Source organism: Ochotona princeps, chromosome 21 (genome assembly GCF_030435755.1).
Source record: "Ochotona princeps isolate mOchPri1 chromosome 21, mOchPri1.hap1, whole genome shotgun sequence".
Classification (NCBI taxonomy): domain Eukaryota; kingdom Metazoa; phylum Chordata; class Mammalia; order Lagomorpha; family Ochotonidae; genus Ochotona; species Ochotona princeps.
Genome location: NC_080852.1, coordinates 11,243,564 through 12,165,686, shown reverse-complemented (window position 1 = coordinate 12,165,686; position 922,123 = coordinate 11,243,564). Strand labels below are relative to the sequence as shown.

At 38.5% G+C, this 922,123-nt stretch overlaps 1 protein-coding gene, 1 non-coding gene and 1 pseudogene across 3 annotated transcripts; 1 reads left to right on the top strand and 2 right to left on the bottom strand.

Annotated features, from left to right (window-relative positions):
* The first annotated feature begins 59,872 nt into the window (after positions 1-59,872).
* On the top strand, positions 59,873-777,304 carry TAFA1 (TAFA chemokine like family member 1). Of its 2 annotated transcripts, none has more exons than XM_058678569.1 (5): positions 59,873-59,938; positions 321,795-321,915; positions 679,567-679,707; positions 770,842-770,966; positions 776,192-777,304. In XM_058678569.1, the coding sequence occupies exons 2-5, from the start codon at positions 321,798-321,800 to the stop codon at positions 776,207-776,209; spliced, it is 402 nt and encodes a 133-aa protein (XP_058534552.1). In that variant the 5' UTR covers positions 59,873-59,938; positions 321,795-321,797; the 3' UTR covers positions 776,210-777,304. The 2 variants fall into 2 exon arrangements, with proteins under 2 accessions (XP_058534552.1, XP_004581658.1); XM_004581601.3 differs by lacking the exon at positions 59,873-59,938 and adding an exon at positions 319,402-319,863.
* LOC118760347 (U6 spliceosomal RNA) lies at positions 98,589-98,694 on the bottom strand. The gene has a single exon (XR_004996732.2). It is a non-coding gene; the product is annotated as a U6 spliceosomal RNA (small nuclear RNA).
* A 92,080-nt stretch (positions 777,305-869,384) lies between the features above and the next one.
* Positions 869,385-869,670, bottom strand: LOC101530178 (large ribosomal subunit protein eL27-like; annotated as a pseudogene).
* Between the last annotated feature and the right edge of the window lie 52,453 nt (positions 869,671-922,123).

Here is a 922,123-nt window from a genome sequence, read left to right as displayed (position 1 = left end):
CAGTGAGTTGGGCTGCCATCTGTGCTGCCAGCATCCCATATGGGTGGCAGTTGGAGTCCCAGCTGTTCCACTTCCTGTTCCTTTTTTTTTTATCAAGCTTCTAGGAAAAGCAGTAGAAGGTATCCCAAGTGCTTGAGCCCCTGCTACCTAAATGGGAGACCTGGATGAAGCTCCAGGCTCCTGGCTTTTTGACTTTGCTCTGGCCCAGTTGAGGAGTGAACCAGCAGATGGAAAATATTCTCCCTCTTTCTCTCTTTGCTCTTTTGAATAAGATAAATAAATATTTAAGACGCAAGCACCCATGCTGGAGTGCCTGAGTTTGATTTCCTGCTCCTAACTTCAGCTTCCAACAAACACAGACTCTGGAAAGCAGCCGGGATGACTCCAAGTAACTTGTTCCCTGCCATCCACATAGGAGACTTGCATTCAAGTCTCAGCCTGTGACTTTGACTCAGCCAAGCTTTGGCATTTCAGGAGTTTGGATGGGGAGCCAGCAGATGGAGGGGACACTATCTCTGTCTTCAAATAAATATTTTTAAATAGTTCAGTATGCACACCTGACAGATTATAACCCATTCCTTGTCAAAACTTTACCTGTTACATTTAACATTCTTTAATGATTACTGCTTGAGTAAACTGTTGGTATGATAATTGCAAATTGCAGTTGTCTAAGAACTTCCACATTTGCTAGTTTGCCTGCTACTGTGAGACAAACTTAACCTTCTTTAGCCTTTTTTTTTTTTCACTTGTTTCAATATGGAATCATGTTCTTTCTTATTCAGTGGCCAATCTGGGCTCTTTACTGTTACATACACTCAGCTGTCTTTGGGTATCAATCATTTATTCCTCACAGGCTCCCTGTGAACTTAGTCCTATTCCTATTTCTGTTTTTGCCTTAGAGAGCAGACTGAACCACAAAGAGTCCCATACCAAACATCTATCTCTCTCCAAGATCCTGTGATTTTTCCAGGTTGGGATCAGTTTCTGGGAGGTTACAATCTTACCAGTTTGCTGCAAGCTATCCTTGTTACAGGAGTGGATTTGAGTTGCTATCACATTCGTCGTTGCCCCTACTGTGTCTGCCATCTGGCCAGCATGGAGCAAGACCTGTTGGCAATACTTGCAGGGTGAATGTGGAAGCTGAGAACGCATTGCCAGAAGGGGGAAGGCCACCTGTGGAACTCATCAGAGGTTATTTATTCACACCTTGTTATGCTCCCAGAATCAGTCACTATCATTTGCCTTCCAACAGAGTCTTGAAGCGGTTTAAAAAGACAGTTTATCACATAGAGATACAGGAGAAACTTCAGAAACAGTCTTTGGTGGATGAGTATTTTAGGATTGGATTGCGGCAACTGGGCTGGGAGAGACTTTAAGTTGGTACTCAAGTAGATCTGGTAGTTGTGAGTGGATCCACTGCTAATGTGCCACTGGCAGCTTTCCCATCAGGATGAGATCAGAAGGGTTTTCCTGTGGCGATCTGGAGACTGCCCAGTCCTCCTCTCTGGAACCCAACTCTCTTATAAACAGTTCCTTCCATGTCTTCATGCATCAACTCTCATTCTGCCTTCTCTACAGCAAGAGACTTTGGGAAAGGGGCAGAAGGAACGGGAACTCGCCATGCATGTGGTATCTTCAGGGCTGGGCACAGGACATGGAGCAGGAATTTGAGGACTGAACCATTCTTACTGAGTTCCTCCTAAGATTACTGCCTGTTTCCTTTTTGTTTTTATTTTCCCAAATAGGAAGCTCTCCCAGGACAGGAAACTGGATTCCATGCAGATTTCTGTATTTTGCTTTTCAAAGATCAATAACTGGAGTGGATTCTAATCACACCTCTATTCCATTATACACTTGTGGCCTGGGAAAGTACCTGCTGTGCAGCGTGCTGACAAGTAGTGTGTTAAACACAAATTACAAAAATAAAAAAATAAAATAAAAAAAAGCACAAAAGAAAAAAACACATACAAAAACAAAAATTACAGTAGGACTGAGTTTTGGACTAAGCTCCTGTACTAGGCTTCTCAGTCCATGAGAGAAATGGAAATGGCATCCCTAGTGCTGAAGATCCACATCCTAAAAAGAAACTTTGTCCTTATCTTACCTTCCCTAGAAATGAACACACTGAGATAACAGCCAAATTTCCCAAACAGGCTTTTACTTAATATGGTAATGAAGTTCCCTCAGCCTTCACCCTCGCACACACACAAAAAAAGTCATCTGAAGTCAACTGACTTTAATCCCTGTCCCTGCCTTATGACGAAAGTAAGTTGGACAAGACCAGTCCCGGTTTTGCTCGTTGTTTCTGCTGTTCTCTGGCAAACCAACTTCATTTTTGCAAATCTTCTTAGTGCTTACTCTGTTTTAAGCCATGAAGTATTGCCTGTTCTAGAATAGAAAGTAAAAGCCAATTAAGATGCTTCAGCTAAACTACAGTCTTGCCCTTTGACAGCAGTCAGTGAGATGTGTGTGTAAAGGATGGGCACACAGAGCGAGGGCTTGGTGACTGGCAGTATTCTGTTGGTTGTTGAATGGGACATAACAGAGCCAATCTGTGATATGGTTAGAACTCCCTGACACTCTGTAACAGAAGGAATGTGGGGATGTAGAACGCAGTTGAAAGCACCAGGAGCCAACAGTATTTGCCTCCAGGAAAAAGGTAGAGGAATGTGGTCCCAGAATTCTTACATTGTATTGTACAGCTTGACAACTTCAGATCTCTGGGCCTTATCCTACAACGATTGCTGCTTCAGAATCACTTAGAATAGGATAACCTCTTAATGAAGTGCATTAATTTGAGAACTTACAAAACAAAATAACTAAACCGTAGTGAGGAACTCTTTCAGAGAGTTTCCTGGTCAGTTTCTCTACCACTGAGTTTCTAAATGTAGGACAAAAAGCCCCAAGGTGATGGCTAAATAATACTTTCAAAGAACCTCAACCCGCCCGTCCTGTTCTACCAGTAGTCCAAGCAACAGCAACAGGCAAAAGCAAAAACAATGACTAGGAATGAGAGCTCTTTTGGGCCCAGCGGCATGGCCTAGCAGCTAAAGTCCTCACCTTGAAAGCCCCGGGATCCCATATGGGCGCCGGTTCTAATCCCGGCAGCTCCACTTCCCATCCAGCTCCCTGCTTGTGGCCTGGGAAAGCAGTTGAGGACGGCCCAAAGCTTTGGGACCCTGCACCCGCGTGGGAGACCCAGAGGAGGTTCCTGGTTTCTGGCATCGGATCGGCGTGCATCGGCCCGTTGCGGCTCACTTGGGGAGTGAATCATTGGATGGAAGATATTCCTCTCTGTCTCTCCTCCTCTCTGTATATCCAGCTTTCCAATAATAATAAAATCTTTAAAAAAAAAAAGAATGAGAGCTCTTATGTGATTCCCTTATTGTCAAAATTGCAATTGTGGGAACTGCTATTGTAATGCAGCAGATTAAACAAGCATTCCTTATTGGAATACTAAATGACATCCCAGGTGCTCCACTTAATTTTGTTTTTGTCTTTTTTGTCTTTTTAAATTTTTTTGTAACTTAAAATTTTTTTACATAGTTGAAACATGCATACTCATGTGGGCCTCAGATTTGGGTGTGGAGGGATGAAGTGTGGAGGAAGATGTGTGGGATTAATGTTTCAATTATTTTCTTATTGTACCATATCCTTGGGGTTCAGGGGAGAGGAAAGAAGGTTGCTCCTTGTTGTCAAACTACATCAGCACCCGGCAATGGGGGATGGTCACTTAATGCCTTAAAAACCCCAATACAGTGAAGCATATTCCAAGGGTGTAATTTGAATGAATTTCATAGTTCTGAGACATTAATTTCATTACGCCAGGGTTGAGAAAATCTCTTCAAGGTCCGTTGGTTGACAATGTCCACCTTGGTGCCTCCGCAGATACAGACACTTGCTGCAAAGCTTGGCCAGGAAAGCTGTCCTGTCTGCTTTGCTTTCCATCCTCTGATGAGGCCCTAAGAACCCACTGCCGGGCTAGATGAGATGGCTCTCATGTCCTTTGTTTGCATCTGTGTATGCTTTTCTTCTGCATTAGTATTAGGAACTGAGGAGGCCAAGACCCAATATGTGCATTCCAAGGCTGGACCACGTACTTGTGGTTTTCTCTGTGGCTAGGGTTTGAGTCCATGGCTCTAGTTAGGGAATGCCCTAAGAAACTCGGCCTGGGATAACCTCAGATTTCACTCTTGCGCTTGCCAGCCAGTACAGGGTCACCTTAGGTCTGTCACCTTCACCAGCCAATGCACATACCAATTGATGCAGCTACCTAATCAGACCAACCCCCAACTCCATCTCCCACACAGTCTAGCCCAGGCCAGCCCAGCCTGCCAGAGGCCCAGTCTTCATACACACCATTGGGTGCTTGTAGCTTAGTCACGGCAACCCCTGATAAGACCTTCCAAGCCCAGGGCTCCCCGCTCCCCCAAAAGCTCCCTCCAGGCCTTGGTTTTTGCATGTACCAATACATGCTGTGGTTTAACCCAGGTCATTATGCATCCCACCCAGCTCTTGTGAATATTCATGGGTATTGTGGCTTAGCTCAGCCCACCTGTTTTCCAGACCCAGCCCACACATATGCCGATGGGCTCTGCTGCCTAGCCCAGCCTGGCCAGCCCCAGGCCCTGACCCTTATATAAACTGGCCAATCTGAAACCCAGCCTCCAACCCTGTCCTGACTCTCATACCTGCTAGTGGGTTCTGTGGACTGGCCCAGCCAGGCCTACCCCCAGACTCAGCTCACCCATTTGCCATTGGGTACTGTAGCCTGGCCTGGGCTGTCCGCAAACCTGGCTCTTGTGCTCACTAGCAGGAGCTGCAGCCTAGCAGTGGAGTTCCCCAAGTTTCCCTATCAGACCTGCTCATTGGTAGATGCTCAGCCCAGCCTAACATGGTCTGCCCAGTCCCATCACTCACTATTGGGTACCACAGCTCTGCTTATCCAACCTGCACCCATTCCAGCTCTTGTTGGCAAGTGCAACAGCCCAGTCTCACCTGGCCCATGCTCAGATCAGGACTGGGCTGGTGGACTGTGGAGTGGCTAATGCTCAGCCTAGCTCAGTGGGTGCTGGTGCCTAGCCCAGTCCAGACCATCCTTGAACACAGCCCAGCAAATATTCCACCTTCAATCCAGCTTCCTACGAATGTACCTGGGAAAACAGTAGAAATTAGCCCAAGTACTTAGGCCACTGACAAACTTCTGACTTTGACCTGGCCAAGTCCCAGCCATTGCTGCCATTTGGGGAGTGAACTGTTACATCAAAGGTCTCTTAATCTGTCTCTCCCTCTTTCACTGTCATTTCAAAATGAAGTGAAGACTTTTTTTATTACTATTATTGCAATTGTGTACTGCTTAAACGGTAACTGCAGTCATAGGTAATAAGACTACGGGATGTCTGATATCAGAAGCATAGAGACAGGCATCAGCAAGACACTTCAAGTCTTGAGTCTGATTTAAAAGCTTCATAACCTTCAGCAGGTTACTTAACTGCTTCAATTCCTTTACCTGTGAAAATGATTTTGATCGTTCCTATATTGCTAATGTGATGTACTGCTTGGGCTCTCAGTGGCTGTTACCTGCGATGCCTTCATTACTTGACTAAGCAATCTTTCTGAGCATTTGTTTCTTTAGTGGTTATGGCTGTAAGCCTCAGTTTCCCCATTACTAAAAAATGGAAACATTTTATTTGAGCTGGGAGCTCACCATGCAACACTTTACATAAACTTCGCATACATTTCAAGTATTAAGTTCCCAAACTCCAGGATCAAGCTTTGCATTGAGAACACCCTGCCTACACTGTTTCTTCTGCTGTTAATCGTTCCAGGAAGGAAAATAAAAACATCAGTAGGCCCACACGCCTTCTCTTTCATCTTAGCAGTGCATGTTAACAGTGAAATAATGTGCTCATTTTCATATCCACACTGATTACTCCAGGGGCCCTGATTTGCCAAAGAGGCATGACATGAAAACTAGCAAAAGGATAGTGCGTCTAGTGGTTCCAGGAGTTGTTTATCGTTACCTTTTTGTTTAAGCATAAAAACTAGTTGACAAATACAAACTCATTATAACCAGAGGAGCTGAATAGAATTTTTAAAGAAACAACCCTAATTTTCATGAATTACATATTTCTGTTCATGCTGTTTGTGTGTCAGAAATAAAATATCATTATGATGATGATAAAATAAAGGGGCATTTGTGGATTTTGTTTGGTTATTTCTTTTTTAATGGAGAACAGATTTCTTGAATTTATAACAGATTTCTGTGGCCTTTCATTATGTGCATAGGTAATATCCTTGTTATTGTTTGTGACAGTCATTTTAACCAGCACTTGAGTTGTGTTGTTTGCCAGTGGCACAGAAAGAGCTTCTGCTGTGCTAAAGTTATTTTTCCCTCTTCAATAATGCATTAAAATGATTAATTTTGATGACATTTTGCAGCAGCTTATTTAAATTACAAGGTGCCCAGAAGAAAGGGGATCTAAAATAAAAGCCTCTCCTGTGCCCAAACTGCAGTGGGCTCCAGGGACATGCTTTCTACATCCTGGAGAGTGTTCAGGGAAGGTGAAGTAAGAGCAGCTGGTATAAGTCAAAGGAGAGGGGGAGGGAGAAAGAAGGAAAAATAAGGATCATCGTTAGCCTAGGAAAGGAATAGCCAGGGACCAGGTCAGCGAACAAGACTAAAAATGAGACCAGGATGAAAAGATGGAAACAAGGTCGATGACTTTCTATTGGCAGGGAGTTGGGAGCTGATGAAGAATATGGCAGCCTCAGGGATGGGAAGAAAAGAGTCGCACCAGATGAACTGTGGGAAAGAAGTTTCCTTTAGAAACACAACCTACATTCCTATTGCAGTTGGAACCCAGAGAACTCAGTCCCGCCTAATTTATTGAGACAGTCTTCTTTCCAAGACTAAAATAAAAATTAAGGGAAAGGTGTATTGCAGAAATAACTTCCATTGTGCTGCTTTCTACCTCCTTTGAAAGTAGCCAGTTACAGCTGTTCTTTAAAAAAAACATTTATTTTGTTTATTTGAACGGCAGAATGAGACACGACAGAAAGCAGGATTGATCTTCCATCTGCTGATTCACTCCCAGATGAGCACAACAGCCAGGGCCAGGCCATTCACTGTTGCTTCTCAGCACTGAAGTGGATCAGAAGCAGAGCATCTGATTCTCAGACTAGCATGGATAAATGCACTGGCCCACAACTCCAGCCCCAGCTGTTGTTCTTAGGTGTGCAGTGGAATCTCTGGGCCAAGCTCTTCAAAGGTTCTGAGTCAGTTGGTCTGTCTGGGGACACAGGGATCTATAATTTTTATAAATAATGTGCCCAATTCACCGTTTATTGTAGGTGGTACATACCTGGAAAAGCATTAGATGAAGGCTGAGATGTGGGGCTTTGACAGAGCTGGAGAGAGGACAGCAGCTGATTCTCCTTCCTCTCATTTACTTTCTCATTTTTCTCATTCTCCTTTTTCTCTTTCTCATCCTGCTTCTAATATCTGCCTTAATCTTTCTCCAGTTCTTCTAAAATTTAAGAGACAAAATGTATGAAATGGAGATGCAAAAGAAGTCCCCAGGCAGTTCCTTGGCTGAAATGCCTTCTCGTAGTTTCACCAATCTGAAGCACTCTCATTCCAGCAGCTCAGTTACCACCTTCAGGAAGCCTTCCTGCAAGGCCAGGGTTATTTCAGGGGGTGGTCAGAGGCCCGTCCATGGCTGCACTGCTTTTTGCTTTTCTCCTTTTGGATTGTAAAAGTGCGGTGACAGGAATTATCTTGTTCATTATTACCCCGTTCATAGTATGTTGTTTGGAGGACGGGAGATACTCAACATGTGTTGTCTGAATGGATAAATAAAGGACGTCGAACTTACTGCATGAAGGCAAATAATCCAGCAAGTTCCATATACCATACTACTGGCTTTTATACACTGCCCTTCCAAATTCTTGGTTACTTTGGAAATCTCTCCCTCCCACCTTCCCTCTTTCCCTTATATTTATTGAACAATGATGGGTTTTGTTTTAAAGATTTATTTGTATTTATTGGAAAGTCAGACTTAACAGAGAGAAGAAGAAACAGAGGGAAAGATCTTCGTTCTGCTGGTTCACTCCCCAAGTGACCACAACGGCCAGACCTGAGCTGATTCGAAGCCAGGAGCCAGGAGCTTCTTCCAGGTCTCCCACACAGGTTCTTCAGGCTGTCCTCTACTGCTTTCTCAGGCCACAAGCCAGGAGCTAGATGGGAAGTGGAGCAGCTAGGACACGAATTGGGGCCCGCATGGAATCCTGGCATATGCAACGTGAGGGCTTAAGCCACTAGGCTACAGTGTCTGGCCTGAACAATGAATATGTTTTCTAAACATGCTTTATAGAAATCATCTTACTTATTCCTCAACCTAATGCTGTCTTAAATACAAGCAAACAGAGCCTCAAATTGGAGGCAACCATTGGAGGGGTAAATCCAGTCAATCTGGGATGAATTTGAGATTTGAGATTTGAGATCAGACTTTTGCAATGATGATAACCTCTATACTGGGGCAGTTCACAGTCATGAGCCCCACAGGGTCACTAGGTACTTGAAATGTGGCAAGTGCAACTGAGAAAATAACTATTTGAGTTTATGTGTAGAAGAGGAAGGTAAAAAGTACTTAAAAACGTGTGGATAGGCTGTCAACAGTGCGGTTCATTTTTCAGGGAGCACTTGAGAGGCATACAGAACCCAAATCATAAATGTAACATCAAGGAGGGAGAACATGATCATGTTTATCCACCAATTCACATGCCTTATTGATGGAGAATGCTCCTAGGGGTATTCATACACCTCCCCAGACTTCCCTACTTCTATGAGGCCTGCCCTAGGATAAGACTTTGAGCAAGAGACACAGGTGCCTGGGGTACCTACTGTTCTCCCAAGCCTAGTAACTTTCAGGGTAGCTTAAGGAGATATGGGGTCAGAGTAAGCCTTGGGTATATTACTCCTCACTTTATCTGAGCAGTTTGCATTAATGTTTCATCAAGGATAGGAGGAGGGGCAGTTAACATTGTGCTACCCAAAAGAAAGATTGGGTAATCAAAAAATAAAAAGCATCCAGACTGTGGCTCTTGACAGCAGCCTATTTTCCTGGCCATGCCACTCACTGAACAGAATGGTCATCTTTGGGTCATTTCCAACAGCACGGATGCTCTCAGCCTTCCTGCAGTTCAGGGCCCTCCACGTGCATTTGTTCCTGTCAGATAGCTGGTCTCGACTTTCTCTAGCATTCCGAAAAGCATTTATGTGCTTGGCTTCTATTTGATACAGATAAAAAGATTACAAACAGTAAGAGAATCAGGGAGAACCTTCTCATAGTTAAAACAATAGCAGAAGGGGTGGTGCAAATAATGATTCTATTCCTCCTCTGGTGTCAAGCTTTGCTGATCACCTGGGAAGAAAACATATGATGGTTATAGAAGTAAGTGAACCACAAGGAATGTCAGAGAGGGAGGTCTGCCCTTCAGGAGGTGGACTGTTTTGTCTTTGACCCAGATGGGGGTTTGGGTGAAACAATTCTTGGGCTAAAACGATGTGGAGAGCTGCTACTATTACTGTTGGCCAAAAAGAATGTTATCAGATGTCCATCTGGGACAATGAGCAAGGCCAGCGGCTAAGTGGTACTATTACAAAGAACTTGCCTATAGCAATGCCTTCAAGCTATAAACCTTTGTAAACTTTCCTCTCAAGAATTTTATTCTTTAAAAAAAAAGTCATTTATTTGTTTACTTATTTATTTACTTGATAGGCAGGGAGAGAGAGAGAGAGAGAGAGAGAGAGAGGGTGAACAAAAGATCCCTGCAGTGATTCACCCCCCCAGCCCCCCAGATGGGTAAAACACCAGGGGCCAGGCCAGCTGGAAGTCCCTAATGAGGAAATCCACTCAGGTTTCCAACATGGGTGGCAGGAACTCAGCATATGTCCAGCTGCTTTTACCTTTCCAAGTACATTCTCCGGAAGTAGGATGGGAAGCAGAGCAGTCGGGTCCTGGACTGGCACTCTGATTCAGGAAGCCATCTGTGCAAGCAACAGCTTAATCTACAGTGTCATTGGTTCCCTCTAGAATGCTCATTTAAAAACAATTGGTGGTGTAGCATGCTAATCTTCCACAAATGTTGGCATTCCACATGGGCGCTGGTTCATGTCGTGGCTGCTCCATGTTTGATCCAGCTCTTGCTTATGGCCTGGGAAAGCAGTGGAGGGTGGCCCAAGGCCTTAGGCACCTGAAACAGTGAGTCTGACTCCTAGCTTCAGATCAGCTCAGCTCTGGTCTTTGCAGACATTTCAGGAGTAAATCAGTGAATGGGAGACCTCTGTTTTTCCTCTCTATAAAAATCTTTCAAACAAAAATAAATCCTAAAAAACAAAACAAACAAACAAAAAAACAGTTGGAATAACCTTAAACCAAAGTGAAGGCCTGGAATGCTATAAGGGAGAAGAACACAGATGGTGAAATTTTTGCACAGAAATATGGAAGTTATTGCCCCCCCCCCAAAAAAAGAAGAAGAAGACGAAGAAGAAAAAGCAGAAGGAGGAGGAAGAGGAGGAGAAGAAAAGGCATGGGTTTGGAGGGGTGGAGGTGATGCAGGCATTTAGCCTGGAAGTTTAGAAACCTGTATACTATATCGGAGTACCTCGGCTTGCTTCCCTGCTCCAGCTCCTGACTCAAGCTTCCTCCTAATGCAGAGCTCAGGAAGCAGGAATAATAGCCCAAATAATTGGATTTCTGCCCCCCAAATTTGAGACCTGGATGAGTACTCAGCACCTAACTTTGGCTCTTGCCCAGCCCTGGCTCTTGAAGTCATTTGGGGAGTGAACCAGCAGTCAGTGCTTGCTCCCTGTTCCCTCCCCACACATTTTATATAAACAATCTTAAAATTAACTAAAAATTGTTTTATAAAGATATTAATTCAAAGGTATGAGGTTTTTTTAAAGATTTATTTATATTTATTGCAAAATGAGATACACAGAGAAGAGAAGAGACTGAGAGGAAGATCTTCCGTCCATTGATTCACTCCCCAAGTGAGCACAATGGCTGGCGCTGTGCCGGTCCGAAGCCAGGAGCCAGGAGCATTTTCCAGGTCTCCCACACAGGTGCAGGATCCCAAGGCTTTGGGCCGTCCTCCACTCCCTTCCCAGGCCACAAACAGGGAGCTGGACAGGAAGTGGAGCTGCTGGAGCAGCACCCATATAGGATCCTGGTGTATGCAAGGCAAGGACTTTAGCTGCTAGGCTATCACGCTGGGCCCCAAAGGTATGAGTTGTAACAAGGTACTTCATGAAGAAAATTTGGAAGCCACATGACTGTGGAATAGTTGAAGAAAAATACATTAAAATGTTGGCCAACACCAAAACATATTTTTTTAAAAGATTTATTCATTTTATTAAAAGTCAGATATACAGAGAGAGGAGGAGAGACAGAGAGGAAGATCCTCCGTCTGATGATTCACTCCCCAAGTGAGCCGCAACGGGCCGGTGCGCGCCAATCCAATGCCGGGAACCAGGAACCTCTTCCAGGTCTCCCACGCGGGTGCAGGGTCCCAAAGCTTTGGGCTGTCCTCAACTGTTTTCCCAGGCCACAAGCAGGGAGCTGGATGGGAAGTGGAGCTGCGGGATCAGAACCGGCGCCCATCTGGGATCCCGGGGGCTTTCAAAGCGAGGACTTTAGCCGCTAGGCCACGCCGCCGGGCCCACCAAAACATATTTTACAAAACTTAAATTGACTTCAAGAAGTACATACTGAAATTTTAAAACTCTCTGAAGGTAGTAATTTATGTTAATTGTTCCTGAGATAATCATTAAGAAATTGTTTACCTATGTATTTTTCTTCGTGTATATACTTGTATTTATATCTACTTAGGGCTATGTATTTTCCTGTAAGATGTACGAGTTCTTACATATGAGTGTATGGAGGATGTGATTATGGGAAGAAGTTATGAACCGGAGAGATCTAGGCACTGTAATATCAGGCTCAGAATAACACCCCCCCACCCCCCTCCCACACACACATGCACAAACACACATTAGTGTGTCAATACTACTACCTGGCTGTGGAAAAAAAAAACATTTTAATAAAATTCAGCTGTGCCCATTTTTTTTTTTTTTAGGTAATGTTTATCTGCTTTGTAGCTACAATGGCAAAGTTTAGTGGTGGAAATTATGCAGCTAAGAGTCTATACTATCTGGCTCTTAACAGAAGTCATCTGCTTCTGGCACCAAAATATAAAGTCACTGGGCCACAATATTTTTTAAGATTTATTTGTTTATTAAAGATTTATTTTATTTTTATTGGACAGTCAGATATACAGAGAGGAGGAGAGACAGAGAGGAAGATCTTCCATCCAATGATTCACTCCCCAAGTGGCTGCAACAGCTGGTGCTGCACCGATCTGAAGCCAGGAACCAGGAACTTCTTCCAGGTCTCCCACGCGGATGCAGGGTCCCAAGGCTTTGGGCCGTCCTTGACTGCTTTCCCAGGTCACAAGCAGGGAGCTGGATGGGAAATGGAGCTGCCGGGATTAGAATCAGTGCCCATATGGGATCCTGGTACGTCCAAGGTGAGGACTTTAGCCGCTAGGCTATCGCACTGGGCCCGGTATAAACATTTTTAAATTCCAAGCACAGTTGTTTCTTTTTCCCTGTATGTTGGGAAAATCTGTTACTTCTTCCCACAGTAACATCTGCTGACTCTGTTCTCCCACTGCATTGTGACTGTTAACTTTAGGAGGAAAAACAAATAAATAAAGTAAGCCAATCAAGAGTTATAGAGTCAAGGGATTAAAACACATACCTGTTCTAAACGCAAGCAAATACCATTTATATTTGAATTTTTGTTTTATTTGAGAGGTAGAGACACGGGGAAGATTCATTCCCTGTAGGCCTACAGTGGGTGAGGCTGGGCTGGCCGAACACAGCAGCTAAGAACAAAACTCAAATGTCATATGGGAGGTGACAGGAACCCAAAACGACTGGAGTCCGGAGTGGGAGCCAGAAATCGATCCCAGCTATGACACACTGATGTGTCACTTGTTAGGCCAAATACCTGCCACCCATCTCCAGCCCGAAAACATTTTTTTAAAGCAAACCAAACAAGACAAGAGAGTGCTCATGATTTTAACTTACAGAATTCTAGTTTATATTTTCTGATCACATCAACCACTTGGAATTTTTCCTTAAATTCTGTGAGCTCAGGGATGCAGAAGGAAGTGGGAGGAGTTGAGAATTAACTAACTAAAATGAGAGTAAGGGACAAAAGTTGCTCAGATTAAAGAGAAGGGAAAGAGTGTGTGCTTTAAGAGTGGAGTAAGCATGTAGAGTAGAAGCTATGTGGTAGTTTCTTTTTAAAGAAAATTCTAATATTCTATCAAATTTCTAATATTTTAATATACACTAATATATTCTCTAATAATATCTGACATATTCTAATCTGTTGATAATTTTTATCACTTTTCTAATCAAAATTCTAGTATTTTATCAAAACATTCTTTGTGTCAAAATGACTTGATCCTAACAGTCCAAACAAAATATTTCACTTTATCTTCTGTAGCTCCCATCAAACAGCTAGTCACAGTAGTCGAAATAGCAAGGGCTAAGTTTTGTTGGGTCTTTACTACGTGCAACATTTATTAAGCATTTTTTCTTGGAATGTCTACCTCATGCAGTTCTCAAAATAACCTCATGAGATAAGGGCAATTGCTGTGTCTCGAGCTCCAAAGAGAAAACATTCAAGAGGTGTGGCTCAGATCATAAAGGTAGGAGGTACCAGGACTGACTGACTGAGCTAGAATTGGATCTAGAGGTGGTATTCTGAATTCCCGCAGGGGAGCACTCTAAAATGGTGAAAGAAAGGGAACAGTGGGTGGTAAAGGTATAAATCAAGATTTCTTGCCCTCAGCACCATTAATCACTTGGTGCTATATAATTTTGGTTGTGAGTGTCTCTCCTGTGCATGGTAGGATATTGAGCAATGCACTTGGCCTCTACTCAGTGGCAAATGCTCTTTCCCTTCCAATTGTGACAAAGGAAAATGTTTTCAGATGATGCCAGTGTCCTAGTTTAGCACACAGGGTGAGGAGAAGGACAAAGATATCGCAGCCTGAGCACTATTTGTATACATGTTTGCTGTTAGAAGAGAAATCTGGGTGCAGTGCTATAGCCTAGTGGCTAAATCTTCACCTTGCATTCCAGGATCCCATATGGGTACCAGTTCTTGTCTCTGCTGCCTCATTTCCCATCCACCTCCCAACTTGTGGCCTGAGAAAACAGTTGAGGATGGGCCAAAGCCTTGGGACTCTGCATGGGTGTAGGGAATCCAGAAGAAGCTCCTGGCTCCTGGTTTCGGATCGGCCCAGAACCGGCTGTTGCAGTCACTTGGGGAGTGAACCAGTGGGTGGAAGATCTTTCTCTCTGTAAATCTACCTTTCCAATAAAAATAAATAAATCTTTAAAACGAAAAGAAATTCTTTAACACTTAATGTTGTCATCTGCTCTTCTTTCATCTCTTCCCCCAAAATAGAGGCAGTAAAAACAATAGAAATTATTGTGTAAAATTTTTATGTGCCTCATTGTATAGTGGACTAGTTGTATAAAGTTATAACAAGAGGGAAACAAAAAGTTTTAAGCCATCAAGTAATCATTGAATGAATTAAAGTGGTAATTCTCATTTGATTAGTTTGATTTTAGCCAAGCCAAGGAAGTGCTATTCTGAATATTCTGCACGAAATAGCCAATACCAATTTGAAAATTCTCCAAGCAGCTAATAGTCCTGGTTTCCATTGGACTTAGCTAGAGTTCAGACCATTTGTGAGCTAAACTTTTACAGAAAGCCATTTTATATTACCAGTATTAGCCTGTGCCATTAAGATCATTTTTTTCTTGATAAAATGAGTTTTTGTGTTATTGCTTTGTGTCTTAGGGAAAAGTACAATTTTTAATGGAAGCAACCCAAGATGAGCCTCAAAATCCCCCCTATGTGATTTCAAATCATCTGTCTGAGCAAGGGGAGAGTCTGGAATCCTATAGAAAATTAGTTCAAATTATTAGGAACAGCTAACATGTGATGATGGAAGATTTTTCTCCTGTATTTGTTTTGGCTGAATATCTTACACAAAAATGCTTGAGATCAAGCATTTTAGATATTTATTTAACTTATTTTTAGATATTTATTTCTATATATTTATTAAATTTTTTTTTACTTTGGAGTTTTTGAATATGCATAATGAGATATATTGGGGACTAAACTCAAAGCTAAACTTGTGTCTTACATGTACCTTACACACATAAGCTGAAGGTAAGTTTTCACAATACTTAAAATACTTTCCTTGTTTCTCTTTCTTCTTTCTTTCTTTCTTTCGATTGAGGAATTTTTTTTTTTTAATTGGAATGTCAGACTTACAGAAAGGAGGAAGGATTCACTCCCCAAGTGGCTGCAATGACTGGAGTTGAGTCAATCCAAAGCCAGGAGCCAGGAGCTTCTTCTTGGTCTCCCACGCAGGTGCAAGGTCCCAAGGCATTGGGCTTTCCTCAGCTGCTTTCCCGGGCCACATGCAGGGAGCTGGATGGGAAGTGGGACCGCTGGGGTTAGAACTGTTGCTATTGCGTGAAATCGAGGACTTCAGCTGCTAGGCTACCTCATCAGGCCCATTCCCTTGCTAAGAAAATCTATCTATCTATCTGGCCTGAATTTTGGAGTGGTGGGTCAAGCCACAGCCTGCAAAGCTGGCATCCCCTCTGGGCACCATGGGTGTTTCGCTTGGCAATCCACTCTCCGCTGCTGTGCCTGAGAAAGCATCTGAAGATGCTTCAAGTGCTTGAGGCCCTGACATCCTCATGTAGACCGAGATGAAGTACCTGGTACCTGGCTCCCACTTCCTGGCTCTGGACCGACTCAGCCCTGATCGTTGCAACCATTTGGAAAGTGAACCAGTGGATAGAAGATCTCTGTCTCTGTGTCTCTCCCTCTCTCTGTAACTCTACCTTCCAAACAAATGAATCTTTCAAAAAAAATTATTTGCTATACTCATGTTCATAGACAGAGAGAGACACACACAGAGAGAGATATCTCAGCCTATAATTGATTCTCCAAAGGCCCACAACGTCCAGGACCAAACTCAGGACCAGGAATTCTATCCATTTCCATCCTTCTGTCTTAACTTTTCCACACCTCTTAAGAAATCACTTTGGTGCTTTCTGTTATCATAGGTCATTTTTTTTCTAGAATTTTATATAAATAAGATCCTATATCATGTATCCCTCTTTTTTGACTTTTATCCATGTTGATTGTACATTGGTAATTAATTTCTTTTTATTGCTCATTTTATTGTAATTTGTGCTCCTTTGTTCATCTGTTGCTGGGCCCTACCACTTCCGTGTGTCATGTCACATTGTTTCCACAGTATTGGGAAGTTGCTCTTTTTATGCCCATTTTCCAGAAGAGGCATTGAGGTTCTAATAAGGAAGAGGCAGAACTAAGACTTTACTTTCTCACTGAATAATGCATTTATTTTTTCTAATGCTACCATCTTTCTAAATACAGATCTACTTGATATCCACTTTAATTAGTATTATTTACATATTCCGTGGAGGCTTTCCAATTTCATAGTCTTACTTAAAAGCCTTGATTCTGGCTTGGACGTATTCCTCAGGCCACTACTGGGTGAAAAAAAATCTATTTCCTGTTCTATATCCTCTTCAATATTATACAACAGAATAATCTGAAAGCATGTTCCCTAGTAAGTATCCAATCTTTGGTCATTTTTGCTCTATTATATGAAATCACCTGTCCATTTTTCTATTGAGCCAAACAACTGACAGCTTAAGAAGTCTGCCTTAGTGTGTGCCCTAGTCAAACGCCTTGAAGTTTCTGAGTCAAATGAGAAATGATCCCAGATGAGGCCATTAAGAATTTTAGCAGATTTCTCTGGGACAAAACCTCACATCTCTTTTTACAGAATATATTACTGCACTTACTTTGGCACCTGCAGCTTTTAATTTGATTCATCTTAATGTTTGTCCAGTTTCCTAATTCAATTGTAAATTCTTTGAGAGAATCTACTAAGTAATGTCCGTATCAAATCTAGATGTTCAGACTCAAAGCTGCAAATCCATTCAAGTCAGACAGCATGTGGTCTGGTCTTGTCAGCCTAAAGTACTTGGAGGGAAAGATGGTAAATCATCAAAAATTTTGTCTATGATGCAAAAAGCTCCTAAAGCCAAGGCTGAGGAGCTAGGGAGAAGTGAAGTCAACCTTAGTTACAAAGCTTTGCTGGAGCTCTGCCTTCTGCTCCCAAGTGCTCACTTCCATAGGTCTGCTTATAGAAACTCCTTGGGAGGGTCAGATCCAATTTGGCTGAGTAAAGAGGCCCTATGCTCACCTCTGACACAGAAAAGGAACAGCATATAAAAGCAAGGACAGTGTTTCCAGAAGATTGACTGAGAGAAAACTTCAGTGAAGAGAGGATGGGAACTGTTTACAACAAATCTAGGCAAAGGCCAGACAAGTAACACAGCCGACTGAACCTCCTACCCCAGATATCTGGCCACAGGAAATCACCTTTCCAGGTAAATGGCAAAATCTGTGCAACTTCCACCATTACCTCAGATCGGCAGCCCTACCTGAGTCAGGGCACTTCACAGGGACAGTCACAGGATTTCTAGGTTGAAGTCCACAGCCATGCTCACTTGCTCCAAGTGATCTACAAAGGTTCTTTGCTTTCTGGGACTCAGGAATAGCAGCAGCCAATACACAAGCCTAGGGAGTCAGACCCCAGGACTTCCCTTTCTGCAGCTCTTAGCACAGTGTTAGGTTTCTGGAGCATGAATCTCAGCATTACATTTGCTCACCCTGTGAGAACTTAAGGCTATCTATAGGACTGTGATTGCTGGGGCTACAATTCCTGGAGGAGCTTGCAGTCACCCGTGGGCCTGAAGGGCCCTGTCTACTTTCAGGTTGATGGCTGCTGGTTCATAATTATCAGCATAATCAGCATTTATTCTGTAAGACCTGCAGAAGAATACCACTGTAACCTTTACATCTGGAACTGTGAATGTTGGTGTTACAAGTTGGTCCTAGGGACACCTGCACACCTCTACATGTACAAAGGCAGGCCGTGTCTGCATGACTCCACTCTAGACCTGAAACTGCCAAAGGATAATCTTCATTCTGACACACACTCACTGTGCAGGAACTGGGGAAGCTTCTCTCTGTGTCCTGCAGCTCTGAGCTGAGAACGTTGGAACTATTCTCTGCAACCATCTGAGTTCTCCCCATTGGACCTAAGGAGGACTCCATAAGTATTGACATCTACAGACATGGGCCTGCCACTGGACACTTTGCCAGCATAACCAACACATACAGAGTGAGACCTAGGTAAGGTTTCCAGTGCATCCTGTACTTCTGGAACTGTGACTGAAGGCTCTCTAGATCTTGGGAATACCTGCACTTGCTCTGTGAGAGGCAGAAAAAGCTTCATCTCCACTTCACTGCTGCAGGCCCAAGGTTACCATTGCATAATCTCCACCATAGTCCATCCTTTTCCCGGTGACAAGATATTTTTCTTGTCCTACAGCTCCAGGACTGTGACTACTAGAGCTACATTCCAGGCCTGGCATGATGGCCTAGTGGCTAAATCCTCAACTTGCATCTACTGGGATCTCATATGGGCGCCAGTTCTTATCCTGGCTGCTCCACTTCCCATCCTGCTCCCGGCTTGTGGCCTGGAAAAGCAGTAGAGGACAACCCAAAGCCTTGGGACCCAGCAGATCTTTCCCTGTCTGTATCTCCTTCTTTCTGTAAATCTGACTTTTGAATAAAAAAATACAAATAAATCTTAAAAAATTAAGATAAAAAAAACTACATTCCTCAGAGTCAATGAATCATCGTGGGTGACCTAAGGAGAACCCGACCTCTTCCAGGCCCACTGGCAGGCATCAGCATCCCATACTAGGTGCTGTTAAAGTCCCGGCTGCTCCACTTTGATGCAGCTCCCTGCTAATGGCCTAGGAAAGCAGTGGAGAATGGTCAGGTTCTTAAGCACCTGAATCTACATGGGAGACCCAAAAGAAGCTCCTGGCTCCCAGCCATGGTCCAGCTCAGCTCTAGCTGTTGTGGCTATTTTTTGAGTGAAGCACTGAGTAGATGACCTTTTTCTCTTTCTCTCTCCTAACTGCCTTTCAAATAATAATCTTTTTTTAAAAGAGAAATCATAAAAAGAACCAACCAGAAATTGTGAAATTGAAAACCACAACCAATGAAGTAAACAAACAAACAACAACAACAAAAACAACTGACAGCTTTAGTAACAAAATAGATTCAACAGAAGAAAGAATTTCTGATCTGGAAAACAAGACATTTGAAATAACCTAGTCACATAAAAACAGAAATGAATGAAGGAGAATGTAGGAAATCTATGACACGTATACAATAACATTACATGCACAAATACCCACACTACATGTATATATTAAGGAGAGGAGAAGGAAATGATTCTGAGAACCTGTTGAATTAAATGACATATCAGAGCCAAGCCTTTAAAAAATGTGGCACCCATATACAGCAAACTCAAGGACCTAAACCAGAGACTATGTTCTTCAAGGCATCAAATTGCCAATAGTCAGTTACAAGAGGGGTTTCGTAAATAGAATGAAAACAGAATGTCAAGTAATGTTTTAGGCTAACTGCAGACTTTTCATCGGAAACCCAACAGACCAGAAGAGAGTGGGGTGATATATTCAAGGTCTCAAGACAAAACAAAACAAAAAACAACCTACCAAGAACCCAGTGAAGCTATCCTTTGAAAGTGAGAGAGAAATAAAATTTTCCCCTGACAAGCGGAATTGAAGGCATTCACTATCACCAGACCAGCCTAACGAAATATCCTGAAGAAAGTCACGCAGTGGCACTAACTGTATTAGAACACATGACAGCGCAAAATTCACTAATAGGATACACAAGACAAAAAAAGAGACTCCAAGTTTATCATGAATAGAAATAACCAAAGACAAAAATATAAGTAATAAAAGAGACAGAAACAAACTATATGAAATAATTAATAGGCAACCAATGGAATGAGAGAAGTAAGCTTTTTTAAAAAGATTTTTTTTTTTATTGCAAAGGCGGATATACAGAAAGAAGGAGAGACAGAGGAAGATCTTCCGTCCGATGATTCACTCCCCAAGTGAGCGCAACAGCTGGTGCTGCACCAATTCGAAGCCGGGAGCCAGGAGTTCTTCCGGGTCTCCCGTGCAGGTGCAGGGTCCCAAGGCTTTGGGCCGTCCTTGACTGCTTTCTCATGCCACAGGCTGGGAGCTGGATGGGAAGCAGGGCCGCCAAAATTAGAACCGGTGTCCATTTGGGATTCCGGTGCGTGCAAGGCAAGAACTTTAACCACTATGCTATCACACCGGGCCCGAGAAGTAAGTTCTTATTAAAGCTGAATGTAAATAGTTTGAATTCCCCAGATGAAATAGCTTGGTCAAATAGATTAGTATACAGTGCAACACAAAACAAAAGAGCTAACCAAATGCTCCTACTGGACACCTAGTCACTCAATTCACAGGTGGAGACAAAGGGAAAGAGCTGGGGAAAGATACTCCGTGGAAATAGAAACAAGCATGAGCTGGAATTGTTACACAAGATAGATCAGATTTTAAATTGAAAACTGTAAAAAGCAACCAAGAATGTCATTAAATATTGATAAGAGGATCAATTCAGCAAGAAGATATGACAGTTACAAAAATGTACACACCCAACACAGCTCACTTTTCTACTTAGGTTTTTTGAGCTGTCTAGAGGCAGTAAGCTCTGTTGCTGTTATCTGCATGCTTAAAAAGTTAACATTCACTGTCTTCCTTCTCTTCGCACCTTTACTTCCTAACTTCTTTACTGGGTGTTTCCTGAAATCACTTTCTAAATAAATTTTGCCTCTATTTTCTTCCCTTGGAGACTTAAAGACAGACAAAATCAGACATTTTCCAAAAGTAGAAACAGTACAGCTCTAGCATATTGAGTCAGATACAAGGGAACTTAAAATAATTTGTGAGTACGTAAAGATAACGGATACATTTGGTTTTTTTTTAAAGATTTATTTATTTTTTATTGCAAAGTCAGATACACAGAGAGGAGGAGAGACAGAGAGGAAGATCTTCCATCCAATGATTCACTCCCCAAGTGACCGCAACGGCCGGTTCTGCGCCGATCCTGAGCCAGGAGCCAGAAAATTCCTCCAAGTCTCCCACACGGGTGCAAGATCCCAAGGCTTTGGGCCGTCGTTGACTGCTTTCCCAGGCCACAAGCAGGGAGCTGGATGGGAAGTGGAGCTGCCAGGATTAGAACCGGTGCCCATATGGGTCCCTGGTGCGTGTTCAAGGCGAGGACTTTAGCCGCTTGATCACCGCGCCAGGCCCAACAGATACACAGATTTCAAGGAAAAAATTTAAAGCCATGCATAGTTTTTCATAAAATGCAGTTTTTGTAAACTCTTTGAAGACCACTTCACACATTAGCATGTTTGATTTCATAATAAATGTAAGAGAAAAGAGGTTTTGTTCTTATGTGACAAATGAAACAATAGGAATCTCTCAAGGGTAAGAATGTGACCAAAATTTGTGTGCTAGGTGACAGAGTCAACTGCCCTCCTGCTCTGGATAACCCCAAATCTATGTTGTTCATGCTATCAAAATGCTCAGCTGGTTCCCCTGGCGTCATGGAGTGTGCAGTTGACACACCCTAACTGGTAGTGTAACGTGTCAATATCCTTTCTAATCTCTCTGACAATGACCATGTAACTCCCAAGAAAAACTGTTTAAATCTCCGAGACTTTTTTTCTGTTTTTTTGTTGTCGCTCTTGTGAGCCCTTGACTTGAGATTTAGAATGAACATTAGCTCTCCTGGCTGTGTTTGCAGAAGTAATAGCAAAATGATCTCCTATTCATGTTTCTGCAGGAGTAATGGCTACCATTCATTCTGGCCTCACTGATGGTACGTTGATGAAATTGCTGTATGTGCACATTCTCATTCTGTGTGTCTCATTATTGAGGAAGGAAAATCAAACAGCTCCCAATACATTTTATTTTAAAATGTGATAACACAAGGCCACACATACACACCCATTTCCTTATTCGTGAATATATGCAATGTATCAGAACAGGTTACATTTCTTATTCACTTGTTTTTATTCCTTTCTCATCCATATGGCAGGGAGAGAGAATTTCAATCATTGAAGGAGTATTTGTATAGTAAAGGTGATCTGTGCGATTCCTCCAGTGAAGAGCATGAATAAATGATCTGTACATTCTTAATGCTCTGCTCCAAATATGATTTTCCATTTGCACAGAAGTTACAATAAATTGTTTTGTGTCCCTAGAGACCTGCAGATGCCTCATGGGATACATTGCAAAGGATTCCATGTCATAGAATGAATTTTGTTTATGGGTAACGCTGCACTTTTCTCCTCTACGATAATGCCTAATGAAATCAAATAAACAGTCATGTTATTTGTGATTTTTTTTGGCTAAGCAGTCCCATATGAACTTAAATCTAAAGTTTTTTGAGTTTTTTTCACAAATTAGTGTGTTTTTTATTCAAGGATTTAAAAGTACAATCCAACAAAAACTGAGATCAGATGCGGTTTAAACCTACAGAAGAATTAATTTTGTATTTAATAAGTAACACTGTAATCAGGTTTTTTGTTTTTTGTTTTTATTTTTGCAAAGTTTGTATTATGGTGGTAACATTACTCCCACTTTATTGCTAAACTAAGGCTTAGAAAGTGTTCTTTGCTGAAAGTCACAGTAATGCTATTTAAATATTACCCATCAATTTTGTCATTTAACCTTTTATGCAATACTAAACACTGCACCATGTATTGTGGCATAACTGTCCAACAATTTGTCCCTAAAACTTGTTCCAAAGGCACTGAATAGTTGCTGATTTCCATTATGTAGTTGAAGCCTTTTCATATTACTTCTCTTGAATTAAACAGGAGTGCCAAATAATTATGTGACATCTGCATCAATAGCAACCCATTGAGCTTATAAAACAACATCAACATTTTCACATTTTTGTTGCGGTGGTTCTAAAGCACACAGGCGTTCTTCACATTTGCTAATGATTCATTGTGCTCTCAAAGAATGAATGAAATACTTTTCAGTATTAAGTATCATGGGCAAAATAAGTAAAACTCCTGCACTTTATATCTTAACTTTAAAAGAAAATGTTTACTTCTTTTTATTTGAAAGAGTTACAAAGGGAGTTGGGGGTAGGGAGAGAGAGACAAAAAGAGAAAGAGAGAGAGAACTTTCCATCTTCTGGTTCACTCCTCATATGGCCACAATGGCTGGAGCAGAGCCAATCTAAAGCCAGGAGCAAGGAGCTTCTACTGACTCTCCCTCAGGGGTGCAGGGGCCCAAGGACTTCAGCCCTTCTTCTGCTGCTTTCCCTAGACATTAATGGGGAGCTAGATTGGTAATAGACCTGCCAGGATTCAAACTGGCACTCACATGGGTTGTAAGTACTTCATGTGGAGGATTAGCCTGATACACCACTTGGTTGGCCTACTTAATTTAAAAATTTTTAACCTGAACATATATTTTTTTAAAGATTTATTTATTTTTTATTACAAAGTCAGATATACAGAGAGGAGGAGAGACAGAGAGGAAGATCTTCCATCCGATGATTCACTCCCCAAGTGACCTCAACGGCCGGTTGTGCGTAGATCTGAAGCCAGGAGCCAGGAACTTCTTCTGGGTCTTCCACAAGGGGGCAGGATCCCAAGGCTTTAGGCCGTCCTCAACTGCTTTCCCAGGCCACAAGCAGGGAGCTGAATGGGAAGTGGAGCTGCTGGGATTAGAACCGGCGCCCATATGGGATCCCGGGGCGTTCAAGGTGAGGACTTTAGCCACTAGGCCACCACGCCGGGCCCCACATGGATTTTTATCAAAGGACAAACATGACACTCAACTTTGAAGCTTTGAAATATGTCCAGGTTGGGCCTGGCGGTGTGGCCTAGCAGCTAAAGTCCTCGCCTTGAACACGCACCAGGATCCCATCACGGGCACCGGTTCTAATTCCGGCATTCCCACTTCCCATTCAGCTCCCTGCTTGTGGCCTGGGAAAGCAGTCGAGGATGGCCCAATGCATTGGGACCCTGCACCCGCGTGGGAGACCCGGAAGAGGTTCCTGGTTCCCGGCTTCGGATCGGCGCACACCGGCCCGTTGCGGCTCACTTGGGGAGTGAAACATTGGCTGGAAGATCTTCCTCTCTGTCTCTCCTCTCTGTATATCTGACTTTGTAATAAAATAAATAAACCTTAAAAAAAAAAATGAGCACCGTGGCTGCTCCTACCATAGTTTAAAAAAAAAAAATCCATGTGAAGTAGAGGAGGGAAAGGAGCCAACATTTCACCTAATTGGGCCTCTGACCTGTGCCACTGGTGTGCCAAAATATTAGTTACTTTCATTGCACTGTGGTAGCAACTTTGAGAAGCAGATGTTAGCATCTCACATCCATCTTACAAAGGTTTTCTCAGCTCAGGAATTTTGTCATGCTGTAGCCCCTGGGAAGTGACACAGTTGGAATTTGAATCTTTGACTAGTTTAGTGTAGATTTTCTGCTTTCTGGTGTATCCTAAAATAATAATTCCAAGGATGCAGGTAAGTGATGTGTGAAACTGACTTTTCTATGGGCTAAGATCATTTGCAAAAAAACTAGATGGTACAAAGCTCATTAAAATTTTTCAGTTTGTAACATGCTAAATAACAAACTGAATGTGTATGATGGCAGACCCCTTATATTTCCTTTTTTAAGAGATTTATTTATTTTTATTGGTAAGGCAGATATACAGAGAGGAGGAGAGACAGAGAGGAAGGTCTTCCATCCGATGGTTTGTTCCCCAAGTGGCTGCAATGGCTGGAGCTGAGCCAATCCGATGCCGGGAACCAGGAACTTCCTCCAAGTTTCCCACATGGGTGCAGGCTCCTAAAGCTTTGGACCATCCTTGACTGCTTTCCCAGGCCACAAGCAGGGAGCTGGATGGGAAGTGGAGATGCCAGGATTAGAACCGGCACCCATATGGGATCCCAGGGTGTTCAAGGCGAGGACCTTAACCACTATGCTATTGCGCCAGGCCCAGACCTCTTATGTTTCAATGTCTGGAATACACACCCTTCATAATTTCCTTCCCTTAAACAAGGGTGAAATCGATGAACTTGATGGGACAGCACTGTTGTACTTAGGCTACATTATATGGCAAAACAGAGGGTACGTAACCCTTGAAATCTTGTGTGTATGATGCCTAGAAACAAAATAAACATTTTGCAGGTATTACTTACATAGGTTTCCTATATTTTGTAACAAATAGGAAAAATAAGTGAAGGTTTGTCAATCAGTAGACTGTGAATTAATTAAAAATGAGACTTTCCAGGGTGGGCCTGGTTTAATCAGGCAAAGTGCTTAATAGCTGTTAGGAGCCAAAGACGTATGGGCCTTAGACTTGGCTTACCTGACAGCCTGTTGCATTGCAAAAGCCTGCAGGCAGGGCTACAGCAAGCAGGATATTAGGCCAAAACATCCTCTGTAGAGCAAACAGAATACAACCTCCACCCTTGTTCCTGTTCAGATAATTAGTTCCTCCCCTGTTTCAATATAGCTGATTAGTTCCTTCCCTGTTTCAGTGAAGATAATTACTCCCAGGAAACCCCTCCCTTTTTCCCCCTCCCCTAGAGAAGAAGGTATATATATGAGGAGTAAAAAATAAAGAGAGAGGCATTCTGTTCCACCAAGTACGAGTGTCCGTGTGTTTCTTGGGCCAGCAGCCCGGCATTCCAAGTCCACCCTCAGGGTTTGAGCGTCGTGTCCTGCAGGTCGGGACAAATAGCTACACTGGGCAATTTCTGAGGATCTTGAAGAACCAATAGCCAAGGGTGATTGTCTGCGGAAAGTGGATGCTTCTACTTACTGATGGTCCTAGTTCAGGCTCCACAAAGGAAGTGCATTCTGTTAACAGCCTTGGAGCTTGGATGAGAACCCTGAATTCCAAATAAGAACATAGCTCAGCCAATAGTATGGTTTTACCTGTGAGCCTCAGAGCAAGGACCCAGTGCAGCCAAGCTTAGGCTGCTGCTCCATGGAAACTGAGAGATAGGAAGTAAATAGTTTTTTAACTGCTAAGTTTGTAACATGTGTTATAACATGGAAAACTAATTCAGGGATGTCAGACTTCATTGTCAATAAATATTTTCTTTCTTTCTGACCCCATCCTAACGAATGATTTCTTTTTCATAAACTCAGCTTTGTGAATGTTTTATTTTTTTATTTTTTTTTTTTAAAGATTTATTTTATTTTTACTACAAAGCCAGATATACTGAGAGGAAGAGAGAGAGAGAGGAAGTGGAGGCGCCGGGACTAGAACCAGCGGCCACATGGGATCAAGGCGAGGACCCTAGCCACCAGGCCACACTGCCAAGCCCGTGAATGTTTTATTTTTGAAGTGACCCTCTTCTCTCCTTCAAAAAAAAAAAAAAAAAAAAAGAAAAGAAAAAAATGACAACAATTAGATTGTTGCTAGGAATCAGGAAACTGTTGTGATTAAAAGAAGGATGCGGGCCCAGCGGCGTGGCTTAGCAGCTAAAGTCCTCGCCTTGAAAGCCCCGGGATCCCATATGGGCGCCGGTTCTAATCCCAGCAGCTCCACTTCCCATCCAGCTCCCTGCTTGTGGCCTGGGAAAGCAGTCGACGACGGCCCAAACCTTTGGGACCCTGCACCCGCGTGGGAGACCCAGAGGAGTTTCCTGGTTGCCGGCATCGGATCGGCTCGCACTGGCCCGTTGCGGCTCATTGGGGAGTGAGTCATCGGATGGAAGATCTTCCTCTTTGTCTCTCCTCCTCTCTGTATATCTGACTTTGTAATAAAATAAATAAATCTTTAAAAAAGAAGAAGAAGAAGAAGGATGCATGCTTCTCAGGTGGATTTGGGCCTGATAGGGAGTGAGGGTTAAAGCTGATGGTCAGGTAAGAAAAAAAATGGCAAAATTGAATTACTTGTCAAAATAGTTAATTGGATTAGCTGGTTTGACTAGACCCAGGGTGCCCACATACTTGGTTAACCATTATATTGTAGATGCCTGGGAGACTGTGGATGACATGAACTTATGAAATGATAGACTTCCCGGTGTGGGGAGGCCTCATCCTACTTGTGGATGGCCTAAATAGGATACAAGACAAAAAAGAATGCCCTTCTCTAATTTCAAATTAGAACAACAGTCTTCTCTTATCTGTGGACTTGCCCTTGCATGGGAACAATCCACCAACCTTTCTGGGCCTCCAGTTCTCTGACCATAGATTTTGGAGTTTTGTGTGAACATATTCCTGTGAAACGATTCTTTATTGTACATCTACACCAACGTATGTTTGTGTTTATCTGCTTGGTTCTGTTTCTCTGGAAAACCTAGAATTATAGAGCTGGATTTACAGTGTCAGGGAATCATGAGAATCTTGAATTATATTTGGGGTGTTCAAACAGGTCTCCACATAGAGACAATTATTCAGGGAAAATGTTGCAATGTCATGAGAGTATTGTTATGACAGTTCAAGCTACTGTCCTTCTCAGCCTAACCAGTTCCTAAATTCAAACTGTATATCCTGCAGAGTCAACAGTGCTGTCTTCCGAAGACAGTGAAGAAGGAAACCAAAATATAAAGAATTTGCAATGAGAGTACAATGAGTACAACAGTCAGATGGACCTTTTTTTTTTCAGATGGACCATTTTTTAAGTGGACCTGACTGGGCCATTAGTTTTCCCTTGTCACATTTTTGATGGTTTGGATACAGCAGAAGAGAAAAGCACATCCCAGATGGCCTCTAGATGCCTGCCTCGCTCACAGAATGAATGATTGATGGTGCTCATCATTGAGGAAAGGGTTCAGGTTTAGTGGGTAAAGACCATTAGCCAAGTCGTGTTGATTTTGAGATGCCTTTCAGGTATCTGAACAGGAGTCATGTTGCTACTGGGCTAGGCATATACACATGTGATCCATCTACATAAAAGTCATAATTAAACCTGTTATCAGAAATGACATTTTTCCAGGGAGGGGGATAAAAGGAGAAGTAGGATTCGGGAGAAATCCTTCAACTAGTGGGCTGATAGAAGAGGCTGCTGAAAAGGTGGCAAGAACCTTTTGTCAAAGCCTAAGGAAGCAAAAGTTGGAGCGCCTCCTTGAAGGGTAATTAAACTTCTGCCTGTTGAAATCAGTAGGAAGTACATTCAGAGAAGGAGGGAAGATAATGAGCTAATCACTCAAGACAAAGTGAGCAGACCAAAAAAAAAAAAAAAAGGCAAGAGCAAGTAACCTAAGGTGAATTTTGAGGTTGGGCAGCACAAAGAATTCACAAAGAAAAGGCTGTCATATGCTGAACGTTTTTGAATGCCACTGTCAAGATTTCTATTCTTTCATCGGACTTGCGGTTGTTAAACCTGCGAGGCTTGCTACCAGGGCTCTAAACCATACATAACTCTGGGACTTTGGCTATTTTTTGGCATGTATGGTTAACGCTATTTCAAGATAAGAATAAATATTATTTTTGGGCCCGGCGGCGTGTCCTAGCGGCTAAAATCCTTGCCTTGAACGCCCCAGGATCCCATACGGGCACCGGTTCTAATCCAGGCAGCTCCACTTCCCATCCAGCTCCCTGCTTGTGGCCTGGGAAAGCAGTCCAGGACAGCCCAGTGCGTTGGGACCCTGCACCCACATGGGAGACCCGGAAGAGGTTCCTGGTTCCCGGCTTCGGATCGGCGCGCACCGACCCGTTGTGGTCACTTGGGGAGTGAAACATTGGACGGAAGATCTTCCTCTCTGTCTCTCCTCTCTGTATATCTGACTTTGTAATAAAATAAATAAATCTTTAAAAAAATGTTTATAAAATATTCTCTAAAACCTGTTTTGTCTATGTGATAATGGGCAGGCTTTTATAGAAAATACTCGTTATATTTCAAGTCATGCTTTTTGTCTCTGAATTTCTAGACCCTACCATATAACTGTTATTGCTCAATGAACAAATTATAAGAAGATAGCTATTATTTATTGAAGCATCACCCTGGATCAGGCACTTCTTTAATATATCTCTTAACGTTCCGAACACCTTTATTGTTAGGTGCTAATATCATCACTTCACGCGGTTTTTGTTCGTTTTTTGTTTTTTATTGGACGGTGGGAAGGAAGAATGAAGAGAGAGAGATGTTCTATTTATTCCTCAAATGCTTACAATGGCCAATATTAGGGACCAGGCCAAAACTAGAAGGCAGGAGCTCACCATGGGTCTCTCACACAGACAGCAAAGATTGGAGTACTCCAGCCAGCACTTGCTGCTTCAGTGTATGCATTAGAAAAAGGCTGGAACTGGAAGCAGAGCCAAGTCTCAAACTCAGGCACTCTGATATGAGATTCAGGCATTTTTAACAATACACCAATCCACTGCCCTCCCTTACCTCACTTACAGATGAAAAATATGAGAGTGAGTGAGGAGGAGAGTCATTCTCTGGCAGGACAATGAGCCAGGACTCATATCCTTGCTTATATTTTGCTGATGTTCATCTTATTAACGGTAGCACTTGAACCATCTCTGTTTTAACATAAACCCAAAATGTGTTGGCTATCAAATTTCCAAATGTTCACATACTGGAACAAAAGATTTTATAAGCTTCATAAACTGTCTCTTTTCTTTTTTTGTTTTGTCTTGTTTATTGCTACTCTAACTTGTTATTGCCATTTTGAACACTGAATTTGTACAGTACTGTATTAGTAAGAAACGTAGCATTTTTTCATAACAGAAAGTATTTCCAAATGTATTCATGGAATTTATGCATTAATATCTCCAGTTGGGTGATGCACTTGCTATTAGTTTAGTAGATGAGAAATCCGGGAAGGGACGCTTGATGATAACACTGAGCAATGATTGCTACTCCTGTCCTCATTTAACACAGCAGTCTATTATTTTGGGGGTAAAATGTAACCCAATACATTTTCATTTCATTCACTGATTATATTGTTTTGTGTGTAACTTTATTCAGAAGTGGAAAAATATTTAACAGATATGAAGAAAATTCGGTAGCAATGTACAGTGGATTCTGAAGAATGGATACCATTCATCACCATTGGGCTGTTTGGCGGCTGATTGCTTTCTGGAAGCTCTAAAAACAGGAGATCAATATGCTGCAGAAGTCTGTTTTAGTATTGCGGGAATTTTTACCACAGTGTGGGGCCATCAGCAGGTGGCTAGAATAGACCAGTTCTGCAAATAATTCATAAAAACCCTGCACATTTCCCACCATCTGGACCCAACCTGCCTTTCCTGTCTTGTTACCACCCACACTCCTGCCTCGAAAGATCAAATATGAGATCAAACGTGCACTAGTGATCACTTCTCAGATTGTTCAGACCTTCTTGTTGCCAATGGTTTCCTCTCCGAGGCAAAGACTTTTTTTTTAACATCGGTTTCAGTCACCTTTTAATATTTGAGGTCTTTCCTCATCTGGTTCTAGTTAGAAATCAATCAAACTCCCTGTGAGCCCTATGTCAGGTAACGTTGCGAAAGTGACAAGTAAGATAGACATAGCTCCAGCCCTCATGCAACTTACGGCCAAGAGGAAGCCAGAAAAATTAATTGCTTCCTATTCTGGACACCTATGTTGTTTCTGTATATTTCCATTTATACTCTGCTATTATTTTTAAGTTATGTCTTTCCTGATGAAGCATTGTTATCTGCATTTTCATAGTCCTAATAAGTGCTTCCCCAACACAAGACACAATCAGTAGACTGGCATGAAGAGGATCAGTATTTCCATGACAGCCCAATAAATGAATCAATCCTGTAGTCCTATGTTTATTTGATAACTTTTCTCTCTCTCTTCTCTTTAACCACAGTTTCTGAAATACAGTAAAAACAAACGAGGAAACGAAGCAAGCAAGCCGACACAGCTGGTGAAACTGGATTTCTTCTGTTTTAAAACATACCAGGTTTTAACTTAGTCTATTCTGGATCTGCATTAAAACATATATCTGTTGAGCACCTGAAAATGTGATGAATCTGAATTGAAATCTGTTGTACACGAGACTCTGTGAACTATACGTTGGCTCTCAGAGATGTAAAGTATGAGATTAATGTTTTTATATTGATTGCATATTGAAATAGTATTTCAATTATATTGGATTAAATAAATGATGTTCTAGCAATTAATTTTACCTGTTTCATTTTATTTTTAAGATGTACCTATTGGAAATTTTTCCCTTTTAAAGAGTTTTGTATTTGTCTTATTTATTTGAAACGCAGTGTGACAAGTGAAAGACATGGAAAGACACAGATGGGTTGGCTCACTCTTCAAATGGCCACATCATCAAGGTCTGGATCAGGTCAAACCCAGGAGCCAGAGAGTCCATTTAAGACTCTCATGGGGGTAGCAGAAGCCTAAGGCATTGGCCATCCTCTGCTGCTTTTCCAGGAACCTTAGAAAGAACCTGAATCTGAAATGGAGCAACCAAGATTTGAACTGGCCTCAGAGTAAGATGCTAGTGTTGCAAGTAGTGGTTTAAGTGGCTGTGCCAGAATATTGGCCCCTAGAGAATTGTTACTTGTGTATGTGACTTGCATTAACATCTATGCTATTCTGATGTTTGAGGGATAAAGCCTTTTCCTTACTGGATCCCAGTTTGGATCCAGGTTTTTGTTTGTTTCTTTGTTGTTTCTCTTAATGTACTTTGGTGTTGGAAGCTGGTATCTTGCTGCCATAGTAGGAAAAAGCACAGGGTTCAGGATTTTGCTCATTTTGTTATTTCCTCCCACATGCCTCCTGTGAGTAGGACTTCTCAGTTATCACTCTGGTATGATTTTATTTATTTATTTATTTTTAAAGATTTATTTTTATTACAAAGTCAGATATACAGAGAGGAGGAGAGACAGAGAGGAAGATCTTCCATCCGATGATTCACTCCCCAAGTGAGCCGCAACGGGCCGGTACGTGCCGATCCGATGCCGGGAACCAGGAACTTCCTCCGGGTCTCCCACACGGGTGCAGGGTCCCAAAGCTTTGGGCCGTCCTTGACTGCTTTCCCAGGCCACAAGCAGGGAGCTGGATGGGAAGTGGAGCTGCCGGGATTAGAACCGGCGCCCATATGGGATGCCGGGGTGTTCAAAGCGAGGACTTTAGTCGCTAGGCCACCACGCCGGGCCTGATTTTATTTTTTAATCATTTCTGCCTGCTTCCCCAGGGAGCGTGACCTCAGCTTCTTTGTCTAATCTTCACAGCAGAAGGGCTGTAAAAGGGGGGAAAACAATTTCCTTCTAAGAAGCAAAATAAGTTTGATACATCAAACTATTATTTTATATTTGTTTGCTATGAATGAAAAATTCACAACATTGAGCCAAAGTGGAGCTGGTCTGAAGGGAGATAAATCTTGACTGCATCCTCTTTCATGGCTCCAAAGCATGGAAGGAAACCTTGTTTGCTCACTTTCAAGGTAAGTGCATTTCAGATACAGGATGTTGCAGGACACTTTACAAGGACAAAGGCTCTCTTAAAAATTACTCAGTGTTACAGACCTAGAATGACTCTCAGGGCGAACCCCGCCATTTATAATTTTCCCAGGACTTAGAAAATTTCAAGCTGGAAGGACCATGAATTTTTCCACTGTGAGAGGACAGAAGGAAAGAGTCCCTCTAGGATTACTAGTTCCGCATGCTTCACACCACTCAGAGCTCCAACTTACATCATTAATTTCCCAATTCCATGTGAAAATTTTCTTCTTTCACGACTTCACTCGTCATTAAGTAGCAGGTGCCCATGAGCTCTCATTTGCAAAGTTCCTTGGATGAATCCCTTTGCAAATAGTGTACATCATAGTCTCTTCTTTTTCATAAAAATCTCAACGGTTGTTCATGGATGCTTTCACTGGCCTTTTGATGACTGCTTTGCAGAATCTAAATCATCCATGAGCTGTCTTCCCCTCCCACGGCTCTGGTGTAGTTCCACCTACTTCCCCCTGGCACATAGGACTCTTGCGGCTGTTGTTATTTTCCCTCAATGTGAGTTTAAATTCTAAATTCTATCAGTTCCGCTCAGCCAAACCAAACTGCTTTTTAATTGCAGCTATCAACTCTTTCCCCCTCCCAATCAAAACAAAATGCACAAAGCACTGCCAACCATTTTTTCAATCTTCTCAGAATGGAATATATATCCAGAATGCTGTGGAGCATCCTCATTGAGTCATATTATGTCATATAAACATTTACAATGACTTATTTTTCTTTTTACTATGTTGTTCATACTTTATTCGTGCGAGTTGCTTGGAATAAATGAATGTATGTGTAAGGATTGCCATTAGTGTCCCTTTTTGACACTAGGAAGTTTGATCAAGTTTCAAAAGTCTACTGATGATGTTTCCAGAGTTCAGAGGCTGGCTTATCTTGAAAAAAGGACAGACCCAACAGGAATGTTCATGGTAATAGCTCTTTGACCCTGGACTAGTGCCTTCAACATCTTCATTTGTAACTTTGTTTGTGAACTTCAACATCCTCATTTGTAAACTATGAGTAGCAATGTGCCTCACAGAATTTGAGAGATAGAAAATAAAGAAGAGAACCAAAGCGATGATCATTTGTGCTCATCATTAATGTAGAAATAAAAAAAAAAATCAACAACAAAAAATGCAGGAGACTATCTAATAACAGCCGCTAAGGAAGGAGTTGGTGTTTTGTTGCAATGTGTTGAGGTGTCACTTGTGACACTAGTTTGAGTCTCAGATGCACAGTTTCTGATCCAGCTCCCTACTAACATGCTAGGGAGGGCATGCATGATGGCCCAAGTGTTGAGGCCCCTACCATCTAGGTAGGAGATCCAGATGGAGATCTGACTTGTAACTTGAGCCTGGCTTAGCAGTAGTGACTTTTTGGGTAGTGCACAAGTGGCTGGAAGATCTTTCTCTTCCTTTCTTTGTTGCTCTTCTTTTAAAATTAATAAATGAATTGTCCTGCATAAAAAATATTTTGCATGTTTAGCTTCACTATGAATAGGAAAAGTTCATCTGAGGTAGGCATTGGTTGAACTGATGAACTTGTTGATATGTTTATCCAAAATCATAGTCCCCTTCTTTGACTGGACTCACCTTGTTTTCTCAATGATCAACAGACCAGAGCCACAGCTTATTAAAGAAATTGGCTTATGATGAGATTTTTTTTTTTAATTTTATTACAAAGTCAGATATACAGGGAGGAGGAGAGACAGAGAGGAAAATCTTCCATCCGATGTTTCACTCCCCAGGTGAGCCGCAACGGGCCGGTGCACGTCGATCTGAAGCCGGGAACCAGAAACCTCTTCCTGGTCTCCCACGCAGGTGCAGGGTCCCAATGCATTGGGCCGTCGTCGACTGCTTTCCCAGCCCACAAGCAGGGAGATGGATGGGAAGTGGAGCTGCCGGGATTAGAACCGGCGACCGTATGGGATCCTGGGGCATTCAAGGCAAGGACTTTAGCAGCTAGACCATGGCGCCGGGCCCTTATGGTGAGATCTTTATGTTCCTACTGCGGCTGGGTTTAAATTCTGCCCTTTAAAATGCACTCTGCCAGGTTGTGATCTAGTTTCAGTGACTGTTCATCTGACCCGGCAACAGGCTTGGTCGCTTGTTCACTGATGTTCCCATCGGTACATATCTGTGCATGTTGCCAGGTTGAACAAGATGTGTTTCTTCATTTCCTTTCCCACGTGCAGAATACCACAGATGTAATCCTGAGCACTTTTTTCATCTTTGGTTGTTCATGATTACTTTAGAAATGATGATGTCCACAAATACTGGTTTCTTCTCGGTGGTTTGTCTTGGTTCATTTCTATTTTTTAAAAAAAATATTTATTTATTTTTATTATAAAGTCAGATATACAGAGAGGAGGAGAGACAGAGAGGAAGATTTTCTTTCCGATGATGCACTCCCCAAGTGAGCCACAACGGCTGGTGCTGCACCGATCTGAAGCCGGGAACCAGGAACCTCCTCCGGGTCTCCCATGCGGGTGCAGGGTCCCAATGCACTGGGCCGTCCTCAACTGCTTTCCCAGGCCACAAGCAGGGAGCTGGATGGGAAGTGGAGTTGCCGGGATTAGAACCGGCGCCCATATGGGATGCCGGGGTGTTCAAGGTGAGGACTTTAGCTGCTAGGCCACCACGCCAGGCCCAGTTCTTTTCTATTTTTTAAGTTTGCACATCCCACAAAAACAGACATTTGGTGTAACAAATCTACCAACGGTACAAATGTATGTGTATAACCATGGAAAACACACAGGGGAATAGCTCTGTTAGAGTGTGATATTTAGAGGAAGAATGTCGTATTCTTATAGAATAAAAACTTGATTTCAATGAGAGCCTTTTTGATAATATGTAAATCGAGAGCTTTAATTTCAGATGGGGAAAACAAATCTAAGGAGGGGAAGGACCTACTTTTTCTCTTTTTAAAACATTTTTATTTTATTTTTATTACAAAGTCAGATATACAGAGAGGAGAGACAGAGAGGAAGATCTTCCATCCGATGATTCACTCCGCAAGTGACTGCAACAGTCAGTGCTGCACCGATCCAAAGCCAGGAGCCAGGAACCTCCTCCATGGGTGCAGGGTCCCAAGGCTTTGGGCCATCCTCAACTGCTTTCCCAGGTCACAAACAGGGAGCTGGATGGGAAGTGGAGCTGCCGGGATTAGAACCAGTGCCCATATGGGATCCCGGGGCGTTCAAGATGAGGACTTTAGCTGCTAGGCCACTGCACCGGGCCCAGGACTTATTTTTTTTTTTTTAAAGATTCATTTCATTTTTATTACAAAGTTAGATACACTGAGAGGAGGAGAGATAGAGAGGAAGTGGAGCTGCCGGGATTAGAACCAGAGGCCACACGGGATCAAGCAAGGACCTTAGCCACTAGGCCACGCTGCTGAGCCCCAGGACTTACTTTTAATCACTGGGATTTAGATGCTGGATAGGTGACTGTAAAACTGTGTTGTAAAGGATATTGTCTTATCAATTGGGCTGTTAGAGAATGTTTCCTTTTCTAGAAGGACTTAATTAGCATTGCACTTAGGGTTTTGGATTATGACACATGCATAAAATAAATGTGAAGATCATGAACATTAAGTATATTCATTATTGTGAAACGGAAATTGTTGCTACAAAACAGTTACAGGAGAAATAGTCAAACAAGTGTGAGTGTTGGCATTTGTACTCTGCCCAGTTTTTGCTAAAATATGAGAAGATTTTTGCTATTCAGCTCACAGAAATGGCAGAAGATTGGAGTTTTAGTGCTGAAGCCAATTTGAGCCCTCTCAATTTATTTTGTATATGAACTTTAGCAACTGTTTATATTCGTTAAGCCATAGTTTCTAATCTCTAAATAGCAATATAAACCTCAGGGAATTTTTTTTTTTTTTGGTACGTCACTGCAGCTAATACTGTGGTAATAAACAAGTAGGGTGTGTTTCTCCCTCGGGGCAAGATTGTATCTTGAATGTCACTGCTTTGAACAATTTTTTCCTGAACAGGATATTAACAGAACTTTTGAGGGTCATGGTTAGGTGATCAGATATGACAAAATTATGCAGGTAATTTTGCAAAAAGTCTCAGCAGGAATAAAATGCGTAATGTGATTTATTGTATTACAAGTAATGACATAAGATATACAATGGTATATGACAGGGGTCAGCAAATTGTAACCAATTCAAACTACAATCAGCCTGCTAACTGATTTTGTAAATAAAATTTTCTTGGAATAAATAAAATTCAGGGGTGGGCATTCAGGGATTGATACTGTGAAGTTGTGGGTTAAGATAACACTTGAGGCTCCCCCATTCCATATTGGCGTTCCTGATATCCAGTTCTGCTTCTGATGCAGCTTTCCGCTAGTGTACGGCATGAGAGGCAACAGATGACATCTTAGTTACTTGGGTTGCCACTCCGCAGTGGGGGATCTGGATGAAGTCCCTGAGTCTCGTTTTTAACCTGACCCAAAGCTGGCTGTTAAGGTATCTAGGGAGTGAACCAATTGAGCGAAGAGCTGTCATTCTCCCCCTCTCTCTGGTTCTTAGTCTTTCTTTCTCTCTCTCTCTCTTTAAAGTTTTTAAAATTGTTATTTATATTTTACAGAGAGAGAGAGAGACAGAGAAAGATCTTCTACCTGCTTGTTCATTCCTCAAATGGCTGCAACTGCCAGAGCTGGGCCGGTCTGAAGCCCAGAGCTTCTTGAAGATGCACGTGTAGGACCATCCTCTGCTGCTTTCCCAGCCCGTGACCAGGGAGTTGGGTCAGAAGTAGAGCAGTTAAGACATGAACTGGTGCCCATATGGGATGCCAGCATTTGCCAGGAGAGAATTAGCCAGTTGAGCTATCATGCCAAACACACCATGCCTTTCAATAAAAATAAGTACAAAAAAAGCATTTAAAAAGCTATGGTCTTCCATTTTCACCCTAGCTGTAAGTACACTGCTTTGTGCTAGAGTTGAGTAGTCATAACAGAGACCATGTGGTTCACAGACTGAACTATTTGCTTTCTGGATCTTTGTGGAAGGTGTGTGCCAACCCCTGCTAGGTAATCATGCTGATTTGTGGTGAATTTCTTTTTTTTTCTTTTCTTTTACACTGGAAAGGTATACAGGCATCCAATAGCCTCTGTTCCCTTACCTTGCACTGTGGAGCCTAGCTCTGTGTCCCGTGCCCATGATGCAAACTGTATAGTCTGAAACAGGTTTTTTTTTTTTTTTTTTTTTATTACAGATGTCCTTCGAATTTAGTAAAAACAAAAAATCACATCAAACTGTAAGGGAGTCAACTTCCTTCTTTTTTTTTTTTTTAAAGATTTATTTATTTTTTTTACTGCCAAGTCAGATATACAGAGAGGAGGAGAGAGAGAGGAACATTTTCCATCCGATGATTTACTCCCCAAGTGACCACAACGGCCGGTGCTGTGCCGATCCAAAGCCAGGAGCCAGGAACTTCCTCCAGGTCTCCCATGCAGGTGCAGGGTCCCAAAGCTTTGGGCCATCCTCGACTGCTTTCTCAGGCCACAAGCAGGGAGCTGGATGGGAAGCAGGGCTGCTGGGATTAGAACTGGCGCCCATATGGGATCCCGGGGCATGTTCAGGGTGAGGACTTCAACTGTTAGGCCACTGCCACCGCCCCCTTTCTTCTCAAGATTCCCTCTAACAAGGTATTGTACAGAACTGATTACATTCTTTTTTAAAAATGATTTATATGAAAAACAAAGTTACAGAGACAGGGGATAGGAAGGAGAGAGAGAGAGAGAGAGTGTTTCTGTCTGCTGATTCTTTCATCAATAGAAACAGCAATTGAAGCTGGGACCAGGCTGAAGCCAGGAATCTTGAACTCCATTCCTCACGGGTGGGAGTCAAAGAACAATTTGTAGTGGAGACTTCAGCTGTGTACTGCCAGTAGCCAGCTGAATGGTTCTTTCAGTCCTGGGAGGGGAGGAGGATTATCTGAGAGGCACCCTGTAACACCTATTGCAGACGAAACAATTACTAATTTTTAATTTTTTTTCAGTAATTAAGTGTATCTGGCTCTTAAAGACAAAGATATTAAAAAATATCCCTAATGTCATTCTCGTATCCAAATTTAATTTCCAGTAATTCCTTAATATTCAATCTGTGTTCAGCATTCAGGCTGCTAGTTGTCTGATAAATACAACTGTGTGTGGTTTATTGATGAATGTTGAGGCTAGGCCGGAGACACGTTAGGTTAAGTTGCTGCGTATGAAATCAGTATCCCATTATGGAGTAAAAATTCAAGTCCTGACGGCTTTCTTCTGACCCAGCTCCCTGCTAATGCACCTGGGAAAGTAGCACAAAACGGCCCCCACACGCATGAGCCCGTGCCACTCAGGCAGGAGACCAGGATGGCGTGCCTCACTGTTGGCTTCATTCTAGAACAGCTCTGACTCGTGCAGCCTTTTGAGGAATAAACTAGCAGATAGAAGGTATTTTTGTTTGCCCCTACTAACCCCATTATTATTCCTGTCAAATAAATAAATAAATATTAAGAAAAACAATGTTTAAAAGATTTTACTTGAGGTGTTCAAGCAAGCTCCATGAATTATAATCAATTAACATCTTCTAAATCTCTTCTAATTTAGTGGACCTTATTTCATGTTTTTGTTTGCCTTTCGTTTTAAGAAAAATTTGGTAGTGTCCTATGGAGTTTGCCAAAGTTAACCTTTATTTTTAAAACTACTCACTGGTTAGAGGTGGTGTTGTGGTACAGCTGTGCTTGGGAGGCCCACACCTCACATCTGGGGCCCTGGGACTGAGTTTCATCTCTGCTTCCAATAGACTCAACTGTTTGCTTATGCTTCATCCTTGAATTCACCGAATGATGGCTCACCTGCTAACGTCCATATCACTCAAAAGGGAGAGCTAGATGGAGTTCCTGGCTTCTGTCTTCTGCCTGAACAGCCTTGGCTGTTGTGGGCCCTCAGGAATGAACCAGCCAATGGAAGATCTTTTTGAGCTCTGACTTTGAAATAGACCTAAATTAATAGAGTTCAGCAATGTCTCAATGATTATGGAGGCAACAAACGTATATTATATCAGAAAAATGGAAAAATACAAAAAATAATTTTTGAAAATTTCATTTATTTTTATTGGAAAGGTAGAGTTACAGAGAGAGGAGAGACAGAGAGAGATCTTCCATACATTCACCAAATAAACACAACAACTGGAGCTAAGTCAATCTGAAACCAGGAGCCATGAGCTTCTTCTGGGTCTCGCAAATGGATGCAAAGAGCTCAAGGAATTGGGTCATCCTCTGCTGCTCTCCTAGGCCATAAGCAAGGAGATGGACCATGAGTGGAACACAAGAACGTGAAAGCAAAGGCCATATGGGATGCTAGCGCTGCAGGAGGAAGCTCAGCGTGGTTTTGATTTGCATTTCCCTGATAGCTACTTGTATTGAGCAAGTTTTGCATATATTTGTTCCCCATTTATTTTTCTTCTTTTGAGAACTGTCAGCTCAGGTTCTTTGTTCATTTCTTAGTGGGGTTTTTTTTTGATTTACTGATAATTTCTGGATATTAATCCTTTGCTAGGTAAGTAGCCAAAGATTTTTTCCCATTCTCTCAGATGTCTCTTCACTCTATTGATTATTTCTTTTGATGTGCAGAAGCTTTTGAGTTTGAGATAATTCTACTTGTCCAGCTTTGCTTTTTCTGTCTGTGCTTTGGCAGTCTTATCCAGGAAGTCATCACTTATGCCAACTTCATAGTCCCAGGTCTTCAATGAACAGTGCTGGCAAAACTGGAGATATATATATATTTATTTCTGACTAAGATACCTGCCTCTTATCATATACAAAAATCAACTCAAGATGGATCAAATACTTAATTTTAGCCCTAGGACTATGAAATACATTCTTTAGTGCACCATTTCCTAAAATTTACTCTCTGGGTCCTCACTCCTGTGCTGTGTGCCCTTAAAATAAGATCACTCACTGTATTTGTTTTCTATTATTGCTATCACCAATTACCGCCCCCTGGGAGGTTTAAACAATATGAAGAGACATCCAACAATGGGAAATAATGTTTGCAAGCCACCTCTCCAAAAAATGATTAATATCCCAAGTGTATCAGCAGCTTTAAAAACTCAACAATGACAGCAATAAGGCAACCAATCCACTTGAGACATGGGCAAAGGACTAAAACAGGCTATTTTCTAAAGAGTAAATACAAATGTCCAAAAAATATGAAGAAATGGTCAATATCACTAGTTATCAGGGAAATGAAAATAAAACCACAATTAGGTATCTTTTCACCCTTGTCACAATGTATAAAATCCAAAACACAGACAGTAACAAATGCTGGCAAGGACAAAGAGAAAGGGAAAAACACACTGTTGGTGGAAATACAAATTAGTGCAGCCACTGTGAAACACAGTGTGGAGAATTCTTGCAAAAAAATCCCCTGTGAAAAACAATGTGAAGGGTCCGGTGCAGTGGTCTAGTGGCTAAAGAAATATGTTATACTATTGTAGTTTTTATGATCTCCGATTACTTTAAAATTTACTGTATATACATGAAACGGTCATTTTTTCCCTCCAATTATTGTTTACAGTCATTGTCTGCATTCCCACCAGACTAAGGTCTTTTGCTCTTGACTTGTTAAACTTCTAGTTTGGTGAATTATCTTTTTACTATCATGTAAATTTAAAATAATATGAACTCAAAAAAGCAAAAAAGACAGCAAGAAGTATAGAATAAAGGGATTGGAAGAGAGGCAGGAAAAGGAATATCATTATGCTCTTAGAACTGTCTCTACAAATCACATTGAATCTGTTAAAACTAATTAAAAATTAAAATAAAATGCAAAATGAAGTGGAAAAAGACCCGACATGATTTGTTATCTCAGAGTTTTGCAAGGCTAGTATGATTATCACTGGGTTAAGATTAGCGTGTTGGCAGGGCTGCCTTCCTTTCTGGATGCTCGAAGACGATCTGCTTCCTTGCCTTTTCCAGATGCTGGAGGCCACCAACGTAAGCAGCCCCTGCGCCCTTCCCCGACCTTCGAACCCATCAACCTTGCATTTCTCCGATCATTCTTCCCAAGTCAGATATCTGAACCGCAGAAGAGACTTCTCTGCTTTTTCCACTCAAGTGGTTAGGTTGGATCTACCACACACTCTAATATTGTCTACCCTCTTCTAGATTCTTGCTTTACACACTTGGTGGTTTTGCTGTGTAACTAATTCACAGGTTCTGAGAATTAAGCATGAACGTTTCAGGAAGCAGCACTAGGCCTGGTGCATCCATGGTGCGAGTCCATCTGCAAGCATATTATCAACTGTGCAGGAATTTTGGCATTGCAACTTTTAAAATTGCAAGTGAGAACACAGAAGCATAATCAGGTAACCTGGTTTATTTGCATAACAGATAGGCTTGTAATGAAAATGCATACGGGGGCATAGCTTTCCCCTGTAGTCGAAGGCAACACACACATTCCTACTTGGGTTGGGATGTTTGCACATTGGTCCTTACAGTTATAATGCTGCTTATCAGAGTGCCTGGATGGAAGACCTGATTCAACCTTTTTTTTTTTTAAAGATTTATTTATTTTTATTACAAACTCAGACATATATATATAGAGAGAGGAGAGACAGAGAGGAAGATCTTCCATCCAATGATTCACTCCCCAAGTACGCGCAACAGCCGGTGCTATGCCGATCCGAAGCTAGGAGCCAGGAACTTCCTCCGGGTCTCCCATGCGGGTGCAGGATCCCAAGGCTTTGGGCCATCCTCAACTGCTTTCCCAGGCCACAAGCAGGGAGCTGGATGGGAAGTGGAGCTGCCAGGTTTATAACTGGTGCCCATATGGGATGCCGGGGCACATGCAAGGCGAGGCCTTTAGCCACTAGGCTACCACACTGGGCCCGAGTCTCAGAATTCTTAATAATCATGTTATTAAATAAATTTGAGTATCTAAAACAAAACCCTATTCATCTGGTATGCAGGAGCTTTTAAAAAAGATCAGATTCTTGCATGCTAGGACTTTGATTCCCAAGAAAGAAAGATTAAACCAGTTATATCTTGATAATTGCATATAATTTAACATTTGTCTCATGTGCCGTTTGGAAAAATTTGACACAAGATGATGTTTGTCCACAACTTTGCTCTTGTAACAAACATGATCCATTACAGAACGTCTGCTTTCTCTCTGGTGTTTTTCTAATCCGAATCTCCCTTTAGTTTGGTATCAAAACATCCACTGGTAGGATCTCGTCATATCCGTGGGCTGTATAGTGCATGTATCTTACTGTCACTGTGACACTGTGACACACTGTGCTAGTATTATTTACACACATGAGCCATTACAATTTCAATGCCCTCCTGGCCCTGGGGAATAGACAATTGCCACTGTCCTTTACCACCTCAGTGAACCTTCTGAAACTCAGTTGCTCATCCATAAAAGGATGGGAATGATTTCATGGCACTAATGGAAAACGTATGTGAAAACCTAATTATGGATAAAACTTGATATAAGGAAAATGTTATTATTGTTTTTGATGTATCTATTAAATATCGTTGAATAGTTAATATACACTGAACATAGGCTGAGTGAGAGCATCTCTAATATCTCCAACAGTTCACAAAAGACCGAAAAATTTAGATAGCAAGTCAGGATTACAGAAAAAAGTGATTCCTGTTCAAAATTTCCAACAGTTCACACAGTCACAGCAATGTATGTCAATTATATAGTCTGACAAGGCGTTTGATTTAGTCCTATGTTACCAGTAACTGATTTCAAAGCTGACACTTTTTATTTTGGATTCTGTGTCTCAGGCTTCCTTTCATTCCAAAGAATCATCTTTCAAACAACACTGTGTAAGAAGTGTATGGTGTAACATTATCAAGTAACCCAGTGTAATTAGAGCCCAATGTTGCTGATGTGATCAATTTCAAAACCTCTAGCCTTTGAGAGTAACACAGAATAATTTATAGTTAAATTCCACTGGATTTTTCAAATTAGATTTTGTGTTGTTTTAGCTGAGTAGGAACTTACAGAGCCTCAAGGCGCTCAGGAAATATAAACAGCTGCAAAAAAGAGAGAGAATGTAAATGACAGCCTTACCAAAAAGCAATCAAACTGGGCAGACCCATGTTGCTATGACATCACTGTACTAACCACATGCTGACTGCTTTACTCTACTCCTCTCAGGTAGAAGTCAAAAAGGAAGGAAAAAAAAGAGAGAGATGGTCCTAAACCAAAGACTCAGAGAATCAAATACTAGCTTTATTGAAAAATATTTGTTGCCTTAAGGGCAAAGCAATGCATACCTCAGGGAATAATGGTATCTTTACATCCTTAGTGCTGTTGATAAAAGAAACTATGTGGTTTTGGTTTGTTTGCAAAAGAGTGAGAGTAGTGAAAAAATATCGTGCTGTTTGGATTTAAAAATTTAATACCTAATTGGTGGGCCTGCCTCAATGGCTCAATGGCTAAATCCTCACCAAGTAAGTGCCAGGATCCCATATGTTCTGGTTCATGTCCCAGCTGCTTCACCTCATATCCAACTTCCTACTGTGGCCTGGGAAAGCAGTAGAGCATGGCCCAAAGCTTTGGGATCCTGCACCTGTGTGGTGGGAGATTCAGAAGAGCTCCTGGCTTCTGGATTCAGAGTGAACTAGCAAACGGAAAATGTTCTCTTAGTCTCCATTAAACTGATTTGGCTTGCCAATAAAAATGAATAACTCTTTAAAACCAAATGGCAATGACCAATCTGGGTGGATGGTTCAGTTTGTTTTATTTTTTTAGTGAAAACTGGATTTGAAGGTTACACAGTTATGCATCACATGAAGATAGGAGTACGTTAGAGAAAAACACTATCAGTCAATTTCTTCACTGTGTGGACACCATAGAGTGTACTTCTACAGACCTAGATGGCTAAATGGCTACTCATTAGGCACTATGGCATGCTCTTATGGTGTTACTCTTGAGATAATGATGAAGAAATAAGACAAGATTAAACTGAACACAAGAAGTGATCCAATGCGTGAGTTTGCTTCTGATGTAACGTAGCATCCAGTTTTGCTGTGGCAGTTATTTTTTAAAAAATAAGATTTATATACTTGGTTGAAAGGTAAATTACAGAGAGGGGTTGGGGAAAGAGATAGAGAAATCTTCCAACTGCTGGTTCAGTACCCAAACCTCTGCAACAGGTAGGGTTGGGCTAGGCTGAAACCAGGAGCCAGGAGGTTCATGTGGGTGTTTCAAATGAGTAGCAGGGGCTCAGGCACTTGGACCATCTCCCATAGCTTCCTCAGGGGCATTAGCAAGAAGCTGGATTGAGAGTGGAGCAGCTGGGATTAGAATCAGTGCCCTTATGAGATGCTGACACTGCAGAGGGTGGGTTATCCTGATGAGCCACAGTGCTGACCCCTGAACTAAACTCTTTTTAAGTTAGAAGTGCACTCTAAAACAATGATAAATAGTACAGTAGGCAGATAAACTGGTAATGCAGTCATTTATAGTTATTATAAAGTGTTATGTACTATATACATAATTACATGTGCTATCTTCCATGCAACTGGTAATGCAGTAGGTTTTTCTACACCATTACTCACATCATAACACCTACAGATTGGTGTTTTTCAGCTCTGTTATAATCTGAGGGATTCTGTCATATATTCAGGCCCTCATCAATTGAGATGGTAAGTGGCACATAATATAAACATGAGAAATGTGGAAGTCCACTCATGTGAAAAAAAAAGTCATTATAGAAATGGCTCTTGAAGATAATGTGAGAAAAAATAGAAGCCCAGTGACACAGGCAATGTTCTGTGTTCGGGGGCAAATCCAGTGGATCTTCCCTCGGTACTAGCTGGCTTACTCTTCACTTCCTAACAACACCCGGATTGTGCACATATTGGGCGTGAAATGTTCCATCTTTAACTATTATCTAACTAATCTGAGTAGTCTAATGCCAATGCATATTTTCAGACCATTTTTGTCTTTTTTTTGTCTTTTTTTTTTCAGACCATAGCTGTCTTAATTCCACCCTCTCTTCTTTCTGGCCCTGTAAGCCTCTTTGTTTTCCCTGATCATACCTTAGTGTGATTTCATTTGTTTTCACTATGTGATAACGTCCTTCCCATTTTCCTTTAAGACCTTTTTCTAACATTCCTTCCCTTTGAGGCCTGGGGCACTCTGCACACATTATTCTTGTTTTCACTATTTGCATCAACCTAAAATTATTCATTCAATATTTGTCTGTATCAGTGGATATGAACTTCATCTACACAGGGTCTTATCTTACTGATTCTTTTTTTTAAGATTTATTTATTTTTATTGGAAAGGCAGATATACAGAGAGGAGGAGAGACAGAGAGGAAAATCTTCCATCCGATGATTCACTCCCCAAGTGAGAGCAACGGCCGGTGCTATGCCAATCCAAAGCCAGGAACCAGGAACTTCTTCCAGGTCTCCCACACAGGTGCAGAGTCCCAATGCATTGGGCCGTCCTCGACTGCTTTCCCAGGCCACAAGCAGGGAGCTGGATGGGAAGTGGAGCTGCCGGGATTAGCACCAGTGTCTATATGGGATCCTGGCATGTTCAAGGCGAGGACTTTAGCTGCTAGGTCACGCCGCCGGGCCGTGATTCTTATTTTTAAAAAAGATTTATTTATTTATTTAATTTTTATTGAAATGTCAGATTTACAGAGAGAAGGAGAGACAAAAAGATCTCGCATCTGCTGGTTCACTCCTCAAGTGGCTGCAATGGCTAGAGCTGAGCCGATACGAAGCCAGGAACCAAGGGCTTCTTCTGGGTCTTCCACATGGGTGCAGAGTCCCAAGGCTTTGGGCCGTCCTTGACTGCTTTCCCAGGCCACTAGCAGGGAGCTGGATGGAAAGTGGAGCATGTGGGATATGAACTAGCGCCCATATGGGATTCTAGCATATGCAAGGTGAAGACTTTAACCACTAGGCTACCGTGAAATTTCTCTAGACCCAGCACAGGCCTGGCACAGAGAAAACCTTGTAAGTACTCATTGCAGACAGGGTAGCAGCCCACGGTAATTAGCATTCTGCACAAAGCTATCTGATGGGTAAGGACAATGAAACCTAGCTGTGATGCTGTGTATCTGGGATGGACCTATACCACTCCCAAGGAGGGGCACCTATAGTATAATCTGCCCAGGAGGAGGCCCCTTTCTGTGATTTGTGTTGGAGTGTTCTGTTTGCTAATAGCAGATGAGCATATTAAACAAACAAGTGGGTGATGATCCCCTTAATCATCTAGAGCTAATACAAAACAAAAAATACACAAATGAAGAATTGGTTTTTTCTTCAACCAAGCTAACAACATATAGCTCAGTTTTCAAAATGATCAGAACCTAGAGGTAAGTGTTCAGCTCTTTCTGCTATTAAACCTGTTTAACTAACTCCATGGAGGATAAATTCTGACATGCACATGTGAAAATGGATGATTATTGGCAATGGTATCTGGTTTTATTATTTTGAATGCAAACATTTGATGACCGTGATGATTTTCATTGGGTACACATATTACCCCTCTTTCTAATCCACAAACTAATGGCTCCTCTTGAACACTCTGTGTGATCTTAAAGTGTATCCACAAAGTGTTTCTGGTGTGTTAGGTAAGAACCTTTGTGCTAAGTTTTGGAAAGAATTGTTTTGAGATCTGTTAGCTCAACTGGCTAATCCTCTGCCTTGCAGCATGTGCTTCCCATATGGGTGCCAATTTGTATCCTGGCTGTTCTGCTTCCCATCCAGCTCCCTTTTATGTCCTGGAAAAGCAGTGGAGAATGGCTCAAAGCCTTAAAACACTGCTCTCACATAGAAAACCCAAAAGAGGCTCCTGGTTCCTGGTTTCTGGCTCAAGCTTGGCTCAGCTATAGTCACTACTATGACCATTTAGGATATGAGCCAACATATGGAGGCTCTTTATGTACCTTCTTCTCTCCATAAGTCTGCCTTTCAGATGAAAATAAATAAATAAATAATTAAGATTTGTTATGTAAGAATTGGGATAATGAAAAAAAATCAAGGTATGTAGAAAAAGGCCATACTGTTTAATTGATTTAACAAAACATTTATTAATTTATATGATTTAAAAGGCAGAGTTAGGCAAGCAGCCTTCCACCCGCTGGTTCATTCCTCAAATGGTTTCATGAGCAAGTCCATGGCAGCCCAATATCAGGAGTCTAAAACTTTACATTGACAACAGGGTCCAAACATTTGGGTCTTCTTATGCTATTTTCCCAGGCACATTAGAAGGAGTGCTGGATTAGAAGTGAAGTAGCCAGGACTTGGTCTAGTCCTCAGTTGGGATGCCTATATTGCAGGCAGTGGCTTAACCTGATATGCCATCATGCAAGCCCACTTTCTTCTCTTCCTCCTAAAAATGGGTCAGCTGCTTACTCAGAACCACAGGTGAATACCCTCTCTGTTTTCAAAGTATATTTGCTTTTAAAAAATATTCATTTTAATTTGAAATGGAAAGTTACAGCTAGAGAGAGAGAGAGAGACAGAGAATGCTCTTCAAAGCTGGGCTGGTCCAAAGCCAAGAGTCAAGATAATCTTCTGGGTTTCCCACGTGGGTACAGGAGCCAAGCTCTTAGGTCATCCTCCAGTGCTCTCTCAGACTATTTGCAGGGGTCTGGATCAGAAGCAGAGCAGCTGGGACTTGAACCTGTGCCTATACGGTGTCAGCACCTCAAGCAGAGGCTTAAGGTGCTATGCCTGTATTGGCCTCTTAATAAGAAGACTCTTCTTAATAAGAATCAAAGTGTTGAAGTGTAAATAGCCAGCCCACCTGGAGTTGGAGAACTACAGCCTGACTCCATGATGAATAATCAATGTGTGGTAATTCTACTTGCCAAGCAGACCTCCAGTTCCCAGTAGCTGCTCCCGGCAGATCGATAAAGGACTCAGACACTTGTTTCAGTGACTCTTTAAATTCTGCATCATCATTTGATTTGCTCCAACAACAATCGAGTCTTGACTCTTTAAGTTATTGTTTTTAGCAAATTCAATTTGCAATTATATTCAATATGAAAAATTTCAGAGATTCAGCCTAATGCATTATCAGCTGTAAAATCAACCACTGTTTCAAAGGCAGAGTGTGAAGAGCAGTTAGTGTGTTGCTTGGCTCAGCTTTTCCTCAGAGTTTCTGACCAGGCACAGCTCCTTCCATTGTATGGGCGTCCTCTCAGTGCCTGCTCTTGGAGCTCCTAATCGTGGGACCCATATTTGAAATGCTTTTTCCCTACAGTATCAGGGATTCCTGTGGATAAAAATAAACTACTCTGATGATACATCACTCTCAGCAGTGAAGCTTTGCAGATTTTGATTTTCAATGTAACAGCAAGTCAGCCTTTTTGAAGAGGGAGAAATGGAGACTTCATTGCTTTATTATTTGAGTTATGCACAGTTAATGCTTTTTGTTTCTATGCATGTTAAAAATGATAAAAATTTTGACTGCTTGAAATAACAGACCTTTGTACTAAGGTGTATAAGATCCTAGAGGGTCTTTCTAGCATCTGCTTCTTGAACATCACATTTAGCCAAACACTTGTAATTCATTGTCTTCTTGCTGTGTTCTTGTTGCCTCCCAGGTGTAGAGGTCTGATCCCGCATCACACCCTTTCTATTTTTCCCTTTTGTTTTGGCCTGGTTTGTTTCTTTTCAACCAATGCAGTTTGAGTATGACTTGGTTCCAAATCTCATTTAGGATTTTAAACCATAAAGCCCCGTATTTACAGAGGGGAGAGGGAGAAACTTAGTCCAACAATGGTCTTAGTGTGTTTGGTCTCTTTCTCTGTATGGATTCCTTCATGTTAATCTTGTTTGGGCACTGTGGTCTCAGAATTTATGAAAGTGAGAACAAAAGCTGCCCGGCCCCTTAAAGGCCAGCTGTGGAGATAATCCCAAATGAGTTTATACAGATTCTGTTGCTTGGAGAAAGTCATAAAGCCAACACAAATTCTTGTGAGCAGAGCAGTAGATTTGGTCTGTTGATGGGAGGAATCGTCATGGAGCATGGATCCAAAGGAAAGGATTTACTAGGGCCGTTATTGTACTGCACTGTCCCAAACCCCAGGTGATGTATTTCAGTGTAAACAACTCATCTATATTTGTGAAGTTTTCTTTACTGCAATTAAAAAGCCTGAAAGAAGCTGCTTAGGAATACAGAAGTTTTGGTTTGGCTATGCTTTTAGAAGTTCAGGGTCCACAGTCAGGGAGCACCTTTAGTAGGCACCCCATGAGGGTACTGGATGGCAGAACAGGTGCACCAAGGGCTGAGAAGTGAAGAGAGGGGTCAGCTCATTCTTTGTGTCCATGCATCCCTCTTCATAAGGACACCAGGATTTGATGATAGAGATCCCACCCTAATGCTTCCCAAACTGACTCACTTTCCAAAGTCCCATTTCAGACACCATAACTGGAAAAATTTCTGTTCTGAATCTATTGCCATAAAATATTGGGGTTTGAGCCTTTAACACATGGGTCTTTGAAGTACACTCTATGTATTATCCAAACCAGACACCACCTGAGTTATTTATGAATGTCAGGTTGTGGAATATATAAAACTATCTTATATATTCGTATCTCAGACTTTGTATGTCTACTGGCTTTAATTATAACCTGAGTAGTACAAACATCCAGTAAATTCCTCATTGTTTTTTGCTGCCAATCCTGTACTTATATTGTCAATTTCAGGATGAACTTTTATTTTTAGTTTCGTATCAGTGGGTGTGCAGGGATTCTCCAAAGACCTCATTCTCCAAAGACATCATTTCAAGAAAATGGGAGTGGATTCGGGAATAAATTATATTGGTTTTAATCCAGACATTTAAATTTATTTTGTTTATTGCTTTTGCAATTGAAGAATTGATCTCAGCAAAGCAGACAGAGCAAAAATAGATTGGTTTTATTGAATTCACAGTGACCTGATTAAAAAACAGAGTTAGAAGAAAAATAAACTTACTTCTTATTTTATTACAGAATTTTCTCTTTCACAAATTTATTGGTCTAATAAAGTAAGTAAAAGAGATGATGGATTTTATTTAGTGTTGTGAAGAATGGTGTGGGAGCAGTCAGAAAGCACATTTTCTTAGGATATTGCCATTTTATTCAGATTGAAGCGCAGTCTGATCGAGAAGTTGCCTTTCACTATCCGCTGTTTTTATGCTGAAAGAGCACAGTCTGATGGCCAGTTACACATTTCACGTTGATACTGATTTACAACTTTATTCTTAGAAACAGACATGGAATGGTGAGTCACTATTCAAGTGGTTGTTTTCTGATAACAAAATAAAGTACTTATAATGAATTTAGAAAATTTCCGGAAGGCAGCAATGGATAGAGAAGAAAGTAAAAACCCCCGATTTCCTGATGTTGCATTTTGAGTGTTGAGGAAGACATAATAACCATCATAATTAAGTTCTAAATTTTCCTATTTGAACTTGGGAGATGAAACAGATCTGAATTCATTTTCTGATAGTTCATTCACTAAGATGCCTGCTGTTGCTTACTCTCTGAAGCCGGAACCAGATTTTGGATTACGTGGAATCTCCTGTTTCTTGAACTTGCTGTGCAAACTCTCAGTAATAGATTTGAAGAATGACTGATGCCTTGTGTACAGGTTACCTAAACTCCTTAAAGAAGTTGGTATCCTGCAGATGCCCTGGTCCATACTGTTTCCAAACTGACCTTTTCTTTCACTTAAAGATGTATTGTGAAAGGAAGACTGCAAAGGAGAAGCAACATTTTTCATTCTTCCTAAACCTCCCCCACAAAACCACAAAAACTAGACAGCAGAACCAAAACCCTTGGGCAACATTTAGTACAAAACTAATAACGAGGCCTTTCCAGGAGCTCTGGATCCAGGCCTTGTAGAGAAATGTGTATGAACAAACAAGAAGCATGATGTGACAAGTCCTCTGTTCTGAGCAGATTGCAGGGAGGGCAAGTTGCAGGGGGCTTCCATAAAGACTTCAGAGAGTATCAAAGAACATTCTCCAAGAAAACTGCCACGTTCACATTTTAATCAACTATTTCATCTAAATTTTTTTATCAACATAAAGAGAACAGATTTTGTGCATTCCATAGATACAGTTCTAAGAAAGCAGCCACACTTCCCTTGCTCCCCTGACCCCACCTTTCCTGCCCTCGCTTCATCAGTTATTGCAAAGACATAATTTTAATCCATTATATATTCACAGGCTTAGTTCACCACTAATGATAATACACAACAAGTAAACAGTAGGAAGGTCACCGTTTCACTGGAGTATAAACACAGGCTAAAACAACAATCATCTCCCAAACTGATCATTTTATTCCTACACATTTTTTATATTCTATAATAGCTGTCACATATCAGAGAAAGCATGATATTTGTCTGCAACTCACTTTTTTCAGTAAGCATAATGGTTTTCATATTCATTTTTATTGCAACAGATAGGATTTCAATCTTTTCAATGGGTAAGCACTATTCCACAATTTTTTTTTATCCAAACTTCAATTGACGGATATTAGGCATGATTCAATACCTTAGTTCTTGTGAATTGAGCAGCAATAACCATGGTGGGGTACAAATAACTCAAGGCTTAGCAATGTTGAATGTAAAAAATGATTTTAAAAATCATAAATTACTGTGATGCAATGGAAAAATAAAAGCCTTTAAATATTAGAAATAAAGATTGATGCTCTGGCACAGAAATTTTTTAGAAAGATTTAGTTTTGTTTTTTTTTTTTTTTTTAGATTTTTATTTTTATTACAAAGTCAGATATACAGAGAGAGAAGAAGAGACAAAGAGAGGAAGATCTTCTGTCCAATGATTCACTCCCCAAGTGAGCCGCAACGGGCCGGTGCACGCTGATCCGATCCCGGGAACCTGGAACTTCTTCCAGGTCTCCCACGCGGGTGCAGGGTCCCAATGCATTGGGCTGTCCTCTACTGCTTTCCCAGGCCACAAGCAGGGAGCTGGATGGGAAGTGGAGCTGCCGGGATTAGAACCGGCGCCCATATGGGATCCCGGGGTGAGTTCAAGGCGAGGACTTTAGCTGCTAGGCCACGCCACCGGGCCCGAAAAGATCACTTATTTTTATTGGAAAGGTCGATTTACAGAGAGAAGGAAAGAGAAATATCTTCCCTCCACTGATTCACTCCCCAAGTGCCACAATGCTGGTATTGCTGATTGCCAGGATCCAGGGCCTTCCTCCAGGTCTCCCATGTGAGTGCAGGGTCCCAAGGCTTTGGGGTGTTTTCGACTACTTTCCCAAATCACAGGCTGGGAAGTGGGGCAGTTGAGATAGGAACTGACATCCATCCGGGATCCTGGTGCATGCAAAGCAAGGATTTAGCCAATAGTCTATTGAGCCAGGCCGGTGGTATAGCAAAATAAGCTGCTTCCTGAAACAGTGGCATCTTGGATGGATGCTTCTATGAGTCTCAGTTGCTCCACTTCACATCCAGTACCCTGCTAAATAAACACTTGGGAAAGGCAGTGCACGTGACCGCCATACTTGTGCCCTTGCCATTTACATGCAAGACCTCGATGCAGTTCCTCACTCCTGGCTTCGGCTGGCTTCATTCTGGTTCTTGTGGGAGTTAACCAGAAAGTGAAAAATTTCCCTCTCTCTCCCCTCCAGACCTGTGTGATCTCTATTACTTTGTCTTTCAAATAGATAAATAATTTTTTTAAAAAGTTAAAAATATAGCTATCACAAGACTCAGCATTCCCGTTCATTAATGTTTATCAAAAGATGAGCTCTGTATGTTGAAGAGATTTCTGCATTTTTAAATACAATGAATAACTATTCACAATATCTGTAACATAACATGACTGTCCATCTACAGATGCGTGGATAAAGAAAATGTAATAACTGCACAAAACAGAATATAATTCAGCCTTCAGGAAGAAGGAAATCAAGTCATTTGCAACAATAAAGGTGAACTTCAGGGACCGTGATTTTAAACATAATAAAGAAGCTACAAACCCTGCCTAATCTCACTTGTATGTGGAATTTTGAAACTTCTAGTTTACAGGCAGATAGAGAAGTCATAATCAGAAGAGGATTTTGAGAGCTGGAAAGATGTTAGGCAAAGCACAAAACTTCCAGGTATCTAGTGAGCATGACGCATGTTGTATAGCAATACAGTCTGTCTACTCCCAGCGTTCCCCTGATTCCTGTCTCCTAGGAGAGATGGCCTGGGCAGCAGGCAGCGAGGTGCCTGAACCACATGCCCACAGTGGTCCTCACAGCTCTGTGTGATTGACCAGCCTCAGGTAGTGCCTGTCAAACTCTTAAGCTTTAAACCAGGATGATTTAACAGTGGTGGCCAGGGCTTTTGTAGTTAAAGGACTTATATACACATAGACATTTGATATCTATGAAACACATGATCTGGAAGTGTATTTATAAATCAACATGTGATCCTTTCTCATAAAAACAAATTGATATGCTTAAAGTAACTGATCTCATTGTATGTTGACATCAGACTTTTCACTAGATCTTCATATTTCATATTATAATGCTTGCTCAAATTGAATGTTGAACACTAGATAGAGTATGAACATTTATAAAAATGACATAATTTATTTTGTGAACCCAAGACTAAATATGTGAAAACATGCGGCTTGAATTAATTCATCAGGAATATCAATAAGCTGATAAAGCAGGGCCATTCTCACTTCAATCATAATCTTTAAGCTGTATTCATAGAAAAATTACTTATTAAAGCAGCAATATGTGTGATTAATGGGTTGGTAGTGGTACTAATTACTCATTTGAATGCAAGAACTAAAATACCCTAGGACTTGAAGAAATATAGTGATTTTAATGAAAAGGATTGGCTGAGTCCCAAAGTCTCAATTGGGTTTGTATTCTGAGCTGTAATGCCATGGTTTTGCTGTAAAATGAAAAGGAAATTATCTTGGGAAAATTTGACATGGTACTAACATAGGAAAGCCTGCCTTTTTCATGTTCATTTAAACAAAATTCCTCAGTTGGAGATAAACAAGCAGGTTTCCCTTTGCCTACATACATTGTGAATGCTAAATATGAGGCCATAAGTTAAGCTGCCACTTCTGACATGAGCATCCCAGAGCAGAGTTGAAGTTTGAGTGCACGCACTTGAGCTTCCAATCCAGCTCACATGCTTCAGAAGGCAACAGATGATGGTCTGAGTACTTGGGCCCCTGCCACCCACCCTGGAGACCTGGTTGGAGGACCTGGCATCTGGCTGTGGTGTGACCTACCCTTGGCTGTTGCAACCATCTGAGTGGGAAATCAGCAAATGGCTGTCTCTCTGCACATTTAAAGAAGGTTAAAGTTAGAAGGTGTTTTTCGTTTCTTTAAAATGCTTGCCCATCTGTGGACAAACATTTCTCCATATCCTATGTCTGATTCTCCAGGTAGGTCCCATCTGACGATGGGGCCTCAATGGCAGTTTAAATAATAACCAAATGTAAAATTCATAGATTCAGTTGTGCACTGGATAAGTGGCATTAATCATCATTAGAAGACAAGTAGTGCATGTAAGGATGGCTTTCTTACCCATTAAAAATATTTTCCCCATCATTACCGCCGTACATTCTAGCATGGAACGAGGACAGAGATTAGGTATGAAAAAACCTGTGGTTAGGATGAATATTCCAGACACATTTAAAAGGTAAGAACCAGTCTGAAGCAAGCCAGGTCTTTTGATGTTTTGGAGACTGCAATTAAGTTAGCATTCTAAGCATCAGTTGCAATCTTCATAAGTAACATCATTAATTTTCATAATCTAACAATGACCAAAAAACCTTATCCCCCTCCCAAAATACTCACTTTAATCAGATTCCACAGAGGTAAAGCTGGAATCACTGTGGCATAGAATTTTCAAAATTTAAAAGCAAAAAAAAAAGAAAAAAAGAAAGAAAGAAGGCTTGATGATTGTTTTTCACTCAATGTGTGGGGAAAAGTGGAGAAAAAAAGTCAAGGATTCCAAATATCAAAGAATTGCTTAAAAGCATTGAAACATAGAGGCAACATTTTGAAATGTGAAAGATTATCTGTGAGTGATGAAGAATGTTTAGGGACTGCTGAGTTTGTGGCTATGCATGGAAAATAAAGCTGTTGCCTGCAGCACATGCATTCAAGGCACTGGTTCATACCCTGGCTGCTTCATTTCCCAAGCAATCTCTCTGGTCATGTGTTAGGGAAAGCAGCAGAGGATGGCCCAAGTGCTTGCACCCTTGTACCAAAGTGGAAGACCCGGAGAAGCTTTTAGTGTCTGACCCAAACAGGAATTATTAGGGCCATTTGGGGAATGATCCAGCAGATGAAGCTCTCTGTTTCTCGCTCTCTCTCTAATTTTACCTTTCAAATAAAGAAATAAATTTTGAAAAGGAGTGCCTAGCAGTTCTATTCATAGCCTATTTCTTGGGGTGTGGAGAGAAGGACAGCAACAGTCCTGTAACTAATAAACACGTAGGAAATAACAGAACGACATGAAGAAAATACACTCATCAAGTGGGACCTTCTGCTATCTGTAAGTCTGATTAAAGGTATAATTGTAAGTAAAATAAATTTAGTATAACAGTTGAATATATGACAAGGCAGTTCTCTCCAATAGATTAGGTGTGATATTACTATATTATATATATATGTTTAAAGATTTGTTTATTTTTATTGGAAATTCATATTTAAAGAGAGAAAGAGAGACAAAGATCTTCCATGCACTGGTTCATTTCCCAGGTGGCCGCAATGGTCAGAGCTGAGCCGATCTGAAGCCAGGAGCAGGGAGTTTCTTCTGGGTCTCCCACGTGGGTGCAGGTTCCCAAGGCTTTGGATCATCCTCCACTGCTTTCCCAGCTTATAGCAGGGAGCTGGATGGGAAATGGAGCATCCAGGATATGAACTGGCGCTCATACGGGATTTCAGCACATGCAAGGCGGGAATTTAGCCACCAGGCTATCGTACCCAGCTCTACTATATTATTTTGACCTAAAAGAAAGGTTGACCAGAATAATTAGTTTTCTGTAATGATAGTACGTGGAAATTTCATGGGTAATGAAAAATGTGAATAATTGTTCTTATCTTTCAGGGGATTAAGGACCCCGACTGAAGGAAATGATAGAACCCACCAAGGAGCAGGAAACTGAGAAAAAGAAGACCTCAAGTTCTCTATGCCAAGCAGAGGAACCCGTTTTTAGAGTTCTGGCCTCTCAGAGGCGCTCCAGATGAAGTGCTCCGCGTGTGGGTTCTCCACCCCTAGAACCTTCTGCGGGTCCTTGAACACAAACCCTGCACGGCTCTCCCGGCCCCGCCCACCTGAGCCGCGCCTGCGGCCTAGGCTGCACGTCGCCAGTCCCTGCCCGGCGCTCTCCTTCCTCTCCTGCCGGGACAAAGACGCCGCAGCCCGGGTCCAGAGAGGACGGGGCTGACGAGGACGCCCCGCTGGGGTCCGCAGCCAGGAGGAGGCCGCGGGCACACCCTGTCAGGAAGGGCAAGGGGTGTGTGTGTGTGTGTGAGAGAGAACCTTTAAAAGGGACGCTGCCTGAAGCTGTCCACCGACGGGCGGACACCACAAGGCCTTCGGTAATTCCCGAACAACGAGCTCCACAGAAAAAACCAGCCCCGGCTGCCCCCGCCCGAGGCCCCGGTCCCCACGGGCAGCGAAAGACCCTCGGGATGTTGTCGTTTCTCCTCAGAGGACCTTCGGTGCCTCCACTCTCCATTAGGGTGCCGTCGGCGTTTGCGTCTCACAGAGTTCGTATATATTTAAATGAATCCCTCTTTAATGCCCCTTGGTGCAAGTTTCTGTCAGTATTTAGTGGGCAGTGTTTTCAGGTTTTTATTTATTTATTTTGGAGGGAGGAGTAAAGGGTTAGAGTTTTTCTTTTTTGTTTTCTTTGAGAGAGTTTTTCCGTCACGGAGACGGCAGTTCCTGACCAGATGGCGCCATTTTGTAGGTTATGAAATTGGATGCGTTCACTAATTACACGCTGAAAGAAAGTTGTTTTTTTCTAGTGTTTTTGAGTTTTAGAATTCACTCTGTCAACTGTAGGCCATTGTGGGAGCTTCCTAGTGTCTCAGCGCTGTCCTCAGTGGCCTCTCTGTGCCGCAGCGGGTGGCAGAGAACTTCTGGCTTTCCTTAATTCCATCAAGCAAGGGGGAAACCGGGGAGCTCTAAAGGAAGGCCCCCCAAAGCCAGCATCATGGGCAGGTGGGTGAGGCTCATTTGTAAGCGCCCTGTATCCAGGTGACCAACAAACCGGGTTAGACCTTCGGACAGCCTGGTCAGGTTTTTGTCATGCAGTGTATTGATTATTCCGTAGACTCAGGTGAGAATATCAGTTCCTCTGCCTCTGGGCAGGAAATGAAAGTCACAGTCGACTTAACCCATTTGCTGTGCAGATAGTTGGTATTTCCTGTGGTGGATGCGACTGCCAAATGTTCTGGAAGCTGGAGTTGGGCTGCACACTCAAAACCACGACTTGTCACAGCCTGTATTGCCCACAGGCGTCAGGTGACACACCGAGCCAAGGCCCTGGGCCTGTCTCTTCTGCTGTGGATGAGTCGTCTCCCCTGGCCTTTCCGTTGGCAGTTTTCTGCAAGAGTTACACATTTTGGTTTCTGTTTATGGATTTTTTAAGGTTTGTTTTGCATTTTATAGCTTGTATTTATCCTGGAACATATTTTGTACTTTTCTGTTGAAGACATTCTCATGTGAAAATAGATACTGGCATGATGTACTGCAGTCAGCTAGCATCTGGTTCCTCAGAAGGTTTTGCTGTTGTCAGGTGTTTTTTACTACTCCCTTCATAACATGTTCAGCACACACACACATATATGTCGTGTATGTGTATATAATTTTTCTAACTTGAAAGAGAGAAGGGGAGGAAGGGAGCTACAGAGAGAGCTCTTCCATCTATTGGTTCATTCCTCAAATGGCCACAAAAGCCAGAGCTGGTCTAGTTCAGAGGTGGGAGCCATGAGATTTTTCTGGGTCTCCCACATTAATGCAGAGGCTCAAGGCCTTGGGCCATTCTCCTCTGCTTTCCCAGGTCATTAGCAGGGAGCTGGGCAGTAATGGAGTATCCTGGACACTAGCTGGTGTCCACAAGAGAAGGATTAGCTTGCTATACCGCAGCACTGGCCCTTAATATATTTCATATGTAAGTAAATGTGGTACTTTTGGTACTACTGCTTGCAAATAACCAAACCAAAGCAAAACACAAAGCTGTTGATCTTGGGGCAGATGGATTAAGTTACCACCTGTGACATTGACATCTCATGTAAGTATCTTTGCAGGAACTGGCTGCTTTACTTCCTATCCATGTTCCTGTTAATATGCATGGGAAGCTAGCAATAGATGCCCCAACATCTTGGGCCCTTGCACCCGTGTGGGAAATTTGGATGGAGTTATAGGCTCCTAGCTTTGGTCTGGCCCAGCCTTGGCTATTGAGGCCTTTTGCAGAATAAGCCCATTCTCCTACGCCTCTCCCCATCCTCTTTTCCTCCCCTGCCTCTTGCCACCATAACTGCCTTTTTAATAAGTAAATATATATTTTTTAAATATAGAATCAGCTGCAACAAGGGAGCAAACACTTAAACAAAGTCACTGTACTGTGAAATGTGAAATGAGGCCAGGGCATTGTTGGGTTTTTAGGGAATTGGATGAGTGATTTTTGAGGTGAATATTTCCAGATAGGACACTGGTTTTAATTGACCAGATTTTACTACATAACAGGTGGTAACAGTTGGGCCCTATGAGGTGAAGGTCTGGGAGCCACCTTGAGGAGCAAGATGTTGTTCTAAGTGATCTTGGTTAATGCTCTTCTAGGAGTAAATGTTTCTTGGAGCAAGACTGTAGTTTGGTTTTGTTTGTTTCTCAGGATTTTTTAATTTGAATAAGTTGCTACCCATCCCTAAATGGTTTTACCTGGCATTAGTAAAGAATGTTGGTTTCAGTATTCTTAAGGTGGGAGGAGGAATTGTGTCGAGTGCTAGAGAACTTCTGAGGCTGTCACCTCTGATCTCTGCCTGGTAATATCCCTTTCCTTCTGCAGTCCTCTCCCTTTGAATGTGGGCTGAGTTACTGATTTTTTAATTGGATAGAATAGGGAAATCTTGAGTAGTGTTGCTTCTAAGAGCAGATTACAAAAGCTCTAGCTTCTTTATTGCTTCTCACTCTCTCACTCTTTCAGTTATTGGTGTAGGGGAAACAAACTGGAAACTTCCCCTCCCCAATGGAGAAGCATATGTGGAAGGAATAATATCTCCAGCCAACAGATATCAAGGAGACGAGGCCTGCTAACAGTCTTGTGATTGAGCCTGAAACAGAGGCATCCAGCTGGACTCTTGGAAACCGTGTGATAACAGGTACTTGTTATTTAAGATGCTGTGTTTCCTGATTATTTGTTGACAGATAACTAACACAGGTTGGTGTCAGTTACCAGCATGCACAAATATGCTTTCTACTGAAAACTTGTCTTGTTTAAGAAATTTAAGATTTATTGTTCCAAATACTGCTTAATTTAAAAATTCTTCCATGAAAGTATTTTTGAGACTTGAGATTACATGAGTCATGTATGTTATTTGTTTCTTCATTCTGTCCTGTAGAAATGGACCGCATTTGTAGTGGGAAACCAGTAAAGGGGCAGCTAGAAACATTCACAAAGGATTGCTCCTTGATTGATGGTGCCTTGGGTTATTCCCACAGAAAGTTAACTCTCTGAGATAAGGAGTATTTTTCTGCAACTGTCTTTGGTGCTTGGGGAGCACCTTAAAACAAACATTTGCTGGGGCCTATGTCTTATGCTGGCCTCAAAGTTAGGGGAAATGCAATGAGTCCTGATTCCCTCCCACTATGTGGGATTAATATTCACCCAGTCTGCCTAAAGACTGCTACTGTTGGGGTGCAGTTTTCTTGTCTCTTCCCAGTCCAGGGAAATTCTGGTCATGGTAGGCAAACAGCATCTCAATAATTTTATCATTGTTTTTAGAAAAAAGCCATATCAGGAGTGTTAGCCTGAAAACTTTGAAACAGGGCGTATGCTCTCTAATTGGAGCAAGAAAAACTAGAGTGCAAATTCAGACAGGATTGCTATGCTGTATGGAAATTGTGTTTTGACAGTTGTCAGCACTGCCCTGAAACATTTTATGATGCCAAGTTTCTCCAACCCTTGTTAGCAAGCCGATGTTATAGGTGGAAGAAAAGAAAACATAGACAAGAGCATAGAGTATGTTTGTCTTCAGCCTTTCCCGAATGTACTGAGTTTCCATGTAGAATCAGATGGAGTGGTTGCTACATTTAATTTAGCCTAAATGTTCAACTTAGTCCGGGCCGTATATATGTATTTTGATTGCCTCCTTTTGGTTTGTGGGTTTTTATCTATTTTATTTTATTTCTAGTAATTTTTTCCTTTCGGATTTTATGCCTATTAATACCCACTAGTCACCTTCCCCTGTTTTACAACATCTGTGACCACGTGAAATGATAAAAAAGGAAATCATGCCACTCCATGGGTAAATTTGCATACAAAAGGTCGTGTGCAAATAACTTTGCCCTGATGTTTGCCATTGGTCGTCAGGCGAGCCACAGCCTTTGGGTCAGTGTTACCTGTTGTCGTATCACTCTCTCAGTCTTATTTCATTGTCTGCAGTTTCCTCTGACAACTTGAAGTGCTGAGTAGACGCAATAGACACTTGATTCACACTGAGAGTCTAAGTTGCTGCTAAAACAACAACAAAATAAAACACCTTTGTTTATGAAAGCCAGCAGTGTTCCTATTCAGTTTCTGATTTCTAGTTTGAAATGTTTTTATCACCCATAAGTCAGTATTTCTTACTCATCTAACTCAGGTGGGCTACTGGCAACCCTACTATTGCTTTCAGAACAGCTTCCAGAGTCATAAATATCTGCATATCCAGATGATTGCTTTTGATACCCAGCATCTGCTAAGGTTTAGAAGTGGTTTGAATGAGTGTCTTAGTTTGTAGGCTAGAAGCTTGGTCCCGGTGTGGTGAGATATTGCCTTTAGGAGGTGAGGCCTTCTGAAAGTCTTAGGTCATGGCAAGGCATCACCGTTACAATGGGTTAATATTGCTTTTCTGGAGTGAGTTTTCATGGCGGCAGGTTTTTGTAAAGCAAGTCTATCCTGTGCACATGGGCCCTTCTCACATGGCCAGCCTGCTCTGACACAGTTATGTGGGTTCTCACCAGAGGCTGATTTGGTAAGGCTACCCAACTTAGATATTCAGTTCCAAAATAGTGAATTATATCAACTTTGTAAGATGCCCAGCCTCAGGTGTTTTGTTTCAGCTGTTGAAAATAAACCAAATGCAGTTGCAAACCTTGTTCTGAATCCATTCTCCACAGAGAGAAGGTATGGAGATTTTACTGGCCTAAACCTTGGTGTCTCCCAGATAATTCTGAATTTTAACCTGTTTCTTGGGGATCCAGACTATGGATAAGGGGATCCAAGGGAAGGAAGTATTCTTAGTTCTTTGGACATGGAATGGGCAGAGCTTTGCAGATGAAGATGGCTAATGGAAGGACCTGGCCAACATTCTAAAATCAGGTGGGAGTCTCTTAAAGGAAATTGAAGCTAGATTGTGATGCGAGCTAGTACCGTGTTTTAAAAATATGCAGCTGTGTTTGAGAAACAATGGAGTTCTGGCTAGGAGGCTTGACTCAGGAAGTTTTGAGTTCACATTCCAGCTTTACTAACTAGTCCATATAAATTGTTTTACCTCTTTGACCCCCAGGTTTTTTTCTTCTCTTTCTTTCTTTTTTTTTCTTCAACTGGAGAAAATAATAGTAGCTGGCACTTGGAATTTTCGTTGATATTAATCATATGCATAGTGCAGTGCCTAGCGCATAGTAAACACTGCTAATGTTAAGGGGATGGTGTATTTTATAACCAGGACAGCATGGGGTGGAAAGAGAAGTGGCTTCTTGTCACTTTTGCAGTATAATCAGGCAATGGTAGTAACTGAGAAAGTTTGTGTGTGTGTGTGTGTGTGTGTGTGTGTATGTTTACGCATGCCTGTGTGTGCTACTCTCCAAGGATTCTACCTTGCAAAGTCTCATCAATCAACTCGATTGAGTTATTACCATTATAAATAATTTTGAGGTTTGTGTCAAAAGAACAGGTTTGTTGTGGTTGTTCTAATTATGGGGACATCAGATAAAATATATTACACGTGTATTTTTATGGCAGGTCATTTAGGAAACAGGCTGAGTTTCTCAGAAGTGAACAAAGGGAAGTGGGGCGATCTAAAGCTTAATTAAGCCACTGAAACTACATGTGGAAGAGTTGGGGATCCAGGCATTCCAAATTTGTGTTGAACATGGCTAAAAACACACTCTCAAGCCCAAAAGTTTAATTTGAATGCAGACTTCCGTGTTGAACAGTCATGTTGGCCTTTCGGTTTTAACAAGAGCTAAACACACAGTTTGAAATATTTCTTTTAGCATTTGGCTGCTTTCACTCTGATGATCAATATTTTTTATTGCATTTTTATTTTGAGATTATTTTGATTATCTCAGTACAGAATCACTTGCAGTTATAAGGAATATTATGTATGCTGTACATAGTTTTTCCAGTGGTTTTGTATTGTATCATGATCAGGATACAGATACTGATAGTGAGGAACAGCATTTCTACCATTCTAAGGTTTTCTATGTCACTGTTTCACACACATCAGCTTCTCTTCTCTGCTTCTCCCCTTTGCTTAAGCCCTAGAAAACACAACCTGTTTTTCATTTCTGTGATTTTGTCATTTTCAAAATGTTACATAAGTGGAATAATGCAACATGTCACCTTTTGAAACCGATTTGTTTCACTTAACGTAGTTTGGTGTCTAGGTAATATTGGTTTTATAAGACGAACTAAGAAATATTACCCTATTTTCTGAACGATACTGTATAGAATTGCTGTTAGTTTTTTAAATAATTGGTAAATTTTCCCAGTGAACTGATATAGGCCTGAATAACTCTTTTTGGGGAGTTTGAAATAAAGAATACAATTTCCTTAGTATCTTGGACTATTCTGATGATTTAGTTCATCCTGGATGAGTTGTGAAAGTTCTTTTGATTTTTGTTTTTTGAGATTTTGGTCCATTTAATATCAGATGTCAAATTGATCTGTGTGGAATTGTTCACAGCAATCTTTTATACTTCTTTTAAAAATTTATGTATTTATTTATTTACCTATTTTTAAAAGATTTACTTATTTTTTATTGGAAAGGCAGATATATGGAGAGGAGAGACAGAGAGGAAGATCTTCTGTCTGTTGATTTGCTCCCCAAGCGGCCGCTAGGGCTGGAGCTGAGCCAATCTAGAAGCCAGGAGCCCGGAGTCTCTTCCGGGTCTCCCATGAAGGTGCAGGGTCCCAGAGCTTTGGGCCGTCCTCGACTGCTTTCCCAGGCCACAAGCAGGGAGCTGGATGAGAACCCATGCCCATATGGGATCCCAATGCGAAAGGCAAGAACTTTAGCTACTAGACTACTGTGCAGAGCCCCAACATTAATTTATTTTAAAGGCCGAGTGACACTGAGAGAGGGAGCGGGAAAGGACAGTGAGTTATCTGCTGATTCATTCCCCAGGTGGCTACAAAGGCCTTGGTCTTCGTCTGAAACTCCCATATGGGCAGCAGGGGCCCACGTACTTTGGCCATCTTGTTCTCTCTTGCCAGATGAATGGCCAGGGAGCTGGTTTGAAAGTCGAAAAGCTGGGAATCAAATTGGTGCTTTGAAATGGAATGCTGGTGAGGCAGGTGGCAGCTGAATTCGCTGTGCCAAAATGATGGTTCTTACACTTTTAATGTTTGCAGGATCTTTAGTGATATCCTTTGTTTCATTCCTAATATTGATAATTTGTGTCTTTGCTGGTTTTTTTTGGTCGGTCTTGGTTGAGACCTATCAATCGAATTGACCTTTTCAAGGAACCAGTTCTTTGTTTCATCGATTTTTTCCTCCCATTGGTGGTTGCTACTCTATTTCTATTCTTTGTTGTACTATTGTTTGGTTGCCTTGTGATTTTTTTCCTTTTTTTTTAAAATTGAGGTGGGAGCTTAGGCTCTTGATTTGAACATTTCTTCTTTCCTAATACCTACTTTTAATGTGGCAAACTTCCCACTCAAAATTTGTTCTGCTGTGTACCTCACACTTTGATATATTGTATTTTCGCTTTCATTTACTTCAATGTGTTTTTTTATTCATTTCCTCTCAGAATTCTTTTAACTCATGGGTTATTGAAAAAGTTGTTTTTAGATGTTGTCTTTTTCTGATTGTTGTCCCACTATTGACTTCTGGTTTGGTTCTGCTCTGGTTGGAAAACACAGTCTGTATGACTTCAGTTTTCCTGTGTCTGTAGGTGTCCAGGTACCCCTCTGCTGTTCTGTCCTCTGTTACTTCCTGGAATGTGCCCTGCCTGCTTCACACTGGCTCATGTTTCTCTGTTTAAACGTGTCCTTACCCTATTCTGCCATCTTGATTCTGACTTCAGTTTTTTACACTTCTTAGAGTGTGTTTTGTGGCCTGTTTTTGTGTAAGTTCTTGGACACTTGAAAGAGACATATATTCTCTTGTTGGGTGGAATGTGCTATAAATGCAGGGTGGTGTTACTGAGTCCTATATTCTGAGTGACTTTCTATTTAATTGTTCTATCAACTGTTAACATAGGGTGTTGAAATCTCCAAACATAATTGTGGATTTGTTGATTTTCCTTTTTGGCTTCTCCCATAATGATTGCTATCATTTGGAGATTAACCCTTAAATAATTACGTAATATTCCTTGGTCTGGTTAGTTATTTTTTTTTTTTTTTTGTGCTGAGACCTATGTTATTTGGTCTAATAAAGCAATGCCAGCATTGTTTATAAAAATTGTGATATAATTTATATACATGAAATCTTGTCTTTTGCAAAGTAAAATCAGATAGTTTTATTGTATTCACAAAGCTTATTGTACATAACAATTACTGGAATCTATTTCCATAATATTTTCAACACCCCCCCACACACTATTTGCATTATTACTTGCATCTCATTCTTCTCTGGTCTTAGCCCTTGGTATGCATTAATCCATTATTTTCCTTGAATGCATTGCTTATTATAGATATTTTATATCAATGGAATTATGTAGGATGTGGTCTTTAATCTCTTTTTTTCACTGAACACAATATATTCATGATTCACTCATGTTTTAATACCTCATCCCCTTTTAGGAGTGAATACTATTCTATTGTGTAGATATTGCACATCTGTTCATTGATTCATCATTTATTTGAATGATGGGCATTTGGAGTATGTCTGTTTTTTTTTTTTTGTTCTTATGAACAGCTTTGTTATGAGCATTCATTTGTACACATTGATTTTCAGTTCTGTTTGATGGCTTCAGCTTCTGCATCAAAGATGCCCATCCCCTGCCATTTTAATTTTTGATTTCTATTTTATTTGACTCTGATTTCCTGTGGGTTATGTGATCATTTTGTAGGGTTAACTTTAGTTTATCTATACATTATTGGTCATATCTCTGGTTTTTAGTGGTTGTTCTCATATGTGCCTCACTTATCACAGTCTACTGATATTTTCGTTGTTATCAGTTTGAGTAAATTATAAAAAATTTGATTTTCTTTGTATTCTGTCACTTTCACTCATGTATAATATAGTGATCTTAAATATTTCTGGGAATATATTTAATGTCATATCAGACAGTATTGTGATTTGCTTTAGGCATCAAATGTGGATGAGTTGACTGAAGCGAAGGAAAGTCTATATCTATACATATTGTTGCTTGACATGATTGTTCTTTTTAAATTATTCTTTTTATGTTCTTTTTAAATTATCCATGTCTCTCTTCCTGTTTGATATTCTGCAGTTCCTTCTTTCATCACCTCCTATCTTTTCAGAGAACTTCTTTAACCATTCCTTCAGGGTAGGACTGCTAACATCTTGATTTTTTCATTTATGAAAGCTATTGTTTTCTGGATGTAAGGTTATGCCTTGGCATGCTTTTTTATCCATCATTTGACAAATACTGTGGAGGGTTGCTTTTGGCCTCCATAGTTGCAGATGAGAAATACACTCTCATTTAAATGGTTTTCCTTTATAGATTTTGTTTATTTATATAACATAAATATATTTATGTATTTCTTTGTATGACAGAACATATATATTTCTTTATATAAGTTATATTTATATATACACACATTATATTCTTTAGTTTTTAGAACTTTAACTGTGATATTTATTGGTATTATGGACTGAATTATGTTCCCTTCCTCAAGCTCAGGTGTTGAGACCCAGTTCCCCAGTGAGACTATATTTGTGCAAGGAGCTAATGAGGATTGAATGAGTTAATAGAATGGGGCCCCTACACCATTGAAGTAGTGTCCTTTTTTTTTTTTTAAGATTTATTCATTTTATTACAGTCAGATATACAGAGAGGAGAGACAGAGAGGAAGATCTTCCATCCGATGATTCACTCCCCAAGTGAGCTGCAACGGGCCTGTGCGCACTGATCCGAAGCCGGGAACCTGGAACCTCTTCTGGGTCTCCCACACGGGTGCAGGGTCCCAAAGCATTGGGCTGTCCTCGACTGCTTTCCCAGGCCACAAGCAGGGAGCTGGATGGGAAGTGGAGCTGCTGGGATTAGAACCAGCGCCCATATGGGATCCCGGGGCATTCCAGGCGAGGACTTTAGCCACTAGGCCACGCCGTCGGGCCCAGTAGTGTCCTTTTTTAAAATTTATTTTTAAAAAAGATTTATTTACTTTTATTGGAAAGGCAGATATACGAAGGAGAAGAGACAGAGAGGAAGATCTTCTGTCTGATGATTCACTCTTCAAGTGACTGCAGTGGCTGGAACTGTGCTGATCTGAAGCCAGGAGCCAGAAGCTTCTTCTGGGTCTCCCATGTAGGTGCAGGGTCCCAACTTTCCCAGGGCACAAGCAGGGAGCTGGATGGGAAGTAGGGCCTCTGGGATTAGAACTGAAACCCATATGGGATCCTGTCTCATGCAAGGCGACAGTCTTAGCCGTTAGGCTACCATGCTGGGCCCAAGTAGTGTCCTTTTAAGAAGAGACACCGATACCATCTCTCTGTCTGTTAGTGTACAGAGAAAAGAGCTTGTTAGGACATAATTAGAAAGCAGGCATGTATAATCTGGATAATCTGGGAAGAAAAGTCAATTGAAACCCCTCTCTAGCAGTACCATGATACTGGATTTCTAACATCTAGATTTGTGAAAAATAAAATTCTGTTCTTTAATCCACTTAGTCTAGTATTCTATGATGTCACCCTAAGACATTGAAGTTTTGTTTTTTCTTTCTTAGTTTATCCTGTGTGTTGTATACTTAACCTGTAGGTCTTTGGCTTCTGTCAAAAAAGGAAGTTTTTAGCCGATGTTTACTCAAATACTTTCTCAGCACTATTATTTCTCTTTTCCTTGTGGGACTTCATTGACATGAATGGTCACCTTTTTGTTGTAGTCCCGTGTGTTTTTCAGTCTCCAGGCATTTATTTTAAAAAATACATTTTCTTTGGGCCCGGCGGCGTGGCCTAGCAGCTAAAGTCCTCGCCTTGAACTCACCGGGATCCCATATGGGCGCCGGTTCTAATCTCGGCAGCTCCACTTCCCATCCAGCTCCCTGCTTGTGGCCTGGGAAAGCAGTTGAGGATGGCCCAAAGCTTTGGGACCCTGCACCCGTGTGGGAGACCTGGAAGAAGTTCCTGGTTTCCGGCATCGGATTGGCGCGTACCGGCCCGTTGCAGCTCACTTGGGGAGTGAAACATCGGGTGGAAGATTTTCCTCTCTGTCTCTCCTCCTCTCTGTATATCCGGCTTTCCAATAATATTAAAAAAAAAATCTTTAAAAAAAAATACGTTTGGGCCCGGCGGCGTGGTCTAGCGGCTAAAGTCCTCGCCTTGAAAGCCCCGGGATCCCATATGGGCGCGGGTTCTAATCCCGGCAGCTCCACTTCCCATCCAGCTCCCTGCTTGTGGCCTGGGAAAGCAGTTGAGGACGGCCCAATGCTTTGGGACACTGCACCCGCGTGGGAGACCCGGAAGACGTTCCAGGTTCCTGGCATCGGATCGGCGCGCATCGGCCCGTTGCGGCTCACTTGGGGAGTGAATCATCGGACGGAAGATCTTCCTCTCTGTCTCTCCTCCTCTGTGTATATCTGGCTGTAATAAAATGAATAAATCTTTAAAAAAATAAAAAAATAAAAAAATAAAAAAAAATACGTTTTCTGTATATTGAGATTGGGTGATACCTCCTGCTTTGTCTCCCAGTTGGTAGGTTCATCTTTCTTCCTTGTTTTGATTCTGAGCTGACGCATTTAGCTATTTTTTCTTTTATTGTTTAACTTTTCAAATATAAAGTCTGTGTACTTCTGCTTCTTTCCTGAGCTTTTATTTTATCATTCATTTTTAGATTGTTCCCAATTGCTTATCAAGTCATTTTTGTGTTGACTGCTTTGAAAATTTTGTTAGATAATTATACCATCCATATCTAGTGTAGGGTTGACATATATTGATTTTTCAACTCAATTGGAGATTGTCCTGATTTTTAGTATAATGAGTGATTGAAAAACATTTTCTGATTCTCCAGAACTCACAGAGCTGCTTTGGAGCTGCCTGAGAAGGCTTCAGAAATTGCAGGCAGCACTGATCCCTGTACTATCTTCAGAGTTGTATTTCTGTATCAAGTGTTCGTGAGCCCACAGAATCAATCCTTAGAAAATGGATGCAAGCATCTTGTAAGTCTTTCAGAAAGCACTCAGCTGCTTGGTCTGCCTGAAGTACTTGATGATCCAGTCCTCATCCATATGGGCCCAGCTTTTGTAGGCCCTGTCTTTATCTTTCTTGGGAAGAACTCAAGGCCCAGTGTGCAAGGAACCGTCATAGCAGGAAGGCATGAAAATTAATTCATTTAAATTACCTCCTGTCCACTTCCCGAAAAGCTAGGATCCACCCATTCCTGAGCTTGCAGGAACACAAGTGTATGACCCACAAGGAGAGAAAGATCTTTTGTGTGCTGTTCTCAAATAAGGATAACTGAGTAGTCAGCCTGTGCATTTTTCATGACAGTTAAAGAGAGATGTATACAGGGACACACATCCAGATAACCTTCAATATGAAAAGCATTTAGAGATAACTGGAAAAGGAAGATGAGAAGGCATTACAGCAGTTTTTGTGAAGTCAAGTTAGAATGTATTAGAAGACAGCCAGCTAAAAGGAATGTATGAAGACCTGAAGAAAATGTGCACTAATTAAGAAGCACATCTGCCCCAGGATTTTGAAGAAAGGTTCACAAGAATTGAGTTGGTGAACCAGCCTGCCAATCTGGGTTCAGTACAGAGTCCCTCATTGGATTGATCAGCAAGTTCAGCTGCTTCCAAAGTGTGTTGATTTCTTTCAATAATAAAATTACCAGTTGCAATGTCTGGCAACTTTACAAAATGAGAGGTTCAAGGTTTAGGGAGGACAATCAAGCTACATATCTGAACTCTGGTAGATTTGTTTGTTGTCTAGAAAACTTGGGGTATCATCTGGAAAACATTTCTGGGAGCTGGGTGAAAATGTTCCTGGATTGGGCTTTAGATGTCTGTTAGATTCTTGGATAAGAGACTGACAGACGGATGGAATATGAAGACATGTATTCTGTGGGAAGATTGATGCTCTTTCTTCTATTGACCACATTCCTGTGGTTTCTTTAGTATATAGAGAAATCTGTGGGTTGGGTTGGTATCTTCCTTGATTCTAAGGGTGAAACATGAGTTTTGAAGAGTTCCCTCAAGAAAGGACCTCTGTCTCCTTGAATTTCCCTGTAAGGTACTTCTTTGACACTCATCACACATGAGAGAGGAGTCAGGAAAGTGCCCAGACAGCTGGGAACTCCTTGTCTCAAGTATCCTTCTCAGTTGAAGTAAACATAGCATGTTAAGTCTTAATATTGTTCTACTTTAATGAAATCTCTCTTAATTACAAAATGTGAAAGCAGCATGAAATGCAAAGTTACATTGGATTTTTAAATTTAAATAAGTATTTGTGATCAGTACCTATACTTTTATTTAAGTTTTCAATTGTTGGAGACAGGTGTCATGACACAGAGGATTAGATTGCTGCTTGTGTGATGCTTGTATCCCATATTGGAAGGCCAATTTAAGTCCTAGTTACTCCACTGGTGATCCAAGTCTCCTGCTAATGCACCTGGGAAGACAGTGATGGGTGACTCAAGTGCTTGGACCCATTGCATGCAGATGGGAAGATAGAACGGAGTCCTTGGCTCCAAACTTAGAGTTCTAACCCTGATTTTTCTGTCCATTTAGAGAGCGAACCAGGTAATGGAAGTTGTCTTTCCCACTACTGCCCTTCTCTCTCTCTCTCTCTCTCTCTCTCTCTCTCTCTCTCTCTCTCTCTCTCTCTCTCTCTCTCTCTGTTAGTCTTTCAAATTAATAATTAAGTCGCAAAAATTTTCATTTTCTTGCAAGCTGTCCCCATCCCCAACAGATGAATATAAGAACCGCAAACTCATTCCTGTATGGCTTCCTATATGGGTGACAGGGATCCAGCTACTTGAATCATCACTGGCTGCCTCCTAGGGTGCACATAATCAGCTGGTATTCAGACTCAGGCATGTGATGTGAGATGGGGTGTCTCAAGCAGCACTGCAACTCTTGAGCCAAATGCTTGTGATGATAATGATTGACTGTTGATTGTAACCTGCAGAGTTCTTAAGTCAAGACTTTGAATTTTATTTCATGCTTTCTGTTTCAGATAGCTTATTCTAAAACAAGGTTTGAGTTCTTTAGCCAAGTGTGAGGGCCAAAGGCTATTCCTGCCCTGCAGGGATCAGAGTCTTTTGTTCTCTCACTGTTGCCCCAACAGAGTTTGGGCTCCTTTGTCAGTCTCTCAAGAATGAAGTATTGGCTTGCTCACCAGGCAGCCTTTACTTCTGTGAATCAGGAAAGGGCTGTACTTTTTTCAGTAGTGTGTTACTGGAGGAAGGCATGTATTCAGAAGAGTTTTCTGTCTTTTGAGTCTGTCATTTTGCTGGCCTTTGGTTGTAGAGAGCAGAATTTGTGTGTTGTGTGACTTTGATGCATGTCTATTTGCATTTCTGGATTACTGGCTTCTTCAATAGCAAGTGTTGAAACATGAGGCAAAAAAATCCTATACCCCAAAACTTTCAAATTAGACGAACCTGAGGAATTACCTACTGCGTTGTTCCTTGAACCCCAAGTACCTTAGCTCAGCCACCCTTTTCTGTCTTTTGGAATCTCTTAGCTTTTTTTTTTTTTTTTTTAGTATCTAGATTTTGTAGCTATGTTTAGTAAAAGGAATAGGAAAACAGTTTACCTATTTCATCTTCCCTGGTATGAAAATCCCCTGAATTCTACCATTTAATGGCTAATAATTTCTAATTTTATTTCATTGTACAATTGGTTTTTTAGATTAGACACAAAAGCAACACAGGTGGTAATAAAGTTAGTATTATCAGTCTCCCAATAGAGTATGTTGACAGATGTATCACACACAAATTAGGGCTGACTTTACACCACTGCATGCAAATGTGCCCATACTACTGAGTTTTGTAACTTCAGTATCTTGTTAACATCCTAGTAGCATTCAAGTTCTTTTGGAATTAAAACCTTTCTAATCAATGTCTGGAAAGAGCAGAAATCTGCACAAATTGTTTTATTTTATAACCAGATGTCAATAATTATTCTGATGAGTTGAAAAATCCTTGCTCATTTTGGTCAAGTTATATTCATTTTCAGAGAAAAGAAACCTCTCTGTCATAAAATATCCACCTTTTCCACCTCCATTGTAAAAATGTGAAGTGTTTCCTCATGTGGGATTTACTATGGCAAATGGTTCAATGGGTAAGAATAGACATCTTGGGTAATTTCACTAAGGTGAAACCGACATCCTCATGTAAGCAGATAGTTTCTCAATAATTGGTAAATGCCTCATTTGGGAGTCTCTGCATGGACTGAGGGCACTGGTAGCATCACTCAGTGGCTCTTTGCAACCCTGTCTTTGCTTTCTGTGGGATTGTATCCAGAATAAGCTCAATTTATCTGACTTCTTCTCTACTCAGGTTGGTTTATTACTTCTCAGAAAATCCATTTTATAATGGTAACTATGTTGTTATTTTAACCTACTTCATAGTTTCTTTCTTTTCAATGATAATTGTTTCAGAAATGTTGGAAAAACAGACAGTTATTACAAACATGAGAACAAAGACCTGAACAGATCAAAGCACTGCTTTGCTAAGATTGTCTATCTTTCTATGTATGTATTTATCCATCTATCTATGTATGGATGAAGGACAGATGATTTTTGGTTTGGTATTCTACTAAAAAATTTTCTGTTTTTCATATATTTCTTTATAATTCCCTCATTTGCTCTTGATTATATGCCTGTAATCTCCCTCAGGGTGTAATTGGAGGAGTCAAAACATCACTAATCATGAGTGACTAATATTAGAAATAGATTCAAATCCAGGAAAGGAAAACAATACACAGATAGATGAAATTTCATGTCATTAATGTCCTTTAATTAAAATTCTCATAGAAATATTTGGCCTCCTGCTCACATGCTGTCAGAATATCAGTAGGTCGTTCTTAGAGAAGCAAGCCCAAAGCATGTATTAATGGTTTACATTTGTTGTAAAATAAACAAATACATTGGGTTGAAAGTGAAAAAACCAACTAAAAAATCCTAAACCTAAACATAAAATCATTGGTTCATGCATTAAAAAAGCTAACTAACAGCTCATGTGGCTCCGAATGTTTTGAAGTTGCAGTTAGCAAATATTTTATCTTTCTGTATCCCTTGGCTTTGCTTTCTGGTACTGACTTAATTTCTAACAGCATTTTTCTTTCTTGATTTTTTTTTTTAAATTAGAAACACTAAATGTGCATGTGAGAAGATATGAAACTTTAAGGGAATGCAGGTCTTTATCCCAGTCGTCCTAGGGATTGACACTTTGTGGAACTGGTAAGGTTATGTACTCATTTTAGAAACAATCAGTGTGGTCAAGGTCCAGGACTAAAGTCCTATCTTATTTCTTGGCCTCTGAGGTGAATTCAGTTCCACTTAAACTTCACCAACTGAGAATATGATAAGGATTTTTTTTTTTCCTCTAGGAAACTGAGATGCTGTTACTAAAAGAAAGGAGGAGGGCTGCTTGTCAGATTTATCTACTACCACAGAGGAGTTAGTAATGTTAAGTATAGAATGGGATAATGGCTTATTAATTTTACGAATGCCAGGATTGTCTGCACTGTTGTTGGTTTAAATATGTATTCTGAGTTAAGGATAGGATCCTACAGGATCAATTTTCTCTAAATAGCCATTGGAATCTTTCTTAAAATTGTCATGTATCTTACTCTTTTTATTTGGATCTACTTCTTTTTAAAGCATTCAATTTCAAGATAAATTTAAAAAATGTTATGCATTACAATTTTTTAAGAAATTTTATTTATTTGCTTAAAAGCAGTTAGAGAGGTGAGGGAGACAGAGAAATATTCCATCTGTTGATTCATTACCCAGGTAACTGAAGTTACCCAAGCTGTGCTACAACACTGACCCCAAATTCATTACTATTTCATACTTTGTTCAACCCTAAATATCAAGGCAGCATGAACTGCATTTATGATTATTCTATCAAAGTTGTAGAATAAGCAGCACAATCTACATTAGCAAAAACATGGAAACAACCCAGATGCCCGTCTAAAGAGGAGTGGTTAAAGAAATTGTGGTACTGTATTCCATGGAATGCTACTTAGCTATTGAAACAATGAAATTAATCGTTTCCAACTAGATGGTCCCAACTAGGGACAGTTATGCTCAGTGAAATAAGTCAATCCCAAAATGACAAATCCATATATTCTCTCTGATGTAAGGCAGCCTTCTTATTAATTGTAAGATTATAACCCTTTTCATACCATTTTTTTGCTGCAACCCATGGGTTTTGATATTTGTATTTTTGTTTTCATTTCTTTCAAATAATTTCTTTTCTCTTATCAAGTTTTTCACTGACTTGTGGATCACATAGTAGCATCATTTTACCCAAGAAGCTTTTGTGTTTTTTTTTTCATTTCTTCATTGACACATTGGTTATTCAATAGCATGTTGCTTAACTCCATGGTGCTATAATTTTTTTTGTTTTAACTTCATTCCTGTTGTTGAACTTGTTTCATGACTTCTCATTTAAGGGAATATATAGTGATGGCATAATAGAAACTATCATATCCAGATGTGAAGATACAATGAACTGTGCATGTCTACTTTCAAATCAAAGATGGACTCCCAATGAAACTGTTGAATATATCCTGACAATATAATGCTGGACTGTGTGGCATTGTCTGTACCAGTAATGTTAGGACACACTTAAATAACAGAATGATGGACTTATGACTGCTTATGAAGGACCATACTATTGTAATAATATGGGGAAAATCAGTCAGAAGGAGAGAATTTGGAGAGGGGTAGGGAAATCCTAGACCTTATGGAATTGTACCATAAAATTCAAAATAAAAAAAAATTTAAAAAGCAAAAACAGCAACAACAACAACACTAAGTTATAGTCTAAGTAAGTTTGGCTAGCTGGACTGAAAATAACCATCCTTTATATATATATATATATATATATATATATATAAATTATTTTCTGTTATATATATGTAATTAACAGAAAAATGTTTTTCATGTTTCATGCAGTTGAATTACAACTGAACTACTGAAATAGAATCCGTTGGTAAGGACACGTACCTAAGAAATCCATCAGATGCATTAATGAACTAATGAACTTCAATTAAATGAAATTATGGTATTCAGTTAGAGTCCCTTTTATACTTAAGTAATCGGGTGTCTTCCTGGAATAAAATGATAGTAGCTATGACCAGGTATATAGGAGTTGGGTCAAGCATGTTATTTTTATATATGACCTTCCAATGACCATTCCTGAAGTTGAACCTACTGACCTTACTGTTGGATATAGAGAGAAATTTGAAAGTGCTGGCTATTGTGTTTCCAATCTGCCTTCCTGCTTAGGCATCCTGGCAGGCAGTAGATGACTTAAGTGCTTGGTCCCCTGCTACCCACATGGGAGATCTGCATTGAGTTCTAGGCTCTGTAGCTTCTGTCTGGCTAGCCTCTGCTGTTGTGGGCATTTGAAAGTTAACTAGTAGATGTAAAACACCTCTCTCTATCCATTAAGTAGATGAAAATCAATAGATAAACATTTTTAAAAATGTGTACTCTAAGAATGGTCAATAACTAAATCAGTATCAGTCATATTGATTTCAACTATACCTTTGGTGATGACCTATAACATCTGAAGAGGATAGATAATACAATACACCCATTTCTTAAATCCCCTGTCCATGTAGCTTGTTGTTTTTTTTAATTGATTACATTGCATTATGTGACACAATTTTATAGGCACTGGGATTCCCCCAACCCTCCCCAAACCGCCCCCCCCATGGTGGATTCCTCCACCTTGTTGCATTACCGCAGTTCAAATTCAGTTGAGATTCTTTCATTGTAAGCATCAACCAAACATAAAGTCCAGCATCTTATTGTCCAGATAAGTTCAACGGTTTCTTGGGGAGACCGTCTCTGGTCTGAAGGTAGAGCCGGCAGAGTATCATCCCATTCAATTAAAAGCCCCAACATAACATCAGTAACAATTTATAACGTTATGGAATTAGTTGGCATGGTATTGAGTAACCAATATGTTAAAATATGTTTTTTTATTTTTCATCATTTGGAAGCCCTTCTGAGTTTTGAGGTTCTTACTATGATGTATATTTATAGAGTACTAGTGAAATCACTGGGAATCTGCTTATAGATTTTTGTCACTAGAATGTCAGTTTTGTATTAGTCATGTTATAAAACATATTTCTCTAATATAGTTAAGTTGAATTAGTCTAGAGCCGTGGACAACTTTGTATAGCTATGCTTTCTGACCTTGGTGAAGGAAAATGAAGCCTAGGTTTGTAGAAATAAGAGATCCTATTGAAAATGGTACCCAAAAGACTTGCCAAAGCTTTTTACTTTTTATTTTTTAAAGATTTATTTATTTATTTGAAAGGCAGAGTTGCAGAGAGAATGGAGGACACACACACACACACACACACACACACACCTTAATCTTTTTTTTTTTTTGTTAACAGTCTTTACATAGTTAATTATGGTGTAAAGGTTTAGGGGCTATAGGGATGTGGGTAAGATTTTTATGTCCATATTGTTTCCTTCATGTATCTGAGGTAAAGGGGGATATTGAGGGAGAAGCCCCACCCAGTTTCCCACCCGCCCAAAGTCCCGGATTTGGGGCATGTTCTGAGATACCTGCTCAAGTGGTTGTAATAGTTCTCCAGTTGTGAATCGCTGCCAATCTCGCCACTTCCAGCTCGATGAGGTCATTGAAGAATCCATTGATTGTCATAGTCCATCATAGAGTCTTTATCTGCCCAGTATTTCGCTGCCCAACATATAGCTGAGGTGGTTGATTGACTTGTTCTGTCCTCTGTCTTTTCTTGGCTAGGGTTCTGAGTCCAGCAGTTCGATTGGGGAGATCTCCAAAGAAACTTTGAGGTATTCCCAGACCAGATTCCCGTATGTTCTAGTAAGCACAGGGCCCGGCACAGTCCATCTACACGATCAGCTGGTGGTTGCAATTGCTGGGTTGGTTCTGCTCTCATTCCCGACTTGCAGTGGAACCAATGGGTGTTGTAGTCCAGCCTGGTTCTGCCCAGCACGTACTCGACCCTTTTATCAACTAGTGGGAGCTGTAGCCCAGTGGGGGCAACCCACAATAACCCCCACCAGCCCCGCCTCCCACCCTGGCCTGCCAATGTGCATAGCCGACTAGTCCAGTCTGTCCCGCATCCCATTTGGCTCCTATACCTATCAATGAGTATTAAAGCTTAGTTCCTTCTAACCAACTCAACTATCTAGCCCTCACGGATGTTGCTGAGTGCCTCTCCATCTAGCCACCCCAGCCCTCGTCCTAGTTCTGATGTCCTCCCGCGGGAGTAGTGACCCAAGAGGGGGGAACCCACCACTTCCTTAGTCTGGTCTGTCCCCATCCCTGCCCATGCTATCTAGTGGGAGTAGCTGTCCGGTGAGGGGACTCACACCCCTTAATCTTTAATCTGCTGGTTTGCTCCACAAATAGCCACATGGCTGTAATTGGGCCAGGCCTAAAGCAGGAACGAAGAACTTCTCCTGGGTCTTCCTTGTTCAGGGGCCCAAGTACTTTGGGCATCTTCTGCCATGTTCTCAGGTGCATTATCAGGGAGCTGGATTGGATTTGGAGCAGTCATATCTTAAACTTGTACCCATGTAGATGCCAGTGCCACTGGTGGCAGCTTTACGTGCTTTACCATAACACCAGACCTTTCAGAAACTTTTAAAATGACAGAACATGCACAAAAGGATTGATGTTATTAATTAATTCACTCCCTTATTTTGTTATTTAAGGCAGAGAAAACACACACACACACAGAGCAAACTATAGTCAGATATCTCCTATCTTCTTGTTCACTCTCAAAGGCCTCTAAACGGGGCCTGGAACAGTGGTGAAACAGGGAGAAGGGGATTTTAATCCGAGTCTCCACTTATCCCTGTTGCCTAGTAGGGTCTGCAATAGTAGGCAGCTGGAGAAGGACCCAGACCCTAGAACTCATTTCATAGGAGACATGCATATCTTAATCATTAGGCTAAATGTCTGCCCGCAGTTAATGTGTTGGAAATATAAAACAAATTGTTCTTCATTCTTAAGCTCCATATTGGCAAAGGCATGAACAGGTATTATTTGAAACAGAGGTCAGTGTTGGGCGGTGAGCCTCAGAGAGAGTATTCTGGATCCTTACCGTAGTGCTTTCTCAACTTGCATGCGCATCAGAATCAGGTATAGTGTTTGCCAACAGACAGATTTCTAGGCCCTATTTCTTGAACTGGATCTTGGATAGGGCACAAGAATGTGCATTTCAAAGAAGTGTCGGTGTGATATTGCTGCTGCTGGGTTTTAGACTATACTTTGAGCTCTATCACCCCAGAGAGATAATCTTAAAAGTCAAGTTTTCTGAGAAAAAAATGAAATGCTTAAATTTCAAAACTCCCGTTTCCATACCAATAGCAGATTCCAAAATTTCAAAAATGATGATTTGTTTTTACTATAAATAGATGTCAATAGGCACCACCAGACTGTATGAGATGTCTCTTTTTCTATTGAACCCACGGTGCCATAGGGGTGAGCAGGGAGATAAAATGACAATGACGTTGCCCTCTAGCACTACGTTAAGTAGCTAGAAGCCTTCCCTGACTAATTTGTGGTAGTCCAAGACTGCCTTAAACCAGTGCCCACACTTTTGCTGGATTTGGGTGCCTCATGAAGCTTTGTGTTATTGTGGGAGGAGTGCAGAAACTGGCTGTGGCGGTGACTTCTAGGGGAAGGAAGAGGTCTGATACACTCCTCTCTTTTTCAGTTATGACCTCTGCATGATGTGAAATAAATCTAGAAATTTCTGTAAGACTTGGTGGCTGGCAAAGGGAAAAACAAAAAAAGCAGAGTTAAAATGATGGTGCTTGAATCCTAATACATGCTGTTCCCATGCTGATAGAATTCAGAGAAGCCTTATCATAATGTTATGAAAGTGAGATTTTTCAAATGTTTATTTGAAATGTCACATTCTAGCAATCCATACCTTTGATTTAGTGCCATGTTTATTACAAATGACCCTGGCATTTTGAGTGGCTTCCTCGCATGACTGGAATCTCAGGTAGCACCTGGGCAGTGATGATCAGCTTTAAGCATTTCTGGTGCTCTGGTGAGGAGGATTGCGTGGACTCTGAAGTAGTGTGTGAAAATTCTGTGTTGAGGAAACTGAAAGCTGTATGAGAGGCATTGAGAGCAATCTATCAGAGGGGATTGAGTAGAAGCTGCCTGAGGGGAGGAATAGGATTCTGTATGAGGCATTGGAGAGAAGTATGCCTGAGACAATTGAAGAAACTGTGATTCAAAGGGATTAGAGAAATCAAAGGCAGTTGAGGAAGTTCCTGAGGTTGAGCTCTCCCTAAAGGAATGGAGTGGATGACTTGTAGGAGAAGATGTCTCCCATCTACTGATTAACTCCATAAATCTCTACGGCAATTGGAGTGTGCCAGGACAAAACCAGGAGCCAGGAACTCTGTCTCAGTCTCCCACGGGAGTGGCAGGGACTCAAGTACTTGGGCCCTCATTTCTGCCTTCCTAAGGTGAGCATTAACAGAAAGCTGGATGGAAGCAGAACTGGAACTTGAAACAAGTCCTATAATATGGAATGTGGGTGTTCCAAGCTATGGGTTACATGCTGTGCAAAACAACCTTCCTGGAAGTGTTTTATTAGGGAACATGCTTCAGGAATGCCAGGAGAAATCAAAGAGGCAGGCAGAAAAAAAGAATTCGCTGTCTTGATCCTAGATAAAACTTTCTAAAGGAAAGTCTTCAACCTAAGTTCCAAGGAAACACTGCTGTTCTGCTTCAGGGTTGTCCCAGCATGCAGTAATGAGGTCAGGTTGTTAGAAAACTGCTTCAGGTAAACTATTATCTGCCAGGTGCCTAAGGCCAATGCTGGTCTGTAAGCCCACGGCAACCCCTTGGCAGGTACTGGCCATGGAAATGTTGGGGAAAGAACTCCAGTTTTTTTTCTTCAGGTCATTCCATTGTCATTGTATCTCTGAGAAGCTTTTCTTCTCTGAAGTCTTGGATATCCCCAGACAATGAGAGATTCTTGAATAAAATTCCCCTGTCTTGTTCATGTTTGCATTTTTGAATTCTAGGAGACCCCAATGGCCACTTGTTGAAGGGGTTGTATAAATGAGAGTTCCTTGCTAAATGCAAGGCTGCAATTCCAGTGACTTTTTGTTCTCTTCTACCACGTCTTGAGTTTGTTGGAGGAGACAGATTTAAATTTCTTTTATTTTTCTTCTTTTAAAGATTTATTTTATCTGAGAGGCATAGTGTGAGATAAAGGGAGACATGGGGATCCTCTGGTTTACTCTCTAAATGACTGCAACAACTGGAAAGAGGCCAGCCCAAAGCCAGGAGTCAGAAGCTCCTTCTTGTCTGCCCGTGTGGATGGCAGAGGCACAACTACTGTGGCCATCTTTTGCTGCTTTCCCAGGTCCATTAGCAGGAAACAGTTAGGATCAAAAACAGGAGCTTGGGGCCCGGCGGCTTGGCCTAGCGGCTGAAGTCCTCGCCTTGAGAACCCCGGGATCCCATATGGGTGCCAGTTCTAATCCCGGCAGCTCCACTTCCCATCCAGCTCCCTGCTTGTGGCCTGGGAAAGCAGTCGAGGACAGCCCAGTGCATTGGGACCCTGCACCCGTGTGGGAGACCTGGAGGAGGTTCCAGGTTCCCAGCATCGGATCGGCGCACACCGGCCTGTTGTGGCTCACTTGGGGAGTGAATCATTGGATGGAAGATCTTCCTCTCTGTCTCTCCTCCTCTCTGTATATCTGGCTGTAATAAAATGAATAAATCTTAAAAAAAAAAAAAAAAAAAACAAACAGGAGCTTGGATGTGAGTTGGGAATCCAACATTCAGATTTGGGATTCCTTTGTTTAACTGGTGACTTTCCCCACTGTGCAACATTGCTGGCCCCAGTCTTATACTTTTGCCATTGTGTTTCAGAGTTCCACACTGTTACAGTTAGTTTGTTTCCTAAATATATAGAAATTAGCCTTATTTCAGATCTCAAGGAAGAGACATGTGATTTCTTTTACAGACATGAATTGTAAACTCCCTGGTGACTTGAAATGTGGTATAGCTATGTGCTGATGAGTCAGCATTTTAAAAAGCATTAAATTATCTCCAGTTTGTGACTAGAAGGGAAATGAAGTAACTTTTGTTTTCCATGGAGGACAGCTTCTGTTCTTTCTACAGTGGGCACAGAAGTATGATGGTGTTCTTGCCTGTATGGATGTGATAGATGCTCTCCCAGGAACTAAACTCATTTCTGCACGACGTACTTGAGACTTAGAGAAGTAAGCCACTATTTATCTCCTCAGAATCATGCTCTCTGGTTTAGAGCAGGAGGCAGATAACCTCAGTGTGAACTTTGCCTATGGATGTTTATCTGCGGCCTCCAAATAATATGGATTTATTCTGGTAATATAAAGACCGTTTTGCAGATAATGTCGGGAGCAAACATTTTATTACTGATTTCTTGTAAATTACACATGGCTGTGTTTTAATGGATTTTCCTTCTAGATCTCAGACTTACAACATGAACAGTTACACAGATTTCTGTTATGATCTTGAATATTGACTTTTAATTATGTACTGGTTAACAAAACAAATAAGGCTGTCATTTCCATCAAGGGAGCACTAAGGATGGAGAGTGTCTTTTGACAGCCTTCTTACTTCCCCGGCTCAGCACTGCTTGCTTTAACGTCACCCATGCCAGGAATAAAAATGGAAAAATCTCGCATTATGCTAACAGGACCCTGGGGCCCTTTTTAATTATGTTTACTGCAAAGGATCTATGGCTTACAGAAATGACAGTTGAAGGGCACCTTAACGGCCATATTCAAGGGTACAAAAGCTGTTCAAAGGGGCATGAGAGGTCTAATTCCTATCTCAGTAGGAGTCTGAATGGCCAAAATACATTTGAAATAAAGCTTGGCAAAGTAGACAATCAAATGTACTTCCTCACCACTAGGATGTCAAGGAAAATAAGCCTTTAAAAATCTAGGAACTCAACTCTGATCTTTATGATATTTCAATTCTTAACATGGCATTATGGAAGACTCATCATCTGACAGCAGTGGTCCAAGAGTCCTGCAGTTCTGAGGTCGGGATCTAGAAACAGTGACCTCTCTAACACTGTTCCCATTCTAAGGCTCAATGATCTCATCTTCAGAGATAATAAGAGGTGGCAAGAAACTTCTGTCCGACCTGAATATTTTTAGATTCTATCTCTTAGTATGAAGAGTGTTAAAGGCTTTTGAGTTTCTTTTCTGGCCATTCAGACAAGAAAATAGGTCAAGAGCTCAGTAAGACCAAGGAGATCAGTAGTTTATTTCTGTATGGCAGTTCATGATGTGCTTTTTAACTTTTTTTTCCCCCAAGAGTGTCCCAAAATATATCCTATAAGGAAGTGTTTGTGGTGAAGATAAACACATATCATTGAGGTCTTAATGAATATTGATGACTCCGTGAATCTCAAACAATGATATGATTTGAATTAAGCCTGGTTGGCTTTCTGTTTAGAATAAGCTGTATGCTAAAATGTGAGCTGAAAAGGACCTTGCTATTTAACTCCTTACTATTTAGTTCTTACCTGGGAAGCAACCCAGTTACATACCTTATGAATAGCAGTGTGAGAAAAACTGAATTTAGTATGTAGACACTTGTCACATATTCTTTGTAGTGACTGAAGGAAAATCTGAATATTTTGCCTGCTTATTTTTTATTACTATGGCAAAAGAGTGACAAAGATAATTTCTCAATTTGTAAAGAAGAAACAATTATAATGATTTATTCTGTTTTTTTTTATAAAGGTCAACCAATTCTGGTGTTACCATGCCAACTTTTCAAACCAGGGAACAATGAAAACATGGTGATAATTACTTTTCTTAAAAATGGCAAAGCCATTTTTATGCCTTTATGTCTGTATGATAAAGCAGTACATTTATAGACCTAGCCAACCAATAAAAATTTCAAAACATCAATTATGTGTAGAGTCAATAACTCCTTCCAATTTTGCCAGTTGATTTTCCTGAGTTGTTGGTTGAAATGGAATTAAATACTGACCATATTGAGAGCAATTAGGGAATCCATGGAAACTGGTCACTTTGGGTGGAAAACATAAGTGCTTTGGAAGAAAATATAAGAATGGGGAATTTTTAGAGCACAGAAGAGCTTTCAGGCAAATTTCACAAATTTGAAGAATTTGGGGAACTTTAGCTGTTTATCGGTCATTCTTTCAGATTTTGTTAATGTAATCAGTCCTTAGTATGGGGAAGAAACTCAAAAGCACTAGCAAACTGCAAGCTGAGGAAGCTAAGTGTATTTCAGTCTCAAGGAACCGTGTGTTGTTAAACAAAATATAAAATATGCAATAAAATTTAAGTATAAAGGACTTTGTTGGCTATAAAATTTTGTTTTACTGCTGTCTTCCTATGGCTAAACACATTTGAGATCAGTAAAGTATTAAAATATTTAAGGTGACAGAGCACAAAGGCCAATTCCAGACACACAGCAGTGAGAATGAATGACAGGAGGCAGAGAATGCCTCTACTGTCGTCACCTGTTCGAAGCCTGTCATTTCAGCTTGTGCTTGGTTAAAACAATGCAGAAGATGGGGAAGGCTGCCTTAATTGATGATTGTACATTACTTTTCATACAAAGAAACCAAGAGTGACAACTTTGTTCCAGAATTTCCTTGCTGTAACAAGTCCAAGAAAAGGACTTTCATTTAACTTAAACACACAGTCCAAATGTTGGAAAATTTTCCTGAGGTTGAAATTACTATTTTTTTGGTAAGTTTGTGGGAGCCTAGAAAAACACACATTGCTTTAAATCTTCTTGAATGTTCAGGGAGGCAACGGTTTTTATTGTGAAATAGAAAACCTGTTGTGTACTGTCTAGGAGAATCCTTTGTTCCTGAAATAAGTCTCTCCTTGGAAAATTATAGTTTCCATGGGAGCTATCCCTCCTAATCAGATTCAACTTTGACATGGACATTAAAAAGTTGTATTGTATTCAGCCTCAGGAGAGAAACTTCTGCATGAGAGAAACAAAAATAGAGGAGATGGTGATGGTGTTCTCTACTGAACCCTTTGCAAAATAGAATTTAAAAATTCCTTAGATATTTTTGCCAGACTTCATTGCATCAATAGGATGTCATCAGAAAAAGCAATTGGACATGTTGCTTTTGGAACATCATCATTACTTTTTAATTTGAGTTTTGAATTCTGGCCTTCTGGTATGGACACTTGATTTGTTATGATTTTCATTGCTTTTGTTGTTGCCGTGTGTGTGTGTGTGTGTGTGTGTGTGTGTGGTCTCATTGTATGTTTAACCTCAAGTGTGGTGCTTGACACCTAGTTGTTCCTTAATCAGTATATCAGATAGAAGGATTTCAGAATATTTGTTTTTGTATCCTACTTTTAAAATATTTATTTTATTTATTCATTTGACAGTTAGTGAAAGAGGAAGAGGAGGGAAAATAGGAGCAAAAGGAGGAGGACAAAGACGAAGAGATTTTTCATCTGCTGGTTCAGTTCCCGAATGGTCATAATGACCGTGACTGTGCCTGGTTGAAGCCAGGAGCTTGGAATGTCTTCAGAGTCTTCCTTGTGGATATAAGGTTCCAAGCACTGGGGTATCCTTCGCTACTTTTCCAGGCCCTTAGTGGTTTACTGGATTGGAAGTGGAGCAGCCAGGACAAGAGCCAACACTCATGCTTAATGCCAGTATTGTGGGTGAAGGTTAGCCTGGTTAGCCTCTTTGTCTCCTTTTTATGAAGAAATAATAATTCATTACCAGAAAAATATGAAATATGAAAATATGGAGCAAATTAAATCCACTCATAATTTTGCTATTCATTAATAATTAGTAATATTATTTTGACTTATTTGCATTGATTTCATTTGTGCATGTATACTTATATATGCATATAAATGTACTTAAAAACAGACAACATAACTATGCATACCCCATATGCAATTGGCTTTTATTTTCACTTTTCATCAAATCAGATATCTGGTAGCATATGTTTTTCAACTCAACTTGAATGAGTTCGAAATACAGTGAAAATTTATTTATAGAGTTTACAGTATCCACTGCCTTAGAAACTGTAACAATGTGAGTTTTACAAACTAGTATTAGGGAAAGCTTTCCTTTGTTTCCTTTCCTGGCTAGTAGTAACATTTATTGAGCACTAACTGGGTGCCAGAAACTCTGCTAAATAATTACTCATAGTGTCTCATTTTCATAATATGAAAATGTTTGGAATAATGTGTGTTGAAGTGCAGCTGGCTCTGCAGTTATTTGGGATCCCTCATCAGAGTGCCTGGCTCATGTCAGTATAACTGCACCACATTCAATCCTGTTTCATACTGAAGTGCCTGGAAGGCTCCAGATGACAGCTCAACTATTTGTGTTCCTGCCATCCATGTGGGAGATTTGGATGAAGTTTCAGTTCTTGGCTTCTAGTTGGTGTAGCCCAGGCTGTTGTGGGTATTTGGGGAATGAACCAGTGGATGAAAGTGTGTGTGTGTGTGTGTGTGTGTGTGTTGTGTGTGTGATTGTTTGTGTCTTCATCTGACTCTGTAACTCTGTGTTTTAAATGAAGAGATGGATCTTTAAAAAGAAAGACTAGAGGCCATTTGTTATTTGCCCAGGTTTACACAGTGGCAGATAGCAGAACTAGGTTTTGGGACTAGGTCTGCTTCTCCAGTCTCTGACTTCTGGAATTCTGGGCATGTATCATACACCATGGCTATAGTAGTCATCTGGACACACCCATGTGTCCTTCATTCTGCAAATACTAGGTCCTGTTTCTGTTTCTAAAATATCCCCTATTTTCTAGTCTCATTGTTTTCAATTGAGGGTGCTTTGGCCTATTGGGAGCTTTCGGTAATGTGTGGAGACATTATTGTTTTTCACAGCTTGAAAAAGGACTAATCGCTGTTACAACTATTCAGTTACTACAGCTTCAGGATCCCTGATTTCGAAATTTGAAATTTCCCCAAAACTGAAAATTTGAGGCTTAGTATGATGCTCCAATGTGGTTAATTCCAACCTGATGTCCCATCAGACATAATCGAAATGTAATTCTGGTAGAAATATTGTGTAGAAATATCTTGAGGCTATGTGTATAAAGTATGTGTGAGAGTATATTTTATGTTTAGACTTGGGTTGGTCTCGTCTGCAAGATACCTCATTATGTATATGCAAGATTTCCACAATCCAAAAACAGTCCACAACAAGAAATATTTCTAGTCACAAAGGACGAGAAATTCCACTTGTAATAGCTATTTAGAGATTAAGGATGTCACAAAATAACCTAAAATTCATAGGACATTCCACATAATAAAGAATTACCAAAATCAAAATGTTAATCATGTTAAATTTCAGAAACCTTGCCTTAGGTTTATTTTCCAAATTTTCTTGTCTGAGATTAAGTAGCTTTCTAATTAGTTTCTTTTCAAAATATTTATTTATTCATTTGGGAAAGGCTGATTTTATATAGAGATCAGAAAGATCTTCTACCTGCTGGTTTACTCTCCAAATGGCACCTATGGCCAGCTGAGCTTTGATCTAAGGCCAGTAGCCAAGAACCTCTTTTAGATTTTTTTTTATGCAAGTGTAGGGTTTCAAGGACTTGGGCCATCTTCTTTTGATCATAAGCAGGGAGCAGCTGGGACATGAACTGGTGTGCGTATTGGATGCCGGGACCTAGAACAAATGTCAGCTCTTGTTTAGTATTGCCTAATAGCCAGACTGATCTGTTTATTCTTTCTCCTGCATTATAGTAGCATTTTGTTTATATCTTATATCATTATTCATCCATTTATCCAGGCAGCCATACATCTTGTGTGCCCAAATTTCATCATACAATCATTGGTTATAATGTACAGCCAGTAAGAGCACAGATTTTAATAGTTTAAAATCAGGTTCCAAAATCAAATTTATGTGATTTTGACCAAGTTACTTGGTCTCACAAAGTCTCAATTTTCTTGCCTCTAAAATATATTGTACAGTGAATTCAGTGATTGTGGGAGTTGAATGCATGTAAAATATTTGCCATGTTTATTGTCAAAGATAAGTATGAAAGTTAGTCCTCACCCAATGTGCATCTGTTGAGCAGGGCTTTTTTATATTATGCCTTCCATTGTAATGGATGAGACATTGCCCACTCTGTCATTATTTATGAGCTTATTAAAAAGTAGTCTTTAAAATATTTCTTTATTTGTGAGGCAGAAACACACACACACACACACACACACACACATATTTGCATGAGGAGACAGAGAGACATATGTTTCTCACGTCTGCTGTCTACTCCTCCAATGCCCGCAACAACTGGAGCTGGACCAGGGTGAAGCCAGAAAGAGGAACTCAATCCATGGCTCCCACATGTGTGCCAGGGACTCAGTTACTTATACAACTGCTGTCTCCTGGGGTGCACATTAGCAGGAAACTCTAATTAGGAACAGAGCAAAAACTTGAACCCAGACACTCTTATGTGGAATGCACATGTGGCAAACAGTATCTTAAGGCTAGGCCAAACACCTGTTCCAAAGAAAGCATCTTAAAAGAGGAGCCCAAAACTCCATTCTAAACTAGCACTTGAAATAAAGTTGAAATGTGGGTGGCAAAAATATAATTTCTGTTAAGACCTATCCTGTGTTTTGTAAAGTTGTTGCTGGCCAATATTTCCTTGTTAAGATGCTCTGCACCTGCTAATGGAAGCTGTAGGACCAATCTGAAAATCTGTTACTTTGCTTTGTCAGATGGCTCCTGCACTTACATCCCACTTAACCTGCCTCCTCCCTTGGTATCACACAATCCAGAGCAATCTCTTCATGATTATAATCATGGCCTTCAGCCTTCTCTGTTACCCTGGAGCTAAAGAGATTATGTCAGTGACATATTCTGGTAGGAAGTACTCAGCAACTACTTAATTTTCCATGTGGATTTTGAATGCTTTGAATTTCGTTAACATCTAGATTATATTCTTCTCACTAAGCAAGTGGTCCAATCTGATTAATATAATACACTTTCCTCTGTTGCCAAACATTGCCAAAGGCAAGGTATTACTTACGAAACTGCTCCTCCCCCAATGCACACACATACAAATGAAAAATAAATAGATCTGTACAATCATTATTGAGCTAAAATAGCACTTAGAAATGTATTTTTATTGTGAAAAATGGCCAAATAAGAGTTGCTGACTGTTAGTAGCCCTGTAATGTAAGTCAGATAGATTGGTGCCCAGAAGTCTGACATTTCAAACGCCTGAGAATATGCAGCATTTTTTCTGATATGCCATTTTTGTAATTCAGCTATTTTCCTTTAGCGAGGAACAATTTTTTCGTGCCTAGGCAGTTCAATTAGAGCATTGTAAAACTTGTCAGAATGACTTCAACATAAGTGCCTTGAGCAATAGGAATAATTTTAGGCAGGGAAGCAAGTTCTGCTTTTACCACTGTGGTGTGGACAGTGTTGTTAACTAACATGCATCATTTACACCTTCTCTCTCTTTAGTTTATCTGCCTTAACTGTGACATCTCACCTTGGAGAATTTCTCTGTTTTGGTCTATTCAGCATCTTTATCCCATTTTTCAGCTAAGACAATTTTAATTTTTTTTCTTAGTGCATATGTAACAGTGTTAGGTGATGCCTGTTGTAGTGGTTCAGAACTTATCCACAAATTATTCTCCTCATGAATATGAAGAGGCCTTAGTGACATTCCTTCTCTTCTTCTGAATTTGCTGTAAAGCAGAGGCAGAGAAAGAGAGATAGAGAGAGAGAGGAGAAGAAGAAGAAGAAGAAGAGGAAGAAGAAGAAGAAGAGGAAGAAGAAGAAGAAGAAGAAATTAATTTTTCATCCCGTGATTTATTTCCCAAATGGTGGCAACTGGCAGATCTTGCCCAACCTGAAGCCAGAAGCCTGGGATGGCATCCTTGTCTTCTGCATGGATGTCAAGGGCCCAATCACTTGGGTCATTTTCTATTGCTTTTTCATGTGAATTTAACAGTGAGCTGGATTGGAAGCACAGCAGCTGGCAGCTGGATGTAAACTGGCATTTACATGGGATGCCAACATTCCAGGTAACAGCTTAACCCATTGTGTCACAATGCTGGCACAGTTGTCTTACTTCTTTTTTTCCACTTCTATTTTATTTTTAATTTTATGATAGAATTCCATAGGTTCTGGGATTTCTCATACCCTGTTCCCAAATACCTCCCAACTGACCCCCAGCTGATTTCCCCCATATTATTACAACAGTATAGCAGTTGATTTATTTCTAATGAATAGAATGCAGCAGAAATGACATAACATGACATTTGGGGCTAGGTCAGAGTTTGAGATTTTTTTTTCAGTAAAAGGTCTTATGCATCTGATCTCTGTTGCATCTACTCAGCTGCCCCATTATAGCATGGGACTTCAGATAGCGCACAAACTGGCTTGGCAGTGTTCTGATGAAACCATAGGATGAAGTGGGAAAGTTAAATTTGATCCTCAGGCCATGGCTTGCCAATTCATGGGCTAGGGTGTAAGAAATGATATAGTTTCTACTTGACACTTTCTCTTGCTCTTTCTTGGGGTCACCAAGCCTAACCACCTTGAAGCTTCTGTGTTGGCAAGGTTGTGATGTGTACAGGACCTAGGCTTGAGCTACTGGTGTATCTTCATGCCTACCAATACAGCTTTGTAGAGGGATGGACCCATGACTCAGTATGGTCCCATGAGATCCAACTCCTAAACTTTTACAATGGAGGAATATAGAATCCCCTTTTTGGACTGTTTTTCTTTTTAAAAAATATATATATTTGAATGGAAGGAAGAGATAAAGGAAGAGACAGAGAGATAGAAAAAGGAAGAAAGTAAGAAAGAAATAAAAGAAAGAAAAGGAGGAAGGAAGGAGGAGTCTTCCACCTACTGGTTCATTTCTCATTTGGGATTGATCTGGGTCTCCCACATGGATGGCAGGGACCCAACTACTTGTTGATTCCAAAGGTGTATATTGTTTATGTGTTTTAAACTGGATATCATGTAATCATTAAATTCTTTTTTTTTAAAGATTTATTTATTTTATTACAAAGTCAGATATACAGAGAGGAGGAGAGACAGAGAGGAAGATCTTCCATCTGATGATTCACTCCCCAAGTGAGCTGCCAATCAGAAGCCAGGAACCAGGAACCTCTTCCGGGTCTCCCACGTGGGTGCAGGGTCCCAATGCATTGGGCCGTCCTCGACTGCTTTCCCAGGCCACAAGCAGGGAGCTGGATGGGAAGTGGAGCTGCCGGGATTAGAACCGGCGCCCATATGGGATCTTGGGGCTTTCAAGGTGAGGACTTTAGCCGCTAGGCCATGCCGCCGGGCCCAATCATTAAATTCTACTAGACATTTTGAGGCTGCACAGAAATTCTCCCCAAGACAATAACCAGTGAAGAAGAAAGCAGGGCAGATGAACAGAATTTACTAGAGGCATCACTTGGTCTCCAGAATAAGGCTGTTACTTAAAACTAAGACTCCATACTTATATTTCATTTGTAACAGTCATTTCTTTAGGGTCCAGAATGATAGCCTAGCAGCTCAAGTCCTGCCTTGAGCACGCCAGGATCCCATATGGGCACCAGTTCTAATCCTGGCAGCTCCGCTTCCCTTCCAGTTCCCTGTTTGTGGCCTGAGAAAGCAGTTGAGAATGGCCCAAAGCTCTGGGACCCTGTAGCTGCGTGGGAGACCCAGAAGAGGCTCCGGGCTCCTGGCTTCAGATTGGTTCAGCTCCAGCCATTGCGGCCCATTGGGGAGTGAGCCATCGGAAGGAAGATCTTCCTCTCTGTCTCTCCTCTCTGTATATCTGCCTTTCCAATAAAAATAAATAAATCTTTTTTAAAAAAGTTACTTGTTTAAGCTTTTTGTTGCAGTATTACAGAAGTCCACAAATTGTAAGTGTTCCGGTGATATGTTTTAAACTGGACAATAAATACTATTTAAATAGTACCAAATCAAGAAACCAGTTTATAGCTCCCCAAACTCTACCTCTTGCCTCTTTTTTGCTATTCCTCCAAATAACCACTGTTTTGATTACTGACGGCACATATAAGGATACCTTAAACATTTCTGTATAATGGAATGAAAATACAAGTTTAGGTTGGTGCAAAATATTTCTGAATTTGCACATATGAAGAATCTTCAAAAACTTAATAGAAAATGAATATGTGAGAAGAATCATTGAAAAAACGTTTTGCACCACAATAGAATTATTTTTCATTCCATTTTAACTAGGTTTTTAAAAAATATTTTCATATTAGTTTTTATTCTTATCGTTCCTTGTACCAATATAATAGAATATGTAATGTTTTACGTTTTATTTTTTTCATCCAGCATTCTGCTTATGAGATTTCTTCCTTTTATTGTGTGTAATTTTTAAACTGTCTTTTTGCTGGGTTTTTTACAAGTTTTAGTTGTATGAGCATTAGCACAATTTGCTTATCCTGTTGGGAACGTTTCTAGTGCTTTTTTTGTCTATTATTACTGGACATGTCAAGACCATCCTTAAACATAGCTTTTGGTGAACATATGCAGGCATTTCTGTTGGGTACATCATGAGGGTAAAATTCTTTGGTCTTGGGGAATGTGTTCTAGCTGTGTGTTAGAATTCTAGTGACTCCACTGTATTTTCATCAGGCCTGAGCATTTTCCATCTTGCTCATTTTAATTATTCTGTTAGCAGTGGTAAGAGATTGCATTGTGATTTTCATTTTCATTTTCTATATGACTTAAAGAAGTTTGGTACTTTTTATTAATATTTTTTTGACCATGTCAATATCTTTCATGTGAAATGTTCTTATCTTTTGCCCATTTTTGGATGGCTTCCTGTCTTCACTGACTGCTGACATATATTTATATATTGCAGATATGTTCTTTTTGGGGTGAAGAGGAGAATCTACAGGAATGAATACATTTTTAAACGTGTGGTTAAATGATGTTGTGTCACTTAAAACTGTGGCTTTTTAAAAAATGTGACGTGGCTGAAACAGTCAGTTTGGGTACCAGCAAAGCTGTCCATTTGATATTCCACCAAAGTAAAGGCCTATATAGTCTGGCTTGGTTGAATGAGGGTTAAGAATTCCTCTAGAACTTCAAAGAGGACTTTTAACTCTAATTTTGTCAGGCATAGACATGGAATGGCACCTCGTGCCTGCTTCTTGCTGCTGAAACAGGGGGCATAAACAGGAAACAGTATTTAATTTGAAATGGGCTGTGTTGTTGAATTTTCTGCATTTTCTGTTTTCTCTATTTGACTTTTAAAGCAGGTTGCACTAGAATTACTGTATTGTCACTCATGGCTCCTTTGTGTCCAGCAGAATTTTAGATGATCCTCAGGTTGGTTCTTAATGATCTCTCAAGAACCCACACAAACAAACCAATGCATCATTGAATCCAATTGTGAACAAGCAAACAGTAGGACTTTTAGTCTGTCAGATTCTTCAGGGAATTGCCTAATCGTCTCAGATATCCTAAAATTCTTCTCTCTTCTATACTGTTATGTCAGCTGTATTTCAAACATATCATTTTATAATTGGTGGGGAATAATACATTTCTCTCCTATGAAATCTACTGTCACTTCCAGATAAAGCATGTGTATGTGAATCTTTGAGCTGTTCTATCTCTACATAGTCTTGACATTAATTCACTTTCCTGTTCATACTCGTTAGGGAATCTATTGTCAGTTTAAAAAATAAGTAGTTACAAGACTGGGAGAAATAGAAACTGACAAATCAACTAAAAGGACAATTGTAATATAAACATGCATCAGTACTTAAGACCACATCCATCTCAGGATTAATATTGAACTGTTTATATGTTAGACATACTAAAAGGCTAAGATATCAGATAAAGCAGACAGTTAGTTATGAATTTTATTTCTACAAATGTGTATCATCAGGAGAACAATGCCTTTAATGCACAAACTGTGGCAGCCTAGTTTGATTTTCCTTCTCGACATGTTGCCATTACGTCTAAGAAGAAATGGAATGAGTTTTTTTCCAGGCATATGGTTAATATCTGGAGAAAATGAGGCTAAGAAGATTTAGAGATGAGTACTCACCTTTTTAAATCCAAACTCTAAAACAAATACATATGCAGTTATATATAAGTCCAAAACTGTTTGAGAAGATTTACCCATTCTATGGAGATGAGTGGTGCTTTGCACTTATAATGATAGTGTCCATAGTCATTCAGGCCTTGGAAAGTGATTGGCTTTTACCTTGGTACAGGGTAGCAAATAGATTATAGAAACAGAGTGTGATAGGTCATCATGTGTAAGCAACTGATGGCTCTTCGTTTTGAGGACAGTATCTACTTGCTTTGGATTTGATGGCATATCAAATTACATACCAGTTCTTACTATGCTAAATATGCATCTTTCCACTTTTTGCCTGGTAACTCAGTAGCCTTAGTTATACCTGATTTAAGTTGCTCAAGAGCAAGAACTAGGGATGTTCATTGTCTTAAAATATTGTTGATGGACAAACAAGACAAATATTAACTAAAGCACATACAATAGTTGCCTAATTGGGATCTGTTGTAATAGTTAAACCATGGGTCCCTTTCTGAGTAGTAAGCTTTCCTGAGCAGTCTAACATACCAACATGCCATAATAATAATTCACCTGCCTATTGCATAGTTGTTTTTTCTGAACTCTTTTACATTCGTCCCTGAGAAGAGCGGATAGAATTAGCAATAGTAAAGATAGGGAATAGAGTCTGTGTGGCCCAACTCAGCAGAGTTATCTCAAGGTTCATTAAATTACATGCCTTTAATGTTTTGTGTAAAAGCATGAACCACTCGTGTATATTCTACAACATTTCCCCTTCTCATGATGAGCAGGCTAGACACAAAACTCACTAGATCATCAAGCCCTTTCTGACATGATGTGTATACACCTCCAGGTTCAAAAGCAAAAGCAAGCAACATGCATACCCTGTTAGACTTCTGTTACAGATTTCCTCAACCTGCATACATGTGTATTATAGCCAAAGGTGACCCAGGTGTGACTTTCCTGGGGTGGCAGTAGAGAGTAACAATGCCATTTGAATGTGTCCTGTGGAAAAAAACCAACAATACCTGTGCAGAACATCAGGACAGATGCACATCAAAGTGACAGGAACAGCCTGAAGTGTTAGTGGCCAAGAGGGAGTGGCCATAATGTACAACTCCATAAAAATACTCTCATTTCCTGGCAGTTGGCAGAATTTCTAAGCCACAATACTCTCTCTCTTTTGTTCTAGTTTAAGTTCCAACAAAGCTTGTCTAAGTCACACATTGGCCTTTTGTCAGTTTCTATTTGCAAGTAAGCCAAAGAAATTGGGGTCAGTAGCAATGTCCAATCACCCAATTTTACCTAATCACACCCAATTTACCCTAAGTCCATAGTTTCCAATACCACTTTTGAATGTGGAGATCAATTGTCTTTTCTCCCCAATCTACACCTTGTGGGAAAATCTTCTTTTTGTCAATGAATTATACCTTTGCTGTTTGTTTGTTATGGAGGGATTTTGGGATGTGGGGATTTGCATACAGATAGTGTGAACCTGTTGCTTTGTAACAATAACAGCTTGAAAGCCAAAGTCACTTCTGAACTTGGATACTAGTTTTTTGAAATCTGGTGTCATTGAAATTGATAATTAGTGGAGGCATTCAAGACAATATTATCAATGTTTGGAAAAGAGGGGAATGAGAAAGAAATGAAGATACCTAAGAACAAGGAAAAGAGATTGATACTGACAAGCATGATGCCACCTGTCTGTATTGATGGAATTTGTGTCAGTTCTACTTGCAGACTAGTGTTTGTGGGGGTAGACATAATAAATAGGATAGTATCCACTACACAAAAGAAAGACACAGGTTATTATTAAATTCTTTTCCACAGAATAGGGTCTAGAAGTAGAGTCAGCAACTTCTTAGTATATTTATTTTTAAAATTAATTTATTTTTATTGGAAAGGCAGATACGCAGAGAGAAGGAGAGACAGAAAGGAGGATCCTCCATCCGATGGTTCACTCCCCCAAGTGGTCACAATGGCTGGAGCTGAGCTGATCCAAAGCCAGGAGTCAGGAACTTCTTCCGGGTCTCCCATGTGGGTGCAGGGTCCTAAAGTTTTGGGCCATCCTCAACTGCTTTCTCAGGTCACAAGCAGGGAGCTGGATGGGAAACAAGGTTACCAGGATTAGAACTGGTGCCCAAATTTAATCCCGGCATGTTCAAGGCAAGGCCTTTAGCTGCTAGGCAACCATTCCTGGCCCTTTAGTTTATTTATATAGCAATGAAAACATGTCAAGACACAAACAAACCTCTGTAGAGAGATAGGCTTTGAGAAACAAAGTGATCGATATTTTTTGCTTTATTTTCAATGAATTCACCAGAACATTTTTAAAAATATGTTTTGTTTTGCTTTTATTATTACGCCTTGTGATAACTACTCAATGTAAACATACAATAATGCTATAAAATAGGCCATAAGAAGGGACTGTTATTCCTAATCCAAGTGACTTGCCAGAGTTGTATTTGGTAGTAACTAGAGGAAACACCCTCAGCGTTCTGTGAACAAGAAGAGGAACCTGAAAAAATGTCCTGAAGAATCTAGTGTCCAACTCTGTTGGTGTCTAAGATATTTTTCACTCAAAGGAAACAAGGGTTTCTTGGGAGAATGGCTGATTCTAGTACTGGGACAGTACTGATGAGCCTGGGGAATCTTATAATACAAGGAAGTAAAGAAGTTCTCTTATTCTCTCCAAAATGAAAACAAAACAAAACAAAACAAAATCTGTTCTTTTAGGGATGTTGTAAAAACAATGTAGAAGACTCTGGCACAATGGTTCAATTGGCTCATCCTCCCACTTCAAGATCTGGGATCCCGTATGAACCCCAGTTTACATCGTGGCTGCTCCACTTCCCATCCAGCTCACTGCTTGTGACCTGGAAAAGCAGTCGAGGATGGCCCAAGTGCTTGGGACCCTGCACCCACATAGGAGACTTTGAAGAAACTCCTCTCTGCTGGCTTCAGATTGGTTCATTTGTGGCCATTGTGGTCACTTGGGGAGTGAACCAATGGAAGGAAGAACTTTTGCTCTCTTCTCTTTGTAAATCTTCCTTGCCAATAAAAATCAATACATTAAAAAAATATATCCATATAAGTCAACCAAGAGAATTTCCAATCGTGAAAATCAGAAGTTTGCACCAAAATATATAATGTTGTATTATAAGCTAAAATATTAAATACTCATGTATCCATACTGGTGAAAATAAATGATTGACTACATAAATCTTAGGCAGTAGACAAATTCCTTAGGTAAGGCAATTCCAGATGTTATGTGTAGTTAATCTTCAAAAAGCAAGAATATACCTCCTGCTCCTGAATTGAGTGCTCCATTTAGTAACTTATTTGCAAAGATATGGAAACTGGGGACAAAAACCAAACCAAACAACAACAATAACAAAAAACTCTTGAATTAAGTCTAATAATGAGTAGTACTTCAGAAAAACAACGAACAACAAAAATGAGACAGGCACATCCTATGAAACACCTGGCCAGTCCTAAAACTATTCACTGTCATTAAGCTCTCAGTAAGAAACACCTAGGTAAGAAAAACTGGAAAAGACAGCTACCTATGATATGGTATTTGAGATGAGCTCATGGAACAGAAGAAGGATATTAGCCAGAACTAAGAACGTATAAATAAAGTATGGAATTTCATTGCAGCATAGTTACACTTATTCATTGATTGTGGCACATGTACCAGTGCCAATGTACGATGTAAATAGCAGGGGAAGAGTAGAAAATAAATGGGTGCTTTAACTACCTGCACCTTTTCTGTAGATTTAAATCTATTCTGAAAATTTAAAAAGGGCTTAAGAGGGCACTTCAAAGAGTTTATAGAAAATCTGCATTATAAAAAAGTTACATATAAATTTCAGAATGCTCTTGACACAACCACAAACTTTTAAAAATAAAATTTGTGTTTACTTGAGAAGTAGAAAGAGAAAGAAGAGATAATGAATGCTGGAATAGCTGTGCTGGGTCCAAAGCTAGGACTCATTGCATGTGTCCCAGCTGGATGATCAGAAATTCAAACACTTGTGCTGGAACTGCTGATTTCCAAGATCTGAAATCAGGAAGTATCAGGTATTAAGCCCAATTACTTTAATATGTAACATGGGCATTTGATTTTTTTTTCTTTTAAAAGGCACAGTTAGAGAGTGTTCTCTTCCTCTTATTAGTTCACTTCCCAAAAGGCTGCGATGGCCAGGGCTGGGCTAGATGAAAGACCAGACCCAGAAGCTTCTTCAGGTCTCTCAAATGAGTGCAGGGGCCCTACTTTGGGCCCTTTTCTGCTGCTTTCCCAGGTACGTCAGAAGCAAGTTGGATTGGATGTAGAGCAGTGGAGATTTGCACTGGTGTCCAGATGGGATACTAGCGTTGTAGGCAGTGGGTTTACCGCTCTGCCATATGCTGGCTACAACATGAACTCCTTAACTATTTTACTAACATTCATCACTTGCTTCTGTTTTCTATAAATATTTAAAAATGCCCTTGGGCACAGAGCAGTAGCTCAGTGGATAAAAGTCCTCACCTTGCACGTGCTGGGATCCCACATAAGCGCTGGTTCTAATCAAGGCATCTTTGCTTCCCATCGAATTCCCTGCTAGTGGCCTGGGAAAGTAGTCGATGATGGCCCAAAGCCTAGGGATCCTGCACCTGTGTGGGAGACCTGAAATAGACTCCAGGCTCCTGGCTTCAGATTGGCTCAGCTCCAACCGTTGTGGTCCATTGGGGAGTGAATCGATGGATGGAAGATCCTCCTCTCTGTCTCTCCTCCTCTCTGTATATCTGACTTTGTATATGTGACTTTCCAATAAAAATAAATGTATCTCTCTTTTTGAAAAAGAATAGTTCAGTAGACTGGTGTCCTATTTGGAAATTCAGAGAAGAGAGAAACACTAAATAGGAAGCAGCTGCTCCAAAATTACTGTGGATACGAAATTTCTTATTACTGGATTCTGACTATGGACTGTGTTGCTTGGACTGCTCTATTGAAAATGGCTTTGTTTGTTTTATTTTTTAACTGTGTATTCCTGTGGTATTGGGCAGAGCTTTCAACAACTATGTTACTGGTTGTGTATGACATTACCGTTTTTTTTTCATAGTGTCCAATAATTGGGAAATTATATATTTTGACCTGAAACATAATTCAGTAGAAGCTGATATTACTTCCTAAGTTCATATCGTATTACATTCATTTTTCATCATCCATGAACAGGGACAATGCTACTTTTCTCTGTATCATACCAATTTTTGTATATGTGCTGCCGAGGCAAGCACAGTGTTATGTTCACTTTAATCATTTTTATTTATTTATTTATTTATTTATTTATTTATTTATTTATTTATTTAGATGTATTTATTTTTATTTGAAAGCCACATATACAGAGAGGAGGAGAGACAGAGAGGAAGATCCTCCATCCAATGGTTTACTCCCCAAGTGGCCGCAATGGCTGGAGCTGAGCCAATCCGAAGCCAGGAGCCAGGAACCTCCTCCGGGTCTGCCTTCTGGGTGCAGGGTCCCAAGGCATTGGGCTATCTTCGACTGTTTTCCCAGGCCAGAAGCAAGGAGCTGGATGGGAAGTGGAGCTGCCAGGACCATAACCGGCGCCCATTTGGGATCCCGGGCATGCAAGGCAAGAACTTTAACCACTATGCTATTGTGCCAGACCCATCATTTTAATCATTATTTTTAAACAACTTAATCAGAAAGAGGCAAAGTTACAGTGAAAATGGATGGACAGATGGATAGTTACCTAGTTTGCTAGCTAGATATAGACAATTGTTGGTGACGTTCTCATTGATTGTCCAGATGTCCACGATGGCTAGGGGCAGGCCAGGCCAATGTCAGAAACCAGTAACTCAGTCAGCTTCTCCCACACGGATAGCAGAAAATTCAGTTACTCGAGCCAATACCACTGCTTCCTGGGTCAGCAGTAGCAGGGAGTTAGAATCAGCAGCTTAAAATCAATTCCAGGTATTTCAGTCTGGGGCCCAGCTGTCTTCACTGGTATCTTGACCGCTATATCCCAAATCTACCCCTTAAGTCTCATATTTTAGAAGAAGTGTTTGGTTATTCATATGGACCTGCTGCCTTCCACCAGAGATGCACTTTGATTATCAAAATTATTTTCTACTGCAAAATATAGTGGGAAGAAAACATGAAGTTCTTTAAGCATTTTGTAAACCCAGCCCTTCAGTAGCAATCACAGGAGTTCTCATGAAGTCTGGATAGAAATACATCCTCTGCTTGCTTGCTGTTCTAATCACCATCTCCTAAGCCTGCCGAGCTAACAGATAGCATAAATCTGTGTTTGCTGAAAATATCACATTGTGTTCTTGAGAACATCAGCATGGAAATGATCTCCAGAGTAAAATTTGTATGACATGTATGAAATCTCTACAAGGAATGTTGGATTATTGCACTCTGTAGCTTTGAAAATTATCTTGCTTGGATAGCAGTAGAAAGCTTCAATAAACTTGTATGAATTATAGATGACACCAAGTATCCTTGTGAAGGTAGCTATGGAATGCTTTTCTAAGACTGTCCCTACAGCCCATGGATATTATTATGTGCCTGACATACCAGAAATCTACTTTTCAAAATATGTTAGTGGTCTAAGTTTTTTTTTTAAAGCAATCTGGGATTAATACTCAGAATACTTTTCTTTCTGCTTTTTTAAATTTGCAGAACTATTTTTTTAGTGTTTTATCCTGAAAAAGAAGTCATGGCTTTTAAACAATTATCCCAAAGACAAATTGATTTCAAAGAAAGGCTGTCTGTGAAGATGTGGGGGGATAAAACCAACGTTGATTTTGGAGTGTAGCTTGCTATTAGATCAGATACGTAGCAGACATAGGAGAAATATCTTTGCAGTCAGTAGAAAATGTGGTGATATGCAGATGAGAGGCTCCAGATCAACACTGTCTTTTTGAAAGGAACACAGCTGATTGAATTGAAATTTCTTTATCTTTTAAGAAAAAGTTTGCTAATTTTTATTTGAGATGGAGAGTTAAAGAGATAAGGAGAAATTAGAGAGAGAGAGAGAGAGAAATAGCTTTCATCCAATGTTTCACTCTCCAAATGCCCACAATGAGCAAAGCTGAGCTGATCCAGGAGTTTCTTCCAGGTCTTCCATATAGGTGCAGGGCCCAACATCTTGGGAAATCCTCCAGTGCAGTTCCAGGCCAGCAGTAGACGGTTGGATTGGAAGTGGAGCAATCAGGACACAAACAGGGACCCATATGGGATGCCAATGTTAGTAGAGGATTAACCTGTTGAGCCACAATGCCAGTCCTTGAATTGACATTCTCTAAAATAACTTTGTTTATATGCTCTCTGTATGAAAAGGAAAGTTTCAGAATAAATGCTTATGTTAAGAAATTAGAAAATGGTCTAACCATACATCTAAAGCAATAGCAAAACATCCCAAGATTAGCAGAAAAAAAATAATCAAAATAAGAGGAGAAATAAACCAAAAGAGACCAAAAGAGCAAAACATAGGATCAATGAATAAAAGAGATGCTCTTTGATAAAGTCAACCACAGAGGTTTTTGATTACACAAATAATTAAAAAAAGGAGGGAGAAGATATGAATTAATAGAATCAGATATGAAAAAGGCAATATACCAATGGATATCTTGGACATATGTTATAAAAACCATAAGGATTGAAGCAACTATATGCCAGCTCATCAGAAGACTAGAGAAATGAATGGATTTTTGGACATATAATATCTACCAAAATTGCATAATGAGATAATTAATGATCTAAATAGATCTATAACTAGAATAAGATTACTCAGAAATAAAATTATTCCTGACAAAGAAAGGCCCTAGACTGGTTGGCTTTAATGTTGAGTTCCACCATATATTCCAAGAAGAAACACCCCAATCCTCTACAAGCTATTCCAAACAGTAGAAACAGAGGCAATCCTTCCAAACTCTTTGTATGACACCAACATTACTTGAATACCAAAGCCAGATAGAAACACAACAGAGAAAGAATTACAGACTGATAGCCATGATGAACATAGACAAAGGAAATCCTCAACACAATGCTAGCCAACAGAATCCAGCAATATATCAAAAAGATCAGACACCTGGAACAGGTGGTATTCATCCCTGGCATGCAAGGATGCTTTAACATACACAAATCAGTAAATGTGGTATACCACATCAACAAACTGAAGAATAAAAGCCATATGATCATCTCCATAGGTACAGAGAATGCATTTGATGAAGTCCAACAACAGTTCATGCTTAAAACCCTAAGCAAGATAGGCATAGAAGGAACTTTGTATACACGATCAAAGCAATATGCAAAAAACTCAATGCCAGCATCATACTGAACAGGGAAAAACTGCAAGCCTTTCCACTAAGATCTGGACCTAGACAAAGATGTTCAGTTTCACCACTGCTGTTCAAGATAGTATTGGAAATTCTTGCTGGAACTCTTAGGCAGCAAAAAGAAATGAAAAGAAGTGTAACCAGAAATGAGGAAATATAATTCTCTCTATTAGCAGATGACATGATTTTATACATAGGAAAACCAAAAGCCTCAGTCAGGAGCCTATTGGAACTCATAAGAGAGTTTGACAGAGTAGCAGGATATAAAATTAATGAACATAAATTGATGGCCCTGGTATTCGCAAAGAATACCAAGGCTGAAAAGAACAAGTAAGTACAGTCCTCTTTAAAATAGTGAAGAAGAATCTTAAACACTTTGGAGTCAACGAAACCAAAGATGTATAATAGCTCTGCGATTGAAATTGTGAAACATTAAAAAAAAAAGAAATAGATGAAGACTTTAAAAGATGAAGACATTTACCATGTTCCTGGATTCGTAAGATCAACATTATAGGGCCCGGTCGCGTAGCCTAGTGGCTAAAGTCCTCAGAACGCGCCGGGATCCCATATGGGCGCCGGTTCTAATCCCGGCTGCTCCACTTCCATCCAGCTCCCTGCTTGTGGCCTGGGAAAGCAGTTGAGGACGGCCCAATGCATTGGGACCCTGCACCCGCGTGGGAGACCCGGAAGAGGTTCCAGGTTCCCGGCATCGGATCGGCGCGCACCGGCCCGTTGCGGCTCACTTGGGGAGTGAAACATCGGACGGAAGATCTTCCTCTCTGTCTCTCCTCCTCTCTGTATATCCGGCTTTCCAATAATAATAAAATCTTTAAAAAAAAAAAAGATCAACATTATAAAAATGTTCATGTTACTAAAAGTCATATACAGATTCAATGCAATTCCCATCAAAATTCCAACAGCATTCTCAGAAATAGAAAAGTTGATTCAGAAATTCACCTGGAGAGACAAGAGACCATGAAGAGCCAAAACTACTGAAGAATGCTTATACATTGAGGAATCACAATTCCAGATTTGAAAACATGCTACAGGGAAGTGGTCAGGAACACAGTCTGGTACTGGTACAGAAACAGAGAAGAAGACCAGCGGAACAGAGTAGAAGCTTGAGAAGGGAGCCCACACGTGTGCAGCTAACTAATATTCGACTGGAGAACTGAAAATAAATCTGGGACAGAGTTTGGTCTCTCAAAACAATGCTGTTACTTCTCTCTTTATGCAAAAAATCTGCTCTAAATTGATCAAGGATTTAAATGCAGAGAAAAATATATGAAGAACTCTGAAAATATAGGAATGCTTTGATAAAATTTTTGGTTAAGATTTCTTAGAAAAGTCACCAAAAGCACAGGCAGTGAAAGCCGAAATAAACAAGCGGAAGTGAATCAAACTAAGAAGCTTCTGAGTAGCAAAGGAAACAGTCAAGAAGATGAAGAAGCAGCCCACAGAATGGAAGAAAATCTTTGCGCCCTACACAGCAGATAGAGGACCATGTAAAAAGATCTTCAGAACCTTGATGACAGCAAAACAAACAACCCTGTGAAGAAATGGATGAAGGAAATGAATAGGCATTTTTCAAAGGAATAAATTCAAAAGGCTGATAGACATATGAAAAAGTATTGCTAGTGAAATGCAAATGAAAACCACATTGAGGTTCCACCTAACTCCAGTGAGATTGGCTTATATTCAGAACTCTACTGATAATACCTGCTGGCATCGATGTGGGAAGAAAGGTACCCTACTGCACTGTTAGTGAGAGTGTAGGTTAGTATAGCCTCTATGGAAGTCAGTATGGGGAGTAATAAGACAACTGTAAATTGACCTACCAAATGAGGAAGTGAAATCTGCATATGAGAAACTGACCTGCAATCCTATATTTATAGTAGCATAATCCAGAATAGCAAAGGCATGGAAACAACCCAGATGCCCGTCAAAAGAGGAATGGATAAAGAAACTATGGTGCATCTACTCTATGGAATGCTATTTAGATATTAGAAGTAATGAAGTTCTACCATTTGAAACAAAATGGTCCCAAGTAGATACCATTATGTTCAGTGAAAAAAGCCAATCCCGAAGTACAAACACCACATGTTTGCTGTGATATAAGACAACTTTAATGCAAAATACGAGATAAATTGATATACAGGTAAACATGTGTATACATATATTCATCTAGGGGAACTGTATAACCGTATAATGTTTTAGAGTTTAGATACATTGCCATATGCATCTCTACTCCCGAATATAATATGGATCTCAATAAAACTGTAAAATATATCTTTTTAAAAAATTTTTTTAAAGATTTATTTTATTTTTATTACAATGTCAGATATACTGAGAGGAGGAGAGACAGAGAGGAAGTGGAGCTGCCGGGATTAGAACCAGCGGCCATATGGGATCAAGGCGAGGACCTTAGCCACCAGGCCACGCTGCCGAGCCCCTGTAAAATATATCTTGATAATAGGATACTGGACTTTACCATTGTCTATACCAACAATGTCACGATACACTTAAATAGCAGAATAATGGACTTATGACTCTAGCTGAAGGACTATACTGTTGTTATAACATCTGGAAAAACAATGGGGGTGTCAGGAGGGGTATTAGGAGGGTGGAAGGGGAAATTTCTGAGCCTTCCAACTTGATCATGAGGAAAAGAAAAACAGCCACACAGTATTTCATTATTTTCAGCTCTAGTTTTTCATTCTTTGTTGAGCTCGTATGAGATAGACGATGGTAGGAGTCTGGGACAGTGCCCAGGTGTGGAGGCCTACCACATATGTAGGGCACAGCAGCTGTTAATAAACCATGTTCTGACTCTGCATAGTCATCCCACCCTTGGGAGGCAATTGCAATGCCCATTTAAACAAAAATCTTTATTATGATGTAATTGGCAAAAACATTTATCTACTTATGTTGTATGAATGACGTTTCTATTTGGAATTAAATACCAAAATCAGATGCGTTAATTTGGCAATCACCCTCTTTTCTGGCTTATGTCACAGTCATTTAAAAAAAATAGAATTCTTATCTTCCTGGTTATGTAATAAATTCCCCACAAACATCCCTTTGGCATGTCCAGGGTAAATACCTATTAAATGTTATTTAATTAATTATGTATCCAGAATAAGTAGTTATTAAATGTTATTTAATTAATTATGTATAAAAGGAAAAGAAAGAGCCTCTCCTCACGGCCAGTGCGAGGTATAGCTCTCTAATTCATTGCCTGCAGTCCAGCATCACACAGGGATACTAGTGGTCCACTTCCAGTCCGGCTCCCTCTGATTGTGCCTGGGAGAGCAGCAGAAGATGGCTCAAGTTCTTGGGCCCCTCTGACCACCTTGGATACCTGGATGAACCTCCTGGCACCTCACTTTAGTGTGACCCAGTCCTGGCTGATGTTGCTATTTGGGGAACGAACCAACAAGTGGAAGATCTCTTTCTTTCTCTGCCTCGCCCTTCTGTAACTCCTCGTTTAAAACAAGTACAGAAAATATATATATATATAAAAAGCAAGACAAAACAAAAATAAATGCCACAACACAACTTCTTCTCTAAAGAGATGCATCCCAAACTTGGGGAGCTCTTGTTTTTAAATGTTTGTTCTTCATTCTAACCCTATCAACAGTAGCTCACTGCCTGAGAACTGCTACCTCTTGTCTGTTGTTTTAGAAAGCTCAAGAAGACATTTGCATTTTTTTTGTTCCTTGGTCACTTTTAATTTCTCTAAGGTAGTTATCCTGAGCTACCTTTTGGAATTATTTAAATTCTCTTCCCTGGGTTTCATTTTTTAAGAAAAGATTTAGTTTTACTTTTATTAAAAGGCAGCAGAGTGGAGAGACAAAGATCTTCCATCCCCAAATGACTGCAAGGACTGGAGCTGAGCTGATGCAAAGCCAGGAACCAGGAGTATCCCCTGGGTTTTCCACATGGTGCTTGGACCTAAAGAATTGGGTCATCTGTTGCTGCTTTCTCAGGCCCCTAAGCAGGGAGTAGGATGGGAAGTAGAGTAACTTGGACAAAAAACTGGTATTTGTATGGGATTCCAGTTCCAAAGGCAGAGGCTTGACGTAAAATGTCGGGTGCCAGGGCCTCTGTTTGTGTTTTTAGTTCAATTGGTTGTGGAGTTGAATAGATTTGTAGTTTTCTTAGCTACGTGTATGTATGTACACTCACATATTTTTCCTTCACTGTTGTTATTTTTTTAAAGATTTATTTATTTTTATTGGAAAGGAAGATATAAAGACAGGAGGAGAGACAGAGAGGAAGATCTTCCATCCAATGATTCACTCTCCAAGTGGTCACAACGGCCAGAGCTGAGTCGATCCAAAGCTGGGGGCCAGGAGCTTCCTCCGGGTCTCCCACGTGGGTGCAGGGCCCCAATGCATTGGGCCGTCCTCGACTGCTTTCCCAGGCCACTAGCAGGGAGCTGGATGGGAGCAGGGCCGCTGTGATTAGAACCGGTGCCCATATGGGATCCTGGCTCGTTCAAGGTGAGGACTTTAACCACTACGCTATCGCACTGGGCCCCACTGCTGTTATTTTTAGTGTGATTTTTTTTTTTGTGGAAGGTAGTTTCCTCTTCCATTCTCTGCCCAGAACATACATATGTATTATAGTTTAGATATTGGCAAGAGGACTCTTCTGAACCCTATGCTTTACGCTGGCACTTCTCAGACTGAAGATTCATTCCATGGGATGGAGGCGGGTGTGTTTCTATATGGAACATGAGTACCCTTCTTCTAGACCATGCTTTCAGTACCTTCTCCTAGAATTCACTTACCTCAGGGACTATAAACCCACCTGCAGAGTCTGTGTAGGCTCCTGAGTCTCATTTGTCAAGGTCAAACCAGGCTGCCAGTGTGGACTCCTAGACATTAAAGAGAACTGCTTGCACAGAGTGCTGCTGGTACTTGATGGCTGGCCCTTCCCAGTGTGAAATGGAGCTGTGCATGTGACAGAAAGATGAGCCAACTGTGAGCTGGAGGATGGGGGTTACCCCTGCCTGCTACTACTGTATGCTTCAAAATCTCAAGGGCTGTGAGAAGGCTAAGTTAGAACCTTACCTTGCAGGTGTTTCCAAGGACATGTTTATCAATTTGAGCAGAAAAATTATTTTTACACAGATATTGTGCCGATTGAGATTAAATATCCATTTGTAGGTCCTGTGTATTTCTATTTATGACCCTACCTGGGCATTGCCAAAATTAGCGTCAGCTTAGTGAACAGCCAGCAAACTCAGGGTAATTGAATTTTAGGACTATGTTTTTCTCTACTTCTATGAAAAATGCTGTTAAATTTGATTAGAGATTGTATGAATCTGTAGGCTGCTCTGGGTAATGGTGACGTTGTAACAGTATTAACATGTTCTAATTCATGACCACAGCTTTCTTTCCATTTTTATGGTGTCGTCTTTAATTTCTTTGATTGATGTTTTCTTGTTTTCAAGGTAGAAGTTTTTCACTTCCTTATGCAAGTGTAGTCATAAGTATTTTATTTAGGTATCTCCTATAGTAAATGTGATTGTTTTCTTGATTTCCTTTCTAAATAGCTTGCTGCTAGTGTGTAGAAACCAAATAACTTTATATGTTATTTTGCAGCTTTGTTCAGTCAGATTAGTAGCTCTAACAGTCTTTGTGTAGTATTTCTAGAAATCAGATCATGCTGTTCACAAATAATTTCACTTGTTTCTGTCTGGTGTGCTTTTTTTTTTCTTTCCTAATTGCTGTGGCTAGGCATACTGATTGCTAATTGGCATATTTAAAGATCATTGACCATCAGAAGAATACAAATAAACCCACTCTGAGGTATCAGCTCACACTTAGCGGGGTGACTGTTATCTAAGAAATCAAAAGATTATATTAATGTTGGCAAACATATCAAAAATTAGAACCCATGGACATTGTTGACAGCAATGAAAACACTGGTTAAACTGTTATGGAAAATTAAATGGATGCTTCTAAAATATTCAAAAATCATGCTACTGTATGATCCAGCAATCCAGTTGCTAGGTATATAGCCAAAAGAAATGAAGTCAATTATGCCAAGAAGATGTCTTCCCTTTTATGATGATTTGTAGCATTATTTACCATAGCTAAGATATAGGGAGAATCTAAACGTTTGTTGATAGGTGAATGGATAAAGAGACTGTGGTAACTAAATTTAAAAAGAAAATGTTGTGAATGCATACATTACAATATCATATAGGACTTATAAGGAAGGCAATTCTGCTTTATGGGACAATAGGGATGAAACTTGAGAACATTATGGTAAATAGATATGTCCACCACAGAAGGATAAATACGAAATAATTCCACTTACATTAGGATGTGTCGTGTGATGTAGCCACATGCACAGAAGCATGGGATAGCATGATGTTGGCCTGGGACTGAGGGCAAGGGGCAATGGCGCATTGCTATCCAGCAGGTACAACATTTCAGTTATGCAAATAGATACATTTCTAGGGACCTGCTACACAATACTGTGCCTGTAGTTAACAAATATTTTATTGTACACTTAAAATTTTGCCGTGAATATAGATCACATAGTAAGTCCTCTTAACACTGCAACATTTTAAAACCTGTGCTAAAGAAATTGGACACTAGAGGCATGAACTTTGCTTCTGCTTTGAATGGATCTCTAATCCAACCAGTAACATATATTGCATTTATAAGAAATGGTAATGTAAATTAGAATAGATATTTTCAATGACTTAAGAAGCAGGTAGAGCAGAGGACGTTGTTATTATCATTGTTATTATGCAGCTAAGATCCCTGTCTTTAACTGCTCTGTGACCTTGGGCAGTTGATTTCACCATTTTGGAAGAAGTTCTTACTTGCATAAAGAAGAGACTGAAATAAATGATTTTTAGTTTTTTTCCCCTAAGCACTTACTGTATTTTATTATCTTTCACAAAAATGCGGTTTGTTTTTTTTACTAGCCCCCTTTTCATATCAGTAGTGTCTGATTTATGAATTTTTATTCCCTATAGTTTTTTCTTACTGCCCTAGTCCCTTCCTTCAAACTCAGTGCTATACAAACCGAATTTGCAATATACAAAGTTATCTCTAAGGACTCCACATAAAACAATATTCAAGAGCTTTAAATTCAGAGTGACATTTAAGGATAGAAACAGTCAGATAAAAAGATAAGATTCTGATTTGCTTCAAAATGAATTCTTTGAATCTACATTTCTAAAGTCTAGCAGAAATGGTTGTTGTGGTCATTAAGTGCAGCAAGGTGGAAGCCCCAGAGCCAGGAGAATTTAATAGAAACTTTTGCTTCTTTCTGTGAGCTACAAAATATTTTCGCCTTCCCTGGTGATAAACAATCTCATGAAACTGCTTTCTTTAGTAACTCACATATTCATGGGGACAGCCTTTACTTTCCAGGTTAACTAAAGGCAACAAAGTGACTAGACGGAGTCCACCACTGGGGAGTGGTAGTGAATGAAGGTCAGGGTGAGTGGTGGGGAAAGGTTCTATTTGTTTACTTTAGTAGCAAGTCTGAAATGCCAGGGTGCTTTGGACCTCTGTTACTTTTGAAATAGAGGCATAATGAATCTATACCCAACCATTATAGGCAATTGGAGAGTGAGCCAGCAAATGGACACTCTGTTTTTCAAATCAAATAAAATGATTTTGTTTCAAAATGGGACCAGTGTGGTGGTATAGTGGGGTAAGCTCCTGCCTGTAATGCTGGCATCCCATATGAGCACTGATTTGAATCCCAGCTGCTTTGCTTCTTCTCCAGCCTCCTATAATGCAATTGTGGACGCAGCAGAAGGTGACCAATGTTCTTGAGTTCCTACCACCTACGTGGCAGGCCTGATTGAAACTCCAGGCTATTGGCTTCAGCCTAGCCTAACGTGGCCATTGTGGCCAGGTGGGGAAGAGGAGGGTGAACCAGCAGGTGAAAGATCTATCTTCCTCTGTCTTTCTCTCTGTAACTCTTTTAAATAAATAAATTCATCTTAATAAAAAACCTATCACAGTGTGAACAGTGCAGGAGGAGTCACAAAATCCAAGGACAGAAAGCATGAATCATGTGTACTGCTCTTCCCATATTGGTACAGAATTACAAAGGGCTAAAATATGGTTCCTACCCTTGAACTTCCAATTTAGCTGAGAAAGCAAGCCATACAAAGTGTGTCTTGTGGGTGATGTGTATGAGTTGGTGAGTTAGACAAAGGAAGAGAACATGGTAGATAAGAATAGGTAGACTAGAGAGTTTTTGACTTAGAATAGGAGGAAGAGAATTTTATCAAAATTGTTGAATTGTCTCATCTACTCGTTTCAATTATTCATTTGTTTCACTTTTTCAGTAAGTATGAAGTATTTTCTGTTAGATTGCATTGTTGGCGCCAGTAAATAAAATAAGCATTTAGCAGTGAGATTAACAAATATTGTTTCGCTTTGCAGAGAATGAGCAGGGAGAGGAACGTGGAGCTTATGGAAGAGTGGTATTCTAGCAAGCGTCAGGGGGCACAGAATTAGTCATATGGCTATATTAGGGAAAGATGTCAAAGGTAGAGGAGAACAGCCTGAAGGCCCCAAGGCAGGGCTTGACTGGTGTATTTGAATAAAACCAAGGATACCTGTAAGGCTGGAGTGGAAGACACAGAGAAGGCAAATTAGTAGACATAAGGTCATCAGGATAGAGTGAGAAGCAAGTGATTATATATTGGTGATTACTGGCAATGGTTCTACTGCCACCATGCTAATATTCTTTGGGCATGGAAGGCATCGAGGAATTTTGAAAGGAAAAATGCCATGATCAGGCATATTTTAAAGACTACTCTTTCTGCTGTGTAGAAAATAGCAGAGGAATAGGGAAACTGTGAAAAATCCTTAGAAAGCCAATAGAATAATCCAGGTGAGAGATGACAGAAGTAGTGGAGCTTTTGAAATAGTTGGATTTGAAGGTGTTTTAAAGAAGGGGCAACACAGTTGCTGATAGATTGGGAATGAAGTATAAAAGGAAGAGTCCAATTAAGGAGGAGTCTGTGTTTTTGGTGTTGAAGGACATAATTTTCAAGATCCAAATATCAGATGTTAGTGTTTGTATACAATTTGTGTGTGTGTGTGTGTGTGTGTGTGTGTGTGTGTGTATGCAGTTTGGAGCTAAGGCGTGAAGCCATTGGTGTATTTACTTGGAAATTCTAACACTCATTTTGATCGATAGAGAGTGGTTTTGGCTTGTTTTATGTTGTTTTTTGGGAACTCAGCCATTGGTGATGCATTAAAAGTTGAGACAATCTCTGATTCCCTTTTCATTTTAAGCCTTACCTTTTCAGAAAACTACATTCTCATGTAGATTAAGAAATAATACAGAAAAAACCATGATATCTTCTACTGTTCTATTAGTAACATCTTGCAAGATGATATCACATTTCAGCTGTGATTTAGACACTGATACATTTGAGTTATAAAACAGTTTCATCACAGCAGAGATCTCTAGCTTGCAACACTCTTTTGTAATCGTAGCTGTTTCTTGTCCTTAGGCCTTGACAGCTATTGTTTTTCTACTATCTGCTATTCATACCACACTCAAAACACTCCAGTTTTTTTAAAGAGAAAATTGGTAGTATCAGAATATGTTTAGAGAAGAACTATTTAAGTTGGGGAAAAAGCACAGAAGCATAATATATAGGAAAATATCACTGAGAATATTTGTCACAGAGAAAATCAGAGCGAAAAATGTAGTTCTGTATTATATTTTGAAGCTTACCATGAGTCTAAGGGCTTAGAATTTACTGTAGGATCAATCAGTCAATGCAACTACCTAAAAACAGATTCCATTTCCATATTAGGAAGATTTTTTTTTTTAGGAAATAGGAGAAATTATTAATTACCTCAGATTTTGAATTCATTTAGTACAAATAGATAGAGGTAAAACAATCCTAGGTAATAATTATAGGACTTTCTAGAGGTTTGAACTCAGTTTTATTTTAACACTGACACTATATAAAGTTTGTTTTTCTTTTAATGGCTCCCTTTAGTGATTACTTGGTTGATATTTTGTGATGCTGGCAAATGGGGTTATAAAATGTAATATAGAGGACCTGGCACAATGGCTCACCTGGCATGCCTGGCATCGGTTCATGTCCTGGCACTCCACTTCCCAGATAGCTCCCTGCTTGTGGCCTGGGAAAGCAATAGAAGATGGCCCAAAGCCTTGGGACGCTGCACCCACCTGGGAGACCAGGAAGGAGCTCCTGGCTCCTGGCTTCAGACAAACTTAGCTCTGGTCGTTGTGGACACTTGGGGAGTGAGCCAGCGGCAGAGGACTTTTCTCTCTGTATCTCCCCCTTTCTCTGTAAATATGCCTTTCCAATAAAAATAAATAAATCTTTTTTTCTTACAAAAAGAAGCAATACGGAAAGATCCCTAGCCCATTTTGCCCATTTTCTCCCAATTATAACATTTTGTAAAGTTAGAATAACCAAGAAATTATTCTGATACAATGCAGCAATATATTCAGATTTACAAGTTTCATTTCTACTCATCTCTTTGTGTAACTATGAATTAGAAATTAAATTTATACTGTTGATCACATCTATAAATTCTCAAATACTGATAATTAAGATGCTTAATAGTTTTAGTGCCATAAGCATCTTTTAAAAGAACTTTAAAAAAACTGATCTTGCAAAATCCAAGACAGAAAGAAATAGACACTGTGAGACAGACAAAAGGGGAGGACTCCTCTCTGTTGATTTACCCCTCAAATGCTCACAACAGTAGAAGCTCAGCCAGGCTGGGTCCAGGAACTAGAAACTCAAACCAGATCTCTGACACCTACAGGCATCAGGGTTCTAGTACTTACACAGCACTGCTGTCTCGCAAGGTCTGTAATGGTAAGAAACTAGGGTAAGATGACAGAACTATGTTTCAAGACCAGACACTTTAATATGGGATGCAAGTATCTTAGATGCTAGCTCAAATGCCAGCCTTTCATAAGCATTTATTATGCTGCTCCTTAAAACTACCCTCACATCATTATTGCCATCATTCTCCTTCCAAATCTCTAACCCTTGCCAACCATTAATTTGTATACCTTTTAAACATGTAGATCATTGACACCAACATGGTGGTTGAACATCGTAATCCTCTGCCTGAAGTGCTGAGACCCCCATGTAGGGTTCCAGTTCCAGTCCCAGCTGCTCCACTTCCGATCCAGCTCCCTACTTATGGATTGCGAGAGCAGTGGGGGATGACTCAAATCCTTGAACCCCTGAACCCATGTGCCAGATCTGGAAGAACTACATCTTGGCTTTAGATCAGCTCAATTCTCCCCCTAGTGGCCATTTGGAGAGTGAACCAGCAGATGGAAGATAGCTCTCTGTTTCTGCTTCCTTCTGTAAAATCTGCTATTCAAATAAAAATATAAATCTTTTTTTTAAATGCTGTTCATTTCAAAAATACCACATATGGCAGACATTATGGCAAGTTAGGCTACTGCTTGGGACACTTAGTGCATTAGAGTGCTTGAGTTTTAGTAGAAACATTTATTTTAAGATTCTGTATTTATTTGAAAGTGGAAGTTGGTTATGGAAGCCAGCATTGCCAGCCTCAAGACAGTAACTTGAGGAAGGTAACTAGACTGGTTGGTCCCTCTGAAGTTTGAGCTCATGGACCTTCAAATTGTAGCACTGATGCGTCACCTACTGAGCTAAAGTGGCAGCTCCTGGAAGGCTTGGGCTGAATCCCAGTTAGTCCACCTTTGTTACGGCATTGTAATGACATCCACCTTGAGAAGCAGCAGATGGTGAGTCACTTAGTTACATTCCTGGCATCCACTTGGGAGAGCTCCTTGCTTGTCCCAGTGCTGACTCATATGGCCATTTGAAGAGTGAACCCATGAACTCAGGAAGATCTCTCTCTCTCTCTCTTTCTCTCTCTCTCTCTCTCTTTCTCTCTCTCTCTGACTCCCTCCACCCTGCTCTACTTTTCAGATAAATAAAAATGAATAGATAGACGTTTTCAACACATGCCATATAAATGAAATCCACAGTATGTCCTTTTAGGACTACTTTTCTTACTTTGTACTAGTTTAATTCCATAAATTTATTTGTTGTTGTTTGTATCAATTGTTTCTGTTATTAATGAGTATTATGACATGTCATATGTTTATAAATGTCTGTTAGTCATTCATGCCTTGAAGAGCATCTGTTCTGGTCCTAGGTTTTAGTTACTGGAGAATGAACAGCTCTCTTTGTATACAGGATTTGTGTCTGTGTGCATGGGCATCATTTTTCATTCACTTGGGAAATTTCTCCAAGAGTGAGATTGCAGAGCTGTAAGGTTGTTACAAGTTGAGTTTTTTTTTTAAAGAGATTTCCAAACTGTCTTTCAAAGTGGCTGTACCCTTTTTTATTCCCAATATCTCCTTTTCAATATGGTGGTTTATCCTCTTCTGATGGAATTTTAATCAGGCTAAAAAAAACCCCGAAAACCCCACAAAGTAGGAAGGACTGCAGAAATTCTGTGGAGATAAAAAGAATAAAGTATGTTTTATACTAATTTGGATAAGAGAAAAAACCTTTTAAACTAAACCTGTTTATGTAATAAAGTTGCAAGAGTGGCTACATAATAATATAGAGAGTATATATATATTTAAAATTTATTTTAGAAGTTGCTTACATAGTTGATCAGGGTGGTAGGAATCCAAGGTTAGGGAAAAGGAAGTGTGATCATTGTTTCCAAATTCCCTATTTATTCTTCCCATTTCTGTGGGGTCAGGGGAGATAAGAGGAGAAGCTGTGCCCAGCCTCGCAACCACCCCAGTACCCAACGATGGGGAACAGCTACCCGATATCAACCCAGGGTACCAATGACACACATACTCCGAAGATTCTTTCCAGGTGGATGTGATAGTTCTGAAATGCTGTTGATCTCACCTGTCTGTGGATGAGAAAACCCTTCCAGTGTCTGTTAGCTGAAGCGGTCGAGTTTAGTGTCTCCATTTGCCAAGGCATTTGCTGTCATTGTTTGGCTAGGGTAGTTGTCCAGTATGTTCTGTACCCCATTTTTTGCTGTGGTACCAGATGTACTCTGCAGGCCCCAATGGACTACCATATCCTCACTGTGCCTCAAAGCCCGCCGTTCACTGCTCTGTCCTTTACACTGAGGAGGATCAGTTCTCACAGGTGGGCTCCTGGCCCAGGCCAGGTGACCTGGGCCGATTGGACTCCCCACCCCCAGGGCATACACACTCAGCATCTGCTACACAGGCAGGACCAAAGACCCAGGCTGGTTGTCCTGGGCTCGACTGTGCCCCCAACCCCTGGGGCTTATGAATCCGGCACCCACTGTACAAATGGGCCCAAGGAGCTGGGCCAGGAGACCCTGGTTCTACCTGACCCCCTTCCCCTGGGGCTCATGGACCCAGCACCCACCTTAGAGATGGGCCAGAGGACCCAGGCTATGTGACCTGGGCCCCATTGGATTCGCCACCCCCGGGGTTATGGGTCCGGCACCCACTGTGCAGGCACACTCAAAAACCAGGGCCCTGCTGGATACCCCCACCCCTGGGACTCACAGATCCAGCACCCACCTCACAGATGTGCTGAAGGTCTAGGGCCAGGCAACTTGGGCCCCACCAGACCCCCGCCCCAGGGTTCATGGACTCAGCATGCACCGTGCAGGCAGGCTCAAGAACCTTGCCAGACAACTCAGGCCCTGCCAGAGGCCCCACCCTGGTGTTCACGAACCCAACACACACTGCACAGGTAGGCCCAAGGACCCAGGCCAGGTGACCTGAACTTCACCAGACCATCCACATCTGGGGTTCACAGATCCAGCACCAATCTTGCAGGCAGGTCAAAGGGCCCGACCAGATGACCCAGGCCCCACCAGACCCCCCTGCCCCTGAGAATCATGGACCAAGCACCCAGTGCCCCAAGCTGGCATGGTTCATTTCGCCTTGGCATCCACTGGCAGGTGCTTCAGCCTGGCTCTGTCCAGTCTACCCCCAGTTCCATCTCCTGTTAGTGGGCACTCAGCCTAACCTGGCCCAGCCAGCTCCCTGTTCCAGCCCTAGTGTGAACGGGCTGCTGTTGTGGTGCGACCTGGCTCCTCTTGTACTTCATCCTGGTTCTTGGATATGCTAGTGGCTGTTATAAACTGGCCAGGCCTGGCCTGCCCCCAGGCCTGACCCACATGATGCCGGTGGATACTATAACCTGCTCTGGTTTGGGCTGCTCCTTGCCTTGGTTCTTGCATTTACCTGCAGGGGATTGCGTTCTGACAAAGAAGTTCCACCAAATCTTCTATCAGGTCTCTTCCTAGTGTTAGATCTTGTGCACTCTGGTAGGTCCTTGGTCGAGATTGACTTTGTCCACCTTTTGTGGCAGGAACAGTTTTCTTGCCCAGCTGTCCCATATCCTATCTGGTTCTTACTGTTGGGTATTGCAGCCCAGCAATACCTAGTCCATACCCAGCCACAGCTGTCATGTGGTTCAGCAAGAGACGAAACCTAGCCCAGCCCATTTTATACCAACCCTGGCTCTTATGAGTACCAATGGGTATTGGAGTCTAGCTCAGTCTGGTGCTCCCCAGACCCAGTCCACACCCATGCCAGGGGAGACTGCAGCCATGTCCAGACCAGACAATGTCCCCATTCTGGCTCTTAAGTTTAACAGTGGGAATCCCAAACCAGCTGGGGTGTCCCTTTAGCTCTCAACCAGGACTGTTCCCAGCCACAGATCTTGCGTGTGCCAAGGGAGATTGCTGTTCCACATGGTGAGCCTATATAGTCCCCCACAGATTCTACCCCCAGACCTAATTCACTCACATACTGGTTGGTGTAACAGCCTAGTACACATTACTCATTCCCTGTTCCAACTCTTGCTGGTGGGTTCCATGATCTAGCCCTGCAAGTATGGTGGCCTTATCCATGGCAGTCCCTCAGAAATCCTTACTGGACACGAACCTTCAGGTCCCTGCTTGCCTCTACCAGTGCCATCCCCCAGACTCCCTACAGTCTCACACTCCCAAGCCCCCAGAGCATGCGGCCAGTGAAACAAGAATCCCTAGCCTCTGGCCCAGACTGGGATGCTTGGTGGTGGTGGGCAGAGCTTAAGTCCTGGGCCTATAACCTGGCCCAGCCTGAGTTCTGCCGGCCACAGCCAAACAGCTGGTGGAACAAAATACCTGAGCATCCGGTCCAGACTGGCTCCAATTTTCCTGCCGCATGGCGGCTGAGAGTATAGTTCTTTTAGATTTTTAGAAATGTCTTTGTTAGACACTGCCGCAAGGCAGTGAACGAGTCCTCGGCCTCCCCCAGGACCCAAGAGAGCTCTTTCCTCAGGGTAAGTGCACCATGAGGGAACTTGGGAACTGGGTTAAAATTCCTAGCTCTGCCCAGCTGCTAATATCTGGCGGCTGGGTGAGTTTGGGAGGGGTTTGGGCCTTGGGTTTGGGGGCAAGTGCTGCTCCTCACAGTGTGGCGGCTGTGGGGGGTGCCCCTGCCGGGTCGGACCCAATGCTGGGGGCTCACGCCAAAGACACTGCCGCAAGGCAGTGAACGAGTCCTCGGCCTCCCCCAGGGTGGCCAGTGCACCATATGGTGCCAGGCTCTGCCTGCTGGCCACCCGGCCAGGGAGCTCTGAGGTATTGGTTGTCTGAAGGCGGTAACTCTTCCTTTGTAGAAATTGGTAACGGAACAGAATGTACTGGGCAGGACTGAGCAAACCTTAGCCTACAGGCAAGGCTAGAAGCCAGCATGGAGCACAGGTCATGCCGAGCCATGCTCTTGCACCTACTGGTCTACTTGAGTCAAGGACACTAGGCCACACTGTCTAAGGCGGAGGCCAGGACAGGTGAGGAACTGAGACAAGCTGAGTCAGAGCAACCACTGGCAGGCGCATGATCTACAGCTAGGAACAGGCCCAGTTGGGGAGGTAAGGGGACACCTTAACTGGGTTGAGGTTCCCACCAAGGGGCACGTGTGCTGGAATGGGGTTGCGTTCTATCTAGGAAACAGTTGCAATCTCCCGAGGCACTAGTGTGGGCCGGGATTGGATGCACCAGGCCAGGCCAGACCCCAACATCATCTGGTGTCCTGGAGAACCAGGGTGGATGTGGGACTGACTAGGCTGGGTCTCAACCCCATACTGAGCCATGTGTGAGCTGTACGTGGATATGGACGAGCCATGGCTGGGCTGAAACATCCAACAACAAGAACCAGAACAGGGTGAGAGCAAGCCAGGAAAAGCCACTGTTCCTGCTGGGACATGAGGTGAACTGAATAGGGCTGGCTCAAGGACCCCCTGGTGTGCGCAAAATCTGGCATTGGGAGAGGTTCTGATGGAGGAGCCTGGGCAACTCCTCTGGCAGGACACAATCCCTGCAGGTAAGCGCAAGAAGCATGATAGGAAACAGCCCAGAATAGGCCATGGAAAGTTTCCCACTTGCATACCTTTGGCATGGGTCAGGGGCAGACCAGGCTGAATCAGTTCATGTCATACACTGGTAAAGCCAAACACCAAAACAGAGTGTGGGTCGAGCCGGGACTGGTCGCGACAAAACCAATGCACACTATGGAACGCTAGGGTGAGGTTGCCTGTACTGGATTTGACTGCAGCACCCAACCAGCACGCGCGAGATCCAGGAAGGGAGGGGCAGAGCCGGCGGGGGGATTAAGGGGCTGGTCCCCTCACCGGACAGCTACTCCCACTGGAGAGCTTGGGCTGGGATGGGGACAGACCAGACTAAGCAGGGCTGCAACACCTGTGTGCTGCACGTGGACTAGATCAGGGAAAAGCCAGGCTAGGCGGATTATTCCTGCTGGTGCAAGCATAGAGTGGATGAGGGATGTTTGGGCTTAGCCACAGCATCAACTGGCAGAAGCTGGCACTGGGGACTAATTCTGTCAAGTCAAATCACAGAACCACCCGAAGAGTGCGTAAACTGGGACTGAGAGAGACCTGGGAGGGAAAAAGTGAGTTCCCCCCTCTTGGGTCACTACTCCCGTGGGAGGGCATGAAAACTAAGACGGGGGCTGGGGTGGCTAGACGAAGAGGCACTCAACAACATCCGTGAGGGCTGGAGAGTTGAGTTGGTTAGATGGAACTAAGCTTTAATACCCACTGACAAGTATAAGAGCCAAATAGGATGTGGGACAGACTGGACTACTCTGCTATACATACTGGCAAACCAGGGTAGGGGGCGGGCCTGGTGGGGGTTATTGTGGGTCGCCCCGACTAGGCTGCAGCTCTCACTGGTTGATGCAAGAGCTGAGTATGTGCTGGGCAGAACCAGACTGGACTGCAACACCCATTGGTTCCAGTGCAACTCTGGACTGAAAACAGAACCAACCCAGCAATTGAAACCACCAGCTGATCGTGGTGACGGACTGTGCCGGGCCCTGTGCTTGCTAGAACATACAAGAATCTGGTCTGGGAATACCTCAAAGTTTCTTTGGAGATCTCCCCAATCGAACTGCTGGACTCAGAACCCTAGCCAAGAAAAGACAGAGGATAAAGCAAGTCAATCAACCACCTCAGCTATATGTTGGGCAGCGAAATACTGGGTAAATGAAGACTCTATGATGGACTGTGTCAATCAGTGGACAACCTCATCGAGTGAAACTGGCAGCGATTCATAACTGGAGAACTATTACAACCATTTGAGCAAGGATCTCAGAGCATGTCCCAAATCCGGGACTTGGGGTGGGTGGGAAACTGGGTGGGGCTTCTCCGTCAATATCCCCCTTTGTCTCAAATGCATGATGGAAACAATATGGACATGGTACTATTGCCCACTTCCCTATACCCCGTGAACCTTTTTTTTTTTACTGTAATCAACTATGTAAAGATTGTCAACAAAAATACAATAAAAAAAGAGAAATGTCTTTGTTAAAATTCTACATGACTCAGGACTACTTAAATCCAAAGCTGCAGAGATTATAGGGGAAATAGAAAGAATCAATATATAATTCAGTGTGAGTTGAACAGCTTGCCTTATGTGTAAATTCTCATGAGTGCTTTTAGTTGTTTCTAGCTGAAATTTCATCTGGAGTTTTCTAGTAGTTCTTGAGGTTGTTAGCTTTCCTTAGCCTACTTGAGTGTCTTAGAACTATCCGTGTGGACATGATATGAAGGGTTGCAAGATGAGGAAAGGAAGAAGACTGTCACACTTTCATTATATCCCATCAAATGTCAGCTTAGGATCTGCAAATATACATTATTTATTTGTACTGTTTATAGGTCTAACCACCATTTTTGAGCATCTATTATATACTAGGAGCTGTGCTGGATAAATTACATTTGTTAACTGTAATCCTCAAAAAATAATCCTGCAAAGAAAACATCTTTTTATTTCTAGTTTGTGAATGAAGGATATGAGGTCATCAGCTGTTAATGACATGAACTTATTAGACTAGCACACGACACTGATCCCAAAATATCATTGCTTTGCATGATTCCATTACTCTAAGAGGTGCTTATTTCTCATATTCATCTGCTCTCTTAAAAATTTATTTATTTGAAAGGCAAAGTGACAGAGACAGAGAGGGAGAGAAAGGTCTCCTATTTACCGGTTCCTTCACCAAATCGATGCAGTAAATAGTCCTGGGCCAGGCCAAAAAAATAAAGAGCTAGGAGTTTCATGCAAGTCTTCCAGTTCGGCATTTGAATCACTATCTGATGTTTTTACCATGTGTATCAGCAAGGCCTGGATCAGTAGTAGAGTGGCAGGGACTTGAACTGATGGGGTCATGTGGAATGCTGGCATTCCAAGTGGTGCCTTAACCTGCTGCATGAGAATGCCTACTTCTTTGCCTACTCTTAATGACTTCTCTGTCCTGTGTGATTCATTATAGATTTTGGAGGAGTGGAGGCGAAGAATGGCTGATGAAAGTAGAGTGGTGCAGGGAATGTAAACTTAACCACCACAGTGATAGTTCTTACTGTGGCATCAGTTTCTGAGTATGTGCCAAGTTCCTGCTAAGAGTTTGATATACAAAATCTTGTTTCTGAACAGTAGCAGTTATTGAGGGCATGCTATTTTTGTGCTTGTTAAAAGGATAAATCATGGTTGGGAGTTGAGGTGATTTTCTATAAGGTCTTACACAGAGAGTGACCATTGTAGGGTTCATGTAATCATCTACACAAATGCAAAATCATTGCTTGTTAACTGTCTGTTTGCCTTCCAATGTATCTAGATCTGTGAGAAAATACCCCACACACTCATGCACACCGAAGTATATGTGAATGTTTCCCAGTATTAGAGATAATAAGGATTATGGGTCTTTGGTGGTTCTTATGATTCTGAAACATAGCTCAGGTAATTATACAAGTTCTGAAAGTATGGTTACAGTAAAATTTGATTTCTGTGTTGTAAATTATGGAATCAAAAAACATTTCTAGTGTTAGAGTATATTTAACAATATAAAAATTCAGTTCTTTTTGTAGCAATAATAATAAAGAAATGTTGAGGATGTTTTTACCCTTGATCCTGGAGCTGATCCTGTTTTGGTTGGAGATAGTTCCTGTACAGGATCATATTCAGTAGCAATTTGTTTTTGCTCATCAAGCTCTTCTTAATGCTAATTTTAGCCCTTTCTATTTAGTACTGAAGTTTCTTGGTGACTGGTATTTAAAACTCATTTGCTTTCTGGTGTGGTACAAAATTCCTTGTGTTTATTATGTACGGGTCTTTCATGTTCTTTCTCCTTTCTTCATAATAGGCACCTTTAGAATATTTGTTGAATGTTGCGTGAGTGAATAAGTAGATGTTTCCCTTCCATTCCCTTGGCCTTCTTGGTAACAATTACTCCTTTTGATGTTTTTGTCATCTCTAATAGCAACTCTTAGATATGTGTAATTAAAAGGATGACTTCCTGTGTTTGTAATGGAATGTTCTCTTTAATTAGTTTTCATGACATTTAGTGCGCTTTGGTAGGTGCTCAGGGAAAAAAGAAGATGGCTAACACATCTCCCAGCATTCTGGTGGAAGACACAAGACAATGCTAAGGACAGCTAAAGAAACCTTTGCAAGGGTTGGGGCAAATTTGTCAGAGCAATTTGCTACAGGAGATTGGAAAAGATGGATTTTTACAGGGAATGATATCTGAACTGGATATCTTGAAGGATAAAGAGGAATTTTTTTTAAATGAGAAAAAGCTTTCTATATTCAACCTACAACATTTTTTGTTCATTGATTTAGTTCTGAATGTTGTTAGAAAAGTTAATTAGATTTTAACTAATTAAACATTCCAATGCAATTATAGCCCTCCTAGACAGCCATCAATAGTAACATTCTGTTTTCAGAAAGTTAACAGGAGATAATATTTTTTGTGCCCTTAGTTGTTTTAGTAATTACATTTTCATATGTGCATATGGAAGTCAGTTGATGTGACTTCTTAATTTATATAAAATAGTAATGTTGGTTAGAAACTTGTTTTTATGATGTTTAAAACACACTTATTTTTATCTGGCTCTTTAATATCCATCTATTATAGCCAGAAAAAAACAATTGAATTTGGTGGCTTTACATATAACTTGACAATGTCTGTAGGGACTTCTATACAAAGGAAAAAGCACTCTATAAATCTGTGTTAAATGAAAGAGTAATTCTGAGTCATATGGCAGGATGAATAAGAAGGAGGCTAAAAATGGGAAAGAATTAAGATAAAATTCTAGGGTTGAATTTATGTGGCATAAATGAAATGTGGGACAGTGAAGGGTACTTCACTGTTTTACTGCCACTGCTTGAAGAAGGCCCAGATAATTTATCTGATGCTTCTCTTCTCATGACTTACGCTGTCATTTCAGATTCATGGTAATGTAAGTTTATAGCGCTCCGCTTCACATATATTCTCTCTCCACTGTGTTTGCAATCCGTTTCTACTTTTCCTGACTTCCCAAGGGAGAGAGTTAATCCCCAAAAGGCATGACATAGGGGAATTGTGGCATTGTTCTAGAAAAACAGTTAATGGTATTGCAGCCATCCAGATGTGCATTGCTCAGTGAAATCTGTTCATGTTAAGCCTCCTCACAGGTGTTTGCTGGTGGCCTCCAAAAAAACATAAGGAAAAACAGTGTTCCAAAGACTGGAACTGCAGAGGCTAACATCTTTCAAAATGAACTATTTTCATCGCAAGTGTTTTCTTAGTTATGGATAAAATGTAGTGGGTGCTCATTCTGTTGCTAGACACCATATAACTCAATCACATTTGTTTTTGCTGAACCCTACCAGGTGATTTCTGTTACTCTCTTCAGTTTTATTTGAAAAAAGTGAGTCTTAAAGACACTTAGTCTGAGATTGCATAGCTAGTATGTGTTCTAGTCTAGTTTAAATTGAAAACTGTCTGATAGCAACATTTGAATCACACTAATCACCTTACAGCTACGGCTTCCTCTACTTTAGCTATAGTTGACACTTTCTTGTTTACCTGGCTGATTTAATAGTCATTCCTAGTAACCAACTGCCCAGGGACTGTGTCAACTCTGAGGAGCAAGCTTTAAGAATTTAGTTTATAAAAAAAAAAGAATTTAATTTATAACAGAAACACAGTCTCTACATGTCAGCAAGAGTGCCAGACGAATAAGACACTGTTTTATATTCCCCTTTCCCCCCAGTCTTTTATTCTGGTCTTAAAACTGCTTGGTTGTAACTAATAAATGTTACTGGGTGAATAAATGTTCACCCAATATACCATTTTTGACATAAATAATGTAATGTCTAAACAATGCAGGAACTGCCTTAAATAAAACATGTGAATCCTGGCTGTTACTAGTAATAATTTGAAAAATATCAATAATGTTGTCAGTTTAACAACAGAACATGCTATCTGCCCTTTTCATCTTCCTGGCTATGTTAGAAGGGGAAAATGCATTACTTCACCTTTGAAATAGTGTGCTTGCCATGGTTGTCTTGAGTTGTTCTAGAAGCCAACCTTTAATTTTAGATTTAAGCAAATGAACATCTGCATCTTGCTTTGGCGAGCTTAAGGAAGCTTTTGTGGCTTAGTGGATAAGAATGTTCCTTGGCTTTAATCATGTTGTGTGAACTTAAATCTGAACTGGGAGACTTTGGACAAAACACTAAATCTAAATTTTTCTTTCATATTAAATGGGAGATACTTCAGAAAGTTGATGTGAAGAATAAATGCAATAATGAGATATTACCAACTTTTAGCCAAATTTCATGGAGGCTGGGGTGGGTGTTTGGTGCTGCAGTTAAGACGACACATCGCGTCTGTGGTTTACATTTCAGCTCCATCTCTGATTGCAGCTTTCTGCTATGCGCAATATGGGAGGATTCAGGTGATGGGTCAAGTAGTTGGGTCTTTACTGCACATTTAGGAAATCCAGATTGCATTCTGGGATCCTGGCTTTGACCTTGACCAGTCCTGGTTGTTTTGAGCATTTGGGGAGGGAACTAGTGGATGGAATTTTTTCTCCATCCTTCTCTCATTTCTCATTTCATATTGAAATAAAATGAAAGATGAGAACTGTGAGAGATATGGTTCATAATTAGTATTTTAAAACAACTCATGGAAGTATTAACAGGAATGAGGTTTAGATCTCTTTTTCCTGAAAATACGATTTTCATTCCTTGATCCTTAAGGCTATTTGGCTGGCTGGAGCCATGGCTGTATTAATTTTATTCTGATAATTGTCTTAGTTTGGATTTCCCCAAGAATATGCATATAATTAGTCTTCCAAGAAGTGATTCCAGATATTGCAGGTAAAGAAATGTGGAAGGGAGCCAGGAGAGAAATAAAACCAGTTATATTATGCTATGCTCATAAACTCAGGTCATTATGATAAGAGATTGAAAAGCAGTCTTTCTAAAACGTCATGTGGTACATGCTGTGTAACATTCTCCTGAGACAAAGGGGCATGTGATAGAGCTATTGGCTCCCTATCTGGGTGCCTTTTACTGATCCAGGACAAACTTCTCCATTGTGTGGCTCACCACTGACCCATTTTCCTTATTCTGAAGTTTTGAGTTGGTTGAGCCTAGAGAACTTTATCTAACACAAAGACATTGGATCAGTCATTCAGTGATTTTCACTGGAGACACTGACAAACTGATTTCTATGTCCCGAAGCATAAAGCTTATTTTTTTAAATAAAATAATGTTGACTTATGTTGCATGTACTTGAAAGGCAGAGTGACAGAGAAGAGAGACAGAGGAGGTCGTCCATTCACTGGTTCACTGCTCCAATGCCTTCAACAGCAAGGCGGAGGCAGGCTGAAGCCAGAAGCCTGCAATTCTGTTCAGGCCTTTTACATACTTTGTAGGAACCCATGAATTTGGGCTGTCTCTGCTGTATCCCAGGCATGTTAGCAGGGAGCTGGATAGGAAGCAGAGTGGCTATGGCTCAAACTGGCAAGTCAAGAAAAATCTAGGTCCTTTCCATCCCACCGTAAAATTGTTAATACTTTCACTTGGGGGCTGGTTTTCAAACATGCCACCTGCAAGGCCAGAATCCCATGTGAGTATCAGTTCAAGTTCTGACTGCTCTACTTCTAATCCAGTTCGCTGTTTATGGCCCAGGAAAGTCAGCAGAAGATAGCCTAAGAATCTGGGCCCCAAATGTGAGACCAGAATCTTCTGCCGGCTGGCTTTGGCTTGGCCTGGGCCTGGTCACTGCAGTCATCTATTGAAGTGAACCAGTAAACAGAAGATCTTTTTCTCTGTGTCTTTCTCTATTTCTCTGTAATTTGCCTTTCAAATAAGTAAATAATCTTTAAAAAAACTTTTACATATTTTACATATATTTTTTAACTTGCATGAGTGAAAGATGAAGCCAAATTTTCACTTCCATCTGAAGTTTTCAACTCCGACAATAGTCCAAAAGAGGGAAACAGTGGGAATAGCCTCCTACCAAGCAGGGCAGATTTCTCACACATCAAGTGACTTCATTATCTGGCTCAACCAATTCTAGCAAGGTTATACCTGCAAAAAAATGAGTCTTTATCCTTTCCACATAATTATCAGCTTGCAATCCCTTCCTGGAAATATGCTCACTTAACTTGTAGAGTGACCACAGGAAAGTACAAAAGAAAGAGAACGAGATGCTATGTAATAATTGAGAACAAAACCCACTGATTTCTTGGGGTGGGGAGAGAGAGAGAGAGAGAGAGAGAGAGAGGGAGAGGGAGAGGGAGAGGGAGAGGGAGAGGGAGAGGGGGAGGGGAGGGGGAGGGGGAGGGGAGGGGGAGGGGGAACGGGAAGGGGAAGGGGAAGGGGAAGGGGAAGGAGAAAGAAAGAGAAAGAGAAGCTCCTGTCCACTGGTTCACTTCAAAAAATGCCCACAGCAGCTGGGGGTGAATCAGGCTGAATCCAGGAGAAGAAATCTCAATCCTGAACTCACGCATGAGTGGCAGCAACCCAGTATTTGTACCATCACTTGTTGCCTCATAGGATCTGCATTTATGGGAAGCTCTAGTCAGACGCTGAAGCTGCGAGTCAAACCCAGATACTCTGATGTGGGGTGGGAGACAGGCATTTTGCCTAGAAGATAAGGGAGATTAACAAATTTTTAACGATAACTACCCAAATACAGTTTCCCCTTCCATTTAGAGAGCTCACATTTATCCAACAAGCTGCTGTAGTTGAGACCTGACTCATTTGGCAGATGCCATGCTAAATGACGACAATGTGATAAATACATGTAAATATTTCATATGGAAGTGAAGTCAATATGGACACATGCGAAAGACACAGTTCCAAGACTGGGGAAAGAGGGCTATGTAGTCATAGCAGAAAATGAGTATGTTGGAGTGGCTTGTAAGCTATAATCAAGCCCTGTGCTGTTATTGAAAATCTTATCAGAACTCTTGATAGACCTGGACTATGCATAAAATTGTTCTTCTCTGACTTTGTTGTGGAAAACGTCCTGAGTTCTAGTTTTTGCTCCCACTGATAGAAGGTATACTATCTCCCTCTCCAGGTTTGCTTGATGGTGAGAGTCAATTATGTAATGATTATCTATTCCCAGGATGGTTATAGGTGACACATATGTCAAAATGTTTAGGAAAGCAAAGTTATGCTATAGAAATGTAAGGGAATACTAAACAAATAATTTAAAAAATGGAAAAATCGAAAGGAAAGTGAGAAACAGCCTGGAGGCAAGGAAGGCAGTCAAATTATGCCCACTGAAGACTAGTTCTGAATGATATTTCAGTAAATATTCATTCAAAGGATCCTTTAGTATCTTGGAAGAAAGACATCCAAGAACACAATCTAATACATAATATTAACAATACTTAATCAGGAATTTCTCTTGCATAATTTGGCAAATTTGCATCTTGTTGACTCATTGTTTTTAAGAATTTGCTTGATTCTGACTACAGTTCAGTGCTTTGGATGAGCAACCAACAAAACAAATGAAGTTCCTGACCTTGTGTAAATAACATTTTTTAGACAGAGGATTCATTTGTTATTGATTTCACAGGCAGAGAGAGAGAGAGGGAGAGACCGATCTCCAGATCTCATGTTTGTCCACTCTCTAAATGCTTGTAACAGCTGAGGCTGGGTTAGGCCAAAGTCAGGAGCTGAAACTCCATCCAGGATCATCAGGTGGGTGTCGGGCCATCTTACTACTGCCTTCTCATGAACATTATCAGGGACCTGGAAAGGGAATGGAGCGCTAAGATTTCCACTGACTGTTAATTTGGGATACAAGTGTTGTAAGCAGTAGCATCACCTTTTGCACCACAATGCTCACTCTGTGGAAGTTGCATTTTATAGCAGGGTTCTTGTGAGGGGAAAGAAGATGGTAATAAGGCAAAGAGGTGACATCTGGTAGTGACATTGTGCTCATTAGTGTATCCACTGAGGAAAGGTGATTAAAGTCTGGCAATTTCCTTTCTGTGGAAAGACTTCAAAATGCTTACCACGAAGGAAAAAGTATGGACAAAGAGATGCCTTTCTAACTTGGCTGCCACACATCAGGTCAAGAGGAAACATGATGAGGGCTCCACTACATCTGTATACTCTAAGCACAAGTAAAAAATTGGCATAAGATATAAAAATAATGAAAAAGTTCTTGAGTTTTTAATCATATCCCCATGTTGATTAAATATTTATGAGTTCTCCTTCAATTAATTAGAATAAACTATGTAACACTGCAGGAAACAAATTGAAAATTTAATAAAGTAAGTTCACTTCCAATTTCTTTTGAAGAAAGAAGCTAATTATATTTAGTTCTGTAATTATAACTTTAATTAAAATATAATGCAAAATATTCCATAAAGTGAAAACAGTGCTGAGTAATAAAATGGAGCCTTTGAGACAATTTGCTCTTTAGATGGAAATTTATCATCTGAAATGAAGACTTTAGTGCACCATTTTCCCCAAATTTCATACTTTAAGTGTAAATTCAATTTAACCACCTTCTTATTAGGAATAATTAACGTTTATATACTCTGTTAAACCTATTTCCTTCTATTTTTTTGTGTTGTAATATCCTTTTTGATAGTGGTGTGTTCCTATTAGAACTACCCATTCCTGTTTGTGCACAGAGGCCCTCCTGCTTCTCCCATGCATGTCCTACTTTACAAGAGCTCTCTTTGGAGTGAGAAAATGGCTTGAAACTTTCAATGATTTCGAACTTGAAAGCCCAGATGTTCTTACAAGTATGCTCGCATATCAGTCCCCTTCACCTGGCTGACACAGGCATGATTTGATTGCTCCAGGCAGACATCCAGGTAGAAGGAAATTTAGAGCCTCTAAAATGAAATTAGGAAGGTGATGAAATGACCTTCTGGTGATGTTTTTCATAATCGTTTGCTCTCAAACATTTCTCAGAGGAATAGAGTTGACTAATAGTTTGCCCAGACATTAGACTTGCATTCCCAAGTCTACTAGAATGTGGGGCCATTTGCAGTGATGAAAGTAACATCCATTTCTGAAGTCCTGTTAGGATGCTATTTAATTTGAAAGCTGCTCTGCTTTTACCCAAATCACAGAGGTTTGTGGAAGGGAAATGCCAAGCTTGAAAAACTCAGTTTTTCAACTGGACCTGTCTCTAAACTGTTGCATTCCAGGAAGGACTCACTTGCCTTTCGTTTGAGTCAGTTTTTGATGACTAAAAAATGTTTATTGGATGCTTGCTGTATGTAAGACATTATTCCTTCTGTGAAAAAATTATTTGCCTGCTAAAAATCATATGTCTGTAGCACCCTTCCCCAACCTATATCCAAATCTGATGACCGATGGGAATTCCAGGTAATGTTAATTCAGGTAATTTGACTAACATTGCCTTTAATGTTTTCAGGCTTCCAGAGTTGAATGGCACAGTCCTTAATTCAAAGATCCTCAGACTAGTGACTGATGTTGCAAAATGAATGAGGAGCAGGCATAAACCACCAATAACTCTGTTCTGGTGGAAGGATACAGGATGGGCAGTAAAAGGACAGGGGGCTGTCATGCCCTTGAAAGGTGTAAATTGAGGTCCTTTTGCTTAAGATTTAGACCTTAGTACCATTCAGGGTTGGTACAGCCAAGCCAACCAATAAGTTTTCATTGAGAACTGCTGTGATATAGGGCAATGATGTACTCAGAATTAATTTCTTCCTTGCTGCTTTACTTGTAGGCCCACAACCTTGGATATCCATTCCTAGAAAGCATTGGGTGCTTAAAAAGGGGACTTTATATGTTTCATATTCATCTTCTACTCAATTTCTAGCCTAAGGTCTTCATATATTGGGTGCTCTAATAGGTCCTGCATGTTTAACTGCCTACAGTGAACATAAACAGGGTGGGGGAAATCTTTCCTATCTTTAGCTGTAAATGGGTATTTAGTGATTTTTCTTAAACCAAATGGAAATCATCCTAAACATAATAACTTACATATTCTCTTTAGATTTTTAAAAAGTTTTGTTTTTCCTGATATAGTTCCATAATCTCAGGGATTTACCCTCTGCCCTCCTTAGATTTTCCAAAGGTCTGTTCTTGCTTGACAGGCGTTCGTGCTATTGGGAAGCCCAGAAATGCAGTGAGGGCTTTAATGTGGAGGTGAAGTCTGTGGCCACTCCAGGTTTCATTCTCAAGTGGCAAGACTCTAGCTTATGACATTTTGCTTTTTGATCCCAAGCAACACTTTGGAATATGGAGGCATTTGTTCCACCTATTAGGAAGTGTGGGTTGTCAAAGGGATGATGCTCCTGGTATCTGCAGTATGGAGGAGGCCAGGGATTCTGCAAAGTATTACACCATACACAGGACAACCCTCTCCCCTGATCAGTGAATTGTCCAGTCCAAAATGTTAATAGTGCCACATCAAGGAACCCTAGAATAAAGGAATGTAAGGACTCTGACACTGAAAAAACTTGGGTTCTTGCTCACTCTTATAAGACATTCTGCTAGAAAAGAATATATAGCTTACATCTGTCATCTGTACTGTACTTTTCAGTTTGTGATGTGCTTTCTTATTTAATCCCTCCCTGGTGTTCATAAATTCTGAAGCAGAGCAGATTACCCATCTAAACCTTCATTTCCTCATGGGTTAGGTGGCATCAGTGTCATGATGAAATAGTATGCTATGTCCAGTACCTGGACACTACTCAATTGGTGTAAGGCATTACTATTATTTGTGATTTGGGTTTCATCAAAGAGACAAAAAGAACCCTCTTTGTGTATGCTAAATATAAAGATAATTTAGAGAATTACAGGTTTATGAGATTTTTGAAAAGAGCAAAGGTTATAAAAAACATTTCTAGTCATCTCAGTCTGCAGCCTTGAACTGACTGGTTTTGGATGCCCACTGTCAGCTGATGTGACCCTCCTAAGTTCTGAGAGGCCCCGCTGATGTTCTCAGCCTGTGCTGCTGAGCACAGGGAGTCTGCAGAAGTCACGTCCCTTGTCCCTCACTGCCCTCACCACTGGGGGAGGCGTAAGTCTGCACATCTGTGATGTTCTTCACTGTAACGGCCTGCATCTCCCTTCTGCTTCCAAATCGTGTACAAATTCATCTCCTGCTTGAATCCAGCCTGGAGATATATTTCCAGAAGAGAATTCAGGATTCAGGGAATTGCATTTTCAACTTTTGTGCAATGCAGAGGACAGCATGGTGTAATAATGCTATAGTGGCAACAATTTGCCATGTTTAATGATGTTGCTATTATTGCTGCAGCTCTTTGAAATAGGTATTACCCTCACTTTTTAGATGCGAAAATTGCCTTTCATGTAGGTGATGTGTTCCTTCTTAAACACTGATTTGTGGTAGATATGGACCCCAAATTCGGTTCCCCTTCCACTGTATCATCGTCCCCTAGATTTAACATAATTAAAAGGAATGAAGGCCTTATGTCTCCGAATATGTTTTTCCACTATGTCTAAATTTCTTTATTTTTCATTTGGATTAAAATATTGAATTCTTTGTTTCAGGTAACAATAAGACAATTCCTATACAACTCTATACAAGTAAAACAGCAGAGATGGATTTGCATAAAGAGATTCTTGATTACTGACGCTTTATTCCAAAACTCTTTCATCACATTAGGGTGTGGTGGCAAAGGGACCCTACCTATTGTTCTTATAGCTGGTTTTGCAGTAGAGCAATGAAATGAAAAGATTAGATTGAGAGTTGCCTTAGGATTTGTGATTTACTTTAGAAGTGACTTTAGGCAAGTTATTCTCTTTCCTTAACTCTGGCATCCTCATAAATGGAATAAAAGTGACAGCATCTTCCTCAGAATTTAACATGAAAGTATCATATACAGAGGAATATCTTCTTTCATTACACTCTTATGCTAAAAACTACTTGTGATGCACCATTGTAGAATGCACAGGCTAAATACCGTGAGGATAGATGAGATCATGACCTCAATGGAGCATTTACAGCATTGCGTTGGGAAGCAGATACTGTAAAAATAAATAAAAGAGTGAAAAATATAGTACTCCTTTCTGCAATTTGAATAAAAATTGAGCATAGTAGTAGACTTGTGACTAGGGACAAACAGGAGTGTTTTGGATTGGCTAATCAACTCTAAAGTGGTAGAAATTTAGTAAGAGACCTAGAGCATTTACTCAATTCTGTCCGTAAGTATTTATTGAAAAACCTGTTCTGTACAAGTCGTTGTTCTAGACACTGAATAAATTAGTGAACAACATGGATAGGCTCTGATCCCGGCTCTCATGAAGAGGTGGAGGTGAACAAACATTGTAGATGAGCAGTTGTGTGGGATTTCAGCAGGTGGTACACACCATGGAACCAAATCAAGCATATGGTTCAAGCAGATACAAAAAAGTATCATGGTTAAGCCATAAGAATATCTTCAAAAGAGAGGAACTCTGAGGGACTGTCCTGAGGAGAGACAGGAATGTCCCCATTTTTTGAGGAAAGCTGGGAAGCAAGAAATCAGTAGAGTCCAGGGAAGTAGGTTGAGGTCGGTAGGAGAGCAGCTCAGAGAAGAAGCGGGTGTCTTTGCAGTGCGATGGACACCCATTAAGATACTTGAACGTTTATCCAAGATAGACAGGATGGCAGCTTGTACCAGCTGTGGTTTTAATTAAAATATTGAAAAATTTTTAGAGAGGCAGAGTTGCAGGGAGAGCTGGTTTGGGGAACAAGGAGAATATTTCCACCTGATGGTTCACTTCCAAGTTTATGCAGTAAATGAGATTGGTTCAAGCCAATGACAGAAGCTGGGATCTCAATTCTAGTTCCCCTCTGGGTGGCAGGAACCTAATTACTTAAGACATTGCCTCCCAGGGTCTACATTTGCGGAAAGTTAGAGTTAAGAGCCAGAATAAAGATAAATGCAGGTACTTTTCTGTGGGACCTGAACATTTAAAGGGGGCATTTTTACCACTACACCTGCCCTTATTGGTATATTTTGAAAGCAGAGACAACAGGAAGGATATATATGTCAACTCTGAATATAAACTTAGGCATCAGTTAATTATAAATTGTTCATTTGGGCTGGAGCTGCAACCTAGGAGAAACTATTTTTCCATACCATTGCAATTTCCTTCACAGATTTCAGACAGATTGCAAAGGTGAGATCCGTACTTGGTTTGGGAAAGAAAAATCACTGTTTTTTTTTCTTTCGTTTTTGTATTATTTTATGATACGATTCCATAGGCTCTGGGGTTTCCCATACCTCCTCCATTAGTCTCCTCTTCTTTCCAACTTATTTTTGCTATATTATTACAATAGTATAGTTCAAAAATGGTTGTAAGTCCATCATTCTGCTGTTTAAGTGTATCCTGATATTGGGGGCATGGACAATGGCAAAGTCCAGCATCTTTTTGTCAAGGTATATTTAACAGTTTCATTGGGAGTCTATCTTTGATATGGAAGTAGAGATGCATACTTTATTGTGTCCTTACTTCTGGACACAATAGTCTGTATTACACAGTTATTGTATATCCCCTTAAAAGCCACAAAACAAAATCCACAACAGGAAGAAAAACATAAATTTATAATGCCATGAAGTTAAATAACATGCTACTGAATGACTACTGTCACTGAAGAAATGAAAAAGAAAATCAAGAACATTTCTTGAAGAAAATAATGCTACTGTGTGACTTATGAGTCAGTGAGGAATTTAAGGAGAAGAAAAAAAACTGTTTTGGGAAGAAATGAAAATAGGAACATCAAAATCCAGGAGATATAGTTTCTGCTGATTTTTGTTGGTAAGGTGTGTCTCCTGTAGGCAACAGATGTATGGACTTTGTTTTTTGATACAGTCCACTAATCTATGATGTATGATTGATGAGTTTAAGCCATTTACATTCAGGGTTAATATGGATAGGTGGTAATTTAGTTCTGTCATATAGCAATGGGTTGTTTATTGCTTGACTTAGTCTTCTGCTTACATTTTACTGGGATGTTCTCCACATTTGCTTTTGATTTTGATAGGTGCTATTACTTGTGTCAAAAGAATATATTTAAGTATCATTTGTAGGACAGGTCTGGAAGAAGTGTATTCTTTGAGCTTTTCTTTGCTGTAGAAGAATTTTATTTTATTTTCAGAGACAAAGGAAAGTAAAGGTATGCTATTCTGGGCCAACAAATTTTTGCTTTTAGAGTCTGGAATGTGTCACTCCATTCTCTTCTGGCTTGTAAAGTTTCCTCTGAGAGGTCAGCTGTAAGTCTTACTGGGGTTACTCTATATGTCAATTGTTTTTTTTCACATGCACATTTCAGGATTGTTTCCTTATGTTTAACTTTCTCCGTACTAGGGAAATTTTTGTTTATTTCATAGAGTACGTCTTTAAACCTAACTTCTCTTTCAGTGCCTTCTGGAACTCCTGTAACTCTTACATTTGGCCTTTTAATTGTGTCTTTTAATTCTTGAATCCTTTTTTTTTTTTAGCTTGACCCAACTGCACTTCCAGCTTTTTGATTGTTTCCCCCACTGTGAAAAGAAATATCTTCCAATTCTAAGATTCATTCATTCTGCCTTGCGCTTTGTACTGAATTTTAAATTTGCTCCATTTTGTTTCATGCATTTCTAAAAATTTTGCTTGATTTTATTTCAGTGTTGCTATTTCCTGTGTGACATATTCCTTGAACTCCTGTATGTACTCCTCATTGTTGATAAGCTGTATAACAATTTTTCTGAATTCTGTATCTCCCATTTCCTTGATGTATTCCTCAGTTAACTCTGAGGTTGGCAAAAACTTTTGGTCCTTTGTAGGAGAGTCTTCAGCAATATTTATTGTATCTCTGTTTCTTCTTTTGCTTTTGGTCATTGTACTTCTCGTTAGCAGGGTCTTCTCTGTAGGGCGAGTTTCTAAGCTGTGTTACCCACAGGTCTGGAGTTCAGTTTTACTGATTGCATTTTGTACCCACTTTTTCATTTGTAGTCACTTATGCCACCCACTACAGCAAGTTTCAGGCCTGAACTCTTGTGTTAGACTTGCACCACAGCCTCTGTAGCCCCAGCTCCTGGCTTACCTCTCTCCACCTCCTGTGATCCCATGCTGTGACCACAGCATTGCCTGTACAGCCTTTTGTCTCACTTGCGGTTCGAGCAGTTTTCAGTATTAAAAAAACACTGGGTGTCTTAAATAGCTGGGTTGTTGATCTTGCTGGAACTTGTTGGCCATTAGGTCTGAGGACCACCTGGATCTATTTTGGGTGGGATTAGTAGGATACCAAAGTCAGTATTATTTTCCTGTGGGACCAATGACATACACTGAGCTGGAAGTGAATTTGTTCCAGCTTAGTGCATGATCTAAGTCCCACAGCTTCCAGTTGCACAGCCTTTCCCACACTGTATAAAATGTTACCTGACGTGGAACTGGTGGAGTCCTGGACCTATTTTGTGTGGAACCTGTAGGTTGCCACAATGGCACTGTTTTTCCTGTGGAACTAGCGCAATACACTTAGCTGGAAGTGAATTCACTCCCGGCTTAACTCATGCACAGCTTGCTGTTGTCCTTTTAGCTGTATAGCTTTTGCCTCATTACACAAAATGGTGCCCGATGTGGCCTTTATTGGGTTCTGGGCTGTGAAATCCACCCTGTTCCTGCACTGCCTGCCTGAGGTTTGCTGCTCTGTCTGTGTTCCTGGTCAAATCAAACAGATCAGGAGTACAGCCTGGATTTACCTCCTGAGTAACTCCCCTTCTCATCTGGCTGCTGGTGGAACTCTGGCTGCAGATGGAGCTTGGATCGCTAATTGCTGACTCACATTAGGTATCTGGTCACTGCAACACTATTCCATTGTCTCTACTGCTTCCCTGTGTCCATCAGTCTGCAGGTTCTCCTCTGCCATGAGCTTGTCCTCTCCCATTTCCTGGCATCTGCCCGCTAATTCTCCATCTCTTTGAACATGTCCTTACCCTATTTTGCCATTTTGATTCCTTATACCTTTGAGGCTAATTGAATTATTAGCTTTGATGCTGGTAAACATTAATTTATACAAGTTTTGAGATACATGTTGTTTCTCTGGAACTGCTGGAAATGGAAAAAAAAAAACATGCTAAAAGATGAAAAACAGTAAGAATTAACTTTCAGGGCCCAGCATGGTGGTCTAGCGGCTAAAGTCCTCAGCTTGCATGCTCCAGGATCCCATGTTGGCACCAGTTGTAATTCCGGCAGCTCTGCTTCTCATCCAGCTCCCTGCTTGTGGCCTGGGAAAGCAGTGGAGATGGCCCAAAGTCTTGGGACCCTGCACCCACCTGGGAGACCTGGAAGAAACTCCTGGCTCCTGGCTTCAGATCGGCGCAGCTCTGGCCACTGCAGTCACTTGGGAAGTGAATCATTGGACGGACGATCTTCCTGTCTGTCTCTCCTCCTCTATGTATATCTGCCCTTCCAATAAAAATAAATACATCTTATTAAAAAACCTCTGAGAGACCTGAGGTAGTTGTTTATGTCTCAAAATTCATGGAATCATCCAGAAATTCCTAATGTGTATAGCTGGTATTTCAAATAAGATCATTTGACTTTCTTTTCACTTATTATACACATTTATTTTTTTTAATGGAAAGGCAAATTTTACAGAGAGTAGAGACAAAGATTTTCTATCCGCTGGTTACTCTCCAAGTCACTGCAATGGCCAGAACTCAGCTGATCTGAAGTCAGCAGCTAGAAGCCTCTTTTGGGTTTGCCATGTGGGTGCAGGGTCCCAAGGCTTTGGGCCATCCTCTGCTGATTTTGCAGGCCACAAGCAGGGAGCTGTAAGGAAAGTAGAGCAACTCGAATATGAACTGGCACCCATATGGGATTCCGGTGCATGCAAGGTGAGGACTTCAGCCACTAGGCTACTGTGCCATTCCCAATCACATGACTTTCAAATGCAGTTTAGAAAGCCTAAGTTTGTTTTGTTATTAACTGTTGACACCTAGGTTCCTGAATGATACTGTTTTAGAATTCCCTCTTGGGCCGTGTGCGGTAGCCTAGTGGCTAAAGCTTCACATTGCATGCACTGGAATCCATATGGGCACTGGTTCATGTCCCACTGCTCTACTTCCCATCCAGCTCCCTGCTTGTGGCCTGGGAAAGCAGAGGAGAGATGGCCCAAAGTGTTGGGACCCTGCACCCACCTGGCAAACCCGGGAGAAGCTTCTGGCTGCTGACTTCAGATTGACTCAGCTCTGGCCGTTGCAGCCACTTGCAGAGTGAAGCAGTGGGTGGAAGATATTTCTCTCTCTGTCTCTCCTTCTCTCTATAAATCTGCCTTTCCAATTAAAAAAAAATCTTAGAAAGAATAAATCTCTCTACTTGCAGAAACAGTCGCTGAAATCATGCATTGATATTTCATGCAGTAATTAGCCTCTAAGTGAATTCATTTGTATCTAAATATACCGAAGACTTTGTATAGAAGATACTTGAGGCACATTCAATTGAAACAATTCATCTGCAAATCCAGATCTCTCTAGGAAAACAGAAGAAAACAAAACAAAACAGAAACAAGAAAAAGAGAACTACTAGGTTCTGTAAAGTATTTTTTTTTGAGTGTTAAATGCAAACATCTGTGCTTGGTATCCGTCTGTGGCAGTGACCATTTCATTGCACAGACAACATGAATAAAAGATATTATTCTCAGTCATTAGCGGCTCAGTCAGGGAAAAGAGAAAAATTGGACATTTAAGAGCATTTTGCTTTTCTGTCATTTCAGACTAAATGCCACTCTTAAGTGATGGCTAATCAAACCTACAGAATCTATTAGTAACTTGAAAATAAGTGTGAAGGGATGCCAAAACCCCAAGGAATCTTAACCTCAACATTTGTCAGGCTTGTCACAGCATTGCTACTGATGATAAAAACATTTTTTGTTTTATGTTGCAATGTCTATAGAGAGTAATATTTTCCTGTACCAGAGTAAAAAGTGATATTGCAACATTCATCACATATTTTGAAATAAAATAGCCTAAAAAGGTAGAAATTTGGCATTCATTATATTAGGGCTAATTTAAAAGCGTGATGTATTTATAGAGGTTCCCCTGGTTACTTTTTATAAGGAACCAGTGTTCAGTCATTCAGTTTTCAGAAGCATGCCTTTACATAGTTTTCACGGATTTTGATTGGCTTTAACGATGGTGGTAACACTTGACCAGCTTTATTGGTGTGTTTATTTTCTTATAATCGTTCATCTGCTCATTCTTTAGTATTGCAAAGAGCAGTTATAGAGAGAATTTCCATTTTTCAAGTTCTGTACGATTTACTGAGAATTCAAATTTTCACTTCTTTTTTTTCTCCTCCACATCTCTGAGACACCTTTAATGGAAGTGAAAAATAAAGCAAGACTTTAAGGTAGGATTCAAATGGATTGGCCTCTTTATATCATGTCCATTGATTTTCATATGACTGCATTCAGTAATAAAAAATACCCTCAGTCATCAGTGTAGGCAGTTTCACTCTCATATATATATATATAAAAGGAATGAAAAGCAGCAGATTTCTTTTTCAGTTAGAGTTCTGAAACTTCTCACAAGAAATGGACATGTGTTCCTACCCTCCTCACTTGGTGAGCAGATGGCTGAATTCTCTGGCCTATTGGGAATGTACCTTGTAAAGTCAGTACATTTTTTTTCTTCCCCAAATTTGGGTGTAATGATAATTATGTGACCTACTCAGTTGGAGAAACCAGTCTCATTTTTCATGTTGTTTCAATGTTAGAATCATTGAGTATTTAACTCATGTTAGAGCAGGAAAGATGAAGGGTTACAATGACTGGTTTTAAGGGAGCTGAGAATCTATAGTCCTCTCTCATGGTTGTGATCATCCCTTGAGTTAGTGCTACATTTCTCAGAGTACTACACATATATCCACTGCAAGTGTGCAACTTAATGGAATAATGCATTTTAATTTAGTGGTTAGAAGTTAATTTTTATATGTGCTAAAATATTGCTAGAACCCAACTCTTTGATTCTTCATGTATAAAGTTCTTTGGGCAAAATGGGAAAAAAGAGTAATTTAAAGTTAAAGGAATGGGCATTTGGCCTTGTGGTTAAGGTTCTAGTTAGAATGGTTATGGCCTTTTTCATAATGCCTGGGTTCTGTTCCTGACTGTGGATTCTGACTCTAGGTTTTTGCCAATGGAGCCTTTGGGAGAAATCAGTGGTGCTCAAGTAATTTGGTTCTTGTGACCCATTTGGAAAACTTGGATTGACTTCCTAGTTCCTGGCTTTAGTTCTACCTGCTGTGGGCCTTTGGGAAATGAATCAGTGGAAGACAGTGCTTTTTCTCTTTCTAATTCTCAAATAACTACAAATTTCAAAGAACTCAGAACAATTTTTTTTTGCCAAAAGTGTTTATGTATTTTCATTTGAAAGGTTGATTTTACACAGAGAAGGAAAGACACACACACACACACACACACACACACACATACACACACAGAAAGAGAGAGAGAGATCTTCCATCTGTTGGTTTACTCCCCAAATGTCTGCAGTGGCTGGAGCTGGGCCAATCCAAGGCCAGGAGTTTCTCCCAGATCTCACAAGGGTGTTCAGGGGCCCAAGGACTTGAGCTTTTCCAGGCCATAAGCTGAGAACTGAATTGGATGTGAAGCAGCCATGATATAATGTAGTTCCCATATGGGATTGCCAGTGTTACAGAAAGAGGCTAAGATCATACAGTGTTTCCCTTTGGACTATAATGGAGTTAAAATAGAAATCAGTAACAAAATCATAGGTAGAAAATCTCCACATGCTTGGACACCAACCAGAAATTTTCTGTATAACACATGGGTCCAAGGAAATCTCAAGAGAAAAAAAATTTTGAAGCAAATGAAAATGCAACTTTTAAAATTTGTGGAATGTGGAAACAATAGTGAAAGGGAAAATTTTAGCAGTGTACACATATATTTGTAATGAATAAATACCTAACACCTATAACCTTAGACTCCACTTTAAAAAATCAGAAAAGGAAGAACAAATTAAATGCAAGGTATGCTTAAGAAAAATTCCAAAACTTAATCAAACTGAAAAACAGGAGACTAGTAGAGAAAACTGGTGAACCCAAAAGCTGATTTAAAACATAAGTAAAATTAATATTACACAGGATAACTAAGAAAATGTCACAAATAATTAATGTCCAGAAATAAAAGCGGGAAAACTAAATAACCCCTGGTTAATTAAAGAATGATAAAATAGTGCCTGGTGCGGTAGCCTAGCAGCTAAAGTCGTCACCTTGCATGCACTGGGATCCTGTATGGTGCTGGTTCTAATACTATCAGTCCCAGTTCCCATCCAGCTCCATACTTGTGGCCTGGGAAAGCAGTGGAGATGGCCCAAAACCTCAGGACCCTGCACCCTCCTGGGAGACCTAGAAGAAACTCCTGGCTCCTGGCTTCAGATTGGCTCAGTTCCGGCTATTGTGGCCACTTGGAGAGAGAATCAAGAGCCAGAAGATCTTCCTCTCTGTAACTCTTCCTCTCTGTATATCTGCCCTTCCAATGAAAATAAATAAATCTTTAAGAATGATAAAATAATGTTATGAACAATTTTATGACCACAGATTTGATTTTGCATCGACAAATGCCTTGAAATATAAAATCTACCAGAGATAACATTAAGAGGAAATAGGTGGGCCCGGCGGCGTGGCCTAGCGGCTAAAGTCCTCGCCTTGAAAGCCCCGGGATCCCATATGGGCGCCGGTTCTAATCCCGGCAGCTCCACTTCCCATCCAGCTCCCTGCTTGTGGCCTGGGAAAGCAGTTGAGGACGGCCCAAAGCTTTGGGACACTGCACCCGTGTGGGAGACCCGGAAGAGGTTCCAGGTTCCCGGCATCGGATCGGCGCGCACCGGCCCGTTGCGGCTCATTTGGGGAGTGAATCATCGGACGGAAGATCTTCCTCTCTGTCTCTCCTCCTCTGTGTATATCTGGCTGTAATAAAATGAATAAATCTTTAAAAAAAAAAAGAGGAAATAGGCAATCATATTCCAGTATCTATGAAGGAAATTGAATAGAGCTGGTACAGTGGTTCAGGTGCTTGACTGTGGTGTAAGACCAGGGTCCCATATGCTGTCGCTTTGAGGCTTGGCTGCCTCACTTCTTTTTTTTTTTAATTTTTATTTATTTATTTTTTTATATATATATATTCATCTATTCATTAATTACATTGTATTACATGACACAATTTCATAGGTACTGGGATTCCCCCCACCCCTTTCACCCCAAACCCTTCCCCCATGGTGAATTCCTTCACCTTGATGCATAACCACAGCTCAGGTTCCGTTGAGATTCCCTAATTAAAAGTTTACACCATATAGAGTCCAGCATCCCACTTGTCCAGTTCAAGTTCAATGGCCTCTTGGGGAGGCCCTCTCAGGTTTGAAGGTAGAGCCAGCAGAGCGTCACCTCGATCAATTAGAAGCTCCAACATATCATCAGCAACAGTCCAGGTATGATGAGGCTGGTGCAGAGTCCACTGATTGACATAGTCTATCTTAGAGTTTCCCCTTGTCCAGTTTTCCGCTGGATGCATATAGCTGAGGTGGTTGATTGATCTACTCCATCTTCCATCTTTTCTTGGTTAATGCTTTGATTCCTCCATTTTGTTCAGGGGAATCCCCTAAAAAAACTTTGAGGCATTCCCAGTCCAGGCTCCTACATGTACTACTAGTAAGCACAGTGCCCGCCACCGTCCATCACTCCGATCAGCTGGTGGTTTTACCCCTTGGGTTGGTTCTATTCTGAGCCCCGACCTCCATTGGAACCAATGAGTGTCGCAGCTCCCCCCGGCTCTGCCCATCACACTCTTGTCCCTCAACTAAACCAGTGGGAGGTGTGCTGGTCAGGTGTTTGCATTCCCTACTGGCACAGGCCATTTCGCTTTGGCATTTTGTGTTTTGTACTGTTTTTTTTTTTTTTTTTTTTTATCACGAACAAACCCGGCCAGGCCCCCACACAGTTTCAGCGCTTGGGCTTGCCAGTGGATGACGTGAACTGACTCAGCCTGCTCTGCCCCAACCCGAGCCAAGTGTATGCCAGTGGGTCACATTCCAAAGCCTCTTCTGGGTTGTTTACCTCCATGCTTCCTGTGTTTATTTGTAGGGTCAGTGTCCTGTCAGAGGAACTGTTCAGATTCCTCCCTCCGACTCCTTCCTGGTGTCGGGCTTCACGCGTAACAGCAGGTCCTTCGGCCAGCTCTTCATTCCATTCTGGTTCCTGCTGTTGAGAGTTTCAGTCCAGCCACGGCTCGTCCATACCCACATATATCTCATACAAGGCTCAGTTGGGGTTGAGGCCTAGCCGAGCCGTCCCACATCTATCCTGGTCCTCCGGAACACCAAACTGTGCTGCGGTCTAATCCAGCATGGTGCATCAAGTCCGAATCGATATTTGTGCCAAGGGATTACAACTGTGACCCGACCAGAACTCAGCCCCCCTCCAGTTCCTGTGCCCCTTGGTGGTAGGCTCCACGCAGCCAGGGCCTCCCCCACGCTCCCCAACCAGGCCTGTTGCCAGCCAGTGTTAAGTATGCCAGAGGTTGCTCTGGGTCAGCCCAGCGCGCCCCATAGACTGTCATGCCTCCTGCATAGACTCCACCGGCCCTTCTAAACCATCCAATGGGGTCAGAGTTTCCAGGGGTGGGTCCACGGCTGCTTCACTTCTGATGGGGCTTCCTATTACTGTGACTGGGAAAGCAGTATCAGATGGCCTGTGTGCTTGGTTCCTTGCCACCACATTGAAAACCTGGATGGATTTCCAGATTCCAGCTTTAACCTGGCTCTGCCTTGGCTGTTATGCCCATGTGAAACGTGTACTGGCTGATAGATGAAACCTTTGTATCTTTATCTCTCTGCAACTCTGCTTTTGAAACAAATTAATCTTAAAAAATAAATTGATTCAGTAAGAAATAACTTTTTTCAAAATTGGCCCAGATAGATTCATTACTAAATTCTGTAAAACCTTTAAGGAGGAAATTATGCTAGTTCTCTACAATCTCTCACTGGATGTGTAGTCACAATAGTTTTGTCAAACTTTGTTTAATTTGTTTTTCAAACCAAGGACAATAGTGATATCCTATTATAATTGTAGTAATCTGTGATTATTTTAAAATTTACTGTATTTGAGTTAAATCATCATCTTTGAATTTGATTATTGTTTGTAGACTTTGCTTATATCTCTGCTGACTTGTGGTTATTTTACTTTTGTTCAAATTTTTACTTAGTGGAACATAAAGCTTTTGACTATCATGTAAATTCAGAGTATATTATCTCAAAAACTAACAAATGAAGAAGGAAAAAGTAAGAAAAGGAAGAAGGAGAGTGATAAGGAGGAATGGAGGATTGGGGGGAAGTATAGCTATATTCTTAAAATTCTGTGAAGAGCATTGAATATGTCCTTGTATTAATACCACACTGATGAGAATTGTATTATAGTCATTACTATGCATTTGCTATAACACTGATGATTTAAAGTATTAATAAGTTCCTTAAAATGCAAAAAAGGGATATAGACAGGCCCCGAATCTTTTTTTTTTTTTTAAAGATTTTTATTATTATTGGAAAGCCAGATATACAGAGAGGAGGAGAGACAGAGAGGAAGATCTTCCATCTGATGTTTCACTCCCCAAGTGAGCCGCAACGGGCCGGTGCACGCCGATCCGAAGCCGGGAACCAGGAACCTCTTCCGGGTCTTCCACGCGGGTGCAGGGTCCCAAAGCTTTGGGCCGTCCTCAACTGCTTTCCCAGGCCACAAGCAGGGAGCTGGATGGGAAGTGGAGCTGCCGGGATCAGAACCGGCGCCCATATGGGATCCCGGTGCGTTCATGGCGAGGACTTTAGCCGCTAGGCCACGCCGCCAAGCCCAGGCCCCGAATCCTTTAAAAAAATTGTCTCTCAGTGGACCAATGACCTAAATGTACAACATAAACTTAAAACTGTATGGTGGACAAGTGACCTAGTGATTAGAATACTAGCTAGAACATACACATCCATGTCATCATATCTGAGTTTGATTTCTGGCTCGAACTCCTGTCTGTAACTATGCTAGACTCCTGACTCCAATCCAGGCCACCCATGTGGTAATTTCTGATTCTTAGCTTTGTTCTTGCCTTGGTCTTATTTGGTAGTGAACTCCTGGATGTGATCCCCCCTTCTCTCTTTGTGTACCTGCCTCCCAAATAATTATATTAAGAAAAAAAACCCCTGCAAACTCCTAGAAGATATCAGGAGGAAATATGTTGTGTGTGTGGTAAAGACTTAGAAGACTTAGACTAAGACATGACACATGACAGAAATATTTGATAACCTGCAGTTCATTAATAAAGCAATAAGAGCTCTATGTGAAAACCAGTGCCAAGAGAATCAAAGTGTAAGGCATGTGTTTGTAGAAAATATTTTTAAAGACCTGTCTGATCAAGAACTGGTATTTCAAAGAAAGAGTAACTCTTCAGGTTCAACAATATAGAATTAAAAAAAACCTCAACTAAAAAATAATAGGCCAGAATACATCCCTTCAACTAAGATAGCAAGTGAGCAAACGAAAAGGTATTCAACACCTTATGTCGTTGCAGAACTGAAAAACAAGGCAGCAATGAGGTAATATTATATCCCTGTCCGAGTGACCAGAATTGGAAGCACTTCAATACCCAATGCTGGCGATGATGTGGAGCGTCAGAAACTCTACTTGGCTGCTGAGGTGGGGTGGCCACCTGAAACACAGTGCCACGGTTTCATGTAAAATTAAGTACCCCTTTCTTTGCACTGCAACTGCCATGCTGCTTGATACTTAAACAGTAATGAATCAAATAACAATTCAGATAACTTGAAGACATTATTGACTCAGAGATATTTCTAGCCACTGTGCTCCCAATCTCCAAAACTTGGCAGTGATATGTGCTTCAGTGAGCAGAAAAGTAAAAAAGAGTTGCAAGGACAGGCTAACCTTTAAGGTCACAGTAACTGTATTTCTTTTGCCATGGCAGGATAGCCTTTAGGGTCACAGTAACTATATTTTTGCCATAGTAGTTTCAGCTCATACTCCCATCACTTCCAGTAGTTTGTAAAATTCTTACCAAGCCATTTTCCAGAGGGCATGCTGTATGTCTGGGCCAGATTTCAGGGCAACGGGTAGGCACACAATATGGTGTTCAGAAATGGCATGGGTTTAATTGTGCTGTGCGCAGTTAAAGGCCCACTCACCAAGACATTATCAATAACATTAACTCTCAAGCTCACGTTGGTTGCAAAAGCCATCTCACAGGGGCAAACAATGCCTCAATAGATTACAAAATTCTTAGTGGGGTGGTTGAGTGTCCATGCGAAAGAGGGTGAGACTGTGTCAAGGTGGTCAGAGAGAAATCCGCTGGGCCCTGCCACGTGGGGGAGCTGTTCTCTTCACACCTTTGTGTTATTCACACCTACTGCTCAGACCCCAGCAGTCTACCTTTTCCTTTTGAAAGTTGAAGGTAACCATAACCCCTCTTTTGTGTCACAGTTTTCCTCTGAATTATTGATTTTAACCATTACTTTAACAAGAACCTTTACTTTCCCATGCTTTGGCCATCCATGATTTTTCCTCTTGCCTGGAAACAAGTAACAGAAAAAAAAAAAAAAAAAGAAACTAATATTGACCCAGAGCTACAATATTCTGGATTATTTCCTAGATGTCATGTATTTTTTTTTTATCTTAATAGTTGACTATCACATCAAAATTTTTTTTTTCCTTAACAGATAAAAAAATCTGAGGTTCAGAAATTTAAGTCACTTTCTCTGGGGTACATAGGTACTGTCAGATCCAGGTGTGTATGACTTTCAAAGCCTGTTCTTTCCGTGACTTCATACTGCTTCCCTTCTCCAAGTTCCCAATGACACCCAATGTCATTTTCTTAATTTGTGCAACACCGTAACCTAAGCCAGATGGCTTCGGTGGCAGCACTGCTTTCCTAGAGGACAGCCAAAGACCGCAAGCAGCATGTTGTCATTGCTCTTTCCTCCTCTTCATTTTGTCTTTCTGGAAGTTATTTACTGGAGACAAATACACTGCCTGTGGTAGGATCCTGGCACGGACCAATTCTTCAAATGGGAGAACTGAGCTGGGTTTTAGGAGTGGAACATTACATGTGCATGGCAGTGTCAAGAGAAACAAGCAAACACTGTGGAAGCAGCCCATGGCTAGTAAGAGGGGTGGCAGTGGCCTTGGAAGAAGAACATAGTTCTTGCTGCCTCTTAGCCTGGCAGGGAAGGAGCTGGGAAGTAAAAATATGATGTCTCCTCCATCAGTCAAACGTTTGAGAAAGTGGAGAGTGGAGCTGGAGGGGCCATAAGGAAGGTCCAGATCATCCCACTGCTTTTCTGCAAGCTGCTGCCCTCATCTGAAGGGCACCTCAGTTACATCAGATGCCTCCCTCTCAGTTCCAGCTTCACTGCTTGCTGTCTCCCTGGCCGGAATCCCAGCCAGCTTGTATCCACACACACCTTCAGCTCCGCACTGGCAGGCATGGCATTCTCTACCATCTGGATCAGGCATTTTCAGGTTCCTACTGCAGGAACCTGAGTACAAAAGACTTCTTTCAAAACACATCTGTATTGTTAACATACTATTCTTTGTGCTCTACCCACTGACCTGATCTGTGTTTTTGCTTCACTTCCTGGGTGCACCTGATGCTGAGCTTTTTCCTTTATTCCCTGGTGGTATTACTCCCTTTATTCCTCAACCATCTTCTTCCAGACCTTGAGTGCCAACGAATCAAGTTATTTTAATTATATGAATATGCATATACAACACCTAAGATTTTTTTTCTCAGAAATATTACAAATTTGATCGGCAGGAAATATGATGCTATTGCTGCCAGTGGATGGAATCATTGCTTAATTACACCAACGGCCAGCTAGTTCTGTCTTTTCAGAGTGTTTTGCTTTTTGGGAGAGCAGACTACTTTTTCAATCTGTTGTTGTTGCTTAGGCAGTTTTCTTTTTTTTTTTTTTCCAAACAAGCAGAAAAAGTTGAGTTTTCACCTTCCAAAAATTAGAGAGAAGATGTTTGCCCAACCCTTTTCACATGATGCATCTGTTAAGTATTTCATTTCAGAAATCCTACTCTTTTTCAGTCACAACGCAAAATAGCATTTCCTTCCTCAAGCTAGATCTTGTTTTATGTAGTCAGAAAAATGTTATAGTATTGCACTGAGTTCCCCATATCATTTTTCTGCCTGTATTTGCTTAAAATTATTCAACAGTGCATTAATGAAGACACACACACACACACACACACACAAACGTGTGAGTATGATCCCCCCCCCCGTATGTAGCATGAAATGAGTGGAGAAGACTAGGAGCAAAGATTTAGTATCTTAGGTATAATATCACTATAAACATTTAAAGCTTGTGTAAGCTGAACTTTCTAGCCAGTTAAACTAATAGACCAAGGTTAAATTCACCTATTAAGGGCATATATATTATTATTTTTTTGGTCGTACGTATACCTTATTTTTAAAATTTTTTTCTATATGCAAATATATATTTGTAATTTGTTATCTGATTTTCTCAGCTGTTGACTAAGGGTGTTAAAATCTCCAGCTGCCATTGTGGATTTGCCCATTTTTATTTCCTATATAATGCATTTTGTGGCTCTGCTGATATATTCACAGTTGAAATCACTATGTATTCTTGTTGGATGGGCCTTTCTGTGATTACATGTTACTGATCATTTCATTGTCTCTGCAGTCGATACTATTATTAATATATCTGTGCATCGTTTTACTTGATTACTGTTTAGAAGGTATGTATTCTTTTTTTTTTTTAAGATTTATTCATTTTATTACAGCCAGATATACACAGAGGAGGAGAGACAGAGAGGAAGATCCTCCGTCCGATGATTCACTCCCCAAGTGAGCTGCAACGGGCCGGTGCGCCGATCCGATGCCGGGAACCTGGAACCTCTTCCGGGTCTCCCACGCAGGTGCAGGGTCCCAATGCATTGGGCCGTCCTCGACTGCTTTCCTAGGCCACAAGCAGGGAGCTGGATGGGAAGTGGAGCAGCCGGGATTAGAACCGGCGCCCATATGGGATCCTGGTGCTTTCAAGGCGAGGACTTTAGCTGCTAGGCCACGCCGCCGGGCCCTAGAAGGTATGTATTCTACTGGTGTCATAATTTCATCAGTTCAGATGATTTATAAAATTTGGTATCTCTTTGCATTCTTTTAAATTTTCCTGTTCATGTGAGTTTGTTCAAGTTTACTTTGCTTATTTTTAGAACAATATGAAATAGTGGTTTTTTTGTTTCTACTAGCAGATATAGTTTATAGCATCCAACGGGTGATGAAAAGCCTATTATATGAGCATTTACTCTAATGAATGCTATCAATAAATCAATAACATTAAAAATTTAGTATTAATATCTTAATGATGTGTTATTAATGTCTTTATATTCCAAGCTTTCTTTCTGCATTATTTTTTTTTTCTTTAGAGCTTCTTTCTGTTATTATTTTAGAGTAGTCCTGCTCCCACATTTTGTTTCTTTTCTTTCATTTGAAATTATTTTGATTTCTCCTTCATTCCTTACAAATATTTTTACTGGGTGTATGATTCTTAGTTCACAACTCTTTTGTTTCAGTACTTGAGACATGTTACTGTAATTTTTCCTTGTTTCCAGGGTCTCTGAAGAGAAATATGGTATTATTCTAATTGTTTTATCCTAAAAATAGTTTGGCAAATTATGAACAATTCTAGTTGCTTTTAGTGTTTTTCTTTTTTTTTTTTTTTTAAGATTTACTTATTTTTATTACAAAGTCAGATATACAGAGAGGAGGAGAGACAGAGAGGAAGATCTTCCGTCCGATGATTCACTCCCCACGTGAGCCGCAACGGGCCTATGCGCGCCGATCCGAAGCCAGGAACCTGGAACCTCCTCCGTGTCTCCCACGCGGGGGCAGGGTCCCAAAGCTTTGGGCCGCCGTTCTCACCTGCTTTCCCAGGCCACAAGCAGGGAGCTGGAAGTGGGGCTGCCAGGATTAGAACTGGCGCCCATATGGAATCCCGGGGCTTTCAAGGCTTTCATGGCCTCTAGGCCATGCCGCCGGGCCCAGTGTTTTTCTTTAATTTGATTGTGATCATATTCTCCAATGATTTCTTCTCTTTCTTTCTTCGTTTGTAGTTTGCCCAGCTTCTTCAGTCTGATTGTTTTTGTCTCTTCCCAGATATGGCAAGTTTTCAGTTGTTACTTCAGTCTAGTATTTATTCTTACTTTTTTTGTCCTCTCTTCTTCCAGGGAAATGATTGTTGGATCTTTTGTAGTGTTTCCAAAGGTACTTGAGATTATTTTCCTATTTTGAATTTACTTTATCTCTTCTTTTTTGTTCAGCTTGGATAATTTATGTTCTTTTGTCTTTTACTGTATAAATTATTTCCTCTGCCCTCTCCATTGTGATATTGGCTCATCCGTTGATCTTTTTATTTGCCTATTATGCTTTTAGGTTCTCAAATTTACTTCTGATTCTTTCATCTTATTTCTTTGCTCAGTATTTTGTTTTCTTTCCTGACAGCTTTATTTTTTCCTTTATTTCAAACATGTTTATAATTTTTTATTGAGGCATTAGTATGATGGTTGCTTTAATATATTTATTAGGTAATTCTCCTATGTCTGCCATCTTTGACATCTCTTGCTTATTTTTTTTCATGTAACTTGAGATTCTTCTGTTAATGAATGGCTTTTGTTTAAGACCTGCATCATATAATTTATTTCATTAGTCTCTGTGTCTTTTTTAAACCTTGAATTTCAGCTTACTTTTTCCAATATCACTTTGGTTGGGGAAGAAGTGTGTCATGGTCTTGCTACGACAAGGTAAAGATGGAAGTCAAAGTTCTTCACTCAATGTCTGTTGACACCTCTAATGGTTTTTATCCTCTATAAAAACAATATTTATTTATCTTATGTGAAAATCAGAGGGAGGGAGGGAGAGAGGGAAGGAGGGAGGGAAAGAGAGAGAGAGAGAGAGAAAGAGAGAGAGAAAGAGAAAGAGAGAGAAACAGAAAGAAAGAGAGAGAGAGAGAGAGAGAGAGAGAGAGAGAAAGAGAGAGAGAAAGAGAAAGAGAGAGAAACAGAAAGAAAGAGAGAGAGAGAGAGAGAGAGAGAGAGAGAGAAAGAGAGAAAGAGAGAAACAGAGAAAGAGAGAAACAGAGAAAGAGATTGCCCATCTGTTAATTCATTCCCTAAATGACCGCAACCAGTTCGCCCACATCGGTGCAGTGGCTTAATGTCATCAACCACTACTCTCCCAAGGAATTAGCAATAATTGAATCAAAATTGAAGTAGCTGAGATTAGAATATTTGACCTTATGGGATGCTGGGGCTACAAAGAATTGGCCCACTGCACTATCATGTTGACCCTTTGTTTTTCATTCTTGATGGATGTTGAGTGACATTTTGACTCCCCATGTGAGGTAATAATAATTTCATTACTTCAGTACTTTTGGCTGAGAATGAATATTCTGACCCTCCACTAGACTTCTTCTGACACCAACCTTGTAGGAAAGTGGAGTAACATCTCTTGTTGTTGAGTGAACCCAGATGTCCTGGTTCTGTATTTAACATTCTTTGAGACCATACTGCCAGTGGTGTTGTGGTAATTTCTTATGGCCTTTAAAGGGTGGACAGTCGTCTGTCTGTGTGTGTGTATGTTAGGGAGGGAGGAGATAAGAGCCACAGCATTCTCTGCTCTGTAAACCCCTCCTCCTCCTGCCATAGTGATATGTGGTTGAGGTGGGGAAGATAGTATCTAAAAGTTTTCTGGTTTCTCTTATCTTTGTTCATTGTCAAGAGAGAATAGGATTTGGACACTTGTTTTTGCTCCTCGCTCTGCTTAGTCTGCTTCTTTGAGTATTTTTGAATTGCCACATTCCAGTTTATGAGATGCAAAAATAACTCCTGGGGAGTTTTTCACTGTTAGTTTTCTGGACTCCAGATTTCAGCCAGTAAGTTTGCCTTCTTTCTACTGTGCATTCCAGGATTTTAGTGTAAATATGACTGTATGTGCTATAAATATAACTGTGATTACTTATCTTTCTGAATATGGAAGTGGACAAATTATGTTTTCAAAGATTTACTTAAAATATGGCTACTGTCCTTTGTCACAGTAGCTATATTTGCAGAGCTTAACAACAGATGATTTCCATGTTTGCGTTCAGGTTATAGAACATTTCTCTTGCCACCACAACTCTGATGGCGCTGGTTTAGAGTATATACTTAGGAACAGAGTAGTTGGATTGGAGATTATACACTTCACAATCATGACTATACAGTGCTAAGATGTTTTCCGTTATTTATGTTGACTTGTGCCTCTTCTAGCCATGGATAAGAATTTTTGTAGTTGTATATTAATTCTAAAACTGAATAGTGCCGGACGTTGAACAGTTTTGCTGTGTTGATGAGTTTAGATAGTACGAGTAGCTGTTTTCTCTTTTACTAGAGAATGAATTATTTTTATGTCTTTGAAGACGAGTATGAGAGAAATTGTTTAAATAGGTTGCTCATTTTTTTCCTATTAGGATACTTATCCTTTTATTATTAATTAATAGTTCTTATTTAATATCTTTAGTTCTTATTTAATATCTTTCAGTGGGGTTTCATAGGTTTTTGTTATGGTTAAAATCTCACATACCTTTGGTTAGACTGATTTGCTGGTGCAGTTGCAGAAGTTATCTTTTTCAGATGATTATTTTGGCTAACTGCCATGTAGCAATTCAGTCTTTTTTTGGTATAGTATGCACTTTCTCTTTTCTGTTTTTAGGTGCTTTTCCTTGGCTTTTGCCTGAAAAGTAAAGTGTAAATACTCTGTTTTATGTTTTAATTGTAAGAGATGAAGTTCTATTTTTGGCTTACCTGCTGGGCATGTAAATTTTTGACATCAGATACACGTGCTTAAATATCTTCAAATTTGTGTAAATGCAATGAAAAGATATATTATTTTAGTGCGAAAGATTTTTTTAAGAAATAGATCCAAGCTTAGATTTCTTTTTTCTTTCCAAAATGTACATTTCCATGGTTTCTTTGAGAGGTGTGGGTTCTCCTATTTGATTTTTCAATTTTGGAAAAAATGCTTCTTTTTTCATGCTTTGTAAAGCTATTAAAAAGCAGGGACAAGCTTTTCTGTGCTCAGAAGCTGCCCCAAGAGTAAAGCTTGACTTGGTTGTTTGCTTACTGTGTTGGGCTCTTATTTTCCCTTAACTTTAGACTTTTGTATAAGTTTATTTTCTTGCCAACTTATCAGTGAATTAAAATAGATACTTGAATTTATTTACGTCTGGTGCTAGTGAAGATAATCAGTTTAGTGGCCAGTATTATGATACGGTGGGTTATTGGCCACTCATGTTGGGGATACATTCTAGTTTTGGGCTGCTCCATTTCTGATCTAGCCCCCTGGTAATGTGCCTGGGAAAGCAGCAGAAGATGGGCCCCTGTAACCCACATGGGAGACTCGGGCTTCTGAGTTTGTACCAGTTCAGTCCCAGCTCTTGTAGTCATTTTGGGAGTAAATGAGTGGAGGATTTTTTGGTCTCTACCTCTTTATTTCACTCTGCCTTTCAGATAAATAAAGTACATCTTTTAAAAGGGGTCAGTTAGGTTAGTTATGTGCCATACTACCAGAATCTGAAATTGACAGACATGCATTAATAAGTAGATATTTATGCAGAATACTGTCAAAACAGTGTTTACAATAGTTAAAAAATATAATTCTACATTTAAAGATCAAGTTGAAATCATTTAGTTGAATTGAATTAAATTATCATCACTTAGCTTTTTTACCTGATTTCTTTCTCTGTTTTTCTAAGGGAATTCAATGAAGTACTCTAAGGTTGATTGTCAACAAAATAGCTTACTTGCTATTAGATGGATTGACATTTGGAAAACTCCACTCAATCTCTCTATGCTAGGCTTGTTATTCCACATTTTGAAATAATGAGAATTGATGGTAATCCTGGTAGATTTTGCAAAATTAAGTTGTCTCTCAAACTGAATTTCCTTCCTTTCCTGCCAGCTAATCAATAAGTGCTATTGAGTATCTGTGGGAAAAAAAAATCTGCTGTTGTTATAAAGGCAAATTTTGTCTTTTGGCCAAGACATAATAAACCAGATTTTCCCCAGAGGGGGTGGGAATCTGACTAAAGTGATTTTCTATGATTATTCTAATCCTGCCCCTTCCTTCACAGATTCCCTATAGAAATTTCTTAGGGAGACTAAAGGGCATAGTTAATTGCTTTTTAAGATTTCTCTTCCGTGGATGGTCAAGCCAACACTTAAAGCCCTCAAGGAGGCTGTGCCAATTGAGAAATGAAAAAATTATAATTAACAATTAATTTGTTGTTTTTTCATTATGATTAGTGTAAAAACTTAAAGCAATATCCTAATTTGTTAACATTTTTTACCTGAACTTTGACCCTCTGATACATGTTGCATACGATCTGTCATAAAAGATTTTTTAGTTTCAAAAAATCTTATAAATATTTCTTATGAAACTAACATTGGGTAAAATCATTAAAATATTTTGAGTGATTCATAGGGCTAATGGGTATCTTATTAAAAATATTTTAATAATATTAGTCACATTGTTACACAATTGAATCTTGCTTGTTTTTGAGCAAAAAAATAGGAAAAAATTGATTTTTTACTCAAAAATAACCACCATTAACATTTTCAAGGTGTTTCATTATAAAATAATTTCAAATTTACAGGAAGGTTTTAAATAGTCATACAAAAAACTCTCATATGCCCTCTTCACCAAGATTCCATATGTATATATTGTGTATTCTCTGTATATGTTCTCTGTTATTATTATTTACATATACATATATATTTATATATGTAATTATTTGAAAGTTATACTGTGTGTGTGTGAGAGAGAGACAGAGCAAGAGAGAGAGAGAGAGAGAGAAAGTGTGAGAGCGCTTCCATCTGCTAGAGGCCACAGTAGCTGAAGCCAGAAGCCAGCAGGTTCATTTAAGTCTCCCATGTGGGTCTCAGGGGATCAGCTAGTTAGACCATCCTGTACAGCCTTTCTCAGCCACTCACATGGAGCTGGATTAGAAGTGGAGCAGCGAGGACAAGAACTAGTACCCATATGTAACGGTGGTGCTATGGGCAATGGCCTAACAGCTGTATCATACCTCTGGCTCCACATTGTGGCTTTTCCTGAGTCATTTGATTGGTACATCTATCATAACCCTTTACTTTGAGTTGGTTAATTGTGTATTTTCTAGGAATAATAATATTGTTTTTCTTTTCTTTATTTTTTAAATTCTTATTTTCTATGTTACGGTTTTATAAGTATTGGGATTTCCCCCGCCCACCTTCCTTTCTTCCCTCCTCATTCTCTGCCCTTCCTCCATTGCTTTGCCCCATATTATTACAATAACATAGTCCTTTAGCATGAGTCACAAGTCCAACATTCTGCTATTTAATTCTATCATGGCATTGTAGGTATACGCAGTGGTAGAAAGTCTAGGATCCTATTGTCAAGGTATATTGAACAGTTTCATTGTGAGTCCTCTTTCTATTAAGGAGTAGAGATGTACACTGCAGATCATCTTCACTTTCCAGTACACTAGCTTCCGTTATAAAAGGACATTCTTTTACATAACCACAAATATACTGATCACATTTTGAAAATTTACCTTTATATAATGGTTCTGTTTAGAATACAAATTATATCAATTGTTTTAATAATGTTTTTGATAATTTCTCCACTAACTCCAGGTCAGTTACCAATCATGTATAAAATCTAGCAGTGTCCTTTGATCTTTTTTAATATGTAGCATTTCTTCAGCCTTTCAAGGCATTGATGTTTTTATGCACATGTGGCCAGTTGATTTCTAGATCGCCTCTCAGTTTGTTTGATACTTCTTAATTCTGAAAAGTCTGAAAGGATTGTATAAACTCACTGTCAGCCTTTCCCTTGAGGTCCTGATTTACCCCGACTTTCATCTCTACCATTCCTCTAGGGTTGTTTTTATTCAGGTCACCAGTAAGCTTCATATCACAGAATTTGATGGTCAACTCCGGGTCCTCTTCTTTCTCAGCATATCAGCAGAATCTGATTATCTCTTCTTCTTCTTTGACAGTAACAAGCTTTCTTCACTGTGCTTCCTTTATATGATTTTTTTTGTCTCCTTCTTCAATGGCCTCCCTAGTAAACTTTTTTTACCTTCCCTAATTTCCTAGACCTCCTACTTGGCATACTGCAAAGCCTCTAACTTTCTACATTCATACTTAAATTAGTCTGGTAAACCGAATAAATGGTCTAAGAATATTTATACGTCATCCCAAATCTATAGTATAACTTAGGTTGCAGTCCTGAACTCTAGATATCTATTTTTTTGGTAAGATTTATTTATTTTAGTTGGAAAGTCAGAGTTAGAGAGAGATGGAGAGATAGAGACAGGAGAGATCTTCCATCTGCTAATTTACTCCCTAAATGGCCACAACAGCCGGAATTGGGATGGTCTGAAGCTGGGAGCCAGTAACTTCTTCCAGGTCTTCTGTGTGGGTGCAGTTTTCACAGGCCATCAACAGGGAGCTGAAGTGGGCACTGGAAAAGCTGGGACAGAAGCTGGCACCCATATGGGATGTTGGCATTGGCAGGTGGAAGATTAACCTGTTAGCCATTGCACCAGACCCTGAACTCTAGACCTTATATCTAATTATCTGTTTCTCACCTGGAGACTCAACAGGCTTCTCAAACTTACAATGTTGATTATTAAACTCTTGATTATTTTTCTAAAATTTGCCATTCTTCTTGCTCTGCTGAGAATAAAAACCGAAGTCCACCATAGGGCATTAAATAGTGTGATTTCACACTAACTCTTGATCCCATCTCCCACCATACCTCTCTTTATTTACTCCATCCATCATACCCAGCATACTTATGCCTTAGGACCTGTGCACTTAGTGTTCTCTCTACATGGGATCCTCTTCTGCCAGATTCCAGTACGACTTTATCTTTCACTGTGTTCAGGTTTGTAGGGAAGATAATTACTCATAAGACAAGTTTTTTGACCATCTTGTTTAATACAGAAATGTTCTCTGTGTCAATTCTGTTATTTATTGTTCAATGTCTTGCTTTATTTTTTGTCATACTTATTTTTATCCTACATATCATTTTCCCACCTCCCTTTGTACTACAGTGTTAGTTTCAATGTCATAGAAAATTTGCCTCGTTTAGTCCTTTCCAAATGGTTCCTGGCTTATAGTAACTATTTAATAATCATCTGTGAAGTAAATGAATTAACCTTTTAGATATTTTTATGATTATCATGTCTGTCAAATATTGTAGTCATGTTCTCTTTTGGTGATCCCATCAATTGCTTTCTTATCTTGTAATATGCCTTGATAATTTTTCAACATCACCAGAAATAGATCTAAACCATTTCTAATAGACTTAGAGTATTCCGTTGTATGAAGGCAGTGTAATTGACTTATTAAAAGTTAATTGACAGTTTGATTGATTTCAGTTTTTGCTATTTTCAACAATAGTGCAACAAATAGCCTTATATTGAAGTCTTTGACAATCCATTTCATCAAGTAGTGATTGAGTGTCTGTTGTATGAAAGTCACTGGTCTGAATATTACTGTGGTAAAGAAGAGGTAGATGTGACATTGAACATGCATTTAGGCTGCTAAAGACCAATTCGAGGAAGCAGAAGATAACAAATCAGGATGATCTATTTTAGAGAACTATGAGCACTACCTGGTTATGAAGAAAAAAAGCATTTACTAGTAGGGCTTAAGGACAGGAATTCATATAAGTGAGGATGAAGAAAAACTCTCTGGAAGGTCTACACATTAGAGCTGGACTTTGATAAAGTTTCAAACAGCCCAGAGCTGAGATAGAGAGGGAGTACCATGTACTCCAGAGGATTGTGAGAACCATTGCTGGCTAAGTGTAACAGAAGAGGGGTCAGTGAGGAGGTCTGAAATACAGGTTGGAGTGAAAGCCAGGACATAACACAGATCTAAACTGCCATGAAGCCAAAGGACCCAGGGATGTGTAATGTAGGGGTAGATCCATTCAATCTATGTATCATACTATTTTGTTATAGTGAGGAAAGTCTGCCAGGAATATCCTGGACTTCAGGAGGATCATTTCCAAATATTATTTTATTTGAAGAGATGTTTAAAATCTGTATTTTTAAGTATGAAATCTCATAATTTTAATACTAGCTATCAGTTTCTGTTTTTTCAAAAGTTCAATTTGTAAACCATAAGCAATTGTAGTAACATCCCCCCCAGACTCATTCTGGATGGACTGCAGCATATCCTGCAAGCCACCTGTTTGTAAATCATGTCCTGAGGAAACTGTTTCCTTACATGCCAAGATTCCTTGGGCTAAGATTAATATAAAAATCTTTACACTGCAATCTAATTTGCTCGTACATGAACATGTTTAAATTAAGCAAACCTGTTAGGAAATAGTACTTCTTCCTAACAAATAATTAACTAATAGGAAAACATTGTGATCTAGCCTACTTCACACTCTTCCATCCTATTCTGAACAGAAATGTTGTCTTGGCCTAATTAGTTAATACAATACTTCTCTTGTCATTTAAAGTTACATCAATTTATAGAATCTCTTAAGAATTTCCTTCTCAAGCATTTATCATTTGGAGTGTTAACTGAAATGCAAATAGTTTTTAGGTGATATCTGTTCCTTTCCTTAAATCCAACAAACATAACTAATTGCCAGCCGTTGGGATTTGCAGCTTTACTTTTGATGCATCATAACCTTGGGTATGTATGTAATACTCTGCCATGATTTAGCTGGAAGAGGTGGTAAAGAATGTTAGTTGGGATACCATATGTGATTAACTCTCATAGCTCCCTCCAAATGTCTCAGCCCTTTATCCTTGATCTCAAGGCCAAAGGTTTGATCAACCCCTTCTCTAGATCCTACTTCCCCCTCCATCCAGGCAGGTCATGGCCAGTGGGTTGCTTGTGAAGGGTGACTTCTAAGATCTACACTATTTTAAACATTGTGTGATACAAGCCGTTTGTGGTTACTAAGACACACAAATGATTGCAGTTATATTGGAATTAAATGCAGTCTAAAACATTCAATATTTGTAAGGTCATATTGCAAATGAGCTACTGTCTTCATAATGGATGTGTCATCATAAATACGACAAACAGATGACTTCATAGAGATGATTATTCACGCTGATCGAAGAGAATTATATGCTCAAAATATTAGCATTCTCATACTGTCTCATCTTTCTTTGCATTATTTAAGGGACCTCTGGTGATGTGGTTGAAAACCTCCCCTCTCCCCACCAAACCTGCAGTGTGCTGAGAACTTTTGGAATATACTCCACTATCAAAGAATGGATTCCTGTTGGGAAAGTTGACATCTCCCTCTCCTCTAAAGTTATTGGGAAGATCTGTATTCAAAAGCTCCTTAGTCCAGTGGGAGCACCTTAAAGCAGCTTTGGTTTGGATGTACATTTATTGCAGGTACCTTCTGGATCAGTGCAGATAGGAGTAAATTCAAAGGAATAACTAAAGCAGAATGTTTTCTTTGTTTTGCTTAAGGTGTATAATAATAACTAGTCAATATTTATTGGATACAATATCTATTGGATCCCCCAACCCATCATGCCTTTGTCAGGCTCTTGCGGAGCTTATACAAACTGCCTCTATCCTAGTCTCAATGCTGAAGACTCGGATTCATTTGGTTCCAAATGGACACCTTCCCGAGAGATTCCTATGTGTAGCCAAGGTTGAGAACCACTGTATTGGATACTATTAATAAAATTCTAAATTATGGACTCACCTAATCCCCAAGATATGCAAAGTTGCTGTTATCATTATCTTTAATTTTTCAGTTAATAAGATAGAGGAGAAGCAAAGTTGAACTTCATACTTTTGGTCACAGAGGCTTATTAGCAAGTGCAATCCAATTCTGTATCCAGGTAGTTTGATTTTAGAATGCAAATCTAGTTTAATATTAGATCAGAAGAAGAAAGAGAATCACTTTCTTCCAGGAACAGGAGACAAAAGTAGTAGAAAGGTGATTACATGAACACATGAGGGTAGTTTGAAAAATTGTGTGATAAGGAAACAAAGTTTATTTTCATGAAAAATAAGACTTTGAAATAAAAAAATAAAACTTTGAAAAAAATAAGTCTTCAAAAAGTTCATTAAAATGCACTTTGAGATAAAGCTACATGTATTTCAACTATTGGGTACTGAGTTAAACTTGTCTTGTAGTACATTAGCCATCAATTTTCTGAAGTACCCTTATAAACATCTCTGTGCTAAAAGAATATGGTGAGAGGGTAAGGAATCGAGCTTAAAATATCAGCACAGCTGATTTCTTGCACATATAATCTAGACTTGCGCTCAAACTTTTCTGTACTTGATTTAGCATGCTTGTTGTCTTGAAATACTTAATGCATGTGGGTTGAAAGCTGTGTATTTTCATTTTGTCTTTGGGCTTCACAAATTTTGTAGCTGTTGAAGCCATGGTCAATCTGGAGTTATGAGACCCATGGAAACAGAGTAGTAGTCAGTTTTTATATAATATGGTATGTCAGAGATCTCTGTGGGTTTCAGTGGAATACTACCCCGTCTTTGTCAGTGCATACATATACTTCTGCATCTGGAAATGCAAACCTCAGTGTTTCTGAAAAGGGATGCGCATGGCTGTGATTTGCATGTTCTCCTGGGACACACAGGGACCAAAGACAAAGCAACGTTGTTCTAAAAGGCAGGTCCTCCATGCTGTTTTGTTGAGTTTGTAAATCTGAAAGATGAGAACTACTATTTTATGTTCTTTCTATAGTTGAGGGAATTGAGTTAGAGGTTAAATAACTTATGCATGATCATAGCCACAGAGAAAGTACTGAGACTTTGATCAGACTTGAGTGATTCTTCATTATAGCCTGTGGACTCTTAGAACACAGTGTATCTGTTCTTTAGAGGTTTATCCATGCTTCTGCCACTGCATGCACCAGAAATGGCCCTTGCCAGTTTCTGCCTCCTAATCGCTTCCCGTGGATTTAGTGAGGTATGCTTGGAAGCACTCTTAGGACACTGGAGTACTTGTACTTTTCCATCCTGTTGATCACATGCAAAATGATGATCATGCAAGCAAGTCATTTTACTGACTCAGTTGCTCTGAGTTAACATCACCCATTCAACATTTGTGCTTTTTCTTGATTTTCAAAGTAAGAGCATTTCTGTGGCCACCGTGGAACATAGGTACATAATTATAAAAAATATGAAAGGACTGAAATCTCAATTTCTCTATTATAAAGAATGTGTATGTAAATGGAATTGAAAAAGGAAAGTGAAGAGATAATGGCCTAAACGACAAATAGAAAGATTGAGTGAGTTAATGCTGCACAGATGTGATCAGTTGCTACCTGCACACACCCTACACCCTGATTTGGGCTGCTTACTGAATTCCCACTGTGACTCATGATGTCAGGGGAGATGTTTTACCTTTCTCTGTCCTACACTTGCTTCAACACTGAGATAAAATCTTCTAAAGTCATAATGAAGATGATGGTTATAAGAGTCGCTAACCTTTCTGTAGTCTTAAAATCCTTAAAATGTTCCAGATGCAGTGACAACTGTTACATGCATCAATTAATTTAATATAACACTTAACAGCAGCCCGAGTCATTAGCTACATTTTACGAGTGAGGAGACTAAAGCTACGGAGGATCAACCCACTGTTCAGTATCACCAGGAACTAATCCCTCAGTAAGGATACAAACTCCATTTTGTGTGGTTCTAACCAACAAGCTCTTAAACAATATAGTACTAAACCACTTCGTTTTTCCTTTATTACATAGATTATGTATTTACTAGTGAATGGTGACGTTTAACATTATTACTATTGTGCATTGGTGTGGAATACATGTTATATATTGGCTTCTAAACTCCTAGGGTGAGAAAGCTGTACTTGAGACTTAATTTCTCTTGTAGCATTTTTCATTTTATTTTTCATGATGTAGGCACCTAAACATATTGATTGACCAAAATTCAATTGGAGAATATATAATAGCTAATCTTAGGTCAAGTAAAAACCTGTGAAAGATTTTATAGCAGGGCGTAATTTCACTTGATTTGGTACCAGTTCTTCTCTGCCCAAATTTCTAGAAACTGACGTAAAAATAGACTAGTAACTTTAGTCCCCAAAGAACAGCTAATGTTATTGATCATTTACTCACATACCAGGTATTATCTGATTGTTTTGCCTGTTTTGAGTCATGTAATCTTTACAAATGTAGTAGATATGACTTATTTTCCATCTAGAAATTGTTGGAACCTTGCTGCCTGATTTATCCTTAAGTCTTCATGTTTCCTGTTTATAGTAACAAATGCTTCAGGGAAAGAGAGCCAACCCGTGACCCAGGAAAGTGTATATGAATCAAAAAAGGTAAAGTAGACAGGAAGAGATCCAGGTAGGAAGCTCTTGGAAAAATAGAAACCAAGGGAAAAGATGGTGTTGTAACCCAGGGGCATTGTAATAGCAGAACTATGGTACCAATTAAAGAATGTACCTGACCTAGGGAAGGGAAAGCTGAGAGAACTACAAAAAAACATGCTGTAGGTTTTGATGAGTATCCCTGTCTCTACAAGGTTTCCTATTTGTAAGCCAGTAAACTCTCTTGTTATTTAAGTTGGGTTGAGATGTATTTTCTCTTCCCAGCCTCTAAAACCATCAAACTCTTGTATGAATACTGATTGCCATGTGGTATACCAGGATTTTATGTAAGAGGAATACACCAACGATCAAAATGTGATAATAATGCAATACTTAAATAAGAAATTTTCAAAGTGCTATATGTCTTTTAAAGCGCATTCTATGTATTTTAATGTCACTAAGTTTCTGTGTGAGTCTAACTAAGGTGACTCAAATATACCTGCATTTGTCTTTTATTTAAAGGTTGAATTATGTTTTAGACTGTTTTATATTGTATATTGTATATTCTGCTACTACTACTATATAAAAATTACAGTTTTTTTTTTTTTTTTTTTTTTTTTTTTGGCTCATGATTCTCATGGCTGTAATGTCCAAAGTGCATGTTGTTAGCTTTTGGTGAAGTTCCCTGGATTGCATCACAGTGGGAGTGTGCAAGGGCCACACAGTGTTTTTGAAAGAGGTAGCCTGCTGAGATGGGAAGCAGGAGACTGGGAAGTGAACTGATTTCCTCTTTTGATGCAACCCACTTTCATGGAAACAAATTTACTGCTGTCACATCTAACACATTCCTTGAGACCAGCATTAATCCCTATATAAGGACTATCATGACTCAGTCACCTACCCCGCGGCTCCTCTTCTTAAAGGTCCCACCACCATGACATCAGTGACCAAACTTCCAGCACATGAACTTTTGGGGAACAAACCATAGACAAACAATAGTGATTTTTAAACAAAGGAGGAGAAAATTATAGATAAAGCTTACCTTGAAAAATCCCATCTTTTTTTACATGTACACAAAGTCAGCTTCCCTTGTTTTAAGATTCTACCTTTCATTTAGTCAAAAAATATTTAATGGACAGCTTTCTGTGTCACCTGTGGGGTGCAAGTGTTGGCCAGGTCAGTGTATTTTGAGAAAAATTTCAAAGAAACGAACAAGATAATTATAGATTGAGATAATTTCTAGATATGATTAAGATTATTGAGATCAACAAGAAGCAGGCAGCTTTCAGACAAGGTAATCAGGGAAGGCTTTTCTGAAGAGGTGACTAAGGCCCACAGAGTGAGAATTAGCTGATAAGCAGGTAAGGCAAGTTCTAAACACAAGAAGAAAAATAATAGCAAGACCCCTTCCCCCTTGGGAGGCACGTTTTATGTGTCTGAGGAAATAAAGGAAACCAGTTTATCGAATAGTCATGAGTGATGGGGAAAGAGCATAAAAGGAAAACGAAGTCAATAGTTAAAAATCAGCAGAATCAACACTTGGAGTGTACACAATCTTTCTGTGGGGCAGTGTAAGAGAATTTGGATTTTATAATAGGAATGGAAAGAAAAGTATTAAAAGGCTTTGAGGAGGCCCTGATGGTTTCTGACTTGAGATTTAAAAATAATTGTCATGACAGAGGTTAAACAAAATAGTTTTGGTACTATTGAAGTTCAAAAGCAGTGATAGTGATGTGATGAAGGGTAATTGATGTCGAGGAGACGGATTTTTAGAAATGAAATTTACTTTGAAGGAAAACCCCTTGGCGATAAATGCTTGGAAGCCTGTAAGGAAGGAAAGTATAAAACATTACTCCGGTTTTTGTCTTAACTGAATAAATAAAGGTAAAGTTACTTGGATAGACCTATAGTGTAAGTATTAAGGTATAACTGAGGAGTTCCATATTGGACCTATCAAGTCTGACAGAAAAATGGAATCTTATTTTAACATTAATAGTCCATAGTGAAGGTAAGTAACCTGTTTACAGTCTTACAACACATACATGGAGAGTCCCAGCTGGACCTTCATTCTGTCTGAAGACACAGGTCTTCAGGCTCACTGAAACATTTGCCTGCACGCTTTTAGCAGTGACTGACCAATTCGGTTTTCATTAGATTACAAAGCATCTCACAAGTAGTCGTGAATGTGTTCCTACAAGCTCAACAATGGTAGTAACAGCTTCTAATCATTTGTGAGCATCTTTATTGACAAACACCACAGAGCCTAGATGGGGATGTCAATAGTGCTACAAGACTATCTATTGATAGGATGAGTAGCAACTATTTCCTTCCTTGACTAATTTTTCTGTCCTTTGATATCATCAACTCCGGTAGTTTCACTGCAGAAATTTCTTTGGTAGCCAACTAATCAAATTATATTATTCGTTGTGTTAACAAAAGAGTTCAGGACAAGGGTGTGTGTGTATTCTAGTTATTGAAGTGAGATAATCATACAAATTATCGACACCTGGCATTTACACACTGCACTGTTGCCATTCACAGTGCCATTTTGTAATTTTGTTGGATTCTTATTCCAGCCTAGTGAGTTAATTATTCACGTATGATTACAAGGGCTGTGTCTTACTGGGCAGGTGGGCTATAAAAATTACCCCTGAGAAATTTCCCTCTTAATGTTGTTAATATTCTTTTAAGTGTTGAAGTGTTAAAATTGTTGCACTGAAACCTCATAAAATAGATAAACATTTTTTGGGATCCTATTGTACTAATTGAGACACACTCAGTACAGCAACTGTTTACTTTAAATGTGTTTTCATTCCTCTTTCTTTTCTTGCCTTTTCTTTCCTTCTCTTCCAGAAATATTTAATGAGTGTCTCTATTGCTTAATTTTTTGCCTTTGATATCTTTGACTCTTAGTCGAGATAAGTGTAGGTATGGCTGTTCAGTAGGAAAGATCTCATTTCACTTTGCAGCTGTCTGGTCTTTCCAACTTTCCTGGAGATTCCATCATATCCTTGTAAAGCACATAGGGACTGTCATTGTTTCTGAGGATAAACCTACTTAGGTGAATGCCCCTCTGCAGAGTCATTTATTTTTCATTTCAATGTATACCAAAGACATTGCTCTTGTCCAAAATGCGGTGATTTATTAGGGTTTCTATTTAGGACTGTGTTTAAAGACGCTATGCCCTACACTGCGATATTGTTAAAGTAGGAAATTCTTATATAATTAAATTTAGAACAGAATGATTGGTTTTGGAGAGGAGAGGGCTGTTTGAAGAACAGTGATGTTTTTATATTCACCTGAGAGAAAACACATGATTGCTTACAAACAGGACCTTTTACAAATGAGTTTTTAAAAAACAGGAGGAAGCACAGGTGAAATTTCCTGATCAAAATGCAATGTGTTTAGTAGAAAAACGGCTAGGTTACTGTGCCTTTAATTTGCCTGGAGCCTCAGGATGCAGTTCTGGGCCTTAACCTTTGACAGGGTGAACAGTGCTAGCTACTATAACAGACAAGACAACCTCAAAATATCAGTCATTTTCTTCTCTTTTATTTTAATTAACTCACATTAATAAAAATGTTTAATTTGCTGTATAGAACTTCTATAGAAGCGTTTTGTTTTTCATGGTCCCACCCGTTTATTTTTGCTTTTGCTGCCTGTGTGTTTGATGTCTTATTTAAAAAGTCAATGTCAAGAACCCCCTGACCTCTGCTATGTTTGGTTTTAGGATATCAGGTCTTTAGGTCTTTTATCCACTCCAAATGGATTTTTGAATATTGTATATGATAATGATCCAACATTCTTAGGGGTGAATATCCAGTTTTCTCAGTACCACTTGTGGAAGAGACTTTCTTTCGCCTATTGGGTCTTCCTGGTCCCTTGAGAAGTGATTGCCCTCATCCTGTGCTTGGGTTTGTTTCAGGTCTCTTGGTTCTGTTCTATTTTCCCAAGTGTTGTTTTATTTCAGAGCTATACTGTTATAAAATAAGTTGAAATCAGGTAGTTGATGCCTCCAACTTTGCTTTGTGTTCCAGGGTTGCTTTTGTTGTTTTGTTTCTTGTGGTTCCTCAAGCATTTTGGGTTTTATTTTTTTGTTTCTGTGAATAATACTACTGTCAGTACAGGGTATCTTTTCATTTATTTGTATCTTTAAAATTTCATTCATCAAAATTACCAAGTTCTTAGGGTCCTTCTGATCTAAAGATACAAAATTCAGTGTGTGATTTTTGTGTCAAGCTTTTTTTTTTTTTTAAATTTTAAATTCTGGACCTGGTGTGATGTCCTAGTGGCTAAATCCTTGCCTTGCATCTGGTCGGATTCCATATGGTCCCCGGTTCGTATCTTGGCTGCTCCACTTCCTATCCCAGCTTGTGGCCTGGAGAGCAGTAGAGGACCGTCCAACACCCCTGGACCCTGCAGCTGTGTGGGGAGACCTGGAAGAAGCACCTGCTTCAGCTCAGTTCAGCTCAGCTGCGACGATTATGGGCACTTGGGGAATGAACCAGCAGATGGAAGATGTCTCTGTCTATATTACCTTCTCTCTGTAAATCTGCCTTTCCAATAAAAATAAGTAAATCTCTAACTAAAATGAAATAAAATTTTAAATTCTTGGGGCACTTCCATCCTATAATGGAGTGGCAATTCCTGATTGCTCTGTTATTTGTATTCAGCTTCCTGCTGATGTGCCTGGGAGGCAGTAGGTAATGATTCAGTCACTTGGGTTTCTGCCACACATATGGAAATCCCTGATGTAATTTCTGGATCTTGGCTTTGGCTTGGCCAAATCCAGGGTGTTGCATGCATTTGGGGAGAGCTCAATGATGACAGATGTCTCTGTCTCTGTTTTTCTTGTTATCCTAACTTTCAAATAAACACATCTTTAAAATATTTACGCATATTTTGGACATTTTATAGTCTAATCATTATAAAATTATGTTAATCTATGTTATGTTATATTTTACTGAAATATGCAAACCAAGGGAAGGCATTTTGTGTAACTGTTAAGATGTAGCTTAGAATGTTTATCAGGGTGCTTGATTTGATTGTGCGCTCTGATTCTCGTTCCAGCTTCCTGTTACTATGCACATTGAAAGACAACAGATGTTGGGTCTGTGCCACCTCACTGGGAGATCTGTATTGAATTCTGAACTCCCAGATTCAGCCTTGCCAATGTTACTTATTGTAGGTTTGGGGGAAACAGAGCAGCCGATGATAGATCAACCTCTCTGTAATTAATAAGGTAAAACTTTCCATTGTATGTACATCGACAAGATTTAAAAGTGAAGTTTACAGCGTGCTTTTCTTTTCAGAATCTGATGCATCATCAGGGCATTCTGATTGATTTAGTACTTTGACATGCTCATCAACGTAAGCAGGCTTATTGTCATGCTGAAGTTGTTTTTAGATATTTAGGTGCTGTACCACTTAGGAAGAGCACAAACTCTTTTTCATATGTACTCTTGGTTTTCTTCCATTGATAAAGTCTTCATTTTTCATAGTTTTTACTTTTTCAGGTTTGTGGTGGCTGGTTTTGCAAATTTTGGGGGAAGGACTAGATATATTAAATCAATTCTGATATTTTTCCATTTCTGGGTTGTTCTTAAACACTGTCTACTATCCTCTAATTATTCAAAGCAGGGTAATTTAAATGATTAATGCTTGCTTCAACCTTTGAGAATCTAATATATAGCAATAGGCTTAATGAAGTTATCCATTTGTGAATTCTCAGCAGGATTTGAAATGTGTCTTAGGGGAATAAAGGAGAATAAGCAATAAGAAACTACAATGATGAAAGGGGTAACAAATTGAGTCATAGGTACTTTTGGATAGAGTTGGAGAGTAATTTGGGGAAATTGGTGCGAGTCAGGTGGAAATAGCCTTATTTAGAAAGAACTGGACCACTTAGGTCCTAGAGAACATTTCTTCAATGTGTGCTTCAGAGAGCACCATTTCCTCAAGATGCCCCAGAAGACAGAAAATGGTATGACCATTACCGCTCTTATTAATATCCAACTTTGTTTTTGTGAACATTCTTGCTCTAGCCAAGAATATCAGCTACCTTGTCTTTTGTTGATTATGATGGATAGAAACTATCATTGCCATTAGCATCATCATCTTCATCATTACTCACTCACTTGTCCAGTGTGTTGATGTTGGTGATCATCTGCAAAATTCAATTATTCACTACCTGGAGTTTTCTGTAAAGCTCCTAACGTGGAGCTTTACAACGTCCTCACATGTTCTCCTGACACAGTAGCTGGCTTCCTCCCGAGTGATGTAAGAGAGAGCAAAGGGGAACAGAAAGTCTTTTTGATCTAGTCTTAGAAATATTTCTTCAATATATTATTTACACAGGTCAGTCCTTTCCCATGGGGGAAGAGACTACAAGAAGGTGTTGAGTACCAGGGAGGTGGGGAGGATTTATGGGAAAGGGAAGTTCCTTTGGGATCCACAGGCATTTTCTTGTTTCATGGATGAGGGAATTGAAGTCAGAGAAGTGAAGTCAATTGACAAAGAGCATAAAACATTGGAAAGGAACGGTTATATCTAGACGCTCTGTTTCAGTGAAAGCCAGTTTGTCAAATATACGTATTCCATATTTGATTCCAGTTGATGTTTTCTTTCTTAGTAGCACATAGACATTTGTGTAATGAAAGGTCAGATAAATCTTTATGTAACAAAAGTGTCTTGCAAATTCACTGAAGTGAGTCCACTTAGAACTTCTTCCTCTCCCCCTCCTTCCTTTCCCTTCCTATCCATATCGCTTCCTGTCCTGCTTCTTTGCTTTCTCCCATCTTCTCCCTTCTCATTCCCCTCCTCCTTCCTTCCCTCCCCTTTCCTCTTTTCTTTTCCCTTTCCCCTCCTTTTCCTTGCTTTCCCTCTCTTTTCTTTTCTACGCTATCTTCATTTTCACAACATTTTTATTTATTTATTACGAAATATCTATTAGAATCCCAAGGAACACATTTTGGAAAATGTCACCGTAGGCAATTAGGAGATTGAAAAATATGACAAGAAAATGGAGTTTGGGAAGGGTTATTATGTGTAGGATAGATGGGTGGAAGAAGGGATAAGAGGCCAACAATTGTATTTATTGTGTTTAGTTGTGTTTATTGTGTTTAGTGCAAACTCAAAGTAAGTGTTAAAAAAAAGAAAATGAAAATCGAAAGAGTATTTTAGATGTTACTTCTAAAGAAAAAATGAAACAAAGCAGTAGGGATGATTCAGAGTAGTGCAAAGGGGAAACAATGTGTCAAATACAATGTGTCAGGCACAACACTATTTTTATGTTTTTGATGTTTAATCCTCCAAGGATAAAAGTGATACAGATTGAGAACTGGCAAACTTTATCTGTTAGGACCAAATAGCAAATATTATAGCTTTTCTTTTTGCCATTCAATCCTTGTGACATTGAATTCTATTGGGTTAGTAGAAAAACAATCATACATAGCATGCAAATGATGGGGTGGTTTTATTTCTGTTGTAGTACTGTATTACACAAGTAGGCAGTAAGGCAGATTTACAATCTCAGATAATAGTCATTACTAACAATCACTGTCCTTTTTATATTTTAGCTTGTTTTATTTATATTGTTAACAAATTTCACATATTTCATAATATAGGCTTAGGAGCATAATGATACTTTATAACCCACCCTCACTCCTGTCACCATTCACCCACCCTCCTCCTTTCCTATTTATTTTATTTGTGAATTTTTAGTATGGCGTACTTTCTACTCATTCACCATCTTTTTTATCTTTTTTTTTTTTAAAGATTTATTTATTTTATTACAGTCAGATATACACAGAGGAGGAGAGACAGAGAGGAAGATCTTCCATCCAATGATTCACTCCCCAAGCGAGCTGCAACGGCCGGTGCGCGCCGATCCGAAGCCGGGAACCAGGAACCTCTTCCGGGTCTCCCACGTGGGTGCAGGGTCCCAAAGCCTTGGGCCGTCCTCGACTGCTTTCCCAGGCCACAAGCAGGGAGCTGGATGGGAAGTGGAGCTGCCGGGATTAGAACCGGCGCCCATATGGGATCCCGGTGCGTTCAAGGCGAGGACTTAAGCCGCTAGGCCACGCCGCCGGGCCCAAAACTCGCAATCTTAATTGCTGTATTCTAGTGCTTGAAAACAAGTTTCAGAGGAATATGGGACTGGAGTGCTAAGGAGGAACTTGTGTTTGGGTGGCAAAAATCCAGAAAGAATTCACTGGCACCTAAAGTCAGGGATGTAAGGGTCTGGCACTGTAGCACAACCAGTTAAAGCACTGCTTATGATGGAGTGCTGGTTCAAGTCTCAGCTGCTTTTCTTCCACTCTAGCTTTCTGCTAGTACACCTGGGAAGGCAGTAGGTGATGAACAAGTACATGTGTCACTGCCACCCATGTAGGAGGCCCAGAGGGAATCACTGATGCCTGGCTTGGCCTGGCACATCTTGAGCTATTATGGGTCATTTAGGGACTAAACCAGTGGTTGGAAGAGTCAATCTATCAGATTGATTCTTCTTTGTTTTTGTAGTTGTATCAATATACTTTCCCAAACATTTCCTTTATTTTCTTGCACTCGTTAGTTTATATATACGTTATATAATATGTATATATACATGTATATATGTATACATACGTATACATATAAATACATATACATACATATACATGCATATATGCATACACACATAGACACACACATATATTCTGCTTTTTAGGATGAGGAAACTAAGCACACACACCCTCTCCTCTTCCCTCAAGGAGCCATGGCATTAATTGTAGTTCAAGTCTTTTCCCAGTGTTTTGACTTCCCTCTCTCTGTGTAGCAGAAGACAAGTGTGCTTTGTAAATACTATAATTCATTTTTCTTGTAGGTATAGGTTTATCTGTATGCAGTCTCCATGAAACATTTCACAAGGTTAAAGCACTTGCTGGTAGAAGTTTTGGAAATCCTCACTGTTGCGAAGTTTAACACACAACCTTAAAACACATTCTAGGCTTTCTTAGCTAGCAAGCAGTTGATGTAACCACCTGCCATTCTTGGGGAAAAACAAAGGTTTAGATATGTGTTTTCTGTAGAAATTGTTCCATAGAGAATTTAGATACTTCTAAAAGAGAACTCTGGCTGTTGCAACTGGATTTGTATGAAGTTTTATGCAGAGTTTAAGAGAGAACGAAATTAGATCTCACAAGAGGTTTATATAGTAACAGATTGCTTAACTATACCTTTTGGGTGTTTTGTGTTGTCTCTCATTTTAGAAAGATGAGTTGTAAAAATTAGTGGCGTTAAAAGAAGCAGTGTTAGAAAGTTTCCCTGATAGAGTTTTCCTCATCACAGTACAGATGTGCAGCTCTCCAAAGGGAGGTAAAATCAGCCTGGTAGATGGAATGTGTAACTTTCCAGCCAGTGTCTCTTGTCAGCAACTTCCTGATGAACTCAGGTGTATGAAATAGTCTAGTGAATTCAGTCGTCATCTTTGTACATTTCACCTTTCAGGTCTTTTTTTGGTGGTGCTGTTATGACAGAAAGAACAAGAGAATTCATTAAATAGCAGGCCTAGATTATTGGACTTTCAGGATCAAAAAGAAAATTTCCTCTTGGGCTTGTTCCTTGATATAAAAATCAAATTTAAAAAATGAGAAGAGAACAACAAAATTGTTAGCAGTACTAGCATCAAATAATATATGTATAATGGTTAATTTTAAAAAGTCCTGAGATTTAATTTTGTGCTGGGTAAGGTGGTTATCAAGATGAACTCTTGCACAGCAATGGGTGATTCTTCTAGCTTTGTCACATATCTGATACTGCCTGGTGAGGTGGAACCACTGCAGTAAATAAGCAGTAACCATTTTATTTCCCTCCAGTGTGCATGGGCTGAGGAAGCTCCTCTAGGGTAGAGGATTCAGGACCTGGTCAATAAAGCATAAATGCCACCTCTGGCCTGTGTCCTGGTTCTGTTACACATGGAACTGTTCATATGACCAAGTTGGACTCCGCACAGCATTGCAGTTTCAGTATAGTAAGATCTTACTTAGTAACTATCTTCCCCCAGAATGCAAGAACATCGGAAGGCAACATGATTTTCAGAGTTGGGCACAAACTAACCATGTCATAATTTCTTCCACATAAAGTCAGTTGCGAAGCTGGCCCAGATTAAATGGGAGTGGACTCCAAATGGATGTGAGTACATGAAGGTGTTGTTCATTATGTTCGCTAAAGTAGATTTATTGTGCTGTCTCTATGTATTATAATTTAGGGTCAGCTTTGGAATTTGATTTCTCCATGTGTTACAAAGATGTCAAATTGATCCCTACAATAGACTAGGGAAACATGGGAAGAGGAAGGAATAGAGGTGGGGTTGCATATTTGTGAGTGACTGAACTGTTACTGTCTGATTAATTGTCGAAAAAGCAAAAGCATTATATGGGATTTAAGTTCCTTCATGGTGTTGTGGCAGGGTGGGATGCTTACATGCCAAATCAGAGTGGCAATTTGAGACCTGTCTATTCCACTTCTTACCTGAATATTTGTTAACAAATCCAGGGAGAGGATGGTTGATGGTCCAGGTGATTGAATCCCTATCACCTACATGGGAGACTTGTATTTAGTTCCTGCATGTTGGCTTTGGCCTTGTACAACCCTTGCTATTGCAGGTATTTGGGGGAGTGAAACAATAGGTGAAGGGTTTCTGTGTTTCTTTATCTCTTTCTTTCTGCTGCTCTGTTCTTAAAACATATGAAAAATAAATGAATAGACACTTAAAAATTCATAGAATTACATGTAAACTTGAATAAAGTGCCAGTGAAAGCATGAAGCCTGTTAACTACTTGGAATGTGTAATTTATGTGAACTATACTGTTGTTTGTTTGAAGGGACAAGCAGTAAAGATTCCACGTGGTTTAATTTAAAACAAGAGAATGAATCTCCATTTCTCTGAAAGCATCATGGAAACCTGGGTAAAGATTTCAATATATCATTGTTATTCAGTTCAAATAGAATATCCTTTTTTTCTGGGTAGAGAACAATTCAGAAAGGCAGGAAAATGTCTTTCATTAAAATTCAGACTAAGCGTTACTGAATATACCTCCATCAAAAATACCTATCCTTGCCAGCATCATTTACATTTGATGATTTGTTACTTAACTCTCTGGAAATGTACACAAGTTGGAGTCTCTATCTTTTGCTGATAGGATTTTTAAAGAAAGTTTTGAGAATTCATATTCTACACCAACAGTCCCAGGTGACCAAAGTCTTAGACCCTATACATTTCATGGTAGTTACTGTCATTAAGATTTTTGTCTGATATTAATTTCCTTAGGGACTGTCCAGTTTGTTGGAAGAGATATTTTCTAATTCATGATAACTTGGTAAGGCTCTGTAGCAACAGGGAAGGTGCTAAGCCCGAACATGACAAAATATGAGAACAACTATTGAGTCCTTTCTATCTATTGAGTCCTTTCACATCCTGTGAAATTATTATTTAAATTCTCTTTTGTCAAAAGAAACAGCTGAAATAGAAAAATATTATTTTTTATAAGCCATCATCAGAGTCACATATCAAGGTACTTCTTTCCTAGATAGCACTTCAGTCAGGCCGAACTAGGTGGTGGTTCTCAAAGTGTGGTCCCTAGGCCAGCAGCATCAACACCCTATGTAGCTGGTCATACCCCAGAGCTATGGAATCAGAAACTCCAGTGGCGAGTCACAGCCATTTGTGTTTTCTCCATTTTGGAGATTCTAGTATTCTTCCATTTGTGGAACGGTTTTTCAAAGTTGTTACTTCAAGGAAAAACTGTGTGAATCAGGGCTCAATGATTAAAGTCTGTACTTCATGTTTTTCTCAAGGAACTGCCAGTCAGTAAAGAGCAACATATTTCACAGACGGATGCACCTTCCTCAAATGTTGCAGCTATAGGTTGGCTTGATATCATACCTTTCACGTACAGCCTGGAGTCCATTTTCTCTCTACTTCCCAACTCTCTAGGTGGTGCCGTGCTTCAGTTTCCTCAGATGTAATAAGCAGTTATGCTTGCTTTCTTCCTTCACAGAAATAGTCTAATTAATAGAATTAATGAGCTATATTAAACTATTCCAGTTCCTGGAAGAAAGGTAGTACCTAACACTGTATTATTTCTTTAAGCAGGTTAGCTTTTTACTCTGTGAATAACAGTGTTATTTTTTCTTTTGATGAACAAATATTTTGTTCTTTCCCAGAAAAATTGTCTCATTAAAAAAAAGCTTTAATAGTACTAATCATTTTTTTCTGTGCCCAAGGGGATCGAAATATCAATGTGAGATTACTTTTTTTTTTGAGAAAAAAAGTTCCTGATGTGGCCATTCTTTTCCCTACCTATGTGAGCTTAGGAATGTTGTTTGCCTTCTCTGATTTTCCAATGCTCTAAGCATGATAGGAGAACAGTAGAGGGAACAAATAAGGAGGTGATTCTAAAGTGTTCAGCTCACTTCCTGGCACTAATCAATAAGCGTTGTTCTTTGTTCTTGTGTAAAAATCAAAGTGGAGTCTGGATCCTCTCCCAAAGGCTGGACACTTGGAATTAGAGGGTACTTACCAAATTTTCTCTCAGAATTCCCAGTTCCTTACTCTGCAAGAGTGAATCCTACTGCACAAAGGAACTTTCAAAAGTTTATGGAAACGTAAAATGAAAAGACAAGTTTATTTTATGCAAACATTGTTAGAAGTCTGTGCATAATTTTTATTGTATTCATTTTCACGAGCTTTTTGGAGGCTCTCATATATGCAGGTTACAAATTTATCTTTTAGTTTCGTTTTCCATGAAGTATCTTTGTACTGGTTGAGCCTGTAGGGGTCAGGGCTGTTGGGACATTGGAGAGGCTGCAGTGAAGATGGGAGAGTTTGCATGTCAGAGGCGTAGGTTTCCTTGAACATGCTACCCTATGTCCTCTATATATCTTGGCTCCATTGAATGAAACTGCTTTTTTGTATCAAACAGACTTCAGTGTAGATGAGAAACTCCTTTTTCAGCCTTCACTTCTTAACCTTGGCTTGCTTGAGCAGATAAAGATTTCCCTTTGATGAGTACTTGAGAACGCTGCTTGTTTTTAAAAGGTTTACTCTCAGCAGATGAGTAAAGGGCAAAGGGAAGGAGTGGGGGAACCTATATGATCGTGCATAGAATGAGTGAAATCTTTACTGGTAAGGGTTCGTTCATTGGGAATGAGAGTGTGACAGTCTGAGGAACAGGAGGCCGAGGATGTTTTTTTTTTTTTAAAAAAAGATTTATTCATTTTTATTATAGCCAGATATACACAGAGGAGGAGAGACAGAGAGGAAGATCCTCCGTCCGATGATTCACCCCCTAAGTGAACAGCAACGGGCTGATGTGCGCCGATCCGAAGCCGGGAGCCTGGAACCTCCTCCGGGTCTCCCACGTGGATGCAGTGTCCCAATGCATTGGGCCGTCCTCGACTGCTTTCCCAGGCCACAAGCAGGGAGCTGGATGGGAAGTGGAGCTTCCGGGACCAGAACCGGCGCCCATATGGGATCCCGGGGCTTTCAAGGCGAGGACTTTAGCTGCTAGGCCACGCCGCTGGGCCCAAGCCGAGGATGTTTTGACTTCCTTGAGTCGCCAGTTCCTGGTTACAGGTTAAGAAGATGTTTTTTTTTTTTTTTTTTTTTTTTTTTTTTTTTTAAATTCAGCTTTCCAGTGGGGAGGGGCTATTACATTGTCTGGAGGTTTTGGGAAATTTAAAATGATTTCCTCCAACCTTTTTGGAAGAGGAAGTTGTTAAATTTTCTTGATTAAGGCAGATAAATTTCCTCCTAATGCTTTGTGTGTCTGATGCAGGAACCACAGTGCCAGATCTCAGCTGATGTAAACACTTCAAGCAGGAAGGAGTGCACTCCTTTTATTTCTTACATTATAAATTAAACATCACAGAGACAACAGGCTGATAAAAGTTACAGGAAACCAAGGTTCTTCCAACAGTGTATTAATGCATTTTGGCTGGCAGGTGGAGGGGCAGTGAGATCAGCAGCTGGTAGGAAGTCTGAGTGATTCCCAGCCAACCCCACAGACAGGAAAGGACTTGAAAGGCAGTTGTTCTGACTCCAGATGCTGTTTTGCATCCAACCCACTTGGGTTTACAGAGAGACATAGGAAATAACTATTGAGAATTTGCAGCAGAATGAAGTATTGTGATCAGAACAAGCCAGGAAACATCAAGATCAGGGGCCAGGCTGGCGTGATAAGTGCCCAGGGGATCAGAGAGACTTTGTTGGGATGCTGTCTCTGTGGACAAGGGTATGGTTACCCTGAACACTATAGGCCAGTCAAGGTCAAATCTGTGTTGGTAAACCAGCTTGGGGAACAGTTTGTATTTAAGGAGTAGTTGCCTTGATTTCTTAGGGCTGCTGTTTGGACTTGATGAGAAATTTAGTTGCTTATTGTTACACAGGCTAGGAGTACTTAATCAAGGTGTTAGCAGGCTCCCTCTGGAGACTCCGATAAAGAATACATCCCATGTCTGTTTCCTGGCTCTGGCAGCTGCCTGGAAATCCCTGAAATGCTTGGTGTTCCCTGGCCTGTGAATATCTCACTCTAACCCCCACAACACATCATCTTCTCCTCTGTAAACCTTTGTGTCTACTTTTTAAAAAAGATTTATTTATTTTTATTGGAAAGTCAGATATACAGAGAGGAGGAGAGACAGAAAGGAAGATCTGATACAGTCTCGCAAGTGACAGGAATGGCTGGAGCTGTGCCAATCTGAAGCCAGGAACCAGGAACCTCTTCTGGGTCTCCCACATGGGTGCAGGGTCCCAAGGCTTTGGACTGTCCTCGATTGCTTTCCCGGGGCACAAGCAGGGAGCTGGATGGGAAGCGGGCAGCTGGGGTTAGAACTGGAGCCCATATAGGATCCTGGTGCATGCAAGGTGAGGGCTTTTGCCACTAGGCTACCACCCCGGGCCCGTGTCTACTCTTCTCATGAGGACATTTGTTGCAACATCATTGGTTTAAGGGCCCAGGCTAAATTCAGAATAGTTTCATCTTGAGATTCTTGATTAGATCTGCACGTACCCATTTATAAACGGGTTCCTTTCACAGCTTCTGGTGCTTAGATTCTCTTCAGCCCATTAAAATGAACAGAAATATAGAAGCAGAGAACATGTAAGGATATTTTTCCAACTGCCAAGCACTCATTTGTGATCAACAAGGATTTATTAAATATCTATAATGTATTAGATACTATTCTGGATCCTGGAACTTTGATAAAACAAGCAGAAATTTTTATTCCTATGAAAGTTAGTCTCTTAGAACTAAACAGAAATAGAAAAAGATAACATTTGGATGTATATAGGATATCTGATGGTGAGTACTAAAGACAAAGTGAGCAAAGGAGAAGATAGGTAGTTCTGGAACATATAAAGCTTATAATGTTAAATAAGAATGTTTGGAAAGCAACCAGTTGGGAGAAGTTTTCAACGAAGCCTGATAGCTGTGAGAAGAAGCAGCCTTCCAAATAAAGGGAACAAGCTGACAGAAAGGGCCGGAAGTGAGAAAAGGTCTGACGTGTTTGAGAAGGAGTGAAAAGGCCGGCTAGGCAGAATGGGAACCAGCGTGAGAAAAGGAGGTGGGAGAGAAATCAGGAGCTAAAATTACGCTCTGTTGCCTGTGCTGTCCTGTTCGAATGTGGATGTTTGTTCTGAGTGGAACGGAGAGTCATGGGGTTTGGCGAACATGTGACACCAGAATTCATGGTTGTATATCTGCAGCTGATGGCAAGCCGACTTATGTGATGATAAGAGCAGAGTGAACCCTTGGGAACTTTCCATAATGTAGCAGGAGGATGACAGGGATTTAGGCCAGTGACATAGAGAAGTTGTTTGGGTTTTTTATGGATTCTGACGCTGGAGCTACTGGAATGTGCTGGTGTTTGAATATAAGGGATGAAGGAAAGGAGCCGAAGATGCTTCCAGGGTTTTAGACCCCAAACTGACATGAGTAGTGCTAACAACTCCACATGCATTAAGTTCCTCATGTAATTATACTCTCTTGAAGAAAAAATGGGTAGACTGTCTAAGATCAGGTAGCTAGTAAGTATCTGAAATAGGGTTGAGACTCAGATCTCTGATATTTGTAATCCTAGACTCCTCACTCTTGAAGCTCCAGGTTTTCCTATTGTATAAACCATCTTACTGTCATATCTGTATCTATGTTGTAATAGGTATGTGAGACTGAATGTAAAAACTTTCTATACCTAAAGAGAAAGTACCAGGTAAAGCTGGGCTGTTGTTTTTGGTTTAGTCTTGGAAGTCCTGTAGAATCACTGCTGCCATACTCAATTTCTAGAGGCAGTCACAAGATCATATCGAATTACAGATGATGGATGCAGACATTGCCTCTATGATGAGTGTAAAAGTCACATATTGAGAAGAACAAGTGCGTTAGAAGACAATGTTACGGCAGTGTAATCTTTGACAAATATTGTCAAGCCAAGAAGAAGACATTATTACTGTGGAAGATCATAAAGGGTTTTAAGCCATGCAGAAGTAAAGAGAGGGAGAGTTTCAGAGAAGTAGCTAGGAACAGTCTCGCAGTGTGGTAGCCGAGTAAGCATATAGGACCATAAAGTCAGATGAGAATGGATGCCTGGGCCCAGGTCAGAATTCTGCACATTGTTGCACTTTTTGCTATCATTTTTTATTGTATGTTCCTAAACTTATAAAAAGAGTTCCAGGTAATACATGTTATAAGAAAAAACAAAAGAAAATCCATATGAGAATATAACAAAAAATCTATTACCCACCCCAAAGTCAGAATCCACATCAGTGTCATAGTCATGTCATCTTCCTATGTGAAAAGCCATGAGGCTATAATCATTTGGTTTTGAAAATTCCTCAGACTTGTGTTTACACCCTGGCTGTCTTTGAGTTGAATGGTCTTAGACAAGCTGGTAACTTTTCCATACCTCAGCTTTCCCATCTGGAAAATGGTGATCCCATTAAGCAATCTGATCGTTTGCCCCGGGATTAGAAAATGATTTTCAATTAAGTTATCTTGTACAATCACTCATAAAATAAATATATAATTATATTAATGAAAACTATATCTTTCAGAAGAATAACAGCAAATGTGCTTTATCTCACAATAAATTTACTTGAATGCATTTGTATGTGACTCTACAAACAGGTACATCATGTTTATATGATGCATATCCTTCACCTGTATCCTTGAATTTCCATTTATTTAGTAGTTTCTAATTGCTGAATATTTAGTTTTTGTAAAAATACCTAGTACATTTAATATTGTGATAGTCTTAAGTGCTTGTCTAAATATTTTCTTATTGTTTGGTACAATTTTTTCAACATACAGGTAAATATAATTTTCCAAAAGCATTCTTTTTAGACCCACTCTATCCTATTCAGCTGTTTTAAATTTATTTTTGGAGTCGAGCATTGTGTCACAGTAGTTTTAATCACTGCTTACGATACTGCATTCCATGTTAGAGTGCTGATTCGAGTCCTGGCTGCTAGGCTTTCAATCCAGCTTCCTGTTAATATGCCTGGGAAGGCACAAATTGGTCAAGAAATGAACTCTCTGCCAGCCAAGTGGGAGACTGTATTTTCCCGGCTTCAGGCTGACTTAGCCCTGGCTGTTACAACTGAGGAATGAACAGTGGACACTGGAGATTCTCTCTTTTCTCTCCCTTCCCCCCTTCTCTCTTTCTGTTTCTTTCCTTTCATCTCTGTTCCTCTAACTCTCAAGTAAAAGAATACATCTTAAAAATTTGGTTCTTACTATGAAAAATTTCAAAGCAACAAAGGCACCATTATAGAGTTAGCATAAACATTCAGCTTACTAACATTTTGCTCTTTTCATCTGTATTTTTCTTCAACATTTAAATATAAGCATAACCATCATGACATTTCCCCTCCCACAGAAGCATCTATTTCAGAAAAAATTGAATTATGTTTCTACATAATCCATCACACATAGCAAATTATCAAATATAGCAAATTTAAGGACAATATTTTATTATCTAATGCAAAATCCATTTAAAACATTACCCAGTTGTCCAGACTGCCTTTTAAGATGTTACAGGACCAGTTCCTCTAAATATATGTGTATATTTTAATATATTACAGTGCTATCCAAATGTTAGCCCTTGATCCCCTGTACAATAACACACTTCTTTGTGTCTGCTCTTCTTGGTTCCATCTTGCAGTACTCATGCAATGTCACCAACTGAAGATACAACTGATCAGTGAATGAAAACCTGGACTGCATTTGATATGCACATGCCATGTTGATGGAGTGGAAATACCTTTGACCTGGAGCTCTTCAATAGAGTTCTAATATGGATCGAGTCATTAGTCATTGTGATACCATAGCCTGGCCCTTGATCATTTAAAACATCCAATTTGTTTACAGAAAGGCTAATGTTTGAAAGCACAAAGCTGTGTTCAACTATTATCCCAGATTAGCTTATTTTTTGGTGAGCTACTTTGCTAATAAAATCAGTAATCAGCAGCAAAGATTTTGAAGGTATTTTTCCACAGTTTGAAATTTACAGCTCAATGATTTATCAACTTTGAGGGCCTTATGACAATAACTTTTATGTAAAATGGTCTAAATAATATCTGTCTTAGTTTTACTCTGAGCTAGGATGCATTCAGCAATGTTCCTAGCATATAGTAAGAAATGCCTGGGCTCAGATTGGTGGCCTAGTGGCTAAAGTGCCTGCCTTGTACACACTGGAATCCCGTATGGGTACCGGGTCATGTCCTGGCAGTCCTACTTCTGATCCAGCTCCCTGCTTGTGTCATGGGAAAGTAGTGGAGCATGGCCCAAACTCTTGGAAACCTAAACCTGTGTGGGAGAACTGGAAGAAGCTCCTGGCTCCTGGCTTCAGTTTAGAGCTCAGCTCTGGCCATTCCTACCACTTGGGGGATTGAATCATCAGATGGAAGATCTTCCTCTCTGTCTCTCCTCTCTGTATATCTGACTTTGCAATAAAAATAAAGAAATTTTTTTTTTCCTAAGAAATGCCTGAGTTGATATACTAGTATTTCTATGAAAGCAAGTTTATTGTAACTACTTTCTGGGGAGAATTTTGTAAAATACTGTTTATAAATTATTTTGGATGTTTAGTAACTGCCCTCTGTATAGTAACTTATAATTACTGTTACTGTAAGAGGAGGTTAAATTAAGAATAATTGATTGCTGATATTTTGTGATTTTTAGAAGAGATAACAGAATAATGGTCTGTCATTTTATGTGTGGAGAGATCACAACCTCACAGGAAATAAGCATGTGATGTTTTTGAGACTGTTTGGCTGATGGGGAGCTCTCAACCCAGGGCTGCCTTCCAGAAAACAAGCTGTCGGCTTTAAGGCTGCAAATTGATAGAGATGTTTCCAGTGAGAAGTTTTGGTACCTAAAGATTAGACAAGATCGTTGAGATTTGCTATTCTTTCAACTAATGGAAATGTCAGTCCTTTTGAGTGTTGTTACATTATTCAATTTGGGGATAAGAAACACACAACCCTGAAGGCTGTTTTTAAAGAAATATAGCTGAGTCTCTGTCAGTTGTGTTCTGATACCATTCTGGTGAACCGAACCACTTCCCACTCAGGTGTCAAAGAAAACTTCTTGTGTAAATTTTGTGTGCTTAAGGATGTGTATTTGACTAGGTGGATTAGTATTTGTTTGTTAAACTCTTGCAGATATTTGAACCCCAGTCTTATGCTAACCGTTAATGGTTAGTGCTAATGGTTATAAGATTAGAATGGATGCTTGATCCAGTTATGGCTTGTGAAGGTGTGCAGGTAATTGTGTTAGGTTAGAGTTTATAAGGAGAACCCATTTAGAGTGTAGTGGAAGGATGGTTTCCCTGAGTGACCTACCACCTGTCTTGCTGTGTCATCTTCCATTGCCAGCCTCCACCAGATGCCAGGTTAGGAGGCTGCTTGTCTTGAATTGTGAGCTCCCAAACTATAAGCATAAATAAACATTCTTTTTTTTCTCAGTGGTTCTCAATGTCAGGTATTTTAAAGCAATAGAAAACAGGTTCATACAATTAGTATATCCCCCCAAATTGGAGGTATTTGTTTGCTAACTACATTATGTTATGCTGTAGTCAATGTTTCTTGAACCTCACAGTTCATCTACATCACCTGGAAGATTTGTGCAATGAACAATATGCTTCAGTGGTTATGTTAGGGATACAGTTGTTGGAATGATCACATTGGCATGTGAAGAGTGAAGATCATAATCTCTTGAAGTTGCCATAGTAATAGATTCAACTTTGATACCCATGGATGAAATAACAGGCTTGACGTGAGGGCCTCCATTTTGAGCTGGACTCTGTCTTGGGTGAGGTTCTCCTGCAAGACATGAGACTATAACCTGGGTGAGAAAACCAAATCCTGCTAGGCAAGAATGTTCAAATTCCTAGCTAGGCTGCTCAGGCATGAATAGGAGAAAAATGCATTTCACCTGATACAGCAACAAAAGCGTCAAAATAACTGTTTTATCCTTAAGGTATTCCACATTAGTTTACTCCCCCAGAACTCCTCAAGGTTTGTGATTTTTATCTTTATAAACCCTATTGTGTAGTTCAGGGTCGAGAGGTTTTGAGGGCATAAGGCCCCTCTTCATAGCAATAAAAGACTTTCAAAGCTCAAACAGTGTGTAGTGCTCCTCTGTATTGGTGGTTGGGTACAACACGGGCAGTGTTGATATACTGCTGGAACTCTGTGCCAGAAACTGAGTGGTTGCATCAATATTTATTTTATTTTATTTGAAAGGCAGAATTACAGAGAGGAGGAAAGATAGAGAAGTCTTCCATCTGCTGGCTCATTCCCTAGGCAGCTGTAGTAGCTGGAATTGAGCTGATCTGAAGCCAAGAACGTCTTTCTGAGTCTTCCATGTGGGTACAGGGGCCCAAAGAGTTGAGCCATTCTCTGCTGCTTTCTCAAGGCATAGGCAGGGAACTGTATTGGAAGTGCAGTAGCTGGGATTAGAACTAGCACCCATATGGAATTCCATGGCCACAGACTGAAGCCCAGCCCACCACACCATGGCACTGTCCCCTCTACCCCCCAGAGATATTTCTTCTTTCATATTTTATGGGCAGCTTTGATTTCCTCTGGGGCCTCTCTCCTTGCCTTATAGGAGGCTTCTTGTACTGCATTTTGCTTGTTGTGCCTCTGTGCCTGTGTCTTCTTGGTATATCTCCCAGGTTGTCCCAGTCACCTGTGTTACTAAGAACACCAATCATATTGAATTAGGGTATGCCCTAAAGACTCATTTTACTGAAGTACTGCTTTAAAACTTGGTTCTTCAAATGCACTCAGACTCTGAGATGCTGGGGCTAGGACTTCAACCTGTGAATTTTTGGGAAACTTCCCTTCCCTTTGTATTCCTCTCCCCTCTCCTTCCCTCCCCTCCCCTTTCCTTCCTCTCCTCTCCTTCCCCTTTCCTATGAAGAAAGTCAGAGACAAAGAGAGATTGTTCTAGCCCATCTGCTGGTTCACTCCCCAAGTTACCACAATAGTCAGGCTGAAGCCAGGACCCAAGAACTCAGTCTGGGTCCTCCATGAAGGCTGCAAGGATTCAATCCCTAGAGCTACAACCTGGTGCCTCTGGGGTGGATGTTTTCAGGAAGCTGGAATAATAAGCTGTTACTCAAATCCAGGTATTCCAAAGCCAGTTTTAACTGCTGTCTCAAAAACCTGCTCCACCAAGGTACATTTTATCAGCAAATTTAAGATGTCTGGTATATAGGAGTGGTTCTTCTTTTAAAGTGTGTATTTGCATTTTATTTTTCAATAATTTAAAAAGATTTATTTATTTGAATAGCAGAGTTATAAAAAGAGAGAGGGAGACTTCCTTAGGGGTCACAGAGGCTGGAGCTGGGCCAGTCCAAAGCCAGGGGCCAGGAGCTTTTTCCAGGTTCCCACATAGGTACATGAGCCCAAGGACTTTGCCCATCTTTTGTTGCTTTCTTAGGCACATTAGCAGGGAATTGGAAGTGGACACTTGAGACTTGAACTGGTGCCTATATGGATGCAGACCCCTCATGAATTTTAAAACAATATTTACTTGAGAGGGAGAGAGGAAGCACTCCCATTTGCTGGTCTGCTCTCCTGTTATCCATAATGGCTGGGACTGGCCTAAGGCCAAAGTTAGGAGTTAGAAACCCAAGCGAGGTCTGCCATGGAGTAGTGGGAACCTAATCATTGCAGCTATCACCACTGCCTGCTAGAATCTTCAGTGTCCGAAAATTGGAGTCCGGAGCTAAAACTGGGGCTTCATCTCAGGCACTCTGGTACGAAATGCAGACATTTTGACCAATCTTCTAAATGTGTGTCCTAGCAGATATTCTTGATTGTGAGCCTGAATCAGAATGACTAAAACATTTTGTGAAAACTCCCATGTTTCTGATGCAAGGAGTTGAGTAGATTTCCAGATCTGCCTCATAAGCAGGTGCTCCAGAACCATCTTCTTTAACAAACCCCAGACCGTTCTGAAAGACACGGAGAAGAGTGATGATTCTTACTGGAACATAAGGGGGAATTTCTTGAGACTCAGAGCCATAGCATCTGTAAGACCCCAGAACTCTGTAATAGATGACAATAAGTTGCAGAAATGGATTTTCAATGTATCTAAAACTTATAGGAACCGAAGTCAGGGTTTTCTGATGAACAGAAAAATAGTGTTTTATTTTAAAAACTTTCTTAATCAATTCTTGAAAGAATCAATAAGGTACGTTTCGTTTTTCTCACCGTAGTGATCTTTATTAAACACCACACTGCTAGATCCCACAAGGCTCTTTTTCAAATGTTATAGGGGATGAAGATAAAATCTACCCACTTTGAGGATTGGAAGGAGTTTAAAGAATCCCCAAGCCAGGTACATCTGTGATGTCCTGAGATAATCCTTTTTTGGTACAATTAGAATTGTTGCCACAGAAGTTCCCTTGGTGTTGAGCATGTCAATAAACATATAGATAAAGTGTTATAGGAGGAGAAATCAACAGTTTGGTTGACAAATCTGTAAGGTACTTACAAGATGTACTGTTTCCGGCATATTAGTATTCTGGAACTTAGGCAATCCAGGTAAATATGGAAAGCTTAAGGAAACATACCTTTCTTTATACAGCAAGATGGTAATGATCTCCCATTAAAAACCACTATGTTCTTTTCTGTCTTTTCAGAAATAAATGTTGGTAACTGACCAGTAATAAATCTTAATATTACAAGTATAATATTGCTTACAACATTGTAGAAGTTGAGCTCAGTTTTCCTTTTAGGACAGTCAGTTTAGCAGCACTACTTATTCAGATTTGAGTGATAATTAAATGTGAGGAAAGCTGCTGCTAAGCCCTTAGTGAACTACAGCAGATTCCTAAATCTCAATGTTATATTTAGCTGACAATACATCTCAGGATGCTGTCTTTATTTTAACTTTATTGTTTTTTCTTCTTTTGTTTCTTTTCTTTTAATTTCTTTGCTTTTCATGAGTAATCTTGACATGAGTTTTATTTTGAAATAGGGTAGTTTAACCAGAAATATAATGAGGTGGGATTTTTGTTTTGTTTTTACCCTTAAGTGATATGGAATCTAAAGTTCAGAATTTAAATATCTTGCCTAGGGAGAGGGATTTGTTTCAGTGGTGAGGACATCACTTGGGTCTGCGACATTCCATAATAGAGCACTTGAGATCAAGGAAGTCCTAGTACTGTTACCAATTCCAGTTTCCTGCCAAGACACACCCTCAAATGTGGCAGTGATGGCTTGAGTCCTTGGGTCTGTAAAACCTACAAGAGAAAACTAAATTAAGTTCCTGGTTGCTAGCTTGGCTTGACCCTGTCCTGGTTATTATGAGCATTTGGAGAGTAACCCTGAAGATGAAAGATTTCTCTTTGTCCGTCTAATTTTTCAGTAATTAAATATAAATCAGTAAAAATTTAGATGGCTTAATTACAGTCTACTTGGTTAACATAGAATTGGATTGGATTAATGTATTTTTTTTCCTCCCCCCAACCCCATTTTTTCCTCCAACCCCCAGAACAGTTTGTTTCCAGCTCAAGGTTGAAAGTTACTGGATTTCAGTGTTGAAAACTAATATGGAAAAACTATGTATAATTTACTGCTTTTAGTCTTTTCTGTACTTGTCTTTGGCTGTTGAGCCCGTTATTAATTCTGACAGAGCTTTGTCAGTTTTAGAGTTTAGAATTCAGATATTGTTACAGATTACATCTTCTTTCAAAAACCAGGATGTGGAATTGTAGGTCTCCAGACTGGATTATCTGAATAGTTATCTATTCAGGCGGAGTGTTAGTCTAGGAATTTTCTCTTTGATTATTGGATTCAGGATGTTCTGGAAAACCAGAGCATAGATTGGATACTTAGAAGCTGACAGTAGCATTTATTTAAGCACCAGTAAGAGCATACATAGTTTGATGCCTGAGACAGCAATACCAAACTGGGATGGAGATGTGTCTGGGTTGAAATTCACGATTGTTAAACATTCCTGTTTCTTTGGATAATCAATTCAACTTTGGCGATGCAAAAACAGATCTATACTGTTGAGATTCTTGTGTTTTTCTGACCTAGTATGGATTATTAAATCGTTAAAAATTAGGAATTTTAGCTAAAAAATAATGATTCCAACTCAAAGTACATATCAGAATTGTCTGTGCCCTTTGTCTAAAATTTTTGTGTTTAGGATTCTACTGTGATGATTCTGACTCTGAGACTGGCATGTGTTCCTGAAATCTGTGTTTTTTTTTTTTTTCTCTTTTTTTTTTTTTTTTTTTTTTAATTATTTATTATTTAACTTCATTAATTACATTGTATTATGTGACACAGTTACATAGATACTTGGGTTCTCCCCACCCCTCCCCAAACCCTCCCACCATGGTGGATTCCTCCACCTTATTGCATAACCACAGCTCAAGTTCAGTTGAGATTTCCCCATTGCAAGCGTATACCAAACATAGAGTCCAGCATCTTATTGTCCCGTCAAGTTCAACGGTTTCTTAGGTATACCCTCTCTGGTCTGATGACAGAGCCAGCAGAGTATCATCCCAGTCAATTGAAAGCTCCAACATACCATCAGCAAAAATTTACATCATTATGGAATTAATTGACATAGTAATGAGTAACCAATATGTTAAAAGTAAATGCGGGTTCCCAGCCACCTTCTGTGACCACCTCACCTATACTTCAATTTTAGTTTATACACAACATATAACATTCAAAACATAACATGTTATACATAACATCATATCATCTTAAATTAAGGCAAACATGTGGTATTTAACCTTTTGGGATTGGCTCATTTCCCTTAGCATTATGGTTTCCAGTTTGGCCCATTTGGCCACAAAGAACTGCATTTTGTTTTTTTTAATAGCTGAGTAGTATTCCATGGAGTAGATGAACCATAGCTTTCTTATCCAATCCTCTGTTGATGGGCATTTTGGTTGTTTCCATGTTTTTGCAATTACTGATTGTGCTGCTATGAACATAGGAGTACATGTTGGTTTCTCATAGAACAAGTGTTCTGGATATATTCCTAGGAGTGCTATTGCTGGATCATACGGTATGTTGAATTTGAGTTGTTTGAATATTCTCCATACTGATTTCCATAGAGGCTGTACCAGCCTGCAGCCCCACCAGCAGTGGAGTAGGGTTCCCTTTTCCCCGCAACCTCGCCAACAAGTGTCGTTGGTGCTTTTATTCATGTGGGCCAGTCTTACTGGCGTTAGGTGGTACCTCATTGATGTTTTAATTTGGATTTCCCTAATTGCCAGGGAACTTGAGCATTTTTTCATATGTTTATTTGCCATTTGGGTTTGTTCCTTTGTGAAGTGTCTGCCCATTTCCCGTGCCCATTTCTTGAGTGGCTTGTTTGTTTTGACATTTTGGTTGTTTTGTAGCTCTTTGTATATTCTGGATATTAGCCCTCTATCACCTATGTCGTGTGCGAAGATCTTCTCCCATTCTGTGGGTTGCCTTTTTACTTTGTTGATTGTTTCTCTAGCTGTACAGAAGCTTCTTAGTTTGATGAGGTCCCAATTGTTTATTTTGGTCTTGATTTCTACTGCATCTGGAGTCTTTTTTAGGAAGTGAGGGCCTACCCCTAAGTGTTCCAGTGTGTTTCCAACATTTTCTTCCAAAAGTTTGAAGGTTTCTGGATGTAGGTTTAGATCTGTTATCCATTTAGATCTGATCTTAGTGTATGGTGAGAGATGTGGATCTATTTTTTTGTTTCTGCAGGCTATCAACCAGTTGTCCCAGCAGCATTTATTGAACAGACCTTCCCATTTGCCTGGGTTGTCGTTTGTCTTTTTGTCAAAGATTATTTGGCTGTATCTGTGTGGGTTTCCTTCTGGCGTTTCTATTCTGCTCCATTGATCTTCCTCTCTATCTTTGTGCCAGTACCACGCTGTTTTGATAACCACTGCCCTATAGTATGTCCAGAGGTCCGGAACTGTGATTCCCCCTGCTAACTTCCTGTTCTTCAGGATAGTTCTAGCTATCCGTGGTTTTTTGTGCTTCCAGATGAACCTTTGGATCATTGTTTCCAGATCTGTGAAGAATGTTTTGGGCAATTTGATTGGGATTGCGTTGAATGTATATATTGCTTTTGGCAGTATAGACATTTTAATGATATTGATTTTACCTATCCAGGAGCATGGGATATTACTCCATCTTTTGAGGTCTTGTTCAATTTCTTTTTTAAGCAGATTGTAGTTTTCTTCAAATAAGTCTTCTACATTTTTGGTTAGATTTATTCCCAGATATTTCATACTTTTCTCTGTTATTTTGAATGGTATCTTGCTGGTTAAGTCTTTTTCCATCTTGGGGCTGTTCGTATACACTATGGCTGTTGATTTTTGTTCATTAATTTTGTACCCTGCCACTCTACCAAACTCTCGTACAAGTTCTAGCAGTCTCTGTATTGAGTCTCTTGGCTCTTCTACATAAAGAATCATATCATCTGCGTATAGTGAGAGCTTGACTTCTTCGTTTCCCATTTGGATTCCTCTGATTTCTTTTTCTTGTCTTATGGCCTCAGCGAGTACCTCTAGGACTATGTTGAATAGTAGTGGAGAAAGTGGACATCCCTGTCTTGTTCCAGATCTCAGTGGGAAGGGTTCCAGCTTTTCTCCATTCAGTATGATGCTGGCGTTGGGTTTTTCATATATTGCTTTAATTATGTTGTGGATTTTTCCATCTATGCCTACCTTGGTTAGGGTTTTTAGTAGGAAGTGATGTTGGATTTTGTCGAAAGCTTTTTCCGCATCTATTGATACTATCATGTGATTCTTGTTTTTCAGTTTTTGGATGTGGTGTATCACATTTATAGATTTTCGAATGTTGAACCATCCCTGCATTCCAGGGATGAATCCTACTTGATCTGGATGAATGATCTGTCTGATGTGTTTTTGAATTCTGTTGGCTAGGATTTTGTTGAGAATCTTAGCATCAATGTTCATCAAAGAGATAGGTCTGTAGTTTTCCTTCTCTGTTAGTTCTCTGTCTGGTTTTGGGATTAAGGTAATGTTGGCTTCATAGAATGAGTTTGGAAGGGTTGCCTCTTTTTCTATTGTTTTGAAGAGTTTGTAGAGGATTGGGGTCAGCTCTGTTCGGAATGTTTTGTAGAATTCTGGAGTGAAGCCGTCTGGGCCTGGGCTTTTCCTTGTTGGGAGGTCTTTAATCACTGATTCAATCTCTACTTCAGTTATGGGTTTGTTCAGGTCGTTTGTTGCCTCTGGGCTAAGTTTTGGCAAGTGGTAGAAGTCTAAGAACTTTTCCATTTCTTGGTGATCTTCTGATTTGTTGGAGTACAGTGCTTTGTAGTAATTTCTGATTATGGCCTTAATGGATGCGGTGTCTGTTGTTATGTTGCCTTTTTCATCTTTGATGCTGTTAATTCTTGCCTTCTCTTGTTTTTTCTTTGTCAGTCGGGCCAGTGGAGTGTCTATCTTGTTTATCTTCTCAAAAAACCAGCTTTTTGATTCATTGATTTTGTGTATGGTTTTTTTTATTTCTATCTGGTTGATTTCCTCCCTTGTTTTGATGATTTCTTGTTTCCTATTGTGTGTGGGGCTCTTCTGCTGTTGTTTTTCCAGTTCCTGGAGGTGTGTGTTTAGTTCCTGTATTTGGCGCCTCTCTTGGGCCTTGACATGAGCTCCAATTGCGATGAGTTTACCCCGTAGCACTGCTTTGGCAGTGTCCCACAAATTTTGGAATGTTGTGTCAGAGTTTTCATTGGTTTCCATAAATTTTTTGATCTCATCTTTAATTTCTTCTCTGATCCATTGTTCGTTTAGTAGCATATTGTTCAGCCTCCAAGAGTTTCTGTATTTCCTGGGGCATTTTGAATTGCTGATTTCCAGCTTCATTCCGTGGTGGTCTGAGAGGGTACATGGTATGATTCCTATCTTTTTGAAGTTATTTAGGTTTGCTTTGTGTCCTATCATGTGGTCGATCCTGGAGAAGGTGCCATGTACTGCTGAAAAAAATGTATAATCTGTGGCCTTAGGGTAAAAAATTCTATAAATGTCAACCAAGTCCAGTTGTTCTATTGTTTGTATGAGTTCTGTTGTTTCTTTGTTGAGTTTTTGTTTTGTTGATCTGTCTATAGTTGTTAGTGGGGTGTTAAGATCACCCACTATTATTGTGTGCATATCTATGTCTCCCCTTAAGTCCGTGAGTAATTGCTTCACGTAGCTAGGTGCGTTTGAATTTGGTGCATATATGTTCACAATGGTAATTACTTCCTGATGGATCAGTCCCTTCACCAATATATAATGTCCTTCCCTGTCCTTTTTGATGTGTGTCAGATTGAAGTCCACATCATCTGAAATTAAGACAGCTACCCCAGCCTTTTTTTCTCGTCCATTGGCATGAAATATCTGTTTCCAACCTTTCACTTTCAGCTTCTTTGAATCTCTTCTGGTTAGATGTGTCTCTTGTAGGCAACAGATAGTTGGGTGCTGTTTGATAATCCATTCTGTTAATCTATGCCTTTTGATTGGTGAGTTCAGGCCATTTGTGTTGAGAGTTAAAATTGAGAGGTTGTGATTTTGCCCTGCCATACTTGTTTTTGTGGGTGTTGATATCTGTGTTATTGCCCTTCCTTGTGTGGACTTTAGTGGGGAGACCTTCCTGTTTGCCATCTTTGCTTATGATTCACCTCCTTTTTTTCTGGAATTAGTGCATTTCTAAGGAGATTTTGTAGAGCTGGTTTTGTGCTGGCATATTCTTCTAATTTCTCTTTGCTGTGGAAGTATTTGATTTCGTTCTCAAATACGAATGAGATCTTTGCTGGGTACAATATTCTTGGTTGACAGTTGTTCTGATTCAGGATTTGGAAGATCTTTGTCCATTCTCTTCTTGCTTGTAAGGTCTCTTCAGAAAAGTCAGCCGTGATCCTGATTGGTTTTCCCCGGTATGTGATCTTTTCTCTGCTTCGTACTTGTCTCAGGATTCTTTCTTTGTCTTCGTTGGAGTGGAACTTGAGCACCATATGTCTGGGTGAAGATCGCTTTGGGTCATATCTGCTGGGAGTCCTCTGACCGTCCTGGATTTGAGCTGGATTCATGTTCCAAGTGTTTTGAAAGTTTTCCTGTATAATTTCGTCGAGCACCATTTGCATTCCTGATTCTTTTTCCGCTCCTTCAGGAAGGCCAATAATCCTAATATTTGATTTTCTGAGGTTGTCTTTCATTTCTTGTATGGTCTTATTGGCTTTGTTCAGACTTGTCTCCAGCTGTTTCATGAACTGGGTGTGTTCGTTTTGTGTGTCTTCCGTTTCAGAGATCCTCTCTTCTGCTGTATTTGTTCTGTTGGTTAGGCTCTCAATTTTGTGCTCTAAGTCAAGGATTTTACTTTTCATTTGTTGTATTTCTGAGGCTATGTGGTTCTTGAATTCCTTGAAGTCCTCCCAATTCTTCTCATTGTCTCTGACATATTTTAACATTATTTTTTTGAATTCCTTGTCTGGTAGATCTTCTATGTCTTCATCTCGCATCTCCGAAATAGACATTGGCTTTCGATCCTTTATTGGTAGGGTGTTGGCACTCTCATCTGGATCATTACCTTTTCTGGTATTTCTTCCCATTGTGTTAGTGTTTCTTTTTTGAGAGACCTAGGCACCAGTGTGCTGAGGGGTCTCCAAGCACTATCCTGTAGAGATCGGAGTCTGCAGGCGTGGAGTAGCAGGGTGTGGGAATTTTCAAGGCACTTTTGGTGCGTCTCCAGAACACTGGACCTCAGGGCGCCTCTTCCAGGGCCCAGCGGATTCAAAGCACACTCTCAGCTCGTCCCCTACAGGTATGCTACCACAGGGCGTGGGGGAGTGAAGGCACTCTCTGTGCGCGCACCCTGTTTACTGGATCACAGGGCTCGGAGCAAGGGACTATAGGGCGTGTTCCAGGTGCTCTCTGGAAACGCCTCCTGCGCAGGTCCGCCCACCCCAGCACTTGCAGGGGACCGACCGCCCCTGCGCTAGCAGGGAACTGCCCAGCCCAGAGGCATGCTTGGGTTCCTGTGGGATAGCACCGCCCAGCTGAGTGCCACACCGCAAAGGCACAGGGGAGTATCCAGTGTGCCTTTTGCCTTTCTCCCAGACACAGTTTTGGCAGTCTCAAGGCACTCGCCCTGTGTCTCTAGAGGCTGGAGCCTGGGGGGGGGGAGGGGCGGGGAGGCCAATTGTGTTCAGGCTCTGTCCGTGCCCCTGGGGGGCCAACTCCCGAAGCCTCCAACCCACCACTGTCCCCACCCAACTCACTCAAACCTCAGGTTCTTGCAGTCTGCCTCTTCCTCTGGTGGGAATCCTGGCCGCCAGTGCGTCTCCCGACTGCTGCGTCCGTTGCTGGTCTCCGCGCGGGTCGCGATGGAGCCTGGAGGCTGCGGCTGGTGCAGGTCCCGGGGGTTGGCGACCAGGGTGGGCAGATGCCGGCGGGTCCCGGTGATTCAGGGTCCTGGTGTCCGCAGCGGGGCAGGTCCTGGCGAGTCCTGGTTACCAGGGTGAGCAGATGCCAGCGGGTCCCAATCACCTCCGGTCCTCACGGCCACAGCGTCTTCAGGTCGGTCTTTGGGTGGGTTCGGCGGCTTTCAGCGTCTGCCCTCAGAGGTGACTCAGCAGGTCAGGAGCGGAAAGTCGTCTTCCCTGTCCTTTGCTTTGTTTTTCCCTGGTTGCTCTTCCGAGTTGTGTGGATTTTTTTGGCTCCACACTGTCCAGGGAACTTCACGTTCTTCTCCCTGTAGTTCTATGCTGCTCCACTTACGCTTTTGTCGCGTTCTAGCCCTCTCTGTCTGTGAGCTCTCTCACAGTCTTCCTCCTATGTCGGCCATCTTGCGAGTCTCGAAATCTGTGTTTTAAGTCTTCCCTGGATGATCAGATTCCTTTTGTTTCAGATTCCTGTCTTATCCTCTAGATGTGCACTCAAGTTCTAGATATTCTCAGGAGCCAAACATTTGGGATGCCTTGGAAAACTCTTGCTTTCTGTATGCCTCCTGATACTGCCCAGTGGGGAGCAAACAGGATGTATAGGGGAGGGGATAAGAGACCACTTTATTCTCTTGGCTTCCTCCTTAAAGGATGACTTGGGAGTGTCTGGCACCATAACTGAAGACTGTGTGTCTTTAAAGGTAGTCCTCTTCCTGCCTCTTCATTTCCAAATGCTTATGCCTTTTCCCTTTATTTGCTCTTCCCAGTTAAGAAGTGGTAACTCAAATACAGTTCCTTTAACAGCTTTGCGGTTTTCTTACACCCTTTGCAAACAATTCCTTTAGTGTAAACTCTCCTTGTTCTCCTGTTTATGTCATTTATTCCTTGCCAGCAGCGTCCCTAATAGGCTCTGCTTTTCCTGCTTCCCCAGCTTCTCACTGGGTGTGGAAGATCCCCAAAGAGCTTCCTATTACTAACAGAAGGTTGGATATATCCATAGCTCAGATAAGTTGAGACTTCTTTTGTTCATCATGGAAATTCTGTCATAGTTGATCTCTCTATAGAATAAAAGAGAGATGAAAACTCAACTGAAGTTTTAGCTTTGCCTTCTAACATCTGCTTCCTTTCTGTGAAATCTTTAAAGAAATATTGGCCAATGTCAGATGGCAAAGTACAAATAAATTTGAGAATAATCATAGGCACAAAAAAACTTTAAGTGGACTTTGTAATTTGTATACCTATGATATGATATGGTATGAATAAAATATAAAGGAGCTTGCTCTCAAGGAGAAATATGTAAAGAAGCCTTAAGTAGTCTGTGTTTGAATTTTATGCTTCTCAGTATTTGCATGGTCAATTAATCCTTTAAAGTGATGACTAGGAGGCAATTTATTTGGCTGGTACAAAAGGCTAATTGGTAATATTGTTACACAAAATCGTGTGGGTAAAAATTATGCCTGTCTTTTAAAAATGTGCCTTTGGTGTTTGAAAGGAGTGCTCTAATGTCTTGGGTCTCAGAGGAGTTTAGTCTGCTGATGTCAAAATTAATGAAGAATGTGGAATTGCAACTATAAGATGGATGGAGTGAAAAATGCATTAAAGATTAATGACATTAGACTTGTGGGACAGCCAGATTTTCTGGTGATCAAAGACTTTGAGGCTTTCATCTGTAAGTGCCTGGGAGAATGTTGAGCATCTTGGAATTTGTCATTTCGCCTTTGGTTAAATTTTATCAGCCTGCTATTCAGTAAGGCACTCTAAGGAGAATATCCCACCCTTCAGCTCTGATCTGTTCATTCATTCAACAAATTTTTGGGGTGTCTATTCTGTGCCAGGCATCAATCAAGAAATAGGACTCTGGCAGAGCTAAATTATATGTATTCACTTGTCTCAGAGATTATGTAGTGATTACCCAGATTTTCTAAGTAATGGAAGCATGCATTAATTTTATTAGGTAATAATATGTCCTGTAACATTGGATACAAAGATAATAACCCTAATACTAAAATGAAATATAAAAGCTTTTAAATAGGATGCTGAACTCCTCCTAAAGTTAGGAAAGATCTGATAGGCCAAGAAAAAATACTTGAAAGCCAGATAGAAGTAACATGGGCCAGAAGTCCAAGTCACCTTATCTATAATGGAGAAATAGAGATTCTCATAGGTAATACATGAACAGGGAGTAGTTAACTATATTCTGTTGGATACCAGACACAATTCATAGTTGAATTCAAGTCCCCAAACTCAGATAATTTTCTGACAAAAACTCAAATTGTACTCTGCAGAATCAGGTGAACTAATAAGCCTAAGTGAACCAGGACTTTGGGAGCTTTACTGAATATTCCATGCCTGGATATAGCCTTTAGGATGAGTTTAGTGGTGGTGAACGGTGGATGTTAGAGCAGAGGATTGGCTGTGGGACCAAGTTTCTGGGTTGAAGGCATCAGGGGTTGTTGGAAAGACTGGCAAGACTGATAGGGCTAGGAATTGGCAGAGAGACAGACAGACACTATGTGGTATATGACTTAGAATGTAAGCTGATAGAAAGCACTGATAAAATTGGACTTAGTATGTTTAAATATCCTGCTTGCTGCTTTGTGTAGCACAGACAGCACAGGGTTAGAGCGGAAGGTGGCCCAGGTGACAGAACAGGTAGCTGAAACCCTGGGTAGAACCAGAACTCCAAGGACACAGTGTCATGGAATGTAGGTAGGGAGGCAGTCCTTAAGAAAGAATGGACGGCTGAATTCAGTGCTTCTGTTCTATTTCTCAGGTTGAAAAAGATTAAATATTCCAGTAAGAGCAAGAAGCTTGCACTGTACACACATATTTATTTTCTAGTTTAAACATTTAAAAATAAAACATGAAGTCCTAAACACCAACACAAGTCAGCAACACTAGCAAAATTTGCTTTTGGGGAGTGAAGAAGAAAGGCAATTACTTAAGGCTCCAGAGTAGAAGTAGATATAGAATGAAACTGCCAATCTATTTTAGGATTAAGCAATGGCAAACTTACCTAGTTTCTCCTCCTTTACCCCTTTGTTCTCACCATCACATTGGCATGCAGCCTTCTTCCTACAGTCCATCTCATTCCCTAGCGAACCTCCAGCTCCTGTTAGTTCCATGTGTTCATTTAGCTAATTTTAAGTTTTTAACATGTTCATGCTAATAGCAATAACTAACATCATATAATAATAAAACTGTAGCAGAAAAGCATACTCCTGTGGCTATTCTAAACACTGTAGATTTGCAATTTGTTAACATTCCAATTAAGCTTGTGAGGTAGACACTTATATTTCCACTCAGATAAGAAAACTGTGATTCATGAAAGCCAAATTACTCGGTCAAGGGTGACACAGTAAAAGCAAGCCAGGATTTAAACTGTGTCAGTTCATTAAAAATAGTGTTTGTTGTTGATTGTTTTTGAAGATTTTTATTATTTATTATTTTTATTGGAAAGCCAGATGTACAGAGAGGAGATAATGAGAGAAACAATTTCCATCCACTGGTTCACTTCCCAAGTGGACACAATGGCCAAAGCTGAGCTGATCTGAAGCCAGGAACCAGGAGCTTCTTAGAGTCTCCCACATATGTGCAGGGTCCCAAGGCTTTGGACCATCCCCTAGTGCTTTCAAAGGCCACAAGCAGGGAGCTGGATGGGAAGTGGAGTAGCTGGGGCATGAACCAGCACCCATATGGGATCCCATCACATGCAAGGTGAGGATTTAGCCATTAGGCCATCATGCTGGACTGGCTATTGATTCTCATAGGCTTGTAATCCTAAGCTTCTCTCTCTCTCTTTAGAAGATTTATTTTATTGTTTATTTGAAAGAGAGAATGTAGGCAGAGGGAGAGGGAGGGAGAGAGAAATATAAGAAGGGAGGAAGAGACAAAGAGGGAGAGAGGGAGGGAGAGAGAGAAAGAATGAATCTTCTGTTCATTAATTTACACCTCAGATTGTTGCAGTGGCAGGCTGTGGTACAGTCAGAATTAAGAAGCCTGGGACTGCATCCTTCTCGGGGGTCCCTCTAGTGGGGATCAGGACTCAAGGTGTGATGTCCATGCCGAGAAGAATTTGGGACACAGGGGATGCAAAGGCGAGATGAACCAGTGCATACTTTATTGAATTTTTCTGGACTTGTTATACCAGTTTTTTTTTTGTAGGGCAAGCGGGTTAGTTAAAGTTACAAGTTAACTGAACAATGGAACACAAACTACTCCAATAATAGATCACAAGGGATTAGGGGAAACAATCACCAGGCTCCAAGCAGCCAGATAAGTATTCGTGAGTTACAGGAATTAGCACTAGTAAATAAAGAAATCTAACTAGACAAGGAATCTTAACAGAACTTTGTACTCAGATACGTTTAGGCCACAATCACTAAAGGAAGAGGGAGATGATGAAGATGCCTTGCACCTCCCTTGGCAAGCTAGCCAACTAGGCTTATCTGCAATCTCAGCAGGGAGTCTGCTCCCTGCAACATTCTGTTTGCCAAGAACATTTGAGATTCAGAGTCCTCAGGCATCGTGATCTGGTTTTGGGGGGCACATCTCTACAATTAATAAATCTCCATATATCCCATTTTTTCCCCCATGGTTTGCAGTGCCCAAGCCCTTGAAACACCTTCCGCTGATTTTCCAGGTGTATCAGTGAAGTGAATCAGAAGTGGAGCAGCCCGGATCTGAACCAGCAACATAAGGGATACCACCGTTACAGGCTGTGGCATAATGTACTATGTCACAATCCTACCCCAATTCTTATGCTCCTTAAACTTAAGTTAAATATATGTTCCCAAAGGTTAAAGTGCAAGTTTTGGTTATCTGGACCTAGAAAGGGGCCTAACTTTTGTATTTCTAGTCTGTTCTGAGGTGATGTTGAAGTTGCTGATCCATGGACCACCCATTCTATAGCAAAAGCACATGAAAGACATTCAGTGAATATTTATGCATTTAATTAATTTACTTAAGAATGCTCCCGTCTCCTGGCTCGCTTCCTAAATGCCCTGGTGTATAGGGCTTTACCAGGTTGAATCCAGGAGCCAGGCACTCAATCCAAGTCTCCCAAATGGGTGGCAGGTAGCAGTTGCTTGAGTCCTCACTGCTGCCTCTAAGTGTCTACATTAATGGGGAGCTGGCATATTTTTCAGTACTCAAAAAAATGTTTCTGTTGAGTTGCATCGCATAATATACATGTAAATATAATGCTATAAATGTAGTATTGTTTGAGTATTAAAATTTATTTTTAAAATATTCAGACATTATATTATGCACCATTTAACTGTCTAGAAGGGGTGCATTTCACTTGCCATTATTTTTTTGTGTGTCTCCCCTATTGAATTGTAGAGGAACAGCTTTTTTGTTTTAAATTCTACTACATTCTATTTTAATTATCATAGTTTTGATGAATGTTCAGGTTGTTTATAAAATTATTTCACCAATGTTGGTGTAAACATTCTTAAACAGTCTTAGCGGAAATTTACTAACCATTTCTATACAATATCCATGTAGAAATGGAATTGTTGGGTTGCAAATTTTGTCTTTTTAAAGGTTATTAACATATTGTGAAGCTACCCCCAGTTTGAGAAGTATGAACTGGTATCTCATTGTGCATTGCTGTTTTAATTTTGGTGTTCTGTTACTTGCGGTTGAGCTCTTTTTTTCTTTGTGTTTATGCTTTGTTTGGATCTTAGGCTTATTTATTCCAATGAATTTGTAGACAACCTATGCTCTTCTTTTTCCGCTTGCTCTTTTCCTTTATGAAGGGCTTCTTTGATGTAAAGGTGGTGTAGCAAGGATGCTAGGAGCTCTATCTCTGGAGTCACATGACCTGGGAAGGAAGCAGAGTGGCCACCTGTCTTGTCCTATCTTATCCAGTCCTGTCCAGTCCATTTGATTTTATCACCACTTACTGATTAAGACTATCAATATCATGTTAAATGGGGTTAAAAGAAGCAGGTTAGTGGAGCTTCTTGTGAAATAGCAACATTGTCTTATTTGACAATTGTAGAATTTCTTTTCAGCCATGCCGTATGTAGTGGACAGTAGAATGAAGAAATATTTTACAGTTTTGGTGACATTATTACTTGTGGGAGAATAATTCATCTGTATGTGAAGATAACAGACTTAAGTCATAAGTTCTGAGAGCAGTTTTAGGAGCTCTAGTGATTTGCCATTTGATATTGTATGTCTTTTTGTTGCCATTTTATTTATTGATACTCCTTAGTATACTTATGGGAATAGTTGTTATATCAATATTATTGGCCAATGCAATTCCAATATCATAAAATACTGTGCTTATTAAAGACATTCACTTCATGACTTAATTAATGATAACACTTTCCCCCTCTCTTAAAAGATATCCTTAAAGCGTAAAGCCATCCATAGTCCATGATGAGAACAGGCTGTAGTGACCAACAGCAGTCAAATGAGCACAAATCAGTGGGCCATTTATATGGATTCTCTACCAGAATGTGAATTTCATGAGAACAGGAATATTGTCTGACTTGATAACGGCTGTGATTCAAGTGCCTGGAATGGTTTTTAGAACTCAGAAATTTGGTGAATAATTGGGACAATGAAGAATTTAATAAAAGATCTTTTTCTGAATTAGAAGAGAATATTCAGTTGACTTCAGTAATTTGATGTGAGACTATATATGAGTGAGATGTCTGTGAGAGCAATGCAAAGGAAGACCCAAAGGGGATGAAAAAAAAGATGAGAATGCCATGAATGAAAATCAAGAAGACTTTGTGTAGGAATTTAAAACTCCTAGACTGAAAGAGCAGTTTAATGTGTGGAGTTGCTTTATAACTGAATAGGATCGATTGAATGACTGATCTTATTGCATAAATCTGGTCATTAAGATGGTAAGGAAAACCACAACTTAACTGTTAATGTTTAACTTAGTGTTTGTGAGACTATGAAGGAAGATGATAGGCAAGAGCCTGTAGATCTCTGACCTTTCACATTTTGGGAAAATGCTTTCAGTGTTGGGCGGTTGCCTGTGCTCTGAAGATAATAATAATGTATTCTGAAGAGCTTTGAAATTATACTTGGATTTTGTCCATGCTGACATCCTCTGTATTCTCATAAAAGTAATTTTAGTTGGCATGTACTGTTTTCGCTTGCTCTGCCTCTCTTTCCTTTTCTGCTGCTGTTGCTTGCTAACTATGCTTGTTCATTTATGGACAGATTTTCTTCTGTTTCCACAAACAACTGTGTGAACCAGGCCATCAGGCCAGTGAGATCAACATAGTCCATCTATCATTGCTTAGTGTAGGAACTGAATCACAGGCCACAAAAGCAAAGACGTTTACTTATGGACTTTCTTTTTTTTTTTTTAACTGTGGTAAAGTAAGTCATTCTTCAACTAGGTTTCTGCATTGACTGAAATCCTCAGAAGGGAATCTAAGAGAAGTGAACTAAAAAAAAAAATGAGGCCAACAAGGAGAAACTGAGTTTTGACAACAGTGTTTGAGCATCTGAATTCTTTATTACTTCATGATCTTCCACCCAAGTCATTCATTGAGGTCATCCAGCAAATCCTGTGCTCTTTTCAATTTGAGTGAGAGTTCTTTCACACTCCCAAAGGCATTGATTAATATACTTTGATTTAGTTCATCTTTTCAATGGAATTGATTTTTGAAAATAAAGCCCTTTTAGGTAAGTTATTAAAATTACAGTACTGTATGTATTATGAACTTTACTTCAAGGTAATACATTACTGAAAACAGACCTTAGGACCCTTAAACTCTCACTATGCTTTACACACTGTCACTGTTTTTTTAGGTATAAGTTGCACTGGATGCTTTCAAGTTTATTTTTAGATCAAAGTATAAATTCAGAGACAGCTTTTCTTGTGATGCTCCCCTGACCTCTCCTGTATTTTGTAGTAGCTCCTGATAACCACAGTTAACTCTTGCTCTGTTTTAGAATGTACCCTGTCTTTTATTTCCCTTATTTATTTCTGCTCATGAACCTTAATATCCCCAGTAACAAAAGAAAGCCATTCAGCTTTGGCAGTGATGGTTAAATACCTGCCATTTTGAATTCTTATATCACCTCATTTGATGTTTCCAAGAATCCAGTGATCCAGGAATTAATGTTTATGTGGTCAGTAATACAGCATAAGGGTTCTGAGTTTATTTAGCTTATTTTTATCCCATTGTCCCCCCAAACAGAGGTGAAATTTCTGCAGCGTTTTGTTAACTAGGATACAGAGTGTCAGTTACCACTGAAGGGGCTCATAATTTCCCAGAGGAGTTAAGATGTCTAATGATGGGGCTTGGCGCAATGGCCTAGTGGCTAAATCCTTGCCTTGCAGGCACCAGTGTCTCATGTGGGTGCCAGTTCATGTCCTGGCTGCTTCATTTTCCATCCAGCTCCCTGCTAGTAGCCTAGGAAAGTAGTAGAGAATAGCTCACAGCCTTGGGACACTGCACGTGTGTTTGAGACCCTGAGAACCTCCTGGCTCTTGGCGTTGGATCAGCTCAGTTCTGGCCATTGCACCCACTTGAGGAGTGAACCGTTGGATGAAAAATCTTTTCTCTCTGCTTTTTTCTCTTTTAAAAATCTACCTGTCCAATAATAATATCATAAATATTAAAAAAAGATGTCTAATCATGGAGTATCACTTGGCCAAATGTACTTGGCATATCAATTGAGTTATACCAAGTCTTTTTCATAAATAGACCATCTGTCCTACAAGTGGTTCATGGTGATTTTCTGTTCTTTTTCTGGGAACACCAACTAGTAGGATCTACTTTCAATAACAAGTATGTCAGTGCATTTTTCGCATGATTTTCTAATGTAAATGAATAGTATCACTCCAAGTTTTGCTCTCATGAACTTGAATCTTTGATCTCCCTAGTAGACGATCTTATAGATGATCTCTCCAGTAGATGATCATCCCTAGTAGATGAATCTTTTAAGGCAGTTCCTAAAATCATATTCTAATATTCCAGGGAATTATATTTTAAAAAGGTAATTATTCCACTTTCTTTTGCTCTCTCTACTGCTTTCTCTCTTTCCTTTGGTTTTGCATTTTTTTCTTCTAATGGTTTCATAGCAGACAGGGTTAAAACTACAAACTAGAAGCAACCAAAATAAAGTAAAATAAAACATTTTTCTTTAAAATTGAGTCAAAACTGAAAACCACACCAGCAAGTGAAGGAAAATTTTTAGAATTAGCATCCCAGTTACATGATGGAAAGGAGATAGAAAGGAATTAAATATAAACATTGTGACTTTCTATATTCTTAAACTGTTTTATTTTGAAGATCAGGAACTAAGGCTGTAATACTTTTTGACTAAAATTTGACTTTTTGACAAAAAAAAATTTGAACTAGAGTCAAAATTAACAGAGTTAAGAAGCTGTTGAAGTCTAAGTTAAACCTTGACGGGACTGAATGTCCACTAAGCCTAAAGGTAGCCATTTCTCAATATCTTGTGAGATATGCTCAAACATTTTAAGCAGTTCTTATATGACAGCTAAGGCTAAAGTACTTTGTTATTCTACAGAAAAATAGAAATTATGTTTTTTTTCATATAAACTCTTATTAGCCTTTTATATCTCATGGGGGTACTTTTGACAAATAAAATGTTTTTTTCTCAATGAATGTTTGATAAACCCTCTTATTGCATTTCTTATATCAGGAAACAGGAATCAAACATTTACTATGCATTTACTATATGCATTTACTATAATTACTAGTAGCCACATCCGAAGTAGAACAGCTAATTCTGTAACTTTCAACTTGGATACGAATGACCTACAAACCTGATAATAAAGTGTTGTTTTAGACAGTAATTTCTAGGTGCAAAAAGAAAACATTAATTTTCACCAAAATTAAGCTTTCAAATAAGAAAGTTCCCAAAGTCAACGTGTTTGCATATAACTGCACATGTTTGTTTTTTAGAGTAATTTGTCACTTTCAAGTTCACAGTATTTCTTTCACTGCACATTTTCTTGGATGGTCTCAGAATTAAAGTAGCAGGTTTATAGAGGCACAGATGTTCATGCAGCATGGTGATGCAGACAGCGGGCCAATTACTGTATTTCAGATAATATTAGAAATTGTGAGGACGTTGTAGGTGACTTGTTGGCTTCAGATTTTGTTAGAAACAATTTTCTATGTTCTTTATATAAGCAATAAGTAGGTTTTGTTTATGTTTCCTTTGTGTCCTGTATTTTTTAGCTGAAAAACCATTATCAGAGATTGCTTACACAGCTGGAAAGGAGCGTAACGGTGCAAAAGGTCAAGGGCAAAATAAAGGATAAGTGATCGTGATGGATAATTGCCTTGAGGTTAGTTTTGGTGAATATGATGCTTCAGAGGTGTCAAAGACCTAAGAATATTAGGGTAATCTAAAGTAAAGAAGGTTTTGGATGATAACAAGTACTGCTTATATAATGTAGCTGTGAAACAGAGAAGTGACTTTAATTATAGGTCTTGAACCACTACATACAATCTTCTTAAGTTACATTTAGCAATGTGAACCCCTTTCTTAAGAATGCTATTGGATGGTGGGAAAAATCTAAAATTCTGGTATACCAGAACTGACACACAGTCTGTGTCACTCTGTGGAATGAAACATGTATTCCTCTGTAAAGCTACAGAAGATCTGCACATGTATTCCTAAGTGTGGAAATTGTTTTCTGCTGCTGTGGCCTACTGATGTGTCAGAATGAACTTGTTACAATGAAATTGAGTGGCATTCTATCTTCAGATTTGCTTCTTCAGTATTTTCTGGGCAAAGGGAAACATGACTGTTAAACCTGTGTGACTTGGTTTTTGCACATAGTAAGCTTTTCTTAAATAATTGCGTAGAGGAGCTGTGATAATTCATATGTATTATTTTATTCTTTTAATTTTTTCTCATTTTATTTACTTCTAACAACTACGGTTAACCGCATTTTTAGATGAGGAAACTAAAGATCACAAACGCATGTTTGAATCAAGAAAGCTTTCTGTAGGCTACATAGTAAAGGCAAAGAGAGATGTGTCAGAGAAAGCTTCTATTACTAACCAATGATCTGCACTGCCTCTCAAAAATGTGGGATAGGATTGGGTAATAGAAGTGGATGGGAAAGAGAATGATTTCCACATTCCTTGCAGTTTGTTCTGTAAAGCTTTCCTATTTTCTTTTGGCCCTTTAAAATTTCCTATGCTATACGTTTGTACTTTGAACATCTTCTCAACTGTAGATAGAGTAGGAACAACATTAACAGTGAATCAGATACATGGTTGTATGATATTTTGACTAAGCTTTTTACCACTTCAGCCAGTTGAAGTACAATTAAATGGTGTTTGAGCTGTCACTGGAATTAAGGTTGAGTTCCATTGTGTGCTGAATTTTGTTCCCCCTTTGTTTTGTATTTGGAGAAGCAGTTATTTTCCTTTAGGCTCACAGAATGTGTGTACCATCAAGCAAACAATAAAGAAAGAACTGTTGAGATGTGCTATGGATATTTATTTCCTCCTAATATCCCTTACTGGGAACAACTGACTTGATACATTTTTCACCGACTATATATATTTTTTCCTTAATAAGAAGATAAAAATCAGAATTGGTGACTACTGTCATGCATTGATTAAACATAGATTGATCATACTTCGGGAGGCTTAATATGGTGGGCTGAACAAACTCATAATCGTCTAGTATGGAGTTCACATCCTCCCTGTCCCTTCATGTAATTCTACTGAGGTTGTGACGTCTTTTCCCTGCTTAAATTTCTCCACCATTTATTTCTTGTGTTTGTTCATATTTGCTGCTTGTTGGCTTCATCTCTCAGTTATAGCAGCATGTCTGCCTGCTCTCTTTCCTCCCCCCACTTGTGTTTATAATTTTTATGTGCTGAATTCCATGCAGAGGGATGGAAATGAAAAAGAGAAGCACAACCCATGGAGATGTGGACTGACCAGTTTTTTATCTTCTGCTTTTCACACAGCTCTAGTTTGAGGAACTGTAGACATGCCTAACAGATGTTTATTAATTTCATGTACTTAAAATTAAGCCAAGAAGCTAACAGAGCCCTGATTTTACCCCCATACTAACCAGGGGAAACTCTCTTTACTGACTTCATCTGTAGCATGTGAAATAGAAGCAGCAGCAACATTTATAATCCAGTGAAGCTCAGGGATCTAATTTTTTTATGTACTGGGGGGCTTCTGGAATAGAGTTGAGAAATGAGAGAATGAATTGGTTTATAAGAAAGGAAGTAGATGTGGAGTTTGTAGGCATTGAGAAGAACACGCCACATCAAAACGTTCAAAATTCAAATCTGAAAACAAATGCACACACAGAAGGTTCACAGACCTTTGGGCTGCTGACTGATGGGCTCTGGTTATAGGAAAAAACTGGGTAGATTTAGAGGATTGTGTCAGGATTTCAGGGATTCAGTCACACTTTTATAATATATTTGATTCTGGATATTTTTCCTATGTAAGAAAATTGAAATGGAAGGTCATATTTTCTTCAGATATCTAAGCAACTAACCAAAAAGAAAAGGACTTACACAATATGTGAGGTCAGTGTTTGGAATTCAGAAGAAGATAGAATTTTACTTGAAGACATTTGCAGGAGAGTTTTGAAATTAATCCTGATGCGTAAAGAGTTCTTGTCACTGAAGGTATTCAGACTTAGTTTACGAAACCTGCAGCTGGTGTGCTGAAGAGGGGCTGGATTTAAGAATGTTCATGGTCTTTCATTTGTTTTACTACTTCATGATTCCTTCAAGGTCAAGATGCAGAAAGACAATTATGGGTGCAAGTTTAGATAGAATGAGCCTTTTTTCCCCCAGGAAGTTTGTTGAAGATGGAATAAATGTGTTTGACCACTCTGCCAGGGTGTCATGGAAATAGATGTGTACTGAATGGAGGAACAGTCATTCAGTTCTCAAAAATCTCATAGGCCATAGGAAGAATAGTACAGCCTTCCTAACAGTAACCAGTATTGAAGGATATTTAGAACAGCTAATATTCCTTCTACTATAAAATAATCACTTCATAATCTAGAGAAGACCATCTCTTTAGTGAATTAGTTATATATCATTTTAGTGAAAATTACTCCTAGATGTAGTGAGTTAGCACATTAATAATAATGTATTATTCCATGGGTTCTGTGGATCTGAGTTCCTGGAGTGGTTTATCCAGGGAGTTCTGTCTTGGAATGTTTCATTAGGTAGTAATTTTTTTTTTCAGTATTTTGTTGGTATTCATGTAGGCTGGGACTACACAAAGATATAAATACCAGGAGCCAAGAAACATAGAGGAATTTTTTTGGTGCTGGGCATCATATCTCATAATTCCTCAGTATTTCTCCACTATTTCTCCATGTTTTCAATATCTGAAAAAGTAATATACAGAATTCTATAGTTTTCTCCAATTTTGAATTTTTTTTTTTACTCGCAAATCATTCTTTCTGTAAGTGTTTGTAATGATAGCTTAAAGCATTCTCTGTTGGACCTTTTGGAATTCAACTCATCAAACATTTTGTACTACCAAATGGCACATGGATTGAAAAATAACACTTTAGTAAGATGTTGAGCAATCTAATATTACTGGCGCTCAAAGTTTTTCACCAGGGGCTAACATGTTTTGGCTCTTATTTCTGGAACATAGCTTACACATTTGTGATGCATGGGAATTCACATTGTCTTCTACCAAGTTATCAATTATTCTGCTGCCTGAATCAGCTGTTTCATTTTCTGTGGAAAGGATCCAGGGAAATTATGTTACTAAGTCCATTCTACCAGCTTTTGGATGAGTTTACTAAACCTATCAGAGAATTGCTGTATTAGCGTGTGCAACTTAAGAAAATCAGCGCAGTAGATGCGGTACTGTTTACAGCACTGTCAGTTGTCGTTCATTACCCCACTTGCATTGCAGATGATTATAGTATGTTGTATTCATGTGTTAACTTTCAGTACCAAGAGAGGCCATGGCCAAAATTCTGATTGCAAATAGGTAATAGAATTCTGATTGCAAGTATGTAATGGATATGCATTTATATAATTTTATATTAATTTATGTATAATTAATATATATATGTATAAATTTTATATTATTTATATATAGATATAAAATAAATATCCATTACCTACTTGCATATACGGGCTGAACAAATGTGACAATCTGTTTTTTGAGGGAATAATCATGAAAAGTATATATCTAGTTAGTAAAATAGAATGAAGAGATGGTATCTTAATTGGTGGGGATTTTGAAGAAAAGTTACAGTTTTAGAGTTATAATGATGTTACCTCTGGTTAGGTGACCATATTATCATTCTTTGTGCACAATATTTGTGGATGCAAGCATAACATTTTAAGTTAACATCCAAAGAACAGTTGACAGTGAGTTTACCCGATATTGTCTCATATGAGAAGGTTGCACCTTCCTGACTTCTCTACATTGTGTCAGGTGCTTTACCAGGATCATTGCATATCCTCCTGTATGTCTCCAATGGTAGCATTCTTTTTTTTTTTAAGATTTTATTTTATTACAAAGTCAGATATATAGAGAGGAGGAGAGACAGAGAGGAAGATCTTCCGTCCGATGATTCATTCCCCAAGTGAGCTGCAACGGCCAGTGCTGTGCCGATCTGATGCCGGGAACCTGGAACCTCCTCTGGGTCTCCCACGTGGGTGCAGGGTCCCAATGCATTGGGCCATCCTCGACTGCTTTCCCAGGCCACAAGCAGGGAGCTGGATGGGAAGTGGAGCTGCTGGGATTAGAACCGGCGCCCATATGGGATCCTGGTGCGTTCAAGGCGAGGACTTTTAGCTGCTAGGCCACGCCGCCGGGCCCCAATGGTAGCATTCTTGATAATATTTTGATTCTTAGTATTCCCTAGAATGATGTTAGTTCAGAGACAGATGTACTGTACAATCCTCCAGCACTGCTGAGTTCCCAGCACTGAGCAAATACAGACAATTTAGAAAACAGACCTTGAGTAGTTTAGTGAGAGAAATGCTCTCAAGTATACCTGAAAAGATTGAGTAACTATATTAATGTTAAGTGTAAAAAATTGTCTACAGAAAGAACCTGCCAAAGATGTGGACTGAAAGTTTTGACTATTGACATGGCTTACACAGTAGGAGAGAGATGAAGAAGGTGTTCTGGCCAGGTAAAACACAGAAGGAAAGGCAAAGAAAGGACTATGCCAAATGGGTCCACTAAAGATGGCCTATAATTGGTACAAGAAATATATTTGAATCACATCTTTCTTAACATGAAGAATACGTAACCTGCTATTATGCTATATTGCTCTCTTGGGTAAGTTATAAGTGCTATTTTGTTTCCTTTTTTTGTATCTCTATATAGTTATGGTAACTTCAAACACTGATTAGGATAAGACATCTTTAAACTGTCTGAAGCAAGTAGGGGCTGATGTTTTCAGTTTTCTACATGCCAGTTGAACAGACTTTACTCACCTGAGTGACAACATTAGGTGTAACTTTAAATCTGCTAGTGCAACAAAAGAAAGACGCTAAATGAATCAGTGTGACTTCTGAAAATGGAAAACAGATACATTAATCTACAAAGCTAGTGATTACTCTGGAATGAATCTTAATGCAGAAATTAATTGAGGGTTCTTACATTAGGCTTTTGAAATGGAGTGGTACGGTATTGCTTAATCTGTTGTCATTCAAATATTCATACGTCCTTGGTTCATTGACAATGCGTAGCATCCACAAGGGAGGTAAATTGCAGACATTCCACATTTCACTTTAAGGGAAATGTATGTCTTCAAACCCTTACATCTACAGTTGCTGGTATCTGTTTCTGCTTCCCAAATACACTTCTGGCATAATGTTAATATATGCTCAAAAGCAGAACACATGGACCTCGCATATATGAAATACTATATGAAGCCCAATTCATTTACCATAAACATTTTGTCTGGTGTCTCTGCATGATGTTGCATTGCCTGTGGAAATTTAAATCCCTGCAAAACATTGTCGAGTCAATCAGAATATGATTTATTATTAATTGCCAGTAAGATTTCTAGAAGGTCTTACCATGTGTCAGAGTCTGCTGCCAAGCACTTTACAAATACAAGCTATTTTAATTGACAGGCATTTGTATAGATTAATAGTGGTCTAGATAGAGTAGAGCAACTCATTTAGCTCTGCCCTTGGAATCTTTTTTGGGAACATGGTTATTACTTCCTTATCCCTCTCTAGAATTGAAGTAAGTGGACAGAAATTTGTGGTATCTGTTCGTTCCCCAGACCCATATCATTCAGGGTCTGCCTGCAAGAATGAATATCATAGCTGAGAGTTTCTGTCCCAGGCAGATGTTTCAGACTGTACTAAGGGTGAGACTAGTATTTCCAGTGGTACAGTCACCATTTGTACTGGTGACCTTGTCTCTGGCAGATCACAGTAGCCTGAGTGAGGAGGTAGAAAACAAATGGGCTTTTCTCCACGACCTTGGGGCCCTCTCTTCACATGGTTATTAGAAAGAAATCCTGTTTAAGTTTTAATGACAAGATGAAAATTAATTACTCTGTGTGTCTAAACATTAAATATTTAGGAAATGTGGTAGGTGAATTCCACAATGTGACTAAAAATTGGTGAAGGTTGGAATATTAGGACTGTGCTTAATATGTAAGGCTTAAATACAAGTTTCCATTTCCCAACTACTAAAGAGGCCCCAGGATCATTACTTTCCCTGTAGTCTTTCTTCTTTTTGTGTGTTAATTGCAGGAAGGTACTATGGTATTTTTGTCTTAGTTTTCTAATTGTAGCCTCACTCTAATTTTCACTACTTGATTTAGTCTGATGTATTTCTGGTTATGCTTTGTATAAACTGGACCTTTGAGGATAGAAAGATGGTATGTTAATGTTCATTTATAAAAAAAAGTTAAATAATGACCTAAGAAGTACCAGTTTGGGATTGTCACCCAGGAACATAATGATCTACTTCTATCTGTGGCTTGCTCCACAGGAAGGGAAAATCACTGCTGGCCAGCTGTTGTTTCTGCAACATCTTGCTTGTTTGGTAGGAGGAAGTGTTTTTTCTTCCTTCAGGCAGAAAAGAATTTAGAATTTGGGGGAGTACTGAGGGAAAGGTCAAGTATGACTGGGAAGGGTTTATGAAATAACTGATCGTGATACTTTGGATCTTCTATATCTTTAGCTGTTTACTCCGTTATGCACCTGTAAACTTTTTAAAATTTAGAAAAGAATCTTCATGCATATATATTTTCTTTAAGATTTATTTTATTTTTATTACAAAGTCAGATATACTGAGAGGAAGAGAGACAGAGAGGAAGTGAAGCTGCCGGGATTAGAACCAGCGGCCACATGGGATCAAGGCGAGGATCTTAGCCACTAGGCCACGCTGCTGAGCCCTATGCATATATTTTTAAAAATCAGAGTTTAATTTACACAGTGGTTGCTTCAAAGATCCGTATCAGGTAATTGTTGCTAAAGTTCTCAAATTTTTGAGTCACTTGACTAATGAGTGAACTTAGCTAAATACCCAGCATCAGCATCTCAGTAGCACTTTAATATCTTTGTTTCACTAACGTGTGTTTGATTAAAGCAACAATAGCAAATTTGATTCTTCAGTGTTTATTTACTGTATCTGTCACTTGATATTTTCTGGGAGTAAATCAAGAAAGAATAAAAAAAAACAGAGGAGTCAGAGTCAGCACATGGCACATTTTAAACCAATTATCCTTATAGAGATGATGAAAGAAAAAACATAGGTGGCAGCATTGAAAATATTGCAGTAAGGATCTCCATAAATTCTCTTTTCCTTAAAGGCTGTGAGAAAAGTGAAAAATGATCAGAACTATCTCTTTAAGAATTAACTGAAGGTTTGTTCCAATCATGGATATGTTGATTTAAGACAAACAGAGCATTCTATTAGAAGGCTCAGCTCTGTTGTACTTTAATTTGTTCTATTCCCATATTTATATTGCTTCATAGTAGCATTTAAAACCAGTAAAACAAATCCTTGTGAAACCCAGAAATATAGTAGCCAGGAGGCAGAATATGCTGGAATCCTTTCACACTCTCATTCTCAGAGAATTGTTAATTTGATCTATTTGGAAATTTCTAAGAAAACTTCAGTTGCAAAGAAATGTTTTTTGACCTAATATGTCATCAAGTGAATTTTTTTGTTTGTTTTTAACATTTAGAGGTAGGTATTTAACTTTGGGCTATGGACTACAGTTGGGGGAAATAGTAGGCTAATAAAAAACATCTTAAGAAGAGAAATTGTTGGGAAATCCCTTGGGGGAATTGATGAGCTTGTAAAGACTTAGAGAAACTGAATAAAACATGTTTGCAAAATTAAAGGGAAATATAAAAAGAATTTCTGATAGAATAATTATTAACAACGATGTAGAGATTAAAATAAACTAAATAGAAATCTTGGAGTTTAAAAGTACACTAATTGAAATTAAAAAGTTCATTATAAATTCTAACCAACAGAGTTGAGCAGGTAGAGGAAGTGTAGATAGATTCAGATTGTTCCATCCAAGGAAGAGAGAAAGAAAAAAGAAGAGAAGTGAGCAGAGCCTCAGGGATCTGCATAGCATTCCTGTGTATGAACATGGGCACAATGGGTATCTCAGAAGAAAATGAAGCATAAGGTGTCCAAAGAATATTTCAATGGCTCTAATTGACCACAGTTGATGAAAAACTGTATTTGTCTACCATGAAGCTAATTTAGCTCCAAATAGAATAAATGCAGGGAGATTCACACTTAAATGAACTGTAATCAAATTAAAATACAAAAACAAAAGATCATGAAGGCATCAGGACTTTTAGCTTACCCATGACCCTTAATAATGTTGACTCTTTACTCAAAACAGTGGAAATTAAAGGACAAGGGTTGGCATATTCCATGCGTTCAAAGAAAAAAGATTATCAACCAATAAATTCATCAGAAATTCTTACAGGAAAGAGGATGAAATTAAGCTGCTCCATTATTAGCAAAAACCAAGAGAATGCAATATGCAAAAATTAACACAGAATAGACCAAATAGCTAACTGTAGAGCAAAAAACATAAAAGGCTTAGAAGAAAACACAATTGTAAGGCTTTGTGACTTTGTGTTTACTAGTGATTTATTAGCTGTAACAGTTAAACATAATCAATGAATGAAAACTGTCCATCAACAGGCACTGCTTAGCTCCTCTCAAATCAAACTAAATGTGCATATTCACACGTGCATTCTCTCTCCATAATTTAACTTTGTAAAGTATATGATGAATTAATTTAAATAAATGCATAAGGTAGGGTTGAAGTTCATTCTTTTGTATGTAGATATTCTGTTTTCTCAGCACTATTTGTTGGCATGGGTAGTCTTTCCTTATTAAATTGTTTAAACATTCTATTTGAAAAATCAATGAACCGTATATGTATGAGTTCGTTTCTGGACTCTAATTTCAGTCTTATTGATCTATATCCTATTAATTCTTGTGCCATGAGTACAAAAATCTTGATTACCACAGCTTTAGAATACGTTTTGAAATTGGACTTAAGAGGCATATGAGATGTGAATTTGAGTTAAGTGGCTACCAGATAGGTAGCAGACGTGATGACATATTCATTATTTATCTTCAATATCCCAAGTTGGGGATTTTTCAAATTGCGTTTTGCCAGTCTTACCCATGTCAAACATAAGACAGAAATGTGAGGTTGGGGATTGAACGAATTCAGAAAGGATGTATCTCTGAAACCTGTGTAAGTGATGCTAGCCACTTACTAACATTTTTTTCCTGATTGCTTTTGATAGTTGGTTTACTTTAAATGTCTGTTTTAAATGGCAGTCTTACTTTGAACACATCATGTAAGTTTTCTCTGAATTCACAGTTTTAATATGCTTGTAATAGTTCTTGTTACATTAAAATAAATATATAACTATTAGAAATAAAGACTGTCCTCAATGTAACTAAAGTCCTAGATGCCCTGAGCAGTAGAATTGAACTGTTAAGAGAGACACTCCTGTGTGAGGAGTTTTATCACCAGAATTCTAATTTCCAATATATTTGTTTTGTGATTCTTTGTGCACCAGAAAATTCAATCTCCCCATCTTTAAAATGTGAGCAAAATATATCACCCACATTGCTATAATTTCCAATGTGCCTCTCAGGATTGTTACATACTCTTTGTGGGTTGAATTGTATTCCTGAAAAAGATATGTTGAAATTCTTACCCAGGGCCTGGAATTGTGATTCCTCCAGCTTAAGTTTTATTCTTCAGGATAGCTTTGGCTAGTCATGTTCTCTTGTGTTTCCAAATGGATTTCTGAATCATCTTTTCTATTTCTGAGAAGAATGCTGTTGGGATTTTGATTGAGATTGTATTGAATCTGTTTATTACTTTCAGTAATACAGACATTTTGATGATGGTGATGCTATCAATTCAGGAACATGGTGAATTTCTCCATATTTTAATGTCTTCTTTTTTTAATGGTTTGCAATTTTCATCACAGAATCATTGCATGTCTTTGGTTAGGTTTATTGCAAAGTATTTAGGATTATTTTCCACTATTTTAAGGGGAATGTACTTATGAGTTCTTTCTCAGCCATTTGTGTATACTAAGGCCATCGATTTATGTTCATTTTGTACCTTGCTACCCTGTCAAACTCTTATCAGTTCCAATAGTCTATTGATTGATTCTTTTGGTTCTCCTTATATACAGAATCATGTCATCTGCAAAGAGATAATTTTAAATCCTCATTTCTGATTTGTATCTATTCTATTTCTTTTTCTTACCTAATAGCTCTAGTAAGGACTTCTAATGCTATGTTGAATAGCAGTGATGAAACTGGACGTCCTTGTCTAGTTCCAGATCTTAGTGGAAAAGCTTGCAGTCTTTCCCTGCTTAGCATAATGCTGGTGTTGGATTTTTCATATATTGTTTTGATTGTGCTGCAGAAAGTTTCTTCTATGCCTATCTTGCTTAGGGATTTTAGCATGAACTGATGTTGGATTTTATCATATGCCTTCTCTGCATTGTTGAGATAATCATAAAGTTTTAATTTTTCAGTTGGTTGATGTGGTGTACCGTATTTATTGGTTTGTGATGTTATACCATCCTTGCATGCCAAGGAAAAATACCACCCAGTCTGGGTGAAGGATCTTTCTGATATATTGCTGGATTCTGTTGGTTAATATTTTGTTGAGAATGTTTCCTAGGTTGATCATGAATATTTGTCTGCAGTTCTCATTCACTGTTGCATCTCTACTTTGGTATTACGGTGATACTGGCCTCATACAAAGAATTTGAAAGGATTGCTTCCCTTTCTATTGTTTTGAGTAGATAGGATGTAGCATCATAATCAGTAGACTAACACCCACCCTACTCATATATTTTGAACGAATAAATGAATGAGTATTATCTGTTAACAATTTTGAGATTCATGCATTTATTGTATTAAGGAGAAACCAAGCCTGGAAAATTCCCAAATCGTATCCAAATGTACACAACTAAGTAGGAAGCCCATATTTAAATTAAGATATAGCTAATTCCAAAATGTGTTCTCTTTTAAACATGATGTACCTAATGGAAAATATAAGGTTTGGTAGTGCTTGCAGTCCTTTTCCACTGAGAGCAATAGTTTTGTCCTAACATAAGTTTTCTGAAGACAGCATTTGGAGTTATTATTTGCAATAATATTTGTTGGAATGACATCATACTTGGGATCCCCAAAGCAGCTGCATAATAATAACTAGTTGTTTTTTCTAAAATAATAAATATTCAGTGTGTACTTACCATATACTGGGCCCCACTTGAAGAAATTGAAGCACAGCATTTTGAATGCTACAGCTGAGAAATAATCAAATGTGGAGTCTATCCAGACCTTTAAACTACAAATCTCAGTTGCCTGAAATGCTTGATTCTCTTTTGTGTTTCTTCCACTCTTCAGGCTCTAGTTTAGAAATTTGCAGCTAAGTTCTGTATTTTGAGAGATACCTGGCCCATATCTAAGCTTATATCATAACCATATGAGCTTGTACACAGTAGACATATCATAATTGTGTCTTAAATAGCTATTGGGAATGGGGCCAAAGGACGCAGGCTTCATAGATACCAAATTTTCAAAATTTTCTGAGATGATCACATTCCAAACTTGCCAAAGCTGTTATGTTGCTGTCCACCTTCTCAAAGTTTTTAGTCCCTTATATTAGCAGCCTGCTTGTTTAAATTACATTTACTTGGGCTTCACTTCAGGCTTCATGCATCAAATGATCTCAGAATGGTATCTTCTCAGTCTCAGCTATGTGATATTTGACGATGTCTACAATGTCTTCTCCCAGTTCAATGGCTTTGTGGTAAAGGTTCTCATTCTGTTTTTGGCTTTGGCTTATATACCCCAGATACCCCCCACATTTTAAGAGTATTTCTTTTCACCCAAAGCTACCGATGAGATATTAATTTGTGTTTGCATTGAACACCTTGGCATTGTTCTCACAACAGGAATTTTGCAGGTTCAAATATGCTTCTCCTCTACATATAGCTTGTCCCTTTCACGTATCTGTGCACCTTTTGGGGTCATGTCTTTCATTGTCATATCCCAAGTGCCTTTCCCCGTCCTTAGTCATTGACAGTGGTCAATAATGAAATTCAGGTGTGCTCAAATGAAAAGAGATAGTGGAATTAATTAACCATTAGAGGGGCTTAATTGTGTTCAAATTTCTGCCTTGAGCACAAAGGATCAGAATAATATCTTTTGGTGTAGTGTTAGCATGAATATCACACTTTGCCCACACACACCTGGTGAAATCCTGTTTTGCAGTATATGAGAATCAGTAGTCACAGAGAAGTGGAAGGAAAGCACAAGTGCTAATGGAATTGTTTTACTCATTTAGTCTGAAAGGGATGCAAGTTCAGTAAATTTAGATGTTAATAGTACAATTGCCCTCAGCCCCCTAAATAGTTCCTGGTTAAGCTTGACTTGGCTTGGCTTCTGTTGGAAGCCATAATAAAACCAGGAATAACAGCCACATAATTTTGCAAAGCACAGTATTTCAAACAAAACACACCCTTTTGACAGTCTCAGCTAACTATAAATTAAGGGAACCAACATCTCTTTTTCATAAAATCTGAAATGTTTTCATTTTCTAATAGCATCTAGCAGGTGCTGTAGTCACTACATAGCTACTTAGTAAATGCTTGGGGATTAGAGGTAATTAGCAAGTGACTCATATGGTAAGCAGAGGGAAGGTGGTAAAAGCCATTTGATTTTTTTTTTTTTTTGCTTTGTGATGTATTTACTCAAACCTAACTCATGTTTAAACAAACTACAAACTAGTGATTTGAACGGAGATTGTTAGACCGTGATAGAAAATATTCTTTAGGCTTTTGAGTTTGTCTTTAGCCAAGTTATATTTAAGATATTGTCTCATTTGTTCTTTATTTTTATGACCTTAGTTGTAAGATGAAGATACATATAGTCCCTTTCTTGGCTCATGCTTTGATCGTAAGCCTTAATATGATAATGTGCTGTTTAAGATTTAACTTGTATATAGTACAGAATAACAATAAATATCCAGAATAAATACATAAATGAAGTGATATTTATAAAAGAGAGCTTTAAAAATAAAAGGGGCTTTATGGGTGTAGAATTAACCCAAAGCACTGAAGTCTGGCACAAGGCTAGAAATTGCCAAAAATAATATTTTGAAAGTTTCAGCTTCTTCATTTGTAGCAAGGCTCAGTCCACCTGATCCTCTGGTCACTGGCTTTTGTCCAGGTGAGTTCTGTGGGAAAAGGGTGACAGGCTATATGAGTTTTGATGGAACTTAGTGAATGAAGTGAAAGACCAGGGAAAAATTGAATGAGTAGGTCAATGGGCTGTCACTCATGTGTTCTGAAGCAATGGAAAAGAAGTGGGGCTGGGAGTAGTAAGGAGGGTAGAGAAGAACCTAAAATGAAAAGAAAAATTATCAGCTACTGATGAGAAGCTTTTTAGTAATCATATAGGTGTTTCGTGCATGAGGCACTGGTTTTTAAGTTGCTATGTGCTAGTTATGCTTAGCAATCAGATTTTCATAATAAGAGTAATAAAGAAGCCCTTGAGTTAAATGATTCATTTATTTCTATCATGTAAATACACCCACCATGGCTGATTTTAAGCCACCAATGGCTTACCAATAGACTCATATAATTTCTGAAAATTTAGCCATCAGCTCTCATGAGCCAGTGTGAACCAATTCCAGTAAAACACTGGAAAAAGTTACTAGAAAGTTATAAACATGCAATATGAATGACTTCAAATAGGAGAGATCACATCAAACCACACAAATCCTTGTTTTATTCATATTCTACCTGCTCCTTTGATTCTCAACTGTGTTATTTTTGAGCCTGTACTTCAAAATGTGTGTCTAAAAGATAAGGACTCTTTAAGAAGTAATTACAATGCCATCATTTTATACAAGAATAAGATTTTCAGAAATCATTAAGTATCCAGTCAACATTAATACTTTTCCAATCCCCCACTCTATACAGAGGATATAGAGCTAACTTGTGTAAATCAGAACCCAAGAAAAATAACTACTTCATTTAATCGATGTATCTCTTATTATTATTATTTTAATCTACAGGCTTTTTGTCAAGGAATCTGGTCACTTAACTTGTTCTCTACTTCTGAAATTCACTAGATGGCACATGCATGGTGTTGATATGTCTCCTTGTCTCCTGATCTTTTAAAAATAAAAATAAAAAGTGTTTAAGTATATCCTGACATTGTAGGTGTGGACCATGGTAGAGAGTCCAGCATCCTATTGTCAAGATATATTTAACAGGTTCTTTGATTGGGAAGTAGAGATGCATACTGTTTTGTATCTTCACATCTTGCTCTGATCTTCTTTAATAGAAAATGGCAATTAATTCCAAAACCTTGATCTGACTTCTGGTCTCTGTGTGCGTTTGTATACCTGCATGCACAAGAATCTTTCTAGAGGAAACATAAAGCTTACCCATTACTTTGGATTAGGAAGCACATCATGGCATTTTGTCTCTTTTAGCAATATTGAGATTGATCAGTAGGTTCAGCCTGAAATGGATGACATTCACGTTGCCAAAAAAAACACCCAAAATGTGAGATAAATATTTTCTTTTGTAGTTTCAAAGATGCCTTTAGCCACAAACACATAAATCAATATGTAAGTATAAACAGTTACTAAATCAACCCATCTATTTTATTCATGATCACTTCACATTTGAAAGTTCTTGCTATGTTTATTTTCTTTGAACTGAATTTGGGGCTCTGACTATGAAGCCATAAATCCAGTTTTCGATGAAATACGACTTCTCCACAACGCCAGACTGGAAAGCGTTCTTACAAATTTTTCATCTTTGGCTTGATAAGTGGTTAGTATGTTGACTGACTCCTTTCAGGACAAATGTACCTCCACTTTAGCTTCAAGTTTCTAGAAACTCTTTTATTTGGTGCTTAATTTTTGACAGACAGCATATTACCAGAGACATTCAAATCTGCCAGGTTGTACAGGCAGAATTTGATGTGTGCCTAAGGTATGGTCAGGCGAGCTAGTTCTTCACCTGTGGTGCAGCTGCTTCCTCAGTTTTCTTGGCCATCAGTTAGGCTTTAATACACTTATAAGGTTGCTCTTCTAATTTGAACTGTGTAAGACTTTGGCTTGAGGGAAGTTCTGTGTCCCAGTGATAAAAGAACACATAAAGCAACCCAGTGGCTGATCATTCTCTCTGGCTGTCAGGGAATCATGTCTAATAGCATCGCCATGCCGTGTGCGCCAATTTGCTTGCAATGGCATCCTTTTCCGTGGGCTGGCTGCTCAGCAGGCCCTGAAGCAATCTATGAATAACTTCCCAACAGATGCTGTTTATGAATTGAAGCAAATGGCTTCCCTGTTTCTCTTTTTTCTCACTTCAATAATTTTCAGTTACATTACTATGAATATTTATAGTCCTGTAGCAGTGCATAAAAATGGAGAACAAGCAGACCTGGGCATTGTTTCCTACGTGAGTGCTGTTCTAATGGGTTTTGGCTGACTGGTCTTAATAATGTTCTGTTGATGGACTGAAAAGACTATGCAAATTGTAGATCAGATCATTCACTAGTTGAGCTGGATGGACACTGATGGAGTGCTGGCTGTGTCTGTCACTAGCTTGTGACATCTTGACTCACGAAAACAACCCATCCTGGAGTATGTCTGCATGCTCTTTTAACTTCGTTCACCTTCTTTTGAGCCATTTCAAATACCTGACATCCACAGAAATCGTGAAATTAATATGAGTCATTAGGTTTCTTTTGCCTTTCTCTACAGGTATTGCCATTTGTGTTTCAAATGACTAGCTGCATTAAAATCTGCAGTCCAACTAAGTTAGCATTCCCAGGAATTAAAATGTAAAACTGTAAGGAATATATTAGTTTTGATATAGTGGTTTATTTTATAGCAGAATATTGGGCCACATTTTACCCTCAAATGGCTTTTTCAAATGTTTTGTATTTCCATGTCTCTTAAATATTACAAAAATGAGAGAACCCACATCTAAACATAGTTCATGAATTTGGTTCTAAGGGAACTACTCTGTCTTCAGGGGCTTATGTTCGAATAGCTGATATACCTTACTTGCATTTTCTATTTTACAATAATGAGTTAGTTAACTACCCTATATTTTCCAAACCATTGACTATGTCATATTGGCCCACAGACAAATAATTGCCTGTTTGGCTATTTGCTTATAAATAAGAGTGTTGAAAATTGTGTGTAAATATGTATATGCATGCAGAGTGACTCTGTATTGAAGCCTCCCAAAATATTTAAATTGTCCCATTTTCTACTCTTGCATTATGAAATACTCACCAACTACTCGGATAGAACTAAATTTATTATGCATGCAAACCCACAATATCTTTCCCACCCATCATTTGTATGCTATACACAGAAGGTTATGCTGTAACACAACAGTAAAAAAGAGAAAAAAGGCAATTTGGAGAGCAGTTTATTTCTTGCTCTTATACTAGCAAATGCAGAGTAATTTTCCTTTGAAAAGGGGAAGTATAACCTATAGTCTTGAACTGTTCAAAAATTAATGAAAAGCCAAAAAATTTATATTTGGTATAGGCCTACTATTTTTTGCAAATATCTGTTTGTTTATTTATTTATTCACTTAGATTCAGAGAAATAAGGAAATGGGATGAGAGAGAGCAAGAGCTAGAGGGAGAGAGACACACATTCAAAGAGAGAGCTAGCTCCCACCTACTGCTTCATTCTTGTAGATGCTTGCAATGGTTAGGGCTGATCTAGGCCAAAGTTGAGTTTATGATGTATATGGCAGGGACCCAATTAGTTTAATCATCTCCCAGGGTTTGAATTAGCTGAAAACAAATATTGTAAGCTGGGGCTGCGAATCAAAACCAGGCACTCTGCTACGGGACAGAGTCATCTCAAAAAGGTAAGCTATTGCCATAAAAAAACATTGTTTATAAAGAAGCTAATATATGGCATAATGTCTCAGAATGACTACAATGTCTCCAAAATATAAAAATACAAAATTTAAATTGTGGAAATATTTTCAGGCATGGAACATAAGGTCTAAGAATAGACTTTGGTCTCTGTTTTTGCAGAAAGATACAGTGCAATGAGCATTCACACTTATACACAATAACTTTGTGAATAATGTTTTATTTTTCACCATTCAAAATTTCTGAAAAAAAAAAAGAGGAATCTTTGTTTCCTTTTTTCCTCTTGTTTCATGATCAGGCACTTATCTGATTCCTAAGTAGGTTAGCAGTTTATTCAGCTGTTTTCTTTCACATAATCCCTTCACCCTGGAATTACTTAGAATTCAAATTCAAGTAGATTTTTATTTTTTTAATACTTATGTATGTGAACATTGGCATGATGAGGAGCAGAGGGAGAAGGCGAGAGCTTCCATTTGCTGGTTCAGTCCCCAAATGGCTGCAACAGCCAAGACTGAGCTACATCAAAGTCAGGAGCCTGGTACTCTATTTATAGGTGGCACAGGCATCTTCTGCTGCTTTCTTAGGAGCATTAGCAGGGAGCTGGATCAGAAGCAGGGTGTCTAGGAAATCTAACCAGTGCTCTAATTTGGAGTGCTAATGTTAGAAGAGGCAACTATGTGCCACATTGTCAGTCTGTCAAATTTGAATTTTAAATAGCAGAAGGAGATTTTGGGGGAAAGTTGTCATTTACAGATGGTTTTTTCTGTAGTGGCTCTGGCATCATGGAATTGAGTTCTCTTCCTAGGGTAGGGATGTGCCAAGGCGTTACCTGGGAAGGAGAGTTTTAGTTGAGATTTAGGCATCTGAAAGTAAGAATAATCAGGTAAGTAGATAAACTGGTGATGGACATTTTAGAAATAAATGATACATGCGATTTGGCAGCCAAGAAAGTTCCTACTAGAAAACCTTGAAAACACTGAAACAGAATCATGCCTCAAATCAGGGATTGGGAATTAAGAGAAGGTGGATAATTTTGCCTGAACATTGCTATTCGCTCTATTCACTACTTTGAAGACAAAGAACTGCTTAAATAATTTAGGAAGATCCACCAATTCTCATTCGAAAATCAAAATGATGTTCTCAGATGGAACTTTGAAAGACTTGGAGTGTTTCAGGTTGACATCGTATCTACTGGGCTTTGAACCCATGTCAGAGTGACATCAGTACCGCATTCTTGAGTGGCATGCTCCTTCAAGTTTTCACATGAAAGCTCTGGAGACTGGTGGCAGAAAATCTCGTTGACAGAGGATGACATTCTATAGGTTAGTGTGCTTCAGATTAATCAGACATTTCTGATCCACCTAGTAACATCCGCAAATTTTACATTTTTCCTCATTAAAGGGCTATTTGTCTATCCAAATCAGAATTTTGGGTGGCAGGAATTGTGAAAGTCAAGTGTAAATTCCTATGTCTGTGGATTTTCAAAAAGTCTCAAAATACTGGCAAATGTATCAGTTTTATTAACACATGGTGATTAAATAAATATTTAATTTTAGAAAGCAAAATACTGTATTGCAAATTTTATGGACGTCCTGTCTAGATAATTTGAAGTAATGCATCATTTTTTTTCTCGTGAAAATGTGTTTTGGTGTCTTGTGATACTAAATACATTATTATCTGACTCCTATATCCAAGGTAACTAAATCACCTTGTGACATTTTTCACATATAACCTTTTTTATCCTTTGTCATCTGTCCTGTCATATTCTTCCCAATCATTCATTCATCTGTTTATCTTTTCATGTATTCATCCAATGATATATGCAGAGCAATTACTGGCAGACAGTATAGTGAGCACCAGAAATTGCCTGGTAAACAAGATAGAGCTTGAATCTGCACTCAGGGAATACTAACTCTAATGGGGTTTCTTCTGAAACACAAAACTTATTATGATACAGTGAGATAATGCTCAAGTAAGTAAAGACAGTAACATGTAATTCTCCTGGGAAGGTTGCCTGAAGCAGGAAACAAGTGTATGTAATCAGAGACCTGAAGTACAGGCAAGGAATGGCAGGTGAAATGTGCGGGTATGGTAGAAAGATGCTCATGTGGAAACCAGCATAGGTGAAGGCCAAATTGAAGGAAGAGATCATCGAGATCATCACCTTCTGAAGAATTGAAAGATCTGTGGGTCTGGTGTCAGGATTTAATGCTTATATAGGAAACCCCATGGAGACAGAAGTTAGGGGGGAGGACATCGTTAGAGACAAACAGTGTAGATGTAAGCACGTATGCTTGGTCCCGATTTTAACAGGGTATGGAGACCAAAGCAAAGTTCTTAGATTCCAATTTTCTTGTGATAATGGGGATTTCAGAAGGGTTGTAAACTGAGTAAGGAAATTAAATTTTGATTTTGGAGGGACCACTGTAAATAAAACATGGTGGACACATTGGAAGAGCACTGAAGACAGAGACACTGATATGGGGAAATTATATAGAAAGTTACACTGGAATAGATACAGTGGAATTTCTGCCAGTCCTGTATTATAACCCCATTTCCTTGCTTGTCTGGCTAGAACACTTACTTTCCCGTGATTCACCTGTGTTTTGTTCATGATCAGAAAGGAGAGACTTCTATGGTGCCACATGGAAATTGAATTCTTTTGTGGGGATGCCATGAAACTCTTAGAAAGATTTGTGTACAGTAAACTCTATCCTATTTATATGTTCATCTCTGTTACCACCTCTAACTTCATGAAATAGACTGATGAGAGGGGATCACTACTTTTGCTTCTTTCCCGCAGGGGTCTGGCCTTGCTTTTGTGTCCCTCCCTGGTCTCCTGGCTCCCTTTATCCTTTGGCCCATGTATGACAGGTATCTCCTGATTCCTCTACTTGGAGTGGCCCATGCTTACAGGTCCATGTATATTCACTCTCTTATAAATAAATCCTGCTCTCATTTGTGTGTTGTATTTATTCCTCTGCTTTGGATTCTTTCCTCTCTGAAGTCAAGAACCTAGAATTAAGACATTGAGGTTCTTTGCTCTACCAGCGATAGTGCTGCTGTGGTTCAGCAGAGCAGCGATGGTAGTCTAACTTGAGAGAGCTGAGAGAAGGGCTTGGACCAGTGTCTCCAGTCAGGAACCAGGATACAGCTCCCCGGCACTGTTTTCTTCTGAGTGTTCAAGATACTTCCCAGCCAGACAAGCTGGAAAACTCAATAGAAATATACAATTGGGATAGCTGTGAACTTTTTAATGTACTGAAAAATGTTTCCTTTATATTCTTTAAATCTTTTCATGTTGTTCCTTTCTCTGTTGTTTAGTTAATATTATATGTATATCTTTATGTAGATTTTTGGATTAGTTTATAAGCTTCAAGTAACTTTGTTTTTCTTTGAAGCACTGTGGGTAAGAATACAGACTGTAGTATTAGATATACATGGATTTAAATCTTCATCCTGCTATTAAACATCCAAGTTTCTTTGGGGAAATTTGGTAACCTGAGTACCAGTTTCATTACATTTTTAAAAATATTTTTTATTTTTATGGGAAAGGTAGATTTACAGAGAGTAGAGACGGAAAGATCTTCCATCGCTGGTTCACTCTCTAAGTGGCCGCAACAGCTGGAGCTGTGCTAATCTGAAGCCAGGAGCCAGGAGCTTCTTTTGGGTCTCCCATTGTACTGAACGGTCCCAAAGCTTTTGGCCAGGCTCTGATGTTTTTCCATTTCATAGGTAGAGAGCTTGATGGAAAGTGAAGCAGCTGGAACATGAACTGGCAACTATATGGAATCCTGGCACTTGCCAGGAAAGGACGAGGGTATTGCACCATCACGCCAGGCCTGTTTCATTACTTATAAGCTAGAAATAATAACAGCAATAGAAACAATAGTAACATTTACTTTCCAGCTTTAAAAATAACCGCTAATCTACTGTAATAACCTTTTGTAAGGTTTGATTTGTCAGATAGAGGTAACCCAGGGTTTAGAACAAGTCATATGTGGAAAAATAGTGTGGTTCCTTTTTGCTTGGCAAAAAAAAATATGAATTCAAACCTGTTGAGATAATGTAAACTAAAAATTCCATTACTGGAAAAAAACAGTCTTTGTAAAACATTAATACAAGCTGACAACTCCAGATCCTAAATTATTTTAGATTACTTATAAACCTTATGATATTTTACTCACACAACTAAATAACTAAGGGTTAGATGTAGTTAAAAATGATTGTTGCCCCAGTCAACTTAAAAGTATGAATTTTTAAAAAGTATATTTCAAACAGCAGAGAAAGTAACGAATGGCAATTTCTCATGGAAATTACTTTTTTGTCCCTGAACAAAGAGTTCAAAGCCAATCAAAAACCAATCTATATAAACTCTCATATAAGCCATAATTAAGGATGAAGAATAGGTTCTTGTGTGATATTAAATAATGCATTTATAAAAATAAAAATCCAAGGTAACGCTTAGGAACCCAAGCATCCAAGTCTAGAGAATGCATGCTGGCAGCATTCTTGTCCTTTGTACAAATTTTGGTGGATACTGCAACTATAAATCTTATTTGGTTGTAAACGTTGTAATGATAATTTCAGGAGTATGTTAAAAGTATTTTATGATTTCACACAGGGTCTATTTACTTTAGCCAGCTCTTGATATTCAGTTGCATATTGATGGGGTCACCTGGTTCTAGAATTTTTCTGAGATGTGTGGGGAGACCCTTGTAGCCCTCAGAACTTGGAGATTAGTGGATGTTTCTCATCTGTTCTCAAAAGGGCTGATGTTCACGTCTAAGAACATGTGAAAACATGAATGTTTATTTTGCCTGTTTTAGAGCAAGGTTTTATAGGAAAAACTCAGGCAACAAAACTTTGAATAATTTTGGATAAGATGCCTAACAGGAAGTCACCTTTGGAAAGTTTTAGAATTTCTTCACTTTATTTGAAAAGTAGAAATAAATAAACAGCAGGAGCTAACTCTTAGCCGACTCACTTGTCAAATAGCCACAATGGTGTGTGTTGCCCATAATGAACTGAGCTCTAGGAATTCAACCCAAGTCTTCTAACTTAGAGGCAGGGACCAGCTATAGGAGCCATTACTTGTTGCCTTTGAGGGGCACTTTGTAGGAAGCTGGATTCAGGAGTGGAGGCAGGATTCAAACCTAGGCAAGAGATATGGGACAGAGGCATCCCAAATCATGTCTTCGTTACTGTGCTAAACACCTGCTTGGACCATTTGGAAAGTGAACAGGCTTGAATGCTGTAAACACTGAGAGCACAACTTCTGTTACACACCAGTAAACCTGAAGGATGTTGAAAAGTAATTTTTCCCATATATAATATAAGAAAGGAAGATACAAAATATTTGTATATTTGTACTTTATTGAGCTGACATGAAGGTCAGTTTCTTTAAAAAGATGTTGAGCAACTTTAAGGAAGGTATTATCTAGCCTTCTAGGTTTCCAGTGTTCCTAGTAAGTTATTAAATATTTTGGATCTTTGCTTTCTGATCAATAAAGTGTGGGTTAAAAGGGCTGACAGTGTGAGGCAGTGGATGAAGTTTCCTTCGCATCCTATATCAAAGTACTGAGGTTCAAGTCTTGGCTGCTCTGCTTCTGACCAAGATCTCTGCTAATTCACTTGGAAAGTCAGAGGAAGATGACCCAAGTGCTTGGACTCGGGTCACCAGGTAGACTCAGATGCAGTTTCAGAGGCCTGGCTTAAGTCTTGCTTAGCCCTGGCTATTGTATCCGTTTGGGAAGTAAATTAGCTGATGGGAGATCTTTCTGTTTCTCTCACCATTCCTGCTCTCTGTCATTTGTTATAAATAACAAATAAGTCTCTTTTTAAAATAGTGTAGGTAAAAGACACTGTATAAAATTATAGCTCATCATGTTCTTAAATAATACAAATTCAAGCTGATGATGATAGTTTGTACAACTTTCCAGTTACCAACTGTTTCTATTTCTCTATTCAGAGATAATTTTCAACGAAATCCAATAGAGACACATATAAAATTCGGTCTGAATTATATTTCCGTGGCTGGCTCTGATTTTGCCCATCCAAATGGCTTTCAGGATGTGGGATTCTTTGTTTTAGAAGGCTACCAGGAGATTGGCAACAGTCACAAATCTGGGACAAGCATTACATTCATAGCTGGTAAAGCCATGCGATTTTGGCATTTTGTATGGGCGCTGATTCTAGTCCTGGCTGCTACACTTCTAATCCACCATCCCTGATGATGGCCTGGGATAGCAGTAGAATATAGCTCAAGTGTTTGTGTCACTGCTACCCATGTGAGAGTCCTAGGAGAAGCTTCTGGCTTTGTCTTGGCTTATCTCTGGCTGTGCAGCCATTTGGGATATGAACCAATGAGTGGAAGATCTCTGTCTCTGTTTTTCTGTCTGTCTCTGTAACTCTAATTTTCAATAAATAAATCAATCTCAAGAAAGTGAACATCCACAAATCAGATGTTCTGAATACAAAGCTATTCTATACTTACCCAGGTGCCAACTGGTAAACATTTCCCCAATAGAAATACAGGTGAAAAAAACCCTGGTCTTTCTTCATACCTGATGAGTTAAGTTGAAGGGTAGTCCATGTAGTTCTTTGGACTCAGCAATCTTCAGGTTAAGATTGCATTATTCTTTGCATTATTTGGACCGGTGGAGATCTTGCAAAAATCTCTCTCTCTCTTTTTTTTTTTTTTTTTACCAAGTTATGGGTATAACTTGATGTAGTGAACCAGATATTTAAAATCTATATTATTTTCTTCCAAATTCTAATCAAGTGGATAATAAAATTGATGTATTAAGTATCTTCGATGAGCAGAGGACAGTTCTCTGGTCATTTAAAGGTAGCATCTCATTTATTTTATACAAGCACCTTACAAGAATCATGCAGGACAAGACTGTGCTATCTGCATGATTAACTAATTTGTTCAAAGCCCCAAATCCAATATTTAATCCAGGTACATTGGATATCTTATGACTCCTACTGTCTGGTCACGTGGAGCAGACAGTGCAATTTCTGTGGGTGTGTGGTCACCATCTGTATAATGAGATATGAAGAGTAAACTACTTCAGGAGTTTAATGCAACAATATAAAATCTTAATTCCATTAATTCAGTACTTTGCTATACAATGGAATTAACTGCAATGAATGTCTTTTTTGCCCTTATAGCACTCAAGTTGTGAAGCTAATAAATTACTAAGAGTTTTTAAGTCCTTATTATGGAGCAATTTTTACTTGTTACCTAGCTGTATCATGAAAATAAATAGCACTATCAAATATTTCTGCTGTATTATCTTCCATTCAAGAGATAAAACAAAAAGTTCTTTGAAAAATGCAGCATTATAGGCACTCATAGATTCATTTGTCATCAGACTTAGTGTGGTTATGGCCATTCCAGAAATTACTGTGACACAATTCTGTTATTTTAAAGTTGATAGGGCTTCTCTTGCAATGAACTGTAACAGTCAGCAAAACATTTATTTTTAAATGATAGCTGTTGCATCTCTATGTCTACCCTAGAAAGACAAATTACAGTCCTTCCTTAACTCAATTAAAAACACCACAAGTGATAGCTCCATTTTCCTGTGTTTTCTCCCAGCATGAGATGACTCAGCCAGAAATAGTGTGATAATATCGCAGATGTTCTTTTGCTCTGATAGCTGGTTATTGCTTATCCCGATGATATTTTAATACAAACGCACAACTGTTCACCCTGTTTTATGGCTGTCAGAATTTTGCTTCATATTTAACAAACGTAAGTTTATGAGCAGATGTATCATTGACTCAGATTTACTTATCCCTCATTATGGTATATGGAAAAGCTAAATGATGGAGAGGGTATTAGACACATGTGCACTGATGACTATTGTATTCTAGTTGTTCATCCAGGCTATCTTTCTCCCCCAGCCCCAGAGTCCTGGGAGTTGTTGGATCCTGGTTCCATTTTTCTGAGATTCAGATGTTGATGAGATTTGGTAAATCAATCAGCTGATGGAAAACCTTTTTTCTCTGTCTCTTTGTCTAACTTTCTCTATTTCTCTGATTTTAAAGTAATATAAAAATAAATAAAAATTGAAAAGTCTGGGCACAGCAACTTTTTGGTGAAAAATTATTTTCCATAATACATAAAAAAGGAAAATTATAAAAAAATTATGCATGAAATTATTATTTTTCGCACAAGAATAGAATCAAACTTTTAGTTCTATTTTCCAAGCATGTTTTTGGCTGTAATATTTGTATATATTTAAAAATATAGCCTTATAGTCAAGCCACAAAGTTTCTATGTGATCTGAGGTATTACACCATACTAAATCTCTTTCAAAGAAATGATTTTTATGTCTTTCATAAGTACAGTTCTGAGAACCCTCCTTCTTTCTCTCTTTTCATCAATCACACTCCATCCTTTTGTTTTTCCTTTAATTTATGCAAATATGTAATTACAATCCACTCTACAGTCACAGGTTTAATTCACATTAAAAAAGTAAGAATATCACAAGAGTATAAACAATGGTTAAAGACAACAATCATAACACAAGAAGCCTGTTTCATTGCTGTGCGGGTTTTTTGTATTTTGTGGTAACTGCCATGTATCAGAAAAAATGTGTGATGCTTGTCTTTTGGGGCTGGCTTATCTACTATGCATAATGATTTCCAGTTGTATCCATTTTGTTGTAGAAAACAGGATTTCGCTCCTTCTAAGACTCAGTTGTATTATTTAGTGTATATATATTACTTTTACTTTACCCACTCATCGGTTAATAAACTTCTGGGTTGATTCCATATCTTAGATATTGTGAATTGAACTTTAATAAACATGGGGTACAGGTATTTCTTTCATATGCTGATTTCACTTCATTTGGTTAAATTTCCATGAGATGGCTAGAAAGAAAAAGTATAGGTCTATTTTCTGAATTCTGAGAAATCTCCAGTGTCGTCCGCAACTTTCCAACCAATATTGAATTAGGATACATTTTTCCTTGCACCCTCACCAGAATTTATTTATTTTTTTGATTTTTAGATGATAAGCGTTCTAACTAAGGTGAGGTGAAACCTTACTGTAATTTTTATTTGCATTTCCTTGAAAGCTAGTTATCCTTAGCATTTTTATTTTCATGTATTCATTGGCCATTTTAATTTCGTCCTTTGACAAATTCCTGCTCATATCCTCACCCATTTCTTCACTGGATTGTTTATTCTTTTGTGAAATTCAACTCTTTACAAGTCCTAGTTATTAATCTTTTATCAGCTGTATTCTTTGTAAATATTTTCTCCAGTTCTGTGAGTTGCTTCTTCATTATGTGGATTGCTTTGTTTGCAATGTAGGAGCTTCTTAGTTTGAGACAATCTAGTTAGTCAAATCAGAAATGAAATGTGAGATGTTACAGTAGACACCATAGAAAAAGAATCATTAGAAATTACTACAAATAAATATATGCCAGTAAATTGTAAAATCTAGAGGAGATGAAGTAGCTTTGGACACATACAATCAAACAAAATCGAGTCATGAAGACGTAACAAACTTAAATAGACCAACTGAGGTGGATATTGAATCAGAATCATGACTTTCTAACAAAAAGACTCTCATCAGCGGATGTCGCCATCACCAAATTCTACGTAACTTTTAGAAAAGAATGAATTGCAATCCTCACACTGTTCAAAACAATCGAAAGGGAAGGGATCCTCCCCAACTCCTTCTGAGAGGCCATCATCACCTTAATTCCAAAATCAGCAAAACGTACAAGAAAGATAGAACTATATACCAATAACCCTGGTGAACACAAATGCAAAAGCCTTCAATTAAATACTAGCTAATCAAATCCAATAATGCATTGGAAGGATTAATCACCTAGACCAAATGGGATTTGTCTTGTGTATGCAGGGATAGTTCATCATATGCAACCAATATGATGCAGCACTTTAGCAAATTGAAAAAAGAAAACCACATGATTATTTCAACATATGCAGAGAGAATATTTGATAAAACAGAGTATTTTTTCATAATAAAACCTTAAGCAAATTGGGTATAGAAGGCATATTCAAAATCAAGGAAATGTATGCCAAACCCATAGTCAGCATCATATTGAATAAGGAAAAGTTGGCACATTTCTACTAAGATCCAGAACCAGACAAGGATACCCACTTTTACCACTGGTATCCAATATAGTTATGCACATTTTAGTAAAAACCATTAGACAAAAAAATTGGATACAAATTGGAAAGATAATATAATTCTGCATATAAGAAAACCAAAAGAGGGCCCGGCGGCGTGGCCTAGCGGCTAAAGTCCTCGCCTTGAAAGCCCCGGGATCCCATATGGGTGCCGGTTCTAATCCCGGCAGCTCCACTTTCATCCAGCTCCCTGCTTGTGGCCTGGGAAAGCAGTCGAGGACGGCCCAAAGCCTTGGGACCCTGCACCCGTGTGGGAGACCTGGAAGAGGTTCCAGGTTCCTGGCATCGGATCGGCGCGCACCGGCCCATTGCGGCTCACTTGGGGAGTGAAACATCAGATGGAAGATCTTCCTCTCTGTCTCTCATCCTCTCTGTATATCCAGCTTTCCAATAATAATAAAATCTTTTAAAAAAAAAAAAAAAAAAAAAAGAAAACCAAAAGATTACTAAGAGACTACGGGAATTCGTAACAGAACTCGTTAAAGTTGCAGGATATAAAATCCACACACAAAAAAATCGATAAACTTTTAATATAAAACTAGTTGGTTACACAACTTCTCCTAGCTTCTTTACAAAGCAAACTGGCATATATCCTCTGCCTCTGACTTCTGACATATTCCCGTCAACCATCTGATGGCAATGCCATGAAATCAGCATGGTCCCTCCACAGGCCTTTGCCACCCTACATTTGTCTGGTTATATTCATTAATCAGATAGCCGCTTACATATAATTTTCTCAGAATCACTTCACTTTACCTCTCTCTTCGTTGATCCCCATTGAGTCCAATATCTACTCTTTGAGTACCTATCATTATTGCAATAAATCAATTATTTGTTCAATAGTCTTCTTAACTAGTGTTAGGGTCCACACAGGCATGATGATGAATTTCCAGGTCATCATTGTACTTACCATTGAGTTTAATACAAGAACTGTAGTTGAAAAAGTCAAAATTTTCTGCTCAGGTATTTCTTCATTTGTAGAAAACAACTCACTTAGAGCTTTTGTGAAGATGGGATACAAGAATGTTGTATCTGACAGTGTAACACACAGATTGGCATATGGCAGTTGTCCGATGATAATAGCTACTGTTTGGAATGATAGCAATAGTATTATGTTTCAAAATGTTTTGTTCTCTTTCCTGTGGAATGATTAAACGTTCTTGACAGGCTTGGCCATCTACATTATTTTTGGCAAGTGAAATGCAAGTGGAGCATCATGTGTTACTTTCAAGTAGAAACTTTAAGCCATTGACTGAATTCTCAGTGCTTTCTTTGCTGTCTACTATGAGACCAATGAGTCCAAGTCCTGGGGTGCTCCGTCAGAGCTGGGGCACTCACACACTGTCAGGCAGACAACCTTCAGCTGTGCTGATGTGCATGTGAAGTTTGGAATTGCTGTAGAACATTATAAATTAGACTGTATCAACTGGCTTATTAGGTTGGTACTACACAGGGATCCTTTGTCAGGAGTATTTCTTTGTACTGGTTTTTATTTATCTGTAAGAATATGAGTGTCATGTATATATATTTAAGATTTATTTATTTATTATTGGAAAGGCAGATATACAGAGAGAAGGAGAGACAGAGAGGAAGATCTTCCATCTGCTGATTCACTCCCCCAAAATGGCAGGATTGGCCAGAGCTGAGCTCTGATCTGAAGCCAGGAGCCAGGAGCTTCCTCCAGATCTCCCACGCGTTGCAGGGTCCCAAGGATTTGGGACATGCTCCACTGCTTTCCCAGGCCACAAGCAATGAGCTGGATGGGAAGTGGAGCTGCTGGGATTAGAACTGGTGCCCATATGGGATCCCAGTGCATGCAAGGTGAGGACTTTAACTGCTAGGCCACTGTGCTGGGTCCGAGAGTCATATATATTTTTTTAATATTTATTTATTTAAAAGGTAGAGTCAAAAGGTAGAGTTAGAAAGATAGGGAGAATGAGAGATCTTCCATCCGCTGTTTCTCTCCTGAAATCACCTCAGTGACTTTGGCTAGGCCAGGCTTAAGTCAGGAACCAGGACCTTGAGCTTCATCTTGATCAGCCATGTGGATGAAGGGGCTCAAAGCCTGAGGTCGTCTTCCTTTGCTTTCCTAGGCACATTAGTAGGGAGATGGGTTGGAAACAGTCGCCAGCAATTGGTTCAACACTCATACTAGACGCTGGCATAACATGTGGCATCTTTATTTGCTGTGCCACTGTGCTGGTCCCAAATGTTGTTTGTTTGGAACCATATTTTTTCAACGTTAAATACTCTTCTAAAAGTTTGCAACCTGGATGAATACAATATAGAAATAGTTAACATGCTAAGCATTTCCTATGTGTTAAAACTTCTGTAAATACTCTGCAAGTATTAGCCTACTGAATTATCTAAAAATTTTGTATTGATTTTACTGTGGCTTCCTTTTCACAAATGAGACAAATTAGGCACTAATAAAATAGTTACTCCGTGTTTGAACTGGTAAGTGAAAGAACCAGAAATTGACCCGAGTGTTCTGAGCTCAGATTGGGCACTTCGTTGCTGTACTCATACAACATGTGCATAGAAAATGAACACACCCATACAGCACTGAGAAGAATGTGTGTGTAGATATGCTTTCTTTTTTTCAAAGCTGTTAGTACTAGTTGGCAAGCTGATAAAGACCAATAAAATCAAATGATGATTCAACAGATTTTCTAGGCTGGGTGTATTAGATAAATGGATATTTCAAGGAAGAAATTGTTCTAGCACAACCACAAAACAGGTAAGGGAGAAATAGTAAAATTGAGCAAAACAAATTGATTTTATAGATATTAAGTGAAAACCAAGATACTCTAGCAATTACAGTTTTCCCATGATTTATTTCTTTAATTTATCTATATCAGTGACCCATGGAGTATTGGCACAAAAATTTCAAATTCAACAAAAACCTAAGTCACTGGAAGGAAACACTGAATTTTTATTAGTTACCCCTCTTTTATTGACTTCTTCCAAACAAAATGAATTCTTCCCCTAGTAAGACAAAATGAAGTATTATACTTTACTAAGACACTGTTCATCTGTGAGTCATTCCATCCAATACACCGCAGAGACAAAGAAGCTCAACTTGACTGTGAAAGTGATGGTGCAAGTTACCATTGAAGAGACTTTTGTCCTTTGTCTTCTGTTTAACGTTGAAGTGAGGTGACAGAATTATTTTATGGAAAATAACAGATATAGAATGTGGCAAACTTGGATAAAACAAATTAAAAACAAATGAAAGAGAACCTCAGAACTTCTGGGTAAGGTGTTTCTCAATGGGTAATGAGATGGTGTGAATATCCAGGCTTCAGAATCATGTCAATGCCCAAGAGTCCAGAAGGCAGGAATGTGTGACCAGCCATCCTTCCTGCCCTCTGATTTGATGAAATTACTCCAGAGGATTCATTTTGAATGATGTCCTTTAACATTCAAATGCCTTAAAAAAAACACTGGCCATAAGAGGATCATGATCCCATTCTGATTTAATAGCAGAATAGTCAGGTGGTTCATGGGAATACGACATAAATCATAGAGAATATGTACAAGTTTTTTTTTTCTAACAGAAGAAAAGAGAAGTATAAATAAATGGTAGGACTACAGGCTTTGTGCGCTTGTGAGCATACTTCAAAACTTCTTGGAAAATAGAAGTAATCATGACTTTATTTCATTTCAGAACTTTCATTTTGCAAAAAAAATTCTTTGTAATACACATAGGATATTAAAAAATCCTATCATTTGATTTCAAAATGTTATTGCATTAGAATGAACCTTTGAATGCTATTTTGTTTTGAACTGTTTGAAGTATTCTTCTGCTGCCTAGGCTCAAACTCTGTTTTTCCCATATGCTAGCTAAAAATATTAAGCCCCTTGCATAAGCTCTTGTTGTCTCACTTTCTTATCAAGTGGGAATACAATTAATTCCTACCCTAAAATTTTTTAAAGTGTATTAAATTATCTGAAGATTTAACTTAGAACAATGCCTTGTCCACAGATAACTCAGTTACTATTTCAATAAGTAAATTTATTTTGAAGTTATCATTGTAATTATTCCTCAATTGCAGTTCTTATAGGTATTCTACTTATAGAATAAAGGGACATTGGGGAGCTTCAGTTTTTCTTCTTAGTAGAAGATATTGATTACATTTCCAACTGCTTCCAGACTTGATTGAAACCCTGTCAACTAAGTTTTGGAGTCCGCTCAGTGTTAACTATTTTAGACTCCTAATTTTCAGAGCTGTAAAAAAGTTGTGCTGTTTGAAGTCACAGTGTGTGTGGCAGTTTGTTATGACAGCAGGATAAAACTAAAATTTACTGAAAATTTTAGTATCAATTTAAAATTTAGTATAAATACATCTCAGTTACTGCATGTGATACATTTATATTTAACATTGTAGCTTAATGATGAAAATGGTGGCCTACACTAGGCAAACAGGATATTTTGATTTAGCAAAGTTGGTTGCCAGGTTTTAAGAATACCCACTTCTGGTTTTTCTAGCTACCTAAGGTTGTAGGGAAGTGTAAGGAGAGAGTATACCACACATTTTCATTCTCATACTGTTTTACATAGAATGTGTTCAGCTAAGTATGACTGAGTTGATGTAGGAGGAACAGTAATAGGTGATAACTGTTCAAGTTCGAGCCTATGATGTTAAAGAAGAGAGGAAGCATCTGTACTTGAAGTTAAGGAAAGCCATATGATTCACAAAGGCAAAAGAGGGTCCACCCAGGATAAGTGACCCAGGAGAGGCCAGAACGGGCAGTCCAGGGTAGAATAGAAAGATGGAAGTGGCCAGCGGGGAGAATGACATGACAAGTGTTTTGGGAACCATCATCAAAACCCCCTATTAGAGGGTCTCCAAAGAGTCATGGAAGAGCCCACATGTGAAAGACTCATCAATGCTTGTAATATCCTCTAGAGGGCCTAGTAATTTCTTTCCAAATTGTAGTCTTTGTGCCTCAGAAGTCAGGTTGGTGAGAGGCTATGGAGGAATTGGCAAGATAATGAGAAAAGAAAATTCAGTGTTTTTCTTTTTAAAGACTTATTTATTTTTATTTGAAACATATACACACAAACATACACATTATGCTTTTCCATCAAATAAATATTAGCAAATTAAATATAAGTATAGTATTATAAGTAACACAGACCACATCTATAGTATCTCCCTTTTATAGTTCAGTGCTGTGGAGCAAAATCTTCATTTCCAAGCCATCCTTTTGCCAACCACATGTTCCAGAGAAAGACTTAGAAGACAGAATTAACATGTGGTACATTTGTCTGTGTTCCATTTTATTTTCCTGCAGGCAACAGAGGAAAGTCATGATTTTTTTTTCACTTGTTCCCATGTGTAATCGTAAGATTATAGGATCAAGCTATACAAAAGACATCCATTCCCTTCTCCGTCCTCCCCCCCACCAATGTGAAACTAAAAAGCAGGTTAGAGCAGTGATGGTAGTGATTTTCTGAAATCTGTGTCACTCTTCGGAGTTGACCATTCCATGGTGACTTACCAGTGTCAGTGTACCCTCTTGGGACCCACCTCTTTCTATTCTTGGGTCAAACAATCCTGTTAGGAGGACTACCCTGCTCCTCTTTCCATTTGCGACCACCAAAATTGTCTGCAAACCCTTGTAAGTATCCTGCAGGGCCAAAATTGCCTCTTACTGTGAGGAAATGACCTACAATCAGAGAGCCTGCCGCTGCAGTCCTTTCAGTCATTTTGTTTGGTTTTGTGTTTTGTAAAATTTAAAAGAGATACAGGGCTTAAAAAAGTTCTGTGGAGCAAAAATTTGTACAGGAGTACAGCATGGCTTTCTATCCCTGAAACAGCAGGGTTTTGTTTTGGGAGGCTGAGTTGTTTTCTGCTTGGGTTTGCAATATGAGCTGCAGCTGGCACACTCCTGTCCTGGACTCCCATTCTTTGATTCTTTGTGGAGTTTGTTCTGGTTTAGGTTTTGGGATGATAGAAAACTGTAGAGTGAAAGCATGTTCTTGGCACAGAAGTTTTTCTGCTTCACCTTGAGTTCAGACCAATACATTATTTGATGAAGATGATAATAATGGTATTGATGATGGTGGTAATGACAAGGAAGATAGCATTAGCATCATAAATACATTCTTTACCTTACATTTTGATAAATCATAAAATGACCATTTTTTAAAAGAAACTTTTATTTATTTGAACAGAAAGACATAGATAGATGGACACAAAGAGAAAGAAATACAATCCACTGGTTTACTCCCCAAATGCCTGCAATGAGCAGCAATCAGCTGAGTTTGTTAAAAAGTCTCCTATATGGAACCAGGGACCCAAGTATTTGAGTCATCTTGCGTGCCACTCAGAGTTGAAACTCGAGTCTGAATCTATAGCGAAGAGTGGAACCTAGACATTATGACACGGCTCTAGGCTACCTTAACTGACTTAATCACTAAGCCCAATGCCCATGTCTAAAATGACTATTATTCTCTTTCCCTTTTTCTAGCAATTTTTATGGTTATTTGGTTTGTGCTTTGTGAGGAGACAACCTTCTCCCCCTCATATTGTGTCATTTGTTGGATACTTCCAGTATGGCAAGTTCTAGCTTAGGTACTAAGGATGCAAAGCTAAGTAAAGAATGGTTGCTATCTCTGAGACTCCATTTCAATCTGGATATGAAAGAAAACAAATCATATCAATACCATTTCCTTTGCTACCACTACCACCAGCAACTTCTTTGTCATTAATTAAAAATTGAAATTCAGGTGTCATTTTGCCTAATGGTTAACATTCTGGAGTCCATATCAGAATGTCTCAGTTAAAATTCTACCTCCACATCCTGACTCCTGCTATCTCCTTATGCTAATCTAGACAGAGTGATAATGATTCAAGTAAGTGAATTCAGTGGAACCCATGGAAGACCTGAATTGAGTTCCTGATCCCCAGCTTCAGGCCATTCCAAGTCCAGCTATTGTTAGAATTTGGTGAATAAACCAAAGAATGGCAATCTTTACCCTCTCTTTGTCTGCATTGTTTCTCAAACTTAAAGGACATTTTAAATAACAGGAATTGAACTCCCAATTGCACAAGGGTTGGTTTTGGCAAGAATCTGGGAATACGGGTAGATGCGTAGATGCAGACACACATTTTTAAATCATTGAGTTGTTCACATCAGTCAGAGGTTAAGGATGGGTGAGTTTTGGTGGAAGAATACAAAGATCAGTACCTAATTGAGAGAGGAGTGGGAAAAGTGTTCACAGGCATAGCATAATCCATCATTGGCATAACCAAACCTGGCAGAGGCTGAAAAGAAAAGCAGTTGCTAAGATAAGAGTTGATTAGTGGCATTTATTGCATGTGAAGCATATTTCATGCAGATTATGCCTATCATGTTAGATTTCAGTGTCTACAACATTTTTTTAAGATTTACATATTTTTGTTGGAATGGCAGATATACAGAGAGAAGGAAAGACAGAGAGAGAGATCTTCTGTCCATTGGTGAACTCTCCAAATGGCTATAGTAGCTGAAGCTAACCGATCTGAAGCCAGGAGCCAAGAGCTTCTTCTGTGTGTCAAGGTGCAGGGTCCCAGTGCACTGGGCCATCTTCAGCTTATTTCCCGACCACAAGTAGGGAGCTGGATGGGAAGTAGAGCAGGCAGGACATGGACTGGCTCCCACATGGGATCCTGATATATGTAAAGAGATGATTTAGCCAATGAGCTATTGCACTGGGTACTACAGCATTTCTTAAAAATAGAATAGGACCAGATGCTACATGCTATCATGTGCTTATAAACAACTATGCCTCTCTCTTAACTATCATGAACTGAAAAGCTTGACTTATTCTCATCGTGTTTGTGGAAGGAATTTTAAGGGCCAAAACCCTTGAAAGTTGAAGAAAACAGTTGAAACATTCCTTCAGCGATTCATATCCAATGTTTCAGTTGGCTCCACAACAGTGAAGTTGACTGTTGCTTAAAGACCTTGACCTGAGTATTCTTTCTGGTAGAAAGAATCTTACATTATTTGAATGCATTTGCCACTGAGAGAAGGGAGAATGTATGCTAGATCCTGATTATGTGCCACCTCATACATGTTCACTCTTCCTACACTGCCTCATTTGTGGCTTCTTGCTTGCTCAGATTCCAGTTCAGATAGGTCCAGTGGGAGTTTCTATTTTTACAGACCGGAAGTTCTTATGGGTGTTTTACTCTTGAGGACAAAAGCTTGATTTTCTTGGTGCTCAGTATGTAACTGCCACAGTAATTGTTTCAGTCCCTGAATCCGGAACCATGGGGTTCTGGTTTTCCCAGATGAATGAAAAAAGATAATAGCCCCATGCGGTGGACTTTGATGTATAAGCCCTAGGAGATGGAAAGAAGATAAAATATTGCCACTATTCCCTCTGGATTGCTCTTAGATGTGGCTTCTAAGCAATACATTGTTGTGTTCTGTTGAGATGCCAAAGCCAACTTGGTAACACACGGCCATGCTTTGGTTTCTCTTCTTTTCTGACTGGATCTTCCTCCTTCTCTTACTCTTGCTTCTCCAGGATTAAACACATCCTAATAATTTGCGGACATTATTTTTTCAGTATACGCTACAAGTCAATATTCAATAGCCACATGTAACTCTTCATTTTAAATTCTAGCGAATTTAAAATACAAAAGCCCCAAACTTTGTAGACATTCTACATTAGTTTAGGCTACTATAACCAAGGACATGGTTGAAGTGAATTAGATAGCATTTATTTCTGTTCTTGCAAAATATATCATTGAAGAATGAAAGAAAGGAAGACCCATGCATCACCCTGGAGCTCCACCTTTCAACTAATCAAATAGCTTTTTCTGTGTAGGTCAGTCATGGCTAATTGGCTGCTGAAAAAAATCTTTGAAGGACATGGTGCAGTATGTAAAACCAATATAATCACGTGGAAGAGTTTCATCCCTTGTGAATAATTCCAAATGCCTTACAGAATCAGTCATTTATCCCTTAACTTTCATGCCCTGTGGATTCAGGAATAAACTAGATCTCTCACATCCAGATCATTGCTCTTTCTGTTGTGTGCAGTATTTTCAACACTCTTACAAGGTTTGCATTCTCTGATTTCGTCCCATTACCAGCATAACTGCACTATGACGGTTTGTTGGCAGCTATTCCCTTCAAGGAGTGGTTTGTTTTTAAAACCAATGGGACATGAATAATGTACACATTTTAAAAACTATCCCTTTTCACTATCTCATTATGGCCCACTGTGTTTTTAGGAGCATATGTGTTAGTGGAGTGTTGGCAGTATTTATGACTTGATCTTCTAATTTATGAGCTCTTAAAGGTACACTAATCATCATCATACTAATTATTAATATTGTGCTCTGAGGGCTTTTCTCTCTAGCTCTTATTGTAGGCAGATAGCATTCCCTTAAAAGTAACATTTGGCAACTTCCAAGCTGAACAGGGCCAGGTCAGGCTGGTATATGGGCCAGAGAAATTTATGTGTGGATGGTGCTATCATAAGAAGTTATTTACTACATGAAAGGCTAACTTTGCCAGTTTTTAAATGTTAATGGCTTGTGGTGAAGATAAAAGGTTTATATTGTCTACCTAGAGATTTCAGAATTTTGTGATTCTGGCATGGGAATGGTTTGATTATATTGTAAGTCATTTTTTATTTCTCTTTTAATTAGAGTTGTTTATGAACTTTTATAAACTTAAAATCAAAATTTTCTGCAATGTTGTACAGAATGAATGATTGAGTTTAACATAGTGAATTTAGTGATTTGAGGGGCAGCTGTGGGAAGGGAAGCTATCACTATTGGTCCTAGGGGGAAAATGAACCAAAATAAAATTTTAAAATAGATTATATGAACTTTTCTAAGCCAATCCAGAATGTTCAGCTGCATATGTAGGACATTCTAATTAACTCAATAACTTAAATGTATCATCTTTAGCAAATTAGAGTTGCTCAGGGCCCAGCTTATTCTAAGAGGCTTTGCTTTAATGTTCATAAAAGTTTTAGTTCATTATTTAATATTGTCATTTATGAAATTACTTTTAGAAAGACTCCATTCAAAATATATCCTATCTCTGGATAAAGCTCTTTAGTTGTGTTTTCTCTTAATTGGTTGTATATTAATTTTTAACGTTTTAAGACATTAGACTTAAAGGATTTATTTTAGTATATAGCTAAAACTTGTTTACATTATTTATGTGGTGTTAATATTGCTAATAATGTATTCTATATATGTTATCTGTGTGGGTGATATTATTAGATCAAGTAGGAATCATTAGTTGAGCACTCAACATAAAAAATTCTGTTTGCTTCTCTGGAGTTACTTGTGTTTTCAGAATATTTAGGAAAATATATTGCCTTATTAAATCTGAATACAGGAAATATAAATACCTTTATCTAGATATCAATATTTAGGTTGAATTTTCATCTACCTTTCGGAGAAGCCTATTTTCAGAAATTATTAAAGTGTAATATAATAAAATGTTTTAGGGATTGCAGAAGATAATTCTGTAACCATCAGGTAGTTTAAAAAAGTGGAAAACAGGAAAAAATCCATGTTTTTATTATTGATAATCATTTTATATTTTTTCGTGTCTTCATTTTCAGTCTTCAATTGCTCCTAGCATGTTTGTGTTTTTGTTGGTTCGCTATTCAAGTCTACCATAAAATTTCATGCACATTGCATTTATGTTAAAAGATTTTCTGTATGATTTCAAGATATATTATATAATAAAAATGACTCTTGGGAATTACATGAGTGAAAATACAGTAATGATAATGTGAAAAATTTAGGCAATTCCTTCTAAAAGAGGAAACAGTTTTAACGTATTTCTGTTTTTGGTTCTCCTTGTCTTCTACTCATCTTATTGTTCTTGAGAGTTTAAAAAATATATATTCTGGATGGGAGTCCATAAGGAAATAAAAATGAAAAGCATGATTATATCACTACATATGTATTATAATGCCCCCCCCCCCAAAAAAAATCCCACACAGAAACATAACAATGCCAAATCTGGGGGAGTGTAGTAAATGGATCACCTAATATTGATGAGAAAGAGAAATTGCGCCAGGACTGCAAAATAGTTTGGTAGTTTATTTTGAAACTGAACATGCATTGACCATATGACCCAGCAATTGCCTACTTAGGTATTTGTCTCAGAGAAATAAAAATGTGTATTCACAAAATCCCTGCACATAAATATCTGTTGCAATTTAATTCACAATAGTTTGGAAGTATAAATATCCTAGATGTCCTTACTAAATGAATGGCTTAATAAATTGTGCTATATTTATTCTATGGAATACTACTTAACAGTAAGAAGGAAATAGTTACTTACAAATGCCACAACTTGAATGAATTTCTGAAGAATTATGTTAAGCATACAAACTCAGTCTCGAAGGCTATGTGGCATAGCATTCCTATCATAAAACATTATGAAGTGACAAAATTCTAGAAAGGGAGAACAGATTTGTCATTGCTGGAGTTAAGGAGAACTGTGAGCAGGTGGAAAGTGGATGTGATTATATGGGATTCATTATGATGAAGACACTGTTGAATTGCTTAACTCATGTTGAACACATGAATATGTGCATGTGAAAACATTTTCTAGTAATAAGCACAAAAACACAGAGTGCTTTTGTTACTTTTTCCAAAAAGTAAAAATATATGAAAAATAGTATTTTATGATTTTTTCTCAGAAGTAGCAAGATGTTATAGACATTTAGGCAAATGTGTATCATTTTAGTGTCAACCTGAAAATCTTGTAGATACGTGCCTTAGTTTGTGTGCCTCATCTTTTTAAAGGATGTTTAGGTATATTCTCTTTTTTTTGCTATTAAATTAATTCATTGAAATAGCAAATAAACATTCCAAATCAGTAGTTTTTCTAAACATGAATAGCAAGTTTATGACCAAAAAGTGAAGAAAAATTATTTTTCCAATGTCATAAAATGAACATGGCATTAAGTTTAAAGAGGGGGTGGGAGACCTGCTTTCTGAAAACCTTACAACATTGTTGAGAGAAATTGACGAAGACACAAGCGAATAGAAAGGTATTGTATGTTGGTTTGGAGGAAATAATCTTGATAAAATAGAATTTTTTGAAAAAAAAATACAAACCCTGTCAAAAATCACATGCTCCTTTCAGAGGAAATTGTGAAATTCCTATATAATTTCAAAATATCCAAAGTACCCAAGATAAAATTCAGTAAACACTTGTTCTGGATATATTACATTATCTAGCTTTAAGATCAAACTTGTGTGTTACAGATGTTGAAAACTAGACGTGTTAACCAATTGGATAAGGCAGACAGACCATAGTAAGCCTATACATTTACAGTCACTTGCTTTTCAACAAAAGTGCAATGAACTCAGGAAATGGGGAAGGATAGTGTTTGATAAATGTTCATGAAAAAGCTGGATATTTACATGGAAAAAAAATAACACTCCTAAGGAGTATCTTACACAAAAATCAAGTAAACTGGATGAAAGGCTTAAATATGTGAGCAGAATCTGTAAAACCACTCAAAGAATAGACAAAAAGCTCCTACTCAAACCAATAGTAAGAAAACATTACCAAATGAGCAAATACCTTGAACATAATTTTCTCAATGTTTACATCACTAAACATTAACTAAATGAAAGCATAAAAATCAGTGATATACCACCTGCTATTTGTTAGAATAACTATTACGAAAAGGTAAAAAATACCCGTATAATCAGGCTGTGAAAAAAAACCCTTTTACACATTCTGGTGAGAATTTAAATTAGCACAGTCACTACAGAAAACAATAGAGAGGTTCTTTAAAATACTAAAATAGTATCACTATGTATAATTAACAATGCCACTTTTGCCTATGTCTCCAGATGAATTGAAATCGGTATGCTAAAGAGCTATCTGAAATCCTCTGTACATTGTGGTATTATTCACGATGTCCAAGAGCATCTTTAGTGTTCACATTAGGTGAATGGATAAAAATTATCGTATGTTATTCAGCTTTTGAAGATGAAAACAGTGTTACTTACTACAACAATGGAAGATGTCTTGTATAATTATTATAAGTGAAATAGCTCATGCATAGAAAAACAAGTACTGTACGTTCTCTCACAGTACAGTAATGTTTCCAATAGTGTAGTGGGAAAGTAAAGAATAGAGAAGGGAAGGAATGGTGGTGACAAGACACAGAGCCTCACACCAGAGCAGTATATGTTAATGCTCTATTGCATGATGACTAGAATTCACAATAAAGCATGGTGTATTCAAAAATCCTAAAAGGGTAGATTTTAAATATTCTTACCACATAGAGAGATATATTTATTGGCTTGATTTAATCATTCCACAATGTAAATATGTGTCAGAACATCACATTATATCCTCTAAAATATATACAATTATGTCAGTTAATACTAAAATGAAAAGCAACATGGAAAGTCTTGCAATAAGCAAGCCTCTACCTTATGTATTTTTTCAAGTATTTTGAAATCTAGTTGAGAGATAGAGGTAGAGAAAGAGCAAACTTGTGAGCTCACTCCCCAAATTGTCACATCAGGTTGGAATGGGCAGGAGCATAAGCTGAGACCCTGAAACTCAATCCAGTGTGGATGGCAGGAACTAAATTTCTTGAGCCATCACTCTTCCAGGGTGTTTATAAATAGTATGCAAGTCAGGAGGTTTAGACCAAATTCAAACTCAGGTAATTCAGTGGGGAATCTGAGAATTTCAACTGTGAGGCTAAACGTTAACTCTATTAAATATTTTATTATTATTGTTAGGAGGTTAATTTATTGTGATCAAGCTGTTGAGTTCCATAGTTTGTACATTGTTAGTGTGAGTCACTGCATGCCAGGATTCTTCATAAATTGGCTGAGGATTTCTGTTCAAATTGATGAGAGCTTATTTTTTTCGTATTCTTAACAGAGTAATATTAAAATTTTACTATTTTTTCTTTTGAAGCACAATAATGTATCACTGACATTTTATTATTCCTTTTACCTTTAGTGAAGTTGAATATTATTTATATTTTAAATACACATTTTGTTAGTTTTTACCATTTTGACTGAATTTTTTTGGTCATTTATGAATTCATTAAATGTGCTATACAAAAAAGAGGTGGTGTAAATAATAATGTCATAAATTAGATTTAAGACAAAGCACTTTAGAGAAAAAGAGTGATGGAGTGATAGTTAATTTAAAAAAAATCAATACGACAGGTAGGTGCACCAGTTACAGTAGTATCTAAGTTGGATAGCTGAACTCCATAATGCATACAGAAAAATCTAAAGTATCTGAAAAAACAACGGACAACTTAGCCATTATTTGTTTGCAAATATATCAGAAGCTTTAAAATACCTTCCTCTACTAATCGACAAAAGAAAAACATAAAAATATTAGTAGCGATAGCAAAAGCTTAAACAACATCATGTACCAACTTATCCAAAGTGACCTTATAAAACAGTACACACTTAATCAGTAGAATATAAATTAATTTTATGAACATAGGGAACACTAACATACAGCCCATGGAAGACCATGAAACTACTGCCGATGAACACCAAAGTATTTAAATAATATGGCGTATCCTTTTAATAGAATTAAATTAGAAATCAATAACTGATGCATACATATTTAAAGATCATCCAGGTATTTGGCAAATACACATTTATAAATAACTCATATTTCAAAAAGAAAAATCTACTTCTGGGTGTACAGCTAAAGGAGCTGATAGCAAGGACTTGAAGAGAGATTTATGTACCTAATGGTCACAGTGGCACTCTTTATAGAAGCCAAAAGAGGTAAATACCCATTGATGGATGAATAGATAAGCAAAACATAATGTAATATACAGAGAGAGAGAGAGAGAGAGAGAGAGAGAAAAGGCATGCACGTGAGAGAATAATATTTTCAACCTTAAAAAAAAGACAATTCAGACATGTGTTACAACATGGGTGAATTTTTAGAAAATGATCCTGTGTAAAATAAGACAGAAAAGGATAAATATTGGGATTCCCTTGTGCAGAATTTATGGAGCCAAAGTAGAGTAGTAGTTGCTGTGGGCAGTGGGAAGGGGACATAGGAAGTTATTGTTTCAGGAGTACAGACCTTTATTTTGGGCAGATGGAATATTTACAGGCCTGGATATTAGTGATAGCTATTGAAAATGTGAATGCTTAATGCCATGGATTATTATATTTAAGAGAGTTAAGATGGTTAATCTTGTGTCATATGTATTTTAATACAGTGAAAAGAAACTAGATTGTAGCACAATTTAGAATGTGTTTTTAGTAGAATAAGCATGAGAATAGAATGTTAAATTTTGTGAGATGGAGCTAAAGCATGTCTCAGAAATATTTTTACAGATTTAACTACTTGAATTTAAAAATCTAAACTTGTGCCATAGGACATTAGTCAAAACAAAACAAACCATAAATTCACAGAAGAGAAGTAATACAGTAATGAAAATAAGAATAATAAAAGGAAATATTGCAAATAATTTATATTGACACTGTAGAGGAAATGGACAGATATGTTAAAATGTTTCCAAAATGAGCTTCAAAAGGAAGCATAACATCCAAATGATAATAAAATGTAGCAACCAAATAACCCTAGGTCTATTTTTCAGAAAGATTAACTTATTTATTTGGAAGACAGAGTTACATACAGAGGACAGTGGAGATGGGAGCCAGGAGATTCCTTTGCATCTCCCACAAGGGGCAGGGGCCCTAGTACTCGGACCATCTTCTGCTGCATTCATAGGAAACTGGATCAGAAGTGGAGCAGCCAGTGATATGTCAGTGTTCGTACGGGATGCCAGTGCCACAGGCAAAGCCTTTACCTGCTATGCTGTAGTGCCAGCCTTAACCCTAGATTTGTTAAAGACATGGAATTTATGGATTAAAAATTCTTCAATAAAGAGCACTGTAGCAATATGTGGCTTAACTAATGAGTTTTATAAACACTTGTTGTAGAAAGTAAATCTTACACAAACTTTTCAGAGGCTAAAAGATCTACTTACTAACACATCTTATAGGGAAATTATTGTAATGATTTCAAAACTAGATTAAGATATATCAACAATAAAAGCCAATGCTGTGTTGAAGGGGGCGAAGTTATCACCAGCAATGCTAGCATCCCACATGGATTCCAGTTCAAGGCCTGGAACTCCAGTTCTGATCTAACTTCATGCTGATGTTCCAGGACAGCAGCAGAAGCTGGCCCAAGCGCTTGGTTCCCTGCCAATCATGTGGGAGACTCAGATGAAGCACCTAGCTTCAGCCTGGACATTTGGGGAATGAACCAGCAACTGGGAGACCTCTCTGTCTGCCTCTCCTGTGTCCCCAAACTCCACCTTTCAACTGAGAAATAAATCTTTTAAAAAGTCTCAAGAATAGAAAACTGCACATGAGTCTTATCTACATGTCTCATACCGTGAATATAGATGGAAAAATCCTTAAAATGGGCAAATCAAAGTCAATACATGTAAAAGAATAGTTTGTTATCAAAAGAAGGACTCGATCCCAGGAATTCAGGAATTCCTTAAAATTCAATTATAAGTTAATGGTCTTTGTCATGTTAAAGGAATAAAGGATAAAAAGACTTTGGTTATCCTAATAGGAGGAGAAAATTCTTCAAAAACAACAAAATGTCTGTGATGAAAGCTCTATGAGACACGTATCAGAAGAATATTTTTCAAATTTGGAAAATGGCAGTTACAAAAAATTGCAAGAAATTATGTGCTTCGTAAAGGCTACATATGTTTTTCCTAATCCGGAATGATTCAAAGACCTGCTCCCACTTTGTCCATTCAGTATTGTACTGGAAATTCAGACCAGTTCAGTAAGGCAAAACAAAGGAAGAAGACACATCCAGAATGGAAAGAAGAAGAAATTGTCACATGTATAGAAAATCTTAAACAGGCTCTTTAAAAAAACTATTAGAGCAATTGACTTTAATTACTTTACAGTTCAAAATGTCCTTATACGAAAATGAACTTTATTTCTAATGTCAGTTGTGAACAACTGGAAAACAATATTAAAAGCATAATTGCACTTAAAATGTCAATGAAAATAAACAACCCTTTGGAATAAATTTGACAAGAGTATTTAAGATGCTGAAGCTTTAAAACGCCACAGATACATTAGAGAAAACCTAAATGAGTGGAAAGTGGCATGTACATAGATTTGAAGACTTTATATCTTGTCAGTTCTCAAATTTTACATATATTCACTGCAGTTCTCATCAGTGTTTCACCAGAATTTTTGCAGAAATTTTTACCTATTTTTAAATTAAATTGAACTATTAAGGGAATAATGGTACAAGACAATACTGAAGGAATTATATGGCCTGATTTCAATATTCAGTATAAATTTAAATTGAAGAAAACAGTTTGGTTTTGTCTTTGAAATAGAAAAACTAGAGTAGCAGAATAGAGTCTAGAAAGTGTTTTGTGCACAGATGGTTAACTGATTTTCAAGAAAGGTATAATAAGAATTCCACAGGAACAGAACTTGGTATAGTTGATGTATTGGGCAAAGTAATGTGTTCCCACCCCATAAGATCTCCATATTTTATTTCCCAGAATCTCTGAATATGTTTAGTTACATGGCAAAGAAGATTTAAATTGCTAATAGCTGACCTTAACGTTGAGAAATTATGGGTATCCCTTCAGTCTCAATATAATTGCAAGTATTCTTTAAAAAGAAAGAATAAGGCAGAGGAGAGCCAGGAAAATGGCTGAATGAGGAAGACTGAGCCCAGTGTTAGTAGTGAGGGAAATTAGGTGAAGTCACCCCAGAGACTGCCTCTATGATATACATGGTTTTGCACTGAATTTAATTAAGAAGCAGCAAACGGGCCATTGTTGTGACACAGTCACTTGTGACAGTAAAGTCCCATATTGCCAGTTTGAGTCTCTGCTGCTCTGATTCTAATGCAACTTCCTGCTAATGTTCCTGGAAAGGTAGCCCAGATGGCACACATACTTGGGATCCTGTCACCCTTTGCTCGAGCCATTTGCTTCCATTCATTCAACTCTCCTACTCTTCTCCTGCAGCCTAAGCCTATTTTCTGTCAGTTCTCTAAAGTGTGTGTTTTTTTTTTCCTGAAGATGCTGTATATGTGAGAGTTCTAGGCCAGTGCTTCTTGAGGTTTGTTTCATGTTATGTGCTCTGCATGTATTAAATTTTCTGCTGCTTCTCTTCTCTATTTCTTGTTAGAGAAAATGTTCCAATCAAGAACTTAAGGGAATAGATGAGAAATTACATTTTCTTCTTGACATTGACTTTAAAGACTTAGGAAGGGGGATGTATGTCCTTGAATATGGGTCTTTCTAGATAGAAAGAAAATGGATCCTCCCTTATAACACCTAGAAATAAACACAGCTGTGCTGACAAACTGATTTTGACTCAGTGAGATATCTTTGTTGGAATTTTAACTTTTCATCAAACTGTTAGGTGAAAAAAATCGTGTTGTCATGAATCAGTAGTTTGTGTTGATTTGCTAAAACAGCCATAGAAATATTATAATTAAATATCTGTGTGGGTGAAAGATCTACATCATTACTTTGTATGATTCACAAATCAAATGGAAATGATTCCTAAACCTAAAAATGAAAGCTAGAATCAGAAAACCTCTGGAAAAGATGAGAAAATAACTTTGTTTCTTTAACCAAATATAGTGCAAAAAACATGAGTCAGAAAGGGAAAAAATGACAAATTAGATTTCTTCATTTTAAAACACTTTATCTTTGGAAAAAGCTCTCAAAAGTGAAGTACAGGGAAAACCTATATCAAAATTTTAGTCTGTATGTTACAAGCTCACTGACAATATCATAACAAATGTAGTGGTGTGGGAAACAAAAATATTTCTCTTCAGTTTTATAAGGGAGCAAGGATTCCTACTTTTACTACTCTTACTCAGTGTATTGTTAGAAGTATTAGGAAAAGCAATTAGGAAGAACAATGAAATTGGAACTGGAGAAGCCAAAATATCTGTTTGTACATGTATGGAAGTAACTAAGGCACCTTAGAAAAATGCTCTTAGAGCTGATTAATCAATTACTGTAGTTACAGGATGTAAAATCAGTGTACAAAAAGCAGTAACATTTTTATACACTAATAATGTATAAAATAATGATTTTACTGAAAGGGAAATCAAGAAAGACATCTCATTCAGAATACCTATAATGTTAAGTGGCTAGTAATAGATTTAACCATAGAAGTGAAAGATTTCTATAGTCAAAGTTATAAAGCACCGATGACAGAAATTGTCAGGGAAACATTGCCACATAAAAATGGAAATAGCGCTTCTTTATGTGTTAGAAGAATTAATGTTACTAAAATGTCTGTACGCCTAACGTGATCTACAGAAGCAATGCACTTCCTATCAAAGTACCAATGACATTATTCACAGAATTAGAAAAAAATTCTAAAATTTATATGCAGCCACAGAAGCCCTATAATAGACATAATGATCCTAAGGGAAAAACCAAGTTAGCGACATTACATCACCAGATTTCAAATGTACTAAATAGCTATAAGATTTAAAACAGCATGGTAGTGGTATAAAAACCAACATATAGATTGATACAACAGAATAGAAACTCCAGAAACTAATTTACATATATGTAGTCAAGTATTTTTGACAAAGAAGGCAAGAACTTGCACTGGAGAAAATGTCTTTTCAATAAATGGTGTTGCAAGACTGAATATATATATTTGTGAAGAAAAACAAATTTAGAACCCTACTCTTCACTACTTTTAAAAATCAACTCAAGATGAATTAAAGACCTAACTGTGAGACCTAAAACTTTGAAATTACTAGAAAGAGACAATGGAAACAATTCCTGACGTTGATGTAAGAAATGATATTTGCAGCCAAAAAAAAAAAAAAAAACCCAAAAAACAAAACCAGATAAATGGATTTTTATAAAACTCAGAACCATATGTAGAAAAAAGGTAATAATCTATGGAGTGAAAATATTTTGATAGAATGGGAAATCAATGTTTGCAAGTTACTTTTCTAATGAAGGATTGACATTCAGAATATGTAAGGAACAACAAGAACAACAACTCAAGACAACTGATCCAGTTAAGAAATGGGCTAAAGACCTGAATAGGCATTTTTGAAAAAAAGAAATACAATGGTCAGCAAAGATAAAACAAAGTGTTTAGTGCCAGTGTACTGTTAGAAAAGTGCAAATGAAAGCCACAGAGTGCTATCAAGGATGTAGAAAAAGTGGGAACTCTTACACACAGTTGGTGATTAAACAATTTAGTGCTGCTATTATGGAAAATAATATGTCTATTTCTTAGCACCTAGAAATAGAACAGCGATATGATTCAGCAATCCCACTGCTGAATGTACTTTTATGTACCTAAAAGACGTAAAATTCTTCTATCATGGCGATACCTGCTGCATAATATTTATCACGTATGTATTATCCCTATTCATAATGGACAGTCAACCAACATGTATTTAATCATATGAATGAATGTGTTCTTTCTGATATACATCAGCCTTAGAGCAAAATACAAAATAGATATATTGGTAACCAAGTATATACATATCTTCTCACAAATAAACTACAAAATGGAGCGTAGCATTCCAGAAAGTGAAGGTACGTTGCACTATGGATCTCTACTTGCAAATAAGAGGAGGACTCCCAATGAAACAGTTAAATATACCTTGGCAGTATGATACTAAATGTTTTACATTTATCCATACATATAATTCCACGGAATAGTTAAATAGCAGAAAGCTAAACTTGTTACTGTTGCTAAAGAATTATAGTACTGAGATAATATGTGGGAAAATGGTAGGAAGGGAAGACACAGCAGGAGAAATCCCTACACCTAACACAAGTGTATCATGGAAAAATCAAATAATAATCATGCATTTTAAAAAGAAAGATGAATGAGGAAATATTTATATACCCAATGAATGACTATTCAGCCATGTGAAGGAATTGAGCTTCTGTAATTTGCAGCCCAATGGGTGGAACTAGAGGATATCATGGTAAATGAAATAAGCTAGGCACAGACTAATACCACATGTTCTCTTTCATATGTTGAAAATAAAGAAAACGTCTGCGTGCGGAATAGTGATCACTAGACTGGGAGAGGGAGGAAAGGATAAATGTATTGTGGATAATAGGTACAAAAATCAGAGTATCATAGTCACATTGAAGTGATAAGTTCCTCGTACTACACACCTTGGGGGGAGGGTAAGTATAGTTCACAGAAATCAGGCTTATATTTTATAAACCATTAACAAATGGGATTGCAAGCCTCTAATAATAAAGTAATACCAAAGGAGAGGAAATGTTGATTTCCCCAATTTGATAGTGCATATTTTATACATGTATTGAAATAACACAGTATCCCCCAGATACATATAGTTATTGCTAATGAAATGTTCAAAATAATAATAAGTTAAATCTGTTAAAAGATTTTTAGGAAGAAAAGATAATTGGCAAATTCATGGTAAATATTTGCAAAGCCATTTGTCTGACTACAGACTATTTTGAGTATATAAACAACTTAAAACATAAATTGTAATAAGAAATGTGCAAATGTTTAAGAGCACTTGTTGGGGAATATATATTAGAGTAAGTTGATTTTATGTGCTTCATGTTGCTTTTTATCAGAGAAAGGAAAATTACACAAAAAGCAAACACTAGACACACATTTGAATGGCTTAAATCAAAACAAATGATGGTAGTAAGTGTTGCAAAAAGATGTAAATCCAATGAAACTCTCCTTTATTGCTGATAGAAATGCAAAAATGTTATAAATACTTGGGAAAATGAGTAGAAATTTTCTTACGTGTTAAAAGTATGCTGGTTTTATTATATTCCTTTTTGGTTGTCTACTCCAGAAAGTTTTTAAATATCATTTAATAGAACAAACCATCAACTGTAAAAGCATAATCAAAATGTGGTATAAACAAAAATAGAAAACTATGCAGCATTCTAAAGGACAAAATACTGGTAAATGCAGAAATACAGAGAATTCTCAGTATACCCCTAAGTGAATATCATTCTGCTGACAAACAGAAAATAGATATGAATAACTGAGTACTTCATGGCTCATTTCAAGTGAAGTCCTAGAAAAACAAAATTTTTGTGACTGAGAGCTTATTTGTGATTGTAAGGAGTAAGGAAAATGAATTGATGGACTAAAATGAGGAGAAACACAGATGAAAGAAATATTCTCTGTTTTAAGTCAGTGCTAGTTACAAGGCTGTATATGTTGGGCATAACTCACTGACCTGGGCACCTAAAAGGGTAGATTTTATTATGTCTATCTTGTATTTCGGTGAAGTCCTTAAGTTATTAAGAAATGACTTTTTAGCATTTATTATTTTTATGTTTAGATATAATTAGCACTAATAAAGAATATTTATTGGGTCTTATTATAAATTCACATTTACTGAATTTGCTTTTCAAAGTTGTGGAAACCAGTCAATTGTATGGGTCACTAGTCAATTGTAAAGAACCCTGATGGAAATGGCTGGTATAGGTGAATTATTATCTAATTGTACATTATTCCTGAAAAAAAAAATAGCCATAATGTCTACCTCAGTATTGTTAATGGATAAAATGAAGTGAGGCTCATGAAATAGTAGTATTTCAAAAATTTATTGGAAATGGGATGAAAAAATAAGACTTAATAAAAACATTTAATTGAAATGCATGCATGACTTTTAAAATAAGCATCCCAACAAATTATACAGGGGCCTATGTATTTAGTTTTTAGGCAATCTTCTGCTTTTACCAGGTATGATAGAAGAGATCTGGTTTGAAAGTGGAGCAACTGAGACATTGCAGGCTGGGGCTTAACTTGCTCTACCAAAACATCAGCTCTTATTTGCTTATTCAGTATTTCATATATTGATTTTTTTTTAGTAAGAATCATTTTATTTTTAAGTTCACATTTTTGTACCTCTGTGTTGCTGCTTTTTTGTTTACTTGAAAATTTAATTGTCATGATGCATTAAGATGATCAATTTTGAATTTTACATGTGAATCCAAAGTTAAAAGGAAAGTCTTGAGGTCCTTACATGCCGGGCTATAATGTTATTTCTGATTTTCAAATTGTGGATGCAGTGTGCATTTTACCTTGTGATAGGCAGTAGAGGAGAAATTCAAAAACCCATGTAAATGCAGTTGAAAGTTAGTGTCATTGGTGTAGAACTTTTTGAAATTGACACACACAGAGCCTTCCAAAATTTCTTAGAAAATGCATATTATGTAGAAACTCCAGGTGTTTCAAATTTGAACTTTGCATCAACATAAAGTTACCTTTTAATGCTGTGTCCCTACAAATCCTTTGAAGCCCTCTTGCATTTATGCCCTTGCAGCAAATTATGACAATTTTTTGGAGAGTTTCAGATATTTGTTTAAATTTATCCATAGTATGTTAACATTTCTGAATGTGGGGTAACTAGCCTTCATGATGCTTAAAACACTGGATTTGATGGTTCTTTCCAAATCTTAACACGTAAGCATGCCCATAGTCTTCCATTTCCCTCTAGGAAACTGACCCTTGAATCATGTTAGCTTCTCATACTTGGAGAATCAGTGTAAGTCTCCTAATCTCCTTGTGAGTTTCTTATCCCTAAAATAAGGATTAAGATGGTCTCACTTTGCAAAGGATTATAAGATTTAAATGGGTGATATAGATCTAAGTATCATGGCTGATACTTAGCTAGAGCTGGAGAAGGGTCTGCTGCTTTATTGCCCGTTTATGATTCTTGAAGCTATGTTTTGGAATAGAGAAGTGTGTATGACACAGGTGTAAAACATTCCTAATGGACATTGTTATTATTGATTGAATAAATAAGTAATGAAATGGGTTATATATTTAATATATAATAAGATTCTTCATTCCAAATGCAACTTCCTCAGCAAATGTCTTCCTGGAGTAGGAACTTGATATTGGTCAAATGATGTTTATTCTCTAATAGTTCATTATCAGAGCACGTACAATAGCCTTGTGTATTTCGTGACTCTGGAAAGTCTTTGTCCTCATAGATGAGTTGCTTAGCTAATAGTGTTTATCTCTCCTATGAGCAAAATGTTTACCACAACAACCACAAAACTTAGTTACAAAATGAAAGCTTTGCCACAATAAAATACAGTTTTCTTTGACACAATTAACAGTGGTTCTAACAGAATTTCATGTTGTGTGCAGATATCTAGGGTTATCATCTTTACTATTGTTGAACTGTGTGCACGAAACAGGTGTCTTGAACTGCGTTTATGCTTCCCAGAAATATACTGTGCTTGAATCAGACATTATTGTTATTTTCTTTCTTTGCCTTAATGTTAGGAAGCTCTTCTTAATGCAGTTACCTTTAAAAGGTACTTTTTTATAGTTCCTTTTTTGTAATAACTCACATACAGGAAAATGAAATAATTAATGAAATACGTCTAAAGTAAGAGGTGACATTTGTTCTAGCAGTAAAGGTGTCAGTTAAGACACCCACACTGGAGTACTTGGGTTCAATTCTGGATCCAGCTCCTGAAAGCAGCCTTCAGCTAATGTGAACTCTGAACAGCAAACGATGATGGTTTGAGTATTTGGGTCCCTGCCAGACATGCGGAAAAGCAGGTTAAATTTTAGGCTCCCAGTTTCAGCCCAACCAGTGCTGTTGCCGGCATTCAGAAGTGTGCCCCAAACATAAGAGCTCTCTGTCTCTCTTCTTGTCAGTCGACCTCTTAAATAATGTTTTCAAATATTTCTAAAATATGAGTAATTAGTGAATATATGTTCCTCAAAATAAATTCTATTACTTGACAATTTTCATGCATTTTAGTTTTGGGATCTTGGCTACATTTCTACAGAATTCCATACTATGTCTGTCTGATGAAAATTCTCCATCTCATCAGTTATTTGTCATGAAGTACTCTGATAAGCCCATTAGCTCAACTGGTACACTGTATTTAAGCAAGTTTTTTCAAAAACTGAAATGGATAGTACAACTTTTGTTTGATATGCCACAAGGAAGTATGCAAAGATTTCAAAAATTTTTTGCACCGCAATGAACTTCTTTTAATTTCATTTTCTACATGCTTTTTGACATAATTTTGCATTAGTTGGGAAATATTAAGAATTGAAGATGAAAATTCCTGTAACAGTATCTACCAAGCACTACCAGAATGCATAGTGAATTTTTCAGTAATATGAAGATTAAGTATTGATCACAATTGTCTGTGTTGAAGTCTTTGCCGAATATCTGATGGATGCCCAAATATGCATTTGTTGATGAATTTTCCAGAAAGTTTGCTGGGAATTTGTGTGAGTGGTGCAATTGTTAACATGCCACTTGGAGTGCCAGCATCCTTTATCTGTGTATCACTGTCTAGATTCCAGGACATAGGATTGGGGATTATAATGGTACTTCCAAAAGTGCTAGTATGATTTTGGTTTTAGGTGAGAGTTCCCAATACAGAGAAGTCATCGCTTTTACCATTAATTTAAACTAAGCAAGCTGATGCTGTCTCCTGGGAGTCACATGTGTCTCATTTTATTTTATTGTAATGATGGCTCATTTTTAAACATAGAGCAGACTTTTTTTTTTTAAAGATTTGTTTATTTTTATTACAAAGTCAGATATACAGAGAGGAGGAGAGACAGAGAGGAAGATCTTCTATCCGATGATTCACTCCCCAAGTGAGCCACAACGGCCGGTGCTGTGCCAATCAGAAGCCGGGAACCAGGAACCTCTTCCGGGTCTCCCATTCGGGTGCAGGGTCCCAAGGCTTTGGGCCGTCCTCGACTGCTTTCCCAGGTCACAAGCAATGAGCTGGATGGGAAGTGGAGCTGCCGGGATTAGAACCGGCGCCCATATGGGATCCCGGGATGTTCAAGGCGAGGACTTTAATCGCTAGGCCACGGCGCCGGGCCCAAGCAGACTTTTTTAATTGCAGTATTTTCTCAAAGAATTATGCATGTAACCTCCATTAACACTTTTAAAAAGGCAACATTTTGTAGAGAGAAAAATATATCCCCCTAGTGGAAGGTTAAATTTCATTCGTAATAGCGGCTTTGACTCAAGTGACCAATATTGGGAAAGAGATTGAGCACTGGACCGAGTATGGATGGAAGGATCTCTACGGACAGGAACAGCAAGTGAGAGTGGTAACACTATCTGAAGGAATATGAGTGTAGGACATGATGCTATTCCCCAAATTATCAGGGAAAGGAAAAAAGAAAGAGGAACAAAAATAGTGCACTCTGTTTTCTACTCCCACTTCCCCGATGTTCAAGTTAATCTTTCCTTAGATGGAGTTTTTGCATCAGATTTCTCTTCTGAAAAAGTTTAATGTTTTCCAGGCATTCTTCCAGTGAGAAATAAACCAAAAGCTTTTGTTTATTTCTGTAACCATCACTGTATCCTCAGGATGTAATTCTCAGAGGCCCACTTGTTGGTATTCTAAGAAAATTTGCTGCCTCCTGTGTGATAAAATTGGCACACACAGTCATCTTTTCATCTGAAGTCCAGTGAAAAAGTCTTGTAATCTTCCTACAAGTCAAGGGTCTGCCTAGCCCAATGGCGTGTTTTGGGGAATGCAGCTTTGGGGAAGCCACTTTCCTGGTTGTCTTGCTTTTTCCCTGCTTCCTTCTCTTCCTTCTTCGTCCTGGCTGCTCTCTTTCTCTGTACAGCTCTTGCTTTTCTCTCGCCTCTCCTTCCTCTTCTCCCACCCACATTAGTTTTTGTAACACTGCTGAGAAAACTATGTCCCAACTTTTAAGCACTCTGAAATTTGTTTGACAAAAATTGTACCCTGAATTTAATCTGATTATTAAAAGAAAACTGCAGATCCAATTTCCTATAATAACTTGCTATCATTTTATCTCCTTTTATCTTCAGGACTTAGTTAAAATCCTCTGAAGTGGGTGGTACAAAGAGAAAAATATTTCTCTAATATCTAATGCAGGCAACACTCTTTCAAAAATTTAGAAACTACATTACAGGTTTTTTTCCTGTAGTGGGTTTATAAGGGATATTTCTATATTTGTGGTTCAATACTCAATTATATTTATTTTCACAAGGGAGGGAGGAAAGGAGGAGAGAGAGAAAAGGAGAGAAACTATTAAATATATCTTAACAATAGGATGCTGGACCCTGCCATTCTCCATAGCTACAGTGTCAGGCTTCACTTAAACAATAGGCCACTGGACTGATGACTGTTTTCTGAAGGACAATTTTGTTGTAATAAAATAGGGGAAAATCAGTGGGGGGAGGGAGAGGAGGAGAAATTTCAGAGCCTTGGAAACTATCATAAAGGAAATTAATTAATTTCTAAAAATTTGGCTTTTGTATCAAGTATAGATTTTGTTTTCTTTTTAAAGATTTTTTATTCATTTATCTATTTATCTATTTGTTTATTTGAAAGTTACATAGAGGGAGATAGGGAGGGAGGGAGAGAGACAGAGAGAGATTGAGAGTGAGAATCTTCCATCTGCTTGTTCACTGCGGCAGCTGACTGTAATGCTAAGACTGGGTGAGACCAAATCCATGATCCAGGAGCTTGTTCAGTGTCTCCTTCATGGACACAGGGGCACAAGTACTCAGGCCAGGTATTTTTTCTTTTTCCAAGCCATTAGCAGGGAGCTGGTTCAAAAGCAGAGCAGCCAGGACTTGAACTGTTGCTCATATGAGATGCTGATGGAAGATCTCTCTCTCTCTATTTTATTACATTTCGTTTTATGACATTGTTTTGTAGGCTCTGAGGTTTCCCTAACCCCTCCTCATACCCACCCCCCGATGGTGAATTACTCCACCCTATTGCAGTATTACAGTTCAAATCCAGTCATGCTTCTTTCATTGCAAGCATGCACCATGCATAGAGTCCAGCAGCTTATTGTTGAGATAAATTCAACAGTTTCTTGGGGAGACCATCTCTGGTCTAAAAGCAGAGCTGACTGAATATTGTCCCAACCATTTGAAAGCCCTAACATAACATCAACAACAGTTTACACATTATGGAATTAATTGACATGGTATTGAGTGACTGATATGTTAGAAAATGCAAGTTCTTAACCATGTCCTGTGGCTACTTCATTGACATTTCAATTTTAGTTTATATACAACCGGCTTCTATCCACCTTAAAATGGCTATAGGATACTATTTAGCTGTCTCGTGTCTATTTTCATTTTTGTGTTTGGCAGTTTATTGTATTGAAGCATAATTTTTACTGAACTTGGCAGATTTTAGGATAGTCCAAACTGGCTTATAACTTTAACAAGGCATATGTCAATAGTTGAGGCACAGAATAGTTTCAGGAGGGGTGTGTGTGCAGAGAAATCTTCAATACCCCAGTGAGGAGTAACTTATTTTCGTGTCCTACCTAGTAAGGTATGTGTGAGTCCCTGCTGACCGTTTCCTGTCTGGTTCTAAGCTTTCCTTGTTGTTCTCTGTCTATTCTAATTTTTTGTTGTTCTTTTTTTGTTTTGTTTTTTGGGGGGAGCCTCTGGGGAGACCCTGATGATCATTGCAGGAGAGGGTGGGGATCCAAAGTTGGAACTAAGTAAGGACCAGAGAAAGCTCCTCTCCCTAGTCCTGAAGGGAGTTTAGTGTTCTTCTGTTTCTGCAGACCACTCAGGGCTCCTGGCTGTTGTTACGATGACATTGGTTCCTCTGAGGAAGGATTTGGGCTTCTTCCATCCCATGTGGGAGATTCAAATGGGAGTGGATGACCTCACAATTCTCCGCCTCCGAAGGCACTCCAGTTCGCCGTGGTCTCGTTGGCAGTTGGGATGTAGTCCTTGGTGCCTGTACTGATAGTCCTTGGTGAGGATCCGGGAGTCTCCAGGGTTGGGATACAAGCCTCCTCCTGTCCATCTGCTCCACTCTGGGTTCCCCCCTGCTCTGTGCATATGACCTCTTGTTAAGAGGTTGTCAGGATCACTCTTGATTCCCCCTGTATGTCTTTGTAGTTTTACTATTGTCTAATGTTGATTCGAGTCTGTTGTCTATAAGTTACCTGTTAAGTACTTGATAGGTTATACTTCATGTCTTCCTCACACATTTCTTCTCTTCTCTCTGTAATTCTGCCTTTCAAAAGAAAATATAACTTTTTATTAAATAATTGGCAAAACAGCTGGCAATAAACTACTTTTAAATCAAAGAATTGAATATTTAGTAAGACTGTGATGCAAACTGAAACCCAATTATTTTTGTCCTTTCAGATATGAGGCTTATTTTCTATTTAAATAAATGCTTACTTCAAGGCTAAATTCATAGTTACTAGTTCATCAAATGTTAGTCCCAAGAGGAGGGGAAAATGGTTTCTAATGACCCTCAACTTCATAGCAATCACACCATACCTGCTTCCTTTCAGCGAGAAGAATAAAAATAACTGGAAGTTGAATAGAAAATCTGAAGCTTTTGACAGGATACTGGAGAACTTGCCATCATAGTCACTCACTGATGCTGAGCCAGGCTTTAGCCTTTCTCATTTCAGGTTTCTGCCCTACATACTCTATTTATTGACATGATATGGTGTTCAAGGAAACTGTAAAATTTAAGGAAGCTATGAGGGGAGCAAGTATCCAAAAACACATGCAATATACAAATGTGTACTTTTTATGCATATATAGTACGCATACACCACCAGTACAGTATCCCTGAAAGGAAACCTGACTAATTAGTAGTAGTGATTCTGCTGCTAGAATGGAATAAAAAATAAAAAGATAAGCAAGTTCTTTTACCGCATATTTAATTTTTTAAATTTATCACATTTTTAATGTTAATTGCAAAGATAGAGAGTCTGCAGATCTATATGGACCTCTGATTTGGTTGGAGAGAGTTGGGGTTAGAGGTGGGAAAGGTGGTTTAGAGAAAGGTTTCTGTCTTCTCTTCCTGTGTGGGGAGTAGGGTTGGGTTGGGGACTGATGACGAGAGGAGAGAAGGTACACCATCCCTTGCTGTTAGATTACATCAGTGCCAGGAAAAAGAGATGATTGTTTGGTTCACTTAAGAGACTCTGATGGAAGGGAAGAATGTTCTGTGGGTGTTACTTGAGTGGTCTTAGTTGTTCTGAGAAGCTGTGGGCACCAGAGGTGAGGAATTTTAAGGCCTGTTGGCTATTCAAATCTGCCTCAGTATGTTCACAAACTTAGATGTTTGCTATAAAACCTGGCCTTGAGTGTTCCATTTTCTCTTTCTACTTTTTGAAGACATATTCGAAGTCTTCTGTTGGATTACTGGCTGTCTTGTCTTTGATGTGCATCTGGGAATGTTTTCTGGCCTTGTATGTGAGTCAGCAACTGAAGTTGCCCAAGCTTGCAATGTGTGCTCTGAGGTCAAACGTGATGTTTCCTGAGGTCAGGGAATGAGTGCAGCAGTGTGGCTGGGGAGTTCCCTAAGAACCCTCACCTAGGAGGTCATCAAACATGACTCTCCCGTGCACCAATGGGTGTAGCTGCCTGGCCCAGCCTACCCCTGCCTCAGGTCTTGTACAAACTAGTGGGTGCTGTGGCCTAGTTGCGCAGACCCCTAAGAATACCCACTGTGCTCACCCCAAGACCTGATTCTGACATGTGCCAGAATGTACAATGGCCTGGCCTGGCCCGATCAAGCCCTAGACCCATCTCTTGCCAGTGCATTGGTAGTTGCTGCCATCTGGCCCTAGCACTTAAATTTTAGCGGAATGTTAAGACTAGATGTTTCTATATAATTATTCAGGTTAGTAAACTAATCTTTAAATCTGATTTTTTTCTATTGTCTGTTAATATATAACCAAGTATGAAATAAAGTGTTTAATCCATTATCTTGCCCAGAATTTCCTTTTTAAATTTTATTTATTTTTGGAAAAAACAGGGTCGTAGAGAGAAGGAATAACTAAGAGTGAAAGATCTTACATTTGCTTGTTCTCTCCCCAAGTGGTGGCAACGACTAGAGCCGAGTGATCTGAAACCAAGAGCCAGCAGCTTCTAGGGGCCCTCCTGGGCAGATGCCGGGTCCCAAGGCTTTTGTTCATCCTCTTCTGCTCTCTCAGGCCATAAGCAGAGAGCTGAACCAGAGGTGGAACAGCCGAGACAGAAACCAGCACCCATATGGGGTGGCAGCACTTCCATGAGGAGGATTAGTTAGTTAAGCCACCACAGCAGCCTCATTGATCAGAATCTCTTATAGATATAATAATTAAATAATCTATTGATAATATGACATACAGAAATGACTAGATTATATAAGTAAGTAGGGTCTAGCTATAGCTTTATAATAGTTCCACAATAAAAGAGATACAGAAGATTGTAAGTAAGACAGTGGGAGATATTTTTATATGATCAATTATAGATTTGCAAACATGACATAAAATATAAGAATTGCACACCTGTTTCTGAATGTCAGGCATCATGCTCTTGAGTTAAAGGAAATTTAAGAAAATGGATAAGAAAATGTAGTTTAAGGTAGGAACAGTTGAATAAATCATTCAAAATAACGATGACTTAAAATAACAAGCATATGTTTGGCCCCTGATTCTTTTGGGCAGTGCTAGTGTAGTCGATTGCTTCTTCTGTATCTGTGCCCAGCTCTGAGTGACCATAAAGGAGCTGTAGGCTGGCTCTGAGGATCATTGCCTGTCTGGGGCTTCAGGAGCATGGCAATGTTGATTGGCCTCTGTCCCCCATGATCTTCCTTCCTCCTGCAGGCCTTAGGAATTCTTGTGATCCAGACCCAAAGAGCGCTCACTGTGGTCTCTGAATGCCTATGTGTGGAATAGGCCTTTTCCTGCTACCTGTTAACCAGACAAGCCACAACCAGCCCATACCCAAAGGTCAGGGAAAAGGCTCAAGTTCCTGAAGGAGAGAGCCTATCAGGGTCTTACATCCAGGGGAATAGTTTCTAGAACCCCACTGTGGCCGCATGATGTTGAACATTGAAGAAAAAAGAGTAAGTTAAGTGAAACACATTATTTTTGTGTTATTTTCCATATAGTCTGAAAAATTATTTTTAAGTTTTATATTGGAAATGGACTTTTGGAGTCATGGATTGTGCATATTTGATCTTTGTTAGAAAATGTCAGTGTTCAAAAGTGGTTGCCAGTTCACTTACGTGAGAAGAGTATAGGAGCTCCTAGTACATGGTTACATCTCTTAATTTATTTATTGTCATTTAATTTTAAAGGCAGGCATGGGACAAGAGAGAGAAACATGCACAAACATATGGGGTGGAGGGAAGGAGGGAAAAAGGGAGGGGGGGAGAGAGAGAGAGAGAGAGAGAGAGAAACACAAAGAAAGATATATTCCATCTATCGGTTCGCTTCCTAATACTCACAACAACAAGGCTTAGCCAGACAGAAGTCAGAAGCCTCAAGCTCAACCTAGGTCTCCCATGTGGGTGGCAAGGACTTGAACTGCTGCCTTGTAGGGTGCTCATTAGCAGGGAGCTGGAATTGCTAATAAAGTGGAGACTTGCACCCAGGAATTCTGATATGAGTTGTGGGTCTCCTAAATAATGTCTTAACCACAAAACCAAATGCCCATCTATCTGTCAATTCAGTCAGTATGGTTCTGACGTAAGGCAATACAACAACGGAGATTTGTGTAATTATATATTCTTAAGAGTTTCAGGGTCATAATTTGAAAAACATAGTTACTAGTGAAAACTGCAATGATCAGAGAAAGAAAACTAGAGGAAACATTTTTTTTTAAAAATTATTTGTTTACTTGAAAGAATAACAGAGGGGGAAGGAGAGATATCTTGGGGAATACTGTTCACAGCAGAGTTGCCACAAAAGCCTGCGCTGGCCCAGGCTAAGCTAGGAGCTTTATCTGCTTTCTCGTGAGGATGATGGGGGCCCAAGAACATGGGCCATTTTCCACCGTTTTCCCAGGCTATTAGCAGTCAGCTGGATCAGAAGTGGAGTAGCCAGTACTTGAACTAGCCTGCATATGGAATGACGGTGTCCCAGGCAGTGGCTTTACATGCCATGCCACACTGTAGGCCCCAAAAGAGTCTTTCTTCTTTTTTTTTTTTAATTTTATAATCCACTTTTTTTTATTCATTGATTACATTGTATTATGTGATACAGTTTCGTCTTAATTAAGTTAAACTCACCTTTGTGAAAATAGAATGCAAAATAGTTGTTTATTAACAGTAATGATAGTTTGCATTTACTCTTCTCTCATATTGTTAAGTTATGCTCTAACTTTATTTAAAAAATAATTTTTCATACAAAGAAAAATTCTCCTTTTACATCTCAAAATACCAAAATACCAAGTTTCTCAATAGTGTATGATTTTTGGAGAACTGAAGTTTTCATCAGTATGTAAATTGGGAACAATAATTTATAAAATTAACATTTAACTTAACTAACTTACTGATAGAGGGAGACAGTATCACTCTATGACGTCAATAGTGATAGGACATTTCTGAGTGGTCAGTAGTGTTTTGAAGTACAAAAGACTTTAGCATTTAGGATACTGTTTGTCTCAGCTATGTTAAATTGATTTAATTACATGGGTTAATTAATTTATGGTGACTTTAATGGAAGATTCATAAAAGCCACTGAACCATACTCAGTTAATAGCATTTATTTAAATTATTTCTTAAAACTAAACCATAGAAAAAGAAAATTCATATTTAGGTACAGGTCATGACTTTGTTGAATAGTGTATACTCTTATGGGTAAATAGGAGTATGTTAACAGAGTATCTTTCAAACCTCATATTTTTATTCTGGGAGGACATAAAAATAATTGACCAAACAACATGTGAAACACTAATAAATTATAAATATATACTAATAAATTTATAGGGAACTTACCATGTTAGCATGTTTAGCACATTACCTGCTACATTGTCCCATGAATGCTTACCAGAAGAAAAAAAATAATAATGTTAAATGTTGTTACTAGCTGTATTTTATAAAACAAATACGGCAAAACTCAAGTGGATTATTGGACAACTTGTCCAAGTCACACAGCTAATGGATTTCAGGTGTAGCTTTCAAACTTATAAAAACGATAACAGGGGCCCGGTGGCGGGGCCTAGCGGCTAAAGTCCTCGCCTTGAACGCCTCAGGATCCCATATGGGCGCTGGTTCTAATCCCGGCAGCTCCACTTCCCATCCAGCTCATTGCTTGTGGCCTGGGAAAGTGGTTAAGGACTGCCCAAGGCTTTGGGACCCTGCACCCGCGTGGGAAACCTGGAGGAAGTTCCTGGATCCTGGCTTCGGATTGGCACAGCACCGGCCATTGGACTCACTTGGGGAGTGAATCATCGGACAGAAGATCTTCCTCTCTACTCTCCTTCTGTTTGTACATCTGACTTTGCAGTAAAAATAAACAAATATTTAAAATATTAAAAAAATGATAACATTTTAACTATTTAAATTATTCAGACAGAATAAATATGCATATATACACAAATATACATATAGACATGTTATAAGATATATAGCTATGTTGTCTCTTACCTCCCAAAGTTAGATCAAAGAACATTTTTACAAAAATAAACTTTTTAGAAGAAGGAATTGGCCAGTAATTGTGAAATGCAAGAAGGAGATTGTACGTGGTAACACTGGAAGTCAACCTCAAATTGTGTATAAATACAATAAGAAAAGAATTGTCTGTGGGCACATGGACATTGTCACTGCATGAGGAATTCTAAATGTACAGCCAGAGGGACTTAGTAAAAGAGAATTATTCACATAAATGAGGAAAATGAGCAGACAGAAAGAATGAAGATATCCTAGCAGAAGTGATAGTAGCAAAAATTTCACTTCAGCGAAAATATTTTTTTTAAAGATTTACTTACTTTTATTGGAAAGTCAGATATACAGAGAGGAGGAGAGACAGACAGGAAAATTTCCCACCTGCTAACTCACTCCCCCAATAGCCACAATCACCAGAGTTGAGCTGATATCAAGCCAGGAGCCAGGAGCCTCTTCCAGATCTCACATGCAGGTGCAGGGTCCCAAGACTGAGGGCTGTCCTCAACTGCTTTTCTCAGGCCAGAAGCAGGGAACTGGATGGGAAGTGCAGTAGCTGGGCCTCAAGCCCCGATAGGATTCTGGTGCTTGCAAGATAGAGGATTAGTAAGTTGAGCTATTGCACCAGTCCCAGAATAGGCCTTTTTAATTTTATTTGAAAGGCAGATATGCAGAGATTATAAAAGGCACACACACACACACACACACACACACGGAGACAGAGAAACTCTCATTGACTGGTTCATTCCCCAAATGCTCTAAGAGACAGCAGAGGGCTGTGGTGGGCGGAAACTGCAAACAAAAGTTCAAATCTTCCAGGTACAAAACATAAACACAATCACATTTTAGCTATCAATGCTGCCTGACAGAATCTGCATTATCAGAAAACTGGAGTCAGCATCCACAGCTAGGTAGTAAACCAAGATATTCCAATATAGGCAATGGACATCTGATCACTAGGCCAAATGCCTGCCTTGATTGGCTATTTTAAATGCCTTATTTATTTTTGAAAATTTGGAGGGTTCTAAGTTCGACCCATGGCCTGTTCTTTCCCCAACTTCAAAAATAAAGAAAGAGAGAGCCCTTCCCACCTGTTTTTATAAGGTACTAATTCTAGTAAATTGGAGTTCCCTTTATGACCTCATTTAGTCACCTCTTCAAACGCAGCCACATTGAAAGCTAAGACTTCAGTTCATGGGTATGGAAATGCCACAATTCAGTTCATTCCATAACATATGTTGATTTTCAGTATTTCTCATGATGCCACACAATGTTCTAGTAAATATAAACTAGTTCAGTTCTTATCATAAGAAGTGATAAGTAAATTACTATGTATGTTGACATGTTTTAGTCAGTCTGTACTATATATATTTTTTTCAAAATAATGTTATCCCCAAAATACACATGATTTTTATCAAAATGCATAAATAGGGCAGATATTTGGCAGGGTGCTTAAGTTGCTGCCTGGGATGACTGTGATCTCTGTGATCTCTCCTCCAATTCCAGCTTCTTACTAATGCGTATCCTTGAAAATCGCAATGATGGTTCAGCTGACTGGATCCTTGGGATACCTGAATTGAGTTCTGAGCCCCCGGCTTCAACCTGGGCCAGATTTGGCCATAACAGCAATTTAAAGAGCCAGTAATTAGGAGATATTTGTGTCTTTCCCTTTCAAATACATATAATAGTAAATACAAATCTAAAAATTAACATATAAATTAAGTTTGGTGTAACTTTGAAGAAATTCTCTACATTTATCACCAAGAGTAAGATAGTTTTGATGTATAAGATTGTTTTAGTCTCACAAACTAAATGTAATATATCTTATTGATTAGTAAGATCATTTCTTATGCTTTCAACTTGTAGGGCCATTGGTCATTTTTATAGATAAATTTTACAAGTAAACCAAGTTCTACCTGTGCTGAATTCTGGTAGTTTTGCAGTGAGGTATTTTCAAGCATGGTTAGAAATTCAGAAACGCTACTCTTCGTTTAGAATAAGGTGACTGAATGTAACTGGGAACTTAAAAATGTCATTGTGTATGACTTGTAATGTGACAGCTTGGATGATGTCACCTGCAAACAGGACCACTAAGATTTACATTCCAAGATGTTTATTTTATAAGTTGAGATTGCTAAGTTGACTGTAGCTTCAGGGAAAAAGCTAGGAAAAGACAGATATAGCAGTATTTTCCCAAGTACAAAGCAAAGACTATAAATACAGGGCAAATTCACAGTGTTCCCAATTACATACATCTATATATTTTTTTAATTAAACACACAGTTTCTGAGATCTAACTCAGCATGCGTCTGGTTTGCAAGGGCCTTTTTTTGATCAGAATAAAACAAAACTTCCATAATATGACTAAAAATGACATTAGCTTCCTTACATATTGCATCAGTTTCCTCTCTGTTTCTTTTCATCGTAGAGGTCTGCAGTGGTTCCTTTGCATTGCAAACTCAGCAGCCACGTGTCCATGGAGGTGACTTGTTTTGTCCCTCTGGGTCTCAGCTTCACTGTCCTATATACCCTAAAACAATATCTGGTCTTTCTCTTCCCCTGTCTAGTTATGCTGTGTCACTTCTCTCTGTACCCCTTCCCTCTCCCTACCGCATCTTATGCCTGAGCCTAGATTGACCAGGAACCAGAATATGCATCAAAGGTATGAGTGTCAGAGTATAGTTTGTAGATTGACTTACGAAGCAATTTAGTGGATATTGAATGGATAGGTGCAGTGGACAAGAAAGAAATGAAAAGCAATGTGAAAAAGGAATTTTAGAGTTGGCAAATGCTAAGGAACACCAAACCTAGACTTTATGAAAAACATGTCTGAGCTGTCCGTGTTAAAGCAGAGCACATATTCAGCTCTCTTCTCCAAGACTACAAAGTTCAAAAGTAGCTCCAGAGACAATACTACCTCATATTTCATAGAATTTTTTATTTTGCTTTGGGGATCCCATGCCATTGCACCTTAGATATGTTTAGAGGCAAGAAGCAAAAGGTACATGAAGTGGGGCAAAAACTACATCTAAGAAAAATCTTGGATGCATTGCACCATATGGAAAATGTAAGATATGATGTTGCAAATTGATCCAACATTAGGAGGGGGTAAGATATGGTGAGGTTGTATCAGCAAAATACTATCAAGTCTTGGAAAGAGCGATCATCTTACGGTTTCCTGGAGTGGGAGATGGACCATAGTGGTGGTAAAAGAGACGTGTGATAGACTTTAAGAGATTATATGTGTGAGCAGTCTCCTATATGTTCAAAAAATGTATATTATGAATAATTTGTGCATGGATTTCTGAAAAAAAATTGACCAAAATAAATACATTTTAAAAATCCATTGTATCACATTTTAAAGAGTTGATTTTTGTTTAATTTAAAATGCAGACATAAATGTAGGAAAATAGATGGAGAACAGTCTTACATTCGGTCTGTAGTCCTAAAATGTTCCCAAATGCTGGATTAGGTTAGGTTGAAGCCAGGAGCCTGGAATTGATTTGGGTCTGCCATAAAGCAGTCTGGGTATTTGAGCCTTCAGTTGCTGTCTTGTAGGGTATTCATCAGCAGGATACTGGAATGAAAAGCAAAGCTGAGACTTAAACTGAGCACTTCATTGTGAAAATCAGTGTTCTGAGTAGCATTGTATTCATGGGATCAAGCACTTGATACTTTCCTGCAAACTTTTCAAAACACTTTCATATATATGCTTATATACAAACTATTTCTAGATTTCTTGAAAACCTAACCACTAAGGGTGAGTAAGCAAGCAAGCAAAATGGTAGGTTCCTAAATTAGCCTGTTGTTTGCTCTTGGCAGAGGAAAAAGTCAATTCTCCATGGTGGAAGTACTGCTTTGTAGTTTCCAGATTTCTGGGTTATTACAGTCAATCAATTGGAACTCATATGTCAGTATTATTGACAGTCCAAAAATAATCAATCACATATCTGAAGACATGGTATAGGATTATTATATCCAGAATTAACAAATTTTATGAATACCTCTGTTTAATATAAAGAAGTTTTTTAAAACTTTATTTTAGAGGAAGAAAATCAGAGAGAACACTCTTGTTTGATGCTTAATTCTCCAAATGCTAGCAATGACCAATGCTTAGTGAAGGCTCAAACCTGGAAAAGTAACATGATTGAGGTCTTCCATATCAGTGCAGGAACCCAATGACTTACGGTCGTGTATTAGTGGGAAGGTAGGATCAGGTATTGGAAGTGGGCAAAGCAAGGTATTCAAATGAGGGATGCAGGGATGGTGACTGTTAGGCCAAATGCCAGCTCTGTATAAAAAATTTAAATGTTAACCAGTGGGTTAAACAGAAATTCATTTGGGATCCTTATAGACCTTTGAAGAAAATTTTAAAAGCTATATTCTAATCATAGTGGAAGATCAAAGGGTGTCTAGTTAGCACATGTTTAAGATGACTCTTAGTATGCCAATACTCCATGTGGAAGTGCTTGGATTCAAATCCTGACTATATTTCCAATTCCAGCTTACTGCTAACACACACCCTGGGAGGCAGCAGGTGACAGCCCATGTACTTGGGACCATGCCATCCACATGTGAGACTCAAACTGAGCCTACCAGCTCCAGGCTGTAACGTATTCACCCTTGGCTTTCTCAGACATTTTCAAAGTGAACCAGCAAATAAGAAGTGTCTTTCTATCTCTGTGTCTGTCTTTCTGACTTTCAAATAAATTTTTAAAAATTTAAAAATAATGGAAAATCTAATTCCCAAAATAACCTAGAGACTTTTGAAGAAAAAAATAAGAGGAAGAGGCTGAAGGCTTAGAGCTACTAGGTAAATAAACCATAGATGGTCTCTTCTACAAATGTTGTTAGGATAATTGAATATCTGCATACAGAATTATGAAACAAAACTCTGACCTTACTTATACAGTATACAAAAATCAATTCACAAGAGATCTGACACTAAGCCTTGAAACCATCAAATTACTGGAAGAAAACATAGGAGACACAATACAAGACATTGGCACACAAAAAATACTTCTTGAATAATATTCTAGAAGCACAGACAATAAAAGTGAAAGTTGACAAATGGGATTAAACAAGTTATGAAGCTTCTGCACAACAAAGGAATTGTTCAACAAGGAGAAAGGCCATTGATAAAATGGGAGAAAATATTTGAAAATTATGTGACTAAGGATCAATACCCGGGATCTAGAAGGAGCTTGAGAAACTCAGCAACAAAACAGTGTAGTTAAGAAACGAGCAAAGGACATGAACAGATATTTTTCAAAGAGTAAATGCAAGTATCCAACAGACACATGGAAAGATGCTTGGGATCACCTGCTATCAGGGAAGTGCAAACAAAACCATAGTGAGATTTCAATTCATCCCACTTAGAATGGCTATCAATTAAAAACAATTTTTAAAATGCTGGTGTGAGTGTGGAGGAAAAGGTACTTTTTTATGGCTGCTGTAACACTGAGAAACTTGGTAGTTTACAGTTGATTCTCTGATAGTTCTGGAGTCCAGAAAGCTGAGAAAACTGGTCCTGCCTGTTCTCCATAAAAAAACATCTAGGAAGAGTCCTCTCTTGCTTCTTTTAGCTTTTGGTGTTTGCCAGTAAGGCATGGCTTTCCTTTGGCTGTACCTGCATTACTCCAATGTCTGACCTTCTTCCTTGTGACTCCTTTCTTACAAGAACACTAGAAATTAAATTTGAGATCCACCTTAATGCCCTATGACTTGAGCATAACTTGATTTTATCCATAAAAATTCAAAATGTATTTCACTAATTATAAAAAGTACAGAAAGACAAGACTTATAATGAGAGCTGTTAGCAGTATATATAATGAATGTTTATATCAATATACTGTATGAATTCATAGCTAATGTGGATCAATAACAGTGAGAATCCAATAGAAAATTCAGCAAGGGTTATGAATATGCAGTTCACAGGAAAAAGAATGTATATGGCATATTATGTTATGAACGTGTTCCAAATATTTATAGTAAGCAATGAAAAGCAAATTAAGTCACAATAAATTGTGTTTCATTTTCCTCAAGTTATGGGGCTGATAATACCAAGTATTTGTAAAGATTTAATAGAAGAGAAAATTTCATTCATTCCTAGTGGCATTTTTCATAGAAACATTATTTATAATTGTAAAACATTAGAGATAATTCTGTTTTCATTGCTGGTATAATTGATATATTGTGATCTATTTAACACACTATCATACAACAATAAAGTGAATTAATTACAGTCTTGTGTAAAAAGCAGAGTCATGGGTTCAACCATAAAACAGTATTTGACACAGATATATATATATATATATATATATATATATATATATATATATATATATATATATATGATTATGCTAAATGACAGGAGAATGAAATTACCTTCAAGGAGAAGACAAGTTGAGGAAGAAGAGGAATCCACAAAGATATTGGTAACAGTCTGGTTCTTGTAAGACAGATTCACATGTGTTCTTCATTCAGGCATCTTAAGGTAGATCCTTATTTTGAGTGCATTTTCATCAGAGATATCACTTAACATAAATAAAAAATTTCATGATAGAAAAATCCAGATATGCTCAACATCTGAAACTCCATTGTCATTACAGCGTTGATGAACTAAACCCAGTATATGGAAAGCCCAACTCATTCATATTTCAGTTTCTTTTTTTATTTCCTTTTAAAAAGATTTATTTATTTGAAAAGAAGAATTAAAGAGAAAGGAGAGACAGAGAAATGTCTTCCGTTTGCTTGTCTATTCCCTAAATAATCACAGTGGCTGGAGATAGGACAGACTAAAGGCAGGAGCCAGGAGCTAGAAGCTACTATTGCGTCTTCCACCTGAGTACAAGGACCCAAACACTTGGAAAATTTATAAATGTCTTTTTGCATTCATGTCTTGGACCATTTTCTCTTGCTAATAACACGACACCAGGGGTTGGATTATTTATAATGGAAAGAGGTTTATTCTGTCTCATGGTTCTGGTCTAGGGTTATATGTATTTAAATATATATATATATATATATATATTTATTTATTTATTTAAAAGGCAGGGAAGCAAATACACACACACAATGTTGGAGGGGTGAAAGAATGAGAGAGAGAGAGAGAGAGAGAGAGAGAGAGAGAGAGAGAGAGAGAGAGAGAAAGAGAATTTCCCCTAGACTGTTTCACTTCTAATTCAGTCCACAAATTTCTACAAATACTGGTGTTGGATCCTGCTGAAGTGAGAAACCTAGAATTTAATCCAGGGAAGTCAATGATTTGAACTATCATCTGTTGCCTCACAGGGTGCATATTAGCAGTAAGATGGAATTAGGAATGCATCTGGGACAAGAACCCAGGAACTTCACTACAGAAAGTGGTTACGCTATAATCCGTGAACAGTGTGTCAGTGGTCTTTGTCTTAATAATTACTTTTCAAGGTCCTATGTCTTAATATATTTGTACACACACACACACACACATTTTAACTTTAGTTTCAGAGAAGAAAAACTGTGTTCAAGCTAAAGAACTTTTTTTAAAAATCTAGATGGGTTAGATCCAAGAGCCTGAATAGACTTGCACAAATACTCTCTTGCTCTTCTGTTACTGCTTTGAGAAGTCCTGGTCCCCAGATGACTACCTTCCCCCTTTGCCCAGATTCCAAAAGTAACTCAACTAAACCCAACCATAATGACGATTCAAGTGCAGGAGGGCCTGTTCTTTGAAGCTAACGATCTGAGCCTACCTCAACCCATCCTTCACTGATAAGCTATTGGAGAATAAATACGTAATTGTTCATTTGGATTTTATTTGCAAAGTAGTTAGCTACATGTGAGTTGTGATTATTATGATAATGAGTTACTCACTCATGAATGTGTTAAGTTTATCTCGGACCCACTGGTTGTACTAGACAGGTAGGATTTAATGCCTTCAGAAACAGAGTTTTCAGTTTGTCTCTTCAGAAGCTGCCACTGGCTTGAATAGTTTACTCATACTGGCCTCATCGCACCTTTAGCTCCAGAAGACTGGCGGGAAGTGGTTCTGGTTTTGCACATGCAATCATTGTCAAAAACACCTGGAGGGAGAGAAGAACCACAGACTCCTTAGCTCAGGGAAGAGTATATTATTTAAGTAGTAACTTGATGTCTATATTATGAATGTTTCCTTTGTTGTTAGAACTCTGCACAATCCACAGACCTGTCATGCACATGCTGTGTTATTGATCTGCACTGAGACGTGGCTAGTAGCCATGGTCAGGGTTATATTGCCTCCTATGGAATGCCTTATGTAAGGCAGTCATGGTGACTGGCTCATGTCGGTGGTGTGGCAACAGGACTCAAATCTGACACTTTTGATTCCAGGTCCTGGCTTTTTTTCATGGCTCTCTGAGTGTCTTTCAATATTTCCAACTTCCTTGCTTGAGAATCAATGCTTTTTAACAGATTGGATCACCGACAGATGTAATCAGCCCTGCGGGAAGTGTGCTACCATGTGGATAGCAGCAGTCTGTATGACCTCTGTGTCAGCCACTGGAAGTCAGACACATGCTCAGAGTTCAAAATGCCTGGAAGTCCAGATCTTTGCTGATTTCATAACCCGATGTGAAGATCTAGAGCTGGGTTATGGGTGGATAAGGACAGGGCAGTTGTTTACCTGACACATCTTGGAACTACCGAGCTCACATGCGTACAGAACCAATAAACTATGTTCTGTTTTCATGCACTTTTTGAAAATTGAGGTGCCCTCTGAGATAAAAGGTTAATGGATTTTCTGTATTGTCAGTCAGTATAATTCTGCATAAAAGCTAGATGTTAGGGGGAGTGATGAGCCACCACTCAGGATGCTCGTATTTCAGATGAAGTGTCTGGATTTGAATCCTGGTTCTGCCCCAGATTCCTGCTTCCTGCTAACATATACCCTGAGAGGCAGTAGATGATAATTCAGATAGTTAGGTGTCCGCCACCCTCCTGAGAGAGTGGAATTGAGTAACCAGGTCCTGAGTTGGCCAATGTGAACCAGCAGATGGGCAGCTCGCTCTCTGTCTCCCTACCTCTTTTCCTCCCTCCCTTTCAGTCTCCCTCCTTGCTTTCCTCCTTCTTTCTCTTCCCCTTTCTTCTCTTTCAAATAAAATAAATAAATACATAAAATTAAAATTTCTGTCAAAACACCAGGAAGGTAGTGGAAGCTTTCTAAGTAATTGGCATTGTATAGAATATTATCAAATGTTCTTGTTTGTGAAATACTTTAAAGTTGTATTATTTTAAATCATGAATTTTGTCTTTACTTCCCCCTCCACAAAAAATTAAGCGTTTCTAAAAACATTCCTTATTGGAAGAGAGTTGGGTTTAGTTATTAGTGTGAGGAATTAAGCTGAGGGCATTTAACTGCCTTAATTACAACCTCAGTTCACCCCCCTTGATGACTTTATGGCTTTAAATTTCTTTTTAAAAAATAATTATTTAGCGTCCAGCGTGGTAGCCTAATGGCTAAAGTCCTCATCCTGCTTACCATCCAGCTCCCTGCTTCTGGCCTGGGAAAGCAGTTGAGGATTGCCCTAAGCCTTGGGACCCTGTACCCACATTGGAGACCTGGAAGAAGCTCCTGGCTTCGGATTGGCTCAGTTCTGGCCGTTGTGGTCACTTGGGGATGCAAGATCGTTCTCTCTGTTTTTCCTTTTCTCTGTATATCTGACTTTCCAATAAGAATAAATAAATTCATATATATATATATATATATATATATATGAGTATATATATACTTGAAAGGCAGAGTCAAAATTACATACACCCCCTTGCCCCCACAGCCTCTTCATTCACTGATTCACTCCTCAAATGACTGCAATAGCCAGGGTTGGACCATGCCAAAGTCAGGAGCCAGGAATTTCTTTCAGATCTCCCACATAGATGGCAGGGATCCAAGTACTTGACCTATCCTCTGCTGCCTTTGCAGGCACAAATGCAGGGAGCTGAATCTTAAGTGGAGCAGTCGAGGTTGAAACCATTATCCAACACAGGATGCTAACCTCAGGCGGTAGGTTAAGCCATGGTACCACAGTGTTTGCCATTTTATTTTGGATTTCTAAGCCACATCTCTAAAATGCGACAACCAACAGGAGTTTCCTCATTGGATTTTTAGGAGCTTTAACTGAAGAATTCATATGTACTGCTTAGAAGATCTAGTTATAGTAAGTTTTCAAATATGAGCAAGTTATTAATCATTTTACCTTGAATTGTAAGGAGTTTGGTGGATCAGAACTTTGGCAAATGTTTTAATCTTTGCTGATTGCTTCACCTGGGCAGTGCAGTATTCTTTAGGGAATAAGAGGTGGACTGAGTCAGAGTGTTTGAGTTTCAGATGACTTGGGCAGGTAACAGAACATTTCTTAGCCCTAGTGGTCCTTTTTCAAGAATAATCTGAAATACATGAGAATTTCCTCATTTGATTGTTCAGATTAAATGAGAAAAATAGTATACTGGCTTCCACATGAGGTACTTAAACAGTAGTAGTAATACAACAAGGGGGGAGGGATAAAGCTGTTAAGTTTATTGTTTTTCTGTATTGACCTACAGGTATTGCTTTTGTAAGTCTCTTACAAGAACACAAAGTCGATGACACCGTTGTGCTGTTCATTGCCAGTCCTTGGGTCATCAGTTTCTGGTTCTTGTGGAGTGGCTCAGTCTGCACTTGGCTTTGGGCCCTTTTTTCTAATGGGGCCTTTTGGGGCAGAACCAAAGTTGGTACACACACAGCAGGCACTGCAGCTCACAGCTGCTCCCCATGTGTCGCTGAGAACATGCTCTCCTTGACAGAGGGCTAGGAGTTGTCCGTGCAACAGGGAGCCAAGCAGAAGGTGTTTCTCAAGAATTTTCTGTTTCACTATTAGACCTGACATTTCTGAGAATCCTGAAAAACCATTTTCTACACAGTCATTGCTCCAGGCAAGCTAAGAGTGTCACCTCCGATCTCTTTCTAAACCTGCAGAACTGCCTTTCACCCCAGGCTGAGAAAATCCAAACCTATTCATATTTCCAGGTGTAGTCATTGGCATATCTTGGCTCACATGTATTCAGAGATTCTCTCCATCAGCTGAAGTTCGCAGCATTCAGAAACAAGGATAAATCTAAACTATAATAAGGACTAACAGGCTCCATGAAATCTGGGTCTTTCTCTGATTTCATTTGCTACTTTCTATGTGCGTCAGCCACACAAATCTCTTAGTTCCCTTGGGCACTCCAAGTTCATTATCAATTTATTGCCTTAGCATTTACTGTTCCTTCTGCCTGGAAATCTCTCTTCCAACATTATTGCCTGCCTAAAAACTAAATTCTGCCTCCACTTCCATCAAATAATCCTTCTCTGTTCATCAAGCAAATTTAATAAAACCCACATTTCCTGGGACTTTTGCATTGTGATTCTCGACTAGGAATTATTTTTGCTCTCAAGCAGACATTTGTCTGCCTCTGCAAAAATTCTTGATGGTCACAGCTTGGGGTAATGAGTACTGGAATTTTGTGTGTAAAGGCCAATGATGCTGTTAATATGAAATACACAGGGTAGTCCTCATAGCAAAGAATTATCTGGCACAGCGGTACTTAGGTTGAGAAATGCTACCTAACATGTGGACTCATTTTATGCTTCCCATGGATTGATTTTGATTCTCTTGAATTAGAGTAAAAGTTTTGAGACCACTAACCCCTCCTTGTCTTGCTCACTTAGAAATAGATATCTACATCTCCAGGGTCTACCATGGTGTTTCACACTTACATCTTAAAATAAGAATGAACTAATCAGTATATGATTGAGTACATTGCTAAATAAAATTTAGGTTTAGTCCTAACTGTAGTATTTACTTATATTGGGTCTTAAGCAGATAAATATGTACTGTCAATTTGTGTAGATCCTGGGATTCTATACTTAATGGAAAAATACAATACCACAATGATTAACTTGATGATAACATAAGACAACTGAGATTGTTTTTTCTAAGTATTCAACAGCAGGTGAAAAACTGTTTTTGTACAGACTTTGGAATACCACCTATTTGTCCCCACTAAAATGTTCCCAACCCTCGACACAAATACATACACTATTTTTTTTGCATATGCAATGTTTGAAAATTATCAGCTTGTCTAGTAGTATCCAGTGGATAAAAATTCAGGTGTTCTTTGCTTGCTCAATTGAAACTGTACGGGAGATAGCAGCCTGAAGACTGCCAGCAACATGTGTTTGAATAGCAATCAGTTCAGTGATAAGAGTTTATAAAACACGTAATACAACACGTACAACATGGCTGATTTACAGACCATTGCGAGCATTCCAAGATGTGGAACTGAACTGTACATCTCATTGCATTAAGGACATTGTGTCCTTTGTTCTACAAAGAGTCAGCCTGAGCTACCCATGTGAGGCCTGATGAGAACGGACTTGACCTCAATATTCCTATACCTCTTCTGCAGTCTAGATGAGCAGAAGACCTTTCAAATACCTGTTGTCGGGAGCCATGCTCAGGTTTGTTCCACTTCCTCTGGGAAGAAAGGGAATTTAAGAAGATCTTATACAGAGCAGGAATATCAAATCAAGCACGTTAATCGTGCTGTTAAATTTTTTATGTTCTCAGTAAATCTTGTTCTGCTTTTGTGAGAGATAATCATTCTCCCACTGTCATGCTGAGATTGCCTACTTTTCATCTTGCCATTCTTCTTTGTTAGTTCATGCATTTTTGAAACTAAGTTTTTGGTTTATCCCAGTTTGCAACTTTACAATTTCCCAGTGAATAAAACTCTTTTTATGCTTAACACTAAATTATTTCCCAATTTTATCTTAAAATATAGCTTGTCTAATGTTACTATTTATATTTATTTTCTGTAAGACTATTTGCTGATATATGAGTACACTTGATTTTTAAGACAAGAATTGATTGAAATCACCTTGAATCCTTAAATTTATGTCTCAGTGCGTATCCTATAAATAACACAGATCAACTGGATTTTAAAAGCCATCATTTAAAGAGCCATCATGGCTGCCTCTCAGAATGTGCATTGGCAGGAAAAGCTTGAGTCATAAGCTAGAGCCAGGAATTAAGCTCAGGCGCTGCAATGTCAAACTCAGGCCTTTTAACTAGTCAGTTAAATGTCTGTTTCCTTTCATTCAGGATGGATTTTGTTTGCTCTCATTCTATTTTATTCATTCCTTTGTGGATTATATATCATATTCTATCTTGGTGATTACTGAAGCTTTTGCAACATGTCTGACAATGGCATCAGCTGTCAATCAATAGTTTTATCATACTTCAGAATAAAACAAGATCTTGTAACAGTGTTATTCAGATCACCTCTGTGGTATTACTTAGTATTTTCATTTTGACTTTAATCGCTCCCCCATGAGACAATACTGTAATATTTCATTCTGTTGATGTTTTACTGACTCATATGACTGTCGATATCTTTTCTCACATTTCATTGCAACTTCCATGTGATGTTTAATTTTATTTCTGCTTGGTCAATGTCCTTGAAAGTGTTTTTGGTAAGGGCCAGACCCATCATGAAATGCTACTAAGCTTTTATTGTGTGACTCTGAATCTTATCCTAGAATATGTAGGAAATTCTTGACATTGCGAGTGATTAAACTTTGAAACAAATTTCAAAGTGTATCTCTTTCAACTTTCTGGATATTCTACATCAAAAAGAATTGAAAGATCACAAGTTTTTGGAAACAAATAGTTATACTGTTGAGTTGAACCTATATAAGTATGATATGGTCACTTATGCTGGATAATATCAGTAAATATCTGCAATTTCATATGGCTTATCTGTTACAGTAACATTTAAAGTCAAGAGCACAAACACAGAGATAATAAGACCACAAATATTATAATAATCTGAAACTTATTTTAAACATTTTGATTGATCCAAACTTCCTTCTCATTAGTGACTTTAATAAGAAACTACAAATTATAACATAAATTAGCTTGCACTAATGAATTACTGCAGTACTTTGCTTAAAGTTCAATAAATTGTTTCAGTTGAGAGAAAATCAAATCAAAGAATGAATTGGATATTTTGTCCTTGTATTCATAGTTCTTCATCTGTTCAAGATTCTTTGAACTTGAATGTTAGGACATATTTTTTTTTCTACTTTACTTTGACTTGTAGAAAACTTTTCATAAAGCTAGTTAATACAGATGTTTCTCTGAAGATTCTATGCCTGACTCTTCACTCAATGAAAATGTGGATTAACTGGAATTAGTTCTCTTCCTAAAATTTTTCAAATCCTTTCTAGAATACTCTTACATGTAATAATATATTCTTATTTGGTGATAATTTTGCTTCTTAATGAAGCCAGAGTGGGATAAATGCATTTTAATCAACTCAACAGTTACTAATTAACCCACTTATGCCTTATACTTTTCTTCCTTGCTAAAATGTGTTGTTATGATGATATGTTATGATGATATAAGATGGTTTTATTTCTTGTAATGTAATTTAGTCTCCCATAAAACTTGGAAATATAAATCTGTTTTCTTTGGTTTGCCTTTTTTATCTCTTGGACACTTTTTAAGAATGTATAATGTAGTTTTTGTGACTACACAAAATAAAATTGTTGAGAAAAAAATCCAACAATTATGTAACTATTGATGATTCTACCTATTTGAAAAAAAAAACTATCAGAAGGATGGCTTGAAGGGGAGAAAGAGAGAGAGCAAGGTCTGCTGATTTACTCCCACAAATGCCTGCAGTGGTTGGGGCTCGGTCAGGCTAAATCTGAGAGCCCAGAACTCAGTTTACTTCGCCCCTTTGGTCAGCAAGCATCCAGTGACAACATCATCTGCTGATTCTCGTGGTGTACATCAGCTGAAGATTGAAATTTAAGGAAGTGCCTAGACTTGATCCTGTATACTCCAATAAGGTGTCTTACAACTGTTGTCTTAACTACAGGACCACATGCCCGAGCCTGGTGGTTCTATTTTGAATACATGTATAATTTATTTTTAAAATTAATCTTATGTTTTAGGAATCTTTTCCAGTTAATAGATTGCTAGTATAGATTTTGATTTGAAAATAAGAGTGCTGACCTTATTGTCCTCATCAACATAAGCTCAATAACTGTTATATTTACCACTTCCTATATTGTATCTTCTTCCAAGTTCCCTTGAATTATTTTCTTTAATCTTCAAAATATCTGCTGGAACATAGAACAATTTAGAAATGAAGAAAATAAGCAAAGCAAATTTGAAGTGAATTATCCATGATAAGACTTGATTCTACACCTTATATATCTGTATTTTTTCTCTTTGTACAGTTTTCATGCATGAAAACCTGAATTTGTCACCTAACATGCAATGATCCCCATGTGCTAGCAATAATTCATTAAAAGAATTCTTGAATTTCAAAGAGAAGTATGTAAATTTTATAAAATAACTTATTTTTGTCATGCACATCAGTTAATTTTGCTATACTTTAACCTGTGACTTCCAGCATGATAGTTCCTAGTTTTATCTATTGAGCATTTCAACTGTGAATAGTCCGAACTGACTTGTGCTATGAGAATAACATACATCCTGCATTTCATAAACTCAGTGTGATAAAAAGAATGCACTAAAAATCCTCTGCTTCACAAAGGGAATGATCAACAGAGTGAAGAGACAATCAATGGAATGGAAGAAAATATATGCAAACTATATATCTGACAAGGTGGTAATATCCAACATATATGAGGTACTCAAATAATTCAATAGGAAGAACGTGAATTAGGAAATGACCTGAAGACCTGCACAGACAGATGCTTCTGAAAGACTTATAAATGATCAAAACATAAAAGGATAAAATGCTTAACACCAGTAATTATTAGAAAAATGTAAATTTGGGAGAGGTTCTGATGGAGGAGCTGGGGCAACTCCTCTGGCAGGACACAGACCCGGCAGGTAAGCACAAGCAACATGATAGGAAACAGCCCAGAACAGGCCACGGAAGTTACCCACTGGCATACATTTGGCATGGGTCTGGGCAGACCAGGCTGAATCTGTTCTCGTCATCCACTGGCAAATCCAAGCACCAGAACAGTGTGGGTCGAGCCGGGTTCAGTCACAACAAAAACTAGTGCACAATATGGAATGCCAAGGTGAGGTTGCCTGTGGCAGATGTGACCACAGCGCCCAACCAGCACGCGTGAGAACCAGGAAGGGAGGGGGCAGAGCCGGCAAGGGAATAAGGGGTGGTTTCCTTGCTGGACAGCTACTCCCACTGGAGAGCGTGAGCTGGGATGGGGGCAGACCAGACTGGGCAGGGCTACAACACCTGTGCGCCTCATGTGGACCAGATCAGGGAAAAGCCAGGCTGGGCTGATTATTCCTACTGGTGCAAACAAAATTAGAGTGGGTGAGGGTTGTTTGGGCTTAGCCACAGCATCAGCTGGCAGAAGCTGGCACCTGGGTCTAATTCTGTCAAGTCAAACCACAAAACTACCTGGAGAGTGCGTAATCCGGGAGTGGGAGAGGCCTGGGAGAGAAATAGTGGGCTCCTCCCTCTTGGGTTACCACTTCCACGGGAGGGCATGAAAACTAGGACAGGGGCTGGGGAGGCTAGACAGATACCCAACAGCATCTGTGTGGGCTGCATAGTGGAGCTGGTTAGATGGAACAAAGCTTTAACACACATTGATATGTACTAGAGTCATTGAACGGGGTGTGGGACAGACTGGACTACTGCTACACATACTGGCAAACCAGGGTAGGGAGCAGGCCTGGTGGGGGTTATTGTGAGTCGCTCCGGCTAGGCTGCAGCCCCTACTGGTTTATGCGAGGGCCGAGTATTTGCTGGACAGAACCAGGCTGGACTGCAACACCCATTGGTTCCAGTGGAAATCGGAGCTGAAAACAGAGCCAAACCAGCGATCGCAACCACCAGCTGATCAGGGCGATGGACTGTGATGGGCCCTGTACTTGCTAGTACATACAAGAATCTGGTCTGAGAACACCTCAGACAAAGTTTCTTAGGAGATCTCCCCAATTGAAATGCTGGACTCAGAACCCTAACCAAGAAAAGACAGAAGACAGAACAGGTCAATCAACCATCTCAGGTATATGTTGGCAGCAAAATACTGGGCGAACGGAGACTCTATGATGGACTATGTCAATCAGTGGATTCTTCAAAGACCTCATCATGCTTGGAGTGGCAAGATTGGCAGCGATTCATAACTGGTGAACTATCAAAACCACTTGAGCAAGAACCTCAGAGCATGCCCTACATCTGGGACCTGGGGAGGGTGGGAAATTGGGTGGGCCTTCTCCCTTAATACCCACCTTTAAACATTAAGGAAACAGTATGGAAATAATAGTCTTACCCACTTTCCTATAGCCCTTGAGCCTTTTTTTACCCTAATTAACTATGTAAAGATTGTAAAAAATAAACCCATTTTCCTTGGGGAAAAAAAAGAAAAATGTAAATTTAAGCCACAGTGAAATATCACCTCATACCTACTCAGAGTGACTATTAACAAAAAGAAAATAGTTAAATGTTGTTGGTGATGTACTGAAATTGTGCACCATTGGTGGAAATATTTACAGTAAATAGTGTGCAAATTCATAAAAAATTAAAATATATTTTCATGATACAGGAATCCCGCTTCTGGGTATACATCCCAAGAAATAAAATCTATAAGTCAAGGTGGGAGCTACACTTCTGTGTTCATTGGAGAATTATTCACAATAGCTAAGAAATAGGAGCAACTTAAGTGTTCCTCAGTGGATCGATAGACAGAAAATGTAACTTACATTGCAGTACAAGGCAAGTAGCTTTAAAAAGTAGAAAATCCTGCCAATTTCAATCATGGAAGAAATCTAGAGGATATTATGTTAAATTAAATAATCTAGAATACAAAGACAAATATCACATAAACTTTCCTATATGAGGCAGAATACAGTTACTGTCTTGGAAATAGAGAATAGAATTATGCTTACCAAGTGTTAGTATTGAGATGAAAGAATGTAGAACTTAACCAAGTGATTTGAAATTTCAGGTAAATGGAGGAAATAAATTCAAGAGAATTATTGTACAGTATGGTGGCCAGTTAATAACTGATTGTATTCTTGAAAACTACCCAACAAGTAGATTGAAAGTATTCTGAGCATAAAATATGATAAGTATGTTGGGTAGTATATGTGTTAATTGAATTGCTTTATCAGTCCACAGTATACTTACATTTCCAAATCTCATGGTATATGCAGGAAATTGACAATTAAATATAAATTTGAACAGAATATAAATGTTCAATAATGATTTAAAGTGATTACTTATACAAATGGAAATATTTTGGATGTGGTGTTTCTGAGATTTTATTATACATAATTTCACGTTAATTTAAAACTATTTTAATGTGATTGTAAGTAACTATAAAATAATACAGGTGGCTCCTATGTAAACCTTGCTTTGTTTTTTTATTGAACAGGATTGATCTAAGGTTTTCATTTTTATTGGGTGTAGTTGATTTCACTATTCATTTAGTGTGTTTTCCCTGTTAAATGAATTTTTTTTTGCCAGCACTTAAACCTCACTATAACATAATTGTTTGTTTTTTTAATTGTATTTGGCATTTGACACTCTAACCAAGACTCTGTTGTACTAAAAATGTGTTAAGATTTATTTAATCTTCCAAGATATTTGAAATGATTTTTCACATTAGAATTTCAGGCATGTTCTAAAACGTAGTATAAAGGGAGGGAGAGTTAGAACCTAAATCAATTTTATACTACCAGAATAGAACATAGTGTTAAAGTAAAATGTATTGAATAATTACATTGGGAAAACTTTTGGGAAAGATTCCTCATCTGCTATGTATGTATAAGAGTATTAGGATCTTTCAAGGATGAAAAAATTAATGAATAGAACAGTTTCTGCCATAGACTAGACAATATTTATTAGCTTTTATTCTAGATTTGATTTGCAGAAGCAGGCATTTAAGCTGATGGTTTAAACACTTGTTACAATGCCTGGACTTCATGCCAGGGTGTCTCAGTTCAGTTCACAGTTGTTTCCAGTTCCAGTTTCCCACCTGTGTTGGGCCCTGGGAAGCAACAGGTGATGGCTGCAGTAATTGGATCCTTGCTTCCGTGGGAAGATCTGGACTGACTCCCAACACATGGCAATGCTTTAGGGAAGCCATGACCATTAGGAGCGTGTGGAGAATGAGCCAGCAGATGGAAACTCTGTTTATAATAAATAAATTCGATATATAGATAAATAACATTTTTGAACATATACTAGCTTTTGATTTATCTTACAGATTAACATATCTCTAAATGATCTGTGGTACAGAAGAAATTTGATATAGGACTGATTATTAACAATGAACATGGTAAAATATGCCTAAATATGATTCTTTCTATTCATTTTTATCTAACTACTTCTTCACTTTGGTAACTTTGCACTTTAAATTTTTATTGTCTTAGGAAACAAAGACTAACATTTTTAAAAGCAGAACAATGGATTAGTTAGTTTCCCATATTAAACAGATGAAGTGCCACCCCTCTTGTGTTTTGTGTTGAAAAGATTGTTTAGGAGATGAGGCCTGATAGTAACAAATCATTAAAATAAAATGTTGATTATCTTATGGCATGGGTATGTAAGTGAATGCTTGAAGAGACTAAATTAACTAATTGCATACAAAATTGAGTTTAATTCCAAAAACAGTGGCTCTGCATTATTTTGCTGTTTTTTTAAAATCAATTATATTTTGTTTTTAAAGCATAATGATACAGAGGATTACTAGCTAGTGGTTTAGTGTGTTCATTTGTTTGGGTATTTGTGGGTTTAGGTCAGTTGTAAGTGAAGGGGAATTGAGAGCAGTTTTCAGATCTAGACTCTTATTGGTGGCAAACAACATCAAAGAAAGGAGACAGCCTAAGTTTCTGGGGATGAATACCAGGTCCAAGACCCCAGTGGCCCCTTGATGTGCTCAAACTCAGCAGGACCAAACATACAGGATGAAAAATTAACAATGGGCAAAATACGTAGATGCATTTCCTTGAGGGACATTTAAATTTATTTGAGGAGCAGACAAAATGTAAAATGGACTGTGAAAATGACGTTGTGTTTTTTCTCTGTAGAAGTCAAAGCTTGACTTTTCATCTCCCATTAGAAACATAAAATAAATTATCAGCAAAACTCGGGTTTTTAGTTTGATAGTCCCAGTGTAATGAATTAAAATAACTTTATATTGGGTAAAAGAAAATTGAATTAATTTAATTGCTTCATAATTAAGTGAAAAAATCAACTCCACTCACTGTTAAACTCTAGAGTTTTATCCTAAATAATTTATCTAAAGTAGTATAAGGTCTACCAGGCTTAATGATTTGAAGAGCCAGCTCTAATTTGCAAATGACCTGAATACTTTGTATTCTAGCTAGAAGGAATAAAGACCACTTACAAATATGAAAACAGCTTAGCATACATCGAAGGGTGTGGGAAATGCAATAACAAGTAAACAAACTAAAAATTCTCTTTCTAATGTACTGGATATGAAAGTCCTAGAAAGTTCACGTGGAAAGTGACATTCCTGGTAAGCATGGGTGAATTACTTTTCTATTGCTCCTGAAGTCAACCACCACATTTGTAATAATTTAGACTTGCTCTGTACTTACAAAATGCCTCAGCACAGCTGAGTCCCTTAATGAGTTTTTACAGGAGGATTCACTTCCCTGTCTGGGACAGCTTCTAAAGGGAGCCTGCATTGTTTTGCTTGTGGCCGCATTTTTCCCTCTTGAGAGCCAACAGATTAGTGTTTTGAAATCTCTTTCCCTCCTTTTTATTGTCAAGCTCCCTTCTCCCCTGTTCCCTTTTGCTCTTCCCCTTTGCACTTGGCAGAACCTTGGAACCACCAACCTTTGTTCTGTGAACACAGACACACACAACAATCCTTATACTATTTCTGTCTGCTGTCTCCCATCCTCCACTTCCCACCACCTTGACATTACGTCTTCAGAGCCTGGAGCTCTGCTCCAGATTGATCTTAGTGTTTGCCTCTGCCTGGTTATCACACAAGAGGCTTTTTATTTACTGAAAATAAAGTGAGTTTAGTTGTGTGTCCTTGTTAAGATGTTGGCTGCCTTATGTTTTTGCCCCAATGCTCACGGATCCTTTTTCTGCAGGTTAAGTGTGTGTTATTAGTGGGGTGGTCCATGCTATTCTCTTTGTATAATTACCACTGTTCACAGTGACTTGGCTTACTCTTTATTCTGTATTTCAAGTTGCCAGGTGTATAGATATTTACTATGGCTGTGTGTACAAAATTGAATAATACACGGATGCAAACAAATGTTCACATTTGAGTGTGGAAAGACATATGTAATTATATGTGTCTATATAGTTACATGTATGTAACTAAATGTAATTTGCAGATACAAATATATGGCAAGAACATGTTAGCTTAAAAAATATTGTCCAGTTTTTGTGCTATACATTCAAAAGTTTTGAAGTTGAATTACAGGGAACTAGTTATGATGAAATTACATTGGCAGTCTCTTTAAAAAGCACTGGTGGAAAAAAGAACATTCTGTCTGTGTGGAACCAAGCCTTGGACTCTATGAGAGCCAAACAATGTCACTGACAGGAGTTGAATCTTATTATATATGCCCAGTAAATCAAATCATAGTAGAATTTTAGTCTCATATTAAAACAGATCACTACTGATGAATTATTGGTAAATACTAGATATTATTTTAGCAACTATTTTATCATCTAGTTTAAAACATGCTGTGAAATTACTAAGTCAATGAGCTATTCAGACTGGAGAAATGATAATCTTTTCCTCTTGAAGTTTGGTAAATAATTTAATAAATCTCCCACCAGAATCCCATGGAATTTCAAATAAATCAGTAGGTTTTCAGTTTAGCTGTTTATTACTCATAATGAATCCTTAATGTCTAACAGCATCTACTGTTTACATTTGCCAGGGGTCTCTAAACCATTATGAGATGAAATGATTTTTGTGTTCCTTTGTGTGTGGCTGTCATAGAATTAAAATGTTTCATGAAATTCATATTTGAGTGAATGACTTCTGTTCGTCAGTCTCAGGTGGGAAAGGAGAGAGAGGCGGAGTTGTGTTTAATAGTATACTGTCTTGTCTTGATTGAATTTGTTATGAATTGCTTGGTTCTCAATTGTACTCTCTTGTGTCCTTAAAACAAACCACAAATTCTATAACACATATATTTTGTTCTTTGGCTGAGCATTCTGAGTGTATAAATGATGATTTAAGGGCCATGAAACTTAAGTTGATATAAGGCTACAGACAGTATGTAAATTTTCTTTGGAAACATAAAGGAAAGCTTGTTTTGAATATCCTTAAAAGTTTAATAAGAATTCCTTTGAATGCAGTACAGAAATAAAGCTCCGCATAGAATACCATTAGCCTTTGCTAATGTATCCAGATTTCCAATTACAAAATTCTTGTAAAGCCAATGATTTCCTCTTCTTAAAATCACTTAAAACAAGCAGTGAGAATTATATTGTTATTTAGATAGGGAACATTTGTGTACGTAAAGTGGATTTCTGCCTATGCTCAGGAGATTGCAAACTTGAGATGTGAGTCTTTTTGAACACTTTGGAAAATTCATCAGAAGGAATCCAAATAATACAGGTGGGAGGAAGTTAACTGGCTGGTGCCCATGGAGCAATTGATTGCTAACTTTTTCTAAGAATGCAGACAAGTAAGTCTTTTCAGCAAATTTCTTCTGCATGCTTATGAGAGCTGGACATGATTCAGCAAGCTGGGAATGTGACATTGGACAAGTTGGGTAATGAGTTCACCTCAGTAGCATCTGTGCTTTACTCCTGAGGAAACAAAGCTCATGAACTAATTGATGTGTTACATGCTATCACGTCATTATCATTGCTATCCAGAAAAAATAGAAACAAGTTCAGTGCTGAACAGTGTTAGCTTGGCCTGGTTTTCCTCACTGTTGGCTTTGTCTTATGATTTTGTTTTGCCTGGGAATTTGAAACAGTTTACAAAAATACTAAATTCACAGAATGACAGCATAAATATTGTGTAGAATTGAACATACAGAAGTAGGAAAACTATTACATCTCAAGCTTAAATTTGGTAACAGAAATAGAGTTTATGATTTAGTGTATTTGGTCACAGACTGACCCTCAAGCTGCTACTGACCAAAGCAAAGGGAATATTCAAGTAATTTTGTACAACATGGCTGCTGTCCAGTTGTTTATGAGGGCAATATTTGCTTCAATAGAGTCCTAGAGATATGTTTTGTGGGTGGACTTGACCATGTATGTTACACAATTGGCACTTTGATAGTCATCAGTGAAGGCCAATGATTCAATACTTAAAACTTGATGAAACAAAGTAAGGAAAGATTAAATCATCTCTACAGAATTATTTATTTTCTCTTGCTGTTATCTTTTTGTATATATTATAGGGAGTGGTCCCAGACCCTTTTGAAAGTTTAATGAACACTATATTACACACATTAATTCATTCATTCATTGACATATAATTTGGTGAACAGAATGAGATGTTTCCAAGAGGTTCTGAAAACCAAGCAATAGTTTCCAAATGCCTGCCACTGGTCCTCCTTTCTATTAGGAAAAAACAGAACCATCATGTTTTAATATATATACTTCTGTAAGTATTCATTGAATCCTCTTTGAGTCAGAAGAAGATATAGTTTCTGATTTAAAGAAGAAAAAACCTTATGCAAATATTCTATAGCCAAATATTAGTAAAATTGATGATTATTTTGAAAACCCAAATCATTTAAGAAAATTGAGAAATCAAACTTGGTGCTGGCATTTGTGACTGTTAACAAGCAATGTAAACCAGCTCCTACACTGTACCTACAAATTTGCCATTTTAACCTAAAATTTCTAGGTATCCACTTTTTTCCTTTGTTTTAATTGCTTTCTATTTTCTAAGTAACATAGAAAGTATTTTTGTGACAGTGTTAATATCTGCTTTGCATGATTTCATGTCTTAGAGAATTGAATTAACTCACTATTAGAAAAGAATTGAAAAGTTTAACAAAACCTCTGAAGTTGAAACATAATTTAAATTCACACCATAAAGAGATTTATCAAGAACAGTGAATAAAATACCAATCTGGGTAGACAAAAGTCTTAATTGTCAGGTATCAATTTTTAACAGTTTGGTTTGGCATCATTAAGAGAATTTCAAAGTATTTTACTCACTAGGAGTCCTTTGACCACGCCCACAACGTTTATCCACTCGACCTGCCTAAACACAATTAAATGAGTCAGAAGGAAAGTGCTCATTTTGACATGATATAACTGTACTCATTATTTTTCAGCGGTTCCTTTTGCATTCTCTACTTGTTTTTCCAATCTCTCCCCCTTGGCATTCAAACACCTTTACTGGAAGCTGAGAAAGCCAGGGGTGGGAGAGTCATTAGTTACTGTGAAAGAGAAAGAAGTTCTCTGCGTGAGGCTTGTGAGTCTTTGGTAGTCAAGCCCTGATTCTGAAGTTCTGAATTTCAAACGCATGCTTCTGTTTTATAGTTCCACAATGGTAATATGCAGTGGGAGAGAAAAATCCTTTCTTAGAATATAATTCCCTTTAGTGTGAATTTCTCTTCAGCTACACACACATACATATTTGTTCTATATGTGTGGATCTTATCACGCACAGTGGGTGTGTTTGTTAAAAGTTCAATACCCATGGAATGTTTCTACCTTGAGTCCTGTTTACTGAGAGGATTTGATTAGACTTTCAGGAAACTCTGTAACTGTGACTATTTGCTGTTGTGCTCATCAGTACTTAACAGAATCATAAGCCATTGTATTGTCAAATGCATATTCATGGGTGTATGTGAACAATTAATATAAAATATTTCTGAAAATCATGTTATATCTAGGTATTTTTTTAGTTAGCAGAATTAGGTGAGATTACTGTATATGTATTTCAGCTGAGAAGACAGGTTTTTCCTTTGTAATCTTTTAAATCCTGAGATAGTACATTTGTGTTTTTTTTCCCTTGATTCTCTTGAGGTTTTGCTTCTTTCCTGTTGGGATTTTATTTTAAATAAGTGAAAGATAGCAAGGTGGAGCAGGTGAGAGCCAAGAATCATAAGCCATAATTAAATAAATATGTCCTTACATCTGCTGGCTCAGGAGTATTCTCTAGAGTTACCAGCATGTGAAGCAGTTTTCATCAGATCAATGCCTTACAGTCAAGGTAGCTTCCCTGTGGATCTTGATTTGGGTATGCATGAGCCATATAGTTAATAATTTTCCCTTTGTAAAATATTTTGACTTATTCTTCCCAAACTTCAGTTTGTTTTTCATAATGTGAAGATTAAGGGCAAGTATTTAGCTTAGTAGTTAAGATACTAATTATGACACCCATGCCTGACACTGGAGCGCCTGGGTGTCATGCGGACTCTGGGAGGCAATACTAATGGCTTATGGAATTTGGTTCCTATCACCTACTTGGAAGGCTTGAATTAAGTTTCTGGCTCCTGGCACCTGTCACAGTCAAGTCTGGGCTGTTGTTGGCATTTAGAGAGTGAGCCAGCAGATGAGAATACCCTTGCTCTGTTCCATGCCACTCCCATCTCTCTGATTTTCAAATGAAAACAAAAAATAGGGGAAATAAATGAGTATTAAGAATCAGGCCTGTGGCGTAAAGCTGTGATATGAATAAATGAATGGATTCATGCAAAATATACAGAGCATGCTGAGATGATGATGTTAGTTTCTCTCTTTTTTAAAAATTTATGTTGTTTCAGAGATCTTTCTGTTTCTTTTAAAAGTTTAATTATTTATACATGCATTTGGAAAGGAGAGGGAGAGGAACGGAGAAATTGTTAAAGATCAAGATCTTCCATTCATTGCATCAATCTCCAGATGTCTGCAAAACCCAGGTCAAAGCCATGGGCAGGAACTCCATTTGCTTCCCACCCAGGGGTGGCAGGAATTGAAGTATTCGGTCCATGATCTGCTCCTCCCAAGGTGCTTTATTTAGCAGGAAGCAAATTGGACGTGGGGAAGATGTAAGTGGCAGTTTAACCTGTTATTCCACATTATCCACCCCAGCTTTTGTGGGTTGCTGCTTTGCCCTTCATTTCTAACTGCTCTGAAGCCAAACATCCCATTTCTTGATGGATTCCAATTTCACTTCCGTAATTTAGCAGTGTGTGTGTGTGTGTGTGTGTGTGTGTGTGTGTGTGTGTGTGTGTGTTTATCTACCTGTACGTACTGCTATAGATTTGTCAGGCATCTCTTGTAACTTGATGCTGTCCTGCCTCAAGTACGCCAGAATCTCTGCTCTTCTGGATGAAGACTTCTTCCAAAGCCATGAACAGTTTTTACAAAGTTGACCACACAATGAAAATCTCAGCCACTAGGCCAGGAGTGTCTATGGATAACTGTCTGTGGGTTTCTTGATTTTGGAAGGACTGTTCTGAAGCATGTTCTTTCTGGTCTCAGAAACTTTTTGGTGAGATTGCTTAGTTATGCTTAGCTGTTGACAGTCCTCACCAGTTTGATAACATGTACCTTATCACTTCTGCTGCAGACATTCTCTCTGCTTTCCAGAATAATTTCTCAATTAACTTATGTAGACTTTCCTATAGCGCTTTGGTGGAGGAATCCGAGGTGCAGAACATAGTCAGACCACTCCAACTATTCTCTCAAAAACTTGAACATTCATCTGTGTATTTTTCAAGACATGCAGTAAAATGGAGGAAAGGTGATATGTCAATCTGTAAAAACTCTTAAAAAAGAGTAATAGTAAGAATTTCTGGAATTTTTTATGGTCCTGTACTTATCAAATAAATTCCCAGTTAAACAAACAAATACTTACAAAATTTAGATATCCTAAAGTTACTAACTACCTAATTCTTTTGGTCTTTCTATGAAAGAGTCTTATTTAAAGAGTTACTTGTTTTTCTCACTTTGTACATTTTCTAGATTTGACCTTTAGGATAGTTCTTGGAATTTATGAGCGTTGCTATTTGCCATTTGGCTAATGAAACTGACTAGAAATAGAGTATCTTGATTTAGGCCTGGACAGGTCAACTTGCAGTTTGGTAACTTTTCTTTTCTTTTTTTTTTTTTTAAAGATTTATTTTATTTTTATTACAAAGTCAGACATACTGAGAGGAGGAGAGACAGAGAGGAAGTGGAGCTGCCGGTATTAGAACCAGCGGCCATATGGGATCAAGGCGAGGACCTTAGCCACCAGGCCACGCTGCCGAGCCCAGTTTGGTAACTTTTCTTGCAAAACCAGTTTGTGGATTTCTTAGCACTTTTATAGAACCTCTGCATGATTTTCTTTCCATTTTGTGTAATTATGCATGCTTAACTGTTTCCAGCAGATGCTTTCATGATATTAACAATAATTTTTTTAGGGACAGAATTACAATAAAAATGCACGTAACATGCTGCTCCCAGAAAGGAAGCTTAGTATGCAACAGTAATCCCTTAGGTATCTCTCTCAGATCTGTTAATTTTTCAACAGGTAGAGTTGTAGAATGACACAGAGGTAAAGAGCTCCATCAACTAATTTGATCTCCACAAGCATCACGGCCGTTTGAGGCCACTGCTAAGATCCTGGATCTCCATCTGGGTTTCCATGTGGGTTCAGGGGCCCAAGAATTTGGGCCTTCCTCTGCTGCTCTCCCATGTACACCAGCAGAGAGCTACCCAGGAAGTGGAACAGCCACTTGGCTTTGTTCCTGCAGACTAACAGCTTATGGGTTAGACTCAACTGGATGATGTGCTGATTTAGGTCATACAGTGATGATACTGTTTTAAATTTGATGTTTAAATGTTTAAAAATCTGGTGTTTGTAAGCACAGTTGAATATTTTGAGCTTCTTAAATGCTGAACGCTGAAACATATCTGGGTCTTTGTTTCTATATTGCACATATAGCCGAATAGCAGAGGATAAGAGTTCTTGTTCTTCCATTAGAGGTTGTCACTGTTTCCTATTAGGATGTCACTTCTTGGTCCTTGGTTTTGTTTTCCTGCTTCCTTCATTTATACTACCAACCTAATGCGTATAGGGATTCGAGGCTGATTATCTTTTTTAATATGGTTTAAGGGCCTCCCTCTTTTAAAATCAGAATAAAACTAAGAAACATTACTACAATTCTTATCAGCTAGTTCTAGAACTCATGGGTCTTCATGATATTTTTCACTAGTACTAAAGGTACTAGTGTGGACACTAGGATAGAGGGGTTTGCTTATGCTCACAGAGCTTATCATGTAGTTTATCAGCAATTAAATGACTTAAATGAAAGTTTGAGTATTCCTTAAATTTTTTTTCCTTTCGGTATATATGTTCTCCAGGCTGTGACTTTATTTAAACAAAGCTTCCTGTTATAACCAAGGTATTTATAAAACCTTAATTTAAAAATTCAGACTATCTTTTAAACAACTGAGAAGCTAAGCCATTATGCCTTTGAAGTGGTCTGGTTATGTGTTATGAGCATATTGTGATATGATAGATAAACTGGAAGTCAAAAACATACATAGTGACAAGAGAATGTAGTGACAGAAATCAAATGGCTGAAAGAGATTGACTGTATTATTTCTTCGATTATTATTAGTGCTATTACTTTTAATATATTCTTCATATTTGCAAATTTATTCCTCTGTGAGATCTGGACTTTCTATTAACAATCATATATATTCCATTTTAGGCTTTTCTTAAAGGTCACCCTAGGAATAATCTGAGAACTTTAACAGTACATGTGCATTAGAGCCCTCATTAGCAACCCAACCCAAAACTCTTAAATTCATTGGATTCTGAGTTGATGTTAGGATAAAATGAAAGGGCCCTTTCCCCCTTCAATAACAATTGTGGAAATCAACTCTAGGAAAGGTCTATAAAGCTGTTACAAATCTCGAGATATGACATGTCCTTGATTGTCGAATTGGTTTGCAGAGAGAAGGCTGGTACCCCCAGAAACAATGAAACTCATATTCAATCAGAGTTGTTTTCTCAGAATGCCAAGCTTGCATGGCATCAGGTAAATCAAATCTTTTATTTGTATTTTTCTTTCTATGAACAAACCTAACAATGCCTCTCTGAAAAAAAAAAAACCTGGGTCATATGCAAAACATACAAGGGACTTCAAATTAAAGTTCATGGAAAATGTGTGCTATGAAATACCTAGACACAGATTTCAAATAGTTTCTGCACCAAAATAAGCTTATATTTTAATTCTGTTTTCCATAACCTTGTTGAACTGCTGATACTAATACATGTCTATGTTTAAACAGATGCTCCATGTTACACAAATTTTTGCTATATTTCAAATTCTTACTGTATTTTACTATATTTTTACATCTCACAAGTGGACTCTGTTTCTACCCCTAATTCCTTACATACTGTTTTTAACCGTATATACAAAGTACCATGCTACAACAGAAGTCATACTAGATTGCTTCTGTCTTCTAACATTCTGAATATATTGGTTAATTCAGAGAAAACCTCAAATCGTTACAATGCCTCCTTCAGTGGCCCACAAAGTTGAGCCCCAGATCACGAACATCAGCATCATGTGGCAACTTGTTAGATGTAAATCTTCCCAGGGCATTCCTCAGATCTACTGAGTCATAAATGCGAGGCTTGAGCCCAGAAATCTGTGTTTTAATTCTGATACCTTTCTAAAGTCATGGTACTACCATGTCCATGACATTTGTAACTCATTTAGTCTTGGAACACAATGAAGTATTATTCCTCTCCTCACTCCACCCCAGCAATTCTGTGCTATGCTAAGTACATTCCAAGCTTAGGTCCTTTGCACTTATTATTTCCATTGCTCCCTTAGGAGGGGGACAAGAAATCCCAGAGGCTTTGGAACTGTATCATGAAAATAAATAAAATTAAATTAAAAAAAAGAAAAACCCCAAACCCAATGCCAACTTCATACTGAACAGAGAAACTGTTTTCCCACTAAGATCTGGAACTAGACATGGATTCAACAACTGCTATTTAACATTGTATTGGAAGTCCTCACTAGAGCTATTAGGTAAGGAAAATAAAATAAAGAAATTCAAATCAGAAATGAGGAATTAAAATTATCCCTGTTCACAGACATGATTCTTTACATAGGAGAACCAAAATCTATTGGAACTCCAAAGTCAGTTTGGCATGGTAACAAGATACAAAATTAATGAGCATAATTCAGTGTCCTTAGTATGCACAAATAATGCCATGGCTGAGAAAGAATGGGTAAGTACATTTCCCTTTAAGATAGCAGGAAGAATCTTAACTACCTTGGAATAAACCTAACCAAAGATTTGGAAGACCTCTGGGATGAAAATTTCAAAACATTAGATGAAGACATTAAAAGATGGAGAAGTTTACACTGTTCTTGGATTGGAGGATCATCATCATCAAAATGTCCATATTACCAAAAGTCATATACAGAGTCAGTGTGATCCCAGTCAAACCCCCAACAACATTCTTCTCAGAAATAGGAAAGGTGATACAAAAATTCATCTGAAAATGCAAGAGACCATAAATAGTCAAAATTATTCTGAAGTATAATTGTAAAGCTGGAGGAATCACAGTTCCAGACCTCTAGACATACACGGGGCAGTGGTCCTCAAAATAATTTTGTACACGTACAGAAACAGAGAAGATCAACAGGAGCCCATGTGTGTACAGCCAACTAAAATTTGACAAGAGAACTGAAAATAATCCAGGTAAAGAGTTTGGTCTCTTCAACAAATGCTGTTGGAAAAATTGGATGGCAGCCTGCAGAAGGAAGAAGAACGGTACCCTGCTTCACTATTGGTGGGAATGTAGGTTGGTACAACCACTACTGAAGCTAGAATGAAGAGTGCTGAATATTGATTTGCCATATGACCCAGCTATCCCACTTGTTAGAGTATATCCAAAGGAAATGGAATCGGCATGTGAGTAAGTGTCCGGTAATCCTACATTCTCAGCAGCACATCTACAGTAGTGAAGACATGGGAATTTTCTAGATGCCGATTGAAGGAGGAATGGATAAAGAAACTGTGATACATTTACTCTATGGAATACTATTCAAACATTAAAGAGTAAAACTTTATTATTTGTAACAAAATAGTCCCAGCTAGTGACCATTATGCTCAGTGAAATAAGCCAATCCCCGAATGACAAATGTCATGTGTTCTCTCTTGTATAAGGCAGCCTTTGTGCAAAATATAAAATAAATAAATACATAGGACTACATGTGTACACATACATTCACCTAGAGGAACTATATAATGGAGATTAGCATACTGGGAAGTGAAGATACATTGCAGTATGCATCTCTTCTCCCAAATAATAAGAAAACTCTCAGTGAAGTTGTTAAATCTATCTTGATTTAACCATACTAGACTTTATACCATTGTCTTTTCCTACAGTGCCATGATACACAAATGGCAGTATGTTGGACTTGAGACTGTTGTTGGATAATTATACTATTGTAATAACATGGGAGAAAACAGTGGGGATGATGGGAAAGGAAGGGGGAATTCCTCCGCCTATGAAACAATATCATAATTTAAAAAAATAAATATAATTGATCTTTCAGTATTGTGAGAATCACATAGATAAAAATGGAAGCATTTAGCAGAGTGGGAGAGCCACTGTAAGTCCTCCATTAGCTTATCAAAGAAAAATAATTCCAGATGTGGCATATCTAAGAGTGTTCAATTTTTTGCTTCTCTTCTGGGGCATCATGGAATTATAACAGTAGAATCCCCAAAAAGCATATACTAGAATTGTGCAAATGTGAGCAGCTTCACTAAAAGAAAGATGGGCAGTGTTTTCAAAAATAATATAAAAAATTAGGAACTTCTGATGTGTTTATTTTTGAGGTGATATTCTAAGATTGGCATTGATGAATCTATGGTAGAAAATGAAGAAGTTTCAAGAAGCACTTCAGGGAAGTGAACCATAATATTAGATGAAGTTACATTTTGGTATTGTTAAAATTAGGCAGAATGACTTCGGAAGCAGTTCTCTTTAGCAGCTCTTATAACCATGTTGCTTATAAAAGACAGCAGTGAATTGAAACTGAACAGCAAACTGTGCTTTCACCATCTGTCTTGAAAGAAGCATGACATAGGAGCGGCTGTCATTCAGGCTTCTTAGTGAGGAAAATCGCTTATAAGTTTTTCAACTCTCAGCTGAGGACTCATTACAGAATTGGGCCCTAAGGTTACTTCCAGGACAGCATTTTAATAGGAAGACTTCTGCGGTCAAGGTTAACTATTCATCGATCATTCAAACTACTTTATTATACTGGATTAACTGAACCCTTGAAGAAAACAAACTTTTTTTTTTGTTTTGGTTTTCCCTTTGAATTCTCCCTGTGGTTTATCAAAATTTGGATTGTGTGTTTGGAGGCTATTGAGATATAGCCATAGTAATTGATATTAGCATAAATGATAGCCATAGTCTTTGCTTTGCTAATCTGGTGACTTTCAAGACACCACACTTATAGTATTGATCAGGTTCAAGATGTGAAATTTTCTGTACAGGTTAAAAAATTCTGGGTCTGCCTAAACAGAAAAAGTGTTATTTTGAAGACAAAGATGACACTGTGTTTTAGACTGAAACAGGGCAAGAATGAAAAATTATAAAAGTTCCCTCTCTGCTGTCAAGGTATAGGCTCTTTGGTCCACTTATGACTGCACATAAAATATTTTCTTATGGAGAAAGTGTTTGATACAGATTTTTCCATTCTGGGAGCATGAGTGGTGGGCCCTATTTTCAGTCAGAAATGTAGGTCTACGTTATGAATGGCATACAGCACCTGCTTCAGTAAACTGATTGCTGTTTGTCCTTGCTTACCCTCCAGCAGAGAAGATGTTCAACCTCACCTAGTGTGTTCCCTTCTGTTAGACACCTCCTCTGTTTTGTTCTTGTTACAACTATACAAGATGTCTACAGCAATGGATGAAACTGAGTTTAGCATCTATTTAGTAATTCCTTGAACAGTGGGTTTCTAAACTTAAAAAGCAATGCAGAAGAACTCTGCTTTATTGCTAGGGCTGAGGGAACTACTTTACGAGGAGACATAATTTGACTTAGAATATTTCTACCTTCTTGTAACAGTGTGCTGTATTTTAATAGACTTCCCATGTATTATGCAAACGAAATGTTTTACAGACTTGTCACAGATGGCAGTTGGAAATGACTATTGGACGATCACTTCATACCATCTTTTAAAAATGACAAGTTTGATTTGCCTACCCATGATTCCAGAGTTGAGGTACATACACCAAAGAATTAGAAAAATTTCTAAAGTGCTACGCAGGGCAGATTAATATAGTGTGCCTTAAAGAATGACTAAAGAAAATGTCTTTCTATGTTGAATCTGAGAGAGGAATTCAGGTTTCTACTAATTCAAAATAATATTATGATGGTGTTTATCATTGATATATATTAGGATGCTGAGCATAGATTGGAGAAGGGGAAAATAACTTTGTGAAAATTTGTTTGTTTCATACAGAGTTTAATACTCCCCTTCACAAAGTTGTTTGTGAAAGTTGCCTCAACTAGTCTTTTGTTTTAGATATTCTCAAACTGTATTTTGCCATTTCCTGTGTCATGTGCCCTTCATGTGTCCCTGGACCATCAGCTCATGGCCGCTTGACCTGTGTTTTGTTAAAACACAGCTCTGCTCCATTCTGACTTGTTACTCCTGATTCTGAATCTGCTCACCATTAGCATCTTCATGTAGTTTGTTTGTTGAGTGAAGCAACTTCTGTTTTAATGGGTGAAAATTTGTTTAAACAGTTACAGTTAAGTTAGGTGAAGTAGAAGTGGGTTTTTGGTGGGATACAGGGCTATTATGTTAAAGTAGCAGGTCGTGAAAACAGCAATGGCAGGGCCCTGTAGGACATGATATCTGAACGTCTTGATTCAGACCTCTCTAGGATCTTCAACAGTCATGGAACCTTCAGACTTAATTTGAATGCTTTGTCATCACTATGCTCTGGCAACCTGTTATTGTCTCCTTAATCTTTGGCCCTGAAACCAGCCCAACCAATGTTTCACAATCCCAAATCCGCACTCATTGCAGGAAAGCCCATTAGGCAAACTCCTGTTTTCACTTTATTTCCCAGGTCAGTGGAAAGACCTTAAATCATATGTTCACTTCTGGTCCCATCAGATGCAGTGGTAAGAAACATGGGGAGGGGAGAGAATGACAAGTCCCATATCTTTAAGTATCAGAGGGTATAACTAGAAACAGGTACTTTCAAAAGAGTATATGAGTGTATCCTGTAAGGTATAAGATAATCACTATTGTCCCTTGAAATTTTATGGAAGGTGTAATATGAAATGTCAGGGAAGGTAATTTTGAGAAGGAGCTATAGTTGGGAATGGTAGTTTTCACATATTCAAATCATATTAAATAACTATTTCTGGGAGAGGGGTGGGAAAAGAGAAACAGAAGCAGAGAGAGAAAGAATGAGTGAGAGTGGGTCTGTCTGTCTGTGCACCAACATGCATGTGGAAAAGGAGAGCGAATAGTAAAAACTTCTAGTCCCGACAGAGACCGTAGGTCTTTTCTGGCCCACCTCATGCATTTCATAGATGAAGATATACAGACTCAGGTAATTCATGTGAATGACCTTAGGGCATACAAATATGAAGTAGCAGAGAATCAAATCTCTATGGCCAGAATCCTACAAGCTGTATAACCCAACATCATTGTGTTTTGTCTCCAGAAAAGTAGTCTGTATTATTGGAAGCAGGCCTAAGTATACGTATTATGGTATGTCATGGCAAGTTGGCTTGTTTCCTTTCAGTTTCTGCCTTTGAGTCACCATTACCCGAAGTGCCTCTCAACCACTACCTTATGTCATGTGTACTCCTCATCCCCATATATAATGACATAATGATCTTATTATATCATTATTTTCATACTTTTAAAATTATTTACCAGAGTGTTTAATCAATTTGTGCGTTTATCTCACTTTTTCTTCCACTGAACCATAAGATTTTATAAAAGGTAAATATTATCGTCTTCATATTTACATTTCCAGCAACTATTATCCTGCCCAGCTTGTGGCCAAACCACTGTACATTTAACAAATATTAAAATAATAACGGGGAAAAACATATACCATTTTGGTCTGAATTATTGAGAGCATACAAGGTTGAATATCTACAGTATTATGTTTCTCTAAAAAGCTCTATTTTTATAGTTCATGTCATAACTTCAAGCTAAAACAAAATCTGGAATTCATGCAAAGAGACTAGCAACATCTGATTCAGATGTGACTTTACCTGTGTGGGTGTATTCTACATAAACTGTGAATGTGTTCACGACAGAGAGTAACTTGGCTTGGAGATATTGCGTCCCAAATATCCTCTGTTTGTGAATGTTCCTGTGACTCTGACAGTAAGAACTGTTCATTCTTATTTCTGGCTCTTGGCAGCCTACAGATGCTTCCTGCTAGTGCTCCTGGCAGGTTACTGACGGGACCTGTTGTTCATTGCCCTATCTATTAAGTCCTATTTATTTTTAAAACGTTAAGTATACTGTAAACTTCCTTCACAAACAGATTTTTTCTCCTCTTTTGTACTTGACAAGACTTTAGAAAGAATAGTAACTCCATCTCATAAATATTTGAACCTGAACCTTTTAACAAAGAATTATGCTTAAGAAATTCAAGAACAGGATAATCTCTGTCTAAAACCTAACTTTTAACTACTCATCTCCTCTTCTGTCTTTTTTACCTCACCAACTCACCATTTTTTGGTTTATATCATCCTACCTTCTATATTATTTGCCATCCTACTCCCCGGGCTCAGTTATATAATGGAAACAGCTACTTTATCTTTCTTAAGTACTATTTATATAACAAAAATACATTTATTAAAAATGAGAAAGGGCTTACTCTTCACCAGTTCATCAAATCTAAACATTTTGCATCTGCTTCTTCATATTCTACCATGGAAACTTACTGTTCCTTTCAACCCAACTCAAAGTGATGAGAAAGGACATAGTCATGCCACAGCAAAGAGCTTGGAATTTAGACTCATACTGAATTCAATTCAAACACTGCTAGTTGTTAATTTACAGCCTTGTGGATATCTCTTAACTTTCAAACATAATTTATTAATTTCCTCATTAGAAAGTGAAGACCGGGGCCCTGTGCAGTAACCTAACGGCTAAATTCCTCGCCTTGCACGTGCTGGGATCCCATATGGATGCGGGTTCTAATCCTGGCAGCCCCACTTCCCATCAGCTCCCTGTTTGTGGCCTGGGAAAGCTCAGTGCCTTGCGATCCTGCACCTGTGTGGGAGACCTGGAAGAGGCTCTGGGCTCCTAGCTTCAGATTGGTTCAGCTCCAGCCATTGTGGTCACCTGGGGAGTGATTCAGTGGATGGAAGATCTTCCTCTCTGTCTCTCCTCCTCTCTGTATATCTGACTTTCCAATAAAAATAAACTAAATCTTAAAAAAAAAGAAAATGAAGACTAATACATCGTTATATAAACCTTCATGTTAGTCTCTGCATATCCAAGCTCTTCTTCTAAGCTCACGATGGTATTATAGTCTACCAGCACTTTCTATTTCAAGCATGCTTATATGACTTACTTGGACCAATGTAATGTGGGTGGAAGAGATGTGTTCCACTTGGGAACAGAAATTTTTAGAAGCAGTGATGTGGTTTGGATGGTTCCTTTCTTTAATAAAGCAAATGGAGAAATATGTTCAAAAAGAGCCTCCATTTTCTTGGGCTCTTGTATATTTACAAGATACAGCAGTTCCTACTGATCTTCCCTGGATGTATGGCATGTGATATTGGGATTATTTATTATTACAACAACAAAACTTATCCTTTCCCAACTGAAACAAATACTTTATAAAATTGTTTCAAGGAATAGGGACAGTAGGCAGTCAACACATGACAGCTGCTATCAAGAGCATTATTATCATCATGGTTACTAGCAATGTTGTTATTTTTGTTAGCTTTATGAATTCTTTATAATACATGTTTTGCTTTTATTCTGATCATCTTATTGTTGTACAAATATGTGTTTGCATCTCTGGTGCTTCAATAAATTATATTTCATTTCATTTCATATACCCAATTAGGTATAGTGTATGTTTTAAATGCTTGTGGTAGTATAAAAGAAGCTATAGAAGATATATGAATAAATGGGCATTTTTGTGTTCCAGTAAAACTTAATATGTAAACTTGGAAGCAGATCATAGCTTGCAATCTTTATGAAAACTTTATTATTATCTTTCTCCCTCCTCCCTTTTCCCTTGCTCACTCCCATTGTTTCTCTTTTTCATGAATGCGACTGTATCCTCTAATGCCACGGATACAGTCTTTTCCTCGTAGATAGAAATGGCTACTAGTCTGTGTTGCAAAGGAAATAACTCTCATTCTCCATGATTGTGTGGAAATTCCCAATTAGTGAGACCTAAATCATCTGACTATCCCTGTGATCAGAGAATGGATTGAGGAACTGTGATGGATGTCCCACATTGGGGATATTCAGCAAGATGTTCATACAAGCCTCCTTACTCTTATATTTGTAGAGAAATAGGAACAGCCCTAGTTAACAGGGTCCTCCCTTCCAAACCTTCATTGATATTGAAACTTGACATTTTTAGACTCAATCTCTCCAGACATTCTTCAAAGATTTCCTATAGGGTCTGAAATCAAAAGTATTGACTTAGTTTTCTAATGGGCAAGGTGATAAGAGAATTAGGAAGTAGAGTAACCAACGAATACTCTTATGTTTCTGGCCTAAGACCTTGATAGTGTAGAAGGAGCAGGTATTTTAAGGGTTAAAATTCATTTTTGTGGAGAAACAGCAAAATTGGCAAGACCTAGTTACTTGCATATATATTTCCAGTAACCTGGGAAAACTCAACTTTGTAAAAGGTAATAAGCAAAGCAGTATAATGCAATGTGAGTCATGATTCCATGGAAACAATCCAACATCCACTCTGTTTTATGGGGAATACCTGCAAATTCCTAACATGAAATTCCATTAATAAGGGAACAAATTTTACTATTGCTATTCATTGTCAGATAAGTTCTGCTAAAGAGCATTACTGGTTACTGTGGATATGTTTTGGATGCTCAAAAACTGAATCAGTTTGATATACCAATACTTCCTCTATTTTTACTTGGCTCAGAAAATTTGATGAAATTATACAAATCCCTGAAATCTAATATTTTTATGTGATAAGATTGTGTAAGAGGAGGGGGTGGAAGAGAAGTTTGGAAAATGTGGTGACAGATGGCAAGTGGGCTCAGGCACATAGTGTTCCTATATATAGGGGAGGGGACAATCTGGTTAATCAAGGGGAGGGGGAGCATTTTTAAATTTAGATTCAAGTATTTTATATATTCAGCAACATCATTTACTGAAGCAGCCTTGCTGGATGGCATTCATTTTTAATTTTTTTCATGGTTGGGGTGAGTTGTGCGATATATATTTTCAACAGCTTTACATATTCTTTCATGATGTCTACATTTAAAAATCAAGTAGTAGCTGTAAGTTTGGAGTATGTTTTTTAGAGTGAAGGCTGAGCATATTTTAAGAGAGAGTTCCTTCTAAGGAAATATTATGATATTTTAAAAATTAGGTCATTACAGATAATTTATCAACTTTGGAAAATTAAAATTAAATGATCACAATGAAGATGCCTTTATGGCTCGTTAGAATTTGTAGTGAGTTGGCAGGGAGGGCTTCTGAGATCATGGTGCAGCTCTAGGGAAGAAAAGGGCAGGTACCCTGTGTTAACTTGTTTGACGAACTTCAGCATTTGAGTCTTAATCTTTTTATTTTTAAGATTTAAATATGAAGTTTTATTTATTCATTTGCTTTCATTTAGTTTGACATAGAGGAGAGAGAGTCTTCTATCCATTGGTTCACTTCCCAGATGTCCTCCACAGCCAGTGCTAGCCTAGAAGACCAGAACTCAATTAGGATCTTCCCTGTGGCTGACAGATACAACAGTCCTTAAGCCGTCTTCTGTTGGCTTCCAGAATGTACCTTAGCAGGAAACTGAAAACAGAAGAAAATCCAGGCATTATGATAAGGGGTACAGATTTCTCAAGCTGTGCCTTAACTGCTGTGCCAAACAACCACCCCATGTTTTTATTTTCAAGATGAATTTGGGTTAAATAACCACTGGAATATTTTAATTTTGTATTTCCATTGTTGTAGTTTCACAATGCTTTGTTAATTAGGACACATGGGTTTGCAAATAATAGTGCAACTCATAGTGCCTTGAGTAGAATTTAGGATTGATTTGATTCAATGTAGGACATTTCCCCTACTTGTTAATCCTAAGATTAGGACCCCTTCAAAATCTCAAAAAAGTCTGATAATGACTCAAGGTTAAAGATGTGCTGCTTGTCCACATCAGGATTACCTGTTAAAATTACTTTTTGAAGTTGTAAGGAAATATCTTTAAATTTTATTGTATTTATTTATCTTTATTGGAAAGGCATATTTAAAGAGAGAAAGAGAGACAGAGAGCAAGATCTTCCATTCCTCAAGTGGCTGCAATGATCCGGTCAAAAGCCAGGAGCCAGGAGCTTTTTCCAAGTCTGCCATGTGGGTACAGGGTCCCAGACTTTGGGACATCCTCTTCCACTTCCCCAGGCCACATGTAAGGAGCTGGATGGAAGTAGATCAGTTGGGACGAACGGGTGCCATATAGGACCCCAGCGGTAACAAGGAGAGGATTTAGCCATTAGGTTATCGTGCCTGGCCTTTGAAAAGGCCTTTATCTTTGTATTTGTTTGGTCCAACAAACATTAACCAGGCAAGACTCCTAAAGCTGATACTTCAGCAGAGAAATCCTTCTGCCGGTTCCTTGATGGGAAATCAAGAATGGGTAGTACATGAAAGGGACGGAATTATGACATCTGCTCAATATTGCGTGCAGCATGTAAATCTCATGTAATCTATATGATTAAATAAGAACCAAAAAGATTCAGATTTAAAATTTTTATATGGTAGTTGTTACTAGATGTCTAAATTGGGCTAAGTGTAAATCCGTTAGATATGAGAGAACATGCCTTTCAGTGAACAGCTAATTAAGAGGAAATTACAATATGTTTCTGGTGTTACCATAGTGACCAGAGGCTTATCATGGTAATTCTTTGGTTTAGTGAGGTGATTTACAAACTGACTGTAAATTGGGAACTCCTAAGTAGATTTGAAAAATTCTGTAGGCTGAGTCATACCTCCAGAGGTGCTGATTTGATGGATTTGTGGTGGAGTCCTGGGCATTCCTAATTTTTTAAATCTCCACAGTAGTATTAATTCACTGCCCGGATGAAGGATCTCTGGTTAAGGGGTTTAAATGTGGGCATTTTCAATTTCATTCTCTTCCCCTACTTAGCAGTGTTCAAGGTTTCTCTTAAACTCTCTCTTCTAATTAATTACCTTTTCCTCTACTCTGAATGAGTAACTGCTAGATTCTCTTCTCTGAGCTAGGACTCCAAGAAACACACATGCTATCCATTATGATATGAAAAAGTTGGACTGTGAGGGAGGAAACCAAAAGTAGGGAAGGCCTACTATCAATATGGTGTGTTAGAAGAAGTGGACAAGAGGGTGGAAAAGAGAAAACAAGAAAAGATGCAAAAAGCATTTCCCTCTGGCACTGGGATGTGGTGAGAGAAGCACATTTAGGCACTCTAAGACTCAGATTCCCACACAAACACCCATACACATGCAGACACATAATCTGAAATTCTTCCCAGCCTTCTCCCTACACATCCCACTGCCAACCGCTTACTTAAAATCTTGCTGCAAATTCATAAAACACCTAAAACATGAATCAGTGAAAAGAGTGCGTTCCCTCATTCACACATTCATGTACTCATATGTTCTATAAATATTGATTGAACACCTACTATGTGTCAGGTAAATGACTTGACAAGGGGTGAAAAACGATGACTAAAACAGGAACTTCTACTTTATACAGATGCCTTTATTTTAAAAGCAATTGGAATGTATGACATAGGGAAATGAGTGTTTTGTTTCTCAATTTTTGAGTTCTAGTTTTCATATTCTTTTTTTTAAAGATTTAAAAAATTTTTATTACAAAGTCAGATATACAGAGAGGAAGAGAGACAGAGAGAAAGATCTTCCAACTGCTGATTCACTCCCCAAGTGGCTGCAATGGCTCAACCTAAGCTGAGCTGAAGTCAGGAGCCAGCAGCTTCTTACCACGTGGTCTCCCACATTGGTGCAAGGTCCCAAGGCTTTGGGCCGTCCTTCACTGCTTTCCAATGCCACAAGTAGGGAGCTGGATGGGAAATGGGGACTCCAGGATTAGAACCAGCACCAATATGGCATCCCAGTGTGTATACAAGGTAAGGACTTCTAGGCCACCACGCCAGGCCCTAGTTTTCATATTCTTTATTGAATGATTGTTTATTAGATGAACGAATGCCTGAATGCATTAGTTAAAGGAGACCAAAGTGATTGGAGTACGCTGAATGTGCAAATAGATATGCAGCAGTGAAATGGTGTTAACAAAGAAAAGGTGTGTGTTCATGCTCTTTCTCCCCATATCTGACTACAAAATCAGATATTATATTTTGTGTACTGGGAACCTACTGCATGTCTTCAGGCAAGGAATAGGGTTGGGGGAAAAAAATCTCCCTGAAAATCAGAGAAAAACAATTTGGGCAAAGAATAGGAATAAAGAATGCCCCAGAAAAAACAGAATGTGAAATCTCTTTCAGTTAAAAAAAGTGTAATAGGTTTCAGGAACTGAAGGGCAGTACACTTTGCCTGGAGACATGGAAACAAAGATAATCTATTGGAGAGACAACTGATAGTCAAACACGGCCCAGATTGGTAGATGCCATAACAAATGTAGTGGTTGGCATTGAATTTTTGGGGAAGATGGAGTGGGCTGTATACCTGGACTTCAGAGGCAAACTGAAACTCCATTGAGAATGACATATAAAAACTGTATTTAAATATGTAAGTTGAATTAGGAGGAAGGAGAATATTAGGTGGGTGTGGAAGATGGGATGAAAATGTTTAATGTAGAAAGAGTTGTATTTGCAAAGGTGTAGAAAGAAAAGAAAGCACTTAAAAATGAAAGTCAAATTTAATAGCACATGCTCCTGTAGTTGGGAAGAGTTGGAACTAAAAATAAAGGCTAAGGCATTATGATCTGAGAAACTGACATAAATAAGGAAAATAAATGGAGGAAAACCTAAGTATATATGGATTAAAAATGGATATTTGTATTTTTCTAATGTTTTAATTTTGTGAGATTTGCATATATACCATAATTAAATATCAAAGATTATATAAGCAGCAGTAGTTATTTAAGACAAAGACTGAGAGGGATGCATTTAAAAACAAGTCCAACACAAATCTAAGGAATCAAAGACAATAGGATTTAATCCCACATTAGGAAAAAGAATTTTTAAATTTTTATTGTTCTGAACCTCTGATATCACGTATAATTCTAGAGAAACAGTAGACATTCCTGATGTTAATTGCACCTCTTGTCTAAGCAGGAAATCTAGTCATAAAAGAAAGATCAACCAAAATTTATAAGCAACCAGTAGATGTGGAATATCTAGATAAATAAAAGCACTTTAGATTTGATAAGAAGATTAGGGACACCGCTAAAGGTTTAGCAAATGTTGTGTTTTGAGAAAAAAAATCATAAAATATTTTGTTTTATAGCACAATTATTTTAAAAGCAGCAGTATTAAATGGGCATTTGGGGGAACATTAAGAGTATGTACACTTCAATGTGAATAGTGACAGTGAAGAATTAAAGATCCAATATCTGAGTTATTTGGATTCAAGAGCGACGTGAGAATGCCAATGGGGATATAAAGCATATTCAAGAATATAATAGAAAAATTTTCAAACCTAGATAGAGATATAGGCATATTACATGCAAGAAGGTTAGGGTCAGATTCAACCTAAAGTTGGCCCACCTAGCGACATTATAATGAAGCTCTTCAAAATTAAAGAAAGGGTTATGCTTAGTGGAATAAGCCAGTTCTCCCCAAAACAGATACCGTATGTTTTCCCTAACCTGTACAAACTAATAGACAAAGTATGTAAGATGACTTCTGTAGGTGTTAGAGTGATGTTCTGGGGTTTGGTTACTGTCTACAGCCTTCGTTTATACTCCTGAGGAACAACAAGGTTTTGTTGGTGTTGATGTTGCGCTTTGGGATTATTATTATTTTTCATTTGTCATGTGTTGATGTCTTTCCTATAAGATATGGTACAGAGAGTTATTTAAAGCAAAAGAAATAGATGTTACAAGTTGGAAAAAATAGCAGAAGGAGGAAATCTCACTGGATAGGTGCTTAGAACTAAACATATGTGCACATCTACAGTCAACTAGTCTGATAAAGATGCTAAGAACATGAAGTGAAGAAATCATAGTCTTTTTTTTATGAATGAAAATGAGAAATTGGACATCCAAGTGCAGAAAACAAAAAGACAGGCTTGGCGCAATAGCTTTGTGGCTAAAAGTCCCAAATGGGCACCAGTTCTAATCCTGGCAGCCCCACTTCCCACCCAGTTTCCTGCTTGTGGCCTGGGAAAGCAATGCAGGACGGCCCAAAGCCTTGGGACCCTGCACCCATGTAGGAGACCTGGAAGAAGCTTCGGGCTCCTGGCTTTGGATTGACTCAGTTTCAGCTGTGGTGGCCGCTTGGGGAGTGAACCAATGGACGGAAGATCTTCCTCTCTGTCTCTCCTCTTTTCTGTACATCTGCCTTTCTGATAAAAATAAATAAAATTTTAAAAATGTGACTTACACTCCTCTTTCATAGCGCAAGAAATCAACCCTAAACGGTTGAATTATCTAAATGTAAGAACTGAAACTACAAAGCTGTTAGCGAAAACAGAGGAGAAATTCTTAGGGATGTTTGACTAGAAAAGGATTATATGGATATGACCCAACAGCAAAGGAAAGAAAAGCAAAACTATTTGTATAGGTTTCCTGGAACTAAGTAACTTATACATAACAAAGGAAAGAAGAAAGTGAAAGAAAAGACAACCTACAGCATGAGTGAAAATGTTTACAAATTATACATCTGTGAAGATGTTAATGACCAGAATATGTAGGAAACCAAAATCAGTAGCACAGGAACAAGTAGTGAAATAGGCAATAACTCTGAATAGACATTTCGCAGAGAAAAACATAGAAGTAGTCAAAACCATATGAAAAATTACAGCATAGCAATCATCAAGGAAATGCATATGAAACATATGATGAAGTATTACTCCAGTTAGAACACTACTTCAAAAAAGAGAAATGATAACACATGCGGATGAGGATATGGAATAAAGGGAACCTTCCCCATTGTTATGAGCAATGTAATTTTCCCAGCCTTTATGGAGAACAGTATGGGGGGAAATCCCACGCTAAAAACGAAACTCAAATGGAACTGTCAAAGAGATATCTGTGTTACATGCTTATTTGAGTACTATTCATGATAGCAAAGAAATGGAACTACGCCCAGTGCTCATCAGTTGCTGGATACAGAAAATATGATCTAAATGTACACACACACAACCCCTGGAATACCATTTAGCCTCTAAATGAATGAGATGCTGTTTTTGCAATATGAATAACATCACGTTAAGTGATATTAAAAGGTAAAAAAAAAAGCACCTAATGATACCAAGTCTGGAATCTGAAGCATTAATCTCATAGAAAATGAGAGTAGAGTAGTAACCAGAGCCTGGGGAGGAGTAGGGAAAAAAGGACTGGGACAGTTGATTAACGAGTCCTAAGTTGAAGTTAGATAGGTGACAAAGCTCTGCGATTCAGTTGTACAGTGGAGTAACAATAATGTATCATATATTAAATGAAAAGCTACAAGAGGAGATTTTGAATGTTTTCAACCAAGTATGGATGGCAGTTGTTGGAAGAGATAGTTATGTTTAACCCAAATATATCATTGTATAGTATACACTTTTATCAAGACATCATGTTTTCCTATACATATATGTATAATTTTATATATCAATTAAAATACAAAATGTGTAGAAATGTGAATACTGGTAGCTTTTGTGTAACAGATTGTAGAGGGCATCTTAAATATTTCATCTTAATTTTCTGTTTTTTGTTAACCTTTTAAAATATGAACATATTTTAATTAGGAGAGATATATAAAACTATCAAAATATTTTATACCTGCAAGTACATATGAAAATATTGCTACAATAGCCAACTCCATCCATTCTTCTTTTCTCTTAATTACTATAATTTTTCTTTATGTACCATACTTTACTGCATGCATTATTCTTTGCAATTGCTGGCATTCTTGTGAATTATAGGGCAGGGCATTGCTGCAGCTCTGATCCTAACAATACCCTTTTTACATAATCATGGTAACTGAATGAAAGTCGGGCAAGTGAATCAAGTTAGGTTGAGAAGTGATTTACTGAGGGGAAACTAGGAAAGTATAATAATCTTGCTTAAGTGAGATATTCTCAAACCAGTCTCCTTGCCGATATGTAGTTGAGGAAACACAGAGTGCAAATATCTGTTGGCAGCCATATTTTGTCCAAGATGAGGTAATATTTACCTTGGAATGAATATATATCTTGGAAGACAGAGAGAATTAAAATGAGTTGTGTCCTTGATGACTTCATGGAATTGTTGAATGAAACTTACTTGGAGAAGGGCACCTTTGTGAGTATTCACCCTGTAAGAAATCACACATCTTATTTTATTCATTATTCTGGTGTGAATTATATTTTAGTGGTTCCTTTTCTGTTAATTGTAATCAATCACATGCTACTTCCTTTTTTTTTTTTAAAGGTTTATTTTTTATTTTTATTACAAAGTCAGAGCGGCGTGGCCTAGTGGCTACTTCCTTTTTATGATGTCTGCATCCTAGAAGCTTAATGTGTTAGTACATTGCATGTTACTGTAGATGAATAACACAAACTTGGTTATCTATAAAAATAATGGCTTAGTCAGCTCATTGTCCTGAAGCCTTAGAAGCCTTGCTCAGTGAGTGTTTTCTTACTGTTGAGGACTCTGTTGAGTTCTGAGGTGATACACACCGTTACACAAGAAGAAGGGCTGAAACAAGACAGAGTTAAACTGTTTGTCATGACATGCTACTCTCAAGATGACCCATTGATTTATAAATACATGAATGAGTTGATCCAGCATATAATCATTTCTTAAAGGTTCCACCTGCTCCTGTGACGTCCATTAAACTCACAATGGCTTTAGGAGAGAGATTCAAACTATAGCAATTATTATTAAGTAACTCAAAATGTTTACTGTTTGCCAGCAATAATTGGATATTACAGATTTTCAGAGGAATAGAGGTAAGATAGAAAGAGATCAGATTGGGAAGCCTGTATTCTAATCTCATCTGTGCTTCTTCCCTTGACGTGAGTCTTTGTGTAATATTGGAAGGAGAGGCTGGACCAGCACTCTTTGGGAGGTCTTTTCTAGGTTCAGTCGGATGACCTAAATGAGAGATTTCTTTGAAATTTTAGCACTGTAGACTGTTTCAGTGTTCATGTTTCAGCTGTGAGACATGGCATCATATTTCAGTATAAAAATGCTGAGAACAAGGACTGGAAATTTAGGATTGTTTCATTTTTATTTTTCTAGTCAAATAAAAACATCCATCACAAATTTAGTTGTAGAACAGGTACAATTTCAAGCTTCATATGGGTCAGTTTCCTCACTGTCCTAGCAATTGACTTCTAGGTAACACAGTCGTTTTGTATGTGTTATCACTTTATAAATGAATGTATTTACTACCAAAAGGACTTGTAAATTACATGGAGAAGTATCACAAAATCTATTCATTTTTTCTAATAGTTTATTAAACATGTTATTTTGATGGTGGATTAGTATCTTAAAAATATTTTTGTGGTGCTGTTGCCATGGTATGGTAGGCTAAGCTTTTGTTTGTGGCACTGACATCCCACATGGGGCCTGGTTTTTGTCCTGGCTACTCCACTTCTGATCCAGCTCCCTGCTTAGAGCCTGGAAAACCCATGAAGATGACTGACATACTCCAGGTCTTACATCCACAGGAGAGACCCAGGGAAGCTCATAGCTCCTGGGTTAAGATCAGCTCTACTGGGCCCGGCTTGATAGTGTACTGGTTAAAGTCATCGCCTTATATGCACCGGGATCCCGTATGGGCACTGGTTCTTATCCTGGCAGTCCCGCTTCCCATCCAGCTCCTTGCCTGTGGCCTGGGAAAGCAGTAGAGGATGGCCCAAATCCTTGGGACCTTGCACCTGCGTGGGAGACCCGGAAGAGCTCCTGGCTCCTGGCATCTGATTGGCTCAGCTCCAGCCATTGCGGTCACTTGGGGAATGAACCAATGGATGGAAGATTTTCCTCTCTGTCTCTCTTCCTCTCTGTATATCTACCTTTCCAATAAAAATCAATAAATCTTTAAAAAAAATCAGCTCTACTTCAGCCATTGTCTGTTTGTGGAATGAATCAGCAGATGGAAGAGATCTCTCTCTATCTCTCCTTATTTCTGTAACTGAGCCTTTCAATAGAAATAAAATAAATCTTCAACATTGGTAGAAGCAGAGGTGAAAAAGAGATTTTCTATTTGCTGAATCACTACACAAAGGCCGCAATAGCCAGGCCAAGCCAAGAAACTCCATCCAGCTATCCCACATGAGCAGCAGGGCTGCAATGATTTGAGCAGTCTTCTGTTGCATTCTCAGTTCTTTCACAGGAAGCTGGATCAGAAACGAAGTAGCCAGAATTGTGAAATGGAATGCCTGTATTGCAACTGTTGATTTAAAATACTACTGCCACAATGTCATTCCCAGTATTTCAATTCATTCCTTGTTTTCCATTTAAACCTTTAATCACCTACTGTATGTCAGGCAGCATGTTAGATTCTAAAGATGCGGTAATGACTATGACGCTTATTCTCCTTTCACACTGATTCTAAAGAAAGATAATGCAGATATTAAACAAGTGATTTCAGAAATAGCTATTTACACTGGTAGTTAAGGCTACAGAAAGATGTCACAAGGGTCACAAGAGTGTAAAGCATGGTGGCCTCATCTATTCTGGGGCAACTGACAAGGATTGTGAGGAAAAGTTTCCTTCTCCTTCAAAGGACCAAAGAGAGTGTAGTAGAGTGTGTAAGAGATAACATTAGAGTATAGCATAGGGGAGGACCAGCTCATCCAGAGAGCCTTGTCAATGATGATCATGAATCTGAACTTTTTTTCAGGCTCAATGAGAAGGCACTGAAAAGATTATAGTAACAGCAGTAGCATGTTCATTAGGTGTGAGAAAACTAGATCAGTTAGGAAAACATTAAACCTAAATCATATTGTTCTCACTTGGGCTATATGATAATGCTTCACCTAAAGCTTTCTCTCTTCACAATGAACTAGCTTTTTAAGTAAACCAGTTGTAACCCAAACCAAGGTTATCCTCAATTAGCCAAGCAATCTCAGACAAACATGTAGTGAAACTTCAGTCACAATTTGCCAACTGATCAAACTATATGGAAATAAGGCAAATGTCTCATCATAGCATGCCCATGTAAGAGAGCTGTATAATGGAACTAATCAGGGTTTTTCACTGCATGCCTCCTGCGTTTTCTGGACATAAATATATTGCATATGTGAAAGTAGTAATGATAGTGAATTTGGAATAATCCAGATATGATCTATGATGCAGCCCAGTTCTGCAAGCCTTTTCCTGCTGAACACTACTAAACTTTTCTCAGTTCTTTTAATTGAAGTGTTGCCATAATTCATAGTAGAAAAAAGAATTTGGTCTGGGTAAGAGTGTTTGAATGGAGAGGGAGAGAATGGAGTGATTTGAAGCATAGACACGAAGTAGAGCTAACTAGAAGTTGTAACTTGTGTACATCCAGGGAAAGGACAATAGGGAAGAATTTTCATTTCTTACCCAAATCATTGAGGCGGTAAAGGGTTGTGTTTTAGATCAAAAAGGTCTTTGGTCCAGTTATAGATTGGGAGATTTTTATAAGCCAAAGGTATAGTATTATTATTTTTATTATGTCCAAAGCAATAATTTTCCTGTTTTTTATGTGCTTATATCCCTATAGGAGAGATACAGTTTGGTTTTTAACATACCAGTGTATTCATTACCCTTTGATTAGAGAGAAAGAGATGACACTGTTGTGATTTCAGCTTTCTTTCTGTCTTACAAGGAGGATAAAGGAGATGAGAAGTGGAAGTACAAAAGAAATGACCTTACTCTCTTTTTCTTCTGCTTGGAAGACAGATGAGATAAGCAAAGAGGAATTATGGTTGATAAAGTAATTGTGGAGATAGGCCGTTAGAGGTGAAAAATAAGGCTCTTACATGAAGGTTATCTTTTCTTCCAGTCAAAGAAAAATCTTGTCTGCCATTTTCTTTTTCTTACACTTACTGAAATATTTTGTTTTAACACATCCTGATTCGAATAATAGGATTAATTATCATTATAACAAAATCATTTACTCCTTCTCACTTGCTTTGCTTATTTTCTATCAGTGATTTTTTTTTAAAGTCTTACAGAAGCTTTGGGTTTTTAAGAAAGAATTTTCCTTCTTCACTCTTAGAGCTAGAAAACTTAAACAGTGCTTTTCCTATATCAGTTGTCATGCATTTCATGTTCTAGTTTCACATCTGGCTAATCTTATTTAACCAACTTGGCATTGTGTATTGTACTTGTTATGTAAAATTTATTGTTTCTTATTAATATTGTTTGCCTTGAATTTGTTTCCTTAGAAGTTAAGCTCTAGGAATCAGAAATGAGTCTGAACCATGGTTGTTTAGCCTTCTTACAGTTATGAATGACTATAATTCTATTGCTCAATTTCTCTGGAATTCTTTTTTTTCACACATAAAATGGATACCCTTATAATATAAAGCTACTAATGCTTTTGAGTATTAAATGAAACACTGCATATAAAAACTTGGCTTAGTATTTGATACATAAAAAAAAACTACTCTCTTTCCCTTCCAAATGATTGTGAATATAAGTGTTGTCATCATCTTTGTCCACTTAGATTCTCTTTTTGCACTTCAAGTAGACATTGTTAACTGGCCTATTGGTAGTCCCAGTGACTACAGGAAAGAAAAAATGGGCTTCAGTGTTTCAAAGGCAGATCGAATAGAGATATGTGCCATCCCAATCAGGCTTTGATCCATGGCTTAATTTTCATTAACCAATTGAAATGGAACAAGAAAACGTTATCAGGACTGTGAAATCACAACCAAAGTGTGCTATTTCAAGAAATACTTAGAATTGATTCAAATGGTGTACAGCTAAAGCATTTTAATTTGCATTGGATTGAAACTTGGCATCTTTCTCAGTCCAGATGTAATTTATTTAAATTCCTCTTAGTTTTTTTCAATATCGAAATAAAATTTTGCATGTGTCACATTTTCTTTTTTGCACATTTGTTGAGTTAAAATTTGCCCAGTGATTAAATGGCCTGATCTTAAAGTGAACTAAGGACAGATTTCATTTTAAATGACTAGAAATGACAATTGTTGACATAAGGCAAGTGAGGGATTCTCTATCCTTGAGTAAGTGCAGTGTGGTACTTGTGGCCTAGAAGTAGGATTCATTTTCTTCAATGTGTTTCCAGAGGAAATTAACCACAGCAGAAATCACTTGTATAATCATTTGTGGAAAGCATGCAATTGCATATGTAATTTTCTACCAAGCAAACCCCAATTGGCATTTCTGATCTCTTTGGTTCTTCTCTTCCTCAGTGTCTCATGTGATGTAATATCTCTGCTTCTCTGCCCCCCACCACTGCTTTTCTCCCTCCAGGTTTCTACCTCATAGAGACATCTGTCCTCCATTCCTCCCATCTGATTTTTATTATGCAGGGCAGATGGCTGAATAGCCTTAATTATTGAAGTACGCTGAGCGTTCCAACTTAAACCTTCATTTACTCTCATGGGGCCTTTCTTCTGTATAAAGGTGGATCTCTATGTGGAAGTTCCAGTGGATATTATTTTCGTTCTTCTTTTTAAATACACTAATGTGCAAATGTGTAATTTATAGTTTGCTTAATACATGTGTCTTTAGTTTAGCTTGGAGCATGTTCTGAACATCCAAGTACTTGAAGTGTCTTCAATATGAAAGTGTATGGACTAAAACCATGATGCTATTAACTTTTGTCATGAAGATGCTGTGTGGCACATGACTTTGGCTTATGTGAGTGATTGGCATATAGCTCCTTGCTCACAAGAATCCTAAGGTGGGGCCCAGTGCAATAGCTTTGTGGCTAAATCCTCGCCTTGCAGTTGCCAGGATCCCATATGGGCGCCATCTCATGTTTCAAATGCTCCACTTCCCATCCAGCTCCCTGCTTGTGGCCTGGGAAAGCAGTTGAGGATGGCCCAATTTTTAGGACCCTGCGCTCATGTGGGAGATTCAGAAGAAACTCCTGGCTCCTGGCTTCGAATTGGTTCATCTCTGGTGGTTGCAGCAACTAGGAGAGTGAGCCAGTGGATGGATCTTTCTTTCTATATCACCTCTGTCTGTAACCTTGCCTTTCCAATAAAAGTAAATAAATCTTAAGAAAAAAAAACTCAACAACAGGAGAATACTTAAGGTGTCCCTGCTGTGATCACCAATGCTTTGGATTTATTACTGCCATAGCAAAAAAGAAATTCTTCACTGCAGTTCTGTTGTAGTATGCTCTGTGAAGACAGAAACTTTGGTATGTAGAGTGCTATCATGGTTCCCGACCAAGCATGCAACATGAAAATTAAATTAATAGATGAATAATACAGGTTGAAGTCTTCATTAGTCAGGATAGTCTAGGTTGTGCGACAATAACAAATAACTCCCACATTTCAGTTGCCTAAACAAACAACTTTTTCTTATTCACCATGTGCATCTGTCCTGGTTTGGCACAGGACTACGGGTGGGGCTCTACTCAACTTAGGTTCTCAAGGATCCAAAATTAAAGCAGTCCTTGTTCCAGGAGCAAAGAGATCTGGAGGATATGACTTCAGAGATGCAGTACTCCAGTGACACCATCAGTTCTACTAACATTTCATCATTCAGGATTTGTTTTAAAGATTTATTTTATTTTTATTGGAAAATCAGATATACAGAGAGAAGGAGAGGCAGAGAGAAAGAACTTCTGCCAGTTATTCACTCCCCAAGTGCCTGCAATGGCCAGAGATGAGCTCTGATCCGAAGCCAGGAGCCTGGAGCTTCTTCTGTGTCTCACACGCAGGTAAAGGGTCCCAAGGTTTTGGGCCGTCCTTGACTGCATTGCCAGGCCACAAGCAGGGAGCTGGATGGAAAACTTGGCCGCCAGGATTAGAAGCAGCACCCATATATGATCCTGGCAACTGTAAGGCGAGAACATTGGCCGCTAGGTTACTGTGCTGGGTGCCATCATTCAAAATTTTATCTACGCAAACAGGAATTGATCAGAATATGTAATCTCATCACGGTCAGAGACTGGAAAGGTCCAATGTGTATGGAAAGTATGAGAGCAATTTTGATCTGAGATAGGAAAAGGATTAAACGCCCTTAAATACCAGTGTCATGGTTACATTAAAGACAAATGATCATTAGGTGCAATGTACTGTGAGGTATTCAGAAAAGGAAAAATCGAACTAAATTGGTATTTTTGTTTCATGTGTAGAATGTCGCTTAAGGCAACTCTTTTCCCCAGTCTATTTTTCTTTAATTTTCCATAATGTCTGTAGATTGCCTTGCAATAACCTATTAGTTGATACTCCTAGTCTATTAAGTAGAATTGAATTTTAGATAAGTAACTGGGTGGACCCTTAGTTTGAGCTCCAGAAATGGAAAGAATAATGGTTTTAGGTTAAAAAATGGTGGCCTTTGAGAACCTTCTTTCATTTTAGTTCATTAGCACACTATAACGGTCAAAAGCAATCATGGGCAAAGAGTACCTTATTCACTTTCATAATTCAAGTGCCTGGTGTAATCTGTACCTTTAGAGAAGGTAACTAATAACATTTTTGAGTGTCTTGATGCTAAATAGACAAGAAAATGCACTGCTGTTAATTATTGTTTGTCCATTAAGTATTTTATCTGTGGCTTTAAGAGATGGGTTGTTGAGCCAGACCTTTTAGACTTGAAATCTGTTGTATTACTTAGTAATGTATTACTTGGAACAAATTCTTTTACTTTCCTATTTTCTCTCATTGCCTATTCATGAAATAGAGATAATAATAGTTATCTTATGCGATTAGTAAAAAGGGTCAAATTACATTTTATAAAGCATTCTGCGGTATAGAGCTATCATACAGTGAAGTGGAGTTTTTTAAAAAAAAGATTTATTTATCTTTATTGGGAAGACAGATTAACAGAGAGAAGGAGACAAAGATCTTCCATCCACTGGTTTACTCTCCAAGTGGCTGCAGTAGCCGGAGACAGCCAGAGCTGAGCCAATCCCAAGGTAGGAGCCAGGAGATTTTTCTGGTTCTCCCATAAGATTTACCAGGCCACAGGCAGGCAGTTGGATGGAAAGTAGAGCAGACAGGACATGAACCTGCACTCCTATGGGATCCCAGAGGCATCCAAGGTGAGGATATTAAAAAAAATTTATTTTATTTTGAAGGCAGATTTGACAGAAAGAGAAGGAGAGACAGATAGAGGTCTTCCATCCTCTGGTTCACTCCCCAAATGATGGCAGTGGCTGGATCTGAGCTGATTTAAACCCTCCTCCGTGTCTCCTACATTGTCACTAAGGTCCACGGAGTGAGATCAGGAGTGGAGCAGCCAGGGCATGAAATGGTGCCCATATGGGATGCTAGCACTGCAGGCAGAAGATTAGCATTCATGCCACCACTCTGGCCTCAAAGTGAAGTTTTAGTAAACATTAGCTGTTGCTACTATGGCTATTCTTATCTTTATACCAGAGAGTTACTGTAAAGTTTTGTGTTTACTAGCAAAACAGTAATGAACTACGAAGATGTGAAGTACCAATTAGAAGTTTGGCATTTTTGTGTTTAACTGCAAAAGAAACATCTTCTGTTGTTTTGAAATCAGTTTACTAGTAAGTTTTCGTAAACTGTTGTTTCACTAAATAAAGTTATGACGTGTAATTTTTGTTCACATGGAAGTCCATGAAGAAAGCCAGAGGACTATGAAGTATCCTTCATTCTCTTAACTTTGTGTCATAGGAGAATACATAATGACTTCCAGAGAATCAGTGTGTCAAACCTTTCTTGTGTAACATGTTTGAAAAGGCAAGAGACTATTTTGATGACTTGAGAAGTTTTATCGAAAGAAATCTTACAACAGTGACTTCCATTTTAAAAGCAACACAAAAGAAGAAATTGTTTGATCTGTGGTAGAGGAATGAGGATCACTTCCATTTTATATTCTCCTTGTCACCAAGCACTTAACACATAGTAGGTGCTTCACATATGATTTACATAGCAATTTGTTGAGCATGTCAGATACCTACTACTAATGTAATCTCTAAATGGAAACTAAGATAGATGTTTAACTTAATGATTAAAATACACACATCTCATGTTGGAGAACCTGGGTTCAATTTCTGGCACAAGCTCCTGATCCCAGCTTTGTGAAAATGAGCACCTTCATAGCCAGGGGTAATGGCTTAAATGGGGTTTCTGCCACCTGCGTGGGAGATTCAGCTTATGTTTCTGGATCTCAGCTTTGGCCGCCCACTCCCAGCTGATGCATGCATTTGGCAGTGAAGCAGTGAATGAGATCTCTCTGTGTCTATCTCTCTGTCTCTCTGCCTCTCGGGTAAATAGAAAAAAATTAAACTGGAAATGAGGTTATTTTACATGTATCGCTGAAGCATAGGTGGGATAACACTAATCTTCTAAAGAAATGTCTGAGACCATAGTACTAGAAATGAGACCCTGAACTTCTGAGTGTCCCCCTACCCCTATCCCAGCATTATTTGAAGGACAGCAAAAATTTTGACAGAGCCTTGGGCATATTTCTGCATTCAAAACCACTTTCAGTAGTGAAAATGCCGTATTTTTATTTATGAAATACATTGCAAAAGCTCAGTAGATTTTTATTGGGTGTATACCTACAAACATCCCTATTGTATTCCAGCTTTATTCCCTTCTCAGACTCAGCTGCCAAAGCAGTCAACAGACAGAAATTGCCACAAACCTAAACATAATTGTGTTTAACTTGCTGGCTCAAAGAACACTGAGAAGCAAGAAATGGCTTCTGCTTCACTTTCCTGTTAGAAGTCTAACACCATTAATACTATCAATATTTTGCAGATTGCTTTTTAAAAAAATTCATTTTGCTTCCTGTCTATTCTTTTGACAAATAAATGGTATCAGTAAAACTTGTAGCAGACTCCCTCAGGCAAGATAGGGTTAAAGCACTGCTTGACTTGTTGGAGAGTTGTGGGCAGGTATTACAATTCGCTGTAGCTGTAATAGAGGGTAATGTCACTTTAAGACATGTGATACTTTAGAGAGGAGGGATGTATTGAAACAGATTACTGCTACTTACAGCACCGTACAGCAGCCCTGCTCTTACACTGCACTGCCTTACTCTGCCCTGAAGCACTGGAGTGGGGATGGTCCAGCAGTAGCTCAACTGATTCCCATCTGGAGACTGCACATTTCTCTCACCACCACTTCAAAAGTCTCTTCAGGCAGAGGTGACGCCAGGAGATTATTTAAAGGTGAAAATGACAAGGTTTCTACTGCTCAAACCCTGGCTCCTTTTCTGACAACAGTCTGAATGAACCTGATGTCTTCTTTACTGTGGAAATAGGACTAGAAGAAGAAAACTTACTCATTTTTTAAAATCTTGATAGAGAAGATTGTTGGGAATCTAGCTTTTCTTTCTTTCTTTTTTTAATCTGAAATTGTGACACAGATGGATTTTAAAAAGTGTTAGATCTTTCCAATGAACACTACTAGAGTACTCTTCTTTTGGCTGGATTTTTCAGGTAAGAAGTCTCTTTCTAGATTTCAGATTCAGAAAGCAAATCTGAACCAGACTCAGTGAAACCTTGAGAACTGTGCAAGGCTGGCTGCTTTATTTGGGGAAAACACTGAGACAACCTCTCCATTAGAGAGGAAGCCGTGAAAGCCAGACACAGGAGTGCTGTGAATTAAAGAAAGTTAAGTGGGTGGACAAAGAGAAGAATATGGGAGGTGGGGATACTGCCAGTATCACATCACAGTCATCTTCTTGGGTGCTAAGATGTATGTGGGTGAAAAAAACGAGCGAAAGGAAGCAGAGTCACTGAAGAACTGTTCAGTTTTGATTGGGGTAGACTATTTTTCCCTTAAGTTTATTTTAATGATTCCTAGGGCATTTTAACTGTGATTCACAAGAAGTAAATGCATGCACCAGTCATTCTGTAATTTTTATAATTTTCAGAGTGGTTCTAAAGGCTTCAAAAATGCATTCACAAGAGGGGTGCTGCTTTTTCTCTTGACTGAAAGAAATGCAGCTACATTATCCTGACAGCTCTGAAAACAAAGAGACAAAGTATGTTGTACACAAAAGTAAATGGTGGGCAGTGAAACTAATTAGAAAGTGACTGATCTTCCCAAATCACAGGCTGGGGCAGGAATGGCACCATGCTGTCAAAAATAGTGCTTTCCTACTCTGCACTTAATTATAGTTGTCAGTCTTTATCTACAATAGTCCTCAAACCCTTCCCAAAGACTGTATCATTCTCCTAAAACCCACAAATTACCCAATGTTATGTGTATACATGTGTATATAATGTGAATTTTTGCTTTCCGAACATAACAGCTTTTGAAAGAATGCAAATTTCCCTGAATCAAGAAACCACGCTGGGAGGTCACTCCTGGCTTTTCCTTGTGTAATTGAAAATCTTGAAGGGGAATGATGTATCAGTGCAAAGGAACAACAGCAAAAAACCCCATCTCAAGTCTAAAGCCCTCTGTCCACCTAAGAGAAAAGCATGTAGTTGTGTCGATTCCTCCCGTAGATAATGCCTCTCTACCACTGGCTGAATAAGGATGATGTTTCAAGTTTGATTAATTTGGCAATAGGAAATGCAGTATAAGGTGTTGTTTGAGAAATTGGACAATATGTAGCGCAGTTGAGCCTCTGTAGCTGCTAACATCCACAGAGGTGCAGAAAAGATTTTCAAAGTTTCAGTGCCTGAGAAAAGGTATATGTTCATCCATAAATATATACACCACCTGTACATGCATATTCATTAACACCATGCAACAAATGCTGCTGTGGAGTCTGAGGAGGCAAAGCAATATTGTCAATTGTGGCTCGCTCTAGGACAGAGGCATAGATCTTGCCTCTGGAACTCATTCTGGCTCAAGACAATTCCGTCTGACTTTAAGTCCAGCCAAAAGGATCGGTTCTATCAGAAGATGACAACATGCTGCTGAAAACTGATTACTTAGTTTAGAAGACAGCCTTGAATTAAAAATTCATGAATGTAGAATTTAAAAGAAACACACACACACACACACACACACACACACACACACTTTCCTTCCAGGCTTATGTCAGACTTGAAATTAAGTTAGAATGAACAGGAGTTTGTAGCTTTTTAATGCCTGGCATAGCTATGAAAATCCATGTACAAAATAGAATCTTGAACCAGCATATAATGCTCCAAACTACTTGAGCCTGAAAAAGTTTATTTTTGTATTTTGGCGATCCTTGGGGTTTTGTTGTATGGAATTTTAAAAATGAATGTATGATGTCCTGGAATAGGTTTTCTGTCCCAGTTTGTGGCATGACCTCTGCTGATCATTAATTCTAGCTCGAGAAGTCGCCAAGAACATGACGTCTGAAACCTTCCTTCCTGCAACAGCGAAGCTGACTGAGCTGGAACTTGAGGCAGGGGTAACCTTTCCTGTCTGATGTTTTCTTTAGAGGATGGCCATGGTGTCGGCGATGTCGTGGGTCCTGTACTTGTGGATAAGTGCTTGTGCGATGCTGCTCTGCCAAGGGTCTCTCCAGCACACGTTCCAGCAGCACCACCTGCACAGACCAGGTAAGTGGGGAGCTGGCTCCATAGCAGCTTCCTCCAGTCTCACCACTGGTTCCTTGACAGATGGTCGAATACAGATGATGGGAAGTGGTGGAGTCCTGGCAGCTTGCCTGTGGACTCCAAGAAGCATTGCTAACTGGATGCTTTAGGGGTGGGGGTGAGCATTGAAATACCTTGGATGTGTTTCTATGAATGTCCTCCTCACCTGATTGATTTCCCATCCACGTCTACATCCCTCAAAAGTTGAAGTCATCTGTTAGGGATGCTTTAGCCAATAGCAGAATGTACTGCAAAACCTGGGGGTAACTTTAAAAACTTGAACTGTCTGTAAGGGGCAAAAACTATCATCTTTGTGTGTCTGTGCTTGGGATTCATTTTTACCTGAAGTGTTTACTAAATTTCTGTATGTGTCTTAGGGATTGTGTAAAGTTGTCAGGCTCCAAACTTTGGAAGCAAGTTGTTCGTGCAAAAGAAATGAAAAGGTCACTTACTATTGCTGGTGTGGTTTAGTGGGCCTCGGGCCTCCTTTTGTTTCTCGGTTGCTTCACTTTGTCCGTGCAATATGCTCCAGTCGCTTTTGTTTCCCCTCTTCGCAGTTGCAAAGAACAACTCCTGCTTGATTTTTTCCTCTTTGTTTTCTGCTTTTCTTTTCTGTTTATTTTTTCCCACAAGGAAATTTCAGTTCCAGATGCAGTTGGTTTTCTTCCGTTCCAAGTCTGTATTCTGTCTCGGCTCGCGCTTTCGTTGGGATCTTTCTCTGTTCTTGTACCTGTCGAGCCTTTTCTCTTTACTGTACCTCCCAGGAGAGAGGGGGAGGGTTCCTTCCATTTTCTGTTTAGCCTTTGCATTGCACGCATCACCTTCAGTTCCATCCCAGCCTCGATTCCGGCCACCAGCCTTGGCCTCCAGGGACCAGCTGTGCGCCAGGATCCTCAGTTCGCGAAGGGTCCCAGCCAGCCCTCCCTGTCTCCAACTCCCGCCAGGCCTCCTCCTGCGGTGCGAGCCCGGGCTGCTCCACACAACACCCTTAACGCGCCGATGGTATTCTTGGATTCTGTGTTCAGGCAAGAGGCAGGCTCAGCAGAGCACGGGTGCAGTCCCACCTCCCGCGGCGGGTCCGCTTCGCGCTCCAAGCTCCGCGTTGCTGGCCGAGGCGCCAGCCTGGTCCGCGTTGGAAAAGTAGCGGGTCCGGGTAGAGGGGCTGAGGAGGACCTGGGTACTGCTGAGGCGAGGGGCTGCCTCTGTCCCAGCCCTGCCAGTTCTAGGTGCCTACGCCCTGGGTAGGGTAGGGAAGGGCGGCGGCGCGGGTGCCCCTGCAGGTGGACATGGAAACCGCTCCGCCTGCGCCTGCCCCGCGCCGCAGCTTCTGCCTCGGGCGCCAGACCTGGGCGCTTTGAGGTGGAGGAAAAAGGCAGGTAGACTTGATGGTCGCCCAGTTACCTCCAGTCACCGAAACGCGAATCTATTCTTTATGGTAAAAAGTTCAGTGGCTACATGAACATAACGCGCGAAATCTGCATTCGTTGATATTCCAACAATAGAATAGATCCTGAAAAGAAATAGTCACAGGGAAAACTGTAGGCAAGGGCTTTTCAGGGTTAATGGCATTCATTCATTGTTTGGGTTCACCCTGTGTTACGGAGTGCACCATTTCACTGCTTTTGCCGAGAAACCCAAGTTCCGAGAGGCTGAGTGATGTGTCTGAGACTATACAGCCCTCAGCAGCCACTGGGAGGCAGGAGGGTTTGTTTTTATTGCCAGAGTGATGACCACAGCGGGGTTAGGGCAAGGGGCTGGGGAGAGGGGAGTCCCGTTTCTGCATAGGATGACCACCCCAGGTAGCCTCAGAGGGAATGTGAGCACCTTTACACGATGTATGCGAACTTTCATTATCTCCGTTCATGGGCCTGACCTTTGAACTTGAAACTCACTCCAGAAATGACTTTGCAAAGAGCTGGCGAGTGACAGGTGGTGAGGAGGCATGGCAGAGCTCAGGACTGGCTACCGTTAGGTCACTGTCAGTTAACATTGCTGACATGACCTTGAGCAGGTGACTTTGCTCCTCAGAGCACTATCTCCCGTGTGCAGACCCGGTGAAAGTGTGAGTGAAATAATTTTCGTGAAGTCGACGAGGGTCTCAGGTTCTGCTAAGTACCAGGAACGACCGTGATCCTCACTGCGACGGGCTGCCAACCTCTAAGTTGGGGCTGTTGAAAGAATGAAGTTACACTGTGCACACAGCCCATAATCCACATAGCTAGAAAAACAAACAAAAAGCTATGTTTTAAATTTTTTTCTCGAGCTCTTTTGTTTTTGAAGCCGTGTGGTATATGGCTAGAACTTACCACCAAATGCTGTGTGTCTTATTTTACACTCTGTGCATATAGTCATGAAATAGATACCGTGGGCTGTGCAATAAGCGTTTGTATTCATTGCTTCCATTCATCAGCTAACATATATGTGGGTTTCTTTTTGTTGGGGGTAATGGCTATTTTAATAAGTCAACTCATGTTTCTGTAAGGCTTGTTACTAAAATCGCATGATTTTCAACTGAGAAACGTATCAGCAGGTTCTGATTGAAATCTTAAACTTAATTATTTACCTTTTCTATCATCTTCCTTAGCATTTGCTTATATCATCAATGCATTGCTGATCCATAGCCCCAATGAACTGCAGCCTTGACACCGCTTTAAGCATTTGAGTTGAGCTCCATCCCAGCTTCATTGCTGAAATGAAATGAAGAAAACTATAAAAACTCCCTTCTAGATACAGAAAGTTTAAAATGATATTAAACTGAAAGTCCAATGTTTCTATGCAATAAGTTTATTCAACTTTCTTGGGTTTTCAACAATAGCTACAGAGATTAAAGTGATATATCTTGGTCATAGCAATATTCCAGATTATTTCAGTCAGACTCTTTAATGCAATCTTCTGTTTTGATTTCCAGGATAAAAATATGCTTTTGTTGATGAGAGTTGTGACGTTTTCCTTGGAGAGTCTTAAATCTTCAGGGACACTAATGAAATGTGTATGAAAATAAGAGAGAAATCAGGGCCAGTTATCTGTGACAGTCCACCCTTTAATAAGCAAATAAATAAAGAAATAGCAGGATAAATGAGCAAAAAGGAAAAAACATAATCTTATTTTCTTCAATCAGTTAAAACAAGTGACATGATGAGGAAAAATGGGACACCGGCAGACCCCGAGCTTCGCCACATTTGCCTAAGCTTGAAAAATCGCCTCTTTCATAAAGCAAGAGCAGGCAGACCCTGTGCGCATACCAAGTGTCTGGGAAGTGTGGAACATGACAAACCTTTCACTCAGAGCCCTGGATGGAGGGGGAGTGAGGCTTTGCAGTTGCCTTCTCACCTGCTTAGGAAAGGCTCTGCCCCTCCCCCAGACCTCCTGGCCTGCCTCTAACTGGCAGCTTGCCTGTCCCCTTCACATTAAGATTGATGGTGTTCCAATGGCAAGCAGCAATTTCAGTCTCTCATGAAATAATCCACTACACTGACAGATGAGTGGAATTTGACGCGATGTTCCCCTTGTGCAGACCGTGCTGCACCTGGATGGCACCAGTCTGCCAGGCCTCTTTAGGGGAAATGCTTAGAGATTTGGGCCAGTTTCTGCTGTCATAACATAAGACCGGGACAATGTTTTTTGAGGCTGTAAATTTGTGATCTGTCTTCTCAATGCAGTAGGTTTATACACAAACAGAATGAAAATATGTTAACTAGAATACTGACTGATTTTAATGTAGTTGCCCGCAGTCCCTAAGTACTCCCCATTTTTCATATTTATGGTATTAGAAATGCACTGTTTATTTTCAGTTACAAGTTAAGGAAGATTAAAACAGTCAATCAATGGAAAGTGAATTTTAAAGTTACATAAAGCAGTAACATTTGCTATGGATTAACAAATTCTTAATTTCAATAATTTAATATTTGGCTATATCAAGTTTTTGTTTGGGGAATGATGTAGGAAGTTACCATAACAAATTGAAGGATATGTGGGCTTTTATTTTCATAGTAAAAGCAATAGGGATGACATCTATTTTAAAGACAGAATAAACAATGAAAATTTAGAAGTCCTGTTTCCTTGCTTGAGGTATTTAAAATAGACAGCTTCAAGTCTTCATAATCACCAGTTTTTATGTGATATGTTTCAATGGATGAATGGTTAAATATAACTTTCTAATTTAGAATTAATATTTTTCTCCCTTAGACTTTATGAATAATGATAGTAGTTTTAATGGTTACTTTATTTTGAATGTGTGGGTGCTTATATGTATGGAGGTTGTCCTTGAAACTTAATATAAATAATCTCAAAATTTTTTTTAGCAAGAAAAGATCCTTGTGGTTGTTCAGTAATTTAGGTTTATATCGATAAATTACACTAGACAAATTGTGTCTAATGAATCTTTTTTTCTTGAATTAGTATGATTTTAATGACTTATGGAAATGATATGCAAGAATATTACGCTGAAAATCTTCTATGTATTTTATATTTGATGAAATTTAAAGTTATATTTAGCAAAATATGTATGTTAGGGATATTCATTTGTATCTTGATTATTACTTTTAGAATATCACTATCCATTTTAAAGTAGATTAATTTTTAAAAACACTTCTAAAAAACTTTTAAATGCCCCACACTTATTTTTTTTTAACCATATCTTTAAACTTACTTTATTGAAAGCTGCCTGAGGAATATACACAAAAATGCCATTCACGATACCAATGGGTTGTTTTAAAATTTTCATGTAAAAGAAATGATGTAAAACAACAGTGGTAGGATATTGGCTTTTTAACAACACATATCAGTGCTAACTTGCTAATTCTAGTGCGTTGGCCTGAGATTTAGAGCAGACAAGGTATTGTTTGATGTAAGCTGGTACTAGTGATAATACATCAATTCCTTGACTCGAACTGTAGCTATAAACATTTGATAGAACCCCAAAGTATGAAAACCAAGTAAAAAGAGGAGCAGCTGTCAATCCTTGCACATATTAGACAATTACTACAATGCTATGTAAGCTCTTAGTTGTTTGAGTGGAAGTCTGTGGCATCGATTCAAACTTAAAAGCACTAAATGACATGCAAAAACATAAATGGCAAGCAAAAAGTAAGTGGCAGAAAAGAACATTAACATTCACTTGGGAATTTCTTAACGTTCATCTAAAATGATATTTAAACTCTATTTTAAATTCATTTCATTTTAAACCCCTTGGATAGTCTCAAAGTTTGAGCACACTGAAATTAGTATATCATTTTTGAAAACAATTTGTCCATATCTCCTAAAATGCAAATCTTGACCTAGAGTTCTATATTTAGATGTCTATAGTAAGGAAATTATTTGACAGATGTGAAAAGACATATGCATGGTAAAGGTATAGTCATTGCAACAGTGGTTTTAATGGCAAAAAAAAAAAAAAAGGAAGAGGAAGAAAGGAATTTCACCTCCGTCAAAAAGGGATTGGTAAAATAAATCATGGTATATATCAATGCAGTGGGATTCATGCAGCCATTATAAGGGATGAGATATTTTTATTTGTACTCCTGTGGAAAAATTCCCATGATGTATTGCTGAGTAAAGAGCTCAAGGAACAAAATACACTGCTTCAAGATAATCTTAGAGAGAAGAAAAAAGATCCTATTTGCACATACAGAAAGAAATTTGTCAGAAATGATATAAACATGCTTTTAACAGCAATAGTTAAATGCGGTGAGAGGCTGAAATGATTTAGACTTCACATTTCTTATAATTATGTATCTTGGAATTTGTTTTTAATATTAGCATATATTACTTTTTAATATGTTTCAAATATTAGCTCTAGAGAGTTTTAATAGTAAAACTAGAAATCAGTATTTCCAGTTTTAAGAAAAAGAAGAAATTTAAGTAGTAGAATACCAAAAGGTCCTTTTCCTCTGTGGGGCCTAATCGATTCAAATATGTGGGCCAGCATTTCTCTAATTATCCTTCATCAAACACGGTTCTACCAAAAGCCTCCTTGGGAAAAGATGTTGATAATTAACTATTGGGGAAGCATTCGGCTTATACTGTTGTCTCCTTGAAGGTTTGTAGTGCAACTAAGTGTATGAAAGTTCTGGAAAGATTTGCAGGTTGGAAACCTGATTTAAAAAAAAAATTCTAAACTTTTTTTTTTAATTTGGGTACGCCTACGGTGCTTATTCAGATCACTTCTTTGGGGAAGTGTGGGACAGGATAATTCTGGAATCCTGTGGTATTATTCATCTTTTATACCTCTCCTACTGAAGTCCTTGACGCATAATAGATGCTCAGGAAATATTTGTTAAATTACTAAAGAAAGAAGAAATGAAAGATCTAGTAGAATCTTCTTATATAGCAGTTACTATGCTTGAATGCTTGTATGTCTTTGTGTATGTGTATTTATTTTTTGCGTGTGATAATAATTTGGAAATATCTGAAAATGAGAAACATAACCATGAAATTATTTCTGTAACATAAATATATGGATATGTGTGCCTTTTGTAGATATTTGACTGTTTAACATTTGTATTCAAAATTCTACTCATCAAAATAATTCAAAGATTATATATTTACAGATATAGTAACAGTTCTGTCAGATTTTTACACTATGAATTTTTATCTTTTCAGTTAGGACTAGAAAATAATGTCTTATTGAGGGAGTGAAGGGAAAGTTTCACTAAATAAATACAAAAAGGCCTTTTTTGTTTGCAAATGTTTTAATATCAAGAGAAAATTTTACTTCATCTGTGACCCAGAAAGAAAATATCACCAGACAAGGGTTTTATTTTTCTTTGAGTGTAAAGAGAAGATGAATTTTTAGCTAACAATTTGGATGAACTAATCACATTCCTCAAAGCTAACGTCACCAAAGCACTTAGGAAATCCTCTCCGTCTACTATTTCTTTCTGATTTCTCAATCTTACTTAATAAAGGTAGAGAGGGAAAAGAGAAATGGTTTTGTCACAGAAAATGGTGGCAATGCAGTGGTTCCTTCCAGGACAATGAGAAGGACCCTGTCTCAGCCTGAAGCTGGCTGAGCGAGAGACCGCTCACATCCTCAGGAGTGCCCATGTTTCTGCTGCTGCAGCTCTCGACATTGACCTCTACTGCCTGTTTGGTAACCTTTTCTTCTAGTCCTGCTTCCGTTTCTCCTAAGCGTAAATCTAAGTTAACTGAATCTTCATACTCACACGTGCCAGAGACTTTTTAAATTTCCCACTCCTGTGGCTGCAGAACGGGCCTATTGACTCATAAGCTTTGGAGGACACGCAGCACATGTACTCCGAGACTGAGATGATTGAGTTACCAACCAGGAAGGTGAAAGAGTTCTTTGCTCTCGAAATGAACAATATATCCATTTTTTTAAAAAAGATTGTTTATTTTCATTGGAAAGACAGATGTACAGAAAGAAACAGAGAGAGAGAGAAAGATCTTTCTCTTGGTTTACTTCCCAAGTGGCTAAAATGACTGGAGCTAAGCCAATCTGAAGCCAGGAGCCTGGAGCTTCTTCTGAGTCTCCCATGTGGGTGCAGGATCCTAAGACTTTAGGTTGTCCTCTGCTGCTTTCCAAAGCCAGAAACAGGGAGCTGGAGGGGGAGTGGAGGAGCCAGCAGCTGGTACACAAACCAGTACCAATATAGGATCCTGGTACTTGCAAGGCAAGGGTTTAGTAATTGTGCTGAACCCAGCAATATATTGTGTATTAGAGACACTTCCTTTTGAAAACACTGGGTAAGTGCTCAAGAAATGTTACTGATGAAGAAAGCATTAAGTACACAGGGATTTTAAATCCTTTATAATTCAAACTCTGGAGAAAAAGGACTGCATTAAGCCTTTGTCATATTGAATGATAGTGAGCAGAATGCACTAGAATAGGAGTCAGAGGCTGGAGATTTCGGATCTCACAGAAGTTGTCAAATGGCAAGGCTCCAGATGAGAGGGTTGGCAGGAATGGACAATATTTGTACTGCAGCTCTTAGCTCCAAGGAGGTGATCCATATATTCCATTAACGGTGAAGTATATTCTGGCAAATAATGAAGGCTTAAACTGCCCAAGGAAGTGATTTATTCATTTATTCCTCTGATACAGCAAGACTCAGTACAGAATCACCATTGTATATCTAAGAGAGCCTTCTACGAAGACAGTTTGAAAAGTTTCAGGATGATTTTACAGATGGGTTAGGCAGATACCTTCCTGGCAACAAAATGATTGAGCTAACCAGTGATTTTAGCCAGGCGTTAAGGAAATTCCACAACATATGCACATGCAAGGCACACACAGTGCATTCACTGCTTTGCTTAGAACGACCTCATGGGGGTAGATTATCTGATAGTTTGTTAAGCCAAAGACATAAACTTTTCTGTGTAATTTCCTTACCTTTTAAATGTCAGGTGAGACAGAAGATTTGGCTAAGAGATCTGTTTCACAAGCAGGTTATACCTCAGAAAAGATGATCTCCTGCACCAACATTTTATGGTTTCTAATGAATTTAACAAACATCTTTATTATAAGCAGCATGGAGAGAGGTAAGGGAGTGGAATCCAAAGGGAATCTTTGCACATATTTCCATCCTGAGTTATACCCAGAAGCCTAAGACTCTATCTTTGTCTCGTATATGCAGCTTAGGCTATTATTTGGGACCTCATTAACTATAGTGAAACTAGTGGTCGAATCAGGAGACTCATTTGAATCCCAAGTAAGTTACAGTTTGGGGAAAATAGTAACCTGTAAATATTATAAAGTAAAGGGAAGCACAGGTAACAGAGTGATGTCTGTATAGAAATCTTAATTTCAAGCTTTAGTAAAGTCCCTAAAATCTAGTCTGCAATCCACTAGTGGTTTATAAACCACTTGAAACCCAACATTGTTTCTTCTTTTGTTCTTTTTGGGAAAATGATATAAAATTTCATGTGTATTCTCTTGGTATATGAATAAAGACAATTAACTAGTCAACTAAATGAATGGGTCTTTTATTGGGAATGACATATAATCAAGGCTTACTAGTTTTCCTCAATTTTACTATACTAGTAAGAAAACTGGCTTCTAGTTCTTGGAAAAATTGCCAAGTTTTCTGCATGTAAATAATTGCAATTCATGCAATTTGGGGAAGGATAATTTATTCTCATTGTATCACAAGTGTTGTCTTGAGTTACTCTTGATTTTCAATTATTGTGTTCCTTGCTTTGTACCTAGAAATTAGTATTGTTTTATTATTGTCTTGTAAGTTTGCTGTGGACTTTTAGTTAACCCTATAGTCTGTGATGATGTGTATTTGCATTTTGTATATTTTCGTATTTCCTAAAGACTAGGTTCTAAGGCATTCTTTACTTGTGGAAATGATCAATCTGTGTTATTATTGATCAAACCATGCATGTGTTGTAAATCTAATATTGGCTTGTTTAGTGACCCTTGTAAAGTTACATTGTTTATATTTGTGACTCTGTAGATCATAATCTCGTGGTACATAATATCTTTCTTTTGTTTTGCTATCCATAAGTTATTATTTTATAATGTAGCATATTAATAGGTTTATCTGATTCTACAAAACTAATGAATGCTAAATGCTTCTTTCCAAAAATGTATCACCTAATTATTTTTACTGCTGGGAAATAGAAGCAGGTAGGACTGAAATATTTTACCTCCTCATTGTGTTATGGTGGGGAAAGTTTGAACACCACTGTTGTGTGAAGAAATTGTACCTATAGAGCAACCCTTCATAGAATGTTGGATTAAAAAATATATAACATAGGGGGAAAAAGCCTCCTCTGAAATAACGTGGTAAGCTACAAACATATGCTATTTGGAAGTTTCTCAGATGAGGCCTTATTAAGTTGATTTAGTTTTGTAGCCTCTTACACTTCTTTATCAGCTGAAAATGCAAGATGCCACATCCTGAACAGGTACTCCAGAATTGAGGACACTGGGTGAATATTTGTAGGGCAGATTTTTGACAGGAACTCCCAAGATTGGTTAAGAAGGAAGAGCAAATTTATGGCATGTCTGTTGCCAATCTCCTGTCTTCTATTTGTCAAAGTCCTGTGTAATCAATCACAATGATTGTTTCCACTCTGCCTACATATGATTTCAGAATCTTTCTCAATCCTTTTCCCAGGCATTGTCTGTCTACTGATTGATACTGGCCTGCAGGTTGAATATTGACTATCCCTAATGTGGGATGATTGGTCAATTATCTCCAGAATGTCTTAGCTACCCTCCTCTCATGCAGTCTTGTAAAATACATACCATGAAAACCATTACATTATGAAAAAGTAAATGAGATGGATTATGATTAAATAAACTTTAAATGGTAAGAGCTGCATGAGAACCTAAACTGCTTTTTGAGACAGCACGTCTTTAGACAATTGTACTGACCTCTGAGAATTATAAAACTCTACTTCTCTACCTCCATGCCTAAGATGCAAAGTTACTTGTCTGTGGGATCTCATCGGATGGGGTGCTGCTGTGTGGATTTAAAGCCGAAAGAAGTTCATTCTCAGCTAAGAAGATTTGGGGAATTCTGGGAAGGGGACGGAGATGGTTTTGAGTTGGGCTTTCAAGGTTGGGTCAAAGTCAGTTCAAATATGGGTTTTATTCAGCCCCAAGGAATCAGAACAAAGACAGAGGGGCAGGCAACAGTGATAAAGTGGGAAGAGGACCACTAGTATACACTAGTGATCACAGAAACAAACCCAGGTAAGAAGGAAGAAAGGGCACCTGTGTTATACTCAGAGTGGCTAATGATGAAGACACAGCATCTGAACTCTGGCTAGCCACTTTGAGCCACTTGAGGCTTTTCATATTCTCAGTTAATTTTGTGTAATAAAAGATAAACTATGTTGCCATAATTTATTTTAGATATCCAGTTATTATATCCAAGCAATCCAAATTCAAAGCCTACAAAGAACAACTTTTAATTTTCATGCAGAGTCACCCTAGCTATCCAAGGAGATTTTGTCTGAAGACACCCCTCATCTCATACTCAGAATACCCAGATACCGCCATGCTCAAGTCCCTTCTATAAAATGACTTAGTATATGCACATCCTCCTATATACTTGAATCCATCTCTAGATTACTCATATTACCTAATATAGTATAAATGCTATGTAAATAATTGTTGCACTATGTTGTCTAAGGAGTCAGGACAAAAAATGCTGTGCATGTGAAGTACAGACTCATTGGTTTTGTAGATGTTGACCCCATGGAATGTAGAGGGCCAGCTATATAACCCTTTTAATATCTGATATTTAGTGTTTTTGACCACCTCCTAGGTACAGAGAACTGCACTTACCCAATAATAACAGAAGTGGTTCTGCAGCGTGAACACTGGTTTAACACTGCCTCCCATCTCAGGTGTAAGCTTTGTGAGGACAGCTATGCCATAAACAGTATCTGAAATGTTACAAGATCTAATAAATTCTTGCTGAATAGATGAACATATGACCCCAAATCTTTGCTGCTGCATTTAGTTTTGTAGTACGTTATACTATTTAACCATGCTTCTTCAAATGTTTTGTTCTTAACTGTAATGTTCTTACTGAAAGCCATTACCCTTTAATCAAAAGATTTAAAGGAAAACACCCAGGTGTATAATGCCCAGTGGAATCTACTTGTTCATTCCAGAGTATTATTTATGTGTTTTTGGTTGTGCTTCTTTGTGTGAATGCAAAAGTGAAATCTTAGGAATTCAGTAAGTAACATGGAATCTAATATTATGTTCCTGAACAATTTAAAAGGATTCAGAAAAGTAAAACAAGTATCAGTGGTCAGTTTCTTACCAGGAAATTGGGTTAATATGAGAGAACAGTCTGTATAGATTAAAGATGGTGAAGATGCTGATACATTTACAATTGGTGTTTGAGAATTTCCTGAGAACTATACCCAGTAGACATCAGCTTTCTATTGAAGAGGTCAAAAGCCTTGTAGAAGCCTTGGTGAGTGCTTTGATCAAACTCTATAATCTCTTTTTTACTGTCATCATTAACGTATTTCAAAAAATTGCTGTGAAGTATTTCTGTCAAACAGAATTGGAGTAATTTTACCGTAGTGTAAAGGATTTATTAATTATAATCTTTTCATGAGTCTATTTATATTCAGTAGTGACATTAATAGGTTGCCAAAACAAACTAGAGTTAATTGTATTTAATTAAATTGTTGAAAACAAGTAAGGGTAGTTTATTATTACTGTAAGCAGAATGCCCTATTGATGTTCTTGTTTGTGTGAATAAGATCTAGTATGAAGTTCTCTTTATTGAAAATTGTATTATTCATAAACAGAAAGAAAAAAATTAATCCAGGAAAATTGTCACCACAATAGAGCATTTAGAGGTAAAAGCTTCACATAGATTTGTAATCATATCTAGTGTTAGGTCTATAAAACTGCTTTTTAAATATTTACTTATTTTTATTGGAGAACCAGATATACAGAGAGACGGAGAGACAAAGATCCTTCATCCACTGGTTCACTCCTCAAGTGGCTACAATGGCCAGAGATAAGCCGATTTGAAGCCATAGTCAGGAGTTTCCTCTGGGTTTCCCACGCAGATGCAGGGTCCCAAGACCTTGGACCATCATCTACTGCTTTCCCATGGCACAAGCAGGGAGCTGGAAGGGAAGTGGAGCAGCTGGGACATGAAATAGTGCCCATATGGGATCACAGCCTATACAAAGTGAGGACATTAGCCACTAGACTCGCACCATGCCCGATTTCATGACAGATTAGATACCCTTATATTTCTCCTGTAGCCCACTGAAAGCTGCAGGATCACTTGTTCTACCCTCCCTCCTTCCTTCCATGCAGAGGTAATTAGTAGATGGAATAGTCTAAGCTGTGAGTCAAGACTTTGATAAGGAAACAATTCCTCAAGAAACTCCTAAAAATTGGGAATGGACTTTCCCAAGGGTAGTGGGTACATTTTGGGCAACAAAGAATTCTAGGGAAAGATAACAGCATTCATTAACTTTGATTTAGAGACAGAAGAGAAGCTAATTCAGAAAAATGAGATGATTGTGGGAAACATACTGCTCTGTTATGGATTAATGCTTATGAATGTTTTTATGATAGTGGGTAGTTGAATAAAAACTGATGTTGGAACAAAATATGAATTGGGTACTCTCCTCCTTTAGTTGGTTGAGAGTTATTGATACCTGAAAATTTTTACTGAGTACTTGCTATGCAGCTGGCAGAGGAGTAAGCTTTTCTTGCTATTTCATTAGTCTTTGTATTTATCACTGTAGACCAGCTACTTATGTAATTGTATTTTTGCTAATGAGCAAAATAATTCTCAGAGTTTCACTAACTTGTGTAAAGTACACAGCTGCTATACGGTAAAACCAGGATTTGAATTGGGAAACTCTGGATCCCATCTTCTTAATCACTGTGCTGTAGAGCATGCAATGTGTGCTGCCGGTGTCATTAGATTTACTTGTGATGGAGAGTGTTAAGATGTAAATAAATGGATATCAGGATAGATTAGTTGATACTTTGGTAACTGATTACTTCCAAATCTCGTGACTTAAGATAATAAAAGCTTAATTCTTAGTGATTTTGATGTCCACTGAAGTTGGCTAGGGGCTATTATCCACCTTATCTTCAATCTGAAATTCAGAGTTCCATACACTTATGATTATATTGTTCATCAAGAGATCAAATGTCAAATCAGTTCTCAAATTGTGTTACAAACACTTTTGTTCACAACTCATTGACCAGACCTGAACACACACTCAAGGTTGTAGCAAGAGGGCTGGTAGTGCAATTTTGTCACATTCCCAGAGGGCAAATAGAGATATTTGATTAACAGTGTTCATATTGAACATCAAATGCCTATGTCATTTTTGTAGTACCTTTTGTTCATAGATATCCATGTTCAGATATTTTAGTCTCTTTCACTACTTGTGTAAGTCTCAAAAAGCTTCAATTACTCAATCTATAGTATAAGCAAAAGAATAAAGAAAAAAATAATCAAGAAGTGACTCCAAGAAAACAGAACAATGTGACAACAATGTCATTTGTTTTGTTGTCATATAGTTGGATGTCAGTTGACACACATCCTTAACTTGAGTGAAAGAGAAGCAAAACTGAGACCCTAGGAGTTTTTGTCCTTTTCTCTGTTGAGTTTCTTTCCCAGAGCAAACATTGACCACTTATTTGCTCATTGTCTTCCTTCTCTAACTACACCTTCTCATTTGTGTGAATGCAGTCTGTGAATTTATTTATTTATGGGTTTTAGAAGAATTGTCACATGGGAGGAAAGGGTCATAGCTTTCAATACTAGACTATCTGGGATACTGATGTTTGCTAAAGTGAAAGTTTTATGTGAACTATTATGAAATTAAGTGATATTTTCCTGTTATCACAAGTATCTTTTATTCTTCTCATTTTCATTTCCAGATATGTATCTGTTTCTAGTTGTCAGGTAAAGAAATCAGTTATGGATCAAATGCACTGATTTGCCGTGGATTAATGCATGTGAATGCTTTGATAACAGCAAGAGATAAAGGCTTTTGATGGTGGATGCTGACTTTGGAAGAAAAAAGAATAATGAAGCTAGGAAAACAGTGAAAGCAGAGAACATTGCAATTTTAGGTGCTAAATGACTTATTTTCAAGCCATAGGAGTATAGCAATATTATTCCTTTCTTTCTCTTTTTAATTAACTGCTCTCATAATACAAAGTGACCTTAGCTGAAGAAACCTTGTTTTATGAAGAGTTAGTCTTCTTGAGAGCTTTTCTTTAATCGAAGTTTTATTATCTAAAAAAAAAAATCTGTGTTGATGGGCAGAACACAAAGGGCTGTAATTCATTGTTGGGAAGCTAAAGGAGAGAAGAACAAATGGGAAGACTGGCTTAGTCTGCCAACATGTTTGTTTGTTGCAAATATCATACCAAGTGTTACTTTCCTTTGGTAGATTCAGAAAGAGTTTACATACCCTTTTTAATCTTGTGAAATGTGTCTTTAATATCTGACTTTCCATCTTTGAGGCATGGAATAAGGCTGAGATGATTGTTTTGTCGAGATTTTAAAAACTATGGAGACTTTTTTCTTCTCCCCTGCACCCAGGCTTCTTGCATTGGAAAATTATTTTAAAGCAACTTACAGTAACCAAGATTTCAAGAATACCTTAGCAACCATCCAGACTAAGCTTTTTCTGGATATACATTGTTTGCTTTAGAACATCCCCTGACAAGTGGTTGCCTATTTGTTGTTTGGATTCACAGTCATATTGTTTTAGGGCATGTTGACTTTTGAGATGACTCTTACTCAGGCTGAATAACAATTCTTACAATATTCAAACTGTTCTCCTTTCTTTCTCTTGTAGTTGTCATCATTGCCATGAATAACCATACTATCCTTCCCATTCTTCTCATCAAAATCTTGGGATTAGCCCCAACAGCCTTCCCTTTTTTTGGATAATTTACATTAAACTCTTCAGTGAAGCCATTCTTCCTGGCTTCACAATGTATCCAGGATCCAACCACTTCTTACCTCTATCAATGCTGCTGCCTAGGCCAAGCCACTGGTTCCTCTAGGTGGATTTTTTGTGGAAGCTGATGGAGAGCTCCTGCATTCCTCATTGTCTCTTTCAATCCAGTTTCCATTTAGCAGATAGAATGAAAGGTTAAGAGGTAGGCATGTCTTGCCAGACATTTGTCCAAACCACTTGGTGGTTTCAATTCCTTCAAAAAAAAGATTCAATGTGTTTGCAATAGGTACTACACAGTTTGCTCCCAATCATCTCTGTGGTGGCTTCCATTATCATTTTCTTCTTTATCCTTCTGCTCATTTACACTGACCCACTTGCTGGCCTTTTAGACAGACATGTTTCCATATTGTGTCTTCTCTGCATAGAATATTCTTCCCCAGTTACCTTGATGATATATATTCTCACCCTCTCAAGTCTGTACTCAGATTTCACCTCCTTGATGAGGATTCCCTGCTCCATGTTTTTGGTTTATTTTTTAGTTTCATTCTCTTACTAAAGCCTTCAATTTATGTTCTATAGTAGCATATCCTGCTTTTGAACTTACTAAATTTACTTATTAAGTTAATTGTCATATCTTCTCATTGGATTGTTAGTTCCAAAAATGGCAGATTTTTTTTTTCTGTTTTGATCCCTCATATGTTGCAGGGCAAAAAAGAAGGCTGTTAGTATTTATTGACCACCAAAATGGATCAATTTTAAGACCACACCGGCTAGTGACCATTACTAGCAAATGTAATAGAAGTAGTCCCATAATGCTGTTTAACCCCAGGCTTCAAAGGTTTGTTGAGAATGGAATCCCTTCACAATTCCAGATTTTGTGGGCATGCATGCCTTTGTAGGTCCTGATAGTAACCCAAGGGTTGTTCCATGGCTAGATCCTTGTGAAGATGAGATTCCTGGCTTAATGAGTGAGGGTATACCAGAGAATATATTTTTTAGGCAGATTCTGTGGAAAGTGGTGGTATCCGATGGTATCCTCACTCAAAGCAGCAATTTTATCCCATTTACTCAATAGAAATCCAGGTGGCAAGTTTGTGTGATTTATAAACACAAGGAAATTTTAATGAGAATATTTTAATATTTAAATGCTCTCTTCTTTTTCTGGTATAGTGTTTAAGACTAATAGATTGCTTATACCCTGCACTTCATTTATGCTGTGTGTACATGTACACATAGAACTCTCTTTTCTATTTAATCTTCATGATTAACTAAGGAGATAGGGATTTTATTATTTTCATCTTTGAGATGAAGAAATACAATTCCAAGGTGATTTCCCTAGCGTCACACAGCTAATGTAGGAGAGGTAGGAGTCAAGCCCAGATGATCTGAATCCATTGTCTCCCAGAGACTCCCTCGGATATCCTCTTCTGTGCTCCTTGGATCTGAAAAGGAGTGCACAAATGCCCTGGGATGTTATTTTTCAGGAATATAAAGAGAATTCTAGACTTCATGAAGTACTTTAGACTTCTCTGGGAATGGCTTCTAAGATGTGGAAAGTGTGCCACCTCTTAAAGTAGACTATTTCAACATCAGCTCACTTACATAGGAGTTTTTCCCCCCTGCAACCTAACAAAATCCTGAGGAAATATGGGCAGGGAAGAAAAATCTGGATTGAGAACTAGGCCCAGTGCAGTGGCCTAGCGGCTAAAAGTCCTCACCTTGAATGCGCTGGGATCCCAAATGGGCACCAGTTCTAATCCCAGCAGCTCCACTTCCCATCCAGCTCCATGCTTGTGACCTGGGAAAGCAGTCAAGGACAGCCCAAGGCCTTGGGACCTTGCACCTGCTTGGGAGACCAGGAAGAGGTTTCTGGCTCCTGGCTTCAGATAGGCACAGCACCTATCATTGCTATTACTTGAGGAGTGAGTCATCGGACGGAAGATCTTCCTCTCTGTCTCTCCTATCCGTATGTCTGACTTTGCAATCAAAATAAATAAATCTTAAAAAAAAAGATAATCAACTCAGTATATCCTTGATGGAAGAGCCAATCAGATGTGGCAATACGAAGGATGCTTCTCCTTGTCCAAGTCTAATTGGTTATTGTATTAAGTGGTTTCTCTGTGGAGTGGGACATGGCTATTGCTTGTGGAACCATGCTTTTTTTATTTAAACAGCCCAAGGTCACAATAGTTACTTTGGCAGTTGCATCACCCTGCCAACTTAGACTAAGTTTTGCATTGATGAAAACCCCCAGGTCTTTTTCACACATGTCATGGTGAAGTCACAACTCTTCTAATCTCTATTCCTACAACTGGCTACTTGGGCTCAAGTGTCGACTTTAAACTTTTCCCTGTTACTTATTGTGTCATAAGATTTCAGCCTTCATTTATTTTAATGGGAACTTCAGAAAATTTCAATTCTCCTTAACACACGAACTAGAATTTCCAGTTTAATGTTTTTGGATGAATGCAGATATCTCCAAATTAAAAAGCAACAACTTGACTCCTGTGTATCAATTGAGGACCATTATGTTCTAAGAATATGAGTTTAAGAAGAATTTTAAGCTGCTTCTTTTCTCCATGGCCTATGAGCTAAAAATTCCAAAAGTGTTCATTGGAAAGATACACCATCTATGATCATTTATTGTGCAGCACTGTGCTGCAATAGAAATAATTGTAAAATAGAAGACATATGTAAAACTTAAAATTCTTGGCAACCACATTTTAAAAGTTATGAAAATATGACACTAATTACAATGTTTTAATCAACCTCTTCAAAATATTATTTTACTAGTTTTCTGTGATTGCTGTAACTAGATAGCTTAAAGCAGTAGAAATTCGTTTTTTTCACTATTCTGGAACACAAAAGTCAAAAATTTAAGATGTCCTGGAACCATGCTCTTTGGAGATATCTTCCAGTTTCTGGTTGTACGCATGCTTTGGCTTGTGGCTGCTGGTCACTCTATATTCCTCATCATCACTCTTATAAAGACACTTGTCTTTGATTTTCAGTTCACTTAGGCAAGGATATGTACCTTTTCTCAAGATTCTTTGTCACATTCTTCTATTGCCCTGTACTGTTCACTCATTTAGTGTCTAAGCATAATGCTCATGGATTCTGGGGACAGAATGTGGTCACTTTGATGGGAGTGACTGTCATACAGTTCATTACATTCATCATGTTTGTACAAAGTAAACAGAATAATACACAAGATATGTTATTTTCTGTTTTCGAGGTTAAGTCTGTGATTTCTAGTGACAACATGTTTCAGTGTAGACACCCAATTTTCACTATAAAATTTTGACCTGAATCAAAGTTTTGTAAAATTTACACTTGAAAAAAGGTTTACATTCTCAAGTTATTATAGCCAAATTTTTTAGATTTTCATCAAGTTAAAAAAAATGAGATCAGCTTTAAGAATAAACAAATGAAGTGGAAATTAATATTCGCCTTCTTGGTCTCAGGAACCACATCTATGTCCTTGGTAACCAGGTGTGGCCAGTCATTATTCTGTTGTAGATTATCCTGAAGCTTACTTTAATTGTAAATGCTAGCAATGCCATATGATGCAGTGATGATTTAACTTATTGTAGTATTGCAATTGGTTATTTACTCCAAAACCATTGCCGAACCGTTACTGAGTGTCAACACCTGGAAACATGATAATAAGAAAGATATACATGAGTCCTCTCTCACACAGTTTTCTTTCTGTATACACTTGGATAATTTTACTTGTCTATGCCCCAAAGGGCAGACGTTTGTATGGAATGATGGATATTGGTATGGAATGATAGATATGGCTAGCCTGGCTTGTGCATTGGATCATGTTTTGCTAAGAAGTCATGCTGTTGGGCCCGGCGGCGTGGCCTAGCGGCTAAAGTCCTCGCCTTGAAAGTCCCGGGATCCCATATGGGCACCGGTTCTAACCCGGCAGCTCCACTTCCCATCCAGCTCCCTGCTTGTGGCCTGGGAAGGCAGTCGAGGACGGCCCAAAGCTTTGGGACCCTGCACCCGCGTGGGAGACCCAGAAGAGGTTCCTGGTTCCCGGCATCGGATCGGCGTGCACCGGCCATTGCGGCTCACTTGGGGAGTGAATCATCGAACGGAAGATCTACCTCTCTGTCTCTCCTCTCCTCTCCTTGTATATCCGGCTTTCCAATAATAATAATAAAAAAAATCTTGCAAAAAAAAAAAAGAAGAAGTCATGCTGTTGCTCAGAATTCCAGAGACATTTGATCTTTAATTTTCTATCAAATTTGCGTGGACCGCTTTTTTTTTTTAAAGATTTATTTATTTTTATTACAAAGTCAGATATACAGAGAGGAAGATCTTCTGTCCGATGATTCACTCCTCAAGCGGCCACAATGGCTGGAGCTGAGCCAATCTGATGCCAGGAGCCAGGAACTCTTCCCGGTCTCCCACATGGGTGCAGGGCCCCAAGGTTTGGGGCCATTTTTGATTGCTTTCCCAGGTCACAAGCAGGGAGCTGGATGAGAAGCGGGGCTGCCGGGATTGGAACCAACGACCATGTGGGATCCCAGTGCGTGCAAGGCGAGGACTTTAGCCACTACACTATCGCACTGGGCCCTGTTTTGTTTTTTGACCAACAAAAGATTTAATGAGCTTTAAATCACCATTCTTTCATATGTCATGTTTTGCCTGAAAGATGTTGCAGAGAAGATTCTGTTTGCTCCTAATCGCGATCCCAACCTTTTAAAGGGAAGTAAGGATTTCCATTTGAAGAGATTTGGAGAGACCACAAGTAAGGTTTTGTATTACATTGCAACAGTTATAAGAGCTTAACTTCAATATCAGAAAGAATTCTATGAGTAAAAATATATTGTGGCTTTTGAGACAGTCAAACTTCTTGACTGTTGTGCATCAATTTGAAATGTTGAAATTATTTCTTATCTCAACTCAAAGTTCCCTTGTAGAATCAATTCCCAGCAAACTTTTTAGATAGAGAAGAATCCTTGCTTTGGTTGTGAAACCAGCAGGTCTCAGTCGGGAATATTTATACAGTATTTATAGGAAAAGGATAAATATGCAATATGGATTGGGGCCTGGAGTTATCCGTAGTGAGAGATTGATGGTAAAGTAATTTCCTTGTGGGGTGTCTAGTGACCAATTTTGTGTCCCACCTGGATTCTCGTTTCATTCCACACACATTTATGTGATGCTGTGCTAGCGCTGGAAGGTGCCAGCAGAGCAGATGAATAAAAGTAGACTTTATCACCAAAGCACTTAGGAAGCAGAGATGGTTCTGAAAAGCGGAAGCTAATACAAGGTAAGGAAAGTGAGTGGTGAATAAAGGAGTGAAGAAGAGGGAGGGAATAATGTTGCTTATCTAGAACTGGGAGGACCTCATTTGTTGGAAGGTCTGCAGCAGGGTAGACTTAGAAGGACGATGAAAGCAAGCATTGCTGTTTATTAAGTTTTTCTTGTTGGATTAGTCAGCAGTAGATCCAAAAGCCTAATAGCGAGTGACCCATAACTAGAAAGGGTGGTGAATAAATTAAAAAGGTAATTTAAATTTTTATATTTAAAAAATGTAGGCTGCATGTAAAAACATTCATTCTAAATACACAGCTATTCTACTGAAGGGAGTGGGTTCAATTTAATGACTTATATCTTAGATTTCCCGTGGCTTCTATTTTCAATTCAGTATAAATATTGTTTGAATCATGTCCCATTGAGATAAACCAAGCCAGAATTGAGGGGATGTGATTTTTATACTTAATCTCTAAATTACGCCCATTTGAATCCTATTGATTTTCTTACTCTAAGCTGCAGTGTTTATTTACCCTTTTACTTATTGGACACACTGCAATCTGCATCTTGGTATTTTTCTTTTCTCTGGGATTTTTTTTTGTGCATTTTATTTTATATTTTATGAGGTTCCTTCGTATTTCTCCAAACTGTGTTGACTTTGTGTAGCCTCATCTTTGTAGAACACAGCAGTAACTTACCTGTTCTGTGTTACATTCAGGAGTCTGAGCCCTCAAATACACTTTTTTATTTTTGTAGTGCTCTGAATGATATATAAATATTTTGTCTTGAAGATCAAGTACAGCAAATATAGAGAGAAATGTACAAGAAGAGGAAATATCAGCACATCTGTGAAATATTAACATATTTAATCTGCTTTTTTTTGATTGTCTATTCTTTATGACCTCTTACTCTGTTCATGCAATGTAAATTTTTGTCGTCTAACTCCCATCTAAAACTCCTCATCATTCATGACATAGCCAAAAGAAACATCAATCTGATGACAAGATTTTAGAAGATAAGTCTGCCACTGCTGGCTTAATCTTGTGGAGATGAACAAAGGTGATTATACTTACCATACTAAAATCCTCCTTCCTTTAGCCAAGTCCCTATCTGCCCAGTGGCATTCCACTGCCCTCCTCCCTCTAACTTTGCTGTTTCCATTCCAGACTCTTGCCTGTTTCTTTCATGGGGACCCTAAGCTGTTTTTTTAAATGCAGAAACCTGTTACCCTTGAGCATACCCTTCATACAATACTTCCTAGTAAGATGAAAGCATCCTGCTTAAAACTGCATTCCTCAGAACTTGGGGGGCTGCTAATGCATTATCCTTTGGTATCCGTGTGGGAATAATTACAAGAACCCCTTTGGCTGTCCAAGACTGTGTATTCTCCAATCCCCTATATAGAAAGTGGGATAGTGCTTGTATATCACATATGCCATCCTCCCATACACTTTATCATCTCTGTGGGCCAGCATTGCTGTGCAGTGGATTAAGCTGCAATGTCAGTATTCCATATCAGATTGTTGATTCCATTCCTAGATGCTCTATTTGTGATTCAGCTCCCAACTACTGAGCCAGAGAAAGTAGGGATGATGGCCCCAGGATTTGAGCCACTGCCTTTTTGGAGACAAAGATGGAAGCCCTGGCTCCTGGCTTTGGCATGGCCCAGACCTCGCTCTTATGGCCATTTGGGGAGTGAGTTATTGGGTCTCTCTGTCTCTATTTCTCTCTCTCTCTTCCTCTCTCTTCTTGTCTCTCTTCCGCTCTACCAGCTAAATAGATCTTTAAATCATCTTTATGTTACTCAAAGATCTGTCAGTACTATAAAAATAGTTGTTATACTATACTATAGTTTTAATGATATATATTACAATTTTATCTTGTATTTCATTGTATTTTTTATTCCCTATCAGTAGTTGATTGAGTCTATAAATGGGAAATCCATAGTTGGTGAGGACTGACAGTCCCTATAAATTTATTTATTTCCCCAAATTACCATTGCTTTCCCTCCTACCCCATGTCCTTTCTTTAATCCATGCACAAGTATTTAATCCTTTCTTTACATTTTGAAGTGAGACATCCTTCCATTTCTTACACAATTAATTAAGGGAAAGAACATTCATTCATTGTATCATCAATAGAAAATATCTGTACTTTATGATCATTCAGCAAGGTAATACCCAATTGTGAAAAACCTTTACAATAATGAAGCAGTGATTAAATTGCCTTCAGTTTTCAAAAAAAAGGTAGATAAAATGCTTTGTGATTTTCTGTTGGCCTTGCTGCAGTTTAACTGTATGTAAGTAAAGCCTCACATTCAACCTGTCTCAGCTGTCATACTCACTTCCTGTTCTGCCATCTTGCTTAGCTGTTCCAGTCTTCACATACTGTCTGTCGTAAGAGTTGTAGATTTTACTTTGGCATTCAACACCTGGCATAAATGAAATAATCTAGTCCTATATCTTTGTATTTTTTCTAGAAATTTTGAGTTAGCAGGATTGTATTTTTAATTTTTTATTATTGAAGTCATTCATAAGGCAAATATTTAACTTCTGACACTGATATTTATTTTTGCCTTATTGAGATATTTCTTTTTTAAGTAAAACACCCTTGACCCAAGTTCAATACCCTCTAGGATAAAATAGTATTTTTACATGTGTATAAAATGATACGATGTGACAAATATAAATTTATGCTTTACTGTATTAAGTCTGTGCTGGATATGTCTTTTTTTTTTGGACATGTCCTTTTTTTTTTTTTTTTTTTTTTTTTTTTTAAAGATTTATTCATTTTATTACAGCCAGATATATACAGAGGAGAGACAGAGAGGAAGATCTTCCGTCCGATGATTCACTCCCCAAGTGAGCTGCAACGGGCCGATGCGCGCCGATCCGAAGCCGGGAACCTGGAACCTCTTCTGGGTCTCCCACGCGGGTGCAGTGTCCCAATGCATTGGGCCGTCCTCAACTGCTTTCCCAGGCCACAACCAGGGAGCTGGATGGGAAGTGGAGCTGCTGGGATTAGAACCGGCGCCCATATGGGATCCCGGGGCTTTCAAGGCGAGGACTTTAGCCGCTAGGCCACGCCGCCGGGCCCTGGACATGTCCTTTTTAAGAAGTGGATAAAATGCAAAAATCAATGTACAAAACATTTTTGAAAGTATTCAGCTTTATTCCTCACTGTAAAAGCTGACAGTGTAATTTATGTTGTTTCCATCCACATTAAAAAAAAAAAAAAAAGGAAAGAAAAGAAAGTTTTACTGGAGGAAGCAATTAGCCTAGAGGCTAAAATGCCAGTAAAGATGACAATTAAGATGGCTTAGACCCATATCAGGGTTCAATACTTGGATCTGACTCCTGACTAAAGATTCCTGTTGAAGCAGACCGTGAGTCAAATAGTTGGACCTACTTGAAATACCCAGATTAATCCCAGTTCCCAGCTTTGGTCTTAACCAGAAACCATTGCAGGTAGTTAGGTAGGGATATAGCACATTGGAACTAATTCTCTCTTTCTCTCTAAAACAAAAGAAAACAAAACAAGAAACAATAAGCAAGAAAAAAATTTTAAAAGCTCTGGAGAAGGTTGGAAATATAATTTACAACTTCCCTTTAGTTAAACATGGTGAACAAATAGACATATCATTAGACTTTGTTTCATTTAGGACTTTTGTTGTACTTTGCAGAACACTCCATTTAGAAGCAGAATAGATAGCCATCAGTATCCCTGAAAAATAAATGAGAAGTGAGCACCAAAGCTATGCATTGTGAAAGGATTCATTACCTTTGATCTGCAAACTAGAGATAGAGGTATCTTTTATGAGTATGATGTTTCTTAGTTACCAACCTATATCTACATAGAGTGTTCATGACCTATTTTTCAAGTTGAGTCAAATCCTGAGGAATTAGTATTACAGAAAAAAAATCAAAATCAAGCCATGTAATTTTAGTGTTATACCCTACATATTTCCTTCATTTAATATGTGCTGATGATAATTTTAATAATAATAATACACTTTTAAAAAAGGATTATTTTATGTATTTGAAAGAATGATACACAAGTGTTATCTTCTAGCTGCTAATTCATTCTCCCACATGACCTCAATAGCTGGGACTCAGCCAAGTTGGAGTTGAGCTTATCTGAAGCCAGGAATGAGGAGTGTCTTCTGGATCTCCCACATGGTTGCAGCAGCCCAAGGACTTGAGCTATCGTGTACTGCTTTCACAGGTTGTATTGAGGGAGCTGGATTGGAAGAAGAGAACCTGGCACACGAATAGGTGCCCATATGGAATCTGGTGCCACAAGGCAAAGGATTAGCCTAATGAATCACTGAGTGGGCCCTTAATGAGTAAATCTTTTTTTAAAAAAAATAATAACTAACATGCATGCTTTTGAGGCACTACAGTAGTCTTTCATGTAAATTCATTTACTTCAACTAGAAACCAGTAAGTGACTATTATTATTTTGCCCATCTTACTAAAGAACCTGCAACACAGTTCTTCATAGCTTGCTCAGCAACACCACAGGCTTAGCAAGTCGAAAGTCGGATTTGACACAAAGCAGTCTGATTTCAGACTTCATGCTAGTCTAACCTAGCCTATTGCAGGAACTCTAATGAGGCTTCTTGGCCAAAGGATGCTTCCTGCTCATAGTCCTTGTCTTCCACAGAGTGGACAATGAATAGTTTCTGTTATCATTTTGTGTACTGGCTGTGTGAGTGAGAGCACTTTGTGATCATGCATGGAGGATAAGAGGTTCTTTTATCCTTGTCTTCATTACAGTTTGGCGGACAGAAAGATTGAGATCACTCTAGATTGATGGAGACATGAATGTTGGGGATGAGTGCTGGCTGAACATGTAGGGTGGCAAATTAAGCATCCTTCTGATTTATAGTTTGTAATTGGACTTTCTGTTCTAGAGTTTTGTAGTCCAGTCTAGCCAGTGCTGTTTTTAGTTCAGACTGTTGTTTCTTCCATGCAATGTTGGACGACATATGGCTAGACATATAGCTATTTTACCAATAATCAAAAAATATGTTGTCTGTTTTTAGTATGTTCTCTTAAACCCAAGAGTCTGTGTTTATTTTCTAAAATATGTTCCTATATTCAGTTACATGGTTTTAAAAAATAGTATCTCTATATTAATATGTCAATAATAATATTTTTTTTATGTTTGGCATAGTTTTTTAAAAAGATGTGTTTGTTTTAATTTGAAAGGCAGATTTACGACGAGAAAGAGATGTAGAGAGAAAGATTCTCCATCTGCTGATTTACTCCCAAGATGACTGCAACAGCCAGAGCTGAGCTGATCCGAGCCTAGGAGCAGGAGCCTGGAGACAGGAGCTTTTCCCGGGTCTCCCGTGCAGGTTCAGGGTCCCAAGGCTTTGGGCCATCATCTACTACTCTCCCAGGCAAAAGCTAGGAGCTAGAATGGAAGTAGAGAAGCTGGGGCACGAACTGGTGCCTATGGGATCCTGGTGCTTGTAAGGCAAGGATTTAGCCACTGAGCCAGTGTTCCAGGCCCCAGAGTTGTTTTCTAATTATTTAAATTCCTAATTTGTACTTCCAAGTATCACATTTTCAAGACCTGAACGAAATAATAAACTTCCAAAAATCTTGACAACACAAAGTGCTGGCAAGGATTTAAACCAAATATGCCAAAACAAAAAATTCCACAGCCAGTTTAGAAAACAGTTTGGAAGTTTCATAAAAACTTAAATATGCACTTACTATGTGATTCAGCAATTCTACATTGAGACATTCACACAGCGAAATGAAACATGTTTTCACAAAACCCAGTGTGAATGTTTATGGGAGCTCTATTCCTAGCCACTAAGAACTAAAATCACTTCAAGTTTCCTCTAATAGCTGAATAGGTAAGCAAATATATTCATGTAGCACGATAGTGTTAAATGTTGCAGCACATTCTGTGTAATTTATTTCAAATGACTTCATGAACATGTGAATTCATGGGGACAGAAAACTGACCAACAGTATCATGGATATGGTTGAGGGTAGATACTGACTCTAAATGGAGAGCAGCAGGAGACTTTGGCACTTGATGGAAATACTCTCTCTTGGAATGCTGGTGATTGTTTCATGCTTGCGTGAACTCATCAAAACACATCAAAAGAAAATGATGAATTTTCATCAAATAAATGAGTATGATGAAAAATAAAACAGACCTCTGACTGTTTTGCCTTTAATTTTCTTTCAAGATGGGTGAAAAAAAAAGTCAAGGGCAAATATTGCCACCTTTCCTAGTGATGTTGGGCTACGGGTGACTCCAGATCGGGCTTGGTAGATCCTGGTGAGGTGAGGTGAGTTGCTCCTTTACTAGAGAAGGCAGACCTTCTACTCCTTTGTCTTGCCTGGCCTCAGCTCTTAGCTGCTTTCTCTCCTAATGCTTAGGAAATATTAATCCCCCCCCACACCATGCAAATCCCCCAACAGACACTAGTTGCAAAGATGATTGCTCTGACTTCTTGGACAGCACCAGGAATTCACAAAATTTGAAGCAGAACCATTTCTTCAAATAAGAGTTTTCGTCTTTGTGTGTCTGACAATCAAGAGGACTTTGCACACTTGCCTGTCCCCTCCTGACATTCATCAGTGCAAATAGTCACTCACTGGGCACTCCTGTCACACCTGAATGGCAAATCTTGAGCCCAAACCAGTGAAGCTGAAGAATGCCCTCCCCCTTTGTGTCTATATTCTAGTGGAGCACACAGATGGGTAATGGTTAGATTCAACAGTACAATTATTATACCAGTTACATAGAACTTTCAGGAGACAGATTAATTTTCCTGGGTGAGGTCAAAGAAGAATGAATAGAAATGCTGGTAACTGAGTCATATCTTGAAAATCAATGTTTTCCTCGCCATCTCCTCCAGTAGGCAAAGATGAAAAAGGGGTGTCCCAGGCAGAAGGAGGGTGCCCAGTGCATTTGAACAAAGTTGAGTGCTACAGAATTGCTGTTGAGTGACAAATCGAGGGGCTTGTGTCTGGAGATGGTGACAAGATGAGGCTCATATTTGCAGGGCTGAGGAATCTGTCCTTGTCTTGTGTGTGTTGTGATGAGGAACCACAGAGCTACAGGGTTTTGTTTCACTGTCTCTAGCCCACAACCTACTTTCACATAGATTAGAAGAATACCTTCTGGCTGCTGCTGTTTAGAAATGTCAAGGTATTAACATTTTATGTCTAAACCATAGTTGCATTTTTTCCCCAATGATATTCTGCTACTCAATAAAGTAAGTAATCCATTTTGGGATAAATACAGTTCATACAAGGAATTCAGTAAAACTAGTTTCAGTGTTAGAGGCAAAAATTTTTAGCCTATGAATATTTTAAGCTTTTCCTCTGGTATGTGGAAGGGGTCCTGCTAAATGATTTTGGGAGCGAGACGCAGAAAGATTTACATTTAAGAAAGATCACTCCTGAGGAAATGTGGCTGGAGAGAATGTCTCTGACAAGATATATTTTACTGTTGTGCAGGCTCAATTTAAGCAAATCCTTTTTAAACATCATGGCTAGACAGGACAACAGAGGGAGAAAATATATTCTCACCGTATGCCATTCTATCCAAGTGGAAATACAATCTGAGGAACACTGTATTCTCTCTCTCTCTCTCTCTCTCTCTCTCTCTCTCTCTCTCTCCTTCTCATTACAATAGTGAAATGAAGAAAAGAAAGAGAACCATAATGAACCTCTCCATGGAATTGTATAAAAAACGAATGTTACTTAAATTATTGCATTATGTGTGATCCTTACCTAATTATGCCATTAATAGACCATAGGTTGAATCAGCAGAAAATTCCAGAGTAATGCTGAATTTGGCTTATAGAAGTCTTGTTTTACCTTGTAGAACATTTGATCATGTATTATCAGTGTCATCACTGCCATGTATAAGAACATTAGGTCACTGAGTCTACATAATCTTCCTTACACCTTTTTGTTAATGAGGCATGTTGGGATGGTGATGGGCAGGAAGAAATTTTGAAAAAAATGAGACAAATAATTAAAACCTTTTGAAATTCAGGGTTTTGTGTCAGAGGAAACTGGAAAGTCCTAACATTAATGTAACCAACTGGGAGTTCTCTGTTGGGGTCAATGCTATCATTTGTCCAATGCTTTGCTTAGTCTGTCTTCTCCCTTAACTTTAAGCTCTCTGGAGTTAGGAGCCCTGACCTATTGTTTGACACATGAATCCACATCAGGAGAACATAGCATGGACTCCATCAGAAACTCAGTCAATGTCAATCACCTAAATGAATGATGCCTGAGTGGTCATATTATTAATCTGTCCCATATGCAGTGGAAAGCATCACCTTTTCCAAACAATTGATTTAAGATAGGCTCTAACTTTTCAGAAAAATTTAAATATCGTAAGTCTGTAAGAAAATATGTACTAAAATGTGTATGTTTGCCATATTTAGTATATATACTAAAAATGTAAAAATAAACAATATTGGTTCTTTGTTAATTTTCAAGCAACATGGTTTTGAATGATTCTGACTAGACATTGTTGTTTTATTGTATAACCTCCTGTTTTCTTTCAATGCATAATTATATATATGAATTATTTTCATAAAAATGCGATGCCATTGTACCTTTTGTTTAATAGTCTGCTTCTACTGATCAATTACATTTACTTGTCTTTTTTACCTGTAAGTGTTCTATATGTCTGTCTGTCTGTTTGTCTGTCTATCTATCTATCTGTCCATCTATTTATCCCTTGCACTGCTGCTAGTTATTTTACTTGAGTATTTTCCTTTTCCAGTAGAATATAGCTCTTAAGTATGCAGGGTCCGTGTCTACTTTACCCTCTGTCCTGTCTTCAAATCTACTGTCTCTGTTCCTGCCACAACGATGGTCAATTGATGCCCACATTTTTATTTATTTTAGTTACATGGTTTCTTATTCTTTCCATGTAGCATAATTTATTAACTTAATCTGCTAGTGTTGGGAATCTTAGACATCTTTGTAAAAACTTTATTTTCATTTTATTTGAAAGGCAAGGAAAAAGAGGGAGGGAGGAATAAAGAGAGGGAAGAAAAGAGAGAGGGAGAGTGAAGGCAAGAGACATGAATAGGAAAGATCTTTCATCTGTTGGTTCACTGTCTAGATGCCCACAACAGATATGGGTGGGCTAGGCCAAAGCCAGGAACCTGGCACTCCGAATCTCCCACATGGGTAACATTGTTCTAAGTATCTGAGCCATCACCTGCTGCTTCTCAGGATGCACATTAGCAGAAAGCTAAAAATTGGAGCAGGAACATGAACCCTGATATTCTGATATGGAATGTAGGTATCCCAAGAGGCATCCTCAACAAGTGTACCAAATGCCTGACCCAGAAACTCTTAGACTTTCAAATATTTTTTAGCAAGAATGTCTATCAGCAGCACTAATTCATCAATATTAGAAACTATACATACTTTAATTTTCAGTCATTATTGACCATAGATTAACACATGAATGCACATATTATATAAAAATGGAAAGTTTATGGTTAAGGGACACGTATTCTTTAAAAGCTACCTTTCAGGACAGAGGGACTCATCATAACCAACTTTATTTGAGTATTTCTATGTAATTTTTGAGGCTGTTCTGTTATATAAATGTATGTGTGCCTCAAGGAAGATGTATGCTATTGTATGTTTTATATAATTGATGTGATATTCTTCTTATGCTGTGGATTTCTAGTCAGTGATTGTGCAGAATTTCATCTCAAGGAATGACAGGCAATTCCTTTTTTCTCCTGCTATTTTAAATGGTGCTTCAGTGAACAACTGAATTTTAACAGTAAAACTCTGCAACAAGCATTTGCTATGTGATTTGCTAAATGATTTGCACATCGTTTCCTTGAAGGTCATTGGTAATCTCAAGTGACACCGACAAGAAAGGAAAAGAAGCTACCCAATACGTGTAGCTCCTGTGAACAGTTTTCTTTTAAGAACCACTGAGAATTGCTCCCACTGAGGCCTTCTTGGGGACTGAACATGCCTCAGTAGTCGCATTGGAAAAGTAACTAAGCCAAGATAGTAAGCCGTCAGGTTCAGCTTGTCATTGATTGTGGGTTGCTTTCAGAAGTATTCATTTCAAATGTTTGTGATTACCCTGTGAGTGTCAGCCAAGTGTACCCCGTGGTCATATTTACATAAAGTTCCCAAATAATCTCAGATGTTCACAGCACAAGGGTGTTGATGTCACTTGATGACGTCTGAAAGATAAGAGCAGGACTTGGAGAGAAAACTTAAGCATGTCCTTTTGGTTCTCTTCAATCATTGTGGCAATATTTGAGTTCCAGCTGTACTTCCGACTTAGATTCCTGATAATGTGTGTCCGGAGAGGCACTGATGATAACTCAGTACTTTTGTCTTGGCCACCCACTTGAGAGATGGACATGGAAACTCTACCTCATTTTTTTAATTGTCCAGTTATACCTATTATGGGCACTTGGGGAGGCTGTCTTACTTACATAAGCACTGTTTAAAGTCCCACTTAGACTGCTCCTCTTCCTTTCTAAACTCCTCTCACTTTGTCTTAAAACATCCAGATGTGCTCTCCATGGACAGTCCTCATCTATGGCTCTGCAGTACTCCATTTTGACAAGGATGTTACAGTTTCCCTTAGTTTGATGATTCATGAAGTGTGGTCATTATACCAACAACATCAATATTACCTGGAAACTCATTAGAAGTGCATAATCTTGGCCCCTTTCTTCCCTCAAACTTACCAAATCCAACTCCGGTGATGGGATCCTTCAGTCTTTTACGGAGACATCCAGGAGATGTTGATGAGCACTAATATTGGAGAACGACTTCTCTATTTGCAGTTTATATTCATCCAAGGTTTTATTAAATATCCAATTTTTATGAAATTCAATTATGTGAATAAAACAGTAAACTACTTTTCACTGTGAAAGCTTTTCCTTTTTCTTTTTCTTCAGTAACATATAAAATGAAATTTCCCTCAATCTTTTGCCTTATCTCTGCTACATTTATGGATTGTGTGATATGAAATGTTATTTTGAAATCACATCAGGACAATGCCTCTCTTTCTGCCAATACATCAAGCATATTGTAACTGCACAAATTTATCACATTAATTTAATTTTATAGAAGGATGTAGTATTTGAAAGTAATATGAAAACTAACTATATAAAGATGTGCATCACGCTAAAAAGAAATTGGTAAGTTCAAATTAGAATAAGCTTTTCTTTAGCTCTTTATCCTCATTTTCTGTATTTTTTACATATTCAATAGACTCTCTGTTGAGAATCTTTACATAAAACAACCTTCTTACTTGTGAAATAACCTCACTGAAAAGCAATAGAACCAATGGATTTGATTTGCCAAAATTCAGTTTTTTACTCTCCAACTACTGATATATGGATTAAAACATGTATATATACCATTTGGTTCCTAGAAAACCTTCTTATTGACAATATTGAAACATTCATGTTGACTATTTCATGCATCTTGCATCTATCTTTTTGAAAGATGCACGTTTCCCTTCCATTTTTCATAGGATGGAATCAAACATTGAGTGACTCAGAAAATGAGCCTGAACTGAAAAGGTTTGGAGAATAATACTTCGCTTATCTTTTAAGATTTATTGTTTATTTGAAAGTCAGTGTTACGTAGGCACACATACATACACATTCACAAAGAGAGAGAGAGAGAGAGAGAGAGAGAGAGAGTTTTCTGTCTGCTGGTTCACTCCCAAATCGCCGCAGCTGTGCTAGACTGAAGCGACAAGCCAGAAGCTTCTTCTGCTTCTCTCACCTGGATACAGGTGTCCAACCACTAAGGCCATCTTCTGCTGCCTTCCCAGGCACATTAGCAGGGAGGTGGTTTAGAGGCAGAGTAGCAGGACTCAAACTGGCTTCCATATACGATGTCTGTGGAACAGACAGCAGCTCTTCCGGGTGCACCACAAGACTGACCCTGATGCTTTGCTTATTAAAATATTTATCTATCTATGTTTATTTAATGTCTTTCATGTTACATGTTAAGGCTGCCTAGGAAAATAGGACAATCAACTGGAACATGGAAAAGCATATCTTTTCTTATTTTCCCTAATACAAACCAACCTTTACAATAGTGGGACTCTTTAATTCTGAAGAGTCTTACCTGGAAATGCGGTATATAAGAGATAAAATTTGCATTGTTCTGGTAAAAGAAGGGCATAGAGTACCAAATAAACTATGGTTTGTTGAATGCAGGTACGATTCCTTCTCTCCCATTCTAGCTTGTGGTATCTTACATCATGATTCAAAAATCATTGGCCTAGATTGTAGAATGATAACTATAGTTTATTTTTATAAAATTGATTATCTTTAATTTTAATTTTTATTTTATAAAATTGATTATTAGTTTTTAAAAAGATTATTTATTTTTTATTGGAAAGGTAGACATACAAAGAGAAGGAGATACAGAAACAAAGATCTTCCATCCACTGGTTCATTCCCCAAGTGGCTGCAACAGCCAGAACTGAATTGATCCAAAGCCAGGAGTCAGGAACTTTTTCCAGGTCTCCACGCTGGTGCAGGGTCCCAAGACTTTGGGTCATCCTCAACTGCTTTCCTAGGCCACAAGCAGGGAGCTGGCAGCAAAGTAGAGCAGCTGGGACATGAACTGGCAACCACATGGGATCCCGGCACCTGCAAGGCAAGTATTTAGCTAGTGAGCCATCATGCCGGGCCCGGTATATATTTATTTTTATTGGAAAGGCAGATTTATATAGAGAAGGAAGACAGAGGAAAATATTCCACCTGCTGATTCTTCTCCCCAAATGGCTGCAATGGCCAGAGCTGAGCCTGCCTGAAGCCAGGAGCCAGGAGCCTCTTTCAGGTCTCCCATGTGGATACTGAATCCCAAGGCTTTGCACTGGTCTCTGTTGTTTTCCCAGTTCATAAGAAGGGGGCTGGACTGGAAATGGAGCACTGGGACTGGAACCAGAACTCATTTGGGATGCTGGTGCTTGCAGACAGAGGGTTAGCGAGTGGAGGTACTGTGCTGGCCCCAGTAACTGTATTTTTAAAAGCTTTGCTATATACCATCAGCCTTCTTATTGCATTTCTCAGAAGTTGAATTATTTGACAAAAATAAAACCAAAATTGCCTGCTCTTCTGGAAAAAAATAGTATGTCTGCCTATAAATGAAACTTCATGTTCTCCAAATTGGCCTTGGTTCACTGTAGATGCCCCTAGTTAAAACACAGTTTAAACATTGTCTTCTATTCCAATATACAATGTCTGGCTTGAACTTATAGGGTGTGTTAACCTTAGCATCATGTTTGATGTACTAGGCAGCATATAATATCCCAAATTATTTGACATGATAAAAATTCCTTATATTTGTGTACTGATTATATTACTGTAAGTTACCCACATCAATACTGGTATTTATTTGGATTAGTGAAAAAATCGAACTTTCTATATTTATGTTTCAGCAGAGCGGTATGTATCAGGATAGTTCAGAAAGATTATTGAAAAACAAAAATTTGTTTTGGTGTTGGAGTTTCAAAATCATGTATAGTATTTTTCATGATGTGCAATTTCTCTTACTTTTCCAAGATGAGTTTGGTTTTTCAAAAGTTTTTGCAAATTATCTTTTCATTATGTTTTCAATAAACTTTTTGAGTGTTATTATTTTAAGAAGTATTTACTTATTTGGAAAGCAAAACAACAGAGATATCTTCACAAACAATAAAAGAGTAGCATTTTGCATGAAGATTAGCCCCGTTGTTTACTTCACCCCCTGCCATGTGGTTTTGGTGTTATTTGTGTGAAATAAACAAAGTGATTGACATGGACAGAAAGAAACCTCAAAGTAGCCTTCATAACACTTTCTCACTTTGATTCACATTGAGGTATTTTCAGAATATTTATATATTCTTATTTATATTTTGAGGTATTTTTAATGTTCTATTTGAAATGAGAGATGGATTGTCTTAAGAATTAATGGAAAGATTAACTTGCTGTAAGAATTCCATTATTTTGACGGGTATTAGGCCTAAGGGTTTTGCCACTGATTGTGAAGACTGCGAGTCGTATTGGAGGGCCTATGTTTGGGTTCCGGCTGCTCTCCTGATTACACACTCCTCCTAGTGCATACCCTGCCAAGTGGCAGTGGTAGTTCAAGTGCTTGGGTTGTAGCACCCAGAAGTGACCCAGTAAATAGAATGTATGTGCATGTGAATGCTCTGCGTCTCTGCCTCTCAGATAAAAATTTAAAGAAAATAATGTGGCTACCTAAATAGTGTAACTCCTAAGCTTCAAAATTACTCAGTTGTCTTTATTTTTTGTCAATATGTTTATATTTAATGTGTGTTTTCCTTGAAAAGAAAGATCAAATCGATGACTAGTCAGGACAAAACTGACTCTACTTTAGAAACAAAATTAATTTCCCTTAATATATATTTAAATTTTTCAGATGTTTGATTTTGCTTTTGCTACTGAAGAAATCAGAAGTCGTAACATGAAAAATAAAAGTGGGTTTATTATTCATAGAATTTTCTATGAGTTCTTTTTCTCTACCATTTAAATGTGAAGCTTGAATTTTTCTTCTGTTTTCTTCTGAATCCAAAAAGAGACTGAAGCTGTTTGCAGGGTTGAAGATTCTCTGTTCTCCTAGATATCTTCTTCCTTAGTCATTTTGCAACTCTTGTATGCTGCTTGCCAAAGTAAAAAACTGCCTACATTCCTGATGGTGATTATTTTAGAGTATGCTCTTGCTAGGGGATGCTTGTGGAATTCTTCAAGAAAAAGCTCTTCCTGTCTTCTGACTTAGAGCCCAACTTCTCATCGTCCTTTCTGATCCTTCTTAGTAAAATATTCAGGCTAGAAATTTCAAAGTTAGGATTCTGCTCTTTGAAGACCCAAGACTGGGAACAAGTGTGACAATGATTTCATTCTCCTGCATTTGGATAAGAATCCTTTCTATCACATCATTTGTTTGTGCGTTCAAACTTTTTCCTTGCTTAACCTCTCAAAGAATGCATTAATCTCTCTCTCCTAGCATTTACTTCCATAGTATTCTTATCTTTAGGTTTGATTCTTTAGTTTGAAATTTGATCTTTACCCCTATAAGGTAGACTCAATCTTGGTAGGGAATTTTTAGTGGCTCAGCATTGAAACTGCAGTGCTTTGATAAATTCCTGTTAAATATCTCTAGAATGAAAACCTGGTGAGAATCTTCAGTGTTCTCTATTTCCTGGCCCTCTGTTTTCACAGAGAAAATCATGAACTTTGTGCAATGACCTAGGTGGCTGTGAATAATTTATCCTATGGTCATTTCCCTGTCATTTTAATTTTTTTAAGATTTTATTTTTTGAAATAAAATTACTACAGAAATTATTTAAATACTTGAACCCCTGCCACTCATTTAGGAGACCTGTATGTAATTCCGGAATCTTGGCCTCAGTCCTGCTCAAACTTGGCTATAACATGAATTTGGGGAAAGAACAAGTAGATGGAAGATCACTATCTGTTTGCCTCTTTCTCTGTGATCCTCCTTTTCAGAGAGATAACAATAGGTAAATAAAATGTTTTATAAAGAAAGGGAGGGGAATTGAGTTATCCTGTGCAATGGTTCAGTTTCCAGATGCCCGAAACAGCTACTGTTGGGGCAGGCTGAAGCCAGGAACCTTGAACTTGACCCAGGTCTCTAAGGTGGATGGCTTGCCCCTCTGTGCTTGTGCCATCACCTGCTGCCCCCTTTCCTCTTCCACCACACCCGCCCCCTTTCAAGAATGTGTGTTAGTAGGAATCTGGAATTGGAAGCAGAGCTGGACCTTGGACCCAGGAACTCTGATTTGGGATGTGAGCTCCTCAAGCAGTATTTCAAACACTGCAACAAGTACTCATTTCCCACTTCCCTGTCTTCACTTCTAAATCCTCTCATCTGTGTACTTCCATCCAGCCGTGACTTGCATTCCTTTATGACTTATGCACGTGTCTTTTCAATGAAATTTCACTTTTCACATTGTCATGTTGGTATTAATAGTTGAATATGAGATCAAAGGGGCTAGAGAGAGTAAAAGTGTGATATTAGGAATAACACGGAATTTTAGCTGATTTTGAGTTCAAATCACAGATCTGGCATTCACTCACTGCTGGATTCTAAGTTTTAAAAAATTTCTGTTTCTCATCTCCCAGTCTCTAAAACGGCATTAAATATACTGTTGCAATGCTGGACATACGGGAATTATTTGATAGCAGTTAACTTCACAGTCATCACAATTATGCCAACTAGTTAGTGCTGTATAACTATACAATCTCAGGTCATTAAAAATTTTTTTGGGCTGGTGTTTGGTTTGACTGAGACAACTAGCTGATCTCAACTGGCTCAGTTATGCAACTGGGAGTTGATTGATGTTGTCAGGATATTTTGCTATGAGTGGAGGGACCTGTTGGCCTATATCTGCCCCGTGGTTCCTATTCTGCAGACACATTTGAAGAGAATCAGCTGTCTGAAGTTGTCCTGGCAACAGCCAAGGATCAAGAGGACAACATGTAGTACAAGAGACCTCTTGCAGTGTAAACTTGAAACCAGGAGAGGTTTTGGCTAAAGAAAATCATACGTATAACCTCAGTGTTAAGAAGTGGACCATTGGGCCCGGCGGCGTGGCCTAGCGGCTAAAGTCCTCGCCTTGAACACCCCGGGATCCCATATGGGCACCGGTTCTAATCCCGGCAGCTCCACTTCATCCAGCTCCCTGCTTGTGGCCTGGGAAAGCAGTCGACGACGGCCCAATGCATTGGGACACTGCACCCGCGTGGGAGACCCGGAAGAGGTTCCAGGTTCCTGGCTTCGGATCGGCGCGCACTGGCCGTTGCGGCTCACTTGGGGAGTGAATCATCGGATGGAAGATCTTCCTCTCTGTCTCTCCTCCTCTCTGTATATCTGACTTTGTAATAAACTGAATAAATCTAAAAAAAAAAAAAAAGAAGTGGACCATTGTACTCCCATTTGTTAGGTAAATAAACAAAGTTATCTGGAAAAAGATCAAAATCTAGAGAAGAGTGAAGAACTATGGCTAATATTTTAATTGATCTTAATATGTATTATATAAAATTCAATATAAATTATGGAAGTTTGGGTTCTTCTTTTTCTCCAAAGAAGGATCAGAGAAATATCCTTCTGCTATTCTACATGTTAATGTTAACATCTATAGAGAAGGAGGTTCTACTACTGTCAGAAGCATGCTTTAGGTGGTGATAGTCATCTTGCAAACGGGAGGCATTCTTACAGACAGAACATCTTTCATCTTAAAATTTTGCTTTGAAATAACTCAGCTGTAAATAATCTGAAGGAGCATTTTAGTAATACTGGCATAAATTAATTACTAAAATTTTGGGTATTAGTTTAACATGGCATGATTTAATTAAAATGTCCCATTCAAAGCCTTTTTCCCCTAATAGGTTTACAATGCTGCTGATTCACAATAATCCTTCCTTCTTCCTTCGATCTCCATTATTTCTGTAAGCCATATCCCCAATGAGGATACTCACTTTTACTGCAACAGTGTTGGATGGAATATTGCTGTTTTGGCAGTGGTTTTCAGAATTGAGACCAGACAATTATTTTTATTTAGTTTCTGTACTACATGAAAAATTCAAATACAGACTTAGATGATTTTTCACTGTTGTTACGAAAAGACAAGGTTTTATTTAGGTGACTGTTCTTGCTGGAATGTAAAGTATTTCATGCTGATAACAAAGATGAGGCTAACCAGATTCTTGAAAGGGTTGTCTCATTAATCCTGGAAAATACCCAATTTGACCTTTGTTTCTTTAAAATATTCATTATTGCAGCACTCTTTTGTGACTATCCTCTGAACGTAAAATTACAAATATTCTTTTAATTTAAGCAAAGACTGATTGTAAATATGAGCCTGATATATAAATATGAATAAAGACTGATTATAAATATAAATTATAAATATGATTATAAATAGGGAACAAAATCTTCCAAAGTCAAGTGTAATTGTCTTAATGTTGAGGTCGGTTACGAGTATGTTCAGTCTCTGTTGGTAATGAGTATTGATTGCTTATTGTGTTGAAGCATTATTGTATCGTCTGTGAATTATCTGATTTAATCCACATAACACTGTATACATAAATTAGGCTAGTGGAACTAACAAGTGGACCAAGATTGAGACAGATTAAGTTACTTAGTTGCTTGCAAGACAGGCAGCCAACTGATTGCTGTTCTTGAGTTATGCTGAATTAACTGCTGTATTAAGTGTATGACAGGGTTAAATCTGATGGCATTGAAGTGGTATCACAGCATACGTGTATATTGAACATATTTATATGTACACATATGTGCATATATATTTATAGGAAAATGCAAGTCAGGAGATACTGGTTGTGTCAAAATTATCGATAAATTATGTGAACATTGCATGTAATAAAATGCAGGTAAAAGGTTTGCTTCATTTATTATCCTAGCTACACCTTTGAAAAATTGTTTTAACAGTCAAGAAAGATGCATTTCTTGCATTTGTTTATCCTTGTCTTCCTGAAAGTAAGCAAATTAAGTGTTCCACACAGATTGTCTTTATAAGATGTATGGAGAGGAGATTTCCTCTCCTTCAGATGAGACCAGGATGTAACTTAGGACACCAGCATATCTTTCAGAGTGAAGAGCTCTTGTTCAGACCCAAACTGATCCTCTTCAGAGTTTGACGTAGACCCAGATACTTGGACAAGGATATGAGGCAGTTCTGAAACAGCTGAGATAAAATTCACCAACTGAAAAAAAAATGGGGTGGGGGATTCAAGACAGAATTCATCATAGAGAAAATGGCATAGCAGAAAAATGAATCAACGTAGGCTCCCCAGGAAAACTTTATTTTTCAGGGGTGATGACCACTTTTTATAATGATGGGAAGTCCTCATCTCTGGAATGGACTATAATCACTGGATACCATTTTTCCTTATGGGATGACATGTGATTTTAATGGATTTTGCTGTCATTGGAGAACCATTCCTCTCCAAAACAGCCAGGCTTGTTGTGAATACAGACATTCCTTATAAGCTGCTTGCTTATACGGAATAAAGACTTATTAATAATAAGGGCTAGCATGCATTGCAAAAATATGTACATACAACCAAGGATGCAGCATGTAGATTTGAGGAGAATGGCAACGCTTGGCTAATTACAGATGTGAGACAGCCATGCAGACTTGGGCAGCATGAGAAGCTTCTGCCACTGTTGCCACAAGTCAGAGGACTCAGTTACTGCAGGGGTCTGAGCACACAAATGGATGGCATTGGCCAGCTATTTGTGAGAGATAATGCTTAGAATTGCGGTAACCATCTGCAAACCAAGAGGAAACCAGACATATTGTAGGGAAATCAACTATAAACTCAGACATTGTGGAACCACTTGGGTAACAAACCTCAGAGCTGCTGATTTCCTCTTCATATTTTATAAATTATTACTGTTGTTAGCTCTGTACTCTGTTCCTGCTGAGTGGAACCATCCCGATACTCTCTCAGTAAATCATTAGTATTACATAATGTAATGCCTATTATTAAAAAATGCATAATGTAGAGCTTGAAGATGGGCAGGCCTGCCATATGGAGATGGGTGGATTTTTCTCAGCACAGCTCTCAGGGGCCACCAACCACACTGTCTGCAGTATTTTATGCTCAGTAGCACCAGTTTTATTTTTCACTTTCTCTTTCTATGATTTTTGATGGTCTTATGCTTTTTAAAAAATTTACCAATTAAGGGGCTATTGAAAGAGTAAACTGTTTATTTTTTCTTGTAGACCCTAGAGTATATTATAGTCAGGGGTTTCTATTGAAAAGGAATGCTTTCTTTTGGGGAGCAGCTGTTGCTCAGGCACCAGGCAAGATGTCTAAGATGTCTGTGTGACATGCAGAATGATTTCAATACTTCTCAATGCATTGTGGTTATCGGCTTTGGATGAGGAATTACAGCAGGGATGTATCAATCAAATATGTGGAATTATTCTGATTTCCAAGAAAATAAAGAATTATAGTCTGTTTCCCCACACTGAAAGAGGAATAGAAATGGCATTTGTGTTAGCACAAACGCTGCATCTATACTCGGAAATCTGGACAGTATTTTCATATCTAAGGCATGGTAAACTCTGATTGTTAACTTGGAACTCAAGGCAATATTCTATTCCAGGATAGTGGTGAAGCACAAGCAAAGGAAATGCACAGATGCTCATTTCTAAGAGTAGAAAGAAGAATATTGGGCTAGAGGCTTGCTGTGGGAAGAAGCCAGGAGTGCTACTAAGCATGCTACAGCAAGCATGTCCAGCAGCATTATTAACAAGGAAGGCTGATCTGGCCCTGCATGCCATTAAAAGTTGGAACACCTAGGTATTTATCACTTCTGAATATTTACCCTCTAACATCTACACTTTGTAGATTGTAATATTTCATATGATTTACAAGTTCTGATCATGATTTCCCTGTTTCACGGGTGTTGAAAAGAAGCCTAGACATATTTTGTCAAAATAAATAGATGCAGTAGTGTGTTTTTTGTTGAATGACATACCATTTAAGAAGAATATTCTGGATGCCTCATTGATAAAGCCACATAATTTATTTTCTTTTAAAACAATTCTGAGTATTGAAGAATCTTTTGAGGCATGCAAATGATATTTCTTTGTGTTTCCTATCTTCTGATCACCTTAGGGCAATTTGAAATGATTGAGCACTGTCTGTTAAAGTCCTCCTCTATGTTATAATTTAAGGGATTTTTTTCTCCATAAATTAGCCAGATGTCTGGAAATATAAAGGGTTCAAGGTGATTACTTACACCTGTTTAACTCTCAATATTATGACAGCATGATTTTTTGAAATGGAATATGTCTGCTCAAAATGCTTTCACTACTGAATTTCAACACAGTGGATGATTGTTGTATCTGTTTACTGTCAGAAATCATGATAACGTGTTATTTCTCTCATTTTTAAGTATTGAGATATTCTCTCAACTTGACAGATGATTTGCTGGAGAATATTTTATTCTGAAAAAAAAAAAGAAAGCAACTCTAAACTCTAAAGAGGCAGTCTTTCTCAAAATATCCCTTCTCAGTGCTTGCTTCCATTCTGGCTTTGGTGCTCAATTACTACTTGAATATCCCCAGATTCCCATGATTTATCTGGGCCTCTAAATGTCCTTACAATGTTTTACAGTTTTCTTAAAAACTGTGAGATAATTAAATAAGAGAATCAACTGTGATGGTACATTCCATCAACCTGGAAACAGAGTTTTGACAGGGAGCTCTTGATTAGAGTACAACCTATACACACTTCTTTTTTTGATATATTTATCTATTTTCATTGGAAAGACATATTTACAGAAAAAAGAAGAGACAGAGAGAGACAGATACACACACAGATAGAGACAGAGAATTAGAGACAGAGAGACACAGAGAGAGAGACAGAGATCTTCCATACACTGATTCACTCCTCAAATGGCTGCAATGGCCAGAGATGAGCAGATCTGAAGCCAGGAACCAGGAACAACTTCTGGGTCTCCCAGATGGATGCAAGGTCCCAAGGGCTTAGGTCATCCTCTGCTGTTTTCCCAGGCCATAAACAGAGAGCTGTATTGGAAATGGACTAACCCTTACGGGATGCTGACAGTTGCAGGTAGAGGATGAACATGTTGAGCCACTGCAAACAGTCCCAACCTGGACATTGTTATAAAGCGTTCCTTAAAGTAACACCCTAGCCTGGTTTGTCACCTAATTTTATACCCTATTTGCTAATCTCCATTCATTCTGTTTGTTCATTTTTTTTACCTCCCACTTTGTTCCTGGCACAAATTCAACAAGATAAAATCGCCTGTCTAGTTTGCTTTTGAATCTTTTTTACCAAGGTACCTGTGAGCTAGGTCGTGAGGTGTTATTGTTCAATAATTCTTCACTTCTTAAGACAGTAATTCCTTTCTCAATCAAGCCATGCTGAAACTTAATCGTATTCATTGACACATGTTGGAATGTATGGGCAGGGCTTGAATAAGTAGCTTGGAATACTTTCTTCTGGGTGAAGGTGTTTCTGGGTCTCCCAGCAGGAAAAGATGCTGCTCTCTAACAAAAGGATGTAGGCAACTTCTGGAGTCCCAGATTGTTAAAGGGGACCTCAGAGTTCTAGAGTCTAGAGTGCATTGCTGATGTGTCCCTTTCCTGTGTCTCAGAGCCTCCATCTCCTTTACTAGGAATTTGACTTAACAGATTTGCTGCTACTGTTACTTAAATATTTTCTAAGTTCTTTTCTCACATTAGATTCTGGCCCCAATTTTCAATTTGATTCTGCCCTCCAATTATAAAGAAGGAGAGAAATACTTTAAATGCTGTCAGAGAGTTTTCTTGCTTTCTTATTGTGCCTTGGATTGTTCAGCTCTTTTGCACCTATCATTTTATTCTCAGGCGATTGAAGGGACTTGACATGACTGTCCAATTCCACAGACTTTGCAATGACTGCTGCCATTGTGTCTTTTAAGTGTCCAGAGAGTTGGATAAACTAGTGTGTACATAGACATCTGCATCCCTGTCTGTGCTACCAGAATTCCATCTTGGCTTAGGATCTTGAAACTTCTGATAGCATAACATACCATTCCACTTGGTATGGACAGTTGTGACTTTGTTGCCATTTTCCAAGTTCCTCATTGCACAGAGTAGTTCCAATTTTTGTTTCCTAGGACTACTTAAAGTTGCACTTAGGGTGACTAATCCAACTTAGTTATCTGGTTTACCTGGTATTTCCTAGGTTTCAACACTGAAAATCTCATCTCTTGAGAAAAAAAAATTTTCAGTTCCAGGTACATTCGGATTGCCTTGGACAATCTTGGACTACCTTGGACAATCTTGAGAAAACTAGATGATTGGCCACCCTAGTTACAGTTGTCATATCACTCCAGAGTTACACCCTGAGGTAGATCTAGGTTTCTTTGGGAGGTGCAAGGATGCAAGTAAGTTATGACAGTAAATCAAGACAGCATTGTGGTGCAGTGAGATAAGCCACCACTTGAGTCTCCAGCATCCACTACTGGAGCATTGATTTTGAGTCTCAGATGGTTTGCTTCCAATACAGCTTCCTATTAATGTGCCTAAAGGCTGTTGCAACTATTTAAGATATAAGCCAAAAGATGGAAATCCATTTCTTTCTCTACCTCTCTCTCTTTTATTCCCTCCCCTCTCCTCTCCTCTCCTCTCCTCTCCTCTCCTCTCCTCTCCTCTCCTCTCCTCTCCTCTCCTCTCCTCTCCTCTCCTCTCCTCTCCTCTCCTCTCTTCTCTCTCATCTGCCTCATTCTCTAGGACTCTACCTTTCAAATAATTATTTTTTAAAAGACTTAAACCTTCTTTTAACCAGATCTTACAGTGAGCAACCACATCTTAATATTATGGGAGACTCTGGGCAGTAGGAGAAATATCTATTCAGAAAATTATTGGTAGAAGAAGCAAGGGAGCTGGGCGATTGGCACACCAATTTCGGAGAGTCTTTTATTAAAGCTATTTGTTTTTGGAGGGTATCAGGCTCCAAACACTTTCTATTCTGCTGATCATGAACAGGGTGGCTTGGCTGTACTAACTATAAAAGAGGATAGTCTAGTAATGCAGACATGCACAGCATGATCTTGACAGACACACTTAAATATGCAGGTTGTGAGTGGAGGCAAATCAGCATTTGTTACTGCTCACCCTTGTAACAATTCAGATCCAGTTGTGACCATTGTTCACTGGAGTTCATCATTGTTCACCAGGAGGCTTAATGGGAAAGGCTTCATTCCTGACTGGTAGATCTGAGCTGTAATTGAAATTCATCATCTCTGTTGTCTGACACCCATTGTAGATCCCTGTTACTCCCAGTCAGCAATTCTGATCCCCCAGTGAGGGCAGAGTATCTTTGTGGATCAGAGTTGACATGTATCCTACTCCCCTGAATTTAGAATCAGATAGAAGTATGTACTTTGAGGTTTGCCACTTTGGTAGCTCAAATGCTGTATAGTGGTTCACAGTGAGAGATATTTCAGTTGTCTGCATTAGGAAACTGAATCTCATTGCTTGAAACAGAGCTTTTATATGCACCCAAAGCCTTTCTCCCCTTACCAGTACTGGAAAGAGGGAGCAACTGGGTATTGTTCCAGACCTTGTAGTGCTAGCCATACATCTTTCCATTAAGTCAGTGAAATGACTATTCCATTGCCTCTTTTAAACAAGAATCTTTGTCTCAGAAAATACAATAAGATTGAAACAATTTACCTCCTTTCCATTTTATACATTAAAAACCATTAGAATGAAATAATTCTGTAACTGTAATTCATAACTTGGCCATTGCATTGAGCAGTAAACAAAGCATTTGGCTCCTTTGAAGAGGTCCTCATTCTAATCCAAAAAAAGTCAATGACTATTACCTTACACGCAAGAGGGGACTTGGTGAACAGCTATGTTCCTCCAATAAATAGACTTCCCTGCCTCCTCGACTATAATCCTTATATTGTTATGAAGTACACCGAGCGAGATAATCTATATAATGCTTTAAGGGAGTTCCTGGGACGTAATAAAAACTCAAAAACATTGCCTATTATGCTTATGATCACTTCACAGTTTACAAAGTTTTCTCACATAGAAAAGTCTTCTCCTTTAACTGTCATTTGACTTTCTGCAATTTCAGTTGTCCTCAGTTAGCCATGGTCCAAAAACATTAGCATTAAGTGAAAAAAAATCAAAAACAATTTATAAATTTAAAATAACTGTTATTATCAGTGTTTGATTTCATTATGGGTTATTGTTATTAATCTCTTGTTTTATTTATTTTATAAATTTAAATTTATTAAACATGTATGGATAGGCAGAGGAAAAACATAGTATGTACATGATTGCTACTAAATATTGTTTCAGGCATGCACTGGGGATTTTGGAATGTAGGAGCTACTCAGCAATTTCTGAAGACGGGGTGATTTGGAGGGATGTTTGCCACTTTATTTAAGATCTCTACATGTTATTCCTATCTCTTTCATAATGTCAATAATAGCAAGGTGCCTCCTTTCATATATTTTCACATTCCCCCAGGAGTTGAGAAAAAGTACTCAGTGTTCTAGTAACCATAAGACAAAGATCATGTAGTAGGAGGACTGTTGTCCTAGATGTCTCTTATACTAATGGCAGCAATATTAATCTTTACTGAGTGTTTGATAAGTGCCTTTCACTGGTATAATGATTTCACTAGTATTAATAGATTTCAAAACTGTTTGACACCCAAGTAAACTTGTCTTTCATTTCCGTTTTCACTAACTTCTTGAGGCTTTGTCATGTATAAAATCCTATCTTCCTTACAACAAACTTTGTGAGACAGACATAATTATTTATATGAATTAACAAGTGTCAGAGGTGGGATTAGAACTCAGGCAATCTTGTCCCAGGGCCTACATTCCTTTCCACTAATTAATGACATTCATATGTGGGGAACAGATCTTTGAGTAAGTAGAACAGAGAGCAGAAGAATTTTCCTAGTAGGAAGTGAGAGTATGCAGTCTCAGCTGAGGTGTCACATAGCCAACCACCTCACCTCTTCAGGAAACAAGAGCTTTACATAGTCTACCCTCTGTTAGCCACACATCTATGGACTCAGGAAAACATGGATGGAAAATGTTGGAAAAAAATGTGTCTGTATTCTAATGCATACAGATCATTTTGTCTTATTTTTTTTTGTCTAGCAGTATCATGCATTTGGTGATGATTTAAAATATACAGGAGGTTATGCATGGGTTACATACAAATACTAGGCCATTTTATACAAGTGAATTGAGTGTCTTCAGATTTAGAGATCCTCGAGTGCCAATCCCCCAAGAATACTGAGGAATGACTGTATGTTTTTGTGTGATGACAGATGGCGCTTGGAATGGAGGGTGCAGGACTGAGATAAAAGATCCCATGAAGAATTTTTTTGGCCATAATTTAGCCAAGGGCCATCCCTAACTGAATGGATTAGAGATTAAAAAGAAATGGGATCTTTTGTAAGTGTATGGCTGTTTTATTTCCCGACTCTGTTTAAAATTATTAACCCCAACACCGTGGCACAGTGAGCAGAATTGTTCTTACTTTAGAAAAGCATTTGAATGTGTGGGTGCTGAGGAATCTGTTTCAGCGAGGTAGTAGGAGCTCCACAGTCTTGTTGCTGCCTTCCTCATCTGGGGGCTAGATGAGCCAGCATTAAAGTCTCAGTGAGACCAAAGGGAAAAATTGCTCCTAAATTATAAAGTGCACTTGCTCACTTGATAATCAAGGCTGCCCAAGCAAAACTAGGAAGGGAGAGGAGTTTATATTTGATGCCTACACATTTTTATTTCTCAAAGATCAGATGAATGTAAGGTAGAATATTTAAGAGAAAAAGAGAGGGAGGGATAGGAGAGAGAATGTTCTGGTTTACTTCTCAAAGTACCACAATAGCTGGGGCAGGGACATGCCAAAACCAGGAGAGAGGAGTTCCATTCTAACATCCCACATGTTTGGCAGGGTCCAAACGCTTGGATGATCTGCTGTCTTCCTTGCACATTAGCAGGAAGTTGCATTCCACCCAGTACTCTGATATGGGAAACTGGTATTGCAAATACAGCCAAACCCATCATGTGTCAACACCAGCCCCTTCCACATTATTGTTGAAACTCTAACTGGCTCAACAGTTTCCCCATTGCTAGCCTGCATGTCCAAATATGTGTGTGTGTGCAGGTATGCCTGGGTATGTTTTTGAGAATCTCCAATTCCCTTTGAAAGTGTTGCCTGTCTAAATTGCCAACACCCTTGTAACATTTCATAGTTAGTGCTTTTTTCTTTGGTCTACAGTTGTACCCACTACATTCAGCAGCTCCGGTGACCTATTCCTGCATTCATCATGGTTCTCATTAAACAAGTTGGTTCCGACTGATAGGACACATATGAGCCAATAATGGGTATACAGATAACTACGGCAGCTTCAGCTTGTTAATTTGCCATAGACATTTTATCTTACAAAATATTGTTTTAGACCATAACACCTAACTTTATAGAAAAACTATACTGGTAGAAATTCAGATAGATAAGAAGACAGGTGAGGTGACTATTCTAGGCCAGCAAATGGGATTATAGACCCTTCTCTTAAAATCCTTGCTCTGGGTTTTCACAGGAATCTCTTTTTCTATGAATAACTTTACCTTGACCCCAGTGAATGTGGAAAAACTTCCCTTGGCTTTGTCTTGGGTCAGTTGAGCTGTAGGTCTTTGTCATGGATATCAGGTGCATATGCTTTTGAGAAAAGATAAAAGACTATAGGGGTGGGATTGAGAGAGGTTGTATAATTTTATGGAGTAATATTTCTTGTTTAAATGGGCTCTTGGATAATTCAATTATCTGGCTTTTGATTGCAGTTTTTAGTGGCTAGGTTCTATGCAATGAAAATATGGATTGTTCAAGTGCGTTTGTCACATACCATTTTGTCAGGATGGATGACTCAACCTGATCCTACTGTTGGTTTCTTGCAAGTTCCACGTACACACCCCTCTTTAGCTACATCTTGCTTGTTAGTTTGTGAGTGCTGTCATTCTCTTCCTGTGTCTCCCTTTTTCTCTCCCCACTACTTCCTCTTCTTAGTTCTGTTTGCTTCCTCTGAATGTTTTCCTCAGCTTTCATTTTTAAAAATAATTATTTATATGAAACAGAGAGATCTCCATCTTTTGATTTCATTCGCTAGATAGCCATAACAGCCATGGCTAGGCCAGGAGAAAGTTAGGATCCAGGAACTTCATCCATGTGTCTCTTGTGTGAGGGCAAGGGCCTGACTACCTAGGCCATCTTTCACTGTGTTTTTCCATGATGTGGAATGTATCTGTTTTGTTGGTGTTATGTGATGATGGTATTTTAGCAGGTAGTAGAGGTTGAGAAATACTATCATCAAGCATTAGATTCAAATTTGGATTGTTGCGTCTATGATCATGATAATCACACACACACACACATATATCAAAGTATGGTACTTGGTAATTGTATGCTTCTTTCAAACCAAAAATTCCCTGTTGAATTCAGTCTCCAGGAGAATGGGAAAACAGAGTTTTTGAAAAGCATCTATGTTCAGCAAAATGAGGGTGATTTCTCTATGAGGACAACAAAAAGCAACAGGAGTATATCCTGGAGGGATCATTGTAATACACACATCCACAAGCTAGAAGGGTTCTTGGAATGGTGAACATGACTTGTTTATCACATCTCTAAAAACTAAAGATTTTAGTTGAAGTTGGAAAGAGATGCTTTAAGATCAGAATAATAGGTGCCTTTTGCAAAGGTTGCACGCACTATTCAATGTGAGCAGTGTCTTGAAAGGGAAGTATCTACCAAAGAAGAGCAGCTAAATAAGTGAATAATAAAACTGCAATTGATGATTAAAACATATTAGAAGCATCCAGAAAATAGTTGTATTGTTGTGGAAGAGGCCACCTTTCTGCACCAAACACCTTTCAGGTAGAAGGCAGATGGAACCGGGGGACACTGTTGTTTCTCTTTTCATGTTCTTCATTGCCGAGGGTTTTCCTCTTTATTGTCAAATCTAGAAATGATGTCTCAGACAATATATTCTCTGTTTCCCTTTTTAAGCATTTATTTATTTTTTTATTGGGATATTGGATATACAGAGAGGAGGAGAGTCAGAGAGGAAGATTTTTTTGTCCGTTTGTTCACTCCCCAAGCGATGGAATGGTCGAAGCTGAGCCGATCCAAAGCCAGGAATCTGGAGCCTCCTCTGGGTCTCCTACGCAGGGGTAGAGTCCCAAGGCTTTGGGCCATTATCAACTGCTTTCCCAGGCAGGAAAGCTGGATGGGAAGCGGAGTCACCAGGATTAGAACCAATGCCCATATGGGATCCTGGCACATAAAAAGCAAGGACTTGAGCCTCTAGATTACTGTGCAGAACCCTATATTTTTTATTTCTAAAGTCATGGTAAGCATTCCAATACTTCCAGTATATAGACACTAGGTATTGATCAACAGTATTATTTTTTTATCTATCTATCTATCTATCTATCTATCTATCTATCTATCCATCCATCAATGCATCCATCCATCTGGTGGAATTAAAAGAGACAGAGGAAAATATCTTTGACCTGCTAGTTCAATCCCCAAATACTAACAATATCCAGGACTGCGTCAGGTTAACGTGAAAAGCTGGGAACTCTTTCTGGGTTTCCTGCATGAATAGCAGACAGCAGGCTATGTGGCCATCATGTCCTGCTTCCCAGGCCCTTTAGCAAGAAGCTGAAATCAGAAGCATAGACTAACTGAAACTTCAAGTGTCCCAAGGGGCAGCTTAATCTGATGGGGTACAATGCTTGCTGAGACATCTTGTTCCCACTAGTGTCACTTTACATTTTGGTACTATAATTGATAGCATTCGAAATCTCCTGTGGACCAGCAGTGATTTTTTTTCTTTAGTAATTGAATTTTATTTCCATTAGATGATCTCAGGCCAATATAGCTCCATGGATGAGGCTAGCTAGGTGATAATCGGTGAAATGGACCTAGGACACTACAGTAAGGAGTGGTGGGTATCACACAACGGAGCCAGAGACTGCTGCTACTCAGCCTCTGTCGGTAGCTGCCGTCTAGGACTCCAGGCCCAATGTTGTGACTCTGGAAAATAGCTTCACAAGGTTTCAGAAACATGGTCCAATAAGCCAAATGTTCTGTTGTTCCAAATAATGTATAAACCCTGAAAGAGTAATCTGTGAATATTGGAGAATAATTTTTTCTTCGGGAAATTGCACCAAAGAAATTAATAAAAACAAAACATCAACGTAACAAATGCCTAGTTATTGACTAAACCAATTCAAATACAGTAAAAACAAAAAATAAAATAGAAAATGACTTTTTTAGGGCCCGGCACGATAGCCTAGTGGCTCAAGTTCTTGCCTTGCATGCACTGGGATCCCATATGGGCACCGGTTTGTGTCCCTGTGGCCTCACCTCCCATCCAGCTCCCTGCTTGTGGCCTGGGAAACAGTTGAGGATGGCCCAAAGCCTTGGGATCCTGCACCCATGTAGGAGACCTGGGAGAAGCTCCTGGCTCCTGGCTTCAGCTTGGCTCAGCTCCGGCTGTTGCAGCCACGTGGGGAGTGGATCAACAGACGGAAGATCTTCCCCTATGTCTCTCCTCTCTCTGTATATCTGTCTTGCCAAAAAAATAAAATAAAATATTTTTAAAAATGATCTTTTTTGTATGTGCAGGGCCATCAGACTTGTCCAGCTAACAGTCAAAACCCTAACTGAAATCTGTTATTGCTGGTACTTATGCAACTGGAGGCAAGTATTTCAGTTTTGAAAAATAGAGGATTCATAGAGGAAGTGATGCTTCAGTTATGATAATTTTGCTCCTGGATGTGAAGGAGCAAAAGGTCATGAAGATGCTGTCCATAAGGATTGATCGAAAAGAAGAAAAATCCTCCAGTAAAGAGTCCTCTTTTATGACCATGGAGATATAAGAGCTCACCAGTGTGGTTAGTTGAAGGCAGTAGTGTTGATGATGTTAAGTGGCAGTGTACGGAGTGTAAAGTTTATTAAACTGGCAGGTAGCTGCCAACTCAAATGCTTGCAGGGATCAACAACATTATGTCTAAAGAAAAAATATCTTGAAGAAGGGGGCTCTGAATCTGGAGGATGGTTGCCATGTGGTTATGAAGTGCCAGCACCACCTCTGAGAAGTTTGAAATCTGAGTTTTATTTGCAAGTTAGAATTTTAAACGTTGGCAGCAAATTCACATTAAAAAAGAAAAGCATGAATTGAAGCCAATATGTCAAATAAACCCAGAGCTGCTGGGTGATAGCGGTTGGGGAAACCCGTGCTCCAATCCCTGCAGCTACGTTCTTCCCTTTTGTGAGCTGATCATCGCTATCTCATCTTATAGCACATATAAATATTACTGCTACTGCAGATTTCTGAGGTTATAATAAACCTGGCATGCATTTGAATAACAAATATAATAAACCATGTGTGCACATGGGCAAGAAGTACAAAAAAATTCATATTGAGGGTTACTGCGGTTTGAATGCTTGTCTCTCAAAACGCAAGTGTAGGAAATTAAATCTCCAAAGTCATATGTTAATCATATGTAGAGTTGGTTTTTGATGAGAGATTGAGGGCCTGCTTTCATGGGCAGATTAATGAAACAATATGTTCTTGAGCAAGTGACTGCATAATGAAAGTTGCCCTCCCTGGCACACCTTTTGTTTCACCCTGTGATGTCTGATTCTCAGAATCCTTACCTGCAAGGTCTTAGGCTTTGGATATCCTGAACTCCAAAACCGTAAGGTAAAGAAGTCTTCATTTTTCAGAAAGCACCCAGTTTGTAGTACACAGTGATAAAAATATAATAATAAAATTGAGTGAGATTAGGGTGAAAAGATGAGTTTTTAAAATGTCGTTCCACGATTATAATGCAAATTTAAAAATCATAAACACATAGTTTGAAATAATCTTTTCACATTTCTGACATTGACCAGGTTAAAAATATTGGCTATTTTCATACTGCTGAAAAAAATATACTTGAAACATCATTGAGACTCATTTCTAGTTACTTCAGAACTACAATAACTAGCAAATGTGTGGTGGCTGAATGCTTGCTGATTCTTAAAGAAACACATATATCATTATTTTATCATACATTTCAAAACAGTATTCATAATCATTAATTTCAAAAGATTTGTTTATTTGAAAGGCAAAGTGATAGACAAAGAGAAGGAGACATACAGAGAGAGAGACAGAAATATAGAGGGAGAGAGAAATCTTCTGTCTGCCAATTCGCTCTGCAAATGACCACATGCCTGGAGTTGGTTTTGGGTATAGTCAGGAACATGGTACTCCATCTGCTCATGTGGATGGCAAAAACCAAATACTTGGACTATCTTTAGCTGATTTTTCAGGTACATTAACAGGGAGCTGGATAGGAAGCAGAACCACTGGGACTTAAACTCATGCTCTGATGGGGTGCCACCCTCGCAGGAGGCAGCTTAAGTCACTGGGCCACAGCACTAGCACATATTTTATTTTTAATTCTATGTTTTAAAAGTGTTAAACATTACTTTGAGAAGAACCTGTCTATCATAACAGTGAAGCAGTCTACGCCTTAAGAAAGTTTAAGAAGCCTCCCCTGGATCAATATAACTGGAAATTAGAAATTGCCCCTCCTTGAGATTCTAGAACTTCTTTTTCTCTGTAACGTTTTCTTTCCTGGGACAAGGACTTAGTACCGTCCCAATTCCAGTTCCCTGTGGCTCATAGAAAATCAAGGGCAGCCAGAATCATACATTACTCTGGAACAAAGTAAAAGTCAATAAATTGGGCATTTCACAAAACCTCAAAATATATGAAAATAGGATAGGAACAGCATGGCGGTATTGTGTTTTGTGTTTGATTCTGAAGTCAGCCTAACTGAAGAGGTTAAAAAGAAAGATGATAGAGCAGGCATTGTGGTATAGTGAGTCATACCACATCTCACTTTCAAGGACCTGGGGTCCTGTCCCTGAACTGCTTCTGATTCCTCTTCCTGCTAATGAGCCTGGGAGGCAGTGGGTAATGGTGCAACAGTTTGGGTCCCTGTCACCCACATGAGAGACCTGGATGGAGTTCCTAGCTTCTGGCTTCAGCTTGCCCTGGTCTTGGCTGGTACAGATATTAAGGGAGTGAAGCAATGAAAACAGTGTTCTCATTCTCTTTTTCCCACTGCCTCTTCCTCTCCTTCTGCCTCTCTTTCTTTGTCACTCTGCCTTTCAAATAAGTAAATAAGTAAATAGATTTTTAGTGGTAATAAAGTGGGACAGAAAAATGGTTGAGGAGTTCCTAAAACAAACAAACAAAAAATCCCACTGTAAGCGCTAACATTTGGCTTAGAACACTTGGTTTCAATGACCTGTTCTGCCCCTTATTTATCTTTACTGCTAATGTGCACCGTGGAAAGCAGCAGGAGATAGCTTAAGTAGTTATGTCCATACTATCCAAGTGGGAGATTTGGGTGCTGTTCCCAGCCCCTGATTTCATCTTGACGCTGGCCCAAGTGTTGCAGGCAGTTGAGGAATGAATCAGTACATGGGCACTGTCTTTCTCAAAGAAATAATCCAATTAATTAAGAAGGATTAAAAACCCAAACAACTAACTAGGAACACATTTTTCTCCAAAGGGTGGGGAAGTGATAATTGAATCAGTAATCATTCAAGAGGAGTGGAAGGAAGAATATCTTTTGAAGATTTTTTTTTTTGGCTTGACTGGTTATGAAAGGACAGTTTCCATCTCCTAGGGAAACGTACTGGCTGTGACCAAATTAGTTCTGAATTTGCTATTATTTAAATGCAGCTTCTTGTATTTATTAAAATGAAATGACTGTCATATTAAAATTGAAAACGAGCAGTTGCACATGCAAATTACTTCTAAAGTTCAACTGCTGCTAAATGAGACACAGTGCTCCTAAACTTAGAAATGCTTAACATAAATTATGACCTAATTAACATTTGTATGGTAATCTGGACTTTCTACAGCTTATTCTGCTAATTAACACATGACAAATGAGCACACATTAATATTTTATTGTAACATAACTTGTCCAGAAAAGCTTCTTAACTCTTTGAAAAACATATTGTATTTTGTGCGGTTTTTTTTTTGTTACTTTCCACCTGAGAAGTATCCTGGTGTGCTGTGTGTCATTATATACTTTTGTGGATAAAGTTGTCTCATGTAACTTTTGTAAGATCTACAAAATGTGAACTCCAGGAGTCTCATTTTTTTCATTTACACGTCCCTTAATCTTTCCTGGAAATATCTGATTTTGAAATAACAAACTGTTGCCTTGTTATATATGTTTGCATTAATTATCACCTTCCATGATGGGTGTAAAATTCTATCCCTGAGCAATGGATTGATGGGTAAATACAGAGCTATTGTAGAGGTTGTTCTCATATGTAAGGCTATGGAGTTTGTACTTTACCAGAGATGCCCTGTTGATCACATAGTTGACTAGTTCGTGCCATTCCTTATTCAAATACCAGGTCATAAATTAGTTAGGAAGATCTGAATACTTCTGCATCTGCAGGGACAGAGCACCTAACATGTGTCTATTGAAAGTAATTTTTATTGGATTATAATCTTTCAGTTATTATGTGGCTTTCTGATACATTATAGGATTTGTGTATTACTGTGAAATTTGTAAGAAAGATTAAAAATGTATTTTTACATGATCACGTAAATCTGGAAGGTTTCTCAGTTAGAATGGGTGATATGTAAGTACTTCACAAGGACATCTAATGAATGATCATGAGGGGTCCTGGTTTGTTTTCTATATTTAAAAATAGCATTTACTATATAATGCTTGAATCTTACAGGTTTTTAAATCTATTATTGTCAAACTGATATATATATATTAGCCCCAATATATATTATGTAATGGTATGTGTGTATATATATATATGCCCCAATATATATTATATAATATGTATATTCGCCCCAATCTGGAAACAAGTCAAATGACTATCAACAAATCGGTGAAGAAGTAAGCTGTAGTATGGACATGGAAGAGGATGCTACTCAGGAACAACAAAGAATGGGAGTTACACACAGTGTCACTGAGCCTCAGTATATTCATGTTGGCAAAATCTGTGCATAATTTTACTTATATAAACTTGCAGAAGACACAAGCAAAAGTGATAGATGGTAGCTCAGTGGCTGCTTGGGAGGGGATTGAGCAGGCATTTTAGATCAGCAGGACAGATGATCTTGATTGTGAGATTGTTGCACTGATAGATAGACATGTCAGAATTTATTGAACTACACAACAAATATGTGTTCTTCATTTCATGTCAAACAAGCTGTATGATTCAGTGCACATGTTCATGCATATGTGTATGTGTTCATGCATGTCTCTTTAGGCCAGTGAAGAATATTAATTCCAAGAAATCTTTGTCCACTGCTGTATTCCAAGCTTCTAAGTTAGCTACATAGTAAATACTTGACACATATCTGTTTCAGGAATAAATATGTGCAATGAGTGGATACACATGTGTCTGCAGATATTAATAAGTGTTCTGTTTCTTTTTCAAATGACTTTCTTCTAAAATTATAACCAACTATTTTTCTTCTTACTAAGCCAGAAATGATGTCTACATGAGATGTTTCTGGACAATATAAAAAATGTTGGGGACATTTATAGGGCAGTGCCTTTGGGCCTTATCATGGTGAAACAAAGATGGATTTTTTTGAGACATAGGGGTTTAGAAGAGTGATTAAATAAAAATACTCAATTCTAGTTTATGAAATGACATCATGTAAGATGGCCAACACTTCCTGAAATAATTGATGAATACAGTTTCTGGTTAGATTATGTCTGTGGTGACTGCCGCAGAGCTGTATAATAAAACCTATATCTGTCTCCATAATACTGAGCAGAATTCAATTTGAAGATTGGCTGTGAGATTATTTTTCATCAGACTAACTCCATATCTACTTTCTTATGGTACCTATGTTCTTGTCCTTGTTTTGCATTCTGTATTCATATTTAATATGCTTCACATAGGGATTTTCCTCTTTATGTGTCCTCAACTGTTTCTATGGTTTGCTATTTTTCTCCGGATTTCTTATGTATTCTTTATAACATAGAAACATGTTCCCTCACCAGATGCTACTCCTCACTCCGTCGCTAAGCACTTCTCCATTTGCCAGGAGAAATTCCTTTCCATTTAGATGAATGCATTTCTCCCTCCCGGACCAGAGGTTTAGTGAGAATAAGAGATGTAGTTATTTTTACTTTATAAACAACATTTACAAAAGCATTTTTTGTTAGCTGGGTGCCCAGAAAATATTTGTCAAAAGAATTAACAAATTAGTCAGTGTCTTCCAGATGCAAAATTGCACTGAATTCTCTCTATATGTGCTTTATTTACAAAATAATGTCATCCCTCATTTAATATGCCAAATCTCTATCAAGGCAGCCTAATATTTGAGTGTTATTAACATTTTATTTATGAAATGAGAACCAGTTGCCATTGAGCATTTATTATCATTTTATAACTTAAAATTGTGGCCAGTTATAGTTTCAAATATCTTTTTGGACGGCAGCTCTGGGTTGTTTGTTTCAACTTATTGTTAATCAGTTGAGCTTAAATATATAGCACAAAAGGGTTTGGATGTAAGAGAAACAGTTTTCGAAAGCTGCACAATGTATGCTGCATAGCTGACATTTACTATTTAATTTTTGAGAGGGTGATTTTACAAATTGTTTGTGTTGTGCTATTATTTCAAGCTTGGGATTTGCATCACTTTTAATTATAGATTACTAATTGTTGTGACTTTTCACTAACTTCCTTCAATCTCAGGCTCATTTCTTCTCTCCTCTCCTTCCTGACTTTCCTTCCCTTCTCTTCCTTCCCTTCGTGCTGTTCGCCTCCACTCTCCTCTCCTCTCTTCTTTCTCTCCATCCATCCCTAAATTCCTTCCTTCCCTCCTTCCTTTCTACCTCACAATTCAGCAAACATGTATTGATCCCCAGTTTCATGCTGTATCTGATGACTCAAACTGAGTGAGACACTTAGTCTCTGCTGTCCAGGGGTGTCAGAAAGATTAGATCATTTTAATGTGGTTAGGAACAATGATTCTTTTCATGAAAGTACTATGAGATGCTTAAACAAAGTAGTGAAGACAGGCATGGTCACTCTCTTGACCTTCATCATGTTTGTGTTGCACAATTTGACTTTTATCATGCGCACAGTTCTTCACATGGCAGCAGCATCTCCAGTAACTGAAGACATCAAATCATTGCAGGTCACTTGGCTCTGAACACTGTTGGTCAAGAGTAGGACAGATTTAATGAGAGATTAAATAACTGATGTCCATAAATAATGCACATAAAATAAAAAATGCAGCAAGGAAGTGTTGTCAGAGATTTTAATGCAGTCATCATGGAGTGAACTTTCATGCAAAATTTTCTTTTTCAGAATCAGACTAACTCCTCAGTGTCTTATTTATGCTCAGATTCCTCTTGTTCATATTATCTGGCTATTTCTTCTGTTTTTAGGTTGAAACTTCAAAGTATGACAGTGCTGAGAACTCTAACCTCTTAAATTTTTAATCATCCTAATTCCTGTACTTTGGGTCATATAACTTAAGCAGGCGCCACTCTTCTCAAGAATAGAGCTGCTAAAATAAACATGGGTCTATGCATTTTCTTCCCCTGTGGCTTACCTAAAACTAACCCCAAATAGCTTGGAATTGGAAGTCAGGAACTTCTTATTTTCTCCAAAATTATGTTTTGATCCGAGATCTCCTGTGTTCTTGATTCTAGTAGAATGGTTTACTATCCCCTTTTCCTACTGCTATATAATGCTATATCTTATTCTTCGTATACTTATAATAATAGTTATTATTACTTTCCCTGATACAGTTTTGTAGGCATAGGGATTCCTCCCTCCCCCTCCTTTGACTCCCTCCCTGTTTAACCCTCCTTCCATTTCCCTCCACATTATCACAGTAGTACATTGCTTTAGTGTAACGGTTGCAAGTTTAACTTGCTGCTATTAAAATATTTCATGGTATTGTAGGTATAGGCAAAGGTGGAACATCTTGTAACAAGGTATATTTAATTGTCATGGAGAGCCCTTCTTTTATTAGGGCATAGACACATGGACTGCAAACATATCCTCACTTCCTAGTATGCTAGTTTCCATTATACAGTTCTCTCTACTCCTTGACTCAAACAATAATAAAAACCATAAAAATAATTTTTTGAGCATTTCCTCTATTTGAACCTGTGGATTAACTATTGAACATTGATTATCTATATACTATTTTTTAAATTATTATTTATTATTTTTAATTCATTAATTACATTGTATTATGTGACACAGTTTCATAGGTACTTGGGTTCTCCCCACCCCTCCCCAAACCCTCCCACCAGGGTGGATTCCTCCACTTTGTTGCATAACCACAGCTCAAGTTCAGTTGAGATTCCCCCATTGCAAGCGTATACCAAACATAGAGTCCAGCATCTTATTGTCCAGTCAAGTTCAACGGCTTCTTAGGTATACCCTTTCTGGTCTGAAGACAGAGCCAGCAGAGTATCATCCCAGTCAATTGAAAGCTCCAACATACCATCAGCAAAAATTTACATCATTATGGAATTAATTGACATAGTAATGAGTAACCAATATGTTAAAAGTAAATGCGAGTTCCTAGCCACCTTCTGTGACCACCTCACTTACATTTCAATTTTAGTTTATAAACAACATATAACATTCATAACATAACATGTTATACATAACATCATATCATCTTAAATTAAGGCAAACATGTGGTAGTTAACCTTTTGGGATTGGCTCATTTCCCTTAGCATTATGGTTTCCAGTTTGGCCCATTTGGCCACAAAGAACTGCATTTTTTTTTTAATAGCTGAGTAGTATTCCATGGAGTAGATGAACCATAGCTTTCTTATCCAATCCTCTGTTGATGGGCATTTTGGTTGTCTATATGCTATTACACATGGTATACTCCACCCAGTTAGTTAAGAATGCAGTTTCATATGCTTTGCCCTTAAATATTTTAATTCAGTGAATAAGTTGAAGTATATATCTCTATATTTTTAAAAGAATTTGAAAAAGAGAACAACCTGCACTCTACTGATTTTACTACCAAAATAATCTAAAGGAGGTATTGCTAGTATTGTACTTAGGGAAATGTGGGGCTATGTACATCAAAGCAAAAAAACTCACTGGAATAGAAATCTAAAGTATCTGGTTTGGGCAACAACTATGCTTTAACAATGGAGAGAATGGGATAGAGAGGGAAAATCAAGGAAAGCTCACTGAAGAAAATGTGTCTACTGCTTTAGCAGGGTTTTCTAGAGCGAGGAAGCTCAAGTTCTCATGCCAGCTCTGCCATTTGCTAGTTGTGCCACTTAGCATTTTCATGCATCAGGTTCTGAAATCTAAAATGGGAGTAGTAGCAGTACTTCACTCATATAGTCATTACAAGAATTAAATTAGGTATTACCTTTAATTTGCTTCAAACACTCTCTAGAATGTTGCCAAGTACTGTTTAATGGTCTGTATCTTTTTTATTGGAAGCTATAATCTCTTATATGAAGCTTACAGGATACAGAAGCATCAGCCAGGGGACTGACCAGATGTAAGATTAGTAGATAGCCTTCTCATCAGAGCAGACCTGAACAAAATTTAGACGGTTGAAGCAGCCAGCTGCTGTTGAAGCATAAAGTATGCAGTATGTGGCTGAAACAGCAAGTGGAGGTTAAGTTGGGTTGTAAAAGTCCTTGAGTTTTATATCAAACATTTTGAATTGAGAAAGATACATTCACAGGAGTAACAGAGGTTGGCATATGGCTGTTGCTGCAATGGATACATGGATAAATAAGGATAAATATTTGGATAAATAAGATGAGAGGTATAGTGACTAGTGAATGGAACTGTAGAAATCCAGGTGACACATGGCATAATTGAGAGAGAAAGCAGGTATGGAGAAGGAGAAGGAAACAATATTTAAGAGATAAAATAGATCCTATTTTTATGTGAGACAGGGAGTCAGTTGAATGTCAGTCACTCTGAGATAAAGCAGATGGGGATTTCCCACATTTAGATAGCTAAGTTTTGTGGGGTTTGTGGGATCCATGACAGATGTCTATGGGCAATTGTACATTATGGGTCTATAGTTGAGTGATTGGTTCATCTAAGGTTTGGAACCCATGACTTGTCTTTGAAAATTGGTAAATTGAAAGGAACAACATAAATATATGGTCCTCGGGTTAGTGTCATCCCTTTCTTCTGGTTTTCAGCATTAATTAGTGTGTGTTAGACTATAAAATACTCCAGTGAAATTTCCCTAAATATGACAAAATACTGTTACTTAGGATCATTAGAAAGATTTTCAAATAGAAAACACGGTGTGCAATGACATGGATTTAAATTCAGGCTTCCAAGGAAAATTTTCAGAGGCCATCCATATTTGTTGTTAATTAGGAAATAAGTATACACACCAGCAGAAGAGACCTCTCTGTGTAGGATTTTCTATTTGCTGCATATTTCATGAAGGATAACTTGTACCTATAGCTTTATTATCGGAAAAAGACATTTTTGTAGATTCACAGAATATTAAAGTTAGAAACAAACTAATATTGTGCATGTGAGAAAAGAGGTCCCTAGAGACTAAGTGATTTATTCTGAGTTATCCTAGAGATCCTGGGTAGAAATAGGCACTACCAGCAAAATCCGCTGGGATGGACAGAGGGCTTTTCCTCAGCTGCTCTCTGCTGACTCATTTTCAACATCCAGTGCTAGATCTTGTACCCTTTCATTCTCTGTCTGTTCTTACAGTTAAGGAAAAGGGAGAGAGAGAGAGAGAGAGAGATATCAAGAGATATCTACCGTTTCTTGGTTCACTCACCAAACAGCCACAGTCACTGTACCTGGGCTGGGTTGAGGGGCGCTGTGTGCATTAGCAGAGAACTGGGAAACTGGATCAGCAGTAAAGCAGCTGGGACTCAAATTGGATGCCAGTATTGCAAATAGTGGCTTAAGATGATGTACCACTGTCCTAGCACTAATGAACTAAAATTTTAAAAAGTATTTTAAGCATCTGGTAGGCTTGTGATCCCTACTCTTTGAGTAGATCTTTATTATCACTCCTATTGTATGTATTAGAAAACTAGATTTAAGAAGGCAAGGAACATCTACAACTACATTTTATGGCACACTTCAAATTCAAATCAGATCTATTTCAATCTTGAACTTGTCTCATGAGCTCTTATGTATTTTATTTGAATAGATTGCTTCAATCTTGAATTTTGAAAATTCTTTCTTAACTCTTGAAAAAATGTTTGTATTTTCCATACTGGAACATTTTTTTAACATATGAAATGTTCCATTCCTCAATATCCTGGTTGCCACCAGTGCTTCTGTTGTGAACATTGGTCCCTGAATCTTGTGTGATTCACGTCTGCTAGAAAATCGATAGTTAGAAAAACGTGCACATTCAGTGTATTTGACTGAGAACTAGACAAAACAGAGCCACAGAAGGTCAATTCATGGTCGATAAGTATTGTTACTAGGACAGTATGCCAAACTCTGACCCTCTCTGTTGTTTTTGTACACAGTCCTCTGTTGACACTGGTTGCTGATGGATGCTGTTTTGTATGGGGTGCTTATACAGTACCTGACTTTGTGTATTGGGTATCATAACTGGTAACCTGGGGTAAAATTAGCTGCTTTTAGTCTTTCCATTGTATTCCATTGTAGTTTCTGATACCAACCCTTACTCCTAGGCTAATAGACTATCAGTCACATTCAATGAATTTCCTTCCTCTCACTTTTTATATGCTTGATTCAGAATTCAATTTGTAGTTTGTGACAAGAATGTGGAATATCTAACTAAGATATTGCATTTCACCCACAAAGGAAAGTGAACCACCATGGAATGATAATGAATTGCTTTCACTGCACACCACTTTGAGTTCCAAGCACTTTAACAAGCGGGTTATTAAAAGCAGATGCTGTTGCACTACATACTTGGGAGAAGTAACATTAAGGTGTTGCCTGAGCAAGTCAATCTTTTAATCATTATTTATCTCTCAAGTGGATGGAAAAATAAAGCTAAAGTCAATACTAGTAATGATGGATCAATGACCATTATCTCCCATAGGGAAAGAAACCATCCCGATCATCCAAGAAAAAGCATCCCCAGCGGAATTAAATAAATATCATAGAAATCTTGTGAGACATTTTGTCATTGTTCCATTGCTCTTTTAGCATTTCTGATGGAAATGGAAAACTAGGACTTTGACTCAGGTATTTTGATCCCTTGTCAACTTCTCTTAGAGATAAGAATTTGATAAAAGAAGGCAGAGTTTTTATTAATCCACATCATTTTTCTTCCTGAGTAAATTTTTATAAACTAAGAAAAGGAGGCACAGCACCTCAGTGGCTGCAAGTTTGAGCTTTTCCATCTCAGAGGCCTGAATTCAGGTCCTAAGCATGTCATTATAGCTTTGTGACATCATCAGTTTTTACCATTCTAAGTCTTGGTACTCTTATGTTAAATGAAGCATTTTTTTTTTCATGCCTAATTTTCATTGTTTGAGGTATTAAATGCAAAATTCAAGTTATTATGAAAGTATTCTCTCATGCTTTGTCTGTGATATTTCATTTTTACCTTATGTCCTAATAATTTGCTTATGCTTGTCACTCTTGAGTATCTGAAATGTAGGGAAATTGTGTAACATCAGTGACTTGTAGAATTTGAGTTGATTTGGAGGCATGTTTGTAATGTAGAAGACTGAGTAGACTAACTTAGAGCTTCAAATATCTGAGGTCTACCTCATCATTGCTTCTTTTGCTGCTGTTTGACATTGAGGAGGTCACTAACACTCTTGGTTTATCCACTTTTCCATATATTAGGTGGAGGTGTCCTACCTACCTTTTGGGGATGCTGTAAGAAAATATTTAACATTTAATGTCAAATTGTATCTTAATTTTTGAGGGATTCATATTTAATATTAATGAAGTTCATAGCCTTCTATTTAATTCCTTCTTTGGGCTTGTGGAGTACTCACTGGTATTAAATTGAAGTAATGAAGAGTGTGAAGACCCTGCCTTATATAGAACATATGCCAAATGACAAAATTCTAAATCAGAGCAGGGCTGTATCTGGGAAAAAAAAATTGGTTCTGAGAAGTATGGAAATTAGTTGAAGCACTCAACTACAACAAGCCTCTAACCTTACCATATTAATTTCTAAGTGGTTAAATGTTTTCAGTGGCAATTACTTTTGTCTTTGCTTGAATTATCTGGATTTTAATTGCCTTTATTCTGTAGAGTTTGTGTGAAAAGCATTTAAGTAGTACAGCCAAATGATTATTATATGTGAGCAGTGAGATTGGAAATACTTTGTATTCTTTCTTAATCTAAACTTGGTTTAATTTAGCTCTTTTCGTGCATTAAACACTTGTGAGATTGGCACAGTGCCTGGGTATTTATGGCCAGTAGGTAGGTCTGTGGTCTATCTTGGGAATTTGTGGACAGGTGTTGTAACATGAAGGAGACTCTTGATAAAAAGACATGAATTGGCAGCAACAGTGCAGTTGCTCTGGCAGCTATTACCTTCAGCCATTTCTTGGTGATGACTCTCTTTGGCATGTTTGCTTGCTTCTGGGTAGTTGTTAACCAGCTGCCACTTAGCCCTCCTTTAGTATATATTGTTTTCTTTCATCTTTTGTTTCCTCTCAGTTTCTGCCTCTCATTTATTGAGCTTAGTTTTCAGAGTATGTGCTAGGTGCTCCAACTTACACCTATACTACTGCAGGAGTCTTTCTTTTCCTTACACTTTCACATTTATCCAACATGACAAAGTTTCTTCTTTGTATATTTACTTCTTGAAATTTCAGAGAGTAGGAATCTTAATGGTACAGCTCAGGTCTATTTAGGCAATGCAGTTCAGGACAGTTCACCACATGTGTTCCTAGTTAATCTCAGTGGCAGTTACCAAAGATGTGATTTATTAGATTATAATACACAGCTACCTAGGGACATCCTTTAACAAGAACACAAAATAGGGAAGGTTCCTTAGTTGATGAAGGTGTGTGTGACAGGTACATGTCTATTAGAGTTATTATATGTTTTATACATCAAATATAAGGGTCTATTTGTTTAGCATTGGAAATAGATTATTAGATGAATTTCATTAACATCTTAGATCTGAACAGTTTTTCCCACACTTGGGTTTTTTTTATTATTATTTAAAGCTCTTCTCTGTGACCTTTATATATTGCTGTGTATTTGCATATGCTACACCTTGTTCTTGGAAAGCCTGTCCATAAAACTTTCTCTTTAGGATGCTTCCAAACTTCAAAATTTTTTTCTGACTCTCAATATTTTTTTTCTTAAAGTAATATTCTCTATGCAGATTGAGCATCCCAAATCTAAAATATTGATTCAGAAAAGATCCAAAGTCTGAGACTACTTGAATGTTGATATGATGCTGCAAGTGGAAATTTCACACTTGATCTTCTGTGACAAGTCACAATCAAAATCGAGAATGGTGGTGAATGTTTGGATCGGTGGTTACAGTAGTACATTAAATGCCCACATCCCCTATCAGAGTGCCTAGGTTCTATGCCTGGGCTCTTCTTGTTCTATCATCCTGCTAATGCATGCTAGGGGAGGTAGCTGAGGATGGTCCATGTACTTGGGTATCTGCAACACTTGAGGGAGACCCAGATTGAGTCCCCAGTTGCTGGTTGCAGCCTTGGTCCAGCCCAAGCTCTTATGTGCATTTGGAGAGTGAACCAGTAGGTGGAAAGACCTCTGTTTTTTCCCTACTTATATCTATTTCTGTTTCTATCTCTAGGCCTTTGAAATAAGAGATTTTAAAAATAAAAGCAAGCACATTAAAATTATTATACAAAATTAGCTTCAGATAATGTATATAGTGCTCTATGTGAAATCTAAATGAATTCTAAATGAATTTCATATTTAGACTGGGTTCCAGCCTCAAGATATCTCATCATGTATATGTAAATTTTCCCAAATTCAGATTCAAAATCCAAAGTACTTTTGGTTTTCAGTGTTTTGGGACCCATACTGCAATGGGAATTGGCTGCTTTTCCTTTCTACTCTTTAGTTATTTGTCCTTTTTATTGCACTTGTAAATATGTGCTCTGGGTTAGTCCCTGCTGCACGTGTTTGCCTTTCTGCCGTAACCCTCCTCAGGGTCTTAAGAACTCTATCACGTTAGCTTTTGATGTGCTTCTTTAGTGTATTGTAGATGTTATAAACATGCATGGGACATGTTGAGATCGCAGTGCCTGAGTGACAAGTGGGTTTCATTATGTTTTTTAACCCTGTGTGTTGCAGTTTTTGTTTTTTTTGATGCTCATAATGGACAACTCAGAAAAGTTGCCTTCTTTATTTATACACAAATCATCACAAACTTTTGCACAATATCCAATTGTTTCATTTTTACATCATGATTAAGAGAATACAAAAAACAATCCTAAGGAAAACATTTTCAACAATCATTACTCATTGAAACCTGCAGTCACCTGGCTAAAGCCAGGAACTCCACAGATGTGCAGTTTTTTAACTTATCCTTTTTAATACCTCCTGAGAGTTAAGCGTTAAGTTAAGAGTATACTCTCCGGAAGAGGAGAGTATATCTAAAATTAACAATGTAAGCTGGACTTAGGGTTGCACCTTTTGAAAAGTACTTGGGATGGTTGATGCACAGAGGATCAGAGTGTGAGCTGTCTCAAGGTGAATGATAGCGTTCAACTGAAGTAGGCATTTCCCTAGAGATGAACGGTGACTGTTCATCACAATAGTTTTATTGTAATTTGCTATCTCTGCCTCTTGTTGGGTATCACTCCTGACCCTCATAAGAAAATGAAGATTTAGGTTCTGTTTTCTACAGAGCTTTGCTTTTTTATTTGTATTCACCCTGAAGAATATGTCTACCTATTTCAATAAACCAATTTTCTGTTATGTATTTAGCACTTACAACCACTTTAGGAAAGGAAAATCTGTATTTGAATGGGATTTCCATAAATTCCTTTGAAGTGAGGGCTTTCTTATTTTTCATTTTAAAATTAAAAAAGGTTTAGTAAGTATATAAAGAAGGAAGAAGTGGAGAAAGAGAGAACTGCTCCCTTCTGCTCGCTCCCTGCTTACAAGCTCGCCTTGGACCCATCCAGTGATGAAGCCGGTGCCAGGAACTCCGGAGCTCCCACAGAGGGGTAGGAATCCAGGCACTTGATCCATCACTACTGTCATGCAGAATGTGCATTAGCTGAAAAGATGAGTCGGGTCAGGAGCCAGAGCTAGGAATCAAACCCAGGAAGTCTTACTTGGAACACGGGTATCTTAATTGTTAGGCTAAATGTTTGCTCTTGATATTCTTGTTCCTCCAAATCTCCTTCCACACTTGGTTCAGTGAAACTTCAGTATAGAACAAGCAGTGTGTCTGCACAGGTGTGCCCCCATGAAGAATTCTATCCATGGGCTTGGAGTTTTACTGTAGAAGCAACACAGTAATTTTGGTATTTGAAAACATGTGCATCTGATACTTGATGAAATCATTATCCTTCCTGCCCTGATGGAATTTCTCTATTCAAAGGAACCATAGCTTGTTTGTAAATATTGAAATGGCTAGTCATTAACCAAGACATCTGGAAGGAGGATTATCTGATGCTTGGATTTGACTATTGATCCATAATAAAAGTCTCCCAAAGTCACCTTCTTTTTTCCCCCAGCATGTTTGATGTTTAAAGAAACTTCCAGGGGCCTGGTGCTGTAGCTTAGCCACTAAAGTCTTCGCCTTGCATGCACCGGGATCCCATAGTGCGCCGGATGTAATCCCAGCAGTCTTGCTTCCCATCCAACTCCCTGCTTGTGGCCTGGGAAAACAGTAGAGGACAGCCCAAAGCCTTGGGACCTTGCACCCACATGGGAGACCCATAAATGCTCTGTGCTTCTGGCTTCAGATCAGAGCTCAGCTCTGGCCTGTTGCAGCCACTTGGAGAGTGAATCAGCAGATGGAAGATCTTCCTCTTTGTCTCTCCTCCTCTCTGTATATCTGACTTTCCAATAAAAATAAAATAAATATTTTTTAAAAAAGTATGAAGAGAATTTCCAAAATTCGCTTAGAAACAACAAAAACCTTCCAGAATATTCCCGACGTTACTGAAGACATTGTGCTTACTTCATCAAGGAAAGGAACTCACCAGGATCAAAGGTTATATTATTTATTGTAACTATGTGTGGAGTTTCTTGAAGAAACAAGTTTACCCTGGGAAATCCATTGTAACCTGGAGAGCATTTTTCTTTTCTGATTTAGGTGGCATGGGCTGCATATTTTTCTCCATGGGTTAGTTGAAATGTTTCTGACTGTTATACATAGACACACTATAGCTTTTCATTTTTACATATTTTAGGTCATAAGATCAACCAGCTATATAAAAACTGTCTTTTACTATCATTTTAAGTTCTAATTTTAAGATTAATTTCTAAATTTGGGTTTTTTTTTTTAACAGGCTATATTTTAGGTCCTATACCATGGTGTTGTAGGTTAAACTTCTGCCTGCAGTGCAGGCATACCTTGTGGATGACAGTTCATGTCCCAGCTGCCCTGCTTTCTGTCTAGCTGTCTGCTGATGGCCTGGGGAGGCAAGTGAGGATAGCTCACATTTTTGGGCCCGTTGCACCCACTGGGAAGACCTGGAAGAAACTCCTGTCTTTAGGTTTCTGGCTTCAGATCAGCCAGTTCCCAGCATTGCAGTAATTTGGGATATGAACCTATGGATGGATGATTTCTCTCTGTCTAACTGTCCCTTTCAAATAAAAATAAAACAAAAATTTTTAAAAGACTGTATACTAGAATGAGGATGAGAGGAAAGGATAGAACTAGTCTAAAAAGTAGGGACAGCTTTGTGTCAATACTGATTTTTAAGTTTCAGATTCATGGCCACACACAGCCTGTTGTATTATAAATTCAGTTTCCCAGACAGTGGACAGTTGGAAAGGGATTCTTTGATGCTTGCTACCAGATAACAAATGGTTTCAGGTAGAATTCTCTTAAGTACTTTAAATGCTTTACAGAAAGAATCTTTCCCCTTGATCAAAGCCGTCAAGGTTAATGTAGGATGTTAGAGCATTATTCTCCTTACAAAATCATCATTTTTATCAAAATGAAAAGGCTCTTCGACAAGACACCCCACAAATCCCAGGACAATAATTACATTCTTGGAACTGGAAATCTTGTATGTTTGTAGACATTTAAGAGTTTGGCATTTGTGGTTTTTTGCACACTATGAAATATTTATGTGTTGTTCAAATAACCCAGCTTTGTTACTATTGGATGCCTACTGTTATATGGGAATTGCATTTAGAAAGAAATTGAATCTGATTTGCAAAATCCATAAAGCTCGCATACAAGCTATTTCAGTAGACAGTAGTTGAAAATGCTGGAAGACAAATGTTTATTTGATTTGGAAGGTTTTTTGTTGTTGTGGATGGTGTTTAAGGAAAAGATTCCTGATATTTTGTTTCTCACAGGACATCAGCTTGACAGTAAAATTATACTGCTTTAGACATTTTAAAAAGAATATTTAATATTAAAATAGGCAGTTTATTTTGTGAGTCAAATGTTAAAAAGCTTTCACCTAGAGACAACATTTATCTTCATCCTTTACTCTCTCCCTATTTTATTCTCTTTATTTGTTAAACAGGCATCTACCAATCCATCTATCCATAATCCGCGCAACCGTCCCTCCATATATTTAAACACCGTAAACATAAAGCAACACATTTTGAATGTTTCCCACCCCACCAAATGTATACCTCTACTTCTTAGGAATTATATTGAATTGCAAAAATGTTGCATGGGTTATATATCCAACCCCTTACTATTTAGTATTTGTGATAGTTCTATATTATAAATGTGTCTGTGATAAATAGGCATTTGCTGTTTAGTTCAGTACAATAAATAGTTACTGAGTTAATATCATGTGCCAGGTTCTGGGGCTACAACCCTGTAAGACATGATTCTGGCCTCCTACGCTTTCATGATAAATGAAAAATAACCAAATCATTTCAAATTTAGCTTGGAGTAATAACATTTATTTTTTCTGACAGACTTTATCATCTGTTAAAAGGTTAATACTGCTGGTGATAATTTCCATGTCCATGAGAAGATTTTTATAGGTAATACTGTAATGAAGACTTGAAAAAATAATTTGTATTTAGAGAACATCCATAACCTGTATTAATTTAGCTGAAAATAGATAACAGTTGTATTATCTACCTCCATAGTTAAAGTGAACTGATGATATCATGTAAATTCAGGTAAATTATGATTCTGTAGTTTTAGGTTTTATCGATCATTTGTGGCTGTGCCACATATAGAGATTTCTACTCATAGCAACCAGCAAGGTGGAGATAGTGTGACATCATGCATTAAGTAATGGCAAGGAACCAGGAGTCCTCAATATGTGATTTCTTAGTACTACTTAATAGCTATGTGAGCCTTTGGAGGTCACAAAGCTTTGTAAAGTAAGATCCAATTACTAATTCATTTCTTAGTTTATTTCAGTCCAGCAATTTTGAAATCTGGGCTTTTTAATGTTTCTACTAAAATTCAGTAGTAAAATGGTTGGATGACCTATTGAAGTTAATCAAAGGGACAGGGATTATTAAAACAGTGGATACACTGATACCATTACACCAGGATTATTTGAATTCTATATATAGAGAATCAAATATGGAGGTGGAAAAACCACCTGGGGGGGGGGGCTGATACAATGAAGAAGCTGAGAAGTAGTGTCACTGGAGATAATGAAACATAGTTACTTCCAGTTCTGTTAGTAGGATAGAAGGTGAAGCTGATCAGTCATGATGAAAACTAGGAAACAGAGTGGAAAAGGACTTCCAGGACGACCGTATTATTTCTGGCTTGAGCAACTGGGTAGATGATGGTTGCCATTCACTCAGATCGAGTTTCGGAAGTTGTCATGGGAATGCATAGTAAACATGGACATAATTTTGATTTTGCATTTGTCCTGTATTAGTGCTCTACCAGACATTTAATTGGAGATTTTGGAGTGTAGGGCTGAGTAAGTGAGTCTGAAACTTAAGGGAAAGTTCAGGGCTGATATTTTAAATTTGGGATTGTCACTATTAGTTAAGTGATCTTAAAGCAATTCGTCATGCTATGTGTATTTTTCTTGTAAAGTGGCAATAATCTCTTACGCAGATTAGATAATATTGTTTAAAATTTTAGCACACTGCTTTAAAAATTAAGTGGATAATAAATGCTAGCTCTTTGTCTTAATTATATGGATGAATGAATTGAAGATGAATTAGTTAATCAACCTAAATCCTATTTAGAGTCTTGGCCCATTTTGGAGAAGATAAAGTAGTTTCCTCTAGCTTCAATGAAGGGTATAGGAAAAGAATTAGTTCAGGACATGAGTGCATTTGATGTTGGATACATTGTTATTAATTACGTCTTCCAAGGGAATACTGAACCATGAATCCTATGATGCACATCATCAGGGTTGGATGTGTCAACTGTGGTTTAGCTGTGGTCTTGACTCTCCTCATCTATATGGAAATGTTAACTAGAAAAATCTGTGTAGTCCTTGATGTTCTCAGAATCCTTTTAATAATTCAGTCAACTATATTTACATGGTCCCTTGATGTCTAGGCTAGGTCTTGTTAGGAATGAAGAATAAAATATTAAACAGAGAAATATAAACAATCCTGGCTTGAATTATGATTTCTAGTTTAAAAAGTGTTGATGCTTCACAGAAGCTCTTATACGTGTGATCTCTGAAAATACAATTGTCTGGCTGACCTCCTAAGAGCTCCTCCTAAAAATGAAGTATTTCACCATAATGACCGATTTTGCAGTTAAGGTTAACAGCCAGATCCTTAATCACTAATTCCTTTATTCATTCAGCCACCAAAGCTATGAAGAGCAACTAACATGAGACAGCTGTTCCAACAGCTGTCTATTTCAGGTATTGGAGTTGAAGGGTGAAATGCCTTTGCCTGATAATTCAAGCATCTGTCCCTCATGGTGAACAAACAAATCCTTTGAGAGTTGTATTTCTGTTTTTAAAAATTAAACATTTTAAGATAATTGTTGAGTCCCATGCATTCCTAAGAAACAGTGTACATGGATGTTGTATACCCTTCAGCCAGCTTCTTCCTGGTAGTACAAGACCAAAACAATACTATGATTACACAATGAGAGTATCAGTAATTAGTTCTTGTGAAGATTTTGTATAAGTAGAATTATAAATTTTAGTTAAGACTTGAGACCACACTATAAGGACGTGCAAGCGAATTTTGGTAAAAGCTATTTTCCTTTGTTTTGTAGCTTATCCTGTTTATTCCTCTACCCACCCCCCAATACCTGGTTTGCTGCCTGTCTGGATGTCTATTTTTTCTGTGTGTTCCCCAGTGGCTTCAGGTCCCTCTACTCTTCAATGCTCAGTTTACTACAAATTCCTTGTTTAATATCAACTTCCCTTTGTAAATATAACCCGTTCTATGGCATCTTGCAAGTAGCTGGTCCCCAAGTATGCAGGATGGTTGTTACTCAGATGAGAAAATCAATTAGTCTGCCCGGCAGAGAGACACATTTTTGAAGTATGGATCAGAGACAGACCAAGAAATTCATGGTAATATTGCTTAAAATCAATGCGAGGAAGACCTCTGCTTTACTCAGCCCAAATCTATCTTTCAAAAGATTTCCTTCCACCATGACAACTAAAGAATATACATGTCCAGATACATGAGAAGATATTATTCATTGAAAAGTCTAAACCGAGACAAATATCAATCAGCCAACTGCTAAAATATCTTTAAAATTAATATGTAATAAAAATAAATAAATCTTTAAAAAAATAAGAGAAGAATCTTAAATACTTAGGAATTAATCTAACCAAATGTGGAAGATCACTATCATGAAAATTATAAAATTTTAAAAAAGAAATAGAAGAAGACATTTAAAAATGGACAAACTTGTTCCTGGATTGGCAAGATCAACATAATCAAAATGTCCATATTACCAAAGGTAATATAAAAATTCAATGCAATCCCAATCAAAATTCCAACAACATTCTTCTCAGAAGTAGAAAAAAAAAGGATACAAAAGTTCATCCGGAAACACAAAAGACCATGACTAGCCAAAGCTAGCTTGAAGAATAAAAATTAAGTTGGAAGAATCACAATTCCAGATTTCAAGATATACTATAGATCAGTGGTCATCAAAACACTCAGGCACTGGTATAGAAACAGAGATCAATGGAACAGAATAAAATGATCAGCTCTTTTTTTAAATGAATTTTTTTAAAGATTTATTTATTTTCATTACAAAGTCAGATATACAGAGAGGAGAGACAGAGAGGAAGATCTTCCATCGATGATTCACTCCCCAAGTGAGCTGCAACGGCCGGTGCTGTGCCGATCCGAAACCAGGAACCTCTTCTGGGTCTCCCACACGGGTGCAGGGTCCCAAAGCTTTGGGCTGTCCTTGACTGCTTTCCCAGGCCACAAGCAGGGAGCTGGATGGGAAATGGAGCTACCGGGATTAGAACTGGCGCCCATATGGGATCCCGGGGCTTTCAAGGCGAGGACTTAAGCCGCTAGACCACACTGCCAGGCCCATGATTAGCTCTTTAAAGAGCTTTGTTTCTAATATAAGGAACCAGTTGCATGTCAGGTATGCATGAATTACATATTTTGATAAGATGCATGAATTATATAAAATTGATAAAACATTATGAGTGCATGAATGAAGATATGAGTGAATGCAGATAGCACTTTATATTTGCCAACTGGGCCCAGATAGTCTCCTGTTGACACAGTTTCATAGAGCATCATCATCATCATTAGACAAGGCCACTCTGTGATGGTCATGGGCAAAAATAATGTTCCTGCAACCACATCTGAAGACAGATGAACGATGAACATTGTTCAACTCACCATATCCACCAAATATTCTTCTATAGTGATTAATGGAAGTTGTTCTTTACCAGTAAATCTTAGCCTCACAATTTGTTTCATCTTCCATGTAAGAACTATGAGATACCATGTGATAGAATTATCGGATCTTTTGAAAATGAGTGTATCTCAACAGGGCCGATTAAGTGATTCTCTCATCCAAATAAAAGTCGTCCTGTCTCTTTATATGGCAGATACTTTGTCAGCTGACATAGAAAGTGATTTTCCTCTATTTCTGAAGGGAAGCCAATATTTAGCAAGTGATTTCTATAAGTGTGACTGTTGGAAAGAAGAGAGACCTTGTGCCAATGGGGCATGCACAGAAGGAATAGAAATGTGCAGTCCACACAACACAGTCTCGTTTCCTAACTATCTTTCAAATCCTCTACCACAAACCCGACTCTTAAGTGCCCTTTTTGGCGCTCTAGCCCTGCTCCAGCTTAACCAAAGTCTACTGTGTCTCAGCACTTCTTGTTTGCAATGTCTAACATTTTTAAGCCCAGTGTGTGTTCCTAATGGTGTTTGGGTTGAGAACATCAGTACATGGTCTGCAGGCCTATTTCCTGATGCCTAAAGACTATGTTAAAGTAGATGCTTGGTGCAGTGATTGATGTATTGAATACCCTATAATACCATATCAAAGTGTCTGGGTTTAATATCATACATATCAAAGTGTCTGGGTTTGGGTCCTTGAGCTACCTCTGATCCTATCTTCCTACTAATGCACACCCTCGAAGGCAGTCAGTGATAGTTTAAGATGTTGCATTCCTGTCACGCACTTGTGAGACTCACACTGAGTTCCTGGCTCCTGGCTTTGGTCTGGTCAGTCCTTACAGGTATAAGAAAATGAACCCGTAGGTGGGAGCTTTCTCTCTCTCTCTCTTGCTCGTTTTGTCTCTCAAACTGTAAAAGTTGATCACAATTTTTAAACAGAAATTTCATTCCTGATTGAATTTTTGATTCAAGATCTGGAATAAAATCTGTTTGAAAATGTAAATACATACAAAGTGGAAAAAAGTTTAGTTAACAGCAATTTGTTGCACAGAAATAAAAACGATGGAGGCTCAAGTAATCCTCAGAGAGACAGAAAGGGAGATGAAGCAGGCCTTTCCAGACGATACTGGAAGAATAGAAATTAGAATAGGATGATTTAAATTTAAGAAAGATAGGTCTTCAGTCAGTGAGAATTTTCTTGTGACGAATAGGTGAACGTCATGAAAGGAAATTGAGCCACACTCTGCCAGTAAATCCCTTCTTTTCTCAGGTAAATGTTTCATGGAGCTGATTAAGCAGTTTTTCTCCAAGAGTTTATAGGTACATCAACAGGCAAAAGAACACTTCTTCACTCCAACAAGCAACTCTCAGAAGTCATAAACAGAAGCTATTAATAGCTGGACACCTACCAGAATACCAATTGCACTCTCCAAATGTGCCAAAATAAGTCCAGCTGGCTCTGTGAGGATGTGCAACAGGACAGGACAAATCATAACCACTGGGTCTGTCCTCTCTCACCTTAGGGTGGAGATTTACCACTGCATTCACTTTGTGCTCTGTAATTGAGCAGGTATGTTTTTCCCTGATTGTTTAAATGGTCTTTTCCAGGATAGCTGAGTCTCCTTTGGAGACTATTGAAGCTAGCGGTTCAAGCTGTTGTGTATGTGATTAACTCTCCAAAGTTCTTTAAGATAACTTAACAGATAGTAAGGAAGGGTTGATGTAGTATTACGTCAACATATTACCTAGTGTTGCCATGGTAGTTGACAAGGGAAAGACAGAGAGGGTAGGTAGCTCAACAGTTGCCTAGGGATCACTCTTGCCCACATAGTCTCCAGGCATCTTTTTTGCACCTGTTACTCAGAATCAGAGCTGATGAAACACTTCTTTCCACAATGGGTTTCCTTGTACTTTTACTTTCACACCCCATAACTTAGTCTGATTTGGTTTCTCTTGGTTCAGGAGCTCCTCTTGGGTCTCAGACATGATATTAATTGTATATTCATCTCTTTGACTTCAGCTATGATAAAGACCTTGAAAACTGCTCTAGCAGAACAAGGTTAGGCCCTTCATGGTGCTGAATTTCAACTAACATTTGTTTTGCTCAAGACGATTTTGAATGTTCCCCGTATTTTTCAAAGTGCATGAAGTGCCATGGCAGGGATCTGGAGAAATCAGATATTCTCCCAAAATTTCTAAGTCATATGTTGCCAATTGTCTTCAGTTGCTCCACAGCAGAAGAGTGTACACTGCTAGTGGCCTTCTCCCAGTAGTACTAGGTAGTAACCTACTTATCACAACCCACAACAAAAAGTTTGGATTTGTATTACTGCTTTTTAAGAATTGGCCCCTAAGGGTTATTATAGGAATTGGTAATAAATAACTCATATATTTTTTACCTTCCTGGAAGTATTGTCAATTCCCCCATTATATGGAAAGTAACTTTTTATTCCACCATAAGTTTCTTCTTCATGTGGAATAGAGAAAATTCCCAGAGGTACCAGCCCTGTTTCCTAATATGAAAATGTAGCTTTAGAATTTATCATTTTCCCCTGCTGTCAGCTGTTCTGACGATGAGAACTATTATCTTTATTATGGACTCAAATGAATTTAATTTAACAATCAAACTTGCAATAAGAATTTGTTACTGATGATACTAACTCTTTCTCTGAGGCACTGACATTCACTGAGGGTGGGAAACTCCAGGGTATCCTAAGTAAAGATGAATGAAAAATGCTTCAGTTTAGCATTCACAAATATCATACCCATCACAACTCAAATTCCATACACGCATGACTTCCACTTATATGGGTTTGTGAATATTTAATTTACTCACCTATTCTGTACCAGTAGACCTTTCTTTGGCATTCTAAATAGTTTGCTTCCGTTACTTTATTCGTTGAATTCACTGGTTACTGTTTCATTTCCTCCATTAGAACATTGGCTGCACAGGGCGCAGTGCCTTATTCATTGTAGGACTCAAAACTATTTGTTAAGTGGATACATAAAGGAAACAGACCCTCCATGCACTCATTTCAAATCAAATATTGAGAAGAAAATGTCTTGTAAATAGATTGGAAAATGGACTATTGAAGATACTTGGATAGAGGCCATTTTGGTTGAGGTAATAATACAGAGTAGACAGGTGCCAGATTTGATGGAAGGTGAGTTACTGATTCTTCTGATTCTTGTTTTACCAGTCATCATTTGCAATACTGGGCAATTATTTAACCTCTGTGAGCTCAGTATTCTCATCTGTAAACTGGGGGCATAGTTGTTGCCTAAATTGTGTTCCACCATGCATATTATGGGTATTCTACTCCATTTTATCTTTCTAGGTATCAAGCTATAGGAAAATGTGGAAAAATCTGAGAAATAGAAAAAAGAAATGAATACAGAGATGGTTCCTAACTTTAATTTTTTAGTTAATGAGAGGTCATATTGTAGAATAATTGTTAGTAATTCCAGGGAATTACTTATATATTGAACTCTCCAAGGCCACCCATCTCAAGAAATGGTTTGTGACCCTCTCAGAGATCCTGTGAAGGCTTGACCTTGTGAAATTGCGTTGTAGTCTTTCGTCCATGAGACAAAGACAGCAGGCTGACTGTCCAGGTGTGTTTAGAGTGCTCTGAAAACTCCTGTTCTGCTGACATGTCCACATTTGTTACTGTTCTTATTTTCTAAATTTTGCTATTCACATGTTCTCATTTCCCAATCTCCATGTAACTTCAAGTAGAAACATTCCTATTTCTTTCATTTTGCTTTTTTTTTTTAAAGATTTTTCATTCAGAGACTTATTCAGAGATATTCTGCAGTGAGATACCTTTACCTAGGTCTGTTCAAGCCCATGAGTTCTCAGTGATGAGAAGCTTTGTATGTTAGCCCTGGAACAATGACTTTTTGGATTATAGGTTTGATGTCTTGTTACTTAAAATCCACACCCTCTTTCCTTGGCATCACGTTTCTTCTATCCTTTAGAGATATAAGCTAAAGGTTTCCGAAAGCCACCTGCAAATACGAGGGAACATTTAGCTTCTCATGAGCTGGACTTAGGAATTATTTGTGAAACACATTCCGTGACTTTGTGTAGGATGCGTGATGGTGAAGACAGTGATTGTTATGGTGACAGTAACAGCATCAACAGTACTAAAATGCAATGTTTAATGAGTACTCACTGTTGCTCAAGTATAATGTTAAACACTTTTCATGGATTAATTGTTACATCCTGGCAAAATCACCCATGAGTTACCTATCATTGGTGTTCCCATTTTACAGACCAGCAGAGAATAACCCAGAGACACCAAACGACTTGCCAAGTACTGGAACTCACTTCAGAGGATTTATTTCCTAAAATGTTTTAGATTCATTCTTATTCTTATTCTTATTTGTTATTTCAACAATTCTGCAAGGTAAAAGCAATACCTACATTTTCCAGCTAAAGAAACCAAGACTCAAAGAGATTATGTAATTTCAAGGTCACACAGTTTGTAACCCAATGAAACTGTGGTTAGAAAAAAAAAAGCTTTTGCCCTTAAATTCAGACTTAATAAGCTGTTGTAATGATTCAACGTTAAATATAAAGACTGTGGTTAAAATGGAGTAACATATTAACACACGCACACACACATTCACAGTTGACACCTTGAGAGCCTTGCAGCCACAAAACATGTATGCACACCTGAAAAGTAAGGTTTGGGGATAATTATTCTTGGAGGAAATGGTGGGAAGCAATCAAAAGGATTGGAGGGTTTGGGAAACATCTAATTATCATTCAGCAGGTGTATACCCCATGGCACCCTCAGCAGCTAAAGTGGTATCTTGGGATTTTACTGAATGTTTCTTTCAGTAAATGGCCCTTTCTGTCTGCATGGTGCTTTGGTGAGTTCAGGGATTTCATAACAGATGCTCTGGGATTGTTCTTATTAAAGCAAAAGAGTTGTGTCTTTGGCACCATAGATGCATTTCCCATGGTTGTGCTCACCATGAAAATATTTTAAGAGAAATGAGTATCCAGACACACAAGCAACAGAAATTGTAAGGCAGATTGGCTTGCTAGTGATTACAATTACTGACGTTCAGCTTCATTAGCATAGGCTTTTACACCTGACATTTTTTTCCCATAATAACCCTTATTCGAAGCGAGCACCTTGCAGCCTCAAGGCCACAACAATTATGTTCAGGTTGAAGAGCAATTAGTTTCTACTTATGTTAGCGTAAACACAATAAATTATTGTCTCTGTTTGTTTTCCTGTCCTATATTTGTCTCTGTGTTCACTGAATGGCACACTAATCCTACACATTTCTCGTATGTCCAAAAATGTGCCTCAGATAAAAATGTCTTCTTATGTATAATCAACGTGATTATTCAGTACTTTGAATCCATGCAGGCTTAATAATGTCACTCGTTCATTGATGATAGTAGACCACAAAGTCCACATGTAACCAACTGCGAGGAGAAGGTCAGGATATGGTATTTTGTCTGTCTTCTTCATTACTGTATCTTGTGCCTGGTTCTTAAAAAATGCTCCTTGTTAAATGAGTGTACTCAAATTATAATAAGGGTTATAATAGAAGGATATTTAGAGAGCCATGGAAATGTGCTGTGCTGAGCTGATTTTCTTGATGAAAAGAGTAAAACATATGGGGCAGAAGGTTACAGAAAGCGTTTCTGTAGCAATAAAGTCCAGAGCAAGGCTTCAGTTCTCAGTGTCCTACATATCATACCCATAGGATATGACACTTCTCCTTTTGCGAGAAAAGAGTGTTGACAATTTAGTCATCTCTAGCCTCAGCAATGCCATATGTTAAATGGGAATTGTCAGTGTGATATAACAAGCGTCATATTGGATAGTCAGTACCTGCCATTGGCTAGGAAAGATTCATTGGGTTCTTGTATAGAATTATTCCTTTCAAATGAAGCCTTCACAGGATTCACTGTGTCAAAAGTCATGATGAATGTCAGTCACTAAATGCATTCAATAGAAAAAAATAATAGAAGCACACCTCAGGCCTGGCACAATGGCTCCATTGGCTAATTCTTCGCCTTGCAAGTTCCAGGGTCCCAGATGGGTGCTGGTACATGTCCCAGCTGTTGCACTTCCCACCAAGCTCCTTGCAGTTGCTTGGGAAAGTAGGAGAGGATGGCCTCAAACTTTGGAACCCTTCACATACGTTGGAGACCCGTAAGAAGCTCTTGGCTCCTGGCCTTGATTCAACTTGGTTCCAGCCATTGCAGCCAATTGGGGAGTGAGCCAGCAGGTGAAGATCTTTCTCTCTGTCTCTCCTCTCTGTAAATCTGCCTTTCTGATACAAATCAATCAATCAATCAATCAATCAATCAATCAGTCAATCTTGGAAAAAGCACATCTCCAATCTCCAATTTTAAGAAACTTTGAAGTGTGACTAAATTTAAAAATGTTTCTATTACATGCCCCACTAAACAACTGATGCTTTATAAGGAAGAGTAGATATTTCTGTTAGGCTGTGCAGCTTCCTAGTCTGTGATTTGGGAGAAACACTGAAACAGTTGAAGCTTCAGTTTCCAAAGCTATAAAATGGAAAGTATAAATAAATTAGGAGTGGATATTGTGACATTTCTTGGAATGCTCATATTCCATATTGGAGCACCTGAGTTGGAGTCCTATCTGCTTCCCATCTAGTTTCTTGGTCAAATAAATCCTGGGAAACAGCAAATAATAACTGAAGTTCTTGTGACCTTATCCACACGGAAGACCTTGGCTATGGTTTAGCCTCGCTGCAACTTCTGCAGCAGGTATTTGAGGAAGTGAATCAGTGGATGGAAATGTTTCTTTCTCTCTCACTCTCTTGCTCTCGCTCTCACTCTTGCTGTGTGTGTGCGTGTGTCCCTGCCACTCTACATTTCAAATAAATACAACTTTTAAAAATTGGTTTTTATAACTCAGAGACTTCGGTCTACTTTACTGGTTCATCTAGTCAGCACATCTATACTGACCACTACAATGCATTATGCTAGTCACATGTTGGCAAAAAATACTTCACAGAACACATGATAGGGAGGTGAGGTTGGGTGTTCACTCATGTATGCAAAGTACTACAAAGGACAGCAGAAAAGGCAATGATTATAGGAGATGCCAAAGGACTATTAGCATATAGAAAGCGATTATTAGCTTAACATGGTCAGGGTTGCTTAATGGAAATTTTCTAAATTGTTCATTGTATGTGCAGACCACAGTCCAGTCACTTCAACTTGTGTGCCATTCACATGTGAAGCTGTCTAATTTCCTAACATCAGTCTATAAATCAATAAGGGAATATTTCTAGAGATATGTTGTCTTGTAAGCACTCCATCATGAAAATAGGGGTTAGTGAGATTTCATCTTCCTTTTTTGAGAAGCCTACAGCCTACAGAAATGATGTGGGGGAAATTCACCCTGTTGTATCCAAAGTCAGATCACAGAGAAAACAGAAGCTAAATCAGAAGGCTGGAAAGGAATGTGTGCTTTTATTTGCATAACTAACACCATGCACTCTAGGTGCTGGAGTTTCAAACTTCAGGAAAGATGTCAAGCTTCCAAGGTAGGTGCTTCAAGTCTGAGCCAACGAAGTTTTTCAGTAGACTCACCTACTGTTATTTGAATTGGAAGGAGAGGTGCCAAGGACTCAAGAGCAGCCTTTCCCTGATCTTGTGAGATCAGATTTCTACTTAGGGCTAGTTTTGTTAGGAATTTTCGCCATTAATCCAAGATGCCAGGTGCATTGAGTCACATGGGAGGTCTTTATTCAAAGTGGGAGAGGCTGCTGCAGGGAGAGGAGAGAGAAAGCAGAGCAGAGAAAGATGGGCATTGGAAGGGAGCCAGGGCAGAGAGTGAGGAAGAGAGAGGTTTTCTGCCATAGTGACAGGATGGGGCTCTAAGGGAGACCAGTATGGGAAGCAGGAGGGGAAGAGTGAGGGTGAGAGACGGGGTATCATGTGTTTTTAGCAAGGGGACATGTATTGGGAACATGGGCTGTGAGGGATTGGTGGAGAGGGCTGCCAGGCACAGTGCCATGAGGCTGCAGCAGATTGTCTTGGTAGAGAGCACAGTTACAGCAATTGGGGGAGGACAAAGTTGGGTGCATAACTAAATAGCACAAGACTTTTACATAAGTGAAACCAAAACCTAAACTTTAGGGAAACCGGAGTGGGCATCCATAACGGGGTCTCATTGCTGTTCAGGGCTGATGTTTTGAGTCATTCCTCACATTCCTTCCTTTTTTATATGTAAACAAAACGGGGCATCATTCTCTTCCATGGCTTCTTTGAGCTAGGTTTGGGTGCAGTATTCTCTAGACAGCAGTCTCACAGTAGCTGGGGAAAGGATGGGAGGTTTGAAGAAGCCAGTATTTCTGTGAAAGAAGCTGCTTAAAGGTTTGATTAGATTTTTTTGCATTTGAGTGTGGATAAATTTTTGAAAGAAGGGGATAAGGCAAGAGGCCGTGGTGAATCCCAGAAAGAGTAGTATTAAAGGAAGAAGGAAAGGACCAAGCAAAGACTGAGTCCTGGGAAACCAGGAGTTGTCATTGTTTTGAGATTGATGGAGTCGAGCGTTGTAGTTCAATAACCCCTGATTCATTAGTGTAGAAGCAACATTTCTCTTGGAGGAACAATCGGTGCCTCCCTTTTTCATGATAAGGAATTTAGGGCTCTTGTGTTTTGAAGGATTATCTGTGCCAGAGAGGTGAGCTGGCACTGGAGAAAAGCTAGGGAGAAAGCAGTGGTGTCTAGGGCTGTTTTAAGTTCACCCAATAGTTGCTGGATTGAGGTAATTGAATTGTCCCAAGCTTCCCCCTGCTAATCTAGTGGAGGAAAGGGAGGTAACCATTCTCATCCCCAGGAGAATCAGGAGAAAAACAGCACACTTTGAGCAAGCTGGTGAAGGGAGCAGCCATGAGAGTTCTCCCTCACTGTACATGGACAATTGGAGCATAATTATTCCCGGAATGCAAAGGCCAAGGGGAGAGGAATTCATTGTGGCATAGATGGAGCCATTGCACCACTTAAATGATCCTTGGGGAGAGGAGGCAAGATTGGTTACTTAAACTGTGATAGAAGTTAGGGAATTACATAGGAATGTAGGGAGGCGTTACTTATGAGAAGTCCGTTTTGAAAGGTAGATTGAGTTCTTCCAGGGGCTTGCAGGTTAAGTAGTCTCTGAGGGTTTTTTTTTTTTAAGATTCTTTTTTTTTTTTTTTTTTTTTTTTTTTTTTTAAGATTTTATTATTATTGGAAAGCCGGATATACAGAGAGGAGAGACAGAGAGGAAGATCTTCTGCCCGTTGATTCACTTCCTAAGTGGCAGCAATGGTTGGAGCTGTGCCGATTAGAAGCCAGGAGACTGGAATCTCTTCTGGATCTTCCACATGAGTACAGGGTCCCAAGGCTTTGGGCTGTCTGCTTTCCCAGGCCACAAGCAGGGCCTCCGGTATTAGGGGTCCTGGCACCTGCAAGGCGAGGACTTTAGCCACTAGGCTGCCGCACTGGGCCCCCGAGGGTTTGTTCTGATGAGGAGTTTCAGTGTTGGGAGTGCCTCTGTGGTCATGGGTAGGTCGGCAGCTGTATTTGTGACGTGTCATCATGGTGTTTCCTAGGATGCCTTCAGATTAATTTCATAATCTTTTCCCAAATACTGGTCTCCTTTATGAACATCTAGGCATAATTTACCTTAGCTTGGACAATTCCTGATGTTGATGTGGCCCGTTACTCCATGAGTATATTCCTGGAGACTCACTTTAAGGCACACCTCCAAGTGGATGATCATAGAGAATCATGAGCAAGCAGTGCCAACTACACCTGCTTCCAAGTGGGGTGACAGAAAATCAATTGTCTTAGCAAAACCACAAATGCTTGATTTTCTTTTGCTTTTCATCACAGTATAGATAGAAGTTTGAGGGTAGCTGCAACTTTTTGGCATTTTAACAATAGAATTTATCCTGCCATTTCATTAGATGGCAGTCCTTCCTTCATTTCCCCTTGGGTCAACTCACTTTTGGGAGAAACACCAGGTTCATCTGTATGGGGCAGCTGATAGCATTTCTTGAACTGTAAAAGGCTGAAAACTCCCCCATGACTTTTCAGTTACTTCCATGATTTGCACCTTGGATTTAAAAGGCTGCTGTTTTATGACTACTTAATTATAAACCTTCAGGAAACTGTGATATTACAAATATGCAACATCTTATAGTAGCTTTCTGACTAAGCATCCAGTTATATGTGTAACTGGACTTTTGCATGACTAATTAATAGGAGAACAATAAAGAGGCATTAATGCTAGTTAACTAATATTATGTGCAACAAGCCAGTTCTGACTGACTTGTTCCATAATGAATTACCGGAGCTTTCTTGGGACTAAGTCTCAGGTGAGTACTTTCAGGCAAAAATCGGACAAATTACCATTGTATATTTTAGTTATCAGAAGCTTATTGATTGGTTTCTTGGAAAACAAACAAATAAAAGAAGCCTGAATTTGCAAGTGATCTCAACCTATTAGTTACTTTTGCCATTTTCCAAGGGACAAGACACATTGCATCTCTGATTCTTGGCTTTCTCTTTAGTATTTTATAGTCCATACCACCCTTCTATCCAGGCCAGCTAGCCTGAGCTCCACGTCTTGGGCTGAGAGTCGAGTTCTGGATCCCTTCTGATTGTGTCCATCCCTGTGGCCTGGCACTATTTGATGAAAGACTGTGTTCATTTAGGACCTGAGAGCTCCTCCCTCATCTTTGTCTGGGTACTGTGTTTTCTGTGTTTTGAGAATTCTCAGTAAAAGTGGCCTTGACATCGTATTTAAGACCTTGTAGTCATGGCTACAGGACTTACATGCAGTAATTATATTTACTTGGAGAGAAATTTTTAAAGATTTATTTATTTATTTGAAAGCCACAGTTACAGAGATTAAGGGAAAGACAAAGAGAGAGGTCTTCTATCCACTGATTCACTCACCTGCAGCAACAGCCAGGGCTATACCAGACCAAAACCTGGAGGCAGGGGCCTAGACACTTGACTCATTCTTTGCTTTTCCCAGGCGAATAGCTTGGAGCTGCACTGAAACTGGAAATACCAGGACACAGACTGGTGTCCATGTGGATTCTGCCCTGGAGGGCCATGTCTTTACCGGCTATATACCATGCCAGCTCATTCGGTAGGGATTTTAAATTAATTAATTAAATTTAAAAATAATCATCACATATATTTATATTATGCAACAGGATGTTTTGAAGTATGTCTGATATCATGAAATGGCTAAATCCAAGTAACTATGACTTCCATCACCTCACATTCTTACCACGTTTTGATTCAAGAACACTCATAAACCTACTTTGCAGAACATTTAAGTGTTGAGTATGTTTTTCTTAACCACAATCATCTATTATGCCTAGATCCACTAAAGGGATTCCTTCTAGTAGAAATTTTGTGTTCTTTGACCAACATCTTCTTGACCAATTCCCACTCCTACACATGGTAGCCACCATTCTGTGAGTTTTTAAGATTCCAAATGAGATCTTATGCTCATCATCATCCCATGGTCGGAGAAGGGTGCTGGAACTGCACATGCATGAAATTATCAAGGATGGGGATTGCCAGGAAGGGTTCTGTTGCCCAAAATTGTCTTCCTGGCTCCGCTATAGTACAGAATGGAGTGAGGAAAAAGAGCAATTAAGTGCTAATATCCACTGTTTTCTCTGTGCCGGGCTGTATTTGTGATCTTCAGGAACATATGTAGTAAATCCTTTTATTTCCTTGTCATACAGATGATGAAAACTAAGGGACTGATTGAGAGTTTATGTGGTTTTCCAAAATCCCAGAGTTAGTAAGTAGTTCCCCAAAGCAAGATTTGAACGCAGGTTTTTAGACAGTCCTTTTTCATTGACTTAAGGTTTTCACTTTGTTTGTACACGTTTTTTTTAAGAAGATTTATTTATTTTTATTGTCAAGTCAGATATACAGAGAGGAGGAGAGACAGAGAGGAAGATCTTCTGTCTGCTGATTCACTCCCCAAGTGGCAGTAATGGCCAGAGCTGAGCCTAAACCAGGAGCTAGGAGCTGCTTCCAGGTCTCCCATGTGGGTACAGGGTCCTAAGGTCCTGGGCTGTCCTTGACTGCTTTTCCAGGCAAGGAAGCTGTGCTGCTGGGACAGGAACTGGCACCCATATGGGATCCCGGTGTGTGCAAGGCAAGGACTTTAACCACTAGGCTACTGTGCAAGGCTCTATGTGTTGTTTTTTAAACAATACAACTTACTGATTAATCCATCACATGTTTCCAGTAGGAATTTAAAGCCTAAAACTGAACCATATTGTGTATAATAATTAATCTTTATTGCCCTATTATTATTACTCTTGTCACATTCTGGACTGACTCAGTAGCCATTTTAAGTTACTTCCCTATTGTGCTCATTGGAAGATTGCCAATATTGCGGTGTTTTTGTAGCTAACCACAGAAGTGATTAGAGTTAGATCACACCATTCCCAGGACAGTTTTCTCATAATTCTTAAGTTATTCAATTAAGCCCTGTTTCATGTTTTCAAGTGTATGTTAAAATGTAAAATACAGCATTTACAAAAAGATAAGAGAGAGAGAAAACTCCCATTCCTCACTCCATTCCTCAAATACCTTCGGTAGACAGAACTGGACTAGGGCTTAAGCCAGGATTTGAGCATACAGTTCAGGCCTCCCACAGGGCTGTCAGGAACCCAATTACTTGAGATGTTACTGCTGTCCCCAGGAATTCCAATGTGGGTATGTAGGCATCTTAACTGCTAAATGCCTACTCCATAATATAAAAGTTTTAAATTCAAGAAATTTACATACTAACTGTAAATATGTTAACAGAAGAACTCATTAATTTTATATGTGACTAAAAATATTGCCTTCCTAGAATATATAATAGCATCTTTAAATGAAATTAGGTATCTCTAAATTTTATTTGTTTTTAGTAAAGTACATTCAAATGATTTTTTATTTTTTTGGTTGGGTGGAGTAGGAATGAAGAACTCTAATTTTACCATGGTCAGCCAATTAGAACCTTATGCTCAAATCTCACACATAGCCTTTTTTTCTCAATAAAGTTTTATTGAAAGATGACCAATTCATTTGTTCCCAATGCTTCTGTGCTACAACATCAGGGTTGAGTTGTTAGGATAGCAACTGAAAGAAAATAATGACTAAAAAAAGTTAAAATATTTGACAAGCCCTGTACTCAACACTCTACCCAACTGAAATGTTCATTCAATGGAGCACATTTTATTTGAGATTTTTCCAAATAGAAGACTATGAATCAAATAATTTTTGGACTTTTAGTTATTCAGCCAGTTGCCACGTGGATTGATTTGAAGAATGTCACAAATTCAAGGTGATCTTATCTCCACCTTATGATGCTCTTTAAGCAAAAAAGTGATTTTTAAAAAAATTTACTTAACAGAGAAGAGGTAGTTGCAAGATTATAAAAACTCTGGAAGGTGTTATGATAAAATGCAGAATTGAGTATTCTCTAAAGCAGAATTAAAATTAGAAAAGTTGAATAACAAAGTGAACATGGGAAGATGTTTTTCTACTAAGTAAACTTTTATGAAGTAAGAAAATGGTATAAATTTTCCCACTAACAAGTCTGTTTTCAGAGGCTGAATTCCATACCATAATGGATAATGTTTTCTCAACTTCACAAGTTTACTCAGTAGTTTCTTTACAAGAGATTGTAAACTAGTTTTCCATGCAAGCTAGGGCTATCATACCTAATATTCACAGATGTGACTTTAAGTCCTCATAGATAGGGGATTAGAAACAAAGAATGGTTGGAGAAACAATGTACAATGGGTAATGCTGTCAGTGCTTGGTAACATTGGCAGGCCTAATTCCATCATGGTTGTTAGTATCTACTTTATTCCCAGGTATTTTATTTCTAAAAGATTTAAAAATGATTTCCACTGAAGATTCCGTGTCTGTCACACACATAAATCTCATGACACTAAAAATAATAGTAGATTTCAAAAATGTTGTTGGAAAGCCCGGTGTGATGGCTCAGTGGCCAAATCCTCGGCTTGCATGTGCGGGATTCCACATGGACACTGATTTTGTCCTGGCTACTCCACTTCCCAACTAGCTCCCCGACTGAGGCCTGAGAGGGCAGTGGAGGATGGCCCAAAGCTTTGGAACACTGCACCTGCACAGGAGACCTGCAGGCGGTTTCTGGCACTTGGGAAGTGAACCAGTGGATGGAAGATCTTTATCTCTGTCTCTTCTTCACATTCTAAATCTGCCTTTCCAATACAAAAGAATAAATCTTAAAAAAATAGTTTTGAGGCCACTTGAAATCCATATGCAAAGGAAAATATTATGGTATGGAAAGATTAACTAGAAGAACAAGTACTGTGGGCAGTAGAAGCAATTTCTTGAGATGTCCACTTACCATATAGAAGAGCCAGGACTTAAGCTCCCCACCCCCTGCCTCTGATCCAGCTGCTCTCAGTGCAGTGGAGAGGCGGTGAATACGTACTATGCACTTGGGACCTTGCTGCTCATATGGGAGACCTAGGCTTCCATTTCAACCACACCCAGATCTGGCTCTTATAGATATTTGGAGAGTGAAATGGCAGTTTAACTCTCTCTCACTTTCCCATTCTGCCTTTCAAATAATTTTTTTAAATATAGACTTAAAATATAAAACTCCAAAGGAAATGCTAGTCATGTAGAAACCTGAAGAAGTTGCTCTGCCCAGTACAGTAGCCACTAGGTGATGAGTCATTTAGGGACTTAAATGTGCCTTACGTGACTGAAAAACTAAAGTTTTAAATTTATTTGTTCAGATTTGGGGTACCAAATGTGACTATGGTTATGTCAATAGATATTTGACTTTCCGAAAAAATGTAGGAATATGTATTTTTTATCTTGGGTCAGGCAAAGATTTCTATAGGGATAGAAAATCAAGAACAATGAAAAAAATAGACTTTGTCAATACTAAAAGTCTTATATTTTATAAAAGGTGCTGTTAAGAAAATGAAAATTCAGTGATTTGGAAAAAGTATTTAAAACCTAATACCAATAAAGTCTTTTGTCCAAAATACTTTTAGATTCTGAAATGCCATACTTAGGAAATGAAATGGACTGATGTACACATTTCAACAAGAAAAAGATGAAAAAGGCAAATAGGTATAGGAAAAGGCATTCAAAGTCATTAGTGACTAGGAAAGCAAAACCACAATTATATTACTTTCCACACATGATAGAATGGCTAAAGCAGTGGGAGATGACCCGGAACAATGTTGGCCACTGGCTACGATGTGGAGCAGCTGAAACTTTCATATGCAAAATGTAGAAATGCAAAATGTCAGCGTCCTTTTGAAAACCAATTTGCGAATTTGTTATAAAATAAAATGTACATTTAATATAAGCCCAATGTTGTGTTGGAACCAGTCCTTATCAGATCATGAGTTAGCTATGCATATCTAGTTCTTTTGTTTAAGAGTTTTTATTTGGGCCTGGCACTGTAGTCCAGTGCTAAAGTCCTCATCTCACATCCCATGTGGGCGCCAGTTTGCTCCCTGCTTGTGGCCTGGGAAAGCAGTCCAGGATGGCCCAAGGCCTTGGGACCCTGCACCCGCATGGTGGACCCGGAGGAAGTTCTTGACTCCTCACTTCGGATCGACTCAGATCTGGCCATTGCCTATTTCCTGGGGAGTGAACCTGTAGATGGAAGATCTTCCTCTGTCTCTCCTCCTCTCTGTATATCTGACTTTCCAATAAAAATAAATAAATCTTTAGAAGAATCTTCCATTTAATGGTTTAATTCCCAGGTGACCGCCGATGGCCAGAGCTGAGCCTATCCTAGGCCAGGAGCCAGGAGCTTCTTCTGAGTCTCACATGTCGGTGCAGGATCTCAAGGCATTGGATCATCTTGTACCGTTTTCCTAGGCGATAAATAGGCAGTTGGATGGAAAGTGGAGGAGCCAGGACACAAACTGGCACCCATATGGGATCCCACCAGCATGTACAAGGTGAGCATTCAGCCACTGAGTCATTGTGCTGGGCCCTGTGTATCTATTTCTGACATCACATGAGTAACGTTATAGGAGAAGCTACGAATAAGCCAGGGTAAGTATTTATAACACAGGAACTGGCAAATATTACTTGTCAAAGACTTTTTGCGGGGCAGTGTGATAGTCAAGTTTTAAATATTTCTCAACATGTCTTAGTCCTTGTGTGAGCAAATTTCTACGTTTTATAATGTTAAATATATAGTTTAAAGGAAAGAAACAATAATCTATAACATGCCATTTGAAACATCTAGTATTAATTCAAAATTCTGAATTTGTTTAAGTTATGTGTTTCTACTGTACCGATTGGTCACAAGTGAAATAATGAAGAAGGCCAATAATATCCATATTAATTAGATTATCTCTGGAATAATCAGCATAATAAGGGCAAGGATAGATAGTGGAAAAGATATCATCTTTAAATATTTTTTTTATATGGTAGAAAGGGTTACTTACGATGTAATCTAGCTGCTGGCCACCATGCTTGCCATATTAGATCTGGGATTCCACACTGCTAATTGGTGGTTTTTCTGGGATTAAGGTGCTTGCCAAAGTAGACTCAAAGTGAGAAGAACAAATGAAGCTAAATGCTATAAAGTGTTGCAAGCACATTAGTAATTTTTGACACCTTGAGAAAACTGTCTTTGCTGATTAGATGAAGAAACAGTGATATACTCACAAAATGCTGAAAATTAATGATGAAGTGGAGTTTTGAGTTTCTGACAATTTTAATCAGTCTTTAATATTAGGAACATATGAAGTAAATTCTAAGAGCAGAAATGAAAGTAGAAAATTGCAGTTTTTATCCAATCACAACTTCATTGTGTTTTGCTTTCAAGTGTCTGGGAGCACTTCAAAAGATTCCTGGAAAATAAAATTAAAATAAATTTTAAGTGCATTTTTTATTATTTCATGGTTGTGGTTTTATAAAAAATGTCTTGATCAATACAAATTGTCTTCCTTTTAGTCATATGTTTTGTCATGTATTCAAAATTTAAATCTAAGATTTGTTGATTTTGTCAAGTCAGTATGAAATACCCACCCTACAGATTAAGTGCATAATCTGTACCTAATCTGAACCCTGCTAGAGGATTTTCTGGCTCTAGCCCAAAGGAAGCTGGAAAATGATCTGGAAGAGACAAACTCCACAACTCTATTTTCTGGAACATTAGCAAGTATCAGAATCCCCTAAAGAGCTTGTTAAAACAGACTCAGGTCCTTCTCACAGAGTTTTTGAGTTTGTAGGCATGAGGTTTTTTTTTTTTTTTTTTTTTCTTTTTGCATTTCTAGCAAGATGCAGGTGAGACTGATGATGCTTTGGGAACTCTCAGTCTGTAATATAGTCAGAGTAATAAATGACTGTAAGCAATGCTAGAAAGTGTATCTAGCCAGGCAGAAAGAGGTAAAACAAGAATGTGGAGAAGAATGTGTCTGGCAAGAACTCTATTGCGACAGAAGAGGAGGAGGCTGAATTTTGGTAACCAGCTTATTAGATGAAGAAACAGTAATTTAACTGTTAATTAGTAATATAACTAACTGTCACACGAGTTATGTGGAGACCTGCGACTCTTCCACAGACTCAGATACCCCATGATGAGCTTGTGCAAGTCAAGGGAATTTTTATTCTTGATCTTGTTCTGCCAGGTCTGAGATCTTGGATCTATCTTGGGACATCTCCCAAGAAGTTTACTTGGATCCATTATTATTTTCTTGTTGTGGTTCCAGGCATGATGTAGAAAAACAGCTCTTAAAGCAAAATGCTGTTATCCTCATTGGGTGTCACACCTCTATATAGAAGAAGGGTTTGGCAACCTCAGTGTTCGAGTTCTTGGAAGAGCTCATCAGGAAGATCCATGGAGAGGGATGATTCGGAAGCCTGGGACAGGGCAGTTACTGTTTGGACATCAGTTCCTTTCCTGTTGTGGCTCTGTTTCAAGTGTTTGCAGAGAATACCCGGATATATTGGGTTGCCCATCATTTCTCACGAGCTCCTCATTGCTGTGTAGGATTTGTAGATTCTTTCCTGATTCTGTGCACTGTGACATTTTTTTTGAGATAGATTGGATGTTGTCTCCTATCAGGATGATGCAGTTGTTCCTGTTTCACAGGGTTTCGTGTAGTGTCAACTTTGCCATTGTGTTGCTTCCCCTAGCGCAGACATTGAATCTGCTGGCATGTTGATCTTGAACTTTCTAGACTTCAGAGATGTGTGTTGCTTAGTGTTATCTTGGCAGAGGAATTTTGTTGGAGCATCTTGAATAAGGCTAAGACAAATTCATTATGGTGCATACAATTTTGAAACAGATTCATATGAGGGGACAATTAAGAATTTCATGAAAATACAAATGATGAAGAAAACATGCATGGTTTCAAAGTTTTTTGTGCTGAAATAAATTAATCCTTAGTTTCATTTTTGGAAACTATTTGAAGTATCCTTGTGTATATGTACACATGGAGTTATTTTTTAAAATAAGAGCTGTATTATATATAGAGATATATATTACATATATATTATACATTATACTATATATTTATTTTTTTCTATTCATTTATTCATTAATTACATTGTATTACATGACACAATTTCATAGGTACTGAGATTCTCCCCCCTTCACCCCAAACCCCTCCCCCATGGTGAGTTCCTTCACCTTGATGCATAACCACAGCTCAAGTTCCGTTGAGATTCCCTAATTAAAAGCTCACACCATACAGAGTCCAGCATCCCACTTGTCCAGTCAAGTTCAACGGCCTCTTAGAGAGGCCCTCTCAGGTTTGAAGGCAGAGCCAGCAGAGCGTCACCTCGATCAATTAGAAGCTCCAACATATCATCAGCAACAGTCCAGGTACGATGACACAGTGCAGAGTCCACTGATATATACTATATATATTATACTATATACATAATATATATCTACTTCACACGTTTTTAATTGATAATTACTTTTTTCTGTCAAAATATCTGCAGGTCTTCCTAAAGGCTGCAGGTAATTAGGATCTAAGATAAAATGAACTCATTAATGACTATTGAGGTTTTACATCTTTTCCGTATTCTAGGGCATATTTTGTTACCCAGTTTTGGTTCTTTCTATGGCTGTCTGGTTACATGAGAAGATTTTTTTGACTGAAATATTTTCGTTGAAAGAAGTGGGGTAATTTCACATTGGAAATTTGGAATGAAGGATAAATGTGATGAGAATAAAGGATGAATTCATGATGTGAATTAATGATTTATGAACATTCAGTTTCTGTAAATACATTTTAGTTTCTTGTATATGTGTCAGCATCATGCCACCCACTTTTATGCTTAACCTCTGTTTCCCTTGACTTGGTTTTGATATCAATTATGACATTTCAAGGCACTCAGCTTTGTATTAGAATTAAAGGAGATATTTGAGCTTTTTGCATGAAACAAATATAGTATGCTGCTTTTATAAACACCTTCCACTGTTTTCTCCAAAACAGATCTCAATTGACATTCCTGCTAGCAGTGTAGAAGAGTGCCCATTTTTCTACATCTTTGCTAAAATTTTTCTTTTTTAGCTTTAGTCTATTTTTATTTGTATTTTTCTGATGTCTAATGCTGTGCAATAATTTTTATTTAATTATTAGTCATTTGTATATCTTCTTTTGAGAAATGTCTTTTAAAATCATTTTCCAATGTTTAATTAGATTTTTTGCTAGCATTTTATGTTCCTTATGTATTCTAAGTATCAATTCTTGATTTAAAAAGTTACTCATTTTTTTTTCCTCCTTCTATCAGCTGTCGCTTCACTCTGTTTGGCTGTTTCTTTAATTATACAAAGGCTTCTTGGTATGATATAATCCCATTTGCTTATTTTTGTTTTTCTTGCCTGTGATTTTAGACTGTTACATGATCCAGTTATACTGCTTCTGAGTACAAATCCAAAGAAAATGAATTTAGCATATTGAAGGATACCGACATTCCCATATTTATTACAGCATTATTCACAATAGTAAGAAAAAAAATCAGCCCTGGTGTCATTTAGTGTATGAATGATTAAGAAAATATGGTTTATATAGACAGGAAATATTATTCATTTATAAAGAATAATGAAATCCTGCCATTAGGGGAACTGGTTGGAACTGGAGGACGTTATATTATGTGAAATAAGCCAGCATAGTGATGTAAATGCCATGTCTTCTTCTTACCTATTGAAGCTAAACCAAAGCTGATTACAAGAGGTTATGAAGGATGAGGGGCAGAGGTATAGGGACCAAGTACCAAACACAGGAAGAATTGGTCATGCTGTACAGCACTGTGAGGTGTGTACTGCTCACAACATCCTGTTCTGAAGAATCCAGTTTAGTGGAGCTTGAAAGCTGCAGACATAAGAAATGAACAGAGGCAAAAATACTAACACCTTGATTTGATCACTACATGCTATGTAAATTCTTAAAAGGCCACACTGTAATGCAGAAATACATACAACTTTTACAAAATATAAAAAATATCTAAAACGCTTGCGAAGTATGTCTCTCTCCCTCTTCTTTCTTTCCTTCTCTCTCTCTCTCTCTCTCTCTCTGTCTCTCTCTCTGTCTCTCTTCCTCTCTACTCCTTTTCAAGAAAATTGATAGGAATAAATAGAAGTTCAATAAGTTGAATAATGGTTATGAATTTCTAACTAAAATCTCAACCAGTTTGTTACTAGTCTTTGCTGTTGGTACTGCTACTGTAGTTGTAATGCCATGAGCAGCTTTACCATTTAGCTTGTTTTCTATTATTCTGGGATACTAAGTATTAAGTAACCATACAGTGAGAAATTACAGCTGATGGACCAGTCTGAGGATGTGTATGAACTGAGTAGCTGCTCACTCAGCTGACACGCTTCCTACCCTACTCTGCTCCTTGCTGTGGACTAGTTTGTCACACTCTAAGACTGCCCCTGACTCTTACTTTTACAGACTTCTCAGCAGAAAGCACAGTAGGATGCTAATGAGGGTGTGACTGTACATTATTAGTTTATTCCCAGGATTGGACCTCTATCTTATTTGTGTGTGTTTGACAAGATTGTTTTATTTACCTAATTCAAGGACTGTTCAGTATATCCATGGATGATTAAACCTTACTTGTAGCACTTGTAGAATAGATCTCCTGTAATCTCCATAAAAATTCCAGGTAAAAACAAAAATTCTGGGTTTCCCACAGAATGAACCATTCTGTGGGAAGACTACATACAGCTTTCAGCTCCTGGTTTCTACCTTTGACCAAACTGGATATTGTGGGCATTTGTGGAATGAAATAACAGATGGAGGATATCCCTCATTCTCTCTGCTTCTCTCTCTTGCTCTCTGATTTTCAAATAAAATGAAAATGAAAATGATTTTTTAAAGGAATCTTCTCTCAGAATCTTCTCTCAAAAAACTGTGGACACAGCTGTTTAGCATAATGGTTAAGATGAAACGTGGGGGTTTGCTTCCCATTTTGGAGTGCTTGGGTTTAAGTCTCAGGTATCTCATGTATATCCCATCTTCCTGCTAATATGTGCCCTGAAGATAACGGGTAATTGTAAGTAGTTCCATCCCTGCCACTCCTGCTGAAAAACAGAACTAGGCTCCTGGTTTCAGGCTTGCTCCGTCCTGGCTGTTGAAGACATTTAGGGAATGAACCAGTAGATGGGGTATTCCTGTCTCATCATCTTTATCTCTTTCTGTGCCTGTCAAATAAACTTTCAAAAAAGAAAACTATTCAGTGTTGCACAACCAGTTAGGACTGGGGAGTTTGGAAGAATCCTGCAAAATCTTACCTGAAGATTATTCTGGTCAGTGTTCATAGTGATCCTATATAGCTTCCACATTTTTGTCTTGTGTGTATTCTCAAGAGTCTCCCAGATGAGAGCCTAGCCTCTTGTTACAGCAAGTGAAGTTCATAACACGGGGTAAAGGGTCATATGAAGGCTCACTACTGCCCATCTTTGTGTTTGTATGTGGCAGATTTTTATTGTACATCTGCTCTTTAATGAAAATTAATGGAAAAATATTATTTCTTAGAGCATCTTTGGAGATCACCATTTAAAAATACATGGAATTTGTCTCATGGACTTTGTCTTCAGAAAATCTAAAGGACAGTGTGAATACCCTTATGATACGGCAATCTACTTCCATATTTTATGGATGCGTGTCTGTAAGGTTAATGAAAGACTGCTTAAAAAGGGCTTTATATATAATTTAGACTATGGACTAAGTTGCAAAATCGAATTCTCTGTGGAGTCATTAGTCTCTTATTTTTATTTAAGATATATATTTAAAAATTTTTTATTTGAAAGGCAAAGTTACAGAGTGGAGACATTTTCCATCTGCTGGTTTACTCCCCAAGTGGCCGCCCCAGTGGTGCTAAGCTGATCCAAAGCCAAGAGCCATAGTCTCTTCCAGGTTTCCCCATGTGGGTGCAAGGTCTAAGAATTTGTGCCATCCTCTGCTGCTCTCCCAGCCTATAAGCAGGGAGCTAGATCAGAAGAAGAGCATCCAGGATACAAGTCAGTGCCACATGGGATGTTGGCAGCACACATAGAGTTTGCTATGCCACTCTGCCAGGCTCTGAACAGCTTTTTTTCCTTTTAAGAATATTATAAAAGTTATATTTAACCATGGTGCTACATTTATTGTATTTTGTTAGAAAAATGGAGGACTATTTATGCAACCAATTTGCACAAATAAAGCATTATACAAATTATGTGTAACACAGTAAAGGCCTTTGGTACAGTTAAAATCCTGAAACTACAGTATGGGATTCCTATTCCAGAGTCTCCAGTTTATGAAATGTGTTCCAGAGAAAATAAAAACTGGAGTGATAGTCAGTTTTGCAGCAAACACTTTGACATTTTCTTAAAATATAATAAAATATAACTTTCTTTGTTCTAGAACTCAAAAATATTATGAACTGGGAGGCCATGCATTTTTATACCAACTCAGTTTATTAGTAAGACCAAGTCATGCCTTTTTTTGTTTGGATCTATCAGAATGAAAAAAAAAATCATGTAGTTCTGACATTATCTTTCTAAGTTGTGGCTGCTTCAGAAGGTCATTTTAATTACCAAATAATAAAAAAATAGTATGCCTTTTACAAAATTTTACAATAGTCTCCTGTTTCTTACAGTAGATTTTCATTTTTTTGTTAGTTAATATCTGCTACTGAATTAATATCATTAGAAAGAGAAGCAAGGATGGAACATTCTCCAAGTATCAACAGAAAAGGTGTACTCCAGTTTATTTGCTAATGATAGTTCAGCAAAGGTTGAAAATGCTTTCTATTATGCATTTCATGCTCATCCTTCATAGAACACATTTTTATTCAGACTTTTTCAATATTGTGCATATATGTGTGTATACGCTTATAAATCTGTATGTGTTCTATAGAAGCATATGTACACAAAATACTTTAAAAAACTAGTGCAGCAGAATTAAAAAGGAAGTGTTTGTTAATTTAAAAAGTCGTGAATTCCATGTGTAAAGAGAGGTCTTAATAAAAGTTCTTAGAAGGGCCCTGCACAGTAGCCTAGTGGTTGGATTCCTCACCTTGCATGCACTGGGATCCCATTTGGGCTCTGGTTCTAATCCTAGATGCTCCACTTCTAATCTAGCTCCCTGCCTGTAGCCTGGGAAAGCTGCAGAGGATGGCCCAAAACCTTGGGAACCTGTACCCCTGTGGGAAACCTGGAGCAGGCTCCTGGCTCCTGGCTTTGGATCAGCTCAGCTCTGGCTAGGCAGTCACTTGGGGGGTGAACCAGTGGATATAAGATCTTGGTATCTCCTTCTCTCTGTGTATCTGCCTTTCCAATAAAAATGAATAAATATTTTTAAAATGTCCATGGAAAATGAATACTCTAAAAACATGTATTGATCTAATTTTTTGCATCAAAATAAACTTACATTTTAATTCCATTGTCCATGAATCTACTCAAGTACTCTGTGTATGTGTACTCTGTGTGTGTACTCTGTGTGTGTGTGTTCATGTCTATGTTCATCTCTCATCAGAAACAAGGGTTCCCAAGAGTGAATTCAACATATTTTGGTTTAATGATTATTAAATGATACAGAATAAAATGATCCCCCTCGTCTGTTTTAAAAAGTCCTGGCAGAACTCATTATTCTGTGTCAGTGGAACTTTCACATATGCAAGCTTATTTTTGGCGATCCAAGAAATCTGAAGTTCGCTAACAAGGTTTGTGAAGAACACTCTTGAACTGAATGTACAGGCTGTAGTTGAAAAGAACAAAGTGTGTCTGGGGTGTGAGTGAGCCATCTGGGATACAAAGTTCTCCACCGTGTCCCTAATTCAGTACTGGTGAGTTTTCCAGTTCTTCCAAAATTAGACAGTGTTCATGGTTACTTGTATAAATGTTAAAATAAATGCACCTAATTATTCTGTCCAATATTGTACCTTGTACATATTGATCAATCAAGATATAGCATACACTACAATTTTGGGCCAGTGAAGTAAATTGAAGTATGATTTTTAGATATGAGCTCTGTTATTTTGTAGGAAAGAAAGATTAATTGGAGAATATTCGTAACTCTTTAAGGTCCTTTCATGTGTCAGTAATACAAACTAATGGAGCTGGTGTTGCGGTATAGCAGGCAAAGTCAATGACTACAAGGCCAACATCACATATGGGTTCCAATTCATGTCCTGGCTGCTTCACTTTTGCTCTCACTCACTGCCAATGATCTGGGAAAAGCAGAGGAAGATGGCCCAAGTCAGACACCTGGAAGAAACTCCTGAATTCCTCATCAACATGATCCATGGTGGCTGCTATGGCCATCTGGGAAATGCATCCGTAGGCGGAACATCTCACTCTCTGCTTCTCCTTCTCTGTCTGTTTATTTAACTCTCAACTTAAACACTTTTGAAAAAATAATAATACCAACTAATGTTCACAGAATACTCCATCCTCCAAGTGCTCAGTCTGTTACATTCACAGCTGTCTCTTAAAATACATAGTCTTCTATCTCCACTTTGGGGTTCAAACTTCATTCCATCAAACTCAGGAATCAAATTCTGATGAATTATTATGTCAGAGTCTCTGATACAATAATTGTTTGTATTGTTTAATTATGAGGCTTCCTCTGTAATTTAACTTTGTTAACAGTTTTGAGGAGTTTTCATTCTGTCATGCAGCCAAGGAAGTCTTTCAATAACCCTTCAGCAGAGACAACAACACTGGGATCTTTAACACATGGATTTCACAATGTTTACGAACACACTTGGCCAGAGGGGGTTCTGTCTTCCGCAGAATGTCAGTTATAAAAAATTAAATAATAGCATATGTTCCCAGGGTTGTACGTTTTGGAAAAGAATTATTTATAAATGAGATGAAGATAACAGAATGAAAAGACTGAAAAAACTATATGGAGCATAACATAGTGTGCTATTTAAGCAATTTACACAACAGGAACAGTTAGCTCTGTATGAGGAGAGAAAATTGAGTTAAATGGGAATTTAGGACCATGTTCCAATAAAAACTAGTGTCAAGCAAAACAATGTAGTTTGTTAGGGCATAGTTTGTTTTTTTCATGAAATAAAAAGCAAGGTGCTTCTGATTCCAGAAACAGGCATTGAAATGCATTGAAATACACTGGAAATGTATTCATTGTTAAAACTTCAATTAATTTTGCTCACCATTATTTGATTCATACTGTTTGTATTCATGTGTATGTGTGTACATCAACTTTTCATATTTAAAAAAATACTTATTTTTTTTTTTTACAAGTCTTACTTAGAGAGAGAGGCAGAGATGTCTCTTCCTTCTGGTGTATTCACCAGATAGCTGCAATGGCCAGTTTAGCACTATGTCAAAGCCAGAATCCAGGAGATTCATCTGGGACTCCTACATGGGTGCAGGGCTTGTGCCAGAAAGCCAATCCCAGGATTACCTCATTAGGAGCTAAGTTATATATCTTCTTTATTTGAGAGGCAGAGAGCAAAAGAGACAGAGAACCAGCCTTTGGTTCACCCCTTGAATGCCTGTTATAACTTGGACTTGGCTAAACTGCAATTGAGAGCTAGAATTGCAAACCAGGTCTCCCTCTTGTGTGGCAGGAATAGAATCAGTTGAGCCATCACCACTACCTCCCAGAGTTTGCATTAGGAAGAGCCTGGAATTGGCAGTCAGAGCCTGGACTGCATACCGGGAATTTCAAGGGCTTCACCAGCAGCTTAACTACTAGGCCAATATCCACCCCACAGATGCACTTTGTACATAGAACAGTAAATGAGGAAAGAGATAGCCACTTGGGGACAGGGTTGACTGGAAACAGAAGAGATAGTACTTTAAAGTTTGCTAAAACCCCACTTAGTTTAAGTATTTTCTAGAGATCCTGGGAAGTGAGGGTGTCATATAGAAGGAAGAGGCGGATGAATAACACTGAAGAGAACATTTGTGAGAACAGGAAATAGTCATTTACTCGTACACAGCTTTGCCAGTGCCCAGGGAATTCATTTCTGGATTGATTCAGAGCTTTCCCTAGTGCGTGTCCTGAAAATCATGGTTTAGAACCTATTCACAGTGAATTCCAAGTGCAGGGAGACTTTCCTTGTCTGCAAGGGCAGACCATCTGCCCTTGATAGTTTGTTAAATGCTTCCCTTTCTTTCATTCTGAATGGTGTTATTCTTTTCCAGTTAGCACAGTGATGTGGTCCGAAGTTGCGCTTAACAGCTAATTGGATGAATCCTGTGCCCATTGGAAATAGTCTAAACTCATGCAGTTGTCCACTTGAAGTTTGGATGCAGCTTTTAGTGACGGAGTCATCGTTTAGCCCTGTGAGTTGGGCTACCCTTGCTATTATAAGCAGATGCATTGTGAGTGAGGATATCTGCTTTTTTGTTGCTTGTTTTTTTTATTCTGATGAAGGACATTTTGTTTTAATAAAAAAAATATTTGATTTGCTAGAGGTTTTTGCTGACTGAAGTTCTCTTAGGTTTTGCCAAAACTCCCTTAAATCTTTTAGAATTTTAGATCATGTCAGTGTGAGACTGTGGAGTCTTATTAGAAGAATTGAAATCCTTAAAAAAAAAATTACTGATTGGCTGACCTTTGTTAATATTCATTTCTAAAAGATCTTTCAAGTTGTTTTTGAAATTTTCAAATGTTGCCTTGAACTTAACTAATTAAAACATAACTATGCTGGCTGTAGGCCTCATGACTTAGTGGTATCAGGAGTTTTAAATTAGTAAAAGCTAAAAACAAGAGAAGATACTTCTGTTTATATTTCTATTCTCACAGTTGTGAGCAGTGCAGTTGAGGCAACCTGTGGCCATTCTGTATTTGCTGAAAATTTTGCTTGAACAAGGTAAAAATGAAGGTTTCAGGCCCCGTGAGGTAGCCTAGTGGCTAAAGTCTTCACCTTACATGCGCTTGGATCCCATATGGGTGCTGGTTTGTGTCACGGCTGTTCCACTTTCCACCCAACTCCCTGCTTGTGGCCTGGAAAAGCAGTCTGGGATGGCCCAAAGCCTTGGGACACTGCACCCGTATGAGAGACTCAGAGGAGGCTTGGGACTCCTGGCTTCAGCTTGGCACCGCTCTGGCCGTTGCAACCACTTGGAGAGTGAATCAGCAGATGGAAAATCTTCGTCTTTGTCTCTCCTTCTCTCTGTATATCTGGCTTTCCGATAAAAATAAATAAGTCTTTCTAAAAAATAAAAAGGAAGGTTTCTGCACAGCCTCCTTATGGCCCATAGGAGTAGTGATGTGTCATGAGGTATCTGAGACTCTGGAGAAAATGGTGTATTATATTCAGCACTTGTGATGGAAATCTGTTAATCTCCACCGAACTGTTAATCTCCTTACTTGGAGATGTGGATCTCCCAGTTACTATCCTGGGTTCTTCCCATGAAGATATACAGCTGTGTGGATTGTAATGACCATAGCCCTTGCATTGCATGTTGGAAACACAGTGCTATGGTACTTACAGACATCGTTGAAGATATCCATTCCTGTTATAGTGCCAATATTGTAGAGATGGAAACCAGTGCTGGGAAAACATCTGTGAGTCAGAATTTGAATCAAGTTTGTCAAAGTCTAGAGCCTGGGTTGGGTTTCTAGCTCTATACTTAACAGGATTTCATCATCAGTACCTGTATATGACATGTCACTACTTCAAACATGCAGAACTTTTGATGTCTTGGAACGCCTGTAAAAATGAGCAGGAAGGTAGATAAAGGGTCGAGGATCAAGAGCTGGGTAGCTTTGAGTTTACTTCTAGCTTTGTAAAAGAAACAAACTCCACAATGTGTTGGCTGAAGTTCTTGTGATATGTGCATGTACTTGACTGTACTTCAGAAATACCTCAGTCATAAAAAATGATTTAGATGACTAGACTGTGGAGGGGTGGAGTAAGAGGGTTATTACCCAGGCGGATAGAGTCTCCTTTGGCCTTAGAGGGCTTGAATGTAGGGAGTGTGAAAATTGGAATCTGTGTGTATTGCCCTACTCCTTACTGCTGTTTCACATTGGGTTAATCTCAATATTTCTTTGTGTGTTAGTTGTCCCATCTGCAAAATTGAGCTGTAATAATGACACATGTGTCACAGAATCATCATGAGGTGTAAAAGAGTTGATATATGTAAAACATTAAGAAAAAACCCAGGCTGTGGAGGACATTACATGTGATGCTGTTGTAGTGTTAAAAATTAGCTTTTAGACTGCCCATTATAATATCAGAGGAGAAATCATTAGCGAGGAGAGGACTTGGGGAGGGGATGGAAAATCCCATGCCTATGTACTGTTTCATAAAATAATAATAATAATAATTAGCCTTTATTATGCTTTAAAAGTTGAAAGTGACATTTAATTGATGAGTTTAAGCCATTTGCATTCAGGGTTAATATGAATGGGTGGTAATTTGGTCCTGTCATTTTAGCAAGGGGTTGTCATTGATTTAGTCTTCTGTTGTTATTTTACTGGGACATTCTTTGCATTTGCCTTTGGTTTTGGTGGGCACAATTCCTTTTCTCTGTCAAGAGAATATCTTTAAGTATCATTTGTAGGGCAGGTTTGGAAGAGGCATATTCTTTTTACTTTCCTTTACCGTGGGAGCATTTTATTTCACTTTCAAAGACAAAGGAGGAGACACATTTCACCAACAAAGATCATCGGAAACTGTATCTCATGGATTTTGATTCTTTTTTTGTTAGTTTCATCTCTTCATAATGCTTTCTTCTGATTAAATTCTTCAGTGACTCATAGATCATACAGTAGCATCATTTTCTTCAAGAAGGTTCTTGATTTTATTTTTCATTTCTTCAGCGACACATTAGTCATTCAGTAGCATGTTATTTAACTTCATGGTGTTGTTAATTTCTTTTTTTTTCCTGTTGTTGAATTTGTTTTGTGGCTTTTCATTAAAGGGGATGTATAGTAACTGTGTAATGGGGACTATCATATATAGTAGTATGTTATTTAACTTCATGGTGTTGCAAATTTCTCTTTTTCTTCCTGTTGTTGATTTTGTATTGTGGCTTCTTATTTAAGGGAATGTATAGTAACTTTGCAATGGAGACTGTCATATCCAGATGTAAGGATACAATGCAGTGTGTATCTCTACTTCCAGACAAAGATGGACTCCCAATGAACCTATCTCTTGACAATAGGATGCTGGACTGTCTGCCATTGTCCGTGTCCACAATGATGGACAAATGATTGTGTGTGAAGAACTGTATTGTAGTAACCATATAGGTGAACTCAGTAAAGGGGGAAGGAATTGGGGAGGGGACAAGGAAACTCCCAGGGCCTATGGAACTCTATCATAAAATGATAATAATAAAAAGAAATAAAATTGAAAAAAAGGAAAAAAAAGTGAAAGTGAGTCTTGTTGCTAACTCTGGTTATTGGGTTTGTGGATGGAAGCTAAAGGGTATTCTGAATGCGCTAGGTAGATCTAGCTCCTCTGAACATGTGCAGCTTCAGAAGTTTAGAAGATTTTGTCTTTTGAAGCTCATAGACCAGCACTGGTCTGCAGCACAAGAACAGTAGCCGAAAACCCTGGGAGCATGCCCTCGTTAAATGCCTGTTGACAAATTAACTGTCACTCTGTCCTTGCTGTTCTACATCACTCCTGTGATCGGCAGCTCCCTGGGGTCTCAAATTCCATGCAGGTTGAATTCTACTTGTCTGGCACACTTATATTGACTTCCTGCTACAAAGCCTTTCTAAATACCGAGGGAGTCTACACTGCTGGTATGTGAGAGTAGTCCAATGCAACTCTTAAGAAATGGGAATACAGGCTTCTGACAAGTAGCACTGCCATCTTTCAGATGGGTGATCCCAGGAGGATCCTCAGTGGATTTTTCAGCAACTTTGCCTGCCTTCTTCAGAGACTTTCAAAATATACCTTTTATATGGGATTTGCTTCCAATTCCATACTCTCCCTGCTCCTGAGTTCCTGCTCTTTAGAATCTCAAAAATCAAAACAAACAAACAAAAATATTTGGACCGAATTCCTCATCACAGGACCTTATTTCTCACACTGAGACCCAAACTACTTTAAACTCCTTTGGGCAGAGACACTGAAGAATCCATTTATCCTGTTCATTGCTGAGTCTCCAGTGCATGGCATGCTGAGTGGCAGCACACAAGCATCAGTAAATGTTGGGTGAATGAATTAGTCAGTCAGTGGATGAACAAGCACACTTCTGGGAAATTGATCATGACTAAGTCAGTTCATTTCTATTCATTCTTACTTATTAAATATTTTAATGGAAACATGACCAGAGGATGTCACAATCTTCTCAGAGGACTCATACCTGTTATCTAGCTAATTCTGTTTTTAATCATGACAAACTTTCTGTTTTTCCTAAAATCCTGAAAAGGAAAATTGTGAACGTGATGATTCTCTGTCTTCCAATCTCTATCTATCTATCAATCTGTCTATCTGTCTATCTGTCTATGTAAAATTCCTCTATCTACCGTTTTATGTATCTGTCAAGAGAAAGATTTCCAAGGGTGTGAACCCATTCTGGTTCAGCACATATTCATCAATCCCGCTGCATATAGAAATAATAGAGAAGGTTTAGCTGTTTGGTACAGACCTTGTATAAGGGAGTTTAGTAACCAGAGACATTATCAACACTACTATTTTGAGGGGCAATGGTTGCCCATTTTGGCTCCTTTAGGTCAGAGTTCACCTGCTAACATAAAGGCACAGCAGGCCTCCTGAGGTGAGTTGAGAATGTGGGATACTCTTTCAAGTGCACAGGCTCCTGCTTTGTGCCTCCAAAGAGGCTTACAAGAGAGCAATTAATTTATCATTTCAACCTTTATACAATGAAAATATTTCAATTTTAGGCTATTTAGTCTCCGTGATCTCATGTCCTCAGTGTTTTCAATGTTTATTTAGAACAGTTGCTTCCAGTGCATAATCTAAAAATATAAAACAAATGCAATTAGTCTTCTTAGTAAGAGCAGTTAGCAAAAACTGAAAACTGAGGGATGGGTCTTATTAGTACACTTTTGATTCAATCAGACATCAAACTAAATTCACCATTATGAAGTTTCTGAGAAGGTCTTTGACTCACTTGGTCACTCACGAACATTATATTGATAGGTTTTATAAAGATAATGAGCTTTATTTAGCCTATTTACATTGTACGGTGTCCAGAATGACCTAAGCTTGGTGGTAGTGAAGCTGTTGTTTAATGTCTTGCTAGCTTTAAAGCTGTTTTTTATTATACTGTTGCAAAACATAACTGTATGGTGAATGCACTTGGATGGGGCATGGCTTTGCTGCTGTTGCTATCATTATTGCTGAGAATGATGATGGTGTTGATGGTGGTGAAGGTAATAATGGTGATGGCTACCGTGTATTCTGGTTCACAAGCTCATTCTTCATAACCATTCACTGATGTAGTGTAGCTACTGTTATTGTTATTGCAACCATTATTAAGATTCAATTTTTTTGGAAAAAAAGATTATTTGAGATGAAGAGATGAAGGAGAGAGAATGTATGCATTCCGTCTGTTGGTTCACTACACAGATGCCCACCATAACAAAGGATGGGCCAAGCTGGCGTTTTGAGCTGGAAATTGAATGCAAGTCTCTCACACAGGTGGCATAAGTTCATCATAGCCTCTTAGGGTCTGCATTAGGGAGAGTCTCAAGTTAGGAAGGAGATCTAACCATCAAATTCAGATACTTGCTGTGGGACATGCTATTTTAGCTACTCAACTAGATGCTCATTCCTGTTTTTCTGGTTTAAAGACTAGAGGAACATGTTTGGAGAAGTCACACCAGTAATAATCCAAAAAACTGAGATTTAGGCAGGAAGACTCAAAAGGCCACACAGTTAATTTCAGATAGCTTTTTCTAGTAATCTAACATCTTATTGGCCAATTTAAATTCATCAGGATTATAGGCTATCCAAATTCAGTTCTAAGTAAAATCCTTCTTCACACTGCTAAGGGACTTCAGAGTGTAATGAATACAAAATTGTGCACAGATCCTGAGGTTAATGGCTGGAAGGTAGGACATCAACTGCAACTTTATTAGCTAGGCAACAATTTCATTAAATAGACAACCAACTCTCAAAGGCACTGTCAGAAAGATAATGCTAGGTTGTAAAGGTCAAAGCCAATTTCCTATCATTTTAAGTAAGGTAAATATAGAGTGTGATTTGAAATCTCTAAGTTTATTGGTGGTCAGAGCAGAATCTCTCCATACTTATTGCACAAATGTCATTTCTGATTGTCTACCAAATTCTCCTGAGTCATCCTGCCTGTTCTTCTTCCCACTTGACACAGTGTGGATGTGCTCTGTGGAGAGGAAATCTTTGCTGTTTAGTGAGTACCTTGGGAATCGTTTAAACATCAGTAGCTTAGTCTTTATCTCCCACTAGGATTCCAATTGTCTTATCATTACTCAGGCTCAGCAAGTTAACTGAAAACCTAATGCTTCTGGAAAAAAAAAAAAAGAGGAAAAGAAAGAAAAGGAAAGAAAGCCTTTTGCTGAAATTTTATTTCTAGAACAAAGCAGTCATCCCAGATTAAGTGAAAATGTGCAGCTTTTATCCGTTGTCATTTAAACATGAACTTAGATGTAAGAGTAAATTGTGCTAATCAAAACTGAAGAGGACAAGCATTTTCTCATCTTCTGCAATCTAGCATCCCCTTAGGAGATCGTTTCCATCCAAAAATATCAACTTATTTTGCAAAATAGCATTTTACACATAGTATTATACAAGATCAATAGCAAGTATAAACATTTACTAGGAACTAGGCTGCGTGGCTGAGTGTTGTGTGCCCACTGAGTTCTCAGGAAAAATTTAAGGCTGGCTGACATTCCATGTTGTCATCTGTATCCAGTATACATGAATTAGGGCTCAGAGATGCTGAGCAGTTTATCTAGCATCACACAGATGGTAGATGATAAAACTAAAATCTGAATTCCTTTGCCTTTCTGTGGTGTTCAGTTCTACTTGTGAAGGAGTTCTATAGCTAATCCCAGCATTAAAAAAAAAAAAAGCAATGGTGTATAATGTATTGAAGAGAAATTACAAATGTTGGCTCCACATCAGTCTGAGGAATTTATCTAGGTTACTCAACCTCATCAACCTCCAGTGTTATCATTTACTAAATAGGGATCATGTCAAGTTTCTTGTATGGAATAAGGGAGACATCATTTCCAAGGTGTCTTTTTCCCTTTGCATTTCGTTCTGCGTCAGAAGCCTTATGTCTTGGCACCATTGGAAATGATAGACTTTCCTTTTCAATAATTCTTCAAAGCTCTCATAATTAAAATTTGTACTGTATTTTCTCTGTTGGAAGAATTTGAATTTTGAAATTCAAATGACTTTCTAAAAGATCTCCTGGTGCCTCACCATTAGGCTTTTATGTCTCTGTAATATAGTGTTTGCCAAACCAGCTCCAGAGGAGTTATAATCATGTTATCTAAAAGGAAAATGTTCCTTCTCAATGTAAGTATGAGAAAAATGCATAATGTTGGTGATTGCCATCCACAGGAACTCCTGAAGTTCTCTAGGCCCTATGATGGCTTTGACCATGAAACATTGTCACATTTCTTTCAGCAACATTTTATAAAATGTGTTTGAGTTTGGAAACGCTGCTGGTAAAGCCTTGAAGAGTTTTGTTTTATTTATTATTAATCATGTAATTCTTCACACCAACCCAGCCAGATAGCCAGGACCCCTTGAGGCTCCATGAAGTTAAAGAGAAAACCGACAGTGATGCAACCATTCATAAGGAGGCTGAAGCTGGAAGCAAACCTACCTCACATCATTTCTCTAACCTATGTTGAACACAACCTGCTAACTTTTAAAATATTTAATCCCAGGAGTTTCTGATACTGGAGCAGTTTGTTGCTGACAAATGGGTTAGTGGGCCTTTAGGCAAAAGGCGTAAGTCATTTCTTCTCTGATATACAGCTCATACCCTCTCATTTATTTCTATTTCTGCCGTTACAGTATTCATCCATACTACCGTGGCCTACAAATGCCAATTGTTAATCAGTCTCTGTTTCTCACCTCATTTCAAAAAGTACTCTTACTTTCATTAAGTATCATTTCTCAGACCAGAAATCAAATATATTCCACAGTATCTCACAGTGTTCACTTTCTTAGAACTATCTAAAGCTTCTCTTTCCTTTTGTTAAGATTTGTTTGATGGTACATATGAAAGATTGTGTGTGTGTGTGAGAGAGAGAGAGAGAGAGAAAGAGAGAAAGAGAGAGAGAGAGAGAGAAAGAATGCAATCTTACTAGTTCACTCCATAAATGTTTTTAACAACCATGGTTGATCCAGGCCTGAGCTAGTCTGAAACCAGGAATACTGAACACCATCTGTACATCCCATTAACTCCCATGTGTGTAGTAGGGGTTTTGAACAGAGAAGGAACCAATTGCCTTTTTAGGCATAGAAGTAGGAAGCAGAATCAGAAGCAGAGATGGTGGAACTGGAATCTGCATTCCATTCTGGAATATATTCATCACAAGTGGTAACTTAACATACTGTGCCTTACTTCTCTTTTCCTGGAGTAAAACCCAAGTTATGCCTTGGCCTATAGAACCTTTTTAAAATATCTGTTTCCCCATTTTACCACATTCTGAACACAATTTTCTTCCCAAAACTCAGCATATTATTTTGTGTTTCATTTTCCTGAAAGGCACTTTCTTCACCTGCAAATTACAGATGTGGTTCCTATCATACTATCTCTACTCAACTGTCACATTTTCATAATATGCTTCCCTGTCCTCTCTAAATTCTCCTTCTTGGATTTTGTAAGATTTATTTTTTATTTAAAAAAATTATAGAGAGGAAGCTGGTTCACTCTCCAAATGCCCACAGTGACTAGAATGGAATGAGTCCCAAACCAAGAGCCTGGAGCTTCTTCTGGGTCTCTCATTGGGGTATACGAGCCAAAGGATATGGCCCGGGCTCGGCAGTGTGGCCTAGTGGCTAAGGTCCTCGCCTTGATCCCATATGGCTGCTGGTTCTAATCCCAGCAGCTCCACTTCCTCTCTATCTCTCCTCCTCTCAGTATATCTGACTTTAAAATAAAAAAAAAATAAATCTTTAAAAAAAAATTAAAAGGATATGGCCCATATTCTAGCAATTTCCTAAGTATCATCAAGGAGCTGGATCAGAAGTAGCACAGCTAAAACTTGAACTCGTACCCATATGGGATGTTGGCACTGCAGGCAGGGGGTTTACCTACTATACCATTAATTGCTTGTATTATATATTTCATTCATAGTTAAGTTATTTTCTCATTCCCCCATTGGTTGACTTGTATGTTACCTAAAAGCTCTGTAAAGACAGAGACGTTTCTGAGCTGTACATTTTCATCCTAAGTAACTGGCTAATGCATGGTGCAGTATGGGCTATTCTTCATTCTTTTTTTTTTTTAAAGAGTGCTTTGTATAGATTTTTTTTAAAGATTTATTCAGTTTATTACAAAGTCAGATATACACAGAGGAGGAGAGACAGAGAGGAAGATCTTCCCTCCGATGATTCACTCCCCAAGTGAGCGCAACGGGCCAGTGCACGCTGATCCAAAGCCGGGAACCTGGAACCTCTTCCCGGTCTCCCACGCGGGTGCAGGGTCCCAATGCATTGGGCCGTCCTGGACCACTTTCCCAGGCCATAAGCAGGGAGCTGGATGGGAAGTGGAGCTGCCGGGATTAGAACCGGCGCTCATATGGGATCCTGGGGCGTTCAAGGCGAGGACCTTAGCCGCTAGGCCACGCCGCCGGGCCCACTTCATTCTTTTAAGAAGTAAATATATACAGCAATGATGATTGGCTTAGGAAGCAACAGATAAATTCTCTTTCCCCAGGAGGATTCTGTGTCTCGTGCTGTCTTTGATGACAGGAAACATGTATGACTACTGAGGTTGTGCAGTGGTTATTTTTCATATGTCCCAAGGTCTCCATTATGATTTCTCTCTAGAAATCTCATATTCTCCCACACATAGGATGATGTGTCAGACCATCTTTCCATCATCATCTTTGGGCACAAGCATAGGCGAGACATTTATGTACTCCCCAACAAGGGGAGTATCTGCTCGAAGGTATCTGTTAGAGTTGTAAAACCTGATCAGTTAGCTGATTATTGTTCTCCACAAGGGGAGGATGCATGTTTATTATTGTTAGTCCCATCCACCCTTGCATCCTCATTATTTTTAGACTCCCTATGAGTATGTTGCTGCCCTTCTTCTCTCTACTGTGTTCTTATTAGTGGTGCTCCTAAATAGATGGAGAAAACATTTGAACTGTTGCTACGAGATACTACATCTACAAAGAATAAAGTCAAACTTTAACTACTATATATTCTGAACTCAGTGCTGTGTGAGCCCTGCTCATAAAATCTTCACCATTCAGGGCTCGTGCTTTAGAGCAACTATAGTGTCACAGTATAGAGTCCAAGAAATTAGTTCCCAGAAACAAATTGTATTCTTGTGTGTTAGATTCTCTGTAGTTGTTTCATCAGTTTCTGTGAGATGGGGACAGTTATAAAACCTTCCCATTTGTTGAAAGGCAACAGGAGTAAAATATTCAAAGTTGAATGTAATGTATACTGCGTACTGGAAACATGATTTGGGAGATAGTAATGCTGACATTTCTTCAGGCAACATATGTCTCAGTTTAGTCACAGATGATGAACCTCTGTCCTGGTTTCAAGAAAGTAAGACACCAAAGCAATCATATTTCATGTTTTAGCAAGTACTTACTGGAGATTAGGGATGGGGCCTGACAGTAGTGTCAAATTGGTAACTGACACAAACCTTACCACCATACTGCTAGAAATTGGCTGATGGGACATGGTGTTCATATAAGAAATGGACAGTTGTAGATAAAGATATAATTAATTGAAGAGTTGAAGAAACAGAACTCATAAAAGATACATTTCTGATGCCGTAATGGTGAGTACTGGCCATGTGTGAAAGCATGGTAGTTAGACTGTGGAATAAAAATAGTATTAGATGAAAATATGAGTTTGATGAAAACTAAAAAGGAAATCATTGACTGATTGATCTTTGACTGATCACCAGTTAATTGACTGATTGCAATAAAGGAGGGCTAAAGTAGTTGACCCCTTGGAACTGACTTTTGATTGAGTCATAGACAAGTGCGCCAGCATTTGCAAATAGAATCCATTGCAGGTAACAGATGTTACACCAAGTCCGTAAGCCATCGCTTCATTTCATCTTCCCAACAATACAAAGAAGTTGTTATCCTTTGTGAAAGGGAAGACTCTGGGATGTAGAATATTAGACAACTACATGTGACTTTTGCAATGACTGTAAAAAGGAGAAGAGCCAGTGCACGAAGTGGAAACGCAGGGTAATAAAAAGATGGGATCTTTCCCATGACACATGAATCTGATGGTCTGTAGAAGTGCCACAGCACCATGAAGGAAAAGGGAGCAATCGAGAGAAAAGCACTTAGCTTACATTCAACTTCTTAATGGGATGAATTTCTGAGATAGGCATGGTCAACATTCTGTATCCATGAGTTCTGCACCTGCAGATTTTATTCACTATGGATGGAAGATATTCAGAAAATAAAACAAACAAATGTGACTGTACTGGTTACATACAGAATTTTTATTGTCCATTCCCTAAATAATAAGCAATAACAACTGTGTATGTAACATTATTAGTCTATTAGATTTTACAAGTAATCTAGAATTTATTTCACTGTACAAGGGAAAGTGCATGGGTTTTATGCAGTTGTCACACCATTTTATAAGGTACTTTTGTAACCATGGATTCTGAAATTATGGCAGATGTTGATACCAATCCCCTTAGGATTCCAAGGACTATCGCTTCTCGGATTTTTGGCTAAGATTAAGAGTAGGATTCCAAGGGCTACTGTGGCTGTTTGTTTGACAAATATAATTGTTTAGTAATCTGCATCGCTGCTTTGTCAGCCAGTCAGTTGGTGGCAAAAATTTAATTCTGGGTTTTTATTTCCTTCAAGTTGGGGAACAGTCCTTGCTGTCAGTCTGTGTCAAAGGTCTACTGGAATCTGTCCAAAATACATTTCCTTAGTATATTTAAGTTGGATTTGTTTGTAGAGAACTGAAATCCTGGGCCCAGGACAGTGGTATAGTAGATTAATCTTCCAACTGCAATGCCAGTGTCCTGTATTGGGTCCCAGTTGAAATCCTGACTTTTCTACTTCTAATCCAGTAATTTGCTTATGGCCTGGGAAAGCATGCATCTTCATGCATGGCCCACAGCCTTGGAATTCTACATTCATGTGGGAAATAAAGAAGAGACTTCTAGATCCCAGCTTAGAATCAACTCTGTTCTGGCCATTTTGGCCATTTGAGGAGTTAAATAAATAAGGAAGAAAAAAATGGAGAGAGAGAAAAAAAAAAGAAACAACAATTGAAATCCAGAAAGTTAAGCTTCTCTTTGTGATTCTAAAATGTAGACTAGTTTAAACAAGTGACCAGAGGCTTTGTGATGTTGGTCTGGAAAAAGAGGAGAAAATAGAGGTAGGGAATCTAACCCTGCTACTTCTGGGAAGACAGAATATGAACCTTGGCTCCTTTTACTTTCTTATTCTATCAACTTGTGATTGTTGATATAGAATAATTTTGACTGCATAAACAAAATCTGGAGTAGTAGTGACTTACATGAGATAAAAGGCAATTTCTGTTTTGCATAATATGATGCTTGCCCTAGGAGAGGATGTGTGATGTTTCTTGATTTTCTTCCGAATTGCATCATAATTATGATATATTGTTCACCTTTCAGCCATTGGGTAGATGTTCTAGATAAGAAGATCAACACATGGAGAAAAGCAGGACCGGCACATTTCAGCTACATTTGAGCTGCAAACAGCTTTTGATTACATCTCAATGGCCACAGATGTCTCTCAGAGAAGCTGGCAAATGCATACTTTTAGCTGGGCACAGTGCCACCTAATAGTAAAGAGCAGGGATGATGGTGGATTTTAAATAGTCATTAAGCAATGTCTTCCATACCAAGTCTCTAGGGTAGGTAGTGCTGGCCAAAGCAAAGCTCTTGATTTACTTACTGACATTATCCCAACACTCAGTGGTAAGGCACGTGCTTTGCGTGTCTGTGATACCGCATCTGGCTTTTGGCTTTCCCCTGTTCCGGAGTGGTGCAGGGGATGGTGTACTACAGACAGTAGAGTCTGTGAGATCCTGATTCATACCACAGCAGAATAAACTTGATCAACTTGCTTTATGTCTCTAATCTTCTTTCAGTATCTTCTTAATTGTAAGCCACTTTCTCTTAAAGTTGTTTTGAGACTCAAATGACATAATGACTATAAAGGATCTATCTTTGTGTTTGGAACATAATAGGTTCTTGAGAAAAGTCAGTGACATTTGCTATATGCTCAAAGTTGAAAACTGATTCTGTAGGGATCAGAACATTTGAACTCAGTGAATAAGTGTTATTTAAATAGGACTGAATGGCAGTTGTCGCTGTTTATTCATCCCTTTCAACCCTTTATATTTAAGCAGTTGTAGGTGCAATAAGTGTCACACACACACGCACATGTATGTGAATACATTTCCTTTCAATAAACCTGAGCAATTTCATTGAAATTAACAAATAGATAAATTTATTTGCATATTCTTAAAACATTCTTGGCCAATGCTGAAAATAGATTGGACTTCAGAGTAATGGACTTACCAATGTTTCTCTGATTTTTACCCAGGCCTTTTTTCAATGATGAAAGATATAACTTAGATAACACACAAAGGACTTTACTTCTGTTACACCAGGAGAGGTCATAAGTCAGAATTCTGCAAGTTGGTCTTAATATAAGTAAACACAATAAATAGACTGTGATGTAAGAAGGGAACAACTTTTAGTAAATGATTGTTGTGGTGTTTCTGTTCAGTATGGCGCCGTGTTTGTGCATCTGAAATGTGCTTTGGGTTAAAGTCACGTAGTCAGGCACAGCTCTTAAAGCAAGGAACCTCCCACCCCTACAACTCTTTCTCTCTGGAGAAAGAAAAGGACAGAACCTTTTCTCTGGAGAACTCCAGAATTCTTTGGAGAATTATGTTGTATTAAATTAGAGGGCAGGAATAATCATTCTGAGGCTGCTACAACATTCCTGCTGACAAGTTTCCCACCACCAGTTTGCTGTAGTGATTCTTCATTACCTAGAACAGTTCTCCATGGCAACCCTTTCACAGGGTACCTTCATTGTTTCTCTCTTTTGAAAATAAGCATATTGAAAAGGAGCTTGAGTTCCTATGTACAAAAAAGGCAGGAGTAACAGATACTAGGGGGAAAGCAGAGGATTTTTTTTTTGCTGTTTTAATTTTGCCTTCTTTTTTTTTAAAGGTTTATTTATTTTATTACAAAGTCAGATATACAGAGAGGAGGAGAGACAGAGAGGAAGATCTTCCCTCCAATGATTCACTCCCCAAGTGAGCTGCAATGGGCTGGTACACGCCGATCCGAAGCTGGGAACCAGGAACCTCTTCCGGGTCTCCCACGCGGGTGCAGGGCCCCAATGCATTGGGCCGTCCTGGACTGCTTTCCCAGGCCACAAACAGGGAGCTGGATGGGAAGTGGAGCTTCCGGGATTAGAACTGGCGCCCATATGGGATCCCGGGGCATTCAAGGTGAGGACTTTAGCTGCTAGGCCACGCCGCCGGGCCCCTAATTTTGCCTTCTTAAGGAGGAAGGTAAAATTTACTTTGTCGGTTGGAGCCGCTCTTCTATCTTTGGACATTCTGAAGAGATATGATTTCTATCAATTAGTCTGTGTTACAGTTGATAATAAGTTTAGCCTTACGGTTTGCTGAAGTTTCAGAGGATAATTCAGTCTATTTTCACGTATTTATGCAACTCTGTCTTCAGCTACTGAGGTCCAAGAGTTTAGTTAAGGGAAACATTTCAGGATTGTGTTTTCAAGCATTTAAGAAGAGAAGACCAAGAATGCCAGTATGCTTCTTTCTGTGATGTCTGGGGCATATTGTTGTGTAAGTTCCATTCAGAAGGTCTAGAAACAAGAGTCCTTTGTAGAAAGTATATTCACATGGAATAAGTGGAGAGAATCCTCCAAACAAAGAAAGCAAAACAAATAAAATTCTCAAGCATCCAGTCACATTAAACTGTTTCATAAAAAGCCCTGGTTTTATTTTTATTCCATCCCAAATGTTCTATTCTTCATTGTCATTTGAGTTTTATAATTAAATAAAAGAGCAAGCCTTGACTAGGTGTTTACCTCCCTTCAACAGATTGATTTTATTTCATAAGTTATCCTGTAAGATTTTATTCACAGACAGTTTGCTTTTAAACCAAGAAAGTACACTTCAAGTTGCAGTATACCTATGACAACAACACTGAGCACCACAGGAAGTTGTGTAAACTTAGTGGTTTCTGGAGTATACGGAAACCAAAAGAAACTAATACCAGTAAATCTGCAAATGCAAATGATTTTACAGTCTAATATTTTTGCTACAAGTTTAAAGGATGTAACAAATGAGAAAAAGAAAGAATGCGTATCATACAAATTATTGTCCTGATCTGAAGGTCCCTGGACTTGTCGTTGTACTGGCCAGTGATGGTCAGAGAATGAGAGAATAGATGGTAAATAATGGTAAATGTGTTGGATAGGTCAGAAGAGTCCATCTTCACATCTCACTGCCCCTTAACCTTGGCAATTTCTCATTAAAACAGTTGAAGGAAACAGAAACTCTGTTGTTCAGTAAGAAATGGCAGTTTCACAATAGGACATCAACAAATTCAATATACTCAAACTCATTTATTTCGATTCCAGTTATCTTCACTTTTTTTTCTTGAGCCAGTTATCCTAATTACATTATACATGTTTTATCTTATTACTATCTAAGGAAAAATATGGACTCAGAGCAGAGTCACTTCATTAAACTTAAGATGAAACACTTAAAATGTAAATAGAATGTATGTATAAATACCCAACGTGTAGAGTAGACCTGTAGGTCTCTGCCTGCTTTGGGGTCATGAAAAAAGTTACATAGTGGAGATGTTTTTGTTTATTGGCTACTCCTGCACTTCTCTCACTCCCTTCAAGTTCATTCCAGAGAAGAGTCATGTAGCAAGTAGTGGACAATGGACTAAGAGTAGAGTTAATTTATTTGTGGGATGAAGCCTTTAGGTGGCAGTGTGAAATTGTTCCCTAATCCCTACCCTCACCATATTTTGCATCTCAGAGCATGAGATTTATGTTGACATGGCAGAGGAGCAAAGTAAAAGTCACCAGGAGAACCATGTGCAGCACAGAGGCCTACCTAAGTGATGTATCCTGGATTACATTCTCCGACTTATCCTGAGTTAGATTCTGTGATGTAAGTCAGAGATTCTGGAATTGTCTACTACGATAGCACAACATCATCAAAGGTCTGCTATCAAGGTTTATTTTCTTCAGTCAGTTCTTTAATATAAGGTAAGTAATACAATTGCTGTTCTGTAGACTTTGGAATCAAGCAGAACTGGGCGGACTCCTAGCTCCACCCTTTATATGCTTTTGGAAAACAGGCATGCCATTGAATGGTGCTTGTGTTTTCCTGTGTGTAAGAGAAAAACTACTCACATGTGAAATGTTCATTTGCAGTGACTAGTGTGGAGCATATAGCTTGGTACTGAGCACTTGGTCTGTACTGGGTAATGTTCATAGTTGTCCTTGTTTATTGTCATAGCTTGGTTTCTGTAAGAGAAATAGAAGGGATCTGAACCATTTCAGTTATTCGGGAGAGAGTTAGGGAATTTATGACATTGCTGAAATTTGCTAGGACTACGAGAATTGGGGTTCTAAACGCCACAATCAAAGAACCCAATAAGCAAAGGAAAAAAGTACTGAACCAGTAATTCCTGTTCATTGCAAATTACTGCCCTTAAAACAGGTTGGGCCCAGCACAGTAGCCTAACAGCTAAAGTCCTCACCTTGCGCGCAATGGGATCCCACATGGGCGGGCGTCAGTTTCCCGACGGCCCAGCTTCCCAACCAACTCCTTGCTTGTGACCTGGAAAAGCAGTCAAGGACAGAACAAAATCTTGAGACCCTGCACTTGCACTGGAGACCTGGAAGAAGCTCCTGACTCTTGGCTTTGGATTGCCTCAGCTTTGGCCATTGTGGTCACTTGGGGAGTGAATCATCAGCGGATGGGAGAGCTTTCCCTCTGGCTCTCTTTCTCTCTGTATATCTGACTTTCCAATAAAAATAATAAATGTTTTTAAAAAAAGAAAGGTTGTTTTTGTCCTCTATTTTTATTGGTATTGATAACTTTAGGATTCTGGAACTACCCAATGCATTTTAATTGTTAAAGCATTCCATCAGGAAATCAATTTCTACCGTATTTCTATATCTATCATTATACATACTGTTTGCATTACTATGTGAAAATATTGATATATCAAATACAGGACCAATTAATCTTGGAAACTAACTTTATTTAAATAGCAGTAAGAGAAAAAATACACACCATTGGAAGTTAGATTTGGGAATAGCCTCTGTAAAGTGAACACTGTTTCAGTAATATGTGGGAATGAATAATTTCCACCAAACACCAAAGCAATAATGTAGTGTAAAGCATTGCTTTCCTCTGTAGAGTTATTCAGGAATTCAGTGGGAAACAAGTAACATTATGGGGAAATATTGATTTACTGTAGTAACAGTAAGGCTTGTTATGATAAAGGTGAAGTCTGGCCCATTTCTTTACTCATTTCCTTTTTTAACAAAAAGGAAAAAAGTTAAATATATGAAATTTCTCATTGTAACTGGGACATTAACCTTTCTTTTGTAAATTGAGTTAGGAGATATGTTGGATTCCAATATTTTCATGACCTGAATACTGTAAGGCATGTAAAAGTTCACCACATGACACTATGCCAGCTCTGTTTTTTGTTTTTTATTAAGCCTTGCATCAATATCAAGTTTCATCTTAATTTATCTGTACTCACTCGCTGTCCTGTTAATCCTACATGCACATGGGAACCTGAAAACACGGTTGTTAGGACTCCAAGCTCTTCGTGTTTAGCCAAATCCATTCCTTACAAGAGGTAAGTGAATTTGGATGAAATTCTTTAGTGAAGTCCAGTTTTCTTACCTGCAAAGTTGAAATTCTAGTATTACTTAATTTATGGAGCAATATTTGATACTAAATTAGATAATGCATTCGAAATTCTGCATAAGTACTCCATCAATTACCTAGGTTGGCTTTCCTGCAGCTCTTTGGGATAAATTTCACTCCTATCAAACAGCAGTAAGTAATATGTAATAGACAAAATTAAGGTGGACTTGGGTTCCAGCTTGTCATTCTACCTGTGTACTCCTAGCTTAAGAGGGAGGATGTGATGATAGCATGTGATGCTGATTATCAGAGTTGACTCAGATAATTGTAACTGGTTGGATCCCATCATCCTTCTTAAATCATGGCAAACAAAGTACAAAAACCGGGTAATTTTCAGAGGTGCTGAGAATGATGCTGTCTTAACATTAGAATAAATCTTCCAAAAAGACTGTTCAGATTGAACTACTGAGTTTCCCAATTAAGAATCAGGCCTTCTTCAGTTTCTTGAATGACATCCACTACTTTAGAGTTGTTTATTTCTTAATGAAGTAGACATATGTTTGATTGACTTTTGCCTCTCTCCAAGCACATCTTGGATGCGTTTTGCATAAAGATCTTTTTGCTGAAAAGTTTTCTGACATTTAGTTGAATTGCAACCCTAGATAGGTACCTGAACCTCTTGTGCCACCATCCATAAAATGAAGATACAATGAACTCTGCCTAATATAGGTGAGTGTGGGAATTAAATGCTTTAAAGCTCATAAGACATTGCAGGAAGGCATATTGAAAGTGCTTAGTGAGTAGTCAATAATCGCTAGTTTGTAATAGAAAATTGCTTCAGAACAGTTGAACAAGTTGTCTAGGGTTAGAGCTCTCTCTCCCTTCCTTCACAGTCTTAACATTTACCTCCATTTGATGTCCTATCTACTATGATCCCCCCCCATACTACTTTGAACCCAGTGCCTGTTTTCCTTAAAAAACACTTATTTTATGTTGAGATTAATTTAACGAGCTGAGGAAACCAACACACCAAACTTATTTTGGAAACCAATATGAGAAAGCTGTCCTTTATTAAACTTGGCTTTCTATTTTCTTATAGAATTATCGGCATGCACTTATGTTTAGCATCTTATGCTCTACCTTGATTTGACAGTCTTAGCTCTTTAGAGCCTGGAGGTAGCATAATGGAGCCAAGGGTCAGTGGTCGGCAGGCATCTGTGAGGATCCATTTACCTCATGTAGCCAAACCCGTGTGTAAGAGGTAGGCAACTCAGTACTTAAGCAAAGGCATAGATGGCTTTAATGAGACTTTATTAACTCACAATAAACGGTTTCTAGCCCAGCCTTACATGATCTGTTCTCATATTTAGCCTTTATTTACCTCAGTCCATAACTACCACCACTTACAATGTCAGGGAAGAAGGTAAGAAAGTCCTCTCCTGAGAGGGAACTCGGATGGTCAGCATGTGGGGTTGGCATTTCTCATTTTGCCTAACTGGCACCTTTTCCTGGGTTTGCCCTCCAGGTCTATCTCACTCGAGTATGCTCTGTCTGTAAGCATAGGTATCTGACCAGCCTTGGTCAAAACAGAATCAATCTTGATACTTATGCCAGAATTAGAGGGAATTCCGACAGCAAAAGAATATGTACTTGAAGGTTTTCAGGGCCACCACTTTAATAGGAGATTTCTGAGAAGTCAGCCCAAAAGAAAGCAACGCCAAGAGACAGAAATGGATTCCTGGTTGTTTATTCTGATTCACTGGATACTGCTGTGCTGAAGGTTTCAACTAGGCTTCCCATCTTTAATGAAGATTGATAAATGTTTCCCATTTGCTTCTTAAGGAATTTTCAGTGACGTTCGGTAATTTGCCATGTAAAATGTTGTCCCTGTTCTGTCATGTTTTTTTCCTCACAACTCTCTTACTTTTTTGTCAGAACTTGACATGATCTGAGACTCCATTGGTAGTCTCTGAATTGTTTGAGATCATTAAATTTTTGGATTCTGCTTCTTGGTTAGCAGTATTTCCTATATCCAGCATGTTATAATCAGGAATGATGTAAGTCTCACAACACAAGAACAGTAGAGAGCATCTCCAAGATTATTCGGTATTAATATGTGAGTAAATGTGAATGATTAATTTAAACTATCACTCACATTCTCCCAATCTGAAAAAATTGTTCATATCAATTTCTACTGCATATGAAAAAATATCAACCTATTGCACATGAACAATTATTTGACATATCTAGGATTTATGCAGTCTTATTCTTCTGGAGAGGAAAAGCCTTCTTTACACTGTATACCTTTGGTCCAGTTCTTTTGTGCTTTGGTGTAGGGTCCAGAGTTCTCTCATTCTGTTTCCATGGTACACTTCCCATCTACAAACTTTAGCCATTCTTGCATTTTTCTGGGGGTGAGAATCCTTTTTCCAGACTTCAGCTTCAGATGCTGCCCACCCAACCATCTGTAGCAACAGATTTGTGTGTTATCAATTAAAGTCTAAAGGAAGTTGGCAAAACCTCCTACTCTAACAGGACAGGCTGAAGATATTCCTGTTGAAATGAAAATGGGTTGTGTCTGTGAAAGAGGTAATTGGGAGCTTTCCAAGAGTACTTTAAATATACTCCATGCCATGAATCGCTCAGCTCTGATTTGCCATAATATGTTCCTCTCAGAGGTGGTTTGTTTCTGTAGAATGAACCGATGCACAAGTAAACAGTCATGACATTGTGTAAAACCAATCAATGGCCACTTTTTGGAGAATATGACCCTATTTTACTTTAGAATTCATTTGGGTAATTGTGTTTTATATATATAAACCTGTCTCAAACAAAGGTTTTTTTTTAAACTATCTTACTGAATTTGTGTAATTAGATATTGTAAATTTTTATATAGCAGTTTGGAAAGCATATATTGAACAGCTACTAGATACTGTTTCCTGTAATATACCCTATAGGACTAGAGATTAATCATACATGATTTCTGCTCTCATAGAATTTATGTTCTGGTAACAAACTGGATTGTTTCCAGAGTTAGATCATTTAATCTACAAAAATGGATCCTAAATTGGTTTATAAATAGATTTATGATTTATAAGAAACTTGGTCTCATCACTTACACATCCTTACACTCACAGCTGTCAAATTATCAATTCTTCCACCACCACTGTCAACAATACACAAATTTATCAATCTTAATAATGTAATCACATTGGATAAAATTGTTCATTGTGGAGATTTTATTCAACACTGTAGGGTTTTTAAGCATCATCCCTATGCTCAGTCTACTGTAGGGAAATAATAACCTCCCCCCCAATTTGTGACCATGAACAAAGTTTTCAGACATTGCTAATATTCCCTGGGTGGGAGTGGAATGGGATGGGGAAAAATATCACCAGTTGTTAAGAACTCCTTAAAATGAAGAGTATGCGTTGAACAGCAAAATTTGAAGGACGTTTTCTGCTCTGATGAGGCACAGAGAAACCTGTTATGACAGAATTAGTTTTGTTCTATAATGAGCCAAATTAATGGAGAATGATAAGTCATTCGTGGGACTAGGGATGTATTAAATGGCCTCTTAAGACCCCTATCAGCCCTTTTTTACCTTTTCTAGGTCACTTTTTACCCATAAACTACCATGAATCTTCCTGGTCCCTGCACCTGTGGACCTCTTACACTGTAATAACCACTGATAAACAGCCTCACCATCAAGCATACCCTTCGCGGCATAAATAAGCTTAGAGGAGTCTTCTTTTATATATATATATATAAAATATATAATATATATGTGTATATATAATTATATAATTATATATAATTATATATATATATATATTTAGAAAATTGGTGCAAGTGTTCTTTTTGAAACAGAAATAAATGAAAGGGATGTGGAAAAAATGACTTTCTGTGTTCTTAGGTAGAAGAATCAGCCGTTTGTTAGAGCTGACTTTCTGCTATTAAAGTGCGAAAAATTCTTGAAAGGCATTTTTTAAACTTTGTTCCTGTTGTTTTATTAGTTTGTTTCTATGATTTAGGTCTCCTGTGTTTTTGACAGGGAACTATATTCTTTAGGCATCATCTATGAGAAGCCGACTATGAGGATGGGGGATAGAAATTCTAACAGAAAACATTTTGGGAAGACTGTATAAATGGGATAGTTCCAAGCAGGGTGGGCTTCTAGTGCAGCAGTTGGCACCATTTGAGATGTCAGCATCCCACCTCCTTTATTTCAGCCTCCTGCTAATACACGTTGTACTAATGAGCATGTGATACTTCAAGTAGCTGTGTCCCTTCCATTCATGTGGAGAACAAGGTTGAGTTCTCAGTTGTGAGTACCTGAACAGTGAACCAATGGACAGAAGATCACTGTCTATCCATCTGCCTGTCAGTTTCAGTCTCTCTCTCTCTCCCTCTTTCCTATTCAAACCATAAGGGAAATGATTAATTTTAATAGAAAACATTTCATAAGATGATGCATAGTTAGTGGTTATGGTTCCTGAAGTGTTAGGCTTGCACTTGTGCCATATACTTCTTATTTAAACAGGTTTCACTGACTTAAGCTGCCTAGGAACTTGAGACTCTAGAGCTGAGAGCCTAGTAGAGGGAGCTTGAGAATCCTAAAAGGCTCCCTGAGAATGAATTTGATATATGATGCATATACTTTATATGAATACAGGAATGTGCATGACCTGCCTATGATGATATAATGTGGGTAGGATGGTGTTTTTAGATCTCAAACAATAATGTTTCCAGCTGTGGAGAGACTATCCCTACCTGAAGACTAACCAGTTCTGTTTCAGAGGAAGGACTGAACTAAGATCTTTAATGTGGAAATTAACTACTCTGTAGACAGACTGCCTGCACTTATCATCAACACCCAGAAAGTAACATTCCTTTGTCTAATTATCCCAGGACCACATACCAGGCAATGAGAGGTCACCCTTATAATTTAGGAGTACCCCAAATTTTTTTTTTTCTAACCATGTTCTTCATTTATTGTTTTTTTTTAATTATTTATTATTTAACTTCAGTAATTACATTGTATTATGTGACACAGTTACATAGATACTTGGGTTCTCCCCACCCCTCCCCAAACCCTCCCACCATGGTGGATTCCTCCACCTTGTTGCATAACCACAGCTCAAGTTCAGTTGAGATTTCCCCATTGCAAGCGTATACCAAACATAGAGTCCAGCATCTTATTGTCCCGTCAAGTTCAACGGCTTCTTAGGTATACCCTCTCTGGTCTGATGACAGAGCCAGCAGAGTATCATCCCAGTCAATTGAAAGCTCCAACATACCATCAGCAAAAATTTACATCATTATGGAATTAATTGACATAGTAATGAGTAACCAATATGTTAAAAGTAAATGCGAGTTCCCAGCCACCTTCTGTGACCACCTCACCTATACTTCAATTTTAGTTTATACACAACATATAACATTCAAAACATAACATGTTATACATAACATCATATCATCTTAAATTAAGGCAAACATGTGGTATTTAACCTTTTGGGATTGGCTCATTTCCCTTAGCATTATGGTTTCCAGTTTGGCCCATTTGGCCACAAAGAGCTGCATTTTGTTTTTTTTAATAGCTGAGTAGTATTCCATGGAGTAGATGAACCATAGCTTTCTTATCCAATCCTCTGTTGATGGGCATTTTGGTTGTTTCCATGTTTTTGCAATTACTGATTGTGCTGCTATGAACATAGGAGTGCATGTTGGTTTCTCATAGAACAAGTGTTCTGGATATATTCCTAGGAGTGCTATTGCTGGATCATACGGTATGTTGAATTTGAGTTGTTTGAATATTCTCCATACTGATTTCCATAGAGGCTGTACCAGCCTGCAGCCCCACCAGCAGTGGAGTAGGGTTCCCTTTTCCCCGCAACCTCGCCAACAAGTGTCGTTGGTGCTTTTATTCATGTGAGCCAGTCTTACTGGCGTTAGGTGGTACCTCATTGATGTTTTAATTTGGATTTCCCTTATTGCCAGGGAACTTGAGCATTTTTTCATATGTTTATTTGCCATTTGGGTTTGTTCCTTTGTGAAGTGTCTGCCCATTTCCCGTGCCCATTTCTTGAGTGGGTTGTTTGTTTTGACATTTTGGTTGTTTTGTAGCTCTTTGTATATTCAAGAAAAAGAAATCAGAGGAATCCAAATGGGAAACGAAGAAGTCAAACTCTCACTATATGCAGATGATATGATTCTTTATGTAGAAGAGCCAAGAGACTCAATACAGAGACTGCTAGAACTTGTACGAGAGTTTGGTAGAGTGGCAGGGTACAAAATTAATGAACAAAAATCTACAGCCATAATGTATGCGAACAGCCCCAAGATGGAAAAAGACTTAACCAGCAAGATACCATTCAAAATAACAGAGAAAAGTATGAAATATCTGGGAATAAATCTAACCAAAAATGTAGAAGACTTATTTGAAGAAAACTACAAACTACTTAAAAAAGAAATTGAACAAGACCTCAAAAGATGGAGTAACATCCCATGCTCCTGGATAGGTAAAATCAATATCATTAAAATGTCTATACTGCCAAAAGCAATATATACATTCAACGCAATCCCAATCAAATTGCCCAAAACATTCTTCATGGAACTGGAAACAATGATCCAAAGGTTCATCTGGAAGCACAAAAAACCACGGATAGCTAGAACTATCCTGAAGAACAGGAAGTTAGCAGGGGGAATCACAGTTCCGGACCTCTGGACATACTATAGGGCAGTGGTTATCAAAACAGCGTGGTACTGGCACAAAGATAGAGAGGAAGATCAATGGAGCAGAATAGAAACGCCAGAAGGAAACCCACACAGATACAGCCAAATAATCTTTGACAAAAAGACAAACGACAACCCAGGCAAATGGGAAGGTCTGTTCAATAAATGCTGTTGGGAAAACTGGTTGATAGCCTGCAGAAACAAAAAAATAGATCCACATCTCTCACCATACACTAAGATCAGATCTAAATGGATAACAGATCTAAACCTACATCCAGAAACCTTCAAACTTTTGGAAGAAAATGTTGGAAACACACTGGAACACTTAGGGGTAGGCCCTCACTTCCTAAAAAAGACTCCAGATGCAGTAGAAATCAAGACCAAAATAAACAATTGGGACCTCATCAAACTAAGAAGCTTCTGTACAGCTAGAGAAACAATCAACAAAGTAAAAAGGCAACCCACAGAATGGGAGAAGATCTTCTTGATCCTTTTTAATTAACAATATTAACTTATTTTATTTAGAGTATGGCTGCTGCTATTAATGGGACCAATATTGACTAGAATTCTTATTATGTTGTGATCCTGGAAGAAAGTTAAGCATTTTACATGTATTGTCTCATTTCATCTTCCTGAATACCATAAATGCTATAAAATGTTCATTGCCTTCCATTTTGTGATTAGGGAAAAAGCTGAGGCATTATGTAAAATGTAATTTTAATTTAAGCCTGTGATTAGGCACAATTGTTATTCCATTTAACAGATGAAGAGATAGAGGCTGAGGTTCCTATATTTATATGGCTGGGTCGAAAGTAGGCCTAGCTGGCTTAATTCTGAAGTTGGCGTGTACCCTCTCACTATTCTCCTGGCCTTTGTGATTTTGAGTCCTTCGTTTTAAGGCCAGGAGCACCCGGAGACTTGTATGTAATTCCTTACACTGTACAGTAACACAAAGCATGCTGCAGTTACTGTGTTATTGGCAAGACTTGATTTTTTTTATTCCAGGAATATGAAAACTGTCAATTATGAATGAGTTATGGATGCTACAGATATCTGTAATTTGCAGTTGCAGTTTTGTAAACGCATCCAGGTGCCTTTAATTTTATTTCCCCACTCATGTAATTCATTAACACACACCTGCAGTTACCTAAAATACAGAAGCGAAAAACTGGTTTGTAGTTTCCACTCTTCATGTTCCATACACCTTTTTATTTAATTACCACATTCAGAGGTTGTGAAATTGGTTAAATATACATGTGTCTCAGGAAGGAGCACAGTGATTATCTCTTAAAGAGCATACCCAGATTCTCATTACTGCCATTGACTTAAATAATTGCCTTACCCACCAAAGCCCATGGTAGTTTGGGGGAAAAAAAAATCTGATGAATTGATTTTTTTGCAACTTTTATGGCAACAATGAAAAACAATTAAAAATTGGATTTTGGAGAGAGCTGTTGAAAAATTCTTAACGTGAATGCTGGCATGATGCTGGTAAATTCTTGTTGCTCCATTATGGCTTAGGGCAACAGCAGATAAACCCCCTGCCTAGACACTGAGCTGGTACTAGAGCTCAGAGAATGCTTGCTTTAACCTTCAACTTCCACCTGTTGAAACTGATGGGTTGGCCTATTGTCTGATTGTTTTCTCCCTGTCACATTTGTAAAATATTATCAAGCGATTTGTATGCTTTTTCTGCTAGTATTTCTCCGGTGATTCTTTTTTTTAAACAAACACTTCTGTAAAGTTGTGTTAGTAATAACTAATAATTACAAAGGCTATTTTTACACGTATTGGCCTTATTTGCATAATTCCACATAATATGCTGCATCAATTACTTCATTGAATTTACAAAGCAATCTGATAAGGTTTGGTTTTTATTTTCCTCAGTTTGACACATGAAACCAGAAGCTGAAGAGCCTAAGTGACTTATTGGCATGATGATGTGTCTAGTAAATGGGAACTCCATGGTTTCAATTACTGTGGTCATCTTTCAAAGCCTGTGTTTCATGTCATGATGCCATGCAGATTCAGATCTTGGGCAGACATCCTCCTCATTCATTCTACTGCTTTTGCCATTGACATGCTCCTTAGTATAGCTGTACCTGTTATAAAAGCTACAAAATATTTTGTGATACCGATGCCAGCTCTATTGCCTAACTTACGTATTTAAGCCATTGTTATTTAATGTACAACAGTTTTCAGTATGAGGAGTAGAACTGTATTGACATGCTCAATATTCTAAACATTTGAGGCAAGATAATAAAGTATGATAAATAATTTTCTTGGTATTTTCCTGTCCATTTTGCACTAGAACATTTATTAGAATGAAAAATACAGCCTACTTCTCATTTTCAACATACAGTCAACTATGCTATGTGTAACTGTGCAAAGGTCTTGCATGTTACTAGATTCTAATTGGTAATAATTAGCTTATCTAAAAAGTTTGTCTATTAACTGAATTTCCAATAGATGGTATTTGTTGAAACATCACCATACATTAATCACTGTAATAAGTTTTTTTTTACTAGTATTTTCTTGCAAAGCCCTTTATTGTGTTCATTTATAATGTTGGAAGCAGAGCCATATGATGATTAAATCATGTATTCAAAGTCTAGCTTCAACAAAACATAGCAACAGAAACAGGGTTTAACATTCTTTCTGTGTCCATGAGCTCTGATCTTTCTGTCACAGTTTTTTTTTTTTAAGTGTGGCTGCTTGTAACAGAATCATGGTTTATAGACTGCTCAAGTACCTTGTAAATTATCATATTTGGCTATAGAACTAACATTTTAAAGTAATTTTCTTAATCCAACCAGGCATCCATGTAATTTTTACTCAGGTGAAAAGCTTATGACTTCTTTGAAACCCTCTTAAGAAGTAACTTCAGTGATAATATTTTTAAACACTGACGTAGGTCAGTTATAAAGGAAGTTCTATACAGTCTGAAAAGTAAATGGTGATGGAATATGTCACCACAAAGAAGAGTTTACTGTTAATATAATTCAGCCCATGATATAAAATTTTATGCTTTTAAAGAAATTAAATTCAAATGGTCTGAAGTTTACTTTGTGGGCCCTGCACAGCAGATGGATGTTCTACCCTACAGCACCAGCATCCCATATGTGTACCTGGTCATGTCCTTCTTGCTCCACTGTCCGCTATGGCTTGGGTGAGCAGTAGAGGATGGCTCAAGTTTTGAGACCCAGCACCCATGAGGGAGACCCAGAAGAAGCTTCTGACTCCAAGCTTCTGATTATCTCAGCTCTAGTCATTGTGGCCATTTAGGGAGTGAGCAAGCAGATGGAATATTTTTCTGTCTTTCCTTCTCTCTCTGTAAAATCTGCCTTTCAAATGAAAACAGATAAATCTTTTGTAAAAAATTTAGTTGTTGTTTTCTTCTTTTTTTTTTTTTACTTATTCAAAAGGCCGACAAAAAGAGAGAGAGAAAGACAGAGTGGGAGAGAGGGAGAGTTTTTCACCCATCTCCAAATATGCACAACTACGGGGACTGGACCAAACTGAAGCAAAAACTGGGAATCTGGGAATCCAGCATGGATCTCACATGTGGTTAGCAGGAATCCATCAACTTAAGTTATAACCTGCTGCCCCCAGAGTGGCTTTCAACAAGAAGCTGGAATTGGGGGCAAAACCTGGACTGAAACTCAGGCACATTGATATGGAATGCAGGTTACCCAACTAGTTTTAAATGTTAAATGTTGAGCCAGACACTTACTCAAACACAGCCATCATACCCAGCTTTATTTTCTTTTCATGTTTTAACCGTGGCTCCTCTATGTTGGCCTCCTTCTTTAGTTGCTACTTCTAAAGTTTAATGAGGTGGACCCCACAAAGTCCAAGATTACACTTTTCTACACTTCAGAGTTTTTAATATGAATAGAATATCCTTCAACATAATTGCACAAAAGCTATATCATTAGGATTCAAGAACCAACAAGCCAGACAAATGATACATTTTGCATTCTCTTGGATCCTGTCCACAGGCCTGAATCTGGAGGGTAGAGAGAAGACAAGATGGAGCTAGCTACAAAAAACAAAACAAAACAAAACTGTGATCAGGGCAGACGCAGGTCCTAAAGGAAAGTTGCACCGTACTACTACAAAAAGGAGGCAGGTGTATTCTTATCACAAACAAGCACATCAAGATCTACTTGTTGCACATAGTTCCACTATCATTTTTCCCAAGTGTGACTAGATGTAGCATAGTTTTATTAGCCAACATGGTACCAAAGCTAGTGTGCTCCACTTGTGTTCTGCCAAGTGTCTTCTTTGTAGATTAACAGCAAACTATTCACATCAGACCCAATTAACGTTCTGATGGAAATGGTTTCCCAAATACTGCAAACCGTTGAAATGAATGAAGAGTTTATGACAAGCCATAGGACACTTTCAAGGGCTGGTTGGAAACCACTGCAGTCTAGAGGGAGCATGGAGGCCGTGATTAGAGGCTGAGAGAGAATTGGGGTGAGCAAGTGGAAAGAATGGAAATTTTGTCATGAAGCCTTAAAGATGCTGAGAGAGGTATAGGCATTTCTGAGATGTAATTTGGAACGTGCTCCTGTAGTTTGAAGGTCTTTGGAATTGAGCTCTCAAAAATTGCTTCAATTTATGTGTTCACTGAGAGAACGTCTTGGGTGGCTAAAATTTACATGTCAGTCTGATAAATGTATGGTGTTCTGGTGGCTAAGCCATGAACCTTGACATTTTCCTTGAATGAGAAAATCCTGTCCTCTGACTTTCCTGAGGTAATCATCAAAGCAACTCATAATGAGAAATTGTTCTTTGCTGTTGCCCACATGTTGCTTATGTTGCTACATGGAAAATTCAATTTTTAGTAATAATAAGTTATGCATAAACTTAAATATGTCTTCTTATATTTTTAGTTATTTGAACTCAATTGTCTAGTCCCCAATCTTTAGAGTAGTTGAAAACATTATGTTAGACCTTTTATTAATGAGAGTAATTAATGTTAGTGAGCCTAATTAACAGAAACCTGTTTTAGTGTTTTTATATATTAGATAAATTTATTATCATAGTCTGACTGTATATTTAGCAAGCACATTTTCACAGGAGGTTCAGGGGCCCCATATTTTTTGTTTTTCTGTGCCACCATTTTCCAGCACATCATAGATTTGCTGTATACTTCTTCTCTAAGTTAATCAGCAAAGAGTGTGGCACATCACTTCAAAGGGTTTAGAGGAGAGAGTAGATATCTTTTCACTTCATTTTCCACTGTCCAGATTTAGTTGCAGGGTCCCACCTTCACTGCAAGAAACACACCTGTGAAACGGAGCTCTGAGCGGCTGATTCAGTGACGTAGCAAGCTAAGCCTCTGCCTGCTGATGCTGCTTTGGGTGCCAGATATTCCACTTTTGATCCATCAAATTGGCCTAAGTTTCTGCTTGGCTCAGCTCCAGCCATTGCAGCCATTTGGGGACGTGAACCAGTGGGTGGAAGATCTTTCTGTGTCTCTCCTCTCTACAGTTCTTCCTTTCCAATAAAAATAATAAATAAATCTTTTTTTTTAAAGTAAGCTCCTTAGGCACCTAAAAAGAGTAAATGGGTTTAGTGAATATTCAGTCACCTCCAGCTACAATCCAGTTTAAAGCTTCCTTTTGCATTAGCATTAGGGAACTTCATTGCTAATGAGCTTCTCTAACTTAGGATCATAGCTGACAGTTCTCTTATCCAGGTTCATGTTTCTCTTCTTTCAGTTCCACCAAGGAAGCTAGGTCCACACTTCCAGGAAAGTCATGTGATCAACTCTTCAGATTGTCTATCCAGCTATCGATGTTTTATTTGGAAATGTGTGGAGATTGTTCTACTCTGAGCACACACAAGATTTCCTTTCTCTGCCCTGACATGAGGTAGTTCTCTGTTCTTGAACTTCTGCTTTCTCAAATAACTTCTCCTCCACATTTCAATACGTATGAATATACACCTAATATTATTTTTGTTTACCCCAGAGCATTTGGGATATTTCACTTGACTTTTGTGCTCTGCCCCACCAAAAAAATCTTAACAAAAAAAATGAATAGAAGGATTGGCCAATGTTTTGGTATGACTATAGGGAAACACCAAAAGAATAATGTAATTTTAATAAATTATCGTGCCATACATAAAACTTGAAAGGCAGTGATAATGTTGACCACTCAGAAGACCCCTGCCTTATGACAGTGAATCATCAGATGAACCCCATTGAGTGAGGAAACGTTTATACCCATTTGAAGGTGTACAAACTGAGACAAAGAAATTATATTCCTGGTTCATGAACACCCTTCAAATTAGGGGTAGTTTAGACTGAGAACCCGTGAATTGCAACCTTCAAGTTGTGGGTCTTTAGCAATGACATCACAGAGGTGTGCCTGGACAGTGGGAAGCTGTAACCCTGATGGGTTCTCAGTAGAAGGCTTACCAATTCCTGAATTATGCAAGGATTAGCAGACTGCAATAGTCCTTTATCCTTTATCAAGCATTCACTTTCTTCCAGACATTGTGCTAATTAATTTGTGAACTTTATTTTGCTATTTTTCTAACATTATTATCTCCAGTCTGTCGACAAGGGGACAGAAGCTGACTGAAGATATGACTTGGGCAGTTCAAGGCAGAATCAGTGTTCCCTCTTAATCCCCATGATCCCATGCTTCATGGTCTGTGGCACTCTCCTGTTCTTAGTGAGAGAATCATCATCCTTCATAGCATGGGAGAAGAATAATCACTGTCTTTTTAGAATGGGGCGCAGGCTTGAAATTACCTGATATTTTCATTAGTAATGGGAAAATGGAGCAGGCTATATGTAAACATGATACAGGAAAGCTGAGTGCTAACCAAACCTGAACAAAGTGGTCACACGAACCTTATTCCTATTTCCCTTTATTTTTGGAACTCCTCCATTATATTCTAGGTCTGTGAATTTCAGGGCTTTAAACTTAAACAGCTTAAAGTTATGTAATTAATTGCCGTCAGTGGCAGCTACAATTATTAATTGATCCAAGCCTGCCAGCATCACACCTGGCAGCAGCCAGGAACACAGCTGCAATGACAGGAGGTGGCTGCAATAATTAGGTTATTACTATTTTTCCCTCTTGAAGTATCAGGTGGTCCAAACCACAGGGTCAGGCAGATTGTATTTGGCCCAAGGGTACTCTCTTCAACTCTGGGTTCTTTGAAGAAATTAAGAGCAGTTGTAGAACGGATTAAGAAATTAAGAGCAGTGATAGAATGTATTGGTCTATGAGATAGGGTCAAGTACAGAAGCAAAACTTAATTTAATGAAGAAGATTCAAAGAATTTTTGATCCAGAGATCAGATTGTGAGGAAGAGAGACTGTTACATGAAAGGCCAAGGTCTTATGTAGGCTCATGTGAAGTGTCTACACTTATTAGAAAAATACTAAGTATGGATTTTTTGTGCAGAGTAAATTTATATTCTAATTTATATTCTAATTCAATTTCCCAAGAAAAATTTCCAATACTGTCTAACTGAAAATTTGACCTTTAGCATTGCCCTTATAATATGGGTTGTGGGAATTAAATGAGGGATGAGGATCAAATAGCAGTCATGGACTTGGAAGGATTGGTTGTTTTGCTCAGTGATCATATATATTAGAATTGAAATTGGAGCATTTCCTTTCTTTGTCTACTAGGGTTCTTATTTTCCTTTAGATGTGTTTCTTTTTAAGTGTGAGTCTTTGGGCAAAGTAAATAACTTTGCAAAGATTCAGTTTCTTCACTTATAAATTAGACATGTATAATATGGCTGTTGTTCCAAGTGAGAAAAAATGCATAAACACATCCTAGCACTTCTGTTCTATACTAGGTTGATCTGTTCATATTAGTCTGCTTTCCCTGTATGTGTCCAAAAGGAAAAACAGTTTAGTGACCCATATATATATCTGGGATGATTGACAGTGAATGTAACCTTAAAGTGCAAACATATTCATTTCCATCTTTGTGGTAATAATAACTATAATGTCTTGAGAATGTCTTATTTGTCAAGGAAAATGTTCATCCCCATATTAGCTTTAATTTATGACATCCTTATTTTTGAGGTTGATATTAATGACTCCATTTATATGTGAAAACTAATGCATCCTGGCATTATATTATTTCTTTGAGATTTATTTCTCTTTTTAGCTTATAAATGAATGAGATGAGTTAGAACTCAGATATACTGATTCTATCACCACTAAACACTGTGCTTTACTGCCTTTAACAAGTCTGGGAATGATGTGCTAGGTTACTTTATGGAAATATTAATACTTACACATATTTTAGTATAATGCTTTCTCAGCTTTTTCCATTTTTTTAATTCAAGTTACCTTCAGAAGCAAGTGGTGTGATGTGGAAAAGCTGCATTTAGAATGGATCTGGGTAAATAATTACTATTTGTTACATTTTTGGAAAAGCTTTATTGGTTTTTGTCTACATTTGAGTGCTGTCTTTATGCTCTTTAATAGTGTACAGTGGTTTAGAGTGAGGTCAATGGTAAATGGAATGTAGGAACATTTTATAGACTCCTGGTCATCAATCAGAAGTGCAACATTGCCAAGAGATACTAAAAATAGGTGTCATCAGAATGGTCATAGTCATATCAGCAAAACATGATAAAGATGCTTTTCTTTATGGGAAACTGATTTTCCCCTACTCAAAGGGAGGGAAAAAGCCTGCTTGGAAAATACACAAGCAATTAGGAAAAGCAGTTTGATTATTTTTAACAGTATCCAGTCTTTTTGGAGCTGTCTTCTGATCAATATAGATGACTAAATTCCTATGTTCTCATCTCCCAAGTTTATGTTTCCCATTTATTTAGCCATGCTGATAATATCTCACATGTGGTGTCTTTACTCATTTCCAAATAGTGTTGGCATCTTTAGTTTATCTGAAAATAGCTCTGGCTACAAATTTCATTTTAAAATTATGTTCAGCACAAACAACTGTTGGTTGTGTAGGGAGCTCTCACCTCCAGTTTCCTTGTTAGTGTAAGTGAGGTTCCTTGGTTTGAAGGACTTGGTCTATGTTGATGGGAAGTTTCATCTTGTTTTCTGGGCCATGGGGAAGAGCTATTTTGTCTCAACAGGTTCCAGATTTTAAAACTCTTCGCCCTCCATTCATCTTCTCAATTTTAGACTTAATCATTTTCAGATATCAAAACCTTTCTGTTAGAATCCGTGGAAATTAAAATCTGTGACTCTCTGCTGAACACTAATATGAAACCAGCCCCTGAGGAGGAGCCCGTCCATCAGGGCCCTGGGCAAAAGGCTCTTCTGTACCTTTGTTAGATTGAGACTGAATAACCTTCAGATGTCTGTAAGTCCTTCCCACTGCTGTTTGTGCTGCTCACATCTCTGACCTTGAAGTGTCTGCCAGCTCTGTCATCTGATCCAGGCAGCATCTTTGCAGCCATCTTTGACAGGACCTACCTCTTACAACACCGCAGACAATGAGCATGTCACACACACTTTAGAAGAGCATCACCTTAAGAAAGGATTGATATCAAATTCAACCTGTGAGGTATACATTGTAGGAATTATTCATAAATCGGGAGTATTTTTAAAATTGAGTCTTAATGACTTTGGCACTAGACACATTATGGCATATTGTTGCCAATCTGGATATGAGTGTGAGTTCTCATCAATCATTGTTAGGATGAAACAAAAAAAAAAAACAATTTGTTTATTCTTCAGCTGTGTCATTGGTCTGAATAGGTGACCATGCCATTTGAAGAATACAACCTTAAGTACAAGAAGCCAACTTTGAGATAAAAATGGCTTCAGCTGGTAAGAACTTCAAGCATGTGCAACCAAATTCTTATTTGTTTTCTTATCTTTTTTCACTTTCTGATTTCTTCTTTTCTTCTATTTCACTTACTGATCACCCTTGATTTTAAGGAATTTGAAATAAATGAATGGAATAGCATCAACTGTATTTTGTATAAGGAGAAGATATTTTGGGCCCGGCAGCGTGGCCTAGCGGCTAAAGTCCTCGCCTTGAAAGCCCCGGGATCCCATATGGGCGCCGGTTCTAATCCCGGCAGCTCCACTTCCCATCCAGCTCCCTGCTTGTGGCCTGGGAAAGCAGTTGAGGACTGCCCAATGCATTGGGACCCTGCACCCGCGTGGGAGACCCGGAGGAGGTTCCAGGTTCCTGGCTTTGGATCGGCGTGTACCGGCCCATTGTGGCTCACTTGGGGAGTGAATCTTCGGACGGAAAATTTTCCTCTCTGTCTGTCCTCTTCTGTGTATATCTGGCTGTAATAAAATGAATAAATCTTTAAAAAAAATAAGGAGAAGATATTTTGCATATAGAGAGGTAAAGAGGGAATGCAGTTTGAATGGGGAAAATACATGTCTGACATGGGTCTGACCTTAGGAAAATGAGGTGCTAACACCAAACACTGGAAAAAAGCACAGCTTTTGTTCAATCACCTATCAGCAGTCACTGTTGAGTTTGTGCCATTCTGTAAGTATTGGGCATTTTGAGGGAGACAAGAATATGAACTCTTATCTTAAAGAGCACAGTTTTGCCTAAAAAGGAATATGTTGATACAGATCAAAAAGTCGTATGACTACTAGGAACAAGAAAACTTTGTAGAGTATGACCGTAGGGTACCTCCCAGAAGGAGGCAAGCCACCTGATATTAGAAGACCTGACTCAGGTGCTGTCATCATGCGTCACGATCATTAGCACAATGTCTCCATTTAATCTCAAACATGAGGCTCCTAGACCATGAACCCCATCTAATCTCCTGAATGATGCTCCTTGGATAGACAAAATACACACACCTTCTTTGGCACAAGGATTTAAGGAAATATTAAGCTGTTCTTCTTATTAATACTGTGTATGTTTGTGTGGTAGAAATGTGAAGTTCTTAAGATCCTGTAAGGTTGATGGGGACATACTTATTATACAATAACAAAAACAAAAGTCAGTGAAGACACTTGTCAGTTACGTATAAAAGCTGATTGTAGAGTCACTTAGCACAGAGATTCACAAACTTTGTGGGCTGAACAGTTTCTGTTGTTACTGTTGTACCTTGATTTGTAGGATAAAAACACGTATAGATAATATGCAAATTAATGGATATGACTGTTTTTGGATAAAAAAAAAAAATGTGAGGTGGTGACTGTATTTGGCCAGAGAGCCATCTTTTCTGAGACTAGTAGTAAATTATTAAGGTTAGTGTATGAGCTTCGGAACTAACTACTGCATTAGTATCTTCAGATACATCTCTTTCTTGCTAAATGCCTCTACACAAGATGTTTTACCTTATAGTTCCTCAGTTCCCATCTCTGCAGTGGATATAACAATATTGACCTGAGGTGTTGTGAGAATTAAGTATAATTGTATCTGAAAAATGGTGTAATAGAACCCAGTAACCTCTTGTTGCATTAGCCATTTCAATAAGACTCAGAAACATTAAGCAATTTCTGTCATGGAGTCATGAAGAATGGCTTCACGACTTCTTTTCAGATCGTCAGATTTTGCAGTGTGTTTCTCTAGGCTGAGGCAGGAAGGGATTGGCCAACTTTGTTGAATTAAAGCTTCTGCAGCCTCACCAAAGTGGAGCTTTCTAATCACCTACCCGTGCAGTGTGACCTTCATGAAAGTCCGATGCAAATGTTGAATGTGTATTAGTTCTGCATAGTAAAAAAAACAGAACCATGACTTGAATTACTTTTTGAAACTCAGCGCAACTATACTGTATGTATGTGTAATGTTGTGATAATATTCTGATGCTGATGCAGTCTAAATATGTTTCTTTATATCTGTTGGGAATCTAAAATCAATGTTTACCTTTATCACAGGGCTATAATGTTTCCTATAAGAGGTGTAGTTTGAAATGCTCAACATATATATGACTCAAGTGTGATGTAACATTAATTTTTTGGAAATGCTATGTATTCTTATGTCTGCTTCTGCTAAAATTACACTATTTTAATGATGAACAGTAAGGGTTCTTGAGTGATCTACAGACTATTGGTATTAGTGTTCCCTTAGAACAGAAATGCAATGTTGTGGGCCCCCTTTTAGACTTGTTGAATTAGAAAATCTGGGACCCAGAATTTGGTTCCTTTCTGTTAGGTGATCTCTGTGTTTTGTAAATAATTTATTGATGGTATTTATATCATTTGTGTACATTTTATCATTTTCCAGAATACTTTATTTTTTAAGGATTTATTTATTTTTATTGGAAAGGCAGATTAGAGAGAGAAGGAGAGAGAAAGAAAGATTTTCTATATCCTCTTTCACTCCCAAAGTGGCTGCAACAGCCAGAGCTGAGCCTGTCTGAAGCCAGGAGCCAGGAGCCAGGAGCTGCTGCTGCTTCTTTTTTTTTTTTTAATTTTATTTTTGATAATGTTTACATAGTTGGTTAGGGTGATAAGGGTTGAGGATTAGGGGAAAGTGGGTAAGACCATTGTTTCCAAATTTTCTTTTTCTTCTTTCTGTATCTAGGGGAAGGGGAAGATAAAGAGAAAAGCCGTACCTAGCCTCCCAACCACCTTAGTAACCGAGAATGGGGAACTGCCACCTAATGTCATCCCAGGATCCCCAATGTGGAGATGCTCAGAGGCTTATGTTCAGATAGTTTCAGTAGTTCTGAAATGCTGTTGATCTTGCCACTTCAAGGGTAAGAAAATTATTCCAAGGTCCATTGGCTGACATAGTAACACCTTAGAGTCTTCATTCACCCAGATATTTGCTGTTAATGCTTGGCTGGGGTAGTTGACTAATCTGTTCCGCCCTCCTTCCTCTGCTATGTTACCTGATGTCCTCTGCAGACCCCAATGGACTGTAATATCCTCCAAGTACATCTAGACATGCCATCCACTGCTCCATCTAACCCACTGAAAAGGTCCAGTTCTGGCAAATGGTTGGAGTTCTGAGGCTAGCTATTCAGTTGGGGGAATCCCCAAAGAAACTTTGTCTAAAGTGATCTTGTGTGTGCTTGCCAGTGTGGGATCCAGTTCTGTCTGTTACCGCATCAGCCTGCTTGCTTACATAGAAGTTGATCCCTTCCCCCTCCCCACCTGCCCTTGGAATCTGGTTATCTGCAGTAGGCCCACCCCCAACCCTGGTTTCTGTGCTTGCCAGTATGTGCAGCAGACTAGTCCAGTTTGTCCCACATCCCATTCAGCTCTCACATACACCAATTGGCCTTGAAGCCTAACTCAACCCATCTGACCCCACTATCCATTACACACCCATGCCAGAGAGTGCAACCACATATCCAACCAGGCCCACTACAAGCTATGGTTCTTATGCTCATCAGTGGGAGTTACAACCCATCAAATTCCCTACTGGGCCCACTCCCAGTCCTGGATCTTGTACTTTGCAGGTGGTTTTGCAGTCTAGCTTGACAGGATTTGCCCCAATCCCAACACATGCCAGCTGATGCTGTGGCAAATCCCAACCAGTCTGCACTTACTCTGGCTTATGAATGCACCAGTGGATGAAAGCAGCAGTGGATAGTGTCAGCTAGCCCAGCCTTGCCTCTCCCTAACCCACTTCACATGCAGGCCAATAATGTTGTAGCCCTGCCTGGCCTGCTCTACCCCTAATCCCAGTTCTCACACTTGCCAGTAGGAGCAGTGCCCTAGCAAAGGAGACCCCCACAGTGCCTCTACTAGGCTCACACACTCTCCCCTCCCCACCTAAGTCTCAAGTATGCTGGTGGGTGCTCCACCCCAGTCTGGCCTGGCCTGCCTCACCTTGGCATTTGCCAGTGAATGCTGTAGCCTGGCCCAGCTTGCCCCCAGTTCCAGCTCATGCTTCTAGGTGTTACAGCCTAGCCTAGCCCAGCCAGCCCCCAGTCCCAGCCCTATTATAAACTGGCTGGTGTTGCAGCCCAACCCAGCCCATCCTGGACCCCATCTAGTTCTCAGATCTGCCAATGGGTGTTATAAACTGAACCAGCCTGGCAAGTCTCAGACCTGACCCACATGTATACCAGCAAGTACTGTAACCTGGTCTGGTCTGGGATGCTCCCAATCTTGGTTCTTGTGCTCGCCTGCAGGGATTGTGTCCTGACAGGAGTTATCTAAGCTCTTCTATCAGGTCTCCTCCCAGTGGCAGATCTTGTGCCTACTAGTGGGTAGTAGGCACTTGAGCACTTGCTCAAGCTCCTGACCTGACAGAAACAGTGACGTTGCCCAACTGGCCTTCACCCATTGTGGTTCACCTAGGCTGGGGCCTTTCCTTTCCCCATCTCCACCTGCCCTTGGAATCAGGCTATGGGGAGGGCGCACTCCAGCAACCCCCAGCATAATACCTCATACCTCAGAGCTCATGGAAGCGATCAAAGTTGGCAGTGGCTCAAGCATTACTAGCTTATGGCATTACTAATTTCAAAATATTCTTGAAAAGTTGATATGTGTCTGTGTATTCATACATACATAATTTTATTAGTGAGTAAATTGAGAACAGAGCTTGCCTTCAAAATCAGGTTTTTGGATTCCAAGGCCACTCTGACAATACTTAGAGTTCATTTTTATCCTCCTTAAGCCAATTGTTTATCTATAGTTAGTTGTTTTAACACAATCATTCATGCTGGATTGACAAATGTGCCCAGCACATTTTGGGTTCTACCTTGGATCCGTTATTTTTCAGTTCTCTTGAGAAATAGTCAGTAAACAATTGCTCTCTGAGGTAAAACTGGCCCACCACCTGTGTTTGTAAATCAATTTTATTGGAATATAGTTATACTCATTTTTAAAGTAGTGGCTGTTAGAGGTTATTTTTACTCTACAATAACAGAGTAGAACAGCTGCAACAGAGATTCTGTGGCCCCTAGAGCAGAAAATTTTTTGTGATTTGGACCTTCACAGAAAATGTTTGCCCATTTCTGATCAAGAGGTAACCAAATACTTACATAGAAGTTGATCAATAAAGTGGTAGAAAGGAGGGCCATTAACTTCCATTCCCTACCTTTAGGAAAGGTTTCCTCAGCTTTCTGTATGAGCTTGTCAGTGCTCCAGACCATTCTGTTTATTAGGACTGTATTTTTTCTCACCAGAATCCATAGAGCTAAATTTATTCTATAGTTCTTCTGTGAAAATGTTCTCAATAGGGGGGACTGTATCAGAATTCTACCTATTGACTTATCAAAATTAAGTGCATTCTGGGAATCCCATTAACTGTGCATATACCAATCTGACATAATTAAATTCTGTAAATGCTCCAGAGTGACTAAGAGGATTAATTTTGGCCCAGGACAGAAGCAACAACAACAACAAAAAAATACAATATACTCTAGCCACTGTGTGTTATCTGAGAAACCTCAAATGCTTTCCAGTGTGCTCTGTGTCTAGACTCCGAAGAAGGAATGACAAAAGTTTTAGATAAATTGGTTTGTGAAATATTTATATGCACTTTAGTGGTACAGACAGGAGATAATCTGTTTTGTATTGAATCAGCTTGGGACAGAAAAAAAAAGCACAACGTTAATGAGATTTTTTTAAAGCCACTTTTAAATTCGTGTTGGCAAAAGACAAATAGTCAAGACTTTTAATTTCTATAAACTTAATGACTGGAGAACAAATAGAGCTTTATTAACTTAAATAAAAGTAGCTTTCCTTTCAAGGACATAGCAATTTATTTCTCCTTTTGTATAATCTTCTAAAGGATTGCTCTTGTCTATGTATTGATCAGCCTTTGCTTGTGTATTTGTTGGGTTTTAACTAAGTACTGTCTTAGTACACTAGACTTAGTGCATTGGGCAAGCCTTTGATCTGGGAGTTATCCAATATCACTGTTTTGAAAGAGTTATTTATTTGTCTGAAAGTTAGAATGATGGGAGGTGGAGAGATAGAGAGAGAGAGAGAGAAAGAAAGACAGAAAGATTTTTATATGTTGGTTAACACCCAAAGTGGCCCAAATGGCCAGGGCAAATCCAGGCGGAAACCAGGAGTCAGGAACTTCAACTGGGTCTTCCAGGTGGATGCAGAGGTCAAGCACTTGTGCTGCTTTCTGCTGCTTTTCCAAGGCCATTACCAGGGAGCTGGATTGGAAGTAGAATGACACCCATATTGAATGCCAGCATCCCACACAGTGACTTTTACACACTACATAACAATGTCAACCTCAACCAATACTATTTTTTAAAAAGATTTATTTATTTTTATTACAAAGTCAGATATACAGAGAGGAGGAGAGACACAGAGGAAGATCTTCTGTCTGATGATTCACTCCCAAGTGAGCGCAACGGTCGGTGCTGTGCCAATCCGGAGACAGGAGCAAGGAATTTCCTCCAGGTCTCCCACGTGGGTGCAGGGTCCCAAGGCTTTGGACCATCCTTGACTGCTTTCCCAGGCCACAAGCAGGGACCTGGATGAAAAGTGGAGCAGCCAGGATTAGAACCGGTGTCCATATGGGATCCCAGGGCACATTCAAGGCTAGGACTTTAGCCGCTAGGCCACCATGCTGGGCACAACCAATACTATTTTCATGCAAATTATGCTGTGCCCTTGCGATTTAACCTCAGGCCAGTAAATCTCTTGTTTCCATTTGATCCAGTGGCCCAGTCATATCTATAGGTATTAGACTCGTTTTAGTACCTGATGAAATTGATGTTATTCTTTGAACATATTACTGATTCAAGAAAAATATGCTAAAGGTTGAGTCAACCTTTCATTTCAGGCTTTAACCTCTCATTTTATTTACTTTGTAATAATTTATTAGTATAAAGAGACTAGATTGCATAAGTAAAGTTCCAAGAAAGGAAGCATACTTCCTTCTCTCTAGTTTTCCTCCGTCAATCCTCTTCCTTCCTTTTATTCTTTTAATTCTTGCAAGAGCATAATCTCAGTGCACTCTATAATCACGCTTAATGCCCCACTAACAACAATACTCAACAAATGAAAAGGAGGTAGATCACAGTTGTGTGGAAGTATAAGCAAGGGCTAAACACATTAATCAAATAAGATGTACTTTTTGAAAAAATATTTACTTATTAAATCAGAGAGAGATGCACAGAATAAAACTGAGAGCAAAGGGGGTGGGGAGAGAGAGAGAAAGAAAAGATTCAGGTATCATGAGACCGCCCATTTGCTGCTTCAGTCTCCATATGACCAGAATGGTTAGATTATGCCGTGCTGAAGAGAAAGAGCCTTGAATTTCATATAAATCTTCCATGTACATGACAGGGTTCCAAGGACTTTGTCTGCTGGTGCATTCTTGGGCACATTATGAGGGAATTGGATCACAAGCAGAAAAAACCATATGGGGTGTTGACATCACTGCCAGTGACCCAACTTGCTGTGCCCCACGCCAGCCTCCACATTTTCATCTTATTGAAATCTCCAAAGTAGAGTCAGCAACCTCTTAACTCTCTTCTTTCTAAATCATCAAGTAGTTTCATCTTTATTTAAATTATTAGCTGTGTTGGCTTTATCTCCTGGTAGAGGGTGACATTCTTGATGGTAGAAATTGAGTGTTTTGTTTTTTCAAGTTCTTCAAAACACCTGGTGAAGTGTGGATGATAAACAAATTTCTAATGTATCAACTTATTAGGAACTTAATTTTTAACAATAAATGGGAAGGGTGGGAAGGGTAAAAGGAACTTATTAAAGAATATTTTATGGAATATGTTACACAAAACAGAACAAAACAAAATAAAAAGGGACAGAATTCCTTCAAGGCTTTCACAGTTTAAACCTTGGAGTCTACAAACCATTTAATCCCTTTAAAGTTTCCTGATTATAACATCCAGTTTATCTCATTTATGTAAAAGTTCCCTGTACTGTGACCACTGGTAAAATGCTTGGCTTGACGTGCTGAGAATTTTTTTTTTCCTTTTTACATTTTAACAAGCATACTCATTTAAGGAAGGATGCATTTCAGCTCTACCATCATTAAAATAGTATCCATTTACCATTCTATAATTCACTGCTGAGTCAGCACTTTCACTATAATCTCATGTTTTCAGGGTTTTTAATTTGCTCGTAAATATTCACTCAGGGTAGAAACTTGATTGGGAGGTCTTGGTTCTGAGGGTAGTTTTTCAAACAGAATAGCTAAGTAACTGTTTCCTGTATGTGATCTTTTGCAGCATTTACAAATACTTGAATCAAATTCTAAAAAGTTCCATTAAAGCATTGAAATTCATACTATTACCTGGAATGTGGACATTCTCTCTAAGAATTATCATCAGATAGGTTTTGAGATTTTTTAAAATTATTTTTATTAGGAAAGCAGATAGCAGGTAGGCTTATCACTTTTTAATAATAAAAAAAAAGAGCCTTTGCTGTTACCCAGATTTAATCTTATCCACCAGGATCATTCTAATTGTGTGTGTGCGTGTGCGTGTGTGTGCGTGTGTGTATTCTTAAGAGTTACTACAAGGGAACAGGTAAGACTTCTGTGATGTTGGGATTATATATGGATTCTGGTTCGTATTTAGACCATTCCATTCCCAACCCAGCTCCTTGCTAATGGTGTGGGAAAATCAACATAGGATGAACCAAGTGTTCGGGCCACGCACACACATAGAAGATTTGGAAGAAGATGATGGCTCCTGGCTTTAGCCTGGCTAAGCCTTGGCTGATACAGCGATCTGGTTAATGAACCACTGGAAGGAAGATCTTTCTCTTTCTCTGTTTTCTCCTTTATTACAATAAGTATTTCTTTTTCAAAGATTTATTTTATTTTTATTTCAAAGGCAGAGTCGCACAGAGATCAGGAAATACAGAGAGGAGAGATCCTTTATTCAAGCAGGTAGTAACAGGACCAGGGGTGGAGGGGGAGAAAACTGGAAGGGACCCATCTCCTGCCATGGTGACAGGATGGGGGCTGCCGGGGCAGGGGAAGAGCCAGGTGAGATGGGACGGGAAGAGAGAGGGGAAGGAGAAGAGGAGGGCTGTGTGTCGCTCCAGGGACTGGTGACTGAGATTATCTGAGCCACAGTAAGGTGGGTGGAGACCTGGGGGAGGAGCCATAAGAGACTGGGGAGTGGTATTTTCAAGTAAGGTGCCGGGTTACATGTCATTGGTGGATAATTAAAGTGGCAGGAATTTCAGGAGCTATGGGAAGGGGAAGCAGGAAGTGGTGCAGGGTCCAGGCGGGGATGTTTGAATCCTCTCTGCAGTGACGAAGCCGCTGTGCACACAGTCTAGCCTCCTTTTCTTTTCTGAAGCCCAAATTTAGAGAATGGCCTCTTGAATCACACTTTGATCTTAAGCTATCTCTGTGTAAATAATGTGTGTCTCAGCTTCTGAATATAAAGCACATAAAGTAGCTCGAATATTATGCTTAAATTGTTTTATTTATTCAAGAGCACCTGCTCTATGACAGGTACTTTGATTTGCTCTGCAGATGCAAAAGAATAAGAAGCGACCTCTACCTCAGGCTGCCAGACTTCTGTTAGGCAGAAGCATAACTTACCAGCATCCTACTGTAAAATTTAACATTAAGGTGAAGGCTTATTTATTTTACAAATACTCTGTAATCAGGTGTTTTCTATTGTCAAGCTGTAGATGTATGTGATGAACTAGATAAGATCCTGACTTCTTGTTCTCCCCAGCAAGACAGACAATATATGAATATTGAAGCCTGGGAGACAGACAACTTGATTTTCTCACTGTTGTGTCCCCAGCATCTTCTTCGGGTACCTGCTACTTTGTTCTTACCACATAGCATGCATTCCACAAATAGTTTGACAGCTTGAACCAAAGTGATTGAGTCAAACAGGTGCTACAGAAGAGGAAATGTGTGCATGGCATATGTGATCCTGGAGGACTGAGAATGCAGGTACTGGCAAAGTGAAACCTGATCTTAAACTGTTTTATGAAAATGAGAAGTGGGATGAAGGAAATTACTAATATCAGATGAGGAAGAGAAAAATCTGAGCAGAAACAGGAAGATATAAAAGATGGCAATAATTCAGTTCAGACACTGAAATTGAGTGTAGCCAGAGCTCTGAGACTGTATATCAAGAGTTTGATTTTGGTTGTGAAGGTATTATTAGCCATGGACAAGGTTTTGCTATCCTGTTGGACTTGAGGGCCTCCAAAATTTCTAAGCATGGGGCAGCTGCACCCATTTGCATTTCAAATTTTCAGATTCTTCCTTTCCTATGCTTTCTTTCTCACTACAATTGGTATTTTCCCTTCCTATTAGAAATCTGTGCCCCCTTACTTGTGAATCAGTTTGTTACCAATAATGCTGTCCATGACCCCTTTGAAAATTGTTTCCTGTCTACAACTGTCCCTTACAAAGAGTAGAACTAAATTATGTACTGTCTTTATTTAGACAGCACAAAAATTTTGTGATCTTGAAACCCATAATAAGCAAAGCCATCTTTCTGAAACAGGCAAAGGGATACATTAAATAAGTGGATGAGAGGCCAGAGCACACTGTGTACCAGCACGGAAGCCAGTACAGTCTGAATTCGCACATTTAAAATTAATAGTGTGCAATACACAGCAAAGCCTGCCATGTTCCTCCCTTGTAAAGCACATAATGGGAGAACCACTCCTCCCCAGAGGATACAGAGGGAATATTTTCATATAAAGGTGCCAATTTAATCATCAGAGCTAAGTTTTATGAATCGAATGTAGGGCAAGCTCTCAGGAAGAGGTTAGAGTTTTAATGGGCCATTTGTGAGCCATGAAATCCCCGTAAAGGCATGTGTATGGTCCAATGGGAAGTATATCCATCATGAAGCCCTACAGAATAGATATGAATCTCCTATGTGTTAATCACATCAAGTATATAGACTGGCCACCTCTGGCAGCTACCTCAGGAAGAAGAATATATTAAATGTTGCTTGTGCAGCCTGTTACACATATAAAATCTACTTATGGATTTTAGCACTGCCCAGTGTAAGACAGAAATTTTCAATATTATTTAGAGGAATCCTAAAGGAGGTTAAGTGAGACTTGAAAGTCCTGTAAATGGCCATGCTGTGGTTGAGATGTGAACCAGGATCTGATGAATGAATGTATATAGGGTGCTCCTTTGTTTCTAAAGTGTAATACAGGAGATAATACTCTACTTCACAAAATTGTCTTAGATGGCTGCTTCAAAACCACCTTCGAAAGAGTTCAGTTGCAACCACTCTGGAAGTATCAAGAGCTCTGGAAGAATTCTGAACACAAATATTTGAGAACTTCCACACCAATGAAAACATGATATAGGCTAAAATGTTTCATGACAGTCACAGCGGGTGATTCCCAGCTCTATAGCTGGAAAGCAAACAAACCATGTCAGTGTTTCTCAAGAATCTGCAAAGGCAAATTTGGAGGTAGATCACTGTTAATGGCACTGGCTTGTGATGATGTCCTCTGTTAATTTTCAACTAGTACTTTTCTGATTTTTAAAAGCAATTGATCACGTTCATTGGCTTAGGAATCTATTCATTGATCCCAATAATTCTTTTCTCAAGTTTAAAAGAATAGTCTTGATTTATTTCATTCCACAGGAAATACCATCTTCTGTGATAGATTCTTTTTGTTCCTAGCCAGGGGCATTTGCCAACAAAATTTTATGAATAAATATGTCCTTATTAATTTCAACATTTTAATATATGTATTGAATACAAATCATATTGAATAGACAGCACTGATAGGACAAATAATTTGCTAAAATTTTGGAATATTTGAACACATTCAGATAATTTGGCATTCACACCTTAATTCTCCTTTGTATAATTACATATCTTTTAGTTTTTGAAGAAGTAGTTGAGAGATATACAACTTTATATTTCTGAATGTGATCATAACTTAGATGTTGATTGGTTATAAATAACATTTGATTAATCTCTATTACAGCTTAGGAAGGTTGAAACTTAGAAATTACTACCTTTCTTTAGTAATGGGTAGATTATAATTGTAGTCAATACATTTTAATGTCATTGGTTTAATTAAAATTATTTATACTGGATCTAGAGGAATTTTTTTAACATACCATGAGTTTGCCAATCTTTTTTTTTTTTTTAAAGATTTATTCATTTTATTACAGCCAGATATACAGAGAGGAGGAGAGACAGAGAGGAAGATCTTCCATCCGATGTTTCACTCCCCAAGTGAGCACAACGGCCGGTGCTGTGCCAATCAGAAGCCGGGAACCAGGAACCTTTTTCGGGTCTTCCACGCAGGTGCAGGGTCCCAATGCATTGGGCCGTCCTCAACTGCTTTCCCAGGCCACAAGCAGGGAGCTGGATGGGAAGTGGAGCTGCCGGGATTAGAACCGGCGCCCATATGGGATCCCGGGGCTTTCAAGGCGAGGACTTTAGCCGCTAGGCCACGCCGCCGGGCCCAAGTTTGCCAATCTTTTAAAAAAAATCCCACCCGAAATCAAATTCATATTGGATTTAAGCAATCCAAATAAGCATATTTTCTTTTCTGGGAAAAGAAATCGATGATATTCTGATTTCTTATCAGTAGTCAAGAGAGATTCTCAGATAAAATGTCCTCTAGAGCTATCCCTGGTCTCCTGAGTTTTGGAAGTGTATCATCTTTGTTATACGTATGACATTGGTTATTTATAGTGATGTTATTACTTTTGGAACTTGTGCTTTTTCTTTTGTGAATAGATTTATAGTTCAAGTCATACTTATATTTTCTGTGTCCTACATTGGGTTTTAGACAAAATATACTAGAGTAGTTAGCCTTCAAGATATCCCCAGCTGATTTGTGTTTCAATAGATTTGTATCCTTTCCATATTTAATCAGGCTAGCCTTCTGTTACCATTATGTGACTGTATATATCAGGTCATAAAAGGCAATGGGGCTTCTTTCCTATTCTCTCCTTTAAAAATATTTGTTTATTCATTTGATTTTTTAAAAAGATTAATTTATTATTTGAAAGGCAGATTTACCCAGAGAGAGAAATAGAGAAAGATCCTCCATTCGCTGGCCCACCCCCTAAGTAGTTGCAATGGCCATAACTAAGCCAATCTTAAGCCAGGAGCCTCCTCTGGGTTCACTATGTAGGTGCAGGGTCCCAAGACCCCAGGCCACACGCCACTGCCCTCTGAGGCCAAAAGCAGGGAGCTGGATGGAAGTGGAGCAGCCAGGATCCCAGTGCTCGCATAGGATCCCAGCACGTGTAAGACGAGGACCTAGTCACTAGGCCACCACACCAGGCCCTATTTATTTTGAAAATAGAGCTACACACACACACACACACACATATCTCATCTGCTGATTCATTTGCAAATTAGCCAATCAGCCATGGTGGTTGGGGCTGTGCTGTGCTGGAACCAGAAACCAATGGCTTCATCCAGGTCTCCCACATGGGTGACAGGGGTACAAGAACTTAAATGATCTTCTGCTGCTTTCCTAGTCACATTAGTAGGGAGCTATATCGAAAGAAGAGCAGCAAGGACTCAAACAAGTGCTTATATGGGATGCTGTTGTCACAGATGACATCTTAACTACACAAAAATGATTGTCCCTCTTATTCTCCTGGAGCACTCTGGAGAATGCCAGCTGGTGTGTCATGCTGACAAACAACAGTTTCAAGCTACTGTGTAGACAGGAAACACAGCACCTGAAGAAAAGCTACCCCCAAACTGCCAACTCTAGTTGAGTCACCTTGAAAGTGGGTCTTCCTTCCTAGTTAAAAACTGACTACAACATGTGGGAAGTTGAGGTGGTTTCTACTAACCAAATTGCCTCAATTTCCTTTTCCACAGAAACCATGCTGTTTTTCCCTGAACATTTGCTTAGTAGAGAGGATTTTAGAGCTACTACGTTGAAGTCATTGCTTTAAGCAATTTACTGCACAACAATAAAATGCAAGAATAGAATTTGATGGTGAAAGGCAAAATTATGACAAATGAAATGTGCAAACACAGAAAAAAGTCCATTTGCCATTTGAAAAATTTTGGAGGAAAGTTGGTTTTCAATCAAGTTTTAGAAAAGTATAGTACAATGCTGAGGCAAGAAGCAGCAAGTTATGTCTGTGACAATAACTCAGAAGTTTGAAAAGTGGCTGTCTTCAGGGATTGATAAGAAGGTTGGAATACCCAGTAATAATGAAATGTATTAGTTACATGAAGCGTAGAATGATTCTAGGTGAAGAAATATCTTTCGTATGGACCTTACATGGTGTTGAAGGCAGAAAACCCCTACTCTGATGTAACTTTTCAGAAACTCTCAAAATACAAACCTCTGGAGCTTCACTGGCTGTTTATGGCAATTCGAGGATCATTTATCCAAGAAAAACTGTTTAATCTAAGTTAAGAAAAGTATGATATGTGGCATTTTAATTTGCCTTATTCCCGTTATGCAGTCCTTGGGTCTTTAGTAGCTTTGGAAGTGAGCAATATGACAACTACGGTATTTGTGAAACAAAGCAGTCTAAGTAGGTACTGTAGGGGATAAAATGTCTTTTTGGCCCATCCACGATTTTCATCCTTAAGGAATTGCTATCATTTTACTTGTACAGAAGCTCCCTGAGCATATCTCATTTCAAGACTATTTCATACAATCTGACTCTGATTTCTCTATGCAAATAGCCCTGTCTCCAGAGAGTTTATCCAAAATAATAAGCTACTGCTGTTTTTCATTGCAACCCTCTAAGGCAGAGATACAAGTGGACAAACAAGAGGTTGACCATAAAACTTGAAAAAAATGGACACATTGAATGTCCAACATACTCTTGGGAATATATAGTGCAGCGTACACAGGAATAGTTGTACACTTACAGAATATTGAAGGCATTGTCATAAATACATAGTGATTTGTCAAAGACTGGGGGACTTACTGGTATAAGTCATTTAAAAAGAAAAAGTCCATCGAATTACCAGCTGATCACTGACTTACTCAAGAACAGACATCCATTCCACACACAATCTGGACTTTACAGAATTTACTCAGGAAACTATTCATACCAACAAAGAGCAATACCAAAAACAGCAACAATAGTGATACCTATGTAAATGTGCTCAACAGAATAATATACCCCCAACCTTTGAAGGTGTCTATGTCTTAAATCTCAGAAGTTGTGACTATGTTATGTTATATGGCAGTGGAGAACTAAGATGGGGAAAACTGGTCTGAAAATCAAGAGTTTATTGGGGGCTCAGATCGCACTGTACACATTGCAGTGTACTGGGTTTAGCTGGGGGCTGTGATACCAGCATCCCATATGGATACTGGTTCCAATCACTGCTGACAGTGCATCTAGCAATATATCAGACGGTGGCCCAGTTACTTGGACCCTTGTAGCCAAGTGGCAGATCTGGATGAAGCTTCTGGCTCTTGGCATCCACCATTATGGCCATTTGTGGAATGAATTCCAAGATGGAATCTTTAGCTATATATTAAAGAAAGTGCATATATTAACATAACTCAGATAACTCCTATCAGAGTTCATGGGATACACATCTAGACATAGCACAGAGGATCAAAAAACAACAACAGAATCGAGTGCAGCAAAGGACAACAGCTCATTGCATATAGAACACCTCAATAAAGTTGTACCAGTGATCTTTTCGGTTAGTAGATGAAAATGTCTGAAGTGGGCTTCTTTGTCAAGAAAAGAGGTTTCTTTTGGCTCACAGTTGTGGAGGTGGAAGATTGAAAGGCCACATCTGGTGACACCTTTCTTGCTGAAATGGTCTTTAAGCGATGCAGAGCATCACATGAGACGGCACAGGATATGCTCATGTTTTTGAGTGTCTCTCAACTTTTAAAATCACCAGGATTCAGTCATGAAGGCTCCACTCTAATGGTTTTATAGAATACTGATCACTCCAAAGCCTTCATTTATACGCATTGTGGTTGGATTCAATTTCCATTCTCTAAGTTTATTTTGTTACCAATAAAAAATTGAAATAGGACATAGAAGAGTCTTTTAAAAGTTCATGTAAAATGTGTGTGCTGAGAAGCTATTCATTGATTTTTAAAATTTTTCTACAAAGATAAACTTTAGTCCCATTTTGAAGAACTTTTTGAAGTACCCTCATCTCAACAAAGACAGCAAAGCGATCCTTCAGAATTCAAAGAGAAAAATAGGGCTTTCCAGATAAACAACCATGCGAGTATCTCTTGGCAGCAGTCTGCTCCTTAAGAAATGATTAAAAGAGTACTTCATGCTGAAATTAAAAGTTTGAATTAACATGAAATAAGAGAACATCAATAGATGTAACTACATAAGTAAATATGACAAACAGGATAAACTATTATTGTTTCTAACTCTTCTGATTTAAAATAAATAAGAATAAAATAATAATACTGTATTGATGGTCTTGTGATGAATAAAGCAATAATTTTTATACTAGCACAAGCGAGTCAAGAGGAAATACATCTCTATAAATCAAAAGTTTCCATATTATTAAATTATTTTTCATTCATGATAGATTGAGAAATTAGTTACAATTCCAGGAAAACCTGCAAAAGTAACTTTTAAAACAGTGGGAATTATGATATATAGCAGTAAGTATTTATGTAGCCAAAAAGGCAGCAATAGAAGAATGGAGGAAGCCACACTGGCATAATTCATAAGGAAAACAAATAGCAAAAAGACAGATATGAATCCTGGCTGATAAGTATTTACATTAAATCAAAGGGGAGTCAATAATATAATCAAAGGGAGAAATTGGCAGATTGGTAAAGACAGCATTATGTTTCACATGAGACATGCTTTATATCTAAAGACACAAATTTGTTGAAAGTCAAAATAAGAAAAAGACTATACTGTGCAACAGTAGCTGTTAGAAGAGTTTGAAAACCTATGCTGATATGAGAAAGATAGATTTTAAATAAGATTTTATAATGGTAAAATGTGTGCATTTGAAAGAAATGAAAGTGTCAAACCACCAAAAGTATAGAAAAATGATATTCACTTGAAAATAAAATTCCAAACAGCAAGATACAACAAATAGGATTACAGAGAAAATTAACCAGTTCTGTAATAATAGCTGTGAGCTTCCATGCCCTGTCATCAGTAAAGCACAGGACAAAAGAAACATAAGCACTTGAAAGCACTATAAAGTAACAAGAACTAACAGACATCTGTAAAACTCTCCTCCACTCAACAACATAATTTGCTTTGTTTCCAAGTATATGCACGACATTCATCAAGTTAGATGGTAAAACAAAGTTTAAATTTCAAAGGATTGAAATAATAAAGTACTCTATAGTGCATGGATTAAAGAAAACATCTCTGTGAAAACTGTAACATACTGAGAGGAAGTTATATAACATCTAACACAACTTACTATGAAAGAAGTGTTTAGAGGGAAATTTATAAATATAGTTGGAAGGCGCAAGGGTTATAAGTAAACAGTACAACCGTTCACCATTACAAATATGAAAAGAAAGTACAAAACTAATCTTAAGAAAAGTGGAAGAAAAAATAGTAAGGAACCGTCTGGGAATGAATGAAATAGAAAAACAAAACATTAAATCTTAAAGCCAAAAGTTGAATCTGTGAAAATGTGAAGAGATTGGACAGACTTAAGGTATATTTTAAGGCATATTGATAAAGAGAAAAAGAAGATACTGAATTTTTACAATTAAAGTGGGAAGATTGCTCATTATATTATCCAATTGAGACGTGTAATAAGGAAATAATATGAATGATTGTGCACAATAAAAGCAGATTGTCTATGTGAAATGACCATATTCTTGCTGCAAAGTGCAGAAACTACCTCATAAAAATTAGAAAAGTTAAGCATATTTTTAGCAGGAAAACAAGTTAACAAGTCAGATATACAGAGAAGAGGAGAGGCAGAGGAAGATCTTCCATCTGCTGATTCACTCCCCAAGCAGCCGCAACAGCCAGAACTGAGCCAATCCAAAGCCAGGAACAGGAGTCTCTTCTGGGTCTCCCACGTGGGTGCAGGGTCCCAAAGATTTGGGCCATCCTTGACTGCATTCCCAGGCTACAAGCAGGGAGCTGGATCTGATGTGGGACTGCAGGGATTAGAACTGGCACCAATATGGAATCCTGGTGTGTGCAAGGCGAGGACTTTGGTGGCTAGGCTACTGCACTGGGCCCATCATATATTTTGATTTAAAGTCTATAATACATCATTTTTTTTTCATGAGATCAGTTTCACTTTTTTGCATGAATCTGTCCAGATGATGAACAGATTGTATCCTTTCTATATTGAATTGATGGTGACACCCTTCTTGAACATTGATTGGCTTATTTCTGAACTTCACGCAATTTGGGTGTATACTTACTGCCTTGATAAGGAATGATAGGTAGGTAGGTAGTTTCAAAACTATAAAGTGCGAATCTTTTAACTGTGTCCTTTTTCAAGGTTGTTTTGACCTTTTTGTGTCTTTTGCATCTTCAACTATATTTTAGAGTCAGTTACCAAATTTTGCATAAGAATTTTGACAGACATAACAGTGAGTCTTTTGCCCAAAGTCTTGGGACACTGCAGCCAAGTGGGAGACCCGAAAGAAGCTCCTGGCTCCTGACTTCAGATCGGCTCAGTTCTGGCCGTTGCGCTGCTTGGGGAGTAAATCATCAGATGGAAGATCTTCCTCTCTGTCTCTCCTCTTCTCTGTATATCCGACTTTCCAATTCAAAGCAAAATAAATCTTAAATTAAATAAATAAATTTAAAAGATGATATATAAAAGTATAAAAATATTAGAAGAAAATATATGGATAAATCTTTATAATCCTGTAGTAAATAGTTTTTTAGGTATTATGTGAAAAACACAAGTAACCAAAGGGAAAAAGGAGATTAGTTGTACTTTTTGAATATTTGAAACTGTTGTTCTGGAACACTTACTTGGTGGAACACAGACCATCAGGTAATTGCAACTTAGAACCCCAGATTGGGCACAAATATTTCCAAATCATGTAACTGGTGTCTCTAGTATCAGAATAAATAAGTACCTTAGAATTCAACCACCTCTCCTGCCCACCCCATTAAACAAACAAACAAAAAAAACTTCCCCCCAATGGGAAAAGACGTCACTAACCAAGGTCTCCAAATAAGATATACATATGACCCTAACAGAAAATGAAAAGATACTCACCATCATTAATTATTAGGGAGAGACAAATCAAATCCAAGATTGGGGACTGTAGGCAAGAGGACATGGGGCGGCTGGTGTTTTGGTACAGAGTTATGATGCTTCCTACAGTATGAAGTCGAGATCTGGCAGCTCCACTTCCCTTGGAGCTCCCTGCTAATGTGTGGGAAAAGCAGCAGAAGATGGTCTACATGTTTGGGCCTTCTCACTTCTTTGGGAAACTTTAGTGGAGTTCTAGGCTCCTAACATCAGCCTGGACCACTACTGGCCACTGATATCATTTGGAGAGTGAGCCAGTAGATAGAAAATCTCTTTCTGTCTCTCCCTTTCTCCCTGTAACTCTCTCTAAAATAGTAATAACTCAATGTAATGCCACTTTATGTCCATCCAATAACATAACAATGAGCAAGAAGACAATGAAAAGGGTGCAGAGAAACCAGAACCTTTGTGCACATCCCGTTACTGATGGAATTATTAAAAATCTGTAGAAATTTCAGAAAATAAGTAGTTCCTCACATTTTGGCTACTAGTTAATACAGTTTTCCTTATAAGAGATGAAATTTTCTAAAAGTAATGGTTGTATAACTCTGAGAACCTAAACAATTCACTGCTTTAAGAAGATGAAACTTTGGGTACTTGAGCTGTATTTCAAAAGAAAAAAAAAGAAACCTTTCAATGTTTTCAATCATTAAAACTATGTTAAATCTAGCAATCTGAATATAAGTGCCAAAAATTGCAAAAGCATCATCCCAGTGTATATGTGGACAAAAAAAAATGCACTCTTTACGAATATCAGTAGTGATATTCTAATTATGCTGTCAATTAGAGCAACATTGGATCTTGCTTCAGCATCAACAGTCAGGAAAATCCAACTAGAATTCTGTTCAAGCTCTGATGGCAAGTGCCATACGTGTGATTTTATAAGCAATTTCATACTCTTGAGTAAATATAGAATTTGAGCCAGACCAGGAGTGAGACACTGCTCTAGGCTGTCAACTTTGAGGCTTGTGATGGTAGAAAATAGTTGAATGAATGAATGATCAGAGGGCCAGCACCATGGTGTAGTGTGCTAAGCCTCTGACTATGGCACCGGCATGCCAGATGGATGCTATTTCACATACTGGCTGCTACATTTCTGATCCATCTCTCTGCTTCTGGTCTGAGAATGCGGTAGAGGATGGCTGAGGTAATTGTGTCTCCTACACTCCTATGGGAGAGCAGGGCGATACTTCTGTCTTCTGACATTGTACTGACCCAGCTTCAACCACTGAGGCCATTTTGGGAGTGAACAATGGATGGAGATTCTCTCTCTCTCTTTCTGTCTATAACTCTGATTTTTCAGCTTAAAAAATACCAATATAATTTTTAAAGGAATTAGAAGCACAAGCACCTCAAACTTAGAAAATTTTGATTTTATAAACTCTTTAAATTTTCTACATGTTTTCTTGGCTAAAAATTTAAATTTCTCCAGAATATGATTTGTGAAATGATGGTCAGTGGCTTTACTCTGAAGGCTTTATGTTGGACACTGCTAATTAAATTCCAGTCCTCCTCCACTTACTTTCAAGTGTTTCCTCTAAAACCACTGCATTCCGCCAACTCTCCCCACCAAAAAAATAAATTAATTAATTAAATAAAAGAAAGAAAAAAAGGGCCCAGTGTGATAGCCTAGTGGATCAAGTTCTCACCTTGTACATGCCCCAGGATCCCATATGGGCACCTGTTTTAATCCCTGCAGCCCCGCTCCCCATCCAGCTCTCTGCTTGTGGCCTGAGAAAGTAGTCAAGGATGGCCTAAGTCTTTGGGACCCTGCACACTAATGAGATTCCTGGAAGAGGATCTTGGCTCCTGTTCCTGCCTTAGGATCAGTTCAGCTCTGGCTGTTGCGGCCACTTGGGGTGTGAATCATTGAACAGAAGATCTTTTGTGTCTCTCCTCCTCTCTGTATATCTTACTTTCCAATAAAAATAAATCTTTCTTTAAAAAAGAAAACAACTGCATTGTTCATAAGGTAATTTAAAAAAAGCCAAAGATTTATCAACTTCACGTGCATAGAATTCCGATTAGAGTATATGTTACTGTGCCATTGCATTTCATCTGATGTAATGTCAAAGTTGTGAATCACAAGTCATTCAAATCACTTTGCAAATACTTGAGTGGCAGTTCACACTCAGAAATACATGTCTTCTGACAAGCTGGAGATGTAATTCATCCACTAAATATGACAGAATATATATTAATTTCCACAATGCCTTTAAATGTTCTCTTCATATTTTGATGGTGGCTGATTTTTCAGTCTCAATATGTTTGAGTAAACCTATGTGCTCTGAACAGATCCCCCTGGCAGTGTTTTGCATTTACTGGGTTTTGGTTGCTTCCTTGATTTTTTCCAACTGTAGGTTGATGATTTTGTTTTTCATACTAAGCTCATACACTGTAGTTTTGTTAGTCCTTCAGTTGCCTCTCAGAGTTCCTTAAAGATAAAGATGCTCATGGTGAAAGTGAGCCTTGCCTTAGTCTGTTCTGAGGGGCCGTAATAGAGCATCCTTGTGTGATTTAGATCATGAGCCTTCCGGAATGCCCGGGCCACATAAAGCACAGAAATGACTGTCTCACACTATGGAGGCTGGGAAGGCCAATATCAAGATAGCAGCACCTGATGATGCCTTCTTATTGCTCATGCGATACTTCTGAGTAGAAGGGCATGAGAAGTGGGAAGGGGCACACTTCTCCCTAAGGAACCTACTCCCTTGATAAGGACAGTGCCAGCAGACCCAACCATCTTCTACTGTGCCTCATAGTTCTACACTGCCACATTGGGTTTCAAGTTTGCAACACATGAACTTTGCCTCTGCAGTTCATTCAAACCTTAGGCAGTGAACTTGAAAGGAAATACAGCAGGGAAAATCCTGTTCTGTGCGATGTATTTTTAAAAAACCAATTGTATCTTAAATATACATGTCTTTATATGTACAGAAAGGGATTAATTTGAAAACTTCACTAGTACCATTCTAGGATTCAGAAGTCATTTTTCCATGAGACTTCATTTAAAGCATCAGAGAGTAGGTGCACAGGATTTACTGTCCTGTTCTTTGGCTTCTGAACATCAAAGGTTTCTCAAAATTCTTCTCCTCAGTGGGCAATGTGTGTGTTACTGCGTTTTACCTTTATTCTTGGTATTTTGTAACCACATTTGTTCATTCCAAAAGTCATCAACTTGTAGAATAGTTTAAAACAGCTCGAGAGCCAGCACATCCACAATAGGAAAGACATGGGAAGAACTCATGTTTCCATAGAATATTACTCAGTCATTCAAATGAAATGCAACATTTACAACAAAATGGTCCTACTTGGAGACCAGTTTGCTCAGTGAAATTAGCCAATCACAAAAGGACAAATATCATATGCTCTCTCTGATATAAAGCAACATTCATGCAAAATACAAAACAACTAGATATATAGGTAAACCTGTATATATACATTCTCATAGATGAACTGAAGAATGGAAACCACCACACCATGAAGTGGAAATATGTTGCAGTATGCCTCTCTACTCCTAAGTGAAAGGAGGATGGATCTGTTAAGTATACTTTGACAATATGATATTAGGTTTTCTACCATTGCTTATACCTACACTGCCATGAAACACTTAAGATAGCAGAATATTGGGCTTGCAGCATGCTGAAGAGCTATTATATTAATGGAGGAAAATAGTTGTGGTGAGGAAATGGGGAAGGAGGAAGAGGAGGTGGAAGGAGGAATCCTTATAACCTGAAAAATTGTAAAATGGAAAAGGAAAAAAAGAATGCTTAGAAAATAGCACACTGGACACTTAATTTTCTTTTTAAGTCTTATCTCTAATTTGGGAGAAGGCACACATTTTTGGGGTATGAAGCTATGACCTGACATGAGTTCAAGGCACTTTCAAAATAGTACAAAATTCAGTGGTAATCCAAAATTTCTTTTAGAAACTTTATCCCAAATGAACAATAACATTGACCAACAGATTATGGGAAATGGAGGAAGGACCTAGTTCAGACTTACGAAATTCAAAACAAAGTTTTAAGACTGAATCAAGTTTGAAAAGTGTGTTGTATTTTGAGAAGTGCTACCTTGCATAGAACTGAAAAATGATGGCTAATGCTTTGCTTTTTAAGTGAAATTATTGTTGTTCAGCCAATGGAGTAAATAATATAAATATAAAACCAGTTACAGATCATTAAGTTTCTCATTTAATCTTGATAAATTTTTAGATTGGAAGGAGTTCCATTATTTCAATTATTTTCTATAGTGGCAAATTTATCATTTTTATATACTCATTAAAATCTATGTAATTTGTATTTGCATATAAATACACAGACATATTTACCACTTCTCTGTTCCAAAAATATCCCACTAAAGTCTGACCAATGTGTTTGTACATTTAGAAATGTTCCTTCTGGTATACGCAGGCCACATAAAATAGCAAAGAGTTCATTAGAACAATGTCACCAGCATAGTTATAATTAAGGCTGCATCAGCAATTTCACTGTTTATAACTGTGCTGTAAAGTTGTGCTCTGGGATGAAACTCAGCATAAAAGCTCAACCTGGGAGTAGATTGTTTGCCAGATCTGGGAGGAGTGTGAGGGAAATTGATTTGGTTGTTTATGGTGTGCTGTACTGCTCATCTGATTCTAGGTGGCATTTGAATTAAAATGTTTTATAGACCTGTGATCACTGAGAACTGGTATTTTCACTGTTCTCTTCGTTGTCCTTATTCAAAGTGTAAATTTTGAAGTAACTCAGACAGTGGCACGATGCATAATACATGCATGGGGGAAAGATGAAGAAATAAAATTAAAAGGCAAAATAATTGATTGTTTTTAGTCAGAAAGGGCAAGATTTCACCCAAGGAGGATATAATGAACTCCTTATCCTGAGTTGACTATACATTTCTTCCAAGTAAATGCAGAGGGTAACTCCCTTGTGTTGCTTTGGGCCAATCTGTTAAATCAAGGTAATACTAAGAAAAGTTTACATCTAGCTCTCTCACATGCTCCTGGTGACATGTGACTTCTCTTACATTGAACTGCAGATCTGGTGGCTACAGGGAAATCCTCACTCATCAACAACTCGTAATATTCTGTGCCTCTTCATCTCCTAGACTGTCTGCTGCTTTGAAGGGAGAAACCTGCTGTCTTGAGGGTTGTAGCCATAGCAATCAAGAATAGAATGGGAGAAAACTAATATAATCATTATTTGGTGAGGTACATTATCACCTGGGGTTCAAGTTTAAATGGGACTTTAAGCAGTCATCTAACATACAGTTTCAATCTAAATACTTAGAAACTCCTTAATTTCAACATGAGATTCAGTATTAATAAGATGTGTAGCGATTCTAAGACAGAACTTGAATCTAAAGCTGTTTTTACTGTCTGGTTTTTAACAAAAGGCTTAATTACTTTGAACTTCCATTACTCATACTTCCATATCTGAATATGATGATGGTAATAGTAGCTGCTTTAGAAGATTGTTACAAAGTTTGAAAAGATAGCCCGGCAAAGCACAGTAACTGGAACAAGGTAGCTTTACTATGTTAAGCTACAAAGTGATTCGATCCAACTGGCATTTCAATTTGTCATTGACTTATTCATTAGTTCCCTCATTTGTACAGCATGGCTATCCATCACATCCACTGGGACCCATATTCTGATTAGCTACTATGCTGGGGAGAATGGTAATCACATTTGGCACAATCCCATTCTCATTTAGCTAATAACCTTTGGAAGAAACAAAAAAGAATCAGGCAAATAAAACAACCATGAAGTTTGAGTTGTGTTAGAAAGGAAGCAAAAAGAGGTAAAGATAGAGATTAACCACAGGTGATGGGTCTGGGAGTTAATTCACACTGTTTAGGGAAGACCTCTGGCAGTCAGTGGCTATGAAACTCTTACCCAATGGGTAATAATAGCTCAAAGACCGGAGTAAGCAAAAACATCCTAGCACAGAGGACCATCAGGGTTCTAGTGCATACCTCCCATCCCCCACCTCGAACAGGAAAGAGCGTGGTTTGGATAAGGATTGGAAAGCTGCGGGCTGAGCCTTACAAATAGTAAAGTGGAATGATGTGATTATCATGAGTAGCATGGGACTTTGTTATCCATGTAAGGAATTTTGATTCCACATACAGAGACATGAGAAGCCCTATAGGAGATGTACAATATAGGAAGGTGCCCAGGAGAGAATTTATTCTCTTGGAGAGAATTAATAGTTCTTTGTGAACTTCCTTATGGATCAAACAGGAAATCTAAAATGACCCATGTCTGGGATTACTTTTACTCTATGAACTTTGCTATGATCTCTGAGATGTTAGATGTTTTTGCTATCAGCATCTCAAGCAGCAGGAAAGGAGGAACTCAGAAGGCACTTACTTGGTTCAAGCAGCGTTTTATAGCAGAAGCACTGAAGATTATATTGCTGCTATTTTGAAACTCACACCATCATTCATAATTTCACTAGGTCATAACTCACTTCCACAAAAAACTATATTTTATATTTCCCACTTTCCCTGCACAAAAAAAACCAAAACACCACTTTGGTGCTTTTAAAATTTGAAATTCAAGGACGTGTACAAGATCAGTATATTTTCTCCTGTCTATGTAGAAAATGTTTTCAGACTGATTTTTGTACCTTATTACTAAAGGACCTTCAGAATTTAATTTGGTTGCAAAAGATATGGCATTCAAATCCTCATTAAGATATTTTTGTTTACACTGTGTTATTCCTACTTGCTCCATTTTTTTCTGTAGCTCATTTCCTGTTAGCTGTGCTTTGAGAGAAACTGATATTGTAAAGATTGAACTTAGTGCTTTATTTTTTATATTCTCTATGTTTCAGAGTTATTAAGCAATCCTGTAATAACAAGCACTTATCTAGTACTTTACTCAAGGACTTCTTACTTGCCCTTGGAGAACACTGAAAATATCCTTGTTATAAAGTTTCAGAAATTGCTTGTAAGCCTTTTCCTTGATGTATGTCTATAGTGCTGTCATTTGTGCTTATTATTTATCAGATAAATAAGTTGGATAGTACACATTTATGAAGTAGAAGATTGCCTTCCTCGACTTGACTATGGAATTAAATAAAGAAAACTTACTTGAATGTATTCCTAAGAAATTCAGAAGAGTACCTATCACATTCAACTCTTATGTACCTGTCTGAGTTTATGAGTTACCATGTAGATATAAACATGTCAATAGTAGTGGTTGAACACCAGAATCAAATCAACCCATTTACACAAAGTTTTGACGCTTGCATAAAAGTTGTTCTTGCTTATAACATGTGCTTTCCAATTATCACTATCCAGCTTATGTTGTGCTGGATTTTCAGAGTAGAAACTGAAATGATGGAGGAATAGGATTAATTATAGTGAATCAGAGGTACTGAATACTGTCCAGTGGTAGGACCTCCCATTAGGGCAGGTTGTGTACAGTCAGTTCATGTTGTTCCCACATGGGAAATGGAAATGACTTAACCTTTGATACTTGTTTCTATAGTTTCTTTTGAAAAATCATTCCATTTGCAAAAATCAAAAGGAACTGAATAATGGCCACCCCTTCTACAGAAGACACATGACCCTTAGTTTTCCCAGTGCCCTGTGCCTCCTTATTTTTCTTAACATCTGTCTTGTTTCCCTCATTTACAACATGTGCTTGGCATCTGTATCCTTTTAGATGAGGATCATCAAAAGTAGCAACATTAAGTAAAATGTTTCTAGTAGCTCTGAGTTCTGTCCTCCAAGCATGCTCTTGTGTGTCATCTCTCCTTATTTCTGCCCTGAGTCTATTAACATTGTTCTACAAAAGACCAGATCAAAGGGAGGTCCCTTCTGTAAGTAGGTAAAAGAAGGTTGTCACTCCCATCTTGCTGGCTCTCTCTGTCCTGACTTGCTTGTATAAAGTGAGTTGCTAGGCTGCAGAGGCACACAAAGAGAGGGCGTAAGGCTCATCTTGTGCCTAAACAGACAATGCAGAACTCCTTGGTCCAATGATCTTCAAGGAAGCAACCTTTTCAACAACCACAGTGGGGAGCAGATCCTTTATCAACTGTCTTTAAGATGGGACTCCAGCCATGGCTGACATCTTGATTACAGCCTAAGGAAAGATCCAGGAATAGAAAGTCCAGTACATTATGTCCAGATTCACAACTTAGAGAAAACTTCCCTCTTTCAAGCTACTGACCTGCAGAGAAAAAACACAAGTACCAGGTTAAGCTGCCACCTGGAATGCTGGTACACTTTATTGGAGGTCGGGGATGGAAATCTTGTCTCAGCGTTCAGTCTGCCTTCTTGCTAATGCACACAATTAGAAGCTGTAGTATTGGCTCAAGTGCTAGAGACCCCATCACATCTGTACTGCAGATGGAGTTCCTGGTTCTTGGCTTGGGCCCAGCCCAGCACAAGCTAATGCTGACATTTGGTCAATGAATGATGGAAATTTCCCACTCCACCCCATGGTGAAAGCTGCTTTAAATTAAAAATAATAAGTAATAAATGAATTTTTTAAAATGTTATAGTGATTTGTTGTGTGGCAATAGATTACAAATATGCCTTACCCCAGGAAAAGGTGACACATTTATTAATACATGCAGAATCTTTTCTTTAGGCTTATGCAAATCAAGGCAGTGGGCTCTGCTGTTTCCATGAATGTCAGATTTTGGTTAATGAATGCTATTGGAGATACTCAATAACTATAAAGGGAATTAAAGGCAATCTCTCATGAGTACATTGTTGGGGAAGGTGACATGTTGTTTATGTGGTGACTGTTACCTTTCAAACACCAAACATGTTTGTCTTCTCAATAATGTTTTTGGATGTGCCTTTAAATATTCTGAAAAAGTATGTCTTTGGTACAAAAATGATAGAAACTATTCACCTTGACAAATTCCCAAAATGTGTCAGCCTTCTGAGGAAGTAGCTCTGGAAAGCAACAGGTGATAGCTAAAATAGTTGGATTCGTTACACCAGGTAGGAAGCCTGGATGGGACTCCCAGTTCCCATTTCATGGCTGTTGTAGGCATTTGGAATGTGAACCAGCAAACAGCAGCTTTTTTCCCACCCCAGCTCCCTGATTTTACTCTCTCTCCCTATTTCTCGCTCTCTCTCTCAATTAAAGAAATTGTGCAGACAGACAGAAATGACAGAGATAACTAGAGTGGGCATTTGTTAATACTTTTCAAGGTTGAAATAGTGAGGATAGCAACTCCTTCATCTGCAAAATAGGGGAAAGTCTAAGATATGAAAGAAGCATGTCTTCAAAGATGTGATTCTTTTTTGATAATCTGTGTAACCTTTAGTGTATTACTCAATCTCACATTCTCAGTTGGAATATAATACTATTCATTCCTTTATCCTGCAAGCTTTGTTAAAAAAATGAAAAAAAATCATAGCAGTTATTGTGTTCAATGTGAAGTTAAAAATGAGTAAGATGTGGAGTTCTATGCATGGTCGCCTTGACTTCTGAGGTTGTGACATTTTAGTTGTAAATGCTGCACACAATGCAGTACTTTTTTATTCCAAATTAATCTGACACGTTGACATATTCAAACATCAGAAGTGAGAATTGGGAATTATTAAAGCTAAATTCATGCTTGGGAATTAGCAAAGCTAAATTCGTGTTTCGATTTGTACTTCCATTATTACTTGATTTACCTGATTCTATGGAAGTAAAATTTCAGGTTAGTCTAAACAATATCCAGCATTTTTTAAAGATTCTTAATGATATTAACATACACATTTTAGCATAATTTCTTACAACTCTTCAGCTTTCTTTACAGAGATCCTGCTTTTTTGTAAGCCTTTTATAAAACATGTTGCTTTATTTGTTGTATACATTTATTAACAAGTTCCATAAACTCAGTTTATTATTTAGTAATAACATCATATTTTATGGATGTTATTTTTATTTTGTGTATATGGTGGTTTTGTAAGGATAACTTGTATCAAATCAAAGATAAAAAGAAATACACTTTGTGCCTTAGTTCAGGATAATATTTTATGCAAAAAATCATTAAAATCATATTTGTTTTATTAACAGTTGAATCCCAACAACCCTCCCAAATAATTATCCCCTTCTAAAATTCTTATAATATTTAAAAAATAACCTGAGGAGTTTTTAAATAATTTTAGCATCAAGCAAATAATAGCACTACTCCATTGCTTTGGGCAAAATAGTGGTTTGAGACAGCTTTAACTCCTCAAAAAAAAAAAATCCATTGACTAATCTAACCCAAGTTCACCTTTTAAAGTTTCCATATAAACACTCATTGTGTGTCAAGTATAAGCAGAAGGAGATCAAAGGTTAATGATACTTAATTGGACTTCATTAAGTTATAATATAATATCTCAAGCTTCTCATTATGCTGTAGGATTGGACAGCAGTGTCATAACATCAAGAAATAATGAACTAGAAGTCATGTATTATCATGCATTGAAACCCTCCAGCAACTTATTATGTCCCAGCAATATTGTCTCCAGTGTGGTGTAAAGTGAGGTGCATGTTAATAGCTTGGTCAAGTTCTCATTTTGAAAAGAACTATTTTTTTAATATAATGCTGAGTTTCTGATTAGGACCATTACAGGTTAAGACTCTCAGTTGGATCCTTCTTATCTTTCATTGTTATTTACTACCTACCCTCAGCCATGAGAAACAAGGCTACTTGATCCCTGCATGACTTGTGCAGTCTGTTTGAAACACAGCCTTCTTTTCATGCATCACTTTTAAATTTAGGAACTGTCCTGTCCTTCATTGTCTAAGTTGTGATTTCCAGACTATTTTCATAATGCAGGGGGTTAAGATAGCATATTTGCTACTCAGCACATTCTATTTAGATCAGAATCAGTTCTCTAGCATTCTTCTTGCTGTGAGAATGAGAATCCATGCAGAGGAAACAATAGAAACTATAGTTAACACGTCAGGCAAAATGAATGTACAAATATGTAGTAAGTCTAATGTTATATGCTTCCAAGATAACCACAATGAGAGATAGTGAACAAACCTGAGTATTCTCTAATGCAAATCTAATATAGTCCAAAAGATATTGCCTTTGTCACACTGTAATTTAATTCTTCCTGATCCATAGAATGAACAGTAAACTCAAACACTTCATACACATTAACAATCTCCTTTCTCCATGAGACCAAATGGCATTTTATACTCATATGCACAGAAAGGGACTGGATATCCAAGAATGTCTTGCATGCAATGTTCCTCTAATTTTCTGTTGAGTTTTTGAGAAGACAGAATCAAGTGATTGAGTTGGCATTAATTTGTAATAATTCAAATGCTTGGCAAAGATGGATATAGTGATGAAATATGTCACTCCACAAGTTACATGTCAGCATAGTAATTCATACATGAAATCATATAAATTGCAATTATAAATCTTAACAAATTATCACAAAGTGCCCACAGACAGATAAAGAAATGGTATCAACAATCCAGCAGCCTTTTTCAGGACCCTTGTAATCAGTTTCAACTTTGGCCTAAGGAATTATCCTGACTTTTACCCTAAACATTATCTTTTCTAACTTTGAAATATCTAATAGGCAGACACATTGTGGCTTCGTTTATTTGACAGTATGCTTCTGAAATTGATATTATTTGGTAATGTTGTTTAGAAACTTTGAAGCTTCTGTAATGCTGCCTGTCAATTTGGGGCTGTTACAAACAAAAACACCATGAACCTGATGTGTGTATTCTGGAAACATGGTCATGTATTCTTCATTATGTATCTGGCAGTGAGATTGGTGACTGTTACATGCAGATATTACATAGTTTCAGTAGAAATTTTCAGGCCGGTTTCCAACATAAATGAAAGTTTATACAATAGCGCTTCAAAAATCCATAAAAAATTTGAGTCAAAAATAATTTTGTTTTGTACTCAAACCCTTTAAAATCTTCACATTGAAGAATCTTAAACATTTTCATGAAAACTGTGTTATTAAAAAGTGGTCCCCTGTTGTGATGCAACGAGTTGGCTGACGACTGTGAAGCCAGCATCCCAGGTGAGTGCTAGGTGCTAGCTGCTGTGCTTGCTGTGGTGCACCTTCCTGGTGTACACAGCTGAGTTGGCACAGCATATGGGGAACCCTAGAGCTTTGTCCTATGCTGCCCATGTGAGGGGTTGAGTGGAGTTCTGGGTTGCTGGATTTCTTATGAGCAGACATTGCAGCATTTGGGGAAACAACTGGCACACAGGAGATCTCCATGATTTCATCTTTCAAATAAATCTTTAAAACCTTTTATATTAATATCAAGAGAACAAATTTTTACATTCCATAGGTAGAATTCCAAGAAGACAACCTCACTCCTCCGCACCTCACTAATAATTATCCCAATGTCCCTTCTTTTCATCAGTTTTTGCAAAGACTTGTTTTTTTTCAAGATTTATCTATTTTAATTGCAAAGTCAGATATTCAGAGAGGAGAGACACAGAGGAAGATCTTCTGTCCAATGGTTCACTCCCCAAGTGTCTGCAAAGGCTAGAGCTGAGCCAATCGGAAGCCAGGAGCTAGGAGCTTCTTCCAGGTCTCCCATGCAGGTGCAGGATCCCAAGGCTTTGGGCTGTCTTTGACTGCTTTCCCAGGCCACACGCAGGGAGCTGGATGGGAAGTGGGGCTGCCGGGATAAGAACCAGTGCCCATATGGGATCCCGGGGCTTTCAAGGCGAGGACTTTAGCCGCTATGCTATCATGCCGGACCCAAGACTTAATTTTAATTCATGTATACTCACACTCTTAATTTGCCACCAATTATAATATTCAGTAAGTAAAAAAGTACAAAGACCACACGTCCACCAGAGTATAACTATGGGCTAAAAATGACGATCACATTCTAAAGTGAGTATTTTGTTCCTGTTTTGTTTTGTCTTGTTCTGTTTTTTTTTTTTTGTACTCTACATTAGCTGCCACATATCAGAGAAAATGTATGGTATTTGTCTTTTTTAGGCTGGCTTGTGTTTTAGTAGTTTCCAGCTGCATACATTTTGCTATAAAATACAAGATTTCATTCTTTTTATGACTGAGAGGTATTCCATAGTATAAGTATCGCATTTTCTTTATTCAGTAGTCACTTGACAGACATCTGGATTAATTCTCTATCTTGCCTATTGGCAAAGGCTACAGGTAAACTTTCTCATATGCTAATTTGCATTTCCTTTGGCTAAATGCTTAGGAATGGAATGGCTGGATCATGATAGATCTTTTCTGTATCTCTGAGTACTCTGTATGTTGTCTTCCATGATGATTGCAATAGCTTACCTTCCCATCAGCTACCTATTTTCCCATATCCTTGTTTCTTACTCTTTGAGTTGTGTATAAGCATTCTAACAGGGGTGAGTTAAAACCTCTTTGAGGTTTTTATTTGCTTTTCTCTAATTGCTAGTTATCATGAACTTTTTTTTTCACCTGTCTGTTGGCTGTTTGATTTTCACCCTTCGAAAAATGCCCATTCGTGTCCTTTGCCCATTTCTATCCTGTATTGTTAATTTTTTTGTTGTTGTTGAGTTACTTGAACTCTTAATAGACCCTGGGTATTAACGCTTTATTGGCTGCATAATTTACAAATATTTTCTTCTACCTTGTCAGTTGCCTCTTAACTTGGTTGATGGTTTCCTTCTCAGTGCAGAGGATTCTCAAAATACTATTGTAACTTTTATCTATTTTTACTTTAATTGCCTATACTTCCAGGGCCTTTTCCAAGAAATATTTGCTTATGCTTATATTTTACACAGTTTTCCCAAAGTTAACCCCTAGAAATTTTCTGGCATAAAGTTTTAAATTTAGATTTTTTTTTGATTTAGAATTTATTTTGTACAAGTGGTAAGGTAGGCTTCTTGTTTCAAACCTCTGCATACATAGATCTAGTTTTCCCAGCACCACTTGTTGAAGAGACTGACTAGCACCACTCATTAGAGAAACCGTCCTTTCTCCAGGATTTCATTTCAGCTCATTTGTCAAAAATCAGTGGGTAATAGATATGTGCAATAATTTCTGGCTCTTCTAATCCGTTCCATTAGTTAGCATATCTATACTTGTGCCAATACTGGGCTGTTTTGATTATAGCTTCCCTGTAGCATGTTTTGAGGTCTGATATTATGATGTGTTTTATTTTATTGTTTGTTTTTGCTTTTTTATTAACATTTGTTAGGCGGTTCATGGCCTATTTTGCATTCATATTGCTTTAGCATGTTTTTCCTTTTTTTTTCTAGATCTGAGAATGCCATTGGTACTGAATTGAATCTGTAAAATGCTTTGTATAGCATGGACATTTTGATTCTGTTAACTATTCCAATACATGAAAATGGAATGTTTTAAAATTTTTTATGCAATCTTTTTTTATTTAATGTTTTATGTTTCTCATTATTGAGATCTTTCACCTCCTTGGTCATTTGTTTATGGGTATATATTTATATACCATGTATTTACATTTTTGTGGCTATTGTGAAAGGAAGGATCTTACAAGTTATTTCTCAGCCATGGTATTTTCTGCTGGGTAAATGCACCTCCTTTTCCATTTCTGATTTTATTGATTTTTATTTTCTCTCTCAATTAGTTGGACTAATAATGTATCAATTTTGTTTAATTTTTTTTTAAAAAAAGCTCTTCATTTCATGCAACTTTTGTATCCCTTTGTTTGACTTTATTTCTTCTCTGATTTAAGTTCACTAATTTTTGGTTTGGTGTGTTGTTTTTCTAGTCCCCTAACGTGTATGGATAGATCAGTTATTTGGTGCATTGTCAGTTTCTTGTTGTAGGCACTAATTGCTACAAACTTGCCTCTGAATACTGCTTTTTCCTGTTTCTCATAAGTTTTCATACTTTGCATTATCATCATCAGATCTAGACTGTTTATTTTTTTGCTTTTTTTTTTGTATAATCCACGTTTTATTCAGGAGTGTGTTGATCAGTCTCCTGACACTGACTTTATGGCCTGACACTTGTCTACCCTAGAGAAATTCCGTGACTGATGAATAGAACATGTATTCTGCAGCTGGGTCAGGGGTGAGGTGAATGCTTTTTAATCAGTTGGGCCCATTGGTTCTGTAGTGTAGATTAGCTCCATTGTTCCTTGGTTGATTTTCTTTGTAGTTGAAGTGTCCATCCAATGAAATGGAATATTGAGGATCCCCATTGCTATTACACTGGAGGAAATGCCTCTCTTTAGTTCCTTTCATGTTTGTTTTAAATAGCCAAGAACCATAGCATTGGGTGCAATTATGTTTACTATAGTCTTGTCTTCCTGCTGAATAGATTCCTTTATTATTGCATAATCCCTTTTTCATTTTTAAAAGTTTTTATGTTGAAGTCAGTTTTGTCTAATATTATAGGATGCCTGCCCCTGCTCATTTCTGCTTGCTGTAAGCATAGAATATCTCTCTAGCCTTTCACTTTTAGTCTATGTGTATCTTTTTTGTTGAGGTGTGCTTCTTATGGACAGTAAGTTAATGGGCCTTGTTTTGTAATTCTTTAACCAAATATGTATCTTTTAATTGGAAATTTTAGACCATTTACACTCAAGGTTATTAGTGGTAGTAACAACTTGGTGCTACCATTTTCCATAAGTATTTCTATTGTCTGCTTTGAATATCTCTTATACTAGTACTAGATTTTCTGCTTTCACAGTTTTTTTTTTCATAATGATGAGTATCATTTTCTGTTCTTCTGGGTAAAATATTCTTAAGAATCGTTTATTGGGCAGGACAAGGGGTGACAAGATTTTTTTTCAGTTTCTGCTTGTTTTAAACAGATTGTATTTGTTGTAAAGCATTATTATAGCTTTGCTGGGTATACTGTTTTGGACTGACAAATTCTTTCAGGACTTGGCCTGTGTACTTGTCCCTTTTTTCCTAAAATTAGAGAAGTTTTCAGCTGTTATTTAGATCAATAGACCTTTTAATCCATTCTCTATTTCATGCCTTCATTAGCTCCTAAGACAGTATGTTTGGTTGTTCCATAATTCACCAGAACTACTTTCTTGTCTTTGGCTCTTTTAATTGAGCCAATTTGTTGACATATCACTGTTCCCTCATCCAACAAATCTAGCACCGAAGACTAATCTTTGCTTTAACTATTACTTAAAATTGATGCTTGATAAAATTCAGCCTATCCCCCTTCTTATCATTTGCACTTCATAAATCCCTGACTGTACTCCTAGTTTAAGTTTGATCTGTGGAGTTAGCAACCCTTTTCAATTACTCACTATTGTATGACTACCTACTCAAAAATCTGTCCATCACCCTGATTTTTTGCCTCACGGAGAACTTACCATCTCCAGCACTGGGCCTTCAGACATTCATAAAGTTAACAGAGACTGGTTTGATATCAAATAAGTAGTCATAAGAAATAATAGGGTAAGTTTTGGGTTCAGGTGCAAATAAAGTGAATCAAGGCTTACCCATTTTTATAACCTCTCTGGATCTCGATTTATTCATCTCTAATATAAGTGTAATAACTACATATTCCTCATAAGATACTTTGAGTAAAAGTTAAACTGTTTGATAAGGATCTGACATAATCACAAAAGAGACTGCTGGTGGTGTTGCTGTTGTCAAAGCTGCAATTCTTGCTGTTACTGTTGTATTATCAACCATTGTGAATTCTTCTTAGCCTGTGAATGAATTTTTGAAGACCTAGTTATTGAGATGACTTGGTACATTAGCCCAGTGGTAGCTGGTGAACTTCATAGGTACTTACTTGTATCGAAACCATGGTTCAAAAAAATTGTCTTTTCTCCATTTGGCCAGATTCAAAAGAACTGTGAATAGTGATGTCGAATCAGCGTGCTGTCTCTGTTGAATAGTATCACAAAGAGATACTAATGAATTTTAACATGTTGTCATTTTTTCTAAAGTATTCATTGTCAGACCTTAAAAAGCCTCTTTTATGTCTATGTTACTCTGAAATGAAAGAAATGATTAATTAGAACACGACTTATCTTGCATTCCCTACATTAAAGTCTGGCAATGTTTGATACTGGGAAGCTGCTTGCCGCTCTGGATAAGTTTTGAGTGATAGGGATGTGTCGCTGGAAGGTATTTCACAGGAAATTGTTGACACATCTATCTGAAGTTATTTCCTTGAGTTTTGTTTTGTGAAGTCAAAACATTGAGATGAGTCAGATTCTATCTTGGAGTCTCTCAACCCATTCCTTTGGGTAATTCTCCAAATAAGTTCAGAAACCACAATAAAATGTGTGAATTGCAATTAATATCCCAGCCTTCCTGTTTTTACTCTGCCTCGGTGAGAGTATCTGCATTCATTGAAATGCCCATGTAATTCTGTGGCACAGTGAATTTTAGAATCAGAAACTTAACTTCTGATTGAGGTTAATAAATGAGTATATGTTGGGAAGTGTTTGGAATAGCAACATAGGAAATTTACTGCTTGAATTTTCCAGTTTTTTTTAATGTATCATTATGAACCAGAGAAAGCTAAGATGTTCATTTAATGTGAAATTCCAATGAATCACATTAGAGGATGAATTAAAATATCTATACCAAGGCACAATTTAAACAGATGCTTTTCATTTTCCATTTACTTCCAAGTAGTTCTAGGCACTGCCTATATTGCAGTTCTCAAGTCTTCTTTGACTTAAGAAAACCATGAAGCTGGTGGGATTCAGGTATTTGATATGGTGTGAGGATTTCACATAGATTAAGACAAAGGACTTAGCTCTGTTAAGACAAAGAACTTAGCTCTGTTTTATGATGGATCTGCTATGTGTCAAAATAAACACAAAATAGTTCTCATTTTTTAAACATTCATTTTATTTTTCATTGGAAAGGCAGATATACAGAGAGATAAGGAAACACGGAGAGAAAGATCTTCCATCTGCTGGTTCACTCCCTAGGTGGCCACAGGGGCTAGAGCTAAGCTGATTCAAATTCAGGAGCCAGGTGTTTCTTCCAGGTCCATCATGCAGGTGTGGGGTCCCAAGGTCTTGGACCATCCTCCGTTACTCTCCCAATCACAGGAGAACTGGATGGAAGTAGAACAGCTGGGCTGTGAACTAGTACCCACATGGGATCCCGGCACATGCAAGGCGAGGATTCAGCCACCAGGCCATCATGCTGGAACCTATTTTGTTTTTAAATTCAGTGAAAGATACATCATGATTTTTCTTTCTGTTTGGTGTATTTTCTCCACTGTCTCAACTATGTGGGATCCTGAAAAATAAAGTAATGAATTCCTACTCAGGGCAGGGTGTATCACTATTTTATAGGTTCAAAGTATTCTCATAGAGCAGCTTATCTTTGTTATTTAGTTGCCACGGAAGTTATCATTATGTTATTATTATTAAAGAGAGAATAAAATAATGAGTGAAAAGACTTGTAAAAATATGACTACTTCTGAGCTTTTTTATTTGCAACATGATAGATTAGCTTTATTTCATGTAGGTTTTGCTACAAATACTGATCAACTCATTGTCCATCCCATTCCGGACAGTTGATTTTAACTGTAAGTTACTAATGATATTTGATTAATGTACTCATTATTCTTGACATGATGGGATAGTATTTTGATAATCTTGATATCACAATACATAACCACTGTTGGATATGTAAGCACTTCTTTTGCTTCAGTTATTCATAGATAAGTTCCAAATCGAGATTTCCATCTACATTTTTAGATTTTTAGGGATTTTTTTTTTGGTTCTTCATTTCCTTCCAGTGTGTTTGCTGTCCTACAAACTCAGACCCAGTTTCAACTTTCTCCCATGCCCACAGTGCTGCGTCCTGTATATGGGTGAGCACAGCTTGAGGTAGTTGTGTTTGCTCCTCTGTAGTAGTCCACTGCCCATCTCCACCAACATATCTTAATCAGTTGCTTCCCTCCAGGGAGTTGCCAGCCTGATTCTCCTAAGGATTGCAGTTTTTCCTTAGCTGTATCATTCCTCTACATTTTGCACTGTAAATATTGAGAAGGAGAAAGTCCTATTTTTGCTATTACTTCAAAATCATAAGGAATCCAGTTTGCTCCCTGGCTTCAGCTATTTAAATATTCCCATACATCTGAAGAAGTGGGTCCATAGGGTGCACAAGCTTTCTTAAATGCTGTGATGGTATTAAAGTCTAGATTCTCATATACAGGTTGATTATTTTCTTTGCTAAGTATGGTTGGGAAAAGCAATCATAATTCATGAGGTCTCCAGGGGGATATCAAACACCAGGACAAGTCCTTGATCAGGTTTCAGAGTGAGCCAGTGTGGGCTGATATTTAACTGTTCTTTTATCCCATCCTTATTTACCTCACTAGAAGACTCAGAGAAGTCCTGGTATTTTACTGTTTTAACACGGTAAGCTTTAGTTTCTTTTCTATCCACATTACAATAGCATCTCCCGTTAGGGGAATCTCTCCTGAGTCTTCTTTTTCTAATTTCCGCATCTGTAGTATATGGCATTTCTCTTTTAGCTGTGTTAGAATGGTGTCTCCTGTTAGGAGGGTCTCTCACACGTTCTTTCGCATTTTCTTCATCTGTGGTATAAGCCAGTTCTTTTCTAGCTGTATTATGGTGTTGTCTCCTGTTAGAGAAGCATCTCTCAGGTTCCACTTTTCCATCTTCCTCATCTGTACTTTGAGGCATTTCTTTTTTAGCCATGTTACAGTGGTGTTTCCTGTTAAGGGGACCTCTTAAGGGTTCCTGAGGAGCCTCAGTGTTTTTTGCTTTTGTGGTTTTTTCCTTGCTTGCTTGGCTGAGGAGTCGTTTGAACTCCAGGCCTGACAGTCTACATGATATCTGACAGGTCACGTGGGCAGAGCACTCCTCAGAAAAGAAGCCGCTGGTGTGCTTTTCAGATAAGACTTACTACCCCAACAGACTACCAGTTTGTGTTATTTGAAAGTTGTTTGTTTCAAACCTACCAATAGAAGCCTGCCAACCTGCTCTTTTTAAAAGTTAACAGTTAAGGGCCTGGCAGCGTGGCCTAGCGGCTTAAGTCCTCGCCTTGAACGCCCCTGGATCCCATATGGGCGCCGTTTCTAATCCCGGCAGCTCCACTTCCCATCCAGCTCCCTGCTTGTGGCCTGGAAAAGCAGTCGAGGACGGCCCAATGCATTGGGACCCTGCACCCACGTGGGAGACCCGGAAGAGGTTCCAGGTTCCTGGCTTCGGATCGGTGCCCACCTGCCGTTGCTTCTCACTTGGGGAGTGAATCATTGGACGGAAGATCTTCCTCTCTGTCTCTTCTCCTCTCTGTATATCTGACTTTGTAATAAAATCAATGAATCTTTAAAAAAAAAAGTTAACAGTTAAACTGACCAATCATGATTGTGGAATTGTGTGGAACTGGCCTGAAGTATATAAAAACCATGTGCTGTCCCACCTTGGGGCACTCTCTCCTCCCCCACACCAGTGGACTGGGTGATGGCTGGGAGCCCAGATTATCCTGAATAAACTGCCCTTATGCGTTTGCATTGATTCCAGACTCCTGATGACTTCTGGGGATCTCAAAATCTGGGCACAACTTTCCCTGTCTTTTTCTTCCTCATCTGTACAATGAGACATTTCTTTTTTAGCTACATTTTGGCAGTGTCTCCTCTTAGAGGAGTTTCTTGCAGGTTCCCCTTTCAAAATTATAATAATGGCTTTAATTAAAGCCCATGTAATCCACAAAACTAACATGAATATCTTCTATCTTTTGGGCCTTTTCACCATTTTTCTAGGTAAACTTCTTAAATTCAGTTTCTAGTTACCCTTCATGTGGGGACTAAGGGTTATATTCACAAATAACCTCTAAATAGGAACACAATTGCTTGATTGATTCTGTCTTAACTTTTATGGATAGTTCTATAGTGAACATGGTGGAACAGACATCACTCTGATATATTGAATTTGTGACTTTTGGATTTATATCCAGTTGCCAGGTTGCAGCAGTTTTCGGAAGTCCTGTTTTCAGTTTTTTGGAAAAATCCATACTGTTTTTCATAGTGCCTGTATTTAAGTTCCCACTAGAAGTGTGTCAGAGTTGTATCTTGGCCAAAATTTGTCACTTTCTGATGTTTTTAAAATAGCCATTCTGATAAGTGAAATGATAACTCACTGTAGCCTTGATTTGCATTTCTTTAATGGCTGTGATAAGAAGTATTTTTTCCTAACTTTGTTGGCCATTGTGTTTCTTCTTTTGAGAAATCTCTATTCATTTCTTGGTCCCTTAACTGAATTTGTTGTCTTCTGTCATTCGTCTTTGTTGTTGTTGTTCTAGTTTGTTCTGGATATAAATGCATAAATAGTAATGTGGGAGTGAGTTATGAGGTAAATTCAAGTGTCTTAAGACTAGAACTCAGTGTTTCAGTGAGCCTGTGCTTCTGGATAGTGAACTTCACAAGTGTATGTCATTTGTAGCCTCTGACCCTAGGGCACTGCAGTAAGCTGGGGCTGTGTATATCCCTCTCCACCCATGCCAGTTAGGCTTTGATAAAAATCCTGGCAGTTAGCCTCTACTCTACTTTTATTTGGGGAAGAACTTGTTAAGAACAGAAATTTCTGGCATGTATTAAAATGATTTTCCTCTCACTTAACGGTTTTAGGAGAAATCCTGGTAAAAGTCACAAAACAGTGAAAATTCTATGCCTAGGACCCCTTGATGTTCTGAACTCTCAAACCTGTCCACACCAGGCCTTGAGCTAATCAGAAATCTTTGTTAAGATTCCCCTGCCATGTTTTCTCCTGTGAAGCTGTTTGCTCAGCTGTGTTGTCATTCTGTGTGTCCATCTGCCTGTATATCTTTACAAATGTGAGGGCATCACTTTTCCCTGATATCACTTCCAGTACTAATCAAAGATTTGTTTTGGATTTTTCAGTTTGTTTGGCTTTTTACTTGGTAGGATGGAAGAGAAACTTCCAAGCTTCTTACATGAGGACCTGGAAACAATGTGTCTCTTCCTAGTTAGTATTCATCTCATCTTTGGGGGGGGGGGGTGGAAATAGAGGAGGCAGGACTGACTGAATTATTCTACAAGAGCTCTTCATCTGATAGCAAGATGGTCACTGGAGGCCCCATGCCATTTTTTTTTTTTAGTGAATCAGGTTTCCCAAAGAGAGTATGATTGGTCTTCATAAATGTGACTAGAGGGAAGTAGAGGTAGGATATTCTGTTAGATGAGGCATAACTGGATTGGCAGCTGACAGAACTCAGATGGATTAGGAAAGCAATAGATCCCCTAACCAGTAACAGAGTAAAAGTTAACAGCACAGACGTTCAAATGTCCACTGTACTTTTAAAAATCTTCCCCATATAGAACCCTAATTGATTTTAGTGGTGAATTTTTCAAACTACCTATGAAGAAATTAAAGTTCTCACAGCTGATTGATTTGCTCAATGTCATCTAGAGTTAGCAAGCAGTCTGAGATAACCAGGCTCTACAGTTTCTAATCTTGAGCCTATTCTTGGTGTATCCCACATGCCCTATAAACATACCACTTCCTTTTTTTCCTTTTCATTTCAAGCTTAACTATTCCCACGTAGTAAATCGTATCACTTATGGCATTATAAACCACCTAGGCTAGTTGCAGTTGCACATACAGTATAAAATTGACCTTGTGTATAATGTATTGGAATTTCATAATCCAGTTAAGTCCAAGAAAATGAACCATGACTTAATAATGCTACAGCATGAGGAGTATGTGAGGGAGGATTTCTTTTAACTTATTCTGTTAGCTACAGGTGATTTTTACACATCACCCACTTCTGGAGATGATTTAAATCAGTTCAATAACTAGGGTTTGTGCTTTATGAGCTGAAACTCTTAGTCGATAAACCCAATGAAAATCATGACAAGGAACAAGGCTCCAGCTGTGTTCATTTCACAGCCCCTTTTGTCCCACAGTTTCTGTCCTCCATCGAGCATATTCTGCAATATTCTAGACCTGGTCCTCAAAGTTTTAAAGAAACAGTAAATGACTGTAAAGGGAACACAGGAAATGAAAAAGAATACCATGTCTGGACTCTGTGACCCCAGGCAAGGAAGGTCATCTCTGAGTCTCACGTTCTCTAGTTTTAAAACATAACAATCTGGAGCCCAAGAGCTGAGTTGTTTTCATCATCAATTGGTGATTTGACTACTCTAGTGGGACAAGATGAATTCAGGATCACTTCAGGTCTCTAAAGACTAGAACATGTCCCTGGATGATTTTTGTCTTCCAATATCTGTGCTAGTTTCTTTACAAGGGATGCAAATTTCCACAATTGCAGACTAGGAGATGAAGCACAAACTCTGCCTCAGAAGAGAAACATTAGCATTCACCTGAGGATGGGCAGTGGAAAAGCTGCCATTAGTCACAGGACTGGTCCTCCCCATGCTGATAACATGTATTAGAAAAATATTAGTATGGGGAAAAGTGAGTCTTGGAAAGATTTTCTGTTTTGCTTATTGAGCTTTCAGATGATGTGCAAAATGTACTTTGGTCATAATACACTAGAATTCATTGCAGAACAAGTGAAAATAAAGGCAGCTTCTGATTAAGGCCAAACCTAAAATCCCTTCCTCAATTAATGTGTCGTGTGGAAAATTAAATGAGTTGAAGTGCTTTCATTCCTTTCTGTATGACTTATTTTTAAAAACACATAACAATAGTGGTATTTGGTGAACACTGTATCAATGTAGGCAGTATGATACTTTGTCCAAAAGGAAAGAAAGGAACCAGTGGCAAATAGATAACAGCATTTTGACAGCCTTAAAATGAGCTGCGTATTAAGATTTTATTCTCTTAAATATGCCTGATTTGCTGTGAAATGTGATAATATGTTGTCGACAATGTGTTAATATTATGTTACTCATGTTTTATAAAAAACATAGTCATTTTCAAGTAGTATTATTTAGGACTCATTCAGTGGATAGAAGAAAAATTCATGTCAACTTGTTTAAGCAAAAATTACAGAATTTATTAACACCTCCCTGAGAATTGAAAAACACCTTTATCAAGACTTTAGGAAGAATTGGGTCCATTTGTTCTGTGTGGTTGTGAATTACATGCCATTCTGATCTGCTTCCCTCTGGGTTGGCGTCTTTCCTCTGGGAAGATCTCTCTGTATGGGACAAAACAGCTACCTCCCCCACTTCCTGATTTATATGTTATTTAATTTTTTCTTTTCTTTGTTTCTTCAAGATTTTTTAAAAAGATTTTGCCACATTCACTGTAAATGTAGGCATCTTGATTCACATACATGAATATGTATATGAATTTTTCTTGAAAGCATTGGTATACATATCACAACGTGGGGTATTCCTAACAGTAGTCAGACTGTGGGAAAAGAAGAGTGTATTTTTATTTCCATGGCATGATTCAGTGAAGTATTATTTGTAACTAAATACTCACTGGCATGACATCCACACAATGTTTATACTCTCCATTAACCTCCACAAATAGGAGAAATGTGTGAATGGTCTTTCTGGGTCTGGCTTAATTCACTTAGTATAATGATCCCCAGATACAAATGCCACCGTTTCATCCTTTTTATATGGCTGAGTACTGCTCCATCATGTGTATGTGCCGCGTTTTCTGTATCCAGCCATCAGCTGATGCACATCTAGATTGGTTCCATCTCTGGGATTGTGCATTGAGGTGTTATAAACATGAGAGCTCAGGTATCTCTGTCATATGCTGATTTCATTGCCTTTGGATATATTCCCAGGAGTGTGATAGCTAGGCCATAAATCTATTTTTAATTTTCTGAAGAATTTTCAAACTGTTTTTCATAGAGGTTGTACTGCTTTGCGTTCCCACCAATGATGTGTTAAGGTATCTTTTTTTTCTCCATGAAATTCACCAGCATTGCCTTACTTTAATTAGAATCGCTATTTTCCATAAACATTTTGTCATCATTGTTATCAAAAGCCAAACAACCCTCCAAACTTGCCACTTTATTTCAGTAATATTCAGCACAAGAAGAGTCTGCCATAGCTTAAACCGATCATGTTGCTTGGATAAGTGGTTTAGTAAAATTCTCATTCTTTCTGGCAGTTGATTATAGCACACTGATTTATTACAATAGGTCTAGACTCAGCTTTACCATTGGCCCTATGCCAACCAAGCTGCATTTTCTAGGGAATTATCAAGGAATGATTGGAATTCTTCCTGGATAACTGCAATTTTGTCGTCAGCTTATTGTCACCAAGTAAGATAAAGCTATTCAGTCTGAGTCTTTTCATTAAAGAATTGAACCTAACACATTTCTCCTAGTTCTTGACCCAAACTCAGATCCAGCAAGGCCTTACTCTTATTGTAGGATCAAAGTAGTGTCAGTTAGTCTTGGTATTTGAGCTTTCAGAGTCCTTAGGAAACTTTTCTCCCCATATTAAAAAGTTGGACCTTGCCATGTTTTCTGGTTCCAGCTCATGCTGCCCTATGCAAAACCCCCAGCAAATGGTATGCCTACATGGGGGTTATGGTTCTAAGAGACGTCCACATTTCAGTCTCTGTGGTACTCTAATTTTCAACTCTCGACTATGTATAGGGCTGTCCTAATTAGGCAAATTCTTTAAAAATGAGTTCAGTGATAAGCGATTAAAAATCAGACATTGAAATCTCTGGATACCTTTCTTCTGTTTGCACTGGCAAGGCAACTGCCTTGTGAATATAGCCATGTGGTAGAGCCTGAGAGTTACCTGTGGGTACTAAGAGTTATCCTGAGCCAAAAATTGGAAGAATGAATGGGAACAAAAATGACAAGAGCAAGGACATGAATTCTTCCCGTGATGCAAGTGCATCTGCAAGTAGCTCTTCTTTGCCACAGCTTCAAAAGAGGAGGCAGCCAGTTGATTCCTTCGTTTCTGTTTTGTGATACCTTTGGCAGAGGATTCGGCTGCAGTGGCCAGGGATATTTGTGTTGTTTTAAGCCGTTAGCTTTATGGAAACTTGTTATATGGCAAGGAAAACAAATAAATCTGAAGCCTGCTTCATCCTTCCCAGAGAATACGGCATTGTAGAGTGGTAATTCCTAAGACTCTTACACCAATAAAATGGATATTGTGGCCTCATAACAAATGGAAAGTAAGTCAAAAATGTTGTGACTCGCATAGACAATTTAGTTAAGAGGGTGGTACATCAAATTATCATTGTCCCTCCTTGCTTCTTAACTGGCTTATTTGCTGTCTCCCATAAGCCTCATTTTATTATATGCCTGTTGTCTATAATGTCAGCCCATGTTTTTCTGGCTTCCAGTGTGTTCAGACACTGACTCAAAATTGCAATTGTATGTTTTATTTTTTGAAGTGTTAAAACCTTATTGTTTTAGCAATAAATACTGCAACATTCCTGATAAAATTCTTCTGTGTAACATTAATATTAGCTATGCCAGAGAACTTCATTCTCTCTTGTTTTATGTGGATAAAGCTATAATAAGAGGCATAAATCCAGTACTTTTGATATATTATTTGTTGTATCAGATATTGAAATTCAGAAATACATATCCCAAGTACAAATCAATAGATGTGAAAATTATAGGTTCTAAAATTGCTATTCTATCTTTTAAATCCATCAATATAAACTTTACATTTTTTTCCTGATCATGGTTCAACATGATTTGGAAACACCAAACTCCATTAGAAATATATTATTTTTTCCTTTTTGCTGCCTGGGATTTGTAATGAACTCATGTTTGAGAGAGGAAAAGAGAAAATAATTGGAACTGTCTTTCCTATTATCACTCAGTCCTATTTTTGAAGATTTTTCCATTATTTAACTCCTTCCATTTGTTTTACCTGGAAAGTGTGATTCAGCTATCAGAACCTGAAGAAATTGAAATCTAACTTAGAGGGCTTTGTCACAAATATCTCAACTCAAATCAGGAAATCTCTTAGGATCTTGCCTCTGAAATAAAAGTTGATCTGCAGATACTTTTGGATACTATCATGGGGGACCAGCTGCTGCCACCATGATTATTAGCATGAACACATACTAATAACTGGAGTTCTTGTGATCAAGAGATTTGTAGGTTGCTCATTCGTTGGATAAAGTCAATTGAGTACAGACCTGGTGACATATCCTCCTAGATTACCTACCCACCAGAACCTAAACCCTGTTAAATTGTACCATGCTCACTTTATCTCTAATTATCCTTGAGCCTAGAATAATGAAGGGAATATGTTTGGATGTCCAACGTAAGTTATTGTATCTTCTTGGGCATGAGGACTACAGATATCAAACTCTCCTTTTCCTTACACAAGTAACCATTTCTCAGCCCCACCCCATTTAGTAGCCTTTGTATAGTTGCTGCTACTACTAGCATACCACTGTTGCTGGTTGCTATTTTTGTAATATTTAGTGTGATTCAGGTACTAGGGGTTAATACATTGATTGCATATTGTTGTACAAAAAGCATCCTAACACTTAACAGCTAAAAGCCAGGATTTATTAAAACCAAGTAAACAAACACAATACCAGGATTTATTACCACACAGAGTCTCTGTAGCTGAAAACTAGTAAGCCTGGGTGATTCTAGTCTGTGGCATTGCCTTGTAAGTTTGTTCTCAGGATATTTCATTTGATTGGACCAGTCTAAAGGCTATGAGAGGTTGAAGTCTCTAAGATCAGGGTAATTCACACTCGTGTAAGTAGATGATGGCTATTTTATCAGAGACCTTAGTTCCTATTTATGTGGTTGGGATATATTTTGTCTGCTTTGAAACTCACCTTGAAATTTAATTGGGTTTTTAAGCCTTCGTATGAGGTAGAAAAGGGATGATCAATTTCAGCTTGTATTACCCTCATTCTTCTTTCTGTTTTCTTCTGGGTCCTAATATTTTCACTTCTGAAAAAGACATAATTCTCTTGTGTTGAGCACTAACACTTCTTTCCTCCTGCTAGTAGAACATGATCCAAATAACAAATCACTCACACAAAGTCAATCTCTCACACATTTATCTGCATTTTCACCATTTGTAAATGGTGTTTTACCTGAAATCTCTTTTGTTGGTGTTAATACAGATTATGTCCAACACTTTAAAGCATAAGAGAAACAGGATGTTCCATTGGAGCCAGACAAAGTGAGTTGAGGCAATGGTTAGTGGGTTGGAGGAAAGTAATGGTTGCTATGGAGCTATTTACCACTCACTCACATGAGCATCTTTGCTTGGTCTGCACTGGCACCCACTAACCAAGATAGCAGATGGGATTGCAGCCCAGCATGCCAGCCAAAGGAGGAAACACCATCTTTGGAAACTCTCAGGATATTCCATATTCTGTCTCATTAAGCCTCATCTGGCCTCAGCAAACTTGATTTGCAAAGGAGGGAAAGTTGTAAAAATGCATTTTGGCGAGGAAATACTTCATGCACACAATGAGATTATTAGTTCTCTGCACTTTAGCAGAAATTGGTAACTGAATTTGTTATTGGTTCTGTGATCAGTCTTGATACTTTGTTGTCAGTAAACTACAAAACTGACTCTAGCAAATTTAACTAGAAAATGGATTTATTGAATAACTTAGGAAATTGAATTGGAATGTGTAGCAAACTTTCAAGGGTATAAAAACATATCTGTCCATGAGTTAAGACTCAATATCTTGCCCACAGTCTTCTCAAGTTTTCATTTCTGGAATGAATAAACTCCAGCATTATTATTTTATTGAGTTTTGCATCACTTTTATTATTAAAAAGGTCAAGAGAGCTTATCAACCTAACATGGTTCTGTGTAGTTTTAAGTAACGTATCAAAAGAAAATCAGGATGGCATTCCTCAAAGCAATGCCTTTCACTTTCCTTTCCCTATACTCCCCACAGGATCAAGAGGTAGGATATTTGATGAACAATAGATATTAAGTCCAAAGAAACATACTATCAAACCTGAACATTCTAACATTTCCATACCTAATCAAGAGAGTACTCAATTATATATTCAGATAACTTGGTCAGTAAATTATAGTAAGTCACTTGGTCACATCAGTAAGTTATACTAAGTCACGTGTCATGTCTTTTTGCATAATATTCTCTAGCTTAGGAAACATGCACAAAATGAATGTTTGAGAACAGAGGACATGCCCAGCCTAAGTCTTCATATCACTGAAGCCAGCAGGAAAGTTTTGCGTACAAGTATATCCTGGAGCACATTCTCCCAACATTGAATAATTCAGTCTTCACTCTCACATAAAATTATTCAAGTTTTGCCTGTCTTAACCTCAAATTATTATTGTTATATGCAAAAAATGAAGGGTTAACATCAAGATACTTAATGTGGTTCTCAATATTATGTGTTTGTGTTTCTATTTTAATATGCCATTTGGTTGTATTGAATCAGTCTTCAAATTGATTTAAACTCTCCCTATAAAACACATTAGCACTGATTTCTTGGATTAGCTTTCTAGAAGTAATAAACAGCTGGGCTATTGGTCTTTGCCTTGACATGAATCAACAACTTTACTCTCAGCAAGGTCCAAATGCTTTTGTCAGTTCTTATCCTGCTCTCTAGTTATGGTTTAATACAGTCATTTTGTTAAGCTGCCAAGCACACTTGGGATAATATGGTGTATTAGCTAAACCAATCAGGAATTGAACTTACTGCTTAGCACAGAATCTGGAAAAAGTAAAAACAAAACCAAAAAACTAAAATAAAGCAATAACTTTTTCAAGAAAATCTGCAGTGCTTGACCAGGTGGTGTAGGTAAATATCCAGTACAGTTTTCCAAAGCTTCTGCATCTAGTTTTCTATAAGACACTTCCGTTTGAAAAAAACTAAACAAATGAATACATATTTATTTTAAATGCTTGGCACAATGAAGTATGCTGCTTCAAATTGTATGATTGCCCTAGAGTGAAAAACACTGTGTATGCTAGTTTCAGGGTGACTTTGCGTCTTTCTTTCTCAATGTGAATCCTTTGGTTTTTTTATGTATGTTTTTGTTTGTTTGTTTTAAAGACAGAGTAGGAGAGACAGAGACAGAGACAGAGACAGACAGAGACCTCTGTCTGCTGGCTCACTTCTCAAATGACTGCAACAATTGCGACTGTGTCAGCCTGAAGCCAGAAGCTGACATTTCCATTCAGGTCTCCGGTGAGGGTAGCAAGGCCCCAAGTTTGAGCCAGATAGGCATAATACAGGATGCTTATATCACACACAGCAGTTTAGCCTGCTGCATCACAATACTGGCACCTCACTGTGAGTGCTAGAACAAGTTACTTAATTTTTCTGGGTCCCTGTTCATGAGTTTTCACAAAGTAAAAAATAATAGTAATCAAGGTTAGGTAAGACCTTATATGCTAAGTTTCTAGTATTGTGTCATAGAAAAAGCCAAAAATTATTGAAAATTGTTATCAGCAATTGCAGGCTGCCCTTACAAAGTTCTTAGAGTCTGCACTTGGGACAGCCTTCAGGATTCTCAGTGTCTGCATCTCATGGTAACGTGCCTAGATATGAATGCCGGTATGCTCCTGATGCCCACTTGCTGCTACTGCACACTCAGGGATGCATATCACCAAGTGAAAGTAGTCCGTCTCAAAGGCTTACACATGCTTCCAATTTAAGACATTTTGCTAAAGGTAAAATTTAGAAATGATAGTCTTAATGGTTTTCAGAAGTACAGCAGGAGGCAGAGATGAATGGGTGAAGATTCTTTTTCAATACTGAAATTAATCTGTATATTACTCCAGGTGATGATGTCAGTCATTATCACTGCCTCCCAGGATCTGCCTTGGCAGGGAGCTAAAATTAGGAGTGGAGCCAGAACATCAAACTTGGCACTCCAATATGTGGAATGAGCATTGTAAATGGTAGCTTACCAATAGATCGGATAACTACTCCATCCAAAAAAAAGTTTGTGCAAAAATTAAAATATCTTTCAAATTCATTTTCCCATGAAGTTTTAGAAATATTCTCTTATGTATTTCATTAAGTTCTAACAAACATATTTTATGCCTAGATCTTGGTTTCTGTTGCTGATCTCAAATAAAAGTAGCTCCTTGGAGAAGTTCCTAATTCTAGAAATGGAACAGGAAATGTACTAGATGAGCCTGGAGCATCTTGTGCTACCAGAAATTAAGGCAGTGTTCCAAAAAAGACAACACACTTCTTTGACGGAGTTGAAGGCAGACGAGCCAATGTAAAGAACTTCTTATAGCCAGAACTCGGTTGAGGACAAATGACTGTTCCAAAGTTGCCCACTCTTCAAATGCAGTCTCTGTATTGTGACTTTCCTCCAAAGCATGCAGGTTGCAAAAGAGGGATGGTAAGAACAGTGCTTTGCAGCTGAGAAACCTAACAAGTGTTGTTTTAGCCAGATGGGTAAGATGATCATGAACAGTTAGTTCTAAGTCACATGGATCGTATGGGTCCTTGATATAATGAGAGGAAAGTGATATTTCATCTCTGGAAAACTCCTCTCAAAGCCTACGACTCAGTGTGATTATGAAAAACACAGACCAAGGTGAAATGAGCAGTGATCTACAAATTATCTCACCAGTGTACCTCAAAATTATCCGACATCAAAACAAGAAAAGTCTAAGTCATATTTGTAGGACTAAGGAGATCATGGGCTCTCCTGAATGAGATCCTGAAATAGAAAAAGAACTTTTGCTAAAAAACAAAGCCATCTGAATTAAATGTGGGCTTTTGTTACTACACCAGTATATCAATATCGAGTCATTTACTGTAGCAAGTATACATCCTGATGCAATTATTACTATAGAGGAAACTGGATGTAAGGTATATAAGAATGGTGTACTATCTTTATAAGTTTTCTGTAAACATAATAATGGTGCTCTGAAGATTGAAGTTATTTTTAATGGGGGAATTTATGCTAATTAAAATAATGAATGTTCCTGAGAGGATAAATATCGACCTACTTCATTTTTTTTAATAAAGATTTATTCATTTTATTACAGCCAGATATACACAGAGGAGGAGAGACAGAGAGGAAGATCTTCCATCCGATGATTCACTCCCCAAGTGAGCCGCAAAGGGCCGGTGCGCCGATCCAAAGCCGGGAACCTGGAACCTCTTCCGGGTCTCCCACGCGGGTGCAGTGTCCCAGTGCACTGGGCTGTCCTCAACTGCTTTCCCAGGCCACAAGCAGGGAGCTGGATGGGAAGTGGAACTGCCGGGATTAGAACCGGCGCCCATATGGGATCCCGGGGCGTTCAAGGCGAGGACTTTAGCCGCTAGGCCATGCCGCCGGGCCCCAGACCTACTTCATTTTATGATAGCTGTGAGATAAGGGAATTTATTATCTCATTTAATTTTCACGATAACCCTTTCCCATTGTGTAATGTGTTTTTCTTATCATTTTCACTATTATTTTGAAGAATGTTTAGACTGGAAAAATGTGATTTTCCTTCAATATGATCAGAGACTTTTAGGATCCTGTACTAAGTGCTAGATACTTGAGTGCTTTTCTGGGAAGCATATCCCAAACACTGCGTCTTCAGATCGTGTGGCAGATGGATTGTTACAGTTTGTTCCCTGGAGTTTTAGTTGGCATCACACATGATTTGATGCTTCTACTTCCCATTATTAATTTCTTCTTTTTAAAAAATGCCTGTCTTTCATTAACTCACAACTGTAGAAAATCAGTATAAGGTCCCCAGATCTCCACTTGTATTTCTTTCAATAGATGAGATCTAGACTTCTGGTTATTTTCTGAACATTGAATGGAAAATGTGTCTTAAGCGCAACATGATGCTATAAACTAGTTTATAGCACATTCTGATAAAATGATGTTTTCTTAATGTATCCGTTCACTAATTAAATCTTTAAAAAGAGCATTTTATTTTTCTTAATAATCCAGGTTTCTATCTTATTGTGATTTTATTTTTAAATCAATATGTGTGTATGGGGAAATTACCAGTTTCTCCTTTTGATGGCCCCTTGGGGTTAGACTTCTCTCAGTGTTAATAAGCCCACAATATCATACATGTATCTTTGGATCGATGTTTACAATTTATACCTGGCCATATTGGTATATAGTCTATGAAAGCTAGTAATAGTAACAGTTCCCTTCAAATAATGGAAATGCATTCACATGGACGTTCTTGTTTGGAATTCCAGAGAGTATAACTCACACGAATGATTAATAGTTTCATGGAGTTGAATTTCTTTGTAAATTTGCTTGAAGACACCAACTTCTGAGTGGTGAGATCCTGGCCTGCTACAGCAGATGTAGAGATGAGTCCGATGGAAGTTATCATAAATAAATAGTCACTGAATTTCTAGCAAACCCTTTAAGTACATAGATCTCTCTCATGACTGCAGTTTCTTAGTACCCATGACCAACACAAACATAACTTCATTTTATCTTTGAAAGTTGAATGTGAAATTCTTTCAAGTGCCCTTCAGAGTGTTGAAGGATTTCTAAATAATACTACTCTCAATCATAAGCATTTTTAAAAAAAATTATTTGAAACCATGATGTTCTCTAAAAGGATTTATAAGTTACCATTAGAAATCCTCTCCATTGCTTTTTAGCCCTTTAGGATTTTGTAGGGATTACTAAAGGGATTTCTTTTTATCACTACAAAAATATGGCTACAGCTATTATATCTTAAAAAAATAAATCTTAGGCATAGCCTGACAGTGAGAAATGCATTTATATTCCCCTCCAGACCAGGTTTCTTTATAACCCAAAGACATATTTTTAGGTGTTTTGATTTGACAAGTACTAGTGAAGTAGCGAAATAAAACTCAGAGGACTTAAATCCACTTGTGTATGTAGTTTACTAATATAGACATTATTGAATGTAAAAATATCATTAGAAAGAAGATTGCTCAGAAAGTGGTGATATTGTTGCAGACTTTACTCCACTTTTTCGGCTTTTCCATCGGCAGTTGTCTTTAAGTTCCAACAGCACTCAACCACTTCCCTTGCTGGCTATTGGGCAGGAGTCACTCTCAGCTCCAAGGCAGCCTTAATGGGGCCTTTTTTTCTCACACCTGTATGTTGACTTTCTTCCAAACCTTTCTGGGAGCTTGTTTCTGATGCTTCACCTTCTGAACAGCTCAGCAGATTAGGTCAGATTTATCCAGAATAATCACTTTTTATTGACTTAATGTCAGCTGATCGTTAACCTAATGAAGAAAATGGTATCCTGGGTCCAGCGAGGTGGCCCAGTGGCTGAAGTCTTTGCCTTGAACGTGCCGGGATCCCATATGGGCGCTGGTTCTAATACTGGCAACTGCTCTTCCCATCCAGCTCCTTGCCTGTGCCCTGTGAAAGCAGCTGAGGACAGATCAAAGCCTTGGGATCCTGTACCCAAGAGACCTGGAGGAAGTTCCTGGCTCCTGGCTTTGAATCAGCATGGCACAGGCCATTGTGGTCACTTTGGGAGTGAATCATCAGATGGAAGATCTTCCTTTCTGTCTCTCCTCCTCTCTGTATATCTGACTTTGTAACAAAAATAAATAAATCTTTAAAAAAAGAAAAAACAAACAAACAAACAAAAAGAAAGAACATGCTATCCCACCCACATTGCAGGGCACTTGCCTACATTCAGGGGGAGGAAATTTCACAGCTAATATATTGGATTTTGGGCCCGGCAGCGTGGCCTAGCGGCTTAAGTCCTCGCCTTGAAAGCCCTGGGATCCCATATGGGCGCCGGTTCTAATCCCGGCAGCTCCACTTCCCATCCAGCTCCCTGCTTGTGGCCTGGGAAAGCAGTCGAGGACAGCCCAATGCATTGGGACCCTGCACCCGCGTGGGAGACCCGGAGGAGGTTCCTGGTTCCCGGCATTGGATCGGCGCGCACCGGCCCGTTGCTGCTCACTTGGGGAGTGAATCATCGGACGGAAGATCTTCCTCTCTGTCTCTTTTCCTCTCTGTATATCTGACTTTGTAATAAAGTAAATAAATCTTTAAAAAATATATATATTGGATTTTAGAAACATTGGGTGTCATATTAAATTCTACCTATCACAGATGGGTTCCAGGTCTGACTCAGCTCTGGTTGTGTTTTAGGGTTATGGTTCAAAATTGCCAACTGAATGCATAGGACAAACAAAATAAGAGCTATAACAGTTGTCAGTTCATAAGATTTTGTTTTCTCTTCCATCCTTTCGGAGTCTAATTTGATATACTGGTTTATAAGTCTTTTATTCCCACTTAGTGGTACAAGTCCCAATATGAACTGGTGCTTAGAGCAGATTAAACCTTTGGAGTAGAATGTTTTTAATTCAAATAATATCACTTAGCGAATTCAGCTCATTTATACAATAAGACACACATTTTATATGATCACTAGGATAGACACACTGTCAAATACTTCGTAATTTTATGACAATGAAGGATGAGTACTGTGTGCAATACAAAACTGAGTAGTGACTTTCAGAGTAAAGTGAGATTTTGTGGACTCCAAATGAGGAAGTGATTATTTCAGGCTGAAATCAGTCTTACAGATGAGAGGGTTGGGAGTAAAGCAGGGTAACAAAGTTAGTCCTCATCACAACTCGAATTTACAATTCTTCAACTTGCTGCAATTCTTTTTTTAAAAAAATTTTTTATATCGTTTTATGACACAGTTTCATAGGCTCTGGGATTCCCCAGCTCCTCCCCAAACCCACCCCCTATATTGAATTCCTCCATAGTGTTACAGTAGTACAGTTCATAACCAGTCATGATTCCTTCAGTGCGGGCGTGGACCATGTAGAAAGTCCAGCATCTTATTGTCCAGATAAATTGAACAGTTTCATTGGGAGACCATCCTTGGTCTGCAAGTAGAGCTGGCAGAGTATCATCTCCTCCAATGAGATGCCACTGCACAACGTCAACAACAGGAAGAGACATCAAAATCAACAACATCATGAAGTTAATTAACATGGTATTGAGTGACCAATATGTTAGAAAGTGCAAGTTCTTAACCACGTCTTAACTACTACATCTCAGTTTTAGTTTATACCCAACCGGCTGGTATAAACCTGTTTTTTTTTTTTTTCCCCAAGCTGACATGTTTTTGAGTTGAACCCGAATCAGAGTGGTACAGGAACAGTGACAGGATCAACATTAACATCCATCATATATAACAGCTGAGTACAAAGTTAACATCAAGGTTTCTATGCAAGTACATCTTATTTAGCATTAATAGTCACAAACTGATAAAGTTTTCTGGGGAGAATCTTAAGCCACAATTTACACTTTGCAGTATATAGTGATTAAGCACGGTTTTACAGATCTTCACATTTTAGCAATTGAAGAATAGAAAAGTTTTAGGCAGATGAGCAGGGAAATCCCCAACCACCTAGTGAGTGAGGAAGAAGTCCAGGAGAAGCAAAAAGGGAGCCTGAGCAGTAAGTACAGGCTAAGCAATTATAGGCTAGTTGGCCTTTTCCCTGACTGTTCCAGACTTTCTATATATATATCAGTGTCTCTTTCTGTCTATCTGAAAAGTCAGATGGAAAGCCTGATCAGTAAGGTACAAGCTGCATGATTATCAACTAGCTGACCTTTATTAATCTCTGTCTATCTGAACTAATTTGGGGGCTCACAAGCAACCCTGATGGTCGGTGTAAAGAGGGCTGGGAGCCAAGGCTGGAACTAGATAAGGACCAGAGAACACTCTTCTCCTGAGTCCAGAAGAAAATTTATAATCCTTTTATCTCTGAGTGCCACCCAGGGCTCCTGGCTGTAGTTCCAATGTCACCAGACCCTATAAGAGTGTTTTGGGCTGTTACCATCCTGTGTGGGAAATCCAATAGGAAATGACTGACCTCAGAGTTCTTGGCCTCTGAGGGCATTCATATTCCCTGTGATCTCCTAGGCAGTCGGGATATGGTTTTCGGAGTACATACTGACAATCCTAAACGAGGTATCCATCGCTTCTGTAGTGAAAGCACTTGGGAGGCCTCCGGGAGTCTCCGGGACTAGGATACAGACCTCCTCTTAGTCTCCTGTTGCACCCTGAGATCCCTTCCTGCTCAGTACACACACCCTCCCTTTAAGAGGGTGTCAGGGTTGTTCTTGGATCCCACCAAAATTTTTATGGTTTTTCTAATGTCTAAGGCCGTTAAAAGCAGAGGGGGAATATGCTACCCCTGTAGATTCATTCATTTGGCCTTATTCAAGTTAAATTTTCTTCAGATTTTGCCTTCCGGTGAGCACCAGCTGTGCGTTACTACAGGCCACTTGCAGGCCTAACACAAATGTGTTTGGTTCATTGGAGGGACCCAGCCATCCAAAAGTGGAGAGGTTCTGAGCACTTTCTAACTATGGGAAGAAGGTTTGCTTGTTTTTTCCCAAAAACTGAGCCACAGCCTGTGTGGGTGCATGCTCGTAATGTAGAGCCCTTGACCCCATCCACTGGAGGAAGCCCCTCCAGTAAGACAACTTCGCTTTTTACTTAATTTGCTGTATAAGTCCATACATGCCCAGTATTGCTGCACAAAGCCTGGCTTTGTGGGAGGTGGCATATTGGGTTTCACATCCTCATCTTCCAGATTTACCTGGATATTGGCTGTCTCCAACCTTACCAAACTTAAAAGGGACTGGCTATGTTCCAGCCCCTGTAATTACATTCTAATCTGTCTTTATTCCTTCTACTCATTTTTTTTTTTCATGCAAGAAGTGATCTTAACATAGCTTAAATCATAATGTCATTGCTTTTTAGCAGGAAGGAAAATTAATGGATTTACTATGAGATTACCAAGTGACATATGATTTATTTTTAGTACGACTCTGGTTAGAAGAAACCTAAACAGAGATTGGTAGGATATAAAGTAATCTACATTACAATATGTGTATTTTTGCAATAAAGTGAAACCTCTTGGAGTTATCTGCCTTGTCTCCACAAGAATAAACCTTGACATGTGCGTGAAGGCTAATCATTTTACACCAGCATCAACAGCTGCTTGACTCTGGGTCTGCCTTATTTGTGCATCTGGGCTCCTCCATTGTGGGGAAACTGTCCTGAAATAATGGAGACCAAATCAACACCACAACCACCGCACAAGCCTCGGTGCCTTTGCCTTCTAAACAGCCTGTACTTATTGGTGCTTCTGCCTTTGATAAGATTTGTTTCCCCAGGTGTGTGCTTGAGGACTGTGGCAGGTAGCAGGACTCATTGGAATCAGCAGAGGGACAGAGCTGGGAAGTGACCAGTTTTGGTTTTTCAAAATTCAAATAATAACTCATGTTCTGACTGCATCTCAGACCAATTGAGTGTCTTCAGTAATATAATATATTTGAAACTAGCATGTAAAATGTGCTATAAAATGGAATTTGTAATGAAGAAGAGGCAGGCAAGGTAGGAGGAGAGGAATGAGTAGTCCTCCTTTTCCCATTCTGATGACAAGCTTCTTAAGGTTTAGGATGACATATTTCAAGTCTTGTTCTCGTCAAACCTTTGTGTCTCCTGTACTGGACTATCATAGAAAGGCATGGAAAAAAAATTGGAATCACTGGGGATGGGGTTGGAGGAGAAGGAGTCAGGTAAACATTTTGAAATGGTAACTCACACACAGTAATAACAGTATATCTCCTGGGGGCTGGTACAGTGGCCTAGCAAGCTAATCCTCCACCTGTGAGCACCAGCCTCCCTTATGAACACCAGTTTGTGTCCTGGCTACTCCATTTTCTATCCAGCTTTCTCCTTATGTCTTGGGAAAGCAGTGGATGATTGTTCACATCCTTGGGCCTCTGTACCCATGTGGGAGACTGGGAAGAAACTCACGGCTCCCAGCTTCAGATCACCTCAGCTCTGGCTTTTGTAGCCACTTAGGAGGTTAACAAGCAGATGGAGGACTTCTCTCAGTCTCTCTTCTCTGTAAAATCTGTCTTTCAAAGAAAAATAAGTAAAAAAATTTTTAATGTATGTTGCTAGGAACCTGAGATACATTCATTTGAACAGGAGGCAGAGAAGTATTGAAACTCACGATAGCTATAGCACAGTTGTTGTCACACACAACAATTGATGTGCTTGATGTTGAGTTAAATAAGCATGGTCCTATAAGTTGCACTCAATTTTAAGTAAAGAAGTAAAAATAAAGAATGGAAGAAGCTGAATGGTGAAGATGGAAATTAAAATAATTATTACTTCTCTTTTGTAGAATGAGTGTTGGGCTCTTCCCCCCCTCCACCAACTTTGATAAAAGATACTAAGTTTCTCTCTACAGATCAGAGTTAAATCCTTGGTGAATTCCCAAACAGGATATGGGGTTGTTCATTTTTTATTAAAATGACTATTTTCTCCCCACCAACCATTCTCCGTGGAGCAAGGTCCATACATTATGTGTGAAAAGTGATTCCCCAGAACGAAATCTTTTAGCACCAGCTGTGACTTTGAGTTGAGCACACACTGTATTTTGGAGGCTACCTGGTGGAAAAAGCAGCCAAAGTTGAACAAGGACACACATTGACAAGTGCATAAGGATGCCATTTGCAGCTGGATCTCTAGGAAGAAAACATAGAACACAGACTTAACAGGCACATTTGAGGTATTGCTCATTTTGAAATAGGAATTGTAAAAGTAGTTACTGGATTATTGAGATAATGCATGCAAAGCACTTGATAAATATTAGCTAGTATGCCAGGCCTGATAATTAAAGTAAAAATCATGTCTGTAGAAGCTACATTATTACTGTATATTTTCTGTTGTGTAACACAGTGCCATATGGCCCTATACTTTGGTTTCATTTGCTCTTACTCAATTGCTTAGTAATTAATTTGTTTTCCAGCCTAACTTCCTTACTATATTATGAATGTCTTAAAGAATTGGATGTCTCCTTGTCTCTGTAGCTCTAGTGACTAGAATAGAGCTCAGAACATGCTAGTTCTTATTGTTCATGTGTTGATTAGTTTCTTTGACTTAAAGGCAATGATTGTATGATTTTTTTCATAAAACCTGCTTTGGGAAATAACACTAACATAGATGAAATCGGGAGCATTCAGGGTGATGTGGCCCAAGACCACTTGGTCTGATATTAAAACTGCTGAGCCACTTCGATCAGGATGATACTCTTTCTTTAACCGTATTGTGCCCTTGTTCAAAGATTGAAGGTGAACTGAAGGTCGAAGAAAGAGAATTAGGAAATAGAAAACAGATGAACACTGGCAGTGGTGGAGTGCTTTTTCTACTCACTTTTCCCGCTATAATCCCAGACCACTCATCAACTGCGTCTTACATACCTTGTAGTTACTCAACTTTTGAAAAACAGGTGGTTTTATTTTCATCAGATTGAAGAAATATTGGCTACTGACTTGAGATTTTAGCACCAAAGAGGCTTCGTATTCTTAGTAATATTTAACATTGTATTATGTTTGGAAGATATTTGGACTGTTCTCTCAGAAAAGCTGATAACTAACTCAGGTTTCCAGCCACTCTGTCCTATTTTGCCAATGTTCAAAAATGAATTTTACCACTTTGAAACAAACACATAGTAGACATTTTTTAAGCTAGCTGAAGCAATGCAAATATGTGCTAGGATGTAACTATCCTCACCTATTTGCGGTTGAAATTGCTAAAATGTCCCAGGCAACCAAAGAAGCAGCACATGATATTTTGATTAATTATGCAAAATACTATTCTAATACTTAAAATGCAGGAACACAGGGTAGAATTATTGGATGATTAAGATAGTTGTAACACTATCAGTTGAATTTTTATTCATATCATGGATCAAGCAAGAATTCCACTAGTAAAGCTGTGATCCTTGTCATATGAGCAGGTAACACTGTGTCTGCTGTATTTTAGTATAGTTATTAGTTCTTCAATGTCTATATGTTTCAGATTACAGCTTCTGTACATTTTAAACCCAAGTAAGATTCAGCCTCTTTATCTGTGAGGTGAAGATATTTCTATTGTCTGCTTTAAACAGCATTTAAAAAAACTATATTGATAATGTAAGTAAAGTTTCTAGAACAACACAGGACAGGAAATGTGGAAATCATATGATAATTAACCATTTAATTACAATTCTTAATTGTTTACTTAGTATTGTCTTATATCTCAAGAATTTGTCATGTTTTGTATACTTTTATTAAATATACTAAGAAGTTTTGTCATTTGCTTATATTTATTTAAATCTGTAACATCAACAGAAACTTTCATTTATTGCTGTTTAAATAAACAATGTATGAATGCACAGAACCTTACAAAGAAAAAGATCTCACCCTTTTCATCAAGTCCAGGGATACCAATATTATTTACAAATGTTTTCATTGAAGTTTATTATGGACATTACATATAACTAGATAAGTTGAATAATTGTACAAAGTAATCTATTCTCATCATCTGATATGCACAAAGAACATATTTACTTGTTTTGTCACATACTTCTCAATCCATCCATCCCTCAGTCCATCTATTCTTCACAATAGCTGTAGTGAGATATATTTCATGTAGCATAAAATCCACTCATTGTAGATAGAAATGAATGCTTTGTTAGTAAATTCACACAGTGTGCGACCATCACTACCTCCTAGTTTAACAGCTTGTCCATCATCCCACAAAGCTATTTCTGCTGCCCATTTTCAGTCCCTCCCTCTTCCTGCCCTCAGCCCCAGGCAACTGCTAATCTACTTTCTGTCTTTATGGATTTGAAAAGCCATAAATTTCAACCAACATAACAAGAATTCTAGAGCCGCTCCTATATCCAGGCTTCGAACATTGCAAAAATCTTAAGGAAACTTTGCAGAATTTAGGAGCTTTATAGTGTGCCTGTGTGATTGGAGTTTTATAGGACACAAAACACTCTCTATTTTTTTTTAAAAATCCCTATTTTTAATTCCATATTTTTCAGAGCAATAAATCATTCTTGTTGTATTGATGAGATTAAAATGCAAGTCCTGGAAGCGTCAGGAGAGTGACAGTGGTGGTTCCTCTGCTCACCACTGTGAGGCTGACTATGCTGAATATCTCCATACCTTCACAGAACATCAGTGGTAGGAGGAGGAATAGATACAGATTACCCAGCAGCTGCTATTTCAGTGGGTGTTCATCCGAGGTGGTGATTGCTTGAACAGATTCCCCACTATGGCATTTGAGAATGAAATCAAAGAACAGCAGTGACAGGTGTTTGGAAACTGCAATTGGAATTGGCCTTCTACGGAAAAAAGCTAGACACTGACTGACTTGGTGGGGGATGAGAGAAGCCAGCAGTGTTCTCAGAGGGAAGTGACTTCGATGGCAGGTGTCCAAACATGCAGATTTAGATTTCTTTCAAATCAAATTCCCTGAAGATATATATGGAAGATTGGGAGGGAGAAGCAACCAAATGCCACCTTCCCGCATTGAATATCATCCCTTTTGCAGATAAAATTGTCAATGGTAACCCAAGAGAGAGTCCTTGAGATTCATCAACTCTGGATGAGATGTAAGTGTAAAAAAAGCACCAGTTCTCCCAACAGACTGTGCAACTGCACTTCCCAGTCTTCCATTTCCAGAAAGATTGGCTTCTGATTCATCCACAAGGAAATTGCTCTGGGTTTCCTTTTCACGACTTCTCACCTGGCCCACCAAGCTCTGCTTGGCTTTCCTAGATGGAGTCATTCCTGCCTACTTTTTTTCTCACACATTTAAATCTCATCCTTGGTAAGCTTAGAGGAAAAAAAAAACTCATTGCAGTTGGTGTTTACAGTATTCAGACTTCCTCTGACTACTCAGTCCTGAAAAATCACATTGTAAATATCAAAAGTGCAGAGATGGAAACTCTTGATTCAAGCAATGCAGATTCATTGTCAGTGGGATACAGCTTAATGGTAATCTGTGCCACAGTGTCCATCCTCCGTATAAATAGTCCTGAATGAATGAAGGAGGAGCACAACTCAATTCTCTTATCTTTAATAAGCACTGAGATCTTTCCTGACTGCCTGCCCAGACACATTCCTGGAGTTTTCAGTTTCTTCCTTTTAGATGCCAATATACGTTTTCATCTCAGCTCAAGGTGAAGAAATTATTGGGTTGTCTTTGTCATAACCCCATCTCAGATATGGAAAATTTCTGGAGACATGTTGAGTTCAGCCAGTAATGTGGAAATCTTACTTTATTATAGTTGTTGAAATATTTTTAGTTAATTGCCTTCACTTTCCAAATCTATCACATCTTACTACTTCAGTTAGGAGAATTATCTCTGAAAGACCATAGTTTTATGGATTGAGGCCCTTCAGGAAGAAGTGATAGCTAGGATGATATTGCTAATGTCTATGAAACCTGTAACTGCATCTATTATAAAATTCTTCTCTGTGTCACTGTCTTATACACAAGATCATTATAGAAATAGGTAATATTGAGAAGATCAAATCTTGCATTATAGGGTAGCATTTGCTACCAAAATAATTAGCATCTGATGGAAATAGAGAATTTTATTTGTGTCTGCCAATTTTTTTACATTTGTTTATTTTTATTGGAAAGTCAGATTTACAGAGAGAAGGAGAGGCAGAGAGGAAGAATTTCCATCCTGTGGTTCACTCCCTAGGTAGCCGCAATACCCAGAATGAGCAGATCCGAAGCTTTTCCAGGTCCCCCATGTAGATGCAGGATGGCAAAGCCTTGGGCCATTCTCTACTACTTTCCCAGGCCACAAGTAAGAGGCTGGATAGGAAGTGGAGCAGCAGCCGAGATATGAACTGGCATCCATATGGGATCCCAACGCATGTGAGGCAAAGACCTTAGTCACTAGGTTACTGTGCTGGGCCAGTCTGCCAAATTTTTATTTTTTCTGTAGATGAGCTCAGTTTCTCTCCAGGGAGTCATTACTATCTGTTTAGTGCTGATCCTATCCACAGGATATATGTACTGTGTAGATTAAGCATGCCTAGCCATTCACTTTTCTGTTACCCATAGTGGTCCTGTGAGAATTGAGACTTAAAACTTGGTATATATACTGGTTGCAAGAAAGAATGTGTCAACTGAAATTAAACATAGAAACATAAATTTGGAGCTCCCAAGAAGTACTAGCACATAAAAATTTCTTAGAAGTAAAGATAGTGTAAAAGTTGAGATATGGGTAAGAGAGTATATTCTGCGTGAGTTGAGTATTGTACATATGGCCATTCCAAACTTTTTTTATGAGGAAGTAGAAGGCATACATTCTCTTCAGTTGTTTAAACTGGTTTCAGTAGGAGTTTTGGAATCTGCAACTAGGGGTCTTAATTAGTATGCAACTGAGAGTCTGAATTGCTATGGTTGTTAACAGTAAGGCTACTTACTATATTACCCTCCAGTGCCAGTCTGCCTTTTTGAACAAGGTGGATGCCCAGTAAATTGTGAACACCTGAAAGCTCACATATGTTTGTTGGAGCCAAGGGCAAGTGTTGCTTCATAAGAAAGAATATTTTGGAGCCACTCATTTACAATTGTAACTTCTCATGGAACCCTGGCTTATTATAAGGTTTTTATTATGAAAAACCACTTTAAAGATTATTTCAGTTATAACTTGACTTTAAAAACCCATACTTGTAAAAGTGTTATCCCCACAAAACAACACATTCAGAAAGAATTTATAAATGAGCATTATCAGAATTGAGAAATGGCATTCTCATATCAGGCAAAATATCAAACTAAGACCACTTAAACTCTGTTTATTTGTTATTTTACAAACTCCTCTTACCAGTTTTCCATTGCAAAGTCTATTGAAAGAATTTGTTTGTGCATACAAGGAGATAGATATCAACAAACTAAATATACTCTCATAAAAATGGTAAGATGAAGTTGTTGAAAACATCCCTATTGCCCAAAATATCTCAAATAGTCCTTTTATATTCAGAGTTGATATTATTCCTAGGCCTCTAATTAATCTGATACTGCGTGCTCATTAAACTGTCTATTTCTGTCACATTAACATAGCTTCCCTGGATCTTTCTTGGATCTCCTCTCTTGGACTTCCCAACTGAGTAATATGTTTTGGCAAAAGTCGCACCTTCTCCTGAAATAAAATGATCATGAAATTCTTTATGTAGGATAATTGGCAGCATATCAGTAGGGTTCCATAAAATATGTGCTGGAATTAAAGGAGTCTCAAAAGTGTTCTAAGAGAAAATTAGATTGTGTTCAATCATTGAATAGTATCATACACATATGACAGTGTTTTAGGAGAAGACACAAAACTGCCTTCGCTTGTTCAGGCAGCTATAACAATATCATGAACAGTGCGGCTTATAAATATCAAAAACTTGCACTTCAGTTCTAGGGACTATCAAGTCCAGTATTAAGGCGATAGCAGATTTGGTTTCTGGGAACGGCCTTCCTATTATGTTCTTAAACAGTGGGAGGACTAGGTAATTCTCATGCCATCTCTGGACTAGCAACACTAACCTCATACATGACAGTTCCACATTCATGATACAATTATCAAAGGCCTCAGTACTTAATCTTATAATTATGGGGATGAGATTCAATATAGAAATTTTGAATGAATGCAAGCATTTAAATCCCAGCAATAGTGGATTTTAGTCTTCAAGTAGATAAAAGATCTTTAATTAGTCTGCTTTAAATCCTACTACAACAATCAGATGCAAGTATATACCAAGGCATGTATGTAGTAATGCATATGCTTTGAAGGTAACTCCTGACACTCTGCAGTATAACACGTCATGGAAGCACATTGTCTCATCACAACATAAAATTTGGATTTATATTTTTCTTCCTGAGACATATTTTAAGATTTTATTGAATTTATTGCTCAATTGCAAGTGTATTTTATTCTCCTTGTAAAAATCTAAACATATCCATGGTTGGTGTGGTAGCATATCTGGCTAATCCTTCACCCCTAGCATCGACACCCCACGTGGACATTGATTTGTGTCCTGGCTACTGCTGTTTGAATCCAGCTCCCTGGTTATGGTATGAGAAGGCAGCAGAGGATGCCTCAAGTCCTTGGGCCCCTGTGTCCACATGGGAGACCATGGAGAGGCTCCAGACTCTTAGATTCTGTTGAACTAAGCTTCAGCCATTTCCGCCATGTGGGGAATGAACCAGTGGATGGAAGATCTTCCTTTCCTTGTGTGGCTCTCCTTCTCCCTCACTCTTTAAATACTATGTTGAATAACAGCTTTGAAAGTGGAAATCCTTGTCTAGTTCCAGATATCAGTGGAAAAGCTTCTGGTCTTTCTCCATTTGGTATGATACTGATGTTGCAGTTTTCACAAACTGCTTTAATTGTGTTGTAGAATGTTCTTTTTATGTCTATCTAGCTTAGGATTTTTAGCATGAAGTGGTGTTGAACTTTATCAGATGCCTTCTCTGTATTTGTTGAGATGATCATATGTTTTTTATTTTTTAATTTGTTGATGTGATGTATCATATTTATTGATTTGTATATGTTAACCCATCCATGCATGCCAAGGATAAATTACACCTGGTCCAAGTGAATGATCTGTTTGATGTGCTTTTGGACTAAATATTTTGTTGAAGATTTTTGTGTCTAGTCCCAAAGGGATATAAGTCTGTAGTTCACTTTTTCTGTTGTGTCTCTATCTGGCTTTGGCATATTGGCTTCATAGAAAGATTTTTGAAGGATTGCCTCCCTTTCTATTGTTTTGAATAACTTGTAGAGGATTGGGGAAAGTTCTTATTGAAACATTTGGTAAAATTCTGCAGTGAAGCCATTTGATCCAGGAGGTTTTTTTTTTTTTTTGGTTGGGAGGAACTCGATTGCTGATTTAATCTCCATTCTTGTTATTGTCTTTTTAGATTATTAATTGTCTCGTGATGTATTTTTGGTAGATTGTTATGTGTCCAAAAATCTATGCATTTCTTCTAGGTTTTCTGATTTGTTGGCATATAGTTGCTTGTACTAGTTCCTGATTATTCTATGTATGCCCAAGGTGTCCATTGTTATATTTCATTTTCGGTCTCTGATTCTATTGATTTTAAGATTTAAAATAAATATGTCTTAAAAATCTAAACATACCCAATGAACACATAAAACATAGTAATTGTAACCATAACTTGAATACAAAGAATTTTAAGATAGGACATTGGGCTATCAGTGAATCAGTCACTAAAAATTAAAAAGAATCATATATGGCATTAGAATAACAGATGTAAGAAGTAGCCACTAACCCCGGGGCTAGGGTCAAACCTTCCTCCCTCAACAGAGGTTCAGGCCTTGTCGATTTCATGAACATTTTCTATTCTAGTAGCTCACTTTTTTCATTTGGTTACGTGAATAGGATCAAACAAACTTCAGATTTTCTCTGAAATCATATTAGTGATGCAATACCACATGTCATGTCTGAAAGTAGGAGGTTACCACAGTTATCAAGTTTCATCTGTAAAGAGAAATTTTTTTTAAAGATTTATTCATTTTTATTACAGCCAGATATACACAGAGGAGGAGAGACAGAGAGGAAGATCTTCCGTCCAATGATTCACTCTCCAAGTGAGCCGCAACGGGCCGATGCTGTGCCGATCCAAAGCCGGGAACCTGGAACCTCTTCCGGGTCTCCCACGCGGGTGCAGGGTCCCAATGCATTGGGCCGTCCTCAACTGCTTTCCCAGGCCACAAGCAGGGAGCTGGATGGGAAGTGGAGCTGCCGGGATTAGAACCGGCGCCCATATGGGATCCCAGGGCTTTCAAGGCGAGGACTTTAGCCGCTAGGCCACGCCGCCGGGCCCTGTAAAGAGAAGTTTTAAAAAACTAGTGTGTATAGTATACTGAGTAATCTGCTATTTAAAAAAAAACATAAATATTTTTCTGATGACAAATCTTGGCAAGGGTTAAAGAGAGTGTTTAACCTGAAGCTGACAGTAAGTCAGTAAATATCAATGGATGGATGGGTAGTAATGATTTAATTCTTTCCTATGGCAATGTAGTGGCTATTGAGTAAGTGTTCTGTAGTATCTTATTGGAAACGTATTTCAGACAACTCCTCCTTTTATCCTTTTGTCTAATTTCCTTCCTTCCATTGCCTCAATACACACACATACTTTTTTTATAACAGAAAAATAACGAGTTTCTCTATTACTGAAAGACTACATATCCATAGTTTAAGGTTAGTTTGCCTTAGAACAATATTTAGGTTTGACACATGCATATTAATGTTCTGCAGTGATCTCTGAAAATCAAAACTTTAAAATACATCTCATTGTGACATATCTTCACTGTAGGCATCTCTGCTGCCAAATCAAAGGAGGACTGATAGTGAAACGGTTAAATATAGCTTGGCAATATGATACTAGATTTTCCATCATTGTCTGTACCTACAGTTCCATGATGTGCTTAAATAGCAAAATGTTAAGCTTGTAACTATTACTAAAGGACTGTACTACAGTAATAATCCTGGAGAAGGTGGGAGGGGGAAATGGGGAAGGAAGAAGGGGAGGGGACCACGAGAATCCCTATACCTACAAAAATGTATCACGGGAAATAATTTTTAAAAAGAACCTAAATAGTATAATGCATCTCACTCCTTTTAATAGGTGAATTTATTTAGTGTGTTTCCCAGAAAGAATTTCTAGGATGAAAATATCAGTTAAGTATTTATTTTACATACTTAATATTTGCTGGAGAGTAATTTTATGAGGCATAGACTTGCATATATATCATATATATTCATATATATAATATATGAGTAAAACTATTTGGAATAAAACTAACTTACATGGATACAGTAAGGAATTTTCGGAGACTTTTTTGCTCTTTCTGTTATATTTCATTTCCAATTGATAAAGACTTTACTCTTAACAAAAGTAAGGAAAATAAAGGCCAAGAATTATGGCAGGCTTGATTTGAGTAGATTTTAGATTTTAGAAAGTTGAGGGTCATGAACCTATGCTGAAAAAAATAAGAAGCCTGAACTTCTTGTTTCTCAGTTGTGGTGAGCTCCCTGTTAATAGCAGAAGAGATACTACATTTTCTTCCCTAATGTCTGGTTAAGAGGGTATTTTTCTCAACATTTCATACTTTTTGCCCTGGAGAGGCCCCCTGAAGCACTAAATTAATTTTACCAGCCCAGCCATCTCAAACAAAAACAGTAGCCATGATGACCACTGGTCATAGCCCTGGGAGTAAGGCCCATGGCACTTGATTGCTCTCAAGTCACACATAGTTGAATTAATGTAGTGCTTAGTTTAACTTCCATGCTCTCAAAGGCTTAGTTGCCAAAACAATTAGCAGGTTTAGTCATGGGGAAGGAAGTAGTCCATCTGTTTCTTTTGTGCCATTTAGTGCACATAGCCAAGTGATCGGCTGAATCCCTCAATTAGTCAGAACCATCCAGGGCCCCCTTGTCCCCATAACAACCTCATTGACACATTTATAGATGAGGAGACAGATGGTTTCATTGGAAATGAACTTGACTTTTAAATATATAATAGCACCTCATAAATAAATAGTGTTTTACCACTAAAGTTTTTTTTTTTGCTTGCTGAAGGCTGATGCTCACAGCAACTCTTCTGTAAAATTGAGTTATTTTGCAAATGTGGCCAGAGGGTATTACAGAGCTGGAGTGACTGCCGCAGACTGTACGACCCAGGATTGCAACCTTTAATCTTTTGACAAATACTAAGATGTATGAAGGGAAGAGGGACTCTTGAATATTTTGTGTCAGTCATTTAGTAGCTTCATCCCAGCTGTTTAACCCCACTAGCAGGTGAAAACCCACATACAGGAGGAGTTGAGAAAGCCATGCTTGTACAACTGAACATGTGTAAAATAGGAAGTCAGAACTTTGTAAACTAGGAGCAAATGGGGAAACTTCCCTATTCTGTTAGCACAAAGGTCAATTGAAAGCCACTGTCATCGCATTGGCCCAGAGGAGACAGTGCCAGAGTCAGACCATAGCACTGTCCTTTTTTTCTCTTCATTCCACGTGTACAGAGAGAAGGGAACCTATGTTCACATTTATCTCACATTTGTATTACCTGGGACTACACAGTCACCCTCCCTATCTGCAAATATGGACTCTTCTGTGATACCATTATAACATGTCCTAGGGTCTAAGTTTTCTCCTTTGCAGAGGGGAAAATAAGCAATGAGAAAATAGGAAAAAAGAGAAAGCCTTATGCGTGTCCCTTCCTTCAGAGATCAAGGTGCATTCTAAAGATGTGGCCCATTTTTTTTTGAATTATGATTCCTTTTTTTTTTTACAATCTTTACATAGCTAATTAGGGTAAAAAGGTTCAAGGACTACAGGAAAGTGGGTAAGACTATTATTTCCATATTGTTTCCTTTATGTTTCTGAGGTAAAGCAGGATATTAACAGAGAAGCCCTACCCAGTCTCCCACCCACCCAGGTCCCAGATGTGGGGCATGCTCCGAGATTCTTGGTCAAGTGGTTTGATAGTTCACCAGTTATGAATTGTTGCCAATCTCGCCACTCCAAGCACGATAAGGTCGTTGAAGAATCCACTGATTGACATAGAGTGGCCCATATTTACTTGTCCTTTTGCAAAGAATTGATGCACCTTTCCTAATTGACTTGTCTGACCTTGGAAAAAACCCAAGTATCTCCTTGGATCACTGCAGGCTTTGTTGTACAGAAACAGAAATGCAGCAGTAGACATGGAATAGTTATGAAGCATTAAATCATTATGAGTTTTGGCTGCATTTCTTCTGCAAAAGACAGTGTTGAGGCTATGAAATCAACTCCATGTGGATGTTTTCCTATTTGTCCTTGATCGAAGGGGAGAAAATAGCATTTTCACAGATACAAATTATCATGCCATATTTTTGGCTTGCCTGCTTTAAACCAAAATATGAAATTTTTCTATCTTTAAAGTAGTTAGGTCAATGATCTTGAGGCTATAAGGAAAAAGTTGGGGTTGCAAAACAATGCATTTTTTATAAAATTGCCAATTAGAGTAATTATTTAATATGAAAGGCTATGTTGTTTGATCCCACTGGCAAGAGTAGAAGGTAAGTAAATTCTGTTTTTATTGCAACTTTAAAGAGAAAATGAATGCAGCAATTGCTTAGAGTTCTTCCAGATATTCTGAGAGCTCACAGTTACCTTTCGGGGAGGAATTGGGGGACTAACAATATTGTTTCCATGGGCTTAAGTTTTAAGAAGGCCCTCTGGACTCAAAAATAGGAAGGGTTTTCTTTATGTTCATGATAAATTTGCATTATGGAAAAAAATGGTTATGGATTTCAATAACTTTCTTGCACACAACTAAATCTGTTGTAATTCCTTTCTTGCATGAGTTTATTGAAAGTGTCCTAATGTAAAAAGGAAAACTGCACTGTAAAGCAAGCCTTCCTTTTCATGATTTTTAAAGACTTTTCTTTTTCAGCTTGCAAATGAATCATTACACACAGATATAGCACTGGGGTGTGAAACCCAGAGCAATAAACCCTAAACACCGATATATGTACATTTTTTTCAGTGAAGTACAGACTACTTCAAAAACTTCATATAAAATAGAGTTTAAAAATAGGTTCACTTGAGGCTGCCATGATGTGGGGAAAGTCACTACAGCAGCACAGGCACTTCATACGGGCACTGGTCCGAGACATGGCCTGGGTTCTTGAGATACCTATATGGGAAACCCAGAAGAAGCTCCTGGCTCCTGGCTCCTGGCTTTAGATTGGCTCAGCTCTGGCAGTTGTGGCTACTTAGGGAGTGAACCAGTGGACACATCTTTGTTTTTCCTTCTCGCTGTAAATCGGCCTTTCCAATAAAAATAAATATATTTTTAAAAATCTATAATTGGAAAATTCTGCAGCTTTGAAAAATGCCACAAATAATTTTGATTCCTGAGACTGTGTTTTACCTTTTGGTTGTATTAATTTTGGTTTGTTTTTTTTAAAGATTTATTTAATTTTTATTGCAAAGTCAGATATACAGAGAGAAGGAGAGACAGATAGGAAGATCTTCTGTTCAATGATTCACTCCCCAAGTGATTGCAACAGCCAGAGTTGTGCTGATCCGAAACCAGGAGCCAGCCAGGCAAGCACAGGGTTCCAAGGTTTTGGGCTGTCATCTCTCCTCTCTCCTGTTTTCCCAAGTCACAAGCAGGGAGGTGGATGGGAAGCTGGGCTGCCGGGATTAGAACCGGCGCCCATGTGGGATCCCAGTGCTTGGAAAGCAAGGACTTGAGCTGCTAGACCACCTCATTTTGTTTTTTTGATTCCCATCATGTATGGTTTTGGTATGACCAACCCCTAACTAGCTGGGGGGACTTTTCCTGGGGTTATACTAGCTAGGGGTTGGTAAGAATTGTTTCAGCTAGAATAAGCTTAGACGAATCTTCAGCTAAGATTTGGTTTGTGCTACTGCACTAATTGTGGCATTATCCTTATTCTTATGACTCGCTGGATAGATATGGCTTCTAGTGAAGTGTTTCGTGTGTGTGCGTGCGTGTGTGTACGTGCAAATATGAAAGCATTTTCTGTTTAAGTATTTATCTTAGATTCTTCTTTACACGATGTATTTAGATAGTAAGTCCTTCTTCCCACACACATTAAAAAAAGTGATCTCTAAAGTAATCATCCTAAGTGCTCATCAGTTTCAAATTAGTGATGTCTGTATTAATGAGTTTTTACTGCACATTAGGTGTAAAGTATCTGTAGTATTTGTGCCTGATGAATTTTTTCTCCTAGTAATTACGTGCTACTTAATTATAGTTTAAAATGTTTAATATCACCTAGTTGAATTACTACATTAAGTACTATTTTGAGAGTTGAAGCCATTTCCCTAATATCACAAATTTAGCTTTGGAACTATCGTTTCTTGTTTTCCTGCTTGTTGCTGGTAAGAATTAGGTACTGTCATTTATTATTTCATAAACTGTAGTTTTGACGTAGATGTGACAGCATTATCTTTCACTCTGTATGTTGTTCGTAACACTTGTTATGTGGTAACTCCTAAGTAATGGTGTGTGAGGTATGTTTTCATGTACACCAGAGCAAATGCAATGAGATACACTAGGCAGCATTTCCTACGTCCTAAGAAGCACTTGCAAGTTGATTGTTATTCCTCTGCAAAGACAGAGGTAAAATGACCAACTTGTTCCTGATAGATTACATGATATTCTGATTGTGAATTTTATCTAGATTTTGACAGAAAAGTGGCACTAGGAGTTGTTGATGTCGCATCATATATCTCAATTACAGTATACACACTAGTGAATTTCAAGTTTGAAGCCAAAAACTTACCTATATTACTAAGATGATAAAACATCTATGTATTCACAAAAGGAAGCAAAAAAATGTATAAGGTTTTCCTTCCTTCAATGTTAACATCATGTGTAGTTATAAGGCAATATCAATGCCAGGACATTAACATCGACAGAATCGACTAGGACATGTTTGTATTTCACCAGTTATACTTGCATCTGTGTGTGTGTGTGTGTGTGTGTGTGGCATTTTATTCCATCTGTAACTTCATTTACTGTCCACTATAATGAAGAAGCTAAATGTGTTTTGGCCACAAGGTTTCCCTGAGCTAATTATTTAAAACTACATCCTCAATCCCCTTTAAACCTATCCCAGCCATGAATCTGAGCTCTATCACAACAATCAGAGTGTTAATTATTATATAAATGGAGACCTGCAGTATATTGCAGTCTGGCTTTTCCATCTGGCTGTTCCCATGTAGTGTTATTTTCATGAGATCCATTCAAATTTTAAATATCAATAGTTCATTTTTTTTCAATTACTGATAGGAATTACAGGGGCAACTGGAAAAGAAAGAAAGACATAGGAAAAAATATATGTGTTAGGGTCGGTACTCTGCCACAGCTGATTAAACTGCTGGTTGCAATGCGGGTATCCCATATGAATGTTCCACTTCCCATTCAATTCCTTGCTGATGCGCCAGGGAAAGCAGTGGAAACTGGCCCAGGTGCTAGGGTCCCTGCACTAATCTGAGAGACCTGACACAACACTGACCGTTGTTGCCATTTGGAGAGTGAACCCGTGGATCGAAGATCTTTCCCTTTATCTCTTCTTCTTTCTGCAACTGTGCCCTTCAAATAAATAAATCTCAAAAAAAAAAAAAAGAAAGAAATAGTGCAATAGTGCTTGAGGCTCTAGAGCCTAGTATGAGTGGAACAGCACTTACAGTAGGGGATAGAGGAGGTTGGTGAAACAAATACAGTAAATTTTAGATGTTTTTGAGTTTGCTAAATGGACCTGATTGAACAATATAAACACACTTCTGCATAACAGGCTACTGCAATGTCAGTTCCCTGGTTGGCTCATATCATGTGCCTCATTAGCATACAATCAACCCATCAAGGGAGATTTCCTGCTTTAGAAACTTATAAAGTGCAAACCAAGCAGTCTTGAGAATCAGCTCCGGACAGTCGGCCCTTCATGGCAAGTCTGCCTAGCTGCTGGAGAGCTTCATTCATTTCTTGCTTGTCTCGTGTACCTTACTTTTTGTGGTCATGAGACATAAAACCCAGCAGAGAACAGAAGCAGAAACCCAGATGGCAGTAGCACTCCTCAACAGAGCTAGCAGGGAAGAGAAACTGAAACCCAGAAGGCAACAGCAGTGGAAGAAGCTGGCAGAGAGCAGAAAGCCATTACACGCAGCTGTACCAGGAGAGCTGTACTGCTCCTGAAGAATCTGGCGAGGAGAGCAATCTGTCCTGACTCCAACATGAGACACAAGCCTGAGTGAGCAAACTCCTCTTGCCACTACTCTTGTGACACCAACTCCAGAACTCCCACAGTGTTGTATTGTTCCATAAATATTACAAATTGCTTGGCTCTAAACCCACTGAAGGGCATGTGGACACTTACCACTTCTCTGGGAAAAATACCAAAATATGCAAATCCCAGTCTTTTGGTAAGCTCATTTTTAGATTGTGAAGGAAGCCTTCTTAACTTTTTTTCTAGAGTGGCTGTAGCTGTTATATTCTCAACAGTAAAATCTGAGTGAACCTGTTTCTCTGCCTCTTCTCCAACATTTAGTATGATGATAAATTTTCAGATTGGGTATCATTGTAGATACCTGGTGAATGTGCATCTCTTTAATGATTAATGGTATTAAATTCACATACTTCTTTGCTTTCATGTCTTTTGTACCTTTTGTAGATTGATTATTTTTAATGTTGAGTTTTGAAAGATCTTGATCAAGTCTAGGTACAAGTCCATTGCCACATATGTGATTTACATGTGTTTCTTTCAGTCTTGAATTTGTGCTTTCAGCTTCTTTAAACAGGTGTTTTATACAGTGAAAACTTTTAGTTTTTATAGGATCCAATATTTCCATTTTGCCTTTCAGGGACTGTTCTTTGGATGTTAAGTCCAATCATTCTTTGCCTTGTCTGCAATCTTGAAACTTATCTTCTATAATTTTCTAGGGATATTGATATTTTCTATTTTAACTATAGATCTATGATCTATTTCTAGTTAAAATTTTTATGCAATTTGTGTTTAGGCTTCTGTCTTTTTGTCTGTGGGTATCCAATTGCTTTAGCACAATTTGTTGAAAAGCGTATTCTTCTTCCAGTGAATTATAGCATGATTTGTAAGAAGACACACATGGCCCATCAGAAATTAGGTGCCATGCCTGATAACCGTTAGAAATGTTTGAATACCTACTACGTTACTAAACAGTTTACCAACGCTATTAATTATCTGTTACTTGCAAGGGAGAACTCATTTGAACAGTTTCATTATACTCATTTTAGAGATATGGAAACTAGGTTTTGAGACAAATAACGTACTAGCCCAAGTTCATAAACAAAACAGAATGCAGAGAGAATTTAAAGTCATGACTATATGATTTGAAAGTCCATAATGTGCTTAAGACTAAATTTTTTTTCTTACTAAAGGACACTCAGATTCAAGTCTTTCATTTATGAAGTCCTTTCTCTTTTTGTACAATCAAGAATGATGTCCTCTTTGGCAGACCCCCCCCCCCAAATGTTTCTGTCTCAAGAATTAGCTGGAAATTGGAGGATTGGTTTTTAAAGTAGACTGGGCACAGGGATATATTATCTATGATTACTTCAGTAAATGAAAAAAATTGTAGTTTTCATCCAGAAATATTATACCAGTAATTACAGCCAGATAATGTAGTACATTTTTTCTTCAATTGTATTTAGCAGAATTTTCCAGAATCATTTTTTTAAAGATTTATTTATTTTTATTACAAAGTCAGATATACAGAGAGGAGGAGAGACAGAGAGGAAGATCTTCCATCCGATGACCCACCCCCCAAGTGACCCCAACAGCCGGTGCTGCGCAGATCCAAAGCCGGGAACCAGGAACCTCTTCCGGGTTTCCCACGGGTGCAGAGTCCCAAAGCATTGGGCCGTCCTCGACTGCTTTCCCAGGCCACAAACAGGGAGCTGGATGGGAAGTAGAGCTGCCGGGATTAGAACTGGCGCCCATATGGGATCCCGGCACGTTCAAGGCGAGAACTTTAGCCGCTAGGCTACGCCGGGGGGCTGGACATGTTGATTTTTAACTAAGGTCCTGCAGCTAAGAATGACTTTGCTTATTTATTTAATTTCTAATTTGCTTTAAACCTCTTGATAGGCCATTTTCCCAGACATTAACCTGTGGTAATGATTTCTTTGTGATTTACATGTTATACTTTCAATTTACATATACTTTCGATGTGCTCATTTTCATTTCATAGAGACATGTTTAGGTGCTGCATGTTAAAGCGAACAAACGACAGGATCATCTGGTACCATATGTTGCTTGAAGGGAGCATGTTTTCAGGATGTTAGCATATTTATTCCTCTCTTTTTCTCTCCTTTTTCTGATTTTAGCATATTTTTACCTTCTTTCATAGATATTGATTCTTGGACACATTTTGCAAATAGAAAATACATGCATAGAGCAACAGCAGAAGATAGATGGTTTTGTTTCCTCTGTTGATTACTTGCTGAATATACTAGAGCAGCTTTTAGTGCTGAACATCACCATTTTGCAAATGGAGATCACGAAGCAATTAAATGGCTTGCTTTTTAGGCTGAGATTTTGTTGTATTCTTGCTTTGTGAAATGTGCTAGCTGATTTTGGGGAAGCATAAAGAAATATGCTGATTTGTTTTTTTTCCAAGAGCCATAAAAAAGAACACATCTACTGGAGCAGGTAAGACACGAGCAGGGGTAGGCACTTAGAAGGCAAGCAGTCTGTGTATTGTGTTCCGTTCTCTCTCTGCAAAATCCAGAATGGCATTTGACACTCTCTCTATTTCAACTTATGTTATTACAACTCCCTGTGGAGTGCGCAGGGCCATGTAGTCAGTCAGGTGTGCTTTAGAACCTCACACCCATCCTAGGGGAACATTTCCTCCCTCAAGCATGTGTTGCCTTCATTGTGCCCCAACAAACGTCCCCACAAATCCACAAACATCCTAGTTAAACAGAATTTAATCAAAAGGAAAGAATCTGGTATCATCTGGATCAACTTGCTTTCCTTCCTTTGATCTCTGTCTTCCCTCTATAAACTAGGGAAGTAATTCATGACCTCACTTGGCTATTGTAAATATGAAACAAGGCAATAGAGTGAGATCAATCTCTCAGTGATCCAGTGCTAGCCTAGTCTGGGTGCTGTTGTTCTAGTGGTCCAGTGGTGCAGTAATACTGCATTTCTTGTGTCTGCTCAGACTCCCTGGTTCATATACAATTAGTAAAATGCTTCAAAAATAGGCACAACCTCCATTTTCCCACATCAGTAAAACGGGTAAGATTGGGATTGGGAAGAGTGGTAAAATTAGAATGTTTACTTAGGCTGTGTGGGCACAAAGATTGTCATCCTACTTACTGGTCCCTCAAGTTTCTCTGTCAGTTAAGAAACATGTAACAAAAAGAATTACATGAAGTGATCATCAATATGCTGACTCACAGTAAACTTCAATAAATGGGATTTAACATATTACCATTATTAATTTTTCTACCTGCATTGTATAGCTCTTACCTGACTCTCTCCATCTTCCTTTCCCACTTGTATGAATCTTGAAAAATGAGTATAGAAAAACTAATGTTGAATAAAATCCACCTGTAATATTCCCTTGTACTGATAGAATCTCTTTCCTTTATATGCACCATTGGGAAGAAACTCTCCTTTTTCTGGAAATTTTGCTTCCTTCTCATCCTGTTCTAATCAAAGAAGAAAAACATGTGCAAGTATTTCTTTTTCTTTTCTCCAGCTGTCACTAAAGTGACCAGCTATCCTGGTTCTAGCTCTTGTGAACTCCAGCAGACATCCTTAGGTGGATAGAATTAGTAGCCTTGTCAGTTTCCACAGTACTTTTCGCCTGAAGCCATGCCAAGTTGCTCATGCTACAGATTCTCTGAGGGGGCTGAAGGCGACAGGTTGTTTAGTATCCATGCACCCTGGGATCAGGGTGCTCCAGAGGTGGTCATGTTTTGCTCTAACTCCTGCCCCTGCCCACATCATTTTCATTTCAACTTTCTGAGTATTTTCCAAATTTGAAACTGTTTTGGTTGTGATATGAATGTAATTCTTCATGGCAGAAGGGGATTTATGGTGGGTTTTTTGGTTTGTTTTGTTTTGATTTGGTAGGAGAGGCAAAGAGACTGAGACAGATAAACAGCTCCAAACCTCTGTTTTCTTCCCAAATGCCTGCAATAGCAAAGGCTGAACTGTGGCTATAGCCTTAAGATAGGAGGATGATCCAAGTCTTCCACATAGGTGGCAGAAAACCAATTGCTGGGATCATCACTTTGCCTCTCAGGATCTACACAGGTGGGAAGTTGGAGTTACGAGCCAGAGGCAGGAATTGAATCCAGACACTTCTTAGTACAAGACTAAATGCCCACTCCTATGACAATGTTTTTACATTATGGAGTTATTTATACTGAGAGGGATACCAAAAAAGAGGGAAGGGGAGAGAGGCAGAGAGAAAGAGAAAGGAGAGAGAAGAGACAGGAGGGAGGTAGGGAGGTAGGGAGGAAGAGAGGGAGAGAGAGAGACAGGGAGAGAGAGAGAGAGAGACAGTGTTTGTGCTTGGGTGTGAGCATTAGCTCCTCCATTCATTGGTTTACTTTCCAAAGCCTTTTCAAATAAGAGCACGCCCTGTGGATCTGTCACAGAAGGCAAAGGGGAAAATCTCTCAGTTTGAAGGTAAAAGCATGTCTGGTAAACATCTTTGTCCCATCTAAAGTAAAAAAAAAAAAAAAAAAAAAAAAAACAAATACAAATACAAAACCAACAATGCCTCAAGGGGAAGGATTAAGGGTAACTCTATTGGAGTACTTAATTGCAGAACTGTTAAGAATAAAAATCTGATTTTTAAGATTCTTATAAAATTTTTGTTTGAGAATACTGTAAATGTAAGCTTCTAGTATAAAATTGACTTCCAAAGCATGCTTGTTAGAAAAGCTAGCATGGTGAGTGTTTCTTAAACACTACACATATTTATCATATTAATTTCAAATAACCATTATGCATTGACAATATTTCATGAAGATTTATTTATAAAGTCTGAGATCATTGCTACTCATTTATAAGTCTAAAAAATGCTCAGCTTGGCTAATTTAAAATCTGAATAAAAATCACTAATAGATACACTTGATAAAGCTATGTAATTGAAGATTATTACAGAAGGCTTCTTTTTGTCATAGCTCTGGCATTTCTAGGAATAAAATAAAATTATTCAGAAAAGATTAAGAATAAAATGAGTCATTTGGAGTGAAAATGACTGAAACCAGTCTTTAAAGTCAATGTTTTATTACTTACGTGGGACTGTCTAGTTGGAAGATTTGTTTGTGGGACTTTTCCTTTAGTGGAGCTTTACACCTTTGACTATGGTGTAAATTAAAAATATGTTACCTCAAAAAATAAAATAGGATTCAATTGGAAAAAAAAGAACCTTACCTCTAAACAAAACACCTGCCTTCAGAAATCCAATTCAACTTGTCTTAAGCATAAAATCTATATACATGTTGTATTAGCAAGTAAAACAATCTAGGAAATAGCCACATCCAGGAACTTTGACAGTAACATCAAAACTTGCTCCCTCCTAGTCTCCAACTTCATTTTTCCTGTTGTTGCGCTTCGCTACAGGACACATCCTTTCTGTCAAGTCAAGCTAGCTTTGGGAGTTCCCAGCTTACACTCACTAGCTCAGCAAATCCACTAGGGAGAAAATGCTGTTTGTGTGTGTTTTCATCACATTCTGATGTTCAATCACAGTTACTTACTTGATTTCGATTATAAGGCTAGCTTTGAGAGATTCATGGCCATGCCACTGGATTTGGGTGGTTCTCCCCCTTGTATCGAATGGCATAGATGTAGAGGTGGTGTTTCCCTGGAGGAATCTGGGGTCTGTTAGAGGAAAAAGGAAAAATATGCCTGAGACTCATCCGTTTCACCCACTAAGACACAAAGGAGTTGAATGACCTGAAGGTGGCTGATAGGAGAGCAGGTCTCCACTGTTGAGGAGCTGTGAGAAGTGGCTCTCTAAATATATATATTCTTTCTTCCAGCTTCTCTTTCTCCCATATGAGAGAATTTTATACATGTTAAAACCCTCAGTAAATTTATTCTTGGGAGAAAGTAGCTTCACTGACTGACCATACCCTTTGAACACCTGTAGCTATTTTGCTGCCTCATTGTCCTGGCTTATGATTTTAATTCAAACTTCTCTGTGTGTGAATTGTGTCACCTAGGGCAAAAATGGCTCTCGGTGTGCTTGCCCATGGAACTGGAATAAAAATAATGCCACCTGCAGAGTTTTGTTTTCACAGTACCTGACAGAGAGTAAGCACCTTGTTAGAACTATTGATTGACCATTTTAATTTCATGTGAAAATGGTCTTAAGATTCATCTTATAGTACAGGACATACTTGCTTGTAGTAAAGTATCATCTTCTAGTGTAAGACATACCTGCGCACAGTATTGCCAAAAGTTATAATATTCCAGTGCTCAGTATTTAGGAGCAGAGCCAAGTGTAACTGATTCAAGCTCAGCCGAGCCCATCTGTGTTATGTTCCCCTTTTTCTGTCCAGGATTGCTAGGAATAAATATGAGACTCCTATTGTCAAGAGGCTAGATCCACTCCAAAAAATATGAAGTACTCAGTCAGCTGCAAATTATCTTGCATATTTTAAAATTTCTACCTTTTATTTCTTTTTAAGGTGACCAGTCCCAATGGCAAAATAAAAATAACCTCAGTGGGTATTTAGACAGGAATTCAAAGAAAAAGGAATTTCAAGCCAAATGGGGCAAGCCTAAATGATCTGTTAGTCATTTTTCTAGCAATTTCTTTCTTCCCTGGAGCCTGACCCTGTAGGACCAGCATCTATTTTTCAAGTCAATTACTATTCATAAAGGGCATAATTACATTAAAATCAGAGAAAGAACCCCATTTCTCTTATTATGGTAATGTAAATGGTAATTTTTAAAATAACTACAATATATATGATAGAAATGGCATTTTCTTTCTTTCAACTTCTCATTGCTTTTAGTTTAATACCATACCATTCCCAAATCTCCAACATATTAGCAAAACAGCCATAATGGTAATGTGTAGATTATGTAAGAAAATAAAACAAATGATTAGCTTATAAACCACCAGTGGGGCTACTCTACCTCTCATTGGGTAACATTCAAATATCTCCCCAAGAATTTGAATGTGGGAGAGTTTTGGTAATTACAATAGATTGAGCTGCCCAAGCTTGTTCACAATGTCACACTTTCAGCTCTTACATCCACTTTTGAATTTTGATGATTCCTGTTCTTCCTAGCTATTTTTTAAAAATGTTCATTGTAACTGTGTATTAAAACCATAGCACATTATATCATTCTATGCAGCATGTCTCATGCAAGAGTTCTGTGATTCCCTTTTCTTTCCCCTTTGAGTCCGTTTCTTCATATCCTTCAGTGAGCATTCACTGAATGACTGTTGCGGGGCAGGTTATATCGTAACTATCATGGATATGGCAATGAAGGAAAAAAAGGCTTAAATTTTCATGGATGAGAAACACATTAGTAGAAAGATCAGGCTAATGATGAAGAGGAAAAGAAATCAGGAAGATGAAGTTTTTCTTTTTCTTTTCATTTTTTTTTTTTTATTTGAGAGAGAGAAAAAATGTAGAGAGCTATATTCACTGGTTCACTTCCAAAATGGGCACAATGCCTGGGAATGGAGCAAGTTGAAGTTGGTAGCTGGGAGATCATTCAGGTCCCCACATAGGTGGCGAAGGCATTACCACTTGCACCACAACCCCTGCCTCTCAGGGTACACATTAGCAGGGAGCAGGAATTAGAAACTGGAACCAGACTTCCAACCTAGGCACTCTACAGTGGAATGGTAGTGTTTTAGCCAGCATCTTAACTGGAAGTCTAAATATTCAAACTGGGAAGTGATATTTAAATGAACAGTTGGTCTCAGTAGATAAGTGTTTTATATTTTAAAAAATCATTATATGTAAAGATACTTAAAAGGAAGTAATTTAAGGAGCAGAGCATAACTTCTGTTTATGCAATAGGTTTGGGGGCAGGGGCAGTTGGAGATGTCTGAGTTAAAAGAGGTGGCCAAGTCCATTTGCAAATCTTTGGGATTATTTCTGAGGATTAGGGATACTTACATGGCTGACATCATAGGAGTGACATAAATTAACTGTGACAAAACTGATCTACAGAGATGTTAGGCAAATTAACAACATCATGCATATAAAAAACCCCACAGTTCACATGATCCTGGGGTCATGCTATAATCATTTATAATTTATAATCACAGTTTAGCTTCAAGAAATAATTCCATGTACATTAGGCATCTTAGAGAAGTTAATAAAAATCATATATCATAAAAAAGTGCACATGGGTTTCAAAATTTTTACAACAAAATAAACTCACCTTTGATTTCATTTTCCATAAACTTTCGGATTTCCTCTTGGTATGGTCTGAAACTGTATTAGCAAGTAAATTTAATGTTCAAAAGTAAATTCTTTTTTTTTTTTTTTTTTTTAAAGATTTATTCATTTTATTACAGCCAGATATATATAGAGGAGAGACAGAGAGGAAGATCTTCCGTCCGATGATTCACTCCCCAAGTGAGCCCAAAAGTAAATTCTTTCTATTGAGGCCTGCTCACTCAGAATCTGCTAACTTAAAACGCACACATTCCTTGAACTGATTGCCCCTAAATCTTTCTCTCTGTTCACATACCCAGTGTGTTATCCCTTACAACACTGATTAGAAGTATCACTTCTTTTTCAGTCTGGTCGTTATTGAAGCATCGGACCTCATCTCTTTCCTTTTCTCAGGAATTATGAACTCCTCATACTCTAGTACCAACTGACCTCTTCAGTCTCATCCCTGATATCGCAAATTGGTCATCCAAAGGATATACTGATCACATCCCCTGCTTTGCTAAAAAATTTCACAAAAAGTTATACTTCTAACCATTCTGTAGAAAACTGTCATATCTGACACCATAAAGTCCACGTTCCCAAGCAGTGACTACCCATCTGGGTTATAGCAGGAGCTCTTACGTTTTGCAGTGGCCACCACTCCCAGGAGTAAATACCAAAAGGCATATGAAAAAACCTGGCTGGGCATTGCCAGTTTTCAGTGAAAAAATTAGTGGTTGTAAATCCTTACTGGAGCCAGTTGCCTGACTTCAAAATTCTTCCTCTGTCAATGACTAACCTTTTATGTTAATGGCTTACTTAAAATCTCTACAGCTGTTCTGTCAAATATAAATAATGATGACAGGCTTGGCATGGTAGCCTAGTGGCTAACGTCCTGGCCTTGGATGTGCCAGGATATCTTATGGGAGCCAGTTGGTATCCCAGCTGCCCCACTTTCCCATCTAGCTCCTTACTTGTGGTCTGGGAAAGCAGTTGAGGTCAGCACAAAGCATTGGGACCCTGCATCCATGTGGGGATGGTTCCTGGTTCCTGACTTTGGATCAGCTCATCTACAGCCATTGTGGCCGCCTGGGGAGTGAACCAGTGGACGGATCTTTCTCTCTCTTTCTCCTTGTCTGTAAATCTGCCTTTCCAATAAAAAAAATTTTCAAAATATTTTAGAAATAAATATACATACAAAGCATTTAAAACATTTTCTGGGCAAAGAAAGGACTCTATTTATTGGGTTGCCTTTTGAGGCTGTTGTTTGTAGTTACCACTACTGTATCAGGTAAGTTAGTCATGTTCTTCAGTGGAACATGGTTTTACAACTCCATCTCCCTTACCTTGTGTACCTTGCCAAATAGCCTGTTCATTTTTTTTTACAATCACAGACTCCAGTCTATTTCTTAGACATACTTCAAATTCCACCGCTTGTGAAACCATGCCAGCCATGCAGTGTAAATATTATTTGTCACTTCTTTCTAGTCCGTTTCTTCTGATTTGTGCTCTACTTCTTGTGCATTCTGTTGCATCCAACTGTCGTATGCTGATGTTTCAATCATTCCTATCCAATTATACAATCCTATTGGAAGTACATGGAAGGTGATGATTGGATCCTGTTTCAGCTTCCTAGAAGATGGTTGACACCAACTCTATATCTTCCAATACTTATTTTCTGAAATATTATGGGGGGTTTATAATGGCAGTTTTATTGGCCCATGATAGGATGTTAAATACCAGGTTTCTGTCTAATCAGTAGGATATTGAAGCAATCAGTTATAAATAACAGTTTTGAAATTGAAATGATATTTTTCCTCTTGCTAATGCTGGTTAAGGTCAGCACTGGATAACGTTAATTTCTGATTTGAGGTTAGTATCACATACCTGTTGTGTTTTGATTTGGTCTCTTCTTACCTTGATAAAATTATCAACATAATTAGCCCATGTGTAACAATGGCCATGAATCAGTCTCTCTGGGGTTCTGAAAGCCATGCAGGAAACTGTATGTATGTATGTGTGTGTGGCAGGGGAGATGAGGTGGCATGGGAAGTGTTTTGAGTTGAATATGATTTACAAAGCCATCATTATTCAGCAAAGATAATATACAAACGATGAAAATTCAATGTATATTAAGTTGAGGGATAAAGATAGTGAAACTAGGCAAACATGGTGATCATTATACCAAGACTGAACTATTTAAGGTGACTGTTTTCTGAGGTGGAAATTTTTTTTATTAATTTTAACCTGTGAATTTTATTAATGTCAGCTAATGTCTCCCTAGAATTCAGTCTGACTTCAAAGATACACATATGTCTAGAAGATATTTGCACCATCATTTGTACAACTATGTGAACTAGAGTATTTTTCATACACATTCATGGTGGAGAGGAGCTGTAATTATTGAAGCTACTATCTAAATAATGTTGCTATATTTTATGCAAATGAGAATCAACAAGATCCTATTTTAGACAGCTGTTATATATGTGAAGGCAAGCTAAAGCTTTATAGAAATGTTACACCCCTAGATTTTAGCCCTGTGCCTAGCACAATTAAATCCCAGCTTTTGAAAGTGATCTTCTAGAATTTTCCAACCTGACTATACTCTACCAAGAGGTCTAGTGTCATGCAAACCAGAGTATGATGAATGATCAGACAATGACAAATTAATCTTGGCATCAGAAAGCCAATCCCAAAGTGTCAGCTTCCACGGAGCAATAAACAGAAACAGTAATTTGGTATTCTGATAAAAACTAGCTGTGGAAGTGGCAACTTCTTGGCCTTACTGAAAAAGTGGACAGGAAATGAATTGGGTAATGAATTACTTGTCACTCAAAAGATGTTTGATATGCAACAGGAAACAGAAACAATTTTAAAGAGTATCCATTTTGCCAAAAAAAAAAGTAGGCATTAAATCAAAAAGGTGCTTCTGAAACTGATGATAAGTATTCATTCATCTTTAGGTTATCTGCAATCCCCTAAACTAAAATGGAATGACCCTACGAAGAAATGTGAATAGGCAGATAAAGAGTAGTAATCCTCAGTAATTCTCAGGTTATTAAATATTTTTCTTATTAAATATTTTATTTAACAAAATATTAAATATTTTAAATATGTATTAAATATTTTTCTTGTATTATACCTTATTAAATTTTTTCTTGTATTATATTTAGCTTACAAACTTGTGTTTTATTCATCTGGTTTGTGTCGAATTTAGAAAAAAAAATCATCCATATACATTTATTGGTATGATTTTTATTGTAGTAATCATTAAATCTGGATCATGAAAACCACTCACCAGTCTTCAGGGAAGCAAATAAATAGTGAGGATTGAAAACTTCATTTAACATCCTCCTGTATAAGGCCTCACAAGTTGAAAATTACATCTCCTCCTTGAGACCTAAGGGTTTTTATTTGTTTTCTTTCCTGTTTGTTGGTTGAGGGATGATTTATATCCTTAACAGACTTGAGCTTCTTGAAGTTTGCTCTTTGCTGAAGATATTGACTAACATGTCTGAAGAAAGAATAGTTGCAGATCTGCTGATAGGAAATACTTGTCCATTTCCTCTTGCCATGAGGCACTTTAATCTCTAATAAACTTTTTTTTTACCCATTGAAAATGTTTATTTACCATTTCACATATATAATCTTCAACATTCAACCATAAGCATAAACAGCAGAATTTTAAGAGAAAAATTCTGAAGAAAGAGGGAGAAGAGGAAGCCTTGAAAGCAAAGTAAAACTAAGCATCACTATCAAAGAGATAATTCAGTATATCACATCACAAAAAAAATAACAAACTGCAATAAGGAGAAAAATAATTAATGCTATTTGGTTATTTAAATTAAAAATTATTTTCATCAATGATTTTAAAAATTGCTTTCCATGATACAGTTTTGTGGGTATAGGGATTAATCTCTCTCTCTTCTGCCTCCCTATGTTGAATCGCGTTAGGTACTCTAAAGGTATATTTATAAGTTTTCCTGAGAGTCCTGTTTAATCTCTAATAAACTTTTAACAAATTTTAAGAAAAGGGTCATCAGCAGAATGATAACAACTAGCTCAGTTTACTGATATTTGCTAATAAATTATGTTGTTAATGTTTACATTTATTAGTAGTAATTTCTGTAGTACATAACATTTTTCAAAGCAAGAAAACTTCTAGTAAAATGTCTTCTAAGTGTTAGATTCTCCCCGTAGGCTAGATGGTTACGCAGGGTATTTTAAACTAAGATATCCCTTTCAGGTGTACAGTCACAGATTTTTTTTAAAGATTTATTTTATTCTCATTAGAAAGTCAGATATATAGAGAGGAGGAGAAAGAGAAAGGAAGCTCTTCCTTCCAATGATTCACTTTCCAAGCAGCCACAGAGGGCAGAGCTGTGTTGATCTGAAGCCAGGAGCCTGTGGCTTCTTCTGGATTTCCCATGCAGGTGTAGGGTCCCAAGACTTTGGGCCATCCTCTACTGCTTTCCCAGGCCACAAAAAAGGAGCTGGATGGGAAGCGAGGTCGCCAGGATTAGAACCAGCATCCTTACGGGATCCCGGCACGTGAAAGGCAAAGACTTTAGCTGCTAGGCTACCGTGTTGGGCCCAGTAAAACAATATTTATTCTTACTTGTTTTTGGGTGGCCTTGACAGTACTTCTAGCACCTGCAGCTGGAAAGTTTCCCTATTGTCTACATCAACTTCCTCCCTTCACAAGGTTTCCTTTTAGCGATGAGAAAATCCGGTTTCTCAATGCCAGGGGTACTCTGAAACTAGAATCTGCTTAATTGAGATGTGTCATAATGGTTCAGAAAAAGTACACTATCTGTGAGAACAACATTTGCTTCAGTTATTACATCTACATGCAGACATAATAGTGATTCCTGCCTCCTTGCATCGTGGAATTAAATCATATTTTAAAGGTTGGTTGATCCATGGTTATATGTGCTATTGCTGTCTTTTTGGGAAATTTTCTGTTCAGATCAGCAGCACTCTTTGTCAGCAGACACAAGTGTCTGCCCTGAGACGTTCAATTAAAATTCAATTTAATTTGAATAATATATGTTTAAAAGTTATTTTTCAATTTTTATATAGAGTTTCAGATTTAGTGTTGTGTGGAATTTTCTTTTTTGACACTCAGAACAGGAAGACATAAAATTTTAACTCTAGGCTTTTAAGAACAGAGGTTAATTTTAATATAAATCAAGCCAGGGGACCTGGGAGAGGGTTGGAGAAAAATTTGGCATATATTTGTCAAATAAGGGCATTCGCTCTTCTCTCTCTTGCTATCACCTCTTTCTGAAACCCTTTTGTGGTTACAGTGGTCTCAGGTCCCGCTTGCCTCTGTAGTCTTTCCAGTCTGTTCTCAATTCTGCAGCCTATGTGATTTCCCATGATTTAGCACTGCCTCTTGCCATCCGCTTGGTGAGCATCACTCACCAGCTGGATGTGGAATAAGCAAACATCAAGCCCCTGTTTCCACTCTAGTTCTGTCTCAAACCTCAACTCACTGTTACCACTGTACTGGCCCTGGCATACACGAAGTTCTTTCCAGCCCCAGGGCATTTGCAGATGCTACTTTTCTGTATGAGACCTCTTCCATCTCACATGTTTCGTCTTTCACTTCTGTTCATCCTTCAGATTGTAGCCACACTGAAGTTTTCTTTAATGATCAGCTGCCCTGCTCCAGAATGTAAATTAGTTTTTGCCTATCAGTAATCTAATTTCTGAAGTGGCATACTGACTTTATTCCTTGCACAACAGACTGTAACTGGTGGTGTTGTTTTCTGTGGGTTAGCATCTATCTTTGTCCATTAGATACTTAATTCCATAAAGGTAGAACTCTGTTTTTCAACACTACATCCTGACATCTAGTAGGATGCCTCACACATGGTTGAGGTCAATGATGAGTTGTGAATGAATGGTTACATCAACGAATGACCACTTGCTGTGTGATAAGCAGTGGACGAAGTGCACAGCACCTATGATTTTAGTTAATACGATATCATTTTTAGTTCATTGCCCCTAAAACCACCATTTTACTAATGAGGAAACTATTCATTTACATGATGAACATGGAACAGAATATTATGTTCTTATGAGTAATGGCTAAATTCACACAGACGATGGATATTTCCAAAAATAAAGGGTGAAAGATATAACAAAATGCTAGCTTAAAAAACAGTAACAGTTATTTTATACCAGATATGTCTGAACCACATCATCTGAACCAAGTGTTCAAGGTTAACAATACCAAAAAATACATGGTTGGTCTTGTTTACCTTTATTTGATGTGATGTTGCTTTGTGTCTTTTCCCCCACCCATGGATCCTGCTACAGGTGAGAAACAAATAGTGTCTCAATGTTAATTTCACAGTTCTGACAAATGTGCTGCGATTGCACAAAATGTTCATTATTAGAAAAAATTGGTTTAAAGTATAAAAGAGTTTTCTGTGGTAGTTTCAACTTTTAGTAAATGTAAAATTATTCATAAATATGTATTTTTAAAAAGCTATGTTGGTTTGAAAACTAGGGCTTACATTGGCATGCCATTGTTGTTGATGCTAACGTGATTCAAGCCATACATAAAATGTTGGATCCAGTTGATCAGGACGCAAGTTTGGCCTGTTGTCAACATTTTGAGAACCGCTGCTTTGAAGTTCTGTCCTTGACTCTTTTTCTTAAAGAATAATTGTGTTATATTTTGTATTCACGCTAAACAATTTTCTTTAAAATATTTTTTCAAAGCAGTCAGGAAATGTGTTGTGATTAGAAATGGTGTGGTTGCCATGGTTAATTTAACTATTCAGAGTGTGTTTTCAAATCAAAACCCCAGAAAGTGCTAATGTCACAGCACAAGAAATATAGACTGCCGATGGTGCAGTTCCTGAGAACCATATAACAAAGAATAAGTATATATGTGATTAGGCCATGGTGGTGTATTAGTAAAAGATGCTGTGTGTCTGCCTAGACTTTTTGAGGTTCAACTGCTTTCCTTGTACAGGAACAGAACTGAACTCTATCAGAAACAGATATGCCACCTATATTCTCTCTGTACCTCCAGGCCGGAGAACCTGCGAATGCCATTCACTGGCCATTTGAACGCTCTTCACTAGACCATGAAAAGCTCAGATTCTGTTGGGCTGTGGTCAACATTGCTCACAGAATATCTTAGAACCTGATCAGGATGCCAGAATTTCCCCCCGAAAGATTAAGTCAGGGATTCTGGAGTTACCTAGGGATATTGAATATTTGCAGGTTATGTATGAGTCAGTGAGAGCAGCCCGGGCCAGATCTGCTAGTTTCTGAAACCCCTAAGATGCTATGGCAGGACTATGGCCTGTGTTTTAAATGGAAAGGTACTTGGTTGATTCTGATGATTTTTCTAAGCAAAATCATATCATGAGGGGTCCATGGCCTTTTCCAAAGATTCCTTTCTCTCTTCAACCTAATATCTTAGCCCAATCATTAGTATCTGTGAAACTCCCCTAGTTAGAATACAAAGGAAAAAAGAGTTTGTTTCATGTTTGAACTCTTTTCACAAGAATTACTATAAATAAATAAATAAATACAGAGTTACAGAGACAGAGAGAGATCCTCCACCTGCTAGTTCAAGTCCCAGTTGAACTCAAGGAGGTGGAGCTGAGCCAGTCCACAGCCAAGAGTTTCTTCCTGGTCTCCCAAAAGAGTGCATGGGCCCAAGTATCTGAGTCATCTCCCACTGCTTTCCTGGGTCATAATCAGGAAGCTGGATGGGAAGTGGAACAGCTAGCAGTGAAAATGGCATTGTAGGCAGAGGTCCAACCTACTACTTCCCAGTGACAGCCTTGTTATGTTGTTATGTTGTATTTTTAAAGATTTATTAATGCATTGACAATAAGAGTTGCAGACACAGAGAGACAGTATGTGTATGTATGTGTTTGAGAGAGAGAGAGAGTGAGAGAGAGAGAGAGAGAGAGAGAGAGAAATATCTTTCTTTCTTCTATCTACTGGTTAACTCCCCAGTAAATCCCCCGGCAGTTGCCTCAAGGCCAGTGCTGAGCCAGATCAAAACCAGGAACCAGGAGTCAGGAGCTTCCTCTGGGTCTCCCATGTAAGTGCAAGCACTTGGGCCATGCTCCACTACTTTTCACAAGCCATTTGCAGTGAGCTGGTTTGGAAGTGGAGCCAAAGCTGAAAGATTGGATTATTTGCTCAAAGTATTACAGTGAGTCAAGACCCAAAGTCATCTGTCTTGCCTGTCATTTCCAGTAAATTGTGCAGGCAATAGTGGACACCAACCTTCTCAGGCTTTTAGTCCAGGTCTTTATTTAGTTATGTGGCTATTTATATCATTTATTCTCTCAGGGTCTGCTTTGGCAGGAAGGTGGTCAGATGTCTAAGGTGGAAATCATGGCAAGTGGGCATCTTAATTGCTAGGTTTAGCACCAACTCCTGGACCAGGTATTTTTACTACACAGAAGAACTGTTTGCTGGAATGCAGCTCAGAAGTGATTTTAGGATAGTGTATGTAGATGTTTGTTTTAAAATCTTAATGTATGTTTAACTATGTTAATATGTTTTAGTGTATCTTCTTGTAAAAAAGGTTTCTCTAATAGTAGTTATTTAATTCTCCTTTTAAACAGTATCAATTAGCTAAAATAAAAGTGGATTGTATTGTTGTAAATATAACTTTGTAAGACAAAACTTAGTCAAACCAAAGGTTAAAAATGGTAAGCTATTCTAATTTTAATGATCTATGATTGTTTAAAAATTTACACTATATAAGTATTCATTTTTCCATTTTTTATGCATAATATATAATATACCATATGTAGCCATTGTCTATTCTCGTATATAGTCTATTCTCATATATATTTTCTCATATATATTTCTCTTATATCATTGTCTATTCTCATATAGTATATATTCTCATATATTATATATAATATAAATTCTCATACATGCCATATATAATATAATATATAATATACAATACACAACATATAATATATAATAACATTGTATAATATATTTAATAATATATTTATAAATAAATACTATATTATATATTATATGATTAATTATATATTATATATTATGTGATAAATAAAATATAATGTTATATAATCATATATTATATAAAATAATACATAAAATTATATAATATATATAATATAATAGCATTGTCTATTCTCATTTTGAAAATAAAGGTCTTTTTGGTTTTTACTTGTTAAGCTTGTTATTTGGTGAAGTATTATCGTGCTGTTTGAATTGTATCTACAAATCACATTAAATCTATTAACAATAATTAATAATTAAAAGAAAAATAAATAAAGTAAAGCAACGGGGAAAATAAAGATGGGTTTACACCCAGTAGTTGCCACAATCCGATGTCTGGGAGTTAGATCTTCTGACACAAGAGTCAGCATTGAAAGAAAGAGGGAGGGTGGTGACCGCCGTTTAAGACTAAGACTTTCTTTTTTTTCTATGTATTGTTAAATTGAGGTGAGATGGAGAAATGGAAAAACTAAAGTGACAGTTATTTAAAAACTAAAAATTAATAATATTTCTGGTCATTAGTGGTAGAGATTACTGAAATTCGAAAGCTTCCAAGGGAGAGTCCTAAGATCTTCTGTTACTCATGCATGTGTCTCCCATGAAACACATGAAAACAAGCATGTTAAACTAGAACCACAAGAAGCATGTTGACCATGTGGTCATACAATGGAGGGCAGACAGGTAGTTTCTATTACAAAATACTATTAAGACACCATGAAAATCTTTTCAGTGTAATCCCTTTGAAATAAATCTTTCAGATACAATAGTTTTATGGAAATATCCATCTTTTTTGTTTTTATTTGAATGGCAGAGTCACAGAGAGGAGAGACAACTCCACAATGGCTGGAGTTGGGCTGATCTCAAGGCAGGAGACAGAAAGCTTCTTCCAAGTTTGTCACTAGGAACATTTGCCCAAATCTTGAGGCATCAGCTGTTGCCTTCCCAGGTCAAAGCAGGGAGCCGGAGAGGAAAAGCAGCAGCCAGGATATTAACCGGCTCCCATATTGGAAGCCAGTTCCACAGGCAGAACCTTAACCTACTACACCATGGCACTGGCTCCCTGAAATAAATCTTAGTATTTCCCTTAAGATAGGCCTCACTGATTTGGAGCTTAACATAGCTAATGAAGTTGTGTATAGCACTGGACATTTACCTCAGTGATTAAGAAACCACATGGAATGCTTGCTTTCCTTACGTGAGTGCTGGAGTCCAAGTTTTGGTTCTGTTCTCAATTCTAGCTTCCTGCTATTGTGTACACTGGGAGGCACAGGTGGTTGCTCAAGTACTCGGGTTACTGCCATCCCTGTAGCAGCTCTAGGTTGAGTTTCTGGTTTCTGGTCACACACTGACTTAGTGCTGGCTGTTATATAGCAGGGATTTCCTGTGTTTCTACATTTCAAATATTTTTTTAGAAAAAATACTTACAGTTTTAAAGTCTATTTATACATATATGTATATTTTAAGTGTTTATAGAATGACGTATCATAGGGAAAAACTTTGAAAGGATCTGCTTCAACTGTTTAACAGTTGTTTTAACAACAGAAAATTGTGTGTCGTTCATTTTGAGATCTACATAATTTGACAAATTTAATTTTTTATCTGAGAAGATGAAGATGGTCACTGTGTATAACAAAATAAATACATTAGTAAAATATATTCAGATTTTATTGATAACTATTAAAACCTGCTATCAAAGCAAATGTCTCTCCATATAGAATCGGCGTATTTACATGAAAATTCATCCAAATATTTGGGTATTTTCATGTAGTATTCAGTTTTCGAGCTGCTTTACTGGAAAGCAAGCTGTGTATTTAATTTAGGATAATCTCTACCTTCCTAGTTCAATTTTCACCTCATCATGTTCTTGTTTAATCTGGAAGCTCTTTTGTAGAGACTTTTATCAAAAACCCTTTGTGAGTCCATGATCACTTAGATCTTGATTTCCTGTTTAATTTTCCTGCACCATTATTAACGCATGCTGATTTCATTTTCTTAGTCCTAATCATTCCTTGCTATGAAGTCCAACCAAAGCATTTTTGCTGTGTATTCCAAAGGAGCCCTGGCCCAGCTGCTTTCCATATCAACCTAATTAGAAGTTCTTTCATGTGAAAATGATTCCTTACTGTCAAGAGCAACTCACTTAAATTAAAGATGATTCAGCACGTTTTGTCCAGTATCCCACCAAGAACCACTCTGGGAGTCTTCGCAAGGTCTGGACACACAAAGTTTGACATTCCTGGTGGGAATTCTGAAAATTACAAAGCTTTAGAAAGATGACTCGATCTATTTCCCCTAGAGAGAAAATTTTCCAGAGCACAACGTACAATGAATCCTGAACTGAGTTCATTTCCAGGCCTGAGAATGATCACATGAAGTGGAAAAAATGGCCTCACTATGGTTGGACATATCCTCTCTAAGAGACTCATTAGAGAACTAGCTCAAGGCATGCAGAATCCTTCTTTCTCATGTCTAAATCATTGAGTGATATTAAAGGCGGTGAGCTACAGAGGGTTTGACATAGCTAACTCAGGTGATAGGCATTTCTAGCATTGGAATATTTCTCCAGGACACTTCTCAATTCTTGGGCAACTCCTTAAGGGTTTATACCTGAAAGTACAAGTTCTGAATATTAAGAAAGAAAAAGATTTATGTAGTCTGTGGGTGCTAATGCCTTGAGTTTCTAAATTGAAAGGTGCTGTTGTGCTATACTCCCCAGACACAGTCAGCAAGTTTCTATTCTTTATGCTCATGTGCTATTGCCCTTTAGGACATAAATATTTCCTTCTTTGACAAAAGCAAGCACTCATGATCAGAACAGCATTAGAGCAGTGACCAGTATTGGGGCTGAGCTGAGACAGACGTGGATTGAAATGCCATTTAATTTACAGCCACGATGGTCATTTAAACTTTTACACTCTAATAAAGGTATCCTAGCAGTTGGTAGAGTATGCACTTTGATCTTTGGTTTAAAAGAATAAGCTGGAGATATAAAATCACTTTAATTGTGTAGGTTGTGAAGTTGAAGGTTTTATAAGAGACATAACTACTGTCCATGAGCAGATCAATCCAAAATAAATTTCTGATGCTCCTTCACTGTCATCCATAATGATACTGGCATTTGACTTGGTTTTATTTTTCGTGTGTTTGTGTGTGTGTGTGTGTGTGTGTGTGTGTGTTTTGCAAGATATTTTAACAAATAGAAATTCAGTGAACATTTATTCAAACTTAATTCAGATTTGAAATTCTACATTTCTAGAACACAAAGTTGCCAAATGGTGATGTAGATTGTAAGCAGGGGGCATTCTAGAGAATACTTCCCAAGGGTCTGTGGTCAGGAAAGAGGCAAGCACGCACACCTGAGGCTAGGAATGAGAAAGCTGATAGGGGAAGGAGCTGGGTACCCTGATCCAGTAGCCGATCTACACCTGCCTTTCCAGGGGATGCTTCCTAACTCCTAGGGATAAGAATGTGGTTTTAATTGGCTTGTTACCATAACTTGAAGCTATGTGTCCTGCCTGACTGGTCTTTAATGAGGCACGTCCACTATTGGACTCAATCAAACAAAAGAGGCTTTGGTGGATTAATATACTGCTGTTCCTCCTGTAATATTCACCTGCAAGGCAGGGGCTTGGGTGTCAATATAAATGGGTCTCCTGGGGATAGTCATCCTCTAGGCAAGGGATGCTTCTCTCCAGAAGAGGCATTAACAAGACAAAGTTGAGCTTCAGCTGGACAGTGATCCTATTTCATTTCCCTCCCCTCGTTTGTGTATACTGGTCATCTAAAATGCGGGAATATGCCTTAGTGCACCCATATTTGATTCTAAGCACTTAAGATGTATAATTTTACTCCAAAAATCCCTGTGTGCAGACAATGGTGGATATATCACCATTATTGCGGACAAGGAGTTCTAAAGTCTCAAGGAACTGGGCCTAGTACTGGAGTCACTGCTTGGAACACCCACATCCCATATCAGAATGCCTAGTTCAAGTTCCAGCCCCCCGTCCCACCTCCTACCCAACCCCGTAATGCACTTTTGTGTCTCACTCAGCTTCTTGTTCATAATAAACACCCTAAGCAGCAACAGATAACTGCTCAAGTGCTTTAAGTCACAAATCATAAAGAAGACTGGGTTTGAAGTCAAATTTGAAAAGCTGTGATTTCCAATATTTATGTAGTAGCCACAAGAATTAGCACACACTACAGAGAGAAAGGTTTTTTACTGGTACCTTGAATTCAGGAAATGTCATGGCTTTTACTTCATGAAAAGAAAAGATTTCTCTACCAGAAATTTTGTGCTACCCCACATAGGGTGTTTAAAAGATTTCTTTTTTTAGCATTCAAGGGGCAGGAGATACAAGCCTTATGTTACTCTTTGTATGTTGTAACTTTTCTCAATTCTACCTTTTTTTTCCCTCCAAGAGCATTTTCTGTGATTCTTCTTGTTTCTTCAAATATGTAGCACATGTTGGGGAGACAAAAAGGACAAGATCTACTTGAACTAGCAATTGTCAGGTAATTTTCAGGCTACAAGATACTACTATAAGTATGAACTGGCAAAGTTAGCCTCTTCCTTCTCAGCTTTTTCTTCTGTTTGAACTCTTCGAAGAGATGTTCCTTCTCTCTGGAAGCCCAAAGAACGCCTCATTCTTCGGGTAGCAAATATCTGGCTTCTTTGAAAAGGTGTTCAGAGGTGAGGCCGATTTTCCAAACAAGAAAATTATGCATCTTCTCCAAATATAAAGTTCTCAAGTCTTTGCTGTCATGAATCCTCCTGATTGTAAGATGACCAAAATTTTGGCACTGAAAGATCATATTCTAATAAAGGACAGCCAACTCAAAATAAAAGAAAGAGGCAGCAGAATACCAGTTCAGCTTACAGGAAAAAAAAAAGTATATTTTGAGCTGTTCCCTAAACTTTGACATTTTGAAGTTCAGCAGATCCAAAACAGAGGCCAAAAATGCCTGGCCCCCTTGACTTAGCTCTTTGAGGGTGTTGAGAAGTAGAGGGTACTGGGTGGAAAGTTCAAATGTTAGTCAAATATTAGAGTCCTTGAGATATTTTCTTATTGTGCTATTTGACCTCTCTTTGACGGGTGTTATCATTTTCTTCCTACTGGAAGAAAATATGATGAAGAGAATGAAAGGTGAAAGGCATAGAATGGAAAAGAATGGATGAGTAGTGGATAGAGATCAGGCACCCTGACACAGGGAGGAGAGGGTCGAATGCAGCTCTTTGGTTTTCTTCCAGCAATTGAAAAATACCCACCTCTTGACTGATTGACATTTACACTCTGCTGTTCTTAGGCAAGTGCTGTAGCGGTTGTTAATGTTGCTTAACCTGCATATTCTCAGCACTTTCCTGCTGCTAGAATGAAACCAGTCAGTTGGGTAATCATGATAATTAAAAAAGATGTAGCTCTTCAGAGTGCTGACGCTAAGTCATTACACCATGCTGTCTTGTCTGACTGAACTAACATTAATTCCAGTACCCCATTACATATGGCATGTATGAATTTCTAATATATATGCACATTTCTTTTTTCCTCTCTTCCCTTCCTTTTCTTTTTTTGCCCTCTTTCTCCTTCCTTCTGTACTTCTAACCTTCTGTGCTAACACATTCCCACTGAAGCTGATGCTGACTATCCCAAGGCCACAGTTTGATAACACTGTTCCAGACAAGTCTGCCCCAGTGTCTAGCATGTGCAAGAATTTTTTATGTGTGTTGTTAGATATGTAAATTCCAATTTCATAGGTCTAGGATGGGACCTGAGATTTGGCCATTCTGTGTGTGCTCTGGGTGATAATGCCACAATGTTTTTTTTTATTAATTATTTTGCATTATGTTACAGTTTCATAGGCTCTGGGAATCCCCCCCACGCCCTTCCCCCCTGGTGGCTTCCTCCACTTTGATGCAGTATTACAGTTCAAATTCAATCAAGATTCTTTCCTTGTAAACATATACTAAGTATAAAGTCCAGCTATTTATTGTCCAGATGGGTTGAACAGTCTCTTGGGGGGACCATTTCTGGTCCGTTGTTAGAGCTGGCAGACTATCATCCCATTCAACCAAGAGTCCCGACATAACATCAACAGCAATTTGCAACATTATGGAATTGACATGGTTGTGAGTAACCAGTGTGTTACAAAAAAAAAAAAAAAAAAGAAAGCAAGTTCTTAACCACAACCTATAATTAGCCCATTGACATTACAGTTTTAGTTTTATATACAGAACCGACTGCTATATACCTTAAAATGAATGCCACAATGTTTTGAAAAGGTTCAGAACAATTGTCTGGTTATCTTTAGTGCAATAGAAATAACCAAGTGTAACACCTCTCAAGACTGTACTGCAACCTGTTGTTTAGGATCCCATTTTGTGAAATAGTTATTAGGCCAACCTTGGCATGGTTGATCTTCTTTCTCCACTGTTGTAAGGCAGACTTAAATGAACTATATCCATGAGTTCTTCAAAAACTCCTGAAAATAGAATTATATGACATGTTTATTTCATTGTGAAAAATTGTGAAATCCAAGCATGCAAAGAGTTTTCAAAAAGTTTAGGAAAACACATATTGCAAAGAATCTAAACTTGGATTTAAAAAATGTTTCCATCTGAATAAATTTGCCTTTTCTTTTTTAATTTTTTTCTGTGAACTTCCTGAACTACCTTTATATTCATCCTTTTCATTGACATTGACCTGGGGATGGCTCAGATCTCTAGATTCAGAATGAAGTGAGTTTCAAACTACTTCATAACTTTCCTACGCTAGTTCCTTACTCCTCTTAGCTCTAGGTTAGAATTGGAATGTAGGGACTGGCATTGTGGCTCAGCAGTTGAATCTACCAGCTACAAGGCCAGCATCCCATCTGACACAGCCAGTAGGAGTCCCAGCTTCCTGGTAACACACCTGGGAAAGTTAGAAGATGGTCCAAGTACTTGAACCCCTGCAATGCATGGGAGACCTCTATGTAATTCTCAGGTTCTGGCTTCAGGTATGACTGTTGCATCCATTTGAGGGGTGAACCAATTGATGGAAGTTCTCTTACTCTTTGATTGCACCTTTCCTCTCTTTCTCTCTCTCTCTCTTTCTCTCATTTATATAAGTAAAATAATTTTAAACATTTTTCTTTTTTTTAAGATTTATTTATTTTTATTACAAAGTCAGATATACACAGAGGAGGAGAGACAGAGAGGAAGATCTTCTGTCCGATGATTCACTCCCCAAGTGAGCCACAATGGCCGGTGCTGCGCAGATCCAAAGCCGGGAACCAGGAACCTCTTCCAGGTCTCCCACGCGGGTGGAGGGTCCCAAAGTTTTGGGCCGTCCTGGACTGCTTTTCCAGGTCACAAGCAGGGAGCTGGATGGGAAGTGGAGCTGCCGGGAAGAGATCGCATTTATTTTTAACATGTTGGCTGCTCAATACTATGTCAATTAATTCCATAACGATGTTAATTGTTGCTGATAATATGTTAGTGCTTTTATTTGATCGGGATGATACTCTGCTGGCTCTGCCCTCAGACCAGAGAGGGTCTCCCCAATAAGTAGTTGGACTTGACTGGACTATAAGATGCTGGACTCTATACTTGGCATATGCTTGCTAAGAGGGAATCGCAACTGAATTTGAACTATGGTTATGCAACAAGATGGAGGAACCCACCATGGGGGGAGGGTGTGGGGAAGTGTGGGGAGAATCCCAGTTCCTATGAAATTACAACACGATGTAATTAATGAATAAATTTAATAAAAAATAATAATAATAAAAAAGAACCAATGCCCATATGGGATCCCGGCACGTTTAAGGTGAGGACTTTAGCCGCTAGGCCATACCACCGGGCCCAATTTTAAACATTTTTTTAGCCGCTAGGCCACGCCGCTGGGCCCAATTTTGAACATTTTTCTAAAAATTATACTAAATGGGCTGTCATGGTATGGTGGGTAAAGTAGCTGCCTGCAATGCTAGCATTCCATGTGGGTACTGGTTCGCGTTCCAACTGTTTCACTCCCAGATCCCTGCTAATGTACCTAAAAAAAAACAACAGAGAATGGCTCAAGTGTTTGGACCCCTACCACCGTGTGGGGGACCCGGAGGAATGAGCGCGGCCCTGACCATAGTAGCCGTGTGCGAAGTGAACCAGCAGAAAGATGGCATTCTCTCTCTCCCCTTCTCCCTCTTACTGTAATTCTGACTTTCAAATACATCTTTAAAATATCTATGAGGATAATAATAGAAGTTACCTAACCGGGGTGTGAACAGATCTTGTTGAGCCATGTTAGCTTGTGTCAGAACACAGCTACAGATTTAGAAATACTAACTGCTAGTATTTTCAACTGATTTCATCAGATCTGCTGTGTTTGTAGTCAGGTACATTCCAAAACAGAAATTAGAAAATGCTTAGTTTTACGTGGCCCAAAAGTGAGATAATTCTCAGCATATTCCAAGATCTCTCATTTTTTACATAGTCCTGATTTCCTGTCACTGCAATCTTTTGAATTTTCCTACTCTCATAGAGGATTTAGCCTAAGGGCCAGGTTGTCTATGGGCCAACTTTGAAGAATAACCTCATTCCAGAAGCTCTTCCAACCACAAGTCTCTTCCTCCTGGCTTACAAATTCCATCATTATAGCGAGTCCCCTGATTGGAGGCCCGAAAGAAGAGGTTGGAAATAGCTTCATCTCATGGGAGACATGGTGAGCTAGGCTATCAGTAGCTATATAAAGTGTTATAAACAGTAGGCAAAAGTCAGCCTTCAATTTCAAAATTGTAAGGGGTGCACAAGAGGGCCATTTAGTATTTGTGAGCTTTTTCAAAATTTGTCTTATGCAATGATGAAAAGTTAAATGATTTTGTTGTTCCTACTGAGGCCTTCTATAAAAGTTGATTTTTTTTAAATTTATGTTATAAAATCAAAATTTTCTGTGAAAAATTTTCACTAACTTAAACAAAAAATGCCTTAGTCAAAAGAACAGGTGAGATTTGTTTTATTAACTAATAGAAGGTTTCAGTGATATAGTTGATCTGGGACATCACATGATGTAAGGTGTCATTGTCAGTTCCTCCTCCTCTAGCCACCAATCCCGCTTTCTGTCACTTGGTCTTACTTTCTTTTGGATGGTTTTCTATCTCAGGAAAGATATTTCCTTGAGGTGTCAAAGATGACCACAAAGTTCCCACTACCGCCACAGAAACCCTGCAATCAAATTTCAGTGCCTAGCTTTAATCGCCCTCAAATTCTGTGGCTCATTATGTGGTTCAGGTAATAGAACTGCCTACCCTGCAATGGCCAAGGCTGAGCCGCATCAACCCCGCTTAATCCACATCACTGAGAATGGAGCAAGGATGATTTCCTTAGGCTTCTTCTGTTGTTTCAGGAAGAAGAATGAATGCTGAGTAGGTATGACAATTGGTTTCTAAGAACCAAATGAGAATCAAGATGATCTATTGTTTGAAGAAACTAGGACAAAAGATACACAGTTCAAGATTTTGTAGCAATGTGATGAGGAGCATCATTCAGATGTCTAACACAAGCAAAAGGTTATTAGCAAATACCTTAAAGTTTTCAAAGATTTAATATTTCAGGAGATGAGGATGGGAGGAGACCCTGGGTCACTACTACCTGCATCTTGTCTATCGATTTCTACACTAAATGTCTCTTCTCTCTCTCTCTCTTTCCCATGCCGACACACCAACACACACAGATTTAAATATCAACACATTCACCTCAGAAACAGGGAGGCTCTGCCATCCGTGGGATTTCACAAACATGATTGAAATGTGGTTAAGTGATTTTCAAGTATACAACGATTTGCACTGTGTAACTATAAATAGATGCTTGGGGGAAAATTCTCTTTCCCCAGTCCTGTTGACTTATAGAGATGTATGTGAGAATCTGAGCTCTGAGCCAAGTGAAATATGACTTTGTATTGGAGCTGGTTTCTGGCAAAGATAAAAATGACTTTACATAAAAGAGCCTTATTCTCGTAGGGTGAAAAGCTTCTCTTTTGTAATAAAACACAATGCTCTGGAAAGCTGTGTTAGCTTCTGTGTGCCGCTGGAAGCTCTGTTTAGGGAGCAGAGTGCCAGTGAACTTCAGACTTGGGCACCTGTCTGCCCTCGTGTTGTCTTCCTGCATGGCCTCTTCTTAGCAGCTTTAGCTGATGAGCCTCTGTCTCTTGTCTCCTCTATGACCATGGTAATGCTTCCCGAAGCATAGGGAGTTATGAAGACAAAATAAGATAAACTCCATAAATGCTGTAACATGCTACCTGACACATGACGGAACTACAGAAAGTATAGTGCTGGCTTAGGATGTGGTGTTTGATATATGAAAGTGTAAATAAAATATAATAATTTAATGGAAAGTAAGCAAGCTAGTGATTTCACTCTATTTTGGAGAGATTATTGGATTGAAAATAGGCTAAGTATTAGACTGTTTATGTATGTTTTGTGGCATTCGAGGTAATTCACATGCTTAGGCTACTTTTTTATCTAGAAATAAAAGATTCAAATGGGATCTGGGTTCTCAGTAAAACATCTATAGCTTCAGTTTTCATACACTGTAAGGTTAACTGAGTGTTTTCAAGGCTAACTGTAAAGTCAAATTCAACTATGATTTAGTAGTGACTGAAATTGCTAAATTATTAAAAATTCATTTATTTTAATGTCTTCATATCTGTACTGTCATATAAGCACTGGGTTGAGAGGTAAGTAATTTGAATTCAAATACTAATCTTGTTGTTGCTCTGCAAATGATGCTCTGTCCTTATTTTCTGCTAAGCACAAGTAATATATTCTAGTTGAAGGAAAGGAATAAAAATACATAACAGAAAGATAACTGTAAACTATGCTATCTGCTATAGAAAACGAAACCAAAAGGAACAGAAATATTAGTAATGGAGGCAGCCTCATTTTCATATGGAAGGGCCTCTAAATGGAGTAGATAAGAGTAAAGAAAGTGTTTCACCTCACAATGGAGAGAAACAGAGGAATTTCAGGCATAGACGAAAGCTAGTGCCAGGGTCCTACAGTAAGATTTGAATATGCTTGAAGAAAAGAATGACAAGCCTGACAGGAGTCCGATGGCTGAGGAAGAAGAGATAACAGGAGATATGCTTGGATAAAGGAAGCAGCCAGAGCATACAAGGTGTCATAAAGTATTTTCCAGAGCTTGCATTGTATTCTCTGTGTATTGAGACACCGCTGCAGCGGACTAGAGAAATGGAGGTTATGATTTAAATGAATCTTGCTACTGTAGGGAAACACTATGGCAGGTGTAAGAATTGAACCAAAAGGATAAGTTAGGAAGCCATTACAAAAGCTCCAGAGAAGAGGCAATGGTAGACTTAACTCGGCAGTAACAGCGTAATGCCCAGAAATAGTTCAGCCTTATGTCCCTGCCTGTGTGATTTGCTCAAAGTGGTTTTCAATTCTAGGGACTCAGTTTCACTAGCAGTACTACATGCAGTCTCAAAGCACAATATCCATGTTGTATCCTCATTGTAAGTATCCCTGAGGCCGACTAGCATTTTCATGAAATCCCTGGCCATACTGGGATGCACTGATGTGCTCTTGCTAGCTCTTTGCCCAGAGTTCAAGGTCAAATGTGAGTGATGAACCGAAAGTGAAATAAAAAATTAGCACCAGAGTTTTCAAGACCTGTTGGAGCTAGTTAGCCTTGAAGTGGCTTCATCTTCTCTATTTTTAACTTCAGGTAGCTTCAAAGCAGTCCATTCAGACAGGTACACAAGTGAATTTTTCATTCCCAATTTAGGTTGAAAGTGTCCACAAATTAATGTTGAGCTTAAAATGATGTTTAAAATGATCATTTTCATTGAAACATAAAAGATTAAAAAGAACTACAGTGAAGGTTTATTAAATGAAGAATTACGAAGAAAAACTCACACATCCTCCTATTTTTTTCTGGCTGGTTTTCAGAGAAAAAGTGGTAAATTAATAGAAGAGCAAAACAGTGTGGGATGCCAATACATTCAAGAAAAAGCCAAAGTTCATTTCTGCCTGCAGATTCAAACACTACTGCCAGATCAATGGGAGCTTCACAGTGTGGCTCACAAAAATCATTTTACAGTTAATATCCTCAAGGACAAGGCAGCCTCATTTGGCTACTCTACGGGTTTGCCTGAATTGCTGTGGGAAGCGATATTTTCTAATGGGATTCTGAAAGCCTTCTTCTTTATAGCACACATAAATAATATCATCAAGATATCACAGAAAGGAATGAGGGGCTTTGATGTTTGTATGTGTTTTGTTTTTCCACATAGAAAACTCTGTGTGTTTGTGTACGTGTGTGTGTGTGTGTGTGTGTGTCTATTGTGAAGTGCGGGGTGTGGAGGCTGAATGTGTGTGTTAATAGCTTTAGTCACAAGTTCAGTTATGTGACTCTGCTTCACGTTTTTGGTCATTGACCATCCCTTCTTTTTCTTTTTCTCTCTGGTATAGCTGTTTTCTCTAGAAATCATTCTGTTAAGAAGGGACTTTATATCGTTTTGTTGCTGCAGATCAATGCAGATCAATGCAGATCATGTATGGGATGCAGAAGCATGATAGGGTGGGTCTATAAAGTTAGCATTTCTCAAGGAAAGCAGGCAAGACAAGACTTTCATTATACATTTGATTTGATTTAAAAAATATTGCAAGTCTTCAGGATGGGATGTGTTAGTCAATGTATATATGTGTGACACTTACGGAGAAAGAATAATTGTAGACACTGGGGTGTTAGCAATGAAATGGGAGGCAGGATTCCTACATTTATAGGATTTAGAACCCGCCCCACCCCCAAAAGAAAGAAGAAGAAAATCAAAGAAGTACAAAACTGCAATGTGATCACTATTGTGAAGGAGAAATTTAGAGGAAAAAGACTGCTTTGAATAAGATGTCGATATCCCAGATGTCACCGATACATTTAAATCTCAAGGTTTTGGATTAGGTATTGTGGTGCCGTGGGTTAAGCCATCACTTGGGACACTCAAATCACATAATAGAGTGTTGGTTGGAGTCTTTGCAACTCTGCTTCTGATCTAGTCCTCTTGCTAATGCCTCTGGGAAGCAGGAAATGACAGCTCAATGATGTGATTCCCTGCCATGTGTAAGACCCACAGGAAGTGCCTGACTTCTGGATTTTTCCTAACCAAATCCCAGCAATCGTAATCCTTTTCATGTATGAACAAGTGAGTCAAAACTCTCTCTCTCTCCTGTTCTTCATTTCGAGTAAATAAATAATTTTAAAAGTTTTGTGTGAATGGTTGATGGGCTAAGGGTGGAGATTTGTTGTGATTATGGCAGCTGGAATGTGCGCCCAAAGGACACCATTGGGTGCTTCCCAAAGCTTGGAAGGTAGTTCTTTTCCCCAGAGGATTGACTATTTAAGCTAATTTTGGTGTGGCTCATCCCTTTTCTTCCTGGCCCACCGTCTACTCTTTCTTCCACACGTGTTATTTCGCCAATTGCCCTAATCAGAGGCCAGACCAATGAAGCTGCCTGATCTTGGACCTGCTGTTGGACTGTGACCCCCTAAACTGTAAGCCAACATAAACCTCTTCCTTTCTGAGAAGTTCCCCCAGACTTTTACTTAAGTAGTGAAAAGCTGACTGAACGCCGTTTTTGTGATTAGTGGAAGAAGTCTTGCTGAAAGGTAACTATTGACTGATGAGTATTTCTCAGCCAACAGGTAGGGGCAAAGAGCTCTAGCAGACAGAAGGGATATGTCTAAAGGCCTGGGGAGAAGGTGTCCTGCTGAAGAAGAGCAGGGTCAGAGGGATGGGGAAGAAGAAAGAAAAAAGTGTTTCTAGCCAAGCTGTCTGAGTCCTGAAGTGTCAGATAATCCAAGACCTTTTAAGCAAGATTAGCTCAAAGAAAACAAGAAGATGGAGAACAGTTAGAGGATCCAGGCCCTCAAGGCCAGCTGGAGGTAGCCTGTGAGCACAGTTGAGCTTCGGAAGCAGGAAACTGCAGGTAGGATTCCTCAAGTAGACCAGTAAGTAGTGCCAAAATTAGGAGGACGTTCCATCATATTTGTTTCATCCATTATACCTCAAGTTTACAAATCTATAAATATTTCAGTGACATATTTGTTTCAAGGTTATCATGAGTGGCCTGTGCATTGCTTGAGCTTAAATATTCAATTCTGTGCTATATGGTAGACAGTGGGCTATGAATTTAAACTCTGAATTATAATTCAGAACTAATTTCATATCCCTAAATATGATCACCTGTCCAAACCTTTTGCTTCTTGTTGAAGAGGAACGTTAAACAAACAAAAACAAAACAAATAAACAAAAAAAAGCACTGTCAAAGTATACAAGCATCTGCAAACACAGTCTGTGAACACAACAAGAGGATGGTATAAGAACAAAGGTTCTCAGTCTTGATGGTGTTAGCATTTTGGTCTGAATTATTCTTTGTCATGGGAACCATGCTGGGCAACAGAGTAACCCTGGCCACTAGTTGCTAGACACCAGTTGAGATAACTCAATGTTTGCAGAAATTGCCAAATGACCCTTTGGAGAACACTGGTATGAAAGTAGTCATATCTTGCTCTTTTCTAAACTGTTACAGAAGCTGTTACTATACCACCCAGAAGGCTCTCATTTGATTTATATGCCAAGTTTTCCTGAGAGGTATGATAAATATGTCCCCTGTATTGAAATACTGTACATCACGCTCTCTCCAGCAGCACATATACTAGATTGGAATGAAATACTGTACATCACACATGCATTCTTGAGAGCAGAAAACAAACATGCTTAATTTTTTATTATTTTTTATCATTTGTTTTCAGATGCCCATCAATATAAAAGAAACTGGCCTCCAAGTTTCTTTTTCTATAAATATGTAATATAATTGTAGAGTAAGCCTCCTTCATCATCCTGATGTGGGATAGGACTAGCACTCATCTTCTATATTGAATTTTATCAGGACTTTATTCTATTTTTGAACAATTTATGGATGGGATAAGTAGCAGAAGGAGGTTTACAGTACCATTCCATCATGCTATACCACTCAGCTTTCTTCCACAGATGTAATAATTCTTAAAAATAGCTTTATTGTTTTTTCATGATTTTAAAATATTCACAGAATATGGGCAAGTATACAAAAAGAAATTAAAATCATCCATAATCTCACAATCTAGGGATAACAATGTACATTACTCTTATGCATTCATTTACTTTTTCATTAAATTAGGTACCAGATTCTAAGCTAAGGCAGAAGAAAATCTGTGGAAACAGGTTTGCAAAGGACCTTTTAGAAACCTGTTTGTCCTCTGTTAGCATGGATAAGCTGCCTCTGATCATGCTAGGTATACCTGGACACCTAAGCTGTGAATTAATACTTTGACTGTGAGTGACAGAAACATGAAGGGAAAAAAAAAAAGCCCACAAGCATGAACTTTGAAGTTAAGAAAACTGTCTCATTTGAATAATACATTTGAAATCGAGCCAATCAAGGCTGATGTTGTTGCTCACAGTTCCATTGGAAAGCTAGCCACCCACTGGCTTTCAATTGTGCCATTAACAAGTAAGGAAGCCTTAGCTAGAGTGTACAAAATATCTTTTCTTTTGGGTTCTTTTCGGCTTCCAAACTGGAAGAGAATATAAGGGCAAAAGGGAAAAAAAATGCAAAGGCTGTGAGAATCTAACCCCATTAACTAGTTGTCCTGAATCTTGCGAGTTTTACCAGCAACACATATTGATGTTATTAGCTGAAACTCTGCGCCATGGATCAGATGCAAAAGGTAGAAACAAAAATACAAATTGTTAAGTTAAAAGTGATGAATGTCTTCTCCCAAGCAAACATCCTGTCTCTCCTTCTCTAAGGTAACAACTAACTGTGTAGTATTAAACTTCTAGATATATGCCAGAGTACACACAGAGAGTTACATAAGTTTAAGATTGCTTAACTATTCCCATTCAACAAAATAACAAATATATTCTTCTTCTCAGTCCTTTATTATTGGCAAATTTGGGGGGGTCATTACTTTTAGCTATGCAGCATTTACGAATAATTACACAATAGTTCATATTCTGAATAAATCACAGTCACTGAATTGCTCCATTTTAATAGATTCATGGGTTCTCTCCAAATTGTTATAAATTCACTCCAGATATTTTTGTCCTGTATCCTTGCACAAATGAATGTGTTTTCTATAGATAAGCTTTTCAGAAATAGAATTACTGAGACTATAGGAGACGAGTGAAGCATTTTAACATATTCTAGAAAGTACCATCAAAGTGCCTACAAAAAGGTCTTAATTATTTTTCTCATGACCAGTGTAGAGTTTTATTTTCCCCTTACTGTCACTGACAGTGGACATCATCATTTTTTCTAATTCATGGGCAGTATAAATAATTACTATAAGGCAAAAATTCATATCACTGGATAAATTTATTTTTAATTTTTTTACTTCATTTATATGAAGGGAGCACATTTCATGTAATTCATAATATGCTTTTCAAAAGTTTATTTGAAAGTTAAGATCACAGATACATGTGGGGCATGTTCAGAGGTGGAATGGGTTAAGAGGGGAAAGGTTGGAAAGAGGGCAGTGTTCCTGCCTTCCGTTCTGTGTCTGCCAGAAGAAAGAGACCGCCTCTCTCTGTGGCCAGTCTTCACATGATCTTGGGCAGGCGAGTGGTTTGGCTGATAGGCTAGTGGGATTTACAAAGAGCATGGGAAGTGTGACTCATAAGTCTAAACTAGCTAGCTACCTATTTCAGGCATCCACTGTCAGGATATCATAACGTATCCTCTACAGCTAATGGGGCAGAGCTGTATTCTAAAGTAGGAGGAATGGCATAGTGAAGTTCTGTTACCCCTTACCAATATTTAATAATGACTAACATATTGCACAGGTGTTTCATATTACAGGATTTAGTTCTTCATTTTATTTACTTGTTGCTACCATCTCTTGCTCCGTTGTGGTCTTCTTGTACTTCTCATGCTAGCGCCAATTTACATTTCTGCAAAAGCCTTGTGTAGTTGGTCCTAAGATGTTTTAGACAGGAGTTATATTTTCTGTCTAGAAATGAGAAATTAAATCTAAATATGCGTGCTGTTGTGTCTCCCCGCCCCTTCACCTGTGTAGTGGCATTTATTGGCCAGGAGGTATTTTTGTAGTAAGTTAGGCTGTAATTTTGAAACTTGTTCAGTGCAGTACTTTATGCCAGTGTTTCTTATTTTTTTTTTTAAAGATTTTATTATTATTGGAAAGCCGGATATACAGAGAGGAGGAGAGACAGAGAGGAAGATCTTCCATCCGATGTTTCACTCCCCAAGTGAGCCGCAACAGCCGGTGCGCGCCGATCCGAAGCCGGGAACCAGGAACCTCTTCCAGGTCTCCCACGCGGGTGCAGGGTCCCAAAGCTTTGGGCCGTCCTCAACTGCTTTCCCAGGCCACAAGCAGGGAGCTGGATGGGAAGTGGAGCTGCCGGGATTAGAACCGGCGCCCATATGGGATCCCGGTGCGTTCAAGGCGAGGACTTTAGCCGCTAGGCCACGCTGCCGGACCCTATGCCAGTGTTTCTTAGAGACTGTAGTTCACCTTAGTTTCACCCTGAGAATGTGTAAAATACACATTTCTGGGCCCCAGTTGTACTGATCCTCAGATAGTCCATCTGATTTAGGACTTAAGACCCTGCAGATGATGGTAATGCTGATGTGGATTCTGCCTGTCCATGAACCGCAAATTATTAGTATCATTTTACTGTAGTGCTCACAAAACACAGTGTGCAGTCACTGGAGTCATGGTCTGATGCAGATTTTATGCTGTAGTTGTTCTACTACAGTCCTGAGGTTCAGCTTTGCAAACAAGCTTCCAGGTGGTCCTGCCATTTCTTATACTGCATATGTATATCCAGACCCTCAGTGGCCACAACTAAATCAGAGTTGCCTTTGAAGTGAAATGAATTGACCATGGTTGATCTAGAGCCAGGGCCTTCTTCCATCACATACTTTCCTATTTTTCATTTCAACTCAGAATGGCTAGAGAATATTTAGAAATTTTTTCACATTAAAATTCTGAGGCCTCCCATGATGAGAAACTGTGCTTTTTGAGAAATATGAGTATACTGAAGAGATGTTTTTCTATGTAACAAAAAGTTAGACTATGGCTTTATGCTTAGGTTGCATTTTAGGCTATTAGCTGAGTTTGCAGGTATAACACAGCATATTGTATATTATACAATAAATACAACAATGTGAGAATGAATATTACTTAGGAAATTATATATATATGTATATATGTATATATTTCCTTGAGTTTGGCAGATTTTTAATTAGTAGTCTTAATGATGTGTGATGTGTGAGTATAGATTTTTGCATTTTAAGTAACATGGAAATTGGAGTCATGCATTGTATTCTTGTTTTCTCCAGTTCTCATCTTCTATGCTTTCTATGTAGGATGTAAATATCCTATTAATGCTAATAATGCACATGTTATGTCATCGTCTGCTGCTATGCTTTGCTGTCAGTAAGATTCTGAAAGAACCACTTGAAGACAAGAATAATGGAGAAGAGAACTATAATCAAATATAAAAAGACTTTTAAAGTGGGGAGCAGAAACATCTTTCAACAGTGTGTTTTATAACACAGATATTGGACTAGGACTGCAATTGTCCATCACTCTTGTCAGTGGTCAATACCCCACTCACCGCAACTCATTTTTTCAATATCATTGATCGTTCTAACAACAACCCTGACTGGCAATCATTCTTTGTAAGTTACAAAATTAGTGGCATTCCTTCTACCTTGTTTTGTGGTTTGTTGTTAGGCAGTTCCAGTGTTCTATGTCTTGATTAATGTAGTGTTCTAAGTGACTAGGAAAATTTTCAGGTGATAACTAGTTTTAGGCATGACGTCAAGGAAGCATGTTGTAAATATAAAGTCTAATATCATTACACTACAGCCATACCTCTTATTCCAGGGAAATTGAACATACAGTGAACAGACTTTTGATGTGTCTTTTTTTCACCCTTCCAAACAGCAGGATGGTTAGAAAAAAATTGTTATGTACAGCATAACTTAAATTATATCACTCTTGTGAATGTAAAATCTGGGTCATGGAACTGTAGAACTTGTGAGAAACATAGATTGAGACGTACTTTGCTGAAGTCATGTCAGAAAAAGATTTAACTGCTTTTTTTATGAATGCATTCACTGTGAGAATGACATGCAGTTTCTTCAGATAATTTCAGATCTTCGCTCTTTTAAGCTTTCTGTGTTTGAGCAATTGATTTATCTTCTCTGACCCTCAAATTCATCTCTACTCATTTATTGCAACAACAGATTTAGTATAGAATATTTTGCAGAATTAAATGGCATAATATTTATTAAGTAATAGCTATACTGTTGAGCAACATGATGCTTGTGTGTGATTTTTACTTTTACGGAATATTCCTTTGAACTAAGTAATTGATATAGTTTCTAATACAATATTTTCCCAAACTGTAGAATTCTAAATTTTATATACATTGTTCTCTGATTCTGATATCAGCCCTCTAAGCTGGTATGATATATACTTTAATTGAGGTTTTAAAAGCAAGTAAATTGAGACTCACAGGGATTAAAAGAGAAATAGCTAAAAATTAGCAGTCTTTCTAGAACAATTTAAATTTGCACCAAAAAAAAAAAAAAACCCCACAAAACCTCAACGTTATGAGACTAACATCCTCACTTTCTGATTCAGTGCTTTTCCCACTGTGCCATGTTGCTCTTGAGATTATCCTATGCTATATTAAGATTTTATTTTTAGTATTTTAAAGTTAGGAATGCAGAAAACTTGCTGTGAATCAAGCTCTAAAAACAGTTATTTAATGTTTTGATTTTGCTGGGCACCAGTTTCTACCTTAAACTTTCTAATGAAGCATGGAGCTACTGCTGTGAAAGCAAAACCGGGCAAATGCAATTATAACATTTAATTCTATTTATTTATGGCACAATAGTCATATAGGTGAATTACATAAACTTAGAGTTCATGATCAGGTCCTTTAATGATCTGGACTGTTGTTTACATGGACTCGATCATGAATTTCAAAATTCAATAAAGATATGAGGGCCTTTTATTTGAAGTGATGAGTGTGTTGCAGCAGGTTAATTTGTGTATTTCTTCCCATGGGAAGTTTTTCTGTTGCTCGGGGTATCTGAAAGAATGGACACATTTATGGTGCCATTGCTCTACTTTGTTACTTCTTTTAGGATAAATTTTAACTATGATTTCTACTCCCTAGAAGGGAGAGGAAACCACCTACCTTTTTCGATGCTATTTCTGATGATGGTAATCATTGAAAATAAGTATTATGTACATAGTGCAAATAAAAGAATGGAATTTTTTAAAATGTGGATTTCTAAGTTTGCTCAACTACCTGTCTTCCACAGTTTTGAGATGAGGAAGCAAAGATTCAGGCATGAATTAGTGGCTTGCCTTAGGTGACACAGCAGCTGGATTGTAGATGTAGGGCTCCTAATCTAGTCCTCCGGCAGCAGCGACCATTCACTCTGAGACGAGAGAGCCAGAGAAAGTTACGTTGCTTTGCCTCAAGAGGTATAAATCACAGTGTAGAAGTCTCTGTGAGACCTTAAGAACATATAGCTGGCATTAACTGATTCTCTTTTCATCAAAATCATTCTCACCACTGCGTTGGGCATCAGGAAAATGGAAACTATTCTGAGGGCCTTTTACTGTGTAGACTCTTAAATGCTGAAGGTAGGTCTTTCTTAATGATGTCAGATGGGAGGCTATCACCATCCTTTTCCCCTTCCTTTCCTGACTGCTTATGCCAGCCTCCATTTTTGACTACTTTTATCACTTGTCACAGAGTAAGTGCACTGAGAAGGTTATCTATGTAGTCATGCAACCATGACAGGCCATGTATATAATGAATATCATACCTGTCTTTGTTCTGTGATATGTTCACCCAGTGAAAAATCATTAAACACATTTCTGCAGTCATCCTCATTAAGTTATACAGAATTGTGTTTTATTTACTTTATCACATTCTTATGAAATAAGGACGCCTGTCATCCTCACATGAGAGATGAAGCAACTGAGACCTAGAGAGTTGTGCAAATTGTCTAGCATCTAACAGGTGGTCTAAAATAGAGCTAGGATTTAAATATTTAGATGCACCCAGTTCTTTCTTCTTTAGCTTATTCTCAAAGGATTCATGTTAGCTCCTGTAGAGGTATGTGAGCACATTATGGACACAGGAACAGAGTTCCTGCCAAATAATGGATGTGTCACAAGATATAGTTTTCATTGGTAGTTAAAATGCAGCCACTTGTGAATGACTTGCTTCTAAATACAAAAGAATCTTCAAGGCACCCTAGGTAATGCCGTTATACCCTCCTTGCATTCTGATGTTCCCTGTTGAGTGTAGAAGAACAGCCTTTTTTAAGGCAAACTCATGGAATCCACATCCTGGATCCAACATAAGAAACAAGCCCTGTTTCCAGGAGAACATTGACTGTCATGAGCATCATGGCAGAATCAAGGCTGGGAAAAGCTATCCTAAAACAACTTTTAGATAAAGAGAATTTGGGGCTGTCATTCTCTACTAGTGAGTCAAGCACAATGGGTTTTTGGGTAAGCTCCCCAATCTTTTCTTTCAATAGGACCATCGGAAATGTATAAAATCCCAACTCGATTGCCTCAAATTGTCTGTTCTGGCTATATGATTGTTTATAATGAGGTGATCTGGATTTACTTTATTGTCCTGGTATATACTTTCCAGAAGGACATATCTTAAATCTCTCTGGACCTCCGGTTTTTTTTTTTCATAATTCAAAGGGATCATATTAGACACACATCTGAATCATTTTAAAACATAACCTCTTTGTTTGACACCGATTCTGCCACGGTGTCAATCTGTTACAAGATTGACATCACAATAAATGTGCTATGCCTAATGATTAGAGGATGAAGATTTAACCAAATGAAGAAATCTTGTGTACAGATAGAAAATGGCAACTATCTCAAAATGCAATCAGGGAGTGTGGTTTGTTATTCTTTCTTTAGTAACTGACTGACTCCCAGGATTCAAGGCACATATGTATTACTGTTTCTGCACCAAGGCAGGTGGATCTTACTTGTGAGAAATTACAATATTTCTCTAGAATATATATAGGCATAATTAGTACAGAATCACTAAATTTAATCTAGACTCATCCTTTCTTACAAGATAAAACTTGCATTACTATTCCTAAGTGTATCCCTCCCAGAGAACTTGAAGCTCAAGTTTTGAAATGTCTCTGTTTCTTTCCGAGGATAGTTGGAGAAGTGAAGTCTACTGTGATGTGTTTTAGAGATGTCTGCATTAGATTCAAGATTATCACTGTGCCAAAGGTGCCAGCATCATGTGTGGCATCTTGGTAGTACTTAGCACAGGTTATTATCCATTAACGTGAACTTCAAGATAGGCAAAAACAATTTTCTGATAGAAATCAGAATACTGTTTACTTTAGAGAGTAGCTGATTAACGAGTGATTTGGAACACACTGGTACTTTGCAGGAAAAGTAAAATGTAACAAATATTGGTCTGGATGGTGCTTGTATCAAATATATGCATGTAAAATTTTGTGAAGATGTGCATCTACTATATTCATACTGTATCCTAAAATTTTCAGATAACAAGTATATTTCCTATTAGATACAAATTATTAATATAAATGAAGTGAGCAGCTTTATATGGAAAACTTTTTAAATTATCAGTTTATTTAATCAAGATAAAGCATGAGGAAAAAGAAGATTAACAAGTTAGGATCCTGTGTGATGACTCAGTGGCTAGATCTCACCTTGGCACATGCTGGGATGCCGTTATGATGCCAGTTCATGTACCAACTACTCCACTTCCCATCCAGCTCCCTACTTGTGGCCTGGGAAAGTAGTCGAGGATGGCCCAAAGCCTTAGGACCCTGCACCCACGTGGGAGACCCAGAAGAAGCTCCTGGTTCCTGGCTTCAGATCAGCTCAGCTTCATCCATTGCAGCCACTTGGGAAATGAACTAGTAGACAGATCCTTCTCTATAATTTTCCCTCTCTGTAAATCTGTCTTTCCAATCAAAATAAATAACTTTTTTTTAGAAAAAGTAACTGTTAGAGAGTAAGATGATTGACACATAGAGGACACTAAGAAACAATGATCATCTAGGGTGGTGGGAGAGAACACTTAGGAAGTTAGAAGTTGTCAAAAGTATCTTCTAACATAAATTCAGTCACTATTTTCTGAAAACCTTGGAGCTAAGCACTAACTTGGGGTGCTTAGAAGTATATATTGATGCCTACTCAGAGATATCCCAATGGAATGTTGGGGGTGGTGCAAAATGTATGTTGAGCATGTTGAGGGATAAAGAGGGAAGTTGGGCCTCTTGGCATCATGATTTTAACAGGCCTGTTCTTGGTGCTTCGTAATCGGAGTCAAGCAGTTCAGGTGGGGAAACTCAACAAGCACAGGGCACTGCAGCCAGGCATGGTGCGAAGAAAGACGCCACAGAACAGTCGTTCCTCTGATTTAACATTAAAAGTGACCTGCCTTCATATTTTCTTGCGCTCTGCATACCCAAGTGGAGACTCTATCAGCCCACAGATAATTTACTTTCCCTTTATTTTTCCTTACTCCTGAATTGAATTATCACCTTCCTGAAAAGCCTTGTGTGTAATGGAAAAGCTGACACAAGTCCAAGTGGAATACAGCAGCCCAAATGAGGCTCCCGTTATTGCTCTATTACACGAGGAGCGGGCTTCTGCCGGCCCTGCATTCATCACCTGCTAACTATGAAGTCCTAATCGAGCTGCTTTGTTTTGATGGCAGCTGTTCTGTCCTGACCTTTGCTGCTCCCCCACCCTGCTCTGTGAGCAAACAGATGCATTCCATTTCAGCCTGAAGGGTATTGTGCACGAAAATCACCATTCGAGGCAAAGGACGTTTTCTTTGTCTACCGGACAAGAAGCCTTGAGCCGCTCTCTCTGTCTCCTGAAGTCCAGAACAGTGGACCTGGCTAATGTGACAGACTGTCAGGGCTACCTGAGCACAGTCTTCAATCTTCTGGACCACAGTTTACAACATCTCTCCATTTGCGGCTTTCAAGGTACCTGCTGACATTCTGAATCCATTTTGAGTATTTTTAAGATATATATGTGACAATTTTAATAGTGGATGCCTATTCTGCTTTGCGCACTTCCAAGTAGCATTATTTTGTCTCTGCCTCTACTCTACCCCAGAACAAGAGCCATTTGTATTGTGGAATTCTATCTACTTACTTACCTGGAATGAAGAGCTTTTCTTTTTTAAAATTTTTCACCAGGATTCTGTATTGTCCAGAGGCTTTTCACTGTGGTGGACTTTCTGGTTTTTGGTGTTTACAGTTAGGGGATGCCTTTTCATGACTGTCTGAGAGCCCTCCTATGATAAAAGCTGCTTCTTTTGTTTCCCAGGTCTGGTATTTGCAGGCCCTGTTTGTGAGCTAAGGCAGATTCCTGTTAGCAAAAACCCTTTCCTCAGGTTCTCAAATCGTTTTACTCTTAATTCTCATGACTTTGTTCTCAGGTCATGAATGATCCTTGTATGGCTGAGAGTTCACAGCTGTTTCTAATCCAGAACTAGCAGAAATAGAAAAATAGCTCCTTGAGGTAATAATACTGAGATTTGCTGTAGCTCATGACACACTGCATTACGGAGCATAGTTCTAGGCCTGTGTATAATCCCTGATACTGCCACAGCGCCGCACGCGCACACACACACTCATGAACTTTACTTCCTAAGCAGCTTTGCTAAGGTAAAGCTATCCCTGGGCTCATATTTGTGTTGAATCCAAAGGAGTCAGTGAAAGAACAAATGAGGCAAATATAATGCAGATGAACTCTGGGAAACTTCCATTTCGTTTGCTCATCCTACTGCAGAATTGGCCCACAGAAGATTATGTCACCATTTGGACCAAGTTAGACCGACTATAAGGCATGCCTGAAATTCCTTTATTTGTATTCTTACCTCGCCCACATTTTTAATGATATCTATCCTCCATTTCTCAACCAGACGATTTTCGCTATCTGCTTTCAATGCTAATGTCTCCCTGTCCTGTTTTTCAAATTAAATATCGTTCTTAAAATATTAATATCCTTTGCTCTTTGATTCTTTGTTTATTCATCTTATGCAAAACACAACAGTGAGACCTCCATCTGTATTAAATGCTACTTATAGGCAGATTCAATGACTTATTAATGACTATTTCATGACATGGGAGAGCTGAGGCTTTATATAATCATGCAATTCTTATTCAAGGATGCTTGCTAGTACTACCCTGTAGGGAAAAAATGAAATATGCCTATCTTTTCAAAGAAAAAAAAATGACTAGCTTTGTGGAGATCATTGTGGAAATAACTAAGCATTGAAAGTAGGCCAACTGACTTCAGTCTCTAAGGAAGTTAGCTCATGTTTTCAAGTATTTGAGTATGTGAACTTTTGTAATCTTATTGAAGTGAAAACCACATGCTGGTAATTGTACAGCTTCATCAATTATCAAAAAACGTGTAAGTAACCACGACATGGTAAGGCAATTATATATTTCTTAAGCCTCATGGGTGCTCCCAATCCATATTCTATTGAATTATTTGTAGATATTGTTTATGGATCTAAATCTTTGTTGTTTTCAGTGAAAGTCCACTGGATAGGTTGCATTTCCACACTTTAATGGTATCATTTGATGAATGCAAGTTCTTTATTTTTCATGTGGCCTAATGTATCAGTATACTCCTTTATGGTTAATGTATTTTTGTGTCCTGATTTTAACAAATCTTTTTCTGGGAGCTGGCATTATGACATAATGGAGAAAGCCACGGCCTGTGATGCTGGCATCCTATATGGGCACTTGTTCAAGTCCCAACTACTCCGCATCCAGCTCCCTGCTAATGGCCTGGGAAAATCAGTGGAAGATGGCCCAAGTGTTAGCACCCTGAGCACCCACATGGGAAATTGAGAATCAGTTCATGACTGCTGGCTGCTGGCTTGAGCCTGGCCCAACCAGCCACTGATATTTTGTCTGTTTGGGGAGTGTACCAGGAGATGGAAGATATGTATCTCTGTAAGTTTGATTTTCAAAATAAATACATATTTTTAAAAATACTCTACCCATTCCAATATCATGGTGAATACAAGAGAATTTTAAAGGAAGTTCATTTAAAAGTAAGATAAAAAGAGAAAGATAGAAATGGAAATCCTTACTTAAGTTTTCTTAAGAATACAGTTTTTCCATGAATTTTTTGGACACCCACGTAATCTTGAGCATTCCAAGATGTCTGTTTCACTTCTGTCCTTCATTGTTGTATCTGAATTTTATTGAACTATTTTTTTTTAGACTTAAAGATAGGTCACATATACACAGAGAGGAGGAGAGACAGAGAGGAAGATCTTCCTCCGATGATTCACTTCCCAAGGGACCACAGTGACTGGAACTGCACCGATCTGAAGCCAGGAGCCAGAAACGTCTTCTGGGTCTCCCACACGTGTGCAGGGTCCCAAGGCTTTGGGCTGTACTTGACTTCTTTCCCAGGCCACAAGCAGGGAGTTGGATGGGAAGCAGGGCTGCCGGGATTAGAACCAATACCCATACTGGATCCTGGCACATTCAAGGTGAGGACTTCAGCCGCTAGGTTATTGCCCTGGGCCCCTGATTGAACTTCTGTTGTCTTATTGAAAGCCATTGGAAGCTAAAGTACCAATCTCAGGAGAGGCTTGCCATGGTCTACTTTATATCACATAATGATTTCTCAGGCTACAAAGTGGAAGATAGACAAAAATTGTAGCAGGGAGAACACTTCAAATGTTCTGAGCCATGGTTCAGTGAGAAGTGATTGTGGCATAAATTTGGATGATGGCAGTAAAAATGAAAAAGAATGATTGAATTTAGTCGGGGTATAGATTCCTATTCCATGTCCTTCTACTTAGAGGAACATTCTACGTACAGGCACACAATTGGTGCATGAAGTGATGACACTGATTTCAAAGGTGGGAAAGCATATACAAACGCATACACACACATGCACACACGTGTAGTTGAGGAGTAGAGTGGGTTAGGAGGGGAAAGAGTGGAGGAAGGAGAGAGAGAGGCTGTGGTTTAACATCCTGCCTAGTCCTTATCTGCAGAGACAGCCAGGAAGAGAGCTGCTCCCAGTTGCTGGCCTCTTTTATAGAAATGAAAGAGAAATGGTCACATTGAACCTCCCCAACTCCCAGATTGAGATACATGCTAGGAAAGGTGTTATTTGACTCATAGTTAGGTGGATAGTATTACATAGGGTGAGGAAGGTATGCTTTCAGATCTACCTACTTCCTTTTGTTTGTTTTGCTTTGCTTTTAGATTTATTATGTATTATTTATGTTATATTGATATTTTTATTTATATTTATTATTTTTTATTGGAAAGTCAGATTTACAGAGAGAAGAGATGGAGGGAAAAATCTTCCATCCACTGGTTCACTCCCCAAGTGACTGCAATGGCCAGAGCTGAGCTGAGCCAATCTGAGGCCAGGAACCAGGAACCTCCTCCGGGTCTCTCACATGGGCGCAGGGTCCTAAGGCCTTACGCCATCCTCGGCTGCCTTCCCAAGCTACAAGCAGTGCCCATATGAGATGCTGGCACAAGCAAGGCAAAATCTTTAGCCAGGCCCCGGACCTTCAGATTTTACTGATAAACAGAATCTGGAGGATAGGGAAAAAGATAAATGAAGGGTATATTTAAAAAATAGATGTATCTATATGTATTTCTTTATTTATTTGAAATCTAAGTTAGAGAGAGGCAGGGGAGGGATGGAGAAAAAGAGAGAGATTTTCTATCCACTTGGTTCATTCCCCAAATGGATAAACAGTGGGAGCTGGGCCATTCCAAAGCCAGGAGTGCTTCTTCTGTGTCTTCCGTTTGTAGATCAAACACTTAGGCCATCCTCTACTGCTTCCCTAGGGGCATTAGAAGGTAGCTTAATCAGAAGTGAAGCAGCCAGGGCTTGAACCCATGCTGCAGGAGGAAAGTTTTACTTGCTTATGCCACAAATCCATTCCCTAAGGGTATATACTTGAGTCTTAAGCAACTGAATGACCAGTAGTATTTACTAATTTAATTAAGACTGAGCAAGGAAAAGATTTGTGAAGCAAAATTGTTTACGTGGAAAGGAGTAACTGAATATGTGACTGAGCCAATGATAAATAAGCACAGAAGTGATAAAGCTAACGGGTTCAAGTTCTCAACTCTTGGTTGAGGAATTTAGTGATATACTAACATAACCCAGAGAATATTCTAGGCTCAAAAGAAAACTACATAAAATTCCTGTTACCGAATAATTTGGCGTATTATATATAACTTCCTCTGTGATTCTTAAGTCTGTAAGAAATCCTGCCAGGAACAAAATCATTCTTTAGGCTCACTGAACCCGTTGATGTTTTCATAAAAGTGTTTGCATAGAGATAAACCAATTAATATAATCACATTATGATAATGTCCTATGGAATAATCTTTACAGAAAGCTATCCTCAATCTGGTACTGTGTTAACATGTAGAAGAAAATCATGTAACGCCCCGGGATCCCATATGGGCGCCGGTTCTAATCCCAGCAGCTCCACTTCCCATCTAGCTCCCTGCTTGTGGCCTGGGAAAGCAGTCGAGGACGGCCCAAGGCCTTGGGACCCTGCACCCGCGTGGGAGAAGAAAATCATGTATAGTGCAGTGAACACTATCTATTCCCTTACAATACCACTTAAAAATTACCAACACAGGATAGGCATTTGACCTAGTGCTTATGATGCCACCAGAGACACTCAGATCCCATGTCAGATCCCAGGAGTTGAGTCTGAGTTCTAAACCCTAACCCTGCTTCTTGCTGATCCACATCCGTAGAGGCAAGGATTTGGGATGACGCCTCAACGATTTGGATCCCTGCCACCCACATGCAATGCTCCCAGCTGCAGCCTGAGTGAACCCCACACTTTTGAAGAGTGAATTAGACCAGCAGACAAGAAAAATCTCTCCCCATGTTGCTTACTCTCTCCCCAGCTCCCCAAACGAAGAACAAAATTGAATATGTATAGTGAACATTATTCTTATTCATATTTATCTATTTCTGCAATCTTATGTGCAACATGAAGGGTCTTTAAACTGCCCTTTCTCAAGGGCAGTTCTCTGTGTCATAATAATTGAAAATTAAGAAGTTACAGAGTCATAATTAAATTGTCCCCTTTGAACTTTTGCTTGCTGAAACTGCATATTAAACACATCCCATGCAGATCAGGAATAGCAAGAAATATTCTGAACACCAACTACTACAAAATAACGTAACAAGCTTTGACAGCTTCCCAATTACCTGACTATCCACTAGTTAAAAACTCTTTAATACTGTGGCAATTCTCTTATTTTCACATAAGTCAAAAGGTATATCTAATTTGCTACTTAATTGATATCTATATTGCTGCTTTAAAAAGACTGCACTCCTCTGAGTATTTAACTATTAATTTATTACCTTTGATCTGCATTCAAGAAACAATTTTAAAAGAAATTACTTATATTAGCAATGTAGATAAATCTGAAAACTGAGATTCAGGATGGATTTAACTTTTCTTTCTGAATATTCTTCAAAAGATATAACCCACTTCCCATTTGATAGCTGTAACTTTTTGAAGGTGTTTATTTCACCTTGCTAAACTTGATGTTTTTTACACCTGCAAAATGAAGAATATAACAGTCTTAGGGTCATTGTGAAATCTAATAAAATGATTCATATAAAAGGATTAGAACAGCATTGGCTCCATAGAAAATATTCAAGAAATCTTAGTGCTGCCCACTTCAGTTATGAAGATTTTTGAATCTGACAGCAATATGGGCTTAATGTATGCCTTGATGTAAGCTAATATTGAAATTTCCCATATTATATTCATAGTATAAGAAGTATTCAAAACCAGAGCCATGAACCAGAAGATGTTTCACTTGAAATGCAATTAGCAATGTCACTAGAACAATTAGTGGATTTAAAAGGTGGTTTTGAGAGTAATGTTATAGCCTTCTTATATGCCCTGTGTCTGCTAAGCTCTGTACAACCATGATTTCAGTTAATCTCTTTCACAACACTATAATATAAGCAGCATTACTGATGGCATATTACAATAAACTAGGCCTAAAGGGTTCCCCATAGTGGAAGGTTGATAGAAATAAATTGCCTAATTTGTCTGCCTCTAGAACCCATCCAGTAAATCACTGTACCACAATATCCAGGGAATCTTGTGAAAAATAAGTTATTTACAGAAGAATACATGGAGACAGAGAAGGGTGTTCACATTAAGAGAATGCAGATTCAATATGGTAAGTCTGTTCAGCTCAAAAGGAATCTCAATAATCTTTAAAGAGCTTTTATAATATTGTCAACCAAAATGATGCGATATCCTTAAAATTGCAAATACTACTAGTCTAAAAATTTTCTTCCAAATACATGTTTATTCAGATAATCCTTGGTCAGTGACCATTTGAAGAATGAGTGAAATGAATCACATTAGCTCGCTTTAGAAAACTGACAGTGAAGTGAAAGATGATATGGCACCAGACATATCACCACTAACCTTTTTCTAATGAGTGTATGAGAGATGGTAGCATAAATGAGTTTGGATAAACACAGAAAGACAAGAAGCACAAATTAAAATCTGAGACAGCAAAAATGACTCTTAATGGAGATGAAGAGGGAAGGATTTAGGCATTTGTGGAAGAGATGTCTCTATCTGGAAGGGATTAGAATGGATGAGCTAATGTGTCAGCTCAGAATGAATACAATATGTCTGAAAGAATTTAAGGTGTCAGCATTCCTGGAGGTAGCCCTCCCACCAAGAAATGAGAGAGAGCATGAGGGCTGAAAGTGGGAAGTTGATGGGAAAGAAAAGAAAAGAAAAAAAAAATGCCTGTCAAGATTCTGAAGTGAAACGTTCGTTGATCATTTTGGCCTGTGACTGTCCAAGGACTGTAGCAATGATTTCAGCAAAAACGTCCCAGAAGTTTCTCCTTTAATTTTTTTTTAAGATTTATTTATTTTTATTGGAAAGACAGATATACAGAGAGGAGGAGAGACAGAGAGGAAGATCTTCCATCCGATGATTCACTCGCCAAGTGACCACAACAGCCGGTGCTGTGCTGATATGAAGCTGGGAACCTGGAACCTCTTCTGGGTCTCCCACACGGGTGCAGGGTCCCAAAACCTTGGGCCGTCCTCTGTCCTCTACTGCTTTCCCAGGCCACAAGCAGGGAGCTGGATGGGAAGTGGAGCTGCTGGGATTAGAACTGGTGCCAATATGGGATCCCGGGGCATTCAAGGCACAGACTTTAGTTGCTAAGCCACAGCGCCGGGCCCCAGAATGATTATTTTTGAAGGACTATACTATCATAATAATATGGGAGAGATTAGTGGGGGGGGGGAGTGCAGGGGAGGGGAAGTCTCAGAACTTAGCCAACTATATCATACGTTTTAATTAATAAATTAAAAAATAATTTATTGATCATTTGAGTCATTGAAATTAAGTCATTGTTTGCTGCCTTGTAGGCACATAAGCAGGAGGTTTTATTGGAAGCAGATAAGACCTCAAACCTAGACACTTTGATATGAGATGTGGACATCCAAATGCTGGCTTAACCTGCAGGGCCACAGTACCTACTTGGGGTACTTGAATAATACAAAAACACATCAAAAGTTCATGAAAAATCAAACACATTTTTTTCTTAATTTATATTTTGCACAAACCATTTGAAGACCCCTTGTATGCATGGGTCTTCTTTGCACCAAACTAAGTTCCTTGTAATTCCACTTTTCCCACAAACTTAAAAGTATTTTCATATAATGAGTTTATAGATCCTCTCCCCAGAAAAATTATAGTCATATACTGGCAACATGCAGTAGTAGCAGAAAGATCTCCATATACATTCTAACATCTATCCAAGGACCACATTGGAAAGCCCTGCTGTAGATCATTTCCCTTGTTTATTTTGAGGAGTAGTTAGAATATACTGATTTAGAGTGTGCTCTCAAGATCAGACAGACAGCGGCTTACTTCTAGATATGTGATCTAGGCAACAAGTGATACTAAGCAAACTTTATCCCTGGTCTGCCTTATGATTAATAATAGAAGCTCTATCCTTGCATTTCATAGCATAGGATTAAATGAGCTTTTATGTGTAACAACGTAGCATAGTGCCCAATACATATGCTTAATCAATGGAGCCTATTACTCTCATCGTGAAGTATTTATATTTTGTGTCTTAGACCATTCAGTGCAAATGGAAGTCAAGGCAAAGAAGCAGGCCGTTGGAGACTTTTGGGGTGAACTGAGGAAGACTTTCCAGGTCAAGAACTATGGTGGGAAAGGCTGTTTCATTTCATTATTAAGTCCACCAAGGGACCACCTCCTCCAGCACACTTATGAATGAGGTCAGGGAGAAAAGCAAAGCTTGTCAAAAAACACACAAAAGAAGAACTTGATCAAAGCCCTCGGAATCCCTCTGCAAAGCTATTGATTAAGATTTAGGCTTTCCTGTTCATTTGCAGTGAGAGACACTCAGAAGAAATTACTAAGCTATACTTTTCAACAGTTAAGAAAGCTGTCTCTGAATTAGTGTTTCCTTGGATCCTTTGTCTTAAGAAATACTAAAGAATATGTCAGATCATCAAATTATACAATAAGTTAAAAAATTCAATTCAAATTGGCCTTGTGACCAATTCCTTCAATAGTCAAGGGTTAATGCATGGTACTATAGAACTGTCCTGCCCAATATAGGTAAAATTAATTCAAATCACATTTGTATTTTAATATGTTCAAATGACTGCATTTTTAAGTAAAATTTCAAATTAATTATAATATCCATTTATTTATGCATTATTCATAATCTGTTCCAATGTTTAATATACCATGTAAATATGTAATTGATACACAAATTTAATAATGGCATATCTTGCATTCTTATTTTTATATCAGCCTGTCAAAATTCTTTGTGTCTATGACATACAATGTATGTATTACCAAACTGAATTTTCCCTAGTTAAGGTAAAATGCAATCCTGCCAAAAATTAAGTCATATTTATGTAAAAAATGTTGTACTGTTTCCAGTTTTGAATTTAAATTTTAATAAACTTACAAGACAGTTTGGGTTGAGCAGGTGATATAGTGGTGTAAGCACTGCTTGAGACTCCCACATCCCTCACTGAAATTGAGTCTTACCTCCACTAGTGACCCAGTTTCCTCCTGAAGTACACCCTTGGTAACAGATGATGACTCAGGTAGTTGGGTCCCTGCCATATTTGTAGGGACACCTGGGTGGAGGTTTAGGGTTCTGGCTTTGGCCTTCCATAGACCTAAGTTGAGATCATTTTGGAAATGAATCAGTAGTTGGAAGGTCTCTGTCTATGTCTCTTTCAAACAATTTTTTTTAATTTTTAAAGTCTCACAAGTATGTTTCCTATGCAAAATAAATACTTATGGCTAGTGTATACTACATTCAATAGCACAGATTTCAGGAGACAATCTGAATGTAGAGTCACAGTTTCAGGTTTGAATCCTGGCTCTCATTTGTTTATGGTGTTCTTTGGTGCAACTCACTTGTGTTCTCTAAGATTCAGATTTGGTTCCCTTAAACTCAGATTCAAAGCCCATGGATTTAGTATAAGGTTTGAATGACATAATATGAGTTAAAAGAGCCCAGTGAACTGTAAGATAAGATGTAAACATAAGGTACTTTGAACTTAGCAATGTGAAGAGAGTTAATTAGAGACTTTGAGTCAGATTTCACATATGTTTAAGCAGAAGGAAATCATCTCCTTCAACTTTTGCCAGTGATGATTATAAATCTCAAAGTTAGGAGGGCAGTGAGTCGGTGGTTTTTTTAAAGATTTATTTATTTTTATTGAAAAAGCAGCTATATAGAGAGGAGGAGAGACAGAGAGGAAGATCTTCCATCCAGTGATTCACTCTCCAAGTGACCACCATGGCCAGTGCTGCACCAATCTGAAGCCTGGAGCCAGGAGTTCTTCTGGGTCTCCCATGCAGGTGCAGGGTCCCAAGGCTTTGGGCCGTCCCGACTGCTTTCCGAGGCCACAAACAGGGAGCTGGATGGGAAACGGGGCTGCCAGGATTAAAACTAGTGCCCATGTGGGATCCGGAGCATTCAAGGTGAGGACTTTAGCCGCTGGGACACCACGCTGGGCCCAGTTGGCTGGTTTTTTTAAAGCAGTATCTTTTAAAATATATATATATTTTTTATTATTGTTTTATGATTCATTTCCATGGGTGCTGGGCTTTACCCTTCCCCTTCTCAAGTTCCCTTCCCTATCATTGGTTTCTCCTTTAGTATTAAACAGGTGATCCTTCATGCTGTTATTGCCGTGTTTCCTGACATTGTGGGCACATGTCAGAGTCCAGCATCCTACTTTTTCACTGGGAGTCCATCTTTGCTCTGGGTGCACAAAGACATACAGCACTTTGTCTCCACATCTGAACATATCAGTCTCCACTATACTTCTGTTATGCATCCCCTTTAAAACGGAGAAGTGAACACAGTCCACAACAGGGAGAAAAATAGTAAATTTTCATCAACATGAAGGTAACGAACATACCACAAAAATACCAATGTGTTGCTTTTTCATATTTTATATTAGGAATATTATTTCTTTTGCTTTATTATGTGCTAAATATATTTTTAACATAAAAACCACTTAGGTTATCCTGTAAATGTTGTGACAAGATGGTCACAGTGATTTGTTTATATGTATGATATATGCAAACACACACACACTCATATATATGTGTTTGTGTATATGTGTGTATATATATATATATACATATATATGTGTGTGTGTGTGTGTGTGTGTGTGTGTGTGTATTTGTCATGGGTGTTTATTCTCACCAGGAAAAATGTAAGAGAGAGATTGGTTTTTCTTCATGAACTGCAGTGTTTCCATCCCTTTTTTTATGATTTATTATTTATTTTTATTGGGAAGTTAGATCTACAGAGCAGAGCAGAGACAGAGAGGAAGATCTTCCATCCACTGATTCATTCACCAAGCGGTTGCAATGGCTGGAGCTGAGCCAATTTGAAGCCTGGAGCCAGGAGCTTCCTCTTGGTCTCCCATGCGGGTGCAGGGTCCCAAGGCTTTGGGCTGTCCTCGACTGCTTTCCCAGGCCATAAGCAGGGAGCTGAATGGAAGTAGGCTCACCAGGATTAGGACTGGTGCCCATATGGGATCCCAGCACGTACAAGGTGAGGACCTTAGCTGCCAGGCTACTGCGCCAGGTCACAGTGTATCTATTCTTAACAGAGGAAACGTATTATTTGGGGGATACAATCAGTGCAGATGAAAAGATTCATCATCTGTGGGGTAAAGAGCTCTGATTCAAAATGGATAAAAGCTGATTCTCTTTGGAAAATGAGCCTCACCTACTCTTGTGGAAATGAATGTTAATTGGAAACTGACCAGATGGAAGCTCAACGCTATTGTAGTTCAAAACCCATAATCTGCACATACATGCTCTAAATTTGTAGGTTCATATTTGATACTCACACTTGTTATCTCTAACCTTTTAGAAGAGATGCCATGTCTCTCCAACTGTGTATCTTTTCAAATTTCAGTTTTAGCCTCTCTCAACAATTACTGCATGCTTGGTTGAATGATTCCAAGAGCCCCTAACTGAATGTCTGTCACATATGCTTTGAAATCTCTCTTTAGATCACATAATCCTGAATATAGCTTTGGAATTTGATGAAAATCTGTTTAGGTGTTTTTGTGCTAAGCAACCAAAGAAAGAATCAACTTAATCTATTCATGTCATCCTTAAAATGAATACAAGGCTACCAAGTGATTTTGAAGGGTTGAAAAAGATAATTGTTAAAAATATTTTTCATGACTTTTAACGAACTAACTTTGAGATCTCTATTTAACTGAATGGTTGGCTGTATTATTGTCTACTTCTGGCTTCAACACAGAGGAATCCAACCCATTTGCCTTTTTGTTAATATTGCTAATAATAATTGAATTATTGAGTGCCTGACATGTACTGACACAAACTGAGCTCTGGGAGTATAGTACTAGACAAGATCAGACGTAGCTTCTGCTTGTAGGACGCTTCTCATCACTGCATAAGATCACCTAGTGGGAAAACTTAGCAGTAGTAACTAGTACCAACAACTGGTTGCTGAAAATGGGCAAATAGTGATGGTGAAGGTTTGGTGGGGAGAAATATCTTAATGGAAAAGGTCGAGAATACTTTCAAATTTGAGCTGAGACCCGGAACAGAGAAAAAGACTAAGCAGGAAATAGAGTGTGTCTGGTAGATGGAATAGCATGTGCCAAAATTCTGAAGTAGAAGCTAGTCCAACATGACCAAGAAAGCCAGCGTGAGCCCATTCGATTGAGCATAGAGAATAAGTATAGCAGAGACCAAATCCCACAGGACACAGTAGGTTTCATCACAAATGGTGATCATTTTTCCAAGTGAAATCAGTGCAATTACCCATGACAATAGAATATGCCTCTTTATTGACCAAACTTGTTGCAACTTCTTACACAGACATTAGCATGCCTTTAATTTTATGAGTAAGCGAAGAATTCCCATGAAATCATTCTTTCTAAGCATTCAGAGAAGTCACCCCAGTGTTGCATTATCCTGAACTTCCTTGGACTGCTGATAAGATATTAAATAACAGAGACACAACCGTGTTTCCCCAGTTCCTGTAGACTCTTATTCCAGATATAGGATAAACTACTAACATCTTTGTCTTAAATGTTGATATAGTACTGATGCTTAAACCTCAGACCTCACTCATTCTGTTTTTATATTACTTACTTTTATCCATTCTGTTTGACTTATAGATTATTAACTTGGTATGTGTATTCTCTGTGTAATGATGAAATCAGATTAATAAGCATATCTATCTTCTCAAACTTTTATGATTTCCTTTTTTGTATTCTTGGTTTTCATTTTGCTTTTGATACCTAGATCTATGAATTTTATCAGACATATAGATATTCTTGTAATTACCACTTAAATCTGTGACATGTTTTTTGTTTTTAAGAATTATTTTACACATTAGTTTGAAAGAGCAACAGAGACCAAGAGAGGGAAAGACAGAGAATGATCTTTTATCCACTGGCTTACTCCCTAAATGCTCATAACAGTCAAGAGTGGTCCAGATCAAAGCTAGGAACCATATCTGAGTTTTCACAAGGTTCGAATGGGTCCAACTATTTGGGCCATCATCAACTGAATTTCCATGCATTTTTGCAGGAATCTCAATTGGAAGTAGAATATCTAAGACTTGACTCAGTCTTCCACCATAGGATGTGGGCATCCTAAATGGCAACCTTTATCTACTCTGCCACAACATCTGAACATATGCTTGGCTAAAATAACCAAAATAGTATCAAAAGATATTGAATGTAATATTTGAATCTTCTCTCTAACACATTCATCCCTTTCCTGTTTTACTCATTTTTACTATGTTCTCGTGTTTTATTCTTTTAATTATTATTGAAAACGAAAGCAAACTTTAAAATAAAAAGATAGATTTATTTTATTTGAAAGGCAGATTTATAAAGATAGGAGGAGACAGGGGGAGATATGGAGAGAAAGATCTTTCATCTGCCAGTTCATTTCCCAAAAGGTTGTAGTAGCTGGAACTGGCCCAGTCTAACACCAGGAGCCTCTTCCACGTCTCTCACATGGGTGCAGGGGGGCTAAGGACTTGGTCCGTCCTCCACTTCCTTCTCAGGCATATTAGCAGGGAGCTGGATCAGAAATGGAGCAGCCAGGATGTGAACTGGTGTGCATATGGAATGTCAGACCAGAGGCCATGCCACGGGTACTGGAAGCAAGCATTTTAATTTCCATCTTCCTTACATAAAAGGAAGGATCATTTTAACTTTTCTGCACTGTTCTTTCCTCACTTGATGTCTATTAGAGATCATTCATCTTCCTGCGAAAGATTCACTCATTCTTTTTTATAGATGCATAGTTCTCTATTATATAAACTTTGTACCTTTAATTTACATGAGCAACTTTGTGTAGCTTTCTATATTAAAAAGCCAACATGCAATGTAGCTCACAAAACAAATCTCCGCAAAAATCAAGAGAAGATATTCAAATGTGAACAATAAATTCACAACGCAACAGGGCAGTGAGTTGCACAATGGCTTGTTAAGCTAGTACTGGAAAAAGCAAGCAGTTAAAAGTAGTTAGTAGATCTCTGCATTGGAAAGATGGATTTTTTTAATCAAAGAGAAAATCATCTGGACTATTTTTGATAATGGGATCATTACTCAATTAGAAAGCAGTATTTGAAACTCAGCCAAAGTGGCAAACTGTCAGAAGTCTGTCAGTCGACTAATAGTTGGTATTTATGTAGGAAAGTAAAAAAGTACATTATTGAACTGTCCAGGCCATTGAAAGATAGATTGCTTTCAGAATGACAACATGAATTAAATGAACATATTTTATGGTAATACTGTGTTGTTTTCTAGGTATATATTCTTAGGTTACATGTTTTTGTTTTCTTAATTGGTTGGCTTGTTTATCTTTTTAGTCTTGGTTCATTTGATCCTAGTTCACTTGTTGTGATTTGTTCATTTTTTTAAAGATTTTTAATTTTTATTGGAAAGTCAGATATACAGAGAGGAAGATCTTCCATCTGACGATTCATTCCCCATGTGACCGCAGTGGTCAGTGCTGAGCTAATCTGAAGCCAGGAGCCAGGAGCTCTTCCGGGTCTCCCATGCAGGCACTTGGTCCCAAGGCTTTGGGCAGGCCACAAGCAGGGAACTGGATGGGAAGCAGGGCCACCGGGATTAGAACCAGCAACCATATGGGATCCTGGCGTGTGCAAGGCAACGACTTTAACCACTACGCTATTGCACCGGGCCCTGATTTGTTCATTTTTATGTTTTTGCTATTTTATCCTTGGTGATGAACAATAAGGAACTTCAAAACATTTATGTAAAAATACAAGTATAAGTTTTTTTTAAATGTAAGCTTTATTTCTCTACATAAACTCCGCCAAGTTGAAGATACTCTTGTAAGTGATGATAGTGGCCGTTTCAGTCTTGATGTAAAGAGCTTAGTGTCCAGGGAAATTAACCCAGTCAATCAAATCTTTAAATTATTTATTAGGGAAAGATGAATATTTTAACTTTTTGAAGATTAGAAACAAAAAGTAAGAATGAGGTAAGTAAGGTGAGGTGGATTCCAATTACACTCTACGAAGACTCAGAAAATTACATTTGTATGAGGACAGGAATGAATGGGAATATTGTCTTCATGAAAGACTCTGTTGAAGCTTTCCTGGATTTTTTTGTTCTAAAGCTTTAGCTAACCTTTTGAAAACTCTCTCATAATAACCAGGTAGCATGATGCTTTGGCCCTCCAGGAAATCAACAGGAGAAATACCTTGAGCATTCCAAAAATCTGTTGTCATGACCTTTGCTCTTGTATGGTGTCCTTTTGCTCTGATTGACAACTTGTACCTGTTGTCTTTGGGATCTTCCTGGCAAAGCCATGTTTCATCTTCTGTTACAATTCTTTGATGAAATGCTTCAGGGTCATAATTATACTTGTTTAAAGTTTCCCCTGAAAGGTTTGCTCTTATCAGAGCTTTGACATCTATCAAGTAGAAAGTTTATTTTCTTTTCACTTTTCAGTCAGAATTACATAAGCAGAACCAATTAAGATTTTATGGTATTGGCTACGGTTTCTGTTATGTATCATTTGTCCTCTTCAGTTAGGACACAAATGAGAAATTTTTTTCTTTACATATTGATGCAGATGGTCTGCTGCTGGGAGCTTCATCGTTACCATTGTTTCATTCCTTCTTCAAAGAAGCAATCAATTTGTTTTGATTTTGTTTTAGATTTTTTTTTTTTTTAGAAAGTTAGACATACAGAGAGGAGGAGAGACAAAGAGGAAGATTTTCTGTCCTCTGATTCACTCCCCAAGTAGCCACAACAGCTGGAGCTGAGCCAGTCTGAAGCCAGGATCTTAGAGCCTTTTCCAGTTCTCCCATGTGAGCAAAGAGTACTAAAGCCTTGGGCCAACCTTGACTGCTTTCCCAGGCCAAAAGCAGGGATCTGGATGGGAGGCAGGGCTGCCGGGAGGACTTTAGCCGCTAGGCTGTCACACTGGATCTGAAGCAATCCATTTGTAAACTGCTGATTTATTTGGACCTTTGTCCCCATATCTGTTTGATAAAATATCAATGATTTCACCACTATGCTACCCACCTTTCATCACAAATTTGATTTTTGTTCTTGCTTCAAGTTTAACAGAAACATTTTTCCTTTATAGGAGAACTTTTCAAACCCATGTGATTTCCTTCTTTGGTTCTTCAAACTATACATCCTTTTAAGACATATTATAGAAAGCATGTAGAAGTTGATTTTTGGAACACAAAAAGCATCGTTTTTTAATACAACAGATTGTCTCTGAACTTTTACAAAGACTGTTATATTCAAACTATATTGTATGATTTGTCTTGAGCACGACAAGGACTTAAGCCTCTTTGTATTATATCAAATAGTGATTAACAAAGACAATATATGTTCTTTTACTCTGATGAAAAGGAAAGAAAATATTATAGTTGGACTCTGAAGGCTCAAAAACATAGTTACATTAAACTGCAACTCATTAATGAAAGCTCTAGAGATTGAAAGGTGTTTATTTCCTCCAGTCCAGTCTCTACCTTAGTGAATCCAAGAATTACCCAGATAGGCAGTTACATCCAGTGACTGTTTAGTGAGCATCCTTTTTGTATTGAAGACTATAGATATGTCCAGTATGTAGTTTTCAACACAAAGAATCTAGTTTTATCTCATCAGGCTTATCATGATTTGTTGTAATTTGTAACTGACAGCAAACTGCTCTGACAACGAACGAGTTCTCACACTGATGGCTCACAATGACAATGGGCTTCCCAGCCACTTAGACGTCAGCCTTTTTATGTGTTTGTTTATCATTCATTATCACACTTGAGAATGAGAATTTCAAGAGAACACGGTCTTAGTGCTGTTTGCTGTCATGTTCTCAGCAGTCTGGACAATACCTAGCACATCATCATGGAAGTACTTTTGAAGGAGTGGGCAGAGGAAACAGTCCAGCCTACATGACCAAAAGTCTAGAATACCAACATTCTCATTCCCACTTAACTGTATAAGCGAATAAGAAAAATAATCTTCTCTAAACCTTTCTGCATGTATAAAATGAAGTTTCTACATCTGTAAAATCAGAACAATGATTTAGGTCCAAAATTCAATTTTTGAAATTGGAATACCCAAGTTCTAACTCAGGTCTACTTATTAACTGCATGTGATCCTGTGAAAGCTACTTAAACTTCTGTACTTTCAATTTATTGATGTTAAAATGGGGAAAATACTAGTTATCTGCCATCCAATATTGTTGTATTGACTACATAATGTCCAAGTATATGAGAACACGCATGGTACAGTGTAAATGCTCAATACATGCTAGCCACTTTTATTGCCAGCATCATTGTGAAAATCCAGTGAGAATACTGAATTTGAGTAGTTTAACTGTATTGATAGATACACAGATAAGCATCTATAGGGTAACAGACTAATAATATTTTTAAGTTTGTCAATATTGTACTGCTATATCGGGATATCTTACAGTGAGTAACTAATGAGAACAGATTTATTTTTATACTGTTTAAGATTGGGAGGTTCAAGGTTGAGGGAAGCCTGTATCTGGTGAGAACCTTCTTTCTCTCATTTCTTGGTGGACAGAAGGAGGAAAAGATATAAGACAAGCAAGAAAGACAGAAAAAGGTGGCTAAATACATCATTTTACCAAGAACTCATTGCTGTGGTTGCTAGCGAACTCTTGTGATTACTGCATTAATCAGCCCATGAGTAAATCAAGTTAATCACCCTTTAAAGGTCCACTTCTCAACATTTGCATTGAGAATTGAGTTCCTAATACACAGACCGTGGGAGACACACTTAACCATACCACCACATCACCTCTGTGGGGTACAAACTTTATCTTCTGGTGTGAGGCTTCTAGAAACACCATTTCCCATGTGAAATTCCTATACACAAAAAGGACCTTTCTAAATGGTTGTATACTAATGGTGAGAGATTTTGGAAAGGGGTAACTTTAATCAGTTGTAATATGATTTTTATAATCAAATATTTATTCTATATAAAAGGGGACAAAGAAAATATATGTTGGACCAATTCTATTTGTTGTGGACATTTTTAAGAATTCAAAATATGTCACAAGGAGGGAAAGCTCTTATACAAAGTCACTGGTTGTTGACTTGTATTTTTAAAAACAGGTGGAGACAAAAATTTTGTTTCATAAAAAGAAGAGGGCCCAGTGCGGTAGCCTAGTAGCTAAAGTCCTCGCCTTGAATGTGCCGGGATCACATATGGGCACTGGTTCTAATCCCAGCAGCCCTGCTTCCCATCTAGCTCCTTGCTTGTGGCCTGGGAAAGGAGTTGAGGACGGCCCAAAGCCTTGGGACCCTGCACCCGCTTGGGAGACCCAGAAAAGGCTCCAGATTCCTAGTTTCAGATTGGCTCAGCTCCAGCTGCTGCGTCCACTTTCTGTAGATCTGGCCTTCCAATAAAAATAAATCAATCCTTTTTTTAGATTGATTTATTTTTACTGGATAGGCAGATGTACAGAGAGGAAGAGAGAGAAGATCTTCCATCCAATGGTTCACTCCCCTAGCAGCCGCACCGGCTGGAGCTGAGCCAGTCTGAAGCCAGGAGCTTCTTCCAGGTCTCTCTCACGGGTGCTGCAGTAGAAATACAACAAGAAAGAATGGTTAGCCTGGTTGCCTGGCTTAGCCCTGTGGGGATATATTCTCCTAGAGTTCTGGAGGCTGGAAGTGTGACATTGCTGTGTTTGCAGAGCCTTGTTGCCTTGGAGACTCGGTAGAATCCTTCCTGGTCTCTTTTCTACCTTCTAGCTGGGTCTTCAGTTCTTGATGTTTTTGAGCATGCAGTATGTCATTCACCCTTGGCCTGTCTTACATGCTGTTAATCTTACATGTCTGTTTCATTCCATGATTGCTTCTTTTGAGGATACCAGTCATACAGTGTTAGAGCACACCCACCTAATGACCCCTTTTTAAAAACACTTAAAAATACCTTCAAAGACCTTATTTAAAGCAATGTCACATTGATGGGTACTATGAATTAGAACTTCAGCGTATCTTTGCAGGAAAGACAAATTCAGCCGATAAAAAAAAAAAACAGGAAAAAGGAAAATTCCTAGAAACATTAAATTTCTTTTTTTTAAAAAAAGATCTATCTATTTTTTATTGGAAAGTCAGATATACAGAGAGGAGAAGAGACAGAAAGATCTTCCATCCAATGATTCACTCCCCAAGTGTCCGCAATGGCCTGTGCTGTGCCAATCTGAAGCCAGGAGCCAGGAAGTTCCTCAAAGTCTCCCATGTGTGTGCAGGGTCCCAAAGCTTTGGGCCATCCTTGACTGCTTTCTCAGGCCACAAGCAGGGAGCTGGATGGGAAACGGGGCCCATATGGGTTAGAACTGGCACCCATATGGGATTCCGGTGCATGCAAGGTGAAACTTTAGCTGCTGGCTACTATGCCAGACCTGGAGACACTGATTTTCTAGGAAGAGGTACTAGGTGTCTGTGATCCTGTGGAGTTGTATCAGTACACTAGAACAATTATAGTGTCGATCAAATGAGGATGTGGCAAGGGTATGGAAAGAAGATGCCTTAGATCTGAGTGGGTTTGTGAGAATCACCAGAAGACCACAAGTTATCTTAAGATTGAGACACAGCATAATGGTTGAGAACTCAAACTCACTAGCTAGAAATATTTATTCAAATCACACCCTACCACTTACCAATGCAGGAACATGAGGCAATTGTGTTAAATGAGTAAACACAGGACCTTGAAAATGCTTTGTGTGGTAAGACATGGATTTTTAAATGTCTGAAAACATGAATTAGGGTAAGATACTAATTAAAGCCTTTGGAAAAGTTGGATGATTTATTGTTTGGTTGATTGATTGATTGATTTAAAGATCAAAGTTACAGATAGAGAGGAGAGACAGAGACAGATTTTCCATCTACTGCTTTATTCCCCAGATAGCTACAGTGGTCAGGGCTGGGCCCTGCCATGGCCAGAAACCAGGAGCTTCATCCAGGTCTCCCATGTGGGTGATAGGGGCCCAAGCATTTAGACTGCCTGTCACTGCTCTTCCCAGGACATGTGCAGGGAGTTGGATCAGAGGTGAAGCCGTGGGATAAACTAGTGCTCAAATGAGATGCATATGTCACAGGTTTCAGCTTAACCAAGAGCCACAGTGCCAGCTATACTAATTAAACTGAAAAGGAAAAGATGGAGTGGACATTGTGGTACGTTCGGTCAAGTCACTGCTTTTTAAGCTCATGTCACATATCAGAGCACTTTAAGTCTTGGCTACCCTATGCTTTCAATGCAGTTTCCTGCTGATAACTCTAGGAGGCAGCAGATAATGACTCAAATGTTGGGATCACGCCACCTGTGTGTGAAATGCAGCTGGAGTCCCCCCAATCTCACCCTCCCGCCCCCAATCCCAGACCCGGTATTATCCTGGCCCAGTCTTGGGTGCTGCAGACATTTGCTGACTATGCAAGCCAATGGCAAATCTCTCCCCCTCTTGGTCTTTCTACGTCTGTGGTTTTGCCTTTCAAATAAACAATTATACAAAGAAACAGTTAAAAAGTAAAGAGAAAAATGTAAGGCTACATTACAGTTAAGGGCCAGATGTTTGAAATTATTTTTTGCAGGGAAAATATAGACAAGGGAGTTTTAGATTCCAAGAGAAGATCCAGCTGTTGGGAGAACAGTAGAATTAATTAAATGGTACCTGGTAATTGTCTATTGATAGTCCTCTTAGCTCTGCACCTAAGTGTTGTTGTTTCTTTAAACTTGCATCTGATTATACCTTAGGACTGTCTTTATTGGGTGGATTTTTTAATTCGGTAGACCTAGTACCTACAGGGAAATAACAAGACTCTTTGGGTTTGACCTTGAAAAAAATATAATTAAATGACCCTAATTATCAGGCTGCTGTTAACTTTGAAACATCCAAGGCTTGCAATTTACCCTGGAGAGCTGGCCTGAGTTTGGTTTTCACACATACAGATATATAATTTTCAATGCAAAAATTAATTCTGTACTTGTGTATATATAATAAATTTACATGCTCCTAAAAATACATTTTGACTGAAACATTTTAAGTTGGATCTCACACAAATCTATTGAGTCTCCACACTGGATACATGCACATATTTGAAGAGCTAATGCTGCTCTCCAGAGCTATAGTGTTTGAAAACTTTTCCCAGCCACAGAGCCGATTGTCTCCCAGGTTTTGGACTGAGTTGTAGTCTTCTGTGGAACAGTCTACCCTGACAGCCATTAGGACAATATCGTTGTGTTTACTGCTGAATGTGCACCACACAGGGCAGCCAGGGTGGATGGTAGATGGCAGATCTTTCTCTGGATTATCCATATTGTAGCACCATCCTGATCACATGCATTTTTCTAAAACCAATCATGGCTTATGTCTCATTTAAACCATTTTCTGACAAATATTTACATTCCTTTTTGACGAATGTATTTCTTTTTTGAGAGGCAGAAAGAGACATCAACAAGACAGGCAAAGCTTCCATTTACCGTCCTTCCCCAGATGTCTTCAGCTGCCAGATCAGGCTGGTTCAAATCAAGAGGCTAGGAACTCTATCCAAGTCTGCCACGAGGGTGTCAGGATCCCAGTTACTCAAGCCATCATTGCTTCCTCCCAGTGTTGACATTTGCAGAAAGATAGAGTTAGGAGCTAGAGATGGGAATTGAAGCACTATAGGCCACAAACATTTTAACCAGTGTCTTAATTGCTGTACTAAACATCTGCCTGTGTAATCTTTTTTTTTTTAAGATTGGTATTTATTGGAAAGTCAGATATACAGGGAGGAGGATAGACAGAGAGGAAAATCTTCCATCTGCTGATTCACTCCCCAAGTAGCCACGATGGCTGGAACTGAGCTGATCCGAAGCCAGGAACCAGGAGTTTCTTTTGGGTCTCCCACATGTGTGCAAGATCACAAGGCTTTGGGCTGTCTTAGACTGCTTTCCCAGGCCACAAGCAAGGAGCTGGATGGGAAGCGGGGTCGCCGGAACATGAACTGGCACCCAGATAAGATCCCGGCATGTGCAAGGCAAGGATTTAAGCCACTAGGCTACTGCCTGTGTGATCTTTTAATGACATTTCAAGACAGCATTATGCAAGGATTACAAACATGTTCTTTGTATTAAACAAGAACTGGCCAAATAGAGAGAGCAATCCTCAGCTTTAGAAAGCCACGAAGCTTCTTGGTGCTTCTGATTTTCATCTATAAAATCTACTAATAAACAATGTTATAACTGGGATAATATAAAAATTGGATAAACCTAACACATAGCAATATACCTACTCAGTAGTGCTGATCATCGAATAGCAAAGTCCATTTCATAATACAGTGATTAAAATAGCTATTTGTACTCTTAATTTGTGCCTCATATCTGGGAAGCACTTAGCCTTGTATAAGAAAAAAGATGCCTTATTTTGGAATTTAAAATAAAAAAGAAGTCAGAGTTTGACTTTGTATTTTCAGCTCATATCCCATGGCTAATATAGGCAAAACAATTTTCCAATATTTAGATACAGAGTATCTCAAAGCCTTATAGCTCCAATAGGATAATATTTGGGATAAGTTATGCTTACTGTTTATAGCAGTAAGTTCAGCTACACATATGGATAATGTAACATAATAATTTTCCCAAATTCATTGCATGTATGGCTTTGTTCATTAGAACAAAGTTTTCATTAGATATTTACCTGTATTTTTTTATGAAGCAGTATATCTATATCTTTATTATATGTTTAACAAACTTGATCCTTTTTGCACATGAAAGAAAAATAACTTGAAAGTACTTGAGATTTGAAATGTACCCCAGACTCCTTTCTTAATATAGAATGTCAGTTTAATTTGGAGAGTTTAAGCACTCCTTAGAGTGACTTGCAAAGACTGGAAAGACATCATGAGGGGTGAACTCCATGTGATGAGGTGAGCATCAGGCCAAGGTTGGGAATATATAAAAATGCGTAGAAAATAGCTAATCATTGCACCAGAGTCATAATTGCTCTTATCACTTCATTGGTCTCTGTTGTGATTATCTCAGCCTGCTCAATGTTCCAAAATAATTATATATCTCAAAGCATAAGTACTCATCTTCAGTATTGCAAGATATTGACTCGGTATATGTAATTAATCCCTTCAAAATACCAAGCATTGTAATCAATCATATGGTATCAGTGGAAATGTCGTTTCCTAATGTGAAAATCAATTTCAAAATAATAACATAGCCAAGTACTAGAAACCTGTGATTTACAAAGCTCCAATATTGGGCGGGTTCACGCTTAAGGTAATTTTCTCAACATACACTGTTTCATTTTCAAAATTCTGCCTCGCTTGTTTTCTGTCATCTAAAATCCTGGAGTAGTCAGACTCTAATTATTGCTCCTTTATTTGAAATTTCTTATCATGATATGCTTACTTCTGTTCTTTTTTTCTTTTTCAGTGTTCCTTTGGCTATGCATGTATCTATGGGGCAGGGTGATAAATCAACATGTGTCCAACATGTGATGCTTAAGTCAGATTAGTGAACACTGCCATCTCTGAAGTATTACACTATATCAAAGAAATAGTATGTAGTTATTCTTCATTTGAAATTTTTCAATTTAACAAGAACTAATCTTATTTTATTATCAGTGTTTTATTAGTATTTCCTCATTTTGCCTTCTGCCTGTCCCAGTGAATTTGCTATCCTTTATTTTTCTGTCATCCACATGGATACTGTTGGAAATAGATATATTCATTATATAGATATATTAAATAGATATATTCATTACTTGGATAAGTAATCATTTGCCATTTTGTTCACATAAAACCATAGCACACTGTGTATTCAACAAGAATTCATACCTCATATTGACATGGGAAAAATCATCATACGTTTCTGAATGTTCTTCAAAAAGATGATGCTGATTCATTTTGAGCATGTGCTTATCAGTGACATGAAGCACAGAAAAGGGGCCACTAGATGTTAGTAATTAAGTCACCTTGTCTCACACACACACACACACACCTGAGAGTAATAGGTATTTGGAAAGCATTCGTTGCAGTTTAATAATATCTTAGTTAATACTCTAGCCGATATAGCTTTAATCACTTTTAATTTTTTTGGGGGGTATACTGTTCCTGCCCTTATGACCTTAATGCTCACTATATTACTGCGAAATCAGTGTCTTCTTATTCCTAGAATGCCAAATTTCTTCCTGTTCCAAGTTCTTTGCCCTTGATCTTGATTGTTCTCATCAGATTCCCATGTGACTTCTTCTTTCATATTACTTAAAGCTAAACCCCAAAGTCTTTCCACTCTAAGATTCTCTTTAATGAATCTTACCATCTCTGTTTATGAAAATGGGGATTTGCCTTGTCAAGACTATTTCTGTCTAGATCTGTTAAGCTATAGCACATAGCCCATATAAGTTGTGTTTAAGGAAATTTGTTGAATATTTTTTAAACAGCAGCAGCGCTGATTGCAAAGACATCTACCTTGTAATAAAATGAGGTCATACCCATTAAACACAAATGCAGATAGAATTCCACAATATTTATAATGCAAGACACAAAAGATCAGTTTACCTATCTTGTACTTTTTCTTTGATCTGGAAATGTAACCAGATAACCTCCTTTGTATTTAGGATTTTTTTGGTTTGTATTGATGACCATAAATATAAAATAGATGATCAAATGTATTAGTTTGAAAAAGTTAAATAGGAGGAATAGTTTTGGAGGAGAGTCAATAATCCCCTAAATCATGTGATCAGGACTCAGTCTTTCTTTTTTTATCCTCCATCTTCTTGATGTTAGCATGGCAAGTTGGCAGTTTTGGCTGCTTTATGCAACTTGTAATTTCTTTCACATCAGTGGGAAATGGGAAGTTGGTTTTCCCAGTTTTCAAGACTTTTGCTACCCTAAATGGCATATCTGTGCATGTTAGAAAAAATTAACTCTTTCTCAAGGAAATTTTTCAACTTAGTAAACTATTTTTCTTATGCATAGTTGTTGAAAATGCGTAAAGTGCTCTATAAGTTATACAAGTCACATTATTATAAGTAATATAGTAGAATATGTAAATTTTTGATCACAAAATTTAACATTTAAATACTTTTTTATATATTAGTCATCATGTAACTCTTATGTGTCACCCTTTTCTGAGAAAATAAGATAGTGTGGTTTCAAAGCCCATTCTGATAATCATGATGTAGACTTCAGTATTTTTATAGTAAGAGTGGAGGTATTGCTTAATTTCTCTTTTAATTTTGATCTGAAATAAAAAACAGAGCCAGAATATGAACTGAGGCATCCCAGAGTGGGGTGTGTAGCACAGTAGGTGTAATCACAGTATTTAATTAAAGTGAAAGTCATATTTTCTATTCAGCAGAAGTCCTTGTTAATCCTAAAAGATTTTGAAATTTATCTTCAATTATATTAACTTAAATGATACTGCATTTTTTCTTAATAGAGTTTATTTCTTAGTGTTTTCATATACTTTACATACACCAAATATTGTTTTCTCTTCATATCTTTATAATAATAATGTACTTAAAGTATTGTGGCAAATTAGTCCCGAACAAATACATTTCATATCAAATGCTTTTCAAAGTACACTATTTTACTATTTTCTTGCATTCCAGAATCTAGCTACATTTTAAACTCCTTTTTTAGAATCACGTGTTATTTTTTATATTCCTAGATGGATGAAATTTCTTGATTCTTAACATTCTCTATTCTTCTTACGTTAGAATTTAATGACCCACATCAACCTTGTTAGAGAAACAGCTTTTACTTTCATCTTTAGAAAATTGACTTAATGTGCTGATTTCAGAACAAGACATCTTACCACCATCTAAAAAATGTTTCAAATAAGTAAATAAATCACCTATGTTGAAGTTGATAATGTTATAATCAAATACATGGAGAAAAGTCAAAATAATGAAGTTATTTATTATAAATGGTACTGCCTAGATGTAAGGTCTTCTTTAATAGCCAAGTAGGAAATTGTCCTCAGGTACATGAAAGTTTCTGGTGCAAAGTTAAAGAAAAATTTATTTTGCTGTAAGGAAGTTGAAATCCATGTAAAAAAAATGCCTTCAAAGGGCTTTTGTAATAAAAAAATAAACTATTTGTGGTTTGCAAAAATTTTCACCAAAATAAACTTTTTGTAGTTCCATTTTTGTTCCACAAATTTTATGAAATTTGCTCATCCACAACTCACCTGCAAAAGAAGCACTGAAAGAATCTCTTACCATTACCTAATTGGTTCTCAGCAGGCATCTTTGTGTCATTTGCCTGAGTCAGTCAAGATAACTGTACCATGGTGTGATGGGCTTTATTTCTACACTCAGGATCTGAGATTTAAGTCATTTTCCCCTGAGGCACAGGGGATGTGTAAGAGGATGATTCCCTATTAAATATGTGCAGAAATAATAAATATACCTAATTATCTGGTTGCAAAATTAGTAGACCTATAAGAAATAATTTTTTATGTTTTACCATAGTTTCTACTCCACTGTTCTGTCTGTAGCTAAATGTCTGAGTGCCCTTTATAGGATTGAAATTGCACTCACTATGCCTTTTTATTGGCCTTGGAATTAGAATTTAGTTGTCCGGTGTTAATTGTTTTCCCTATGATAGCCTGTGAATTGTTTTAGGAGGAACCTACCCTCTGTGTTCAACACCTGGTCCAATTAGATAGCATAGCTGACATGCGAGTGAAAAGGCAAATGCACATTGCTTTATATAATTTAGGCAGGAACACCTGTTCCTGTCCATAGAGGACATGTTGTGAGTTGAGCTTTAGTTGTATACTTAGCCATAAAGGGAATTGATATCTGCCATTTTGCATCAGAGTTATAGCAAAGTCATGCCATTAACGCTTAAGCATTCCTGTCACTTTCTCATTCCTCTGCACTCTGATCTCCCTGGTATTAATTGCTCACAAATTGTTGTCAGTCATGCACTATTGGATAAGATAAAAAATAGTTGGAGAATTTTTGCTTGGATAGGCCTATTTTGAACGAAAAGGCATCACTGTAGAATACCCATATGCATGTGCCTGGCTTGCGTTCTTGTTCTCTCTCTCTCTCTCTCTCTCTCTCTCTCTCTCTCACACACACACACACACACACACACAGACACACACACATGCACACACATACATCCACATATCTCTCTTAATGATGGCCTTTTTTTTTTTTTACACTCATGTAGTTGTAAAGTAGAACTAGGAAGAGAAGGGGGGAGTGGGAGAGAGGTCTTCCATCCATTGGTTTAGTCCCTATGTTCCTGTAACAGCTGGGAATGGGCTAGGCCTCATGCAGGAGCCTGAATTCCATCTAAGTCTCCCACGTGGTTGTCAGAGGCCTAAGAACTTATGCCATCACCCACTGCCTCCAAGGATGCGTTAGCATCAAGGTGGGTGGAAAATAATGTAAGTTGGCCTGAGAGCTAGCACTCTCGTGTGGACTTTGGATATCTTATCTATACACTGCTCTAAAAATCAACCATCTCAACTTCCTTAAATCATTCTATCTACAAACTTCCAAATATGCTAGAATCTGACAGTTCAAATCACCCTAATGAATCACAACAAAGAGCTCATGTTGAAACAGCTGTGAGCACAATATGCAAATCATGTTTACTGGCAGTGTAAGCTCTGGAGAACTCATCTTTATATGACTGCTTTGTTATCTATAGTAAGTTTTGAAATGTTTGTCAACACAGACAACATCCATGTTGATACCTGGACTGCTCTACACATGATACACATGGAAAAAGGCTAAACATGCGTGAGGATCCCCAACATAAGTAGGGGAGCTGATAATGTGGATAACAAAGGGGTTCAACAATATCCAGTCACTTATGAACAGGCAACGGAATTCACCTGGGGTCTGTGGAAACAGGAAGTTGGTCAGAGTAATATGAATGAAGAACGAAGAAAAAAAATGGCTCTGGAGAGCCCTGTGTATAATGAAAGCATGACAGAGGATGATTAATTATATTTCGGAGCCAGATAATTCCCAGAGAATTGGTGCATATGATAAAAAGTTTCCAACCTTTCCAGTTGTAATTAAATGAGGGATTCACTAATCTAGGCTGAGAAAAGTCTAGTTTTCTCCATCACTATAGAAAAGTACATGTTGAAATAATTTAAAAAAAAAAAACCTGTTTGAGCTGTAATGCTGACTAAAGTAGGTAATATCATGAGGGTGAGGAGATTTTCTCCTCCCTGGGGAGAACTCCCTGCTTTTAAAATGATTCAATGGGTCAAGTGAACTTCCAGGGGCTTAGAAAATTTACCTGCCTTAAAATATTTCAGGATGCACCTTTAAGTAGAAAAGAAACAGAACTAATTCTGAACCAATAGTGAGCCATGTTGTTTCAGATTTACATCTTATCCATCAAATGTGTTCTTAAAGTTGTGCTTTTCATGGCGGTCTGTCCTTTGGATTGCTATCTTACAAGACTCTGGACTTTTACTCTCTCCTTGGATCCCCAGCAAATAATTCTTTTGCACAGCAGTAGTTGAAGTATTCAGAGTCCTATTAGGCATTTTGAAACAAAAATCTGGTTCACTTCAGGCACATGGAAGAGATAATTATTAAAACATATAAACTCACAGAAAGATTTAATTCTCAGCAAATATCTGCACATTAGTATAACCCAGGTCAGTGTGTGATTACTTTTTTCATTTTTTAAATTAAATGCTTTATTTTTCGTGATACAGTTTCTTAGGCTCTGGGATTCCCCTTTCCATCTCCCCACACCTTCATCCTACACCTCACTGTTTTCCCCTATATTGTAACGGTAGTTTAGTCCCTCAACAACAGTCACAAATCCATCATTCTGCTATTTAAGCATATCCTGACATTGTATGTATACAGTATGGTATAGAGTTCAGCATTCTAGTGTCAAGATGTATTTAATAGTTTCATTGGCAGTCCACCTTTTATTCAGAGGTAGAGATGCATACTGCAATGTATCTCCATTTCATGTTATATTTTCTCCATTATATACATCCTATCTCTATACATATGTTTAGAGGATACATGCACACAATGTGTTTACCCATTTATCTATTGATCTTGTGTTTTTTTGTGAAGGTTGCCTTATATCAGAGAGAATATATAACGTGTCCTTTTGAGATTGGCTTATGTCATTGAGTATAATTTTCTCTGGTTGGGACCATTTTGTTGCAAATGGTAGAATTTCATTCTTTTTAATAACTGAATAGTACTCCATCGAGAAGATGTACAACAGTTTCTTTATGCACTCCTCTTTTGATGGACATTTGGACTTTTCCATGTCTTCACTACTGTAAATGTGCTATTGTATTTACATGTATAATGTAATGTGCTGCTGTAAATATAGGATTACAGGTCAGTTTCTCACATGCAGATTTTATTTCATTTGGATATATTCCCAAAAGTGGATAGCTAGGCCATAGGCAGAATTTTCAGTTTTCTGAGCATTCTCCATATAACTCCCACCGATAGTAAAGGAGACTACCCTTTCTCCCCACATCAATGGCAGCAGGTGTTATTAATAGAGTGCTGAATGTAGGCAAATCACACTGGAGTTAGATGGAATCTCAATATGGTTTTTACTTGTATTTCCCTGATAGCTATGGAGCTTGGGCATTTTTTCATATGTCTGTTAGCCATTTGAATTTATTCTTTTGAAAAATGCCTGTTTATTTCTTTTGGTCATTTCTTCACAGGGTTATTTGTTTTGCTGTCACTGAGTTTCTGAAGCTCTACAAATCCTGGATATTAGTCCCCAATCATTTGTGTGGTGTATAACGATTTTCTCCCATTCTGTTGGTTGTTTCTTAACTTTATTGGGCATCATGGCCAGCCGCAGCAACAATAATAAATGAAATAACTGTTAATCTGCAGTGTAGAGATTTTTAGGCAGAGACTGTTTTGCTCTGTCCTCTTCTAGCCCCCAGCCTGGTGGAATTTTCACTGCCTTCACAGATATGCTCACCATGGTCTAGGTTCTAGGGTGATGATGACACATTACACATGATGAAGAACAGTCCCCATCCGCAACAAATAATTATCAGGCCCCAAATGTCAACAGAGTGAGGTTAAGAAACTGCTGAAGGAGCTCCTTTCAAGTTCTGCTCTGACAGACTGATGATTATACGTGTCCAATATTGTGTCCAAGTGAACACAAAAAGCTTCGTTACCACTGAGGATTTGGACTAATCTAAATGAATGTTTTCATTTTCGTTTAGGTAAAGATTGTCAATTTGCATTCGAATCCCCAAATTAATTCATCATCATCAAAATAGGATGAGAAGTATCTTTTATTCTTTAAAGTTCATAAGAGATTTTTCCATATTAAAAGGAATTAATCCTTCATTGCAGTTCAGTATCCCAAGGAAAGAAGAAAGTAACTAAGCCATTGTTTGGATCTAATTTATCCTACTTAGCCATTTAAAGTCTTCATTATCATAAAAATAATTGGTTGTCTTCATAATAACAGTGGAATGGTTATTAGCTTTGATAAAGCAAATAATGAGAATACTACAAAAACAGTGTTTCTTAAAAGTGATAGTTTTATCTGACTACTTCATTTGCCATTTGAATACATATATTATATATAAATATATTGATTCACAATATATATTCATCAGTTAGTTCATGGACCACAGGAAAAAAAAGTCTGAGTGCCTATGCTTTAATCATATACATTTCTGTTGGTGTAGGGGAAGAGAATAACCCTTAAACCTTTTTGCTTCCACCACCAAAATCCGAGTCAGCTGAGAGAGATGACATAAGTCATACAAATGCAGATTAAAATACTCTTTTAGCTTACCTTTCTTATGATAATGCAGGTGCAGAAGTGGCTTGGGTGTGTGGCTATAGCCAGGTTTCTTTGCATCTTTCCTCCAAGTTGAATAGGTGTGGTTCCCAAAATTTTATGACTTCAGATCCAAACATCACCCTTACCTTACTTTGTCTTGGTAGTGAGGGGTTGTCTGCTGTAGATTACATTTCTAGGACCCCATGCCAGCTGGGTGCAGCCAGTGGGATGCAGTGATGGGAGTTAGAAGGCGCTGGGAAAGGAGAAGGCTTTCTTTTTCTCCACTTGCCTCTGCAGTGTATTCTACACCACAAAACTGTATCACAAGTGGAACAGGGCCCAAGGCAATGGCTTGATTGGCTAATCCTCCCTCTTCATGCACCAGGATGCCATATGGGTGCCAGTTTGTGCCCTGGCTGCTTCACTCCCCATCTAGCTCCCTGATTGTGGCCTAGAAAGACAAAGGAGAATGGACCAAAGCCTTGGGACGCTGCATCCGCATTGGAGACCAAGAGGAAGCTCCTGGCTCCTGGCTTTGGATCATCTCAGTTGTTGTAGCCACGAAGGTTGTGAACTGTTGTGAACTGTTGAATGGAAGATTTTTTTCTCTGTCTCTCCTCTCTGTAGATCAGCCTTTCCAATAAAAATAAATAAATCCTCAAAAAAAGAAGAGGTGGAGCAGCCAGGATTTGAACCAGTGCACTGCAATCGGATACAAGTGTCTTAAGCTGCAGCTGGCTTAACCTACCACCCCCACAAAACCTCCACATAGAGTAGAAGTTTCAACTTTTCTCCTACAGTATAGACAACACAGAGTAGTTAACATGCTGGGTAATAAATCTGGTTGCTAACTGTGTCTTTTTTTTTTTTTTAAAGATTTATTCATTTTATTACAGCCAGATATATACAGAGGAGAGACAGAGAGGAAGATCTTCCGTCCGATGATTCACTCCCCAAGTGAGCCGCAACGGGCCGATGCGCGCCGATCCGAAGCCGGGAACCTGGAACCTCTTCCGGGTCTCCCACGCGGGTGCAGGGTCCCAATGCATTGGGCCGTCCTCAACTGCTTTCCCAGGCCACAAGCAGGGAGCTGGATGGGAAGTGGAGCTGCCGGGATTAGAACCGGTGCCCATATGGGATCCCGGGGCTTTCAAGGCGAGGACTTTAGCCACTAGGCCACGCCGCCGGGCCCTAACTGTGTCTTTTTAAAGATTTATTTATTCTATTGGAAAGGCAAATGTATAGAGAGGAGGAGAGACAGAGAAGATCTTCCATCTGATGAATCACTCCTCAGGTGGCTGCAATGGCTGGTGGTGTGCCAGTCTTAAGCCAGGAGTTGGGAACTTCTTTCTGGGTCTCCCACACAGGTGCAGGGTCCCAAGACTTTGGATTGTGCTCGACTGCTTTCCTAGGCCACAAGCAGGGAGTTGGATAGGAAGCAGAGCTGCTGGGATTAGAACCGGCGCCCATATGGGATCCCGGAGCGTACAAGGCAAGGACTTTAACCATTACGCTATCATGCTGGGCCCACTAACTGTGTTTTATAATCAAGTTAATCAGTCAGTCTCTCTACTTGATTCTCCATTTCTACCAAATGAGGGATACATGTAGTTTACTTCAGAGGAATGGCCTGAGATTTACATACTCAAGTTCACAGGTGCAGTTAGAGGCTTCCTGGCACATGAGAAACCCTCTGTAATCTTCCTCATTATTATTAGCATCCCTTTTGGTCATAACTATTAAATGGAATAATAAGCCCTACTTTATGAGTTAGCTGTAAGATTCAGCATACATGTTGCAAACATATATTTACTCAAAAAAAATCAGCCTGTGATTAAAGAAACCCCCAAAGGAGGGGGAAATAACCAATATTTCCCTTAAGGGTAGAGAGAAAGGAGAAAGACAAATATGTTAATAAACATGGTGACTAAAAAAAAATACTAGATGAAACTATTCAAGATTTTAGATAGTTCTGGCATAAGAATAGTCAGGTAAAGTGCCATAAAATATGACCAAAAGACTGAAATTTAAAATTCTAGAGGTTTATAGAAACATCATGGACTCTAAGGATTTGGCTGACAGTGAGCCATTGTTGCGTTTTGATCATCTTTTCTTCACCAAGTTCTTCTCCCCAAGATTTTCTCCATCCCCACCACCTCCTACTGCCTTGGCTTAAAGTTTTATAGCACCTGTCAACTCACTGCAGCCTCCAGCTGGACTGGGAGGCATGGAAACCACAGGAGGACTATTGTCTGCTATTTTAAAGAAACAGCCAACTGCACTCTCCAAGGTTTCCTGAAAGACCTTAATGTAAATAATCATTTTCTGTTGCTCCAGTTAATGTTAATCAGAGAATATCTAATTACACTTAAAACATTTCTCATCATTTTAGTTAGAAGCATCCCGAAAGATAAAGAGAACTTTATCCACAGTTATACATCAGAATTCTTCCTAAAACTCACAGGGCATTTCATAAATACAGAAGAATTATGTACACTTAAATTCTGTACAAAACTATGACTAATGGCAGAGGAGGTTAATTTCTGATTTCATGGGCCTGGACCCATAGTCTGAAATTATTTTCAAAAATTGGAAAGTTTTCCATGATATTGTATTCTCTATATTTTTATAGACACTGTACACATTACTTCAGACTTCATGATTGTTCTGGGGTAGAATAGAATTTTAGAATAATAGTTGCATTATTTAAAGCTCAATCTTAAAATAAGATTTTCTGATTTTGTGATCATCTCTTCTTGTTGCCTTCCAAACCAGCATATAGCCTTACCAAGACATGTGTTTTAATTGCAACTTCTATAGGTTACCTTCAACATCTTAATATGTCAGTGTAATTGTCTCTACTTTGTTAGGGACCCCAGATTTGGAAAAACCGTCTGGCTTACCTGTTAAGTTCATGTAACTGACAGTTTGGACCAAAGTTAAGAATCTGTCTGTAAGTACCAGGTCCCTCCTATTAGAGCACAAGACCTGCATACTTTAGGGGAAATCAGGACTGGTTGAAGTCTCTGATCATAATCATGCATGCGGAAAGATTCATCATTGTGTACCTTCAAATATGTTCTGACAAACATATCTTCCTTTAAAATCCTAGTGTGGCTTTGCCAAAAATGAATAACTTCTCAAGTTAAACATTGGCTTCAGTCTAACTGAGGGCTGGCTGCCCTAGATCCAGGTCAACAAAACCAGTTCCAGGGAGAAACACTATCTCCTCCATATGAAATGAATCTAGATTTATGCAGCCACCTGTATAATACATTAGCTGCCACCTGCAGACCTACACAGCTGTGTAAAACTCACTGAAATGAATAGATCCAAGTAGCCAGAACTAGGGAACAGGTTAGAGAGTCAGAAAGTAACAGTCAACACAAATGCACAGAAAAACTGAGGAGGTGTTAGAAACAAAACCAAAATAATACACGGAGTTTTATAGTTAAAGGAAAAATTGAGCATCAGGTTAACTATAACCCAGAGACTGTCAGTTCTCTGGCTGGCTGGATTAAATTGCTCTGCTTTGCATGTACAGGAGGGTGGTTTTGGCCATCAGGGTCATGATTTTTCAAGGATGAAATATACAGAGTGATTATAAGCTGAAAGGGAAGAAGGACAATTAGCCAGCAATCTCATAATAAAATAAAGCCAAATAATACAAATATTTGTGATTTCCTTTAATCTATGAGGCTTGATGGACTTCATTTCTGAAAAATAATTCTCACAAGCAGTGGGGCATAAAGCAATGTTTACTAAATGCCAGCACTTTGTGAATGCACTATGAAGCAAATCAATCTTTAGCTTGGGAGATCTCCACTTGCACAGGCCACAGGCTGCATTCTGGCCAGGATGTGTAAGCCAGATTGCAATCGGGAGCCGATTATCTCCAGGTCTCTGAAACTCCAAGGATGATGGCAGTAGACCTTAGTAAACATCGACTCTAAATGAACTTCAGTGATTATCAGCTCTCAATAAATCTCAGCTCCTCAGTAAACTTCAACTTCTCAAAAAAAATCAACTTCCCACTTTATTTTGTATTTTGCTTCATCTCCTACCCCCAAAATGGATTATGATCTAATTGAAAAAGTTTGCAGAAAAGGGGAATTAAAAATAAGTTTCTTTTGGTACCAAATTATTTTGAAATACCTGCATAGTTTATTTTTTTTTTTTTTGCAGTAATACAGATTTTTCCATGAACTTTTTGAAGACTCTATAATAAGCTTTGGGCTTTTCAACACCCAAGTCTCTTCCTGGCAATACTGATCCTTAACAAAGCTTTTGTTTCATTGAAATGAAATAAGAAAAGCAAGAACAATATAGAAGTCTTTGCATAAAATGAAGTTAATAATACTGTTCATACATTGGTTGCATTCATTGTGCATTTAAGATGCTTTTGTTTTGCTTACAAATCTATTTTAGAAACCATACATGTGGGAATTTTTAAAACTCTGCATATAATAAAAAGACACATTCCAAAATTCTAAATCCATAGAGCAAAGAAGCATCACAGAACATTGGAAGCACACTTGTCAACTACAATTTGGGGTCATGACTTGTCACAGATGAGATAGAGACCTTGCACAAAACAAGGAACAACAGGCAGAAGGTGAGGATGCACTTCTCATAGGATTTGGCCTGTGAGGTGATTTGGAGGAGGCTCCGTGGTTTTTCTCTTGATTAAATGCAATCCAAAAATAGGAGTAATTCTGATTGCCCATGTGCATAATTTATAGAAATTGTGGGAGAAACAAAGTACAGCCAAATCAGTAAGTAACAAACAACAGTCACTTCATAAAGAAAGTGGAGGTTTTTGTCCCTCGTGTGATCCTTGCTAAGATCTGTGCTCAGATGTGATTAGTAGATGGTTCTTTTTTGTCACTCCTTGTTACAGTCACAGAGTAGGCTTGAACTATTTTGAGTGGTATTCCATTAATTCTGTACATTAATGCAAGAAAAATCATTATTTAGTTGTTAAACTCTCTGTCTCTTTCTCCATCTATGTCTTTCTACACACGAAGCCCCAACGTTGGGGAATCATTGCAATATAGGATGGAGTCTTGTCTGCAGTCTGTTCCTAGATAGATGAACACATGAAAATCTTTTCATGGTACCAGGTGTCAGTGTCTTCAGTTGTAGGAGGAAGATTGAGCTCAATGGAAAAACTTGCCTAGGAGTGCTTAGAGTACTATGATTAAGAGCCACGTGATCAGGATTTGATTCTACCTCCTGTCTCCTCAGCAAATACTAACCTCTTTCTCATTTGTAGACTAAATATTGTAGTAGTACCTATTTCTTGGAATGGTAATGATTCAATTAGTCAACACATGTAAAGGGTTTAGAGTACTGCCTGGCACTAGATAAATGCTTTAGGCACATTTCCATCTCATAGAATGACAATAATTATGGTGAGCTCTTTCAATATTACACACTTACTATATTCCAAGTTCTGCCTGTGTTACCAGGAAAATTATTTACCACTCTTTCCATAGATCTTGTCTTTCTGATAAGCAGGAATAAGCTTAGGAGCAACTTAAGAAAATGCCCCTATAGGCGTTTGAGATGACCAAATTAACTGGTGTATTTTCTTTCTTCATCTGTTCATTCAGTTCTCATAACTCTCTGATGATTCCCGGGACTCTCCTTAGACTCCTATTTTTGAGTAAGGAAGCTCGGTCCAAAGGAAACTAATTCTGTCAAATGTTGCAAACCTTGCTTGTGTTTTAAGTAGAGACTAAAACCCTGGCCCCACATCCTCAGTTGCTCTTTTCCCGATTGAGTATCTGTTACAGAAGTGTTCATTACAGAGCAGCAAATGCAAAGGCTATTCGGTTTTTAGGAAGTTATTTGAAATAGCATTGAAACAATTTAGAATGTCTGAGAATTCAAGTTAATGGCAATTTCAAAGAAAATCTTGATAAAAACTTAATGGAATTCTTTGTGTTTCTAAATACGAAATACTGTTTCCCCAAAGCTGCTTATATTCTTATTTTCATGAGGCAAACAAGGAATTGAAATTTTCAGATGGATAGAGAATGCTCCATTTACTTTTTATTGTTGCTATTGTTGAATAAAATCAGCTTTTGAAGGATCCCTTATATTACAGGCTTAAAACTCAGAAGTGTCTGTGGTTGTTTTAAATTAGCTTTGTTTACTGCAGGCTGCAGTTTCTGTTATTGACGATTATATTTGGAAACTAAGCCATGAAAAGGGAGGAATTGTAACAAAATAGATGAAAGGAGAACCATTGTTGTATTAGGTGAGCAGTGGATCGTTTTCATTCAAATTATTTATATATTCACACAAATTATCTATATTCACACACACATATCCCATGCCACCCTTTACCCACTGAGTTATCAAACTTTACATTGCGAAATCAGAATCTGATGTTGTAAAGATAAGATAAATTTATCATCACAGAAGGAAAAACGATCATGGCACAAGGAAAAAATTTAGGTATTAAATTGACATTGTTCATATACAAAACTGATATATGTGTGAATATGATCTCATTTAATCCTCACAATTCTGGAAAATAGGTTTTATCATCTCCTTTGACAAGATGAAAAAAAAGGTGCTGGAGAATGTTAAATCATAAACCCTAAAATATTAAAACTGAATTTGAATATCTCACTTCAAATATAGAATTACAAGTTCTATGCTATAAATTTCATTGTGAAAACTGCTCTTCCTTCCAAAGTTATTTAGATATTAGCAGGGAGAGTATTTCAGAAAATTTTAGGTATATTATGTACAGTTGTAGCAAGAAATGAATTCTACAAGTGTTTGAAGCTAAAATAGGTATGTAACTGAGAAGCAATATGAGTGGAGTATGGACTTTAGTGTTAGAGTAATCTGGGTTTAAGCACAAGCTTCAATACTTACCAGCTGCATAAAATTGTGATCAAAACAGTAAAAGGACCTAAGCCTTAACGTACTTACCAGTAAACGGAGGTAGGAGTACTGACTTTATGGACTTGTTGAGTATATCAGACAGGCTTATTCATAGAAAACCTTGGCCCAATACAGGTCACAAGTAAATATTCAACAGGAAGTGCTAGTTAGAATATTATCCTTGCCCTCTGAAGAGTTCAATGTTATTTCACTCATAATTATCTGAAATACGTGGAAACCTCAAGCCTCTTGTGAATAATAAATCTTTAAAGAAGCAAATTTTTCAATTGGATCATAACATTCAAAGCAGAATATAGAGCTTTTTATTTCTCTACTAATCTCCATCAGGAGAAATAAATGGACCCAGATCGGAACTCGAAAGCCACCACATCCTTGAGAATTATTATGATAGTGTTTCTTCATAGGAGGAGGTTTTTTTTTTAAGATTTATTTATTTTATTACAAAGTCAGATATACAGAGAGGAGGAGAAACAGAGAAGAAGATCTTCCATCCGATGATTCACTCCCCAAGTGAGCCGCAACGGCCAGTGCACGCCGATCCGAAGCCGGGAACCTGGAACCTCTTCCGGGTCTCCCACGTGGGTGCAGGAGCCCAAGGCATTGGGCCGTCCTCGACTGCTTTCCCAGGCCACAAGCAGGGAGCTGGATGGGAAGTGGAGCTTCTGGGATTAGAACCGGCATCCATATGGGATCCCGGGACATTCAAGGAGAGGACTTCAGCCACTAGGCCACGCCGCCGGGCCCCATAGGAGGAGTTTTAAATGGAGCGATTTAAGTATTAATAAAATTAATTGCATACAAGGATGATGTAAAATTTTTGGTTGTGGTGTCATCAGGGACATGTTCATCACTCAAATATATTGACATGAAGCTGTGAATTTCTTGGCGTGGAAAGATGTTACTCTTTGACGAAGATTTCATTTTTCTCATCATGTTCAACTGGAAAGACAACCTCAACTTTTGTATTTTCTGCATTCTTAGTTTTCCTGAATCGGCCAGTTAGTAATCAAGAGGGATTTAATGTTTTTCTCACAGATATGTTTCCCAGTGTCTGGTCTGGCCTGTGTGGAGTGTTGAAATTACCAATTTTGTAAAATTGCTTTTGATGTTAGGTAAGATGCTGTTTTTATTGAACACGGCAATTGCCGCCCCAGTTTCAGGAGGACAGTCTCTTTCTCATGATGATCTTATTTAGTTTCAGATTTGTGTTTTGGGAAAGTAGTTATTATACAGTTTGGAGGCCCTTTGAGCTGAAATTGCCAGGGAAAGTGTCTGCTGGGTTGGGAATCTGCTCTTAGAATCTTAACTGCTTCCTGAGAAGCGTGAACAAACATTTCAACCTTGCTGGATTATCATAAATTCTTAATGGCATTTTCTAGGAACGTGAATAAACTTGCACTATCATGAAACATACATACATTACCTACTCATTTTTATTGTGCAGTCTTCTTTGCAGGTCAATTTTTTCTGCGCGGCAACTGATCTCTGTTCATTTTGACTCTTTCATTCATTTCAGAGGAAAAAAGTCTTATGTCTGATGAATGTGTACTTAATCTTGCCTCTCTAAGGAATAGAATCAGATGAAGCTGGACAAAATTTAGGACTTATTTTAGTGAATAGTGACCAGAAACTTAAAATAATAGCTAAAAGTAAATGTGAGTTAAACCAAGAGGAGTGATAGAATGTAATGAAATAAAAAGAGAAAACAAAGCCAAAATGGCAGGTTTGTTCCAAATCGTATGCATACACTTGCGATCCTGTCAATATTGCGATGTGCTCTATGTCATTGGTCACTTCTTTTGAGCTCTTATGGAGAAGTAGAATATAGCCTGGCTTGTGAAAACTCTTACTGAGAAACCGATCATTTTTAAATCAAATATCAGTTTTTAATCATTTTTGATACATCATCTTTCAAAGTTTGGGAGAATCTGCTCCGATATAGCCATGCAAAGCAAGTCCTGTCACAGGATAATCCTGCGTTAGGTGTTAATAGTGTGAACAACCTGGCTTGAGGACCTCTGAAACCTCAGGCCATAGTTCTTGACTACACACAGCTTTGCATTACTCAAGTAAAAAACCTGCATATTTGCTGCTTTCTGTTATTTATGCCTTCCATCTCAAATTTTATCCTGGGCTTTCTACAATTCTATTATTTTCTTGCCAGTTTCTCATTAACCGTGTACCTTGGAAGAGTTTCACATGGCTAACATTGGAAACAGAAGATGCATAGACAGTTTGTAGCTGTATCTGATGAACCTGAACTGTCTCAAGAAAAGATTCTATGATGTAAAGTGACTAAATGGTATCTTTCCTTTTCCTCATTAATTTAAAACTATATAGCGACTATATCTCCCTAGTTCTGTGTTAGATTGCTCGTTAGTATTGACTTTTTTAAGTTAAAATTGAGTCCCTGTTTTGTGCATACAGCAGGATATTATTCACCTTTGCAGAAGAGAATCTTGCTGTCTGTAGCAACAACCTACATAAATCTGGAGCATTATGCTTATGGACTAAGACGCAGAGGGACAAAAACTGCTTGATCATAATTATGCAGATCTAACAAATTCATTTCATAGAAACAGAATAGAAAGAAGATTAACATAGTTTCAGGTTGTGATATAAATGGGAGGGTATTAGTCTATTGATAAAACTTTCAGTTATGAGTTCTGGATGCCTCGTATTCAGTGTGCAATGGCTTTATAGTGATGGACATGTTTATTAGATTAACTATGTTAACTATTTCACAATGTTTTCATACATTAAAACTAAGGGGAAAAAACCAGGAAGCAGATTTTTAGCCTGGAAGCTAAGAATCCCACTTTGGTTCTTGGAGTGCCTGGGTTCGGGTCTAGCTCTGGCTCCTGATCTCAGCTTCTGGAGCATAGACTCTGAGAGCAACCTTGATGGATCACATTACTGAATTCCTTCCACCAGTGTGGGAGACCTGCATTGCATTCTCTACTCCAGGTTTTGGCACTGGCCAGTGGACACATTCATGGAGTGACCCAGTGGATGGTAGTTCTCTCTCCCTCACTTCACTTGCTTTCTGTATTTTTCTGTCCTTCAAATAAACTAAGTATGATAAACTAGAAATAAGGCTTTTGTTTGTATAGGGCTATTGACATGTGTTTTCCATGTTTTAATTCTTCAAAACATGCGTAGAGAACACTCATACTATCAGGTAGAGTTTGATGCAGCGCTGAATATTATATTTATTTTTAAAAATTGATTATTTTGAAAGTTGGCGTTACAAAGAGATAGGGAGAGCAAAAGGAAGGCAAAAGAGAACTATTTTATCTGATGATTCACTTCCTAGATGGCTGTTCTGGCCGGGGCCGTGCCATGCCAATCGTAGGAACCAGGAGCTTTAGCTGAGTCTCCCACATGGTTGACACAGGTCTAGGTATGTGGGCCATCTTCTGCTGTTTTATTCCGGGCCATTAACAGAGAGCTGTGTCGAAGGTGGAGCAGCCAGGATTAGAATGGTGCCCAGATGGAATACTGACATTGCAGGTAGTAGCTCACCTGCTACTCTACATCATTGGTCTCATTAATATTATATTTCCCCTGTTTCTTTGCTACCTTTTCTCAGATTTGCTAAACAGTTGGAAGATATTGAAGAAGATGCTAATGATTATTAGGGAAAACCAGATCCTTCAAATCTCTCTACATTGGGCAAAATTACCTATCATTTTATAAATCAGCATAGATTCTTGCTGTTTCTCAGACTTGAGGTGTGTGTAGGCTACCTGGGGATCTTGTTAAAATATAGCCTCTGACTCAGTAGTTCTTGAAACTATCTCTCAAATGCTGCATTTTTCATTGTCCCCCAGGTAATAAAATTCTACCAAATCATGAACCACTCTGATTTTTGCATTGTAGGAAATGGACTCTGGAATCCAAATGTGTTGACTTTCATGCTGTGTGCCTTGCTTATGTGTTATATGCTTGCTATGAGTTTATCATGTGCTTCATGTATATATCGCTGGTGTTGACCAGTAGGACATTCAGTTACGTGTAGTCACTCAGAGACCCAAACCACAGGAGGCCACATTCTTATTGGACCTTCTAAGAAACAGGAATAAGAGAATTGGAAATTTGAATCGTAGCAATTAAATATTTTGACCTAAAGATGTCATGTGGTAGTTTCAATCCATCTCATTAGCCAGAACTATTCTGATGAGCAGGTCTCACTTCAAGGTCATGTTTGTTCCAGAGCACACCATATGCACATGAAGGAGCCTCAGAAAAGTTCATGAAAATGAAATTGAATAGAGAAGTGTATTTTGGTATTTAACATTTTCAAAATCTATGAACAGTTTCTTTTTTCTTTGATTATTCATGTTACCATGAACTTACTGTTGATCCCTTATTTGTTAATGAACCTTAGTAACTTGCCAGTGGGGTTATAATGTGTGCAGTTTTGTCATGTGACCATGTTCTCTATTTGTAAGCTTCACAAGAAACATATTTGCAGTAAAGCTTTAGCTATATACTTTGTGTGTAAGAAAGTTTTGCATAGCTCTTCTTTGTCTTCCCAGGATAAATTTACAGTTTGTCACTTGAAGGCATTGTGAAAGCTATTACCAACCTTTTTTAATAAGTAGAGAATCAGGAGCCAGCATTTTGCTTTCCAGGGGTAAGGATATCAAATGTAAAATTTACTTATTTGTAATTCTCTCCTGTAAACATTGTCTGTTTCCAGTATTGAGAAATGGCAATGCATGAGTTAATCCTATGAAAACAAATTTCTTGTTCCTGTGATTTCTCATATACATAATCTTATAAAGAATTTTATGCTTCTTTTATTTTTGAAACACATGCATTAGAATGGACTTTAGATGCTGAGTAACTGAAATTTCCCAACTATTCTAGTATTTTATGGACACAAAGGGACCAATTTTATTTGTAAGCAGAGGCTAACCTGCAAAACTTAAGGCATGTGCTTTTTACATGCATATTATGGCATCAGGAACACTTTTAACACTTTTGCTCATTTTACAAATTTGGCATGTTACTAATTCCACTTATTTATAGTAATATTAAAATCACAGGTCACATGATATGTGATACCAGCTATTGGAATGAGCACCAATCTGCCTTTCAATGATTTATTCAAACTAGAGTTCTTGCTATAGAAGAAAGATTGTCCAATGATATTTCTGACATGCAAAGTTTATTTGTGAAAATCACTCCTTAGTTGCTTGTCAAGTTTTGATTTGTGCACATTATTTGCACACGTTATTTCTAAATTCCAACCGGCTGCTTTTGACATTGCTCTTCATTCTTCATGCTTGCTGTGTTGAGTTGGGAAAGTGGTAGACCAGTCAGGGAGGGAATCCTCTGAGCCCAGCAGACCTAGGCTTCAATCCCAGTACTTCCCTTTGCCTGATGTGTGGCCTTACATAAAATACTGAATTTCTCAGATCACATATTTCTTTTTCTTAAAATGAAGAACGTAAGATATTTTTCAGATTTGTTATGAAGTTAGAGACAATATATCTCTAGCACCTAGCCAAGGACTCGGTTCATCACATGTGGTACTAAGAGCTGGTGCCTGTTGCCAGTACCAATCTAGACAACAAGTACAAGGTTTCGGAGTGATGGAAACAATTATCTGTTGACAGATGAGAATGTAGCTGCCCTCTGAGTCTCAAAAACTTCCATATAGAATGAGGGGTTTGGGTGACAAATAAAGGGGTTAAATACGAAGAAAAGCTGGATTAGGGAAATGAGAAAGGAGTCATAAGACTTTGGGGTCAGGGCTCGGGGTCAAGGCTTATATATTTCTTCCTTGTTTTGTACTCTGGTCTGCAAAACATGTTAAAGGAATGAGGTTATATATGTGTTAGGACATGGAGAGTGGAAAGCCAGTAGTCTAGTCCTAAAGCATCAACAAGGTATTCTGACAGCATCGTGGCCACATGGGCACCAGGAAGCCTGGGGCTATATGCACTTGGTAGGTATTTTTCCCAGACCCTGGAATTCCACTACATATATCTGGAATTTCCGCAAAGAGAATCCCCAGAGACAATGCTGGTTGCCAATGTGTCAAGCATTAGAGAAACATGTGACCTCAATAATAGAAACATGTAAGGCCAAATTGTATCACCCTCTCAATTTAGTGATTTAAGCCAAGGGAGAAACACTAGGAGGCTTGTGCTCAATGGAATCTAATATCTCGGTTTCAGATCCTGTGTTGGGACTAAATTCCATATGCATACCTAACATGCTTGTACAGTTATTACAATCCCCATGGTAGCCAGATGGCAATATTCTGAAAAATTTAACTTGGATATCCCTGATTCGATGCCTTCAGAAGTTCATTTTTGTGCTTAGGATCTTTCCTGACTTTCTTAAGTCACGTCCAGTGTGCTTTTCTGTGTAGAAGACTGCTTCAGGAATTGACCTATATTTTTTATGAAAAAATCCTTTCTGTCTGGATATCTATATGAAATTTTATATTCTTTGCTCCAAATAAGTCTTGAGGAAATGCATCCCTGATCATGTGCAAAAGTTTGTGATTTCCTGTTAAGCTTTGTTCAGTATTCCTCTAAGTAAGAACCTCAGACTGCTGATGAGTTGCCTGGTAGGTAGGAGTATAAAAAAAAGTTGCTGTTGTTACAGACTACTAAATTAGAGCTGGGATAGGTATGTAGTCTCTTAATCTTTCTAAGCAATTCTCTACCCTTAAAAATTGACTAGTGAAGCATGCCACTTCTTTTCCCAGTTTATTGAGATACTGTCTGTATAAAAAAGAAGCCACATTTGGTAGACAAAAAGTGCATATAGTTGTTATAAATGGCTTAGTGACTTTGCATGTAGGTACGCATTCATGTCACTATCATCTATAGTCCAGGAACAAAACACATGTACAACCTGTAAAAGTTTCCTGTGCTATATTTATATTGCTTTCTTTTATCTCTCTCTCTCTCTCTCTCTGTGTGTGTGTGTGAAAACACAAAGCACAAGAATGTACCCAGCTAAAAATGTTTAAGTTCTGCTTTTTTTTAAAGGATCATCAGTGGTGTCTAGCACTGTGTTATAGTGGTGCTTAAAGCCACTGTTTGCAATATGGGCCTCCCATATGGGCACCGGCTGCTCCAATTCCTATCTAGCTCTCTGTTAATGACCTGGAAAAAGCAGTGGAAAATGGCCCAAGTTTTGGGGACCCTGTAACCTATGTGGGAGACCTGCATGAAATTCCTAGCTCCTAGTTTCAGCCTGGCCTAACCTTGGATGCTGTGGCCATCTAGGAAGCGAGGGCCTGGGGCGCAGCAGCCTACCAGCTAGGGTCTTTGCCTTGCACACACCTGTGTACCACATGGGCACCTGTTCTAGGCCGGGCAGCCCCACCTCTCATCCAGCTCCCTACGTGTGGCCTGGGAAAGTAGTCAAGGACATCCCAAATCTTGGGGACCCTGCACACACATAGGAGACTTGGAGGAGGCTCCAGACTCCTGGTTTCAGATTGGCTCAGCTCTGGCCATTGCAGCTGCTTGGGGAGTGAATCAATGGATGGAAGATCTTCACTATCTCTCCTCCTCTCTGTATATATTACCTTTAAATTTAAAAACAATCTAGGCAGTAAACCAGAGGATACAAGATCTCTATCTCTCTGTCTCCCTTCTCTCTATAACTCTGAGTTTGAAAATAAATAAATACATTTCTTTTTAAGAGGGATCATGAGATGTACCTGAAAAACACATTGAGTTGGGTGCATTCCACCTTCTAATGCCTTGTTATGTAAGATGATGTCCTCTCCAACTTAAACCTAACATTTTTGTGTGCTTTTCTACTCTCTTATATTTGAAAAAGAGCAGTTTGATGTGTCTGAGGCATAGAGTTCTCAACAAATTGTTTCAGTTCACTGTAGACCACATGGTTGAATTTTCTAACCACTTAGTGGGTTTCTGTCAAACTAGATTAGAATGTGTTCAAGGGTTGAGCTTCAGAAGGCTTGGCTTGCAGTCCATTTAATTATGTGGGTGCTTGTGTCTGCTCTATGAGTTCGTTGATATGAGATTTTGTGTTGAAATCTCTTCTCCCTGGTGAGCTCTGGGCTACCTACTATGGATCTTGAGTGCTCTTGGTTGAGGCCTTGATTTAATTTTTACTTATATAATAGAACTCATCCATCAAGTTTTACAGAGCCTTTTTGATATGGTTGATGCTTATCAGTGTTCACAAAATAAATCCCTTTTACCTAACCTGTATAATTCCAAAGAAATTGCCTTTGGCTATGTTCTATAGTCAATATTGAATGTAGGTTTTGTTTTATTAGGGATTTCTGAACCAGTTTATGTTGTTCCTTATCTAGATTTTAGTTAGTATTAATGTGTCTGTTAAGAGAAAAATGTAAAGTGAATGCTTTCTAATAAAAATGACATATTTTTGCCTGTTTGAGCTTCTATTATGTGCCATATCTGTTATGCTATTTATCATATGTCAATTTATGTAGAGGATTCTCAGTTCATCTTCACCAGAAAATCCATGAGATAAACTCACATTTTTCTTTATAAAAGACAAAATCAAGGCTAGGAGATTTTAAATAATTGAGCCAGATTCAAAACTTTGTTTTCGAATTCCAAACCCTATTTAGACTATCACAAAGTAAGTGTCCTATAATTTCCACTGCTGCCTAGCATCTAATAACTGTGTTGATTAGCAACTAATTTTCCTCTGCTGTGTAAAAAATTGCTCCAAAGATCATTGTCTGAAAACATCATTGATTGCTCAATCATGGAATGCTGACTTGTCTGGAGTGTGGTTGACCTGCACTAGCTTTGTCTAAATTTGGATCCAGGCGGTAGGTTGAAAAACTCTGTGCCATGATTCTTGGGGTTGGGGGCGGTGGGGAGGGGGTGGTGGAGGAAATGGTAAAAGAGCAGCAGCTTCATAGGGCACAGTGTCTTCATGGCTAATAATAGCAATGAAAAGAAATAACTCATGCCTCCTTAAAGAGTTGGATCAAATCAGGCACACACTTGATTTCCCCTATATCCCATTGGCTACAACAAGTGACATAAAGTTAGCATCAGTGTCATGATGATATAGAAGTGAGAAGTGAGTACAAATCTTGGGAAAGGCATGAGTGAGTAAAAAAAAAAAAAAAAACTCACCACAATGATTAATCCCACCAGAGAAAACGTCCATTTACTTCTCGCTATTAGCAGAATGTCACTGGAGTCAGAGTACACCATTAAAATCATTGTGTGTCTACAAAAGAATGTAGACTTTATCACATGACTTACTTTAAAAAGTTGTTCTGTCATTTAAACATGTGTTGTACAGAAAACTTATTTCTAAAGATACAGAGAATTGTGTTACTAGAGAGTCAGGGACATATGCACTGTGATTATTCTTTAAAGATGAAAAAGAGGGGTGAAAAGTTTGGCCTGGTAATTAAGATGCCTGCATCCCATACTGGGATAACTGGGTTCAGTTCCCATCCCTTGCCCCTACTGTAGTTCTTTGTTAATGTGCTCCTTTTATGGTTTCTCTCTCTGTCTCTCTCTCTCTCTCTCTCTCTCTCTGTTTCCCTCTTCCCCCACACCCTCCCTCTCTTTCTCTGTCCTGGTATGACAGAGAAATACAATTTAAGGCAATTCTTTCTTCAAATACAATATAACATACACTGTAAGAGAAACAAGATCTTAGTGTATTGAAGATATTCTTTTATTAAAAGCTATTTTTATGCTATCTTTGAGAGCCTTGACATAATCCTCTCGTTCGAAATAAAATCATGCATTTTCATTGTCCAGATCTCATTAAACATTGCTATTGTTTTTGAATATGTAGTCACCTTTTCTCAGTATAGATGTTTGAGGAAACAAAAATGACTAAGAAGGTTGTAGTTCAATGTCTCCGATTTCTGACAAACTGTCTATCCTTTTTTCAAATCAGTGGTGTTATGGTACAGTGGCTTTTAAAATTTGAAGGGAATGAAAAAGGAAAAAGAAACAGGTTAGGATTCATATTTGCCAGTTTCTACAGTGTAAATATTCCCCTGATGACCACTTTGAGTTTAGCAATGACTTAACAATCAGCTCAGAAAATTGTTGCAATAAGCCAACCCCCACAATCCTCTCCTAATGTAAATACTATTTGTTCTACTAAGTGGTTTCTTATTCCTTTTATTTTCTTCTAATTATACTTTTATATGGTCTGAGTTTATTCTCACACACCATTAAAAAATGAACCAGGTTTAAGTGGTTTTTGAAAACCAGTGTGAAAATATGGCTCTTGTAGCTTTGGAAACAGCCATTGTGTTTTTTAATGTACATACATATACTATAATTTGTATAAGATAGCAAAAAAAAAAAGATGAGGCATGCCATTTGTTTCTTGTTCCTTGTGATATAAGCAAAGGAGTAAAAATCTCACTTGGGCTTAAACACCAAGATTTCAATAAAAAAGAAGAATGCAGCTCCTTCTCTACCTGATTCCATCTGAAATGAGTTATGCAAAACCTAGAACACTAGTTCTCCTGGTCCTGCTGCAGAATACCCTCAATAAAATAAACATTAATGTCATCTTGATTTTTCCATGTGAGTGGATATGGATTTTAATGGAAAAACCATTTGAACAAGGGGAAATAGATCCTCCTCACTTGGCAAGTGTGACTCAAAAAGAATGAGACCATCCTTTCTTACCCTTAAGCATCTTCACTATTCTGCTGTCTTGCTCAGCAACAACTTCTGAGCTGAGTGATAGCGGTATAACCTCAGTTGTCTCCTCTTCCATGCTCTTTCCATGAATGCTGCCCTACACTGATACAGAAAAACTCACTCATTTCTACTGTGGACACATAAGAGTCTTTGGGGGGACTTCTAGGGATAGTGTGTGTCAGTTTGGAAGCAAGCGTAAGATCATGCTAGGTAAAGTAAAGGTTCGTCACCTTGATGTGGAACAAAAAGTGATTGTCCAGTTGGCTTTTGTTTTGTTTTCCTTGTCTAGTGCCGCTGAGAACTGATGGGCGCTTACGCAGGGTGTCTTTAGTCAGTTACAAAAGCCTTCAACCTGTTTGTTCCCATACTAGTGCCTCAAAATGGAGCTTGTTAGGTTGAGCTGAAACATTAAGTACCATTCAAATATTTCCTCTTTCCTTAACTATACAAACCCCTCAGAAAATAAGATTTTCGTGTCTTAATTGTGATACCCAAAGTGTCTTTTATTCTCAGCATGCTTAAGATAGCAAAGTAATTTTCAAACTGAATGAGATTGTCTTAGACAGTCATGATTCAAATATTTAATCTAAAGAAAAAAATTCCCAGAGTGTTTCTCTCATCATTTCTCAGTTCTGTGGAGAATAAAACCCTCGACTTTATATGATCTGATATTATTTCCATTATTATAGTATTATGCTATAGGCAGATATCCTTCAAGAGGCAAAGTCTAGTTTCCTTGTACTTAGCAAGTTAGGCATTACAAAGACCAAATCTGGCCTCTACACTAAGAGCTGCTGCTCCTTTATTAATCTGTGGAGAATTTAATAACAGCAATTTCATTTTACACAAAGCAGTCTTTACGTTTTTAATGCTAGGGTCTTCATACATGCAAAGTATCTCTTTTTTCCCCTTTGATAGCCTTTTTTTTTTTTTTTTACTCAGAGATCAAATTTCCTGTAGGCTGGTTGCCTGAAAGTGTTCTCAGGTGGTCTGTGGCAGTCTGGTGAGAATCTATAGATTGATTGCGTAGGGATCTCGATGAAAGGGAATTAGCAAGCAACTGGAGTCGCTTGGTGTTTTCTCATTACCTATTCAGAAGAAAATGTCATAAATTAGCTCTCTTTTCTAAATCGCTGGTGTTTTAATGTATCCCAAATAAAGAAATGGCACATCTCAGGGAGTTTTTCTTCAAGTGTACTCACCATACCACCTACATATAAATCTCCTAGTGAGATTAAAAATGCACATTCCTCAGGATCTCTGAAGCCCTACTGAGTCACAAGTTGTAGGGAATAGGAACCAGTAATTTATATTCTTTACAAGAGTAAGTCAGGCGATCTGTTTACACCCTGGGTTGAGGCTAAAAGTCTATTGTTGGCAGTTTCACTCTTTAATTTTGTCTGCATAAGTGAGATAGATATATGAAGGTACTCTAAAACATTTGTGGAAATTGAATTAAAAATTATTTTGGTGTGAAAAATTTTGAAATGTCTGCATGAATTTTTCTTAACATAATACACTTGCCATGAATGTTTTCAAGACTTCACTGTAAGTGTGGCTTTCAATTTTTTTTCTGCACTAAGCTTTTTTTTTCCAACTCTGCTTTCCGTGAGCTTTTTTAAGTTACTGTATGTCATGGTAGCTTCTCTAGTCCAATAGGAAAAGATAATTAGCTTGAGTTTGATGTAGGTTCTCAAACTGATTACTGAAGTACTCAGTTTACTGATTACCACAGAGTAATTCAGTGACCTCACGAGTCCCCATAGGTTTCACATTCTTTAGGAAGTTATAGAGATACTGGACATCTGCTAAGTGACTACCAGTGACTACCAGTTCAAAGTAGTTCTGTTTCCAACTACCAATTGTTTCCTGCTTCTTGCTTTTGATTTGTTGCTGAGTTAAGGCTCCTTACAGTTGAGTTTTTATCAGTTGCTTCAAACAGAAGCTTGGATCACATGAAATCAGTATGAACAAGAATGCTGGTATCAAATCTGATTCTGACATTTAAAATGTGTGCCAAATGATTGCCCAATTATTAGGATGCAAGTGTCTACCAGGGTGCTTCTTATAGCGTAATTTCATCCAGAAATTCCAGAGTAGAAGTATTCCTCAAGAGAAATGCTTGTTTGATCTGAACTGTTAGAAAAAGAATTAATATTATGATTCCTCCAAAATGGTCAGCTTGAACTAGATAGCAGGGACGTCGATTCTAGCCTTGACTTTGCCATTAGCTGAGTGACTTAGGCAAGGTTTTGAACTTCTCTTTGTGGTTGAGATCTTACCTGAACCCTTTCTTGCTAGAAATAGGGAAGAGGGTATATATGCACTCGTCTCTAGCTGCCAGATACTGTGCTGTATTTTGTGATATTTTTTTTTAATTTAGCTGTCAACTATTGTAGAAATATATCTTTCAATCCATCCTATCAAATAGATGACACCGTGAAATAGAGAAGTGAAAGAAACACTTATGGTCTTAACCACTCTCTTCAAGAGTAATAAAAAAAAGGCAGGGAATTAATTCATTCTTAAATGTTTAGGGTCAGGGCCCAGCTTTGCTTCCTAATCCAGATTCCAGCTAATATAGAGCCTGGGTGGCATCAGGCAGTGTTTCAGTTTAAAAAGAAAAAGTCTGATAAAAGCAACGTTGGAGGCTAGAATTGTGACACAGCCAGCAACTCTGCCTCTCAGGCTGCTAGCTGCTATTATCCCATATCAGAGTGTAGATCTGAGTCTCACTGACTCCATGTCCAATACACATCTTCCCACTAATTTGTCTGGGAGGTAGCAGTTAATGCTGCAAGTACCTCAGGCCTGCCTCCTCATGTGGAAGTCACCTGGATGGAATTCCTGACTCTGGTCTTGCATCCAGGCCAGCCTCTCTTGGCTATTTTGCTCATTTAGGGAATAATTCAGTGAACAGAAGTGCATGGACACTTCACGTCTTCTTCCCTCTCACTCTGCTTTTCAAATAAACAAGTAAATTCACAAATAAGTATAAAGACTGACAAAGTTTAGTTATAGTTCTTAATGGTCTTTAAAATAAAGAAGTAAATTCTAGTGATTCGTTCATATATATCTCAAGAGAACAGTATCATAGAGAGTTTAATTATACATTAGCCTTCACCAGCAATGTCCAGCCAGGGTCCATAAAAGACCACTGTTGGCCCAGACCAGTTATTCATTTCTGGGGGCAATCTTCTGCTTGCTGTGTCCCCACATGTGTGTTGCCAGGGCAGGAACAACATGAACTACTGGGGCTGTGAAAAATCTCCATCTTGAGTAGGTGAAGAGGCCAAGGGAAAAAATCTGAATCAAGAACCAGGCAGGAAATTAGCTGTGTGTTTGGCCATGGCTCTCATTATTGCAGTCCTGCATTCTATACCACATCACGGTTTGCAGATGCAACCAATGAATATAGCAATAGAGCTGCTCTTCTACACAGGAAAATCCTCTGACTTGGGGAAAATAGAAAAAGGGATTAACAGCACTCAAAGTGTAAGAAGTGAGGGGAGAACTGTGAGAAGACACCAATCCAGTGATGGGAACAGTTAATGACGTTGAACCTGACAAGAAGCCCCAGGAAGTCACATTCAAGCATCTTGTTAAGGCAAAAATAGCATCTCATTCAAGATTTTCCTCTTGCCTGGAAGAGACCCTTATAGCTTGAAGTGAGAAACAGATTTTCATACAAAGTTTTGTATTGAAATCTATGGTCTGGGAATTCACTTTTTAAATGAAAATTCAGGAAACGTAGAGGTATTCTCTTGGAAGCCTATAGCATACTTTTTGAGGCGGGGAAAGGAATGGGTGGGTTGAAGCATACATTGAGGAGGTTGGGAATGAAATATATGTTCTATTTCTTTTGGGACAGAAGTAAAAAGGTCTGCATAGACTAAGAAGCCTGTTAAGTTTACTCACATGGCTGTATCAGCCACCTAACAGCCTGCTTAGAACTTTTCTAGATTGTCTGAGTACTTAGCTAGTGTCCTTAGTATACAATTTGTTGAGATCTCATTACCTGCATGAGAACTGGATTGGTCTGAGAGTTAAAAAACTTAGAAACACTGGAAGAAAATGCAACCTATCCTGCCGGAATTAAGCTTTGCCATGGCTATTCATTAGGAATGCTTTGGCCTGGGATTTTTTTTTTTTCTTTCCAGAGATCCAAGACCTTGGCCACCCTAGTCACAAAGGGACCTGTCAACCTGATTACTTCTTGGCCCAAGTCCTTGGGAGCACTCATTAAACCAAAACTTTGTGACAGCAACAGAGTTGAGTTGATTGAGAATGCTTGCTAATACTCTGTAAGACTGTTATTTATCTACTGCCATCAATATACATGTTTACTCATTTAAATGCCCAGTGTCAGAGACCCCTAGTCACAAAGTACCTTGCATGAGTTAAAGTTTTTGGAATAGATTTGTTTTATACTCTTCAATGAAGAGCTATACTAGTGCTTTCCTCCTTCTTCTTCTGCGATATAGGAAAAAGTATACATCTTTATGGCATGTTGGAATAAAGACATGCTGAAGGGTAAATGCTAAAGGACTGATGGACCAAACATTATGGCAAATTTCAAGGACACATCTTCTGAAATTTATCTGATCTTACAAACACACACACACACACACACACACACACACACACACACGAGTGTGTCCTGTAGCTTAAGAAAACCAGTTCTCTCCCTTATCTTAGGAATGGTCTGTGCAATGATCTAGTCAATTTTCTCCAGCAGTTCTGAAATCTTGCCTGGTGCTACCTGCACTGAGCCAGCCAATTCTTGAGACATGGCCATTGTTGTACATCATTTTGATCTGAAATGTTCTTAGTGCTTAGACTCTTGCAGAAAGTGTAATTTTAACTGTTGAGTGTTTGTGAAAGATATGGCTTCTTTTTAACAAACCCAGAAAATATTAGTTGTCCCCTCTAACAATTAACATGGATAACTTGAATGATGCTACAACTACTACATGCCTCCTGTCTTTCTCATTTTGGATCTATCAGTCTGGATGCTCTCCAGGGGTGAGGCAAGGGTTTTTGAAATCAAGTCATTTACACTAGAAGTGATTCCCATATAGTCAGCATCATAACTTGTCCTGTGTGGCATCATTTCTGTAGGACAGGGCTTGGCAATCTTGTTTTGTAATGAACCAGGCAGTACATATTTTAGGCTTTGTAGTACATTGAGTATGTTCCAACTATGCATTTTTGGCATAACATGAAATTAGCCATGTATAGTATGTAAGTAAATGAACATGGGTGGATTCCAGTGAAACCATTTGCATTAGCAAGTACCAACCTTTATTTGGTCCATGACAGATTTGGCACATTGGACCACAGTTCTGTGATTCCCATTCAAAAATCGTTAGCTTTCGTGTTTGTAATTTGTTTATTCACTCATTCATTCAAACATAAAAACAAAGAGAATTCCCATACTGTAGTCCTAAAATGTCCATAATGGCCAAGGGTGGACCAGGGCTGAATCTGTGAGCCAGGAAGTCAATCCAGGTTTTAAATGTGGGTGGCAGAAATCCACTTGAGCCTGCACTGTACCTTCCTACATTACTAGAAAATTGCAGTCATAAGGTTCTGGACCTGGAATTGAAACCCAGGCACCCTGATAGGTAATGTGGGCATCTTAGCCACTAGGTCAGACATCGGCTCCAACATTATTTTGGTTAAACATGGAGGTGAGACTCTTGAATCAGATAATTCCCGTAACAGTGTATCCTCATCTGCGCTTTGAATGGACTATTTGGGGGTTCCACTTGTACACTTCTCTGTAATTTGTTCTTGGTAACTGCTCTGAGAAGCTGTGCTTCTGTTGGATTCTCTCTCTCTCTCTCTCTCTCTCTCTCTCTCTCTCTCTCTCTCTCCCCATATGATCAAGTGGCACAGAATCTCAGGTAGGACATGGTGTAAATATAGAAAGGGTATCAGAACCAGGAGTCCTGTATTCTCATCCTGATGGGTCATTTAGTGTCTAACTTAAGGATGTGAACTCTTCTGAACATGTATAAATCATACCTGCAAGGCAGATATATCTCACAGGGCTGTTGGAAAGGTAAAATTACTGAGAGCAGGAGCTTATGATTCTGGCCTCCACCTCTGGCTAGCAGTGTTAACTCTAGAGCTGAGTCTAACCTTTTTAGACATCAGTGTCATTGCCTGTGGGATAATACAAAGCCTTATAGGAACTGAAAAAATGTTATGTCATGTACTTGCTACCAAGCTTTGTATGGAATGATACATACTAACTAGAATTGTATGTATTTATCATTATACATATGATGCTGATGAATGATTTACAAATATTGGACAGAATACCTATTCAGACAAGTATATGCCTATAATATCTGGCCTTCTATCACCAAATACATTTGCTACTGAAATTACAGATTTTTCATCTTTCTCATAAGCTTTCTCGAGCTGGAAATCTGGGGCTGGAGCACCATGTGTCAGCTACCCAAGAAGTTTCCTAATTTTATTCCTGTGGATTTATTTGAGAGGTTAGAGAAAGAGGCTTTAAAACCTAAGTCAAAACTTTTTTTTCCCGTAAGCTATTAGTTAAATTTAAGTTGGATTCCTGAAACAGCAATGAGTTATAAAGGACTTCCATCTTGTTACAGTTCTGAAATATTTCAACCTGAGGTTCTTTATAGCTCTTGTTTTCTCCCTCTCACCTCCATCCCCAAAACCTCAGAAAGCAATTTTTAACACTCCACATGAAATGTAAGAATGAATTACTGCAATCCCTCAATAGCCGCAGGGATCACGTTCCTTCATGAAAAGTTGTGTGGTTGGAAATACTGGTAGGATGATCAAAGGCTCTGATAAAATAAAGGGTTAGGCAGAGGCAATAGGAATGGCTTTTAATAATTTCAAAGCATAGTTATTACAAGTTTTGAAAGGATTTGCTTCTAAATAAACTAGATCTGTTATGCTAAAACCTATTAAAAGGCTGATGCCAGTCTTTCTTGTTCCTTTGTAAAGCACTATTTTTTTTTCCTTCCTGGAAAAATGTCTGAACCATTCTTTATGTATTTAGGAAATTTTTGTCATATTGCAAGGAATGATTAAAAGTTTTAGGTAGAGGTTCCCATATGCTCAATGATGTAGAATAACCCTCCTCGTTGAGGGTTTTTATAGTTACTATTTTGAAGTTTGAAAATCAGCACTTGCTGTCTTTTGTTTCCAGCAGCAAAATGATTTCTGATGGTTGAAAATAAGTGCCAAATATCACAGTACTGAAGTTCTTGGGTCTTTTTTTATACGTAATTTCTCATAAAAAGATGTCCCAGAAATAAGTATCTTGTCTGCTAGGCTCTGTGGAGTCATTGTACAAATACGCAGACAACAGGAAGAGTAGTAAATAGTACCAGCTGTTTAATTCTTAGTGTGTGTTTTCAGGTGGACATGGAGCATGTAGTATATTAAAATTGCAAACTGGCATTCTTAAAAATGCATGTGAGAAAAACTAGAACAGAAATTTTTTATCTGTAAGAGGTCAAGAAGTATATGTTTTTATTGGCCATCAGTCTTTTTGAGATATTTAACTGGGTCAGTGAAAGGGGAAAATGACCTTTGGCAATACATAAAGAAAGGGGTGTGGCTGTTTCCACTAAACTTTATTTGCTGGAGCAGGTGGATTTCACCCTTGGGTCTTAGACTGAAGACTCCCCATCTATGATGTTTCCTACTCTTGTGCAAGTGGTGTCTGGTGGGAAACAGAGATCACACAATCATCATCTCCTGTTCATATCCTGGCATCACGATTATAGCCTTGAGCCAATTAACAATTTCCTTTTAGAATATGTGCACTTTATAGTTTGCCACAGTCCCTATTACTCCCTCAATATTTTATTAGCAATACTATCAGCTAGCACTCTTGCTTAAGGGAGATGAGCTAAGCAATGTGTATACATAGATGTTAGTATATAAAGGAAAAACATTATCCTAACAGTTATGATTGGCCAAGGTTTAGAGGGAGGCAACAGCTGCAGTTAGAAAGAAATCACTGTGTGTTCAGTCTATGATTAAATTGGCGTTATTGATGGGGCAATGATTTAGAAAATGTAGATAGAATCACTAGTTTCAGACACCAGTTTACTGTTCTGTAGAAATAAGAAAAAATAAAATGCCCAACATTTTGCAGGATGGAGATTAAATTCTACTCAAAGTCTGTTTTCTGACTATTTCATCTCAGTTACGGTGAGCAGGAGAAATGTATGCTCGTAATTGCATTAGAATTTCAGATTCTGGACCTGCACCATAGCCTAGTGGCTGAGTCTTTGCCTTGTATACACCAGGATCCCATGTGGGTGCTAGTTCATGTCCCAGATGCTCCACTTTCCTTCCAGCTCCCTGATTGTGGCCTGGGAAAGCAGTAGAGGATAGCCCAAAGCCTTGGAACCCTGTACCCCTATGGGAGACCTGGAAGAGGCTCCTGGCTCCAGATCGTCTCAGCTTTGACCATTGTGGCCACTTGCGGAGTGAACCAGTGGTTGGGGATCTTTCTTTCTGTCTCTCTTTCTCTCTGTAAATCTGAATTTTCAATAAAAATAAATAAATCTTAAAGATTACAGATTTCTAGGCACATCTGGGGTTTCATGAATCAGCCTCCCAGGATTTACATTTGTAAAGGCACCCAAAGTATATTTTATGCACTCTAAAATCCCCAGCACTGCTCCTATAAAGTAAGTGCAGGGATTATACCTCCTGTTTCTTTATTGGATGCAATTTATATTCCTTTCTAACAAAAGCAGCAGGATGCTTCTTTAGGTCAGAGTCAATTGCATGTAAGAACATTTATTCCAGATTCAATTAAGCATTGATGAAGTGGTTGCCTAGCAGTAGTATAAAGGGCTCCTTGCTGGGTCTTCTAATAACTGGCTGTGTGATCTAGGGCCATCCACTTAACTATTCTGATCCTAGTATTCTAACCTGAAGGCATAAATGTGCACATTCCTAAAAGATTACCAAGTTCCCTTGTTGTCAGAACACTGACTCTAGAAGTTCTCTGAAGAATTCCTTTCCTGGAGCATCTGGTGCTGCTCTAATGGTTAGTGAGGAGGAAGAAAGTCATTCTGCCTTACTAAGTAGCTCACCCTTCCTCTTGCAGGGCAGATTTTCCCACCGTGAGGTGCATGTGGATGTTTTAAGGGGGACTTTTAAAATCCCTGATAGCCAGGTTGTGCTCCAAATCAAGCAAATCCAAATCTCTGGAGGAGAGAACAGGCATCAGCATTGTTAAAGTTCCGAGCTGGTTCTCAAGTGTGGCCGAGGTGACGCCAGCTGTGCTAGGGCCACTGCAGCCGAAATAGTGTGATTATAGAAATCACTTAGGATGCCTCTTCAATGTGCAGAGTTTCAGCCACTGCCATGAGTGTATTCTAATCCACTGAAATAGATCCTGGAATCTATGCTAGTTTTCTTTTCTTTATTTTCTAATCAACTTTATTTAGTTGAGAAACAAACAGAAAGGAAACGTTCCCATACACTGATTCACTTCCCTCATGCTGACTACAGCCAGAGCTGAGCCAGACCTAACCCAGGAGCAAGGAACTCAATCAAGGCCTCCACTCGAGTGCACAGATTCAGGTCTTTTGAGCCATTGCCTGCTGTGATGTGCTCCATGGTGCACATAGGCAGAAAGATGGAGTCAGAGTACAGTTGGAGGTCAAACCCTCGCACTCCAACAGGGGACACAGGCCAAGCAACTCCCTAACCATTAGGTTAAACACTCAGCCAGGAATCTGTGGTTTTATTAATCAACCAGAATTATTATTAAGATCAGATAAATTTGGAAAACATCACACCAGAAAAATAATTGCTTAATGAATCCAGTAGATTCAATTCAGTATGGTAGGAAGAAGTGGTTCTTGAACCCCAGAAGTTTGCATTTGCAATGGATCCCATAACAATATGTGAGAAGAATCCAGAGAGTAGGTAGTTCTTAAAGAGATGCCATTGAGTTCCAGCTTATATGGCATGTTCAATATCCACAATGAACTTTTAGGGAAGTGACGAAACAGTGGAAAAGAGATTTGGTTTTTGATGGGTGGAAATTCATGGTCAAGGGGAGGCAAATAAATGGCAAACCAGGGCCAGTTATTAAAACTCATTCACATAAATTTTTCTGCTGTATTCTGGAAGCCCAAGAGAAACCTAAAGCAGTCTTTGTGTCTCCTTCTCTCTATAAATCTTTGTGTCTCCTTCTCTCTATAAATCTGCTTTTCCAATCAAAATAAATAAATTGTAAAAAAAAAAACTAAAATTCACTATTTAAAGTGTGACAAGCTATAACCAGAAGTGACCAGTAGCTCCTGTGTTACCAGATACAGAACACGTCTATCATTATAGAAAATTCTGTGGAATAGTACTGTAATAGAGGAATGCCCTACATTGAAGTATTACATCTGATGCTTAGGAAAAGTCCAACCACGAAGGAAAAAGTAGCTGAGATGCTGGGTGGTATAATGTGTACACATGAACTAATGAATATCAGATGATGTGTAAGTCCAGGCAAAGCACTGTTCTGAGTCCCAGTTTCCCAGTCTGTATAATGATGACTTACCCTACAAATTATTTATAAGTGTTTAAAAATCAGGTTCAGGGTTGAATATTGTGGTACAGTGGATAAAACCACAATCTGCAATCGCATATTGGAGCTCTATTTGGAGTCCAACTTGCTGTTATTGTATCTGGCAAAGCAGCAAGTTGACTTAGGTGGGGTCCCTGCCATCCACATAGGAGACCTTGACAAATGGCCCAGCCCTAACCATTGTGACCACTGTGGGGAGAAAACAGTGGATGGAAAAATCTCTTTCTCTTGTCTCTCCTCTTCCCTCCATCTCATTATGTTTCTGTGTATTTCTCTGCCTTCCAAACATGTAGAAATAAATATTTTTAGAAAGAAATTCAACTCAGATTCAGCTTCTGGCATGGTCAGTGTCCCCTGAGGAATGTGTTCTTTCTGTTAGGAGAAGGGCAGAAGCCTCAGAGAGCCAGAAATCACTAAGGTGCTATTTGCTGTAGGAGTCTTCCAAAACCAGTGGTTATCATCAGTAAACATATTATCCTTGAGTGTATTATCTCATTACATTTCTTGCACATGTTATCTCATTTATTTCCTGACACCATGCTGTGAGATGGTTACTCACATTGGGGACTTAGAGCTTAGAGACACTGTGTGTTTTGCTTAGGTTTGTAAAGGGATGTATGTGAAAGTCTAATGCAGCTGCTTTTGATTCAAGATGATTGCAATTTCTTGAAGTTGTTGTATGTGGAATGTCAATTTTCATATATATTATGGATAAAAGAAAAACATAATCATCCTCAAATTTTCAAGTTTATTTGAGCATTCATCAATCATAACTGGAACAGTCCTGGCCTTCAAGTGACATTTCACTGGGAGGGGCAAGATGGCCCATTTCTATAAGGAATTTTAAAAATTTCATTGGAAAATTGAGAGTTAAAGGTCCTTTGGTGGTTTCTGATTGCTGTACTTTGTAGTTTTGATGTGGGAAAGAGTGAATTCATCTTAGTCTAGGTTATTGTTTCACAAAGATAAAAATATTATCACTCTACGGTGAGAGTGAATAAACATGTGTGTATGTGTTGTTCCAGAGAATACTAGATGGTTGCCAAAAGGGAGGCAGGGTGGGGAGAGAGAGCACCTGTATCACCTCCAGCCATGGTCCTTAGTGAAAGAGAGAAAGAGAGAGAGAGCCTAATCTCCTGACCCCAATGCTGACCCCTTTTACAAGGAAGGGGTTAGGGTTAGAGGGTGATGCCTCTACAGGAATAAAGCTGCATCCTGAGAAATGAAATATTTTGATTGACAAGCAAAAGAATGGAATTACATTTCCATTCTTGTAGCAACTAACAGCTAATGCAGATCTATCTGGCTGCCTCCTATTCACCACACATCAGTTTCAACTTACTCTTTTTTTTTTTATCGGTTTGTTCACAGAAGAATTGAAAGTACCTGAGCCACCACAGTCTAATGGCCTCTCAATTTGAATATTTACGTCAAGTTTTAGACTGACACAGTAGTTGTATGTGCTTGTGGGACCAAGAAGACATTTCAGTACATGTATACAACATGTAATTAGTGCATCCATTGCCTCAGAAATGACCTCTTTGTGTTGAAGATATTCAAAAATCTTCTCTGTCAGCTCTTTTTAATAACCACTTTGTTATTACTAACCATGTAGTTGCCTTGCACTACTGTCAAATGTTAGAAGTTATTCATTCTATCCCCTGGACACATCAAGCATTTGTCTTACGTCCACTTTCGACACAACACCTCTCCTGGGGTCTGGTAATTACTAACAACTAGATTTTTTTTTAACAGCAGGATATACCTACGTTATGTATAGACACTGAGTAAAGCACATTAATGCATCATTCAGTTCAATCATAACAGCTGTTGGAGAGATTTTTATGCTTTGTTTAGTAACTAATATTTGGTAACATACACAGCTGATATTTGGACCCAAGGCCACCTAGGGCCAGGTTCTTTACTACCAATCGAGACTCCTGTTTATGAGACACAATGAACAAGTTCCCCAGAGGTTAAGGTCACTGTAGCCTTTTACATGCAGAAATAAGCATGCCTCAGCTATGTCTCATTGATGACCTCCTAAAGCTCTTCATGACAAAAAGTCTATCTACAACATTCCTTTTTTCTCTGTGGCTCCAGATCTACACAGAACACACAATAATGAAATACCTAACTGAATGATGGTTAATCTTCCAGAAGGACAGAATAACCCAAGAAATGTTTGTTGTTCCCAAACTTCCTTCATCAGAATCTTATCCATCTTGGTGAAGCAAAGCGAACGTTCCTAGTGCATGTGTTTGCCATGTTTTTTATTGGTTGACATCCACGGTCAAGATGGAAGGGGGTCTTTGTTCTAGAAACATAACTAGAATAATACGCAAGGTGAAAAGCGCTAGATTGGTTTAGTATTGTCATTTTTGTTTTCGTTTTATTTTATTGCTGTTTAATTCCTTTTTAAAAAGCTGTGATTGTATTCATTTATTTGTAGGCAATATTCAGCCATTTTATTGTAAAGATGAATCTCCCCACACTGGACTATGTGGAGTTTCTCTGTTAAACCATCCATATAGAAAAGTCCAGTCAGCTAGACAATTGCCTAGTAAAAGGAGTATTGCTGCTCTAAACAAGGAGGGTGAAAAGAGCTTTTGGCCTTGCATCCTTTCCAAGTATTCTAAATCTTGTTTGTTGAACAAAAAGATGCCCAGGGCTCATCATCTTGATGTCCCTTCTAGAAATGAAAATATTCTAGAGCTGTGTTTGACATACATGATAGGACTTCAAAAAAAGGTTTGTGGAAAATTGAATTAAAGGAAATTTATTTTGTTCTAAAAAATTGAAATCCATGAATAGTTTTTATACTATTAATTTTCTATGAATTTTTTGAAGATTCCTACTTTATGTGTTTATTCATGTGATCAAAACTGGTTTATTTACAGAGGTTTCTAATATTTATCAATGCTCAATGTCGTCACCTTAATATTACTTTAACTCCTAGCAAGAGGTTAAAATTAAAATGATATTTCCAGGGGAACTGTTTATTTTGACTTCCAGTCCTATTCCATGAATTGGGTATGCATATTTTGAGATGTTTTTCCTTTTGTAAAGATTATTTATTTATCCAAAAGGTAGACACATAGTGTGATAGACAAAGAGAAATTCTCCATCCACTGATTCATTCCTGAAGTGGCTAAAACAGCCATGGTTGAGCCAGGGTGAAGCCAGGAGCCAAGAACTCGCTCTGGATTTTACATGTGTTTAGCAGGGACCCAGGTACATGTGCCGTCTTTTGCTATTTTCCAGGCACATTAGCAGGTAACTGGATCAAAAGCAAAGAACCTGGGACTTGAAACCACACTTTGATATGGGATTTGGCCCCTTATAAGTGGCAGCTTCACTTGTGCCACAATGCTGGCCTCCAGATACTTTTATGTAAACTGCTTATTTACATAGTTTTGATTTGTTTTTATAAAAAATAATGGAATTGTTTTAGTTCTATTTCCTCATTTTCCATTTATATGCTGGATATTTGTTCTTCTCTTCTTAGTAAACTAATAATTTTCGTAATTATTGAAATGTCAAAATCAGTAATTCCTGAGGTCATATCTCATATCAGTCTTTCTAGAGATATATTAGTCATTTCATTAATATTTCAGTAAATTGGGGACATTATTCTGAGTTCCCCAGTGTCTCCATTTTTTTATTAATTACATTGCATTATGTGGCACATTTTTATATGCACTGGGATTCCCCCCTCCCCTTCCCCAACCCTCCCCCCATGGTGGATTGCTCCACCTTATTGCATTTCCATAGTTGAAATTCAGTTGAGATTCTTTCATTGGAGGTATTTACCAGGCATACAGTCCAGCATCTTATTGTTCTGGTAAGTTCAATAGTTTCTTGGTGAGACCATCTCTGGTCTGAAGGTAGAGCCAGCAGAGTATCATCCCGATCAATTAAAAGCCCCAACATAATATTTACAACCATTTACAACATTATGGCATTAATTGACAGTGTTTCCAATTTAAGAGTAGAGAAACTAGTGTCTCGAGAAGTAGAACAACTGATAAAAGGGCAGAGAGCTGGTAACAGGTACACTGTCTCAAATACTTTATTTATTTTTAGGATTTTTTTTTATTGGAAAGTCAGATACAGAATGAAAGATTTTCCATTTGCTGGTTCATTCCCCAAGTGGCTGCAATAGCCAGAACTCAGCCTATCCAAAGCTAGGAACCAGGAGCTGCTTCCAGGTCTCTCACATGGGTGCAGGGTCCCAAGACTTTGGGCCGTCCTCGACTGATTTCTCAGGCTGCAAACAGGCCCCTCAAACATTATGTATATAAATATGCCTACATTCTTTAAATGACTGAATATAACCCATATCATATAAATGACTCATTATCCTCTCTGTTAAAAAAAAACAAATGTAGACAAATTGAAGTTATTAAAGGGCTTATTTGATTAGGCAGGTATTTAAGAATAACACAGTAGTAAATTGTGGTCTTAAGTGAGTAGCTCTCACCTAGGATTAATGGCAAGAAAATGCTTTTTTATGTGTATTTGCTTATTTTCAGAGTCTCTCTCATATACACACTTACACTGAGGGGTTAAGGAGAGAGGACCTTCCATCTGTTAGATCACTCTCCAAATGTCTGGAGGAGCCAGGGCTGAGCCAGGCTGAAGCCCAGCAGTCAGGAACATCAGACAGGCATTTGAAGTGGATGCAAGACTGAGAATTAAAGCCATTGGCTGCTGCCTTCTGGAAGGCGTTACCAAGAAGCTGGAACAGAAGCAGAGTCGCTGGGACTCTGAGTCACATTCTGACATGTGATCCAGGCATTCCAAGTAGCTGCTTGACCTGCCATGCCCTGACACTTGCCCTTAAAAAACATTTGTAAGGTGTTTGTAAAAGTAATTCATGAAAAACATATTAGATTGGCTAAAGTAAAAAATCGTTAGTTGGTAGTGCTTGGATGGCTTCTGATTTGTTAAGATCAATTGACATTTTACTGTTAATTTTAGAGCTTAGATTCATTTTCACTCAAACCCAAGGCTGGGGCTTTCTCAGCCTCTTGATTCTCCCCCACCAGCCCTTCCTCCAGGTAAAGTATTGTATGAACATTGTTGCAAGTTGGAATGACCGAGGTCCTGTGCAGATTGGCATTGCCTCTGGATCTCCAACTTACTGTTCCTCCCTATCAGCTGGAGCAATTGCTGGTGAATGAATGCTATCTCACTTTTAAAATGAAGCTCCTAGCTTGCAGAATGCAGAGCTTATGGCATGCATTAGTGATATGGTTAGCAATCTCTGATACTAATGTAGAAAACTCACAGCAGGAGCTGCCACAGTGCCACCAAGGTTAAACTCTGCTTACAGTGCTGGGATCTCCTGTGGGCACCGCTTTGAATCCCAGCTGCCTCACTTCCAATCCAGCTCCTTGATAGTGGCCAGGGGAAAGAAGCACAAGATGGCCCAAGTCTCAAGTCTTCTGCCATCCGTGTGGGAGACTAGGAAGAAATTCCTGGCTCCTAATCTTAACTGTTGTGGCCATTTGGAGAATGAATAAGTAGATGCAATCATCTCTCTCTCTCTCTCTCTCTGTGTGTGTGTGTGTGTGTAACTCAACTAAATAAATAAATCTTAAAAAAAAAAAGAGGAAACCCATAGCAGCATTATGGGAAGGACAATAATCTGCAAGATTGTTATTTGGAACTGTTGAAATCCACTGAGTGTCAAATTGATTTGTTGATTTCAGATTTCAATCAGGAATCTGTAAAGTCTAAGAGATTTAGTCCTGCCTGAAGTAGAAACTAGTTCATTTAATGAATAGGTATCTTCTTTTGAGGTCATGGCTAATACATTTACAAAATTTGGTATATACTTGCAATGAGGGAATCTCAACTGAACTTGAACTGTGGTAATGCAACAAGGTGGAGGAATCCACCATGGGGGAAGGGTTTGGGGAGGGGTGGGGAGAATCCCAGTACCTATGAAACTGTGTCACATAATACAATGTAATTAATGAATAAATTTAAAAAATTGTAGTTTGAGAGAAAAAATTGTCAGTAAACAGTGCTTCCTGATGAAAAAGGAAAAAGAAATAGACCTCTGTCTCATTATCTTAACAGAAAATATTTTTATTGCAGAAATCAATTTAGCATCACAAGAAGTGTGCCCAGATGCACTACTGCCTACCCTTGAGCCAGGTACTTAGTTCATTAGGGAACACGTCTCCTGGGAGAGATCTCTTTATTTATTGTGTACATGTTTTTGCAAGTATGTGAAATTATTTCCAAATGTCCATGGCCAAAGGGAAATAGTAAAATAACTTGTGTTAAAAACCGCAGAACTAACTCCCAGTAAATCTTAAATAGGCCATTGTGAGGGGCGAAATACTACCCTGGCCCTGAGAATATGATATCTTTTCTGACCAAAAACAAGTGTCAGAATGAGTGTCTGGATTGACCTTTTATAATTACAGTGGGAAAAAAATGAAAGATTGGAAGTGGTATGCGAAATATTCAATTGACTTTTTTTTTTAAAGATTTATTTATTTTATTACAAAGTCAGATATACAGAGAGGAAGATCTTGATCCGATGATTCACTCCCCAAGTGAGCCACAACGGGCCGGTACGCGCCGATCCGAAGCCGGGAACCAGGAACCTCTTCCAGGTCTCCCACGCGGGTGCAGGGTCCCAAAGCTTTGAGCCGTCCTCGACTGCTTTCCCAGGCCACAAGCAGGGAGCTGGATGGGAAGTGGAGCTGCTAGGATTAGAACCGGCGCCCATATGGGATCCCAGGGCGTTCAAGGCGAGGACTTTTAGCTGCTAGGCCACGCTGCCGGGCCCCTCAATTGACTATTGTTGCCTTTGTGGATAGAGGAAGTGGGAGTATATTCAAGTTCCAGCAGCTGTAAAGCCAAATGAGCACATTTTCTTCTGAAACTCTACGAACCCAGCCCTATTGACACCTTTATTGTTGTCTAGCAAAACCTGTCTCTGGCTTCTGAGTCATAAAAACCATAACAACATACATTTGTGTTGTTTAAAGCCACCAAGTCTCCGATTAGAAATTAAGACAACTACCAAACACACCTTCTTGGAATACTAAATCATGCTCGGAACTAAACTCTGTTTCAGTGTTAAAGCAACGGATCTTCTCTCTCAAAGGAATTCATTTTTCTGTCTTCACATTGAGCCACTTCATAGTGCCTATCATTGAGACATATAAATAAAACATGGCTAAACCAAACAAGAAAACCCAAGTCTTTGCTCTTGGATAAGATCTTCCACTAAATATTCTTATGAATTCACACTGCTGTGCATGTTTGTAGGCACCCGTGTATGTGTGTCAGGCCCATTGCCTGGCACATTTCATCATTTACAGCTAGAGTTAAAGATTCTCCCCCTTGCAGCGTAAGGGTACATAACTAACTTCAATGGCTTTTCAATCAAACGCCTCCTCATGCTCAATGTCATGGTGAATTGGTGAAACTTGTTTATTCTACAGAGTCTCACAGAGGCTCACCACAGCTGGGAAACCCTTTGACTGAACCAGTAATTACAATCCTTTGGAGAAATCACTTGAGGAAACGGAAGGCTTTTCTGATTAACAGTTTAATGGTTAGTGGAACATAAGTGTTCATCCTCTCTCTAGAAGACTGTTTGCTTAGTAATGGCCATAATATGTGACATGCTATATATATATCATGGCTTCCCAGTGCTATTGTTGGCATAACTCAAGTTTTTGTCCCAGAGCAGGATTTCAATTTGACTTTTCAACCAGCATTTCCAGATAAAGAATCTGTAGCTTTTCAGTCGCTCTGTCATCTATAGTGGTTTTCTTTTTTTCTTTACAAATATTCAGCACATTGACAATTTCAAATTGGTACCTCTAATATTATCATAGTTAGTCATTTGAAATAGTGTGGGTACACATAAGTATGACATATGTGACTATTTAAATTCACAGCTTGGCCTCCTGTGAAGATACAACAAAGAAAAAATTACTGATTCATGTGAAAATGTTCACCATTTTATGTAGAAAGAAATCACTCTATTATACATTAGCATGTTGACAAAACATTGCAATCATGAAAAAAATGATACTTTTTTTAAGATTTACTTATTTTTATTGGAAAGGCAGATAGATACACAGATAGGAGGAGAGACAGAGGAAGATCTTCTGTCTGTCGATTCACTCCCCAAGCGACCACAATGGTTGGAGCTGCCTTGATCTGAAGCCAGGAGCCCGGAGCCTCTTCAGGGTCTCCCACACGGGTGCAGGGTCACAAGACTTTGGGCCGTCCTCAACTGCTTTCCCAGGCCACAAGCAGGGAACTGGAAGGGAAGCGGGCTGCTGAGATTAGGACTGGGGCCCACATGAGATCCTGACACATTCAAGGCGAGGACTTTATTCACTAGGTTACCGCGCTGGGCTCTAGGATACTTTTAAATCATGAAGGTTTGTTCACATAAATTAACTTTCATGTTACCAGTCTTTGCTGCCCTAATCATAAAACAAACTGGGTCCAAGTTTATGTTAAAAACGTCATAAGACAAAATGCACTTTTGCTGAAAACTGATTAATTGCTACCATCTGAAGAGTGATCTCATAATAGCACTCAGGCATTTCATTATCATATAGCTGGGAAGTCAGCCTCCAACAACTGCCTCTACTCGGAGCTTAGCAAGACAGGCTAAACTGTAACACAACAAACTTGATAAGATGTAAAAAGATCAAAAGAGAGGGGCAGATTTTACTGACCGAGAACTATTTGAGCTGTGTTAGTTGACTGTACTCATTGTTTCAGTTACTGATTATACAGAAATCTGTTATGGGGGGGAGCACTGTGGCACATCAGGTTAAACCACTGCCTGAATAGTGGCTATCACGTATGAATACCAGTTCAAATTCTGATAGGTCCACTTCTTTTTTTTTTTTTTTAAAGATTTATTATTATTGGAAAGCCAGATATACAGAGAGGAGGAGAGACAGAGAGGAAGATCTTCCGTCCGATGTTTCACTCCCCAAGTGAGCCACAACGGGCCGGTACGCGCCGATCCGAAGCCGGGAACCAGGAACCTCTTCCGGGTCTCCCACGCGGGTGCAGGGTCCCAATGCATTGGGCCGTCCTCTCCTGCTTTCCCAGGCCACAAGCAGGGAGTTGGATGGGAAGTGGAGCTGCCAGGATTCGAACCGGCGCCCATATGGGATCCCGGGGCTTTCAAGGCGAGGACTTTTAGCCGCTAGGCCACGCCGCCGGGCCCGATAGGTCCACTCCAGTTATCAGCTAAGGCTCCTGGGAGACCTGTGGAAGATGGTCCAAATTCCTGTATCTTTGCCAGTCAAGTGGGAGAGCCAGATAAATTCTGGGCATCTTAAATTTAGAAGACAGCCTAGGCCCAAATCACAGAGTTTGGTCTGCATGCCTGAACAACAGGATCCTTACAGAAATGGAGTGGAAATGCAATTAAATATGTCATTACTATCAAGAATTCTAAGTCATGAGAAATTTCTAGGGTATGGTTACTTAACTGTAAACTGAATGTGAAAACTTTGTTTAAAAAGAGAAAGACCAAAAACCTAGAGGAAACGTATTTGTTGGGTGATTATGATCAACAGGTGAAAGAGTGCAGGTTGGTTCAGGGTCTACACATGCATTTGCTGGACCCAGCACAGTGGCCTGGTGGCGAAAGTCCTCACCTTGCATGTGCCAGGATCCCGTATGGCTGCCAGTTCCAATCCCGGCTGCTCTACTTCCACTTGAGAATGACCCAAAGTCTTGGGACTCTGCACTCATGTGGAAGACCAGGAAGAAGCTCCTGACTCCTGGCTCCTGGCCCTTGGTTACTGGCTCTGGGTCAGCTCAGCTCCAGCCATTGAGACCACTTTGGGAATGAAATAGTGGACAGAAGATCTTTCTCTGTCTCTCCTTCTCTCTGTATATCTGCCTTTCCAGTAAAAATGAATAAATCTTTTTTTAAAAAAAATGTATTTGCAAGGCCCAGTACTGTAGCCTAGTGGCTAAATCCTTGTTTTGCATGCACCAAGATCTCATATGGGCACCGAATCATATCCCATCTGCCCCACTAACCTTCCAGCTCCCTGCTTGTAGCCCAGGAAAGCAGTAGAGGACAGCCCAAGGCATTGGGACCCTGCACCTGCATGGGAGACCCAGAACAGGCTCCTGGTTTTGAGCTTTGAATCGGCTCTCCTCTGGCTGTTGTGGACACTTGGGAAGTGAACCAGGGGATGGAAGATCTTTCTGTCTCTCTTTCTCTCTATAAATCTGACTTTCCAATAAAAATAAAGTCTTAAAAAATAAATACATAAAACTAAAAATAAAATTAAAAATGTATTTGCTGATGAACATGTTTTACTGTGAAATCAAACATGAAACAAATGTCATACCATAATAAGAGAGAATACAATTTTAAAGTATCTTGATACAATTATTTTCCATTTGAATATTGTAAAGAGCTTGTTATAAAAGCTCTTTTGGGGCTTGGCAGCGTGGCCTAGTGGCTAAGGTCCTCGCCTTGATCCCATATGGCTGCTGGTTCTAATCCCGGCAGCTCCACTTCCTCTCTATCTCTCCTCCTCTCAGTATGTCTGACTTTGTAATAAAAATAAAATCAATCTTTAAAAAAAAAAAAAAAAAAAGCTCTTTTGGGGATTATCTAAACATTCTGGTTTCTGAATTGATTGAACTAAACTTTTTTTCTATTTTGGTCTGTATTACCAAATACCTAAAGGGAAAGTTCTAATATTAATCTTCAAACTAGCTTATGATTTCCATTCTTGCCTTGCTCGTGTAATAAAGCTAAGAGCCAGTGTGTGACAGGTAATTCATGCTCAGCCCCTGTTCACTGGAGAAGAGTGAAGAAGAATGCTTGGACTGAGCCTCACTGGATGAATGAGGCCTGGCGCGGGGAATAGCTGTGAGGTAGGGAAAATGAGCAGACATGATGACACCATGTCTCTTTCCATCCGTTCTGTAAGAATGTTATCAAACCTTATTTGGTTTATCCTTTGGAGCAAGTACTTTTGGGGCAGAAGGTACTATTCCCACTTGATAGGATGAGAACGTCATTCCCCAGAGAAGCCGAGTGAGTGGTACATGCGCAAATGTTATTCCAAAGCTCAAAGAACATGCTTTTTAATTCCCAGGTTATTCCATACCTCATCACTCCATGGTTTGGACAGAGGGATCCAGCTGTGAGAACATCCAGTGGAATTGATTTAAAATACACAGGATGGAGTTTGGCCTAGAAGTTCGGCCATTGCTTATGTTGCCAGTATAACATAAGAGAATTCCTGAGTTCTAAACTCTCAACTTCCTGCTAATGTACACCTTAGGAGGCAATAAATTATCGCTCATGTATTTGGATCCCTGCTGTTCCTGTGGGAGACCCAGATCGAGTTCCTGGCTCCTGGCTTCTCGCTTTCGCCTGGCATTGTATGCATTAGTGGAGTAAAGTCAGTTCTGTTTCTCTCTCTCTCTGCATTACAGAATAAAATTAAACTTTGATTTGTAGACTTTCTGAATTAGGATTTCCCAGCGACAGACCAAGTAATTGAGACACATAAGCAGTACTTTTGCTAATTTCTAGCAGAGAATTTCAGGGATTAAGTGAGCTATGACAATATCTTGCCCAATCCAGAGCCCACATGCTACATTTGATCCAGGAGTCACATCACCAACATTTTGTAAAATTTGCAAAATGATAAAAAGAGCACCTTAAAGCAGGATCTGCTGCTCAGACTTAATTAAGGATGAAAAGGATAATAAAGTGAACAGCTCACTCAAGGAGACATATTTCGAACGAAATATGTCTAATTTATGAACTTACAAAATGCAACCATATCGGTTTCTAGAAAAAGCTGCAAATCTGAGAATCATACACTATATATCTATCAGTTTTGCTTTGTCACTGTGGATTTGCAGTGAAGTCACAAACATGACCAACAATGGAATATTATGCAATATGTGCCCTTGAATCCCTAAGTGCTTCCCATATATTAACATTCATAGAAACTTTTTAGTCTTTAGCATGTGATGTGACACAAAAAAGGAACTCATCACAGGTCACATAGACAGTCCCGAGGAAGAGGTTCAAAGCCAGACATCTGCCTGTGGAGTCTCCACTAGTTGTATCCTTGGCTTTGGATGACGATCATCTTGTTAATGAGTTTATGCCCTTAACCCTGATCGTGAGACTGATGGGAGCATGCAGGGTGTAATACACTAAGCCACCAGCGTGCTCAGTACTTCATATACAGTATCTTATGTATTATCTGGTCAAGTAAGCTTATTAAATTCCATCACACAGATAGGGAAATGGAGCTTTTTTTTCTCCCCAAAGATTCTCGGTAACTTTCATAAGATCTCAGAAATAGTAAATTATGGACATGGGTTTTGAATATATGTCTATCTCATTATTAAATCATTTTCTGACAATGCTACTTGCAACTCTACTGCTTACACAGTTAGTGCTACCTCACAGTTAATGCTACACCAATACCCATACCTGCGTAGGAAAACTACAGTGGTGAGTGTGACGTGAGATGATGTGAAATCCTAACTTCTAGGAAGTACACAGATCCTTGTGTAACACAGCAATTTTTGTCATTCTTTAACTTTCTGAACCAAGTCCCTGCTTTCCAGCCATTAGGAAATGTGGTGTTGATTCTTCTTGAGCCAAAATGTCTAAAATGGAAATATGGATTTTGCTGAGTGAAAATGTAAACAGCCAAGAAATAACGTGTTGCCAGTGATACATGTGTGCTTAATCCCTTGCATGTAGCAAAGCATTGTGTAACTGAACTTCAAAATAGAGACTTCCAGGTCAGATGGTTAAAGCTAAGTTTTGAACATTCGATTACCTTCTTAAAGCTTATATTTTATCTTCTGTAACACAAAATGGATAATTATGCTCATCTTGGATTTATGGAAATTAAATGAGTTAATGAGTAAATGAGTATTTATTAAAGTACCTGGTGGATAGTATGTGCTCAATAAATAGGACCCAGTGTTATCTAAAGCCAGACAACTTGGCAGGGAAAGTCGGGAATCATATCAGCCTTTCATCACCAAAAGTGTAGTCTGAATTCTCCGGTATTACCCCCTGGATATTGACCATGACCCAGACCAATGATCATGCTTCCGTAACATGTGCACTGTCTCATTCCACCAGTTCTTCCTGATTTACCTTAGCTTCTCATATCTTAAACAAGGATAATGCCAGTATCTTCTCACAGGTTAGTTGTCAGCTTTAGTGAATTTCTTCACATACCATACTTCAGACTGTGCCCACTCAATGGTGGTGCTGTTTTTGATTAAGTCCTGTGTGTGGCTCTAGGTGCAGTGTTTCCAGGCCAGGGGTCTCTCAGTATGTAATAGATTCTACTTCTCCCATGGGAAGTCAGAACTCCAGTGAGAGATCTTCAGTAATCTCACCCATTTGACAGCCTCTGGCTTAGCTGAGTAGAGTTAAAAAACATGAAGTCTCCTTAGATTTTACTCATGTTGTAGTGGTGAGGTTAAAATGGACAAATGAAGCAAAAGAGTTAGATCAAAAAACTTCCAAACCTCCAGTTTTCTCATGGATTTCCGTGTATATCCAAGGCCATGTACCTTGGTAGCTTTCCACTAATGGGGAAAAAATAAAGATGCCGAAGGCTGAGAGAGCTCTGGATGATGTGCCCAAATCTGATGAAACTCATGTGATGCGGTGGTCTACTGCCTCAGATGCACATTGGAATTACCTGGAAAGACTGTTCATTTTCTAGCATAGAGTGTTTTGTTTTGGCTGAAATACAGGTTGAGATGCTCATACTCCATTCAGGGCACCTGGGTTTCATGCTCAGATCTGGTTCATGACTCTGGCTTCCACAAGGGTAGATCCTGGAAGGCAACAGATGACGGCTCAAGTAATCGGGAGTCTGCCACCACACGGTGAATCCAGATTGAGTTCCTGCTTTGTGGCTGCAGCGCTGGCCATTGGAGGTATTTAATGACTACACCAATAAATGAAAGCTCATGCTTTCTCTCCACCTCACCTCTCATTCTCACCCCTCTCATTCTCACCCTCTTAAACAAACAAAAATGTATTTGAGAATGTCTTCTAACCCAATTATAGTTCGGCAAGAGAGGGGAGAAACACAAGGTATTCTTTGTTGTAACCCCTGCATCTGCTTTATTTGTTTGAAAGTTCGCTAGATGTTTCTAGTGTGAAGTAAAGGCTAAGAAATGAGACAAAATTCCAAGAAGGCAGATCCTAGGATAGAGACTGAAGCACAAAGGAAGACTGATTTCGGGGAAGGAGTGGTTCTTTTGTCTCGAAAGAAGCATTCTTCATTAACAGCTTACTAAGTTGTTGCCTATATTTAGTGGTGAAACAAATTAACTCAAATGTAAACAGTTTACTTATATGTAAACAATCCCGCACATTTATTTGAATCCCTAATGACATTCTAGAATCTAATTACAATGAAAATGTAAGCCATTCTAGATGTGAATATACATGCAATTCTGATAGCTTACTGCCTGGAATTTTCATTTTGTCCACATTCACAAGTGAAAAAGCTAGAGAACCCTGCCCTATCTTGCTTTAGGTAACAGACAACTGGCTTGATCTTTCAAAATGTGCTCAAGCTTACCATTGTCTCTTTGGAATTCTTAAATATATTTAAAAACATTTATTGCAGAATTTGGAAGTGAGTTGTTGTCTACCTACATAAGGAGATATTTAGAAATGGGATGATGAGATTTTTTATTCAAGTAGTCTGGGAGAAGGCAAATTATATTTAAAAAAAAACTAAGGAGAATTAGTGTTGTGTGGCATTTTTAAGTTTTAATTGTCTGGATTTTATAATCATCAAACAAGTTCTGGAATGTCTGGGAGAAAACAGAACCCTTAGTGGATTAATGCTGTAGTTTGTATATTCTTTGTAAGTGGTAGCGTGATACTCTATACATAGAAAACTGTCATTTAAAATATATTTTAAAACTAAAAGGACATAATGACTGTAAACTTTACATATTGTGGGACACATTTTTCCCAGAGACTGAAGCCAAACAAAACCATTTCCATCTGCAGTGGGTAGTTTGCCTGAGAATAGATGGGAGGCCTTTCACACTGGCTTACTTTATGAAGCTCGACAGTCTTCCAAATATCTTTTATATTTTCCAGTAGATTCCTAGGCTTAGCTCCTTGTTGAGGCTATTCCTTTGTGTCTTCCCCTTCTTTTCTCTAATCACTGATTTCTTCAGGGTGAATTTTTTCCATCGAATTGGTTGTGCTATTTCGCTTTATTAATTTGACCTTTGTTGCATGCAGGTCTTTGCAGTATGCTCCCTGAATTGTGTTTTTACAGTTCAGCTTTCATTGGCCTTAATCTGACAATAAGGCTGTACTGTATTATACCCTGAAATTTCTTCATCTTGCAGTTTCGATTCACCTGTCAGCTCCATGCGAGGCTGTTTGTCATTGATTAGCAATTAGTAAAAAATGACATGCTGAACACATACCCAGAGGAACACCCCAGATTGGTAGCCCATCTCCAAACCCACCTGGCTGTCTTTATCAAAGTGCTCATTAACTCACAATGGGCTCCCATGCTGTCAGCTTCTGGGATTGATTATTCTTCATACAGTCTGTGTCAGTGTTCGTGGCAGTCTGGTCTCTACTTGCACAGACATTTTCAGCGGTCCTAAAACCATCAGGCTGCTATCAGGGTGCAGAGGAGTCCCCAAATGATGCAAGATTATGTTCTTGCATGTCTGGGTAGTTGTTAAGACCATAAAAAATAGCCAGTGTTGTCCTTTTATATTTCAGAACACTTGAATCACAACTAATTTCTGTGACTCTTTTGTTTGCTAATTTTTAACTTGCGGGGCCATATTAAATAACTCAAATATTTATCTTATAAGCTTAACAAAAGTGGAAAAGGAGGAGATATTTTTATTAAGTGCCCTTTATGTGCTTTATTACACATCTCAAACTGCCTGCAAAGAGTTGGCCCACTAAATGGTGCCCCACCTCAAAGTTTTCAACAATATTAATCAGTTACAATCCAATTCCACGTAAGAATCTACATTTCTACTTTCTCTGAAAATATCTGAAGGTTTGACAACATGGTGTCATCAGGTGTGCATTGGAATGATCAGCTGGTGCTCAAATAAGAAACAGCCCCATTCCCAATGAAAAATATTGTGGGTTGGGCATGTGGGTTAGGATGTTGCAGTGGGATATCTGCATCTACTTCTAGATTGGTTAGAAGTCTAGTACCTCTGTTCCCAGTGTGAACACAAGAAGACAGCAGATAATGGCTCAAGTACGCTGGCTCTCATCACCTATCTAGAAGACTCAGAATGAGTTCTAGGTTCCAGACTTTGGTCTGACCTAGTCCTGACTTTTGCAAATTGTGGAGTGAACTAGCACATGGAAGATCAGTCTCCATCTCTGCATCTTTCTGCCTCTCTGCCACATTGTATAACGTCTCCATGTCCTCTGAATTGTAAGCACCATAAATATGTGGGTGTTACTGTTTTCAGCTTTTAACACTTTGCTTGACACATGGATAGGCACAAAAGAAAAAGTGGGGTGCAGCAAATTAATCTATAGAATTAATAATCAAAATCAAGAGCTTCATTGATCTTAATGCTGATTACTACAGAATGAATATTTCATAAGTTACCAGTTCTAACAACATTTCATAGTCTAGTTCTGTAAGAGAATAAGCTGGTGTATGTTTCATTTTGCAGTCTTAGATCTTAACTTAAAAGCACAGGACTAGTAAATGACAGTCAAATTTGAACCTATGGCAGGTTAACTATAAAAACAGACTCTTTTATGTACAGTATCCTCTACACCCAAAGAAGAACCTTGAGTGTTACTTAAGCTACAAAGAAAAAAAAAGCAAGCAGAAATCTTGAATCCATGTATTCTGTTGTCACCGTCTGTCCTTTCTCTTACAGCCCACTGTCTATATCATCCCTGTTTTCCTCATCAGAATGCTTGGCAAACAAGACCTTGTGAGCATGTTTTACGCAATGGCCACAGAACACTCTGGCCATGTAATAAATGTCACTGTCACAGCTACCATGAGAGACAGAAGTCATTTCATTTTACTTTAAGACACATATCACCATCTGGAAGACCAGATATGCCAATCTTAATTTCGGACTAGATTTTCACATCTGACTCCAATGCAAAGGAAATGCTTATCAGTATTCAAGTTGAAAGCCTGGGTCCCTCTGCCTAGCATTCATTCATTCTGTTGGATCCCTGTCTCATGAGTAAAAGTAAATGAATTCTGCCACCAACTAGAGCTCATTTCTGTATCAGTCAGGGCTGTTGCTTGACAGCAGTGGAAACTCACTTGGGCAAGAATAAAACATAAACTGGAAGTTTAGTATAAGGAAATACAGTGTCTCCCGGAACCTGAGGGCAAGAATGCATCTAAAAGTCAAAATGGGACCATAGTTATGCTGCCTTCCTGTGACTCTCTACAAGCTAGCTTCCTCTGTGTGTCAAACCACATGATGAAACAGCCATCCACATCTCCTGTGTTCAAACTCAAGAAACTAACCAGATGGGTGAATGGATTTCAAATGCCTTTGGGTACAACCTAGACCAAATGCCCAGTTCTGAACAACCCACTGAAATCCAAGAGCAGGGATCATGTTTTGTGAACATGGCTACTTGTAGTAACTATTTGTATACACTATTTATATACACATGATTGTGGGCCCATGTTTTGTGAACATGGTTGCTTATGACAACTATATGTATGACAGCTATATGCTTATGACAACTATATGTATGAGGATGGCTGTAAGGGATTTGCCCCTGTACAAAGGAGGGGAATAATAAGAATTGAGTTCTGGGCCAATTACTGACTATCAGTTGCCCTTACTGATAAAAAAAGAAAATACCCATACTATGTACACTAAATGCAGAGGCAGAACTTCAGGTGAGTTTGCTGGTTGATTTATTGCCATGAGTTACTGTTTTGAACCTTCTAGAATTCAGTATGCCCTGATACATAAAACAACTTTTAAAAACTCAGGTAAACATTCAATGTCTTGTAGCCCCTTCTCATTTATTTCTACAAATTGCCATGCTATGGTGGCATCCTGTTAAGTATTCACCTTCTGATTTTGAATTGATAAAAGCTGCTTATTTCCAAGTCTCCTGGTTGTTAAGTTACTTATTATGCTTCTGTGGGAGATGTGTGAGACAAATGGCCCTGTCCCTGCTAGGAAGTCCAGTTCAGCCTTTTCATATTATCTCAGTGATCTCAGACACTCTGTCTCTATGCATTCTTTATGGATTGCATTACTTTCAACACCTCTTATCTCCCTGCCTGCAAAATCATCCTCTCTGTAAAAGAAAGGCATTATCTTCAGCCACCTTTCTCTCCCAGTGATGACATCTTCAACTCTAATCACATTTCACAATAATTGTATTTGGGCTGTGGTTATCTGGTACTGATCTTATCAAAACTGCATCTTTGTATAAGAAGATCCTCTACCAGATTTTTTGTCAGTGTTTCAACTGAACTTTCATCTGGCCAGACATAAATAGCCTTCTTGCCTCTTGTATTTCATTCTGCTTACTGATCAGCTCTTGTTATGTAAGGCAAAATTTCCTGGTTTCAATTGTGTGTGCTACCCAGACACTGATGTTATTCTATGACAGAAACACCTGTTTTCTATTACCTTGCAACTTATTTCCGGTATTATTTTGATTTCATTGCAGTTGATTAAATAGGGGCTATTTTACCTACATCAAGCACATTTGTAGTCAATTCAAGAAGTGCATCTGGCTTCCTTACTCTATGCAAGTCCTTGAGCAAAACAGAATGGAGATGAATCACTTGTTGTCCCTGACCTTAAGGAAGTCATTCTGTGCACTCTGTGTGTAAATAAGTCCAATCAACTCTCATGTCTTGGAAAAAATTCAATATCAGATTAATTAATAGATCATCTCCAAGGATCACCATGTGTTATTTGTCTACATTCATGTTTATTTATTAACACAGATAGGAAAAATTTTCCTCATTTTTTCTATACATCTGGCTATTCCAAGTACATTACACATAGAAGTAATTCAACTATTTAGCTGAATTTGAGCTTATAACTGTAGCCTCATTTTTGTATAAGCATGTACAAATTACTCCAGAGGGTTTTTAATATATAGGAAAGGGAGAAACTTTTGCTTTTAGCTCCACTTCAGGCCCGTGAATGAGAAGCTGGAGAGTCAGCCCAGGTGTGTCTGTATAGGTTTCAAGCCTCCTAAATACTTTCAAAGTGTTTAAGAACCACTGTCTCATCTATTCCCCCCTCCCTCGTCTCTGATACAAGTTCTTCTCTTTATTCTATTGAGTCAATAAATATGGGAGGTTTCTATTTACTGGTTCACTCCCCAAATGCCTACTATGGCTTCATGTTGAGTTGTAGAAACCCATTTACATGAGCCATCATTGCTGCTTCCCAGGGTCTGCTTTAGTGGGAAGTTTCAGTCAGATCCCAGAGATTGGGATTAAACTAATCTGCTCAGAAACGTACATCTTAACTGCTAGACCAAATGCTGATTTCAACCACTCTCTTGATAGTTTTCCATTGACTTTTTTCTTTATGATATAGTTCCGTAGGCTCTGGGATTTCCCTTACATCTTCCCCAAATTCCTTCCCCCTCACTAATTTCCCCTGTATTATTACAATAATATAGCCCTTCATAAGCAGTCATAAATCCATCATGCTGCTATTTAAGTATATCCTGACATTGCAGGCACAGACAATTGCAGACCATCCAGCATCCTAATTTCAATATATTTAGCAGTTTCGTTAGGAGTCTATCTTTGATTTGGAAGTAGAGATGTATACTGCATGGTATTTTCACATCTGGATATGATAGACTCTATTACACAGTTACTATACATTCCCTTAAGTGAAAAGTCATAAAACAAAATCAACAACAGGAATAAAGTTAAAAATTTACAGTGGCATCAAGTTAAATGGCATGCTACTGAATGACAAATGCGTTGCTGAAAAAAGCAGAAAAGCGGAAAATTAAGAAAGAAAAACTTCTTGGAGAAACTGATGCTGCTGTATGACCTGTAAGTCAGTGAAGAATTTAATAAGATAAAAGAAACTATTTTGAAGAAATGAATATTAAAACAAAAATATCAAAACTCAGGCATTGCAGCAAGAACATGGTATTGAAAGGGCTACTGATGTTGTATTTTGCATGAAGGTTGCCTTATATCACAGATAACATATGGTATGTGTCCTTTTGGGATTGATTTATTCACTGAGCATAATGGTCTCTAGTTGGGACATTTCGGTTGCAAATGACAAAATATTATTCTTTTTAATGGTTGAGTAGTATTCCGTGGAGCATATGTACCACAATTTCTTCCTCAACTCATCTTTTGATGGGCATATGTGGTGTTTCCGTGTCTTTCCTATTGTAGATTGTGCTGTTCTAAATATCGGATTACAGATCCTTTCTCATATGCAGATTTGTTTTCTTTTGGATATATTCCTAGGAGTGGGAGAGTTGGGTCATATGGCAGGTTTATTTTCAGTTCTCTTAGCATTCTTCATACTGACTTTTTTTTTTTTTAAAGATTTATTCATTTTATTACAGCCAGATATACACAGAGGAGGAGAGACAGAGAGGAAGATCTTCCGTCCAATGATTCACTCCCCAAGTGAGCCGCAACGGGCCGGTGCGCGCCGATCCGAAGCCGGGAACCAGGAACCTCTTCCGGGTCTCCCACACGGGTGCTGGGTCCCAATGCCGTCCTCAACTGCCTTCCCAGGCCACAAGCAGGGAACTGGATGGGAAGTGGAGCTGCCAGGATTAGAACCGGCGCCCACATGGGATCCCGGGGCTTTCAAGGCGAGGACTTTAGCCGCTAGGCCACGCTGCCAGGCCCTTCATACTGACTTTCATAGTGGTTGTACTAACCTACACTCCTATCAACAGTGAAGGTGTGCAGGCAGTAATCCAAGAGCAACAGGCACCATTTTGTGCATGGTGGCAAAGGTCTGTGGAACTGGAGGGACAACCGCGAACTATGCACGCACTAGGCTAGGAGCAAAATCACTCCCAGCTCACTGCATTGCACTGATCTCCCAGAAAAACAGTTCTGGCATGGCATCCTTTGGGCTCCACCCAAAATAGGTCCAGGCAGCCCCAGACCTAATGGCCATCAGACCCAGAACTCTACCAATGCTGTGTCAGTCACAATTACCATTGACTTCTCATTCTGTTTCAAACTCTGTATCTTTGTGTGCCTTATGAGCTTTATACTTAGAAGTGGATATATGAACCCCACTCCAAAAGTCTACAAAATTAATCAGGATGCGGACCTTTGAACCACAAGTCCTCCATTTCTACCAATTGTCTGACATTCACTAACTGAAAGGGACAATTTACACTTTAGATGCCTCAATATATTAGACATAGTAATCTCACATTTTTGAGGTTTTGACCTATCTCTATACTTTACAATTCGACTGCAGGCAGGAGAGTTAAATACCAGAAACTCAAGTCACTTGTCTATAGAATGGAAGTAATAACAGGGACTCCATTGATGGGATTTTTCCTCCTGAAAAATGAGTACCAAATGAGATAATGCAAGCTTCTAAGCTGTGATGAACAAGGAAAAATTATTGTCCACATCCCTTTCCTAAAATGGGAAAATCTTTTACATGTTACTTTGAAAACTTTGCCTATGAAAGTAAAAGCATCTTAGTGTTTCATTGTCATAATTGCTTCTCAAACACTAAAATCTACGATGAATCAGAATGTTAGTAGATAATTGTCTGTGTCATAGAGAATAGCCAAAAAGAGCAGACTTCAAGGCCTGGGGACTGAATTCATATCCCAGTATCACAGCTGGTAAACTGTGAAGGGTCTAGTTTATGTAGTCTCTAGATCTGTTTAATCTTAGTGAAATGAAGCTAGTTTCTTCCTTGAACATTATAGCAAAGACTAAATCCATGTGAAGTACCTTATTGTAAGTCATTAAAGACATTTGATATTATTAGATTTATTCACGTTATATTTTACTGCCTTCAAGCCATAGGCACTCACCTCCTACTTCTGTAAATAAAATTCTATCTAGATATAGTCACACCACTTTGTCTACACACAGTCTGTGACTGCTTGTATGCCACAAGTGTAGATTGAATAGATCTGCTAGAGTTCACATGGTCCCCCAAAACCCAAAATGTTCACTTACCACCTGGACCTTTACAGAAAATACTTATTGATCTTTTCTACAAGTAAGGCAGTGTGCCACATGCACTTCCCCCCAACATGAACATTCTTTTTTTTTTTTTGTCAGTAATGTTAGGTGCATTCTAATTGTTAGCCCTTTTTGCATATGAGGAAACAGAGAGTGATTTCATAAGCTGGAAGCAGGACTGTCGACAACCAAGAAAACTGAATGAACTGCTCTTGGCTGACTCATCCCTAGTTCTGTTTCTCAGATGAGATAAGGCAGTTTTTTGATGATGTGTAATGGGTGAGAGGATGTTTCACTTAGTCTTGGATTTCATATGTAGATAGCATTAAGAGCACGTACTTTGGGAGGTCCACTTTTGTGTAAATCTGTTCCATTTCATCTTTATTGAGACCACTAGTAGGGTTCTTTGGACATAATCCAGCCTGGTAATCTTAAGTAAAACTGGTCTAGCTACAAATGTTTTTTGTTGTTACCTTCTTTGTTGACAACCGTCCTCCAAAGGGAACTATTTGCCTCCAACAGCAGTGTTGCCTCTAGAGGTCGAAAACTTCATTTGGTAGATGGTGGCTTTCTTTTCTTGTGGCCCTTTAATGTCTTCTCTACAGCTAGTACGTATAGAAATATTTGAAATATGTATGTCTGAAGCTTTGCCTGCCAAAAGCTTATTATATTTTTGACAGCACCATTTCCCTTTGATTCATTTTTGAGATATATTATATGCATACGAATTAGATTCTAGAAAAAATTTCCCATGAGATCAATTTGCAAGACTTTTTGTTTAGAAAGATCATTCTCTTGTGTGTATGTTGGTTTGATATAGAAATACACATACTTGCCGAACATCTAGACTGCTAGTGTGCTCAAAATTTTCTTTATACATTTGCAAATTAAATTCATATACTCTAGGTCTTAATGTTCCTTTTTTTTGGTGATGTCTATAAACACTTTCTTAAGGATAAAGTGGTTAAGCACAAGAAGAATGTGATGGAATGAATATAAAATTTATGGTTTCAGAAAGCTGTCTTTGTTGTTAGCTAAAAGAGGGCTGAAAAGTTTTGGAGACGAGAAATCTGACATTGTGCCTCCAGTGATAATTAGGTTTCTCCCAGATGTGGCATTCCCTATGCTAGACTCAAAATGGTGCTGTGCAGTTCTGTGTGCAAAGCAGCATTGCCTGAAAACACTTAGATACTGTTGAGCTATACAATATTTTTACTTCTCCAGTCACCCAAATGTATCTGAAAGGCAAAGTAACCCCCCTCTCCCAACCCCACCACACACACACACACACACACACACACACACGGAGAGGGAGAAGGAAAGGGAGAAGGAGAGGAAAAGAGAATTGGAGAGGGAGAGAGAGAAAAAGAGGAAGAGAGAGAGAGAGAGAGAGAAAGTCTTCCATCCTCTGGTTCATATTCCATATGCCTGAAACATCCAGGGCTGGACCAGGGTGAAACCACAAGTTGGGAACTGTGTTTGAATTTCTCAATTGGATGACAAGAATCCAAGAACGTAGGCCATCATCTGCTTTGAAAGTGTATTAGCAGGAAGCTGGATTGGAAATGGAGGTAGGACTCTATCCTAGGCATTCTGCTATAGGATGTAGGCATCCCAAGTGGCTGCTTAGCTCAGTACACCACAGCACTCAACCCTATTCATACTTTATTATACTGCACAGCACCACGCAGGAAATTTTCATGCATGCCAGTTTATACCACAGTGTCCTGGAAGTATTTGATCTCCATGGACAGTTTTTGTACTTTGTACACAACCTTCAACAAATATTTACTGAAAAAGTATCACGTGCCATGCATTCCAATGAATGTTGGGGAAATAAAAGCATGAGGGTATAATAAATGGATCTGTTTCCACAGGTATTATTATTATTATATCTTCATTCTGTTCTCATTCAGGACATCACTTGAAAGCCAGTTCTCTGCTGTAATCAAGTATTCCCATACGGGGTCGTCAGTGGCAGACACAGCTCTGACAATGACACAGAAAACTGTCTTTGGGGAGAAGGAACTTTCTGACCACAACCTTGAAAGATTATCTATAATGTATACTCCATCAGCACCAGGATTTCATAAAAAGCAGCTATCTCTGTTTTTAAAAACAAATCTAAATTCTGACTATACTTTTGAAGCTAATTCCTGAGATTCTGGGTCACATATCTCCAAACCACCTAAAGAATTCATTGTGATTTTATGAATTAACGTTAAATGTGAATCCTATAATACACATTTTCTGTCAAAATTTCTGAAAAGGTATTCAGTGTTTCAATATATTATTTTTAGAAAGGCTGGTAAAGTTCTTGTTAACTTATTTTACAAAAACTTTGGGTCAAAGAAATCTTGGCTTGAAAGAATATAAAGGAAAATGATGATTCTAAGTGGGTTGTTGGGTAGCAAGTTCCTGAATGAATACAAAATACTAAAAGTCTAGCATTCCTACATTTAAACAGCACATTTATGAAAAGTCAGCATAGATTTAAAGAAAAAATAATTGTATGCATTAAAATGTGTTTGCTTTATGTAACAAAGTTTTATTAATGAGACTCCAAAACACATTAGCAATTTAAGTAATAAGATCAGATTGAGGATTTACCCAGAATTCACTGTCACTGTAAGCTTCTGAATATTTTTTAAATGACTGTTGATGCTAAGCCTCTTTCTACACTTAAGCACATTTCCTCCGATTTGTCCTGTCTAGCATTTATCTCTGTTACTTCCTTTTATTGCTGTAGCAGCTCGTTATGCTGCCTTTGAATTCCTTTTGGATCTAACCACCAGCATCCTGTTCATTTGCTGTTCCAAAAGAATCCCCACCATTTACACATTTAGAAAGCTGCCATCTCAATCTTTGTTGTGCCAATTTCCTTTCGACCCTTTTGGGTCTGTGTTCCAAAAACTATGAAGCTGACAAACAATTCTGTAAGACCAAACCATCCTTAATAAAGACAAACCTCTTTTTAAAGTCTTTAGGACCATTTGACTCCTTTGGTATGTAAGCTTCAGAGGCAGGAGACTTCCGAACAGGCTTTCTAAGTCTTCATAGTTAGCTGGCAATTCAGTAGTAATGTAATAGATATCTCCATGTCATTAGCCATCAGTCTTTCAGCTTTACTTGAAAAATTTCTCTCATACAAGATTAGACTGTAATTTTTTTGCTTTATTAAGTGATATTTATCTAGGAAACTAGCCCAAGAAATTCATTTTACATTAGTGGTTTTGAAAAGGGGTTTGTATTATGCACATTAATGAACCATGATCCAAGTCACTTTGTTTGTACTGGTTTGTGTGAGCTTTGTCTACAATGAAAATAACAAGACTACTTCTGAACATGAACTAAAGGGTACAGATCACTTTTTAATTAAAAATTAAAACCCTGGGTTTTACCATCTAACATGTGGTCTCCAATTATCAGCCCATCCCCATGTTTTGAAAACTTGTACTTGTGGTTGGTATCTGGAAAACACGTCTGGACAGGTTTTGCATCCAGGACAACTTGCAAATTGCAAATGACTGTAAGACCACAAAGGGCTACCCCCTGATTTGTAAATTAGCCTAAGCTTAAACTAGTAGATTGACAGAGCTTTTCATCAAGGAAAAGACTGACCACATATAAAAATTCTCATTAACCTGGCTTCCTGGTAACACACACACACACACACGCACACACACACAATCACGAGTAGCCATCCCCATTTTCTGTGACCAATGAAAAGGAATTCATTGGATTCATTGAGTATCTTTGTATAAATAGCTGTTTTAATATTTATAGGGATATCAGCAAAAAAGTCTTTGGGAACTGGTATTATGAGTCCAAGTTAATGCACGTTGAACTTTGATAAGTTTTTATACAAGGGGATTTATAAAAGTTAATGGAAAATGAAATTAAATTTTAAATGAAAATGAAATGAAGCTAAAAGGTCAGTATGTTTTGAAGACAAAATTTTGAAACCATGCTTAATTTTTTTTCAGAATACATGTTTTCTGTAATCTTTTAAAAAATTCCTCATTTCTTCAAAAGAAATTTTGTTGGCATCCCCTTCTGATATTTTTAAATATTTGTTTTTCCATCTTTTCGCCAACTTTGGATATCAGCCTTTTTAAAAATTTTTGACAGAACTGTGGCAGAAAAGAAGAGTATTCTGGATTTAGTATATGTTTCCTTATTATAAGTATTTTTGTTTCTGTTTATTTTCTTTTGCTTTATATCTTATTTGTATGCAGTAAACAAGTTTCATACATTTCACGATATAGACTTAGGACCATAGTGATATTTTCAAGCTTGCACTCCTACCTGCATTCTCTACTCATCCTTCTCTATCCTTATTTCTCATTTAAAAATTTTTTTACAATGCCATACTTTCAGGGTACTTAACAATCCCAGGTAAAAAACTAAACACATAGCAAATTGAAAAAAAAATTTGTTTTTCCTCAAGAATAAAGACGAAGGCTGTATAAGTGATAATAAGATCTCAGAATGTCAGTCTGCTTTATAGGTTACATTTTTTGTGCGCTATGTATTACCACAGATTAGGGAGAACATACAATATTTGTCTTTGGGGGACTGGCTTAATTCAGTAAACCTAAAGGTTCCCAATTACATCCATTTTGTTGTAAATAAAGACAGAATTCTTTTTTAATGACTGAGTAGTATTCCATAACATATATACCACATTTTGCTTATCTAGTCATCCATTGATGACCATCTGGATTAATTCTATATTTTAATGACTGTGAACTGAGCTGTAATAACCAGGGTATAGAAATAAATCTCTTAAATGTTGATTTTTTGTGTGTGTTTGGGTAAATTCCAAAGAGTGGGATGGCTGCATATATGGCAGATCTATCTATAGATCTCTGAGGAATCTCCATACTGTCCTAAATAATTGTATGATTTATCTGTTTTATTTCAAAGAGTTACAGGAGGGATCTTCCATCTGCGGGTTCACTCCCCACAACAGCCAAAGCTGAACCAGACGGATCCCAGGAGCTTCACCTGAGTCTCTCACATGGGATGCAGGGGCCCAAACACTTGAGCAGTTTTCTGCTGTTTCCCCAGGCCATTGTCAGGGAGCTAGATAAGAAGAGCAGCAGGTCATATACCAGCAGCCATGTGAGATACTGGAATCACAGGGGTGTTTTAACTGCTATTCTATTTATTTTAAAGTAAATACCTTATTAAAAGCCTTAGAAAGCAGCAGTTCTCATATTTTCTTAATTTTAAAACAGTCTCATAGAATTGAAATATAAACTGAGAAAAACATATGAGCCACTCAGGAACAAGTCAGTTTTCATGAATGGAACTCATCCGTGACACTGTGACTGACATCTAGAAATGAACCATTAGCAGCAAGTCAGAAGCATCCGTGGTGAGCTCCCCAATCATTACTACCTCTACAGTTATACCTGCTGTCCCAACCTCCAGCATCCTGGATTAGATTTGTCTAAAAAGTATTTTTGTGTGTGGCTTTTTTGGATGTAGTAAACCATGCCTCAACCTTATTGTTATACATTACTTTATAAACACAATACAATTAGGTCTGCTACTAATGAACATTTGGGTTGCTTCCTGTTTAGGATTTAAAAAAAAATAGAGATGCTGTAAATATGTTTGTGTGTTTCTTGAATGAACATACTCATTATTTTTGAGTTTATGCCTCTGTAGGGTGTATTCATTTTATAGAGAAGCTTAAGCAATTTTATTAAAATGTTTTGATCATCTTATCTCTTAAAATATTTAAAAGCTCCTGTGTCTTTCAAATGAACTGTGAACATTTTAGCATGGACTTTAAGACCCATTATAAATTTACACCAGAATATGTTTGATCTTTTTCTCTTTTTCTTACCGTCAGCATTTTCCTCCATTTTGACCCCAGTGCTCTAATCTTTTGCTGTACCGAATGGGCTGCCATTTTATTTCTGGTCAAATCTCCTTATCAGGAAGATTAAATAAAGAGGGAAAAAGGAGGAAGATGTTCTTTATTCAGGACTCTTCTCTCAGAGTCCTTGCATTTCCACAAGTACTGACTGTAACTACGGATCCAATGCCTTCCTTGCTTTCACTACATCGGACATTTGATATGAGCCAACGTGACCTCCTGAATAACTTCACCAACAATAACTGTTCCCATTAACCTGAGTATAATTTGCTGTGAAAAAGAGAACCTTAGTATTGAGTTGAAACTGTCATAATTTTAGGCCCTGTTATCTTGTAACTGTTCACTTGCACGATTGTCTATTCACAGAGCTGAAAATTTTGGCAACAATATTCTGTTCATCATATTATCACTGATAAAATATCTGCCTACAAATTGACATGCAACCAAAAAAGTATGGTCATTTTCTTACAGGCTCCTCAGTACCTGGCTACCATTTCTTTAATTATAACTTACAAGAAGAAATAATCATACTGTTAAAATTTATATTCTTTTAGATTAGGTGGAAAAAATTCTCATCTTATGCAGTCTAGCCAACTTATTGTCCATGTTACTCTACTTCTACATGCTTCATCTCCGTTGCATAGATTATAGTTAATATTGCTTTGGCCATAAAAAATGCTATGCTTGCGTTCACATCACTTAAGAGTTGAACTAGGCTCTTCATGATGGTAAATAAGATTGAGATATCAAAGGCAGTGATGACTAAGAAGTTATACAGTCTCAGCATGGCTGTACTAAGCCCTTTCTTACTAATCCATAATTGTTCATAATTATCCTGTGAAGGGGATTTTTCATAGGACTCCAGTTTACGATGCTCAGTTTAAGAACATATTCCTTTTACATGTGTGAAGCAGGAGGCTTGGCACCTGAACCTGGTTTGGTAGATTATTGAGTCTAAGGGTCTTCTCACTAATATTCAGCCAGTGATTTCATATCTCTTTTACGGTGGCTTAACTGCACAGCTGATAGTGAGCCAGTTCAACTAATCACAACTATTAATTGCTAGGAGTAAATGTAGTGAGATACTTGGATTTTTTTGGCAGAAGTCTCCGAAAATCAGTATTGAATTGATTCTCTTTTACAAGCTCCTCAGTAAATTCAGAGATATTTATCTCTTCTTGTAGGTTCCTAATGCATAATGCTGTTATTGGCCCCTTGCTAAGTTCTTTATGTGCATTTCTTATGCAATCTACATATCAATTCAGTGAGATATGTTGAAAGGACACTAAAACTTAATTCCAAATAAATCAGGCAAATAAGGCAAAGGGAGGATTTTATCCTGATACCTGGAAATAAGAATTTCAGAGGTAGAGCCAGAAACATTAAATCAAGCAGCTCAAGATGTCACAAAGGCTGATTCTCCCCTCGCCACCTTTCTGTGGGTCATCTCAGACTCCCATAGTCACTCTCCAAAGATCATCACACACCTCAAGTTCAGCAGAAATAAAGCTTCTCTCCGCACAGGCCTTGGGCTTATCTTGACTTAATAGGTTCGGATCACAAGCCCATCCTTGGACATGCACTGTGGCCCTTGCTTTAATTCATGTCCAGGGCCCAGTCCCTCTGCTGGAGCCCTTGTTTATCTATACCTCATGGATTAACATGAGATGATCGTGGTCACTCTAAAAGATACAAAAAGGCTGTTACTAGAAGAATGGGTGATACATAGGCAAGTGAGAACAGTGGATTGCAACAATACATAGTGGTAGTTACCATTGTTCCAGTTTCACAGACTAAAGGTTTGGGAAGTTTGAATTGTTAAAATTTCCCAGTTATATAAGGCCAATATTCCAGTCAAGGATCTTCTGTTTAATTACTCAGTCACATTGTGTATCAGTGAATTAAGTCTGTACAAGTAGGATTCCCAACAGAACTTTGTTGTTTCTACTCAGTATTCCAATCCAGATGAGAGATTGACATCATTTGAACCCTAGGACTCCTCACTACTATTAAAGATAACAAAGACCCATTTAGGCTGGGTAAAATAGAAACTTCTAAATTCATTTTCATTCTGAACAATTTGTAAAGAGCAAAATCTGTTTTCATTTTTGTATGTATGTTACAAATATTTCTGATTCTTGGACAATCCCTAGGTAACTAGACTCAAAACGTCTAACTTTAGGCATTTTTGCATGGATGGAAGTAACCTAAGAAATCACTAAAAAACATGAAGGGGAATGTACAATTTGGTAATGAAACGATACAGAGATCTGTGTAGGACCTCACTTGTGTATCTACTGCTGTATAACAAACTACAACAAACCTCTAAGCTCAAACCAGCACACATCTACCATTTCAGAGTGCCTGTAGTCTAGAGTCTGGATTAGAAAAGTTCCCTGCTAAGGCTGGCATTTGGACATAAGGTATTAAGCTGCTGCCGTAAGTCCCATGGTATGGGCAGCAGTTCAAGTCCTGGCTGCTCCACTTCTGATCCAAATTCCAATAATGTACCTGTGAAGTCACCAGGTGATGGCCCTGTGGGAGCACCCAAATAGGAGAGCTAGGTGGAGTTCCTGATTCCTAGCTTTGGATTTGGCTCAGTCCTGACCATTTTGACTGTCATGATAGAGAACAAGCAGACAATAAAAAGAAAAAAAAATCTTTCTCTGTGTCTCAGTAACTCTGCCTTTTGTATAAATATATGTATTTTAAAAATTGTTTTTGAAAACTCGTCTGCTTAAGATCTGCCTTCAATGTGTAGGGTAGGATTGTAGTCTCATCAAACCCTCATCAAACATTTGAAAATAGATGTTTGTAAACTTAACCAAAATGTTGTTAAAATTATTCTTATAACTGTATAGCTGATATCCCTGGCTTTCTGGCTGCCAGCCAGGAACCCATTGTCAGCTCTTAAAAACTACCTTATTATGTCACATTTCTGTCAAGTGCTACAGTTATTTCTTCATTTTCAAAGATGAAGAGTCTCTCTGATATAGGATAAGATTTTATAGATCTATTTGGCGATCTACAATCAGGGAGATAACATTACATTATCTTTGCTATATAATGTAACCTAGTTGTGGGAATAAGAGTTTATCTTATTTTTTTATTCTATTAAGTTAGGGGCAAGTCACAATCGTGCCTTCATTCATGATGATGGCAATGTAAGCAGGATGAGAAAGGAAAGCACCCTGATCCTGTCTCTTACATGTATCTCATCCTTCGGCAATTTCCCAGTTTGTTCGCTCTGTCTCAACTACTCACTGCTCATCAGCACAACCACAGTTTAGGATTCGTGACCTTTCAAGGACCTGAATGAACCACTTTCACTCTGACAAGTCTTACTTGACTGCTGTTGCTCAGAATCACCAAGTAATGGCACCTAAATTCTCATGACATTTATTATTTTCTACTTTGAGACATGTTTTTTTTCCACTTCTCTGTCTTAGCTCTATGCCTAACTCTTTTTTTAAAAAGTGTTTGTTTATTTGAAAGGCAAAGTTACAGAGACAGATGGAAAGACACAGAAAGAAAGATAAGATCAGCCTTATGCTGCTTCACTCTCCTGATGGCTGCATGGCCATGGCTGGGCAAGGCTGAAACCACATGCTTAATGTGGATCTTTCAACTGGATGTATCTTCTCCTACTTTTCCTGACTATTAGCAAGGAACAGGGCTGGAAATGGAGCAACCAGGACATGAAATGATGCTTGATTGGGTGTTGATGATGGCAAGAGATGGCTTTGCTTGCTATTCCACCATGCTGACCTAACTTTTAAAGTCAAATGATTCCTTTCTTTCTTTCACATTTGAATGTATTTACCAAAATTCTAACATTTGCCAGTGTATCTGAGTCTGATTATAATGAATAGAAACTCCAACTGAATGGCACATTTATTAAATTAGCAGGCAGTTGACTTTTTCTTTATGCAATAGAATGCCTGGAGGCAGTGGGTTACCAACACTCTCAAGGTTAAAGTCTCTGTAATGCTCTTGTCCTTTGTCTTTGTTCTTTCTCTTATTTACAAAAACAAACAAATAAACAAAAAAACACAACTATAACTCACCCTGTATAGCCAGTATTTCCAGTGGGGAGAAGCAACAGATGGTAATGGCAAACAGAGGTTCCTATGTCAATGATGCAAAGTCTTCTTAGATGGCTAGAGCAAGCATTCATTTTTATGCCATTGAGAAGAGCTGTGTTGTATGTTCATTCATAGCGATGAGGGACATGCAATGCTTTTGAATGACTGGAAAAAATTGCTATTCTGGCAGCAGGTGAGAATGAGTGCTGTCACTCCTCTATATCCTGATTGTTCATATATATATTCCTTTTAAAAAGATTTATTTATTTTTATTGGAAAGGAAGATTTTACAGAAAAAGAAAGATCCTTCTTCTCTGATTTGTTTCCCAAGTGACAGCAACAGCCAGAGCTCAGCTGATTCAAAGCCAAGAGCCAGAAGCTTCTTCTGGGTCTCCCATGCGGGTGTGGGGTCCCAAAGCTTTGGGCTATCCTTTGCTGCTTTCCCAGGCCACAAACAGAGAGCTGGATGGGAAGCAGAGCAGCCAGGACACAAATCGGCACCCATATGGGATCTGGGCGCATACAAGACGATGAGTTAGCCATTGAGCCATTGTGCTGGACTGTGTGTGTGGTGAGGTGTGTACATATTATCTGTAAATTCAACTAAGCATAATTGGAAAATATTCCAAATACAAAGAGGGGCTGTACTGTCCATGTGAAGGTGTGTTTGTCATTACTCCCTAAGTAGTGCAAGAGTACTTCTAATTGTTCATGAGGAATTATGTTTAGTTTTGTGCAAAACAGTTTTCAGAATCTATGAGCACCTCAAGCATTCAAAAACATCATGCAAAAGGCATAGATTTAAAGTTTTGCTGCACCAAGATAAAGTTATCTTTTGATGCCATTTTCTGGGAATTTTTTGAAGTAGGCTTGTACAGTATAAAAAGTAGTATAACATTTCTTTTGCTTTGGGTTTTGTAAGTAATATAGAAGAGATTTGAAGTATATGAAAAATATGTGTGGATCATATGCAATCGCTAGAGCATTTCATACAAAAGACTTGAACATCCATGGATTTTGGTGTTCACAGTCTTGGAACAAATCTCCCACAAATGAAGTCAAACAACCGTCTTATGCTGGTAATAGTGATATTCACAGTCAGACATTGTGCTAGTCACCCCGGGTAAGACAATGAATGAAAACAGAGGTGATCACTGCCTTCTGGTGCTTTCTGCTTCTTAGAAGAGTTGAAAAATACACAGACACATGGAGCATCACCATCTTAAAGGTGCTGAAGGGAAGACCATGGTAATCTCAGAGTAGAGAATGGCAGCAAGAAGGATCTGACTGAACAATTGACCTAATAAAGAGATTCATGAATGCTTCCCTGAGAAGGTGGCACATAAAACAGGGTGGTATCTGCTTCCACTCTGGCACTTACAATATACAGTAAATATCTGTAACTGGGAGATAACCAGAAAGCATCTTCCTGATAATTTTAGTCTTCCTGTACTTCATGGCTCTCTGTATTTTGAGCAGAAGAAAGTCTAACTCAAACTCAAGGGAAAAAAAAGTCGTGTACTGATTAAAGTTTAGTCCTTCAGTTCAGGCATAGCTATGTCAAGTAAACTAGCAGTGCTATTAGAAATTTTATCCCTCCACTCAGTTTTCCTGTGTTGACTCCTCTCACTTACAGGACTTTTGTCAGGGTATTAAAATAAATATGGTTGCTAGACAGATATAGCTTTTCAGCATTAGCACTAATAAGAAAGGTATGAATAGCTTAATGAGGTACCAACTTTTGTAGCAATCACTTGTTTGCTAGTGGTGGCAGTTGTCCTCACAGCTGGTCATGAGTTATGTGCCCTCTCTGTGTGCTGGTTTTCAAATCAGGACCTCCCAAACTCCATGAACCAGAAAGGGGGATAGAATCCCAATGGCTTCCTTAGGAAACCCAATATGCTGTTGCCAGTGAAGTGGAACCATTTCTAGCTAAGCAGAGAATACATATATATTCCTTTGCACACATGGCTTATGGCATTAATGATGACCAGGGCAGCAGTAACACTTGTAGTAACACTACTAAGAGCAAACATTTATTAAAAAATGTTTCTAGTTATGATTTTACATAAGTGCTTAGTCTGTATTTTCAGCATATCAGCATATGAGGATTAATTCAGCTGCCTCTGCAGCAAGTACCCTACCAAGAAAACTAAACTAGCTTTGTGATCTGAAAACAAAACAAAACTACCTCTGTGCAGGATACTCCCAGAGAGCAGCATTTCTAGTGTAACTAACCTCTTTCTCTCCATACCCAAGTGCATCAGGTGAGCCCCAGTGCCCATGTGCTCATGCACATATGCCTCCCTTAGTGTTAACCTCCTCCTGCTCAGAGAGGACCCATGGAGGAAGGCTCACTTCGAGGATGGATGGTCCCAGGGAGTTTTATGTCTGTCTAGTGGCCAGACTAAGGGAATTGGGGTGGCCTAGACTGCTGATCATATCCACACAGTCAGAGAGCAAATGAAACCTTATTTATCGTCTTGATAAACAGTCTGTTTCAATGCCTCTGAATGCTGTATACAACTCTATAGAGTCAAATCTGATTAAATTGTCATTACTGCTGAAAAAGCGAAGCAGTAGGTTTTTCTACTTGAGTCATAGTTAATGACTTCTACAATATGTTTCACAAATCAGAGTTTCTGCTTGCCTTCTTGCCCCTAGAAGTAAAGTTTCTGATCTCTCGAGCTATGAAGGTGAGATACAATCCCATGACATAAACAAATATATACTTTTAATATTTCCTCTTAGCTAAGCCAATAAAATACCAAGATGATAAGGGCCAGACCCAGTTTGGATGACACAAGTGTGCTGAGCAACCAGCTGAACAGAAGCATCTTATTCTGGTTTGTCATGGAAGGACTAGTTTTGAAAGACTGTCTTTTACTTCCAAAAGTCCAGTAAACATATTTCCCAAAGTTATTCAAGCTTTCTTAATGGGCTAAGTTACTTTGTTAACTTGCATCATCCTTAAAAATATTAAATTGCAGAAAATAGAAATCCCCCTCCACAATTTTATTTACTTAAATTGACAAAATGTAGGATACCCAAATCACACATCTTGCACACTATGGGTCCACCGCCAGGCTGTGTTTGTAGGAATTTCTCAGGAAATAGGACTTTTGGAGCAGACACCATTAAAAGCAGCAAGGCCCAATCAGTAAAATCAGTAGGTCAAATCTCTTCACCATTCTACCAGGGTGGCTCGCAAGCCAACAAAGGTCTTTACTTTTTAATGACTGGAAATAAACAAAAGGAGACTATTTATGACTGTGAAATTCGAGTTTCGGGTTTCCAAAGAAAAGATTTTATCAGTATACGTCTGCACCTATTTGTTTACAGAATGTTTATGGCTGATGGCCATTTTATGATAGAACAGCAGAGTTTGATAGTTGCTCCTGAGACCAGATGGCTGACAAGGCTATATATATTTACAATGTGTACCTTTATAGAAAGAGCTTCGTTTAGCAGCCACATCTTTAGGGAGAGCATCCTGGAGCATTTTGCACAGGCAATTAAAAGCTCTACCTGGTAGTATTGTGTTATTACGTTGATTCCATTAACACTCAGTTAACCAGAGATAGTCACATGGCCCTCCCATAAAGTGCTAGAAACTACAGTAATTCCAGGAGAAATGATAGTCATCTTGCATATCTAATAGTAGGCATAACCAAAACTAGTAGTAGCAACAGCATCAACAGTAAATACTTGCATGATGCTTAATGCTTTTTAAAATGTCCCGAGTGTTTTGGCTGTCTTCATTTATTTATCTTTGAAATCACATCACTGTTTTCTCTTGTTTGTTTTTTCAGGTGAAAAAAATTAGGCATAGAAATGGTTAAGGATTTGTCCAAACAAAATAGGGCTAATCCAAGGTAGAGACACTGGTACTATTCAGTCAGGATGACTGACATTTGGTCAACATAAGGCTCTTAGCCATTTCACCACACACAAACCCTGTGAGGTCTAGAGGGTATTTCCCCACAGTATCTTTAGTTATAGAAGGGCAGAGATGCAAGCAAAGCATTAAATTCAGTGCTTGTGCCACAGAATTTCAAAATACTAATTTATTTGGGAAGTTGTCGATAGAGTGCTCAAAAATGGAAGTAAAATTTACCATCAGTGAATGTGTGTGCAGTTCTATGTGTGCCAAAGAAAGGACTTGCAATTTAAGATTATTTTATTCTCAAAGCAGTCAAAGAAGACCAGTTGACCCTAGACAGGAATGCTCCTTTTAATGGGCAGATTTTCACAACAACTTCTTCCCTACTTATCTAAATTTTGTCCCACTCTTCTTGTCTTCACTTGTAATATGACTTAAGACTGCTTTCTCCAGGCAAGTTCTCATGTAGCTGACAAAGAATAAGTGTCATACAGTAGTAATGGTTGAGGTGATGGATTTGAGTCATTCTGTTGTCTGCTTTACTTTTTGGCTATACTTTCATGTACCCTAAAGGAGTTTGTGTATAATCACCATCCGTGCTCCTTTCAACATCCATTCATTTATGCAGGAAGGACAATAGGAGAAGCACATTTTCAAAGCATAAAAGAAAGTTCATAATTGTTGCACTTTCTTCTCAGCTTATATTCCTTGTTGTAAACTGTTAAATAAACATCATGAACAAAAAAAATAGGACAAAAATGAAGAGATAAAACAAAGTTAATATATATTATCAAGAGCACCATTAGACCACTCAGCTGTGGGTGGTCTTTGACAGGAGGATTCTGGAACCCCAAAGATAAATATTGCATTTCCCAGCCATTGTCTTCCATTTTGAAAGCCCTTTCCTTTTATTAAAAGTCATGTCTATATCATCTTTGAAGTTTAGTTTAAAGTATTGTATTGGTAATAATAATGGAAGGTCTTAAAGTCAACTTATTATGTCCTACTCAATTTATTCATTAGTTCTTACTGTGATCTCTACTGCTCACATCGTCTGTTAATTTTAAACTTCTTAGTTAGGAGTATCTAGGGTTTTTTTTGTTTTTGTTTTTGTTTTTGACAGGTTGTAGCTTGCTCCAAGTCATCCATTCATCTCCCCGTGTGATGATGTCTACTTGCAATATCACTTCAATACAAATACATTTTTGTTGTTCATGTCAGTTGTTTACCTAATTTTAGGAAAATTAATATAGCCATATAAAATATTATTGCCTGGTACTTTTCTAGATTTTTTGACTGCATTTTATTTCCATATTATTTAACTGTCTACATATTATTTCCAACATTGAAGGCTACCTTGCAGAAGGAAACCCTGACTGAACTATTGTCTAGCTGGGCCAGTGACCTCAGTTTAATTGTAAGCCTAAGAGAATACAAGGAGGATCTAGCATAAGAAGATGGGCACCTCAGAGTAGAACAGTAAACATAGCTGTTTTTATAAGCCTGTGTCATTTCAATTTTTGCTCTAATCACAATAGTAGAATACAACTTACTTATTTTAGATCATAGCCTAGGGCAGCTCAATGGCACTGAAGTTGTGATTTAGAGACTTAGGTCAACATTCAAGGTGAATGCCCCACCTTGAGGTAGAAGCTCTCAGCAGCCTCTTAGGCATTGCATGGCTTCCCTACTGGGCAATAAGTCATTTCTAATTTCACAACTTTGCAGTATATTCAAAGCAAGTCCAAATCATGCAAGCACATTTTGGGGCAGAGAATAGAGGAATGGAGATGTTAAATATTCTCAGCCTTGTTTTAACCAAAAATTCCCAGGCAGATCTTAGAATAGCACCGAGGCAGTCTTATTTCTAAGGAGTATAGGTCCCCATCCATAATGCCACCTGAAGACTCCTTGCTGGGAAATGGTGAAAGTTTCATAGTACTTCAAAGCAGTAAAGAGTCAATAATTTTCTTCTTTTAACTTTCCTAGTGTATCTTATAGTAAATTTATTTTCATGTAAGCAGAAGATTTATTAGAAATGGTTTCTGGTATAGAGTTTCAACATCTTATATGTGTCTTCTTCTTGAATAAGCAATAAAGATAGGATAGACATTTGTCCCAACATTTAAGATGTCATTTGGATATTCACATCCTGTATCAGGTTGTATGGATTTTAGTCCTAGTTCCATTGCTGATTTCAGCTCTGCTAATGTGCATACTTGGGGCTAGCAGATGATGGCTCAAGTATTTGGATCTCAGCAAACTAAATGGGGGACCCAGGTTGAGTTCCTGGCTCCTGATTCAATGTGGCCCGTCCCTGGTGATTACAAACATTTGACTAGTGAATCAGCAGATTGGAACATTGTCTTTTTCCCTCTTTGTCTTCCTTTTAGCTACAATAAATAAATAAATAAATAAATAAATAAATAAATAACATTAAATAGGTACATTACATAAATAGGTATATTAAATAAATAAAATAAATTTAACAAATTAAAATAAAGTGCTCATCTTGAAAGGGATGAGTGCTAAGTTGATAGTGATATTATCTTACTTTTGGAAGTCTTATTTTAAAGTAATAGTAAGGTCTACAGGGAGTTAACCAGTCTGCCTAGACTGATATTGGGGAAATGTACCATATCGGTGAAAACAGCATGGAAAATGCAAATATATATGCATATTTTTCCATCAATAATTTTGATCTTTGCAAACATGATCATTCTACTAATTCAAGGGTTCTTTAGCAAATTAGTTCAACATGTGTATTACAGAAAACTATGAATAGATTTCAAAATGTTTCTGTACCACAGTGAATTTATCATTTAATCTTATTTTCAATGAGAATCAGCTGTTATGGTAATCACTTTGTGAGTACTTATTTAATTTTCATACCCATTTAGTTCTCAAAGCAACGCTCTAATGCTGATGCTATCATCCCCATTTTACAGATGAGAAAAGTGAGATATAGAATGAAAAATGACAGGAAACAACAGATGCAGGTCTTGGGCTTGAATCTGCAACCTGTTTCTAGAAACTGTGATGTTATCCACTCTGCTAAACAGCCTCAAATGTGGCTGTCTTGGCCAGAGTTTGTTCCTTCATCTGTGTTTGTCCTCTTCATATCCCAGAGACGTGGGAGGGAAGACGGTAATTTGTTTAATCTCAGGCATAAACAAACAAAGCAACCATTTTGCGCTTCTCAACTAAAATATGCTTGAAGACACCATTAGTGTCTTCCTTGTCAGTGATTTACAGACAGATGCTGGGAGCCTCCTTCCAGTCCACTGGGTCAATAAAGCATTTTTAACACAGTCTTAAATATGCACTTCTGACATCTGCTATAATAGATTCCAACAGAGCTATTTTTAAGGCTTTGATCAAGAACTTCTGTAAATGTGACTCTCCAGACAACTACTTTTTCTTACATATTGCAGCTTTTAAGGAAAAGAGCCATTTGTAATGAAGTGAAAATGCAGAGATCCGAATAATTGTGTCAGTCTTATCATTCCTTAATCATCTTTTATTCATCTCTTCCAAAAATTGCCCTGAACTGTAAACACTTATCCTGGCCTGACTACTAAATCAGAATTGACATTAGATTCTAATTCTTCTGACTTGTTATTTCAGTTTCAAGCTATTTTCGTTTGAAGTAAGAAGCTTTTTCTTAGAACATATTTACTCTTCTAAGCCAAAATTTAAGTTGATTGTACAAGTATAGAAAAGTCACTTCTTTGAACAAGCTGCATTTAAGTTCATCCTTAAAAAAGAATAAATAATGAGTATTCAAGAAAAAAAATCCCAAATGACAATTAAATTATTTGTCTTTATTGTCTTTTTTTCTATTAGGCTTTCTCCTTCTGTTTATTTTTCTCTCCAAGTCCCATTCTTCTTTCTTACTTCATATACTTCTTCCTTGATATTCTCCCTTTCATTAATTTTTAATTTTTTACTGAGATTTATTTTATTTTTATTTGAAATGCAGAGTTACACAGGCAAGGAGAGACAGAAAAAGAGAGATTTTCTGCCTGCTGTTTCACTCCCCAACTGCCCACTAGGCCAATACAAAGCTAATCTGAAGCCAGAAACCTCCTTCACACAGGTACAGAGCCCCAAGGTTTTGGACCATCCTCCACTGCTTTCCCAAGCCATAAGCAGGGTACTGAATTGGAAATGGAGCAGTGGTACTTGAACTGGTACTCATGTGGAATGCCAGCATTCTAAGCCAGAAGCTTAGACTGCTACACCACAGCACCCCACCCTCATTACTTTTTTTTAAATACAGTCCTCTAATCACTAAGCAAATGTCTGCGCACTTACCATTATGTCAGGCACTAGGGATGAAGAACTATATGAGATGTGATCCCAGCCATCAAGCAGTGTCCAGTCAAACAGGAAAGACAAATGATGAACCAAGGTCAGGAGTCATGCTGCTAAACACAGATTTGGCCTGCTAAGAATGCATACATATAGGGCTAAGCATTAATCTTTGAGGAGGAGACTCATTGAAGAAACATTTAGAGACAAAACATGTACCATATTCCAATGTTAATATTGAGGCTGATGAGGTGAAACAGAAAAAAAAAAAAACTGCTATCCTTTCCTTTTATGGGAAAAATTAGACTTAAAAAATCTGCATTATGAATATTATGGTGGGAGAAAAAGGTGAGAGGTAGGATTTATAAGAGATCTATAAGAGGTATGGTTTTATATGAATATAGGAGAGTATAGCTAGCAGAGGGATTCAGGGAGATAGCCCAAATTAGTCCTGAAGGATGATTTCAGGAATACATACCTCAAAAGTAAAGGAATGAGAGTCCCTCCCTTTCATTCTGTTTTCCAGGCAATTCTCTCTATTCCAATTTAACACTCTACCCCAACATATTTTCTTCTTTCCCAGTGAATCTGCTGTTGTGATATTTCTGAATTACTTGGCTCTGTTTGGTCTTGGACATAAAGCCATCGATACCAAAATATACAGGAAAGTTCAGTTATCTAGCTAGTAACAAGGATTAAACATTAGCAGTTTGTAGCAGGTGCCCATCCCAAATGACCAGGTTTGAAGCCAAAAATGATACAGTGAGTTGGTATGAGTTATTTCTATTGAAGTTCAGTTTGGGATAAACCCTGGATTATGACACCAACTTTCATGTATTCATCCATCTGCCTGCCAGTTATTTCCTAACCTCATATTCCCTTTCCAGCATGACACATGCTTATCATCTCAGGGAATCCTTTTAAAAGAAACACTTTCCTTGGCAGTTCATCTCTCTGGTGTTTTCCTTACTGGGATAGAACAAAGTACGCAGGGAGACTAACTAGCATACTGGATTTGTTTTTAGCTTCTTCAGCTCTGGGTGAGTTGCTACGGAAATAATCTTGAGATGCTATGCCCCTCCCCATTTTAAAAACAAGTTTCAAATAAAATACTCAGAGATCTGATAAATCCATAAGAAAGAGTAAGGGGAAATAGAATGAGAACCCATGAAGCTTTCTTATGGGGACCTACTCCTTAGCATTGGGGTCAGCATGGCCAAAGGGAGTCAGCAGGAAGACCACTATCTTCAGAATTTCTTGTGGAAAGAGAACTAACAAATTGATTTATATCCAACACATCTTTTTTTCAGATTAGCTTATACCAGCAAGATAATTGTGACAGTTCAGTCCTAATGTCATAATCAGAAAGAACAATGAGAATCCTTATGAAGCTAGATAGTGGGTTTAAGATTAATTTCTCAAAAATATTTTCACTTTATTTGTGTTTGTATAAGCAAATGGATGGCAGAAATAGTAATATGGAAATTGTGTAGGAAAACCTCCATACCAGCTTGTTGGTTGTTTTTTTTAATTTTATTTATTTGAGAAGCAAAGAGAGCTCTGATGCATTAATTCATCCCCAAATATCTGCAGAGGCTGTGAGAAATTAAAGTTGGGAGTCAGAAACTTAATCCAGGTTTCCCAAGTGGATGATGAGAACCCAACTACTTTAGCTGCTTCCCAAGGTCTTTACTAGCAGGTAGTTGGAATCGGGAAGTGGAAACTGATATCAAGTCCAGGTAGCGCAGTGTAGAATAACTATAAGGCATGCACCTGCCCCCTGGCTGCTGCTTTATGCTGTATCCTCTGCCATTAGTTAATAGGTTACACCTGTCTTATTTGTTTACTCTGCAGATGCTGAGTGAAATCCAGAAAAAGAACAGTTTCCAGATAATCCGTAAATAAAAAGGACAGGCTTGGTTTTCTGAGCAATTAAGTCACCTTGCTTTATGAAGCCATAGGTTATCGTGAAGTCATTTTGATTTGAATAGAGATAAAATTTAGAAATGAGTTCCATTGGTGCCAAAGTCTGAAAGGCATTTACTTGGAAAATACTGTTATGATTTGGAACTAACCTTTAAAAAGATTGTTAACCAGGGAATTCTAAAAATACACATGTATTACCTTACAAGGGACAGGTTTCTAGTTTCCAGGACCATTATGACAAACCTAAATTTTCCTTTTACTTGTAGGAAAATTGGAAGCATTCTGTTTTTTGGTCACCCTTTCCATTCAGCTAACTAAATGAGATTTTAAAAAGTCTATCCCTGTGCAGAGTTGAGCAAATCCAAAGCTGGGAGCCTGGAGCTTCTTCCACATCTTCCTCTTGTGCACATGAGCACAAGGATTTGAGCCTTCCTCTGCTGCTTTCCCAGGCCCATAAGCATGAGCTGGATAGGAAGTGGAGCAGCCAGGACACAAACCGATGCCCAAATGGGATACCAGTGGCACAGGGGAAGCTTTGTCTACAATTCCAAGGCAGTCCCAAAGAGATGTGAGCATTTCAACCAGCATGTTAATTAACACACCAAACACATGCCCCAATGAAAACTCTACAGAAGGCTTAGTAAATTAATAAATATGTATCCAATCAATGGATTACTCATCACATGGAAAATAATGGTTAACAGATGATAGAAAATATTGTATAGAAAATAAAAATTTGTAAACATTAAAAAAATGTATATCCCTATGGTTGCAACAGAAATCTAGGATATTAGTTACTTTCTCAGAAATGGATCTTCTCATTATATCTTGGGTAGGTCAAAGTAAATGTTGGCCCCTGGGATAACCAAGAAGTAAAAACCCACCTAGTAAGTGCTGCAGATGAGTAAGGAAATATTTTTTAAGCTTACTGTATTCTGCCCTACAAAGACACTCAGCCTTGTCACTTATATGATCTAATCATGTAAAGACTTATGATATGTTTGCTACTCATTTTTCATATTGTTAAATCATCATCCATCAATCAAATATTTACCATTTAATGATACCTTTAGAGAGATGACAACCATTTAAGTATAGTTGTTTCACTGTTTTCCCTAGAGGAAATCCTTTGAATTAAAAAGTATTATATTGAATGTCAAAAATCATGTAACTGGAGAAGTAGCTTCCTCTCCTTAAGTGATGCAAATGAAAGCCCCTTAACTAATCTGAGTCCCACAAGGCACAACCCAAGAACAAAGGACAGAATTTGTAAATGAACCTATGCTGTCAAAGTTTTCATATTCTAGTTTTGTCAACACAAGCCAATGGAATGGGATTCCCTAATCAGGACCAATTGAAATATTACATTGTCCTGGTTGGCTGTGATGAGGTCAGTCACAAATGAGAGTGTTGGGAAACAAACTTGGTATCACAGGGCAATTAGAACTTGACAGTGTTGGGGGACTTATGGGGTTCCATCAATTTATCAAGGAATGGTTCTTGGCTCTGCAATAGTATAGTGGAGCAGCAGGCATAACTGGAAACATGGTTCAGCTTTTCTGGTCGAAATGAACTTGCTATTTAGAGCAGCAGTTCCCTGGCTTCCTGTGTTCCAATTCCTATTCTCTGAACCCCAGGAAGGTATGGCCTTGGTTAACTGACTTTATATACAAGGTTTAATGAAAATGGAACACTTGACACTTGCACCTTCCCAGGTCCCCTCCTCTTTTGAGAGAAATCACAGCATTTGTCCCAAAGATGTTGGAAGATGTTGACCTGTTCCCCATGCTCCAGTGCTTGCTGAAAAAATCAACAAGTTTTTACGTTGCTTTTGATCTTAGTTGTCTCTTCCTTAAGGTAGAGTAGTCATAAATTTATTGGGCTCTTATTAGCATAAAACAAAGTAAAGGCTTATAATCTGTCTACTTTTGTGTCAAGCACAAAGGAAAAATCCACTAAATTATTAACTTTTTAATGCTATTATCATTCTCAGTTAAGTGGCTATGTCATTTTCTCTAAATCTATATCCTTGCTAGAAAATGGGCTGATAATAGTCCTATCTATCATTAAATGCTCTTGAAGATTGGAGGGAAATATGTATAAAAACACTATTTATATCCTGACTGTATGCCAGCTATTATTCAATGTGTACAATGATGGAAATCCCTGTCCTTGAGGAGTTTACATTCCAGTGGGAGACACACAGACAATAAATGTAATAAATAATATATGATATATTTGAAAGTCATCAATGCTGTGGAGGGAGAAAGGAAAAAAAAAAGCAGATCAAAGGGAACTCATGGATGCCAGCTTGGAAATTGGGACTTATTTTCAGTTGGCTGGTCAGGTGTGTCTCTTGCAGTGATATTGGACCAAAATGGAGAGATGAGAGAGTGAATCATAGATGTGCTAAAAGTGTCCCAAGTGATGCAGACCCTCTGGAAAGATTGTGCCTGGCATGCTCTGGCAGTAACCAGCAGAGTGATCCATTATTTAAGGAGGAAAGGGAAGCAGAAGTAAAGAATGATGGTTGATGAGGTTAGAAGATGTGTTCAGAGGTGGGATGGGGGTACAAAACCTAATCTATTTTTTTAGTACACTTAATCTTGATAACAGCCTTAACTTTGCTTTAGATGTTTGTCTTAAACAAGGAATGACTGCTTGTGACATGATCAAAATGTTGTAGTCTAATAGATTTGGGTCATGGTAGTATGACTCTAGGCAAGTTAATCAGCCTCCATGAACCTTAGCTTTTCATCTGTAAAACTGGGACAAATTTTGTGAAGATAACATAGGTGAAGTGTCAAGTTCATGGCCAACATCCGTATGAGAACCCACTGAATGAAGGTGAGCTCTGAGTGTAAAGCAGAGCTGTGTGTTGAGTTCATCTGCAAAAGTTCTATGAGGGATAGCCTTGTGAGATCATCTTATTGTCCTGATAGTTATGCAGTTGATCAACCAATGAGTACATTATGGAACAGGGTGCAGGAAAAGGCAATTTTCATTGAAGAAACTGAGAAGCATTATTTCAGCCAAGTGAACAGTATCAAAATTAGCAGATAGGATCATGCTGATAAGATGTGTCCTTGATAAGATGTGATGAGAATGGTACTTGACCTCTGTGGGTTCCCTCCAAAAACATGTAGCTCTAATTAAGAAAAAAGTATTAGACAAATCCCAGCAGAGGGCGCAATATTACCTAGAACTGTCAAGGTCATAAAGAAATAAGACAAATAAAACATGGCATCTTTTTATTATTATTATTAATTACATTGTATTATGTGACACAGTTTTATAGGTACTGGGATTCTCCCCCACCCCTCCCCTAACCCTCCCCCCATGGTGGATTCCTCCACCTTGTTGCATTACCACAGTTCAAGTTCAGTGAGATTCTTTCACTGCAAGCATATACCAAGCATAGAGTCCAGCATCTTATTGTCCAGATAAGTTCAACGGCTTGTTGGGGAGACCATCTCTGGTCTGAAGGTAGAGCCAGCAGAGTATCATCCCGATCAATTAAAAGCCTCAACATAACATCAGCAACAATTTATAACGTTATGGAATTAATTGACATAGTATTGAGTAACCAATATGTTAAAAAAAATGCAAGTTCTTAACTGAAACAGTAAAGGGCATGAGGTAAAAACCAAGGAATTCTGAATGAAGGCGATAGTTAATTTTTAAAAATGGCAATACTGACTCAAAATATAAAAAAGGACCCTACTAATGTAAGCTATTAGCAATGGGGAGATAAAAATAGCAGATACTATAGAGTATTGGTGAATTTAGTATAATCTTGGCAAATTTTCTGAAAATCTAACACTGTCATAAAATAAAAATTGTTTAAAAGTGCTTCATTATAGTATAGTAACTATGTACTAGAAACTGTCATAACTGGTTGTGAAGATGCAATGCAGTATGCACTTCTACTTCCAAACCAAAGATGAACTTCCAAAGAAGCTGTTAAATGTCTCTACAATAAGACACACTGGACTTTCTGCCATTGTTCATACTACAATGTAAGGTTGACCTGCTGTATGACCCAGCTATCCCACTGCTGGGAATAGATCCAAAAGAAAAGAAATCTGCACATAAAAAAGAAGTTTGTAATCCTACGTTTACAGCAGCACAATATATAATAGCAAAGACATGGAAACACCCCATATGGTATACCTACTCCATTGAATACTATTCAGCCATTAAAAAGAATAAAATTCTGCCATTTGCAATCAAATGGTGCCAACTAGAGACCATTATGCTCAGTGAAATGAGTCAATCCTAAAAGGACACATATCATATGTTATCTTTGATATAAGGTAACCTTCATGCAAAATACAACATCCATAGGGGGTTGATATTTTTGTTTCTGTTTTCACACATTCAAAAAAGTTTTGTTTTTCTTATTAATTTTCTTACTGATTCACAGATCATATAATAGCATTATTTTGGAGGAATTGAATTAATAGCTATGTTTGTTTTGATGTAAAAAACAAAATTCGTGATAATTCTCTCATACTGCACATTTTTTAGAAACTTTTTGAAGACCCCAGGGGCTCCATGAAACTTGCTACTCACTGTATTTTTAGTTAATTCAACAATTCATCTATTCTACCAATGGTTATGTAGCCCCTATACAGCCAAGGGTCCTAGAAATGTGAGGAGATAGTCAATGACCCTGACCCTGTCTTGACCAAGTAGAGTTTAGCTCAGGACACAGATGGGAATACACATAGCCAGGCAGTGTTAATGATGAACAAGCACGGAAGGGAGAAAGCAGCCTCTAAGAAGTCCAATTTTTAATTCTAAGGAAATTTAACTAGGTGAGTGTAGCCGTGTGGAAATGAGGTGGAGAAATGAAGGAATGGAAAGTGAGGAAGAATATTCCTGCAAAAAAATTATTTTTTAAATTTCTGAGGACAAAGGGTAGGTGGCACCAAAAAATAAATCAACATCCCAGACACACAGGATATTATTATCATTGATAATATTTATGGACTTTCTGGAGTATTTAAAACTCAATGTTAACCTCTGTACATGTTATCTTGGTTTATCATCACACAAACCCATGACACAAGTGTTATTCTCATCCCATGTTACAAATGAGGAAACTGCTATATTCAGATAAATAGGGACAGATCTAAGATTTAAGCTGTCCAGGCTAGTTTGAAAGCCGGAACACCCCATTCCATTGAAAGAGACAGTGAGACAATTCGTCTGTCCCAAGTCAGAGGCTCATGTGGAGGATTCTTTCCAATTGGATCAGAGGTTTCCATCTAAGCAACACTGATGCTTTGAGCCAGGTTATTCTTCATTTTAGGAATCCATCCTGGGCACTGCATGTTGTATAGCAAATATTTTTACTTTCCACTCACAGGATGCCAGCAGCATGTCAGTGATGCCAATCAAAATTATCTCCAATGTTGCCAGATATTATTCAGGTGGACAAAAATCACAGTCTACTCGACAATGGGCTATGAATTCTCAGAGGACCAAATGAAGCTGTTTCTGGACTCTTTCTCCCTTCACTTCTACCCATGCTTTTTTTTCAATCTCTCTTACATATCCATATGTATTTTATGTGTTTTTAGCACATATATAAATCCTTTACAGTTTATTGCACAGTAATTTGTATATCATGGTTGCTTAACAAATGCTTGCTGGTGTTTCTGCCAACTGAATCCTCAATGCCAAGAATCTTAAATGTAATGAGCTCATTTTGGTCAAATCAAAAACCATTCTTTCTGAATTTAAAACTTGATGCTGGGAAAGTTAGTTTCTGATGTCTGGTCATTTGGGAATATCTCCTGTCTATTCATAACTAGAGATCTGGCTTGAGTGACTTCCTGTAGGCTGGGAAGATTGATTTGATTGCTCATCAGCCTTTCGACAGACCCAACCATTTACCTGCTGATTGACATACACTAAGTTGCTAACAAATGTGGATAAGTGCAACGATGTGCTGTAATACTTTAAATGAAGCCAAATGCACAGGCCTGCAATTGGACATGCTGTTTATAGCACACACCTATTTTCTTCAGCAAGTCTTTATTTAGTTGTGGCTGAGGTCTGAGTTTTGAACATTATTCTCAAACTGATTTTCTATCTTGCCTCTTTGAGTGTGGTATGCAGTGTGAGGGCGAGTCAGTTTCCAGGCAGTCTTCCCAGCACTGTAGATTCTGGACCAAAAGAGCTGAAGTTCCTTGGCATTAGTGGTAGCTCAGAGAATGTTTCAACTCAAACCAACACAGCTGAGTGTGCCCAAAATATAATATATGGAGGGAGAATAGTGTTGCGGTATAGATGATTTATCAATTCCTGCAACACTAGCATACCGTGTCAGAGTGCCGGTTTGTGTTGTTAATGCTATACATATGAACAAGCATACTGTGCATGTGTCTGGGAAAGAAACTGTATAGTATGGCCCAAATCCTTGTACCTGTGCCACCCATAGGGGAGACCTGAATGGACTTTTCTGGCCGTTGCCCTCAATCTAGCCCAGCTTTGTTGGGAGTATTCAGGGAGTGACCCAACAAATAAAAGATTCTCTCTCTCTCTCTCTCTCTCTCTCTCTCTCTCTCTCTCTCTCTCTCTCTCTTTCTCTCTGCCATTCTACACACACTCACACATATCAGGTTTCTATCAGGTAATGTTTTTATTTCATGTTAGATCCAGGCTGCTGCTTCACTACCTCCCAACTAGTAGAACCCAGAATTGTCTCATCCCGAGGACTCTTCATTGGTGTTGCTCAGTGCTATTTAAGGACAGACGTGTAATACTGCCTTCTCCAGGATCTTACATAATGAAAGGGATTTCCTTCTTAATTATGTCTCCAGAAAACTATTGCTGCAGGTTTATCAGCCTCCCAGATGCTGAGCAGCCTCTGAGTGTTTCCTCAGCAATGTCAGTCACCCTGTTGTTTCTGTCTTGCCAGAAGGAGGGACGTGTGAGGTGATCGCTGCACACAGATGCTGCAACAAGAACCGCATTGAGGAGCGGTCGCAAACAGTGAAGTGTTCCTGTCTCCCTGGGAAAGTGGCGGGAACCACAAGGAACAGACCTTCCTGTGTGGATGGTAAGTGGCTGGCCTTATTCTCAGCGTGCACATCTCTGTTTTCACTCCACATGATAGATCTTGTTTCATTGTAAGTATGATTCGGGTCAACTAAGAAGACACCTTGCAATTGCCAGAAAATTGTCCTCATCCTAACCCTCACCAAATAGTTGGCTCTTTTGGTACTTTTTAGATCTGATAGTTTGTCCTTGGCCAACACTCCTGATGAAATGTGATGTAGCGGCAGGATGGAGATGTGGGTCCTTTGAGATGTAATGAGCCACGAGGGTACCATCCTTATCAGAGACATTGATTTCATGTGGAGGCATGAGTTCAGCTCCCTCGTGTGCTCTTGCCATTCAACATTCCACATGTGATGGTGGAACTGCTGGTGCCTTGATCTTGAACTTTCAAGCCAACAAAATTGTGGGCCAGTGAAATTCTGTTCATTGTAAATTATACTGTCTGGGGTATTCCGTCAGAGCAACAAAGAATGGATTAAGGTGTATGGTTTTGGGATGTTCAAACAGTTACGTGTTTTAAGTAAGGGAATTTGAAGATGGAAATAAGGGAATTTTTTTTCCAGTTAAGAAACTGAAGGGGCTGGTTGATTTAGATGATTTTGGATTAAGATTACATAGTATGATGATTATAGTGTTGTTAGTAAAGGTTAGCAATACCTAATATTCATTCAATAAGTACTTAATGAGCACTTGCTGTATGCCAGATAGTAATGTAGGTACCTTGGACATAGTGATGAACAGATAGAATTGTCCTGAGTGTTTACCATGTGCTAAGTACTATAATAAACATTTCCTATTTGATGTTGCTTAACCCTCTCAGGAATCCTATAAAATAGTATTTTTTACTATTATTGTATAATAAATTTATCCCTTATTTAACAATTTTAAAGCAGTAAAAATTATTTCACAATGTGTATGTACCAAGAACTCAGTCATGCTGGGTTTCAGCCTCAGGTCCTCTCCCATGACTGATTAAGTTCTTGACATTTGACTAATTCTGAATTTGGCTACAAAATGACTGTTATTTGGATTTTGGCAGGTAGCCTCAGTTCTGTGCACGTGTACCTTTCTGTAGAAGCCTGGCATTGTCAATAGCTGATGGTTGGCTTCCCTTGCAGGTAGCAATACTAGAAAACGATACTGAAGTCAGCCATGTTCTTTATACATAGCAGCCAAGTTACATTTGATCCTTGACAAAGTACCCTCTTTGTTACTCCCAGCCAGCCCCTTTCAGTGTAGAAATGGGCTATCAGAACTTAAAGGTCAGCAGTCAAAGGGCAGATTTGCGATATAGCTGTTATACTGCTGCTTAGAGTGCCCGCAGCCTATGTTGTTGCAACTGAGGTTATGTCTTGACTTTGCTCCTCATTCTAGTTTTCTGATAATATGCACCCAGAGAGGCAGCAGTGAAGGCTCGGGTGCTTAGGGCCCATGGGAGAGACCTGGATTATGTTCCTGGTTCCTGATGTCAGTCTGGTCCAGCATTAATTGTGGCAAACATTTAGGGAGGGATCCAATGTAGAATTAAGTAAGTAAGTAAATAAGTAAGCAAGTAATTCTCTTTCTCTCTCCCTCCTTTCCTCCATCCCTCTCTTTCTCTACCTCTCATCTTTTCAGGCAGGAATATTTAAGCTAATCATATAGGCTGATTACTGTAAGACACCTCCTGATCTCTTCATCTTAGGTGTGAATAAACTGGGGATTTTTTTTTTAGGGCTACTCAATGTTCCAGTGGTCCCAGAGCTTGACTGATTTCTGAGCCCAGAGTAATGGACATTCATGCCAACTCCTTCCCACCACCTCCAATGAGTCTGAGATTTAAATGGGCTAAATATGTCTCTGTCCACCTTTATCATAGTATTTTAGTAGTGTGTGAGTTGGTCAGATTCTACACTTCTAAAATCAGGACTCAGAGAAATGATTCATTAGCATAGCATCCCAGAACAGAACACAAAACACGGATCTCTTAGCTAAGGATCCATTGTTCTTCCTCTGAATCCAGACAAAGAAGGACACCTTCTAGATCAGCATGTATTAGGTATTTAAATTATGAATCAGGAGATTGTTAGAAAGAGAAACATACTCAAGCCAGGGCAAGTAAAGGATAAGTGACTTTAAGAAACTTGAAAACTCTTGGTGAATCAATTGCAAGAAATCCAGCCCATTCTCATGTAGTTTCTAAAATCTTCATGCAACTACTATCTGTTTTATTTCTTAATGTAACACACTAACTCTGATTGCTGTTACTTCATCCTGCACTTGGTGGACCTATTCCCTCTTCAAGATTTTGCATTTCGACTCCCATAAATAAATTCATAAGTTGTATATGGCTTTCATGTCTGTGGTTCCCACTCTAATCTCATTTAGCATAATGGTGTAGATTCAGGGCCCTGTTTCTTCAATGCATTTTCTAAGAAGACAGAATATGATGCCACCAGTTAGGGTCAACCTGGCAGCCTTTGACCAAACCATCTCGGCCAGAGACCAAACAAGTACATGTGACAGGTGGAGCAACCCATTCTGTTATATAGGAAGGTCAAAACATTTTTTAAAGGATGTGGAAAAGCCAGCTTTGGGTATATAATCCAATTGTTTGTCCACAATTGGGATGTTTTGCTTTAGGAATCATTTAATAATGTCTGGAGATATTTGGAATCTAAACATTTGGCATAACTCTGTGTGTGTGTGTGTGTGTGTGTGTGAGAGAGAGAGAGAGAGAGAGAGAGAGAGAGAAACAGACACCTGGCATCTGATGGATAGAGGCCCGGGAAGCTATAGAATATCTTGCCCAGACATCCTCTACACACAACAAAAGATTATCCAGCTCAAAATGTCAGTGTTGTTGAGGTTGAAAAACTTGCACTGATTATCTCCTTGTCCTATGTCAAATCACCACAGTGCAGGAAAGGCAGTCAGCCAGACTAGAGAAACCATTGCAGTCTAAGTGGAGGAAACTCTTGGGCCTAGAAGTCAGTTGGCTTTATAAAACATAAAATCATGATGGTTTCTCATGTTCTTTGCCAAAGAAAGCATTGAGGCTGTTAACTATAAATCTCCACTTTGTTTCCAATTCATTTTTATCTCTAATGATTTAGAAATAGAATTGCCTTCAGGATTTGGATGCAAGACACTAAACAGTGCATTGGCGGTGGTGGCAGAAGGAGAAATGGCAGCTGGCTCTAAGTTTTTGCGAGAAGTTAAACCATATAACAGTAATATTTTATATCCCAGAACAGTTTGTTTGCTTTTGGAAACTCTAACACTTGAGTGCAGTTGATTCTAACAAAAGGCTATATATAGCCTGTCTTCTGTGCAAAAGTCAACAAAGAATAAAGTGTTCTTTAGTCTCATGCTGATTATTTATATATTTGGAATGCATTCTGCTGTTCAAAACCCTTAAGTCTGTTGAAATAAATGGCAAATCTATGTGTTGCTATGATCAAAGTTGTTTTTACAGCCCAGATAATTATTCTGGGTATCACTGATGCTCCCAAGTGATCTCCAAAAACTTTGGAAACAGGCTTAACCTGTTTGTTAAGGTGCCTAGATATCACATCAGAGTATGTGGGTTGAGTATCCAGGTCCAGCTCCCAACTGCAGCTTTCTACTAGTGAGGTAGCAGTGATGGCTCAAGTACCTGGCTTCCTGCCATTCATGTGGAAGACCCAGATTAAGTTCCTAAATTCCTGTTTTGGCTTTGGCTAAATGCTGCTGTTACAGCCATCAAAGTAGTGAACCAGCAAATACAAGCTCTGTCTCCTTGTTGTTTTATTTATTTGTCTCCCTCTCTCTGACTCTCATACAGATGTTATTTTTTTAATGGTATTCGTTATAGGATGTTTGAAAACTACAGAAATACATCCACTTGCTAAAATACATCCACATCCTAATACAATTGCCTAGAGATTATCCTTTTTCTGTAAGATGTTAACACATATCCTTTAAAATTTTTTCTTATTTTTATTTGGAAGGCTGATTTTACAGAGAGAGGGAGAGATTAGGAAAGAGAGAGAGAGAGAGAGCTTTTGCATCTGCCTGTTTACTCCTCAGTGGTCATGGGTGGCAGAACTGAGCTGATCTGCAACCAGGTACCCAGAACCTCTCTGGATTTACATGTGGGTGCAGGGGCCCAAAGACCTGAGCCATCTTTCATTGCCTTCCCAGTCCATTAGCAAGGATCTAGGTTGGAACTATAGCAACCAGGACGTGAGTGGGTGCCCATATGGGATGTTGATTAGTCTGTTGAGCCACTGCACCAGCCCCAGTAGATGTCCTTCTAATCTTAGACTACTCCTAAGGAGAAAACTCATATTAAAGATGTATTAAGGAATTAAAATACTGTGTGGTCTTACTGGTGGCTTGTTTCACTCAATATATGATAAGTATCTCCTAAGTGCACATACCTTCAGGTATTGTTAATGACTACCCAGGACTGTCAGGGGTGAATCCAGCACTGTTTATTTAGCCCTCCTCCCCGCTTTGGCACATGTACAATGTTTCTGTCACCTACTGTCTCATTTCCCTGAGGACAGAGATGCCAGCTTCTCTCCATGACAGAGGCTGACAATGGATCCACCACATTTCTGCTAAACACATTCTTAGATGGTGAATTTCCCATGTTAAGTGTTCCAATTACTGTTATTTGTTTTCCTCTGAAATTGCAGATCACTTGACTTTTGTGGCGTTTTCAAAAATATAGGAAAAGCAATGATTTTAAGAGAAGCTTATCTTAAATTGCTTTAAGATTCAAAATCTGACATTTTTAGAGGTTTGTTTTATATATTTGAAAGGCAAAATTACAGAGAGAGGGGTCTTTCACCCCCTGGTTCACCTGCCAAATGGCAGCAAAGGTGAGGTCTAGGCCTTATAAAAGCCAGGAGCTTTTTCTGAGGCTCCCTTGTGTGTATAGGTTTCTAAGCAGCTGGCCTATGAGCCTGCCTTCTCTGGCACGTTAGTATGGAGATGGATTAGAAGTAGATGTGGTAGCTTGATTTGCTATGCCATAGTATCAACCCCTTATACTTCCTTAATTATTCTATAAACTCAAATGGGGCAAATAGTATCCTCTTCAGACCAATTAAAAGTACAGTGTTTCAGTCATTGCCAGTAACTTCGTGCCGACTAAACATAAAAATCAAGTGAAAACTCTAAGAGGATGATGTCTTCTAAATATATATTTGTGTAAGGGAAGCATTTTTTCAAACAAATTATATTAAACACTTAACAGTACACTTCTAGTGGGTTTAGGAAGCTGCTCCCATGATTTTTTTTTTAAGATTTATCGATAGATTTGAAAGAGTAACACAAAGAAAACAAAAGAGATCTTCCATCTGCTAATTCACTCCCCATATGACCATATAGCCATGGCTAGGCCAGGCAGAATCCATTACCAGGAACATCATCCGAGTCCCCCACACTGGTAGCAAAGAACCATGTACTTGAACCCTCATTCACTGCTTTTCCAGGCCCACTAGCAAGAAGCAGGATCAGAAGCAGAACCAGGATTCTCATATGGGATTCTGGCATCACGAGCAGCAACTTAACACTCTGTCCCACAATGCAAGTTCCCAGTCTGTGATTTTAATTGATCTGTTGTTGCTGTTCTACACTGGTCATTGCAGCCATTTGGGGAAATGAATTCAGCAGATAGAAAATTGGAGGTTCTCTCTCCCACTCCTCTCTGTAATTCTGATTTTCAAATAAAATAAGTAGTTCTTTAAAAACCATATTATCAATCTCAAATTTGTCAAAAATAGTTTTAAATATTAAGAAATACAGTTTGCAAAATAGTACAACATGATGAATTTAGTATTATGTATTGTATAATATATGGTATTATGTAATACTATATACTACATTTACTGCTATAGAATTTAGCATAATAATGATAATGATTAGTACTTGGGGGTGGGGCTAACCATATGCCATTCTCCCAAGTGCTGTAAGTCTACAGATGCCTTATACAGTATATTTTTCAATGTGACCTGAGGCACAGAGAGAGACCTGAGGCAAAGAGAGAGAGAGACCCAATGAACACCTCAAAGTCTTGTAGCCAATAATGGCAGAGCCCAAAGAAAATCTTGGGCTGTCCAGACTCCAGAGCCCTCGTCACTAACTGTAGGCAGGCACATGTCTAATGTAAACACAAATTATCTTCCAAAGACTTTCTTGTAAGATGTGGCATATCTGGGTGAGAAACGGAATCAAGTCCAATCATGTGAATACTTTCAGAAATACCTAGTACTTGGGGAACATGTGAACCCTCCCTTAAGGCTACAGTGATCCGTTGTGCTTCCTAAGAGTATTCAGAAGTGTTAGAGTATTCAGAAGTGTTTTTTGTAAACAGTGCTAACCATGTTACAGATTGATGGTCTAAATCATGGCAGGAGAGAGAAGATACAGAGTCTGTTTTGTGGTGAAAATTTCCTGTGGTTTTCTCTACTTATGATTTTATTGTGAAGTAATTGACATTTGTCCCTAACTTGGATAGATACATCGGGGAAATTTTCAATTGCCAGTTGCTAGGGAAAGTCTTTTGACACTTTGTAGATGCTAGCATCTCTCTAATTAAGAAGAATCTCGATGATAAGTTCATAGTTCTTCCAGCTCATTCGGTGTAAATTACAGAACTTTGAATGACTGCTTACTTGGTGTTCTTGCGTTCATATACTAGTGTGCCAGCAAAGGAAGCAATGAGAAGAGACCAACTGACCCACTTATATCAAAGATTTAAAAAAAAAACCTTTCATGCCTATGAAAACTTCAGTGTTAGCAAAGGCTTTCTGACTTAGGAGGCTCATAACCCATAATGGAAAGCCTGGATTTGAACCCTGGTCTGACACCTGCTAATGCATATATTAGATGACAGGTAATGGCTCAGGAACTTGGGCACCTACCACTCTTCAAAGGAGGTCCAGATCGAGTTCCTGGCAGCACCGTGACCGTTTAGGGTATGAGCCAGCAGATTGGAGATGATGTCTAATTCTCTGCCATTTTTTAAATGATCAATTAATGTAATTTTAAAAGTCATAACAGTCCTTACTATCTTTATGGAGACATAAACTTACAATATATCAGGAAAGTTTGTTTCTAGACATTGTACTTTCAGCTCCAGGATCAGAGCTGAAATCACAGCAAGGGTGATGCATGAATGCTCAGGCTTAGGAAGGCAGACAGACTCAAAGATCACAGGTAGTGAGAGGAAAGGACCAGCAACATAAACCTTGGAAGGAGATAAAAAAGAAAGTGTAACATGATGCGCAGAAAAGTCAGTACATATTTAGATAAAATATTAATGTACCTATCCATTGGTTGACTTGGGTCATTTTTCCTAACAACTCTTAATATTCTTTTTTATGGTCAGTAACCTTTTTTTTTTTCTAAGTACAAAAATCTCTGCAAAATTTGTTTTTGGAAAAAACATGATGCATTTTTCTTAACAACAAAACATTACATTTTTTTTGAAACAGTCATGGTAGAGAAAAAGGCATGAGAATGGTAGAGAGCTTGAAATTCAATGTCATTTTTTATAGAGAAAATGATATATAGATATAAAATATTACATGCAGTATTTGCTTGTTAGCCTTATAAAATGTAACATCATAGTAAATGCCCTGAGAACTTCTGTGTGCAAGCAATCCACTGAACTTCATCCACCATTTCCCAAATTTTATTGTAAAAACTTTCTATGTAACCATTATTCATGTCCTTTAATACCATTTTTCTGGGAAATAGACATTTTGCCATGGTGCTATAGACAATATACTATAGACAATGGCTTTTTTTAAAAAATTATTTTCAAGAATGATTTTTTGGATTTCTGAGTTCAACCAATATCTCAGTGTTTTTCTCAAGTCTGGCTGATCAAATAGTGCACAAGTGATCTAATCATAATGTGGTTTAAAATATCCTAGTGACATATTAAACTCAACCACAGTGTAGAAATCATAAGCTCACCCAGAGCAAACCTAGTATAAAAGACGTATTCACAAACATTACATATTTCATGAGATAAAGATAGCTTCATTTGGCTCTGCCATTTCATTTACTTGTCCATGCACAGTGAAATGCTACAATAGCCAATTGTTATGGGGAGGATCAGAGATTTTTGCAGCGACAGAAACAGTGGCCTCATTGCCATCTGTGTTTGACACCTGTCTATTCAGCTTCTAAAAAATTGTTTATCTTTTTAAATGAAAGGCAGAGCAATGGAAGGGGAGAAGGAGGGTAAAAGAGGAGGAAGCAGGGAAGTAACAGAGAGAGAGAGAGAGAGAGAGAGAGAAAGCAAACTTCCATAGTTTTTGTAACATATGTAAGTTCTCTATTGTAATAGCATTCAGTCCATTACTGGGCACTGAAACCTGTCCAGGAATGTGAGAGGTCCAAGTTTGCCTTCAGAAGAGAATGAGGGGAAAGATGTAGAAAGCATTAATACTGTCTATTAATGAGTCAGTCTCTGCATGGGTCCCTTCACACAATCAAGAGACCAGTTCAGTTGTCATATAGTCTCCTCTGCTGCTAGGAGTAAGCATGGTATTTCACTTTTTCAGGTCAGTGTAGCTATTGTCAGTTGGCAGCCCACTGACCAAAACCATCTTCAGACCTGCCCCCTAAGGCAGTGTTCCTTGTGATTTATTTAGGGTTTGGAGACATTGAGGTTAGGTACCTGCCTGACCCTTGAAGACAGTGGACTGTGAACCATCTGATTCATTTAATCATTTCCCTGCTCTTATTAATAAGCAAGTGCATTTTCAAGAGAAAATGTTCTTTAATATAAAAATAGTATGTATTACTCAAGGGAAACAGAAATGTGTGTACGTATTTGATACTGTAACATATCAGAATATTGTGTTGTTCCCCAAAAACAATCACAATTATTGTCAGTTAAAATTAAAAAGCAAAAATGCAGTTATACTAAACCAGCAAACAAAGAATATAAACAAAGGTAATTTTATCTTCTCTTCTATTAACCCCCCCTTACATATTTTTTAAATTTCACTTATGTTTTAATTTGTTGGGAGACAGGGAGATACACTGCTTCCATCTACCACTTCTATCCCCAAATGCCTGCAAGGACTGGAGCTGCGCCAGGGCTGAATCCAGGAATCAAGAATCCAGTCAAGGTTTCCCCTGTGAGAGGCAGGCACTCATTTACATTATCTGCCATCTGTTGTCTCCCAGATGTGCATTAGCGTGAAGCTGGGTATTGGATCCAGCACTGGGACTCAATTTAACACTCTGATATGAAACCTCAGACACTAAACTGGCTTCTTACCGATCAAGCCAAATGCCCGCTCCAATACTTTTATATGTTAATTATAAGAATCATTTTACCAAGTTTCTGTGCATCTTTCCATAAAATATCTCAGCACACACAGGCCTATAAGCAGACACATGAAACTTAATAAATCAAAATGGTATCACATTGCATAGAATAGTCACAATGAAGTATCTTAAATTTTTCAAGGAAAATGAAATAAAAGTGACTGATAGACATGGAATATGCACAATGTCATTCAACTGAAGAAATGCACATTAAACACTGAAGTGTAATTTTTTTTTAATCAGAAGGCAGGGCAGAAAGTTTCATAATACTCAGTCTTAAGGAAGGGAAGAGAAAAAAATTAATTTAAGTCATACACAGTGATAAATAGCTTACAAACTCCATTAGTTAACCACTCTTCTCCATTTTGTTCTCCCAGGGGGAAGATGATAAATAGGAAATGTTGCAAAGAGACTGGATATGTAGGGAACATACCTAGGCACTGTGTACATTCTAACTGCTCACCCTGTGAGTCAGCAGTGGTTCTTGAACCTAGATCCCTGCATTTTCTCAACAGCATCAGAGCCATGAACAAAGTCATCTAAGAAATCTCTTAAACATTTTGATATCATTGCAATGGGAAGCTATATATGAAATTATATTTCATGCATATGTTTGGACCAGAATATAGCAATGTAATCTATCTCTGTAGCCACATAGTCTATGAAACCACTTGGGAAGAGTAAAATTTTCTGTACAAATTTTATTCATTGTTTCATGGTATGCGTGTGAATGTGTTGTATGTATTTTAGAGAGAGCGAATGAGGGAGGGGGGAGGGAGAGAGAGTAAAAGGCAGAGAAATGAGTAAAAGAGGAAAAGCATGATAGGCATACTTCAGATATTTGTCAGTTACAATTATACATAATCTCAAGTTCGTAAATAGAGGAATTTTGCTTGAAGTATCCCCAAAGTCATTGGATTTCATTTAGCTCCAAAAAGCTCAAGTATTTTTAAAGCTGCAGTCTTCTTTGATATGAAAGCACCTTTAATCAATTCCTGTTTTTTTTTTTCCCAAGAAAGGGGGAAAAATGTTGTTCTAAATCTAAGATGTCAGCTCCTCACCCCAGTAGCTAGGGCCTAGCCGAGATGAGGCAGGATTTCAGAGCCCTGTGTTATTAATGTGCTGTCCATATGAATAATGAGCAAGCCTTGTGAATTATTTCACACTTCTAGGAAAATCTATAGCCCTGTCCTTCTGCCACAGTTCTGGAAGCTGTTGAGGATATTAGTGCATTTCTATATGGAAGCTTCTGATAACTTCATCTGAGGAAGTTGGAAAACTTGTGTCCTCTTCTGGGACCTGTGCAGAAATTTATGCAGATGAATAATGTATTGAAAAACTAGTAGTGTGTTCCTTCATTTTAGCTTCTTGAATTTCTGAGACTTAACCTGTCCCAAATAGTAAGATGTGAATAACTCATGAATGGAATAAGAGAGATAAAAATATTTGGTATTTGAGCTCAAAAACTATCCCAAGACTCAGAAAGCAATTTGAAGAATAATGTTTTTATTCCTTCCTTCCAACCCTCCCCCCAAAATTGCTTTGCACTAAAGAGGGTAGGAACAAATGACCACATGGGTAGGAGAAATGTGGTCTACTCAAGCAAAGCCTTCTTCCACTAGCATCAGGAAGACGTGTCTTCACCTGTAAGATCATGTCTCTGATCTCCAGTCAGGGTAGCATTCTACATGACAGTGTGACAGTTTAATATACTCATTTGTTGTCACTTTCCCTGCCTTCCAATGAATACCATCTATGAACAAAAGCTAGCGTACTGCACACTGATTCTCAATAAGAGTCAAACCTGTTAGCATCTTAAGACTTCCTTAGCCTTTTCTCATTCATAGGTGACCCCAGTAAACAAGAGGGGGAACATGGGCTCTTACATGGGTAGAGCGCTTATGAAAAGGAAATCTTACATTCCAAATACATAGCAGCAAATGAGTTCAATAAGTTCAATATTTCTGATTTAGGATATTGGTGGAACACTTTGACTTTTCCCAAACACCTCTTTCATTTATAAATTGGAGTATGATTTAATTATTGGCTATTATTTTCATTATTGCATTGTTTTTAAAATTAAGGACAACATTAGTTGAACTAATCAAGTGATATTACTTAAGTTAGTAAAATGATTAGGCAGTTAATCATTCAAAGGAAGGTCACATTCCTTTAAATTTAGAATGACCTGCATTTGTTAATTTACACATTATCACTCATGTTCTTCTTTGATGCCTTTGGACTATTTTTTTCTTTATTTCAAATGCTCATTCTCATGAGTGATTTCCACAATACAAGAAACCCAAACCTTGTACAATCAGGAGCCATAGTGACTCAAGGGAAAAGAGAAGTTTCTATGAGAATATACTTGTGGCTGTGAAATCAGAGAGTAGAGATTTCCCTTGCACAGCACAACCAGCAGCCATGTCAGTTGTGCTCCTTGGTGGTGTCACCTTGCATCTTGAGGACACTGTGAATAGATAGCTTCCTAATCATTGCTCTACAAGCCACAGAGACACTAACCTTCTCAGATGTCCGTGGTCTTCTTGACCACATGAGATATCAGTTATCATACTAGTTTGAAACTAATAATTGTATTATTTAATGAGCCCTAACTTTGTACCAAGCCTATGTATTGTGATGTAAGTTTCTATAATCCTCACATCAGCCTTTTCTGATAAGTGTTATTATCTCTGTTGAACATAAAAGGAACCTGAAAAGAACATTTCTTTCAGCACATAGTAATTGTGTATCTGAGATTCCAAAAATGGAAACTGGTATAGAGAATAAATAGGAAGTAGAATCAGAAGCAAGGAGAGGAAGAATTCAGAATGCCCGATTACTGCTTGTGTCTCTTATGCCTAGGAAAGTGACAACACCATTCATTTTTGAGGATGTCATCTTACTGGATCTGTGGAATCAGCATGTTTTTTCCACAAATACCATTTTCTTATGGGGAACATCTGAGATTGAGGGGCTGATAGCAAATGTCCCCTACCTTAATAATTAGGAGGGCAAAGGGATACAACAAGTAAATGGGTAATTTCAAAATGTATGATGTGTGTAGTGACGATGATCACCCCAGCCCAGAGTGCTCTAAAAGCCAGAGATGAGAATGTTCAACTACAGAGGCAGGGAGCTATAAGTGGCTTTCTAGGAGCATCAATGTCCAAACTGAGATTTCAATAAAGAGTTAGAATACAATACTGATGGCAGAAGTAACAACATATCCAAATGTTCTCGATCCAGCAAGAAGAGTAAGCATGACTAACCCAAGTAATTGAAAGAAGTTGAGTTTCCCTGGTTAAGGAAGAGTGCGGAATAGTTCTGAAGGTATGTGAGACTAGGGTAGTCAAGAATCAACTTCATGAAGCATTCTTACTGAAATTCTATCCAAGAGCAATAAAGGCAGGCCCAAATCATTTTGTGAAGGTAGCAACATGGTTATATCCGTGTTTGGGTGCATCACTGCATTGGAACAGAATTACATTGTTTTAATTCATTGCATATGGGCCCTTATTTGTGACCAAGAAATCTCCAAAAGGATATAGATTGTTTCTTACATTCAAGTCAGTACTCAGATACTTAGAGTAGCCAAGTTTTCACACAGCTTCGCTGGCCAAAATACAGAAGATGAAAGTAGAAGTGCCTGTTGGAGGAAATCCTAGCATCTTGCTAGGCCCATGAGTATGAAGTTCTACATTATACATATTCAGCTATAGATCAGAAGAAACTTCCAATTTTCTTTAAAAATTTTGGTGTTGCTTCAGGGATCACTATGACAAGGGGCCTATCAAAACTACTTCTTTTTTTTTTTTTACTACTCATGTTTTATTTGTTTATTTTTAAGGTGTGATACAAAGGATCTTTTATTTGTTTTAATTTCTTTTAGTATTTATTTATTTATTATTAAACACTACTTCTGATGAAAAAAGGAGGACTAGAATTTGCATGTCTGAAGCATGATTAGAGGAACCACTCATGACAGGAAATTAGAAGGTGCCATGAATGTTTACTCATACTGCAAGATAGAATCACCTAGAGAGGTGTGTAAATGTATCAGTGTCTGGACCAACCCTCCTATAAATGGCCAAGTTTTCTACAGGAAACTAAAAAACAACCAGAGTAAAGAATCAAAGATAACGTGCCTGAGAGCACAGCCCAGGGAGCATGTCAACATGGGTTGGAATTCTGGGAACAGAATTATGTCTTTTAAGTTTTCATTTATAAACAGCCCTTACAGTGTTAAAATATGACTTATCTGAATGTTTCCAAAACAGAAAGATAAAGGATGTGATGCTGACCTGAAAGGAATTTAGCTCTTGTCCCTTTGTCCTGTTTTTTCATCTCTCAAGTGATGATTATAATAGTAGCTGCCTGATGTCATTTCAAGGATTAATTAAGCTAGCAAGGAAAGTGATGTGTTTTTGAAAGATGTAAGGTATTGTTGTAACCAAAGTGATTTAAATAGAGGAAAGAGGATGAAATAGATAGAAATCACGAGGCATGTTCCAAAGACACCAATAAGTTTGGCAGGTGCCTCAGGGAAGAACAGCAGGGGGAAAAAGTTACGAAGGAAAATTGAAGCCAAGTTGCTTTCTTGAGCTCCAAGCTAATTTTTACATTTGAGAAACTTCACTAATTGATTATCTAATAACATAGTCCCCAAGCAGGTTAACTAAGCCAGGTGTATATTATATAAAATAGAATATGTTAAAAGATTGTTTATAGTCTATTCCAAAATTTGGCCTCCGATTTCAGTGTTAACAGAAATGTGGAATCAACAGATACCTCTGTGGAAACCCGAGAATCAATATGCACAAAGCTTCAAAAATGAACAGCAGGGGCCCGGCGCAGTGGCCTAGTGGCTAAAGTCCTCTCCTTGAATGCGCTAGGATCCCATATGGACACTGGTTCTAATCCTTCTTCCCATCCAGCTCCCTGGGAAAGCAGTCAGGGACGTCCCAAAGCCTTGGGATCCTGTACCCACATGGGAGATTCAAAAGTCACCTGTACGTTGTGGAATTTGCTTGTATAAACTGAATTTAAAAGACAAAGTCATTTGGGCTCAAACATTTTTGAAAACCATGCTTATAAGGGGTTTTCAAAAAGTTCATGAATATGCATATTTTAAAATACCAGATATTTCCAAAATGATTTGCACTGAAATAAACTTTTAATTTCATTTCTATAAATTACATATATATATATATATATCACAGCAAGACAAAGATGAAATGTAATGCAGATGTTAAATAAGTCAGAATGCAATGTAAATAAGAGTAGGAAGCTGATACTAGGAAGAAAAGACAGAGGCTAGCCCACCAGTGGTAACTTATAGGGCCCTTTCAGTATACTAATATCGTATCAAATATTTGGCTTGAAACTTCTTGATAGGTAATGCGAAGGAGGAAGTAAGATCGTTTATCATACTTAGAAAGTTCCCTGTTCAATCCAGAGAATTTCTTAGAAGAGAAATAGCTTTTCCTGGGTGAAACAGCTCTTCCTGGATTGATCAGATTTTCCTAGAGAGAAGTATTTCCAGATTTAGAGAAAGAGTATACTGTGTAAAATAGTAATATTTTCATCACTTCTGAACACCCCAGCTGGGTACCTGACACATAGTGGCTGATGGGGGAGAGTGACAGAAATCTTCCACCCTCAGGTTCACTGCCCAGGATTGAATAGAAACTAGGAGCCGAGATCCCAGCTGATTCCCTCACATGGATAGTAAGATCCCAGCACGTGGACCACATACTACAGTTTTCTGAGGTGCATTTACACAAAGGTAGACTAGAAGGAGAGCAAGCAGGACTCACAGTGGCACTCCAGTATGGATGCCAGTGCCAAACCTGGTGACTTAATCTTCCTTGACACACATTGGCCCCACATCTTACACAATGCATTTTCTTACATATAAAATACTGATACTTCACAAGAATGTTTAATGATATGGTATATTTGTGTAACTTACTACTGACAGTCCAGTAACAAAATGAGTGTGTCAATGTTAATCTTGTAAGTACCTATCTCACCTGAGTTTAATCTTTTTAAAATTCTTTTAATTGCTATTATTATTTTTCATGACACAATTTGTATGTATAGGGATTCCCCCTTTCCCTTCCTTTTCTCCCACCCCATTTTCTCCTCCCATCATTTTCCTCCATATCATTAGAGTAGTATAGTGCTTTAGTAACAGTTACAAGTTTAACATTCTGCTATTCATGTGTCATGCATTGTAGGTATAGGCAATGGCAGATTTTCTGAATTTTATTTTTATCAGAACTGAAAGATCATTAGACAAAACTTAGACATACTGTTATTTACATAAGTGAGGAATTGCATACTTTGTAAACTTTGAATTCTTGGAATTATATTTCTTTTGCTTCGAAACCAGCTGGTTCACTAGGACATCTGTTTAGCATTTACGTACGGAAAATTTTCTATTTCTATGATTTTTATTTTCACATTTTGGGAAACTTGCTATCAACCAGTAAAATACAGTTGGAAGAAAGTCTTCTGATTGTACCATTTGGTTCGAACTTGTGTGGTGATAGGATGTGTATCTGTAGAATTTAGCACTGAAAGACTCTGCTTTACAAGATTATTGTTTCAGTCAGTCAACAAATGAACACATGATCTATGCAGTGAAGTATGGGCAAAGTAATTTTCTCTGAGGAATTTTCCATGGATAATTTATATTGAATGAATATATAAATATTGATGTAGTTGCAGTCATTGAAATTAACATTAAGCCTGAAAGTTTTGGAAAGGAGTTCTAGCGGCAGCTGAGTAGGAAGCTATTTGGATTAGGTGTGTAACCCCGTTGGCTTAAACTAGTGATTTTCAACAGTAGCATGCATCAAAATCACCTAGTGGGCTTCTTAGGTCACAGATTATTCAGTCCCATCTCAAAGGTTTCAGGTTCAGTAGTTCTAAGGCAGAGACCAAATATGTGCATTTCAAAACAATTTCTGAACAGAGCCATGCTTCTTGAGATTGTTTTGTGAGAATCACTAAGTTAAAGATCAGGAAACCACACCTTGCACACCCAATCTGGCCTGCCGCTTGTTTCTGTGGATAAGGTTTTATTGGAATACAGTCACACTCATTTATTTAAGCATTTTCTGTAATCCCTTTCATACTACAATAGCAGGGATAAACAGTTATGATACAGACCATATAGCTTATGAAGCCACAAATATTTAATATCTGTGCTCTTACAGAAAAAGTTGCTGATCTAGCAGGTGACTATGGAGGTGAGCCAGAGGGAGGTAGTGGCAATCCTGATCCCTCTCTATTCCAGCTGAACTTCACAAAGGTTGCCTTCATTGCTTTGCATTAAGGATTAGCTTTACAAGTTCACCAGCAACACATTCAATAATAAGGACAAATTATTTATATATGTCTGTCATTAAAGAATGAAAATTAAAGGGAATTGAATTACACACTTCAGTACCCAATTTGTACTAGATGGATAGGAGACTTATGCTCATGAGCAGTCACAAAGTCGGCTTTCATCTCAGACCTATCACTCCCAGGAAAGGCACAGCACTTAACTTTCCTTTGGAAGTGACAAAAGGGCTCCATCAAAGGGATGAATGGTTCACTGCCATGTCCACTTAATTAGACACACAGGCTCATCTGCATTTGTAGCACAGGAAGTGAAACACAATGTCCATCACACAGAACCAAGTCATCTGAATACAGTTGCTGCTTAATAAGGCCAACTCCAGCACAGTGGAGTGAGTGGAGTAGGCAAGGGGAAGGTTTGTATCATTCTGCTGACACCTCTGATGGATGTGCTTTCCTCAGGGACATGTTTGTGCATTGCATTTCGGAGTTTGTCCAACTGTGGAGGCTGAAGAATCAGATCATATTTGATACTGTTTTTTTTTTATTATTGTTATCATTAAGGATCAAGACTTGAAAAAGACTTGTCTCCTACTGGAATGGTTCCCCCACCTACTTTAAAAGTATGTAAGGAAGAGGAAATTAGTATGTACTGAGTATGCATAAACGCTCCAGGTGTTGTGGGCACTTGAGTTTATCAGCTCCAGTGTATGTCCTGGTAGCCACATGAAATTAGAGTAGCATTGTCCTATTCTATGGAGAGATAATATGAGATAAAGACAACTGAAAGGACTTGTCATGCCCTCCTGCTTGTGGATTACCAGAACCAAGGTTACACCATGGGTTTTCTAACAGTTAACAATGGTGGTTCCTCATCTTGGCCTACCTCTTGGCCCACTCCCAAATTTCCTGGATTTTCATTCATTTTGCATCACCAGCTGCCAGTTCATTGGTTCCCCCAGTGAGCCTCTGTCTGCTATACAGAAAACATCTTTGTTTCAGATCCCTGTGACCATTACCTACAACTCTAGCTTCTAGTCTAATCATTAGCAGGTTGAAGTTAATTCCAAAAATGAATAGTAGGTAAGTGTGGGTGTTAATTTAAAAATCTAAATTTCCAAGGAGGAGTGCAATACAAAAGCTGTAAGAAAGTATACCCAAGCAAATAAACCACCTAATAAGAAAATTCATGAGAAATTTTCTACTTTCAAGGCAATTAGGACCTATAAGTGGCTCCTGCAGTGCTGTGTTGAGAAAGTTTGAAGCTGTGCTCTGCTTTAGAAGACAGAATGTGAAAAGAGCAATAATAGAGTTAGTATATTTAACATGATTTGCCAGTTATAGATCTCAACACCTTAGATGTGTTGTCTTGGTTAATCCTGCAACAGGTCTGTACAAATAAGAGGACTAAAGCACCAGGAATAAGTGGTTTTCCCAGTACACACATGCAGCATTATCAAGGAGCAGAACAGTGTACCCAAGAAGTTGCTGCAATCTAGGGAGAGTGTGAGCCATGTCTAGCAAAGAGAGCATTGAGTTTGTGACAGACAGACATTGCATGTCCCCAAGTTCATCTTATTGTGAAGGAATGAAAGAGAGAGAGAGGAGAGGAGACCAGAAGAGAGATCTTCCCTCAACTGGTTCCCTCCCCCAAAGCCCTCAACAACCAGGTCAAAACCACATGCCAAGAACTTCTTGCTGGCCTTGGAGATGCACATTAGAAAGAAGCATGGTAGGAAGCAGAGTAGCCATGACTCAAAGTGGCGCTCTGACCTAGGATGCTGGTATTACAAGCAGAAAAATGTTAATTTACATGTACCACAAATCCAGCCCGAGGACAGTGTTTTTAAAGGAATAAAATGAACACATTGGGCAATTAAGAAAATCACCAATGCTGAAATCCAGTTTTTAAAATATTTTTAGATATAAATTTTTGAGTGATATTCTTGCTCCTTTATTAACACAGTAAATAACAAAATTCATCAGTTAGTGTAATAACCATAGTTTTGAAGTAATGAAGAACATAAAACAATATGCCAGTGGGTCTACAATGACTGAACTATTACAAGAAAGTTTTGTGACTTCTGTTTGTGATGAAGTCACAAGTACAGCCGTTCTGGTTTGGTTTGTCAACTTCTTACATAACTGAAGTTGATGTTACACTACAGTTAAAGGTAAATGAAAGGAAAGATGCCAGTTTTTTTCCCACTGAAGGTCACAGACCCTTTGCGTTTTAAACTATCTTGACAATAGTGCTAATGTTCAAACAAGAAAAGTGGTTATGAAAGGCAGAAGGAAATTTAATAATGTCTCTGTAATTATATAACCTGCGTTAGTCATGTAACATCACTTTTTTCATTTTCTCACCACAAAATGGAAATAAACCTGTTTTATAGGACTAATATGGACAAGAAAAATATGATCCAATTGGAATTGCTGTGAGCAGTAATACTCTATTTAATAAATTCTAAGAAATGCTGATGATGATTAATTCAGAAGGAGCTCCAAGGTAGTAAAAGAGTTTGAACTGCTCATTAATCCTTTCATTCATACTATTAAAAAAAAAACTATTCAATTGGCTTCCTACTGTGTGGAATATAATCCATGCTAAGGTACAGATAGAAATTAGGTAGGCTTCTCCCTTCAGAGAGGCTGAATTCTATTGTGAGAAAGACATTTCTGTATGGAAGAGAAGGACATTCAGGGAAAGGAAAATACACAAAGCAGGGATGTCTTCCTGAAGTAATTGAGACTTCATGTTTTCTAGAACATGAAGTATCAGAGAAGTAGGAGAGAAGAGAGCATAGGTCCAGAACATGGAAGGTGGTACCTTCTCTATTGAACATTCTGAAAAACATTCTGTGGCATGGGAAAATTCTAAAATCTCCCATATAGGTAATTTAGGTGGTCAAATTTATGTTTTAGGGAGAAATTGCAAATTGGTTACCTTTTGGAGAAATCTGGCTTATACATCTGTTTGGTCATCCTATTGAGGTTTGATATTCATTTTATCTTAAAAATCCGGAGACCATCTCCCTCTAAAAAAAAAAAAAAAAAAAAAAAGCAAAAAAGGAAAGGATGGAGGAGGGGTGGGAGAGAAGGAGGAAGGAAAGAAAATGAAAAGATTGAACATCTCTGAATCCATGTTGTGCGTGGCATCTGTTAGTCATAGCTGGAAACTGACATCGCATTCAATAAACCAACCTTCCACATGTCCGTGATTACACTAGTCCTTGTTTTGCTCCCAAACACTGAGTTCAGTTCAATGTAATCATTTATCATCAGGCTTATAGCATAGTTTTCTTATAGTAAAAAAATACCTCATAATTCTCATGATTATGCCAAAACTGAGAGGAAAAGGCCAAAAGGTTTACATACCTCAAGAAAAGCAAAGTCAGGTGTTTGATGAAGATGCCTCTTGGGACACCTCCATTCTACATAAGACTACCTGTGTTCAAATCCCAGCTGCACCCCTGACTCCAGCTTCTTGCCAAGGTATACCCCGGGAGCCACCCCCTTAGGAGACCTGAATTGAATTTCTAGCTCCTGCCTTCAGCTTTTGATCCTTTGAGCATTTGGAGAATAAGCCAGTTCACATGAGTCCCTAACAATGAGGGATCAAGGCAGAAGAACTAGCCAGGAAAAATGAAAGCAGCATGTACCCAAGTGGTCCCGGGGAGTGGTGTTGTGTGGTGAGGAGGGCCTGAGAAGGTCAAAAATACGCCAGGTCATCACCAGAGAATTGTAATTTAACGTGAGGGACTCCAGTGTCCCTATTCACTCAGGAGAATGTGACTGCGCCAGTACTTACTCAGCCATGCATTCAAAATAGAACTTTTATTCCTTCTCAAAGCCTGTGTCTTTCCCCCCAGATAACGTCCCATGTTTTGTTCAGCAGCCAGGTGAGTTTAAAAGCTACACCAGAGTGAAGACTTGAGATTACTGTGCCCCATCAAAGGGGACCTGTTTTGTCTTCCCTGCAGGAGACATGTCCTGGGCATGTGTGAAATTGATTGTAAATCACTTGTGTTGTTTCCTAGAAATTGAACATGCTCATTTAACATATTTAATGTGTTTCTGACATTTACAAAATGTCTAGCAAGCTTTAGACAACCATTATTTAAGGCATTTTATTGAAAGTACCCCTGAGTAGTTCCTTTTTTTTTTTTTGATCGATGTTGAATATCCCTGAAGAGGGAATTGTAAATGTAAATGTTGAGTACTATTGTTGTCAATCAGGCTCATCTGCTCATGTTTTTGAATGGTGCTGTGCATTCATTTGGAACACTACATATAGCTAAGGTATTTGGGGGTTTAAGCTTGCTGTGAAAACATTGCTTGATTTCACTAAAATTTTTAAAATAGATTAATTTGCACAATAGTAAGCACTTACTAGCAATCAGATTTCCTGGACTGAAGACAGATGAGGCTTTAGGTGGGTCTTTACAAAAGAGTCATTGCAGAGTCCTTTCACCCTTGGTATTTCTGTGAAGTGACAAGTCCTAAATTAGGATGAAATCAGAAAATAGAACTTGTTTCAGAAACAACAGAAATGGTACACATTATGAATTCAGTTCTTCCTCAAGCCACTTTTCACTCCTGTTCTGATCAAAATGCAAGCTGTAAACCCCACGCTGCAGCTCTGGAGCCTTCTGCTGCTCAAAATGAATACGAATGGCCTTTAAGTGGGCTTGAAGCAGCAGGTGAGTGGAGCTATGGAGTGGCAAAAGGCATTGTAGGTGTGGAATGCAAATATGAATCTCTTTGTCCTTAATTTTATTAGATACATTCTCTGAATACAATATCAATGCTATCTAATGAGAAAATGTACAACTAGGCCATTTGGCGATGGGCTACAGATTATATGTGAGCATCTGGCATAGGAATAATTTGACAAACAGCAATATGCCAAAATTGTGTTAGATGATTTTTAAAGAACTATTTGTCAGGCTGAATATTCATTATTCCTGGGATGCCATTCATCAGTTCCATGATTTAAATGACAATTAACTACAAGGTTTATGTTACACTTGAGGTGCTCACATTCCCCATAATCCTCTGCATGCTTACTTGCTCTTCATCGATAATGGTGCGGTCGCTTCTGTGGCATCTCACCTTGACACTGCTGGAAATCTAAGCTTCGCTTGTGAGTGCGTCTGAGTAAATAAAGGCTTAAGGAGAAGAACTGAGATGAAAAATTAATTCTTTGTATACCCGTGAAAATTGAAGCTGGTTAACAGATGTTCCGTATCAGTGGGGTACCTATACCAACTTGTGTATTTATAGCAGTGACTGCAATTGAGTTGTTAAGTGAACATTCTGCAACTTCAAAGTATGAGCTTCTGTTGTCAACACAGGAATTACAAAATTACAAAATGACAATTTTTCCCAGGTTGGCTAGCATTAACTGCATAAGAAAGAGGGCCACCATGTATAATGGATCTCCTCAATGTTTTTCCTTGGCCTTGAACTTATGATCCTTTCACTGAATCTACTCAGCTGCTTCTATTGAGTTTGATTTTTACTATGATGATAAGCCCCTTGACCGCTTCCTATTTCCCACGTGGCCTCCATGTCTTCATTCTGCAGTCTTAGATATCAGTGTCAGCTATATCAAACAGCCTTGCAGTACTGCTGTCAATTTGGTAGCCCACATCCATACTCCATCCATGTGTCCTGTTTAATACCTCCCTGCTCTGGGTAAACAGGGAGTCCATTACTTCCCAGCCCTTTCCCAAACTTCTAGAAGGGGCTGGAAACCATGAGTCATTTAGACAGCATGAAAATCTGTTCAACCTTCCCTATCTGAGTTATCAGTGACCATCTTCTGCTATATGAGTTTATTTACTTAATAGATTTGATTTTTTATTTTTGTTTGCTAATAGGCAGAGAGGCAGAAAGTATTCTCAATCGAGTGGTAAACTCCCCAAGTTTCTGCAATGGCTTAGAGAACCCAGGAGCCTAAAATTCAACCCAGTTCCTTTATGTGTGTAGCAGAAATCCAGTTACTTTAATTATCACCTCTACCTTCAAATTGGCATTAGAAGGAAGCTCTAAGCAGGAGCCAGAACTGAGAGTTGAACCCAGGTAACCCAGTGTAGAATGCTGCCCTCTACCTCATGACTCAAGGCTTCCGGACCCTTTTAGAAGCTTGGGAAATGGCTGGGGAGTAACGGACTCTTTATTCACCCAGAGCAGGGAGGTATTAAATGTCCACTCCTGCTTATTTCTTACAGACCAAACTGTGTCTTATGTACAACACGGAGTTTTGACACATGTACATGTTATAAAATGGCTAAATCAAACTCATCAGCATATAATTTGCAAGGATATAGTACATTGCTTTTGTTTTCAATTTTTATTTATTTGAAAGCCAAAGAACAAAGAAGTACAGGTCTGCTTTCTCTCTCTCTCTCTCTCTCTCTCTCTCTCTCTCTCTCTCTCTCTCTCTCTCTCTCTCTCTCTCTTCATTCCCCAAATGCTGGTAGTGACCAGGACGGGGCCAGCCAAAGGCAGGAACCAGGAGCCCAATCCAGGCCTCCTATGTAAGTGGTGGGGACCTGATGCCTCCCAAGTTGTGCTATGGCAGGAAGGTGGAATCAGACTGGGAACTACAGCACACATGCACACTGAAAAGAGACATGGGCATCTTAACTTGCAGTAACTGTCCATCTTGTTTATTTCTTTCTGAAAAAGATACATTATACTGAAATAAAGTGTATGCACTAAGTATATATATGCATGTACAGTTAAGTGAGTTTTTAATTCTCTGATTCTACTCATTACCAATATCTAAATTAAGGACAAAGCATTACTAGTATCCCCAAAGTCCTCTCTGTTCCCCCATCTCCATTACTTTTTCATTTTTGCATTTTAATTTATTAATATAGAGAATATATGTTATGTATTTCATACATATGAGTCTAAGATAAATTCTAAGATAAAATAGCTTTCAGAATTGGTCACATAACAACTATATATATATATATATATATATATATATATATATACGAGATACATCTAAACAAAGATTTGGAAAGTTTAAAAGTTACATATACACTATGGAATTAGAAACACAGAAAGAATTTGATAAAGAATTAATATATACAATGTATAAAGAAGACACAAAGTGTCTCTTTTAACTAAATCACGATTCCTCCAGAAAGATTAAACTTGAGCACAAATCATGTTATGTTGAGAAATATCCTAGGCAATTTCCTTGGGAAACAGACTCCAAAACAGACTTCCTTGCAAGAGATGAGTAGAGTAACACCCTCAAGATCAGTATCTGTGACTCAGGTGCCGAGGCAGGGTGAGAGGGTGAGGTGAGGATGTGGGGATTGGTCCAAGAAGAGGTGGCAAGCTCGTAGCGAAACTTGAAGTGATGCCACAGGGATAACTTCAGAGTCCTTCTCTGTCAGTCAGGCAGCTGGACCATTGTACACCCATGTTTTTCAATCACTGAATGAAGGGCGCCCCTCACGGGAGCTAGGAGAATGAGTGTCTTGTGCTAAGGGAGGAGAAAGACATATATAGTTGACACAACACAGTATCCATTTCAAGTACTGAGATCCCAGCCTATATCTCAATAAGAAATAAGACCATTCAGAAAAAAACAGTAGACAGGTTTTAAAATATTAAGAGCACATTACATGATTGCAAAATTCTAATTATGCTTTGGTCTGAAGCTCAGAATCTATACTCTCAGAAATTTTAAAGCAGTGGCTAATTTCAAAGACATACTATTTTGTTCTTTTTATCTTTTAATGTCCCCGGAGAAGATAGTGATGATTCAGCCTTGAATGTTCACTGTTACAAATTACAAGTTCTAAGAATTGGATGAATATAACTAAATCCTGGTTCTGAGGACAAAATAAATGGAACTAATACTAGTTTTATGGGAGCTGAATGAAAGTGTTTGCAGTTGATAGAAAGTATTAGCTCGTCTTTGAAATGAGTGATGCGATCAATGCAAAGAAATCTCATTGCTGCTTTTTCCCTAATTCCCTATTTACCCACATAAAACTTTTTATTTTGAGATACCCCAGTCAAATGCTCCTGAAGTAATAGCATCCCTGATGAAATTAAGGGAATTAATGAATTAAGGTAAACTTATCAAATGGATTCAAAGACATCTGAAACTCTGGAGAAAAATAATGAAGATGTTGCACTCATTATCCTTAAACTTGGGTTGTGCTTTCAATAATCGTTAGTTGCTTTGAATTTACACAGTAGTTAATGACTTCTTGCTTACTGAAGTAGGTCACAAGGAAATACACGTTAAAGCCCTTTATTAGGACTTGAAAAATGTGCAATTACCCCACCCTCTCTGGAAGAATCTCTTGAGGCCCGTTTTCTCTATCTCCCAGTGAGTTTAAGAGACAGTATCTTAATGACCTAAAAAATAAATGAGGTTTTCAAAAAATGTCTTCTCTCTCTACAGCAAAAATTTACCTGGAAACTGGTTGAAAGAGGGTTGGTGATGTTAAAAGTGGGTTTGGCCTAAACATGCTTGTCTGAATCTCAGAAGAGCAGATTTGGAAGGCGTCTTTGAAGCAGTCTGTCCCATCCCAGACTGTCTGGGATGCACCCAGGAAGGTGTACCTAGGAAGTCAGGGTTTATTTGCTCACTAATCTGGGTCTAACTCCTCCAAGTTTGAAGTTTTTGGTTTTAGGACCCAACACAGTGGTTCAATTGACTAAGCCTCCTCTTGCAAATGCTGGGATCCCATATGGGTGCCAGGTTGTGTCCTGGCTGCTCCACTTTCCATCCAGCTTCGTGCTCGTGGCAGGGAGGGCAGTGAAGGATGGGTCAAAGCCTTGTGACCCTGGACCTGCATGGGAGACCAAGAGGAAGTTCCTGGCTGCCTGGCCATTGCAGCCATTTGGGATGTAAACTAGCAGATCAAAGATCTTTCTGTCTGTATTTCCTTTTCTCTGTTGATCTTCCTTTTCATTAAAAATACTAAAAGAAAAAAAAACACACAAAAAAACCGCTAAAAACCTATGAAGAATAAAAAACTAAAAGCATTTAGAGGCAAGAGTATATTTTAAAATGAAACTTTTTTTCTGAAACCTAAGCTATTAGACAGATAATGGTCTGTCTCCATTTCCTAAGGAAGATAGAACTACAAAAAAAAACCTGAGCAGAGTGTCCAGAGGAGTCCCGACCCCATTGTGCTGCACATCTGTACAAATCCCGTGTGAGGAATTTTGGCAGGTAGGACCTGCCTTGTGATCTGATTTCACCCCACCAGCATCCAGGCTCTCAGCTGCTCTGAATCACTGAATCCGAATTGGGTGACAGCTTGCATAGGAGCGGATCCCTGAGTCCACCATGCCATTCTCACTGCGCTTCAGTATTTTCTCCACTCAGTGACTGTGGTTTTTGTGGAACCTGTAGCTAAGTGATGTCTGTAAGAGGGGGAACCAGTCTCAATTATTATCTTCATTTGTTCCCGAGCAGGAAAGAGTTGTCTCTATGGACACTGGAATCACAGTGGGTAACTCTGAAAGCCCTCTCTTACAACTTAGCACAAGACAGTAAGCTTGTCTCTCTGCTCACCTTCTGAAAATTCACCAGTGATGTTATGCACAACTTGACTCTTAATATATCATGAATTTATAGCTTTGGAGAAAAATAGACAAATGATCTAAGAGCTATTGCATGGTATGTAGTAAAGATACTTATGTTAGTGAAGGTGGAACCAAAATAAAACTATGCAATAGTGAGCAGTTTTGGATTATGATACATTGATCAAATATATTTTTATTGTTGAAATTTATGCTTTATAAAGATAGATTTTGGCTTTTTTCATTGCATTTTCTGTATTTGAAGATATTCATAAATATATACCTACTCTAAATTTTGTGTTAAATATAAACCTCTTATATTTTAAGTTAAGCTAATATATAACAGATCAAAATAGATTCTCAAGAACAGGAAGTATTCTACTAAATTACAATTATGTCAACTAACCACTAGTTTTGTCCTGAATAATAACGTGAAGAAAGTACTTTGTCATAGAGTAAACTGAAGTTTGGTAAATTTTCATATTTTGTTTTTAAATAGAAACACATTTTAATATTTCACATTTACTTCAAGTGTAGACTTTGTACACATATATCCTACATTTTCTTGAAAACAGAGATATTAATATCATAATGTGACAATTCATGACAATACTAATAGTATGGAGAAAGAAGGGTATATTGTCATGTTCATAGTATGACCATTGAGGCAGTATGTATAATTATATAGTAAAACAATATAACATCCATATAATTTTTATTCTCTCTTTTTCTCTCTCTCTTTCCTTCCCTTTCTACTTCCCTCCTCTAAATAAGAGAGGACACGATATTATCTAACCTGCTACTATCTCATGTTAAAAGGAATCATCTTTGAGGATAACCAGGTGTTTTCCTGATGAAACTTTGACATATATCTGAATGTATTTTCATTGACTGACAAACAACATGATTTTCTGAGCATGTAGTTTAATTTACATTGGTAGAGAAAATTTCCCTTTCTTTATAAATGTACTTTGTGTTCCATTAACTGGCAAGTGCTAAAATAAACATAATAATCCTTCTTTATTTTCAGTGTAAGTGGCCTCTTTAACAATATGGATTAAACTATTGTAGGCAACACTAGTCTCCCACTTTTTGTGTTGTAGTTATTTAGTTCTGTGGTTGCTCGTGATTATTATACTATCAGCTGAAAGGGCACCGTAGAGCTTCCTGCACGGGGGACACATTGATTGAGTCAGACAGTAAATTAACAGTGCAGAACACTTTTAAATTTTAAACTTAATTGCCCTCGCCTCTTAGTTTGTATGGACATGATCAATAAATAGCAGAGAATAGCATTAGTTCCTGAAGTATAATGAAAAAAGCAATGTTTCATTGCTGAGATAAAAACAACTTGAAATTCTAATGTCATTTTTAAGTTTTTTCAAGAGATTTGATTTTTAGTGTCTTGGTTAACTCTTTTTGTTGAAAATCAAGTAAGAATTTAGTTGTATAATCATGCTGGCTTTCTCTTTATGTATATGCCCATCTGATCTTGCCTGTTGAATTGTGTTGCTTTTCTACTCCATCTTTTGTCACTTGTAAACTCACTGTTTACACACTGAGTCTTTAATCCATATCCCTTGTTCCAGATTTTCATTAAAAAGACAAGATAAATATTAGACATGTCCTGTACAAATATGAGGACAAACTCACCAGTGGATGTTGGGATTCAAAATAGATAAAGTTAAAAAATCTACTAACAATTCTTTTTGTGTGGAGGAGACAGTAGTGTTTATTTTTCTGTCTTGGTTTCTGCTAGATTATTGACTTTATGTTAACAAATAGTTTCATAGCCTCTTGAACAGATATCTCAAAGAAACAGATAATGTTATCCAAAAATGAGATTATCATGCTTAAGATAAATTTAATGTCTAAATGGAATAAAGCAGTACTAGTCACTAAAGATCAATAAACTTATGATTTTTTCTTTATTTAAAAATGATTGTTTTATAGATTTGAATCAGCATGCTCTTGATGAGATCAAATGCTATTTCATTTTTATAGGAAAGGGAAAATTGATTTTATGCCATTTCATGTAGCCAAGCAGAGATGAGCTAAGAATATCACCACCATCCCCAATATTTTGCTTATTTGTTGAGCACTTGCCATATCTGATACTGACTGAGTTTGCTGGTAAATGAAGATGGACAAAACCATGACTCATCCATCTGGTAGTATAAAGAAAGTATAAGAATAAGAAAGATTAAAACAAAGCAGGAAGAATCCTCAGCTTATTGGGGTGGTTGTGTAATGAGGGAAGGCTGCCACTGTTCATGTCCAGGAAATGTTTCATGTAGCCCGAGCCTTCTCTGCTAAGTGGTTAGAGGTGGGTACATGGCTGTATTCTCAATGCTGAAGGAGAAGACTCCTCATGGAGTGCTTAGGAGGGAAGAGGAGCGGAGAACAGTGTAAAGCTCTAGGAAATTTGGTGCTTTCTAATAAAAATTAGAGATAACCAAAGGCCCTCCTTCTCTTTATGTTTCGGATACTGTTTCTGATAACTAGCATTGCAACAACTATAATGTGATCAAACCTAGAATTTTGATGATGACAGATTAGAGGCATAGAAAGAGTATAAGTATGTTGAGCATCAGAGCTGTGCAAATATGTATTTCCAGGCATCTTTAGTGCATAACCCATTAGTGATGCACATATTCTGTTGTTTGCAACCAAGCACATCCTGATTCACACACCTGTGTGTAAAGTTTTCTAGGCTCTACCCAGATGAAAGTGAAAGAAGCAGTGAAATTCAAAATAGCAAATATTTAAGCAACTTGATGTCTGTTTCTCACGTAAAAGTCTATACACAGCAATTTCAGGACTAGAATGGTGAGTCTGTTGTTGTAGTCTCTTACTATCATTGAAGTGTGTTCCAAAGGTATATAATCTGTTGAAGTGGGTGTCATGTTGCAAGCAGCAGAGAAGAGGAAGGACAGAAAAAATGACTTCTTTTTCAGAATACCCATTTCCACGTACATTTTATTTTCCCTATCTTAGTCATATTAATACTGCAGGTCTGAAAATACCATCCTGTCTTCTTGGTAAGAAACTATTTATTTAGCTAAAACATGGATAATTAGTTAACATAAGATATAGAAAACATGAGCATATTTTAAAATTATATCTATTTTGTGAGCCAGGAGGTCTCTGTGCCGCACACAGTTAGAAGGAAGGATCTTCAGTTTTTACCTGTCACTCCTGTAGTGGCAGTTCCCAGTGTTGGGCACTCTCCTTGACTGGCTACCAAATCCTCACTTCTCCCTCACCCTCTGAGCACATGCTAGGTCTGTGCATTTCATACTCTCGAGTTTGGTCACGCTGCAAATGATGTGGTGTGCTTCACTTTTCTGCAAAGATTATTTACAGGTGTGAGGCATAGAGAGAGATTTTTCCCAGCCACACTAGCCAACAATGTTCCAGATAGTGACTGCTTTCTTACTATAATTCTCAGAGTATAAACAGCAATGAAATGGAGCAGCAACAGGAGCCAACTTAATGTGGGAACATAAATAGAAATGAAAGGACAGGATTCTTAATGAAGGCAGCCCAGGGTGACCAGACATCACAGGTAAGAAAGTGGAGGATGAGAAACTTGATAAGAAATTGAAAATGAGAAGATTTCAGGGAGAGAAGATTCTGGTTAATTTGTCTTAGAAGGATTCTCACCAATATCGGGCAATGCACTGGTAAAAATTGATGCCTACAGGTAGAAAAAGACTTCAGGGGAACCTGAGTTTGTTCATTAAAGGGTCTCTTTGACAGTGATTGTTGCAGAGGCTTGAAACTATTATAAACCATTTGTGAGCGATCTCCAGAAAATTTAGAGAGTCTATATGGTGAGAAACCTGTATAAGGAATTCAGATTTCTTTACACAAAATTTATCTGATTTTTAGTTCCATTTTCCACATTGTTGAATACATGTATTTATATGTATATGCATAAAATAAAAAATACATGAGAATCGTCTGTCTTTAAAAAAGTAGGAGAAAACTGTATCTCTAACTATGATATCATAATCTAATCCCACTTAAATGATCATAAACTTTAATTCTAATATCACAAGCCACTTCACTTTTCAAGGGCCCCGACATGTGAATAAATCAAGAGACATCAAAACAATATTTTGATGTTCGAATGCATCCTCTCAAATTGATGTGCTGGAAACTTTATCCCCCAAACAATCGGGCCTCACAAATGGATCGTGAGGTAGCACGTGCTGATAATAGATCAGTATCTTTAGGAAAGGTCTCCTGGCTTTGCCTTTTCATCCTCCTGCCATTGAAAAGACAGCATTCCTCCTACCTGGAGAGTGCAGGAAGGCTCTCGCCAGATGCCAGGGCCTTGTTGTTGGACTTCCCACCCTGCACAACTGTGAGAAATGAATTTGCGTGCTTTATAAATTATACAATCTGCCTTACTCTTGGAACATCACAAATAGATTAAAACAATTTTTCAACTTCCTACTGATATTTTAAAGATTTGCACTTAATACATGTAAGCTTTTAATTCCAGATGAAAGTAACAGTATAATTGGGTTGTTCAACCATACTAATAAGAAGGATCTTTAAAGATATATTCATGCATGGCACCTAGGCTAGAGAGATAATGTGCTAAAAGTAGCATAAATTTGAAATACATATGAGAAGCATCATTTTCTTTCAATTAAACATAATGCCTCTCAGATGGTATATATAAAGCTTCCTTTGGAGATACCACCAAAAGTTTAAATTGAAGCTGTTTGTGTGTGAGCTCTGAGCCCCATTACTCCCCAACCCGTCACTGACATGCTCCGCTTCCTTCATTTTTGCTTTCCTCAGGCTGGGCTCCGGCCCTCCCTGACTGTGCCAAGACAGGGAGAAGGAGATGAATTTTAAATCAGTCATGTTGATCACTTGTTATCCATTCCTGTCAAGAACTTGGCCCAAGAGGGCACTGAAACAATTGCCTAAAATGAAGTTTTTAGATTATCAGTGAATTTCAATTACAGTATTTGTGCTGTCTTGGACCCCTATTACTATCAATAGTTGAGAGTTGGCAATATTGGTGAGATTTATGAGGCTTCTTCACTGGCTGGCTCCATCCAACTTAGGGCCTACATTATCAGCACTTTTCCATTATCTTCAAATCTGGTTTCCAAGAAAGATGAACCTTCACTGTCTGCAAAATTTTAAAAACTGCCAACTCATCAATAGCCACACCATTTTTATAAAGAAAGTCTACAAGGTGTCAAACGCTTCCTTCTCAAAGTAATTGAGTGATTGGAAATTCAGAGAGGGAAAAAATGAGGCATAATCAGTACTGTAAGGTCCTAGTTCAGATTAGAGAGATTGTTGCAAGCATGTTTTTTTGTTTATTTTTGTTTTTTGTCTTTTAGTACTGTAGGCGTTGAAAGAATTGGATACAAAACACTGAGAGACTAAACAGTTACACAGGGGAAAGAAAGTACTTTTGCTTACTTTCAAGACTGGCTCTTCTGTTTTATTTATTTATTGAAAATTCAGAGAGATACTCAGGAATAATCTACAACTTTCTATGGCTGCTTACAGAGGCAGATTCACTCCCTTGTTGTGCCAGTACCCTAGCATCGATTTATTTGAAAATTTGGATTCAGGGACTGGCGTTAGGGCATAGCAGGATAAGCAAACATCTGCAGTGCTTGTTCAATCCCCATGGTTCCACTTCAGATCCAGCTCCTTCATAATGCACCTGGGAAAGCAGCAGAAGATGGGCTGAGTAGTTGGGCCCCTGGGCCCAGTTGAGAGGCTTGGCCAAAACCTCTAAGCCCCTGGTTCAGATGCAAAAGTCCCACATTCCTCACCTCCATGCATGCCTGCAATTTGGCCTTTCAAGTCAATAATGAATAAATTTTAAAAAACTTGGATAAAGATTATGTCTCTGATGTTTAACCTGAGGCCAACAAACTATATTATTTATAGTCATTGGAGAGGGAATTAGTATAGTGGTGAAAACACAGACCTTTACAATGTGATTACAACATTTAAAAGCAAACACACACACACACACACACACACACACACTACTTGAGAATTCCGAGTAAGGTCAATAGATTGAATCAATACCAATATCCTGGTTGTGATGTTGTGCTTTAGTTTAGCAAAATGTAACTATAGGGATAAACTGGATAAAGAGTACATAGATCTCTTTTATTTCTTATAACTGCTTGTAAACACATAATTTTAACATTCAAAAAATCAAATGTAAGGGAAGAAGTTATCTCAATGCCTAGATCTGAAGGCCCCCGTAAGCGATCTAAGACCTAAGATTACAGGAAACATCAAAGATGCTAAATAAATATTTGTTGAATGAAGAAATCTTCAGCAGGAAAAAGGTTACCGTGAGCATGCTGTATTAGCTCAGACCCTGATACATTTTCAGAAAAGTACCTAATTCTCTAACAAATTACTTTCACTACAGAATAATGAGCAATGGCATGCCAGTTAAAATTTGAATAGAAAAAGTATAATCCACTTTAGATATTTGATTAGGTAGCCATTTGACACAGGAATTACTGGCTTACAGAACTGACTGTGAGGGCCAGCATAGGAATGAGGGAACAGCTAGGCAACTGGTTTTAAGAACTCTTGAAGCAATTGCAAACAAGTGAGCGCCACTGATCCCAGCTGCTTTTAAAATCAGAGTAATTCCTTTTCAGAAGAATCCATAGAAGACAAAGCAAACCACAACCTATTATCTGAGCTCCTTGGGAATCCTTAGATTCTCTGGGAAGCTATTGATCTGCATTGCCAATCTGCAGTTTCTATTTGAGGATGGTGGTTTCTATAAACTCTTCTACTTTCCAAACTTCACTGGAATAGTTCTCAATGACTGTATGGGAAAAGAATTACTGTATGAGAAATAAACCTGTAGGCTTCTTCCGCATGTCAAAGAGGAAATGTAGCAAAGAGAAGATGGCTGCTCATGAGAGGGGTGATGTGAGTTAACGACAAACTATTCAGGGCACACAGAGGAAGATTTTTGTCCTGGTTCTAGATGTGTTATTTGAAAACGATTGCTTTCTTAACTTTCCTGTTTTATTTTCACATTTTTCATTAGATACTAAAGGTGTTGTGGTTTTATTAGAGGATAGCATTTTTTCCTATAGTGCAACTTGCCACCACAGAGAAGCAGTATTGCCATGTTATTTTCTTCCTTCTCAACTACAATTGGTCAAAGGTAGACTGATTACGGGAATAACAAACCTCCCATCTTCAGAGTCCATCTGCTGTGGTAGACTCAATGCAGGCAGCTAATCATCATCTGCAAAGGAAATATTATTGCAGATCTTGCTTACATAGTTCAGTCGATGCTCAGAGAACATTCAAGAGAACCCTTCGTTGCTTACATTAACATGCTCAAGACCCTCCCTTCCTACTCTGTCGAGTAGCTTTGTTTTCATTGTCACTAATTTCTTGAGCTTATCATAATTTCTAATGATTTCATTGTCTTATTTGTGTGTTGGCATTTTTGCTTCCTTTCCTCTACTATGCTATCTTCCAAGTGGTACAACTTTTGTAACTTCTTCATCACCGTGTGGCAGGGTCTAAGAGAGTACAAAATGAAAAAGATGCTAAATAAGTATTCCTCGAATGAAAAAAGTCTTCAAAGAGAAAAAGATCATTAGCAAAGTGGGTTAGTTTAGAGCCCAGTCTTAAATGGTATCTTTGCAAGAATATGTATAGTCTTAAATCAATAAAATGTTAGCATGCCAGAAGTCTCTGTTTTTAAGCAAAACATTATTTTATTTGAAAGTCAGAGTGACTACATTTTAATTGTTGAACAATTTTCTAGGCACTATAAATCTGTTTTCTGATATATAATACTAAATACACTAAATGACTCACATATAAACAAATTGTGACTAAGCCGAGCTTATTAAAATTAGTTAGTATATAAGTCTGCATGTTTCCAGAACCTTTACTTTTGTCCCTATACTAAGCTACTTTGCTTCTCTGGAGGTGATGGGTTGGGGCTAACAGTAGGAGTGAAGCAGTTGTCTGCTCTCCCATATGAGAATCAGAGGCTTTTCCTAGCATTTGACATCCACGTTTGTGCCCCATTACTCGAAATGATGACAAGTTGGCTGTATCACCCATCAGAACAAGCCTGAGCTGTCCAGCTGTCAGACCTTGATCTACAGCAGAAGCTTTGAAATTTGTCAGACAGAACCCAGCAGTCAGGCTCGCTAACGTATGGACTTTATGTACAGACTGGTCCTCTAGTAACCTGAAGGAGTTAAATGCAGCTTTCAGAGAGCAGCAGTTTTTAAAAAAACATAGCTTACCTGGGAATATTACAGGTTTTGCATGTTGCTTTCATAAATCCTTGAAAATTATCTCACCTGCTGTATTCCCAAGCATTTCTATTATACCTCTATGAGAAACAAATTTAGACAGGGGTCAGACATGAAAAGGTAAGACAGCAAGACAAAGTGAGGCAAATAAATCATCATTAATATATGATCTTTACTTAAGGGAGAAAAAAATAGCACAAGAGAGAAAAGTAATAAAAGTGGCAAAGATAACTTTGACTCCAGGGATGAAGGTCTTGTTTATTATATTAGTGTGCCTTTTTTGTATTTTTTTTTCAATACAAGCTGTGTTTTTCCTATTGAATATTAGAAATGCGTAGAGCTCTCACAGCAAGATGAGGTGTGCTGAACCGATCAGTTAAGGCCCTACTTCTGTATCAAACAGCCTCTGGTTCTTTGAGTCCACCACTGATGTTGGAATTGAAAATCTCTCCTGCTAGGGGTGAGACGTGGAAAGACTCTGGTCCCATCCTCCAAAGTACATTTTAAATGGTGGTTTCTCATTCTCAAGGGCCTGACCTTGAGTTTGAGACAGCCACAGTCTTCAGAAACCTGTAGCCATTCAACTCAGTGAACTACTTGGAACCTGCCCGTTGTAACACCAGGATTATGAAAGGGAAGCATGGAACTCAACTTGTCTGTAAAACTGCAGAGAACTGACACTGAATGTGTGGGCAAAGCATCTTAAAAGGTCCATGGAAAATGCGCATCATTGTGCAAATGGAGTTTTCCCACAAACTTTTTTTGATTCTACTGTATAAAGGTATGAAGCATTAAGTTTTAAGAGCAAAATTTTACATTGATACTTTTTTTGTATCTGAGATAATAGAGTAATACAGAATATCTTCACATGACGAAAGAAGTCCAGTAAATGTCATTTATTTCAGTTGGCTTAAGGCTGTTTCATGGACAGCCATCCTTTATTCAACTGCTGAGGGAAAAATATGTGGCATGACCAGAAGTCTCACCTAAATTAACCTTTAATTGATCCTTTTTTAACACTTGTACTTTCAGATTTGCAGAATTCACGGTAGGCATCCAGTTTCTAAAAACAAGATATGAGCCCCATTTGTATTCTGATAAATGTTATAGCAATATTAGTTATGATTATTAATATATTTCAATACTGGAAACAGGATCAGTTCAATCACAGCAGTTCTAATTTTTGTCATCTTCATCCATGCAACGTACATACTACAAAGCTTCTACAACTTACAGAAAATGCACGTATCTGTACATCCAACATTCCATTCAGATGACACCCCAGAACAGTATCAGTCTTCCAGAGCCCCTTTGAGTCTCCTCGCAACCTTGACCTTCCCCAAATGGAAGGTCATCTATTAGTTTTAATTACTCGTAAACTATAAGTTTTATATTGCAATTCTACAGAACATGTGTGCCTATGCATTTTAATTTGCAAAATTCATTCATTTTGTCACATAGAGCTATGTCTTCATCTTCAGTGTTGTACAGTATTCCACAGGTTGAGCCTGTAACTTTTTTTTAAGATTTATTTTATTTTCATTACAAAGTCAGATATGCAGAGAGGAGGAGAGACAGAGAGAAATATCTTCTGTACGATGATTTTGCCAGTGCTGTGCCAGTCTGGAGCCAGGAGCCAGGAACCTCCTCCATGTCTCCCACACGGGTACAGGATCCCAAAGCTTTGGGCTATCCTTGACTACTTTCCCAGGCCACAAGCAGGGAGCTGGATGGGAAGTGGAGCTGCCGAGATTAGAACTGATGCCCATATGGGATCCTGGCACGTTCAAGGCGAGGACTTTAGCCGCTAGGCCATGCCGCCGGTCCCGAACCTGTAACTTTTTATAAAGTATACTTCTGATTGGCATTCCAGTGGTTTTCAATCTGAGAATGTTATGAATAATAGCTTTGTATTTTCACATCTGTCTTTTGTCAAACATATATAAGTATTTCTGTTGGACATAAACAATGTGGAACATGTGGGTGAGGCAAAAATACATGTTTTGAGGTTCAGAAGATTTGACCAGTTATTATTATAAGATACATTTTTTAAATCATCTTACTGGGTAGAGAAGCAGTCCATCACGATTTGTTTGTTTTCACTGTGTTTGAAAGACAGAGACACAGACTGGAATAGAGCCTCTGTCTGCCTATTCAGTCCCTATATATCTGCAGTACCTGGAGCAGGACAAGCCTGAAACCACAACACTAGAACTCAGTCCAGTCTCCCACATGGGTGGCAGGGATTCAGCGAAGTTGAGCTATAATCTGCTGCCTTGCAGCATGCACCCAGCAGGAATTTGAAATCAAGCAGAGGCAAGACTTACAGCCCAACTCTCTGACATGGGACAAGGACACCCCAAGCAGCACCTCAATCACTGTGCCAAAGAGGACTGTCATTGTCATTTTGATTGGAGTTTAGAGTGAGGTACACAGACCATCGATGACATGGAAATCATCTGAACAGTGGCCTGTGAATCATTCCTTTATTCATAAGAGATGACAACCTTGTGCCTCATCCACCAAATCATACGATGAAATTTAAAATCAGAGACTTCCAGAAATCAACACTGAAGTTGGTCCTTGCAGACATGAGTAGACATGTCATATACTCTGTGAATCTTGAATTCCCAGAGGTGACAAGAGCAGCATTTGCTGTCTCATTAGGTATTCTCAACTTTGCCACTCTTTTTGTTTAACAAATAGGAACATTGTGTAGCAAGTTGACAGAGAGTTGAGAATTCTCAGTGATGCTCATGATGTGCTGTAGACACCTGTGCATGTCTATTTGGTCTGCTCATGCCCCACAGCAGGCTCGTGTGAAATGAGAGATCTGGAAGACTCTCAGCCATCTGTGTAAGAGAAAGCATCCAACAACCCCTTTGTCAGAAATGGAAAATGAGAAACAAGGAAAAATTATTTTGAGTAAGGCTTATAGTCTGCAAAGCAAGGAACACATTCTCAATGAATTTTATTCACTTTCCGTGAGATACTAAAAGCTGAAATAATTACTCTTTCCTTCAGTTCTGGGATCATCTCTGTGCCTTGGCAGTTGTTAAGCAGTGAGATAGGAAAATTAAATATACGTTTATGTAGATTGAGCTTATCAGTTCTAAGACAGTATTACAAGTGATCTTCAACTTCTGTTCTACTTCAGAACAGCAAGAACTTTTTCCATTAGCATGAGAATAGAAGGCACTATAACCCAAAATTGCACAAGTAGTTTTAAAATTATTGAAATCAATGATTTCCTTAAAATGTGTATGCTTCATATGCACACTTTTGTAATGCAAATCCAGATCTATTTTATGAATATTTAAATACACATTCTCTCAGTAATTCCATATCATATACACTTACACATGAAGTGTCTGTGTGTATGACTACATGTAGCTATATTCAACAGATTTTCATTTCAGACACATATATACATGTAATGTATTATGAGTATGCAAGTACATAAATATGTATGTATATGTGGAGATATATATGTATCTCCATCCACTACTGCTTCACTCCCCAAGCGGCCGCAATGGCCAGAGCTGAGCCGATCTGAGCCAGGAGCCAGGAGCCTCTTCCAGGTCCCCCATGCAGGTACAGGGTCCCAATGCTTTGGGCTGTCCTCAGCTGCTTTCCCAGACCACAGGAAAGGAAGCAGGGCCACTGGGATTAGAACTGGAGCCCATATAGGATACCAGCATGTGCAAGGCGAGGACTTTAATCACTAGGCTACTCCCCCGGGCCCTAAATGAGTTTTCTTTAAGATTCTTAGAAATTAATTACAGTACATCCCTTATATTTTTTGAAATGACTGCACTGAAGGCACCTATGATAGCTGAATTCAACTGTTCATTCTCATTGGCTATTTAGTCCTTTGCTGTTTTTCCCCTGTTCAGGCAATGCTGGGATAAATACCTTGATATCTTTATATAAGACTGTACTTGTAGCACAGATTCTGGGAACTATGCATATTCAGAGAGGTTGTGTCATGTTTGAAGATATTTCCAGATTCTTTCTCACTTTCTTACTTTTGCATAGGAATCTGGTATCAACCCCATTCAAATCACAAGGACTCAGAGGATGAGAGGCATTTTTTAAAAAGATTTATTTTTTTATTACAAAGTCAGATATACAGAGAGGAGGAGAGACAGAGAGGAAGATCTTCCGTCCAATGATTCACTCTCCAAGTGAGCCGCAACAGCCGGTGCTGTGCCGATCCGAAGTCAGGATCCAGGAACCTCTTCCAGGTCTCCCGTGTGGGTGCAGGGTCCCAAAGCTTTGGGCCGTCCTCAACTGCTTTCCCAGGCCACAAGCAGGGAGCTGGATGAGAAGTGGAGCTGCCGGGATTAGAACCGATTCCCATATGGGATCCCGGCGCGTTCAAGGCGAGGACTTATAGCCACTAGGCCATGCTGCCGGGCCCAAGAGGCATTTTCTTAACTAGAACAAGTTAATGGATATTACATAGACCTAAGGTTGAAACATATGAAGGGCCTTCACAGAGTTTCTGGGAAAAATTGCTTTTTCAAGATACATTTGTTTTGGTGTAAAAATAAAAATGAAATCCATCCAGTCTTCCCATAGCATGCGTTTCCCATGACATTTGGAGGATATATATACATATATATACATGTATGTATATGTAATGTATACATATATGGATCCTTGTATATATATAGACATTATATAAATGTATACACACCCAAGCATAGATGAATAGTTAAATATTCACATGCATGTGTATGCAAACATGTTAGTTCAGGGAGGAGCCTAAAAATAATGTGCCTGATTTTCAGCTGCAACTTCATGGTTTTTCAATAAGACTTTCAGTTCTCCGGGCTTACATTATCTATCTCGCTTTTAAAATTAGTTACTCAGCCCAAAGCAATGGTTCTGGAAGTATAGTACCCATACAAAATAGTGCAACATGACCTAGAAACTTAATAGAAATCTGATTTATGAGGATCCACTCAGGACCATTAGAAACTCTGGAGGAGGGATTAGGTAACTTAGGTCATAATGAAGTCATCCAAGTCCTAGAGAAGCACATCGTAGTTTGAGAACCATTGGCCTAAATAAACTGTGGACCTTTTCAGTATCCTAGCTTAGAGTGTCTGTCTCCTTCCATCTAGACTATAAGCATTGCGTTTCGAGTTCAACAAGTAGGTTAAAAATCCAATTAATTGTCAGTAGCTGGTGCTTCATAGAGCGCATAGTCAGGGTCTGAGAATCTCTTGAAAGTTTGGTCACCTTATAAATCACATGTTTGAACTGCCTCATTGACTTTCAGTGTCTCTTTGTAAGAATTTTTTTTTTTTTGCGTGGCCACAAAGCCATGAGCTCTATGTTCAACTCGTATAGTAATCTGACTTTACTTGGCTTCATCGGGGAAATCTCTAAAATGAAACTGCTTTCCACATGCAAGAGCAAGGAGAGAGACTCTAGTTGTTTATATATGCAGCATATAGTATATAATGCTATATATAGTATTATATAGTATCATATATGTTTATATATAACATACACTATGGAATATTTTATGTAGTACTGTATATGCTAAGTAACAATGTCTAGCACATTAATGAGTATCAATAAATGATAGGACTTTACATTGTTCCATGATCAATAACAGAAATGTGTCTGTAGATCATTTACACAAAGAGAGTTTTGGAACACCAAGCATATTTGTTATTTTTTTACTATCTTGTTCAGTCCTTCCTCCCATTCTTGTTCATTTCCTCTCTCAGCATAGCCTGGACTTCTCACTGCAGTTGTCTCCAATGTACCTTATAAGTCACTATCAGAATAATACTCCTAAATACAAGTTTTATACCATTACTTCTTAGTCTTGAAAAGGGTGGATCCAAAACACATGTTGTCAGCCTTCTTTGGGCTCTTCTCATCTCCCAGACACTGCTTGTGGGTACTATGGGCACAAAGAAAGACAGGAACCCCTCAAGAAACTGGAAGTCTCTGTAGGAGAGAGACAGTTTGATCAATGTATTGCTGTGTGATGCTGGCAGTGCTGGCATAGAGGAAAGCTCAGGGCCACGGAAGACCAAAGTGGTTTAGAAATCATCAAGAACAGCAGTAAAGGGATCAATGAAACTTGCAAAGCAAGCTGGCATTTAAACTGAACCTTCAAGGACAGGGTGGCAGGTATCCTTGGGTTTTACTGAGCAGCTTTTGTTTCTGCTTCTGGTTAAAATACTCTATGTTTCTCAGGAAGATTACCTCCCTGACTCTCCCCACACGTAAGAATGTCTTCAGACCTCACTCAGCAGGTTGACAATTAACCTAGTTCTGAGCCAGTTAAGACAACATTTTTTTTCTGGCTAGGATGATGGGTTCAGGAATGGGCATATGGTCCAATTGGAACAAATGCAGTAATGGCATCCCCAGGATTTTTGGAAGTGCCAGTCTTTGAGAGCTCATACAAGCCCTGTGGAAACCACAAGTGGAAAATCTGCCTGAGATTTGGGCCAATATAGATGAAAAACAGGGAAGTGCAGAGAAAGAAACCAGACCCTGTTGACTTGTTACATCTGTGGACCTGGCAGGGTCTCATATTAGTTCTATTTCTGGATGGTTTTGTTAATGGAGCCACTGAATTCAACTTCCCTCTTAAACCTGTCAGAATCCAATTTATAGTTTGTTGGAACCATTCTGTCTGTGTGTGTGTGTGTGTGTGTGTGTGTGTGTGTGTGTGTGTTTGTGTGTTTGCCAGGTGTAAGGAAGAAAGAAATTCACGAAGAATAAGCAGGCAGAAAAATATGTTCATCCAGGATTCATTAAGTGGATTGTCTTAGGTGCGGCATAGGATGGAAGTAAGGAAGTGAGCAGATAGTGAAAGAAAAAGATAAGGCTCAGTTCATAAAGCATCTTATAAAATTTTAAGGATGGTCTATCTGTCTATCTACCCATCTGTCAGGGTTTAATAAGCATTTTCTGTAAAAGGATAGATATTTTTGACTTTGTGGTTCAAGATGCTGCGTATAGTCTTTCAAAAGTATTCAGCTTTGCCCCTGTGGCAGGGAATTAATAACAGAGAGTACACACCCTAATCTGTAAAATGCTTTGTGGGCAGCAAAACCCAGTTGACATCCTATTCAGCAAATATATGCTGAGTACTTACTCTGGGTCAGGCTCTGTTGTTGCCTCCAGTTTTTGTCCCAGGTGGAGTGGGCAGGATAGAAAAAAAAAATGTGAGCAGCAAGATAATTTCAGAAATTGACATTATGAAGAGTAGACAGGGTGATGTGATTAGAGGGGTCTGGAAGATGCTGGAGATAGATGGTTTGGGAAACATTATTCTGAAAGATATTTGGGGGCTGCAACAGGTAAATTGTTGTGACAGGAGTCTAAAGCACAGGAAACAGCAAAGACGGTAGAGTGCAAGACAGTCAGAGATGACAGACTGGACCAAAAGGAAGCCTGGGTCAGGTCACTATAAGCCACGGTACAAAATTCAAATTCATGTGTTGGGAACTGTTTCAGGTATTTAAGCAAGAAAGAAACATTATCTGATATAATAATAATGATCTGGTGGTATGGTACCACTGTGCAGTGGGAGTGTAAGGTCACACATGTGAGTTTGAACTTTCTAGTAGCCTCATTAACAAGTAAAAAGATACAGCTCTGATAATGTATCGTCTGTCATCGAAATACACCCAAGATATCATCGTTTCAACATGTCACCTGTAAAAGCAAGCAGGTATTTTATGTTCTTTTTTCTTCATGCTTAATCCTCAACATCCTGTGACTATTTTAGCCTTACAGCACACCTTACTTAGCAGTGGCCACTTCTCCAGAGCTCAGAAGGCCCATGTGCCTGTGGCTAACGGGGTTGGACAGTGGAGTTTTAGAAAGCTAAATGGGACTGCCGAGGAAGCTGTGGGCTCTCTAAGAGGAAGCAAGGGTGCAATGGAGAAGGATGTTTCAGGAATCTCAGTGAAAAGGATTGGTCAAGGGTGGTACAGAGAAAGATTCATTTTGGGTGTGCTGGAGAGATAAGATCCTGTGAAATAGATTTAAAGGGTGAAATGAGAGAGGGAAAAAAAAGATGGTTTCTCTGTCTTAACTTAAGCAACTAGATTATTGGTACCATTTTCTGAATTATCAAAACCTAGGAGGGGAAAATACAGGCAGAAGCAGAATGAGAAATTTGAGTTTCAATATATGAAGTTGGGGATGCCTATTAGGCAATCAGAAAAGCCATTAAACAGAGTGGTTCCATTCCAAGAATCCATCATTAATCTTACAGGCAGAGGTAGTTTCTCATATTTCAAAATCTCCCAAGATGCAGGTTTTAATCTACCTGCATTTGGCCCACCTTCCTCCTTTCCACTTCCCCCTCCAACTCTGTGTCTGACGAGATTGATTTCATTTTGCATGAGATGCTACAGTATTTTCTATTTAAATAGAAATTTCAAATTAATTGGATTTAAAATCTTCTCAGGGAAAAAGGAAACAATCTGTTTGCTGGAGTTTAATTTCAAAGCAAGAATTATAATCAAAGCTCTTTGAGCCCATCCCTTGATTACCTTCCATGGCAACACATGCTCTTGTAAAAGAAGGATTATTGGAATATCAAGGAGGTGTCTGTGGCATATCTACACACAGAAGCCATGGAAGGCGTGCTGGTTGCAGTCCCCAGCCCCTTCGGCCTCTAATCCACACTGAACAAATAAATGTCTTTTCTGAGTCATTTTCACTGCTCCAGGCTACCAAATCTCTCCGGGTATTCAATCCAATACCTTGTCATGTTCAAGCCAACTGATGAAGGAGAGTAAATGTGGCCAACTTGCACAGATTGGCTTTACCAGATGCCTGACTTAAAAACTGCTTTCAAACTAACCACTTTTTTTTTTCATTAATTTGCCACGCCTTAATAGTTTGTATTGCACAGTGGCATAAGTAAATCATAATATTTTTCCTAAGGTATCACTAGCTTCCATAGAAAACGGGGCCGGCATTTTGGCACAGCAAGAGAGGCCACTGGCTTCAACACTGGCACCCCATATGGGTGCTAATTTGAATTCAGCTGCTGTCCTTCCAATCCAGCTCCCTGCTAATGGCAAGGGAAAAGCAAATAAAATGCCTGAAGTGTGTGGGCCCCTGCCACTTATGGGCAAGACCTGGCTGAAGTTCCTGGCTCCTGGCTTCAGACTGGCCCAGCCCTGATTGCTGCAACTTTCTGGGAATTTAGTCAATTAGCTTGTTTGGTTGCTACTGACAAAGCATTCACATATAAATAAAATTAGTGCACGTAGTGGAGTTGTACTGAGCCACTTTGCAAAATGTTGAAGCACAGTCTAGTTCGCCATATTTACCAGGAAGCATACAAGATGTGCTAATGACATGCCAGGAACTCTAAACAAATTGTTGTCACTTTAAAAGGCTTTATGTAGCATTGGTAAAGAATTTGATATGAAGTCAACTCAACTTAAAAGCCCCATTCTTTATTCTAGTAGATAATTCAGAATGCCACACTGGTTGCTTTCTTCTGAGTAGTTCACCACCTTTAATTTCTAGGAAACCTTAAATTCGAAAATGTTCATTTTGTTACAATAAACACCAAGGTAGGATTTACAGGAATTTATTGTCACTGGTGTTAGCCTAGTTTTTGCTTGTAGACAGTTGATTCTGCTCAAACTTGGTAAAATCCTTTTGTACAATGCTAAGTTTCATCCAAATAGCTTTCACTTATCTAAACAACCAGTGGTTCCTGGTGTCAGCATCATCCACACTGTACTCAACTGACATGTGGCACACAGCAAAATGTTTAAAATGAACCCATTGGATTTACCAACCAACACAGGATAATTCCCACATAAAGCATTAAACAAATATTCCAATGTCTGCACAAATGTATTACCTATTTCTCATCTCACTGCTTGGCATTTGTCATCCTAACTAGTACTTTGCATAGCATTTCAAATGTAATTTGTAATCATCTTATGGGTTGTTGATACACTTATTTTTGAAACCATTTAAAACTAAAGGTGAGTTTATTAGGATGCTTCATTTTCATATAATAAATCAAAGGTAAAATGAAATAAAATAATAGAAACTATCAATCCTTTGGGATAAAATTAACCCAAGCAAGGTCAATCTTAAGCTTAGGAAAATATGGAAATGTTATATTGGGTCAAAGAGTGTTTGAAAACTTCAGAATTTAATTGCAAGCAACAGAGAATGTCAGTTTCCTGGAAATGTGACCTAACTCCCAAATATCAATTCTAGGAAGGTTTGTGAAAAAAGAATAGTGCTCTCAGGCAAAGTTCAGGCTCTAATTACTGTCAGAAAACAGCAAAAGATTTCTTTGGCATCATGTGAATTACTTTCATATTTAAAATCTCTATATCTGACTAAAAGAGAAAATAACAATTTTTGCAGTCTTTCAGTTTTTCGCAGCCAATTAATTATGCTTAGTTATGTGATTCACAAACTGTAGCATATTTGTGAAGGTGGAAGTATGTGTTTGTTTCTATAAATGTTGAAAATTCTGTGTCAAATTATTCCCTCTACCAAAAAGAGGTGATGTGATACATATTACAAATTAATCTTATGGCAACATTTAGAGTGCTGTTGATGTTTCTGCTTGTTCTTTTATTGGCATATATTGGAGGTTTTCCACGGTTAAATGCATCCATGTGATTTGGCATCCATAGGCCTGCAGAAAGTGTTGTGTAGATTTCCTTTTGGTAAATGCCTCCACTCACCACCCATCGGTAACTAGAGTGAGCAGTCAGGATGATGTAATCACATTTCTGTAGTTACTGGTAGTTTGGGAGGCTGGTAAGGACAATAACAAGAGTGAAATTCTGGCTCTGATTACTGATCTTGAGCTAATTCTTAAAAGTCCCTGGAACTCATTTTTACATCTGTACTATATCAGTGAGATACCCTTCCCCACACAGGATGCTTAATGCAGACTGAAAGAGATGATGGAAGTAAGTTATCACCACCTCTACACTGTGAGTTCTCGGTGCATAGTGTTAGTAGTGGCATTAGTGCTACATCTAATTTTCCCTTTCTCTAAAATGAGATCCAATATGTTGAAGGTTTGCTATGTAAATTGTATCTATAGCTTGGTTATATTGACATCACAGTAGGGCTAGCATTATGTACATACAGACTTGATAGGCTCTGGGATAAATATCTTACTTATATAAGCTCACTCGAGCTTTAACCCATTTGGAAAGTAAGAAAATTGAGCCTAGAAAAGGTTAAAATAACTTTGCAATTCATGTAATTAATACAGAAAACAATTGTTTGGTAATATCAAAATCTGTATACACAGATTGATTTGTATAAGAAGGTATATGTGATAAATGAAATGAACCAAAAGAAAATGAACATAACCAGGGAGGAGCATGTTTTGCTTAGAGGGATGATCCTTGCTCATTACCACGTGAAGGAATGAGGAGCCTGTGCTACTCAGTCCGTTCACGTATCAAGAAAAGTCTAGAACCCAGGCTTTGATAGGAAGTGTGTCAATGATTAGGTGGTTCATAAACAGGATATTTCAGTTATTTCAGTTGATTTTTTAAAGATTGGAATGGTCAAAGAAGTTGTATACCACTTGCAAGTTAGCTTTCTATAGCTACTCAATACGGTATAAAATACTAGATTCAAAAGGTGATCTCTGGACCCATAAAAGTCCCCTGAGACTTTTTATAGGTTCTATAGATTCAAAATTAGCTAAAATCAACTACTGGCCTATTTTTATGATTTGTATATGCTCACACTAAAATAAACCAATATACTTTTCCTTGTTACTGTCACAAATAAAGAAATAAAAATGTGTTAGTTTTATTTACTCCAGACCTTTGCATGTATAAGATAGTCCATGTGACAAAATGACTAGATCTGTACTTGACCAACTGGTCACCTTTATTGTGAAGTACTAGTGTTACTTAAATGAATATTTTTATAGTACAGTTAGTGTCAGATTTAGTTTTGGGCAGACTTTCTTTTAAAATCTGAGTCTGTTAGTATTTGTTGCCAATAACAAAATTCAAGCTTTTAAGTGAAACATTAATTGGGGAAACTTGGGTACTTCGTGATAGTCTAGTGGCTAAATCCTTACCTTGCCACAACCCAAATCCCATATGGGCACCAGTTCGTGTCCCAGCTGCTCCACTTCCCGCCCAGCTCCTTGCTTCTGGCCTGGAAAAGCAGCCAAGGATGACCCAAATTCTAGGGACCCTGTACCCACATGGAGACTAGGAAGAAGATCCTGGCTCCTGGCTTCAGATCAGCTCAGCTCCAGTTATTATGGCCGCTTAGAGAGTGAACCAGTGGATGTAAGATCTTTCTCTCTATCTGTACTTCTCTCTGTAAATCTGCCTTTCCAATAAAAATAAATAAATCTTTTTTTAAAAAAATTGGAGAAACTTTGGCTTGATAGATTCTCAATACATACAGGATTTACTGATACAAATGGTGGTGATATTTTGAACTATCATTATTTTTATACAACAGTATGAAATACATCAGCATTCTGAATATTTACCTAACTCAGTGAACCAGTTTATTTCAGTGGCTAATTCATAATATTACAGTGTCCTCCGTGGATATAGAATTGTCCAAAGTATAAGATAGATCATTCTTGTTCAACTAATTGAGGATGAGTAGCTGATTAAAATGATTACAAAGCTAAGATGCAATTAAACTTTCAGAAATAACTACCTTTTGATACCTAAACATTATAGAATAATATCCAGAATTATCTTAAATGCTGCTGTTATGCCTAATATTATTATATAATGCTCTTCCCTTTACCTAAGCTGTTTTCATTTGAAGACAGAATTTCTGATAGATTTAAAAAAAGAATATAATTCAGCAGCTTGAATACTGAAGCCCGTTCATACATGAAACTGCCTTTATTCTATTTTGACACGAAAAAAAAAGATTTAAAACTTCTAAAACAAACCACTCCTCATAATTTATGTTTTGAAAAATATAGTTATATTTTCTTTTACATTTCTCACTTTTAAATTCTGGTTGAAAGAGTGATAGCCAATATCAAAGATAAGTAAAGTTAATACCTCCAAAAATATTAAAAATATTAAGGGCTCCTGAGGCCACACACGTATGATAAGCAATATTCTGTAGTAGTTCTGCTCACAAAGTACTATTTACAGAAGAGCAGTGTTTGCACTATGTGGGAAATTACTTAAAAATCCAGTTTCTTTTTTTTTTAATTTATTTTTATTGCAAAGTCAGATATACAGAGAGGAGGAGAGACAAAGAGGAAGATCTTCCATCCGATGACCCACCCCCCAAGTGACCCCAACAGCCGGTGCTGCGCAGATCCAAAGCCGGGAACCAGGAACCTCTTCCAGGGTCTCCCATGCGGGTGCAGGGTCCCAAAGCGTTGGGCCGTCCTCAACTGCTTTCCCAGGCCACAAGCAGGGAGCTGGATGAGAAGTGGAGCTTCCGGGATTAGAACCGGCGCGCATATGGGATCCCGGCGCGTTCAATGCGAGGACTTATAGCTGCTAGGCCACGCCACCAGGCCTCAAAATCCAGTTTCTTAGGTCTCACCCTGGACTTACCAAATCAGAATGTCTGGAATAGATCCCAGAAATCTGCATCTCCATGAGCTACATAAAATCATCTCATAATTAAATAACATCTGAGAACAGGTCATCAAGATGTGTGTATACTTGTTCACTTGTTCCATATACATGGATGTGAGGGCCATCTGGCTGCGACATCTGTCACCCCATTCATCGCCAGGGTTGATTAGGCTGATCTGGCTGGCTAGGCGGGTTCCCCTTCCTCCCTCACCGCTCCAATGTGCGTCCTCCCCGAAGCTGTGCGCTCGGTCGAAGAGGACCACCATCCCCGCTAGAGGATGGTCTTCGGTCAAGGGTATACGAGTACCTGTGCTCCCCCGCTAGAACCTCCAAACAAGCTCTCAAGGCCCACATACAAGCAATTGTGCTCTGGTATAAACACTATATTAAAAAACTAAACCATGCACGAAAAAATGAAAAACTTAGAGAAAGATGTTTGCTGTAGACTATTGTGACTTTCTGTGTAGAGGTGGGTCTCTCTGGGTCGCCAGTTGTAATCGCATTGCTCCATAAAGGGACTGAAATGTAAGCACTCACTTTCCCACTATGATGGAACCTGGATACCTTGAGAAGTTGAACCTTCTCCTGCTCCCATTGTGTTCTGACCACCAGCTTTTTTCTTGTAGCAAGCCTTTTCCAAAACATTCAGTGGAAACTTTTCTGTCACTGAGCATGTCTTTTATAAAAGTTAAGGCAACAAAGCCCAGGGAAGCCCAACTACAGAGAGAATTTCTGAGTGAACTGCTTTTCTGAGAGTCTGCATTCACTCATTTCTCCCTGAATTCATCTGATCTCAAGATGAATGAATGAAGAAACCCATGAGTGAATCAAGAGGTGTTCAAGAAGAGTATTTGGTCAAGTGCTTTGGTGCTTTACCGTGGACTATCATGCTTGATTTTGTATTGATGAGTTTTTAATTGCAAAGTTTCAAGATACATAACTTTGAAAATTAGTTTGCTTCTGATGCTTTCATATTTATTTTATAGAAAAAATTGGGAGATCAGAGATAAGCTGCATTTTATAGTTTTTTTGTTTTTTATGTTTTATTTATTTTGCTTTTTATTGGACAGAAATACTTGCAGAAAATCTGCTGTAAGAAGATATTTTCATGATCCAGATCTCAGTGAACTCTGAATGAAATGGAGAAACACTATATTGAACCACACGAAACATGTATTTTCTACCTTAGTCTCCACATTAAGTAAGAATTGAACGCTTGTTGGAACATAGGTTTCTAGGCTCCCCCCAAGTGTTACTAAGCATAGGATTTCTACATAAAAGACTTAGAATGCTGTTTTCTCTTGTTGTTTTTAATTATAAAATATAAGATGGTACTTGGAAAAGTTCATGGTAAGTGAAATTAAGTTTGTTTGGGTGTAAAAAGTTATGAAATTTTTATCTAGCTTCTTCATAATGTTCATTTTCTATGAATTTTTTCAAGTGCCCTTGTACATGTTGTTAAATCACTACTGTAGCCATTTAAGTGTGCAGTTCACTGGTATTAAACACATTCATATTGTTAGGGAAGGACTTCTCTGTAACTCTTATCATTTTAAATGAAATCCATGCAGCTGTTAAATAACAGGTACTGTTCTCAGCCCCTTCCCTTAACAGCCACGATTCATCTTTCTATCTCAATGAACTTGACTTTTTTAGGTGGTAAAACACAAGTGAAATTATACTTCAGCTTTCTGTGCTTGACTTATTGCGTTTAGCATAGTGTCTTCAAGGTGCATCCTTGCTACAGGGTGAATGATGACCCATTTGTGTGTGTGTGTGTGTGTGTGTGTGTGTGTGTGTGTTTTGTTATCAAATCATCAAGTTACACCTTCATCTGCCAGAAGGTATTTGGGTTACTTGCCTTCTGGATCTCGGGAATTAGGCTGCCCTGATGCACACTCTTCACTTAGAATCCCTGAATAGGTTTTCTTTGTACTTCTAAGTGGAATTTCATAGCACAATATATTTTCACTTTTTTAAGTCCTTTCCTTGCTTTTTTTTTGTTCCAATGTCACTCTTGGAATATACATTCCCACCAACAGTAGATAACCATTCCAATTTTTTTAATATCTTCTTTTTTGTGGATAAATTTACTTTTTGTTGTTTTGTTTATTGTTTGTTGTTGTTTTGAATTAGCTATCCTAAATGATGCGAAGGAAAGTGATTTTTGAAACAAACACCCTAGATTACTTTTATGACCAGGCAGATTTTAGATACTGATTATACTTTTGATGCACTGTAGTTATTATTGAATTTATTGCATATTAGTGAAATGATCCTGTTTTCACTTGGTTATTATTTGTAGCTCCTGCCTACAATCCCACAGAGCTATGCCATTTTTAGTTTTTAATTGTTGCACCATTCATTTAGTGGAGTATTAAATCTATGAGCATGATGTCAATTTTTAGAAGTTATATATTTAAAGCTTATAAAAAAAGAAGGAAAGAAAAGTAGGAAGAAAGGGGATGGAGGGCAAGTGGGAGGAAAGGAAATGTCATTATGTTCTTAGAATTGCATTTATGAACTATGTGAAGCTTGTTTTGTTTGTATTAGTACCGTAATAACATGAGAATTGATGAGATTTGTATAATTAGCATTCATTTGTGTGACCTTGAGACTCTAATGGATTAATAAATTTTTTTACCAAAGGACAGCTTGTAAACAGATTTTTGAAAGATAAAGCATGACTCTTGTAAGTGCATCATCCTTTTCTGTCCTGATTGCCATTTTCCAAAGGCGTCACGCGCAGAGGGGTGAGACAGCATTGGGAACTGGTGTCTGTTCTTCCCAAAGGACCAAAGAGAGGCTGCATGATTGGAAGCTCACATTTGAGAATTTGCTGAACTGAGATTCCATTTCAGTCTTTCATCTGATATGCGCTATATTGATGGGCTTAGCCTCACCCTAAGCCTGAGGTTCCTAAAAATTATAGCTGATAATATTAGTTTTCCAGTTGTTTGTAAGGGTTAAATATAGCACAACACCTGGCATGAATTCAGACCTGTTTACCAATCTGGTTGCTGATCAAGGTCTTAACTTTGTATGATTGAGAGAACAACAAGATCTGGCTGGCGTTTAGTCTGCTAACAGATGCCACTTATCATTCTTCTCCATCTTGTAAAGAACTCAAGCATATAGTGTAAAAATGTATATATTCCAATTTACTTACAGAGGAGTTTAAACTATAAGTTACGAAGCTCTAGTGAGTCCCCTAGGGAACTTTCCTCCCTTCTATCATTTGCTGCCATAAAACCTTCCAAAAGAACTAAATTCTTATTAAACTTCTGTTATTCCTTCCCTAGGAATTTGATGAGGTTTTTAACTAACCCACTTCTTCAAGGGATTGTTGGAAAGTTGGAAGAAGTATGTGAAATACATTGATGCCTGATACACAGAATATTGTTTTGTTTTATTATTTTATTTTTAAGGATTTGTTTATTTTAATTTGAAAGTCAGAGAAAAGGAGAGATAGAGAGAAATATGTTCCATTAGCTAGTTCATTCCCTAGGTGGCCGCTGTAGTCAGAACTGAGCCAATCCAAAACCAGGAGCCTAGAGCTTCTTCTGGGTCTGCCACAAGGCTACAGGGTTCCAAGGCTTTGGGCCATCTTCTACTGCCTTCCCAGGCCACACACAGGGAACTGGACAAGAAGTGGAGCAGCCAGGACTCAAAGCAGCATCCATATGGGATCTCAGCCATATGCAAGGCGAAGATTTAGCTTTGGAATATTTGTTTAAACTGGTCTTGAATTCGAGAGCAATTTATCAAAATGATCACACTAGAAGCTCAGCTTTTCCTCTGGACTGTTGGACTTTATGTTTTTGTTTAATTTAATTTACTTATTTATTTGAGAACTAGAAAAATGGAGATAAAAGGGAGTTTACATGCTTTGGTTTGTTCGCCAAATTCCTGCAATAGCTGGGCTCTGGCAAACCTGGGAGACAGAAAAACAACCCACTCCTCCAACATGGGCAGCAAAGAGCCAGCCTCTTGAGTCATCATCTGCTTCATCCCAGGGCACATATTAGAAGCTGGAGTTGTGAGCCAGAGCCAGGGATGGAACTCAGGTTCTCTGATATGGGGTGTGAATGTCTTAACTGCCTGCCCGGGTACCCACTCTGGCAATGAGATGGAAATAATAGCTAGAGTGAAAAACAAAGGTGCACAACAAAATATTTTCACTAACCTCTCACCAATGCACCAGATTACTTGGTATTCTCTGTTCTCTCCATGCAGATTCTAGTTCTCACCAATTGGATTGTATGCTTAAGAAGACTCCATGTTTACAAACTTTTTAATGCTTTTGGATCTTGCTATTGAAGTAGTTAATTTAATTATATGTGTAATATAATATATATATATATATATATATATTAAACCAATGAAATGTGAGTTGAAGGAAAAACATGTAAATACTCTAGGGATGCTAATAAAAGAGAAATCAATTTGCAGATGAGGGATATTGAAGACAATTGGAAGCATTCTGTGTTAAAGAAGCCAAAACTGGGCTTCAAAGATCATGCATAATGAATGTGGTTTATGCATATTTATAGTAATTACTTGAGGCTCAATATATAACTCTTAATCCAAGAAAGTCCTCATTCTTACATTTAAAAATTTTGCAAAAAAAAAAAAATACATGTGGCTCTTTTAAGGTACACTGAGGTGAATATGAAATGTAAGTATTAGTTTATTCTGAATCTTTTCACCAAATAGGATTCGCAATCATTTCGTATTAGAGGACACATTTTAATTCCCATCCAGAATCCACACTGCTACAGGCGTAGCCTGAGGACAGATATCTAAAGCAACTCAAGTTTGATTGTGAGGGTGCAGAAAGACATTCTCCCCAGGCTCAAACGTGGATCAAGAAAGAAAGGAAGCCAAGGATGGAATTTACATCAAAGCAAGTTAGGCAATGCCAAACAAACTTTCTTCACAGGCTTAAAGGGAAAAATGATCTCTATGAACAGTGATTTAAGAGATACCTTTGAAGTGTTCTTATTTATTCTATAGGATTTTCCCACTTACCCCTTGAAATGGAATGACAGCGAAACTTCTTTTTTTCTCAAGCAGAAAAAAAAAAAAAAAGCAACAGGCTTTCTGAAATCAGTTATGACTGTGATCACGGGTGTTCATGGCTTGTCTGAAGGACACATACAGCTGTTTGTATGGAAGGCTTGCACCTCACCCAGTGTGGTGTGTCAAAGGGACTCTAGACGGCCTTTGTCATTGTGTTTTCTCAGTACACAGATGCTGTACCTCCATCAAGGGGTCGCTGTCCTGACTACTTCTCTGATATATGACCAGCAAAAGAATCATAATCTGATTTTCCAAAGTTAGGTCATCTGAAGCGTTTCTGCTTCCTCTGTTATATTAGAATACTCATTGTCGTACTCCATCTGCAATGCTGTAAGAATCCCAAGCCACCTGAATAGTGACTCGAATTGCCGGCCTCAATGGACTGCGAAAAGCAGCATGAACAGGTAGCTCTAGAATTAAACCATTTTGGACAGCCAGCTTAGTGAAATATTAGGTTATTCAGCTGGCACTCGACTATAGCCTCATGAGAGGTCCCAAGAATTAATTTCTAATTTAGCCTAGTTAATCTACCAAACTGAGTTAATATATTGTTGTTTAGAGTCCCTATAGTTTGAGCCATAGGGACAGTGTGAAGCACAGTGGTTAAGAGTATGGGTTCTCGGACCTGGTGTGCTAGCCTCGTCGCTAAATTCTTGCCTTGCACACTGGGATCACAGAAATCTGCTGGCTTGTGTCCTGGCTGCTCCACTTCCCATCCAGCTCCCTGATTGTGGCCTGGGAAAGCTTTGGGACCCTGCACCCTCAGGGGAGACCCAGAAAAAGCTCTAGGTTCCTGGTTTCAGATTGACTCAGGTCCAGCCATCGTAGCCACTTGGGGAATTAACCAGTAGACAAGATCTTCCTCTCTGCATTTCCTTCTCTTTGTAAATCTTATTTTCCAGTAAAAATAAAGAAATCTTTAAAAAACAGAGTATGACCTCTGAATGTAGATTGATATGAATCTAACTTCTACTAGTTGTATACATTAAGAAGCCACACTATCTATGGAAAGAAAAGCCTAATTTTCAAGAAAAGAATCTAAAGATTATGGAAGTTTTGTGGCTAGTGTGATGGCTCAGCTAGCTAATCCTTTGGCTGCAATTGCCAGCATCCCCTATAGGTGCCAGTTCATGTCCCAGCTGCTCCACTTCCCTCCCAGCCCACTGCCTGTGGCCTGGCAAAGCAGTGGAGAATGGCCTAAAGCCCTAGAGAAGGCTCCTGGCTCTTAGCTCTTGAATTCATTTGGCTCAACTCCAGGCATTATATCCAGATGGGGAGTGAATCAGTGGATGGGCTGTCTTTCTGTCTCTCATTCTCTCTGTAAATATGCTTTTTCAATAAAAATAAGCAAATCTAAACACTTAAAAAAAATTCCAAGGTTATAAAGGCTCACCCTTTACTACAAAATTAAAATATAATCTAAACAGAAACTTCAATGTATCAAACTATATACTGAGTTAGACAAATAAGAGTCTGTGTCAAAAGTAATTAGGTCACTTTTTATCCAAGTAGAAACTGTATGTCAAACACTTGACTCCCAGCAATCTCAGTTCTTGACATTCTACACGTACCACTAACTGTTTTGTTGCTGCATCATATACCTGGAATCCCAAGAAATAACACAGTTTTTACTGTTTAATGCATGCATATTCATCCTTTTATTCCCCCATGACTAGTCATTCAGTGTCAATAGTATGACACATATTAACCTAGATGCTAGAAATACGGCAAAGGTGGGAGGTAGGCATTAAGCAAGATAATGTAAGAGAACAGAGATCTTGTAAAAGACAAGAAAAAGATATGGCTATGATTTTGAACATTAGAGGAATTTAATTTGGTGGGGTTTAGCACATAACAATAAAATACTTATTGGCCAAAATAAGACCTAACAACAGAATGAGCAGACATGTATCAGCAAGTCATAGTGAGCATTTGGGTGAATAGAAGCATAGATTGATGGGATCAAAGTTTGCCCAGCCAAAGAATTAGCCTGTACAAATACTTCAAGTTATAAAATAATATAATTCATTCCAGAAAATGGAAGAAGATCAACTGTGTTGGATGAGAAGCATCTGTCAAGGAGATTGAAAAGTAAGCAAGGTTCTCACAAAAGACTTCTCTCACCAAGAGCAGGATATTGGCTTTATCCTAATGACATTTAGAATATGGTAAAGCTGTTCTAAGCAGGGAATAGCATAGAATAGTCTTTGGATGATTTTAAGATGGCTCTAACTGCTTTGTAGAGAAACAGCCATTTCCCAAATGGAGGAAGATAAACAGCTTGTAATATGGACCTGTGCCATGGTTGGAGAAAAACACCCAACAGTCACCCTCTTGGATTCTTCTGAACTAGTAACCAATGACTTTCACTTTTTCCAGAGGATTCACTTGGAGCTGATCCTATTCTTTTTTAAAAAATATATTTATTTATTTTTATTGGAAAGGCGGATATACAGAGAGGAGGAGAGACAGAGAGGAAGATCTTCCATCCAATGGTTCATTCCCCAAGTGACCACAATGGCTGGAGCCAGTCCAGAGCCAGGAGCCAGGAGCTCTTCCAGGTCTCCCACGTGGGTGCAGGGTCCCAAGGCTTTGGGCTGTCCTGGACTGCTTTCCCAGGTCACAAGCAGGGAGCTGGATGGGAAGCAGGGCTGCCGGGATTAGAACCAGCGACCATATGGGATCCTGGCACGTGCAAGGCGAGGACCTTAACCACCATGTTATCGTGCCAGCCCCACTGATCCTATTCTAAGCATACTTAATTCCAACTACAGCCCCTTGTTAAGTATTCAGTGTAATCCACCAACAGTGCTTTGGAATTTCATACTGGGAAATACAAAATGACTAAGGAATCAAGCAATTAAAGTTGATGAAAGACCTTGAAAAATCTAGTTGTTGCTCTGGTTTCCCTATCTGTAAAATGATCATGGGAAAGTGTCTAGTCAGGATTGTTATATATATATCATGTTTGTAATGGCATTTGAAATGGTGGGTGTGCTCAATATTATTTGATATTTTATACTGATTTGGTGCTGCGTATGTGTTAAGCCAACACTGGGAATAGAAAGGTGAATTATTTAGCATTCCCGCTGTAAAAGAATATTATACTTAGGAACATTGGGTTGTAAATCATGGAGGTAAATAGATAATTGAGGCTTGAGAATGTTGTGATGGTGCAAACATGCCAAATATGCATATCAGACTGGAAGAGGCTGTTGTGACTGAGTGGGTTCAAGTAGGTGCACCTCCATAAAGCAGAGACTTTGTGGTTTTAAAGAGAACAAACCCAACTTTAATTCTGGCTGGAATATGTGATAGTTACAGAACCCAAGAGGTCAGTGGAAATTGCTAAAGAGAAAAGTACAGTTTTCCTTGAATACTAATATGAGTAGGGATGAAAAAAAGTCTATTTTGGATAACAAAAATGTCTCCAAAAGTTTTTGGTAGCTTTCCAATTTTTTCTTTTCCCCCGTTTTGTTGCTTCTGAGAAAACTCTTCTAGTAGCCATATTGGAAGGAAACATTTCAAGTAGTTCTTGTGCATGGAGGGTGGACTGTTCTGGTGGTTGACTGAAATGATCTTCAGGGACTTTCAGGAATGCAGGTGATTGTTTTAAACATATACAGGGAAATGTAGCTTTGAAAGTAGCAAGTTCATGTCCTTAAAGTAGAACCATAGAAATTTTCTCATAACTCATAAAACAGCTTGGGTATTAAAAGCATCTTGTGAGGTCCATACAGAATTTTTTATTTATACTAAACAACTCCATTTATTTGTCGTTATTAAATTGATATGAAGAACAAATATCTGGGGCAATATTTTCAATGAAGGCTATTTTAAAGAAAAAACATTTTTCACTAATTCAAAATCATTTTTCACATATTTTATCAATAGCATGACATAACCAAAACTTGAATTCTCAGTAGAGAACATATTTTTGCTGTTGTTTTTTTCACCCTCACTCCTTTCCTTCCTTCCTTTTTATTTCTTTTCTTTCCCCTCCCTCATTCCTCCTTTCTAATATACACAACTAAAATTCCTGAACTCACATTTTAGATTTAGAATATAAATATCTTTAATGTAACCATAAAACATAGACATACAAATACATTCAAAATTGTAACAGAACTGAAGTACTTCTTGGTATTTTAAGATCTTGTTTTCTAGTTGTGGAAATAAACATATGAATAGAAGAATGCTTTTCCCTTCTCACAAAAGACAGAAAAACTTATGTTAACCAGGGTTTTTAAATTGTGTAATATTAATTAATTAATTAATTAGCCATTGCAAAGAACAAGGAAGGAGGTAGCACTTTTTTTACACACACACACACACACACCCCAAATAATTTCTGTCATTGGTACTAAATTAACTTTTAAACCTTGTAAATTCCTGAAACAGCTATTAGCAAGATCCTGGGTGGCAGAATGCTGAGCCATGTGCTTGCCACCGGTTATGTAGAAATTACATTTGTTGTAATATTTAATACATGCATTAATTGAGGTGACAGTGGTTCCAAATGTTCCTCTATTACAATGGAATCTGAGTCACCTGACTCTCAGCTAAAAGATCCCCAGGGCCCATCCGTCTCAGACCACCAAGTCAGAGTTGCCCTGATTGAAACAGGAGATTCTTTTCTTGAATAAGGTATTTAGATACACAACCTGGTTTGGGGCTCACTGCTGATATGGAAGTTTAATGATCTGCTAGCTGTATTCTAGTGTTCTCATGTGATATGGTATTTGACACACCACTTCACCTTTCTGGCCTCAGTTTGGTCATCTGTTTGTTGAGGAATTGAATGTATTTCCTTTAAAGAAATGTTATTCAGAGTTACAATGTAAGAGTAGGTTTAAAGTAGGACACTCTGGTTGAAGTAGTGGTCAGGTTGTCTTTTTTCACTCAGAATGGTCTGTAAGGGCTTCACAAAAGAATTCTAGAAGTTTCTGGGATGCAGGCTGAAACTTAATGGGAATGAGCACTTTGAGCTTTTTCTTTTTTTCAGTCCTGGTAGTCCGAATTGTGGCCATAAGGAGTGAGATGTGTCCTGTGCTCTGTCTTTTTTCTCATTGTCAGTCTCTCTCTCTTGCTATCCACCTGTTTATATCTGTTATTGTCGTTGTAGTTTTATCTCTATTTCCAGCTTTTCTCCCTCTTTCTGACTTCTCATTCCTTGGGAGGTAGCACTTTCTTATGTGTAAGACAAATCCAGAGGTCGAACAGTCTTAGAGTTGTGCCTCCCAACATATTCGACTCTTTCCTGAGCTCTTTATTGTGTCCTCAGCAGACTGCAGGCTCATATTTTTTTATTTGAATATAATCAAGAGAAAATGTGTCTCTTTAGATAAGTCATGGGGTAAGCTTGGTTTGGGCAAATGGATTTTGTCTTATGTCATGCTGTATTCTGTACCAGTACTTTTCAACTCTGTCATGAAGGATCTTTTCATTAATTTTTTTTTTAATAGCCAATCTGCCAAGGAACAATACTTTGGTAAGATACACTAAAAATGAATTAGCATGAAAATCATGTAGAAAGAATGACTTGCAAAGTACAAGCTCAAAACTTTTATTAGGCTTCACATACGTAAAATTGCTGTCACATTATTAAAATAAAATTCAAAACTTTCTCAATTTCTTCACTTACCTTGTTGCAGCCCAATAGCAAGCATAGTTTGAAAGGTGTGCAAGTTAACAAACACCACCTATTCCTATGCATATATAGAACAAGTTCCACATATTCCACATATGCAGTATAAGAACATGATAATACTTATTCTGTTAAAGAGTGGGTTTTGTTTTTGTTTGTTTTTGTTTTTTGTTTTGTATATTTAAGGGGAGAGGCAGGGAGACGGGCACACATATTCACAAAGAGAAATAGAGATTGCATATGCTGGGTCACTTTCCCAAATGCCTGTGTGGGTAAGACTCAATCCACATCCTCCACAGGACCCAGCCACTTAAACCATCACAGCCTTCTCCCATGGTCTGCATTGCTAGAATCAGGAGACAGAACTGGGAGTCACAGCCATGTGCTTCCATGTAGGACACAGTCTTAATCATTAGGCTAACCACCAACTCCCACCACCAGTGTTTCTTGAAGTTTAATTTGAACATAGCTTACTTGTTTACATATTGTTGATACTGCCTACAAGATGTAGCAATGAAGTTGAATCGTACAGTAGAGAATTTATGGCCAATCAGGTGGAAATATTGAACTTTTCTGGAAGAAGAAGTTTCACAATTCACACTGTAAGCAATCCCTGGGACCAGTACTTCATGACTCATAACTGGACAAGGCAAAGGGACATGCACTGTAGAAGTACAGGCACAGGGGCCTGGCCCAGTAATAAACCCCTCGCCTTGTATGCCCCCGGATCTGATCCAACTCCCTGCTTGTGGCCTGGGAAGGCAATAGAGGATGTAGAGAACGGCCCAAAGCCTTGAGATCCTGTAGCTGTGTGGGAGACCCGGAAGAGGCTCCTGGCTCCTGGCTTTGGATCTACTCAGCTCTGGTGGTTGTGGTCTCTTGGGGAGTGAATCAATGGATGGAAGATCTTTCCTCTCTTTCCTCTCTGTCTATCTGACTTTCCAATAAAAATAAAATAAAAATCTTTTAAAAAATAAAGTACTGACATGGAGACTAGGAAGAGGATAGCTCACCAGTGGCCCCTAAGATTATGTTAGCAGAAGGGAAAAAGGAAGCTAAGAACCTGGTATTACCAGTACAGAATATTTTTATTTTTAATTCCTCATTTTTCTGATTATTCCTAACACTAAATTACGCTATATAATGAACACTGCAAAATGAAAACGTGCCTTAAGTGATTTCAGGTCATAACTAGACTTGATCAAAATTGTCAACTCAGTTTATTTGAAGAATAAAGAGGAATAAAATGTGCAAAGGAATGAATAAATTTTAAATGTTGCTAAAATGGGAGAATTGGAAATAACTATCATGAATGTGTATAAAATGACCATACTTATAATATAGTACTGTCAAATTCCAGAAGTGGAAATGAAAACTATTTGGAGGTTATACTTATTGAGCAAATATTCAATAATATAATACCATGAATATCTAAAGATTGCTAAATTCTGGAAGCAAAGGAGTGTGTGAGGTGGACAAATACCATTAAGAAAAAATTGTAATTGGGGGGTAATTAGACACAACGACAAGTTATAATTAGGCTATAATTTCTTCCTTGACTCAGAAAATACTAATGGAGGCTTCCAGTTAGAAAGTGAGGGAATTATTAAAAAAAAAAAAAAGTGGTACTGAAGCAGAAATTCCCCAAGAGGAGGAACAATTAGTTGAGACATGTCTACAATGTAGACCAGGGGAATACAGGAGTGCAAAGGGGACGCAGGTGCTAAGCCCCTGTGGTAAAGAGATCTTGATCTTGTCTAGAAAAGAAGGCAGTTCAAGAAGAACAAGCTAAAGAAAATAATCTGCAGGTGTTTGGGACTTTAGAAGCCACAGTTTTCGAGCTGATACCCTAGTGCTTGTAAATTCTTTATTGATATTGTAAGTAGGTGGGTGACATAATTAATTTATTTTTTAAAGTATCACTCTTATTGTTAAGTATTAAATGAATGATAATGCTATAATCATGGGCTCATTTGTAGGATTATGCTCAAAGCCATTTAAATGTAATAAGTTAGTTCTCTTAGAAATTCTATTAACTATTTTGCAGATAAGGATTATATTTATAATTACTTTGTGTATTATCTGCCAAGAAAAATAAAAGAAACAAAGAATGTCAGCAAACACAAAGTATTTGTTTCTGGAAAATGCATGATAAATAAGCTAATCATTTTGGATGATTGTTGGATTCCTAAACTCCGGGTAACTGGGTGCAACTTTAAGTAATTGGATAAAATCGGAACATATTCTGGGATGGGGACAGCAGGCGGTGGGGGGGGGGGGACAAACAGATGAATGCAGACGAAGAATCCAACACCAGGAGGTACAACCACAAACACTGCAAGCACAGAAGATTCTGAGAAATTGAATCTCCTAAAAACAGAACCCAGACCTCATATTCTAATCCTGACTTTCCCTATCCCAGGTTTTTTGTTTCATTTTTTGTTTGTTTTGTTTTTTACTTTCTTTAACTTTCAAAAATGTTGATTTGATTATTTTTAGCACTGCCACTTTTACTTCATATTATACATGTATATACTATATTGTCAAAACAGGAATGTTAACATCACAGAATGTGGGATTCAACACAGTAATCATAAAGTAGGAAAACAAAGGGTTTATTATCATATGCTTGGTCATCTACCATATTCAGCTTCTTCCTCTGAAGACAAGCAGTGTACCTTAGAAAAACAGCACACAGTGTTGTCAAAACCAGGCCTAACATTTCCCCAAAAAGAGCTTCATTTGGAGTAAGCCCTGAAGTCACTCCACAGCACAAAGAATTGAGGACTTGTATTCAGACTGACACTTATGTGCCAGTGTCTCTAGCAACATAATGGATAATAGTCAGAAGGTGCAAACAAAAGCAATGGATTCCATGGAACGGTATCCGGTTGTTATAATAATGACGTATTCATACTGGCCATATAGCAGAATTGTAGCATGCTAGACACAAGACACACAGGTTTGTCTTGTTTATGTGAAGTGTCCAAAACAGTAAATCCTTATAGACAGAAAAAAGACAAGTGGTTGTCAGGTGCTGTGGGAAGAAGGGGATGGTGATGATTAAGGGTTTCCTTTGGGGGTCCTGGAAGGGTTCAAGAATTAGATTGTAGAGACAGGTGTACATTGTGAATGTCCTAAAATTCATTGAATTGAACACATTAAAAATCATCAAATTGATGAGCTTTTTTTTTTAAAGATTTATTTATTTTATTACAAAGTCAGATATACAGAGAGGAGGAGAGACAAAGAGGAAGATCTTCCGTCCCATGACTCACTCCCCAAGTGAGCCGCAACGGGCCGGTGCTGCGCAGATCCGAAGCCGGGAACCTGGAACCTCCTCCAGGTCTCCCATGCGAGTGCAGGGTCCCAAAGCTTTGGGCCATCCTCGACTGCTTTCCCAGGCCACAAGCAGGGAGCTGGATGGGAAGTGGAGCTGCCGGGATTAGAACTGGCGCCCATATGGGATCCCGGGGCATTCAAGGCGAGGACTTTAGCCGCTAGGCCACGCCGCCGGGCCCAATGAGCTTTTATTATGTGAATTTTTTGTCTGTAGTTTTGAAAAAATTAACCGCTGGTAAATAGAGCTTTCTAATGAAAATCAGATGCTTTCATTTCCCTTTTTTAAACAAGAATCCAGTGAAAGGGCACCCATAGATTTATTTGAACTAAGTGCTCAATGCAAAGAGAGAAATTAAATAAAAGGATGATGGTATTAGGGTAATGACAATGACCTTGGTCATCATTAATATAACATCATCATCATACAATTTCAAATTAATCATCAGAAAAAATAATGTATACAAACTGAATTTTATGTATGCTTCACTGACTGTACTTGGAGGATTATTAATTTAAAGCATAAACTTGTGTTGAACAGGTAAGGAATGCTTTAAAAACACATTTTTGTGCTATTTATGTACAACCAGATAAAACCAGAGGATTAATCTTTGTACCAATGAAGTTCTTACATCCCTTTAGTCTGTCAGAAGCATTGTTCCAGAAGGATCTTTCCTATTAAACCAAATTACCTGTGTTTTGCTCATCTGGTTGACTGCATGCAAGGCCTTTGTTTTGAAAACCAACAGGGCCGCTTTGCTGCCATTCTATCCTGAATGGATGGCCCTAAGCACAAAATGCTCCCAGAGCAGTCTCTACTCCTCCTGCCAGGGTGCTGGAGGGTCACTGGTATGCATTCCTCCAGCATCTTAACCAGGGAACCAGGGTTATAACCATGATGCAGGCAGGACAGTCACACTGCCCCTGCAGTGTCTGCCACTGGGACTTCAAGCTGATTTGGTTCATGTTACCTGGTCCACACAAGCTCACAATCACAAGCAACCTGCAACAATCCCTGTTCTGTCCTGTTATGTGTGTCCTTCCTTCTAACTCAATCGTCTTAAAATGAAAAAAGGAGATCCTCTAACAGTAAGCTTTAAAAGTTCCATGGCTTGTTTGTATCAACAAAAATAGCAATCGTTGGTCAAAAGAATAGCGAGGCCAAACAAGAGTGATTTCAACTGAAAGTGATGTGTCTACCTAATTGAAAATCAAGGTGATGAGGCTGTCAGACTGCAAAATTTGTGGGCTATGTGAAATCGTTAGAACACAGTGTATTTTACTAAAACAAAGAGGGGAAGTGAGGAGTATGCCATTGAGCAGACGTGAAATGCCAAGTGTATTTACTGAAACTCAAGAGAGCTAACAACACCTGAGTATATAAAAAATCAGTCTGAGCAACAGACATTTGGACTAAGCCAAGGTAAATAGTGAGATAACTGTAGGGGCAGAGAGATTGTAAGCCTTCACCCGTTCCACCAGCAGCATGTGCGTGTTTAAAGTGTAGCAAACACACACACACAAAATAAAGAGCTGCTGTCTAAGGGAAAGTCATAGATGCTGCAAGCTCTATTCTTCCAGGATCTGTGCTTCTGTTTTCACTTACTCTCTTGCATAAATGCCCATTTTGAGCATGGTTCTAAATTTATAACCACGTCCAAGTTCTAGGATCACATTTTAAAATTATTTCTGTCATCTTCTATTACTTCTCCATGCATCACAAATCACACATATCTAGCAACATAAAACAACACCTACTTGTTATTGCAAGGTTTCTGTGTCAGAACATCAGCTGTAACTTACATGCATCATCTTTTCTCTGTCTTACAAAGTTTCATTCCAAATAGCAACTGTGTGCTCAGCTGATCACCTCATTAGCAAACACTGTTTCCAAGCAGTCAGGCTACTGGCAGAATTATTTGCCCACACATACACACGTTCACATGCCTTTGCAAATGGACAGTTGAAGGCTCTGTTTTCTTAGTGACTCTTCGGTGGAGGCTTACCTTAGGTGCTAGAATCTTTTTTGCAAGAAATTCCATAGGCAACTCCTAACAGAAGCAGGTTCCTTCTTCAATTCTAGTAAGGTAACTTGTTTCTTCAGTTTGCCGAGTCAGAGCCTTAAGCGATGAAGCATAGTCCTGGCAGTAGCATCTCCATCATTACTGCTTTATCCAATTTCTTAAGACCAACTCACCAGTTTTATTTTTTTACACTTGCCCATACTGAAGCAGCGAAGATGACATAAGGACAAAATTGAGACATCTTAGGTTGTCCATCTAAACATTAACACTTAATATTAATATACTTTATCAGTTGGCAACACAACATTGTTACAAATATCCAAATACCATAAATGCCTTATGGGCAAATTCAAGGCAATGCTGCACACTACTGATACGAGTTTGGATGTGCCCTGCTTGTCTTTGAGTCAAACTTTATTCATTGATATACTATAACCCAGGGTGAAATAACTGCTCTTGCGTAGAAAAAGTGCTACAAATATTGTAATATTTTTCCTGGAAGTTGATTTTTCACTTTGCTCTAATTTGCCACCTTAAAATGATCATTTTGGTGAATTAGTAGATGAATGTACTCATCTTCATTTTTAAATGAACAAAATATACCCCTTTTATTTGAATAATTTCAAAAAATCAACCACAATGCAAATGAATTAGAACCATGTATTTTTACTAAAATACTTTTTTCAGTTGAAAGAGTAGTTATTGTGGTCTCATGCAATACCTATGATGCTGGAAATGTCTTAAATATTTGAAGCTTCAGCCCATGTCTAACAAATACATAAAATTTAATTTGCCTCTCTGACCATCTTACCTATGGCCAACTTAACAATTAACACAGTATTCTTTCCCATTAGGTCTAAACCCAGTTTTGGAATATTTAACACCACTCCCCCAAAGAGTTACTAATGGCTGAATTATAACTAGAGCTAATGCACTGGGTCAGTTTTCACTCATAGCCATATGACTTACATGGCTCTGGATCAAAAAATTGAACCAAAGATGATCTGCTCAAAAGCAAAGAGCAAATACAGACTGATGAAGGACCGAATGTCGAGAAAGAAATGCTTGCTACTGTAACTATAGACTAAGGTTCTGTTGGAATGTTATGTGGACAAATGGGAAACCTTGTGTGTTTTTATGTTACGTGATCACCAGAGAGATTAAAAAATTGGGTTAGAAATGAAAGCAAGCATTTTTTGGCCCTGCCTCCTTTGATGTGTCATCTTTCTACACTTACCACCTGGCTAAGCTCTATCTGTAATTAGAAACAGATACTGTCCTACTAAGTGATTATGAAGCTCATTTGATATTCACTTCTGGCTGCTGTCTGGAAGAGATGGAGGGAGGTGGTTCATACCATACATACAAGAGACATGGTAAGTTCCCACTTCCTGGTTGTATTGTAGGCACTTCAGGGGGGATGAACCAGCTCACAGAAGCTAACTCTGTCTCAAAGTAATTCATGAAACAAATAAATATCAGCTATTATTTTGTCACAGTTCTCAAGGTTTAAAGTCCAGAATCAGCCTGTTCAATATCTACACATTGAACTCAAACTCAAATTATAGGCTCATATTGCTGTCTTTGGTGTTTACAGAAGTGAAGGGTAGGACATTATAGTGTAAAGCATTTTTCATAAATCACTGTTGTGATCTCAATTGCTTTTAAAACTCAAGCCCTTTCAATGAGTAGTAGATCTAGTCATTATCAGCCGTTACCATGAAAAGATATGTTGCTAATTAGACACGTGTTAGAGAAAGACTGAGAATTATACAAGGAATAGGAAGGTACAGGAATACTACCAGGGAGACACAGGAGGAGGAATGTCCCAAAGGAAAGTAGGTTCCTGAAAGAGAGACTGACATGAGGCTGGAGAAAACAGAACCAAGTTTGTGAGAAACCAGATCCCAGAGGGTTGTTGTAACTAATGCGTGCCTTTTCTGGGCTTAAGTTTGAAAAGACACACATTGCATAAAGCTTTGGGTTTTTGAGTCAGCATTATTGGAGGGTAAAGTGCAATGTCATTATATGACTTGTAAGAGCCACACTTCTTATCCTGTTAAAGCATTTGCAAATGTGGGTCCCTACAGTGCTTCCTCTTCCCATAAAAAAAACTTTCTATTAATATAAAGCTGCCTAAATCTCTCTTCTAGGCTGAGTCTGGAGCCCTTCATCTATTCCTTATTAGTGTACAGTATTCTTTTCTGCAATAGGACTTACTACTTACTTATTGTTCAGTAGGCCATCAAGTAATTCAAGGAAAGAGAAAAGGACTGTGCATTGGCCCCCTCTGAGTCCCCAGACTTTAAAGTGCAGTTGGAAGTTAGGCCAAGTCAGGCCAACTACCTTGAGTTGTAAGAAGCACAAGTTAACTCTCCAGTTTCCTAAAGGGTATTTTACATCCCTGTTAATTGAGAAAATCATTCATGGTAGGGCAGGTTCAACATCACATTTCTCAGTTCCACATCTCAGAGCACAAGTGTTGGCTTTTACTCCCAGCAGTTCACATAACATCACTAAATTTCATCTTGCATCTAAAATGCATAATTCACGTACTTCCTAGGACAATGAAATTGAAACTCAGAAGGGATAAGTGAGTCAAACAAGGTGACGCATTAATTAAAACTGAATATAGATTTACGCAGGGTGATTTTGACATCTTATTCAATGTCTCTCACTGTACTATTTTGCCAAGTATAGGAGAAAATTAATAAAACAAAAATAAAAATTAAAAAGTGACAGATTTATTGGGCTCTACAAAAGAGCAAGTGGAAGAAATGGGCAGGTTATTTTTCTGCCTTGGCTATTGAATAAATTTGTCCCCTAATATGAATCAGCTACTTAAAATCCTTAAGATTGTATGGCGTTGCATCTTTAATCTATTCTTGCTTGTTCAGAAGAACAAGAAGGTCAGGTATCTGTTGAATTGAGTGTATATTAAGAAGGCTCACATGCAAATATATTTCTCTGTGAGCTATTTTATCATCCCTGAAAGGGGGAAAAAACTCATTAGATCCTTTGCAGTCATATTTCATTTGCTTTGCACATTCAGGATTACACCCATTGCTGTTTTTTAAATAAACATATAGTATAAATATCTGAGCAGCAATAAATATGGAAATAAGGCTCAGACTCTTGCGATGATAAATTTAAACATGAAGCAATAGGTATGAAAACAAATGTGAAAATAATACTATTAGCAAATGCAGTTGCCATAAATGTTATTAACTTAATTATCTTCATAGCTTCACTAGCTTTCTAATCATTATTTCTGCTGGTAGACAAGTTGAAATAACTTATTCCCTCCAGACCCTCCTTGGAAACACACTGGAAAAGAACTATTTTTCTTACATCAAAACAATAAAAACTTGAATTTAATCAAGTAGGGGCAATCAGGTGTGCGCTGCATAAATATGAGTTTTTCATGCTGTAAAATAATTCTAAGAAAACTCTTTCGGTAAATAGGTAAATATCAAAAGTGATTCGACAAAAATGGTTTTAAATGTAAACAAATAATTGTAAGTTGATATTCCCCAAGTACATGATCTTTTTACATTTTTATTGATAGTCTCACTATAAATAGTCTTAAGTTATTAAAATAATTTGCTTTTATTACAACTTAAAGCATCACATATTCAAGTTAAAGTCAAAAATGTGATTTAGAATTACAGTTGATGAGTATGTGATTTTCAATATTTACTTGAGCATCAGTAAATATGAGTGTACTCAATTTCTTGGAAAACAAAGATTTGTTCACTGCATAAAAATTTTGAAGTCTATCAATAAGTCATCAAAAAGTTTATAGGAATGTATATTATGAAACAAGTTTGCATGAATACAAGTTTTTCCTAACAAAATTTTAATGGCTAGTAAATTTTTAGCTGACCATGTGATGTTTCGATGCATATATACACTGTATATCATCCAATCAGGATAAATGTATCTTTTTCCTTAAACATTTAATGTTTGTTTGCGATGAATGCTTTCACAATCCTTTCTCTGAGTAAGGGACTTATTTTTTCAGTTCCATTTTACCGCAGACATTCTCATGTCAACATTGCTGGTGACCATTCACCGTCCTCAGTCACAACTTTCTATAGTGTTTTTCTACAAAAGAGTCTCTCCTCTGGATTGTCTTACTTGTTTTGCATACTGATCTCAACAACCTTATGTGACATAAAGAGTAGGATTATCCCTATTTGTTCAAAAGAGACAGTAAGGTTTATAGAAGTTTAATAACTTCAGCAAATTTCCTTAAACCTACATATCTCAAACCACAGTTGAAGTTTTTATTATTATTCTTTTTACAATTTTATTATTTTTTTATTGGAAAGTCAGATATACAAAGAGGAGAAGAGACAGAGAGAAAGATCTTGCATCCACTGGCTCACTCCCCAAGTGACTACAATGACCAGAGCTGAACTGATCCGAAGCCAGGAACCTGGAGCCTTTTCTGGGTCTCCCACGTAGATGCAGGGTGCCAAGGCTTTGGGCCGTCCTCAACTGCTTTCCCAGGTCACAAGCAGGGAGCTGGATGGGAAGCTGGCCACTGGGACATGAACTGACACCCATGTGGGATCCTGGCGCATACAAGGCAAGGAAGTTCTTAAGCACTTGTGCTAAACTGTTTCATGTCTGCATGGGATATATACATCAACAGGTAAACCTATCAATGTGTTTACAAGCTCCATTCTGTTTCTTTCATCACTTAGTGAACATGAATTTGTCTCCTACGATATAGAACTAGAGTGCTTCCAAAAACTTACTTTTTGAAGAAGAGTATTCATTAATTTTTAAAAACAGTAGCTAGTTTAACGCCATGGAGAGCAATAGGCATCTGGCTTAAGAAAATGTGCTTTAAAAATTAGATTCTGCTATCCTTAATTCGAAAAAATACAAATGCAGACTTCCAAATATTTTGTGTATATTTTAATTGAAGACCAATCTTTGTGAAAGATCTAGGATCAAGACGTTTAGCTAAGAATTTTTAGTCCGTTGGTGTTCCGATACAATAAATAGTAGGACAGAAAAACAAATTTAGTATTATATGTGTCTCATCTTCATTTCATGTAGAAAATAGGGTTAAAATATTTTGAAACATGTCTGGGACTTTACAACAAAGAAGCAATTAAAGTAGCATTTAAGGTAAATAAGCCTAAAATTAAATCCTGAGAAGTTTCCCTTTAGGAATGATATTTGAGAACTCAGTCAACATTAGCCTCTGTTCCTTTCTTTTCTCCTTTTTTTTTTCTAAAAAATACCAACTCCTCCCCTGTAGTTTCAACAACTGTGTAAAACTTGGGGTAGAACCATTTCACAGATGAGATAACATGACCTGATTGGCTGTAATCCTCACTGAAATCGTGGCAGATAGGGCAGCAGAACCCAGATGTTCATATGACTCCAGTGTGCTTTTCACCTCAAACTGCTGCCAAAGCAGGAAACATAAGACAAGGAAGTACTGTGGAGGTGAGATCCTCTAACTTTCTTAGCAGGGGTGGGGCTCTTGTTGGAGAAGGTGCAGGTGGATTTGTGGCAAGTGTTGGTTGACAGATGCCATGCAGGTGGTATGTCAGGTGTACTAGACCAGCATTGCCCTGCAGTTACTTCTTTAGTAATTTTGGTTTCCATTCTCTACTCTGCATTGTCACATCCAGTAGCCTCAGAGGGCTGCCGTGTTTCTGAGACATCATTAGTATGACTGAGAAACTGAATTTTAATTATATTTTGTTTTAATTAATTAAGCCTACATAGCCACATGTGGCCAGTAGCTGCCATAGAAGAAAATAGTAAGATTAGCCTTTTTTGTCCTCTACTACAGTAGTTACAACTGATATCTTTCCTGACCCACAACATTCACTGGCTGTTTCATAAAGACTGGCTCAGCCAAGTAAACCTCCCAAAACTCAGAGCCCTAGCATGGCTTTGCATATCTATTTGGCTTCCAAAACACTAACTAGTTCATTTATTTAAAGAAACTATGAAGTAAGCAGGAAAGATATGATGTACAATTTGCCTTATACGGAAGCATGGGTAAAGCCATGTGGTCTCTATTCAAAAGACACTAATCCCATTTCTGAGGCCACCACCTTCATTATGTGATTGCCTCCGAAAAGCCCCTCTTGGAACGTGGGGAAATCCATTACAAATGTGAATATTTCCTTGAATTTGTCTTTTTATGATTCCAATTTTTAAGTAGTGTCATTGATATTAACTTTAAATATGCACATGAATGCAAATGCACCTGCATGGGGATCCTTTATTTCATTAATAAATCCTCCCACAGTATAGCTTCTCTAGATTGAAATTTCTTCAGCGATTTATTTATTTATTTATTTATTTTTATGGGAAAGGCAGATATACAGAAAGAAGGAGATACAGAAAGAAAGATCATCTGTCCACTGGTTCACTCCCCAGTGGCCACAATGGCCGGAGCTGAGCGGATCCAAAGCCAGGAGCCAAGAGTCTCTTCCAGGCCTTCCGTGCAGGTGCAGGGTCCCATGGCTTTGGACCATCCTCTACTGCTTTCCCAGGGCACAGGCAGGGAGCTAGAGGGGAAGTGCAGCAGCTGGGATTAGAGATGGTGCCCATTTAGGATTCCAGTACATGCAAGGTGATGACTTTAGCTACTAGGCTACTGTTCTGGGCCCAAAATTCCTTCAGTATTAAGAAACAAATTCAGCTGATCTCAACAAGTTTCAGACCATGAGATGATAGTCCAAAGCAATACCTGTCTTCATCTCTCTGCTCAAGAATTGCTACCAGCTTTGCTACCAGGTCTCTACCAGCAGTGTAAAGCATCTTTCTACCAATAGCATTTGCAAAACACTTAACATGGGCACCTTGTGATGCTTGCTATTTTTAGCCCCTTATTTACATTTCTGTGACACTGTGGTCCTCCTAAATTTTACTTGTTGAGTATTATGGTAAGTGGTAAATAAGACCTATGATTATTGGGTAGACTGAAAGTCTGTCTTGCAAAAATAAAGAAAGAAAAAAGAAATGAATGTAGGGCTTTGAAGAAAGGAGTGAGGGAGAAAAGTTATCTCCTTAGAACTGTACCTATGAAATACATACCTGTTCTCTTTATGGTAATAAAAATTAATTTAAAAAAACATTAATTGTTCCAGATCAGAAGCCAATTTTATAATCAGGCACCAAGTTTTACAATCAGGCATCCTAGTTTTTAATGGTTACATAACCTCAAAACTTGCTGACTTAAAGCACCATTTTACTGCATTTGATGATTTTATCAGTCAGCTGTTCAGATGAGGTTCAGCACGGTGAATCTTGTCTTCCACATAACACTGATAGAGATAACTCAATGGTGTTCACGTGGTGACTGCCTTCATCTCAGAACTCCAAAGACCCATATGTTTTGGCTTACAATGGGGTTCTGGAAGGCTGCGTTCAGCTGGGATAATCAACTGTGACATCCACTTGTGCTATTTCCAGTGTGGTAGCCTTGAGGTAGTCAGACTCCATTAGCGGTGACTTGTGATTCCTCAGATTTCCATAAGCATGACTGAAAGCTGCCAGACGGTAAATGTCAGCTCAGTTGCTCTCTACTGGTCTAACGGCTCTGAGGCCATCCCAGGTTTAGCAAGAGAGGTTTACTTCTCAAGAGAAAGTGCAATCAATTTTTTTTCTCGGCAATTTTTAAGCTACAAAGAGAGATCTGATTGGACAAGCCTGGTCATTCTAAAAGTCATATTAGAGTATTGTTACCAGAAAACAATGGAGGAAAGGTTAGATATGCAAAGGTGTGTTACCAACAGAAATTGACACCACCCAACCTTTTCATTCTAGAACATGTTGTGAAACAATATCCCCAAAGCCTAATCCCCTCTCTCAGTCATTTTCTAGTTCAGCCTAATCAAATGAATATCAGAATCTTCCTTTTCTTCTCTGTAAGATATGGATAATAGCTTTCTTCCCAGGAAGCCTATATATAAGTCATTTAGAGTTTGGCCAGTAAATAATATCTGCTTCTTTTTCTTTCCTAATCTCTTTTTTATTGTTTTTTATTATTTATTATTTTTAATTCATTAATTACATTGTATTATGTGACACAGTTTCGGGAACCCTAGAAACTAACATTCTCTCTAAGAAGGACATGAAATACCTGTGGAATTTCACATCTATAAACCAAGTATTGCTTCCTCAACTGCACCGGGCCTTCATTCCTAAATGAAACTGACATTTTCACTTCTATCAATAAAGGCAACTTTGGTCTCTAGTCACATGAGAAAATGTATCTGTGTATCTCTGCACTGACATACACTATCCTATTTCATCTTTGAAATCCATTTCTCCCCAGTCCAAAGCCATTCAATGTCGTCAATACTTTCACCTGTGTTGGAGGTCATTGAATCATTCTTAACAAAGAAATTAGGACTAGATTTAGCTATACTCTTTTATTGGTCATCACTGATAAAGTAGATTACTGGTAATATTTCTTGGATATTCAGGGCTGGAGACTCTCTTCCAAGCTCAGTGATCCAAAGTGTCTTAGACACTCCAGACTGTTGGCTTCTCTGGTACTTTTCATCATGAAAACTCTGCTGAAACTGAGCTTTCCAAGAAATGTTAATAATGGTTTGTGCATTTTTTTAGTGTGAATGCATTTTTTAAGCTACATATGTTATTGCAGTTCTTCATGTTTTATAGTTTCATTTATAGATCTCCTGAATAATGAGCATAGTTCTTAAATTTGCTCTACATAAAAGTTATCTTAGTTTCAATGCAGTGGGGGTATTGTGTCGCACCTGCAGACAATACTCCAACACTGGTGCTTTTTATCTACTACTACAAACAGTAAAAGCAGAAAGCATAATGTTCACAACATAGAGGTCATGTTCTTGATGGACAGATTAAATACGTCATTCCTATTTTAATTTATTTCTATCCTTCTGATGATACTTTTTAAAAAATTTATTCATTTATTTTATTATTCCATGTTACAGTTGTATAGGCTCCAGGATTCCCCCCACAACCCCTGTCCCCCTACTAATTTCTCCCATATCATTGCAATAGTATAGTCTTTCACAATGCATCATAAGTCCATCATTCTGCTATTTAAGTGTATTTGATGTTATCTTTAAGGAGAAAAGCTTACCTTGTTACCATCATGTCCTGTCTTTCACACCACTCCAAAATGTGTTCATCACCAGTTTGGAAAAAAAAATGTATTTTGGAATGGAAAGGCAGAGGCACAGAGAGTAGGAGAGGAAGAAGCACAAGATCCATTATTAGCATGCCCATTCCCCAAATGCCAACAATAGCCAGGGCTATGCCAAGCTGAAGCCAGGACCCAGAACCCCAACTGAGCTTCCCACGTGGATGACTCTGGTCATCATCTTCTGCCTCCCAAGAACATGCACAGGAAGATGGATCAGAAGCACATATCAGCCAGCACTCATATTAGACTCCAGTATGGGTTGCAGATATCCCAAGCAGTAGCCCAAGCCACTTTGCTACAACACCTGCCTCCATCTCCAAATTTTTAAAACTCACTCAAGACTTCACCTGAGTGAAGACACAGCCGTATTTTTACACTGATCCTAAAGCAGGTTATGCCAATTTTCTGCTGACAACAGGGAAATGAGTCTCTTCGTTATGTAAATTCTTCGAAGTAAAGGAATTTCTAAAAAATGACAGCCTGGTTTTAAATCAGGTGGACTTTTTGCTTGAATCATGGCCTAATACAGTTTTTTGCACCCTGGCACCTTGGTTATAAACCAAGAATCCCCAGTTTGTTTTGTGACAAGCCTGCATGCAGTCAAGTGGCTTATGATGAGACAAGCAAGACACGTGCTGAACCAGCAACCTCCAGGCAGCATCTGATGGAGATCCAAACTGAAGGAAATTTTCATTGAGGACCAACTGCCTACCCCTGTCAAGTGAATTAATCCATGCCCAATGCCATCCATTTGGTTGCAGTTTTAGATGCAGAACCATAGCCCAGGAGGGAAAATTCATCTGATGGAGAAACAATACCACATGTGATGATTTCCATTATGCTTGTGGCCTCTTTGATTTACCACAGCAATAGCTTTTGAGTAAAAGCCTAGTTAATTAGGAAAACTGTGATCAAACTGCATAATACCCAAAATATATGCAGCTTCACCTGCCCCCACTCACAATACATGCACATTTTTTTGCTCCAGAATTGCTGAACTGTGTATAGTTGCAAGAATCCTATCTGGGTTTTGCAGAAGTTTACTTCCACTGGGATTACCAATGCATAATTTGTTGACTTTGGAAATTTCTATTTTTCTCAGACATAACATTAAAACCTATAATCCTTGCAGTTTGCTCTGACTGATTCCCTATCCTGCACCTTAATATGTGTGAACACAGAAAAGTTATGAGCTATTCTTTGCTTGGGTTTTCTCCTCTAAAATGGGATCATAGTACTACCCTCATCCCAGGTCTATTCTGAGAACCTACTTACAAAATCGATTAGTGTAGTGCCTGCCCTAGAGTAAGGGCTCTGTAAATACTATGATTTTAAAGAATTTTTCTTTTTGTCATTGCTTTGGCCACATTGATTACAACCAAAGTGTATCTTCTGTTACACTGAGCATTTCTTAAGGGCATTATCTGAAATGTACACAGTTTATCCTCAGCCCCAACTTAATATCAGAAATACAGTGTGTTTGATTGAACTTTATTTCATTACATCTGGATGAAGCCAACTGGTGATTACTGATTACACATTACTGAAGATTATTTGTCCAATAATAATAACTGGGTTATTGAGCACTTTTATTTTGTACTTTTCAAGTGAGGTCTTTATCTCCAACTTATAAGAAAAGAGAGGCAAAAGAAATTATATGTTTTACCCAAGATCATAAATCAAAAAATGATTTGAAGCCAGGGTATGTGATTCTGAAGATTTCACTCTTAACCATTACACTTCAATGATTTGCCACTCAAGAAATTCATACAATAGGCATCAGTCTCTGTGGGTTTGTGTAATAGATTATTTCATTTTATTTCAAGTAAGAATCTTTTGACTAAAGCTCTCAATGGCATCACTCTTTGCAACAAAGCCATATAGCAATAGTATTGATCTGGATTCTTTGCACTGTTAGTTACAGAGGTACTCATGGACTAACCTACCAGAATAGAAAATTTAATAACTTCCTGTGAAAAACTCTAGCTTCAGGTCTGGAGACTTAGATCATCCAGCAGAGTTTGAGCCTTACTTTCCCAGTTACTGTCTCATGGCTGTGTTGTCCTGTGTATTTTCTTTATTCTCAAGCAAGACTACTTCTTTGGGGGCGGGGCGGGTCCTGAAAGCTAAGGTTTATGGTTTACTAGTTTTACACCTCACAGGAAAGAGAGCTGGTTTTCCTAAAAAGAGCCAATCAAAGCCTCAGAACTAACCCTTTGGATGGTTTCATTCACTGTAGGCCAACCACTGTGAAAAGCAGAAGACATATGCAAAGAGGTAACGCTAGATCACATTGCACATCAACTGAAGCAGCAGAAAGTTGTTTTCATTTGTAAACCCATCCAGTAGAGGGGAAAATAAGGTAGAAGTGTTACTAAAGAGCCCATACAACAAATGTGCACATCACAATTTTCACATTCGTTTTCATTTGTCCATAAAAACTGTGTCTAGCGTCTGTAGATGTAACAGATCTATCCATTAATACAGAGTTAAAAAGTTCACAAAAAATGTGTATTATAAAATACTGCATTAGTTTCAAAATTTTGCATGAAAATAGATTAACAGGAATTCACTAGGCTCTAGTTGATGCATTAGGAAGGATAAAATACAAATTTGAAAATAGCCCACATCAGAGCATCAGGAATTCAGCTAAAACTAGAGCAAGAACAAACAACAACTTTATAAGGAAGCTTAGGTGAAGACATGGTGAAATTGCTTCTGCTTTCTGAATATTTTATAGGGGTAATGACTTCCCCAAATTAGTAATTTACACATGGGTAGCCTTGTTTAAGAAGAGGTTACTTAAGTTCGAACTTTAAGCCAACAGAGACAGATCAATCTGGGAAGAAAAAAACCTCCAGTTTTGTTTATCCCATGGTGAAGGTACTCAGAGGATTAACAGCACAAACAGCAGATAACACCATAGTCATCTCATTTTGTTTAGTTTTCATAATTCTCATTGAAGAATTAAAGTTGAGCAAACTTTCTGCTCAATGGTTATCAACCCTGTTGCACCTACACCAACTGCAGACCAGAAGAGTTTTTGGTAGGAAATTGTTCAACTTTGCTCAAGATCCTGAAGTTTTTCTTTGGAGCAATGTAGGGGAAGGAGGCATGGTTTTACCTGTTGACCCAGAAGACAAAGCACACACTTAAAGCAGTGACTTCTTAGAATTAGTGGTGACCCCGGGAACGCCATTTTACACCGGTCAAGAGCAAAAGCTCTAGGGGAATATTGAGGGAAGATCAAGGTATTTTGATAAGTGACTTTCTGGAGTGTCAAACCACAATAATTTCTGTATTAGGAGAGTGTTTTAGAGGCCATTAAGGAAGGCTTTAGTAGAAAAATGCTTTGGAAAGCTTCACCAGAGGATCCTGCTCCACTGTGATTGTGTTCCTTCTCACTCCTCTCATTAAACAAGGGCAATTTGGGAAGAATTTTAGTGAGAAATAATTAGGAACCCAAAAATACAGTCTTGATTTAACCCTTCTCACTTCATTTAGTTTCCTAATCACAAGAAAATCATTTTCTTCAGTTAATAATACAAAAATAACTTCATGTAAAAGTGTCTTGAACTTGATGGAGCTTATATTGAAAAATAAGGGTTTTAATTTTGAATTCCATTTTAAAGATATATTTCTTTTTATTGGAAAGCCAGATTTATGGATAGAAGGATAAATCTTAAAAAAAAAAAAAAAGGCCTGGTACAGTAACAGGATGGCTGAAGTCCTCACCATTACATACACCTGGATCACATATGGGTGCCAGTTTGTGTTCCAGCTGCCCTACTTCCTATGCAGCTCCCTGTGTGTGGTCTGGGAATGTAGTGGATGATGGTCCGAAGCCTTGGAATCCTGCACCCATGTGGGAGAACTGGTAGAAGCTCCTGGCTCCTAGCTTCAGATCAGCTCAATTCCAGCCATTGTGGCCACTTGGGGAGTGAATCAGCGAATGGAAAATTTTCATCTCTGTCTCTTTTCTTCTCTGTATATCTGACTTTCCAATAAAAATAAATAAATCTAAGAGAGAGAGAGAGAAAGAGAAAGAAGGAGGGTCTGCATTAAGAAAATGGCATTAATGACCCTTACCAGACAAATATGCCTGCTGGTGCTATAAACTTGGACCTTCTAGGCTCCAAAACTGTTGGAAATCAATGGTTACTTTTCACAAGCTACCCATTGGATGGACATTTTTTGTAATACCCCAGATGTGCCAAAACAATTGTTAACAGTTGTCTCGTAGTTTTGTATTAAATGATTTGGCTAATGTGATTGATGCATTTCATGATGAATGAACTTGTATACATTATGTACTACGTTAATGGGGATACTTCCCAAAGTACCATAAACTGGGTATCTTATGAACTGTGGAGGTTTGTTTCTTACAGTCCTGGAGGCCTGGAAGTGTGAGACCAAATTGGCAGCACATTTGAATTCTCATGAGAATGCTCTCTGGGTTACATGCTGTCAGTCTGCTGGTTTGTTTTTGTTTTGTTTTTTTTTCTCACATGGTGGGAAGCAAAGTGAGATGTGTGAGGCCCCTATATGGGAACATTAGCCCCATTCTTGAAGGATTCCAGTAACATAGCCTAATAATCCACACAGAGTCCCACCTCATAATATATTGAAGGTTAAAATTGCAACATATTAATTTGGGGGGACAGAGGGAGAACATAAACATTCAGCCTGTAACTTGGACCCACATATGGTATGTGACTTGCCTTTCTGAATTAAAGAGAAGAAAACATTATGCATGACAAGTTATTTAATATTCATAATTGAAAGGAAATGATTGGATGTATTCCTTCTTGTCCAAAGAGGATATTATGACTTAATGGGAATCTTCTGATAGTAAAAAGCAGTTTGCCTTAACTCAAAATTTTACATTAAGCCACATCGCTCTGGTGATTGTTTTTTCTTTGGGAGAACTTGTCATCTCAGACAGTGAAATGAAAATGGTTTTTGAGCTTGGCTCTTGGGTTTGAGCCAGCTTGAAACTCAGAGAACTAGGGGAAAAAAGCTTCTCTCGGCCTGTCTTCTCCGAAAATCAAATCAATGCACAAGAAATTTCAGACTCTTTCCCTGTAGCTCAAACTCTGCTGAGGAGAGATTTCAGCCTTCCCCAAAAAGTCAGAAAATGGTTTTACACACAGACAGTAGGTATGAGTAGCCTTTTCTTTAGTTGCTAGTTCTCTTTTTTGTCATTGTTATTTTTGTTGTTGTTGATGGCAGTGGTGGCTGACTTTTAAGTCCTCTCTTGATTTCCTTCTCATGCTACAGCAAAGGCTCAGAAACACTTCTCCAAAGGACCAATTTTTCTATGCATGCTCTTCTGCTGAAATTGTGGCAAAGACATTGAGATGAATCTTAATTGTTTAGTAAAATTGAATTTAGCTTCTCTAGACCATAACAGTATCACTCCATTAAGAGCTGAGCTGGATTGTAATTAAGAAAGTCCAACATTACACTGCCACTGTCATGTGTCAGGAAAATGCCTAATTCACACACAGCTGTGTTGGTTCTGTAGTTTCTACATCTGGTGTGTTATGAAAGGCAATGTCAGTGTGCATGCTAAGTGGAGAGAGATATAAAAAGGAAAGAAATCCATTTCCAGTAATATCTAGTGGCCAATTAAACTTCTAAACAACTGAGAGGCAAAGAAATATAGAAAGGGAGATACACTGACAGAGAGAGAATTCCCCTCTAGGCTGGGTCAGCAGCCTAATGCTGCCGATAGCCATGATTAAGCTGAAGGCAGGAATTCAATCATGGTCTCTTCATGGGGGTGCCAGAACTCAGTTACATGAGCCATCAATGCTCCCAGGGTCCAAAGTAGTAGAAGATAGAATTAGGAATCAGAGTTGATTTCAGTCTCCAGGATGTGGGCATAGTAAATGTTGGGCAAAACACCTGTGCTAAATATCTGAACTATAACACACCAGAAAATTCCTTCTTCATGCATTGAGTATATTGAACACTGGGGGTGGGGAGCGGGGTTAGTGTAGTGATCTGTCTTTAATGCAATCCAACATTTTGGTTCATTCAACAGGAGGATCACGGTAGGCAGCAAGCAGCAAGATGCCTAAATGTAGCAGTTTGGACACTAGAAATTGGTGTGTGTGTGTGTGTGTGTGTGTGTGTGTGTGTGTGTGTGTAAGAAGTCCAAAGATACTGATTATGGACTGGGTTCTGTGATGTAAGTGCCAGCGTGGCAACAATTTTCCTGACATGACTTTTATGATGACTGTAATGGTTACAGCTGTCATATATGCAATCAGAGCTCGAAGGAGGAAGACTGAGCAGCAGGCCAGCATCGACTGTCTTTTTAGCAGGAAATCAAAGCCTTTTCCAGAACACCCTTCCCAACAGACTCTTGTTTATTTTCATAGCTCAGAACTGGATCATATGACCAACTCAGCTGCAAGGAAAGCTCGTAAGGCAATTATTTTTGTGTCTGGCTGCTGGAGTGAGAAGTATCAGGGGAAAGAGGGTTGGAGAAGGACTTTTCTGTAGCCAATTTACAATTGCTGTGTGTAGTCAGGTCCTTTGCTTGATGCTTTAACTACATAACTTGAAACATACATTCCCTGGCCTCAAGAAGTACACAGACTGGTGATATAATAGACAGATAATTAACATTTAATTCATAGAAAGAAACTGGATCATAATAGTACAGAAGCTTTTAAATTGGAAAACTTCAGTTTGGTCTAGTGTGGGAGTTTGTAGAAAAAAATAGGATCAAAATATAAGTTTATTTTGGTCTCAATAACTCAGAGACATTGGTTACTTGGCATGCTATTTAGCTATTTCTTGTACAAATTATTTTTATTTGTATGTGAGTCAGTATTAGACTGAGTCAAGGAACAAAGATACAAACAGGACTCAGAAAGACATAGAGGAAAAAACACAGACAGCTGAGGAGTATTTTTTGCTCATTTTGGTTGGCAGAGGAGTGAATCCAGGCTTTCTGTCCTTGAATAAGTAAAGTATAACTTCAAAAAAATGTTCCTGTTTTTCAAATATTTTTCTAGAGATCTTTTATCCCTGGCATGTACTCGATAGACTGATAGTGTTGTTGTCTGTCACTGCCTTTTCATTGAACCTTGCTAGATAAGGCATGCAACGTTGACCTCAAATCCTCAAGGCGAACAAGTATGTAAGTGATGATGGCAAGAAGTCAGGAATCTGTACTTGATGATCCAGTAAAAGGAAAGCAATCCAAGTAATGGGAGGAACATATAACAATAAAGAGGACGCAGAAAGGATCTAGCCATATTCTCCATTCAGATTCCATGGATCAGAAACAGGAAGGCTTTCTGGCCAATTGGAATATTTCAGAGACCACCCCAGTAGAGAATTTGGTTGTATCACATGCACTAGGATGAAGTGTATGTGTTTCCAAGAGAAGAAAGGATGGTGGAGGCTCTGGGCAGGAGCAAGGACCATGACAAGCCAGAGACCATGGTCCCATTCCAAAAAGAAATCGCTGTTCTGTCATTATAGACACGGAGCACCAACCTTGAGTTTTTCTGGTTTCTTTAGAAGAGTAAAATCTTAATTTTAATGTAATATCCCATGGTTTATAACTCTTGACATTTTAAATTATTAAAAAGCTTCTTTGTAGGGATAAACATTGAGGTACAGTAGATTAGGCTACCATTGGAACTGTATGTAGCCCATAGTAGAGTGCCTAGAACTGAGTCACACCCTTGCTTCTAAACCAGCTTCATGCTTCTCCTCCTGGGCCACAGCTGATGATCACTCAGGTGCTGAGTTGTATTAGAGACTTCAAGCTCCTACTCTAACTCTAGCTTTCAAATAAATAATCTCTAGCAAAAAGCATGTGGAAAAAAGTGGAACTAAAAGATAATTTTAATGAAAAAAATATGAAGCTTTTTCTTATAGTGCACATATTTCACAGTATCCATCAAATGAAATGTAGCCCCTTGTTGGATTCGGGTAAAGAATACATAGCATTCTGATGGACTTAATGACTGATTACAAGACTGTACTATTGAAATGACAAAGGTGAAATCACTGGTAGGGTGGAGACAGGATGGAGGTTTGATGAGGGAGGAAGGGAAATCCCAGAACCCATGGAACTGTATCATAAAATAATAAAACAAATAAATATATTTTTTAAAGAGTAGTTAGCTTTTTACACCGATTTTTCCAAGACTCTGTGACTTACATATTATCTTCACAAATTTTTGTTGCTCCAGAAAACTGTCTTTTTCATTGTTTGCTCGATACATTTTATTAAATTTACTTAGATGTATTCATTTTGAAGGGACATTTTCTCACTACTTATGATTTCCTTTACCTGTATAACAAATATCCTCATTCTGAATGCTTAAAGCAACAAACATGTAACACCATAATTTTGTGCCTGATTGGTGGTTTCTTCTGGTCTCAGCTGGCTTGTTTGTAGCTGAAGTCTAGAAGGACCCGAGTCACATGTCTGACAGTTCGTTGGCACCCTATGCTGCGCTCGCTTGTCTTTGCTCTGTTATACCTTTCATAATTGTCAGAACAGGGTTGCAAAAAGACTCCAGACACAGATCCTTTCAAAGCTCTTTTGTGTCATGTTTGCTAATATCCTGCTGATTAAGCAAATCACACGGGCAAATCCAACCAGAAAGGTTGGATGAATGATCTCTACTTTTTCAAGAGTTCAGAAGCAATCACTTTGCAAAGAAGTGGGTAGTCATAGAAGAAGAGAAAAAAATGTGGCCTTTTCTGTGGTCAAAAAATAGGAAAATATTATTTGACATAAATAGATGGTAAATGTTAGAAAATAGCTCATTTCTGCTAAGTCACTATTACTAGTGAAATAACCTTTCAAACCACCATTATGCGCCCCACCACCAATGACTCAGTCACAAAACTGTTTCAAGCTTCTAGGTTTTACTGTTGACTTTTGTAAAGCATCCCATTGGCTTCCAACTTACAGCCTTGAAATTCAGCCAAAAGTGGAGGAAATGTGTAGCTTGAAGCAGTAAATCTATGATTCCAACCTGTTTTGCAAAGAGATATCTGAAACATTGCTAAATTCATATTCCTGGCCTCGTTTGACATTTAGCTTTCTTGGTGCTGGTATTGACATGAACAGAATAAATTGCAAGGTGCTAAAATTGTAAAAAAATTTTCCTATGTTTGTAGGTTGTTTCTAGAGTCTGGTTCCAGTATTTTTTTTAACAGAGCACTTGCCATTATGGAAGTTAAATATTTAAAAATAAGAACATCAAGCCATCACTCATTTCTTTTTCTATTTTAAAACTCATAGGTGAAAGTTGTGGTATGCTTTTCTTGTAGCTCAGACTGCCTGTCATCAATAATTCCAAGCCTATAAATATTTTCTAATAAGGAAAGCTAGATTCTTCCTCATGGTCCGGGCAACTTCACAAAAATAACTGTACTAACCATAAGCATTTTGTCAGGAAAAAAAGAAAAGCAGTTAATTATTGTGTTCACCTCTCAGTGGAATGATGAACAAAAGGATATTCCATGGAGATATCCAGCAACTTATTGTGAAATTACAGAAATAACCAATTGCCAATTTCTTCCATTTCAAACACATACAAATAAAATTAGATTCATGAGTGCTTTGTGACTAAGATTTACACATTTCATCTTTATATGAGAGTTAAATCGTGTTTTCTGAAATTCAGTTAATTACAATAAACCTGAAGGCATCCATCTACCCCCAGAGACTGTATAAGCAGGTGTTATATCATGTTTTTCTCTTGTTCCGTCAAATATCTGTGTTAACACATTCGCCAAGGTCTGAGAAACAGGCACATAAAAGCCCTGAGAGCCAGGAGCTTTTATGCAGACCTCAGCCCTCCCAAGAGCTCTATGTCCTCAGCTGTAATTCACTCAGTCACCCATGACATCGTAATAACATAAGAGAAGTCGCATGTCTCATTCAATTCCCCAGGATTTGGCTTCAGAGGCAACAGGTGAGTACAGGGTTACAGACACTTCTCTCCTAGTTGGTATCAATTTTTATAGATTGTAAGTGGCCTAAGAGGTTTTATGTGCCCTGGTCTTTCTCCTTTATCTAGAGTCTCCATCAGTGCCAAGAGCATCTCAGCAGGAGTTTGAACTTTCCTTTAATCTAATCCATTTAGAAAATGACTCACAATTTATTGAATAAAGTAGAGAAAATTGATACCTTTTCATTAGGCTGACAAAGTCTTTTTCACTGCTGGCATCTGAAATGTGTTTTCTATTTAAATTTTATTTGTATCCATCTTCTCTAGTGGGAGTGAGATTAAAATGAAAGACCTTATAATCAGTGTACAACTAACCCATTACTGCCAAGATTGTGAGCACAAGTGTTGCAAATAAAGTTGATTTCAGGAATTTTCTGGGCATACTTTAATATGTAGGATCAGTTGCAAAGTAAAACCAAGCAAAGTCATATTTTAATATACTAATAACCATAAAAGCAATTGCTTTACATATGAAAAGAGGAAACAATACTTAACTGACATTACTTGGTTATTGTAAATCTGTTGTGAATCTAGTAAGAACTGTATAATACACTCTAAAAAACCCTCATAAAGCATTTTTTTTGAAATTGAGAAAATAGTTGTATACTAATATACTTCTCAATGAGCCATTTATAAATTTCTAAGAAAATATATCCAAATGTAATTGACTGTATCAAGTAGAAGCCTGGGTGATATTTATTTTCCTCTGGAAAATTATCTGTATTCTTGGAATATTAGAATTGAATATGCATTACTTCTGTGGCCGATAGTATAGACTGCATCAGAGGCATCCATGCCTCAACAAAATTATAAATTAATGTCTATTACCAACTTCAGAGTCACTCTAAATATTTTAAATGTAAAATATTGAATTCAAAAATACAAAGGATATAGAGTACCAAATGTATCTAATAAGCAGAATTCTTTCTCTTCTTCCGTAACTATTAAAGAAAGCAGGACTATAACCTACGGGCAGTTTGTAAGTTGATCTACGGCCAGTGTTACTACACTGAAAATGCCCATTAAGCCAGACACTGCAGTTCTGAGAACTAGGCTAAGAAAAAGGAGAATTGTTCTTGGCAGTAATTAGAAGAGCTTCTTTGAATTGGAAAAAATGTCTGATTTCAGAACAGACATGCGTTTTTTTTTAATTTTGGTGATAGTTACATTTATTACATCTGTCAGGACTCATGTCCAATGTAAATTATACCTCATTGAGACTCAAAAACTTTCAAAAATTAATTGATTCAGATGATAAGATCTAGCTTTTCATGTAACAGCTGAACCACTCTATTCTGGTAAGAGCTTGAAAAGGCCCAAAACAAATGGAAGGCTTTTTATTGTTTATTTCATCTTAAAATTCATATGAAGTTCATCTTTTACCTCCTAAATGTGGACATGATATAAACATTTATTATAATAGATGAATCATTTTGATTATTTAGCGGTTTGTGACTTCATCTACAGAAACTCCTCTTACTGCCACTACCTTGACTATATAAATTAGATTTATTTTGTTATTTTCTCTTTTGGTGTATGGTATTTTTTATAAGGCAATCTTCAAAAAAATGTGTGGAAAATGATATTATGAAAGTGTATAGTATGGAAAAGCTATGTGTGAATTTCAAAAAGATTTTCCAGCAAAATAAATAGTTTTAGGACCATTTGTAAATTTAGGCTAGGAACTGTGTCTATGTTAAGTCCGCTACAGAGATTACTGAACAACTTTTGAATGAATAAATGACAACTTTTGTCAATACCTTCAATTAAAAGGATTTTTCAAGAAAACTTCCTACCTGTGACTTTAAGGTTGCCCATTTCACAATCCACAGGCTCACCTATACCCTTATCAAAGTAAAATTGCCTCCATTTGCAAGGCACTAGACTAGAATTTGTAAAAGAAACGCACTACTAGTTAATTCTATCATCAGCAATTAAATCTATGTCTTTGAAATATACTGAAGCTCCTATGCAGAAATCCAACTCAATCTGTAAAATACACACACATATATATGTGTGTATATATATATGTATGTATATATATACATATCTACCCTCCATACTAAAATTACCTAAACTTGTATTAGATAAAGCATTGATTTTGTATGAAGGTAACTGGATGAATAGATGCATATATGGCCTCATATTGCACATGTGGATAAATTACTATGATACCTGTATGTGTTTAATATAAAGCTTATTAGGCATTATATGAAGTGTCTTATGTCAAACTTGCAAGAACTACCTGTAATTTTTAATAACTACATCTGTAAATAAGGAAGGTGAGTCTTTAGCTTCCTAAAACTATACTGCCAGTAGACGAATTTAAGATTTAAAGCATATCCCTCTATCAACATACCCAGGAGCTTGGAGGCTTAACCAATACATAATGATTCTAAATTGGATTGTGTCCTTAAACATGTGAGCCTAGAAGGAGAGTATTTGATGTGCGCCTAAAGGGAAGGGCATCCAATGTCTTTAATTTTCTGTTTGCTTTGACATAAACAATAACAGAGAGAGAGTCACTGCAGGTTTTTTGAAGAAAAATCTTGGCAACAGCTATTCCAACAACCTGTGTGAAAAGGGAGGCTGGAGAGAGTGCCCCTCCCACGAATGAAGTTCTTGCCAGTGCTTTAGATTGCACGACGGACTGCATCAAAATTAGACTGAAAATTTGTTTTGGTTGATGTACTTATAAACTGCTTCTGGGAACATGAATATAATCATATGTTCAACCATTTAATGTATGCTCAAACCCTTCTAAGTCATAAAAGCAAGCTGAGAGTCTGGCATAATATCGAACAACAATGGTTTGCTCTCTAACTTTGTGAAGAATTTCCTTTTCATTTTTGTAAAGATGTTATCCCTTAGAGGAATAAAAATGATGACACCAACAAAGATGATGATAGTGAATATTTATTGAATGTTGACAGTGCCACCTCGTCTAGACCTTTTAGTGCAGCTGCCTAGGTGATCCTCACAGAAGCGCTGCTAACATCCTCGCATAGCACTACTCAAATACAAACACTGCTTTTGTTCTCATTTTGGCTATTTTTAAAAATTCTTCATCTGCAAACTTCAAATCTGTCTTTGCCAATCGGAGATGACAGCAGTATGATCTCAAGGAGTCTGTTTTCCAGTGAAGACATGGATATATGTCCAGAACACCCAGGGTGACAGGTAAAGTGATTGAGTGCAACATTTCTTCAGTTGCTCCTGAATCACTTTCACCTCTCATGTTCTTCACAGTTTAGCAGAAGCATCCAAAATCACAGGCCTGGCCTTTCTCCTGTTGGATACAAAGGTGCTTAATTGTCTCTTTACTACTTGATTCTTCTCCTCCACACACACCACAAATTCATACCCACCAGCCAACTTTTAATCACATCTTCATTTTACTCATTGGCTCTGGATTCTAGACTATTCATTAAGTCAGGAAGACATGTTTACAAAGCTCACCTCGCTGATCTTTAAGAACTTCCACAGTCTTCTAAACGTATTCCAGCATGAGACTCACATCTACTTTTCAACACAATCGTGCATGTGCTGGTCTGAGAGCACTTGTGCCTCTATGTGTAATCCATGCCAGAATGACAGCACAGCTCCTACCAGGAATCCCAGAGCCAAACTAAGATTTCAGGTCACGACCCCTGTCTTGCTCTTTATATAATCACACATTAGGTGAGATACTGTTTTGATGAACATTTGCTAAATTGAAAATCAAATATTATCTGGTGAAATGATTTTTTAAAAGGCTTGCAGATCTTAGTCAATAACATGCTTACTTTCTGTACTTAAGACTATCATTTATTAGTATGTCACTATCTTTTCATGAAAAATGCCTTATAAGTGAGCAATAGTAATAAATAATAGTAACAACAAAAAAGTATTTCTGCTGCATTTAGGAATTGTGATGAAAAGTGGGTTGATTCTCTTTTACAGTCTCTTGTTCTGTAAAAATGATCCAGTAGAAGGAAGAAATCAAGACCTGTGATTAAAGTGGTTTTAGTGATTTTAAGAGTCACTTCAGGAAATATGAACATTCTTGAAAGAGATGAATATCAGATATTTTGCTGAACATGGCCCATTTCATATCCCAGAACAAATCCCAGAACAGCAGGATTTTAAAAAGGACCTTAAACTTCTTTTTTAAAATAATCATTAAAGATAAGAGAGCATTGGTTTTTATAGCTGACACTTAATTAACACAGTTCTAGGAAATAAAAAGTCCTTACAGCAGTTACTCATCCACCTCACAAGTTTCTATTGATTTCCAAAATGTTCACTTGTAGGGAGGATGTAAGAATACTGTAATGAAATCAAGCAATGTAGAGCTCAGACCAAGTAAAAACAAATATGAAACTTGTTCCTACCCAAATTATTATCTTGATGTAATTTAAAAAATTATCTTTGGTTTTTATTGTATTTGAAAATCAGAAAGTGAGCCACCTTTTACCTGCTGTTTCCTTCCCCAAATGCTTACAACACCCAAGGATACAAGGACTCCATGTAGGTCTCCCACATGGGTGCCAGGGACCCAGGTACTTCAGGCATCCTCTGCTAACTTCCATTATACCCATTGCCATGAGGCTGGATCAGAAGTACAAGTGGAGATTCATCAACGGCTTGCGTCAAAGGCCTGCCCCAAGCTAATTTAATTTTACAACAAACTAAATATTTTTATATTCCTCAAGTGTTTGTTTCCATATGAAATTTATTGTCAATAGTAATACAGCAGAGTTTTATTTTACTCAGCAGCAGCCTCTCTATATATATGTAATATATATATTATACATATATATATATATAAATTATAGTCTGTGAATACTGAATATGAAACCAGAGTTAGCCCTGTAATGATGAAAACGTGGATTTTGTGATTAAACAGGACTGGGTTCTAGTGTTAAATTCTACACATCCTACCTATCTAGCCAGCGAAAGTTACTTAACCTCACAGGATTTCTGTTTACTCATCTACTTTATAGGGTTGCTGTGAAGATTGAGATAATTTGTTTCAAGTCCCTAACAGAGAATACATAATGTGATATTCAATCATGATTAGCTTTAATTTTCATTATTGTATTGACACATGTTTCTATTATGCATTTCCGTGATGGAAAAATCACAAAACCTAACTGGCACTGATGTTCACTCATGTTATTACATTTCCTGAGTCATGCCTCTTGCAGCAAGCAGAAGGTTTTATGTACCTTCTTGTTGGGGAAAAGAAAGAGCAGTTTTGAAATTCTTTTCCTGTGAGTATTTTTATAATATTATTAGACAATAGAAGTTTGTGAGAAAATTAGGGTTAGAGACCCTACATTGACCTACCTCATGAAGAGGTATTTCTAAATAATCGTAGTAACACTTAAATCATCAACACGATTGGTTCAGTAGCATTTTTACAAAAGCACCTGTGAGAGAATGAAATGGATTCTAATAAGGCAGAAGATAGCACCAAATCAAACTCCATTTAGCAACTGTCATATGAATTTTTAGATATTATAAGCAAACTTGAGGACATTTTTATTTGGAAAGACCTTTTCCCCCATGAGCCAGTGGATCTTCACAACTTGGAATTAAAGTTGATATATGGTTCTGCAGAGTTGTTTTTTTTCCCAATAGTCTACATTTTCATTTAGGAGATATTCACACTGGAAAAAGAAAGAAAGAAAGAAAGAAATTGCTTTGTTAGCGTGCAACGAAGTAGGTCAGCTCCAAGAGGGCAGAGAGCAAGTTAAAGGAAGAGGACATGGACTCTTTAGAAGGAGGCAGAAAATACTAACAGCTGACCCCACTGGCAGGTGTTCATTATTGGCGTGCTTCCGTGAAAAAGAATGGAGCATGCTAAATTGAAGGAGTGTTGGGAACAGCTCTTTCCTCCCAGGGCCAAGATCAGAGGGTTTGTAATGCCTCATATTTAGGGCAAGGATATTGAAATACGAGGTAGGCTATCAAGGAATGCACATCATAAATGGTAATGAAAGTGTCTGGACTGTTTCTAATGAAGTGCTAGCCAAAAGGCAGCTTCAGATAATAGCTCTTAAAAAAAAAAAACACTGCCAAACACTGATTTTAATCTAACATTATCAGAAGTTTTACAGTTGTTTTTATCCCTTTCAAAAGAAAAACAAGAACTATTAGAATCATTCTGTACTCTGAATTTACACCCCATAGCAGATTTTCATCTTCAATTTTCACTCTGTTTTGCCAAAATATCTTGTTATTGCACATGTGAATTGAACAATTAACAAGATTTTACCTCCTACATGATTAATTGCTTGCCAAATCCAATGAAGTTCCAATTGATGTACACTGATGTCTACCTGTAAAGCACAGAAATAAAATGTGATGAAATTACCCTTGAAATTTTTCTTACATTGACAGCATAGCAGAGTGCAAATGACTTAACATATATACAATCCCTCTTGTACTTTTATTCAAAGTAAAAATTAAGGAACACTGGATTAGAAAGGTTGGAAAGGCCAAAATAAGTAAAGCACAGAAATAAAGCCTAAATGCAGGTAATTGTCTTTCAGTTTAAACCAGTCTGCTTTGAAGGAGGCAATGTATTGCCTGGTGAATGCTGAGACACTAGACAGTTCTCATGTGCACCTGTTTATTGTACAATTTACTCAAGGCCATTTGAATATAAACTTTCAGTGACATTACCAGTTGTCTTTTGATTTCTTTGTCAGTGTGAGGTTTAAACATCGTGGTACCAACTTGTCTTTGGCATGTGGTGAGAATCTGAAGCAGAGTCTTGACCCATGTGGAAACAACCCAGTGGACAGTCGCACAAATCAAACAGGGCTGACATTTCAAAGATTTATAAGAGGGACATCCTTGTGGATTTGTGAAACACAAAGACCTTGAAGTTCTGATGGCTGATGTTTCCTTCAGTCAGAAATGATTTTTCTCTGAGGGTATTAAGGGGGATGAGGAGCTTCTTAATTTGCATTGCATGATTCTGGTAGTCAGCCCTAACATCTTGTGATCAAGGCAAAAATATGTGAAACTCTCTTAGCTTCTTACCCTGTTCACCCTTGATGGTAGCCTGAAAAGTGGAGCTGATTATATCAGATGCTCGTTGAGTACTGTTGCATTCGAAGGAAGCTACAACCTATCAACTATACTTTTGACTGTTAAAAAAAAATCATCATGTATCATTATGATTGTTTTTTGTGTTGCAACTCTTTTTGGCCTATTAGTCCACTGTTTTGTTTTGTTTTGTTTTCTGAACCTTAGAAATTCTCCATGACCCTGGAGGCACAGTGAACCCTAATGTTGGATGGCTCAACCAGCCTGTCTGAAAAGAAAGCTGTAGACATTCTAAAGATTACCTAGCTCTTTTGTTGGTATTGCAAAAAAAAAAAAAAAAAATCCAAAGTTACAAAGTTCATGACATACAAAATCTAATAGAAATTCCTAAAGACAGGACAAGTAAGTCTCCCCATTCCATGTTTTTATCTTATAAATAGGTTTTGGATAAGGCCCTGTTTGATGAAACCACACAACATAATTATATATGTATTATGATATCTATAAGCTGAAATCCTATTTCTTATAATAGAATTCTCTTAGCCAGGAATGGGAGATGAAAGTGGACTTAGTATGTTCCAAAAACATTAAAACCTAAAGAAGGACACATGCGCTCACGGGTCGTTTGGCTGAATTACAAACACAATTGTGCCCTGTTTTTCCACACAGCCTCCATAGTGATTGGGAAATGGTGGTGTGAGATGGAGCCTTGTCTAGAGGGAGAGGAATGTAAGACACTCCCTGACAATTCCGGATGGATGTGCGCTACAGGCAACAAAATTAAGACCACACGAGTAAGTTTCCTGATTTCAAATGTCTCATGTGTGTTGCCAGCTGAAGTTTTTCCTTGGTATTGTGAAAACAGCATCTAAAGAAACTCTGAAAACATGAAAAACTTTTCTGACTGAACATGTTCTTAAAGGTGTAGATTAGTTTCTATTCGTGAGTGAGTCAGATGTTGTACTTGAATTTAGTGTTTCCTTTGCAGATCGATAAATAAAGCTGGGTTGTTATAGCCTGAGGAAAAGGGAGCAGTGAGATAATTATTCAAATAATTCATACAACAGTGGGACTCAGAATGACAAGTAAGGGCCTCATCTAATTCATTCAGATGATTTCAGTTCTTGAAAGGAATTGTTTAGAGAAGTGAGAAGTTTTTGTGAAGTGTCATCATCTTTTCACTTGTTTTGTGGAGTGATTTTCAAAACATACAATGACAGCATATAGGGTAAGTCTGTCCAACCTAAAAGAGTTGGTGTAGCGATCTGGGAACATGGTAGAGAGACTTAGCTAGGACAGCCACATGCAGCTAGGAATGAATAATCTGGAAATTACAAAAGGGATGGGATGAGAATTGTAAATTGTTACGGAAACCAAACAGTGACAGTTTGACTATAATTGTAAAAGTATGTCAATCTTTTGACAGTCAGCATAATCATACAGGTATGCCAACTGAGGGTAAGCCCTGGTGTGTGTGTGTGTACATTTGTGTATTGATCTATTTGGTTATTTTCTTAGAAATCCACTAGTTGTATATCCCAGTATATTACACCTTGAGTCTATTACATGATTCCCCAATTTGAAAGGACATCTCTGATTCCATTCCCATTATGAAACTTAATGTGATCCTTCTCAGCGTCATTTCGTCATAAGTATACTTGACTCTTCCATTTTTATAGCTTTATGATGAGAAATCTAAAAGTAATGTTGTAAATACTCTACTAAGCTCATATTTTCAAATGTAGAGTGAGTGTAGTGCACTGAATGTCAAACTCAGTGACCTCTATGCACCGTGGTAATCCTGACCATACCCCTCTAGCCTGTGACCAGGAAGAACAGCTGAACCACCTGCATTGCTGCCACACAACCGCATGGACCCAGGTAGTTCATCAGAGACTGTTGTGTTCTTGAAAGGAATTTCAAGACAGACAAGAAGAGTCAAAAAGGATCCTGACACTTGCCATATTTCTACAGAAATGGTTTTACTTAGCCAGGGGAAGGGGAGTGTCAGGCTTCATTTTGGTTGTTTCTGCCCGAAAATGATTTGCCAAAAAATTTGAAGATGCCCTTAAAATTGGTTTTATTTAAATAACTCTTAAATCTGTCTAGTATAGATGAATACCAATCATCTATTTTAAACATGACACTGCTACATTATTTTTTTCCCAAAACTTTATTCCAAAAATCCAAATGATAGCCTATCACTCATTGTAAAGTTAAGGCCTAATCTCATGGTATTGCAGACCCAAAACTCAAGCATAGCCAAATAAAGTTAATCAAATGTTTTTGAGATTCAGATATATAAAAACCCAGAAGAAATGAGATTCTTTTAAATATAAAGTTGAAATTATTACTAACACCTTATTGCAATATATTACTTCTGTTGATTTGGTCTCTGTGGAGTATAATATAAAATGATCACAGATATTATAAACACACCCCCAGGCATTATCTGGTATCACAGGAGTTGTGTGTAGAATTTGACTAGGGTTATAGAAGCTAGGGCACAAAATTTTACCACTCTAGGCGGACTAAACACAGCACAGACAGCTGAATGCCTAATGGAAACAAATCGCCCTTGTAGTGGTTTAAAAGCAGAGCTGTACCTATCCTGACATACTTATCTATTTCAAGCAAGGGAATGAGAGACTGTCACAGCCATGTAAGCTATGTAATAGTCAACTGAGAATTCTAAAGAGTGTACTTAAAGAAGGAAAAAAGAGGACTCTGAAAAACATACGCTTTCAAACTTTCAAAGAACTCCAACACTACTACTGACATACATAGTCTTCCCTACCTGCCCAGGAAGTTTACAGTTTCACAGTTTTACTCACAAAAGTCACCAGTAATTCCGGAAGATGCATGTAGGAGCCATCTGTTCTAGAAAACAAGGCTTGACAGCCCCACCCTCACATCACATACTCTGGAGAATTGGTTTTATTAGTTGTCTGTACTCCTGAGCTCCAGTGCACCTACACAATCCAAATATCGATGCCAGCAATTTTGCTTTTAATAATTTCATTTACAAATCTATTTTATCATTCCAAGTTGTATTATACAAATCTGTTGTATCATTCCTATTCATATCAAAGAGGGAAAGAAGAAATTAAAAAAGCACATCTTTTGTTCTTGTATGTAATTATAACACAGAAAAAAACTCTCAGAAAGCATTAGAGGGAATAGCGTTGTGGTGCTTTGGGATAAGTTGCCACATGCAATAGTTGGTTCTGGTTCCTGCTGCTCTTCCTCCATTCTGACTCCCTCCTAGTGCACCTGGAAAAAGCAGCAAAAGTTTGCTGAGGTACTTGGGCCCCTGCCACCTACACAGGAGACTCTTACGCACTTCCAGACTACTGTGTTGGCCTAGCCCAGACCTAGCTGTTGGAGCCATTTGAGGATTGACCCAGTAAATGGAAGCTCTCTTTCTCTGTCTCTCCCCTTCTCTCTCTTCGCCACTCTGTGTTTCAAATAAATAAATAAATATTTTTAAAAAGCTGAAGAAACAATCAAAATTTTTAATGAAAATTGAGACTTGCCTTGATACTATTACTTTAAAAATAAATCCATTGTAAAATAATTATTAGAAAAAATTTTGGACTTCATTCTATTTCCCTGTGTTAAAAAGATCTTTTTTTAAAAAAAATCATTTCATTTGTTAATCTGAAGAGAATCGATTTTATGTGTTTCATGGGTAAAATCATACTTTGTATGTTCCTTCCGAAGTAATCATGCTAAGAGAAAATTCTCAGGAGTCCTGGAAATGTAGATAAACAAAGGCTGTTTAAAAGCTTGGTGTATTTAAATTTTTATGGTGTTCATTTTTAAAGAAAATAGAGTAGAAAATCAGCTTTGCATCTAAACTAACAGATACACAGAATACGGGTTAGCCTGGGTGACAGTCACCTTAAAGGAAAACCTTGGGGTACTGAATCTTAGTGAGATTAGCAAAGGAGGGAGAAAGAAGCGGTGGAACTAGGAAAAATGTTTTTGGATTATTTGGAAAAATAGGTCTTCAAAAAAGAGGATAAGCTCCTGGATGACATCTGTAGGAAGGACGTTTTCAAACTGATAGGCTTTCCAAACTGCAGCTTAGAGTATAATAAAGTTGGTATCACATTCTCTGAGCATAACCTTGATACAGCTGCATGGATTTTCATGGCAAAATTTTAACCTACCTAAAAACAAAGTCACTTGAAGGAAAAATTAGCAAGTTAAAATGACAAAGCATAACCTAATGTAATACCATAGCAAGTGTCAACCAACTTTGGATTTGCTTAATATAGCAAGTGAATGTTTCCCAGACTAGTGAAAAAAATGAAAAATTAATTTACAAATTGTATTCTTTAAAGGAAGAATTGGTAGAACCTATATGGCATAAGTAACTATAATAACCACTTTGTCAGAGTGACGCTACACAAATCACCGCATCATTTGTTCAAGCTCTGCTGGTCCTTCATACTGATGGTAACCTAGATGTTGCAACTCTCTATTTCAATTGGCCCCGATGTTTTTATGATAAAGGAATGGAAAGCTACATGTGGCATGCTCTTGCTTCTTTTCACTTGAAGTTGTGCATGATCTGAAAATTTGCAAGAGTTCATGACTCTGTAATCCTGACATCCAGTTCATGTTTGCATGAAATACCCTTTGAGAGAAAGAGAAAATCTAAGATTTTGCTGTCCAGAAGGTTAAAGAATTGAAAATAAGAAATAAGCATTAATAAACTTGAAAATTTGGAGAAATTCCAAGATTCCTGAAAGAAAGGAAAAATAAACCAAGTACCATCACCATTGTCTCAGATTCATTTCATTAGCCACTAAACACATTAAAGCCACTGCTGTCGAAATTTCTGGTGTTAACATCTTTGGATGTGCTGGTCAACATAACAGAGGCCCTGGTCTTCCACAGAGAATAGAGATTAGGCTTGATTGCGGAGGAACAAAAAGAAAATTTCCATTCTGTTTTTGAAGCACCGATCCTTCCTTTCCCAAAGTAAGCAAAAGTATAAGGCCACAGGAATGTAGGATGTGAAATAAGGCCAAAGGAAAAGATGCAAAAATGAATGCATGGAAATTTCTCATACACTCTGACCTTGGCCAAACCAACTTTTGAATGTAAACTTTTGTTGCTCTTCCTGCCTTGCCCTAAAAGCTTCAAATGGATTTCACTTCTGGGCTTCAAGACCTCAATTTGTAACACTGCGAAGAATTTGAAGATGATAAAAAAAATGTATAAGTCCTTGGACTTTAGAGACTTCAATTCTATGACAATCATTAGTTACACTGTAAACCAGTAGTTCTCTGTGCATGCATATCTGAATATTTGATTTGGGGAATCTTATTCAAGTGAAATAAGTGAGCTCAATAGTTATAGAAGTGTATTCTTGATCGGCCTTATCACTGTGTCCTTCAGTAGAACATTTCCTCTTCTTGCCAGGTTCTCATTTGTTCTTACACAGATACAGTCTAACCTCTGTGATAACTTAGCTTTACACCACCCCTCTGCATCAGCCCACCTTGCCAAGACCTTGAGGTGACCTACTTAGGTCCAATTCACACCAGATGGGCACAGGAACAATTGTATCACTTGAAAGTCCCAGTGAAAAATGAAAATGAAGCATTTTTACTCAAAAATTATCAATGAGTTTAAGTCAATGACAGCACTGCTGTAAACCAACTGTGAGGTCCCTCATAGGACTGATCTCTATGCAGCAGCACAGGTCACACATTCGTGAAGAGAATTCCAGACAGAAATTGTTCCAAGAGTCTCCCCTCGGTTACAACACTAATTAATCAAATGCATTGATGAAAATATCATACCCTGTCAAATATGCCTTGATCACCATTTGAGAACTACTACTGTATTTAAAAAAAAAGAGTTGTTTCAACTTCAGATCATCTAAAGGAAGAAGCATCATCAAAATTCACGATGTTCTCATTTACTGCATGATCACATTTCTTTGTGTCTTCACTTAGTATTTCTGTCCCTGAAATTTCTTTCTTTCTTTCTTTGGTTTCAGATTCACCCAAGAACCTAACAGAAGCTTTTGTGGTAACACAGGAAAACCAACCTTGTGGAAAACACACTTTGAGAATTTCAAACATCCTACTCACTTACAAACCAAATGGATTTCTTATTTGCACTTTGGTTACTAGATAATCATAGTGCATTTACTGTGTGTGATGAAGCATTTGTTGATGAGAACACTGGCAACTTGGAGTTTCTGGAAAGTGGATTTTCACAAAGGGTTTTCTTGGTGAACACTTTGGGCATCATGAAGAAGGATCAACTGTCTTCTGATTTGGATCTACAGTTACTTTGTACCATTTGAAATACATGTGTATATATAATATTTTGAAATATTATATATTCTCTTCGAAAACGAACAGTGTCACAGTTTGAAATGGCTGGTGTTATCTCTTTGAGTTTTGGATGTCTTGTCTGTTTTGGTTTGGTTTTGTCATTTTTTTTTTCTCTCTGCAAGGAAGATATGTGCACTTTTGGGAATTCAACATGGCACTGCCACTGGAAAGCCAGCTACAAGTGGACTCCTGGAATTTGAGGCATCGCAATGATACTGAGTCAAGAGGTTCCTTCTGTTTCTACTACATGGCCCCAGGAAGCACATCATCCTGTTTTATTGCTTTCTACCCTGTGCAATATTAGCATGCAAGATTGGCTTACATAACCATACTTTATATTCAATTGATATATAATAGCCGTTCTAACCTCTTCCAGGAAACTATTTTTTAGAACTACTAGCTTTTCCACATATAAGAAAATGAGGATTCTTAAGGGAACTGCTCCACCATACTATTAAGACTCTTGCAGAGCTGTGATAGGATGTAGATCCCTTATTAGTTCTGTAAATACAATGTCTTAAGGCTCTGTATAGCTGTCTTAGACTGCAGAAATGTCCTCTAACTAAATCCAAAGTCTGGCATCGTTAACTTACATAGTGCTGTAGCAACAAGTCTTATCATGGCATCTCTTTCTATGTTTGATTTGCTTTTTCCTAGAGAATTCAGATCTCTTCTGGTGAGATAGGAAGGCTATGAAAGCAATGAGGTTTTAGGATGCTCTATGTGACCCAATGTTGGACAGCTCTATTAAAGTGGTAAATAACTTCTTTGTAAACCTACTTGTCCTCCTTATTTGCCATGTGCTTCTACTGAATCAGCTTTAACCAAGTGCAAAGACAACCTGCTCCAAAACTCCCAGGTAGCCTGAACTTCCCCATGTGGTCTTCACTTCCATGCTGGTTGTTATTCCCAACCAACTCAAAATCTATTGCTGTAACTGCAATGTCGTCTGTCAACAAGATGGACTATGCAATCTCGTTAGCCTTCTGGATTGGTTACTGACATGATAAATGTGGGGCTCACATCCCCAAAATAAGTTGATACTTACTGGAAGGATGAATCTACCCAAATTCTTGTTTTCATGGAGATAGCACAACAGTTCTTCGAAAAATATTGATCATAAATGAAATGATTTTTTTCAAAAAGACAAATTTTTGGAAAGTCATATTTACAGAGAAAAAGAGATACAAAGAGACAGCTATTCCGTCCATGGGTTCACTACCCAAGTGGTGCAATGGCCGGAGCTGAGCTGTTCTGAAGCCAGGAACCAGGAGCTTCTTCTGGGTCTCCCACATGGATAAAGGGTCCTTTCTGTTGCTATCATTACACTATCATAAATCAAGCATATCTACTTTCTCTAAATCCTTTCCGCTGAAATACAAGTTGTTAGAGCTTCCTCTACTGACAGCAATACAATAGATCTTATAATCTGGACTTTGTAATATTAAATCTCAGGTGAAATCAAGAGGCACGTTGATTTCTACCAACATAGGCCAACGTCTGAACAAATGTGTTAGAAGTCTAACCAAATACATTGATCCTAGTCTTAAAAGTCTGTAAAATCATTCAGAAATGGAAAAAGAATTGTAAAACTTGCCTTCCCAAACACTTTCAAAAACATTTATTTGAAACAGCCTACACTCATACCTGTAAATTAAGTTTTGTAAATTTGTAGTCCTTATGAATATACCAAATAATACACTAAAAATTCTTTCATTATAAACTGAAATAATTGTCTAGAAAAGTACAAATGAAAAGGATGGAGAGAAAAAAATCTTCTGTCTATAATGGAGAAATATTTCTAAACAAGCTAAAATAGGAATACCAGGAGAGTCATTATATCATTTAATGCATAAAAAAAATATTGTGAATCTTCCAGAAATACTAGAACAGGGGGGATTCAAATAAAGAAATTCTAGAATCTAGACACACTGATGGTTCACTGGGCTCTGCATTATAATTTCTCTGCACAATAGAATGCAGCAAGAACTTATTTCTACCTCAGGATACAATCACTATACGGTTGGATTTTTTTTATCTTTCAAGAAAATCATCTTTCAAGAAATTTAGATTTTATATACAATTTATTAGCCTTTCTAAAGAGATGAGTTCATTCCAGGTGGAAAAGACAGCATTATTGTTGCCTTAAAATCTCTGAACATGCGGCATTCACTATGATATCAGTGTTCCTTGGAATGCTCTTTTTAAAAATATTGATCACAAATGAAAATACAATAAGAAAAAAAGCAAGCTATTTTCTTTTACCAGGCCTTACACAAGGATATATTTCTCACAACTCGCAGTATGAGGCATTCACAGCTTTTCCTGTTCTGTACCTGAAGCTTTATACCAATAAAAGAATTAGTCCAGAGGTGTACTCCTATCAGTTCACATCTCATGGGTCAATTCATGCAACAACCTCTCTTGAAAAGACCTGGGGAAAGAGGCAAAAGAAATAGACTTCATCGGGATCAGACAGGCATCCTACAAGACAGTACAAATATTTGTAAATGTCATCAAATTCAGGATGGTTTTATTCAAGTTCCTTGCACAAATGTGTGAACCATCAAACTGACTTTAAATTTAACTTGCTCCAGATTGTGGAAATTCAGTAGCTACCATCTGCCTATTAAATATGAACACTTAGGGTGTAGAAACTTCTATCACATATTTCTGGTAATAAAGGGCTCAGTGTGATATGACTAATATTGATTTTGAACTCGTGCATCAAGTATGATGAATAATATTATAACATAATTAGAGAAAATGCAAAGAGTTTATTTTCTCTTTTGGCAAATGGGAAAATGTGGCTTATTTCTTAAGAGAAATCTTTTCCAGTAGAGTAAGTCTCTTTTGGGGCTGATTAGTTGTATCTATTAAAAGACTTGTCAAACCACACTAAGAGGTACTACATTCAACACACAATTCAACATCAATTTCAATCAAATTGAGTGTAACTTTCAACGAGCCATATAGTAATTTTTCAGTATGCTATTTTATACGGCCTTGCCATGATCATTGATACAGTAGGTCATGAGGATTTCAAAACTTATTTACCTAAGGAGATTCAGCACTTTTCTCACTTGCGTGGGTTATATGCTCCTTCCTAAGAGGTTAAAAATCATCCATTACAAGCCTTTCTCATTTAATTAAGCTTAAAGACCCTACTTCAAAAGCTGTTAGAGTTTGCTTGATAACAAAGAGTGTCATGTCTCTTTTCATGTGTGCTTTTCCTTCTAAATAAAAGCTTTGGTATTAGTATATTATAGCAGTCAAGCCGCTTCCATCTATCAAGAAAACCTGGTAAAAGGCACTGTGGGTATTACCCCAGGGGATAATTCCATAGTGATTAAACAGAATTATGTGCACACTACAAAGTAAAGAAGAGGCCATTAATTGTACAGAGATGCATCCCAATAAATCCCCTATGAAAAATTTAGACTTCAGATTGAATAGTGTAGGATTTTGTTTTCTTTTAAAAGGGACAACACATTGGATGTCGTGACGTGCCTCATTGGCCCATGAGTAGCTTTTATTGGTTTGAGTTATATAAATAGTTTGTTTTACTTAAGGACATCACACTCTCATTTAGTTATTCTGGTAGCTAGTTCCATTATTTAAAAAATAGTAATACTACCAAGCACAATGGTCAGGACTGTAGCCATAACTGACTGATTTCACCGGCCAAGCAACATTTATCCCTGATTGCCTTCTTCTTAGAGAAGGTATAACCCAAAAATAGTCTCACATGCATTCCTTATGAAAACCTGAAGTTCTGTTTTTCCATAGAAGTGTTTCTCAGCCAACAGGTCATGGCATATGTGTGTATGTGTGTGTGTGTGTGTGTGTGTGTGTGTGTGGCCTAACATCATGATGTGGGTTGGAAGTGGGTTCTCTTCTATTACAGGAGTCTGCAAATAAAATTTTAAATGGGTTCTAATTGACTCAATGGTAATTTTTTAACAGGGTCTAGAAGGACCTACAGGATCTAGCCTAATAAGACAAATTAAGGTACACCTGTTAAGGTCTTTTCTGTGTGTGAGGCACTAGTATGAAATTCTAGCTTAAATTTACAGTATTATTATGTTGTAGTATTCCCATAAAAAGTTTGAAATGCCGCTTGAAACAGTATCTCATGTGGGAGTGTCTGGGTAAGAGTCCAGCCTACACTCCTGATTCCAGCTTTCTGCTAACATGTGCCCTGAAAGGCAACAAGGGATTGCTCAGATCTTTGAGTCCCTCCCACCTATGAGGAGGATCTGGACTGGTCTCCTGCACATTTGAGGAGTGAACCAGTGGATGGGAGGAAGGAGGTGCTCTCTAATAGCAGTGGCCATGCTGATGTCCCATCGGATATTTCCTTCTGATGGAAGCACGCCAACATTGCTAACAGAGACCAAACACATACTAGAATGGAGTGAATGGATTCAACTCCCAAAGGCTCCAACCTTGTAGGAAGCAAGCCAGCATGGCAGTAGAAGGAAGCAGTGTAACCTGGCAGATCCCATCAGATGGTATGGAAAGACTGAAGAACTGTGTACACTTCTGAGATTGCTGGGGATGACTGCCCACTAGGAACAGCCTCTACCCTCTGCCTGATATGATTCTGTTTGTGACTTTTTCCCTCTGCATTAACTGTGTGTCCTGTACCACAGGGCAATTCAGGGTTTATTTAGTCCCCAACCTGAAAAATCTCCCAAGACAGCCAGACCAAGAAGCTCTCCAAGTTTCTCTTCCCGCTCCCCTGAGCCACTCTCCTCCTCATCACATTCGCTTGTCCCTCTGTCCCAGGCCCAGCAGGCACTATGTCTATTTCAAGGAGCTGTGGATTTATAAACAAAACAGCCTCCCTTAAAAGTTCAGGTCTGGTTTCCATTTACCATGTAGAAAAGAGGACAAATGCCTAAATTTTATCCTTATAAAATGAAGATTACAATACAAAACTAAAAGATTATAGGAGGTCAAGGGAAAAAGAGAAAGTGGAAGTGTCTTGCAAATGTAAAGCAGAAGAGAAGCACTTGTTATTGTTCTCAGGTTACTGTTCATACCATTCTTCTAAAAGTCCCCTGTTTCATGGCTAACCTAAGTTAAGGCTTACAAATTTGGGGGAAAAAAAGATAAAGGCTTCGACCTCATACTGTTTCTAGAAAGCTTGAAGACTAAACAGATTCCGGCCCCTCTGTGTAGATGGCTCCATCTGCCAGTACCACTGACAGTGCTTTATAAGCCCTGGGAATTCCCAAATAACCCACACTGGAGCAACGTTCCTAGTACAAGCAAGTCATTGCATTTTAGCAACAGTGCTCTGTTGGTGTCCAGAATGTTTATCCAGAACTTGACCTGCCAATGGCCCCAATCATCTGTTGTGTAATACAATTACCAGAAGCTACACACAATGTCATAGCCAGGCCACTTCCCCCACTCTCAGCTCTCTTGTCGTTCAGGCTAATTGTCCAAGCTGGTTCACATGTTTCCCCGCATTACTGCAGAGGTGTCTCCATTCAAACCCTGGATTACACACTTTCGTTCAGTTATTCATTCACTTAATCATACATAATAAGCATCCATTAAGTCCTTTCATTATGTCAGCTGTAGTACTAGATAACAGGACTCACTTATTGTATAGAGAAGAGATGAAAACAACAACAAAAAAATGTGGAGCCAGGTACAGAAAATTCAGCTGTTTGTGACACCAACATCCCGTGCTGGAGGCATCCTTGAAGTCCCAGCTGCTCCACTTCCTATCCAGCTTTCACTAAGATGTCTAGGATGCAAGTAACCCTGAAATCAGATCACAGGGATGTGTAAACATGATGCAGAATCTGGGGTTTATCTGGAATGTAACAGGAACCCATGCAAAAGGTATTTTTCAGCAGGGAAGAATACACTCTGGTTTCCGTTTAGAGCAGGGACTATTGGTATGTAGCCCCATTCTTCCTAGCTCCTGTTTCTATGCAGGGAAAAACAGACGTGTGTCAGGCAATGAGGAAAGCACCTGCTAATCTTTGACAGAAGTGACCGATGCAGAGATTCCCCTATTTTCTTGCTCCCAGGAGGGCAACTCTGAGATATGTCTGACACACGGGTTATGCAGTAGAACTCTTGGAAATGTGAAAATATTCAGTATTTGAGCTGTCATTGTGGTAATCAAGAACTATCGAGATCTTGAAATGTGGGAATTGCAATACAGGAACCAGCTGTTACTTTTCTCTCTTCCCTAAATAGTCTTACATATTTGAAAGGCAGACAGATTCTCTCACCCACTGGTTCATTCTCCCAAATGTCTGCAATGACTGGGGCAGGGAAATTTTATCAGAATTAAAGGCCATTCCAGGTGGATGATAGGATCCCTTTATCAGTAGATAAAGTGTGTTTATTTTGTACTTTGTTGCTATTTGCATACTAATATGATGGAAACAGGAGCTTCCTGGTTTCTTATTCTCTTAGTCCTGCCTTCACATCTTTGTCTCAAGGTTTTCCTAAGCAAACACACAGCTAAGGCAATGTTTTGAGATGACCTGTCATTCTAGAATAGCAAACATATTGAAGGGTGCACAGGTAGAACCAGACAGATTATCAAGGAGGTTGTCAGGTGAGAGAGTTCATGGAGGGGAGAAGTGGCACAGTAGATTAAGCCACTGATTGGAGCATCCACATTCTGGCCACTCCATTCTGGACCCAGCTTCCTGATAGTGCACCTGAAAAGCAACCAATGATGATTCAAGAGTCATTGCCACAAATGTGGGATACCCAGATGGATTTTCTGGCTCCTAGATTTGGCATATAACCAGCCCAGTTCTTGAGTTGTTGTGGCTATTTGGGAAGGTAAATCTTTGTGGAAAATTGTGTGTGTGTGTGTGTGTGTGTGTGTCACTAACCTTCGCAAATAATAAATCAACAAGCAAATAAATCTTTTAAGTCATGTAGAACAGTAGTTAAATACTATTTTCTCACAAAAAATGTTTTAAAATACAGGCCCAGTTTTTCCATACATGTTTTTTATGAACTTTTAAAAGAACCCCTTGTATGCGTAAATTCCACATTTTCTGCACCAAAATTAATTTAACATTTAACGTCACTGTCCAAAAACTTTGTGACATTTACTCATATTTACTAATTATTTGCATGGAAAATTTATTTTGTCAGAGACTTAAACAGAGCCGTGAACAGTGTTGTTTCTTTGCTGGAGAAGCCTGTGACTTAGAATTGGCTCTCAAAAAGTTACTTCAGTTGATTTCTGATTTGTTCAGTAAATGCAGTTTCTAGATCTTGTTCCTAAAATGTATATATGTATGCTGCTTTCTGAGAGGAAAGCTATGGAAAGAAAGCCTTGGTTTTATATAATTCAATCTGTTCCAAGGAGAACTAGTTTTTTGAGAAACTGAATTATTAATAAGAAGAATTTGAATTTGTCTCAATGCTAATATTTTCTTTTCCAGAATTAAAGAGTAAGCCTGGAACCCTAGTTAATGCTCTGGGTTAGAAAGCAAGTCCTGAGTTAGGTCCTAATTTAGAGGATTACCTCAATTTTTGAAGCCATTTGTAGAATTGGAATTCACTGCAGCCAATAGCAGATGACAACCATGGAGAAATATGATAGATGAAACACAGAAACAGCTTAGAGTTTCAGAAGACATAGATGAAAGATGCAACTAAGGCAATCCGTTGCATGTGAGTGATAGAGACCTCTGAGAACATACCAAAGGAGCTCAATTTCCCCACTGACTGATGCCTTTGCAGAAGTGCTAATGGCAACATGAAAAGCTTTGTGTAGCTCTGTCAAAGCAAGAAAAGGACAAGTCTACTGCCTGAATGTGATTCTGTTAGGTGATAGAGAATTCAAGTTTTGCTCCAAGTAACCTGTTGCTTTTGTGTTAATAAAAACTACCTCCAGGTAATAATGCCAGGATGGAGAATTGTTAAAGAAAGAAAGAAAGAAACCTAAGGGAAGAGGTTCACACCACAACATTCGTCTCGATTCAGTGGTCCAGTTACCTCCAGTGCAGTGAAGGTGGGGGCGGGGCAGTGCCCAGGCCAGAGTCATGTAATTATGGATTTCTGTGGTGAAAACATTCCTATTGCTGATTTTCAGACAGAAACATGCGGTTGGGAAGAAATGCATGCAAGGGACTGTAAACAAAGCCAGTGAGAACAGACTCTAGCATGTCAGCACTTGGTCAAGAGGAACTGCGTTACTAATGGCAGAGGAAACAAAATCTATCAGAAATGTGCCGTGGCAATGCTAAGAATTTTTTTTTTAAGATTTTATTGTTATTGGAAAGCCGGATATACAGAGAGGAGGAGAGACAGAGAGGAAGATCTTCCATCCGATGTTTCACTCCCCAAGTGAGCCGCAACGGCCGGTGTGCGCCAATCCGAAGCTGGGAACCAGGAACCTCTTCCGGGTCTCCCACGCGGGTGCAGTGTCCCAAGGCATTGGGCCGTCCTCAACTACTTTCCCAGGCCACAAGCAGGGAGCTGGATGGGAAGTGGAGCTGCCGGGATTAGAACCGGCACCCATATGGGATCCCGGGGCTTTCAAGGCGAGGACTTTAGCCGCTAGGCCACGCCACCGGGCCCAATGCTAAGAATTTTGAGGAATTGGGGAGATGGGTCGCAAGTTAGAGTTGACTAAATAATTAGTTACATTGGATTCTGAACGCTCTGAACCAGTGACCCTGAAGTCAACCCAGCTCAACATTCTGAGTGATTCATTAAGGGAATGTTTGTGGATGATCAAGTCAATAGTAAATCCTATTGTGTTCACCAGGGAAAAAGACTTATGCCAGATATTTTTTTCATTGGCTTCACCATTTCTCTAGTCTGAAAGATTTTTTTTTTTAATGATAAGGATAGAAGTTTGGCCTCCATTAAGAAGCTAGTGCCTGCATGCTATATCAGATTGTATGGTTCTGCTCCTGGCCCTAGTCATCTGCCAATGCAGAACTTGGGAGGGAGTAGTGGTTCAAGTGATTTAATGTGACCTCTACATATAGGAAACTTTAGTTGGGTTAACTTCCTGGCTGCAGGTTTCAGGCTTCAGCACCTAGCCTGGATTAGCACAGGCTCTTGTAGGGTTTGGGAGTACATCAACAGATGGGAGCTTTCGTTCTCTCTCTCTCTCTGGTTTTCTCTCTCTCTCTCTCTCTCTCTCTCTCTCTCTCTCTCTGGTTTTCTCTCTCTCTCTCTCTCTCTCTCTCTCTCTCTGGTTTTCTCTCTCTCTCAGCCTGCCATAGCTAGATCTGGCAGCCTGATTCTAGACCGCAGATTGTCACACTATGCTGTTAGCCTAACTCTGACCGCCTGCCTGTTTTTTAAGATAAGGTATCCTTAGGGCACAGCCATTTGTTTACATAGTGAGTGTGGGTGCTTCTGTGCTAAGGTAGCAGTTAAATATTTGCAACAGAGGCCTTAGCGCACTGACAGCCTAAAATGCTCACCATATGATCCTGATCATTACAAAGTTTTCTGACTCTTGATCTCATATACAGAAAAGAGGATATAAAAAGGTGTGTTAGCTCTAACCCCTAATAACAGCTCTCAAATGCTTCTAATTCCTGGGCCCACTGAGTCCTAGAGAGCGATTCTTAGTAATAGAATCCTGCGTTCTGTGGAGACTGTGTTTTTTCCAGTGTTTCATTTGCCAGCCTTGTAAACAAGGGTACTGAAGCAGCATGCAGACCTGCTTTACACATCATCCATGATCAGAGTGGTCATCGACTACCTGGCATGGTTGAAGTAAGTCCAAGCAAATCAACAGGAGACAACAGCAGATGTAGTGATCAGAAACAGTTTAGAGACGTAATATTTAGATTGGTGGGAAAAAAATAAGCAGATCAAGAGTGAGAGAAGTATTTAAAGAACTGTCATGTATGAGGAAAATTAAACTCATTTCTAAAGAATACATGAAATTTACTACAAATGCAGTTTAATAACAAACTAGCCAACTTTTTTTTAAAGATTTATTTATTTTTCTATTACAAAGTCAGATGTACAGAGAGGAGGAGAGACAGAGAAGAAGATCCTCCGTCCGATGTTTCACTCCCCAAGTGAGCGCAACGGTCAGTGCTGCACCGATCCAAAGCCGGGAACCAGGAACCTCTTCCGGGTCTCCCACGCGGGTGCAGGGTCCCAAGGCTTTGGGCCATCCTCGACTGCTTTCCCAGGCCAAGGCAGGGAGCTGGATGGGAAGTGGAGCTGCCGGGATTAGAACCGGCACCCATATGGGATCCCAGCGCGTTCAAGGCAAGGACTTTAGCTGCTAGGCCACAGCGCCAGGCCCGCCAAACAACTTTAGTTAAAAAACTATCCAACAAACTCTGACAGCTTTAGAAGGTAGTGTGTTTCTTATTGATGATGTTCCTGCACAATCCAGAAGTATTAGGAGTGCCATCAAAGATTCATGCCTATTCGTTCTTGCCCTTCTCAGAATTTGTGATTCTTTAGGCTTGTTTCTGTCAGGGTACAGTGAAGCTGAAATTAGAGATATTCTCCAAAGCCACATTTTTTGTGAGACAGCAAATAATAAATTCTGAAGAATTACCTGAACTGCATAAGCTAGATTGTTTAATTCAGATGTAGAGATGTCCCTTAACTGTCCTAAAATCATCATTCACCAGCAAAAATGAAATAATTTTCTTATTTTTAGTGTTCTTCATATCTTCAGAGTACACAGGCCATTGTTGAGACAAGACAGTTCCAACTCTAATTAGTCATTTACATCAAGAATGCAGTGATGGAGGTAGATATTAACCTACCATTGAGACTCCAGTTGAGACACTTGCATCTCACATTAAAGTACCTGGGCTCAATACCTAGCAGTGTCTTTTGCCTCCAACTTCCTGGTAATGCAAACCTTAGGAGGTAGCAGGTAATGATTCAAATAATTGGGTTCCTGCCTCTCATGTGGGAGAACTGGATTAAGTATTCATCTGCTAATTTCAACCTAGCCTAGCCCCAGCCTTGCTAGCTTTTTAGGAGAAAATGAGTGAATGGGAGATCTCCCTCTCTCTCTCTCTCTTTTCTCAAAAAGATAATTTTTATAATGAAGTAGTGATGAAATAGTAAAGTAGTGATGCTTAGAAGTACAATCACGGACATTATAATAAACCAGTATTTCTTGATTACACAGATTGGCAAAAAAGACTTCAGAAACGCTTAATCAAATATAACTGCAAGTACAAGGATAAACGAGCTGAAAATTTCGCAAACGGAAAAAGACCAAAACTGGATGGGCCAAGGGTCAGCACCTTGACTCAGTAGTTTAAGCGTCCACCTACAGCACCATCATTTTATATTTGTGCTGGTTTAAGTCCCAGCTGTTCCACTTCCCATCCAGCTCCCTGGTAATGGCCTGAGAAAGCAGCAGGGATGGCCCAAGAATCTATGACCCAGAGGACAGTTTTAAGCAAGATAAGTTTATTATAATCTTATCCCAAAACAGTAATTGTGAGCTGTGCAAGACCCAGTACTCCCTTTATATAACAGAAATTTCTAGCATTACTTTATGCTCCAAAAAAAGATGTTATTAAGAAAAACCAATATAATATTTACATGTAGTATAAGGGAGAAAAAAGAATACATGAGATGTAAAAAATATATTAGTTTAGTCATTCGGATATATACTCTCAAAAGGTAATATAAAACCATTATAAGTTTTATCTAGTTATGGTGAATGAGTTATCTATTTCAGAAAACTGAAATTTATCCAGATACTGTTGACACATTATGCCTCATATTTTAAAATGCAGACTAAGTAAAAATATTCATGTGTATGGGTGTAGATGTGCGCTTATAAAATCAAGAATACAATATCTATAAATATAAATTGAAACAAATAGCTTTACTGATGACTCAAAATCCAAAATCATGCTGCTCTTGATAAAATGATTTTCTTTAAATGGTAACTAATTCTTATTGAAATTTCAAAACCAAGCAGTATATTCTAGTCTTTCCAATGGGTAATTAAATATTTTTGAGACCTACTTATTTACTTGAAATGCAAAAATGACACTGGGAAAGAATTGATTATCTTCTGCCCACTGATTCACTCCCCAAATGGCTAAAACAGCTAGGACTGGGCCAGCTGGAACCTGACCAACTGGAACCGGGAGCCAGGACTCCATCGGGATCTCCCCATGGATAGCAGGAACACAAATACTTGAGCCGTCTTCTGCTGCTACTTTGGTGCATTAGCAGAGAGCTGGATTGGAAATGGAGCAGCCAGGTCTTGAACTAGCACTCTGACATGGAATATGGGCATCCCAGATGGCAGCTTAGCATACTGCACCACAGCAGCAGCTCCTACTCCTGAGTAATAGCATACCAACATGCATTTACAACTGATGAATGAATAATACAAAATGTGGCCTATCATTCAACCATAAAATGGAATGACACTGACATACACCACAGCATGACTGAATGCTGAAATCATGCTAGGTGAAAGAAGTCATACATTAAATGTTGCATTTTATATGATTCTATTTAAATGAAATCTATAGCAAAAATATAAATCTCTAGAGAGAGAAAGAAGATTAATTTCCAATGGCTAGAGGGAAAGAAGAGAGTGGAATGATTGCTACCTAGTTATTTGGGGAATATACTGGAATTTGGTAGTGGAAATGGTTCCACAATCTTGGGAACATACTAAATAGAACTGAATTGTAGACATTTTAACAGTACTTAACTTTGTGTCAGTAATCCTGAACAATGGCATTTTGCAAACCGGCTTCCTTTATGAACTCAGGTTATTATAAACAGGTTTTCTATTATGCTCAATGGAGCACTACTAATCACGCACTCTAAGCTGTAAAGCATTTCACCTCAACTGCCACAGGGCACCCCATAACCTCTGTGATAGCCATTAAAAAAATCACTAAACAAATTTCCACATGGCTCTCATGGTAGGGTACTCTGACTGAGAACTACAGCCTTAACAATAAGCAAAAATGATTAAAACAGATCAATTTTTTTGGCACTGCAATTTTCTGGATTTTCCAAACTGGCAAGCAGCCACCATTGACTACCGCATCGAGTCCACTCCATGGAAAGCCATGTCCTCTTTTTCCCTGCCCCTGCCCCACGGCTGCATCTTAAGCCAACTTGAAGAAGGCAGCACAGAGTGTTCTCATGTGCAGGAATCTGTGAAATAGTTGCAGGAGTTGACTTTTTCCCCCTAAATAAATATGATGAGCACGTGCAGCATTTCTCAGCTTTCACAGAATCTCATGTGAGTCAAAAATGTGTTTCTCAAGGAGGAGGGATTAGCAATGGTGCAGCAAGGTAAAATTTAAAAGGAAAAAAAAATCTTCCAAGCTATTTAGGAGGAAAATAGATTTCTTTTTTAGTTTCTCGATTTTTTTTTTCATCCTTACTGTATTTTTTTTTTTCCTTTTTAAGCATCCACTGAGAGGCCCTCCAAGCATGGGAAGGGCTTTCAATGGGAGTGGCTGAGTACTGCAGCTGCAGAAGCACCAAGGACTGCTGGCGTCAGCAGAAACAGCAAGAGTGCTCAGTTTTGTTTGTGGTTAATTGGCCCGTTCTGTGTGCCATAGGCTTCACACCAGGGTCTACGTCAGGATCCCCCTCTAAGTGTGAACACGCACAGATGCCTGATGACGTCAAGGAAAGTCTAAAGTCCTTCAATGCTTCCTTTTCATTGCCATTCATTTCCAAACTAAAGCATGACCCAGAGTCACATAGAAAAGATGGGCCTTGCTGCCCAGGGGTTCTCAAAAGCCACATCCAGTCCTGCTGATCTCCACCAATGCCACTGCCAGGATGGACTATTCTGTAGCCTCCTGGGGACCACTTCCATTTGCGGGATTGGATTTGTAATGAATCAAATATTCAGTTTAAACATTGGAAATAGCCCCCAAAGAAAGAGAAAAGAAGCCAATTTAGTTTTAAGATGTCTTTCTTTTTTTAAATGGCATGGAAGATTTTTCGATCCCATTGTAATATTAGCAACATGTACGTACTTCTCCATGATAATGCTATTTGAACCTCCTCACCGATGTACTCTGAATTCTACAATAGCAAATAAAAACTCTTTTTATCTAATATTTCAACTGAACATAAAATTAATTATATATTAATAAAATGAATTTCAATCTCATATTTGTTCAAAAATCTATCTAAAAATAATAATGGATGTGGGTCAGGTCAGGGACATTATTATAAAGAAAATTCAAGATAGGCTAGAAGTCTATTTTTTTCTAATTTACAGAAATATGTTGTTCATTATGTTGGTTTTTGTAATTTCTGACATTTGAAATATGTATGTAAAAGAAAGACAAAGACAGAGAGATGGATTTTTGTGGGATAACTCGAAGTTCTGTGCTTTGTCACAGAACGCATGACAATGCAGCCTAAGCATTTGTTAGAAAAGCAACTAGGTCCTCACTTTGGTCACTGTGCACTTGGAATCACCATTTCTAAGGGCAAAGGCCCCAATTAGGCATGAGGACTCCAGGAAGATTATTTGAAGCAAGAGCGCCTTGCAAGATCTCTAAAAAAAAAATTCTTAGTTATGGAAAATAAACAAAAGTACAAAGGATTATATATATAATGAACTCCTATATATTCGTCACCCAATTTCAACAGCCCTTCATGTTTCCATCATACCCCTATTTAGTCACCAGATTATCTTTTTAAAAATTGTATCACCCATAAATATGTATCAGACTATGCCTCTGACAGCGATCCTGTTTAAAAACATGCCAAAATGCAATTATCCAAATACATAAACAATAATGTAATTGATATCAACCATCAAGTCGGTAAAATGTCTTATTTTCTCATTATCTTATAATGTTTCAGTAAATTGTCAGGTTCCAAGTAACTTTCATATATTAAAATTGGTTTGTTATATTTGATTGATGTATCAGTATTATAAATGAGAATTCCTAGAAATCATGCCTGACACAATAGCCTAGTGGCTAACGTCCTCACCTTGTATGCGCTGGGATCCCATATGGCCGCCAACTCATGTGCCAACTGCTCCACTTCCTTTCCAGCTCCTTGCTTATGGCCTGGGAAAGCAGTCGAGGACGGCACAAAGCCTTGGGGTCCCTGCACCTGCCTGGGAGACCTGGAGGAAGCTCCTGGCTCCTGGCTTCAGATTAGCTGAGCTTACCCACTGCAGCCAGTTGGGGAGTTAATCAGTGGATGGAGGATCTTTGTGTCTCCTTCTCTCTGTATATCTGCCTTTCCAATAAAAATAAATCTTCAAAAAAAATTTCCATAAGAATTCCACGGCTTCCTGAGCAGCAGACTAAGAGCCCCCTTGCTGGGGGGAGTTCCTTGTGGAGCACACAGCTCTTTAATTTGGGCTTCTCCAATGTCATAGTAAGGTTGGAAATGTGCTTTCAGTTAATGGTGATATCCATGTGGTACAGGAGGAGACTGAATACCCAGGTAAATGAAGTCACTTGTCAGTCCCAGAGTTTCTTGACATAAAGCTCTCATGAGATATCAGGTCTTCTGATTTCAGTGCTCTTAACCTCAACCAGAATCTATCTGAAAAGAATCAGATAGAAATTATTTTAGTCTATGATGAACTCTGGCATCATAAAAAAAAGCAAGCTCAACTGTCTTTTTATTATTATTATCCCCTTAAAGATCTCATTATTAGTAGAAGAGTCTTGGCACCTTCTAAGTACCTGACAAAACAAATGGGAGATGATAAGCACAGTAGAATCCTTTCTTACAGGACATTTTCATGTTCTAAGATACTGTGGCAGAACACATGTCATATTTTCTCTCCATGAGAACTGCAGTCCATGAAGATCAACACGCAAGTTCATTTCCTAGGCTAAAAGAAGATTGAAAAAGTGTTACTGAGTAAGCACTTTGTAGACAGCAAATCTGGTTTTAATAAGCCCTGGTTGGTTGAGCAGAGGTGTGGAGAAGGTAGAGGATAAAGAGAAGAGCTTTTTAAGAAAATGTTTCAGACATGCTTTTCCTGGGAGAGGATTAAGCCTTTGATGGGTATCTTCCCACTGTTGAGCATTTCGCTCTAGTCCAATAAATTGGATCTTTTTCCTGCTGGCTGAAAATACAAAGTGAGCATAATTTCTTAAGCATGTTTCAAGTAGATTATTGCAATCGTAATGTTTAATATGGTCTGATGCTCTCCAGCTATTAGCTGTGTCCCTCCATCATAATTCCTATTTCACTTCATGGTTCAATGATGTCAGAATTAAATTGGGACTGGCTGAAACGTCCAGCAGTGATTTGGTTCTCCTAGCAAGGTAACAACATTTACATAATAAGAGAAATAAAATGTTTTCTTAATGATTCTTTAAAGAAACAATTGACTCAAGCAAAAGAACCCCCCCAAAAAAAAGCTGTGATTCAAATCTACAAAAAATCAAAAGTATTTCAGCAAAAGAGTTACAAATGTGGTTTACATCTCTGCATGCTTTCCTGTTACTGAAACTGCACTCTCCAAATAGATGGGCTGGGACCACTGGATGGCTTAATGAGCTTCAAGGATGCACACGGAGACCACAGGCAACAATAGACAATGTCTAAACAAAATGCTAAAATGAAGCCAACCAGGTTGTATCAGACATCTATATATACAGATTTCTTACACCACACATCCAAACTGTAGCGTAGCCAACTTTTTCTGAAAGTAATGTTAGTAATTATTTTAGACTTGGCAGGCAACTACTGAACTCCGGCATCATAATGTGGAAGAAGGCATAGATAGAACAAAACAAATGGACAGGACTGCATTCCAGTAAGATCTATCTGCAAGGTTGTTTACCAAAACAAGCAACGGGTCACGTTTCACATGTAAGTCACAATGGGAGATGACAAAATACCATGCTCAGAGAACTTGGCCATCCGTTTCCAATGAGGAAGGAAAGGTGCAGAGTATAGAATTTTTGTTTCTAAACAAATGGCTTGGGTTGGGCACCACAGATCACGTTTTTACAAGGTAAAAATATTCAGTTATATGTGAAATAATGGGTGTGCTCTTAGGTGTCTAGAAGTGGTGGGGCTGTTGCTAAGCAGAATCCCTCTCCTAGCTCAAAGGCACCCTGTCATCAGCCACAGCAGGTGGTCACCATGTAGAAATGTGCAAGACCATCGCCTCCTGAAACTGTACTGTGAAATCGGTCTATTTTTAAATGTTAAAAGAGAATCAAAAAGTGTAATAGGCAAGCTGAAATAAGCCTCAGTGGGTACAGAAAAGTATGCAGTGGGCACGTAGTAGCGTCTCAGTAAATCTTTGTCAGGAGGGAAGATGAGAGATGTAAGAGGGAGAGGGGGAGGAGGTTACAAGGAAGGACTATGTTAAAGGGCTGGAACAATTCCTTAAATGCCAGTTTTCAATTCTGAGCAAGAGGTATTTAGGCTTAACACTAACTAAATGATATGGTATATGTCAGAGGAGAAGTGGTCTATATTTCTATAGTGAAAAATATCCATCTCATTTTTAATCTAGTGGAAATGAGTAAATTGAACCCCAGCACCCTGAAGGGACAAATCTCATTTTTTGCTTATGGTCCCCCCTGTAGGACTCAGGGCAGCTGTTTGTGCTGACCTTCAAGGGATCTGCACTGGTGTTCACCACACGTCAGCATCTGGGGAGCTTGGTGACATTGCCAGGATCAGTTCCAAACTGTAGAGATTTTCTTCCTTTGTATTTGTTTATTTATTTGAGTGGCAGAGAGATAGACCTCCAAAGAGAGAGCTTCCGTCTGCTAGGGACCCTTTGGTCCACAAAGACCAAAACAAAACAATAGCTACATGATCTGTATTAGTTTTCTCTAATTATACCAAAATACTTGACTCTGATAATACATGAAGAAAAGAGGATTGATTTAGCATCAAGATTTTGAGGCTGAAAGCCAAGATCAGCTGGCCTCCTCTCTTTAGACTCTGAGACGGCCCCTGGGACTATTTCACAAAATATTGAGAAGCAGACAAAGGATCATATCCTGAAGGGTCCTGGTGTGTGGGACTGCCTTTGCTTCCTAACAATCCACTCCTGCACGCAAGAACTTACTCTGCAAAACCAGCATTGATCCCTTGGGAAGGGCCAAGTCCCCATGACCTCATTAGCTTCCACTAAGCACCCCTTTCTTAAGATTCTACTACCTCAGCTCTGTCACATGGACCATGTGGGCCTATGAGGGACCAACTACATCCAAATCATAACTTGGTCTGTTACACACAAAGTTGCCAATCCTTTTCTTAGAGCCTATAAATCTTTGTGTTTAGGGAGACTAATATGAGCATCTCAAGGATCACCCCAACAAACGTGTATGTCTCCCCAAAGTTGCTCTGAAACAGGCTCCCTTTATCTGACACCAACATTTTTGTTTCTTTTTTATTTGTTGTTCTTTTTTTTTTTTTAAGATTTGCTTATTTATTTATTTGAAGGCAGTTAGAGATAAAGGGAAGGCACAGAGATCTTTTGCCTGCTGCTTCACTCCCTAAATGGCCACAACAGCCAGGACTGAGCAAAGCTGAAGTCAGGAGCATGGATCACCATCCAAGTCTCCCTCGAGATGACAGGTGTCCAACTACTTGGGCCAACCTCCTTCCTTTACCACACACATTAGCCAGCAGTTGAAAAATGTAGCAGCTGGAATTTGCTCCAGAACTCCAATCAGGAATGCTAGCATCCCAAGTGTTGGCTTAACTCAAATGCACTATGACACCAGTTCCCTGAAATTTTTAACTTTTATGCACTTGACACACTGGAGAGTCTGGAGAAGTCTTCAACCCCTTTTTCAGCGTAATAGTTTTTAAATGTATAAAATAAATTATAAAGAATTTGAAGAAAATCACATTAAAAGTTAGTAATCAAGCATGTTAAAAAATCAAATTTGAGAGAGAATAACATTTGTGTTTTTATTAAAACATTAAATAACAAGCTTTCCAGCAGGTTTGATAGCTATCATAACTTTAAAGCAGTCTTGAGTGTACAATATTTTTGAAATATCTGAAATAAGTGTAATATAAGAAAAAATATTGAGTTCTCTAGCTGGCAAAATCATGGGTGGTTATGGAAAAGTCATGGCTAATATCACTATGGTTATCTGAATACAATGATAATAGAGTTAAATGCTAACTTTACATTTTCTGAAAATATGGATGTAATATTTTCTTTCTTCTTTTAAGATTTGTTTTCTTTTTGTTGGAAAGTCAGATTTATAGAGAGGAGAGACAGAAAGATCTTCCATCCACTGGTTCACTCCCCAAGTGGCCATGATGGCCAGAGCTGAGCCGATTCAAAGCCAGGAACCAGTAGCTTCTTCCAGGTATCCCATGCGGGTTCAGGATTCCAGTGCTTTGGGTCATTCTCCACTGCTTTCCCAGGCTACAAGCAGGGAGCTGGAAGGGAAGTGGAGCAGCCAGCACAGGAACCAACACCCATATGGGATCCCAGTGCATCTGAGGTGAGGACTTTAGCCACTAGGCTACTGTGCTGGACCCAAATGTAATATTTTCTAATTGAGTTCAGAGTCCTTAAATCTCATTCACATTTTGAGGGAGCCAAGAACTCCAGGGTAAAACACCTGAGAGGCTCTGACCACCCAACTTCTGGTTCATCGTACACACAGCAGAAACACTCAAACTGAGCATTTCCAAGATGCCGACAGACAGAACTGGAAGTGGTATAAAATATTGTCCATACCGAGCAGTACTTGGGCTGATGCACACTTGCCCAGCTGCACTTGCCCAGCTGCAAGCATGGGCAAGATTCAGTAGTGAGTTTAGGGGAAAAAAAGAGAGGCAGCTTGCTGAATGCCAGCCTGTGCCCACTGCCACCTCCTCTCTGAGGCACTACTCAGAAAACTGTTGCCAGCTGGATTCATCCCAGGCTGCACTGCCTGAAGGACAGAGGCCAGGAAGGTCATGGCCAAGGTGCTGGCTGATTTCGTCCCTGATGAAGTTTCCTCCTTGGCTTATAGATGTCTGACTTCTCATTGTGTCCTCATATAGCTGAGAGAGAGAGAGAGAGAGAGAGAGAGAGAAAGAGAGAGAGAGAGAGAGAGAGAGAGAGAGAGAGAGAGAGAGAGAGAGAAAGAGAAATGGATCGAAAAGAAAAGAATGCAGTCACATTGAGGGGTTAAGGGTTCAACATTTAAGTCTGAGGAGAATATAATGTAATCTATAGCCAAAAAAAAAAGCCTCATGCTGAATTGTTTGGAATGTAGAGAAAGGAGTATGTTTTATTCATAGTCCTCCGAGCTGTTTGATCTCAAGATGGTAAATAGTTCCACATTTTCATGCTTTATCCTGAAGCAACAGAGCCTTTCATTAATTGACTTGTCTTATTAATTCAATAAGCAGCTTCAAAGATGAAATGCTTAGCTGTGCTTTCTCATTTGGGGCTCCTTTTTGGTTGTTGGGAGAAAGCTTCAAGGCTCAAAGTGTTCTGATGTTTTTCACAGTCACTGAAAAACTTTATGCACTGGTGAGGATCCACCACATTTAGGATGACTTCAGACTGCGAATTTCTCATTACATTATAATTTAATTCACACTTCTACTATGATAAGAATATAGAGAGTAATTGGCATATAGTAGTAGGATATTTGCTCATAGTGCTTTATTTAGCATTTTTAAGAGCCATGTATTCATTTATTTGAAATGCAGGATTAGAAAGAGAGAAAGAGAAATCCTTCATCTATAGGCTTACTTCCCAAACGGCCGCAATGCACAGAGCTCAGCCAGTCTCAACCAGGAGCAAGGAGTGTCTTCCAGATCCCTCTCATGAGTGGGAGGGGCCCAAGGACTTGTTACAGAACTCCACTGATTTCCCACAGGGACCTGGACTGAAAGGAGAGCAACTGAGACAAACTGGCTGGAAGCTTTACCCTCTATTCCACACCCCTGGGCCCCTTAGCATGTGAAATAGCATTCTTTAAATGGCATATGTCACAGTTAAATGTTACGGTTTCAATTCCAAAACAAACCTTCATGAGACAGTGATGACTCTTTTCTGAAATAATGACATGTGGACTTCAGACAGATTTTTTTTTTGAAAATCAAATTAGAAAATCAAGTAGAAAAAATGAAGACTTTTACAAACATGGTGGAAAATCCAGGTGTTTAAGAGGTTATAAGCTTTTAAGTATTAAAATATATCTCCAGCCAAGTGGGTTAAGCCAACATTTGTAATGCCAGCATCCCATATCAAAGTGCCAGTTGAATTTAAGTTTCTCTGCTTCCAAGCCAGCTTCCTAGGAAGGCAGGAGATGCTGACTTGAGAACTCAGACCATCACTACCCATAAGAAAGACCACTTCCGGCTTCTGCCTGGCCCAGACCTGAATGTTACAAATGTTGGGGAAATGAATCCATAGATGGAAAATTCTTTCTTTCTCTCCATCTATACATATATCATTCTGCCTGTCCAATAAAGAAAGAAATCTCAGTAATGACTGTTAACAAATTTCCAAGGCTTTTACTTATCTTCTTTTTCCCCAAATCTTTTGTTGCAATGCCAGAATAGAATGTACAGATGGAGGCCTAATGTGTGTTTTTAATAAGAATTATATTGATGATGATAAATAAGTCATTTTGTGAAACCACATGGAGTAGGTACTAAAGCATGGCCGGGGAATATGCAAAACAATTACTAGAAATTTCAGCATTAGTCTCTAATATTATCTGAAATTTACATTACTGATATCTAATTAGCTTTTAGAGGGAAAGTGAAGACAGTCTCATGTCACCAGAAGGACTCAGATGTTTTGTTTTGGTCCCTTGCAAAGATGCTGTCAGAAAGTAGACTCTTATGAAATACAAAAAAGTTTAGAGTACATGTTCTACAAAAAAACCTGACATATCAAGCCTGCAAATCAGCTCATACTTTGTCAGGTGCAGTTAAAATGAACTAATATTCATGGTCCAAAGCCCCATTTAAGTTCTAAACAAAATCTGGAAACAACTAAATATTGCTGTGAACTTCCTAGGGTTTATTCTCCCAAAACATGATGCAAAACAAATGCACTGTTTCAAAAGTCTTTTATTCTGGATAATTGGTTTTTGTAAGAAGTTACTCAGCACAAAATGGTGGAAGCTGGTAATAGTAAAAATAATAATAAGAAGAAGAACACATCAGTATCTAGGACTGTGAATGTTCTAGAACATTTCTTCTGGCTTGTTCTGCTACCACTAGAAGTTCACAGACTACTTAACTCTACACAAAGTGTAGCAGGACTAGATGCGCATGAAGAAACACATCAATTCATTCACTTCTACATTTTTTCTTTGAAAATCCATTCATTCAACAAATATTTACACTATACATATTATATACCAAGAGGTTTTTTTCCGGTGTATTTCCTTTTAGCCCACATTTTAAGCCATTAATTTTAGGAATATGTTCCTTGAAAAATGATTTGAACCATATGTAACATATAAAGGAGAAACTAAAGCCTCCCTGTTCCCAGTGCCCATGCTTTTACAACAACTTACCAAACCTAGGATCAGAAGTCATCAATCTGTGGGGCCACAGGTTACATGTTGTTGTTGTTCTTTGAGAAAATGATACTTTTCTGAAATTTATAGGACTGTTTATAAAAAGAAAAAAAAGAGACTATTATACAACAGAGATTATTGTATGACCTACAAAGTCTCAAATATCAAGATTGGTGCCTTACAGAAAGAGTTCTTTTCACCAAAAGCATAAATTTGCAGACCTTTTCCTGGATAGTGTGTGTGTGTGTGTGTGTGTGTGTGTGTGTGTGTGTATGCGTATGTGGTCACAAATATAGAAACATAAATGCTTATACAGATCATTATAGTTCTGTTTCTAGTTTGTTTATAGCAGTAACTTTTAATCTGCTGCTCTGTAACTTGCTCTGGGTACCTAAGAGTCCATCTTTTTTCTATGTCAGCACATTACTGTATCAAGCTTTTATTTTTGAACTCATGAACAGATTTTCATATGTATTTGATGTTCCCTTTTTCCATAAAATCATTGCCTCTCCCCAGTTTGGAGCAACATCTTCTTCAAAAACCCTTGAACATACACTTTCAGTTTATCTCTCTATTAAACATCCCTATCTCTTATTTTAAACATCCACTCATTCATTCATTCATTCCACACATCCTTACTGAGACTTTGCATGTATCAGTCACCCTCCTGGGCACTGGTCTCTTAATGATCACACACACACTCACACACACACACTCACACACACACGGATGCCCTTGTACAGCTCCTCACTAGTTGGAGAAATAAATGATAACAAAATACATAATGAAATTAACAGGAAACAAAGAAGGACCATATGAAATGACAGATGTTAGGGCTTGAAACTCTAATCATGCATGGCCTGTATTAGAAAATAACAGTTGAGAGAAGAACTTAAGGAAATTAGGGTGCTAATTATGAGAATATCTGAAAGCAGAGCATTTGGGACAAATAAATAAACAGTGCAAAGGCCCTGAAATTGATGGATGCCTAAATATACACAGGCTATCAAAAATAGCAGGAAGATCGTTGTAACAAAAGCACAGTGAAGAGAGAGAGGAAAAATCGTAAATGTAATAAGAACCTTATTTATGTGCTGTCTGTGAGTTACACTGACAACTTTGGTTCACCCGAGGTTAGGTGGAACACTTGGAACGTCATGATTAGAGGAGTAATATGATCTGATTACTGTTTTTTGTTGTTCATTTTTTTGTGTGAAAACAAAACTTTTTTATGAAAACAAAACTTTGAGGCAGAAGTACAAGAGTACAAGACTGGAAGCAATTGAACCAGTTAGATGTTCTTAAACCAAGTGAGAAACAAGGTGACCCAGAAAAGGAATAGCAGTGAGGATGGGAAGAACTGGATGTCTTAATAATTCCAGAAGAGCATAAAAGCCACTTTTTCCTCCATAAATTGATATGATAGTTATCTATGTATGGAAGTGTACATAGTTATGGATATCTATAATTGATAATTATCAACTATCGATAGAGAATTCCTCCAAATTCCAATGATGATGACAGTGTGTTATAAGCAGACTTTTTCAGATGTCAGGGGAAAGTTTAAGTCAACCTAGGAAGTCCTTGCTTATAAGCTTTCATGTCCCATCACATCTCATATGGGGCGCACACCTTGAAGGTAAAAGTCTGTTCTTTAAGGTCAAAGCCACATTCTCATGGGAAGTCACTTAAGAAAGTTAGTCATAGGTATTGTTAGAAAACTTTTTCCAGGTGAAAGAGGAAGATAATGTTTGTTCTTCATAACTTCTCCAACAGGAATGCTAGTCATACCTGCATTTTTAACAGACAGAAGGTAAAGATTCTGAGTGTAGGCTAAAGAACAAAGAAATTCCCAGACAGGTGGGCTTTTTTTTTTTTTTTTTTTTTTTTTTTTTTTTTTTGTAGCAGAAAAGAGCCCAGGGAACAACACCAGAGGTCCTGTGGGGCTCTTGGCCAGACCCTGGAGGGTTCTTTTTCAGCAGACTGGAACAGCACTGCCTGTGCCTTTTGCTGGGATCCTCTTGAAATTGGAAAGCCCTCAGTGGAGGTCATGCACCATTGCAACGCTCTTTCCACCTACCAAATCCTCAATGGTGTGAGTTCTCCTGAGCTGAAACAATTTCTCAAAGGCATAACCCCAGAGATCAATTCTAGGTGAAACATTTCAGGGACACTACAGTGGTGGAGGAGAGGAATCTAAAACCCACAAGTTTGTGTGAACGATCCTTAAAAATGCATCTGCTGAATATGGAAACTGGGCTACGTTTATACCAAGGGATATAAAATAATTCTGCATTCAAAGAGAACCACAAGGAAGTTAAAATATTTCAGGAAAAAAAAATATTTAACTTCTGCCTCCAAGGAAGAGAGAGAATCCCAAGGTATACTCTAAGTGGTAGGTGAAAATTATAATAATAATATACTTACATTCTTTGGGTGATGAGGTGTAACAAAAATGATACACTGACCCATCTCCTGTGACATACGAGGATAGATGTGGCATTAAAGAGCTGTACATGTTGGACATAGCAGATTCTAGAGGCTCCTGTGGTATCCGTGCTTTTCCTTCTCTCAGTTCAGTTTCCAATACATATTGGGTATATTTTAATTCTCTAGTCATGTTATTAAAAAGGTGACAATAATGCATTCCACGTATGTATGTTACATATTTTCATGTGTAGTGATCAAACATAAAAGGATATAACCTCTTGAAAGTCCCAGCAGCAATGCCCAAGGAGGATTCTGCTTAGCCTATGGATATCTTTGAATATCCATACCCACACCATGGGCATGGGTATGTTGGGTGGAACTAGACTTCATGGTAATTCTTGGTCTTAGTTAAGAGAGCAGCCATAAAGATAAATATAGAAAATGAGAGGAATGGTCCTCAAAGAAAGTAGAATTGGAGACACAAAAAATAGATTCAACCATAAACCTATTTGAAAAAACACTTTATTCTCCTAGAATTTCCACATTTTAATGTTTTCAAAGCATTTCATATACATACATCTGTTGTAGTAGCATCACCTTTCGTGCTAATATGTTTAACTATTTACTGAACTGAAATATGTATTTATGCAGAAAAGTACACATCTCATATACAGCATGATGAATTATACAGTGTGTTGCATTGATTTTCATAGAACTGGTGTTACCTGTATCCAAATACAGCTATGCAACTTAGCCTAATGGAGGTAATAGAATTGAAAAACTTATCAAGAAGGCTGGGTAGTGAGGGGGGCATGTGAAAACTTACTGTACACAGCTCTTCAAGATCAAACCCTGAAGTAAAGCATACTGTGTAGCAACCAGTATAGTTTTCCAACTGCAGTGTCTAATTTGGGTCCTGATTCATGCATAATAAGAAAATGTGATCACCAAGCATTCATTGATACAAAAACAGTGGTTTAATTGGAGAAGTTCCAGACTGTGATCTTATTTTCTAAGTATGTGCAAAAAAAATGCTACCAGGGAATTTTGTCCCTATCCTGGAATAGCCAGCTTACATAGCTAAGGACTGCTGGCCATCAGATGACTGTACTACACCCTCTCCAATAGCCAGGGACATGGGAGCCATTTCTAACCGTTTACTTAGTAACTATTTACCCATGCCAATAGTGTGGATATGTCATGTTTCAAATGTATTTACTTATTTTATTTGGGAGACAGAGCAGCAGTGGGGAGTGGAGGAAGGTTGGGGGGGGGGGAGAGAAAAAGAGAGAGAGACTCACATAGTCTGATTGTTCCTCCAATGCCTACCACAAGTGCTGAACTAAACCAAAGCCAGGAGATCAGAACTCAGTTTGGGAAGGATGTTTTGACCAAGAGGACCTTTCCTCAACCTCCTTGGTCATCCATTCCATGTAAGAAAATAGCCAAAGCCACTATTACAGCTTCTGACTTCAGCAAGGCAGATACTGTTTCTAATGCACTTTTAGAAAGCAATATTTGACCATGTTTGTTTCCAGTAACAAGAGAAACAAGTCTGACAGCAGCAGCTATGATAGGGTTCATTTCTATCCAATGGATTTAATTGGCTGCACCTCTGAAATGCCACATGAGCAGTACATCGCTGATTCATCAGTGGCTCTTATTCTATCTCCCAAATGAAGAAGAGAGCATAAATCCATAGCAATAAAGGCATCCAGTGGTTAAATAGTCACCAGTCTATAGGAGTGCTAGACTGAATAATAAGCTGGCAGAGAAACTACTATCCTGGCAACTTGCGGTTACACAGTTAAAGAAAGAGTGGAATTGAAAAAGACAGGAAAAAAGAACCTTTCTAGAGTCCTAATTTAGTTTTTGCGGTGCAAGGACTTCATCAAAAGATGACTTCACCTAAGAGATGGCTCTGCAGAGACAGAAGTGAAAAATTACACAGTAGATCAAATAATAACCCTTGGCATCAGAAAGTCTTGGACCTGAATCTTCTCTGGACTCCTTGCTACTTTGGTGACCTTGAAGAAACCACTTAACATTCTAAGTGCCTATGTTCCTTGCTATCTGTTGAAGCTATTGGTATACCTTGCTATGGGATTGTTGGAATCATTAAAATAAATAGCCTTTGCAAATTAGCTGGCACAATACCAGACACAAAGTGAGTCCTCAAAAAAAATACTTGAATATTAATGATGATCATCATTCAAGAATGAAGGGCTTTTTGCGGGAGTTTTTTGTCTCTTTGAAAAATTTTATTTATATAAAGGGAAAAATGTTAAGTATTTCATATACAGAGATTTAAAAGCAAAATGAGGGCCCGGCGCAATGGCCGCGATGGCGTAGTGGTTAAGGTCCTCGCCTTGCACATGCCGGGATCCCATATGGGTCCCAGTTCTATTCCCAATGGCCCCGCTTCCCATCCAGCTCCCTGACTGTGGCCTAGGAAAGCAGTCGAGGGTGGCCCAAAACTTTGGGACCCTGCACCCATGTGGGAGACCCGGAAGAGGCGCCTAGCTTCAGATTGGCTCAACTCTAGCTGTTGCGGCCTCTTGGGGAGTGAATCATTGGAGGGAAGATCTTCCTCTCTGTCTTTCCTCTCTGTATATCTGCCTTTCCAATAAAAATAAAATAAATCTTAAAAAAAAAGCAAAATGATACTTTTCACTTTACTGTCTGTCTCACTCTCATCTGTAACCCTCCTTCCTCTTATTTTTTCTGTTAATTTTTTACAATGGCATACTTTTAATTTACTTTATAATCACAGATTATAATCCTATACTGCGTAAGGAATTTAACAAGCAGTAAGTAGAAAAACACTGTTAAGTTTTTATTTCCCTATTACTGCATAAGGAATTTAACAAGCAATAAGTAGAAAAAATACTGTTAAGTTCTTATTTCCCTAAAGTGAATATCCCAGAACCATGTTTGTAATGTTTATAAATGTCAAACATTTTTCCTCAAAACATAACTTATTTTTAATGCTATTTTCCCTAACCTTCTCAAGTGTCTTTATATATAACAGGAATCTGCTAGAAGCTGGGTGAATAGGTAGCTGCTTGGATGGATGAAGTATTTGAAAATCACTGAAATTCCTAGTGTAAGATTATGGAGAAGCACATTAATCTGGTTAAAAGTGTCTTCCAAAGTTTGTATGAATCCAGAGTGGTCTGTATACATCATGAACTACTACTCAGCCATAAACAAATGTTGATGTCTTGTCTTTTGCAACTAAATGGATATAGTTGGAAAACATTATCTTTAGTGAAATAAGCCAGTCCCCAAAAGACAAATGCATGTTTTCTCTAATCTGTAATAACTATTACACAGAGTACAAAAAATGTCTTCTATAGGAGCAAGATTAATATCCTGAGATTTGATCATTGAGTATAGCCTTTGCGTATACACCTGAGGAATAGTAGGGCTTTTGTGTGTGTGTCCTTTTTGTCACTATTATTTTCTGCCTGCTATGTGTTGATATACTTGCTGAAGGGAGTTTTTAAGCCTGTGATTCTGAAGTGAAGCAAAGGCATGCGGTTGTAAAAATCAGGAAGAAAAATAATAAAGAAATAGAAGAATACAAGGGAAATTTAGCGAGAGGGAGAGAAGGTGGGAAGTGTCACTAAACTCCTAAATCTGCATTGTGATATATGCAAAATTTGTCCACTTTATATAAATTTTTAAAAATGTAAACACGGTTCTGCCAAAGACAATGGTGCCTCTTCCTGTTACGCTTGAGTTCTTGTAACACTTGGGACAATATCTACCTACCAAAGGTCAGGCACTAGAGATGTAAAGAAAAATTATACTCTTGATACTAAGAAGCTGAAATTTTTAAAGGCAGACATATACAAACACATATAAATAGTAGTACCTGATGCCATTCTTATATCTGGGAGAGCCATTTACCAAGTCTTATTAAAAACTGCCCAGTGTTTTTATGCAGTGTCATCCTGCAATGAGAGGTGGAGGTGGGGTGGGATGGGGAGAGGGGAGTTGTTAGTATCTCTGCAGAGACAATGCCGTCTGGTGATTGATGAGTTAGCGCATTCATTGGAAAGCCAGAGACTTGAGATTAAACCCTATTTCTGTCAAGCAAAAGTCCTGTGTGCTTTAAGTGACCTAACTCAATCTTCTCAAATTCCTTCCTTTCAAAAATGGGGATCAATAAGCATATTTATCCAACAGACATGGGCGGGAATGTGTAGATAAGATAACATTCAGGAAGAACTTGGTATTAGGTCTGGCATGTTCTTCACAGTAAAGAAATGTTAGTTATAATTACCATCTAGGATGATCCTTTGCCTCTGTTGCTCCACATGATGGAACTTATAAGAGCTCTGGTACAACTACTCAAATTCAGTGTTAGAGCTTGAAAATATCCACAAATTATGCACATATAAAGGTGACCATGCAAATTTATTTACCAAAAAAAAAGAAAAAACCCACCTGGCAGTTGAATTTGGTTCATAGGCCACAGTTTACCAATCTTGAGTCTATGTGGACGTTTAGGCAAAACAACTGGAGCCCAGAAGATGATCATGCACATATACTTGCCTGATGGAAATATAGCTGACTTTATAAGAGGCTTTTACTGCATATGTTTTCTAAGCTACTTAGGACTTATTCACCTCAATACCCATTGTGAACCACTATCATCTCCCAAAGCCCCCACCTTGGTCCACATGCTTTTGATTAGGCTATGATTTTGGCACAAAGGCAGAAGATGTGCCTCAAAGCTAACCAGTTGTCACACTGATTGCTCTAGTCGCAGTGACTGGTATAAAGATGATAGGTGCCCCATCTTGTCTAATCAAGTTTAGATTTGTGACATGTTCATCGAAGATGATTCTTCCAGAGGTATGGCTAGAGAAAAAAAATGATTGATTGCAAATGGTTTATTAGAGAAGTGATCCCAAGAAATAATGGTAAAGAAAGAAGATAAGATAAAGGACAGTGCATAAAACATGTGTTATCATACTGGTTACTCAAAACCATGTTAATTCCATAATGTTGCAAATTGCTGCTGATGTTATATTGGGACTCTTAGTTGACTGTGATGATATTCTACCAGCTCTAACTTCGGACCAGAAATGGTCTCCCCAAGAAACTGTTCAACCCATCTGGACAATAAGTAGCTGGACTCTATGCTTGGTATACGTTTGCAAAGAAAGAATCTTGATTGAATTTGAACTGTAATACTGCATCAAGGTGGAGCAATCCACCAGGGGGGAAGGGAGTGGGGAGAGGTGGGGGGATTCCCAGAGCCTATGAAACTGTCACATAATGCAAAATAATTAATAAAAAAACATGTGTTATCAAGCAAGTTGCCTCTGATCACAGTTGGAACTGAATTTCTGTTGGGGACCTCTGCAGAGTAATGCTAACTGCCTCCCATCAGTCACTGAGAGAGCTAAGTCCCTGATATGTTTCCCTCACCAAAGACAAGGATTCGTAGTTTAAAATTTTAAAGGCAAGGATGTGTTGCAGTAAAACAGGGTTTAAGAGGGAAATGGGTGGGACACTAGCAGGACTTGTGAACTAGGATTTGATGAGTCTCTCTAATAGATGCTGAAGGACCTGGGGATCTCTTCAACCCAGAACCTCTGAATCACATTGTTCTAGAAGTCATCACATTAACATTTTGTTATGTGAGCTAACAAATATCCTCCCCGCTAAAACCAGTTTGACTCAAATTTCTTATAATATAGATCAGTATGTCTAAATAAAGCATACAGGAGTCAGTATTGATTCAGTCTGATAAATATTTTGGGATATGTAGATTCCACATACCTAAAATCATATACCTATATATTTATATACTCCATACCTTTATCCATACCTGTATCTGTATTTATATTTATACAGAGGGATAACCACTGTTTTCAGGGAAAAAAAGGTAGAAAACTAGCTTGATTTTCTTAGCATTATGCAGATCATTAAATAAGACTGCAGTTGAGAGTCTCAGGGGAAAGCAATAAGATTTGTCCAACCCTTTTTTTCCTCCATGACACGTAAACCCGTAGTATCTGCTTCAGTGAAGACACACGGCTGTGCCAAATTGTCCAGCACACTGCCAGGAGCTGTTTAATCAAGGAGACAAATTTCTCTTCTTCATGAGAACTGACTTTGACTTAGAATCTCTATGCTTGAGGTTTTTCCTTCTCTTCCATTCTTTTCACTCCTGTTTGCTAATTGGAATTAAAGGGTTAGAATCGTGATGTTGTAGACAAATAGAACGGGAATTAAGAGATAGTATGTCCAAGAAAAGCAAATGCAGTGACTTCAGGGAGAGTCCAAGGATCAGGGGAGTAAGCAAAGGATGGCACATGACTATTTAAGTGGGAGAAGTATAAAAACAAAAGATTAAAAGAAAACATTGCATTCATTTCTCTGAGGAAATGGAGTACCTTCTAATTTTATTTCTGTTCTCACTACTATTTCATTCAATGTGGTTTTTGTGGACAGTATCATGGGCTAGACATGAATGTAAAATGAGTGAATCTGTGATCCATGAAGTTCAGTCTCTGGAATTTTCTTCAAGAGTTACAGTTCCACAGCCGACATATACTTTGTGGTGGATTCCTCTCGTTCACCCAACATTGTTATGGACCATCTTCTGTGCCAGCCACTAGTCTATGCACTCATGAGTCAACTATGAACAAGCTAAAGAAAAAAAGTAACAGAACTTCAGGAGTTCATATCGAGTATGGAAGAAGAGAGACTTAAGTGTGATAAAAGTAGATGGTATAAAGTGATGATAATAATAATAATAAATTTTTAAAAGATTTTTTAAAAAGTAGATGGTGACAAGTGGTATGGAGGAAAACTATCTTGGGAGTAGTGAAAGGAAAGGCCTTTTTGAAACTGTAGCTTTTGACCAGAGATATGACAATGAAGTAGTCCGTTGTGCAAATACGTAAGGGAAGAGCATCCTAAGCTAAGAGTGTTAAAGCCTTCAGGTAGAATGGTGCCAGACTCAAGGGATGCTTAGAACTTCAAGGAGGTCAGTAAGAGTCTTAAGCAGGAACAGCAAACTTTTTCTGAAGGGACCTGATAACAGTTTTTCAGCATTGAAGACTATTCACACAGTCTCTCCTGCAATCATTCAGTCCCACACAATGATATAAAAACAGTCACAGAAGGCAAACATGACCATATCAGACTGTGTTCCAACGAAACTTCATGTACAAATGAAGAAGACTGTATGTCTACATGCATAGTTTGTAGATCCTGGGACTAAAACAGAAAACAAACGTTGATGAGACCCAAAAACGCAAGCCCTTATACATCATTGATCATTGTGAGTATGCTAGATTTTCCCTCAAGTCTTATTTGGAGTTATCCAAAGAGCAGCAAAACCAAAGTGTATGTGTGCTATAAAGTGAGGAGTTGGCTCATGGCTGTGGAGATTCGTAAGTCTCGAAGTCTGCAATTAGCAGAGCCCACAGTACATGTGGCTCTAGTCCAGAAGTCAGCAGACCCTAAGCCTGGGAAGAGTTGTTGCTTCACTCCAACACGTGAGACAGAAAAATAGTAAATGTCCCAACTCAAACACAGTCAACAAGAGGAATTCTCTTTTACTCAGGGGAGGGTCAGCCTTTTTGTTCTTTTAAAGCCTTTTTTGTGTCCTACTTATGTTAGGAAGAACGATCGGCTAAAATTAATCTACTGAATTAAAAGTTCAGCTAACCCAAAAATACTGTCACTGATGTTTGAGCAAGTGTCAAGTCAGTCAAGATCACACTCAAATATATTTTAATTAATAAATTTATGTGTATTTAGAGTACACAACATTTCTTACAAATACATATATTTATATATATATATATCATGAAATTATAAATGAAGCTATGTAAAATATTAATTCCCTTACATATTTGCCTTTTTTACAGTAAGAACATTGAAATCTCCCTTAGCAATTTTCAAGTATATAATAGATTATTATTAACTATAATAATCATAATATATAATAGATCTCTAATTTATTCCTCCTGCTTGGTGAAACTTTGTGTCATTTGACCAACATCTCCAAAACCTCCACCTCCCTTTCATATTACCCATCATATTTCTCTCTGTTCCTATAAATTCTACTTGTTTAGCTTCTACATATAAGTGAGATACGCAGGCTTATTTCAGTTAACATATGTCCTCTGAGTTCATCCATATCGTTAGAAATAATGAGATGGCCTTCATTTGAAATCTAAATTGATCTCCATTGTGTGTCAATGCTGCTTGTTCTTTATCCATCCACCTATTGATCAACTCTTAGTATTATTATTATTGTATGTATTAGCTGTTGTAAATAATGCTGAAATGCACACTGGTGTATAGATTTCATATATTTTGGACAGTTGTGCAGTATTAAGATTTCTGGCTCACAAGGTATTGTTGCTTTTATTATTTGGGGGAAACTATCTTATGTAGCAGTTGTATCAATTTTTTTTTTCATTTTAATCCAGGCATTGAAACCTTGCTAATGCATTCTTTTTTATTCATTAATTACATTATATTATGTGACACAGTTTTTTATTCCCAGTCACAACCTACAAGTTTCCCTGGTGTTTCTAGGTTGGTCTTTTTAATTGTTACTTGTTGAGCTCTTTATTGAACAGAGTATTACATCTTTAGCTATAATGTTAAATGCAGGCATTTTATCTCAAAAACCTGAAAAAAAAAGTAAAATCAGCCCATCATGAAGTTCCCATATACAGGTAGATTTATAACAACTGTGAAGTAGACTCCAAAACCCAGGTATGAAAACAAACATGAATTATTTATCAAAAAGGAAAGCATGAAACCTGACAGACACAAGCTTAGCCAAGTGATTGTGGTCTACAACAACAGTGACAAGTCAGCTCTTCCAAATCTAATAACACCGCCCCCAAAAAATCAGACAAATCCTTCTTGAGAGATGTTCCACAAAACATGTGTACAGGGACTTCTCAAAGTTGTAAAGGTCATTAAGAAAGTCTGAAGGATGGTCATGACCAAGAAGAGCCAAAAGAAATGAGTGAGTGTAATTGTGTCATAGGTCCTGAAAAAGGAAGGGGACATGATATAAAGTCTAAGGAAATCTGAATGAACAATGCTATAAATAATTATATTGCTATTGGTTCATTAATTCTATAAATATAGCATACTCATTGTTGACATGAGAGGTTATAATAATAAGGCAAACAGGCTGTGAGAGAGATGTGAGCCTTCTGCACTTTTGTAGCAACTTCTCTATAAAACTCAAAACTGCTCTGTAATAAAAAGTTTTTTTTTTATTTTAAAAAATATCCTGGCTCCTGGCTTCAGATTGGCTCAGCTCCAGCCTTTGCAGCCACTTGGGGAGTGAACCATCGGATGGAAGATCTTCCTCTCTGACTCTCCTCCCCTCTGTATATCTGCCTTTCCAATAAAAATAAATAAATCTTTTTTCTAAATCCACAGTTGTTTTTCGTATGTTACCAGGAAAGTAAAATAATCCTCAGATGAAGACCACTACTATAGAAAATATAGTTCGAGTCCTACTCCTAACATTTTTTTTTTACAGATTTATGTACTTATTTGAAAGAATGATAGAGGGAAGGGGGAAGAAAGAGATGAGGAAAATAAGAAAAGACATAGATCTTCTATCAGTTGGTTCAATCCACAAATGCCTATCCTAGCCAGGACTAAGCCAGACTGAAGCTAGGAGCCAAGAACTCCTTGAAGGTTTCCTACATGGATAGCAGGAATCTAATTAGTTGATCCACCATCCACTGATTCCCAAGCACATTAGGAGGAAATTGGATTGCAAGTATGGAGTAGCCAGGATTCAAACCACACAATTCATGGCATGCAGGAATTACGAATGGATTAACATGTTGTACCACAAGCCAAATTTCCCCATCATTTTCTAACTATGTAGTCGAGGGTTAATTCCTAGATATCTCTGAGCCTATTGAAAATGGAAGAAATAATACCTCCATGAGCAAACCGGTGTGAGGACTGGGGGAGGTAATGAGAAATGCTAACTGGCACTTAATAAGCACTTGATAAGCCAGCAGTGATAAATCCATCGATGGTAATTATTATTAAAAACTCATTTTGTGTGAGCGATGTGCTATTAACATATTTCTGTTGGTTCGTATCCCATCAGGCTCCAGAAAAAAAAAATTATATGGAGAGTAATCCAAGTTTAGACAAATCTGCCTTCTTGCCTTGAAGAACAGAATGTGCTATTAAAAAAAAAAAAAAAGACAGATTCTCCCCTGAACCTATAGCCTCTCTCAGGAAAAATCCAAACTGTGATGGACGGTGGCATTTCCTGCACTAATATGAGACAGCCCAGCCAGCCTGCATCAGATTTACTTTGGTTAGACTCATTTATTGAATTCAGTGATGAGAAAGGCAGCGTGATGGCAGAGGCACAGATGAAACCATCCATCTCGGCACGGAACAAGGACCAGAGAAGTGACAGGAGCAGGCGCTGGTCCACGAGGAGCCAGCCCCGGATGCTAGGTGGGCTTGGGAGGGAACTGTGCCTAGGGGTAGCTTCCAAATGCCCTTTGACTACTCACCATTGGGACCTGTTAGTCATTTAACCCCCACTTTCCAGTACCCTGGCCACACTGTTGTGCAGATATAAAGACATCTGCTGTTTAGGAGAGAATAACCTAATTAAAAACACAGAATGCCATGTGATTATGTTTTTAAAAGGACTTAGATTGAAGCATACTGAAACCTACCACTCTAGGCCCTTCTCACTGGGGCAAAAACACTAAGCTCAAGCCTAAGCAGCCAAGCAGTTTCTCCTTTACATGTTGATGAGAAAACTGTTATTTTTCAAATCAAGCTAACCAGAGTCAACCTCCTCCATTGTCACTTTCCAACTGCAAGACAGCATGCCAGGCTTCCTGACCTCCATTTATTCCTCTATAAGTTGGAGAAAATTTTGAGGAATAATTGAGAGGATACTCATTGAAAAGAAAACCAAGAAACTATAGGATGATAATAATGGTCAGAGATGGTCTGATCCTGGCAAATGATACTTTCTTAAAACACAAGGATGCAAGAAAAATACATTATATCTCCTGAGAGATCAATCCTTTCTTTTTAAAGATATTTTTATTGGAAAGGCAGATATACAGAGAGGAGGAGAGACAGAGAGGAAGATCTTCCATCCACATCCACTAGTTCACTCCACAAGTGACCACACCTGCCAGAGCTGAGCCAATCTGAAGTCAGGAGCCAGGACGCCCTCTGGGTCTCCCACCTAGGTACAAGACCCCAAGGCCTTGTGCTGTCCTCGACTGCTTTCCCAGGCCACAAGCAGAGATATGAGGCTGCAGGGACATGAACCAGCACCCATATGGGATCCTGGCATGTGCAAGGTGAGGACTTTAGCCACTAGGCTATCACTCTGGGCCCCGAGAGATCAATCTTACCTGCCAAAAACCAGTTGGGTGCTTTATTCCCTTGGAACTGAGACAGATGGAAGAGTGGAACCTGTTCTGTCACATCCCTGCATTCGGTTCCTAAAGAAAAATTTGCAGGACCTTGTGATGGAAACAGTTTAGTTCAGTCTGTAGTTTGTAGGTGCTAGAGAGACAGGACTAACTAAGAGAAGATATGGGATGAGAGGTTAGCCTTCCAACCCCAGGAGAGGCAGACTATTTGCTGTTGTAATAGTTAATGGTGAGATGTTGACCGTTCTCCTGAACCTATTTTTTTCTTGGCCTCATTCATTCATTCATTAAATAAATAATTACCGGTTGCCCAATGTGCACCTAGGTACTGAGTCAGTGAATTTACTGAAGTGCAAACAGGCAGAAAGTCGGTTTGCATCCTCAAGATGGAGAACAAACGATATGCAAGGAAAGAAGCAAATGAAGTCACAAGATAGCCTTGAGGATTAGCTGTACAGGACTGTGTTTATGGGAAACTCTACAGGGGAAATGAGGAAGGCGTGTCCAAGGAAATAGCAATGGAGATGAGAGCTAGTGATGGGAAGTCAAATTTGCGAGTAATTGTAACAGAACTGTAAGACAGCCATGGCAATGTCTTCTGACTCGTGATGAAATCTCATCCCTCCGTCCTCAGTCAGTGGTGCTGTGCACTCCCCACTTGGCGGTTATCAGATTGACAGTACACGTGTCAGAGTGTTCCTGTTCAGGTAGTCCTGGTTTTACACAATGGTGATCCCAAACCACACGAGCAGTGAGGCTGGCAATTCAGAAATGCTGAGGAGGGAGCATAACCTACTGCTTTTAAGTGAAAAGATGGAAGCAAATGTAAGTATAGATATATTTTTAAGTCTGTGGTATATTTCAGGTACAGCACCGCTCATGCTTTCAGGCATCCCCTGGGGTTTCAATGGACCCACTGCAAATAAGTGGAGCTGCTACACATTTATCCTCAACGGTGCTTACATTATGAGTCCCTTTTCTGAGATTCCCATCATTATTTAACATTTCTTTGGGTAGGGTGTTTTTTATTTTTATTTTTTTTTTGAAGTCTGTGCAAATTCTTTTTTTTTAATTTAATTTAATTTTTTTATTCATTGATTACATTGTATTATGTGATACAGTTTCGTTGGAACTGGGAATCACCCCGCCCCCCCGCCCTCGCCCCATGTGGAATATTCCACCTTGTTGCATATCCACTGATCAAGTACAGTTGAGATTCCCTCTTTGCAAGCATAAACTAAACATAGAGTCCAACATCTTATAGTCCAATCTAGTTCCTCAGCTTCCTGGGGAGACCCTGACCTGTCCGAGGGCAGAACCATCAGATTATCAACCCGATCAATTAAAGGCTCCAAAATACCCTCAGCAACAATTAACTTTGCTGTGTAACTAATAGTTATAGTACTGAGTAACCAATATGTTAAAAACAATTGCGATTTCTTAACCATCTTCTGTGATCACCTCATTGTCAATTCAGTTTTAGTTTATACAGAATATATAACATAATATACATAAAATAACATGTTTTACATAACATCATATCCTCTTAAATTAACGCAAACATGTGGTATCTGACCTTTTGGGATTGGCTCATTTCCCTTAGCATTATGGTTTCCAGTTTGGCCCATTTGGCCACAAAGAACTGCATTTTGGTTTTTTTTAATAGCTGAGTAGTATTCCATGGAGTAGATGAACCATAGCTTTCTTATCCAGTCTTCTGCTGATAGGCATTTCGGTTGCTTCCATGTTTTTACAATTACTGATTGTGCTGCTATGAACATAGGGGTGCATGTTGGCTTCTCATAAAACAGGTGTTTTGGGTATATTCCTAGGAGTGCTATTGCTGGATCATACGATTTGTCGATTTTGAGTTGTTTGAATGTTCTCCATACTGATTTCCATAGAGGCTGTACCAACCTGCAGCCCCACCAGCAGTGGAGTAGGGTTCCCTTTTCCCCACAACCTCGCCAACAAGTGTTGTTGGTGCTTTTATTCATGTGGGCCAGTCTTACTGGCGTTAAGTGGTACCTCATTGATGTTTTAATTTGGATTTCCCTTATTGCCAGGGAACTTGAGCATTTTTTCATATGTTTATTTGCCATTTGGGTTTGTTCTTTTGTGAAGTGTTTGCCCATTTCCCGTGCCCATTTCTTGAGTGGCTTGTTTGTTTTGACATTTTGGTTGTTTTGTATATTCTTTGTATATTCTGGAAATTAGCCCTCTGTCACCTATGTCATGCGCGAAGATCTTCTCCCATTCTGTGGGTTGCTTTTTTACTTTGTTGATTGTTTCCTTCACTGTTCAGAAGCTTCTTAGTTTGATGAGGTCCCACTGAAAGGTACTGTTGAAGCAGACTGGCACATATATTCAGAAGACACATCACGCCGTATCTTTCTCGGTCACTCCCCAAGTGGCCGCAACGGCCAGAGCAGAACTGATCCGAAGCCAGGAGCTAGGAGCTTCTTCCAGGTCTCCCACATGGGTGCAGGATCCCAAGGCTTTGGGCCAACCTTCATTGCTTTCCCAGGCTACAATCAGGGAGAAAGAACGGAAATGGAGCAGCCAGGACACGAACTGGCACCCATATGGAATACTGGCACATGCAAGGCAATGACTTTAGCCACTAGGCTACTGCTCTGGGCCCATCATGCCATTTCTTATCCTGTGGCGGTAACCAGCTCATATAAGAAAATGGAATTGATCAGTATTGAATTATGTCATATTTATTATGCTCTGCAAAGTATGGAAACCAGAAATTACTGCATAATGTTACCCCAAAGCATTAAACTACTTCTGAAAGCAGTTTAGCTGTAATTATGAAAGGAAACAGATGTTGCAGTTCCCATGTTTCACAATTCCTACATCTGCTAGGGCCCTCGGTGGGCTAGTAAGGAGAGGTGCTTAGGGGAGAAGTAGCTGCTGGGTTTTTCCATCTCCTTCTGGAATTTGGAACAGTGGTAGAAATACATAGGTATTACGTGAAGGTCAATTTCCAGCTATGTCACGCACCAACCCTTAACTGGCAGCAGGGAGCAACACTACTGATTTGTACCAAGGCCCCTGGAGTTACTCAGCTGTATTAAACTATTAGGAAGAAGAATGAAAATCGAAATAGATCGCATCCATTTGAGGTGGGCTGCTCAAAATGCATTCACTGGGAGTGTTAAATTCAATATAGATGACAAGGTCAGACAAGATCCACTGCCTTACTCCACGCAGATTAACGTTCAGGTGCTCACTGCAGGATATTACTGCACACTTCATTAGATTATACTTCTAACCTGAAACAATAACTGTTAAATTCCAAACTACATCTGAGTCTTGAATATCATTCCTCGGAGATACCTTAACCTTGGGACAGGTAGCTGAATAGGAATTGATTTGTCGTCTTCTAAAACTTGCCAGAACTTAAGAGTTCACAAATTGAAACTCACGTGACACATTCTCGATTCTGTCATGGTTTTAACTTAGAGACCTGCATAGTTCTGAATCTGTCCTGAATTGTTCCAGCCCTTTAAAATAATACAATAAAATCACACCTGCACACTACACACTGCCCTAACTAGAGAAGGTCACCTACAGTAAAATTATGTCTGCCTTGTGACCTTATGGTCAAATTTGTCACCAGCTAACTTTGACCAAAATTCATTTTTACCTGTACCATTCTGGGGTCATGAAATTTAACCTGACCAGTGAGAAGATGACCACAAATCTCCAACCCTTTCAATTCTAAGTTTCAACTTCATCTTTTTACCACTTTGTTCTTCCAGAAGGGGGGTTTGTGTTCCTTGATCAATCTTGTGCTTTCATGAAGTGACAACATTTCACCCAGACATTATTATTTTTTGTTTTACCTCTCTACCCTCTAAGGCATCATCTGTCTTCCAGACAAAAAGAATGTTTCCTGATGACAAGCGCATGTGCTGTAAACGATGCATCTATAGGTTTGCTGGACAAACAGTCGTTAAGTATCTCTGTAGGCCAGTATCATTTTAGGAACTAGCGCTACAGTGAGAACACTGAGGGGAGGTTAGGAAGTCATGTGCTATATGCAGTAAGAGACAATAAACAAGAAAACTACCTAGTTTTAAAGAGTGAGTTAGATAATAAATTAAGGAACATACAATTGGGACACTGAATACTTTTCTATAAAGTAACATTTATGGAAAGGCCTGAAAAAATTGGGGAGAATAATATTCCAGACAAATGAAGCAGGCAAGGAAGGCTTCTGGGGACAGGAACAAACTTGGTTCATTGGAAAAACAGAGCTCAGTGCAGAAAGAATAGGACTGCAAGGTAGGCCAGGACAACATCTTCCGGAATCTTCTTGATCCAGGACAGAGTCGGAGTTCACACCCTGAACTATCATGCTTATAGAAGAAAGACAAAACCTGATTTCACCTTTTTAAAAGTTAAATTTTGGTTGATCTATAATGAGAAGATCTATAATTTCATGATTTCTATAATTTCTTGTTCTGGAGGACAGAATAAATCAATCAACTACCCCAGCAAAGAGTTGGCAGTGAATACCAGGGCGAACGGAGACTCCAAGATCTAATTAGCCAGTGGATTCTGGAGAGATCTCAACGTGATTGAAGGGCAAGATCGACAGCAATGCAGAACTGTTGAACTGTCAAAACCACTTGAGCAGTGCGTGTGGAGTATCCCCCATATCAGGGACTCTGGGATGATTGGGAGGCTGGGTGTGACTTCTCCCCTTATCTCTCCCCTCCCCCCAGATACAGGAAGGAAAAAAAGAGAATGTGAAAACATTGGTCTCACTCACTTTCCTCTGGCCCTTGACGCTTCACACCATAATCAAATATGTGAAAATTATCAAAATACAATTTTTAAAAATCTATGGAAAGAATTAGAAAGGAAAGAATGAAAAGAGTAATCTGAAAAGTAATGGCAGGGCCTGGCGCAATAGTGTAGTGGTTAAAGTCCTTGCCTTGCATGTGCCGGGATCCAATATGGACGCCGGTTCTAATCCCAGCAGCCCCGCTTCCCATCCAGCTCCCTGCCTGTGGCCTGGGAAAGCAGTCGAGGATAGCCCAAACCTTGGGACCCTGCACCTGCGTGGGAGACCCAGAAGAGCTCCTGGCTCCTGGTTTCAGATTGGTTCAGCTCCAGCCATTGTGGCCGCTTGGGGAGTGAACCATTGGGCGGAAGATATTCCTCTCTGTCTCTCCTCCTGTGTATATCCGCCTTTCCAATAAAAATAAATAAATCTTTTTTAAAAAAGAAAAGTAATGGCAGTCCCCTTGTTCATTTGTGAGCTGTCAGATAATTGTAAATTATTTTATGGACAATTATTACAGCCCTACATTCTTTGACATTTGTTGTCAGTGATGCACTCCTGGTGGCCTCAGAGTATATTGTAACAAACTTTTCTATCACACAGTGAATGTATAAATACAATAATGTGAATAGTTCAATGTTATGCTCAAATCAAATGTCTATAGTGATGTTGGTGTAATTAAATCTGTTCTGTCAGAGGCAGTGCATACAATTGTCTATAGTACATAATATTTGATAATTCAAATAAATGATTATGTTCTCAAAAAAAGAAAAAAGAAGTGGTATCACCAGAATTCGAACAAGCATCCATATGAGATGCTGGAATCACAGGCAGGGGCTTCACCTCCTGGGGCACAGTGGCAGCCCCGTGCTGCATACCATTCTTCAATATGTTTAAAACACTTTATTTTTTCATTCCATCAACACCCCACACATCCTAATATGAGGAAGTCCAAACTTGCTTTTTCTGATATTTTTGTGCTTTTAAATCCCATTGTGCTCCTGAGAACCTGAAATAAACACATAGATCCAAAATCCCCATCACTCAGTAGATCCTGACCACCCCACAGCATGAGACCCTGTTGTACCAAATTTGATGTTCTCAATCTTTAAAATCCCAGAAATTTTGGCCACACACCAAATCAACAGAAGCATAAGTCCATTTCAATAGACTAATACTTTCCAGTGCCTACCATAACAACTCTGGTTTTATACTGCTTGTTGGTTGCCTTTCAATCCAACAGAAACCATTTTAGAAGAGTTGATTTCCCTGACTAAGCTTTGTAATAAATCCAGGATGCTTTTGAATATTTCAGACATCCACACTGTTTTCTTGATGCTCACTTGATATCAGGATCAGCCTTTTTTACAGTCAGCATGCTTTCCCTACTCTCCAGGGCTTCATAAGTCTCACTCAGTACAATTTATATCTGGCAGAAACCATTACAGTAATATGTACCCGCTGATGTAATAAAAATTAATTATACACATTGATCAAAATTTGAAGGCAAACATGGAAAGGGTTCGTGGCACACCAGTAATATGGTGACATCTCTTTTGAGAAACACTAAAATAAGGACTGTCACTGGACTCCTGCCTGTGGCAGACAGCAGTAATTGCTCCTGAGACAGTGCTATGTACACTACGACATCGCTACTGTACAAAACTCCCAGCACAGGGTTTGATCAAAATTCTGAAAAGCCAAAAGCTTTGATATGTGAAAGCGTTCTGTGTCCTAAATCATTATATCCAATCAGGTTAGCCTTACAAAAAAGAAAAAACATTTCCTGGAAGGGTATTTCTTACAAATTCAGACTAGTAGACACATCCCCAAGTTCCAAGGACAGCTTAGAATATTGCCAAACGTAGTATAAGATTAAAAGATGCAATGAAATGTGCTACCAGAGACTATTTTTCCAGTGAAATCCTTGCCAACAGTGAAATCCTTGCCACTACACCCATATGTGAAATATCAGTGCAGAAACTGGAGCATGGTGGGGAATGGGACCTGCTGATATAGATTAGTCACATTGAACTGAAACCCTCTATTTTGATATCTGTTTCTGCTCTGTTAGGAGACAATATCACCTTAAAGGATCATTCACATAAAAAAAAATCCTTCTTCCATCATCTCGAGAAGATCTTGGAATGGAATGGACAGTGGGTGTCCCCTTTACCTGTAATCTAGATATGCTTCCTGAGAGTCATTTTAACATTAGAACTCATTTGTATTGAGAAATGATAATAACATGTATCTCACCTGTTCGTCATGATTTCTTCTCAACAACCTTTCACATTTGACATCATTGTTAGACCTGTTTTATCAGCACACAAACTGAGACTTAGAAAGGAGAAGAAATATGTCTCGAATTATCAGCGTTGTGTTTCAGAGCTAGGAATCTGATCACAGAAGGGGAATTTGCCAATTTTTGATGATTAACCTTTATTCTCTGATTACCTGTATGCTATTGTGCTGGTCCTGGGGAATCAATAATGGCCACCACAGCCCAGATCTGGCAACAAAACTGAGACCTAACAGAATAAAGAAATCAAGTCACTCTCTTGGAATAGCAAGAAGGACAGCTAAACTCATAAAATCGTATTTTTCTTTGAATTCTCCAAAAACCCTCCTACAAAAGTTTATCTGAACTTCTTCCTGGAAGGACATAAATTATAGATTTCAATTACTAACTTACTACCTCTGCAGTAAAATTATATATCCACACTCTGCCATGGTCCTGTGGTAATTGAATGTGTTTCTTAACTCTTGATTCTGTTGTTGGCATTTGACTTCTTTAATAAGCCATTAGTGAACATGATCTAAGTGTGTATTTCAATTGTGGTTTCACAGTTGTGCTCACCTCCTTGAAGGAAAGTAACATGTTTAGGTGGCACCTGTCTTTTCAGCTTCAGTCACAGAATAAGTCAACCCAAAACCTAGAGCCAAGCCCAACTGACCCAAAGATAGAAGCAGGACAGCCAAACTGGCCACAACTTGAGTTAGCTAGGCGACTAAGCCAACGGATGAGAATGTAGGACTGTTCCTTTAAGTCACTGGGTTTGGGGTAATTTGTTACATGCCATTGTTGTAGGCATACTTAACTATTATACTACAACACAATGAGAGGTTATTCATCCACATATGGGCATGCTCTTAGGATGCTCCTCAGTACACTCAACCCCCAGTATCTGTGAGTTCAATACCCAGGGATTCAAGCACACACAGATGGATTTTTTAACATACACATGTAGCACACATATATACTTTCTTCTTGTTATCATTCCATAAATAATATGAAGACTTTATACCACGTTCACAATGCATTAGCTATTATATGTAATTGAGAGGCAATTTAAAGTATATAGGAGGATTTGCACAAGTTATATACAAATCCTACATTGCTTCATATAAAGGTTTAAGCATCTTCAGTTTTTCATATCTTCAAGGAGCTGTGCAACCAGTCTACCATAGATACTGAGGAATTATTGCATTCTCGTACTCACTGCATTGCTTAATCCCAGTGTCAGTGTTCCAAGTCCAGAACTGCTTAATGCAGTGATTCTTAGTGCAAGTTCATCTTTAGGGTTGGGAAGGAAAACCAGTTATTTGCATAAAGGTAAAACTTACGATGAATCGAAAATATTCCAGAAAAGTTGCAAATTATCTCCAAAATTGCAAGCCATGATTTATTGCATACTGCTATATATTTATATTTTATTTGTCAAGATTCGAGCAACTGGCAGGGAAGAAAAAAAAATCTATTCAATATGAAGCCACATTCTCCATTCAAGCTCTTCAGCATATAGCATAAATAGAAAATCCTTAGCAGTGGGTGATATAGGGAATACAGCGAAAAAAAAATGGGTTCTCTACTTGTTCTTAGTTGGTGTTATTTTGCCACTAAGAGTCCCCAGTATTAACCTGTTTGAGGAGTTGCTGGGGATTGATCCAGGTGCAGGAAGTAGGTTTGAGAAAAGTTTGTGTCTAAATTGCGAATCAAATGCAGGTATGTCCCATCTCTACCATAATTCCTATTTAACCTGATAAACTCAGAAAAACTTTAAGCAACAGATAAATAATTCCTTTCATACCCTCTACACTCCCACATGATCCTAAATGCATTACCTCAGGCACAGTGCAGGGGGCTATGGATATAGAGATGTGGAACAATGCCTTGGCAGTCTTCATCATCACCTCAACTTCTAGGAATCCTAACTCCAATCCTGTGGAAGGATAGATAAGACAAGGTATTTATGACATAAAATGGCTGGTTCCTAGCACATATCTATGGGGAGTTTGAACTTGGGCCCCAGGTGTTTTGTTGCCATCACAGCATGAAGCTGTCACCTTCTGTAGCAGACAGTGCAAGAAATATCTTAAAAACCACATTTAATATAGTAAAGAAGAATGAATTTTACTGGGGTTATGTCCTTTCTATTGCTTTGGGTAGTCAAACTTCTTTTATGAAACATTGGTGAAAGCATATCGTGGGGTGTGTGTGTGTGTGTGTACATGTGCACTCACATGTGTGCCATCTTATGTGTGTGTCATGTTACACATAATGAATTTTTGTTATCTATGTGATACATATAATGTTAATGCCCAGTATCTCTGCTGAACATGTACGTTGAAAGATTTGAGTTAGTTAAATGGGTGGTTCAGTGAGTCTATGGAACTCAAAGGAACTTTATGTTGGAAGCCTGTCTCCTATAAATGTCCAGGATACACTGGAGAAACAAGATTTCCAAATACAATGATAACTGCTCTCATTCACAACTCTGTCATCCAGACCTTTCCCCTACATGGGAGGAAGGGAGCGTTGAGGTTATTACAGCATTACCATTGTAGTAATTATGTCTTGGAGTGTTTAAGTTCCAACTCAGTGTCAGAATTAGAATGTGAAGCCAGACCTTCTTTTCAATGCTTAAGATTGTTCTGTTAGAATTTAGTGGTACCCTCTCTAAAAAACTGCTCATGCCAACCTTTCCTGTTGGTTAGGAAAATGCTTGACTAAATCCTGGTCAAGTATCACTTTGTTGTGTGGAATATAATTATTCAGAAAGTCAATGTTAGACATTTTGGAGTATAGTGTATCTACAGAATTCTGTCTTTCAGAGAACAGACTAAAACCCACCTTCTCCAGAAAGTCCTTTCTCTACCCATCTCTTCCACCCATCCAGATATAATTTATCTGCATTCTAAATGCCCCAGTGAACTTTGTTCTTCCTCTTTGGACATACAAGCACCTGGTCCTTATGCACCTGCTACCGCATCCCAAACACCACCAGGATACTCTCCTGTTTTCTTTTGCCAACCCATCCTAATATAAATTCATTGTAGTTTTAAATAAGTGAAAAATCTGAGCAATCCCTTCCATCAGAAGGTGATAACCCTGGTAACCTTGGGCCAGTTCCATCTTCCCTCATGAGGCCAAGGAAATAAGGAGAGACAAAATAAGGCCACCATGAAAAATCCTTGCAGTTCTGCTTAACGCTGCATAGTATGATGAAATGGAAAAGCTGTGGAGTAAAATGTACCTAGGTTTGATAACATTCCTGCTAAGTCCATTTGGGAAAAATCACCGAACTTCATTTTATTTTTCTTTCTTTATTTGTAAAAAAAATCACAGTTTTTAAGAAATAATAAATGAATCTAAGTAAAGCATGGAACTTGTACATCTGATACATAGTAAATGTTCAGTTAAATGGCAATCACTTTGTTGTCTCTGACATTGTGGCTAAATTTCTACTGTGCTTTCTAACAAAATATATAGCCGGCACTACCCCTGCAAAATCATGGCTCTGTGTGCCTTCCTCCTCATGCTGAGTTTGTCTTCTCTCATTTCCAGCCCACTCCGTGGGGCCACCAGCAGGCTCCTGGATACAACACATCAATAGTGACTGCTGGAACCGGGGTGTTAATTTAGCCTACACTTTGTTCCAGCCTTCCCACAGGCCTGCCTTCTAGATAAATGAACTGGAGCAGAAGCAAAGAGGCAATGTTCTTTCTTTACATCACTCACCTAAGGGAATTATTTAGTCTTCTGAGAACATTGAACCCCACTTTGAGCTCAAAGTAATTCTCAATGAGAGAAATCATTCATGGGAAACGTGGGGAGTCTCCTGAACTTCAAATCCAAACAGAACTAGATCCCCCCGGCAACTCCCTCAAAAATGGGAAAGCAGCAGTTGGACAAGCAGAATGGTGGAATGTGGGGTTGGGGCCAAATAATCACCCACCCTGGTGTTTAAACAACACTGAGGGCTAGAAATCAAACCATAGTTTCAAGGGAATTTCCAACTAAATGGATCCTCTGCAGCAGAGGCAACTGTTCGTATTTCACTTACCTCACACGAAACCTCTAAGTCCATATTTCGAGACTGTTTCCTGGAAGTTGGTAGTGCTGAAGATAATGAACAGAGTTAATGAACAGAGTTACCTTCCAGGGAAGGCTAACCAAAGCAAGCTCTGTTCCCCCTGTTTAGTGTATCTGGTAAGCATGGGTGGAAATGGATTGCTGGCTCTTAGCTATAGCTTGTTCTTTGGCTACTTATGCAGAAATTACTATTTTGGACTTCCTCTGCGTTTCTGGCTTTCGGATGGGAACTTTAGCAGCCCATTAAATGGTATGCCACTCATTTTTCCAAGACTCACATTACGCTGTTTTAAAGTGTGTTGTTATATACTTGAGATAGATATCAGTGGAACAATTATAGATTTAGAATAGGCTGCAATTAATGAAAATCCTATTAAACTTTTAAGCATTCAATACATATACCTGAAACATATATACATATATATATTCCTTTGTGTATATATATATGTGTGTGTGTGTGTGTGTGTATATATATAAATATAAATATATCCCTTTAACTTAAAATAACTTCATCCAAGTAAATTTACCCTAACTATACAAAAATACAACAAACAAAATAACTTTTCTTATTTTGTGATGAGCAGTAAAATGGATGATAAGGAGAGCAGGTTACAATTATATCCTGGGGTAGACATGATCAAAACAGAAGCTGAAGTTCCAAGTTCAGCAATGGCATGCAAGTATGTATGGAAAAGCTGGTGCAAACATGGGAGTATCTGCCAAGTTCAGACCTCTGAGAGTTTTCTGAATCCTCTGAAGAGCTTTAACTGTGTTCCCCAAGCAGAGATGAAAATAGTGCCTTTTAAATTTACTTGCATAAAACAGCAAATTTTTATCCGTTTCCTCGTGTACTTTCTCTGTTTCCAGCAAAGTAAGGAGATGCCCAAGGAAGGGACTACACACACACACACACACACACACACACACACACACACACATTCTCTCTCTCTCACACACACACACACACACACACACAAGACCTTTCCACATAGATACATAAATTTCCATTATCCTAATTTAGCATGGATTGATTTTCTGTTAAGCTTTCAAGAAAGGGTCTTAAATGCTGACTTGGAACCCTGAGGAGCAATAACTAATTTGAACATGGAGCTGTTTCTTCCTATTTCAATCAAAAAATGAGTAAAAAAAAGCTTTTGTGAATTTTAGTCACATGGTATTGTTAGTGCAAGGGCAACTTTAGAAATAAGACAATGGTTTATTTGAAATGAAATCTGATTTGTAATAGGCTTAAATGCTTTCTGCCCACAGGGTCTCTGAGGTCTGTTGAGTGGGTTGATCAGAAATGATTGGATTCCTTGTATCAATATTGTCTTAACAAAAATTATGGGTTCTTGCTACCTAGGCAAAACACATTTTAGCTATACCTATACAATAACATGTATATAATATTATGTGATTTCCAAAATTATCCTCCAAAGCAAGAAGAGAAAATGCAAGAATCTGCCTGCAGATGAGAAAGTTGAGAGTAAATGACATTCCCAGAGCAGTGTATCTGGAAAGTTAACCCAGCTTTGCTGGCCATTATGCTTGCATTATTCCTTTCTAAAAGTTATCTTGTTTCTTAAAAAAAAAAGCAGCAATTCTCTGAATTCCATATCATGTGCTTGATATCTGTCATGATAATCAAAAACCAGGCTTGGCTCCTGGGTCTTTACAGAGTATAGCACTGAAATCTATTCTCATAATTCTTCTGTAACCATGTTCCCAATATGTGCAATTTAATATGGAAATAAATCAGAAACAAACCTTGTTCTCAATAAGATATAAAGTTCAGCTCCCGAGTTAAAGAAAGGTTTTGTCTAGGCTTTTGAAACTAACTATTATTTGCAGGTGGATGTTGGAGTATCCAGTGTGCAAGTAACAGTTTCTATGTAGTGGTGTGGAGGGAGGAAATCATTTTGGAAACATTTTTGGCTAGAAAGTCAAATGAAACATAATGCGTAGCCAAAGATGTGAATTCATCCAGAACCAGTTTTTAAACTTAGGGAATAAATTTTAATAAGATGTTTTCCATGAACTATTATATTCTCTTCAATTCCTATCAATTTAATTCTATCATGCTACCAGGGAAGTAACTGTGAAAAAGGAAAAGGATTTTGGAGTAAAAATATCCAAGTGTGTATCATGGCTTTGCTGCTTCCAACTCTTTGGCCTTAAATAAGTTACCTAGTCTCCCTGAAATTATATCGTTATTGATAAAATAAGTAATCTAATAACTTTCTCAAGTTAAATAAGCTTTCTGATGCTTCTCTGGAATTTTGAATGAGATGATTTGATAAATTAGTTTCCCATAAATATTATTAGATAATGTGCATAATGCACCATGACTTTGCCAATATTAAAAATATAGGCTTCTTCATTTCTCTGGATTACAGTGCAACTTTCCATGCACCAAAATTTCATAGGCTGAGATTTTCCCTTTGCATGCAATATCTAGAATTAATACTTATTATATTTTACATATCCTAATTTGTACATTTCCAAATTGCTGTGATTTATGGTATGTCTTAGCTATTATAGCTCTCCCTTTTGATTTACTATATATTTTTTTTTTGCTATTTTGCTTGTATAAAAGGCAGAATGCTGGGGGAGAGGAGGCATGGCAGAGAGACAGAGATCTTCTATTAGCTGATTCTTTCCCCCAATTGATTGCAGTAGTTTGGCTGGACCAGTCTGAAGCCAAGACTGACTCTAAAACTAGTTCTACTGTGTCCTCAGGTGCATAAGCAGGTAGCTGGATGAGAAGCAGAGCATCCATGATCATAACTGGTGCTCTTAAACGGATGCCAGGGTTGTAGAGGCCCTGCACCATCAGGACATCATTATTAAAGCATTTTCTAATCCTAGTATTCAAGAAAGTCTACTTAAGGGAGCATGGATGTCTGTATAAAAGTATATGAGAAACTCATGTTTCCACACCATTCTGCCTTCTGTCCCTGACAGACTCCAGGATAGAACACATTCAAAATAGTCAAGGCTCTTGAGTTCTTTCTTCTCGGGGCTGGTTTGACTCATGAAGAAGAGTAGATTAGTGATGCTCTCTGATCCATTTACTTGGGTGCCTATAATTTCCATCTCCGAGAAAGCCTAAGGTGCAGCAGTGGTTATTGAATAGCCTTACCCTAACAGCTGGTGATCTTGACAAAGATGCTAATGCTCATAATTTCAGGACTTAGCCCATTAATCCATCGTAAAAGATGTATCTTTTTCCAAGTCTGTCTCCCAAGACAGTTTATCAGAATCTGGGATCTAATCTCACACTACATTCTGTTTCCTTCTGAGACTTGGGCAGCAGACAGGAAAAATATTAATCCATCAGCTGTTTCATCTTAATTAGGAAGACCTGCTTAATAAATCACAACACATTGTCCATTTTTTATTCACGATAGAGTCATAGACTAATTTTTAATAGTGAGCTAAAATAGACCTCTACATTGCGCAGTAACACCACATTGGAGATTAAATAATCACAAACAACTTGAAGAATCCTTTTCTGTGTGCTTTGTACCTGTCTCAACACCAGCATCCCTATAAGATAAAATTTACAAAGACAGACATGGTCCTGTCCTCTAGCAACAGCATGTATTACCAAGGAACATATCTGTGTTTATGGAATCACACAGTGTGTAGCCAAAATCACTACACTTTCACTCATTTAACAAATATTTTGTGTCTGAACACTCTGTGCCAGACACCAATTTAAATTACCAAAAGAAGCAAAAGAGATGAAAATCTCTTCCTTTGGTGGCGTTTATACATATATAGTAATATCCACCACTAATTTAGGGGTAAGAACAAAGGAAAAAAATAAATAAAACACAAAGTGGAAGGAGGAGTGTTGAGTTACAATTTCACATAAAATTATCAGGAAAGGCCAAACAGAGAGATACACTTTTGACAAAAATCAGGACATATGGAAGTGACACATAGAGATATCCAGCAAAACAGCAATCCAAACAGAAACATTACTAAGAGCAAACAAACTGAGACCTACTCAGTGACTTTGAGAAACAAAAGGATTGAGGAGTTACAGAGTTCAAGTGGGTAGACAAGAATAGGAAGTCCTCAAGATAAGACCATGGAAAGTTCTGTAAGACATCAACGGAGTATATAGTTAATCTCTGGGTGACATGGGGGCCACTAAAAGATTTTAAACAGAGGAATGACGGCCTGACGTGTTTTAAGGGAGATCCTTAGCTCCCATATAGCCTTGTAGTAAGGATTTAGCATATCTTAACCACCAGGCTTGCCATCTAGTATTAAAGATACAATGTTGAATAAAACCTTGTCCCATCTTTCAATTCAAGTCTGCAGCAGCTATTTATACAGGTTGCCAATAAATGAGCAAATGTTTTATTTATTTAAGTATCTGGGTGGGACCATCAATTATTAGTGAGTGGAGCACTAAAAGTTTATTATCCTGTGAAATATCCTTACCATTCCCTAATATATTGCCTTCTGTGTCTTTGGTGGAAAACCCATTTTTATAAGCTTATCTATTACATTCCCTAATTTGGCCAGAAACTCCTTTCTTACAGCCAACCCAAAGCTTGCATAAATTCAGGTGAAAGTGTTCTGTGACAACACATATTTCATCAGATTTTTAAAAGACAATTTCTTTTTGATAGAAAAATTGCAAATTATTAAAATTATCCTATAAAAATAAGCAGTCTTATTACCATTTTCAACCGTGGATTGCTTTATTGAGAAACAAGCAGTCAAGAGTCTTCAAATCCCCTCTCCTCCCCCAGATTGTGCCAGAATGGTGGTCACGTCATTTTATTTGAGTTCTGAAGCACATACCTCACCAATCTTGGTGTACCTTATCCAGCACAAGGATCAAAAACAAGCCTCCCTAATAACTTGACACTTTTTCCTTTTCTTTTTTTAATTTTTCATGACACATTTCCATAGGCAAGTCACTGATTTCTGTTTATGTGTCTGTAACATTATTTACAAGGACTTTTGGGGGGTAGGTGAATAATTTAGTGTGTTCTTTGCATTTTGTATGTATACGTCAGCGTTTGCTATACCCAGTCTATCAAAAAGTCTCAGATAGCAACTGTCTCTTACTCAAGTTTAGCAAACCAGTTGGTCTGCTCTGCTTCAGACTGGAAGTCCACTGAGCTGTGGACTGCATGATTGGGATGTTTTCTTACTGTAGAATTTCGGAGGCCCCAGACCATGTTGAATTGGATGGTAGCATTCAAAATGATATGCCCATGTTGCAACCTATTGGATTTTATTTGGTGATTTTATTTGGGAAAATGGGTCTAATAATAGACCAGGTGTTCATTTTGCATATTGAATCCCTAATTACAAATGTGATCATATGTGGAGGATAATAAGCATGATAACAGTCTTTACTGAGCACTCAACACATTGTAGGCTAAACTCTGCTCTCCTTGTCTATTTCTTTTCATCCTGTGTCTCCCTGAGGTATTATTATCTCCACTTTGCATTGAGAAACCTTAGAGTTTGTGTAGGTAACTCCAGTTAAACAGCCTTGGGGCTCGTTGCCCCAGGCCAGTTGCTGATCTGCTCAGCCCTGCCAGGATATCTCTTGCTAAGGACCAAGGTCACCTGCACTACTGTCAAACCATACAGATCAATTGACTCCTACCCTCCTTGGGAGAAAAATCTTTAGAAATAATGGGTAGCTTTGAACATTCTTTGGTTTCTCCCTTGGGCATCCCATTGCTGTATCTGCCCTGTACATTGTGTATCAATTCCTTTTTCTGAACAGAGCCTACTTGTTGAATATTTCAGCATGAACTTGAATCCCTGGTGTCCTATAAGAAAGACCAGTAAGAATGATGAAGAAATTAGGGCTTTTGGGGAAAAAGAGGGTATGGTCAGGCCAATATTGTGGCATACTATATTAAGATGCTATTTGCGTTTGGGGAGGGGTGGGGTGAATCCCAGTACCTATGAAACTGTGTCACATAATACAATGTAACTAATGAATAAAAAAATGCTATTTTTGATGCCTGCAACAAAGCATGCATAGTGATTCAAGTCCTTTCTGCTTCACTTTTTTAAAAATTTATTTATTTTTATTGCAAAGTCAGATATATATAGAAGAGAGAGAGAGAGAGGAAGATCTTCCGTCCAATGATTCACTCTCCAAGTGACCACAACGGCCTGTGCTGTGCTCTGTCGGCCTCAGCTCTGGCTGCTGAGGCCACTTGGGGAGTGAATCAGTGGATGGAAGAGCTTCCTGTGTCCCTTGTCCTCTGCTCTGTATATCTGACTTTCCAATGAAGTGTAAGTAAATCTTAAAAAACAATCACGTCTAATGCCAACCATGAAAGATCCAGGTTGCAGTGATTAAGATGTGATTATTCACGGTCGTTCTCATGAGAATGCCCATTGGTTTGCAGAATATGTGGGTGGAGAAGGAAGAGAAATTCAACAAATAGAAGAGGAGCTCTGGGAATCTTATACGCAACTGCCAGGCCCAAGACATCATTTTTAACCCGGTGAATGCTAATGAGGATGACAACCAAGGAAACTTGGTTTCTGTGGACAGCCAGTGCCTCTCCCCAACTCCATGTGCAGTTCCAAGAGGTATGTGTTTCTTTATGAAGCCATTAAATGCCAGAATCTAGAGGTTATTTTAGACATGAAAATAATTTTCATCATTTTAGACATGAAAGTGGTTAAGTATTATTTCAAGATGCTTTTGACATCTGTAATGTGTTAAAATTTTCTATGATTGTTATTGGTTAACAAGTCACAAATTACCCCTAAAGCACTGTGCTTTGCTACCAACACGCATAATGGAAAAAATGGTCAGTTTCAGTCGGAGGTTAACGCAAAGAAATATTTTATTTTCATTGGAGTTGGAGGACCTTTTGAATTCTGTCCATAGACTTAGGTTAGCCATCCCTGAGTTAGGATGCTCTTGAAATGTTCTAACAGGATAGACTAATGCACTAAATTAAGGTAGGCTTAATAGGATTTGAGGAGCATTGAGGGAGAGCCAATTCATTTTAATGCACAATGGCTATTTTTCTAAAAATCAAATTCCCAAGGAATGGTGCCCAAATCCTATTTACTCCTATTATATATTGGGCATCTGTGATTTGAACATCCTGAACTAGGCACTTTTATTACCCTGCAAAAAGGAAAGCTCCAATCATAAACTCAAGTCAAAGAAGCGGAAAATGTTCATCCCATGGTTTGAACCAAACCAACTGCGTACATATGTTGAAATGCCACACTGTACCCTGTAAATGTGTACAAATATTATTAGTAATGAACATGGTGGGGTACATTGGTACAGTGGTAGTCTGGTGAGCTGTATGGGTACTGGGATATCATCTTTTCACCCACTATCTTTATACCACCAGAAACATCTGTTAAACTGATTGGATACAGTATGTAGACACTGCTTACACTTCTGGCTGCTTCTTTTAAAACACGGTTTTCCTTCTTCTAAAAAGGAGATACTGAGATGTATTAGCTGTGAAAACCAGTAGAAGCAACAAAAGTTAATATTGATCTGCCCAAGCCAGTTTTCTTAGTAGAGGACTGTAATAGTCCTGTGGTTGAATAGCAATGTCTGCTCCAGCCATAAGTACTACTCATTCATCTTCCTTATACTGGGCAATTTACAGTTTTTAAAAGGGGGGGTATTAGGAAGTCTACCCTGAGATAATTCAGGCAGTAGGTCTGGTTCTGGGAGGGGACAACGAGAGTGGGGATGTTAAAATTGTTAGCTTGCCCAGAACTTTCTTGGTATATTCGTCTTGCCTTAAATGTGATATAAAAACATACAAGAATTATATCATTCTCCTTCATTATAAGGCATCATGATTTTATTTTGAGAAAATGTATGCTTATTCCAGCTTCTTCCCTTCAAACTTTTGTATCCCTGGAGATTTGAATTTGACTAAGAAGAAGACAATTTTCTTTGTTGTCTCCCGAACCTTGGTGATTTTTGCTTTAAAATGTCATCTTTGCCACCAAGTTTTCATATACTGCAGTTTAAAATGGGCAAGCCATCCACATTCAGGGAGAAAAAAAGGCCAGGGTTTATTGGAAAGCTTGACAGCCCCTTAACAATAGCAACACAATGAGATGTTAGTACTGTAGTTTATAAATAATTCATCGATCCCATGACTTGAATAGTTCTGTCAAACTCCACTAGAAGAAGTGGCAAATTATTTTTCAACACAATCATTTGTTTTCATCCATGGAAAATAGTAATACATTCATACTGTGGCAAATAAGAATTTAGACTCCAGCCAGGCAATCTATTAGCAGACTTTTGCTGATCAAACCCCATGGCATACTTTGTGCAAATGCTTCTTGCACCACCACAGCATGGATCCACTGTCCCTGTTAATTGTATCAATTCATAGGTTTGACAGACAGTCTCAGAAGTTCTTCTAAAATTCTGCGTTGGTCTCAGTAAAATGTTTTAGCAAACAACTAACACAAACCCAATTCAATCATAACATCTAGAAAGTTAGTTATTAGCTTCATGAAACAGTTATTCTATCATATAGGATTTCATATATGAATTTGTCTTCTCATCTTGACATTATGGAGATGAAAATATAATGGATGGATAGATAGATAAATGACAGAGATAGATGTGTGGATGAGTAGACAGATAGTAAGTAGGTGAATGATGAGAGATGGATGGATAGATAGCTAGAAATACAGACAATTTGATAAACTGGATAAATGAAGATTGAAGAGAGAAAACATTCTAGATATTCCGAACAACTACTCTGAAGAGGTAGCTTCAAAAGTATCTCAAAATGTGATTCAACTGATTTCCATTTCCAAACAGAAGCTGATTGTGTGAAATTAAAGCCAAGTCTAGAAACAAGATGAACAAGAGACATTCCCTTTTGAATCTTGCCCAAACATCCACACAGTCAGACACCATTAAGAGAACTTTTTTTTTGGCTGAAGTTTTAGAATTTTGCATGATGGAATGAACCTAAATGAAGCAGAAAAAATACCTAGAACTAAGCACTCACTACTTTTTCTCCTTCATGTCTGCCTAGGCATAACTCCAGTGCAAGGTCAAGTCAAAAACCAGTGTGAGTGATGAGTCCCATGTCTATCAGAATCCTAAACATATGCGAGGCAGTGTAATAGTGTGCCTGGACCATAGGAATGACATGAGAAGGACTCTAGATGATCCCTCATGGGCTGATGTGTCACTTAAAATAAATCACCCTACCGGACTGGAGGCTGTGGCTTACACACTTCGCCACATAACCAGCACCATATGGAACGTTTTACATGAAGTTGTTTAAGTTCTGTAAACTTCAATTGTCCTTCCCTGAAAATGAAGTTAATCACAGTGTCCACATCACACAGATAGTTAGATAAAATGGTATGTATCCTAAATCATAACCAATAAATAATCACTAATTCTCTTCGCATTTAATGTTGTTTTCTAGCGAGGCTAGTTTTTATTTTCTTTAACTAAAGTTGTTATGAGGAGGATTTAAGCAGGAGAACCTTAAACAAACAAACAAAAAAGGTAGTGGACCTAAAGTAGCAACCTGTGCTGGTTCATAGAAGTTTAAGACCAACTTGGCAGATAATGGAATAAAGTTAGGTGACAATACCCATCCCTCACTGGGAAAGATCATTAGGATTGAGTTATTTCTTTGAAAGAGTCACATAGACAGAAGGAAAGATAGACAGACAGACAGATGATAGATGGATTCCATCCACTAGTTCATTCCCCAAAAGTCTACAAGAGTCAGGATGGGACCAGGCCAAACCCGGGAGCCATGAACTCCAATCTCAACTCTCCCTCTGGGTGACAACAATCAAGTACGTGAGCCATCATCTGCTGCCTTCCAAGAGCATTAACAGAATGTCGTGTCATGAGTATCTGTGGCTCAAATTAGGCATTCACCTCAAGGATACAGAAAGCTTGACCTGCTACTTCCCAAGTTTTTGATGTCATCAAGCAGGATTTAGCTGCATATAGAGCAGGTATGAAACAGTAGAACCATTACTTCTATCGACAGAAAGAGCTAATAGTTTAAAAGCTTTTCAGTTTAACTTTTAAAAAACAAAATGTATTAATTAAAATCGTGTTTATTCTCAAATTTATATCCATCCATTTCTAAGGTCTTGGTAACTTGTGAGGCTGTGGGCTGAAGTGGCAGAAACATCCATAGATACTGTTGAAACAGAAACATATTCCAAGTGGGCTGAAGGTCAGAGCCCACCAAGGTACTCTCATTGTCATTTCAGAACACAGTCTGTATGTCCGAGGTGAGAGAGCCAGCCCTAAAGAGGGAGGTATAGAGATGACATTTTCTAAAACTAAGTTATAAAATATGAAATTGATTTCTGGAGTCCATGTGTTAAGGAACACTAAAGCTTGTGCCTTGAATTAAAGGCCTGTCACTTGCTCCACGAGGTTTTATGTGGAAAATGAAGTAGAGGAGAGAGTTTTCTTGAGATGTGTAGCTTTAAGGAAAGTGGTTTTGTGGTTTGGTCTTGCAAAGAGTTGACTTCAGTATATAGAGCAGAGTTTACTTCAACTGTGACATGTCCAAATAGCTTGGTTTTTATGTAAATGTGCATAAAATATATGTCTGGCTTTTCCCCCAAACTTTGCATTCAAAAATAAGGAATCATCTTACACACAAAAATAATTGACAAAGTTTTTCAATTACTCTATTTTTGAAATATCAAGTATAATTTTTGGGAAAATATATCCTGGAAGACCTTCAGTCAGTTCCAGGTTAAAGTGCCTATAGAAATCTCTGTACAGAACTGTTTTATTTTTATTTTCTGCTTGTCTTGGTGCACAGATTATTTGTTTCTTGAGTTGTGGCTATTGTGATTGCCAAGTTCACTGGCTAGAATGAACCTTTTAAATATCTCTTGGAAGTAAAACAGTATGCATGGTGGTGTTGGAGAAATCACAAATGCAACCATTGTAAAATGAGAGAAGACATATCCTCAGGTTATATAACGAGAATCCGGAACTTAAAGTAGTCAAAGTTGGCAAATAGTTACATTCATAAAGGGCTGCATGATTGACTAAGACACAGGAGTAATATACTCTAGAGAATTGTTAAGGGACCCAGAGAGGTTCTGGTGATCACATACACATTGATTCAAAGACTCCATCACCTGCTGCAGTGCATCCACAAAAAGAAGTCTCGTCCGAAAGGACACTGTTCCCAGGGACACCCACGTTCAATGACTGGTGAGGTGAAAGAGTAAGGGCCTGAACATTTAGGCTCAAACTGAAGCAAATCAAAGGGCCAGGCACACTCCTAAGCTCTCCACAGAGTCTTATTGTATAAGCCCTGCCTTTCTACACAACTCAATCCTCCTTTATACTTCTCTCTTCAGGGATTGGTCCTTAATAAAAAATAATTGGTCCTAAATAAATAAATAATATTTTAAAAAAAAGTCTTTCAGAGAACCCAACTTCCATGAGAAGTTTTAGAGACAATGAAGAAGATGGAGTTCAGTTTTACGCTACAGAAATATAAGGTATCTGCCAGATGGCTAAAGCCAAAGTCGAGGAAGCAATTTTATATCTAAGCTCAAACCTCAAGGGAAAGGTCAGACCTAGTAGTACAAACTTATTGATAGACAACGAATGACAGTACCGACAGCCTTGGAACTAGAGATCTCTTAGAGAGAAAATGGCAATAGAGAAGAGAAGAGTGGCAAGACATCAGCCCTAATATTTATAAGTCAGAAAGAAAAGAATCCAAAGAAAGAAAAAAAATGGAGATTGTAAACAGCCAAGGAAGTAGGAGAAAAATCAGGTGAGTTTGGTTCTGCACACTCAGGAAAGTATTTCCAAGACGCGATTAGTCATGTCAGTGTGCTGAGAGGTCAGAAAGATGAGGACAGAGAGGTAATTGTTAGATTTGGCAAGACGGAGTCATTGTCAGCTTGACAAGAATGATTGTCAGTGAAATGGCCTGGATAAAAGCCTGATTGGAGTGTTTTCAAGATAGATGGAAAGTGGAGAAATGGAAACAAAGAGTATGAAGAATTCTTCAGTTTTTCTACAAAGAGGAAGAAAGATATGGGCTTACTGCAGAAGGAGCTACAAATTAAGAAAGCATGTTTTTAAAGGAGGAAAATGTTTAAAGGAGGAAAATAATTTTTATCACAATTAGAAACATATTGCTATGGTTCCATAGAGAGTGAAAAACAATGATGTGAAAAAGAGGTAGATTCCAGGAGCAAAGTCCTAGATGGATAAGAAGCAATGTGATCTGTTACACAGGCAGAGGAGCCAGACAGTAGAAAAAATGGGCTGTTTCCCACATCAGGAAAAAGAGAAAATAAATGGGTACAGGGTGATAGATTTAGTGGGAGAAATATGAGGGGCTTATCTTCTGACTGTTCCTATATCCTCTGTGAAATAAGCAGCAAGGCGATGATCGAAGAGTGAGAACCCAGAACCTGAGCTTTCCACACCAAATGTCTAACCCTTCACTCTCTGTAGTCATCCTCCCACTTGTTTCTCTGTACATGTGGATTTTGAAGTGTGTTCGGCCATTCCTCGCTTTCTTTTCCTTTCCCAGTAGTTGTATCCATGTGCAATCATTCATAGTCAGTCCTGTCAGTGCAGCCCAAGTGACCTGCTGCGAGCAAAGCTCTGTACAAGCAATATACAATCATGCCACATGGGACTCCTCAGACAATGTTCAAACCAGTTTATTCTGTTCAGCAAGTAAGTCAATTGAATACATATTTGAATTTCCTGGCATTTCCTATGCCTATGCTTATCAGAGATCTATTCAGAAAGTTACTAAGGCACGGTCACAGAAAAAAGACAAAGAAAGCATGATTGAGAGTGTTGGTTTCACATACATTCTTGTGGATTGAATAGTCTTAAAAAGACATATCCCTGTCCGAAGCTTGGAACTTGTGAATGTGACCCTGTTTGAAAATATGTTCTTGGAAGAGAACTGTGGACCAATAATATCCCTTATAAACACAGATACAGAAATTCTCAGTAACATGCGAGCTAATCAGATCTAAGAGCATGCCAGAAAGATCATCTACCCAAAGTGGGATTAACCCCTGCTGTTCAGGCATGCTTCAACATAGGCAAATTACTAATTGTGATATATCACATTATAAATTAAAGAATAAAAGCAAGATTATTTTTATAGAAAAAAAAAAAGAAAATATGTTCTTGGGCCCAACATGGTAGCCCAGCAGCTAAAGTCCTTGTCTTGAATGCACCTGGATCCTATATGGGCGCTGGTTCTAATCCTGACAGCTCTGCTTCCCATCCAGCTCCCTGCTTGTGATCTGGGAAAAAAGTCAAGAATGGCCCAAAGCCTTGGGATCCTGCACCCATGTTTGAGACCCAGAGGAGGCTCTGGGCTCCTAGCTTTGGATTGGATCAGCATAGCTCTGGCTGTTACGGCCGCTTGGAAAGTGAATCATCGAACGGAAGATCTTCCTCTCTGTCTCTCCTCCTCTCTGTATATATCTGACTTTCTAATAAAAATAAATAAATCTTTAAAAAGAAGAAAATATGTTCTTGGCAGATAAAATCAAGCTAAGATCAAACTGAAATGTGTAGTGGTTTAAATCAATAGCCCATATCTTTCTAAGGTGAGATTGATTGGGAGACCAGAGAGGACATGGAGAAGAGGGCCATTCACAGACGGAGGCAGAGATGGGAGTGATGCCACTGTAAGCCAAAGAACATCAGAGGATGCCTGTAATTGTTAGGGGGTCAGAAAAGGCACAGAAGGACCCTGCCCATCCAGAGCCCTCCCAGGAGGGAGCCCTGCCGGCACCTGAACTTGGTTTCCAACTTTTACAATGAGAGAACAAACTGCTGTGATCTGAACCACCGTCCACCCTCCCCAGTTTGTCTTGCTATCCCTAGGATACTAATAATACACACAGCCGCAGTGGGCTTTCTGAAGTAAGTAGTGTGAGGTTCAGGAAGGGCTATCTGCTGGATTCAAGTTTGGATAGTGTTTCTGATTTGTTTTTTATCAGTGGTTTGGTTTTAGGTTGTAGTTTTATTTGGCTTTTAACAAAAGTGATGTTTGAACTCACCATTAGCTGTACATAAATATATACCTCAAATTCTGTAAAATGACATGAAAGATATCAACCTTCTATCCTACCTTCTAGTTTCCTAACTCCCGCTGGCAGAGCTCATTTCTGTTGTTCATTTGTTAGAAGTCCTATGACTCTGTGTGTGTGTGTGTGTGTGTGTGTGTGTGTGCACCCACCATACTGATCTTGCTGAGTTATCTTTGGAGATTATTTTAAACCACATGGTAAGGCTATTCCATGATGACCTCCAACAGCTTGGATGAGCCTGATGTTCATGCTCAGATGTACTCCCCTCCCACATTCACAGGGTTGATTGACATACCAGTAGAATACCATGGCCATAATATTGTGTGGTAGGATAACAAATAGGCCATTGTATTCTTGTTCTTTCATGGTTCGCTCACTCTGATGAAAGCCAGCTGCCACATTGTAACAGCGTTCAACAACAGCGCTGTGGAGATGCAAGGCACTGAGACCACTGAGTCAGTATTTCTGAGCATAAACATTTTTGAAAGTGCAGTTCTCAGCTGTAATAAAGCTTTCAGATAGGGCCTGGCGGCGTGGCCTAGCGGCTAAAGTCCTTGCCTTGAACACTCCTGAATCCCATATGAGCGCTCGTTCTAATCCAGGCAGCTCCGCTTCCCATCCAGCTCCCTGCTTGTGGCCTGGGAAAGCAGTGGAGGACGGCCCAAAGCCTTGGGGCCCTGCACCAGTGTGGGAGACCTGGAGGAAGTTTCTGGCTCCTGGCTTTGGATCAGCGCAGCACAGGCCGTTGTGGTCATTTGGGGAGTGAATCATTGGACAGAAGATCTTCCTCTTTCTCTCTCCTGTATATATATATCTGACTTTGCAATAAAAATAAATAAATCTTTTTTAAAAAAGCTTTCAGATAATGCAACTTCAATCAATACTTCATTAACAACGTTCCGAGAAATTGTATCAGTACCACCCAAGTAATCTTCCAAATTTTGTCTGATTAATTTTTAATAATTAATCTGATTATGTGTCATTTTTGTTAGCTGTTGCGTGGGCTATGCTGGAACAAAGAAATAATAATTCTATAATATATTGATTTAAATAAGAAGATTGTTTCTCTTCCATAAGTATCTTCCAGATGTGAAGTGAGGCTAGTAGGGAAATTGCTCTAGACAGTCATTCAGGTGTCCAAGACCCTTCCACCTCATTGTTTGCTATCCTTAAGGGTGTCCTGTAGGCTACCTGTAGGCTATTGTCAGAGAAAAAAAGGCTGTTGCCCTTTGTCACAGCTTACTGAGAACACAAAATGAAGATGTTCAAGGCAAGTAATTTTATTTTAGACACAGAAAAATGAAGTCCAACTCATTTGGGGAAAATTTAGTCACAAAGTTGCTATTTTTCACCTGCAAGAAAAGTTGAGAATAATTATTTACATAACTAGCCAGCAATATATGCAACAAAAAGTTTTAAAATGCATTTTAGAAGAACCACTATATTTTTCACAGCTTTGAAGTGTTCTTCTATTTATCTGTGCATACTTTTATTTAGCCAGTCATTGATTGGCTGTCTCTTACAACTACTAAGGGCATTGTTGAAAATTACCCTGAGAATAAATAAATGGGGGAGAGTTAAGTGAACATCCAAATTATAGCTGTGGGAAATCTATATACAATGCTCAGTAATGCACAATCTGAATTACCATGGCTCAGGATGTAGGAGAGAAAATGATCCCTACCTGGATATAACATGAGGACTCTTAGAACAGAAGTACAAAATGCAGGGACATATACCACAGTCGTTCCTTGAAAACTATGCCCTGAATTCATTAAATATGTAAATTCCAGAGTGTGTCTAACAGTATGATGTTCAAAGTGTGGCCCTTGAAATCAACATCATCAAAATAACTAGGAACTTGAAAATGCAAATTATTAAACTCCATGCCTAGGGTCTGGGGTTGGACCCAGCCATTGGGTTTTAACAAGGCGATTTGCTGCTTGCTGAAGTTGGAAGACCATCAGGCTAAAGACTGAAAGCAGGGTATATCAACTGTAAGCCGTGTGTACTTCTTGAGCAAACAACCTAACCTTTTTGCCTTAATTCACTGGTCTGGGAAGTAGAGAAAACAAAAGTACATATCCTTGTTAAATAAGGATTGAAAGAGCTGAAGCACAGACAGCACTTTTAAAAATGCCTGCCATATGGTAAACAGTCAAAAAAATTGATTGCTATTATTGCTATCATTATTTTCTTGACATGTGGTTTCACCAGTTCAAATGAGGCTATGACTTTTAATATGCACACGCAGCGACACTGAGCCATCTGGTCCGTAGGGAGAGAACGGCTGCCTTTCCTCCCTGGAGTGACCTCCCTCTACACTCCATCCACGCCTTTAAGTGCTGATAAAAGTGACACCAGCAGCCACCAAATGGCCCGATGATCTCATTGTGCAGAGCAAGGTATAAAAATAAGCACATAGGTATATCCAGCAGAATCCCAGGTCCAGCCACGATGGCCAAATAGGCTAAACAATTTTTCATTTTGAGTTCCCACTGGGTCAGGCTATATGTTGGGTGCTAAGAATTAAAAGCCCTGACAAGCTTCCAGACCAGCCAACGTCAGGGGCAAGTAGCAAACACAAGTGCTCTGGCCCTGTTAGAGGGAATCAGATCTAGTCAGCCACACTTTCAGAACATGTGTATGTGTGTGTGAGAGAGACAGAGAGAGGAGTGTGTATGTGTGTGTGTGCGTGCTTCCATTTTCCCATTTTACCTATATACATTGTGCTAGTCATGGAGCGTTGGTTTCCTGGTCTCCCAACTCAGGGCTTGTTGCTTTGAGCTGTTTCCATCAGGGCCATGTCCCTAAAACCTTCCCTGGGTGTAATGAATATAGAAAGCCACATGTAATAGTGAAGCTTTTTCCCTCCTTACCGTCTGTGGGTGAGGTTTGTGGACGTTCTGAGCCTCATGATAAGAATTGCAGGTGCCTAAATTATTAATTGAATTGAACAAAACTATCGTCAGTAGAGCATGGCTAACACTGTTAAGACTCTTGAGAAGTTTGCACTTTTTTAATTGAAGGTTCTTTCTTTGCTAGTGTTATGGAGCTATATAATTAGTAAAAGATGAAAATGTATCTGGAGAACATGATATCCACTTATTAGGTGATAAAAATTGGACAGAAACCCATTCAAGCAAGGTTTGTTCTCCAAATGGAGTCAGACATGTCTCCTAAAAATATTCTTCTTCCAAAACAATTGGTGAGGCCGAAGATAACTCTGTCACAAATGGCTTTATCAAAAGACCTCATGACTTTAAAATTGTGGGAATATGTCCTCTATCTCTCCAATATCTAGCTCCACTCAATCCCACCAGAACACAACTTCCTAATTTGTCTTTGGGGCATTCTTCCCTTGATTGTTCTATGTCATGTGTAACACCCTCTTATCTACAGGAAATATGTACAAGACTCCCAGTGCAGACCTAAAATCATTCTTAGTACCAAATCTTTTTTAAGCAGATCTTATTAGAACTCTATTAAGTTCTTGTAAAGTGAGATGATAAGAAAAGAGTATCATTTGTTTTCTAAGCATATGCTCCAACAAGTTCAAGATATTTTATTGTCAGTCACACCAGCCATTTGGTTCATCCCTACAGAATTGAGGGTCCTGGGAATTGAACCAGTGTAGTCCTTTTATACATTATTACTCAAGAAATAGGAGACATTGAAAGACATTAGGAAACAAAAAAGAAGCGAAATCACAACAGTAAAGTAGACTCTGAAGGATTTACCATCAAAACTTTCACAATATAACTCTTGTTTACTGAGGAGTGAACAGAGGAGTGTTAGAGAAGGATTCTCTGGTGCGTCTTTCTTAGGCTTTTTTTTTTTTTTTTTTTGGCTAAACCTTTGGCTAACTTTCTCATTCCCCTAAGAAGCAGGTGTTGCTGTTCTCTGCCCCTGCAGAAAGTTGACAAATGAAATGCCTTAACCATTCTCCAACACTGTCACCATGACCTTTGCTTTTTAAAGGTTCAGTTTGACTTTGAATGGACCCCTTCCACCTCTAAGTTGCCATGGGTTTGATTGTGCTTTGTCTTCAAATTCACATGAGTAAAGCCACATCACACGTCTTTACAATTGCTCAAGTGAGTGCTTTGGGATGGTAATCCTGCTTGTTTAAAATTTCCAGAAGAAGCTTTTATCTTGGCTACTGCTCTTCAGAGTACAACAATTTTGGCACCCATTCCTTTTTTTCAATAAGAATTATGTGAGCTGAGCCACTTGAGACATCTATGGGTTTGACTTGTCTGTCCAATTAATTGTAGGTCTTCTTCAATGACAGCGTGAGCTAGATGTTTTTTTCTACTCACAAATATGTGGCTGTTGACCTGCCACTGTAGGCTTCATCTTAAACACTGTCTGACCCCTTTTTAAAATGAGTTATGCATTTGTAAACTGCTGATTTATTAGGGACATCATTCCCATATGCTTTTTGTCAAGCATCAGTGATTTTATCATTCTTGTACCCAAGCTTTCCCATAAATTTGATGTTTCTCCTTGCTTCAGTGTTAGTACCATTTAGGTAGCTCTGATAGGACTGTTTTCAAATGATGTTCTTAGTGTCTGTAACTAGATCCCGTTCAAACATGTTGTAAGAATTTAGTTGAACGCAAAAAATATGTAATCATGCACAATTTTTTCATAATATATTCTTCCACAAACTACTTGAAGACTTCTTATATATACTATGTTTTTCCTGCACACACATACATATAATACCATTTACTTCATAAACTATGCATGGGAGCAAGATGGTATTTATAACACTTCAGGTATCCATATCCCACCAAACTCCAATCCCTGGGTCTAGCTCTTGATACCAACTTCCTGCTCCTGCAAAATTAGGAGGCTCCAGTGATGGATCAACTAACTGGATGTTTGCTGTCCATACAGAAGTTTTGGATTTTATTCCCAGTTCTTGGATCCTGCCCTGTCCTACCCTAGGCTTTTGGGAGGATGAACAGGCAGATGGGAGGGCTAGCTCACTTGCTATCCCTCTCCCCCAACCCATGTATGCACATCTGTTTTTAAAATGCATAAAGTATTTTAAAGTAGGCATAATAAGAGATTAGCCATAATAACTATTGATAAATTAGAATAGATATAACAACATTAGTTATAAAGTAGTTTGAATGCAGTCTCTCTCTCCCAAGCAATGTTAATGATTACTTAAACACCAGCACTGCAATACTATGACAGTTGATCTGATAACAGAAATGGCTACTAAGTGACTAGTGGGTGGATACAGTACATAGCGTGGAGACACCGGACAAAGCAAAGAGTCATATTTTGTGAATGGAATGAGATAGCAGATTGACACGTACTTTGTGTATATACTTTAAAACTTATTAATTTCTTCCTGAAAATGTTCACTTAATGCTTTCAGAGCATGATTGAGACTGGATTAACTGACATTGTGGAAAAATTAAATGTGGCTAAAGATAGATTAGCATAGTCAGGTGAAATGTTGCACTGTAGGAGTCGAAGATGTAAAGGTTTGGGCAAAATGTTCATTGGTTCCAAAGAAATCACCCAGAGATCCAACTGGGAGAGAGATTGGAGTAATTAATGACAGCTGATGGGTCAGTAACCCATACTACCTTGTCAAAATTTTGGACAGTATTAAAAGGCAAGGAATAAACAGAAACCATAGCTGATGACTTTGAAGCATGATCAAAGCAGCCTAGTGTGTTCCCCTGTGTTCAGCACTAACATGTCTGCTGCTCAATGACACATGGTACAGACACAGCCATCCTAAGTTTGTCTTAGTCACCACATCCCCTAAGGGATTTACGCCTAGAATGGGGGCCTATCCCCAGGACTGCTTCTAGTGTGGGGTGCAAGCAGCAGTGTCATTCATTTCTAACTATGCATAGGGCAGGTTTGTTCCACAATGTGAGACAAATTTATTGCCTCACATGTGTCTCACTTCCTGCCTTCTCTGTGGTATCCAGGTGACATGTTGCCTTGGAAGGAAAGGAATCACACAGAACTCAGGAATATTTTCCTAATACCTGACTTATGTGACCTCGCTCTTGGTAATTTAACTGGCTTTTCAGCATTGTTGAGACTTTAGTGACACATTGCTAAGACTTCAGGGACATATTGCAGGCAAATTTCATAATAGACATTGGACATAATTCTCATTTTAATAGTTGTCAGTCCTCAAATACTAGCACTTAATACCTAGGTGCCTTTGAGCAAGCTCTTTAGGCATATGATTCTTCAGTTTATTCATCTATAAAATGGGAATAATGGAAATGACATGTAGAGTTACAGTAGTATTAAACAAGTAAATGTTCACAAACTTTCAGATAAATAAACTAATAATAGATAATTTTATCATTAACTATTTAGTATCATTTAGCACAGATACTGAAGTGTCTGTTGTTAATATGTCTTCGTGATTTCTATGCTGAGTTTGTATCTGTGCTAAGCACTTGATCTCTAAAAAGTAAATTTATTCCAATCATAAACCTATGAAATACAGAAAGATGATGATAAATAATGTATGATAATACTTATTATCAAAGTAATAATGGATGTGCTAGATACTATACTAAGCATTATTGTGTATGGCACAACAACCTTACTAGGGGGATTTTATTACATTTCCTAGTTTTCAGCTGAGTACCCCAAAACTTAGACAAGTTAAATATTCTGTCCAAGGCCACAACATGAGTAAATCAAACAGCTGGGATTGAAATTCAGCTCCCCAACCCTGACTCCACATCCCATACATGCTGCATGGCGACATGAAGATGTCAGTTTCACATTTCAAAGCATGCAAGCGATAAAACAGTATTGATGCCATTTTTTCTACTGTAGAAGTGATTCCTAATAAGAGTTGTATGACTGGAGTAGAATATTTTAAAAGTTTCTAGTTTGCTCTATGATCAGCCCCATATGCTCCATGTAAAGGACAGATTGTTTCTGTATGAAAAATGACTCTGTTCATAATGGACTTTAAAATCTCTAACATTAGCTCCTCCCAGAAGATACCTAGCTGAGAAATTAAAAAGTAAGGGTTCTTATAGTATCCAATTATATGACAAATGGGATACACTTAAAGGAATAGAAAAAGAAGTATTCCAAACATGAACTGAAGAGTGTGAGCAAGTATAACTAACTGGTCCATGCATTAACCTCTTTCGGAAACAACGAGGAAGGTGGAGAGGACATAAAGGATAAGTGTGTACTCTGACTTAAATTCCATCCTTTTGCATGGAAGCTGTGTGTCTGGTAGTCAGGAGCAAGAGAGGGTACAATGATTCTAACCATAACTCAGGGGCTGCCACTAGGCATATGCTCCCGTATAAAGCCCTTGCCTACATATTTTCTGACTGTTGATAAAGTGGTTTAATGGGGCACTTATTAATCCCAATTTGTGGATGACACAGCTGAATCCAGGAGATGGTGAGTTTTCTGTTACCTGGAGAAAGCTAAATAGGCATTCACAGTGAGTTCTGTGCGCTGGTGAACCAACATATTCTCTGCCATGTCTTGCTGCCTCTGTAAAGACAGCCAAGATGTGAAATACTACCATTTGAAGATTCAATTATAGCAGAAATCACTTTTGATTTTCTTCATGTCATGTTATATACTCATATAGATAAAGGTGTAACTTTTTTTTTAAGAAGGGACAAATTTGGAGTTTGGCTCTTATGGGACTACCTGTAAAAAGGGAGCCTCATGAGAGACATTATGGCAAATCCATTTTAGGTAATAAGTTCAACAGGAGCTTTTGTGTGTATTTATCTTTGTTTCCTAGTGTTATGCCAAGCAGAGAGCACAGTACATGATTCATAAATGTTTACTCAATTGGCTTGAATTTTATTTTCTTAGTTTTCGAATCCCATAGATGGAGCCATGAATTTTAACTTTCTTTAATGTTAGGAAAGTGTCTAGTGATTTTTTTGTACCTATGTTTGTCCTCTGAAGAACAATTTTTACCATGTACATGCGCAAATAGCACAATAAACACATACTCTGCTGGGAATTCTGTTATAGCAAGTTTAATGCTTAGCATGAGGAACTCGGAAGGATTGAATTGAACACTAACACAAAGCTAGACCCAAACAGTAACTGTATTCCTAGACACTTTTATTAACATGCTTGAGAGAACAGAAAAATATTTTCATTTTTTAATAAAGACTTCACATAATTCTAATCTGTATAATGGAAGAAATCAAAGAAGTTCCAAAGAATAACTCAACTTCACACTATTCTCAGAATTCTGAAATTACAATCCAAGTTCTCCGTCTCCATTTGAGATTTAATCCCATTGTTGGTAGTAAATACCACTAAAATGCATCTGTTCTGTATGTGTTTAGTTTTCTTGTCATTATTCCCAAATCAGTATATTAAAGCCACTTACATAGTATATACAATAACTATGTATTATAAGTCATCTAGAGACTCTATGAAGTGTGTAGAAGTAGGCACATAGGTTCTATTCTTTATAAGAAACTTAAGCATCCAGAGATTTTGTTATTTGAAGAGCATAGGAATCAGAGGAGGAGGCATGGTGGAAGCAGAAGGGAGTGGTGAGGTTTCTCACGTCAACACAGAAGAGGGCCACAAACCAAGGAATGTAGGAACCTTCCAGAAACTGCCAGAGGTAAGTGACTCAGTCTTTGCCAGCTCCTCCAGAAAGGGCCTACTGAGACTTCTGACCTCCACAAGTGTGAGACAACCACGGTGTGTTGCTGCCTGAGCCCCCTAGTTGGTGAGAATCTGTGCAGTAGGAGACCATCAGCTGAGTTCCTCAGCAGCAGCTTCTGGCAAAGAGAGGCTCCTCCCTGCCGTGTGGCCATCGGATGGCTGGAGGGCTGACTACTGCCTTCTGTCTTCTGTGATTTACCCTACGGATCCTCAACTTCAGCACTATTAGCCTTCAAGGGCATACAGTTCTTCACTGTGGGAGAAGCCCTACACGTTGTAGAATGTTCAGGCAGTATGCCTGGCCTCTACCCACCTGTGGGATCTGTCATGAGTGCTGACAACCAAAATGTATTCAAATAATGCCAAATGTCCCCCAAGGGAGGAGAGGAAGCAAAATTGCTCCCAGGCAGAGAAGCACTGCTTTTACCTGATCAGGTGTTCCTTGATTATAAAGTTTCTGATGGCACTGAGCAACCCCTTTTTCTCCCAGGAGCCTAATTCATAAATTAGCCAAACCGTGAGACACACAAAATACGCTTCAGTCAGAGTCATTTTTGCTGCTCAATTACAAGATGAAAAATCTTTGCCTCTAGCCTAGACAGAATCATCTCATGGCTTGTACAAAGAGATGAGACAGGATTTATTTTTGGATGAATCTCAGCTGATAACCCAAGGCTCGTTATTAATCTGCTCAGCCCAGCCAGCTAACACCTTAAGCCTGTTACTCTCAGTAGATGCCAAATAAAACATTATATCAAATGGACTGGTGTGGCTTTGTGCCCCATTCCTTATTTGGAGAGGTTAATTGGGGATCCTACTATGTTACCAGTGCAAAATACCGCCCCCCAAGATGTATTAGGCAGAATTGTGATAAGACCTGGACAAAGGGGAGAATGCATTCTTGGTCCGTACTGACTCCGCGACGTGGCAGTATTAGAGATAAGCAGGTGAGCCGATTTGGCAGCCCAGGTCTCCCTTCTGAGTTAAGGCGAATGCCGGAGGATACCTGGATTAAGGGATGCAGGAATATTCCAGCACATTTTCTAAAAGAAATTCCTATACCGACCCAGGTAGGTTTGACATAGAAGGATCAGACAGAAAAGAACTAGGAAAGGGTGTTAGAATAAATGTCCACAAATTAACCCACTAAGTCCAAAAGTTTTTGATTCTGAAAGTATTTCAATAACATAGTATTTATTTCAGAATCACATAGTGACATATTTACTGCTGAATTTCATATTTTACAGTTGCCTTATTTATAGGCTGATGAGACATAGGTATTGATTACCTGCCAGAATGAAAGGGTGGGGGTATGTGCTATGGACAGAATGTTTGTATCCTCCCAGAATTCCTCTCTTGACATTCTAACCCCAAAGCGTTGGTGTTTGGAGGTGGGGCATTTGGGACATCACTGCACTTAGATGACATGATGGTGGAGCTCCTAAGGAGGCATTAGTGTCACTACAAGAAGAGGGACAGGCCAAAGTTCACTTGTTCTCATCAGTTGAGGATACAGTGAGGCATCAATCCGGCAGGAAGAAGGACCTCACCAAGAACTTGACTGAGCAGGTATCTTGATCCTGGACTTTTCAGTCTCTAGGACAGTGACAAAAAAGCACCTGTGATAGCAGTCACACAGTCTGTAGCACTCTGTGTTAGGAGCCTGAGCTGACTGAGACAGAAGAGCAACCAGACCACATTGGAGTCTCTGGGGGTGACCCACTATAACGACCACCAAAAGGAGACCTCTCATTCTTATTAAGTAGTTTTTTGAGTTATACAAATATGAAAATTAAGTGCATCACTATCTGTATGACCATACACATATGCTTGGTGGCATATTTGTAGGGAGAGAGGGTATGTAGTAAGGAGAGAATAATCAAATCTGCCTTAAAATCTCATCACAAGAAAGAATATGTGGAGATGCTAAGCATGTGGTAGATCCTCATTTAACATAAGTGGGCTCCTCTCCCTTTCCCAAATCCCTTCTCTTCTGGCCTCGTGCAGTCCCACTTTAAAAACTCATAGTTCTAACATGCTGAGCAAGTTTTAGCTTAGCCCATGGGTGTGAACAAGAATGTGTGAACACTGATGCCTCATCTAGGTAATCACCAGCCCTTGTGTACCCACAGATGCACAGATGTGCGGTGCTCCTTGCAGGACTCTCCTGTGGTAAATACTTGCAAACACTGGTTTTGTAAACATTTTCTGGCTCATGTTCTTCTAATAAACACACAGTAGTTCTCCTTCAACAAGTGGGACCCAGTGATACCTAATCTGTCCTCCTATCCCTTTCTATTTCTTTCTTTCTCTCTATTTCTCTCGGGAAGAGAATAAGTTTCTGTATGTGACTTATGACTTTATTACCAGTCATACAAAACAGGCCACAATGAATTGAACTATTGGGAAGAGGGAATCTGTACTCTTGCTAAGGACTGGTGCTTGTGCTTGTAGTGTAAGACTTGAGCTCTCAGGAACTCAAGTCCTGTTGGAGAAGAGAAGGCCTCTAGGACACTGAAAGTCACTGACAATTAAATCAGAAGAGATGGAAAGAGACTGAGGATAGCAAGTTCCCTAGATTCAGCTGTTCCTGAAACTAACTAGTTACTTGACTCCCCAGACCCTGGGCTATAAATTACTGCTACATTTAAACAAGATTGAAATAGGTGCCTCTCATTCCTCAAAGAAAAACTCCTGATAAGTACATCCAACCCTCCTTTAGTATTTCTGAAAATTACCTTGGTGTGTAATGACCTGTGTCCAAGATTCTATTTCCCAGCCAAACTGAGTCTCCGCAGTTGCTATTCAATTGCCATTGGAACCACCCCATAGCTAGTTAGGGATGCATGCTGATGTCAAGCTGCCACCATCATTTGCATATGCCTAGAGGGTTGACCACAGCCATCAAACAGTGCTTCAGTCCTCCTGCCACTGTTGGAGCGAAGCCATCCCTCTGCCTCAGACAAGGAGAATCCACCCTTCCTGCGTGTCTCAGGAATCTTAACTCTAACCAGCTATCAAAGTTCCATCTGTGACTCGCTGCCTACAATCCTAAGCACTGGCACTCCCTCTCTCTTCACTCCCTTTCACAGCATCTTCTTCTCTTTCAGAGGGTCCAGCCAGCACCTTTACAAAAGCAGTATTTGAGATTTTTGTTTGTTTGTTTATATAAGGGAAGTAAAAGAGGTCACAGTGAGTGGGTAAACAAAGCATGGGAAGTTGAAGTATAAGGTCTAAATGATCGCCAGCCATGATTTTGTGGCAACGCAGCACTTAGGAAACTAAACCACTATAGAGGAGCTTGATTTGGTGCAAAAATATTCCTGATATGAACTTACTTCTCTTGCTTCTTAGCTAAAAAGTAAACTTTCAAAAATGTGTCCATAGGAATAGTGGATTCCTTGGACATTTGCCTGCAGTATGACATCCAGATGAATGTGTTAAGTTAGATATTTAAGTGATACACCAAGTTGTTCTTGTTTGTATTTGCTGTCACTACAAAAAGGTAACCTCTTCTAAATTCCATAAAAACTTATACATGAGTACATTTTTGGTAATTTCTCTATATGTCAATTAAAAAGCGCTACATACTAGACAGACTATAATTTGAAAAGATTTACACTAAAGAAGGAAGAATTCGCAGAGATGCCTTAGTAATTCTTTGCTTAAGAAATTTCAGCAACATTATTACAATGTCATGATTAGACCAGTAGGGCTCAGAGATTAGAATTCTACTTTTTGGAGGTAAAATATAAATGGGTTATTGTCCTCTTTCCCCTGAAGTCACAAGCCTGTTAAGAAATGCATGATGGATCTGGAAACCATAAACTACCTTCCTCCTTTCTGAAATTCTTCCTCCAACAGCTTCATAGCTAATCCTGTTCCTTCCTCAAAACTAAATGGCTTCCATCTGGCTGTATTTCTGGAAACACGCATCTCCCAAGTTAAAAGAAAAAAAGCAATCAATTAGAATACTTTTGTGTCCACTTTCTGAATCCAGTGAGAAGCTGCTGGCTGAATCACCTTAGGCAGATGACCATTGTCATGAATTTAAACATTGTCATTGACAACCACCAGGTTGTAATGAATGTAATTCTAGATTGCAGATGGTAGCTTACAAAACACTATATCTTTTGTTTTCTTTTTCAAGATTTATTTATAGTTTACAGGGTTTTTTTTTTTTTTTTGAAAGGCAGATTTATAGAGAGGCGTAGACACAGAGAGATCTTCTATCCACTGGTTCACTCTACAAATGGCTGCAACAATCAAAGCTGAGCTGATCTGAAGCCAGGAGCCTAGAGCTTCTTCTGGGTCTCCCATGTGGGTGCAGCGTTCCAAGGCCTTAGGCCATCTGCTGCTTTTCTAGGTCATAAGCAGGTTGCTGGATGAGAAGTAGAGCAGCCAGGACACGAAACTGTTCCCATGTGGGATGTGGGCACTTGCCAGAGGAGGATTAGTGAGTTCAGCTATTGCGCTGGCCCCCATATCTTTAATTTTCAAAATCTCAAGCCTCCTTTTATGCTGATGGGCCTCACTGCCATCATTAACTTGTTACAACTGGGGAGTCTGCCCCTTGAAATCCTTGTCAGAGAAAGTGGTTTCTCCTGAAATTGAGCTCAGCAACAGTTGCTTTTTCCAATGTAAATTTCATATAAAATTTTTAAAAAAGAATATTTAAATTACATTAAATAACACAGTTCCTTAGCAGGAATTTCTCCTGGGAAGGAATGTCTTCTGTTCAAATGCTGTGTTATGACAAGCATGACAGACTTGATGGGGATCTGTTCTGACTCATGACATTGCTTAAATTAGGTGAGGTAGAATGTGTACAGGCATTCTAAGCAAAGCTCCGCAGGGACCCAGCCCTATTATTGTTGTTAATAGCTCTGAATTATGACTGTCTTCTCTCAAGAACGATAGGCCCTGTTGGCACACTGGGTACATCATGGAAAGTGTGGAATACTTACCAATTGGCCTACACATACTCATGACCGGTTGACATTTTCATCCTGCTGTCCTAGCACTGCAGAAGAACTTTGGCTCCTGCAAAAATCTCAATCTCCTCCTGGTTTCAATACGATCTTCTGCAAAGGAAAAATCCCTGGGATTAACTTCAGATTCACACTGTAATATGTAAGCTTGATAAACAACCAGTATTGCTGGGGATCAGAACTTAGTCACATGTGATCATCATTACTCATTATCGCACATGCTCAAAAGACTGATAGCATTGAATACATCTGTGCTGTACGGTAGTTCACCTCATCTTATAAAACAATATCGAAGGCAAGGCTTAATTACACTTTCAAGAAAGTCCAAAACCATTTAACCTGACTTAAGCAAATAAAGAGAAAAAAATTCTGCCCTTTTTCTTTAATTTGAGAAGCATAGAAATGGGCTAAGAGAACTCATTTGCTGGTTCACTTTTCTTAATGCTTACAATGTCTGGGGTTGAGCCTGGCTAAATCCGAAACCCAACATCTCAATACAGGGTACCCGTGGGGTTGGCAGGAGCCCAATTTTCTGAGCTGTCACCACCCAGGGTCTGTGTTAGCAGGAATCAAGAATCAGAGCCAGGAATTGAACCCAGTTAGTACAATATGGGATGTGGGCATCTTAATTACTAGGCTGACCACTAGCTCCTTTGTTGACTCTGATCAGTAAAATGCAGTTCCTCTTTCCACCTGCTCAACATATAAAGTTAGATCTGGGACAATAAAAATCATCATTAAAGTCCATTTCTGCCTATACTTTGTTTTTTTTTTTTCCACCATCTGCATCACCCTCAGAAAGTCTTGTGAAGACAGTCAGCAGCTTTAGAATCACATTGTCCCACCAACTAGCCTGCCAAACGCAAGATGTTCTCTAACCAGTGCAACAGAATACCAACATTGTCAATTTCAGTCACGGTGGTCGGGGAACTGAAAAACTGTGACTGGCTAAAGCTAGCTCATGCTGCTGTCTTTTGAACCCTCAGAGGGTGAGACCAGTTAAACCTAAACCAAGAGATTTATACAAGGGTAAGGTGGTTTCTGCAAGGCACATCAAAATGCTTTCATTAGAAGAAAAGGGAACAGAGGCTGGGCAGAATACCCAATGAAGCCCATATTCATGTTGTCTTGGGCCACTATAACAAAATACCACAGACTGGGTGAGGTAAGTGATAGTCATTTATTTTCTCATAGAGTGAGGCAGCAAGCCCAAGATTACGGTACCAGCAGGGCTGGTTTCTTTTGAGTCTGCTCCTCCTGGCTTACAACTAATTGCCTTCTGTCTGTGCCCTCTCAAGGCCTCTTTGTGTGCCATGTCTGGTGTCTTTTCCCCTTCTGATAAAATACAGTCCAGTCAGATATGGCCAACCTAATGGCCTCTTCACCTCAATTACACTTTATGAGGGCCATATCTCCAAATATATTCATACTGAGGGTTAAGGAATCCACATTTGCAACTTGAGAATACACTTCAAAAAGTCCAACAAGAATGAGTAAGTTAAACATTCAAGGTCATACAATTAAAATTAGTTTTGAGTCTGGAAATAGTTTAAACATGTACTCTTCCTAAAAGCTGAAATATAAAAAAACCCCACATCCTTCAAGATATATTAATTCTAGATGAGGAAGCAGATGATGAAAAAAATTTTAAGAATATCATCTAGTATTATAAAATGAAGTAAGAGGAAAGATTCAAACCTGATTGGGAACAGAGTGCATTTGTCAGTCAAGTGGGCAGAGTTCATTTCCATGAGGGAACCACACTTGAGTAGACACCTGGAGAATTCAAAGTGTGGAGATCTGTTGTGCAATAAACTAAGGAAAAAGCGTGTCAGAGGGAGAACTGCCAGACTAGGGTCCCCAAGTAGGTTGTGCCTAACATATCCAAGCAGGAACATGGAGATGACATTGCTGAGTGAGGCAGAGCAAGCAAACGGAAGAATGGGATGGCATGAGAACTGACTTAACAAAGAGCCGTATGATGTAGGCTCAAGTATGAAATTATAAGGACTTCATATCCTAAGAGGCCATGGCAACATGGTAGGCAGAGGCATGATACAATTTTTGTCGGCTTGATGGATTTGGCACATATTATGGGAGGCAAGGATGGGGAAAGCTAGGAGGTTATTGGATCTAGTAACGAGGAATTTTCCAGTGACACTGCTGAGACTCCTTGCCGTGGGGGTGGTACAGACGACAGCCTGGAAAAAACTGATGGAACAAGTTCAGGGGAAAAGTGGATTCTGAGAGCACAGACAATTCCAAGAGGAGATTCCCTAGGGAAAGAACGCAGAGGTGATGCTCCAGCTGGAGGGAGGAAAGGTTCTTTAATCAGGGTAGATTGCTTTAAGGTGGAAGAAACAGCAACCTTGTTCTACCCAGCTGGAGACAATCTCTGTAACAGGGAAGATTAAAAATGGCGGAGGGAGGATGTGCTGCAGGAGCAGGAGGAAAAGGACGTGGATGGGTCACCCACAGTGACCAGAACAAGCAGAGACACAGGCACCGAACGGTGAGTCCATAGGGAGATGGGGATTTGTGGAAGGTGGCTGGGTTTTTATTATTATTATTCTGTAGTTTTCTCGGGGAACAAACGCCCAAGGCTCTGAGAGATGAGCAAGAGATGTTAACATTTGGAGAAGGGAAGAGGTGTCAGGAGGTCCCTGAGAGAGTAAACAGATGTGAGAATAACACTAAGTCCCCAACTGAGCACCAGAAGGTGGGTCCAAGGATAGGAAGACGATGAAAATGCTTGAGTCTGGGAGCCGTGTGTGTGTGTGTGTGTGTGTGTGTGTGTCTGTGTGTGTGTGTGTGTGCAAAAAGGGAGTTGGCGAGATGTGGACTCTGGCACTGGAGGAAGAGTGATAACCCGTTCAGTCTTGGCAGCCTGAGAGAATGGCGGGGAGAATTTTTGACACACCTAAGGGAAATGTCTTGCTCTACTGTTTGGTCCAAACTTGACACTGACCTCAGGCTAGTTATTAATCCTCAGGTAAATCCGTCTTCGCCTTCTCACGCTCACCACCACCAGGATTTTTCTCCGGGGAAAGGCATTGGACCTCTTTGGAGAAGAGCTGGTGTAAACCACTAAGTGTTGTTCTAACCATAATACCAGTAGAGTTGGGGAAACGGGGTGCTTGTAATCTAGTGATCAATAGATGTTGAATAATACATAGGTGAACATTCCTCCAGCAAATAAAGTCAGAGTGAAATACAGTTCAACAAAATTAAAATTTTCAGAAGAGGACTGAGCCAGCAGCTCCTCACCATTCCTGCATAAATGAGGGCCCAACAGGATCAATTAAGCTCATTTGTTGACTCATTTTATTAAAATGCCTTCAGGCCTCTAGAAAACAGGCGCCCAGAATGCACTGTGCTCAAAGATACTACTCGAGGAGGAAAATAGATCAGCAAACCAAATTGGGGATGAGAGTTAAGACTAGAGATTAGAAGTACTTAATTTTAAAATTGGAGAAAATTTATGCTGAAACAGGTGCTGACTGTATCCATGTGTTGACTTGCATGCTTCAAAGTGTGCTTTTCTTCAAACTTTACATATCCAGGACGCCTAGTAGCAAGTGCTGTTTCTTTCCAAACAACTGTCTTCAAAGATTGAAATCTGTTCTGACAAGGTCCTCACAAGTTGTCAAAACACACGGCGTTCTCTTGTACCTGCCAGCGTCGGTTCATCTTCTTTTAGAGGAATTGGGCTTTTCCAAGAAGCCACCAGTTGTTCAGAATTAAGACAAATCAGGGAGATGTGGCTCAGATGGGAGGTGTGGATTTTTAAAAAGAAGCCTGGTTTTCTAATACATCTTGTAAGTAAAACCCACACACATGTTGTAACTTCAGATGAGATCGAAAAATAACTTCAAGGAAAGGTTACATGATTAGAATATACTAGTGGCCTGCAACATGGGGACATTAACTTAACTGTTTTTCTGCTCGATATTTAAAATGTATACAAAAGTCAAAGTTTAATGTCTTTCGGATTTATGTTTTTGTGTATATCTTTTGAAATCCCCTTGAACTTAGAGAGTTTGAAACGTCGCGGATTTTTAAACGTCGTGGATTTTTAAACAGCTTGTGCTTTAAGAATATGTCGTTCGCTGTGAGGAGTATTCTGGACCAGCTTTAGAAGTACATATTGTTTTTGTAAGGCTGTACAATATCATGATGGACAGGTTTCATTACCCTTCACCAGATCCCTCCTGGTAACATGCAAGTGGCGTCCAATTTTTAGTGTTACTAATGCTACTAAGCACATACTGTCCTCCAATCCTGTTATGCACCAACAGGATTGAACATGCTCTTCTTACTTCCTAAACCTCTTAGTCCTTTTATATTGAGTTAGCAGACTTCAAAAGGATGTCTCATTTATGGGGTTTCTATAATTATTACCTTATGAACCTGACAACAAGGTAAAGTTCAAATAAATCATGGCCAACATGTGTGTGGATCCTGAGGATCCTGGTCTTAATATCTTCCTGTTATGAAAAGGCAAATTGACTTATGTAAATTTGGCTTGAGCCTACATCTCTAGCCAGCCAGCCCCATAGGAAACCAAAGGAAGCATTAGAACATTCTATTTTCTGTCACTGTATGATACCGTGCTTCTCTGAGCAATCAGAATACAATGACGCATTATGTCTGAGAGTGAACTGGTGGGCCTGTTGGTAAGCTATCCCCTCTTCCTCATACTGTCTAGGCGAGATGGTCAAGTTCCAGGAAGGTGAAGTCATCTGTGCAAAGCCTCATGACTACGGGGAGATAGGGAGCAGCAGCATATGGCCAGGAGGCATACTGCAGGGGACTCTTGGGGCCCCAGAGTTGCATTCAGTAAGTGCTGTCAGTCAAACTCCAAGCCTCTGTTTTTGAAAAATAGGATTGTAACGCTGGAACCAGAGTCAATTGCTGTAAAATGCAGGAAACAGAAATTTCTCAAAGAAGTTATTTTACAGAGTTGGTGCAAGAACATTATTGTGGAAGAACACAGCTGTGACTGTGTCACAGCATTTGTGGAGTAGGCGCACGTGTTGGTAGTAAGTTCATGGCAAGGAGCAGGTGTCTGACCTGGCAGTTTACATGCCCACATCCTTCCCGGAGTACGTGGGTTGCATACCCAGCTCTGCCTTCTGACTCTAGCTTCCTTCTCATTCATTCTCCCTGCACTGACTTATGAGAGTCACACTGATAAGGCACAACAATCTTTGAATGAAGGGTTCTTGTACAAATGGGAGATCTGTGTTGAGTTTCTGGCTTCCAGCTTTGGCCCAACCCAGGTATTGTAAGAATTTCTGGAGTAACCAGATGAGTGTTTCTCTCCTCTGCTTCTAAAAGTCTTAATTTTTGTAAATTACAAAGAAAAATGAAATTAACTAAGATTTTTTATCTGCCAAAAATTTGGTAGTGTACAATTTTCCCAATAATTCATATTTTCCAAGAATTTTTTAAAGACGTCTCATCATCTTTACAATAGAAAGGGGTGTTGTTTTGTGATTCTACAGCTGCTTTGCTGTCTCAGCTGCTGTGTGGTAGAGTTTTGGTGGAATGCAAACAGCATCACTGTTGAGCATTTCTTTTGTTGTATGTGTCTTGCTGAAGTTCCCAATTCACCATTTTGAATTCTAGGTAAAAGTCAGGGTTCAATGTGAAGCCTACAGAATAATTCTAATCCACATTTCTTTCAATGATAATGCGGAACACAGAATTAATTTATTCTAGTTCAAATTACAATCATAGTTATGCCTGACAACAGGGGAGAAATTATTTGAAGCTGTATGTTGCCATGGGTTTAAATTACAAAATGAGGATGATGTCTATGACCATAGCATCTGTGTTTTAAAATTCGCTTTCTTGACAAGGTGAGTTCCTTTTGTTTAATGTGTATTGTATAAAATTTCTTAAATGTCGGGAAAAGAGAATTTATCCATATGTGGGCAATTATTATGAATATAGCAGGTAGATCACATCTAACTTTACTTTTTCAAATCTTGTGTGTAGACTTTCTCATTGATTCCCCCACTGACATAAAGAGAATGACGCTGAGAAAGTACAACAAAGCTAAGGGCCAGGCATCCACTAAGGATGTTGAAAATTAAATTTTTTTTTCTTACAGCCATACCCAGATAGTAACTCTGAAGGAAAAAATATTTACCTAGCTTTATGTGGAGACCTACAGAACTATCAAAAACAACCCTTTCAATGGGAAGGCACCCTTCTGGGTGTCCTCTGGTTCCTCAGAGGGTCACTTACCAAAAAATTCAACATCCAAAGTAGTTTTAAAGCAGCAGTGATTATTCATGCAATGGTACAAATATTTACCTGATGTATTTTATGTGCTACACATTCTCCTAGGGATCCCCCCTTATGCTACTGTGTCAGTCTATGACCATATATTTCAGTGGGGAAGAGTTGGCCCAAGGGGATAAGCCATTGTCACAGCTGCCAACAGGAAGGGGGTTGAGGTCATGATCAGGAAAGCTCCCTCAGCAGAGGAAGTTGAGGTAATAAAGCTTAGTCCTTCTTTTCGATTCATTTATTGGTGGCTTCATTCCTTCATCTGTTGCATGCCTATGATATGCTGTGCTCTGTAGTAGCATCAGAATACATGCAGAATAAGGAACTGTGCCTGCTACAGGAAACCCGGACTCTATTCATTACTGATCAAATGCTGTCTCAGTTGTTACCTGTAACATGCAGGTTACAGAGCCCAAGCCCAAAGTCCTAAGCCGGAGTCTCCCAGCAGAGGGCCTAACACATAGCACTCAGTTGTTAAAGACTTTTTTTCATAGATGAATTTCACAAAATCTTGAACAATGAAAAATGATGTAATATATGCTATGGGAAATATGTTCATATGATAATATAAACAGGGATAGGAATTGCTTGAAACATTAAAAATTAACAGACCAAATCTAATTAACTTTTCTTCTACCAAGTTTCAACTGCTAAATTCTTTAACATATACAGTCACCTCTGTGAATTAATGTTGCTTATGCTAATACCAGTTTCAGATGAGCCACTCTGATATCTAATTATTTCAGAAATTGATATTTACAGAAGTTTATTAGCTGACATATTTTCTTGGCCAGGATGTGGTAGAATCAGGGCCCAAACCCTACCCAAATTGCACTGTCCATACTTCCCAAAATAAATGTGTCCAACTCCGATCTCTGGTCCCTTTCCTTGCCTCCTTGATCCAAGTGTTCAGGTTATCCCATCTATTTATTCATTTATTTATTTTTACCATGATACAGTTTTTCCTTCTCATTCCCCTCTCTTCCTTACATTCCCTCCCTCCTCTCCCCACATTCCCTCCATCCTGTTATTTTTTCCTGAATGATTTTACAGTATTACAGTTCCTTAGTAACCGTCACAAATTAACTTTCTACTATTTACTTTATCATGGCATGCTAGGTTCAGTAGAGCTAGAATTCTATCACACTGTACTATACTTTAACATATTTTATAATGGGAGTCCTTCTTTCTTTAGGGGTAGAGACATGTACGACAATGTAACTTTACTATCAAGTATACTGGTTTCCATTATGCTGTTCATCTGTAAGAGTGTAAATATATACTTAGTTACCTACATCTACTGTCGAATTTGCCTAATTTGTTTAAGGGCTGCCTTATTTGAGAAAGAACATATGATACTTGTTCATTTGGGACTGACTTATTTCACTAAACCTGATGAGCAACGAAATGGTTGGGACCATTTCAACCATTTTGTTGCCAATGATAAAATTTCATTCTTTTTTTTTTTTAATAGCTGAGCAGTAGTCTATAGAATAGATATTCCACAGTTTCCTTCTTTATTCATCTGTTGATGGACATATGGGTTCCTTCTTTTTCTTTGCTAATGTGAATTGTGTTACTATGAATACAGGGTTGCATGTTGCTCTCTTGTGTGTTGATTTTATCTTCTTTGGATATATTCGAAAGAATGGGATAGCTGGGTCATATGGTAGATTTTCAGTTGTCTGAGTACTCTCCAAACTGACTTCCAAAGCAGTTGCACTAACCATCATTCCCACCAACAGTGGAATAAGGTATCTTTTCCCCCACATCCTTGCCAGTAGTTGTTTATTTGTTATGTATATAGGCCATTCTCACGGGATTTGAGTGGAACATCAATGTGTTTTTAATTTGTATCCCCCTGATGGCTAGGGAGCCTGACCGTTTCTTTTCCTACATCTATTAGCCAATTGCATTTCTCCTTTTGAAGTGTCTGCTGAAGTCCTTTCCCTATTTATTAACAGAGTTGTTTGCTTCGCTATTGATGAGTTTCAGAAGCTCTTTATGCATGTTGGATATTAGTCCCTTATTCTGTAGTCTGCAAAGATTTTCTCCCATTCTGTTGGTTGCCTGTTCATTTTGTTGATCCTATGTATTCTGAAGTGTTTTTTGTTTTCTTCTAGTAATTTGATGATTTCTGGATGCAGATTTATGTCATTGATTCACTTAAAATTGATTTTTGTATAAAGTGAAAGATGGGGGGGGGGTCTTGTTTCTTCTGAAAGCTAACATCCAATTATTCCCACAGCATTTGAAGACACCAAGCTTTTTCCCTGGACTATTAGCTAAATGTGCATGTGTGGGTTGTCGTCAAGGGTTTCTGTTCTGTTCCATTGATCTTTTTAATTTTTGTATCAATACCAGGCTGTTTTGATTACTAGCTGCCCTGTAATATGTCTCAAAAGCTGGTATTGTGATTCTTCTAGCTTTGGTTTTATTGTTTAAGAGAGCTTTGGGTATTCAGTCTCTTGTGTTACCAATTGAATTTTTGCATCTTTGTTATTTTTGAAAAGGATGTTAGGATTTTGATGGGATCACATGGACATTTTGATGTTTATTCCAGCTATCCATGAGCATGGTATATATATGTTGTACTTTTCACTATTGAGGTCATTCACGTCTTGGTCAGGCTTATCCCAGTGTGTTTAAGTTTCTTTTCATCTATGCAGAGTGGAACTGTTCTTATAAATTCTTCCTCAGCCATGTAATTATTTGTATATATTAAGTCTATTGATTTGTGTTCAATTATTTTGCATCCTGTTACTTTGCCAAACTTTTACAACCTCTTATGAGTTCTTTGAGTCTGGTCACAACTTCTAGTACAATGCTGAATAGCAGTGGTGAAAGTGAACATCATTTTCTGTTTCATCAGTATGATGCTGGTGTAAGATTTTTCATATATTGCTTTTATTGTGTGGTAGAAAATTCCTTCAATACATCTCTTGCTTAGGGTTTTTAACATGAAATGGTGTTGGATTTTGTCAAATGCTTTCTCTGTATCTATTGAGTGATGGTATAGTTTTTTCTTCATTTTGTTGATGTGGTGTATCACATTTATTGACTGCTGTACATTGAACCATTGCAGTGTGCCAGGGCAAATCCCACTGGGTGAATGGTCTGTCTGATGTATTGTTGGATTCTGTTAGCTTGTATTTTGTTGAGTGTTTTGCATCTATGTTCATCTCAGATACTAATCTGTAGTTCTTTTTCTGTTGTGTCTATATTGTTTTGATGTTGGCTGCATAAAGTTTGAAAAGATCGCCTCGGCCCTCTGTTGTTTTAAACAACTCTTCTTGCTCTAAGCAGCAGTGCACCAGAGACCAAGCCTTCAACTAACCGCCCAACCTGGGCATTTCTGAGGCAGTCTTTATCTGAACCTTAGAGTTCCTAACTACTTATTATAAGTGGCATGAGTTAATATTTTTAATGTATTTACAAAGACTGTTACTACAGATTGAGCATCTCCAATCTGAATACCCAGGAATCTAGAATGCTCCATACACAATCCAAAATATTTTGAGTGCTAGCATGATACCACAAGTGGAAAATTCCTCATTGTGAAACTTTATTTCACACACAAAATTATTTAGAAATGTTGTTTGAGATCACCTTCAGGCTATGTAAATTTTCTGCTTATAGTTTGCTCCCATTCCCAAGAGATCTCATTATATATTTGCAACAATCTGAAAAAATAAAACCTGAAATAATTCTCCTATTTTGGATAAGGAATACTTGTATTTACAATTCTTGATTGCCTCCCAAAGAGGAGTATAGTCCTTGGAGAAGGGTTCAGGGTGAGAGAAGGCACCCAGTGATTGAGCGAATGCCCATATCTGTTTGAAACATTCCCATGCTTACAAAGTTTGAGGCTCACTCTAACAAAAGGCAAAAAAAATTTCTATCAACATAAAGTGTTGCCAATCAAATAATGAAAGAAACAGATAGGTGGAATACTTGTTCATTGTATTTATATTTAAAGCCCATTGCCTTTGCCCTAGGAAGTTTTTAATGCCCAAGAATGCATTTCCTAAGACAATATTGTTCATAACTGCCTCTTGATTATTCCAAGATTCTTGGTTAATATATGTCCTGGTGGTTCTTCCCAGTTAAGACTTCTGACTCAGGGTAAAACTAAAAGTTGCGTTGAGTTGTCATCATGATTCACACAAATCAACTTCACTGAAACTTATCATTTCCCCCCACAAAAAAAAATTGGAGGAGGGTGATTAGGTAGTAATTCTGTTATTTATATGTGAAAATAATCCACTCAGTTCAGCCTTAAGATAAATTTTGGAAGATATAATATAAACACCAATGATACCAGAAGACAGTATGAGAGATTGTTTTATGTTAATTCCATATTTTTTAAGTTTTAATTTTTTAGCTCTTTAAAAACAACCCTCATGTCAGCTGTGTAGCCCCATTACAACAACTCTTTGAAAGAAGGGCCAAGGTCCTGCCACCCTCTGTTGGAACATCTTGCAAACGCTTTAAGCATGAAATGTGCTTATGTAGTCAAAGTCACATAATTGTGCATGTAGCAATACGCAAATAAGAATTTGCCAACAGAAACCAGTTTCTGTTTTGTGAACTGCCCACAGCTACAGTTTTTGGTATTGATCAAATGTTCAGATGTTAATATACTGTTTGTATTAGTATATGAGGTAAAAATTGGGGGAGGGCAACACCAAAGTAACCTATCACTATAAATGTCTTTCTGGTAGTTGGTTCAAATTGAAGGATACTTAAAGAGATGCACAGGGTGCCCCTGGTGTGAAAAAGGATGAATAATTTCCCAAAAAATACACAAAGTTTTTTCACTGCCTCGTCTGATGAAGCACCACAGTGCCAGCTCTTTTGTCTACCTGGGGCTGGAGAACCCAGCAGGAGTGACATGATGAGACAATTATTCCACTCAGCATTTTATTATTGATATTGATCTTTAGAACCAAACACATGAGTGATGTTGGGAGTAATTCTCTAGATAGCTAAAATAAAAGTTAACGCTATTAGTCAGGAACATGATGCATCATGTGTCAACCAAACCCACAGAAGGGGAACTCGGCTTGACCCTTGCTGAGGCCTTCTTGATGAGGGAATGGCTTTGCTACAAATGTGATAATACTAAAAAAAAATGTAGTCCTTGAAGCCATACTTTGAACTTTGTTTAAAAAAATGAGAATTTTGCTTCTATGTCCAGGCATGTATGGACATATTGAGTAAAGCCTTGCTTAAAACTGGGATGGATATTTTGTACCACATGTCAGATGCCCACATCACATGTTGAGGAGTTTGGATTTTATTCTTACTTCCCCTCCTGATTTAGTTTCCTGCCATTGCATACCCTGGGAACCTGTAGCTGATGTCTTGAGTCCCTGCCACCCATGTGGGAGGCCCAAATTGACCAAGCTTTGGCTACAGCTTAATATATTTGGGTAAATGGATGACGAGATGAAAATTCTCTTGCGTTCCATCTTTTCTTGTCTCTGCCCTGTCTCTTCTCTCCCGACTCTTTCCACTCACTTCCTCTTCCTCAAAGGAGGTGGGGAGAAGGGGAGTTATATACTGCACACAGAAGCGCTCAGGGCAATGTGACCTGTGACTTCAAGTCTTGGCTGGAGGTTCTCACACAACAGGTCTTTTTCAGGACTAAAGTTCTAAAAATAAATGCCCCATCTCTATTTGAGGCATTTAATAACCATTCACATAGCGTATTCTCTAAATCACAGTTAAGCCTCTGTATCACAGCCATCTCAGGGAGTGAACAGTGGATGGAAAATCTTAAAAGCACCCTCCCATCAGCATTTCTCAACAATATGGTAAAATGACTGCAAGTAATGTAGAGATGATTTAAACAAGTAGATGTATATGGAATTACATGTGAATAATGTAAGATTTTCTAGAAAAAAAATATGAACATGAGCAGACTAGGGAATCTACAAGATCCTGGAACCCATCTCCTGCTGATGCATGACAAATTACAAAATGTGATTTTTCTAAGCGATATTTTTTTGTTGTATGAACTTAACAAAAAAGTTCAGAGTTTTTAAGTTTTAATTTTGAAAGTTTGATTGTTGGAGGTTACCATTTTCCCCTGCTTCCATTCCTAAGTAGCACCAGAACCAGCACACATCAGGAGTCTGTGGGGAAAAAATAGGCCCTTTCTGCATGTAGAATCCTGTCTGCTGACTGCTATTTGCAGACAACTTAAATGCATCATCACTTCACAAATATACCAGACACTCCCTTTGTATGGGTTGGCATAGGAGGACAAAACAAATTTCCTAATCCTACCATCTACTTACTTTTCCCATCAGATCGTTGTTGTCAGTAATAAGCTGTGCTTGAATGTTTAGGATCATTTCTATCATGCATGATTGATTAAAAATTTCTGTTTTCCCAAATGGCTTAGTATGTCTGCTTGGGGGGGAAGCAATGAGAAAATACATAATGTACTTTATTCATCAATGGCAAGAGAAGTAAAACTATTCAACCATTTGGTTGGATTAAATCTATTGTATAATAACAGGCATTTAAAATGATTAGGTTTTTATCATACTTTGATTACTCTGGTAAGCACTTCTATACTGTCTGTATGAGCTTGACAGAGTCCACAGGTCAGATAAATTTTACAGTAGGTGTCCTTACCTGTCTGGTTTACTTAACTTACTACAATATACTGCAACTTTATCCATTTTGTTACAAATGCTGAGATTCGCATTTCAAGGCAGAACAGTTTGTGTGTATATCTCAGGCATTTATTAAAGAATTGTAAAGGGGTGTGTTTTTTCATATCATGGAATGTTTCAGTGGCCAATGACAGATATTCTGTAGCACATTTCTTGATTTGCCTATGCTATATTATCTCTGCACCCATGAACAAACCTACTTCTCATGGCATATAATTCTCTTAATATGCTATTGAACTCCACTAGTTGTTGTTTGAACATTTTTACATCTTTCTTGTCCAACAATATTAGCCTTTAAATTGTTGTTTCTCTTTTGGGAAGGGGGAGTCTAGGAATCTTATTCTGGCTTTCATAAGGGTAAAGCTGGTCTTAAAAAGCAAAAGTAAGTTTTTTTTTTTTTTAATCAAGGTGCAATGAGGTTCTTTCCATTAAAATTTTTATTTTATTGAAAATACAGATTTACAGAGGAGAGACAAAGATCTTCCATCCACTAGTTCACTTCCCAAATGGTTGCAATGGCCAGAGCTGAGTCAAACTGAAGCCAGGAGCATTCTCCAGTTCTCCCACATGGGTGCATGGCCCCAATGCTTTGAGCCATCCTCTACTGCCTTTACAGCTTATAAGCAGGGAGCTGGAAGGGAAATGGAGAAGCCAGGACATGAACCAACATATAGGATCCTTGCACTTAAGTTGGAGGATTAGCCAATTGAGCCAATGCACTAGGCCCAAAAAACAAATTTGAATACATCCACTTTTCAGGTTTTTGGAGTGTCGAAAGAATTGGAATTGACTCTCTTGAATGCTTGTTATTAATAAATTCAGTAAAGCTGCAGGATAGAGAATCAAAATATTTGCATTCTTATCTATGAAAAAACTTAATTCCACTCACAATAATGCCAGAAGAAATGAAGTCTTAGAAACAATTTTTAAAAACTATTTATGAAAGAGAGCACACTTTTATCTGCTGCTTCACTGCCTAGATGGCCACAACTGTGCCTGAGCCAAGCAGAAACGAGTAGCCACAAGTTTCATCTGGTCTTCCCATGGACTCTGGGCATCTTCCTCTGGTTTCCCAGGCCATTTGTGTGGATCTGAATTAGAAATAGCCTAGTCATGACTCAAACCCACCACATGAAATGCCAGCAGTTTTATATCCTATGCTACAACACCAGCCCTTTAGATTTGTATTCTGTAAACCATAAATTTTCAATAAAAGAAATTGAATAAGACATAACTGAAAAGATATCCCACATTCATATATCAAAATTTGTAGTATCAGTCCCAGTGCAGTAGCCTAATGGTTAAAGTCCTCACTTTATACACCAGGATCTCATATGGGCGCCGGTTCATGTCTCTGCCACCCTGCTTCCCATCCAGCTCCCTGCTTGTGGCCTGGGAAAACAGTCGAGAATGGCCGGCCCAAAGCCTTGTGAACCTGTACCCATGTGGGAGACCTGGAGGAGGCTCCTGGCTCTTGGTTTCGGATTGGCTTAACTCTGGCCATTGCGGCCAGTTGGGGAGTGAATCAGCAGATGAAACATCTTCCTCTCAGTCTCTTCTCCTTTCTATATATCTGCCTTTCCAATAAATATAAATAAATCTTTTTAAGAAACTGATAGTATCCGCATGTCCACTTTACCCAAAGTAATCCTTCAATACAATACCTTTCAAATTCCAATCATATATTTCACAGAAACAGGAAAAAGAGCTCTTAAATCTACAGACAACATACAACCTGAATAGCTAAAACCATCTTGAGTGAGAACAAACTTAGAGGTGTCTCCCTCTCTGATTGCAAAGTATATTCAAAACTATAGTAAAATGGTATTTGAAAAAAGACACTTTGATCATTGAAGCGAAATAAAGATTGCAGAAGTAAACTCTAATACATGCTCAAGTAATCATGTGATAGGGATGCTAAGAAAAATCAGGAAAGAATAATCATAATAAATGCTAGGAAAAAATTGGGTATCTGTATGCAATAGAATGAAATGGGACATTTAACCATTTACACAAATTAATTTGAAATAGATTAGAAACTTAAATGTTATATACTTATGATACTATAAACCTCCTGGAATAAGGAGACCATGCCCTGATAACATTGGCAAGGATTTTTAAAATATATATAATACCAAAAACACAGAGAACAATAGCAAAAATAAGTATCAAACTATTAATCAAAAAATGCTTTGACAAATTGAGTTTAATGTCTTTGGCATAAAATTAATGTTTTAAAAGGTCTATACTCCATTCTGGAGACTGTGAAGTTGGACAAATTTAGTTCCTTGCAGTTTTAAAACTGAGGTCCCAACTGGTTGAACTCACATATTCATGCTCTCTTTCGCTCTCTGATTTTGAGTTAACATATAATACTTACATATTACAGGTGATACGGTGCTACATATCAATACAAACACACCGTAGATCAACCATACCAGGCAAACAGCTTTTCCATTCTTTAACTTTCACTGTGTGTGGATGCTAACTGCTGCTCTGCTCCAGTGCTTTATACAGAATATGATACATTGTGCACTTCCCCTCTTAGCTCAGGACTATTCTTAGCTTCTAAAGGTCACCCACTTGCCTTAGATAGGCCCTGATTCCTCCGTTTCTAAGTTAATAATGACAGGTCAAGTCTCTCTGACACTTCAAATCTTTTGTCTCTCTCTTCATTGTATGATTAAATGATAAAATATTCCTCAAAGATGGTTATTTTAAATCCAAAACTCCAAATCTCTTATGCTTTTTAAAATTGTTTTTTAATTAATTCTCTTACTGCCTGAGGTGTACGAGGTGTAATTATATATTTAAATTATGTCCAGAGTACATTAGAACAGCATCTCACTCCAGGGTTACACAGCGACTGTGGGATGTGTATAATCACTTCGGTTACCTGTCAGGCACCTTCTACTTTCCTCCTCTACATGCTCATTCCATCCCAGCCAGGCTGACTTGCTGTTCTTCCAGAGTAATTCCTCGTTCTACTTTGTAGTCATACCTAGAACGTTGACACTGACATTCATCCGGGATGTTCCTTTCCCAGACATCCTCATGGTACGTGTCCTCACCATCTCTGAGTTTTTGTCTAGACATCACCTCGTCAGTACGGATGTACCAAAATCCATTATTTGAAATGACAACCCAACTCCTTTACTGTTCTACATCCACATTCTTTCCCTTTTTTGCTTAATCTTGACCTTCTGAAATAAGTCTCTTGGGTTATCACTTGCATTGTCTCTTGTTTGAGATCTGATTCCTACATTATATTGTTTAGTGAATCCAAACACCTAAAAGTAGCTGGATCTGTCCAGACACATGAGTTTGCAATTTTGCTAGACACTGGATGTGACACAGTTGAGCACTTGGAACACATTTTTTCCCCATGAAATCTTAACCAATTGGCCTCCAAACAGGATGTTTTCCTTCCTTTCTTCATTTATTTGAAAGAGATAAAAAGTGAGACCAGGAGATCCCATCCTGTGTTTGACTCCTCATTGTCTGCAAGAGAAAACTAGCCCGGGCTAAAACAAGGAGCTTACAACTCAGTCCAGGTCTCCCAGGTTGATAGCAGGGACCCAGTTATTTGAATTATCACCACTGCCAGTAGGTTGTGGGGAATGGAAGTCAGGAGCTAGAGCTGGGAATCAAATTCAGGTGTGAGCATCTTAAATACTATATTAAATATCTTCTCTCCATTGTAGATTTTGGCTTCTTCATTGTACATATTATAATTATGAATCTTATACTTGCACTACTTTGATGTTAAAATTAATTTCATCTTTTAATTCATTGTTGAATCTTTTGGTAATGTTTCCTTTTGGATTTTTAAATGTTTCCTTTTTGGATTTTTAAATGGGTCTGTAAGTGTTCAGTGCTGTTATCACTTTTACTATTAGTATTACATCACAGTGGGAAAAACAAATCAGAACACTTTCTATCCATCATTAGTCAGCTGCGATTGCATAACAATGCCATGGCTTGGGAAGCTTAAATAGCAGTTGTAATTGTTCACTTGGTAGGCTGGGAAGCCCAAGGTCAGATTACATGTCAACTCATTCTCCAATGAGGGCTTTCTCCTTGGCTTATAAATGGAGATAACATCCTCTCTGAGAGAGAAAGGGAATTGGAAACTTGGAGAAGGGAGATAATACTCTGGTATCTTTTATTAGAAGGCCATCAAAGCTGCCAGATACGAACCTACCTATTGATTGTATTCAACCTTAATTACCTGGTACAGGCCCTATATCGAAAGATACTTTCCTATTGCTTAAGACTTCAGCATGTAAATTAGGGTGGAGAAGACACAGTTCAGACAGTGACATCAGCTTAGCATGTTTTCTGAGCATACTAAATAGTCTGATAAGCTTGCCACATACGTTTTGTGCCTCTCCTTTCATTTGTACCTTTTTAAATTCACTTGGTCTTTAATGAATTTAGTTTTTTTTTTAAAGTTCTTAAGGAGTGAAACAAAAAATGTATAAAACCACAACTTCTGGAAGAACCATTTGTTCTTGCCAGTCTTGTGCCTCTCCTTAAACTTGATCTTGGCCTCTCCTTGGGCCTTGTGTTTCAGAGCAGTCTCAGAAGACATCCTTGTGGACCACAGTTTCATCCAAGGGAATATCCAGAGTACCTCGGGGACAGGTGATGGTTGTCGTTATACACCTTCACAAACAACTTGGTCTTGAATTGCTTGGCAATCTTCTTCTCATCCATGACAACTGTCCCTTTGCAGGGATAGTGGTCAGTGCTGGCCACCTGAGTGTGGCTGTAGGGACGAACCAAGATGTTGTCATCAATGTTCTTCACAATGGCGGGCTTTGCCTTGCTTCTGGCCAGGACCAGCACCACCTTCCTGGGTTTCATCAACTTGGCCCTTTCAACAGCAACCACTTGGACCTACTGAGTTTTGTTAAATGGCATTTCTCTAAGTTACCATTCATTTAATTTTCATCCATCCTTTAAAAAATCTCTTCAGGGGACGGCATTATGGCACAGCTAGTTAAACTGCCTCTTGTAACACTAGCTTCCTGTAGTAGGATTCAGCTGCTGTCCTGGCTACTACATTTCTCATTTAGATTACTACTTATGCACCCAGGAAGGCAGTGGAATATGATCTGAGAACTTGGGACCCTGCCACTCACCTGGGAGAACCAGAAAGAGTTTCTGCCTTTGTGCCATCCCTAACTGTTGTGGTCTTTTAGGAAGTGAACCCGTAGATGCAATAAATTTCTTTCCATGTCTATTCATCTCTGCCACTCTGCCTTTCAGGTAAATATGAAACTTTAAAAATCTCTTCCAGTATGGTTACAAGCACTTTCTCTTTCCAACATGGTCTTCTTTAAATTTTAAATTAAGGCTTATAAAAACCTAATCTGTTGTCATTCTTTCTACATATCTAGCTCTTGCAGTTTCAGATCTTTTATTTTTCACTTTCTACTTGATTACTTTCTACTTTAATCTTAATTCTTTAAAAGTTCTCACTTTATTGTTCACTTTGTATTATTGAGCTGAATGTTGATATGTTGTGTTTTGTTTCTCTGTGGAACCATTGAAGAATGGATTATTTTTCCTTTGGGAATCATTTATTCCTGCAACACTGTAATAAGTCCAAGTCTCATTAGCAATACTTACAGAGTTTCGACTTTTGCTGTTGAAATGTCTACTCTTATCATTTTTCCCTATAATTGATGATTCTGAGTTAGGCTTCGTTAGGAAGTTTAGTTTTTGATTGGGTAAACTTTATTGTACTTAGATGTGCCTTGTTTAATGATGTTGAGGGCACTTTCATACACCTGTTGGTCATTTTTATATGTTCTTGGGAAACTACCCAGAACTTTTGCCTGTTTAAAAAAAACTATAATTTGTTTTATGATAAAATTCCATGGGCTCTAGGATTTCCTGTCCCCCTCACAGAATTCCTCTCCTCCCTGCCTGATTTCCCCTCTAGTACTGCAATGGGTAGTCACAAGTCCATCATTCCACTGTTGAGGTGTTTCCTGACATTGTAGTTTTGCCTGTTTTTAATAAGGTATTTTTACTATTTTTTTTAGTTCCTTATACAGTTTAAATACAAACTTTTGAAAAAAACACATGACTTACAAACACTTGATCCCTGTTATAAGATTCCATCTCGTTTTGTTGATTATTTTCATTGCCATGTTGAAAGGTTTTGGTTTGTGCAATACTACTCGTTCATCTTTGCTTTTATTGCCTATAATTTTGGGTTATATCCAAGAAATTAACAGCCAAGATCAACATCAAGAAACTTCTTCCATGTTTTCTTCTAAGCATTTTGTCACTTTTGATCTTACGTCTAAGTCTTTAAACTATTTTGAATTGATGTTTTTCATGTGCTATAAGGGTCCAATCTGATTTTTTTTCACATGTGGATATGCAGTCTTCTCCACATTGAAGGGATTGTCTTTTCAGAATTGTGTCTTGGTGTCTTGTCAAAGATTACTTAACCACATACACAAGTGTTTATCTTTTCTGTTCCTTTGCCAAGGTGGCTGCTTTCACTTGGTTTATTTTTTCAGATTTATCTATAGATTGCTTTGAGTAATATGGACTTCTTGACAATATAATTATTCTGATCCACAAACATGTGATGACTTTTATTTGCATAGTCTGATTCCTTTCACCAATAATTCCATTTGGTATGACATATCTGTCTTGTCCTTGGTTAAACTTATACTCAAGTATTTTACTTTTGATATTTGATTCTAGTGTAAGTGGAATTATGTTTCCCCACATAGATTGATTTATCTTTGAAGGCGTGGCAGAAAGAGAAGAGACAGAGAGAAGCAGTGGAAAAGGGAGAGCCCATTCTAGTGTCCACCAGGTCACTGCCCTGGAGAACCACAGTGGCCAGGGCTGGTGCAGGTCCACCGCAGAATCCCAGACCTGCAACCAAGATTATCGCATGCATAGCAGAGCTCCAAGCACTTGTCCATTTTATGCTGTGCCCAGGCATATCAGCAGGAATCTGGATCAGCCCCAGGGCTGCCTGCACTTTACCTGGTGCTCGGATTCAGGATATTGGTATTGCAAGCAGAGTTTAAAAAACAAATGACTTAATGGCTATAGAACTTGAGGAGACACTCCCTATTCCAATTCTAACGTTGTTGTTTTGTTTTGCCTCTTTGTGTTGGATACCTTACAAGGGACTTATTGACTGTGACTTGTTTTGCAAGACTAGATACTGATTTCTTAGACATCTTTTGTATTACTTTCTTACATGTAGTTACATTGACTTCTATTCTTGACACCTCCCTTCTTTCTGCTTTGAGTAGATTTTGCTGTTCTGTTCATGTGGGAGATAGCAAGTAAAAATACTGGTTTGGGATATAAAATTACTGATTTGAAATATGTCCTAATTTCCCAGCTAAATATTTTAATGCTCTTAATTTTGCTTTTAGCAATTTTTGCAGTATCTTATGTGTTTTGATATATACTGTTTCTGTATTCATTTTTTATGTAATGTTCATAATTCTCTTTGCCCTGAAGATTAATTTGAGGTGTTTTGCCAATTTCCATATATTTTGATATTTACATGTCTTTTAAAATTATTCTCATATGGTTCCATTATCAGAAATGACACTAATTTAGCTTTTACAAATTTGCAGAAGGTTCCTGATGGTTCCATAATGGTATTAGTGAATGCATCATGGCACTTTAAAGCATATACAGCATTCTGACATTAATGTTCTTTTTGTGTCATGAGATTATTTTGGTGCAATAGTTGACTTAAATCTATATCCTTACTGATTGTCTCTCCAGTGGGTCTGTCAGTTTCAGACACCAGTGTCTACATTCTATAGCCATCATGCGAATTCGCATGTTTCTCCTTCAACCTTCCAAGTTTATATTTCAAATATCGTTCAGTATACTCATATGTATTAGCATTGTATCTTTGAATAAATCCTTTTACTGTTTTATGATATCTCACCTTTTTGTGATATCCCACATTGTATGTAGTAATTGCATTTACTCCTAGATCCATACTATCACAAAATAATATACGTACATGTTTTTGTTAGTTTTCATGTTAAATGTTTTTAAACCCTTTAATTTTATCAATTTTTGTTATTGAATTTGACATGGTTTCCTTATAAATGACATATGACTAAATGACCCTTTTTCTTTTTCCATGTTTTAAATTACCATCATTTTATGATACAGTTCTATAGGCCCTGGGATTGCCCCCTCCACAAGTACCCCCACCCACACTGAGTTCCCCTATATCATTACAACAGTATAGTTCTTCATTAACATTCATACATCCATCATTGCAGGCATGGACAATGACATCCTGCATCCAGCATCTGTTGTCAAGATATAGTTAAGTTTCATTGGGAGTCCATATTTGATCTGGAAGTAGCGATGCGTACTGCATTGAATCCTCACATCTGGATATGATAGTCTCCAGCACAGTTACTATACATTCCTTTAAAAGAAAAGCCACAAAGCAAAATCAACAATAGGAAGAAAAATAGAAATTTACATGCCAATATGTTAATAACATGCTACTGAATAACTAATGTGTCACTAAAAACATAAACAAGAACCTTCTTGAAGAAAATGATGCTACTGTGTGACCTATGAGTTAGTGTAGAATTTAGTATGAGAAAAAACTGTTTTGAAGAAATGAAAACAAAAACAAAAATGTCAAAATCCATGAGATAGTGTTTCTGCTGATCGTTGTTGGTGAGATATGTCTGCTGTAGGCAACAAATAGGTGGATCTTGTTTTTTTAACCCAGTCTAATAATCTGACATTTGATTAATGAGTTTAAGCCATTTACATTCAGGGTTAAAATGAATAGCTGGTAATTTGGTTGTATCATTTTAGCAATGGGTTGTTCATTGATTTAGTCTTCTGCTGTTTTACTGAGATGTTCTTCACATTTGCCTTTGGTTTTAGTGGGTGCTATTCCTTTTTTCTGTCAAGAGGACATCTTCAAGTCTTCAGTAATACTCATTGTTCCTCTGTTTCTTTTGCATTTGGTCATTGTACTTCTGGTTAGCAGATTCTTCTTTTTAGGGTAGGTTGGAACACATTCCAGGATTAGGGAGATAGCAGGTATCCTACATAGCTAGGTTGTTGGTGGTGCTGATCTTGCTGGAACCTGCTGGCCTTTAGGTCTGAGGGCTATACAGACATATTTTGAGTCATAAGATCCCAAAATCAGTACTTTCTGTGTGGGTTCAGTGCAATACATTGAGCTGTAATGAATTTGCTTCCAGTTCAGCATATGCACAGCTCACTGTTGTCCCTCCAATCTCAAAGCCTTCGCCAAATGTACAAAATGATGCCTGATGTGCCACTAGTGGGGTTGTGGATCTGCTGGCTGTTGAGTCTGGGGGCTATCCGGGCCTATTTTAGGTGAAACCTGTAAGATGATACTTCAGTGTGATTCACTGAGCCAGAAATGAGTTTGCCCCAAGCTTAGTGCATGTGCAGCCCTGTCCCAAAGTCTTTGCTTCCCTACACAAAATGGTGCCCTATTTGGCTCTTGCAGAGTCTGGACTGTGAGATCCAGCCTGTCTTGTACCACTGTTTGGGATCTGCTATGTCTCTGCTACTGGGCAAATCAAATAAATCACCAGGACAGGCAGTTGTTTGGATTAACTTCCTGAGTTAACTTCCAGTGGACTTCCCTTCCCACTTCGCTGCTGGTGGGTGTCTGGGTAACCAGAGGAGCTCAGATGGCCACTTGCTGACTGTCACCAGGGCATCTGGTCACTGCAGCACCACACTGTTGTCTCCACTGCTTTCCCATGTCTGTCAGTCTCCAGGTGCCCCTCTGTCATTGTTCTTCCTCTCCTATTTCTTGGAGTGTGTCCTCTCTGCTTCACATTGGCTATGTTTGTCTGATTGTTTAAATGTATCCATACCCTATTTTGCCATCTTTGTTCTTGAAACATCCATATTTTAAACACAACCTGCTATTGTCTATCTCTATCTTAATATATTCAGACCATTTACTCTTTTTTTTTTTAAAGATTTATTCATTTTATTACAGCCAGATATACACAGAGGAGGAGAGACAGAGAGGAAGATCTTCCGTCCGATGATTCACTCCCCAAGTGAGCTGCAATGGGCTGTGCTGCGCCGATCCGAAGCCGGGAACCTGGAACCTCTTCCGGGTCTCCCACGTGGGTGCAGGGTCCCAATGCATTGGGCCGTCCTCAACTGCTTTCCCAGGCCACAAGCAGGGAGCTGGATGGGAAATGGAGCTGCCAGGATTAGAACCAGTGCCCATATGGGATCCCGGGGCTTTCAAGGCGAAGACTTTAGCCGCTAGGCCATGCCGCCGGGCCCCAGACCATTTACTCTTAAGTAATATTAATATGCTGGCACTACAGCTTGTCATTTTATTATTTGTCTTATTTTTCTCCACTGACTCTTCATTTCTGTTTTCCTTGAATACTTAGGACTTAATGCAGCATTTCTCAAGGTTTGACCTGGACTTTAACAATATATTTAGAATATCTCTTGATATATTTTAATAATGGTTCTGATGGGTAATCCAGGCAGAAAAATACATGTGATATAGCTACAATGTGTTTTATGTTGTACCATCTCCAATTAGTATAAAATTATCACCCAAACATTCACAGTTTGTTCTAGACTTTTTGTTTTAAAAAAAATTGTATAGTTTAACTACCAAGCAATAAACCCTAGAATTCTTCATACATTTCTAGCTGCTATTTAATAGCCTCCTTAAATGACCTTTCCTGATTCCTACATCCCCCAAATTCTACTCATCCTCTGATTACTGCCACTATATTCTCAACCTAAATGAGTTAAATTGAGTACAATAATGTGAACTCTCTGTGATTGACTTATTTTATTTAACATAATGACTTTCACTTTTTCTCTTTTTTTTTTTTTTACTTCCGTTTCCATGACCTCCATTTCTATCCAGGTTGTTCTGACAGGAATTCACAATTTCTGACTGAGTAATATTCTACCTCTTCATCAATTGATGGGCAATTGTTTCCATTACTTGGAAAGTGTGGATGTTACTGCAATAAACATGAGAGTGCATATGATCCTTCAATAGGTTGATCCAATTTCTCTTGGACGTATACCCAGGAATAGTATGCATAATCAAATTGTAATTCTGGAACCCAGCAAAATGGCTCAATTGGCTAATCCTGCCTTGCAAGGGCAGGTTTCCAGGTTGTGTCCCATGTGGGCACCAGGTTGTGTCCCAGTTCCCGCATTTCCCATCCAGCTCCCTGCTTACAGCCAGAGAAAGCAAAAGAGAATGGCCCAAAGCCTTGGAACCTTGCACTCACGTGGGAGACCTGGAAGAAGCTCCCAGCTGCAAATCAACTCAGTTCTGGCCATTGTGGCCATTTGGGGAGTGAATCAGCCAGTGGAAACTCTTTCTCTGTCTTCTTGCCTATAAAATCTCCCTTTCCAATAAAAATATCTTTTGAAAAATTGTTGTTCTGTTTTTACTTCGTGGAAGAGCCTCTGTAATGTCATCCAAAATTATTTCAGTGCTTTTTCATATACGCCAACAGTGGGGTTAGTCGGTTCCCTTTTCTCTGTTCCCTGGCTTGTAGTTGCTAGTTTGTTGTTATTGTTTAATACTCTAACTAGAGGGAGATTGTTTTGATCTACTTTTACTTGATGACTTGTGATGTTTAACATATTTTCAAGGACTTCTTGGCCATTTATGTCTTGAAGAAATGTCTGCTTAAATCTATTGCTCATTTTTAAACAGGATGGTGTTCTAGCTGTTGAGTTTGAGCTCCTTAATATACTGATAGTAACACCTTGTCAAATACATAGCTTGCTGTCGGGAGCACTGCACGTGTGCCCTAAGATGGCGCTGAGACCTCTCCTGCCCCAGAAAGCTTGGCGGTACACAGGTTTCAGGAAGTGCCTTCTGATTGGCCCGTAGCTGCATGCTTAGCGCGTGTGCTACGCGTGATCAGAGCTATGATTGGCGTGCCTGCCGCGTGCATCGGTGACCTTTAAGCTGATTGGACTAGGATTGTATTTAGCGGTGGGGGTTTCAGGAAGAAGGGGGACAGGACAGGAAGACGGAGACGGAGACGGACGGACAGACTGAGACGGAGGACAGGGTACGACTGGGACGGGCGGACGGACAGAAGAAGACTAGGGGTGACGAGGAGGTTGGGGAATGAAGCAGAGACAAACGGGAGGAAAAGGGAGAAGTCGAGTCGACCGGCTGGGAAACGGACTGGTTGGAAAACTAAAGTTCCTCAAGAAACAGAGCCTGGAGTGTCGGGTGAATTCTTCTGCGGGACGGAAGACCCTGACAGCTTGCACATAATTTCTTCCAATTTGTAGGTAGACTGTTACTTCTTATCATTTGTTTTTGTAGAAGCTCTTTAATCTGAAGAAATTTAACTTCCTCTATATTTGATTCTGATTTCTCTGCTTTTGGAATCTTAAATAAAATCTTGCCAATTTCAATGTCCTGAAATATTTCATCTGTATGTTCTTCTAGTAGATTCATAGATTCTTATAGTTAAATTTTTAATCTCTTTTGAATTGAGTGTTTATATATAATAAAAGGGGCAGAGTCTCTTCTGTTTATAGTTGTCCAATTTTCCTAACATTATTGATTGAAAAGAAAATCCTTTTTCCAGTATTCTTTTTTTTTCAATGTTTTTAATGACTTGGTCTAACATACGTTTGCTGTTGATGTGCAAGTTTACTTTTAGGGTCCTCATTGTGTTCACTTTTCTGACAACACTGTTTAATTAAAATAGTTTTGTAACACATTGTAAAATCACATTGTACTGGGTTGGCTGTTTTTACTCAAGATGGTTTGCCCATTCAGGTGTTGTTTGTTTTGTTTGTTTTCGTGGTTCTTTTTTTTTGGTTTGTTCAGTTCATGGAGAATATATTTTATCAAAAAGAGGGTCTTAATTTCACTGAGATTTTGTATTTTTTTCTTTTAACTGTTCATTTTTTGTTTGACTAAATTGGGGTTTGTTCTTTCTAGATTTTTAAAAAAGATTTATTTATTTTTATTGCAAAGTCACATATACAGAGAGGAGAGACAGGGAGGAAGATGATTCACTCCCCAAGTGACTGCAGTGGTCGGTGCTGCACTGATCTGAAGCCAGGAGCCAGGAACTTCCTCCGGGTCTCCCATGTGGGTGCAGGCCCCAAGGCTTTGGGCCATCTTGGACTGCTTTCCCAGGTCACAAGCAGGGATCTGAATGGAAAGCAGGGATTCCAGCATTAGAACTGGTGCCCATATGGGATCTTGGCGCATTCAAGACGAGAACTTTAGCCGCTTGGCCACCACACCGGGCCCCGTGTTTGTAACTTTGTAGATCTTCAGATGTATTGTTGGATTAGTCATTTGATGTCTTTTCAGTTCCTTGATGTTGGCGGTAACTGCTACTTTTACTGTACCCCACAACTTTTGATACGTTGTGTCCATCTGCATTCATTTCTAGAATGTCTATTTCATTTTTCATTATTTCTCTGACTCACGGTTCATCTTGGGGATTCACACTGTCTTCCTTGTTCATACTTCTTTGATTTCTGTTTATTTTTGGGCATTTGTGAAAATGTTCATTCTCCTCTGACAGCTTTTGTCTTTGCAATATACCTCTGTAGCTTATTAGACTGTTTTGGTTCAAGGGTTGGCCAAGCTTCCAGGATAACCTCCAAGTTGAAAGTAGCAGATGAACTTTATTGTCAGCAGGGAAGAAGGTATGACTCTCAGCTGGTGTGATCACAATTTCATCCCCTACCCAGTTGAACCAGCATCCCTGTGTGAGTCCACATGCAGTTCAACAGTTAGAGTACATATGTCTCCCTCAGTCACAGGGAGCAAGGGATCCACTCTCACCCTCGCTTGCCTCCTCTGTCTACAGAGAGATCTGAGATGTTTTCAGAGCCAGCTGCCTTCCTGATAGAATGTCAGCCCTTTAGCATTTTCACACTCTTCCCAAACCCCAGGAATTCAGATATTTGTTCTTCTAATGCTGTCCCAGAGTACATATAAATTTTCTTTCTCCTCTAGATGTTTTTTCTCTACCCACTATGAATTTTCCAATAGCCCGTCTTTGAGCTCATCTATTCTTTACTCGTTTATTCTTTATGCACTGATAACTTACTGCAGTGTTTCTGTTTTCTATTACCATGCCTTTCAGTTTGAATATCTCTGTTTTTTAAAATTGCTTCTATCTTTTTGTTTAAAATCATAGGTGAGTTCATGACTCCCTGGAAATTTATGGTAGCCGTTGATATAAGATTGTTGTTGGATTAGGGCTCCAACTATGGATATTGCCATGGTGGGCATGCAGTTTGGTTTTCAATGCCAGAAACTTGATTAATTCTTCCCCCACTGCATGAGGAGAGTTACCTGAAGTTGGTGGGAGCAATCATACGGTAACTGTTTTGTTGTTGCCCTCTTCAATAGTTGTTTTCTCATTACACTGAAATCACATCATTTGGTCTATCATCTGGCTTCCTTGGATTTTGTAAAGGTGATCTGGGTAGGTGTTCTGATTGCTTATGTGTGAGCAGGTCACTGAGCTATCTTATTCAGTGGCCATTTTGCTCCATCTTCTGTTGGGAGGCTTTTGGTTAATTTTTCATTCTTCTCTAAGTTACATATTTATTCTGATTTTCTATTTTTTTATCAGCTAATTTCCATAGTTTTGTTTGTTGATTTTTGCTTAGTTAACAGATTACCAAATTTGGTGTACAATTATTCATGCAACTATTAACAGAAAACCAATACAGATCCTATCATTTCTGTTATTGCTCATGTGAATTTCCTTTTTTTTTCTTTAGGTATTCTGATTAAAAGTTTGATTTTTGTGTTTTTGTCTTTCCAAAGAGCTTATGTTTAGATTCACTGTTAAGTTCTATTGTTCTGGGCCCAGCGGCGTGGCCTAGCAGCTAAAGTCCTCACCTTGAACACCCCGGGATCCCATATGGGCGCCGGTTCTAATCCCAGAAACTCCACTTCCCATCCAGCTCCCTGCTTGTGGCCTGGGAAAGCAGTTGAGGACGGCCCAATGCATTGGGACCCTGCACCCACGTGGGAGACCCAGAAGAGGTTCCTGGTCCCGGCTTTGGATCGGCGCAGCACAGCCCGTTGCGGCTCACTTGGGGAGTGAAACATCGGATGGAAGATCTTCCTCTCTGTCTCTCCTCCTCTCTGTATATCCGGCTTTCCAATAATAATAAATCTTTAAAAAAAAAGTTCTATTCTGTGTTTTATGTCTGTTATATATTTCTATTTCCTTTTGCTCCATTAATTTATTTTATTCTCCTTTTCCTACCTCTGTAAGATAGTCATTTATTTTAGAACTTCTTTTTTAAAATGTCAGAAGCTGAAAACAACCCTGTTAGCACTACTTTTGCTGTGTCCTGCTTAGTTTTCATTTTATAACATTTCAGAATGTTTTAGATTTTACAAATTTAAAATAAAAATTATAAAATGGTAATTTTACAGAGTATTCTCCTAAATACCCCCCATCCAGTCTCCCCATTGTTAACATATCATATTGGTATATTTGTGACAATTAAAACAATACATATTGAAGATTTTTCTGCATACCCTGCTGTGCACATCAAGTGTTAACATATGCCTTGTTAGAGTTATAAGCCTGTTTGGACTATCCTAAAATTCGCCAAGTTCAGTAAAAATCAAGCTTCAATACTAAAAGCTGCTAAATATAAAAATGAAAATAGACACGAGACAGCTGAATAGTACCCTATGACCATTTTAAGGTGTATAGCAGCCAATTGTGTATAAACTAAAATTGAAATGTCAATGAAGTAGTCACGGGATGTGGTTAAGAACTTGCATTTTCCAACATATTGGTCACTCAATACCATGTCAATTAACTCCATGATGTTGTAAATTGTTGTTGATGTTATGTTGTGGCTTTACATTGGACGGAATGATATTCTGCCAGCTCTAGTTTCAGACCAGGAATGGTCTCCCAATGAAACTGCTGAATTTATCTGGTCAATAAGATGCTATGTTCTCTGCATGGTCCATGCCTGCAATGAAGGAATCATGACTGGTTATAAACTGTACTACTGCAACAATGTGGAAGAATACAACATGGAGGGGGTAGGGAGGGTTCTGGGGAATCCCAGAGCCTATGAAACTATGTCATAAAAAAAAAATTAAAGCCCTTCATCATGAATACCAAAAAAAAAAAAAAAAAAAAAAGAAAAAACACAGCTTTTGGTTTTTTCTAGTACAAATTCCTATCCTCGCCCTTCCCAAGACCTAGAGATCAACATTCTATGCAAATATTAAGGTCTTTAAAAAAAATCAGTTCCCAAATATGCAATATTTGCCTTTCTGTGTCACTTAACATACATCCTCTAGTCCCATCTGTTTGCAAATGACATGATTTTGTTTTTATAATTTCATGATAGATACCTAGGCTGATTGCATATTTTAACTCTTTTGAAAAGTGCTGTGATAACCATAGTGGGTCAGGTTTCTCTTACACAATGACTACATGTCGTCTTTATAATATAACCCCATCTAATTTCAGATCGTCCGGAAGTTCTTTTTCTAGTTTTTGTTTTAAGAAAGCCTATACTGTTTTCCATAGTGATCACACTAATCTGCATTCCTACCAGCAGTGTGTAGGAGTTCTCCTTTCTCCACCCTCTCACCAATACTCACTACTCTTTTTATCATAGCCATCTGACCTGGGTGGGATGGTATTTCATTGCGCTTTTCATTTGTATGTCTCCTCACATCTAGCAATAGTGCATTTTTTCATAGGTTTCTTGGGCATTTTTGTTTTGGGGAGAACTGTTTAATCTGAGCCCTTGCCCTTTTCTTGATTGGTTTGTTGAATTTTTTGAGTTACTGATACATTCCAAATATTGGTCCTTTGTCATAAGCACCTTGCAGATATTGTCTTCCATTCTACTGAGTTCCTCTTCACTCTTGTTTGCTTTGCAGAAGCATCTAAATTCAGTGTTTAGTTCGGCTTTCTTTTCTTGTGCTTTTAGTATATTATCTAAGCAATCATTGCCTACACTGATGGACTGAAGTATGTCTCCAATCTTACCTAAAAATTTCAGTTGCAGGACTTACATTTAGATCTTTGATCCATATTGAGTTGATTTTTCTTCAAAAAATCAATTTACTAAAGCCAAGAATGAGTGGCAGGGAGAAAGGTCTTTTGTGAGCTGATTTACTCCTCAAATGGCTGCAGCAGCCAAGGTTGGGTCAGACAATAGCTATGAGCTGGGATCCATCTGCGCCACCTACCCAACGGGTAGGATCCCAAGCACTTCAGCCATGATATGCTGCCTTCCCAGGTGCATTAGCAAGAAACTGGACCAGAAATAAAGCAGCTGGGACTTGACTTGGCACTACAACACAGGATGGATGCATCACAAACAATGGATTAATCTGTGCCAAAACACCAGCTACTTGAATTTTCTGTGTCATGAGATGGAACTATATAATTTCATTCTTCTATTTGGTGTGTGTTTATGTGCGCAGATCCAGTGTTTCCAGAACAATTTACTGAAAAGACTAGCCTTTCTGCAGGACATGTTCTTGGCGCTTTTTCAAATCATTTGGCTTCATGTATGCAAATTAGTTTCTAGGCTCTCTATTCTGTTTCATTGATCTATGTGTAATTTTTAATGCCAGTACCATGGTGTTTTAATTACTTTGCAGTATGCTTTGAATCAGGTATTCTAATTTCTCCAGCTTGGTGTTTTCCTCAAGTGTGCCATGGCTTTTCTGGGTCTTTATGTTCATATGAATTTTAGAATTCTTTGTCTGATTCTGTTCTGAAAGTGGGCTTCTCCTTTGCTTTGGGTGGTATGGATGTGTTAACACTCTTATCTATTGACAGAGAATATCCTTCCATTTTTTTATGTTCTCTCTGATTTTTTTCAACAGTATTTTTGTAACTTTCTGCTTTTGTTAAATATATGCCTAAATGTGTGGTCTAATGAGTAGAATTTCTTAATTTCTCCTTTACTAATATCATTGTTGGCATATAAAAATGTTTTGTTTTTGGCTTTTGGTTTTTTTATCCTGTCATTTTGCTGCATCAGTTTGTCAATTCTAATGGGATTTCAGTGAAATACTTACATTTTTCCATGTGCATCATGTCATCTGTAACCATCGATGTTCTTACCTCCTCATTCTCCAATTTCTAAACCCTTCCTTTCTCCTCACTAACGCTTTGAGTACTACATACAATGTCTGAAAGTGGACTTCCTAGAGTGAAGCAGCAGGTGAAGCCACGGCCTGCAACACAAGAATCCCATGGGAGCGTGCATTCTAGTCCAAGTGCTCCACTTCTGATTGAATTCCCTCCCAATACAACCAGGAGAGCAGTGCAGGATGACCCACATACTATAGTTACTGATACCCACATGGGTGACCCAGATGGAATTGGGCTCTGGATTCTACCTGATTCAGCCCTGGCTTTTGCAGCACCTTGGACATTGAATCTGGAGATGAAAGAAATGTGTCTGTTCTCTGTTTCTGTCTCTAACTCTGCCTTTCAAACGAATAGATCTTTCCAAAAAATTTTAAACAGTGGATATCTTTATCTTGTTTCAGACCTAAGGAGAAACACTGTCAGTGTCACCATTCAACATGATATTGGCTGCTGATCTGCCATTACACTGCCTTGACAATTTTGAGGTATGTTCCTTTTCAATATCTTATTTGAAAATTTTTATTATGAAGCAGTGTTTATCTACATCTATTGATGATCATATGATTTTTGTTCCTCATTCTGTTGGTGTGATTTATGCTATTGATTTGCAAATGTTTTCATTTTAATTCATCTTTAAATTTTCTAATTTCCTTTTGAATTTATTATATTCATTGATCATTTAAGAGTGAGAGTTTGTAATGCCACTTATCTGATTGAAGAATTTCTCTTCCATGACTAGCCATTCATTGCAATAAAGAGGTTCTGAATTGTTTTGATGAATGAACATTGAAGTTATATAATGAATGAGTATTGAGTTGTGTCCAGAAACATTTCTGCATATATTGCGATGCGCATTTGTCTGTCTTTATTCTTTTTATATAATGAATTCCACTGGTTGATTTATCAAATACTGAGTTTCTGGGAAAACACACATTTTTATGTGGTGATTTGATTTGATTATTGTCTGGTCTTTGTGTTATGATAATTATGCACTCAGTATGTCAGCAAATATTCAACATCTTTTCCTTTTCTGTTGAAGCCTGTGGTTTTGTTCTATCATTAATTTCTCACTCCAAAGAATTACATTGCCTTGCCTGAAGTGTACCATATGAGTGCCTTTAACAGAACTCAGGTTCTGTAATTCTTAAGCGAAATATGGTAATTTGTATCTTTACTTTTTTATTTTTCCATCATCAGATATAACAAAATAAATTTTTTTCTGCCATTGTTAGATTATTCCTTCCAAATGTAGTGTTTATAGTGATGTTTTCTCTTTCATTTTGTAGTTTGAACGATGCCTGCTTTCTTTAGGGTAAGCCTAACTAGAGGTTTGCTAGTATTAGTGGTTTTTTCCAAAAACAGGTCATGATCTTGCTGATTTTTGTCTATTGTTTGCTGATTTTCTATGTCTTTTGTATGTTCTTTATTTAAATTATATTCTTCTTTCTATTGGATTTAATCCTGACTCTGTTCTTTCCATGGTGATACACCTCACTACAATCCCATACTGTTGCGGAGTCTCTTGTTAAAGTCATCAGTGTGATTCTTTTACTCAAACCTCCACTGAGATCATTTTAAAGTTGAAATGTAGACTTGAAAGATTAGTGAGTACCCATATTTTTCTTAAACACATATATGCCAACAAATGATGAACTACATTTAATAGAAATCGTACTGTACACCTACACTGTCCAGGAAGGCAGCAAAAAGCCACACAACTTCTACGGTCTTTTTGAGGATGTGCTGTAAGGAAAATAAAGCATAGCTTGGAATATTTATTATGAAAACAACAAAACATCTTGTTTATGACTTGTATGTTGACCACATGCTGAAATAGCATTTTGCTTAGATTAAATAAAGTGAATTATTAATTTCAGTGAAATTCCTATATTAAACATGAGTTTGAGCTCATTTAAAATCAGCGTGTGACTCATAACAGCATCTCATATTTCTATTTTACAGTACTGATGATACTGCTTGTTCATTTTGCTCAGTAGAACATCAGGAGTTTGTGCATGCCACAAAGAATCATTCATGTCTATTTTTAATAGCTATTGAGAGCCACTTAGAAACACTATATACTTCAGCATGCATAATTTTTCATTACATTAAGTGGGTGGTAGTTTTTCTTGCTGTTGCAATTAGATAATACTTAGTAAACACAACCGTAAACCATGTATGTCCTATCTTTATTTGCTTCTTCCCTCCTTTTCTTCCCAATTTATTTTTTGCACTTATTTACCAAATACTATTGAGCATCGCTTGTTGGCCTTTTGGCTAAGATCAAGTGTCATACCAAATACTGTTGAACATCCTGATCATTAGCATGATGACATAATTAAGAGCAATTACCTCTAGTCCATGCTGCTTGGGTTCAAATAATACCTCTGCCACTTAACAGCTCTGTTCATTTAAGCAGGTTGTTCAACTTCTTTGTTGTTCAGTTTCTCTACTGTGAGAGGAAGGGGAGGATACTTACACTTTTTTCCTAATATGATGTCAAGGGATGTTAGACAGGATTTTATTTTATTTATTGTATATAATAGCTGTAATTATTTATAGGTACAGTATAATTAAATATATGTGTAGAATGTTTAATGATAAAAATCAGGGTATCCACAAACACTGTAATTTATAGGTGTATGAAAGTTGAAGATTGTCTCTATGTAGTTTCAAATATGTAGTTGATTGTGTGGGCTGCAGCTACCCTTTAGTGCTATGGAATAGTGGAATACTTCCTGCTTCTGCCTGTGCTTTGGAACCTACCTACCCTCTGACCCTTCATCCTCTCCCTATCCTTGTTAGCCTCTACTCTTCTATGGGATCAGCTTACATAAAGTCATGAAGGGATGCACTGTTTGGGGCAAGCCTCAACTCAGTGGTTGGGATGCCGCTGCTCTGCCCACATACCCAACCAGAGTGCCTAGGTTTGCTTTTGGTTCTGCTTTGATTTTCAGATTTCTAATAATGAGAGGCAGATGATGGTTTGGCTAGCTTGATGTCTGCCACCCACATGGTAGACCTGTATCGAGTGTAGAGTCCTGACTTTGGAGTTAGCTTGGCCTGGCCCATTTGTGCTGTTTCAGGCATCTGGGGAGTGAATCAGTGGAAGGTGTTCTCCCTCTCTGTTTATCTGTTTTCTCCTCTGCCACTCGTCTTGCTCTGTCTTTAAAATAAATTGTTCTTTTAATAAAAAGAACATTCAAGATTTTTCTTCCTGTACCTGAATTATTTCACTTTTAACGATGTTCTCTATTACCATCCATGTTATTGCAAATAATAGGATATCATTTTCATTGCAGAAGAGTATTCCGTTCATACTCTGTGTGTGTACATTCTTCTTTAAAGACAAAATGACCCCTAACACCTAAAACTATGCAGAAGAATTGATCAATTGATATGCAGTCCCTATATAAACTGCCAATGCATTCATCCATTGATACAGTTCATTTTATGATTAGCCAGCCTTGACTTTTGATGATTAGATGGCCTTGTAGTGCAGTACAGATGAAAGTGTAGCGTTATCTCAGATAAAATTACTGCATTAACTCTAGATATATACCCAAGGAAGACATTGTTGGATCATACAACATTTCTGGCTTCAGTTTTTTTGCCAGCTATCCAGATTGTTTCTGTCAGAGTCGCATTAGTTTAATTGCCCACCATTACTGAGTAAGAGTTCCTTTCTCAGCATGTTCACCTACATTCACCTGTTTGACTTGGGTAAGATTGTATATTGTGGTTTTGACTCGCCTTCCACTGATTTAATGATGTTGAGCATTTGGAAATCATCTTTTTAGAAATGTCTGCCTATATTATTTACCTAGTTTGTCATCGGATTATTTGTTTTGTTGGGTTATCTTAATTCCTTATACATTCTAGATAACAACTGCTTGTCAGATGTAGTTTGTTCATTTCTGGGGGTTTTTCCCTTTTACTCTATTGTTTGCTTTGCTACACAAACTTCTTAAGTTGATTTAATCCGATTGGCTATATTTTTTTTTGTAACGTTAAAGATGGCCCAAGAAAATACAAACAGATTTTATATGGAAATGAGGGAAACTAAACTTGGCCTTTAATAAGATTTTAATTACTGTTTGAGACAAAGAGCAGTAAACTTTTTAACTTCTGACCCAGTAAGGAGAGCAGGGAAGAAAGATGAACAACTCAGTCTTTAGTTAAAGGTAGGAGTGATTCATAAAGGGTAGATTGTGGGAACAGAGCTACAGCTTGGTCCATGCAATGCACAGAGTAAGGCAAGTATTTTCTATATACGTTCAGCAACATACCAAATACAAGTGAATCAAATCCAGCACTTGCACTTTCTCATATTGAATTAGAAGTATTGTAAAGTCAATGTTTGTACTATTTCTTGGAGACACACTTAAAATTGTAGGACAGAGAAAAGCTTTAAGTTAATTCACAGAAAATGATGCACCCATAAAAAACTTAATGAAATCAAAGCTGGGGGAGCTGCATTTAATGTGAAACAAAGTACACTTTAAAGAAAATCAAGTATGAGTCAAGATGTAAGATGAAGGGTGGACATAGTAGCCCAGTGGCTATTTTTTCTGTGCTTTTAGAGTCTGAACAAAATATCTTGGTTTATCCCAAAACCTTCAGGCTTTCCCTCAAACTTTTCACCTAGCAGTTTCATAGTGTGAGACCATTTTGAGCTTTCTGTATATTTGTGATAGGGATGGGTGAGTTTAGTTTCATTCATGTATGTGTCCAGTTTTCACAGCACCATTTATTTAAAAGACTATCCCTTCTCTACTCTGTGGGGACTTCGCAGAAAATTGGTTGACTTCAATCGTATGCATTAGCTTCTGTGTTTTCTGATCTGATTTTATGCCACTATTGTGCTACTTTCATCACGTTTATCTTTGTGGTATGCTTTGAAGTACTGTATGTGACTCCAGTTTATTGTTTTTAGATTTTACTTAGGACTGTTTTGGCTATTCTGTTCCTTTTGTGTTCAGTGGTTTAAAATTTTGTCAGCTAATGTGAAGAACATGCTTGTTCTTTTAATGGAAATTACATTGTATTTGTGGATCACCTTGGGTTATATGGACACTTCAACAATATTATTCCAATACATGATCATTGGATGTCTTTCCAACCTTTCTGTTTTTGTGTACTCTTTTTTTTTTTTTTACAATTTTAATTGTATATATCTTTTGCTTCCTTGGTATAATTTATTTCCAGCTATTTATTTTCTTGTACTAAGCTCTTTTCTATTTCTTCTCCAGCTGCTTGTTTATTGGCATATAGAAATGTCACTATTTTTTTCATATTTGATTTGTATCCTGAAACCTTTCTGAATTTTTGAGTGCCAATTGTTTTTTGGAATAGAAATTATCTTACTTATAAACAAGAATAGTTTGACTTCCTCTCTTCCAAATCTGATGCCCTTTATTTCTATTTATTTATCTATTTTTTACCTAATTGTTCTGGCTAAAGCATCTAGTACTTTGATGAATAGGAGAGGTGAAAATTTAGCATGATACTGGTGCTTGGCGTGTCACACAGAGCCTTTATTGCATTATAGGACATTCTTTCCAAAGATAACAGGGTGAAGTTTTATTTTGCTTTATAATGAAAGGACATTGAATTTTGTTTAATGTTTTTTCCCAGCATCTACTAAACTAGATAACCACACAGTTCTTGTTCTTCAGTCTTTTGTGATGCTGTTTGATTTATTGATTTTTTTCATCTTTAGCACCAACCTTACATCTTTGAATAACTCCCATTTGATCATGGTGTATAATCGTGCCGGCTTGCGGTTGGATTTGGTTTATTAGTATCTTGCTGAAAACTTTTGCATCAAGGAAGCTGGTGAAGAGTTCTGTTTTTTGTTGTCTGGTTTTTGTCATCAGAAGAGTGCTGGCCTCATAGAATGAACTGGAAAGATTTTTCTCCTTTTACTGGGATTAGTTCTTTAAATGTTTGCTAGAATTAGTGAAACCATCAGGTCCTGAGCTTCTCTCTTTCAGATACTATTCACTACCAATGCACTATGCAAAAACATTCCTGGTCTCTTCAGGTTTCTGGATTTTTGTGGATCAACTTTGGTAAATCAAATGTGTCTAGAAACTTATTTTCCAAGTTTATTGTCATATTCTCTAATGATCCTTTTTATAAATGTCTCTTTTTTCATATAAGTTTGTTTTGTTTTGTTTTGTCTTAAGCCTGGCTAAAAGTTTATATTCACCAAAAATCACCTCTTGGGATCAGCGTTAATGGCACAGTGAGTTAGGCCACATCCTGTGATGGCAGCCTTGGGTATCAGAGGACCAGTTCAGTTCCCAGGTGATCCATTTCTTATCTGTCTGCTAACATGTCTGGAAAAGCAGCGGTACATGTTGTAGGTGTGTTGGCCATGCTGTCCATGTAAAGACTCAGATAAAGTTTCATGTTTCTCACGTCGGTGTGGCTAAGCCCTGGCAGTCATCACTATCTGGAAACTAACTGAACAGATTTATCGTTTTCTTTTGCCTGTACTCTGCCTTTCAAATAAAGAAATATTTAAAAGTAGTAAACAGCTCTTCATGTTGGCGATATTCACTCTAATTTTTCAGTCTCTAGTTCTTTGTTTCTTTTCTGATCTTCGTTTCATTACTTCTAGTAATTTCAAAGTTTTGTTCATTCTTGATTTTCTAGTTCTTTAGGTGGTGCTTTTGGGTTGTTTGTTGGAAATCTTGATTTTGTTTGGTATAGTCACGTGTTGTTACGAACTTCATTAGTAGCGCTTTTGTTTATTCCATAATTTATCCCATTAATGCAAAGGTTGTACTTCCATTTGCATTTGTTCCAAAACCGTTACAATCTGCACTTGGTTTTATATTTGATCCATTGGATATTCAAGACATATTGTTGAGTTTACATGTATTCATACATTTTGTAGAATTCCTTTTAATGGTTTCTAGTTTATATTTCCTTAGAGAAGATATGATACTGTTCCTATTTTGAATTTGTTGATGTCTTAGTGTTCTAACAATTGATCTGCCCTGGAAAATGTTCTACGTGCTGATGAAAAAATGTGATTGCTTGAACTGTTAAATCCATTTGAATTTAGAACACTTCATTTTTATATTTACTGATATTTTTTTTTGGGAAGTTAGAGAGATGAGGAGAAGGAAATACCCCAGGCACTGCTTTACTCCCCAAATGCCCATAAGCTGAGCATGTACCAGGTGAAAACCAGGAGCTGGGGACGCATTCCAGGTCTCTCATATGGGTCACATTGTCCCAACTACATAGAGAATCATGTGCTGCCTTCCACACGGTGCCTTAGCAGAAAGACAAAACTTGGAATGGAGCTGGTACTTGAACCCACGCACTCTAATACAGCATGCAGGCATCTGACATGATGACTCAATGGTTCTACCAAGCATTCACCAAAGCACTTTAGCTCTGATGGTTCTTGTCAATATTTTTGTCTGAATGATCTACCCATTGATACAAGCGAAGTGTTAAACCCTCGATGATTGTGTACTGCATTCTCTCTCTCTCCCTTTAGCCCTAATGTTTATTTGTAAATTAGTCTTCAGCACTAGATTCCTATATACTGCATAGTGGGTGCCAGGTCTGTGAGCCTCAGGTGTGGTTCTGGTGGGGCCTGGGCCCTACAGTCTGGTGTGCCAATGGGGCTGGGGGAGGTTCATTGGCCACCTGGTGGCATACTTGTAGAGGCTTGGTGTGTGGGCTTGCAGGGTCATTCAGTCTCATGTCTAGGGACCTGCAGTCTTATGTCTGACTGTAGCATGCATGTGTCAGAACTGGGACCTCTCAGTGGAAAAGATGCCATAGTGGACGGCTGGCCCAGATGTACATGGAGGATATGGCACTCTTTTGGGTCTGCAGTAGACACCGGGTACCATAGCAGAGGCAGGATGACAGAACAAATTGGAAAACTACCCCCCAGTCACACAATGACAGCCAGTATCTGGATAAATGGAGATTCTGAGATCTATTGTGTCACCCAATGGACATGGAAGGGGTTCCTTATCCTTGGATCAGCGGGATCAGTAGCATTGCAGAACTATCAAAACCACTTGGGCAGAACCCTCAGGACATACATCACATCAAGGACCCTGGGTTGAGATCAGATGATTGTTCCCTGTCACTGGGTACTAGAGCAGTTGGGAGGCTGGGTATGGCTTCTTCCCTTATCGGCTCCCTTCCCATAGATACAGAAACAAGAGATAGAAAATTTCGAAACAATGATCATACTCACTTTCCCCTAACCCTTGATCCTTCCCATCCTGATCAACTATATAAACATTATCAAAAACAAAAATTAAAAAAATTTTAAAAATTTACGTAAAATCCAATTTATCTAAATATAACTATTCCTGATCACTTTGGCTGTGGGTTTCAGGACATATCTTCCCTTTTAGGTTTTGTGCATTCTTATGTGCATTTGCCTGCTGTATATCTTTTAAGTGGGCAAGTTAATTCACTTAAGGTTATCATTGATAAGTTGACATTTTGTTCTTAGTTTTGTACATTGTTTTTTCCTTTCCATCTTCATGTGCATGCATGTAATTTGGCGATCCCTTGCTTTTTCATGATACAGTTCCCTAGGGTCAGGGGTTTCCCTTTCCATCCTCCCCTACTCCATTCCTTCCCCACATTGTTTTCCCCTATGTTGTAACAATTGCTTAGTCCCTCAACAGCAGTCACAAGTCCATCATTCTTCTATTTAAGTGTCTCCTGACATTGTAGCTATAAAGATCTTAAACTTTCTTTAAGGGCCAGTCTAGTGATGATCATTTCCCTCTATTTTTTGCATGTTAAGGGAAGTCTTTATTCCTCCTTCCTGTCTTAAGGATAGATTTGCTAGCGATAGGATTTATGGTGAACAACTCTTTCAGATTTTGAAGGACTCACATCATTCATTCCAATAAGGTTTCTGCTGAGAGATCTTCAGTTAACCCAGTAGGAATTCCCTCGAATGTCACTTACACTTTGCTTTCACAGTCTTTAGGATCCTCTTTCATCTCAGATTTTGAGAGTCTCACTATTGTATTTTGCAATAAGGATCTTGTTTGGCCAAATATGTTTGTGGTCATTTGGACTTGTCGTATATAGATTCCATATCTTTTCCCCAAAATTAGAGAATTTTTCAGCTATTCATTAAACACACTTCCTATAACTCTTCTTTTTCATTGCCTTCCAGAACCCTCACAATTCAAATGTTTCATTTAGTGTTATCCCATAATCAAGAGTTCAGATTTTTCTTCTTTTTTTTCCTGTTGGGCTATTTCAAAAGACCTGTCTCAAGAGCTCAGAAATCCTTTATGCTGCCTAAGCTAGTTGATTGGTGAATTTTTCAACTGTATTTTTTTTTATCTGAGTTCTTTAATTCCAAAATTTCTGTATGGATTTTCTTGGATAAATATCTTTTTACTAAATTTCTCACATCAGGAGTGATTTTCATACTCGCATTGAATTAAATCCCTGTCTGAGATCCCACTGGCTTTCTTGAGAATCATTACTTTGAACTTTTTAGCATGCATTTATCAAGATTCTCTTTTGAGTATATTGCCAGAAAGCTATTGTTCCTCAGAAGACACTGTGTTAACTTGCTTTTTGGTATGTCTTCTATTCCTAAGTTGATATTTGTGCACTTGGGTGTATCTCTTGTAGTATCAATTTTATAAAGTGGTATTGGTAGTAAAAAGTTTTCTCTTGAAGATGTATCTTAGCTTCTTTTCTACATCATACTTATTTTGGTCCTATTGGGCACCGTAGATTCAATTCCAGATAGCTTCTATGATGTAATTCATGCTTTTGTGAATCATCTGTGCAGTAACAGCATTAGTAAGTCTGTCTCTAAGAACTTGATAATAGTGTGAGCACATTAATGGCCGAGGTGGATATGGGTCACTCATCAGTACAGTGGGACACCCTCTAATCAGTACAGTGGGACACCCTCTAAGTGACCCCACAAGCAATGGGGGTGGTTTTACTGGGGATCTAAACTATGAATGTTGTTTTCTTAAACATGGCCAGGACAAGCTCCACTATTAGCTGAGACTTCTAGCAGCAGTGACACTGGAGATGTGGATCTCAGGGAATGTGTGGCAAGCAGCACTAGAGATCTGAGTATCTAGCAACAGTCATATTAACATTTGTATTGTAGATCTGGTTCCCACCTGGATGATTCATTTGTAGCAGGAATCTGTATTGGCTGCTAGATAAAAGTGAGAGGCATGTCCTTGGGCCTCAGTGCTACACACTCATAGAAGAAGCGTATCTGCCAGCCTCCCAGTTGCCCACATTTATGAATGGCAGTGGCAGTGATAGGTCAAACGGATCATGGCAGGTGCATTCTTTAACTCAGAAGTGATATTAGGTCCATCAGTGGGAGATACTGATAGTACCCAGCAGTGAAAGCAACGCACAATAATAGCGGGACAGATGGCCACACTACAACTCAATGAAGTCATGTTCTAATGGCAGCAACTGTGACTGGCATGAGACAAGTACCCTCAAGCCAAATGGTGGTACATACTGACACAAAAAAGTAGTAGAAGGGAGTACGGAAATGACAGGCCCCATGTCCCAAGAGCTGAGCATCCTGATTCCTCAGGTCTTGAAAGCAGCACCCTCCACTCTGCTCAACCAACCTGTTTTACAAGGCTCTATATGGTCTTATGAGATTAGGTCACAGTTACCTGCTAGATGTGATTGGACTTATGATGCTTCATTTTTCTGAGCAAGAGTAATACAATGTAAGGCCTCAGGTACACACATAAGCTGAGATTTCCTGTTTCCTAGAACAGTATGGATTCCAACAGTGGCTACATCAACCTGGGTTCTGCGAATCACACAGCATAAATTTCTCCCAGAAGCAAAGCACCATCTAAACTTTAGGAAGCATCCCTTGCTGGCCTAGGATTGCCAGCATCCTGAGGGAGCTAGAGTTGAAGTTGTCAGCACCTGTTCACTTGTCTCTGCTGCTGTCCCAGGTTCCTGGTCCTCCCTTGTTGAACTCCTGCTTGTCCTTGCCCATTTGCTTTGAAACGCAGGCCATTCATTTATTTTCTGTTTTGGTTCTTGCCACTCTATTTAGTCGTCTTGAAATTCTAATTAAACCCTCTTCCAGTATATAATTAGTTCTACCAGTACATTTTAAACATGCTGTGGTACATTTTAAGCACCATGCAAGTATGCTATTATAATCAGTACCTGCCACCTAGCTAGCAGGACAAAGGGTACCAAACAAGTGACTATAGTGTGCCAAGCAGTGTAAAAGAACAATCTGTGCAGGGTAGACTAATGAATGAGATTAATTCATTGCCCTCAAATACTTCACAGCCTGTTAGAGGAGAAAGACATGAAAATAAATAACCCTGGTACAACTGCCTAAAGGCAAAGAGGGATTGTGCTCTGCAACATAGAGGAAGGCTCAGCCCCATTAGATGACTCAGTATTCTGTGAGCTGACTCTATTGGGGTGATGAGGTCTTTGTTTTCAAATTAATAATGAAATAATGCATTTAACATTCACGTCATGCAATAAACACTTAAGCTGTTAAAGTAAATCAGAAAAGATAAAATTGAAGCAATTCAAAAAGTTTTCTAAAAAATTTTGATAACATCTTTAAAATTTATGTGACAAAAGTAGATGGACGGAAAAAATGGATGGATGGATAGGGATATATCAAATGTGTTATTGACAACATGAAAATGTTTTTTAGTTTATGTATTTAAATAGATAACTTATAAATTATATGTATAATGTAACATAATATAATCTATAATTTGAATGTGCTTCATAGCCAGTTTTAAGAAGATAACCATACTTACTTACTTCCCATCTCCCTCCTCCAACTCCCCTTCTTACATGCTTTCTTTTCATTAATTTTTCTAGAGACTTAATTCTAATCCACTCTATAATCTCGGGGCTTATTCATCTCTCAATATAATATTCAACAAATAAAGGTAGAAAGATCAGTTCCACAAGCATAGAAACAAGGGCTAAGAATTGCAATCACATTATAAAACATCTGTTTTATTCTTATTTCTTAAACTTATTTTTCAGTTTAGATGATGTTAATATAGTAGATTAGAGTGGAAATGATTAAGGATTAGAGAAAAGTGGGTATAATCTTTGTTTCCAAATTTTCTATTTCTCCTTCTTATTTTGGAGTTGGTAGGGGATAAGGGAAGTCTCCCAACCACTCTAGTACCCAGGGATGGAGAAGGGCCTCCCAGTATCAAGCCTGGGTCCCAATGTGGTACATACTCTGAGGGTTCTACCCAAGTAGTTTAGATAATTCTGAAATGTTGTCTGTCTTCACTGATCCAAGGATGAGGAACCCTTTCAGTGTCCATTGGCTGACATAGTCCACCTCAGTCTCCATTTGCCCAGATATTGGCTGTCATCATTTGGGGTAATTGTCCAGTTTGCTCTGTCTTCCTTCCTCTGGGATGGTACCCAATGTCCCCTGTAGGACTCAGTGGGCTTCCATACCTTCCATGTGGATCAGGGCCAGGTATCCACTACTCTGTCTTCTCCACTAAAGAGGACCAGTTTTCGCAGGTGGCCCAGCTGGACCTGCTACTCCTGAGGCTCACGGATCTGACACCCACCTCCCTCTGACTGTCATGGCTTGCCTCACCTCAGCATCCACCAGTGGGTGCTGCAGCCTGGCTCAAGTATAACCTGCCACCAGTTCCAGCTCATGCTGGTGGATGCTGCAGCCCAGCCGGGCACAGCCAGCCCCCAGTCCCATCCCTGATGTGAACTGGCTGGTATTGTGACCCTACCCGGCCCCTTCTGCACCCTATCCTGGTTCTCAGATCTGCCAGTGGATGTTATGAACTGGCCCGGCCTGGTCCACCCCAGACCTGACCTACATGAATGCCGGTGGGTACTGTAACCTGGCCTAGTCTGGGCTGCTCCTAGCCTTTGTTCTTGTGCTCATCTGCAGGGACTGAGTCCTGACAAAGGAGTTTCCCAGGCTCCTCTCAGGTCTCCTCCCAATGGCAGATGTTGCACACACCAGTGGGTCTTTGTCCACCTCTTGTCCTGGCAGGAACAGTGGCCTTGCCCAACCAGCCCAAACCCGTTCCAGTTCTCACTGTTGGCTGCTACAGCCCAGCCATACCTGGTCCACACCCAGATGCAGCTCTCATGTGATTCAGCAGGAGCCAAGACCTAGTCCAGCCCAGTCTACCCTCACCCTAGCTTTCATGAGTACCAGTAGGTGCTGGAGTCTAACCCAGTCTGGCACTGCCCAGACCCACTTCACACCCATGCTGAGGGAGACTGCAGCCATGCCCAGCCTAGATCTTTATCCCCACTTTAGCTCTTGCACTTACCCATGGGAATCCCAACCCAGCTGGGGCAACCCCTACAGTAGCCCAATCAGGCCTGTTCCCAGTCACAGCTCTTGCACATGCCAGTGGAGATTGTTGTTCCACAGGAGTGAGAACTCATATGCCCCACAAAGTCTGCCTCCAGTCCTGATTCACTCATGTGCTGCTCAGTGTCATGGCCCAGCTACACATTATCCATTTCATTCAGTGTTGTGATTCTCACTGGTGGGCACCTTGAGCCAGCCCTAGCAGGAGGGCCCCCATCCCAGCCTCAGTATGTGCCTGTGAATGCTGTTCAGTGATGGTTGATGCTAACTACTCCAGCTCAGGTGAACTGGCACTTCAGTCTGATCCTTAAAGGTCCTCCTTTAAGGATCCTGCTCCAAACAACTCAATCTCAGCACCATTGCTTACCTGCTAGCACAGTGCAATGTGCATAGAAGCCCCTCAGAGTCATTCTCACCTGGACATTAACCTTCAGGTTTCAGGTTGTGCACCCCACCCCAACACAGACACACATACCTGTGTCATCATGCAGACACCCTAGAGGTCCATATCCCCAAGTACCCAGAGCTTGCTGCTGGGCGGCCAGGCACCAGTGGCCCGGCATCTAGAAGGGTGAAAGTCCCTAGTCACAATTCTAGGCTTCCCTCCTGCCAGTCACAGCTTTGTCCTGTGACCAAGCTATTTGTTTCAATTGGAAAAGTTAGGCTATTTGCACTTAAGGTTATTACTGATAAGCAAAGACTTGGTCATGCCATTTTCTCATAAATATTCCTACAATTTGCTTTTGGTTTCCTTTTTACTTTTATAGGAGTCTTTCTTTCCTGACTGTGAATGTCTATTTCAGTACACAGCATATCCTTAAGTATCACCTGTAACACTGTGAGTGAGTGGTGGCAAATTATTTCAGTTTTTGTTTTGGAAGGTTTTCATTTCATCTTCATTGATAGATGAGGGCTTTGCTCAATAGTTGGGTTGACAGGTCTGGTTTTGTGGTTTGATTTTTTTTTCCTTTTAGAACTTGGAATACATCTTACCACTTTCTTCTAGTCTGTGTGGTTCCTGATGAGAAGTCGGCTCCAGTCTGAATGAGGATTGTTTGAAGATAATCTAGTGTTTTTCATTTATACATAGATGTGTCTTTATCTTCAAGTTAGGGAAGTTCTGCTATTATTTCACTGATGAGGCCTTTTTAAAAGCTTCTTTCCACACATTTAGGAACTCCATGTGCACTCCTTTGATAATGTGGCATAAATCTTAAACACTATTTTCAGTTTTTTCTAATTTCCTCTCTCGTTACTTCCCAGGATTTGTCTTCTATCTTGAACTTTCTTTCCTCTTCCTCACCAAGCCTGTTCAAGGCTTTCCATTTTATTTTCTATTTGACATATCTAATTGTTCCTTTCTAATAGTTCATTTTGGTTTCTCTTCAGTATCTCCATCTCCTCACAAAATCTTTCCCCGATGCCCAGGACTGGTTAGCCCAAAGTGACTACAGCCTGCACTCTCACAGATGCATGAACCACACAGAAGGAGCTGTACAGTCCTCGGTGTGAGCACAGAACCTCTACACTGACCCACCCCAGGCACTTGGGAACTCTGAGCCTCTGAAGCCAGGCACAGGGCTTGCCCAGAGGCCCAGATACTCTATGCCATGCTGTGCCATCTCAGAAAACCCACAGGCACAGGGAGTAGGGGATCCACTCTCAGCCCCACCAGCCTTCCCACACCATGGAGGAAGCACTCCACCTTGGCATTTGGAGTCCAGGCGCCTGTGGTAGAGGCGAGGAGGAAAGCACCTCACAGTCCTAGGTGGGCTCCCTGCCAACCAGCCAAGCCAACCCAAAGTCAGTAGGGACTGTTGGTTTACCACTGTAAGTTACACTGCACGTGCAGGTGAACCACCATAGCCTCTGCTCTCCTAATTAAGAATCTGCACTTTACTGAATGCCCTTGTCATAGGACTGGGAGAAAGAACTGCGCTCTCTATTGACAGATTTAGATGCGTACTCTACCCCTGACTAGAACTCCAGGCTGGACTCAGTATATTGTACAAGGTTATTCCTCAGTGACATGAGTTGCCTCAGTGTTTTCTCACCTTGCTCCAAGAAGATGACCTGTCCTGCAGCTGCCAGCTGCCAGAGTTGCCAGTGGTATCCCCACTCATTTCTGCATGCCTGCACTATCCGTTGCTGCACCACGGCTTCTCTCCTATCTGCAGAATTTCCATTGCAAATTTCTCCCCTGCACATGCAGTCACCCCACCTTTCATCTGCTTTCTTCCTGTGGTCAAAACCAGCTTGTCTTTTCCATATTCTACCATCTTGGAGCTTGATTGTTAAAACATGTATAATAAACAGTAAAGATTATACAAATTTAGGGAGTGCTATGAGATGGCGGTATACATTGTACAATGTCCAATTAGGACAAATATATCTAATTTCCTCACATTTTAAACATCTCCTTGTGGTAAAACATCCAAATTTTTATATTCTAGGTTTTCATAAAGAAATACACATTAAAATTATATCTATTCTTACTGTGAAACAGAACCCCAGAACTTGTTATTCCTACTCAGCTGTAATTTTCCATCTCTCACCATCCTTTCTTATCTTCCCTCCACTCTTCCTCTCCAGAATGTATTTAATTGTTTATTTTCCTTTCATTTTTATGCAGGAGTCCAGAGCCTGCACCAGTTATCTACTTGAAAATGTTTTGCCTTCCTGCTTTCCCTGTCTCCCCTGGCCGCCCTCCTCTTCCTCCTTCCTTCTGAATGATAACAAGAAAAATCTTGTATCCCTTTACTCATTATCCAATTTCCTGCAATAGCCAGGACTGGGCCATTTAAGGTCAGGCTCCTGAAACACTATCTAGATCTCTTACATAAGTGACCCAGACAATTGGGCCATCCTTCCACTGCTTCCCCAGTCACAGCAGCAGGAAGCAATAGCAGCTGAGGTTGGAACCCTCACTCTGTGATGGGATGCTGGCATCCCAAGCAAGCAGCTTGCCTCACAGTGCAAGAATACCTTCTGCTTATCTTTTTGATAGTCACCAGTCTAACAGAAGAGAAGTGATACCTTGTTGTGGTTTTGATTTGCACTTCCCTGAAGCATAGTTATATTGAACACCATGTCATATACATATTGTCAATTTGTTTGTATTACTTTGAAATTTGTCTGTTTTAATAGCCTCAATTTCTTGCTTGGGTTATTTGTCCTCTGCTGTTGATCAGTGATCTTAACATATGCTTACTATTTACTCTTGCCAGATGCATGGCTTCCAAATATTTTGTCTCATTCTTTAGGTTTTTCTCTGCATTATGTTGATCATTTCCTTGTTGTATACTACCTCTTTAGTTTGAAATCTCATTTGTCTGTTTTTTATTTTGTTTCCTATGTTTTGGAAGTGTGATCAAAAAAGCCATTACCCATCCCAAAGTCCAGAAGCATTTCTCATTTTTCTTTTAGTGTGAGTTTCAAGTCTTACATTTCGAATTCTAATCTATTTTGAATTTGTTTTTCTACATGGTGAGAGAGGGATCTAGTTTGAGTCTTCTGTATGTTGATTTTTTTTTCCTAGCAACATGTTTATTTTTCAATGCATGTTCTCAGACATTGTCGACAAGTGGTTAGCTGTGGTTTGCTTTGGGGGTCTCTTCTATAGGATTGCATATCTGTTTAGTGCCCAATAGTTAATTACTGTAGCTTTGCAATGTATTTTTTTCTTTTTTTTTATTATTTTGCATTATGTGACAGTTTCATAGGCTCTGGGAATTCCCCCATCCCTCCCCACTCGCCTCCCCCCTGGTGGCTTCCTCCACCTTGGTGCAGTATTACAGTTCAAATTCAATCAAGATTCTTTCCTTGCAAACATATACCAAGCATAGAGTCCAGCTACTTACTGTCCAGATGGGTTGAACAGTTTCTTGGGGAGACCATTTCTGGTCCGAAGTTAGAGCTGCTGGTAGAATATCATCACAGTCAATTAAGAGTCCCATGTAATGTATTTTAAAGTCAGGGAGTGTAATATTACCTGTATTGTTGTTTTTACTTTGGCTATCTGGGTTTTTTGGTGATTTTATAAAACTTTAGTACTTTGTTTTTGATTTTGTTTAAAACTGGCAAGTTTTATTTACTGATATTTTATTGATGTTATAATAAGGATGGCAGTGAATTTGTAGATTACTTTAGATATTATAGAAATTTTAGGAGTGTTGATTATTTCAATAGATGAGAACAAGATGTTTTCCTTTTTTTTTTTAACATCCACATCATTTCTTACCAGTTTTTTAAAAGTTTTCATCTTAGAGACTTTTCACCTCAAAAAATTTATTTCTGGGGGACAGAGGTTGTAGCTAGTGTAAAAAGGATTGTTTTTTGCTTTTCAGAAAGTTAACAATTAATGCATAACAGTACTGCTGAACTGATTTTGTGTTCTGCCTTCAACTTTGTTGAAAATGCTTACTAGTTCTATTAGCTTTCTGGTAGGATCTTTGGGGCATTACATATAAAATATCATCTGTAAGAAAATTTGACTCCCTCTTTTCTGATTTGGATTTGCTTTGCCAAATTTCTCTGGCTAGGTTTTCTAGTGCCATTTTGAATACAAGTAACAAAAATGGTTATCTTTATGTTGTTCTATATGTTAAAGCCTTAATATTTTTCCCATTCAGTATGTTGTTCTTACAAATGGACTTCGTTTTGTTCAGGTACATTCTCTTAAACCTAATTGTTTCGGAGTTTCATTTGTTTTTTGTGGTAGCAAAGGGATGTTGCATTTTCCACAGGACTTTTCCAGATATATTGAAAGGATATATTGAAAGGATCATGTCATTTCAATTCTTCATTCTTTCGTTACAATGTATCATGTTAACTGCTGAGTACCTGTTGAACCATCCTTTCATCCTTAGGATGCATCCCACTTGATCACTATGTTTAAACTTTCCAGTGTGCTGTTAGATTAGTCTTGTGAGTGTTTTGTTGAGCATTTTTCCATCTATGTTAAGATTTTGGCATATAGCCTTCTTTTCTTGGTTGTGTCCTTGCCTGGTTTTATATCAAGGTAACCAAGGGGTAGCATCTATTTTTAATTACAATCACTTAACTGAGTGTATGGAATCATGGAGGAGATTAACATGCACCCAGAAAGTACAAAGCTTTGTGTTTTCACAAATACTTAGCAATTCATATGCGCCTCTTGCCAAATTTGGGACAGAAAGTAGATGAGTTAATACATTCACATGCTGATACCATGTGTATCCTACAGTTTCTACATCTGCAGATTCAACCCACTGTGACTTGAATCTGACAATTTAACTTGATACAATTTAACAGCTATTTACATTGCATATACATAGTATAAGGCACTGTAATTAATTGGTGAGTTAAAACATGCAGGAGGATGCACACAGGTTTTTTTTAAAGATGCTAAAACTTTTGTATTTAAAAAATATATTTAATAATTTATTTATTCATTTGAAACAGTGACAGAGAGGGGAAGTGAGGGACACCTTCCAGCTGCTGTTTGCTCCCCAGTGCCCACAACAGCTGAGATTGGTCTGTGTTGAAAGCAGAAATCCAGAACCCTGTCCAGGTCTCCTCCATGCGTGGCAGGGACCCAAGGACTTAGAACATCTTCTGCTTCACAGGTGCAGTTAGCAGAAAACTGAATCAGACACAGATCAGCCAAGGTTCAAACTGTGCTCTAAAGAAGGATGCTGGCATTGTAGGGGGCTGTTTAGCTCGTTGAGCCACAGCACCAGCCCCACTAAACCATTTTAAACAAAGGACTTAATGGCTATCAGATTTTGTAATGTGTCGAACTCCTGGAAGCAATTTTGATGAATGCTGTGGGGCAGGTATAAGATCAGTTTACTTGGAGTTCTTCTGGCAAATGCAGAATTGTATTCCACAGTGGAGGTATAAATACAGTGCCAGTGTACTGCAGGAACAATTTTCTTCTGTTACAGATACCTGATTACCAAGCAAAATGCCAAATCCTTTAAGAATAAAGCAGGCCACAATTTTAACAGAGGTAGGGTATCTTTTCCTTAAATTGAAAAAGACAGACTGTGAGTGTTAAGAGAACTGACAGAAAATGTCCTGGATTTCAAAGTGAGAGTGAACAATGCAATGATTGAATCCCAAAGAATGACTATGTAGTTATTAAATTATCTAATGTGAATATAATGCTGAAGCAACTCTATGTGTTTCTAACTCTTGAGACGTGTTCTGAAACAAGCTTTATGAATTCCCTAGGTCTGCTAAATTGTCAATTGATTTGGTAAAAAAAACAGCTCTGTCTTTGTATCGGAGAAAAGATATCAGTGATTTGGACAACTTGTATAAATTGATCATCCCATCTTGGTGTTCATCCATGTCATTCTAATAAGCTAATGAGCAATAGCCTAGCCTCTAATTGTCTAGAAGGAACTCCTCTGTTCTCTAGGAAGAATGCCTGCATATATGGCATCTAGGTTTTTATTAAAGGCATGCAGTGTAGTGGATCTTTAACATTGCTTTATCATTCACTTAATGCTGATGAGAGTTTTATGTGTGTTTGCACCTTTTCATCTGAAAGTCAAGATGTTTGCAAATACAGATTAATGATAGCAGCCGTGAATTTCACCTGCTCATAAATCTATTTTTGCTAGTAGACTTTGACAGGTAGAATACTTCCTATCTAATTTCCACTCCACGTATTTGTCATTTTTACCCAATTTATAAAAATCCCAAACAGGATACAGTAAGAAACATACTTACTATGTAATAATTTTTTGTGTTTTCATTTATTCTATAGTCATTTGCACTTTTTACTTGCAGCTTTACTGTGATTTATGGTTATAACTTGCTTGTGTTTGGATACACCTATTTGCATAAAAATATTAAGATTAGTGTAGGTTGAATGTTTTAAAAATTAACATCTTGTTCTTGCTGAAAGTATTTAATACACTAAAGAAAGTTTAAATTGCTGCTTGTGACAGATACAATGCTCCCACAAGACAGTGCTGAATGAGAAAACACAAGATGCACATGTGTAATTTGTGACATTGTATCACGTGGAGTCCTGAAAGAAGCAGTTAGCCCATTAATTACCAATAAGACAGGATTTTTTTCCCATGGGCACATGAGCAATGTTTGTAGAAAATGTGGTTGTAACAACTAGGAGTGGATGCTCTTGGCATCTAGCTTGTAGAAGCCAAAGATATTGATAAACATCATGCATTACACAGGAGAGCCCACAACACTAACAAAGAATGATGTGGCCCACAGCCATAGATTTTTGTTGTAAAAGTTGAGAAACTTGAATCTAGCATGATGAATGGAAGTCCATTTTATGTCCTTCAGGATGCATACCTCTAACTCTCCTCTCATGAACTCTGTCATCACTACCCGAATGGCATCTCAACTCATGTGATGGAAGAGTATCTCTGTACTTCCCTGGCTCAATCTAAATTAGCAAATGCTCTGAGTAGTGGAAATGGGTGAATTGATTCCATCCATCCCTTCTCAGAGACATGTACAGAATACGCACATAGACCCCATCATTTTGTGGTCCTCTGTGTAGAGTGTCTCTCTGTCTAACCTGAGAGGCCCTGAAGTGGCATCTGACAGCATGCTCTGCAATGCTGATTGTTTCTGTGAACCCAGTGAGGGAAGCGATGGGGAGTAGGACAGGCTCAGTAGCACCAGAGTGAGTAGTCACTTGCTTCTCAAGCTGGCCAAGGTCTTTGCCAATTCTAAGCTCTTGTGTGTCCTGGCTTTGAACACTCTTTCCATTGTAGCTCTTGTAGAGATGAATGGAGATGTGTTTCTTTTCAAGAGGTCTGTAGTTTCTGGCCTGTCAGTCCCAGCGGTTTTCAGGACAATGGAAATAATACTTTACTACACAAAGTTAGTAATGCTGTGTTCCAGAAAAGAAATTGTGCGGACTGTGCTAGACCTGTCTTCCTTGACATGTATGTTGTGACTGTTGCAGAAGGACCATACTACTGTAATCATGTGGGGGAAAGGAGAAAGTGGAGGTGGAAGGGAGAGTCTCTATACCTGCAAAACCAGATCATGGAAAATAATTTTAAAAGGAAAAGATATGAGTATCATTCTTTGGAAACCATTAAGGCAGGTGGTAAGCTTTTATAGTCTTAGAGTTCAGAGAGCAGAATTTCTAAAGGAAATAGGAGCATCACGTGATCTGCTTCCATTCACTCAAACACATTAATTTCTGTTCCAGTATGTCGATCATTCAGCATATAATTACCATGTATGTACATCACACAAAGCATTTGTGTGGAACTAGTAATAAAAAAAACCCTCTCTTCAGAATTGCTCAGAAAGTTTGAGGGAGAGGTGAAATGATCTTACGCAGAATAAGCTCAAGTCTGCTTATGAATCATAGCATCAAAAAACAGCACTTACAAGAACAGCAGCGATATTAATATTCAAATCTCCACTTCTCATCCCCACATTTAAGGAATAAGTGCATTATTCTCTATACCTCACAATGTTTAACATAAATTTGGGTCATAGACTTCAACTGCAGTCAATGAAAGATGAGCCTCCAACTATTTGCCATCATTGGATCTGGACTCTAACAAGCAACATCACTGAAGAGAAGAGCTTCTGGGGGAGATGGGAATTTGACAGCAAGAAGGGTATTTCTAGCTCAGCAGTGACACAGTTAAAATCATAGTGATAGGCAAGTATGTGGAGATTTCAGAAGCACGAGCAGGAATCTGAGCTCTTATTAAGTAGAACTGTCAGAAGCCGCTGGCTTCAGGGAAAAGAAAAGAATGTAGTTTTACAATTATGTACCTCATCCCTTCGTTCCTATTCCCTACACTCTGAAACTCCCCTTGTATTTCTTTCCTTTTTCTAGCTGTACTTTCCTCCTATTTTCACTCACTCTCAATCTTGCTTTTCTCTCGCGCTCTCTCTCTCTCTCTCACTAGAGAGAGAGAGAGAGAGAGAGCGAGCACATACATCTGGAAGTGGATGGGATACCTAGGGAACTCAGTTTGTTGGTGAATGGCAACTGCCTGAAGCAGCAGCACAGGTCTTCCAGTGCCAAAACATTTTATTTATTTATATATATATATATATATATATATATAGAGAGAGAGAGAGAGAGAGAGAGAGCGCGCGCGCGCGCGCGGGAGAGGCAGGGATATATATATATATCCCTGCCTTTCAAGTAGTCTTTTCAAAAAAGAGAAATTAAAGTTCATAGTGGTAGTGAAGACATGAAAAAATGTGTAAAGTGTGTATGTGTATTTCCTCTTTGTGTCTTTCATGGAGTTCTAAGCAGTACACAGGTATCTCCTGAGTAGGCCAGGGAAAGAACTGATTGGCAATTCCCTTGGGATGAGCAGGTTGCTGTAGTTGCTGAATCTGTGACTTGTTTCGGTACATCATAGTTCCAAGAAAAGAAACTCATTCACAGCTGACCCACCTGTTGTGCTTACAAGATGCCCCTTGCTTTGTCTTCCAAAGCCTTTGAAAGGATACACCCCTGTACCACGGGATTCGCCATGGCTGGACTCTTTAAATACCTCTTTCAGGAGATATGTGTGTGCCTTTATTTCCTTCTGTAAGAATATGGATAGGAATCAAGCCATTCAACACCTTCACCAGCAGTCATGGATTTGTTGGTTGCTTGCCAAAGGCTCACCATCATGGTTGGATTGCTCTCTTTGTGATGCCTGGAAGTCAGCCACTCTGTTAGGACAGTTTACTCTATCGACAGGACAGCTACATGTCCAAATCTAATTACACGTGAAAAAAAATCACATACTAAGTTGGAAAAGGAATTCAAGGTATAAAAGCAGAGGCACTTTAACTAAACATCAGTTGCCTTTTGTCATAAGCTCATGGATTAATTTGGGTTTCTTCATTGGAAAACACTGGATCAAAAATTCATTCTTGGAGATACTGGGGAAGACAATCATTGTCATCCAGCTCCAGCCAGATTCTGTTTGGAGGCTGATATCTTTGGTTTGATTAGGGGAAAACATATAATGCTATAAATTTATAACATGTCACTCTTAATTTCTATACAATCCATCACACTCTGAGCATATGGATGGTAACTCTTTAATAAAGGATCTGGCAGGGTACCTGCTGTGCCTTTATCATTTTTTTTTTCTAACTCCCAGAGTCCCAGCATTAGGTCATACTTGACTCTGAAAAATATTATAAGCCTTGGAATTAGAAACTCAACAATAGAACTATCTGATTTCAATTGCCCATGAAGCTATCATATTTTGAGGACTAAAACTCGTGAAGTTTTCCTTTTAATCAAAAACTGTAACAAAAGTAGGGTTGCTTAAGTGAAACAAGCTATTTTCACATTTCTGGATACTATTGGATAATGGTGCTCTCAGCCATGAAATAATTATAAAAGTAGAAATACTCTAAGAATATCCTATTGAACCCCCTTCTCTTAATGATTGCTTTATGTCTCATCACCTTGGAGCTTAAAGGATGAAACTGAAGAGTATTCAATAGCCAATTCCAAAAACCGCATATAGATCATGAAGTGCTCAGTACCGCATGAGAAAACTGGTTTACTGAGCTAATCTAAAGTCATTGGGATACCGACAGCATAAACTTTCCTCCTAATCAGCACAAAGAGCCTGTCTCAGTACCCACCCTCCCCGCCCAGACACACACAAAAGCAGACACGTACATTCAAATTCCAGATAAGAAAAATGATCCCTTCAAATCCCATCCTAATTTCTCCAGGTTTAGATATTTTCTATTTATTCTAAGGCTTTTTGCCAGATGTTGAGATTTAGATTTAGTCCTGTTTTTTTTTTTTTTAAGATTTATTATTATTGGAAAGCCGGATATACAGAGAGGAGGAGAGACAGAGAGGAAGATCTTCGATCCAATGTTTCACTCCCCAAGTGAGCTGCAACAGCTGGTGCTGTGCCAATCCGAAGCCAGGAACCTGGAACCTCCTCCAGGTCTCCCACGCGGGTGCAGGGTCCCAAGGCTTTGGGCCATACTCGACTGCTTTCCCAGGCCACAAGCAGGGAGCCGGATGGGAAGTGGAGCAGCCAGGATTAGAACCAGCGCCCATATGGGATCCCGGGGCTTTCAAGGTGAGGATTTTAGGCGCTAGACCATGCCGCCGGGCCCAAGTCCTGTTTTTTTTTTTTTTTTTTTTAAAAGATTTTTTTTTTATTGAAAAGTCAGATTTACAGAGAGAATGAGAGACAGAGAGAAAGATCTTCCATCCACTGGTTCACTCCTCCATTAGCTGCAATGGCCAGAGCTGAGCTGAGCTGAGCTGATTTCAAAGCCAGGAGCCAGGAGCTTCTTCCAGGTCTCCCATGCAGGTGCAGGCTCCAAGGCTGGGCCATCCTCAACTACTTTCTAAGGCCACAAGCAGGGAGCTGGCAGGGAAGTGGAGCAGCTGGAATACAAACCAGTGCCCATATAAGATCCTGGTGTGTATAAGACGAGGACTTTAGCCACTAGGCTACTGTGTTAGGTCCTGTTTGCTTTTTTTAATCATTTTTTTCTCTACCATATGAGTGTTCAGTCCTCAGTATCATCACAATTATGAGAATTTTCCGCTTCCTGGCAAGTGCAGGAGTGGAGCCGTTGTACTTCTCACAAGCTATAGAGAAGTAAAATTGAGTTAGTGGCTACTCTACTGGGATATCACAGGTCCAGAGTATCAACTGTTGCTAGGGAAGAGACAGAGAAACTGGCACAGGTAGGCATTGGTTCTTTAAAGTATCTATGCGGGAGGCATAACCATCATGACCTCTCTTCGGGTACTGGGAAAAAGGAAGCAGTAATGTGTTCACATCTTGCTTCCAGGGTAAGATTGAAGGATCCTACTTTGACCTCCTTAAAGAAAATAAAGGATCAGTTAAGTATCACTGGTGAAAGACACAGCAGCTCATTCAGAGGTCTGGATACTCAGCAGGAAACAAATGTGTACCTTGTCTAATGGGGAAAGGGAGGCTGAAGATAATATTTAGAAATACCCAAATGTGAACAGGTGTTTCAGGCACACCCCACTGGTAAATCAAGGCTTATAATTTGGGTAGAAAATAGAAATTGTGAAAATGACCTAAAGGATGAGTGTTAGGTGGTAAAGAGTGAGATAAAGAATATTTCATGGAATGTTTCAGAGCAAGTATGAGAGCTCTGGATTTGGGCAGCACTTGATAGCTTATGGGAAATAAAGGAAAGGCTGGAGGTCGACCTGTAAACACAGGAAAAAGACCACCACAGTGAACATAAGTAGAGCAGGATTGTGGTACATACAGCGAGTCTAGCCCTAGGAAAGCCACTAAAGTTTCGTATAGGGAGAGACATGGCCTCATTAAGAGATCATCCTAGCTGCTGTTTGCACCATGGATTTGGAGAAGTTCAAGAGGACCAGGAGCACGTGTATGTGTGCTATCTATTGTTACGTAATACCTTACCACAGACTGAGTGGCTTAAACAATACAGCACAGCATGGCTAAGTTCTCTGCTCAGGGTCCTACTTGGCTCTCATCTAAGTGTTACCCAGCTGCAGTCTTGATGTGCTCAGAGTCCACATCCAAGTTCATGTGGCTAGTGGCATGACAGGATTCAATTCCTTGTGATTAGAGGATTGTGATCCCCGTGTCCTTAAGGGCAGTCAACTGAAGGTTATTCTCAGAGCCTGCAACATGGCTGTCTCACAGCATGGCAGCCATCCCAAGACCTGTAAGGCTAGTTCTGCTTTTAAGTTTCCCACGTGTCCAAGAATCATTTCTGTCATGATTAACTCCAAACCAACCAAGCTGGAGCATAATCCCTTCTGTAAAATCCCTCCCCCTTGTGCTACATGTCCTCTCCTAATCCTGGAAGTGCTGTCATATCCACAGATCCGGCTGCATGCAGGGATAAGATTACATCAGGCCACAGAAATCTCAAGGAGCCATTCTAAAATGTCACTGCCTCTACAGTTATGGCCTTCCCAGCTCACAGTATTCAGCCTCCTACACATTCCCAAGGCAGTTGTTGTCTGTATTTGAAGGTAGAAGCAGCAAGAAGGAGGCAAATGTTGCCCCCTAGGACCAGTATCCATGTGAGTCACAGGGAGCTACATTCTGTCTTTGTTTTGGCAACTCAATTTGGTTATTTACAGTTCTGAAGCTTGGTGGTGGTGGTGGTGGTGGTGGTGGTGTTTACGCTACCAGATTTGTAGTACTTGTCAGCAAGCCAGAATAAAATCACTACTTTGGGTCGGGGGCACAAAATACAATTCCCAAACAGACCAGAACAGTTGTAATGTCTGATCAGACTATAGAAAGTTTATAACAGGTGTTTCACCTTGGGTGCTGTGTCCCACAGCAGAATGCCTGGGTTCCCTGCCTGGCTCTGGTGCCCAATTCCAGCTTCATGCTGGCGCAGGCCCCAGGGAGCAGCAGTGATAGCTTCCTGCTGTCCACAGTGGAGAGGTGCTTTGAGCTTCCTGACTTTGGCTCAGCTTAGCTCCAGCCATCTGAAGGGTTTCTAGAGAGGAACCAACAAACAGGAGTGCCATCCTAGATCTTGCCTGGACTCTCTCTCTCTCTCTCATACACACTCTTTCTGCCTCTCAAAGAAGTCAAAATGCTTTAAAAGTAATTTTGGAGTTGTGGGGAAGGAAGAATTCACCATAGTCAAGTGTCTTAATCACTAATAGTCTTCGTTTCTTCATCTGAAGAATGAATCATTTAATCATCTCCATGTCACTAATAGAGAACCCCTATCACTGAGCCGGGCACCTGATAAACCTGCAGTACTCATTGCTGATTGCTCGTTTCTTACCCTCTTTGTCAGGCACAGCAAATCCAGGTAAACATTTCTCTGTGTAGCTGAAGGTAGGCAGTTTGGAAAGCCTGCTAGGTTTTACCCCAGAGGGGATGGGGAGCTGAAGCAAACAAGCTTACTAGTGTCACAAAGCCATTCCAGTCCGTCATTTCTGAGTCTGTTGAGTGAAGATAACATCCCCCTCAGCTTCCCTTCACCCAGGAAGTTTGTGGCAGCAGTCCAAGACCCTTAAAAGACTTGTGCATGGGACAATAATACAGTGATAAATACCTTTGCTCCTCGACTCTGTTTCATCCCAGAGCATAAAGGTCTTCTTGCAGATCTGACTACTGTGTCTTGCTAACAGAACCTTCCTGAGCAATCGATCATTCTATTACTTTATAGCTGGGATTGGATTAGACTCTGCTACAGACTACTCCATACTGCTGAGCAGCCAGTAATCAATTAATGCTCAATTTTCCTGTTGTCACGCCTGCAGGTAAGAATAGACACGATTTCCCTGCCCTGCACCTCAGAAATCTCAGGAGTATAGTTGGAATCTAGAAGGTTTTGCGCTTGCCAGACATTGCTAACACAAGGTTTAGTGCATTCTCAGCCAAACAGGATCCATCTTAGGACACACTCTTAAAATTGATTTCAATCTGAACACAGATATGACTCATTTGACTCTATGCTTCGGACTCCCCGGGTTAGGATGAGAATATTATCTTAGGTTCCTTGTTTGTCAGAGGTCAATATTAGGTAATTTCCAGTAACATAGATATAATTGATAAACAAAAGCAGGGATGCATATTTAGAATTATATGTGTTTTAGAATCAAAGGCATTGAAGAAAAAATGTCCTTTGCAAATAAACTCATCATCAGTTAACAGATTAGAATCTTTGTAATAAGAATAAAGTTTATGGAATCAAATTATTTGCTAAAACCATGTATAAGGAATATCCCCCCAAAAGCACAGGAAACAAAAATGATTTAAAAAAAGACATGTTGACAAATTATGCTACTTGAAGACAAGTAAAGGAGTTGGCAAATGTGATCTCATCGCTGCCTAGTTTTATGAAAATGATTCTCTGGGTTATTATCACCCTCACCTGTTTATTGTCTAGGACTGCCTTTTTAGTATGACTATGGAGCTGAGTCGTTATGACAGAAACCATATGGTATACATTGTACAACTGATTATTTGGCCTTTTATCAAAGTTCTGGCCTCTGACCTAGAACATTAGTTATAAAGTTACCTTTGTAAAGATAATTAAATACAAAATCTGTATAGAATGTTGTGTCTACATTTAGGTCAAAACAGAATCAATTAAGATAGAAAAATACGTCAAAAGGAGCAAACTCAACTTCCAGCACCATCTCAGACTCCATGAAGCAAGGCATGATGGAAGACAGATGCAGATTATTCAACACTGATAGCTAGACTTCAATATTCTCCTTTTACTCATAGAACAACTAACATGATAAATAATAAAAGATTGGAAGGGCACTATCAACCAACTATCCTACCAAACATTTTGAAAAGTTGAAATCATGTAAAGTATGTTCCCCAGCCATAGCAGGATGAAATTAGAAATCATTGATTAAATATATGTGGATATTAGACAGTATGTTGTTAAAATATCAAGAGGTTAAGTCAGAAAAGGTAAATCAGGCACGCTAGCGCACTGCTTATGGAAGACAGGATAGAGAATCTTCAGATGCCTGAAAATAGATCCCACTTCTGGGAATTTATCCAAAGGAAATGAAATCAGCATGTGAGAGTTTTCTTTTGTCACATGCTTATAGCAGCTCAAGGCACAAGAACCAGCATGTAGAATCAACCCAGATAACCATTAACAGAGGATGACATAAAGATAATCTGGTATAAATACACTATGAAATACTACTCAGCCATAAGGAATGAAATCTTTTGCAGCTAAATGGATCCAATTGGAAAACATGCTTAGTAAAATAAGCTAGTCCTAAAAAGACAGAGTGTTGATAACTAATACACAAAGTAAAAAAAAGTAATCTATGAGATTGACATATTGAGATTTGATTATTGTTTATAGGCTTTGCCTATATCCTGAGGTACAGGTTTTCTTTTTGCTCTGTGTGTTGATATCTTTACTGATTGCAAATGAAAACATGCAATTGTAAAAATTGGGAAAAACAGAAAGAAATAATGAAGTAGGGGTGGGAAATGCCAGCAGGAGGGAAGAAAGGGTGATAAATATTGCTAGGCTCCTACATTTGCATCATGAAGTGTAAAATATGTTAACTTTACATTAATAAAAATTAAATTTTAAAAGGTAATTCAGAAAACATCTTGAGATAAGTAAAAATATATCAGTTAAACTTACGGGATGCACCTAATGCAGTGCTTACAGGGAAACTTAGAGAGTATTTATAGTTACATATATGCATTGTATAAAAGATCTCTCAAATCAATGAAGCACTGACATTACAATACCAGAAAGAAGATCAAACTAAACTCAAATACACACATACTGGCAGGTGCCTTTCTGTCTAGCCACCCTTGTCCCTGTCCTGGTTTTCCTGCTCTCCAATGGGAGTGGTAACCCAAGAGGGAGAGGCCCACTATTTCCCTGCTAGGCCACTTCCACTCCCGGGTTATGCACTTTGCAGGTGGTTCTGGAGTCTAAGTTCACAGATTTAGCCCCCAGTGCCAGCCCAGCCTCTGCCAGCTGATGCTGTGGCAAAGGCCAACCAACACGCACCCACTCTAATTTTTGCTTGCACCTGTTGGAACAGTCAGCCCAACCTAGCTTTTCCCTGATCTAGCGCGCATGAGGCCCACCCACAGGTATTGTAGCCCTGCCTGGTCTGGTCTGCCCCCATACCAACTCACGCTCTCTAGTGGGAGTGATTGTCCAGCAGGGGAGCCCACATTCCCCTGCCGGCTTTGCCCCCTCCCTCCCTGGTTCCCTCCTGTGTTGTTTGGACGCTGCAGCCACATCTGGTTCGACTCACATTCCATAATGTGCACTGGTTAGTGTCGCGACCAAATCCTTCCTGACTCTCACTCTATTCTGGTGCTCAGATTCGCCCGCGGGTGATGTGAACGGGTTCAGCCTGGTCTGCTCCCGACCTACGTCAAATGTATGCTGGTGGGTATCTTTCTCTGACCTGATCTGGGTTGCTCCACATTGTGGTTCTTGCGCTCACCTGCAGTAAAGGCAGGTGCTGCGCCCATCTGAAGCAAGGAGCTAGGAACTTCCTCCAGGTCTCTCATGCAGGGTCCCAAGGCTTTGGCCATCCTTGACTACTTTCCCAGGCCATAAGCAGGGAGGTGGATGGAAAGTGGAACTGCTGGGATTAGAACTGGTGCCCATATGGGATCCTGGCGCATTCAAGGCAAGGACTTTAGCCACTAGGCCACCGCACAAGGCCCAGGACAGTAGTACTTGTATCTGGATTTGGGGAAGGTCTCTGATATCCCTAAAAATGACATACCAGTGTTAGATTCCTGTGCCCCTCTTGCACCCTCATATGTCAGATGCTTGGTTTTTAATGCTGTATCAGTGTTCTTGTAAATGTTCATTGATCTTATTTCCTGTTCTTACATCTTCTCCCACTTTGTAGTACCAGTCTTGTAATTTACCAATTTTTTTCTGAATGATATATTCTATTATTGATGTCTTCTACTGTATTATCATATTTTAGATCTTTTGAATTTCCTTAAAATGTACATTTTGAATTCTTCATCCTAATGCAAATTGGATGGATCTCAAGAACATTGCTCTGAATTTTTAAGAAAATGGAAGATGGAATAGTTATGTTAGTAGTGGGTTAGCTGTGGTGGGTGGCAGAGGCAGCAGCATGATTGTAAATAATATCATGGTTTACATCTTTTTAGTGGTAGAAAATCTGTATCTAAAACTACATATTTTACCAATATCAAATCCTTGGTTTTGATATTGTGCTATAATTAGAACAGCAGTGGGATGAGTGCAGGCGTTTCAGGAGGGAACTGCAATAGTCACAGGTGGATCAGGCTGACACCAGACCGCAGGATGCTAAGCACATGGGCAGCAGGAGCCCAAGCACATGGACATCATGATGGTGTCCCAGGATGCAAACCAGGAAATGGCATTATAGCAGGAACTCTGGTCAGCACTCTGGGGACACAGAGTAGGAAGTGGAAGTTTAACCCACTGTGCCACAATGCCACAATACCCTTTATTTCAAAATTAAAATCAAAAAAGCAAAATCACCTGGAAACCATTTATTCTGCTAGGGATACATTTTAAATATAATTGGCACACATTTTTAGAAACAGCTCTCACTACTGGAAGAATCATGTGTCCTGAAAAATGATTTTCCAGCTCTACAAAGCATCTCATATTCTAATGCACAAATTAAGCAAACCTCTCCTTTGGTGTCTTGGGACTGCGTAGACAACTAGAGATTTTAGATGTAAATGGAGGATGAGCACAAGAAAATTGATGTTTGGGGTATCTCAGCCTCTCTTTAGATAAGCACAGAAGTACATTGTGAGGAATTGAATCGATGTACCTGTTACCACACCTGATTTGCAAAGGTGTCTCCAGCAATTGATCTATACCAAATCACAGCTTTTACAAAGAGCAGAATAACACAAAAGGGAAAAAAGAAACTTGTTTTCTGACTCCTCCAATTTTAAACTGTGAACCAAAGACTTGATAGCACTGTTGCATCTTCATTGGGGGAAAAAGTTGCACTCAAAGGTTGAGTATGATCAGAAACCTCATTATATCATTAGGCGTTTTCACCAACAAAGGCTCGACTTTGATTCAGTGCATCAGCACCCACTAGGGTACCACGGGGATACCATGAAGCAGCTTGGTTTTTTAATGTGCCCTCTTTATATTTCATTCCATACACAATCATTAAAACTGATTTCATGGGCCCGGCGGCGTGGCCTAGCGGCTAAAGTCCTCACCTTGAACGCCCTGGGATCCCATATGGGCGCCGGTTCTAATCCCGGCAGCTCCACTTCCCATCCAGCTCCCTGCTTGTGGCCTGGGAAAGCAGTCGAGTATGGCCCAAAGCCTTGGGACCCTGCACCTGTGTGGGAGACCTGGAGGAGTTTCCAGGTTCCTGGCTTCGGATCGGCACAGCACCAGCTGTTGCAGCTCACTTGGGGAGTGAAACATCGGATGGAAGATCTTCCTCTCTGTCTCTCCTCCTCTCTGTATATCTGACTTCGTAATAAAATGACTAAATCTTTAAAAAAAACTGATTTCATATTGCTCATGGTATCAGAACATTTGCTTTCTGAATTCTTTGTCAGCAAAAGATAGTGAAGGGAGCATGAGGATGTTTAAATGTGCAAATCCTCCAGGGCCTTGATTCTTACTTTTCTTGATTCTTACTCTTCTTGATTCTTGCTGTTCTGGACCATTGCCTGGGAGGGGAGGTACAGTTTTAAGGGATGCCTTTCTCTACCCTAAATAAACTGAATTACCCACGTAAATCCTCTGGCAGTCAGATCAAAAAGAAGTTGGTCATCAGTTGCCAGCCCTAGCCCATGCCCCTAACCTCAGTGAAGAATTAGCAAGACTCCGCCCGTGCAACGGCAACCCCAGCCTCCTCCTTACTGCTGAAACAGCATCTTGGCAATTGGAGTGGCATGCCTTTAAACATCAAGACAGATGCTTCTCATTTTAGTTCTCTTACTCACTACTTCACGTCCTGTCTTATTGCTAAAAATCAATTAGTGTCATCAAATTTTTAGTTAAGTCATTCCCATTTAAATCTATTATCGTTCTAAGAATTCATATTCTCAATTCTGAACGGCTCTTGCAATTACAAATTGTATTATAGTATTAGGCTCTGTATCTCCTTTTCGCTTCCACTGTCAGCAACCTGATGAGGCTGTACTTTTCTCTGGGATTTGTCTGAGTCATACTTTAAGGCACTGAGAAGGCTTGTGATTCATGTGCTTTCCACTTCCAGAAATGATTTCAACATACTTAATAATCAGTGAATTTTTAAAGATCTTTACAATCATTCAATCCGTCAAGTTCTCTAAATACTTCCTTCATCTTATTATGGAGTGGCCAGTTTTGCACCAAAAAATGATTTAGTGAAGCAACCTGCTTTTCAAAGTTCACATTTCCAGATATTTTCATGTCTAATTAGAAAAAATACATAATCTGTGTTTTATTTCCAAGGCACTTGCTAGTTAAACTTTTTCTTCTGTGTCCATTCTACATCCTTTGAATTTAGTGATATAAACTCACATCAACAAATATTTTCATAATAAGAAAGATTCCTAAAAAAAATTCATGCCTTTTTGTTTAGAAATAATTAACTAGACATGTTTTTAGAAACTTTTTTAAAAATTATTTTTATTGGAAAGTCAGATATACAGAGAGGAGCAGAGACAGAGAGGAAGATGTTCCATCTGCTGATTTACTCCCCAAGTGGCCACAATTGCCAGAGCTGAGCTGAGCTGAAGCCAGGAGCCTTGAGCCTCCTCTGGGTCTCCCACACGGGTACAGGGTCCCAAGGCCCTGGGCCCTCCACAACTGCTTTCCCAGGCCACAAGCAGGGAGCTAGAAAAGGAAGCAGGGCTGCAGAGACATGAACTGGCACCCATATGGATCCTGGCAAGTGCGAAGTGAGGAATTTAGCTGCTAGGCTACTGCGCTGGGCTCTAGAAACAAGTAAAAACAATCACATATATTTGTGGCTGAACATTGTGACAATTCAATAGATCTATAAAAGGTGTAGTAATCAGATGAGGGTAAGTCATGCTTTCCCCTCCATGTCATTACTTTATAGTTGGAGTTTTGGATCTCTTCTTGTTTACTTATAAAAACATAGTACACATTGAAAACAATAATTACCCCACTGTGATTTACTCCTTTGGTGGTTTTGTGTTCATTAGCCAAACTCCCTCTAGCTCCTCCACCCAGCTCAAATTACTATTCCATGTTCACTTTCTTCAGCTTCTACATAGGAGGCAGAACAGGTCCTATTCATCTTCCGTGTTTGGCTGGCTTTGTTTCATGTAAAAATCCTCTAGTTACTTCCACACATTTTGCTGCAAATGGCAACATTTCATTTTCTTTTTATGGTTGACTGCTATTAGTGTGTGTGTATGTGTGTGTATCACATTTTCTTTGTCCGTTCATGTGCTGGTGGACACCTTGGTTGTCTCTCTTCACTTCTGTGAAGTCCTATAGCAGACATGGTTAAGGTATGTCTTTGATATAATTCTTTCATTTCCTTTTGGATATATATATACATATATATATGTATATTCGCTAGCACATTTTCTCGATTATGTGACAGTTCTATTTCTAACTTTTTAGCACATATCCACAGCTTTCTGTAGTGAGAGTGCTAATTTACATCCCCACCAATGATGTATAAAAGTATCCCTTTCTCCACATCCTCACCTGTTTGGTATTAGCTATTTGGGGAGAAGCAATAGTTGCTAATATTTGCTTCACATTTTTCTGATGACTAGTTATATTGACCACTCTTCTAGTATTTTTAAGCCTTTTTTAATCTTTGAGGAAAATATTCAAATTGCCCATTTCTTAACTCGATTTGGGAGGAGGTTATTGAGTATTTGAATTCCATGTAGATGCTAAATAATAAGCCTTTGTCGAATAAATAGCTTATAAGTATTTTCCCCATGTTGTTATTTCTTCACTCTTGTTTCTTTTGTTGTGCAGAAGTTTTTCAATATGATTAAATCCTATTTATCTTGTTACCTGTGCTTTTGTAGACAAAAATGTCTTTGTCTACTGTGTTCCTCTATGTTCTCTTCCAGTAGTTTGTTTCAAGTTAGATTAGTCTTCATGCCCATCTTGGCTTGGTTTTGCTGTAGGAATGAAAGGTAGGGGCTTGGGACCCACAGTGGGAACAAGGGTCACACCAGGACTTCTGTGCTGACTGCCAGGATCTCAAAACCACAGGCATGGATTGCGAACTTTCATGGGTCCTCTCAGAACATGTATACACGCCAGAACTGAGTCTTTAGAGAAACATTAGGGAACCTCCCCAGAACTTGCACCAGCAAGGTAATTGATTCAGGCATGCTGCAGAGCAATTCGGACGCCACAGGATGCTAAGGGGCCTACCCTTGAGGTACAGTGGTGTCAAGGTCTTTTGAAACTCCCTGGGCTGCATGGTAGTCCTTTAGTCGGGCAGAGGCTATGGCACAGCAGCCTGAGTTCTGGAGCATTGCTTGGGAGTGGAAGAAGGGGGTTTGGCAATCTCAGTTCCCCTTATTAGAACACAGTTACTTCAACTTCAACCAGCTACCCAGAACCTGGGGGGTGGATATGAATGTCCAGGAGGAATAGGGAATGTCTGCCATTCTGGAGCAGTTATGGGAGATCTTTTATTCTTTTCTGTTGGTCTTTTCCTATCATTGTGGCATTCCCATCATCCCTGACCCATCAGGGAGGCGGTGCACTTCTTTCCTTTAGAGTTGCTTTCTGGGTCTGCATGTTCCATAGGGTCAATGCCATTTCCTTATTGATTTCCAGCCATACTGGATCAGGCTGGCTTATGGTTCTTGGCATTATTACTGTTTCTTCTCAAGCTGCAAATGTGGTATAGGAAATGTAAGTGTGACAAGATACATGGATCTTACCTCTGGAACTTAGCAGCTATGAGTTCAGGATGAGTTTTCAATTTCTTTTCATCTGGAAGTACTGGCAAAAATTTTAGTCTTACACAACATATGTGTTTAATAAATATCGGATTCCCTCCTTTCTAGTAATTTCTGCACAGTGGAGCCATGTCTAGGTGTCTGGATTAGCCTTCTTGCTCTAGGATAACAGATTGGCATAAATTAGTCCTTTGGCTCACCTGGTCGTACATCTAAAGGAATATAATTAGAGATTAAACAGGCCAACTTGTTTGAAAGGAAGAATTCGAAGGAGGAAGTGAAACCAGTCTCATTTGTACTGGTGGAATTATAACTTAGGGAATATCACCATTCAAACTGATATAGGAAAGATTGTTCAATCATTTGTCAATGGTTCAATCAAACATTGATTAAAGGTGTACATCTTTGAGCTTTTATAAAATTCTGTGAATTATTAATGCTTGTTCATTTTTTCACCCATTTCCATCTCATGCTTACCGTTGTATGCGTATAGAGACTAATATTTGGTTGACATGTAGTGTATAATCATTGTTCCTAGATGGACTTCTACTTTGGTTTATATGGTTTTCCTACACACAAGATTTTGTTTATGATATAGTCAAATATATTTTTAAGATTCATGTTGAGTTTACTTGAAAGCCAGAATTAAAAAGGGGAGCAGGTAGAAAGACAAGAGATTCCATCCACTGGTTCACTTCCCAAATGACCATAATGGCCAGAGCTGGGCTGATCTGAAACCAGGAGCCAGGAGCTAGGAGCTTCTTCCAGGTCTCCCATGTAAGTGCAAGGGTGCAATGTCTTAGGTCATCCTCCACTACTTCTCAGGCACATTAGCAGGGAACTGAAGAAAAAGTGGAGCAACTGGGACTCAAACTGGCAGCCATATGGGATATCAGCACAGCAGGTAAAGGACTAGATTGTTGTGCCACCATTCTGGCCTCAGGCAAATCTATTTTTACAAGTACTTCCCTATTGGATAGAAGTGCCCAATGGGTCCTACTATGAGTCTGAAGAGTCCCCTTGCCACTTGTGTTCCCATTCAGGAGAGGTCAGGAGGGAAGACAGAAACCTTAACAATTACTGAACCACAGGAAGATGGATAAAAAGAGAAGTGGAAAAGATCTTCTAATATTAGCCTGTTGACTCATCAGTACTATAAGGGCACTTCAAAAGCTCATGGGAAAGTATAATTAAAAGTTAGTTTGGTGCAAAAACAAAAAGTCCATGCATGATGTGTTCATAGTATGTATTTTCCATGTACTTGATATAGGATCGCCATACCAATTACAATTAGAATAGCAAGTGGTGATCTGCTATTACACAATAGTTTTACTATAGATGACAGTAATACCTATTTTTTAAAAAGCTGCACTAAAAGGACCTCAACTGTCTTCACCACAAGAAACAATAAATGTTCAAAGGATTAGAAGGGCTTACCTGATTTGAGTATTACATAACATACACATGCATTAAACTATGACATCTATGTTGATCTGTGTATAATTGCCTTTGTACTATCTGTGTAATTTTCCTTGTTGGCAGACAAGAGATGTGACATTCAAATCCTTTTCTCCTTCCTTCTCTGTCCTCGACCCAGATGTTGGCATCACCAAATCAGGCCATGAGCACTGACTTCCTGCAGGCAAAGCCCCTTTCCCTTGGGAATGTCAGACACTACATCTCTGAACCGTCCTCTCCTCTGTTCCCAGGTGTCGTCTATGTTCTTGTAGTGGATCAGGGAAGACAGTGATTCAAACAGCATATGGCAGCATCAAATACCAAGTGTTCTGACTATGACAGTTTCTAGAGTTCTCACTAACTTTTTTGCATGCTGAAGCTCGGTAGTTTTACACTACTTTCTTTACTGTGGCATTAAGAATCAGTTTCAGTTCTCTGTCAGGTATACAGCACTCATAAATATTTAGATATTCCAAAGTATTGTCCTCATTCCTATTTCAAGCCATGGCCCCAGTAAAATGACCCAAGTATTCCACTCTATTGATTTGTGTGAGAGAAACCGTGTCAAAGAAAAATTATGGATTATTCTTTGCTTTCATTTAAGTTGTTGAAATGCTAAGATAGGACATGGGTGAATTTCCTTTGATGTCTATGAATGGCCTACAAAACACCAGATGTTACACCTCATATATGTAACAAAACAAGGGGGACAATGAAATTCAAAAGGGACAGAGAAGCTCAGAGAAGAAAAGTAAACCACCCAGAATAGGATTTCCGATTTGGAAACACAGAACCAAAGTTCAGTTGCTAGATTCCATTTCTTGATCATTAATTACAGTTATTTAATTAATAATTCAGTATCCTGAGCTATTTTGATAACTCATTAAAGGAATCAAAGCTGATAACTAAAGGGTGGGTAAAAAAGCCTTATCCTCAGAAATCAAGGGTCCAAATGAACAAAATAAATGATGGATAGTTTTATATTCCGAACAGGAAAGTGGGCTATGAATATTGATGGCACCAAATAGGAGAGAAGGGGACTTACGTATGAGCCTGCCGAGCTCGGCTTTGTTCACAGCCCAGAGAAGTCAATACCACAAAGACTGCCCAACATGTTTCAGTCACTAGTCATCAATTATTTACCAGGATCTTTTGTTCAGAGTTTCTGTTTACAAGATTACTTTGTAACTTGAAATGATTGTTTCCTTTCCCAGGACTGCTGGAGGAGGCTTGAGAAATTTTTTTTTTAACAAGATGAACTTCAAAGAAAGATGTTTGTGTGTGTCCTGTCTGTCATCTCTGCTTTCATATTCAATTAAGCACAACCTGGGTGCTACATCTTTCTTTCCAGTGGTGGTCTATTCCTGCCAGATAGGTGTGCATGCCAAGGCATTTGCTTGTCTGTGAAGCGCAAGGTTTTCAGTATTCTGCCAAATGGACAGCCAAGGTTACTGTCAAGCCAGGTTTTTTGAGTTGTTTTCCAACTGTGCCCTTCCTTTACTTAAAATTCTAACAGACTTGGACAGGGGGCGGGGGGGGGGGGGGGAGAAAAGACTTTAACGTTTCCTCTTACCTGCTTGAAATTGTCTGCTTGCTGCATCCATTTAAGCCTTTAGCTTCCATTCTAAACAGGGTTCCTGGATTCTCTTGTATGAAGTGATTACTTAGAATACAAATAACTCAAAGATGCTCAATCTTAGGAAAAGCTTGTGTGCTAGTCACCATGCTGAGTTTTAGGATCCAGAATTCTTTAACACTTGTGTCAGGATGCTATCATACGCCCCCTTTAAAATTCTTGTTGAAATTCTCCACATTGTGGCACCAAGGGGGGCCCTCTAAAAGGTGCTGAGATCATTAAAAGGGATTAAAGCCTTTCTCATGAGGTGTACTGTCTCTTGGAAAGACTGCAGTGC

What these genes read in the sequence shown, in the direction of transcription:
- TAFA1 (XM_058678569.1), top strand. Translation starts at nt 321,798, where the DNA reads ATGGCCATGGTGTCGGCGATGTCGTGGGTCCTGTACTTGTGGATAAGT. An exon ending in GCACCACCTGCACAGACCAG is followed by an intron (nt 321,916 to 679,566) that starts GTAAGTGGGGAG and finishes CTGTCTTGCCAG; the next exon opens with AAGGAGGGACGTGTGAGGTG. An exon ending in CAGACCTTCCTGTGTGGATG is followed by an intron (nt 679,708 to 770,841) that starts GTAAGTGGCTGG and finishes TTTTCCACACAG; the next exon opens with CCTCCATAGTGATTGGGAAA.